This window comes from Carcharodon carcharias, chromosome 15 (assembly GCF_017639515.1).
Source record: "Carcharodon carcharias isolate sCarCar2 chromosome 15, sCarCar2.pri, whole genome shotgun sequence".
NCBI lineage: Eukaryota > Metazoa > Chordata > Chondrichthyes > Lamniformes > Lamnidae > Carcharodon > Carcharodon carcharias.
In genome coordinates, this window is record NC_054481.1 from 122,503,736 (window position 1) to 123,650,526 (window position 1,146,791).

Genomic DNA, 1,146,791 nt, shown 5'->3' on the forward strand with positions numbered 1-1,146,791 from the left:
CAGCAAAAGAGAATCTAACCACTTCCTGTTGACATTCAATAGCATTACTATTGTTGAATCTCCCATCACCAACATCTTAGGAGGTTACCACTGACCAGAACTTAACTGGACTAGCCACATTCGTACTGTGACCACAAGAGCAGGTCAGATGCTGAACATTCTGTGCGAGTAACTCCATCCCTGACTCCCCAAAGCCTTTCCACTGTCTACAAAGCACAAGTTAGGATTGCGATGGAATATTGTCCACTTGCCTGGATAGGTGCAGCTCCTGCAATACTTAAGAAGCATGATACCATCCCATACCAGCCTGCTTGATTGGCAGATGATATATAAAGAGCCAACTATAAAGAGACTAATGCTATATTTGTGTTTGTATTCAAAGGAGCATGAACTTTGTGGAATGTTTATGGTGAGTATTTATACATTTGTTTTACAGATACACAATATAGTTTAAACCATAATAAAGTGTGTCATTGCCCCAGCTAAATGGCAAGTAACGTGTTGACATCAGACAAATATGGCACAGAACTTGTCGTCTTCCTCCCCTGATGGGGAAGGTTTACCAAGCGCTTTTTCATAGAGACAGCGCTCTTTTAAAAGGGATTTTGGTAATTTTTTATTTCAGGCAGGTAGGTGACAAATAATTAAAATTATTAAAAATCTTACATCACACAACCTTCTGGCTTATGTTTGCTTGTCATGGTTTTTGTCACACTTCTTTGATTAACTTTTTCCCATTATAAGTTCCTGTATCCATATTTCTAATGCAGACTGCCGACTTACCCTTGTCACCCAAATTTACATCCTCCCACCAGTTGTAGTGCTGTAGTTTTACATCTCCCAATTTGTACTGCAAACAAATTCCTATGTTCTAACTGACACAATTTCTTAATTCCTGAAATTGCTGAAAGTTTTTTGCTGTGTAACTATAGATAATATTAAATCAAAGTGTTATATAAGTGAGGAAGGATTGTTTGCCTTACCTCTGGTTCAGTAATCTTATTGGGTCTTGACTCCTCATGTGTGCTGTAGGAAACTGACTAGAGTTACACTAAACCTTATTGTAGATAGCTTCTTCTTCTACCCCTTTAGTTGTGTCGGCATCACAGACTAATATCTGTATTCTGCTAACATTTATATGGGTAGCGCTAGCTAAGCCAAGCATGACTTGCTGAAATGGTAGTCCTGATAATGTAAACTTACAAATGGAAATAATCTAAAGATTGGTCTTAGGGGTGTTTAGCACAGGATGATTATATATCCTTGTTTTCTGGGGACAGTTCCCGAATGAGGTACTGTGCATGTTCCCAGAAGAACCCATAGTTCATGAGACTCGTCCCTAAATGAATACGCTAACCGTTAATGGCTGGTAGGTTCAAATCAGAAGCCACACGACTCCAAACTACTTGGTGGTCAGTCACTAAAGTAGGCAGGGTGGGTTCCAAATGGTGGGAGTGATGGTTCAAACAGTAATAGGGGTGGACTTACGAAGGGACTTTAATCTGAGTTCATGCTCTGTGGCTGCAACGCACATGCTCTGCCATCCCACAAATCCCCGGATCTTCGCTGGATCCCATACAGTTTTCCTGTGAAATTAAGTTGAAGAGAAAATGGCCCCAGAATCAAAATGCCCAAGTAACTGGGGCTGCTGGTAACTAGACTAAATTGTTATTTTTCTGATTTGAAAACTACCTGATCCTTCTCCTCCTATCTTCCCTAGGCCACTCATCAAATGTATCAAAGGTGTGGGTGGGTGATGTCCTCCAATGTCATTTAGAACCAATTTCCAAAAGGTATGTAAGGATGATTCTACCATTTTGTCCTTTCTTACAGATGAAGAATCTAATGTCTTTTGCAACAGCTCCTCACACGAATCAAACTAAAAATCCACAAGCATGGCAAATTGAAACTGTCTCCTACTCTTGCATGGCACTCAGTAAGCGATATTCTTGGAGTTAGGATCTATTGGAAATGTATATAACCTGGGCTTGACTGTGTTGCTATACATATAGCCTTGTTTCACTTCAACAGTTTATTTTCTGGAGATTTGAAAAAAAGAAACATTCTGCTGTCAGGTTTAAACCTGTGCCTGCCAGATACCAGCTGCAGCCTGTTAAATTGTTTATTTCCTAATTGGCATATAAAATAGAGAAACAGAAATGATTTTTTTTTTGACCGTTTGAAATATTTATTTATCTTAAACTACTTGTAAGGACGATTTTCAACAAAAGCTTTGAGCCAGGCTGTAATTGCTCAAATTGAATTTAGGTGGGTGTGGAATAAAACCAGTAAGGCTGTGCTTGTATTCAGATAAGGCCCCTTGTATCCTAGCAACAAACAGGGCTGCCATTGTGAGGAAACTGCTCTCAGTTGCTGTGACAGGCTGAAAGTCCGAATGCCTTAACTTAATTCTTTCACTAAAGTAAGATTTTCTTTTGCTGAAAGGAAATCTCTAGGCTCAGGAAATAAGTCTACCTTGTATGTGTTTACCAAGTGCTACTGTTAACTGTGACTTTGAAGAAGTGCTTTCTTTAGCTTGGTCTCAATGTGTTTTACTAACTCTTAGTACCTGCATTGAAGTTATATTTTATATTTTTTCAGGAGGATAAATGTGGTTTTATTTTTCCTTCCACAGAATCTTCTTCCAATTGGCTATGAGTGTGCCATTTACCATAATCTTGGCAGGACTAGTGTTGCGAGTCTGCTCTGAAACACCACAGTCTTTGGTACGTTGAACTTTTGATTTTTCTGTGAACCAGCATTTGTTTAGCACAAGGTGTGGCTAATGCTGCTGCTTGCTGAATTGCAGGAAGTGCCTGAAGTGACGTTTGCTACATAGCTTTTCCCTTTCACACAAACTAGACTGAAAACTTCACATGGAAATTTACATCAGAAATTTACATCATTTGGCCTGACAAGTACATGTTGGTTTTATAACACAAGGTCTTGGGCTGTACACAAACAAGCCTTTCTAATTCATTAGTTAATTTGAATTAGTTATACTAATTAGAGAAGGAACATAAAATCTGGAAGTATGATTTCATGTTGAGAGTATGCCATTGTGCAACAGTTTCAATTCTGCAATTTGGTTGTGAAAGTGGTTGGCTGAAATAGTGCCTTACGTAAAGGGGTTACTCACCACATAATCATTAGTAAATGATCACTAATTATATGAATGTGGAATGTATTAGACATATCTCAATTAATCAGTCTCAAAAAAAATTTCATCCACCCTGCCCCATCACATCATCTTTTTAAATGATTCCCAAGGATTTTACTACTACCCTACCCAGAAGAGCCACTCCAAATGAGGATCATTCATTATACTATATATTTCCTGACGTCAGTCCTAAGTTTTAATTTTTTTTATTCTTTCATGGGACTTGGGTGTCTTTGGCTAGGCCAGCACTTTCATTGCCCTTGGGAAGGTGGTGGTGAGCTGCCTTCTTGAACTGCTGCAGTCCCTATGGTGTAGGTACACCCACAGTGCTGTTAGGAAGGATAGTTCCAAGATTTTGAGCCAGTGATGTAGTTTCGAGTCAGGACGATATGTGGCTTGAAGGGGAACTTGCAGATGATGCACATGTTGGGCGACCAATGGCAGGAGGTCATGTATGACATCTTCTGGGATTTGTCCAGCCAGATTGGTAACCCTAAAGACACCTAATTATTGTAGACAGCAGTTATGAACCACAGACTTTGTTTCAATGACGTCTCTGAATCATTTTCTTAAACAAAGCCATTGGTTCAATTCTTTTAAGCATAAAATCCCAGAATCCTCTATTCTGCTCTAACTTTACTGTGTAATTTGCAATGGGTAAGCCCAGCCTCCATTTAAAAGCATTATTCATTTTCATTTGCACACTGGCTTTTAACAATAGACATTTACAGTCGGAAGCTGGAATTTAAACCAGCAAACATACATCAAGTGTGGGAGATTTCGTTTGCACCCAGAGTTGCAAGCAGCAAAGCATGCGATCTTTCAATGAGAAGTTTGGTTGAACATGCCATGACTCAACTAAGCTTGCTTGCCACCTTCCCCAACACTGACTGGTTTACTGATGGTGCTGTCTGACTACCTCTACAAGTGAAGCTTACGGTTGACGGATACTGCTGTCAATCTTCTCTTGTCAACCAGAGGCTGATTCCTTCCCGGCTCCCAGGTGGTTGTGGGATTTTTTTTCTATAGGAGGTCATAGTGGTGGTTTACCATAAATTAACCCCAGAGCATCCAATAAATGTATCCCCCGCTTGGTCTCAGGCTCTCCGAGGGTCTCCGAGGCTCTCCCCTGCTGGCCTACCAGAATTCCTGATTGACCAATCGGAGCATTTTCATGGAGTGGCCATGAAATCAGGGCATTGAAAGTCGAACCAATAGGGCAGTGAAAACCTGTCCCAATGAGTTTTGAGGGGAAAAGAAATTTACCTTCCACACCAGCTCTGGATGCTGGTGGGAAGGATTTCTGCACATGTGGGCCAAAAACTGTAAATGGAGAGGGTAGAGGAAGTGAAGAGAAGAGATGCTGATGCTAAGCAAAAAGTTGAAGTGCTGACTGAAATCCCAGAAATGGTTCACATAAAGAGCAAATACATAAGAACTAGGAGCAGGAGTAGGCAATTCAGCCCCTCGAGCCTGCCCTGCTATTCAATACGATCATGGCTGATCTCATTTCAGCCTCAACTCCAATTTCCTGCCCTCTCCCCATAACCTTTCAACCCGTTACTAATTAAAAATCCGTCTATCTCCTCAAATTTATTCAGCATCCCGGCATACACTGCACTCTGAGGTAGTGAATTCCACAGATCCACGACCCTTTGAGAAAAGTAATTCCTCCTCATCTCTGATTTAAATCTACCACCCCTTAGCCTAAAACTATGGCCTCTCATTCTGGAATGTCCCACAAGGGGAAACATCCGCTCCACGTCTACTTTGTCTTTCCCTGTTAGCATCTTATATACCTCAATTAGATTTCCTCTCATCCTCCTAAACTCTAGTGAGTATAGGCCTAAACTGCTCAATCTGTTCTCAAGCCCTGCATCTCTGGAATCAATCTAGTGAACCTCCTCTGAACTGCCTCAATGCAACTATATCCTTCCTCAAGTAAGGGGACCAAAACTGTGCACAGTACTGCAGATGCGGTCTCACCAATGCCTTGTACAATTGCAACAACACTTCCCTATTTTTATACTCTATTCCTTTAGCAATAAATGCCAAAATTCATTTTGCCTTCCTTATTACCTGCTGTACCTGCATACTAGCTTTCAGCGATTCATGCACGAGGACACCCAGATCCCTCGCAGTGAAGTTTCTCTCCATTTAAATAATAAGTTGCCTTTTTATTCTTCCGACCAATGGATAACCTCACACTTATCCATGTTAAACTCCACCTGCCAAATTTTGGCCCATTTACCTAACCTGTTCATATCCATTTGTAAATTTCTTATTTCTTCATTGCAACTTACTTTCCCACCTATTTTGGTGTCATCTGCAAATTTAGCTATAGTACCCTCTATCCCTGAATCCAAGTAATTATTATAGATTGTAAATAATTGGGGCCCAAGGACCAAACCCTGTGGCACCCCACCAGTTACAGCTCGCCATCCAGAAAAAGACCCATTTATCCCGACTCTCTAGCTTCTGTTGGTTAGTCAATCCTCTATCCAAACTAATATATTACCTCTAACTCCGTGTGATCTTATCTTTTGTATTGGTTTTGTTGATTATTGCTCCACAGTGACTAGATCTGTTGAACTGTCCGGTCGTCTTCCATTCCTAGATATCTTTCAACTTTTGTCTGTGCCAAATGTAATGCATACTTTCAATGCAATGAGAGTTAATTTAAAAAAAACACTTAATAGGAATGTCCTGTTTTGAGCTGGTCTAGTTTGAGTTGACCCTACAGAAGCTTCTAATGCTAAAATATGCTTTTTCCCTGTGCAGTATAATGCTTGCTTGTTAATATTGTGGTTCCAACTGTTTTGTTGCTAAAATAAATTAAAACGTCAAAATACAAAGCCAAGACACTGTCTTGTTTTGGACTAGCGACAAAGTTGGCAGACCAACATCCTAATGATTAACTCTTTGCTGCAAGTGTGTTGAAGTGTAGATTATTTGTAATCAATGTATATGAACCGAAGGCATTGTTTTAGGCTCTTGTACCATGCAGTATTCCTGGGGCAAGATTTTTCTCTCGGCGTGCGGGCATGCACCCAACATGTCCGAGCGTGAAATAAAGTACGTTGACATCAGCCGAGCAGGCCGACGTCAACGCACGCTCTCACGATAGTTAGGTTGGCGGGTGTGCACTGGAGCCAGCAGTGCACCTGCTGACAATTAAAAGGCCTTTTAAATTAATAATTGTCCTGAATTTTTCACTGCCCATTCAACCCAACGAAGAGGCTAAGAGGCCTTTGCAATTTTTTAGGAAACTTCATCCAGGGACAGGATGAGGTTTCCTAAAGCAAATAAAAAATAAAATAAATATTTAACACTTAAATTAAAAACATGTCCCCGCTCATGTGACAGTCGGGAGGGGACATGTTTTATGACATTTTAATTTTGTTCATTATATTTTTTTTTAAACAGCGCTTCATCTCCCTGAGGCAGCTCCGTGCCTCAGGGAGAGTGCTAGGCCCGGCTCGCACTCCTCCACCCGCCTGCACGTGCAGCGCTGAGCGCTGCCGCTCGTGTTCCACGCTGGACAGGCCTTAATTGGCCCGCCCACGTAAAATCTGCGGTGTAGTGCCGATTGCTGTCAGCTTCCTGACCGCGCGCCCACCCCCCGGCCCCCCCCAAACCCCTCCTCCCCCCTGTCCCCGCCAAGCACCACCACCAAGGGCAAAGTTTTGCCCCTGGAGAAGCAAACTTCATCCAGGCCTGTTGATGCCTTTCTTGAGTTAACCACTAGGAGGTATACATGTGTCATTGAAGATGGCATTTTTGTACAGGTGTTTTTAGTTAGTAGGTAAAGACCTCATTTCTTAGAGCTTCTTATTACTGCAACAACTGAAATTGCAGTTTAGCTTGTGAATTATTAGAAGCACCAACCCATGTCTTACCATTTTGCAAGATAGTCATAGAGTCATACAGCACAGAAACATGCCCTTCGGCCCATCGTGTCCATGCCAGCCATCACGCACCTATCTATTCTATGTGCTTGCCACTACAATTAAAACTTGCTAAATTCAGCAAGTTGATGGTTTTCCACAAAGGGGCACGTTTGGAATCCCTGTTGGTATATTTCATGTTGTTTAAAAAAAGACTAAATTCATATTCCTAGCACTGATGGTTACTGTACAGATGTGTGTTTTCTCTCAGCTTCATAATAAAATGGAGGAATAACCTGGGCAGTCAGGCTTAACCTATGGCCCTTTAAATGCAGGTGTGTAAAAATTTCTGTTTTGGGGGAAAGGTCACTTAAACCAGCCAACAATAATTAACTTTATCAAAATATTATTTTGCACTTGTAACTTAAGTGTGTGATGGATGCATGATGGATATGACCAGTGAGTAGTTAGAATATAGAGCTTGCTACTATGTAGAGTAACTGAGGCAAATAGCATAGATGCATCTAAAGGGAAGCTGGGAAAACTCACGAGGGAGGAAGAAATAGGTTATGCTGATGGTATTAGGTAAAATAAGAATGGAAAGAAGCTCGTGTGGAACATAAACGTCGACATAGACCAGTTAGGCCCAATGACCTATTTGCATGCTGTAAGTTTTATGTGCAAACATTGTACAACAAACATCCCCACTTGCATAATGTGTGTATGACCCCTGTACAAAAGTTGTTATTCCAGTTATAAAGTCTTCAGTTAAACTGAACCTCTACCAAAAAGGTACAAGTTTCTTTCTGATTTTTATTCCTACCATATGAAAGCAATAAGGACACCATTAAATATGGAATGGGAAATATCCATTTGATCCATTAAAACAACTCCACATTTAAATAAGAAACTTGCACAATCCATTTGATTTTATGGAGTCTAGCCAGGCCATTTAATCTCCTGAAGAAAAATTCTAGCCTCATTTTTCCTCCACGCCTCTCTTGAAATCATGCGCTATCTCTCCCCTTTTCCATGTTATAAAAGCTTACCTCTTCCATTAGACCAGTCGGCTTCTTTGACCCTTTCTCCTATTTGGCTGACCACATCATTCCCCATCATCTCTCTTCAGTTGTCAGTTTCCCTTTCATGCTTACGTTTTTGCCCGATAGAACACAGCCAGTAAATCCCCAGCAATGATCTCCCTTTCCAAATCTTCACTGTCAGCACACAGCATCTATCCTTGGCCACCTCCTTTTCCCTCACTGACATGCCTGTTGAGGGCATCACCCATATTCACAATTTCCATCTGTATATTGATGACATCCAGCTCTACCTGCATTGCTTCTCACAGGCAATCCATCACCCTTCATACTGTCTAGACTTTCTGTCCAGTCTTAAGTTATCAATGCTCCATAGCATCAGAAAAATCTAGGTTGTTTTGACTCCCATTGTAAGCTCTGCTACCTTGCCATTGACTCCTTCTCATAAGCCACTTATTCATACTAAACCAGGCCAAGTAAATTTTAACAACCTGTTCAGCCCTGAACCAAGCTTCAAACTCCACATCCTTCATTCACAGAACCACTTATTTTGCCAACATTAACCTCTCCTTCCACTACCTCGCTCCTCTGTTGCTGTACGCTTATACCTATTTGCACTGGACTCAATTTCTGTAATAAGAAAAGCAAAATACTGTGGATGCTGGAAATCTGAATTAAAACACACAATGCTGGAAAAACCCAGCAGGTCTGGTAGCATCTGTGGAAAGAGAAACCGAGTTAACGTTTCGAGTCCATATGAATCTTCTTCAGCTTTCGCTTGTTGGTTCCTGATCCTCCATCCTCAATAGAATTGTACAGCACAGAAAGAGGCCATTTAACCCATCATGCCTGTGCTCCTTCTCTGAAAGAGCTAGCAAATTAGTCATGCTCCACTTCTGTATGTGTATAATCAACTGCTGGCTTCTTGGGTCTCTCTCACTCACCCTCACACCCCTGCTCAGAGGTGCAGTGCACTGCGCCACAATTCAAGCTTTTATTTCAAAATATTCTTCCGTATAACAAACTTGACGTCTGAAATTGAGGTACGATTGACAAGTAAAATTTTTTTTCCCTTTGGGACTGTTCAGCTTAAATAACGGTGCAGTGTTTCTTTAATAATGGTTCAAAGGTAATTCCTCTTTCTAAAGTAAGTGCTTCCTGTATTGGAATTGAGACCATTTTGCAATGTCACTGTGACTTGTGCACTGGCTTCTATTTTCTTTTGCCCCCCCCCCCCCCCCCACTCCCCTCTTGTACAAACTGTTGGAGCTTGAAGGTAAAGTGCATTGTTCTGGCATGCAGCTTTTCTAACTGTTAGTCTTTCAGTAATTGATTTCCTCCTACCATTGAAATGCACAATCCCTTTCAGTGCATAATAGTTAAAGACGCTTTTTTGAACAAGTTCAGCTGAAGGGGACATTGGCTCAGGCACAAATTAATTCCCCAATTATATTTGACAGAGAGGGGACAAAAAGAGATGCGATAAAGGATCACGAATGATGGGGTGGATTCTAATATTGGCAAAATATCCATGAACTGTTTTTAATCACATTAATCTTTAGGAATTAAGATACAATTGGAGGAGGAACATAGTTTATCACACAAAATATTAAATGCTAGATTATGATCCTAGTACTAAAAGATAAAATGCAGCTGTGCTAAAACAAACAATATCTATTTTTATTTTTTTTTTTGAAAAGTGGCAAGCCTTAATTTTAGCATTTAAAATAATATTTTCAGAGACTTGATTTACTATAATGTCCCCCAAATGAGGTGTCTACTGCAATCTTTTTCCCCACCTCTAATGTTTTCACTTATATGGTGGTACAGTCTCCATGGCTGATTGCTATCCCTGATGTATCACTCAAATGTCGAATGAGTATTGCTAATCTATTTGACAGTGGGAATTTTTTCCTCACTGATATCCATTCTCACTCAAACTCTCTGGCATTAGGAACTTTGTGGTTTAGTGCTTTTTAGTCCAGGCCAATAATTATACTGTCCCCCTTTTTACAGTTTTTTTTAGATCAACTAATAACATTCCTTTGTAAGGCAATCACAAGGTAGTAATTATCCAATCCAAATGTTATTTATAATGGATAGGAGGGAGAGCGGAACTGAACTTTATCATCTCCCTGTTTATCTGTAAGCAGAGGTGTTTTTAAATCATTTTCAAAGTAGGTTGTGGCATGTTTCCTCAGTCCCTCAGTTTATGTAATCACTCACGTTATGATTAATTCAGAAGTTAGTTTATTCACATTCAAACCCTGGGGACAGGGAGGAGTATTCGCAACCACACATGCACACACTCTCACACGTGGGTTAGAAAAAACACAGATTTACAACTATGGACAACAACAGTAAAAGAACCATAGAAATGAAATTAATTCACGTGATTTCCAAAGTCTGAGAAGTCAAAGTCGGGAGGGTATTTCCTTCGTGGTGGGGTTCAGTCCAGATGAGTTTCTGGCTGGAGACAACAACACGGTGATGTTGCAGCACAATGGGGTTTCGGTGCTTGGACAGCTTGGCACACGATGATCAGAGACTTTTCAAATCAATAGGCTGAGGATTTAAGAGTTGGTGGCCATCTGCTTGTTCAGGCAGGAGTTGCTGGAGTTCTTTCTGGTTGGTGTTAAAGCAGCAGTCTGAGCTTTGAGGCTGGAAATGTAATAGTAAAACGATCCAAAAGGCTAGAAGCATGGGCTTATGTGACGTAGTCCATTAATGAGTTAATTGCAGCCTTGCAAGCAGATTCTGTGCTCCTGGCTAAAATCCATAGTTTCCCTTGGGAGCGAAATGGGAGCTGTTAACCCTTCTTCAGGTGTAATGATTTTCAATGTCTTTGTTATCATCCCAGCAGGGGGATAACAAAATTCGTCTGTTAGTCATCTTGTAAGTTTCGTGATTATAGTGTGGTCCTTACAACGGGGTGTGAGATTCCACAAGGATGGGAGTGGGCCCCTTGTTATTGTAGTCTCTGTTGGAACCTTACAGGACAGATGGCCAATCTTGAGTCATGTGACCAAAGCAGCCATTTTGTGGTTCAGCAGATATTCATTTTAAAATAGCAATAAAGAATAAAGTTTTGATACATACAGTTTTGGATTTCTTTTCATGTCTTATTGACATATAAAAAGAAGCTTTTGGCAGACTGGTAGAGAAAACATAAGTGAAAAGGTCCTACAACAGGACGATATAGATCACGTTAAGGCTTAACAAGGATGCATAATGTCAGCAGATTTTATTTATGGGAGGAGAAATGAAAGCAGTCATGAATCTTGCATTAAAAGATATTAGACCTGTCTCCCCCACCCAACCTTCCCCTCTTACGTGGCAAGATTTTAAACAATCTCCCATTTGTTGGTGACATTGACTAATAGCAACATCTGGGAAGTAGCAAATTTGAATCACAGATCAACATGAAGAAGTCAAAGGTCATGCATCAAAGGAAAGCATCAGGAGTACATATTATAGTTCTCAGTGATGCAGTTGAACATTGGAATTGCTTGTATACTGTAGTAGGTTAGTTAGTTAAATTTGTATACCTTGATGGGTCATTGTAAGAGAATGGGAGTTGTGAAGAAAGATTGAACTCATGTCTTTTGATTTTGTAAGATAAGCAGGATACGGAAGGCTAAAGATATCTTATAAAAACGAAGATATGCGTTTATGCATAACAGCTTACACTTGAGCGCCTTTAACTTGGAGAAACTTCCAAAGGTGCTTCACTGAAGTGTTGTCAAGCAAAATTTGATGCCAAATCAGGCACCACTATTAGACCAGGTGATCAAAAGTTTTCTGAGTGAGACTGTGAGGAGGAGAGACAGGTTTAGGGAGGGGATTTTAGAGCTTGGGGCCAAGGCAGCCGAAGGCAAGGACACCATTGATGAACTAGTTAAAAATGGGGGTGGTCGCTCATGCAGCAAGTCTGGTCATGTGGCGGCAAATTGCAGTGCTGTCCTCTGCAAGAACTGCAAAAAGGAAGGGCACCAGACAAAAGATTGTAAACAGGCTAAGTGCTGCAACCTGTGTGGCGAGGCAAGTCACCTCTACAAGACCTGCCCCAAACGTTGCCGTACTTATGCACAGGCAGCTAAAGCCAACGAGGGGGAAACAGAAGAAATGCCTCGTGTCACACCAACCACCAAGGCCCCCAGGGAAAACATCGGGACAAAGGAGGACACAGAGAGAGACAAGGTGGAGGAAAAAATTGAGGCAGCAGACAGCCAATCAACAGCACTGCCCCCGGAACCACCCACTCCTCAGGAGAGCGAATCAATGGAGGAGGAGGAGGCAGCAGTGGGAAAGCAGCAGGGGGAGTGGCAGCTGGTGAAGAGAGCCAAAAGGAAGAAGGGGCTAAAAAGAAACCAAGCCACTTCCCAGACAAGAGTCAAGAGGCGTCTCCTATCCGACACGGATAACAAGAGCAGCAGCTCTTCGGATGAAGAAGTGCCAGGGCGGCGCCAACAGAAGAAGCGGCAAAACGCTAGGGAGTCGGAGGACGAGTCACTCAAGCTCCAGAACATTGGAGACAATGAGGAGACCAGCGCACCCCAACTTGGCTCACAACCCAAAGAGGCCAGTGCACCACAACCCCAGGAATCTGGGAGCAGTGAGGCGCTCAGCGCACCCCAGCTCCGGGAAGCCGGGAGCAGCAACGCCCCAGAGGGGGAGAGGATTGGAGAAGCTTCTCCAACAGAGGACATTTCAAACCCCGCTCTCTGCACGGACCCCTAGATGCAACCCGAGCAGAACATCTCCAATGGGGAGGTTCAGGACGCTTTCCTCATCCCATCCAAAGTGAAGCAATTTGAGCACACCACGGGCATGAAGGAACTCTCAGAGACAACAGGTTTGGTAAGCGACTAACTGCTTTAAAATGGGTGTAAAGATTGTATCCATAAATGTGCATAGCATTAAATCTACTACGTGATGTGTTGCGACCTTGGACTACCTTGCCAAGGTCAAAGCTGACCTGCTGTTTCTACAGGAGTGTGCGATACCGCACCTCAGCTCCTACAGGCAATGGTCACCATGGTGGTCCCATGGGCCATCGATCTGGTCAGGAGGAAACGACTCTCGTTCCTCCGGCCTGGGGATTCTTTTGTGGGGAGGCAGCTTCACCGTCTCCCAGGTTAAGGAGGTGGTGGGCGGGCGCCTCCTCGTAGCAGACGTAATGTATAAGAATGCTCCACTCCGTTTAATTAATGTCTACCCCCCCGTCACAAGGGGCTGAGCGGCTGGAGGTTTTTCAGCAGCTCCCACTGCTGCTGGCAACCTCCAGGCCGGTCATTCTGGGCGGTGACTTCAACTGCATCATTGATGTGGCTGGACGATCCGGCAGGGCTGACAGCAGATTGGACGCTACATCCAGATCCCTGATGGAAACAGTAAAGGATGCCAAGCTGCACGGCGTCTTCAGCAACCCTGCAGATGGAGCGCAGCGTAGATACACCTGGTCGCGGCCTGACGGGTCCGTGTGTTCCAGGATAGATTTCCTGTTTGTGTCCTGTGCATTTGCAGTCAGATCCACCGACGTCAAGCCGGTGTTCTTCTCTGACCACTGCCTCCTACTGGCTGACTGTCACTTAGAGAAGGACCAGAGGGTTGGCAGGGGGGCATGGAAGCTAAACGTGCAACTGCTGACCCCAGAGAACATTGAGGAGCTCAAGAGGGATTACAAAGGTTGGAGAACCATGAAAGCCCTCTTTGAGTCCCTGACACACTGGTGGGAAGCGATCAAGGGAAACATCAAGAGGTTTTTCGTCCTTAAAGGCACCCAGAAAGCTAGAAAGGAACAGAGGGAAATGTCCCGACTCCAGAAAAACATGCAGAATCTGCTCTGGCTGCAGTCGATGGGGGTCGATATCAAGGAGGAACTCCAAGAGGTGAAGAGCCAGCAAGCCTCGCTCTTTGCCTCGGAGGCCTCCAAGATCATCTTCCATTCCAGAGTCTGCTCCGTGGAGCAGGATGAGACGTGCTCACGTTTCTTCTTCCAAAAGGTACACAAAGAGAGCTCTGTGATCAGCAGCCTGAAGGAAGAAGACGGCTCTGTTAAGTCATTGCAATCTGACATTTTGAGGATTAGCAAATCCTTCTATGCCGGATTGTACGACGTGAAGCCCACAGACAGCACGGCCTCCCAGTCCTTCCTGTCCTCTATCACGGAGGTCTTAGATGACAGTACACGGGAGAGTCTGGACAAAGCGCTAACTCCTGACGAACTGACGGAGGCCCTTGAGTCCTTCGAGAAGAGTAAAACTCCCGGAAGCGACGGCTTGCCGGCGGAGTTGTATTTGGCTCTGTGGGACCGGATCGGCCCAGACCTGCTAGAAGTATGCTCCTGGCCGGCAGTATGTCAGAATCCATGAGGAAAGGCATTATCACCCTCATCTACAAGCACAAGGGGGAAAGGGAGGAAATTAGAAATTGGCGACCCATTTCACTGTTGAATGTGGACTATAAAATTCTGTCCAAGGTCATTGCCAATCGGGTCAAATCCGCTCTGGAATTGGTGATCCACCCTGGCCAGACCTGCACTGTGCCGGGCAGGAAGATCTCTGACAGCCTTGTGCTGCTCAGGGATACGATTGCCTATGTACAGGACAGGAGTGTGGACACCTGCCTCATCAGCCTGGATCAGGAGAAGGCCTTTGACAGAATATCGCACACCTACATGGTGGATGTGCTCTCCAAAATGGGGTTTGGGGAGGGAATTCGCAATTGGATCCAACTGCTCTACACTAACGTCAGTAGCACAGTCTCAATCAATGAGTGGGAATCAGTAGCTTTCCTATTAAATCTGGAGTCAGGCAGGGCTGCCCTCTCTCGCCTGTTCTTTTCGTGTGTTGCATAGAACCCTTTGCTGAGTCCATCAGGAAGGATCCGGGCATAAGAGGAGTGACGATCCCAGGTAGTGGAGGCACTCAGATCAAAGTCTCCCTGTACATGGACGATGTTGCCATCTTCTGCTCTGATCCGCTGTCGGTGCACAGACTTATCCACATCTGCGACCAGTTCGAACTGGCCTCGGGAGCCAAGGTAAATCGTGGGAAGAGCGAGGCCATGTTCTTTGGGAACTGGGCTGACCGATCCTTTGTCCCCTTCACTGTCAGGGCTGACGGCCTGAAGGTGCTGGGGATATGGTTCGGAGGGACCAGGGCATGTGTTAGAAACTGGAAGGAGCGAGTGTCTATGGTTAAAAGGAAACTGGGCATGTGGGAGCGACGCTCCCTCTCCATTACGGGTAAGAACCTGGTCATCAGGTGTGAGGCACTCTCGCTGTTGCTGTACGTGGCACAGGTCTGGCCCATTCCACACTCCTGTGTGGTGGCGATCACCCGAGCCATCTTCCGCTTTATCTGGAGGTCGAAAATGGATCGTGTCCGCAGGGACACGATGTACAAGCCTCTAGATAAAGGGGGAAAAAACGTGTCCAACATCGCCCTCATTCTGATGGCCACCTTTGTGTGCGGCTGCATCAAGCGGTGCGTAGACCCTCAGTATGCAAACACCAAGTGTCACTACATGCTGAGGTTCTACCTGTCCCCGGTGTTGCGAAGGATGGGTCTGGCCACGATGCCGCGGAATGCTCCAAGTATTTGGACCGTGCCGTACCACCTGTCCCTCGTGGGAAAATTTGTGCAGAGAAACACCTTCGACCACAAGTCCGTCAGGCAGTGGTCGGCACGTAACATCTTAAAAGCCCTGAGGGAAAAGGAGAGGGTGGATCCTGTGGGATGGTTCCCTGAGCAGACTGACAAAGTAATTTGGCAGAATGCCTCATCACCAGAACTTTCCAACAAACACCAAGACGCTTGGCTGGTGGTGAGAAAGGCCCTCCCTGTAAGATCCTTCCTAAACACCAGGAGTCTCACCCCCTCTGCACGTTGCCCTCGAGGTGGCTATGGTGGGGAAGAGACCGTTGTTCTCCTCCTTGTAGATTGTGTCTTTGCAAAGAAGGTCTGGAGAGGGATGCAGTGGTTGCTGTAGAGGTTCATCCCGAGCAGTTCTGTGACAGAGGATTCTGTGCTCTACGGGCTGTTACCAGGGACACACACCGAGACAAACATCAACTGCAGCTGGAGGATCATCAACTCGGTGAAAGACGCTCTTTGGTCTGTCCGAAACTTGTTGGTTTTCCAGCGCAAAGAGTTGTCCCCGACCGAGTGTAGCAGACTAGCACTTTCCAAGGTCCAGGACTACGTGCTGAGGGACACAGTTAAGCTTGGGGCAGCCGCCGCAAAGGCGCAATGGGGAAGGGTCGCTGCCTAAGACCTTTCTGCCACAGTGCACTGGGGGGCTGGGAACTGTAAAGAGCCCCTCAGGCTGTACAGATTAAAATGTATGTCTGCCAATGATTGAAATATTCATTGTTTTTTCTGATACACCTTGTGTTTTCAGTTTGTAAAAGTTGAACCTTTGTATTTTTGTAATGGTGATTTAAAAAGTTTCAAAATGTTTTTGAAGATTTATGAATAAAGTATATTTTTGCAAAAATTAAAAATGGGGGTGGTCAAGAGGCTAGAATTAGCAGCATACAGGTACCTTCAAGTGTTGTAGAGCTGAAGGAGGCTACAAAGTAAGGAAGGAGTGAGGCCATGGAGGGTTTTGGAAACAAGGATGAGAAATTTAAAACGGAGGTGTTATTGGACATGGAGCCAAGGTAGGTCAGCAAGCACAGGCTAGTAGGTGACTGGAACAAAAACAGAAAATGCTGGCAAAACTCGGCAGGTTCAGCAGCATCTGTGCGGAGCTCTGAAGAAGGGTCATCCGGACTCTAAATGTTAACTCTGTTTCTCTCTCCGCAGATGCTGCTAGACCTACTGAGCTTTTCCAGCATTTTCTGTTTTTGTTGCAGATTTCCAGCATCTGCAGTATTTTGCTTTTATAATAGGCGAATGGAACTTGGTGTGAGTTCAAATACATCCACATCCAAAAGTCTGCTTCCTGTAAGGTGGGAAGAGATAGTTATACTGTACTACTATATTGATTTGAGTATGGTAACATGAAGAAACTTGACAAGCAAATGGTGTTAATAGCAGAGATGAGTCGGTTGAGAGGAACACTGGGAGCATCCAGAATGCAAAGAATCAAGAACAGCATAATAATGCATGGAACAGAAAACCAAGGATGCACTAGAGAGATATAAGTATGATTTGTCAGTGTCACAGAAAGACATCCAGATGGCTAAACCTACCTGGCTTATTAATGTGCATCTCCCGATGTTGATAGAGTCAGTTGAGACCTTGTATTCTGTCCACAGTTGGTGTATGAACTGGGGAAATGGGGAGACAGTTGGGGTGGGTGGGGGGGGTTAAATTCATTTTGAGCAGTTGCACAAAATATGAGAGTGAATCAGCTGCCCATTTTACAGCTCTGCATGATTTTTCCCTCTCTGCCACACCACCACTACCCCCCCAACCCCAAAAGTGGAGTTTCAGAGGGGCAACCAATTCTTAATTGCCCAAGACAATTTCACTCCCTTTTCTATTTAAAATTACTCCTGTTGTTTAGCTTTCAGCCTGCAGAAATTTGTGAATAATTGGTCAAAGGTTATGGTTAATGTGTATTTCTGTTACATGCTTTCTGTGATTAATTTGCTACTGAACATACTCATTAGTGGTTGGTGGTGGCATCATAATTTAGAATCTTAATAAAGCTGCCACAGTTTCAGAATAGCTTACTCTCTGAAATAGTAGGAATGCTAGGAGGTATATTCATCAGCCTGGCCAATATTTATCCCTCAACCAACATCATCAAAACAGATGATCTGGTCAGTTATTTAATTGCTGTTTGTGGGAACTTGCTGTGCACAAATTGGCTGCCGCCTTCTTACATTACAGCAGTGACTATATTTCAAAACTTCATCATTGGCTGTTAAGTGCTTTGGAATGACCTGAGGTTGTGACAGGCACTGTAGAAATGCAAGTCTTTGTCTTTCTCTATCCTTTCTAATGCCTATTTTTTTTTCTCTAGATCCCACAAGTTGCTATCACCGAATGCTGTGCAGATCTCTTGGATGAGTCTGGCCTTTGTCCACAAAACAGCTTTTGTCATTCGGGTAAGTTTTTAATAGTATCAATTTTGCAATATCAGCCAACAAAACAAGGAAACTTCTACTTATATTTTGTTTGTTCTTTACTCCTCATCAAGGTGAGAAATGTTTCTATTGGAGAATGGTGCACTCAACTTTGAGCGCTCTGTCCATGTTAAGATCAGATATTAACCCTAGAACAGCATCCCTCTTGTGAACCAGTGTATCACAAGATGTTTTCCATCTCTCCTTCTTTCCATTACATCCATGTGCCTGAGTGAGAATGCACGTTTAGTGTTAAAATAATGCACAGTTTTACTGTCTACACCTGTTAATAAAATAGAACTTCAAGTTTTAATACCACTGTTTTACTTGCATTGCTTAGTTTAAATTAATCCAGGGTGGTTGTTTTTTTTTTTTTAGCATGAAAAGCAGCAAGTTGAGTCTGCCTAAACTGCATGCAGAGGAGACTTGCATGTCTTAGCCTAGTCAATTCTCATCTTTAGTGAAAGGATGGAGTTCTGACCTACTAGCATCCAAACAAATACATTTACAAATCCTTCTTAGAATGAATATCACCACCCCTCTTCCTCCATTTCCTTCCCTATGATGAACTAACTAAAAGTTGTACTCCTGTTTGAATAATTTATCGAATTAATAAGTGGGTCTTCACACCAGTCATGAATTAACTGCCTATCATTGAATGAGCAAATAGCTTCTCGAGAGTTTGCTAACTCTTTGCCTTGGTGTCATAGTTTGCAGGGGTTGGGAGGCTACAGCTCAAGATCTATCGGCATATTGTTTGAGTGGAAGAGAGAGATTAATTATAACCTGATACTATAGCAGTTCAACTGAAACGCTGTATTAAGACCTCCCGCAAAGCTGAAGAGGATTGCCCAACTTTATATCAGCATATGTCCCTACACTCACTATCAATTTTCAGACTGTTACAGACATTGGTTTAAGAATGGAAGTACCACCTGCATCAGATGCATTAATGGAACGTTAACTGATTCCTCAAACAATCGGACTGAATGCATTAACTGTGAGTAAGCAAACAATGTATTGTTACATTTGTATGAGTGGAGTTTCAGGTCATTAACAATTTTGCTTGTACACTGGCAGCTGCCAGCAGGAGATATCCATTAAAGCCCTCTTCCATTTCCTCCCACAAAGCTTAATGTCTCCTTTAGACAAACCCATTGAGAACAGTTAAAATTTAAGCTGAGAGTGCAGTCACTACAACGGGTAGAGGACTATGTTTCTGATTATGAGACAGAGTTGGTTTTCCAATCTCAGATGTTTGGATTGATTGGGCAAGTTTTACCGGTTGTGCTGGTCACCCAGGGAACCAATATGTAGCTGCAAAAAATAACAAGTACTGGGACAAGATCTGACTTGCACAGAAGTGGTTGTTGTGTTTTCATCTTATGAGGAGCAGTAGACCAAGAAACTCCTGCAAATAGAAAAGAACAGAGTTAGTTTCTGACTTCAGTGACTACTTTTGTTCAAATTGTTTCTGCTGTGGGTGGCAGCCAGGTTCAGTGTAAGTAATTTAAAAGTGTGTTAAAAGTTTACATTCATTCTGAATTCAGTGTAAGGCCATGAACCAAGTAAATGGCAGCTGTTGTTTAGAATATAATATGAACTTGGTCATTTTAAAGTGCACAGTTGCCTGTATCCCAATGCAAAACTGCTGGGCCCAATTAACATTTAATGAAAATGAGAAATAAGAGTGGGAATTGCAAACTTTTTGGCAGAGAAGATCAGCAATGTTTCCTCAAATTGCACGTCCCCAACTGGAAACTCCAATAGGTAATCAAAGTCTATTTGCCCCAAAACTTCCAGTTCAATATGGAGTTCAGTCTGTTCCATTCGTATGGTTTCAATATACATACCATCATATACACATGGTATGATGTACAGCTATATGTACTTCACTAATTTGAAGAGATCACATTACAACTACAGTCCATTTTAGCCCAACTCACCTATACTGATGTTTGTACTCCATATGTGCCTCCTTGCACCTTATTCCTTTCTCCTTCCTCTGCTTATCTAATTTTCCTTTTTAAATGTTAGATTGTAAGAATTTAATTTTAGATTGCACTTATTTCTTCTACATCCAATTTATAATTCCATTTTTACAACCTAATACAAAAGTGAAAATGGTGCAACTCCCTAAGGAAAACATGTCCTTTGAGAGTTCATTTTTTTTGGATGTCATTAGTATTGCATGAATTTCACACTCATTAGTTTTCCTGTTACAGCACAGGAAAGCAGTGAAGAGAAAGTGACAAATGGCACCACTGTGGACCCAACCATCCTTAAAATTGGTAAGAATATCAATCGAGAAAAGCATAGTGATGCCATGAAGCTTCTAGCCATTGTTTAAGTAACATCATTTACTATACACCAACAATAAGTAATTCTCCGTCTCTCTCATCTTTTTTATGAAGGAGGGCCAGGAATAGCTGCCTCGTTATGTCTGGGAACACTATTTATCAGTTCATTCTTCATTCTGTCTGTGGCTGCATTTTTCTACCTCAAGCGGTCCAACAAACTCCCACATTTGTTTTACCAACGAAACAAAGGTGAAGACCTCAATTGTATTGGTTTGTTTATGGTTGTTGAGAGTCTTGTTCTAGACAGATTAAGATTGAGGTGAAAGCTTGTTAGTCCAAGCCATACTTAGTGTTGACACTTTTGATAATTATAGGAAGAACTTGGATGTAGAATTTCTGAACATCCACTGTCTACACAACAGCCGATAGTGTGTCTGTTACCAATTTGTTGCTTCAGCTTTTGTCTATCTTTCCAGAATCTGTTAAGACAAGCTGCCATTTTCTGTCAATTAAACTTTGGAAATTGTTTAGTCACCAAGAGGAGAAATTGTGAAACACCATCTTGTATGCACTTAGGTGTTGCTTTACATAATGTGGTGAACTACTCTGGAGAGGGGAGACGGCGTGTGGTAGTAAGATGCAGATTTTTACCTGATAGCAGGAATAATGTCTCACTACCATGGGCAGTTATTGGCTGAATATTAAGTCGACATTAAAGTCCAGAGCAAGTTGTTTAAAAAAACGTATAAATTCTCACATTTTCCTAATTCATTAAGATTTTAAAATAGAAATTGAAACTCACTTGAAAAGGAAACTATTAGGGCACATTAGCTTTGGCAAGAGAAAATGAACAATTGACATTTTCTTAGCAACAAGGGACAACAATCTCTTAGCAACAGTGATAGCATTAAGATGTTATATACTTGGCAAACAGTACAGAACTTCATATAGCCGGCACTGTAGTTGTTCATCTTAAAGTTGCATAACTTAACCTCCCATTTGAAACTGCCATAGTTAAGATGCTTTGATCATTTTAAAATGTGACTTGTGAAATAGACCCAAAAACAGAGGTATGGTACCATCTCAAAAAAAAATTCTTCCCATTATTTCCACCCGACCCCTTTCTTTCCCTTGCTCTTTTTCTCCCTCCCCTCACCATGTTGAAATGCCCCACACTTCATTCCCTACTTTAAAAAGTACACTGCTTCGAAGGGGCCAGTATGCTACAAAATTGGATACTATAATTACCCACACAATTTCCTAAGAATGTGACTGATTAACGCTATAGATAATGAAGGGAGGTTTATGTTAACACCAACCGATTTTGAACTAATGATTTTTGGAAATGATGCCAACAGATAGTGTCCATATGCACCCCCAGGGAAAGTTGAATTCTACACTCCCCTTTTAAATGCAGAGCTCTGTGGCTGAACCTCTTGGCAGCGGGTGAATTTTCAAATGTTGAAAAGATTCAGTGGTGCAAATAGCTCTTATAGACTAAGGCAGCACAGAAGGCGGCCAGTTGCTACCTCTGTTGTAGAACTATTCAATTAGTCCCACTTCTCTAGTCTTTCCCATAACCTTCTTAACTTTTTCCCTTAAAGTATTTATCCAATTCACTTTTGAGTTACTAGTTAATCTGCTTCCACCATCTTTTCAGGCAGTGTTTTGTGGATCACAATTCACTGTGATTTTTTTTTTAAAGTTTCTTCATGTAGCCTCTGGTTCTTTTGCCAATCGCATTTAAGTCTGCATCTTGTGGTCACTGACCCTTCTGTCACTCCTTATTTACCTTGTCAAAATCGTGAATGGTTTTGAACATCTCTATCAACTTTCCTCTTGACCTTACATGCTGTAAGGAGAACAATCTCGTCTCCTCCAGTCTCTCCTCATAACTGAAGTCCCTCATCCCTTGTACCATTCTGGTAAATCTTTTCTGCATCTTGCCTAAGACTTTGGCACCTATCATAAAGTGTTGAACACAATATGCTGGCTAATGCCTAACTGGTGTCCAGTAAAAGCTTAGCTCTTTCCTAATATTAGGAATTCAAAGCAGTCCAGTGGGTTACCTGGGCTACTTTTAAACTTCAATTTTAAAAAGTTGGCTAGGTTTCGCCAATCACTCAACCAGTTTATTCAGTGAGTAGCTAAATGTTACAGACTCGAATGTACCCAGTTTCACTTCCAGTCTGTACTGTGGTTTTGGCCAGGACAGTAATGTGTTGACAATACAAATTGGCCTCAAATGAGTTATCCCATGAAATCCTGTGTGTGGACATAGTATCATCATGTAGTTGGCAGTGCCAACCACTCTGAAACACATATTTTATTACTAACATGACTCATTGTTTGTTTTTCAGCTTCTATACTGCAGCCAAGTGAAATGGTAAGTGAAACCTTAAAGTTGTCAATGTTTCTTGTCAAGGTCCAATAAGAATCTTTCTTGTTGACTAGAAATTACATTAAGACAATTGCTTGTTAAAACAGGTGATGGACATTAGTTCACCTTTAAATGGGTACAGCCCAGTGGGCACCACGGGTGCTTGGATGGTTTATTGACCCCTTTAATCATGTTTTAATTTGAGGTTTTTTTGAGATTTTGTCTTTCTTTTTGCAGTATCCCTTTAAGGGGCTGCCTTTTAATTTGTCCCGTGATTTGTTAATTTAGTTTATTTGGTTTCATCAAAGTAGTATAAATGGGTATAGCCGTAACACTTTAGTGAGGAAGGGACTGGGAGAGTCTGCTACACTGCAGAGCTGTCTTGAGAATAAACCAGCTCAAGTTAAAAGACTAGCTTGAACTCATTCTTCCATGACAAGCAGTTATTGTGGTTAACAAATGTTCCTATATGAAGCCCTTTGGGATGTTCTATATTTGAGACACCATGAAAATGCAAGTTGTTGTTCTACTTGAATGTGTTCAGTGAAAAATCACTAATCTGCATTTGGGAGCATGATTTTCTTTTCCCCGGTTGCTTTTGGTAGTGATGCTAGCAAACAACGGCATTACCATCACTGCATCCCCCACTATCAACATCCTGGGGATTACCGTTGACCAGAAACTGAACTGGACTGGCCATATAAATACTGTGGCTATAAGAGCAGGTCAGAGGCTAGGAATCCTGCAGCAAGTAACTCACCACCTGACTCCCCAAAGCACAAAGCACAAGTCAGGAGCGTGATGGAATACTCTCCGCTTGCCTGGATGAGTGCAGCTGTCACAACACTCAAGAAGCTTGGCACCATCCAGGACAAAGCAGCCTGCTTGATTGGCACCACATCCACAAACATTCACTCGCTCCACCACCAACGCACAGTAGCAGCAGTGTGTACCATTTACAAGATGCACCGCAAGAATTCACCAAGGCTCTTTAGACAGCACGTTCCAAACCCACAACCATCTCGAAGGACAAGGGCCGCAGATAGATGGGAACACCACAACCTGGAAGTTCCCCTCCAAGTCACTCACCATCCTGACTTGGAAATATATCACCGTTCCTTCACTGTTGCTGGGTTAAAATCCTGGAATTCCCTCCCAAACAGCACTGTGGATGTACCTACACCACAGAGACCGCTGCAGTTCAAGAAGGCAGCTCACCACCACCACCTTGAGGGCAACTAGAGATGGGCAATAAATGCGGGCCCAGCCATCAGAGCCCACATCCTGTGAATTAATTTTTAAAAATCATCTGAGATTGTTTAGTGATCAAAACAATCACCAGTTAATCGCCTTTTTAATATTCATTCATGGGATGTGGGCAATGCTGGCTAGGCCAGCATTTATTGCCCATCCTTAATTGGCCTTGAGGAGATGGTGGTGAGCTGCCTTGAATTGCTGCAGTCCATGTGGTGTAGGTATGCCCACAGTGCTGTTAAGGAGCGGGTTCCAGGATTTTGACACAGAGACAGTGAAGAAATGGTGATAATTTCTAAGTCAGGATAGTGAGTGGCTTAGAGGGGAACTTGGATAACCAAAGCAGGTGCATCCCCTCAAATAAAAATAGTGACTCCAGTAAAGACAAAAGGAGTAGAAAGGTTCAGGTTTTAGTTCTAGTGTTTATGTATTTCCAGCATGTGAATTTAACTTGTCTTTTAATTATCTACCTGTTGCTTACAATGACCTGAATGGTTTATACACTTGTGAATGGTACGATGAACATGACAAGTCATTGGCAGTATAGATATGAAGGCTGTTTGGTTTGGTGCATATGAACTTGCACACTTTGAGTGAAAGTACAGTCCTCAATTGACCACATGCAATTGTTTCTCAAGTGACCTCGGTGGTTTGTGCCACCATTCAATCCCCTATCCATGTCCCATTCTGTGTGTTAATTCTGCATCATCTTATAAAAACAGTAAAACATCTTGTAATATTAGATGTTTTTTTTTTCACCATCTGAAATATTTAGGCAAGGTAATTTTCCCAATCCCAGAGAGTGAACTTCCATCATGAAAAGCTGTGTGTAACCAAATCTGTGCTCTTTGTAAAGGGAATATTAATTGCAAGGCACCAGACATCTCTCCAAGCTCCAATAAAGAACCACCAGTAGGATTACTGACTAACTTTGGATGTCCAAACTTTTGTCTTGCTTGAACTGTCCTAAATTAAACCATTTTAAATTTTGCAGTTGATTGACACACACACCATGGGAGCTAATTTTCAACTGCAGCATGGGCAGAAACCTAGGAGTAATAGACCGGCTACTCATTCTGGAAAGAAATAGTAGCTGCCTGTTTTATACCCCATCCAATTTGCTGCTACTACTAGCTTTCAGCTCCACTGAAGTTGAACATTAACTGTCCTCCCTGCTATATACACAGCTAAGAAATAATTAAAGGATCTGGGGATAAAGAGATGTGGGAACAGCTAGGGCCAGGCCCATGCAAGTGGCATCCTGTTCATATGACAGCAACGCGGACCTGTTTCTGTGTTGTAACTTCATGTTGCTCCAGGCTGTGTGTTGAGTGGGGCAGACTCAATTCAGCTACCCGTCATTTCCCTTCTGTTCAAATGGACATTCATGGCCATTGCTTTTGAGTAATCCAGGTTCCAGATTGTGGATTCTAATGTTCACCATGGTCCTGTTCCAAATTCCTGGTTGGACACTTGTCTCCTGCCGCCTTTGGAACTGGAGTGCCTGACACTCAATCCTCCTGTCCCTATTGCTCAAGTCTCCCAGGCTCCAAACCATTAACTGTCACAGCTGCTCTTTTCCCTCTGGGTGTATGGTCTGGTCACGCAGTCAAAAAGTAAAGAGGGACCCAAGAGAATTCAGGAGCTTTTTAAAACCAGAGTGGTAAGAATGTTGAACATGCTGCCACAAGTAGTAGTTGAATCAAATAGCATAGATGTGTTTAAGGAGAAACTACATAAGCATGTGAAGGAGAAAGACTTGATTTTTGCTAATAGCGTTAGATGAAGAGGAGGCGGGGGGGTTGGAGCAATAAAAACAATGGCATAGATCAGTTGGTCCCAGAAGCCTATTTTGTAGATGCAATGTAATTATACAAAAGACGTCCAATCATAAAGACACAACTGCTTATAGCTAGGTAATGAAACCAATATGCCATGTACCAGGAAACAGACCTTTTCTTTCAGCTGATCTTGCATTTCTGGAAAATCCTGGATTGGAATAAATTTGGCATGGTTAACCAGGTCATTGTTTTCATTGTAATCATATAATGATTCAGTGAAGGAGGAGGCTATTCAAGCAGTGTGAATATAACCGCTCATTTGAAAGAGCCATCCAATTAGTGCCACTCCACTGTTGTATCCCCAGTTTTCCCCCTAATATTTATCCAATTCCCTTTTTCTAAAAAGTTATTATTGAATCTGCTTCTTGCCCTTTCAGATCATAATTTATCATAATTTAACACACAATAACTTACATAATGCAACACAACATTGTAAGAAGTGCAATATAACTGTATTCTACCTGATCATTTTGTGCCAATTGTAATGGATATAATGGAATTTAGAATTGGGTCAGAGTCAGCTGCCTTTATTTGATCTGCTCGACAGCTCTCAGCAATTTATGTGCAAATGCTGTAGAACGTTACTTCAGTAACTCATGCTATCATCGGTTCCTTTTTAATTTGGTGGTAATGTGATCTTGCAATAATTCTAACCAGTGACATTAATGTGACTTAAGCTCTTCTTCAATTGTTTTACAGGCAGAAATGATGAGGAGCCCTGTTAGGTCAGGTAATGGAAACCAACATAACCAATGGGGACATGTTATTTCAAGCATATATGTAAATATAGAGGCTGCCGGGGTAGGGTGGGGGGGCGGTGGTGAGGTGTAACATACCATATAATAATATTAACTGCTCTTGTAATCCTTGGTGCTTGTTAACTGCATAATAATCAACCTCATCATGAAAAGTGTTGCTTCACAAGTTTCTTTCCCCAATCTTGGTCACCCCCACCCCTCCTCCATCTCATTGGTAGAGAATTGCTCTGGTTGCTATGTGTTGCAATCTAACTGCATTCAACAAGAACAATTTAGAGTTTTGCCACACATACAAATCTCAGCAATATCGCTAACCCAGCCCCAGGAGTTGGTTCCATGGATAATTCCTGATGGAAGCTAATTTGTTCGTGAACTTGTTCCATCCATTTCTCTCCTGCTCCTCTACATAAGTTTCATCCAGAAATTTTTAATTATTGACTGGAAAAACATAATTTACAAAATGTAAACTCTCTTTCTCAGCCACTTCTATGCAGCTGATTCCCTGCTAGTTTCTACGAGGGTAGAGTCTCACTACCCTTAAACCACACCATCTCACCACAAGTCAATAAACTTACTTAGACCTTGGACCACAAACTAGATATTAAATGCAGAAAGTTGGTGTTCTGTTAATGCTGTTCGGGGAATTTAATGGAGAGACCATGCCTGAGCCTTCTCTCCTCCTCCTTACACTTTCCCCTTCTCTTCCAACCCCCACCCAACTCCTGGCAGCCCCCTGGAATCCCTAGATTCCACCTGTTCGTTCTGTCAAACTTCAGGTTCATCCTCTGCAGTCCAGCCAAGGTCTTTCTATTTTCATCCCTCCCCCAAATGTTACCAAAGTTCAGGAATACTTTTCTCCTTGGTGTTACTAAAGGCTTAGGATCCCCTGCGGAATAGCACTCAGTTATAAGATGGTGAATCCTCAGATTGCTGGTGAGCAATGCCAGGGGTGATCCACTAATGATTTAATACATCAAGGTCTGCAACAAAGGACAATGAATTTTCATTGATAGCAGCCAGGAGATCTCATGCACCAATGTAGCCCAGCAGCAACTCCTAAGAACACTGGTATTTTTGTTGTCCCATAAAGATTTATGGGCATATTTAGAAGGTGTAACATTCAGCCATAACTCTTAATGAGTATTTGATAAGCAAGGTGTCAACTGTTTGAGCAGAAATTGAGCATATTAATTATGCTGGTCCTCCATGAGCTTAATTCTATTTCCAGTTCCAATGTGGAATGCACCTTTTACATGGAGCTGGAGAATCTGATACTTGTAGCTATTGTTAAACTGATTGTATCTCAGACCAGGTACTCTGTGGTTGTTTTTAGTCTGAGTTTTCCCTCTTTGCCCTGCGGAGGAGGTTGCAGTGCTTCCCCCGATATCTGGGGGAAGATCCATATAAACCAGCAAAGTGGAAGCAATGTGCATTGCTGATCCACATGGTTACCTCCTCATGGGAAAGATAAAATGGCAGCCCCAGTTGCAAGCATTAGCGCCTGTCTCTTCAGTGACAAAGTCATCTCATAAAGTAATGTACACAGGCTTAAAATTAAGCCATGTGCACAGTCTTCTTCATCCAACTTTCTAATGTTCTCCTGTCCGGCTTCCCATCTTCCACCTTGCATACGTGTGAACTCATCCAAAGCTTATTCTAGGTCCCTTTCACACATATCAATATCCCCTCAAATTTTGTTATGTGCTATACCTTCTCATTTTTTTGCACAGCTGAAAACACAGTATCTTGAAGGGGATAACTTGCATGCACCCTGCATAGTACCTTCCAGGTTGCTGCATGACTGTGCATACTCACAGCTTAGAGGGAACTTTGCTTATCACCCCTGTTCCCACTAGCCTACATTGGTAGAGCACGAACACCTTGATTTTAGAATTCTTATCTTCCCCATGTTCAAGTTCTTCCATGGCTTCTTTCTTCCCTACCTCTGTAACTATCAAGAACTCAACATTCCTCCAACTCTAACCTCTTTATGCATCCTTCACCCCATCATTGGCATTTGGCCATTTAGGTCTGAAGTTTTGGAATTTCCGTGCTAAACCTCTGCTGCTGCTGCTTCCTTTTAAGATTCTGCTTAAAAACTACCTCTGACCAAGCTTTGTTCACTCATCCTATTGTCTCCTCCTTCGGCGCTCTCAATTTTTTTTTTGTCTGATTACATTTGTGGGAAGTGCCTTGGGACATTTTGCTATGTTAAAGGCACTATATGAATGCAAACTATTGTTTAATATCAATGTTCCATGAGCAAGAATGATGTCCTTACACAAACTTGAACTTTTCTGTTGCTTGAAATAGATATGAAGATTGAGTTTATGTTGCCTCCTTGGTTGCACAAAGTGATTTATGTAGGCTGACAGTTTGCACTCATATAATTGCCATGTTAATAATCTGCCAAACCAAACACTTTTTTTATTAAAACTAATGATTGACATGTTCCTCCTTTCTGCTGTCTAATTCATTCACTTTTCTGCCTGTTTGTATTTCAGAGCGAAAGCACAGATATTCAAGAAGAGAGAGACTCTCTGTTTCTGCAGCTTCCTTTGCATCTGCTGCCATAAGTAATGTATGATCCTGCTCCACCTGCTGTTTATGATCAAGAAATGGTATTGTTTTGATTTGTGCATCACACTGATTCCCTGCACTGACGGACCTTATTGTTCTGCCATATTGCCAGTGATGGAAGCCACTTTCCAGATCGCTTGTTTTATTGACACACTACTGGAGACGCAAACTGCAGCGAACCTGTGCAAGCAGGATCTCTTCTCTGTCTGGCGTGGCCTGTTCATTATAATCAGGCTTTTCTCTGGAGTCTTGATTCTATTTCAGAGGTGAAATGATGGCGAAACCAAAGATTAATACGTGACCGAGAAAGCATTAGTTTATATCCCAGACGGGTTTACGCCATCCAGCTGTTTGTATCCAAGAGAGACTGACCCAATTTCTAATTTCCACCTGGTTTCTTTCTAACGCATCCATCCTCAAATACTGCCAAATTTAGAAGAGAATTTGTATTTTCTCTCTCCTGCCCTGAAGGTGCTGATGTTTTCTACGATGAAATGCCATCTTCGGTGCTCATGCTTTAGGTGTTGAGCTTGGGTTATAACAGACTCTATTTTTGTCTGTGGATTTAAGACTGCTGATCATCTCCTCACTTGATGTTCATGCACAGAATTTTGTATTGTGCCAGATGTGTCTGCATTAAGATTTGCTAACTCAAAATAGATCAGGCATCCTGGCATGTATCATTTTAGTTTCATATTGGATTATGTCTCTGAAGGTAACTGGAGATGCGTTTTTGGGGCTAATTTCCCTCAGTTTTCAGCTCAGACCTTCTAATTACCTCAGATCAGACAGCGGAAAGGGTAGATGGGTAACATTAACACTCCCTTTTTAGTTAGCCAGTCGGAAGCATATGATGGTAGTCCGGCAATTTGATATTTTACCCCTTCCTAAAATTCAGGAGCCCTGGAATAAATAGAAATATATGTTTTTCCCATTGTGCTGCCTATACTGCTTTTAATTTGCATCTAATGGTTTCATGTTACTAACCCACTCTTGCACGTCGTAATATGACAATTTAAGATGCTGGGGCACACTGGAAAAACATGATGTGTGATAGCTTGCTGTCAACATCAACTACCACCAAACATGAAAATGGGTTACAGGGATCTGAGCAGATGATTTACAATGCTTGTTGGGGTTTCTGCATGGCTGTCTTCTGTTTATTTATACTGTAGGGTTCAATCACCTTGGGTTATTGGATTTTTCTTTGGAGGAGATGAAGGGCTCCACGAGTCATGAAACTGTGAGGAGGTGACTTCTGTGCTTAATAGCAAACTTAAACCAGCTGTTTGTACTGTTGCTCAGAATTTTCAGAGTCCTTTCCTCCCTTCAATTTTTAGGCTTTGGACTGAATGACTATTGTGTACGTGCGTGCATCTTGTGTAGGACCAGTCCTTAGTATTGTGTTCAAAACTCTGCTAAAAATATACAAAGCTGCACTGTGCCAAACAGAGGGAAATTTAATTTGCGTTTCTAGCTCCTCTAAGGAATCACGGCTATTTTTCCCTGTGGACCAACAGTTCTTTCACTTATTGAACTGAGGGGATGTTGAAATTCAAACATCTCGAGTGTCCATCTCCCGGAGCTGGCCGTTAGTTCTACTTGCCTGGCTCGGTTGACTGCGTTTTGGCATTTTGTGGTCCGAATGCTGATTTGGGAAGGAGACAAAACAAACAGATGTTAACCCGAGTTGTTAAACTGGAAGTGAGCCTCAGGGTGACGTTGATTATGGAGAATTTTGCAGCTGAAGTTTGCAGGAGACTGAGTGGTGGCTAGTAGTCTCCAGAAACCTAATCATATCTGCTCAATCACATTTGGCTGTGGGAATTTTTAAAGTGAAATCTCTTGGATTAAATTCAACTGTCCTGATGCAGAATAGAAGCAACTCATTAACTAAATTCTCCCAGACTAGGAATTTCACAACTTAAATTTACTGTGAAAGGAGTGTATCATCCTTATTGCAAAAGTGAGAGTTAGATACAGTATATAGGCAGAAAGATGAAAACTGGATATTATTTTGTAAACTATTAAGGTGCTAGGTATTCTTTTTAAGTGTGATTATGTCTTCAAATAATTAGAAAGGTAAAATCTATCAAGTTTTATGGTGTAATCTTGTACCAGTACATTTACTGATTTGCCAGGGAGTCAACACTGACCTGTTACATTGCTTTGGAGAATGTATTTTTTTAAAAACATGGTCATGATATGCAGCACCTTCTTGTTCAAGTGAGAAACTGTTGAGGTCCCCTTTCCACACCGATCATTGCAGCAGACACACCTGCAGCTTATGTTGAACACACATGGGGATCCGTTTGTGGAGGAGATGGTAGAGAAGTTCCCATACGCTCAAAACACTTTGTCTGCCCCATTGTGAAAGGTGTACCTCCTCTAATATCAGCCTGATTCAGTTATTAGCACTGCTGCCTCTTGACAGAAGTTAAATGAAGCCCCAATCCAAGACCTTGGCTTTAGGCTGATATCTTGGAGCAGTGCTGCATTGTTAAGGGAAATCAACCAGTAATAAACCAATATTCCGTCGGGTGCCTTGTGCATTAGGTAGATATTAAAGTTCCAAGAGCTGAATTTTACACACCCCACCCACCAAGGGCAGGGGGCGTGTAAAATTGGGGGTGAGGCCAATGGTGTTGTGCCTGTCACCTGTCTGCCACTTTGGCAGGCAGCCTTCTCGCAGGCCAATTGAGAGCTCCGAGTGGCAAATTAATGGCCACTTGAGAGCCACCTCCTGCTGCCACTGGAATTTTACCTGCGCAGGAGAAGCCAAAGCTAGGTCTCGAGCCTGCCAGGTAAAACCTGGTGAGCCTTGGTGCTGGCCTTGGCCCACATTGCAGCCCTCTTATCTTTCCAACCATGCCCCTGGAGATGCATCGCAGTATAATTTCTATGAAAATGTTCAGAGATTAGGGACTTGTCCTCAAAAATATATTTTTTATGATGCCATTTCTTTGTTGCCCCTCCCCTTACTCTGCTGATGTCGTACTTCCCTCCATCTGTCGTGCTTTAATTTCAAATCTCACCAAACCCACAAACCAAATCTTCATTTCATTGAGAAGTTTGCTATGAACGCAAAAAATGCTGTCAATATCCAAAATGATAGGCGGCCAGATAACGCCCCTTTAATATAAATCCTTTATTGTAACACAAAAATAAATGAGCCCCCTTTGAAAAGGAAACGCACCCAGGAATAAGAACAAATAAATACTGATTTGTTTAGCTGTATCCATTTTTTAATAGTGAAATGACAATGCTGGCAATAAGTCGGGAATGATTTATTTGAAACAGAGAAAACACCAGGATTTGATCTCCAAGTACTATGCAAGAATTAATGTGAACCTTATGTTATACTAATTGAATGCATCGAATGTGTTGCTTGAACTAGTCAAATTGATTCAGTGTTAGCTATTGCAGGTTTTACTGCTGTTGTACAGCAAGATAGTTTCTGATATTTGCTCTATAATTGTTTTATACTGATTGGACAGCTGTTTTATAATTGATTTCAAATAAAAGTATTATTAACCATAGGTATTTTTTGCATATGCAACTCCTGCACCAACTCCATCTGCCTTAGAAAATGAACTCAGCAGCTTCTATTCTACTGGTGCCCACTGAGTGGTGCACTAGAGTTGGGCACCCCCCCCACCCTCCTCTACTGATTCTTTTTTTGGGGGGATGGGGGTGGGGAGAGAATTAGCTGTCAAGGCCATAAAGTGTCTGTAATCTTAATCAGCCTGAAAAGCTTTCACAGGGACCAGCTGGGCTGCTTAGGGGCCTGCCTGAATTGGGTGCTCAGCTTCTTTCCTGCATAGGAGTAGCAGTAGGGCCATTCAGTCCCTTAAGCCTGTTTTCCCCCCCACCCTATTCATTTAGCTGTTGGCTGACCTCTATCTTAACTCCATCTATTGGTCTTGGTTCAGTAACCTTTGATACCACTACCTTACAAATTCTATCATTCTTAGTTTGGAAATTTTCAAATGACCACCCCACCCCACCCCACCCCACCCCACCCCACCTCATCTCACCTCTGACTCTCTACAGCTTTCTAGGGAGGGAGGTCCTCCAAAACCAGGGTAGTAAAAAAAAAATCTGGAAGTGCTTCCTGATATCAGCCCTGAATTACCTAGCATTAATTTTAAGGTTATGCGCCTTTTATTGAATTCCCTCAGAGGAAATAACAACATTTTCAAAGATTAAAATTTCGCCACTGAATTTTGCCTTTGGTGCTAGGAAAGCAAGAAATTGGCAATCAGTTTCGTCGATATGCAGCTGCTTTGTGGGCCTATACTTACAGCATTCATACAGCAAGTACTTCCTTTTATGCTGGATTTTCTGGAGAAATCATCAGCACCACAGTCCGACCTCCAATTGTGACATCAGGATATGGGCAGAACAAACCCCTGCCTCTCATTGGAATTTTGCAAGGTGGCCAGTAGAGGGCAGAAACAGATTCTGTCCCACCACTACCAGTAATACTGTACTCAAAGTGGGCTAGAATTTCTAGGCTTTCAATTAAATTAAATTATAGACGGTGTACTTGTGTTCAGTGACTCACTTATCAAAACACTAGTCAATCTCCCCTGGTGTTGCACATGTGGAATCAAGATCAAATGAAGCAGGGTTAAACGTTGGAGATAATTACAACAGGATGAGCAGTAAAGACATACGTTCTGTCCTTTGTTTATTTTTATTGCCAATTAAAAGTCACACTTGTTACATTGCCCTTGTTCAGAAAGCAGTGTGGGTCTGGAGTCACGTGTAGGCCTGACTGGGTAAGGACAGCAGGTTTCCTTCCCTGACGGACAAATTAGTGAACCAGATGGATTTTTAACAACAATCGACAATGGTTTCTTGGTCATCAGTAGACTTTTAATTCCAGGTTTTTATTGAACTCAAATTCCAACATCATCTATGGTGGGATTCGAAGCCGGGTCCCCAGAGCATTACCCTGGGTCTCTGGATTACTAGTCTAGCGACAATACCACTACGCCACTGCCTCCCTATTCGGCCCATCACATCTGCACCGGCTCTCCAAATGCACAATTTACTTAGTGCCATTCTCCTGCCTTCTCCCTGTAACTCTGCACATTCTTCCTTTTCAGCTAACAATCTAATTTCCTTTTGAATGCTTCTGATCAAACATCCACGTTTATAATAGGACCTGTCCATAGAGCTTACACTGTGCCTGAATAATTATAGCAGGAAAACTATATGTGGGCCATGTCTATTGTAAAGGAAGGATTTATAACTAAAAATGTTGATTGGAATGCTTTTATTGATGGTGTGTGCATATAAAACAACAGAATAGGAACTGGGGTAGACTGTTTGGCCCTTCAAGCCTGTCCTGCCATTCAATGAGATCACAGCTAATCTTTGCCTCAACTTTACCTTTCCACTAAGCTCTGGGGTAGACGATTCCAAAGAAATTTCTCCTCTGCTCAGGATTCTCAGCATATTGTTCTCTAGAACACGAATACATGTAAATAGACTATGTATATGAAAACACAGCTTGAACTATCACATTATCAGCTCCGAGTGATCCACTTAATTGGAATACTAGTACAATTTAAGAATATAAGATACTTGTGGCTAAGGCCAAATGATGCTAACAAGCATTAAACAGTATCAACTGGAAATAGTTAACACACAAACCATCTAAAGGGGTAATTTTATGGATTTGCGTGCCATATTGAAGTAAAATTGTTGAGTGCGCTCATATGTTCCCTTGGCTGAATCTCCGTACGTGGTGTGAAAATCTAAAATTCTCCTCCCCTCCACTGTCCCTTACAGATTACTGGTTTCAATTATTTACCTTTTGATTATGAAAGTAAATTATTGAACAGAATGAAAAGAGGTTGAGTAGTTCCAACAAACACATTACAAGACAGGATTTTATTTCGGGTCTGGAAAGTGGGAGATAAGAGACTGCGCTTAACCAGCAGCAGTTTGAACCTTGCTAAGTTGTAAAATTCTATGTATAAATCAGAGCTCCATGAAACTTATGTAGCTCAGCAGACGTGTGTGTGTGGAGGGGGAAGGGATCAGTGGACTTGCCATCACAGGTGGTCTGTGTGTCATAATCTCATAAAACCTTTAATCAGACACCTCTCTCTTTCTATATTAATCCTCAATATTATGACACTATTGGAACAATCCAGTTAGAGAACAGATGGCTCATAAATAGTTTTTTTTATTTTAGGAGTAAGTTTTCAATAAACCAAATGAACTCTGAACTACCTTAATAGAGATGCAAAGCAATATACTTATATATTTCCCCCATTCATATTTCCTGACCTCTGACTATTCATCGCAATAAAAGTTAAATGACTTGCTTGTCATAAGTCAATATGTAACTTAGATCTCATTGTATTTTTTTTTACACATCGTTATGATAGGACGGATTATTTTTGAGCTGAAGACAGTTCTGGTTGTAAAGTTCACATTCTGCTATTCCTGTTTCTGTCCTCTCTCATCATTCCTCTACGTAACTCAGTTTATCGTAAAAGGCAGCAGCAACTCACACGTAGAAAAGGGCAGTGAAGCATAAACATGGAGTTCCCCATGACTAGCCTTGAATCAAAGGCAAAGCTAAGCTAGGAGTGTAGAGGCAATTCAAAAATGAATAGAATAATGCAAGCATGAGACGTTCAATGTATTAAACAACAGTCCCGTTGTTGCCCAGTGTATATTAATCTCCAGAAGAAATACTGCCTACAAATGGGCAGGAGAAGTAATAATTTAAGAAACAATGATTTTTATGAATCATCCCACCATCTTAAAAAAGGTTAAATGAAAACTTATATAATAGGAAAAGAGCCAGAGGTGAGATAGGATTTTTTTATGTTGTGAGTCCATCTGGCACAGTCTGAAAAGGGTGGTGGAAGCAAATTAAATTATACATTTAAAAAAGGGAATTGGGTAAATACTAGAAGGGGAAAGAATTGGGTACTGGGGCTATTTGGATATTTCTTTCAAAAGGACCAGGGCAGTCACACTGGAATGAAAGGTTTCTCTGTCCAGTCTACTTCAATCATACTTAATCCCCCCATGAAACTGGAGATAAATAAAAGAAAGACTTGCCTCTCTAGAGCACCTTTCATGACCTCAGGATGTCCCAAGTACTTCAAAGCAAATGGAGTACTTTCAGAGTGTAGTCAGTGTTGCATGTGGGAAATGCGGCATCTAATTGTGCATGGTCCCATAAACAGCAATGGAATAATGGCCAGATCACCAGTTTTAGGGATGTTGTTTGAGGGATAAATATTAATGAGGACAATGGGGAGAACTCCCCTGCTCAAAAAGCCCTCCACACTGCACTGGGATGTCAGCCTAGATTCCGTGTTCTGGAACGGGACTTGAACCCACAACCTTCTGACTCAGAGTTCTACTTCGGAGATCGGTGTCATGTATTCTTTGTCATAACCCTGCAGTTCGGACTAAAAAATGAAAACCAGAATAACAGCCTAATTATTGCAGTCCCATTTACACGCAGATTCCAGCTTATCTGTGATGAATGAGGAAGTGGGAACTCTCTGGCCTGTACTTACAATTGAAGTTAATAAAAGGAAATGACTCGACAGTTTGACCAACCAGCCCAAACAACATCAAATTCAACAACTTCAGACCATGAACTCTCTCCTCCGTCCTCACCCCCTTTTTTTTAAAATCCCCTTTTTACCACATTCATTTTTTTTATTTTTTATCCATTTATTTTTATTCAATTTTCCCTGGTTTTATCCCTTTTTATCCCCCCTATCTTTCTTTTAAACATTCCCTTTGTCCATTATTCATGACATCTTTGTCAATCCCTCCTTTGTCCCCCACCTATCACTGACCTGCTAGCCAGCTCCACCTGCCCCACCCCTCTTAAATAGTACAAATTTCATCACATCCCCACTTCTCTTCAGCTCTGAAGAAGGGCCACATGGACTCTAAACATTAACTCTGTTTCTCGCTCCACAGGTGCTGCTAGACCTGAGTTTTTCCAGCATTTTCTGTTTTTGTTTGATTTCCAGCATCCGCGGTATTTTGCTTTTATCTTGGAATTCCTTCGAATAGTCCAGACAACAGTCATTGCTCAAACGCCCTTGACACATCTGCCCTAGGAGAACTCTGACCCTTTTCTCTTTTGTATCAGGGTGCCTTTATACTACCTTAATGCAAAGTGTTCTTGACCACGTTAACACAAAAGTTGGTAGCATCGGGATGACTGAAGGAGCTGAAATGCTGATAGTACACCTCTTCCAGGAGGCTGTCCTGTTCCCAAAGAGCACAGCTTCACTCTGTCGCATGACAAACTTCACATCTCCACAAACCAACCTCAACTGATCCATCTATATCTGTGTCAACATTAAAACATACCTTTTTTTTCATAAAAGAGAAAGAACATTTATTTAACACCTTTTGCAACCTCAGGCCATCCCAAAATGCTTTACAGCCAACGAAGTACTTTAGTAACGTAGTTAGTGCTATAACATAGGAATGCATAGACTTAATTTTTTTTTCTTAAATCAATGACTCCATGGTCTTTTTTTATCCAATTTTTTTTCTACTTTTGGCCTCCACTGTGTCACTTTCCAACCCAGGGAATAGGCAGACTTCCTGACCTCAGCATCTGCCAATTAAGCCATATGTTTCCTCCACTTGGTGCTACAGTGTGGCCCAAGTCAATTCATCAAACATTTTCTGAGTCTGTGCATTCTTATATTGTAGCACTAACTACACTGCTAAAGTACTGCGTTGGCTGTAAAGCATTTTGGGACGGCCTGAGGTTGCAAAAGGCGTTTTATAAATGAAAGTTCTTTCTCTTTTATGAAAAAATTGTATGTCTTAGTGTTGACACGGATATAGATGATCAGTTGAGGTTGTTTTCACATTTCTGGAAAGAACTACAACTGGTCAGATATGTCTAGAATTTCAAGCTACCAATCAATGACTATCCTTGTGATAAAGCCTTGTGTTGTTACCTATGTACAAGTAAAGACAATTCTACAACTGCACCAAATAGAGTCCAGTAGTTCTGAAAAGCTACCATGCAAGTATGTCATGGTATGGATTCATTACTTGTACTCATTCCAAAATGCTTGCCTTCCTCCCTTTTTTTATTCCTTCCTCAGTCAAAGATTTGTCCTGGTTTATAATATTCTAATGATATTAAACTTAAAAGAGCAAAAGAAGGAGCTTGTATTTTATGCAGCATCTCCTCAGGACCTTGTGAAGCATTTTACAGCCAATGAAATATTTTTTTTGTAGTCAATGTTGTAATGTAGGACTGAAAACAAAAACAAAAATACCTGGAAAAACTCAGCAGGTCTGGCAGCATCGATGGAGAGGAACACTGTTAACGTTTCGAGTCCGCCTGACTCGTCAACAGAACTAATTAAAAATAGAGAAAGGGTGAAATTAATTCTGTTGAAGAGTCATGCGGACTCGAAACGTCAACTGTGTTCCTCTCCACCGATGCTGCCAGACTTGCTGAGTTTTTCCAGGTATTTTTGTTTTTGTTTTGGATTTCCAGCATCCGTAAGTTCTTTGCTTTTATCTTTGTAATGTAGGAAACTGCAACCAAGTTGCATACAGCAATCTCCCACAAACAGCAGTGCGGTAAAGAGATAGTGTCTAGTGTTGTTGATTGAGGTTAAGAACTGGTCAGACACCAGGGATAACTCGCCTGCTATTCTTTGAAAAGTGCCATTGGATCTTTTACGTCCAGCCAAGAGAGCAGGCAGGGCCTCAGTTTACAGTCTCATCCAAAAGACAGCGCCTCCGCCAGTGCAGCACCCCTTCAGTACTGCAGTGGGAGTGTGCCTAAATTACGTACTCAAGCCTCTGGAGTGACAGTTGAAACTCAAGGTAAGGAATGCAACTCAATTCAGCCACTCATTGGGACTCAAGCCCTAGTGGTCATGAATATTCAAATCCCCTGCTGCTTCTGCTTTAATTGTGTCAGCATCACATACTAATATCCTATTACACCAACATATATATGGGTAGCTGTAGCTAAACCAGGCACGACTTGATGAAATGGTAGTCCTGATAATGAAACTTTTTAAATCTAAGGATTGGTCTTGAAGATTTCCAGTGATGAGGCAATGACAGGGCAGTCCTTCGGCAGCTTGTTCCACTGTGGATTGTCCTTAGGAAGAAAGATTGTTGATACACTGTCTTGAAAACAAATAGTCTTTGTAGTCTATGTGGGTGACTATCTCATTGTGTCATTTCCAGAGGGCACGAAGTAACTGTATCTGTCAATTCCCACCAGTCCATTCCATATTCGATAGAACACGGCCAGTCTATTTTCCTCCTTCTGTAGTGATTCCCATTCCAAATCTTTGATCAAGGATGTGACACTGGTGTCTTTCCCCTGCCGATTTGTGCAGATCTTTGGATCACTTCAATCTTATTTACATGACATGCCATATAAGGATCCTACACACAACTTACATACTCCAGGATTGGACAAACCTAGCTGTGGGACATATTGGCACTGTTCTCAACCGGGCGCTAGGATGTTTACCTCACAATCAACAGGAATACTATTTCCTGTGAGTAGCAGCAGGTCCTGGCAGCAGACAGAATCGACAAGGCCCTTGTCAGAATTTAGAGGGAATAAATAAAATATTCGCTCCAAACAAAAACCTTGCCCTTTGCAACTGATGACAAGAAAGTCTGTATTCAGAGATACAATTATTGTTGCATTATAACTGCAGGAAATGCCGCATAATTAATTCCCCATAAATCTGCTGCAAAATAGAAGATTAGATTCACTTATGAATTACTTGTCACAGTTGGACACCCTTTTGACTGTCATTTAGCCAATTTTGTTTTGATGGTTGACCTTTGAAATTCTCTGTAAAGATCTTAAATAAACCTTTACAAGGACACGGGGCTGGAAATTACTTTAGCTGCTGCGATTAGTGATAACTTTTTAAAGCAGATTTACGACTCCATTACAATGACCAAGGCAATCCTTCTCTTACCAGAATTACCATTTTCTGTCCAGGATTTTGGATCGTTTAAGATTCTTGTTTCACAGTCAGAGCGCTGGCCAATGTGAGCCTGTGCTTGAAATGTACCACATGTAATTTTCTAAGTCAGGCTGAGGGCAAAGTTCTGGAAATCCATGAGCAATGCATCCCCTTCTGATAATCCGCTCGCTACAAACGAAGTCTCACTCAGCATAGGGTCTCGAGAAAATCCCCCCCATTTTGGACAGCCGTTTTATTTATTTTCTGGTAAAGTTTGCAAATATATTTCAGGTGCTGATATAATTTTTAACATGGAGCTGGGCGCTCGTATTGAGTGCATTAGCCTGTTTATTTTACGTGGTAAAGGTCCATGTTATAAACTGCATTCAGAGGATTTTAGACAATTAACAATTGTGTTAAATATTCATGTGGAACAATATAAGTTGTAACATTTACCGATTGATGACATCTTGTCATTGATCATCTGACTTCTCACTCTGCTTATAAACTCCTATTACAACTGCCAATCAATCATGCCCTTATAAAAGGATGATGATGGAATACAATTGTACCTAAAAGGCCAAACGTCAAACAAAGACCCGTCCTTATAAGCTTCCGAGATCTCTGCACTCCTCAAATCCTGGCCTTCTGCCCATCCCTGATTTTTATTGCTCCACCTTTGGAGGCCATACCTTCAGCTGCATAGACCCTAAACTCTGGAATTCCCTTCCTAAATATCTCTGCCTATCTATCTCTCTCCTCCTTTCAGACTCCGTAAAACCTATGTCTTTGCTGGACCATTTACACACTTAGTGTGTACCATTTTGGTCACCTTTCCTATTATCTCCTTATGTGGTTCAATGTCAAATTTTGTTTGACAGTCACTCCTGTAAAGCACCTTGCAACATTCTACAAGTTTAAATACATCATACAAACGCTTGTTGTTGTTGTTCTCCTCTGTGCTTGATGTGCCTTTAGATGCCCCACCCATGTAATGCTCCATACCTACACCCAAAAGGGAAAAATTATACCCCATCCCCTACTGTCATGTTCAAAGACAAAAAAAATGTACACACGTCCAATCTATAACTTCCATTATGTTCTTATCTAATGTCTCGTTGGCTTCTTACCAGCTAAAGTAGAAATATGTGAATTCTATACCTCCTGACTCTGGTTTCCCATGGCAATGTCTATCGCAAGGTGACATTTGCAGATTTGGTTATAAAATACCAATTAAAAAAACAAGATTGACTTAGGCTTAACTTTGAGTTCATTACAATACAAGTTTTACAGGCTCTTTATAAAAAAAGGACTCATATTTCTCCTACCTACAAGAAGTGCAAATAGGATGTATAGTAACACATTAACAAGCACATGCTAAATTAACAAGCATGGAAAAATTACATAAACTTCATACAGATCTTAAGATCTTCAACAGTAGTGTCAACTTTAATGATGGATTGTTATAGTGGCTCAGAATTTGTTAAGTGAGTTCTTGTTTTCATGAGACTAATGACAAATTGTCCAGCCACTTGTATCGAAACACAACTCACCAGGTATCTCTTCACCACAATTGCTGGACCATTTACAACTAAAAACAATGTGCACCATTAAACTCATCGCTACTCTTGCTACAATTTCAAGGCCTGGACATTGCCAACTGCAGTCTTTTTTCTTCTCTCCTTCATTAGCGGGAGAGGGAGCTGTATGATTGAGTCAGAACTTCATCCCAAGTTCTGTCTTGGCTCTTGCTCGAGTCAGAAAGTCACAGGGTCAAGTCCCACTCCACAAACCCGAGCACAAAATCTAAGCCGACACTTGAGTGCATCACTGAGGCACTGTTGTCCTTTAGATGAAATGTTAAACTGGGACACTATCTGCCCTCTAAGTTGGATGTTAAAGATCCTTTGGCATTATTCGAAGAAGAGCAGGTGAGTTCTCCCTGATGGTCTGGTTAATGTGTGTTAATATCAATTAACCAACATTACCGGAACAGATTATCTGGCCATTTATTTCATTGCTGCTTATAAGGGCTTCCTATGCACAAAGTAGCTGCTGCTTTTCCACAGTACAACAATGACTTGTTACAACCAGGTGAGAAGAACTGAACTGGCTCCCTCGGTTGGTCACAATAAAGGTTTAAATTTCTTTTTGAGTAAATCTATCTTTGTAACGTACGCCGTGTTACCAACCCCACCTAAGCAGTCTTCCAGGTGGAGAATCGGGTAGGAATTGGCTCTGGTCACCACATTAACCTGTGGGTAGTTAATGCAGAACCTTGTGGAGCTGTCCGTCTTGGTCATGAGCAGAACTGGGGAGCTCCAGCTCCTGCTGCTAGGCTCTATTAGTTGGTGCTGCAGCATGTAGTTAATCTCCTCCCAAACCTGGGCCAGCCTTTCTGGACCTAGATGTTGGGAATGCTGCCTTAAGGGAGAGACCTCTCCCACATCCACATCATGTAGAGCTAGTGGAGCAGCCTGGCTTGTCTCTACAGATGCCTTTATATGCAGTGAGCAGCCTTATCAGCTCTCCGCACTATTCTGCATTTAGATGAGTGAATTTGACATCCAATTTCACTAGATTTTCTGTGTTTGCGAGCTTGATAGGGGTTCAATGTGGGCCTCACACACGTCTCCCTCCAATTCATCCTCACTGTTTCTTTCACCCTGCAGGTCTGTTGTTATTGGACAGAGCATTACCTGCTTGTCCCCTTCTCAGCTGCGATATTGTTTTATCATGTTGACATGACACACCCTTTGCTTTTTGCTGCGCTCTGGGATGTCAGTTAGGTAGTTTACCTCCCCAAGCTTCTTTGCTGCTCTGTATGGGCCACTGAACCAGCCTTTTAGGGGTTCACCCAGTATTGGTAGGAGCTCCACCATGTAATCTCCTGGCTGAGAGGTTCAGGCTCTGGCATGTTTATATGTCTGGTTTTTCATAGCTGTTAGGGAGATTTTTAAGTGTTCTCAAGCCACATCACATGCTTTTGTGAGTCGCTCCTGGAACAGTGTTATGTAATCTAACATAGAGACTTCTACTTTCTGTTCTAAAAATCTCTCCTTAATTAGTTTCAGAGGACCTCTCACTTGGTATCATTAAATCAATTAAAACGGAGTAAAACTGGGGTACTCATTGGGTGAGACTCTGGTAGTGAGCAGAGGAAGCCTAGTCCCAGCCAGGGGGGTACTTGTGGCAGTTTGCCTGATCATTGTTTTGTGGATCTGGTGGTACCGTTCTGATGCCCCTTGCGACTGCAGGTGATACACTCAGGATTTTACCTGGGTCACACCAGGTTACCCAAGAATTCCTGGAATGTTCGGGACATGAAATTTGAGCCCTGATCCAGCTGGATCTCGGTGGGCAGTCCATATCTGGTAAAGAAGGGCGTTAATTCCCCCATCACTATTTTGGCAGGTATGATTCTCAGGGGAATGGCCTCTGGGAAGTGGGTAGCCACATCCAAGATGGTAAGGATACACTGGTAGCCCCATTTTGTTTTGGGCAGGGGCCCCGCACAGTTGAGTAGCACTTTGCTAAATGGTGCATGGGAATCATATGTGCTGGTTTTATTGCAGGCTGGAGTTTTCCCACAACAAAGCAGGTATGGCAGGTTGTACAAGACCTTACTAAATCCTAGTGAAGGTGTGGTCAATAAAAATGCCAATTAATGTGAGCTTGGGTTTTTCACATACCAACATGCCCAGCCATCGGGATTTTGTGCGCTAGCCTTAATATTTCTCTATGGTACCTCAGCGGCACCACTACCTTGTGGATCACTGTCCGCTTTTCGTTTGCAGGTCAGTGAGGGGGTGTCTCCACTTCCTCATCAGCACCTCATTTTTAATGTAGTAGCAGTCAGGGATTGCCTCTGCCTCAGCTTCAGGTTGGGAAGTCTGAGCTAACTTTTTTTAACAACGGGTCAGCTTGCTGAGCCACAACCAAGGAAGACCTACTTCTTACCTCCTTCGGGTCCTCTGGACTCTTGAAAAAGGTCTCAGATAACTGGACAGTAGGGTTAGCTGTCTGCAATGCCACATCAGCCCCCTCTAATGGAGTTGGTCTGGCCATAGACTAGGTTACCACACAGTCAGGGAAAATGCCAGGCACTTACTCCTGCAGCTCCTATGAGACAATTGGGGGTGGTGTCACTTTTGCTCCCGCCAGGTCATTGCCAAGGGGCAGGTCGACTCCATCCACAGGCAAACTAGGGATGACTCCCATGGTCACCGTTCCTGACACTAGGATGCACTCCAAATGCACCCAGTATAAGTGGATAAGCATGTACCCTTCTTCAACACCCTTTACCAACACCTTGGCACTTACTGCACTCTGGTGGAAAGCTTATGCCTTTTCCCAGCAGTAGAGATCGGCTGCCCCCATGCATACCTCAATATCACTTTAGGTTTATCTTGCCTCACTCTTGGGAAATGCAACCAGTCTTCCTTCTGATACAAAATCCCTGTAAATCTCAAGAGTTTTTTTAAGACTCACCCACATTCACAGTAGTGCGTCTACAGGGATCTGCTGCTGCAGTCAGAGCCAGAACCTGGTCTGCTATTCTCTCTGCCAACTTCCATTTTCTGTGCAGGGTTTGTGCGTCCCACAAATCCCATGGACTTTTCCCGTAACGTCCAGCAATCAGCATGGAAGTGTCCTGCCCTTGCGACCGTTAAACCACACAGGCTTCTTGGTCTCCTCTTCTCAGCACCATCCTTTCTGGCCAGAGAAGGATACCCTGTGTTTCCAGCTGTCCCTTCTCTCCCATGGATGCTCAGCTTCCTATCAGTCTCCCATCTTCTTTCCTTCACAGTTGGTTGGGGGTGACTAAGGAAGGGTTTCCTTTGGGAGAAGGGTTTGTGGACAAGCTCATAATCATCAGTCAGGATTGCTGACTATCTGATCCCTGTTGTTCTCTGTTCCTCTATGTGAATTATCAGGAGGGTTATATGAATATTTGAATTAGGAGCAAGAGTAGGCCACTCTGCCCTTCAAGCCTGCTCCGCCGTTCAATAAGATCATGGCTGGTCTAATTTTAACTTCAACTTCACATTCCTGCCTACCCCAATAACTTTTTGCTCTCCTGCTAATCAAGAGTCCATCTACTTCTGCCTTAAATGTATTCAAAGCTTTACCTCAACCATCTTTTGTGGAAGAGAATTCCAAAGTCTCTCAACCCTCTGAAAGAAAAAATGTTTCCTTACCTTTGTCTTAAATGAGTGACCCCTCATTTTTAAACAGTGGCCCTTGTTTCTAGATTTTTTTCTTGAAAAATATACTTTATTCATAAAATATCTAGAAAAACATGACAAAACATTTCAAAATCACCATCACAAAAAGTGCAATCAGATTCAACTTTTACACATGGATCACGAGGTGCTTCAATACAATCAATGAATATTACAGTCACTTCAATATGGTCATTACAGACAATCAAACAATGGTATTGGAGTTATCAACACACATCATGTTGCACTCTGAGGTGCTTCAATACAATTATAATACAATTAGTATTCAATGCAGACATTCATTGTGAGCTGTGCAGCCCGAGGGACTCTCAACAGTTCCCAGCCCCTTGGTGCACTGTGGCAGAAAGGTCTTAGACAGCGACTTTTCCCCACTGGGCCTTTGCAGCGGCTGCCCCAAGCTTTAGTGCGTCCCTCAGCACGTAGTCCTGGACCTTGGAACGTGTCTGCAACACTCGCTCGAAGACAACTCTTTGCGCTGGAAGACCAACAAGTTTCGGGCAGACCAAAGAGCGTCTTTCACGGAGTTGATGATCCTCCAGCTGCAGTTGATGTTTGTCTCAGTGTGTGTCCCTGGGAACAGCCCGTAGAGCACAGAGTCCTGTGTCACAGAACTGCTCGAGATGAACCTCGACAGAAACCACTGCATCTCTCTCCAGACCTTCTTTGCAAAGGCACAATCCACAAGGAGGTGAACAACGGTCCTGTCCCCACCACAGCCACCTCGAGGGCAACGAGCAGAGGGGTGTGTTGAAAGGATCTGATGGGGAGGGCTTTTCTCACCACCAGTCAAGCTACATCTTGATGCTTGTTGGAAAGTTCTGGTGATGATGCATTCTGCCAAATAACTTTGACAGTCTGCTCGGGGAACCATCCCACAGGATCCACTCTCTCCTTTTCCCTCAGGGCCTTTAAGACTTTACGTGCCAACCACTGCCTGATGGACTTGTGGTCAAATGTGTTTCTCTGCATAAATTTTTCCACGAGGGACAGGTGGTACGGCACAGTCCAACTACCTGGAGCGTTCCACGGCAGCATGGCCAGACCCATCCTTCGTAACACCAGGGACAGGTAGAACCTCAGCACATAGTGACACTTGGTGCTTGCGTACCGAGGGTCCACGCACAGCTTGATGCAGATTCTCCCACAAGAGGAAACATCCTTTCCGTGTCCACTCTATCAAGTCCCTTCAGGATCTTATATGTTTCAATCAAGTCACCTCCTACTCTTCTCAACTCCAGCAGATACAAGCCTAGTCTGTCCAACTTTTCCTGATAAGACAACCTGCCCATTCCAGCTACTAATCTAGTAAACGTTCACTGAACTGTTTCCAATGCATTTGCATCTTTCCTTAAATAAGGAGACCAATACTGTACACAGTACTCCAGATGTGGTCTCACTGATGTATGTACAACTAAGGCATAACCTCCCTACTCTTCTATTCAATTCCCCTTGCAATAAACAACAACATTCTACTGGCTTTGTTAATTACTTGCTGTACCTGCACACTAACCTTTTGTGACTCATGTACGGGGGCATCCAGATCCCTCTGCATCTCAGAGCTCTGCAATCTCTCACCGTTTAGATAATATGCTTTTTTATTTGTCCCGCCAAAACATGCCACCTCACATTTTCCCACATTATACTCCATTTGCCAGATGTTTGCCCACTCACCTGACCTATCTATATCCTTTTGTAGTCTCCTTATGTCCTCTTCACAGCTTACTTTCCTACCTACCTTTGTGTGATCAGCAAATTTAGCAACATACCATCAGTCCTTTCATCCAGGTCATTTATATAAATTGTAAAGAGTTGAGGCCTCAGCACTGATCCCGGTGGCACAGTACTCATCACATCCTGCTAACCAGAAAATGACCCATTTATCGGAATCTATTTTCTGTTAGCTAACCAGTCTTCTAGCCATGTTACCCCCTACAATGAGCTTTTATTTTCTGCAATAACCTTTGATGAGGCATCTTACTGAATGCCATCTGCAAATCTAAGTACAGTACATCCAACCGTTCCCCTCTATCCGCAGCCCTTGTTACTTCAAAGAAGGCCAATATATTGGCTAAACTTCCCTTTCCTTTTCACAAAGCCATGTTGAGACTGCCTAACCTTGAATTTATCCAAGTCTCCTGTTGTAACATCTTTAATAATAGCTTCTAACATTTTCCCTGTAATAGATGTTAAGCTAAGTGGCCTATAGTTTCCTGATTTCTGTCTCCATCCTTTTTTGAATAAAGGAGTTACATTGGCTGTTTCCCAATCTAATGGGACCTTCTCCAAATCTAGCGAATTTTGGAAAATTAAAACCAATGCATCAACTACCTCACTAGCCACTTCTTTTAAGACCCCAGATGAAGTCTATGAGGACCTGGCGACTTGTCAACCCGCAGCTCCAACAATTTGCTCAGTACCATTTCCCTGGTGATTGTAATTTTCTTGAGTTCCTCCTTCCTTTCCAGTTCCTGATTTATAGCCATTTTTGGGATGTTATCTGTATCCTCTATTGTGAAGACCAATGCAAAATACCCGTTCAATTCATCTGCCATCTCCTTATTTTCCATTATTAATTCCCTAGACTCACTTTCTATAAAGGCCAACACTCACATTATGAACTCTTTTTTTAAAGATATCTACAGAAACTCTTACTATGTGCCTTTATACTTCTAGCTAGCTTTCTCTCATACTCAAATTTTTCTCTCCTTATTAATCATTTAGCGATTTGTTTTTTTATATTCTGTCCAATCTTCTGACCTGTTACCCATCTTTGCGCAATTATATGCTTTTTCTTTAAGTTTGATACTATCTTTAACTTTTTTTTTAAGTTAACCATGGATGGTGAGTCCTCCCCTTGGGATTTTTCTTTCTGGCTGGAACGTGTCTATTATGTGTATTCTGTTTTTGGCATGGAGTTTTTGATCTCCTCGAGGAGAATTATTTCATGAAGGTTTTAATAGCTGGTCTCAATCTGAATTACCCATACCCACTGGTCAAAAGCCAGTTGCTTAGGCTGTTCAAATTCCAGGTACGTTTGCTGGTCAGGCAATTTACTGAAGATACGGAATTTCTGTCAGTATGCCTCTGACACTAACCGGTACGCACTTAAAATAGCCCCTTTTTTAACCTCGTAGCTTGTTGCACTTTCCTCAGAAAAGATGGAGTAAACCTTGCGAGCTATTCCTGTCAGCTTACTCTGCAGGGACCAGTGTTGGGCTGACCACTTCAACTGCTGTGCTAACCTCTCAAAAGAGATAATGAAGGCACCCAGCTCTTCTTCATAAAACGGAGGGATTAAATGGGCCAATTTAAATACTTCAACCCTCAAGTCTGAGCTGGGGGTGGTTCCTTCACCAGGGGTGTCTTCAATGGGCACAGTGGATTCCTTCCTTCTCAGCTTGAGCTGTTTTAAGTTAAACTCCCTTTCCTTTACTCTTTCCTGGAATCCCCTCTCCTCCTTTCATCCATGCATCTCTTTATTTCCCCCGGTCCGGCCACTCCCTCTGTTTCCCTTTCCCCAAACTCCAGTTCCAATTTCTGCTGCTCCAAACTTAATTTCTCTGCCGCTAATTTACCTGTTGAAGCGTCCCTGATTTCCACCTCTAGATGTTTCACCAACCATTTTAAAATCTCCATTTTTCAGGCTTTTGGGTGGAAGTCCACCTCTATTGTATAACCACACCTTTTAATTCTTCCAAGGACAGTGCCCTTAACTTCTCACCAGCCACCTCATCCTGTTCTATGAAGTTGACGACACTGAATGTGCACATTTTAACACTTTAGTATTACAGACCCAAGAAAACCTTTTGCAGCTTTTAAGTTGCTTTTGAAGAAACAGTTACTTTCCCCACTCCAATTCTTTCATCAGTCTGTGGAAATGGTCTTGGACAAGCCCCCAATTTTGTTACAACCAGGTGAGGAGGGTTGAACTGGCTCCCTTCTATCAATGTCCTCAGTTGGTCATAAAGGTTTAAGTTTCTTCTTCACGAGGATATGCCTTTTCCAATTCAAAATGTATTTAACTATTTAAGCTGTGAGCAAAAAGGAGCCAATCAAACAAGGTTTTATTGAATCAAAGAGAGAGCAAATTTGTTAACCACTAAACCTGAGAAAAATAATAAAAATACAATGTCAGGCATTCGGCTCTCATGCAGTCGTTCAAGTACACACACAGTTATCAGAAATAAGGGGAGTTACAGACGAATAAAAGAAGGTCAAAAAATATACAGTCAAGTGTCCTTTGATTGTCCTTGAGGCATAGAGTTTAAACACTGCAACCGATTTAGGTTAGCTGATTTCTTGGATGCAGTCAGATGTAGAAGATATTGCCTGTGTCACTTGTAATCTCAAATGGTTGGGCAGCCTTACCTTGAAATACTTCACCCACTGTGTATTTCCAAGAGGTTTTGGATGCATCGGCCTGTGGCAGCCACTGTTTCAATATCCAGTATTTAACATTTTTAACATCGCTGCCTTAGACAGTTACGAGTTTCAATGGGTGTTGGGATTATAGGAAACATCTCTCTCTTCACACTCCCGAGGGTGATTTGTTTGTTTCTCACCTTCACCTTGGGTTATGATCTTGCATTCTAAGCATTTTACTGTGTCTTATTTTAAACTGCAAAATTTCCAGTCAGTTGAAAGTTGAAAAATCATATTTCCAAAAATGAAAGAGCATAGCCTTGTGACACTATACTTTAAAAGTACATAACTGATTGTGAAGTACCTTGGGATGTTTCAAGGCCTTGGAAGACTCTACATAAATACAAGTCTTTCTTTCAAATAGCGTTCTGGTTGCACTCCTGATGGTCCAGCTACAGATGTATTTATACTGGTGTAATACTTATGTTGCAGGCTTAGGAGGCCAAAAACTATAAATCAGGATTCCACTGTCCTGCTCACTGTCATATGTAAGTTCCCATGTTGTAAATTTACTTGTGTTAGAAATAAAGACATGCGACCCCCACCCCCCCAACTCCATGACCCACCCCCACCTCCATCCCCACGTCCTGCATAGACAACCAGGCTGTCAACAGCAACTTACATTTATGTAGCATCTTTAAGCTAGTAAAACATTGAAGTGCCCAAGGTATTTCACAGAGGCAAAATGAGACAAAATTTGACACCAAGCAATAAAAAGGAGAGATTAGAGCAGATGACCAAAAGCTTGGTGAAAAAGATAGGTTCTAAGGGATGTCTTAAGGGAGTAGAGAGAGAGATAGAGTGGTGGAGAGGTTTAGGGAGGGAATTCCAGATCTTGAGGAGAGGAGAAAAACTGGGGAGAAACAACCTCAGACTTCAACTGAACTGTGCACACGCCCCATGTCATAAAATTAAGGCGGGGGTGGGGTATGGTATAAAAAGTCCTATTGTCTTTGCACGCTCACTTGATTGACAAATCATTGTAAATCAACGGATGGAGTGTTCCTTTTTCTCAACCTCCTTCCCCAAAGTTTTGTTATTTTTTTCCCTCATCCTCTCTGATGACGCTGGCACACATGCAATTGGTTGTGTGGATTCCAGTTGCCATTTGCTACCTTGCCCAAGTCATGTGTGACACTGAACACTGGTGTTACTGCTCCCACGTATGTACACGCGCACACGCACCTTTCTCTTGTTATAGGATCGAACAGATTTACAATAATCAACTACATATTGTAACCATCAGAACTGCTCTCGCCAAACTGGCGTTGCATTTTTTAAAAACTTGTAACTCTCTTGGCCTGCGTCCAATTAATTCTTCTAGCCCTGGACCTTGTAAGATGTTGAGTGTACCTGATCATATTATGAGTCAGGAACAATTCCTTGCATTGGGTGGAAGTTCACCCTCTTTTTATTGCAGTGTTACATCATAGGTCAGGAATGTCATCAATGACAAGCCTGTGCTTTAAATGTAAAAATATTTATCAGAAGAAGAAAAACCCTCTTGAAAGAATGTCTCTGATCTAAAATAATACCACAGGGTGGGTCTGAGAGAATGGCTGGATGCCTCAACTCAACAGTACAGGCCTAGAATGCTCCCATGGCCTCACCTTCTCCTTTTCTCTGTAACAGGTTAAAGGCAGCTTTGTGTCCACAATCTCCATCTCCCTGATCTCATTCATAAGAGGGGCATGGTGCCATGCAGAAACCTATCACTTCCCATCTCTGTGACCTCTGTCAGTCCTACAATAATCCGAGATCTCAGTGCCCCTCCAATTCTGGCATCTTGCCCGTCACTAATTTTCATTGATCCTTCATTAGCAGCCGTGTCTTCAGCTGCCTATAACCTCTCTATTCCCTCAGACACTACCTCTCCACCTCTTCCATCCACTTTAAGACACTTCCTCAATCCTCCATCTTTGACCAAATATTGTATCACTTGAGCTCATATCATCTTGTGTGGCTCGGTGTTGGATCTTGTCTAATAATGCAACTGAGAGCTTTGGGCCCTTTTCCTACATTCACAGTGTAAGTATTTTAACATTTCTGACTCTTACAGCCTTTTTGCTAATATGTGTGGTATTGTAAAGTGGTGTTTGAGTCATGCGATCTATCTAAAGCATAATACACGAGTCTGCACACATTGTTTTGCACCCTGCAGTATACACAGGGCTAATTAAGTGCAACAGAGACAATACTAAATGAGGCATTGGATACACTGACAGGCAGAAAGTAGGGATTTAGCCTGTACTTCCCCTCACCTGGAATTGCATGGTCCTAGCTGGCAAACTAAATTTCCTCTGGACCTTGGCAGAAATCTCAGCAGGTTGTAGGGCTGGGGAGACTTACAGAAATAGGGAGGAGTGAGGTCAATAAAGGATTAAAACTCAACAATGATGACTTAAAATTTGAGGCACTGGGGGATCAGGGGTCAGAGAGCACAGGGGGTGAAAGGAGGACAGATTGGATATGACATAGACTGCAGCTGAATCGGCCAACAGCACTGACCATCCAGATTCACCATCGATAATGGTCGCTTGAACAAACAGCGATTGGCTCTTGTGGATCGGCACATTATTAAGAAGTCAATGCCTTCAGGAGGGGATAGTGAAGTTACCAAGAGGGGAAAAAAAAAGGAAACTGAATAGGCAAATTGTAGATATAAAACCAGAAAAAGCTGGAAAAACACAGGTCTGGCAGCATCTGTGCCGAGATAAATGGAGTTAACGTTACTCTGTTCCCCTCTCCACAGATACTGCCAGACCTACTGAGTTTTTCCAATTTTTTTCAGATTTCCAGCATCTGCAATATTTTGTCCTCATCTTATTGGCAAATTGTGTCTTTTATTTCCAGAGCTCTAGATGTCAACAGAAATTTCTTAACAAAGAATAGGGTGAAATGAAAATATCCAGTAGGAGATTTGATTGAAAAACTGGTATCAATAAGAGTGACCGTGAAGCTGTGGGATTGTTTTTTTTTTAAAAAAAGAAAAAGAAACATGTTCACTCATTTCCTTTAAGGAAATGAAATCTGACATCCTTTTCTGGTCTGGCTTGTATAGAACTCCAGTTCTACATGGATTTGGTTGACTCTTAACAACCCTCTGAATTGGCCGACCCATTCACTCAAGTTGTATCATACTGTTAGACTACACTTTCACCACATGGACTGTAGTGGTCATCGCCTTTCCAGGGCACCTATGGATAGACAATAAATACCTGCTTTGCAGGCAACACCCACATCCCAAATACAAATAGATAAAAATTATCAATGACCACTTAGTTGTTGAAACAATCATCACGGTTCATTACCTCCAAATTGTTATCTCTAATGCTGGCCAGTACATGAAAGTATAACTCAGATAGCCAGGTGGTACCATAAGTTGTTCAAAGCAAAGATCAAATGGTTTATAACCATAACCCCCATCCTTGAGATTGGATTATAGCCTTGAAGTTTCTTCTTAGCATTTTAGTTTTTATGATGTATACTAATGGTAAATGACTTCAATTCAGTTGGCAGTTTAAGAAGTTGATTTATGAGCAGCTATCTCCTAATCCCATGATGATGTCATTAAAATTGAGAAGCTCAGGAACCAGAGATCATTTGATAATGGAAATCAGATATCATTGGGTTTAATATTTTACTGCTGTTAATATAACCATCATTTCCCCGTACTTCACTGTGCTCTTGTTATGGACAAACTGCAATGTCAGACTCAGGTTGCAAGAACACAGGGACTTGATGCATATTCACAAATTTGAGGGTAGTAAATCGAGTTGATAAAGTGGTTAAGGAAATGTTTAGCATAAGCTTTGTAAATAAGGGGCATTGAATAAGGAAACAAGGAAGTCATCCTAAACCTTTACAAATCCCTGGTTAGGCCTCAACTGGAGTATTGTGTCCAAATTCTGGGCATCACACTTTAGGAAATATGTCATAGCCTTGGAGAGGGTAAAGAGGTTTTACCAGGATAATACCAGAAATGAGGGACTTCAGAATGGAGAAATTAGAAAATCTGAGATTGTTTTCCTTAGAACATGTAAGGTTGAAAGGAAGCCTTCCTACCCCCTTCCAACTTTAAAATACCACTAATAAGTTATGAAGAGTTTTAATAGAGCAAGACAGGAGAAATTGTTTCTGCTGGCAAGTAGCTATCATAAAATAATTGCCTAAAGGAATAGAGGAGAAATGAGAATTCTTTCACTCAAAGGGTTGTTAAAATTTGGAAAGTGTGATGGAATCAGATTGTGGTAATCTGAGGTGCAATACACCTTTAAGAGAATGTGAGCAGATTGACCACATGACTAGTACCCAATGGCTGTGTAGCATGGGCTACAATGTTAATCAGTAGTTTAGAATAGGGTCTGATTGGAGAAGCACACGTGTTAGTGTGTGGTACTTGTGTAAATAAACAGCATGTGCTTCATCTTATATTTGTCTCTGCGTCTGCAGTACATTGTTTGCCAACTCACCCAACAGTAGACAGGCATGCAAGCGTGTTTGTAAGCAAAGCAACCCAACTGTTACGACAGCATTTACCATCTGCTATGAATTGTTCAAATCCCAGAGGGAAACTTGAAACAACTGTCACGACTAATTTTCAATTTGTATAAATTGAGATGCATGCCTTGAATTCAGTAGTAATAAGACCACCAAGTCTTATAGGCTTTTACAAAACTAGATTAAACATTTATTAATAAGAGAAATGATTTTAAATACATACATAGATGTACAAATTACTATTTTAACTCCTAACTCCCCTAATCAATCTAACTCTCAGTTATACTTTTCGTTAAGGCAACAGTAGGACATGTATTTTGAAAAACCCAGGCAAAGAAACATGATACCTTGAACAATCCAATTCAAAGTGAGTTCTCTTTCCTTCAGTCCCTGGGGACAGCAGCTTGAGACAGATGCTGAAGGCTGTTTATTGCACACTTGTAAGATCTTAAAAATGCCTACCCTTACATGTAGCCTTCGCTCCTTTATACATATTTTCCCCTTTAAATGCAAATGCCCATTGTTTCACTATGAGCAGAATCTTTGGACGCTGCTCGACCTCACTGCGTGTCATTCTGATCCTCGGTTTGGCGGGCGCACAGCAGAGTTGGCTGCGCACCCGCCAAACTGTCAAAGGCCTATTAAGGCCATTTAAAAACTAATTAAAGTAATTAATTGAGCCGCCCGTCCAACCTTAAGGTTGGCGGGCAGGCAGAGAGCCCAGGCATTTATCATGAGACCTCATCCACGGCCGGGATGATGTTTCATGAAGGGTTTGTAAGTTAAATGATTTTTTTTTTAATTAAAGTTCATTGACATGTCCCAGCTCATGTGACACTGTCACATGAAGGGACATGTCTTAAAATTTTTTTTTTTCTTTAGTTTGATTGTTTTGTAAATTTTAATAATCTTCCTGAGGCAGCTGCGTGTCTCTCAGGGAGACTTCTGCGCTCTTTCACGCGCATGCACAGAAGACCGCAGGCCCTGACTCTCCCTCCTCCCCCTCCGTCCACACAGGGAGTACGCAGCACTTCCGGGTGTGCGTCACGGTGGGCAGGCCTTACTTGGCCCGCCCACATAAAATGGTGGCACCTAACCATGTGCTCACCTGCGCCAGCGCCTGCCCAAACCCCTGACGGGGAAAAAAATTCTCCTTTAGTCTTTGGACTTTAATCTTCCTGATAATAAAACCCTCCCATGGCACTAAGTTTTATCAGTAATCTTTGGGAAAACTAAACACACTATTTATGAAACAAAAACAGAATTACCTGGAAAAACTCAGCAGGTCTGGCAGCATCGGCGGGAGAAGAAAAGAGTTGACGTTTCGAGTCCTCGTGACCCTTCAGCAGTTCTGTCGAAGGGTCACGAGGACTCGAAACGTCAACTCTTTTCTTCTCCCGCCGATGCTGCCAGACCTGCTGAGTTTTTCCAGGTAATTCTGTTTTTGTTTTGGATTTCCAGCATCTGCAGTTTTTTGTTTTTAACACTATTTATAAACTTCACCTGGCTAGGTGGCACATTTCAACCCTCCTTTGAAAACAATCTAGTCTGGTTTATTTCAAAATGCAAATGTTCCCTTGACACCTACGTTTCTAAACTTCCCCATGTTTACCTAATTAACATTTCAAACCTAACTTCTCTTCTGACATCAAAGCACCCAGATTAGCTGCTTCTCATTCAATTAAAGCACGCGGGCAAGCACACACACTGGACACATCCCGCTATTACTCTATTTTACAATAAATTCCAATAATATGATAATTATATCTTCCTGACGTCGACAGGAACATAACACATACTGTAGGAACATTCAAAAGGCAGTTGAGCATACACTTGAAGAGGTATAATTTGCCAGGCTATGGGGGAAAATGCTGGAGCATGGGACTAAATTGGGCAGCTCCTTCAAAGAGCCGGCACAAGCACAGGCAGGACAGGCCGAATAGCCGCCTCCTTTTCTGGAAAATTCTATGATGCTACGTGGTTCTCTCTCAGGAATTAAACCAAGGGTGTCAACGTCCCTTCCAACTTAATTTTACACGGATCCAGTGAGTGACACAGCAGCAGTTTCTCGGTGCCGGTGTCCCTCATTTCATGCACCTGACCTGGTGACGGTCCTGATCAGAATCTAATGTCTTCTCACAGGACCTATGGGACTTGAAGGGCTGAAAGGCCTACTCCTATTTTCTATGCATGGCTGTGTAGCTGCTGGATGATTTTATCTGCTTCCAAACGTAGCGGAAACATCAGCTAGGCTTTGAGAATGTAAAAGCTTCTTTATTGAAAACAGAACAAAGGTGAATCATTTTCATGATAGAGAAACAGACCATTTTTTATGCAGACCCAGAAGCATTCTATTTCAAGATCAAAAAGAGATAATACTGGAACCACACAGCATTGTCATTCAACATCTAGGACACGTGCAGACACATTTACAATTCTGGTTTGAATCTTTATCAGAAGTGGATGAACTAGAGCTTCAATAAAATCAGAAAAGGAAGGAGGACAACACAAATAGCAGAGAGGAAATTTAAAGTAATGAGTTTGTGTTTCATTTTTAATTTCTGCAGAAAGATCCAGGCCTAAATGGTTGCTGTCTGGTCTGTCCACAGCTCTGAGTGGCCTAGCTGTAGGATTCTAGCCTCTTCTGCATAGGTACTCCCATGTTAGAGTGGGTAGCACTCTCACTCCAGGAGCTTCAGTACATCATCTCGGCTGACACTCCAGTGCAATACTGAAGGAATGCTGCAGCATCAGAAGTGGCGAGGCCTTGCCTGCCCCCGCTGTAGATGCAAATGATCTCACGGCACTACACAAAGAAGAGCTGGGGATTTCTCCCTGGTGTCCTGGTAAATATTTATTGCTCAAGCAACATCACCCGGAAACAGATTATCTGCTCATTATCACATTACTGTTTGTGGGACCTTGCTTTGCGCAACTTGGCTGCTGCATTTCCAACATTACAACAGTGACCACGCTTCGAAACTACTTCATTGACTTTGTAATGTGAAAGGCGCTATTTAAATGCAAATCTTTCTTCTTATACACAGAACATAATTATGATTCAAAATGAAGTTTATTGACTGTCATTTGCTGGTGGGCCAGATGATAACTCAAAAACAGCAAAATCTAGTGAGAATTAATTTGAGGAAGCAATCAGAGACCCTTTGTTTAAATGAGAGCCCTACCTTGGTCATGTTTTTTGCTTCAGTGGTGACACTGAGGTTTTGATGTTGTGTTGTTGAACGTGAGGGAAGTACAGGAATATGAATACAGTCAGGATGATTCAGCAGGTTTTTTTTAAAATCACATCCCTAAGGGATACCATTTTTGGTAAGTGGTAATGTTTGCCAATCCCAAGACAAGGTGCCATAAATTCACCTTCTAAAAAAATACCTTCATAGCAGCGCCTTCCAAACCTGTGACCTCTACCACCTAGAAGGACAAGGGCAGCAGGCACATGGGGAACACCACCACCGCAGGTTCCCTCCTAATTCACACACCATCCTGATTTGGAACCACATCACCATTCCTTCAATGTTGCTGGGTCAAAAACTGGGAATACCCTCTCGTATGGCACTAGGTGGACTGATCAGCTCAAGAAGGCGACTCAAAACCACATTCTCAAGGTCATTGAGGGAAGAGGAATAATCGCTGGCCTTAGAAGGGAGGGGTGCTCACACCAAGTACAAATTTTTTTAAATGACAACTATTGTGACAAAAATGGCACACGGACCTTCTCCCTTTTCAAGCAAAATAAAAATTTGCCAACAACATTTGCATTTCAACAGCCTCCCTAAGTGAGCTCTGCATTATTCTGTCTCAGTAACGCTCCCAGTAAGTTTGAGGAGGAATTTGTTGCAAATCGTAGACCAGGATGAAGTTAATTGAGACTCTTAATTAATCATCCTTCTTAAAGGAAAGATGGCCCAGATAGCAAAACTCCCTTTGAAAGTAACACTGCAATTTTAGAACCAAAGCAAAATACTGCAGTTGCTGGAAATCTGAAATCAAAACAGGAAATACTGGAAAACTCAACAACGCCTGTGGATAGAGAAGCAGAATGAATGTTCGAGGGTGACGATGTTTTATAAGCTTCTGTGTAAAAGATGGTTTTCTTTTCATGACAGTATACTAGCTGCTACCTATTGGCTGCTTAAAGCGCCAAGATTGCACAAATACGGTATAAATGCTACAAGTTTCAACTGTGCATGCAATTGCAGAAGACACAGCTACACAACAGAGGGAGCGCTCTCCAGATCTCCCTCCAAGGGGTGAAATTGAATCCTGCAACATTCCTAATGCCTTTGGTATCAGTAGCTTTGTCTCCTATTTGCTAAAGACAGAAAGATTAATGTTGTAGCAAGTGGTATAGACAGGTGTATAAAACTACAAAGAGACATTGACAGATTAAGTGATTGACGGTGGTTGATGGATTTCAATGCAGGTAAATGTGAGGTCATCCATTTTTGACCAAAAAAGAAAGGTAGATCTGAGTAGTGGTGCAAAGCTAGGGGCAGTGGAAGCCCTTGAATGAGGGGACCAAATGTATGGTAACTAAATTTGCTGATGACGACAAGATAGGTAGAAAAGTAAGTTGTCAAGAGGAAGTAGAGAGTTTGCAAAGGGATATATTAGTGGGTAAAATTTTGGCAGATGGAGTATAATGTGGGTAAATGTGAACTTGTTCACTTTGGCAGGAAGAATAGAAAAACAGCACATTATTTAAATGGAGAAAGATTGCAGAACTCGGTGGTACAGAGGGATTTATTTGTCCCAGTACATGAATCGCAAAGTTGGTATGCGGGCAAATGGAATGTTGGTGTTTATTGAAAGAAGAATATAAAAGTAAGGAAGTTTTACCACAGCTGTACAGGGTCTTGGTGAAGCCACATCTGGAATAGTGTGTGCAGCTTTGCACACCTTATTTAAAAAATTATATAATTGCTTTAGAAGCAGCCTAGAGAAGATTCACTGGACTTATTCCTGGGAATAAAGGGGTTGTTTATGAAGAAAGGTTGAACAGGTTAGGCCTATACGCATTGGAGTTTAGAAGAATGAGAGGTGATTTCACCGAAACATATAAGATCCTAAGGGGGACTGATAGGGTGGATACCAGGAGGATGTTTCCTCTTGAGGGGGAGACTGAAACTAGTTTAAAAATAAAAGAGTAATAAAAGTAAATAAAAATAACCCATTTAAAACACAGATGAGGAGAAACTTTTTCTCCCAAAGGTTCATTGGTGTGTGGAATTCTCTTACCCAGAAAATAACGGAGGCTGGGTCTTTGAATTTATTCAAGGCCGAGGTAAACATACTTTTTGTTAGGCAAGGGAGTCGAGGGTTATGGGGGCAGACAGGAAAGTGGAGCTGAGACCACAACCAGATCAGCCATGATCTTATTGAATGGTGGAGTAGGCTGGAAGGGCTGAATGGCCTACTCCTGCTCCTATGTTCCAAAGCCTAGGTCCAGGTACAGATATCACTAAAATTTAGTCAACTACAAAAATAACCAAAGAGACTAATGGAATGCTAGCTTTCATAAATAGAGGGCCAGAATATAAAGGGAAGTTTAGCTAAACTGTACAAAGCCCTGGTTAGACCATATCTTGAGCATTGTGTACACTCCTGAGCACCACACCTTACAAGGAATATCTTAATCTTGAAAAAAGAGTGCAGTGCAGAGTCACCAGAATATTACCAGGGCTCCAAGGGTTAAATTGTGCGACATTATGTGAACTAGGCTTGTATTCCCTGCGATATTGAAGGTTAAGAGTTGATTTGATTGAGGTTTCCAGGATTTTGAAGGGAATTGATAGGGTAGACAGAGAAAAACTTGTTTCCCGTAGGGGAGTCCAGGACATCAGAGCCAAGCCATTTGGGAGAGAAGTTAGGAAAAACTTCTTTATGCAAAGGGTGGTAGATGTGTCCCACAAAAAGTTCCACTATTAATTTTAAATCTGAAATTCATAGATTTTTGCTAGACATGGATATTAAAAAATGTGGAGACAAGGCAGGTTGATGGAGTTAAGATAGAGATCAGCCGTTAATTAATTGAATGGCAGTGGAACAGGTTTGAGGGGCCAAACGGCTTACTATTGTTCCGATGAATACTTAACATGTCGCAGTATCACTTCACCCTGCAAATTTGTCACAGGACTACAGACTCTGCACTTCCATTAAGATAAGCGGGATAGTGGCATTTTCTTTTTATTTAAAAAAAAGTACTTTTCTGGAATTTTCCAGACTGGTACAAAACTTGGATAAATCCCAGAAATAATCATTTTCCAAACCTTCCTGTGTGTGTAGGATCCCTGTAATTATTAACAGAGTCACCGGAGACACTGTCAATATTGATACAATCCTTTGAGGCTCCACTATCCTTACAGGTGAAAGGTGATTATCAGCTAGCTGAAGGAAAACCACGTTAGGTTTGCAGAATTTTTTTTTTAAAGTGTACAGGAATAGAGGGAATCAATCTTCACATTGTACAATTAATTTAAAACAGGTTTCAAGAAAAGATTAAATCTGGGAATGGTGTAAAACCAGTGTTGCACCTGATCTTGTCAGCTCCCAACTGGACAAGTTAGATTAAAATTGCTCCCATTGACTTTGAGAAATCCTGAGATTGTGAAAAGGGCAACATAAATAGTGTCTCAGAGCCGCTCCTGAGCTCACTGAAGTTCTGAGGATCCCTACATGAAAAATCTATGACGGACAGGGAGAAGAGTCAAGAAAGTGTTCTTCCTCTTGACAACGTTGGACACAAATTCATGGCTGGTCAACTTAAAAGAAAGACTTGGATTTGTATAGAACCTTTCACAGCCTCAGGATATCCCAAAGTGCTTTACAGCCAATGAAGTACTTTTTGGAAGTGTTGTTGCTGTTGCAATGTAGGAAACGTTGGCAGCCAATTTACACACAGCAAGATCCCACAAGCAGCAATTGCCAGATAATCTGTTTTTTTCTTTCTGTGCTATTGATTGTGGGATAAATATTTGTTAGGACATCAGGGAGAACTCCCCAGCTCTTCGTGAGGGATGAGAGACTGAGGATCCTCATCCAGGCGGTAATGGGGAAAACTGCACGGTTAAATTAATCGGATAGAAAGAGAGCAGCTCTTGGGTGCTGCTTCATTGCTGGGAGAACACACTCCAGAAATTACCCCCAATATCTGTTGAAGCCTACCAATTTCAAACCCACAGCAGCCGACCACAGGACGTAATGATGCCATTGGCCCCACTGTCAGATTTGCTTGGAAGACAAGCCAGCTGCGTCAATATTCTTTTCTGAAGAGTGTCTCTTTAACAATGAAGTAGTTCACACAACAAAAGCATTTTAAACACTGCAGGCATTTTTAGACCAGCCCCCATGAGCACTCGTGCATCCAGGAAGGACTTGCACTGCCTAATCTTCAAAGTTTTTAAAACTGAGCTGGGCCGGGTGCAGGAAGATGGGATTAGAAAGGGCACCTCGGTGTCCTCGGGCTGGCGTGGACAAGATGGGCCGAATGGTGGCCTCCTGTGCTGTAACTTTTCTATGGTTCACCTTATATCACTTCCTCAAAGTTGCCTTCCCTTTTACTCTGCTCAACGTGATGGTGTCCTTGGACTGGGGGCCTTGCTGTCCCTTCATCTTGATATCTCAATTTTAAGAACAAGTCAGAACAGATTTAACCAGCACCACTGAAACAGATTGACTTGCCATTCATCCCATTTGCTGTTTATGTGATCTTACTATGCATCAATTGGCTACTGAAACAACAGTGAAACAACTTCAAAAGCAATGAATGGACTCTGAAGTGCTTTGGGATGTCTTGGGGGTGTAAAAGGCCCTTCTTTTTTGCTCTGTGGGTCAAACTTATTAGGTGGAATTCCGAAAGAATCTGTGCAAACAACACAAATGGCTAATTTATTTGATATATTGTGTCTTTGGGAAGGAAGATTGGTTGCTGTGAAATTAAATATTTAATAAGCACCTAAGGCAGATAATATTATTGGATGCAAAAAATAGTGTGATCAATAGGTCTGCCCTCAAGTACCTCATTCACAATACACTGTTGTTTCTCATGTACATTTGAAATGCATGTAAGACATTTAGAAATCTAAGGGGAGAACATTGAAAATGGATAACAGAGACAATGTACCTGTATTTATATGGCACCTGATCATATCTCAGGTCATCTAAAGTGATTCCGCTTTCCAATGAATTACTTTTTGAATCACAGTCACTGTTGTTATGTAGGAAATATACAATAACCATTATGTAAACATCAAGATCCATTAATATATAATTGAGATGAACGAGCAGTTTTAATGTGGAAAGAATACTGATCCGAAGAACAGCAGGCTTCTCTTGCTGTCTCTAATCCTCTGGCACATTCTCCTCCTTGAAGTTCACATTTCTCCAGCCCTCCTGTCTCCCACATAAAGTTCTGGTCATATCCCACCCTCCCCAGTGCCCCGTACATCCTCACATGATCTCCTCCTTTAACCTCTGTAGCAGGTACCACCTTAAAACTCAACAAACTTCACATACAACTAAACTCTCCAAGTAACACCTGTCTCCAACTTCTTTGCTTTACTGTTCTCACAGATACACAGTTCCACTTGATCTCACCTTATCTCATAGACCTGTCTATTCCCAAGGTCTTGATCACTGAGACAGACATCTATGATCCCTTGTTCGTCTCCCTTAACAACTATGTCCCCCTCATTTTCTGCAAACCACGTTATCGTCACCATCTGCCCATACAGAAAAATCCTTTCCCAACCTCTTCAGATCACTCAAACTCATGTCCCTGTGCTTAAACCATCACAACACCTAGGAAGGAATGGGAGTCTATTCAGTCTCTTGGGTCTGTTCTGCCATTCAATTCGATCTCCATCCACCTGCCTTGGTTCCAAAATCCTTAATACCCCTGCCTAATAAAAATCTATCAATCAATCTCCATTCTGAGATTTTCTATTGGCCTCTAGCATTAACAGCACCTTCACGCTAACCATTGACTTACTGAGCTGTCTTTTTTCATTTGTTCATGGGATGTGGGCATCGCTGGCTAGGCCAACATTTATTGCCCCTCCCCGATTGCTCTTGTTCATTTAAGAGCCAACTCCCAGCAATTACTCCCACTCCTTACTTGGTCTGGAGTCACATGTAGACCAGACCAGGCAAGGATAGCATAAAAGGGTCATGAGGACTCGAAACGTCAACTCTTTTCTTCTCTGCCGATGCTGCCAGGCCTGCTGAGTTTTTCCAGGTAATTCTGTTTTTGTTAAGGATAGCATATTTCCTTCCCTAAAGGGCATTAGCGAACCCGGTAAGTTTTTAACAATTGGCAATGGTTTCGTGGTCATCAGACTTTTAATTCCATATTTTTTTAATCAAATTCAAATTTCACCATCTGCTGTGGTGGGATTTGAATCCAGGTCTCCAGGGCATTACCCTGGGTCTCTGGAAAACTCATCCAGTGATAATAGCACTATGCCACTGCCTCCCCTTTACCTTTTGCGACCCAGTTTCCATCAATTTACTCACCGGGCAGGATCTTCCGGTCAGCGAGCGAGGGTGGGGCCTGCTCGCCAATGAGTAAAATGACGCAGGATGATGTCGGGTGGAACTTCCGACGTCACCCCGCGTCATTTCCATTCTAAGGTCAGCGGGGGCACAGCCAAGTCAGCTCGGCCTATTGAGGGACTTATTAAAATCATTAATGGACCTGCCCGTCCAACCTTAAGGCTGGCGCGTAGGCCGGGAGCACTGGCGGGCTTCAGAAAAAGCACGAAACCTCATCCACGGGCGGAATGAGGTTTCATGAGGGTATTTAAAAATTTTTAATAAAGCTTTCAATAAAAGTTATGGACATGCCCCAACTCATGTGACTGTGTCAGGGAAATTTTTCTATCATTTGTATTGCAAATTTTAATTCGGAGCCGATCTCCGAGGCAGCAATTAGCCTCAGGGAGGTCAGTGCATGCGCACTCCGGCTGAGAGGATTTCCAACCCCCCCCCCTCACCCCCACACAGGGAGTGCATAGCGCCTCCAGGTGGACATCATGCTGGGCGGGCCTTAATTGGACCGCCCACGTAAAATGGCGGCGCACCTGTTCCCGCACTTTTCGCAACCACCTACCCCTGAACGGGGTGGGGGGGGTAATTTTCCCCACTAACACCCACCCCTGCTATTCCTCAAAAACAAATTATCCTCCTTCAAGTCAGAGGGCTAAAAACTCGAGAGTGCCAGGTGCATAATTGTTTTTATAAATCTTTTTTATTGTCGCCCTCTGGAAAAGTGGAGGGAGGGACAAAGGTGCTGTATCAGTAAAAGTTGTTACTGGCAAGAAAAAGATTAACAACCCACGTTTGGCTTATGACACAGCATGTGGCTCCTATCAAATGGACAAAAATCCACCTTCTCTCCACAAAGACGGTTTTACCTTGCAGTTCTTGTGAAGATTAGAGAAAGGTCACACAAAGTAGCTCCTGGCAAAAAGCAATAAACGCCACGCAATAGTTTGATTAGTGAGAAATGCCAGGACAATAAATTGCAGCCACACATATTGCATATGCTACACAGTCTTGTGCAGGGCTGTTGAGACTTTAAGTTGCCTCCACCCAGAACTTTCACCTTCGGCACACATTCCGATAAGGTGAGCCACAAAGCCATGTGAAGATGTTAAATAAACACATTGACCCTAGATGTAATATTCTGGGCTGATCGTCAACCCTCCTGCCTCCCAGCCTGTGCCCAAAGTGGCAGGGGTTGGTGTGAGGAGGGGAGCCTGACATCTTCCTGCTATCATGTTGGTGGCGGGACTGTTGGTGGCTAGGTCACCCTACCTAGTGGCCAATTGCGCCACATAAGTGGTTAATTAAGGGCCTGCCGCTGCAAGCTTCCCAGCAGGTTCTGAGGGTTGGGGGGACCCTTCTGTATAGGCACTTCAAGGCTTACAGAGGGCCCGCTCCCCTCACCACAGTGGCAATGCCCACCATCGTGCATTTCTGTTGTCAAGTGTGAGGGGGTTTGTGGAAGCACCTCCCCAGATTTGGGAGCAATTTTTAATACTTGGACAGACTTGGGCTTCACACAGAATTAAGAGCTGTTGAAGGGAACTGAGGGAAAAGGAAAATAAGCTTCTTTAGGCCCATGCAGAAGATGTGGGGCCCTAACTGATATCAGTGGAGATGAAGGTCAAAAACTTAGTGATCCAGGAAAGACCAAAAATAGAGTGATCAAAGGCAACATGTTGGGTTGAAAGACATGAAGAATTGAAAGAATTGGAACAGGGGATAAAGTAGCAATTCATCCATTTTGCTTTAAGAGGACTGTAGAATTTGACTACCAAGGTTATGTAATCTCCAGGATTTTAATGGGTGTGGAATGACATCACCAGCTTCATGTTAGCTACCTAGGCATGACTGTCATGAAGATATTAATGTATATAATGTTATTGGAAATTATTTTAAATTGGACTTGTAGTAGGGTCTGTGTCTGTGGGAGTGAGAGTGTGTGTCTTAATTGGATTAAAACCAGCTAGTCTGGGTGCTTTGATGTATAGTAGTTTTGAGATATTAAACAGCAAAGAGTAGGTAAAGAGTACATTTACATTTTGTTGAATAAACCATTCAAAGACTAGGGGTGAAATCTTGTACCCAGTTAGGAGACATTAAGCAATATTACAAATAAAATTGGGACATGAAAGGGGCTTATTGTTAGAAGAGATGGAGTTCAAAGGGCCTGGTGATACAACGAGAATTTGCATTCAAAGGGAAGGCTGGGATTATACAGAAAAGAGTTGTGTGTGTGAATCAGAGGCATGCTGCCTGTAAGCCTACAACTGTGCAAATGAACCAAAGTTAAAGGAACCTCATTTTGAATTCATAAGATAAAATGCGCTTTCCCTAGTGTTGGTTTAGGTCTAGGGGTTATTGTTGCCTTGGGGAAGATTACCTGGGCGTGATTAATTTGGGGATTTGTTTAAAACTTATTATGGTAGCAATTTGAGGACACGTATATGTGTTTAATTTGTTGTTCAATGAATAAATGTTTAATTTAATTAATATCAAAACCTCTGGAGGTCTGAATTCAGAGCTGCACCTCAAGCATACCAATTGAAAATATAGGTTATGACAGTTGTTTAAAGTTTCCCTCTTGGATTTTTTATAACTCAGCCTTTACCAACTGCTGTATAATAACAACAACAATCTGGAATTCCCTTCCTAAACCCCTCAGACTCTCTGCCTCCTCATTTAAAATGCTGCTTTAGGTTTATTTATTTGTCTAAACTTTTGAACACCTGTCCAAATAGCTTCTTATATGGTTGTGTGTCAAATTGTGTTTTCTAATGCTCCTGTGAAGTGCCTTGGAACATGATAAAAGCACTATATAAATGCAAGTTGTTGTTGTACTGGGTCAGATCTGGGATCTTCCTGGTCTGTATGGAATATTGACTTGTTTAAAACTCCCTCCCTGAGCAGAAGCTTTTACACCCTTCCCAGACTCCTCTCTCTCCAAATCAGACCCAATTCTCCAAATGCCTCCTTCAATTTATCTTCCTCAGCTACAAGTAGACAATAGGACCCTATGATGCCACTGAGTCTTAAATTCAGTCATTGAAATAGAACTGTGAATATTTCTCTAATTTAATGATAATTAACTGTATCAGTTTTCCTTAACCCTGTACCTCCTCTAGTCCAACAACCTTCCGAGACCTAAATCAGCCTCAACGTTTAAAAGCTACACCTCAAGGACAGAGAGGTAATGAACACAGAAGCATTTAGCCACTTTTATCCTGGTACCTTGCACTTCACTGTCTGTCTGGTGGCTGCCTTGAATGTTGGTTGACACTGAAGTCTAAGCTAGGGAAATGCATCTCAGATATTTAGAATTATCTGTGTCTAATTTGCCATGTCATAGTTCCAGATGAAACTGGCACTGTAAGTGGTATTGCTACAAGTGATGAACTGATTGGCCCTAGTGGGATCACACAAACATTCCAAACAGTACGATTACAATCTTTGCTGCTGTTGCAAACTTACTCTCATCCTACAGATTGATGTGGGTCTTGGGGGCTTGTCTGAGCTGGTTCAGGCCTGAATTCTGCCAAGTTTTCTGCATTGTTTATTCCCTTTAGCTTCAGTATTTTACTCAAGTTTTAATACAACATCCCAATTTATATTGCAAATTTCTGGTTAGAGCTGGGCCATGCTTCATTTGCTACAAGTTAATCGCATGGATCCATTTGAATGGCATCCCAGAAAAAACTGGAACAAAGCAAACGTTAATGTTTATAAAAGATGAAATAGCAGCAAAAGAACTGTACACAATTGCTTGCTCCTTTTGTCCTTGATTTATGCAGTAAATAAGGAGGTATATATTCAAGATGTGACATCATGTACACACGTTGGTGCAGTGTGCACACAATGCTTGAATATGCATGGAGACTTATTCAACTTTTTTTGGTAAGCACAGTTTTTTAAGCCAGTCCTCCCAAATCAAGGGTTATAACAGCAATAACTCTCACTTTTATGACACATTTTTACACCATTCAGACATCCCAATCTCCACTGATAGGTTTGAGGGAAATGGACTCTGAGCTAGAGTGAGACAAGGAGAGCTGTCTGAAAGCTTGTTCAAAAAGATGGCACTTGAGGAGGCTTTTAAAAAAAGAGGGTGGTGAAGACATAGAAGAGGTGATATTCTTTCCAGTACAAAGAACCGAACTGGTGAAAGCGAATCGGTACCCTGTTTTACAGTCCACTTGTTATTTCTATGGTGTCAGCTGCGGCTCAGTTGATAGCACTCGCACCTCTGAGTCACAAGGCTCCAGATTCAAGCCCCATTCCAGGAACTGAGCACAAAAATCAAGGCTGCCACTCCAATGCAATACTGAGGGAATACTGCACTGTTGGAAGTGCCAACTTCCAAGTGAGGCTTTAAACCTAAAATTAAGAAATAATTGTAGGGGAAACATTTTATCAACATCTACTAACAGATATATTAAAAGCCTAAAAGTACCACCGTACCTGTCTAAGAACAGTAAAAGGGACTGCTTAGTCCATGAACATTCTAAAGGATTTTGTAGCACCAATAAGCTTTTGTGCCAACCACTAAACTTAGCAGTTGACAGGACTGTAAAGCTCTAGGGATAGGATGCACTATTTCAAAGAAGAATAGGGGAAGTTATTCTCGGTGTCCTGGCCAATATTTCTCCCCCAATCAACATCACAAAAACAGATTATCTGGTCATCATCACACTGGGGTCTTTGTATAAATGGCCTGCCATGTTTCGCACATTACAAAAGTGACTACATTTCCAAAAAAAAAACTTTGACCCCACCACTGAACATCAAGCCATTGTTTCCAGGACTGTCACGGACCTCATCTCCTCTGGAGATCTTCCCTCCACAGCTTCCAACTTCATAGTCGCCCAACCTTGGAAGGCCACGCTTCTACCTCCTACCCAAAATCTACAAACAGGACTGTCCCGGCAGACCGATCGTGTCAGCCTGTTCCTGCCCCATGGAACTCATTTCTTGCTATCTTGACTCCATTCTCTCTCCCCTTGTCCAGTCCCTTCCCACCTACATCGGCGATTCCTCTCACGCCCTACATCATATCAACAATTTCCAGTTCCCTGGCCCCAACTGCTTCCTCTTCACCTTGGACGTCCAATCCCTCTACTTCTCCATTCCCCACGGGGATGGTCTGGTGGCTCTCTGCTTCTTCTCAAACAGAGGCCCGAACAATCCCCATCCACCACTACTTTCCTCCGTCTCACTGAACAATTTCTCCTTTAACTCCTTTCACTTCCTCCAAATAAAAGGTGTGGCTATGCGTACCCGCATGGGTCCCAGCTATGCCTGTCTCTTTATGGGGTATGTGGAACATACCTTGTTCCAGTCCTACTCTGGCCCCCTCCCACAACTCTTTCTCCAGTACATCGATGATTACTTCAGTGCCTCTTCATTCTCTCATCTGGACCTAGAAAAATTTATTAATTTTGCTTCCAATTTCCACCCCTCCATCATTTTCACATGTTCCATCACTGACACTTCCCTTCCCTTCCTTGACCTCACTGTCTCTATTTCTTGTGATAGACTGTCCACCAATATCCATTACAAGCCTACTGACTCCCTCAGCTACCTCGACTACAGCTCCTCACACCTCACTTCTTGTAAGGACTCCATCCCGTTCTCTCAGTTCCTTTGCTTCTGTTCTGATGATGCCACTTTCCAAAGCAGTTCCCCTGACATGTCCTCCTTCTTCCTTAACCGAGGTTTTCCACCCATGGTGGTTGACAGGGCCCTCAACCGTGTCTGACCCATCTCCCGCGCATCCGCCCTCATGCCTTCTCCTCCCTCCCAGAAACATGATAAGGGTCCCCCTTGTCCTCACTTATCACCCCACCAGCCTCCGCATTCAAAGGACCATCCTCTGCCATTTCCGCCAACTCTAGCATGATGCCACTACCAAACACATCTTCCCTTCACCCCCGCTTTCCACAGGGATCGTTGCCTCCGAGACACCCTGGTCCACCCCTCCATCACCCCCTACACCTCAACCCCCTCCCATGGCACCTTCCCATGCAACCACAGAAGGTGCAACACCTGCCCCTTTACTCCCCACCTCCTCACCGTCCAAGGGACCAAACACTCCTTTCAAGTGAAGCAGCATTTCACTTGCACTTCCCTTAATTTAGTCTACTGTATTCGCTGCTCCCAATGCGGTTTCCTCTACATTGGAGAGACCAAACGCAGACTGGGTGACCGCTTTGTGGAACACCACCGATCTGTCCACAACCATGACCCAGACTTCCCTGTCGCTTGCCATTTCAACACACCACCCTGCTCTCATGCTCACATGTCTGTCCTTGGCCTGCTGCAATGTTCCAGTGAAGCTCAACGCAAACTGGAGGAACAGCACCTCATCTTCTGACTAGGCACTTTACAGCCTTCTGGACTTAATATTGAGTTCAACAACTTCAGATCATTAACTCTCTCCTCCATCCCCACCCCCTTTCCGATACCCCTTTTTCCAATTATTTATATATTTTAAAATATATTCTTCTTTTCCCACCTATTTTTAAATTTATTTCGATCTATCGTTTTATCTCCACCTTTTAGCCCATTTTAACCCCTTCCCCCCACCCCACCCCACTAGGGCCATCTGCCACAAGCTTGAACAAAAACAGAATTACCTGGAAAAACTCAGCAGGTCTGGCAGCATCGGCGGAGAAGAAAAGAGTTGACGTTTCGAGTCCTCATGACCCTTCGACAGAACTTGAGTTCGAGTCCAGGAAAGAGCTGAAATATAAGCTGGTTTAAGGTGTGGGGGGCGGAGAGATAGAGAGACAGAGAGGTGGAGGGGGGGGGGTGTGGTTGTAGGGACAAACAAGCAGTGATAGAAGCAGATCATCAAAAGATGTCAACGACAATAGTACAATAGAACACATAGGTGTTAAAGTTAAAGTTGGTGATATTATCTAAACGAATGTGCTAATTAAGAATGGATGGTAGGGCACTCAAGGTATAGCTCTAGTGGGGTTTTTTTTTATATAATGGAAATAGGTGGGAAAAGGAAAATCTTTATAATTTATTGGAAAAAAAAAGGAAGGGGGAAACAGAAAGGAGGTGGGGATGGGGGAGGGAGCTCACGACCTAAAGTTGTTGAATTCAATATTCAGTCCGGAAGGCTGTAAAGTCCCTAGTCGGAAGATGAGGTGTTGTTCCTCCAGTTTGCGTTGGGCTTCACTGGAACAATGCAGCAAGCCAAGGACAGACATGTTGTCCTGTTTGCTACCCTTAATGTCCCTATTAGCATATCCTTTATATAATATCACCACCATCAACACCCCTTTATCCTTTTGTCTATGACATCTTTGGCAGTCTCTTCTTGGCCTCTACCTATCACTGGCCCCCTATCGAACTCCTCCTGTCCCACCCCCCTCTACCAGCTTATATTTCATCTCATTTCTATATTTTTTAGTTCTGATGAAGGGTCATACAGACTCAAAACGTCAACTGTATCCCTCTCCGCAGATGCTGTCAGACCTGCTGAGTTTTTCCAGGTATTTTTGTTTTTGTTAAAAAAAAACTTCATTGTCTGTCAAGTGCTTTGAGATGTCTGAGAAGGATATAAATGGAAGTCTTTCTTATCATCCAATGGGTGTAAAATGGGCAAACTATTGTTGTCCATTCTGCAGTACTGCCTAGAACGTATTTCGCCCCCCAAAAGAGACTTCAGGGAGGAGTCTGAGAAATGAGTGACTGTGGGCTTTAAGAGGACAGAATGCCATGGTGTGGTTATATGATGAGCAGAACTGGCAGGGGTCTCCCTGTCTACCAACAATGACTACTGTGGATAAAGTTAAAAAGTGATGGTCACAGCTGGCTAGGACAATGAATTCATAGTAAACATTGTAAATTCTGTCCAATTCACCATCATCCCCAAGTAACGAACCTGGTTTAGGTAGCTATCCAAGAATGAGTTCGACCTCTATAGATGTTTGTGCAGAGAGGACTGTCCAAACCAGTTCCTCATTCTGCACTTAATTACCAACCAGCATCTGCCCTGCATCTTTGACAGCTGAAGACTGTGGGAGATTTTCCTTTAGCTTGTAACCTGACTCGCTAATCTGTCAAATCAGCGCTCCAGCTAAAACTGGTAATGAAAGTGGGGCTATTGAAAATTCACATCCCATTGGGCTGCATCGAATGCCTTGATTCTCTACAACTTGCAGAGCGACGCAGGTAATTGGTTACCAGAGCAAACCTGTCTGGGCCCGTTTGGGTTCCAATTTTATCCAATAAAACACTAGTGTCTCGTTTCCTTCAGCTGAATTATTTCATTCATTTTAAATGCAATGTGCTAATTTGGATAGCAGAACCAGGGCTAGAATTAAGTGACCATAATTTAACTGCCGTAACCTAACCATATAGAAGACTAAATAAGGATGCGGGTGTTGCTGGCAAGGCCAGCTGTTGCCCATCCCTAATTGCCCTGGAACTGAATGGCTTGCTAGGCCTTTTCAAAGGGCAGTTAAGAATCAACCACATTGCAGAGCGTCTAGAGTCACATGTAGGCCCGACTGGACAAGGCCATCAGATTTCCATCCCTAAAGGACGTTATTGAACTAGATGGGTATTTTTTTTTTTTAAAAAATGACAAATGATGATAGTTTTGTGGTTATACTGCAACTAACTTTCCTGGTGCTAGTTCTGTTACTGGACTAGTAATCCAAAGAATTAAATGTTAGTCTCATTAATAAAGATCAAGAAACTAATGGATTGTTGTAAAAAGCCTTCTGTGTCACTAATGACCTCCAAGGAAGAAAATCTGCCATTCTTATGTGGTCTGGCCTACATGTGACTCCAGACCAACAGCAACGTGGCTGAATCTTAACTGTCCTCAGAAATGGCCTTGCAAGCCACTCAGTTGTATCAAACTGCTGCAGAAAAGACAAATAGCACTGCACCCACACCACTTCGACTGAAGTGGTTCAAACAGGCAGCTCACCGCCACCTTCAAGAGCAATTAGGGATGGGCAATAAATGCTGGCCTTGCCAGCAATGCTCACATTCTATGAATGAATAAAGACAAAACACATCCTATCTCTGAGCACATTGCCCACAACATATCCTTTCAGCAGATGTTATATTGTGACGAGAGAAGGGTTGCCACCTCTAGTATTATACAGGAAATTATGGAGTGATATTATTGTATAATTGCATCAAATTCCTCTCCCTGTTAACCTAATCGAACAGTTGAACTGTATTTTTTCTTAATGCCTCAAATAGCGAGAGAAAGTCATACTGGGGCATTTCCATGCAGCACAGAAGGTGTCCATTCAGCCCATTGTGCCAGTGCTGGCTCTCTGAAGGAACTAATAATTTAACACACTCTTGCTCTTTCCCCATTGAACTGTAATTGTTTTCTCCTCCTGAGGTATATCTAATTTCCTTTTGGAAGTTGCTATTGAATCTACACCAGCCCTTTAAGGCAATACATTCTAGATCACAACAACTCGCTGAGGTAAAAAAAAATCTCCATCTCCTCTCTGACTTTTTTTGCCTCATTTTAGCTACTTGTGTCTGATCTATCATAGGAACAGGATTTTCCTGTTCTTTTATTCCTGTTGAAAAAGGTCTGTATGCTTTAAATAAATTTTACTGTCAGCCAACGTTCCTTCTAATGTTCTCGAAGGGTCATACAGACTCAAAACGTTAACTCTGGTTCTCTCTCCACTAATGCTGTTAGACTTGCTGAGTCTTTGCAACATTTTCTGTTTTTGTTTCAGATTTCCAGCATCCGCAGTATTTTATCCTTCTGATCTCTGTTGAGTGCGCTCTATTTATTGCAGTGTGTGGTACGTTCGAGATTGCTGCACCACCATGCACGCACATCTGAAAGGGAATGTCAGTTCTGCATGGGCTATTTATTGGATTGTGTGGTACATTCCCAATAGTGACAGCAATGTTCTCTCTAAACTGCACAGCAAAAGACAAAAAAATGTCAGTAGATTGTTCCAGAGCAAGGATAATTTGTCAGATTTTGACAGTCACAAAAACCACATGGAAATTGCCAGGAGTGACAATCTACCTCGTGGACAGCACAAGGGTGGTATTCAGGCACAGTGTAGGCTGAAGGTTCTGAACTCTACTGTCAATGCCACGATGATGCCACAAAATCGGAGTTCAAAATTATTAACTTTCACCTGAGGGATTGCCTCAAACCAATTACAGCCACTGTATTATAATTAGTTGCTAATGTCAGGAGATTTGCCCTCAGGTGTTTTCCTTGACCTGATGCTAATCTGCCATATCATAGTTCCAGGTGAATCCGGTAGTGTGAGTGGTTAAGTTACAGGCGAAAATCCCAATATAATCGGATAGAATTATGGCCATGGATTGAGTAAGGTAATGGAATACCAGAGCAAACCTGTCCAAATTGGGTCAAGCCAGGTCAGAGTGGGTCATTTTAGTTCCATTGGTCTTTCTCCCGGAAGGTGTGCATGTGTGGGACAAAAATCACGGTTGTGTTTTTTTTTAATCCATATATGTGGACATTACTGATGAGGCTAGCATTTGTTTCCTAACCCTAACTGTCCTTGTCTTGAACAGAACTGAGTGGGCTTGCTAGGCCATTACAGAGTGCTGTTAAGAGTCAGCCACATTGCTGTGGGTCTGGAGTCATATATAGGCCAGACTGAATAAGGATGGCAGGTTCCCTTCCTAAAATTTTCACTGATATATTTTTTAAATTAACTAATTCAATATAAATTCCCCAGTCACCTTGGCAGGATGTAAACCCATGACTCCAGGCTTCTGGATTGCTAGTTGAGTAACATAAAAACTGTGCTACTGTATCCCTCCATATTATGTTTAAAATTCACCAAAGCTAATACACAGTCTGTACTATTGGCACAAAGTTTAAAGATATGCATGAAGCAAGTTAACCTAAAACATTGTGAAAATATTGTTATTTACTTTCAAAAAGGTCAGATTCTAAGAATGCGTTAAGTTGATAAAATTTGAGGAATAAGTTTCCAGGGTACAAAAGGTACAAGAGTACAAATTTGGAGTTATAAATATAAAATAATCAGTAACAAATCCAATCAGGAGTTCAGGAGGAATTTATTTACCCACAAAGTGATTATAACGTGGAAATCAACAATAGCAACTTGCATTTATATAGCACTTTCAATATAATGAAGGCACTGCGTAAGCGCATTACAAAATATGACATAAGTACATATAAGACAGATGACCAAAAGCTTGACCTAAGAGGAAGGTTTAAGGAGTGTGTCTTAAAGGAGGAAAGCAAGGTAGAGAGGTGGAGAGATATATAGCCAGGGTATTCCAAAGCTTAGAGTCAAGATAGCTCAAGGCATGCCCTCCAATAGCAGAGCGATTAAAATCAGGCATGCTCAAGAGGCCAGAATTAGTTGAGTGCAGATATCTCAGAGGGTTCCGAGGCTGGGGGAGATTACAGAGACAGGGAGGGGTGAGGCTATGGAGCAATTGGAAATAAGGATAGACTGGATAGCTTCATCAGTCAGCAGGGGATGTAGAATAGCCTCCTTCTGTGCCATAAACCTCTATGCAGAAAACAAAGGGAATTTTTTTAACTGAGCCATTTAAATTAGGAATGAATGTAAGGTAGCAAGCCCACAGCAGTCTATAGGCTGGAAATAAGGCTGGGATTGGTTGTAGGAACAGTTCAGATTAAGGGCATTTAAGGACTCAAAGACAGACCCAAAAAAAATCTGAATTCATCTGTTGGGTGATAGGAAGAGAGTGGCTAGGTCAGTGAGAATAGAGCTGATGGGTCAGTAAGACCTAATGCAAGTGGTAAGGGCTTTAGATCTTTCGGAGCTTTATAAAGAGGAGTTCTGAACAATGGTGAGGAGGGCAGTTGAAAAATTGAGTGAGTTTGAGGACATGGACACAACACTCAGCAGCGGAGGAGCGCAGATCGGAGTGAGGAAAGTGTGGATCTTGCATAGTTCAAAGTACGCTATCTTGGTGATGGATAGGGCGGAGGACTCGGAAACGCCCGTTGAGCTGGTCTAGCAAGCTACTCAGTTGTATCAAACGGCTAGAAAGTCAATAAGTGAATGTGTACCTGCACCATATGGGCTGCAGCGGTTCAAGAAGGCAGCTCACCACCACATTTTCAAGGGCAATTAGGGATGGGCAATAAAAGCTGGCCTGGTCAGCAATGCCCACACCCTGGAGAAGAAATAAAAAAAAAAAAAAAAAATCTCAATGCTCAACTCAGGATTGAACAGGATAATGAGCATTCCGCGTTGAGCTAGGGAGAGGGATACAGTCAGGAGCATCAGGGAATTAAACAACCTGCCTCAGATCTTGCCAGCATCACCCAGTTCCTATGAACAAATATTTTTTTTAAACAAATTAGTGTCTTCTCCAAACATAAATCTTGAGGCATGGAAATGAGAAGGTCAATGGGAAATCAAAATCCACAACACTTAGTCCCAAACATATAAAAGTGAACCTGTGCTATACATCATCTTCATTTGATTGTGAAATCGAACTGGAACAGTTCAAAGCATAAAAATGCCTCCTCCTAGCAGTTTAAAAAGACTTAGTTTTATCAAACTCAAGGCTTGTAGTTGCCGAGCAGGCACTTCAAACATTTAGGTTCCAATAAATGATCATTTTTGTCTTCAGTAAAATGCAGCTTTGCCTGGACAAGGAGCAGAAATTCTAAAAAAAAATGTAACATGTCCATTTCACTTGTGCTCATTTTGTCCGCTTTAACAAGCCATGGCAAGAGGGCAAATTATCCAGGGAAATGACAACGGCCGGCCACAACGTCTCAAGTTAAACACTCTACAATAGAGCCAGAGGTCGTAGCAGGCTCTTGAATGAGGGCCAATTCAAAACCAATCTGTGAAAACAATATTTCATAGGGTCAATCTATGGAACAGGTTCCCACGGAAGCAGTTAGTATTGATTCATTCAAATGTAAATTAGATTGATACTTCTTGGAAAATAACAATGCCTAGTAACGAGGCACATGGTGTGTGGTAAGTATAGCATGCTTTCGGGGGTGGGGGGGGAAGTGGGTAGAACTAGTAACTTTGGACCTATCAAACCTCTCCAGAAGACAACAGCAAACCACTGCAGTATCTTGCCAAGCATAACCATGGACCAACACATGGAAGTCCATGGTGCCAACGCCTGATAATGCAGGAGGAGACTGGGAAGGGCCCAAGCTAGTGAATGAAGTTTTATACAGGTCAGCATTAGGTAAGCGATGTACAAGAAGAAAGCAAGATCTTGTACAGCTCTTATTGTTTAAATATAGGTCAGTAATTCCAGTCTCAATAAGACTGCTTGTTACTGATATCACACAGCACAATTTCAATCCCTTTAAATGAATAAGGATGAGGGATTAAGGAGGGCACTGAGAAAATTAGGTCAGGTTAGCAGTAATGAACAAACTGACACAAGGACTGCAACTAATATCAGCATAGGGATGGGGAGGGGGTGGCGGTAATAGAGGATGAACTTAACCAGAGAACAGATTCAAAAAAAAAGTGAAGACAATTACATTTAAAGGAAAGAAAATGAAACAAAATGCAACAACTTTAAATAGTGAATCGATAAAACAAACTTCCACTGAAGCAAAAGGAAATCTTGCCCATCGGTAAAATTGCCCCAATAATTATTCCTCAGCTAACATCAAAAACTTACCTGCTCGTTACTTCATTGCTATTTGTGGGATCTTGCTGTGCAACATTCACAACATTCACAACATTGACTACACTTCAAAAGCATTTCATTGGCTGTTCTGGGTCATCCCGAGGTTGTGAAAGGTGCTATATGAATGCAATTTCTTTCCCTTCAAATTGATGCTGCAAGAAAACAAGAGAAATGAAGCCTGTAGTTGTGAATTCTGTTCTGCGGCTGCACCTCCTCTAGGTCTTGCAACGGGAAAATTCTGGAGGATGGATACAATTCTGGACTGACCAATGATACGGAAGCCACGTCAAAACAGAGACACAGTCCCGCCAGCAGTGGGCATCAATGCAGTGGGACTTTTGGCCGCTCTCCAAATTTTCCCCTCCTGCCCATTACAATGCCTGATGCTGGTGGCACTGGAAAATTCCACCCCATCTTTTACTAGAAGCACCAGGATTCTGGTAAATCACTGTCTCATTTAACAATCTGGTTCAACGGACAGACACCTCAGCAAGGAGTAGCTACTTGCGTCCATTATCTGGATAAGAGAGTGAACAAAATAAGGAGTAGCATGAGTTAAATTCACTGAATCTCTGAACAAACATAATGCTTTTTGACCACAATCATGAGCCATACATTTAACATAAAATTATAATGGAGGCTTCCAATCTTGGACTGGAGCTAAAGCTGTTCCTTTACAGTAGATGGCTAGGGTTTTAAGGATATAGATATTTTTTTGAAAATTGAACAGATTTTTGAGTGGGTGCTGGACTGGAAGATTAATAATCAGTCCTTGCATGTCACAAAATTCCACTTCATTACTTTCCCAACAGCTGCTTTTCTCCCAGTTCCCCTACTCAGCTGTTCCATTAGTAACTCTGAGCTTCCCAAACTAGAAAGAACTTATATAAAAACAAAAAAACTGCGGATGCTGGAAATCCAAAACAAAAACAGAATTACCTGGAAAAACTCAGCAGGTCTGGCAGCATCGGCGGAGAAGAAAAGAGTTGACGTTTCGAGTTCTGTCGAAGGGTCATGAGGACTCGAAACGTTAACTCTTTTCTTCTCCGCCGATGCTGCCAGACCTGCTGAGTTTTTCCAGGTAATTCTGTTTTTGTTTTAGAAAGAACTTATGTCTGCTGGGTGTTTTTCACACCCCTAAAGGCCCCAAAGTTCTTACAAGACAATTAATTACTTTTGAAGTGTACTCACACTTGTTATGTTAGTGAGTCCCCTCAGAGAGGAGAAGAGTGAAGAAAAGGCAGGGGGAAGGTTGAGAGAGACGAAGCAGAGATGAGAGACAATGGAGGGTATTTAACAGAGGAGACAGGGGGTCTCGCCCACTAGATGGGGAGAGTGTGAGCCCTGCATCGCCACCTTTCAGGGAGGCCCGCTGAATTAAGTGCCAATCAAGCTGGGCAGCCTCGGGCCTTCTCTGAGGTCAGAAACCTCGATGCCAGGTCCCTCGTTCAGGCCTTTCGATGAGGGACCTCCTTTAGAAGCCCACAAGCTACACTGACAGGGTTTGCTTTTCGGGCTTCCAGCATGGTGTGTCCCTCGCCCTGCAGCTGGGTGAATACCAGCAACGGCAGGATGAGGCCCTTAAGTGGGCATTAATTACCCACTTAAGATTTCAATTGTTGGCAGGGCAGGGAGGGCTGCACAAGCCTTCCCACCCCAGACTTAAGTGAGGCAGGAACATGGCCACCCGCCAACTTGATTAAATGCCCCACCTCTCACTAAACTCACCTTGGGGGAAGGCATTGCATCCTGCCCAATGTGGGACATTGCCCTTTTAAGTAAAAAGATAACATTGACTGGGTTTCCTAAATTCCACCTGGCTAAGAGCAATGTGCTCGGTACTATAATGATTTTTTTTTCCACTCTGTTCTTCCAACAACTCTGGCTTCAGTGCACGTTAGAAATGAATGCCAACAGTGCTTGTTCATGTAAATCACCTAAGGCAAAGCCATTTTAAATAATAGTGGCTATTTAAAATTGGTGTTTACAACTAATTATAGGTTGAAGGTTTATTGATGACAGGGAGGACTATGAAACATGACGATATAGTGCTTGTGATTTAAACCTTGAAGCATGTTGTCACGTGATCAGAACAGCAAGTGGTGCGTTGTATTTTCATTCCTGTGGTACCTAGTAAGTACCTGGCTTCCACGTATTAGGCTATATTGCCCTTTGCACTAAATGTCTGCCTTTCTAAGCTCCTTCCTGGAGCAGAATTCAATTGGCTCTAGGCATCTTCCTGTATCTAACCCAAATGGTCATTATTCATAAATTGCTCTGTAGTTGTTTGAGAGATTTGAGTGAAGTACAGCTCAGTTATACATCAAAACAGAAATATTTCTATTTTTTCTTGCATAAGACAGATCGTCTAATGTAATTCAAAGACTGCAGCTCTGGGTAGCTATATTCATTATGCTCCTGCTCCCTTAAACTGCAGCAGTTAAGAATTCTTTGATTTGTAAAAAAGATTCACTACCATTTGCAAAGGTGACATGCAGAATTCAACACACACACTTTAGTCCTGAAACAAAGAGGAGTGCTTTGTGCAGGTTACTGCAAGACAGTTCCTGTCTTGAGCTCTTTGCAGTTTCTACGCTGAGAGTCTTAGAAATTCCTGCAGACTGACTTCTCACCAGAGGTGTCTCACAGTCATAAGGTGTGAGATCAGCATAGGCTATAAATAGATCATATAAACCAATTAATGAATATTTTTCCTAATGGATATCATTTATAAGAATGTTATGATGAAAGATGTTGAGAGACAAGGTGTTTGAGAGTAGAACTGTATATAAATTTTCTAATAAAGACTTTTTTTAAAAAAGGATGAGAAAACAGTAGTCCTATTATTATTACGTTTTAATTATACCATTAAGTAGCTGCAACACAGTTGGGATGTTGTAAGAGACTCTACTGTATTCTGAAACCTTTACTAACTCAACAGTTGGAGATGAGATGACTGATAATCTCAGCTATTTTCAACTTCTGCAAGATTGAGTGTTTTGCAATAGAATGGCTTCACTGTTTAAAGCACCTACATCCATTTCATCCTGCAAGGAGAATAGAATGAAGCAGTGATGGCAATAGTTTTGAAATGATACAGGATCTTTTTAACCTCACCAAAGCAACCCGTTGCAGCATTTCAGATTATCCAAGTCTCCTTCTCAAAAAGGAAGGGGGAGGAGGAATGGTTTATGCCACATTTTCAGTTTTCTTCCAACGAATTTAGATAATGAATAAATGAGAATGCATTGGTCAGGCCACACCATCTCGTCTCCAAAGTATAAAACAGTCGAGCCTTTTGGAAGTAATTCAGAAGCTGATCCTCCAACATCAGAAGACGGGGGAAGATAGATAAGAAATACTGGAGTTCTTCAACATTGAGGGGTTCTATTGATGGACTTTTTAGAAACATGCTAAGTATTTTTTGCAATCTATTCTGATCTGGAATGCACTATGAACATACATATGAAATAGGAGCTGGAGTTGGACATTCAGCCCTTCTAGCCTGCTCCTCCACTCAATAAGATCACAGCTGATCTGATTGTGGCCGCAACTCCACATTTCTGCCTAACCCTGATAACTCTTCATTCCCTTATTAGTCAAGAATCCATCTACGCCTGCCTCTACCACTCTGGGTAAGAGAATTCCACAGACTCATGAACCTCAGAGAAAGATTTTCTCCTAATCTCCATCTTAAATAGGAGACCCTTTATCCTTAAACTGTGTCCCTTAATTCTGGTGTCTCCCACAAGAACAAACCTCCCTGCAGCATCCACCCTGTCAAGTCCCCTCAGGATCTTATATGTTTCAATAAGATCCCCTCTCATTCTTCGAAACTCCAATGGGTACAGGCCCAGTCAGTTCAACCTTTCCTCAGAAGATATCCCCTCATCACAGGTATCAGTCGAGTGAACATCCTCTGAACTGCTTCTCATGCAATTATGTCCTTTCTTAAAGAAAGAGACCAAAACTATACAGAGTACTCTAAATGTGGTCTCACCGATGCCCTGTACAACTGCAGCAAAACATCCCTACTTTTATATTCCAAATAAATACCAATATTCCATTTGCCTTCCTAATCACCTGCTGTATCTGCAAAGTAACGTTTTGTGATTCGTGAACCAGGATACCCAGGTCCCTCTGTACCATCGAGTTCTGCAGCCTCTCTCCATTCTGATAACGTGCTGCTTTTTTATTCTTTCTGCCAAAGTGGACAAGTTCACATTTTCTCCACATTATACTCTGCTGGAGGAGAATGCGGGCAATGATCCTGCTATCACATGAAAGGATGGCAGAAGCATTTTCAATAGTAACTTTTAGAAGGAAATTGGATATGTGCTTGAAAAAGAGGAAAATTGCAGGGCTATGGTGAAAGAGTAGAGGAATGGGACCATTTGGAGCATGCTTTCCAAGAAGTGGCACAGCATGGTCGGCTGAATGGTCAGCTCTCTGCTATAGAATTCTATTGAATGGTATAAAAATTAACCTGGAATATTTAAAATAAAAGAACTAACTTGCAAGTGCCATTCACAATCTCAGGCCATCTCAAAGAATTTTACAATCAATGTAGAGCTTTTTGAAACGTAGTCACTATTGTAATGTAGGTTCTAAGGTACATCTTGAAAAATTCAGCCTAGGTTCAAAGAAGTGAAGGAGCTTTAAGGATTGATGTCAGGAAGAACTTTTTCCAGAGGCGCCCATATGGAGTAGGATTTGAAGGAGAGTAGTGGAGGCAAAAAACCTCAGACATTGGAACTTATGGCTTGATTTGGGATGGGCTCTCAGTATTTTTAAGAAAGATGCACCACATAGCCTTATTCTTCTATATTTATCCCGTGATATTAAAGGTGGTGTAGTGATTTCATTGATAATTTGATATCCGAGGTCCTTAGAGTGAAAACTGGATGCTTTATAATTGAGATGATAGACCCACCTCAAAATCACTCCACCATGTTTATTATTTTTGTATAAATTAGGGCAAATGATTTGTTGGATGAAACTATCCTGTGGCAATTTGCACAGGTTCCCTCCCTAAATCTCTCCATCTCATTACCTCTCTCTGTCCTTTAAACACTCCTTAAAAAAAGGACTTCTTTGATTAATATTTCCTTTTGTGGCTCTGTGTCAAATTTTATTGGATAATTGCTCCTGTGAAGTGCTTAGAGGCTACATTGAAAGTGCTATATAAATGCAAGTAGCTCTTGACAGGGTAACTTCCACAGTCAGTTTCTCCTCTAACTGGGAGAGAAGGTGGTGTAGTGGCAATATCACTAGACCAAAGACCCAGGCTAATGCTCCAGGGACACAGGTTCAAATCCCACTATAACATCTGAGGGAATTTAAATTCAATTAGTGAAAAAAGACCTGGAATTATAAGTTAGTTTCATAATCATCATTAATTGTAAAAACTCATCTGGCTCACTAATGTCTGTTTAGAGAAGGAAATCTGCCATCCTTACCTGGTATGGACTCCAGACTGACATCAAATGGGGTTAACTCTTAATTGCCCCCCAAATTGTCAGCAAGCCATTCAGTTCAAGGGCAAATAGGAATGGGCAACAAATGCTGGCCTTGCCAGTGATGCCCATATTCCATGATATAATATTTTTAAAAAATGCACTTTCATTTTAATTAACTGTGTTAAACATGCTGGCATTCTAACTTTGTCCACCTAACATTGTAATTAGTTTAATAATGAGTCAATGGTCATACGATCAGCAAGCGCCCAGTTTATTGTAAGATGCTGACTGAATGTGTTAGTGAGCTACACTAAGCAGGTGCTAACTAAAATGTTACTATAAGACATAGTCACTCCACTCACAGGCATTTCCTATTTTTTAAACAATGCTATTAAGCTAAAAACTCAAGAACTGCAGGAACAGGTTTTATTGTAACCAGATGGAAGATTTTTTCAGTGTTAGGCAAGAAAACAGAAGACCAACAACAATTTCATTTCAATCCTTAACATGTGTCGGTGAGAGGATAAACTGACAGGGATTGACTGACAAACTGGGAGTAAAATATGTCCTAGATATATAAGCAACCGTTCATTGTTTCAATCATCTCCCTCATCTTTTTTCCAATGGCAAGTCTCTTGCCCAGTGCATATCCAATCTGCAGAAGGAGCAGAGACAAGGAAAAAAGGAAAAATAAAATGATTTGATTATATTTTAATTCAGAAGGGGCATCACATGGATACTGTTTGTCAGTGCATTCTATCTCATTCACAAGAGCACAGCAGAGGCTGTCTACTCTCTGACCAATAACTCCCCTCTCAATCCCTCTCCACCATCAAGTCAGCCACATATTTAAAAGATTTCAAAGATTATCAAGTCAGCCACATGATGGGATACTTACCCATTTGCTTGGATGAGTGCAGATATAATGATACTCAAGCTTACACCTTCCAAGACAACACTTTGTTTGATCAGTACCCCTCCCACAAGCCTCATTTGCCACCCACATTATGATAAAAGAAAGCTGAGGGTTGCCAACCCTCCAGGATTGGCCTAGAGTCTCCAGGAATTGAAGATCAATCTCCAGGACACTGCCTTGTGCAATCCAGGAGAAAAATCATCAGGACACTAAAAAACACCCTTTGTCACTTTCTTTGACCATTTCTCTTTATCAGATATGAAAATATTGAAAATGGGAAAACAATGCTGTTGGCTGACACAAGAATGGATGTGCTGACTGACTAATGGCTGGAGTGTGGGGACAAGTCATGCGATGAAACTTCCAGGAATAAATTTATTTAAAGTTGGTAACCCTAGGTATCCTAATAGAGGTCTTTGAAATTATGAAAGGTTTTCATAGGGTAGATAGGTAGATATAGATAAAAGCAAAATACTACGAATGCTGGAAATCTGAAACAAAAATTGTTGTAAAAACTCAGATCTGACAGCATCTGTGGAGAGAAAGACAGAATTAATGTTGACTCCGTATGACTCTTCTACAGAAGACAACTAGATATAGACAATGTTTCCTCTTGTGGGAGGGACCATAACTAGAGGACATCAATTCAAGATAGTCACCAAGAAATCCAATAGGGAATTCAGAAGAAACTTATCTTAATTAACTCGCTTGCACAGAGAGCAGTTGCAGTGAGCAGTATAGATGCATTCAATGGGAAACTAGACAAGCATATGAGGGAGAATAGAATAGATGGTCACAATGGTAGATTTAGCGGAGAAAAAGATGGGAGGAGGTTCGAGTGGAGCTTAAACATCAGCATGGATTCATTGGGATGAATGGCCTGTTTCTGTGCCACATATCCTATGTACTTCTGTGTATCACTGGTGTACTGGCTGCAGCATCTATAGGATGCCCTTGGTCATCCACTATCTTGAGCTGGATATATTTCACAACTGTTTCATCATCATTGATTATTATCCTGAAATTCCCAACCAAAGTCCATTGCAGGAGACCTGTCTCCACAAGAGTTGTATCAGTCCATGGAGAAAGCCCTTTGCCTGGGTAATGAGGAATAAATACCACTCTAACCCAAGTCCTGAGATTGAACAAAAAGAAAATTTTCACACAGATTATTTGTGACCTGTACTGAATTAACATGCCAGGCAGGTTTCAACCAGAGATAAAAACAAAAAAATTGCTTATGCTGGAAATCCAAAACAAAAACAGAAACAGAAATACCTGGAAAAACTCAACAGGGGAAGACAACCTCCCTCCTTCCTTCCTCCTTAAACCAGCTTATATTTCACCCCCTTTCCGACTTTTACTTAATTCTGTTGAAGGGTCATGAGGACTCGAAACGTCAACTGTGCTTTTCTCTGCCGATGCTGCCAGACCTGCTGAGTTTTTCCAGGTATTTAGGTTTCAACCAGAAACAGATAACTTTATTGAGATAAAAACAAAAAACTGCAGATGCTGGAAATCCAAAACAAAAACAAAAACAAAAACAGAATTACCTGGAAAAACTCAGCAGGTCTAGCAGCATCGGCGGAGATGAAAGGAGTTGACGTTTCGAGTCTTGAGAACTTTTTAAATGCAACATACTTGAACCAGGTCCTCCACAATAAGCCACGCCCATGGATTACCCACTTGGGGCTCATAGGTCAGAGCCTCCAAAAACAAACAAACAATCACATGACTCCTGATAAGCAGTAGGAGAGGTTAGACCTTCAATTACTACATGACCAGTCATCATTACAATCACAGAATCATGCAGTAGCGAAAGACATTCAGCCCAAATAACTAAATCAAATCTATCAAGAGATAATTATTCACTACCAGGAAGCAACGTCCTGAAGTCACACTGAATAGGAAGATTAGACTAAGGAAGATTAATTCCTTTAAACACCTCAGTCAGGTGGGTTAAGTATTCAAAACAAAAACAGAAATACCTGGAAAAACTCAGCAGGTCAGGCAGCATCGGCGAAGAGTACAGTTGACGTTTCGAGTCCTCATGACCCAGTATTCACACTGACATCCCAAGGTACAATAACATTTAGACGTTGGCAGCTTGTCTTATTGAAACTCAAGCTTAAAAACAGATTTCCTTTTGTTTTGCATCTACTTCCGAACAGGTTAAAAATAAACTCCGGTAATTGGGAGAAATTAAACTCGTTATTGCGAACGTCAAGTCACTTTTTGGATAAGAGGGGCCAAATTAGTGCTGCCTCATTAATTTTGCTGATCTCCTCCACTCTGTGGGGTATGGGTCCATCATTTTTTTGTTTTGAAGCCCATCCCCTGTCCCGCTTCATAAGGGTTGCAGGAAACGTGTATCAGAAGCATGGATATACCCGGGAGATGATTGGCGCGACATCCTCATGAGTCAGCCCAGTTTCCAAGAAACCAGTCACAAGCAGCAATCCCAAAACCTATTCAGGTGAGATCAGGCTACAACAAGGAAATACACTAGAGCCAGTTGTCTATAAAAAGCGCACAGGCGGCGGGAATAATCAGATATTCATCCAGCCTTGTAACAAGAAGTTATAGGACATTAACTCCTCGCTCTGAGCACCCAGATCAAGGTATGGTTGTTAATCGGTTTCTAGTCTGATTGTTCCACGAATAAACTCTGTCAAGAGAAAGTTTATTAACTGAGTTTAGTTTAAATTGTCTTAAATTAAGTCTGGGGGCTTTTTCTGGGTTGAATGTTAACTCTCGAGTTATAGACTAACTAAGGAGCAGTTTGATAACTGTTTACAAAGTAAAACTTTTCTGAAAAATGAGATTTTTTTTAAAAATCCCCATTACGTGGATTGAGTAGCAAATGTTACAGCTTCTCTCAATTTCTTGCTCGGTATGCAATTTATTCCCAGCGTAGATTGCTACATTATAAGTCCATATTTAGCATTCAGTAACTTTTTTTTCGGGAAATATCAGTTTTCAGTGGAGACGAAATGTATGGTCGACTTCTATTTTTAAACCCGTCAAAGAATTGTTTACTTTTTTTTCTCTGGCTTTCAAAAGAGAATTGGATAATTATCTGAAGTTGTGGGGAGAAGAATTGCGAAGCTAGGAAGACGGGAGTGTGACAAGATGAGTTGTGCATGTAGAGAGCCAGCACAGGCACGACGGGCCGAATGACTTCCTTCTGTCTTTTAAAAAAAAATTGGACCTAAAAGTGTGTCAAAAAGCAGCTGCCTCTTCAATGAAATCAATAACCTGAGAGTTTCACATTGCCCTGTCTTCAGTCTGTACTGTGTTATAACTAAACTCCGCCTGGCAGTGAGTGGGGGGAGAGCAACTATTGGCCTCAACTGTCCCTGTTGGGGATATTCTTCCTAGAGTCTGATGATGATCCACTTGTTTGTGCAGACCCAACCATCCAATAATTTTTTTTGAAAAAAATAAGTAATACAGCAGTGAAAATTCAGGACTTCAAAATATTCAAATGATTTGATAACTTGAATTGAGTGATTGAATTCAATTTGAGAGACTGTACATGATTTTAAAGTGTTTATTTGAACAAAGTTTACTAGTTTTGATTACCCCTGTTTTTTAAAATTAATTTGAATTTTAAAGTAATTTTGGAACAGAATGGCCTGGTTAATTAGTGCACTGTTTTCCCACTTTGGAAAGATTGCTTTAAAATCCTTTCTGACAAATGAATGTTTTGGTTGCCACACAACTGTTTGCCTCGTGCGTGTCTCTGTATTTCTATTTGTCGGTTCACTGTTATACTCCACCCTCTTCTGAATTCGTCTGTTTCTGTTAAATTGCAAAACCATTTGTAATCAATTTCTGTGGTCTCACTTTTATCTGTTGAGGTTTATCTTGGGAAGCCTTGCTGTCAGAGGTTTCCCTTTTCCATGATCACTTGGTACATGATTTAGTTTCGGGAAGAGGCTATTTTCAGTTGGTTCATTTTCTTAGGTGTGTCCATACACCGACTTGTGACTGTTGTACAATTTTGGTGGATACAGCAGACTTAAGGCATACTCTTGTGTTTTATCTGTACTCTACACTCTTCTCAAATTCATCTGGCTACTCTGCCTTGAGGATCAATCTTTAAAGGGAGGGGGGTAACTCTCATTGGGCAGTAACAATTTCATAATCTTTGTGTATCAAATTATCTGTTACTGAAATGAACAAGAATCTTGTTTGGTATTAGTTTCCTTCCGGTCAAGATCAGAACGATGTCCTGAAAGTGTGTTCTCCAAAGTTGATACCAGCAATTGTTCAAAACTGATGGTTTTGGTTTTAAATCGAGACTCCAGCAAACTTTTTTTTTCCATTGTTTGTGATTGTAGCATTCGTAGCCTTTCAGAAAAGTTAACCACCACCTTGACATTTATATTTTTACTTTTCCCTCAGGTGCACAATGTCTGTCTCAACTGAGGTGTGGCACACTGAAGGCTCTTCTGCTGTGGAAAGCCCCGATGGGAACTCTGAGGGAGATCTGGAATGTACCATCTGCTTCAGCTCCTATGACAACATCTTCAAGACTCCCAAATTGCTTGAATGCCAGCATGCCTTCTGCTTGGAATGTCTGGCCAGACTCGCAGCCACCATACCTACAAACCAAACCCCTGAGATCATCTGCCCACTTTGCAGGAGCCAGACAGCATTGCCTGACGAAGGGACCCCTGCTTTAAAAACGAGCCAGGAACTGCTCTCCAAACTCCCTCCTCAGCTGCAACTAGAAGAGCCAGTGTGGGTGGAGGGCAAGAAACTCTGCTGCAAGAACTCCAAGGAGCCTGGTAATTCTGACTTTTGTATCTGTATTGACATTGGTGAAACTAAACCAGAAAATTCATCTCCACCTCCGGCAGCAACAGACAATAGGCAACAAAATTTTTTTGGCCTGCTTGGTGACTGGAAGAGGCTGGTCCTGTTTATACTGGTACTGATCATTTTCCTTGGTGTTGTGTTATGGCCACTCCGGTGTGCGATTGCCACACAGAATCTCAGCTGCACTGTACGTCCTTCCCCAACATTCGCCCCAGTCACCATTGCTACACCATCACCACTACTACAAGATAGTCTGGGCAAGTAGGTTGGAAGGAAGAGCTGGCACATAGGATGCCATTTGGACATTCTGTTATCCTTCTTTGAACTTGGAAGATGCATCAATAGAGAACCAAATGGTTCTAATATAACTTTCAAAGCTACCTTCTAAATATATTCCACACATGATGCACAATCATGATGCACCAATCACAGCAAGAACAAATATGATTACTTGATGTGAGCTGAGGGTTGTTCTTGATTTCCTGTACTGGTACAAGCAATGATATTGCTGAATCTTGACTATCTCACAGACAGAAATGCAACTACCAAAATGAACAGTGTATTGAATGGCAGTCAATCCAAATGAGTACTGAGGGTTAAATGGAAACATCAGCTGGATTGATGTTCTGTTGCTGCAAGTTGATTGGATTCAAGTCACTTGTGTCTGCAGTAACTTTAAAAAATATATTCTGCACAGTCCAGGAACCTTGCTGGGAAAAGTGTAACGCTTGATATTCTTGGGGCCAAGGTGTATGTAAACACTTTTTTAAATAGTGGTTACGTGACATGCTCCCTTTATCACTCTTGATCACAAAGTGATAAATTATGTCATCTTTATTCACCAGCACAATCTCATTTTAATATTGAGAACCATGCAGCTGGTAAGAGGCTTCAGAAATGCCTGGAATTCCCTGCTGCCTAACAAGCAGAGTCGATGATTGATTTGTGGCACTTTTGATCAACTGGTCAGTTCTTTTGGAGTGGGGTGGGGGAAGGGGGGTGAAACCAAAATTCATTGTTCCTGTCACAGTTCACCCTAATCTCTCTTGTAATGAGGAAATTAATTCTTTGGGTTGTCACACAAGTCTCCAGCAATATGCATATTTCAGAATCTTTCAGGTCACAGGGGGTGAGGTGGTCTTATTTCTGTTCTTCACTCACTTTTCTTGCTCTTTGGTTATATTTTGGGAAAGACTGGCAGAAATCTCTGCATTCTGCAATACTCACCTGATGCTTGAAATTAAAATTGCCTCTTCCATATTTGTTCTAGTTCTTAATTTACAGGTGTATCATACTGGAAATGAAAATATCCACTGTTTTTAAACCCTTTGTTTTTGAAAGCTACTGCTTCAGCTGTGGACTGGTTTTTCTTCAACTAAAATCTGGTCACCTATTTGGGACAGCAACTGTTAGCTTCTATCCCAGTTGCAGTAATAGCTCTACAATGCCTATTCTGCTTGGTGAAATCTTAAGGTCTATATGGGATTCCTCTTTACCAAGTTAGTGGTATTCAGCTTGTGTAAATAAAGCAGCTCCTGGCACTGGAAATAAGCCACATATGTTGTGGCTGTTGAAGCTTGCAATTCACTTTAACCATTTTCCCTTGGAACACTGGCTAATTGTATCAAGCAAGTTGCCAAAAATGATTGATGTATTGACGGGTCTTTGAGACAAACCTTGACTATCTTGGGCATGAGCGATGTGATCCTTCTCATTAGTGCAAGAAACATCTTAACACGTATTTTACTATTACTGGTGGAATACTGACATAGCTTTCAAAATGTGATTATTGACTTTTTAACACTATACAGCTTCACATAGTGAAGCCTAGAATCTAATGACTTTGTGTATAGCCTAAAGTGGGACACTTTTTTTACACTGAATTTTATTTTGACTTAAGGACATTGGGATGGTGAGTTTCAGTGTCTACATAATGAGCCTTGATGGAGGAATTTACCAGGTTTGGGATCAGTTTGAGCTGTCTGTCTGGCTTGATTTCAGCTGGACTCTGTTACCTGCAAGATTCTCAAGTTTAATGAACTAAAGGATCTCCTATCTGTCCTTTATTGGATTGCAGCTAATTGGAGGCTACTTGGATTCTGTTTTTTAAATTATTTTAAGTATTCTATTGTGTACAGATTATTTCAATAAAGTTTTTTAAATAGTTTTTTTTTGTCTCTGTAATATCTGCATCACTTAAAATGAATCTTCCACAAAATGCAAACACAAAGATAAAACTCTTTACTGATCCACATGATCTGTGTGCCTTGCAGTCTATGGGCCTGGAAAGTGGGGTAAAATCTCTAAAGAGGGATACAGATATTTGCTCTAAAATTTTTAAAAACATTCTCTCGAGTTATTCCCAGTCCATTTTCTTTAACTTTACATACAGATTGTGTTACTCAGAACTAATCATCTGCTTGAAGTGATACTATGGAAAGATTCTGAAAAATGCAGAATCTTAAAACCATGCACTTTACTGAACTGACACCACCAAAGGTGATGAATCTTTCAAAAGGCATTTGAAAGCTACTTAAGATAAGAGCCCACGGTGTTGGGGGTAGTATATTAGCATGGGTAGAGGATTGCCTAACTAATAGAAGACCAAGAGTTGGGATATGGAGGGGTGTTTTCAGGATGGCAACCTGTAATTAGTGGAATGCCAGAGGGATCAGTGCTGGGGGCACAATCATTTACAAAATATATTAATGACTTAGATGAAGGAAGTGAATGTGCTAAACCAAGTTTGTGGATGACACAAAAATAGGAAGGCAAGTGGTGAGGGTGACACAAGGAGTCTACAGAGGGATATAGACAAGTAGTGGGGAAAAAACTTGGTACATGGAATATGATGTGGGGAAAATGTGAGGTTATGCACTTTGGCAGGAAGAAAATAGGAGCTGAATATTTAATGGAGAAAGACTGCAGAAAGCTGCAGCACAGAGGGATTTTTGTGTCATCATGCATGAATCACAAGCCAGCATACAAGTTCAGCAGGTAATAGGGAAGGCAACTGGAATGTTGGCCTCTATTTCAAAGGGGATGGAGTATAAAAATAAGGAAGTCTTGCTAAAACTATACGAGGGACTAGTTAGACCACACCTAGAATACTGTGAACAGTTTTGGTCCCTTATCTAAGGAAAGATATACTGGCATTGGAGACAGTCCAGAGAAGGTTCACTGGGTTGATCCAGAGTATGGAGGAATTTTCTTATCGGGAGGGGTTGAGTGGGTTGGGCCTGTACTCATTGGAGTTTAGAAGATTGAAAGGTATGACCTTATTGAAACAAAGGTTCTTAGGGGGCTTGACAAGTTGTTCTTCCCCCTTGTGTGAGAGTCTAGGACCAGAGGACGTAATCTGAGTAAGGAGTCACCCATTTAAAACAGAGATGAGGAGGAATTTCTTCTAAGGGTAGTTATGGAATTGTTTACCACAGAGGGCTGTAGAGGCTGGGTCGTTAAATATATTCAAGGCTGAGATAGGCAGGTTTTTAATCAGTAAAGGGATCAAGGGTTATGGGGAAAAGGTAAGAAAGTGGAGTTGAAGATTATCAGATATGCCATGATCTGGTTGAATGGCAGAGCAGACTCGATGGGCTGAATGGCTTACTTCTGCTCCTACGTATTACGGAACTGATACTCATCTTGCTGCCACTTGTGTGGAAAATGGCTTCATGTTTGTGTATGTAGCAAGAACTGCAATTCAATTGAAGTCAGTGTTTCAAGTACAATACTTTGTAATATGTCCTGTTATGCTCACGGATTGATTCATGTCAATAATATCAGTATAATCGCTTTTCCCAGAAATCGGTGTCCTTTTTAAAAAAAAAACTTTTCTTTTTTTAAAAGTCAGATACCATCTCCTGCATAAATTTCAAAATTTAAGGGGGTGAGAGTGAGACAATACATGAATTGTCTGTTAACATATAACATATATTAATCCACCTGGTATCAAGTTTCACATTTTGATACACTTGAAATAAAACTATTTTGGTATAATGTTCATTTTCAAACTTCCTGATTTATTTTTGGGGAGGGATGGTGGAAGTAATTCTCCAGGTGCTGCGAACTGGAACTGAAGTTAATCCAGTGTCATGAGCATTCCTAGGGTTTGGTATTCTCCATTGCAGAGTTAAACTGCCTCGAATTCACTGCTTAAATGTGACTTGGTCCTAATCTCGCCTTTTATATTGAATCACCCTATTAGCAGGGAAACAATTCTGCAACTTCCTCCTTGGAGGCACAAATATAATAATTTGGTCAAAAAAACCTAATTTGAAGGAAAGGAAACTTATTAACTCATATTAACTTGGTCCATCAACTGCCCTCTTCCCTGTCTGTCCACCACATGTACTAATGGAAAACCCCTTCTCCTTTTCAGGGTCTTCAATGCATCGCTCTCTGTCCTAGATTCCCAATGGGGCCGAGCAGCCTTCCCTCACTGGAAGAGATTGTCATTAGGATCCTGCCTCCACTGGGCAGGCAATGGAGTATCAGAGCACATCCCAACGGCGGGATGGAATGGTAGGACCTGGCCAAAGCAGCCCATGCAGCAAGTCTCTCTTCACAGAGTGAAATGGCCTGGAGGCAATTTCCAAAAGGTGGCTCAGGTTACAGGGCAACACTGGATCCCCACACTGGATCATCCAGGCATGTCGGTGTGATCGCACGCCGACTTATTTCACAACAGCATTTATAAGGTGTGCACCTGGTGAGCTGCACTTTGAGAAGAACTCGGAGGTGAGTGCACAGTAATGTTGTGCAGCGCTCACAAGGGTCGTATGTTGGACCCCAATACAGAGGCGCTGCACATTGAGGTGAGGGCACAGGCAAGTTGTATTTTCCCGGCTGGCTGACAGTGTGGTGCTAATGGTAAGGGCTGCACTGCTGTTGATGGTAGTGCATAAGTGCAAGCGGCGGGGGGAGGGAAGCGCATTAGGGAAACCTTGTATAAAGTGACCATTCCTCCGCAACTGAGGCAGTTCAGGCGCAGCCACACTAACATGCTTGGGGTTGGGTCTCCAGCCTATCTGCCCACTCAAGCAATGCAGAGACATGAAAGTGCCACCAAATACTCCAGAGCTTTTCACCCCTTTTGCACAGGCTGCAAACTAATGAGTGTTTTAGTGGACTGCAGAACAGTTGGATGACTGAGCACATTGTACAATCTCTTTGCTAAAGCTGGCCATGGAGCAGTCCCTGGTGGAGGCTCTCACAGCTCCTCGCAATGTCATCATCCTGGTTTGGACCAGCCTCCCCTATGGTTCAAGCTAACAGTGCAGCCTTGTATTGTGAGTTAGGAGAAAGCCTGTGCCTGAGCTGAGAGCACAGCATGCAGTTCAATGGGCAAAGCTGCCACCAATCGGTCAGGTGGGGTGGAGGGGGGTGGGGTTTCGGGCAGCCATACAGCACACTAAACTCTAGCCATCCAAGTGCTGGTCAGCAGTCTCTGGGATGCATTTAGGGGCCTTCAGACTTAACCAAGGGATATTCTTAGTACATCCAAAATAACCCACGCATCTCTCTCGTTCATTCTGCTGGAGGAGTACATCAGGGGTATGGAGCCTGGCGACCAAACTGGATGCCTCGTGGTTTATAGAGAGCAGAGGTGAAGGTGAAGAGTAATGGAGGTGGTTGGCTGGGCAGAGGGATGAGCAGCTTCCTCAGGAAGAAGGGGAGTCTGTTGTAAGATTGTTTGGTGTCTCACTAAGAGGTCTGGGGGCTTGTATAGTGAACATAAACTGTTCATTGGAAACCCATAACTATATATATAGATATATGGGTGCTGTCCCCATGTTGGCTCCTTCCAGACTCTACCAAACACACAGTCTACCATCATGTGACTCTCTACATCATACAATGTTCTCCAGTCCCACATTAACCCTTGCTCTGCCCGAGCACACATCAACCACAGTTGTGTGATCTCACATTTATGAGAAATTCCACCCAAATGGAGATAAGATCACTCCAAATGCTTGAAGTCTCCTCAATTTACCTAGTGAAGTCTGAGCTGGGTGCAATGTTCAGCACCTGATAGCTGTACTGGTTTAGGTTGGTTGCCCATGCCCTCCTCTCTGCCAGCCATTTGTTGCCAAATCCAACTGTGTGGATGGATGGATTTGGAAGCAGTGTCTCCATCAGGAAGATGCTTTCTCTGGTGAGAAAGCTCCTATTGGAGGCCACTATGCTCCAGAATCTGAGCAACTCTTGACAGAGGACAAGCAGCTCCTGCAATGACCCATGTGTTGCATGTGGCTTTATGAAGGTATTGCAACATTACACCTACCTGCCATCAATTCTGTATGTTTCCTTATGAAGTACCATAGTGGCTTGTCCGAACACACAGCTGCCAATGGCGGAGCGATTAAAATCATTAAAGTTCATGGTTCATTTCTTCGAGGAATGGGGCTCTCTCACAGACATAATCTTGAAAAGTCTTCAATGTCTTCAAAGTCCTCTTGGCTGGGATTTTCTGGGATTTTCGCGGGAATCCTCACAGGCAGGACAGAAAATTTGACGGACCAGTCAAAGGGCTGTTGACTTTGGGCAGGAATTTCTGGTCCCCCAGCAAGTGGGTTTGGAAAATACCGGCCCTTGACTTTGATCAAGTTAGTGGAGTTAAATGTACCAGTCAACCTTGTGCTGTCTGTTGAGTTGGAGAACAGCAAAAGCCAGGGGGTGAAGGATCTTTAACCACTCCTGGAGATGGAGTATTTGTTTTTTTGGAACCTCTTTGCAGTGTGGCAAGTGACCCAGGGGCTTCAAAGAGCAGGGTGGGTTGGTGGGGGAGGGGGGGGGGGCGGGTGGTTGGTGGAGGGAGCAAGGCAGAGAGTAGACCAGGAGGCTTCAAAGAGCATCAGGAGGGTGGGTGGGCAGACAGAGAGGGGATATGGAGGCTAACTGGCTGCTGGTGGTGAGGTTCAGTCTGTGGACTGTATGCATTTGCAGAAAAACAAATGTGATGTCACAGGGAACCAGGTGAGTATTTTGCTTGTGTTGCTCATTTATCCATTAAGAACTGTGTCACGACTCACTGGGGATAGTGCGCTGTAATATCGAGCCCCACTGTTCCCCGAGCTGCGACAAATGTGAAAAGTTTAACCAAACCACCAGATTGCCCCAATTCCACCTAACCGTTTAATTTAGGTTAACCGAATATGAGCACCAGGTTTGTAAACATAATAAGTAAATGGTGGAGAAGAAAAGAGTTGACGTTTCGAGTCCTCATGACCCTTCGACCGAACTCAGTTCGGTCGAAGGGTCATGAGGACTCGAAACGTCAACTCTTTTCTTCTCCGCCGATGCTGCCAGACCTGCTGAGTTTTTCCGGGTAATTCTGTTTTTGTTTTGGATTTCCAGCATCTGCAGTTTTTTTGTTTTTATATTAAGTAAATAACCGTTTAACTAGTGGCAAAAAAAAGTAATACAAACTGCTAACTTCTAACTCAATAACTTAAACTCTACCTCTTCTTAAACCCCTATACACAAACACACACACACATACACACACATACAGCACACAAAACATGGATTTTAGGGGTGAGATAAAACAGTTCAATAACACCAATCTGGAGTGCAGGATTAGGTGGGTTGATTTTGATTGACGTTTTCCAAATTCCTTGCAGTTTGTTGTTGACATGAGGTTGCCTCCCAGCACTTTCAGTCTCTGGTTCACTGGTTGATAAACTTGCTTTTCAATGCGCAGCATTTTCTGGTTAGCGAGCGAGGGTAGGGCCTGCTTGCCTATCTGGGGTGATGTCGGGCATGCACCCTGTGTCATTTAGATTCTATCCAAGTCGGCTGTGCACCCGCCAACCTGTCAACAGCCTATTAAGGCCATTAGAAACGTAACTAAAATGATTAATGGACCTGCCTATCCAACCTTAAGATAAAAGCAAAAAACTGCGGATGCTGGAAATCCAAAACAAAACTAAAAATACCTGGAAAACCTCAGCATCTGCGGAGAGGAACACAGTTAACGTGAAGCAGCACTTCACTTGCACTTCCCTCAATTTAGTCTATTGCATTTGTTGCTCCCAATGCGGTTTCCTCTACATTGGAGAGACCAAATGCAGACTGGGTGACTGCTTTGTGGAACACCTTCGGTCTGTCCGCAAGCATGACCCAGACCTCCCTGTTGCTTGCCATTTCAATACTCCACCCTGCTCTCATGCCCACATGTCCATCCTTGGCTTGCTGCATTGTTCCAGTGAAGCCCAACACAAACTGGAGGAACAGCACTTCATCTTCCAACTAGGCACTTTACAGCCTTCCGGACTGAATATTGAGTTCAACAATTTTGGATCAAGAACTCTCTCCTCCATCCCCACCCCCTTTCCAATCCCCCCTTTTTTTCCAATAATTTATATAGATTTTTCTTTTCCCACCTATTTCCATTATTTTTAAATGTTTTTCCATCCATTGTTTTATCTCTACCTTTTAGCCTTTTTCGATCCCTTCCCTTCACCCCACCCCACCCCCACTAGGGCTATCTGTACCTTGCTTGTCCTGCTTTCTACCCATAATTAGCACATTCCTTAGATAATATCACCATCTTCAACACCTCCTTGTCCTTTTGTCTGTGACATCTTTTGGCAATCTCCATCTATCACTGGCCCTCTATCCAGCTCTAACCCCACCGCCCCCCCTCCTTAAACCAGCTTATACTTCACCTCTTTTCTATTTTTACTTAGTTCTGTTGAAGAGTCATAAGGACTTGAAACATTAACTGTACTCCTCCCCGCAGATGCTGCCAGACCTGTCCAATCTCAAGGTTGGCGGGCAGACAAAGAGCCCAGGCGGCCTTCAGAAAACACATGAAACCTCATCCACAGGCAGGATGAGGTTTCATGAGGGATTTAAAATTTGTGATACATTTTTAATAAAAGTAATTGACAGGACCCAGCTCATGTGACAGTGTTTCAGGTTTCAGAGATATGAAGGATATCCAGCTAGATATTATGGCAGAATTGCTGGAATCTTACAAACACAGGAGATAGAGCTTTGAAGGCTAGGAACTGTTCTGCCTGTACTGATATCACACAAAACTCTGGTCACTTGATCAGGAGCCAATTAAGATGCTGTCGTTATGCAGTTCCCCCTAGTCCAGAACTCCTTTCCGGCACCATCCTGCTCCCTTATGGCACTCTACGTTCCAGCATAGCAACATTGTAGATATTCCTGATTCTGTTCCAGCGAACATGTCTTTCAACTGCAGCCATGGTAGTTTTTTAAAGCCACAGTTCAATTTTCAAAGCCAGTCCAAGATAAATTTTTAAAAAAGTTCTTTACAACTAGCACAATTTATTGGTAACGGTGAGGTTTTATTAGTAGTAAGATTTGTAGTAGTAGAAGTGAAGTTTATTCAGAGTAGTGGGGTTTATTAATTAAAATAAGTGTAAGAAATTAATTATCACATAATAAGGATGGCAGGGCAGGTGATGTGTTGCAACTGTAGAATGTGGGAGCTCCTGTGCACTGGTGTGATCCAGGACAAATGCATCTGCAATAAGTGTCTGCAGTTTGAAGAGCTTCGGCTCAGAGTCATTGAGCTGGAGGCCAAAATGCAGGCACTGCAGTGTATCAGGGAGGGGGGGTAAGTTACCTGGGCACTTAGTTCCAATAGGTGGTCACACCCCTTAGGCTTGGCGGATCTTTAGAGTTGGTCACTGGTCAGGGACAGGAAGGTGTGATGATGAGTCAGGCAGGTAAGGGGATCCAGTAGGTAGTGATGGAGGAGCCTCAGGCCCTGACTTTGTCCAGCAGCTATGAGGTGCTTGCTACCTGTGTGGTGAGGAGAAGGATTGCAAGGTGGATGACCAGATTGGCCATGGCACCATGGTGAAGGATGCCAGTCAAGTGGGTGAGTGGGTGGAGGAAGAGGAATATGGTAATGATAGTGTAACCAGGGGGGGTAGATACTGTTCTCCGCAGGAGCGACCGGGAGCTCCGCAGGTTGTGTTGTCTGCCCAGTGCCAGGGTTAAGGACATCTCCTCACTGCTGGAGAGGAACCGGGAGTATGGGGGTGGGGGTGGGAGTGTGTGTGTGTGTGTGTGGTGGTTGGAGGAGGGAGGATTCAGTTTTCGTGGTCTGCATGGGACACAAGTAGAACCAGGAATGCTGTTCTGCTGAGAAAATTTGAGGAGTTAGGGCCCAATTTTGTACAACAACAAAGGCTATAGTCCCTGGATTGTTACGTGGGCCAATTGGCAGAGGACCAAGCAGATGAGAGAAATAAAAGTGCAGCTCAAAGAGTGATGTGGGATGAGGGGGTTTCATTTCATGGGGCACTGGCATCAATACTCAGGGTAGAGTGAGCTATTCCCTTGTGATGGGATCCACTTAAACCGCCCGGGACTTGTGTCTTGGCCAATTGTATAACCTGGGCTGTGGACAGGGCATTAAACTGAAGGGTTGTGGGGGGTGGAGGGGGAGGGTGACAGGAGATTTAGAAGTCCAAAGACAAAGGTCAAGGCTTCAAAGCACTATAGCAATGTGGGTAAAGCCAAGCAGAAAAGGACAGAGTTTAACAAACATTGTACATCAATGAATAAGGTCATTGCAGGGAATAAAAGTAAAAAAAAAGAAATTAAAAGTTCTTTATCTAACTGCACGAGGCATCAGCAATAAGATAGATGAAGCAGTGGCACAAATAGAGGTAAATGGTTTAGATCTGATCGACATTACAGAGACATGGTTATAAGGTGATCAAGGTTGGGAAATAAGGTAGGGTACATGATATTTTTGAAAGACAGACAGAATGGCAAAGGAGGAGGGGTAGTCCTGATGGTAAAGGATGGCATAAGGACATTAGTGAGAAAGATCTGGCCTCAGAAGATCATGAAGTAGAATCAGTATAGGTAGAAATTAGGAATAGCAAGAGTCAGAAAACACCGTTGGGAGTAGATTCTAGGCCCTCTAAGCGTAATTATACTGGACAGAGCCTTAAACAATAAATCATAGGAGCTTGTAACAAAGGCAATGTAATAAATGTGGGGGACTTTAATTTTCATATAGACTGGGACTGGCACAATCAAGTTGGCAAGAATGGCCGAGAAGATAAGACTAATGGAATGTTTTTTGTGACAGTTTCTTAGAGCAATACGTCTTGGAATCAACTAGGGATGAAGCAATTTTAGATCAAGTATTGTGTAATGAAGCAGGATTAATTAGTAATATTATAGCAAATGATCCACTGGGAAATAGTGATCATAATGCCATTGAATTCCAGGTTCAATTTGAAAGTGACATACTCCAGTCACAAACAAGAATCGTAAACTTAAACAAAGCCAATTACACAGGTATGAGGGAAGAACTGGCTAAGGTTAATTGGGTAAATAGACTAAGAAGTATGGAGAAAAGTGAACAGTGGGAAACATTTAAAAGAAACAATTCAAAATGTCCAACAAAAATACATTCTGTTAAAAAACAAAAACTTAGCAAGAAAGACGCATCCATGTCTCACTCAGGAAGTTAGGGATAGTATTAGATTAAAAGAAGAGGCTGACAATATTTCAAAAATACAGTAACAAGTTTGAGGATTGGGAGTGCAAAGTACAACCAAAAAGTTGATAAAAAGGGAAAAAAAACTAGAATATGAGAGTAAACTAGCCAGTAATATAAAACAGATTGCAAGAACTTTTGTAAAAAGGAAGATAATATCTAAAATAAATATTGGTCTGCTAGAATCAGGGACAGGAGAAATGATCATGGCTATGAGGAAATAAAAGTGGCATTGAACAAATATTTTGTGTCTGTGAGATTTAGATAATTTTACAGTGCTACTAATTTTTAGGGTTCTATGTTGGTCTGAAGTAAAACTTATGGACAGAGTAAAACTCTGTCCTTATCTTAGCCACCTTTTTAAACAGTTCAGTTTGAATTTCTGCTAGTGGGACACTTTACAGCTGAGGCTGGGAACCGAGTGTCAACTGTTTGCGAGGAACTGATGTTAATGGATTTTATGACTTTAATTGTTCCCTCGGGTCTGGTTTCAAGCAGCTGGATGTGGTCTTAATTGTACCATAGGCAATTAAGAGCCTCTTTGAAGAAACGGCTAAAAGGTAGCTTGAACTTAGGATGACACCTTGGGTGGAATTTTCCAAGCCCACTATAGGGGTGATAGTGATAGGTGACTTGCGCAGGAAATATGTCACGACCTGATTCACGACGCCATGAAGGCAGGTTACGATCGTCCACTCAGCCCGCCAACGGTGAGTTGCATTTCCCGCCATTGGTTGGCAGGGAGCTAATGGTAATACGTCAGCATATAATTAAAAACCCGCCGTACCATCCATCCACGTCGGCGGGAAAGCACGCTGACGTGTTTCACAACAGCACGCAGGAGACGTGCACTTGCCGGCCTTCGCTTTGGGGGAACTGAGGTGAGTGAGCAGCAGTGTACTCCACAGCTCGCCCATTGTTTACAGGCCTCAGGGTCACTGGGCGGGGGGGGGGGGGGGCGGTGAGGGGGCTGTCAACTGATGCCTGGCCCCGGAGGTGACGGCTGAAGGGTTGGGGGTGGTGTCCGGGGGCAAGTGCTGGCCAACATTGGAGGGGTTGGGGGGAAGGGTAAAGTGCTGCCCTGGCACTTCATCCTGTGCACAGGCAATCGAGGTGGGGGACAGGGTAAACAAGGGAAGTGGCCGCGCATTAGGGACACCAGTATAAACTGACCATGCCACTGCAACTAAAACAGATCAGGCGCAGCCACAGTGATATGAATGGGGTCAGGCGCCTAGCCTGCCCACCCATGCAAGCAACGCGGAGGCACCAAAGGGCCACCAAGCACTCCATACATTACCCCACCCCTCCCCCCATCACAGACTTCGCTGTGCAGAAGATCCACTTTATTGGACCATGGAGCAGTTGGACTGCACACATTGTACAATCTCCTCGCCAATGCTGGTCATGTAGCAGTCACTGCTGGAGGCGCTCATAGCCTCCTGGTTTGGACCAGTGTCCCCCATGTCACAGGCTGACAGCGCAGCCATGCAGCCCACCCGTCTCTAGCCATCCGAGGGGTGACCAGCACTCTCCAGGAAGCATTAAGGGGCGGTCACACAGGGCCAGGAAAGGTGCTACGTACACCCATGATAACCACGTCTCTCTCTCTTTCATGCTGCAGGAGGACCATGTCAGGATCATGGATCTAGCTGTATGCCTGATGGCCTACAGACTGTAGGAGATGGAGAAGAGAGCAGCTGAGGCACCTGGCCGCGCAAAGGCAGGAGCAACAAGCTCCGGAAGAATGGGCAGCAGGGGCTCCTGCACACACTGCCCAGGAGTGACAGTGAGCCGTGGCTGGTTGGCGTCTAGTGACAACCAGGGTCTATAGGCGCCACTTGCCATACCTGCAGATGACTGAGAACCAGTGTTGCCGATGACTGCGCATGTCTAGGGCCCTGGTGGCTTACATCTGCCACTTACTGCAGGACTTGGCGCCAAGGGGACATGGAGGGCATCCACTGCCAGTGGCTGTGAAAGTGACCGTGGCACTCAGTTTCTATGCCAGTGGCTCCTTTCAGGGCTCCACAGGTGACCTCTGTGGGATTTCACAATCCGCCACCCACAAATGCATCCATGAGGTCACGGGTGCCATCTTCTCCATGGCAACAACTTTGTGCTCTTTGCCAGGTACCAGGACAGCCAGGATGCAAGGGCCATTGGATTCCCCCTGATCTCGAGATTCCCACGGGTGCAGGGTGTGGATTGACTGCATTCATGTGGCGCTCAGGTCTCCATCGCTAATTCACGGGACTTCATCAACCACAAGGACTCCCACTGACTGGAATGCAACTGGTATGTGACCACCAGAAATCCATCCTGCAGGTGTGTGCACTGTTTCCAGGGAGTGTGCACGATGCCTACATCCTGAGTTGCTCGCAGATCCCTGCAGTCTTACAGGGTCCACAGAGGCTGCGGGGTTGGCTCCTTGGGGACAAAGACTACCTGCAGAGGCCATGGCTGATGACACCCGTGTAGCGGCCTCAGACTGCAGCAGAGCGAGGCTATAATGAGCCTCATGCAGCAGCTCGCAACTTGGTGGAGCAGACCACCGGGATGCTGAAGATGCGGTTCCAGTGCCTGGACCAGTCTGGTGGAGCCCTGCAATACAGTCCACAGAGGGTGTCATGCATTGTCGTCATCTGGTGTGCCCTTTACATCCTGGTGCTGCAATGGGGTGAGGAGCTGGCTGAGGAGGAGATGGGGGAGCTGGAGGTCTCCTCGGTTGATGAGGACGCTGACAGGGATGAGAGTGAGAGGCTCCTCAGTGGTGACAACAACGGGGAAGAGACTCTCACATTGGCTAAATGAGGCAGGTGCTCTCGGGCGGCTCTCATGGCTGCCATATTTGTGGAGGATGATGACGACATGCAGTGAGGTGTTCCCGTAGATCCTCACAGCGCAGTTGTGAACATTTGACTTCAGTCTGGCTTATCTCAGCTCCAATACCTTTTGTGAGAATGCTCCTGTCAGGGAGATGCAGTGGACACCCTAATAGTCACTCGATTGCAGGAGGATGATGATGACATGCAGTGAGGACATTCCATAAATCTTCACTTAACCTCTGAGAATGTCTGACGCCTGTCCGGCCGAGGGCAGTCCGCTTGCGCTCCATGATCAGGGCCATCTCAGAGACGCAGCCATGAAACTTTAGATGCATCTGATGCTGTGTCCGCCTTCAGCACCTCAGCCCTTCAGGAGCTGGTGCACAGCATCACTGGTCACAGATGCTGGTGTGATGGGTGCTAGGCCCACATTAAAGGTGCTGAGAGCACACAGAGGGTATGAGAGAACTCTGTGGCACCTGCCCACTACATTCTGGCAACAACGACCAGCATTGCCAAGGTGCAGACATCAGCAATGTTTCCAGGGAGTGTGAGGCTGGACCATCATTTTGGACTGAAGGCTGCGCAGAGCACAGTGAAAGGCCCTGGACTGAGACACCTGCCTTTATCTTGTGCAGAAAGGTTTCACATCCGAGTGACAAGAACACTGCTCATCAGAACAAGGAGCCACAGAAAGGGTGACATTCTTAGGAGTTTATTGACAATAATGAACAGTATATACAGTGATCAACACCTGTGGCCAGGCTGTGCAACTACTTTTACCTAACTTTCCTAACCCTGCCACCACATCTTGGTGCTCCCTGGACATCCACAGCAGAGGTGGAGGCAGCCTGCTGACTGTGGCGCCCTGTCTGTGATGAATTCAGCAGGCGTCCTCTGGAGGGCCAAGACTTGGAGGGTCCTTGGCCTGCTTTCAGGGTCCTGCTGTGTGGCAGTGGCACCCTCCTCGGCCTGTGAAGCTGGAGCTGCTGAGGTCACAGGAAGAGAGGACTCAGATGGGCCGGTCACTCCCAGAGTCACCTGGGTGGATGGCCCCGGAGCAAGATCCTCCCCCCTAAGAACAAAAGTGATGAGGTTTAAGGTGTCTGTTATAGAGACAAGTACTTGCGCAGGAGAGTAACAAACCCAGGAGAGGAGCATCCACAACAAATGGAGCACATCTACAGATGTTCTTCACTGATGTCTCAGAAGACTAACACCATTCTCTCAGAGGAAGGTGAAGGAACTAGCTAGCCACACCAGGTTATAAGGACAAGCTTGTATAAGTTCTGGAAACATCGCTGACTGCAGACATACATAAATTTAACTATCCAATAAACTAGCTATCCAATGCTGTTAACTTGGCACTTTTTTAAGGTGACTAATCCTAAATTGATCTCATCAATCCATCCCAGACATTGATTCCAACTATAAATTTTTAGTTGGCAAGCCTTTAATGCTAAATGATTGCAACACAGCTGAGGTGCCTTTGTAACCTCTATTATTTCATCCAATAACCTTAACTAGTAGCTATCTCAGTAATCAACGTTAAAGTTTAAATGCTGCTAACTACAATTCTAAGGTTAATATGCAAATTAATTCACGACCGCTGCTCACTTTTTCTTTGATAATTGCTAAGAAAGGCTTGGAGGATTCATTCTGCAGTTTGTGCTGATTCTGATGGGAGGCTGGGTCAGAGCCTTGGAACTCTCTATCTAACAGCATTCTGAGAGCAATTCACCGCAATGTACATGAAGGCAGCCCACCACCAACTTCTGGAGGGCAAGTAGGGATGATGGCCAAATATTGCAGACCTCGCCTGAGACACCAACATACCAGAGAACGAATGAAGAAAAGTGTAAATGCTGATATAATCCGAACTGGTTGATGTAAAACAGTTCAGTGAGGAAAATTTAGACATTATTAACTATAGTTTGGATGAAAAAGCCAGGTGGCTCTCTGATTCAAGTTAAGACAAATAGGTTAGGTCTTTGTCTGGTGCCTCAATAAGTATTCTTGTCAGGGTATCAACAACATTGTTCCTATATTGGGTAGGGCTGATTGGGCTAGAAGCTTTGCTTTTAATTTCCATTATCAACGATTTAGTTTAGGTAATTTTCGTATACTTGTTCCAGGAAATGTTCCTTTTTACAGTGATCCATCGCCCTCTGAAACGTGTGTTGCCGTGGTTCCTTTTAAAGGGAACTTTACTAAGTTCCAGAGTGAAGAGGATGTGGAGGTGAATTATTCATTAGTTATGATCACAATGAGTACGCATATCTGAAGTGGCATCGAGCCTTGCTGAATTACCTGATGGGGTTGGATTGGAATTTCCCAGAGTATTTCCTGAATGTGCTTTGGGCTGTTTTGTTTTTTTTTCCAAACCACCGCTTGTGGTTCATTCGTACATATTGTTGCACCACGCCTGGGTTAGCAGGGCTTTTTCCAGGCCCGATGGTCTTTCCCTGTCCTGTCGTATGTTCATTTACAAATAGAATTAACACGGAATCTAAAATTGTATACCACAGAAACTGGCCTTGAAGTGTTGACCCAGACTTGTGGGGACTTTGACAGTGAATCGTCAGTGTTCGCCATCGTGATCCATTTGAATTTGACCGCATCTTCAGGACTTAACGCGGACGCAGATTAACATGGAGATCCTGATGTTGCAATCTGACATTCGATGGTCTGCCATAATCTGTGCTGAGGAGCCCCCGACAACCATACCCAACCAAAACTGGCACTCAGTGAAATCAATTGATTTGGTTAGAACTTTCCCCTTTACGCTATCATATCACTGTTAGAAACCCCATAAAAACTTAGCCCTTGTTCAATGGGATGTAACTGGGTTTTTAACAGCAACATCAGTATCAACTCCCAATCTTTTTTTAAAAATTCTTTCATGGGATGTGGGTGTCACTGGCTGGGCCAGCATTTATTGTCCATCCCTAATTGCCCCTTGAGAAGGTGGTGGTGAGTTGCTTTCTTGAACTGCTGCAGTCCCTGTGGTGTAGGCACATCCACAGTGCTGTTAGGGGGGGAGTTCCAGGATTTTGACCCAGCGACAGTGAAGGAACGGCGATATATTTCCAAGTCAGGATGGTGAGTGGCTTGGAGGGGAACTTCCAGGTGGTGGTGTTCCCATCTATCTGCTGCCCTTGCCCGTTTAGATGGTAGTGGTCCTGGGTTTGGAAGGTCTGGCTTAGGAAAAATAATTTTATATTTATATTATGTTAAGGGTCTCCATTATGATTAATTACTAAGTTGTTCTAAACTAGATGATTAATTTTTTTTAAAATGTATGTTCATAATATTTCAGCTTCTATTCTTAAACCCCCTGTTTATATCCCAATCTTTATTTTGCTCTCTGTAAAATTTTAAACGTAATTCCATTATTGGTGCTTTTCATTTCCTTTATTCTTTGATGGGATGTGGGTGTCACAGGCATAGTCAACATTTGTTGCCCATTCTTAACTGCCCTTGAACTGAGTGGCCTGCTTGGCCATTTCAGAGGGCAGCTAAGAGTCAACCACATTACTGTGGTTCTGGAGTCACATGTAGGACAGACCAGGTAAGGGTAGGTTTCCTTCCCTGAAGGAAGTTAGTGAACAAGACATTACCGCTATGCCACCACCTCCCAACCATTTCCTGGTTGGCTATTTGTGAGAGTCCTTTGTGATTGGCTGCTTGACATCATCACGGCAGCTCAACATTGGGAATCCCCATTAAACATTGCGACAACCAATTATGTGTCAAGAGAGTTAAAATTCTTGCCTCGGATATCACTCGTTCTCTCAGCGAGGCTTTTCTGAGGTCAGTGCTTCGCTACTGACTGCAAGTTCTAGACTTCCATGCATAAAGTTGGGATTTTTCAAACTACCATGTACACAGGGTCACTTCTATTTAATTTATGACCTTTCATGTGCAGTGAAGTCTGGTGGTGCACAAGTACAGGGTGGAATTACTGCGAGTTTGGTGAGAAGGGAGTTTGGTGACGAAGCGAAGGAGGTGTTCAGTTCTTGCTCTATCTTTCTCAGCCTGCAGGAGACTAGGAGTTGTAAAGCTACATGACAGGGCTGAGATTTGAAAACAGCCAAGAGTGACATCACAGGAGAAACATAAGTTCAGCGGTTGGTGAGAAATTGTTGTTAGGGAGGGTCTTTAAGTAGCTCAAAATTAGAAAAACACATTATTTTTAAAAAGGAGCTACTTGGATTTAAGTAAGAAACACAAGCAATAGGGATGTAAAGTTAAGTCAAAGCCAGGTAAAATAAAGTAGTATCAGTATAATAAAGTTAACAGAAGGGAAGTAAATTGAAGCCATGGCAGGACAGCTAGGTCATGTGGAATGTGTGTCCTGTAATATGTGGGAAGATGTGGATGCTACCAGTGTCCTAGATGACCACATGTGCAGTAAGTGTCACCAGCTGCAGAACCTTGAGCTCTGAGTTTCGGAGATCAACTGGCAGCTGGGGTCGCTATGGTACATCCACAAGGCTGAGAGCTATGTGGATAGCACGTTCAGAGGAGTGGCCACACCACAGCTTAGGAGCCTGGGGACAGAAAGGGAATGGGTGACCGCTAGGCAGTCCAAGACAACCAGACAGGGGTCCTGTTTGCCAATCAGTTCTCCATTTTTGATATTGTTGAGGGTGTTGGTTCCTCAGAGGAGTACAGTCAGAGCCAGGTTGCAGCACCACAGGAAGCTCTGTTGTACAGGAGGGGAGGAAGAAGAGGGGAAGAGCAGTAATGATAGTGGATTCATTAATTAAGGGGACAGACAGGTTTTCTGTGGCTATAGATGTGACTCCAGGATGGTATGTTGCCTCCCTGGTGCCAGGGTCAAGGATGTCATGGACTGGCTGCAGGACATTCTTCTGGGGGAGGGTGATCACCCAGTGCTCGTGGTCCATGTTGGTACCAATGACTTAGGTAGGATAGGGGGTGAGGTACTGAAAGCAGATTTTAGGGAGCTAGGAAGGAGTTTGAAAAGCAGGACCTCAAAAGCAGTAATCTCAGGATTACTTCCGGTCCCCAGGTGCAAGTGAGTATAGAAATAGGAGAATTGAACGATTGAACACGTGGCTGGAAAGCTGGTGTAGGAGGGAGGGCCTCAGATTTCTGGGGCATCGGGACCGGTTCTGGGTAAGGGTGGGACCTGTTCAAGCCAGACAGTCTACACCTGAACAGGACTGGAACGAATATCCTCGCAGGGAGATTTGCTAGGGCTGTGGGAATGGATTTAAACTAGATTGGCAGGGGGCTAGGAGCCTGAGGACAAATTAAGAGCAGGGAACGGGAGATGGAGAATTAGTGAGTCAACTCGGAAAGACAGAAGCAGCACAGGTTAAAAAAAAGTGTACAGCACAGGGATTTAGAAATGTTACAAGGTATTTATTTAAATGCAATGCGTATAGCAAATAAAGCTGATGAGCTGAGGGCACAGATAGATACATGGCAGCATATCATCGCCACGATGGAAACTTGGCTTAAAGAGGGGCAAAAAATGGCAGCTCAACATCCCTGGATGTAGAGTTTCCAGGCAGGAAAGAGAGGGGGATAAAAAATGTGGGAGTGTAGCATTATTGTTTTAAAAAAATACTATTACAGCCGTGAGGAGGGATGATGTAATAAATTAAGCATCGAATTAGGCCATATGAGTTAATCTCAGAAATAAAAAAAGGACAGCCACACTGCTAGGAGTGTACTATAGACCCCCAAATAGTGGAAGGGAGCTAGAAGAACAAATGTGTAGGAAAATTTCCGAGTGCAAAAACAACAGGGCAGTAATAACTGGAAACTTCAGCTACCCGAATATCAATTGGGATACAAACAGTGAGAAGGGCACAGATTTCTTGAACTGCATTCAAGAAAACTTTTTCAGCCAGCATGTAACAAGCCCAACAAAATAGGGTGCAATTCTAGAGTTCATATTAGGAAATGAAGCTGGGTAAGTGGATGAAGTAGCAGTGGGGTGCCATTTTGGAGACAGTGACCGTAATATAGTTAGACCTAGCATCATTATGGAAAAAGACAAAGATAGAACAGGGGTAAAAGTTCTAAATTGGGGGAAAGACAAATTTTACAAAACTAAGAGTTGAACTAGCGAAAGTGGACTGGATACAGCTACTAGAAGTGAAAACTGTGTTAAATCAATGGGACGTATTCAAAAATGAGATTCTACGGGCACAGTGTAGACATGTCCCCACAAAGAATAAGGGTGGTACGGCCAAATATAGAGCCCCCTGGTTAAACAGAAGCATACAGAGCAAGATAAGGCAGATATAGAAAGATGATGACTGCCAGAAAAAGCTTAATACTGTAGAAAGCCTAGAGGAGAATAGAAAGTACAGGGGTGAAGAAAAAAGGAAATTAGGAAAGCGAAGAGAGGATACGAAAAGATATTAGCAGGTAAAATCAAAGAAAACCCAAGTATGTTTTACCAGTGCATTAAGAGCAAGAGAATAACTAAGAAGAGGGTAAGGTCTATCAGAGATGTGCATGGTAACTTGTGCATTGATGCTGAAAATGTGGGCAGGGTTCTCAATGAGTACTTTCCCTCGGTCTTCAGTAAGGAGAGTGATGATGCAGACATTCTAGTTAAAGAGGAGTGTGCAATGTTAGATACAATAAGCATATTGAGAGAGGGAGTACTCTGGAGTGACTGACATCCTTGAAGGTGAATAAATCACCAGGGCCAGGTGGACTGTATCCCAGGTTGCTAAAGGAAGTCAGGTAGGAAATGGTGGACGCTCTGAGGATCAATTTCCAATCCTCACTTGATACAGGTGAGGTGAAGGATTGGATGTCTGTGAACATTATACCAATATTTTAAAAGGGCGCAAGGGATATATCAGACAATTATAGGCCAGTCAGCCTGACTTCAGTGGTGGGCAAATTATTGGAATCAACTCCGAGAGGTAGGATAAACTGTCACTTAGAAAGGCACAGATTGATCAGGGACAGTCAGCATGGCTTTGTTAGGGGAAGCTCGTGCCTCACTAACTTAATAAGGTTTTCTGAGGAAGTAACAAGGAGGGTTGATGAGGGTAGTGCAGTGGATGTTGTCTACATGGATTTTGGTAAGGTCCTACATGGCAGACTGGTCGGAAAAGTGAGACGGGATACAGGGGAAGGTGGCAAGTTGGATCCAAATTGGCTCAGCGACAGGAAACAAAGGGTAATGGTCGATGGATGCATTTGCAAATGGAAAGCGGTTTCCAGTGGCGTTCTACAAGGCTCAGTGTTGGGGTCCTTGCTGTTTGTTGTACATATGAATGATTTGGACTTAAATTTTGGAGGCATGGTTGGGAAATTTGCAGGTGACACAAAAATTGGCCGTGTAGTTGATTGTGAAAAGGATAGCTGTTGTCTCCATAAAGGTAACAATGGTTTTTGGGCGGAAAGGTGGCAAATGGCATTCAATCAGATAAGTGTGAGATAACACATTTGGGGAGGGCAAACAAAGCAAGGGAATACTCAATAAATTGGAGGATATTGAGAGAGGTTGAGGAAATGAGAGACCGAGGAGTGCATGTCCACAGGTTCCTGAACGTGGCAGGACAGATGGATAAAGGTAGGAAAAAAATGCATATGGAATGATTTCTTTTATTGGACGAGGTATTGAATACAAATCAGGGATGTAATGTTGGAACTGTATAAAATGCTGGTTGGGCCACAGCTGGAATTTTTTATACAGTTCTGGGTCACCATATTACAGGAAGGGCATTTGGAGACAGTACAGAGGAAATTTACAAGGATGTTGCCAGGGCTTGAAAATTCCAAAACAAAAACAGAATTACCTGGAAAAACTCAGCAGGTCTGGCAGCATCGGCGGATAAGAAAAGAGTTGATGTTTCGAGTCCTCATGACCCTTCGACAGAACTTGAGTGAGTCCAAGAAAGGGGTGAAATATAAGCTGGTTTAGGGTGTGTGTGGGGGGGGGAGGGGGGGGAAGAGAGAGAAGTGGAGGGGGTTTGGTGTGGTTGTAGGGACAAACAAGCAGTGATAGAAGCAGATCATCAAAAGATGTCACAAACAACAGAACAAAAGAACACATAGGTGTTAAAGTTGGTGATATTATCTAAACGAATGTGCTAATTAAGAATGGATGGTAGGGCACTCAAGGTATAGCTCCAGTGGGGGTGGGGGGAGCAGAAAATTCCAGCCTATCCAGTCTTTCCTCATAGCTGCAACAAAAACAGAATTACCTGGAAAAACTCAGCAGGTCTGGCAGCATCAGGAGAGAAGAAAAGAGTTGACGTTTCAAGTCCTCATGACCCTTCCACAGAACTGAGGAATTTGTTTTGGATTTCCAGCATCTGCAGTTTTTTATTTTTATCTCTGGATAGGCTGGAGCTGTTTTCCTTGGAACTGAGGCTGAGCGGTGACCTAATTGAGGTGTACAAAATTATGAGGGGCCTAGGTAGAGTAGACAGGAAAGAACTGTTTCCCCTAGCTGAGGGGTCAATTACCAGGGGCCATAGGTCTAAGGTGATAGATAGAAGGATTAAAGGGGGCATGAGGAAACACTTTTTCACCCAGAGGGTGGTGGGAGTCTGGAATTCACTGCCTAAGTTGGTGGTCGAGGCTGAAATGGTACCTAGATCTGCACCTGAAATGCTGGAACCTGCAAGGCTACAGACCAGGTGCTGGAAAGTGGGATTAAAAATGAGAGGATCGTTTCTTTTTCCTCTCCCCCCCCCCCCACCCTTTTTGGCTGGCATAGACACGATGGGCTGAATGGCCTCTTTCTGGGCAATAACTTTTCTATGGTTCTAAATAATATCAGAATACTTACACAAGAAAACGTTTTCTTGCTTATTTGATGGAGCGGATACAGAGAGCATGTTTCTTTTTGTGCTTTGTTGAAAAACCGTGCTTGCAAAACTCAAAACACTGTGTCCAACACTGATTGTGATTCTGTGATTGGACAACATTTACTAAATAATCCTCAGTGTGCTAAGAATTACAATGACAACCAATTTAAGATTGTCAGTCAAGCTCACAGTGTGATGCTTTTGTGTGTGCTGGAAGCTATGAATATTAATACACAGGGCCCTGGTCTTTGCAGACAGAAAGAACATGTACACAAAGCCTGTTTCAGATAAACAAAATAAGTGACAGTCATTCGCTGACTCAGTCCTCAGGGCCAAGCTACCTGATTTAAATTTCAAACAATGCTTGGCAGTTAACTGTCAATCACAATCACTGGTGCATTCTCCATGGCAACGCCTCTGTCAGTTGGAGTCTACTTGCCAACCAATCAGCACTGTCTTCACATACAGTATAAATTGTTGTTTTCCCTTTAATATTGGTATTCTTGCAAAGTATCCTGATAAGTGCAAGATGACAAGCTTAGACATGTCTCTTTTTTCAGCAAAACTCAAGTTCTATACTATCAAATGACTATTTCTTGTTGTGGGAAACAGCATAACTAGAGGCTATCAGTACAACATAGTTACCAAGAAATCCAATAGGGAATTCAGAAGAAACTTCTTTACCCAAAATAGTGGTGAGAACGTGGAACGCTCTACAACGATGGTTGAAATGAATAGTGTAGATGCATTTAAGGGGAAGCGGGGCAAGCATATGAGGAAGAAGCAAATAGATGGTTAAGGTGTAACATTTGGATGAGAAAAGATGGGAGGAGGTTCAAATGGAGCATAGAAATTGGCATGGACTGGTTGGACTGAATGGCCTGTATATCCTATATAATCCTATGATTGTGGATAATAATTTGCTAAGTGGTTCAGTCTTCTGGTGGAATGGAATCAACGGTGAAACTTAACTGAACCAAGAGCCATAGGCCTGTTTATTGGAGATCATGATTCTTTGGGATTGTTACAAACTGATCATTTATTCTTTAAGGAGCAAAATACTGACAACATTCAGGTCAGGCAACATTAGCAGGGAAATTGTGGTAATTAGGGTTTTATGTAATGTGTAGTATACCTTTAAGAAGGATGTTATAAATGAAGATCACTTGATCTTATGTAACCAACAGAGGAGTAGCGCATCTGAGGTCATTAGTCTATAGATAATAGTCTTAAGTATGGAGATAGGGGTTGAGTTGAAAACACACGAGTGTAGCTGCTGAGTACCTTTGTAAATAAACAGAATGTGTCTGCTGATCAACTCCGTCTATTGTACCAGCTTGGCCATCCCACAACAAGCATGCAACCCAGATTCATAAGTCCCAACAAACTGGTGATGAGGAATAAGCAAAAAAGAGCGAGGATAAAGCAAAGACACAATAAACTGGCTTCGAGAATAAAACAAGTTAACAGAAGAAATCAAGAGAAATGGGGAAGCACTCCCCTCACAGAATGCCACAATTTGGAAGAATCGATCCTTTCAATCCAGCCACGGACTATTGGTCTCATTGGAAAAAGAACACAAGGCGTTCGATACAAACGATCGACATTATGGGGAAGAGAAAAGTTGAGTAATCCTCTTATCTGTATGTGGGAATGAAACTTATAGCTTGGTTCAGAGTTTGATGGCAGCCAGTGCCCCAGACTCAAGAAACTTTGATGAATTAGTGGATCTGGTGAAAGGCCATTCCAGCCAAAGCCCTCAGTAACGATACAAATGTTCAGGTTTAATTCAAGAATTAGAGACCTAGGGCAGACAGTTATGAGCTATGCGGCAAATATGAGACAGTAAAAACAGAAGATTGCGAGTTTGGTACATTTTTAAATGACATACTCAGAGATCATTTAGTGTGTGGTGTGAGTGAGGACACGCTTCAGAAGAGAATACTGGTCTGAAACAAATTTGGATTTTAAGAAGGCGCTAGAGATAGCACTGGCTATGGAAAGCGCAGCAAGGGATTCAAAAGCCATACAGGGAGTGAAAAATGGTGCTGTCCTCCACATTGGGTGGGAAGCCTCAGCCCAAAAAGGCATGAAATGCAAGACTCTGCTGAGAAGTGGGAAACAGCCACCGCCAGCAGAAAATAAAGAGAAATGACTTAGCAGCGAAAAGAAGGAATAACTGCAACAGAGGTGGAAACAAGCGCTCTTATAACAATTGGCAGTTTTAAAAAAAAATCAAATGTTTTTATTGTCATCAAAATGAACACATAATGAGACAGTGCAAGGAAAGAATCAGGCAGCCTCACAACAGAAGAAAAAGCCCCATGAGATCTACAATGTAGAAGAGCCTGAAGGAACAAATTCAGATATTAATTCATTATTTAATTTGAAGGTTGAAGATAGAACCAACACATGCAACAGTGCAGGTAAATGGCAGAGCTATTAGAATGGAAGAGGACACAGGAGCTTCCACTACAGAAATTGATGAACACACTTCAAATATCTGAACTGCAGTGAGCAGAAATTAAGTTTGGAAGAAACTGATGCTAAATTAAAAACTTACATGGGTGGAGACATCCAAGTCAAAGGTATAAGCAGAATTACTGTCCATTACGAAAGTTGATTGGTAGCAGGCGAGGGGCCAAGCCTCAGCTTGGACCATATTCAAGAGAACAATGGAAAGTTTACTGCAGGGACTGCCCCACTTTGTAGTTTATTTGGATGATGTTCCGGTGTCAGGACTCACTGAAAAAGGAGCACTTGGTGAGCTTAGAAGAGTCTTAAAACATTTCTTGCAGGCTGGCGTGCATTTAAATTCCAAGCGAGGGGGTAATCTATTTGGGTCACTGGGCTGATTCACAGGACCTCCACCCAGTTGAGGAAAAAGTGAGAACTATAAGAAAGGCACCTGCGCCAAAGAACATCTCAGAGCTCAAATCATTCTTAGGAATGATCAATTATTATGGGCGGTTCTTACCCAATTTTTCTACAGGACTGGCAACCCTGTATTATCTATTCAAAAAGAACCAACATTGGCAGGCACCACAGAAATAAACTTTCATAACAATGGAACAATTGTTGCAATTGTCCAACTTACTAGTGCAGTATGAGCAGAGGAAAGAATTAGTGTTGGCATGTGACGCATCTCCCTACGAAGTGGGAGCAGTGCTCTCCCATCGAATGGACAATGGCATGGAATGGCCTATAGGATATGTATCAGGAACGCTCGCCAGTGGAAAGTGGATACTCGCAGATAGAACAAGGCCTGTCAATCATCTTTGGTGTCAAGGAATTTCACCGGTATGTACACGGCCATCATTTTACTATCGTTTCAGACCACAAGCCATTGATAGGATTGTTCGGCAAGGACAAGGCTATACCACCCATAGCTTCAGCAAGAATACAACGATGGGCGTTGATCCTGGCAGCATACAAGTATACTTTCGTCAATAGGCCTGGAAATCAAATTACAAACGCCGATGCACTGAGTCATTTGCCTTTACAAGAAAATGATGAGGATGTTCCAGTTCCTCAAGAACTCGTTTTACTGTTAAATTTCTTAGATTCATCACTGATATGTGCTAGACAGATCAGAGACTAGACAAGTTGAGACTCAGTCTTATCCAAAATATGAGAACAAGTGCTTCATGGTTGGCTACAAGAGCACGAATCTGATGAAATGAAACCGTACTTTAACGGAAGACATGAAATAACCAGTCAGGATGGTATCTTAAACAAAACAGAATTACCTGGAAAAACTCAACAGGTCTGGCAGCATCAGCGGAGAAGAAAAGAGTTGACGTTTCAAGTCTTCATGACCCTTCAACAGAACAGAATGGTATCTTATTGTGGGGAGCACGAGTGATTGTTCCTCCAAAAGGAAGGAAGCCATTGTTAAGTGAACTACATAGTGCACATCCAGGAATTTCCCCAAATGAAGACCATAGCACACAGCTATCTTTGGTGTCCTGGGATGGATGGATGGAGGAATAGAGAACTTAGTGTAGAATTGTGTTCAGTGTCAGCAATTGCAAAAGTTACTTTCAACAGCTCCTTTACACCCTTGGGTGTGGCCGGGATGGCCACTGACTATGTGGGACCTTTCATGGGAACAATGTTTCTACTCATTGTTGATGCCCACTCAAAATGGGTAGACATATATGAGGTGAAGTCACCAATGACTTCTGCTACAACTGAGAAGCTATGTCAAAGTTTTGCCATTAATGGACTACCAGAAGTGGTCATATCTGATAACAGCACGGCACTTACAAGTGCCAAGTTTCAATGGTTTATCAGCCTCAGCAGCATCACTCATGTAAAAACCTCACCGTACCACGCTTCCTCAAATGGACTGGCTAAAAGAGCAGTTCAAACATTCAAATCAGGCATGAAAAAGTTAACTGGAGGTTCCTTAGCAACCAATCTAGAACGCTTTCTTTTCCAGAATAGGACCACCCCCTCACACAACAACAGGTGTCACAGCTGCAGAATGTTTGATGAAGCACTGACTCAGGATGAGATTGAGCTTAATAATGCCAAATTTTAGCGGGGTGGGGGGGGGGGGGGGGGGGGGGTAGAGGAGGAAGATGGAAAGGAGTCAGGGAAAACAGAAAATTAGACATGACTGGCATAGTCATAACAGGAAGTTTACCGTGGGAGAGATGGCATATGTGAAGAACTTTGGAGAAGGACCAAAGTGGTTACTGGGTGAAATAAGTGCAGTAACCGGACCTCTATCTCATCATGTGAAGATGGAAGACCGAGAGAAACAAATCACCAAATGATTCCGCCAGTGTTCACGACCAGGCCAACATTTCTTATCGAGAGAACTCAACCTAGTACAGAAGTGTCAGATGTGTCTGTTGTACCTGCAAGAGTTGAGGAAACAGATTTGCAGGTGCCCGGCAAAGAACATGATGTTCAGATAACACCAGAAAAGCAGGTTCCTGACAAAACATATGAAGTTGCAGAGCTGAGACATTCTACACACATAAGGAAATACCTGGAAAGACTGCATTTACAGGTTACTTATCTATGCAAATAATTTGCTATTCTGAGAAAATTGTACTTATAAATGTGAAATGTGTTTCTGAGTAAAGGGGTGGGGGGGGGTGCGAAATGTGGTAATTATAGTTTTATATAATGTGTAGTATATCTTTAAGGAGGATGTTATAAAGGAAGATCACATGATTTTATGTAACCGATAGAGTAGCAGCGCTGGCCACCTCTAGTTAGTGGTCTGAAGTATAGAGATAGGGTTTGAGTTGAAAACACACAAGTGTAGCTGCTGAGTACCTTTGTAAGTAAACAGAATGTGTGTGTTCCACCTAAAAAGTGTCTGCTGATCAACTGTCTATTGTACCAACTCAACCATCCCATAATAAGCATGCAACCCAGTTCCATAAGTCCCAACAAACTGGTGACTAGGATCCAACAGAAATGTTTCATATTGATCAAATCGTTAATCTGAACTGTTATCCCTAACCGCTGCTCTCCATAGATACTTCCTGACCTGTTGAGTTTTCCAGTATTGACTGCTTTTATATTCCATCATTTATTCTGTGGTAGAAAAATATACCAGTAAGGACTCTCAAACTGATAATTTGAAAAACATGTAAACAGATGATACAATGCCAGAAACTAACGAATAGTACTAGCCACACAACCCATGAGCAGTCGATTTCTTCACTGCCCCTAATGTATTTTGTTTATAGAACTTTTGATGAAATAGTTTCAATTAATTTGTTTTTAAATTTTTTTTCCCATTTCTCCCTCGTTGTTGACTTATGCTGGACTACAGTTTAATCAGGGAAGGTTGCCTTCTGGTACTTTTCCTAAGTGACCACTTTTACAATGTGAGCGTGCCTCAACAGTTTGTGGTGGTCAGTTCACAGTCATGCCTTGTCTTTATCCTCATCCACAGCCCACGTATGTGAATTTCCAGTACTGTTTTCAGCAACAGCGACTAGCGGAAGGAAGCCTGGCTCTGTTTATGTCCACCCTAGCTCAGTAATATAGTCAATTATAGAAACCCTACTGGTGCCTGACAGAGACCAGGTAACTCTGATAGAGACCAAGAATTAAATGTGGGACCCTCTGTTTTGTATGGATCAGCTACATATTGCACTTACCAACAATAATCCTCAAGTAGAAATTTTACTTAACTTCTTACTATCTGCAGCTAACCAGTGCATGATGATGTTTGTAACCCATTACAGTGGAGATGAAGTGATAGAAAATTGACAAAGAGAAAACCCACTCACAAGTACACTCAAGTGCAAGGCAGTGACCAATATACCTGTACTGCTACCACTTCCAAATTTTTAAAAACACTTTCAGGAAAAGAGGTACATGTTAAAAGCAGTTGGCTTACAAAAAAAAGACATTTTTATCTCATGGTTTGAAAAGAAATAGTTCCTGCATGGCACAGTAAGCCACTTAGAGTGCTAGTATCTAGCATACAAATCTAACAAGCAGATTTGAGCAATTGGTTCTTATGGCTATGTATTGAGAGTGTTGGCACCTTTTCTACCCAATTATTACCAAGTGCTAATTTCTGATCATGAGATTGGAATGTTTTAATTAGTTCAATGAACATTCTACTGAATAGCTTAACATATTTCTGGCAGTAGTTTATGAAGCAGTATATCCAAACATTGGATGATAGCATATCTTCAATGAGTAATTGTGGCCAACAGCCATATCAATCAAAGTGCCTTTATGTTCACAAATCCAATCACAAGGCTATTTTTATATCTTTGGATTCAAATGAATATTTCCTCAAACTCTAAAAACCAATTAGCTAGGAATAGGTGCACCTTGTAATCTCTGATGTGTTCCAGCTGCTTCTAAAGCCTGGAATGTGCTCTGGTTCACATTATTTTCTAGCTAGCTTATATGCAATAAATGCTTTGTTCCTTCTCCACTCATGGTTATACAGAGAGATGAGATGAGAGTGACTAACTATCTTCAACATCAAGGCAGCATCTGACCGAATGTGGCAACAAGTAGCCCTGGCACAATTAAACTCAATGAGAATGGGGGAGGGGAGGGGAGGGGGAGCCAGCCATTGGTTGGAGTCATAACAAGCACAAAGGAAGATGGTTGTGGTTGTTGGAGATCAATCATCTCAGTCCCATCACTGCAGGATGTATTGTCCTAGGCCCAACCACCTTTAGCTGCTTCATCAATGACCGTCCCTCCATCATAAGGTTAGAAGTGGAGATATGTGTTGATGATTGAATAATTCAGTGTCATTTGCAATTCCTCAGATACTGAAGCGGTCCGTGCCAATATACAGCAAGACCTGGACAACATTCAGACTTGGGGTTATAATTAGCAAGTAACACCCACAAGTGCAAGGTAATGACATCTCCAAAAAAGACAGAATCTAACCTTGGTCTGCATTGAGTGCTGCTTGAGTGTATAGTCGAGAGTTTGGTGATAGAGGGAGTTCGGTGGAGGGGGGAAATCATATGTTAATTAAGAAAAATAAATTTAATTAACACAATAAAAATGGAAGGGCAGGTGAAGTATCATGGCTGCAGCATGTGGGACTCCTGGATGCCACTGCAATCCATGGCAGCCACGTCTGTAGTAGGTGTCTGTAGCTTGAGGACATTAAGTTTAATGAGCTGGAGGCTAAGCTGCAGACATTGCAATGCATCAGGGAGGGGGAAAGTTACCTGGACACTTTGTTCCAGAAGACAGTCATACCCCTGAGGATAGCGTAATTTGATTTGGTCAGTGATTAGGGACAGGAGGGTGTGACTGCAAGTCAGGGAGGTAAGGGGATCAAGAATGTGAGAGTGGAGCAGCCTCAGCCCTTAAAATTGAGCAGCAACTTCAAGGTTCTTGCAGCTTGTTTGGAACAGAGCAAGAGCTGCTGTGTGGATGAGCAGTCTGATCGTGGCACAGGAAGCCATTCAAGTGGGGGAGTTAAAAGGAATGTAGTGGTAGTAGGGGACGGTATAGTCAGGGGGTAGACACTGTTCTCTGCAGCTGAAAGCAAGAAGCCAAAGGTTGTGTTGCCTTCCTGGTGCCAGGGTTCAGGATACCTGCCCCGGGCTGGAGAAGAACTTGCAGTTGGAGAGGGAAGATCCAGTTGTCCTGGGCCCACGTAGGTACCAAAGACATAGGTAAGAGTAGAAAAGAGGTTTTGCATAGAGAGCATGAGGAGCTAGACAATGAATTAAAAAACAGAACCTCAAAGTTAATAATGTCTGGATTATTACCTGAGCCACATGCAAAATGGCATAGGGTAAATACAGCCACAGAGATGAACGTGTGGCTCAAAAACAGGTGTGGGAGAAGTGGGTTCCAGTTTGTGGGCACTAGTGGTCATCTTTCAAGATTCTACAGACTCTGGAATGGTCCCTGCACTATTTAAGAAAGGAGGGAGAGAGAAAACAGGGAACTACAGGCCTGTTAGCCTAACATCAATCATAGGGAAACTGCTAGAGCCTATAATAAGGTATGTGATAACAGGACACCAAGAAAATAATGGTATGAATGGGCAGATTCGACATGGATTTATGAAAAAGAAATCATGTCTTACAAGCCTGTTGAGTTTTTTGAGGATAACTAGCAGAATAGATAAGGGGGTAGATGCAGGAAAGATGTTTCACCTGGGGGGAGGGGTCTAGGACCAGGGGACACAGTTTTAGAACAAGGGGAAAGTCATTGAGGACTGAGATGAGGAGGAATTCCTTCACCCACTGGGTGGTGTATCTTTGGAATTCTCTGCCTGAGGCTGTGGAGACTCAGTCATTGAATGCATTCAACACTGAGATCGAAAGACTGCTACATATTAAAAACATCAAGGCCAAAATTTTGATGTAGGCATGTAGGGGCAGGCTTGGCACGCCGACGCATAAAATGACGTGTGGTGACGTCAGGGGTGTGTCCCTACATCAGCGCACATAATTTAGATAATACGTTTGGCGGGTGCGTGCCCGCCAAACTGTCAACGGCCTATTATTAGGGCCGTTAAAAACCCAATTGAAGTACTTATTAACGCTGTCCATCCAGTCATCCAAAGAATGCAGGCTCCGACTCTCCCTCCTCCCCCTGCCCGCACAGGTAGTTCTGAGGACTACCGGCCGTGCATCACCCTGGGTGAGCCTTAATTGGCCTGCCCACATAAAATGGCAGCGCGCAGCTGATCACGGGCAGCAATTGGCTCCGCGCCTGCCTGCGCCCACTCCCGACTGGCCCGCTTGACATACAGAAAATTCTCCCCCAAGGGATACGGAGATAGTGCAGGAAAATGGTGTTGAAGTAGATCAGCCATAATCTCGTTGAATGGTGGCGTGGGTTCAAAGGGCTGAATAGCCTACTTACATCTCCCCTGTACATTCAATAGCATGATCGCAGCTGATTCCCCATTATCAACATTCTGGGAGTTACCATTGACCAGAAGCTGAGCTGGACCAGCCATATGACAGCAGATCAGAGGCTGGGAATTCTGAGGCGAATAATTCACCTTCTGACTCCCCAAAGCCAGTCCATCTACAGGGCACAGTTAGGAGTGTGATGGAATACTCCCCACTTGCCTGGATGAGTGAGCACAGCTCCAACAACACTCAAGAAGTCCACTTAACCCCTGTTCACTGAAGTGTAACTGGGTTTTCAACAGTAATCTCAGTATCAACTACCACTAAATAACCAATTCGGCCTAGAAAAAATGATTTTATATTTGTAGAATGTTAAGTGTCTCCATTATGATTAATTACTAGATTGTTTTAAACCAGATATTTTAAATAATGCACTACAACATATGTAAGCAATTATGGACATGCAAGTGCATAGAACCATCCAGGACAAAGCAGCGCACTTGACTGGCACCCCATCCACCACCACCAATGCATAGTTGCAGCAGTGTATAGCATATACAAAATGTACTGCAGCCACTCGCCAATTCTTCTTCACAGGACACAGGTGGAGATTGCGGGTTTAGAGGACAAGGGGGCTGACGCATGGGAACGCCACCACTTGCAAGTTCCCCTCCAAGACACACACCATCCTGACTTGGAAATATATAGTCGTTCCTTCACTGTTGCTGGGTCAAAATCCTGGAATCCCCTTCTTAACAGCACTGAGTGTACCTACACCACATGGACTGTAGCAGTTCAAGAAGGCAGCTCACCACCACCTTCTCAAGAGCAATTAGGGATGGGCAACAATTGCTGGTCTTGCCAGCCGTGCACATCCGATGAAAGAGTAAAAAAAACGTGGTTGAGGAGTTGGAACTGGAAGTCCATCGTTGCTTACATATTCATGTTATAGTGCACGACGGTTGCACTGAGATGTTGAAAAAAAAGATAAAAAAAGGGCAGCCGAGGCAGCAACCAGTGTGTACCAGGGATATGGAGGACTTTTGGCCTACGAAGGACACCAATCAGCTGGGAATACCACTCTTGGTCCTTATCTAGTGACTTTTAGGAAACGCATACATGCACTGAGGACACAATTGGTCTCAGCTGTGGTGTTCCTAGGGTTAAATGACCTGTAAAATACTCATGGGGGAGGATTTTCCAGTCGTCAGGCGTTTGTGAAATGGTCCACCACCCATGATTGGCCCCCGACTGCGATTTCATGCTGGCTGGCCAGTTAATGGCCAGGCAGTTAATGGCCAGCCATTGTGTGAGCGCAGGTGTCTGCACATACGCACTGAAAGCTCCCCGAGGATACTGAGCTGCCTCAGGGAGCTGAAGAATTGTGGACACAAAAATAACATTTAAAAAATGACAGAAACATGTCCCCCCACGTGACACAGTCACATGAAGAGGGACATGTTTAAAATGGTGTTCAAAATTTTAAATATTATTTTAAAAATTACTTCCGGAAACCTCATTCCACCCGTGGATGAGGTTTCCTAAAAAATCTGAAGGCCATCTGGCCGATTCGCCTGCCTCTCCCCACCCCCAGCAACCAGACGGTTAGACAAGCAGCGAAAAATTCAGATGAATTACCTGCTCAAGGGTCTTAATAGGCCGCTTAATTGTCTGCGGGTGCATTGCTGAATCTTGCACACGCCCGCTGACTGAAAGATCGCGCAATGACATTGGCACGCTTGTCCAACGACATCGCACGTGATTTTATGCCCGATTGGGTTGGGTGCGTGCCCACCCATGGGATGCAAAATCCTGCCTATGAAGAACGGTCATTTAATTGTGCGTGGTGCTTTCTGTTATCAGTAGAACCGTACCTTAGCATGATCAAGCATTTCAGGAGAGGGAGTGGAGAAAATTGGAGAAGGAAAAGATGATAAAAAGCGGTGAGGAGCTTGGGACATAAGCACAACTTCTGCAATAACATTTAGATAGATAAGCATTTTAAACCAAGCCTAACATCAAACTGGGGAGTTTTGACTGCTTGCATTTTTATACTGCCTTTTCAGCTCTGCAGGATATCCTCAAGTGCTTCAGAACTAATACATTACAGTTGAAGTGTAGTATTGGTGATCCAATGGGTTTTGCAGCCATCACATTACTGCTATTAAAATAAATGGAGAAAAAAATCCTGTGGTGCCTTTGACTTTTGAGCTTGGGTTCCTGGTCTTCAACCTATAGGTGAAGCTTCATGTCAGGAGCCCCAAATTTGTAAAATATACTCTATTCTGCCAGGCTGACTGGGGATACATTCCGGTCAGTTTTGATTACTGCACAAAAGGGACTTTCTAAAAAGGAATAAAGGGTAAATTTTGTGAGAAATCTTTTCCTATTTTTCATTAAAAAAAATCTTTCAATAATAACAAATTCAAAGTACTTGGCAGTTCTTAAAAACAAATTCAGGTGCAACAAGAGTGTAGTCAGCACCTCACAGGTCAACAACCAATAGTTCACCTATTGTCTTCCAGCATGTTGTCCATTTTCAAGAGACAAAAGAAAAAGCATTAATCTTACAATAACATATCATACAAGGTGTGCAACGAGAAGCTACGTCAACTAGACTAGTGTTCATTAGCAGCACAGCATAGGTATAAGGTTAAAAAAAGCTTTGTTTTCCAAAAATATATATAGTTACCTTGCTATACAACACGAAGAATGCTTATGAGTGGTGCCTGAGGACGCTGTCATCTATGGAGCCATATCTTAGCATGACTGAGCATCTTAGGAGAGTAGGGGGAAAGTTGATTAAAAATCAGTGAAGTATTGGACATAAATACTATTTCTGCAGTAGCATTTAGATAGGTAATTTATTTTAATGCAAACTCCAACTTTAAACGGTGAATTTTGACTATTAAGGAATAAGGATGTGCATTTATATACTGCATTATCAGCTCTGCAGGATGATCCAAAGTGTTTCAACAAGCAATGAATTACATTTGAACTATAGTTATAGTGTAGTATTGACAACTCATTGGGATGTGCAGTTACAATGCTGCTGCTATTAAAAATAAAGAGAAAAATCTGTGGTGCCTCCACTCCCTTAAGATTAATCAGAAACACGTAACGTGGATGGTTACTTGTACTGTCACATTCTGGGCAGAATCAGCATTCAGAGGTAAACCCCAAAATGAGATTGCAATATCCCATAGAAATGTTAATTCTTAACTGACGTGTTCTCTCTCACACACAAAAACATTTATTAGGATCATGGCAAAAGGATGAAAGCTTTGGAGCTGGGTTCAGAAAGTGCTGACTTTGATACCAGTTAATCGTTTCTAAACATTCCCTCTAACTGATGTCACTACATTTTTCTGAGCTTTGGTCAAACAAATCCCTCTTAAGAGGTTCTCGAAGGCTTTTATGTCATTTTGAAGTGAACTCAGGCCACAAAAGGGAATACCTGCATAGCAGCAAAGAGGCACCACGTTGACAGTGCCCTTAAGACAGATTACTACAAGGTGTCTGCCACTGACAAGCTTATCCAAGGGGACAGCATTCCTTTTAGATCCGGGGAACAGGCAGCCCTTGAATCGCAAAACAAAAGGAACAAGAAACAATTGTCTCACTGTTATCCTTTTGGGAAGGCTAGAACACTAAATGTATCATAAGCAGAAAATGCTGGAGAAACTCAGCAGGTCCAGCAGCATTTGTGGAGAGAGAAACAGAGTTAATGTTTCGAGTCCGTATAACCCTTCTGCTGCTAGACCTGCTGAGTTTTTCCAGCATTTTCTGTTTTTATTTCAGATTTCCAGCATCTGCAGTATTTTGCTTTTTATCATATGTTCATAATTGCTCTTGGGTCCAGATATTGTGACTCAGTGTTACTCCCACACTTATGCTTCGTGAGATTTTTCAAGTAAATAATTTTTCTTGTAATAACATAAAAAAAAGACTCAAAGGAAATGTCTTTATTTCAGCCGTAAATGTTAACCTATAGTTTTTATTAAAAAAATATATTTGAAAGGTTCCTTCAAAGCATTCTATTTAATATCTGAAAGATGAAATGCTGAGAATGCCATGAGTCTGATCCATGCAGTTAATTAACAGTGAGAAGATTCTGCACAGCCTGGCCATTTGATTGAAATTACATTGCAGGTGAGAAAGTGCACATGACTGGTAAATAAAATAAAAAAATACATGCATAATTGCAATCAGCAACACTATTCACAATGGAACAAAAGTAAAATTATATACTATAAAAAGCTCAGTGAGCTTATCATGTGCATCTGTTCACTGCAGTACCTGTCCTGTAAAGTTTAAGCTGCTTTTATTTTAGCACCTCTTTAGTTGATATTGTGGGACATTCCCAGCATTAAAACTTCGAGCTCTCAAACTCCCTTATCTCAGTGCCAGACATGAGAAACTAGGTATATGAGTCTGCCGCTAGGTTGCAGGAGCCAAATATAGCTGTGTAAATACTGAATGTTAGCTCATGAATGTCAGTGCTCCAGAGACCAAATTAAAATGGTGTCAAATCAGAGACTAAGCTTTTATGAAGATAAATCTGAGTGAATAATTAAGAAAAACATTGATTTTATATTGTACTGCCACTACCACTCTATCCAGACAATTCTCATGTAGCTTAGCAATCCTAAGGCAGAATTGACTAATGTTGGCTGCTAATAAGACAAATAGAAAAAAAAAGTGTTCTTGGTGGCTATCATACTGGAATTGCTATGGTTGCATAAGATCCATATATCAGAATCCAGCTGCACTTGCATAACACAACATAGAACCATTATAAAGTGTTAATTCCAAATGGCCTGATCACGTAGATGGGCTTATTTCTAAAGTCCCAACAACGGTGACACTCTTATTAAATCCCCCTTTAGGAATATAGGGTTTGGTCAGTTTTCAGTACAGCCACAAGAAGAAAACAATATAATGCCCATTTTACTGAGGATATGCACATTTCTTGCCAGTTGACCAATGGAAGAGCAATGGGCAAGTCAAAGCCAGAAAGCCGCTGTTCTTTTAGGCCCAACAGATATAATGCAACATATATTCCATTATGGCACAGCATTTCGAGTACAACATTAAATTTCTCATTTGAAAGCCTTTTTGTGGCCAGTGACAATGTACAGGTGGACCATCAAAAAGAGCGATGAGGCTCGAATAAGAACATTCAAAATGAAAGGACCAGATATTACCTGTGTCACGGACAGCCAGCTGGACAAATGTATGGGTGCTTGAGAAAGCTAGCATTAAGAGGAACTTGTTTGAGGCCTTGATATCAAGGGAGCTCACATATTTTGGGCACGTGATGTGAACAGGGAGTGTTTGGAAAAAGAGGTAATGCAAGACAAAACATGGGGAAACCGTGCACAAGGGAGAACCTAAGATGGCGTGGATGGATAATATCAGAATGGGGACTGGCCTCTCTTTGGGACAGACAGTGAGGGCAGCGGAGAACAGAAATCAATGGAGAAAGATTGTCCATAGTGCGGCCAAGCCTCGGAATGAGGATGGATGAAGAACAGGCAGACATATTCCATTAAAGTCAGGTGCATCGGTGGCAAGGTCATCTGCTGCCTCACCAGTAGATCACAAAGTCCAGAGGACCACAAAGTTGCCTTTACTCTAAACCAACCTGCAAACCTAATCCGTATTTGGCTGTGGCCATTTGGGATGCAGCATATTTGTGACAGGGCATTCTTCTTCCAGGAAAGGGAACAAAAAGGTAGTGTAGTCAGCCATAAGCAGTCTGGGTCAATCAATCAAAGATGTTGATTACTATCCTGTGCTCCTGGTACAAGATGGCACAAGGAAAAGCTTGCCTTATAAAATATATCAAGGGGAATAATGAAGATCAAAAGGTTAATTTAAAGATTTTCAGGAAGTGGGAATCACTCACAAGATGGCCCTTCTTCTCAACATTTTGATGCAGCAGACTGGCTTTCTAAACTGCGTTAGAGGGTAGTTAAGAGTGACATTGGTGTGGGACTAAAGTCAAATATAGGCCAGACCAGGCAAAGACAGATAATTTCCTTCACTCATGAACTGACTGGAATTTTTCCAAGAGATTCCACACCAGCTTCAGGATTCAAATTCTCCAAGTCAGCATATGAACTCACATTATGCCCCTCAACTGCAAGTCCAGTAACATCACTGGTACATATCATGCCCAGCAGAGATTGGACTCATTGCTAATAAGGGTCTCTTCTGGCAAACCGACAATAGTCTTCCCTATTTCAAGTTTAGGACTGTAACTGAACACATTTTTCTCATGTTATTTGAAATAATTATGTATTATTCATGCATATGTTCCATATCCAAATCTTTTGGAATTCACAACGCAGTGAAAGAATGATCTAGCTTTGGCGATGTTGTAAATTCTGGAATAGTATTGGAAGAGTGCTCGAGTGACTGGCCTGTTGTGTAAAATCATATCTCCCCTTTAGGAATAACCAATATAGAGAGCAACTGGAAAAAAGAAAATGTTTATTCTACAGTACAATGGACCCTAAACCATAAGCGCCACACATTTAAAGTATAAAAACCAGAGTGCTATAGACAGAGTCAAGGACAAGTTACCCACCCACCCTATTGATCGTGGAATTGCTCACAGCTTAGGCTGAGGGAAAAAAAAGAGGACAAGTATTATTTAAAATAACTGTTGCACAGGACAGATCAACAGTCAAACTTTATCTATTAAACTTGATTAGTCTTGGCAGGGATTCTAAAATATCTGTTGGAATATATGAATTCTGATTTAAAGTGAGCTGAATTAAACCCGTCCTGAAATATGTTACAAGACACGCAGTTCGTACTTATCAAGGTTTTAAAAAGTCCTAAAATGTATAAGTACCCAGATGTACCCAAGGCACACACCCCAAGTTTTTTTCTTTGTATATATATTTTAAATTAATGAATTATGGGATTGCCAACTTACTAATATAATGGAGTGTAAGCATTAATATGCAATCTTTAATACATAAAACTTCAAAGTAGTCAGAGGAATAAATTTGTTCTGTTACATTCATTGAGCTACTGAGATGTAATTCTATAAGAACCGCCAGGTCTTATGGTAAATTGGTTTCCAATATAATATCATTAGGGTTTTACAGGTTGCTGAGGCTTCTCATCATAACTCCCTATGAAGGAGATAGAAAAATGTTAGCTGGAAGTGAGGGGTAGCTCACACAATATAGTAAGGAGTACCAAAGGAGTTCTGTTCTCAGAAGAGTCCCCATTATCATAGTTAAAGATCAGAAAACAATTTACTTTTCAAAATAGTCAACTTGAAGTTGCAAACAGAGTACTGCATTTGGTGAAATACGGAGGCTATTTTCACCAAAAGACAGGTCTGGACTCAATAGGTTAATGGCTAATAATCAGCCACACACACAATAAGAAGCTTTTAAGGTCAGTTTACTGATGAAAATGTTTCTTCCCTTTCACCAATTCCCCAGACATGCTATTTTCTACATGTCAGAATTTACTATTAAACAAATGCTGGTACAAAACAATAAACATCAACATATACAGGGTGAGTTGTGGTTGTAACTGTTGGCATGTTGGGAGAGCATCCCATTTAATTTACTTTCTGAGGCAATTATCAGCATATAGTTAACACCGAAAACATACCAAAATTGTAGGTGAACCTGCAATTCATATTCGCTCTCAAAGCAAAACTATGTTATTTCATAATATTAACAATAGCTTTTAAGAAAATTGTCTTTACTCAGCACTGAATGCCTTATTAATACCATGATCAACGAACTCTTATATTTTAAAAAAATGCAAACCCTCATGTCTTTGGCTATTGTAGATGTATCCGCTAATTTCAAATCTGAAATATGAGAAGTGCCATTCTATCAAAATTCACTCAATGTGTATGAATTGTGCCAGTCAAAACTTAGGCAAATTCCAGGATAATAGAAACGCAAAGGTTCTGCAATTTTTAAATTTACAAAATTATTACAATATCGCTACCATGCAAAAACAATTAAGAATCAAAAATACAAGTTTCGAACTTCCACTCAAATTCCAAATTGCAGTACCACACTATTCCTGCTGGTGGTACTGCTGCTGAGTTTATCGTCTCCTCCGCCACCAGAATTGCAGTTAAACTGAGCAGTGCCACCAACACGCTTTGAGCAGTACTTCAGTTGTTTGTAATGTGGTTGAACAACTCAAGGCATTTGCAAAATGTAGTGGTCATCATTTATCTTTTCACCTTAAGAACATGCAGTACAGCAGATGATAAAATTAATGAGCTTACAGTATTACAAGTCAAATATTTTTGTTCTCTTTTTCTATATGCATCCAACGTATTGTGTGGATAATCTAAAATCTTAAAAAAGAAACCCCACTGTTTATCAGTTTCAAGAAGAGGCACTTAAAGTACACATATAAATACAAGCTGATAATAACAGCGTAATTTTAAAAAAAATTATTTTGTCTTGTTAATAAATTAAACAAACAGTCTTTGTAAGGCAATTTCCTGTAGACATTTGGTTCGTAGAATTGCACTGCATAGGGATCCAGAGGCAAGCTGGGACAGAGCAATTCTCATTGCAGATGCACGCAGAAGCGTTACGTAAACAGAAGTGATTCTGGAGAGAACACAAAGAGGACATTAAGGTGACAGCATTATTCTTGTTACTGCTGAAGTTTAAAGTTGGGTGAGGGGGAATTAGAAGGTAGAAACTTTTGTCAAGTAATAGTTGCAAAATCCTCTCGTATGGCTAAATTCTTCATAATTAATGAGGATAAATGTCACCGAAATGAGTAATTACAAAGTCTGTTACATAAGTGCAATATTAGTTCCAGGTTAATTTTGTAACACAGAAGTTGATACCAACAGCATCTTAAAATTTGTAGAGTGACACTTAAGTTTGAAGGTGTTTCAAAATGAAGATAAGCAAATATTAAGGAGCAACAAGGCAGATTATAGTCGGGCAGTGGGAGAGTGTTGTAAAAGACAATATCACAGCAGAAGACAGAGGTTTTTAAATTATATTTAAAGGAAGTGAGCTAGAGCGGTTTCAGAGGAGTGTTTGAGAGAGCAGGGAGAGGTTGGTATATAGAATAGAGACGTGTGGAGTGAGGAAATGGTCCAGTCAGTGAAGAAGATTTGAGTGCTGTGAAATTGCAAGATCAAGGCGGAAGGCATCTGTGTGCGGGTGGGAGAGTTTACATAAAGGGCGAGGTCAATGAAGGAGGGGGCAGTAGAGAATTAAGAGGGGGTGAAGCAGGACGATTGCATGTGGAAGAGTCAAGTCTTCAAGAAAAAAAAGTATTTCAGTGTAGAAATTGAGTTCCAGAGGGAAGAGTTTTCAGTGAGAAATATGAACAGGCTTGTAGAAAATAAGAAACTTAAAGGAGATTTAAGAGGATTGATAGGAATGCTAAAGGATGAGATGCACAAACGAAGAGCTGGTACAGTAAAAACAGAAACAGAGGTAAGATCTGGAGAAGACTGTTGTCTATAGTGGTTTGGGTAGTGGACTGGATGATCAGGCAGTGGGTTTTGGTAAGACAGAAAGAGTTACCAACAGCAAAGCAGGTCTCAGTCAGGCCATGTTGTTGGTGCTCACCTCCAGTCAAGAGCTGGGGAGAGCCTTGTTTGTGAGGAAGAAGCAATGCAGAGGGGCCCACTGGAATGGGTTGGGGAAGGAGTCTGAAGTGCCTGGGTTAGTTGGTGTGTGTGGGTCGGAGAGAAGGAATGAGGAGAAAACTGGAGAAATTGACCCTCAGGGAGCATTGTGGACGGCTAAATGTCAAGAGTGAAGAAAGGGGCATAGTTTGAGAGACAGCTTGGAGTAAACCAGTGCTGAATAACATGGCGAGTATGGTAGAAGATGCCCAGAGGTCATGGAGAAACAGAGTAGAGACAACATTGGAGTTCAAGAGAAAAGTACTGGAGTAAATACAGGGAGATCTACGTGGACATGCTGTAATGAAGGAGGAAAGGGGACAGTGGGGAAGACACTAAAAGAGATGAGGTGAAGAGTAGATATGCCAGGGATAAGAGAAATAGAGAAGATGGGATGCTCAGATCAGGAGAAAGCATCCAAAACATGAATGCAGGTTAGCAAAGAGCATTTTATGACAATGCGGGTGACAATGCTTATGAAATAGTGACACGTGAAAAAATAGGAGCGTGCACATTGTAAGTAAAGAGAGAAAGTTTTTAAGTTTCTTGTATTGTTAATGTGCTTATTATACATACAACCACTCTACCCTTGGTGCTTTTATCTCTTTGTGTTGTAACTTGCTGATGATTTGGAACTTTTGATGTTTAAATTCTCATAAAGACAGGATGGCTCTTCTTTCAACCTTTAGGATAGGAGAAGAATAAACAGGATTTATAATTTTGTATGTCTGCATAAATGTATCTATAAATTGCCCAATATTAGAGGACTGAGCAAGTCATTTGCTCCCTCTCCTTATACTTCGCAGTTACAGCATACTTCCTTGTGGTTGTGCACCCACAAATCAGAATTGTTCATAACGCAGCACTAAACTGGCAAGCTCAAAGAAACCATTACACACTGGTGAGCAATGGGAGAGGTGGCCCTTAGCAGTTCCTATATCTCTCCTCGTTGACGTGGGGGAAGGGAGGGAGCGGGGAGGCAGAGGTAGCTGAGCCAGGTGCCTGCCGTCAATGGCACCCTACAGCATTATTTAATAGAGGATTTAAACAGGTTATCGCCTCTGATAAAATGGCAGACAAATGAATTTATACAAACTTATGTACAATAATGTTGCTCAGTTTAAGTTCCAAGTCTTAGTTTTTACTCTTTAGCAGGGCTGTAAGACGGCATTTTAACCGGGGGCTTTGTTATGCAGTACTGCTGAGAGCAGTGCTATGGAAACCCTACAGCAATAAAATGGAGTGGAGCATGTTGCTGGGCTTCCAGCACGTTTCGCACAGCACCCCACGTTGGACAAGGTGTTACTGTGGGAAAGCTGTGCATGCAGCAGTAGCTCAGGGAAAGGTCTGATTGTGATGTCAAAGCTGATTTGATGGGCATTTCACATAAGATCATAAAAGAAATGGGAGCAGGAGTAGGCCATTCAGCCTGATCTGGCTGTGGCCTCAACTCCACTTTCCTGTCTGTCACCCATACGCTTGACCAACTTGGTCTGTGCACGTGCAGTGGCACCTGTGCTAACCAGTCTCGATTTACTTGCATTCAGCAACACAAGGAACACCAACCAGCATTATTTAAAGGGCTGGGCATCCAATTTGCAGTTGAGGTGCTTTTGACTTACTTCTCCAGCGAAGTTAGTGCATGTGCTGCGGCTTGTTTTTGGGGGTTTTGTGGTGAGCTGCTGGCCCAAGACTGCAAGAGATGTGAGGGCTGTGGCTGCAGTGCCTCTGGGCCTGCAACATGACCACAAATGGAGCAGCAGCTGCAGCGAGGGTAAGTTCTGCGGAGGGAGGTGAAGGAGGCTCTACCCAACAAGGAATTTTCCAGAGCACTTCTCTTACTTCCACCAAATCCAGGGAAGTGCTTGAGGTGACTAAAGTTCGACAATGAAGTGTATTGCTTTCTTCAACACAACCTAGAGCCTTGCACCAGAATGAGGACAATGTTACCAGTGGCCACAAAGGTCAAAGTGGTACTGAACTTCGATCATCTGGATTTCTCCAGGCTGGAGAAGGTGATATATCCAATATTTCCCAGAATGCCATACATTGATGCACCCAGGGGATCATAGGGGCCATTTAGTCAGGAGAGGAGAATAAATTGTTCTCTCCCTCAGTAGGGAGAAGCAGGATGACAAGATGGTGGCTTTGTGACTCACACTCAAGACCTCTCCTTGAGCTGCTGCTGCATGCAGAGCTTGCCTGCTCTAGCACGTTATCCAATGTGGGGTGCAGCGTGAAATGTGGTGGCCCAGCAACACACCCACTCTATTTTATTGCTTCAGAGTTTCCGCAGCGCTGGTCTCAGCGGCACTACAGAACTCAAAGGCCCAGTCAAAATGCCATCTTGCAGTCCTGCTAAAGGATAAAAACTAAGACCTGGAACTTACACAGAGGCATTATTGCACAAAAGTTTATATAAAGTCATTTATCTGCCACTTTTTCAGAGATAGCCTGTTTAAATCCTTTATTAAATATAGGGGAGAGTTTCTGCTTTGGATGCAATCTGGGTTGAAATTGTGCCCAAAACTGCACTAGTTTTGAGAAGTGACTTTTTTCCTCAAGTGTTCCTCATTGCCAACCATAAAATTGGCTACAAACCATTAAATTGGGCAGGCTTTTAGAACGCAATTTATTTTAAAATTACATCAAAATATTCCTTGATATATATGTGATAACTAAGTGGATTTTGATTAATACAGCTGAAATTGGGTTTATCATGAAAAATAAGCATTTTTAATTGGTGCCTGGTCCATCAATTGTGATTAACCCGATTTTAAATAACTGAAAATGACTTAAAAAAAACACACAGGACTATTTGCTAATTATATTGATGCACAGCTGTCCATTTCATAGTAAGTTAAAAAAAATGCATTCAAAAGCTTCTAAAATGTGTCTATCAGTGCCCTTTTGCCCAAAATTAGACTCCTTAAAAGCCTGCAAACAGGTGCAATGAGTTGAAACTCACAATTGTGATTAATTTGATCTGGGGCGTGGCCAGTTCTGTGGATGGGGTCTGCTTCCAGCGCAATGTTTTTTTTTAAACTAGCACAACTGTTGAAGCTTGACTTGCGCTGGACGTAAATTTGTGCTCGAAATTCTGCAATTTTGTGTGCTGGAATGACTTGGGCTGAACAAAAGCCCAAACAAACTGGCCAAAATGTGCTCAAGTGTAAAGAGGCCCTGTAATGTCTTTTTATAATCTTCCATAAAACAGAATTACTTACGCAGAAAAAACTCGAGATGGGGCAGCATGCCTTTTGGTTTTAGTTTTCTCCACACGTAGATAGTGGATATTTGAGTACTCTCGTTCCTTTGTCTTGCTTTTCTGGGAGAAACAATGTTCAAATACTTAAAGAAGTCAGTAATGTAGCTACGTATTTATAAAGTACATGGTATTCAGGAATTAATTACCTGTATTTTAAGGACGAACTCTCATAATTATTTTAAGTTTTTCCTGTAAAATTTGATTACCGAAATGTTCTTATTCCAGGGTGCCTAATTTTCTGTTCCAGCTTCATGCTGGCAATAGAATCGAATGCCTACGAATGGATGGGGACTGTGTGAAATGGGCTGACAGTCAAAGAACATCCTGGCTTTGGGGTGATCCTGAACAGGGCAGCCTGGACCAGGAAAGGTGCATGGCAGTTCAGGTGGGTTACAGCTCGACCTCAGGGAGCAAAACTTAAATGGCGTGTTTCCAACGACGGCTGAACAATTTAATTTTGCCAGTTCTTTTTTTCTTGCCATCCGATGCTGACTGCCAATTTTGATTAATAAGTTGTTTGAACATCATTTCTGCTTTCTGCTTGTTGACTGGTAGATTTCTTGCTTACTCAGGAATTATTTATGGTTGTTTTACAAATGTGGCATTTGAAACTATCAGCTGCAAAGAATTTTTATATGCAAAAACGCGAGGCCCAAAAAGTCATCTGATGGGGAAAAGCTACCAGTTTATATACTAGCAGGTCTCCCATGGAATTTGTTTATAGTGAGGCAGGATATATTCTAGAGGGAGAGTCTGATATGAAATGGGTGGCACTTGTGGAATAACAATTGGAATTGTTACGTCAAGGCCTTTGGATACAAAGGGTACCTAACACCCGTTTCAGGCTGGCTCACCGCACATCTAGAATTCACCATATTCTAATTTGGTAGCCAATGCAAGTTTGATGAAGTTTGAGCACAAAGTATTGCCACAAAATTTAAAATTTTCATCTTAAAAATGAGTGAACAGGGAATGAGTTTGTCGTCCTCTGTCTCATGATAGCACAAATTTCTCTTGAACTGAAGAGCGAAGGCACTTTCTGGCTGCTTACTTTAAGAGTTGCTAATACTATTGACAAATTAATCTAAACTCTATTTTTAAATAGCTCTGGTGAGCTGTATGCATGCTGACTGTGCAAGCAGCTGTTACAGTAACCAGGTGGGCTCAGAGAAGCTGAACATGAACATTTTAAAACATGCTGATTAAAATTGGGACTATATCTGACTTTCCTTTAGTTAAGTCACTCCTCCTTGGTTCTGTCACCTGTCTTTTCTATGTCTCTCAGTTTCTTCCTCGCCATATGTGTATGTATATATATTTTTCACATTCTCTTATTACATCATATTCTCTGCATACTCTCCCTTTCTTTCTGTATGTCTTTTTCACTCTCACTTACAGTCTTTGGCCTAGGCCTTTGTAAGCGCCCATTTCTGGGCGCACAGTGTGTGCTGGGAGCGATTCCTACGACTTAATGGATAGATCCAAGACCTGCCTAATACTGGGTCTGGAGTTTCATTATCAACCTGTAGCCATCTAATAGGCACCCTCAAAGAGCTTGGCAGCAAAGAGGAATGGAATATCGGGCTGCTGTGACAATTTATACCAATATACGTATGCCCTTCATCAATATAGTGTGGTTAATGCACTTCCAGCATAAAGTGTGCTTTAGATTTTCCCCCTGCATGATTTGGAAAGCTAACCAGCAGAGCATACGGTCCGGCTGCCTGACAGTACTAGTGTGAGTCCCAATCCAGTTTGAGGACTGGGACACAATAGCATCCATCCAGCAGGCTATGACAGAAAATGGATATGCCTGGGCTCTAGACCACCATACTACTGGGCAGCTTAGTTGACCTCCAGGCTCAGAGAAGAGGGAAATATGGGGGTGGTTTCAGTTCTCTGGAGGGGCAGGAGACCTGGTGTAGTCGTGGTCAGGTTGTGAAACCTGGAGGAGCATTCATGCCTTTTTTAGCCCCATGAAAATAAATTTAAACTCAGACTGTGCCCTCTCTGGCTGCACTGTCTCAGTTGAAACTGGGCAGAGCATGCCCCACCCAGTTTGAATCCTAAAATGGGAACTGGGGTCCCATGCCACCGTTCTGCATATTAAAAGGGCATACCACAAACAGGTGCATTGGTTTCCCAGCAGCAGGTCTTTGGGAACATAGTCTCAGCCAGACCATCAGTGGGAACATGGTGGTAAGTCATGCCTTACAATTTTCTGGCCCTTATTACATTTTTCAAGGCAGGAGACCTCACAATTTCCTTCCTGGTCTCCCTATCCCCATCCATTTTCTGTGTTTTCTCTCATTTTGTTTCAATAAAAATAACTCTGAAAATAGTCCACATCAAAATTCGCTTAAAGAAAAGCTCCAAAGATTGTCCTTTACCCTGAGTAGCATTTAAATCTGGCGGGCCTTCCTTAATAGAGGTGATGTGGGCTCTTGTGAGTCCTCTGTTGCCTCCATTAAATAGCTCCCTAAGTTCAAATCCCATCATTACAGCTGGGAATTTAACTTCAAATAATCAAATAAATCCAGAATAAAAAAACTAGCAGCAGCAACAGTGATCCTGAAATTACTAGATTGTTATAAAAATCCATCTGGTTCACTGATGTCCTTTAATAAAATCTATCATCCCTGCCAAGTCTCCAGACCAACAGCAATGTGGTTGACTCTTAACTGCCTGTGAAAATGGCCTAGCAAGCCACTCATTTGTACCTCAAGGGCAATTAGAGATGGGCAATAAATGTTGAACTTGCTAGCAACGCCCACATCCTATGAATGAATAAAAAAAACTGACATGAACCGTTTGCTTATCAATCCTTACACTGGCCTCTGCAGGGTATGCCATTTACTCCTCCTTTCAATTATTTTTAATTTTTCTCCTCAGACTTTCGAGACTACATATATACTTTATTAATCTGTTTAAAATGTGAAATACTGAAAAGTTCAATTTATATTTAGTGGCATATTCAATGATTATAGCTGTTGGAAGGTTACTCTGTGACAGGGCAGAAATTGCACAGTTTATGATTAATACAGCATATCCCAGTTAAGCTTCAAAGCGTGTTCAAACCTGACTCTTGCCAAAGGGCAGCTAACAGATATGACACAGTACAGGCATACAGTGAGAACAACAGAGATCAGAACGATACATCTGTTGTCACTTCCAACTGCTTAGTTTAATACTGCTGAAAGTGCTGAAATATTTAAAGATCCAAGTTAGATAATATGTCTGTTTTGAAGGGAAACAAAGTTAAAAACTAGCCGCTTGGTAGTACAGAATTTGAGTATTGCTGAGAAAAAAAACATGTTGTTTAATCTTATAGTCTTGCACTCAGCAGGACAGATACAGGAATACCAAATTTCAAAGGGAGCAGCAGTTTATACTGCATGAGAAAAGGCTGCTGATTGGTTGGCAAGAGAACTGGTTTATTGAGGCTTCAATAACATGTCTCTTTTTTTCAGCAATACTGAAGGTATAAATGTAAATCTAATCTTACTGGACAAATATCATAGGATATCAGATTTCAACCAATCTATCCTTACTTTAATTAAGATTTGTACATTTGAAACACTAAGTTTTGGTAAAATGTAAAGCTTAAATATTTTGAAACACCAGTCTTGCTGTCAGTATTCCTTCAAGCAAAAAAGCAGTTTTTCTCCTGTTCATTTTATGACATGGAGTACAAATATTTTACAAACCAATGAGAAAGGATTCTGTATTTTTTATTGAAAGCTTTTCTACTCTCTCAAAATGGATGATTAATGACATAATTACCTGTTCCTCCTGTAATCTTTTCTGAACTGTCTCAATATACTGCTGCACAGCCATGTAAATGAATTTATACTGAGCCTCTGTCTGTACCATTCCTGATCTTTGTTTTCGTACCATTTGAATTGTTTTAGGGATGTCTATGTCACAGTCCAAACCTATTGATGAAACAAAAATGAAGGTTTCATATCTTTATTTTAAAATAAAGCTACAACAAATGCTTACAGAACACATTTTTGAACCTGAACACAACTATCATAGAATTCTTGGCTAATATTGTAAATATGTGCTCATCAGGTTTTGAAATTAGCATCTGCAATTTCCATGGGGATTCTACCAATATATTGCTGTAACTTTAGTGGGAAAAAAAGCAGTGAGAAAAGCCAAATTTTCCTCCTAGATATTTATTTCTACAGCTATTATTCCAATTGGTGCCATTATTGAAGGTATCTTGTCATGAGTTTCAAGACAGATGATGCTGAGGCAGTATAAAGATGCTTTTACGCTTGGCAGTTTTGGTGAAGTTACATATTTTTACCTTGGTAAAATGTACAATTCATGATTCTGCTTTTGGTATGAGAAAGATAGTTTCAGTAATGTAACTGAATGGAGGTGATGCATGGGCATTGTTTTTCCAGAACCCAAAACGAAGATGTGCCAAACATAAAAGGTGTCTCCTTTTATGTAGCTTGATTCAACTTTGTGCCTTAAACCTTTGTGTGTAAATATGTTTGCCTTTTTATTACTTGATGGTGGAGGAGCACCCCCCTCACACCCGGAGTAATTTCTCTGTTGCTGTTTCTCCTAATTTAGATCGTTCTGGCCACTGGTTAAAAAAAAAATTCTTCCAGAGGATGCAGGATGTATTTATTTTCTCATTTTCATGCCCAGCATGATGGCCTGAATGCTCTCCTTCTGTTCTGTATGAATCTATGACTCACTTTCTTAAATCTAATTTTCTTTGCACGTTCCTTTGCAATGCCTCTCTTTTTCAGTCTACCATCTGCTTCCTCAGGTGCACTGAACTGCAAGATTCTGCATGAACCAGAGATAGACTACAATTATTGACATTAAAAAGTGCAAGCAAAGAGTAAAAAAAATAAATGAGGAAAGGCACAGGAAATGCAAGTAGAAAGAGAGAGATGATGAAAGGTAAGGCAGATGGGGAAAGAATGTTCAACATCAATAATTAAACAATGGAATAAAAATGAAATCAATCTCGAATTACAGTGTGGTTTGGAGCAGTGTAATTTGTACGGTTGTCTTTAAATCTACCATATATTCAGATATGACATACTTCCACTTCAGGTGAACCGTCACAGGCAGGTGAGGCGGAGGGAGGTCTAGGAGGATGAAACAAAATGGGCTGGATTTAACACTCCTCAGCTGATAGGTTTGAGGGTGGGTGGGGGGGGGGGAGGTAAGAGGGGGCGGGGGGGCATTAAATCCAGTGGGCGCTTGCCCACTGCCTAAATACCGACCTGTGCTCCCACCACAATTATACCAGGGGCAGGGGTGGCGTTAAGCTGCCTGCCTGCCAGTGGGCCAATTGAGGCAATTAATGTACATTTAAGGGCCTTACCACACCACAGCCAGCATTTAACTGTGACAAGAGAGGACCACGGCAGGCAGCCAGCCCAGCAGACTTCCCTCCGTGGGCTTGTGGTGGGCAGAGACAGTCCCTCCTTAACTGGCTCCCTGGGCCCACTGGAGGGCCACCCAAGATGTATTCACCAGCCCCCCAGAATGCTCTCCTTCCATGGCCTCTCAAACCCTGCCCCCGGTCCCCTTCACCGACCCCAAACACTCTCAAAGCTTTGATCCATTTGAAGAGCTTGCCTCTTCATCACCTGGTGCAGTACCAGCACAGGCCACTATTCCTGCTGTGATGCTGCTGGTACAGAGAGCTTGCCAGCCTGATTGGCCGGCAGCTCTCTGAGGTGGGACTTCATATCTCTGAGGTTGGAGATCCTGCCTCCAGCCTATTAACAGCCAATTGGCCATTAAATGAATGTGGGGCAGTCGTGCTTCCTCTGGGCAGGCTACCCCCCCACCCCCAACCCCTCCAACCCTAATTTTTTAGCTGGGATGTGGGTTGGGTGGTGTCATGGACCATGCTGCCCTGTATAATTCAGCCTAATGAGTCAACTCTGCCCGCATTCACTAACAGTTAGTGTTACAATGCCAGATGCCTAAAAGCAGGTTACTTGCTTTGCACAGATATGCAACATGATTTGGAGGGTGAGAACAGTCAAAAGAAGTGGAAAGGAGGACAAGAATTAAATTCATGTACCCTATATGGACACTAAGTGAAATAGTTCCTGCTCTGCTACACCATACGGAATTCCTCTCCCACCATCTCAAATTCAACTTGAAAACAAAAAAGCACTGATTCTCCATTGGATTAAAGGACAGCTGAGCCAAACAAATCAGATAAATTGCAGACTTGTGTGACGTACATCTATCTCAGTCAATGATAAGTCAAAGCTCAAGTTCAGGAAAAAAAAAAATCCAAAAGGATTTCACTGATGTTTGCTGTGATTGAAAAGCATGCAAGTTTCAAACTTGATAAGCACCAGAACAATGTACTAAGTAAGAACCAGTAGTTATGGATGTACATAATAAGGACCAAATGGAGTTATTTTAACACTTCGCACAAACCGGGTTGGTGAAAGGAGAGCTACTGCCACATTGTTATTGCTAAATGAGGCATGAGCCATTTTGAGATCTTGATGTCATTTAATTTGACCAAGTAATCTGCGCACGACAAACCAGAGTTGACAGTCCAGGCCAAGGGCAGGTGGAGTCAGATATGTGGGGCCAGCAGCTGCCCGAAGTACTTTTCTGGGACGAGGAGGAACCTCCACCATAAAAACGTGACAATATTTTCTTGTCACCTTTTGAGTGACCTCCTTTGGTCCTTTTAACAAACTTCAGCTGTTCAATGCTGGTACAAATAGGACAGAACATCAGTGGTGCATTTTGGGTCCATTTATACCCCAAATTTGCAACTGAGGTTGTATGTACATACGGGAGCCAGGTAGACGTTCCAGGCATCAGTCTAAAGATCCCTACCAGGATGGCAGTGGCTAGACTGCCAGCCCAACAAGGTGTTAAGTGACCTAACAATATCATTAGAGTTACTAATGCCCCCTTTATTTCAGACAGATGTGACTGAAATCCTAACTTAGATTGCCAGAAGAGGAAAGGAAGCGGAGAAGATTAACAGAGTAAAGTCATTGTGGGGGGGGGGGGAGCCCATTCAGAAACATTATGCACAACAATGTGGGAAAATTGTGCATTTTCTTTCATGTATAATAAAGTTGAAACTCTTAACTGGAGTGTAAATTAATCAATACTCTGCTTAAGAATCTCACTTTTATCTTGCTTTAGTGTTTCTTACCTTGCCTGTTAATGTCAGCTACCAACATGTCTATAACAATTATGGTTCCTGTTCTTCCAATCCCAGCACTGAAGGAGGAAAAAATTATTTTAGTAGGAAAGTAAATTAAATGGAGATTAACAGTCTGGCAGTTTTGATTCGAGGTCTAGCACTGAGAATACAAGAGTGGAGAGTGCAGATTGACATAGAGATTGATAATAAACTAAGGCCCCAAAACTCCAGGGATCAAAAGAGGATATTTCTGAATGGTAATGACCAGAGAGAAGGGTGACCTAAGTTCCAACAGGATTCCATCATTTTGGGTCCTGTCTCAAATATGACCAGTGTTAGGGCTGCAAAATTCATTTGCATCAGTAGAGGAGTTCAGAGCTTTGTAAGGAACTCCTCAGCAACAAAATAGTTTGTCAGTCCTCACATATTTGAACTAATGAGGTTTAGCCACATTTTAAATTAAAAGCAAACAAGCAGCACGTTTTTAAAAGGAAAAATTAGTCTAGACATTTCATAGAAAAACAAAGAATCTAGAAAGCCTGCAGGACAGTGATCCTAGGTGTGCCAGGATTGTGCTGGCTGTTTAATTCACCAGGGTATGTAGGGTCAGGGGAAGGAAACCAAACATGAATGTCACTGACAGGCGCTACATAACTTGGGGCCATTCTTGGTACCAGCCTTGTTCCAAGGGGAGGGGGTGGGCTGGACCCATACTCATTAAAAATAAATCTTATATGCTGCCATCTTATTGCTTTATAAAACAAGTTTTTGGAAACAAAAAACTCACCTTTTTACTTTAAAAGAGGAGGTCACCTTCGAGGCCTGTACCTCTATGTAGGCCCACATTCATCCAACGGCAGATCAGTACACCCCTTCCTACTGGGAATCTTGGTCTTTGCATTTGGCCCAAACTGCTCCTACCTGGGGAATAGGTAACTCCAAAGACTGGGAAGTCCCAGGCACCTGCATCAATGGCCTTGTCTGACAGCCCACACAGAAATCAGAGGGAGGTTCCGGGCGAACCTAGCGTAACTGGATCTTGGCCTAATTTCTTTCCTTATGCTGCAGTTCTACTGCAGCTGTAACAGAAATGTGTTGGAGGGGCCGAGGATTTTCACTCCTAATGTATTTGCAATCATTTGCTTGATATTCTTTTAATATCATGGAGAACCTCAAACTGAATATTTTTGCCTGTTAGGTTGCTCTGGTATGATTAATGGGGAGTGCTTTTAAGCATCTTCAAGCAGCTCCACATGAAACAGCAGGAGCAGGACTGCAGATTAAACAGAGGCCTATTTCAGATATGTGGGATCCCAGAAATCCATGTTACAGACCAACTCCAGAGTAAGACTCAAATTAGCCCAAAGTCAGCTTGTACATTTCCTGTGCAGTTGCTCCAGGAGACAGGGACATTCTCTAACAGTGATATCACTAATATCACCTACCAGGGACAGAAAACTGATTAAACAAATATACTCCTCTCTGGAAATGGCTGAGATTTTTAAGTCCCATCCAGAACCCAGCATTTCCCACCTGCAAGGAGGCCGGACTGGAGTCGTGTCGGTGTTCACGCATGCATGATTCACGGAGGTAGCTGGCCATTTAAATCCCCAGCAGCTGCCACAGAAGTGGGATTTTGAAAGAACAGGAGTGAGGAATCCGGAGTGTGCAGATTAGCAGAGGTTAGAGGTGATGGATTCTTATGGATAGCCAGGGTACCCCTTTGGAGAAGTAAGATACGCCTTTGGCTAGGGTTCCAGGACACCTTTAGGAGAGGCAAGGCATCCTTTGGGGTTGTTAAAAGTGAACAAGATTATGCACTTTTTACACACACTCACTGGAACTGTCAAGCTGTAAAAGAGGTGTCCAGCTGTCCAGGAGATGTTAAGGAGCTATCCAGCTGTTAAAGCTATCCAGGAAGTGTTTAACCTGGTAAAACTATCCAGGAAGTGTCAAAGCTGTTAAGGAACTGTCTAAGGATACTAGGTAAGTTGGCAAAGAGTGGGTAAGGGCATAGGATGGCATGAGTTGGCACTAGGTTGGCATGGGGTATGGGTGCAATGGGGCTGGATAGAGGGCTTTAAGATGGCATAACATGTGAGGGACCATGGGGTTGGGTAAAGGGTAAGCTGGCAGAGGGGTGTGGGGGGCCATGGCATGGATCCGGCATAGGGAACGTGTGGGGAGGGGGATGAGGGGTGAGTTCTATAGGGATATTTTTTGTTTTATTATTATTTAAACACAGTGCCGGGCACAGAAGCAGGCCTTGTGTCCAGTCTGCCTCCACGCCTGGCAACCCGTGGATTCATTCTGGAGTCACCTGCCCTGACTCTTGTTTCGGCCTACCTTCCCTGGCCGAAAATCCCACCTGCGGGGCGGGGGACATTTTTAAAAGGTTGCGTTTGCTGAGCCAGGAAATCATCTGACTCTGCGCTCCCAACCCGGGAATGAAAATCTGGGTCTTATTTTCTTCCTTGCACATTTCCTTGTGCAGTCAAGAAAGGTCAGTTAGTTATTTAAAGGTTTTATTTGGCTTTCAAGTGGATAACCAGACATATTAATGCTCCGTAAGTCAGTCAAAACGCAACTGACAGTTTTACAAAACTGCCACAGACAATATTCGATTAGCTCCTCTATTAAAATGTCATTTTAGCACCATCATAAATATAAGTTATCAACAGGATCCAGCCATATTTAAAGGCACATATGACCAGTTCACTCAATAGAATGAAGCATTAATAGAATAATGGTCCAGTTTTTGACCAGTTACAGAATGCTCTATTAACCTTGAAACTCTTAAAGGATATGTTTTGAGGAGGGGCAGCATATGGTAGCCAGTCTACAGTGATCCAAAATCAGATCTGCAAATTATCCAAGTACCTGCAGTGCACTACAATAGGGCCAGTATCTGGAATGCTTTGCTGTGCTCGGTTTACTTGGTCCAGGAAACTCAGTACTCCTCCTGGTTCATTGGGCACCCCGTGGTCTGGCCAGCTGAGATACTGATAGTGCCATATGTGCCTAGGTGGTTCATTCTGTGAAATAAAACAATAAAATGCTTGTCAGCACATTTTCAATTCCCAGGAGAGAGGCAACAGGGGCTGTAACAAAGGTTACACATTTCCAGGCAAGTAATCTTGCACTATTAGCAACAAGAAATATTGAGTCTGTATGTCAATTCAATTTTCTTTAAAAAAAATGCTCAATAAATCTAATTAGGAATGAATAATTATTTTAAACAAATATTGGTTGGGGGATTATCAAATTCTGAGAGTTATTCTTAAATGGATGCTAATTTCTTTTGGTTTTCCTGCAATTCCATAAGTTTCACTTTGTGATCAAATGCATAAGAAAATGCTTCCTTTTCATCCAGCAGTGTACAGTCTAGTTAACCATAATACAGTCTTTTTATTTTATACAGTCTTTTTATTTTATAACTGCAATGAAAATAATAAATATTTTCTTGGTCAAATAATGATCTTTAATCCCTTGTTATTCTGTCTTTTTATTTTGTCTATATTTAAATGTTATTTTCCACCTGAATCTGTTGTTCTTACTCCCCACAAAAGTATAGTTGTATGGGTTACATTGGTAAGCACAAGGCAACTTCATTGGTGGAAATCTGATGTAGATTACAGTATCTGGAGCTCTACTATCAATACCTATCATTCTATATTCTCTCTGAAAATATGCTGCCAATATTCTGCCGAATAATCAAGTGTATAGTTACCCGGGCTGTTTGTACGACCTCCAGTCCTCGCACAGTGTAATCTTGTGCCATGCGTTCTTCCAGATTTCGCACAAAAATTGTGCCATACTGTTTCGATGCTTCTAAATCTGGCCAATAGCGAAAACATTTATTCTGGAAGAAACAGAAAATAATTAAAATTAACGTTTTTGCAGCAGAGGGACATTCTTCTCAGAAGTTTGTTGCCCTGGCTTCTTGAAAAGAATTGGCAGAGTAGGCAAATGCTCATTTCACCTGTGACGAGATCATTAGCCTTGTAAAAGTAAGCATCAGTCATCTGATATATGAAGCAGTACACCGAGACTAGCTAATCTGAGGGATGTCACCTGAACCAGCCAAGAAAGGGCTAATGGCATAGAAATTCAAGGTAATGGTGACTTCACTGGTAGAATCACCAGTCCCAAAATTGCAGGTGGGATTGCAGGAGATGACAAAGCTTCAAGGCTATATCCTGGGTGACACTTAGACGTTGAAAGAAGGGGTGGAATTTAATGCCCCCCAGGTGGCTAGTTTGGAGGCAGGGTGCATTTATTCAGGCATGAGAGTGGGAGGTGGGGACCTCACCTCCTTCCCGTCTCTGCTCAATTAAGTCGGGGGCAGGAAGGCTTGTGGATGACCTTCCTGCCCAGGCGTTAATTGAGGCCCTTAAATGAACATTAATTGCCTGCTTAAGGGCCTCATCCTAGGGGTGGGGGATCCCTCATTCAAAAGGCACAGTGCCTGATCGAGAGGCCCAGGATCAGGAGGGTGTGCCTGCTGAAAACCACCCCCATGTCTTTTCTTCTGACTCCCCCCCCCCCCTGCCCCCAAGATCTCCTCCTCGCAACACCAATCCAGCTTCACTCACATGTGGTCTGTGACCCTCACTGATCATAGACCTCTGGTGGGTGCATTACTAGCAGCTGCCCACTGCTCCCAAGCAATGGGGAGCTGCCGGCTTCTGTTTGGTTGGCAGCTCTCAAGTTGCGGGACTCTGTCCCCGGGGCCCTAAATCCTGGGGAAGGCCTAACGCTGGCCAGTTAAGTGCCTGATGGGCAAATAATTCCAGTGGCCTCCTCCAAAGGAAGTGCTTCGGAGGGCCTGCTGATTCTCCAGCCAGCGGGCAAGGCCATCGCCAACATTAAATTATGGCTAAGATTCCATTATTCATGCCAAAAAACCTTTTTATTCAAAATTCCTTCTAAAAAAAAAGTTGCAGCGCCAAGTAATTTGTAAGTAAAGTTCCACGTTACTGTCCTATTTACACTGCTTAATTCAAAATATTTCTTCATGCATACTTTTAGTGAAATAATGCTTTGAATTATCAGTAGACTGTAAACCTCTTTCAATTGTCAGAGGTGAAAAAGAACAGAACAATGCAAACATTGAGTACAAAATTTAGGAAAAATGCACCAAACTAAACAAAAGCAACTTAAAATCTCAAAAAAAAAATTACTCAATTATAAACAAATGGATTAAAACTTTAAGTGTTTTAATTCAAACCTCCAGTGATGATATTGCATTTCCGGGGCAAGCTACACAAAATGGACAGCAGGGAGGGCCCTGTTATCATTGATATAATTTTCAAACCCTTAATGAAGCTCAAGCACATCAGCAGAGTGAGAACTCCGGAGTGAAAATATAGTCCAGCCATGTACAAAAAAACAGGAAGCACATTTCTAGTGCAGTCTGACTCCTGGGATTCTGGCACCCTACAACTGGCAACGCATTTGCATGATTCGTGCATCTCCTTACAAAATGTACCCACATATATTTATTTCAACATAGGAAGATGTTTCTGTTGGAAACCAAACTTATGAAACATTAAAGTATATTTGACCTATTTAGCAAAAGCACATCAAGGAATGTTCCTCAGATGTATCTCTTCAATTCTTTGCAATTATTCATGATCTCTGAATGTCAGTACTTAGTAGACAGCAAGCTTTATAGGGATCCCCTAGGGCATCAACAGAACATGACCACTTGAATGTATGCAAAGAAATATTTTTGGAATAGACAAACTTTCCTCACCCTTCAAGCCAACAATATTTCTCAGGACATTAAATTACAAATTTTGTTTGATAGCCTTTCTGTGAAGCACCTTGGGATGATTTACTATGTCAAAGGTGCTACATATGTGCAAATAATTGTTCTTGTAAATAATTTGGTGGAAGAATGCTTGGGTGCATAAGTGGATCCAGTGGGAGCAAGTTCAGCTCAGCTAAATTGTGCAAATGCCTGAAAATGGCAAAGTTTAAAAAAAATGTTACCATTGGCCCCTTGCAATGGGGTCCTGGAGTGACAAAGTGTATGGGGTCTGGCAGTGGGAGGAAAGTGGGGACAGAGGAGGGCGACTTGGGTATCTTCCCAACCCCTGATGGCAGTCTTGCCCTGGAGTTAGCAGAAGCACGGAGCAGGTGTGAAATTTAAGATAACACACTGCCAGCTTCGTACAAATGAGATGGCCACCTTGAAGTGACTTGCTCTGCATGTTTTCTGGAGTTAGCACATGACAGCAACGGCAGGTTAAAGAACCTTTTTTAGCCCTCACCACTACTGTTAACAATCCCTTTGTCCTTCAGTTCATGACATCTTTGTCAATCTCCCCTCTGTCCCCACCTATCGCTGGCCTTCTATCCAGCTTCCCCAGCTCCACCCCCTGCCTTAAACAGTATAAAATTTAATCACACTTCCACTTCTCTTCAGCTCTGAAGAAGGGTCACAAGGACTCTAAACTTTAACTCTGTTTCTCCACAGATGCTGCTAGGCCTGCTGAGTTTTTCCAGCATTTTCTGTTCTTGTTGCAGCATGCTTTAAACAGTCTATGTTTTTCTGCGGTTTTGCTAAACATACTCATACGTATCTAACACACTCTGGATTTCTTTTGCTTTTTATTCCCTGCCGATGAGAGGGAAGGAGGCGACAAAACTGATTTTGCTCTGATACAGTTTTAGTAGAGCTGCTCCAATGGAAATTGAAACATGCGAGCTTGACAGTTAGCAGGATATTTAAATCTTGAGGGCCTCACAGCCAAGCCTGACTCTATCCTCAGGTGTGGTCTCAACCTGTGTGCTTTCCACAGAGGTCACATTCACTTATTTTCTTAACTTCTGAAGCTGCAGTATAGCCATTGATCCTTCTGCTAAAATTTTCAATTAAACAAAATCTTACGGGGCAGAATTTTGCCCTTGGTGGGGGTGCTCAGGAAGCCGACTGCCGCCCGCGATCAGCACCCCACTGCGATTTTACGCTGGCAGGCCGATTAAGGCCCACCCAACGTGGAACGCAAGAGGCAGCGCTGCCTGCGTGGGCAGGGAGAGGAGGGCGAGCGGGCCTCCCACAAACTTTGCGTATGCGTGCAAAAGAGAGCTTCAATCTAACGTACTCTTTGGGTTTCTTTTGCTTTTTGAAGCGCCATTTAAAAAGAACGATGAAGAAAGTAAAAATGGAATAAAACATGTCCCCTCATGTGACTCTGTCACATGAGCAGGGTCATCTTTTTTAATTCAAGTGTGAAATTTTTATTTATTTTTTTTTTATTTGCTTTAGGAAAACCTCATCCCACCTGTGGATGAGGTTTCCTAAAAAGTGCAAAGGCCGCTTGGCCTTTTCGCCTGCCCGCCAACCGTAACGTTGGACGGGCAGTGTAAATTTGAAATTAATTACCTTTTTAATGGCCTTAATAGGCCTTTTAATTGTCGGCGGGTGTGCTGCTGACTCCAGCACGTGCACGCCGAACAAAATATCACGGGGCTACGCAGTGACGTTGGGACATTCGCCTACATCTTTGCGCGTCTTTTTACGCTTGGCTGGGTCAGGCACAATATTCTGCCCATAAATTCCAAATGAATGGTAATTCTAGGCAATCCATTTTTTCAAGGGTTTTTTTTCATAAAAATTATAAGCTTATTTTTGGCTGTACCAAATACAATAAATATTTTATCCGTGAATAAAGAGTTTACTCACCCTTCCTCTTTCAACTTCTTTGGTTGTCATGACAATGACGTGTGTATTTTCCTGATAAATCATTTTCCAAAAATCATTGATTGTATTCTGAAGACAGCCTTGTGTTGCAATGTAGTTTTTGGAATCATCTCCAATTTTTCCATTCTTAGGTTTCATGTGGAATAAAGAAAATCGTTGTTCCAATGCTTTCAAGTTTAAATGAGAAATTTTATTGATTGTCACCAAGGCTAATACATGCAAGAGGGATTTATCAAACTAACAATTTGGTCATGCCTTGTAAAAAAAAAAATATTAATTGGTTGACATAATTCTTTACCATTCTGACAAAATTACTTTTACACTGGAGACAATAGTCAGATTGTATGCTTACAATTAAGTGAGCAAAATTTCATCATCTGCTTAAAATTCCAAAAACATCTGCAACAATTTTTTCAAAACTGTGCGGTGATTTTGTTTAACATGATGTCTGACATTTCTCGTATTAAAAAAAAAGGTTTTTTTCCATCTGAAAGAATAAGATCAACAGGGGACCAACTGGGTAAGCAATTTCTCAGACCACATTTACCCTGAAACGGAAGCTTGGAGGTACCGAGGGGGAGGGGAATTATTGCTCTGCGCCAACCATTTCTTTCAGATGTAACAGCTGAAGTTGGGAACTTTGCATATGAATAATTATGGAGCAATATCAGGGGAAAATTAGGAAATTTTGGGGCTCTGGGCAGCAAGAACATTCAGGCCTCTTCCACACCCCATGCAACAACTGCCCACACGACACCTCACCCCCACCCAATTCATATGCGTGGTAAAATGCATGACAAAATAACCTTTTAGGTTGTTAACATATTTCACCAATAATAAAGCAAACCATATCACAACGTACTATGTTTAAATGATACTGCTTCATTTTGTCACACACATAAAAGGACTGTACATTTTGTAAGCTTAGCACCAGGTTTAATAACAGGTTCTGTTACATCACAGCAGTTACCTACTATCACCATAATATTAAGGATACAAACGCCAAGCCATTAAGTATTTTGACTGCAGTATTTTCTCTAAGAATAATCCAACATATATCTGCCACATTCAGCATCACATCAAAATAACTGAACTTCCCTGTCGTTCGGTATTTATTTTAATTCCTTAATTTACTATGAAAATATGTTTTGGAAGAAGAAACAGCAGGAATTAATTGTGAAGCATTTATTTACTGTTAGACTGGAATCCATGGGGAAGACAGAAATTCTTGTAATTACTATGAATATTACTATGATATTAAGATTAAGATTAATATCTATGCTAAAATGCTGAAACTGCAGTTATAAATAACACCAGTTGGACTGATATAGAAATAAAGCCGAACCTATTGCTAACCGAGTACTTAGACTATCATGACAGTAATTTTCTGAGTGTTGACTGTCCTGTACCTCAGCCTTTGAGTTATGAAACTGGTGGTGTGAAAGGTTTGGTGGCAGAATCAGTCATGCCTTGTGGGTGAGGTTCCAAGAACTGGCCAGCCATTGCAAACAGGCAAAGAAAGTCTACAGGTGTGCACAAACCACAGGTGGAATGTGTGCACTGCAAACTCTACTTCCCTATTTTCTCCCAGCTTGCTCAAAACAGGAGATTAATCATCCATTCTTGGAGACTCCAGGATGTACTGGAGACTAGCCCCATGTGAATAACGCTCTAACTTCCTGTCCCTGTGGGAAAACAACTGAGTTGAGTTTTACCAGCTGCTCCATATTGGCATAGGATGCCTGGGTACAGACCCAATGTGCGCATTGATTTGCCTTGAGTAGTATATTAGCACAGTAAACAGCTACACCACTGGTTTCCTTTGTTTTGGCACACATCCAAAATAGGCTATTGGATCAATTACAGTTATCTGCAATTGTACACGTTAAGGTTAATTAGGAATACCCAAATATCCTCCATGGGGAGGAACTGAGTTTGCTTGAACTTCATGGTAACAATATTCCATCCAATCCTCTGTAAATAACAGGGGACAGGCAGCCTTTGGATAACATAATGAGTGCTAAATTGGATAGTCCTGAAAACAGGGGAGGGGATCATTATAAGTGATTAATCTGCACCAGTTTATTGCAATGCAAGCAGCACACCAACTTTGTTCTGCCTGCCCATTTCAATGATTTCAGCATCCAGCCAGTGCTAACCATTCCATTAATTTCCAGGACACATCAGCAGGGGCCCAATATCATGGGCAGCGAGCATCACTTTAAAGCTTATCAGCACTGCTTAAAGGGGTGGCTGGGGCAGGTGCTGGCAGTCATACAGGAAGTGAATCTGACCTGGGAAACTTTGAAGAATGGCGAAACATGGGACTACAAGTTTTTAGAGGTTGCACTGGACACCTTAGTGGAGGAGGTGGATGGGACAGGAGATGGGGACCAGAAGACTCTTCAGACACGTGCAAAAGATAGTGGGAACAAATAGCTCTGGGGGTCAATGTCACAAGTCAAGCTCAAGGACCTTGATGTAGTATTTTGAGTAGTTTAATGACCTCACAACTGGACAAGATCGGTGAACTGTCACATCATAGTGATTGTGATACTCACCTCAGACGCTAAGATAAAAGCAAAATACTGCAGATGCTGGAAATCTGAAACAAAAACACAAAATGCTGGAATAACTTAGCAGGTCTAACAGCATCGGTGGAGAGAAAGACAGAGTTAATGTTTCAAGTCTGTATGACTCTTCTTCAGAGCTAAAGAGAAGTAAAAATGTTATGAAATTTACGTTGTTTAAGGGGAGGTAGAGCAGGTGAAAATGGATAGAAGGTCAGTGGAGGCAAAGGAGAGATGTCATGAACAAAAGGACAAAGGGGTGTTAATGGTAGTGGTACTGGCTAAAGGAGGTGCTGATAGTGGCATTAAGGATAGAAAGCAGAATGTGATAATGTCCGGACAAGGGTAAACGCTCTGGAAAGAACAACATGAACAAATTACAGATGGCCCTAGCGGGGATAGGGTGGGGGGAGGGGCGGTGATAGGGAAAAAAGATCGAAAATAGGATAAAAAAATGAGGATAAAACATTGAATAAAAATGAAAATAAATAAAAATGAAAATGCGGATAAAAAAAATTAAGTTAAAAATGAATATTGAAAAAAGGGGATAAAAAAAGCGGTGAGGATGGAGATGAGAGTTCGTGGTCTGAAGTTGCTGAACTTAGTGTTAAGTCCAAAGGCTGTAAAAGTGCCTAATCAGAAGATGAGGTGCTGTTTCTCCAGTTTGTGCTGGGCTTCATTGGAACACTGCAGCAGGACAAGGACAGACATGTGGGCATGAGAACAAGGTGGTGTGTTGAAGTGACAAGTGACAGGTCTGGGTCATGCGTGCGGACAGACCAAAGGTGTTCCGCAAAGCAGTCACCCAGTCTGCATTTGGTCTCCCCAATGTAGAGGAGACCACATTGGGAGCAGCGAATGCAGTAGACCAAATTGAAGGAGATGCAAGTGAAGTACTGCTTCACCTGAAAGGAGTGTTTGGGCCCTTGGAGAGTGAGGAGGGAGAAGGTAAAGGGGCAGGTATTGCACCTTCCCACGCAATCGCAGAAGGTGCCGTGGGAGGGGGATGAGGTGTTGGGGTGAGGGAGGAGTAGACCACTTTAGAGGGAACGGTCCCTATGGAATGCTGACAGGGTGGGGTGAAGGGAACATGTGTTTGGTGGTGGCATCATGCAGGAGCTGGCAGAAATGGCAGAGGATGATCCTTTGAATGCAGAAACTGGTGGGGTGAAAAGTGAGGACAAGGGAGACCCTATCATGGTTCTGGGAGGGAGAGAAAGGTGTGTGGGCAGAGGCACGGGAGATGGGTCCAACATGGTTGAGGGCCCTGTCAACCACCGTGGGTTAAGGAAGAAGGGAGACATGTCAGAAGCGCCGTTTTGGCAAGTGGCATCATTGGAACAGATGCATCAGAGGCGAAGGAACTGAGAGAATGGGATGGGGTCCTTACAGGAAACGGTGTGAGGAGCTGTAGTTGAGGTAGCTGTGGGAGTTGGTGGGCTTGTAATGAATATTGGAGGACAGCCTAACACTAGAAATTGAGACAGAGTACAAGGAAGGGAAGGGAAGTGTCAGAGATGGACCATGCGAAGGTGATGGAGGGGTGGAAATTGGAAGCAAAATTGATACATTTTTTCCAGGTCCAGACGAGAGCATGAAGCAGCACCGAAACAGTCATCGATGTACCGAAAATAGAGTTGTGGGAGGGGGTCTGAGTAGGACTGGAACAAGGAAAATTCCACATACCCCATTAAGGGGCAGGCATAACTGGGGCCCATAAGGGTACCTGTAGCCACACCCCTTTGTACTTTTGTTCATGACATCTCTCCTTTGCCTCCAACTATCGCTGGTCTTCAATCCAGTTTCACCTGCTCCATCCCCCTTAAACAGCATAAATTTCATCACATTCTTACTTCTCTTTAGCTCTGAAAAAGTCATACGGACTTGAAAAGTTAACTCTGTCTTTCCCTCCACAGATGCTGTTAGACCTGCTGAGTTTTCCCAGCATTTTCTGTTTTTGTCTCACCTCAGACACTGTTCAATTCACCATATCCCCATCATTCACTGATCAGCGATATATATAAATCAGGGTTCATACCTGATCATTATGCCATTATGAATGCTTGGCTGAATTTCAACGGCCACAATTATCTCAGCAGCGTGTTCTGAATTCAATTGACAGTTTAAAGAGACTTTTAAAGGATTAGCTGTCTTTGATGTGGGGTCTGACTACAAGTTTGTTCATATAAAAGAGATTAACCACTTGAGGAAATGCTTTTTATGAATGGCAAGTTTTTTTTCCACTATCAAGTGTACATGAGTGAGAGCTGTATATGATTGTTAGAAGTTTTTTTTCATCTCCAAATGGGTTCTGAGGTCAGCCCTTGGTGGATACTGAGTGAGTGACTATGGAGGTAGCATGGAAGATATGAGGAGCCATGAAGGTGGGTAATGAAAGGTGAGGGCTACAGGGCCTAACAGCTGCTAAAACAATTGGGAGAAATTCCCAGAGAACTGAGACAGGCCTTCTAACCAATTTGCCTCGGCATTTTTCCACCCCTGTGGTTGCTTACATTTTGTTTCTGGGGTCAGCAGCCTAATTGTATCCTGCAGCCGTCTCCCCACCACCATCATTTCCGTACCCCCAACCCAAGAGTGAAAATCCTGTGTTTCAGGGTACTCTTTAGAGAGGCGGAGAATGCTCTAACTCAAGCTACTGGCCTCAGGTAGCCAAAATCTGGCTCTTAGTTGCCAGAGCAAGGATATTATTTTTCCAGCCCATCAAATACCTTAACCATCACAAGCGCAGTGGAATAGGCCAAATATCCATGGGACTGAATTTCTAGATTCCATACTGCTTTTTTTGATGTTGAACAAAATACATAAGACAAGATATAACCAGCCATCAGGTTAAAATTAGAATTGAGAATTAAGTCACTGCAAACCATCATGAAGGAGAACAGATACTTACTGTGATATTATTGGCATTTATATAATCTGATCCCAATATTGTTTCATCCACTTCCTTCAGTGTCACTCTGGTATTATCAACTACAGCAAAAAATAAATAATTAACACAATTAGCATAAAGTCCTTGAACCTATACCCGCAATATCTTTTTATAAGGTTACAGGTCTATGATGGCAAACTTGCATTCTGTGAATTAGTACAAGTTTGTTAGACATCAAAGAACTGTGCTGAGATGGGCACAACTAAACTCATACAAGATCACAGGAAACAGTTCATTGTAACTGTGCCCCCTGCAACATTTCACTGCAATTGGTATTGGCAGTGTAAGAAAATTTGGAAATATAAATTCTAACTCTACTTTAACTGTCGTCATCTGTATAAAATGGTGAAAAAAACAACTCCGCTATGGTCATCCATGAATGGAAGCATAGCATCAATTTATAACAGCATGCTTTCTGTCACAGGTTTGATGAACATGCCCATTTTCTCATTGAATAGAGTTTTAATTTTGAAGACTTGCCTTCCCATGGATCAGAGAGAATGAGAATGCTGACACAAACCGGGAAGTAAAGTCCACTTACATGGTAAAATATTTTTGTATCTGTTCTTGCTTTTGTTTTCTATTCTCTGTCCCTCTTTTCTGCTGTATAGTAGTTTATATTCTTGTTGCTGAAGAAGCTGTTGAAGAAAATTGCAAAAGATGCATATGATGTGCTTGAAGGAATTTCTCACAATTAAATCCAGTTAGCTGGACCTTCCTTTGATGGGATGAATTGATTTGGAGAATATTTATTACGTTGCACAGAACTTTGGTTACTTTTTGATCTGTGATATGTAGATGACCTTTAATTACAATCAAATAATCATGTAGACTGGTGTGCGCTTCTTGATTTTGTGTGACGGTGAAATGAGTCTCATTCCCCTTTGCTCTTCCTACTCTGACGTTCTGGCAGGGTCAAACTACTGTTGTGGGCAAGAATACCTGAAGTACCTGAATTCAAGAAAACAAGAAATCCAGATACTACAGTGTTTTATTTTTAAAAGGTATTACAGCCTATTGAAAAAGATATTGCAATGCAATTTTTGTATAAAATCTAATCAAGAGGTAAAGACAAGTTTGGCAAAATGGCTGATTTATAACATTTTTATATTTGCCACTACAGCAGTTCAGGTCAAGGAAGCATGATGCCTTTACATTTCAATGTGCATACATTGCTAAAAATTTAGACACACCTTGTTGCAGATCTACAACCTTGCTGTCAGGTTAAGGGAATTGGTTTTAGTGATTGATAGACATCAATCTTTTGCAACCTGAACTAAAGAAGCATCAAAATATCTTTAAGCAGGTTAAAATGAGACATGGCACTAAACAAAGTTGGGAAACTATCTATATATATATATATATGTTTTATTGTAATGGGGTGGACAGGTTACATGGGGAGGTCAGAGACTTGTGTACCTCAGTAAGCTGTGGATGCTCAGCCTTTGAGTATATTCAAGGCAGAGGTCAATAGATTTTTGGGTACTAAAGCTATTAAGGGATATGGGACAAGGTACAATTGAGGTAGATTAGCCATGATCTTATTGAATAGCAGAGCAAGCTCAAAGGGCCAAATGGTCTATCTAGCTCCTACTTCTTGTGTTCTTATGCCAGCTTGTGGTGTTTTCTGTATTAAAAAATATACATATATAACCTTACTTACCTCAAACTCTTCCCAAAAGCCTTGCTTGGCTTTTTCTGTATTATCTGCTGTTTTATTGAGTTCCTTCACTCGATTCTCTATGTTTGCAGCATTTATTCTTGTAGCATTAAATGGCTGTGAAAAAAGGTTGTTCCATTAAAATGACAAACTTTTCAGTTAATTCAAATGAACAGGCAATATCAAACAGAAATAGCTAAATTAAAGTGTACCATAGCGTTCACTGAATAGAAAATTAAAACAGCAGTTGTTTCTTGTGTTACTTTGAGGGAGAACTTCAACTCTCAGCCATGCATTTTTCCAGAATAGAAGCATTAATCTCTGAATTTTGCATCTGAACAACGCCAGAGTCATGTAGGAATGTGTACTGACTTGGGTGACTTCTAATATGTGCTATATATAGGAATTTGCAAAGATGTTCTTTTAAACAATGTATATTAAAGGTAAAAGTATCACTGTTGTTGTTCCTTAGTGCACACTAGGAGAAAATAACGTGAAACTAAACATTGCCAGCCCATGGTTTTCTGTTAATTAATAAAAATGGATAGAAATTTCATGGGCTGGAAGTGCACAATTTTTCTGTGCTTCTCCAACATTCTTTGAACTAGTGCAACTATAAAAATAATTTTAAAAATATGCCCTTCAAAAATTGAATTGCATGCTACAGAATCTTTGCTATACTAATTAGGCATCGCTGTACAAAAGAAAATGTTATTGTCTTGGTACCCCATTAATGATTAGGATGAGGGCATCTTTTGCAAACTGTCCAAGTTTATTCATGCTTAAATTAGGGGACAGAAAATAATAAATAAGACACAATGTAACCAATTTCTAAAGGATTTGGATGTTTTAGGTAAATAGATGGTAGGCGCAATTTAATGTGAATATTTTAAATAATTAGTATATGAACAGGGGGCCATAAGGAACATGTATTAAGTTCAATAGACATAAGTTTGCTGATCAAGAAAAGATGATTAGGAATGATTGTGAATAAATCTATATAACTTCCAGCCCTGTATCTGGCTGCAGTAAAGGAAAAGAATAAGCTTTAAAAATGATTATATTAGCAGACTAAGTTATGTGACATAGTAGCTGTAACTGGTACTGTGCACCAAGTTATTTAGAAATATTTAACTACAAAAGAAACTGAGGCACATGATGAGAAGGTTGATAGAAAGGAGCTGAAATGGATCAAAACTGTTTGTTCTTGTTGATTCTGTGGACTTTATCCAGTTCCTAAAAATCCTTATGGTCTTACACCTTCCAAGCCCAATGATATATGGCACTTGCAACTAAGTTTATTTTTTAAAAAGGCAGTAATTTTGAAAACACTGATCAAAATAATAACTGATTGGTAGGAACATTAACTTGCAACAAAGTCACATTTGTTCGCCTTCCCTGAAGCACAAGGAAAGTCCATGTACTTGGTGGGTGTTTTTTTTTTATAAATAGTATTACAGATTTCACATTTTTAGCTGTTACAAACATTCAGAAATTTTCATTCAAATCACAGCTAGGGAGATAGTCAAATTCGCAATGAACGACAGTTTCCTAGTGTAGATTCTGATGATAAAAGGTCACTTACCAAGTTTTTGGGAAATCGTATAAAGGATTAAGATACTGATAATGACAAGCCAAGACTTATAGTCACAGACTTCAGGAGGAATTAAGACAGTCTGATGTAAAAGGCAGTCACTTAGCAGATGAAATTTAACATAGAAACGTGCAGCGATACATTTTGGCAGGAAGAATGAGCAGGAGTAATACAAAAAACATGCAATTTTAAAACGGGTGCAGGAACAGAGACACCCAAGGGTGAATAGTATACAAATCTTTGAAGGTGACAGGGCAAGTTGAGAAAGCTGTTAAAAAAGCATTTGTGATCCTTAGCTTTATTAGTAGAGGACAAAGATACAAAGGAGTTATGCCACACCTTTGTAAAACACTGGCTTAGCCTTAGCTGGAGTACTTTGAACAATTCTGGACACTACACTTTGGGAAGGATATCAAGCCTAAGAGAGGCAGAACAGATTTGCTATAAATGGTATCTGAAATGAGGGACTTTAGTTATGCAGAGATGGTTAAGAGGAGATTTGATACAGGTGTTTAACATTGTTAATGGTTGTGGTAATGAAATAAGAAGAAACTGTTTCCAGTAGCAGAGGGATAACGAGAGGATACTACAGAATTAAGGTGAATGGCAAAAGAACCAAAGGCAACATGACAGAATATTTTATTTTTAAATATAGTGAGTTGTTAAGATCTGGAATATGTTGCCTGGAAGGGTGGGTGGAAGCAAATCCAACAAAAGAGAAAACATTTACAGGACTATTGGGAAAGAGTGAGGAAGCAGACAAGCTGGATAGCTTTACCAAAATGCAGGAACAGGCAATGATGGACTGAATGGCTTCCTGTGCTGCATCATTCAATGATCCTATGATAATAGATGCACACACGCTTTGATATTACAACAATAATAATAATATTTGAATCCAACACCCCAGGTTCTTGTGTTACAAATGAAAAATATTAAAATATAAATGGTGCATGTGTCAGATTCCCTTTTTGTGCCTTATCAAAAATAAGTTAACACCATGGAAAAGTATCCAGGAAGTAAATAAACCTACCTCTTAAAAGAACAAATGCTATACCTGTTTAAGATGGACGACAATTCCAGAAACTTCTACCATTGGGTTTTTTTTGTAGTGCTCCACCAGGTCAGTAAGTGTGTCAAATCTTTCACCTCCACCAACATCATACCTCCCATCCTACATCAATACAAAAAGCAGACTGATTAAATTCTCAGATGGCTTGAAAATATAGAATATCAATATGTCGAGAAGTTTGGAGCCCAATATACTCTGTCTAAGATTTTAAGGAGAGGTTTATTGTAAATTTAATATTGAGGAACTGGTTGTATATACATGGGCTTTCAAAGTTCAGTAAGGCCCAAAAACAGGGCTGGAAATCATGATGCACAATTAACCCAAGCCCATGCCTTCTGATGCCGGTAGCATGCAAACTTTGGGCTGTCTGTCCATTACAATGACCATAATGTGCATCCAGCGCTAAGTGCACTAATGGATGGCTGCACGCCCTAGCATGGGGGCAAAATTGAGAGGCTGGCATCACTTAAAGCTAGCCTGCATTGTTTAAAGCCAGCCTCCATTTCTTAAAGGGGAAGGGCATTTTGATTGCAGCAGGTGCTGCAAGTGGCTGTGGAAGAGCATCTGAGCAGGAAAAGTACTGAAAGATCCTCAAGGTAGAGAGTGTGCTCCAAAGTTCTCCAATGCAGCACTGGAGGCTTGGTGCAGGAGGTGATGAATATGAAGAGAGATCCTATATCCAAACATCCTCCAGTTAGACACTGCAAAGGAAAGGGAACAGATATCCATTGTGGTTAATGTCCACAGGGTAGCCCTGAGGGGCCGAATGCAGTACCGCAGTTCAATGGCTTCATAGAGATGGTCGAATGAATGATTGCATCTTCAAATGCCATATCCTTATAAATGAGCAATTAACTTCTCATATTCACCCCCCAACAATCTCTGGTTCTGCTGTTTTCAGTATTTTTTGGGGAGGAGACATTGATAATGTCAGACAGTTGGTTTTCATGAGTCATTGACTGGATTGTCAGTGATAGTCAAATTTATTTTACTTGTTGAATCAAGGGAATGCCTCAAATTCTATAATTTCTCTAGACTGTAACAGTTACAGGAAAGTAAATGATGGATAGTAAACCAATTTCAGTGTACTGATAACTTACATGAACTGCTTGGAAACTTACTCTCTCAGTTTCAGATTTTATCACCATGACCTTCAGTCAGAAACCCTTTACTGTATTACAGCACAACTATTCTCTGTAGATTTCTTTCATCATAACTATAATGATTAATATTCTCCTTAAGCGAGCAGTGGCTTTAAAGTAATTCATAATCCTCAAGAAAATGTTCATTCTTTTTTTTATTCATTCACAGGGTGTGGGCTTCACTGGCTGGGCCAGCATTTATTGCCCATCCCTAGCTGCCCTTGAGAAGGTGGTGGGGAGCTGTCTTCTTGAACCGCTACAGTCCATGTGGTGTAGGTACACGAATGGTACTGAACATTGTGAAATCAGCAGCAAACATTCCCACTTCTGGCCTTATGATGGAAGGAAGGTCATTGATGAAGCAGCTGAAGGTGGTTGGGCCCAGGACACTACCTTGAGGAACTCCTGCAACAACTACAGCCATCTTCCTTCGTGCTAGATATAACGCCAGCCAACAGAGAGTTTTCCCCCGATTCCCAGTGATCCAGTTTTATTAGGGCTCCTTGATTGCACAATAGATCAAACGTGGCGTTGATGTCAAGGGCAGTCACTCTCACCTCACCTTGGAAGTTCAGCTCTCTTGTCCATGTTTGAACCAAGGCTGTAACAAGGTCAAGAGCTGAGTGGCCCTGGCGGAACCCAAACTGGGCATCAGTGAGCAGGTTATTGCTAAGCAAGTGCTGCTTGATAGCACTGTTGATGACCCCTTCCATTACTTTACTGATGATTGAGAGTAGACTGATGGGGCAGTAATTGGCTGCATTGGATTTATCCTGCTTTTTATATACAGGACATACCTGAGCAATTTTCCTCTCACTCTGCTCCTCTCCCTTTCTTAGTTAGAAATTTACATACTGCTAATATCACTTCTGCACTCTTCTGAGCTAAATTTAAACCATTACAAAGGAAGACATTTGTAAAAGAATAATTTATGGGAATACTTACTTCCAGATTAAGCCAGACACTTTATTGATATTAATTGTAATTTCCTTTCTAAAAGCTTCCTTCAAGGACCATTGTTATATTCCGTTTTTGCTGATAAATGCTGGAAATCAATGAACTGAAGTAAAAGAACTAGGGAGAATACTTTGGAACATTGCTGTGTTTTTTCAGTGTGATCAGTTTTTTGTTCCATTTTTACCCCTTTTCTCCAGAGGCGCAAGCTATTGATGGGTACTGATTGATAGGTGTCAGACATTTTGTGGGTAATTTACCCGTGGTCATTCTTCTTGTGCGAATCCAAAAAATGTCACCAAGCTATTGGATAATAGGGGCATTAAAACCGAGCAACTTTTTTCATTGACATGAAGCCACAAGCTCTTTCCATCAGCAGCCTTGGTGTAGCTGATAGTCATGTCTAATTTTTTTTCTAACCCCTATTCTGAACAACTAACTCAACATGAGCCAGCGATTAAATCTGGGGCTTTCCTAAACCCTTCCAAACCAAGTAGTACACTAAACAAATGGAGGAATCAGGTGAGCCAAGAGAAATCTTTATTTATATTGTCTTTTAGGGAAGAATTTTCGGGTTGGCGAGTGGGGGCGGAGCCCGCTCGCTGACACATAAAATGACGCGCGGTGACATCGGTCGGGCACCCCGACGTCACCGTGCATCATTTAGATTTTCACTTTGGTGGGCACGCAGCCCCCACCGAACTATCAAAGGCCTATTAAGGCCATTTAAGTATCTATTAAAACAATAACCTGAGCTGCCCGTCCAACCTTAAGGTTGGTGGGCAGGCGAAGAGGCCAGGTGGCCTTCACATTTCTCATGAAACCTCATCCACAGCAGGATGAGGTTTCGTGAAGGGTTTATTAATTAAATAAAAAATTTTCAAACATTTGTTAAACAGGTCCCAGCTCATTATGACATTGTCACATGAGGGGACGTGTAAATAATTTTTTTCTGACTTTAATAAAAACCTACATTCTGAACTTAATCTCCCTGAGGCAGCTCTGTGCCTCAGGAAGATTTCTGTGCTCTTTCACGCGCATGCCTTAATTGGCCAGCTCGCATAAAATGGCAGTGCCCCGATTGGGGGGCGCCAATCCTGTTCATGCCCACTCCTGCACAACCCCCCCCCCAATGGGGGGCAATTTTTGCCCTTAATTTTCATCAAGTATATGCTTTGTCGTCATCATAATATTATTAAGCTCTAAGGCTTGAATTTTACGCTAGTAAGTAGGCTCCAATTGGCAAATCATTTATTTGAAACAGATCTTCCTACATTTCAAAGCACATTTTATTAGCTAAAAAGAAAGCAAATTTAAAATTTCCATGATTCAGTATTAAAAATTTGTAACCAATCCGATCAACCCACCTGATTCCGAATCATCACATGTGTTACTCTTGGTTTACGATCTCCATTTTCAACCTTTTCTTCATTAGTTAACACAGATAGAACAAAATCCCCTGGTTTACTGAGACTTTCACGGACCAGGAAACTTCCAGGTTTTCCTTTATCTGTCAGAAGTTTTTCAGCATCTTTACCTGATAGATGTCCATGGTACCACCTGAAAAGGGACGATATTAACAATTATAACAGGCTTCCTGCACCTTTCCCATTCACTATAAATTAATTACTTGTGAACAGAGATATCATTTATTATTAATGTAGAACTTTCCTCTTCAGAGGGGCATTTTTGACCTAAGGAAGTAATTAAAGTGACACGTGAGTAATTTCAGCAAAATAAGCACTAATAGTGTCGCTTGTGACAGCTAACCACCATTGTATCTAGAAATCTTCAAAAACATTAAAAGCAGTGCTGCAGTTCCTGTGGTAATCAATGTGATGACCATGAAACTGTTTTTGGAGCAAGCTGTCCCTTCATGTTCCAGGGAGTGAATCAATTCTAAAAGGTTTCTTAAGATCATGCACCTCGAGACACGAGTGCAGCATAAAATGTGCAGGGCAAGCATCAAGCTTGGGGTGAAGCCTGGGCCATCAATGTTGGAGGTCTTCCTCCTGAAATCAGCAAGATTCTGGGTGGCAGAAAGCAACTACTTGTGTCCCATGGGAATGGTCTCTGACACCAAGGTGTCAGGTGCGGGAAGCCAAAGAATTCATTGCAAGCCCTAGAGGAGTGGTTCATCCTGGTCCACCCTACTCCCACCTGGGGGAGAGACTGAGAGAGAGAGTGTGGGAGAAGGGGGTGTGAGTGAGTGAGTGAGTGAGTGAGTGAGTGAGTGAGTGAGAGAGAGAGAGAGAGAAAGAGAGATTGAGAGAAGGGTGGGGGGGGAGACGTTCCTTTTAAAAAATTACTTTCTTGGAACTCTTCTTCGACAACATTGTATAAAACTGAAAACATAAATGGTGAGGTTCAGTATTAACATTGCCATTATGTTGCAGGGTAGTTTGCCACCCAGCCAATTTTACTGTCCATTGACGTCAATATGTGCAAGGTGTAATAAAAAAAAATGCTAGAAAATCTCAGGAGGTCTGGCAGCATCTGTGGAGAGAGAAACAGAGTTAAAGTTTTGCATCACTATGACTATTCTTTAGAGCTGTGATCATTAACACTAGAAAGGAAGAGAAAAAATTTCTTGTTAAGGCATCGGATGAGATGAAGGATAAAACGAAACTGGGGATAAGGGTAGCTTTGAGATAGGATGAGTCGGTGCTGCTGGAGAGAAAGGTCGAGCGTGTACATATGGCGGTGCATGGCACCAAATGCAGGTCTCAGGATGTGGCGAGATCAGCAGTCTGAGGAACGTTGTATGTCCTGGAGATACCTGTAATCTTGGATGGATTTGAAACATGAGGGATGGAACTTCAGTTGGAATCCACGTGAGGTAAGTTGGAGACTGAGACAGTCACTGAGGAAGGAAATATGTCTGTGAATGTGAGTTTTAGTAAACACCTTGTCAAACACCAGGAGGAAAATGGAAAGCAATGAAGGTCAGCAGGGTGAAAGAGGCAAATGGAAATCCTGTCAGAGAGAAGAGGAGCAGTACTTTTTCAAGTTTCAAGTAGGAATTCCTGGAACAGAAATGGCAGTGAATTAAACACTAAGATGAAATCAAAATACTGCCGATGCTGGAAATCTGAAATAAAAATGAAGAATGCTGGAAAAGCTCAGCAGGCCTGGCAGCATCTGTGAAGAGAGAAAGAGAGTTAACGTTTCAAGTCCGTATGACTCTTCTTCAGAGCTGTGCAAAGTGTAAAATGGGCAGCTGATACGATCCCATTATCTTCTCAATGGTGGGTCGGGTTAAATTTACCCTCTAACATATTTATTATTCATTGTTTGCTGACTTGGTAGACATTAATGAGAATACTTTGTTCAAGACATAAAGCAAATAGTTAATGATGGTTGGAAATAAAACACATCTATAAATACCTATTTTCAGCCACCAAACACTAAAAACTTTAAACTTAGCAAAAACATAAAAGGTGGAAGAGAGAAAAAAAACAGAAGTCAAAGACAGTGCCCCTTTAAAATCTGCCTTGTTAATAGTGCTTCTCTTTAGCTCATTACATTGCTGACAGCTCAATCCTCAGCTAAAAAAACAGGAAATCATATTATGAAGACCTCTAGGCATCTGCAGTGGTTGAGTTATTGGTGAAAGTCTCTCTCGATATATGAAGTGAGAGCCCTTTATATGCAAATGGGTGCCTGAGCACTGAGCATTTTTTAGGCTTAAAGTCCATTCGCAAATCTTGTGTCTCCACTCATGTTCTGCTTGACAGTTGTGTCAGCAAGCTACATTGTAAATGTTATTCTATAATGATTATTTACAAAATGACATGATGACAAACCCATGGCCATAAATGCCAATTGTTCATATTCTTTGCTCAATGCTTCGTAAAAATCAGTTACAAGGTTAGCTATGAATCTGTGGGTGAAATTCAACTTTGGTGGATGTGCAAAACAGGTGATGATGGATCACCCACCCATTACACATCCCATAATGCCAAAATGAAAAAAGTCTCTCTCTCTCCTGCAAGATGCATCAGCCATTTGATGAAAACATGCTGTGACTGTGTCCTGACATTACAGTAATCCTCTGTGGCTATCTGAAATGACCCAGTTCCATATAGGTGAGTGCAGTCATTGCTTTCATAGTTATGTACAAAGCAGCGTGGATATATGATTGTGGCTGCATTTGTTCATGCAATCAGTGGCAGGGCTCCCCTAATGCCTCTTTGGTGAAGTGCGCTGTACTAATAGCATTTTGGGTTTTTATCTACTTATATTGCGAGGGTTGATAGTATATATATTTATTATGATGCAAAAGGTATTACAATATGGGACAGGCTGGAGAGGCTTTTCATAACCATCATTTTTGTACATATGTTTGTAAGTGTTTTCTCACTAAGATACATAATGCTTCATCTGCTCTTCAGAAGTCTTTATTGTAAGAGGGTCAAAATCTCTTGGTAGTATCATGCTCACACCCAGGTAGTCAGAAGTAAGTTGAAGGTTCCAGCACTATTCCTATCGTTAACCAACTTGTAGATAATTCTGACTAAGTATTATTTCTTCCTAGCTTTCAACTGCTCTAGTTTCTGTGTTAAATCAGGGAAACTGACCTTGAAGCAGAAACAAAAAATGCTGGAAAAACTCAGCAGGTCTGACAGCATCTGTGGAGAGAAAGACAGTTAACGTTTTGAGTCTGTATGACTTCTCTGCAGAGCTCTGAAGAACAGCCGTATGGACTTGAAATGTTAACTCTGCCTTTCTCTCCACAGATGCTGTCAGGTCTGCTGACTTTTTCCAGCATTTTTTGTTTCTGCCTCAGATTTCTAGCATCCGCAGTATTTTGCCTTTAACTGACCTTGAAGTTTGGAGTTTCAAATTTTCTGCCTGATTCTACTTCAATTTCAATTCCACCGACAGTTATCATTGCATTTAACTCTTTCCTGGATGTTTTATTAATTTTTATAAGCAAATTTGATATTTGCTGGAGCCAAAAAATTGGGCACACAGAGTGTGATCCCTGCACCTATAGGCTCTAGATGCATGTTATTCAGCCTTAGACCTCATTCTCGTTGATCCAGCAATTTGCAGACATCTAATGCACATCCTATAGTATTAATGATCCTCCTGGCTCCACGTTTTTCCAAATTTGTTTTTTGGTGGCAACCTACAGTGGCCTCTATAAAGGGCAGCTTGTTAGGCCACGTGTAGGCCTGGTTTCATGAATGCAGCCGGTGCTGGCTGCTTCAGAGCAAATCAATTTTGCAAAGGAAGCATTAAACAGAACTCAGACACCTTATTCGCATATACAAAAGGAAAAACGCCCATTTCAGGCATGGGTTCTAGATGGCTTTTTTCCCCTATCCCCACTATGACGGGCAGCACACTTCTGGCTCATAATGACCCTGCCATATTGGAAGCTTAGCTGCCAAGTAAGCAGCCAAGCAATAGGCTTAGCACCATTGGATTTTGAGGCTGGTTTCTCTAACAAGGATGCGTCAACATCTTGAGTGAGAAATTTGAATTTTTTGCTCTTCTGAGCCACATTAACCATTGCATTTAGTGGTTGTCAGCACACTTGAGTATGTCTAGGACCTATTTTTCCTAAGACCATGTGCATCATACATTCTATATGCTGCCTACTTTACCCGCAATATTTTGCATCTGAATACACAGCAAGATCATGCCACACAACGTCAGATACAAACTATTCCTGCCTCTCTGGGGTTTATATGATCGGGGTGGGGAGGAAATGGTGATGGCATGGGGTGGTTTGAAGACAATTGATTAAAAAATCCCCCTGCATAGTTTCAATGCATCAACCAGTGGCTAGGTTGCCAATTATATTCACGTTGTTAAGTATATCATTTCCATGGGTAAGCTATTACTTAATTATTCCTAACTACTTTCCTGACCTTGGCTACACTGCATATGGATTCTAGATCAATTTCCTGGTGTTTATATTTCTTTGGGATTCTCTGATCCCTTGGCTGAGATTATCATTAAATTCACGAATAGCACCCTAAGTGATCATGGGTGATAACTGTAGACCTGAGTTGGTGGTGAACCTCTCTTGCTTCTATCTCATATCTTCAGAAACGAGAAGAAACAAAAATATATTTGCTCCATCAACTCTCAAGAAGCTCGACACCATCTAGGACAAAGCAGCCCACTTGATTGACACACCAGCCACCACATTAAATATACTCCCTCTGCCAATGGCATACAGTAGCTGCAGTATGTTCCATCTACAACATGCACTGCAGCAATACTTCTTCAACAGCACCTTCAAAACTTGTGACCTCTGCTGCCCAGAAGAACAAGGACAGCAGCCACATGGGAACACAACAAACTTCAAGTTCCCCTCCAAATCGCACACTATCCTAAATTGGAAATGTACTGCCATTCCTTTATCACTGGGTCAAAATCCTGGAGCTCTCTAACTACCAGTGCTATGAGAGCATCTACACCACACAGACTGCAAAGTTCCAGAAGGATGCTCACCACCACCTTCTGAAGGGAAATTAGGGATAGGCAATGAATGATGGCCTTGGCAGCAACACCTACTTCTAGGAACAAATAAAAAATACAAAAGGGTAACTCAGAATACTTACTGCAATTCATTCTAGGAAGAACAATGGCAAAGATCTTAAATAGATTGCCTGCCAATTCTATCAAGCAGAAGGGCTGAGAGGCACAGGCAGAGAAAGAAATACCTTTCAGATGTTGGATCTTGGCAGTTCAGAGGATACTTCAGTTCAATTATGTCTCCATTCTTCTCTCGTAGGAGACCTTGTTGCTCTGTGTAATACTGAACCAATTCTGCCAATGTTGCAAATTTTTCTCCTCCATATAGGTCATAAAAGTCTCCTGTATTCTGGATCTTGATATGTGTTACTTCTTCATTTCGCCTGAGAAAATAAGGGTAGATAAAGACAGAGGAAAACAAATTAAACTACAACTGAGAAAACAGGTACAATCCATCTAAGAGTCAGTCAATTACTTATTGGAGTTAAGGTTATTCAGTACCGTACCAGCTCAATACTGTAAAATTGCCAAAATTATCTTCAGAATATTATTGGTCCATTTTAAATATGGTTCATGCTATATGTAGAATAAGCTTTACAATGAACACATCATAAAGTCTTCTTCTGTACTGAGTTTCTAGTTTAAATTGCATAATGTAAACTTCAAAGTAGTCCCATATTTCAGTTTTGTTATGTCTGTTACACAAATACAGAAGTAGAACTGTGTATTTTGCACAAATTGCATTTTTCTGCTAACTCTCTGAAGCTGCATGTTGATTAATGTATCCAGGTCTTTGAATGCACAGTCGTACCTGTAAGTGATCATCGTTATTGTATTAGGAACACACAAGAGTTAAGGCACTATTGTGTATGAGTTGGTGTAAAATAAGATGAAGCTGGAAACGACTGTGTGAAATCTGACCAATATATGGCATTAATGCTTTATATTTTCATCTTAAAATAAAACATTTTTCAGGAGCATCTTGCAAAGCATTTATAAAAGCACTGTCTGTGAGTAGGTCATATCAGAGTATAATAGATTAAAAATGGATATTCAAAAGAGTATCACTTCTCTGCAGAGATGACATTGCAGTGCAGACAATCATCTGAAAACGTGTAAGCAAGTTTTTTTTAAAAAAACGAAGTCATTTTTTTTCCTGAATAGAACAAGCAAATAACTAGCTTGTGTTGAAAGTTCTCATGTAGAAATCTTTAAAGCATTTGAACTCACTATTAGAAACTAAGTATGGAAGCACAAACATTTTGTGAAAATTTTGCAAGAGAAATGGAAGGAAAATGACAGATTTAGACATAAAGACAGACAAATGCATAGAAGAGCTCAACAAGTAGTTGTTTTCCCATAGCTACCCCGGTATAAGAAAAAAAGCAGTACCAGTTTTATACTTCTGGAACCAATATATTTTTAATGAAAGTATAAAAATGAAGTTCATAATAATTGGCTACCTAATAATTATTCTGGATGACCAATTGAAAGTGTCTAATCCTTACTTTCATCATTATGGTGCCCAGTTATGCCTTGAGCTTTGACTTTTGCCTTCAGAATCAAAACCAACAGGCTCAGTTAAGCTAATGCAAATTATGTTTACAGTATAAAAGCAGACTGGCCAGATGCTGCATACAACCTTTAAGTACTTTGGAGCTTGAGGCTTGGTAATGTTCCATAGTAAGAGCTCAGAACCCAATAATATCATGTGACATCATTATCTGGTATCTTGCACAGAGTGGTGAACAAGGCAAGTACTTAACTCAAGACTGGATTATCACACTTGTGGTTGTCTCATTTCTTATAAATCCAACCACTCGCCCCCACGCATCCTCTTGGTATCTCGTATAAAATAGAGGAAAAAGATAGTATAACCTACACTTAGTTCAATTCAATTTTATTAACCATTTTCAGGGTGGAATAAAAGAAAGTGCCTTTTTTCTGATCTTGAATAGTCACAAGAACTGCACACATTTCAATGAAGCTTGAAGATGCTGGATATGCTCAACATGATTTAATCTTGAATCTACATCATCACTTTCTGAATTTTATTTCAAATCAACATTCAAACATATTTTTCTTCTTTCCCCCGAACTGTGCAAAGGAGCCTTCACCTCATTTGTTTTTCCAGTTAACCGCATGCTTTCAATGTGAGCTGTGGCTCAGTGGGTAGCACTCTCGCCTCTGAGTCAAGGGGTTGTGGGTACAAGTCTCACTCCAGCGCTTAAACACAAAAATCTAGGCTGACATTCCAGCGTAGTAATGAGGGAGTGCTGCACTTTCAGAGGCACCGCCTTTCAAATGAAATGTTAAACAGTGCCCCTATCTACTTCTCAAGTGAATGTAAAAGACCCCTTGAAACCATTTTGAATGAGAGGAGGGGAGTTATTCCCGGTGTCTTGGACTAATATTTATCCCTCAATCAACATCAGAAAAAACAGATTATCTGGTCATCATCACATTGCTATTTTGGGAACTTGTCATGTGCAAAGTGACTGTTGCGTCTCCTGCATTACAACTGTGTACATTTCAAAAGTGCCTCATTGGTTCTAAAGCACATCTGGATGTCCCGAGGTCACAATAGGTGTGCAAGTCTTTCTCTCCTTACTGAGGTTAATTTAGGTTTCCAAGCTTTCCTGATTGAATACAATCATCTGAACAGAAATGAGCAACTCTCGTCTGTATTTTTGTTCTTTCCAGTTAATATCAGTGTCAGATTTGCATAATTAAGAGATCCAAAGTATGAATCAGGCTGCTGCACAGTCTGCTCAAGGGAAGGCCCCTTTCAAAATGTTGGCTGCCAAATTGTCAGCCCTGACAGGGCAGTAAGTCTACAAACACTCGATACCATGTGCTTAGCCAGCAACATGTTTTCCCAGAACCAGGTAGATTTGGGTCAGTTCAAAGCTGTGGGGCCCAACGGTTTACAACGTAGCAACTCAGGACTACATGACTGCAGCAGTCCATTGGTGTCATACTAGTAGATCGGGCATAATACTCCTAGATTTGCTTTTGCCTTAATGTGAAGCCAACTTTTAATAATGATCTGCTTTATATATTGTCCCCTTAGCAAAGTTTTATTAGTAAATGGTATTACCCATCATAATTCTATTTTTGTAGAAGTCAGTCACAGGCACTCACTATGTTAAGTATTGAAATACAAACTGAATAATCAGTTTTAAGGGGTTGCCACACAATCAGACAACATTTCATGCATTCATTTTTAAGTTTTCCTAATGTGAGTAACTAATGCTGCCTTTTGTATTGCAGATACTGAACTCAGTATCCGGGAAGCTCGGGACAGGACATATGCCGGATTTGGGGATTTTACATGATTTTGGGTCCTAGGCCTAGCATGTACTTATAATACATAAAATTAAGTATGAAAAATAAAGAATCAAAGGGTTTCATTCAAATTGCCAACCAGGAAGCCAGCTTAGAATGGAGCCAATTTTCAGGTCCTTCCAGATTTTGGGATACCAGATAAGAGATCCAGTAACGGTATTGTATTATTTCAAGACGTGTCATATTTTGGGATTCTGATATTGTGTAGATCACCAACCGCCAACTTTTCAGGTCAATAATACAGGCCAGCTATCAAATTCTGGAGCCAAGAAAATAAAGTTTCAAATGATGACTTTCAAATGAGGATCTAGATGTGAGCCTGTGCATGTGCTGTAGTCCGTTTGTTGCTGTGGAATACACTCTGCAATATAAATAGGATGGATTCCATAATATCTGAATCCCAAAGTATTACATATCCCACAGTAATGCTTCCACTGGAAAATACACTCTTTTAGGTGGTTTGGTGCTTCTGCATGATGCATCACCTCATTCACCAAAATCCAGGAACTCCCTCCCTAACAGCACTGTGGATGTACCTACACCACATGGATTGCAGCAAATCAAGAAGGGCAGCTCACCACCACCAGTATAAGTATAGGAACAGAAGAATAGAGCAAGTGAATGTGTGGCTGGAGAGATGGTGCAGGAGGGAGGGCTTTAGATTCCTGGGGCATTGGGACTGTTTGGGGGAATTGGGACCTGTACAAGTTGGACAGGTTACATCTGAACAGTAACAGGACCAACATCCTCATGGGGAGGTTTGCTAATACTGTTGGGGTGGATTCAAACTAAATTGGCATGGGGGTGGGATCCTGAAAAGTAGTTCAGAGGGGAGAGAAGGGGAGATGGAATTGGAAGTTAAAATGCTAGAGAGTGAGTCTGGAAGGCAGAGGAAACATAGGCTAGATAAGAAAGAAGTGAGTTTAGAAAGGCTAAATGGAACATATTTTAACACAAGGAGCCGGAGAAATAAGACAGACGAGCTGAGGGCACAGATAGACACGTGGGAGTTTGATATCATAGCTATGACCAAGAGTTGGCTAAAAGAAGGACAGGATTGGCAACTCAACATTCCTGGTTATAGGGTATTCAGACGAGATAGAGAGAGGGAGAGAAGTGGAGGGGGAAGAGGGGGGGTCGCAATATTGATCAAGAAATCAATTATAGCAATTAGGAGGGATGATATCTTGAAAAGATCATCAAATAAGGCCATATGGGTAGAAGTAAAAACCACAAATGGGGCAAACATGCTGTTGGGTGTGTACTATAGGCCCTCAAACAGTCATGGAGGGATAGGGAATTAAATATGTAACCAAATTTCAGAGAAGTGCAAGAATAATAATGCAGTATTAATAGGGGATTTTAACTACCCAAATATTAACTGGGATAGTTTTAGTGTGCAAGGTAGGGAAGGAGCGAAATTCTTAAATTGCAACCAGGAGAATTTTTTAGCCAGTATGTAGAAAGCCCAAAGGAGAAGGCAGTTCTGGACCTAATATTTGGAAATGAGCCTGAGCAGGTGAAAGGCATATCAGGAGGGGAGCATTTTGGAGATGGTGACCTTAACTCAGTTAGATTTAGGATAGTTATGGAAAAGGATAAGGTTGGGCTGGGAATTAAAGTTATAAACTGGGGAAAGGCTAATTTTACTAAGATGAGATATGATTGGGTCCAAGTGGACTGGGAGCAGCTACTTGCAGATAAAACTGTGTCGAAGCAGTGGGAGGCAGTCAAGGAGGAAATAGCAAGAATACAGGGCAAATATATTCCTGTAAACAAAGTCCAAGAACTCTGGATGTCAAGGAACATAAAGGTTAGGATTAAGAAGAGATGTTTATAGCAGACACCGAGGGCTCAATATGACAGAGTCCCTACAGGACTTATAAAAAGTGCAGGGGGGAACTTAAAAAAGAAATTAAGAAAGCTAAGAGTTCACAAGAAAGCATTGGTGGGTAGAATAAAGGAAAACCCAAAGGGGTTTTTTAAATATATAAAGAGCAAGAGAATAACTAGGGAAAGAGTAGGGCCAATTAGGCACTATGGAGGTAATGTGTGTGTGGACACAGAAGACGTGGGTACAGTCCTCAATGAATACTTTGTGTCGGTCTTCACAATGGAAAAGGACGATGCAGGTATAAACATCAGGGTGGAGGACTGTGGAATATTAGAGGAAATTAACAGAGAGAGGAGGTACTAACGGGTATAGCAGCCTTAAAAGTGGACAAATCCACAGGCCCAGATGAGATGCATCCCAGGCTGTTGAGGGAGGCAAGGGAAAAGATATCAGGGGCCCTGGCAGTAATTTTCAAATCCTCTCTGGCCACAGGTGAGGTGCCAGAGGACTGGAGGGCTGCTACAGTTGCCCCATTATTAAAAAGGGAGGGACGGATAGACCAGGGAATTACAGGCCAGTCATTCTAACCTCGGTGGTGATGAAGTTACTAGAAAGGATTCTGAGGGACAGAATATATCTGCACTTGGAGAGACATTGATTAATCAGGGATAGTCAGCATGGATTTGTTAAGGGAAGGTCATGTTTGACGAATTTGATTGAATTTTTTGAGGAGGTAACCAGGAGTGTTGATGAGGGTAATGCTTTTGATGTGGTCTACATGGACTTTAGCAAGGCTTTTGATAAGGTCCCTCATGGAAGACTGATCAAGAAAGTAAGAGCCAATGGGATCCAAGGCAAAGTGGCACGTAGGATCCAAAATTGCCTGAGAGGCAGGAAGCAGAGGGTGATGGTAGAGGGATGTTTCTATGACTGGAAGTCTGTTTCCAGTGAGGTTCTACAGGGCTCAGTTCTGGGGCCCTTGCTGTTTGTGGTGTATATAAATGATTTGGACTTAAGTGTAGGGGATATGAAGAAGTTGTTCATGGATGACACCAAAATTGGTAGGGTGGTAAATAGTATGCATATCCAAAGATCCCTGAAGGTAGCAGGAGGATAGCAATGGACTGGTCAGGTGGGCAGAGCAGTGGCAAATGGAATTCAACCTGCAAAAATGTGTGAGGTAGTGCACTTGGGGTGGGCTAACAAGGTAATGGATTACACTATGGATGATAGGACCCTGGAAAGTACTGAAGATCAAAGGGACATGGATGTGCATATCCACAGATCCCTGAAGGTAGCAGGGCAGGTAGATAAGGTCGTATGGGCATATGGGATACTTGCCTTTGTTAGCCGAGGCATAGAATACAAGAGTAAGAAGGTTATGCTGGAACTGTATAAAATGCTGGTTAGGCCACAACTGGTGTACTGTGTGCAGATCTGGTCACCACATTATATGAAGGATGCGATTGCACTGGAGGGGGTGCAAAGGAGATTTACCAGGATGCTGCCTGGGCTGGAGGGTCTGAGCTATGAGGAAAGATTGGATAGGCTGGGATTGTTTTCCTTGGGGCAGCAAAGGTTGAAAGGGGACCTGATAGAGATGTATAAGATTATGAGTGGCATAGATAGAGTGGATAGGAAGGACTTTTACCTTAAATCTATGCCCCTAGTTATTGGCCCCTCTACTAATGAAAGAGGTAGAAAGCTAAGAGGGGAGTTGAGGAGAGCTTTTTTCACCCAGGAGGATGATGGTGGGAGTCTGGAACTCATTGCCTGAAAGGGTGGTTGAGTGAGAAACTCTTGTAACATTTAAGTAGTATTTATATATTCACTTGGGTTGCTATAGCCTCCAGGGCTATGGGCCAGCACTGGAAAACTGGATTAGTGCAGTCAGATCTTTGTTAACCAGCACAGACACAATGGGCCGAATGGCCCCCTTCTGTGCTATAAATGTTTATGAGTCGATAAAGTCAGGGCTTTGACATCTGAAGCACTGAAAGTTAAATATGCCACAATTCTAGAGAAGTTGTATTTGTATAAATGATTATCCCATGTATAGCAAATAGGTCTGAGCAATATAGGAGAAAAGTTAATTTATTGGATCAACCTTAGTAGATTAATTTAGGCCTGAATTAATTTTTGTTTTTCTCAATCCATTTCAATGATTACTGATGATTGATATTAACTAGGCTCCAGACTGCTGACTCTCAACTGAAGATAATTAAGCACTTTTAACACTCGTTTCAGTAATACCCTCAAGCCACGGTCTGTGAAAAGAATGTCAATACTCGTTGGTTAGCATGAGGAATTCTACCCCTGTCATTCCTAAATCTGATGCTATTTTAGAAGTTGTTAAAATGAGATTCCTGGTTGGGGGGGGCGGTGGAATGCTTTCAATCTGCATTTGAAAGTGGGTGGGGCAGGGTACCTCAGTGCCTACCTGAAAGCATAAGTGAAAGAATACACAGTCATATTGAAGAGTGCAAGGCCAAGATTTTTAGACTGTGTCATGGGAGTCCTTATGCAGGAGTTCAGGAGGAAGAAATATTTTTGACTGATAGGGAAAAAGGTACCAAGGCAAATAGTCCCGTTAAAATTATGCTGAGGACCTCGCAACAGTGCTGGAAAAAAAACAATGATTTGACCTGAGTTATTATGGTAAAACTCCTACTAACACCTCGCTTAGTCTTTGTTCAGCCCTGCCCTAGCACTCAAGCCTTTCCCCAATCCCCAACTGCTTCTCCTCAAAGGACAGCAACACATTGCCAAACCTCCTTCTGCTGCCACTTCTACACTTTGCACCTGCACTGCCCCCACAATTACTTCTCCCGCTTCTCCACAACTACTTTTCTATCATGGGCAATGAGAACAATACCATTCTGTTTGAACAATATCAGAACCCTTCAATAGGTCACACAGTAACACACTCCCTTTTTTCTTCCAAAGTGAACAGTCCTCTACAGGATCACGATCCCTGATTCACATCTTTGCAAGTACCAGCTTAGAAATTAACAGCCCATGTAGCGAGTCAGTTAAAAGGACTTCTTCTTCAATTCTTCTTCCGGTGGTGGTGAATGCAGCTCATAACCTACTTGGTAGGTATTTGAAACTTGAGCTATGTTAACTCCTGGACTTCATTTGAATATCCCTAGCCAAAATGGGTAGTAAGAGGCAGCCAACTGGTTTCAAGCAAGTCAGAATCACTGGGTGTGAAGATCTTCCAAGGGGCATCTTATATGTGGAAAGAGAAGGGAGCCAAGGTACAGACTTTCTTTATAGAGCCCAGCAAAACACTCCTGTTCCTCTCGAGGAGGAAACTTTTTGACTTACTTCACTTTGCTGGCAGGTTTTGCTTGGTGATTTGTCTTCAGTGGCAGTAGGCCAGGAAAATGTCATTGGCAATCTAATGAAATCATAGGGCCTTGATATGAATGGATTAATGTACCCTGTGCCTGAATCAGATGGGTACCTTGACTGGCTAAGAAATGGGCCTAGTTATGATAGCAGGCAGCAATCAAGTGGGAATGAAGCAGTAATTCTTCGTACAGGCAACTGACCTGCATACACCCCATTTCCACAGTCAAAGTGATTTAAAACTCTCATAACAGTTGACCCATAAACTGTGCCAGGGTTTTGTTTTCCTTCATGAGCCATTTATCCCGAATTATATTCTCATGTTTGTTCACCATATATTCTCACTTTCTCATCACCCAGTAAAGAAACTCTTTCTAACCTTCGTAATTATTTGTGCAATTATCTTAAACTCATGACTTCTCTCGTTTCATCTCACTAAAACAATTTACATTGTCATAACTTTGAAAGTCTTTATCAGCTTTCCTCCAGTAAAACAGCTCCAACTTCTCATGTTTCCTTGCATTACTGCAACCCCTAATCCCTGGTGACATCCTCGGGAATTTACAGTTTACATTTCCCATTACCTTTATTTCCTTCTTAAATGGAGGTGCCTGAAACTGTACACAATGCCCCAAGTGTGGCCTAGCTAAAATTCTGTACAAATCAACAGGATCTCCTTGCAAATGAAAAATCCATCATTTGTTTATAAAGCCAGGTTGGTAAAATAATTTGGCATTTACATTATACAGAGGTAAATATACCTCATAAACACAATCATAAACATTTATGAATATTTTGTCCCAAATGCTAGAAATCACCCTTATACTGTGATATCTGCATGTCTGAAACACAACAGCATATGTCAAAATGGTTGACATAGTATCCAAATATTTAGCTTAAATGTGTTCTATAGTTCAAACAGATTAAGAGCATGAGAGAAAACTGCCAGTGAACAGCTTGCATGCCTTAACATTCGTGCTTCAGAGGTTCCTCACCAAAACATTCATTTGTTTACATGCCACAGCCTATGAAAGAATATTACTACATGTGGCCCCCTTTTAAGTTGAAAAGCAGCATAACAATACCATAAAGGTGCCATGGATTAAAACATTTTTAACTGAGAGCCTTACGATTGACCAATCCAGCATAGCTTCTGATATAAATGGGTGATAAATTGGTTTGGGTGCATAAAGCAGAAGAGACTGGTCCAAGGTTCACCCAAAATTGGTCCTCACACTTTTTTTTAATATTTTGAGTAGCTGCCAGCTTGCCTCTCAGATCTCCTCCCATTCCAGGCTGCCTGCCTTGTCTGTAGAAGTGCTAAGAGGCAGACAGTGGTATTTTCTATAAAAAGAAACTTACCATTTTGGTGGTGGCCTCCAACTACCCCTTTAAAGGATCATTTATTAGACTGAATGCACACCCGGTGATCCTGAGCCCAGTAGGCCCAATGCTTGCACTGCTCAGGCAAATACATTTCTCGGATAGGTCTAAAAACAGATACCAGGCCCTTTATTAGCATATTTGAAGAGTCAAATGCCTGCTTTAGGCACACTCTCAGGATGCCCAACCCAATATTCATTGGATAGATTTCCAATTTTGTTTGTAATGAAAGGTTAGCCCTCTAAATTGGACTTCCATTCCCCCATTTTCCACCCAGAAATTGGGTAACAAAATTCAATCTTACTCCAGTGTGTCATTTGCAGGCTCCATCAAGTAATGATAGAATATATTCTCTTTAAAACATGACCTTCACTAAAGCCCACAACTGTGTAAGCTGTATTTAAACTGCCCAGAGTTACTTATCGGTTTTGAGAAAAGATTAGAAATAATCTTCACATTTGATTTTATCAGGATTATAAATGGAAAACCTCACCACTATAGGATGAAGAACTGATCCTTACTTGATAATACTTGCATTGGAAGTAGTTCAGAGAAGGGCTGATTCCTGGAATGAGGACTTTGTGTATGAGGAAAGGTTGAGCAGGTTGGGCCTATACACATTGGAGTTAAGAATGAGAGGTGACCTTATCGACACATAAGATTCCGAGAGGCTTGACAGGGTAGATGCTGAAAGGATGTTTCCTCTCCTAGGGGAATCTAGAACTATGGATCTCCCATTTAAGATAGAAATAAGGAGGAATTTCTTCTCTTAGAAGGTTGTTAGTGTTTAGAATTCTCTTTCGCATAGAGCAGTAGGGACTGAGTCATTGAACATATTCAAGGTTGAGTTAGACAGGTTTTTGTTTGACAAGGGAATCAAGGGTTATGGGGGGTTTAGGCAGGAAAGTGGAGTTAAAGGCCACAATCAGATCAGCCACGATATTACTAAGTGGCAGAGCAGGCTCGAGGGCTGAATGGCCTACATCTGCTCCTATGTCTTATGTTCTTTCAGGAAGAGTATTCACTAATCCTTAGTGTTAACTGCTGGTATTGCAAGCTATAGTTTCCTTTTTAAAATAATAATTTTAGCACAAGGATACAGTAAACATGCTGACCAGTGTCAGCTATGGCTCAGTGGATAGCACTCCTGGCTGAGTTAGAAGGTTGTGGGTTAAAGTTCCACCCACACTACTATAGTCCAGGCTGACACTTCAGTGCAATACTAAGAGAGATGAGGTGCTGTTGGAGGTGGCGTCTTTCGGATGAGATGTTAAACTGAGGCCTCATCAGCTCTCTCAGATTGATGTAAAGGATTCCACGGTATGATTTTAAAGAAAAACAGGGTGGGTTATCCTTGATGTCCAGGTCATTTTTTAAACATCACTGGAAAAAAAGTCATTATTGCATGACTATTTGTAGGTGCTTGGTACGTGCAAATTGGCTGCTCTGTTTCCTACATTACAACAGCAATTTCACTTCAATAGTACTTCATTGGCCAAGAAGTGCTTTGGGAGGTCATAATAAGTGCTATATAAATGCAGGGTTTTTAAAAAATATTCATTCATGGGATGTGGGTGTCACTGGAGAGGTCAACATTTATTGCCCATCCTCAACTGTCACTGTTCAGAGGGCATTTTAAGAGTCAACCACATTGCCGTGGGTCTGGAGTCACATGTAGACCAGACTAGGTAAGGCTGGCAGATTTCCTTCCTTAAAGGGTATTAGTGAACCAAATGGGTTTTAACAACAATTGACAATGGTTTCATGGTCATTATCAGACTCTTAATTCCAGATTTTTTTTAAAATTGAATTCAAATTTCACCATCTGCCAGGTGGGATTTGAACCCAGGTCCCCAGAGCTTTACCCTGGGTCTCTGGAATACCAGTCTAGTGACAATACCACTACTTCTTTCTTTTATGGAGAGTTTAACTAATAAATGCTTCAAAACACATGGGTTTAACCACTGTAATCTTCAGTTGCTTTCAGTAACTACATTATTAACTGTTGCTTTTTAATATGTTTCCACAAATTAAGTAAATTTAGTGGTGAGATATGCAAAAATGAAGTACAATTTCTTTCAATAACCACTGCATGCATATATATATAGATATATAGATATATATAGATATATAGATATATATAGATATATAGATATATATAGATATATAGATATATATATATATAAATAAAATATATTTTTTATATAGTCCTGCACCAAGTCCTGTACCTATCTTTCAATCCAAAAAAAATGTATATGATATATCAACTAGAATACTACCAAATGAAAGTGGAGAAGAGTCATATTCAACTCGAACGTTGACTCTGTTTCTCTCTCCATGGGTGCTGCCAGGCCAGCTGAGTATTTCCAGCACTAGATTTTCATAGATAGAAATGTTTTATTGACAAACATTTCAATTCTATTTATCCTGAATTTTTTTAAACAATATAGACTCCAATTAATTAAAAATATTGAAGATCCTTAGGTAAAAATTATACAAAATGTCATCTTTTTAAAAATTGTTTGTCATTTACTCATTTCCGCCACCCACACATGAAGTTGATCTGCAAGAGATGCTATGAACAAAATGACAGATATCATCATCGTTTCCTTCATTAACAGTAAACAAAAATACTGAAGTAAGGAGATTTTTGCAAAACAGTAAAATGACGATAGGACAGTACAGAATAGCAGAAACTGGGTTTAAGCTTACAATTTCTCACATGGTAACATTTTTCTGATTCAGCCGGGTCATCACAGGGAGATCTTAGTATTTGATTATAAATAATTTTTAATTACATTATTCTTCAGTCAAACAATTCTGAGGATTGAAACAGCTAAAAAATTTTGTTTTCAGATAGTACATAAGCATTTTTTCCTCCTATTATTTCCACTAATTTTTCCCCCTCATCTGAAATTACTAATCCCTTATCCTGAGACTGTGCCCCCATGTTCTAGATTCCCCAGCTAGGGGAAAGTAACCTCTCAGTGTCTACCTTTTCGAGCCCTTTCTGAATCCTGTACTTTTGAATGAGGTCACCTTTCCTTCTTCTAAACTCCAGTAAGGAGGTCCAAATTAGTCAGCAGAGGAATAGGCATGTAAATTTTTTTTACTTGCTTATTGTTCAACATTTTGGCATAACAGATAATATACTTGCTGCTTTGCTCACGGAAGCAGTCATTATAAAAGTCTACTAATGATCAAATTTTGCAGGAGTTAAAAACCATATCAGAGTGAAAGGATTTATTTCTGCAGATGGTTTAAGTCTCCACATAAAGCAATCTTAGGACTCATGGTCAAAGGTTTCTGGATTACTAAGAGATTCTAATATAAACCTAGCTTCCCTCTGATATAAAGTAGCTTTAAAAAAGCTACCTCTAATGTAAGCACTTCTGCACAATTAAAGGTTCAGCTGTTCAGACAGTGTTTTGCAAGTGACTTTATTTTGGTTCATAAAACCATGCTATAAACAATATTATTGGTACAATGGCGTAACTCACATCCGACAGAAATTAACATATTTTAACATGAAATGGCACAATACGGTTTTCCAAACTTGCTTGGCCACCCACAATTAAGTTTCTAAAGTTATTTTAGAAATTTCCCCACTGAGCTGATAAATTAACTCAATACCATTTTTATGTGGAGTAACCCTTCAGCTTAGTAATAGCAATCCCATCTGAATTCTCTTGATGCGTCCAAGCCCCACACCAGACAGCGAGTGAAGGCTAGAACTTGGACAATCGGGGAGAAGGGAGTGTTGAAAAGTGCAGGCAGGGGGCAGGGAGGGGTTGCATCTGGCAGTGGCTTGCATCCTTTTAATGTGTGGTTAGGAGAAGCATTCCTTTCGAACAAGTATCGTCTTTTCTCCATTACAAATGAACTAATAATGCAGGGCTTTCCTAAAGCTTGGGGCAGCTGCCACAAAGGCACAATAGGGAAAGGCCACGGCCCTCCTGCCATAGTACACTGAGCGGTTGGAAACCGTGTAAAACCTTACATGGAATGAATGTTGTAAATGTAAACTGTAATTGCAATTGTACTGAAGCACTTCAGCGTGCCACAAAGTATTGAATGAAACTGATCTCATTTGCACTTTATACTAAGGCAATTCAAAACTGTCATGTAACGTACTTTATAAATTTTATGAGTCAAATATATTTTGGAAAAACAGCCTCGGTTACGGGGCTCAACATGTGCTATAATTGATTACCCGTTGTTTACTTCCACGGCTTTCCTTAGGGTTCTCCCTTTGGTCACCGTTGCTTCGGTGGAATATCAGTAGGAACTCCACTTGGACACATCAACAGTGTTTCTTTTCAGCTTTTGGGCGGGTAGAGTTCACTTTTGCTGATGCTTAAAATTAACATGTATGATTACAGAAAATAATGAGAATGGAAAGCAATCTTACAGTCAGTTTAAAAATTACATGTAGGGTTTGTTTTCCAACTGTGAAATTCCTAAGAGAATGCTGCAATTATATAACACCATAGTAAAAATGCATGCTATTGTAAATGCGGGTGCATAAAAAGTGAGCTTTTATTTTTACAATGTATGTCCTAGCTGTCTTATCACAACTTAGTGGTTGCAGTTTCTTTACAATTAGAACTGGTAACCTTCTCTCCACACTACTGCTTAAACTCCCACGTACCACGAAGTTTTCAAGTCGTGATAAGATCTTTTGTATAAAAATACTAACGCCAACCCGTTTTAAAAAAAAAGTCAAAAAAGCATTAGGCCAGGATCAACATTTAGAGTCCTAGACTGCTGTTTCTAAATGTATCTAAATAATGTATGCCTAACAACATAGGGACAGAAGATATGTCTATCTAAAGAATCTACTTCTAACTACTTAAAATATTAAACAATTTATTTAGCAGGTGCCCGTGAACCTATGTGCGACACACTAGAGCAGAAAGCGCAGAGGGCCAGAGGAACGATGCAATGTGTCTTACTTAAAGTATAACAGCATTCTTGAAGTCACAAGGCATAACTTCTATTTGTGTTCTATATCTAGATTTTCATTCTAATGGCTTGATGCTTTACAAGACAACTCAGAACAGTGCTTAAAGCAGGCATGGCATCACGGCACTCCGTTTATGCACATATTTTCTTGCACAATTAAATCAAGAGCAGAAATAACAAAATAGATTTCAAATGACTATTATCGAATAATAAAAATGGGATGGATTTTCTATACTGCCCCTCCACACTCCGAAAGTCATTCATACCTACGCTTTGGACACACGCAATAGGAACCTGCCTAAATTAATTGTGTAGTATATCCTGAGAGTTCAAACAGCCTATCAATTAAGAGCTTACTCAGTGGCAGGATGTGGAGAACAATAAATATTTGGCTGGCAAAGGGAAATGGGTGGTAGGAAATGTTTGGGAAGGCACAAAGAAGTGGCGAGGAATAAAAGAAATAGGGCAAAAAAAATGTAGGTAGTAGATGGAGACTCCACAAATGGCACTGGAACCATGTCACCTGTTTGATGGATGGTGAAATGTAAGTGCTGCTGCATGAGGAAGACTGCTCTGTTTGGTAATATAGGGGATTCTGCTCAGTTATAAGCTAAACACTTCCCTCGCAGAAAGTGACAGTTGGTGTTAATGAAGGATGCAGTAAAGACAGGACCCAGGAATATATGAAGATGATACCAGATCTTCAGGAAAGTGTCATAGCAAAGTTACCAACAATACCTTATACTAGATAGATGACCCATTCATGCATGGCACAAATTGTTTCATATCAACCTCGTGCACATTTCCTGGTAATGTTGACTCGTGAAACGGATGAGCCTCATGAAGTGGCAGACCATGAGCAGCATCACTCAAGATGTCAACGTAAACTCCCTCACAACCTTCTCAACCAATATCTTTCATGGTGCCAGAAAATCAGCCAGTGGTGGAGGGGGTGAATATTTAAGGTGGTATAAGGGGTGATCAAATGGGCTGCTTTTGTCCTGGATGGTGTCGAGCATCTTCAGTGTTGCTGGAACTGCACTCATACAGGCAAATGAAGGGTATTTCATCACACTTCTGACTTGCATTTTGTAGATTATGGACAGATTTTGAGATGTCAGGAGGTGAGTTACTCACTGCAGAATTTCCAGCCTCTGACTATCTCTTTGGTCCAGTTAAGTTTCTGGTCAATGGTAACTCCCAGGATGTTGATGGTGGGGCATTCAGAGTTACTAAAGCCATTGAACATCAAGGGGAAATGGTTAGATTCACTTCTGTTGAAGATGTTCATTGCCTGACACTTGTGTGGTATGAATTTTACTTGTCACTTATCTGCCCCAGTCTCAAGATTGTCCAAGTCTTGCTGCATACTGGCAAGACTCCTCACAGTGATCCCAGATCCTGGGAATTCTCACCCAGTGTTGCCAAACCAGGAACCCTCCACCTCTCAGCATTTGCTAATGCCCTTGCTAATACTACTAATTCCTAGGACTTCAACAGTACATGGACGCTTTAGGGCCCACCACACTTCTGGCATTAGTCCCCACTGCTATTATACCCTGGGACACTCCACTCCCAGTTCTGATAGACTTGTGTTTCTCTCCAAAGCTTTCACACCCTGGGATTGTCCCCCACAGTGCTCTCGACTCCAGGAGTACTCCCAAATCATGAGATCCCTCTCTTAGTGTTCCTACATCCCAGTTCTACAAGATACTATGATACCATGCCCTAGTGTTCCCAGATGCAAGGGTCCATTTATCACATCCCACTATCCTTCCTGTCCTAGCAGACACCAGGATCCTCCCCAGTTTTGACAGCATCAACTTGCATTTATATAGCACCTTTAATGTAGTAGAAATGTCCCAGACCTTTCAAAAGAGTGTTACTAGGCAAAATTTAACATCGAGTTATGAGAAAACAAGTGTTAGAAATGAGAAAAATGTTTAGAGTAAACATATTTATTCATCAGTCTGAAATAGGTAAAGGAATAGACAGTACATTTTGCTTAGAGTTTTGTTTCTCTAGAAACAAAGTTAGTGGAATGATCCTTAGCTGACAATAGCTGTACCTAGCCATGGACAGATAAAGCCTCTGTAACTGTGGGAGAGCAGCTGGGTAGATACTTAAAACAAATAACCATGCTACAAAACTCGGTTTGGGCTTTTCATCTAACCTTGCTTAATTAAGATGCCTGCTGAAACACAAGGCAACTGAAAAGTCCAAGATCGTAGTTTGTTCCCAATTACTTAGATTTTGCTTTCATAGCATGTCAATGAAAATTAACTGTGAATTCTGTCATTTTATCATTTAAAACTATAACTTAGTTATGGCTCTTAAATGCTAATAAGGACTAAACTAAGCCAAATCAAAGATAGCCCCATAGATTGAGTAGTAGATTTATTAAGAAACATTATGGGTCCAAAAGTTAAAATGTTAGGAACAAGGACTTTGTGAAAAAGCAAAAATAAGTGTTGGATAAGGCTACATTGATCAGATTTTGGACAGTTTTAATTACTAGAGTCTTTGTCATGCTATACTAAAGGGGCATTTTAGCTTAGAATGGATGTTTTATTTCATTTAATTCACAAATGACTTGAGATTATGTACTTTTATACTTCTCATATATTTCAGGGTTAATATAATTTGTCCTGTAATGAGCTATAAATAGTCCTGGCTGACAACTATCATACATCCTATTACTCCAGGTCTAATACCAGGCTGAAACTGGGCTCGAGGCTTGGAACACACTTGCATTCTACTTCCCTACTGAGAGAAGTTCAATGAAGGGTAGTTCCTCCTCAAGTACACAGCTGCCACTTGCTCCACTACCTCTCTCCATCCAAGCAGGCAAACCAAGCATAATTTAAGACGGCTGTGCCATGATTCAAAATTGCTCTGACTGAAAAGGGAAAAGAAACTATGCTATGAATACAAAGAAAAGCTAAATTTCATCTGGTCTCTGACTCCTTGATGGGATTCTGAAGAGTTAATGGCACCCTGGTAGACATTCCAAAATCATGTCATCATATTAAGTTCCAGTTCCAGAACAGTTTCTTTGTTCCAATACAATGACAATTTCATACTGCACAGTCGTCACTTTGCCAGTTTCTCCTTTTAATCGGAAGAGACTCAGCTTATAATTTTATCTGTAAAACCTTAGTCATTACAAAGTAGTTCCAGAACTAAAAATGCTCTTATTCAGAGTAAAGAAAGATAGCACTGTACTGTATTGGGATTAATACTTTATTAATATATCAAAGTCAGTATTCAAAACAACTTCATGTTCCATTTCAGAATCGAAAATTCCTAATTAGCATTTAGGGTATTTTTTTTTTTTAAATCTTTCCCCATCGAGACTTGCTGGGGGAAATAAAGTGAATAGAAAAGCTGCAATCTGTAACTAAATCTTATTCAAATTAAGATTTCTCATAGATAATCTTAATAAATCTCACTATTTTTCTATCCCCCAGAGGAAGGAGTTTGTCCTCCATTAAAGGCTTTCTCACAATAACACAACTGAAATTTCCAACTCAGTAATATAGAATGCTGAACTTTCATCTCGTCACTGTACTGCAAAGTATATTGGTGCCTCAATGTACTGAGCCGTTAAACATGCATTTAAATCTCTTATCCAAACAATGACTAACTTAATTCTCATAAGTGAAAGATCTATGAAGGATGCAAGATACCTTATAATTGCACCCAGATTTCTGTTACTTCTTCCTTGAGTTTAATTAATCAAAATGGAAGTGTTTTGTGGCTTTACACTACTCTTATACCTTTGTTATCCTAAAACGATTGCAGCAATATAAATATGGAACAAAAATAGTACTATACTAATACTGGCACAGTGGTAATCCTAGAATGGTGTAATGTGTCAGCTCTGGCCTGATAGTTAAACCGGCACAATAAAATTCAAATTCATGTGCAGGCTTGCAGCTCACACCCATGGCCAGAATCTACCATTTGGCATGCGGGGGTGGGGCAGGCCCCACATGCTGACACATAAAAATGATGTGTGGTGACGTCGGGCATGCTTCCCAGCCTCACCGTGCATCATTCCAATCTTCAGTTTGGCGGGCACGTACCAGAATTGGCTGCGCACCTGCCGAGCTGTCAAAGGCCTGTTAAGGCCATTAATTACCTAATTAAACCGATTGTCTGGGCTGCCCGTCCAACCTTAACGTTGGCAGGCAAGCAAAGAGCCCAGGTGGCCTTCGCATTGCTCATGAAACCTCATTCATGGGCACAGGCCCCGACTCTCCTTCCTCCCACCACCCGCACAGAAAGCACTGAGCGCTTCCGGGTGTGTGTCACGCTTGGTGGGCCTTAATTGGCCCGCCCATGCAAAATGGCGGCGCGCAGCCAATCGTGGGTGGTGAACGGCTCCGCACCTACTCCCGAACCGCCCGCCTGACAGGGAGAAAATTCTCCCCCCTATTTCTTATAAATCCAGGCACTTGAGTGTCCTTATGGCTCAACAAGTTGGGAAAACGATCTCCAAGTGGTTGAAGCAAATACTATAGATGTATTTAAGGGAAGGCTAGAACAAGCATAAGAGGAGGAAGAGAGTAGAGGATTACAATGATAGATTTAAATGAGGAAAGATAGGAGGAGCCTTAAGCGGATTATAATCACTGGCATGGAGTTGCTCCAAATTGGCTGGACAGTGCTGCGTGGGGCATTAGAGATTTACCATCACATTATAGCAACCAATTTGGAGCAATTGGCATTGGGCTGTTTATCCTATGTAGTAATGTTTTTAAAGCACATACTGTACCATGATACTGAAATTCATAACCATCTAAAGCCATAATTTCAGCTTCTTGGCCAGTAGACAATGGGAGATACATAGTGTGTTTGAGGCAGTTATGCTGAGCAGTCCAACCTCTTACAAATGTCAAAGAATCTTTTAATCCACATGTGCATGAAAGATGATGCATCATGTGTCTGCACATGCATAGAAGTGTCCCAGGTCTGTGTGCAGACATCTTAATTTAACAGCTCACTCCAAGTAGAAAAATAGACACAGCAATGGCAATTATTAATGTACCCATCTTGCCAAGACAATCAAATACACAAGAGGGTAGAAATTAATCTGGGACCATTTGGAGTCAAGACTCAGCGTTGCTTCACCAAAGCAAGAGGCCGGCAAATCAATAGAAATTGATCCTCGGGCCTCACCAGCATACCAGTGTGATCATTCATTTGCAGGCAAGTCACCTCAGCAAAGACTTCGGTGTGGGGGTAGGGGGGGAGGGGTTTCAGCAAGCTGTGGGTGTTTCAGTCACAACACTGTGGAGCAGGAGGAGCACTCTTGCTCAATTAATAGCCACTTAAGGGCCTCTTTCTGCCTCGTTCCAATTTTTATTTACACGTCAGACAGAGGCCAACGCCAAGTGTGAAGCCCAGCTTCACTGCTCAGGTTGGTGGTAACCCCTTTATGGGCCTTGGGGTCCATCAAGATGCCTACGCGTCTCTCCACCACCACCACCACCACCACCACCAACCCCCCCCCCAAAATCATTTACTCACCCTGGCCTTTCCACCTTGACCACATTCTCGCAGTGGCCACTGCTCCCAATAGTGCTGCTGGGACCAGAGAGCCGTTAGCTATTTGATTGCTGACAGCTCTTAGAGATGATACTTTCTTCCCAGATTCCAGATTGGGGTGGAAGTGTCACCTCAAGCCAATTAATGGCCTGCCAACCATTAAATGGCTGTCAGCAGGCACCATTTATGCCAAGGCCTGGGGACTCTGGCCAAGTTCAAAATTCCACCCTACATCTCTGTGATATATGTTGCTGCAGGTTTCTTTCCTATGTAAAATCTCTGCTCATATTAGATCGAGATTTACTGATTGAAAACAAAAGCACGAGTAATTTAATCTGTTGGTCTTTATGATCATTATCACACATCATGGCTGTAGAATTAATATGATTTATTAAAAAAAAGCCATTTTATCCCCATACTGCACGTTTTCTACAATACACTTAGAATCAAATATATTACACAGAACATTATACTATTGAGAAGGCATTGCTCAATTTTATTATATATAAAACTTATTCTCATCGGTGCTGTCAATGGTTTATGACTAATATTGGAATCATATGCATCCCTTCATCTTTGTCCTAATGCAAATAAATTTAACTTTTTTTTTAGCCAGTCTTCATAATTCAATGAGATAAAATCTGGAATCAGTTCTGTTGAGTACATTTAATAATCAAATCAAGAAAGCCTCTCCCTGTTTCCTACTGGAATTAATTGGTTTTGCTCTTATCCATGTTAAGAATTTGTACATCCTCCATTATGAATTTGATATGAAGGAATGATAACAAAAATACCACAGTTGTGTTTCTTAAACTTTTTTCTTTATTTTATCCTGAACCATTAACATTTTGTTTATCAAATACCAAATTGTACCGAGACCTAACATGCTACCAAAAAATATTAAACCCAATTTCTAAGCACTTGTATATTTAAATTATTTAATGCAATGCCATTGATGTAACATGATTAAACATGAAATTAATTCATCCTCTCCCTAAGGCATGTTCAAAATTTAGGGAAGGCAAATTGAACTTAGCTGAAATTACTGCAATGACAAGGTTTAGGTGGTTATCGTTGTCAGAACACCAACAGATTCCCAAATAAACTGTCATGCAGATATAAACCTCCCATAGGGGTGTCACTGCCCACTGACCTAGGGACATCAGGTTAGGATCCTCCAGTTCCACAAATGTGTCATCTGACCAGTTAAGGGTCAGTCTTATCTGTAGGACAAAATTCATGATCACCATGGACTTGAATGAGTGCATGAAATAGATTTTAATGGCTACAGCGAGCTTATTGATGGAGTAGCACAAAGCTCCAGCAAATTGCAGAGGCTCAGACCATTTGTGGTATATCATTACTCCACAAGTTGCTGGATTATTTGGAATAAATAATGGTGAATGACATTAATCTTTCATTATTATGACATGACCTCCAAGCAGTTTCAAGCCCAAGTTTACAATATTGTTCAGACAGTATCTTCTTTGGTGAGGTCTAATCTCTAGAATATCATAATCATGGCCACTCTTTGATCTTGACATCTCACATGGTCTTGCTGGTCCCATTGTGTCAATCACAGAAAAGATCATTTCCTTGTGTCACTTTCCAGTCTTGTCCTCCTTCCACAACCCAGTCCTACTTCCTTCAGTATCCACCCCAGAAAAATACTATCCCCCAATTCACTTACAACTGCACTTTCAAAAATTCAACTGTCTATGACTATGGCCCTCTGTGTGCCATAACATTTTTGCAGCTACTGATCTGCTTAACCAGGTTCTCACTTCCATCTTTGATGCTCTAGTCCCTAGTAAAACCATTACTCTCTTTCACCCTTGCTGCTCACCCAGTATGGCCCTCATCTCTGCTCCCTTAAGTCAATAGTCACAGATTTGAAAGGATATGATGAAGAACAGGTTTAGTCATCCATCGCCAGATCTGGCTGGACCACAAAGCACTGTTGGGTCCTGCTCTCATCTGCTAAAACTGCTCACTATTCCAGGACCACTTGGAAATGCAAAGATAATGTCTGGCTTCTTTTCTTTACTGAAAACATATCTTCTTAAATCCCTCTCCCCTGTGGCCTCCACCTTCACTACCAACAATCGGTGCAAGAAGTTTGAGTTCTTTGTCACTAAGATCAAGATAATCTGATCAGCTCACTCTGTCATGTCCCTCCCTTGTACTAGCCTATCAGGCCATACTTACTCTAAAGTTTCCCGCTGTGCTCGCCCTGGACTTGCATCGCTCTCTATTTTTTTCTCTGACCCCTCTTCATGCCCTCTGCAAGCTAATCTTGTCCGTGAGATCTAATTCCTGCTTCATCAAGCCAATCCCAATGAACTGCTGACCAGCCAACTTTCCCTCCTGATCCCCATGTTAACGAATATTGTTAACAGTTCTCTCTGTTTGGGTGTTGTCCCTCTCTCCTTCAAATGTGCTTTCACCATTCCTTTCCTTAGAAAGCCAACCTTTGACTCCACGGTCCTTGCAAACTACCTTCCCATTTCTAATCTCATTTTCCTCTCCAAAGTTTGCTATTGCTTCCCAAATCTGACCCATCTTTCCCAGAACTCCATGTGAATCCTAATAAACAGGTCAGTCCTAAAATGGCTCTCAAAATCACAAATGACATTCTGTGCGACTGTGTCAAAGGTAAACATTCCCCACTCATCCTTCTTGAGCTGTCTGCAATCTTTGACACAGTGACCACACCATCCTCCTCCAACAATCTCTGCATCATGGACAGTTCTTATCTAATCATAGCCAGAATATCACTTGCAATGGCTTCTTTTCCAGTTCCCACACCACTACCTCTGTTATCCCCCAAGGATCTTTGGACTACTCCTGTTTCTTATCTATTTACTAGCCCTCTGATACATCACAGCATTAGTCTTCATAAGTGTGTCGATGCCATCTAGCTCTACCACACCACCACCACTCTCAACTCCTCCAGGGTTTCTAAGTTATCAAACCACTTTTCTGACATCCAGCACTGGATAAGAAATTTACTCCAATTAATACCGCAAAGACTGATGCCATTGTTTTTGGCTCCTGCTCCAAACTCCATTCCCTAACCACTGGCTCCATCCCTTTGCCTGGCAACTGTCTGAGACCATACTAGACTGTTTGCAATCTTGATGTATATGTGCCCAAAGATTCTATCTCATACTCATAAATCACTAAGAATGCCTATTCCCACCTCCTTAACATCACCCGACTTCACCACATCTCAGCTCATCTGCTGCCGAAACCCTCACTCATGCCTTTGTTACCTCTAAACAATGATTCCAAAGCACTCCTGGCCAGTCTCCCACATTCGATCCACCACAATCTATAGAAGAATGTTTATCATTTAAAAAGATCATCCCTAAAAAGTGCTGGGAACTGCTCCCCGTGGTGACAATACCTTCTTTACTAAATCTATTATGCCTTCTTATCAGCACTTGCCAATCAATTATGTTTTTCTTAAACCCCTGATATTTTAGAGCTAGCAGAAATATATGTCAGTTTCATGGCTTCTTCAGTTGCCCACAGCTATCAAGTACTTAAGTACCAGTTCAGGTTACTTCCTGTACCATTCAAGTTCAACAAAACTGCAGAAAGTTAGACTCTTATGTAAATTAATAGAAGCTGTGACATACTTGATTCTTTCCCTGATTTCATGAGCAGTCAGTTGTCAAGGAAAAACAATGTTTACAAAATGTTGATCATTTCACTGACAACAATATTGAGAAAAACATACGCCTATATCTAAGAAATTTAACATACCATCAAACCTAACTAATTTCAAAGACAATTAGAAGTTTTGAGAACAGCCCATTTTGAAATATTTTCTCACTTAGTTACTGCTTTGGTCTCTGTTGTGAAATGGCAGGAAAATGGAAGGTAACAGGTTAGAAAGGATAGGTCAAATTCTGTATATGCATTCTTTATAAATTGTCTTTTAAAACTGTTCTAAATTGTCCTTTTTTTTTCCTATTCTTTTATTTTCTCACAATGCTTTGGACAAAAGCAACATGACAGACAATCTGTTGCCAGAAATCCATCAATGCTATTCTGAATTGCTCATCAGACAGCCACTAAATGTGACTATATCCCTCTAGTTTTCCTCCGTATACATTTCAGATGATATGAAATAGCTGCTGGACAATTTCTGAAACCACAAACTTCAATTCAATTGTTAGAATCTGTCCTTCAAAAGAAAAACCACCAACAACTGCAGACCAATCTGCGAGAACTTAAAAATATTCTAAATATCAGCACATTTGCAGTATGAAATATTTGACTGTAGTGGTGGAAAACAAGCAATGCAGAAAAGGTTCAGTGGCAGGAAATTTCTAGGATCACTGTTGTAATAGGGTCCATCATGAATAACTCAGGACTCAGCTTTTCACAAAGGATGTGGTGTTTCTGTTTCCAATATATTAAATTGTCTATTATCAGTAATGAGTTTAGAGTTTACAGTTATTTTGAGTTAATAATGATCAACAATTGAAGACATATGCTGGATGCAACCAGATTTTTTTGGCCTAGGCCTTAACAAATATTCACCATATCTGAAGAGACAGAAGCTAATTTGCAGAGACACTCTGCCAGGCATATGCAGGGACCATGTAAATAAGTGAAGTATGGTTATGCTGAGTTTGCTGCCATTTGCACTTTTAGAATTCTGGATGCAGGGGCTGTTACACCCATTCAGATGTTGGGAAAGGTTACTCTGGACAAAAAGAGGATTTAAGAGCACCCTCAGAGTGTAACTGTACCCATGCCCAACTAGTTTAAACCAAAAATGTCAGTCACTTTTTTCTAAAAGCAACCACAAGGAGCTCATTTGTCTTCTTTTCCTCTCACTGTGGTGGACCCTCCAAGCCTGCTGTGCAAATCTTTGTCCCTGTACTGATGCAACCATCTGGAGCAGTTCAGATAGCTGTCTCCCGTATGTAAATAAATCCACTGTCTAAAACATGGCCAGGATCAGTGTGGCATCTCCAGAATGGGTGGTAGTAGGTTCTTCGAGAGAAATGTCTCAATCTAGAAGGGCATAAAAATGTCTAGGCCTGTATCTGAATGCTAGATTGCCATTTGAGCACAGTTCCTTTCCATGTATGCTCACCAATTCTCACTTGGTTGCTTGATGGGAAGAAACAAAATTAGCAGAGTCCAGTTCTCTTGCCACCTTTGCACAATAGCCAATAAAGAACAGCAATGACATATGAGAAAATCTGCAGCATAAACCAAGGAAGGACAATGTGGAAACAAAAAACCTGAATATGTTGATGAACATCTTTTCTTTAAAAAAAACAATAGTAGATCTCCATTATCAGCTGCTGTAAGGTTACCATTTATTGAAGCACAAACAGGTTTACTGGAGCAATGTCTATTTCAGTGTAGCTGCCAGTAATTAATTGATAACAGCTACAAATCACTCACTTTCACGGACGAAAATTACAATTTCATAATCAAAATTAACTCACTACATTTGTACAAACTTCAGCATCATAAACTGAGGATTTTAACCAACAGTGAGAAGTTCCTCAATATAATAAATTTTCAGTTTATGCATTGTGCTGAAACAAATACTAATATCAAAGTAATAAAGTTACTCAAATAACTGAAGTAGCTTTATTAGTCTTACAACTCTAAATTACAAAATATAAATGAAAAAAATATAATTAGAAATGAAATTTAAACACTAGTTTAGCTCATTCTTGGTGAAGATTCCATCTAGTCATTATTTGCAAGTGATATTGTAAACAGTGACAAAAACAGGATTACCTGGAAAAACTCAGCAGGGCTGGCAGCATCGGCGGAGAAGAAAAGAGTTGATGTTTCGCGTCCTCATGACCCAGTGGCCTGATTTCCTATGTTTGCGATTTCTTGCATTTGTAGATACATTCTTAAAGAGCATGTTTTAGTTTAATTATAAATAGTGAACACAGGAAATCTTCCTGCTATATTTATGATACACATCTTCCCAGTTTGTCCCTTAACCTCCCTTTTCCATTCTCTGTTTTCTATTTTTTTTTTTAAATATTCATTTTCCAATTTTACTACGTGGTCTAACCAAAAATGTAAGCGGGGTCAAATGTGGCAAAAATATCCAACTCATGTAATTTCATGTAATGCAAGTAAGGTGGCTTGAGCTGAAATGACTTGTTTTGTAGTGTAATGAAATTCCATCAAAATTACAATTTTTAAAGAACTACACAAATTTACAAAACAAAGTCATGCTTGGGAGGCACCATTAAAGCCAAGTGTCGCAGCTGAAGTATTTACATGGCATGAGATCTCTTTAAACCAGTCTTCACTATTGACATTCCTACCACTGAAACCACAAACCACACAACATACTGAATTCAAATGCTGTACTTTGAATATGCACAAAACTGCATACTACCATAATCCTACTAGTGTAGCAATCTGCTCCTTCCAACATCAATACCACTGTCACAATATTTACACATCAGCTTTTAAAGTAATCCGCTTCTCTAAGAATTATCTGCTGCACGTAATTTTGCACATAGTACCTAAAAAAATCTCAGTTCCATTAATCTAAACTGCCCAGTTCTACAATCATCTACCCCTACTGTAGTCAAATAAAATACAAAATGCCAAACATGTAATCAGATTAGTCATAAGACTGAGCCACTCACTTGAAATAGTATCTAAACAAAATATATCAAAAGGTTGAATCATTATTTATTCCCTGGATTTTAGTTATAAGTCCATTTGCAGGATCTTAACAATTAACTGCAATTATCCTTATTGTTTAATGGCTCACATTGTACACTGTTTTCCGAAATATACTTAAACATCACATCAACACTCAGAATGCAAATGTGATGGATTCAACATGGGATTCCAAGTATGAATCTTAGGCCCTGATAATAATCGGTGTGGTTTCAAAGCAGTGGAGGGGCAGAGGAGTTATGCTCGAGAAATCCATGTTTTAACTCCAGTGTGTATGAAATTTTCTCTTGCTCCGGTTCCTTGTCCAACAGGTCGCTCAACTGATAAGCCTAGTTAACTGTCAGTCAAGCATCTTTCCAGGAAAGGCCATAGTGGAGGAGTAGGTAGATCTTAAGGTGTTGGGAGAGAGGTAATGGATAGAGCGAGCATAGTGGAGAAACAGTGAAATGGGGCTAATGTTCACAGGATTAGCTCATGGTGCCTGAGGGGGCAACACTCTGAAGGATCCAGCCTTTCTTGTTTCCTTTTAGCTGCCGGGTTTCCCAAGGCCAGTGAAACCCAGTCAACAGTTGTTAAAAATAGAAGCTGGGTTAAAATAAAGGTTATTAGTCTCCTGAGTGGATTGACTGTATAGCCTCTGTTAGAACTGGAAGTGAGTTTTTAACAGTTTACTTTCCACCCAACTCAAGTCCATTTGTTTTTGGGTGTTAAAATTACCCTGTAATTTTATTTTGCCATTGGAATTCATACTTTGAGGAAGGCATGTTCATCAATTTCACCTCACTGTCTCAGAATTGAAAATAAATTAGTTGAAGTTTAGTGTTTCACCAGGCAATCAGTCAATAAGCCTCAGTGACCTCCTTTATAACAATGGATGACAAACAGGGATATGTTGCCTAGAAGGAACCAGGTGGATAAAAGTTCATGGCCACAATCACCTTTGCAGCCACTGGCAAACTGGACCTCGCCATGCTCTGAGGCTGCAGTTGTAGAGGTAGCAGGTGGCATATTTCATTGAAGACCTCTTTAATGAAGCGAGATGGCTGACGCATTGGTCTCTGCTAAGGTTCAGGTAGAATTGCTTCCTTAACACCGTAGGCGAATATGACAGTATGATTGAGAGGGAGAAGATTGCAAGGTACCAAACAGATTTACAAAATAACTTTGTTACATCATTGAAGTTCACGCATAAGGCCTTCTCCTTTGTGGTAAAATGTCTGTTACGTAGCAACACTTACTTGCACAGTAGTATGTATTTGCCAATGGGCATTTAACATGGTTTATTCTTGTATGATTCCTTACATTCTTTATTTTTCAGAAACGTTTTGTTGAAATTGTCAGAATTAATGTTTAAAAATGCTTTATGCATCAAAATTCAACAGTTATTGTATAGTCAATAGGAATTCAGAAGGGGAAACATCCTGGGCTGAATTTTTAGCCCCATGGAGGGGGTGGAGGGGGCATGGAGGCAGCTGGATGGGTATTTTGCACTGTTGACTGTGTCGAGCCATTTTTTCGCAGAGGCGAGATGGGCTTTGGTAGGGCGACCAGCCAAAATGTCGAGGGTAGCCAGCAAGACTTAAGAGCCTAATGAGGCCAATTAAAGGAGGCCTACTGGGATTTTCCAGCTGGCCCCCAGGTTCCTGTAGGAGGCAGGAGGCCAATTTGGATGCCTGGGGGGGCCAGCGTTCCAGGCAGCATAGAGGCTCTCACTGTTAATTTTTTTAAATTAAGTTTAAAATAAATTGGAGAGGGTGCCTCCATTTTAAAGCCCTTATTTACCCTCTATTGTAGCCAGCTTTCAAGCTGCAAGGTTACTGATTGGATTGGAGAGCCTGCCAACCATTCTTAATTGAATGTAATCCCATCTCCAGGCCAATTAAGGGAGTCATGAAAATCAGGGTAGGTGACTGTTTCCCCTGGAGATAGGGTTGGGATCCAAAAATGGTCCTGACTTCTGTTTCCCACCCCTGGAGGAAAAATCCTGCTCCTCCTTGCACACCTTTCCAATTTACTGGTATAATGCAAAACCAGAGAAGTTGATCAGTGTCGAAGTGCTCTTACTGACTAGACAATAATTGGTGTCAGCTCCTAATCATTGAATAATTCTTGCATTTCAAGTATTCCCTGTTGTTTATTCCTGTAAATGCTCTGCCAGATCAGTTTAGAGAATTACACTCGTCAGTTTTATTCATTTAGAAAACAGAAAAAGCACTGTACAGAAATATAACATAGCTTGGTGGAAAGAGAAGTGTTTTGGAAATAAATTTGGTTGTGTACGTATGTGCAATTCTTTACAAGACAGAATAGATATAACTCTTAAGACAAACATTTGTAGCCTCTACCTGCAGGAGAATGTCACAAAACCAAAACAATATCATTCACTAAATGTACTAAACTCCCAGGAGGCCTGATCCCGGTGTTATTCTTTTTTGAAAAAAATAGAAAATTGGTTTCCCTTCAATTGAATTCTCACCTAACATGAAATTAAAACCTTTCGTTTATCTTTAATCTTTATCTGATTATGAGCTGTAAAATGATTGCACAGTGTCACTGAAATTTCCATTCGAGTAAGCTTTCTTTCATTGCTTCCTGTTTGATGACGTTGCCTTATATGTGTACTGGATCCACTCTGAAACCTTTATCCCCCACATATTAATCAGGTGCTATTGTTTCACAAAAAGCAGGACAAATCCAACCCAGCCAATTACTGCCCCATCAGTCTACTCTCAATCATCAGTAAAAGTAATGGAAAGGGGTCATCAACAATGCTATCAAGAGACACTTGCTTAGTGATAACCTGCTCACTGATGTTCAGTTTGGGTTCTGCCAGGGCCACTCAGCTCCTAATCTCATAACAGCCTTGGTCCAAACATGGACAAAAGAACTGAACTTCAGAAGTGAGGTGAAAGTGAGTGTCCTTGACATCAAGGCAGCATTTGACCGAGTGGCATCAAGGAGCCCTAGCAAAACTGGAGTCAATCAGAATCAGGGGGAAAACTCCCTGCTGGTTGGAGTCATACGTAGCACAAAAAGGAAGGTGGTTGTTGGAGGTCAGTCATCTCAGTTCCAGGATATCACTGCAGGAGTGCCTCAGACTAGTGTCCTAGGCCCAACCATCTCCAGCTGCTTCATCAATGACCTTCCTTCCTTCATAAGGACAGAAGTGGGGGCGTTCACTGATGACTGCACAATGTTCAACAGCATTTGTGACTCTTCAGATACTGAAGCAGTCCAGGTCCAAATGCAGCAAGACCCGGACAATATCCAGACCTGGGCTGATAAGTGGCAAGTAACATCTGTGCCACACAAGTGCCAGGCAATGACCATCTCCAACAAGAGAGAATCTAACTTTCGTCCCTTGACATTCAATGACATTGCCATCGCTGAATTCCCCACTATCAATATCCTGGAGGTTACCAAGGAGCATAAACTGAACTGGACCAGCCATATAAATACTGCGGCTAAAGCAGCAGGTCAGAAGCTAGGACTCTTGCAGCAAGTAACTCACCTCCTGACTCCCGAAAAGCTTGTCCATCATCTATAAGGCACATGTCACAAATGTGACAGAGTACCCTCCATTTGCCTGGATGAGTGCAGCTCCAACAACACTCAAGAAGCTTGACACCATCCAGGGCAAAGCTGCCTGCTAGGCAACCCATGCACAAACATTCACTCCCTCCTCCACCGATACACGGTGGTAGCAGTGTGTATCATCTACAAGATGCACTGCAGCAAGTCACCAAGGCTCCTTAGATAGCACCTTCCAAACCCACAACTGTTACCTTCTAGAAATGCAAGGGCAGCAGACACATGGGAACACCACCACCACCTGGAAGTCCCTCTCCAAGCCACTCACCATCCTGACTTGGAACTATATTGCTGTTCCTTCACTGTCACTGGGTCAAAATCCTGGAGCTCCCTAACAACACTGCGGGTGTACCTACACCACATGGACTGCAGCAGTTCATGAAGGCAGCTCACCGCCGTTGTGTCAGGGGCCATTAGGGGTGGGTAATAAGTGCTGACCTAGCCAGTAATGCCCACATCACATGAATGAATTTAAAAAAGCGATATAAATACTGTGGTTGCAAGAGAGGGTGAGACGCTGGGAATTCCACGGCAAATAACTCACCTCCCGACTCCTGAACCCCTATCCAGCATCTATAAAAGGCACAAGTCAGATGTGTCCTGGAATACTCTGAGTGCAACTCCAACAACACTTAAGAAGCTCAACACCATTGACGACAAAGTAGCTTGCTTGATTGTCATCCCATCCACACCTTAATCATTTATTCCCTCCAACACTGACACACAGTGGCAGCAGTATGTACCACGTACAAGACACACTGCAGCAACTCACCAAGGTTCTTTCAACAGGATCTTCCAAGATCATGAGCCCTAACTCCTAGAAGGACCAAGGTAGCAAAAGCATGGGAACACATCCACCTGCAAGTTCCCCTCTGAGCCACATACCATCCTAACTTGGAACATAATCATCATTGCATGACTGCTGCAGGGTCAAGATCCTAGAGCGCTCTTCCTAGCTGCACAATGGGTGTACCTACACCATATTTATATGACTAGTCCAGTTAAGTTTCTGGTCAATGGTAACTGCTCAGGGTGTTGATTGGAGGGGAATGAGCCATGGTAATACCATTGCCTTAATTTCCTCTTGAAATGCAATGAGCAACAAATGTTGGTATTGCCTGCGACACTTACAGCCCATGAAAGAATAAAGAAAGCTTCAGGGAGAACAGTGGAGTTCTTCTTTAAATATGGAGATTGGCTTCCAACTACATAATTGCAGCCTGAATGTTATTCTAACCAGTAGTCTGAATGCGGCAGTCATCATGGCTTCCTGTCAGGCCAACATGGCGGCAAGTGCATCTGAGGCCAGGGAAAGCCCTTCATTTAAAATAGTATTTTATTTTCTGGTGGGTCAAGTATTACTTCAGGATCCACAAGGAAAATGGGTATCCCTTGCCTTGGTTCACACCCCTGACCACAATGTCCTCCTGAGCTCTCTCCTAATCACTTATTTAATTGCTAGGAACTGTTCTTTTAGGACCCCAGCAGCACCTCCCTGTCAGTTAAAATTGCCTCTCCTGCTTGTCAGCAAGCTGCTGCTTTCTGTAGGGTTTGGCAGGGGTCCACGAAAATCCAGCAGTTAAAACCTCTTGGGTCTCAAACCGCAAAGGCTGGAACAGTACACCACCCACCTCAGCTCCAGCCCACACAACTGCCACCGAGAGTTCAAATTGGAGGTGATGATGTAATTTTAAGGAAGTTTAGAGTGTGACCAATGAATTAGATTTAAAATTAATGAGTCTCTAGTGAGACAAGAGATTAAAAGGAATTTGTTTTTCTAAACGCAGTGGTGGAAATATGGAGAAGTAAAGTGCTCAAGCAGCATCCAAGATGCTCACAGGAGCAGTCAGGTTTAGTTATCCTATTTATTTTGCCTCATCACCAAATGGTCTGGCCTTTGCCAAACGCTTTCCCATGCAATACTGTTGAGAACAGATAATCAGCAGAATGGGAACTCCATGAAGTTGTTGGTGTTCTACTGCATTTCACTTACCTTCAAGAATAAGAATTACCTTGAGTACACAAGCTGAGGTTAGCTTAAACCAGCATAGCCCTACTGTAAAAGATAGATATCAAAGCACTCTGCTAGCTGCTAAATTTGTCAAATTATAGTGACTATTTGTTATTTACCTGATTTGACCATTATTGTTACTCAATTTCTTTTATCTATATTATTAAATTCTTTGGGAGTCATTTTGAACTTATGCAATAGTGTATAAGTGATAGGGAGTCGGCAGCCCATTTCACATCTCCCCTGATTTTTAGTTCCAGTATCACTATTTGACAATGGAAAACATGGTAATCAAGTTCAATGCCGTTGTAAATTGACAACCACCCACACTAATGCCACCAAATAAAAATGGAAGTCTAATACACTTGGCATAATATTTTAAAACTTCAGCATGCTCCAAATGGGGCAACCTGATCAAGGTGTTATGAGGGGTATGGACAGGGTGGATAGGGAGCAGCTGTTCCCCTTAGTTGAAGGGTTAGTCGCAAGGGGGCATAAGTTCAAGGTGAGGGGCAGGAGGTTTAGAGGGGGATGTGAGGAAACACTTTTTTACCCAGAAGGTGGTGACGGTCTGGAATGTGCTGCCTGGGAAGGTGGTGGACGTGGGTTGCCTCACATCCTTTAAAAGTACCTGGATAAGCACTTGGCATGTCGTAACATTCAAGGCTATGGGCCAAGTGCTGGTAAATGGGATGAGGTAGGTAGGTCAGGTGTTTCTCATGTGTTGGTGCAGACTCGATGGGCCAAAGGGCCTCTTCTGCAGTGTGAGATTCTGTGAAAAATGCTAATAAAAAAAGTTGCAGAAATAATTACTGCAGTCTAAAAAAAAATATGATTTCCCATCTAAATTATGAATGCTTTCAAGCCACAACCCAGAGGTTTAGGCTTTGGGAAGTTACGGGCCAATAAATTTAGCTGTGCAGCACCGCTTTTCATCCACTAACTGACCTACTAAGTCTCTAATAAGGCAGGCAGGAAACACACACCCAATCTAGCAATAATTATGCCAACTGCCATTTAGCAAAGGGGAAAAGCACCCAGGTCCCTTGCCTGAAACAAATGTTAGGTCCCTTCCATGCGCAAATAAAGGTGCCAAACTCCTGCTTGAGGCTCCCACTTCAAGATTGGTTTCCCTCCGGCATCTGGCACTAGATTATTAGACTGCCACCTACCAAAAAGATGAGTTTTCCACATTTACCCAAGGAGCAGGAGTGCTCCTATTCACCCCACATTGAATGAAAGCCTGCCAGTACTCCAAATTGCCACCCCTGCACCCACTCCCCATCCCACGCCAAAACACCCAGTATTTTTTATTTTTACCTCACAACTGATAAAACTCCCCACTTGGAATATCTTCTCATACGGAACGATATACCTAAAAACAGATGGAACAACAGTGGGATCTACAATTTAACCTTCTAAATTGAGATTCAAATTCTTAACCATTTACCTGGCTATCCCTTTTTATATCTGTCCTAATTCTTTCTTCGCAAGTATCATTTCATTTACATGGTCAATGGTGCTTACCTAACTGATAAAGTGAAGTCCCCAGGGTTACTTTTGCTTGGTCGAGCTAGGAAATTCCCATGAACACCTCTTGTCAACAAGAGCTGCTCAGCTTCAATCCCTGTGATATTGGGATGGAACCACCTGTACAACAGAATAAAACAACACTTAAGTAACATATCAAATCTAAATACAATTTATGTGCTAAAAGTGGAATTACCTAATAATTTTGATTAAGTCACTTGGGGTTGAGCAAGAACACATTTAAGATTGGATAATGCTGAGCATTGCAATACAGTACTCTTTTTAAATCTGAATTCCATGTTAAAAAGTGAAAGTTTTCTCTTTCACTGAACAGTTTGTATTTACGTTTACAGATATTCCTTTTGAGGCATGCTTTGAAGCATAGAGTGTGTGACACTAGTCAAATTCTCTCATTCAGGTACTTGTATTTTGTTATCGTTCTTCGGGTGAGTTGTGTTGCTTCAGTTGTGATTTGCTCTTGCTGCCAAGAGAATGGAGTAGATGAGAAGAGCAATACAACGGAGACAAGGGAAGAATGATAAGCAAGGTGATAGAGATAAATGCAATGTGACAAATAGAGTGAAAATTAGGGTTGACATGAGTTACTGGCTTAAGAGTAATTTGACTCCTGGTACTATATGAGCATTCTAGAAATTCCTTTCCAAGCAATAGTTAAAATTAATTTACATCAAAATAATTTATATAGAAATATACTAAAATAATGAACAGGAAAAGATCTACTAGCTCATCAAGCTTTTACCTCATAGTTGTGATGCCTTATGCATCACAACATATACACTCCTCACTCACCAGGTAATCTCCTGGGAGAAACAAAACCCAGAAAAAAACCCAGGCCAATGACGGGTAAAAATGGAAAATTCATCTCAAACCTGTTAGTCAATCGAAACATGCCAAGAAATCACATTTGTCCTGATTTGCATCTTATACGAGGTGACCTCTGCCCCAGCTAAGAACAAGTCTAGCTCTTATCTGAAGGGATACAGTGAACGGGCTGCTAACCTATTCGACAGATCCATTATTCTCTTTATCAATTATGTCACCAGTAACTCGTTACTAAAAGGGCAGGCTGTTGATGGTTCATTTGAATTCATAATATTTAAGATGTCATCCATTGCTGTAACCATGCCAACATAAAAACAAAAGCACAATACAGTGGTGTTGAAAATCTGAAATGAAAACAGTAAATGTTAGAAATGCTTAGCAGATCAGGCAGCATCTACTGAGAGAAAAACAGAGTTAATGTTTCAGATCAAATGTTAACTTAAACTTTAACTTGACAAATGCTACCAGAACTGCTAACTTTCTGTTTTACCATTTTCACATTTATGGTTTCGAGTTTACAGCAAAGATAATTTTTAAAATAGGTCTCTGTTACTACTAGTATTGTTCATAGTTGCTGTCAACTAAAATGATGATGGGCTGGTTAAACATAATCTGCATTTTCATGGCCTACAGTTAATGTTTTAAAAGTAGTATCATACTGGTTTTAACAACAGTTTTAACAACAGTTTTAATAACAGAAAATATATTTCAGTCAATACATGTAAATCACACAGTGACTTGATCTCGAAAGATCATTTGCAAACAATTTTATTTTGCATAAGTACAAAAATTGCTAATCAGCAATCCTCCTCCTTCTTCTGGTACCATGCACTAAAAGAGCGTTGGCAACCATGGACTTCCATTAGATTGGTCCATGATTATACTTGGCAAAGTACTGCAGGGGTTTGTCATTGCCTTCTGTAGTATGGCTGACCAGGAAACTCTCCCATTCTTACTGCCTGTTATCAAGCATATTGGAAGGATTTACAGGCTGATAATCAACCTATTTGGCCATGTTATGAATGCACCTTTTATATCCATCAAGTCCTGAAGTGGGGCTTGAACCCAGTGCTACTGGCCCAGAGACATCGGCGCTGCCCACTGCGTCACAAGACTTCCACCAGGAACTGTCAGCATTACATAGCCTTAAATCATGTACATTACTCCACCTTCACCATTTCTGTTTAAAAATAATCTACATTTGAGAGAGGGTACTTAATTTCACAAGCCCCAAAATAAAAACTTGAGTGGTCTGATGAAAGACGTCAGCTATGGTTTGAAAGTCTTCTGAAGTGTTTTGACCAGATTAGAAGTAAAAGCCAAATACTTAAGAAAACACACAAGTCACATGAAGTAAAAGCTAAAAACAACCATCACATCTTCATTTTTGCCCTGACACAGTTCTTTGTGGCTAACCATATCTTCCATTTCAAACTCATCCAATGTTCCATTTCACCAGAAACAAAATTCACCAATAACCTGCAAACACTTTCAACAGGCAGCCAAAATGTTTCCATAATACAAATCTAGGTCACTAAAGGAAATAGATATTTCCACTTTGCAATTGCTATACTCAGTAAGGTACAATGTAACGTTAGAACATTAACAAAACCATATCAGAAACATCTAAAATCCATGTCAAAAACAAACCAAGATCCATCTTTTTGGTTTCTTAGGCTTTGCTTAGTCTTCAATTATACAGGAATCTACACTTTTCACACTAAGTCAAGAGTATCACAGAATCTGCTTATGGCCTGACCTAAATCTAACCAGAATTGCCATATTTATGAAGCATTAGCTGAGGTAGAAACATGTAAATAAAACTCTCTGGAGCTTAGTGGACAAAAACTGCACATTATAGTAGTGAGTTGTACAGACTAATATCCAGGGATGAAATGAACAAATATCTGCACATGGTTGGAAGTGGATTTTACTGTGCTGTAGTTTTCAATTTTTCCATTGATTCTTTCACATATCCCAGTGACAAGTCACCGTTTGCATTTGACGAAGCAACATAGAAAGTTATATCTCTTGCTCACAGCTCTGCTCCCCTCTCCACTGACGGTCATGTAAGTCTTTAGTATAATAGTATAATTCAACAAGCAAAACTCACACGGATCAGATTAACCATTTTTTCATTATGATATGGAGGTGATGTCAAATGAGTCTTTTAATTGAAGTTTTCAGTAACTTTATAATTAGAATATTTATTATGAAATTAAATAGTAATTGCTAGTGAAAAGATAGAGGAAAAAAATTAAGATAATCATTATCAAGTCATACGCCATCAGATCTGTGATTCAACATTGATAAAAAAAATAATCAGCCAACCTTTCTAACCTAAAAGTAAAAACATATTTTGACAATGTTTCAATTAGTGTGGAATTATGTAGGGACTTTAAAAAAACATCAGTAATACAATACACAAATTACAGTAAAAAGATTTCCAACATTATGTCAGACACTGATGAAGCATAACTACTGTGACAGTTTACTTGAGGCTTTTGCTTTAAAGTAACCAACAAGGGTTCTAGTCAGGTTTAGTCTCGCTTTCCCCATCCTGTCCCCAGATTCTCCTCTACACCAGCAGTAGATCAGCAACTAGTTTGAGACTTATTTTTAACCAATGGACCTCGAATCAATGCAGCTTTTGGTTGGGGTGGGGAGTATAATGCAGTCAGATGGAAATGTAACAATTAGTGCTTATGAGCATTTACCACAAGACTGGACAGGACAGGTCACCTAAAGGGATGCAGTATGCTATCCCACAGCTGTCAATAGAGAAAACAAAAGAAAAAGGTATCTGATGAAGCCATTTGACCCAAACAATAATGCAAGCAGTAATGCTCAACTCAAGCCTTCTTCCATTTTTTCTCATCAAACGGTTAGTATAACCATCTATTCCCACCTCCCTCATATGCTTCCCTAGCTTCCCTTAAATGAATCTATATTATTCACCTCAACTACTCCCTGAAGTAGCGAGTTCCACATTTTCACCGCTCTCTGGGTAAAGAGGTTTCTTCTGAATTCCCTATTTCATTTCTTGGTAATCACCTTTATCAATGGGATCGAGTTTTTCTCTTCCTCACCAGTGGAAACAATTGTGACCGCGTCTACTCCATCAAATCATTGCATACTTAATGACATCTAAAAAATTGCCCCGCAGCCTTCAACAGAAAAAGAGACCTGGCCTTTTCATCCTTTCCTGATGGGTATAACCTCTCAGTTTTGGTATTTTTTTAAACTCTTTCCAGTGCCTGTATATCCTTTCTACAATATGACAACCATAACTGGACATAGTACTCCAAGTGTAGCAAAATGTTAGTGAAATAATACTCATATGTGGAACTGATGGTAGAACAGATAGCAACATTTTTGTTGTCTGATTGGGCCTAACATTGAACAAATATTTGCTTTTATGAAAGTTACCTTCATTGCAGTAATTAAAATTAAATTTTAATTAAATCCTGATTAAAATTAGCTTTTAATGAAATATAGCTCATTTGGTTTCTATTTCTTTTTAAATAAAACTGCAATGTCGAGGTGAGCTTTCAGATTTGTATACAATTATCAAAAACACAAGTATAGATGAGGGAGGTTTTTCAATTTATTTGGCACATTCTTGATCAAAACCAGCAATGCCTCAAAACAGCGTCCAACCACAAAGGTCACAATGATGAAGAAAGGCATTTGCCTACGTGGAGTACCATGGAGCATGAAGTTAAAATTGATTTAAATACACAGTTTTGTACAGTACAGTGAAGATATTTTTATCTGATGTATGAGCTGATTTCCCAAGATACTGTTAATGGGTACTCCAACTCCTGAGCACAGCTATAATGTTTAACTGCTTTCAGGGCACCGCTCATGTGTTCCCTGTAGGGAAATGATATGAATATTTCCTTTGGTCAATTAGAGGCTAATTATTGTTGTTGGTAGTTTCCCTAGATGGCATCTGCTTGGCTCCTCAGCTTAATTCAGCAGCCTACGCATGTTATTTTTAAGGTTAGAAAAAATTGCTGAAAACAACTGGATTTCTTACTTTTTTGTTCAGTTATGATTTGATGGTGTTTTATATACCATCTGAGAAATGGAGTGTGACAGATGCTTTCAATACTTCTATATAAATAATTTCATAAGCTTAATGAAGCTTAAACTAGTTACACCTTATGTTTCAATTGTTATTTCCTCATTTTTAAAAACACATTTCAACATTTTTTTCAATTATTTTAACAGCATGGCTGCTCCAGTGCAAAAATCAGATTGTGTACTTTAGCAGTTAACTTATGACATCAAAAATAGTTGTGTGAAAGTATAGAGTTACATTGCTCAAAAGAACACATGCCTTAGGACATCCAAATTTGCAATTCAAACTTGTAGTCTCAAATCACATTTTCCTTGTGAATTTTATAATATTAGGTTCTCACATTCCTATCGATAAGCCAGCCTATTGATCAGATCCAAAATGATTCAGATTTGTTTTGCTAAAGGAAAATAGAATTATGACTACTGTCAGAAGTTCGCTAGCTATTTGTAATTTTTTAAAAAAATGACAGCTTTGTTATCCATCTATTAGCTTTAATCTATTTACAGGGTTACACATTCCAAACATACTGTAGACAATTGTCATTGTCACGGTGGATTTATCCAACAGCTGAAGGCACCGTCAGAAATTTATGTATCAACTAATATCACAGAATAGTACAGCAAAGAAGTCTTTCACCAATCTACCTATTACAAGTGCATGTGTCCAAGGCAGCACCTTGTGGAGACAAAATCCCATCCTTACACTGGGGACACCCCCAATCATGTTGTGTGGCACTATCACTGTGTTAAGTGGGATAGTTTCAGAACAGATCTAACAGCTCAAAACTGAGCCCACAGCACCTCATGGTTGCTGTCAGCACCAGCAAAAATTGTATCCTATCATAATCTGTAACCTCATAGCCCAACGTATTCCTTCTCTACAATTACCATCAAGCCTGGGGACCTACCATGATTCAATAAGGAGTGAGGAGGCAGCGAATTATGGACCTTCTCAGCCCACTGTCTTCCTCTATAACAAATGAGGCAGAGACCGCCATGGAGCGGGGCTCCTAAGCCACACCACGTGATGCTTAAAGCAGAGTTGACCACCACAGCACAAACCATCATCTTATGAGACACAAGATTGCAAACATGTTGTAGTAGAGCATAAGAACACAGGGAATAGGAGCAAGAGAAGACCACATAGCCCACCGAGCCTGCTCTGCCATTCAATATGATCATGGTTGATAAAAGCAAAATACTACGGATGCTGGAAATCTGAAACAAAAAGAAAAATTGCTGGAAAAACTCAGCAGGCCTGACAGCATCTGTGGAGAGAAAGACAGAGTTAACGTTTCGAGTCTGTATGACTCTTCTTCAGAACAAGATCATAGCTGATCTTGTTCTACAATTCCACTTTCCCACGTGCTCCCCATAATCCTTGATTCCTTGTGAGACCAACAATGTCTACCTCAGCCTTGAATATATTCAGTGATGGCACACTGGAATTCTGTACCTCAGAGGGTTGTCAAAGATTCACAACCCTTTTTGAGTGAAGAAATTTCTCTTCATCTCAGTACCAATTGACCACTCCTTTATCCTGAGACTATTCCCCCTTGTTCTAGATTGCCCAGCCAGGGGAAACTACCTCTCAGTATCTGGAAAAACTCAGGTCTGACAGCATCTGTGGAGAGGGATACAGTTGATGTTTCGAGTCCAAATGACCCTTTATATTTCAAGTCCGTATGAAGGGTCATATGGACTCGAAATGTCAATTGTATGCCTCCCGCAGATGCTGTCAGACCTGCTGAGTTTTTTCCAGGTATTTTTGTTTTTGTTCTGGATTTCCAGCATCTGCAGTATTTGCTTTTACCTCTCAGTATCTACCCTGTCAAGCCCCTTCGGAATCTTGAATGTTGCAATGAGATTATCTCTCATTCTTCTAAACCCCCGAGATTATAGACTTAATTTATTCAGCTTCTCATCACAGACAACCCTCTCATCCCAGAGATCAATCTATTGAATAAAAGCAAAATATTGCAGATGCTGGAAGTCTGAAATTAAAACCGAAAATGCTGGAACTCAGCAGGTTTGGCAGCATCTGTGGAGAGAGAAACAGAGTTAACGTTTTGAGTCCATATGACTTTTCTTAAGACCAATCTATTGAACCTTCGCTGTACTGTTTCTTGTGCAAGTATATCCTTTCTTAAACATGGAGGCCAAAATTACACAGTATTCCAGGTGTGGTGTCAGCAAAGCCCCATGCAACTGTGGCAAGACTTCTTTATTCTTGTACTCACTCCAATCTCCTTGCAATTAAGGCCAGCATGCCATTTGTTTCCCTGACTACTTGCTGTACTTACATGCTAACTTTGAGTTCCTTATACGAGTATACCAAAGTCACGCTGAACATCAATGTTTACAAGTTCACGCCTTTTAAAGATTGTTTTTCTGTTCTTACAACCAAAGTGAATAACCTTACACTTACACATTATACCCCATGTGCCACCTTGCAGCCAACTCACTTAACTTCTCCATATCTCGTGCCCTCCTCGCAGTTTGCATTCCAACCTAACTTTGTAGGTTCAGCAAACTTAGATACATTCATCTTTGTCTCTTCATCTATATCATTAACATAGATTGTCAATAGCTGAGGCACCAGCACTGATCTTTACGACAATTCAACAGTCACAGCCTGCCAACTTGAAAATGCCCCATTTATTCCTACTCTGCTTCCTGTGTTAAACAATCCTCTATCCATTCAAATGTGTGTCACCCCAACTCCATGAGCCCTTATCTTGTGTATTAACCTTGTGTGGCACTTTATCAAATGCCTTTTGGAAATCCAAGCATACCACATCTACTGGTTTCCCATCTTACTCATTACATCCTCAAAAAGCTCTAATAAATTTATCAAACAGCATATCCCTTTTGTAAAACCATGTTGACTTGTTCTAATCATAAAACACTTTTTAAGTGCATGGTTAAAATTTCCTTAATTATAGATTCCATCACTTTCCCGATGACTGATGTTAGGCTAAATGTCCTATAAGTTCTCTAATTTTCCTCTCCCTCCCTTCTTGAATAGTGGTGTTCCACTTTCTAACTTCCAATCTAATGGGACCATTTCATGATTAGGGAACTTTGGAAAATCAAAGCCAGCGCATCCACTATCTCTGTAGCTATCTCTTTTAGAACCCTAGGATGTAGACCATCAGGTCCTGGGGATCTGTCAGATTTTAGTCCCTTGAGTTTCTCCAATAGCTCATGGTATAGGGAGTAACACATTGGGGGTTGGCTAACAGGAAGCAGCAAGTAGGCATAAATGGATCTTTTTCAGGTTGGCAAGATGTAATGAGTGGTACCATAGGGATCAGTGCTGGGACCTCAACTGTTTGCAATTTATATAAATCACTTAGATGAAGGGGTGGATAGGATGGTTGCCAAATTTGCTGATGACACAAAGATAGGTGGGAAAGTAAGTTGTGAAGAGCACATAAGGAGGCTACAAAAAGATATAGGCCAGGCTTTTATGGCCTGCCGCAGCTTGTTTACTCCTGGCGGATGAGGCAAGCCATTTAAATCTCCAATCAGTTCGGCGGAACCGTGATATCCTGCTGGGCGGAATGGGTCGTAAAATCCTGGCCATGGATTTTCTCAGTACCTTTTCTCAGGTGATTGTAATTGTTTTAAGTTCCTCCCTCCCTTTCACCTCCTGGTTTACAATTATTTCTGGGATGTTATGTGCATCCACTACAGTGAAGACTGATGCAAAACATCTGTTCAATTCATCTGCCATGTCCTCATTTTCCATTATTAATCTCCCATTCTCACTCTCTAGAGGACCAACACCCACTTTACTTACTCCTTTCCTTTTTAAATACTTGTAGAAACTCTTTTTTTTATATTTATAGGTAGCTTTCTCTCATACTCTAATTTGCCCTCCTTATTAATCTTTTAGCCGTCCTTTGCTATTCTTTATATTCTGTCTAATCTTCTGACCTGTCACTCATCTTTGCAGAATTATATACTTTTTCTTACAATTTGATACCATCTTTAACTTCCTTGGTTAGTCACACATGGTGTATCCTTCCTTTAGAGTCTGTCTTTCTCACTGGAATGTACCTTTCCTGAGTATTCTTAAATATCTTCTTAAATGTCTGCCGCTGAATCTCTACTGATCTATCCCTTTACCTAATCTCCCAGTTCACTTTGGCCACCTGTCTTCATGCCCTCATAATTGCCTATATTTCAGTTTAAAACACTAATCTTAAATCCACTCCACTCTCCCTCAAACTGAATGTGAAATTCAATCATTTTAGGATCACTGCTACCTAGGGGTGCCTTCGCTATGAGGTCATTAATAAATCCTGTCTCATTGCACATTACCAAACCTAGTATAGCCTGCTTTCTGGTTGGTGCTAGAACCTGCTCTAAGAAACTGCTCCAAAATAGTCCACTTCTTACTTTTATATTTCTCATCTTGACCCAAACTGATTCTACATTTTGATCTCCAGAACTAAGGTAAAAACTGCAAATTGTTGCTGTTTCAAGAAACGTATTGAAGATTTTCCCCGGCATCTTTTAACATTTAGTCATAAATAACACTGAACTAAATATAACTTACTGAAATAAACAATATTTCATTCACTCCAATACAAACTGTCTCACTGCTACAGTATTATTGTTACTTTGCAGCATGGAAAGAGACATTATGGAGATAGATTCACCAGTGCTGTGCAATGGGACAATTGTCTCTCTAGATGCTCGCGCAAGTTGCAGAATTGGCACTATAGTAGAGAATAGCTACCTCTGTGGTAAGGTTGTTTGGTGTCTCACTCAGAGGTCTGGACGCTTGTATTGTTGAACATAAACTGTTTATCGGTAACCCATAACTATAGACATCTGCAAGGCACAGCCCTGCATGGGTGCTGGTTCCAACCAGACTCTTCTACACTCAGTCTACCATCATATAATTCTCCACATCATGCCATGGGTAGTACTATTTCCCCAGTCCCATATTAACCTTTGCTCCGCCTGAACACCCTTATACCACAATCTCCAATCTGCGTTTACATTTAGCAAGACTTAGACAATTGACCCTTGTGTCTAAACTTAGTCACTCACCTCCTCTGCATCTGGTCTTTGTATCGTGATGATTTATGATTCAAAACACAAAAAGACATTTTTACACTTCTCGAAATTGAGCAGAAACTTATAACTGTGTATCGCTCTCCTTGTGCCCTCCACTGATACTGTTCTGTGACTAAGATGTTTTAAAAGGAGACCAGAATTTGAGTCCATACATTCCTTCTGTCAATTAGGCACGTATCCTCCACTCAGTTCTACAAATAACTTGGCCAAAAAGGTAAGGACAAACATTAACAGAAGCTAAAAATCTAGTGCAAGTCTCAAAATTTATGGAATTGAGAGGAGTTGTAGCATCACAGGGATATCCATTACAGATTGATTTAACCTTCTAAATTTAATCATAAATATTGTATACAAATGCTTATCCACCAGTACTCGAAACATTGTGAAAATTTAGTTTAAAGTCTGCCAGTTCAAACTAGACAAGCTAATTTTATTTCACAATTGCAAATTGCAATTTGCATTGTAACCTACAACTGGCACTTCAACAAAAATTGTATATAGCATCTTTAATGAAGTAAAGCATCCCAAGGGGCTTCTCAGGAGCATTATCAAACTTTGAAACTGAGTCAGATAGGAAGATATTAAGGCAGATGACCAAAGAGGTGGGTTTTAAGGAGAAGTTTAAAAAGAGGGAAGAAAAGTAGACAGGCAGAGAGGTTCAGGGAAGGACTTCCAAAGCTTAAGGCCATAGCAACTGAAGACTTGGCTCACCAATGGTGGCGCAATTAAAATTGTGATAAACATATTGGAAATACTCAGCAGGTCAGGCAGCATCCGTGGAGAGAAACAGAGTTAAACATTTCAGGTCGAGATGACATTTCGTTGGAACTGAAGAAAGAGTTTTTAAGGCAATTAAGAATTGGGGATGTTCGAGAAGGCAGATTGGAGGAAGACAGATATCTCAGAGGGTTTTGGAGTCTACGCAAATTACAGAAATAGACCAGAATAAGGCCATGGAGGGATTTGAAAACAAGCGTGAGAGTTTTAAAATCAAGGCATTACTTACCTTGGAGCCAATGTAGGTTAGCATGCATTGGGGTGTTGGGCGATAGGACTTTGTGCTCACTAGGAGATGGGCAGCAGGGCTTTGGGTGACTTCAAGTTTACAAGGGTGTAAGATGTGAGGCTGGCCACCAGAGTGTTGGAATAGTTTAGTCTAGAGGTAGCAAAGGCATGAATGAGGATTTCAGCAGGTGAGCTGAGGCAGGTGTGGAATCGGACAATGTTGTGGAGATGGATATTGGCAGTCCTAATGATAGTGCAGATATTTGATTGGAAGCTCATCTCAGGGTCAAATACAACATCAAGGCTGCAAACAGTCTGGTTCAGCCTCAGTTGACAATGGGAGGTATGGATTTGATGGCAAGGCAACAGAGTTTGTGGCAGGAACTGAAAACAATGACTTTGGTATGCTTAATATTTTGATGGAGGAAATACTTGCGCAGTGCCTGATGTCAGACAAGCAGTGTGACAATTTCAGCAATAGTGGAAGGATCGAGAGAAATGGTAGTGAGGTAAAAGATACTGTGTTTTAAAATGATGTTGCCATAGAGCATGTAAGTGTGAAACAGGAAGGGACCAAGGATTGAACCTTGGGGGCACCAGAGATAAGTTCAAAAGAATGCCATTAACCACAGCATATAATATAACCATATTATAACAGGAAGATTTATCACATTCTGTTGACACTGGATACATGTAGTGAGCATTTCAACATTAAGGCTTTTGTTTTAAAAATTAAAGATACTAGATAAAATTCAGTAATTCCACATTTGCAGTGATGAGGTGGCAGTATCTGACATTTGCTCCCAGCCTGGCTCCCTGCAGGGAATATGGGGTGCACAGAATTTGCCTCACATGGTGAGACAAATAATAGATTATCAGAGATGCATCTCTAAAGATGTATATAATCCAAAGGTAATTTTGCACCATAAGAGTGTGCAAACTCTTCGTACCACTGAAAAGCCCAAATTCTATTTGCTATTGTACACATTTTGACTGATCTGCTACCCTTCTCATTTATGTTGGTACATTTAATGTCCAAGGCACCTCAAAAGGTTATGGCTTACACTATATTAACAATGCCATTTGACCAGATATTCTGTCAACTAAATTTTATCAAAATTTAATCAGGTCATTAATTAGAGCTATTGTGGCCTAAAATATTCTAGCTCTAAGCCACAAATGTTTCCTTCAATGTCTACTCATTGGTATTGTCTAAAGTTCCTTGCCACCTTTTTGAAATAAAAAAAGATTAAATTAAGTCAGAACATATGAACATATGAACATATGAAATAGGAGAAATAGGCCATTTGCCCCCTTGAACCTGTTCCGCCATTCAATTAGATCATGGTTGATCTGTACTTCAAATTCTACATTCTCATCTACCCTGATAACCTGTGGTCCCCTTCCTTAACAAGAATCTATCTTCCTCTGCCTTAGAAATATTCAATGACCCTGTCTCTACCGCCATCTGAGACAGAGTTCCAAAGTTGCATAACCCTCAGGAAAAATTTCTCCTCATTTGTCCTAAAAGGGTGACCCTTAATTTTAAAACAGTCCTCCCTAGTTCTGGATTCACCCACAAGAGGAAACATCCTTTCCACGTCCACTTTGTCAAGACCGTTCAGGATCTTACCTACTTCAATCAAGTCACCCCCTCACTCTAAACTCCGGAAACAAGCCTAGTCCTTGTTCAACCTTTCCTCATAACACAACCAGTTCATTCCAGGTATCAATTTAGTAAACCTCCTCTAAACCGCCTCGAATGTATTTACATCCTTCCTTAAATAAGGAGGCCAGACCTCCACACAGTATGAGATGTGGTCTCACCAATGCCCTGTATAACTGAAGCATAACATCCTTACTTTTATGTTCAATTCCTCTTGTAATAAAGGACAGCATTCTATTAGCCTTCTTAATTACTTGCTGTACCTGTACTAACTTTTTGTGACTCATGCATCAGAACACCTAGGCCTATGTGGTATGGGAACAATATTCACTTTGTTGTAGTTTGGGAGTATACAACCTCGCCCAGATACAAATTCAAACCACTGTTGACATTTTGCACATTTGCAAGGTTTGGAGCATATATCTTAGTAAACCATTCCCCAAACCATCTTTTGCATTATCTTTAATGTGATAGTTTTAAACACGGTAGAGTAGCAGACATTTATGAGTAGGGGATAATATTTTTGCTTTTCAGCCAGGTACTGCACCACAGAGCATGATGTAAAGGCATTCCTGTGCCTCCTAGTAGTTTCAGGGGAGGTCTTGTGGCACAGTGGGTAGCATCCCTACCTCTTGAGCCAAAAGCTCTGGGTTTAATGCCCACTCCAGGATTTGAGGGCCATGTAGGTGCATTCATAACTTGGCCAAACAGGTTGATTATCAATCCTTCCAATTCTCCTATGGGAGGTGATAAGAGCAGGAGAATCTCCTGGTCAGCCATGTTTGATTTGGAGTGGCACCTCTCAAGCTATAGCCTCTGGTGACTTGTTCCAGGAAAAACTGGCTATAGAAACAGACAGAAGCACTTGCTTTGTCCACCTCATATGTCACTAAGACATGGGAAAGCTCCTAAGCCCTGGCAACTTCAGGATGCTGGAAGCATATACTGTAAAGCTGCACACCCGTGGTCCACAATTTTCCATCCATTAAACTTAACATACAGAAAAATCAACAGGTTGGGATTCACAATTCTGTAACATGTATTCCCTTTGCGTACTATGTGCAGAAGCATAATTATTGCTTCTACATTGTCAGTTATTAGTCTACAAACAATTTGTTGATTAATGTATATTTTTATGTAACTCTGAATTCCCTCTCATTTTTCTGTAAGGCAAGATATGCAACTTGCATCCTAGAGAGAGATTTATTCTAAGCCCACTGCTGATGTCACTATAAGAAAGCTGCCAGAAGACCGGTGTAGAACCGTCCCTGTGACTGTGGAGCTTAGGAACTCAGCTGTGTGGGAAATCAACTCTGCATCCCGCCACTGACATTGCAGTACAATGGTGCTTCGTTGTTTCTCACAACAATTTGGTGGGTTTCACATTTAAAATAAACTGGTTAAGATTTCTATGATTTCTATTGAGAGACTATATTACATTCTTCAATCAAGAGCACTTTTATGCTTATTGTTTCAGATTAGGAAGAACCAGCTTCTGTGCACCATTCTACTATGTTTTATCCCAGTCTTCACCCTGGCTTATCAAAGACTAGTTCAAGCGCAATCTTGAAAGACTTGTGCCATGATGCAATTACACATGGCAGGCAGGTCAGATTGCTAAGGCTGAGCCAGATTTATGTCTTAGCATGCTTGCAACAGAATGTTAAAAGTACTGAACTGGCTCAGTACGTTTAGCAGACCAACAATGAAGATCGCTATTCCGATTGTAGATCAGGAGATCCACCAAAAAAAAAGTGGATCTTTATTGTTACTGTAATGAGATAGTTCAGGCAGCCAATGGCTGCAGAAGTTTGCACTTAACTTAATCGCATTTTTGTAAAACCATGCAAAGAGGCACAGATAAAAATATGTTACATGAAAATGTTTGTTTTTTCAACCTATTGGGCACATGATTCTATTATTTTCACCAAACAAAAGTATAATTAATGTCTCAAAATCCTAATTAGTATAATAAAGCAGTACAGAATATGAGCTTATTGATTTATTTTTAAATCCTTAAATAAAAAAATTTTATTTGATCTTGTAAAATTTATTCTTTCACGGGATGTGGATGTCATTAACTAGTCCAGCATTTATTGCCCATCCTTAATTATCCTTGAGAAGGTGATGGTGAGCCACCTTCTTGAACCGCTGCAGTCCATGTGGAGTAGGTACACCAACAGTGCCGTTGGGTGGTGGGGGGGCAGCATGGAGGAGTTCCAGATTTTTGACCCAGCTAGTGAAGGAACGGTGATATCATTCCAGGTCAGGATGGTCTGTGACTTGGAGGCAAACGGGCAGGTGGTGGTGTTCCCATGTTGTTATCTGCTACCCTTGTCCTTCTGGGTGGTAGAAATTGTGGGTTGGAAGGTGCCATTGAAGGAGCGTTGGTGACTTGCTGCAGTACATCTTGTATATGGCACACATTGCTGCCACTGTGTGTCGGCAGAAGAGGGAGTTAACATTTGAGGCAGTGGATGAGGTGCCAATAAAGGTGAACCGCTTTGTCGTGGATGGTGTCAAGCTTCGAGTGTTGTTGGAACTGCACTCATCCAGGCAAGCGGAGAATATTCCATCACACTCCTGACTTGGGGCCTTGCAGATGGTGGACAGCCTTTGGGAAATCAGGCAGTGAGTTACTCAATGCAGAATTCCCAGCCTCTGACCTGCCCTTGTAGCCACAATATTCATATGGCTAGTCCTGTTTAGTTTCTTGTCAATGGTAACCCCTGAATGTTGATAGTGGGGGATTCAATGATGGTAATGCCATTGAATGTCAAGGAGCAATGGTTAGATTCTTTGTTGAAGATGGTCATTTCCTTGTGGTGCAAATGTTACTTGCCACTTATCAGCCCAAAAGTTTAAATATTAACCAGGCCTTGCTGCATTTGGACATGGACTACTTCAGAATCTGAGGAATTGCGAATGGTGCTGAACATTGTGCAAACAACCCCACTTCTGACCTTATGGTACAAGGAAGGATATAAAATGATGGTAAAGCTGGAACCACTTTGCATTTTTTGTGGATGCAAAGAAAAAAAAACAATTGTTGGATTTGTTTCTTTTAAACTTTTTTGATTAAAAATGGACATGGGTCACATCCTGGTGTAGTTGCGTATCTTTTTTATAGAGCAATAAGATCAAACAGTTAAGAATCAGCTGTATCTGATCAGTTAGATACAATACAACAAAATATTGAAAAATAATATTGAAAATTTTGACACAATAACCATGATTAAAAATTACTGCTATTCCATTATCCCTCTAATATTCGAGCAACAAACTAGTGAATTAGAGTGTACAGTTTTCAGTACTTGTGTAAAGTGGACAGCAGGTCACCATCAAGCCTGTGGCAAAATAAAGTAAGTCAATTCAAAAGGTGTTGAAAGAAATTGGTTTTGTGCCAAATTAATGAGGGAGATTAAAGAGGTAATGCAAAGAGACCAACACATGGAATTAAGAAAAACAGGGCAAGCTACGTGAGTTAAATGCCCTTTTCTCAATGTATGCTCACATGATTCTGGGCATTGGCACAAATGATCAGTGCCATTAATACACCACTACAATTAACAACTGTTTGCTAATGGTCAGAGTTCTCCCTACAAAAATCCTTGCAACAGTTTTGAATTCAATAACAGAAACTATTAATGTTTACAAAAATGGTGCATGGCAGTTGAAACAGTAAGAGAATTTTTAAAGGTTCCAGAATTTAATTTACAATCTTTCAATATTTCATTTGAAAATAAAAGAAACAATTATTTTGTCACTACTCAATACTTTTAGATTGTGCTCAAAGCCAGATCAAAATTCAGTATCACAGTCTTTCAGTCATTAATTTAGTTACCACACAATTCCCTTTATTAACAGAGAAACAAAATCAAGCCTTAATTAGCGAAGAAATAAGGTTACGAGAATGATAGTTTCGGAGGTTATCAAATATGCTTAAATCTCATTCCATTAACATACAGTTTGGAAATTGAGACAAGTCTAATAATGGAACAAAAAAAAAACCATAGGCTAAATCAAAGGCAGCAAACAAATAGGCTGAGCATTCAGAAATATCAACAACTTCATTCATAACAATCTCGTAACCACTTTCCCTCAACAATTTTCTGAAAAAAATTAGCCATACTTAGAAATATAAAGCATTGGCATTCCTATTCAAATGACCCTATTTGTATGTAGGAACATAGGAACAGCAAATAGGCCATTTATCCCCTCAAATGCGTTCCACCATTCAATGAGATCAAGGCTGATCTGTGACCTAAATCTGCACGGCTTGCCTTTACCCCATATTCCTTAATATCTCCAGTCAATAAAAATCTACCAATCTCCGATTTTAAATTAACCATTTATCTGGCATCAATTACTGTTTGCGGAAGAGAGTTTCAAACTTCTGTCACCCTTTGCGTGTAGAAGGCTAACATTTCACATAGTAATAAACTTTAGAATTGATTATTTTTAAGCTGTACAGTGATTAGAGTGTAACAAATATTAAACCCAAATTGAAAAAAATGAAAAATAGAAGAAACGTCCTTTAAAAAATTATAAACCGATGTTGGCCCATGTAAAAATAAAAATATATTCCTGGAGTGCAGAATATTTTTAAATCTATAAAAGGATCTTTATAACAGGGTACAACATCCTAGTATTTCAAATTAATATTGAGTATGCTTTACCACACTATACTGCATTCTAACAGCTCGATAATTCTTCTATTTTCACAATTCTTATTGTATATTCAGCAAAAAACAAGATCCCGCGGCCAACCACATTCACATAATTACAAAAGAAGCTTCACAAAAAAATTCTACATTTTAAATAAAAATCTTTACAGCTTCCATACCTCACCATACTGTTCAAAGCTCTTCAGCCCTACAAATAAAGCCAACAGTCGTTAATCCAGCTCAAGTATACAGAAGTCAATAGCTCCAGAACAGCTTGGGGGAATAAGGGAAAGGGATTTAATCAAGATTTGGAGAAAGGGTGGTCAGGCAGTTAAGAGAATTTTGTAATGAGCAGATTGCAACACTTGTTCAGAGCTACTACAACATTACATTATGACAGTACCCCAGTAGGTTTTCAAGCAGAGACGACAGCTGCTTCAATGAGGTTATATAGCGGAAAAGGAAATTGGATCAAAACCCTATCTTAGAAAGAGCAGCAGACATTTTTAGGAAGTAAAACACTGCTAGCTTTAGTGCTGGCTCATGTTAGAACATAACTTTTAACAATTCACATTCCTTAAGATTTATTCAATATGTTGTAAAAATCTTCTACTTAACATTGACCGGAGTGGCTGATCATGTTGAAGAATAGCACTTTGTCGGATATTTCATATCTGGTGATTGTAAAAACAGCTCTCAGAAAGTATTAACTGAATCTGAGCGTCTGACCCATTTTTATTTTTCTGAATATTAATCTTGTCGTGGAGTGCATGCAAGCAGCTGGTAGAGTATAAAATATTTCCTCTTACCCAACCCCCCAGGCATACCTACTTAGTACCTATATCGCACCAAAATATCCCAATGCTTACTGCAATCATACAGATTTACTCAAGTTTAATACTCAGCTTCAACAGCTAATGAATGAATGTTATCCTAGCAAGTGAATGCTACAATAAAATTATATAATAATTTTCTTGCAGTTACCCAACCTAGATTGACAAATTGTGACCATGTTCACCTCAAAACAGCCAGTCAGAAATTTTACATAAATGGGAACTTCAACAATTTAATTACTTTGGTTTCATTTTATTTGTTAGTCAATGGATGACGTTAATACTCAATGCAGATCAAATTAACCAATTTGGAAACCATAACAAGATTATAACTGAACTGAGCATTTTAGTCAATTATACTTGGTGCTTCTGAAATTAACTTTAATGAATTTATTTATTTGATGGCTTACCTGTAATGAAAGAGTTAAGATCAAGTATTCGCTCCATGAAAATTCCAATAATATTCTTACATTATCATAACAATGACCAAGTACAAAATCAAACAATTTCTGAGGGCCACCCTAACCCCTCTTTATGCCATTACAATTTTCATTTTTGGTTACTTTTTTTTAAAAAGTGATACAAAAAGTTTTCACAGTACAGAGAATTGGGACACTTTCCCACATTTTGCACCCTGTGTCTGTATCTAGTCTTGTTGTTAGGCAAGGGATGAAGGGTCATCTCTAAAAAGCTACAGCAAGGTACCTTAACTTCAACTTCAGAAGAGCACTCTTTTGCAGACGATTTCTCATGACAGCCATTCTTGAAGCTTTCTGATGCCACGAGCATATTGGACCCTGAAGCTATAATGTGGGCTCAATATTAGAATCTGGGATTTCTAGTCTTTTGAGATGCTTTTCTTGTATAGCTTTACAGAAGCATTATGCAAACATTGCTGAAAATTATCATTGTTTTTATCTTAGGAGACAAAATAATGTTGGATGCAAGGGAAACCATGTGACATGGTATGGTGAAGTCACAGTATAGTCGGCAAGATCAGCTGCAGCAGCATGACTGCAAATTTTTATTACTGAGAAATATAGCTAAAGGGCCGGGTTCCATGGGTCAGAGCAACAAATTCAAAAGGAGTAGGAAACACAGTAAATTAGGAACTAACAATTAGGTGATTCAAGCTTAAGCTTTTAAAAGCTGAATACTGTAGAGAAAGGGAAGTAATTTCTGCAAGTCTGGGGCCATAGGAAAGTGAATTAGTCAGATAAGTCCTGACTTCACACAGTGAGGGTGCAGAAAGGAAGAATATGTCCCCAAGTCAACCTATAACTAGATATATTATGAAGGAAGGGATCACTAAACTTGATGCAGTTTAAGATGTACTGAGTTCAAGATGCTTGCAATGGTAATAGGAAATCAAACTTCAGATTTGTTTTGCAATTATAAGCATGACATCAATGATATTGGAATTTAGTTTTGAAACTGTAGGCAATTTTCTGACCAAAGATTGGGCTGATGCTGCCCCAACTTCATTTCAGCACATCATAAAGGAGGAAACATTAATTACATCAGGCGGGATGGCCTCTAACTTATCAATTCTGAACAGAAGTCTGGCATTCCCCAACTTTTAATGGATCATTAAAGAGGACCTTTTGCTATGGATGTTAGGTGACATGGTGGACACAAGGGGAATATACAAAAATAAAATACAACACAGAAATAATTGGTTAATAACTTTCTAGGCAATGCAGGTTTGTCAGGTAGAACATTGATATTTGATTTTGTTATGATCCTGAACCAGATCCCCCAAGGTTTTGGTATGATCCTGTTAGTGACCAATAACTTTTTGCTTAAAGTAGACAAAGTTTGAGATTCAAGACACTTGCTAAGAGAATAAAGCCACAAGATTCTACAGATTTTGAACAAACTAAAATAAACATTACTATACAAGGTCAAAAGGATCAAGCAATTTACAATATCCATTTTATACTCTAATATTCAGGGTTAACATTGAGTTACATGCGAATTAACAGGCAAACTGTGCTCGAAAACACCACAATGCACAATAAATAGCAAATGCAACCAGAGATCCCAAGGATTTCTCAGCAACCCACCCAGAGGTCAGTAAACACCGAGTCAACCAATCTCATTGAAACTCTGTCTCCCTCACGAACAATTCCAAACTTTTAAACTTTTGAAGCTCCAGCCTCAGAATTCCCTTCAAGGCGTTCAAACTCAGACTACCTCAATGACTGCACAACTTCCAGGGTTTCAATCCCATCTGCTGAGAATCCGTTCCCCTGGATTTCTCTGTCTGCACTATCTCTACTTAATGGCACAATTTCACCTCTTTAATAAAAACAAAAAACTGCGGATGCTGGAAATCCAAAACAAAAACAGAATTACCTGGAAAAACTCAGCAGGTATGGCAGCATCGGCGGAGAAGAATAAAGTTGACGTTTCGAGTCCTCATGACCCTTCAACAGGGTCATGAGGACTCGAAACGTCAACTTTTTTCTTCTCCGCCGATGCTGCCAGACCTGCTGAGTTTTTCCAGATAATTCTGTTTTTGTTCACCTCTTTAAAAGCTAGCTAGCTTCTCTGGGCTGACACTGCCCTTGGTTTCACCAAGGTCCAATCTCCCCAGGTACACCAAGCTCTAAAATGGCTCCCAAGGCTTCTTCTGAGCCCTAACCCTTTCAAGCACAGAGTCAGTAACCTGTTGTCACCTTTTCAGCTCCCCAGGGTTCTGCTGAGCCCTAACTGCACAAAGCCAACTAACAGCAACACTTTTGTTGCCTGGGGCCTGCTAACAGCAGCACCTTTTCCCCTGTAGCAGAACACTCACTCCCTCAGCAAACACAGATAAATTGAAACACAGAACTTTCTTAAATTCCACCCATCTTCATGATGACATAGCTTTTCAGGGGTCACTGAATGTTTTTAAACTAATTGTAGCTCTGACTCCTGAAACAAAATAATTCTCTGGCTTGCATTTCTGTGCAAGCAATATAGACACCTTGTCTCCGATTCTCCAGCTAAGTAAGCCCACCTGCTGTTTTCTGATCGTACCTTACTCGCAGTTAACCCCCTATAGCCCCAACCTTTTACATTTATCTAATTTTCTACAATTAACTTTAATCTTCCCAGAACTAAAACCCTCTAAAATATTATGAACCATGAATGAGTATTTATAACAATTAACAGGTGAGGTGAGAGAAACTGCCCTTGATATCATTTGACCGAGTGTGGCATCAAGGAGCCTTAGCAAAACTGGAGTCAGTCAATGGGAATCAGGGCGAATACTCTCCACTGGTTGGAGTCATACTTGGTACAAAGGAGGATGGTTGTGCTTTTTTTTAAAAATTATTCATTTACAGGATGTGGGCTTCGCTGGCTGAGCCAGCATTTATTGCCCATCCTTAGTTGCCCTTGAAAAAGGTGGTGGTGAGCTGCCTTCTTGAACTGCTGCAGTCCATGTGGTGTAGGTACCCCCACAATGCTGTTAGGAAGGGAGTTCCAGGATTTTGACCCAGTGACAATGAAGGAACGGCAATATATTTCCAAGTCAGGATAGTGAATGACTCGGAAGGCGACTTGCAGGTGGTGGTATTCCCATCTATCTGCAGCCCTTGTCCTTCTAGATGGTAGGGGTTGTGGGTTTGGAAGGTGCTGTCTAAGGAGCCTTGGTGAATTTCTGCAGTTCATCTTGCAGGCGGTACACACTGCTGTTAGTGTGTGTTGGTGGTGGAGGGAGTGAATGTTTGTGGATTTGGTGCCAATCAAACAGGCTGTTTTTTCCTGTACGGTGTCAAGCTTCTTGAGTGTTATGGGAGCTGCACTCATTCCAGGCAGGTGGGGAGTATTCCATCACACTCCTGACTTGTGCCAGTCAGGAGGTTCATGATTCCTAGCCTCTGGCCTGCTCTTGTAGTCACAGTATTTATATGGCTAGTCCAGTTCAGCTTCTGGTCAATTTTAATCCCTAGGATGTTGATAGTGAGGCATTCAGTGATGGTAATGCCATTGAACATCAAGGGGCAAAGGTTGGATTCTCACGTTGGGGATGGTCATTGTCTGGCACTTTTGAGGCATGAATGGTACTTGCCACTTGTCAGCCCAAGCCTGGATATTGCCCAGATCTTGCTGCATTTGGACATGGACTGCTTCAGTATCTGAGGAGTCGTGAATGGTGCTGAACTCTGTGCAATCATCAGCAAACATCCCCAATTCTGACCTTATGATAGAATGAAGGTCATTGATGAAGCAGCTGAAGATAGTTGGGCTGAGGGCACTGCCCTGAGGAACACCTGTAGTGATGTCCTGGAGCTGAGATGACTGACATCCAACAACTACAATCATCATCATTTGTGCTAAATATGACTCCAACCAGCGAAGAATTTTCCCCGATTCCCATTTTCCACATGGCTGGGTAGATGCCAGTGTCATAGCTGTACTGGGACAGCTTGCCTAGGGATGTGGCAAGTTCTGGAGCATGTCTTCAGTACTATTGACAGGGCCCATAGCCTTTGCAGTATCCAGTGCCTTCAGCCTTTTCTTGATATCACATGGAGTCAATCAAGTCAGCTGAAGACTGACATCTATTATGCTAGAGACCTCCTGCTGATTACCACACACCGCTCTCCCTCAGCTAATGAATCAGTGTTCCTCCATGTTGAACACCACTTGGTGTAAGTACTGAAGGTGGCAGTGGCGCAGAATATACTCTGGGTGGGGGACTTCAATGTCCCTCACCAAGCGTGGCTCCATACCTCCACTACTGACTGAGCTGGCTCAGTCCTAAATGACTTCGCTGCTAGACTGGTCTGCAGCAGGTGGTGAGGGAACCAATAGGATGGAAAAACATATTTGACCTCATCCTCACCAACCTGCCTGCTGCAGATGCAGCTGTCCATGACAGTATTGGTAGGAGTGACCAGTCCCGCCTTTGCATTGAGGATACCCTCCATTGTGTTGTATGGCACTACAACCATGCTAAATGGGATTGACTTAGAACAGATTGAGCAACTCAAAACTGGGCATCCATGAGGCTCTGTGGGCCATCAGTTGCAGCATGGCCTGGTATATTCTTCCACTCTACCATTACCATCAAGTCAGGGTGTCAACCCTGGTTCAATGAAGAGTGCAGGAGGGCACGCCAGGAGCAGCACCAAGCATACCTAAAAATGAGGTGTCAACCTGGTGAAGCTAATAACACAGGACTACTTGTGTGCCAAACAGCATAAGCAGCAAGTGACAGACAGAGCTAGGTGATCCCATAACCAACGGATCAGATCTAAGCTCTGTAGTCCTACCACATCCAGCCATGAATCGTGGTGGATAATTAAACAACTCACTGGAGGAAGCGGCTCTACAAATAACCCATCCTCCAACAATGGAGCATGTTTTACATCAGTGCAAAAGATAAGGCTGAAGCATTTGCTACAATCTTCAGCCGGAAGTGCTGAGTGGATGATCCAGGGTCCCTGTTGAGGACTCCCAAGGCAACTCCCTTCCGCCTCTATACCAATGTGCCGCTACCTCTGCTGGGTGGGCCAGGACAAATACTCATGGATGGTAATGGTGGTGTCTGGGACATTATCTGTAAAATATGATTCCTTAAGGATGCCTGTGTCAAGCTGATGCTTGACTAGTCCGTGAGACAGCCTGTTAGTAAGGAGTACTTTGCAGGGTTGAGCTGAGAATGCTGTTGTCGATGCCAAGTGGTCCGTCCAGCTTCATTTATTTTTTGTAACTTTGAAGCTGTTTGATACAACCGAGTGGCTTGCTAGGCCATAGAGGGCATTTAAGAGTCAACCACATTGCTGTGGGGTCTGGATTCACAGATAGGCCAGACCAAGTAAGGATGACAGATATTCTTCCCTAAAGGCCATTAGTGAACCAGATGAGTTTTTACAACAATTGACAAATTACATTTTTAATTCCAGATTTATTTATTTTTTAAAATTGAATTTGAATTTTTTTTATTGAATCCTTCCACAGGATTCGAACCCCGGTCCCCAGAGGATTAACTCTGGGTCTCTGGATTAATAGCCCAGTGACAATACCACTATACCATCACCTCCCCCTAAACTGGTGGAGTTCCTCAGAGTAGTATTCTAGGCCCAAACATCTTCAGCTACTTCATTAATAACCTTTCTTCCATCAGAAGGTCAGGAGTGGGGATGTTCATTGATGATTGCACAATCTTCAGTACCATTCGTGACACCTCAGATACTGAAGCTGATCAAATGCAGCAATATCCAGGCTTGGGCTGACAAGTAACATTTGTACCACGTGTCAAGAAGATATAATGACATTTATACTTTTATTGGAAATTGTTTTAAAATAGCGTTCTAGTGGTGTGTGTGTGTGTATGTATATACACACACACACACACACACACACACACACACACACACACACACACACACACACACACACACACACACACACACACACACACACACACACACACACACACACACACGTAACTCTTTCGAGTACAAACACGTTTCCATCTGTTCCTATTCGGATGAAGTTACATTGTTTCATAGTTTGCCATTGTGAGATTTGAATTCTTGATAATCTTTTAAATGAAAACCAAATCAACAAAATTGGGATAAATCAGGCACAGCCCCTAATTCAGGTCAGCTGTAAAACCAAGGACAAAGTTTAAAGGAAACTTACAAACTTTAAATCAAAATGTGATTAAATTGAATTCTTGATCTTGGGGTTACAAACCCAGTACCATAACCAAAACAGAATTACCTGGAAAAACTTAGCAGGTCTGGCAGCATCGGCGGAGAAGAAAAGAGTTGACGTTTCGAGTCCTCATGACCCTTCGACAGAACTTGGGTGTCGAAGGGTCATGAGGACTCGAAACGTCAACTCTTTTCTTCTCCGCCGATGCTGCCAGACCTGCTGAGTTTTTCCAGGTAATTCTGTTTTTCTTTTGGATTTCCAGCATCCGCAGTGTTTTTGTTTTTATCCCAGTACCATAACCACTTGGCTATTTAGGCCAAGCTACACCACATGTGTATGTGTGTAACTCTTTCGAGTACAAACACGTTTCCATCTGTTTCAGATGAAGTTAGAATTACCTGGAAAAACTCAGCAGGTCTGGCAGCATCGGCGGAGAAGAAGAGAGTTGACGTTTCGAGTCCTCATGACCCTTCGACAGAACTTGAGTTCGAGTCCAAGAAAGAGTTGAAATATAAGCTGGTTTAAGGTGTGTGTGTGGGGGGGCGGAGAGATAGAGAGAGAGAGAGAGGTGGGGTGGGGGGGGGGTGGTGTGTGGTTGTAGGGACAAACAAGCAGTGATAGAAGCAGATCATCAAAAGATGTCAACGACAATAGTACAATAGAACACATAGGTGTTAAAGTTAAAGTTGGTGATATTATCTAAACGAATGTGCTAATTAAGAATGGATGGTAGGGCACTCAAGGTATAGCTCTAGTGGGGTTTTTTTTTATATATAATGGAAATAGGTGGGAAAAGGAAAATCTTTATAATTTATTGGAAAAAAAAGGAAGGGGGAAACAGAAAGGGGGTGGGGATGGGGGAGGGAGCTCATGACCTAAAGTTGTTGAATTCAATATTCAGTCCGGAAGGCTGTAAAGTCCCTAGTCGGAAGATGAGGTGTTGTTCCTCCAGTTTACGTTGGGCTTCACTGGAACAATGCAGCAAGCCAAGGACAGACATGTGGGCAAGAGAGCAGGGTGGAGTGTTAAAATGGCAAGCAACAGGGAGGTTTGGGTCATTCTTGCGGACAGACCGCAGGTGTTCTGCAAAGCGGTCGCCCAGTTTACGTTTGGTCTCTCCAATGTAGAGGAGACCACATTGGGAGCAACGAATGCAGTAGACTAAGTTGGGGGAAATGCAAGTGAAATGCTGCTTCACTTGAAAGGAGTGTTTGGGTCCTTGGACAGTGAGGAGAGAGGAAGTGAAGGGGCAGGTGTTGCATCTTTTGCATGGGAATGGGGTGGTGCCATAGAAGGGGGTTGAGGAGTAGGGGGTGATGGAGGATTCGACCAGGGTGTCCCGGAGGGAGCGATCCCTACGGAATGCCGATAAGGGGGGTGAAGGGAAGATGTGTTTGGTGGTGGCATCATGCTGGAGTTGGCGGAAATGGCGGAGGATGATCCTTTGAATGCGGAGGCTGGTGGGGTGATAAGTGAGGACAAGGGGGACCCTATCATGTTTCTGGGAGGGAGGAGAAGGCGTGAGGGTGGATGCGCGGGAGATGGGCCAACACGGTTGAGGGCCCTGTCAACGACCGTGGGTGGAAAACCTCGGTTAAGGAAGAAGGAGGACATGTCAGAGGAACTGTTTTTGAATGTAGCATCATCGGAACAGATGCGACGGAGGCGAAGGAACTGAGGGGGATGGAGTCCTTACAGGAAGCGGGGTGTGAGGAGCTGTAGTCGAGATAGCTGTGAGAGTCGGTGTGTTTGTAATGGATATTGGTGGACAGTCTATCACCAGAGATTGAGACAGAGAGGTCAAGGAAGGGAAGGGAAGTGTCAGAGATGGACCACGTGAAAATGATGGAGGGGTGGAGATTGGAAGCAAAATTAATAAATTTTTCCAAGTCCCGACGAGAGCATGAAGCGGCACCGAAGTAATCATCGATGTACCGGAGAAAGAGTTGTGGAAGGGGGCCGGAGTAGGACTGCAACAAGGAATGTTCCACATACCCCATAAAGAGACAGGCATAGCTGGGGCCCATGCGGGTACCCATAGCCACACCTTTTATTTGGAGGAAGTGAGAGGAGTTGAAGGAGAAATTGTTCAGCGTGAGAACAAGTTCAGCCAGACGGAGGAGAGTAGTGGTGGATGGGGATTGTTCGGGCCTCTGTTCGAGGAAGAAGCTAAGGGCCCTCAGACCATCCTGGTGGGGGATGGAGGTATACAGGGATTGGACGTCCATGGTGAAGAGGAAGCGGTTGGGGCCAGGGAACTGGAAATTGTTGATGTGACGTAAGGTGTCAGAGGAATCACGGATGTAGGTGGGAAGGGACTGGACAAGGGGAGAGAGAAGGGAGTCAAGATAACGAGAAATGAGTTCTGTGGGGCAGGAGCAAGCTGAGACGATCGGTCTACCGGAGCAGCTCTGTTTGTGGATTTTGGGTAGGAGATAGAAGCGGGCCGTCCGAGGTTGGGCGACTATCAGGTTGGAAGCTGTGGGAGGGAGATCCCCAGAGGAGATGAGGTCAGTGACAGTCCTGGAAACAATGGCTTGATGTTCAGTGGTGGGGTCATGGTCCAGGGAGAGGTAGGAGGAAGTGTCTGCAAGTTGACGCTCAGCCTCCGTGAGGTAGAGGTCAGTGCGCCAGACAACAACAGCACCACCCTTGTCAGCGGGTTTGATGACAATGTCAGGGTTGGACCTGAGAGAATGGAGGGCAGTAAGTTCAGAGAGAGACAGGTTAGAATGGGTGAGAGGAGCAGAGAAATTGAGACGACTAATGTCGCACCGACAGTTCTCAATGAAAAGATCGAGAGAAGGTAAGAATCCAGAGGGAGGGGTAGACCTCTCCCTCCAGCAGCACCGCCGCACCCTTTTTCAAAGCTGCGCGTGCCCCCAGTTTCATTTTATCCTTCGGCTCATCCGACGCCTCAACAAGAAACTTTTTCTCTTTCTCTCAAGTGCTAGGGAACGCAAGCTCCAACAACTCATCGACACCAACACCCATCTAGGACCCTCCACCCCTGCCTGTCCCTCCGTCCCCACCCTTTCTTCCAATCCCAACCCCAGCCGTGTATTCACTATACCCCCTGACCTTCCCCTCTCCGATGCTGAACGTTCAGTGCTCAGCAAAGGACTTAGTTTCATACCCTTACGCCCTCACCTCAATGAATTTCGGGCTCGGCATGATGCTGAACTCTTCTTCCGCCGTCTTCGTCTCCGGGCTCACTTCTTTGGGCAGGAGTCCTCTCCCAGTTCAACGGATCCTTTTACCCATCTCCAATATTCTCCCTCCACCTGGACCCCTCCCTCTGGATTCTTACCTTCTCTCGATCTTTTCAATGAGAACTGTCGGCGCGACATTAGTCGTCTCAATTTCTCTGCTCCTCTCACCCATTCTAACCTGTCTCTCTCTGAACTTACTGCACTCCATTCTCTCAGGTCCAACCCTGACATTGTCATCAAACCCGCTGACAAGGGTGGTGCTGTTGTTGTCTGGCGCACTGACCTCTACCTTGCGGAGGCTGAGCATCAACTCGCAGACACTTCCTCCTACCTCTCCCTGGACCATGACCCCACCACTGAACATCAAGCCATTGTTTCCAGGACTGTCACTGACCTCATCTCCTCTGGGGATCTCCCTCCCACAGCTTCCAACCTGATAGTCGCCCAACCTCGGACGGCCCGCTTCTATCTCCTACCCAAAATCCACAAACAGAACTGCCCCGATAGACCGATCGTCTCAGCTTGCTCCTGCCCCACGGAACTCATTTCTCGTTATCTTGACTCCCTTCTCTCTCCCCTTGTCCAGTCCTTTCCCACCTACATCCGTGATTCCTCTGACACCTTACGTCACATCAACAATTTCCAGTTCCCTGGCCCCAACCGCTTCCTCTTCACCATGGACGTCCAATCCCTCTACACCTCCATCCCCCACCAGGATGGTCTGAGGGCCCTTAGCTTCTTCCTCGAACAGAGGCCCGAACAATCCCCATCCACCACTACTCTCCTCCGTCTGGCTGAACTTGTTCTCACGCTGAACAATTTCTCCTTCAACTCCTCTCACTTCCTCCAAATAAAAGGTGTGGCTATGGGTACCCGCATGGGCCCCAGCTATGCCTGTCTCTTTATGGGGTATGTGGAACATTCCTTGTTGCAGTCCTACTCCGGCCTCCTTCCACAACGCTTTCTCCGGTACATCGATGATTACTTCGGTGCCGCTTCATGCTCTCGTCGGGACTTGGAAAAATTTATTAATTTTGCTTCCAATCTCCACCCCTCCATCATTTTCACGTGGTCCATCTCTGACACTTCCCTTCCCTTCCTTGACCTCTCTGTCTCAATCTCTGGTGATAGACTGTCCACCAATATCCATTACAAACACACCGACTCCCACAGCTATCTCGACTACAGCTCCTCACACCCCGCTTCCTGTAAGGACTCCATCCCCCTCAGTTCCTTCGCCTCCGTCGCATCTGTTCCGATGATGCTACATTCAAAAACAGTTCCTCTGACATGTCCTCCTTCTTCCTTAACCGAGGTTTTCCACCCACGGTCGTTGACAGGGCCCTCAACCGTGTCCGGCCCATCTCCCGCGCATCCACCCTCACGCCTTCTCCTCCCTCCCAGAAACATGATAGGGTCCCCCTTGTCCTCACTTATCACCCCACCAGCCTCCGCATTCAAAGGATCATCCTCCGCCATTTCCGCCAACTCCAGCATGATGCCACCACCAAACACATCTTCCCTTCACCCCCCTTATCGGCATTCCGTAGGGATCGCTCCCTCCGGGACACCCTGGTCCACTCCTCCATCACCCCCTACTCCTCAACCCCCTCCTATGGCACCACCCCATGCCCATGCAAAAGATGCAACAACTGCCCCTTCACTTCCTCTCTCCTCACCGTCCAAGGACCCAAACACTCCTTTCAAGTGAAGCAGCATTTCACTTGCATTTCCCCCAACTTAGTCTACTGCATTCGTTGCTCCCAATGTGGTCTCCTCTACATTGGAGAGACCAAACGTAAACTGGGCGACCGCTTTGCAGAACACCTGCGGTCTGTCCGCAAGAATGACCCAAACCTCCCTGTTGCTTGCCATTTTAACACTCCACCCTGCTCTCTTGCCCACATGTCTGTCCTTGGCTTGCTGCATTGTTCCAGTGAAGCCCAACGTAAACTGGAGGAACAACACCTCATCTTCCGACTAGGGACTTTACAGCCTTCCGGACTGAATATTGAATTCAACAACTTTAGGTCATGAGCTCCCTCCCCCATCCCCACCCCCTTTCTGTTTCCCCCTTCCTTTTTTTTCCAATAAATTATAAAGATTTTCCTTTTCCCACCTATTTCCATTATATATAAAAAAAAACCCCACTAGAGCTATACCTTGAGTGCCCTACCATCCATTCTTAATTAGCACATTCGTTTAGATAATATCACCAACTTTAACTTTAACACCTATGTGTTCTATTGTACTATTGACGTTGACATCTTTTGATGATCTGCTTCTATCACTGCTTGTTTGTCCCTACAACCACACACCACCCCCCCCACCCCACCTCTCTCTCTCTATCTCTCCGCCCACCCACACACACACCTTAAACCAGCTTATATTTCAATTCTTTCTTGGACTCGAACTCAAGTTCTGTCAAAGGGTCATGAGGACTCGAAACGTCAACTCTTTTCTTCTCCGCCGATGCTGCCAGACCTGCTGAGTTTTTCCAGGTAATTCTGTTTTTGTTTTGGATTTCCAGCATCCGCAGTTTTTTTTGTTCTTTTCTCTGTGTTTAATTGACTGCCACTGCTCTTCAAGAAATGCCTACCTCCTTGAAGAAGTTCTGTTCCTCTCTGCGACAAGATTTCCGTATCTCTCTGTTGTCTTGCTCACCTTCGTTGCTTTCCATTTCCTTCCTAGTGTTTGACAAGGTGTTTACTAAAACCCGCTTTCACAGCCATATCTCCTTTCTCAGTGACTGTCTCCGTCTCCGACTTACCCCACGTGGATTTCAACTGAAATTCCACCCCTCATGTTTCGAACCCACCCAGGATTACAGGTATCTCCGGGACATAAAACGTTTCTCGGACTGCTGTTCCCGTCACATTCTGAAATCCACACTCAGTGAAGTTTTTTTTGTTTTTATCAGATGAAGTTACATTGTTTCATAGTTTGCCATTGTGAGATTTGAACTCTTGATCTTGGGGTTACAAACCCAGTACCATAACCACTTGGCTATTTAGGCCAAGCTACACCACATGTGTATATGTGTGTGTGTGTGTGTGTGTGTGTGTGTGTGTGTGTGTGTGTGTTAATTGGATTATAGCCAGCTGGTCTAGATGCTTTGATGTACAGAGGAGAAGGTGGTTTGAAATGTTAATTAGGTAAACATGGGGACAATTTGCATTTTATCTTTAAACAAATTAGTGTAGCCTGGATTCAAAGAGAGGAAGTGAGATATTATACCTAACCAGTGAAGCTCAGAAACAATGCGTTTGTTTATTTTTCCCAAGGATTATTAATAAAGTGGATATTATGAAAGGGTCTTATTATTAGAGGAGGTAAAATTCAAAAGACATGGTAATACCATGAAAATTTGCATTCAAAAGGGAAAAATATGTATAAAAGGAAGAGAAGGCTGTTGGTAAAAAGGGGAAGGATTCTAAAATCTAAAGCCTCAAGCCGCTGTCTGCAAGGACCCAGAGCTGAAAGAAACTAGTTTTGAATTAGAATGTCCAAAGTGTGCTTTGCCAGGTTGAAATCTGTGTGTTTTACTGTGCCTTTACAAGGTATAACAGAGTCAGATGAAATAGGTTTTTTTTTAGAAGTTATTATTGTAGTAATTTGTAGACATGTGCTTACAATCTTTTAATTAATATATGTTTAATTTAGTTTTATAAAAACCTCTCAAGACTTGGTGGTCTTATTATAGCTGCATTCAAAATATACAAGTTACAAAATTGGTTATGACAGTTGTTTCAAGTTTCCCTCTGGGATTTGGACAACTCAGCATTTACCATCGACTATATCACAATACCACACAAGTGTCAGACAAAGATTCTTTCTTATATAAAAGTAAAATACTGTGGATGCTGGAAATCTGAAACAAAAACAAAAATTGCTAGAAAAAATCAGGAGGTCTTACAGCATCTGTGGAGAGGAAGACAGAGTTAACATTTCGAGTCCGTATGACTCTTCATCAGGTTCTCCCTTGCTGGAGATGGTCACAATATCACTCCTTGACATTCAATGGCAATACCATTGCTGAATCCCCCACTACCATCATCCTGGGAGTTACCATTGACCAGAAACTGAAATGGACTAGCCATATAAATACTGTGGCTACAAGAGCATCAGAAGCTAGGAATCCTGCAGCGAGTAACTCACCTCCTGACTCCCCAAAGCCCATCCACTATCTACATGGCACAAGTCAGGAGTGTGATGGAATACTCTCCACTTGCCTGGATGAGTGCAACTCCAACAACAATCTAGAAGCTTGATACCATCTAGGACAAAGCAGCCTGCTTGATTGGCACCCCATCCACAAACATTCACTCCCTCCACCACCTACACACAGTGGCAGCAGTGTGTACCATCTACAAGATACATTGCAGGAACTCATCAAGCCTCCTTAGACAGCATCTTCCAAACCCAAAACCACTACCATCTAGAAGGACAAGGGCATCAGATACATGGGAACACCACAACCTGGAAGTTCCCTTCCAAGCCACTCACCATCCTAACTTGGAAATATATCGTCATTCCTTCACTGTCACTGGGTCAAAATCCTGGAAGTCCCTCTCTAACAGCACTATTGATGTACCTACACCACATGGACAGCAGCGGTTCAATAAGACAATTCACCATCAGCTTCTCAAGGTCAATTAGGGATGGGCAATAAATGCTGGCCTAGCCAGCGACACCCACATCCATGAATGAATTTTAAAAATGGTATTTATATGTATCTTTTATTTTCCAACACAGGATATCTACATTTAATCCAGCATGTAGACAGCATAAAACAGGTCAACCTTCACTTCAGTACCATGAAATATTTTACCTGCACCTAAGAAGGGAGATGGGTTGTCTCAATTGACAGACAGCAGGTGTAATTTTCAATGTTATCACCTGGGCAGTAAAGGTGGCTGAGCAGATACCACAGATCACCCGCCCCACCGCCACCCCCCACCAACACCGCCCACCGCCCCCCCAATCCCATTGTAAAACTCATCCAATTTTAACCCCATTAACAAAATTATCCCTGATATTTCTCTTCAACAATGTTTATGCTGCATAGACATGTCAGCCTAGATTATATGCTCAAATCCAAAGTACTGTAACCCAATGCTGTTCTGACTCAGAAGTAAGAGTGGTACCAACCTATTTTAATATTCTGTTTAGAAATTAAGCAGACTTTTCATAGCTTACATTTACTATGGTTATCACATATAAGCCAGGATTGTCTACTTCAATTGAAAGTTTCTGCATCTGTCCAATTTCTGTTGTTAGCCGACTAACTTTGCCAAATTCAGATCTAAGGATGTGCACTACTGATATGCAAAATTAAAATTGAACAGTTAAATGCAAGTTTTCAGTTAGGAGACCTCCCCAGGTGGCAGCAGCATTACCAATGGTACAGTTGATTATTTGTTAAAACTAAAGATTCTGTTCAACCACATCATCATGGTTTCTATTCACCTGAAACTCCATGTTGCTTGATATTGCTAACTACATGCTAGAGCACCAGGGTGTTATAATTGGCTTAAATAAAGCATGACTTTATGGCTTTCCAAATGTGTTCCAGCTGACCTCCTGAAACAAAACCAGGAAGCAGTGCAAAGAATAAGAGTAAAAGAAAATTATAATACAGCAGTAGTTAGTCATAACACAATCCGTTATGAATATAAGCCTACTGCCTTTTAAAAAAAAAAATCGATTCCTTTCCTTCCATACCATTAAAGCTTAAATTAAGATCTAAGGACCAGTTTTCCTCTGCTTTGCACCCCATGTACATCTATTTATGAGACACAAACCAGGGGGAAAATGCACAAGTATCAGCGAGTATCTTAATTATGCAGTTCACGTAATTCTATTTCTGCTCTGTTAGAACTCTACTTCTATGCACATCAAGAGTTTCCAAATGTAAAATCAGGGTTAAGAATGTTACTGGGTCACATGGCCAGCTTCCTTTCATTTTTTCTGGTCACAAGCTCCCAGTTAAACTCACCAGCTTTGGGTCTAACAAGTAATACTCAGGCCACACTACTGGCAGGCAATTACCATCAATAAGAGAGAATCATTCTGTGGTATTACCCCCATCATCAATGCCCTGAGGTTTACCATTGACCAAAAACTGAATTGCAGCAGCCATATAGAGCTACAAGAGCAGGTCAGAGGCTGGGGATTCTGTAGCAAGTAACTCACCTCCCAAATCGCCAAAGCCTTTTCATTATCCACAAGTCGCAACTCAGGAATGTGACAAAATACTATCCACTTGCCTGAATATCTCCAACAACAATATGTCTCCAACAACACTTAAGAAACTCGACACCATTCAGGACAAAGGAACCAGCTTTATTGGCACCCTATCCACCACTTGAAACATTCACTCAGTCCACCACCGACGCACAGTGGCAACAGTGTATGCCATATACAAGATGCACTGCGGCAACTCACCAAGCCTCCTTCAACAATGCAGTCTAGGTGGTGAACATTGCAGGTTCACACAGAATCACAGTGCAAAAGAGGCCCTTCGGCCCATCGCGTTTGCACCGACACGTGAGAAACACCTGATCTACTTACCCAATTCCATTTACCAGCACTTGGCCCATAGCCTTGAATGTTATGATGTGCCAAATGCTCATCCAGGTACTTCTTAAAGGATGTGAAGCAACCACCCTCCACCACCCTCCCAGGCAGTGCATTCCAGACCATCACCACCCTCTGGGTAAAAAGGTTTTTCTTCACATCCCCCCTAAACCTCATGCCCCTCACTTTGAACTTATGCCCCCTTGTGACTGACCCTTCAACTAAGGGGAACAGCTGCTTCCTATCCACCCTGTCCATGCCCCTCAATCTTGTAAACCTCGATCATGTCACCCCCTCAGTCTTCTCTGCTCCAACGAAAACGACCCAAGTCTGTCTAACCTCTCTTCATAACTTAAATGTTTCATCCCAGGCAACATCCTGGTGAATCTCCTCCGCACTCCCTCCAGTGCAATCACACCCTTCCTATAATGTGGCGACCAGAACTGCACACAGTACTCCAGCTGTGGCCTCACCAAGGTTCTGTACAACTCCAACATGACCTCCCCACTTTTGTAATCTATGCCTCGGTTGATAAAGGCAAGTGTCCCTTATGCCTTTTTCACCACCCCACTAGCATGCCCCTGTGTGTTAATAATGACAAGGGCAACAGATGTACGGGAACACCACTACCTGTAAGTTCTCCAAGTCACACACCACCTCAACTTGGAATCAAATTGCTGTTCATTCACTGTCACTGGGTCAGGAATTTGGAACACCCTTCCTAACAGCAGTGTGGGTGCACCTACAGCAGGTGGACTGCAGAGGTTCAAAAAGGTGGCTGACTACCACCTTCTCATGGGCAATGCTTGCTTTGCCAGCAGCACTCACATCCCAGGAAAGAATTTTTAAAAGCACTTCAGTGGTTGTTAAATTTAAAAGAGGGACAGGCATGAAGTTCTTAGGTTCTAATTTTTTTGCCATCTGCTGTTATAAAGTTTGGTGTTGCACGAGGAGCAGCCCTATAACAAAGTATTGGGGAATTCTTGGAGACCATCGTCCCCTTCAGCATAACGGGGGCCCTAGTTGAGATACATTTATACCTGGCCTATTTGTATGAAAAGGACAACCAGGAGGAAATTTTGTATGTTAGAGGAGTTATATTCATGGAAGGAAGGAGGGGGCAACTACCACTTCTCCATCCTCCCATTATCCAAAAGAACATATCTACAAGCTACACAGTGCTTCTATAAATATAAAAGGAGTGCCTTCCAAAACAATGCTTTATTAAGGAAAGGGTCCAAGGATTCCATACCTTCCTGAAGGAGGCCCTCCATCACATTTCTGAGCAAACGTGGTCATCTCAATCCCATTCAAGGTGACTACAGCCATGAACTTTTTTTTGTCTCCTGGTTACTCGTTACCAAGCAATGAATGGCTTATGCAGAAGAGCAAACACCTATAGAATCTTCCCGATATCAGAGTGGTATATGCCCAAAGTGTAGGAATCTTATGGCCAAATCTGGCCCTCCTGCCAGAGATGCCTTTTGTCTGAATTGCAATGACTACAACTCCATTAAATGTCCAACTTGTGTGATTATCATCACTGCATCACGTAAGAGACAGCCAAATTCCCAGGCACCAAAATCTCTTATTTGACAAAGCTCAAAATAAATAGTAACTTTAAAAGGGAAATACCAGGGATGTTCCTTTCAAAATAAAAGTGCCCTTCACATTGTTACATATCTTTATTTCAATTCAGAGAATAAGTTGCCTGAAGGCTAACCAGTTCAGGGCTCCACCATTGCAAAACTTCTCCTCTGATGCATAGTAGGGTTCCATTCATTTGCACAAAAGTATTTGATGCACTCTGGAAATCAACCAGCATCCAGGATGAAAACACTATCAGCCTCTATGTTGGTCTGTAGCACCAAATCTCAGATGGTAAAGAGTCAATGCAGAACATATACAGGCAACTCCCAAAATATGCTTCCTTGAAATATTTCAACGTGCAAGCAGAGACACAAAATACTAAATCTCCACTTGGGGAGAAGCAGTTCATTGAATCAATCTCATTTACCAAGATAAGATATAGAAGTAAGAACTTAAATTTGAAAATATTCAACCTAACTTTATCTTCTCCCTGGCATCCAAAATTGCCTCCTAAAACTGGGAATATTTCCTAACAGGCACAGGGGTTTAAACTGAAACCCCAAAAATGGGTGGAGAGATCATGATCTGTGCTATTCACTGGCCTCACGTTTTGGCCAGGGGCCCAATATCCTGAGCACCTAATACTACTTAATGCTAACCTGTACCTCTTAAAGGAGGCATTCTTATTGCCAGGGGTGCTGGATCATTCTGAATATTGTGTAGAAAATTTGACAATGGCTGACCATGGGAGAGAGCATGCACCAAACCTTGAGGCTGCACTGGAGGTTTCGGTGGAAGAGGTGGAGAGGAGGAAAGATATTCTGTATGCTCAGGGGGACCCACAACCCTCCAGGCACGTGCTGACAGTGAGAAGATATAGGTCAGTGCCAGAAGTGCAGACCCAAGGACCTGTATGCTGGAAAGAAGTTTAATATTTCCACACAACTTGTCAAGGACAGGAGGGCACCTTCAAATGCCATATCCTACCATCTGCATCCCTAGCTTCATCCACTGCTCAATTCACTAAACCTCCATCACTCACTTACCAACACTTACCTACTAATTAATTAGAATTCATACCTAACATTCATGTGCTTCACTCACCCTCACAGCACTGTTACAAGTCTCATAGGTTGCATCTCAGGTTGCACAAAATGGTAGTTTTTTGACCATGACAGCCATGGCACTCAGTGACATACATTGGTTTTTCTTTCAGGAGAAAATGGAGGAGAATAGGACACTGCAGGAATTAACTGGAGGGGGGGGGGGAAAAGAGGTGTGCCTGCACGTTTTAACCCCCATTGAGAAAACAGTACTATTTTGGGAAGGGACACAGCTGACAGGCCTTCACTTCCTCCTTTTTCAACTTCTTCTAGCAGCTTGTCTTACTCTGTGTAACCTCTCTTCATTCTCCCAGTCATGCTCAACGCCAAGAGAAAACATTCTTAGGCCACCCGCGTCTGGAAGCAGCTGGCGTACGCGCCGGTCTTTACTTCAGCAGAAAAGTGCTTTAGCAGCAGCTAGGCCATTGCATGCGCACAATAAGAAACCTTTAATGCAGAATATAGAAAAGTACTCAAAACATGCAGGATGGCAGAACAGCCAGAAGAAATAATCCAGCAACCAACTCGTAAGCAGTTCACGATCCCTCCACATAGCGTTTGTGGGGCGGGGTCCTTCATGCTGTCGAACGGCTGTTTATCTGTGCAAGGTTAGAAGAGGGCAGCAGCTGCAGCGCAGAGCTGCAAAACGCACTGGCAACTAAAGTAACGTACCAGCTCTGCCTGCTGGCGGCAGTTCTGTCGGGAGCACACCGCTGACCTCTTTTCAGGTATCGTGTCGGGTGCACTCTATTTTGGTTGTTTACCAGGCCTTATGGCGTCCAAGGTCGGGTACCACAAAGCCCAGTTTCAACCTGCAATGCTCTCTATTTTGCTTCCAAAGAAAAGTAGCTCGATGGAGATGCACTGATTCTCCCAACCATAAAGACGTATCTGGCAGTCTGCTTTTAAGCCAGATGTTGTTAGGTCGAGTAGAAAACAGCACACGTCCTATTCTTGATTACCTGGAAAAACTCAACAGGTCTGACAGCGTCTGCGGAGAAGAAGACAGTTAACGTTTCGAGTTCTGGTGAAGAGTCATACGGACTAGAAACGTTAACTGTGTCCCTCTCCGCAGCTGCTGTCGGACCTGCTGAGTTTTTCCAGGTATTTTTATTTTTGTTTCGAATTTCTAGCATCCGCAGTTTTTTGCTTTTATCCTATTCTTGATTGTTGGCCCAAACGTTTTAGCTTAGGTCCAAGTCAGCAGTTATGGCTTAAAGCAGTTTGCAAAACTGGGACCGACACCCCGGACTGCAAAGGGTGTCGACCCCCCATTTAATCTAATGTCAGCTGACTGAAGATAGACATACAGCAAATGCTATACAATCAGGTCCAAACAATATTTAGTAAATACTAAAATGCATCATTTCACATAAATATTTGGGGATGGATGATTTTGAGAAGCATGAAAAGAAGCAAATTAAACAACACAAGAAAACATTTTCCAAAAGAACTCTTGAAATAGAGGGATTTTGTGTAAGGCTTGCATATGGTGTAACATTTTTAGGGCTATTATAGTACAACAATCACATATATGGGAAAAAATACTTTAAAAAGATTCGTTAGAAGAACTAGCCTGTAACTAACAGTATTAAATCATTGAAAAATGTGTTTTCAGGAAGGGGAGGAAATCAGATAACTAAACTGGCCGCTAAAAAAAATAAATGATTAAGACAATGTTTCTGTTAAGGTTAACAATCTATATTCTCCCTTTAGAAAAATATCTAGTGTCAAAAGGTTTAGTGTGCGTGTGAAGTATTATAAATATCTTTCCTACTGTGTTGTAATGTAGAACAACAATGAACGACACTTCAAAAGGACTTCAATGTCTGTAAAGCACTTTCAGAACTCCTGAGGTTGGGAAGGACACTTAAATAAATGCAGTTTTTTTGTTCATTCATTGTCAATTTTTCCAGAGGAATCAATTTGGGCTTGCAACTAATTTCTGTTATTGAACCGCTTTGAATGATTTGTTTTGTGCAGTATGTCGGTGTAGGAAAACAGCAGCTGTCTGAATACTATTACAGAAATTACTGGGGGGTGGTGTTGGGCAGGGAAATACATTTGCCATAAATCATTCCAATGAAATACCATGGCGACCAAATTAGCTATCCCCTGAAAAAGAGCACCGGGATCATGATGTGGAATTAACCCATGCCTGTTGCTTTTGATGCAGGCAGCAAGCCAACTTGGTGCTGCCTGCTAATTTAGATGATTACTGGATGCCGCCATCACAAACCGCACTACTGATTGGCTTCACACCTCAGCAGGACCCAGAATAATCAAAGGCTAGCACCAATAAAAACTAGCCTGCACTACTTAAAGTTAGCTTGCTCCTCGTAAAAGGGATGTAACATTGTACTAGAAGCAGGTGCTGGAAATCACTCCTCTTTCTCCTTGCCGTATGGCTGGTGATAAGAGCTGTTCCCTCATGATGGCAGGATTGTGCAACATGCAGCAGACCACCATGAATCTTGACACCTGCTCTGCCAAGTAATGCAGTGCTCCTCTAGAACGGTACAGATAGCGCAAGTGTTGTTTCAGCCTCTCAATGGTTTGCTCTATTGCATTTCAAATGGCATTATGGCCTTCCTTGTAAGCATGCTGCCCACGGTGTGCATGGGTAGTACACCGACCTTATTAGCCATGTTGTCAGCGATAGCCCTTGTTGCCCAGTAGTCACCCTATGTTTGTCATGGTGACTCAAATGCAGATGGAATAGCAGAGTGCCGCAAAATGAAGGCATCACAACTGTTGCTAGGATACCAAGCATTTATCTGCATAATTCACTGTGTAAAGTTGCACACCTGGAAATTGATGGAGTGGAATTAATTTTGGATGCCTTACGTCACAGTGATAATATGTGGCACCCACAAAAAGCAATATGCAAGCAGTCAGTGGCACTCTGCACTGCTCATGAAGCTGCTAGCTCCCTCCCCCTACTGGCAAGAATGAAATGTAGTCAGTCCTCTGAATTGAGAGGGCAGGACTGGATGGCAAACTACAAGATGTTGCAAAGATCTCTTGTTCTAGCTTGTAAGGAGCCTTATACAAAGTGCATGGCCATGGTCATCTTCACAACCACTGGCAATGCAGTCCTCGTTCTGCTCTGTGGTTTCAGTTACGGCTGCAAGGTGATATTTTAGTGAGGACATGCTGAGTGACGTGCAGAGGTTCAGGTAGGAAAATTGGTCTCTGAACACACTGAGCAGATTTGAGCTCCTGCAAAGAGCCACCTCCTCTTCTTTCTCAGTCTTCTACCATCTTGCCCTGATCTACATATCCTCTGTTCATTCTCCCAGTCCAAGGCGAATGCCTACTACTGCACCCATGACTGGGAGCAACTGGTTTGTGCAAAAGCCTTAAAGTCAGGACCAGCACTTACCACGCCATCCTTTGTGGACTTAACCAACTTTAAGGAATAGTAAAAAACAGAAATACTTGAACAATCACAGCAACAACCAGTAGAAATCAATTAGCAGCTAATATAAAAAGTAGTTGATGGTCCCTTCAGATAGAACTGGTGAAATACATCTGAATTAGGAGCAGGAGTAGGCTACTCAGCCCCTTGAGCATGCTCAACATTCAATAAGATCATGGTTGATCTGATTGTAACCTCAACTCCACATTCCCATCTACCCGATACCCTTTCACCCCCTTGCTTATCAAGAATCTATCTCTGCTTTAAAAATATTCAAAGAATCTGCTTCCACTGCCTTTTTAAAAGGAAGAGAGTTCCAAAGACTCTCAGTCCTCAGAAAAAAATTCTCCTCATCTGTCTTAAATGGGCAACCCCTTATTTTTAAACTGTGATCCCTAGTTCTAGATTCTCCCACAAGAAATCTTATATGTTTCAATCAAGTTGCCTTTTACTCTTCTAAGCTCCAGCAGATACAAGCCTAACCTGCCCAACCTTTCCCCACAAGACAGCCCTTGCCGAATGTATGTTTGGCCATACGTGATTAAGAAACCATGTTAGCTGGAGTGCTGAGCTCCAAAATGACAGCATTGGTTGACGTCATGATCTGCCTACTCTGCATACATTCAGGGTATGCTCAATGTGCGCTTAAAACCCTCACTAATATGACGTCCAGACGACTCACCCCACAAGTGCACATGCACAGACCGTATTTTATATCTCTAAGGCTACTTATAGCACTCAAAAAGGGGCATTACCCATCTGAATTTTCCACCACCATGTAATAATTCAGAATGTACTTCGATGAATATGACCACACTCCTTGAGAAATTACCAATTTAAATAAAACTTGTCCAATATCCTGCTGGTCAATGTTGTAAAGTTTGGTATTTTGTTAAGTAAAAATCATCATATCGTCCACACAAAATTATTACAGCTAAAATTTACTCCCAGGGAAACTCAATAACTCAAGTGAAAAATTTTCAACATACAAAATGCAATGAGTGTCATGAATCCAAAATACATGGGGAAGAAATTCAGTAATGTAGCACCACGGGCCTCTACCTGTTTTGTCTCTTCAATGACATTGATGAGGAATGCCATGCAGGCTGCAAAGATAGTGCCCCATGAAATTGTCCCCCCAAGGAATCAGCCTATGTCTGTGTAGTGCCACTAAAAGTACTACAAAATTTTTTCTCCCCTTGGGAGTTTGAAAATATATTTTATTTTTGTAATACTGATGCTCTTCCATAAATACCTCCACTTGGTACACTTGTAACTTACTATAGCATAAATAATTGTAACAATAATTACAATAATTATTTTAGATCTGGAACCAAAAATTATTTGCAAGACAAGGCAAGAAAGTAATCAAAAAATTTTAAAAAGGTACTTTAAAAATAAATCAGGTTTTAAAAACCTACTGTTCTCAATTCAGTGATACCCAAGCTTCTTTTAGGATACTAGGAAAATGCACAAATAAGTACCTGGAATATTTCTCAAACCAGGTGAAACTAGATGACTGAAACCCAGAAAGGTACAGCAAACGTAATCAGGTGGGCACAATCACTTTCTTATAATCTCTGCATCTTTCCTGCCAACTTCCCCCATTCATGTTCCAATTTGTTCTTTTTTCCTTTTGAAACTACATTACTTCCCTATCTTTCCTAAAACTTCTCATGAGATGATTTGTGCATGAATCAACATGTATCACTCATCCTTTTTTTAAAAAAAAATTCACAGGTTTCTTTGTACTAGTATTTAACATTCTTAACATGGTGTCTTTGCCATTGTTTTCTCTCTTCCCTCTTTTGTTTTCCATTGAAATAAAAATGCCTTCTTTCCCTATTTAACACCGACAAAGTGCCTCTAGTTGAAATGTTCAGTTAACTCATCTTTTTTCCAGCTGCTATTGCCAGGTGATGTCAATACCAGGTGGGTATGTTAGACATTTTTATCAAATTCAACTCTGCTATCTGAGAACAATCATCATAAACACATTTAGCCTGTGATTGTGTAAACCTCTCAACTCAAGCACTTATTCCAAAATATTTCAATTACAGCATGTAGATTCCCAAGTATAGCATAGGAACAAACTTAAAAGGCATTAAGTGAAAATCAGTAATACTTGTGTAGACCCTACAAATGCAGTTATCTTTAGACCTGAAAGTGCAAATAGTACTCATGAATACTAGAAAAAGGAGTTTCAAACTGCTAAGGACTATTGTACAGCAGTAGGTAGGCTGTGCCATTACTGCATCCAAGTGCACAATACTACCAATGAACTTACAAATAATATTATATTAATTATTCTGAACAAAATTACTGAATAATGAACAAAATGTAATTACATTTTAAAATTCTTCATCATAGAGCAGCCAAGCCTGGATAGTCAGAGACATTCTTGAAGAAAATACTCATCTTAAAGTTAGCCTATTATCAGGTAACATTTGGTACTTTATTCTCTGTGTAAAGGATGGTGATTTTTTTTTGGAACTTAGAGTTTCCTGCCTCTATTTCCACATGCATAAGCACCAGATCTATTCTGCAAGACCATGAAATTCAGCAAAACAGTAAAATGAAAGGTGGTGGCTCTCAATTCCAGCAATACCAACTTACCTTTCTGCTCCTACATCTTTTTAAGTTAATCGTGATAAATAAGAAGCATGAAAACTGGCAAAGTTATAGTAATCCATAAAATAAACTAAAAAATATATTGTAATACTTATTCAATAGCTCAGTGCATACATGCACAAAGAATTATGGGCTGGTGAGGGTGGAGGCAGAGAAACAAGCAGAGGAAAAGAAAATCAGAGTTCCACACCTGCTCATAATTGGGTTATATTTTTTATTCTTTCACAGGTTGTGGGCATTGTTGGCCAGGCCAGCAGTTATTGCCCATCCCCAATTGCCCTTGAGAAGGTGGTGGTTCTTGAACCACTGCAATCCATGTGATGCAGGTACATCCACAATGCTGTTAGGAAGGGAGTTCCAGGATTTTAACCCAGCAACAGTCAAGGAATGGTAATATAGTTCCAAGTCAGGATGGTGTGTAGCTTGGAGAGGAACTTGCAGGTAGCGACGTTCCCAGGCATCTGCTGCCCTTGTCCTTTGAGGTGGCAGGTTTGGAAGGTGCTGTCAAAGCAGCCTTGGTGAGTTGCTGCAGTGCATCTTGTAGATGGTACACACTGCTGCCACTGGGTATTGGTGGTGGTTTAAGGTGCCAATCAAGCGGGTTGCTTTGTCCTGGATGGTGTCAAGCTTTCAGTGTTGTTGGAGCTGCACTCATCTATGCAAGTGGAGATTGTTCCATCACACTCTGACTTGTGACCTTGTAGATGGTGGACAGGCTTTAGGCTTTTTACAGAATTCCTAGCCTTTGACCTGCTCTTGCTGCCACAATAATTATATGGCTGGTCCAGTTCAGTTTCTGGTCAAAGGTAGTTCCCAAGATGTTGATTACCAGCAATGGTAATACCATTGAATGTCAAGGGAAGATGGTTAGATTCTCTATTGTTGGAGATGAAGATGATCTTTGCCTGGCACTTAAGTGACAAGAAACATTTTGTGCCACACATCAGCCCAAGCCCGAATATTGTCCAGGTCTTCCTGCATATGGACATGGACTGCTTCAGTAACTGAAGATTTGCAAATGGTGCTGAACATTTTGCAATCATCCACAAATATCCCCCCTTCTGAATTTATGATGGCGGGAAGGTCATTGATGAAGCAGCCGAAGATGGTTGGGCCTAGGACACTACTCTGAGGAACTCCTGCAGCAAAGTTCTGAGACTGAGACAATTGACCTCAAACAACAATAGCCATCTTCCTTTGTGCTAGATATGACTTCAACCAGTGGAGAGTTTTCCCTGATTGCTATCTGGCTTCATTATTTTTTCATTGACATCACAAAAGTTATGCAATGGTGAGCAAGAACAGATGTGGATAGGTTAGTAGAAAAAAGTAATAAGTAAGGAAAAGATTGCTTTCCTTAAAAAGGGAGAAGGGGAGCCAATGAACTTGAAGCAACAGCCTAAGACTGGTAAAATTGAAATCAACAACTGCCATTATGCGACACAAGGTTAGTTCAATAAATGTGACTGTTTGATTCAAGGTGGAATGGGGTTTCTTGATCCTAAAGCAGAAATTGAATTCTAAAATGTGAAAAATGTAAAGAAAAGCATTTTATAGCATAACTAGTATTTTAGCTCAACTTTAGGATCCACGAGGAAACAATAAACATTACTGTATCAAAACAGGATATTTCTCAAATTACTGTGAATGATCAATAAACTTCCTTTCAAATGGCTTACGGATAGAGTCAGTTTTCTGGGAACAAATTTATGACAGGTTTAGAAGAAGTGATGTAGCTTGGGTTGCAGTTATGCTGCCACATTTGCAATGATATCAAGTGGTCTGGATTTATATTAGGATAAAAGCAGTATAATGTAAGGAACCATAATGTGCAGTAAATCAATGAGGGTATTTCACACCAGCTTAAATTAGAGGTAGTGCAATACATTGCCACCTTACTATTGACAGAATACGCAAGCAAATAAGAAATAAATCTGAACTGATCAACTAAAGCTTCTAATGCATTGGAATGTGTTGGGGACAATTAAAATATTGGTTTAGATTACGCAGTCAGTCTTGACGTTGACCTCAAAGAAAGTTGCCCACTAAGCTCTTGTGGTCTCTGCGTTGCAGAATTCCCCTTTCCTGGTTGTACTTCAAATCTGTCACCAAGTCAAAGAGAGATGCAGGTATGCAGCAGCAATAATGTCAGCAAGCAGTGTAAACAGCCAATCACACTGAAGTATTTAAACCAGGGAGTTAAAACCACTGAATCCTTTTAACTTTAATTTAAAATTTCAGATAACTAAAATAATCATTTATTTTGATTATATCTCAATTCAAAGATAAACAAACATTTAAAAATATATGAAATGTCAAATTTATCACAATGGAGAAATTTGACATCTCACAAATATAAAATTAGCTTTTCAGGGCAGTGAAGTGTTTAGCAGTATGCTGTTAAAAGCCCAGTTACACTTCATTCAACATGTGCAACTTTTTCCAAGGGATTTTACAGAGAGTTTAATAACCTTAAAGCAATAGTTCTCTGTTCAGAGATTTCCCATTGATTGAACTCTGGAAGGACCTCGACAATGCCCCCTCTAGAGAAGCATAGAGTTACTGACAACTTTTGGATTTTCACATTATTCTGCGCACTGGTGGACTCCAGAATTTCAAATTTCACCGTGATTATCACTGCAATGTCTGGGCCACTGGCAATTCAAAAACTAATAATATTCAGCAATAAATGTAATATGAAGATCCTGAGGAGACTTGACAGGGTGGATGTTGAAAGGATGTTTTCCCCTTGTGGAGAGACTAGAATTAAGAAACAGTTTAAAAATAAGGGGTCTCCCATTTAAGACAGATGAGAAATTTCCTCTCTCAGAGGTCATTAGACTGTGGAATTCTCTTCCCCAGAAAGCAGTGGAGGCAGGCTCGTTGAATATATTCAAGGCTGAGTTAGATTGACTCCATTGTCTGTCAAGAACCTAAGGGTATCAGGGGGTGGATAAGAAAGTAGAGGTTACAATCAGATCAGCCATGATCTGATCAAATGGAGAAGCAAGCACAAAGGGCCGAATAGCCTACTCCTACTCCTAATCCGTATGTTTATATGTTCATTTTATTCACATCAGACAATGTGTTTATCTGCTGTAAAAGTACTTCTGCATTAGATGCTTAGAAAGATGGAGTTAAGTCTTGCTGGAAATAAAAAAGGAGCTAGGGCTCTAATTACAAATCCACAAAATTGATACAGATAAAGAGACTGTTTTGCACATTTAGCCCAACCATCTAGAAAAAAGGCTGATAATTCCCATCATACATCTATCTGTATCTTGGATAAATTTAACATTTTTGCTTCCATAATCCTGTCCAAGACAACTTCAAGTAGTTGATTATTCTGTGTGTGAAGAAGTTATTGCCAATATCAATATCTGTCTTAAAAAGTCCCTACATCAATTTTAACATGTGTTTCAATTTTCTTGTGCTCCAGACTTACTTAATTTGTGCTATTTAATATCTTGTATGCTTCTATAATCATGCTCCTTCTGTCCAGCCCTAAACTATAATCATTTAAAGATGGTATACTGTTGTATTTATTGACAATAGCAGTGTTCTAAATTGTAAATATGCCCAGAGATAGAATCTGCATTGTTCTTCAGACAAGGACAGGATTTGGTTCATTCTTAATCTTCTTATGTGCACAGACAATTATATTAAAGGCTCTGGCAAGTGCACCGCTTGATATGAGTGACACCTCCCCTTGTTGGCATCACAAAAGAGCATCACATGAACTCATTGTCAAATGTTACAAATATGAGGTTTATGATTGTCATACTTTGGAACTGTTTAATTTTAAGAGGAAAAAGGAAAAGGGTCGTGTGGCCCATTCTGAAGTCTGCCTAACAGGCCTGGATGACATGGCTGTTAGAGACTAAAAGATAGGCCAGGGTTATTTTGCTAATTATGAGGTCAAGCGTTCACACTTGGAAGCAATGGCAGCAACAGCTGGGTTTACAGTGGTTGGGTTGCTAGTCTCCAAAATCCACGGGATTGGGAATGTCAGGTTGCATACTGTTATGTTTTAAACTGTCCATTACTTAAAAGATAAAAAAGAGTTGAGGTCTCAAGAATAGCTAATCAACATTTCTACCTGAATACAAGGGCCATATGATTCATATTAACATGGAGATGATCTTTGAGAGGGAAAGAGTTTCTACAATATCCTTGAAACTCTCAGACACAGGTAATCTGCCAGGATACTGAAGAGATGAAGCAGCTAGCCATCAAGAGACTACATAGTTCACCATGGAGGAATTCCATAGAACCATAGAAAAATTACAGCACAGAAAGAGGCTATTCGATCCATCTTGTCCATGCCAGCCCAAGGACACCCAGGTGCCCTTTCTAATCCCACCTTCCTGCACCCGGCCCATGGCCCTGCAGCTTACAGCACTTAAGGTGCAGATCCAGGTCCGGGTGGAAGCTCGTGCTCAGATTGAAAAGACCAAGTTTGAGAGGATTTGAAACAAGGCTTGCGCTAGAGGGAGAATCGCCATGAAAAACCCTGACCATGAAAGAGAGTTCTGGGGTTAAAAATGACCAGGTTGTGAAAGAAAAGGAATGAAAGGTTTTTTTTAAAAAAAAAACTCACTCACAGGATGTGGGCTTCGCTGGCCAGGTAGACCCTCAGGAGCCGAGAATCATTTTGGACTTGTTCCAGGAAAATCGAGTGATTACTTAAGGGACAATGTAAATATACCTGTGAAATGGGTTTTCTAATTGTGGTAAGAAGTAAAAGTTGAAAGTTCTGTTTTGTAGTTTAAAGTTTAAGTTGTCTACAACAATGGAGTTTAGTTAGTAGTGCTTTTAGTCTGTTTGTTACAGTAAATTCTTAAAAAGTTAAATTTTGTTGTGTCATCCTTTCAGCTAACTGGAAGTTCGAATTTTTTTTTTTAAAAAGTTGTTGGTCTCTATGGGGATCATAACACAAAAGACATGCAGGTTAAAGTTACTCCAAAGAGTTTGTCAGATGAGAAGTTAAGATTTGAAAAAAATTCAAACCTGACCCTAACTTGCTCAGTGTGTCTGTATGGACAGTTGGGGGGTGGGGGGTGATCAATCTGCTCTCAGGAGGTGGGTCTGTTGCTAAAAGCTCTCAGGGAGGTTGTGTTCCTCCATTTTTATATGCTTTACATTTTTTTTTTACCCATTTTGGCTGAGTTTCTCAGGCGCTGAAAAACCTGGCAGGAAATGGATCCATAAATTGTGCATTTACTCCAGACCCCACAAGCTTACTTGTTGTTCCCCTCCACATGATCACAGGCACCCCACCTTATGATCTCCTTCCCCCACAATCTCCCCCACATTTCTCCTCTCCCCATCACCTTGCCCTCTCCCCCAAGACCACATGCTCTCCCTTTTCATGCTCGCACCTACCCTCCAACCACAAGACGCCCCCACTTGACCACAATCTATCCCTGCAAATACAATCTCTCCCCCTAATCTGGCCCTTGAACAATATTTCCTCCAGACCACAATATTCCCTTCCCTGTGATCTCTCCCTCCATGCCCTCTGCACCTCAGATGCAGCCTTGTGCCACAGGTTTCCCCATTCAACAGGCAGGCAGCCTGTCAATCAAGCTGGCTGTCAGGCTGGAAACCTAGTGTAAAAAAAAATTAAAATACATTCTGTAGTTAATTTCTACAGGTTGTCCAGGAAACGTGTCCTTCTGCCCACCCAGAAGTGCACCACCTCCCCCCACCATCAACTTCCAGCATCCCCATCAACATAGGGGCCATTATCTCATCCTCAGTGTTTTACAGGTTCTTTTAAGAGCAAGATTGAATATTGAACTGCATTAATAAACTGAAATAGTAAGAACTGTGGTTATAAACAAGCATGAACAAATTTGCTCAATACAATTTGTTTACCATTATTTATAGGCTGTATATCAAACAGAAAGACTTAAATGGAAATGAATTTTACTAGATGTCATGACAATTGTGTGTCGTCACTATTACAATTTATAGTTTAAAATAACTCATTATTTCTTAGATGTTTTTCGTTGCGGCAACGATTGAATTTGACATTCATTCCATCTTAAAGCTGCTCTCAGGCAGCTCTTAGGGGACATTGCAAATCGACATTAATGAAGCTTCCTCCCTACCCCTCAGCTATAGTAACACCAAGGCAATTGGAAAGAACACAGATGTCATAAACCAGGATTAGGACAGAAAGAAAGTTCTCTAATATGCTAACAGGGAAACCTTTATATTTAAGCAGCAGGAATTTAGTACCCTTCGCATACAGCACAAACAAAAAGATGAAATTAGACAATTTTTTCATGACAATATGCTTAGGGGAAAAAAAACTTTGTTTGCAGAGTCAAACCTAAAATTATATTAGGAGGGAACATTAACCAGTTAGTTCATAGAATTCATATTACCTAAGGAAGCATTCACTCCATTATACAGCAAGAAATAATTATAGTTTTCTCACAGTTGAAGCCACCTCTGCTATAATTTGCAGAAATCCCATTTGTAATGTGAAACCTGGAGAATACCATTATTTCTCCATTTTTAGGAATACCTCCGTGGGGTCAACTGCATGTTGTCTATAAATTGTCTGAACCACTTTTACAGATTTTTCCACGCAGAAGAAAAACATTAATCACTTAGTTTCTCAAAAAGTGATGATAAACCTGTAAGGCCTATGGGATAGTTGGGGGGGGGGCGGGGGGGGAAAAGAGTGTCGAGAGACATACTAGTCCAAATAAAGTGTCACAACACTTTGATCTGAATCACTCCCAGTTCGAAGAAGGACATGCCAAACAAAAACTGAATGCATCATTAGACTGCTTCTGCAAGTGCTGTGTTTTCAAAATGTGATGGTCACTCAGTCATCAAGTCTGTTTCGGTATTCAATTAGATCTTAGCTGATTTGTATCACAATTCCATTTACCTCCTTTGGTTCCATTTCCTGGCATAGTAATAGCTAACAAATCTAAAAATTTGAGTTTTGAAATTTTCAATCTAAATAGTCTTACCAGCTTTTTGGGTTGAGAATTTCAGATTTCCACTACTCCTTGTATAAAGAGGTACCTGCTGACATAGGCCTTGAGGTGGTCTAGCTCTAATTTTAAGGTTATGCCCCCTTATTCTGGACTCTCCAACTAGAGGAAATAGTTTCACTCTACCCTATCAAATCCTTTAATCATCTTAAACACATCAATTATATCACCCCTTAATCTTCTATGCTCAAGAGAATTTAAGCTTAGTCAATTCAACCTGCTCCCATAAATTAACTCGTCGATATCCTTCAAGTTAATGTGATGCAGCCCCACCAAAGCCAATATATCCTTCCTAAGGTCCCCAGAACCAAACACAGCATTCCAGATTTTTTTTTTTTTAAAATTCATTCACAGGATGTGAGCTTCACTGGCTGGGCCAGCATTTCTTGCCCATCCCTAGTTGCCCTTGAGAAGGTGGTGATGAGCTGCCTTCTTGAATCACTGCCGCCCGTGTGGTGTAGGTACACCCACAGTGCTGTTACAGAGGGTGTTCCAGGATTTTGACCCAGCAGTGAAGAAATTGTGATATATTTCCAAGTTAGGATGGCGAGTTACTTGGAGGGGAACCTCCAGGTGGTGGTGTTCCCTGCTGCCCTTGTCCTTCTAGGTGGTTGTGGGTTTGGAAGGTGCTGTCCAAGAAGCCTTGGTGAACTTCTGCAGTGCATCTTGTAGATGCTACACACTGCTGCTACTGTGTGGTGGTGAAGGGAGTGAATGTTTGTGGATGTGGTGGTTATCAAGTGGGCTGCTTTGTCCTGGAAGGTGTCAAGTTTCTTGAGTGTTGTGGGAGCTGCACTCATCCAGGCAAGTGTGGAGTATTCCTTCACACTCCTGACTTGTGCCGTGTAGATGGTGGACAGGCTTTGGGGAGTCAGGAGAAGAGTTACTCGTCACACAATTCCTACTCTTGTACTGATCTGCTTTTGTAGCCACAGTATTTATATGGCTAGCCCAGTTCAGTTTCTGGTTAATGGTAACCTCCAGGATGTTGATAGTGGGGGATTCAGTGTCAGTAATTCCACTGAACATCAAGGGGCGATGGTTGGATTCTCTCTTGTTGAAAATGGTCATTGCCTGACACTTGTGTGGTACAAATGTTACTTGCCAATTGTCAGCCCCAGCCTGGATATTGTCCAGGTCTTGCTGCATTTGGACATGGACTGCTTCAGTATCTGAGAGGTTGTGAATGGTGCTGAACATTGTTCAATCATCAGTGAACATCCCCACTTCTGACCTTATGATGGAAAGAAGGTAATTGATGAAGCAGCTGAAGATGGTTGGGCCTAGGACACTACCCAGAGGAACTCCTACAGTGATGTCCTGGAACTGAGATGACTGACCTCCAACAACCACAATCATCTTTCTTTGTGCCAGGTGTGACTCCAACCAGCGGAGAGTTTTCCCCTGATTCCTATTGACTCCGTTCTTGTTAGGGCTCCTTGATGCCACACTCAGTCAAATGTTGCCTTGATGTCATGGGCAGTCACTTTCACGTCACCTCAGGAATTCAGCTATTCTGTCTGTGTTTGAACCAAGGCTGCAATGAGATCAGGAGCTGAGTGTCTCTGGGCATCAGTGAGCAGGTCATTGCTAAGTAAGTGCTGCTTGATAGCACTGTTGACGGCCCCTTCCATTACTTACTGATGATGGAGAATAGACTGACGGGGCAGTAATTGGTCAGGTTGGATTTGGCTTGCTTTTTACATACGGAACATACCTGGGCAATTTTCCACATAGCCGGATAGATGCCAGTATTGTAGCTGCACTGGAACAGCTTGGCTAAGGGCGCAGCAAGTTCTGGAGCACAAGTCTTCAGTACTATTGCTGGAATATCGTCAGGGCCCATTGCTTTTGCAGTATCCAGTGCCTTCAGTCGTTTCTTGATATCACGTGGAATGAATCGAATTGGCCGAAGACTGGCATCTGTGATGCTGGGGACCTTCGGAGAAGGCTGAGATGTACCATCCATTTGGCACTTCTGACTGAAGATTGTTGCAAATGCTTCAGCCTTATCTTTTGCACTGCAATGCTGGGCTTCTCCATCATTGAGGATGGGGATATTTGTGGTCTAAACAGAACTTTATATAACATTATCATAATTCACTCGCATTTAGTAAGTGGACCCCTAAGTCTCTCTAGTCCTCCACAGTTCCTAGCTTACCACTGGTTACAACTTGCCAAGTGTAATATATGCCCATTACAAATGCTCACTGTCTCCTATTTCTGAACCAATTCCCTACCTACATCAATAGGTTTCCTCCAATTCCATGCACTTTCATTTTTGCTAACGCAGATAGAGTACCTCAAATCTGGCTACTCAAAAGCCAGTGGTGTCTGAAAACTGGACACTTTTTTTCCTGCACTCCAGCAAACCTCGCCGCCACCCAACTCAGCTTGGAGAAGGTCAGGGAGTTGCTGAGTACTGATTGGCTTTGTGTGAGTGACATTCCCTGTGGACCTTGACCCCACCCAACCCAGTGCAGATATGCAGAAATGGATGAACTCCACCAGGAAGATCAAAAGACTGTTGTAGAATCCAATAAGATAGAATATTTTATGCCTATTCTTGCTACAGTACAGGACACCTGTATTGAGTTTTGATGCTATTAAGGCCACCAAATAGAAGCCCACAAAATTCAAACTTTGCATTTGACTCCTAAAAGTCTTTAAGTTTCTTGGGCATTGGTCACCTTTTTGCAGTTGTGCCAAATCAATTCAGAGAGCTTTATTAAAGAGTACTACATAATCTTGCAAGAATAAAAAAAATCAGTTTTCAGTTACAACTACAGCGTTTTTTTTAAACATAATTTCAGTTTGATTGATCCTTTCTCATTTTAAACACCATGCACTCATGTAGGGAAGTGGGGAGGCATGTAAGAATTAGTACATCTAATGCATGAGAAGTGAATTAATATCAGCAGCGACTTGGCCATTAACCTAACATGCTTTGTAATCATATCAGTTGGTTTTCCTGCATCCCTTATTCACTGGAATAAGGCGTCCAATTTGAATGAAGGCATTCCCATTCTTTTTCCAAAAAATCGTCAAGTTCCAAAATCCGGCACAGGCTGAGTACCAAGGTTGCCAGATTTAAGGTATTGTAGTCTCTTGTGCAGAAACCTATCCAACATCTTCTGGAAGTCCTAAATACTTGCACATTCTATATGAATGAGGCTGAATTTTGAACTAGCTCACTACTTGGTTTAATATTAGTCTTGAAGAAGCAAATAAGTAAAAAAGTATCAAATAATATTGCAAGACGAACTGAAGAGACAAAAGCAACTGGGCATGTAAATATCCAAATGATTTAAGAAAGGAACTAGCAAAAAAAATCACTGTTTTTAATCCCCTAAGCCCTGCCAAAGTCACTACAATGTACAGGAAATTGGCTTAGAGTTAGTTTCATATGCTTTGATTTCCCCTCACTGTTGAAAGCCAACTCTTTACATTACTAAACATTTGTTGACACAGAGGCACAAAACAATGACAATCCTTAAGAATATTTCTAAAATAACACTGCTGAGCACCCCTTCAGTAGTTAAAATTAGGGGTTCCATTTCTCTGGACTTATTTTTGTGCACAACAGCTCGAAATTCTGTTTGTCACTGAACATGTTAAAGAAATGAAAAAAATTATCCTGAGCTCCCTCAAACCTAAAATCCCTAAAGATCTTCAGAATTCAGTTAAAGTAGCCAACTTTGGGTCTTGCATAAAACTTAATGCTAGCCTGAAAAAAATTTCAGTCTTGTAATATGTAAACATCTGTTCCAAGGTTGTTGTTGCCAGTAAATTCACTGGAACAAGGAGGATTAACAGAAGATCTGACAGAGATGTTCTGAATGACGAGGGATTTTGATAAGGCAAACAGGGAAATAACTAAAGGGTATAGCCTGGATATTTGGCTACAGGTCAACTGAATTACACAGAAGTTATAAAATGGAAACAGGCCATTTGGCTCAACTATTCCATGTTGGTATTTTCCCTCGATGAACAGTAGCCCTGATTCTATGTGCTGTGCTATGTGCCTCGTTTTAGATCCCTCAGTGGAAAGAATATTAAATTCCTTTAATACATCACCCCATAATTTCCTAACAAAACTACCCAATTTTAAAAAATATCTGTCATTGTGTTTTTTTTCCTCATACCATGCAGAATCCAAATTAATATGTGCAGTACTTGCCTGTGTGGGTAACTCACCTTTTGACTCCCCAAAGCCTGCCCACCATCTACAAGACAAGTCAGGAGTCTGATGGAACACTCACCACCTGCCTGAGTGACTGCAATGTCAACAACACAAGAAGCTCCACACCATCCAGGACAAAGCAGCCTGCTTGATTGGCACCCCATCCACCGCAATAAACATTCACTCCCTCCACCAACAACACAGTGGCAGCAGTGTGTACCAGCTACATGATGCACTGCCAAGGCTCTTTCTACAGCATCTTTGAAACCTGTGACCTCTACCGACTAGGAGGACAAGGGTGGCAGATGCATGGGAATACCAGCACCTCCAAGTTCCCCTCCAAGTCACTCACCATCTTGACTTGGAACTATAGTGCGTTCCTTCACTGTCACTGGGTCAGAATCCTGAAACTCACTTCCTAACAGTGCTGTGGGTCTTCCTAAAACACATGGGCTGCAGCAGTTCAAGGCAACAGCACACAACCACCTTTTCAAGAGCAGTTAATGACTGGCAATAAATGCTGGCCTACCGATGGTGCCCACATCCCACAAACAAATTTTAAAAAGTGTTAACTGCATACCAGTACTCAATTCTAATTTTAAATCTTGTCTTCAACTACCTGCTGTAGTCTGCAGCCTGCCTCAGCAGCGACACTGCTCCTGGTGGCGTTTCTAAGCTGCTGGTCCTCTAATTGGGCTGGCAGTTCGTAGGGACGGCCCACCATCCTTAATAGGCTAGCAACAGCCACTTAATTAGCTGCTGCCCATAAAACTCAGGGGGAAGTCATACCAGGTGATATGCATTTCTTCCCGACGTTGGGATCTCTGCACAAATGGTAAAATTCTGGCCGTAGGGTCAATTCCACATGTACATGGACAAAATCAAGCTTCACCACTCTACCACATCGCTCAACCCATCCACTACTCCAGTGTCATCAGACTGCTTGACTGACATCTGGTTCTGAAAGGGCCACAGTTTTCTCCAGTTAAACACTGGGAATCCCAAAGCCATCTTTCTCCCTTGCTACAAATGTCATACTCTTACCATCAATTCCATTCCCCTTAAGCCCCAGCCACTATTTCAGGGTGAAATAAACTGTCTGCAAACTCCTATATGACCCAAGATGTGCTTCCAACCCCATATCCTCTCCATCATAAATATGGCCTAACTCTAACACTTAACATCACCCAATACCATATTTGCCTTAGGCCATCTGGTGCTGAAAGTTTCTTCCATGTCTTTTTTCATTTCCAGATTCAACTACAGGACCCACCGCCTATTGCATTCACATTTATCAGGGGAAGCCTCCTATACCAGGTAGTGTCTAGCAGTAATAAAAACAGAAAATGTTGGAAAAACTCAGCAGGTCTGGCAGCATGTTTAGAGAGAGAAACAGAGTTAACGTTTCAGCTCTGCAGAGTCATACAGACTCGAAACGTTAACTTTGTTCTCTCTCCATAGATGCTGCCAGACCTGCTGAGTTTTTCCAGCATTTTCTGTTTTTATTTCAGATTTCCAGCATCTGCAGTATTTTGCTTTTATCTTAATGTTTAGCAGTACCCGAAAGTCAGTTACAAAGGCTTATAACACCAGCTATTTTGGGTAGTGCAATAGATTCTTTAATAAATTTGCACCTTGTTAGTCCCCTGTGTTTACCCAATTATATACGACAAGCATTATTAAGAAGCACATCTTTAACTACTGCATTTGTGCCCTTTGTCGTTGTAATTGGATTCCAGCTAAGAATGAAAAGAGTTCAAACAAGGCTTTCATTCAGTAAAGATATCAAAATTGTGAACAGTGAAGGGGCAGAGAGGAACACCACCTAAACAGGCTAGGTTTGCCTTGCTGGAGAGCCATAACATCCTCACATATTCCTCTAGTTAAAATGACAGTCACGTCTTGGAAGCATCATCAGAGCCTGATCTGCATATGTAAAGGACACTGCTGGTGGGTGTCCTTCTCATCTGTTCAGAAGAAAAGGCTAAGTTTTTGTAGTCTACAAAAACAGTGGCAAATGGAAGTAGGTAAGGCACATGAGCAATTTTAACCCTACTGCCCACCCAGTTTCTGCCATGTGGGCAGGGTTAAAAATCAACTCTACAGAATCTCTTTGCAAAAGGCATGAATCAATGAAAAAACTTGCATTTACATAGCACTGTTCAGGCTTGGAGTCAGTAGTGAAGAGGGGGAGGGTACAAGAGCTGTTGGAGGGGTGGATGGGAATGGGAACACCACTACCTGGAAGTTCATCTCCAAGTAACTCACCATCCTGACTTGGAAATATATCACCATTCCTTCACTGTCACTAGGTCAAAATCCTGGAACTCCCTCCCTAACAGCACTGTGGGTGTACCTACACCACATGGACTGCAGCGGTTCAAGAAGGCACCTTCTCAAGGGCAACTAGGGATGGGCAATAAATGCTGGTCCAGCCAGCGAAGCCCACATCCTGTGAATGAATTAAAAAGATCGTTAGCAAAGGACCTGGTAAAGTTTATTCACTAGATTTGAAGATCTCAGAGGAGCAGAAAGTTGACTGGTGGCAAGCAGAAGTTGATCCTGAGGTCCAATTATTTATCAACATTGCAAAAAATGGCATGGGCTTCACTGTTCAAAGCTCCTTTGCTGTGTAAGGACGTTATTCCCTCTCCTACAAGGGTCTTGTTCTTTGTCAGGATTCTCAAATACATGGATTGCTACACAATAAGATCACCATAGATGCTCCCTGGATAATAATCAATAATGTGCAGCATTATATTTCTGTGGTCAGAAACCAGTTAAACATTTATGGAATGGTATTCCTTTGTGTTTGTACATGCACTCCATTTGGTGTGTGGCAACATGAGTTCCAACTATGATGCATTGGACACCTGGAAAACCAGCCAGTAACAAAGTCTGAGCCTTCTCCAGCTATTGTCACTTTTCCATTGGGAAAGTTGTCAAGGTGTTTTCCCTGTCAAACATGTCAGTGACTTGCTTTATACAGTTACAGTCGACTGCCTTCTACAGTAGATGCGCCTAGCAATGACCTCAAAAGATCATGTTGCATAGAAGTTTAATGCCATTGTGAACGTCACAGTTTTGTGAAGATCTGTCCAATTCCTTGAGATTGTAAGTCAGCCCACAGTAGACATCATAGCTTGGTCACTGCATCTACCTCACTGCCTAAACAATGAATGCTATTCTACTCTGAGAAACCCAGGTACAAGTGGATGGTCCAGTAAGAGGAGTGGAAATATTGTATGTTGTCTAACTGGATCTGTAGATTTTATTCCCTCATGAAAGATATTTGGATTCTTTTTATTGTCTTCATCATTTCAATCTTCCTAAAGAAATGTTCATCTTTCTCTCCATCATTATTTCCAAATTTCAAAAATATGAAAAAAAAATTATAACTTAAGGCTGGCATCAGGCACTGATCAAAGTGCTTGAGGGTATTGTGGAGAGACATGATTGTAGTCTTTGCATTCGGTTAGAAAAGTACATGAGTAACTGTAACACCTGTCTGGGCTTCTCGGTCCACCTGTAACCAGTCAGTCATGGCTCAGGTGGGATTTATTTATCTGAAATACTTCCTGGCAAGACAACAACCTCTCATATTAGTTCATTTCACATTAAAGTGGTTCATAATTATATAAATTTGTAATTTGTTAAAACACTTTGCTGAAAACTAAAGATGTTATCTTATTTAATGTGACAGTGTTATTTAATGCTATTACTGACCAGATATTAGAATTGCACTAATTCTAAACAATGTGAAGATGTTGCAGATAAGACACAACTTTATGCCAGAGTTTATATTTCCTTGGTAAACCCCCCTTATCATTCAATGTTACCAATAGATCATCTCCAATTAAGTTGTCAGCTAAATAAGTGGGACTTACAACTTAAAAGATTGTTGGTTAATTGCTGCACAAACAAAAATTACATAAAAAGAACCATTTAAATTCCGATTGTGCTTTCTGAATGAGGATATCAAGGTTTCAAACTAGCATTTGCAGTAGTTTACCATTTAAAACGTTATCATGTTTCATTTACTGGACTTGTTATTGAATTGTAACTATTTTTGACGTTATTATATTAATTTTTTTAAAAGTAGCAAACAGAAATAAATAGTAAAACTTGGTATAAAAGTCACACCTTCAGGTATATTTTTATTTTCCCAAAACAGACTAGTGATTTATAAAATCACTCATTTGTAGGTACAAACTAAACAGGAATAAACACAAACATGAATCCTACATCAAACTTTACAACAGGCTAATACCATCTGGAGTATAGTGTCTTCCCCATTCAATATGTGCTTTGCGCCAGTGATCTGATAAAGCTACCATCTCAACAGTTCTTGTATTTTATGTTACAGTATAAAAAACAGTGATAGCAACAGAATTCTATTTGCAAAATGGACCTACAATGAACAGTGAAAGGTGATTTTAAAAAGTGCTGTAATTGGATTTTACCCAAAACTCTGCATATTATATTACAATTCTATGCAACTGAATAAAAGTTAGGTCTCTTAGCTATTCGCAAAGAGACGTCTGAGCAAAGAGTCCTCCAAAATATGTTTCCAAAATCCTAAATGTGATCATTTGTGTGGCTTTAATAGGAGAAGCTCATATAGTGATGCCTAGCTTTACGAACAAAAAAAAGCCTTAGTGCCTTTTGAATTTGCGCTTACAGTAAAAAAAAAGCAAATAATTAAATGCTTTAATGCCGCTGTCAGTATCCACCGTGCAGCCTCAAGTTTAAAAAAAATCCATCATATATAATTGAGAGTTTGACACGATTGTAAGCTGCATTTTTACCATTATTGCGATGCTCTGTCATTTATCTTCAATTAAAAACGCAAGAAAGCCACTGCCGAGGCGTTGAAAGCCAAACATTTTCTTAAACAAATCCGTCAAAAAGGAGCGCAGGAGTTCCGATTAAATCTTAGACCAAAAACTTCATGAGACAAGTGCAACCGGACACACTGGGAGCTCGGGACTGAATAAATCCACCCAGATCCACAGTAAATAAAACAAACCAAATCATGTCTCTTATATTTTTATATATATATATATATATATATAAAACATATCTCATTAACCCAAGGGCCTGCAAGATTGTACCGGGCTAGAGTTGCAACCTATTCCAGTCCCATGGATTGTGACACAGCTCCCAAATCATCAGCTAGCATTTTAAGTGGGGAGGGTGGGGGGGGGGAGACAAAACATACGGTTGGGAATCCTATCCAGAGTGTGACATGCGGTTAAGAAAGTTGTGCTATGTCTTACCTCCGGGATGTCATGGTTGTTGAGAGGAGTTGGATGGTGAAAAGCAAGTGGCACTTGCCGGCTGCCTGACCTGTGAGTGACTGAGTGAGCGAGGGACGGCGGCTCCCGGCTTAAAAGAGTGCGCGAGCAACTGAACCGGCTCGTGATTGACAGCACCCCCCCCCCCCCCGCCCCCCCACCCCACCGTGCGCGAGGGCGGGCAGGCGGGCGAGAGAGCGAGCGGGCCACTTGACAGGATCCGCCCACCGTGCGCCAGCTGCCGCACGACCAACCGACGGCGAGTGTTCCCGCCTGATTGACAGTCAGCCTCCCCAACCGTTGAGGAGCCACCGACTGTTACCTCCTCCTCCCCCCCGCCCCCCTACGCCAGCAAGATTGATTGACAGCTTCACCCACCCCCACCCCCCCCCCCGGCGCCGCTGCCTTGCGGGTGGACCAACTGACAATTACTCACCGTCCCCTCACTCACCCCGCTCCCTGCGTGTGCACGATTGATTGACAGCTGTTCCCCCCACCCCGCCCCCAACACCCTCAACCCCACCCCTCCCCCAACGTATGCTCCATTCGCTAACTGACACACACCCCTGGCCTGACCCCGCCCTCGCGTGAAGCACCGGCCCCGCCCCCCTCCCTTCAGCAGCTACATCCCTGGGGTGGGCAGCGGCGAGCTTCAGTCCCCGCCCTCCTCCTGTCAGTCAAATCCTCTCCCCGCCCCTCCCGCAGGTCAGGGCTTGTGATCATTGAGTGAAGGGTTCGATCCCAGCGGCTGCTATTCCCGGCTTCCTCACAGCAAAAAGCAAATCACATAAAGGAATCAGGATCCAGAGCTCAAGGAGCATGGATCTTAATACTGGAATATAGTAACGACAGTCCCACATTTCCTTGCACCATGAGATATTTAAGTGCGTTATATGTGAAATAAGTGCAATTTATTTTGCGAAGTGACACCACCAGAACCTGATCTGAGGCAGAATCCTATCTGAAAGTTTAAGTTTCTCTTTCCAGTGACATGATGCTCATTTCCAGCATTTTCACTCCTGAACTAAGAGCGACTTCGCCACCAGCTTAGTGCAAGTCAGAAAGACATCAAGCAGCTGGGCGTTCCTTCAATATACTGGATGGAATAGTTTTATTGGGCTGAATGGCCTCCCTAATCATATTTGTCTTCTGACGAACCAGTGCCAGTTGCATAGCCAGCCACCTCCCTTGCCAATAACCACCCCATGTCATTCTGGAGAATTGCTTTGATACAAATATTGTTTACAGCAGAGCAGATGCTGAAACGTATATGACCTAGGACAAACATATGAGCACAACATAACTAAGTAAATCAAACCAAGTTCCCCACCAAAGTCGTATCCTAATAATCATCGCATAGACCCATATTCCGACAGCTAAATGTCAACTGATTAAGCCAACAGCACCATAATGACTTACTATCTTTGTGTATTCTGAGTGACTTAGGGAGCTGCTTCTCACTATACAATAAAAAAAACCACCATACCAGCCCTATTCATAAAATTTATTCTTGAATGAGTTACAGAGGTCTCCTTTATAAGTGGAATAAATGTAGTTTAAAACATTTTGCATGCAGCTTTCTTTTTGTACTAGGCTCACAAAGTGCAAAGAGGTTGTTTTTTTCCTTAATCCTGACTAAAAATAGGCAAACATGAAATTTAGATTTATCTGAAAAGTTGAAAGGAGCACGCTGGCTGCCAAAATATGCCATCATGCATCTGCATGATTCACCATCTTCAGGAAAGGGAGAGAAAGGGAGAAAATGGGGAAGTACACTCTAATTTCTTTTTACTTGGGAAATTCCTTTACAGCATAATTTATTGGAGTAGAATATTTGGCAGAGTCTTCAAACCAAAGCATTCACGTGTTGCCAAGGTTTAGCTTGCTTTCAGACTGAACTAATAATGAAAATAAGGCTGCTTTAAACCAAAATATTGTGAGGTTGAGTATTGAAATAGCCCAAGCTTGTATGATCATTGTTGTATGAGATTATGCCCATAACTTAATGTCAGTGAAAGAATCATAGAATCATATAATAATACAGCATAGAAGCAGGACATTTGGCCCATCATGCTGGTGTCAGCTCTTCAGTAGTGCTACCAAATTAGTCCCACTCCCCTGCTTGTTTCCCATAGCCTTTCAAGTGTTTATTCAAATCCCTTTTGAAAGTTACTAATCAACCTGCTTCCACCAACTTTCAACAGTGCATTCCAGATTACAAAACTTGCTATGTTAAAACAAAAGTTTCCTTAATTCACCTCTGGTTCTTTTGCCAATTACCTTAAACCTGTGTCCACTGATTTTTGACTCTTTTGCCACTGGAAACAGTTTCTCCTCACTTATTCTATCTAAAACATTTATGATTTTGAGCACCTCTACCAAATTTCCTCTTAACATTTCTCTGGCCCATGAAGAACAACCCCAGCTTCTCCAGTCTTGTCACATAACATAAGTCCCTCTTCTCTGCTACCATTCTGGTAACTCTCCTCTGCACTTTTCTAAGGCATTAACATCCTTCCTAAAATAAGATGCCAGGGATTGGATACAATACTCCAGCTGAGGCTTAACCAGATGTATAAAGCTTTACATAACTTCCTTGCTTTTGTAATCTATGCCTCTATTAATAAAGCCAAGGAGCCCATATGTTTTTTTTAACAGCCTTCTCAAATCATGCTACCACCTTCAAAGATGTGCATATAGGTCTCTCAGTTCCTGAATCCCCTTTAAAAATTGTACCATTTAAATTATATTCTCTTCTCATTCTTCCTACCAAAATACATCACTTCACGTCTCTCTGTATTAAATTTAATTGACCAATTTCTTCCCATTTCATCCAGAGATCCAGGCTAACACTCTGGGGACAAAATAGCAGTCTCCATTCAGGTTTACAGTTTTGGAAAAAGGCATGAATGGGATATTAAGCAATAAATGTAGGTGCTATGGTAGCACAGTGATTATGTCGCTGTCATCTAGAAATCTGGCCTAATGATCCAGTGACAAGTGTTCAAATCTCACTATGGGTAACTGAGGAAATTGAATTTGGCTAATTAATTTAGTACATTCCAGACCTACATTAATGTGATTGACTCTTTACTGCCCTCTGGAATGGCCTAGCAAGCCACTCAGCGGTATTCAAGGAGTACATTCACCATCACCTTCTCAAGGGCAGCTAGGGATGGGCAATGAATGCTTGCCGTAACAGCAATGCCCACATCCTTGAAATGAATAAAGAAGAAGCATCCCTCTTTTGGGTCATTCAACCACTAAGCTTACAGAGAGGCTGGCAAAATATTTCACACCCTGCTGAGAAGGGGGTAGCAAGATTTTTTACAGTGGACTCTTTGGAAGGAGTTTGTGAACTTTACATATGTAAGTGTTTCCAAAAATGCATAAAAGTACAAACAAACATGTTTCTAAATTTATAACATGGAAAATACGATATTCACTGCGTACTTGCAAATTTCTATATTATAAAGTATCATATTTGTGATTACTTTTTTATGACATACAGGAAGTGACAAATATTCTTTAGCACTGCAAACATCTAAGTTCATCCCGTATTTCTCAGCGGCATAATTTTCCACCTCTAGAGCAGTCAAAGTCATCAGAGAATTCAGGGCCTCCAATCACAACTAAAGCATCAGAAGACGCTATCAAGATCAACGGGAATGCAGTACCCATCATCGGCACCAACAACAAGGAGAGTGAACAGTGGGGAACCAGCCAGACCAGCATTGAAATAGTCAAATCTATCAAGGTATCAAAAGCAAGGCTGAGGTTTTCAAGCAGTGAATGAGCTGAGTGAGGCAGGTGTAGAAACCAGCAATATCAAGAGGTGAGAGTAGGCGGTTGGTCATGGAAAGGTGTACCCCATCATACTGAGATTACTGCAAGCGTAATCCACATCATCTTCACCCAAATAGTAGCACTTTGCAGTGCCTTGGGACATGGGGAAAGCAGAAAGCAGATTCAACTGAATTTATTGGAGTCTAAAGATGATAAAAGCCAAAGCACAGGAAGATGGCATATTGGGCTGAATTTTCCCAGCCCCGTGATGACGGCCTTGGAGGTGGGGATGGGAGGGGCCAGGAAAATAGGAAAGAAATTAGTGGAAGCTTTCCATGGGCGGTTGGGGACCCAGATCAGCTGCCTGTATGGACCACGAGAACTGGCAGCCAATTAAGTTGATTAAGGAGTCAATTAGGCCCAATTTTGCCTGTGCAGCCCCCACATCGCTGCCTTCGGAATCAAAATGGCCTCCTTGCGGCAGGCTAGAAGAGGCCATTGAAGACATTCCATGTCCCAAAAAGCCATAGCCAGGAAAGGCCGCACTTACAGCCTAAACAATCCACCCTGATGATTTCTCCTCCGATCTGAGGGGCCTGACAGTTTTTCCCCCCAGAACTTTTAATATAATTGCACGCCTCCATGTTGAGGCAACCTCACAGTCCCCAACCTCCCTCATATGCTCCAGTTGCGTTGCTGAGGCTCCAGAGCTGCCAGCCCTCTGATTGGAGTTTGGATGCCATCTTAGGGAGTATTGTACTGTCGGGCATGCTACCAGTAAGTGAGGGCTCAGGACTCCCACCGGAGTCCCAAAACATGTGAAAAAGTCAGACCCCTTTCTACCAAACTTCAGTGAAAGAATCTTGAGGTTGAGTGTGGAACTAAGTATCGGAGATGTAGTAAACCATGCAAAATTTGCATTTCACCTTGACTAAATGAAGATGAACTGAGAACAACATTGGGAGGGCTTTGGAGTATGGAGCAAATCTTGACAAGTGTAAAGCCTAATAAGAAATTCACAATTATTGTTAAATAGTTAAATACACATAAATCAAGAGCAATACAAGGACAAAAAATTTCTCAATCATAATTTTATCAATTAACACAAAAATTTTAGCACCATAGTGGTCAGGAGTGAAGTTACAGTTGTGATTCTCCATGTGATATTCTCCATTTGATTTTCCCACTTGATATTATTATCACGGGAAGGCAGTTATTCAAGGCTAGTTGCTTCTCCATGGAAAGAAAACATTTGCTGCCTATATACACTGTAGAAATTGGCTGATGAGAAGCATATGCAGAGATTTAGATGGGGTTCACACTCAAACCATATTAAACTATCCTGATTTAGTCTTATTGTGGAAGACAGAACACTGTATTTCCCTCCTCACAATGTTTATGCAAATAACAAAATAACGATTATAAAATCCATTCACAGTTAGCAAGGTGTGCTAATTTTATTTCTTAGACCATGGCATCCTTTTCGTCTCTCAAAATTGTACAATTGTGCATATGTTGGGGACAGAATTTAATTTGGTAATTGATTCTGCTGAACTGGGAAAGCTTGTAACTTTGTCACTCATGAATTATGCAGCCTTTTCGTTGTCTGTAACACACTCAACATGAGTTATCTGTTAGTCTGTATGAAATGTGACACAACTTTGTTTTGTTGTTAGCTTGCTAGTTTTACATTATCGCTCACAGATGTGTGGTTCCAAGTATATTGATTTTCAATAGAAGTGCAGAGAGTGATGCAAGTCATTCACCAAGTTTGCTTTGATACAATACAGATATAGAGGCATTGAGGAAATGTAACAAATGTTTACAGATTTGCACCAAGCAAGGTGCGCAGATGCTTACCAGTATCCTCATTTTCAAGCTCATTTCAACGTTTGATGACAGCTCATTTAAGGATACAATCTGATGATATATATTAAAAATACATTCACATTTCACCTGACAGTTTGGGGAAACTTTTCAACAGCAAAATAAATCACAATATTATTTCTGGCCTAATGACATGTTACATAGGCAGGAAACACTCTTCACCATGACATCTTGGCAAAACAAAGGATGGGAAACAGTTATTGTTTCATTCCAACACATTCTGAGGAACAACACTTCGGAGAACACTCAAGGGAGTGGCACAGCTAGGGTTGGAATGGTACTGATAAGCCATTTTCATGGTTTATGCCATTTGACCCTCACCTTGTGTTGCTGTATTGGAAAACATCCCAGACTCTATATTACCCTTTTTATCTGTAGCATTTGTACATTCTCAACTAGGAATAGGACTTCTATTATTTTATTCTTGAAGAAATTCAATTTAAAGTATTCAGTGATGCCATTTTTTAAATATTCATTCATGGAATGTGGGCTTCCCAGGCTGGGCCAGCATTTATTGCCCATCTCTAGTTGCCCTTGAGAAGGTGACAATGAGCTGCCTTCTTGAATCGCTGCAGCCCATGTGGTGTAGTACACCCACAGTGCTGTTAGGGAGGCAGTTCCAGGATTTTGATCTGGTGACAGTGAAGGAACGGCGATATATTTCCAAGTCAGCCCTGTCTATCACTTGCTGCTTATGTTGTTTGGCACACAAGTAGTCCTGTGTTAAAGCTTCACCAGGTTGACACCTCATTTTTAGGTATGCCTATTGCTGCTCCTGGCATGCCCTCCTGAACTCTTCATTGAACCAGGGTTGATTCCCTGGCTTGATAGTAATGGTAGAGTGGGGGATATGCGGGTCCTTTTGAGGTTACAGATTGTGCTCGAGTACAGTTTCTAAGTGTGAGATGATAGCAGATGGAACTTGATGCTTATTTCTTGTTTCTCTAAGTGTCAGAGATCGGCTTATCATGGATTTCAATATCGCAAAGGGAAGATAAAGTGCAGAATTTCTTTTATTCAAAATATATGCATGCATATGTTTCTATATTAATGTTTATGTACACTTGGAAATATAGCCTTGAAATTACTGATGGCGATATTGGCAGAACAATTCTTAACATGTTCACATAATGTTCCACTGTCATTATTTTCACGGAGGGATGAATCTATTTTAAATAAATGGCTTAACATGCCCACTTCACTCATGCAAATTAAGTGCCCTGCACAGAGCAACTCTGTTAGGGTTGGTGTTGGAAGGCATTGCAGGGCACGGTCCCAGCATAACTGGCAGGATCCCGACCTGGTGAATTTCAGGCCCAGACCATTTCCGGGTTAAGTAAATATGCATTCCAGCATTATCAGTAGCAAATAGAGGCATGCAGAGATTGAAGCTGTTCAGGGAACTATGGACCAACTTGTATTATTTTCTCAATAAGAGGAGAATAAGTCTCCCTCTGGCAGTCAGCATAATGACAGCTCTCAAGTTCCATGTTATGAGTAGCTCCCAGGCGCCAAGTGGAGGCACCCGAGGGTAAGGACTATTCAACCACAAAGCAATAAAAGAGGTGACTTTTCCATTGTTTCACCATGCCTTTGTCACTATTTTAAAGCAGACATTAATCCATTTTAAAGAAATGATTAAGTGCCCTCCTCAAAAATAAAAGGTCTAATGCGATTATTAAATGTAGACAGAGGAACCTCCATGTTAAGCATTTATCCATTGCCTCCAACAGCGATTTCTGGGCTTACTTGCACATGTGCACTATTATTTTGCATATTTTTTATTTGTAATGTGCGATGTTAATATACACTCAATTATTTAATTTTTAAAAGTAATATTTCACTTAAAATATACTGTTACTGGAAAGATCATTGTCATATTAACTGATGCAGAGTAGTATGCTTCAATTTATATTTACATCTGTAAGCCTTTGGTTGCATGGAACATGTTCCAGAACTTAGGCAAACTGTTGTACCTTAATAACAATTTCCCTTCCTCTCACTGAGGTAACAACACATTGCAGATAACTCATTCCACAATATACATTTCTCCTAAAGCCACAGCATGACTAAACTCTAACCATAAGGGATTATCTTACATCCACCTATACAGCTTTAGTTTCTCTTTAAGCATTTTCTACGTTACAGATCCATTCATTCTGAATTTCTTGTTGAAATGTTGAGAAATTGGGGATGCAAATAACATTTTTTTTCTGTTTATAGATCCTAATTTAAATTTGAATAACACACTACCTCATACACCATGCCACATAATCTGTTATGAACCTTGTTAAAAATTAATCAAATTTTGGTATTTATAGCCAAGTGCCAATGAACTTGAACACTGTGCTATTGTTCAAGGGGGGAAAATGGGCTCAATTAAGTTACAAAGGCTGAGTGTCTGGAGAAAAAATATGACTCAAGCATCTTTGTCTCTCAGCTGCAAAAATCAATTTGTATCTGCTGTATGTAGTAATTAGGTTTCTCGTGACATTCAGTCCAACACAAAGACCCTAGCTAACTATCAGTTGCTAATGCTGTTCAACATTCTGCCTTCCATCACAAGATTACAATACAAATGTGCTTTGTCAAATGGTCTGATAGCCACATACTTATGTTTTGAAACACACGAGTTTTTAAATGTATTTAAAATTACATATATTTTGGTTTGTGGTACTGTGTTATATAAATGCACATTAGGAAATTATAACTTGAATGTTTTTAATTTTCTGTAGCATTGCCTTCAAAGTTTTACATCATGATACAAACCTTATGTTTGACAGGTTCAAATGTGTAAGGAGTTTGTAGTTATTTTCAAGCAACATAATTGTTTTATTTTTAATGTGCACTAATTAAATTCTTCAATGATATAAGTGTTGGAATAAAATTCTTATAATACAACCATAAAATTAAAGCACACCCAACTTGTACAGGGTCAAATTTATTGTGAGTATAACTTGGGTTCCCTTCAATACAGTGCAGGTAGGACTACAAACGTGGTCCTGAAACATTAACTCTTTTTTCTCTCTAGAATGCTGCCTGACATGCTGCCTGTTTCCAGTATTTTCTGGTTTGATTTCAGATGTCCAGCATCTGCAGCATTTTATTTGGGAAGTTTTTCATTGGGTAAGGGATGTGAATCAGAGGTGGGTAACTGTTTTTTGAGTTACAGATTCAACATGATTTAATTAAATGGCAGAACGACCTTGAGGCTCTGAATGGCCTCCTCTCTGTTCATGTGAAGTGTTGACAGGAAGGAGAAAGGTAGAGAGGCAGTTCAATTTGAGGAGGTTGCCTGGGACCTATAAAATGAATGAAATTAAATATTTGGAATAGTGGAAAACTTTCATGAACAAGTTGAAGTACTTTTGAATGCTTCATCAATTCTCTTGCCTGAAGGCAGGTCCTTGGCAATTATTCAACAAATCACAGCTAAACATTGTGATTTTTGTACTATAGGTAGAGTGAGGAGGCAGGCTCTGAATCTACCTCAGCTGGAACGGTGGCTGAACCCCATACTGTTGGGATTGACTGAAACCACATGTTAGCCATCCAGCCAACTGAGCTAACTGACCCCCCACTTTCAAACTATTTGTTGACAATTAAAGACTTTTTGAAACATCCTCCCTTATTTTCTGTTTACATCTTTTCCTTCTTGTTGCCTACAGTGGTATTCTTGCACTCTTCATGAATCAGCATTTGTTCTCTAACTTTTGCCTACTTCACTCGCAGTCTGGATATTATAGATACAAGAATTTGCTTCAGATGAAGTTATCGGTCTGTAATCTTTCTTTCTAGGGAACTTGTGAACTGCTGAATCTCTGCCCTGTTGCCATGCTTCTTTTTGGGTCTTGGTCCTAAAAGTTCTAACGTTCTAGGTCTATGATTCTCAACTCATTTCCTACCAATGTCTGCTATAGCACATACCAATCCACCTCATTTAACACAGTTCCTGAAAGCCTATGTACATATTTTATCTTTTGACTTTAACCAAGGAAAAATGTCAGCAGATTCAAAAAACAGAATGGTATCTGACAAAGCCCAAAGCCATGTTGCAGCTCAATGCACTTCATTCATAATATGAGCTATCACAGAATCACACAGTGCAGAAGAGGCCTTCGGCCCATCGAGTCTGCACAGACACATGAGAAACAGCTGACCTACCTCCCTAATCCCATTTACCAGCTCTTGGCCCATAACCTTGAATATTATGACATGCCAAGTGCTCATCCAGGTACTTTTTAAAGGATGTGAGGCAACCCGCGTCCACCACCCTCCCAGGCAGCGCATTCCAGACCGTCACCACCCTCTGGGTAAAAATGTTTTTCCTCACACTCCCCTAAACCTCCTGCCCCTCACCTTGAACTTGTGTCACCTCGTGACTGACCCTTCAACTAAGGGGAACAGCTGCTCCCTATCCACCCTGTCCATGCCCCTCTTAATCTTGTACACCTCGATCAGGTTGCCCTCAGTCTTCTCTGCTCCAACGAAAACAACCCAAGTCTATCCAACCTCTCTTCATAACTTAAATGTTTCATCCCAGGCAACATCCTGATGAATCTCCTCTGCACCACCTCCAGTGCAATCATATCCTTCCTATAATGTGGTGACCAGAACTGCACACAGTACTCCAGCTGTGGCCTCACCAAGGTTCTATACAACTCCAACATGATCTCCCTACTTTTGTAATCTATGCCTCGATTGATAAAGGCAAGTGTCCCAAATGCCTTTTTCACCACCCCACTAGCATGCCCCTCTGCCTTCAGAGATCTATGGACACACACGCCAAGGTCCCTTTGTTCCTCAGAACTTCCTAGTGTCATGCCATTCGTTGAATACTTCCTTGTCAAATTACTCCTTCCAAAGTGTATCACCTCACACTTTTCAGAGTTAAATTCCATCTGCCACTTGTTTGCCTGTTTGACCATCCCTTCTATATCTTCCTGTAGCCCAAGACGCTGTTAACCGCCCAGCCAAGATTTGTGTCATCCGCAAACTTACTAATCCTACCCCCATGTAGTCATCTATGTCGTTTATATAAATGATGAATAATAGGGGACCCTTCACAGATCCCTGTGGTACGCCACTGGACATTGGCTTCCAGTCACTAAAGCAGCCTTCTGTCATCACCCTCTGTCTCCTACAAATAAATTTTAAACCCACCTTATCAAGTTACCCTGTATCCCATGCGCATTTGCCTTTATAAGTCTTCCATGTGGGATCTTGTCAAAGGCTTTGCTGAAATCCATATGAACTACATCAATTGCACTACCCTCATCTACACACCTGGTCACCTCCTCAAAAAATTCAATCACATTTGTTAGACATGACCTCCCTCTGACAAAGCCATGCTGACTATCCCTGATCAAACTTTGTTTCTCCAAGTGGAGATGGATTCTCTCCTTCAGAATTTTGTCCATTAGTTTCCCTACTGCTAATGTGAGACTCACTGGTCTGTAGTTCCCTGGCTTATCTCTACATCTCTTCTTAAATAGCAGAACTACATTAGCTGTTCACCAGCCCTCTGGCACCTCTCCTGTGGCCAGAGAGGAATTAAAAATTTGGGTCAGAGCCCCTGCGATCTCCTCGCTTGCCTCCTTCAGCAGTCTGGGACACAAATCATCCAGACCTGGAGATTTGTCCACTTTTAAGCCTGCCAACACCTCCAATACCTTGTCACTCCCTATATCAATTTGCTCAAGAACATCGCAGTCTCTCTCCCCGAGTTTGATACCTTCATCTTCATTCTCTTGAAGACAGGTGTGAAGTATGTGTTCAACACTCTACCGATGTCCTCTGGCTCCACCCGTAGATTGCCCCCTTGGTCCCAAATGGGCCCTACTTTTTCCCTGGTTATCCTCTTCCCATTGATATACTTATAGAATATCTTGGGATTTTCCCTACTTTTACTAACCAGAAGTTTCTCATATCCCCTCTTTGCTTTCTTAAGCTCCACCCTGCACTTTCTGTACTCCACCAATGCCTCTATTGATTTGCTCCCCTTGTACCTGCTAAAAGCCTCTCTTTTCCTTCTCATCGTATCCTGAATATCTCTGGTCATCCATGGTTCTCTGGGCTTGTTGCTCCTTCCTATCACCCTAGAGGGAACAAGTTGAGCCTGTACCCTCATTTCCTTTTTGAAAGCCCTCCCCTCAACTGCTCCTCTGTATATTATTTCCCCACGAGTAGCTGTTCCCAGTCTACCTTGGCCAGATCCTGCCTTATTTTACTAAAATCCTCTCTCCCCCAATCCAAAACATTTTTTTGCAACTTGTCTATTTCTTTGTCCATAACAAGTTTAAATTGCCCCATGTTGTGATTGCTATCAGTAAAATGCTCCCCCACCACCTCAGCCACCTGTCCAGCTTCATTCCCCAGAATTAGGTCCAGCACTGCGTCATCCCTTGTTGAACCTTGTACATATTGACCTAAATAGCTCTCCTGTGCACATTTCAAGAAATCCATTCCATCCAACCCCTTAACACTATGGCTACCTCAGTTAATGTTGGGAAATTTAAATCACCAAATATAATTACCTCTGTGATCCTGGGTGTGGTCTCTTACATCATTGTGTGGGAGGTACTGTACTCAGTCCCACATTAATCCTAAATGTGCCAGACCCTTAAACTACAACTTCTGCTGCGGCTTAATGGTAGAGAAGCAATTCATTCTCTGTGCACTGTTCATTGTGAAGCTAATGGCTGCAGCCCCACATGATACAGCTGCAATATGAAGAGGACTCAAATGGGAAAGAATCAAACTGGAGTCCTTGGTGAGTGAACACAGCAATGATTTTAGTGTTTAGATAAGTGGGGCTGGTTCGGGTAATGTTGACTCTATAAAACGAGTACTGGACCTGGGAACAAAGCTTTATAGTGCAGGTTGTGATCCCCAGTGGGGTTGCAAGATGAGACTTTAGGCTCGGACTGATTTCTGGCTGTTGCAAGGCCCCTTTAAATCCTTGTGTTTTTTTTTCTATTGGTGGATATGGCCCAAGAAACAGATCCTCAAGGCCTAATGGCTACTGCAAAAAAGGCTATAAAAGGTAGGTGTTTGAACAATTGTTACCACCCCGAACTTCTCCCACATCCACCCCACAACTCCCCCAACACTGATCATGAGCTAAAACACAAGTACCCCACCGCAACACCCCTCCCCCCCGCCCCCATGGTAAAAATACCACCCTCACCAATCCCCAGGAGCTAAGCCCCAATATGCCCCACTCAGGATCTAAACCCACCCCATCCCACTGGTCAGCGGCTGAAGCTACACCCACCTTCCGGGTCACACGAAGTCTGAGGCATTAAAATGCGGTCAGGCTAGGGAAAAGTTTGGGAAGCATTGTTATAGTGTAACCCAGGGGAAAATATTCACTGTGGAGAAAATTCCAAACTATCATCCAGGGTTAATTTCTCCACCCTGGTTTTGGCTGAGGGCCCATCGCCATAGACAATAAACCTGGTCGATAACATAAAAAGTTTAAATGGCAATGGAAAATGCTGGTGCTCACTTTCTTTGTGAACTCCAAACTGGGGGGAAAAACTCTTTGGCAGAGATTGAAATTGTACTTTCAAGCTTGCTAAGCCCAATTAAGTCCCATTTGTTGCATTACTGCATATGCTGATACTGTCCTTGTCCAGGAAGATGTACCGCCATTCTTAAAGTGAATTGCAAACTCAATAAAGAATTATGTAATCATACTGGAATCATCTATTATGATTCAGCTGAGTAGGCATGTTGGATTATGTAACAATACCTTGTTAAAGATCTGATATTGTGGGTTGTTACAACTGATGTCTATGTTCTCTGGTGTTTAAATTAATAAAATGAATTAGAACAAGAAAGCAGTTCGACAAGTATCACCTTAGCCTGCAACAACCAAGTTTACATGAAGATCTCTATAATGCGTATTATGGTATATAGATTATACTTTGCATATATTTAGGAGCGTGCTGTTTAACCTAATTACCCAGTTCACATGGTTCATTTTGTGCCACTCAAACTGTTCATATGACACACAAGAATGAAATTGGCCGGGATTAATTATAGCATCACATTATCTCCACATGCAGGCATCAGGTATTCAGCTATTTTATGGATTTGAGTTCCCGTAGTGCATTGGCTCATTTGCCAATAAATGCTGAACGTATTATTTTACATTTGCCTTTGAGGTGACAGCTTCACAGATTTTTTTTCCCTTAAGGCATGCTATATTTGTTAGCTCTAGCTGCAGCAACAGAACTCTTCTTATTCCATTAACCAAATTATGTTGCTATACAATTTCCACTGCAATAATTTGCCCTGATGATCCTCTGTGATGGTGTCACTGATTTTTGTTCTGCAATTGCTTCTCCTGCTTACTGATTAGCAATAATGACAGTATTACCTTGTGCCAATTGCACAGCCGTTGGGCCTTCTTAATCTGTACCCTGATGGCCTCAAAATCTGCTGCTGGCAAGCTAGCGACTCATTCACAAGTATTGATGTAACATGGAAAGTAAACGAACACCTGCATGACTTAAGTGTGGGTAGCCAATCTGCTCTCGTGAGGTGAATGGGTCGGTAACAGCTTTGAGGAGGCTGCGCGCCTCAAGTTTTACAAGCTTTTGATTCTAACTGATGTCGGCCAAGGTTCCTGGACCTCCTGGAAACGGCAGGTAAAAGGAAGCTATAATTTCTGGGAATAGTGCCTTATTCTAAATAGCCGTTACTGTACATTTTTGATAAAAATCATAAACATGTCGTAAATCAAAAAAGCTGAAGGTTGTAAAAACTCAGCAGGTCAGGTAGCATCTGTAGCAAGACAAAGTCAACATTTCAAGTCACTGACCAAGTTTATTGCTGACTCTGCTTCTCATTCCACATGACCTTATGAGCATTTCCAGCTTTTTCTGTTTTTGTTTCAGATTTCCTCCATCTGCAGTATTTTGCTTCTGTTTTGGAGGCTATCATATTGGGAGTAGGTCAGAAGATTCCTCAAAACCAACATTACAACTTTAACAAACCATCAACTACCACCTTTCACACCAACAGGGAAAAAAGAAATCAAAATGATTTGTAAGTTTTACACTTTATTTCATGATGATTGGACAAAAGACACGAGTAATAAAGTTAGTAATGGTTACATCATGCTGATCATATACTGTGCACTGTCCTTACAGATTAATTACAGCAGTTTACAATGGTCATGTACCTGAAAATACACTGTATGGAAACACATAAATAAAACCAGCATTTCTTTCTTTTTTAAAAAAAAAGGGCTTGAATATTTTTACACTAGAGTTAAAACACCAGCAGTAAAACATCAAATAAAAATAAGTGCACAACACAAGGTGTGCGCGGTGAGGTTCACCACAAGATTGGTGAATTGGCATTTAAGGCATTTCTAAAGCCCCCCTTTCTCACAAACATTTTTGAAGACAAGACACAGCATTTGGAATGTTTCTGCTTATGTTCTGTTTCTTCAATTCCCAATGTTGAGAAAAAAAAACACACACACAAGCTCATTTTATTGTCCTCCTCAAACCCAGTGACCAGCATTACAAAGTTGTCTGCTCACCCTCAGCGGGCAACAACGATGAGGTAAGCATTATAAGGACAACAGACCACAGACTGCACTCCTCACCAGCCATTGCAAAGGGCCAGAGATTACGTTTAAAAAAAAGTCAGCAAAAATGAGGAAAAACATGTAACCCAATCTCAGTAATGGTCACTGATAACTACGAAGTCCAAGTACTGGACTAAAAGATAAAAAAATATTCACATAGGGCAGAATTTTCAGGTCAGCGTGCAGGTGCGCACCCACGCGTCAGGTGAGCGCCTTGACGCTCGTGCGATATCTCAGTGGGCGCGCGCGCGCAAAAGTTGGAGGTGCGCCCGCTGACAATTAAGAGGGCGTTTAAGCCCGTTAAAGTTATAATCGTCCCCAATTTTTCATGGCCTGTCCAACCTTCTGGTAGACGGGTGAATCGGCCAGGCGGCCTACACATTTTTCGTGAAACCTCATCCAAGGGCGGGATGAGGTTTCTGTTATTAAATAAAAAAAATAAAAATCTATGGACAGAATTTTTATAATGTATATGTTCAGATGATTGTTTGTAATGCCTGGGCATTTTTGTTCTGCTTTTAAAATCATTATTTAATACTTTCGAAGCCTTCGGCGTCCTGAGGTAGCTCCCTGCCTTCAGGGAGCTTTCATTCCATGCTCACCGGCGCCCATGTCAGCGCCCGCCATCCTCCACCACCCACCCACCCCCCCCCACCCCACAAACCCCGGCAGCGCTGAGCGTTACAGCGCCCCTGCGCTTCACGCCGACTGGCCGTTAATCGGGAAGCCAGGGTGAAATCGCAGTCGGTGGGGGCCGGGCTGACGGTGGTCGGCGGTCTGTTCCCCGGCCACTCCCGGGGCCCCCCCGCTGATCACGCCCGCAGGCCGACACAAGAATCCTGCCCACAGTGACAATGAGGACGCGTCTTCTTTGTACGCGATCGAGTTGCCTTTCACCGAATAATAAAACAGCACACTCACAGCAGCACAGCGGCAGCACTGCCCTTGCAAATGTCATAAAAGCATTCCCACATTCTCTCCATGGCAGTCAACTCTGTTTGCCCACCTGGCAACAATTTTACTTTGACGGATGGACAACATTCCAATTTCTGGTGATGCAGTGCCTCTTCTTATTCCTAACTGCATTCTTATAGGCTACCCCCTCACAGGTTTATACAATGATATGTACTTGAATGTTATACAATATAAAGAAATTCTCTGAATACGCACTAGTTGTTAAGGCTGAATTTTTTTTAAAAAAAAACTTCTATGGAAATTTATAAACAAAAAAAAAAATCAGGTGATCGGGCCAAAAATAAAATAATTGACACCACTGAGTGATGCCGATGACAAAATATCACAATCTGAATCAATGCACATTGCAGAGACCAAATTTTACAGCAGTCTAGACACATTTATGGCCACTCATGCCACTTGCAAAATCCTTGGCATAATTCATAGTTTGTGAAAGCAAATCTTATTTTCCGCAAACCTTTTCCAACAGCCTGTTGTAATTATAAATTACCTGCTGGGCACGGCTTTACAGCAGTAAACTCCCAACCTGTGCCCATGAGCTTTCTATTGGTCAAGTCTGCAGGTGGAATACATTACAGCAAGCAGCAGCTAAGGAGAAAATTATATTATGGGACTGGCTCAGTAGCATGCCACATGTGGTACAAAGCTCTTTGCTTCTTTTTATGAATGTCACCTCCAACAGGACATCAGTCTCTATCCATTAATCTTAAAATGTAGGCATATTTTTTCCCCAATCCAAGACCATTAGAAAAAATGGACCACCAGCAGGCCACATGCAATCTCACAAGTGTTAAGTGAAAGGTATCAGTTACATACTGGTCCATACTACTACATACACCATACACAGTGGGCAACAAAAGTGGGAATTTATTTCTGCAGCTGGTAAAATGTAACATCTACACAGTTTGAGGCTTTACATATAAAAATATTGACAAATGGAATAGCAAATTCAGGAAATGATATCAGTTTGATTCCACATCTAGTTTCAAGTGTTTGTTAATGAAATGCAGTAAAGGTTTCCTTCAGTCTGTAGGATCTCAGCACAGAACCATAGGTCATCTCTTATGCACAGGCTGAAGGAACACTGTCATTTGGAAAAAGAAAGCTTTTTCTTGATGGAGAGAGGAGCAAGCTGCTCCGATAATATTGAAAAAAATAATAGTTAAATATTGCATTAGTAGATCTTATCTAAATGATGTCGTTTTTCTTCTTGATACTACAAAATAATCAAAGGCTTAGTTTTATTTCTTCTTGATCTCAAACAAAAATATCTTAACTTGGATGACTGAAAAGCATTTGCCTTTGAGATTGTACTGTGAAATAAAGATTTTTTTAAAATTAAAACTACTTAGAACTGTGAAAAATCCAGAGTAATTTGAAAGTGTGCCACTTTGATTTTGCAAAACTGAGAGCGGATGTATTTAAAAAAGAGATGTAGACATATCTCTTTACATCCTTTTGTTTAATGATTTCTCATCTTCTATGAAAGGGATACAGCATTTTCCCAAAACACCACTTGTGTTGGCTAGCTCAGTATTGCAATATATTTAACTCTTGAAGAAGTCACATAATCAAACATGAACAACACAAATTATTAAAAGCATAGAAACAAAGAGACTGGAGCTTCATTGTGTCAAAAAATTTGATGTAAAGGGTCCCAAATCTGAGTAGTCATATTCAGTCTGGAGGTTGCAAATACCATAGCGTTCAACTCTTCCAGTTGCCATAAATAAGAAGAGCCTAACCACAAGTTCTTAAGATTGTGAAGCAAAATGATTCAAAGAAGGCAGCAGGTAACACCAGCACCAAATTTCACAGGTTCAAGTATGACTGAATTAACTGTGTACAGTGTAATTGTAGCGTAGGACATTTTGATCGTTTGGTTCGCTTGTGAGATCAGCTTGATATACTGCAAAAAAACACTTTCAATATAAAAAGCAATAAAAGTATACAAAAATAGAAAATAATTACAGCAATAGGCATGGCCTGTTCATTATTTGGCTGGACAATGTAATATAGTGGGATTATTCAAGGCGTCTTCTACTAGCTGTAGTTCCTGACGATCAATGATTACATTCTTTATGCAGCCTATGAAACCAGTGCTGTAGGCCTTTGGCAATCTATTTCCAAGTGCTAGTTTCTCAATTCCACCTGAAAAAAAGGAGGGCAATTATCCATGAGAATTGTGCACAGCACGCTTTATGAAACTAAAAGCTTTCCGCGGTATGAATTGCTATTCCAAGCAATTTTGTTTAAGGAGGAACCCACTGAATTAATGGGAATATTGCATTACAGGCCGAAGAGTCTTGGTTCTAATGACACAGATCAATACAGTTGAATTCCGATTAATGTATAATAACATAATCAGTGTGTTAAAGTGGGTTATGCTTGGCTCAGGATGTCCATAGACTGCATGTTTTAAAAAACACACTTACTTTGGAAGCCATAAGAAATTGCTTGTTCAGCGCATTTACAACAGTAATTGTCAATTGCACTTTGAAACTGGCAGATCTTCAATCCATGTCAACTCTTTGCACAGGAAACTTCACAGAGCAATTAAGAAAGGAAATCTGAGTCACCGTTACAGAAAGTATTAAGAAATGTTTACGTGGACGGTCTTCAAAGAGAAATTGTAAGGTACATTGCAAAGATTTATTGCATATATTCTTACTTCATTCTCTCTCATCCAAAATTAAGTGTCCGCCAGTGGGATCAACACAAAAGCAGTCTTTTACGAAGAACTAGTAAAGTCAGTTCAAATTATACACAGAGCCGAAGCAAATCAGACACTCCCAAACCCAAACAATTCTGTTCCACGACAACACTCTCACACTAGCTTCTGAACCCTCGAGCACACAAACCTGTCAACTTGTTCACATAACCCAAGCATGCTGGTAAACCTGCCCTTGTTTTTCCTTTGGAACTTCAGGATCGCCATAACAGGAACTACTCATTTGAAAAATGGTGGTCTGGCATTCCCTGGTGACTTGGAAAGTTTATCCAATGACTAGCTGAGTAAGACAGGCCATAAAGGTCTTTGGTTGAATCCCTGATCTTAGATAACTGATCTCAAGTGCATATCTGTGATGTGATGGGGTTGCCACAAGTTGGCTTCAAGGTGACTGGCTTGATTAAGGCTAAGTGTCTCGCCATCTACGTACTTAGAATGTTAATACTGGAATTGTAAGCACCATTCATTGTCTTTCCAACTTACCAAGCCAGAGTGCTCCATCGGTATCCAGCTGTGTGGCACCAAAAGGAGAAGACCCAGTTACAGGGGCTTCATTTCCCACTTGAAGAGTCCCATATCTGTGTATTCTGTTGGATGACCAGAAGGAAGGAGGAAAGCACTCATTTTAGTGAACTGAAATGATAACGAAGAATCCTCATGACAGACTACTGGTATGAATAATATAAACCACTCACTAGTACGCAAAGTCAAAATCTGACCAGCACACTGGAAACTGTAAATCAAGGACCTTGGTTATTTGAGCCTAGAGATTAGTGTTCATGATATTAGGAAAGCACACTTAATACATTCATGTTAGCAGTATTAATGCCATTTTTAAAAAAATGCCTTAATATCTCTGCTAAATAGTGAAGAAGGATTTGTCATCTGGATACATTAAGCATTCAACTAGAACTGCCACCAGCAATCTCTTATACATTTGTCTACCGTCCCATTCTCATATTTGCCTTCCCCAAAGTTAAGCTGGTAACAATTGAAGTCAAAGCCAATATGTGTTATATTTACCTGTTAGCTTTAATCCTAACCCACTGATTTGTGTTGACTGGAATCGTAGACTGGAGTATGACTGGTTTAGATCCAAGGTCATAGGTCATCTGCACATACCCATCAACTACAGCCAGTGCAATGTAGTCAGATTTCTCAGCAATTTTCCCACTCCACAGAATCAGTCCCTGTGTTGCTTCGGTTTTGATGCTTAGTTCAAAGTAATTAACTTGTATCGCTTTTTCACTAAACACAGGAAGAAAAATCTGTCAAGAACAAGCTCAGAATTTCAAATCTCTAACACAGAGGAAGCACACTGGTAGTGCTAAACATTCACTGCAAAGTATTACCTTTAGGGTCCACTAACCCCTCTGTCACCATGACTCAGTGTAAATTATTGTCAACTCTTAATTTTCTTTATAAATTTCCAAGAAATGGTCTTTTCCATGCACCCAGTCACATAGATTTGTGGCTTCAGGAGTTATCTAGATGGAATAAGTATTGACGGGTTTTGTCCAGATTCCAGGAAGTTGGATACCTGTACTTCATTTGTTGTGCTCAGCTCATTTGAATGTCTTCAAGTACAGATTTGAATAGGTCCAGGGGTATATTGGTGGTGGGAGCAGAACACTGTGTATTAAGCAATATCTAAAGAGATGGTTCAATTAAAGGGAGCTGTCACAACAGGATGACAAAATTCTGAAAGCCTATGGAGAACCTCAAAAGTCTTTAATAGTTTTTAGCATGGCTGGGGAGGCAGGGGATTAAGAAGAGGCTGACAAGAAATGAAGGGAAATGAAGCAACAAGTGACAGAGTAGCCTCACATCCAACCTCTTGTTTAATAGCTGATGAAGTGGAAGTATCATTGTGAGAGACAGCTTTGAGTATGCTGATCCTCTATGTCACTGCCCCATACCCATAGACCATCACTCCAGCATGCCCGTTAAGGAGGTGGAGCCAAAGTTCAGGGCACAGCTAATCATTAGCATCACTGGATGTGCAAGTCATGTGCTGCAATGGTAGCTACAGCTATCCTCGCCAAAAATGGCACAAACTTTGGCTTCTGCCTCTTTGCTAAGCCAGATCCTTAGAAAATTACTCCCCACAACATTGCCAGATGCTGTTCCAGAAACGTGGTTGGTGGTATCTTGATAGGTATGTCCAATCAGGCTTTGCATCAACTATTGATCACCAAGTGATGCTCTCTTTAATGTAGTGCCATTAACAACTTGGTATTATGGGGAGAATCTTCGGCTTGGCGAGCAGGGGTGGGGCCCGCTCGCTGAGGCGTAAAATGACGCGGGGTGACATCAGGCGTGTGTCCCGATGTCACCGCGCGTCATTTAGATTTTCAGTTCGGCGGGCACACAGCTGAGGCCTATTAAGGCCATTTAACTAACAATTAAAATAATTAACGGAGCTGCCCGTCCAACCTTAAGGTTGTCGGGGCAGGCGAAGAACCCAAACGGCCTTCACATTTTTCATGGAACCTCATCCATGGGCAGGATGAGGTTTCATGGATGATTTTAAATTTTCTCAAATATTCTTATTGAAATGAATGCACATGTCCCAGCTCATGTGACAATTTCACATGAGGCGACACATCATAAAAAAATTTTTCAACACTTTATTGAACTGTTCCAAAACTTAAAACTAATCTCCCTGAGGCATCTCTGTGCCTCAGGGAGATTTCTGTGCTCTTTCACACGCATGTGCAAAAGAGCGTGCTCCCGACTCGGGGATTGCACAGCGCTTCCGGGTGCGCGTCACGCTGGGTGGGCCGCAATTGACCCGCCCACGTAAAATGGCGGCGCGAACCCGATCGGGGGTGCCAATCGGATCCACGCCCGCCCATGCACAATCCCCCCAACGGAGGGAAAATTCTACCCTATGTGATTGGAAAGCATCATATTATAGTTGGACAAGCATTCACATATTGTAATAATGCTATTGGGACCATTGTCACATTAGCATCAACTGTCTATCAAATTGAGGTATTGAGAGATGTCAAATTGAGGACAATGTCAAATTGAGGAAATAGAGAATCACTCGTGCACTCAAATCTCCACAAGTCTTTTTCTTCTCTCAAACATATCAGACAGGGGAATTCCGAGCGGAAAACCCACTACTGTCAGTAACAGGATGCAGACTGAAAAATGATTTACAATTGGCAAAGGTTCGTGACAACTTAGCTCCCGAAACAAATTAAGAAAAATATCTAAGAAATGACAAAAATAGACTTTCCTTAATATTCCCGCGTACTTTCCCTAATCTTACTGCTGCCTAGCAATCGAAGATACCTGGTTCAAGTACTTGCTATCCCGAATATCAGAATGGCAGGAAATGGAATGCCTTACAAACCCAAAATATTTATATAAAATGCCCATCTGTTTTAACTGGGTGTTTACTCAGCCATTGGTTTCACCCGCTGGAAAACGCAACAGGGTGTAAAAATGGGCAGAGCTCTGTCAAACTGGGGTTTCTGCTGCTGACCATTTGAATACAGTTTGTTTTCCCGGTGGTATTCGTCAGAAAATTGCAGGCCAGGCTAGTGAATGTAAGAGGGTTAATAGACCACACTGGTTACTTGCAGTGTCAGGCACAGCATCCAGAGATACAGAACATTTAAAAACCAAATAGCTTCAAATACACCATCAGCAGGCCTTTAGGTTAAAGAAACCGAGAGCAAACAGCTGTACAGTCTGACAAAACTATAAGTATTGGAGCTTGACTTGGGTTTAAATATCATAGATTCAAATCTACACCAAATAAGTGTTTATACAGGATTCCCAGTAATCTGATTTTAAGATCCATGCCAATGTTCACCGTTTAGAATTACAGTGTCATCGAAAGATATAAGCAATGAAGACTCTACTGAAAGCTACAGCATGCTTTGGGGTCAACGAGCCAGGGAGACGTGCATCCTGTTTGACTGTTTGGGGAAGTTTACTAATCCAGGCGGCATCAGGCTGCAAGCTGGTTTACTTGACTATAAAATCAGGCCTAAAAGCTGGCTTTCATCCAATTAAATCCATTTTTGGGATTATCGTTGCTCCTGAGCAGGGAGGCAGAGAATAAGTATTTGAAGTTTCAAAAAAACTACGTGGGAAGAGTTAAAATGGATAGAGTAGACTACAATATATGTTAGATGGAGGTAGGAAGAGAGACAGACGAATGTTGGCTTGGAATGGTGATTACAGCTGACATTAACAGCTTCGAGAAGGGGTTCTACAGACATATGGCAGAATCTTCCGGCCCTGCCCACCGCCGCGATAGTGTGGTCCCACCGAGAGTCAATGGACTTTTGGTTGGTCTGCCGCATCCTCAGTGATGGGTCCCAGCATGGCAGGGCCAGAAAATCCCAGCCACAAGGGAGGATATCGATTGAGGGATGCAGGTAGTGAACTGTGCATTGTTTCTGGATTTGGGGACGGTCAGGTTGATGGGAATGGTCTATCCTAACACTACATGGCCTGTGTTTCTCATAAGGAACAAAATATTGAGAGAGATAAGAGCAGGCAGAGGAGAGGAGACTGGGGAAAGCACAATCGATGACACAGAATAGTCTACCAGAAACAGCAGAGGAAGCAGAATATGTAAATAGTTATGAAAAGGGAAGTGGACAATTATATCAAGGAAAATATGAAATGTATCAGGAACGAGTTGGCACAAGTTGAATGGGCCAAATTATCTCCTTTTGTGCTGTAAGCCGCTATAATTATAAAATGCACTGTGGCCTTGTAATCATTTCTGTTTTGTGAAGTCCAGTGTCTCGAGGCATTAACTAAAACAAAACAGTATTTTAATCACCTGTACGCAGTAGCTTGCTGCATCACCCGAGTGTTTTTAATTAATGCAGACAAATGTATAAATGTTGCTTTCTTTTTCCTTTTGCGGTTTGTGATTGGGGGTGTGGGGAGGAAGCAGAAGAGCTTTCACTCTGACCAAAAAAGAAGAAATTGCACTTACTTAGCACCTTTCACCTCCCCTAAAACATCCCCGATGCTTCATGGCCGTTGTAATGCTTTTGAAGTGTAACCACTGTTGTCAGGTCAGCAAAGCATTTAGTTGGGCAAATCTTGCTTATTGTTTAACCGCGTGACAGATTCTTAACCCTGGGGAGTAACGGTGTGACTATCTTAAGTGAATTCACTGAATAGTATAGATTTATATATCCAAATCAGATAAGCTGGAAAATCCAATTGTGCAGCAAATTCAAGTTAGCTCTCATTTTCTTTTTAATTAGACCAAGACATTGTGATGAAAGCCACCACACACAAGAGAACATCCACAGACAAGAGCAGTGAATATAAGCATGGTGAAGACTCACCTTTGATCTGAAGGATAGTCCATGAATTCAGGACTTAGGGGGGCAGAAAGAAAAATGCATGCATGCAGTAAGTAGCAGTGAAGATTGTTTAATTGCTGAATCATTAAGGGAAAGCTATAGAGCACAATCTGTAAAAAGCCAAGTTTTACCTAAGTTAACCAATACATGTAAACTCTAAATTAAAAATCAGAAACACCAAGATTGGAAATAGTGGAACTTATTTCTTAAGTCAGCACACTTAAGATAGAAAGTCGATCTTAATTCTACAAACCAAAGGTAAAATTCAGGAAATTCTAATGTAGATATGAAAGATAAAGCTTAAGATAATTGACAGTAAAGTGTTGGAGCAGCAACATGGTGCACTGTTGATTGGATACATGGTTCATTTGGCCCCCACACATCAACAATAGAGTGCTCACAATAGCAATAAAGGATGTAAGGCCAACTGTCAACCTCTCTCAGCTACAGACGGTATTTGATACAAGTAGACACATGGAAGGAAAAAGAGAGCTAAGGGAGGGAAAGGAAATTTATTGTCAAGTTTAAAAAAAAGGGCACAAAAAAAACTCCTGAAAGAAGTTGAACTATCATTCAAGTTCCAGCCCAGTTTCATCCCCTGAATTGCCAATTTTCTGACCTCTCTCCTAAAATGTGTAAGCAGGAAGGGGATAGCAGAAATAGTAGTGCAAAGATCAACAAAACTGAATACAAGGTAGCCTTCTCCAATAGCTCAGTGCTGAGCTAGCTGAGCTGACATGGCTGAGGCCATAGAATCTACAATTGGCCTTGAGTTCCCTGTACTGAAGGTGGACTGGGAGTTTAAAATAGCCAAGCCTGCTGCCCTTGATCACTTTTCAATGACCCCAGTTGTAAGCAAGGGTAGAATCGAGCATTGTCCTGTGACCTCCCCAGCCAAGCAGCCCGCCAACTCTCTGGACTGAGACATGAAAAATCCGTGAACTGTTCCAAAGCACATGGGACTAACATGGAGAAAATTAGTGGGAGGGAAAAGAATTAAGTATTAGAGTAACCATAACTGAAGACCATAATAATATTTCTCAATCAAAAATCTCAGCCAGTTTTAGCTAAAATAAGTAGCAACATCTATACTGCTACATATGTATGTTTTGTCAAAAATAAAGGTAAAAATGAAATCCTGACTGATCACAATTGCTTCTTAAATGTATCGTCTGAGGCAGCACAATATATCACTTCAATATGTAATATCAATATTTAATGATATATCTGAGCAGATTTTCAGTATTATGTGGAAAGTCACTGACAAAGCACATACATGATATATAATTAAACAACATTCATAGGGTAGTGGTAGGAGTGGACTTCTCAGCTGATCAAGTTGAAGGGTGAGGGTGATGGAAAAATGGAGCACTCTTCATTCTTAGACTTAGTGATGGCATCAAGCTCTCCCAGGATAGACAGATAGTAACGGTTATGCAACACGGGTTTAACTCGGTCTGCACAAGGAAATAGATGCTTACCTCAAAAGCAAAGTTTTATTACATGGATTTCTGTTGCGAATTGCTGAGTATAATCTATTGTGAAGGTGAAGGTGGGCAATCATGCATCACTGATTTAAAAAAAAAAATTCTCAGGGATATGGCCATCCATTTATTCTTCCTCCCAAATTGCCCTTGAGAAGGCGTTGGTGGGGCTTCTTCTTGAATCACTGAAGTCTGTGAAGTGAAAGTACTCCCATGATGCTATTAAGTACGGAGGTCGAGGATTTTGATGCAGTGACGATAAAGGACATAAAGGGCTGATTCTTCTGAGGGGTGGAAATCACCGGATTGCCACTTGCTCCCATTTTTTTTTTGTACAGCGCCAGAGCTCCGTATCTCTCGCCTGAACTTCCAAACCAGCCCTTTTCAGAAATGTGGAATGCATCTGTTCTCGGAGTCCTTCTTTGTAGGACAGGATCAGTGGTGGAAGCCAAATCACACCCCCCTTTATCCGGCACTAACTGTCATATTTTGTTAAGTCTTCATCCACTAACACAGTTAAAAACTTTTGGACAGTTAAATAGCATTTTACTGCGTTATTGGATGAGTCTGAGTGAGCTAAGTGCGTGCATAGGGTGGTAGGATGCCAGCTGGATAGGGTGGCAGGGTGTGTAGGGTGCCAGCTGGGTAGGGTGGCAGGGTGGTAAGGTCGGGTTGGTTGGGATGGGTGGGGGGGTTGGGGAGCGGGTTAGTTGGGAGTTGGAGGGTCGGAGGTTGAGGCGGTCAGAGGATCGGATCCGGAGTCGGAGCATCTGGCGTGGAGTTGGAGGGTCAATGGGGGGAGACGTCAGTGGGGAGCTGGGGTGGCAGGGTTGGTCAGTTGTATAGTTACCATGAGTTAGAAATTGTTTTCTCCAGTCCAACAAAGCTGCTTATACCACTGCTTCAGCCAGATCAAAAAAATCACCATTGTGCGTTTCCACTGATTGCACTCATTTGCAGGCTTTTGAATAAATTCTTAAAATTAAGCCTTCTTTAGACACAAGGACAACTTAATTTACTAAGAAACCGACCACGAAACTAACAAATGTTTCTGTATAATTATTTAAAGTTATCTCCAGTTATCTAAAATTGGGTTACTAACAGGTGGTGGACTTAAGAGACTCTAATTAAAATTGTTTATTTTTATGATAAACCCATTTTTAGCTTTCTTAATAAAATGGCACTAGGTCTCCATTCTTAAATACATGAAGGCATATTTTATAATGCAAAAACAAGTCTAAAACGTTTCCCTATTGTGCTGGTTCATCAAAGATCTCTTGTTTGATTTTATGTTCTTTTTCGATGAAATGCTAATTATTTGAGCAGAAACGTGAGCAAAAATTTAATTCTAAAAACAAATGCAATTTGCGCCTGGTGGGGGGTCACTGATTGTGTCAAAGTGGAAATGCTTCTGCAGGATTTCCTCGTAAAATATATTAAACAAAATAGTGTCTTCAAAAGCCTGAATGCATGTCAAATTTGTGGTTAATGGGAAAAGAAATGCTCACTGTCAAATAAATGCTGCAACATTCATGCAGAATCTGGAGATCCCACTTTAGTTTGCTGCATTAATATCCTAATCAGATCAGACTTATGACTTGTTTCAGGTGCTCTCACGGGGACTTTGATGTCCATTGCCCTATAATATCATCCTGTCTAAGTATCTCCCTTGTTAAGGAGCAGTATGTGGATGATAAAGGTTAAGATTTTTCAAGAGGAAGAGTACATTTTAATTCTTTTCCCTTAGTTCTATATCTTATGAATATAAATGTGGAATTTCAAACCGGCTAATTATACAAAGCTCCATTTGCTCCTGTGTCTTGGAAGGAGCAAAATATTATTGTTCAATGTCAAGCATCTTTGCTCCTGCCTCTGCTCATTGAAGTCAAATGCTTCCAAGCAAGGTCAATATTGCACTAAAATGCTAGTATCCTAAAGCTTTTCTTAAATATTTTCCAGTCGCAGAACATATCCGCTTCCTATTCAACCCAAACCATCATAAGCTGATCAAGAAGTGTGAGGAATAAAGAGAGAGTATTGGAAAAAAAAAAGGAGGCCCATCCAAAATTGAAGACAAGAGCATATGAACCATTAGCCTGTCTTCCAGTTTCGAATGCTGATGGACCTACTGTGCATTTCCAACATTTTCTGTTTTTGTTTCAGAATTCCAACACTTGTATCTTTTTTTGTTTCATCCACAAGGATGTACAAGATTATGGAATTTTCATAATGACAGAGAGCCTCACTAGCATTAGGAAAACGGTGGCGGGATGCCTGAACCTGGAAGTCCTGTCCCGGAACTTGGCACCTACCATTTTCCCGGGGATGGGAGCATGGGGGAGGTGGGGGAGCTCTAATTTGAACATCTGTGGTTCATGAAGGCAATTGTACGTGTAAAAGTGCAGCTGCCTCAGGCTGATCAGGTATTTGCTGGTGTGATGTCCAAAACACAATTTGTGCACCTTAGACCTGGTAGAAGGAGGTCTAAAGCTGTCAGGGTTCTTTAGAGAGTTAGGATACCCTTCTGTTGAGGTAAGGTACCCTTTTGGATATGGTCTCAGGACACTGGGAAGGTCAGGTGACTTTTGGGTGAGTTAACATGCCCTTTTGGATTGTTAAAAGTAGACATGAATGTGCATATAAAGTGCATAAACTCATTGGAACCATCGAGGGAGCTGTCAAAAGGAACTGTCAAGCTGTTAAGGAATTTAAAACCATTGCCCTTTGTATATTTGAAAATGTTATCTGTAGTGCTAAAAAAAAATCAGTGTTTGCTATTTCACTCTGTTAACTGACATAGGCCTGAGGGTTATCATTACAGGATTAGTGCTGCATGACTGATTTCATAATCTTTCATTATTACAGTGGGGTGCCTGTCAGGTCACAGTTTGATTGACAGCCCCAAGTGGTTATAAACTATTTAAAGTGACTATGAATTCCAGTGCATGTTTCTTTATGCATGATTAAAGGAAGTTAAACGTAGTGAATGGGTTTTTATGATTTTTAAAAAAAAATACTTAATTCAACAAAAGACACTTGAGAACTTTACTTAATCTGAGCATGGGTCTTGAGATGTGCCCTGGTGGATACTGGGTTAGTTGGTATGGTAGGTATAAGGGCAAAGGGTGGTGGTTGAAAGCATGAGTTCGAAATATGCTGGCATTAGGGGCAATAAAGGGCCATGGGAGTGGGCAGAAGAGCATAGGTTGGCATGGATGGTATGAGAAGCCATGGGGTGGACAAAGGGGCATAGGTTGGCATGGAGGTTATGAGGGGGCCATAGGGTTGGTGGGGGCATGAGGTGGCATGAATGGGGCATGGGGAGTGTAGGGAGGGTTGAGGGGGTGTGAGGGGGTGAGGGCTGTTTTTTGCTTTGTTTCTTTTCATTGCTTTGACAAAGTGCCACTGTACCAAGGCAGCTCTCCCGGTCAGCCCGCCTCTGCACTCTTTCCCGGGTCACCCACCTCGATTCCCATAAAACCTGGCCCTCCCGGAATGGAAATCTGAACTTCCAGAGCACCTTGTCCCGAGTCTGAGATCCCGACTCCAGAGCAAAAATTCTGAAAAATGACTGAGAATTTAACAGCCCTCTGGAGGTGAGTACCATGGTGCCGGAAGGCTTTGGGAGGGAAGACCATCATTTTCCCACTGCCAAGGGATAGTCCCAAAGGTGGGAATGGCAGGAGCTCAGCCACCTGCTGACCAAAGGCAGGCTGCCATTTAGTCCAGTTAACTGGACAACTGATGCCCATTGGAATGGGGAAACAGCCAGGTGCCTCGAGTCGGATTCTCAGTGGCTTTCCGGTAGGTGGTGGGGGGAGCCTTCATTCCTGAAGGCTCCCTGTCCCACAGAGAGACCCCGTCCCACAGAGAGACCCCGTGGCTTGTTTGTTCCCATGCTGCCAACGCCGCTGCTGAAGGGTTCGCCCCCTCTGATCGTGCCTATCTGGCCCTGGCACATAAAATTATTTCTTGTCTGTCCTCTGAGGGTGCCTCAACCTGGAGGTTCCCTCCCCTGCTTCCCACAGTGACCACCTCTATCGATGGTGCTGGCAAGGCAGCCCAACACTAGGCCTTCTGACTGATCAGGTAGCTTGGAGACGCAGTCCGCCAGCCATCTTAACTGGACAGTGGACCCAGCAGTGGCCTCTCAATTGGCTGCTGCCGGTAAAAGCCCCCACTCAGCCTTGGGATACGCATTTGATTCTGGCAGTGGGATCCACAGCGTGCCGGTTAAATTCCTGTCCATGTTTTAAATGAAACTTATGACATCAGTGAAAAGCCCACTAAAAAGGGAAACAACTTACACCATACAAAAAGCAATAAAAATGCATATTGAGGATTGTACCCAGTTGCAGATACTTATTAGTGCTTTGGCACCAAAATAGTGCAAAGAAATTTCACTTAAGCCAACGCCCTTTAACTTAATGCTCTTAATTCATCATATCAAATCATTCTTAGCATTAGCACTATCAGAGACAGACACATAAAGCCAGATTTTTGCTACTCAGGTGGAGAGTTTGAGTCGGGAAATTTCCTGACTTGAGCTCTCTGCCTCAGTAGCAAAACAGACCCGCCTTGGTTTAAAGGGACCTATTAGAACCAATTTCCACTCTGGGGCAGTGGTGTTGGGATTGAGTTAAGCCTGTTGACTGCTGAAGCAGATCATAGGCAGTCATGGGGGTGACCGAGTGCCGAGGTGGGCTGGTTATAAGTTCCGTCTCGGTTCTCTGGGACTTCATCCCAATTGTTTAAGCCCTCCGGGCTTTACTCCTCACATCTCCATGGCCTCTCATACACCCATAGCATCTCCACGCCAACTCATTCCCACCAGCCAAGTCCCGAATACCCCATGCCACCTTCATGCCCAATCATGTGGCCTCACCCCCCACATGCCACTTCCATAGCCGCTCACACAGTATCCAGCATGGACAGACCTCAGCAACTATGTGGAGATGAAAACAGTACTTCTAGCAATCTAATACAGCTCTCACTCATACATATAGAAACACAGCACTTAAGGAGCAGAAGTAGGCCATTTAGGCCTTCAAGCCTGCTCCACCATGTGATAAGATCACAGCTGATCTGACTGTGGTCTCAACTCCACTTTCATGTTTGCCCCCGATAAGCCTTGACTCTCTTGTTTATTAAAAATCTCTCTATAGGAGCCTAGGACTTAGGAGCAGGTGTAAATTCAGCCTACTTGATAGTGAAAAGAAACTCCCATTCAAGAAACCCATTCAAAGCTTTTCAATCTTCTCAAGTGGTTAATCTCTGAGAAAAACAAACAAACTTCCATTTAGACCCTACATCAAAGCCAGCTAACTTGTTAATAGCATCTTTAAACTGTCAAACTGTGAACTTAGAACCCCTGCTGAGATAATTGTAGCTTTTGAAGCTTAGCCAAGCATTCGAAATGATATAATGATAGCCCTTAGGGAAATGTTAACAAAGACCTCTATTGAAACTGCATGACCAGATGGTAATGTTATTTTTCTAATTTACACCAGATGGCCTGTCAATCAAAGCAGTGCAGCAGAGGTTTTTTTTAAACTCTCACTGACAGCTGAAGGGTTTTTTTTTTTCCTGCTTAAAGAGCTGGGGATTTAAAAAAAACTTCAGTTCATAACACTTAACAATATACCTTATCTGCCCTTCAAGAGCATTTACATCTACTCCATCAATTCGTGACTCCCACATTGCAGGTTAAAGCCATAGCAACATCTGAAGTGGGGTCTGTTTGAACTCAGCACTAAGTTCAAATGACCCTGCTGAGTTTGGGTTTCCCTCCTGTGTAAGTCACGCCCTGCCCCCTTCTGGCAAAAATCAGATCTGTCAGAAATAGAAGCTGGGCTTCCGCATCCAGGTACCGCCCGCCATTTTTGACGGTCTGGGAATCCAGCCTATCAACACAACCCTTGCACTCCAGTATGAAGCACTCTCCAGATACAATTTAATTGTGCAACACAAAATCTATAACCACATTGCTGAATGTTTTTCACAGTGCCATGGATGGTATCCGAAAATTTCACCCACCCACCAATGGAATTTACAAAAAGAACATTCCACTATTAAGCCAGCACTGACGGGAGAATCTTTTGGATGCCATTCAGGTAGCAGTCTAAACACACTGAGTGCCTGCCGTTGGTACAAATGGCATGGTGAACTATTAGTTCCAAAATGCCTTCGAGCCTTGGTGTAAAACTTCCTGTCTCCCCACAAATAAAAATTGTTGGCCCAGGATCAACGAGAAGTATTTTTAGTTCATTTGAATTCTTGCAATGCAAGTCTTTTTCTATGTTGCTTCACCCACTGTTTGCTGTAGCTGTTTTCAACACAGCCTCCATCAGGTGGCATTGCATTTATTTTCTGTAGACAGCTTAATTTTTTTTCTGATCATTATCAATATTTACGTGCACACTCTTTAGTAGTTTTACAGCCTTTGAATCAAAGTCGCACAAGTAGTTGTCGAAAACAATTCATAATTCTGTGAAGATTCTCCCTGACAATGAACACCGTCCTTGCAGTAAAAGGATGGGACCATGCCCAAATAAAATAAAGAGAAACAAAAAAAGGCAGGGAAGGCCATATGCATGCAGGTTGGACAACTTCTGTTAAAAAAAGGTAATTTAACAATTCAGGTGTACGCCCTTCACCAGAGCTGTTCTAACAAAGAATATACACCTGAAACATTAGCTTGTCATCTCTCTTTACACTATCTGACTGACCTGTCATCTATTTGCAGCAGAGAAGGGGATGTGGTGACACAGTGATATTGTCGCTGGACTAGACTCAAGGTAATGCTCTGGGGACTTGGGTTTGAATCCGACCACAGCAGATGGTGGAATTTCATGAAACTATTCGCAATTGTCGTAAAGACCCATCTGGTTCACTAAAGTCCTTTAGGGAAGGAAATCTGCTGTCCTTACCTGGTCTGGCCTACATGTGACTCCAGACCCACAGCAATGTGGTTGACTCTCAAATGCCCTCTGAACAAGGGCAATTAGGGATGGGCAATAAATGCTGGCCCAGCCAGGGACACCAACATTCCATGAACGAATAAAAAAAAGATCACCTGGCATCCAAACTCTACAATAAAGCATTTTCTATTTCCTACTAGTTAACTGACTAGTTAACTCCAGATAAATGAATAACTAATGACAAATTTAAATGATTCTCCAGTACATGTGCTCATGTGAAAAAAACATATGCTTGGTGGAAAAGTAATTTGTCAGTCCTGGTGGGGAGATGTTACAGAATTTCTGCCTATTGAGTTGAAAAGTGTCCATGTAACTCAAGCTCATTTTCAAACACAATTCAATGCTGAATGACAGGAGGTTATTTACACAGTATCATTTACTGAGGTGCACACTTAGAGTATAAATAGCATCATAATGGGTGAGAGCTGAAGGAGATTTTTAAAGTATTTAATTGAATTTTCTTGAAAGAAGTAACAAAAGAAAGCCTCGTCTGTAAGGAAACACTCAACCACTTTGTTCCTGATGCCACTAGAATTGAAACTACTTCTAAAGAACGATTCTGATTTTTAGAAACATTACAAATCAAGAGTTTCTCCCACCCCCAGCACCTAGTTCAGCAAGAGAATAAAGCCCCAATTTCAGATTGGGGTGTGAGGTACCTGTGCAAGGGCTGGGGTATCAGGAAATGCCCAGGATGCTGCCAATGGCCATTTTAACTCCTGGGCTTCATTACTATGTTGTAGCACAGAAGCCTATTCTATCCTGGCAAGAATGACAAGGTGGTCAGCAGGCTAGAGCAGGATTGTGCACAACAGGACAGAATTGTTCTCAGTATAAGGTAAGTGGTGATGTTGGGAGCGGCGAGATTCCAAATTGATCAAGATCAGGGGAGCAGAGGGAGGCCCAAGGTTTCCTCTTTGGGGCTGGGGGAGCACAAAGTTAATGATAATATTGCTCCACAATAAAATTGTAAAAAAAAATGTTTTAAAGATTTTTGACTAGGTACCAGCCCTCAGGTTTTGCTGGTGGGTGTTAAATGTTATGTTAGTTGCGTTGTAAAGATTAAGGATAAACAGGTGGAGAGTACTGATTAATTAAGTGTCTTGAGCACATAGTTGGTCATTAGTTAATATGTGCATTTGGTTTTAATTTGCTCAAAAGAGTACAAAAAGGGACTGCTGGGACACCGGGTGTTGGTAGGTAGGAGGCAGAAATATGTAATGCTGCATTCTGCGAATAAACCTACCATCAAGAAAAGGATCTGTTTCTAGTTTCATACTTCATTATCATGCTTGGATCCATTTTATAGTGAGTCCAGCATTTTATGTGACTATCCACAGTCCCTTGTAAAAATCACATCAGGGTCCAAAAGAGTTCCTCAGGGTACTGTCCGAGGCTCAACCATCTTCAGCTGCTCCATCAATGACCACCTTTCCATCATCAGGTCAAAAGTAGGGATGCTCGCTGATGATTGCACAATGTTCAGCACCTTTCGCGACTCCTCAGATACTGAAGCAGTCCATGTCCAAATGCAGCAAGACCTGGGCAATATCTAGGTTTGGGCTGACAAGTGGCAAGTAACATTCACGCCACACAAGTGCCAGGCAATGGCCATCTCCAACAAGAGAGACTCTAACCACTGCCCCCTGATGTACAATGGCATTAACATCACTGAATCCCCCACTATCAACATCCTGGGGTTGCCATTGATCAGAAGCTGAACTGGACTAGCCATGTAAATACTGTGGCTACAAGAGCAGGTCAGAGGCTAGGAATCCTGCAGCGAGTAATTCACCTCCTAACTTCCCAAAGCCTGTCCACCAACTGCAAGATACAAGTCAGGAGTGTGATGGAATACTCCCCACTTGTCTGGATGAGTGCAGTTCCCACAACACTCAAGAAGCTTGACACCATTTAGGTCAAAGCAGCCTGCTTGTTTGGCACCCCACCCACAATTATTCACTCCCTCCAGCATTGAAACATAGTGGCAGCAGTGTGTACCATCTACAAGATGTACTGCAGAAACTCACCAAGGTTCCTTAGACAGCACCTTCCAAACCTACGACTACTACCATCTAGAAGGAAGGGCAGCAGACACATGGGAACACCACCACCTGGAAGTTCCTCTCCAAGCCACTCACTATTCTGACTTGGAAATATATCATCATTCCTCCACTGTCGCTGGGTCAAAATCCTGGAACTGCAGGGGTTCAAGAAGATGGCTCACCACCACCTTCTCAAGGGCAGTTAGGGATGGGGCAATAAATGGTCCAGTCAGCGATGCCCACATCCCATGAATGAATTTTTTGAAAAAGATGCGTTAGACCCCAATATGTGGCGGGTGGGCCCAAAGCCACTGGAAACCTGGCAGCTAAAATGGCAGTGGGCGCAAGCGTGATGGGAAACCATCTACCTGCCATTTTAACCACTCACCCCGCCCCGGTGCAGCTGGGTGGACAGGGATGAAATCGTCCCCCATTTGTTTTATTCACTGTTAAAAAAGCATATTTAAGAAAAGCTTCTTTGGGCGGAATTTTGCGTCCTGTGGGCCGACCTGAATGGGCGTAAAATAGTGTGCGATGATGTCGGGCGAGCGTCCCAACATCATCGCACGCACGCTCGCTCGCGCGATATTTCGGTCGGCCAGCACGTAGCAGAGTCAGCAGCGCGCCCGCCGACAACTGCGAGGCCCAGTAAGGCCGATAAATATTAATTAAGAGAGATTTTTCACTGCCCGTCCAACCTTATGGTCAGCGGGCGGGTGAATCGGCCAGGCAGTCTTTGCACTTTTGAGGAAACCTCATCCAGGGGCGGGATGAAGTTTCCGACGTTAATTTAAAAAAAAAATGTTTTGACATGATTTTTATTATGCATAGGTTTATGTGGAGACATTTTTTCAGATTTCCCAAATCTTTACTTTTGATTTAAAAATTCTCCCTGGGGCAGCTCTCCGCCTTCAGGGAACTTTCATTCCGTGCTCCCCACCACCCGTGCCTGCGCTGACTTCAGCGCTCGCCCTCTCTCCCTCCCTCCTCCAACCCGGCAGCGCCGAGTTTTTCAGCGTGCCTTTCACGCTAACTGGCCAGCCTGCGTGAAATCGCGATCGGGGGGGGGGAGTGGGGGCCGAACGCAGACAGCAGACCGTCTACCAGCCGCTCCCGACCCGAAAATCCTGCCCTTTGAGTTTTTATACAAAGATGCACGTGCCTGTTGAAAGAGAGATATTCAGTTACAATATATTCAGGTTGCACAAGCAATGAGCATAGTTTTGTTTAAAATAATGATCTTCAGATACACAGGCTGTGGTAAGGAAACTTTCCTCCCATGCTACTTAAAGGCTAATGATTCCAACCTCGCTGCCTTGTGGTGCAAGAGGAATGGAATCATGAGGTGTTTTGCAGCATCAGTGGACACAGTCGACTGCCTTGGCACAGGGCATATCCTTTACAAGTGTGCATGCTGACCAGACCACTGAGCCCTGGGATATGGATACAGCTAAACCTTCCCTATGTAATCATCGAAAAAGTCACCCAAAACTGTATGTGTGCATTCCCCCAGCAGCTGAGCCTCAAAATATTGCTGGAGAGGCAGGACTGGAGGGGGTTGGGGGGGAGGTGGGGGCTGATTACAGGCTAGTCCTCCACTTGTGTTGGTGCACAGTGTCAAAATTTGATAGGAGAAATATACTTTAATATAAAATTAGGGCATTTGAACTAATGAGCAGGAAACTCTTATTCTTGCTACGTAATTATAAAAACAAGCAAATGGAGATCAAAGATTATGGGGGGGGGGGGGCGCGGAGAAAGAGGAGGAATTAATACTATGGCAACACAAGAAGTATTTTATTTTAAGCCATAAGATACAGGTTGTGTTTCCAGCACTGCCTCACATTCACTAGTTTTAAGTCTCCAGAAAACAACCCAGGAGATTCAGAGATCTCTGCATAGTCTTTGAAGATATCTGCCTGCAATGACTAGGAGCTATTTAACATCTTCTGTTTAAGATGGTTTGATTTAGTGTAAGGCCTGCACTACTGGTTTCTAACACCCAAACCTTGTGTGGCTGGATGTTTGCTGTTAGGTTGCATGAGATTTGTGCGGCAGATGTCAGTCCCCCGTGATGCAATACAAAAACAACTTTAACTATACATAAATTGCTGGGGAAGAGAAAAACATAAGAAAAGCACACATTGGGAAATCGTAAAGGATGAAAAGTAAATAGCATCGCAGCTGAGAAATCTCCGACATGCCTGAGGTACAGTGGCTTCTGTTTATATTGCACAAGCCACCACTCCCAAAACATGCTTTTTACATACATGCCATCTCCTTGCATGTTTTGAGATTATGGTCATGTAAACATCATGAGGAGAGGGAGAGCATATGAATGAGTTCAGTATCTGGACATTGTACTTACTCTGGGATCTCATTTGCAAGATGGCTTGAGAGTAGAGAAAACAAGGACATACATAAGAGACAGAACAAACACGACACAATGATAAAACTGGGACAAGCACAAGTCACTTATTGAAGGAGAATTTCCAACAACCAGATAAAACAAAGGGAAAGCAAGGAGAGTTTTTTGGTAATATAAATCTGCTTCATGTTTGGATTTCTGTATATCAGTATACTTAAAGTGACACACAATACACTTCAGAATTAAAGCAATTCAAAAATCAAGAGCCAGACTGGATGTTTTTAAGGTGGATCTTGGCCTCCCTAACCTTACTTAACCTGGACTGACATTTGAACCCTCCTCATTTTCAGTGCATGAGTTCTGTCAAATCTTGAGGGGGCTTCAGAATTGCAGCTGTCTTTCAGGGTGAACATCACCTTGCAGTAATTGTTCTCTATATTTGCTGGTCAGAATGGGACCTTGAAAAGGAAGCAAAGCCCTCATTCCCCAAAGCAGGAATTTCCAGCAAAAGCAGCTTAACCCATGTGATACGAAAACCAGAACTCATACAGGAACCATCCACTGAGTGTCGATGCTTTCAGGTGATGTACAAATTGGGACCAAGACAGCCCCAAGGTCGTACGTGTGCTGAAAAACACACATCCTAGTTTTGGTTTTTTTTTTGCCCTGTTGTTGTTCTCACAACGTTAAAGAAGTGTGTTGACAAAACGGCGGGAAATATTGATGGCCAAGTTAATCAAAAACATCTCAATGTACGTCAGTGGTATTAAAGCAGAGGCTGAAGAAAAGGTGTTGCTGTTCATTTGCTGAGGTGGTGAATGGTGCAAAGTGCCTCAAAGTTGGGGAGAAAATAAATTTCAAGCCAATTAGGTCTTTGATTATGTCAAGTACTGAACATTGGACCAGCAGTCACTCATATGTGAGAAACACGACATACCTCCTTGTTACTGAATTGTGATATTCTATGAACGTCCGTCCATTAAAAGCTATAGATTCACTTTCACCTGCTGACTTCTCTTCAAGTGCTGTAGAAACAGGGAAAACAATATAGTACAATTACATTCAACCATTAATTTCATAATAAAATTAAATACATGGCATGCTATGAACGTCCCAACAGGGGCATTTGCAACATGTTTATTTTCAATTCTGAACAGAAAGGCATAGAATGTGAAATGTTACAACAGGCAGGTTTCAAGTCATATCTTTAAGTGGCTTATGATGCTATAACGTTTGCTTGCTGGCCTGTTTAGGTACAAATTGAAATCTCGTCCACTGGTATCCTTAGTAACAGGAGGCTGACAAATAAAGCAATGGAGCCTGAGCTTAAAATAATGATGGCTTAGCCTTGTCACTCTTGGACACATCTCAAACTAGCTTCCCTGCTTTGTTTGGGGGGGGGCTGGGGGGGGTGGGGTTTAGAGACAGCACAATGTTCAACAGGTTTCTTCAAAACGTGTTGGAGGGAATGAAATATGCAACCACTGCACCCAAACATGTCCACTTACATCAGTAATTCATCTCATGTCTGTCCTATAATTTTTATGGAACATCAATCACATCTGTTTTCAGGGATTCCCAAATGGTGAAGTCAGCCACTACACTGCCCAAAATGGGACTGACTCATACAAGGTAGGAAAGTCCCAGATCTGATTCCCACTCTGTATTGAGTTCATTGAGCTGGGTGACTGCACGGACACGAACTGATCACTTTGCAGTTGGTCTGGAGGACTGAGGTTGGGGAAGAGCAGGAGAGAATAAACCAGCGCCCCAACTGTCATGAGTTACCCGCTAAGGAATGTGTCCGAGTAGACTCGGGCTGTGGATATCAAGCAAACTGGTAATCCATCTCCCGTGTACAAACTATTGATAATGCAATGCCTGGCTTTACACAAAATGTCGCCATTTTGAGTGAAGTGTTGCAGGTAACTGACATCCCACCACAACCCATTACCTTAAGAAGAACAACAGAAACAGAAATGAAAACACACGGATTTCCTCCCGAATTTAAATTGTGAACTACAGTCTCTGATGGGTCTGGTAATGAGGGTTCCTCAGACTATGTGTTAATTAAGATTTTCCTTGGATAACATGGATTGAAGTACAAAAAAAACCCTGCTAATTATTTTGCTAACCATAGAATTAAAATAAACATAGGTGAGTTCTTAGATTTTCACAAAACCCAGTATTTACAATGATCCTGTAACTGTACATAATATGACAGATTACTCATTACATTTAAGAGCAAATCTGTGGTTATAAAGTACAGATAGCCTTCTATGGACAACATTCATTTATCGATATTAACAAGAGGCAACTCTGTTCCGATTATGGCCTGGTAAACTTATCCAGTGAATTGAGGAGACCAGGGGCGTCACAGCTTTGTTGTCTATGCCGAGTTAATTGATCTATACTTGAGCAGAGTCACCTGCAGCTCAGTTGGTAGCACACTTGCCTCCAAATCGCAAGGTTCTGGGTTCAAATCCCACTCCAGGACTTGAGCACAAAAGTGACACTCCACTGCAGCACTAAGGGAATACGGCACTGTCGGAAGAGCTGTCTTTCAGATAAGACTTTAGACCGAGGACTCATCTGCCTGTTGTGGAAGGATGTAAAAGGTCTACAGGCCATTTCCCCTGGTGTCCTGGTCAATGTTTATCCCTCAAGCAACATCACCAAAAACAGATTACCTGGTTTTGTTGTTTGTGGGAGCTTGCTGTTGTGTTCCCCCACAGTACGACTGTGACTGGGTGCACCCCTGCCGAGCTGTTGAAGGCTTATTAAGGCCATTTAAATAGTCATTAATTCAATTAGCTGAGCTGCCCGTCCAACCTTAAGGTCGGCGGGGGGCAGGCGAAGACCCCAGGCGGCCTTCGCATTTTTCATGGAACCTCATCCACGGGCGGGATGAGGTTTCATGAAGTGTTTTAAAAGTCAATAAAAATTTTAAAAATAATTCTTTCACGTGACCCAGCTCACGTGACAGTGTCACATGAGGGGACATGTTTTAAAAGTTTTTATTTCCCTTTATTTAAATTTACACACGTCAAACCAATTTCCAAGGCACCTCCATGCCTCAGGGAGATCTCTGTGATCTACCGTGCGCGTGTGCGACAGAGTGCACTCCCGGCTCAGGGAATCCCCCTCCCCGCCCACACAGGGAGAGCCCACCGCTTCCGGGCGAGTGTCACGCTGGCCCACCCACGTTAAATGGCGGCGCGTCCCTGATTGGGTTTGCACCCACCTTGCCTGCCTCCGGACAAACCCCTCCACGCCCCCCCCCCCTACCCCGCCCCTGACAGGGGGAGTGGGCGGGTTCCCGATCGGTGCCCCCAATTGGGGGCGCGCCGCCATTTTACATAGGTGGGCCAGTTAAGACCCGCCCAGTGTGACGCTCGCCCGGAAGCGCTGGGCGCTCCCTGTGCGGGCGGGGAGGGTGGGATTCTCTTAGCTGGGAGTGCACTCTTACGTGCATGCGCAAAGTGCTGCCTCAGGGAGATCAGTGTTACTTTTAAAAAGATGATAAATAATCAGAAAAATTTTTGCGGACATGTCCCTTCATGTGACACTGTCACGTGAGCTGGGACATGTCAATAACTTTTATTAAAAATGTATTTTAAATCCCTCACGAAACCTCAAGCTGCCCGTGGGTGAGGTTTCATGTTTTTTTTCTGAAGGCCGCCTGAGCTCTTTGCCTGCCCGCCAACCTTGAGGCTCCTTTAACGGTTTTAATTACTTTTCAATAGGCCTTAAAAGGCCTCTGATAGTTCGGCGGGCACACAGCCGGCTCGGATGTGTGCCCGCCGAGCTGAAAATCTAAATGAGGCGCAGTGATGTTGGGACCCCCGCCTGACGTCACCGCGCGTCATTTTACATGTCGGTGAGCGGGCCTGGCCCCCGCTTGCCAAAGGGAGAATTCGGCCCCAAGTCTTTCTTTCTCTCTGTAATTGACCTCAGCTTTCCCCAGAGGAAAATCAGCAAGTGTTCCCGCTTCTGATCACCGTAAAGTGACTCTAGTTGGAAATGTGCGAAAGTCAGTATTATGCCTTAGGCTGGTGACGGGCCTCTGCTAACCCCATCGAGAAGATTCACGGTGGAGTAAAGAGTCAGTGCCTTAACGGGGCAAACGACTGAGAAAAGAGGGGATAACTGCCACATTTTCACACAAAACACAGGTCACCCTACCTTTCTCACACTGTGATCCTGAAAACCCACGCTGGCACATGCAATCATATTCCCCGAGCCTTGGGCTGCAGATTCCAGCATTGAGGCATGGATTCCGCCTTGCTGTACAGGGGTGTGAGCGGTAATTGGAGATTTCCATGGCCTTTCTGATGTTTTCTTTTTTAAGGAGTGGAACAGATTTTATTGAAAGCTAGGAGCAAATGCAGAAGGGGGAAACAATTATAAAATGGCTACCACTTTTTAAACCGAAGAAAGAGGCAAAAAGCACTAATTTCGTAAAGTAGGCTAATGAGCTGTTTTGTTTCGATGAACTTAGTTCCAAAAATTCAAGCTTCTTTTTAAAACAACAAAGCTCAACCCATCAACTAAATAGACATCAAGGGCTGAATTTTCATTCAGGGTTCAGGAACCCAGCATGAGAGCTAATTTTGGGTCCTCACCCTGTATGACTTGATATGGAAACATCCAATGCTATTTTGAAATGGGGAACCAATTAAAGGCCAGGGAGCTGGCTCACCTTCCAATCAGGGATGGAGGGTGGACTCCCGCCACTGGAGGGCCAATGGGAGGCCCTCTAGCACTCATCCATTGGCTGAGGTGGGAATTGCCAACCTGACAATGGGGGGGCGTGGAGACAGAGAGAGAGAGAGAGGGAGAGAGAGAGAGAGGGAGGGGGAGAGAGAGAGGGAGGGGGAGAGAGAGAGAGGGAGAGGGAGGGGGAGAGAGAGAGAGAGGGAGAGAGAGGGGGAGAGGGAGGAGAAGGAGATGGAGAAGGCCAAGTATTTCTTTTCATTTTTAGAACAGCCATAGCTCCCTGGGCATGACCCTGGAAGGGCAACACCCCCAGTGGTTGGCCAGCAGCTGAAGCTGTGGCTTGCTGGCTGTTACTGGTACAGGAACAATTGCGAGACCCGCCCCCAACCCCTTTCCCGCCCTGAGCTGACCATGTTGGCCAGGGTTAATGCAGGCTGCCTGCATTGTCAACTGGAATTCCGAGTCGGCCCCTTGGTTAAATTAATTTGCGGATAATTATAGCTGCTCTCAGCTTGGCAGCACGTAGCCAGTCTGACCCAGAGCCAGCTTCTGAAAATGGTTCGGGTTGGAGTTGTGGCGGGGAACCAATACAATGGCACCAAATTGCGCTATGCACCCCCCCACCGCCCCCCCCCCACCCCCAAATCTGATCCACAGCCCAGCCTTCACTGAAAATTTGGCCCATGATACAATACTTTGGATAGGTGCAGGACTAAACCATTCAGTCCCTTGAACCCCTTCTGCCTGTATCATAATTCCAAGGATCTGCCTTGTTTCTATAATCCGTAATATCACAGCTTACCTAAAATCTATCAATCTCAGTTCTGAAATTTTCAGTGACTTTCAGTGGGACTGGAAGATCCTGGCTATGGCAATGGAATGCGGTTCATTTCTGTGAACTCCCGCTGTGCGGAATTCCCAATCACAGCCGTGTCCCCGGGCTGAATTACTGAGTAAGAAGCCAAGGCGCTCTAACCCCTCCCAGCATACTGCTCGGAGTGCCATTTTGAGGGTGTTGGGTGCCCACAAGACGTTGCCTTTTCTTTTTCCGGTGCAGACAGTGCACGAGTAGGAAAGTTTGGGGATATAATTTGGGGGAAATAAGGGTGTTTCTGTTCTTACAAAACAGAAAAACAAGGTGTGTTAAAGTAAGTGTTGTGCACTACAGGAAAAAAAAATGCAAGCTCTTGTTGCTACTGTGCCAACTCCTGGCTTTTACATTAATCAAGAAAAAAAACACTGCTTAACCTCAAAATTCAGAACGCGTAACAAAAATACAACTGAAACGCAATTAACAGAACATTCACGCAACAAATTAAAAACTGAGTAATGATCGACACAAATGCTGAGTAAATACAGGAATGATAAGATTAGCCTGCAATCCAGGAATAAGGATTTGAATCGAATTAACAGGAATAACTCATCGTTTTTAATAAGTTCTTCGTCCCCGATTCCTACTCGGGGTCAATTTAATAAATGTTCTAATTATACTTACCTTCTGAATTGCTCCATTAAATCCAGAGGTGATTGCAGCTGCACGGGCAAATTTATTGAAATCCGGTGCTCCGCCCACATACAAGGTCTCCTTGAGGTTCAGTGCTGTGTGTGGGGTCTTTGGATGAAGAACATCTTTATATTTAATTACATGATCTCGCCGAGATGTTATTTGTTTGAATAATTACACATCGAGCCAATAAGCCAAACATAGCACAATATTTCAACGAAAAGTCAGTCTGTTACTGTAACAATAAAGATTTCATTCTGATGGGGTTTTTTTGTGTTAGAGTTGAAGAAGCAGCATTGCTGCAATAGAATCATATACCAAGAGCTTTTCATTCCATAGTCACTGTTAATAATAGGCTAGGTTGACTGTTTTCAACATAGACTGACTTTAAGCTTCAGTGCAATAATTAACAATATAAATTTGTAACAATGGAGTAACACACTAGATAAGGTAAGGTATGGGGTGCGTGTTGCTAGGGGACTACACTTGGGCTGAAGAACTGACAAGTCATTCAGAACAAAGCCCAAATACAGTTCATGGAAAAAAAAGAAAGAATAACTGAACAAAATTCTTGGGTGAAATGGAATTGAAATACAGCTATTCCGGGTATGCAGCATTGTACCTGCTTCACACTATGCTCCTGAAGTCTGTTTCTGTTTACAAGTCAGCCATTTGTGTTTTTCTTTTAAAGGAGGAACTCTACTTATCACATTTCAGCACAAGTTTATGATGGATAAGGGAAATGCTTAGTTACTTCTAAATAACAGCTTTAAAAAGCTGTTTTTGAAATATCCTAACACCAAACTGCTCGCTTGTCAAAATGTTTATGAACATTGTGTGAGGTGAGGTGGTCTGCTGTTAGTCAGGGAGGCACTCATTCAGACCTTTTTCCTAAACCTGCCTTTCTGCCCTCCCCAAAAGCCAGTGTTAAAGACTCTCAAAAATACCAGCTAACAGCTGGCGTCCGTGTGTAAAATTCCGGATCAGATCACGCCAGTGACTTGTTCAAACTAGTATATATTTAAAATAGAGCCCCACACATGACAGGACAGGAGTCCAAATCGAAGTGTGCTTATTAATTAACACAAAAATATATGGATATTCTGGATTGTTTACCTTCTGTCCATCATCCAATTCTTAAGTTTCAGCTGTCAGGCATGGGCACTGGTTTCAGGGCAGAGGGGAGGCTCAGGAGTGCTCTAGTTTAATTTAAATGTCCCAGATAACAACTTTGGGCAGGCAGTATTTTTTTTTCACTATCACTGGGATCAATGTGTTACTAAACGGCAAACTTGGCCTTTGCAACTTCACTCAGAAAAAAACTGTGATCATTTGTGTTACTTCCTAGTGAATATTTTTTCAGCAACGGCAAATAAATCCCTTTCACAATCCCCCGTCAAATGCTGTGATCAACGAGTAACCAGGAACAGACCACGGGTAGCCATATGAGCTCATGTATGCCAAATGGGAATGCAAGACAGGATTAAAAATGTATGAGATGAATGAATAATGTCAAACAAATTCAGTAGAAGTCTCATGGGCACACACACACACACATACATACAACATAATGTCATGTTTCTCAAGTTAGTGGTGACCTTGCCTGTTTAAAATGATAAACATCAAAACAAAAACACCTTTAGTAAAGACTAGCACAGGCACTTCAGGTTTTAAATGTACAGAGCATTACTGCACATTTTTCTAAAGCTAGGTGAGGTCGGAAGAGCCAACTGGGCATTTTTAAAAAAAAACTAAGCTACTACTAATCATGCAAGTCACACTGGAATGCTAAAGATGGAATTATGTGTATTTCTAAAAGGTGCAACTTTTTGTTTTCCACACATCCTGAAACCCAACTTAATTTGTTGGATCTTCAAAAGGGGTAGCATTCTAATCAAAAATAAAAGACCACTGGAAATATGTGGCAGTACCATCAGTGGTAAAGGCGGAAAGCAACTGATGGGAAAACGAGGTCCTGTTTCTTTCTCTAATATCAGAACTCTAAGCAAGCCTTCAAGTGGGCTGATTGTGACTAACACTGCCTTCGTCGTAAAGAGCGTTCTTCCTGTCGCATTACTTTCTCTTGTCAAAATAATTTCTACATTTATTGAGGTCCTCATTCCATGAATTTGCTAATTTATTTGTATAATTAGAAGTTTTACTCAAAGACTGTTATGAAAGATCGGACTGGGGGTGACAATGTTAGCATTAAAGTTCACTATTTTCGGTTTGTACTAGTTTTGCTGTCGTTTTAAGAGAAAAGGATGGTTTCCGAGTGCATTTGTTGGGAATATTGTTAGAATGTAAACTAACAAAAAGATTTGGCAGGTATGTAACTTTTCATGGTTAGTGAGTGGCTGGTTAGCTGATAAAACAGAACACTGGCCATCAAGGCCAAGTTAAACATTGGTAAAAGCTTTTCTCTGGAATAGTCATCTAATTAGACCTAAAATTTGATTCTAGTGGCTGGTAAATCCTGGGCTCCCACCCTTGCTGGGAGACCAGATTATCAAGGTCAAAAAAGAAAAAAAAAATCAGTGAATAATGTACTTTCTTTTTCATATACAGAACTGATCTACAGTGTATTCTCCAGCATTTTTCTGTTTTATTTCAGACTCTCAGCAGTTGATTTTTTTCCTTTTACTCATGCAATAATATTCTGTATTTTTGTTTCACTTTAGCTAAAGCCGCACCTATTCTCTGACCCAAGGTAATTGAAAATTTACATCTCGGGGTTTTTTTTTTCCTGCTGTGAAGATGAATATAATGGTGGCAACTCCAATACAAGAACATGTGGACTTTGTGGCAACAGATTAAAACTTGCTGCAACAATCTCTCTGTAGTTGAGATGAATCGGCAATGTTAGTTTATAAAGATGTCGTCTAGAGGGTCAGATCATTAAACAAATGCATCTTGCATGGTGCTTACTGCAAAATTATAAAGGTGAAAATTGATGCTCTGATAATTAAATTACTTCTTTTTCCCTCTGTATGTTGCTTCATTGTTCATATCCTTATTTGTCTTTATTTGTCGGTTCTTAGGCCTTTTATTTTCCTTTTACTCCCCTTATTCTTGCTATTTTGGCTTGATATTTTATTTTTTCTTTACTCTATTTTAGTACTTTGTCCTTTTATGGTCCTGATTTCATTTTTCCTGTTTTCCCTTTAGAATAAATTGCTCTTAAACACTGTTCTTTTGTTCTATTGTAACTTGGAAACAGAGCAAATTTAGTTCTAGCTTCCTTGCTGCCTGTAGGGAACACGATACGATGACACTGAAATGGTCACAGTAGTGAAGGGTTAGAGCAGGGGTCAAGTGGAGGCAGTAGTCAGGGTCAGGGAATGTTCTGGACTGCCCATCAGCTGGGGCACCTGGTAACCGCAGAGGCACTGTGGTTGGAAACCCAAATGAGTTATTGCCTGTTTCCTTCCCCTAACCGGCAAAGTGTGATATACCTGTCAGAGCACCGGAAGCCAAGAATTTAGACCATAAATTGTGTGCTGTGAGAGGCCCAAGTTGAGGTGTCTCCTCATCGGCACAGTCCCTGTGGTCAGTGTCAGAGCAGGGCAATAGGGTCACTTTAGATAAACAAAAAGATGGTAAAGGAAGATTGCTCGATAGTTCAGGATAGCAGCAGCGCAAACACAGTGGGTGGAATTTAATGTGGGTGACAGGGGTCTCACCTGCTGACTGGAGAGCCAGCGAGAGCCCACGTCACCTCTTTTCAGGGAGGCTCGCCAAATGAGATGTCAATCAGGCAGTTACCTTGGCAGTGATGGGCCTTCCCGGTGATCCAGGACCCTGGGAGCGCAGGTCCCGCCTGCTGTGAGCAGCTGACCAATCGAGGCTGGCAGCACTTCACTGCTTGGCGGCAACACCAGGTGGTGGCTGCCGGTAATGCAACCCACCAGAGGCTCAGGATTGCTGAGGGAGCCAAGGCTACAGGTGATTGATGGCAGGAAGGGTTGGGGGGGTGGCAGTTGGAGGCTGGGGGTCAGCAGCAAGGGCAGTGGTGTGGCTCTCAGGGTGCCCCTGCCCCCCACTCTTCCCCACGTAGGATCCTCGATCAGGCGCTGAGTGCCTTTGAATGAGGGACAACCCCCACCTTCCCCCCACCTCCCCCCCCACCCTTCTCCCCCTACCCCTCTACCCCCACCCCCCTCGCTCCAACAGAAGCTCCCAAGCAACGCTAACAAGGTTTTCTTTTCAGTCTCCTGCTTGGCGAGTCCCCTGCTGTTGCTGGGTGAAGACCAGCGGCAGGAGGTTGAGGCACCCAAGCGGGCATTAGTTGCCTACTTAAGGGCCTCAAATTGGCAGTGGGGCAGGAAGGTCACTCACGAGCCTTTTCGCCACGGACTGAACTGGGTGGGTCCGTCCCACCGCCCGATTAAATAGCACCAAACGCGACGCGGGCGAGAGCAGTAAATTCCGCTCAGTGAGTATATCGAAAGGTCAGAGGTCAGAACTGGACAGGAACAGGTTAGCCATCTGGCATCACTAAGTACGCTGAGGCCCACTGAACCTCTGCCTTCATTTAGCCTGTGCTTATTGTCACTGACGTTTAATAACGGACTTTCTTCGAAGAGAGTATAAAATGCAAAAACTATATGCTCTACAACTACCTCTACGTTTAGCAATGGAATTGGATGAGCTTAGAATGGGAAAAGGAAGTTGTGATTGAATGATGAAATCAATTCTTTTGGTTGTGTTTTTTTTGTTTTACCTTGCGCGATTTCTTAAATCCAGAAAGCACATCAGTATAAGTACAAAAAAAATAAGAGAGAAAAAGGGAATCAGTAAGCGTAAGATAAAGAATACACATTTAAACACACAGTACCTAACCAAAACATAAACAATACTCCAATGGCTACAAGCCGCTTTGTTAGAGATAGAATAACATCTGGAAAATTAGATTCTTTCAGTGCTCATACTGTAAACGCATTCGCTACAAAGTTTTGCATATCCCTCCACGGAGCCACAACCCATACAATGTGCATTTGGCTGAAAAAAAAAGAACTTTGTTAAAACCATTAACCATGGATTCTGGATGAGTGATCTGCCTCTGCCCTGGGGCTAAATTCCATTCCTACCACCCCAGCTCCAGCTGCTTCTGCGGATGAACTAACTAGCCCTCTCTCACTATCTGGCCCAGTCCGGCGAGATGGGAAAATTCACCGTGTACACTTAAACCCTACCCCCCGCTGTGTTACAGCAACAGCAACAGCAACAGCAACATGCCCCAACATGACAACTACTTCTGAAAGGTTTGTCTCTCCACTAATAACTCCACCCCTCCCAAACTCTTTGCATGGAACCTATTTTCAGCTCGTTGGTTCAACGGAAATAAATGTCTCAGGCTGCTGTACAAAGATGAACTGATCACCACAATTTTGTCCACCCAGCGTGTTTTTGCTGCTGTGCAGCTTCCTAAACCTCCAATATGGTGGGCAGGAAGGGCGTGCTCATGACAGGCTGGAACTGCAACGCCATCATATTGGTGGTGGCAATATGTTTTTTTGCTGCCTTTAAGGGCCCACACCTGAAACAGGTATGCATATTTAAATAAAGGGCCTAGAGCCTGTTTGTAAACTCTTCCGTAATACTCGGTTGCTGCGAGTGAAGCCAGCACTGGGCCAGCTCCCAAGGAAACCGGTTCTATAAAAGGCTGCCCTTGAAGAGACCATTACAGGCTGCAACCAGTAAGTTTTTAAAATAGACTTGCCTGAATGTGGAGCTGGGAGGTGCAGGAATACTTCTCAGGGTCCCCCATTAAAACCAGGCAAGCCTCTGCCGGCAACCACGTATCACCATCACCTCCCCTCTGATCGCCGACGCTACCTCACTCCTCTCCCAGTCTCGGTTTTCGCCCTTTCTGATCACTGCAGACCATTTCCCACCCATCCAGTCTGCGGTTCCCCTCTCAATCCAGTCACTGCTACTCTTCTAACAGACCCCCTTCCCTCTCCAACTGCCCTCCCTTCAATGGCTATCCTGAGGACTCTTCGAGACCTTTTTTTGTTGCCAACTAAACTGCCTAGGGATGTCCATTAGGCACACTCAGCTCCCTGGCTCAGTGCTAACAAAGCCTGAAGCCAAATATCACCATTTGTGGACGCGTTCAAATTTTTAGACCTCTACTTTTAAGTTAAAATAATCAGTTCAGAATTTATGAAGCTTTCCATATCTAGTGATAAAAAGATGCCACCCACTTCTTTCCAGCCCTGGTGGCAGTCACAGCTGGGGCTTTTAGAAGAAGATTTTTGGGTTTCATGACTTCAGTGACCTATGCCTCATCACATTTGCATGCATACACCACCCACACAGCTACTACCATCTCGCCAGCTCACAGGTATAGCAATCCTCTGCACTGAAACCACTGGGAAGACAACATCTTTGAACCGATATAGCAATGAGAACTCCTCCGCACATGAAGCCCTGACTAAAGGCAAGTTTATTTTCTGTTTTTTTGTATCAGAACAGGTCCTAAACTTCAGTGATAAGGTAACCCCTTTATCGTTCATTAGATTACTTGAAAAATCCCCAACCTTTTCTTCTGCATTTGATCAGACGACTGTGTTGACTCAGTTAACCAATGGGTTGCCATTCTCTCCCTGTTCCCCTCATTGCCCCATTGCTCACCATCGTAATCCGGTAAACCATTCAGGATCCTATTCAAGTGTAAATTCTACTTTCCTATGACGCTGTTGGGGAATAGGGAGTTGCACACAGGAACTGTCTTTGTAGTGGCTTCTTTGATTGTCATGACCATCCAGGCCATAAACAAAATGCTCAACCAGATCAGTAAAACCCGATTGACTAAGGTCGGCACTAATCAAATAGAGACAGGAGGAAATCCCCAAAGCCTGTCCACCATCTATAAGACTCAAGTCACGAGTGTGATAGAATACTCTCCTCTTGCCTGGATGAGTGATTCCCTCCGCCACCAACACACGGTAGCAGCAGTGTGTACCATCTACAAGATGCCTGCAGCAACTCACCAAGGCTCATTCAACAGCACCTTCCAAACCTGTCACCTCTAACACCTCAAAGGTCAAGGGTGGCGGGTGCATGGGAACACCGCTGCATCTGCAAGTTCCCCTCCAAGCCACTCACCATCCTGACTTGGAAATATATGACCATTCCTTCACTGTCGCTGGGTCAAAACCTGTAACTTCCTCCCTAACAGCACTGTGGGTGTACCTACACTATATGACCCGCAGCGGTTCAAGAAGGCGGCTCACTACCGCCTTCTCAAGGGCAATTAGGGATGGGGGATAAATGCTGGCCCAGCCAGCAATACACACTCCGTGAAAGAATAAAAGAGATCAAATAAATGATAATCATTGAAGTTCACTGGAGACCCTCGATAGATTCATTACCCTTACGGATAACAGAAAATTGTTACCTTTCACCACTTCCATACACATTCCTGCAGGGGCCAGTAGGGAGGGTTAGATGGTTTGGGGTGCAGGTTCCTTCTTAACTACAGTGATCACAGCTCCACAATCAGCCACCTAGTGGCATGTTCTGACAGAGCAAGACAACAGCCAGAATTTGATTTTCCAAGCCCATTACATGCATCTTATACCTGTTAAGTAGCATAGCCAAACACCAAAACTGCGCTCCAAATACTGGGACTCCTCGAATTACTGGCAGACCTTGCACAGAAACCTGCATTTCTCTGGTTGGGCGACAGGTGTCAGTAGTGTGCTACCTATGCAGGGAGAGCCATTTGGAAACAAAGCAGCAAATCTTGTGTTGAATTTGAGCCAGAACATTCGTTGCAATTGTATGAATATTCCCAATTGCATACAGCTGCTAAAAGCAGCTTTTCTTTTTTTATATTCTTTTGCCAAAACATATACGATTGTTCAACATTTCACAATCTCAGATACAGCAGCCATGGTTTAAGTTGCATCATTAAACCGGTGTGCCAGTGCACCATAGAGAGTGATGGGACAGGTGTTTGTTCCCCCAATTCCAAACGCTGTTAAGCTCCTGATATCATTCAGATCACAGTGAGGAAGTGTCAAGCAGAAACTGTTTGAGACCTAGGAGGGTTACTCCAGCTGATTTTCACAACTGGGGAAAGGGGAGAGGAACAAAAACACTTTAGAGGGAACGTTATCCAAAAAAAAACACCCCATTTGCAACTAAAATTCCACCAGAGAAATTGCATATGGCATCTTCTCTATCACACCGTCCTCTACAGAACTCTACAGCATTGCACAGCCACCAACTCGCATCGACTAACTCTCATCCATAAGCCAGACTCAACAAGCCCTTATCCCAAAAAAACCCAGAAACACCAAAGTTACTGCAGCATCAGCTCGAGAGGAATGATACAAGAGCCCAGAAAACCTACAGTGAGAACTGGTTACAATAATATTGACCAGTGCAGTCGTGAACTGCGAGTCAACGTTACTGAAATTTCCTCTGCCACTTACAGCTGGCACTATCGTCTCGCAGGAGTATGCAAAGGACTGCGGTATTCCAGCGTCTCAGGAATAACATCATTGGATAGGATATGGAAAATGTGCAGGCTTATGGATCACCATGCGCTCTCACATAAGGAATCGTCGGCTTGCTGCAAATTACATCCTTATTTAAGAGGCTGCTTCAATCAGTCTAGACTTTGAAGAGTGGCAGCTTCTTGACTGAGAAGCTCATACCTGTTGACCAAGATCAGAACCCGATGGTGATGGACACAGAGAAACTTCCCAGCCACCACGAATATCCTGAGAAAGCAGCAGCAAAGTCTCCCACAGCCCAGTACATCTGAGATTGTTTTGAAATCTGATTAATTTGCAGCCAACAATAAAAAAGTTATTCCTTGCTACTTACCGGAGATTCACCAGTGATGGGTTCACCCTTATTAATGGTCATTAATCCTTTACGTCCATTTCTTTCGACAGTAACCACGTTCCAAACATTCAGTGGGATGCGTTCCTTACTCCTATTTTAATAAAGGAAAACTACATCAGCCATTTTCAGCTTTAAATGAGAACGGGTAATGGTATTTCAAGTATTGTTAATTGAGAAAACAATCACTACAGTTGCAACCTTCCTATTCCATCACGATAATGTACAGATGTTGCTGATAGGGAGTCTTTTCTGCTGGGCACCTGTAGAAAATTGTGAATAAGTTGCTCACAAATTTCCCTGAGACATGTTCTTGGTGCCAATGGCTTCTCAGAAGATGAGTTCTCTTGGGGCAATTCATTGGGTTGGATTTTACAATCAGACGCAGAATTTAACTTAAGGTGTACAGGATATACAAAAGGAAAAGGTTAGGTTTATATTCTAGCTCAGCCCTCCAGGTCAGTGTCCAGGCACTCGCCCGACACGCACACGTGTGAAATAGCCATGAGGCTGGGCAAGCATCCTGAAGTCATCGCGCATTTGGGCGATATTTCGGTCTGCGTGTGCGCGGTGGGGGGGGAGAGTCAGCAGTGCGCCTGCCAACAATTAGGAGGGCTGTTAAGCCCAGTAATAAATTAATTAAATTGAATTTTTCCCTGCCCCGTGTCCCACCTTACGTTTGGTGGGCGGGTGGATAGGCCAAGCGGCCTTTGAGAAAGCTCACCCGCGCGGAGGATGAGGTTTCGAAGAGTGATTAAAAAAAACATAAAAACTTTCAAAACTTATTTTTAACATGTCCTTGCTCATGTGACAGAGTCACACGGGCGGGGGGGGGGGGGGGGGGGGGGGGGGGGGGGGGTGGACGTCTTCCTTAATTTTAAAATCTTTACTCGTAAAGGTTAAAAATCTTCAGCTCCCTGAGGCAGCTCTGGGCCTTCAGGGAGATTTCACTGAGCGGGCTCCCGTACACACACACACTGACTTCCGCACTCGCCCTCCTACCGCACCCCCCTTCTCCCCCCTCCCCCCACCCCCACCCCCAGCAGCGCTGGACGTTTCAGTGCGAGATTCACGCTAGCTGGCAGTTAATTGGCCAGCTAGCGGGTAATTGTGGTCGGGGCCTGATTGTGGGTGGTCGACCGTTGCACAGCTGCTTCCGGGCCCTGATGAGGAGAAAATCCTCCCCTCAGAGTCTCCAGGTATTGAAGGTTAACCTCCGGGACACTGTTGAGAGCGACCAGGAGGTAGATCATCAAGGGGCATTGGACAGAATATATTTTCTCTTAGCACCTTTGTCTATTGGTTATAAAAATGCCGGAGCTGGGAAAGTGAAGGCTGCTTGCTGAGAGCCAATCAGCGAATGAAGAGTGTGTCTCTTTTCCGATCGGCTTTGCAAACGCATCGCCATCCATGAGAATGGACAGGTGGGGCAACCAATAGTTGGGAAGATGAGATCACGTGATGTGGTCTCCAGGATTTCATCCAGGCGCACCTGGGAAGTCTAACTCTACCCAATGAGTAAGAAAGACTTCACAGTATAAAGGGCAGTCAACCAAGTCGGACACATTTCTCTTTTTCACGAACTTCACAGCCTATTGTTCATTTGCCTGTTTATGTTAGGCTTCTGACCAAAAGGAATTCAGGACCAGCTAATGCCTTTGTCAATATTTACTAATGTTAGCATGTTACAGGTTTCACCTTTCACAAATTGCCAGTTAGAAAAAAGGCTTTAAAGGGTAAATTGTGTTCACATCACTCACTTAGGTAGCCCATCACAAAATGAACCAATTTAATTTATGCATGCAAATTCTCACCCGTGCAATTCATTCAATCGCACCTAATTAATACCATGAATGCTGCAGGGAATAAATATCGATAACTAGATAAGGGTCGAGAACAGCTTTGTGGAATAGAAACCCCAGAAAGTGCCAGGACAGCTCGGACTTACACAAACAAATATTATTAATCTCAAAGAGCTGTTCTTTCTTTCTTTCCAAGGGTTAGATGGTAAGAGTCTTATTACTACAGTAAATCACGATGGTGTACATTTTCTCAGCATTACCTGATTACTGCTGGTCCTTTACCAAGGTCATATTTAAACTCTAAGTAACCATCACGCAGGTTTAAGCAAACAAAGTCTCCACGCCCATCTGTCTTTTGCCCATTGTAAAATATCATTCCATTGCGATCCATTGCCAAGAAGACCACCTCCATGGACAGCTTCTGACTGTAATCAGACATCACATTTACTGTCACGTTAATAAGTAGATTTTACTTCTCCCCGCTCATTTCCACCACCCTTTCGAATTATTCAGTCACACAATTCACTCCCGACATCCGAAGTTTGGTTTCATTTATTCTTTCCTGGGATGTGAGCATCACTGACAAGACCAGCAGCTGTTGCCCGATCCCTAATTGCCCTTGAACTGAGTGGTTTGCTTGGCCATTTCAGGGGGCAGTTAAGAGACAACCACATCGCTGTGGGTCTGGAGTCACATGTAGGTCAGACCAGGTAAGGATGGCAGATTTCCTTCCCTAAAGGACATTAGTGAACCAGATGGGTTTTTATGACAATCGCTGATAATTTTACAGTCACCACCATCGAGACTAACTTTCAACTCCAGATTTTTAAAAAATTATTAATTGGATTTAAATTTCACCTGCTGCTGTGGTGGGATTTGAACCTGTGTCACCAGAGGATTAGCCTGGGCCTCTGGACTATTAGTCAAGCGACATTACATTTGCCACTGTCTTCCCAAGTCTGAATGGGCTAATCTATAGATGGCTCCTTGTGTTATCGTCGACACTATTCCCTCATCGACAAGCAGTCAAGGAGATGCTTTTGAAGAGTATGGGGAAAGGATAAGATCAAGAAATTCAACTTAAGTTTCCTGATCTGTGAGAGCATGGGCCTCCAATCATTACTTAACATTCTAACAGTATAGTTAAAGCCCATGTTCTTTCTCTTGAACCCTGAATATTTTGAAGGATATTTCATGTCACACTGCCAATTCCAAAGATCATTTAAACAGATGTTGACGAGCAAACAATGAGAAACAGGCTAGCTCGCTACAATTGAACATAAATCTCTCAAGTTTCTGTTTGGAAAAGTTCAGCAATATTTTAGTAATTTGGTAAGTTAAAGATTGTTCAGATTGTCTACCATTTCTGAATAGGGTAGAATCTGGTGTTCAATGGTCCAAAGTTGAGCAGTCTGAGTTAAATTATCAGTGCCTCGTCGACCTTTCTAAAAGGAGCCTCCCTTAGGTAACAGTACTTCAACTGGAGAAGTTTTAATATCCAAGGTGACCATTTAATAACTTTGTCATAGTGGAATGTCCAATATGCCCCAACTACTGCCCTATTAATATCTTATGCAGATTTATCCTCACCTCCTTCCTTGACCATTCAATGTCAAAATGGTACAACTAGAATCCCATTAATGGGGAGACGTTGATATGGTGGTAATGTCACTGGACTAGTATTCCAGAGCCCAGGCTAACACTCTGAGGACATGAGTTCAAAACCCACCATGGCAGCTGGTAGAATTTAAATGTAATTATTAAGAATCCGGTGTACAAAGCTAGTCTCAGTAATGGTGACCCTGATTGTTAGAAAAACCCATCTAGTTCACTAATGTCCTTAAGGGAAGGAAATCTGCCATCCTTACCTGGTCTGGCCTACATGTGACTCCAGACCCACAGCAATGTGGCTGACTCTTAGCTGTCCTCTGAAATGGCTGAGTAAGATACCCAGTCCATGGGCAAGTAGGGATGGGCAACAAATGATATCCATGTCCCATGAAAGAAATATTTAAAAAGTCATTTTATTATTTATATCCCGCCTGAAACTCCATTTTCAAAAAATTCAAGTGCATCTGAACTCTTAAGTTTTCTCACACAATAAGGATTTTTCCATTTAAGGTATATTTCCCTTCATCAGATTGTATTACTTCACACTTGTGTATACTTGCCACTTACCTGTTCTATCGGTCGTCTACACTCATGTGCAGTCTTTCTGTATTTTTCCTCACCTAAATTTGTACTGTCAGCAAATATTGGTTCTATTCCACTTCATCGAATTAACATTTGTAAAAGCACAATATTTCCAGTTTGAAAAAAAAAAGCCAAAAAAGTGTTTTAATTTGGGAATTGGTTTCTAGAGGAGATGATCAGTAAGGGTCATTGTAAGTCCTCTATTTTGGAAATTGTTTGGAGGGGAATTTCAATGATGTGTGTACACAGGCAGAGCACTGGCCAAGTCTAAGTTTAGCACATTTCCTAAGCACCAACTGAACTCACAGCAAGTCGCTGACAAACGTATGGATTCCATTCATTTCGAGGTACGAAAGTCCATTGAACTCTGGGATGAAGGCAGTGGCCTGGCTCTGCTCAGCTTCTAGGGCAAAACAAAAGACACTGTAAATATAATGAGGTCAAACCTAATGTGGCATCGGCGTAGGCCTAAAAACATTTCAAAGAAAGTTGACCTGACAACAGGCACCTCTGAAAAGCCAAGATTTCCAAAGCTATGTTTTAACTTGCTGGCTAAAATGATGGTCTGTGTAAACCTTTTCATTGGAGGATACTTGAAGCTAAACAGGGTGCCAAAAGACCAGATAAAATGGAAACGAAAGGCTATTTAGTGTCACGGTTGTTGGTATTGGGTGAGAACAGGACCAGCTGGCATGTGACGCCACCCCACAGTGACAGGGTTTACTGCCATTCAATGTCTAGGCTCACAAGTGAATGATGGCTACTTGGGATCAGATGCCAAGGAGCAAGCTGCCTCCAGTGGCCTTGTACGTCCAGAGACATGAGAGGGGAGATCTGAATGGAACACTCTCCATCTTGGGGGGATTTCACCAAGGGATTTCACCAATTGTCGGGGTTGGGGCAGGACTTCTACAGAAGGGGTGGGTTCACTGCAGTCCGAGGGTGGGAGATGGTGGTGGTGGTGGTTGGGGGGGGGAGGGGTGGGGGGGGGATGTGCTTTGAGAGAGGGCTATGTTGTTGGCTCAGTGGGTGGATCATTGGCCTGGCATAGAACTGGTTGATGCCATCCAGAAAAGCTTCTGACTTGGATCCAGGATACCAGTCAAAGTATTAACAAAGGTGCAAACGGACGCAGGGTTTCAAAGCCGGTGAGGAAGAGGAAAAGTGAAAAAGACACTTGGCCAGGGCCCTTGGTCCTGATGGATATCCAGTTGCCTCTGCTAGAAAGTGCACATGAATATACAGAGAGAACTGGACAGATTCTGCTCTGACCTTCACTTAGTTAAATACCCCGCTGAAACTCAGAGGGTGGGCTTGCATAAGAGGCAACAGTTGGTTTTGGTATGGGAGAGGGGGACTTTGCTGGATGTGAGTAATCACAGTTCACTGCGTGAGCAGCACATCAACTTCAAGGCTTCCACTTTACAATAGGTCCCCAATGGCTCACAACAACAACTTGCATTTACATATCAGTTACCTACATGCATGGAAAGCAATACACCACCTCGTGTGGCTGTGAGCTACCCAGGCTAGAAACATCAGGTGTGTATCTTGACCTGCACCAGCTTGCACAGCAATTCAGGTGCTATGAGGTTACAAAGGGAGAGAACAAAATTAGCCAGGGCTCCCCACTACTGACTGTTGCACTGTAATTCTTGCTGCAAAGTGTATGGGCAGAGCTTAATGCCCTCCCCGAGGAACGTTGGGAGCCAGAGGGGGTATTTAATGATGCCGTGTGGGAACCCCAGCATCTTCCAGCCGCTGCCCTGATTAAGTCCAGGTGGGAAGGCTCATGGATGGCCTTCCTGCCACTATGCACCCACTGCCCCCCCCAAACCCCACCACCCCACCCCCCAACATGCCCCACCCACCCCAGCACCCCCACCCCCTACTAATTGAAGCCTTTAAGCGGACAATCCCACAAGGGCCTCATCCCATGGGTGGGGGACTCGCCTTACAGCGAGCTCAAAAAGCAAAGCCCTGTTGAGTTTACTTGCAGGCTCCCAGGGGGATCCCTTGCTGTCAGGTACCCAGTGCCTGACTGAGGGACCTGGCATCAGGTGGGATGTGTGGGCTGTGGGCAGGGGGGGGGGGATGGTGTTTGGGGGGAGGAGGTTGCTGCTGAGAACCACCCCTTGCCCTTCCTTCCGAAACCCCCCCACACCTCCCATTAGCCAGCAATCCCTTTCTATAACCCTCACCCTGCTCTCACCCTCCCTGTGGCCAGGGTCCCTCGCTGATCCTGGGCCTCTGGTGAGTGCATTCCTAGCAGCTCTGACTGATCGGCAGCTCAAGGATTGAGGGCGGGGGTTGAGGGGGTTTGGATTTCAATCCCTGGGGCAGGCCTGCCGCTGACCACTTAGTATGGCAGGTCTTCCCCAAAGGACATGGGATTCTCACCGGCTCTGCAGCCGGCAGGCAAGACCCCATCGCCCGGATTAAATTTCATCTTGTGAGCACAACATTGTAGTATAAGGGTCTGGCACATATAGGGTTAATGTGGGACTAAGTACAGTACTGCTCACACTGTGACGTAAGAGAGTACATGATCCGCACCCAGGGTTAGTCGGGAGTTGGACAGAGCTGTGTGTACCAGCAAGCACGAAGACAGCTCCTAGCTTGTAGCCTTTACTGTATATTTATAAGTAGTTCTAAGAGTCAATAAAGAGTTGCAGTTAACTTACATACGACCATGAAGACTACTTCAGTCCTACCGAACTATAACCAACACCATACAACATGGATCAGTCTTGGCTGTAAAGCCTCCTGTTGCTAAGTTTCAGTCGTGCTTTGATTATCTGTCCTGGTTCGTACATGAAAACTGTCACTTGGAACAATCTCTGGAGGCTGTCAGAAAGGAAGCAGACTTCTGTGTCTGCAATTTTGCCGTACTACTTAGACGATAGTTCTACAGCGCAACCATAAATCTCCATTTTAATGCATGGCTCAGGGAAACAGATTTCAGTCACAATTTTCTTAAATCGATAAATTTCTATTCATGAAACAGGCCGGGGTTGAAAGAATTCTGAGCGATCAGGCACTTCCAAGGTTTTGCGAAGATGACATGAAATATTCTTACCCTTGAGCTCTGTCAATGAAAGAGTACTCGTTCAACCAAAAACATAATATTCATTCTTTTAGCACTTCTTCAACTGACATCTTATCATTCAGCACACACTGCTTTGAATCTTGTCAATGCTACAGCACTATGTATTCTCTTGGGAAAATGTCGAACAGGTTGAATAGTCATTGTGTGGCATGTTAAATGCAACATAGAGTAGCTCCTCAAAATAATCAGTTTATAGAGGCAAGGGGCAGAAGGAGGATAAATGGATTCAAACTGTTTTATATTTTATGTGCCTTTTTATAATGGTTGGCAGTAACTCTCCCCTGCCCGTCGTGTTAAGCACTTGCCTTTTCATCTAGAAAGTCCCAGAAATCAGATCACACTCCAGCTACTAGAAACTCATCCACAGAACCAAGAATGAGGCTTGTTTCCAATGAGGTAAGCAGGGTAGTGAAAAGAGTCAGTGGCAGAACAGTCGTAACTATTAATTCAACTGTAATCTTGGAACCAACGCAGACTTGAATAATCTACCCAATCCACACGTCCCACGAGGAGAATGTGGTATTGAATCTTTGAGTTACAGAATCTGCCGGGCTGGAATATTACAGCCCCATTGCAGTGAGGACAGGGCATTAAAATGCGGCCAGCCACTCTAAACTCCACTGACTTCAGCGGGACAGATCAAGTCCCGCTGTCGCAAAATTCCGGTGTATTCTATATTCAGGTAGAATTTCATGGAAATCAGGTTCAGTTGGGCAAGTCAGCTCCTCAAAATCTCAGCCTGTCTGGGAGGACAGCAGGAAGTAAGTGTGCACATTCGTGCTGAATGAAACAACACTTTACGAACTTAGAGCGCCACTTATTGGTGAGGTAGTGAACAGCGACAGCAACACCCCACAATTTCAGCCCTAGCCTCATCCCTTTTACCTGTCAAAATGATTCAATTGTGGAGGTTTCACATTTATTTTCCCTTCCGGTCCTTTCTCATGTAACAATTCTCTCTCATCCACGCAGTACATTTTAAAGAATTATATCAGGCATGCAATAAATAAAATCCAATTAACTTGTAAACTCCCTTCTCCTCTGCAGGATTTAAATAATTTATCCTTTAAGTATTTATGCCAACTCAATCTGCTGAGTGAAACAACCAATTAAAGAGACGTCTTTAAGGAGCTAAAACTCTATGGATGAAGCAAAACTCAAGAGGTTGGATTAAATTCAACTCCAACCAGTTTCATTCCACAGGTCTTACTTGCATGGAACAAGTGACACAAGAATCCATCACACTGTAACGTAAAATCATCATCTGCCTCCTTTCTTCTTAGCATCTTCAATCTGCTGATGGTTAGAGAGTTGTAACAGCACAAACGGAGGCTATTCGGCCCATTGAGTTTATGCCAGTTCTCTATAGAGCAATCCAATCAGTCCCCTTCCCCTGCTCCATCCCCATAGCCCTTTCCAAGTGCCCAATTTCCTTTTGAAATCATGCCCTGTCTCCGCTTCCACCATTCTCATGGGCAGCATCATTACCAATCACTGCCTAAAAAAAAGTTCCTCCTCACATCCTGCTCTACATCTTTTGTCCAAAACCTCAAATCTGTGTCCTCTTGTTCTTGTACGATCAACTAGTGGGAATATCATTCCTTTGCCTACCGTATCTAAACCTGTCATAATCTTGCACACGTCTATAAAATTTCTCCTCAATCTCCTTTGCTCCAAGGCTCTCAAAGATGGTTAGCAATTAGGAGCAGTAACTTTGCATCTCTGCTCCTAAGTCAAACCTATTCGAACGTATGTTTCTGAGCTGATGCTTCTCTGGCCTCGATAGCATTTGATCAGCTAGATTCAGTTGCATTTTTTCTTTCCAAAAAGGCAAAAATGTGTTGTTCACTCTGTACTGGACAGCAATTTCAGCTGATCTTTAAACCGGCAATTTTCTGTTCTGTCTTCAAATCTCCAAGTAGCATCTGAAATTAAATCACTCTTCCCCAAAGATAAGTAACAGTGATTGCTGCTGGCACAGCTGTGCACAATGCCTGTGTTTGTATGTTCACCCCCAACACAAATTTCACAAAGGAAACAAAAGAAATCATGAAATCAGCTGAGGCCCTTTAACATTAGCAGAAAAATTTACCATCATCAATCAATGTGTTACTCATATTTTATATTTGATCGCACGCCGGTTTCTAGTGAAAAGTGCGCCTGACTGAACAATAATAGCATTGATTAATCTCAATTCTAACCGTTAACAACACTCATCACTGAACCGAAGTCTGCTGCTGCTGATTTCCTGCTCGTTTGAGGTGAAAACGCAGCACTAGATTTTTACCTCTTTCACAGAACTCTCCCTCGCGCCCCATCGGACATTCGCACTTTGCCCCACCTTCAGGTAGCACCAAGCATTTGGCTGACGGATGGCATGGGTTGGGGTCACATGGGTTGTGCTCATCTGCACAAGTTGGTCCTGGAAGGATGGAGTGTTAAATTTCATTAGCCACCCATTAGCAACCAAATACCATCTTACAATTCGAATCTACATTGCTCACGCTAACCAACATGAAGAAGTTCTAAAAATAATAATAATGGAGAAGGCAAACGGCTCATGGATTACTCTTGCACACGGACTTTCTATTAGGCAGCTCAAGGGCTGATCTGGCAAAGACCTGTAAATTAAACTTATTGGTCCCTCACCTAGAGAATGTGGAATTGTGTGTGAAAACTGAACAATAGATGGAACGAGGATGAAAGAAAGTCTGGGGGAGGGGGGAGTATTTTCTGTTCGAAGGGCATGTTCTACACCCTCAATCCTTATGGAACTCAAGTATTGTGGAAAATCTCAATGTCTGAAAATGCAACATTTTTCCATTTGGACCCCCCCCCCCCCCGCCGCCCCAAAACAGCATCTAACAATGTGCCTGATCAGGCAGAAAGTTGCGACCAAGGCCAAGTGAGAACATAAGCCATGCAGCTCCTCGAGCCTGCTCTGTCAGTCACTGAGATCATGTCTGATCTTCTATCTCAACTCCACATTCCCCAGCCAGCGTCCACAGACCCCTCGATTCCCTTAAGCCAGGTTTGATCCATTGTGCCCCAACAATGTGCCTCGACGTTAGCATGCACCTCGACCTGCACCAATATGTCAATTTTTTTGTTTTCCAAATCAGACAACCTTGTGGACTCTCAGGTCAGAAATATAGACCAGGGTTTCTCGCTGAGTGGGTGGGCGTGTGCCAGATCCGCTCGAGCGTAAAGTGATGTGCGATGTTTCGGTCGGTGGAGACGTGTGGGAGTTGGCTGCAGTGTCAACTAAAAGATCTAATAAGGCCATTAATGATCCAATTGATTAACATTTTTCACTGCCCCGCCCAACTTTAAGGTTGACAGGCAAACTCTGCATTTTTTGGCGAAACCACATATACAGGCAGGATGGGGTTTCGATCCGTCATTAAAAAAAAAAATTATTCTTAATTTCTAACATTAATCAGAGTCACATGAGGGGGATTTTTTGTTTAAAACACCTTAAAATTCTTTATCTTTTACTTCGAGAAACGTTCATCTCCCTGAGGCAGCTCTGTGTCTCGGGGAGCTTTCCTTGCGCGAACCCACCGCGTGTGCTAAGTTTGCGCTCGCCCTCCTCTCTTCACCCCCCCCCCCCCCCCTCCCCCGGCCACACAGCTGAACGCTGCCACGTGCATTTTACGCTGGGCGGTCCTCCATTGGTGTGAAATCGCGGACCGGCCCCGATTGTGGGGGGTGGGCAGCTTCCTGACTGCCCCCACTGAACCCGCCCGACGAGGGCGAAACTCTGCCCGTAGATTTCAGTTACAATTTACGTCAGACTGTGGGAGAAGTCTTCTGCAGTGAGCCGATATTTACTGGGATCTTTTCTAACATACTTCAAGCGGAACCCACATAACTAACAGCTTCTTCGCCTCATCCACCTGCGCTGCATCAAACCCAGGTTCCACTGATGAAAGGACAATGTTATAATTAAACTGTGGCATCTGGTTCCCTCTGCAAAAAGAGAAATTTCTTATAAGTTACTAAACTTGGAGCTGGGAGACTGGCAAGTTTCCATAGAATGAATCATGAGTATCGACCAGTAGAAGACGTTCATTGTGACTCGTATCGTTTGATGGATTTTCTGTTAGCTGTGTATTTACCCACTCAGAAAGCCATCACCATTGCCTAAGTGATTCCAAACCTCCAGCTCCTGAAAAATGCACACAGACATACTTTCCGTTTGTCTGGTGTTGTTGTACACACTCTCTCTCTGAAGGGGACATAACCCACTTAGTTGACAGATTAACACGAGGCCAGGGCTAAGGAAGGTTTCAGGCATGGGTACAGCTGCAGCTTAACTAGTCAGAACCAGTTAAGGCACAGCTAAGCTTCCCGCTGCTTATCCAGCTACGACTACCCTACCTAATAAGACATTGGCCTTCCCGATTGTTCTGGGATTGCAGTAAACGGGCGACTACCAGAACCCAGGAGCTTCAGAAGTATAATGTAGATCAGCGAGCACAGGGGAATGGGACTTGCTGGGAGCTAAGGCATAAGCAGCAGGGTTTTGGATGACCTCAAGATTAAGGAGGGTAGAATGTGGGAGACCAGCCAGGAGTGTGTTGAAATAGTTGAGTCTACAGGTAAATTAAGAGAGCTCCAGCAGATTCCAGGTTAAAATATTTTTTAAATATATATGCCGTCTTTGATATATGTATTACCTTATCTGTCCTAAAGGAGGAAAAAATTCAACACAAATACAGAAGGTGACTACTATGTGACTGCATTACCTAAAAAAGGGGGTTCGTGAGAATGAAAAAGACAATCCTAAAAACCAAAAAGTAGCCCTTTAAAAAACAAAAATCTCAAGATCAGCCCTGGAAATGAAAGTATTTGCTACGTATGACATTAGGAAAGAGCTACATTGGCAATCAAAGCAAGAAAATGAACAAAGTGGTTACCTGAAAACCCACTGACACATTCACAGTGGAACATCTCTGCCTCCTTTGCACGGCACTTGCCATAATTCTTACAGGGGTTGGGTTGACAGGGGTTATTTCCGCACTCTCCAACCCCACTGCCATACAAGACATCACTGCCCGTTTCCTCGAGGACATAGACCAGATTATTGACATCGAGAAGTCGGATGCAGCCCTTGAGCCCTTTGGTTGCTGCTGTTCTCTCTGTAACGCTGGGGAAATGAAAAGCATTTGTTGTAAAACCCAGAGCAGCGGAGCAAGCCAGACGACTGACACAATGAGAAAAGGACGCGCTGGTATTTAATACATACAAATTCACAGACAAAAAAAAAAATGAAAAATACAGCGGGGGCTGCAAATTTTAAATAAAAACAGAAAACGGTGGAAAACACTCAAGAGGGTGGGTAACTTCGGCGAAGAGACGAACTGAGTTAACGTTTCCGGCTGCTGATTTTTCATCAGAATTTTGTCACCCTGAAATGTTAACTCTATTTCTCCTTCCACAGTTACTGCCTGTCCTGCTGAGTGTTATCCAGCATATTTACTGTTATTTTACTCAAAATTCACGTTGGAAGCTCAATTTTAATTGTTTTTCTCATACCATGTTTCTCAGTGACTTGGGTTACATACTACGCTCAGGGTGGGGGTAGTTCAGAGATGCACAGACCATGGCCTCTTCCTGAACAAAAATAAAAATACCTGGAAAAACTCAGCAGGTCTGGCGGAGAGGAGCACAGTTAATGTTTCGAGTCCGTATGACTCTTCAACAGAACTAAGTAAAAATAGAAAAGAGGTGAAATATTAGCTGGTTTAAGGGGGTTGGGGGGACAGCTGGATAGAGGGTGGAGATAGCCAAAAGATGTCATTGACAAAAGGACAAAGAGGTGGTGAAGCTGGTGATATTATCTAAGGAATGTGATCATAAAGGTACAGATAGCCCTAGTGGGGGTAGGGTGGGGGGAAGGGATCGAAATAGGCTAAAAGGTAGAGATAAAACAATGGATGGAAATACATTTAAAAATAATGGAAAAAGGTGGGAAAAGAAAAATATATATAAATTATTGGGGAAAAAAAAATCTTTTGGTTATCTCCATGTATCGCTGGCCCTCTATTCAGCTCTACCTGTCCCAACCCCCTTAAACCAGCTTATATTTCACCTCTTTTCTATTTTTCCTTAGTTCTGTTGAAGAGTCATACGGACTCGAAACGTTAACTGTGTTCCTCTCCGCAGATGCTGTCGAACCTGCTGAGTTTTTCCAGGTATTTTTATTTTTGTTTTGGATTTCCAGCATCCGCAGTTTGTTGCTTTTATGGCCTGTTCCTGAACTGTGCTAAGTTATCTATTGTACTGGTCTCGGTGCCACTACATTAGGGACAATTAGCAAAGGTTCCTCTTCCTGATTACTAAGGAGTAACCACTAAATGCGGATACTGGAAACCTGAAACATAAACAAAAATTGCTGGAGAAACTCAGCAGGTCTGATAGCATCTGTGGAGAGGAAGACAGAGCTAACATCAGCTTAGGATGTCAGGTTAGTTGCTTCAACAATTCTTGGATAAAAATGCTGCTCTGGATCCTTCTTCCTCTTCACTTTCCTCTGATCCAATTCCTTCTTCCAGACTTCGACCTCTTGCCGTGCTTTCACCATCCCGTCTGACCTTCCCCTCCCTGACCCTAAACGATTAGGAAAGGTATCAGCTTCATCCCCTTACGTCTGCACCTGAGAGGATTTCAAGCTCAGCACAATACTGAGCTCTTCTTCTGACACCTTTGAATCCACACCCATTCTTTTGGCCAGGAATCTTTCTCCTGCAAAGAGGGCCCTTTCTCCCCACTTTAGAGTTCTGCTTCCACCTGGAGCCCTCTTGACCTGTCTACATCGTTCCATTGAGAACTAACAGTGTGACATCATTGTCTCAACTTCTCTGCTCCCTTCACTCGCTCTTAGCCATCTCTCTCTGAACTTACAGCACTCTGTTCTCTCAGGTCCAATCTAAAGCTGATGATAAGGGCGGCATTGTTGTTATCTGGTGGATCGACCCTGATCTAACAGAGGCTGAACACCAGCTCCCTGACACCTCCTCTCTCCTACCCTGGAGCACACTCCACCACTAAACATCTCAGCAAAGGGTCAAGTGATTCTCATAGAACACTTACAGCTCTTAGTGCACTTTTGAATCACACTGGCTCTAAGAAGAGGAAGGGGTTCTGCACCAAGCTGAAGTCAGCACAACACAGATGAGGCCTGCATACCCCAAAGCTTGCATCTACCCTAGTCCAGTTTTGCCTGGCAGTCATTGCAGAACCTGTACTGAGATTGAGTTACCAAACTGTATTGGACACATAAGTTGCGACATCAACTGCAGATATATCCACCAGCGAAGCTGACATGCAATGAAGTACTTTTAGAAAGGTAGGCTGGGATTTTCAGGCCCCCAGCGTGGCAGGACCCGGCACAGGAGATTCGGCAGCCCAGCCAATTGGCTTTCGGCGGGACCGGATGATCCCCGTGGTGGGCGGGGCCAGAAAATACCACCCAGAGTCACTGATATAATGTGGGAAATGTGGCAACCTAATTGTGCATAGCAAGGTCCCACAACCAGTATTGTTGATAACAACCAGATACTCCCCATTGACCTTCATTGAAATAACGTCGTGGAGTCTTTTTACATCCACCTTAAGAGGGCAGACAAAGCCACTGATTGTCTCATCAGATAGCCAAGTGCTTCTGGAGTTGGAAGGGCAGCGTGTGGTAATGAAATCAGCCAAATGGACAATCTAAATAGAAATTACACCTTCCAGGAAAAATAGAGAACATTTACAGTGCCATTTCATCCTCTGGTGCTCCTCCCAGGAATAGGTCTGTGTCCAGATTTAGTCCATCTGTTCCAGCAGGACTTTCCCCGATCACATGCGGCTCACCATCCACCGACAGCATTCCACTGCGCCGGTTGCGATTCACGACCACTTGGTGCCATTTCCCAGGTTCTATGCGTGTCTTACTGATGATGATGCCAGTTCCAGAGCCAGTGTTGAATCTGTAGGGATTGAGAAAGGATCAAATTGACTAAGGTGACGACTGGGAGCTGGCTGCAAATTCAGAACCGACCAGCGCCTCGACTCCTCAAGCGCTGGTTTTCTTAAGAAGAGGCCTGTAGGCAACATTCTTCTTTACCATAGGTTGGGTGCTTTAATAAGTTTCAACTTGATATCAATTTCCCTCAGTTTGTTAATAAAATCGACTTAACGATTGACAAACTCCATTACTTACGCCAGCCTCAAAAATGTAACAGTTACAAACAAAAGGGTAACAATTTGCAAGGAATTTCACCAATAAGTGTAAGGAGGGTGAATGCTGAGCTGGAAAGAGAGAGGTTAAGAACAATGACCGATACCTTGAACCAAAAGATTGGTTTTGAGGAGGTTGTTAAAGGCGCAGAGGGAGGCGGAGAAGTTTGATATACACACTTTTGACCTCATTTCTTTCTCCCCCGGGCTATACATGACTACATGGAGAGGAAAAAGTGAATGTGATTCTGTAGCTCAGTGAAGAGTACAGTCTAACTGAGTTAAGATTGTTCTAACTGAAGGAAAGCTTGTTTCGGGACACGTTCACATTTTTAAGATGCTGAAAGGTACTGACGCAATGAATTCTCGTAGCTTATTTAACTTAAATTGCAGCATGACAGGACACAAATACAAATTTGCTGCAGATAATAAAATTGCCCCCTTCCCTATCCATGAGCAGCAGATATCTAAAGCAGACTCCGAAGAATGAAGAATGGGTAGGTGCCTGGCTATAAAAGGGACTGAATGTTAAAGGGATAAGTACGTCCTTGGAGGAGCACAAGAGGAACCCAAGGAAAGTTAAAGATGAGAGAAGACTATATGGTCCCTTGGGACCCATCCAATTAGTATGTTAAATCTCCCATCATACCATCCAGCTGTATTTTAAATAACACAGATGTTTTTGTCTCTATTACCGTCTGGTAGATTATTAAAAACATTTATTACCCACTGAGATGACTAAATACTCTGAAATAGTTAGGGTCTGGTGTTGTTGAGACCATGGTAGCAGTTATTTGTGGAATGCTACTGGTAATGGTAAAATAATATATAAAATACAATTTTTACACCAGTGCCTCAGGAACAAAGGATCAATATCTCAAGGACCAAAATAAAATTTAATTTTATTCCTCCATGGAAGTCTAGCTTAGGGACTACACTGTAATAGTTTACAGTGGGCAATGTATATGGTTATAACTGAATTTGTACTTTTATAATGTAGAGAATTTACAAAGGAAGGAATGATCTGCTTATTTCATGCTTTACATTATCCTAAAATTATCAAAAACATAGGCTAGTAATTGGACTATGGTAAACAATTTGATTCTTTTAACAGAAATGCACATTTTACCTTAGCTCCACATGGCCCCTTACAAGGGCTAGAGAGATGAAATCTTTGCCTTTCTTCTGTCCATTGTACAACAGTAAGCCATCCAGGTCAGAGGCACGGAATTCTAGACTGATACGCACTGTGTAGTAAGCCTTCATAGTCTTAAATGCCAGGTAAGACTTACCACCAAACTCGGGTAAATGATACACAATTGCTGTACAAAATGAAACAGGTCTTAACAGCGTTTCAAGTATTAGCACCGCCTGTGATTTCTGAACAAAACCCATTTTTTAAATGACAAAATAACTTGATTAGCCAATTAAGTTATATTTTAGAAAAAGACTTTAAAACGGTTCATATACCAGTAATAGTTTACAGAAAGGGAGACAAATTTTATATTTTTACCTTTTTACTTCCCTTTTTAAAATAATTTAGTGACAGACAACCTACAATCTGTTTTCAAGGTTCCTCTTTCACAATTACGCTAAATGAGAAACCTTTAATAATGGAATGTATCAGCTGGCTGCCAAATTTGAGTCTTGTGCACACTACATTAATGACTCGCTCTGTAACTGCAGCTGCCCAATGTCTATAGCATGTCTTACAGCTTGCTAAGCTCCTTCATTCCTTATGTCCTTGACTTCCCTTAAACCAGGAGCAGTAGTGGTACAATGAAACACGACATAATTTACACATTCTGGGAGACCAACAATACCAATGTAGAAAAATACCGCTCCAATTTCTTTGTAGCAAAACAAAAAGGATTACCACGTGTTAAAATGGAAAGATATTTACTGCAATAGTAATGAATTACATGTGACAACATTATATGGGCAGCCTCTGAAGTAGTATCACAGCACAATGTGACTTTCAATCCAAACTACAGTTGGCGATAAGATGAGTCAGTACAGATACCACTTTAGCAAGTATTAGGCAGGTTGCTCAGTGTCAGATTTATCTGAAGAACGTAGCTCATGAGGCCCCAACAGGTATGGAAAATGACAATAAGGCATAATTCATTTGCTGAGTATTCCAAACACAGAAATTTATTCAGCTATTTTTATGCCCCAACCACAAAAGAAAACACAAAAGGTACCATTAGATGTAAAGGAAAAATGTACAAGTCTATGGGGAAAGAATGGGACGAACTGAATATTTCTTTCAAAGAGCTAGCACAGCAGTGATTCTATGAAATTAATATAGTTTATGATTTACAGGGCAAGTACAATGCTAACAAAGATGTATGTTGTTCACTTAATAACATTACAAAGGGCTCTGTTTAGTTTCTTGACTTCTATTCCCTCTAGCTTTCTCCAGACAAACAACAACATTGACATGAAAAATGGCTACATCTTATGCACATTGAGTCAATATGCACAGTACTAACACCACAAAAACCTGATTAGGCTTTGACATGCTGCAGCGCAGAATGGTTTCACCATAGGTTCGTGGCAGAGGTGGTCGAGGTTGAGTTCCTGATTTCAGGCATACTGCCATTTGCAGGGGGCTTGCAGAGGTCAGTCACTTTCCAACAAGGAGGGGGGAATACTGGAAGGATCACCTCCAGAAGACTTAACTACTCTGGCTGCAATCTAGAGAAAAAACATCCCTTGTTCTTTTGGCTCAGACATGATACTTAGAGAAACAAAGGAAAAGTGTCCCCTTAAGAAATAAACATTTTATTCTTGAGGCAGGAGTAAAGTCTTGCAAGCGTGTGGTTCGGCAAGGTTGCAGCTTCAATCACTGGTCTATGCAAAGCTAGTCGATCACCACAATGACAATGGTGGGGATGCGACAAATGGCCACATATCCCTGGCTCAGAAAGGCTGGGGGCCAGGGGGGTGGGTTTGGCCATTGTCCACACTCTTGCCTCCTATGCATTGACCTCTACTGGAAATGGGCTATTCTGAATGTTAGGTGAAGATAGAATCGGATTTGATGTCCGTCAGTCAAATTCACTAACAAAGCTCAGAGATGTCTAACGGCCAGGCTTACAAAACACCATAGGGCCTTCTAAACCTTACGCCAGCTAAGGGTCAACATCGTCAGGAGAAACGAAAAACTGGAGAGAACATAATCTTCAGGGAGAGAAGAAGCCTTACCCTTAAACTCATTATTTGGAAAATACAAGAGCCTATTATCACTTTAGCATTTCTTACTTTGCTCACAGACAGCTCCTCCCCTGCCGGCTGGGCAACTGCAAGTGTAATCCTTCCCGTCATCTTCACAGGTACCTCCATGGAGACAAGGGTGGAAATCACAAGGCTTGGGTAACACATCTGGCAGTTCGGCATGAATATCCTTGGAGTAATGGGGCCTCCTGGTGGTGGCTGCCTTTGCCGTGGTTGTGGGTGTAGTGGAAAGCCCCTTAACCTGTGGGTGGGTTTTAGGCCGTCTAGTGGTAGAGAAGGGCCGCCTGGTAATTGTCAGCGGGAGGGTGACCAGCGTGGAAGCAGTGGTGACTGGGATTGTTGTGGCTGCTGTGGTCGTGCTGGTTGTTGTAAACAGCACTGGCGCCCAATCTACAATAAAAATCAAACAGGAAAATCCACATACAAACTAAATTAAACCGCCTGTTCCACAGTACATGGCAACAGAATTTAAAATACTTTGATAACTTACATTTACATAAATCTGTCAAATGTTAATTACAACAACCTCCATTTATACATCACCTATCAAACAAAAATTGATTGTATTGACACAATAACGTACTTGTTAAAGTTAGGAATATATTTTTCACATACAGCTCAGATCCTTGTATTACAATCGTGGTGATTTAACTTCTAGAGCTTCCATTTCAAAGCTGCAATCGATACTCGTCTTTGTTTCAGGTATACACCTTCCAGGAAGGATAAAGATACTCACCCTGGCCAAAAGCCCCTTTATCACTCAAATAATAGGAAAGGCAATGGGGGGGGGGGGGCAAAAAATAGATTTAAGAAGCGTACTCTCCTCCACAGATCATTTGGATGGTTTGAAGGTTAAGCACTACAAGGAATGAATATAAAAATCACACAACGAAGGGACAGGGAGACTCTGCAATTGATAGCGCAGAACTCATTTCTCTCTCTCTCTCTCTCTCTCTCTCCCCCCCCCCCTTACTAGTCACCAAGGATTCAAATATCATATAATCTGACAATGGGCACTTCTTCCAGGGGCAGAACTTTATGTCCCCGTGGCAGGCACGCACACGATGACCTCGGGCGAGTATCTCGACGCCATCGCCCAATAGTTTAGTCGGCGGGCGCGAGCGGGTGCCAGAGCCCTGCCCGCCATTACTAAAGAGGCCATTTAAGGTCATTAAAAAGCCGACTGACTGTGATTTTTCGCTGCCCGTGTGATTTCATGGGCGAAATGGGCAGGCGGCCAGCCGACACTTTCACAAACCTCACCCACGGGTGGGATAAAAGGGGTCAGTAGCGTTGCCAGAGTGAGTCGTGAGGAGCTTGGCAGATAGTTTGCCGCCCTTGACTTATCGGTACTTGGCAGCTTCATCTCTGTTCGGGGCTTCATTGTTAGCATTTCCAGGCAGCGTTGGTGTCTCCAAAGGCTCCCTGAGGATTTTGACCATGTGGATCCTTCTAGGTATCAGACAGCCTTCCTTTACCCTGGTAATGGGGATTGTAGTCTCTGCTGGAGGCACCTCCTCTGAGGAGGGAGAGAGGGGCAGAAGGGAGAGGAGGCCAGGTGTCCCAAGCAGCTTCCAGGGGAGGGACCTGTGGGAGGAGAGGCGCAGGCACAAGGGGCGCAGGGCCAGCACGTAGTCCAAGGTGGAAGGGGCTACAGAAGACGCCACTATCCTGCTGCCAGGGTTTACAGGCAGTGATGCAGCTACCTCAATATGCCTGAGGTTCAATGCCGAAGGAGTCTTCGCCTCTCAAGGGAGAGCGTGACCTCCATTTACCAGATGATTGGGCCTGAGATCAGCTCCGACTGTGTGGATGGACACCCCATGCCAGTGGCTCTGAAGGTCACAGTGGCCTCAACTTCAATGCCTCCGGCTCTTACCAAGGGGGGGGGATCTGTGTGGAGTCTCCCAATCAGCTGTCCACAGTTACATCAAACTGGTGACAGAAGCTCTGTTCAGGTGGGTACTGACCATTATTTTTTACCGTATGGATGAGGCCAGCCAGGCTGAGTGAGCCAGAGGCTTCGCAGTGATTGCTGGGTTCTCCCACGTCCAGGGTGCTATAGACTGTACACATGTGGCTATCAAGGTGCCAGCAGGTGAGCCCAGTGCCTTCGTCAACAGGAAGGGCTTCCACTTGATGAATGTGCAGATAGTGTGTGATCACAGGATGCTGATTCTACAAGTCTGTGCAAGGTACCCAGGCAGCTCCCATGACACCTACATCCTCCGATGCTCCCAGGTGCCGAGGCTCTTCAGTGCTCCGGCCCGGCTGGATGGATGGCTGCTGGGTGACAAGGGCTATCCCCTCAGAAGGTGGCTCATGATGCCTCTCCACCACTCAAGAACAGAGGCAGAGCAGCATTACTCCACTTATCACTCAAGGGCAGTGATAAAGAGAACCATAGGTCTTCTCAAGATTGCTTCAGATGCCTGGACCGCTCAGGGACAGCACTACAATTACCCCCAGAGCGGGTGTCACTGATGCTGCGCTCTCTACAATCTGGCACCAGCAGGGGAGGACCAACTGGAAGAAGAGGATCAATGCAGCTGCACAGGCCACAGGGGATGAGTCCAGTAGTGAGTCCGAAGAGGAGCATGGTGAGGAGAACACTGAGGACATGGAGGCAGAGATCTGTAACCTCCAGGGAGTCAGGGACACCAGGGATGCCTTGATCCAATGCTCCTTCAGCTAGCCTGCCAAAGATCATCTTCCAACACATGCCAGGGCTGCTGCCTCCATCCTGGATGTCTGAAATGACCCTTTCATTTAAACCCAAAGTCCACTCAATGCCTGTGTAATACAGTTTCAAGCCATCCACGTCCAGCATTACATACTGCCATACCCTGCACCACATTAAATAAAAAAGGGGGAAACACACTCAGGCCATTACAACAAAAGAAAATTTATTTCACGTTGACACTCATAACAAATTAACAGAACCTTCCCTGGTCCTCAACCCCAGACCCGTTAAAATAAACAAAACATTGCACAACAGAAGATCACCCATGACCAGTCCCTCTTGGGCTCATGATGCTTACGAGTGGTACGTTTTGGTGCCCACCACCCCCTCACTGGCAGCAGCATTGGAGATAGCTGCTGACTCTAGTGTTCTGTTGACTTTGATGACCTTGGCGGTTGTCCTCTAACCAGTGGAGCTTGTGCTGGCCCCGCCTGGGAGGGAGCGGCCAGTGCCACGGGCTGGCATCTCCCCAGTCACCGCAGCCTCTTGCAATGCCACGGCCATTGGTGGAGGGGCAGAGGAGCTGCTGCCCTCATCCGGAGCACCCTGAGAGGAGCCCGCAGAGATGACAGGCAGCTCGTGTAGCAACTTGAGGTCGCTCTGGACCTCCCTGCTCACCATTGGTGGACATGGCACATAGCTGGGATACTGGGTGCCTCATTCATCTTCCACATGGATACTTGCCCACCTGAGGTCATTGCCTGTGTGAGGGCTTGCATGTCTGAGTGCCCCAGGAACATCTGATTCTGTTCCTGGAGCTGCCTCTCCATGAGAGTCGCCACTCTCTCAATGGAGGAGGCAGTGTGCTTGGCCATGAGGGTCAACGCATTGCTGATGCTCTGCATGGACTCCTCCATAATGGAGACCATGGCACGCATACCCTTATGGATCACCGCCAGATCCTCCCGCACATCTCGCTGGACATCCAGCATCTGCCGCTTAATGGACGACTCCAGAGGCTCACCATCTGCCTTCGACTGAGCATCGCCCTGGTCTCCAGCAGTCCTCCTACTGCCGGCGCCCTGGGCACACTCTGCCTCCACCTGCCCCTCAAGCGAGTGTGAAGTGCCCTCACCGCTGTGCACAGACATTCTAGCCGAAGATCTAACGCCCACTGAGGTGCAGGTATCTGCGCTGGTGCCTGGTTCAGGGAGCGGGTGTGATGCAGGTGCATCTGGAGACTGGCAGTTCTCTGGTGTCAGGGGTGGCTCTTCAGGGACCTGTGATTGAGTGCGTGCTGGTGAATCTAAGGGAGAACAACAACATGTCACTAGTTTAAGCCATCACACTGTCACTGTACCTGCCAGGTACTCTGGTGAGACAATGGAGATCTGCATCATGGTGCCATCGTCTTTCAATGATCAATGGGGACGCCATTTTTGAGGCTCCCATCAATGAAGAGACTACACCAGAATGTTTGCACCATCTGAAACTCTCACCTCTGTGCACTGCACTCGCACCTTCGTCTGACACCCCAGCCTCTCTGTGGCTGGTTGACCGATGTGCATGGCACCTCTCCAGCTCCAAGGCCTCCTGCTCGAACCTTGGATAGGATTAGGAGGTTTGGGGGGCCTCTGCCTGTCTGCAACCTTTCAATGTTGTTATGGATCGTCTTCTCCTGAAAGGACAGAGGAGCATTGATGAGTCCACTCTCTCTACCTGCAGCCCCATTGCAGCCTGGCCAACCCTACCTGAGGAGCACCTCACAGGGCACATCCGAGTCGTGGCCCTCGAGCCGCAAGGGCACTCAGCCCAAGCAGCCAGGGCTCACCCCCTTGCCCAGCTCCGGCCTCCTTGACAGTTGGTACTCAGACTCTAGCACCCCTGAGCTCCATGGGGCGATGGCCAGACCTTAACACTTCACCACACTGATCCATGCCGACACGGTACTCAACCTTCCCAAGCACAGCAGGTCATTAAACCTCTTGCAGCACTGGACCCAGGTGCGCCACAAAACATCATGGCCGCTGACCGGACTGCCACCTCTTCCCAAGCCCTTTTCGTTAGGTGCAGTGGCCTGTTCCTTTCATCCCTGGGGACAAGGGTGCTGCTCCTGGCAGCCACCTCCTCCAGGAGGGACCGAGGGGCACTCATCAGAGAACCAGGGGTCCGAGCGCCCACCCGACCGGCCCTCCCGCCTGCCGTCTACTTTGCTGACAACACCGGAGTTCTCCTCGTCGCCGGCAGCCTTCCGGGGCTTGACTGTGCTGGTTTTAAAGCGGCCGCCGGGTCCCGCCGACAGGGCCCCACCCCCTGCCCGGCCATTGGAGAGCCGCTGTCCACGCTGGGCTGACCTTAGTTGGCCCGTTTCCCGGTCGCTCCCAGGCCCGCCGACCTCAAAATTCTGCCCCAGGCGCCTCCCAAAGAGAAGCAATCCGGAGCCTGCGGCCTACGCATGCAGGCTTGTGAATTAGCGCAGCACAACGTCCAAACCCAGGCAAAGCAACATATCTGCTGCTAAAGACGCCCTGGAGCACATAGAGGTGGCAATATTTCATTCATCTGGAAGACTGAAGGGTCAAGCAGCCCACGTTCAGACGAAACACTGGGGGTGCATTGCTAGAGGAACGGAATTCAAAGGCAGAGGAGTTATGTTAAATGTATATCGGGGCCGAAAATCATCTTGGGCGATGGAGCAAACGAGTGATATCGGATCGGCCGACTTTTTCAGGCAGTGCCTTATATTCAGTTCCAGTGACTGCAATAGAAACTCGGTCAGGCTACACTTAAAGAGTGTTGTGATCAATTCTAGTTTCCATATTACAAAGAAAACATGGAAGCATTGGGGAGAGAACAAAAAGGATTTACAAGGATAGTACCAGAACTGAACGTCCAGAAATATCTGAAAAGACTGAGCAGGCTGGAGAGTCATTTCTCCAGCAAAGAGACTGAGAGATGACCTGATAGAGGTCTTTAAATTTAGGAAGTGCTCAATATGATGGATTTAGCGAGGATGCTTCCACTAATGGGACAAGGGGGCATAAATACAAGATTTATTACAAATAACTGTGGTACGGAATTCAGGAGAAACGCTTCTGCGTAGAGAATGGTGGGAACGCAGAACTTGCTACCATAAGAGGCAAATAGCAGAGATGCATTTTAGGGAGATCATCCAGACACTATTTAAGGAACACCATTTTGATTTGGAACTATATCGGCCGTTCCTTCACTGTCACTGGGTAAAAATCCTGGAACTCCCTCCCTAACAGCACTGTGGGTGTACCTACACCACATGGGCTGCCACAGTACTAGAAGGCAGCTCACTACCAGCTCCTCAAGGGCAGTCAGGGATGGGCCAATTAATGTTCACATTCCATTAATGAACAGAGCAAAAACCTAGATTGGTAAGTGAGGAAGAAAGGAAGAGAAGGATATGTTGATGGGAGATGAAGTAAATGGATTGAGCAGAGGTTTGTGTGGAATGTAAAACAGGCAAGTCTCCTCCCAGGACCAAATGGCCTGTTTCTGTACTGTAAATTTGATGGGCTGGATTTCCATGCCTCTGCCCTTGTTAGAACGGGGGATTTAAAAATGGTGGATGGCACCTGCAGTTTAGGAGTCCCGACACCATTCCTACCGCGTGGGATTTTTATGGCCTCAGGATAAGGGTGCAGGTCGCAAGCCTGCGCACAGCAATCCTGCCCTTTACCTCCTCCATTGTGGGGGTGGGCATCTTAGATCCCACCGCCCCCCCTGCATTTCCATGGAGCCAGGCCGGTTTTGTTAGGAAATGTGGTTCACGGCACCTCAGAGGAGTCACGAGTCATGGGGAAAGCCTAGGTTGGAGACAAAAACCTTTTGATAGGCAAGTTATAAAGGTGCTGACAACTTCACTTGTTACAATGTAATGGTGTGTGCTAAGTTAAATATGTTTTGAATATAGTGATCAATGTAAGGGCTTTGTTTTTAAAAGGTAAACAACCATCAAATTGACCAGCAGTATGAAAATGTTCAGGTGCATTAGAGTACTTTATCCAGTTGAGAAAGGGCTCTTCTGCAGGAAACAGTATTGAGGTTAAGATTTTAATGCGTCAATTTCCCCTGTGATTTAATCTTTTCTTTGACAGTCCAGTCACCTGTTCAGCCTTTGGAGCAATGCAACAGATAGTCACCTGCTCCATTGCTTCAAAAGGCTTTAATGTAATCAGCTCTAGGCGCTTTGATGACACAGCGGTGTTTTGGAATCCAATTATGAATTCTTGGCTGAGCTCCAAGCCCCACTAATGGATTTAGTTCAGCAGGGGTTATTGATACAGCTGTTAAAGGAGCTGTGTGCTTTGTTCTGATTGACTGTTTTGTGAGCAGCTAATATGTTTTTGGAAGAGTTTTTTGAATGGCTATTTGCTTATTTTGACTGTTCTATGAACATTTAAACAGTCTAAAATTTTAAGTGGAGTTTGAATGACTGTATGTTTGATTGACAGTTTTATGAGCTTCTCAGAGGACTGAAGTTTTTTGAAGAGGTTTTTGATGGCTGTTTGTTTGGACAACTTCACAAGCATCTCAAAGACTTTTCTATGTCATTATAGCACTCATGAGTTTTGTCCATAGTGGATAGTGGGTGAGTGGACATAAGGTTCATGGAGGGCTAATAGGGGAATATGAGGGAGCATTGGGGGTATAAAGAGGGCATGGGGATGGGTGGGGGGGGGGTGAGAGGGATGACAGGTGAGGGCTAGGGTGCCTAACACTCATTAACATAACTGGGCTGATGCCCCAGTGAACAGAGGCGGACCTTCTAACCTGCTCAGCTTGCCATCTGCCGGCCTCTGTTCCCAGCTCAGGCCCAATTCTAATGAGTCCCTGCCTTGAAGACGCCATGGAGGAAGGATCACAATGTTGGGAAATGACCCAACGTGCGATTCCTGCCTTGAGGGTGAAAATCCAGGTCCACATATTCCCAGTGGGCTAATCCTACCACCAAAAGTGTGAAGTCATAAAATTGCCCCCAAGCAAATGCATTTAGCTTTGATGTGAGAATTGTCCCACAGTTTTAGAAGACTTAGAATACAATCCCAGATAAAACGTTTGAACACACTTAACTTAAGAGTAAAGTACTTCTAAAATTCTGCCTTCTAACTCGGCAAACAGAATTCAACATTCTCTGTTCTAGATTCAGTCACAGTTGAAAGGAGCCCTGCGCTTGTTCTCAGGAATACCAAGCTCCATAGTTTGTACATCATTTATATTGTATCATCTATATCGTAGCTGCTGGGTGCAAGTGTTAATTGTGCGCTGACACAAAGGACAGTATGACTGGCAGAACTAAGTAATTATTCTCAATGGATACAATCGCAAACACAATTTGAATAATTTAAGATATATAAATTCAGAGGGAAGTGCTTTTAAAAATGTTGCATTTGGAGGAAGAGAGAGACAAATAAAAAATGACACCAACATTAGACTATTGCTTCCTCCCCAAAACGGCCCTCACCATGGTAATGGCATTGATTACATCCACAGACTTAGCTTCCTGGGATTGAAACAGGAATCAGTGCAGTACCAGCAAGTGTAGTGCAAAACCATTAATGTCTTATCTTCCAAGTGGGCCTTTGACCTTTAAAATTTCAAAGAATACGTTCATAAATCCTAATGGTCTGCCAAGTGATTGTCCTGCAGCTTGTATATACCGAGAAATCTTGGTCTATAAGCTTCCCACCACCAGAGGGTGATACTCTTTCATTCACTTCCATCCAGTGAGCACAACCCCATTGAAGTTTATCATGTGTTGCGTGGAAGTTCACAGAGAAGTTTAGTAAATAAAATGAGAAAACAGCTGTTTCAGTTATTGGCCATAGCTCTGAGAGGGTGTTCCATTCTTTTTAAAAAATGGAGGAACATCTGAGGAGCACAGTTTTATTATGATGAGGTTGTGCTACCCAGAACACATTGCAAGATACGCTATCCTTCCCTAATGGTTAAAAATATTAACATTCCAGCAAGTTGTATTTCTCCACGGTTGTACACATTATAGTTCAGAGCTCTCAGCAGAAGGTGGTGTTCATTAGCAAGTATTAAAATAAAACAGAATGGATAATCATTCTTTTATATGCTGGTGATGAAGATACATTAATACAACTCAAATGCTGGACTCAACAAAAAAAAAAAATTACTAATTGTTACCAGGGATTGTATAGTCTACAACTTTAAAAACAGAGTCTGTAGTGTGGTAACCAAAACACAGAGACTATGAAGGTCCCTGGTCTAGGTTTTGGCCCATGTTATTTAGTCTTAGTTGCGATGGTGTTACTAACGGGACTGGCCAAGACTCCTGGCTGATTTACATTGACATATGGGGTTGCCAAGTAAGTTCAGCTGTTCCCCAAAGCTAAACAATCCACTGATGCTCAGTGTACAGGCCCAGATATGAAAGACTGCTGCTATCTGTGGAACCCTAGCCCAGAGAGAGACTCTTCACCTTTAGCAGAGAGGGAATGACCAGAGAATCTGAGCAGGGGATGGGAGAGGAAAAGACAACAGAAAACACATTACCAAAGTCGACGATTTTGATGTTGTCCTGTTCTGGTTTCTTCACAATAATAGATTTCTTCTTGGAGAGCCTTACTTGCTGAAGTAAAGCCCTTTGTACGTCACGGGAAGTGTAAATTGTTCCTGGGAAAATTATAAAACATAATATCGATATTATTGTATTAGTAATGATGCTGCAACTAAACAAACAGGGAGCAAGAACAAACCACCCGTAAACCTTTTAGCCCTTTTCCTGTGATTGGCCCATGACCCATGATAGGTTGGCTATCTTGTACTTACTTGGATCAAAGTGGACTTCAACAATGGCACGCACGGATTTGCTTGCTCCCAGACCACGGACTCGGACACTCTTAAAATCCTTCTTGACGTTTGAGTTCCCCAAGAGTTCTTCCAGCTGGATGGGGATGAGATTGTGCGACACATAATTAAATAACCAGTTAGACAATTTAGAAGTAAATCTAAAATTCGCTGAAAACAATGGGATTAATCAATTCCTCTTCATAACTAACCAGTATCCTGATTGCGCAGCATGGTTCTCAGCCAGAACTTTGTGGAGAGTAGCCTCTTTGCTAGCGCTCTGTACTCATTTGAACACTTACCCCTCACTCCAACCCACTGACTGCCTGATTTTAGATGGGCTTCCAAAGTGTGAAGAGTGCCACCAATATGGACAGAAGGGAAAACCTGAGGGCAATTCTACTTGCAAAATTCTCAAGCTGCTCCCGAAGATGAAGTGAAAATTCTGCAGTGGAGGGTTCCTAATGGGGACACAGGGATGGGAAAATGGAGGAAACTCCGTTACTGCTGTGAAGCAAGCTTGATTTAAGTTTGTTTTTTTTTGTTTAAGCTGAAGAGCATTTGCAGTACATGTTCCTTATCCACAAAATGACAAGTAAAACTTAAAAAAGGCAACAGCAGTAATGGACTGAATGGAGGTGAATGGCACCCAGGGAAGAAGAAGCATTTCCCAGAGGTTTGCTGGTGAAAGAAGAGACTAACCACAGTAGCCTGCGGCAGCAATACACAATCCATTCTTCCTAGAGAACAGAGAAAGCTGACTCTGGGCCAATATATTCCAACACATGGCAAATAAATCAGAAATGAAATGAAACCACAAGTTAGTGGTCATGTTTCAGAAACTAATGCAAGCCGAACTTCGCATACCTGGGAACCAACAGTTTGTTTTTGCTAATTAAGCATTATACAGCATCCATGAACGGCCTTGGCTTACTTATTTGGCGCAAATGAGAGGACAAGAGCATCATTCGTCAGCTGCCACTTACAGCGCTTTCAATACTTCTGGCTGTTTCACCAAATAGCTCCGACTTAGGATCATCCATCTCCGGTGTGTAAAAAAGTTCTTGACCCTCGACCTCTTCCAAAATGAGAACTCCTTGGAACACTTTAGTAGCTATTGAAAGCAAAATCACAGTGGGAAACCTGGCATTAATCAACGCCCCAGTCAGCAACAATAAACAAGGCTGCATCACTGGCTGATATAACAGTGAATGGAGGTTGGTAGTGCCAGTCTTAGGGTTAGTAGGATGATATATTCTTTGAATTAGTAGTTCAGAGGAAGCTTGGAATAGGTGTACATGTAAACTTGGTTCATAACACAATGCCATAAATACCAGATGTTACCACAAGATTTGCTCCACAGCTCCAAACTATTGAGGTTGGCAAGAAGTTAAGCAGACAAAGAGAAAGAGTCGTTAGAGAAGAGGCAGGTTTAAACCAGCAGGAAATGAATAAAGAAATTAAGTTTCTAGAGCAGTCACTTTTCAATAGAAATTAAAACACACTCTGCATCAGTGACATTCAGATTCTGCACTTTCATGTAGGAATGAATACATCGTTAATTGACTCAATTCCTTCGATCATATGAAATGCCATCATTTACTTAAGTTCTTGATTGGGGGGTTTTATGGAAAGAAAGAATTTCCAACACGTTTATCTGCAATAAATTCAAAACCTATAATTTGCAAAATAAGAAAACCTATTTACCACCACAATTTTCTCACTGAATGTATTTTCAGAATTTTTGTGAATTTCTGGCCTGCTGCTTAGGGTGGGCATATGTTGGAAGAAAATTGGAAAGAAAAGGAATTGTCAGTTCACAGTCAAAAAATGTTGAAATATTCTAATAAAGCAAATGAAAAAGAAACACTTTTTTTTGCTGCTTTTTTTTTTGTTATTATTGTGCTAAATGTTTTCATCAAATTTTTGGCTTAACCATCTTGACACTAAATGGGTTAACAGGCTGTGTTATGATAATGCAGACAAAAATTTAACTTCGTTAACCAGCTCAGTAAAAACAGAGTAAATTGTACCCCATGGATTCATCAGGTGTCTGTGTAATATTGCCACAACTTCTGTGGAGGGAATTTCTGCACCAGAAACAGTTTTAAGGCTATTAAAGGGTATGGTTTTGTGTACACCTGAAGGCAGTCTGTGTTTTAACAATATGCACTGGCGTGGGCAAGGTACCATGAGCTTACACTCAGAACATTACCCCCAGACAATACAGACCGCTCAACACATGGCATTCTGACAAACGCTACAGAGCAATCTGTCCCTGGAAAACGGTTAGTGATCTCAGCTAGGTGTGGCTCTCCTATACTTCAGGGTACTTACGTGGACAGTTGCCTCCCTCACCATCCACAGATGGTGTTTTTCCATCAGGGCAACAGCCGAACTCGGTGTTATCACACGAGGACCTTTCAATCGAGACTGGCGCTGGAGCATCTATTGACTCATTGGAACCTATAGATAACAAAGACTGAACTATAACTTAGGTCAGCTGAATACTGAACTCCAAAAAAATTAGAGGCTTGTAAAGGCATCTTTTAAATACTTTACTTGAGCCTATAAGCTCATTAAAGAACATTGGATCTGATAGTCCCACGAATACAAACTGACATTACACCCTGGTGCCAATTATTTTAACATCACTGTATACTGCATAAATTATGCTGTCCACATTTTAACACTACCAAATATGACAAACTGGAATAATTTCTACTTGTCTAAAGTCCTGATTATATTAATACGTTCTTTTGCATGACACGGGTGATGAAATCAATATTAGCATGTGAATATTTGACATGATTTAAACAAAATTACTTTATCCACTATTTTAAAGGAGGAATGAACACATTAAAGAGAGCACTTTAATGCTATAAAGACAACGGGTAAAGGAATCTCAAACAACTCAGTACAATGAGACGACTGGCTCCTTCTATGCTGTAGGATTCTACAATTAAGCATTTGGATGGCACAATTTCACAATTTTAGACTCTAATATTGAGTGTTATATAAAAATTGGGTTTAATAGATAAGAGGAGAGTGGACTTTTGATTGTATCTGTAAAGGGCACATCACAGAAAATATGTGGCCTTGACTACTGAAAACCTACGATGTCATGAGGTCAGTGGGAAACACACACATCAATTCAATAGGGTTGTCATCACAGTCACTTATTTAATATTCAGAACATTGTTAAATTATTTTTTATATAAATCCTTGTGGTGCAAATAAAGAATATGTATGCAGTAGAGGCTTACCAGATAAACCCAATGTAAGGCATGAATTATTTAGTTGCATCTGTCTGCTTTGATAAATATTGTATCAAATGAATGCTACTCTGCACCTTTATTTACAGCAATGGCTTTTAATATTTATTTAACTTAACAGAGTTACTTGAAAAAAGTACTAAAGATAATTCTTACACTGCCTTTGAATTCCAATTTTACACTTTTAGCTTGTTTCCAGCAAACAGGGACTGACCAAATTCAACTGCAACAGGGGCAGAGGTCACACATGTCTGACCATACGGCTGCTGTGAGAACCTAATGGTAAATTTTACTCTCAATGGGGACGACTGAATTGCCTGCTTGAAATGCTCCAAATTGCAAAATGGCCGATGACTCTGCTTTTCAAATTTGAGGGGCAGCGAGAGCATTTTAGGTAACAACGCTGTATGGGAGACAACCCCGCAGACTGTAGGAATTGTGTTTGAGGTTTCACTATCAGAATCTGTGCTGCTCCACGAGACTAATATTCTGGCTACGCTAGGTAAAATGTGGCTTCATGTTACAAAAAAGAGTACACAATTATGGTGCCCAAAACCGCCACACCAAGAACCCAATTTCCATCTTTTATTTTGTTGCAGCAGGCAAATATCAGTTCATGAGCAGTTATTTTACACTTCTCCAGGGCTAGTTTTGATTGCCTAAGGGGCTCGCAGGGGAACCTACCCCCAAATTGTCCTCAGTTTTATTTAATCAGTTCTTTCAGCTCTCCCAGGGGTATTGATATTGGGTGGGGTAGGTGTATGTATTGTGATGAATAAGGTATCACAAATTGTATGAGAATGGCTGGATGGACTAGAGGATACTTACCTGTCCATTATTGTTCATAGCTCAGCCTTTCTGCATGTTACTCTGTATAGGTTCCAGCTACAATTAGCAGTTGTAAACCTTTATACATAAAGTGGTAGCATTACGCTTGACAGACCTTTGAGTTCAAAGGTTTGCAAATCTTGGACCACAATTACAATTTTTTTTTTATTCATTCAAGGGATGTGGGCTTCGCTGGCTGGGCCAGCATTTATTGCTCATCTCTAATTGCCCTTGAGAAGGTGGTGGTTTGCTGCCTTCATGAACCTCTGCAGTCCATGCAGTGTACATACACCCACAGTGCTGTTAGGGAGGGAGTTCAGGATTTCGACCCAGCGATAGTAAAGGAACGGTGATATACTTCCAAGTCAGGATGGTGAGCGGCTTGGAGGGATCTTCCAGGTGGTGGTGTTCCCATGTGTCTGCCGCCCTTGTCCTTCTAGAAGGTAGTGGTCGTGGGTTTGTAATTATAAGCTAGATCAACTATGTTTAATGTAATTTCACCTAGTGAGCTACTCATTGGCTTATCCACCTAAGCCACTGAAGAGCTCTTCAGCCTCAACAGTTGCTTGTCATCCACGCTTAAAACAGTGTCACATAACCAAACACCATGAAAGAGCAAGACTTTTGCTAAGATGTTACTGGGTTTTCCTCCTGCAATCTAGAATTGAGCTGCTTTGTGCTACCAAACTCTACCTTTTTTTTGGAGGGGAGGTGAAAGTTTATGAGATTGGCTTTTAAGGTTATGCCTATGTACTTATTCCAACAATTTTAAGGCACCATAGTTCTAATTCAGCGCCCCGTGCAGCACTCCGCAAATAAATGCTCTCATGCATCATGAACCAAGCACAAACAATTCACATTACCCATAGGCTCTACTCCACTTGCTTCTAGGTCACCACTTGCTTCAAGATCTGTATCCCCACTGAAATCCCCACTGCCTGACTGATCAGGGGGTTCAGATGGAATGACGGGTGTTGTAGGCTGGGCAGTGGTGGGGTAGGCAGTGACAAAAGGATGCCTGGTTATCATGGTTGACTTGGATCGGACATGTGATCTTGTGGTATGTGTAGGCCATGCTGTGGATCTGGGAGGGAGCATGGCTTCAACAACTGGCGAATCCTTCTTTTCAACCCGTGCTGTTGGTATGATTTCTTCCCTTGTCGAAGATGTGACTGTTGAGGAGGACATTTTCGACCATTTGGTTGTCTGAGGATAGACTGTGGTAGGAGGAATGGTTGGCCTCGATGGAGTTCCTGTATGGAGAGGTGAGATGGTTTCTATAGAGTTACAAAAGTAAATGGAAGTATGTTTAGGAAAGCATAACACCAAAACAAATATAGGTAACAGCAGGCTTCAAGAATTGGATCTTCAATTCGGGAGACCTCTTTAACCTAAAAAAAATGGAGTACATTTTAAGGACAAGGTGGGCCGAATGGCGTCCTTCTGTGCTGTTAATTTTCTATTGTTCTATGTACATAAACAGCTCAGCTTCATAATTTTATCAGGCAGCTCAGTAAACCTAATTTGTGAAAGAATAAATCTTTTTGCATTCGATGTTTAACTCTTTGAGACTGAATATTCAATGCAATTGGCATGAAAGACAAGATGGTTAAGGTTAATTGCAACGGAGCAGATGGTCTCAAGTCATCTTGGGCTCATATACAAGAGACATAGTCATTAGTCGTTGAAAGGGTCCCAGAACAGTGAGGCTCAACAAAGCATCCATTATTTTACTTGCTGTTGTTCTCAACAGATGATTGCTTTTACACAGATGCGACTATCATGGCAAGGAGGTTATGAACACTGTTCAGGCAATACGAGAGTTGATGTTTCACAATGGATATTTGATCTGGCAAATTTAATATAAAGACAAACAAAAAAAGGATATTTAAATACAGCACACATTGTTTTTCAAGGGGGAAAAAAGAGGGAAAGTAGCTATATATTATATTTAGTACATAACAGCTGTTACACTTCCTGAAAGCTGCTGCAGTAAATGTTTTTCTGCATCACTGGCCTTTATTGACCATGTAACCCAAGACTGTCATTCCCACCCATATCATCACATAACAACAATCAGGGTCTTCCAAGAGATGGTTGCAGACATTGGTAAAGTCCAGAGCTGTATGAAATGTGAGAGAGCTGTAGACATTTGAAAGTAATGCAACCAATACATACACATCTGTACTGGGACCAGGTTCCAGGATGTGAATCTTATACTCCTGATGGCTATTGCAAAGCACGTGAACTTCCGTTGTCACGCTCTGGCACGTTTTCCAAACCTGGACACATTTGGGCCTCACAATTTGCTTCCATTCTTAATTCCATTGTTAACAGCTGCAAACATGATTTATTTCTACTGCAGTTCTCAAAGGATAAGAGAGGAAATGACAGCATATTAATTCACATGCACTAAAGGGAAAACAGCTAGTGGAATTCACAGTGCATTTTTACTGTCTCGTGCACTATTTACTGAGCAGTTCAACAATCGAGGCTTCTCAGAGCAACTGGTGCAAATAATTGTGAATCTAACAATATCTGTAGGAGAATAATTGTGTAATAATCAAGTGAATACTTGGTTTTAAAAATGCTGTAAGAGGAACTGAATAAAATGGGACCGTGCAATAATTCATTGGTACATTGCCTCATTAGCACAAAACAATAATCGCCAAAACGTTGTGTGTTATGTGCAGCCAGAACTTACTAAGTGGCAGGTTCCCTACTAGCTGAGTCAATAAATGAACTACCCATTAAGGTGCTGAGCCACGCAACTAAAGATGATCCAAGGTTTGACCCTTTGGTCTTTGCTGAGTTTTTGGGTTTCAGCTAGGGCAAGAGTTGGCGTGCCCCAAATTGCCTCAGGGGATCTGGTGCCCCAAATTGTCTCAAGATGCATGGGCAAAATGAAGGGGCTCAGCCATCTGAGCAGCAGTGCCAACACTCAATTGTGGTGTCACCTGTAACAGAATGCCACTTTGGCCAAAGCAATGGAAGAACCTGCTGACCCCAAACGAAACATGAGTCCACCCCTTCAGGGAGCAAGGGAGAATATCGGAAAATAAACTTCGAATTAAAATTACAAGAGGCTGTTGTCAACATGACCTGAGCTCCATTAGACTCTTACCTTCACAATAATTCAACTGATAAATGTTTTTTTTCAAAGATATGACGTATGTAAAACGTTTGGGTGCAGCAGGGGGCACTGTAAGATTTGGTTTATGCCTTTTTTTTTATTTGCTGGGAACGATGGTCAAATGTTGACACAGTTTGTTAATATGTTTCATGTCACTGATATGTACAGATAGTCAAAGGGAAGATTCACCCAATTGTAATACTGCAAATGTATCAATAATCGACAATCCGATTCCTGCAAAATCCTATGCCTATGGGTAAATTCACCCATGCTGTGTACCCAGCAGGCATTACATTCAATGGGACAACTTGTTAGTGATGACTTCAGCACAGTAGTGTCAATTTCCTAAACTGCACTCCCCTCAAGAAAAGCTCCCCCCCCCATCAAGTACATAATACTCTAGAAGTTATCCAAATATTCTACGAACAGTTCTCTCCAGAGACTGTTCCTGCATTCAGCCATTGCATCTAGCCCAAGGCTGGCCCTGCATCTAGTCAGGCTCGGGCTGCTGTTCAATGACTTGAATTCCAGCTACTCACTGTAAGTTCAGGCTATAAATAGCACGCTCATGTGGAAAGCGTTCTTCTATCTCGCGGTTCACACATTGGGTGTCTGAAATTGGACATGAAAGCTGGCTATCTTTGGAAACAGCACTCAGAATGAATTGACGCTGGTGACTGAAAAACAATGGAATCTTCTGTAAACAAGTTTGTTCTCTGCGGATGCATTTTTTACTTTGATTTCTGTATAGCCGATCAGAGTGCCAACTGCTGATATTCACTCGGACTGAGTTTTTGAGTTTCAGCTAGGGGTCAGTTGTGTTTCGTTGGGGTCAGCAGGTTCTTCCATTACTTTGGCCAAAGTGACATTCTGTTACAGGTGACATGACAATTGAGTGCTGGCACTGCTGCTCAGATGGCTGAGCCCCCTCATTTTGCCCATGCATCTTGAGTGCATTATGCAGTTTTAGCAACCTATATTTCGTTAGAATGGTAACTGCCCATCTAGTTCAACACGCAAACTATCCCATTCCAAATAATTTTACTTTTGAGTTCCACCTGAGCTAGCAGAGTGGAAGAGCCTCCGTTCTACAAAGTTACAAAGAAGCAGCACCTCAGTCATCCACCCTTTTTCCACAACATAAAATGCATTCTTGAATCAGCTGAAAGCAGTTTTCACTCGGTTTGGGTTTCAGGAATTGTAGGACACAGTGGTGTAAGGTTCTTGACTCCACTGCCTGGATCTGGCGAAGAAGTGGAGTCTGCCCCATATTCATTCCAGTGAAGCTGTTTCTACAGCTGGTAGTGGGGCCAAGGATGTTGTGGGGTAGTGGGTGACCCCAGGGAGGCAGCGATCTGCCAGATTACCACTAACTCTTTGAAAGGTCAATTCTGCTGGTGAGAGAAAGGAACTGCATTCATCAGTGAAATGGATGAGGAGTGCCAGCTCACTGGAAACCAAGCTGAGCGAGCGCTAGTGTAAAAGCCGGCTAATATCTGCAGCAAATCAATTCTGGAGTAAATCATTAACCAGGTATCATCACTTTTACAAAGGGTTTCTTTCAGAAAGCTTTCACCATGTACTCACATACCATTGAAACAGGGCTATATTCAGTGAGCTTTTTTTAAAAAATCCAAAACTGCCTTTTTAACTCTGCAAGCTTCATCTGATTCCATTTTGGGCAGCAAGCCCAACACAGGTGGTTTCAGGTATCTAGGGTAACCTTCCATGCTTTTTCTCCTGACACCCCTGCTTGTCCCTTCCAAGTCAAAATATTACACTGTTAATTAATCAACTTCCTTACCTCGACAAGACCCCTGGTATGCAATTGCAATCTCTATGCCTTGGCGGCACACAATAGATTTGAGCTGGCACTCGTTTGCGTAGGTTATGCCATCAGAGCCACAAACCTAATATTGTACAAAGAGGCAAGTAAGCAAGGGTCATGTAAACGATTAGAATTTCAGGCTCAACAACATAGAAACACTGGAACAGGAACAGGCCATTCAGCCCCTCTGCTGTGCCCCAACATTCAATTAGATTGAGGTGGATTTGTACCTCAACTCCATCTACGATCTTTGTTCCAAAGCCCTCGAAACCCTGACCTAACAGATGCCTATGCATCTGAGTCCTGAAATTTTCAACTGGCCCAGCACCCACAGGTTTTTGTGGGATTACATTCCAGATTTTTACTCCCCTTTTTGTGAGTAAAGGTGCTTCCTGAGTTCAGTCTCGAAAGGCAAAGCTCTACCTCTAAGATTATGACCTCTTTTCCTGGATTTCTCCGCCAGAATAGATTGCTTCTTTATATCCAGCCTAGTAATTCCCTTCGTCATTTTAAATGCCTCGATCAGATCATCCCTCAACTTGCGAAATTCAAGGGAACACATGCCAGGTTTCTGCAGTTTGTCCTTATGGTTTAATCCTTTAAATCCAGGTATCATGCTAGCCAGACCCACCAAGGCCAATGCATCCTTGCTGAGATAAAAGCAAAATACTGCAGGCGCTGGAAATCCAAAACAAAAAACAGAAAACGCTGGAAAAACTCAGCAGGCCTGACAGGGTCCGGGGAGAGAAAGACAGAGTTAACATCTCGATTCTGAACGACTCGAAGACCTGCTGAGATTTTCCAGCATTTTCTGTTTTTGTTTCACACCCTTACACACCCACAAATCATTTGCTGCCCATTAGTGAATGTAGTCCTCCAGATGGGGTCTCACCAAGGCTCTGCAGAACTGAAGCATTACTTCTTCAATTTTGAATACACCAACTGCCTCGAGATAAGGGACAACATTTACCAGCCCTCTTAATTACTTTTTGCACGCACTAGCTTTTTAGTTGTACACGGACACCTAACTTTCTCTGCTCCTTCACAGCACCTAGTCCCTCACTATCAAGAAAATCACTGATTTATCATTTCAGATCCAAAATGGACAACTTCACACTTACCTACTTCATCCACCATAGATTAATGGTGTGTATAAAGCTATGTTGCTTTCTAAGTTCTCACTCCCATTCACATCATTTACTGGACTTCCAAATTTAAGTGTCATCTGCATCTCTATTCCTTCATCCAACTCATCATTATATATGGTGAAAAACCAATGCCTCAGTAAAAGCCTCTGGGAAACTCCACTTCTCACATCCTGTCGATCAGAATCAATTCTTTATCCCTAATTTCTAGCTCCTGCCATGCAGCCAATTACCAACCAATTTTACAAGCTTGTGCAGGGCCTTATTAAATGCCTTATCATAGTCCTTACCGACAACATACTATTCAACTTGCTAGGGACCTCCCCAAAATACCCAGCGATATGCCACCATGTCCTACCCTCGAGAAGTTTCTGCTGACTGGTCAGTTCATTGATGTCCAGCTACTCCTTTCCTGATGTTTCCTGGTTCCAGTAACTTCTTCACAAGTGATTTTTAACTGGTTGGTCTATAACTATGTGGCTTCACTGACTCTCCCTTTTTAAACAATTGATTGACATTTGTAATTTTCTAATCTAACGGCACAATTTCTGAATCTAAAGAGCTTTGGGAATCTGTGACTGATTTAATTTCCTCACCCATTTCTTTCAATACACTGGGATGGAGATATGTCTATCTCAAGTCTGATTATAAGCTCCTTCACCATTTCTTCCCCTATCTTAAACTCACTAAATTCTTCCCCTTGACCTTAGGTTATTTTGTTCCACTGACATTTTGACTCTCTTCTGAGGGAGAAATGATGACGAGGGTGCCGAAGAAGAGGTATAATCCTTGAGCTAAGGTGGTCATTTATGATGTCAGTGAACACTAGGAGATTGATGGAGCAGGATTTCAACGCATGAACTTTACAAATTCACATTCCTGACGCACTGCTTTTTCCATCAGGAGCACATTTTGGAAACTTGGGTGGAAAGGTACAGGGATTGCTTGCCAAAATTCCCGAAATGCGCTCTGATGACTGAAACTCTGTAACAGGACCAGACATTTATAAAATTACCCCTTTATAAGGACATAGTTTTCTCCAATCTAGCATTCTGGAGTAAAGCTGAAACAAGAATAGCACCAATGATGTCTTACCTTAGACTTTTTACTCTCTGGACAAAGAGGAGGGGGACACTCACAATAAGTTCGTCCAATACTCTCCACACAAGTCGCTCCATACTGGCACTGAAGGTCAGCGCATGATTTGGAAACAGATGGATCTGTGGGAAAGTTGGGGGGGGGGGGGGCGGAAAAAAAGCTCATTCAATTCTTCATTCACTTTCTGAATATTTTTGATGCATTTGTCACCAAGGCACTGAAGTCAGAAGATGCAATATTTTTTCTCTCGGCAACTAGAAGCACAAGAGCAAACAAAAGGGCAACAAAAGACCAACAGGCCCATCAATGTTCGTCCTCCAAAGTACAGATCAGATAGAAGATAGAGCTCCATTTATACTACTCCTCAGAGAAGCACCTCTCCATTACATCTATGGTTCATTCACATTTCTCAGTGCCTGTCCCTTACATTATCAATACATTGTTATCTTATTGCTCAACATTTTCACTTGTACATTAATTGGATCTCTAGAGGTTCTTAAAATAGAAGGTAGAAAATGCAGAAAATTCATGGAAGGTTCATTGGTATCTTTTTTTCCAATGCATTTATGGGATGCGGGCATCGCTGGCTGGGCCAGCATTTATTGCCCATCCCTAACTGCCCTTGAGAAGGTGGTGATGAGCTGCCTTCTTGAACCGCTGCAGTCCATGTGGTGTAGGTACACCCACAGTGCTGTTAGAGAGGGAGTTCCAGGATTTTGACCCAGTGACAGTGAAGGAACAGTGATATATTTCCAAATCAGGATGGTGAGGTGGCTTGGAGGGGAAATTCTAGGTGGTGGTGTTCCCATCTATCTGCTGCCCTTGTCCTTCTAAGTGGTAAAGAAAGAATCAGATAATATTCTGGGTGTGGACCTTCCAACAGACCTTGAAGGCTTGACAAAGGATCAGGTTAACATGTTAATCTGGCTTTTCGTTTTTTAGACACCGACAGGCCGACAGTAAATTTCCAAAATTACTGACTTTTACTATTTATCCCAACTGCTTTTACATCATTTGTGTTCATCTCTGTTCTACTGAGGCTGACAGAGGCATTTTTTTTTCATTTATGTGACTCAATCACAGGATGTCACTGAGTGAATTATCGCTACAATTCCAAGTGTTCAGAGGTTTCAGAGCCCTTGACGTCCTGAGAAAAGAGTTGCTTGTACCACCTGCCCTGCTGGGTTAACCCAAAGGCCACAAACACTCTATCCACTTAAACCCTCTGAAATCCAACGCTGGTACGGAACCTTGGGCAGATTTTTGCCCTTGGTGCAGGTGGTCGGGAAGCCCACAATCGGCATCCCACCGCAATTTCACACTGGCGGGCCAATTAAAGCCCACCCGGCATGAAATGCGAGCGGCAGTGCTGAGCAGTGGTAGGGGTGGGGTGGGCTGCGATCAGGCCGAGCACACGAGTGAGTGCTGCGTAATCTTCCTGAAGCACGAAGCTGCCTCAGGGAGATGAAGAGGTGTGTGTATATATATATAAAAAAATTATTTAAAAAATTAAAAATAATAAAAATTAAAACCTATCCCCTCATCTGACTCTGTCAAATGAGCAGGGACATGTTATTAATGAGAAACCAAAAGTTTTTATTTTACTTTTAGTTGCTTTTGGAAACCTCATCCCGCCCGTGGATGAGGTTTCCAAAGAAATGCAAAAGCCGCTTGGCCTTTTTGCCTGCCCGCCAACCGTTAGGGTGGATGGGCAGCAAAAAATGGGCACCGAAAACTTCACGTTAATTTATAACGTAATGGCCTTCACAGGCCTTTTAATTGTTGGCGGGTGCGCTGCCGGCCCTGGCGTGTGCCCACTGACCGGACTGTCGTGCGATGGCGCGTTGATGTTGACACGCTCGGCCGACGTTAACGAACGTCATTTCACGCTCGAGTGGGTCAGGCGCGCTCCCACCCACCGAGCAAACATTTTCTGCCCCTCGTTTCCATCAAGCCATCTCAAATTTCAAGTGTTTACAAGAAGCGCTTTGCAGGAATTTTCTTACTGCACCCGTTAATGCTCTCACCTTCATCACAGCCATTTTGACCCAATTTACTTCCATCAGGACACTGATTGCACTTCATTCCAGTGATGCCTGCTTTACAGGAGCACAGGCCAGTCATCTGCTCACAGTCATCCCGAATGGCCCCAACAGAATCACAATTGCAAGCTGTGTAAGTAAGAGAGGGAAAACAACAACGTGTTAATGCAGGGGAAACAGCAATACTCTCATAGCAGCAGTGGCATATGAAATGAAATCAATAAGAGCTTTCAACTTCACTGTTCTTTCAAAAGATTTAATTAAGAATAAGTCAGACCATGATATAATAGCGAAAATCTGTTCTCGTCAAGATAAAGGTGTCAGTGCTGGGGAATGAAACATATTTCCATTTTGATACTCGCAGCAAACATTTGCAGCAAGTTATAGCATGGTTAGACCTAGAGTAAAGCTCCTTTTATTCTGTCTGAATAACATAACTCATCTCTCACTCAACATGCTGAGACACTATTGCTTCCATTCTAGTGAATTCATGCCCTTTACGAGCCACAATACAAGGTATTTGATAAGGTGCCACATCAAAGGTTATTGCAGAAAATAAAAGCTCATGGTGTGGGGATAACATATTGGCATGGATAGAAGATTGGCTAGCTAACAAGCAGCAGAGAATAGCCATAAATGGGTCTTTTTCCAGTTAGCGAGTTGTGACGAGTGGTGCACCACAGGGATCAGTGCTGGGGCCTCAACTTTTTACAATTTATATAAATGACTTGGATGAAGGGTCAGATGGTATAGTGGCTAAATTTGCTGACAACACAAAGATTGGTAGGAAAGTAAGCTGTGAAGAGGTCATAAGGAGGCTCCAATGTATCATAGATAGGTTAAGTGAGTGGGCAAAGACCTGGCAAATTGAGTATAATGTGGAAAAATGTGAAATTGTCCATTTTGACAGGAAGAATAAAAAGAGAAGCATATTATCTAAATGGTGAGAGCTTGCAGAGCTCTGAGATTCAGAGGGATCTGGGTGTCCTAAAGCATGAATCACAAAAGGCTAGTATGCAGCTGCAGCAAATAATTAGGAAAACTAATAGAATGTTACCATTTATTGCGAGGGGAATTGAATACAAAAGTAGGGAGGTTATGCTTCAGTTGTATAGGGTACGGGTAAGACCACATCTGGAGTACTGTGTATAGTATTGGTCTCCTTATTTAAGGAAAGATATAAATGCATTAGAAGCAGTTCACAGGAGGATTACTAGACTAATACCTGGAATGGGTGGGTTGCCTTATGAGGAAAGGTTGGACAGGTTAGGTTTGTATCCGCTGGAGTTTAGAAGTGTAAGAGGTGACTTGATTGAAACTTTTAAGATCCTGAATGGTCTTGACAGGGTGGATGTGGAGAAGATATGGAAACCAATACTGTACACTGTATTTCAGACGTGGTCTCACCAGTGCCCTGTACAACTGAAGCATAACCTCCCTACTTTTGTACTCAATTTCCCTCGCAATATATGATAGCATTCTTTTAGCTTTCCTAATTACTTGCTGTACCTGCATACTAGCCTTTTGTGATTCAGGCACTAGGACACCCAGATCCCTCTGAATCTCTCACCATTTATTCTTTTGGGAGAATCTAGAACTAGGGGTCATGGTTTAAAAATAAGGGGTCACTCACTTAGGACAGAGATGAGGAGAATTTTTTTTTCTCTCAGAGGGTCGTGAGTTTTTGGAACTCACTTCATCAAAAGGCGGTGGAAGCAGAGACTTTGAATATTTTTAAGGCAGAGGTAGATAGATTCTTGATTAACAAGGGGGTGAAAGGTTTTCGGGGAGTAGGCAGTAGGTTACAATGATAAAAACAAAAAACTGCGGATGCTGGAAATCCAAAACAAAAACAGAAATACCTGGAAAAACTCAGCAGGTCTGGCAGCATTGGCGGAGAAGAGCAAAGTTGACGTTTCGAGTCCTCATGACCCTTCAACACAACTAAATAGAAATAGGAAAGAGGTGAAATAGAAGCTGGTTTAAGGTGGGGGGGGTGGGGGGGGGGGGGGGGGGTGCGGTTGTTGGGACAAGCAAGCAGTGATAGGAGGAGATAACCAAAAGATGTCACAGACAAAAGAACAAAGAACTGTTGAAGGTGGTGATATTATCTAAAAGAATGTGCTAATTAAGAGTGGAGAGCAGGACAAGCAAGGTAGCTCTAGTGGGGGGTGGGGTGAAATAAACAATGGTGGAAACACGTTTAAAAATAATGGAAACAGGTAGGAAAAGAAAAATCTATCTAAATTATTGGAAAAAACAAAAAGGAGGGGGAAAATCGGAAAGGGGATGGGGATGGAGGAGGGAGTTCAAGATCTAAAGTTGTTGAACTCAATATTCAGTCCGGAATTACAGCCTTCCGGACTGAATATTGAGTTCAACAACTTTAGATCTTGAACTCCATCCCCATCCCCTTTCCAATTTTCCCCCTCCTTTTTGTTTTTTCCAATAATTTAGATAGATTTTTCTTTTCCCACCTGTTTCCATTATTTTTAAATGTATTTCCACCATTGTTTATTTCACCCCACCCCCACTAGAGCTAACTTCCTTCTCCTGCTCTCCACTCTTAATTAGCACATTCTTTTAGATAATATCACCACCTTCAACACCTCTTTGTTCTTTTGTCTGTGACATCTTTTGGTTATCTCCTCCTATCACTGCTTGCTTGTCCCAACAACCCCACCCGCCCCCCCTTTAAACCAGCTTATATTTCACCCCTTTCCTATTTCTACTTAGTTCTGTTGAAGGATCATGAGGACTTGAAATGTCAATTTTGCTCTTCTCCACCGATGCTGCCAGACCTGCTGAGTTTTTCCAGAAGGTTACAATTAGGTCAGCCATGACCTTATTGAATGGCAGAGCAGACTTGAAGGACTGAGTGGTCTACTGCAGCTCCTAGTTCATATCTATGTTTGTATTTTAGGTTCTTGTAGGCTTTTGGTTAAAAAAAAGGACAATATTGCAGCCTTCTTTCCCTAAAGTGCTGAGCCTTGCTGGGATTCACCTCCAGTTGAGCATTGATAATCAGTGTCCAATCGCCATTCTTTTGTGAGCCCAGCAGGTAGGTGTTACTTAACAATGGAGAGCATAAAAACACACACACTCTGCAAACACATTCTACCCTCTGCACAGACTCCACACACACAAACACATGCTCCACGCACACGTATATGCACAAACACATGCACGAATATGCGTGCACTCCATAAGCACGGATGCCATGCATGCCCAGTACATGAACCATGCACACACACGCTTCACACATACACACCACAGGCGACCCACTTGCTCCTCACACACACATTCCATCAGATGTCACCAGACGGCAATCAGGAACAAAAGCTTTACCAGGTTGTTTTCTCCCTAGTTTGGGATGATGAGATTGATTGCAGTGTGCGACCTGCTAGCCTAACTGGAACATTCATAATTTTAAAGCCCAATTCTGAGCTCATCTTGGTACAGATTCCAGAGGTGAAAGATCTCACTTGCTCCAGATAAGGTGGACAGCATCAGTGACTCGTTAAAATGGACCTTCTTTGTGTGTAAGCCTGAGCAATGACAGGCTACCCTCTCCTCCCTTGCTATCCACATACACACACTTGCCAATAGGGTTATGATATAACATTTCTCTTGTCCGGTGAGAACCTTGTGCTCAACTGTAATACCGCCAGCATTAAACTCAGTGGGCAACACACAGCAGCACAGGTCTGGGATTTTCTTGATGAATGCCGCACTATCATGTCGTGTGGAATGCTCATTAATCCAGTTGGGCAGAAACGGGGTAAAGTACAGAGAATGTGTTACCGTTACATTCTACACAACGATAGCATCCTTGACGTTCACTTACGAGTGCATCCGCTTTTCTCATCTGTGACGATACCACGGAAATTCCAGAAGCCAGGCTCACAACGGTCACATATCAGGCCACCCACACCGGGCTTACAGGAACACTGACCAGTGCTGGGGCTACACGTTCCACCATATGCCCCATACTTATTACACCGACAGGTGCCTGGAAAGATCACAACAAAATACATTTTCTATTTGTCTCCGTGTTTACCAAACAATCCCTCCACTTACTTGTGACTAAGTTTTCAAAGTGATAGAAGAGGATAGAAGCAGGAATTGAGTATTGCAAAGAAAGCTCACACATACCCTATAAGGTACGTTGGGCAGTAGTCTCAGGCTCTGATGGGGGCAAGCACTCAGGTAGGTGCATAAATTCGCACTCCACCCCGCCCCACAGGCCATATTTCCAGAGGTATGATGAGAGCCAGCCTGTGAGCAGCAGGTAGCCACTTAACCATAGTTAATGGCCTATTAAGGCCTCTTGCCAGAGCCTGCCCATCAGGGGACATGTCCCAGTCCTCATGCAAAACTGCCAACCTGGGCTGGTACTCCAGTATATCAGGGTGTCCCAACTCCCAAGTAAGCGGGATACGCACACAAGTTAGTCACCACTTCACCGCTCGCATCGCCAACAGCCCAGAAATAAAATTATGCATCAACATTGCAGCGACCTTTCAGTCCTCTGGGGGAAAAGAAAACCTTATTGGTGAGGGAGTTCTCTTAGCAGAGAAGCTTGCCTTCTGTGACCATGATACTCAACTTATGGGTTTAGGGTGTTCACTGCAACAGGAACTCACAACATGATGAGACGTCTGCTTGCATAAAGGTACTTATATTACAGACTCCTCTTAGTGTTGGCAGGGGAGACTGAGACCTATGCATCCCTGTCTCAATACATATAGTATCCTTGCCATGGTCTCGTTGCAACCCTGTGGGAGTCTTGCTCAGGCGCTGTGCCTGACAGACTATCCTTAGTTGGGTACACAATGCTCTTGTGAAGAGCAGGAAATTCTTCGACAAGAACGCGGAAGCACTTCCAGGAGATGCTCAGCACTTCAAGAGAAGCTTCTGTCTGAAGTAGCATGGGCAATTAGAAAAATGCATACAATGGATGCACAAGTTCACTTGGGAGTCATCCTGATGAACGTACAAACATGACAAAACTGTAGCTTGAATCCAACAGTAGATCTGCGTCAATTTAATGCTGTTGGCTGTTGTCTGGTTATTACAGGAGAAACCAGGCAACTGGCTGCACTCTTGGAAAGCAAAAACACTGACGTCTCCACTTACTTGGACAACCTGCAAGGCCGACTCCTTGGGCAGCGGTTACGTTATCAAGACAACAGCCGTAGACCGATTTGCTGCAGTGTTGTTGTGGGGCAGATGGCAGAATTGCAGCTGCAGAAAGCGAGAGTTAAACAGATAACGCACTGAATACACTCCAATAGAAATTTGCAGGTAGATACTCTAATACTTGCTTGCGTTTTACAGGATGAACGCCAAGTGATTTTTTTTTTTTGGTCACCAAGTCCCTGTTGCCCCTTCTGTAGTAAAGCTATTGAATCATTGCTGGGGGTGCAGGAAGGTGGTCGGCAACATGTAGCCGACTGGAAGTCGGTATGTGGAGTTTGCTCTTAATGGTGATGGTTTTGGCACATTTTCGAGGTGGGTTTCGGTAGCGTGAGGTGGTGGTTCTGGTGGATAAGCATGCTCCAGCGATGAACACTGCAGTTTGAAGGTAGGGGGAGGGTGGAGTGTGGGATCTGATTTATCGAATGGCTCTTGTGATCTGCCAAGCCTTGTTGGGGCTGATGGGGCAGTGGGGAGAACGTATTCAGGTTTGAGGATTGCACTAATGGGGACTTGCGGAATTCTGGCTGCAATAGGGGGAAAGATCCAGAGGTATCATTGGGGAGATGAAAATACCTGGTGCTGTCAGCAAGGGCAGTGGGGTGGGGAAGGGTGAACACAGGATCAGTAGTCTCTAGGAAGTTATACATCCCTGTTGCCCATCTCCAGACTACCCAGCTTAGTCCTCAGACTGATGGCAGTTTTAAGCATGGAATTGTGAGCTAATTATAAGACAGGTAATGTAGAATAAATCTGTATATATAATATATAAACATCCACAGACATATAACAAGTGATTGAATTTTTTTGCACTAAAAAAGCTAGAATGCCATTTGTAACAAATGTGGACAGCAAAATATTCCAGTAGTCACAAAAATTAAACCTGCTCCCTTTCAATTTAACCTATCTGACCATACTGCAGGCCATCTGTGTCTAAGCTTTGGTTTGGTCATGTGCTTTTAATGCAATTATATCTTCCTTCATAACACTTTAAACAACTTAAGTAAGGAAACAGCTGATCCCAGTCATTTCCAGCCCACATTGCATCTGGTCCTACACTTGAATCACATTCTAAATCAGCTTCTACAGGCTGTTTGAAAGCAAACTGAAGTAACATTGGTAGGCAACAAACATGCTGTGGTTTCACAACTCTCTCTGATCTTGGTTCCAAACTCTCAGTAACAGATTGTTAGACTATTTCTGCAAGATATGGTCAAATCTTCAATGCTACTATTGATCAGGACTCGCTGCGTGTTAACACAAGTCATGATGCCGCCTGACAATTCTAGATTGGGTTTCCAACCCGAGTCACGTTTTCATAACAATGTCATAAGGATGTAGTGACTATATTGGATTATTTGCCTTATGTTTCTTTGTCAAAGTATTTTTCTGCATTAGGCTTCAGAGTCTGGTCATAACTTATTATTTTGTCTCTGACTGAGTGACATACCCAGTTTTACTAATGATAGCTCTTCCTTCAATCTCCTTCGTGCCACCCATACTCTAACTGAATAAAAAGATTTGTGCGAATTGAACACTGCTAAGAGGACATGAGAGGGTTGTGGTTCAGTTGGGTGGGCATAATTCAGCTAAGTTGCTGAAGGTTTTTGTTTTATTAATTCATGGGATGAGTGTGTCATTGGCTGGGTCAGTGTTTATTGTCTATCCCTAAGAAGGTGGTGGGTGAGCTGCCTTCTTGAACTGCTGCAGTCCCCGTGGTGTAGGTATATTCACAGTGCTAGTTAGGGAGAGAATTCCAGGATTTTGACCCAGTGACACTGAAGGAACAACGATATAAGTCCAAGTCAGGATGGTGTGTGACTTGGAGGGGAACTTTCAGGTGGTGGTGTCCCCATGCATCTGCTGCCCTTGTTTCTCTAGGTGGTAGAGGTCACAGGTTTGGAAAGTGCTGGCGAAGGAGACTTAGCGAGCTGCTGCATTGCATCTTGTAGATGGTCGATGTCCAATTGCCGGAATGCTGATGGTGCAATTCATGATTCACCTTAAGCCTGAATTATGGTCTTATATTTTCACCTGATATTTTGGTAATTTTCTCAAAGAGATACCAATTACTTTAAAACATATCTCACCATCAGCACGCCCTAAGATTAAGGCTTTAAAAATATTCAGTAAATTTAACAATTTTTTATTTACTATTTTGTTGTTTAACATTAAGCCCTCATACCACCACTAGAATAATTTTTGGGACTTTCCACCTGTTGTAATCTGATGAACTAGACGGATTGCAGGATTCAAGAAGGTGGCTCACTACCACCTTCTCAAAGGCAATCAGGGATGGGCAACAAACGCTGGCCCAGCCAGTGACGTCCTTGCCCTGTGAAAGAATAAATAAAAAATTGGACTAAAACCATGATCTAGGCTTCTTCAGTTCAGCAACAATTTGCATTTATATCACATCATTAATGTAGTGGAAACAGCCCAAGGGCTTTACAGGAGTTTTAGCAAAAAAAAACTGGGCACTGAACTAGTTAAGGAGATATGAGGCCAGGTGATTAAAAGCTTGGTCAAAGAGGTCAGTTTTAAGCCACATCTTAAAGGAAGAGAGAACGGTCGAGGGGCAGATGGGTTTGTGGGGGTGGGGGGAACTTCAGAGCTCGCTGGACTAGGCAAATAAATGCACAGCCACTAATGCTGTGATAATTAAAAATTGGGACGTGCAAAAGGCCAGAACTAGAGAAGTGCAGTAATCTCAGAAGGTTGTAAAACTGGAGTAGTTAGTAAACGTAAACATGGTTCCTCTCTTTATTTTGGGTTCCAATGTCCCCAACCCCTCGTAATACCATTAACACGAAGGTGTTCAGTTGCAGTGAGGTGCTGCATGGCAAACACATTATTGGGGGTCTCAGTAGCTCTACTGAATGGGAGGCAGTGGCTGGCTATACGACACCCACATGAGTCCAAGGATCGTTGCTGGATCCCACGCCAGAGATGAACGATGGCAGGGGGAGAGTCACGGGGGAAATAAGTTGGAAGCAAGGGTGGGAGTGGCTGTCAGTGCATCCTGTGACCACCGCCCCACCCCACCCCACCCCTTCCTGATGCCAGGTCCCACGATCAGGCGCTGAGTGCCTTTGAACCTTTGTAGGAAAGACCTTCTCCCCAACCCCCTGGAGCTCGCATGTGACCCTGCAAGGACTTGTTTGTTGTGCTCGTTGCATAATGTATCCCCCACCCACCGTTAGGGTAATACCAGCGGTGACTGGACGATGCCCTTAAGGGGGGCATTAATCACCTTAAGGGTCTCAAGTGGCAGCCGGGTGGGATAGCTGCCCGTCGGCCCTCCTGCTATGCACTTAATCGGGGTGGAGGAGGGAAGGTCATGGCAGTCCCTACCTGCCACCCCACTGCCCGATTAAATGCCACCTGCAACCAAACTCGCCACAGGGAGGGCACAAGATTCCACCCAGCAAGCCAGAAGATTTGACATGGGTTTGTGCAGGAGCAGTGTTTGCCTGGCTGGGACCCATGCAATGGCCTTGTCTTGAACCTCTCCATTTTACTAGACAATGATATGTCACGAGATCATGCCCCTTTATTTTTAAAAATATGATTTTTCAACTTTCAACTGACGGAAACTTTTACAATTTGAACTGAGACGGAGCAAGCTGCTTAAAAGTGCAATGCCACATTCCAAGGTGAAGGTGAGAAACAAACAAATCACCCTTAGAGGAGTGTGAAGAGAGAGACATTTCCTATAACCTAGACACCCATTGAATCTCGTAACTATCTAATAAAGAGACATTAAAAATGCAATGCACTGGATATTGAAACAGGTGGCTGTCACAGACAGATACACCCAAAACCTCCTGGAAATACACAATGGGTGAAGTATTTCAAGGGAAGGCTGCCCAGTCACTTTGGGAGAGATTGCAAGTGACACAGGTGGGGTGCCAAGAAAGTCTTCAGCAGAGGAAACAGGCTGAAGACTGCTCTCTCTCCCTCTTTTGGAATAAGTGTGTCACCTGGTTTGATAAGTCAACTCTACCAGAAACCTGCCAGTGAACCGGCATCTCATAATAATTGCAACATCTTCTACAGCTGCCCACATTCAAGAAACCAGCTAACCTAAATCAGCCACCATGTTTAAAATCTATGCCTCAAGGACAATCAAAGGACACTTCTATTGGACTCTACCTCCCCTTATTTCTGATGTGTGTGTGTGTGTATGTGTGTGCGTATATGTGTGTGGGCGTGTGTATACGTGTGTGTGTATGTGTATATGTGTGTATATGTGTATGTGTATATGTATGTGTGTATGTGTATATGTGTGTGTGTATATATGTGTGTGTGTGTGTATATGTGTATGTGTGTGTATATGTGTGTGTATGTGAGTGTGTGTGTGTGTGTGTGTGTGTGTGTGTATGTGTGTGTGTGTGTGTGTGTATGCATGTGTGTGCACATGCATCTGTTTGTGCACCCAAATTAATTCTTGAGGGCTGAATACTTGATGTCACGTTTTTATTATTTTTCTCGGATTTACTGGTTAATAAATTTGACCTTTTTTTGACTCAAGGAAACCTTCTTTGACTGACTCCTTACTGCTCACAGCTTAAATAGTTAAATACATTCTGGCTTGGAAAAGGCATATCCTCGCGAAAAAGTAACTTAAACCTTTGCAGTGGCTAACCGAGGAGGCTGAACAAGGGGAAGCCAATTCACCCCTTCTCACCTGGTCGTAACAGATACCAAATAGCACCTACCTAATCTGATGTCAAATCCGCACATGTGCGTTCATGAAAAAGCGAGTTTGTAGGAGGTAATATAAAAATAGTTAACAAAACGATTGGTGATCAGCTGCTGGCTGATCTTGGCAGGAATGGCACAGATTCAAGTATAAATAAACAGATTGTGACTCTGTGGCAACAGATGGGCCACAGGACAAATATGAAGAGCTGCTCCTGGCAATTACTTACTGGAGCACATTATGAATAAGTCTCGTGGGGTTCTCGGTGAGTTAAATTACTTATCTATTGTTAATGTATTATTGTGCTCCAGTGTAAAGGAAAACTGGGGTGAAAGATTGGCTGGAATTTTACCAGCATTTTGGTGCGGCCAGGTTTCAGGGAGGGTGCCTGTTGCCTTCCCAATGCCATCCCACTTTGCCAGTGGCGGGAAAGTTGGCAGAAATGGTGCCACCTACATGGGCAATTAAGGGCCACTCCCCACTTCCATGGGCATGGGCATTTTTCCCAATTTGCGGCGGGGGGGGGGGGGGGGGGGGGGGGGGGGGGGGGGGGGGGCACTGGGGGAGATCTTCTGCTGTCTGGGGAGACCACCCAGTGAAAGCTGGCAGCCAGCCCCCCAACATGCTCTGGCGGCAGAGGCCAACTCTTTGGGCACTTCAGGGCCCGGTGGCAACTGCATTGTCTGTGCCTCACCACCCCATCCCAATCACCAAGGCCACCCTGCCAGCGTCCCCAACCCACTAATCCCTCCTCCGGTGCTGGCCATTGAGTTCCCCTCTCATTGCAGCGGCACCCTCAAGACTGGCCACCACTAGCCCTCGGACTGAGTCAGTTGCTATGGGGTTGGGGGCGGGGGGGGGGGGTGGGGGGCAGGCTGCTGTCCTTGATTGGACCCTGGCAGCCCTGGCAGCAGCCAGTTAATTAGTCACCGTATGCCGCCCTGGGTCACACTGCCGGCTGAAGCAAGGTCGCCTTCTGTGTTTGGCTTCGGGACTCCTGCCGTCCACACAACATCCAGCCCTAGCTGATGCTACTGCAACAATATCACGGCCAAGTACCCCGCCCTGAATACTAGATCAAGATAGATGGGTGAATGAACAGGCACATCTGTGTACGCGTGTGTATGGGCACGCATTCATGCGAGTGTGTGCACACATCTGTGTCTGCACGTGTGCACGCGCAGTAGTGTGTGCGCACAAGTTTGTGGGCACGTGTGCGTATGCATACTCACCCTCACAGGGGCTAGGCATGATGACATGGAGGTCCTTTTGTTGTACACAACGTGTCATCCTCAGTTCGCACTCATTGCCATAGGTTAACCCGTCTGACCCACAGACCTAGCCAGAGAAAGAGAGGCAGTCTCATATCAAAGGGAGAGAAAAAAAAAAACACGAAAAGTACTAAACCCTGTTAACAAAGTAGCATTTGGCTAAGCCAAAACAACTGCTCCAAGGATCGTTCCCAGCAGGATTTAAAAAAAGACAAAATCTTGAACAGAAATACTGCTGACAGGATGAAAGGATCTTTGTTCAGTTCATAAACTGTACTTTTTTTTTAAAGTTTTTCTTTCCTTTTGAAGATGAGGCCATTTTTGAGAGACATTGTCTCCTCTTTCTTCAGGCTATTGGCAACACCTTCAACAAGGCTTTCCAGATTAAAAATTCCACGAGTCTGGTCCTTTTTGTCCCGCTGTGGGAGGGCAGAAAGGAATCCAAATATCAGTGGAAATTCCAAAATGAACATTGGGGAATGAGTTATAAATTCAATAATGCGGTGACTGGGAGTTGTAATCTCTCATGCAAGAACAGCTCAGGCCCAAATGAATTTACATTTGACCTCTCACCCTCTACTCCAGGCAATTAAAGTCACAGCAACAATTTCAAACCTGAAAGTGCAGGGCCATTCATTTTGTGGAAGAAAAAAATTAATTGTATCATGGGAGTCTTTACGTGTTCCTGAAGGGGTGGAACATCAAATCCAAAAGATGGAATCTCTGACACAGCAGTGCTGTCTCAATATATGCTGGTTGATACTGAAGTGTCAGTCTAGGTTAAGCATTCAAATGCAGGAATAGGGCTTGAACCCTTTTGATTCAGAGGTGAGGCCGTTAGCACCGGGCCAAGTGGACAAAGCATGACTTTCAAAAGCCACTTGCCCTGGGGAGTGTAAAAAAAGAATTCTATAATGCTATTGAATGGAAGTGGCATTGATTTATAGAAGCTTTAAATTTGACCCAGTGCACAGAAAGCTCTGGGTGATACGTTAAAGAGGTCTTAACAAATTGGACCTCAAATTGACACATGGTTATTGAAAAAAAAATCAATGCAAGCTGCAATAAATAATAGTAATGTCAGAGCTGGTACCCCCAAATGAATCTCTCTGGTCACTTTAAAAGAGGAATAAAACAACACCCAGGTTCAATGTGAGGCCATGACTCGCAATTATTGCATAGGTGTACAGCACAGACACAGGCCATTCAGCCCAACTGATCCATGCCAGTAAAGATACTCTACATGGGCCTCCCCTCACCTTACTTTGCCTAACCCTATCAGCATACCCTTCTGTTCCTTTAGCCCTTCTGTACTTGTACCTAACTAGATTCCCCTTAAATGTATCTATGCTGTTCAGCTCAAATACTCCATCTGGTAGCAAATTCCACTTACTTGCCATTCTCAGGGTAAAGAGGTTTCTCCTAAATGCTTCAATTGATAAACCCCAAAACTGGGCATGCTCATTTTACATTAACACAGTTCTTCCTTTCTTTAAAAGTACATTCCAGTAAGAGAATCATCATATCAGAAAGATGTTAAAATACAAGTTTCTAATTAAAGACTCTTGATTTTGATACTCAGGTAGCCTGAAGGGCTGAGTGGCAGCATCTGTAATTTATAAGTACAAGAACAATAGGGTGCCTTAACATCAATCATCAGAGCGCATTTGTTTTTAAAAAGTACAGGGATAAAGGAATCGCTTTTCATGACATTATTACAGAGCTTTGTCTTAATTTACAGAGCTGCCTGCAGTGGTAACGAAAACCGGGAGAGTCATTACTCACTGGATTCTGAGGGACGCTGTGACAGAAGAATTCGCAAACACATCGGTCATCTTCCGTGTCCTCATCCCACACTCCTCCATACTTCCGGCATCGCTCTTGCTCGCATTCGTTATCCTCACCTGATCCAGACCCTCCAGAACCACATTCTGACAAGTGCAAAAAGGACAAGGAAGAACATTGCTGAGACATGGCTACTGGCTCAGAGAGCAACTGGAAATGGGGTGGGGCGGGGGGGGAGGTGCGGTTAGGTGGGTGCAGTTTCAATCTTATCCACCTGACAGATACCAAGTGGCTGAAACAGCCCGGCCTTGAGCTGCCAGGATTCGCCACTGTCCGACTTTTTATCCTGCTCTCTTCAGCATGCAGCAAGGATGCCTACCCAAAGCTAGCAGAGAGCTTCCTAAATCTCAGGCGTGCCATTGGGAGCACGATTGCAATTTCAACTCCGGCTTGAGAGGGGGCAACACACTGATAATCTTCACAAAGAACAAAAGTTAGTGGTCAACATAAGGCCCAGTCTAGGGCTCCATACGTTGCTTTCCAGAATGAAATCAAGCCCACCCCTTTTCATGAAGAAGGGTGAGATAAACTTTTATTAATTTGCCCTTAAGTGAAAAAGATCCAAAGGGAGTAATAGAACTAGAGGGCTCCTAAAGAGGAAGAAGACATGCCTAGCATAGTAAGAACATAAGAAATAGGAGCAGGAGTAGGCCATTCGACTCCTCAAGCCTGCTCTGCCTTTCAATAAGATCATGCCTGATCTTCTTGTGTTTTGACTTTCACATGTCCATCTAACCCCGATAACCTTTGATTCCTTTGCCTAACAAGAATCTTAAAAATATCCAATGACCCCGCCTCCACCACCTTCTGAGGCAGAGAGTTCCAAAGTTGCCCAACCCTCTCAGGGAAACATATTCTCCTCATCTCTGTCCTAAAAGGGCCACCCCTAATTTTAAAACAGTGCCCCCTCGTTCTGGACTCACCCACAACAGGAAACATCCTTTTGAAGTTCACCTTGTCAAGGCCATTCAGGATCTTGTATACTTCAATCAAATCACCCCTCGCTCTTCTAAACCCCAGTGGAAACAAGCCACTGTCTAACCTTTCTTCATAAGACAGCCACATTAGGTGCAATTTGTTGAAGTGGTACAAGTAGCCTCCACACAAGCCGCTTCCACTGGTGATGTGGAGTGTGCTGACTGAAACACAACAGGATGTTTCAGGATGGCTCATGGAACAAGGGAGAGGGCACACAGCTTTTCGGGCACAGCTCTGAAGGTTCTGGTGGAGGAGGTTGTCCTGTACCCATAGTGGGGTTGGAGGCCACTGGTAATGCTCTGCCTGGTCTCAGTTCCTCCTCCCATTCGTCCTCCAGACCAAGGGGAGCCCCTAGTAAATTGCCAATCGCCAATCCCTTTCTCCTGGTGACTGCTGTAATATTCAAAGTGTTCTAGTGTGAGCTCAGTGGTGAGACGACCAGCCCAAAAATCAAGGTTAACATGAATGTGTATTTCTGATTCTGAATTATGGCCAAATATGTTTTGAATTTATAGAAGCATTACATTTAACAGTACAGGATGATAAGTTCAAAGTGAGCATGACAACTATTTCCATTTATCTGTTTGATAGCATCCAATAGAAACTGCCAAACAGAAAATAACAAAATACCTGCCTGCGCATCCCTCCACCCCCCAGAACAGTTTTTAAATGCACCTTCTATTGTGGCACTGAGAGACACAGGCCAGAATCGATTTTAAAATCCTCACTCTCAGATCCCTTTCTGTCCTCGACTTCAATTCCTTCCATCACCCAGCCCTTCCCTTTCTGAAGAGCTCTGGCCAAAGTAAGTTAATACAGATGATTAATCATCCTCACCTTAACCAAGAGGTTAATTTCTCCACCAGGCACGGAACCACATTTAGGATTAGAGAGTTATTTCCTAAAGCTACATTCAATCTTTATTTAGAATGACTTTGTTAATTAAATATTAAAAACTTGTTAAAAAAAGGGTCATACTTTGCATCTTGACTTTAGGTTAGTCATTGGACAATCCTTCACAACAAACCTTTCTTTAACGATGTGCAGATCTCTGTGGTGTAAACATTTGTATATCGTTCTACACCAGAACAATCAATGCCGCATTGATCTTTGGGTATCAAATAACTAACCATTTCCACTAAATGACACTAGACACTTTAAAGTTACCCTCTACTTCCCACACGGTACTCAGGAACAGACATTCAGTGAGGTTTTAAAATCAAACTTTTAACCCCTCCCCCCAACATCTTCCCTCACCAAACCCCACCCCCTCCCCCATTCCCCTCACATGAGCTGAGATCAATTGCTCATATTTCTGTTTAAATTTAATCTTTCTTGTCCTAAATGGCTTTCTTCCTACCTCCTGCTGCGGTTTTTTTTGGTACTTAATGTCAAAAAGGTTTGTGGAGCCAAGGTAGCATTAGTCTATGGAGCGTCCCTACTGTTCATTTAGATAAGGGTTGACTAGGGCTGTTCCTCCTCATACGCCAAGAGTAAGAGTTTCACAGCACTAGGTAAATCACAGGCTTGGTTATTGTTTCCTGAACCTTTGAAATCAAAGGAGATTACACAACATGACAAGGGTAGTGAACTAGGAAATTTGAAATGAAATGCACCAGGTTATCTATCTGAGTGCAGTGCAGCACCAGGTGATCAGTGTTCTACATGCTTGACTTCCTGTATCCTGCTTGAGCAGAAACTCACTGTGAACAAGTTTCCACTTGAACTGCAATAAATCTCCTTAAACATCTCCAAACATTGACATTGTCCACACTGACAGTCTTGAGCTTCTTAGCACAGAACTGAATATCGAGCTGATTGGAAAGAAGAATGGCAAAGCTCCTTTCAAAACATCCCAGCTGAAAGCTGAAACTGTATGGAAAAGACTGAGAAAGTATCACTGTGGGGAGGGAGTGAACGGCTGTACAGATTCTCTCACATCTCACAGGGGACATTAAACTTCACCAATTTCTATGGAGCTAGTCTGACGGTAAGGACACGGTGGCGTAATAGTAATGTCACTGGACTAATAATCTAGAGTCCCCGGCTAATGCTTGGGGGACATGGGTTCAAATCCCACCATGGTAGCCGGCAGAATTTAAAATTCAATTTAATAATATCTGGATCAAAATCAGTGATGGTGGCCATGAAACTATCATTGATCATTGTAAAAACCAATCTGGTTCGCTCATGTCCTTTAGGGAAGGAAATCTATCGTCCTTACCTGGTCTGGCCTACATGTGACTCCAAACCCACAGGAAAGTTGTTGACTCTTAACTGCCCCCTGGAATGGCCTAGCAAGCCACTCAGTTAAAGAGCCAATAGAGATGGGTGACAAATGCTGGCCCAGCCAGTGAAGCCCACATCCCAAAAAAGAACAAAAACAAAGTGAAAGGCCAAATTTGCATTTGTTGGTCACTTCAAGAAACTATCATTTCTGACCCTCTCCACTCATTTCCATACCTATGGTAGACACAGGGTGATGAGAAAGGATAATTTTGCACGTAGATCAACTGCACCATCCAAACTCCCACTATAATGGGTACCTGCTCTTTCTATTTAATGAGGGCTTTTGGCAGAGTGTGAAAGACCAATAAACCTGTCTTAATATCTCCAGCAATGATTCCCACTGTCTGGAACGTGGCTTCAGTGGACTGATAAGTCTATCACACGGTCAAGGACATGGTACCCCATCGCTTTATGAAATAACATTCAGATGTATTCTAGAGGGATGCTTTTATGCTGCTTAGATGCAGTCAATGTACAAACCACACGAGTAAATTTAACAATAGCTGGCAGCAGCTGTGTTGGAGACTGGATGGCAATAGATGGTCCTTGCTTTATAGGGCAATGACCTTTGCTTTTTCTGGTTTCCTGATAAACAGAGTGCATAATGGGGGGTGTGGTGGGAAGAGAATGGAGTGCCAAGCTTCCAGCCATGGACAGATCTTCATAACTAGTTTAGATCTCCACTATATAGTTAGTACGATGCGGTACTCCACACTATCCAAGTATGCTGCACTAATTCATATGGGGTACATACCATCATCACAAGGACCCTCTTCTACAACCTCAATTTTCTTCTTCTGTTGGCAGGAGGCAGTTTGCAGTTCACACAGGTGCAGGTATGTGATCCCATCGCTCCCGCAGACTGATGAGATGGGTTGGTTCTCACACCGAGGGCAGACACATTGGCCGTCAACGCACTTTGCTCCAAACAAACAGATGGTGGAGCCACATTGCTCTGAGAAATGGAACAGCGAGAATGTGAGCAAGCAGGAATAGGACAACCTTAAGAAGCTTTTCTGCTTCACACCCAAGAGGCGTTCCCCCGACAGCAGCCAAATCATTTCGACTTTTAGACGTCAAACAAGTTAGAAGGTTGCACTGGAGGAAATCATGGCATTCTAAAGAGTGACACTGTATAAACTATAAAATGATCTGTCCACTTCTGCGACAGGTTTTAACTCTTCCAGGGCAGAATTACATTGCATTGTATTTACAGCACAGAAACAGGCCATTTAGTCTAACAGGTTTATGTTGGACATCAGCCTCCTCCTCCCTCTCTATTTTGTCTGACCTTATCTAGATATCCATCTATTCCTTTGCCCTCATGTACTTAATTCTTAAAGATACCTTTGCTGTTCACTTCAACCATGTGGTCAGTAACAAGGTTGGAGGTATAATTAAGGGCCATTTACAAACTAAGGCAAACGTCCAAGAGCAGATAAGACCATAAGACAATAAGGCGTAGGAGAAGTAGGCCATTCAGCCCATCGAGTCTGTTGCGCCTTTCAATGAGATCATGGCTGACCTGACAATCCTCAACTCCATTTTCCTGCCTTTTCCCCATAACCCTCGATTCTCTTACTGATCAAAAATCTGTCTATTTCAGCCTTGAATATACTTAACAACCCAGCCCCAGATTATCCCCCAATCCCCCCTGCTTCAGCATGGTGTTAGAATGAACACAAGCTCTACCCAATGCACAGAGCCAAATTATTCAAATTACTGGACGGAGGGGGAAGAGAGCATTATAAATATGAAATCAGAACCGACTGCGCACGTCAGCCTAACATTTACTAGATTTTTGTTCATGCTCGATTACTTCTGATTTGCTCTTTTACAGGCTCTTTCATCCTGCTTGTGACCTCCCTCAGCTGAGTGGGTAAAGAGGCAGTGGCCTGAGTGCTGGCCTCTTCAACTCTGCCTGTCGCACTACTTTCTGATAAGCTGACAAGTGTCACCAACGCCACAAACAACATGAGATGTCAGCCTTCCTCTGCCTGCTTTAAGAATGAATCCTCCGTCAGCAAGGAACTGAGTCAACCACAGGTCTCAACTGTGACAAGCAACTGAGGGCTCCAGCCCACAACCATCCAGGTGGAAAACAGCTCAATTGTTGGTCGATATTGAACCTCCCCCTCCTTTTCATTGAATAAGTGTTATGCTCCCACCTCTCCACTCTTCAGGGAAATCTGATTGAAGCTTTACTGCAGTTAAAAGGTTCTTTCACTACCATCTGCAACGAGCTGCAGCAATTGCAATCATCTGAATAGATAGTCTGGGGAGGCAAACCTACACATAAACCTTCTACACCCCACATAAAAAGGAAAAATTTGCAACTATGATCGGTGTTCCCAATCCTCAAGGAGGTTACATGACACAGTACAGGGTGTGTTTATTAAATAAGGGAGGTCACAAGCAGGATGAAAGAGCTTGTAAAAGAGCCAAATCAGAAGTAATAGAGCGTGAACAAAAAACTAGTAAACGTTAGGCTGACGTGCGCAGATGGTTTTGGTTCATTGACATATGAGGAACGTTTGAGGACTCTGGGTCTATACTCGATGGAATTTAGAAGGATGAGGGGGGATCTGACTGAAACTTACAGAATACTGAAAGGCCTGGATAGAGTGGACGTGGGGAAGATGTTTCCATTAGTAGGAGAGAGTAGGACCCGAGGGCACAGCCTCAGAGTAAAGGGAAGACCTTTTAGAACAGAGAGGAGGAGAAACTTCTTTAGCCAGAGAGTGGTGAATCTATGGAATTCATTGCCACAGAAGGCTGTGGAGGCCAGGTCATTGAGTGTATTTAAGACCGAGATAGATAGGTTCTTGATTGGGGATCAAAGGTTACGGGGCGAAGGCGGGAGAATGGGGTTGAGAAACTTATCAGCCATGATTGAATGGCGGAGCAGACTTGATGGGCCGAATGGCCTAATTTCTGCTCCTATGTCTTATGGTCTTATAACTCAGTTGAGGAGGAACATGACCAGAAACACACACTTTGCAACTTGCATTTAAATAAGCTTCTAATTCGATACTGAAATGTAAAAGGAGGGGACACTACAGCCTACCCAGTTCTCAGGTAGGTCCCATTTGAAAGGGAATTGTCTTCACCAAAAGGAATTTAACAAAAAGGCATTCTTTCATTTATTTAGAAAATCCAAAATCTAAATATTATAATTACACATTGTTGCTCCACTTATTGTCTTTAATTGTCTATTGTTGATGTGTTGAATGAAACATTAAATTGAAGGCCCATTTTCCTGGTCATGTGGGTGTAAAAAATCCCATGACACCATTCCAAAGAAGAGCAGGGGAGTTATCCCCAGTGTCCTGGCCAATATTTTGTTGTTGGCCGCTGCCCCTCGATTTGAGGATGACATCTACGCAGGGCTGTGGGTTTCTGCCATGGGTCATCATCTGACTGGACAGGCCAATTCCCGACCCGCAGACCTTTGGACACGTGGGGCCGGCCGTCCCATGAGATAGTGGGATCGGAAGTGCAGGATCTGCTTCCTTTTCTTTTCTCCTCTGCAGCTGCCCTGCCTCATCATTAAGGCATTTGACTCAAAGTTTGATGGAGCTCGATGGACAAGATGCCTCCATTTTGAACGACCGATAGCAAGCTGGGCTTGGAGAGCTTCTGAGTGCTTTTGTAACTCCTGTGGAATGCTGGCCACTGGAGAGTTGAGAAAACAGGACCTGGCCAATATTTATCCCTCAATCAACATGACAAAAAGAGATTATCAGGATGTTATCATATTACTGTTTTGCTGTGTGAAAAATGGTTGCTGTGTTTCCTACATTATAACAGTGACTATACTTCAAAAAAGTATTTTACCAGCTTTGAAGTGCACTACAACATCCTGAGGTTGTGGAAGGCACCTACATAAAAGCAAGTCTTCATTCTTTTTTAAGCGGCTATCATGAGTTAGGCAGTGGCCAGCTCTTCCTTGGGCTGGAGTGACAACAACATACCCACGAGTACTGCAGGAACTGGTCCTGCTGCTCCCCAGCCAGCCAAGACTGTGAAGCTCATCCGAGCAGAGAAGTTAAGGCATTGGCTAAGAAAGTGTGCAACTTTGTTTGGCTACTGGACTGCCCAACAAACTAGATTCTTTTTCAGGATTAACGACGCATCCACTGCACTTAAGTAAACCTTTCATGAAAACTAGCACAAATATGGACTTCAATAATAACCAAATAACATTTATCTCCCTAAACCTTTTGGTGAGTCCGCTGATGCATCAAGGACCTAATGTGTTTTGTCAGCCATCAGATGAAAACATAGCTCAAAACACAAGACCATACACAAGTGAGAATGTTATGTACATAAAATAACCAAAATCAGAATGAGCTCAAGACTCTTTATTTAGAACACCACTCAATCCCTTCAGTGATCATTAATAATAAAAGCATTTGAAAATATATAGCGCTTTATCACTTTGATATGTCTCAAAGCACTTCACGCAATGAATTATTTTTGGATTGTCATGACAATTATTGTAAGTAGACTGCAGCAAGGACTCTGAATTGACAACATTCCACAAGCAGTAATTAGATGAGCAACCACTGAGATTTGCTTTATGACAAATTGCCGAGTGAGGGAGGAATGTTGTCCTGGATGCTAGGAAAACTCAGCTTCAAATAGTGCCACGGGATCATTAGCACCCGTGCGATCTACTCAAACAAGTGGGCTGAACCTCGAGTTAGGATTATGGCCTTGTAACTCGCTGCCGGGCTATTCTCTATGAAAGGCAATGCAAGAGGACTTACTGCACTCTCCCTGGGATGCTACTTCGATATCTGCTTGCTTGATACAGGACTGCACATGCAGCTCGCATTCATTCTTGTACGTCCTGCCGTCTGTGCCGCACACCAGCTGCTCGGAGCCAACACATTCCGTAGGGCAAAGACACTTTCCTGTCTCTGCCTCACAAATGGCACCAAATTGGCAGTTTCCACAGCGATCTGGAAGCGGAAAATAAAACCATGATGACGTCACACAAAAGTCAAAGTAGCTTTTTATATGCAGGTCAGTGACAAAAAAATGAAACACAAAGATGCAGATTAATTGATAGGAAAGTGCATACTGAAACTGTGTGATAAGATACTCAACATTGGGAATGTACAGATACTTATTATACTCAGGTGTCTCATATGTCCCTGTTTTCAATTCTTCAACTTCTAAGACAACCCAAGGTTGCAGTGCTGCTGCGGGAAGTAAACTGTCTCACTGTCCAACTATGATAATCAGGTCACATTTCACAGAGCAAGTTGGTATGATTAACAAAGTGACAATAGCACATAACATTACATAATGTGCAGCACAGAAACAGGCCATTCAGCCCACCAGTTCCATGCTAGCGTTTATGCTCCACACGAGCCTCCTTCCATCCTATTTCATCAAATCCTTCCATCCTACCCTTCTGTTCCTTTCTCCCTTGGGTATTTAGCTAGCTTCTTGTTAAATTCATTTATGCTATCCATCTCAACCATTGCTTGTGATAATGTTAAGCACCAGCTAATTGGAACAATAGTTCCAAGTGCAGACGATATTATAAAAGATTTATGTGATGACTGTCAGCCATGCCTTGATATTCTTAAGAACAAGTATAATGACAAGGTATGGGTGAGGCAGGCCTCATTGATCAATCCAATCGGCAGAAAGGCCTATGGTTCTCCCATCAAGGCATACAACTGTCTTTTAAATAATTTAATGGTTTTCACCATCTCCACTATTGCTATGGAGGTCAGTTTGCACCCCTCTGAACAGGGTAAATATAGGACAGCCTGAAAACTAGAAATGAATTTACTGCATGCATACAATCAAAGAGGGAAATTGCACCTTTTACTGATCACAGTAGGACCCTGGCTAGTTCTGCTTTGCTTTAATACAAATGCCGGATAAGCAAAGTTCATCCACATCACAGACTCCTGTGCCAACCAGAAACAAATAAAACAAGAACACAGAACCTCCGTTTATATAGCGCCTTTCACAACTTCAAGACATCGCAAAGCACTTTCCAACCAATGAAGTACTTTTTGAAGTCTAGTCACTGTTGTAATGGCACATGCTATAAAAGTATGGACTTCAAATACAGGGCTAATGTTGCTTCACCAAAGCACAAGTAGACTTTAATGTCAGCCTCCACTATTGTGAGGGAACTGCTGCATTGAATCACTGGCAGCCATTCACATGGATCTATTTTAATAAAGTTTTATTTTTCAATTACAGAGTGTATCTCTCATCACAATACAACAAATCTTCTAAAAGAAAACAGCTCCTGAAGCTGGATTTCTTCCCCCAACCCAAATTAATCCAGTCATATTCATAAGTGGCTGGAGATATTAATTGATAAAGGCAAGTTCTATTATTCCAAATCCTTATAAAACCTACACATCTATGACTTCAAGCATGAAAATTGAGTCATATATGCAATAATATAGATTGTGAATCCATTAATTTGCTTGTTTCAATCTTGAATCCACACCACTCACCATAATCCAAACAAATTGTATTAAATTTATGATAAGAGATAACTGGTGCAGCAGGTCTCCTTATTGTGCTAAGCATCACAAAGAGGTTTCTGAGGGGGATTTACTTTGGTAAAGTGATATATTGAAGGGTAACCCTGGATATGCCCATTGCACTTCAGGAAATTATAGGCATGCTGCCGATGATTTTTCTATGATGCATGACTGCGATAACACGATGATATGAGAACATGGCAGTATAATACTGTTTTTGTGTCCCACATCAGCAGTTCCATGAATGCGCCTGCCAATTAATGCTAAGTCTTGGGTCAGTTTTACATGCCCACAGATTGATACTGCGCTAGCTCTGACAGGTAAATACGCTAACTCTCGGAATCTCACAGCTAGCTGACGACAGGTGTCTTTTATCCCATCCGTCTGGGCTTTATTTGGACCCAGGTCTCAGAGGTGAAAGGCCAGTTCTGAAACCACTTTGTTATCTGGTTCTTTCCCCCATCCCAGGAGAGACAGAATTTAATAAAATGATTCCCTTCAGATCAGCAGATACCCTATATTGGCATGATTCAGCTCAAGGTTATGCTTGCTCAATTGCTGTATCCATTTGTACATTTAAATTAAGGTCATCTTATGTTCAAATATAATGGTTTTATATCAGCATCACCTGTCTCCTGAATTATAGAGATTGCCGCTTCAATAGCATCTCAGACTCTTTATTAAGGAGTGTTATTGATAACACACTCAGCCCTGCACTAAAATTGCAGAGAGATTAATAATAGTACGTGACAATGGGTAGAAATTGGATTCAATATAAAACCTTAATGGAATGTCATTCTGCTTGCTACACACAATAAGCTGTGAAGAACCCAACAGCCCAGCTTGGTACAGGTTCTACACGTCTTCCATAATTCACATTAACAGAATATTATACAGCAAATGGAAAGATTAAACAGTTTCACAGTGAAAATGGAAAAGCAGCAAATTGAAAAAAGACACAGTTTTGTGGAAATAATTCAGCTCATAAAATGAGCAATAGCCAGAAGATATTCCCCCCACCTCCTGAGAAATAGCTTTTGATTGTGAAACTTCTTGAAATCATTCAAAGTCAGTTGAAGTATGAAGAGAAGCAAAGGGTACACTCAGTCCCTCAAAGAAAAATGTTGTAAATGAAAATTGTTTTCCATAAGTTCACCAAAAGTTTTGGTGTGCAAATGACTATTAAAACATGTGGACGTATATCAACCACTATAGCGAGAAACAGCAGCCGACACTTGGTAAGTAAATGAACTATAAGGTTTGAAAGAAATCTTAGTTGATCCTCGAGTTGATTCACTTGTTAGTGGTGAGCCAGTTGATCTCAGCCAAGGCAGCAGTTGGGACCGTGGAGTTATCTTTGTGACCCATGCAACTGTCAATGCTTAACGCTTAGGGAGGGTGGTGGGGGGGGATCTTCACAGTGGGAGCAATTTTAACCTATTCTGTCAGTCAGGAAACCACAAGATCAGCTGGAATGCTGCTTTTACACCTGGCCCAATGGGAGCAATTTTAACCTATTCCGCCAGGTGGGAAACTAAAGGGCTCGATGCAATGTTAATTTTACGCCTACCCAATTTTAATCCCCTCTGAAGTCAAAGAGAAACATTGGGCGGGGTTTAAAATCAGCATTCTACAGGATCCCATGGGTTTCCCAGCCCATGAGTTAGGTTTGCCCGCAATGTCTCAGGGCCAATTCTCCTCCCGGCCTTCCACTTCTGATGATAGGTGTTTCAAAATGAAGGTTGGGTGAGGGAAGTGGGTCAGACGGGTGAAAGAATCACTTTGTTTAAATAGTGGTGGTGCTTTGCCAGGAGAGGGAAAGATTTCCTGTGTGCCAGAGGTAACAAAGCCCAGAAGCAGGTTCTTCTTTTGCAATTTAATCATATCTATTCTGAAAAGACATTTTCACCTCATTTCTGGGGCATAGTTGAAGGCGTTTTACTCAGCACCAGATCGTGCTTCATCTAATTTGAAATTGCTTGTGGTCTTTACTGGTTCTATTCTCACATCTATTACAATGGTGATCACAAAAATTCACCAAAAAAATGGGAAAGTGAAAAGAGCAATTGTCCCTGCATTTACCTTCTCATTTAAGCACTTCATATCTTCACTATTTCTTGCGTTGTTTCTCAAATTTAGCAACTAACTCCTATTTTATTTCTTTCAGATGAGTTAATGAGGCCCAAACTATTCAGATGGTTTAGTTACAATGGATCCCACACACTTGTTTCCATATCATATTCTACTGTTGCTTTTAATTCTGAGGTTCTAATGTTTCCCTATTTAGTCTGACATTATATCGGTACTGAGAGTTTTGCCAGTTTATGGCCATTGTCTACTTTAGATAAAGAGTTTCCATTCCATTATTCTCCTTATCATCACTATCGTTGGTACATCAATCTGATGTAAGCACTTGCAGCTCCGTCCAATAGAAAATACAGTAGAACCAAAGTTCTTGGAAAATCAATTGCAGCAGGAGCTGCCAGAAATCACTTAATTTATAGTCTTTGTGCAGCAAAAATGTTTGTTCTTGAATGTTTCTTTGCAATGTAGTGAAGTGACAGCATGTGGCCACTGTCACTCCTCCCATTACAGTAGAAGTGAAAGCAGAGCTCGCTTGATGTTACAATCTGGAAAACGCAGATTTGTGAAACCAATTCCAGTGAAATTTAGGAACTTATTGTTGCTGTTGCTTCTTCTCAACTCATCTTTAAGGAACCCCGCTACTGATGCTGGTCACGTTGAGGTTGCTGAACAAAAATGTACTGCACATTCTCTCTCTATGTAGCATCCTCCTGTCCAAGGATTGCTAACCAGGGCTCAAACCATGATAGCGCTGTGGGACAAGGTAAGGAGGTGGGATCCTACAACGATGTCAGATGGTACGAGGATTCAACCCACACTGTTGGTGTCATTCTGTGCCATACTCTAGTCATCCAGCTGCGTTAACCAACCCCTTACTGCACTTAGGGTCAAACATAAAAATCCTGAGGTTAGAGTAGAAAAACAAGGGTTTCCAAACACCAATTATTAAAATAGGATGAATATTGACACTATTGTGTAAATCAATGAATTGGAGGTAGGGTGTGACTTATGGTAGAGTTTGAGAGAGGACTTACCCAATTATCTCCTTCCTTGCCAGGGCTTGCAGCAGCCATATTAGATTTACTGAAGTTGGAAGGCTCTGGATAGGATTTTGGGTTTTGGCTCAGGGCTCCAAAGTTGGGTCCATGACCTTGCACACCATGGAAAACAGTCTCCAGGCAGCCATTTTTTCCGAATTGTCCAATGACTGACCAGAGGGCAGTGGACAGGCTCTCGAAGCCGGTGGTGGGGGGGGGGGGTGCGCAGTACAGGGCCCTACAGCACACAGAAGCAGCAGCCTGCAGTTCAGGTTAGAGCTCTGAAGAAGGGTGATACAGACTCAAAATGTTAACTCTGTTTCTGTCTCCACAGATGCTGTCAGACCTGTTGAGTTTTTCCAGCATTTTCTGTTTCTATTTTAGATTTCCAGCATCCGCAGTATTTTGCTTTTATTCCTACTCCTGTCCCCAGTATCTCTGCTCAACTTTCTGCACCGCGTCCACCTCTAGCCATAGACGGCATCTTTGTGAAAGGAGCATCCACAGCCCAGTAAATGCCCATTACTCTGGTTTGTCAGATTGCAAAAAGACTCCCCATTGTGACTGCAAGTGAAAATATCCAGAAAAATGATCAGGAAGTCGAATTTGTGCGCACACAACTGTTGCCAGAGCAACACCAATCAGACGACACCTATTTTTCCTACTCAAAATGAGTAAGAGTCAGGGAGATATACAAGCAAATGAACGTCCGAGAGAGAAATACACCAAGAAACGAGGGAAAACAGGGTTAGAATTAGAAAGCAGGAGCAGAAAGACACAAGGTGGAACTTCAACAATCCTAAAATGGGCAGCAGATGGTTAGGGAAGGGGTTTAAAAAATTTTTTTTCATGCAAACACGATCCCATCCCACTCACTTCCAGGATTGTACTGAACATCCGTTTGCTGAGGTTTAAGGTTTTGATCACCCCCAAGTTTCTGGACACAGGAGACAACACATTGACCCATATGGATTGGTATTCAAATGAAGGCTGCCCTGTGATACTATCGATGGCAGTCAAAGGAATGTTTTTAAAAAAAAGCCTAATGGGCTCCACCCCTCCCCAAACCCAATCATGATCCCAGGATTGAAAGGCTTAACATATGAGGAACGGTTTGAGGACTCTGGGTCTATACTCGATGGAGTTTAGAAGGATGAGGGGGGATCTGATTGAAACTTACAGAATACTGAAAGGTCTGGATAGAGTGGAAGTGGGGAAGATGTTTCCAATAGTAGGAGAGACTAGGACCCAAGGGCACAGCCTCAGAGTAAAGGGAAGACCTTTTAGAACAGAGATAAGGAGAAACTTCTTTAGCCAGAAAGCGGTAAATCCATGGAATTCATTGCCACAGAAGGCTGTGGAGGCCAGGTCATTGAGTGAATTTAAGACCAAGATAGATAGGTTCTTGATTGGTAAAAGGATTAAAAGTTACGGGGAGAATGCGGGAGAATGGGGTTGAGAAACTTATCAGCCATGATTGAATGGTGGAGCAGACTCGATGGGCCGAATGACCTAATTTCTGCTCCAATGTCTTATGGTCTTATGTCCTTGCAGTCTTCAATACTGAACGCAAAGCTAGAGCAGTGGCAGGAAGACTCTCATGTTCTGCAGTCTTCATCTCACATACGACCTGTAACTGGGAAATTCACTGTTAAGAGGGTGGAAATTACCAGTAATCTGGGCTCAATCCCCTTCTGCATTTATATCCATTATTTGCTGGTTTTTTCACGTTTGTATTTTGTGAACCTTGAGTGTTAATTGTAGAAATTAAAGTTAAGTGTATACAGATGGGGATGGTGGGGGGGTGGTGGTGGTGTGTGTGTGTGTGTGTGTGTGTGTGTGTGTGTGTGTGTGTGTCACTCATTGGACATTTATTGTGCACAGAGAGGAGGGGCGTTACCATTTTGGGATCTGGCCTGGAGGATGTTGCATGCAGCAGTCCTGTGCAACAAGCGACTAATGTGGTTCACAGACTCCCAGGTTGCTTGTCTTGTCTGCAGCCTTGAGCAGTCTGTGTCTCATGTATATATATATATATATATATATAGATTGTGCGAGGTTGCTGTCCCTCTTGATTATTTGAAGGGGCAAGTTTTGGTTGTACTTCTGCTCATCAGACGAAGAGTCATTCGGACTCGAAACGTTAACTGTATCCCTCTCCGCAGATGCCATCAGACCTGCGGGAGGTTTTCCAGGTATTTTTGTTTTTGTTCTAAAAGAAGCACTTATTGACACTGGTGGCGGGTTGTAGAGTTAGCAGCTGGACATTTGCAATGTTTCACTTTGTGAATTAATCTAAAACTGAGTAAAGATTGGCTTCCGGTCTCCTTCTTCACCAATTGGCTGTCACAAGGTTAACACTGAGGTTTGGAAAGGGCTGTATTTAGCTCGAATGTGTCATTGGTGGGTAAATCCTAAATTAGAACACCTTGATTTGCCAGTATCAGCAACCTGACGTATATGTTTGAGCAGTGACACAATGGGCCAAATGACTTCCTTCTATGCAAATTAATGACAACGCAAATTTAAATTTCATACATGGATTGTACGCAGCCAATAAAGATAGAAGTTTGGACCCCTGGCCTAGAAGATATAACTTTCCAAGGAGCAGTTCATTACTTTGTACTGCACACACACCCTGGGTTTTAACTCTGGGTTAAAAAATTGTCTTTTTAACCCAATGCCCATTATTCAAGCTTTAAATGAAGTGAGTGAATTGTTCATCACTAACAGAGCCAGGAATAAATCTATTAACCAATCCATTTTTCTGTGGCTTCAGATTAATAGCACCACAGAGGACATCAGTCCTTTGCTGTCTAACAATAAGGAGCATAAGCAATAGCTGCTGAGTAACTTAGAGCCACTCAGCCGGACACCCACTCCCATCGCTTTTAATTTACTCTCTGACCTCGTGTCAGTCAGGCACTACCTGGGGGCCTCTGGAGATCAGGTCCATCTGCACATCTGTTGGGGGTCTGTAATTTTCTGTCGGCAGCAGTTAGCTAAGTGACCACAGAGTGGGGAGGCGAGTAACCATGACAACAGAGCACGCGGACTGCCCAGCACACTCTCTTCTCTCCCCGGCCGCCTTCCAGCTTTCTGCTTTTGGCGTGCCGAGATCCAGTCCGGCTACAGACCTTTCCGACAGTAAAGCATGTGCGCTCGTGCAGTTAATGGTGTGCTTGAAGAGGGATCAGGCAACCATCGTGTATTCCCCCGAGGTATTCCGCCTGAAAGGCTAGCCACACAAGGCTACAACTCACTACAGACAATGTTCGGTGGCCCTGAGTGTCAGGTAGTGCTGTGGGTTTGGACTTGTGACCATCTGGGCAGCAAAGCTCAGGCCATTAAACCTCAGCTACCAGCCGCGTCCCCTTAAAACCCTTCACACTTCAGTAGAGCCCATGGGAATTCAGCAGAGGAGTAGAGAACCGAACAGTCTGCTTGCAGGACGGACGTGTCCTTTACTGAACATGGGATCGTCAGCCATCCAAGAGTATCCTGGAATCGCCAACACCAACAACAACTTGCATTGATATAGCACCTTTAACATAGTAAGGGACTTCACAGGCAGGTTTCTAAAGCAAAACTTGACACCGAGCCACATAAGGCAATATTAGGGCAGAGGGTCAAAAGCTTGGTCAAAGAGGTAGGCTTTAAGGAGCGTCTTAAAGGTAGTTAGAGAGCTCAAGAGACAGCGAGGTTTAGGGAGGGAATTCCAAAGTTCAGGGCCTCAGTGGTGGAAAGCACAGTCACCAACGGTGGCGCAATTAAAATCGCAGACACTTAAGAGACCCATGTTTGATGAGTTCAGAAATCTCGGAGCGTTGTCAGGCTGGAGGGGATTACAGAGAGAGGGAAGATGAGGTCATGGAGGGATCTGAAAACAAGGAGGAGAATTTTAAAATTAAGGCTTTGCTGAGCCAGGAGCCAATGTAGGTCAGCAAGCACAACGTAGGTCAGCAAGCACAACGTAGGTCAGCAAGCACAGCATAGGTCAGCAAGCACAGCGTAGGTCAGCAAGCACAGTGTAGGTCAGCAAGCACAGTGTAGGTCAGCAAGCACAACGTAGGTCAGCAAGCACAGAGGCTGATAGCAACAGGATCTAGGTGAGACCGGATTTAAAATTTAACTCCAACGTACTGCAGCCCAGCAGAAAAATTGAGGGGCAATAAAAGCCCTCAGGTTTTTTTGTTTTGTAATTTTCTTTAAATGGTTTTATTTAGCTGTTACAAAAATATTGGGGATAGTTTGACTGAGAGCTAAAAATCATCCAGCCGGGCAGTAAAGTGTGTTCACCCTCCAATCGGCGCAGCAGCACGGTGACCTGTGAGGATGGACGCATTGGGTGACCAATGGCAGGAGTGGGGGGGTGGGAGGTCAGGTGATGAAACCTCCAGGAATACATCCCACCCGTGTTGGCAACCCCAGGCCGGACAGGATAACATTCAAAGACAACATATGATGCCAATAAAAAAAGAAGTCCATCTCAGTTAGAAACGAATGTCCACTTAGTGCTGACCAATGTTCCCTTTTACCAACGACATTAAGGAATACGGGGATAGTGGGAGAAGATGGCTTTGAGGTAGAAGACCAGCCTTGATCTAGCTGAATGGGACAGCAGGCTCGAGGGGCCGAATGGCCTAACTCCTGCTCCTAGGCTCCTGAAATTTAGTTCTCGTGTGTGGCCTGTTTTCTCAGAGCTTAAAGGGACCAGCGCTTGGTCCCTTTAAATTACTTGTGTAGCCACATGTGATCATGGAACAAGGTTTGTGCAATATTTTAAAAGCAAAATATGGCGGATGCTGGAAATCTAGAACAAAAACTAAAATATCTGGAAAAACTCAGCAGGACTGACAGCGTCTGCGGAGAGGGATACAGTTGACAGGTATTTTTGTTTTTGTGCAGTGTTTTGCTGGCTGCTGCATACCTCCACATCTTGGCGGGAACATTGGTACCAGGTGTTCCAGACTGACACCATAGCAATGTGGCCCCATTATGCTCAGTCTCTCCATTTCTCCCCACATCCTAAGATATGACTCTTCTCTTGATGACCTCAAAAAGACCAAATGAATCCACTAAACTCAAGACTCCTGATGCTAAGGTGGGCACTCAATCTCACCTGACACTCCATGATGAGAATTAGAAGCATGGTTATGCTGAAGCATTCAAAGCGAACTCGGCTTTACCCTCTAAATAACCTTAGCCAGGTAACTAAAGTAGGGTGGAGAGGAACGAGGAACAATCATTAGAAGGCTCCAAGAGAAGTTTACATTTAGGAGAAAGGTGAAAGTGATGACACTATAAGAGTCTGCGGTAAAAGTGGCAAGATTAAATTTCCAAATCACACTTTATTTCTTATACGAAACATAGAAGTAAAACAAGGGAATAAAATTAACGGCCGTTAATGCTATTACTTTAATAAAAACTTCAGGAAGTGATTATTTTTCACTTACCACAAGGACCCTTGTGTTTGATGGTGATGTGCTTTTTCAAAACACAGGCCATGGACTCCAACTCGCACTGACTGCCATAGATATGTTCATCATTGCCGCACACAGGTTCATACACATTCTGGCAAGTCTGCTGGCACTCACACACAGGTTTGTTATTCTTCACAATGCATTTGGCCCCAAAATCACAATCAACGTTCAGGCAGGGGCTTAGAGTGTTAAGGTCTGTTTGAAGAAAGCAAGCAGGAGGTTATTTTAAAAAAGTTTTATCTTTGTGAGGCCATTTGAAGTGGCTTTGCTTACAATTGACCAGAATTCAAACCATCCGACATTTGGTTCACCCCGTCCCTGCCTTCTACTCAAGGGTGCACAGGGGAGCTTGTTTGCTCCAGGTTTGGAGGATATCAGGCCGCCCGGATATCTTTAGGCCCCGGGGAGGGTGGGGGGTGGTGTCCAAGTTACAGACTCCAAGCCTTAGCAACCTGGCCCACGAAACCTTTTTCGTCTGCACTTCTCTTCCTTAGCCATCCTGTTTGGATCTCATGGGTCTAGTGATTTGAAAAGGGTCATGACCTCTTGCTGGATAGATTTTAAAAACAGAACACCTGGATTTGCTGGCATCAATAACTCACGGTACTCATAAATCAATGGGCAATCACAGATTTAAACTAGAATATAAACAGATGATGCTGAAAATACTCAGCACATCATTCTGCCTGGCCTGCTGAGTATTTCCAGCATATTTTATTTATATTTCAGACTTCCAGAATCCACACTATGTTGCCTTTGATTTAAACATTGCTTGGCCCCCTCGATTCTCCATGTAGAAAATTTAGGGACTCCCGTTTTAACGCCTATTTCCAAGTTCCCTGCAGGGGGTTTGCTGAATAGTTAATTTATATTAAAATTACTGTGTCGCCTGTAAAAGTTCCAGGCAGGAGCGCTAACCAGATCTGTGAACTCGGCATATCTGACAATGTAATGTTGCTAATAAATACTTACAGAAAGTGTTGTAAGTTCTGCTGAATTAAAGAACTAGAGCAGATAGAACAGTAGCCTAAAAAACAAATAGTTCCCCCATCACAACAGAGGTGATTTTTTGAGTGCTGATCGGTATACAACTGGTGTTAAAAGTAGCAATAAATCACTGATTAACTGGGCTACTGACTGGTATAATATCTCATTTATAATAAGCCCCAGCGTGGTACTGCAAACTCAGCATTCAAACTTCTGCAAATTGATGAACTAGCCTCCATACTGATCAGCTTTAAGATAATGCAGGTCTACGAACCGAATCAGGCGATTGCTGACTAGTCTAATACAACATTTTCCCAACCCACTGCAAGGGATTCAGCATTGGGAAGGAGTTGGGGCGGAGTTGGGTGGGTGGGGGGGGTGGTAGTGGGAACGTGGCTTTGGGAGCCAGCCCCTTACCCTTGCACCCAGGGAGAGGCCTAAGACTGCCGAGGGTCCCAAGCCACTGGACTGCATCTCACCGCCACCTTCTAAAGAGCAATTCAGGACAGGCAATAAATACTGGCCTAGCCAGCGATGCCCACATCCCGTGAATGACTTTTTAAAAAAGGGTGAGGGAGGGCAGGATGGGAATCACAGGGTGTGAGGGGTGGTTGGCAGCAAGGGCTGAGAGGTGACTCTCAGTGACTCCTGCCTTCCTGATGTCAGGTGCTTTGATCAGGCACTTGGGTACCTGACAACAAGGGGGGTTTGCGCACCCACCCCAATTTCACTGAGAGCCATCCTTGAGCCTTCTCACCCCAGACCTAATTGGGCCAGAGGCAGAAAGGTGGCGGGATTCCCCACCCAGCACCCTATTGTCCAATTAAATGCCCCCCCCTCCCCTGCCTCCAAATTCACCTAGTGGGTGGGCACTAAATTCCACCCGATGTTCCTCTGTACACCAGTCAGATCCTGTGTGTCTTGGAAGAGTCCCAAGCTCCTGAGTCCACCTCTTCACGGACTGAAGGTCAACTGAGCAACAGCCAGTTTAGGATGGAAATAGTGGCCAGATTTCAACCTGCCATTCGATCAATAGGTGAAGGTGAACCAGACAGAGCCAATCACTCTCTGAGAAAGAAACCCACCGCTTGATATATGGGGATAGGAGAGGGAAATGCAGCAACATCTCCAGTAAACAAACAGCTGAAGATTATTGTGTGAGGGAGTGAACTGAAGAAGCAGAACCCAGAGGATTTAAAAATAAACCTCTGCTGGTGCTTCCTTCCTCTCCAGGAAACTCCAGGAAAAATAGGGACCATTACCCGGGTATTGGACAACCCAAATACCCTACACACATTGTGGGGAAGTGATGGCGTAATGGTGTTGTCACTGGGCTAGTGATCCAGAGACCCAGGGTAATGACCCAGGCTCAAGTCCCACCACGGCAGATGGTGGAATTTGAATCCAATAAAAATCTGGGGCAGAGTTTTGCCCTCGGTGGGTAGGAGCAGTCAGGAAACCGACAGGCACTGCAACACGATTTTATGCGGGCAGGACAATTAAGGGTTTTAAAAAATTTTTAATTCAAATGTGAAGTTTTTATTTTGTTTTTATTCGCTTCAGGAAACCCCTTCCCGCCCATGGATGAGGTTTCCCAAAAAGTGCAAAGGCCACTTGGCGTTTTGGCCTGCCCGTCCAACCCATAAATTTGAATTTAATTACCTTTGTAATAGCTTTAATGGGCCTTCTAATGGTCGGCAGGCGCGCTGCTGACTCCGGCGCATGCCCGCTGATGGAAATATCGTGGGACTGCACAGTGACGCTGGGACACTCGCCCAATGTCATCACGCATCATTTCACGCTCGGCTGGCTCAGGAGTTTGCCCGCCACCTAACTCAATATTCTGCCCCTGGAATTAAAGGTCTAGTGGTGACCATGAAACCATTGTCGATTGTTGTTAAAAACTCATCTGGTTGAAGGAAATCTTCCATCCTTACCTGGTCTGGCCTACATGTGATTCCAGACCCATAGCAATGTGGTTTGATTCTCTACTGCCCTTAGGAATGGCCTAGTAAGCCACTCAAGCACAACAAAGTCACAAAAAAAGGAACAAAACTGGACAAACCACCCGGTATTGACCTAGGCACCAGAACTGACAACTCAGTCCTGTCGATCCTGGAAAGTCTTCCTTACTAACATCTGGGGGCTAGTGCCAAAATTGGGAGAGCTGTCTCAAAGAGCCTGACATAGTCATCCTCAAGGAATCATATCCCACAGATTATATCCCAGACACCACCATCACCATCCCTGGGTCTATCCTGCCGGTGACGTTACAGTGGTATACAGTCAGGAGGGAGTTGGCCTGGGAGTTCTCAACATCAACTCCGGACCCCATGAAGTCTCATACCATCAAGTCAAACATGGGCAAGGAAACCTCCTGCTGATTACCACATACCGCCCTCCCTCAGCTGATGAATCAGTGCTCCTCCATGTTGAGCACCACTTGGAGGAAGCACTGAGGATGCCAAGGGTGCAGAATGTACTCTGGGTTGGGGACTTCAATGCCCATCACCAAGAGTGGCTCGATAGCACCACTACTGACCGAGCTGGCTGAGTCCTAAAGGACCTCGTTGCTAGACTGGGTCTGCAGCAGGTGGCGAGGGAACCAACAAGGGGAAAATCAAACTTGACCTCAGCCGCAGATCCGTCCATGACAATATCAGTAGGAGTGACCACCACACGGTCGTTGTTGAGACAAAGTCCCAACTTCACGTTGAGGATACCCTCCATTGTGTTGTGTGGCACTACCACCGTGTTAAACGGGATAGGCTGAAGCGTTTGCTACAATCTTCAGCTGCAAGTTCCGAGTGAATGATCCATCTTGGCCTCTCACACATGTCTCCAGCATCACAGATGCCAGTCTTCAGCCAATTCGATTCACTCCACGTGATATCAAGAAACAGCTGAAGGCACTGGTTACTGCAAAGACTATATATTCCGGCAATAGTACTGAAGATTTGTGCTCCAGGACTTGTTGCACCCCTAACCAAGCTGTTCCAATACAGCTATAACACGGGCATCCACTCAGCTATGTGGAAAATTGCCCAGTTATGTCCTGTACACAAAAAGCAGGACAAATCCAATCCGGCCAATTACCGCCCCATCAATCTACCCGCGATCATCAGTAAAGTAAAGGAAGGAGTCATCAACAGTGCTATCAAGCGGCACTTGCTTAGCATTAACCTGCTCACTGACTCCCAATTTGGGTTCCACCAGGGCCACTCAACTCTTGACCTCATTACAGCCTTGGTTCAAACATAGACAAAAGAGCTGAACTCCCAAGGTGAGGTGAGGGTGTCTGCCTTTGACATCAAGGCAGCATTTGACCAAGTGTGGCATCGAGGAACCCTAGCAAAATTGAAGTCAATGGGAATCGGGGGAAATCTCTCCGCTGGTTGGAGGCATACTTAGCACAAAGGAAGATGGTTGTGGTTGTTGGAGGTCAGTCATTTCAGCTCCAGGACATCACTGCAGGAGTTCCTCAGGGTAATGTCCTCGGCCCAACCATCTTCAGCGCCTTCATCAATAACTCTCCTCCATCATAAGGTCAGAAGTGGGGATGTTCGCTGATGATTGCACAATGTTCAGCAGCATGTGTGACTCCTTAGATACTGAAGCAGTCCATATCCAAATGCAGCAAGACCTGGACAACATCCAGGTTTGGGCTGACAAGTGGCAAGTAACATTCATGCCACACAAGAGTCAGACAATGACCATCTCGAACACGAGAGAACCTAACCATCACCCTTGACATTCAATGGCATTACCATCACTGAATCCCCCACTATCAATATTCCATGGGTTACCATTGATCAGAAACTGAACTGAACTAGCCATATAAATAATGTGGTGACAAGAGCAGGTCTAAGGCTAGGAATCCTGTGATGTGTAACTCATTTCCTGACTCCCCAAAGCCTGTCCACCATCTACAAGGCACAAATCAGGAGCATGATAGAATGCTCTCCACTTGTCTGGATGAGTGCAGCTCCCACAACACTTAAGAAGCTTGACACTGTCCAGGACAAAGCAGCCTGCTTGATTGGTACCACAACCACAAACATTCATTCCCTCCACCACCAATGCACAGTGGCAGCAGTGTGTACCATCTACAAGATGCACTGCAGAAACTCACCAAGGCTCCATCGACAGCACCTTCCAAACCCATGACCACTACCATCTAGAAGGACAAGGGCATCATCACATGGGAACACCACCACCTGGAAGATCCCCTTCAAGTCTCTCATCATCCTAACTTGGAAATATATCGCCATTCCTTCACTTGTCACTGGGTCAAAATCCTGGAGCCCCCTTCCTAACAGCACTGTGGATGTACCTACACCATATGGACTGCAGCGGTTCAAGAAGGCAGCTCACCACCACCTTCTCAAGGGCAACTAGGCATGGGCAATAGATGCTGGCCCAGCCAGTCATTCATTCCATTAATGATTTTTTTTAAAAAGGGCATTATCCATGTGTAAGCCTAGAAAATGCAGTCTGGCTATTCGACTGTGCCAGGCGTCACTTCCAAATCTGAATCTGTCCTCACTTCAGTGAGCATGCAGGGATCACTGGAAGATCCGGAGTGGACTGCTTCCCTCCCTGCCTCAGAGGATCTGAATCCATTTTGGTGCCTCACTTGCTGCCTTAGAAGTGAGTTTGGCAAATTGTTACCCTTTCTCGCGACTGAGAATGTGGGAACAAACCAGAAAACGCTGGCCGATTCTGATCAATTCAGACTCACTTTGGAAGAACTCAAGAGCTCGGGTTGCTGAAAAACAAAGTTTGTTCTTCAGGGTTCACACAGTTCATTAGCCGGAGCGTCGTCCCAGATGACAATGGAGTCTCTGAGCAGCTGTAATTTCTCACAGCTGCATTGGCAATAATTTGGCAAAACGTTAGAGCCGGGCCCAGTTTAAAACTTCAGTTTGTTCGGATTTCTCTGAAGGACAACAGTTTTTTAAACTAGCTTCATGGCTCTGGTTCTATTTTGATGTCAATGGCGTAAGCAGTAAAAAAGGCACAGCTGCCAACTTTGTCGGAAGGAGAAAGCAATTATAACATTGGTTTGGCTCATAAAATATCACTGTTTTGAGTGTCTCCTGTCATAATTGTGGTGATGCCTCCGGTTATTAAAATGGTTCATGTCACAGCTACACACACTTTAGCAACTATCAATCCAAATCGATAATACTGGGGAGAAAGCAGCAGTAATTTTCTTTTAGACATCCTCAATCTTCCTGTTGAGTTTTTCCATTACTACTTCCAAAGGGAGCTGGGGATAGCTTCAAATCACATGTGACACCTCCACTGGTGCTGCCTAAATGTGCAATCATCTGTTGACATCACCAGAACTTGATTACAGGTTCAACAAGTCTATGCCTTGCCATTTAAGTCCAATTGAAATCAATTCAAACTGAAGTACCTGAGATCAATGCTCCTGGATAGGCTTCAGTGATGCAGTGAAATGCTGCTACCCGGGAACAATGGTGGCTTTAAAAGAACATTGTGTAAACTGAACATACTGAAGCTAATTTAATCATCTATTTGTGGATTAAGGGGGAGAATAATAAATTCTAATGTGCCTGACTCAGATAAGGGCCTCGAACAAAAGTCAATTCACTGAACGTGTTCACACCTACTGGTTTCAGCATAAAAGCCACAAGGAAGCAGTTGTTTTGAGAAGTGAACATGTGGATTGTAACTACTGCCCTCACCTCACTGAGTCAAGTTCAAATACAGGACTGAGGAGAGGTACTGAACCCAAAGCTGACCACATTTCAGGTGCGATTTGCAGCTCTGTGGTCTTAACCTGGCGTATTTAGTTGCCCAAAGGAGAGTGTTGCCTCGTCTTCCCTAAGCCCAAATATAATTAATCCAACAAGATCAATGCGGCTGAACACTAACTGGTGGCTTCCCCAAGTGATGCGCCAAAATAGAGACCTCCAGGCATAGCATTTAATCACCACATACCCGCTTAGCTTTCTACTGAATTCTGCACCAAAAATGTACTCAGGTCCTTTCTGAACAAGTTTAAGTGAATTATAAGTGGTAAAGAATTTGCTAGGCAAGAAATCTGACTGACCAATTTTACACTGTTTCTAATTCGGCAACTGTAGTTGTAAAATCTTACAGCACAGGAGGCCATTCAACCCATTGTGCCTGTGCCAGCTCCTTGAAAGAACTACCTAATTAGTTCACTCCCCTACTCTTCCCATAGAAATCATGAAATTTTCTCCAGTTCAAATATTTATCTTAAATATTTATTTAATATGGGTAAAACATTATTGAATCTGTGTCCACCATATTTTCAGGCAGTGCATTCTAGACATTATTAACTCAATTGGAAGAACAACTCTCCTCATCTCCCCTCTGGCTCTTTTGTCAATTGAAAATGTTTCTACTGATTACCAACCCTCCTGCCTGTAAAAACAGCTTCTTCTTATTTATGTGTAGTCCTCAAAGAGTGAAGCAAAGCTTTGTTGGACCAACAACATGGTTGATGTTAAGAGGTATGCTAACGTGACAACCAACCGTTCATTCTTCAAAAATATCTTCTCTCATTCCTTCCACACTCACCAGCTCCTCCACTTGCTGCACTTAAGTTCCCAACTGTGCAAAGCAATCTCAGGGCTATCAGAGCGCCAGCAGGTGAATCCACCACGTGTGGAAAACACTTGCCAAGTGATGCAGGGGGAAATAATTCAGCTCAGCAAGCTGCAGATGTTGGCATTAATGCTCAAACTGCCTGTGCATTGGGAGAATGACCTCCATCAAAAATCCAAAGAATTCAAAATGCTTGGTACCAGAGTACAGCCCATGGTCTGTAGCAGCACAAATGCGATCCTCCGTAAAAAAAAATAAAGATAGAGACGTGCACGTGTAGGACAGACAGATCCCACACACAGAAGGCAGCACAGCAAAATCACAAGGGTGTAAAAAAAAACCTTTCAGTTTTAATAATGCACAGTCCTTTTCCTCCTTTTGCCCCTCATTATTCTCCCCTCCTGATGGCACTAGTTTATGCTGGGTTCCACCACCTCCCTCGCACTCGTTTATGTACAAATGGCCATTCTGCCAATGGCTATTTGACTGTAGAGGCCATCACAGTCAAAAGCAATCACCTCTTCACTCAGCAGCCATGCATGGGAACTGAAAGACAGCTTGTGTTTGACTGGCACTTTTAATATAGGAACTGTCCAAAGATTCTTTAAAGCTGATGGCAAGGGGAGGAAAAACAATAAAATATATAGATTAAAACCAGCTACAGGCGCAGTGGTCGAGCAATGACGGGATACTTGGGAGAGTTGAAGGCTCAGGCAAAAGGGTGATATTTTTAAAAGGTGGCGAGATGGAAGGCTTCAGAGAGGGAGTTCCAGAGCCTCGGGCCAAAGTGGCTCAAACTGTGCTGGACACGTTGGGAGTGAAAGGAAAGAAGCCTGCACAGGAGACCAGAAGTACGGGGTCAAAGGGATCCAATACAAGCTGGGACAAGACTTAGAATGCATACACAGGAGTCAGTGAGGGTCGGGTGATGTGGGTGAGCTGCGAAGGACATGAACGCCTTAGCTATGATCAATACATGTAGAGGCAGTGGTGCAGCGGTAATAGCATTGGACAAGTATTCCAAAGCTCCAGGCTAATGCTCTGGGGACACGGGCTCAAATCCCACCTCGGCAGCTGGTGCAATTTCAATTCAATTAATTAATAAATCTGGAATCGTATTAGTCTAAGTAATGGTGACCAGGACAACCATCATCAATTGTTGCAAAACCCCGTCTGGTTCACTAATGCCCTTAAGGGAAGGAAATTCTGTGCTGCCCTTACCTGGTCTGGCCTACATGTGACCCTAGACCCACAGCCATATGGTTGACTCTTAGCTGCCCTCTGAAATGGCCTAGCAAGCCACATAGTTCAAGGGCAATTAGGGATGGACAACAAATACTGGCCTGGCCAGTGATGTCCTCAGCCAAGTAAGGAATAAAAAAAGTCTGCAGAGAGCGAAGGCTGACCAGGTGGACACTGACCCTGGCTTTAAGAGGGGCCCAATGGGCAGTTATCAGGAACAGACACTGTGGCTTATTCCTCTCCTCCTGAGGCCAATTATAGTAACTTCACCCGACCCAGCCCTGCTGTGATAATCGTCAGTCTAGTCTTGTATTCTAGATTCCTATGATGTATAAAACGAAGAAATATAGGGGCCATTAATTAAAGACCTCGTCTATTCTGGAGAAGTGGATATGTCATTTTAAATTAAACTGTTGATGTTGGCAGCTTGGGTTGATAAATGGCAAGTAACATTCGTGCCACAAGGGCCAGCGGTACAGCGTTGAGATAGAGGATCGGCCATGGTCAAGTTGAATGCAGAAGGGCCGAATGAGCTACTCCTGCTCCTATTTTTTATGTTTCTATCTCCAAACAAGAGAAAATCTAACCATCTCCCCTTGATATTCAATAGCATTACCATCACTGAATTCCCCGCTATCAGCATCCCATTGGGTGGGCAGGGTAGGAGGGTGGGGGTGGTGTGTATTATCGTTGACCAGAAACTGAACTGGACTAGCCATGTAAATACTGCGACTACAAGAGCAGGTCAGAGGCCGGGAATCATGCAGCAAGTAACTCACCTCCTGACTCCCCAAAGCCTGTCCACCATCTACAAGGCACAAGTCAGGAGTGTAATGGAATACTCTCCACTTGCCTGGATGAATGCAGCTCCAACAACACTCTTGACACCATCCAGGACAAAGCAGCCCATTTGATTAGCACCCTATCCACCACCTTAAAACATTCACTCCCTCCGCCACTGATGCACGGTAGCAGCAGGTACCCTTTACAAGATGCACTGCAGCAGTTCACCAAAGCTCTTTTGACAGCAGCTTCCAAACCACTACCATCTAGAAGATAAGGGCAACAGTTGCATGAGAACACCATCACCTGGAAGTTTCCCTCCAAGTCACTCACCATCCTGACTTGGAAATATATCGCCGTTCCTTCATTGTCGCTGGGTTAAAATCCTGGAACTTCCTCCCTAACAGCACTGTGGGTGTACCTGCACTACATGGACTGTAGAGGTTCAACGCCACCTTCTCAAGGGCAATTAGGGATGGGCAATAAATGCTGACCTAGCCAGTGACACTCACATCCAATGAACAAATATATAAAAGTTGGCATCACTCGTGTTTGTGAGCAGTTAATGCTTCTTAAGGATGAAACAAAAAGATAAAAATAGTTTTCTTACATTAAGTAAAAGGAGCATTAAAGAAGCAGCATCCGCACTCTGGAACAATTCTCAAGAGCTGGTCGTGTTTTGCTGATGGAAGCTTCCAGTGACACAGGTCGCCATTTCCCTACAGACTTACTCCCTAATCAGATGGTGTAGCACAGGGAACATTGGCAGGGGCATCAGCAGCCTGTGGGTTTTCCAAGGTTAACAGAGGTGAAGTCGACTGAGAGATGTGATTGAGAGCCAATCACCTACAAAATACAACCCAATCACATTAAAGGGCCTTGTTGTAAATTTGAGTAACAGCTGGTGGCGCCTACACAAACAGAGGTGTCTGCAGCACCTTGAATCATGGAATGGTTACAACACAGTATGTGTCTGTGCTGGCTCCCCGTGAGAGCAACTCGGCTAGTCCCACTCGCTCGCCTTTTCCTTATTTCTTGCAAGCTTTTTCCCTTCAGCTAATTACCCAATTCCCTTCTGAAAACTCCAATTGAATATGCCTCCACCACACTCTCAGGCAGCGCGTTCCCAGACACGCACTGTGTGTAAAAAGGTTTTTTCTCATGCTGCCTTAGGATCTTTTGCCATTCACCTTAAATTGGTGTCCTCTGATTTTTGACTGTTCCGCCTAGGAACAGTTTCTCTCTACCTACTCTGCGCAGACCCCTCATGATTTTGAACATCTCTAACACATTTCCCCTCAACCTTCTCTTTTCTAAGGAGAACAATTTCAGCTTCTCCAATCAATCTTCGTAACTGAAGTCCCTCAGCCCCGTCTTGGTAATCTTTCCTGCACTCCCTCTAGCGCCTTCACATCCTTCTTAAACTGTGGTGCCGAGAACTGAACAGTACAATGGCCACTTCTTTAAATTAAATCACATTTGTTGAAGTAAAAAAGGAGTGCACCTTTTAAGCTAAAAAAAAATCCTTAAGAGAAATGTGGTGTTGACATGTGTCAAAACCCATTCCTCTTAACTGTGCACCAGATGACTAACCAGCAGTTAAATCATAAGGGCGTCTGCTTATTATCCCCGGATACACGGTGCACAGAATGTGTAGGTTTCAAAATACCCACAGCTTTCTTGCCATGTAGCTCGGACAGGGGTTATTTCTGGAATTTTCTAGTGACGGGAAATTTGAAGTTTCCTTCTCCGGTGCTGTGATGCTTTTTATCAAGTGGGTTATGGAGTAGCGGAAATGAAGGGAGAGAGAGGATATTACAGGGTAAACTACATGCACATTAAGGTAACTGACAGGACATTACAACACTAATGGGCAAATCACACTGTGTGATGTTACTAATGAATGCGGTAACATGTGCAGACTTCTGGTATGTTAATAAGCGAACCAAGACTTTGAAAAGATTAATGCCTTAGTTACGAGTAGATAAAGGAATTTCACGTAAAAGCATGCATGCTTACACATCTTAACTAACAATCCCTAAGATTCTTCTCCATGCTAATTTTGACAATACATGACATGTTAAAAATCTGATTCTTACACAGTGACTGGGGTGAAAATTGGTATACTTATTACTAACTACAGTGTGCAATTTAACCAAAAAAGGGTTTTGGCGGATGGGGGTGGTTGGGGTGGGGGGTGGTGGGGGTGGGGCAGAGGCAGAGGGCACCAACAGTCTCCTGTCTGAAATTGAAAAATGATGTCCATTATGGGTTAAACCATTTCTTGTGCCTTTATGATTTTGGATCTCAGGTATAATTAATACGGACCTCAGGAAAAACATGTTTACAATGTTCAGTCTATTTTCAGTGCAAATGCTAACTGTACGTAAACAACATGATGAGAATAGACTGACGAAATTTAACACATTTTAAACGCAAACAAAGGAGTAAAGTTTGTTCCAATTAAATATTATGCAGCCTCCATCGACTGCAAGTCAGTAATTGCTCTATCTTAGGACAATTGATGCACAGACATTACAATATAAAAAAAAGTTTGTCAAGACACTTCAGGATGGAGCTAGCAGTCTGTCTAAAAACATTTCTAATCCGATTTATTGTCAATCTGCTGAGGAGATCCACATTTTTTTTTAACAGCCTTGATGCAAACTTGCATAACATGCACACAAGACAGCTTGCAATCAGAATGCCAGGCAACTGGCTAACTATTACACGCACAGCGTAAGGAGCTATGATTCGTGAAGACAAGGGTGGTCCATACACAAGTGAAGGTGGCAGAGACAGGAACACACGTGTGTACACACACGTACACACACACACACACACACACACACACACACACACGTAGACACACACACACACGTAGACACACACACACATGTAGACACACACACACACACACACACACACGTAGACACACACATACACTGTCGATCCAAAACATCCACATTCAGTAGCTTCTAGGGTATAGTTTTCAAAAACCAAAATTGTGCAGAATGGCCATGTCCTCTCAGGAATTGGTATAGTTTCTAATTGGAACATGAAGGTCGACTATCATTTGACGCTGAGCACTAATCCCTCCGATCTGACAATTTACTGTTGGTTTGACATCATAGGCTGCTTAAACGCTCGCCCATGTCTTTGTTACCTCAACGGTCTTCTGGCTGGACATCCTCTGTAAACTTGAGTTCATCCAAAACACTGCAGCCTGTGTACTAACTCATACCTATTCCTATGCAACCATCACTCCTGTCCCTGTTGACCTGCAATAGCTCCTGGTCTGACAATGCCTTGATTTTAAAATTTGCATACCTGTATTCAAATTCCTGATAGTCTTGCCCCTCCCCATTACTGTAATCTCCTCTAGCCTTACAATAATCCAAGTTCTCCGCGCTCCTTAAATTCTTAGAAAATATCAACAGGATTAGACAAAGTCAACATGGATTTATGAAAGGGAAATCATGTTTGACAAGCATACTGGAGTTTTTTGAGGACATAACTAGCTGAATAGATAAGAGAGAACCAGTGGATGCAGGTTATTTGGATTTTCAGAAAGCTTTTGATAAAGCCCCACATAAGAGGTTAGTGTGCAAAATTAACGCACATGGGATTGGGGGTAATATATTGGCACGGATTGAGAAATGGTTAGCAGACAGGAAACAGAGTAGGAATAAATGGGTCTTTTTTGGAATGGCAGGCGGTGATAAGTGGGGTATCGCAGGGATCAGTGCTTGGGCCCCAACTATTCACAATATACATCAATGATTTGAAGGAACCAAATGTCATATTTCCAAGTTTGCTGACGACACAAAACTTGGTGGGAGTGTGAGTGATGAGGAGGGTGTTAAGAGGCTTCAAGATGATTTGGACAGGTTGAGTGAGCAGACAAATACATGGCAGATGCAGTATAACGTGGATAAGTGTGAAGTTATCCAATTTGGTAGGAAAAACAGAATGGCAGAATATTACTGAAATAGTGATAAGATTGGGAAATGTTGATGTACAATGGGACCTGGGTGTTCTTGTACACTAATCACCGAAAGCAAGCCTGCAGGCGCAGCAAGCAGTTAAGGAGGTAAATGATATGTTTGCCTTCATTGTGAGAGGACTTGACTATAGGAGCAAGGATGTCTTACTGCAGCTGTACAGGGCCTTAGTGCGACCACACCTGGAGTACTGTGTACAGTTTTGGTCTCCTTACCTAAGAAAGGATATACTTGCTATAGAGGGAATGCAGCAAAGGTTCACCAAACTGATTCCTGGGATGGCAAGATTGTTGAATGAGGAGAGATTGGGTCGATTAGGCCTGTACTCACTGGAGTTTAGAAGAATGAGAGGGGATCTCATTGAAATGTATAAAATTCTGACAGGGTGGGACAGACTGGATGCGGGGATGATGCTTCCTCTAGCGGGGGGGTGGGGGAGGGGGTGCGTTTAGAACAAGGGGTCACCATCTCAGGATATGGTACTGAGGATATTAGGACTGAGATGAGGAGAAACTTCTTCACTCAAAGGGCGATGAACCTGTGGAATTCACTACCACAAAGGGCTAGGGAGGCCAAGTCACTGAATATATTTAAGAGGGAAATAGATAGGTTTCTAGACTCTAAAGGCATCAAAAGGTATGGGGAGAGAGTGGGAGTGTGGTGTTGAGATAGAGGATCAGCCATGATCATATTGAATGGTGGAGCAGGCTCCAAGGGCCGAATGACCTACTGCTGCTCCTATTTTTATATCTTTCTATGTTTCTATCCTCTTGGGCATCTCTGATTTTCCTTGCCCTGGATTTCTCCCTAACCATTTGAAAACCTGTCCATTGCTGGCCATACCTTTAGCTGCCTGGACCCAAAACTCTGGAACTCCCTCCCTAAACCTCACTGCCTCTCTATGCCTTTACTTTAGCTTTAAGGAACGATCTGTTTGACCAGGCTTTGGGTCACCTCCGTATCTGTGTCAATCAGTGTCAATTTTTGTCGCACATCAAAATTTGTCGATTGCCTTGGGACATTTTTTACTATTTTAAAAGTGTTACACAATTGTAAATTGAGTTGTTTGTGTTCTTGGTCAAAAGGGTCTGCGTGAAGAGGGAACTTGTGCTGCTTTCAAAGAAAGATAGTTTTGTTTCAACAGAGTATCTGGAGGCCAAAGTGGGTATGGAGGGTGAGGGGAAATAGCTAGGATGAGCTCCTACACCTGCAAATGCAAGGGATCTGACATAACGCTGGTTCAGTGAGCGGACTGACAAATGTACTCATTAATGTTATCGCAGTTCTTGTCGCTGTCCTGGGATCAACATGTCCTTCCAGCCAATGCTCAGCCAACTACCAAATAGACTGCAGTGGTTCGAGAAGGCAGCTCATCATCACCTTTTCAAGGGCAGTCAGGGATAGGCAACAAGTGCTGGCCTAGCCAGCGGTTCTCGTGAAAGAATACAGAGAAAAGCTATACCATCAACGCTCAGGGATAACATTTCCACAGGAGTTTCCCAATCACTGACCAGGACACTGGTGGAAATTCCCAGGAAATCACGCAACCTCTTGGCTTTACATCAAAGTTACAGAGAGTGGGAGAAATCCAACCGTAAATACTGATGGCTGCTTTAAACAACAAATACTTATACAAAACTCTAGTTATGGAGGAGGATGCAGAGTGAGACGCCAACCATTTGAAAATCTGTTCTTCCATTTAGTGATATATCTCAATGGAAGATGACCTTTTAATAGGAAACAAGTTTTTAAAAAGCTTGGCCAGAATTTTCCAGCCCCTCACGGCGATGTGAACGGAGATTGCAATGACTCGCCAGCCCCACCACAGGTGGGTGGGTGGGGTCTGGAAAATTACAGCCCTAGTGTGTACAAATGAAGAAATTAGTCACTCATTTCACACCGCGCATATTTCTTTTTCTTAAGTTGTGGTGCTATAAAACTCAAATGTAAAGCTTGCCTTCCTGCTAGCCTTTATTGCTTCAGAACCCAAAATGCATCCTTCCCCTTTTTAATTAAAAAATGTTCTCCTCCCCTAATTTCCCCCTCTGGAGATGCTGATTTAGAGATTGGGTGCAGTTCCATGAAAAGGCTCCACCATCTCACCTGACTGTTATTTTTCATTTGGGAGTTTATTGCTGTCCAACCACCTGGATACAAAAAGCATCCAAGCCCAATCTCTGCACACACACAAACCATAGCATGGTGTCTCTGGACTGCAGCCTAGGAGAAAGAACTCTGGCTGCTATTTCCTCTTCCCTTGCCACTCAGTAGACACCAATTTGGCAATACAGTTGCTCTTTCTAGCTGGGATCTGCTACAGGCAGGAGGTCAAGGCTGACACTTGTCAATTTATATAGCTCAATGCCACAATAAGCAAGGTCTTAACCCAAAAGGCCAACAGCGGAGCGAGCCAAAACATTAGGGTTTAAACCACACTAAAATAAAACTAAAACCATAAACCGATTATTTCCTGTCAAAGCGCCCTCCATCATTGTTCGTGTTTGTACCAAAAAGCATTTGTCGTGTTTGGCATCAGAGGCATTTTATGACAAGCTGAACAAGGAGCAATCTGCTACAGAGGTGGAATTGGCATTGCTCCTTTCCCCGTCCTCTGCAGTGCTCTAACTAGTCACGCCTGGATTGACACACAGACTCCTCGGACTCAGCCAAAGACTGGATTAGAACCCAAGCTCTTTAATTAGGATGAGGCTCTATCTTCAGGGTAGCTTGAATATTGGCTTGCCCAGTTTGATGCCAAGCGAGTCTCCAATTCAGGACAGCAGGGTTTCATTGCCATCTGTCGAAGTGCCGTGGCACAAAATTCATGCACAACACCAAAGTACAAGCAGCAGTATCCAAATGGAAATTAATTCACTCAAGCACATAATAATTAGATAAATTTGTGAACCTGACCTCTTTCATCTATCTGTCCCCATTGCATCCAAAATTAATTGCTTACAGAGGTCTCTTACTGGTCAACTTTTACTTGTCTGAATGTATGCAATAATATCATTTTTTAACTATAATTGTGGTAGAAAGGGACATTGTCCTTGCTATTTTTTTTTTAAATCCCCAATTACCCCGGAGATGGAGCAGTCGTGTACTGCAGGTGCTCCCACAGTGCTGTTAGGTCAGGACTTCTGGGCTCTTTTGGCCCAGCAATGATGAAGGAATGGCATCACCTGCCTCAGTAAGGATCACGTGTGACTTGGAGGGGAACGTGACGGTGATGGTGTTCCCATGGCACCTGCTGACATTGTCATTCTAGGTGATGAAGATGAATGTTAAGACAAATAAAGTAAGTTAACGTTTCGGTTTGTACCTACCAAAAACTGGAACCTGGCGATGCATTTGCTAGACCATGTGACAAGCAGGACATTGTGCAGAAAATCACACACACAATTGTATGCGCTTGGTTTCACTTCTCACCAATCACAACAACAAATCCAAGTCTAACAGGCACATCTTTCAAGGATCTGTAGACACGCACACCAAGGTCCCTCTGATCCTCTGTACTGTCTAGGGTCCTACCATTCATCGTGCATCTGGAACTCACTGCCTGAAAGGGTGGTAAAGGCGGGAATCCTCACAATACTTAAGTAGTATTCAGATAAACATTTGAAACGCCATAGCATATAACTACGGGCCAAGTGCTGGAAAATGGGATTAGAGTAGATAAGGGCTTGATGACTGGTATGGACACGGAGGGCCTCCCTCTGTGTTGTAAACTCTACGATGCTATCTTCTCACTTGCATCCTCCACACCCCATCCCTGTACTCCCTCCCATATCATACGACATGTCAATTTTAGGGGAGGGGGTGGGGGGAGATAGCTTTTTGAAACTATAGTCTCAGTAAAGGGGCAAGCAATGCATCTGGACAAGAAGGTACCTCTAACCTTACAAAAGCTTTCTAGCTCCTCATAAGCAGACGACAAAACATATTGAGAGCTTGGGCATGTATCGTTTGAAGGATCCCCCCAACAAATTCACAATCTCAGAAACATTGCAATTCATTAAAGATATCAAGCTTTTTTTTAAAAAAAAAACCCAGTCTTTTCTATAAATAAAACAAATGGGAGGGGAACGGTTGGCAGCATTTGAAACTGTCAGCTCCATTTTGTCTAAGTTTGCTTTAATGTTGAGAAAGTTGCATTCTTAAGAGCAAATTCTTCTGGGTCAGGAGAGACCTGACCTTTCCCCTCACTTGACAACTTCTCCTGACCCTGGTCCAGCAGGGTCACATTCAAGGTCCGAAGAGCCCTCACAGATAAGGTCAGAGGTCGAACTCGCAAGGACAGAGGCGCGCCGCTCCGACTCTGATTGGACAGTTCCCAAGACAAGACAAAAAGAGGTGATCATCGGTGAGACACTGCATACGAGAAAACACATTTGAAACAAAAACACTTGAAAATGCAGCAAGGGAAACACAGAGATGGAACTGTGGTCTGGCACTACCAAATGTAATGGGCACGTAGAACAATGTTGTGAGGTGACATGATGGAAAATGGATTCAAAGGAGAAATGGGATAGCGTTGAGCAGGAACTATATTGCAACATTAATCCTACTTCACTTCTGTCGAGTTGTGAAGGCAACATTTAGAATAGATGAGAAGGATTTTTTTTTTAAAGTCACAACAAAGCAATGCAGTATGTAATATCTTTACAGAGGTCATGGCAACAGAGAGTTTTAGGTCCAGGCAAAATGTTTTGATTGCTCACGCAGCAGGTCACTGCAAGTACTTACCGCAAGGACCCTGATATTTGACTGGAATGAAGGCTCTCTGCTGACATTCGGCCTGCTTGCGCTCGCAGTCATTGTTGTAGCTTTGGTTGTCCTGACCACACACGGGCTTGTAGGCTCCGTCACAAATGATGCGATCACAGGAGCAGTGGGCAATGCCCCTTCGGTTGAGGCATACTGCGTTGAACTTACACTCCTCTTGGCACTTGTCTGTAATCGAAACAGGGAGGAGATTTTAACCCAATAGCACAACACTCTGGAGCAGGCAGAGACCGGTGGGACATGAGGGCAGCAAGCAGGTGGGCACAGCTTGGCAAACGTCCTTTGTAACTATTCCACTACCTGAAAGAATGATTCTAAAATTAATACATCTTTTAGGATACTGTCTGCTATTTTGAGGGGACCTTGGTTTAGGAAGGGTTCCTAATCATACAGAAGACGGTCACTAAGCTATCAGGAACAAAAGGTTTTAGTCTTGGAGAGAGACTGGAAGAAACTAGGCTTTTTTCATTACAGCAAAGGTTAAGAGGAGGTTTACAAGGGAATACATGGAATATATGGCACAGAAACCTATGATAATGTTGCACAAAATTCTGAAAACACATAAACTAAATGGGGAAAAACTACTTCCACTGGTCAGTTGGTCTGTAAGTAAGATGATCACTGAATGCTAGGGAATAAAATTACACTGAGGTTTGTTGGGACATGGAGTTCTGTACCGGGAATAGTGATGGAAACAGCATTCATAATGAAAGGAATAGGTACACGAGAAAAAAGGGATTTGGGGAAAGCTTTTTTACCCAGAGGTTGGTGACGGTCTGGAATGTGCTGCCTGGGAGGGTGGTGGAGTCGGGTTGCCTCACATCCTTTAAAAAGTACCTGGCCAAGTGCTGGTAAATGGGATTAGGTAGGTAGGTCAGGTGTTTCTCACATGTCAGTGCAGACTCGATGGGCTGAATGGCCTCTTCTGCACTCTGTGATTCTGTGGAAGGGCTAGAGAATGGGACTCATTGGGTTACAACAGACGGTGGCTTCCACCCATGTTATGGTATTCTGTGATTCCGTGAATAGATCCCCCAGTCTTGGAAATGGATGTATAGCTGTAAGTCTCCAAAAGGACTTCAGGGAGCCACGTGGTGGAAGGGCGTGGGATTCATCCCTTCCTCCCCAAAGCTGCATTTCACAAGGAGATGAGGAAGGAAGGCCAGGGGATCTCCCTGCTGGGGTGGGCGAGGGATCAATGGGGAGTTGCAACCCTGCCAGATGCCAACAGCGGTGTCTCTTCACCTCAGAATGTTCCAAAACCAGGGCAAATTAATATTTTGAAGTGCAGTTGCTGTTGCAGCGTAGAGGAAAGTGTCAGCTAACTTACGCACAGCAAGATCCCACAAACCACACCGAAATTAACGACCAGATAATCTGTTTTTGGTCATGCCAGTCAAGGCAGAAACGCTGGGCAGGACAAAAGGAGAGCTTCGCTACTCTTCTTCCAGTTGTGCCATGGGATCTTTTACATTCACCTGAGAGGACAGATGTCATATCCAAAAGTTGGGGCCTCTGACAGTGCAGCGCTGCCTCAGTACTGCACTGACGTGTCAGTCGAGATGACGCGCTCAAGTCACTGGAGTGAGGCTTTGAACCCGTTATTTTCTAGCTTTAGAAGCAAAAATTCTTCCACTGAGCTAGAGGGCACATTCTTGTGAGCAGCGTATGCCTTACAGGATTCAAGCATGGAGCCTCACTAAATGGGAGCACTGGTCACAGAACTGGAATTACAATGTTAGGACCAAAATACCATCCCAAGTGCCCACCTACTGCTCCACAATGAGAAAGGATAGGGAATTAGGATTTAAAAGATCACATTTATAGCAAATAATGAAGCTGTGTTCAATAGTGTAGAGGTTTTGGCACCCAACTTGCCACCCAGAGATATACTGAGTTTAAATTTCATCCCACAGGTCACGGAATTGAACCCAATAAATAATTGCCAGGCTGGCACTGTAAATGTAAGAGTTGGCGGAAAGTGGTTAAAAACCCCAACTGGTTTATTCATGACCTTCCAGTACAAGAATCTGCCACCCCTAGCTAGTCTGATCTACACTTGACTCCAGTCCATTGCTGTATCGTTGTCCCTTGATATCCTCTGAAGAAGCCTAACAAACCACTCAAGTTGTGAAGACAATTGCGATGAAGGGAGGAACCCATGGCCACATCTCGAGAACAAATTAGAAAAAATGCTTAACTCTGCATTTGGCCTGAGGTAAGAGTTTAATGAGAAAATCAACTGAGAGGTTGAGCTTTGAGGGGCATTCAGAGGAATGTGTGTTTTCTTTTGTAGAAAAATGTTGAAATGTGTTAAAATTAATCAGCAGATGCCGAGCGCTGCATGAGACTCAGGACTGAACCCCTCTGAACCTCAGAACTTGACAGTCACATGACAAAGTCGATTTTCACAGGCGGTCTAGGGGTTCTGGTATGTCGCAGCTCACCTCTAGCCTGACAGGGTCCCGAGCGAACTTTCTGAAGATTGATGCCTCTGATAGCTCCCACTCTCTCCATGGTACACTTGTTGTTGTAGGTCTGCCCATCATCCGAGCAGACCGGCTCGTAGTCCGGCGGGCAGCTTTCCGGTGTCAGCAGCACCTCGGGTTTGCGAGCTCTCGGATGCACTCGACACGCCTTATTCAGATCACTCTGAGCGTCTTTGCACGGGTCTGTACACAACAGGATAACCAGTTACAGGCTCTGGCGTTACTACCCTTTCTCTGCCTGTCACTGTGTCAAATACTGTAGCAGTGGAGTTTGACACCCATTTGTCCAACAGCTGCAAATCCACGTTATATGGAATTACAGAGAACGTACAGCCTAGAAAGACACCTCCAACTGGGCTGTACTGGTGTTTGCACTCCGTATGTGTCCCCTCCCACCCTACTTCATCTCACCTGATCAGCATAACCTTTTATTCCCTTTTCTCACATGTATTTACCTAGCTTCCCCATAAAGTTGTCAATATTATAACTTAGCTCTCATTCCAGGCAGATTAGAGGATGATGAAGTAGGGGGAACAGGGGCTCCACACTGTCATTAAGTAGCTTCACCCACTGGGAGTGCAAGTCAGGGATTGGACTGCTTGCCGCCTGCAGTTTTCTGACTGTTCTCTTTTGGTCAGATAAGCACGTGCCTAAATATTGGTAGCAGAAAAGAAGTGCGATTGTCACTCTCTGATAATCATTGACAGCTGGTGAATCACCATCAGTCATAACAACCAAGTGGGTTTCTCAGCCGCACCTTCCTCCATCTCTCCTCCTTACTATGGGGTGTGGTGCTCAGCATGAGATGGCTGTCACTGGTGATTCATCCTGGTTTGGTAGTTTGTAATTGGGGCAATGTCAGTTCTACCCATCCCAGCAATTCTGGGCCAGTGATAGGGAAATACGCCAGGGTTCCAATTCTTGCTGGAGTCTGGTTCCATGGATGCCACTGGTCCTCCAGAATGTCAATCCAATCGATTTTCTTGACCTGATGCCTCAACAGGAAACACTGGGGTCAGTATACACGTTAACCTCACCCACACACTCCAGCAAGCATTGCCTGGACAACAATCAGGAGAGGGGCTCTGGCCAATGTTTTCCTTCTCTAGACCAGGACTAAAGTAACATCAGCACAGCAGGAGGCCATTCAGCCCCTCAGCCCTGCTCCGCCACTCAGTTAGATCCTACCTGATCTTTGCTGCAACCTCCTTTTCTCCAGCCTGGCTCCATAAACTTGATCCTGTTACCCAACAATACTGACCTCAGGCCTGAAAGCTCTTTCACCTGCTAAGATCTGGTCTGCACGGCTTAAAGTGAATATTGAATCAAAATACAAGACAACCGAGGAAACTGGTATGACAGGTTATGACTAAACATACCTCAGAGGCCAGCAGCCAAGGCCGCAACGACCCAGGGAGTGAGGGTCACATTTCTTTTACAATGTGAGGGGAGAAACATAAACACACGCCTGGAACTCCGGACAATCTAAGAGAATAGCTCTTTACCCTGTCATACCCCGGAAGATCCGCTAGGATCCCCTTGGAAGTCCTCATGCAAGGACTGCACGGGAATTTCCCGGGAAGCTTCAACCTCTGTGGGGCAATTCCCTGCATCTGGGGCCCTCTGAAACTCGGATTTAAAGTTGGAGATGTCGGATTGTTCTGACGACTTACTTAGCGGAATAGTTACCCAGGAAAGGTTAGAAGGATTAAAACCACTTCTAACTGCTGGGTAACTACATTGCTGACCACCCCCCTCCCCCACCCACTCCACCCCCACGCCCCCAACAGCGACTTCCCACTACATCTCCCTGACCACCCTCCCAAAGCCCCTCATCCCGACTAACCCCATCCCCCGATTACAGCCCCACCCCCTCCCCCGAGCACCTGATCACTTCCCCCACCCCTGTCTACCCCACCAGCACCCCTGCCCACCTGACTGGCCCCAGCTCCCCCACAACTAACACCCCCGATCCCCCAACCACCCCACCAACCTCCCGATCTCCCCCCACCCCACGACCACCCTATCCCTCCAACCACTCTAAACAGCCCCCAATCACCTGACCCTGCCCCTCCCACACTATCTCCCTCACCCTACACACTTATCCTCTCTCCGTAGCTGGTCAAAGTGGCTGGGACATTTAAACTCACCCGAATACGACAGCTAGAACCCTAAACAGGTGGGGGGGTTGGATGTGGCTTTGCTTCCCCTGATGATCCTGCACTGTTCAGAAGGTCTTCAGGAGCAGCTATGCTCCACATTTCTCAGCCCAGGTTTGAAGTCTGGATGAGAAACATGGAGCTCCAGGCTAAGGTTAGGAAGTAGGAGCAGAGTGGCAATCTGTTGGGGACTGCCACTCCACAGAAGATTCCGCCCAATATTTCTCACCTTATTTTCTCTTCCTCTTGCTGGATGACAACTGCATGAGGTCTTGGCTGACCCTCGTACATGCTGCTACCCTCTGCCTCTATACGTGTCTGACCTGCCCTGACAGGGTATGAGGGCAGAGGTATCGGCGCTGAAACTGACTGCTACAGAAGCAGAAACTCTGGCTGAAGCTTTCTCTCCTCGCATGAGGGGCACCGAGATCAAATGAAATGCCACTGCTGTCACCTTATCTGAGATCAGTGGGGAGGCAGTGGCCTAGTGGAGTAATCCAGAGACCCAGGGTAATGCTCTGGGGCCCCAGGTTTGAATCCCACGACAGCCGATGGTGGAATTTGAATTAAATAAAATCTGGAGTTAAAAGTCTGAGATGACCATGCAACCATTGTCAATTGTTGTTAAAAACCCATTTGCTTCACTAATGTGCCTTAGGGAAGGAAATCAGCTGTCCTTACCTGGTCTGGCCCACGTGTGACCTGCAACAAGGTGGTTGACTCTCAAATGGCCTAGGAAGCCACTCAAGGGCAATTAGGGATGGGTAATAAATGCTGGCCTAGCCAGCAACACCCACATCCTGTGAATGAATTTTTAAAAGTTGAAACTGGGTCAGTTGTGGTCTGTATCGTGTAAATGGAAAAATCAGCTCACATAAAGAATTGCAGCCTGGAGGCCAATTCATCAACCCAGGGAATTACTTTCTAAATACTTGGTATGAACTTCGAGTTTTTAGTTCAGCAGGTGGTTGCAACATATTCAATTGGATCTGAAGGAGCATATATTACACCAGATCCTCTGTCGTGTGGTGTAAACCTTGGTGAAGTCAAGGTCATCCAGATAGCACATTCATTAGAGAAGAACATTTTTCAATGGCATCACATACATCCTCAAAACCCGAGAAACACAGGAACAGCAGGAGATCATTCAGCCCTTTGAGCCTATTCCACCATTTAATTAGATCAGGGCTGAACTCTATCTTAACTCTATTCACCCGGTTCTGCAACTCTTAACACCCTTGCCTAACAAAAAACATATATAATGGAAATGTTCAAACTGACCCCAGGTCTTAATAGATTTTTGGAGGAGACAGTTCCAGATTTCCACTCGCCTTTGTGTTCAGAAATGCTTCTTGACATCACCCCTGAACACCCTAGCATTTTAAGATTATGCCACTTTGTTCTGGACTTCCCCGCCAGGGGAAACAGTTTCTCTCTATCTAATCCTTTAAGCATCTTAGAAACACCTCAATTAGATCACTCTTTAATCTTCTATATTCCAGGGAATACAGGATTAGTCTACGCAACCTGTGCTCAAGATTTAATCCTTTTTAATCTTGCGGGCATGTTTATGCCAGCAGAGGCCTGGAAAACCTGTGATCCTCCCTGTTAATTTAGCGTTGTTCTTTTCAACTCTGCGCCTCCTCACTCACCACAGGGCCCATCGGACTTCTTGTACACGTTTTTGTGGTTGTCGCAGGCATGTTTGTTGAGCTCGCACTCGTTTTTATAATCCTTGCCGTCGCTGCCGCAGACCACCCTCTCCAGTTCCCTGCTGCACGTGGTGGGACAGACGCACTTGGCAGACTGGCCGTCAGACGACTGGATACAGGTGCTGCCGTACCCACAGGTCACCTCGCTGCAGGGGTCTTTCGAGCCTGAGACACAAAAAGAAACAAGTGGCCTTTATAAGTCGTACACAGTCAGGCGTCTCCCTCTGACTTGGGTTACGCGGGCTCCATTTTATAGGCTGCCCTCCAGCTCTGTTTGGAGCACAGTTATACTGCAGCACCTGCATCGCTGCAAAATGATGCAGGGCTGAAAGCGTAACTCTATCGGGACCGTACAAGTTGAGACTTCTCTTTTTCTCAGCTTGGGTGTGGCATCACGTGGAGTACAATTGCAGCGCAAGTTGAAGTTGGACAGTGCACAGTCAAACCAGGCTCTAAAAGTGCTCAGTGTTCACTAACCCTCCAAGTCTTTATGGCTCAAACTCTTGTAACACTGTCACAGTTAACACCCCCCCCCCCCACCCCCCTCCCTCACCAGCATAGAGCTTCTACACACAGGCAGAAACTCAGCTCTGTCAGGATTGCAACACACAGCACACAGAGTAACTCTGACTGGGTTCTACAGCCCGAGGTATTCCATCTGATTCTCAGCCAGTAATTACAGCGAGTGATTATCCCTGTTGGGAGCGCCCAATCGAAGATGCAGCTCTGCAGTGTTTCTGAAGGATTATTCTCTTCCAGAGATGCGAAGACGAGTGCAACAAAACTGGACTCATAATTGCAAAGATTAATGAACAGCAAATTAATTGGTTAATAGATTTGTCATTAAGCCAGCCTGCATGGTCATGCTCCAGTACCAGCACACACCTGAGACAGATCTTCACATCTCCTCCTGACAACTTCAACAAAGTCAACACAATATACTCACCGCCTTTAATGGATAACTACAGTAACTGGCACAATATCAACCACACTTGACCCAAATTACCATTTTTTCTGTACCTCAGCCTGAACAGTGATTGCCGCTCAATGGCCTCATATCAGAGCCCAAGGTTGTTCTCACTCGATATCTACAGTCACAGCGAGTCCTGCATCTTTTAACTGCCTGGAGTGGGAACACCCTTCCTCTCAAGGTTAAACAAAATTAAAGGTGATCCAACTGAAAGATTTAAAACATTTTTAAAGGGACTTGACAGGGTAGATAGATGCTGAGAAAATGTTTCACCTGGCTGGGGAACATGGGGTCACAGTCTCAATCTAAGAGGGGGGTCAGCCATTTAGGACTGAGATGAAAAATTTCTTCACTCAGGAGGGTTGTGGATCTTTGTAATTCTCTATCCTGGGAGCTGTGGATAATCAATTATTGAGTTTATTCATGACAGAGATGGATAAAGTTTGGGCACCAAGGGAATTAAGGATATGGGGATAGTGCGGGAAGTTGGAGTCGAGATATAAGGTCAGCCATGATCTTGTTGAATGGCAAAGCACGTTCTTATGTGCATTAGCTATGGGACATCAAGGCCAATCTTACACCCATAACGAGCTCCCTGGCTGAACTGTCGTGGCACCTTCACCACATGGCATGTGGGCGTTCAAGGAGGAGGTCTAACTGCCACCTTCATAAGGGCAGCCAGGGATGGGCAATATGCTCCTGTGATGCTCATATCACCAGAGTGAACACAGAATGAAAATAATCAGCACATAGTCAGGATCAGTTTGTATGGCTCACTTCCAAAACAAGGCAATGAGCTTACTAATGAATCCCTGGTGAACTAAGCTTCACGTTTAATGCATTATTGTGGCAACTGATACGTCAGCTGCAGAAGTGCTGTCTGCCTGACAGAGGGCTCATTCAACATACCATCAACACAATACCCTCCTCACAGCTCCAACCAATTGTGCTTCCTCACCAGTTCTCTAAAGGTCGCAAGATGAAAGCCACATCCATGATGATCATCAAGAGAATTTCAGTATTCAGAGGGTTAGTGAGAAAGTGTTCTGATTTTTATGACTGTTTAATGTAACCTAGAATGGTTTCTCATTGATCCTTTAATTACAAACTAAATTCGATGCAACTGATCACCTCAGGCTTTACATATCCATTTTGCTGGGATAAACATCATGGGGAATAAAACTCCCAGCATGTTGGGTAGGGAAGAGGAGTCACTGGGAACCCGGATACCATGGTCGAGTTTACATACTACATTAGAGCTCCACCCATGTGTCTAAATTCAATCACCGGCACAGGGATGGCAGCGGCTCAAGAAGGCAGCTCACCACCACCTTCTTAAGAGCAATTAGGGATGGGCAATGAACGCTGGGCCCAGCCAGTGACGCTCACATCCCATGAATGAATAAAAATAATACTCCTCCACTAGCACAATCCAGGGGCGGGCAGGTAGGTGGTGGGCACGATGCCAATAGCATTTTATGCCCCCGGCCCCCACACCTGTAAACCCACCTCTGGGAGGGGCCATAAAAACAAAGGCGTTGTTCCTGTGCTGGGTGAGAAGCCTGGAGCTTCCGATCTAACAGCACTGTGGGTGTACCTTCACCACACGGGCAGAGCAGCTCGTGGAAGGTGGCACACCACCACCTTCTCCAAGGTAAACAGGGATGGGCAATAAATGATGGCCTTGCCAGGAATGCCCACATCCTGAGAATGAATTTTAATTTTTAAAAAAGATCCAATCTTAATTTGAGGAATTGGGGAAGGGGTGCAGTTCCGATGCATGGCTACCTTGCGATCTGGGTTCAATCCCTTTTTTTTTAAAAAGTGAATTGAGTTTTGCAGGCTCAAACCAGTTCCTCATGGCAAAGAGCACACAGCACCACCCCGAACTTCACTGACGCCTCACTCAGCTTGGCTTTAAAAGAGGAACAAGTCTCACGAATGAAGTATGCTGTGAAGCTGGGGCAGAGAGCAGAGCTCCAGGTTTATATCTAACCTGGCAGTGACTGGTCGAGCATCAGGAACAGGGAAATGTCTCCTTTCCTGGTGCCAATGTTCCTCTCCTCCATGGGCGCAAAAAAAAATGTTAAAAAAAAATCACACTTTCTGTGGTAGGTCAATTGCAACAGGCTACAAAAATAAATCCCCAGATGAAGCAACATTCATCAAATTGCATCAAAGATTTTTGGCTCCTTAGGTTGGCTGTAAACCTCTGCTCATTGCCTAGTCAGCCGTACTTGTAGATGGGTTCATCCCAGCACCCTGTGGGCAGAGTCAATCCTCTATTCTCTGACAATTCCTAGTGTTTCCACTCCCCTGGGAATGCAATGAATTGTGGCTTTGATAAAAGTGATAACTGCGGTTAATCGCTAAACAGCCTGTTTCAGTGCTCCATGTTTCCAGAAGATATCCCATAGAAATTGGACCATTCTCCATTCTCAACGTACTGTAGGAGGTTCCTCCATTCACTGCGAGTTACTTATCTCACCGTTCCCTAACACTGATGAGGGGGAGTCTGTTGCTTATAATTACAATCTCAGTTCTTAAAGTTGATCTGTCAATATTTACAGAATGTCCATATGTAGTGATTGTGAAATTCTCATGTTTAACAGAGAAATGGGCCCCTTCACAACAGGTGGGAGAGGGTCTAGGTGGTTGGGGATTGGCAGGGTGGGGGGTGGGTGGGTGGCGGGGGGTGGAGGTGGTGCGCAAAAAGTGAAATCTACATTACAGAGCCATTACCAGGTTCTCCCACCGTTTTCAGTCTCACCTACACCCTCTCATCCACCCCTTAAATGTCAGATACCCGGAACTGGTCCTGACACCCACAAATATTCCAAGAGCAAAAGATTCTGCTTGATGATTACAGCCAACCTGAGCCAGTCGGAGCAGCAGTGGGAGCGGAGCGGAGCAAACAGAACCTGGAGGTGAATGGCTCCAGCGGAGCTTCTCAATAAAAGCCGGAGGGTCAAGGCCCAGATCAAGCCAGTCGGAGCAGCAGCAGCTAACCCCAACAAGAAACCTGCCCGAATTTGAAAAGGCTGACAGAAGTGACATCAGCACAAAGCAGAGAGTTGATTGATAGGTGGTGGGTAAGTTGTTTTTCTCCACTTTAAAGTTATGTTAAGAAAAGTTAAGAGTTCTAGCTTTTCTTTTTTAAAAAAAGATAGAAATTCAAATAATTTTCTACTTGGCTTAAATTTAGGGTAATAGTATTTTAACTAAAGGTTTTACAAGGGAGCTCAGTCCCGTGTGTTGCATGGTCTGCAGTATGTGGCAAGTCTTAGACGCTCCTGGCAGTGTGGATGACCACATCTGCAGGAAGTGCCACCAGTTGACCAGCTTGAGCGCTGGGTTTCGGAGGTTAAGCAGCGGCCGGAGACACAGCAGTGCGTCCACAAGGCTGAGTGTTACGTGGGTAGCACGTTTTTAGATGTGGTCAACTTAAGAATGTGCAGTCAGAGAAGGGATGGGTGACCACCAGTTAGAAGAAGGGAAGCAGGCAATTAGTCAGGAAAGCCACAGAGTGCAACTCACTCACGAACAGTTTTTCTGTGTTGGAAAATGGTGAGAGGGACAGTGCCTCTGGGGGTGTGCAGCTAGAGCCCGGCTGCACAAGAGGGGGAAGAGAAAGAGAGAAACAGCAAGAGTGGTAGGAGACTCAATAGTGAGGAGTACAGGCAGCTGTTTCTGTGGCCGCAGATGTGACTCCAGGATGGTGTGTTGCCTCCCTGGGGCCAGGGTCAATGATGTCACTGAATGGCCGCAGGGCATTCTGAAGGGTGAACGGTCAAGAGATCGTGGCTCACATTGGTACCAATGACATAGGTAGAAAGAGGGATGAGGTCCAGCAACAAGAATTTAGGGAGCTAGGTAGCACATTTAAAAGCAGGTCCTCAAAGGTTGTAATCTCTGGAATACTCCTGGTGCCATGTGCTAGTGGGTAAAGGAATAGCTGGATAAAGCAGATGAATGCGTGGCTGAAGAGTTTGTGCAGGAGGGAAGGCTTTAGATTCCTGGATCACTGGGTCTGTTTCTGGGGAAGGTGGGACCGGTACATGTCTGATGGGTTGCACTTGAACCGTAAGGGGAACAATATCCTTGCTGGGGGGGGTGGTGGTGGTGCAGTTTGCTAGTGCTGTTGGTGGAGGTTTAAACTAAATTGACAGGGAGATGGGATATGGAGTGGGGGTATAGTAGGGGGTGATGTACAGACAAAGAAGAAAAACCAAGTCAGTCTGAAAAGTAGAGCGTATACAGTCAAATTAAGGCACAAGGGAGCATGGCAAGGCTGGATGGCATTTATTTTAATGCAAGGAGTCTTGCAAGTAAGGCAGATGAGTTGAGGGTGTTGATTAACACATGGGGATATGATATCATTGCTATCACAGAGACATGTTTGAGGGAGGTGCAGGACTTGCAGCACAATATTCTGGTTTATAGATCTTCAAGCGAAATGGGGGGTGGGTGGGGGGGAAGCGGTGTAAAAGAGGAGGTTGTGTCGCAATATTGATCAAGGAGTCAATTACTGCAATAAGGAGGGATGATATCTAAGAAGATTCCTCAAATGAGGCCATGTGGGTAGAACTTAAAAACAAAAAGGGGGCAATCACATTGCTGGGAATGTACTATAGACCCTCCCAAGCAGTCAGGGAGAGATAGAAGGGCAGATATGTAGGCAAATCTCAGAGGAGTGTAAAAATAAATGGGGTAAATGGTAGGGGATTTCAACTTCCCCAATATTAATTGGGATAGACAAAGTGTGAAAGGCTTAGAGGGGGCAGAATTCTTAAAATGTATCCAGGAGAACTTTTTACGCCAGCACATAGAAAGTCCTGGAAAAACTCAGCAGGTCTGGCAGCATCGGCGGAGAAGAAAAGAGTTGACGTTTCAACTCTTTTCTTCTCCGCCGATGCTGCCAGACCTGCTGAGTTTTTCCAGGTAATTCTGTTTTTGTTTTTGTTTTGGATTCCCAGCATCCGCAGTTTTTTTGTTTTTATTTTTTGTTTTTAACATAGAAAGTCCTACAAGAGAGGTGATGGTGCTTGAACTAGCTTTAGGGAACAAAGCCAGGCAAGTGGCAGAAGTGGGGGAGCGTTTTGGTGATAGTGACCATAACTCAGTAAGATTTAAGGTAGTTAAGGAAAAGGACAAAGGTGGACCAGAAATAAAGGTTCTGAATTGGGGGAAGGCCAATGTTAATATGATAAGGCAGGATCTGGCCAAAGTGGTCAGGGAGCAGCTACTTGTAGGAAAATCAGTGGGAGTCATTCAAAAAGGAAATGGTGAGAGTGTAGGGCCAACATGTTCCTGTAAAGATGAAGGGTGGGACCAACAAGTCCAGAGAGCCCCAGATGTCGAGAAATGCACAGGATTGAATAAGCGATAAAAGGGGAGCTTATGGTAGATACCGAGGGCTCAAAACAGCGGAAGACCGAAAGGAGTATAGAAAGTGCAGGGGGGTTAGTTTAAAAAATTAGGAGAGCGAAGAGGGGGCATGAAAACCACTGGTGGGTACAATACAGGAAAATCCAAAAGGCATTTTATAAGTATATTAGAGGCAAGAGGATAACAAGGGAAAGAGTAGTGCCCATTAGGGATGAAAGTAGCAATCTGTGTGGGAAGCCGGAAGACACAGGTGAGGTTTTAAGTGAGTACTTTGCATCTGAATTCACTATTGAGAAGGACGATGTAGGTATAGAAATCAGGGAGAGGGGGGCTGTGATATACTTGAACAAATTAGCGTTGAGAGGGAGGAAGTATTAACGGTTTTAACGGGCTTAAAAGTGGATAAATCTCCAGGCCCAGGTAAGATGTATCTGAGGCTGCTGTAGGAGGCAAGGGAGGAGATTACAGGGGCCCTGACATTAATTTTCAAATCCTCTCTGGCCACAGGAGAGGTGCCAGAGGACTGGAGGACAGCTAATGCGGTACCATAATTCAAGCAGGGCTGGGTCCCTTGCTGTTTGTAGTGTACATTAATGATCTAGACATGACATGTAGGAAGTACAGTGAGTCTAACATCAGTGGTTGGGAAACTTTTGGAAAAGATTCTGAGAGACAGAATTAATCTCCACTTGCAGAGGCTTGGATTAATCAAGGATAGTCAGCATGGCTTTGTCAGGGGGAGATCATGTCTAACAAAATTGATTGCATTTTTTGAGGAGGTGACTAGGTGTGTAGATGAGGGTATTGCAGTTGGTGTAGTCTACATAAGGCTTTTGACAAGGTCTCACATGGGACACTGGTCAAGAAGGTAAGAGCCCATGGGATCCAGGACAATTTGGCAAATTAGATCCAAAATTGGCTTAGTGACACAAGGCAGAGGGTGATGGTCAAAGGTTGTTTTTGTGACTGGAAGCCTGTGTCCAGTGGCGAGCCACAGGGTTCAGTGCTGGGTCCCTTGCTGTTTGTGGTGTACATTAATGATCTAAACATGAATGTAGGAGGTACGATCAGTAAGTTCACAGATGACACAAAAATTGGTGGTATGGTAAATAGCGAGGAGGAAAGCCTTAGACTACAGGACAATATAGACGGGCTGGCCAGATGGGCAGAACAGTGGCAAATGGAATTTAATCCTGAAACATGTGAGGTGATGCATTTTGGGAGGACTGACAAGGCAAGAGATTACATGATGAATGGTAGGACCCCAGGAATTACAGAGGATCAGAGGGACCTTGGTGTGCATGTCCATAGACCCTTGAAGGCAACAGGACAGGTACATAAGGTGGTTAAGAAGGCATACGGGATATTTGCCTTTATTAGTTGAGGCATTAAATACAAGAGCAGGGAGGTTATGATGGAACTGTATAAAGTGTTAGTTAGGCCACAACTGAAGTACTGTGTGCAGTTCTGGCCGCCACTCTACAGGAAGGATGTGATTGCACTGGAGAGAGTGTAGAGGAGATTCACCAGGATGTTGCCTGGGTTTGAGTATTTCAGCTATGAAGAGAGACTAGATAGGATGGGGTTGTTTTCCTTAGAACAAAGGAGGCTGATGGGGAACCTGATTGAGGTGTACAAAATTTTGAGGAACATATATAGGGTAGATAGGAAGAAACGTTTCCCCTTAGTGGAGGGGACAATAATCAGGGGGCATAGATTTAAGCTAAGGGGTAGGAGGTTTAGAGGGAATTTGAGGACAAATAATTTTCACCCAGAGGGTGGGGGGTATCTGGAACTCACTCTCTGAAAGGGTGGTAGAGGCCGGAAAACTCACAGCATTTAAGTATTTAGATGAACACTTGAAATGCCATAGCATACAAGGTTACAGGCCAAGTACTGGAAAATGGGATTGGAATAGATAGGGGCTTGATGACCGGTGTAGACATGATGGGCCGAAGGGCCTCTTTCTGTGCTGTAAAACTCAATGGCTCTATGACATGCTAGAGGGCAGATCACTGTCAATGAAATTTAATACCAACAACCTTAAAGTTCCTGGCCAATGTTCATCCCTCAACCAACATCATTAAGGAAAAAAAGTGATTAACTGCTCATTATCATTTTGTTGTCAGTGAGGCCTTGCTGTGTATCAATATCTTGGGGGTTACCATTGACCAGAAACTGAACTGGACCAGCCATATAAATACTGTGGCTACAAGTGCAGGATTGAGGCTAGTAATCCTGCAATAAGTAACTCACTTCCTGACTCCCCAAAGCCTGTCCATCATCTACATGGCACAAGTCAGGAGTGTAATGGAATGCTCTCCACTTGCCTGGATGAATGCAGCTTCAACAACACTCAAGAAGTTTGACACTGTCAAGGACAAAGCAGTCGCTTGATTGGCACCCTATCCACAAACATTCACTCCCTCCACCACCAGCGCACAGTAGCAGCACTGTGTACCATCTACAAGATGCACTTCTGGAAAATTCACCAAGGCTCCTTAGGCAGCACTTTCCAAACCCATAACCATTACCACCTTGAACGACAACGGCAGCAGATGCATGTGAACATCACCACCCCTGGGAGTTCCCCTCCAAGTCACTCACCATCCTGACTTGGAAATATGTTGCTGTTCCTTCATTATCGCTGGGTCAAAATCCTGGAACTCCCTCCCGAACAGCACTGTGGGCTACACCACATGGACTGCAGTGGTTCAAGAAGGCAGCTCGTCATCATCTTCTCAAGAGTAATTAGGGATGGGCAATAAATGCTGGCCTGGCCAGCGAAGCCCACATCCCTTGAATGGATAAAAAAATATGCTGCAGCCTCTCCTACATTATGGCAGTAATTACATTTCAAAAGTACTTCAGCTGTGAAGAATTTTGGGACATCCAGAGGTAATGTGAGGTACTATATAAATGCAAATCTTTTTTCTTTACAACTATGTACAACAACAAAAAAAGAATAGGCAACCATGCATAGTCCACAAACCGTGATGAAATAGCCAAAGCTGGGTCCAGGGATAGGTAGGGATTTCAGAGACTAACCACTCAACATGCCTACACTGAAAAGCACTAATCAGCAAAACAAAGGGAATGCAGAACTTTATAACCAAAATAAGTGCTAGTAAGAGGAAGCCACTTTTGACTGTCAACTAGTGTCTTAGATGGACACTTAGATGAGTAATGTATCCAGTTTGGTCACTGAGATACACAGGTGACAATCAAGCACAGGAGGAGGTTCACAGAAGACTCGAGACTACCTGAAGCATCAGGATTGATGTAGTATGTGCACTAAACACACATGTGCAACAAGGCAGGTTAAATAGCAGGGCATAATTGTCTTCATTCTTATATTTTCCATATCCCTATAAATTCCTAGGTCCGTGTTTGGATAGAATCGGTTTTCACCCATGTTGCTGTACAGTCCAATAAGCTTTTACTCCTAACTGCCAGAATTAGACCAGGGGACAAATCCCCTAGACTTGTGGCGAAAATATATTCCAATCACTTCTCTATCAGCTCATTGCTCTTGGGTTTGGTGGGGTCCAAATATAGCCCTCAACACGCATCGCAAACCTGCAAGAACCTTTCCAACTCCTAGGACGTTTCCGCTAACTCTTCATGCATGGTTACATGCTGGTCAAGTTAACAGATCTCACTGCAGCTCAACAGCTGGTTCGGAAGGACGGGGGTGAACCACCAATGTTTCTGCCCTGGGAGAGTGACCAAGTCGGTGTGTCAGGTGACAATAGAATTGGCTCCTGCTGCAATACTCCACACAGTCAAACAGCCTCCTAATAATAATTCTCACGTTTAGCCTCACGGATGAAGAACGAACAATTGGGCCAGAGAGCAGGGCATCTGCTGATGCCCAGGGAACTGCTCCCTCCCCAGTAATGAGTCAGCATCTGCAGCGCAGCAAAGGGAGAACACAGCAAGTTAATGAACGTTCAGGTCTGACCTTCCTCTGGGCACCTCCTGCTCCGTCTTTTGGAGAAGCTGGAAACTACAGCTAGACCTCCCGCATCCAGCACGAGAGAATAAAACACCTCCAGTGAGGAATGGGTGTCAGTGGGTGATCCCAAATTTTAGACTTCCAGTTCACAAACTGGGGTTGAAAATAAAGGCAATCACAGTACAAATATTAGAAGCACAATACAGGTTTAATCATCAAGAAAAGGAGATGAAATATAAAATATGTTTGCAAATGAAACAATGTCACATGCAAAAAAGCTTTGTTCAGTGGAAATTAGAATAGTGGATAATAGCCTTCCAATGACCTTCCGTCATAATATATCTTTCGTTCATTGAAAACAAATGAGAAATTAGAAATGGGAGGACTTTCAAAATAATACATATTATCCTGTTAAAATAACAAAATCTCTCAGTATATAATTAAATATAATTCACAATGGCTCGAGCAATTTAAGTAAATATTCTACAGAAATGTTACCTGTAGCAAGCGTCTGATTTAATTATCACTGCGGCCAGCTCTCATCAGGCTACCAAGGGCTCACTGCCTACTGCATCCTTAGTTGTGTATTGTTGTTTGACAGGAAGCCTATTTCATGACACTGAGACAGAGTCACATTTAATTAAGGAGACAATATTCCTGCTGCTGGCGAATGAGCTGAAATCCACAACCAGTAATTATCAAACTTACCCCACCATCATTCGATACTATCTTTCACACATTCTAAGTGCTCGTCAAGATGGCTGGAATGTCAGCAATTCTACAAACTATTGATGGTATCTACATTGCATCTTTCTTACTGAAGCCTTCCCTAAATCTCTGTGCAGGTGCTCATTCTCCAACCTTATTTACATTATACATCCTGCATCCTGGCTGCTTATCATCCCAATGTCGATGTCCTATCTCCTGGAATGATTTCTGCTCTCCCGTTGCACAACCAACTCATTACAAGGTTCCATCTGTGATCCTGTCCTATTTACATATTACCCATTGGCAGGCATCATCCATGTGCATGGGATTAGCTTCCATGTATCTGCAATCGACACCCATCTCTATCTCAGCCAGCACCCTCAATTATCACTACTGTACTGTCTCACTGCTTGTCAAACATCAATGCCAGCAAAGTGATTGACTCTTTAACTACCCTCTGAAATGGCCTAGTAAGCCACTCAGCTCAAGGACAATTAGGGATGGGTAACAAATGCTGGCCTTGCAATGCTCATTTCCCATGAAATAATAAATTAAGAGCCTGAACTTTGCTAAATTTTACGTTCCCAAGGTTCAGACAATTCTTTTTCCTCCTACAAGAAACTCTATAGCCTACCCACAATTCCATCCTGTCCTCTGGCTGCTCATTCAGGGTGATTCTAGAGGAGTGCTGATCTTCCAAACCCACTTCCCATCTATTCCGCCCCAGCTGGAGTATTGTGTGCAATTCTGGGTGCCACATTTTAGGTGGGACTCGTGGGGTATTGGAGATAATGCAGAAGAGATATATTGATATGGTTTCAGGGATGAGGGATTACAATGACAGTTAGGGGAGACGGTGGTCTAGTGGTAATGTTACTGCACTGGTAATCCAGAGGCCCAGGCTAATATTCTGGGGACATAGTTTCAAATCCCACCAAATGGAATTTGAATTAAAATAATAAATCTGGAATATAAAGCTGGTCTCAGTAATGCTAACAACTTATCTTCGATTGTTGTAAAAACCCATCTGGTTCACTCACGCCCTTTAGGGAAGGAAATCTGCCATCCTTACCTGGTCTGGGCCCACACGTGACCAGACACACAGCCGTGTGGTTGACTCTTAACTGCCCTCTGAAAAGGCCGAGCAAACCACTCAGTTTCAAGAGCAATTAGGATGGGCAACAAATGTTGGCCTTGGCACATTATGTATCAGAAAAAAAGTAAAGGATGCAGTCAATAGGCAATGAAGTGTTTACAAGCAGGAAAGTACTATTGGCTGTGACAGGAAAGGGCTAAAAATCATACTATTAGGGACAGGCAATGAATGCTGGCCTGGCCCGCAACATCCGCATCCCTTGAACAAATAAAAAGACACAGGTAGACTGGAGAAACTGGGGTTGTTCCCCTTAAAGCAGCGAAAGCTGAGGGGAGATTTGAGAGATTTAACAGCATTGTTGAAGATCATTAAGAGTTTAAATAGAGCAAAGAAAGAAGACAGTTTCCAATTGTCAGAGGCGCAGAGTTGAGGCGGCTGACAAAAGAAACAAGATGAGTCATGAGGGAAACCATTTTTATTCACCAAGTGATTAGGATTTGGAATGAGCTGTCCAACAGGGCGATAGGTCCGGATTCATTTGGAGTTTCGAAAAGAGAATTGAATAAATAGCTGAAGGAGGAAAAAACTGCAGGGATGTGAAAACTGGGACTAAGTGGATTACTCTTTGAAAGGGCCGAAGCGAGCTTGATGCGATGAATGGTCTTCTTTTTTGCTGCGCTATGGTTTTATGATTACCGTTAACCTTTGCAACACTCGCCCAAAGGCCTCACAGTCTACACCACATGTAAACTCGTACATGGTCCACAGCTCCACCACTTGCATCTTGTATGCCAGCTGCGCGGATCCTAAACTGACGCCAGCAATAACTCATCTATGCGGCGCACTTAAATAGTAAAAAGTCCCAAGGCACTTCACAGAGGCGTGACTGAACAAAGTTTGACACCATGTCACGGAAAGCAAGATTATGACAGATGCACAAGAGCTTGGTAAGAGCGGTAGTTTTAAGGCCCACCTTAAAGGAGGAGAAAGTGAGTCGGAGAGGCAGAGAGATGAAGGGCAGGAATTCAGAGCTCAAGATCTCGGCAGCTGAAGTCCCTCCCGCTGATGGTGGGGCGATTAAAATCAGAACTACTCCAGAAGCCAGAGCGCAGAAGTCGGAGGGTTGTAGAGTTGGAGGGGATTACAGAGATAGGCAAGGGCGCGAGGCTATGGGGGGGCGGATTTGAAATCAAGGATGAGGATTATACATACCGATGGATTGTACGAATGGTAACCACTGCTATATGTACATTCTCCTCGGAGTGACAGCACAGCCCCAGTTCAAAAGTAAAACAAATGGATGGAATTTAATTCGGACACCCAGTGAGCACCCCGTATCACCTCCTCTGGGGAAGGCCAGTTAAACCAAGTGCTTCTCAAGCACTAACGTGACCAGTGGCAGGCCTTCCCGAGATCCAGGGTCCTGAAGGCAGGAGTCCTGCCCCCACCCCCAGAGAGCTGCAGGCCAATCAGGGGTCAGCAGCTGTGCACTGCCGGCAGTGCCACTCGGGGAGGGATTCTGCTGCTGGTCACGCGCCCACCACAGGCCTGGCATCACCGAGTGACCCAGGCGAGTGAGGCAGGTGGGGGTCATGCGGTGGGGTGGTGGTGGTGGTGTGGGGGGGTGGGGGGTGGGTTGTTCTCAGAGGGCACCGCCCCCCCCCCCCCCACCCACTTAAATGCACCCCCACCATTAAACTTACTTCAAGGGAGGGCATTAAATTCCATGTAATTTTTCAGCAGCTCTTACCCTTGCTTCTTCCCTTGTAACTTCTCTCCACTTGGTCCAACAAACACAACTAAAAGGTGCTTTCCCCTGACTGATTAACTGCAGCAGATTCAAAGCTGTCTAAAAAGTTTGAGAGCAGGGCGTTAACTTTCCAATAGCATCAGTTCCCTTTAAAAGATGTGATGTAATGCCTTCAAGTTTAACATGCTCGTTTGAATATCTAAGTCAGGGTTTCGAACGGTCTGTCTCTTCACACTATCTTATTCATTTGAAGAAAATTACTCTATAATGCAGTTGTATTTCTGCCAGTGCCAATCTGCTGTGACATCTTTTCAGTGAAATTCTAGATTCATTCTGAGCTGCAGTTATGTTATCAAATGCTGTGAGGAAAAAGGTCAGTCTAATTTACACAGTAACTGCAGGATTTGAATTTTATATTCAGCACCCCAGGTGCAGCTGCTGTGAGCCAAGCTGCGGCCAAACACCTCATTAACTCACACGGCACAGGCAGCCTCAGCATAAGCAGATCTCGGCAGACAGATTGGGACCTAATAAACTTCATTACAGAAAATCCACCAGATCAGTCTTTTTGCTCACTTCTCCTGCAGCCTAAACAGTCAGAGGTAAATGGGGGCGACGCAACCCCAAATGAATTATCTGTGCTTTTATGTTTCAGGTAAAAGTGACTGAGTGTCCAGACTGTGACCCACGGACTACTAGCAATCCCTGCCGAGACTGAGTCCCCAAACCATGTGCGATCCCCAGCTTGCAGGTCCATTGGCGTCCATGCCTTTAGCTGTCTAAGCTCTGGAATTTGCCCCCAGAACCTTTCTGCCTCCCTCTTCCTCCTCCTGTAAGGCGCTCCTTAATCCTACCTCATCTGTTCTAATATCTCCTGACGTGGCTCGATGCCCCATCTTGCCTGATAACGTTCCAGTAAAGCGCTTTACTTTGTTAAAGGTGTTATAGAAATGAAAGCTGTTGTCCACAGCCTGTGTTCTGGGATGCCCATTTGCAGGGTCAAGAACAAAGTTTGCCACTTCAGGAAAGCGATTCAGCTTGCTGTATCTTCCAGTTAAAAAAAAAAATTGGCTGCAATTTTCATAACACCATGGGTGGCAAATTAAAATAATTGTGCGGTGATGCAGACTTAATGAAGCAATAGCAAGTGTTCGAGCAAAGCTAACTAGAGGTCGCTTCACGGTTGCAGTCATTATCCCTCTTAAAGTAGTTACAAAATAAAAAGGTCTTACTAGACAACAAAGCCTATTACAATATGCCTTAATGATGTTTCAGTTTTAAAGAACTGCTCAGTAGATCAGGAAATGGAAAGGCAGCATCTATTACCTGATGGAAAGCGAAGATTCCAAGGGAGATGAACTCGAAGCAGCTCAGAGAACAAACTGTTCTCCATACTGCAGGTTTTGTACTCTAGGAGGTCTTGTGGCACAGTGGGTAACGTCCCTGCCTCTGAAAATCTTCCACCACATGCCAATAGCAGGCAGTAAGAGAGTGGGAGAGGTTCCTGATCAGCCATGTGATTGAAAGAAAGTTGGAGCCTCCACTATTACCATTCAGAACTCCAGACTACAACATGCATGTGGAAGTGCATGTTGGACGGATGGCCAGTTTGAATCAGATTGGTGCCCAACAGCATGGGGTTCGAACCCGAGTTCCGTCTGGGGTGGATTCGGGATCAGCCTCCTTGTCCTAACCGTATTGGAGGTCATGGTGCTGTGGGTCAGACCTACATTTGGGCAGGGAACTGACAGCCAAAAGTACCACTTACCATTAATGGTTTGTTGGATCTAGAGTTCCTCGCTCCTCTTGTGTTCTCCAATACCATGTTGAGTTCTGGGCACCACACCTCGAGAGGGCATCAATGGTCTTAGAAGGGTGCAGCACTGATTCACCAGAATGATACCAGGGCAGATTGTGAGGACAGATGCCATAAACTAGGCTTGTATTCCCTTGAATATAGAAAGCTCAGGGAGGATCTAATGGAGGTGCTTAAGGTGCTTTGTGAGGGTAGAAGGAGAGAAACTGTATCATCCAGTGTTTAAATGCTGAACAAGAGGCATAGCCTAAAAATTAGTGTTAGGCCATTTAGGGGTGATGCAGGAAGTATTTCATCACACAAAGGGTAGTAAAACTATGTAACTCTCTCTCCCAAAAGCTATTGAGGCTAGGGGTCAATTGAAAATTTCAGAGCTGAAATTGATATTCTAGGTGAGGGTGTTAAAGGCTACAGAAGCAAGGTGGGTAGATGGATTTGTAAAACGTGGATCTGTCCTGATCTAACTGAATGGCAGAACAGACTCAAGGGGCTGGATGGCCTACACTTGCTCTTATAGGAACAACTCACAATGCCTCACAAAATTACAAGATAGCCACAGATGAGGAAGGAATGATAAAAGCAAAACACTGCAGATGCCGGAAATCTGGAATAAAAACAGAAAATGCTGGAAAAGTGCAGTAGGTCTGGCAGCATCTGTGGAGAGAGAAACTGAGTTAACCATAGCTTCTGAAGAAGAGTCATACGGACTCAAAACATTAGCTCTGTTTCTCTCTCCACAGATGCTGCCAGACCTGCTGAGTTTTTCTAGCATTTTCTGTTATTTGAGGAAGGAAAGGGCTATCTCCTACATCATTCTACGTCGCACTTTTCACATCTTCACCAGGTCCCAAAACTCTTCGCAGCCAATGGGATACTTATGAAATGCAGTCTCTGTTGTTAAGTCAGGAAACATGGCATTGCACAGCAAGGTCCTGAATAAATGGCCAGCTAATGTATTTTTAATGGTGTTCGCTGAAGCAAGGATGCTGGCTAGGACATCGCAAGAATATTCTCCTCCTCTTGACAATATTAGCAGGCGACCATGTAAGGGCATGTACAGTATTCCATTAGCTGTTATTCTAATGCACAAGAACAAATTCACAATGTGCATGTTAAGCACTTGCTTGTTAGTATGTCCAACAGCGGTTTCGAGCCACAATACAGAACAAAACACAGAGAAAAAAAAAAATCTGTGGAGGCAAAATAAACTAGCACCGGGGCCATTTAAAGAGTTTATTTTTGAAATCGTTAAAAAATATATCTGTCGAGAAGCAAATATTCCTGTTTCGAGAACAGACAGGTTGGACAGAAGGAACAAGATAACAGCAAAGAACAGCAGCTACAAAGGTACGGGAGTAGAATGTTAAAACCAGCGCTGCTTCTTATAGGATGAACTAGACTGGATGTGCCCAATGCCTTGGCAAGCTGGGGAGGGGGCGTGTGGAGGCAGCACAAGGAGACAACAAAACACACTGACACTGGAGCCTCACTGCAGACCCACGCACTCTTGCAGAGCAAGGCTATTGGAGTGAGGCTGTGATAACAGTTTTTTTCTGTTGGATTCTTGATGAGCTGCCAGAGCATGTCAAACATGGGAAAAAAAATCTCACAACTTGGTTGGTTAGCAAAAGCAGGTTTTGTGTTCAGTATAAACATTTATACGAACAATCAGCCATAAAACAATTTCTTTCTCCAGATACCCCCCACCCCCACCTCTTGCCCGCCCAGAAAAGGCACAAACTCTTTAGAGCGAGTGGTATGAGTCCATTGGTGCAAACACCTACCTGTAACTTGTCTCCATCTGGCCATTCTTCATGAGTTAGGCCAAGATAGTAACTAGCAATTGGCCTGATTGAAGTGTTTAAAATGATTAAATAGGTTGATAGAGAGTCCGAGTTGCTGTGGCAACATGAGCTTTTTATATGCATGTTGCCGTTTGGAGCTATGGATGGTGATGGCAGAGGCTGCAATGTTCTTCCCATCGCACGGCTGACCAGGGATCTCTCCTGCTCTTACTGCCTGCCATTGGCACGTGTTGGAATTCATGCCATCGTGTCTGTACAAGCCCCCTCACAAAGCTATCCACTTACTCCTATTTTGCTGTCAATCTCCCACAAAAGTTTCTTCTCTCATGCGCATCCCTTTCCTTTTAAAAATTCCTGAAGGTTCAGTCTCCCCCAGTGTTTATGACAGTGCATTCCATGTCCCAGCAACTATCTGTGGAAAAGAGTTTTCCCCTAACTTCATCCCTTTGAGTCAGTGGGTTATAGGTTTAAATCCAAGTCCATTACTTGAAAGTCTAATCTGAGCTGACACTTTAGTGCTGTACTAAGGCAATGCTGCACTGTCGAAGGTACTGCCTTTGGATGAGAAGTTAAGCTGAAGCCTCATCTGCCCGTTTAGAATAGAAGGAACTCTGTTCAAAATGTGCCCTGTCCCCATCCTCCCTCAACTAAAAGGACCCCAAAAAACACATTTTATCTCACCCTTCAACTCATCCGCTGCCTGCGGAATCCTGATTTTACAATTAGCTGGCACATTGGGCTCTGTACCAACAGTGATTACACTTCAAAAGAAATTCATTGGCTGCCAAGAGCTGATAAGATGCCAGATGAATACAAACCCTTTCTTGGTTTATAACTGGGTGTTCTTGTCACATTGAAACATCAATTGTTTTCCTAAGTAAATCTCAAGACTTACCGCAAAGTCCTTTGCTAATAACCTTGATCCTCCGCTGCTGAGTGCATTGGGCCATATCCAGCTCGCACTCATTACTGTATGTGGAATAATCCGACCCACAAACTGGGGCAATGACAGACGGGCAAGCGCCTTTCTTGCAGACACACACTCCCTTGGCTGGCTCGTTGGGATCTCTTTCACAGATGGCTCCAAATCCACAGAGAACACCTCTACACACTAGGGAAGGAAGGGGAGAATGAGGTTAGAGATACCTCCTTTCCAATGATCACAGGTTCTATTCCATAAATCAGATCAAGGTGAGTCTTAGAACACAAGAGAGAAATGCTCACCAATTAATCAGCAAACATTTATGAGAACAATGTTTTCCACCTTAAACGGCGATTGAGCGCAGAAATAAGAGATTGTACCAGCAACATTATCAGCGGGAAACTTTAGAAGCAATGATTAGAGACTGAGAATATGGAACTGCTATTATTTTTCTATAAATAGAGTTACAACATACTTACAGCACAGAAACAGATCTTTGATCCAACTGGTCCATACCTGTGTTTATGCTCCATACAAGCCTTCTAGCAACTTACTTCATTTGACCCTATTTTGTATATCTTTCTATTCCTTTGGCTCATTAATGAGCTGCTGGCAACCCCATGTCAGCACCTTCCACCCTCCAATTTAATCGGGGGAGGTTTTTCTGCCTGAGTCTTATGTGCAGCCTATCCTGTGGTTCAGTGCACCAAGCCACCATCTTTCCCACCACGCTGGGCAATATTAAATCCAGCCCAGAGAGGCCAGAGCTAGACACAGTGCTCCATGTGCATTCCAACCCAAGTTTTATACTTGTAACAAAAACAAAAATGCCTGGAAAAACTCAGCAGGTCTGACAGCATCTGCGGAGAGGAACACAGTTAACCTTTCGAGTCCTTATGACTCTTCATCAGAACTAAGGAAAAATAAAAAGAGGTGAAATATAAGCTGGTTTAAGGGGAGGGGGGGGGAGCGGTGGGACAGGTAGAGCTGGATAGAGGGCCAGTGATAGATGGAGATTGCCAAAAGATGTCATACACAAAAGGACAAAGAAGTGTTGACGGTAATGATATTAGCTAAGAAATGTGCTAATGGGGACATTAAGACTGGAAAGCAGGACGAGCAAGGTACAGATAGCCCTAGTAGGGGTGGGATGGGGGGAAGGGAGTGAAATAGGCTAAAAGGTAGAGATAAAACAATGGATGGAAATACATTTAAAAATAATGGAAATAGGTGGGAAAAGAAAAATTTATATAAATTATTGGAAAAAGGGGGATCGGAAAGGGGGTGGGGATGGAGAAGAGAGTTCATGATCTAAAGTTGTTGAACTCAACATTCAGTCCGGAAGGCTGTAAAGTGCCTAGTCGGAAGATGAGGTGCTGTTCCTCCAGTTTGCATTGAGCTTCACTGGAACAATGCAGCAGGCCAAGGACGGACATGTGGGCATGAGAGCAGGGTGGTGTGTTGAAATGGCAAGCGACAGGGAGGTCTGGGTCATGCTTGCGGACAGACTAAAGGTGTTCTGCAAAGCAGTTATCCAGTCTGCGTTTGGTCTCTCCGAAGTAGAGGAAACCGCATTGGGAGCAGCGAATGCAGTAGACTAAATTGAAGGAAGTGCAAGTGAAATGCTGCTTCACTTGAAAGGAGTGTTTGGGCCCTTGGATGGTGAGGAGGTGGGAAGTAAAGGGGCAGGTGTTGCACCTTCTGCAGTTGCATGGGAAGGTGCCATGGGAGGGTGTTGAGGAGTACGGGATGATGGAGGAGTGGACCAGGGTGTCCCGGAGGGAACGATCCCTACGGAATGCCGCCGGGGGGTGGGGGGGGTGAAGGGAAGATGCGTTTGGTGGTGGCATCATGCTGGAGTTGGCGGAAATGGTGGAGGATGATCCTTTGAATGCGGAGGCTGGTGAGGTGATAAGTGAGGAAAAGGGGGTCCCTACCATAGTCCTGGGAGGGAGAGGAAGGTGTGAGGGCGGATGCGTGGGAGATGGGTCGGACATGGTTGAGGACCCTGTCAACCACTGTGGGTGGGAAACCTCGGTTAAGGAAGAAGAAAGATATGTCAGAGGAACTGTTTTTGAAAGTGGCATCATCAGAACAGATGCGACAGAGGCGAAGGAACTGAGAGAATGGGATGGAGTCCTTACAGGAAGCGGGGGTGTGAGGAGCTGTAGTCGAGGTAGCTGTGGGAGTTGGTAGGTTTGTAATGGATATTGGTGGGCAGTCTATCACCAGAAATTGAGACTGAGAGGTCAAGGAAGGGAAGGGAAATGTCAGTGATGGATGGAAAATTTTATTAATTTATTAATTTTGCTTCCAATTTCCACCCCTCCATCATTTTCACGTGATCCATCTTTTGGCAATCTCCACCTATCACTGGCCCTCCATCCAGCTCTACCTGTCCCCCCCCCCCACCCTTAAACCAGCTTATATTTCACCTCTTTTCTATTTTTCCTTAGTTCTGATGAAGAGTCATTCGGACTCGAAACGTTAACTGTGTTACTCTCTGCAGATGCTGTCAGACCTGCTGAGTTTTTCCAGGTATTTTTGTTTTTGTTCTAGATTCCCAGCATCTGCAGTATTTTGCTTTTATCTTATTGTATACTTGTAACTTTCCTGCTTTTCAATTCCGTTTTAAAGAGAGAAATATCCCAAACAGGTCAGCTTCCTAAGTGTCTTTCTATTATTTTTCTGGTTTTAGGCTTCCAGTGGCACTCTTCCCCCATTTAACTTCCAACATGGGGTTGCCAATCCTCCAGGATTGTCCTAGAGTATCCAGGAAATAAAGATTGATCTGCAGGACAAAAATTATAGGAACATCAAAAAATGTGTTCACATTTCCTACCTCCGCCCCCACCCCAATCATATTTGTTTATTTGTTATAAAAAATATTGATGATGGGCTAACGGGTTGTTTGATTGAGGCTGCAGGAAATGACAAAACCTCCGGAGCCACATCCAGCCAGAGTTGGCACCCCAGCGCAACCCCCTTTCACGCCTCGGACAGGAGCGGAGTGACGAGGTGGATGGAGAACTTAGTCTAAAAATGGGTCTCTCAACACAGCCGTCAGCACCCGACAAGTGAGAAGAGCCGCGAGTGTGATGCTAACCAAGATTAGAAACTTGACAAGTCTGCCTGTGCCTTGCAACAAAAACAAAAATTACTGGGCCTGCTCAACAGGTCTGTCTGCAACTGACGGGAGTAAGGAGAGGTCAACATTTGGGTATGGAACCCTCCATCAGAAAACTAGGAAATGGAGTATAAATAAGCCACTCTCCAGGGCTGAAAGTGAAGGAGAAAGCTGGTAAATGAGAGATATCAGCTCCTGCTGAGGTGGGGAGTGGAGGTGCGTGGGTACTCACGCTGAACCCAACATGCCGATTCCATGGCTTCATCATATCCTGGGGCCATTTTCTCAGAGGCAGTATGGATGGGGTGGGGGGGCGGTTGCTAATGGTCACTTAAGACCAACTGAAGGAGGCCAGTTGGGTTCTCTCTCTCACACACACACACACACACACACACACACACACACACACACACACACACACACACACACACACACACACACACACACACACACACACACGTATGAAACTAGAAACAACAGTTTGATTTGGAAGCTGTTTTGAGTCGTTGATTTTGAAAGTAGCTGCCAGGGAAAACTGGAGCAAAAATGACAGATAGCCAGTCCCAATCTAAAGAAAAGACCCAAAAATTCAGGGGAGTGGAACAGGAGAAAGTCCCAAGCAGACTTTCTGGTCGAAGGAAGTACAGGAACCAGGAAAAGATCCTGTTAAATGGTGTTAAGAGTGAGGGGCAGAGAAAGGCTCCAAACTTCAAGTTTAAAGCTTCAAGCTTAAAGAGATAAAGGCTTGAGAATTCAGAAGATCGAAAGAGACAACTGAAGGTCTGTAACTCTTTGCTATGGGAATGAGAAGCAGTGGTGTACTGGTGACAGCTGAATCAGTAAGAGAGAGTGCATGGAAGACAGCTTGAATGCATGTGGTGATGCAGGGAAGAGGAACATCAGAAGGAGAATTCGAAACCCTGAAGGTGAACACTTGCGGAAGGCATCTGAGAGAAAGCATCAGTTTGGGAGAAGATTCCAAAGCGAGTCCTTGGGGATTAAAACCTTCATGTGAAAGACAGTGAGACTGGTTGGGGGCTCACGGTGTAATAAGTGTTTGGGGGGAGGTTGAGGATAGATCCAAAGCAGCTGTCTGGGGTGGCATCTGTCGCTTGGTTTCAGAGTGTAGTGTGTCTGACCACAGGCCATAATTGATTTACATGGACAGTGTATTTGCTGTGAACATTAATATAAGACAGCTTTTGTACTTTGTGTTATCCTTACAAATCTGTATATATCTGTAAAAGGTATAATTGTGGGTGAAGGAGTATTGTAATATAGTTCATCTTTTATTTAACAAGAAATGTTTTAGACTTTTGATAAAAATTCATTAGCTGACTCTGGTGACTCGGTTCAGTAGATCCTCTCCACGTATCTAAACAAACAAATAAAAGTTAGGATCTGTCAAGCTGGGTTCCATTCTGGGATTGGGCTTGCTCAGGGGTAACCTCAGCTGGTGATCATAACAACAGCTGTTAGATTAATGTCTTATAAAATGGCATTTATGTTACAAAAAGTGAAAATTGGTGACTAATATAAGATATACAAAAGGGGTCTGTTTATCTATAACTTTCTAATTCTGATGAATCCTGACATACCTATTTTTTCTCCTGTTAGATGTCGGCAGGTCTGTGGCATTTTTTTTGTTTCAATTTTCTAATTTACTTTTTTCCCCTCTGTTCTGGTCCACACAGAAGAAGTCTTCTTTATAAGCAAGGCAGCCCATAATATTTTTGTTGCAATTCAATACTTCTCATTATCCCTAGGTTAGGTCCTTCTTTAGAGTCAATTAATCAAATCTTTGATCTGGTTGTCTGCTGGTGTAAGGTTTCATTACTTGATGCTTTATTGTGCAACTGATGCACTATTTTCCAGTTGTGAGAGCTTTATAATTCCAATGCATGTAGGTACAGGTAATTGGAAATAATCATACGTCTAATGAAGGTGATTCACTGAGCTCCCAGATCACACAGCGATAAAGTCTCTTCTATTCTTTGTTAGACAAATGTATTATGGATTATGGTAGTTGGAGTTATGGCGCTTTGAATGGCGAAACAGGCTTGAGCAGCTGAATGGTCCATTCATGTTCCTGTGTTCCTACATTCTTGGCAGTTAAATATATACAAATTGCAAGATCTTTTGGAAGAATCCTTAAGATATTGACTTGCATTTTAATTTCCATTCAACACTTACACAATATTATAGCCTGATCAGGGACTGCATGGTGTTAGTCACAACAAGAGATTGTGGTGGAAGAATTAATCCAGGCTGGCCTTTTGGTTCAAGCTGGTTTATTTTCAAGACAACTCCTCAGTGCTACTGACTTCCAAGTAGCTTCCACACAAAGTGTTCCAGCTGGATCATTTTATTCAGTTTAGACGGGATAATCAATGCCCATCACCTGCTTAACTAGCAATTGGTTTTAACAAGGTGATTGCCGTATTAACAGATTAAAACTTAAAAATACATAAAGAACATTTTTTTAAACAAACAGAAGGAAATGTCACGTATTTCCACATCTATAATTCCCATATTTCTTTTACCAAATGTATATATAAACAATTAAACAAAAAAAATATTTTTTTCCTTGCATCATTATAAGACACTCTCTTCCAACACATTTAATCATTTCTTAGAGCAGGCACTTCTTTTCGTAAAACAGTCTGACCATTGGTGACTTGTGTCAACACATTTTAATCCTGGAGATCTCTCTTCTCTAACACCTCTTTTAAGCTGGCTAGGTCTATTCTTAGCCTTTTTGCAGTGACACTGCTCGTGGAATGAACGTTGTCCTAAAGAGACCGGTTATCAACAGAACATCCTATGGGCAAAATTTTCTCACATTGCCCCTTATGTAACATATCTGTCAATATATTGGATAAGTAAGCCCCCAAATCCAATGCTTCAATCAAGGCCAGCGTTTCAGCAGCTAAGGTGCTTTTCACTAACCTTTCTATTTTCTTGGAGTCCCGAGCCAATGGGCGACATTTATCATTCTTTCCCACCAAGAATATGATGAACCCTGCTGTGCTATAGTACCCATCTGGAAGATCGACAAATGGAGCTAAAAATGACCAACCTCATAATCTTCTGGATCACCCAAGGCTGGAAACTTGAACACACATCTCTCAGAATTTAATTGTTTTTAAGTGCTTCATTTGCTCTCAGAACTTGTATGTTTCGTCATGGTACTCAGCTCCAACACATCATAACTAGCATCAGGCCTAGTCTGAGTGTACAACCAGTTCAACTGACCAATCAAGTTTCCGTTTCTTCCTTGGTAGCAGGATCCTCTTTTTGTGAAGATCTGCCACGAGTTATTAGGATATTTTCAAACATTTTCAAATAAGATTGTTAATTCAATGTCACTCCTAACCTTTTTTTATTCATTCACAGGATGTCGGCTTCGCTGGCTGGGCCAGCATTTATTGCCCATCCCGAATTGCCCTTGAGAAGGTGGTGGTGAGCTGCCTTCTTGAACCACTGCAGTCCATGTGGGGTAGGTACACCCACCGTGCTGTTAGGAAGGGAGTTCCAGGATTTTGACCCAGCGACAGTGAAGGAACAGCGATATATTTGCAAGTCAGGATGGTGAGTGACTTGGAGGGGAACGTCCAAGTCGTGACGTTCCCATCTATCCGCCGCCCTTGTCCTTCTAGGTCGCAGTGGTCATGGGCTTGGAAGGTGCTGTCTAAGGAGCCTTGGTGAATTTCTGCAGTGCATCGTGCAGATGGTACACACTGCTGCTACTGTGCCTCAGTGGTGGAGGGAGTGAATGTTTGTGGATGTGGTGCCAATCAAGCGGGCTGCTTTGTCCTGGACAGTGTTGTAGAAGCTGCACTCATCCAGGCAAGTGAGGAGTATTCCATCACAATCCTGACTTGTGCCTTGTAGATGGTGGACAGGCTTTGGGGAGTCAGGTGGTGAGTTACTCGCTGCAGGATTCCTAGCCTCTGAACTGCTCTTGTAGCCACAGTATTTATATGGCTAGTCCAGTTCAATTTCTGGTCAATGGTAACCCCCCAGGATGTTGATAGTGGGGGATTCAGTGATGGTAATGCCATTGAACATCAAGGGGCAATGGTTGGATTCTCTCTTGTTGGAGATAGTCATTGCTTGGCATGTGTGTGGCATGAATGTTACTTGCCACTTGTCAGCCCAAGCCTAGATATTATCCAGGTCTTGCTGCATTTGGACATGGACTGCTTCAGTATCTGAGGAGTCGTGAATGGTGCTGAACACTGTGCAATCATCAGCGAACATCCCCACTTCTGACCTTATGATGGAAGGAAGGTCATTGATGAAGCAGCTAAACATGGTCAGACCTAGGACACTCCTGCAGTGATGTCCTAGAATTGAGATGATTGACCTCCAACAGCCACAACCATCATCCTTTGTTCTAGGTATGACTCCAGCCAGCAGAGAGTTTTCCCCCTGGTTCCCACTGACTCCAGTTTTACTCGGGTTCCTTGATGCTGCACTCGGTCAAATGCTGCCTTGATGTCAAGGGCAGTCACTCTCACCTCACCTCGGGAGTTCAGCTCTTGTCTCCATGTTTGAACCAAGGCTGTAACGAGGTCAGGAGCTGAGTGCCCCTGGTGGAACCCAAACTGGGCATCAGTGAGCAGGTTATTACTGAGCAAGTGCTGCACGATAGCACTGTTGAAGACCCCTTCAATTACTTTACTGATGATCAAGAATAGACTGATGGGGCAGTAATTGGCCAGGTTAGATTTGTCCTGCTTTTTGTGTACAGGACATACCTGGGCAATTTTCCACATAGCTGGGTTGATGCCAATGTTACTGGAACAGCTTGGCTATGGGTGCAGCAAGTTCTGGAGCACAAGTCTTCAATACTATTGCCGGAATATTGTCAGGGCCCATAGCCTTTGCAGTATCCAGTGCCTTCAGTCGTCTCCTGATATCACGTGGAGTGAATCGAATTGGCTGAAGATTGGCATCTCTGCTGCTGGGGACCTCCGGAGGAGGCCGAGATGGATCATCCACTCAGCACTTCTGGCTGAAGATTGTAGCAAACGCTTCAGCCTTATCTTTTGAAGTGCAGTGCTGGGCTCCTCTATCATTGAGGATGGGGATATTTGTGGAGGCTCCTTCTCCAGTGAGTTGTTTAATTGTCCACCACCATTCACGACTGGGTGTGGCAGGACTGCAGAGCTTAGATCTGATCCACTGGCTGTGGGATCGCTTAACTCTGTCTATCACTTGCTGCTTATGCTGTTTGGCACGCAAGTCGTTCTGAGTTACAGCTTCATCAGGTTGACACCTCATTTTTAGGTATGCCTTGTGCTGCTCCTGGCATGTCCTCCTGCACTCTTCATTGAACCAGGGTTGATCCCCTGGCTTGATGGTAATGCTGGAGTGGGGGATCTGCCGGGCCATGAGGTTACGGGTTGTACTTGAGTACAATTCTGCTGCTGCTGATGGCCCACAGTGCCTCATGGATCTTTAGTTGCTATCTATCCCATTTAGCATGGTGGTAATGCCACACAACATGCCTCAATATGAAGGCAGGACTTTGTCTCCACAATAACTGTGCAGTGGTCACTCCTACCGATACTGTCATGGATCGGCGGCAGGTAGGATGGTGAGGATGATGTCAATTATGTTTTTCCCTCATGTTGGTTCCCTCAGCACCTGCCACAGGCCCAGTCTAGCAGCTATGTCCTTTAGGACTTTGCCTGCTCGTTCAGTAGTGGTGCTACCGAGCCACTCTTGGTGATGGGCATTGAAGTCCCCCACCCAGAGTACATTCTGCACCTTTGCCACCCTCAGTGCTTCCTCTAAGCAATGTTCAACATGGAGGAGCACTGATTCATCAGCTGAGGGAGGGCGGAATGTGGTAATCAGCAGGAGGTTTCCTTGCCCATGTTTGGCCTGAGACTTCATGGGGTCCAGAGGACTCCCAAGGCAACTCCCTCCCGACTGTATGCCACTGTGCCACCACCTCTGCATGATGGCAATGGTGGAATCTGGGACATTATCTGTAAGGTACGATTCCGTGAGGATGACTATGTCAGGCTTTTGCTTGCTCTCCCAATTTTGGCACTAGCCCCAAAGATGTTACTAAGGAGGACTTTGCAGGGTCGACACCGCTGCAATTGCCATTGTTGTTTCTGGTGCCTAGATCGATGCCGGGTGGTCCGTCCAGTTTCATTGAGTCTTTGTAGCAGTTTGATACAATTGAGTGGCTTGCTCGGCCATTTAAGAGTCAACCACATTGCTGCCAGTCTGGAATCACATGTAGGCCAGACCAGGTAAGGATTTTGTTACTGTGAGATGGGTTTTTACAACAATCGACAATCATGGTCCAGATTTTTACTGAATCCAGATTCCATCATCTGCTGAGGTTCAAACCTGGGTCTCTGGATTACTAGTCCAGTGCCAATACCACTACACCATTGCCTCCCACTGCTCTGCTTAATGTCTAAACCTATTTATTTAAAGGTCCCTGAAGCCTGGCTTCTGACCTGGAATTCCTTCTTTATCTTCTCAATTACCCATTGTTCAAATTCTACAGAGCCTCCCCACAGGAAATCATCTACTTGCATGATAAAGATTCCAGCTAGTTTCTCCTTATGGTACAGTAGAACATCGCGGGGTCTGCCTTTAACTGAATACAACCTGTTTTCAACAGGACAGACCTCTTGGAAAAATACCAAACTCTTGACATCATTCAACCCATAAACACACTTGTTCAATTTCCACAGCTTTCCTTCCACATCCCCAGCTTCTTTAGGTGGTTTCAAAAAAAAAAACATCCCTTTGAAGCTTCTCCCCCTGTAAAAATGCAGCTTTTAAGTCAATCGATTTGTACTCCCAGGAGTAGGGTGCCAAAATAGCTTAAAAAAAAATCTTCAAACTCACTTTCCCCGCAGTAGACAAGTCGACTCCTAGTCTCTCTTCAAAGCCTCGGGCTACTAATCTCGCCTTGGCCTTATATGTGCCGTCTGGGAGTACCTTTTCTGTACAGATCCATCTGAGATAAAGCTGGCTGTCCTTTGTCATGTATTTCACAATATACCCCAAATTCCTTCCAACTTTCTATCTTTTTCCACTTGGCTTCCTTTAGCAGCTTACTATCCAATTTATTAGCAGCTACTAGAATCTCTCATCCATAAGGACTTCTACTTCTATTGAGATTGCTAGCTTGCTCTCTAGTCCTGCTTGTTAAGCTACAGCCTCTACTCACATTCATCTCCCTTTCTGGGCTGCTACTATATGATCGTTCTCCCGTGCGAGCAGAACTCCGTTCGCAAGTCTGTGATTTCTTACTGGGGTCACGAGCACTTTCTGGTCCACTGTCAGAACTCACACTGCGCTTCCTGGGTTTCCACATCTTTACCTCAATTTTCCATTGATAGGTCTTGTGTCCTGTCCTTCATCCTGCACGTTTAGCCAATGTTTGTATTTATCGTGGCCTTTCCTGCTCTCCCTATGAGAGTGGCATCCCTCCACACACAGATCCCTTCTGGCATGTATGTTACCTTTGTTCCTACTTTGGGCAGTTGCCCTTTTGGATGAATAGCGTTGTCCTGTACCTCAGTATTACTTTATTCATAGTCAGTCAACCCTGTATCTACCGTCGTCTGCTCCTCATAACTACCCAGTCTATGTGTATGTGAAGTGCATGGTGTCCCCTCGCGTTCTATGGCCTGTTCAGAACCTGTAAAGGTGCAGTCAGTACCAATTAACCGTGAATCACAGAATCACAGTGCAGAAGAGGCCCTTTGGTCCACTGAGTCTGCACTGACATGTGAGAAGCACCTGACCTACCTACCCAATTCCATTTACCAGCACTTGGCCCATAGCCTTGAATGTTATGATGTGCCAAGTGCTCATCCAGGTACTTTTTAAAGGATGTGAGGCAACCCGCCTCCACCACCCTCCCAGGCAGTGCATTCCAGACCATCACCACCCTCTGGGTAAAAAGGTTTTTCCTCACATACCCCCCTAAACCTCCTGCCCCTCATCTTGAACTTGTGCCCCCTTGTGACTGACCCTTCAACTAAGGGGAACAGCTGCTCCCTATCCACCCTGTCCATGCCCCTCACAATCTTGTACACCTCGATCAGGTTGCCCCTCAGTCTTCTCTGCTCCAACGAAAACAACCCAAGTCTATCCAACCTCTCTTCATAACTTAAATGTTTCATCCCAAGCAACATCCTGGTGAATCTCCTCTGCACTCCCTCCGGTGCAATCACATCCTTCCTATAATGTGGGGACCAGAACTGCACACAGTACTCCAGCTGTGGCCTCACCAAGGTTCTATACAACTCCAACTTGACCTCCCTACTTTTGTAATCCATAGGAACGTACCCTAACAATTTGATTGCCATGTTGCACAACTACTACTTTCCTATGACTCCCTATTACCTTGCGAGGTCCTTTCTACTCTTTCTGGCCTACCCTTTCATAATAAACCATGTCTCCTTGTCTAAACTGCATTCCCAGTGGTCTTATGTGGTGCCGTAGGGCCCGCCGAATTTTCTCCGGAACCTCAACTATAATGAAAGCTTTTCTGCCCGCATGCAAAGTGTTCAGATGAGCAGAAAAAGTGGAGCTAATGCTAGTCCCTTGTAGAGCAGGAGGAGCATCTGTCAACATTGACGGTAACTTCAGATTTCTTCCATACACAAACTGGTGGGGACTGAACCCCCCCAACCATTTGCATAGAGTTCTTTGTGTGCACCGCCCGTGCTAGCGCGGTTTGCGATTTACAATCCGGTTGATCAGCTAATATTTTATGTGATATGTCATCTATTACCGCATGGTTTCTTTTACAAAGATCATTACTAAATGGGTTTTCAGCTGCAGTGTGTTTACGACGATGTCTAAATTTTCGCACATATCTTGAAATTCCTCATTGGTGAATTCCCCACCATTATCTGTGAGGAACGTCATTGGTGTTAATTCTGTTCCTACCCATTTCACCATGGCTTTATCAACAATGGTCCTTTTGTCTTAACCAAGAATCACAGTGGATAGGCTAAATTTGGTTGCCATATCTATGAAGTGTAGTAAAAAAAAAAAAACCCTCTCCTTGTACCCAAACTTTCAAGTCCATGGCTACTGTTATCGTTAAACTCCCTGGCTAGTGGCAAGCTCACAACAGGATGCGATGGTGTCTTGCGATACTTAAGGCAAATATCACACTGAGCAGTGATTCATTCAATAAGGTCATCATATCCTTTATCGACCACTCCCACATCTCGAAGTAGAGTCTTCAGTTTCTGTGGCGCCAGATATGCAAACTGTCTTAAGTAATTTCCAAATTATCTTCTTTTTGTCCACCAAATTCCCATTCTCAGCAGGTAACAAAACTTCATGAACTTTTTGATGAGAAATCTCTGGCTTTCTTAGTGGAAATCTCCGGAAAGCAGTAATGGCCTGACCAAGTAAAATGTAGATCCACATTTTTCCAAATACAACTGCACTATCGTTCTTCATATCTCGTATCACCTGAGCCTTCTTCATCGCAGGTCGACTCAACAATAGCGGTATCTCGCTAGAAACCACATCAGTACTGATAAACAGATTGATCCTGCTATCTTACAAGGGAGGACCACCTGTTTGGAGAATGTTAATGTATTGCCATCTCTGAACCTGAACAAGTAGAGCTTTCATACTCCTTGACCTTCCGCCGGTCTGCCTCATTGAGAGACTCCAGGTAGCAGTCAGGCCAGTTCATGCCACACACTGTAGAAGTGCAACCACTGTCCAGAACTGCACAGTTGAAGGAATCTACCATCAAGATACTCATCACTGGATTCAAACCCTCAGCGATCAATACAATTCCACGGCAGTCACCATTATCATTTTCAGTTTCAGATGAATCTGTATCATGGGTCACTTCAAAAATGCGATTCCTTCACTGTGGGCAGTTCATCATGTAGCGATACTGGGAATCACACCAAAAACACCGATTAACCATTCCCCGTGCATTATTTGGGTTTAAACGCCTACAGTCATCATCCCAGGCACGCTTTTTGTCCCCATTCCCAAACTGGCTAGGGGTATGACCATTTTCAGACCGCTTGTCATTAATCCCATTTTTGTATTGGAATCTTCGTCTAATATTTGGTCGACAGCGAAATTCGGTCACTATTGAATCCTCTATCTTTTGTTTTGCAGCATAGTTGTTCGCATTTGCTAAGAAAGAGGTCGGGAACAACTTTTCCCCAGAAATTTTTTTTAGGGCAGCAGCCATTTGATCTAAGAGAGATTCTCTCCCCCAGAACTGAACCCCTGTTAGTACTAAAAGACTTTCAACGTGGGAAATGTGAGAACAGTCCAGTAATTTAAATGTCAATACCGATTCTGGAATTTCAAGTCCAAATCTCTGTAATCTCCAGTATCATTTATCAAAATCCATGATTTATTCTTCCATGGGCTGATCATCTGATTTCCTAAAACCATCAGAGATCGTCCAAACTTCATACACTTCCAATAACTCATCCTTTTTGTAAAACAAATCCAAAAATTGTAACAGAAGGTCCAATCCCTCTTCATGATCCAAGTCATCCACTTTCCACTCTGAAAATACTTTACTCCTTATCTTACTTTTGCCTGGTACTGATAACGCCAAAGCCATAGCTTGCTTCTTCTGGGATATGGAAATAACCTGGGTCCACATTTCAACTTCAGCCTCCCATTGCTGGTAAGGTTCAGGGTCAGAAAAAAATTGGTGGATAGTTAAAGCTTGCAATTTTACACCGTCCTTCTGTAACTTAAGTTGTCAGCAATAGTACACTTCTTTTCCCTCAGAGGACTGAGGTAGAAATCTTCATATGCAGCAATCAATTAGCAAAGCTTAAAGTTTATCCTCTGCTACCACATTAGTCACAATAAGAGGCTGTGGTGGAAGAATTAATCCAGGCTGGTCTTTTGGTTCAAGCTGGTTTATTTTCAAGACAACTCCTCAGTGCTACTGACTTACAAGTAGCTTCCACATAATGTGTTCCAGCTGGATCTTTTTATTCTATTTAGATGGGATAATCAATGCCCATCACCTGCTTAACTAGCAAATTGGTTTTAACAAGGTGATTGCCATATTAACACATGGGACTAGATGCTAGCCTTACACCTCTGATTATAATCTAAAGCAGCTGAACTATTTGCTCGCTGCAGGGGTTCTCTGTGAAATGAGTTGAGGCAGTTTCAATTCAGCTGCATGAACTCCACAGGGCAACTCTGTCCTTAATTAGCACCACATTTGCTAACTCACTAATCTGATAGATGCTCAGATATTTGGGGAGGGTAATGGAAGACGGTTGGTGCACTCGAGTTCGGTACTAAGGCACCAGCCTCGGGTAGGAAGTAGAGGGAACATCAGTCTCCCCTAAACCATAATGTCTCTGACCTTGGGGGGTGATGGGGGAACACTAGCTGTCTGAAATGGAAAATGCTGCACTCCTCAGCACCAACATCCTTCGACTCTAAGTCACCATAAAAGACTTCACCACAAGCTGCAATCAGAAGTTGCCACTGTGAAGACAGAAAAGTCGTAACTTTAGAGATTGGAATGATTTTTTATCCCTCTCTTGCAGAGAAGTTGCAGTGAGAATGAAGTTCCAAGGTCAATGGATCAGCATCGACTAAGATGGATTATAATTGGTATCTGTGAATTCTCACTCCATTAACTTCCAGCATCTGGAATAAATTCGATCATTGTCTTTTTTTTACCTGCAGTTATTTCTTAACGATTAAGTTGGTCTGCCAGAAATGGGATGCTTAATGGTCAAATGTTCTTAGCCTGTTCACACACATTAAAGTCTAAGTACCTTGCAATGCTTGACAACCCAGTGAAAGTGTGATCACACTTCAATAAGAAGCTATTTGCTGTATTCCTTTTTTTAAAAAAAGTTGGCTTTTTCTAATTTCTCTTCTTGATTGCCCTGGTACAGTAACTCTCCAGTACCTCACTCTACATTTGTCGCTGAGTGTTAGTGAGTTATTTCACCATTAAGGACATGATGGCTGAGTCGAACCCCTGCTCTCATCCAACATGCACACCTTCCAGCAAGTCAGTGAATAGCCAATAAAATCCAAAAGCATGGGCAACTTTCCAGCTTCCCAGAGGCACAGGCTGAGGGGATAAGCCCAGGAGCTTCTTGTACTTGTGGCTCCTCAGTACTCACTGGTAGCATTTTAACTGACAGTTTATTTGAGAGCTTTAACACCGCAGCTCTCCACTGAAGGGTCTACGGGAGCCCATAACAATTAGAAAGCTTTGGTGCATTCCCAGAGTTTTAATTCCCATGTTATCCAGTTGCTATACTGAGATCAACTTGAGGCGTACAAAAGCTGTGTTGTAAAAGGAAGCATTTGAGTGCAAGTCTCCAGGAAAAGGGATTCTATCCCACACTTTGCATTGTTCCCTTTCACAAGAGCACATGATATACAGTCACACAGTCTGCACGGGCACCCATTAATAATCTAGGCTGATTAGCGGCCCCAATTCCATCACATTTTACTCACGGTACCCACTCTAGCTTCCAGAAGCTGGCTCAGCAGATCGTAACATTTCGTCAGTGCATGGGAGATTTATAAATAAACATCTGACCCAATTAAATTGTGACTCAAGGCGAAGTACAGATTATCCTTTTTAGAAAAAGGGAAAAATAAAATCAAATATACTCAAGACAATGGGATAATTGTGAGAGCTAATGCCTCCCCAGCCTTCCCCAAGATGCTGCTAAATTTATTATACGGTAATGGTTTAGGTGAGTTCCTTTTTCTGGTTTTCCAGGTAATGCAAATCATGGCTCTAGTTACAGCTGAAATCCTGCCTCTGTTCTCACTGCAATGACCCAAATTGAATGTCTTGCACTAGAACCAATTCTCACTGACACTGACACATTGCGTGTATGAAGGCAGACTGTGGATTTAAAGGCACAAGCTTAAGCCTGAGTAGAGGAGACAGGGAGTTGCACAGTTCTGCTGCCTGGTGATCAGTAGCACCGTTTGTAATATATACAAACACCCACTGTTAAACGGGCAGCACCTTCAAGGAAAAGTATTTGCCAATGTTTTGGTGACATTAAAGGCACTATATAAATGCAAGTTGTTGTTGTTCAGGAAGCAAAAAAAACCTCTAAAAAAGCCGTACATCGTTTCCATTCAATCGACGACGTGACGCAGGTTCACAAGAGATGTGTTTGTAAACAAAACATCTCCTGAACCTTATCATGACATTGGGATCCTTGCTTTATATCTTCTAATCTACTCCCCCTATATTTTGAAGGGGCTGGGATTCGCTTACTGAGGCATCAGCAGGTCCTCGGGTACGATTATGTTTCACCTGAGCCACTTATCTCTGAGCCACAGGCAGGTAAAGCCAGTGGCAGTCCCCATCTCTGATTATATCCAGTGTTTGCAAGGTGCACGCTCCTGGATGTTGAGCGATAACAGGGCCAAGCATGGCTCAGCTGCCCTTTGGCAGTCGAGTTACCTGCCGGCCTGCTTCAGGTGTGATTTTCTTTGTTTCAGCACTGACCACCATGCCTTCTACTGCCTTGGCCCAAAGCTTCTGAATTTGCTCCCAAACTCTCCTCCTTTAAGATTCTTGTTAAAACCAATCTCTTAAACCAGACTTTTGGTCACAAGCCCTAATTATTTCCTTATGTAGCTTGTTGTCAAACGTAATTGGATAATGTGCCTGTGATGATCTTTGGGACATTTTACTACATGAATGGTGCTACATAAGTTATTGCTGGCAAGTAACCCAACTGCCAAGGGCAGCTGAGCCACGCTGGATCCTGTTATCGCTCAACACCCAGAAGCATGCACCTTGCAAACACTGGATATATAAATAGATAGTCAGAAGCTTTTTCCCAGGGTAGAAAAGTCAATTACTAGGGGACATAGATTTAAGGTGAGAGGAGAAAACTATAGAGGAGATGTGCGGGGCAAGTTTTTTACGTAGTGGGTAGTGAGTGTCTGGAATTTGCTGCCAGAGGAGGTGGTGGAAGCAGGTACAATAGTGGTGTTTAAGAGGCAGCTTGACAAATACATGAATAGGATGGGAATAGAGGGATACGGACCCCGGAAGTGCAAAATGTTTTAGTTGACGGGTAATATGATGGAGGGCCAAAGGGCTGTACCCTGTGTTGTACTTTTCTTTGTTCTTTGTTCTATAATCAGGGGCGGGGGCTGCCACTGGCTTTACCTGCCTGTGGCTCAGGGGTAGAGGCGAATTGTAACGTTACCACCAGTAAGACAATCGCAGCAAGTGTGAGGCTTTGGACTCGAGAGCCAGCAGTGGCCACAAGTAGGATCTTTTCCCTGGGCAAGAGGGATAACGTCAGGTCTTTAAAAAATTAGAAAGAGGTGTGATCGAGTGCTGTTCATTGAGGGGCGAGGGAGGAATATTGGCCAAGACCCTGGGAGAACTCTCTGTTCCTCTTTAAATAGTGCCATAGGCTGACATCCCATCTGAGCAGACAGATCAAGTTTCACATCTCATTTGAAAGCCAACACCTCCAACAAGGCAGCCCCGTCAGTACAGCACTCAGGTGTTGACCTAGATTATGTGTTCAAATCCTTAGGCTTAAACCCACAATCTTCTGATTCTGAGGCAGGAGTGCTACAAATTAAGCTAAATTGACACTTGTGATAAAGGAACAGTGGCTGACAGATTGATAGACTCTTATGTATATTCCAGACACAATAAATTATAATATAAAGATATCTAACCTCCTTCAAATTGCGCTAAAAGTGATATTTGATAGGTCTCTTTTCCTTCAAGTCTTTTTGATGCAATTTAATTTTCCTTTTCAAGGTTTTTGCTGCTGCCTTCAGCCAGACACTTTTTCACTGTATTCATTTCCATTTCCCTATAGCTAGCTATCACTATAGCAATCTGAGTGATTATTTGGAAATAGCAGAATCCACCTTCCTGTCTTTACACTCTTGAATTCATTTTTAAAAAAATCAAAAATGGTCATTGCTTATTCCACCCCTCTCTTCATGTTTTGCCACTGTTTCTCCTTCCATTTTCTGCTCATTTCACAAAAAAACTGTAACATTTACAGGCTCTCTTTATCTAGTTGACCTACAGAGATTCTGTTCTGCTGCTGCATTCATGCACTCACACTGACAATTATTGGACAGTAATCAGTAATGGAATACAGGAGGGCTTTTCCCTCTCCCTCTCTTGTTGCAGGTTCCAGGAATCTAAGGTTAGTCGTTTGGTACAGAACTTAAGTATTGCTGAAAAATGAGACAAGTCGAAGTTTTTCATCTTGCACTTATCAGGACACTTTGCAAGAATACCAATAGAAGGGGAAAACAACAATTTATACTATATGTGAAGAGGGTGCTGATTAATTGGAAAGTGGACTCTGATTGATAGAGGCGTTGCCATGTAGAATGCACCAAATGATGGTGACTGACAAGCGTTGTTTGAAATTTAAACCAGGCAGATTGGCCCTGATTGGTCAAGGCATTGCCCTGAGGAATGAGTCAGTGAATGGCTGCAACTTGTTTTGTTTAGCTGAAACAGGTGCAATGTGTGTACATGTTCTTTCTGTCTGCAAAGAACAGGGCCCTGTATATTAATATATGTAACTTCCAGTACACGCAAATGCGCCACATTGTGAGCCTGACTGACAATCTTAAATTAGTTGTCAGTGTAAGTCCTAGCATACTGAGGATTATTTAGCAAATGTTGTCCAAGCACAGAATCACATCTAATGTTGGACACTGTGTTTTGAGCTTATTTTGAGCAAGCACGTTGGGTACAGTCTGGTTTAAATTTCAAACAATTCTGGGCAGTTAGCTGTCAATCACTGTCAATTGGTGCATTCTCCATGGCAACACCTCTACCAGAGTCCACTCGCCGACTAATCAACACTCTCTCCTCATACAGTATAAATTGGTTTCCCCTGTATTGGTATTCCTGCGAAGTGTCCTGATGAGTGTAAGACAAAAAGCTTCGACACGTCACTTTGCAGCAATACTAACTGAAGATTAGTCGCTGGGTCGGTACTGTCCCGAGCAAACCCGGGAGAGGAATCGTTGGGGCTTTGTTAAAATTGAGTGCTTTTTCCTCGATTTCCTTTGAATACTTCTTTTATTAGTTCTAGAAATATTGGAGATGGGGGAAGTGCGGCTGTTTGACGGGGCAGGGCAATGGGAGGTGGGATGTAGTAATAGAATACATCTTCCAGATCAGGCTTGACAGCATCTGCGGAGAGGAATACAGTTAACGTTTCAAGTCCGTATGACTCTTCGACAGAACAACAGATACTGCCAGACCTGCTGAGTTTTTCCAGGTACTTTTATTTTTGTTTTGGATTTCCAGCATCCGCAGTTTTTTGCTTTTATTTTTCTAAATCAGGCTGTTCAAGCACATATAAAAGAAGAGGGTTGGCATTCTTCCAATGTCTTGTCCATACACGTTCATGCTTTCACTAGCCCCCACCAAATATAGGTTACCAGCCATTCACCTCGCATTTGGCTTTGGCAGAATTTCACTGACTGTCTCATCTGCCTGCACCAAAAGTAACTCACTGCCTGGGAAGTCTTTGTGGGATATGTTTTGCGGATGAGGAAGGGGTCATAAGAATGCAAGCTCTTCCTGCAGTTCCATTCGGCTGATGCTGTCGGCAAAACTTTGAATAGAGTTTGAGTTTTGCAGGAAAGTATTTCACATTGAAGGCAGAAATTCAATTTGTAAATGTATGCGTTCAACAATGGGAACACTTCCACATCTGTTAACACAAACAGAGTCTATTGGTGGAATGAATGAGGGGGCAGATGCATCTTGTTTTCGGCACACAAAAGTGCTGCACAGATTAAATTGACCTTGCTCCAGAAAACAGTGTACTTGCAATTTCTCCAAAAACTCATGTCTTTTTTGGAGGTTGCTTGAAGTCCATTTGCAGCTTTTGTAAAGGACATTGGCAGTTCAATGTGATGTGACAGATGCTGGGTTTTTGTCTGTCCCTTGCATCTCACTTAATCTGAGTGTTCACAATCCTACATGTCTTCTTTTGTTTAAAAAAAGGGCGAATTGTTCCCAAGGAACCCTTGGACCAACTTAATAAAGGCTTTTTGGCAGTGCCTGGTGTCATGTGTACTGTCACACAGTACCGGAATAAGCCAAAAGTACTGCTATGCAGTGCTAGACACAGGCTTGGTTCCTCCACTCCACTGAGTTCCATTCTCAACCACATTGCCATGAGGAGAGATACACATGGACTCAGCCCTTGGCGCTTCCCTCTCCAGCAGCCAATTCAGAGCATTGTTGGCTGAGCTGAGAGCAGACTGCACAATCAGCTACAGTAGGTGAAAAGTCCAGGAATGTAGGAACTGGAGTAGAGATGAAAAACACCTGTTCATATAACGTTATTCATGACCCCTAAGATTGTCCCAAAGTTCTTTACAGCCAAGGAATTCCTTTTAAATGTAATCACCGTTACCATGGAGGAAACAAGGCAGTCAATTGGTGCACAGCAAGCTCTCACAAACAGCAACATGGCAATCAACAGGTAATTAGTTTTAGTGTTATTGGTCGAGGAATAAATATAGGTCAGGGCACTGGGGAGAACTTTTTTGCTCTTTAAAATAGTGACAGAGGAATAATAACGCGCAGGACAGAGGAGGCCTCAACGTAAAGTCTCATCTGGAGGACAATTACACCATTTGTCAAAACAAGGCTGCTCTATATTTTGCGAGAGTTGATAATTCCTTGCCTCCCCCCCCCACCCCCGTTCCTCAAAGCCTTTACTTTTTAAATGCCTTAGGCTATTCTGTAACTGTAGCCCTCTGAAACACTGAATTCCACAATTGCATAAGCCCTTGAAAAATTTTATTCCTCTCTGGATTCACACTTACCTGCCTTTGTTTAAATTCTAAGTATGCCCATTTGTTCTCGACTTCCCCCAAGGGCAAAGTCATACCTGACATAACCTGTCAATCCTCTTTGATAAAAGCAAAAAAACTGCGGATGCTGCAAATCCAAAACAAAAACAAAAATACCTGGAAAAACTCAGCAGGTCTGGCAGCATCTGTGGAGAGGAGAGCAGTTAACAGTTTTGAGTCTGCATGACTCTTCAACAGAACTAAGGAAAAATAGAAAAGGGGTGAAATATAAGCCGGTTTAAGGGTGGGGGGGGTGGTGGAGTTGGGACAAGAAGAGCTGAATAGAGGGCCAGTGATAGGTGAAGATAATAAAAAGATGTCACAGATAAAAGGACAAAGAGGTGTTGAAGGTGGTGATATTATCTCAAGGAATGTGCTAAGGGTAGAAAGTAGGACGAGCAAGTTACAGATAGCCCTAGTGGGGGTGGGGTGGGGGGAAGGAATCGAAAAAGGCTAAAAGGTAGAGATAAAACAATGGATGGAAATACATTTAAAAATAATGGAAATAGGTGGGAAAAGAAAAATCTATATAAATTATTGGAAAAAACAAAAAGGAGGGGGAAAATCGGAAACGGGGTGGGGATGGAGAAGAGAGTTCATGATCTAAAATTGCTGATCTCAATATTCAGTCCGGAAGGCTGTAAAGTGCCTAGTCGGAAGATGAGGTGCTGTTCCTCCAGTTTGTGTTGAACTTCACTGGAACAATGCAGCAAGCCAAGGACAGACATGTGGGCATGAGAGCAGGGTGGAGTGTTGAAATGGCAAGCGACAGGGAGGTCTGGGTCATGCTTGCGGACAGGCAGAAGGTGTTCTGCAAAGCGGTTATCCAGTCTGTGTTTGATCCGCAAGCATGACCCAGACCTTCCTGTCGCTAGCCATTTCAACACTCCACCCTGCTCTCATGCCCACATGTCCGTCCTTGGCCTGCTGCATTGTTCCAGTGAAGTTCAACACAAACTGGAGGAACAGCACCTCATCTTCCGACTAGGCACTTTACAGCCTTCCAGACTATCTGTACTTCGCTCGATGTGCTTTCTACCCTTAATTAGTACATTCCTTTAGATAATATCACCACCTTCAACACCTCTTTGTCCTTTTGTCTGTGACATCTTTTGGTTATCTCCATCTATCACTGGCCCTCTATCCAGCTCTTCTTGTCCCAAATACCACCCCCCCTTAAACCAGCTTATGTTTCACCCCTTTTCTATTTTTCATTAGTTCTGTTGACGAGTCATGCAGACTCGAAACTTTAATTGTATTCCTCTCCGCAGATGCTGCCAGACCTGCTGAGTTTTTCCAGGTATTTTTGTTTTTGTTTTGTCAATCCTCTTTGTTGTTTAAAACACTTCAGTCAATCAGTGTTGTAACCTCATATCTGACCCACACTCATATAGGGCAAGGCTCTCCCTCAGCAAGTATTGCTGTGTTTATTCCAGTATCTTACTCAAATCTCATTGCTCCTCTTCATTGTTGAACCTGCCTATAAAATTACTGGAGAAAACCTGACAAGTGTCGTCATTTCACCCTTTCAATAGTTAACAATAATAATTTATATTTATATAGCACCTTTAACGTAATGCAACTTCACAAGGTACAACACAGGAGCATTATAAAACAAAATATGACACTGAGCCACTAATAAGGAGATATTAAGTCAGGTGACTGAAAGCTTGGTCAAAGAGACAGGATTCAAAGAGTGTCTTTAAAGAGGAAGCGAGGTAGAGAGGCCAAGAGTGCAGGGAGGGAATTCCAGAGCTTGGGGCTTAGGCTAAACTAAACTAAAGGCACGGCCACCAACAGTGTGTGATTAGAATTGAGGATGCACAGGAGACCAGAATTAGAGGAGCACAGATATCTCAGAGAGGGTTGTGGGATTGGAGGAGATTACAGAGATCGGGAGGGGCGAGACGATGGATGGATTTGAAAAAAAAAGAGAATTTTAAAATCGAGATGTTGGCTTGACAGGGAGCCAATGTAGGTCAGCAAGCACAGGGGTGATAGGTGATTGTCAGGGAAACTTGGTGGGCCATTCTGTGTGAAGATCAATGGTTGATACAATTATGAGACAATTGTTAACCCTGGACATACTAACTCAGATGCAATACAAACAAGTGTGCAAGTTGAACGAAAGGAGACGAGCTGCAACACATACAAGGGTGCAGAAGATGAATGAATGGAGACTTGAGCTGCTTGTTGAGGCTAACTTCCCACAAGAAAACAAACAGCATAAGGCAGAATATTTGGGAGAAAGTCTGAGCAGTTACCATAGATGATTGAATATTTCATTTGCTGCTCCCTCACCAATCAATGCACCAGGGTTTTGATGCTATCTAGATGCATGAGTCTTTTGAATTAAATGTAGCGTTGGTGTGCAGTAGTGACTAAGGGAAACATACTGTTAAATAATTCTGTTAAATTAAGGGAGCATGGGGATATCAAACCACCTGGAGAACATATTACTCATTAACTCTCCAACAGATCCAATTGCACATTTCACTCAAAAAATAGTCTCATGGAATGTTACTCTGAATTCAGTTCATTTTAACTATTAAAAACTACAGCCATTGTCCTAGTTTCCAGCGACTTAAGCAAGGTGTTATGACACTACATTTTAAATGGGGCTTTTCTTTGTTTTCCAATTTTCTATTTTCTCTCTGAAGGCACTGACTCCTCCCTGGGTAAGGTTCCAAGTGGCCATTGTGCAAGGGAGCTTTGATGATGAGTGTTGGCAAATTTGTCAACCTCAGGAGCATCACAGACACTCCTGATCTCTCTGAATGACAGCTAACCACCTGTCGACATGACATTTTCGGAGGACCACAGAAGCAGCAAGAGGCCTCTCAGCCCCTTGAACCTCCTCACCCATTCAATTAGATCATGGCTAATCTCTATCTTAACTCCATTTACCCACCTTGGTTCGGTGCCCCCCCCTCCCCCGCCAAGCCTCAGCAGCTTTTTGACACAGAGATCCAGATTTCCACTGCCATTTGTGGTAACATCAGTCCTGAATAGCCTAGCTCTAATTTTAGGGGTTTGCCATCTTGTTCTGGACTCCCTCTTCCGTAGTTTCTCTCTATCTATGTTCTCAATTCCTTTAATCATCTAACACACTTCAATTAGATCACCACTTAATCTTTATATTCAAGAGACTATAAACTTAGTCAATGCAACATGCCCTCATTATTCAACTCTTTATCTGTTAGCCGGAGACGAACTACTAATCTATTAAGATATATGTGAAGCCCAAAAAAAAGAACAAAAGATTTAGATAGATTGCAGTCATTCATGTAACTATGGATCATCATTGTAAAAATTAAGTACTAAAATCTTAACGCTTTTCTTCGGTTATTTAGATTATGGGCTTTGATGGTGAGTTTTACGTAGGAGTGAATTCTTATTGAAAACACCTAGAGACAAAGGCACCCTCACAAAATGCATATGTTCCTTCCCTTGAATGTTGCATCTGGTACAAAGGAAGGCAGAAAAAGTAACTTCAATAAAAATTAAAGCTGTCAATAAAATGGATTGCAAAGGCACTGGGGCAGTGCATCAGAAGTCCTAAAACAAATAATTCGCACAAGACAATGAAAAACAGAGCCTTGTTTGCAGGACCCCCTTAAGGCATAGATCTGCAATCAATATTAGTGACAATGGCATCAGCACACTCGACAAGGCAAGAGATTCACTGTCTTCCCTCTACCCAGAGGGACAAAAGACAGCAGGAAATCTCTCTCAAAGCAACAAAGCCATTTTCAAACTGTTACAATAGTGCTGTAACCTCAAATCCCTCCAAAAAGAAAATTGCACTGCAAAGAGAAATTCTGGACCCTCATGTCTGCCATAGCTAGATTTATATTTATTGCAAAGTCGGCAAAGAGGAATTTATTTTCTCTAAAAGCAAAAGACAAAAACCATTATTGTTCTGCTGCACATTTTTCATAGTCTAGATTCTGTCAAGGCTGGAATAAGGGTGCACTGCACAGCTGAACAAGTGCCATTATAGCAAATCGCTGTCACAACAATTTGAGAGCGCACTTGAGGGGTTGATGGTAGGATTATAGCAATATGATCTCCTATCTGAGAATGTGTCCTTCTATCTGAAAGGCAGTGGTCAAATCCTCACTGACAGAGCGCAGGTTAACAGAAGCTGTGTTGGATCTCTGAGACAATCCACCCAAAAAGGGTTAAAGTCAGCATCTGATGAAGTTTATAATGAATTAGAAGTCAAACTAAAGAGTGATCATATGAAGGGAGACAAGGGTTTGCTATTGATTTTCAAATGCTTCTGAAATCCAATTGACTCAGAGAGGAATTAGTAAATTTTAAGAGGCATCTATATTTTTCTACTTTGTTGACTGATGGCCACGTATTAGTTCCTGGATCCCAAGACATGACTACCTACAGGCCGCAGGCTGACTGAAGTATATTTAAAGGTTTCATCGAACAACTGTGGCCTTATTGAAGCACTTATTTATTGAACTTGCTCACTGTGGCATTATGTGTAGCATGTGGCCCAAGAATGTTTGAAGGACTTCAACGGGGAGAAGACACAAGGACAGACAACAGTTCCGTTCCCACATATACTCGCAAAGATCCCCAAAAATACAAATTAAGAATAAATCATACTGCTGCCGTCTCACCTAACACGTGAGCCAACCAGGCGCGTGCAGGAAACATTCCTGGTCCCAATTTGCTCCAAATATTGCTCTCTCATTTTCAGTTGATCTGCACAGTTGATAAGCTGGCTGATTCAAGTTAATTCTGAATCAAACTGCTGGTTTCTCCGTGAAAACAGCAGCAGAACTGGAGTTGGTTATTTAACTGGAATGGAAGTGCAGGTAGAGTTCGATGGATAGGAGGAGGTCTGTTACGAAAATTAACTTACCTTCTCAGTAAGAGCAGAGGTCAGGAACTCCCGAGTGCCAACAGACCTCTCAGTTTCCGTGTATATGCGGACCAGAGTGGGTTGCGCATCCGCACTTCAGCATTTTACGTTCTTTGGGCCAGTGTGCTTGCACAGAAAGAAAACGGTACGAAAGGCTGGGTCAGGTGACGAGGAGTAGAGCTCCGTTGCAGACAAGTGTCACAGGCAGGGCACAGGGAGAGGTCCCAAAAGATGAGACCCAGGCAGGGGACAGAGAAAGAGGCGCCAAGCAGAAACAGGGCTGCAGATGGAAGGTTTTAAGTGGAGAGGGCTCGGGAGAAAACCTGGCCATTGAAGAGCACTCAGGAGAAGCCTGAGCGATCGAAGAGGACAGCAGAGGGTTGGTGGCTCTGTGCTGCGGGCCGCCCGGTACCCCCTTGGAGCAGTCATTCTGCTCGGAGAAACCAAAAAGCTTAAGTTATCCTTGTGAGTTGGTGCTTGAGTGCATGCTCGGGAATCCAGGGGAACAGGATCCTGGGAGATGAGACTAAAACCCAGCCAAGCGGGCCGTCATTGACACCATCTGAAATGGAACAACTTCTGGAGAGAATTCCCAGGCTAGATCTTCAAAGGTGAAGATTGGGACCCCTTGTGAGCGAGACAAAGTTCCAAATGATGTTGGTTGACTCATAGTGTTTACTGACATCTGGGTGGATTGTTGAGAGATCCACGGAATCTGTCTGGGTCGCAGCTGCCATTTATTGTGCAGTGTGGTGTGTTCGACCCTAGTTTGCCTGTTAATTCACTTGTACCTCAAATTAACCCTGAATGTTAAGAGTATTGGATAGATATTGTAAATTGTTTTATCTTTCTGACTTTATATAGTGAAGTTTATTTTTGTTTGTTCAAAGCCCGTGGAAATTTGTGGCTTTACTCCCTTAGCAAGTGTCGTGAATCTCAAACTTTGTCTACTTTAAACAGAACGTTATTGGTCTCTAACCGGATCATATCAAAAACTTGGGGGGTCTGGTTTAGGGTCATAACAAGCTCATGTGGAGCATAAACACCAATCTCAGGAAATTACTCCCTTTCACTCCTCCTTGAGGAACTTCCTGGAAATAAGATCTTCTTATTTGGTTTGGTGTTAAATTTTAGTTAACTCCTGTGAATTGCCTTGAGACATTTTACTACTTTAAAAGGTGCAATACAAGAACAATTTGCTATTGAGACTGAATTAATTTACAGCACAGAAACAGACCAATGTAATTCTATGGCTGTTACATTGCTCCGTTTCTTTGGCCATTACCTTTCCCCTTCAATTTTTCATGAGCAGTGCAGGCTTTCTGCTCTAACTGTGCTCGATGAGGAGAAATATTGCCTCCAACTTGGAAGGCTGTGGGTTAAAACTCCATTCCAAGACTGGGGGCACAATCCAGACTGGCATCTCAATTCAGTACTGAGGGAGTGCTGCATTGTTAGAGGTAACATTTTTCAGTTGAGGCATTAAATCAAGGTCCTGTCTTCCTGTTCATAGCGACCCTGGGGCCCAATTTTAACTCAGTCAAAACCCATTCAGTTAGACCTGTAGTAAAAATTGGGCCCCTGCATGTTTCAAAAAGAAGTCCATCGGCTGAGAAGTACTTTGGATCACCCTGGGGACAGTAAAGATTTTATATAAAAGGAAGTTATTTCTTTTGTCCTTCCTCTGAATTCTGAATTCTAAAAGATTAGCTTGAGAGTTCACTAAGAAGCCTCTGGTTCCACGTGGCACTTTCTGCACATAAAGGGTGAGGGCAAGGTGTTGGGGGAGTTGGTGATCCGCAATAAAGCTCATTCTAAAAGTGTCAGTTTCTAAAGTTATGTTTAGTCTTAAAATTTTCAACTGTACTGAAATGCGAGTACATGAGCGTGACTGTGTGGTGCAATCATTACTGACATAGAAAATGACTGATGGAGGGATAATAGACAATGGGGAATGGTAAACAATAGAGAACAGTAGACAATAGGGAACCGAGCACACGGCTGCCGCTAAAAGTGCGATTCACTCTCAAGTTTTTAAAAATTCTTTAATGGGATATGAGCATCGCTGGCAAGATCAGCAATTGTTACACATCCCTAATCGCCCTTAAGAAGGCATATTTTGGAAGTGTCAATATAAATATTTGCAAACAACAATGAAAATGTAAATGACAGTGGATTACAGCCCCAAATTACTTATGGGCATATTAAACTTTCATGGAAGACATGTGTTTTTTCGAAAGACAAAGAAGCAAAGACACTGAGCAAAAGATGGCTGAAAATGTGAAGAACCACCTTTTGCAAAATGCCTATGTGGATTATACTTGACAGGCTAGTCCAGAGAGAACCTAAAAAGGTGTCAAGGCCTACTTCAGACAGACAATTGAAAGGGACAGATGAAATGCAAAAGACTGAACTTTAATCTCCTGTGGTTGGGGAGACAATGGAGACTGATTACCACATCTCAGCAGAAACCATCTCTTGTTGAGTTATATCTCAGAATGTGGAAAAGACATGCTTGTTTTTTCCCTTCCAGGAATACACAATGAAATGGGTTAAAAAGCTAGCTGCAGACCTGACCAGTGTGTGCTAATGAGAGTCACAGCAGAAGATAATTGATTAGGTGCCCCTTTGCAACTTACAGGCAAAGGGTCTCTCTCTCTCCCTGTTGTTGGAGGCAAGTCAGTAAAGCCATAGTCAAAAAGGAAATAGGACAGCTTCTTCAGCCTACCTGCAGAACCAAGTGTCTCTAAACCAACTGCTTAACTCAAAGTCAGCTCTACCGGAATCACCCAACTTAATGGCTGCAACATTTTGCCACCAACTGAAGGACAAGCCAAAGACTGGTTCGTATATCTTTCTTTTTTAACTTTTATTTTTGGACTCAACTTCTCATTTCTGATCTGTGTGTGTATGTGTTATGTTTTTATTTTTTTTCTCTCGGGTTTCAGTAACTAATAAACTTACTCTTTCTCTGGCTCAAGAATGTCTGGTTAAATTGGCTCCTTCTGAAGCATAAGTACATTTGGACTGGGAAAAGGTAACCACGGGGGAAGGGATCCCCTTTTAAATAAACCTTGTTGTGAGCACCTGAGGGGGTTGAATGAAAAAGGGGAGCCAGCTCATTCTTCCTCAGTCGGGAGCAGAACAAAATTGGGGTCCCGTTCGAGAAGTTACCAAACTGGGGGATGTCGCCCTGGGGACTGATTATAACAAAACAGCATTGCGTGAATCAGCGTTGTTGAGCACACTGAGGTTAAAAAAAAACAATTGCATGGAATAATTTTGCATTCTGAGGTGGAATGTATGATGGGCTTGTAATTTTTGAGCTGTCCTGTGGTTGCACGAGAGACCATTGTCTTACTGGTTGCTTGAAACTGCACCATAAAAACTGAAAAGAAAAATTGGTTCTTGAATTATTGTGAAGTTGTTCTGGTGTAGATCTGAGACTGTGTTTGGTCTTTAATCCAAATTCTGTCTGACCCAAAGGGAAGCAAATTATTCACAGCTTCCTTCCTAAGTGTGGAGTATGGGCCTGGCCCTTGTGTCGAAAGGTTGGTTCTACAATGTACTGAGAGAAAACACATCCCATAATGATAGGATTGCTTTCCTTTGGGTAGAGCACAGTCTCCTTCAGGAAAAGGAGAATGTGTTCACATTTACAGGAATCCCCACAACTCCCAATGTTGGTAGATCCCACATCTCCGCCCACAGGAACACTTAGAAAACTGATGCACACTAACAGGCTTTGGCAGCTACTGAACTAAATAACACACCCATTGTAAACTGGCTTGTATCACTAAACTGGGAGGGATTTCAGCAGTACCACTGCCAGCAAGTACTTCTGACTAAAGATCACACTATTCCAAAGCTTTGGCAAGAGCTACTGAAAGGACGCAGCACTGTATGCCGCCATGTTGGGTGTGGATCTTGCCATAGGAACAAGGGCAGAGGGTGGTCCCACTATTACCACAGCTTATGCTCTTGTTCGCTTGCAAAGTAAAATAAATCCCAAAGGATGCTTCACATTATACACATAGCAAAACAGGAAGAATAGATTCAAATATAATTTCAGTACAAAACAATGCAGCTATTTGGGGCAATTGTTATGTCAAAAATGGCTCTTTTATCCATCCATATTGGACATTCAGCCATTAATACTCTATAAATACTATTGGTGGGTGAATGAACAGTAAAAAGGAGGCGGCATAATTTTGCTCTGAGTTATTTAGGCAGTGAAAGTCTGTCAGCACTATACATGTGTTGCTCTGTTACAAGCCTCAGAGACATTCTTGCATTAGCTCCTGCTGTTGCTTTGCAGAATTGCCAAGCCAGCTTTCAAAACTAATTTCCTCTCCAATTTATCATTTCAGTCATCCTTCAAAGCAGAAGCATGGACATACCCAGCACCAACAGGGATTATAAATCTGGTAGGGAATTCAGGAGAAACTTCTTTACCCAGGTACTGCTTAGAATGTGGAACTCACTGCCACTGGGAATAGTTAGGTAAGTCATATAGATAAATTTGTGGGGAAGCTGGAGAAACACATGAGGGAGAACGGAACAGAAGGACATATCCATGAGGTTAGATGAAGGGTGATGGGAGGAGGTTCATATGGAATGCAAACACCAGCACAGACCTGTTGGGCTGAATGGCCTGTTTCTGTACTGTAAATAGTTTGTAACCACAAATATAGAATCATGTCAGCTGTCAGCACTCTTGCCTATGAGCTGGAAAGTTGCAGATTCAAGTCCCACCCCAGGATTTGAAAACAAAAATCTAGGCTGATGCTCCAGTGCAGCACTAAAGGAGTGCCGTACTGTCGGAGGTACCTTTTTTAAAGAGAGGCCCCACCTTTTCTTCTTTTTTCAAAAATTCATTCAAGGAATGTGGGCTTCGCTGGCTGGGTCCATCCCTAGTTGCCCTTGAGAAGGTGAGGGTGAGCTGCCTTAAAAAAAGAAAAGGTGGGGCCTCGATTTAAAGGAGGTACCTCCGACAGTGCAGCACTCCCTTAGTACTGCACTGGAGTATCTAGCAAGTAGATGTAAATGAGCTACAAGGAAGAGGAAGGGAGTTATCCCCTGTGTTCTGGCTAATATTTATCCCTCAATCAACATTTCCAGAAACAGATCATCTGGTCATTATAACACTGCTGTTTTGGGAACTTGCTGAGCACAGAATGGCTGGCACAATTACTACAGTGGTTACACTTTAAAAGTACGTTATTGGCGTGAAGTGCTTGTGACATGAAAGGCGCTCTATAAATGCAAGTCTTTCATTTCCGGGCAGAACAAGAGGCGGAATGATATGCTCTCAGAGCGATCATGAGGCTCACTGCTACCTGGCCTGAAAAGGCATTTCAGCAGAATGCAGGACAGCAGACTAATCAAGCAGCTCTGACACGAAAAATCAGTCTCCCTGGATTTTGAACATCCTTTATATAATGGAACATTTTCTATCACTGCAAAGCCATTGACTCGAGCAATGCTTCCTGTGCAGGCCATCAAGCTACAGCTCACAGACAGGCAGCATGAACAAGAGACGCGCTTTTTCCTGGATCTCAGGACATAAGGTGTTGCCAACCCTCTAGGATTGTCGTGGAGTCTCCAAGAATTAAAATGAGGCAGGAAATAAAAATATGGTGATGTTGAATTTAAAATCGTGGGGTGAATTTCAAGCCCCACCTCTCCGCTGCCCCACCCACCCCCCCCCCCGCCAGTGTACTTGAAGACAGTTGGGGGGGGGGGGGGCATGTAAAATAAAGCGGGTTTTCCAGCCTGTCTTCCTGCCCACCCCTGACTTGTCCCTCATATTATTTGGTTGGGGGGGGGAGGAGGGGTTGGTAAAGCAGCAGTGGCAAATTAATTGTCACTTGAGGGCCTCAATCAGTCTCCGCCACAATTTTTCAGTCTGCAGGGGAAGGCTGTGCGATGGTGAGCAGCCTGGTAGCTTTCAATCCTCCTTCGGGGTATCCCCTCCGTCCATCGGGGGCACCTGCCCCAACATATGAATCGAGAGCAGGGGTCGGCTACTCGGCCTCTCAAGCCTGCTCCACCATTCGATAAGGTCATGGTGATCTGATTTTAACCTCATATTCTTCCCTACCCCCAACAATCTTTCACCCCCTTGCTTATCAAGAGTCTATCTACCTCTGCCTTAAGATATTCAAGAACTCTGCCTCAACCACCTTTTGAGGAAGAGAGGTCCAAAGTCTCAAAGCCCTCTGAGAGAATCAATTTTTCCTTATCTCTGTCCTAAATGGGAGGCCCCTTATTCTTAAACCGTGACCCCAAGTTCTAGATTCCCCCACAAGATGACATATACTTTCCACATCCACCCTGTGAAGACCCCTCAGGATCTTATATGTTTCAATCAAGTCATCTCTCACTCTTCTAAACTCCAGCTGATACAAGCCTAGCCTGTCCAGCCTTTCCTCATAAAATAACGCACCCAATCTGGATAGTAACCTAGTAAGCCTTCTCTGAATTGCTTCCAATGCATTTACATCTTTCCTTAAATAAGGAGACCAATACTGTACACAGTACTCCAGATGTGGTCTCACCAATGCCCTGTACGGATATAGTCTGTACAAGTGAAGCATAACCTCCCTAACCTGGTACAGACCTGCTGAGTTTTTCCAGCTATTTTTGTTTTTGTTTCAGATTTCCAGCATCCGCAGTATTTTGCTTTTACCCTAACCTCCCTTCTTTGGTCTTCAATTCCCCTCACAATAAATGATAACTTGCTATTAGCTTTGCTAAATACTTGCTACACCTGTGTACTAACCTTTTTTGATTCAAGCACTAGGACACCCAGATCCCTCTGAATCTCAGAGCTCTGCAATCTCTCACCATTTGGATAACATGCTTCTTTTTTATTTGTCCTACCAAAATGGACCACCTCACATTTTCCTACATCGTACTCCATCTGCCAGATCTTTGCCCACTCACCTAACCTACCTATATCCTTTTGTAGCCTCCTCGCATCCTCTTCACAACCTACTTTCCTACCTACCTTTGTATCATCAGCAAATTTAGCAGCCATACCATCAGTCCCTTCATCCAAATCGTTTATATACATTGTAAAGAGTTGAGGCCCCAGCACTGATCTCTGTGGCACAGTACTCGTCACATCCTGACAAGCAGAAAATGAGCCATTTACGCCTACTGTTTCCTATTAGCTAACCAATCTACTATCCGTGCCAGTGTGTTACCCCCTACACCATGGGCTTTATTTTCCACAATAACCCTTGATGTGGCACCCTATCTAATGTCTACTGAAAGTCTAAGTATAGTATGTCCACTGGCTCCCCTTTATCCACAGCACCTGTTACTTCTTCAAAGAACTCCAATAAATTGGTTAAGCATGATTTCCCTTTCACAAAGCCATGTTGACTCTGCCTGATTACTTTAAATTTATCTAAGCCCCCTGTTAAAAATTCCACTAGAACTCTAATCTTGACCTGCTCAACACACTCAGCTTATTCAGAATGTCAACACACTTGCACCACAATGTGAGATTTGCCGTAAACACCGTTCATGCTCGGGTCAGTTTTCCCTTCTCCCGCCTTAAAATTGGCATTACTTTCCTAGAAGAATGTATTATTCTGTGCTATTGGACGAGGCCGATTCAGGCCTCCATTAAGCCTAGAGTAGTGCAAAACCATAGGACGGTGTTATAAACTTGAGAGTGACACATGGGTGTGGTTCGGATGCTAATCTTCTTAACCCTGGGGTTGGTATCAAAACACAAACTACTTGCACCAATGTTAAGAAGTCATGAAGTTGGTGGGAGGGGAAGCTGGGAAGGGCAGGAAAAGGACAGGAAAGAGACTGAAGTGCTATTCTCGTCCAGTTTAAAGCAGTCCACTTATTTATTAACGCTCTATCAACTAATTTATTTTGCCCCCTCTTGCTTTGCCTAGCCAAGTGTCACTTGGGGGCACGATATTAGGCTGTTGCCTGCAAATTATTCCATTTCGGAGTCTGTGTTTGAAGAGAAAAGGTCACATGAATACTGTATGAGAGCTGGCTGTTTGTCGCCATGGTGATAAGTGAGGCCTAATATCCAGCTGAGACCTTCATCTGCTTCCATTTACCCCGTGGGCTTAAGAATTGTTACACTGTGACAGCTTTAAAAAAAAACACATCCAATCGAAGTATCTGATATTTAAATTTCAGCCCCGATACATACTGGGATGCGGGGAGGGAGCGGGTGATGGGGGGTGGGGGGGTGGTGGTGTATCTTAGAGACCAGGGAATGTGGAGGCCCAGTCGAATTTAACGACAGGCCCCCTTCAGTTTTGTTTTCTCTATTTCCTGGCCTGTCAGGTGGGAAAGCCTGAGGTAGAAGGTTGCAGTCAAGGTGTGGAGAGGGGGAGGGAGGGAGAGAGGGAGGGAGAGCGTGGGAGATGATAGTGTGGCTTGGGGGTTCAGGTTGCCGTGTGGATCAGGCAGCAGGTTTGCTCGGGGGACCAGAGAGCATGGAGGGCACACCTCTGCTGGCCCACAAGCCTCTTTGGAAAGGAATTGGCCATTCCTGCCTCCCCTCGGCCACCAAGTTTCCAAAACACCGGTTCACCCAGCTCGTAGACTTTAAATCTGAAACTCCATTAAAATCTGAGGCCTAATTAGCAGATTTAAATAATGGACCAGCCTCTGGGGAGAAAGTTAGTCACTCAACCACCCACCCCTCATCGCCCACAGCCCACCTCCATTAAAACCATAAGATGGTGCATTGCAGACAGGTTAGGTTAGAGATTTGAAATTTTAATCTACCCCTTGACCCTCATAATTCTTCAGTGCCAACCAAATTTTGATGTGAAATGTGTTATGTATTGGTTTAATTCTACTTTGAAGCAGCCTGGCAGCCCAGTGTTATTTTTTTTCTTACAAATTACCGGGAGTTTTATTTTCCCTGGTGGCACCACATTTCAGCCGAGACTGACTGTAGAAACACACTAATTTAGATACTATTGCAGTCTTAATTAGCCATGAGTGAATGGGTTGTCACTGAATGGAAGCTCAAAGTAGGACAAAAAGGAAGAGAGAGAGAGGGCGAGAGAGAGAGAGCGGGGAGGGTTGGGGGGGAGGGGGAGGTTGCAATAGAATTTCCACACAAGGGCAAAATGCAACTCTGAATCCATTCAAACATTTTGATTTGCTACTTAACATGCAGGCACAAGCAGATACATGAGCACACTCACATCGCACTTTGACGCACCCAAACCACACACATGCACAGACAGACACTCACACGCACATAGGTACATGCACTCTCATAGCCACACACACACACACACACACAATGCACGCACAGACACACACAATCTACCTCTCTTTCACACACACACACACAATGCACGCACAGACACACAATCTACCTCTTTCACACACACACACAATGCACGCACAGACACACACAATCTACCTCTCTTTCACACACACACACACAATGCACGCACAGACACACACAATCTACCTCTCTTTCACAAACACACACACACACACACACACAATGCACGCACAGACACACACAATCTACCTCTCTTTCACACACACACACACAATGCACGCACAGACACACACAATCTACCTCTCTTTCACACACACACACAATGCACGCACAGACACACACAATCTACCTCTCTTTCACACACACACACACACACACACACAATGCACGCACAGACACACACAATCTACCTCTCTTTCACACACACACACACACAATGCACGCACAGACACACACAATCTACCTCTCTTTCACACACACACACACACACACAATGCACGCACAGACACACACAATCTACCTCTCTTTCACACACACACACACACAATGCACGCACAGACACACACAATCTACCTCTCTTTCACACACACACACACACACAATGTACGCACAGACACACACAATCTACCTCTCTTTCACACACACACACAATGCACGCACAGACACACACAATCTACCTCTCTTTCACACACACACACAATGCACGCACAGACACACACAATCTACCTCTCTTTCACACACACACACACACACACACACACAGACAATGCACGCACGGACACACACAATCTACCTCTCTTTCACACACACACACACACACACAATGCACGCACAGACACACACAATCTACCTCTCTTTCACACACACACACACACACAATGCACGCACAGACACACACAATCTACCTCTCTTTCACACACACACACACACACACACACACAATGCACGCACAGACACACACAATCTACCTCTCTTTCACACACACACACACACACACACACAATGCACACACAGACACACACAATCTACCTCTCTTTCACACACACACACACGCACACACACACAATGCACGCACAGACACACACAATCTACCTCTCTTTCACACACACACACACACACACACACACACACACACACAGACAATGCACGCACGGACACACACAATCTACCTCTCTTTCACACACACACACACACAATGCACGCACAGACACACACAATCCACCTCTCTTTCACACACACACACACACAATGCACGCACAGACACACACAATCTACCTCTCTTTCACACACACACACACACAATGCACGCACAGACACACACAATCTACCTCTCTTTCACACACACACACACTGCATATTTATTATTTTCAAGTAAAATCTACTAGCCTTGAGTTTTCTTGATGCTTATCAAGATTTCAGTATTTGATCATGTGTCATTGTTGGATGACATTAGAAGCACATGACTTTCTTCCGATTCAATCCCAGCTCAAGTTTGCAGCTTCTGGCCGAACCATATGAACAAACTCATCTCTAGGCATCTGCCAGTAATGTTGGAGGTTTTTATTTAGAGTGAGAGAGAGGGAGAGAGTGTTTATGTCTGTGTGTGTGTCTGTTTTTAATATCTATATTCCAAACCTAGGAATCAACTGGGACAGAACATTTTAGTCAAGTTGGCCAGCCCTGAGATCCTTTAATATTATATTCACTTTGAATTTTGCTGTGGTGAAGTCAGTTTTATGAACTGAAATTACTGAATCTTCAATTTATGCCAAAATCATTTCCTTCACATGAGTGTGAATGCAGAGCAGTTTATTTTTTCATTCTCTTCAATGCTTTATGTTACTGACGGAAACATGAACTCCTCCTAGATCACCCAAGAATTCTCTGAGCAAATTACAAATGGACAAAAATTTCTTGGAATGTAGGATACAATTGTAACGTTAGACTATTTAGTCCTGAAATGTGCTCCTTACAAAGACAACAAGTTGATAGGTCTGTATTGGAAATGTTAATCTCATTTTTACCTCAATGCCACAGGGTATGCAATATGTGATAAAAATAAAAAACTGCGGATGCTGGAAATCCAAAACAAAAACAGAAACAGAAATATCTGGAAAAACTCAGCAGGTCTGGCAGCATTGGCGGAGAAGAGCAAAGTTGACGTTTTGAGTCCTCATGACCCTTCAACAGAACTGTTCCGTTGAAGGGTCATGAGGACTCGAAACGTCAACTGTGCTCTTCTCCGCCGATGCTGCCAGACCTGCTGAGTTTTTCCATGCAATATGTGATGACATACAGTGTACCATGTACCATGTGAGAATATCACCTGTCCGTACCGTGTCCTATATAGCAACGGTAATGCCTCGGATGACTAAGAAACCTCCAACTTGAGGCAAAAAGTTCAAGGTGTGAGACAGTCTGTAGTTTAAAATAATTCAGACTCGCCTTCGTCTGCAGTGAATTTGCACTGCAGTGCAGTGGAGAGGCATCAAGTGACAAAACATGTTGCAACATTCAATGGCTCTTTGGAGATAATCAGGCAGCCACAGCAACCATTTGCTGATCAGCAAGATCCCATAAGTAGCAATGAGATGAATACCCAGATAACCCTGTTTCTCATGTAGTTGACTGAGGGAAGCATGTCGGGCCAGGAGAAGCTCTTTAAAAAGTGCCATGGGGTGTTTACCGGAAGGAGAAGGCAGAGGAAGCGCTGGCGTCACACGAATATCTGAAGGATGACAGCTATTTTAGTAGATAAATGGACATTGTTGTGGACACCTTAAACCTGTCTTAGGGTTCTTTGTGATCCAAAGACTGAATGAAGAAAGGAATAATTGAGGCTTAAAACAATATTATGTATATCTTCAGTCTGGAACAATGCAGCACTCTCTCAGTACGGCACTTGGGTATCACTTCAGATCACGTGCTTTAGCTCTCGAAAGGGACTTGAGTTGAAATAATTCTGACTGGAGACAGCACTGCTACCGACTGAGTCAAAAAGGCATATCCCTCATGGAATCATTTGCTTTGTGAATTTCCCATGTCTCTTTGCACAAGCACAAATTTGGAGGTACTTCTGTGATTTTGATATTAATATTCCATTTTCTGTTTGACTGGCTACAGATTTTTTTCCCAGAATTCTAAAGACGCACAAATTGATTATCTTTACATGTTCCTTTCCTTCAGTGTCTCATATCAGTTTGAGTGCACAATATCGCGCTACGTATCAATTAGGCAACTGGTTTCAGACAGACAGCTCTGGCAAAGAGACTGAAGGCGGGTTTTATTAGCAGAGTCTGAACGGCTGAACATAATATTGTTTTGAGCTTCAGTTACTCTTTTCTTTATTCAATCTTGGACTACAAAGAACCCTGAAACAAATTCAAAATGTCCGTTTATCAACGAAAATGCAGCATTGTTTCTGAAAGATTCAAGTCTGGCGATACTGGAAACAGGCCAAAGAGAACAAAGACACCATGAAAAATGGTTCTTGTGTTTTGCCAAAATAGCACTGAAAAAACCCCCTCAAATTTGGAAAAGAGAACCACCTCGGACTATTGCCTCAGGCTCTATTTTTATACAGAAATAAATCTCAATGTTGTGACATTTCCAATCTTTGTAGCTCACATATGTATGTTCTTTCAATAACTGAACATTAGCCAACCAGGACACCAGCACTGAGACGCTGAGGTGCTAACATCAGATTTATGATTTTTTTTCATCTGTTGACTGAAACAGAAAAGGATTTCTTTCCCCTTGCCTTTTCCAACAATTTTCTCAGCTTCAAAACATGCTGTCTCCTTGCTGAGGTCCAGTCACAAGTTGCTATCCTGCCTGAGCGGCCATTATTCACATTAAGCCCCATCGGTGAATGCAGCTTGGCTCTCTGACCCCTGACCTTGTGGAACATCTCTGCCAAATCCGTTCTTTCCCCCCCGTTCACTCATTTTCAATAAAGTTTCCTGGTCACCAGTCAGATGCTGGAACCAGATGTGATCTTCCCAGGGGTAGGGGGTGGTCAAACGTGGAATCTTGCTTGTCCTTGTATGACTCAGTCCCTTTCTGCCTAGTCTTGCTGAGTCATTGGGAGTTTCACTGACAATGAAAATTTGTTAGATCATTTACAACTAATGGAAGCTGGAGTCGACACAATCAACCATTGCAACAAAAAAAACATCTGGGGCTGGATTTTTACATGGATAGTGGCCCCACCTCTGACTTAAAAGTTGGTGGTGAGCCCACCTCCTTTTGGCCAATGAGCCCCAAGCCAATTTTACAGCTGTCAGGCCGTTAATTGGCTCAGAGTGAGGCATCCATCTCCATCTGAGACGAAGTCTTGCCTCCAAGAGCTATCCCAGAGGCACCACCAGAAATAATGGCCACTGTTGGGACTGCAGGCTGTCCATCAGCCTCAGGAGCCTGGGGGCAGATTAGATGGCCAGTTGGGCATGGGGACCTCCATTAGGCACAGGGTACCCGAACAGGAAGGAGCCCCCACCCCCTCAGACCGAAAGCGGAATTCGCACCACACAATTGCCAGACGATGATCATCTCCAACAAGGGTGAATCTAACCAACTCCCCTAGACATTCAACGGCATTACCACTACTGATTCCTCCACTATCAACATCCTGGGGTTTTCCATTGACCAGAATCTGAACTGATCGAGTCAGATAAATACTGTGAAACAGCTGGTCAGATGCTGGGAATTCTGTGGCAAGTAACTCGCCTAATGACTCCCCCAAGCCTGTCCACCGTCGACAAGACACATATCAAGAGTGTGATGGAATATTCGCTATTTGCCATAATACCCGAATTAAAAGTGGAAACCTTACTTAGATGTGGTTCAGGTTCAGGTGATGCAAGGAGCTTATGTCTGTCAAAGAGGATCCAGCATCACTCAAGAAGCTCAACACCATCCAGGACAAAGCAGCCCAATTGATCGGCATCCCACCCACCACCTTAAATAGTCACTCCCTTGATCACCGATACGCAGGGGCAGCAGTGTGTGTACCATCTACAAGATGCACTGCAGCAACTCACCAAGGCCCCTTCGACAGCGCCTTCCACCACCGAGAAAGGCAAAGGCAGCAGACCCGTCAGAACCTCACCATCTGCGAGCTCCTCTCCAAGCCACACACCATCCTGACCAGGGGCAAAAATGTTCAGCTCGGTGGGCGCGTTCCCGACCCGACCGAGCCAAGCGTGTCGACATCAACGTGCAGTCACACAACTGGGTGGTGGCGGGGGGGTGTTGCAAAATTTCACCCTTGCTCTTCTAGCCCTTAAATGTAAAGTCAACAGCACTGAGTGCAGGAATGAAAAGATGTTCTTGCCACCTCCACTCCAGCTGTAATACCCTACAATGCAGGCCAGAAGATCTCCCAGTTTTAACTCTCTGGTTTAAGTTGAGTTAGCAGAGTCACAGGAAACTACTGGAGACAACAATTCTGAGAATTTTATTTAGCATGAAAATGGGAAGGAGAGAAAAAAATACACACACACACACACACACATAATCAGGGTTCCCACTCCCCACTGCTACCCAGTGATTCTGACTGAAAAGTCCACAAGGCTTGGAAATTGAATCAAACCGGATTAGTTTCAGCTGCAATGTTCTTCATTGTAGATTAGTTGTCTAGGCTCATATGTGAAGAATGGCCTCTCAAATCCCCCCTGGGCCAGTCGCTTAGAAGAGAGGAGATTAACCAACCTCCAGCTGGTTGCTAAGAAAGAAACATATCCCTTATGTGGTCCTCAGGTCCTTTTTAATCAGCCCTGTGCATCTATGTGTTGGGAGCAGTGATTATCATTTATTTCTGACCTCTTACCCACCCCCCCAGTTTTAGTTGCTCCACCATTGACAGCCCTCAATTTCCTTACCTAAACCTCTCAAGTTCCTCCTCCTTTAAATACTCCTTAACACCTAGCTCTTTCACCAAACCATTGGGTCACCTGTCCTCACATTGCCTTAATGTGGCTCAGTGTCACATTTTGTTCCATTAAGCTCCTGTGAAAAACCTTTTGCTTTGTTAAAGGCGCTATATTCATTCAAGTAGTCACTGTTTGGAAGGAGTTAAGAAAAAAAAAATGCTTTCATAAAAAAACAGAATTTATTTTACCTGCAAGGTCTGAAAAAGGCCAAATAACTTCAATCAGCTAAATCAGTTAAATTAAGGCAACTGCCTCCCCAAAATTGAAATTATGTCAACTCACTGCTCCATTTCGAACAGTTGGTTAGTCCAATTACCCAATCAAACTATCATTTGTGTCACATCAACGAAGAGTGGTTTTATTTCAAGCAAGTAATCAAAGTTGTCAGTTGAAAGCATTTTTGCAAAAGCAAGAAAATTAGATCCATCAGAGATGGTCAATTAATCTGGGATATATGTAAAAGGGCTTCCAGATTTTAGTAAATCAGAAAGATCTGGATGTCAGATATTTATCTCAAACACTGTGGGCTCATATTGCCATCTGCCTAGATCTACAAATTTCACTCTGATTTTCTCCTCTCTTCACGTACATTTCCTTCAAACACTCGGGCAGTAGGTATCAGGAGAAAACAGCTCACGTTAACAATATCAGTCTGTTAATGGACTGTGCCATCAAACACTCTTGCAATTCCAAATTGACATGCAACAGTTTCTTCTGCCCTGAATGGGGGCCTGCATCGGTCGCCGACATTAGACGTCTCTCCGACCCACGCTGCTATTTCACTTGCCTCCTGCTACACTGGGAGAAGCGTTTATAGCTGCTGCAAAGGTTGACCAAGTACAGGCTTGCCTGAATTTGGCAGTGCCAAGTCCCAGGTGTCAACTGAAATGCAGCAGGCAGCATTTTTGCCTCTGAGTCAGAAGGCTGTGGGCTCAAGTTCCACTCCAGAGGCTTGGGCATATAACCTAGGCAGAAGCTTTAGTGCAGCATAGAGGGAGTGCTGCATTGTCAGAGGTGCTAACTTTTGGTTAAACCGAGGGCCCTGTCTTGCCCTCTCCAGTGGATGTAAAACTCTATTTTGAAGAATAGCAGGGGAGCTCTCCCAGTACCCTGGCCAACATTTAGCTCTTAACCAACATTCATTAAAACAAAGATAAAATCGAAATACTGCAGATGCTGGAAATCGGAAACAAAAACACAAAATGCTGGAAAAACTCAGCAGGTCTAACAGCATCTGTGGAGAGATAAAAAACAGAGTTAACATTTCGAGTCTGTATGGGTCTGAAGAAGAGTCATACGGACTCGAAACGTTAACTCTGTTTCTTTTTTCTCTCTCCACTGGTACTGTTAGGCCTGCTGAGTTTTTCCAGCATTTTCTGTTTTTGTTACCATCAGAACAAATTTGCTGCTGTGTTTCCCATAACAATGATTACACTCCAAAAGTACCTCATAGGACTTGAAGCGCTTGGGGACCTCCTGAAGTTATGAAAGGTGCAATATAAATGCAAATCTCTCTTTTTAATTATCAGTCACCTTCCTTAAAAAAAAGGAACATCTGGGTTAATCATGCATTAGCAATTCTGATAGAACTGGTTTCAAACATTTTAAAACCACACAATCTTCAAATGGACCACTAGTCATAGAGTCACAACAGCACAGAAAGAGCCCAGTCAGCCCATCCACTCCGTGGGCAGCTACTTAGGAAGAATATTGGTTAATTTGCAATTGTGAATATGGTCTGATATGTTGTGAAAATTTTATATATATTCCTTTACCATTGCGTTTAATTTTTATTCCTTACTATTTTATGACAGTTCAACCACTGGTTGGAGCATGTAGTTACAGTGTGACAAGTTTATGGGGCTAAGTTTCCACTATGAACTTGGACATCAGATTTCATTAATGGAAGTAAGAGGCAGAGTGGATGATATTACAATGGGGACTGAGTTCCCTGCGCACACCCGGGTCCAATCTTCTAACCCTACTTACACTTGGCCCTGACTTCTGTGCAACTCCACAAGGAGATCAACACGTGTTATTAATAGCTGAAATGCTGCTTCCTCAACTGTGTGGCATCCAGAGAAAAATGTTCGACCATTCTACATGAAATAAATTCTGTGCAACTTGGCTTTGCTTCAGACATGGCAACAAAAATTGTAACCAAAGACCATTTGCACTGACCCAAATTACACTCAGTCCCTTTACATTCCTTTTATGCACAGGCAGCTGTGCAGCTGACACATCGTACCTTGAGCCTAGTCTGCTTTATAAACATTTAACAAAACTGCATGGTTCAGAGGGCACGGTAGTCTTGTGATTCTGCTCCTGGACTAGTAATTCCGAGATCTAGAATAATGATCCAGAGACACGAGTTCAAATCCCATCATGGAAACTGAAGAAGTTAAGTTTGGTTAATTAAGTAAAGCTGGAAGGAAAAAACACTAGTGTCAGTAATGGCGACCATGAAACTGGTGGATTGCAAAAACCCATCCGTTTCATTAATGTTGTTTAGGAAGGAAATCTGCCATCCTTACCCTGTCTGGCCTGTATGTGACTCCAGACCCACATCAATATGGCTAACTCATAACTGCCCTCTGACATGGCTATTTCTACATATATATATATACAAACACAGAAATGATTCTAATGGAAATCTCTCGTGGCAATTTAAGATTAATGCAAGTTGAGCAAACCCAGTACAGGGTATAAGGGGAGGCGGTTGTGCAGTGATATTGTCACTGGGCTAGTAATCCAGAGACCCAGGGTAATGGTCTGGGGACCCAGGTTTGAGTCCTGCCATGGCAGATGGTGGAATTTGAATTTGAATTCAATAAAAATCTGGCAATTGTTGTAAAAACCCATCTGGTTCACTTACGTCCTTCAAGAAAGGAAATCTGCTGTCCTTACCTGGCCTGGCCTATATGTGACTCCGGACCCACAGCTCTTCAATTCCCTCTGAACTAGTGACGGGTAATAAATTTAATAAATGCTGGCCTGGCCAGTGACACCCACATCCCATGAACGAATTTAAAAAAAAATCACCCTGTGGGTAATCTGCACAGATCAGGAATCACAGTGCTCAGTTAACTGACAATGGAATACTAAAACTCGCCTGCACAAGAGAGAAGAATGCAATCAGATAAAGCTCTCACTCCCTACCACATGAATCCCTGCTGTTTGGTTAACTGGAGCATAGGAACAGGCCATTCAACCCAGCTGGACTGTGACAGCATTTATACTCCACAGGAGCCTCATTCGAGCCAACTTCATCTCACGCAATCAAACTTTATCCTTCCTTTGGGAATTCAGAGGAAGATGGGGGGCAGGTTTGGTCTCAAAGCCCCAGTTCCAGTTGAACTGCTCAATGCCATACGTTATCCAGATTCACGGGTGAGAAGGGGGCATCTGGGTGAAGTGTTGGAATTAGAGTTTAACCTTTAGACCTAACATTTTATTTACATTCCCTTCATGTTCTTCGACACGTCATTTAACAAACACCAGGCGGTGAAGGTAAATAAAGCTTCCATTTAATTAGGAAACACTTCAAAAAATACAACAAAACCAGAAATAGAAAGTACAAATGTAGGTCAGCGTCTGAAAACTAGGCCAGGATTCTTGCTCACCGGTCAGAGAACTAGTGGGGAATCCCCCATCAATTCCATGGGGAAAGGCCTAACAGAATCAAATTCCTTTCAGGCAACTAAGTAGCCGCTGTAGGGCCTTCACCACAACTGAGGTCCCAGGTTGCAAAAATCCCACCTGCAAGCTAATCTGTAAAGAGACTGGCAGATCCTCATTGTCACCAGTGGTAGCAGGAGTGGTGCCAGCTGTGAGCAATGCATCCCCTAGAGGTCCAGGATCATTGTGGAACCCCAGACCACACAGGTGAGTAAAGGTGGCAGGGGGTGTGGGGTTGAGGGTGGGAGAATCAGAGGCAAGGGCAGGGGGGTTGGCTTTGAGGCTCCTCTCCTCCCTCCTGTTTCCATGTCACGTGCTCCATCTCTTAGTCCATTTTGATCCCTTCCTTCCCCCCCACCCACACTAGGGCCATCTGCCACTAGCTTGCTTCTCTTAATGTCCCCGTTAGCACATTCCTTTCGATAATATCACCACCGTCAACACCCCTTTTGTCCTTTTGTCTATGACATCTTTGGCAGTCTCTTCTTGGCCTCCACCTATCACTGGCCCCCTATCGAGCTCTCCTGTCCCACCCCACTCTATCAGCTTATATTTCTTCTCATTTCTATGTGTCTTAGTTCTGATGAAGGGTCATACAGACTCGAAACGTCAACCGTATCTTTCTCCGTAGATGCTGTCAGACCTGCTGAGTTTTTCCAGGTATTTTTGCTTTTACCCTTGATCAGAGTGCCTGACTACGAGGGTCAAAACCACCGCCCCCCCCCACCCCCTCTCACCCCAGGAGGCCGCTAGTGAACCTCACATTGAGTATAGGAAAGCCCCACGGCTCCCAATCAATCCCTGAGCCGCCACTAAATTGTGGTGGGCTCAGCAGTAATGGGTGCCAACTGGCTCATTTAGGAGCCTAATTGACATCCCCGTTGCCGGTGGCTGGGAATCTACCCTCTGACTTGTTGGAGAGCGGGGTTTGCCGCTGCCAGAACACGAGCATGTGGCCTCACCCAGAGTTAAGTGGGCCTGGCCGCCATGTTCCCTGTTGCGATGAGCTACATTAAATCCAGCCTCTAAAGACAGTTTAATGCATCTGTCAGTGTAGAGCTCAAACAAAAGGATCAAAATAAACACATCTTTTTCCCTTTACAGAACCAACGGGATCTGCTGTGTATTTCTGAAAGTTTCTGCTTTTATACCGGGTGTAACTGGTGGATTGAACCGGGATTATTTTCTTTAAATACAATCCTCGTTTAAAATCTTCACTATATCCAGGCGTGGGGAAAGATGGACCAGCAGCAGTTTACTGTGAACGCTCCCTGACTGTAAATGGAGGTCCACCAAGCTGTAATTGGTTTCAAACATCTGGTGCCCCTGGTCTCAGTCTCACTCAGAATTGGCTGATGGAAGAGAATGAAAAGCCTCAGAGACAAGGGCCACATGAGTGACAGGAACAATTTGCTGCTCAAGTCATTTGGGAGGGTGAAGGTGGGAGAATGAATTTCTTCTCTCTCTGACCTTCTGGAGTTGCAGTGGCCCCAGCCTTCCTGTGTTACCCACGATATCTCAGAATTCTTTAACACCACAAAAAGACATCAATTTTGCCCTGGATGAATACTTTGGCACTGTTCAGGTCATCAGGCAAAACGTGATCCTTTCACTGCACTTGTGCTCTCGTCAAAATTTAATCTGGGCATCTTGAGACGTATGTATCATCTGCAGTGTGAGGAGTTTACATTCTGTGTCAAAGCAACACCAGCCTAACCAATGACTCAGCCACTTCAGTCCTGCCATATCCTATTTCCAATGTGAAAATGCCTGTTGTGTGCCTGTCACCTTCAAGACACCACCTTTTTTTACATAGATCTAAAACCATTTTTTCAAAACTAAATTTAACAAGCAGTTGTTGCTAGTCCCCAGCACCAGCAGTGTGGAAGCATCTATGTTTCCTCATTTTGAGCAATTGCCTTAAAGTCACAACGCTGCTTTAAAGCTACAGTCCAGGTGAACAGCTAGGGAATAAAACTATGCTCAAGACCTGAGGTTGTCCGTCAGCAACACCACAGGAAAAATCATAGAACTTCACAAAGATAGGCCACATCCCTGGGGTCCAGAATTAGTCTAGTCATTGATGTTGACAGCCAGAAAACAGCAATATGAACTTGCCCTACCAATTAGAGGGGATTAAGACCCACCTCTTTTTTCAAAGTGGCACTTATGCCCATAGATTACCGGCAGAATTTTACATACTGCGGGAGGGTGTAAAATCGCACAAGACGACGTTGGGCAAGCGTCCCAACGTCATCGCGCACTTGCGCGCTATTTCGCTCGACGGGTGTGTGCAAAAAGCCGGCAGCGCGCCTGCCGACAATTAAGAGGGCAATTAAGCCCACTAACGGCGCAATTATCTCCGATTCTTCACGGCCTGTCCAACGGGCAAATGGGCCGGGCGGACTTTGTATTTTTCATCAAACCTCATCCAAGGGCGGGATGAGATTTCCGTGATGCAATAAAATAAAAATCAATATATGTGGGCAGCATTTTTGGCAGCCACATTTTCAGGTGATTGATTGTGATGCTTGGACATTTTTTTTCTGCTTTTAAAATCTTCCCTTTAGCTGTTTCAGGCCTTCAGCTCCCTGAGGCAGTTGTCTGCCTTCAGGGAGCTTTCTCGCAGCGTTCACCCACATCCGTGGAAAGGTCATCGCCTGCCCTCTGCCCGCCCCCACCCTGGCAGCGCTGAGCTTCTCAGTGCGCTTTTCACCTTGGCTGGCTGTTAGCTGGCCAGTCAGCGTGAAATCACAGTCGGCTGTCCATGCCCATCACAGTTGGGAGCCTGATTCCCCACTGCTCCCAGGCCCATTGATCGGGCGTGCCCACCAAAGGTAAAATTCAGGCCCATAAGATCATTAGGAGCAGGTCAATCAGCCCATCAAGCCTGCTCCACCATTCAATAAGACCATGGCTGATCTGATTGTGGCCTTAACTCTACTCTCCTGTCCGCCTTCCATAATCCTAGGTTCTCTTGTCAATCAAAAATCTAACTCAGCCTTGAATATGTTCAATGATCCAGCCACTTCTGCTCACTGGGGAAGAGAGTTCCAAAGACTAATGACCCTCTGAGAGAAGAAATTCCTCCTCATCTCTGCCTTAAATGGGAGGCTCCCTTATTTTTAAACTGTGCTTCTAATTTTAGATTTTTCCACGAGAGGAAACATCCTATCAGCATTCATCCTGTCAAGCCTCCTCAGAATCTTATAAGTTTCAAAAAGGTCACCTTTCATTCTTCTGATCCTCAGTGAGTATAGGCCCGACCATTTCTCACAAGACAAACCCCTTTAACCCATCAGCCATGTGAACCTTCTCTGAACTGCTTCCAATGCAAGTAAGTCCCTCCTTAAGTAAGGAGGCCAAAACTGTACACAGTACCCTAGGTGGGGTCATACCAATGCCCTTTACAGTTGTAATAAGACTGCCCTACTTTTATACACCATCCCTCTTGCCATAAAAGCCAAGGTTCCATTTGCCTTTTGGATTACTTGCTGTATCTGCACACTAACTTTTGCGATTCATGTACAAGGATGCCCAGATCCCTCCATGCAGCATGTTGTAGCCTTTCTCCATTTAAATAATATTCTTATTTATTTTTCCTGCCAAAGTGGGCAACCATACACTGGCAACATTTACTAAGTTTTTTGCCCACTCACTTCATCTACCTATATCGCTTTGCAGACTCTTTGTATGCTCCTCGCAAAGCAGGCAAGGAGGTTAACATTGGGAAATGGAACTTCTTTCTTGGTTAGCATTCCAGGCTCAGAGATAAATATCCTCACATTAATTCTATTAACGATTCAGAGATGAATTTCTGACCTCATATTCATGCCATCACTTAAGGCCGCCTATTTCCACCTTGGCAACATTGTCAACTTCATCCCTGTCCCAGCTCATCTGCTGCTGAAACCCTCTTCCGTGCCTTCATTACCTCGAGTCTTGACTATCCCAATCACTCCTGGTTGCTCTCCTATATTCTACCCCCTGTAAACTTGAGGTCATTCAAAATTCAGTTGCCTGTGTCTTAACTCACCACAAGCCTTGTTCCCCTATCATCTCTGTGCTTGTTGACCTACAGTGGCTTCTGGTCAAGCATTCATCCTTGTTTTCAAATCACTCCATGCTCTTGCCCCTCCCTACCTCTGTGATCTCCTCCAGACCACAACCCTCCGAGATATCTGTGCTCCTCTTGTGCATTCCCAATTATAATTGCTCCACCACTGGTGGCATGGTGGGGGGGAAGTGGGGGGGGCAGTCATGTTGCATCAGGGGAGGGGTCAGTGGGAGAAAAGGGGCAGTGAGGGTGATTGTAGGGTCAGTTGTATAGATACCCAGGAGAGTTAGACTATGGTTTTTCGGTCTAATATTTCCTGGGTAAACTATACAAGTTGGAACTGTCAGAAGTCTCTGACTTGAACTCAGAGTTGGGGACCTTTTCAAAAGGTTTCCAGGAGTAGGGGAATTGCCCATTGGAAGTGCAAACTTCCCGGGCAATTCCCACGGAGTCAGCAAACTGGGACTTCCATGGAGTCTTGGAGATGACGTATGGTCTCTGATTATCTGGAGACCAGAAGATCTGAGCCAATGTCTCATTTTGATTTTAAATCATTCTTAGTATTAATTTTAGTAGTTTAAAATTTGAATTGCAGTAATAAAGCCTTCCCTGAATATTTTTATGTCTGTAACAATATGATTTACAGCATTCCACACATAGATAGAAAACAAGCTAAGTCTGGCCCTGGAGATTAAAAATTCCCTTGCTCTTTCAGAAGCCTGAAGATGAATCCATTTTCTCTCTGATTGGTGATGTTAAAATATAATAAATTCATTATTGGAAATGGCCCTATTATCAGAGACTACCCTGAAGTAGAAAGGAGAGCAGCCTTTCCATTATATCATGCCAAAGCGCTTTACAGGGAAGAGTAACTTTTGAAATGTAGTCACTGTCATAATGCACTGTAAGCTCCCACAATTAGCAACGAGATAAGTGAGCTGTTAATCTGTAAAATATAGCATTCAGTACACAATCTAAAAGGGGAGTTTGCAGTCCTCCCTCGATTGACCAGTGGCCCTTGGCAGCCTTTCTACAACACGTGGGTCTTTGGCCCTCCATTAAAGGCTAACTTGGGCTGGGGATCTGGCATTGTTTCTTCTTGAGTACCAGCTGTGGCTCAGCTGGTGGTGCTCTCGCCTCCAAGTCACAAGATTCTAGGTTCAAATCCCATCCAGCGCTTGAACACAAAAAATCTAGGCTGAAACTCCAGTGCAGTACTGAGGGCGTACCGCACTGTCAGAGGTACAGTCTTTCAGATGAGAAGCCATCGGATTGCTTGGGTGGATGTAACAGATCCCATGATGTTACTTTGAAGAAGAGCAGGGCAGTTATCCCCTGTGTCCTGGCTAATATTAATCCCTCAAATCAATATCACAAAACAGATTATCCTGTTGCTGTTTGCGGGAGATTGTTGTATGCAAATCGCTGTGCTGTGCTTCCCACTCTACAACGGTGACTGTATTTCAAAAGTACTTCATTGGCTACAAAGCGCTTTAAGATATGAAAAGCGCTATATAAATGCAACTCTCTCATTTTTTTCCCCTGCTTCTGGCTCTTCAACAGAAGGTATAAAGTGTCTGCTGTCAGGAGCCAGCTGCACAGTAAAGTGAAAGGAGCCTATTAAAAGAGACAGCTGGTTGGATGGTGTTTTTTCCCTTCCCCTTTGGTGGTGGTGGTGGTGGTGGTGGGGGGCGGGGGGAGGAAATGCTTGGTCTCCACTTGCAGCTCACAGCGGGCGTCTGAAATCACAGCTTGGCGAGGCTGCTGGTGCAGATCCGTGTCCCTGTCAGTCACTCCTGAGAGCACTGCTCGGGTGGGAGGCGCAGCGACTGGGGTCTGTGGCATGTAGCAGAAAATCCTGAAACTGTTCATCAGGAATTTCACGCAAGTGAAAGTGCAGAGGACCCCACTGAATAAAGGGAGTTTTAGCGATACTTAATATCTACCTGGATAGGAGAAACGATCATGTCCCACTATCTCAACACAAAGGTACCTGTGGGCAGGGTTTGTTGGATGGTGGGGTTTCCCGTCCCAACACTAAAAGAGTCAGTGAGGAATGTGTCCACATCAGTGGTGGTGGGGGGGGGGGTGGGGGGGGTGTTGCCCGATGTAGAAACTGGGGACAGGGTTTTCCGGTTTTCCGGCCCTGTCTCGGGTGGGACGCACTGCGGGCAAGGTGGCACCCCAGCCAGAGGTCCACTGACTTACAGCGGGACCGGAAGATCCCGGCCACAGGTGGGCATGGAAAATCCTACCGAGGGCCTTTGAGGGAGGCACCCCACTCCCTGCTGGAGGCCAGACTAGGGCAACGTGTTGGACTTCCCCACCCACCCCCCCAGCTCCCCACTCTCCCTGAATTCCCCCCCACTTAAGGGCCACAATTAGGGTGAGGGCAGGTGGACCACCCTAGGCCTCGCCTGTGCCCCGTTAAATTGCAAACAGGTGGTTGTGGGAGAGCCATGGGATGGCCACCTGGGGACTTTTACCGCCACACCTCTCAGCAAATCCGCCAGCGGGGGACTGTAAAATTCTGCCCTCATGTTATGGGGGGAGGGATGGGGGGGTGCAATTTACGCCTGTGGCTAAACAAGTAACTGAACAAGCGGCAACTTCAGGAAAATAACAATTTTAACAAAAATGTTAGAGGCTTTTGACTGTCAGGGGTAAACATGGTGGGAGCATGTGAAATTGGGGAGGGTTTGGTGTGTTTAACTTCCAGACAAGAAAAAACATTCCCTCAAGAAGCATTTGCTTAATGGCAACAAGGCCAGAAATCTTCCGCATCCTACAGAAAATCTACACCATAAAGGCATTTCCTTTTCTCTCTCGTTTGCTAGCATTTCCTTTATGTGGAAAAACAAAACGCAGGTGCTTTGTAGAGCTTGCAATTCAACTTCAAAAACAGCTCCTAGTTATTCCAATCCCAGTTAGTGCTTTATTTCATTATTTACTCGAAAACCTCAAAGCAGAAGTGCCCAAGTTTTCAACCGGGAAGGAAAGGTTAAGCTCATCGCCAATCTCGTCACCCTCTAGCTCTGGCACGGTGAGCCAATAAACAAAATCCTCCAGACACATGAAAAGGCTCCATGAATCCAATTAACTAAAAGCTGCATTATCAACATTAATTATTAAATTTGGTGTTTCACAGTAACAGGCCAGAAACAATGCACATGTAATGTCACAGCTGTGAGTTATTTATAATGGTGGGCTAACTTATCTAAATCCCTTTATAATTACAAGTTGCACAACAAACAAAATTTTAAAAAAGGCACATTTCTGTCACATTGCTGAAATAAACGAAAACAGGAAAGAAATGTGAAGGAAAACTTAGCTGGCCAAGTGCCAATGTTGCTAATAATTGCTTCGAGTGGTAAAACAACATTTTAATCTGCCTAATAATATGCCAAAGGAACAGTATCACAACATCACGGTGTTTAAAAAGAAGATTGTTCAAAGTGGGTGTTTGAAATTTGGGCATAAATTGGCGTTTTGAGATCAGGATCAGAGGATTGGCTGTGATCCTCTTGATCTGTGATACGCACACAGGTGCCACCGAACCTACGCTTCATAACCACTCACTCTTTTATGCCCATTACAAAAATGAAATGTTCATAGAGCAGAATGGAGTTGGCACTTTTTTTTTATATAGACTAGATGCTTGACAGATTAAACAAAAACTTTGATAATTGACATGCAATTCATTTGATGGCTGAAGATGCTTTCCTGTGTCCAAAAAATAAACATGTACATTAAAAATGACCCAGGACATGGACTGGCTGACACACTTCAAAAGTGGCTGACATTCAGCTGGCTAAAACTTACATTTTGGAACTTCCTCCCTAAACCTCTCTGCTTTTCCCTACACTCCATGAAGCTCTTTTGAAAAAAAAAACCCTTTGACCATTTCTTTGGTCACATATTCTAATATCCCCTTCTGTGGCTTGATGTTAAATCTTGTCTGATAACATTTTGGGATGTTTCACAGTGTTAAATGTGCTATATAAATGCAAGGTGGCATTATTGATACATTTTGGATGAGGTAAATGATTTGTTATCACAGGGATAAATTTCACTCCACACATTTTATGTAATACTGTTGGACTTGGCTGCAAATGTACTGACATGCAGTGAGTGTAAAAGTCACAGAGTGTTGCACTGCATCAAACTCACTTGCCCTTTTGTTCAATTTTAGGATGACATAACGAAGAAGACAAATGATCGAAAATACAACTGCAGCTTTTTAACAATACGTAGGACCTACTTTGGAACACGTGCAGTGAGCAGAAATATGGAATAATCTCAGACACAGTCATTTTCTGCCCATAACGGATGGAAGCCATCTTTAAACATAAAGTCCACCGGAGATTTTGAACAAATCCTCTCTAGGTAATTGTTTCTCATGTTTTGCTGCTTCTGAGGGTTTGGAGATTAGCACGAGTCCAGTTTGGCAAGAGTCACACTGCCTCACAGGTGGCCTTGTGGTGCAGTGGGTAGTGTCCCTGTCTCTGATCCAGAAGGTCCAGGTTCAAGTCCCACTCCAGGACTTGACGACCAAGGAAAGTGCATTCATAACATGGCCAAACAGGTTGAATATCAATCCTTTCCAACACATGCCAATGGCAGGTGGTAAGAGCAGGAGGGATTCCAGGTTGGCCATGTGATGTGGGAAGAATGCTGGAGCCTCTATCATCACTAATCATAGTTCCAGACTACAACATGCATGTTGCCACGGCAACTCAGACTTTCTAAGTGAACTGTAACACACCAACACCACATCATCAGCCAGCTTGTGACATTAAATTGACAAAATGCCCAGTACTGTACAATTTGGCAAAAGGAGAATATAGGAACAGGAGTAAGCCAATATAAAATAAAATGTGAAATCCTAAAGAGGGCTGCAGGAGCAGAGAGATCTGGGGCTATATGTATATAAATAGATGAAGGCAGCAGGCCAGTTTGGAAAAGGAATATAGGATCCTTGGGCTTCCTCCCCACCGCTGGGATAATTTAACGCTTCCATCCCGACATTGTGCTTCCTGCATGAGTCAATGGCCTCACCTGCCTCTTACTGTGCTCCCTCAGCCGGCATTAAATTCCAAGCAGTGGCTTCAGGAGATGGGGAATGGTAATAGGTTGCAGATTATTTTAAACAAGGATTGGAGATAATCGAGGACAGCATGCTACCGAGATTAAGTCAGGTTAACTGTGTTTATTCATTGCAGAGAGCTCCAGGGCTTTTTAACAATGCTTTGAGGACCGCATTCTGCGAATCAGTTCCATTTTTTGCATGATTATAAGCCCACCGTTGCTCCTAAAATCCAGGCAAGCAAAGTTCAAAACGCTCAGCATCCAAGCAAAGCACTCACTTAAAGTTCTTTCATCTCTGACTGTGTATCGTTGTTCATTTTAAAGTGCTCACTTACCATCCTGTGATGTTGGAGGGGCTGGAGTGAACTTAATCACAGGTTTATCTAGAAAGAAAAGACAACAATCAGTTACAATCCAGTCAACATAACCAAGAAGTACCAGCCACAACATGGGACCTGTACCCCAGAGGGAATTCAAGTTGGTAGAATTTCAACACTTAGCCCAAAGCAAGAAAAATGATTTACATCATTCCCTGAGAATTTATAGATACTTCTATGTTTCAGTGTGTTTTTCCAGTTGGTCTTTATTACAAGCATCAGACAAGCATTTGTTGAAGAACATTTAAAGATGTAATGGATAATGTCAAAGCAGTCATGTCACACAATTGTATTACAACCTCTGGATGTGTATTTCTTTTTAAAAAAAATCTTAACTACCAACGACTATTCTGAAGAGCAAGCATCAATGCTTAGAAACCCTCTTGGATTGGATAGCCACACTGGTGACTTGCTGCAATGGCACTTGAAGAGTATTTATCCATGCGGTTATTCCTCATATTTGAATCTAGACTGCGAAAGTTAGCAGGATGATGAACAGAATTACAATCTTGCACACCTGACCTTGTCTCAGTTGACAACCACACACTTTCCAGCAGGGGCTATTGGCTAATAAATTGGAGTGGGAACCACAGCTTTTTAATGCCATCAAGATACGGAGGACAATTATGTGTCTGGGCTGTGGCTCAGTAGGTAGCTACTCTTATCTCTGGGTCAGAAGGTTGTGGCTTCAAGACTCGTGTCAGGGATTTGAACATAAAATCCAGGTTGACACTCCCAGTGCCAGTACTAAGGTAATGCTGCACTGCCAGAGGTACGGCTTTTCGGGTGAGATGCTGTCTGCCAGCCCCTAAGTGCCCTCTCGGGTAGTTATTAAAGAACCCAAGGCACTTTTCAAAGAGCAGGAGCGTTTTCCCAGGTCAATATTCATCTCTCAACTAGCGTCACCTAACAGATTATCTGGCCATTTAACTCATTGTGGTCTCTGAGAGCCTGTTGTGTGTTAACTGGCTGTTCCGCTTTTTACATCACAACAGTGACTACAGTGACTAAAAAAAAAATTCACTGGTTGTAAAGTACTTTGGGACGCCTAGAATTGTGAAAAGTCCAATGGAAGTGTTCCATATAAATTGATGCATGAATGTTGAAAGCACATGAGAATCCATGGGCTATACTTAATGGAAGCTGCACAGGTCTCGCCCACAGGAGCCCTCTTTCACCTCTTTTATGGAAGGCCAGAAAATTAAGTGCCACTCAGGCATTTGACAGGCCAGAAGTGGACCTTCCCCTGGAGACAAAGGAGCCAGCGGCTGAAGTTTTGCTTGCTGAGATTTTCTAGTCAATCAGAGGCCGACAGCTCTTCTGTACTCAGCAGTGCCACTGGAGAGGCAGTGGCTGTTGCCAATACTACATCCACCCAAGGTGGGCCCAGGCACATGTGAGTAATGGTGGGAAGGGGCTCCCCAGGGGAGGGAGGAGTGAAGGGGGAAATTGGCATCAAGGGTAGGGGGTGACTCCCAGCAGGTACCTCACTTCTCCATGCCAGGGAGTGCCTTTGAATGAGGACCGCCCTGAAAGCCTACAAGCAAACATGCCAGGGTTTGGTTGTTGGGCTCCCTATATGTTGAGTCATCTGCCTGCCATTGAGTTAATACCAGTGATGACAGGATGAGGCCCTTAAGTGGGCATTGTTGGTCAATTAAGGACCTCAATTGGTGGTGGGGTAAGAAGGCCGTCCATGGGCCTTCCCACCATGGACTTAAATCAGGGCGGAGGCGGAAAGATGGTGAGGTCCCCACCTGATTAAATGCCCCCAGCCCCGTCACCAAACTCACCACAGGTAAGGGCAGTAAGTTCCACTCCTTGTCCCTCAAGGCACAATAACGAAACAGAGATAGTCCACGAGTATCCCTCAGGATATATTCTAAGTGTTTGGTGGGTAAAGCCACCCACTGAGGGGGTGTACAAGCCAAAGGGACAAGAACAGTTCCAGGTTCAAACGTTGCTCTGTGCTGTACTGTTGATCTCAGTTAGATCACCAATAAAATACAGTTGCTCCCAGTAACTTTAGGCTGAGAATGGAGGATAATCAGAATTTCTGAGCCCTCCTTCTAAACAATTAGGAAAAGACCAAATATAGAAGTGATCCCCACATGGTTGAATAACTTGCCAACACTCACTCATATATGAAGAATAGCCACTTTAAGCAATTATTAAAAGACTGTTGACACCAACGGAGCTGTACCCAGCAAGAATCGGTTTCTTTATAAGAAAGAGATTTGACGAAAAGAGGGGAGTGAAAAGAGATGGAAAACAAGAGAAAAGATGGGGGAAAAAAACAGAAAAGAAAACTTAACAAGGCATCTCCAGCTCTTTTTCTTGTCCATTAGAAAAGGCCAAGACCCTGAACCCAGTTTAATAAATGGTCACTCTTTATTTACATTTCTGGTATAGATGAAAAGTATTCGAATCAAGCTCACTGAAAAGCTGAGGCGAATGCTTTCTGAAAGAAAATTCACATCACCATGGTAACTCATTAACATATGAAACAATTATAAATAATAAAACACAAGCTGAAAACGATGGGAATGATTCAGAAGCATATTTACTTTGGGTGCTCTGATGGGAATTAGTTCTCAAACCATCTCACCCTTGACATCCCCATTGAGCTCCTCTAGTTTGGGGGCTCTTACAGCCAAATATCTCCATTGTGCTGGAAGATGTCATGGGCATTTTCATAATTTCCAATACTATCCCTTAATTAGATCAGAGTTGCACTTACACCAGCCGAAGACTAAAAGCCCTTTCAGACCAAGCAGTCTTATCCTAAATGCAAGTGGGCAAGTTCACGAAGATACAGTGGATACATTAGAACAGTTGACAAAAGGTACCTCATTCGCTGTAAAGTATGTTGGAATGCCCTGAAGAGGTGAAAGGCTCTATATAAATGCAAGTTACGCAATACAAATTCCTTAAAGGTATTCTTCCACTAGTGGAGTGCAGCTAGCTGGAATATCAACAGCAGGATTTACAATGAACTGAGACATTAGTAGACTCATTAAACTGAGTCTAGGCATCCGTTGTCAGATGTTAGCCTTCTTATTCCACCGAAGCACATGCAGGTCAGTCCTCTATATTTTCCCTCATTTAATTTGAAATCCTTGTGGCACAGTGGGTAACGTCCCAGCCTCTGAGCCAGAAGCTCTGGGTACGGGACCCACCCCATGACTTAATGGCCAAGGAAGGCGCGGTTTGGCCAAAAAGATTGAGTATCAACTTGTAAATCCTTCCAACACATGCCAATGGCAGGCGGTAAGAGTGGGAGATATTCCTGGTCAGCCATTTGATGGAAAGAAATTGGAGCATCCACCATCACTATCCACAGCTTCAAGCTATAACGTGCGTGTAAAAGTATATGCTGCTACAGCAAATCCCACTCCTTGTGGGGTGGGGGCTGGTTGGCTCAGTTGGCTGGATGGCTGGTGTAGATCAGATTGGTGGCAGCAGCATGGGGTTCGATTCTCATTCTAGCTGGAGTGGATTTGGGATCTGCTTCTTTGCCTGACCTTTGATGGTATTGTGGGTCAGGTCTGCTTTTGTTCAGAGAACTGAGGGAGAATTAGGTCTGTGTTACCCAACAGAGCACAAGAGCACTAGAAAAGGTTAAAACAAAGAAACTAGTGCCATTCATACGGAACGTTTAAAACTGAACTTACATTTTACCCTGGGATTTGACATCCATCAATCTACCTCAAATGCCACAAATGAATGGCTTTAACCTTGTTATTTTGCTCTGTGGGTTAGCACTCCTCCTCGAATCAGAGGGTGCTGGGTTCAAGACCTACTCCAAAGACATGAGCATAAAATCCAGGTTGACATTTCAGTGCAATACTGAGGGGTGCTACACTGCCGGAGATGCCATTTTTCGCATTTGACATTAAAGCGAGGCATGGATATAAAAGATCTTGTGGTACTATTTTGGAAAAGAACAGGGGAGTTCTACCCAGTGAAATAAAAACAGAAAATGCTAGAAAAACTCAGCAGACCCGGCAGCATCTATGGAGAGAGAGAAACAGGATTAATGTTTCCGAGTCCATATGACTGCTTCGGAGCTTCTTCAGGCTCCTCTTCTTCTGGTCTCTCTCCGCAGATGCTGCCAGACTGCTGAGTTTTTCCAGCACTTTTTGCTTTTATTTCAGATTTCCAGAATATGCAGTATTTTGCTTTTATTTCAGTTCTACCCAGTGTCCTGGCCAATAGTTATCCCTCAACAGAAATCACTAAAATAGGTTATTTGGTCTTTATCACATCGCTGTTTGCGGAACCTTGCTGTGCACAAAATTGGCTCTGGCATTTCCTACTTTACAACAATGGCTAGGCTTCAAAAATACTTAAATTGGCTGCAAAGCGCTATGGGTCATCCTGAGGTTGTGAAAGATGCTATATAAATGCATTTCTTTCTATTTTATTAATGACAGTTTTTATTAACATCAGTGAAATTTCTGTTGTTAAACTAGATTAACCTAGATTTAGGTAAGGAATGAATGCTGGACATGTCAATTTGAATCTACTTAACACAGACCAATTGCCACCTAGCAGTCCAGCAGCACTTATATAGTAGGAAATCAGAAATTTAATTTAAAATGGAGCATCAGATGCAGGGTTAATTGAACCATTTTGAGTACTAAAATTTTACCTTTATCCAATGTGGATGTGAAAGGGTTAAAAAGATCAATATTGTATCCTCAAACATAAGGAAGGTTAAAGGTTATGGGGAAAAAAAATGACCCTATATTCTACTTAGTGACCCACTGCCTTCCTAATGGAATATCATTAAGCTGTGGCACTTATTCCAGAGACCCGGATCTCTGATATAATAGATTTTATGTCAAAAATGTGCTGTGGTATTTCCTATACTTTGCATTCAATCATAGCAACAATTGTACTAAAGATATTGTTTTATATCCATTTTATCATCATCTGGTGCTAACCGGTTTTTATATAGTATGAACGTATATTTGAGGCATAAATCACAGCTATGTTCTTCCATTATTTCAGCATGAATTCAAAGTGATTGAAAAAATGAGACACATATCCTAAAACACCACATTAGGGCATATGCATGATGCTCCCTGAAAAAGCCACAAGGCACTGGCTCAGACTCCATTCATGTAAAGTGCATCATCTTACATTCCCATTTTATTCAGCTGAAGCTGCCGTTGAGCCCAGCAGAATGAGGGCGAGCTTGAACTCTGCTCGTGGGGTTATACAGCTGAGCACGCCAATGGCAATAGTTACCATGCCAAATGGACTGCAATGAATGCATAGATATCTAATAGATGATGAACAGTTCAGCCGGTCTCAGTTACATCAGGCAAACGCGGGCTCCGCATGCATTAATCTAGACAATTTACCAATGGCATGGATTTGAAGTGGGAATCTCAGAGTCACACGCCTCTTAAACGTGATGCAGTCGACAAAACTGCAATTAACATCCCGTCCCCTGCTAATTTTTTGAAAAGCATACTTGCTTGAACAGCGGTGGGAAACAGATGAAGCTGGCACAAGGTAAGGGTCCTAAGCATAGTTATTATTATAACGTAAAGTAGGAAAAGTGGCTGCCAATTTGTGTGCAACAAGGTTCTACAAATGACAGCGGGATAAATGAACAGGTAGTTAATGAAAAAGAGTCACATGGACTCGAAGCATTAACTCTGTTTTTTCTCTCCACAGATGCTGTTAGACCTGCTGAGCTTTTCCAGCATTTTCTGTTTTTGTTTCAGATAATTAGTGAACTTGGTTAAGGGATAACTGTTGGGTAGAGCATCAGGGAAAATTCCCCTGCTTTTCTTCAAAACAAAGCCATGGGCTCTTTTATGTCTACCTGACACGGCAAGTAGGTTCAATGCCTCACACAAAAGATGCCAACTTGGGCAATGCAAGACTCCTTCAGTGGTGCATTTGAATATCAATCTGGAATTTGCACTCAGGTTTCTGGAGTGGAACTCGAACACAAAACCTACCGATTCAAGAGGCAACAGTGCTACCACTGAGCTGAAGTTAAAACCCACTTTGTCCTCATCTTCAAATTCTTCATATCCTTGCCCACCCTATCTCTGCATCAGCTCTTATATCCTTTAGTCCTCTCACTCTGGTCTTCTGTGTATCCTCTCCCTGTGTTCCACCATTAGGAGCACAGTTTTCAAACAACAAGGCTCAATTCTCTGGAACCCCTTCCCTTAATCCCTCCAAGATGTCCCTCTTTTCCCACTATCTTGAAAGAAATATTCACCTGAGCTTTGGGTCATTTTTCTAATGCCCACTTGGCTCAGCATCCATTCCTATATTTTATTTTAATTTTCTTTCCCCAAGCCTTAGAAGAGTCTTATACAGTCTGGATGCTACATAAATGTAATTTTTTGTTGTCAGTTCAGTTCCCTCACCATTCTGACCTTGACAACTCCTCTCACCAGTTCCTTAATGAAGTCATCAGAATTCAAGGTTAAAAAGTTGAACACAAAACAAAACACAATTCTTCGCGCTTGAACATTAGGTATTGATGGCAAAAACCTCCCATTTTAAATTATACCACACCCTAAACTATTCTAGTAAGGAGGGGGGAAGGACTCTGCAATTTGTTGTGAATAAGTGTTCTTTCTAAAGGACCTTTTTGTGCAGCTGCTGTTTGCTGTAGTCATTCCGTTTGGTCCTGTCAGATGCAAGCGTCATCAGAATACTATCCAACTGTTCAGAAGCAGGAGAAGCCAGCAGGCCAGTGGCTGAGGGGGAACTTGATCCAGGATGTGCACCACAGATTCATAACTCTACCAGTACCAGGGCTTACAGTACAGAGAAGATTCACGATTCATTCCTGGAATGAAGGGCTTCTCTTATGAGAAAAGGTTGAACAGTTGGACCTATACCAATTGGAGTTTAGAAGAATGAGAGGCGAACTTATTGAAACAGACAAGACACTAAGGGGACTTTATATGGTGGATTCTGTAAGGATGCTTCCTCCTGTGGGAGAGACTAGAACCAGGGGACACAGCTTAAGAAAAAGAGGTCTCCTTTTAAGACAGAGATGAGGAGAAATTCTCAGATGGTGGTTGGTATGTGGAATTTTCTTTCCCAGAAAGCAGTGGAGGCTGGGTCATTGAATTTATTCCAGGCTGAGTTAGATAGACGTTTGATTGGCAAGGGGGTTCAGTGTCATGGCAAGCAGACAGGAAAATGGAGCTGAGACCACAAGTGGATCAGCCTTGATCTTACTGAATGGCAGAGCAGGCTCAAAGGGTTGCATGGTCTACCACTGCTTCTAAATTCTAAGAACCTACGAACTGATTTAATTACACATACAGTGAACAGCGAGAAATTCAAATCTAAAAGACGAATCCCTCCATCTATGGCCAACGTGAAAGGATTCCGGTCAAGCCCAACCACAATTAGGAAAGAGTAGAATACTGCAATGTGCTGACACTCCTGTGTGTGCAAATGTCCTGACCTTTGATTTAGAATGCTGCAATGAAGCAATCATGAATAGTCAAGTCACCTTGTACCTTAGACTCGGGCTTGATATGAAAACTAGGCAAATTGTTCTGTAGTTAAATCTTTTACTTTCATACTGCAAGCTTTTTTTTTCTCCCCTCCCAGCTTCTCAACCCTTCTTCAGAAGGAGCTGACACTTGCCGGGGCTTCACAGGCATTGGGCACCTTGCAGTACTTTTCCTCCAAGTGACCATCCTCCATGCAGTGAGCAGCAGGCAGAGCATCGTATCTGACTGGGTTCATCACCCAACATCCATATGCTAATAACTTCAGTTTACGGAATTGCAATTAAGGGTACTGCCTCTCCTCCCTTCCTCCCCTACATACCCCACCCTGGGAACAAGGGTCCTGAATCTAACTGTATTACCCATCTGACATCAAACAATTACACCATCAGGGCAATATACTTCCAAACAGGAAGTACTAGTTACCAAATCCATCATCAAAGTCTTTTTCCTAATTATTACAGATTTGTCTTAAATCTCACTATATTGCATTCTATGCTTGTGAGGATGTTAATTAAAACCTTTTAATAATCTTGTCTTCAAAAGAATAACATTTACATATAAAGTGTCCTCTGGCTCTTATGATATTGCAATTATTCCTTTGAAGACTGCAGTGACAGATCTACATCAGAAAACTAGTGAAGGCCTTTGAAGTAGTTTCTAAATGTCCCCATTTGGAATGGAGCAACTAAGTTCCAGAAAACTATGGTCTTTAATACTCTAAGCTACAGGACTGCTGTTTATTCCTTTCTCTTATAATTAATTTCTCACTGTTCTCGATTGCAACCCTGCGTCATGCACCAACTCATGACAGGATAGAAGTTGACTTCCAACCACTTCACTTAACAGCATTCTATCCACAAAGTGCTGCTTCCAGATTCACATGTTGGAACTCAGGCAGTCACTATGTGTGCAAGTGGAAATTCATTATTTGCTGTGGCACATAGAGTCATCAGTCAGGGTTATCTTATGTGCTTTCTTATAATGCATCTTGTGTAGTGGTGGTGGTGAGTGGGTGGGGGGGGGGGGGGGGGGGGGGGGGGGGGGGAGTGGCACTAAATCATAGAATCCTACAATACAGGAGGCCCATCATGCCCATGACAACTCTTTGAACTCCAATTAATCTCGCTCCCCTGAAATTACCCCATACAGGAAAACCCGGGCCTACCAGGTCCTGCTGACCTGCTTCACTTTGCAAAAAGGAGCTCACTGGGCCTGTTGTCTCGGACCCCGATTCTCGAGGCGCAATATTACTTACTCTCTGGTCTCCCTTCGGAGAGGTAAAAGTTCTACGTTTTTACTGTTGGATATTCCCGGTGACAGGCCTATCCCAATTAGTGCACTACCAGGTAAAATCTTAATGCTTAGGCTTGAAATAAACCAGAGTGGGCCACCTTATTCAAAATAGCAAGTGCAACTAGAGAGAAATAAGAAAGCAACCCCGGTTAGTTGATGTAACTCAGTCACGCAAAGTAAGCTGCACATTAACAATTCAACATGATTTAAACCAAGTATCACTGGCAAATTCTGCATTCGGCCATGAACAATTTTTGGAAGATTGGAAGCGGGCAACGTACAATTGTTGAGGAAGAGGAGGACGGCGAAGCCGAGTGTCGAGGTTGCCAACAGGATCAAGCAGATGTTGCACGGGATCATGAAGTATCGCACGACCAGAGAGACCTTGTGTTGGTACATTCTGCCCCGGGGGTGTGCAGGGGCTGTGGGATAGCGGCCGCCAGCCATGACGCACACAACGTTCTGCTCGCAACCCCAGGTGTAAAGGCAGATCTCAAGTCCCCAGGTCGCAGGGCAAGTAAGGCAGCTTTTTAAATCAGTGCTCCCATCCGACCTTCTCCCAGGTTACTGGCGCGGCGTTGAAGACTGTGACAAACCGGCCAAAGCTGGTCAAACATCTTTCGCCTCCCTTCAGTACGCGCAGCCCCTCAGAAAATGATCCATGTCACATGAATCGGGCACCCGCTGCAAAATTCAATTCCCTTTTGCAGGTAAATGGAAATGATTCCAAGCCTTCAAGTGGTGCATGTTGTGCAGAGGCCAAGTCTGTCGCTCACTTTCAGCATGACAACCGGTGAACAGGTTCACTCCACACGTGAAAGGACTGCAAGACAGCAGCCAGGCAGTTCATCCAGAAAGTACCACTGCCCCATTTCTTTTTTTTAAAAAAAAGGGGATATAAAAAAAAAGACAGCACACACAGGGGACCGGCTAAGCCACAATAGCTTTCTCGGGTGGGTTGGCCAGTTGATCTATTAGCAAAGAATGGCCTCCTTTCAGCTGCTCTTTTGTGACCAGTTGACTCTGAAGCAAAAAAAAAATCGCCTTTTTTCACCTTTATCTGTGCTCACTTCTGAGTCCCACAGGCAGGTCGAGCTGAAGTCACCAAAACTACGGTTCGGAAATCAGCCTGTTCTCAGTTGTGTAGGTTCGTCGCTCTATATCCAACGCTTGACCCATCCCAAACCCGCCTCTGAGACCAGTGAACGCCCCAATACTTATCGGTAACGTGGTTAAAAATGTGGAGCTCCCCCACCCCCAACAACCCCTCAGAAATTGAGCAGGCAATAGTCACTACTGTACTACTGTGTAACCAAACACAACCACTTCACCCCAGCCACAAGCCCCCGCTCGGTTTCAGCTGCAGCCCCGAGTCTCTTTCCCTCGACTGGAGTTTTATTGCTTAGAGAAAAAAAGAGCGAAGATCTTCCAGCCCCCTTGCCGCCTGCTACAGACAGCGTGCAGGAAAAGATGGGCGTTGTGGGGGGGCTGGTGGGTGGGTGCAGCTTTTCAGGGATCAAGTTTAGTGCCTCCAGGAACCTGCTGACATGTTCGCCTCCCTGGGAGCCAGGAGACCGCCTCAATCGCGCCTCATCCTTGGGACTCGCCTCCTCGTCATTCTCCTGGTTTCAAGACTTCCAAGTCCTCAAGTTTCACCAGGGCGAACTGAAGTCCTCGGCGGGGGCGGGGGGAACAGGAAATGTTCTCCCCGTCTCTTTATCTCTGGAGATGAAAGCGACCCCTTCTTTGTGCGAGAAGAAGCAGCCTCTTCAGTTTCTTCTGTCTGCCTCTCTCTCTCCCTCTCTTCGCAATCTTCTGATCTGAGCACAAGCCTCCCCTCAACACAGCAGGTAAAGCAGTGCAGCAGGTATGAAGACAGACAAGCATTCAAGACTGTCGACACAACAAAAGGACCTCGGCAGTTTATAGTCCCGGCTTTAGACTGAGGCTGTTTCTCACTCTCTGTTCTTTTTTTTTCCGCATCTGCATCAGACAACCATCAGTAACAAAAGCGGAGCTTGAGGGAATTCTCTCCTCGCCCTCCTCTGGGAGCAGAGTGTGCAAAAGAGAGAGAGAGAGTTGGGGGGGGGTGGGGGGGGGGAAATAAACCCGGAGCAGCCAGAATCGCACTCACTGAAAACACAGCGTGCTCACACACACACACACACACACACACACTCTCTCTCTCTCTCTCCAACTAGCCCGTGTGTGTCTGGCAGAACGCTAGCCGCCAGCAGCAGTAGCAACAACACCTTCACCAACCGCAGATGAAGCCCTGCTCACCAATCCTCTCGCAGGATAAGAGAAACTTCACATTTTGGGAAGGGAGGGTGGCGAGGAGCTGGAGAAAAAGGAAAAAAAAAATGGGGGGGGGGGGTCGGGTGGATAGACAGAAAAACAGAGAGCGTGTGGAGCACCAGAGGAAGGAAGGGTGGAGCTGAGCACCAGCTGTTTCAGAGTTCTCACAGAACACAGCCCTGTGCACGGCGTTCGGCGCCTTTTCCCAGGGCACATTCATAATTCTTGCCCTTATCCAAGTGAAGGATGCGATATAACAGGGCACAGGGCGCGATAGAAACCTTTTCTTCTTAAAAAAAAATAAGAAACACACAGGACAACAGGTCTAAAACTCCCCCGACACTCCCAGCAACTAGAAACGCTTCCAGCTCCACATCGCCTAAACTGGCAGCTGTCTGTGCGCGTCTGGGATCATCTAACATTCTGGGGGGAGAATAATTCCCAAATTCTGGTACAAGTCTGACTCCATTCTTATGTCTAATAGTTACAGTTGTAGAGCCTCGTGTGGGTAACTTACATGAATTAATCCTTTGACATAAAACTACGGCTTATCTGCACTTTCTGGAAGACAATGATATTAAGTACCCAAAACATTAATTCTGCAGAATGTCAACATAATCCTTTGATGGTTATGAATAATATACATCACCCAGTATGTGAAATGTTATCTTCACAGAGGTATGCACAGCCTCTATTACTACCCGTGCCTCCATAGATGCAGTTAGGACATCAGTGTGATGGAGCCCCTTCCCCTCCCCTCCCCTTGTGAGCTTTTAGTTCTTCCCCCTAAAGACCCTCTGGCAGCTGTGACAAGTCTAGTGTCGCTCATCATGAATTGGAGTTGTTTTATTGAGGATGCGTTGAGCTGGTGGTCTACCCTCAGGGCGGGGTAGCTGATCTTTACACTGACCTTACCCTCCTGGTCAGATTCGTAAGCATTTTGAGCCTGACTTGGCACCAATGTTGCAGCTCTGTATGATGGGGGCATTGAACTGTACTGCTTAAGGTTCCTTTATGCTGGGGGTGGTCCATATCAGGGTCACAAAAATGCTTTAAAGTAACTATACAGGTGCAGTTTTCAGGTCTCTGGTCCTACCCTGCAGTATAAATAAGGCAAATTTAATACAATGGATCCTATTTAGGAGCAATCTCTCCACTTTCAATGTACAATTAATGACTACCATATATCTACACAGCTTTTTTGTAGCAACTCATTACTGGCCAAGAATCAAACCTCTAATGAAAGACCCAAGGGTGCCTTTTTAGCTGGGCATTTGACTGGGTAAATTCACATTTAAGATGGCAAAGCCAGCACTGCAGATGAAAAAGCCAAAAGATTTAAGCTTCTCCGAGGTTAATTGTTGTCTATGGTTGGCACCTCAATTAAGTGCTTTGTCTGACAACACCACATTCAACGTGGATGGGCACACACACAAATGACTGGAAGAGGCAGAGTTAACAGCAGCACAAATCACAAACACAACTTAGTACATAGTGTACCTTAATCATAAGTTTGGTTTTTGCACAGACGAGAGGACTGGACAGGCATCACATCAGAAGAGTTAAAATTTGAGCATCCAGCCCTGAATTTTGCTCAAAAACTGATTTTCTGCTCCCCGCAGAACTAAATTTGCCGGTACATTAACAGGCAGTAATGACAGCAGCATAAGGTTACCAGAGATCATGCATTTGAAAGCCTTGACTGAAGACTTGAAAACACCTACAGATCCACTTACAGCACCTGACTCCAGAACAGAACAAAGCTGAGTGCTCGGTGGGTGTCAATTTTCAAAAAAAAAAGGGAAAAGCCCTGACAACCTGCATTAGGTAACTTAAGATCTTAAATGGGCTGACTGCTCCACATGTTTAATTACTGGACATTACCACAATCTGCCAAAGAGTGAACAACAATTATGTGTACAGCTGGGGTTTCAATAGCTCTAATTCTGCTCTCCCCTAAGTGCACATCGTGGTCTTGGTTGTGCTACCTGCTCAGTATGTCCACTTATTCCAGGAGTGCGAAGGAACACTCCCCACTTGCTGGATAAGTGCAGCTCTGACAACACTCAAGAAACTTGACACCGTCTAAGACAAAGCAGCTTGATTACCACACCATCCACCACCTTAAATGTTCCATCCCTCCACCACTGTCACAAAGCGGCAGCAGTGAGAAGTACAAGATGCACTGCTGCAACTCGCCAAGGCTCCTTCGACAGCACCTTCCACACCCACGGCCTGTACTGCCTAGAAGGACAAGGACAGCAGGCGGATGGGAACACCACCAACCGCAGGCCAGCACCTCCAAGCCACTCACCATCCTGACTTGGAAATATATGGCCATTCCTTCACTGTCGCTGGGTCAAAATCCTGGAACTCCCTCCCTAATGGCGCTGTGGGTGCACCTACACCACATGGACTGCAGCGGTTCAAGAAGGCAGCTCACCACCACCTTCTCAAGGGTAACTAGGGATGGGCAATAAATGCTGACCCAGTCAGTGACACCCGCATCCCAAGAAAGAATAAATTTTTAAAAATTCAATGTCTCAACTTATCACTGAGGACAATGGAACACATTGTACCAGAAGTGCCTAAATTTCTCAAATAGTGCAAATGCAATTTGTATGGTGGAAAAATGGGGGCTGAAACCTACATTGTGAATGAAAACATGCGATGAAAATGAATGTCACGATGATTTTTGTCTGTGCTGAGCATCACAATATATCAGTGCTAAAAGTCAAGTATATGGTAACTTTAAGTAAAGGGCAGGGAACCTTCAGACTACAGGAAACAAATTGCACTGAGAGTCAGTGAGGGTCTGGATGGTAAAGCCTTTAAAACAGCTATAGCTGAGTTAGTAACAGTCTCTGAGTCAGAGGCTCTGGGTTCAAGTCCCACTCCAGAACCTTGAACGCCAGGCACTTCAGTGCAGAATGGTGGGAGTGCTGAATTGTTAGAGGTGCTGGCTTTCAGATGAGATTTTAAACCAAGGCCCTTTCTTCCCTTTCACTGATCCCATGGCACTATTTCAAGAACAGGGGAGTTCAGCCCAATACTGATCCCTCCATTACTATCATTGAGACGTTTTATTTGGTCATTATGTCAATGCTTTTTGTTGGAACTTGCTCTGCACAAATTAGCTGCCATGTTTCCTGCATTACATTTGCTCTTGACAGCGGACCTGCGCGAGCTCGATGGGCCGAATGGCATCCTTCTGCACTGTTACCATTCTATGACTACAACACATGACTAAATTCCAGAAGTACTTCATTGTCCATAAAGCGCTTTGGAACAGCTGGAGATTTTGAAAGGTGCTATATAAATGTAAGTCTTTAGCCACTACTAGCCTTGGGGCTTGAGATTAAGTCCAGCTCAATTCTACGGAATGAAAGATTCCTCTCTCTACCACCTGCAAGGATACGATGAGAATTATTCATAGGCAGTCTGAAGCACCCTGCCCCTCCCTCAACCCCCACCCCATCCAGGAGGCACAATAATTCACATAATGCAATTCCAATAGTACTCAATACACAATGGCAAATTCAGACAGGAGTCAAAGCCCACAGTTATGATTTGCATCAACCCTGGTCATGGGGCCAATGTTCTCTCATTGTTGCTCACAGAACTACTCAACTCACCAATCTCAACAGTGGTCAAAGGAAGCTTCCAAGGTACTTCCCTTCCCCATCCCCCACTGAAGACCCTTGCAGCTCCTAACTGGACAACACACACCACTGCGGCTATGCCAACTCCTTGGCGAAGCCAAGGTCAGACATGAGGCCTATATTTTGCACAATGGTGGATTCAAAATTAGCCAACAGTCACCGTTGAGTTATATGCACTTCAGGGCTTCCTTTATTTCTAAGCATATTATTATTTGTGTTTATAGAATTCCTGTTTGCTTGGTCTAGTAGTAACCAACCTGTGAAATCAGAGAAAGTAGTCCTGACAATTAGCTGGTGTGGGGATGCTAACACAGAGTACTGGATACTCAAACAGAAGCAGAAGGGAATGAGCGTTTGGTAACTGGCTCTGAACTTTGCATTTGTGCAATGTCACAGGGGACACACTAATAAAATGCAAATAATTTCCAAGCTAAAAGAAACTCTACAAATGTTATTTTCAGTGATTGATGCAGCCATTACTGTGCAGCCAGAGAGATAGCACTGCTCACTTCTCCAGAGCCTCTTTAGGTCAATCTGTAAATTACTGACAGGAGGCCGTACAAGAAGTGGGAAGTGGGCTTGGTTGATTTTTTTTCTCACCTACAATGGAATGAGTTCCTACTTGACATTATCAAACTAACTCATGCAGCCAGTGACAAGCTGCCCTGCCATTCAAACTCATGGCCTTGAATAGAAGACAAACATTCTTCTGTGCTGTAACCACTCTATGATTCTATATGATTCACAGGCTTAACTCTTGTCTTGCTGGGAGGTACAAGAAGAACATGTTCTTCTCATGACTAACCCAAAGCGCTTTATAGCCAATTAAGTCTTTGTGAAACATAGGCTGGAATTTTCCAGCCCCCTCGCAATGAGTTCCCCCAGGCCGGGGCTGGTGAGCCATTGAAACCTCCGTTCACATCGGCGGGACCAGAAGACCCCGGCGGCATGTGGGACTGGAAAGCTCCGGCCATAGCACTGTAGGAAACTCAGCAATCACGGTCCCACAGACAGCAATGAGATAAGTGACCATGGGGCAGAGTTTTGCCCTCATCGGGCAGTCGACCATTGACCACGATCTAGGCTGACCGTGATTTCACCCTGGTGGGCCAATTAAGGCCCGCCCAGCGTGAATCAAGTGCTTCAGCGCTTAGCGCTGTGTGCGTGTGTGTGTGTGTGCGCGTATGTGGAAGTAGGAGGGCAGGTGCAACCCTCATGCCAGCATGCGGGTGTGAGCTGGAAAAGCTCCCTGGGGCACAGAGCTGCCTCAGGGAGATGAACAGTTTTCAATATATTAAAAAAAATAGAGAATTTTAAGGTGTTAATAAAAACATGTCCCCCTCATGTGACAGTCACATGAGCAGGGACGTGTCAGAAATTAGGATGATTTAAAAAAAAAAATATTTAATGACGGATCGGAATCTCATCCCGCCCGTGGATGAGGTTTCGCAAAAAGTGCACTACACTGGGAGGATTCCCATGCTCCTTATCAAACAGTGCCACAGGATCTTTCATGACCACACGAGAGGAGAGACAGTGTCTCGGTTAAGCATCTCATCCAAAAGATGGCACTCCTCCCTTCAGTGCAGTGCTCCCTCAGAAATGCACTGGAGTGTCAGCCTAAACTACATGGTCAAATCTTTGGAGTGGGGCTTAAACCTGAACCTTAAGCCTCAGAGGCGAGAATGCTACCACTGAACCACAGCTAATACAAAGGAAGATTCTGGATAATATTTACTGAATCACTGACAGAATGCAAAACACATCCGTTTATCATCAGTGGAACAGAAAATATGGGAACATCGTTCAAGGATTTAAAATTATGAATAGAGATGAAAAAAATTAAGATAAAAATAATGTTGTGAGGAGAATAGAATGAAAACGTAAAGTGATTCTGGTAATTTTTGGAATAAATTTCTACCGCACAGTGTTTATTATATGTCTGCTAAAATATTTTACAATGCATCTTTCCAGAATCATTGTTAACTCAGTACTCAATTAATGTATTGCTAATGTATTAATGGATTTTTGATAGACAAGGACTCAAAGATTACAGGTGAAGACAGGAAAGCGGAGTTCTCAACCATGATCCTATCAAATGGTGCAGCAGGATTGAAGGGTTGAATGGTCTACTCCCAAGTTCTATGTTCCTATATAAATATTTATTAAAAGTAATGACATTGAGTTTCAGCACTTCTTTGTCAAAGCCATTATTATCTCTCTCACTATTTTATGCACAGTTTCAGACACTTCTCTCCAAGTGTAGAAAATCCATTTGAGTAGCAGCTGATCTTTTGTCATTTTAAAGTCACCAGGTTTTTTTTTGTTATAAAGTTTCATACGTTTGACTGAGGAAAGCTACTGTAAAAGGTTTGCCACTGTGAGCCCATTACAAGCACCATGGCAAACTACAAACAGAATTGCACACTGATCCTCACAGCAGGAGATCTCGTACAGCAAATATCGGAAACCAATTTCAAACTTTACACTTGAGAAAATCTTGGAAACGGTACGGAATTGCAATGTTCCTTCCTCTGATTTGTTTTTCTCTCTTGCCTTTTGAGGTATGGCTGCACACAAGCGGGGATGGCAGCCCACAGCCAAGATGGTTAGCAGCCATTGAGCACGGTGACCAGAGATTGGGGAAGGCTGCCCATGATTGGAAATGGTCACTTTGGAGTTGTGCTCGCTTAGCCAGGATGTGGGAAGATCTCCCCTGTTGGGGTGCAGTTCTTTGATAAGACCACACTCGGGATACTTTGGTCTCCCTATCTAAGGAAGGATATACTTACATTGGAGGCTGTTGCAGCAAAGCTTCACTAGGCCAGGATGAGAGGCTGAGTAAACTGGGCCTCTACTCTGCAGAGTTTAGAAGAATGAGAGATTATCTCATTAAAACATATAAGACTTTGAGGGGGTTTGCCAGGGTAGACACAGAGAGGCTGTATCCACAGGCTGGGTAACTAGAGCAGGGAGGCAAAGCCCCAGGATAAGGAGCTGAGATGAGGAAAAGTTTCTTCACTCAAAGAGTTGTGAATTTTTGGAATTCTCTACCCCAGAGAGTTGTGGATGCTCAGTCTTTGAATAGGTTTAAGGTTGAAATAGATATTTTTTTGACCTCGCAGGGAAACGAGAGGTATGGAGAGCAGGTGGGAATAGAAACTGAGGCCAAAGATCAGCCATTATCGTACTGAACAGCAGAGCAGGCTTGACGGGCATATGGTCTACTCCTGTTCCTGTTTCTTATGTACTTTCCAGTCCCTCGCCCAAATTGCAAGAGAGTGAACATAAGTAGCTTACTCTAATATGGAGGGATAAATAATCAAGCCAGAAACATGTCCTTAACCCAGTGTCTACACACAACCTTAAAAGCAGGACAGTAATCCAGTCTGATCTTTGCCTTCTCTAGTTCAAAGGCATTGAAGCCAATTTCAGCATCCATGTCCAGGCTGAGAATAGCTCACTCAGCACAGGCTGCCTTTTGGTCTGTAAAACTCGGTGACTAGTGATCTTTACCTGCTGAATCAGGTGCATTAATGTTAAAGAATAAGGATGTACAAACACCACTCCTTGACTCCTTGTTAAAGCTACTGTACCTCCCTTGTACTATTAAGGTAACGAGTGCACGCTGTATTGTACAGCCGTGTGCATGAATATAAATGCCATGATTCAGTCACAAGCTGCAAATAAAATTAGACCTGCAGCAAGTAATTTGTGATTGACACCGGTTACAAGGTTACGTCATTGCCTTTTGGTCTAAAGTGTTGTTGGTCATTCCACAAGCAATGTGACTGTCTTACAGTGGCAGGCTGCAGTGTACAAAATCTGACGACAATCGTGATAACCCGGGGGTGTAACAATAGCATCCCCTTGTGATCTGATCTAAGATAGTCAAGTCTCTTGCAAGCAGGCTTTAAAACATGGTCAGAAAAAAAAACTACTTGCCACGATGAGGCCAAATGTGAATCATTAATCCACTTTATTTCACAGCGTGTGAACATACAGAGCAATGGTTACGATAGTAATTAATTCATACCATCAATGCAACTCACCATAATAGTACAACAATAATGGCTAAGCTATCACAGGACTGGATCAAAACTCTTAAGGTAAATTTAAAGTGATTCTTAATCTCTGTTTGCCTTCTGAATATGACCAAACCTTATCCTCACAGCCTCGGTTTTAAAAAATTGACTAAATGTGCCGCTTTTTCTGGACTATCCACATTGCTTTTATCTTTATTAATATGTTCCCGACGCTGGAGGGGAGTGGGGAGGGTCAGAGGCTGTTCAGCCACTGGGTATGAGGTGCTTAACCATTGTCAAGACAAGCTAACCAGTTGTTCATCCTTTTAATCTTCAGGGAAAACAGCCTTCCTTAATATATTAGCCACTTTCGTTCATTTTTTTTTAATTAAACTCCCAGTGGATACATTTTGCTTTTAAATCCCCAAAATATAAAAGCAACTCTTCCCTTCTGCGGAAAAAAAAGGTCAAACACATTCTCAAGACGTGACCAAGACGCTATCTTGCAACATCTGACAAAATTACATCTAAGAGCTCCCAGCACCTGCAGATCTGCGTCTGACGCGAGTTCAATGGCCGGGATTTTCCGGCCCTGTGGTCGCGGGACCCGCCGTGGGAGATTTGACAGCCCTGCCAAAAGTCCATGGACTCTCGGCGGGACTGGGCGATTCCCGACGGTGGGTGGGGCTGGAAAAATCCCACCCAATATTCTCCAGCGTGGGTGGCTGGGGTACGCGACAGGACACCAAACTCGAGACGTATCAGCTCACAGCTTCTGCCAATTTATTAACCACCTGCAACAGTCAAATGAGTCGCAACTATGAGCTCGGGGAGAGCGGCTGGTGGTAAAGGAGCGAAGCAAAACTAAAATTCAGTATCCAGTGAGGTACTGAACTCGCACTCGGTGCGATGTTGCAGCAGCGCATATGCTTAGAGCAAGAGCAAGCAGTTGGGAGTCCTTTGGGGATTAGGAAGCAGCAGGTATGTCACACTGAAATACATCATTGGGCCACAGTTAATTTGCTCCTTAATGATTGATTTTTCTGTTTGAACACTGTGCTTTTGGCTGCGGCGTATTGTGGATGCAAAACACAAGTCTCTGTAAAGAAAAATGCCTGTATTTGGGATTATGCAGCAAATTCCGTTTTTTTGTCAAAGGGGAGTATGAAAAAAAAAATAAAAGCTGAGCTGGACAGGGCAACAGGTGGAATGAGAATGAGCCAAGCCAGTTATAATATCTGTGATTAAAGATGAACGTGACCTTGAAGAGAATTAGTCCTAAGCAGTGTTCTGTTACAATCTGAAACGCACTGCCTGAATGGGTGGTGGAAGCAGATTCAATAGTAACTGTCAAAGGAGAATTGGATAAATACCTGACGGGGAGAAAAATCGCAAGGTTGTGGGGAAAGAGCAGAGGAGAGTGACTAATTGGATAGTTCTTTCAATGAGCCGGCACAAGCAAGATGGGCTGAATAGCCTCCTAATGTGCTGTCAAGTTCTATGATTTAATGATACAAAATGGATTACCCCAATTGTTCAAAGGTAAATCCTCCTCCTCCTCCTGCTACTATGCCCTAAGAGGGCATTAGCAACCATGGACTTCCATTAGATTGGTCCATGATTATGCTTGGCAAAGTACTTCAGGGGTTTGCCATTGCCTTCTGTAGTATGGCTGACCAGGAAACTCTCCCACTCTTGCCACCTACCATCAGGCAGATTGCAGGTTGATAATCAACTTGTTTGGCCACGTTATGAACATGCCTCCCGTAGCCATCAAGTTCTTAATTGGGACTTGAACAGGAGCTTCTGGCTCAGAAGTCGGGGCACTACCACCACACCTCAAGGCCTCTATGACAAATTCACGACTACTTAAATGAATAATGCAACTTGCAGCCATCCATTTCATTCTTAGGTATCAGCTGTGGCTAAGTTAGTGGCACTCTTGGCTCTGAGGTGAGGGGTTCAAGTCCCACTCTAGGACTTGTGTGTTAAAATCAAGCCTGACACACCATTGCTGTACTGAGGGAGCGCTGTACTCTCAGAGGCACTGTCGTACAAGTGAGATGTTAAATTGAGGCCTTGGTTGCCGTTTTAGATGGATGTAAAAGATCCCAGGGCACTACTTTGAAGAAAAGCAGAGGAGTTCTCCCCAGCACCCTGGCCAATACTTATCCCTCAATCAACACAAAAAACAGATTATTAGGTCATTATCACATTACCTTATGGGAGCTTGCGTTGCACAGATTGACTGGTGAGTTTCCTACATTAATACAATGACTACACTTCAAAAATACTTCATTGGCTGTAATGTGCTTTGGGATGGCCAGTGGTCATGAAAAGTGTTAAACAAATGCAAGTCTTTTTTTGGTAATACTGAACTCGAGTACTGCTAAAAAAAGAAAGACATGTCAAAGCTTTTTGTCTTGCACTCGTCAGGACATTGAAGAATACCAATATCAGGGGGAAAACAATGATTTATACTGTATGTGAAGAGAGTGCTGATTGGTTGGCAAGTGGCATTGCCATGGAGTGGTGCATTCTCCATGGCAATGCCTCTTGCCAACCAATCAGCACTCTCCTCACATACAGTATAAATTGTTGTTTTCCCCCTGATATTGGTATTCTTGGGAGTGTCCTGATGAGTGCAAGACAAAAAGCTTAGACATGTCTCTTTTCAGCAAACTCTCTTGTTTTGATCTTCACATTTTATCACATTACTTCTGCTGCTCCTGCTGGTCTCAAAGCAGCACAGCAGCTTGGCCCTGATGTCAGTTCTGATCAAGCCAGTGAGACAGACCGGAGTTGGGAAGCTCAGGAGATCACAGATACTGGAGGAAGTTTCACTGCATGATTGACTGAAATGTGTGTACAACAACAGGACAAAAGGAACAGCCAGGGACAAATAGTCTATGTTCAAGTGCCGCTATTCTCAGTCAAAATGCTGAGGGTTGGTTAATTCACTTTTCAATCACACATGTAGACTGCACGGCGATTAAGTGACTGGAATTGATTTTACGCACAATTTGTGTGTCGTTATCTTCCAGTCACTGCATATTGCTAGAGAAATTGCCCAGATTTAATGGACAGGCATTACTGTGGTTTTATGTCATGAGTTCCATTTGCTGTAGTTCATAGGGACTTTTTTCAAATAGACTCTGTAGACTGTTTGCTGTAGTTTGCAATTTACACAGACTCTGCTGAGTAAACAGTCTGTTTTTGTGTAAAAGAGATCATTTAGTCTGAATCTGTCTCAAAACCCACCCTGCCACCAATTCATTGGCTGATAAAGTGGTGTCAATGGACACGCTAGCAATGTTGCTGCTGAAGTAGTCTTCATTATACTGAGCCCAACAGTGCCGGACTGTCTCAGAATAAAACAGCATCCCACCATGCAAGGTCATGGTCAAGGATCTCATTCACAGTCTAATTTTAGCACAGGAGACTGAGCTTGTTTCTTCATTTGATCCCTAAGCATATCACAAAACCAGGCAGTTGTGGACACACTCCATTTCACAAAAATAAGGAGTGTTACGGGAGTGGTCATTGACCCAGTTATCCAACTAGTCCCGCTCCCGTGCTCTTTCCTGACAGTCCTGCAGATTTCTCCTTTTCAAGCATCTACCAATTGCCTTTTGAAAATTAAAACTGAATCTGCGTCCACCACCCTTTCATGTTGTACATTCCAGATCATATTAACTTGCTGTTTGAGGGAAAAAAAAATGTTCTTCCTCATTTCCCTCCCCCCTGGATTTTCTGAGAGTTGTGTTAAATCCACACATCTCTGGTAACCAACACTTTCCACTTTCTCAAAACCGATCCCAATTTTGAACACCTCTGTCAAATCTCCTTAAACTTCCCGGCTCCAAGGAGAACAACCCCAGCTTCTCCAGCCAATGCTTCGACCTCGATATGCCGCTGATGGGCTTCAAGATACAAGCCTGAATGAAGTCCACAGCGACAAAAGGATGTCAGTCGAAGGCTGGATTAAGTTTTTCTGTGACGCTCCTTGAGTGGTCAAATGAATGGTGATCCCAGGGTACCAAGGGTAAAATAAAATGCAGTATGGAAAAAATGTACATGAACAGAATGCACCAAGAAATAGAGACCCATCAATTTATACCCACAGCCTTCCCGACATGGCAGAGGCCACTATTTTGCTGACTGTTCAAATGCACAGACATATATCTGCAATTACTTGTTTGAATCTATATTACAGCTGCAACTATTGCCGTTTTCTTACGGCTTTGAAGTAAAACAATCGTTTAGATGTATTTAGCTCTGGGGTGCTAATTCTCCGCACACAGTTGCCAAGGCATTAGTGGAATTATTTTTATTATTCGATTCTGTAGCAAGAGCCAAACCTGGTTTAAAAGACTGATTAACCAAGTTTGTGCAATGAACTGCCTCAAGGGAAATCAGTGAATCCTTTCCATTTTTTTTTTCTTCTGTCCCTAATGAATTTTCTTCAGACTACCTCTACCTCTGATTTAGACTGTGAATCTCACAGTGCTGCTCTGTCCCTTCATCATGGATGAGTGAATATAGCCATTCAGAGCACGTAACCCTGGTCACAAGTCCATTAATTCCTTGCAGTTGAAACTGGATTAAAGTGTGACCTGGGAAGGGTCAAAAATTGACAGAATGGCAAAACACCGTACACTAACAACAGTAAACCAAGAAAAGTAAAAGTTCACTAGGTGGGACAAAGGCTCATTGGATTCACACCCAAAAAAATTACAATGGATTGTAATTTAGCTTTCTCCTTGGCAACAGCTTTCATTTATACAATAACAAGATGTATTTGTACAGCAGCTTTAACGCAATAAAATGTGCCAAGATGCATCATAGGAGCGTTATAGAACAGAATATAATACCGAGCCACATTACGAGGCATTAGGTCAGGTGGTCAACAGTCATCGACAAAAAAAGTCCGGTTTTGCTCATGAATGTTCACATTGTAAACCCTGCTTGAAAGTCCTGTTCTGTCATATTTTTTGTGACCTTCACGTTGTGATTGTTTGACCATTGATGTTGTGGGTGGGGAAGTGACCGAGACTCAGACTCCAACTTTGACAAATTAATTTTCCTGCTGGAGTTGGTGCTGGAGTTGGGGGGAGGGGGAGGGAGGGAAACAATTCTTCTCAATTGGAAGGGGCAGGAGAGTGTCAACTCTTGCATTTTTGGGCTTTTACCTCAGATGTCAGTCATCGCAATTTCCAAGATGTGTTCCAGATCTCTGGTGTTTGGAAAGACTTGCACTTATATAGCGCCTTTTATGACCACCAGGCACTTCAAAGTGTTTTACAGCCATAGAAGTATTTTTCTGAAGCGTAGCCACTGTTCTAATGTAGGAAATACAGAAGCCGATATATGCTGCAGTAAACGCCCCACAAATAGCAATGTGATAATGACCAGGTAATCTACTTTGTTGTGTTGTTGAACGAGGGATAAATAATGGCCCGTTCGCTGGGATACCCCCCCTGCTCTTCTTCAGAATAGCACATGGGATCCTTTACATTCAACCGAGCAGGGGGACAGGGCCTGGGTTTAAACATCTCATCCAAAAGACAGCACCTTTGACAGTATGGCACTCCCTCACTAATTCATTGGAGTGCCAGCCTTGACTTGTGTGCCTAACCCCTAGAGTGGGACTCGAAGCCAGGATCCTGTGATTCAGAGGTGGGCCTGCTACCAACTGAGCCACAGCTGACATTTGCGAGGCATGGCTATGAGGTATTCCTATGAGGCAGACTGAAAGCTCACCTCCGTGAATTCCCAACAGGGGCGCGTAGAAGGGAGCTCCCATAGTGATTTTTACGCTTTCAGATTTTACCTCGGCAACCATTCATCGCCCCAGTACCTAAGACCATTCCAATACATTGCAGACACCAAAAAAAATGAACACACAAACATCCAAACATTAAATTTCTTCAGTAAGCACTTAAGGAGATACACTCGCTCTCAGAAGATAACCATTTATTGGAATTGTTACCTAATGTCTATCTCACTTACTGCAGATGACACACTGTGAACAGGAATATTCTTTCATGCTTTTCCTCTTTTAAGCATGCTCTCTGATAGATCATGTTTTAACATTCAGGCCCTGCTGACAGCCTCCATTTTTTTTGCCCCACGCAAATGATGTGAAACAAAAAATCCCTGAGGCGTGAAAGTTAATGATGCGAACTTTCAATCAGACAAAATTAAGCCAAAATAACATCAAAATCCAGCCGTCAGATCGCTGCAAGGACCTGACAGGAGCAGAGAGGATACAAAAAGACAATCTGAATTTCCAGCGACTCTGCTGGTGAAAGCATAGCAATGAAACCCCGTGTAGGGCTCCGTCATCTAACAGAGCTCTAATCTATTTGGAAATAACTCCCACTGGGCAGCTCTCTGTAAGACAGAAAAGCGCTCTAACACTTGGAGAGTGCCTCCAGCACTAGGCACACAGGGCCGCACTGACAGCGCTCCCTTTGAATAAAGGTCTTTGAAAACAAGCTGACCTGATCCCTAACCGCTGGAATAGAGATGAAAGTTATTTTTAAAAAAAAAAGAAATTAATTAATTGGCTGATTACTATATTATCCAATTTGGTGAATAATTCAAAGTCAATTGAAAAAAAAGGTAAAATTTAATCTGCCTTTAAAAATAAAGCTAAAAATCTGAGAATTTGCCTAATTCAAAAGACTTTCCTTAAATTACCCATCACTCTTTGGACATAGCTTCAAGGATGTAATTATGTTGCTGCAGCAGTGCTGCACTTTTAAATTTGCATTTGACTCGTGCTGATCCTGAACTTGCTTTGCCTTTGTTCCATTTTCACGAGCCACGAGGCAGTTCTGGGTTAATTTCGGCTAGTCGTGACGCTCTTTTTAAAAACCCTGGCCTGGTGACCAAGCAAAGAACAGCAGCATTCACTGCAGCTGAATAATTTACACAGACAACAATAACTTAACCCTCGATATAGAAAAACAATGTCCAAAGGCGTTTCAAAGATCAGGCAAAAATTGATACTGAGCCACTGAAGGAGATATTACGACGAGTACGTGAAAGCTTTGTCAAAGATGTAGGTTTTTTAAGGGTGGGGTTTCAAGGAGGAGAGAGAGGTATAGAGGTGTGTGGAGGGAGCTGCAGAGCTTAGGGCCCAGGTGACTGAAGCCATGGTTGCCAGTGGTGGGGTAAAGGGAATGCAGAATGTACAAGAGGATATGGCTGGAGGAATGTAGAGTTATTGGAGAGTACTAAAGTTAGAGGAATTTACTGAGATAGAGAACCCTGATATCGAGAAATGGCTGAAGGCACTTGATGCTTTAAAGGCTATTGATCTGGGAAACATCCCAGCAGTGAGACTGAAGACCTGTGCTCCAGAACTAACTGCACCCCGGGTCAAGCTGTTCCAGTGAAGCTAAAACACCCAACAATGTGGAATATTGCCCAGATATGTCCTGTTCACAAAGAGCAAAACTGGCCAATTACACCACCACCCCCCCACCCCCCATCACTCTACTATCGCTCATCAGTAAAGTGACAGAAGGATTCATCAACAGTGCTATCAAGCGGCACTTGCTTAGCAATAACCTGCTCACTGATGCTCAGTTTGGGTTCTGCCAGAGCCACTCAGCTCCTGACTTCATTACAGCCTTGTTCCAAACATGGACAAAAGAGCTGAACTCACGAGGTGAGGTGAGAGTGACTGCCCTTGATATCAAGGCCACATTTGATTGAGTGCAGCATCAAGGAGTCTTAGCAAAACTGGAGTCAATGAGAATCAGGGAGAAACGCTTTACTGGTTGGAGTCATACCTAGCACAAAGGAAGATAGTTGTGGTTGCTGGACATCAATCATCTCAGTCCCAAGACATCACTGCAGGAGTTCCTCAGGGTAGTGTCCTCTGTCCAACCATCTTCAACTGCTTCATCAATGACCTTCTCTCCATCATAAGGTGAGAAGTTCGCTGATGATTGCACAATGTTCAGTTCTATTTGTGATGCCTCAGATACTGAAGCAGTCCATGTCCATATGCAGCAAGACCTGGACAACATTCAGGCTTTGGCTGACAAGTGGTAAGTGACATCTGTGCCAAACAAGTGCCAGGCAATGATCAACTTCAACAAGAGAGAACCTAAGCATCTTCCCGTGACATTCAATGGCATTACCATCGCTGAATCTCCCACTATCAAATCTTGGGCTGGACCAGCCATATAAATACTGGCTCCAAAAGCAGGTCAGAGGCTGGGAATTCTGTGGAGAATAACTCACCACCTGACTCCCCAAAGCCTGTCCATCATCCAAAACACAAAAATCAGGAGTGTGATGGAATACTCCCCACTTGCCTGGATCTTGCAGCTCCAACAACGCTCGAGAAGCTTGACACCATCCAGGACAAAGCAGCCCTCATCCACCACTTTCAAACATTCACTCCCTCCACCACTGGCACCAGTCTGCAGCATCTACAAGATGCATTGCAGCAACTCACCAAGCCTCCATCGACAGCAACTTCCAAACCCAGAACCTCTACAACACTGAAGGGCAAAGACATGGGATGCATGGGAACACCACCACTTGCAAGTTCCCCTCTAAGTCGCACACCATCCTGATTTGGAACTATATTGTCTTTCCTTCACTGTCACTTGGTCAAAATACTGGAACTCCCTCCCCTAACAGCACTGTGGGTGTACCCACACCACATGGACCACAGCGGTCCAAGAAGGTCATTCATGACCATCTTCTCAAGAGCAGTTAGGGATGGGCAATAAATGCTGGCCCAGCCAGGGCCCCTCACATCCCATCAAAGAATAAAAAAGGGGTTAGAACATGAGAATTTTAAACTAGAAGAATGGGGAGACCGAGAGCCAGTGTATGTGAGCAAGCAAAGGGGCGATAGATGAATGAGTCTTGGTGTGAGTTAGGATATGGACAGCAGGGATTCAGGAGACGTAGACTCTGGGGAAAAATACAAGCATTGGCAGAATTCTAGGGCTTTAAGTGCCATTCATGCATTTTCCATGGTACACATTGACAAGACGTTTAACACAGCTTGAGAGAGGATTTCCCTTTGTTTGAACATCAGAAGATTAAATTTAAATGCTAATACAATCCATCTTGTCCACTTATCTTACCAATTAAAGCCGGTTAATCACTTTAAAGATGAAGGATGACTTTACCCTAGCAAGGTTGGCTCTACCAGTGATCAACCTTGCAAATTTTTATTGATTATTCTTGTGCGTGATGAATGCTAATGCCCCTGAAATTCTGGTGATAATGAGATCCAGCATTGGACCCTCAAAAGGAACATCTGACACAAATCCAGGATCCTGAATGGCAGGCAGAATGCACTTAACTGCATTCACTGTCTGAAGAAGGGCAAGAGAGTTACTCCCAGCGGCCTGGCCAATATTTATTCCTCAACCAACATCAACAAAGAGAGATTATCTGATTGTTACCACATTATTGTTAGTGGAGCTTGCTTTGTGCAAATTGGCTGCTGTGCTTCTGATGACAGTGGCCAGATTTGAAAACTATTTAATTGGCTGTAAAACACTTGGGAATGTCCCGAGTTCATGAAAGGCTCCTATATAAATGCAAGCCTTTCTTCTTTTTCAGACGTGATGTTGAACAGGGGCTCCTCACAGGCAGACTTAAAAGGTCCCACAGCGCTATTTAGAAGGAGGTGCAGGGGCATTATTCCTCGCTATCCTGGCCAATACTTGTCCCCAAAATCAACATCACTTAAAACAGATTGTCTGTCTGGTTGTTATCTCATTGCTGTTTGTGGGAGCTTGCTGTGCGCAAGCCACCTGCCGGTGATTCCTACTACACTTCAAAAATACTTCATTGGCAGTGAAAGGCACTATATAAATGCAAGTCCTTTCCTTTCTCGGGGACTATCGATAGAGCAGGCTGCTGATGACATTAAGAGACACACGTTGTCTCTTAACTCTGCAGCAACAGTGCAACAGACAGGTCCGTTATAGAGTTCCTAGCATGTCCTCTGGTTGAGTCTCAATGCGGACTAAAGATTAAAAAAAAATCAGTAAAATAAATCTTGAGGGATTTTGCAGTGACAGAAATGCTGCCAGATGACAATGTTTCTGCAGCATGTAAGTGAGCTCATGTGGAAAGAGCCACATTCTCTTCACAATTCCTTTCCCTTTGAATAATTCATCCTCCATTAATACTGTGAAAGTGCTCCTGAAATTTTCCACTTCCCCTTGGGTGAGTTCAAGAGATCAGCGCCAGCACCAGGAGAACTGAGCGTGTGCGGGTTTTTGGCAGGCACAGTTGCCCAGTCACAAAGTTCACGACCTACACTGGCCCACTGACCATTATCTGATGGTCACTGGAGGGCCCTGCAGGTCAGGGATCGGGAAACCTGATTATTAGCCCGTAATGGGCAAAATGGCACCCAGCAGTCTCTGTGGCCCCAGCAGCAGCTATTTACATTGGTTTTATGCACCGAGGCCCTGAACAAAACCAACTCAAAGGTAAACTTCCTTGAGTCTTGTGAGTTCACTAGTCGAGTAAACTGGAATTGCACGCTTTCGTGTACACTGGTTAGTCGATGCTCGCTATCAATGACGGAGAGAGAGACCTTCATAAGAACAAACTGTAGCTGTTTATTCCAGCAGAAGGCAGAGCACTAAATCCTTGCTTGCTCCCACAACCACCTCCAGCTCCAGACTTACAGTTAAACAGTGTCCCGCACTGTACGTTGTTTGGTCATTATCACATGGTTAGTCCACTTGCATTCTCTTATAGGTACATAGGACCTCACTGTACCACAGTTTCCTTCCTCCATTTAAGTCCAAATAAAAACCCGTCAGTTAATGTCTTTCTCAAAGCATTCACACCAAGAGACATGGGATCATTTCTGCAGCTATCACAGAATTGGCACCCAAGAGGAGGGGCAGAGAAAGAAATGATCAAGAGACAGAAAGAGAGTAGGTCAAGGGGGACAGAGAGAGAGAGAGAGAGAGACAGACAGACAGACAGACAGTGACAATAGGGAAGAAAAACAGAGAGACTGAGGGGGACAGTGTGAGATAGAGAGTTGGGGGAGACAGAGATAGAAAGGCAGGGAGAGAGAGAGAGAGACAGAGAAAGAGAGAGACAGACAGAGACGGACAGAGAGACAGATGGACAGAAAGAGAGAGAGAGAGAGATGGACAGAGAGAGAGAGAGAGAGAGAGTTGGACAGAGAGAGAGAGAGATGGACAGAGATGGACAGAGAGAGAGAGAGAGAGACAGAGATGGACAGAGAGAGACGGACAGAGAGAGAGAGGGCCAGATTTTTATCTTTGAGGTGGAAAGGGAGTTGGGGATTTTCCAAACTTCATGATCCCGCCTCCATTCTGGCCCAGCTGCCGTATTTTCATTCGGAGGACGCAGTGCACAGGATGGATTCAGGCCCACTGCCTCCCGAAGCAGGATTGAGGCGGCAGTGAGGATACGTGAATGCCGAGGTGGGCAGGTTAGAAAGTCTGCCTTCATCTGTTGGGACATCGGCCCATTCTCAACATGGCTGTTAGGCCCCTAACCCTCATCCCCCTCACCCCATACCCCTTTACCCCCATGCCTCCTCCAAGCCAACTGTGCCTCCTCCATACTCACTCTTCCATTGTCTAATAGGTAGAGAACCAATAAGCCATGTAATAACACTGGCAAGTTTTTGAAATGCTTATACACAAGCATTCATACTCCCATTGAAAAAAGCTTTAATCCTCTCAACACTTCTTAATCTTGTCCAAACAAACAAGCGTTGAAAAACCATTTCAAAGAAAAAGTTATTACAAGCTCATAAAACTGTCAAACAAAGCTAAAAGTCCGCTTTACAGTTGTAACCCCCTGCTGAGCTGAATCTATTGGTGGATTTGGTGGTCAGCCAAGCTTCCATAATGGGATTCCACTGCAAAACTGGGTCAACATTGAAACCTTTGAAGCAGGGACTGCAGATGGGAGACTTCTTTGATTGATGGGGTAGAGAAAGGCAGAGAGAGAAGTACAGAAACAATCAAGATAGTGCATGAGGGAGCATGGGCCAAACCATGAGCAAAAGAGCAGGCATAGTGAAGGGTAAAAAGAAAAGAATCAGACAGTAGAAGAGAGCCAGCGACAGTTACAGAAAGGAAGAATTTTTTTTAATGAACATAGCCATGAGAGATCAACTAGCTAAGCCTTAAAATTCATTAGAATAACTGAGATTGCACTTTTTAAAAAAAAAACTTCACTGGCTGTGAAACGGAACATCCGGAGGTTGTGAAAGGTGCTACAGAAATTCGTAATCGCTGCTTCTCTGCATCATTCCTCGACAAAGCCTGTGTTCACTGAAATACTAACAACAGCCTCAAACAAACCATTTTTTGGGAAGTCATTATTAGTTTACCTGCTCACTTGTGTAACCAGATTAATATCTGTTGCACAAAAGAAGGGGGGTGGGAAGAGCTGGGGGTGGGGGATGGTGGAGGGTAGGAAGGGGCATTGGGAGTATGGTGATTGTGGTGAAGACTGTGGAGGGCAGTAAGAGACAGTGAGTAGGAGGGGGAGAGAGAGAGAGAGAGAGAGAGAGAGAGAGTGAGGGGGAAAGAGCGTAGAGAGGAGGGAACTGTGAGGAGAGAGCAGAGGGAGGAGAGAATGGAGGTGGGAGAGAACACAAAGGGGTGAAAGTGAAGGGAGGAGAGCGAGGGAGAGAAAATGAAGGGAAAGAGAGAGCGCAGTGGGGAGACAGCGAGAGGCTGAGGGTGTGCAAGGCAGAGAGGGTGAGGTGGAGGGGTAGGGGGGCGCACGCGAGGTGGAGGGGTAGGGAGGTGCACAAGCAGGCGCAGAGGAGAGAGCGAGGGAGAGAGAGACTGAGGGGGGGAGGGAGAGCCAGGGGGAGGGAGGGGAGTGACAATGAGCGGGAGAGAGGAGGAGAGAGCGAGGGGTAGAGACAGCGAGGGGGACAATATGAAGGGGGAATGTGAGCATGGAGAGGAAGCGGGAGAGAGTATGTGTGGAGGGCAAGAGAGTGAGGGGCAGAAAGGGAGCGAGGGGGAGATAGATTGCGAGGGGGAAGAGGGAAAGGGGGAGAAGAGGGACAGAGCACACGGGGGCAAGTGACTGCAGGGTTAAAGAGATGAAATGGAGCGAGTGTGCAATGGGGCTGGGGGAAGGGGGGGGGGTGGAGACAGAGTTCCAGGTTTAGTAGCATGTTTCAATACTTGTTGATATGCACTACACACTTTGCACTAAATTACGAATATTTACACAATTTGAATTGGTATCCTAGGAACGTCAACATATATTGACCTCAGACAGGGATTTACTGAGCAAGCGGAATCTATAAACAGGTCGGGGATGCTAATAAATGTGTTTCTATGGGGAAGTGAGATTAGTTTTGGACTACCCTAAAGCATAAATCAGCGGAAGCACAATGGGCCAAATGGCCTCCTGTGTTGTAAAATGCTCTGAAAATATGGAGCTGTTATCAGTGTTTTGCAAGGTTGAATTTGTGAGGAAATTATGCAAATCAAAATGCAGCATCAATTAATTGCTTAGAGGCTGCAATTTAAAAATCATCCTTTAATTCAAATTGTAGAATAATAGGGCTCCTTGAATCCAAAATGTTGATTGCTGGGTTTAAGCAAACTTGCAATTACATATCCAACGTTCTGCTGATCCTCTATTGCCACCTGCTGGAGTTTACCCATATTACATGTGAAGATATTCTTACTGAAAACCTGAGTTTGGGATTTCTCTCTCCTCCATTCCAGTTCCTCACCCCACCCCACCCACCTGGAATTCTGCGCTGTAAACAGCAAGTCTTGCTAGGGTACATAATGCAGTGGCGGCCTCAAAAACCTCACCTAAGTGACCATTCTATGTGCTAGTGAAGGAGTCAGTGGCCTTAGAAAGGGTATGTACGGAGGGTGGGGGATAGTTACATTTATGTGCAGTACATTCAAGCTGCAAACCGGTCCAATTGACATTAAAATACCAAATGAAAAGATGAACAAAGGAAATCTCTTTATACTCATTGCAGTTAACAGAGATGGACCAGAGAAAATCACGTCACTCATACTTACAGGTTTTAAAAAAATTCATTCATGGGATGCGGGCATCGCTGGCTGGGCCAGCATTTATTCCTCATCCCTTGTTGCCCTTGAGCAGGAGGTGGTGAGCTGCCTTCTTGAACCACTTGCAGCCCATAATGTCACAAACAAAATGGCATCCAAAGGAATTCATGAAGGGGTTTGCTAGTTTAAACGTGGAGAAGATGCACCCACTTGCAGGGGGAGACCAGAACTAGAGGACCATAAATATAAGATAATCACCGATAAAGGCAACAGAGACTTCAGGAGAAACCTCTTTATCCAGAGAGGGGTTAGAACGGGGAACTCACGACCACAGGGAGTAGTTTAGGCAAACAGCATTGGTACGTTTAAGGTGGAAGCTGGATAAACACCGGGAGGGAGAAAGGGATAGAAGGTTATGTTTATACAGTTAAGAGGGATGTGAAAGGCTTCATGTGCAGCATAAACATTGGCATAGACCAGTGGGCTGAATGGCCTGTATCTGTGCTGTACATTCTGTGCAATTCTGTGTAAGAATTAGAGGAACGTAAATTAAACCCTGAACATTTGTGTGTCAGCTTGGCTGGATTAGAAGTTTCCCAATCTCTGGTTTAGAAGGTAGTGTGTTCAAACTGCCCAGGACTCAAACACATAAACCTCATGGAGTTTTGAGGTTTCACAAACCAGCACTGCGTCAATCAGAATCCCTGTGGATATTAAAGATCCGATCACTATTTGAATAACGGGTCGAGTTCGGATGGTGTCCTGGCCAACATTCCTCAGTAAACCAACAGAGAGCTCCCTCACTTAAATTGCTGTCGGTGGGATCTTGCTGTGCATAAAAGACACTGGTAGGAATCATTACGCTTGGAAATGCTCAGTGCTGTTTCTGGAAAAAATGCAACAATAAACGACAAGATTTTACTGTAAATATTCTGGCCATACATGTTTGATTTTATTATGGCTGAGGTTGGGGGGGCGGGGTGGTGGTGGTGGTGGTTGTGGTGGTGGAGGGGTTAGATAAAACAATGTGCAGAATACAACTTGATGGATCACAGAGCAGCGAGACCACAGTTCTGCTGGGATCTTTCCACTGTAACTATATTCTCCTCCCTGCCTGATGGAATCTGCAGTCATGGGTTACAAAAGTAGCAAAGAATTTCACACTTTTCTCTCGCTAAATGCATGTGCCAAGACAAACTAACACTGGTCACTCCAACCAGGAATGTGCGGCAGGCAATAACTGTGGGAGAACGCTACCCCTGCACCTTCTAATCTCAGGGCTGTTTTCTCGGTACTTGAGAAGCATCTAACTCAAATAGCTTTCCATACAAGTCATGGGTTTGTCTGACAATTAAGCCCTGCCTTGGTGTTAACTCTTCAGCAGAACCATTTTGAGACCAAAGCAACTCTGCTATCTTACACACACCCCACCTCCCCGCCACATCCTGTGAAATTCAGAGACTGTGCCACAGCCCCAGGGCTATCCTTGTGAGGGGTGCCACCTTGACATTCTAAATGGGTTCGAAAAAGAGGGGGTGGGAGAAGGCCGGTGTGCAGCATAAACACCATCACAATCAATATTAGCCAGGACACCAGAGAGAACTCCCTCTTGCTCTTCTTTGAACAGTGCCATGAAACCTTTACATGCAGCTGAGGGGGGCCCAAAAGGGTTAAACATCTCATCTGAAAGACAGCACCGCTGCCAGTGCAGCATTCCCCCAAGGCGTTTTCCCAGATTATGTAGTGAAAGCATTGAGCCCAGTCCCCCTGCAAACTTTAAGGTGCCTGAGAGCATACACAAAGGAGATGGATTTCTCTCAGTGCACCAGCCAGTATCCTTACCTTGATCAACACCAGAACAACAGAGTAACCGGTGAATCATCTCAATGGCATTGTGTGATGCAGTTGGGACAAAATATCTGTCTCATTCACCCTTTGAAAGAGGCTCATTGCGTCAAACAGACGTTCTCACAATGTGCTCTTCGAGTCCAAACCTTTTCTTTATTTCTAGGAAGTTATTCCATTAACACATTGGTAAATAGCTCACAAAAGGAACAAGATGCAAGAAGACTAACAGAAGTTTAGCGCTCCAATGTCTGCCAGACTTTCACCCACACTTGCAGTCACTCTGGGGTTTTGTTTTGCCTGGGATTAACACTTGCAAGTGAAGGATCTGCTTCACCCAGTTATGAAAACTCGCTACATCATATCAAAATGGCATGAAAACACTCTCGAGTCAGCCAAATGGGGTGTCAACAAACTGCAGTTGGCCGGGGAACTTTATTAGGAAACAGAAAATGGGCAGAACAGAATGTGTGAACTAACTTGCGGCACTTTGAATTGGGTGAGCTGCACTGGGTTTCAGTGAAGTATTACCACCAGGCGGCATCTGTGCCACAGACCATCCTGAGATCCTCTTTTGTGCTGGGATAATTCTGGATGTTTGAATGTCAGAGCCTGGGTTCGGAGGTGGACCCCCTCTAGCTGAGAAATCTGCCTTTCCCAGATCTCTGACAGACTGGCACTGTTCCGCAGGCCTCACTTCACATTTTTTGGGAAAAAAAAAGGGCCCTTCAACTTTGACGAGCTCTTCTGCCCCACTCTTCTGTTTGACGCTGCTGCCTCTCCAGCTCATCACTTTGACAAAGAAACACGCAGGCTCTGGCCACCATTGTTCCTCTTCATATGCAGCACTGTCACATGACAGCACTACTCGAGGAAGTCTCACGGTGGTAATACTAGGGCTGAGACGGGGAGGGACTGCAAGGGAAGGACTGGATAGGTTTCTCCAGGAAAGGAAAGGCTGAGGAGTGGCCCTAACAGATTGCAACCTTTAAAACGAGGGAGGCTGAAACTCGAGGCCATAAATGTAAAATAATCACTAATAAATCCAATGAGGAATTCAGGAAAGGCTTATTTAACCAGGGAGTGGTTAGAATGTGCATCCTGCTATGATGAGGGACAGCTGAAGCAAATAGCATTTAAAAGACAGATAAACACATGAGGCAGAAAGGGGTAGAAAGCTACATTGGTAGGGTGGGGTGAAGTAGGTTCATGCGGAGTTTAAATGCAGACACAGATCAGTTGGGCAGAATGCTTCAGTGTTACAAATTCTATGTGATTATTTTAGTGGTTTTCCAACCCGCTGACATGTCTAAAGACAGATCAGGCGATTATGTGAGAGTAAATTCTGAATTTAATTGATTGCCGATGACTTCTCTACAGTCTGTGTTGATATGTTGCCAGGTTAGGCTTCCAAGTTCCTTAGGGTGCAGGCCTCCAGCACTCACTCCAGGTCAGGTTTTAATTAGCAAGATGTTGAATATAAACCTACACTCAGTCCAATCCTACCCTTATTCTTTATTCATAAACAGGATGTGGGCTTTGCTGGCTGGGCCAGCATTTATTGCCCATCCCTAATTACCTTTGAGAAGGTGGTGGTGAGCTGCCTTCATGAACCTCTGCAGTCTATGTGGTGTAAGCACACCCACAGTGCTGTTAGGGAGGGAGTTCCATGATTTTGACCCAGCGACAGTGAAGTAATGGCGATATATTTCCAAGTCAGGATGGTGAGTTACTTGGAGGTGCTGGCTTGCAGTTGGTGGTGTTCCCATGCGTCTGCTGCCCTTGTCCTAGGCAGCAGAGGTCAGGATGGTGAGTGATTTGGTGGAGAACTTCCAAGTGGTGGTGGTGTTCCCATCTATCTGCTGCCCTTGTCCTTCTAGGTGGTAGCAGTCATGGGTTTGGAAGGTGCTGTCTAAGGAGGCTTGGTGAATTCCTGCAGTGCATCTTGTAGATGGTACACACTGCTGCCACTGTGTGTCGGTGGCAGAGGGAGTGAATGTTTTTGGATGGGATGCCAGTCAAGCGACTGCCTTGTCCTGGCCTGTGTCAAGCTTCTTGAGTGTTGTGGAAGCTACACTCATCCAGGCAAGTGAAGAGTATTCCATCACACTCCTGACTTGTGCCTTGTAAATGGTGGACAGGCTTTGGAGAGTCAAGAGGTGAGTTACTCATTGCAGGATTCCTAGCCTCTGACCTGCTCTTGTAGCCACAGTATTTATATGGCTAGTCCAGTTCAGTTTCTGGTCAATGGTAACTCCCAGGATGTTGATAGTGGGGGATTCAGCGATGATAATGCCATTGAACATCAAAGGAGCAATGGGTAGATTCTTTCTTGTTGGAGATGGTCATTGCCTGACACTTGTGTGGTGTGAATGTTACTTGCCACTTGTCAGCCCAAGTTTGGATGTTGTCCAGATCTTGCTGCATTTGGACGTGGACTGCTTCAGTATCTGAGGAGTCGCGAATGGTGCTGAACACTGTGCAACCATCAGCGAACATCCCCACTCCTGACCTTATGATGGAGGGAAGGTCATTGAAGCAGTTGAAGATGGTTGGGCCGAGGACACCCAAACATTCCAGCTGGGATCAGTGGGTCACCATGCAGAATGAGAACGCTGGCTGGTATTTTCCTCTTCCCCTAAAACACTCAGGTCACTTTAGAAATCTGCTAGCTCAGGGCAGGCTGCCATCATTAACAAGATTGGGTTACATAGGAGTACCTTGGATATACAGCACACAAACAGGCTACCTGACCCAACCAGTCCATGCTGAGGTTTATTCTCCTCCCATCTTTTCTCATCTAAATCCATCATTGTGACCATCTATTCCCTTCTCCCTCATATGCTTGTCCATTTTCCCTTTAATTGCAGACATGCTGTTCACTTCAACCACACCCTGTGGTGGAGAGTTCCACATTCTCACCGCTCTCTGGGTAAAGAAGTTTCTTCTGAATTCCCTATTGGATTTCTTGATGGCCTCTAGTCATCCTATTCCCCATAAGAGGACACAGTCTCTCTATATCCATGCTCTCCGAACCTTTCAGAATTTTAAAGACCTCTGTTAGGTCACCCCTCAGTCTTCCTTTCTCGAGGGAAGAGACCCATCCTGTCAATCCTTTCCTGATATGTATATTTACTCATTACTGGTATCATCCTTGTAAATCTTCTCTGCTCCCTCTCCAGTGCCTCTGTATCCTTTTTATGATATGGTGACCAGAACTGCACACAGTGCTGAAGTTCATTAGCCTATTACTTGCCTATTCTATAAGTTTATGACTGTTGTCCTCAATATTGACTATCGCACCAATTTGGCGATTCCACAACTTAGAGATTGTGTTTTTGATTCCAAGGTCCAAATTCCAACAATGGTGGTCCCACCACTGATAGTAATATGTTTTCATTCGGAGAGTTCAATACAGCTGAACTCAAGGTATCGCGCCATTCACTCCATTCCCCTCCCTTGCCAATGTCTTGGGTTAAACCAGACTGCTCGCAACTCCAGCAGCATGTTCAAACCCGGACTGAACTACCAATCTCATATCCCCTCCATCACAGGGACAGCTTATTTCCATCTCTTTAACATCATCCATCCCTGTCCCTGTTCAGCCTATTCAGTGCTGAAACCCTCACCTGTGCCTTTTGTTAGCCTGATGTCAATATTCTAAAGTTCCTCTGGCCAACCTCCCATCCTTCACCTCCAGAGAAGGGCAGAGGACTTATCCCCTGTCTCCTGGCCAATGTCTGCCCTCAACCAAATTTCATTCAATCTGATTATCTGGTCATTTATTGCATTGCTGTTTGTAGGAGCTTCCTGTGAACAAACTGGTTGCTGCATTTCCTACATTACAACAAATGCATCAGTGGTTGTTTAGTGATGCCTGAGGTGCTATAGAAATGCAAGTCTTCCTTTATTTTCCCTTTGTTTCTTGAGGACTGGAAATGGGCATGATACTTGAGATTTGAGTCAGTGTATACCAACGATTAAATCCTCATTAGCAGTATAGAAATATGCTAAATTCTCATCAGCTAAAATCCTGACTATTCCTAGTTGCTTCCTCCTCCTCAAGTTCCTCACTTAATTAATATCCATGGTTCAATGGGACAAAAGGTCCCATGAGTTTGAAAGGCAATTAATTTAGACAAGAGGGTGACCAACGTGCTCTTCAGATTAGCCCGTCTCGCAAGAGATCGATATTTGGCTGTGAGAGAGATTGTGAGAAACGTTGAGAATCGCAGTTTAAACAGATGCCTGCTCAGCTTTACCAGCCAAGCAACGAATTATGTTGCATGTCTTTCAAAGGCAACTTAATTAAAAAGCCCAGCAGCCCATACCCCTCCAACCATTGGCCAATCCTTAATTGGGTCTGCAGGTAGCAGCTCAAACAGTCCAGTGCCACAATCCAGTCAAACACAACCAGCCAAGAAATGATCTCCATTTTAGAGGGCTCCCCTCAGTTGTTCGAAGCCTTATTAATAAGGCTTCAGACGAAGGAAATAAAAAGAGTTTCTTTTTGTCCTACCCAAGGCAGATAGAACAACGTTCTCACAGATTTGAAGTCCCTGGCCTGGGGCGTACCAGACAGCATCTCTCTCGCACTATCAAATGCAGCATTAAGATCGCAGTAATCAGCTTGGGACCGATCATAGGCAGCAACAAGTTCACAAGGCCTAGCTGAAACATGACATTATCGGCCCGGTTCAACCCTGCGCCTGCACTTCAATCACAACTACGTATTTCAATTCACTGCCGGTAGGTTTAAAATGTATGCGGGAGGTCCAAGGGGGTTTCTTTACACCCAGCAGCTCCAGCTCATTGTGCCCCCACCAGCGCCTCCATGGCGATAGACCCCAGCAGCTCTAGCCCTGCCTCTGAATTTACACAGCTTTAGTATTGCTGCAAAGGGTCATACCCCACTACAATATAAATCCTGCTGGGACTTCAAACAGAAACAAAAAAACCTGCTGAAAAGAACATTTGCCAAACTTTTTCTATTAAACCGGCTACTTGGTTTTCAACTGCCTTATCTGAACATGATGCCGGTTGCTATGGAGTCTTTAGCTCTGAATTCAATACAAGTCAGGTTCCAACTGAAAGACCAATGGGTCTGACCTTCCTTGGAGTGGCAGTCAGCATCCGATTGCCAGTCCGTGCCCAATTTCTCACCTTAGTTTTTTTTATTCTGATCCTGTCTCGCGCAATCCTCCGACACAAGCCGCAGGCTGGGTGAGATCAAGGCCGTGCAGTCATTCCCGGGGCCCAGGGTTGGAATCCAGCAGAGTCGAGGTGTTTTTATGGCATGAGCTGTCACAAAGCAGGTCACTTTAAAGGTCCGTTGAAAATTTAAAGGTCCTGGACAGGTCAGGGAAAAGGTTAACTGTCTACGGTAAGTGGATAGGATTTGGGATATGGGGTGGTGGAATCAGAGGTCGGGGGAGGGGGGGAATCGGAGGTCAGGGGGGGTCATCAGAGGGGATCAGAGTCAAGCGGGGGTAATCGAAGATCGGGGGGGGGGCAATTGGAGGTCAGGGGAAATCTGAGGTCGGAGGTCAGCAGCTGGAGAGAAGGTCAGAGGATTGTTGGAGTCGAAAAGGAGGTTGGGGTGGGGGTTAGGGGAGAGAATGTCAGATCATCGGGGAATGTTGGGGGGGTATCAGAGGTCGGGAGGAGGGGGCCGGGGTGGAGGTCAGGGTTAGAAGGTCTGCAGGCGGTCAGGTGGAAAGGTCGGAGGTCGGGAGGGAAGGTCAAGGGCCTTGGGGGTTGGGAGGTCAGAGGGGAGAATGTTGCAGATGATGGAGTCTGGGGAGGCCAGAGTTCAAGGATGGAAGATCAGGGAAAGATGGGGGGGTGGTGGTGATGGGGTAGGTGGGAGTGCTGGTGGTTAGGCCTCAGTCATTAGGTCGGTCTAGGCCCGGGGTTGGGGTGGGTGGGGAGGGCGTGTTGGGCCTCAGGTGAGGTTGGGAGGGGCTGGGGAGGTGGGTGGAGGGCCTCACCTAGAAGGGGGGGCAGTGGGTGGGGGAGTGGGACCTCAGTTCTGGTCCTGTCAGACTTTGTAGGGGAGGGTGTTGAGATTCAGGCCCATCAGTAAAGCTCCATGTGTGTGGGGGAATCCTGTGGGCAGGGTAGTCGAGGGGTTGGGAGGAGACCCCAGGGGTGTTGGGTGGTTGGGGGAAGTCCTGTGAGGGGGGATGTGTACAGGGGAGGGAGTGTTCCTGGCAGTGGGGGGGAGTGGGGGGTGTGTCAGGGGTGTGGGGGTAGTCCCGTGAATGGGGTTGGGGATATGGAGGGAGTCCCGTAGGGGTCGGTCTGGGTCTGTGCAATAGTTACCCGGAAGTTTGTAATGATTTTAATCCTTCTGACTTTTTCTGGGCAATTATTGATGTAATCCAGGAGGAACCATCCAAAGTGTGTGATTTAAATTGCATTTTTGGATGGTTCCCAGTGCAAGGCAATTGCCCAAGGGAAGTTTGCATTCTGGACAATTGCTGTTAAAAACCTTACCTGGGAACCTCCGAAGGGGATTCCCCAGCACATCTTTGGGGTACACCCCCAATACAAAGCTGGGAAGTTATGGCCTATTATCTCACTAGGGTGTGTGGGGCATTGCTGGTAGCATAAGCATTGCCTGTATAAGGGCCACTCTGCCTCAATGTAGTTAATTGTGTGAAATGCATTGAAATGCTTCCATGTTAGAATAATACACATTATTATTCTAGCCGCTGTTTTCCATTTAAAAGTCAAATGAACAGAAACTTTCAAACTGTGGTGAAAAGAAATGATCGTCATTTCGTATGAAGGTCTTGCAATTTCCAGTAGGGATCACTAGGTTGCGCTCTTGTGTAGGGACAATGGTTGTCTTTACCTCCCGCTGGATCTAGGGAAACTGAAGTACCTTGTTTTGCACCCATTGTCCGCATTAACAGTACAAAAGGAAGGTTAAATCAAGGAGAGTTAAGGGCTTAGTTCCACACCATGTTGTATCTGTTTTTAAAACAGACTTGTATTTATATCGCACCATTCACAACCACAGGACATCCCAAAGTGCTTTTTAGCTAACAAACAGTCAACAGCATGTAGGAAATGCAGCAGCCAATTTGCACACAGCAAGCTCCCACAAACAGCAATGTGATAATAACCAGATAACCCGTTTTCGTGATGTTGCTCAAGGGTTAACTTTTGACCAGGGCACGAGGGATAACTGTCCTGCTCATCTTCAAAATAGTGTCGCAGGGGGCTTTTCCATCGGTTTGCGGTCTTTCGGGTAAGACAATGATGTTGACACCTGAGCGGTCCCCTCTACCACACTGGAGAGACGGCCTTGGCTTTCACAATAAAGTTTCTGGAGTGGAACTTGAATCCACCACCTTGTGTATCAGAGGTAACAATGTTACCAACTGAGTCATGGCTGACAGCCACTGAAAGAATTTGAAGATGTTGAGAGGAGCTTCAGTATAGAGCACTGCACTAAACACAGCGCATTGTCATCCAACCAACCATTCACTATAATGGACTCTGTGTATCTTTCTATAATGCCTGGATACAGACTGTATTTGTGTGATTTCCCAACATAACTCTCCCACTAGCTGAGGCGCTACAAGGGCCACCTCACGCTGGGATAGCTCTGCCAATGAGTGATTATGATTAAGATCTTCCTTGGAGTACTGCCAGGACTTTCTACTTGACCAACAAAACAGGGCGTTAATTCCCCCACAGCTGGATTACACCTTGGTTTAATCTTACTGGCATTAATTTTGTGCTCATCAAGGATGTTAACTGCTGGGCACGGAATCCGTGGTATCTCAGGCACTCTTCCTCTGCGTCAAGCACGCCAGGGTCAAAAATCACTGATGAATTACAGTGTATCGTGTGAAACACTGGAAACAGCACCAGGAAATTGTCAACAGCTAAGATTCGCTCCCTGTTTTACTGCTCATTTCCATCAAACAGTCCATATCATGTAGTATCTCCCTCCAGTCCAACTTCCCCCACCACCCCCCCAACCCCTACCCCGTCCCCTGAAAAAGATTTGCAGTTATATGGCACTTTTCATGACCATCGGATGTCTCAAGGCGCTTTGCAGCCAATGAAGTACTTTTGAAGTACAACATTGTAGTGCAGGAGATGCAGCAGTTAATTTTGCACCGAGAAAACTCCCACAAAGAGCAATGTGTTGGTGAACGGATAATCCGTTTTTCATGAGGTTGAAATATTGACCAGGACACTGGGGATAACTCCCCTGTTCCTCTACAAAATAATGCCATGGAACCTTTCACCTCCACCAAAGCAGACAGATGGCACCTCAGTTTAACACCTCATCCGAAAGCCAGCACTGAAGAGCTGCTACGCTGTTGGAGGTGCCGTCTTCTGGATGGGATGTCAAACTGAGGCCAATTCTGCCTGCTGGATGCATGCGAATGATTCCATGACATTATACTTCAGTACAGCACTGGTTGTGGGTGTCACTGGCAAGGCCAGCTTTTGCTGCCCATCCCTAATTGCCCTTGAACTGAGTGGTCTGCCAGGCCATTTATGTACAAGCCCGGGAGTAGGACTTGAACCCAGAATGTTGTGACCCAGAGGATAATAGCACACCAGCTGAGCCAGGGCTGGCATTAGAAAGGCTGATGTTTGGAGGACATTAGAAACTCAAGACTGAGAGGTGATGTAGCCCAGGTATGAGCAAAGGGCTGAGGCAGAGTTAGAGGGAGGCAGGAAGGAGAGTGTCTGCTACAATTTCTTGAAACCAGCAAAATATAAACACCGTTCCAACACCCAAACAACACAGGTCCTGTACCTTGTTCTCTGCTATTGAAGAGTTGTCTTCTACGATCCTATCTTTGGGGTGGCAATCAGACAGGTAGGCAATCTGGTTTGGGCATTTACAGTCTGTGCATTTTTAGGTAATTTTGCTCTTAACACTCGTCTCCTTTTCCCATAACTTTATTTGTCTAAGCTACACTCACCCCTCCTCCCCTCAAGCAATCTGTATTTGAAACAGCCAGTATGTGATGGACTCTGAGGCACCAAATTCTCCCTCATTTAGATGGCAGAATATTTGGATGATAACTAAGAAACAACCGCACATGTATGTGACCAATTGGCACTTGTAGTTCACATTCATTCATCGGCATGAGGAGAGGCAACTGCAAAGAAGAGACGGACCACACAGCCCAGCAATTTTGTATCTTCCTCCACCAGTGCTTTGCATGCAGTTTGTATCTAGAGGTTGGATCACTTCATGAGGGCTTCATGCTCGTAGAGGCAGGTAGACCAACTCCTTCATGCAAAACATGTTAGCACCATTATCATAGATCCCTCTGGCTGAAAGCAGGCCACAAATGCATTGATCAAGCAGTGTGGATGCTTGTGAAGTGAAAACAATGTGTTTCCATCTACCCTTCCAGTACTGAGGCCCATTATGATTCCTGTCCAGATACCCCAGCTGAGATCAGGTATCAAATGCTCCTGTTCTGTGTGGCTCTACTTTTTGACCTTTAGTAACAACTGTACCAATTACACATGAGGGGGGGACTCCGTTCAAGTCTACTTTGGTGCCAATTGCTGGCAGTGTGAATTTTTAAAAATTCTTTCATTGGTTGTGGGTGTCAATCGCAAGGCCAGCATTTGTTGCTGATCCCTAAGTGCCCTTGAACTGAGTGGCCTGCCAAGCCATTTCAGAGGGCAGTTAAAAGTCAGCCACATTGCTGTGGGTCTGGAGTCACACGTAAGCTTTACCAGGTAAGGATGGCAGATTTCCTCTCCAATAAGGGCATTAGTGAAGCAGATGGGTTTTTATGACAGTGGATGAGACTAGCTTACAATTCCAGACCTTAGTATTTGAATTTAAATGTAACCGGCTGCAGTGGTGGGGTCTGAACCCACACCCCGATAGCATTAGCTTGGGATTATTAGTCCAGTGACAGTACCACTATGCCACCTTCTCTCCCTTTTCATAGCGCAAACATAAATTAATCATGAGGGAATCTGCAGCTGATTAATTGGAATTCATTCTGGATAAAGCAGCTGAAAGAGGGAATGCTAAATGTTTCCACTCTGTAATTCTAGAGCAAGTCAAAATATTTAGTTGATTGACCATTATTGAGGGAAACACAAACTACTAACAAGAGACTCATCGTCATCATGTTTGTTTGAGTTAGAGAACAGCTTTGGCCTGAATATAGTCAAATTCTGGTTTAATTGAATTAGCTAGGTCATGAAATGTTATCCCTGCAATGCGTTTCTGTAAACCTCAGACGAAATGTCAATTGGCAAAGCTTTACACCACAGGCCATTTTAGCCATTACTCAACAAGGGGCAAGAAAAATAAATAGACACACAGAGCCTGAGCCAAAAGCCCCAAGGATTGACACAACCCCCGCCCACTCTCCTTACACCCCCCAACATGTGGCAGGCTAGTTCTGTGTTGGCTATGAATGTTAGGTCACCAGAATCACTATGGGGTCAGAAGATTGTTGACGTCAGCTCAGAATGGAACTTGTGCCCATAATTTAGGCTGCCACTCCAGTGCAGTACAAGAGTCCCAATTTTCTGAGGGAACTTCAAACCATGATCCCATCCGCCTGTTCCACAACACACACCTTGTATTTATATTGCATCTTTAAAGTTGAAAAATGCTCCAAAGCATTTCATAGATGTGTAAGAATCTTGGAGGTGGAGAGGTTTAGGGAGGGAACTCCTAGTTTAAGTCCTAGATGGCTGAAGGTATGGGCGCCAATGGTGCAGCAAAGAGAGAGGGCCAAACTTGGATTTATTTACAGAGTTCTAGGAGAGATGTGGGGGCTCATGGAGATTACAGAGATAGGGAGAGGCGAGGCCATGAACAGGTTTGAACACAAGGAGGAGCATTTTAAATTGGAGGCATTAGGGTACTTGGAACCAATGCAGGTCAGAGTTCGGATGAGCTAAAGATAATGGAGGGTGTAGCATGGGGGACCAGCCAGCAGATCATTGAAATAGTCAAATCTGGTGGTCACAAGGACATGGATGAGAGTTTCAGCTGCAAATGGGCAGAAGTAAGCGTAGAACTGGGCAGCCTCAAAGGTAGAAACAGCAGTTATGTAGGGTTGGAAGTTCAACTTGGAGTTATATAAAATGTCGAGGTTGTGTATAATTTGGTTCAATCTGAGAGTGTTGGGTAGGGGGTGTCTAGGAGGAGGATGATGAGGAGGGAACAGAGCCACTGGGTGGTCCGAGGGTGATGGCTCTGTTCTGCTTAATATTAAGCCTCATCCAGGACAAGCAATCTGACAGCACAGAAACAGTTGATGGGTCGAGAGGGAGGGTGGAGAGGCAGGAGCTGGGTGTCACCAGCATATGTGGAAGCTGAATTTATTTCTTCAGGTGATGTCACTGAGGGGCAGAATGTAGATGAGGGCAGAGCTAAGGAGAAATCCTTGGAGGCCTCCAAAGGCATTTGTGTCATGGCAGAAGAAGCTATTGCTGGAAATACTCTGGCCCAATGGCTATGAGGGTAGAATGGCTAGCAGGACTATGGAAGAAGGTTGTCATGACGCAGCAGATGATAAATGCCAAATCCCAGAAGGAAATTTGAAACAACTGTCACAACTAATTTTCAACCTGTATAAATTTTGAGATGCGTGCCTTAAATTCAGTAGTAATAAGTCCACCAATTCTTATAGGTTTTTATAAAACTAGATCAAACATTTATTAATAAGAAATGATTTTCAAATACATACACAGATCTACACATTACTATCATGATAACTTCTAAATCCCCTAATCAATCTAACTCCCAGTTACACTTTTGTCAAGGCAAGCAGTAAGACAGAGAATTGAAAAGACCCAGGCAAAGAAACATGATACCTTGAACAAGTTGAATCCTAAATGAGTTTTCTTAACTTCAGTCCTTTGAAGACAGCAGCTTGAGGGATAGATGCTGAAGGCTTTTCGTACTTGTAATATCTTAAAAATGCCTTCCCTTACACACAGCCCTTGCTCCTTCTTCATACATATCTTCCTCTTTGAATACAAATACCCATTGTTTCACTATGTTTTTGGACTTTATCTCTCTGATAACAAACCCCTATCATAGCACCAAGTTTTACCAGTAATCTTTGGGAAAAATATACACACTGTTTCTAAACTTCACCTGGTTAGGTGCCACATTTCACCCCTCCTTTGAAAACAATCTAGTCTGGTTTCTTTCAAAATGCAAATGGTCCCTTGACACCTATTTTTCTAAACTTCCCCATGTTTATCTAATTAACATTTCAAACCTATCCTCTCTTCTTAGATCAAAGATCCCAGACTAGTAGCCTCTAATTCAATTAAATCTCACACACACATACATAGAAACATCCCACTATTACTCTATTTTACAATAAATTCCAATAACATTATGAGAATTATTACATCTTTTTGACAAGGTGGTCCAGCCAACTTTGTCAAAGGGAACAGGGAGGTCAAGAATGACAAGTAAAGAGATAGCATTAAGGTCACAGTCACAGAGGGTGCCATTTGTGACTTTTGATGAGGGTCATTTTAGTGGCAGTGGTAGAAACCAGATTGAGTCTCAGAAAGGATGGCTCCAGATTAGGAGTGCACAAACATTCAAAGACTTTGGAGATGAAAGGGAGATTGGAGATGGGCCAGTAGCTTTGCAAGGACAGAGGGTTTCTGAGAAGGGGACTGATAATTGTGAGTTTGAAAGGAAAGGCCAGAGTAAGGGAGGAAACAACTTACAATGTTAGGGTGGTGCTGAGACAGAAACAAGGCAATGGTAGGCTTCATATTCTGCTGGGCGAGATCAAATAGATCAAAGCAGCTTCTTCACCCAAATTTGGATTAAGCCTGCAGCTTTCCCCTGCATTCACAATATGACAGGATGGCATAAATGTACTAGACTGAAGGAGACGTCTGGTCGTTAAAGGGTTTGCCAAAGAACTGTGTTTCGGAAACTGTAACGTAGGCACAGAAGAAATAAGCAATTGCTGCATTACATAAAGGGTCAAAAAATAATCTATTTCTTCAACCGGTCATGAATTAATGATATTAAAGATTCCAGCCTCAATCCAAAACAAAACTACCCCTCCATCTGGCCCTGTAAGATGCACTGCAGGAACTCACCAAGGCTCCTTAGACAGCACCTTCCAAACCAATGACCGCTACCACCTGGAAGGACAAGGGCAGCAGACACATGGGAACACCATCACCTGGAAGTTCCCCTCCAAGCCACTCACCATCCTGACTTGGAAATATATCGCCGTTCCTTCACTGTCGCTGGGTCAAAATCCTGGAACTTCCTCCCTAACAGCACTGTGGGTGTACCTACACCACATGGACTGCAGCAGTTCAAGAAGGCAGCTCACCACCACCTTTTCAAGGCCAATTAGCAATGGGCAATAAATGCTGGGCCCAGCCATCAACTTCCACATACCGTAAATAAATTTAAACATTTCATTCAGAGAGGTCGTAAAATGGCTGGAGCGGATAATGGAGAAACCAGACTGGTGCATTAAGGGGCTCCTTGTCTGAATATGGCGTTGAAGAACATTGTTGGTGCAGCATCCAGGGAGAATATGCCTCTATCCAATCATGTTATATTTGGCTTTAGCATGTCTTAATAAGCACAAAATTCACCCTAAAACGTTAAACAGAGAACGGCTTTCAAATACTTTTTTGATAAGGGACAAAATCCATTGCTCCCAAATCATCATATTCCTCAAGTGACAAGTCTTACTTCATTTTCACTCACTCCAATGCAGCAAGGGACCAAAATAGGTCAGATCTTACATGAAGTTCAGCCACGTTTTGTACCCCTGTCGGACAGTATGATATTGTGAAATTTTCATCGCTATTTTCTACCATTGAGGAATTAATCAAATTGAAGGTGTAACCTGAGGGTCCAAAACTTGACTGATTTCTCTTGTAAAAAGAGATGAGTTGAGATAAGACACCAGTTACTCACCATAACTAATCCTTCTGTGTCCTATAGGCAGCACAAGATAAAAGGGAAAGACATATATTAAGAAAAACAACCCCAAAATGCTTCATGTCCAATGAATTGCTTTTACAATATAGTCATATACCATATAGGTGGCAGTGCAGCCAAACTCAATTTGTACATCGAGAGACGAAAGTAAAATATTGTATAGAGAGAGAGATTCCAGCAACAAATTAAACGAGTGGCAATTAACCATTAAGTGTTTAATTGCCTTCATCTACTCTCTTTGGCATCCCAGAAAAAGTTCCAGGTTTTCACAGTGACAGTGCATCACCTATATAAAATCTCATCAAGGATAACATTACATGGTCAGATTGATGCAGCTGTGTAAAGGGATATGGCTATCATGGGATCAGACACTCATAGAGCACAAGTGGTCGTTTGGCCCATTGTTCCTGTGCCAGCTATTGGACAAAATCATGAAACAAATCATGCAATGTTTTTTGTTGTTTCTTAATACACCATCTGTCTAAAATGCCCCATCACAAACACATTTTTCTGCATGTCTCTAGGAAGATGGTATGCTGTCTATCATCTAGGAATTGCTTGATGTGAATATGTAACCTTAAGGATCCAACACTAACTGGAGGGATGTTCTTGATTCACTGGAAACACCAGTTACTCACCTCAATTCTTCCTCCTCCATCCTATAAGCACCACAAGGTAAAAAATGAAAGGGAGATGAGGAGGAGAATGAAAAGCTTAGCACTACCCCACGGATAAATGTAAAATTGATCATTTCTGAACTATTTCTTAAAGGGGTAGCACCTTCCTTTCTGAAATGAAGGCCTATAGTTAAAAAAAAAGACAACCCCAAACCATTGCACATCCAACAAATTATATTTGCAGTTTAGTCATGGTTGTTATGCAGCCAATCACAATTTGCACACACATTGTATTTCTTGTCTACTTGTCTTAAGGTCACATCAAATGAATTGAACAGCTAAATAAACTGTTCCAGGAGGAATGTTGGCCAGGACACTGGAAACCATTTTGTTGTTCTTCCACTGTTGCCATGGGATATGGACAGGCAGTAAGGATCTCATTTTAAGAACTCATCTAAGAGGCAGCGCCAACAATGCAACATTCCCTTAGTGCTGCATTGGTGCATCAGTATAGATCAGGTGCTCAGAACTAAACAGGGAACTTGAACCCAGAGTGTTAGTTGCTACGTTGGTACCATATTCATTTTCATTGTTGATGATGAGTTATCAGAGTGTTGAAATAAATATACTCTTATTATGACAAAATAGTTAATCAGCATCAATGCTTCATGCAACTAAGTGAGGACTGGGGTCTGTGAGGAAATGAAAGATTAACAGGCCTACCATTCAGTCACATGGCCAGAGTAATGCATCAGTTACCTGTGTCTAGTTGTCTTTCTCCCCATCTCTCCTACTCTCTCTCTCATTGCCCTTCTCCCATCTCTCATACTCTCTCTCCCAATGCATTTCTCCCTATCTCTCCCTCTCTTGCTTCCCCTTTCTCTCATCCCCCTTTCCTTTCTTTCTCCAGATCTCCTTCTCTCACTCTCCTTCCGTTTCCCATTTCCCCTTTTCTCTCTATCTGCCCTTCTCTATCTCCAAACTCTTCCGTCTCACTATCCGCATCCCCTCCTTTCCTCTATCCCTTAGTTTCCCTCACTTTCTCACACTGTTCTCCCCATGTCCCCCCACCTCTCTTTTCACTTATCTTTCTTTATCACTCTATCTCCAATGTGTGCTTGTACATGCGTGGAGAAAGACAGTTTGAGAACTGCAGTGCAACCCGAGATCAAGTCTCTGCGACACTTGAACCATCTTTCTGTCTAGACTTCTCACCTCTGCTCTGCACTGCACCCGCTGTGTTCCACAGATCACTTACTGAGCAGGCATAGGGGTGCTACAATTACCAAAATCTCTCACGCTCTGCACTAACATGTCAAGCTACAAAGTTTCATGGTCCCATTTATTTTGCAACTGTTACAGCCCTTGAGCCAAAAGTTGAAAATCTCTCTTCAGTAACAGGGTAGGATTTTCTTTATGGGTTTCTGAACCTCCCCATCAAGCACAGCTGTGGGTCAGAGACTCTCAGTGGCCCGAATTTTTCCCTCGTCAGGCACGTGTGATAAACAGGCCCAAGAAGCCGTTGGGAAATAGGCCCTCGACTGCGATCAGCCCCGGGCCGCGATTTCATGTCAGCTGCCCAATTAATGGTCAAAAAGAACCTCAGCGCTGCCGGGGTGAGGGCGGGTGATGACATCGCTGTGGGTGGGTGGGGGGGGGTGGTGGTGAGTGCTTCGAGAGAGCCCCCTGAAAGCAGGCAGCTGCCCCGGGGAGCTGCAGACCTGCAAATAATAAAATAAAGCAGAACAAAGCTGCAACAAAATGTCCGCGCGGCACGGTCGAGCGCCTGAAAGCAGACCTCGTTAAAATGCTGTCCCCAGATATTTCTTTTTATTTTGTCGCCTCGCGGAGATTTCATCCCACCCTTGGGGGAGGTTCGACGGTCCATGAAAAATCGCGTTCAATTGCGCCGTCAATGGGCCAAATTGTCGGCGGCCGCGCTCGGGACTGCCTCACGCGTCCGCCAAGTGAAATACCGTGCGAGTGCGCGGTGATGTCGGGGCGCTCACCCGGCGTCATCTGGCGCAATTTTATGCCCACCTGTGGAATGCAAAATTCTGCCCGCTGTGTAGGAAACAGACACTGTTCCCTGAAGGAGCCAATTAATGCCCAGAGATCAAGGTGGCTGTCCAACCAAGGATGGCAGGTGGGATCTCAAAGTTAAGGGGGTCAACTAGATTGCCCTCCCTCCAGGTTGAATGGAACTGCAGGCTGCAGTGGAAGGTAAGTTAAGAGTGAGGGGGATGCTCACGGGAACTGAAAAATCCCAATGGGCCTCTTTTCAGCGGCCTTGAATGGCCATTAATGACAGTGTCCTGCTACCTGTGAGCCTGCCGTCTTGCCTTGCACCCCTCCCCCCACCATCCCTCCTCCAAAAAAACTGCCTGTGAGCAGGATGGAGTTGGGAAACAGCCACCCTAGCCAGAAGGCCTATTTTTGGCTTCCGTCCACCCCCAATCCTGGCCCCAATGGGGCCTACAAATCAGGCCCGTGTCTCTGCCTTAGTGAAAGACAACACTGCACAACTTAGCATCAAATTGGCTTTCATTAAATGGTAGGCCACCACGTGCTCCTCTACAATTCCTGACTGTAAGCCATGACCTACCGGAGGTGCATATGGAAATGAAACTAAAGCTGTAACTTTACGAGGAAATTGACACAATCTATTGTAATGACCGAGTACCGACTAACTGGTCAAAAGGAAATCTTTTAAATATACATTCACTTGCCACAAGCCTGTAGGATGCACTATTCTTCCCTTTCTGACTATCAGTGAACTGATAACGCGTTGAAATCCCGGGTGTGTTGGAGATAACACCCGTGGGCCTGGGAAATAAAATGGTAAGGACACGAGGGAGCCCGATGTGATCGGCAGTGACTTATATTTCCACAAAAGAGTAAGTGCACTGATGGAGGGTAAAGAGGGAATTTGAACCTCCAAGATGGTATCCGTCAACAAACATTCAGAGGACAGGTTTGTGCAGCAGTTATCTCTGCTTTGGGGGAAGAAAGCGTAACATTATTTCATAAAACAACTCCCGGGGTCAAGGGAAAAGCATTTTTAAAAGAGGAAATATGTTGAATGGTTCACTATATTCTAGAGTAGTTGTTGCTTCATTACCCTGTGCTCCAGTACAGAGACCGAAACAAGGGTATTCAAAGAATCATAGAACAGGTACAGCACAGGAGGAGGCCATTCAGCTCACCATGTCTGTGCCAGCTCTCTGAAAGAGCTATTCAGCTAGTCCCACTCCCCAGCTCTAGCCCCCTGGCCATGCAAGTCTCTTTTTTCTCTCTTCAGGTGCTTATCGAATTCCCTTTTGAAAGCCTCGATTGAATTTGCCTCCACCATCCTGTCAGACTGTGCATTCCACTTCCCAACCATTCGATGTGCAAAAAAACATATTTCCTTATGTCACCTCCAAGGGGTTTTTTTTTGCCCTTCACCTTAAATTGGTGACCTCTGGTTCTCAGTCCTTTTGCCAATGGGAACAGTTTCTCCCTATCTACTCTGTGTTGACTCCTCATGACTTTGAACACCACTATTAAACCTCCTCTCAACCTCCCGTTCTCAAAGGAGAACCTACCCAAAACCTGTCTACCATCTACAAGGCACAAATCAGGAGTGTAAGGCTTGTTGGGACAACAGAGAGAGACTTTACTCACTAGCGCTCCGAGGGAGCTGTTCAAAGCTCAGAAACAAACCAATTGACCCAACTACTCCATGATGGTGTTTAAGCTCCACGTGAGTCTTCGTTCCACCCTCCTTCATCTAACCCCATCACTATAATCCTTCTATTCCTTTCTCCCCCATGTACTTACCTAACTTCCCCGTGAAAGCTATCCCATGTGGTAGCATGTTTCACTTTCTAACCCGGGTAAAGGAGTTTCTCTTGAATTTTCTATAAGATTTATTAGTGACTGTCTTATAGTTCTGGCCTCAGCCCTTCAGTTCAGTTCTGGTTCTACAATTGTACAATTGTAACACACTTAATTGGTCACTGATCCTTTCTAGCCTCCGCAATGGGTGTCAAAAGACTATTCCACACAGTGGCCCTCCACCGGAACTCACCCCTGACCTCATGCATGCACAGCTACATTTCCAACAAGGATCAACAAATAGTAACCAGGGGTGGGAATTCTGGCAAAATTACCCCACCCTAACACAGGGGACTGAGGGAAAAATATAGAAACGCCCACGTCTGCCCCTACCTCTGGAATTGCACATGTGACCTTCCTGTGTTCTACAGCTTAACTATCTATTGGATAAATCTGAAGGATAAATCTAAAATAGAGAGGAACATGTTTGGATGAGGCCCAGATTTTCACCATGACGGAAAGGCTCTCTGTCATGGCGAAAACCCCGGAAATGGCCAAAAATGATAAGTCCAGCCCCCGAACCTGGCAGTTTCCAACTTTGCGGGGGTGAGACTGGAGTTAGGCTGGAGTTCACGCATGCACAATTTACGGAGTTAGTTGGCCATTTAAATCACCAAGTTCCACTGAAGTGGGAATTTGGAAGAACAGGAGTGTGGAATCCGGAGTGTGCAGATTAGACCAGGTGGAGGGGGGGTCTGAACTTGGTGGTGTGTTTGGATAGCCAGGGTACCAGTTTAGCGAGGTAAGGTACCCCTTTGGATAGGGTCCTGGGACACCTTTGGAATTGGTAAAAGTGAACATGATTATGCACTTTTTACACACAAAGTCACTGGAACTCTCTAGCTATCAAAGCTGTCGAGGAAATGTCACAGCTGTCAAAGAACTGTCCAAAGATACTAGGTGAGCTGGCAGGGAGAGGGTAAGGGCAAAATGTCGTGGGTGGGGAGGCATGGGTTTGCACTAAGCTGACACAGAGGGAATGGGGTGGGTAGAGGGGCACTGAGTAGACATGGGGACATGGGGGCAATGGGGGTGAGTAGAAGAGCATGGGTTGACATGGATGGATCACAGAGAATGTGTGTGTGTGTGTGTGTGGGGGGGGAAGTGAGGGCTGGTGGTATGATTTTTGTTCAATTATTATTTTTTATTTATATAAATAGTGCTGAAGCGTTGTGCCCAGCCCACCTCTGCACCTGACAGCCTCTGCGTTCGTTCCGGCGTTGCCCATCCTGACTTCTGTTACAGTCTGCCCTCACCATTCTCGCTCCCACCCACCCCCCACCACCACTCCACTCACCATCTGCACCGCACCCCCCCCCCACCCCCCCCGGATGACTTGCAAGTGGCTATTTTTAAAGGTTCGGTTTGCCGAACCGGGAATTCTCCCAACTCCAAGAACCAAACGCTGGGAGGAAAATCTGGACCAAAATGGTTACCATTGAGCTCTTTGAAAGGTGGAGAATACATTCCTAAGATATATATGGCCATCTCTGGCAAAGCCAGCATTTATTAGCCCATCCCTGGTTGCCCTGGAGAAAGTGGTGATAAGGCCTCCTTGAACTGCTGCAGTCCATGTGGTGAAGGTTCCAGGACTTCAGCCCAGTGACCACTGTTATTTGCCACAAATGGATTCCTGCTTCATGAGCGCCAATGAACTTGGTGATGTGTTTATCCGGAATTGCCGAAAAGTGACAACCCAAAATCCACGAAACAGCAGTGGGAAATGATGTACGACATTGGGAGGGGGAGGGGTGAGAGAAAAAATATAACTCCTGTAACACAAATAAGGACCCCCCCCCCCCCCCCCCCCCGCCACCACCCCACCCCCTACTCCCCTTTCAGGAGCTGAGTTTAAAACCATCTCTGTGCTGCTCACTTCCCAACATCCTCAGGGATTGGCAAAGACGGCCCATGCCATTACCATGGCAACCCGGCTTTCATATGGAGATCACTGCACTGAACAGCCTTTGATTGGGCCTTTTAGCAGCGACAGAATGCAAACAGGTCACTCAATGGAACAGTGCAGGATAATTCAATGGCTTTTCCGCAATTGTTCCAAAAACTGAGGTTTGCGGACAATACCGGAATGTAAATCAGATAACACAAAGACAATGACTGTGGAGGTACTTTAATCCCATTGCTTTATGGTTTTTAAAAAAAAACAAACAGTTCATACTCAAGATACACAAACTACGCTGGATTAGAAAGTGCAAGTGCAGCATTTTACTTTCAACAGTCCATTATGAGAAAACTGATTCAGGCACTCTACTTGAAGTGCTGTAGATTGACACCACGAGGCTGCCACAGTTCCAACCTTTTCAAAAACATATAATATCAGGAGGAGAGAGGTGGGGCTGAGCGAGAAGAAGAGAATGAAGTGCTTTGTTCCCTTAACCATTTTCTGCCCAAGAGCATTTCTTTATTTTATTAAAAGCTACATAAGATCACGAATCAGCCCTAACAATTAATACTGAATTCTTTCCCAAATTGCAGGGATGCTGTTTTGTAGAAGAGAAAGAAAATGAAAATTTGTCTCTAATATCTCCTGTTTATGCCATAGGAATTTAACTGGGGGAAAGAATTAAGATCATTCATGTGCCCCTTGTCAGAACTGAGAGATTATACTTGTCAGGAAAGACTGAACGAATGGGGCTCTTTTCTCTAGAAATGAGGAAGCTGTGAGGTGACCTGATAGAGGTCTTTAAGACTATGATCGGATTTGATAGGGCAGAAGTGGAGAATGTGCAGGAGACCAGAACCCAGAGGCCATAAATATAAGATAGACATTATGAAGTCCAATAGGGAATTCAAGAGAAATTTCCATGCTCGGGGTGTAGTGAGAACGTGGAACTCGCGAGCACGTGGAATAGCTGAGATGAACAGCACAGCGGAAAGCTAGATAAACACGAGTGAGAAAGGAGTAGAAGGTTCTATCGATGGAGGTAAATTAAAAGAGGTGAGAGGAGGCTCCTATGGAGCGTAAAAGCCAGCACACCGACCAATCGTGTTGAACGGCTTGTTTCCGAGCTGCAAGGTTTATGTAGCTCAAATGATTCTGTTCACACCTTGCTACCAAGCAGTAACCAAGCTCCGACTTACATAAAATAGACAGGCTGAGGCGATAGAACCTTCCGCTGTTTCTCACATCCCTGCCTTTTCGTCTCTCACTCAGCTCCAACCCATCACCGTGTACCCGTGCTAGACAGCATCCAAGCATCAAAAAGAAGCCAGCCAGGTAAGTTTCTGAGCACCAGCTGAGAATTCATACAGCCTGACCCCTGGCAACCAGATGACTTGGAACGAAACCACTGCCTGTTCCCAAACAGACCAATAGTCGAGGGTGAGTAGCTACCAGACCTGCTGAGTTTTTCCAGGTAATTCTGTTTTTGTTGAGGGTGAGTAGGGGCCTGAGTGACAAGCCCAATCCGATCCGGATTGTTCCGGCAAACAGTCCATGCCCAGGGAAATGGAAAACTCACCTTCAGCTGGAACAACACGTCAAATGGCCTCCGCTAACCTTGTGAATGAATTAAGGAGTGGCGTGGAAACAAAGGCAGTCACAACAGTGGATTCCTGTTTCACTATTTTCTTTTCCACTGCAATAACCCTTTGTAACATGGTCTCATCAAGAACAGAATGAAAGGCAACAGCAAAACGAGTCTACAAATGTCAACAGCACCATCTTCTTTCAGGAGACTCACTCCCTCCACCCACCGATACAGTCGTCTACAGAGAAACGTTGTGGTTCAGCTTGCAATAGCACAGCTGGCATGGTTACCGACATACGTCTCCCTGACCACCGCTTTTGGCTAAGGGAAGGGAGGGGGGACAAAATTGTAACTACAGTCAACTGTGCAACTGTTCACCTCAACCAGTGACTGGAAGAGCTGATCTGGAAGAAGACTGTTTTTCAGCCAGCGTTCCCACTGTTGGTCACTGTCCATTGACACCTCCTATATTGTTCTGTTGGCATGTTTGGCCTTCAGTAAACGTGGGAACGTTTGTCTGCAACATTCTTGGTAGCAATGGTAAACGATTTAATTTCAGACAACTCCAATCAAAGGCTAAGACTAATCGACCTCAGTCGTTGGGCGCTGCAATAAATGCTGTATTGGAAACTAATCTCGTTTAGTGAGTCATATGAGAAAATGGGACTTGCATTCAACATTCAGAAAACCAAAGTCCTCCATCAGCTAGCTCAAAATGTACACACCCCAGCCCCATTGATTAACATTCATGACGAGTGTGCTTGGAAAATGTAGAACACTTCCAGTACCTTGGAAGTTATCATTCACAGAAGGCTGAAGTTGACAAAAAAAATCCAACATTGTCTGAAATCTGCTGGTGCAGCCTTTGACCACCTGAGGAAGCGAGTGTTTGAAGATTGCGATATCAAAACCGAAACCAAGCTCAAAGTCTACCATGTGGTCATGATTCCTTCCTTACTGTAAGGAGCTGAAACATAGACAACGTATAGGAGGCATCTCAAAGCACTGGAGATTCTGATGGTGGAAGATCTTACATATTATGGGGGAGGACAAATGCACCAACATCAGTGTCCTTTCACAAGCATCAAGTCTATGATCAGCCCCGTTGGGCTGGTCACATAGTTTGGATGTCAGATATCGGGCTCCCAAAGCAGGTCATCTTCTCCCAGCTCAGTCAGGGCAGACGTACCAGAGAAAGACAGGAGAAGCACTTCCACAATGTTCTGAAAGCCAACATGAGGAAATACAACACTGACATCAACTCCTGGCAGGACCATTGCTTTGGACTGAAACAGGCGGCAGCAGAGCCTGTGGGATGGATCCCAGCATTTTAAAACCCAATGACAATGAAATGAAGGGCGGAAGAGAAAGCGACAGAAAGAACCTGCTATGACCCAAGCTGATAACACACAACTAGGCATCCCATGTGACAACAAATGTCCTACATTCCATAAAGGCTGCAGATCCCAAATTAGCCTCATCAGCCATCTTCTGATCATGGGAGACAATCATCCTTGATAGCGAGGGATAGCCAATAATAAAAGCATTTAACTTTCGCCTCTCTGCAATTGTGAGAATGGAGGAGGAAGCCAAAACCTTTAAGTCCCGCCCCAACCACAGCATGTACAATTTTTGTGGGGGTGGGTCGGGATTTGCACGTGTGTTTTGTGGAGGCAAGTGCCCATATAAAACAGCAGCTGCCTCCAGTCACGTCTGATATTTGTTAGCCGGGAGCTAACGTGTGCAAATTAGACCTGCTCCTACCATGTCTAAACTTTGCAGGGTCCTCTGGAGAGGTAGGGTACCATTTTGCAAAGATTGTGTACCCGTCTGGATCTGGTCCCAGGACACCTTTGGGGAAAGTCAGGTGCCCGTTTGGAGAGGTAAGGTGCCCATTGGGATTCATTAAAGTGGACATGAATGTATGTATAAACTGCATAAATTCATTGAAACTGTCAAAAGAGCTTTCAAAAGCAATTGTCAAGGCATTTAAAACTACTGCCCATAAAATCTTTGAAAAACTGTGGCATGTTAAAAAAATGCTTGTTATTTCACTCTTATCTGTTGACATAAGCCTGAGGGTTATCGTTGCTGGATTAGTGCTGCATGACTGAATTCACAACATTCCTTTTTCAGTGGGGTGTCTGTCATTTCACAGTTTTCTTGTCAGCTCCAAGTGATTATCGACTCTTTGAAGTGGGACTATGAATTCCAATGTTTGACTTTATAAGGGTTTAAGCACTTGAATGAAGCGTTTGTTTTTATAAGGGATTATGTGGTTGAAGGAATGTAAATGTATTGCATGTTTTTTTAATGAATGAGGGTGTTTTTTTTTTTAAAAGTCTGCAATAGACTCAGAACTTTATTTTATGCCAGCCTAGGTCCTGAGATTGGCCCATGTTGGATACTGGGTGAGTTAGCATGGAGGTTATAAGGGCAAAGGGTGCTTGGTTGGAGGCTGGGAGACTTGGGTTTGCACAAGGTTGGCTTAGGGGCTATAAATGAGCATGGGGGGGTCAAAGAGCATGGGTGGGGACATGGGTTGACATGAGTTGGCACTAAGTTGGCATAGCAGTTATAAAGGGCCTAGGGGTATGTAGAGGGGCATAGATTAGCATGGTTGGGGGCATGGGCAGCGTGGGGGGGGTTGAGGGTGGGGAAATGGAGGGCTTTTTTATGTTTTGTTTTTAAAACTTTCACACAATGCAATTTTTTTCCCTTTCTTTTTAAATCACAAAGCAATGAAGAGCCCTGCGAGTGATGTGAAAAGAGTTCAATAACAGAACATTGGGACGAAAAAATAATGTGATGGCAAAAGCAGATACAAAGATAAAGGTGAAAGTAAAGGCACTATAAAACAAATACAGCACACTGTTTAAACCTGTAAGGCAGAGAAAGCTGCTGGTGGGGGTGTGGGAAGGTGCAAAGCTGCGAGGTACGTCTGCACATCTGCTGGTTTCCTGTCTGTGAGAATGGACCAGTGGAAACTGTGGGCGAAATCTTCCATTGATGGTGAGGGCCTCGCTTGCTAGCGAGAGACCTGTGCTGCCTTTTCTCATATCAATCAGGATCTTATACCAATCAGGCAGATCCAGGGACACCAGGGCACCTTTGTCCAGAGATAAAAATAAAAAAACTGCGGACGCTGGAAATCCAAAACAAAAAGAGAATTACCTGGAAAAACTCAGCAGGTCTGGGAGCATCGGCGGAGAAGAAAAGGAGTTGACGTTTCGAGTCCTCATGACCCTTCGACCGGCAGTTCGGTCGAAGGGTCATGAGGACTCGAAACGTCAACTCTTTTCTTCTCCGCCGATGCTGCCAGACCTGCTGAGTTTTTCCAGGTAATTCTCTACCTTTGTCCAGATTCAAGTTCCTGGATGCACAAGTCCCACCCGCCAAGAGCTGCTGGCCAATCAGAAGCTGGCAGCTCTTTTGTGATCGACAGTGCCACGGAGGAGACTGTGGTTGCTGCTGGAGCAGCATCCCTGAATTCTCAGGACCCAGGAGATAGGTAAGTAATGGGAAGGGGGACATTTTCTCAATGTGGGGGGAGTAGTTTTTAGTGGCTACTCTTCTGATCAATCCTCATACCTTTGGTCGAGGGACCCCCTCCCCCACACCCCCGCAACCCACACCCAACACCCCAGGTGACAGGGTGACAGGCAGCCCGTACTCTTTTACCAGTGCAGGCCCGTCTGGACCTGGGTCAATCCCAGCAGCGGTGGGAAAAGCGGTCGTTAATCGGCCACTTATGGGTCTTAATGGGTGGTGGTGGGGGGAAGGTCGGCCATATTCCTTCCTGCCCAGAACTTAATTCTGGCAGAGGCAGGAAGGTGGCTGGGTTTGGGTATGCCACCGCCCCACCCAATTAAGTGCCCTTCCAGCTTCCAAGCTCGCCACCTCAGGGAGCAGAAGATTCCGCCATGTGTGTGTCTGTGAGAGAGAGAGAGACAGTAAGATTGCGCGTTAATTGGTTGGTAGCCTTGCTGACACATTTGTGTCAAGAGTGTTCTTCCCCATCCTTCAGCCAGCAAGGGTCACTTTTTTTCTTTTTTGTGCCCTCCCTCCCCCTTACTTTGCATTTGACTTTCCTGAAGTGCCACCTTGCTGGTGTGCTACAGGATTTGCACCTTTCGCCCAGCCTGCTTCTGCCCGGTTTCTGGGGTCACCCACCACGACTTCTCATTTTCGCCCACCCACATCAGAGGCAGACTGGGAAATCACATCCACCATAATTAAAAATGCGCATCCCAATTTGTACAGGTGCTGGGTGCCGAGGTCAAGTCAACGTGACTAGGCAGGTGTTCGGGTAGGGGTATAATCATTTGTGTATGTTCAAAGGCACATCCCCAATGTCCAAGGGTATTGAGTGACGGGTGAAGCCATTCTGTTTGTGTCGAGTGGGGAGCAGGCAAAGAGTGAAAAGGAGAAATGTCTGTAAAAAAAATAAATAAGCGGCAAGTCCACCTGTCTGAGATTTTTTTTTTCCACAAAAATTTCACAATTGTTTTGACCCAGGCTGTTTCTTCTTTTACTCTTGCCAGTGCTCCTGTTCCAACTTGTTTCGCTTGTTGAAATAAAATGTGGGGGAGAAGCAGCGTGCCATCCTACATTCATTCAGAAGCCTGACATGAAACACAAAGCGTATCAGCTAATCTGTGCTCGGCGATCATTCAACGCCATCTATCTTAGTCATTCCCCTTCTTAATCTAATACGTTTCATGAGTTGCTTATCTCCACAAACTAAACCTATTGCTGGAATCCAGAAAGTACACCGTCAAAACAAAACAAAAGAAAGACCACTATCTGACCAAGAGAAGACATCGGCTTCAGCCTGTTTTTAAGCAACGTGACCTCCAATCTGCACAATCAAGCGAACTATCACATCAGGTTTTTGCCATGCCTGATCATCAAACTGTTTCGAGTATTTGGCAAGCATACATTGCTTGTACTAAACAGTCTACATGAACTGAATCCAAACTGCAGGGAAACTAAAGGGCCACCTACCATTTGAATTAGAATTCTTTATTGAATCATAGAATGATACAGCACAGGATCCAGCCCAATGTGTCAGCTCTTTGAAAGCAGCTATCCAATTAGTCCCGTTCCTGCTCCCCCTTCAGGTACCATGCCTTAAGAAGGTGTTGGTGACTACGGACTTCCATTGGACTGGTCCATGATTATGCTTGGCAAAGCACTGCAGTGATTTGCTGTTGCCTTCTGCAGTATGGCTGACCAGCTCCTACTGCCTATCAAGTGAACTGGAAGGATTTACAGGCTAATAAACAACCATTGGCCACATTATGAATGTACCTTCCATGGCAATCAAGTCCTGAAATGGGACTTGAACCCGGAACTTCTGGCCCAGAAGTAGGGACGTTACCCACTGAAACACAAGACTGCCCCCCACCCACTTTTCCCCCTGCAAATTTCCCCTTAAAGTATTCACCCAAATCCATTTCCTATGTTATTATTGATTCTGCACCACTACCCCTTCAGCCAATGCATTCCAGAGCGTTACAACTCGCTGTATTTTTTTCTTCCACTTACACTTCTGGTTCTTTTGCCAATTACATTAATTGTTTCTGTTAAATTGCTCAACAATGGAGTTTATTTATACTCTTTTATGGGGTGTGGCCATCTCTGGCTAGGCCAGCATTTATTGTCCATCCCTAATTGCCCTCAAGAAGGTGGTGGTGAGCTGCCTTCTTGAACTGCTGCAGTCCACTGGGGTGTAGGAGCACCGATGGTGCTGTTGGGGAGGGAGTTCCAAGATTTTGACCGAGCGACAGTGAAGGAATGGTGATATATTTCCAAATCAGGATGGTGAGTGGCTTGGAGGGGAACTTGCGGGTGGTGGTCCTAGATACTTGGGGAAAAACAGATATGACCATTTATATTAAAGCCTCAAGGCAACTCTTAATACTCATTCTACTTCAGGCCATAAGCAGAAATTCTGTTTGAGTCACTTAATGTTCTGACAAAATCCAACAGGACAAACTACAGTTTTGCAGCTTCTGATTTTTGCATGTCTGATCTCCCCTATTTATCCTTCATGGATAAGTCGAGGTTGTGGTGATGAGCTACTAACCGCGCTTTCTCTCCTTTACCGATCTGCTTACTTGCCTGTCCCTCTTAAAGCTTGCGCTCAAGTCAAAACCCAGCTAATGGGAGCTGACTGTCAATTACAGAGTTCAGATGTCAGCAAACTGCTTTGTAAACTCAGGCTTCGGTACAGAAGAACTTGGGAGTAAAATGCTTCTGTTTTAAAGAAGAAAGGTGGCTTTACATCCATAACAAACTGTAATATCTGCTGTATGATAGATTCATGGCTGCATGAAACAAAACTTCCAAATTATCCATTTATCCATCCAGACCCCAAGGAGATCGCAGGTATGATTATTGCTCTTTGCTGCTTTAATCACCAGCGGGAACAGCAGTTGGCCTTGACACTTCCATTTAGCAAGGAGAGCTACAAATGATATAGTCAGCCAAGGTTCCTACTCCTGATAGCTGCACATGCATAGCACCAAAAGAACGGACAGAATCCAGAACAATCCATCTGCTCTATCCCGGTGGAAATATTAGAGAATCATACAATGTGGAAGGAGGCCACTTGGCCCACTGCACCCATGCTGGCTCTCTGAAAGAACTATCCAACCATTCCCCACCCCTGACCTTTCCCCATGACCCTAAGCCTTTTTTTTAATTTCAAGTATTGATCCAATTTCCCTTGAAAGTTGCTATGCAATCTGCTTCCACCACCAACCTTTCAGGCATGACAACTCACAAAGTCAAAATATCAATTCCATCATCTTGCCTCAGGGGCAGGATTTTGAGTTCGGCGGGTAAGGCGCGGGTGCCAAACCCGACAGAGCATGAAATGACACGCGCTGGTGCCGGCCGAGGTCAACGCGCAGTCGCGCGATAGCTCGGTCAGCGGGCGCGCGCCAGAGCTGGCAGTGTGCCCGCCGACAATTAAAAGGCCTGTTAGGACCATTAGGTTATCAATTGTGCTGAATTTTTCACTGCCCGTTCAACCTAATGGTTGGCGGGCAGGCAAAAAGGCCAAGCGACCTTTGCATTTTGTTTTTGGAAACCTCATCCACGGGCGGGATGAGGTTTCCAAAAATCAAAATAGCAATGAAATAAAAGCTTTAATTTTTAATTTAAAAAAACTCATCCCCGCTCATGTGATATGAGGGGACACGTTTCGTTCATTTTTTTGTGCTGTTTAATAACTTTCTCAACATATTCCTCATCTCTCTGAGGCAGTCCCGTGCCTTAGGGAGATTATTCAGCGCTCTTTCATGTGCATGCTTGAATTTTGCGCTCGTACTGCTCGCTCTCCTCCCCATCCCCCCCCGCCCAGCCACCTGCAGAGGCAGCGCTCAGGGCTGCCGCTTGCGTTCCACGCCGGGCGGGCCTTAACTGACCCACCCACGTAAAATCGCGGAGCGCTGCTGATCGTGGGCAGTGGTCGGCTTCCCTACCGCCCCCTCCGATACCGCTCGCCAAGGGCAAAATTCCCCCCCCCAGGTTCTTTTGCTATTTACCTTAAATCTGTGTTCGCTGATGACTGGCTCACCTGTCAGCAGAAACGGTATCTCCCGATTGACCCCCGTCCAAAAAAAAAATCCCTCCTAATTTCGAAAACCTCTGTTAAAATTTCACAATACTTCTCAAGCTGTTTCACCAGTTCTCTCTTTCGGTACCAGGCACTTACTCATCTGTCCCTTGAATCTCCTAGGACGATCACCGCCTCCTGTGGCAGTCCATTCCACACTTTCCCCACAATCCACATTGAATTCAGTTAACAAGAGGGATCAGGCTCCTGTGTGCGTCCCAATTCCCTCTTCCCCCCAGTGCCAATACAGATATTTCAAAAATCCATGGCTGACGTGTAACTATTCACCCGGGGCAAGGATCTGGAGTGTATCGGACACCATGGAAAATGGAGTTGAAGCCCAAGATCAAACATGATCATACTGAGTGGCGAAGCAGGCTCGATGGGCCTTATGGTCTACTCCTGCTCCTATTCCTTATGTTCTGATGGAAAGGAGACAAGACTGACAAAATAGTGCTGCTTAACTAAAGGAAGTTGCTATTTACAGCACGCTCCCCCACAGTTCAAGTACGTAGCTGGCTCTGCTTAGCCTCTAACAGACTATTTCATCTCAGGAAATACATTGGCCTGGCATTTATCAAACAGTCAGACCTTTGGAACCTGAGGAGGAGATTAGCATATCTGGCTAGGTGAACGTTATAAACAAAGATGCGGCCCTTTTAAACAATAACCTGGACCGAATCCAAGCAGTTGGATCCCCAGGGTCAACTTTCACCGAAACCTGGCCGCCTTGCGAGTCCAAAATATCATGCATGCGTTATAAGGGCCACAGGCTGCTTCACTGAAACTCAGTCCATATCGTAACAGAACAATGCACCATCATTTACATTCAACAGCAGAACAAGGGGACAGGTAGGTTTTCATACAGGTGTAGCTGAGAAATTGCGGTGCTGCGGGGACAACAAATCGCACTTCCATTTGCCCCTTGACCTAAACCTATTTCAAATGCTGGTGGTAACTACAGTCCCCAATGCTGAAAGTCCAATAATTCACCAGCACAAAGAATGGCCACTTCAACCATTAATATTAATAGGCAAAACATCAGGGGCTGGGGATGAGCAATTTTCCAATTCTGCTTTGTTTTGCTTTTGATCCTGCTCTCTCACTGCTCCCTCCCCCTCTCCCATCCTCACATAGTTAAAAGCCACCTACACAGATCACAAAAAGAATGCCGCCTGTTTAAAACAAATTATTTCCTGACTGATTCAATGCTTTTTAGGTCAGTGACTAATGTTCAGAGTGTTGGCAATGACTACGCTTAAAGAAATGGTAATCCAAAAAGACATGATTAATTCCTTAGCAGCTGAAAAAGTTGGTGTTAGCGCGATTTGTCCATGACACATAGTTGACTGTCAAAGCAAAAAAATGCAAGTAACCAACAAATTTTCACAGGGGAAAAAAATCAGAAAATCTCATTCAGCAACTGCCTCTCCCAATTGTTGGCAGTTGCATCTGGAATCTTATCACTAAGGTAATTAAATCGATCTTTTCATTGGACTATCATTGCTTTAAGCACAGCCATTTCCCACTTCCTTCCCTACTTTTGCTCTGGATACTTGGGGTGAGGGAGGGGGAGGGCGACAGGAAGAGTGGAGGGGGGGAGGGGAAGAGCGGAGGGCGGGAGGGGAAGGGCGGATGGGGGAAGGGGAAGGGGCAATACATTCCGCCTCAAATTCCTGTCCTTCCACCACCAACTACTCCAGATTTCCACATGCTAAACAGTGCAATTTCTAGGCTAAAACGTTTAAGGCCAACTAGAAAAATAGTAAGACCCTGATTTTATTCAGTGCTTCTCATGACCTCAGGTGTCTCAAAGCACTTTACAATTAATGAAGCACTTATGAAGTGTAGCTACTGTTGTAATGTAGGGAAATTGGCAGCCAATTTGCCGCAAACGGCAGTATGATAATGCTGAGGTAATCTGTTTTTCTTATACTATTGGCTGAGGGATAAATATTGGCTGGAACACGTAGAATCATAGAATGAATACAGCACAACAGGAGGCCATTTGGCCCATCGTGTCTGTGTTAGCTCTCTGTAAGAGCTGCTCAGCTAGTCCCACTCCCCTTGCTTTTTCACTGCTGCTCTGCACATTTTTCTCTTTAGGCAATTATCCCATTCCCTTTTGAAAACCACGATTGAATCTGCCGACTCCATGCCCTCAGGCAGTGCATTGCAGATTCCGACCTTCTCTACGTAAAAAGGATTTCCCTCATGCCGCATCTGGTTCTTTTGACAATCATCTTAAATTGGTCTCCTCTGGTTCTCCACCTTTCCACCAAAGGGAACAGTTTCTCCTTATATATTCTTCCCATCCTCCTGATGATTTTGACCGCCTCTATTAAATCTCCTCTCAACATTCTCTTCTTTAAAGGGGGAAAAAAAACCACGTGGGAGTACTCCGTTTTTCTTCAAATAGTACAGTGGGAAATTACATGCCTACTGAGTGTGCAGACAGAGCCTTGAATTTAACATCGCCTCCAAAAGGTGGCACCTCTGACAGTGCAGCACTTGCTCAGTAATGCACTGGGGGATTGGGGTTGGGGATCAGGCAAGAATTTTTGTTCAAGTCCCTGGAGTGGCAGCTGAACCTACAATCTTCTGACTGAGAGCCAAAAGTGCTCCCAATAAGCCACTCCATGGGGCAGTTAGTAAGGCACTTTGATCTACGAATGATCAAGGTTTTATTTGAAAAGATCAATAAATCAATCTTGGAATGGCGGATGGGATTCTGAATGTTTGAGGCCACCACATAGATTGTGGAATCATTTTATTTGTTTCAGTACATGTACAAGTAGATCTCCCTCTCCCTCTCCCTCTCTCATTCACCCATTTCAAGAGTGCCTTCAGAAAGCTACTCATTGGTATGCACTCTTCTTTAGCCAGGAAGATTGATACACAAGTCAAAGGTTAGTTGAAAGAGGGTACTCAATCCTCTTTCCACCGTTGCTGTTACAATGCCAATTTCAACTAACAGGAAGACGGAAGGATTAGAGGACAGGACGCTCCAATATTTCAGTACTTGAAACAAGCCCCATTCATCCTGTGCTCACTGATCTACACTGGCTCCCAGTCCAACAGCCCCTTCAGTTTAAAATTCACATCCTTGTTTTCAAATCCCTCCACTTACCCGCTCATCTTTTCAAAAGCAAGATACCGCGGATGCAGGAAGTTTGTATAAACCCTACTACCTCTTCCTATGTCAGTAACCACCTCTCAGTTCTTCAACCCTCAGAGATCTCTGCACTCCTCCAGCTCTTGCCTCCGACATCCCCGGTTTTCATTACGTTCCACCATCAGTGGCCGAGCCTTCAGCTGCCTCGGGCCTAAACACTGGAATTCTCTCCATAAACCAGAATCACAGAATGGTTGCAACACAGGAGGCAGCCATCCGCTCATTGTGTCTGTGCTGGGTCTCGGAAGGAGCTATTTGCCTAGTGTGACTCCCGGGCCTTCTCCCATAGCCTTTTGCACACTTACTTTTCAGATAACAATCCAATTCTCTCTTAAATGCCTCAATTGAACCTGCCTCCACCATACCATAAGGCAGCACATTCCAGAGCCAAACCACTCGCTGTGTGAAAGAGTTTTTCCCTCATGTTTCCATTGCTTCTTTAGTCCATTATACTGTATCTTAATTACCTCAATTACCTTTGCTAATTACCTTAACCTCTCTTCCACTCTAGCTCTCTCTCTCTTCTTTCAGGACCTACTTACAAAACTACTTCTCTGACCAAGTTCTAATATCATCTTATCATGTTCCTGTGAAGGGCCTGGAGACATGTTACTGCATTGGAAGGTGCTACCAAAGTGCAAGCTGTTGTTAACTGTTCTGGTGGGGAAACCTGGTTAAAAATATGGGGCCACAAATTTATGCTTCAGAGCCCTTAGGTCCACCTCCCCAAAAAGTTTAATAGGTCACTGTCCAGACTTATTTACGGAAAACGGCCACTCCAAACATTCAGCGTAAAGGGCAGGAAATCACACGTCGTGGGTACGGAATTCCCCAATGGGTGCTCTCAGCGTGTACCATCATGTTTTGCCTTTGCTCCGCTTTCCCTCACAGCTCCTCCCCCACCCCACCGCATGCACACACACACACACACACACACACACACACACATTGTTAAAAGCCACCTACACAGATCATAAAAAAAAGGATATCAAAAAGAATACTGCCTGGTTAAAACAAATTATTTCCTGACAGATTCAAATGCTTCAGGTCAGTGACTCATGTTCAGGTTGTTTGCAATGGCTGCGCTTAAAGGGATGGTAATTCGAAGAGACATGATTAATTCATAGCTGCAGCAAAGTTGTTTGCTGACCTACTCAAGCAAATTACTCTATGGTGTTTCAATTTTTTTAATATTCATTCCGGGGATGTGGGTGTCGCCGACAAACCCAGGGTTTATTGCCCATCATTTATTGCCCTTGAGAAGGGGGTGGTGAGCCACTTATTTGAACTGCTGCAATCTGTGCAGGGTAAGTACATCCACAATGGGTTCATTAGCCTGCTCTGTACAAAGCCCTCAGTGTGCAAGAAAGTTAATATCAGCCCCACAGGCCCTCTTCACCATCTACTGCTGCTAACAAGCAACTCTAACCATCAATAAATTGCCAATATCTTCCACCCCCATCTCCTCCCTTTGACGCTGCACCCCCCCTCCCCCACCCCGAAAAGGTCCCTGATTTGTACAGTGGACAGTGGATCATTTTATAATGTCTGATCAAAGATGAAATTACATGGTCAGATTGGTACAGCTTGTTTGAAGGCAAATGACCTCAGCAAAGATGTGACCAGTGCTCTCAGTCCACAATTTTCATGGAAAAATGGATGGTGACGTGGAACATAATTCCCAAAGTCGGTAATATTCCCACAGGATCACCTAAGCGAAACGAAATCCGATATATTTGGGCCCCTAAACTAATGGCCCTGAGCAGCATCTATTTTACCAACTTGAGCTTACAAATGCTATGTGATGTTATCTAACAAACACTTAATCCTGTTTGTACCAATTTACCCACCTACTAGTTTCATCCACTATTAAACCTTTACGCTGAATGGTTGGAGTGGCCATTTTCCGTAAATAAGTCTGGACAGTGACCTATTAAACTTTCTGGGGAGGTGGATCTAAGGGCTCTGAAGCATAAATTTGTGGCCCCATATTTTTAACCAGTTTCCCCACCAGAACAGTTAACAACAGCTTGCACTTTAGTAGCGCCTTCCAACGCAGTAACATGTCTCCAGGCCCTTCACAGGAACATGATAAGATGATATTAGAACTTGGTCAGAGAAGTAGTTTTGTAAGTAGGTCCTGAAAGAAGAGAGCGAGCTAGAGCATATTAAATGTATGTGGATAGCATGTCAGTTAAAATAAAAGACAGAAATATTATGGTTTGAGTGCGTTAAATGGTCAGTTAAAAATCACTCAGCACCATTTTCCATTTAATTAAGAATTAAGCAATTTTTTTTTTAGAGACTGCTTGGTAACCTTTGGAAAAGCCAAAGCCATGCCCATTCTCCCAAGAGTTTTAAAGCAGCAAGGCACAAACAGTAAATATTTAACATTTGATTTCCTTTTAAAGTTATAGGGAGTCTTAACAGAAACAGATGCGAAGTTAACAGGAATTGGACCTTTAAAGTGGGGCAAAATAAGTCAGCTTCCATCTCTAGATCCATGTTAGAGTGTGGCTCAGCACATAGATGGTTAAGTTAAACTGGCCAGTCCCACCCTCCTCATTGCCTGTTTGTGCACTGTGAAAGCAGAGCTCACTTCTTACTTGGCCTTTTTCTGAACTGGTGCTAGGATTACCCCATCCTAGTTAAACGAAGGCTTACGAGTGCTTAAAACATGAAATAGTGAGCTTGTAAGTGAGAATTCACTTTCATTAAAGAACAAACCTACATTTATATAGCTCCTTTCACGACCTCAGGAGTCCCAGAGCGCTTTTTACAGCCAACTAAATAATTTTTCAAATGTAATCACTGTTGCAATGTAGGATATGTGACTGCCAATTTGCGCACAGCAACATCCCACAGACAGCAATAATGACCAGGTCACCTCTTTTAGAGATGTTGGTTAAGAGATCAATATGCGACAGGACACCACGGAGAACATCTCTGTTCTTTCGTGAACAGTACAATCTTATCTTTTACACCAACCCGAGAGGGCAGACGGGGCCTCAGTTTAACATCTCATCGGAAAGACAGCACCTGAGACAGTGCTGCACTCCCTCAACAAAGTATCAGCCTATATTATGTACAGTCTCTAGAAATGGACTTGACCCCACAACCTTCTAACTCAGAGACAAGAGACCTTCCCTTTGAGCCACAGCTCAGACCATGGCCTGAAATTTTTGGCTGGTGGGGTCTCGCTTCCCCCCATCCTAAGAATCGGCAGGGAACACGTCCCCACCAACTCCGAGTGCCCTGCAGCCATTTCACGCCCGCCCCCCCCTACTTTGGAGGAAGTCCCTTGGAGAGCTGCCGGCCAATCTGATTGGCCAGCAGCTCTCCAGCCCCTGCAGCGACAGCACTGCAGTGGACAGAAGAAGATACGCAGGTCGCCAACCGGGCACCGGAGGCCCAGGTAAGTTCAAGGTGTCCCAGGGCAGGGAAGGCTGGAGCTGGAGGGGTGGGGGATGAAGCGAAGGGGACGATCGGGGGTCTCGAGGGGAAGAGGCCTGGGGAGGGGTGCGAGGGCAGTCCACAGGCTCCTGGACCTTAAGGAGGGGGTGCCGCTCAGGACCTAACTCTGTTCTTTTTCAGGCTTCCCCCACTGGCGTTCAATCCAACCACCAGCCTGCATGGGAAGCAGCCCTTAAGTGCCAATTATAGGCTGCTTAAGGGTTTCAATTGGATAAAGAGCGGACTTCCTGTCAGAGGCCTTGCCTACCCCAGTATAAAATTGCTAAGTGGTCTGGGTGGGCGGGAACCCGGAGGGAATCCCATCCCTTCAATTTCACGCTCCCTCCACCGCCTAAAAACCTGCCGGCGGGGAGTGTGTAAGATTCTAGCCCATGTTAATAGTCCCCTTACAGGATAATTAATCAGGAAACTCTGATGCGTTGGATGTTAGCTCCTCTTGAAGTATTTGCTTTTCAGCCACTTCTTTGCAATCCCCGTTTGCTCCCAGCCCCAGGTAAATCCGAGTGGGCTCCAAGTGAATGTAGGGTTCTCCTTTCTGGGCACTCTTTGGTCTATGGAAAGGCCCCCCCACCACCCCCCGGTATCAATTGCTACCCCTGCGCTTGCCCTCATCCCTCGTCAACAACTACCTCTTGTCGGAGCCTACTCGCCAGGCCCTGGCACCCCGAGACCACACTTGGCTATTTTTGAGGGCGCAACCCATCAATTCTCCCTCACCCTGCGGGTGCAGTCCCATCAACGGCCACTGCCAACTGTGGTGCTGTTGAGACTCTCCAAGCTTTCAGCCCACCCGTTGGCTGGCAGTCCTTGGGGTGGGGGTGGGGGCAGGGCCGACATCCTTAATAGGACAAGGTGCAGCCCCCACCCCCAGTCCTGCTAGCCGCTGGAACGGGCTTGCCCCCTCTTCTGGCTCGGGGACTCCTGCCAACACAGGTCAAATGACCTGTTTCTGTCATGTAAACTTTACGTAATTCTATGCATTAAGTGTGACACAGAAGAAGTTTGCACTCGGTGGTATGTGATTGCTGGAAGTTGACATAATATTTTGGTAACGTGGATAGATTGAACCCAACCAGCACAATGGGGTTAAAGATTGCAGTGCAGTATGGAAATGCCTAGACTCGAGAGATCAATTTTCAAATTCAATTTTCCAGAACACGAAGGTGTGATTTATTGTTGCCAAAATGAGTGCGGACATTGTCAGACTGTAGTTTATAGTCGGAGGACCCTGGAACCATTCAATCAGTCAATATAATTAACTTGGAAAAATAAATGAACAAAGAAAAAGAAAAGGACAAATATTGAATTGGACTGACCTGTTCCCCATGCAAAGGCAAAAATTTGAAACGCAATGTGTTTAAGTGGTTTCTACAATGCACTGCCAAGTCAGCTAATCAACCCATTAAACTGTCACAATGGTTAAAATCATCAGTGTTGCACTGTTTTCTATTTGCTACGCAGCTCCACATTCCATACAGTCCTTGCAAATGTTGCTCAGTTCCTCTAAGCAAGCTCTCAGGCTTCACTGTACCGCTCCCAAGAGGTCACTTAGAGCCAATTTATCTAAGTGTTGCAACTGATGCTGTCAAGGGAATATTAATTTATTGCAGTTCTCCTAATTTGATGTGCTTCCCATTCCAGTGGGAATGGCAGCGATAACCTGTCTGCACAGAACTTTAAAGGAACCCAGTAAAGGAGCCGGACAGTATGACAAGGTTATTGGAGTGAATCGCTGCTTCTAGACCGACATATTCTTTCAATGTCCATTTTGGTTTTTTTTAAAAAAAATACTCCTTATCCAATGTCCACTTTTCAAAGGTTCTTGAACTCTGCCAAGGTGATGAAATGGTCAGAACCCATCCCTCAGTACAGTCCAGGCTGGCCTCCCAGCTGACTGCCCCTTCTACTGCTCTGTCCCTCACCTCGCACTGCTTTAACCTCGAAGGAATGCCTGTGACAGGGAACGTCGGCTGCGCTCTGAAATACAAACCACATGGCTTATAAAAAACCAAAATCAATGTAACAAGTGGTGATGTCGGTCCATACTAACAAGGACAAGAACACAAGAAACAGGAGCACGAGTGGACCATGTGGCCCTTCGAGCTTGATTCAAGCCTTAAATGTATTCAACGATGGAGCATCCACAACCCTCTGGGGTAGAGAATTCCAAAGATTCACAACCCTTTGAGTGAAGACAGTGGTCCTCATCCCAGCCCTAAATGATTGGCCCCTTATTCCCCCATGTTTTAAGATTCCCCGACCAGAACAAACAATCTCTGCAATCAAAATCAAAATGAATCAAACAATCTAACTGCACTGTGGGCGTAACCACACCGTATGGGCTGCAGGGGTTCAAGGCGCCAGCAGTGGCTCACCACCATCTTCTCGAGGGCCAATTAGGGAGGGGCAGTGAACGCTAGCCCATCCAGTCACTCCCACGACCCAGGAATGAGTTTCTAAAAAAAAAAACCCATTCACAATCTGATCAACGCCCCCAGAGCAGCGACCTAGTTTGCAATGAGTCTGTACCACTTTGCAATCAAGTTCCCCTACTACACACTGCCTCAAAACATCCCCAGAGACTGGCAGCCAAAGAGCAATCTAAATAACAGAGAGTGGTGCACGTACATCACTCGCCCTAGACTGAAAAGGAACTAAAAGTAATCACTAAAGGTAAAAAGAAATGTGCTGGAAATACTCAGGGGGTAAGTCAGCATCAGTGTTGAGAAGGAGCTGAGTTAATATATCTGGTCTCGGCTCCTGGGGTTGCTCACCCTCCAGAAATTGGCGATTATTCTTCAGGACACTCAAACCAGGCAGGAAAAATTATTGGGGCTTTTTTCGTTTAAATTGCATTTTAAAAATTTTCTTTCAATCCTTTTACTTCTTGGTTATGAAAACATCAGAGATGGGGAAAAAGCTGGCTGTTTGACCAGGGGTCGAGAACCATCCAATCGAGTGGCGGACACTCTGCTCACTTGCTGGTGGACACATGCAGGTGGAGTTTCACATGGTGAGATGTGTCGGAGGGCCAGCGGAGGGAGTGTGGGAGATGGACGGCTGGAGGCGGGAGGTCAGGCAATGAAACCTTCAGGAACATGTCCAACCAGAGTTGGCGACCCTACCCCACACCTGAACAGCGACAGAGCATCAGTAACGCAGGGAGGACTACCAACAGACGGAGTTAGTGTTGGGGGGTTAGGCGAAGTAGGGAGGGAGGATAGGCACCTGAAAAGTGATGTTTTTGCATTGTCTACGGGCAAATGCATCACCCTTTGTGCTCCAGGGCCTCACAGGCAAAGAAGCTCCCAAGTACGACTGTCAGATGGTGCAGATCTTCAGCCAGGCTGGTGGCTCAGCTGCTATAATTGCCATACAAAGCCCTAGACATTTGTGGGGGAAGGTGAGAGGGGACAAGAGAGGCTGGAGAGAGAGGGGGAGAGGGGGAGAGGGGGAGAGAGAGAGAGAGAGAGATCAAAGTCAGCTAATGTTCCGACCCTGTGAAATGTGCGTATGTAGATGATGTCGGGTCTGGCTGAAAGTGTTGTTTCAATGAATATATTGATCTAGAGGATTCAGGAGATGAGAATTAAATTAAATAGAAATTCTAACAGCCTCAAGGAGTATCCCTTCCTCTGGTCCTTCATGCCTAACTGCAGCACTGTGTTAGCTTGTACGAGAAAAAGGACCACTTGGATGGATTACTGGAAGGAAATTGGCAGCAGGGGGATGACTCAGCATGAAGCAGAAGCAGGGTGAAAGCTGGAACAGAGAAAAAAACAGCATGTTCGCCAGTCAATTAAAGAAAAATCTTGCAGAAGGATAAAGACCGGCAAATCTTTCATTTGCATCCTTTTAGGGCATGTCTAACATCTACAAGACAACACAAACAAAGGGCTAATCAGAGTTCAACCTCTACCCTAAATGAAAGTTTTTGGAATGGCAGGCTTTGTGTCCCCACAATGAGATATTGCTTGAAAAGAATGATTGTGCTGCTTGGGTAGGACTGTTCATCCTCGAAAACAGTGAGAGACTAAAGCTCAGTATGTAGTGGTATATCATGTGATAAATGTAGACCCCAGTCCAATAAAAAGAATAGACCAGATAACTGTGAGAACTCTCACTCAAGGCAGGCAGTTCAGAAGATTCAACCTCTGCGCATATTTAGATTCCCTTCCCAGGAACTATCCCACCCCAGTCCCTTCTGGCTGGTGAGGTGGTCCCCTTGGATGAATAGTCATTGGAAATTTATGGCTTGATTTTGGAGGAGGTCCATTCTCTCTGTGGGCTTGCTGATTTCCGGTCAGGCTTGGCTGACTGTAGCAAAGGCCTTCTGCGTCTGCAGTGATTTAGAACAAAGGCAGGAAGAGACATGGACACACACATACAAAGTTAAAGAGAGAGAGAGAGTGAAAGAGACATACACACACATACACGAGTGAAGAAAAAGATACAGGCAGAGAATGTTCATTTGTACAATGGCGAAGCTTTGTTTTAGATGTGTTTCCAACAAATGACTGCTGCCACTGGTTGAGACTGATCGATAGAATATCTAGCACTGCAGTGAACCACAAGCCACATCTCAACATGGACCTCCACCTATCTACAGCTTTGCTGAGACAAATCTATGATCTGCAACTGCACCATCTGTAATCCTGCCCTTCTGTGGACACAATTCCAGCTGTGTCCAAGTGGAGAGGGGCTTAATTAAAAACAAACTCAACGGCCCGGCCCTGACCCTATATTGTTCGCACTAGCAGCAAGTCTGTGCAGACACCATTAGGAATCCTTGTTTACCTGACAGGTGTTAGCAACAAGAGAATAAAACACCCACTGGGTTATGTCCAGCCCCAGGTGTTCAGTGTTGTTTCAATGAATATATTGATCTAGAGGGTTCAGGAGATTAGAATCAAATTAAATGGAAATCTAACAGCCTCAAGGAGTATCCCATCCTTTGGTCCTAAAGGTGCAACTCTTAACAAGGAGTACACTTCTCCTGGGTGTGATATCAAAATTCCGTGTCAATTATATCATGCTACCTAATACAAAGAAGAGTTTACAGAAAGGCAGAACAGCCTGGTGGGAGATATTCTATTGATTCTATTAGACAAGGATGACTTATCTTTACAGTGAGACAGTGTTGTCATTAAGCTTGTTTAACATATATAGTTGTGGGTGACAATGGAACCCAAACTTAAGGCAATGCATGCAGAATGCAATATTCTCAAGCTGCTCTTCACTGTGCCTTTAACTCTGAATCTGCGACAGTGGTGGTCATGAGTTAACTCCCAGCATTTATGCCTCTGGGTCTCAGGAATACCAGGAGAGGGCTCCCAGAATCAGAAATCCAACAATATTACAGCAGCTTTAAGCAGTGGCTCAAACTGCACCCATCACTCGCATTAGCAGTGACAGATGTCACATGCTCAGACGATCTGCTGAAAGCATAGTTAATAGATAGCGTACAAATCAACAGCATAACCCAAGACATTCCAACTCAGCTTCATTCTAGCGCTGGTCCAGCAAGCCCTTCGCAAAGGCGCAGATGAAAGAAAGCTAGCACAGTTTACAATATATTAAACCAGGAACTCCTATGTCCAGATTAAAATAATTCCATTGAGTCACACCCCAGGAAACCTTTATGCCAAAGGCAGACATGATCGCTGACCAGGCTACTATCTGTCTTTTGAAATGTATGCAGCAGTGAGGTTCTGGTGACCAAGGATAAAAAGCGACAAACACAGCTGATGACAAATAAATACCAATTCTGTCCCAAAATGATTGCAACCAAGTCGGTCCATCAGTAACAGAACATGCTTGTTCTAGGATCTGTTACATGTCACTAGGCACTTGTGCATTTGATGCTTCTTGTAGCTGTGATTACACTACCCTGATATCAATGTGCTCTATGCTAAAACTGGCATCCTTATTCCAATGATCGATTCATCAACGTATGGAAATATGATTCTGCCATAAGGAGAAGGGTTTTAGCAATGTCAACTCAGAGAAAATTGGTCTCCTGCAGTCCAACTAAACAAGTGCCCACCACAGAATGAATAATATTGATTGTATGGGTCTACCTCAGGCTAAAAGACAAATTAAAAGAGGCAATATAAAATAAGGGGTACAACTCTAAAGGGTGTGCAGGTGTAGAGGGACCTGGATGTATATGTGCATAAATCATTAAAGGTGGCAGGACAGGTGGAGAGAGCAGTTAATAAAGCATACAGTATCCTAGGCTTTATTAATAGGGGCGTAGAGTACTAGAGCAAGGAGGTTATGTTGAACTTGTATAGGACACTAGTTAGAACTGAGCTGGAGTATTGTGTATCGTTCTGGGTGCCACCCTTTAGGAAGGAAGTGAACACATTGGAGAAAGTGCAGAAGAGGTTTACAAAAATGTTTTCAGGGATGAGTAATTTCAGTTATGAGGACAGATTGGTGCAGTTGGGGCTGTCCTCCTTGGATAGAAGAAGGCTAAGAGGAGATTTGATAGAGATGTTCAAAATCATGAGGGGGCTGGACAGAGTAGATAGGGAGAAACTGTTCCCACGCATAAAAAGGATCAAGACTGAAAGGGCACAGATTTAAAGCGAGTTCCAAAAGAAGCAAATGTGATGCGAGAAAAAACTTTTTCACACAACGAGTGGTTCAGGTCTGGAATGCACTGCCTGGACGTGTGGTGGAGGCAGGTTCAACCAAGGCATTCAAGAGGGCATTAGATGATTAGTTAAATAGAAACAATGTGCAGGGTTACAGAGAAAAGGAAGGAGAATGGCACTGAATCATAATGCACTCATTCGGAAAGCCGGGGCAGACATAATGTGCTGAACGGCCTCCTTCTGCACAGTAACAATTCTGTGATTCAACTTGATGGGAATTCTCTTCTGAAAGGCAAGACCTGCACCATTGCAAATCAATATAATGTTGCTTGAAGAACAGGGCTCAGCTACTGATAAAAACTCATGTCCCAAACCCATTCCAACTTGGGTGGGAAAGGGGGGAGAAACACTCTTTCACCAGCCTAGTTATTTTCGTAATGTTAGCAAACGGAGTTACCAATCCACATACAGCAAGGTCCCATGAACACCGAGTAGATAAATGGCCAGATAATCACTTTGCTGCCTGAAAAGTTGGTGGAAGCTGACTTCATAAATAATTTGAACAGGGAGTTGAACAGGTAACTTGTAGATAAAGAACATATACGATTGTGGACAAAAAGCAGAGGTGTGACTCTAAGAACGACTACTCTTGCAAAGAGCCAACAGAGGTACGACCAGTGAAGAGGCTGCCTTCTTTAACCTGCTCTGGGTAGTATCGTTGAGGGAGAGCATTAGAACTCTCATGCTCTAAGAATCCCCACTGTGAGTGGGGCAGTGCTTCAGCATGAACAGATCCCTTCAGAAGAAAAGAAATGGAGCAGGAGATGGGGTAGGAAAGTAAGTTACCTACAACCTTCCCATCTTAGAATCAAAAAACCTTCTCAGCATTTTTCCTACTGCCTGGTTTAGTTTCCATTTGTGATCAAATGTGGTTTTAGAGCTTCTGCCCAGTTGCTTCATGTCACCATCACTAATGACGATAGCAACGTATTGCTCTACAACATGGACTGTCTGCTTGTTGCCTGCTGCGAATGAGAAACACTTTGGCAATAAACCAGCTTATTCTGTCTGACAGAATAAGTCACACATATTGCCAAAATATGTCAGATTCACATCGGCACCAGTCTAAAATTAAATGGGATCTTCCTTCAGCTTTCTATAGCAAGCTACTTCCATTGCAAGTGTTTCAATTTTTGTGTCAGTTTCTGATATGATGAATTTGCCCCATTTAGAGTGTGGGACAAGTCTGGCACAATGAGGAAATGTACATCCGTCTTGTGCAGACACTGTGAAAGTCCTGAAGGTGATTCCAAGGCCACACACAGTTACAAATCTCACATGTTCCATTTAAGGAAAGTTGCATTCTACAAAGTTTGTAGACCTGACTGGGCTTTCCCTCAGTGAGGGGTAGGTACCATATGGATTGCCAATGCAGAAAGTCCACACTTATATAGCACCTTTTGCAACCTTAGAACATCCCAAACTAATTTACAACCAATGAAGTACTTTTGAGGTACAGTCACTGTTACAGCATAGGGAACCCAACAGGCAATTTGCCCACAGCAAGATCCCACAGGCAGCAATGTGATAATGACCAGATAACCTGTTTTTAGTGATGGTGATTGAGGATAAATATTGACCTGGGAGAACTCCTCTACCCTTTTTCAAAGTAGTGTCATGGAAATTTTTGAGTCTATCTGAGAGGGCAGATGGGGTCTCAGTTTAATGTTGCCATCTCCAACAATTCGGTGATTCCATGGAGCTGCTATGTTGCGATTGCCTAGATTTTGTTCTCAAGTTTCTTGATGAGGAGTTTGAACCCACAATTGTCTGACTCAGAGGCAAGAATACCAGCCATGAGCTACAGTTGATGCAGCTAGCACAACAGAGGCCGAGAGAGACGAGAGTGCGAGAGGAGGACCCCAAGCCAGGCAGTCAGTATGACCCAGAGGGGAGCAGAGGAACTATAAAAACAGCACCAGAAGAGGCAAGAATTCAAGTGCAGAGGTGACTTAGGGAGTTCGGTGAGGAGGGAGGAGATGCTCCTTTCCTTTTCTACCTTTCCTCAGAAAGAAGGGCGGTGGCCTTGGTAAGTAGGGCCTGGTGAGTAAATTAGAGTGTAATATTTTTAAACAAGTAGCTATACTTGGATCTAACTGAGAATCACCAGGATTAAGGGAAATTTAGGGGCAATATAATAAAGTAATATAAATAATCCAAAATAGAATAAAGTTAGGGAAGTTGAGTTAAAACATAGCAGGGCAGCACAGTCGAGTGGAATGCATGTCCTCTAATATATGCGAAGACATGGACCCTACCAGTGTCCTAGACGACCACATGTGCAGGAAGTGCTGCCGAATGCAGAAACTTGAGCTCCAGGATTCAGAGCTCGAGTGACAACTACAGTCACTGTGGCGCCTCCAACGAGGTTGAGAGCTATGTGGATAGCACATTCAGAGAGGTGGTCACACTGCAGCTTATGGGCCTGGAGACAGAGAGGGAATGGGTGACCACCGGGCAGTCCAAGAGGAGTAGGCAGGAAGTGCAGGAGTCCCCTGGGGTCCCACTCACCAATCGGCTTTCCATTTTGGAAGCTGGTGAGGGTGCTGGTTCTTCAGAGGAGTGCAGCCAGAGCCAAATTTGTGGCACCGTGAGCGGCTTGCTTATACAGGAAGGGAGGAAGAAGAAAGGAAGGGCAATAGTGATAGGGGATTCATTGGTTAGGGGCACAGACAGGCATTTCTGTGGCCTTAGACGTGACTCCAGGATGGTATGTTGCCTCCTGGTGACAGAATGGCTGCAGGACATTCTTCTGGGGGAGGGTGATCAGCCAGAGGTCGTGGCCCACATTGGTACCAATGATTTAGGTAGGAAGGGGGATGTGATCCTGCGATCAGAATTCAGGGAGCTAGGTAGAAAATTAACAAGCACAACCTCAAATGTAGTAATCTCCGGATTATTCCCAGTGCCACGTGCCATGAGTACAGAAACAAGTGGATAAGGCAGATGAATGCATGGCTGCAAAGGTGCAGGAGGGAGGGCTTTAGATTTCTGTGGCAGGCTCTAGTGAAGATGGCACCTGTACAAGCCGGACAGGTTGCACCTGTACATGGTGTTCAGAAAAGATAGGAAAGGAAGGAAAGGAGGAGGGGTGGCGGTATTGGTTAAGGAGAGCATAGCACTGCTGGTGAAAGAGGATGTCCCAGAGGGTTCAAGGACAGAATTAATTTGGCTAGAGCTAAGGAACAAAAAGGTACAATTATATTGCTCAGTGTAGTCTATAGCCCGCCAACTGGTGAGTAGGATGTAGAAGAATAAATCTGCAGGGAATTTCCAGAGACATATATGCATTATAGGGTAGTTATAATGGGGGACTTTAATTACTCGAATGTAGACTGGGACAATGGTAGTGTAAAGGGCAGAGAGGGGCGAGAGCTCTTAGGATTGTGTTCAGGAAATTTTTTTACAGCAGTACGTGTCCAATCCAACAAGAAAAGATGCACTGTTGGACCTGGTCCTTGAAAATGAGGTGGGCCAAGTAGTTCAAGTGTTAATGGGGGAACATTTAGGAGACAGTGATCATTGCACTGTACATTATAGGATGATGATACAAAAGGACGATAGGCAATCCAGAGTAAAAATAATTAACACGACGAGAGCTGACTCTGATGGGCCAGATAGACTGGAATGAAAGATTGGCGGGAAAAACTGTAGATGAACAGTGGGCTACCTTCAAAACAGAATTGGTTTGGGCACAGTCAAGGTATATTCCATTAAAAGGGAAAGGTAGGGCAAACAAATCCAGAGCTTCCTGGATGAAAATGGAGAAAGAAATTAAGATTAAAAAAGAAGAAAAGTGCTTATGAAAGGTTTCAGGTAGAAAATACAATTGAGAACCAAGAGGAATACAGAAGTTTCAGAGAGGAGGTGAAAGAGCATATTAGAGAAGTGAAGAGGGATTATGAGAAAAGACTGGCAGCCAACATAAAGGGGAATCTGAAAGTCTTAAATAGGCATATAAATAGTAAAAGGGTGGTAAAAGGAGGAGTAGGGCTGATTAGGGACCTAAAAAGGAATTTACACATGGACTAAGGTTGACTAAAGACTTAAGACAGATGGCTGAGGTATTAAATGAATACTTTGCATCCGTCTTTACTAAGGAGGTAGATGCTACCCAGGCCATGGTGACAGACGAGGAAACTCTGTCACTAGAAGGGTTCAAAGTTGATAAGGAGGAATTGTTGAACAGACTGTCGGTACTTAAAGTTGACAAGGCACTGGGACAAGACGAGACGCATCCAAGGATATTGAAGGAAGTGAGAGTAGAAATTGCAGGGGCACTGGCCATAATCTTTCAGTCTTCCCTAGACTCAGAGGTGGTGTCAGAGGACTAGAGAATTGCAAACATTATGCCCTTGTTCAAAAAAGGTTGTAAGGATAAGCCCAGCAATTACAGACCAGTCAGTTTAACTTCAGTGGTGGGCAAAATTCTAGAAACAATTATTCAGGATAGAATTGTAGTCACATGGAAAAATATGGGTTAATGAGGAAGAACCAGCATGGATTTTTAAAGGGGAAATTGTGTTTAACTAACTTGCTGGAGTATTTTGAGGTAACAGAAAAGTTCGATGAGGGTAATGCTGTTGATGTGGTGTACATGGACTTTCAAAAGGCATTTGATACAGTGCCACACATCAGACTTGGGAGAAAAGCTCTGAAGAAGAGTCATAACAGACTCGAAACGTTAAGTCTGTCTTTCTCTCCACAGATGCTGTCAGACCTGCTGCGTTTTTCCAGCAATTTTTGTTTTTGTTGTGAGAAAAGTTATTGCTCATGGAATAAAAGGGACAGTAGAAACATGGATACAAAATTGACTGAAGAATAGGAAGCAGAGAATAACGGTCAATGGATATTTTTTGGGCTGGAGGAAGGTCTGTAGTGGAGTTCCCGTATGGTTGGTATTGGGACCCTTGCTTTTCTTGATATAAATTAATGATGTAGATCTTGGTGTGCAGCGGACAATTTCAAAGTTTGCGGATGATACCAAGCTTGGGAGCATTGTAAACTGTGGAGGAGGACAGTGTAGAACTTCAAAAGGACATAGACAAGTTGGTGGAGTAGGTGGGCAGATAGGTGGCAGATGAAGTTCAACGCAGAGAAGTGTGAAGTGATGTATTTTGGTAGGAAGAACATGGACAGGCAATAGAAAATAAGGGGTGAAATTTTGAAGGATGTGCAGAAGCAAAAAGACCTGGGTGTATATGAGCATAGATCATTGAAGGTGGCAGGATAGGTGGAGAGAGCAGTTAATAAAGCATATAGTATCCTGGACTTTATTAATAGGGGCAGTACAAGAGTACAAGAGCAAGGAGGTTATGCTGAATTTATATAAGACAGCCATTAGACCTCAGCTGGAATATTGTTTTCTGTCCTGGGTGCCCCATTACAAGAAGGATGTGAACACATTGGAGAGAGTGCAGAAGAGGTTTACAAGAATGGATCCAGGGATGAGAGACATCAATTATGAAGAATAGATTGGAGAGATTCGGACTGTTATCCTTGGACAGAAGGCTAAGAGGAGATTTGATAGAGATGTTCAAAATCATGAGGGGGCTGGACAGAGTAGATAGGGAGAAGCTGTTCCTGCTTGTTAAAGGATCAAGAACGAGATTGCACAGATTTAATGTGATTTGCAAAAGAAGCAAATGTGACGTGAGAAAAACCTTTTTCACACAGCGAGTGATTCGGATCTGGAATGCACTGCCTGGAAGTGTGGTGGAGGCAGGTTCAATCAAGAGGCATTCAAGAGGGCATTAGATGATTATCTGAACAGAAGCAATGTGCAAGGGTACAGGGAAAAGGCAGGGCAACGGCACTAGGTCATAATGCTCATTTGGAGAGCTGGTGCAGTCACGATGGGCCAAATGGCCTCCTTCTGTGCTGTTAAAATTCCGTGATTTGATAGGCCATCCACTCCATCCGCCCCAGCAGATGATCTGAACCTTCCGGTACACACCTTTTATTTTGACCAGCCGCAGAGGTTTCTGTTGGAGGCGGCAAGTGAAAACCTCTTTTGTCATTGCCTTCAGTTGTGAAGATGGCCCTGAGGTCCCACGGACAGCACCACTACCATCAGAGGCAGCACTGTGGTATCCACCGCTTTGACCAAGCTTTTAGTAACCTGTCTCCTTAAGTGTTTTGGGCCTGGTTTACCCCTCCCGAGCCGGGAATGCCGAATTGGGACATTGCCCAACATTGATCCGGGACAAAGTACCTTGGAAGTTGGGATTTTCATTCCTGGGTGGTGGGGTTCTCTTGGGGATGGGGTGGGTGACCCCAGAATGAGTGCAGAGGCTGCCGGGAGCAGAGATGGACTGGGCAAAGGCCTGTCTTGGTGACCGGGCACTGTGTTGAATTTTTTTAAAAATCCAATAAAACGTAAAACTGCCCTCCAGCCCTCGCACCCTCTCAACACCCCCACACATTCTCCATGCCAACCTATGTCCCCACCCAACCCCATGTCCCCTCATACCCTCCATGCCCCCTCATGCTCCCCACCCACCCCCATGACCCCTCATACCCTCCATGCCCCCTCATGCTCCCCATCCACCCCCTATGGTCCCCATACCCTCCATGCCCCTCAGCTTCCCCCACCCACCCCCATATCCCCTCATGCTCCCCACCCACCCCCTATGACTCCCATACCCTCCATGCCCCTCAGCTTCCCCCACCCACCCCCATGTCCCCTCATACCCTCCATGCCCCCTCATGCTCCCCACCCACTCCCTATGGCCCCCATACCCTCCATGCCCCCTCATGCTCCCCACCCACTCCCTATGGCTCCCATACCCTCCATGCCCTTCAGCTTCCCCCACCCACCCCCATGTCCCCTCATGCCCTCCATTCACCCTCATGCTCCCCACCCACCCACCCCCTATGGCCCCCATACCCTCCATGCCCCCTCATGCTCCCCACTCACCCACTATGGCCCCCATACCCTCCATGCCCTTCTGGTTCTGTCATACCCTCCATGCCACCTCATGCCCCTCTGCCCACCCCCAGGTCCTTTATTGCCCCTACACCAACCCAGTTACAACTTATGCCAATCCATGCCCCCCCACCCACCAGCCTTTGCTCTTAAACCCTCCATTCCAACTAACCCAGTGTCCACCATGAAAAGACCTCAGGAGCCATTCTGAGATAAAGATGTAAGTGTTTATTGGAGACTTTATTTTGTTAAAAAAACACTCATTCATTAAAACACTTTTACTACATTTGGATTCCTTTACCTGTATAATCCCTTCTAAGAACAAACATTTAATTCAAGTGCATAATATCCTATAAAAAAACAAGCATTGGAATTTATAGTCCAACTTCAAAGAGTCTATAACCACTTGAAGATGTCATTCAAACAGTGAAATGGCAGAGACCCTAATGTGACAACGGACGGTTGTGAAATCAGTTGTGCAGTACTAATCCAGTAATGCTGACCCTCAAGTTTATGTAAACAAAGAACGAAAGAGCAGCATTTTGTTTTAAAACACTCCAGTATTTTTTAGTGATTTGAAGGGCAGGAGTTTTAAATGCCTTCACAGTTGCCTTTGACAGTTCATTTGGACACTTTTGACAGTTCCTATGAGCTTGACAGTTAATGAGTTCATACATTTTTTTATGCACATTCACACCTACTTTCAACAATCCCAACGGGGACTTTACCTTTCCCCAAGGGGCGCATGACCTCCCCCAAAGTTGTCCAAGGACCATATCCAGAGGGGAACCCTACCTATCCAGAGGACTCCACAAGGTTCAGATCTATTCCTACCACAGTCTAGCCTATGCACAATGTGTCTCACATACCTGGCTCACCAAAATTAGACATGAGCGGAGGCAGGTGCTGATTTATATGGGCAGCTGCCTCTGCAAAACGTGGCCCTCCCTCATTCCCAGTCCTGCAAGAAGCAGGTGCCATATTTGGGGACGGAGGGGAGGGAGTGGTGGGGGGGAAACATTTTTTCTCCCACCATTTTCACAATGACAGAGAGGCTCTCCATCATTGCGAAAATCCAGGCCTTGGTGTCAAATTTCAATTACGCCTCTCTGAACCACCTTAGGTTGTGTTAAAGGTGTGTTTAAAATGCAACTTGTTCTTGTAGATAGGGGCATTAGTCACAAATAAAGAAATACAATGATAAAAATGATAAATACCCTGATGTATTTCAACCTGCCAAATAAATATCCACCCAACATCATTTGAGGAAATCACAATAAGCAGTGAAGTGACAATTATGAGTGAAACCGCACATTAACTGGCAACTAATATCTTCGGACATTTAGATCTGGTGCCGGCAGGGCCACTTAGAACCACAGTCATCCATCAGATAAACTACTATGATGAATTTCAAATCAAACAAACATCACAGCAGCTGCAAATATGTTTGGATTTGCCACGATAAAATCTAGTCTGGAGATGGGATCAGGCGCAAACAAGCGACAGCCCTTGGCTGAAATGCTGAGTTTCAAAAATCAGTCTGTTCTCCGCCCCTTAGTTCAAGAGGTTTTTAAGACAGTGACAGGGTCACACAGTCCATGAAACAGTCTTCACAGGGCACGACTCATCAAAGAGGTATACGAGTTAGTCAACGGTTCTCACAACAGGCCAAAGCCATACAAAAGGGCTCTTTCAGTTTTGCATGAGTCATAACTGTACTTAATATGGCTTTTTGTTGCAGAAGCCTGAACTTGTACTTTTGAAGGACGGGTTTCATTCCTTCCTAATGAAGGGGAGGAGCGAGTCGGTGAAGGAGAGAGGAAGAAGAGACAGAGAAAGGGAGAGTCAAAGCAAAAGGAAGAAGAAGACGGACAAAAAGGACAGAATTGCATTTACATGGCGCCTTTCAAGACCACAGGGTGTCGGAAGTACTTTGCAGCCAATGAAGTAGTTTTGAAGTGTAGCCCATATAATTCAGGATGCATCTGGATGTTGACATGTTATTTTCAAGGCTGCATTAAGGACACTCCTCTACTGCTTCATTTATCTCTGCTGATATACAAATGCTCAGATAATAAACTAAAATTCCAATATCTACACAAATTGAAACAAAAAGAGAAAACACTGTAAAACACTCAGCAGGTCAGCCAGCTTCCATGGGAAACAAAAAGTTAACGCTTCAAGTGTGGACCACCCAATAACTCTCGTATACCTCGTAAAGCCAGTTTGCTGGTACTGTTCTCTTTTCACAGTGGACAGACAGGCCCTCTACAGCTCCATCCTTTCATCACAATGGCTTAAACATAATAACCCAAATCTTTGGATCAGCATCAGAAACCCCGTGTCTGACGTAGAACAGACAGAAAACAACGCAAGTTCTGTCGAAGGGTCATGAGGACTCGAAACGTCAACTCTTTTCTTCTCCGCCGATGCTGCCAGACCTGCTGAGTTTTTCCAGGTAATTCTGTTTTTGTTTTAGAAAACTACCCACTTTACCCACATACATTGAAAAGCCTCTGGCTTCCAATTGCAGAAGAACTCCCTCAGCGCAGAAATCCTTGCAGAGAGCAGTGAAGAGAATCAGGGCAGAAGACACCACCCCCCCCCCCCGCCCTTTTTACAGCAGTAGCTGCCATAAGGTAAGTTTAAATGTCCAGTGTGAATGTTAGTGAAAGGGTGATGGATGAATGGGTGAGTGGGTAGGGCGGTAGGAGGTGTAGGTGGGTGGGGTAAGTGGGTAGGGTGGCAGGTAGGTAAGGTGGCAGGTGCATAGGATGATAGGTGGGTGAGGTGGGTAGTTGGGTTGGGTAAGGTGGTCAGGCGGTGGGGGCTGGTCAGGTCAGGTCGGAGTGGGGTGGTGGGGAGGTGGGGAGGCAGTCTGGAAGGGTATTTGGGGCGTCAGTTGTATAATTACCCAGGAGTTAGGCAAGGGGCAAAATTTCACCCCATTAGTGGGGGTAGTGCGGGAGTGAGTGGCCCTCCAATTGGTGCCCCCAATTGGGGGCGCAGCACCATTTTTCGTGGGGGGGTCAATTAAGGCCTGCCCAGCGTGACATCCGCACAGAAATGCTATGCGCTCCCTGTGCAGGCGGGGTTGGGGGGGGTGGTGGTGGGGGGAGATGGTAAATGTGTCCTTCGCACACGCATACGCAGGATCGCTCTGATCTCCCTGAGACGTAAGTGCTGCCTCAGGGAGATCGGTTCCCAAAGGGAAAAAGTTTCGTGTTGAAAATTTCATTTACCATCCATGTCCCCTCATGTGACAATGTCATATGAGTTGGGACATGGACGTAACTTTAAGTAAAAGTGAATCTTAATTTTTTAATTCGGTCATGAAACCTCATCCCGCCCGTGGAAGAGGTTTCATGCTATTTCAGGCAGCTGCCAGCGCTCCTGACCTACCCGCCAACCTTAAGGTTGGACGGGCAGGTCCACTAATTGCTTTAATTGATTTTTCAATGGCCTCAATAGGTCGTTGACAGGTCGGGGGGCACCGCTGACTCGGCCCCGCCCCCGCCGACCTGGAAATGCAACTGACGCAAGATGACGTTGGGAGTTCCACCTGAAGCTATTCCGCGTCGGTGAACAGGCCCTGCCCCCGCTCGCCGACGGGAAAATTCTTGCCAAGGATTTTTCTGTCTAACATTTCCTGGGTAACCATACCAGGCAGGCAAGTTGGAACCGTCCGAAGTCTCTGACCCTAACCCAGAGTCCGAAGCTTTTTCGGAGGGTCCCGAGGAGCAGGGGAACCGCCTATCGAAGGTTCACACTTCCCAAGCAAGTCCCAAGGAATCGGCACGTCAGGACCTCTGCCGGATTCCGACAGTCCAGAGACCAGAAGATCTGGACCATATTTCAACCTTCCGGTGATAGATCTTTCCGCAGACGCTCCTGGGTTTGCTGAGCGTTCCAAAACATTTGCTGGTTTTTATTTCAGACTCCCAGCGTCCGCTGGTTTTTGTCGTTGTTTTCTACAAAAGAGGAAATTCAGCCATGTGTATCAGCCAATCTCAGTGTGTTGTAGAAGTACTGTCCAGTTTACTGGCAGGAACAGCAAGTTGTTATATTTCACAATACAGCAATGCCTTTTTCCAGTAGCTTGGCACTGTTGTATTCAATGGTTGACAAACATTGTGTTTGCCATATGCCTCCTCCCCTCAGAAAACAATGTCTCTTTAACATGCACATGAACAGGAAATTCCAAATTGCTCCCAATCAATCTTACTCCTTTTAACTGCAACTCCTGACAAGTAAACAGCTTTGCCCCAAATCACCTTACACCAGGTTGCCAGCTCAAACTGTATCACTGTCAAGCACAGAAGCGTGACTAAAGCGCCTTTTGCAATGCAAGCCAAATACAAGGTGAAAGAGCCGCAACCGAGCCGTGTGAAATCACCACCCCTTCGTGCAAATCAAAGCTTGTCGAAGGCTTGCACATTACATTCTTATTAGATGTTTCATCAATTCCCAGCAAGCGAGATGCTAATAGGATCAGGAAACTAGAATTCAATACGGGAACAGGAGATGCCTTTAAAAGGTGGGACTGGGATCAGGTTCGTTGGTTTTGGCAGCAGCAAGCAACGTTCTGGTGAAAGGTCTTTGTTAACTCTGAAATGTGAACTCGGTTTCTCTGCCTCTCTGCAGGTGCTGCCTGGCCTGCTGAGTGATTTACCTGCCATATTCCGTTTTCAGTTTTACAAGTTTTTGCTTCAGAACGGTCCCAACAAGGGATCTGATACAGCTCAGACCTTTGGGAGGTCCCCAAGGTCTCCGATTTGGTGCCTCTCCACATCCCTCAGCCACGATAGTCTGGTTGTATACAGTGGGAGGTTACTGGAGGGGTAAGTTAATCCAACATATTACACAGCAGAGCTCCACCTTTTAGCACCTGATGCCTCAACACCGACTTGCATTTATATAGTACCTTCAAAGTCATCAAACCATTCCAAGGCACTCTGCAGGAGGTTGTCGGACAACCGAGCCACACAAGGCCATAGTAGGTAAGACTGGTCAGTCAGGTAGGTTTTAAGAAGTATCTTAAAGGAGAGCAGAGAAGTAGAGAGGCGGAGAAGTTTAGGAAAGGAGTTTCAAAGCTTAGAGCCAAGGTAACTGAAAGCATAGCCACTGCTGCTGGAGTGATGTAAATCAGGGATATGCAAGAGGCCATAATTGGAGGGTGCAGGTGTCTCAGACATACTCAGACATATTCCATCGTACTCCTGACTTGTGCCTTGTAGATGGTGGACAGGCTTTGGGGAGTCAGGAGGTGAGCTACTTGCCACAGGATTCCTAGCCTCTGACCTGCTCTTGTAGCCACAGTATTTATATGGCTAGTCCAGTTCAGTTTCTGGTCAATGGTAACTCCCAGGATGTTGATAGTGGGAATTCAGTGATGGTAATGCCATTGAATATCAAGGGGCAATGGTTAGATTCTCTCTTGTTGGAGATAGTCATTGCCTGACACTCGTGTGGCTCGAATGTTACTTGCCACTTGTCAGGCCAAGCCTGGATATTGTCCAGGTCTTGCTGCATTTGGATGTGGGCTATTTCAGTATCTGAGGAGTTGCGAATGGTGCTGAACATTGTGCAATCATCAATGAACATCCTCACTTCTGACCTTATGATGGAAGGAAGGTCATTGATGAAGCAGCAGATGTTTGGGCTTCCCTGAGGAACTCCTGCAGTGATGTCCTGGAACTGAGATCTTCCTTCATGCTAGGTATGTCTCCAACCAGTGAAGAGTTTCCCCCCCTAATTCCCATTGGCTCCAGTTTTGCTCAGGCTCCTTTGACTTGGTCAAATGCTGCCTTGGTATCAAGGGCAGTCACTCTTACCTCACCTTTCTAGTAGAAAAACAAAAAGTATCTGGAAACCACACACAATATACCTATGTCTTATACAGAATTACACAGTTGATTGTGGTCTAAGACATACTTCAGGGTTGACAAGGGACACTGCCCGAGCTCTGATCTCATGGTTTGTAGTCTAATTATAAACATTCGTATGCATCATTGCCTTTGTTTGCAGACTATTATATGTACACTATACTGGGAAAATGTTTACTGTGTTGACTTGTCAAAATATGAATGCAAAGCACAAACTGAACCAATTATCTGACCTCCTTCCCAATTTTCAGGTGCTTTCTCTGCCTGCCATCAAGGAGAGGTACAGAGATTTCCACCCAGCAGGTGATGTACAAAGTCATCTTTCCAGAATTGATGCCCTTCAAGAAGTTTAAAACCGGCTCTGCCTATGGGTAGTTGGTGAAGACCACAACCAAGCATAAACAAACTAAAGAACACTTCAAAGAGCCAACGACAGAGCCAATTCTTTGAAGCTGGTCTCCAGTATCAAGGAGGTCATTCTGATCGCTTGTTCAAAGAAACGCAATAAATCCAGAAGTGTTTCTGTTAGTCGTAGAAATTTTCACAATATTATGGTTCACGGTATTGTAAGGCCTGTGGATAATTAATATTGGTTGAAGGCTGATGCCTGAAACACAACACCCAGACAGCTTAGTGCTAGACTAGATTTGATTGTGAAACCCATTCTCTGTTGGAGAGGCTTTGTAAAAACAACAATGTGTGGAGATTGCTTTAACAAGCACACCTGCAGAATTAGCTTATTAATGCTGATCCATTCATTTATTTATGAAACAAGCAATATCTGAGAGCCATCAGCTGTTTGATGTTTGCTAAGTGGGAGAGCAAAGAAAATTGAAGTCCTTCGCATTAATTTGGAAACAAAACATGCCGGCCATCACAATCACATTGAGATTTCCCCACAGCGCACAGATTTGTAAAGCCACTAATTGCTAATAGAGGGCTATTGCTTGTTCACTAATAAAATCCATGTTGATCATTTATAAATAGCCTTCAGCTGGTCTAAGGTTGTGCCTCGAAAATGAAAGTGATTCCTTTCACTTTTATCTGCTCAGCTTGAATATGATAATGCAAATAGGGCAGCTTTAATGAAGCAGCTCCAAGCTATCAGAGGCCTATATTAATCAATAAATAGAGGAAGGAGCTCTTGTTACAAATTCCCTTCTTGCCTAAAAAGTAAGTCGGCTCTGCAATGCCAATCCCCCAATTTTTCCCCATCCCTCTCCTCTCCTGAAGGTGGCGATACTTGCTGTGGTTCTCTCCTCTATCAAGTCTAGTGCCCTGTCTTAAGAGTGGTCAACACTGATCTGCACAGCTTCAGGTGTGAAGAGTGGTTCCCAGGACTTGGGGATGAGCGCAAAATACTGCGGATGCTGGAAATCTGAAATAGAAACAGAAAATGCTGGGAAAACTCAGCAGGTGGGGCAGCACTTGTGGAGAGAGAAACAGGGTTAACGTTTCAAGCTCGTATGACTCTTCCTCAGAGCTCTGAACTGTTAACCTTTGGGCTTCGGGATTGGCTGTACAGTGTCCTAACAACAGTCAGCTGTTCATTGGGTAAGGGGCAGAAGGCTGGGGGTGGGGGGGGGTGTTGGAGGATGTGTGTGGTAGGAAATTAGAGAAAGAAATTAAAAATTGCTGCACTTGCCCTGTAATTTTGAATGGTCGTGGTTTGGGAAATAATAACAAAACATCTGAGGATGCTACACGGCAAATGGCAGTGCTCATTACTGTTGTTGTGCTGTTATAGACAAAGATGAGAGGCTTCGTTGAACATATTTTCACTGGGCTAAAACCATGCTGCATAACTGGATCAGGTCCAGTGTTAATTATTGCAACACACTGATGACACTGTATCACCACTACATGAGCACAAATTGCATGTCCTTGAAGCGCATTAAAGTAATGCTTCCCCAAACACTGTCTCCCAGCCAGCCAACAACCCAAAAGAGAAGTATATTAAACTGTCAGCAGAAAAACACATGGTATTTTAAAATTCATTCTTGAGAAGTGTCGTTAATAAGGCCAGCATTTATTGCCCCTCCCTCGTTGTCCTCGAGAAGGTGGTGATGAGCCATTGTCTTGAACTGCATTCCGTGTGGTGTAGGTGTTCCCAGTTCTGTTAGGGAAGTGAGTTTCAGTATTTTGCCCCAGCGATGATGAAGGAAGGAGTCCCTGAGTCAGGATGGTATGTGCCTTGCAGGGGAACTTGGAGGTGATATGGTGTACATATTGAACCTGCTGACCTTGTCCTTCCAGGTGGTGGAGGGTGAGGATTTGGGGGCAGAGGCTGAACAAAGCTCTGATTCTACTTTTCCGTAGACTGTACACACTGCAGTTACAGCCTGCGGAGGGTGGGGGGGAATAGTTGCTCAAGCCTCTGGATGGGGTATTGAACAAAGTTTGTCTTGGATAGCGACCAGAGTTTAAAAAAATCACCAAGGAGTCTCCAAACTGAGAAGATGGTTTGCAGTCCTCTTTCCATGAAGTGTGCATTTCCAGTCTGTAGGGGAATTCCAGAAAGCCCAGGCTCAAAGTGTCAATGCAAAGTCATGGGGCTGTGACATCTCAAGTGACTCCCTCACTGGCTGGTGGTTAGCAAGTTATAAGATGATAAAGTAAGCAAATAGAAACACAAACATGCTGCCAATTTTTACCTCATTATCTTGTTTCCATTCTATAGGACATTCGGGGCCTGGATTTTCACAGAGTCGGGATGACTTGGGAACCTTTTAAAATGGTGGGCAGGCGAGTCCCGATTCCGGGATTCCCAGCCCCATTCCTGGGTTGCCTGATTTTCAGGAGTGCTTTGAAAGGGTTCAAGCTTGTTCCTGACAAAAGCTCGCATCCGACACCCCTGACCTGGCTGGCTCCAGTGCAATGTGTCCTACTCCTCCGCCATTTTAATGGAGTTGGGCCAAATTTTTAAAGAGTATTTGTTCTCGGCCCTTCAGAACAGTCAAGAACCCCTAGTCTGCATGGGGGGGCCTTTTAAAAGGTAAGTTCAAAAGGCCCCCTATGCCACACTCTGCCCTTCCACCCAACCTCCACAGCCTCTCATACTCCCATGCCAAGTATGGTACTTCCATGCCCATTCACCCACCATACAATGTATAGAACCAATGAACCCTATAGTTACAATAGGATCTGTAAAAAGAAGCTTTTAAAAAAGTAATTCATTCATGCCTACTATGTTGAAAAAACATTCATTCCAGTTGAAGGCAATAAAAGTGTCAATCACCCAGAGCCTCTAAAGTATCAGTAATAAAAAAACAAAAACCCTTGAAGCCACCTAACTTGTATAAACACATATGGTGAAACTGACAGCAGAGATGTGAGAGCCTGAGCTGTCAATCAAACAATGCTTTCCCATGGGGCACAGGTGTTTCAACAAGCTTAATGGCTGTCTGGGCTCTCAGCAGCATCCATTTCACTTGTTGAAACACCTGCACCCAGAGAAAACATTGTTTGATTGACAGCTCAGGCTCCCTGATCTCTGCTGTCAATTTCACAATGTTTGTTTACACAACATTAAGTGGTTTCAAGGGCTTGTGGTTTTTGTTATTGATACTTTAAAGGCCCTGCATGATTGGCTTGTAGTGAAATTACCTTTTTTAAACATAGTAGAAAGTTATGAATTAATTACTTTTTTAAGGCTTTTTTTAAACAAATTCTATTGTCACTATAGAGTTCATTGGTTCTATACAGCATATAGTGGGTGAATGGGCATGGAAGTGCCAGAGCTTGGCATGGGGGGGGCATGAGAGGCCATAGGGGATGGGTGGAAGAGCATAAGGTGGCATGGATGGGTCATGGGGAGCATTTGATGGCTGTGAGGGCTGAAGGGCCTTTGGGTTCTTATTTTAACTGGGTTGAAGTCCCACTGCATCGGGTTGGGCCTTTCAGGCAGCCCGCCTCAGCACCCAGCAGCCCCTGCAATGAAGATCCCGCCTTTGCCGGCACTTTCTCCCGAGCCAGGCGAGCTGAGCCGAGCCAGGAATTTTCCCAACTCCTGCTACCCACCTTCAGGATGGAAATCCGGGCCCAAACGTCTGAGAAAGCACCACAGTTGAGAACCTGCCGCACCGGTAAAACCACATTTCCCTCTAAACTGGGACAGGGGAGCAGTTTTGCTGAATGAAGGTCAGGGGCAGGAAGCCTGGCTGATCTTCCATATTATCATCTCGGGCCAACCGTGGCCAGTTAGAGTGCACCACCCCCCCACCCCCCCAACTAGGATCAATTAACTCACGAGACACAGATCAGTGATCTGAACAAAGTGTTTGAAATGTGGATTCGACAGGGTAAACGGAGCAAACCTATTTGCTTTGGGTGGGATTGGCTGGGTGGCAGGGGGTGCGGAGATGAAGAACAAGGGGACATAATCGTAAAAATTAAACTAGGCCAATCAGGAGAAAAGAGCAGGCAGCACTTCTTCCACACAAAGGACGGTAGAAATCTGGAACTCTCATCACAAAAAGAATGTGGATATGGAATAACTGGAGCTTTCAAGACTGGGATCGATAGTTTCATTTGATAAAGAGAGAGTGGGTTACTGATGTCGCCTTCAGTTAAAAATCACAATGCCGCACTTTCACAGACATTGAATGAGCATCAACGTGTTACAGTTCACCCACGGAATCCTGAGTTGCTCCGGTAACATGCACTTTTACCTGCATGTTGCAGTCCAGAGCAATGGACAGAGATGGTGGAGGCTCCAACATTCCTTTCATCACGTGGCTGACCAGGAATCTCTCCCGCTCTTACTGCCTGCCATTGGCACTCATAGTAAGGATCTGCAGGTTGATATTCAACCTGCTTAGCCACTTTATAAATACACGTTCCTTGATCATCAAGTCCCAGGGTGGAACTCAAACCCAGAGCTTCTGGCTCAGAGACAGGGACACTACTCATTGCACCACAAGACTTCCGAGTCTATAGAAGTGTACCTTAGCTTAAATTCGTGCTTTTAGGAGGGATGCAGAAAAAACTGTGGGGAGGAGCTGGTGGGGGAATAGGTAAGTACTACAATATTTAGTAATTCCATTCTCAAGGTAAGCAATTCTGCTTCAATTTAATTGTGTTGTTTTATTAGCTGAAGGAAATTATGCATATTGATTTGTTCCTCTTCAAATTCAATCGAGATTACTTGAGTTCCCCTTTGTTCCACTGCAATGATCTGAAATTCCTACTTTACCAGTATGTTGACTGGTTGAATGCCTGCCCTGAGATTAGTATACTCTCATGACACAAAATACAAAACAGACCCTAGGGGAATACAAGGCTACTAGAAATGTCATCCAGATTGCTGTCCATCATCCCCCACACACCCCCAGCTTGCCATCTTTAGTTAAGAGACATGTTACACCATTACAGTATATCATTTTACTTAATGATGCCAATGGAGTCATTTATCAATGCTCACCCTGTAAATGCCAGGACAGCAAATTGCACAACATTTACACCAGCTATGGGCCAACTGCTGGAAAATGGGATTAGAATAGATAGGTGCTTGATAGCTGGCACAGACATGATGGGCTGAAGGGCCTGTTCCTGTGCTGTATAATTCCATGACTCTATGAATCCTTTATCACAGATGCTCAGATACAGGCTCCAGAATCTTGATAGGGATTAAGGGTTGACACACTGGGTCATTCAAAACCTTTAAACAGTGTATTTTATAAATACAGTGCAGGGGCTGCCACCAAATTGAGTCCAACATTAAGTTTTATTTGCAGGGTATATTACTTTGCTGGTCAGTAGCCCAGGAGCATCATTCTCCCATATTTACCATCCAACGGCTTGGCTGGTCAGGGAGGAAGAAGTGTGTATGTGTGCATGTGCGTGTGCATGTGCGCGTGTGTTTTTGTGTGTGTGTTTTTGTGTTTTGTGTGTGTGTGTGAGAGTGTGTTATGTGCGCGTGTGTGAGTGCGTGTGATGCGCGTGAGTGCGTGTGGTGCATGTGTATGGTGCGCGCGCACGCGTGTGTGTGAGAGAGAGTGTGTGGTGCGCGTGTATGTGTCTGTGGTGCACGTGCACGCATGTGTGTGTGGTGCATGCGTGTGTGAGAGTGTGTGGTGCACGCGAGTGCATGTGTGGTGCATGTGTGTGTGTTAGAGTGTGGGGTATGCGTGTGTGTGTGTGGTGTGTGTGCACGCGTGTGTGTGTGTGATGTGTGTGCACGCGTGTGTGTGTGGTGCATGTGTGTGTGAGAGTGTGTGGTGCATGCGTATGTGAGAGTCTGTGGTGCGTGCGTGTGAGGTAGGCGCATGTGTGAGGGTGTGTGGTGCGTGCATGTGTGAGGGTGTGTGGTGCGAGCATGTGTGAGGGTGTGTGGTGCGCGCATGTGTGTGGTGTGTGGTGCGCGCATGTGTGTGTTGAGTGTGTGGTGTGTGTGTGGTGCGTGCGCACGCGTGTGTGTGTGTGTGCCTGTGTGGTGCGCGTGTGCGTGTGTGTGTGGTGCGCGTGCGTGTGTGTGTGTGTGATGTGCACGTGTTTGTGTGGTGTGCGTGTGTGTGAGTGACTGTGGTGCGTGTGTGTGTGTGTGAGTGTGATGTGCATGTGTGTGGTGTGTGCGAACGCGTATGTTTGTGTGGTGCGCGTGTGTGTGAGAGAGTGTCTGCATGCGAGTGTCTGTATGTGTGCAGGTGCACGTGCAATATTAGATAATGAATTAGTGACTGCCTGCATACACTGTAAATTGTTTGGCAACACTATCAACTATGGCATCATAATACACAAAACGTTTCTTTTTTTACAAAACTGGGGGCTGGTGTGAGAGTATCTTGCAATGACATTGCAGGAGTATAACTGACAAGCACAGCACTTTTAACCAAACACAGTTAGACTGATAGCTCTCAGTAGAAATTGAACATTTCTGGTTGCTGGTCTAACAAAATCTGGCAACTTGAGCTTTAATCAGCATCAGGAGACCCAATCTGAGGAGCAACATGAAAGGCTTACATTTATACAGCACCTTTCACAACCTCAGGAAGGCCCAAAATTCTTTACAACCAATGAACAAGTTTGCTAAAGACAGAGGGGGATTAGGAATTCAGGATCCTTGCCCATGTTGTTGCTACTGGCAAAATGAGACCTAAAATTGCAGGACAATCAGCACTTGCATCCTCCTTCACAGTGCATATAATCAAAGCTTTTTAAATCAGCGGAGCATCTCTCAACACTGAGATGCTATCAACATATGATTTGGATTTTTCAGTTTACACTGATGCCAGTGCTCTGCTTTAGTGCTCAGCTATTCCTGGAGATCAAAGTTTGTTTGATTTGAAAAGCGCATTTCATCCCAAGAGAGCTCTTTTATTTAAAATCACTGGCTCTTCTCATCTCTCTGGGTCGTACACACCAAGAGTGAGAAAGCAAGCCTTCCTCCAGGCCCCAGAGAAACACGAGTCTGGCTCTCATTTATCAGGCCCAAGGTAGGATTGCTAAGGCTCCTGGAATTGAAGATCAATCTCCCGGACACCACAGCAAACAACTCTGGAGAAGAATCATACATGCCATGGAAAAATAAATTGTTATTTTTTTGTCAATTTCTCCAAACTCTTCTTCCTTGTACAAATATTGGAGATGGGCGAATGAGGCAGTTTGACCGACAGTCAAGGTTAACCTAACTAGATGGTTCCCTTTCCACTAAGCTGCTGCATTTGGAAGATGGACAAATGGCAGGACTGTGGGGGCAGGCCAGTATGCGGTAGGAGGTCATGTGATGAAGCCTCTGGTAATAGGCCCAACCATAGTTGGCGACTCTACCCCAAGGGCAGGCAATGGGTTAAACCAATTCGGCTTGGTATTCCATCTGGTAGCACCAAACATACCCTCAACTGACACGGGAGTCTTAGCGTAGGATGGAGAAGAGGGCATATGCACAAGGGTAGAGGGGTATGCCCGCACAGGCCGAGGTACAAAACACACACAAAATAGAGAATCGGCAGCTTGTCAAAGCAATTCTTGCTCAAAGATGTGGAACCTGGACAGGCAGAGGAGATCTAACCATGGAATAAAGATTCACAAGTCTCAAGGTCCACAAACACTGGGCGAAATCAAACCAGCCCCTAAATGGGCTTCAGCCATGTAACACATTTACTAAATTAGCACGGTGACAGGTTTTGAATAAGACTTGCAGATTTTAGTTGGATAAACATACAAGTCAAAACTCAGCCTGCTCTTACCAGGAAGCAGGGTTTACAGCTATTGTGACACAAACTCCCCCAAACTATCTTGCCCAACTAGACTGGTGAAAAGCAGCTTGTAATAAGAAATATGTTCAGAATTCTGCACAAGATAAAAAGACAAAATGGTTTCAATTACTATTTATTCCCAAATGCCCTAAACATGACAAAAACAGCTGGGTGAATTTAGAAAATACTGTACCACAAGAAAGGATCTTCTCCTGTGATGAAAGCCGCCTAGTAAAATAGTGTATGTGCTGGAGTGAGAACGATTTAAGCTTTGTATACATTCAGAGTAATAACTCACAGGCTGTCCTCAATGGCTTCTTGCGTCCGTTAGTTTCCACAAAGGCCAGATTATACAAAACAAATCGAGCTGCACAATGCCGGCCAATGTACTGAGGGAATATTGCCAACCATCCCAGGTTTCAGCAAGCAAGGACAGAAGGCGATGCCGTGTCTCAAAGCTCATCAGCTTTTGAAGAGCCTCCAGGACAATTCCTTGCACTTCATGCCACGCTATCCAATTCCAAGAGTGACTTACTTCCAGAGCGAAGCCTTTTTAAATGAATGAGCTAGACGTGGGAATAGAGGGCCTTCTCCGGCTGCTCATGTATTTATGTTCTGGGTGAAAAAAATAACTTGCATTTCTATAGCGCCTTCCCAAGCTCAGAATGTCCCAAAGCGCTTTACAGCCAAGGAAATACATTTGAATTGTAGCCACTATCAAATAAAGCAAGAAACACGTTAGCCAAGTTGCACACAGCAAGCCTTCAAAAACAACAATGAGACAATGGCTGTGGAGGATAAATATGTCTAATTTAGAGGTAGTTGCTGCTCTGTCTAGTAATTCTGAAAGAGTAACTTTTAACACAATTGTGTGCTGCATATAATGAGGGGAATTATATGCCTTAACTGCTTTATTTATGATTTCAGAAAAAGCCCGGTTTATTACAGATTCAGGTCAGTGATGACTCCAATTTGTAAACTGCTTTCTTGGCTACAAGAGAATCCTTAGTAAATTCCACAGGGTTTTGAAAGGAAAGGAAAGAACATGCATTCCTATAGTGCCTTTCATGACCTGAAGTCATCGCAAAATGCTCTACCTAAAAGGAAGTGCAAGTTATAGTCACTGTTATAATGTAGGGAATGTGGCACCCAATTTGCACACAGCAAGGTCCCACAAACAGCACTGAAATAAATGACCAGATATTCGGTTTAATGAGGTTCGTTAAGGGATAAATGTTGGGCAGAAACCCAAAAACTGCTCATCAAATAGTGTCATGAGGTGTTTTAGAGCAACCTATGATTGCAAGAACAAAGACAGGGCCAGAGATTAACATCTCGTCTGAATGGCATTATTTTAAGGCTGATGGTAACATTTTAAAACTTCATGGTGATCAAAACTCTCGACTAATGACTCTTGCTGGGCAAGTTGCATGGGTGTCATCAAACTTCCAATATCTAGATCAAGTGGTCACTCAGCATGTGAGTGTCAGGGGGCAATTCAAACCCAGATGGTTATGGCAGCCTAAGGCAACTCTGTCCTCACCCACACACACTTGTCTGCAGCTGTCACAGGATAGCGATCGGGGACCGGATGTCTGGATGATTATTCCTCCCTAGCCCAGAGGCGTTACAGCACCTAAGTGGTTTGTGCCTGTCAGCTAGCTCAACAACAACTTAAGTTTACATAGCTTTTTAACATAGTGAAGCTTCCCAAGGTGCTTCACAGGACTGTACTCAGACAACAAATGACACCAAGCCATGTAAAGAGACGTTAGGACAGTGGACAATAAGTTTGGTCAAGGTGGTCAGCTTTTAAGGAACAACTTAAATGAGGAGAGAGAATTAGAGAGGCAGAGAGGGTCAGGGAGGGATTTCCAGAGCTGTAGGGCTGAGGGAGCTGATGGTACACCCACCAGAGATAGGGGGTGCGCTTGAAGCCAGAAATGGAGCAGCCAAGATGCTGAAAGGTTGTGAGGCTGGAAGAGGTTACAGAGAAAGAAGGCAGTGAGGCGATGGAGGGATTTGAAAACAAGTTTGGGACCTTAAAAATTGAAACAATGCTGAAAAGGAAGCCAATGTAGGTCAGAAAGGCCAGGGCGAATGGGGCTCGGTATGTGTGAGGACATGGGCAGCAGAGTATGGAGGGTTGTAGGATGGGGGGGGGGGGTGGCGGTGGTGGGGATCAGAAGATCATTGGAACAGAGATCATGAATTGACTTTGACACAGTCTGGTGCATATGGTTTTCTGATATATCCACAGGGCCTCCAAGTACAGGGCATTCTTTGCAATTTTTAATATGCATGCCCATTAGAACAGCAATATTACCAGTCCTAAGACATTAAACAGCATGATTTAAACCAGGACTGTACAGTGATCACTTGAGGTCTAGGTGCAATTAGTTTTACTTGCATGATTATGCTCATTTTAACAATAATTACCTTTTAGTGCTGGGCAATTGTGATATTCGCTGAAATTAGGCAGTTAAGCAAATCCTCACACAGTCAGGGTTTAATCAGATTAATTTGGTATCCATCCCAACCCACTTCCCAGCAAAAACAGGGTGAAAAATGGAGGCTATTTATTTTTCTACAACACCAAGTATCGCAGGTGGAATTTTGTGGAGATAAAGGGGGTCTCGGCTGAAGAGCCGGCGGCAGCCCTGCATCACCTCTTATCAGGAAGGCCCGTCACATTTTGTACCACTTAGGTACTTGACAGGCCAGTGGTGGGCCTCTCCCCAGGATCAAGGACCCCAGGTGCGGTGTTCCCACCCATCGAAAGCTGCCGGCCAATCAGCAGCCGGCAGTTCTACTGAAAAACAGCACCACCAGGAAGGCAGTGGCGGCTGCCAGTAAGACACCCACCCAAGGCCGAGGATCATTGCTGGATCCCAGGCCAGAAAGATGGTGGGATGGGGGACAGCAGCAAGGGGAGCAGACTGGCTCTCAGCAGCTGTCCCCAATGCCCCCCCCTTCCTGATGCCAGTTCCCTCGATCAAGCACTAAGTGCCTTTGAAGGACCACCACCACACCCGACAGGTTCTCTTGTTGTGCTCCCTGCCTGGTGAGAGCCCGCCTGCTAATGCATTAATACCAGCGACAGCGGCATGAGGCCCTTAATTGGTCATTAATTTCCCACTTAAGCACCTCAATTGACAACGGGACGGAAAGACCATCCATGGGCTTACCCAGCACAGACTTAATCAGAGAAGGCATGTAGTCCCCACCCGCCACCCTCCCACCTGATTAAATGCCTCCGATCCCCACCAAACTCACTGTGGGATGGAGCACAGGATTCCACCTCACCCTTCCTACATATTACATTTAGTTAACTCATAAAATATTAGGGAACATTCTCCTGATAAGATATTATAGGTAAAGACAATAAGAAATATAGCACTAAACCCATTTGAGACCAGATGATTCCAAGTCCAGTTCCCAGTATGTGTCTTCACTGAAACAAAAACTGATAATTGTGTGCAAGCAATGGGATTCATTGATTTTCACTTGAGCACATAAAAAGAAACTGTGCTGCAGTTGGATCAGGAGGCATATGCTTGTAATGTTTCACTTTGTTAATAAAAATAAGACAGGGTCAAGTTTGGCTCCGGCACCATCCTTCACCAACTGGCATTCCAAATTAAAGTAGAAGCTGGAAATGTGAAATAAAAACAGAAACAGCTGGAAGTACTCAGCAAGTCAGGCAGCATCTGTGGAGCGAAACAGAGTTAACGTTTCAGGTTGGTGACCTTTCATCAGAAACACCCTCAGTTCTGATGACCCTTTAGCCACAAACGTTAACTCTGTTTCCCTCTCAACAGATGCTGCCAGACTTGCTCCTCCACTAATCTATCCAGGAGTCCATTCTATTTCTTTCCCACTCTTTTGGGCGAAGAACTCCTGGTGTACTGGCCAGTGCTAATCCACCAACACCAACATGACCAACTCGCAAGTAAGTATACAGCATCAACGGCTTAGAAAAAAATTACCCAAGAAGCTTCACAAAGGCATGGCGAGACAAGAAGGTGCAGAGTTTAATTTTGGCCTTTTATTAGCTTGAACCAGTTTAGAGTCATGGGTTTGTTTGGAATAAAATTCCTGATCTTTCTTTTCTATTCCATTTGTTACCTTTTTGTTTTACATACTGTAAAATTATTTCCTTCAAAGGCTGAAAAGCCAAAATATTTCCAGTTTTTCCTCATAATATAAAGTCCCCCGATACAAGAGATCAGCTTGTAGTTCTTCTCTGAACCGTGTCCAGAGCTCAAATATCTTCCTTGTGTCTCGATGACCAGCAATGGACAATGCTCAGTGTGTGGTCTCACCACAGTTATCATACTGTGAAGCTCGGACATGATTTCTTTCTCTACTCGAATGGTATTGCTTTTGACTATACAGTTCAAGACAGGGCTGAATTTTACCGAGACAGCTGAGATCATGCTGTCGGTGGCAAAAACAGGAGGCATAAGCTTAGGCGGCTGGCAGGACCTAGAGAGGTATCATCTCAAGGATGGCCAATTGAGTGGCTGACACTGTGTCCACTGTCCAATAGAGGACTGCACCTGCCTCCCAGGGCTGTCGGCTCTATCAGAGGGGCGGTCAGCTCAGCAGCACCATCGCTGGCGGTGGTCAGTGCTGAGGCCGGAACTGAAGGGTGAGTGTGTATCAAAGGCCCGGCACCCTTACAGAGGTGATACGGGGAGTCTGGGGCCAGGCAGGCCCCATTGCCTGGGGGGGTCGGCGGAAGTCACTGAGGGCAGGCTGCATCGTTACTGCTAGGGGACCCATCCATGGGCCCTACATGCCCAAAAAGGAGGAGTCCAGCCTCCCCCGCCGACCCGACCCCGAGCCCGCTGCTGCGAGGCCACCCGGTTTCACACAATGGCCTCCCCATGCAGCAGCGCATCCCCCCCCCACCCCCCAGACGGGGGAAAAATATCCGCAGGGACAGGAAAAGGCCTGGGGGTGGCCATTTAAGTGGCTTAATTAGGCTCCTGGTGGACCAGGGCATCGGCCAGCTTTCTAGCCGCTGGCAAAATGACAGAGCAGCCGGAGGATGTCAGGCACACCCCTCCGCTGCACCGCACCCCCCGCCTTTCCGAGCAATTTTGCCGGCCTTCCCTCCTCCCAGCCCGTCACTAAAGAGCCGATACAATGTCAACCATTGTACTGGCTTAGGTGTCTAGTGCTCTGTAGTGATTGGACAAACTGAGCTTCTAGTTGACTAAATCTCTTTCAAACTAATATATAGAGTATGTAGACTGCCCATTATTTTCCTCCTAAGTTTAGCACTTTATACTTATTGGTATTAAACATCATTTGTTGGGCTACATGGATAGAGTAGGCAATAGGACTGACTTGATCACTTTACACAGAGCTGCATGCACTTGGCGGTATGAATGGCTTATTTCTGTGGCGTAATGACTATGAATCTATCTCCCCACTGAAGTATTTTGTTCCGACTCATTTATTAGTTCCTGAATAGTTCCTCAAGTTGCAAATTTGCTACCACCTGCAGATCAGATCAGTTGGCCGTGAGCTCCCGAATCCATGTTGTTAGTGTAAATTTGAAACGCCACTCACTGAGACGCCACCTTCAGAATTTTCTCTCACCTCAACACAACTCACTTACCATTCAGCTAATTGATTGGGCATGTTAGTCAGGCAGTCGCTACCTCGTACCACCTGAGGACTGTTAAGCATTTTCCTGCTCACCATCAAGCTGTTTTTATATATTCGACTTTCACCAGTTATTGAAAGAAAACACTCAATCATGTTCGTTTGTTATCACACCACAATTGCTGGGTTATTCACTGAAGAGTGAGGTACTTGCTGATTATTCTAAAGGGCTGAATGGGTTTATTCAATGTCCTTGGCCATCATCTTCCAGCTTTAGTGTTGCCAACTGGATCAAATGTCCAGGCTCCGGAGGAGTTTACTAAATTATACCTTTCTTCATTGTTGAGCAACCTCATTTTTATCAAAACAAAAAGCTCGCCTCCATAAAACTGTGCAATTTGAATAACGGGATCTAAATATCACTTATCTGGGCCACATTACTGTGTCGACATGGACTCAACATAAAACCACTTGGAAATGGTTTAAATGTTGGGTGTGTATCTGGCTTTTCCTCCACCTTTGACCTTTGGTTGACATTCGTTCCATATATGGCTTATCAGGATTAGGCACTGAACTGCCTCAATCAGCTGAGTCTGTCTCCACCCAAGTCAGCTGGAGTGACAAATACAACAGTAAGCTTATTTGGCTATCAGTGTAGCCAGTGATAAAATAGTGGCCTTGAAAGGCTGGCAAGACTGCTGTTTCATTTACAGTATTGTTATTTTTACCTGACTGGGTGTTTGAATAAGATTAACAATTCCTGCACCAAGAATACAAACTAAGGAAGAATGGAAATAGGACTTGTGGATTGTTGTACTAAGTTACAAGCTCAAGCTTTATACCTGTATACTCCTTGGTGACATCCTTTAACCCTTTGCTTCTGTCTAGAGCATTAGTTTGGTTAAGTGGCAGTCAAAAGGGTGAGCTTTTCAGCTCCATTTTCACAACTTAAGCATTAGCCCATGGTTCAGTTGATAGTACTCTTGCCCCTGAATCAAAAAGTGCTGGGTTCAAATCCCATTCCAGGGCTTGAGTACTAAAATCTAATCTAGGCTGACACCCCAGTGCAGTACTGAGGGAGATCTGCCTTTCAAATGAGATGTTAAACCAAGGCCCTGTCTGCCTGCCTGGGTGGATGTAACAGATTCCATGGCACTGTTTTGAAGGAGAGCAGGGGAGTTCTCTCTGGTGTCTTGGCCAGTATTTATCCCTCACCCGACATCACGCAAAAACAGATTATCTGATCGTTATTACATTTTTGGTTGTGGAAGCTTGCTGTGTGCAAATTGGCTGCCAGTTTCCTACATTGCAACAGTGACTACACTTTAAAAATACTTCATTGGCTGTAAAGTGCTTTGAGACACTCAGTGGTCATGATAAGTGCTATATAAATGCAAGTGTTTCTTTCTTTGCACATATAACAGGTATATATCCATGCAGTACTGATTGGAGCGCTGAATTATCAGAGGTGCTTTTTTTTTGCAGGTTATGCTGAGGCACATCCTGCCTGGTCAGAGAAGGGTTAAAAAAAAATAAAAGAAAGACTTGCATTTATATATCTTCTTCATGTCCTCAGGAGACGCCAAAACGCTTTACAGCAAATGAAGTACTTTTGAAGTGTATACACCGTTGTAATGTGAAAAAACATGGCAGCCAATTTGTGCGCAGCAAGCTCTCACAAACAGCAGTGCAACAATGACTAGATAGTCTATTGTTGTGATCGTGATTGAGGGATAAATATTGGCCAGGATACCAGTGATAACTATTATCCTTCTTAGAAAAAATGCTAAAGGATCTTTTATATCCATCTAACAGGGCCTCAGTTTAACATCTCCATAAGACAGCACCTTCAACAATGCAGCACTCCCTCAGTATTGCAACTGAGTGCCAGCCTGGATTTGTGTGCTCAAATCCTGGAGTGGCCTTCTGACTCAAGGGAGAGAGTGCTACTAACTGAGATATAGCTGACACTGAAAAGAAAGACAACAGGTAACGGATTGTATGGCACTTGGAAGAAAAGCAGGGCACTTTCCTGGTGTCCTCCTGGTCAATATTTATTCTTCATCCATCATATTCAAGAACAGCATGCACTTATATCGAATGGATGATGACAGCCATCTTGCAGTCAGTCACCTTATGTGGTTGTAAATCACAACTCATTTCAAAGGACACCAAACATGTTGAATCAACCGTCTAGTGAGAGTGGCGTACCAAGCAATGATCCTCTTTCAGATCAAAGGGAAGCATATGTCATATCAAACATCCGAATATGCAAACTTACCATCAGAAGACTCCAAAATGTGAATAGCTGTTAGTCAAGAAACACAGGTTTGATGTCCTGGCTCTTGTAGAAACACACATTGAACATATCCACCAGTTCAACACAAGAGGATGCATTACAGGTTTTGACCTAATTGTTTGCATTACCATCCCAAATATGGCCAGGCATGCTACGTCAAACAAGGCACTGAATGTTGCATTGAGTTCAAACACAACGGTTTGAAGGAGTGCTAATACTCTTGCAATATCTACAAACCACCCTCATATATTATGCACAGCTCCCTCCGAGTCAACACCCATCCTGGAGACCATACCAGTCACCACAGAATGTGGGATTATAAAGATGTCAATTACAGTGGAGAAACAGTTGTACAGTGGGCTTCACTAGCGAATATATTCCTCCCTTCTGATGCTGAAGATTGAGGTTCATTCCATTTGTCAAAGTGGTAGAAAGAATATAACACAGATTTATGATTCCTCACCAAAGGTAGCAAAGGAAACCAATCATCACCTCCAGCATCATTTTCGATGACTTCCTCAACAGTCAACACAGGAGCTCAGCCATCAATGCCGGCATCAAAACTCCTGTCATCCCATCAACACTGGAGTCATGATGGGATTTCAGAAAAGCAGAAGTCAGTTAACACCAACAATCAGGCGAGTTCCACCAAACCTTGATGCCTTCAACAGATTTATGGGAACAAGTGAAGGTGCTGCAAAGTGCTGTATCTCTTTTTTGCGGGGTTTAGAAAGACTTTGTAGGATGGAAGAAAGCCAGGCTCTCTAACAGTATTCGCTGAAGAAGACCAGCCACAGCTCCTGAAATGCTGGAATTCTCGAAGACAGCGAGAAGTGAAAGCTGGAAGAGCCTCGTGAGAAAAATTAACATCACTCACTCCAGCAGGAAAGTACCAGTCCTGCTCGGTCAACTCGGCCAGGAAAGCCTACCTATAAACACAGGACAACCACCACAGTGGGTAGGGGTGCAGCCCACTTGATACAAACATCAAAGGTTCTGCTGGACAAAGAATCTTGCAGCCAAGTACAGTGGCACCTTTCAACAAATTGGACGACAGCAGCAAAATCACTAATGACATTTGATTCACGATTCACCTATCTATGCTACAGACAGAATTCTAGCTAGGGAGCTTCACAACTGGCTGGAGAAAAAATGCACTATCCTCCCTCACCCCCTCCCCAAAGCTATAAATGTTGTTTGCATTTGGTGTGAAGAAAATTGGAAATCTGTCTAATTAATGCACCAGAATTAGCCAAAGACAAAAAATTATGTTCTGCCAAGTTAAACCTGTCCGAACATCACCCATGAAACCTTTCTGGCAAAGGTAGCGAAGAAACATACTCAATGCCATTGAGAAGAGGAGGAAACAGGAATTGACAGGTCACCGAAAACAATAAGGCTGTAACATTCTTTCTGATAAAACTTGACAGACAAACAGGCCCCCCATTCACAAAAGCAATCTCACTGAGACAGGCCTGGCGCAAACAGAGATGACGTTCTGTCAAGCTGCCACTTTTATGTTGCTGAGCTGCCGAGAAGTAAACTCAGAAGCTGAACAAAGGGCACGTTTTCAGAAAGCACTCCATAAAAACGCCTGCACCCTATGTTTGTGCACAGGGGGAGCAGAGCACAGATTCACCAGGACGGGCCCCGGGTTCTTGCCATTTTCATTTGAACAGAGGTTATGGGGCGATTTCGTAGAAGCATTTAAAATTACGAGGGATGGGGCAGGCCGACGCTAAGCGGCAGCACTTGTGAAGTGGAAGCCATAAATTCATATGCATTTGTAGCACAGAAGGCCATTTAATCCATTGCGCCAGCTCTTTGCTAGAGTAATCCAGAATGAATCTCATGGCTCTCTCTCCCCTTCAAAATGATATGTTGATCTCTTTAAAAATGCAATGGCCTACCTCTCAAACAGTCCAGCTCACTAAACATGGCATGATATAATCATTTTGCATACAGAGCTCCTAACCTGTCTCCTCACTCCCTCAATAACAATTTTAAAGCTGATAGAACTCTCACAATTGATGGCCCAACCAAGGGAGCTAGCCTTTCCCTTACCGTCCTGTCAAAAACTCTTCATCTTAGCCTTCCCTCCTCCCGTGGAAACAGCCCTAATGTCTCTTTCCCATAATCAGCTCATCTCAGGGTCCTTTGTTGAACTAATAAAATCACATCTGCATTTGTGATTTTCCTGGTCCACCCTTTGAAGACCCCAGTGCTAAATAGTTCAGGCAATATCTGTGGGGGGAGATTTCAGGTTGATGACCTTTCACCAGAACTGAAACATTAGCTCTTCCTCTCTCCCCCACCAAATGCTGCCTGGCCTGTTGAGTGTTTCGGTTTTTGTTTCTAACCGAAAGTAAAAGCTTTAAAAACTAATTTTATAGTCCCATCTCCTCCCTTATGCCATGGTTCCCCCTCAGTCTCTTCTTGCCTTCCAGCTCTCTCCTACTTTTAATCCTAACTTTGAATTTGCACTTCATGATCGACTATTCTTCATTGTAACGAGGATTTTCTAATCCTAAACTCACAAGGATTTTACCCGGCTTTTTTCTCTACTCCTCAACCTTTATTTTGGAGATGGGAGCAAGATTTCTGGTTTTCAGTGGCCAAGGATCAAGTTTAAAGGCTAACCTCTGCACTGGTTAGTAGTCCAGTCTTGAAGGTTCGTTTCAATGTCTCCAGAGGTCAATTCTTGATACACTGGCACTTGGAACAAGACATAATTCTGCCAGTGAAGAGTTGCATCAACTGCCCCTGGGAATTGAACACTGGCTGAGAGTAAATCTGGTGATGCAAGGGTCAATAACAGATGACATTTTCTCGTCCCTCCTTATTAGGGTTCCCGAGAAACATTTTTAACGTTTCTGCAAAAAAAACTTTAGGCATGTTTTCACCTGGGTACAACTAACATATTATTCATTAATATTGTCTTAGAACAAAGGAATTCTGGACTGTAGGTGGAATTGTAAAGATCCCTGAAATTGCTGGACTTTCCTTTTTCTTATATGAATATGAAGCGACTGTTCATTTAAGAGCCTTTCAATTTCACAGCATTTTGCATTTTTTTTTCTATTCTGTGCACCCAGTACATTAACCTCATGCTGCACATCCAAGGCACATGGACACCATTCCACTGGAGATTTTGGGCTGGTGGGATAACTACTAAATTGCTTTCATTATATGAAAGGTTATTTTTAGATTTTAGTGACCTTCATGTCAATTTAGGACTTCCATTAGCCAGCAGAAAACACACAATGGATGAGTGAAGCTTTAAACACCTTGCTTTAACAGTGCTCGTGGCTACAGCAGAAAGGTAGGCTTTATAATTGTACAGTGAAAGGGACTCTATAGAATAAAAGATTAACTTACTCCAGGGAGGGCTGGATCTCTAATTTTTAAAAAATTGGCAGGCAAACAAGGAAGGGAATGATGTTAATTGGTCAGAGAGCCGGCACATGAGCGATGGTCCAAATACGAACAAACAAATTAGGAGCAGGAGTAGGCCACTCTGCCCCTCGAGCCTGCTCCACCATTCAATAAGATCATGGCTGACCTGAAGTAACCTCAACTCCAGATTCCTGCCTACCCCCGATAACCTTTCACCCCCCTTGTTAATCAAGAATCTATCTACCTCTGCCTTCAAAATATTTAAAGACTCTGCTTCCACTGCCTTTTGAGGAAGAGAGTTCCAAAGACTCACAACACTCAGAGAAAAAAATTCTCCTCATCTTTGTCTTAAATGGGCAACTCCTTATTTTTAAACAGTGACCCCCTAGTTCTAGATTCTCCCACAAGAGGAAACATCCTGTCCACAACCACCCTGTCAAGACCCCCTCAGGATCTTAAAGGTTTCAATCAAGTCGCCTCTTACTCTTCTAAACTCCAGTGGATACAAGCCTAACCTGTCCAACCTTTCCTCATAAGACAACCTGCCCATTCTGGTATTAGTCTAGTAACCCTTCTTTGAACTGCTACCAATGCATTTACATCCGTAAATAAGGGGACCAGTACTGTACACAATACTCCAAATGTAGTCTCACCAACTGAAGCATAACCTCTCTACTTTTGTATTCAATTCCCATCACAATAAACAATAACATTCTATTAGCTTTCCTAATTACTTGGCTGTACCTACATAATAACATTTTGTGATTCAGGCACCAGGACACCCAAATCCCTCTGCATCTCAGAGCTCTGCAATCTCTCACCATTTAGCTAATATGCTTCTTTTTCATTCTTCCTGTCAAAATAAACAATTTCACGTTTTCCCACGTTATACCCCATTTGCCAGATTTTTGCCCATTTACTTAACCGATCTATATCCCTCTGTAACCTCCTTATGTCCTCTTCACAACTTACTTTCCTACCCATCGTTGTGTCACCAGGCCTGATGGTGGTCTTTAAGATTATGAAATGCTTTAATAAAATACATGCAGAAAAGATAGTTCCGCTTGTGAGGGAGATCAAAACTAGGGAACATAAATATCAGTCACACACACATCCAAAAAGGGATTCTTTACCCAGAGAACAGGGGCCCGTTCCACTGAAAGGACTGTTTTTATGCTGTTTATTAAATAAATTCCTGTATTTTCAGATTATGGCAAGTGAGGTGCTGCCTGTTAGCGCAGTCTCATTATTCTATGCTTTCTGGTTTAAATAGTGGCAAAGGTTGTTCAACATCTTTCGATGTTGATAGAGGGAGGAAGAGGGGTAATAAACCATCTTTGAAATGGCTAGGCAAAACCATCCCGAAGTTATATCAGGTAAATCATTGGCCATTTTGGTGAATGAATTAAACTTTTAAACTGAAACTGCGCACTCCTCCCATCCCAGTGGTAACAGTATAATTTCAAATTTTTTCCACATTCTTAAACCTGGTGCAAGCCTTTATCTTCAATTTATGCTTCTGTTCTACATAAAAGACATTCAAAATTGAGCATTTTGACCCACCGTTGTAATGCCCCCACCCTTTATGGCTGGGGGCATTTGCAGACCATAGTTGAAAAAATACATCGTCAAGTTATTACTCCTGGTGCTTGGGAAGTTGTGGGGGGGGGGGGGGGGGGGGGGGGGGGGTGGTGCGGGGGGGGCGGGGGGGATATAGTTGCAAAACTCTTTTACTGCTGCGCTCTGTACACAGCTGTTGTCAAAGAACCTTTATTCAATCTTATAAAAGAACTCAAAGCCAAGATCTAAAGTGGCAACAAGGGAGGTCATGAATAACAGCTTCCGTTGCAAACGATTGGATAGAAGTCATCATGGTAGCGTGGAATGGGCCCCAGCTGTAGCAAATCCCAGTGAGACAATAACACATGATGACCACTACAGTTTATTATACAAGTGATTCTGAACTCTCTCAGAATACAACCATGTTTTGACATTGGAATCAAGCTCCTGCCATACATCAGTTGATAGCTTAGTGTGAGCCTGTCTTACACCAATCAGCAAACAGGCTGTCAACGAGCTTTAAGTTTATTGACAGATGAGACTTAAATTGAGACAAGAGTCGCTTCAACCTATAAAGCCAGCTGGTCAGTTTATGTCGCTTCACAAATTGCACACCAGGGTTCAGCTACTTGCTCTGTTAAACATCACCCTTCAAAAATAATTCTAATGCTGCTGTAGCTATGTTCTGACCTGTTCACAACAAGGATGGATACTGTCATCTTTTGTTGCACTCAGTTCGACGAATGAGGCTGCCACAAGCCACGGGAGTGTCAACAGATCCTGAGGGGTCTTGACAGGGTCGCTGCGGAAAGGAAGTTCCCTCTTGAGGGAGAATCTAGAACTGGTGGGGGGGCTTACTGCTTAAAAATAAGGGTTCACCCATTTAAGACAGAGATCAGAAGAACATTTTTCTCTCAGAAGGCAGTGAGTCTTTGGAATTCCCTTCCTCAAAAGGTGGTGGAAGCAGAGTCTTCGAACGTTTTCAAGGCAGAGCTAGATAGATTCTTGATAAACAAGAGGGTGAAGGGTTACCAGGGGCAGGTGGGAGGTTACACTCAGATCAGCCATGATCTTATTGAATGGCAGAGCAGGCCCGATGGGCCGAGTAGCCTAAACCTGTCCCTTGTCCATATGTTTGTATGTTCTTTGTAACAGGGGAGATGGTAGTGTAGTGGTAATTTCACTAGACTAGTAATCCAAAGGTACAGGCTCATGCTTTGGAGACATGGGTTCAAATCTCAATACAGCAGCTGGTGGAATTTAAATTCAATTAATAAATCTGGAATTGAAAGCTAGTCTCATGAATGATGACTATCACTGATTATTGTAAAAGCACATCTGGTTCACTAATGCCCTTTAGGGAAGGAAATCTGCCAGTCTTGCCTGTATGTGACTTCAAAGCCACAGCAATGTGGCTGACTCTGAAATAGCCTAGCAAGACACTCAGTTCAAGGGCAATTAGGGATAGCACTAAATGCTGCCCTTACTCACATCCTATGAAAGAATAAAGCAGAGTTGGTCATGTGTGAGCTTGGCAAACTTCCTGTCCAATCCCTGTTGTTGCTGAAATGAACCTAGCTTGAGGCTAGTTTTGGGTCATGGACTGAAAGATCTGAAAGTTCTTGCTGTGTCATAAATAGAATGTTCAGATCTGAAAAAGAGTCAGAGTATAGTATATAAAGGAGGCAGAAGTCATGCCCTGGTCTATAAAGCCCTAATTAGACCCCACCTGGAACACAGAGCCATTCTGTGCATCACACCTCAGGAAGGATGTATTGGCCTTGAAGGAAGTGCAGTGTAAATTTATTAGAATGATACCTTGTGAGAGAATCTGTGCTTATACATTTAATTTGTATTTTTGAGGCACTAAAACTGAACTGAACTGAAAAGGGAACAGAATGAGAAACAGAACAGGTAAATATAGAAAGGGAACTGAGCCTCCCAGTTTCCAAGGAAACAGAAACAAACTGAGGTTTGGAAACCAAAATTTCTGGCCAACTGAACCTGGTTAAAAGATATAAAAGGGCACAGGTCAGTCCAAGCAGAGCAGTAGCAGTTGATGCACGCACTGGTGCAGCATGGGCAAGCTGAAGAAGATTGAAGGCAGTAGCGTCCAGGTGCATAGGATAAGTTGCTGTAGCTGTTTCTGTTACTGGAAGACAAAATTGGTGGATCTACCCCATCCAGACCAAGTTGAGCAGGTTCTACAGATATATGCCATTTGCCATGAAGACTGTGCCCGCAAAACCCAGGTTGGTTGTGTGCTGCTGATGGCTAGGGATCAAACCAGCTCCTAGAAGGAGGGGAGCTGAAATTCTGCATGAGGAAAACAGAGTTTGAAGGGCTTAGTGACTGAGTGTGATCACCAACATCTGAGTAGGCTGCTGAGCCAATTTGTAAGATCTTTATTAGCTGTCTCTGCTATTTAGGGTGCAATTTATAATTTATATACAATCACAATTTGCCTGTTAATGTATGTTTAATTTATGTTAATTCTAGATGTTAAAGAATAGGATAGATAGTGTCTAGTGTTTGCTACGTTGACTCTTGAATAATGAAAATTCTTCAGTTTAGACCATGGAATCTTGTGGCTTCATTCTTTTGGCAAATAAATGGAATTTCAAATTTCATCTACTTTTAAAAAACTTACTACTCTCTACTAAGATTGTAAAAGCCTGGACTCCAAGGGTTAAGCTGTGAGGAGAGATTGAACAAACCAGGGCGGTATATCCTAGAACTTAGAAGATAAGGGGAGATTTGATTGAAGTTTTCAAGGTATTATGGGGAATTGATGTGGTAGATTGGGAGAAAATTTTTCTGCTGGTTGGGGAGTCTAAGACCAGGGAGACTAGTCTAAAAATTAGAGCTAGATAGGTATATGGAGTTTGGGCATAAATCAGCCATGATTTCACTGAATGGTGGGAATGGATTTGAGGAGCTAAATGGTTTCCTCCTGTTCCTATGTCCGTATGATGTTTCCTTGATGTAGTCATCAATCCACTTGCTGTGGTTGTCGATCTTAGGAGTTTCTTTAATCAGTTCAGCCCTGCCACCCTCTATAAATAGCAACACATCATTCCACAGAAATCTCTAAGATATATTGTGTTCTTTAGAGAAAATGAGAGAAGAAATTAATTTAGAAACTGCTGACATAAGGTCAAGACATTTTGATAAGGTATATAGAGTCAGTTGAGCATCATCCCATACCTTCTTAATGGGGATTGGAATAGAATCGGCCTTTACAAAAATGATCTCAAAAACAAATTAAAATTACTGTCGCAAGTCATGTGATATTCAGCCCAGCATAATCTTCCCTGCCACTGAACGCAGTTACAAAATAACTTCCTGATTTAATTCTAAAGTAGACCTTAGTTGTCTTTTCACCATTATAGCTACATGTTTGGTTTTTCATATAGTAATATAGAGCCCATGAACAAACAAGAGGACCATGAGCTAGCAATTGCTTCAAATGAAAATTCATTCACAGATTTTGTTTTGCTTTAAAGCTTGCTGTAAGGAGTGAATGGTGTCTTATTATTTTATAAAAGATACGTTGAAGAGAACAGGGTGAAGCAGTGGGTTGGCTGGTGGTTTTTCGTCTGCAGGACATGAATTCAAATCCATCCCAGACCAAATCAAAAAAGTCACCTCAATCTGCTGCAGTAAGCCTTTGATTCAGTGGTAGCAATCTCACCTCAGGAGGTTCAAGGTCCAAACCCAATTCCAGACAGTCCCAGTGAATGGATTCTGGATTGACAATAAAAGTGGGATGTTGGTGCCCAGTGTGTGTGGGTGCAGATGTTGGTATCTCCTCTTCACCACTGTATAGGTTGCAGGTGCTCAGCAAACCCTCCCACCATACAGGATAACCACCCTATCATCTGGTGTAAAGATGGTTACAGCCAATGGAAGGAGTGCTCACGTAACAGACTTGTAGCCTGCAAATCCTTACAGAATGTTACTCCAAGGGAAGAACACAGACAAAAACAAAAACAGCTTCTTTCTGCTTCTTTTGTCTGAATGTGAATTGAGTTCAGGCAATCTCAATCCAGATTCCACTGGGTTAAAGGGGCAACAACAGGAAACTACCTGTAATTTGGCATTAACTGCCAATCACACATAAGCCATTGGTTTCATGTAGGAGGGATGCTCTTTTGTGATTGGACTTCAAGCACATTGGTCAAAAAAAATGGAGCTTTACCATAGGAGGAATTGTGCTGCACCTGATGCAGAGTAAAACATCCTCTACTCTGCCCAATAATGCCCCCCCACCCCCGTCACAACCTCAGAAGTCCAACCCAACTGCCCCAGTGAGATACTTTTCTTTTTCCCATACCAAATATAATATGGCCTCTCTGAGAGATACTCCCAAGTCAGTATGTAATTAGAAGTGCAGTTTTTGACCTGTATGTTTCAAAGCTTTTGAGGAGGTGCCCTCCCCCCTACAAAGACAGGTAAATAAGGTTGAGGTAGGGTCAAAGAACAGATCAGCCTCTGAATGGCCGAATCGGTTGGAGGGGCTGAATGGCCCATTCCTGTTCTTTAGTTGCTAGCCCAAAAGGAAAACGATACTTCTAAAGGATTCAGCTCGATTAGACCGAATTTAATTTAGTATACTCAGCCAATACTCATTCTATTATGGAATTACGTCAACAGTTAATTTATAGCAAGGTCTGAATGTAAACCATAGACATAAAGCAATTATCTTCCTTCTAGACTTTAAACATTCTGCCAAAGAGTTGATAGCTATTTTTAGACATAGGTGGCCTTTCATTCTGAACTATTTGTTGATATATCGAGTACCCATGCTGAAATGGTTGAAATCACTTGGGGGCACATGCATTTTCCAATCGCATCAACACAATGCAAGATAAAACACTAACAATTCATCTGCTTGGAGCCACCTATCAATATCTCTCTGTTGCTATTTTTTGGACTGTTAATGCCAGAAGGCACGAGGTCAGTCTTTTTAAAACTAATCAGTGATCTTACCTGGAGAGGAATCGGCCGATCAGGAGGAAGACAGGCACATGCAAGAGGAAGAGAGAAAAAAAATCTCATTAGACCCACTGACAAAAATAACCAGACAACTTTCAATGAGAGAAAAACAGGTCATCATAAACAAGACATGTATTAAATATAGACCATCTTTACATATAAGCGGCACCCCAAACTTCGCACCTCTCCTTCAGAAAAGTGGCATTTTGGGGTGGGGGGGTTGGTGGTGGGATAAGTGAGGGAATTGGGAGGAAAAGAGAATGGCATCTAGATTCTACTCATGTGGCTTTGGAATTCAACTATCAGCGTGAGCCATGAATTACTGAAGCATGTGTGCTCGCTTGAAGGCCACAGCCTAAACCAACCTTACCATGCTCAGCGAACCAAACCAACAATTTCTAATTTACTTAATTGGCAACATAATGTTGGAGATTAGGACAGTTGGCCCATTGCACGTTAATCCATCATTATTCATCGAGTTTTGGCAGAGAATCTTGAATCCTTAATATATGTGAGCATTATAAAAACAAAGTGTCTGGTCAAAGTATGACGTAATATGGTGGATACCATTTGAAGTGGCTATTGAGTGTGTTTCACCAGGTATTTGGCAGCTACCGCAGGAGGGAGTCACCGCCAATAAAAATTCTCACCCTGTGTGTTGTCTTCTCTTTAACAGTAAGCAATGGCCACATCATTAGGTTAGATTAATTACTCCAGCCCACAGTTTCAGTGTACTTGGTTAACCTGTTAAAACTGATCCAAACCACCACATAGCAAATCGGCCCTATTAAAATAAATATTTCCATGTATACACCCTTTTCACAACCTCAGGGCATCCCAAAGCACTCTAACCAATGAAGCCAATGGCTCACCACCACCTTCTCAAGGACAATGAATGCTGACCTAGCCAGAAATGCCCACACCCCGTGAAATAATAAAAAAAATCTGTGGTTGCTGTTGTAATGAAGGAAATACGGCAGCCACTTGCCGCACAGAAAGCTCCCACAAAGAGCAATGAAATAATAACAACCAAAGGGAATGAATGATGAAATAACATTTGCCCCAGCGAGATTGGTTGAGGAATACATGTTGAAATCGTGCCATATTTTGCCCAGATAAAGCAAGAAGCCAAGAGAGTGTTTTTACATTTTTTTTCTACTCCTTCATGGGATGTGGGCATTTATTGCCCATCCCTAACTGCCCCTTGTTCAGAAGGCATTTAAGAGTCAACCACATGTAGGCCAGACCAGGTAAGGACAACAGATTTCACTGGTGAACCAGATTGGTTTAATTCCAAATTTTAATTGAATTCAATGCCACTATCCACCATGGCAGGATTTGAACCCAGGTCCCCAAAACATTACCCTAGATCTCTGGATTACCAGTCTCACAACAATACCACTATGCCACTGCCTCCCCTCAGCCACCTAATAGGGCATACAAAGCCTTGGTTTCACATCTCATTTGGTACTGACACAAATGCCTCACACAAGATATTATAAATATAGTAAAACAATTCCTTTTTATTCAAAATTTTTTGGAACAAAGTCATTGCACTTTACAACTGCCTGATTTCTAGTGACGCTTCAGCTTGTAATGAGACTAAAAAAATGTGTGGACAGTCCATTCAGAAAATTGCCTTTGCAAATGACACTTACAAATATTTCTCCAATATCCTAATCTCAGACTTGGTGGGATCCATAAGCTGTACTTACCCCTTGCTCCCTCACATCCATCCCACAAAACACAGATTTGCATCAAAGTGAAAGTCCCAGATCTAATAGACTTCGCAGGTGGAGCACATCCTCAGAGACTGCCTGAATATCTCACTCTTGAGTGTACTGTGATCCCACTCCTCCAGAGCAAAGGGAATTATGTATTGGTTAAATAACGCAGCCCTAGCCTGGAAAGCTTAACAGGGGAATTCTCTCTACATTTTAATTAAGATGAATGGAGTCAGGCTGAGGATGTGCTGAAGAGAAACTATTAGAGACACAGTATAATAACATACCAAGAACATGTTTGAGATGACATCCCATATCGACACTAAGGAACAATGAAAACCTGGAGACTCCATGTCATCCTCTGCACAGCTGGGTTAGACACTGCGTGCGTGTGTCTATAATTCTGCAGCGGGTCACCATTGCCAGAAAGAGCAACAGTGAAAAGAGGAAATAAAGGAGGAAGAAAAACACATGGTGAGACACATGTTTCTGATCACTGCCCAGTGACCCTGCTGAAAAGTGAGCATGTGGACACCAGGAAAGGGCACCACTGGGTTTAGCTATGAAGCCCTCCACAGTCAAGTAGTGTGGTGACACTCACCCCCTTAGCTCACAGATGAAGAGTGGCCACTAGGGTACCAGAGATCCACCAGATTGATGACCAAAAACAGTTACAGTCACATAAGCTGTGTCGGCTACATATGATCCTGACATGACAAGAAGGAGCTATTCCAGTTCCAAGCCCCTGGCAATCATGGCAGTATTAATTCAATCCAAATGTTGCATACTCATCATTTTCTACAGAAACTCATTCCATCAGTCAGTTCATTAATTGAAGTTAAGGTCTTTAGATAAGTGGCGATTACAAATGGATGTTCCAAAAATCCTGCAACAGTTAATTAGCTTGGAAAAGTGATTTATGTTTTTTAAGAGACTTCATCACCCTAATTCTATAATTAACATTTATTCTTTCTTCCACAGATTATGATACTTGAATATCCTGCGAGGCGAATAAGCCAGTAAACTACTTCCAATCTCCCACTTCATGTGATCCAAGGATCGAAAAAAACTTGCACTTTTTATAGTTACACAGAATAATTATGGGCTGACACAAGGCAGCTCTTTCTAGAAGGTCAGGGCATGTGTATTTACATACCCTTATTCGTATTTCTCAGGAATATTTCAAAATGTTTCACACTCCTGTGAATACTGTTACATCAGCAAATATGGCAACCATTTTGTGCACTGTGGGGTTGCACAAACAGCTAGAAGATGAATGATAAGTTAAAGAGGGTTTTTCTAGGGGTATGGGTGGGAGCTGGGGCAGAATTCTGACCGGGACACCCACAGAGCTCCTTGTGAACTCAGCCATGGCCCAATAGGTATCATTGTCATCTCAGAGTCAGAAGGTGGTGGGTCCCACTCCGGAGACTTGAGCACCAAATCTAGCCTTGCGCTCCAGTGAAGCGCTGACAGAATGCTGCACCATCAGAGGCAGCTTTCGGATGAGATGTTAAAGCTGCTCTTTCAGGTGGAGATAGTAGGTGTTATTTTTGAAGATAAGCAGGGGAGATCTCCCCATTAATCTCCCCTGGCCAATAGTTATCCCTCAACCAATGTCGCTACAACAGATTATCTGATCACCATCTCAGGCGGTGGGCTGACTGTGGGGTATTGATTGTGGGAAATCATCTATATCCATTTATGTTTAAAAACCAAATTAAAAGATTTCATGGAGACATGGATGGGAGAGGTACTGGTATGGATAGGTTCGTAAGCCTCAGAGAGGGTCTGTATTAATAAAAATATCTCTGATAACGCTGGTACATACTGCACTGAACTGGCAGTACAGCGTGTATACTGGAAGCCCTCTCTGCAAACGTGGAAACCCAACCAACCTCATCCCTAACAAAATAAAAGCAAAATACCGTAGATGCTGAAATCTGAAATAAAAACAGAGAAAGTGCTGGAAAAACTCAGAAGGTCTGGAAGTGCCTGTGTAGGGAGAAACAGAGGTAACATTTTGAGTCTGAGTTGATCTCTTTTCAAAGAAGAGTCATATCGAACTCGAAACGTCAACTCCGGTTCTCTCTTGGCAGATGCTGCCAGACCCGCTGAGTTTTTCCAGCATTTTCTGGTTTCATTTTGTCCCTAACAAGGCTTCAAAACTCAATCATCAGCCAGCACCATAATTTGAAGAAATATCTACTCTACCCTGAAGCCTCATCAGTTTAATTGCTGCAGTGCAGAATACGAAAAGCAATCATTTTTAATTTATTGAAGTGTTAACGATGTGTCAGGGCTTCTATGTTGGTGCGATACTGTCAGTGTTTTTTTGGTGCAGGATGTATTTTCCATTAGTCTCTGTCTGATATGAAAGTATGTTAGACTGACAGCTACTTTCAGTGGCTTCACTGTCACCGGCTAAACTGAAAATCTTCCTTTACACCTGATGTACAGCTTTTGCTTGATCTGGCCCGAGAGTCTTGTGTCTTCAGTATAAGCAGTAATAGCCTGGTTAATCAGTTTTATCCTAAAATTGGTAGATTTTAATAGCCAAGGGTCTTGAGGGATATGGAGCCAAGGCGAGTCTGATTCTCCACACCCAGATCATTTCATGCCTGCTGTGGGGGAATGGGGGAACGTTTTTAATCTCACAAGTGTAACAATTTGAGTTTGAAGAATTATATGAGTGTTCTAACTTAAAAAAAATTATTGTACCGGCGCTGTACAGGGTTGCCCAGGAACCTAAAACCGCACTACGGGGCCTTCATTGGACAAGCAGGAAGAAGCTCAGCAGTGTTTTGTTCTGGCCAGTGATGAAGGCTTAGTTGGTTGCTTGCCAGCTGGACCTTTGTGTTGGTCCCTACCAACCTGCTGCTAAGCTCTCTGGAACTCTAAGTCAGATGCAAACCCATTAGGAACATTGGAACAGGAGGAGGCCATTCAGCTCCTCGAGCCGGTTCCACCATTCAATGAGGTCAAGGTTGATCTGTATTCAAACTACGTCTCCTGCCTTGGCTCCCTATCCCTCGATACCCTTGGCTAGCAAAAATCAATCGATCTCAGAATTAAAATGATTAATTGGACTAGAGCTACTGCTTTTTGTGGGAAAGTATTGCATACTTCGACCACCCTTTGTGTGAAGAAGTGTATTCTCACTTCCCTCCTGAATGGCCCAGCTCTGATTTTAAGATTATATCTCTTGTCCTAGACCCCCTTTGTGCAGCCCATATTAGGCAAAACAGGTTCTCTGTCTTGGTGACTTTCTCAGGAGCTTGGTTCCGAGGTTCTTCTCTCTATTCTTTCATGGGGTGTAGGTGTCATTGGTAAGGCCAACATTTGTTGCCCATCCCTAACTGCCCTTGAACTGAGTGGCTTGCTAGGCCATTTCAGAAGGGCAGTCAAAGGTCAACCACTTTGCTGTGGGGACTGGAGTCACATGTAGGTGAGACCAGGTAAGGATGGCAGATTTCCTTCCCTAAAAGGCATTTGTGAACCAGATGGGTTTTTACAACAATCGATGATAGTAACGGTGACCATGAAACTGAGCCTTGCCTTCAATTCCAGGTTTATTAATTGAATCTAAATTCCACCAGCTGCCAAGATGGGATTCAAACCCATGCCTGGGCCTTTGGATTACTAATTCAGTGATGTTACCACTACTCCAGTACCTCTCCCAGCTCACCAGCTCTCGGTGATGGGTTTCAGTGCGTCAGGCACCTGCGGTTAGCTCAGAACAAAAACAATTCTGCTAAGGAATGTCAATGGTGTGTCAGTGCAAAGGTGATCTTATTCAGTAATACCAGATGGATTTTGATGATTATTGCCCAGTACCTAGTTTTGAAACAATGATATCCAACATTGCTCATTCTGACTTCTTACTGCATGATGCTGGAAAACAGGAAAGGAACATCCCTAGACACAAGTCCGAACCGGGAATGCAGAGACCTGGAGGTGGATGCTCCTGAGAGAACACTGGAGGTGGGCCTTACCAGCTGTATTGATTGACCTCACAGCTAATTGAGCAGGGAAGGGGGTGGCAGTGGGAATGGAGAGGAAGGGGTTATGACCTCCGATTGCACTACTGGACTGCTGGAGACTGATGCTGGGAAAATAAATGTGCTTGTCTCCCAGGAGCAGACAGTTGCAACGTATAGGAGTCACAAAGGAGGAACTCGCATGAGTGAAACGGAAGGATAGTCAATGAGGAAAGCAATATGGGACAGTGGCTCTCTGTCTTAAACTCAAAACAGATGTGGTTTCCAGATTGTAACACAAAGGGAAATAGGAATTATTTTCTTAACTCAGGCCGCTGCTGGAGAAAATTAGATAATCCATTGACAATATAGGGTTTAACACCAAATCAGACCCACAGTATTGTACATAGGCCATTGCTCAAGTATGTGGTAGGTAATGGATAGGAAAAGGGACTGATTTTCAAAACAAACTCTGATAATTCTAGAGACAATCAACTCCTACTTTTTTGTTATATAATTCATTCTCAAGATATGTTTGACACTGGTAAGACTGCTATACCTTGCTGCCTGGTCTAACTGAGTGGTTTGACAGAGAACAATTAAGAGGCAACCATGTTGTTGTGGGACTGGAGTCACCTCTTGGGGCTGTTGGATGTTTAGCTTCAAGCTCAACTCTTTTTTTCCTGAAAACATTATTTGTATGTATTTTTTAAAACCAGATTCAAACTGCCCTCATAGGAATCGAACAGTCCTAGGTTACTAGTCCAGGCTCCTGGATTACTAGTCCAGTATGGTTCCCTTCCACTGATCTTCAGTGTTCAAATTTAACCAAAGGTGAGCAATTTTACTGCAACTGCCATGGAGATTGAGCAGTTGAGTAATGTGGAAGAATGATTTATGAGAAAACTTCACATTTTGTTGTTCATTTTGTCTGAAGGGTAATAAACCTCTCCAAAAAGCGGGTTGACACTCAATTGTGTCTCCCACCAGTTGGGCGATAGGGTTCTGTGACAAGACTATGACTGGCACATTTGGCTAAACAGTGTCAATGCCCATCCGTTGTCAGAATCGAAGGGCACGTTTCAGTCTCAAACACTGTCTCAGAATCACAAATGACACCTTCAACGCCCTGAAACTAGCTGCACTTTTAAAAAAAGTTTCCTTTAGAATTTAATAGGAAAGCTTGGAAGCAGGAGAAAAGGGAGACATCAAAAAGCTTTCTGTTCACCTGCAACGTATTTCACGCCACGAAGGGCGTCAGTTTAAAGTATGTAAGAGTGGTCGATTCATTCTTTCCCCAGAGAGTAGTGAGCGGCTGCAATGAGCTGCTGCTACCTGGTTAAGTGGGTGCTGTCTGAGCACTTTCATTCTCGACTGGGGCAGAGACCGCATTGTATAAAAGGCAATTGTTGTTGTAGACAACACATGGTCCATGTAATCTCCTGGACTGGTTTCAACTGCTTGAGGGAGTTGGTGAGGAATTTTACATGGTTTTTTTCTTCCCCTATTGGCCTTGGGTTTTTTCCCCTGCCTTTTCGCTCTCCCAAGTTACATGGCAGTGGGAGGCGTGGTGGGGTGGGGGAAGGAGGGAAGGGCTTGAACGATGATGCTTTAGCCATCATGGGCATGGGGTAGGATTGATGGACCAGCTGGACTTTTCTTTCCCGTCAATTTCATACTTTCATTTGAATCATTTCATGGTTAGGTATCTGATTGCATCATTTGTCAATGCACTAGGTGGTCTGGTGATGAATTAGTGTACTGAAGCTCTCATGTTCGGTCGTCTGTGATGGGTTAGCTGATCTTAGTGTGAGACAGAAGTGTCACAGTGGATCTCTCAAGCTCAGGGAAAGATTTTGGGTGGTGGGGGCGGGGGGGGGGGGGCGCGGTGGTGGGGTGGGGAGAATTCACTCCTGATCATTAACTAACGAGTCTAATTGAATGTCAGGTGAGAACAGCATCAGCCCCTGATGTGACACCCTCCCACAGCCTGTCAACATTCATGAGCTAGGCTCACACAAGGTGGTGAGATATCAAGAGAACAGCCGTGAGCTGTAAAGTCAGACCCTGGCATTTAAAGGAAGGCCATTCTCCTCTCAGGCATTTTCAATGTTCAAGATCGGAAGTATGAAGTATTCAGCACTCAATTTGGAATTTGTGAACTTCATAAAAGCATCATATGCGCCAGTTCGCAGATCGCTGATTTATGAAGCCAAGCCATAGGTGGCAGGGTTGAATAAAATACTGCAGCATTTAGCATTATTCGTGAGATGTTCCCCTTTTTAAAATGTAGAGAAGTGCTAATTACGATTGCTTGCATTACCACAGGAACTACAGAACTTTACTGGCAGAGCTAAAGCAATCCCCTCTTCACAGACATTTATCATAGTGATAGTCAATGAGCATGTGCACGGAGTAATGAGACGCCAAGTACTGAAGAAACATAGAGCCTGCTGAAGCACTGCAGCTAATCCAGTTACACAGCACTCTCCATTACAGAATACTGCGGGGGATATAGAAGCTGATGTTATTGAAAACTCTGTTCTCAGGAGAAATACTTGTACAGTGGAGGAGATTTATTGATGGCACTCAAGTCAATTGTGGTTGTAAAACCAAATCACTTTAATTGAATCCTTGGAACTGTACACACCACTCTGCCAAAATGCCGTCAGTCACTGATATTAATATTACTGTGTGCATTGCTTCAGGAGAAACAACAAACCCAAAGACCTGTCAATGTAATTATTCACCTGGTTTCTAGAGGTCCTGCTTGGCGATGTTGCTGGTCACGTGCTTAAAATGTTCAAATCATGCACTAACATAAATCACTTGCTACTCTCCTGGTTCAAAGAGGAAACGCAGCACCTGCCAGTTCCAAGTCTGTGCTGACTGAGCTCGTCTCTTTCAGGGTGCTGTGATTTTGCCTCAATGGAAAGTCAGTGTGGGCAACAAGTGAATATAGCTTAGGGCACGGCTGTACTATCCTCCCATGGACAGATAAGCTCGCACCCAGTCACTTCGGTGGCTTGCTAGAAGGCTACAGACACCTTGGGACCAAGTGGGCAGCTCTTTCAAAGAGCTGGCATAGGCACGATGGGCCTTTTGTACTGCAAGATTCTAACTGGTGGAACTGTAGCTTGGCATTAGGCAATAAATGGAAGAAAGCTGAATTTGATGGTGGGGGGAGGGGGGGGGGTCGGTGGGGGAAGGAGGCAAAGGAACAAAAATGAAAACCATCTTTAGACTGTGCTACTGTAAGATTACAAAATGATGGATGGATCTTAACCAAGCTGCTAGGATCTTAAACTGAAACGCCTGTCAGTGTCTGAGGTCGCTCTAAAAATAACTGGAGAAAAATAATTGGTGCACTGCCGAACCTACTTATCCAAATGACTGTGACATTGATACCACAGGGTAGCAGTAACTGGCAGTGCAAAAGAGAGGGGAGTACGTCTGTTGTTTTGATCCTCATTAGTACAAGTAGCTCAATGAGTGACACCTCTCTTGATGTAACGAATCAACAGTGTCAAAAGTGTCAGGTTACTTGAAACACATTGCTGATGGAGCCCAGACTCTATGAGCCACAAAGTAAATGCCAGGGAACCAGAATGAAGTTCAAATGCCCTGTGAAGCTGGAGATTGTCTTGTTAATGTTATCCCAGCAGACTTTTAGCTATCTGGAATGTCAAAATATGGTTAAATGCCATTCCAGTAAAAAAAGACAGTAATGAGCTCTTAGGCCTTGTTATGCATTACTATCAGTTTGTGATAACTGTTAACAAGATAACCCTGAAAACAATGAGGGCAACTCTGCAACCAAGCGGTATGACAACTAATAGCTTCATACAAAATAAGTGATACTGAGCAAGGAGTCACACGGCTGCAGTTCAATCTAAGGGTTCAAATGACATCAAAAGCGTGAGAACGAAGCTAAAGCAGATTATGTTTTTTTCTTCTGTACAGGAATTGATTGCAGTTTGTTAGTTCACCATAATGATCTGTTACTTTGCACGGTGCAAACACTTGGGGAAAGCACTACATTCAGCACTGAACCAAAGCAAGATAGCTTTAGACTATTTCATGTTCAGCAGCAAAAGTGCATCATTAATGGGGGTGATCTACAATTGCAGTGGCTGCCTGAAATTATATTAGTAAAATTCTGAATGCATACTCTCCGTGCAGAACATCGCTCACAGCAAGCACCTATTGGGAAATCACGACTGTGCTTATGGACACAAAGGGTCGTGGAAACCTGGAGCTCTTGACCCCAGAAAAGCTGTTGAGGCTGAATGTCAATTGAAACTTTCAATACTGAGATGGATTCAGGCTTGTGGAACCAAGACAGGTAGGTGGAGCTAAGTCACTTCAGCCATGATCTAGCTGAATAGCAGAACAAACTCAAGGGGCCAAATGGCCTACTCCTGCTCCTCTACTCAAAGCTCCTGGAATTAGGCTTAAGCATAAGAGGATTTAAATTGAATTTTACTCAATCAGCCATTGTAAGGAGATATTTTGTACATCGCAGCTTTAATATGTCACAGTTCAGGTGTTGAGCCATGTAAATCCATATTACATTTCAGAGACAGCCAATTATTTCCAATGTACAAAGAAACTTCTTCACCAACAGACAACCTTCTAATTGACTTAAAAAGTTATGATATAGGCTGAAAAACATTAAAAACTGATTGCCTGCTAAATGGCTGGAGACTCTGCTAAGAGCAATCAGCCTCCAGTTAACCCACGATTACCCCTGCAGCCTTAAAGGGACACACCAGATTATGTGCAACTGCCCTTGGCAGCAGAATAATACATGATATGTTGCATGGAAGGAGTAATTTGAAAGGAAGTATTCAATGAATGGCATGGCACTAGGAAGTTCTGAGGAACAAAGGGACCTTTGTGTGTGTGTCCATAGATCTCTGAAGGCAGAGGGGCATGTTAGTGGGGTGGTGAAAAAGGCATATGGGACACTTGCTTTTATCAATCGAGGCATAGATTACAAAAGTAGGGAGGTCATGTTAGAGTTGTGTAGAACCTTGATGAGGCCGCAGCTGGAGTACTGTGTGCAGTTCTGGTTGCCACATTACAGGAAGGATGTGATTGCACTGGAGGGGGTGCAGAGGAGATTCACCAGGATGTTGCCTGGGATGAAACATTTAAGTTATGAAGAGAGGTTGGATAGACTTGGGTTGTTTTCATTGGAGCAAAGACTGAGGGGCGACCTGATCGAGGTGTACAAGATTATGAGCGGCATGGACAGGGTGAATAGGGAGCAGCTGTTCCCCTTAGTTGAAGGGTCAGTCACAAGGGGGCACAAGTTCAAGGTGAGGGGCAGGAGGTTTAGGGGGGGATGTGAGGAAAAACTTTTTTACACAGAGGGTGGTGACGGTCTGGAATGCGCTGCCTGGGAGGGTGGTGGAGGCGGGTTGCCTCACATCCTTTAAAAAGTACCTGGATGAGCACTTGGCACATCATAACATTCAAGGCTATGGGCCAAGTGCTGGTAAATGGATTAGGTAGATAGGTCAGGTGTTTCTCACGTGTCGGTGCAGACTCGATGGGCCGAAGGGCCTCTTCTGCACTGTGATTCTGTGATGGTATCATTCTCCTGTCTTAATATGAAGTCTGAGCTCCTATCTACTGTGATCAAATACCGTGGGAGATCTGCTGGCACCATTTTCAAATCGAAGGTGCTTTTCAATTGGCAATTCTATAAAATTGGATTCTCATAAAAAGTAAATTTCCATGCTTTATGGGTGGGATTTTGTGGTTCACTGCTCGGGGCGGAGGGGGGCGGGGGGGGGGGTTTGAAGGCAGGGGTGGGGGTGGTAGGGCATGTAAGATGCAGCACCTGGCCTGCCTACCAGCTACATGCCCACCCCTGACCTGTCACCTGTCTCCCACTTTATGGGGGGAGTGCAGGTCGGGGGGGGTGGATTGTGGAGGTGTCAAGTGGCTGGTATCGGTGTGAACGTGTTTCCTCAGGTGATGGGGGCCTGGGGAGGGGTTGCAGGGAAACCCCACCATCCAAGAACTCCTGCATCCCCCCCCCCCACCCCACCCCCCGCCATGTATCTATGGCTACATATTATGCACATTTATAGATATATTTTGTGAAGCTGTTCAATAATTGAGCGTGCACGGACATTTTATGAAATTGTTCACTGCCGTGCTAATTTCATTGTTACACTCACTGCAAGGTGCCTGCGGGAAATTACAACCCAACATCCAGGCTTCTCAACGGCCCTTGACCGGGGGTCATATGGGTCGGGGGCTGAGGCAGTTTATTGGAACTCAGGCTTCAGGCAAAGACCACCCCCAAAAATAAAAGAAGAGAGCCACCCCTCGCTGATGTTCAATGGCCCAACCATTGCCGAGTTCCCCTGCATCATTCTCATTCGGGGCAGGGTGGGGTCGCCAAACTTCACAGGGTATCCATGTCGACTGTGCAGTTTCAATAGCAAGGCAGAGGCTGGATACTCCGAAACAAGTGGCTCACCTCCTGATCCCTCCAATCCTGTGAACTACAGACAAAGCTCGAGCCATCATCCAGGCAAGTACAGCCTCAATGCTCAGGAAGCTGGATATCATCCAGCAGAAAGCAGACTGTTTGACTGTCAACCCTGTAAATGGACTCCAATCCTATCCTCCCCTCTGCCAGCAAACTCTGGCTTCGGTATTTACTATCTGCAGGATGTGCCAAAGAAAATCGCCACACTTACTTTGACCGAGGCTCCCACTTCTGCTGCGGCTTCTACCAACTGGAAAGGGCAAGGACAGCAACATTGTGGAAACATCCAAGTCACACTGCATCCTGATTTTTGAACATATTTTGCCATTCCTTCCTTGGTGCTTGAGTCAAAAACATGGAATTCCCAAACTAACATCACTCCAGAAGCATTATTGCCACAAGAACTTGAAAGTAACACTGATCATCGAAAAAAATGGACCATTTACAGAAACATGCATTTATCATTAGCACAACCCTGTCTCGCAGTTAAGGCCGTTGCCAATATGAGTGTTACACTTCGAAACACATACCAGATTGAAGGTTGATATGCCAGAGAGAGTCTTCCTATTAAAACGTCAAAGTTTTGGAGTCCGCAGCAGTCAAGAGGTGGCTTTGTGTTCAGCCGTTCGGGAATCAGAGCTTCTCATGACAGTAATTGTTTCAGGAAGCACACTACGTGGCACTGTCAATAGTGCTTCCTCTTTTTTAAGAGCAACGTGGGAAGAAAGGGGATCTGAAGGAGAAACTGTGGGACATGCAAGAGCCAACATTCAACTCTCAGAATGATGAATACAATTCCCCACCTACATGCTTCCAGATGTTCATCACAACCTGTCCCATTTGTGTGTAGGAAATACACCAGTTGTAATGTATAAGCCCCCTCCAATTAGCAATTATGTCAGTAGTACATGTTGGATCGAGGTTGCCAACCCTCCAGGACTGCCCTGGCGTCTCCAGGAATAAAGGCTTTATCTTTAAAATACTGCATGTACAACGCAAGAGAAAATCACAATGGCATTAAAACTAAAAGTTGTTGTGTGTGTTTTGTTTCTCAATGAACGTTTTTGTCAATTAGTCATAAAAATATTAGAAATGGAGAAAAAAGAAATGGTTTGACTGGGCAGGCAGCTTAGCGAGGGGATGTCTTGTGATGAAACTTCCAACAATCAATGTTGACAACCCCACGTTAGATGCCAATGCACATGGCCATAGCTAGGTTCCTCAAATGTTTGTAAGGCAGGCAAGGTACATTCAGTTGTGGGTTCAAATTCCAGGACTTCTGCTCGTAACATCATACTGCATGAAATGCCATTCTGAGGAGGAGGGTACCATGATGAGCTCAATGAGACACAAACTGCCTGCTTAGGTGGATATAAAAGATCCCAGTTGCAGTATCCAGCGAGTTCTCAGTGCGCTGGTGAACATTTCCTCCATATACCAATGTTGCCAAAAACATATTAACTGGTAATTAATTTATTTGCTGGCTGTGGAATTTTGCTGTGTGCCCATTGGCTGCTGAGTTGTCTAAAACAACAGTGACTATTCTTCACATGTAATTCATTGGCTGTGAAAAACAATACAACGTCCTGAGAACATGAAAGCAGTTTAATAAATACGAGCTCTGTCTTTACTTCCAATTTGTCAATTGGCCCTCTCCAATCACCCCCTCTCAATGGAATTATAAATCAGGCATTTTTTTCTTCTCTCCCTCATTACCGGATTAGTAATCCAGACGCCTGGACTAGACCAGAAAATTGGAGTTCAAATCCCACAAAGGCAGTTTGAGAGTCTGAATTCCAAGAAGCAGCTGGGATTGCTGTAAAAATACCACAGGTTCAGGCTTATGTTTCAGGGGAAGAAATCTGCTGGCCTTACCCAGTCTGACCTATTATGTGATCCCAATTGATTTTCAACTGCCCTTTAATGTGGCCTATTTCAGGGAACACCTTTTCAAACAGAATAAATGCCAGGCTTGTCAGCAACTCCCACATTCCAATAATGAATAGAGAAAAAACGCACACTAAACTGCCAAAGGTAAAACTGCATGTCACAAGTTGGGGGGGAAATATTCTAGATCATTAAAGTTAAGAATGGTGATTAGGATACACACACTAGAACAAGCATCAGGAGGCCCCAAAGTAAGGAGAACAATATTTTCCCAACTCCATCGTCGGTCCATGCCTTTTGCAATCTGCTTTGCGGTACAGATAAAATCTATTCAAAATAAATCTTCTGTAGGGTTCATGCTTTCTGCCTTGTTAACCAGATCTCCAGCTGTACCAATTTTTGGTTACACTTCTCAGTCAACACTTACCATCCTATTTTGCTGTGCCAATTGCCACATGTAGTTGCAGGTTCTGACTAGTGGGGAAATATTTTAAATAAACACACATATATTGTATACATATCAAATTATCATTGCTTATGACGACTGCTAGATGAAGGTAAGCACAGAAGTTCTTTCTCTAGAAGAGGGGTTTATCTGATACAGCTATTTCAGCTATGATGAGAGACTGGACAGGCTAGGGCTGTTTTCCTTAGAGCAGGGAAGGCTGAGGTGGGACCTGATAGAGGTACACAAAATTATGAGGGGCATAGTAGGAAAGCTAGGGAAAAACTTTTCCCCTTAGCGGAGGTGTCAAAAACCAGGGGTCATAGATCTAACGTAAGGGGCAGAAGGTTTAGAGGGGATTTGAAGAAAAATTTTTTCACCCAGAGGGTGGTTGGAATCTGGAACACACTGCCTGAGGGGGGTGGTAGAGGCAGAAACTCTCACAACATTTAAGAAGTATTTAGTTGAGCACTTGAAACACCATAGCACACAGGGCTACGGGCCAAGTGCTGGAAAATGGGACTAGAATAGATAGGTACTTGATGGCCAGCACAGACACGAAGGGCCGAAGGGCCTGTTTCTATGCTGTATAACTCGACGTCTCTTTGTATTTAAGATTATGGGATGAATTGATAGGATAGGCATACAGACAATGTTTTGATTTGTGGGCAAACCTAACCTAAGCTCCATAAATAAAACAGAGTGGTTAGAATGTGTAACTCTCTACCACCAGTAGTAGTTGAGGTGCATAGGATTGATGCATTCAACTGGAGGCTTGATGAACAAACGAGGGAGAAAAGCGTAGAAGGTTACGCCGATAGGATGAGATTATAAGGGTTAGGAGGAGGCTTGCGTGGAGCATGAACACAAGAATGGACTTGTTGGGCTGAATGACCTGTTTCTGTGCTGTGAAATTCCATACAAAAGTGAATTGATGGGATTTTGTGTGATGATTACACTGACACTCGGAACAGTCCCCTGTGTGCTCACTCTGGATACCGGTCTAACGAAGAAATAACGAAGGGCACCGAGGGAATTACCAAGCTGTAGTCTAATCAAGGAGTTCAGCCAAGGTCACAGCCACAAAATCAAAACTTGAGCAATTCTGTCAACAACTGGGCCCCAAGATTAGATTATAGAGTTTCCAACGCACTCCTTTTAAATTTATGAGAATCACTACTCTTTCTTTATGTCACTTCTTTAGGAAAAATATTTGCACTAGTGCCCACTGACTGCCTGTTTGCTAGTAATGCAAGAACAAATTCACAAGGACAGACTCAGTATTTAGCATTCGAATCACATGAGTGACTTTAAAAATTCAGAGTTCATTCCCACTGGAATCTTCATATTTTTCCAGTGAATGAAGAATATTTTTTGCCGGGCTCTTGTTAATAAAAAAGCTGGCCACAGGGGTTTGGAGGAGTGGTTTATTAATATGTTGTCAGTGCAGGATCTGTCCAAGGCAGGGTAAAGCTGTGGGGTCGCGAGATGGGATTTTGGGGTTGCCGTGGAGCTCTGGCTGAGCGCTAACAGTTGCGAGGCCCCTGTAAATGCTTGTGTTCCTTTTCTATTAGTGGGTGTGACCTAATGCACTTTCTCTGAAGCCTGATTGCTGCTGCAAAAAAAAGCCTGTGAGCAGATAGGAGTCCGTTTTTAATATAAGGTTTTGATTTTTGAAGCTTACAGTCCTGTGTCCTAACTTTGTATTTTCCATACTATACTTTCCGTTTAATTCACTGCAAAAATAAACCTGGCGTGGTGAATTACCTCCGAGTCTGGGGGCTCTGTCCTTCCGGTCCAAAGAATTTCTGGACTCATATGGACTCGAAACGTTAACTCTGTTTCTCTCTCCACAGGTGCTGTCAGACCTGTTGAGTTTTTCCAGCATTTTCTGTTTTTATTTCATATTTCCAGCATCCGCAGTATTTAGAAACATAGAAACTAGGAGGAATAGGCCATTCAGCCCTTCGAGCCTTCTCCGCCATTCATTATGATCATGGCTGATCATCCAACTCAATAGCCTGCTCATGCATTCTCCCCATACCCTTTGATCCCTTTCGCCCCAAGAGCTATATCTAACTCCTTCTTGAAAACAAACAATGTTTTGGTCTCAGCTACTTTCTGTGGTACCGAGTTCCACAGGCTCACCACTCTCTGGGTGAGGAAATTTCTCCTCATCTGAGTCCTAAATGGTCTACCCCATATTTGGCTTTTTAGCTTCTCTGAAATGTTGGTTTGGAACTTGATAGTTTTGGATTGATTGTGCATCGAGTTACTAAATTCGTCACCATCAAGGAGATATTAAGAGTGGGGCTTAGGGCCTAGCCACAGACTTCGAATGCTCAAAAGCTATTTAAACATGTTTATTCTGCTAAGTGAGGCGTGTCAGCAAAGGATCCATTTTCGAAACAAGAATAACACATGAGTTTCCAGAAAGTAGTGAAGTAGTCTGTAACATTCAACAACAACAGCCTGCTTTCATATAGTGTCTTACAACATTAAAAAACGCCCCAGGACGTCTCTCGAAATGGTATTTGTTAACAGCATAAATTCAGCCTTTGCCACAGCTCAAATCAATATCACTGTCAAACATGGACAGCCCATAACTGAAAGGACACAAACTATCCATTTCTCACCACTGAAATACAATGGAGATTTTGAGCATCGAGACAGCAAGAGAGAGGAGTCACAATATTGATTCCAGTGTTATGAGGATGGACTGGAGAAAAATGTGCCTTTCAGCTTTTAAGGATGGTGTCTGAGAAGAGATTATAGAGATCGAAATGGCACTGAAAGGTATTGAAAGATAAATCTGGAAAATTGTTTGAATTATGAAAGTAAATCAAGGGGCCAAGTTACAAATCAGCAAAAGACTATTTTTTTTGTAGTGATAATCAGGAAATTCTTAAACAAGGGATGATCAGCATCTGCCGGATTTCAGGTGGGAGGAGCGGAGGCAACAACCCTGGAATAATTTAAGAAACAATTCGATGCTGAAAGGGGAGGAATTTGGGATTATTCAGGGTAAGTGACCTCCAAATGGGCCAAATGTAAACATCTTGTCACAATCCCCAACCCTGCCAGACCTGCTGAGTTTTTCCAGGTAATTCTGTTTTTGTTCCCGCTTAATAGCTATTGTATCTACCCCAAGGTCTGAGGCATTAAAGTGGGGTCACACCGGGCACAAGTTTGGGAAGCACTGGTCTAAGGACCTTCAAATTCTCTTGCAGGCGCTACCGCATTTTGGGCAAGTCCATGTTAAATTGGTTGTTTCTTCTCCTGGTTCTGTTTGGGTGACATCCAGAGGCAGTGTGCATTTAAAGAATAGCAGTTAGTAATTATTCATGGCACAGTGACTGGTTTAGTATGTGTATTTGACCAACGGCGTATTTCTTTAACAATAACACACCAGACTTATTACAAATTAGTCCAGTGCAGTCGCTAGGTTTCAGTTCTATTGCCTAGATAGAAGTTTGGAATGTGGTACCGAGGGGAAGGGTATGGATAGCATGGAACCTGAAGGTACACAATGGGTGGAATTCTATGTCCCCTTCCATCAGCAGGATTTTCCTGTCCTGCCGAAGTCAATGGACTTCTGAATGGCTCAGCACATTTTACTGTCCCACCCCCCCCCACCACGATGGGGGCCATAAAACTCTGCCGCTAACGTTACTCGTGTGTGTCAACTGAACAAGTTTTGAACAGAGCATGGGTATCTCGCCACATCTTGCTCAAGGTGAACAATTGGCTTTCCACTTGGAAGCCTCACCTTCCACTCAAAAACTCCGCCCGTCCTACCTTCTCTGTTGCATCTCTCACGCCAAGACAGACAGGAATGGAGTGGAGTGAGGATGGCAATTCCCAAACCCTAAAGGAATAGCAATATGTGGAGACGCTTCCCAACAGAGAAAGAAACAGGCAAGAGGAATCACAACATGAGAGAGAAAGCTACCCCATTGTCAGGGTTCTGCCAACGTGCTAGTCTCTGCAGGGGTGGATGTTCCAAATTCCTGGCCATTAGTACAGGAGCTGGGAGTCTCCCAAAACGGATGGATATTTTCTTTATTTTTATGAATAGTTTGGGCTTAATTACAGGCTGGTATTTGGGTACTCCACAGCACAAGTCACACCTGCCCAAGCTGGAGCCTCAGGATCCACACACTGACGTTGCTGTTATAGGAGGTGTTTGGGATCCATGACAGGATGTTTCAGGATGAACTGGGTTCATCCTGGGATCACAAAGCCCAAGAGGCCATTTGCCCCATCATGCTTGTGCCGGCTCTCTGAAAGAGCTATCCGATTAGTTCCTCTCTTTCTCCTTGGTCATGCTTTTTTTTCCCCCCTTCTTTGAAGTAGAGATCCAATTTCTTTTTGAAAGTTACGACTGTATTCTGGAGCTTAAATATAATCGCTGATTTACAATAGCCACAGTTTCCACTCCAGCTCTTTTCACCCTGTCCTTGTGTTCATTTCTGGGAGCTCTACTTACGCACTGTTTAGGTATCCTATATGCAACGGAAAGTACAAAACAAATTCACCTCAGGTTTTTTGTAATGATGACAGTTTGCAGCTGTTTGGTGAGAACAGAAGGATATAGTATTCAAGTTTATGATAATGTGCCATTTGCAATGCCAATTGTCCATGCTTTAAATCAGCATCTCTCTCTTGCTGAGCTCTTCTGGTACAGTACTTAAACTTTTGCACATGCAAGTCTGTTAGTGTTAACAAGAATTTGTTAGAACAAGAACAAGGAGGCTTAGAGGAGTGCTACTTTTGTTCACAGTTGGCCTGCTGAGTCTATTAAGCCACCGGGAATTTTCTTTTTTAAGTCTGTTTTGTAAAGGATTTCACAAATCAATATGGAGCAAGAAAGATTAAAAATCCCACTGGAAGAAACAGGGAGCTGGACAATCTTACCGGAGGCTTTTAAAGCGATTATATTTTCACATTCAAAACAGTGTTGCAAATTATGATTCTGGGAGAGTCATCTTAGGTTTGAAGAGTAGACAGATAAGTTACTGAATAGATAAAATCTATATTTCCTAGAGCTCGAAATTGAGGGGGGGGGGTTGCAGTTCTGACTCCACACTGTGCTCATACACTTGAGCTCTTTTTCCCTCCCACAGAAGCAACTGGATATGGGTTAGATCTGCATTAAGCACCTATCCTGCAGCAATCATTGTGTTTACTCTTCCTGCTTTATATTCTGATCTATTTTCAAGTTGCCAACTTCTTCGTGGTTACCTCAGCATTCGTTTCTGAAATGGCATATGAAGTCTTGCTAAGGTTTAGCATGTTAGCTAACATGAGGCAACTCGTAGTATTACAGGATTTGTGCACGCAGGGCTTTCACAAGTCAAGGGATTGATCTCAAATATGTAGTAGACGCCCATTTCAAGTGTTAACGCTTCACGTGCCATTTTCTGAGGGAAAGACTTCACAAAGCACAAAAGATTCAAAGAGACACTTTGCGTTCGTATTCAAGCCTGGGATGGACAGAGAAAAAGAGGGAGGGTGTCCTAATTCCCATATATCGGACAGAAAAGTCCCAGGTTCGATTCCTAAACTGTGCCAAGTTAGCCTGGGAGTTGGGAAGGCTGCTACGAACATGCCAACCATCTCCAAGCTCTGAAGAACAACCAAACCAATCCCTGATTGTTACCCGGTGGCCCATTTTGAAAACTGTGCTAATTAACCCCAGTGCAATGTCCAAGTCAGTTAGATAGGTTTTTCACCTGTATCAAATAATACAGACAACAGTGCGGTTCCAGAGGCTAACTAACACCAATGACACTATACTCCAGTGAGAAAAGGATGGAATGGATGAGAATGCAAGAGGAAAAGCAGAATAATGTGTAAAGAACAGAGAAGTTTGGTGTTACCCCTCTCTACCCCTTCCCCAATCCCCAGGGCATTATCCTGGGACTCTGGGTTACTAGTCCAGTGATAACACCACTAGGCCACCTACAGTAAGAACCATGCTAGCTACCCAGTCCTTTCCTTCTTTAACCAACTACCAGCTAAATAAAATGACACAAATTACTTGCAGGTTGGAGAAAAAGCCAACTATTGAAATAGCAGAGTTCAAGGCTGCCTCAAGTGCTGTGCACTACAGGTAGTGGACAATAGATCTGGCCTGGGCCACATTTTACATATTAGGGGTCAGAAATCAGGGTGCATCATGAGAGTCTAGGGCTTTATATAATGACACAATAAGCATTGATACCCAGAGTGTCAGCTACTGAGTCAGAGGCAGGGTGGCACTGATTACAGGACGTGCAGGGTAGGGCTGAATTTTCCCAGCCTATAGCAGAGGCGGGCTGGGAGTTGGAGGGCGGGCAATATGGCAGGGGATGGCACCAGGAGGGGAGCCTGATTTCTTCCTGCCGCCTTGGATTATTGCCAGCGGCGGGACCCTGGGCTGCACAGCTGCCCACCGGGCAGCCAATCGAGGCATTCAGGGGCCCAAGGGTTAGGGCTGCTGACATGTTTTGTGTGTCAGGAAAGTCCGCCACTCTGTGTGGACTCTGCCAGGTAAAGCCTGGCAGCCTCCCAGTAGGTTCCCGGGGGCGGAGGGAGAAAAGTCTCCTTGACGGGTGCTCCATGGCTCACAGGTGGCACCCCTGCGTGCCCAAGATAAAGTTGCTGGATCAACCACTCCTTGCTAGGAGTGGCGCTGCCAAAGCTGAAGAGCTGTCAGCCTTCTGATTGGTCCAGCAGTTCTGGGGTGGGGGGGGGAGGGGGGGAGGCGGATGCGGCTGTTGTCCTCTATTGGACGGCAACTCCGTTGGCAGCCAGGCTTCTGAATTGGCCACTAGGGCCAAGCAACACAGGATGCTGTTTGCCCACGGGAGTAGTATCGGCTCCCACTTTCAGCCCCAGCAATGGGACTTGACCCTCAAGGGAAAGATTCAGTCCCTGGTTCCCAAGCGTGATCGACAAGGGAAATCACCCAATCATCTTGAAGATGGTCAGGATGTGTGGAGCTGCTATAAACTTCTGTCTCCATAATTTCTGCACTGGGGTGAAGTAGGGAGAATAAGAGATGTAATAGTGACATCAAACAAGCTATTCAAAAAAAAATACATCGACCACAAAACGAAAAATCAGACTGTGTTACAATATGTTCTCTATCGTAGCAGTGCACTATTGAGTGGGTTGTTTGAAAGGCCCATTTATAAGCCTCTGGTTGAAGTGCCGTCACAAGATCAGTCTGCTCAGAATATATAGTTATATCCAAAAAAAAAATCAACTGAGCACCTTTGTCTGAAGTTATCTGAATTTTTTTTTTCATTCACTCATGGAATCTGGGCTTCGCAGGCTGGGCCAGCATTTATTGCCCCTCCCTAGTTGCCCTTGAGAAGGTGTTGGTGAGCTGCCTTCTTGAAACAGTCCATGTGGTGTAGGTACACCCAGAGTGCTGTTAGGGAGGGAGTTGCAGGATTTTGACCCAGCGACACTTAATGAAAATTAAGGCCAGCTTTGCCAATGAGCAAGTAACTGAACACCTTCAGCAGTGGTGCCCACAAGATGTTGCTAGAGGATCATTACGCTCTCAGTGGAGGAGCAAAATTCTATTGATGTCAACCAAGTGGGTTTTTTGCCCATCTCTTCATGATGGCATCACGATCTCTCGGGTACTTTGCCCATTCTTTCTAGTGGAGCCCGGACCATCAATGTTGACAAAGTGCTTGACGGTGGAGGGGGCCACATCCGAACGAGATCCCACCTTCACCAGATATGCACCCTTTTCAGCTGTGAGCAAGCAGGAGTGGGAGGCATGACTGACACGACTCAACATGACGAGGAAAGTCAAGAGAAAGGCAAATTCTGGCAATGGTGGCAATTTAATGCATTGTGCAGGGGTACCAGGAGGTAGGCCTCAACTCAGGATCTAACATGGCTGGTTTCAACACTAATTGTGCCATCATAAGCTTGTAACATGTAGAAAGCTACTTAGTCTGAACAAGAATTGATATTGCTTGTTGCTTTGTAAACCTAGCAGTACAATTTCGTGTCCCACTTCCTCTGGTATGGGGCAATACTTTGAGAGCTAATCCTGAAGGCTTTCTCGTGACCTTGGCTCAATGAAACAGTCAACCAACTGGACTGGATTTAATGCAGATGAGGCTCCCCATTGTGAACTGCCATGATCACTGCAGACTATAATGAGAGCACGCAGGCTAACTCGGAAGAAAGTGAAATTTTATGGTTTCTCAAATTTCAACATGTGTGGAAATGAGGTTGCAAGATCCACTAACTTGCTTTCACATAACCCCTGCCCTGCGTAGGTAGTCCTTCAATTAATGAGTTTTGCAGATAGCAACCACCACAGTATCAGACTTCTGAAACAACCTGGACATCCAACCACAGACATCCGCAGAGTCTAGGGTCAGGGGTCAAAGTTCTAGAGGTTAACATTGTCATAGCGTGACGCAAGCATAATAATTTAAGATCACACAGAACAGAAGAAGGCAAGCTTTTGTCTCTGAGCTACAATAGAAACAGAGATTCAATAATAATCTCCTTCAGACGTCGGAGAATAGTTGAAGCACTAGCAAAGATATCACTCTAATGCAAGACTGACTGCTGCAAGAAACTCTTCTTTCTTTTAGCTGGTGCTGGTATAATTACCTATTGAAATACGAATGCTCAGCAGACTGGAGGGAAAAGATTACCTGGTAATAAAATTGCTATCCTGTGATTCAGAGCTACCAAACCAATTTATTTCTCGTTCCAACTCACATTTAGCAGGGGGTGTTACAGGGAATTGTCTCCATAAAACAGGTGGGAGATTTTTTCCCCCTGTTATTTGTTACTCAACACGATGCAGTGGCCCAGCACTGCGTGAGACAACAAGTCTGAGTTTTAGTTCATTCACGCAAAACGAGCAAATATCACGCTATAAAGCAATGTGCCCCAAAGAGAACAATTAAAAAAAGACTTGTCTTTGTATAGCTCCTTTCATAATCTCATGACACACCAATGCTCTTTCCAGACAATTAAGTGTTCTCTGAAGTGTAGTCACTGTTGCAATGTTGGAAACACAGCAGCCAATTTGTGCACAGCAAGTTCCCACAAATACCAATGTGATAATAACCATATCATCTGTCTTTCATGGGGTCTGATTGAGATATAAAGTATTGGCCATGACCCCAAGATGCACTCCCCTCAAAGCAGTGCCATGGGATCTTTAACATCCACTTGAGAAGGCGGATGGAGAGTCGATTTCACGTCTCATCCAAAAGGTAGCATCTCTGACAGTGCAGCACTCTCTCAGTGCCACACTAGAGTGTCAGCTGAGAATTTGTGGTCGAGTATCTGGAATGGTTCTTGAAGCCACAACCCACTGACCCAGAAGCAAGATTACAGCCCATCAAAGCACAGCTGACACATCTGACAAATGCCCCATCTGGTATGGTACAGGGTCATATCCAGCAAAGGGCTATGTTTAATGTGTGCGCTGAGTTAGCTTGCTTCAGTGCCTCTGGAAGGGAAGGGGAGCATTGCTTCCTCCATAGTTGGATAGATTATTAGGCAATCAGATGAAGAATTGAGAGGGGTCCAAGAGAACTGCTGGTGTCTGAATTTGTACCTCAGCAAGTCAACGCTTTCAGGAGAATGGGGTGGTAATTGGCAAAGAAAACAGGATAGAAAAAATTGAATGCTCTGGGAGCGCAATTGGCTTAAATTGGTCTGTGATTTTTCAGCTGCGTTTGGCGGCTCTACAACTGCAGAAGGTGCATTTCCCATGTCGGCTTCAAAAGTGGCTCAGATCCAACTGGGGGGTGGGGGGGTGGTGGGGGGTGGGGGAGAGGAGTTTTAATCTGTCATTTTAGCACGTTAGCTGAACCACCGTCTCTGGTTTGCTTCAGCAGACGCTTTCCCCGTATTGCTTTGGGTATTAATCTATTATCACGTTACATATTAAAATGTAGTTCAAAACAAAGATAGGGATTTCCACGGGCCAGGAAATGAACTCTTGGGCAGAAGTGGAGGAACTTGACTCAAATCTACATGATCAAGCAGTGCATAACGGAGTGCCTTCTTTCAAGTAATTCAAGCTGGAGAGGTTAATGGTTACTGGAGTTTTAAATCCTTTCACTTTTCCCAATGACTTGATGTTCTTACAGCGGAGTGAGGAAAAGGCTGAAGGAAACTATGCCTTCGGATCAAACTAATGACAAAAACTGCCGGGTTTGGACATAATAGAAGTTTTACTTGATTGGAAAGGGAGAAGAGCCAGGCGGGGCAGGGAAGAGCCTGGCTGGGGGTGGGGTGGGGGGGGTGGGGGGGGGTGGTGTTGGGTGGAGGAGGGTGGGTGCCACCAAGGCAGTGGGTTGGGGGGGGGGGAGGGGAGGGCGGCAGCCGTAGGGAGGGCAGCTCCCCGAACTGGAGGCATTGAGGGATGTCACTTCACGGCGTCGCAAACTGATGTGAGCGGCCATGCATGTGCCAGTGAATGTAGTGCCAACTGTCTGCACATTCGCAACTGTTGCTGGCACAGGTCAGAAATCAACATCAGGAGTTAGTTTTACTTTCTACGCAAGGTAATTTGATGAAACTGGATACGGTCTCTTCTGCATTTATATAGCACCTTTAGCAAGGTAAAACGCCCCAGCATGCTTCAGAGGCTCACCACCATACAACACTCGACACTGAGTCACATAAGGAGGTATTAGGATTGGTGACAAAAAGCTTGGTTGAAGAGTTAAATTTTAAACAGCGTCTTAAAGCAGGAGAGAGGGATGGAGAGGCAGGGAGGGCTGCAGGCAGCTGGAGACATGGCCACCAAATGGTTCAGCAAATGAAAATCAGGAACGCATAAGAGGCAGAATTGGAGGAGAGTAGAGGTCGCGCAGGGCTGTAGGGCTGGAGGAGGTTACAGTGATAAGGAGGGGTGAGGCCGCGGAGGGCTTTGAAAACAAGAATGCGGATTTTCACATTCAGCCACTGCTTGACCGGGGAGCCAGTGTAGGTCGGCTGACACTTCCTGTATCAAACTTGCTTCTTGCAACACTTGTTCCGAACAAATTTGACATAAGACAGTACATCATTCAAATCTCTGAGCAATATAATCACTGAGCAATACAACAAAAGCTCTGCCCATCCGTTTAATAAATGCAGAATTAAAAGCACAGGGCAATATCAGAAATATTTTCATGGCTTTATATAAAGGAGTGGAACAGGCCTCCGCACCCCAGCTGATCAAGCACTCATTGCCAGCTGGTTTAGCCTGGATGTAATAAGGCATCAGTTAAAGAGCTGTCAGAAATCAATTAACCCAGCAACTCCACTCGGAGTTTACTGGGGTAAGCACTTCAGCCAGTAATTGAATCTGCCACATTAGACAAACAGAATTTCAAGAGAGAAACTGCAAGACAAATTCTGATACAAGTGGTACATAAATCAATTGTTTTATGATTGGACAGATGTGTATTTAAGGACAAGTACTACAATTGCTGTCAGCCACAGTCCATATTTAAGAAAAGCTGCCCGCTTGGATTATGAGATCATCGCGCCGGATTGTGAATGAATGAACCCTCCCTGCACCGTATTCAATCCCAGCCCCAATCGATGTTCCATATCAGGCACTCGACCGGTTGATTCGGCTGGTGACAATGTGTAGCTGGGTTCTACAGAGCAGCAGGTCTGGACTCTGATGCTTAGCTGAGCTGCATCATCCCATGCAAGGCACACTGCAATTGGCTTCGCTTCCGAATGGAGAAGGGAGGAGGGAGATCAGCCAGGGTCTACACGCCCCCGAATCACCATCCCAGTGATCGCCATATAGGAATTCACGCATCAGGGAAGGATCATTTATGCAAAGTACTGATCAAAGCATTAGTGGTGCCGACTGAACTGAGAGAAAAGAAAATCTACAAGAAGAAATGGGTGATTTTACATGAAGCCCACTTTTCCCCCAGAGCAGTTCCCTGCACAGGTCTTCAGTCACTGACCCCACTTCCCCTGGATAACTTGACAGTGAAGCTTCCGCACACTTCAGCGTTTTCCTCATTTCACTTACGCCCCCCCCATCGTTTTGAACATGTAATTAAAGGGACATTCCCTTAAAGCCGGTCTGACAATGGGCAGAATCTTCCCGATCCTGTGGGGTTAGGTTTGAAGGCGGGACCGGGAGCCAGATCAGAGATCTTCCCAGAGCAGGGTGAACATCGGCAGCAGCTTCCTCCCCAATAGTGGTGGGTAGCCAGCTAAGTGACCAATGAAGTGACTAATGGAGGAGGTGGGTAAGAGGAGGACTCTGACAGGATTTTCCCAATAGTGGAGCAGATTCCTGCTGAGTGAGGAACCAGGCAGCTCTGTGCAGGTGGCAGGTCAGTGGCTGTAGGGGCCAGAGGCTCCACGCCCTAATGACGGAACCACAAAGGTGAAGGGCCACACTCATGGCCGAAACGATCCCTCTGGGTGGGGTGGTGGGGGTGGGGTGGGGGGGGGGGAAAACAGGAAATTGGATGGGCACTCAAGGAAAATAAACTTGCAGAGTTACGAGGATAGAATGGGGGGGGGATGGGACTGACTGGATTACTCTACAAAAGGCCTCCTTCTGCGTCCTAATGACTAGGCAGCACATCACACAGAAGAGTTACTCATTAAGCCATCAATGGAACCCACTGTACAACTTTGCATTCAGCCATCTTAACTCGTCCAGCCCCACCCCTCTTAAAATAAAGCGTTAAATTGCCCCTTTATACTATTCCAAGCTTTATCCTTCCCCATCTGCCCTTACACCAGTGTAGGAGTGGCATCACCACAAGAGCTGTAGTGGTTCAAGTGGACTGGACGTTGACTGGACACCTCCCTCAAACCACACCGGTCAGTGAGACCTGCTATCCCATCTTGAATTCTTTTTTTCTCCCCCCAAGCGATAACAAGTGTTCAGAGCGAATCTTTATAAGGTTTTTTTTTTACAAATACTACATGATTTTTCCCCCAGGCTGCTCACAGCTGCATTCAGCAGATTAGTTTTTAATCCCTGGAGCGACTCCAGGACAATCCTGGAGGAGTTGGCAACCCTCAGTACAAGGAGAAGGCCCGGTCCCACCATCTGAGCGCAATTTGGATTAATAAAGGCAATCTGGCCAGCATGATGCACATTCTAAGAACAAATAAAACATTTACCCTACCCAGGGGTTCATTCCAAAGGTTAAGGGACAAATGTGAGGGGGAATTTATTTAAAAATTGTATCAATGTAGCTGCTTATGATGAACATTTGTCATAACAGTGGATTATAAAATGACTGATCTGCTTGAATTTCTGATGAACTGCTCTTCCTGCACTACCTGACACACAACTACTTCAGGTCAATTTCATCAATTCAGAACTGAGAGGTTATAACAAGCAAAAAAAATCTGAACAGACTAGAGCTTTTGCCTAGAACATAGAAGGTTGAGTGCTAACCTCATAAAGGCCTTTAAGATAATGAAAGGGTCTAAGAGTGGAAATGTCGAGAAAACGTTTCCACTGGTGGAGGAAGCCACAACTTACAGCATTAACCATAAGATAGTCACTAAATTTCCAACTGGGCGTTCAGGAGAAACATCTTTACCTAGAGTGTGGGCAGAAGGTGGAACTCCTTATTACAAGGAGACAAACAGCATTGATGTGCTTAAGGGTTTTTAAAAATTCATCCATGGGATGTGGACTTTCCCCTTGAGACGGTGGTGGTGAGCCGCCTTCTTGAACTGCTGCAGTCCATGTGGTGTAGGTACTGTTAGGGAGGGAGTTCCAGGATTTTGACCCAGCGACAGCGATATATTTCCAAGTCAGGATGGTGAGTGGCTTGGAGGGGAGCTTCCAGGTGGTGGTGTGCCCATGCATCTGCTGCCCTTGCCCTTCTAGGTGGTAGTGGTCGTGGGTTTGGAAGATGCTGCTTAAGGAGCCTTGGTGAATTTCTGCAGTGCATCTTGTAGATGATACACACTGCTGCAACTGTGTGTCAGTGGTGGATGGAGTGAACGTTTGTGGATGGGGTGCCAATCAAGCGGGCTGCTTTGTCCTGGATGATGTCGAGCTTCTTGAGCGTTGTTGGAGCTGTTGTTTGAGAGGAGGTCTCGTGGCACAGTGGGTAGCATCCCCATCTCTGAAGCAGATGCTCTTGGTTCAATTCCCACTCCAGGACTTGATGGCCAAGAAAGATGAGTTCATAACAGATAACAGTTAATTATCAACCTGCAAATCCTTCCAACACACACCAATGGTAGGCAGCAAGCATGGGAGAGATCCCTGGTCAGCCATGTGATGGAAAGAACATTGGAGCCTCTACCATCACTGTCCATAGCTCCAGACCACAATTGTAAAAGTACATGTGCCATAGTGACTCGGACTCCCTGAGTGAACGGTAACACACCACCACTTAAGGGTAAGCTAGATAAGCACATTTGGGAGATAAGGTTAGAAGGGTTAGATGAAGAGGGGTGGAGCACAAACACTCACATGAACCAATTGGGCTGAATGGCCTGTTTCTGTGCTGTAGACTTGATGTAACTCAAAGTAACTTTGTGAATGAGAATGACAAGTGGACCCACAAAGACAGGTACACATATGGTTGGAGGTTGGGGGGGTGGGTGCGGAAACACATGCAAGAGAGCAACTGCAAATTACAAGCTTGCTTTAAGAATGTTAAATATAAAAGTCACTACAATATTTCCTATTGGGGACCAGTCATCACCTACTTCTGAGAGAATTCAATGGTCAGCTTTGGATTTAAAAAGTTACACGCTGCAGTTAATCTTCTGGCTTTGTTAACCATTTATTTATACTACAACAGATCCCTGGGAATCACATTTAAAACCACTAAAATATAAACACATTGGCCTGTCATTGCTAAATTAAAAACAACATTCCTACAAGTTTTCATGAATACACTCCCCGAGTTACAGATAAAGGAAAATTTGCATTTACTCTACACTTTACAATATCTCTGAAATGTCCCAAATGCTTCTCACACACACAGTTAAATTTGAGGTGGTGCAAATGTTGTTTCCTGGGCAAAAAACGATTTAGAACTGTTCCAGTGATAAGGGAACAGTGAAGATAACAGACTTCTCCTAATGGATAAGCTCAGGAAATCCTAGCAGCTGAAGCCAAGGGCAAATGGAACAATGATTTCAATGGGGCTTAGCTGCTAGACAACCAGGGCTCAAAAGGTCACAATCAGCCTACACAGACTGAAGTACAACAGTCAATAGGAGTAACGTAGGAATAGGCCATTCAGCCCCTTCAGCTTGGCCTACCATTCAATTGGTTCATGGCTGATCTGAATCTCAATTTGATTCACCTGCTTTGCTCCTTATCCCCGATACCATCACCTGACAAAAATGCATCGATTTCAATCTCAAAAATTCCAATCGGCCAGTGTTTATATATCCGAATAGAGGTCAGTTGAAGGCGAAGTCAAAAAGAGATTATTGAATCAGCTTCAATCCATTCCCATTTTGGTAATATAATTACAAGAAGTAGATACTGTACACAGTTTAGTATGCATAAACATGCTTAAGGTTGTGCCATGGAGGAGAATGTGGATTGTGCTAAGGCCTGGAATATTTCGCTCTGTACCAATTGAGTGATAAGATACAGAAGGCCACTTGGCTCATTGAGACCATGCCAGTTCTCTACAAAGCAATCCAACCAATCCTAATTCCCTCACTCTATCCCTGCTGCCTTCAGGTTTCTTACAGAGTGTGACCGAGTGGAGGTAGATACAATGTTTCCTCTGGCTGGTAAGTCTAGAACCAGGTGACATAATCTCAGAATAAGGAGTGGGCCATCTGGGACTGAGATGAGGAGGAATTTCTTCACTTAGGAGGGTGGTGAATCTTTGGAATTCTTTATCCCGTAGGGCTGTGGAAGCTCAATCATCGAGCGTGTTCAAGACAGAAATCGGTAGATTGCTGGAGGCTAATTACATCAGGGGGAAATGGAGATAGCGGGGGAAAGTGGAGGTAGATGATCAGCCATGATCTAACTGAATGGCGGAGCAGGCTCGATAGGCTGAATGGCCTACTCCTGCTCCAATGTTCCTATGTTTATTTCCCTCAACCACCCATCCAATTTCCTTTTGAAAATATTGCTGCTGTCAATGGCTCAGAGAGCAGCAGGAAAGAAACTGATGGAAACCAGCTTGCCTCAATTGCCCAGATTGAAACTGAGGTCAATGGCAGCAAAGTAACTGTTGATATTAATTGAGAGGGAAGGGAGGAAGCATAATTAAATCAAAAAACCTTCCTCCACTTGCTTGGATGAGTGCAGCTCCAACAATACTCAAGACGTTCAACACCATCCAGGACAAAGTAACAAAGCAGTTTGACTGGCACCTCATCAACCACCTTAAATATTCACTGTCTCCCCCACCGGATGCACAGTTTCAGCTACAAGATGCACTGCATCAACTCGCCAAGCTTCCTTCGACAGCACATTCCAAGCCCGTGAATTCCACCATCTAGAAGGATAAGGGCAGCAGACATAAGGGAACACCACTGCCTAAAGCACTCCTCCAGGTTATTCCTTCACCAAGCTGGGTCACATTCTTAGAACTCCATTCCTACCAGGACTGTGGGAATAGTTAGACCATATGGACTACAGCGGTTCAAGGTAGTGGTTCACCCCACCTTCTCAAGGAATGGACAGCAAATGTTGGCCTTGCCAGCAATGCTGAAACCCATGAATGAATGAAAAGGACCCTGTCCTAAAGCAGCCAATGGGAAGGTGAATATACTTGCCAGTACTTGACAGTCAGTCAATCGGCTGCAATATTTTTATTATTAATAAACAAAAACAAATAAGTGAAAGACATTTATTTTTCAAAATACAACTCCCACTCCATGAGTTTTCTCACAGTTGCCCACAGCAATGTCCAGGAGATTAATCTTTAATTCCAGGAGACTCCAGGACAATCCAAGAGGATTAGCAACCCTAACCACCCCCAGCCCAGGTTAAAGAGTGCCAGATATTCTGTCACACAGCTATCACTATTACTGGTTAATACAGCTGGAAGGGAATGCTACAGTAAAGATTGTGGATCGAATCCAAAGACTGAAATTCCCAGAATCAATTTTTAATCAGCAAAGGCTTTCTTTACTGCAATGCAGGAAACTGTGAGTAGGAGGTGGAAATAATGGACTGTTCCTTGAGTTCAGGCTGGAGGGAGTGATAGGTCTGGAGAGGCAGATTACCACCTTCCCATTTACTGGGCACAGCACAGCATCAGAGGCCAGGAACGATCCAAGGAACAAAAGAGGAAACTGTGGAAATATGACAGAACTTTATCATTTCCCACCAACAGAATTGACCACAAGATGAAATCAAAACATTTGTCTGTTTTGAATCCTGTTTTTAGAAACTCGTTTTAAGGTACAGTTGGTTTCCGTATTGCCTACATAAAATACATCCGTGCGTCAATACATGCACACACAACCTTATATAGAAATGCATGTGTGCACATTCATACATATATCACTTTCTCTCTCCTCTCCCCTCAACCCCACTGCCACCAGCCCCACAACCCCAAACACACACACACATACAACCTTAGAGACCTGAAAATTACCATGACTAATTGTATTGTATTAAGATTTAAATTTATATCAACCTCCTTTGCATTTTACATGGGGTCATTTAAAATAATAGCTGATCTGAAAATAGCAAATCATGAAATTGGATCCTGTACAGGTCATGCATTGATCTGAATAATTAATGTCAATAAATCCACTGGGCATCCCAAATTGAAGAATTTAAATTACAGATCACTCATAATGCAAGTGTCCCTTTGAAAATCATTCCTAATAAACCTCAAAACCAGCACTGGTTTCACCACTAGCTCTGACCTACTTTGTAGTTCTGGAATAGGTCATGATGTACAGTCCACTAAACTAGTTAAAGCAATCACACACTTAGTAGATTCAGTAGTTGCACAACAGGCAATTACTGAGCTATTGGAGTGGACAGGGAGAAGAATCCAACTATTAATTAATATTTGGAGTTATTTACAGGCCAAGTCTGTGATCTTCTAAAGCTACCTCAGGTGGGGCAGAATGTCCCCCAAATAAATCTACAGGGCAAATTTCAACATCTCTGGCGTGGTGATAATCATTTCTAGTCACCCTTGGTACACAATCAAAATATGAACAAGTTCCACCTGGATAGCATCTTTAACATAGCAAACATCCCAAAAGATGCTTCCCAGAAGCGTTATCAGGCAGGATTTGATACCAAGCCACATAAAGAGATATTAGGGCTGATGACCAAAAACATGGTCAAAGAGGTCGGTTTTAAGGAGTGTTTTAAAAGAAGTCAGTAGTTTTTAAGTATAATAAAACTACACAAGTCTACATCCCAAAAATTTCAGTCAACGCTAATTCTGTTTCTGTTACTCCTCAGTCACCACCAATTCAACTGATCTAAATGGAGGAAATGAGCTAAATTAGGAAAGTTGAACAATAACTCTCTTCCTCCCTCCGCTTCAGTTTCCAATTTAAAAAAAAAACAGGGTAATTTTGAAAGATAAATTACAACTCTCATTCGAAGCCACAAAGTGGATAATGGAGACATGCCCAAAATGCTGCTGTGATGGGGCCCTGCATTATTGGGTGTGAATAATAATAATCTGATATGCTGCCACATGGAAGTTAACTAAATGCTCACAAAGGAAAGAGTTATCCGCAATTTGCTATGTAACGCAAAATTGATTTTCTTTGTACATATTTTAAACTGTGTTATAAACTGCAGAGAGATGATCTTCCCTCTGTTTTGGGGAAGGAGAGATGAATTGCAGAATAATACAGCACAGGAGGAGGCCATTCAGCCCACTGGGTCCGCACCAGCTGTTCTGAGGACCAATCCAGTCAGTCAGTCCAACTCTCTCACTCTTGCTCCTTCAGGTACTAATCCAATTAACTGAAGGCTATAATTGAATTTGTATCCAGGCAGTGCCTTCCAAATCCTAACCACTGATTCCATTAAAAAAATGTTTTTCCTCATGTCAGCCCTGGTCCTTTTAGTAATCATTTAAATCTGTGCCCTCAGGTTATTCAACCTTCAGCTGTTGGATACAGTTTCTCTTTATTTACTCTATCTAAGCCTTTCAATGATTTTAAACAAATCAGATCTCTTCTTAGGCTTCTCTGCTCCAAATTTCTCCAATCTATCCATGTAACTGTAATCCCTCATTCCTACAACCGTTCGAGTAAATCTCTTGTGCACTCTCTCTAATGTCCTTCCTAAAGTGTCGTGTCCAGAATTGAACACACTGACCTTTTCTGCCCATCTTGCCCCTTTCTGTGCCATCCTGAGTTTGCAGTGTGCCAAAGATTGGGTGAGTTAGCCCATGAATAAAGGAAATTAAATTCCTGCCAACAATAGTTTTGGGGCTAAACTAATGTTTTATACTTCAAAACTGTGCCCTGCACTTCCAGGTTCACATCATGAATGCATATCGAAAACATAGTGGTCTTATTTACTGAACCTTGGGAAGCCCTGCTGTATACCTTCCTCCAGTCTGAAAAACAACCATTCACCACCAACTGTTTACTGTCCTTTGGCCAATTTCGTATTCATGTTGTTACTGCCCATATTATTCCCATGAACTTCAATTTTGCTAACAAGCTTAAGATTCGGTTTTTCATCAAATATACAACACCAATTGCACTTGCCCTCACCCACCCACTCACTACCTCACCAGGAAACTCAATCATGTCAGTCAAATACAATTTGCCCTTAACAAATCGGTGCTGGCTCTCCTTTATTAGTCAATGCTTGTCCAAGAAAAGAAAAATGATGATAATGTTTGCAAAATAAAAAAAGCTGGGTGCAAATATAAAATGCAACTCTCCAACTTCTGTCTTAAAATGACCAATGACAGGAATTTAATTTCCTTTGTTTATGAGCTAACTCGCTCATTTTTCAGCGCACTGTAAACTCAGGATGGCACAGAAAGGGGGCAAGGTGGGCAGAAAAGGTCAGTTCCTGGGGTAAAATCGGTTAAACCTACAGTCTGGACTGCGAAGTGCATTGCATCAGGTGCATGCACACAGTACAGAATGTATTAATCAAATCTCCGCATTTACCCTTCATTAAAAACTGCACAGCGAGCAGAGAGTTTTCACTTAGCTTCAGAAGGCCAATAGCCATCCTGTGCCAACATTTAATGAAAACAGCGCATTAAACTTCCTGGCACTTGATCAATCTGACGTGTTCAGGCTAGTACAGTAGCTGAAGTCCTTCTAGTGAACCACTTTACTCTTAATTTCATTGGAATTCTTCAAGAAAAAACCCCCTCAAACATAACAATAACAGAAAATAAAGGATTATACCACTGGATCATGTGCTCTACTCTTCATGGCATCAAATTCCTTGTTTCCCAAATCGTCGCAGCAATTTTCATGGCAATCTGACAGACAGATATTGAGTCCTGCACTAGATGGTACCACAACCTATTTCAAATAGCAATCCCAGCTGCAACCAAAGCTGTGTAGGAGGATGAGGAGAGTCATCTCAATCTCACTGAGGAAGAGATTGTTCTGCTCACAGCTCAAATTGTTTTGAAGAAGAGCAACCGCTTCTGGGGTTAAATCCTGCCCCGGTTTAACTGGATGAAAGTCTCTTCTACCTATCGTTCATCAGGAGCCTAGGCCAAATTTCCAAGCACCGATTTTCCACATAACTGAGATGGAATATTTTTCAGGGTCTGTCAAACCCCCTGACTGTTGTGCATCACCAAACCCCCTCCGCCATCTCACTTCTTTGGTTATTCTTTCATGGGATGTGAGTGTCGCTGGCTAGGCCAGCATTTGTTACCCATCCCAAAGTGCCCTTGAGAAGGTAGTGGCGAGCCACCTTCTTGAACCGCCGCAGTCCATCGAATGCCGGTACACTCACAGCGCTGTTAGGAAGGGAGTTTGAGGATTGTGACCCAGCCGACTGTGAGGGAACGGCGATTTAGTTTGAAGTCACGGTGGTGTGTGACTTGGAGGGAAACTGGAGAGTGGTGGTGTTCCCATGCACCTGCTACCTTTGCCCTTCTAGAAGGTAGAGGTCACAGGGCATGCTGTCACAGGGTGGAGCAGGAATCCGGAATATTAAGCCCTCCCTCAACTTAATTGACAATCTGGCAAGAGACATTAGGGTTGGGTTACACCAGAGGTCTGCAGCCTGTGACTCCGAAGCCACAAGGGTCTCAATAAGAACTCATGTACAGTTCCCACCACTGACTGCTGAAGCCTAGTCTGGTGGTAATTAAATGACTTGTTTCGATTTTTTAAACTTTTACTAACATTGTGTTTGTGCAAAAGTTTCAATTAACAACTTTGTGAAAACCTTTAAAATACTGTTGAAATGTGTCTGATTTGTTTCTCATTATTATTGGAATCTGAGTAACAGAATCGTGGCTCTTAAGATATTGGGTCGAATCTTCCAGATAGCGGCAATCACTGTTGGTTGCCACTCTGTTCCGATTCTTTTTTGCTCTGCATTTCTGCCCAAACTGGGCCTCTTCAGAAACGTAGGGCATACCTGCTCTCGTGGTCCTTTCTCATGCTGTTGGATCGCCGGGGGAAGCCAGACCGCGCCCCCTTTTGATGGCACGAGTTGCCATATTGAGGTAGCTCTTCATTCGCCAACACAGTGAAAAACTTTAGGACATTTAATTAGCTTTTCAGTGCGTTAGCGAATGGAGTGTGAGTGAGGTAAGTGGGTAGGTCTGTTGGGCAGGTAGGCTGGCAGTGTGAAAGGGTGGTAAGGTGGCAGGTTGGGTGTGATGATGAGGTCAGGACAGGTTGGGGGGAGTTGAAGGGGCAAGGGGGACTTAGAGGCTTGGGGGGAGCCGGAGGGGTAGGGGCGGGGGGGTTGGGGGCAGTCGGGACTGGTCAATGGGAAGTCGGGGGGGTCAGGTGTATAGTTACCCAGGAGTTAGATGTGGTCCTTTTCAGTCTAACATTTCCTCTGTAACTATCCTAGTAACTGATTCGGAAACCTCCAAAGCCTTCTCAAGTCTCTAGCTCAGAGTTGGAGACTTTTCGGAGGATCCCAGGGAGCAGGGGAATTGCCCATCGGAAGTTGAAACTTCCTGTGGAGTCCTTGAGCTGGGGCTTCTGAGGGGTCCTGTAGTACATCTTGGGAGGGGGTACACCGAGTCTCCGACCATCCGAAAGCTGGAAGATGTGGGTCATTGCATTTTTGACTAAGTTAAAAAATGGCACTTCTTGTTCCTAATGTTGTTGATCACTGGGTTACACAGTTGGAACGCAGTAGAGAGCTTAATCTGCCATTTACTGTGCTATTATCCAACCTAGCCAAACTCAATGCCCACACTGGGTGCCTGAAAGGACAGGGCTCCATTCCCCATGACATCTCTCCTCGGTATCCCTCTCCTTATTAAACACAAAATTTATTGTGGGGAGAGAGGATGCAAATCCTGCAGTGGTTACTGCAGAAAGACCAATTTGAATTCATCCCAGGAAGTCTGCAGGAATTGGCAAGTCATGTGAAGAGGAACAACTGACAAAAGATTAGGATGAGATAAGTGTAACCAGTGTGGAGGTCAAGCTGGAAGGAGATGGCCAAAAATTGACACCACTAATGCATCTGAAATGGCCACAGACTACAACCGGGATACATCGAGATTAAAACCGCGCCTGATTTTCAGTTCAGCTTCTGGAGTGAGTCTGACCATATTAACATTTCAATATGCCACTCATCAACTGAAAGCAGGAGAGATCACTTTAATCACAATGGGAGACAGCGAGAGAGAGAGAGAGGGAGACACACACAGACACACAGAGAGAGAGAGAGAGAGATTCATGGTTGGGGTATAGGATTTAGCACCAGGAGGTTACTAAGATTGACTATGCTCGTGTGAAATATTTCAGATCCAAGCAATCTGCAATGTAATTTCGTTCCCATGACACCAACTTCACTCAATTTATGTTGCAGAGGAGAATCAATAGAACAGGATCTTGGGTGCGTGATCGGGTTGCCAACTCTAGTTGGCTCTGTTCCTGGAGGAACACATGACCTGCTCCCTCCAATTTCCCCATACTCAGTTCATCATTGGTTGTTCAAAATGTCCATTCTCAGTGCCAGGTCTCCCATGCCAATTGGAGAGCAATTAGATTCTTTGTCACTTGATTGGGTGGTTTTTGATTGTTTATTAATTCTAAGAATGCTATTTGACTGGAAAAGTGTCAAGTATTTTTTTCTTTCTCTCTGAATGGCCCAATGACTTTCCCACCCCCCACCCCCCCCCCACCACCCCCCCCCCCCCCACCCGGAGATTCATCTTCAAATCCTGAACAAGGTGCCAGTCTGAATGGGAAAGGAGTCAGAATAAAGTGGAAGAACCAATTAGTGGGGCTAATAGCGGCTATTTTATTTTATTTTATTTTAGGGACAGACCTTTGCCAGTCAGGAGATTAAGTTGAACCATCAGCTAAGGCACTCTTCCCCATCTTCAGAAGCACATACTTGCCTCTTATCTATGCACCAGTTCCACTTAAGAGCAAATGTAATTTACTAAAATCTCCAGTCATGGTTTGCATGAATATAAACGGGGACATAAATGGACTTTGTAAGAGGGAATTGTTTGTGTTAATTGCTTATCCGTGGCACTCCCCAGTGATGCAATTGAACAAGCCAAGGGAAGGTTGCAGCGATAGACATCATTCAGCTCCAACACTATCGAGTTTACTGTTTACAGTCACAGGAACATCTGAGCTCATTGCTCTGAGCTGATATTAGTAGACCGCTTGGAAGCGGCTGCTTCCTGTGACAAGCGTTGGGCAGGAGGGGTGTTTGCTTGCCACAAGTTCAATGTGAACAAATGCCTTGGACGGGAGAAAGCGTCAGGAAAAGGGGGCAGGCCTTTTCAGATGTCCCCCATTGTCATTGAAATTCCGAGCAAAACAGCTGCGTCTATTCTTCCGACACCACCAAAGGGCTGATGGTTTTGTTTCCCCGAATTCACAGGCCAAGATGCAACCCTACCGCAGTGGGGGTGGGAGTGAAGGAAACAAAGCCTGCGTGACAGGCTAGAAGGCTTCCAACAGGTCTTTTCTGCACAGGCAGCGCAACATTTCAAAGAACTCAATTTAACTCAGCTGGGAGAAAAAGGAGCCAGCGATCGAACCACACAGTCAATGAAGTAGAATTCTTTATTCGCTTCAGACATATCCACCAGTACGGGATGACAACATAAAAAGAAGTGAGGAAGCACCAACATGCATTGCCCCTTCTCCCGTCAAAGGCTTATTGTGCATTTTGTGGCCAATGTTTTCTTCAGCTACTGCAAGTATCATTCGCCTTTCAATGATACATACAAGATAAAGATAAAAGCGGGAATTAAATTCTGCATAAAAAATGTTCAACAAGCATTTCCAAATATATCCAAAAATTAATATTAATGCTTTCCAGATTTAAAAGCAAGATTTGCTAAAACGGAAAGTGACATGCATCTTTTTTTAAAAAAAGCTCAGCATCAAAAGGTACCAGGAATTGCTGCATTTGGCGGTTATCAAGACTTCAACCTCCTTTGAAGAGGAAATGATTATACATAATTATATGCATGTATCCCATCCCAGTGAATCAGCATTTAAATAGACAAAAGGCTCATTAGGACTTTAAAGATCATTGGTTGTTCAGGAATAAATTGGCGGCATAGGAAGTGTTGTGATGATTTAGAAATTAAAGGGTGGGCTTAAGCTAATAATAGTGCCATAGAAGTTACAGTGCAGAAAGGGGCCATTCAGCCCATAATAAAAGAAAGACAATCTTGCATTCATATAGTGCCTTTCATGTACTCAGTAAGTTCCAAAGCGCTTTATATCTAATTAAGTGCATTTTGAAGCGTAGTCACTGTTGCAGTGTAGGAAATGCGAGTTCCAAAGTAGAGTCATATTGGATTCGAGAATTCTGTTTCTCGCTCCACAGATGCTACCAGACTTGCTGAGTTTTTCCAGCATTTTCTGTTTTTATTTCAGATTTCCAGCATCTGCAGGATTTTGCTTTTATTCAAGGGATATGGGGAGCGGGCTGGGAAATGAAGTTGAAATCAAAGCTCAGCCATGATTGTACTGAATGCAGAGCAGGCTCAACAGGCCATGTGGTCTACCCTTGTTCCTATTTCTTATGCTTCCTTTCCAGTTACCAAATGTTTGTTACCAATTGTATGGCAAAAAAACACTCAGATATTTAATCCACTTGGTAAATCAGTTCATTCTTCTATGCATAATGTTTGGGAACATTTGCATTAAAAACTTGTTTATCTTTCTGCTCGATATTTCATCAGCCTCTGCTCACTTCTGACCAACTTATTCGTGGGCCTCTCCCTGTGACAGGTTACCAAGAGGTTTCTGCCCCTGTCCCCCAAATCATTTAATCCAGTTAGAATAATGGGATAGGTATATACATCATGTTACACTATCCTAATTTGGTATCCAAACAAACTTTTGAAGCTACAAAATTATTATAGGCAAAATTTCGATTACTCATCATCCCAAGTGTTTGCTGTTAACAGGTTAAGCTATAACAATGGGGGATTCAGTTTCTCAGTCTATGGATGCACTTCTGAAGAATCGTCTTCAAAAATAAGTTCCCCTGTACCACATCAAGGATGTAGAACACAGTCACTGACAGCTCCACACTGACAAGTGCTAACAGCAGGAAAGGGAGAATCAAGGGGAAAAACACACACACACACACACACACACACACACACACACATTGACTGGTGATGCATTTACTTCAGATTAGTGTGCGAAGTCCACTAGGTACATTTGAATCAGCAGGAATAAATATGACCATGGCCTTGAAACATATTACAGTTCAATAAGCTATGCGAGCAGAGATGCACTAGGAAGTGGTCTACTGGCCTCCAGCCAGCTGTAGCTGAGACAGAACTGGTCCATTAAAAGGCTAGAACTCACATGGCCAGGGGGGTGCTAGCTTAAACTCGAGCTAAGCTTGTTCTTGCTGTGCCAGCATGCCTTTCTTATATCCAACTGTGTCTCCATTTGACATGATCAGACAGATAATTATCTTTTCTCTTTGTTGTGAACCTTTACAGGAATATGCCAGAGTGGAGATTGAGAAAGGGGTGGTCTCCAACCAGAAGCCTCAACATCAGCAGTCAAGTGGGTATTGTCATGTAACTGTAGTTACATCTAGAGATCGTTCATCAAGCATCCGAGGACTGCTCCACGTGGCAGCCTTGCACATCTCGATCAACTACAACCCTTATTGAGAGATGCCCAGCCATTGGCCATGGACTCACTCTTAAAACACCCTTTACTTAAGCTTTTGCATATTGGAAATGAGGAGGAAAGGGAAAGAATTCCCAATTATATAATGCATCATTACATCCACAAGAATCCCCCAAAGCACTCTGCACCCCACGAATGAGCTTGGAATTGCAGTCACTGCTCTTATGTGGCCAAATCCACGTGCTTTGGGCTGAAACAAGCGATATTCTGGAAAATGGTAGCACACAAGGTGAAGGCAGTGCGCAAGCATGCGAGTGAGCAGGAGAAAGAGACAGAAAACAAAGAGATTGTACATGTGAACATGAAAGGAATGTGGGCAAGACAGAAACATAGGGACAGGGACAGGCAGAGGGAGGGAGGTGAACATAGGGACAGGGAAAGACAGAGACAGAGGGTGGAGGCAGAGACAGTGATATAGAGGGGCAGAGAGAGGAACAGAGACAGAAGGAGGGAGAGGGACAGAGATAGAAACAGAGGAAGGCACTGAGACAGGAATGGGAAGGAATATTCCATTATGAGCTAGAATTATTAAATCCAAGTTGCTCGGGGTGAAAAAACGAGAGAATATTTGACTCATTCATCAATTACTTGCATATCTTAAAAACAAAATTAGCATAGCACCAACATTTGTTCCACAGCATCAGTGTTGTGCCAGAATGGTGTATTATTCCCAGTTTGTTAGCAAGTAAAATAATGTTATAGATACAGCCTCAAGTACATAGTGAGCTATCCCAGCTAAAATGATAGAATAAAACTAACTGTTTCTCCTTCAGGCTAATGTAAGTGTAACCAAGGACACATTTTACTGCTCACTGCAGAGTTCAATATGAGACACATCGCTCTTGGGTCAATTCTGTCATTGTCACGGGTCAGCATTTCTCATATTGATACATCTCACTCAATGTCATGCACACAGCTTTAAGGAATGCTGCTTTTAATTGGGTTAAGTGTTGCTCCTTCTTGGATAAGATCCATGATGCCAAGATACCAGTAAACACACAGAGCAGATAAAACCTTGAAGCTAATTGTGGAAATCTAAGCCACTGGTATCAGGCAACTCCCACATTGAGATGAAAGCCCCATCAGTAAACTCGCACTGTTCAAAAGATAATCTGCACCAAAAAATAATTAACCTCCTTCAGGCTATGGGGCACAAACACTAGATAAACAGAACAGCCTCAAGAAGGTCTTACCTAGGATTGTTAATCCTGTAATATCGTCCTGGACTATCCAAGGATTAAAGATTAAGCTCCAGGACACAGTGGCAAACCAGCTCAGGAGAAAAATAACAGGGGCAATGAAATAAGTTTTTTCTTTAAAAATAAGTAGTTGAAAAAGTATTAGAGATTGGGGGGTGGTGGGGGGGGGAACGGAAGAGCGGTAGAAAAAAGGCCTGTGAGATCGACAGTCACGGTTAATCCGATTGGCTGATGAAGAGCTTGTCACTTTTCAATTGGCCGTGGGAAGGGAGTGGGTCAGGAGGATGAACCAATGGCGGGAGCGTGGGAGGGGGATGGTTCAAGGAGGGAGACCATGTGATGAAACCTCCTGGAATAAACCTAAACAGAACTGGCAACTTGACAAAAGAGACTTGTATTTATGGGATGAAATCTGTCAATACTTGGTGCCTACCTGGGAGGTCCTCCCAGAGGCAGCCAATTAAGAGGCCACCATCCAATTAAGGACAGCGGATGGGTCCCTGAGGCTGCAGGTCCAATCAGAGAGTCTGCAGCCTTGGAGGGATGGCTCCCCTGTCAGCAGAGGAGGGGGGAGCTGCTGCTGTTGGAGGGGCGAACATGAGGGCACCTCCATCGAGAGGCACCTTCTGAAGAGCTATTCAAATGAATAAAATAAATGGTGACCACAGCCTCCAGGCTCCAGCAACCACCCCCCCATCACCACCACCACCACCACCACCCACCCCCTCCTTATGGAGAAGAAACCCATTTGCAGAACAGCCAGGGGCAGCAACTATTGTCTCCAGATCAAAGCTACTCCAGTGAGGGGAGGAATGGGGGAGGAAAGAATGCAGGAGGCCTCACAGGCCCCCAGGCCTCAGCAGCAGGGATGGGGGTGGGGAGGATGTCCACTGCCAGGGAGAGCCTGGTAACCACCCTAATGGGTACTTAATTATGCAGATTAGACACCCACTGCTGCCAGGAGGGTAGTCTCTCTACTGGGGATGATCTGCCCCTGGGAAGAACTCCTGAAGGAGGAAACCCATTGGCCCACTGATGACACAGGGCTGGGGAGATACCCCTCACTTAGTGCCTTTCACAACCCAAGGATGTCTTAAAGCGCTTTCTAAACAATGGCATGCTTTCGAATCATAGTTAACGTTGTAATACAGAAATATCTGGCAGCCAAATTGTGCACAGTAAGTTCCTACAAATAGCAGTGAGGCAAAGCAGGCATGGTTGAGGAATAAATATTGACCAGCGCATTGGCAAGAACTCCCCTGTTCTCCTTTGAATAATGTCAGGGATCTTATATGCCCACCTGAGAGGGCAGACAGGGCCACAGTAAAACTTCTCACCTGACACACACACGCCTCATCTCAACAGCTATTTCTACAGATGTAAATTGACACCTTCAAGGCATCACCTACGCATTTCAAGAATTGGTGACCATTCATGTCATTTAATTCACTGAATCAAGATTAGTGCTATGGACCACAATATATGTTGTAGTGGTAATGTCACTGGACTAATAATCCTGAAGTCTAGGTTGATGCTCAGGGGGACATGGATTCAAACCCCACCATGGCAGCTGGTGGAATTTAAGTTAAATTAATTAATCTAGAACATAAATGACAACTGTCACTAATTGTTGTAAAAACCCATCTAGTTCACTAATGTTCTATAGGGAAGGAAATCTACCATCCTTACCTGATCTGGCCTACAGGTGACTCCAAACCCGCAGCAATGTGGTTGACTCTCAGTTCAAGGGCAAAATTAGGAATGGGCAACAAATGCCCACATGCCATAAAGGAAGAAAAGGTTCACTTATGTACTAGAAATGAAAATGAGCATGAAATATCCATTTTTATATTTAATATATTTGTTTCTCGATGGCAACAATAATCAGCCTAGAATTTGCAGTACCATTTATATGAACCAGATCACAGCAGACAAGAGCTCAAGAGAGCTATTCACCTCAGGTGCGTTGTCTGAATAAGCCAAAAGGAACAACCTAATTGTATCTTTTTTAGTATGCACAATGGCCCAAGGGTGTTGGCATGGTAGCTAGTTATGCAGCAGCATTAGAAAAGTGCCAGGGAAAAATTACATGTCTGTCATCGGAGAAAGAATGACGCACCTTGTAAGGCTGTAGACAAGGCGAGGGTTACAGACATAATGCTTCCCTCCTTCAATCTTTCCCATTTCCGCCTCAGCTGGGTTTCAGAGCTCCGAAGGCTGCACAGATGTTTGCCGGTCAAGGTGCGGTCAAGGCGTAAGCCCTTTTAGATACCAGAGGTCAAACAACAGGAGCGATTCGGTGATCCCAGCTACCTATCCATCTCGGGCTCCTGGCAAGCACCATTTCCCCACTGGGAGCATAGGATTCAGAATCACACAAACAATTAAAGTCACAGGCAGCAATCCTCTCCAGGTTCAGAATGCGACTGTACTGTACATTTATCCTTCCCAGCATTTGTCAACCAGATCCGTATCCCACTTCCAAGAAGCGGGAAGGGCAGTGAGCAGGAAGGTGGTCAGCAGAAAGGGGTGATACTGTAGGACAGGAAAGGCTTTCTTTACCCCAACGGCATTTCTGCCAGGTCCATTAGCAATTCATTTTGACCCAAGCCCCTCAATGTGCCCTACTAAATAGGATTTAGGGGATCTTTGAAAAATTGAGTGTGTTTCCTATATTTGATCGAATATGTTTAAAACTAACCACAGGTTGAATCCTGGCCACAGGGATTGGGGGCAGTAGAAGAGGAGAGAGAAAGGAAAAGTCCAGGCCAAGTCTGACATTCCCTGAGGATTACAGTAAAGATGAAGCTTAATAGTAGATTTGTGAAATTTTCATCTAGTTACAGAAGCACTCTTTCTTGCCCTTTGTGAATCCTTTCCCCTCTCTCTGAATCCATGTTGCATCGTGTCCCACAGGTATCAGTAATGCTCTCGAATCTAATCCAAGTGGTTATTCGTAATCAAGGTCAGTGAGATTCAGCAGACGCTTTGCGGGGGGCGGGCGCAATGCGGGGAATAAGTTCACAGCCAAGTCCGATCCTGCTCCCGTTTAATATCTACTACTTGCAACCTGACCAGGGACAGCTGAATAGCAAGCAGGGCTCGAAACACTAACACTCCCAGAGATGCCAAGGTCAATCTTGGCTTCCAGCACCCAGCACAGGTCAGATCGCGGGTACGGCCTGAGACTTTTGTGGCCTGTATGGCTCAAATGGACAAGCCTGTCATGTGGGTATGTAAAACTTCCATGTGAAACTTCCATGTGAAACTTCCTGTCATGTGGGTATGTAAAACTTCCATGTGAAACTTCCTGTCATGTGGGTATGTAAAACTTCCATGTGAAAACTTCCATGTGAAACTTCCTGTCATGTGGGTATGTAAAACTTCCATGTGAAAACTTCCATGTGAAACTTCCTGTCATGTGGGTATGTAAAACTTCCATGTGAAACTTCCTGTCATGTGGGTATGTAAAACTTCCATGCAAAACTTCCTGTCATGTGGGTATGTAAAACTTCCATGTGAAACTTCCTGTCATGTGGGTATGTAAAACTTCCATGTGAAACTTCCATGTGAAACTTCCTGTCATGTGGGTATGTAAAACTTCCATGTGAAACTTCCTGTCATGTGGGTATGTAAAACTTCCATGTGAAACTTCCTGTCATGTGGGTATGTAAAACTTCCATGTGAAACTTCCTGTCATGTGGGTATGTAAAACTTCCATGTGAAACTTCCTGTCATGTGGGTATGTAAAACTTCCATGTGAAAACTTCCATGTGAAACTTCCTGTCATGTGGGTATGTAAAACTTCCATGTGAAACTTCCTGTCATGTGGGTATGTAAAACTTCCATGTGAAAACTTCCATGTGAAACTTCCTGTCATGTGGGTATGTAAAACTTCCATGTGAAACTTCCATGTGAAACTTCCTGTCATGTGGGTATGTAAAACTTCCATGTGAAACTTCCTGTCATGTGGGTATGTAAAACTTCCATGTGAAACTTCCTGTCATGTGGGTATGTAAAACTTCCATGTGAAACTTCCTGTCATGTGGGTATGTAAAACTTCCATGTGAAACTTCCTGTCATGTGGGTATGTAAAACTTCCATGTGAAAACTTCCATGTGAAACTTCCTGTCATGTGGGTATGTAAAACTTCCATGTGAAACTTCCTGTCATGTGGGTATGTAAAACTTCCATGTGAAAACTTCCATGTGAAACTTCCTGTCATGTGGGTATGTAAAACTTCCATGTGAAAACTTCCATGTGAAACTTCCTGTCATGTGGGTATGTAAAACTTCCATGTGAAACTTCCATGTGAAAACTTCCTGTCATGTGGGTATGTAAAACTTCCATGTGAAAACTTCCTGTCATGTGGGTATGTAAAACTTTCATGTGAAAACTTCCATGTGAAACTTCCTGTCATGTGGGTATGTAAAACTTCCATGTGAAAACTTCCATGTGAAACTTCCTGTCATGTGGGTATGTAAAACTTCCATGTGAAACTTCCATGTGAAACTTCCTGTCATGTGGGTATGTAAAACTTCCATGTGAAAACTTCCTGTCATGTGGGTATGTAAAACTTCCATGTGAAACTTCCATGTGAAACTTCCTGTCATGTGGGTATGTAAAACTTCCATGTGAAAACTTCCTGTCATGTGGGTATGTAAAACTTCCATGTGAAACTTCCATGTGAAACTTCCTGTCATGTGGGTATGTAAAACTTCCATGTGAAAACTTCCATGTGAAACTTCCTGTCATGTGGGTATGTAAAACTTCCATGTGAAACTTCCATGTGAAACTTCCTGTCATGTGGGTATGTAAAACTTCCATGTGAAACTTCCTGTCATGTGGGTATGTAAAACTTCCATGACGCCTTCATGTTCATCGGAAAGTATAGTTTTACGCTTTCAAGCTTATGTCGTGTCTGAGGAGAGGGCTCTGATAAAGCAAAAGCGGAGAATTATTTCCAGTAGCAGTTGGGGCCATTAACCAAAGAGGACAGATTTACAGTAATTGGCAGAAGGACCAGAGGACTGATGAAGAGCAAATGTTTTTATGCGGCGGGTTATGATCTGGAATGCATTGCTTGAAAGGAAGGTGTAAGCAGGTTCAATTGTAACTTTCATAAGGGAATGAGGTATATATTGCAAAGGGAGAAGATTATAGGGGTTGTGGGGAAAGAGTGAGGGAGTGGGAATAATTGGATAGCTAATTCGAAAAGCCAGCAAGGGCACGACAGGGTAAACCTGCCTCCTGTGCTCTATGACTCTGATTCTAGCAGTGAATGAAGAGGAGAGTTCTGGTTTAATTATGAATTTATTCCTCTCGTACACTTGTAGCAACATGCTAGAGATCGGGTAATTGCAGTGTATGTATGGCTGCCCAAGGCACTTTAAAGCAGCCCTCAATCAAATCTGGCAAGATTTAAGCCACACCAGGATGAAATAAAAGTTCTCCAATTCTTTTAACTTCACATAAAGCCCAGTTGCTTAGAGTTTACCAGATGATTAGCTAAAATTGAGAAAGGCACATAGACTTGATTCCCAGTCTGTGACAGGATAATTCGGCCAGTCATGTCAGTTCCGGCTCTCTGAACCAACTGTCCAATTAGTTACCCTCTGCCCCCCCGACTGTGCTGTATTTCCCTACAATCCTGCAATCTTCTTCCTTTCTGAGCTAACCCAAATCGAACTAAGGCACTACAATAGGGCTGAAAGTCCCTGGGTTAGGGAAGAGGAAAACTGGTCAAATTCCATCAGCCAGCGTTCTCATTACCATCCAGTAACCTCTGCTGTGTTTGTACACGTGCATACACACACACACACACACACACACACACACACCCACCATCTGGCCAGGACAGAGTGGAACTTTAGCTGTGAAGCCCCCATCCAGCTCAAGTTGGATAGCCTGCCAGCACTTGCTATTGAGCGCTCCTGCTCATGGTCACTTGAGAAGGTTCCAGATTGATCCTTGCTGGAAAGAAAGCCCTTGAGGATGAAGGGTGATTTAATATCAAGCTTTGCAGTAATACCCAAAGGTTCATGCAGCCTGCCGACTTGCCCCTTTATAGGTCACTGATGTGTATCAGTCTCTTGGGACAGGGCTGCGGTGCCAGGAAGCACTTGATATCAGCGGAAGTAAGCAAGATAAGGTGAGAAAACAGTTGAAAACTTGATATTATATATGTGACTGATAGAAATAATCTCTAAACCTCTATGAAAAGGCTGAAGGGACATTGCACAAGTTTAATTGAAATGATTGGGACAGGTGTTTCAGTTACTCAATTTCAAATTCTTCCATGTGGTACTCAGAGCTGTGAATATTCAATCTGGCATTTAAACTGCAATTCAGTGCAGGTAACATTCTTGCAATTAAATTACAGGTGTACCAGTGAACTTGTTAACACAAGCCCCATCCAACATTCCTGTGCAGAATTAAGCAAGTCAAATCCAACTCTTCACCCTGTCTTTACTCAGAAGAGATGGATTTAATATACTGGCAATGGAAATCTAAGGGATTCCTTCTCTCCCTACCCCAAAAAATACTTTACATTATACAATACGGTTAAGAGCTCTTGAAAAATTGAGGATGTAATCCACTGTCAAAGGTGCTGTCTTGGACTTGAAACACTAAACTGAGTCCCCATCTGCCTTCTCAGGTGGATGTGAAAGATCCCATAACACTATTTCAAAGAGCCTGATGTCAATATTTATCCCTCAATCAACATCACAAAAAACAAGATTATCTGACCATCACCATGTTGCTGTTTGTGGGAGTTCGCTGATTGCAAATTAGCTACTGCATTTCCTGCTGTACAACAGTGACTACATTTCAAAAAGTACTTGGCTTGTTAAACTCTTAGAGGCATCCAGTGGTCACAAAAAGCGCTTCAATGCATAGAGCCATTCCGGACGACAACTCCAGAACTACTAACATTACCTTAACGAGGCTCTTCACACACAAACCTAGATTATAGGTGTTGATAGGACATTTGACTGTGGATGCCATCATTGGGGTTGTGGTGGTGGTGGTTCGGTGGGAGGAGGAAGGGGAGGGTAGGGTGATAAATTAAATGTTGTAAAGACTGATGAAAAACCTTGGTTGAAATCTGAAGGAAAGGTGGATTGTAAATGAAACCAGGACCACAACTGTCCCACATGCATGATGTGTTCACAAACAGCGCCACCGACTCTTCCTTTCATTCACTCTTTGGCCCTTAAAGATCTTAAAGTCTGTGGTCACCACTTTTGTTTTGGTTAGCCCCTCATGTGGCTCAGTATGCAGCCGAGTCACACAGGAAGATCCCCAGGTTTGATTCCCTTGTTGATCTCAGTTGTGGTGTCAACATGGGCATTAAAATTGGTGGCAGCACTTTTGGGGTTGGAAGGGAGGAGGTAAAAGAGGAGAAAATAGCAGCAGCCAAGATGTCCAATCCTGTGGTCATCCCCACCTTTCAGAATGCCACTTATCGAGCTGACTTGTGTCGGAACCTTAAACTGTAAGTACTTGTTGCCTGACTCCAATGGACACTTGGGGCAGATAGCTGATGACTGCCAGTGCTCAGAACCATACTCTTGATGCAAGGCCAGACAGTGTCTTTGGGAGCAGTGTGGTGAAAATCTGAAGAAAATTCAGCTTTCAAAAAGTAAATGGACATTTGACCTCTTCCAGTTCATAATTAGCACGAGCACTCAAAGGAAAGCATTTCTGCAAAGCCTGACTGTAACATTAATCCAATTTCTACTGACTTGGGGTCTTTGAGGAAGATGAATCGTTAAAAAGCGACAGATAAGTGAGTTTTTAAAAAAACAGACTTTTTTTTTAATCTGTTGAGGCACCGGGGAGACATTCAAGTCAGAATTACGATCAGTTTAATGTAGAGATTGAAAACAAAGTTTCCACTTCACATCACAATAATGAAGCACTTGAGATGTAGGGCATGTCAACTCATACAGTTAGTGCCTGTAGGAGGATACACTTCAGGGGGATCTGCAAAGAATTGCCTTGATTTTCACTGAAGAAGAAAAACTATTTGCGTTTACTTGTCACATTTCACAGACTCAGCATGTACTCTAGTGCTTCATGGTCGACAAACTTAAAAGTGTAGCCACCATTAGAATGTAGGATATCATAGAATCTGACAGCACAGAAGGAGGCCATGTGGCCCACTGTGTCTCTTCTGGCTCTGTAAATGAGCTGTCCAATTTAATCCCGTATCTCGGCTCTCTCCCCATAACTCTGCAAATTAATCCTCTTCAGTTTCACATCCATTTGCCTTTGTTACTAAGGAATCTGCTTCCAGTACCTATTTGTTGTGCATTCCAGATAACAAATCTTGAAGAAAAATGTCTCACTTTCTACAGTTTTGTTAATTATTTTAGGTGGTATCTGACTTGCATGCAAGATCCTAATGATAGCAATGAAGGGAAATGGGCAGATGATCTATTTTAATGGTGTTGATTGAGAGACGACTGTTAGTCAGGATGCCAGGAAGGTCTTCCATGCTCCTCTTCAAATGCAGCCAGGGAATTTTATACAAGTAATTGAAGAGAGCTGCCAGGACACCTTGTTTAATGTCTCATCCGTAAAAGGATGGCACCTCTGGACAGTGCGACACTTCATCAGTGCTGCATTGATATATTGGCTTAGATTTAGTGCTCAAGTCCCTGGAGTGGGATTTGAACCCATGACCTTCTGGCCCAGGAGAGAGTGTAACCATTGAATCATGGGGGGGGGGGGGGGGGGGGGGGGGGGGGGTGGGGATGGTGGTGGTGGTGGGGTGGGGTGGGGGGTGGTGGTGGTGGTGTTGGTGTTACCTGAAAACCTCATGGATGAGCCCATATTTCACCCAACGTTTCCAAGCAGGGGTTACTGGCCTTACCCAGAAACAAGGCCAGCCAACCCTTGGGTTCTAGGGCAAAAGCTACTCAAGAAGCTACTAATTTTCTCTAATGAGAGAAGTGTCAGCGAGGGGGCAATTCCCTTGGTAAAACTTTGACCATGAAGGTAAAACAAGTTAATGGCTGATCGACTCCACCAATCCCTAATGCTGGCTTCATTCATGCAGATTAATTCCACATTCTTGCAATCCCTTTGGGTTCTATCATTTTTGTTTTCAAACCTTTCACAGATTCATTTTGCCTCATTAAGCAGACAGAGTCACACTGCAAAATATTTGCCCAGGCCCAGAATGTAAAAAAAACAGACATCAGTAAAGGTTTTCAATGCCACTTCCACGGTTGCTGGTTAATTTCTTTCAGTGAATTTCAACTGCCAGTCGTTCATCGGGATGTTGAATGCCCAGTCACAATTGCGCTGGAAACAGATTGCTCCACAAGCAAAAACACTCATTAGTCCTTGGAATTTTTTTTATTCCTTTGATGGGATGTGGACGTCCCAGGCATGGCCAGCATTTGTTGTCCATCACTACTACCCTTGAAAAGGTGGAGACGAACTGCCCTCTGGAACTGCTGCGGTCTTGTACAACTGGGTGGCTTGCTCGGACATTTCAGAGGGCAGTTAAGAGTCAGCCACATTGCAATGGGTGTCACATATAAGCCAGACCAGGGAAATCTACTGTCCTTACCCAAAGGGCATTAGAGTGAACCGGGGAGGCAATGGTGCAGTGGTATTATCACTGGACGAGTAATCCAGAGACCCAAGGTAATGCTCTGGGGACCCAGGTTCAAATTCTACCACAGCAGATGGTGGAACTTGATTTCAATAAAAATCTGGAATTAAAAGTCTAATGATGACCATGAAACGATTGTTGTAAAAACCCATCTGGTTCACTAATGTCTGCTGTCCTTACCTGGTCTGGCCTACATGTGACTCCAGATCCACAGCAATGTGGTTGACTCTTAAATGCCCTCTGAATTAAGGATGGGCAATAAATATTTACCGAGCCAGCGATTCCCATGAACCAATAAAAAACCCAGATGGGTTTTTATGACAAGTAATGATAGTTTCGTGGTCACCATTCCAGATTAATTAATTGAATTTAAAATTCCAACAGCTTCCATGGTGGAATATGCACCCATGCTTGGGAGTCTCTGAATTACTAGTCAAAGTGTAATGACGTTACCACACCACTGTTTCCCCAATGATATCGCGAATGAGCGGCTTCAGTTACATGGAGAGAGTAGAGAATATGGGTTATTCTCCTTAGAGCAGAGGAGGTTAAGGAGAGATTTAATAGAGATGTTCAAAATTATGAGGTATTTTGACAGATAGGGAGAAGCTATTTTCATCGGCAGGAGGGTTGGTAACCAGCGGACACTGATTTAAGATGACTGGCATAAAAACAAGAGCATAAGCGAGGAGAAATTAATTCAGTGCCTGAAAGGGTGGTGGTGGTAGATTCAGCAGTAGTTGTCAAAAGGCAACTGGGTTTCTACTTAAAAAGGGAGAAAACAGCAAACTCTAGGAAAAGAGCAGGGTAGTGTGACTAATTGGATAGCTCTATCTCAGAAGCAGCACAGGCACAAGGGGCCAAATAGCCTTCTGTGCTGTATGAATTCCTGGAGTGTATACGGGATGGTTTTCTGGACCAATACATTGAGGAACCAATGAGAGAACAGGCCCTCCTAGACTGGGTACAGTGTAATGAGAAAGGAATAATTGGCAATCTAGCTGTACGAGGCCCCTTGAGGATGAGTGACCATAATATGATAGAATCCTTCATCGAGATGGAAAGTGACATTGTTGATTCTGAGACTAGGGTCCTGAATGTTAATAAAGGAAACTACGATGATATGAGGCGCGAGTTGGCTGTGATGGTTTGGGAAATGTTACTTGAAGGGCTGACGGTGGATAGGCAATGGCAAACATCCAAAGAGCGCCTGGATGAACTGTATCAATTGTTTATTCCTGTCTGGTGCAAAAGTAAAACAGGAAAGTTGGCCAAACCATGGCTTACAAAGGAAATTAGAGATAGTATTAGATGCAAGGAAAAAGCATACAAATTGGTCAGAAAAAAACAACAGACCTGAGGCTTGGGAGCAGTTTAGAATTCAGCAAAGGAGGACCAAGGGATTGATTAAGAAGGGGAAAATAGAGTACGAGAGTAAGCTTGCAGGGAACATAAAAACTGACTGTAAGAGTTTCTATAGGTACGTGAAGAGAAAAAGATTGGTGAAGACAAATGTGGGTCGCTTACAGTCAGAAACAGGGGAATTTATAATGGGGAACAAGGAAATGGTTGACCAACTAAATATAGACTTTGGTTCTGTCTTCACAAAGGAGGAACAAATAACATACCAGAAATGTTGGGGAACACAGGGTTTAGTGAGAGGGAGGAACTGAAAGAAATCAGTATGAGTAAGGAAATGATATTGGGGAAATTGATGGGGTTGAAGGCCGATAATTCCCCAGGGCCTGATAATCTACATCCCAGAGTACTTAAGGAAGTGGCCCTAGAAATAGTGGATGCATTGGTGGTCATCTTCCAAGATTCTATAGACTCTGGAACAGTTCCTACAGATTAGAGGGTAGCTAATGTAACCCCACCATTTATAAAGGGAGGTAGAGAGAAAACAGGGAATTATAGACCAGTCAGCCTGACGTCGGTGATGAGGAAAATTCTAGAGTCCATTATAAAAGATTTAATAGCTAAACACTTGGAAAACAGCGGCAGAATCGGACAGAGTCAGCATGGATTTACGAAAGGGAAATCGTGCTTGAAAATCTACTGGAATTTTTCAAGCACTTAACTAATATAGTTGATGAGGGGGAGCCAGTAGATGTGGTTTATTTGGATTTTCAGAAGGCTTTCGACAAAGTCCCACATAAGAGATTAGCGTGTAAAATTAAAGCGCATGGGATTGGGGGTAGTGTATTGAGATGGATAGAAAACTGGTTGGCAGACAGGAAACAAAGAGTAGGAATAAACAAGTCTTTTTCCGAATGGCAGGCAGTGACTAGTGGGGTACCACAGGGATCGGTGCTGGGAACCCAGCTATTCACAACATATATTAACGATTTAGATGAGGGAACTAAATATAATCTCTCCAAGTTTTCAGATGACACAAAGCTGGGTGGGAGGGCAAACTGTGAGGAGGATGCAGAGATGCTTCAGTGTGATTTGGACTGAGTGAGTGGACAAATGCATGGCAGATGCAGTATAATATGGATAAATGTGAGGTTATCCATTTTGGTAGCAAAAACAGGAAGGCAGATTATTATCTGAATGGCTATAAATTGAGAGAGGGGAATGTGCAACGAGACCTGGGTGTCCTTGTACACCAGTTGCTGAAGGTAAGCATGCAGGTGCAGCAGGAGGTAAAGAAGACAAATGATATGTTGGCCTTCATAGCCAGAGGATTCGAGTACAGGAACGGTGATGTCTTGCTGCAATTATACAGGGCCTTGGTGAGACCACACCTGGAATATTGTGTGCAGTTTTGGTCTCCTTATCTTAGGAAGGATGTTCTTGCTATAGAGGGAGTGCAGCATAGGTTTACCAGACTGATTCCTGGGATGGCGGGGCTGACATATGAGGAGAGATTGAGTCGGTTAGGATTATATTCGCTGGGGTTCAGAAGAATGAGGGGGGGGATCTCATAGAAACCTATAAAATTCTAACAGGATTAGACAGGGTAGATGCAGGAAGGATGTTCCCGATGGTGGGGGAGTCCAGAATCAGGGGTCACAGTCTGAGCATATGGGGTAGGCCATTTAGGACTGAGATGCGGAGAAATTTCTTCACCCAGGGAATGGTGAGCCTGTAGAATTCGCTACCATAGAAAGTAGTTGAGGCCAAAACATTGTATGTTTCCAAGAAGGAATTAGGTATAGTTCTTGGGGCAAAAGGGATCAAAGGATAAGGGGAGAAAGCGGGAGCAGGCTATTGAGTTGGATGATCAGCCATGATCATAATGAATGGCGGAGCAGGCTCAAAGGGCTGAATGGCCTATTCCTGCTCCTATTTTCTATTTTTCTATTCTATTCTGTCATCAATGCTTAGAACATCCTTCAAACTGCATGGCTGACAGCTGAAAGGATTCTGTATTGAGAAACCAGAACAGGTTGTCCAACCTGACAATTTCAACAGTTTAGCCAACAGTTCCTGCTGAAATCAAGCCTGCTTTTCATTGTTCAAAGGTTTTTGAAGTTACAAATTATTAGCAGCTTTCCAACGTGGATCACATCACAAAATAGCTGGAGGTTTTTTTTTGGTGCTTCCTTAGAAATAAAAACTTGCATTTATTTGTCACCGTTCATGACCTCAGGACATCCCTAAAGTGCTTTAAAGCAGTGCTTTTGATGTGTGGTCATCATCGTCATTTAGCTGCAAATCAGGGTCGCCATGTTTGTTTTGGTTAAAATTCCACACGGAGTACCAACATTTTTCATTGCAATTGTGGTCAGCAACAGTTCCATGCATTTCCGTTTGGAAAAGCTGCCAAACACTATGCTCCAAAACCAAAGAAGTTTAAAAATGAGCGACCCCACCCTCAGCTTCTTCTGAGAATGGGCAATGCTCCTGAATCCTTTCTTATAAACCAAAAGGAGATTATTCAGGTAGATTTACCCCCTTCACAAATGGCGAAATAGCACACCACACGTGCATATCAGAAAGATAACGCAAAGTGCAAGGTGCCCTGCCATATCCCATCTAAGTGTAAGCAAAGTAAAAGCATTAACTGTCCCTAATCTTCCATGCAAGCAATAAAAATTCAGTATCCAGCAAATTATGAAAGACAAACTCAAGACAAATCAACATGGTGACACTTGACAGTTCTGTCCCAACGTTTAACAATTTATTTTTAAAAACATAACGGTGATATGGCATAAAAATGGACGAACCCCCATCGCCCCCCCGCCCCCCCCCACCACCCAAAAAAACCCCCTTTTTTCTCCACCAACCTCATAAGAGAAAAATGCTTAGCACCTTCCAAATAAATGCTGGCCCAGCCAGTGAAGCCCACATTGCGTGAATGAATAAAAAAATTCTCTGCCAAGTGAACAGAGTCTTTAGCACCTGAAGAGTGGAAAGGGTGCAGGAGTGGCTCTTGCAGAGAGCTGGCACAGAAACGATGGGATGAATGGCCTACTGCTGCACTGGAACCACTCTATGGTTCTATAAAGGTAGATTCTATAAAGTCAAACCTGGGGACTGCTTCTGACTAAATGGCCAAAGAAAAAAAATCTTTGTTGCCTGGACTGAAACCGGGTGTATTAATCTTACTGAGGTTTCCGTGAGTCTTCTGAACTTTCATGCAGTTTTAGTCTTGGCAAAAGTGCTCAAACATTCCCATAAATACTTACATACATGTGGGACCATATGGGATTTTATATAACCGAACATTTCCGCTAATAGATTTTCTCAAAATGAAACACAAGTCGTATTTTTTTCTGGCAGTGTCACCTCAGTGGCAGCCTCCTCACAGTGATTCTCCTGGTTCCACAGTTGCTACTGAGCAAGAGGCAAGGAAGGAAATTCCAACAAGCTCCTGGGCGGTGCATCACAACATCTTGCGGCGGCCTGTGATCTCAGCAGAACCTTTTTACAGCAAACAAATGCTAATTCCAGGAAACCCAGCTGTTAAACAGAACCTTCTCAAATAACTTCAAAAAGCTGCCAATGTCCAATACTAACCAAGCTCAAGGGAAAGTGGGTTCGGGGGGAACACACACACACACACACACACACACACACAGAAAGGAAATGTAAGTCTTAAGAAGATCAGATAACTCCCTGCTGACATCATCTCGAGAGATGCTGTGCAAGTTCCTTGTTTGTTCAGGGCAATTTTGACTGAAGTTGTCCTGAATTCCTCAAATTATAGCCTCAGTTAGCAAAACCAGCCTCTTTGATAGGCCCAGGTTTAGGATCAATAGCTTTCATGAGTTAAGAATCAGAATTATAGATATCCCCTTTATATTGTCTGTGCTGTGATGGAAATGCTTTGTTTCATGGGCCACATAGAGGTGTCCCATGGTGTCCTGGGGATTGGGTTTGTTGAGGGAGAGACATCTGCCTGTGTTTCAATTAATTCGCATGCACCTCTAGCTCCTGATACTAAAATTTCTTTGGTGTCTGATTCAGGATTTAACCATTAATAATGCCATAACATCAACAGTCGTCCTGGCCAAATTCAAATGAGCCAGACTAGCAAGTAGCAAATAAATACAAAAATAGGGGTCCAGTTGCCTGGACTTCGAGGGCCACATGACCAACTTTGGGAGGCCTCTCATGGCCCAAGTGTCACAGGTTGGACACGCCTGCTGTACTGCATCTGAGGTCCTTGCTGCCTTTGGAAAAGTGGAGGAGGACGGTGACGACAAAAGGGTGGGCTTCTAACCTCCCCGCCCCATCCCACATATCCCTCCCCATCCAGAAGTAGCAGTGCTGTGGGGGCAAAACACAACAGGCTGGCACCATGCAAGCAGCCTGAGGCTTTTGGTGCGGTTTCACATAACACTGGGCAAGATGCACCTTTGCCAACCCAGAAGTGAGAACTGCCACTGTGATTTTCGATGGCCACATAGGCAGCAAAGCATGGATGCAGTTCTGTCATTTTACAGGGGAATGAGGCAACAGAGCACCGCTAGCTCAACAGAAGCCAAAGCAGAATTCTCAAGTGAAGATTCTAAGGATCTCACCCACTCAAAGGAAACTGAAATGAGCAGCTCCACATCCTTCCAAAAATAATGAAGTTTGTCAATATACATTTCTTATGTAGCCAATGTCCAAAATGTTTCATTCTTTCCCATCTTTGTAGCAGTTTATCTCCCCTTGACCCTCTCTCAGGGAAAAACAGGCAGCCTTTGGCTCACCTCTTCGGACGTTCAGTTTTTCAGGTGAGACCTTAGTTCGAAGCCCCGTCTGTCCTCTCAGACGGAGGTAAAAGATCCCATGGCATGACTTCGAAGAAGAGCCATGGCCAATATTCATCCCTCAGCCACATCACTAAAATAGAGTATTTGGTCATTATCACATTGCTGTTTGTGGGAGCTTGCTGTGCACAAATGGGTTGTCATGTTTCCTACATTGCTGCATTGGCTACACTTCAAAAAAGTTCTGAATTGAAAGTGCATTTAGATATCCTGAGGTCACGAATGGTATGAAATAAAATGAAACCCTTTCTTTCCAACAGACAGATGGTCCAACATAAAATGTGTACCTCTGCCAAGTCAGCCTAAGGAATAAATATTTTAAAAGGGAGTACTACCTTAGATCAGGGGGAGACAAGTAACAACTCCTTTATTGCAAAAAGATGAATGACTGGTTTCTGCAATTGCATGCACAGCGCTGAACAGAATCATTGCATTTAACAAATTAACAACATTACCAAGTGATTTTTAAGGGCTCTGGCCTAAAAAGCTCACAATTCATTAAAATTCTCCCTGCTTTGAATTGCATTGACTTTATGTAAAACAGAGAATGAGATAAACACATGAGAGAGAAAGGAATAGAAGGATATGTTGATGGGGTTAAAAGAATAAGAATGGGAGGAGGCTTGTGAGGAGAATAAACACCAGCATGGACCTAAGATAAAAGCAAAAAACTGCGGATGCTGGAAATCCAAAGCAAAAGTAAAAATACCTGGACAAACTCAGCAGGTTTGACAGCACCTGCGGCAAGGAACACAGTTAACGTTTCGAGTCTGTATGACTCTTCAACAGAACTAGGGAAAAATAGAAAAGAGGTGAAATATAAGCTGGTTTAAAGGGGGTGGGACAAGTAGAGCTGCTGTCAGACCTGCTGAGTTTTTCCAGGTATTTTTATTTTTGTTTTACCAGCATGGACCTGTCTGGCCAAATGTTGGGACTAGGCAAGTGGGATTTCAAAGATTTCGAATGAGGAACTTAATGTTAACTTGAAATCAGAGATTAGGGAAACAATACAACCAACAAGAAATCTCCAATAAGGCAAGTACCTGCAGATTCTTTGAGCTAAAGACCTCAATTTCCTCTGTGGTGTCTGGGAGAAACAAAACACTGTATTGAATAAAGCTGCTGATCTGAAACTAGAGCCGGAATAAACACTGTTCTCAAATGCAGTCAATACAAACAAAAAGGAGTTTGGTTTCCCTTGGAGTGCACAATTGCACTGTCTGTATAACATGCTCAATGATCCTGCCTCAACAAAGGTTGAAATGGCTGGGGAGGAGGGTGGGAAAGCTAGCTTTCTGTTAAGTTTCACCGCCCTTACATTTGATTACAACAAAGACACCTCTCTTAAATAGTAAGGCCAGCCTGGAGCAGGCACTTCCACCAGCTTGAAGGCCAATGGCAATGAAATGGCGCTGGGTGGCAAGGGTTAAGTGGGCTCGTCCTCGCCTTAATCCCTTCTCTAACAGCATTCGCACTGGATGGGTAATAGACTGGGCTGGGGGGGAACGGGTGGCGGTGAAATCTACGCCCATGGTTTCATTATATATCAGGCTTTTAGAGAACTCTGCATCGAACCCGCATGCAACACAACAGAGAGGGACACCGGGTAGAAAGAATTCCCAGCACCGTCATCCTTCACCTTGATTAGTGCAGAAAATAAGCAGCAGCAATTGAAAGAAATGGGAGATGCAAGACAAAAGGCATCAGCTGCAGACACACAGCCAATGTATACAAAGACCCACACAGGGGGTGCCTTAGCTCCAGCATTCAGCACCAACCCAGTTCCCACAGATTTAACCAGTGGCTGGAAAAGTGGTCTTTTCAAAGACAGCGAGTCTGTAACAAATATAAAAATACACAGGCCAACGTATCAATAGCAACAGAATTTATGGCCACTCAATAATTAGGGCTATTTTGCTCCATATCCCTAGTTATGCATCCTATGCAGAACAGATACAGGACGTGCCCTGTGCCAGAGCAAGGGATGGCACAGAAACACCTTTGCCTCATATGGGGAAACTGCCTTGTTCAATGCTTGATTGGCTCGTCTGCATCAGTTTTGAATAGTTATGTTAATGTTGATCTGGTTTTATTTGGCAACCGGCAAACAGGATATTGACGCCTGCTGGTGGATTTAGTGGTGTAAATTCTGGAAGCCAGCTCCCAGCTCTTGTGGAATTCGGAATGAAAAGCTACACCAATATAAAAACACGGATGACTTGGGCAACGCTCCTGTTAAATTTTGTGCGCTCTAGTTTAAAATTCGAGATTAATGCTGATCAGTGCTCCCTGGTCTATAATTTTATGGCTAAAAGCACCCCCCTCCTCCCCATATTACCAACATACAGGGCACAGAGCCACACTGGTTAGAATAAACACAGAGGACGATACACACAAACAGACGGACAGCTGCCTCTCCCTTCCAGGATTTTCAGGTAACAAATGAATCACAATGTCTCGAACGTTATTAACACTGAAGGTAAAACCCTGGAGGAAGCTATCATGTCTCCACTAAACATTTCCACAAAATAGATTCAGTTGTTCTGCCTACTGCTGCCTGCACAGCCTTTGATGTACCTGCAGGAGTGCAGTATACACCTGCAGGGCCAGACTGCTCAAGAATCAACACCTGTCCAATTGATCATGCTTTTGATCTTGCCCAATTTGAAAGCAACAGCATATTTTGCCTTAGCCTCACATATGATGTACTACATTAGACCACACTAATCTGTAGATCGACATGTGCCCAAGGATTTTCTGTATGGCCAGAATCAGAAGACCAGTAAGACGCCCAAAGCTCCGCTTCATGGTTGCGCGCAAGTGTGACATGAAGGGTCTAAAACATAGATTTTCACACCTGGGAGACACTAGTCAATGACAGGGGCAGAATGGCGTCATCAACTGTGGGCCAGCATGCGTCACCACGACTATCAGTGGCTCCAAGGCTTGGCAACAACCACCAACATTGAAAACAACAACCTACGACGACACCCAATAGCCACTTCATATACAACACTTATGGCAGAACCTGCCTCTCATGGATTGGTCTCTTTCCCCTGGACTCCCTCCCCGCTCCGCTCTTCTCCTCCCCCCCCCACCCCAGGACGCCCTCCCCCTTCACACTCCTTCCTCCACCTGGACTCTCTCCCGTCTTCACATTCCTTTCCTTACAACTTCCACCTCCCCAGTTGCCATCTTCTCCCCGTTACACCCTCCTCCCCCATACTCCCACTCCTCCACAAAACCTTCAGTCTCCCCCCCTCCCAATCTCACTCACCTGACACCTCTTTCTCTCCCAGCCGGTTAAACATGATTTCCCTTTCACAAAACCATGTTGACTCTGCCTGATTACCTTGAATTTATCCAAGTGCCCTGCTATAAAGTCTTTAATAATAGCCTCTAATATTTTGCCTATGACAGACGTTAAGCTAACTGGATGATAGTTTCCTGTTTTCTGTCTCCTCCCTTTTTGAATAAAGGAGTTACATTTTCTATTTTCCAATCCAATGGAACCTTCCCCGATTCTAGTGAATTTTGGAAAATTAAAACCAACACACCAACTATCTCACTAGCCACTTCTTTTAAGACCCTAGAATGAAATCCATCAGGACCCAGGGACTAGTCAATATGCAGTTCCAACAATTTTCTAAGTAGTACTTCTCTGGTGATTGTAATTTTCCCGAGTTCCTCGCTCCCTCCCACTTCCTGGTTCACAGCTATTTCTGGGATGTTACTCGTATCCCCTGTAATGAAGACCGATGCAAAATACCTGTTCGATTCATCTGCCATCTCCTTATTTTCCATTATTAAATCCCCAGACTCACTTTCTATAGGACCAACACTCACATTATGAACTCTTTTCTTTTTTAAACATCTATAGAATCTCTTACTATCTGTCTTTATACTTCTAGCTAGCCTTCTCTTGTACTCTATTTTTTTCCTCCTTATTAATCTTTTAGTCATACTTTGCTAATTTTTTTTACATTCCGTCCAATCTTCTGACCTGCTACCCATCTTTGTGCAATTATATGCTTTTTCTTTAAGTTTGCCACTATCTTTAACTTTTTTGGTTAACCACGAGTGGTGGTTCCTCCCTTTGGGGTTTTTATTTCTCATATCTATTCTGTGTAATCTGAAATATCCCCTTAAATGTCTGCCACTGCATCTCTATTGACTTTAACCTAAATTGCCAGTACATTTTTGCTAGCTCTGCTTTCATGCCCTCAAATGACTCTCATTTAAGTTTAAAAAACGAGTCTTAGACCCACTCTTCTCTCCATCAAACGGAATGTAAAATTCAATCATATTATGATCACTGCTACCTCGGGCGCCTTCACTATGAGGTCATTAATTAATCTTATCTCATTGCACAATACCAGAGCTTGTACAGCTTGCTCCCTAGTTGACTACAGAATGTGATCTAAGAAGTTATCCTGAAAGCATTCTATGAATTCATCATCTGCGTTACCTTTGCCCATCTGATTTTTTCAGTCCATAATGTAGATTAAAAACCCCACGATAATGGCTGCACCTTTCTGACAAGCTCCTATTATTTCCTCTTTGATACCCATTCTACCGTGTGATTACTGTTAGGGGGCCTGTACGCCACTCCTTCAAGTGACTTCTTGTCTTTATCATTCCTCATCTCTACACAGGTGCTCCTATAATCCTGGTTTCCTGAACTTAGGTCATTCCTCTCTATTGTACAAATGTCCACTTTAATTAACAGAGCCACACCTCCACCTTTTCCTAACTTCCTATCCTTCCTAAATGTCACATACCCTTTAATATTCAGATCCCAATCTATGCCATTCTGCTATATTTTTCTCTATTTGCACTATTAGTTCATCTGTTTCGTTTTGAATAGAACATTCAGATACAGAGCCTTAAATTTTGTCCTTTTATTATTTTTGTCATTTCTAGCCTTATCTGTTTATGCACTCTTAGATTTGTACTCTCTGTCTCATCCTCTCACGGTCTGTTCTCGTTTCCCATATTCATACCTTCCTCTCTCACCATGTCTCTACTCTTTGATATATGACATCTTCCCACATTTGATCCCTTGCTCCCACTATTTAGCATGAAGCCCTCCCTACTTCTCTAGTTATGCAGTTCATAAGAACACTGGTCCCAGCACAGTTCAGGTGTAGATGTCCCGACTTTCCCCAGCACAGGTGCCAGTGCCCTATGACCGGAACCCACTTCACATTTTGTGGAGCACTCTAGTGAGAATTTTGTTGTATTGCTTCCTGCTGTATGTGTCCACAAGCAATCCCACCCTTGCCAAGTAAAACCTTGTTGGCTAATTCAGAAGCAGTAAGTTATTATAATGTTTCCTCAGGCAGCAATGGGGCTGCAGGTAGAGAGTGGACTAATCAATGCTCCTTTGTCCTTTCAGGAGAAGATGGCCCAAAACAACATTGAAATGTCGCAGACAGGCGGAGGCCCCTCGACCCTCCTAATCCTATCCAGATTCGAGCAGGATGCCTTGGAACTGGAGAGGTGCTGTGAGCCTCGGACAACTGGCCACGGAGAGGCTGGAGTGTCAGACGAAGGTGAGAGTGCAGTGCACAGAGGTGAGAGTTTCAGGTGGTGCAAACATTCTTGCGTAGTCTCTTCATTGATGGGGACCTCAAAACTTGATTCCCTATTGATCACTGAAAGACGATGGCACCATGATGCAGATCTCCATGTTCTCACTAGGGTGCCTGGCGTATACAGTGACAGTGTGATGACTCAAACTGATGATAGTTGTTGTTCTCCCTTAGATTCACCAGCGGACACTCAATCGGCAGACCCTGAAGAGCCACCCCTGACACCAGAGGACCCCCGGGCTTCAGATGCACCTGCGTCACACCTGCTTTCTGAACCAGGCACCAGAGCAGATTCCAGCACCTCAGTGGGTGTTAGATCCTTGCTGAAGTGTCGGAGCACAGCGGTGAGGGAACTTCACACTCACCTGAGGAGCAGGCAGAGGCAGAGAGTGCCCAGGGCACCAGTAGTCGGAGGACTGCTGTGGACCAGGATGATGCCGAGTCAAAGGCAGACGAAGAGCCTCTGGAGTTGTCCATTTGGTGGCAGATGAGGGTATCTGTGCCATGGTCTCCATTATGGAGGAGTCCATGTGGAGCATAAGCACCTCGTTGACCCTCATGGCCAAGCACACTGCCTCCTCCATTGAGAGAGTGGCAACTCTCATGGAGAGGCAGCTCCAGGAACAGAATCAAGATGTTCCTGGGGCACTCAGACATGCAAGCCCTCACACAGGCAATGATCTCAGGTGGTCAATGCCAGTGTGGGAGATGGATGAGGCACCCAGTATCCCAACTAGGTGCCCGTCCATCAGTGGTGAGCAGGGAGGTCCAGAGTGACCTCACGTTGGCGCATGAGCTGCCTATCATCTCTGTGGGCTCCTCTCAGGGTGCTCCGGATGAGGGCAGCAGCTCTTCTACCCCTCTGCCAGTGACCGTGGCATCTAATGAGGCTGCGGCGACTGGGGAGATGCCAGCCTTGGCACTAGCTGCTCCCTCCCAGGTGGGGCCAGCACAGGCTCCACTGGCCAGGGGACGACCACCAAGGTCATCAAGGCTAACAAGACACCAGAGTCAGCAGCTGCCTCCAATGCCACTGCCAGCGAGTGGGGAGCCACCAAGATGTAGCACTCGTAAACATAAGTTTGAGGCACTGTGAGCACAGGAGGGACTGGTCATGGGTGATCTTATGTTGTGTAATGTTTTGCTTATGTTTACTGGTCTGGGAATGAAGAGCAGAGAAAGTTATGTTAATTATTTTGGATTGTCAGAATGAGATCAATTGTAAGCTTCACCTTTTTATTTTTTTGGTGCAGGGTACACCAGTATGTAATGGTGGACGTGAGTGGTTCTAAACAATATTGCACAGACACTGGGTGGACTCCCAGTGGGTGGGTCCCCCCTTGCCAGTGCCAGATTGTGCAGAGTGCAGCATGTAACCACTATCAGTGACACCCGCTATGGGGGGTATTGTAGTTTCCCCCCGCCTCCCCCCCCACCCCCCACCCCGAACGGTCCAGGCATCGGAAGCACATCTTGAGAAGACCTATGGTCCTCCTCTATCACCACCCTTGTGGAGGCATGACTCCTATTATAACGCTCTTCTGCCTCTGTTCATGGGTGGCGGAGAGGCATCACCTTTTCAATTGATAGCCCTTGTCACCCAGCAGCCAAGCATCCAGTCGGGCTGGAGCACTGAAGAACCTCAGCACCTGGGAGTGTCTCAGGATGTAATCATCATGGGAGCTGCCAGGGTACCTTGCACAGACTTGCAGAATCAGCATCCTGTGATCACACAATATCTGCATGTTCATTAAGTGGAATCCCATCCTGTTGACGAAGGCTCCCAGCTTACCCACTGGTGCCTTGATGGCCACATGTGAGCAGTCGATCGCACCCTGGGTGCAAGGGAACCCAGCAATCACTGTGAAACCTCTGGCTCACGCAGCCTGGCTGGTCTCGTCCATACGGAAATGAATAAATGTCATTACCCGCCTGAACAGAGCTTCTGTCACCAATTTGACGCAACTGTGGACAGCTGATTGGCGGACTCCACAAAGATCACTCACTGACCCCTGGAAAGAGCCAAAGGCATAGAAGTTGAGGACCATTGTGACTTTCAGAGCCACTGGCAGGGGGTGTCACCACACAGTTGGAGTTGATCTCAGGCCCAATCATCTGTCAAATGGAGGTCACTGTATCCCTGGAGAGGCGGAGCCTCCTTCTGCATTGCACCTCGGGCATATTGAGGTAGCTGGACCACTGCCTGTAAACCCTGGCAGCAGGATAGTGACATTTTCTGTGGCTCTTTCTGCCTTGTCTACCTGCTGGCACTGCGCCCCTTGTGTCTGCGCCGCTGCTCCCACAGGTCGCTACCCTGGAAGCTGCACAGGGACACCTGGCCTCCTCTCCCTCCTGCCCCTCTCTTCCTCCTCAGAGGAGGTGCCACCAGCAGAGACCACAATCCCCATTACCAGGGTAACAGAAGGCTGCCTGATACCTGGAAGGGTCTACACGGTCAAAATCCTCTGGGGGCCTTGGAGACACCAATCAGTCCCGAAACGAAGCCTAGGAATGCTAAGACTGAAGCTCAGAACTGAGATGAAGCTGTCAAGTTCAAATAAGGAGCCAGCAGCAAACTATCTCCTAAACCCTTTACTACTCACATTGGTAATGGTGCTGACCCTTTTTCTCCTGTTCTTGGATGAGGTTTGCAAAATGTGGGCTGCCCGCCTGCCCATTTTGCCTGTGCGATGAGCACAAAATTGCACAGGCAACGTAAAATTGGGTTCAATTGGGTTTTTAATGGCCTTAAGTGGTCTCTTAGTGGAAGGCAGGTGTAGCTCCAATACCCGCGCAAGCCGACCTGAAGATTGCCTGCGTGTGGGATGACGTTGGGATGCTCGCCAGGCATCTTCTTGTGCTATTTTACACCCGATCGGGCCGGGTGCATGCCCACCCGTGAGGTGTAAAATTCTGTCTCAAGTGTTTCACCAAAAATCAGGAAGCCTTTATTTCTCTTCAATCAACTTCACAAATGGATTTATACACTAGAAATCCATCAGGCTTGGTATTCCGTCACTGGTCAACAGAACAATTTATCAGTTACCATTTTCCGATTGTAGAGGCCAAACTTCAGGAATTGTAACATGTACGGACTTGCTGCAGTCAAGGACACAGCATGTACAACAATAACATAACGCACTCACTGAATCTGGGATTCGGCCATGACCATAAATCTGGTTAAGAAATTGTTGGCGCTATGGGGCTAGAAAACAATGAGAAGCCTCTTCAGGGTAACAGCTGAAGGCTCAACCTGCAAAGCCATTCGTCAAAACATCTATACCGGTACCCAGATCGTTGGATTGTAAAATCAGATTCGATGCATATTCTGCAGAAGAGACATTCCTTCTGCAATAAGGTACCTGGGCGCTCAGTAAGCAGCGGGACCAACAGTGCATCTCCTTAACCAACAGAGCTTAAGGATCGAGAAAGAAACAAAGGAACAGGGGGAGAAGGAAGGTCAAAGAGAAAGAGGCCGGATTAGGAAAGAGAGACAGAAAGGAAAAAAGTGGGGGGAAAAATTTATAATTCCATTTTTGAAAATCTCTACAATGTCCAGGAATGAAATTGAACAGCTTAAATGGTTATTACACTATTAAAAAAGGTACTTACAACTTTCTGTGGCAGGTTTAATGTACAAACCTAACAAGTCTTTGAAAATAACAAGGTTGGCGGGGGTGGGGGGGGTCTAAGGGCGAGATGCTGTTTGTACAAAGCAAATGTCGGAGCTACACAAAATCCATTTGCAAATTGTGGAGATTCGCAACTCATGGAGCACCTCTTAAATCTCGCTGGCTCATTTGCTCATGAATAACAGCGCGCCACTGCGTTAGTTTTCTAGTGATATCCAGCATATGGCATTTCACCCAGTTAAAGCTGCCCCAAAAGGGCATCACAGCAAAAGCCAGTTTTCCAGCATGTGGCATTTCACCCAGTTAAAGCTGCCCCAAAAGGGCATCACAGCAAAAGCCAGTTTTGTTCTCACAAGCATTCATCCACATGCATTTTTGGCAGGAGAATTCACTGGGGTTGTGATCAGGACTGGGCATCCTGGCTTATTTCCTTCCCTTCCCTTCAATATCCACAGGTGACTGAATTGCTGCTTTGGCCGAGATCAAATAACACAGCACAGGAGGGTCTGGGACGTTTCCATGACTGTTATTACTCACAGCTCCATCAGGGAGCTCAAACCGTATTTGTTTAACCCCAGGTATGTCTGCTAGACTAGTTAAGAATATCAATATTAGCTAGGAGCCTTAAATTTGGTTTACAAGTCCCACTCCAATCACAATGAATCATTCTGCAGCAGGAACAGGTTTTTCTTTACAAAATTGCATGTAAAACATTGAACTTCGTTCTATCATCTAAACTTGCATCCAGCACAGATGTTAATAAGATTTGGACCAAACATGTTGAAGACTTGAGTGAGACAGAGTAACTGGCAATGTCACATTATATATATATATGTATATATATATATATATATATATATATCGCCTGGATTTGGATTTCCCATCAAGTCATAGGGTGGAATCGTTCCAGATTTGCACCAATTGCGATAACGGGTGTGTAAAATGACATTTTACCCGCCGGCCGCAATGGCGGAATCTCACGTTGTATCGTTCCCCTTCCCAGCACATCCCACCTCATTAATTATGCAAACATGGAAAACGTGCCGGATCACTGGCGGATGGGCTCGGGTTTGCTCGCCACACCGTGACCTCAGCGCTTCCTCGCTCTGGGCACCATATTTAAAGCACACCAGAGCGCAGCCTACTTCATATCTACTGACCAGGACTGCTCCAGGTGACAAGTGTCCCCAGAAGCAAAGGTGATGGCAGCCCCCAAATTTAGTAACGCCTCTGTGGGCTGCCTGCTGGACACAGTAAGGCCACCGTGAACTCCTCTACCCCCACTCTGGCCATGGGAGGTCCACCAGAGTCACCACTTTGGCCTAGGAGGCAGTGGCAGTGGCTGTCAGCACCAATGGAGCACAGGGGAGGTCAGCCATCCAGTGCAGGAAGAGGATGAGTGCTCTGATCCATTCCGCTAGGATAAGTCAACCACCTCATCACTCTCAACTCACACATTCGCAAACCCATCACACATCTACAGGGATCTCACACCTCACGGGACAACACCACTAACTCTCACACACACCCTCACATCTCCATCAGGCTCAGATCCTCTCAAGCTCGTGTCCTCATCCTATCCATGGCTCTGCTCACTATACAAACATTCCACACAGTGCCATGTGTCCTGCTCACACTCTCTCCACCTGTTTTCATGCAGGAGAAGCTGGCTCACAGCAGCAGGGAGAGGTCCCAGACCTGGGGTGGAGTGGCCACATTAGGCCCCTCACTCAGTTTGAGCACCAAGCCATCGTGCTGACTGGTGAGGATGTGGATCGTGTCTGTGGCGATGGTAAGGTCAGCAGTGAATACCCTCGTGAGGATCCTGCACCACATCATCCCTGTCTCAACGCAACTGAGAGTTCTCTTTCTTCTGTTTTTGACTCTGCTGCCATGCACTAATTATCTCTGCTTTGGTTCACAGGGAGCTCTGCCAAGGGACTGACACTCTCAGCCAGTCAGTCCCTCAGCTCCATTCAGGTCCTCACCTCCAGCCAAGAGGACACCTCCTCCATTGAAGAGCTGGAAATAAGCAGCCTGGAAAACTCGTCACAGCACTTACCCACACCCTGCACCAGCGCAGAGAGAAACACCTCAGTAGGTCCTAGATCTAGAGCAGGCTTGCGTTCACAATCTGGTGATCGCTGCACAGACACATGTCCGCAGCAGGAGGAGGCAGGTTCAACCAAGCTCCCTGGCACTCGGAGGAGCTGGGGAAGAGGCATCTGTCAGGCCCGAGTCAGATGAAGAGCCTCTGGATTCAGCCTTCCAACTCATCGTGGAGAGTCGGCAGAGGGCAGGGGAGCATCATGCAGTGCTGTTGGGAGCCCTCAACAGAGTGGCTCATGAGTTGGAGGAGTGCGTCCACCTGCTCTCTGATGCAGTGGTGCCCACATGTGCTCGTATGGAGGTCTCCATGGGATGGATGGCGGACACCATGGAGATCCTGATCCAGCAGAACGCGGAGATGTGTGCAGGCCTGCACTCCATCGCGGGAGCCTTGGGTGAGTTCCTGCAGTGGCAACATGAGGGGGAGACGGGGTACCTCGATGTCCCTCCAGGTGCTCCTTCTCCTCAAGGAGTCAGGCCAGGGCCCTCGGCAGGATGAGTGGCAGCTGGACACACCTGGGTCATCCACTCAGGAATCTCCGCGTGGCTGTCCACTCCCTCTGAGATCCCTTTGCCTGTGACCCCCCTCAACCTCATCCTCTGTCACCGTAGAGAGAGCAGCTGGCATACAGGAGGACAGCCAAAGCATGTTGGGGCTCCCTTGGCCTCAGCTCTTCAGGAGAAAAATGCTGAAGTCATCAGAGGCAACAGGCCAACCATTGCACAGGCTGCCTCCACTCCTGCTGCGGATGTCAGGGCAGCACCTAGAAGAAGTAGTAGGCCTAGAAAAGTTAAGAAATTCTGATCACAAGTGGGTGCACAGGTGATCACGCTTTGTCACTTCATAATCTGAAAATATATTCACTTTTACTGAATCACGTTGTCTTTCAGCTTCATTGACAGGCTTAGTGAGGCCTCCCCCTGCACCCCCACCCACCAGCATCTCCGCTGCAGGCAGCCAGACCAGGAGTGACTCTGGATGGGGAAGTATGTGTGTGTGGCAGGGCTTTACAGAGCCTCGTGTAAGCACTCACCCGTGCACGCGGAACCTTCATCCATCACACTCATCTCACTGTCCCGAGTATTTTCAATGCTGCCTGCTGGGGTTCTCTTTCAGTCGTCCATCTGAGCTGAGCTGCATCTCCGCCCACCCACTGATCTCACTCCCATGCAGCACCTGTGCCCATCCAACACGAGGCTCCGCCCACTTTCCATTCACACAGCATGGTAGTCGTTAAGTTTTTAATTAGCTTCCCTGTCCTTTCCCCTCTCCCAGTCACCCATGACCTTTCCCTCGTTGCAGTCGACCCCCCTGGTATCACTTTCTGCCTCCCCACCGATACCCCACAGCCTGAACCCTCGTCATTCCAGGATGTCCAGGTGAATGTGCATGTTCCCCACCTTCCCGAAAATCCCACTCCCATCCACATTAACCTCCCGGACCTCCTCCTTCCCACCCCCAGGGCCTGCGTTTGCCTCTGTGTCTCCACCAACCACCCTCGCTGCCCCTTCTAGTGGTGCCGACGCACCCTCATCCTCCTACCCTACCAGCTCCCTCTGCCCCCTCACACACTCACCGTTCCATCCTACCACACCCACCCTGAGTTTGCTCTCCAGGAGGCAGTCATTAACTCCACAGGCCCCTCCCTCGCACGTTCACCTGGGTATATCACACCCCCAACACCTTCCCCCACCCATACCCCCTCCTCGACCCTGGACATGTTCCCCCCTCTGAACTCCCTCCTCCCCTCAGATACCTTCCCCTGGACACATTCCCCCCTCCGAACTTGCTCTGTTACACCTACCTCCCCACTAGCCCCATTCTCCCCCAGTACTCTGCCCCCCCCCCCCCAACTTAACCACCCCCCCCACAGACACCCTCGCCTTCCTACGCCTTCTTCTCCCACTCACGCCTCGACCTTCCTCTCCCCCCGCCCCGACCCTCACCTTTGCTGACCGACCGTACCAGCCCACAGCAAAGCAGGCCCTAAACATGAACGAAGACCATGGAAGATGGTGCGAGCCCATTGCAAAGTCCACCAGGATCTGAAGTCTCAGCTAAGTCGAAGCTGCTGCGTGAAGACCTCCCATCTTCCCACTGCTTGGCGGTGGAGCCATGTCCATGAGGATCCGCGTCTTCCTCCAAGGTCGGGTAGCTGTAGGGTTCCAGCATCTCCTCCTCTGTCCGTGATCTGAGCAAGGCCCTAAGGCTAAGTCCTGACTTCTGCACGTCACGCTTGTCCAGACGTGTTCTGAGCTGCCGTGTCTTTCTGCTGGTGTAACGGTAAATTGGGCGGGGTGGAGGGGGTAGGGGTCGATTCCAATCGGGCCTTACTTTGCATCCCATTAGCGGGGTGCAAATCTGGTTCATGCCGGCCTCCAGTGGGATTCGTGACTCGTGATGCGCCACAGTGGACACCATTTCACACTGACGTGAAACCGATTTCTACCCCTCCCACCAAATTCTTCACTCTTCACCAGCCGCCATGATACCGCCGCCAATGGCAGTGGAAAATCCCAGCCATACAGTCACTACAATGCAGGAGGTAATTCAGCCCATTGGGTCCATGTCCCCACCTCACACCCGCTCTCTCTCTCTCCCCACCTCACACGAGCTCTCTCTCTCTCCCCACGTCACACGCTCTCTCTCCCTCCCCCCACCTCACACGCTCTCTCTCTCCCTCCCCCCCACCTCACACGCTCTCTCTCTCCCTCCCCCCCACCTCACACGCTCTCTCTCTCCCTCCCCCCACCTCACACGCTCTCTCTCTCCCTCCCCCCCACCTCACACGCTCTCTCTCTCCCTCCCCCCCACCTCACACGCTCTCTCTCTCCCTCCCCCCACCTCACACGCTCCCTCTCTCCCTCCCCCCACCTCACACGCTCTCTCTCTCCCTCCCCCCACCTCACACGCTCCCTCTCTCCCTCCCCCCACCTCACACGCTCTCTCTCTCCCTCCCCCCACCTCACACGCTCTCTCTCCCTTCCCCACCTCACACGCTCTCTCTCTCTCCCTCCCCCACCTCACATGCTCTCTCTCTCTCCCTCCCCCCACCTCACACGCTCCCTCTCTCCCTCCCCCCACCTCACACGCTCCCTCTCTCCCTACCCCCACCTCACACGCTCTCTCTCCCTCCCCCTACCTCACACGCTCTCTCTCCCTCCCCCCACCTCACACGCTCCCTCTCTCCCTCCCCCCACCTCACACGCTCTCTCTCCATCCCCCCACCTCACACGCTCTCTCTCTCCCTCCCCCCACCTCACACGCTCTCTCTCCCTCCCCCCACCTCACACGCTCTCTCTCTCCCTTCCCCACCTCACACGCTCTCTCTCTCCCTCCCCCCACCTCACAAGCTCTCTCTCTCCCTCCCCCACCTCACATGCTCTCTCTCTCTCCCTCCCCCCACCTCACATGCTCTCTCTCTCCCTCCCCCCACCTCACACGCTCTCTCTCTCCCTCCCCCCACCTCACACGCTCTCTCTCTCCCTTCCCCACCTCACACGCTCTCTCTCTCCCTCCCCCCACCTCACAAGCTCTCTCTCTCCCTCCCCCACCTCACATGCTCTCTCTCTCTCCCTCCCCCCACCTCACATGCTCTCTCTCTCTCCCTCCCCCCACCTCACATGCTCTCTCTCCCCCATACCTCACATGCCTACTACTCGTGAGCCTATCAGCAGCAAATGCGAGAGAGAAATAGCCTGTGATTGGAGGAGCAGCTCCAAGCCGAATCTTCCATTCAGACTTACCTGTTTGACCAGTATTTTGAAAACTCTGGGGGCCGCATAGAGGGGCTTTGCAAGCTGCATGTTGGACAAGTCTGATCTAGTTGAATGGCGGAGCAGGCTCAAGGGGCTGAATGGCCTACTCCTGTTCCTAGGTTCACTGACCTGACATGTAGATCATGTCAAATAAATATGAGGAAACAATGTTGTGCTTGCTGATGCCTGCTTTAAATTACATTTAACTAACTTCCATTTCTGCCCTCTGGCTTTGTTGGCCTGGCTTACTTGGAAGTAGCAATCTGAGTTGAATTGATCTGCCCCATTTGAAATATTTTTACTTTATTCTCCAGCCCTAAGAACAGAGGAAATGTGGAACACTCTTTCCCTCAAAACAGTTCTGGATGCTGGGTCACTTGAAACTTTCCAAGCTGAGATAGAGTTTTACTGAACAAGGGTATCATCGAGGTACAGATCAGCCACAATCTGAATTGTTAGGCAGGAGGGGCTGAACAGCTTACTCCTGTTCCTATGTTCATTAAGCTCTCCACTCAACTACTTTCATTGTAGGCTGTAAACTGAAGCGTTATACTTACAATCAGTCTATTCTTTATTCTTTGTGATGCTGTACATCCTTTGTTGCCACACAGTGAACAGCTCCAACAACACTCAAGAAGCTTGACACCATAGAGAACAAAGCAGTCCGCTTGATTGGAACCCTGCCCACTATCATCAACATTCACTCTCTCCTCCACCACCAACGCACAGTGGCAGCACAGTGTACCATCTACAAGGCGCACTGCAGCAACTTATCAAGGCTCCTTCAACAGCACCTTCCAGGCAGGTGACCTCGACCACTTAGCAGACACATAGGAACACCGCCACCTGCAAGTTCCCCTTCAAGCCACTCACCATCCTGACTTGGAAATATATCGCCGTTCCTTCACTGTCGCTGGGTCAAAATCCTGAAACTCCCTCCCTAACAGCACTGTGGGTGTATCTACGCTGCAGGGACTGCAGCGGTTCAAGGCAGAGCTCACCACCACCTTCTCAAGGGCAATTAGGGATGGGCAATAAATGCTGGCCTAACCAGAGATGGCCACATCCTGTGAAAGACTACATTTGGATTTTTAAAAATTCTAACCACTAGATTATATTGTAACTAGATGGATAAGACAGACAGACAGAGTCTGTCAGGGGGCACTGTATGGTGGAACAGGTTCAAGGGACTGCATGGTCTACTCCAAAACCTGCACATAATTCCTGTACCTTCTATTGTTCCTGCTGTCAAGCCAAGCAGCCTTTATTTGTTTCACCCCACTGTTTCAATATGGAGCATTGCTACTCTTATACCCAGGATACTTTCTAACTCTCTGTGTGCTGATGAAGTTCCATTCAGTTAGTTTGCAGGTACAGCAAGTAACTAGGAAAGCTAATAGAATGTCATTGTTTAATGCGAGGGGAATCAAATTCAACAGTGGGGAGGTTGTGCTTCAGTTATACAGGGCTTGGTGAGACCACATCTGGAGTACTGTGTACAGTATCGGTCTCCTTATTTAAGGAAGGATGTAGATGCATTGGAAGCAGTTCAGAGAAGGTTTCCTAGACTAATAGCTGGAATGGGAGGGTAGTTTTGGGAGGAAAGGTTGGACAGGGTAGACTTGTATCCGCTGGAGTTTAGAAGCGTAAGAGATGACTTGATTGAAACATATAAGATCCTGAGGGGTCTTGACAGGGTGGATGTGGAGAGGATGTTTCCTCTTGTGGGAGAATCTAGAACTAGGGGTCACTGCTTAAAAATAAAGGGTCTCCCATTTAAGACACAGATGTGAGAATTTTTTTCTCCCAGAGGGCCGTAAGCTTTTGGAACTCTTTTCCTCTAAAGGCGGTAGAAGCAGAGTCTTGGAATATTTTTAAGGCAGAGGTAGATAGATTCTTGATAAACAAGAGGGTGAAAGGTTATGGAGGGTAGGTGGGAATGTGGAGTTGAGGTTACAATCAGGTCAGCCATGGATCTTATTGAATGTAGGAGCAGGGGCCAAGTGGCCTACTCCTGCTCCTAATTTGTACGTTCATATGTATGTTCAGTGCATACTTAAATCAAACAAAGGGTTCAATCTCTGGTCTCAGGGTCCAATACAATGAGTGCTAATGTGTTTTTTGAGCTGGGTGGGGTTAGGGAGCAGAGGTGGGGGGAATAAAGAACATCAACCAGAGTTCCTCCTACTGAGTGAAATAGAGTGACTGTCGTGCAGGCAAATTAGCCAGAAAAGCAATTCCTTATATGCAAGACACCTAGGAAATGACGCTGACTCTATTATGGCTCCATACATTTACGGTTGTTGGAGTTGTAACTAAACCCAGAAGGAAAATTGAGCACAAAAGCCCAAACTAATTTCGCCAGGGAGTCTCATACTGCGTCATTCCAGTATTCGATTTGGTCCCAATACTAGACTCACCCTGCATCCACACCACCATTAGTGCAGGATACTACAGGTGTTATGGGAATATAAAACCATGTTCTATATTTCTCTTTCTGGTGAACCCTAGTGGAAAGTGTCAATGTGTGAATGTTTCATGAGGGCAGGATGAAATAAATGAACCCCCTCACAATATCCATTGTGTAGGCACACAATTTAAGGGCAGTGGGGATTTCAATATTTAAGGAAATTCAATTTGGTCAACAGGTGTCAATAAAAGGGAAGCTTAAAAATAAAATCTGCAACCCAAAGAAGTCCAATTGCCCGTTTTGGGCTAACTGGAAGAGGTAGCCACACAATGTAATAATTCCATATTTAGAGCATACTTTGAATCTGGGTTAGATCGTAACTACTTAACAAATCTCTCCTCAGCTCTTCAAAATGTTTTCCCTTCCTCACCCACCCCCAACCCCAACAACTTTGTTTTCAACATCCAAGTATCATTCAAAGCATCCCTGGAGTTGCCTGGACATGCAAATTGCATCAGTTCAAAGTGCCAGGGGCAAACAAAATTCAATTCTTAATCTTCAAATGTGCACTGCACAAGAGCTGTGTGCGCTGCTACGCACACACACAAACACACACAAACACACACCTGTGTGCACACGCACACACAAGCACACAGTACTGCAGGAACTGCACCTTTTGGGACTTGAGAGAACGACGTTTTTTGTCTTTCTTTCAGGAAGATTTCCAAGGCACGCTAAGAAACGTAAGGCAGTAATCAGGCTTCACCAATTAAACTTTCACCATGTCCAAATCAAAGAACAGATCAGTCAGACAAGAAACAATGTTTGAACTGTGCAAATTACTCTTCTCCCTCCTGCCTCAATTACAATCCTTCCAAAACAGTCCAGATGTGTAACTTATCCCTTATTATTTCCAGCTGTGAAGATAAGTGGGAATTCTAAAGCTCTGACTCTGGGAATACACCGTTCATTGAAGATTTTAATTCTGGCATGTTTGGTTAATTTTCAATGTCCAAGAAGGATGTCATGGCTTTGCGGGAAATTGATCCCAAAGGACCTGCACGAAACCAAAACACCGGAAAAAGATAGAATTGGAAGTTATTACTCAGCTGCTGAGCAGTTCCCCCGAGGCTTATCCTCTGATCCTAAGATAAATGTGTAGTTTCTCTGTTGTACAAGTCCAATTTTAAAAGGACACTTCAAATCCAAGGCTCCCGAGGCAAGAGTCATATTTATCACAAAATTAATAAGTTTGAGTAAAGCACATGCCTGCACGGGATGGGTTAGTGGAATTAAGCCCTGTTAATCCAACTAAAAAATACTGTCAGTGCTTCATTAAAAATAAATTACAAGCACAAGCCCGAACATTCACCAATAAGTTCAGAGTAGCCGTTTTTAAATAATTCGTTCGGAATAGTCTTAATTTTTATAAAGGGCAGCCTTAAGACAGTGATTCTGTTTCACGGCTGTGGTGCTTGGCTGTTATTTGACGGCCAATATCGTAATGTAATCGGGTTGGGGGCGCATTGCAACTTCACAACCCAGGGTCCATCTGACATTGTTGAACAGTTGGCATTTCTACGCTGAACCACTTGATGGAGTATCTGAGTGCAGTAAAGGGTACACCCAGGGTGAGTTGGGCTTAAGTTACAGTAAGGAAATTGTTAATTGTACTGTTAATGCTACCATCGGTTAGGATGGCAGTGAGCCTTGCAGTGGAGAATTACACACAATCCGCCATCCTTTTCCTCAGCCAAAGGGAAATGGAAAACCAGAAACCGCCGATTATTTTTATATATTTGAGGCATTATCTCAACGACAGTTTCGTTTACATTAAAAAAAATGAATCGCTGTAACAATGCACCCTACTGATTATTAGACATACAAACAGAAAATGCTGGAAAAACTCGGCAGGTCTGACAGCATCTGTGGAGAGAGAGAGACAGGGTTAACGTTTTGAGTGTGAATGACTCTTTGGAGTCATTCAGAAGCATCATTCGGAAGAGTCATATGGACTCAAAACGTTAACTCTGTTCCTCTCTCCACAGATGTTGTCAGACCTGCTGAGTTTTTCCCAGCGTTTTCTGTTTTTATTTCAGATTTCCAGCGTCCGTAGTATTTTGCTCTTAACTGATTATTAGGCTTCAGGAACTTGGTGCTATGGTCCTGTCTCTATATGGCCTTTCCACACTGTTCCACAAAAGAACTGTTCGATACAAAGGCTTGTGATGAAGGTTACTATATGCAACAGGTTACTTACTCTCCCTTCTGCTCAGATAGCATCGACCCGTAAAGGACATAGGACCAGGAGTAGCCCTACACCCCTGCTCCACCATTCAGGTAGATCACGATTGATCTGTAACTTTAACTTCATTTACTCCATAACCCCTGATATCCTTATTAAGCAAAAATCGATCATCTCACTCTTGAATTTCAATTGACCTAGCATCCAAACCTTTTGGAAGATTGAGTTTGATAGTTTTGCTACCCTTTTTGTGAATAAGGTTCTTCCTGATTTCACTTCTAAATGACTTAGCACTAATTTTAAGACTATTCCCTCTCATTCTAGATTTCTCTACCAGAGGAAACGATTACTGTGTCTACCTTATCAAATGCTTTGCTATATTAAACATCTCAATTAGATCACCTGTCAACCATCTAAATGCAAGGCAATATTAACTAAATTTATGCAACCTGGTGTCAATTTAACCCTTTAAATCTCAGCATACATAATTCTTGTCAATCTGCACTGTATCCCCTTCAGGGATAACACACCTTTGCTAAGGTTTGGTGCTCAGATACAAATGCAGTACTCTAGATGGTATATGACCAAAGCTCCACACCACTGAAGCATCCTTCTTCAACTTTGTAATCCAAAAGTTAGATAAAGGCCAATGTTCTTGCAATCTTTGTAATAAATGCTTATACTTGTGCACTAGCTTTTAGACATTCGTAGGTATAAATTATATTTATATAGACATTAAATTTATTTACTCTAACATTAAGGAAGCATTTCAATTTGTCTTACACAGACACAAGGACCTCCTCCTCTTACCTAACACAGATAAGTTGCTAAACCACCTAGCCTATGTCATGTCATAACTTTGTTCTCCTATCTATACAGTTCACTATGCCACCCAACTGAGTGTCACCTGCAAACTTGGTTATACAGCTCTTGACTCAGTTCATTCCGATATATGGTGAGAAGCTGAGGCCCCAGTACAGATCCCAAACAGGAAGACCATTTGTCACAGTCTGTCACTCAGAGAACAAACTCTTTATTCCTATTCTCTGTCACCTATCTTTCAACCGATTGACAATCATGTCACAAGGTTAGTTCCAATTCCACACACTTCGACTTTTGTCAATAAAATCGTGTGGATTATCACTAAACGTCATCTGGAAGACAATATAGGCAACAATCATTGAGAGTCTCCTATCCATTATGCAAGTGACCTAAAAAGGTTCAACTAGATCAGGTACGATCTACTTATCACAATTCCATTCTCCCTTTGATCAGCTCATAAACTTAGTCACTCTGTTTCTGCTGACAGATTCCAGTAACTTCCCACAACCGATGTTATATCTGAATCATGATTCGGCAAGTCAAAGCTAGGTTTTCATCGTCTATGTGGCCTGCAGTTCATTTACCCGATAACCCGTCAGGAAGCTGCACCAGTTTCCAATGAACAATTGCTTTGTTGGAAGTTCAATGTATACTGACTGCAGTCTAACCATAAAAGATGGTCAATTCTTAGTCAAACTAAAGGATGCAATTGTGCAGTATGCGATGCCATTCAGAGTCAGATAGCAACAGAACAGTGTATAAAGACTGAAACCTCATTGATAATGCTCCAACTGTATTTCCCCATAATCCCGCCCCCCCCCACCAAATTCCCTTTGAAGTTGGTCGTGATACTGTCTGAAAGAATGTGAAAATGAGGGGCTTTATTCAGGAATGAATAGTTAATTCATCCAGTTACAAAACCCTTCTTGACTCACTTGAAAGTTAAAAAGAAGTCACCAAAATGGATTTTGAGAATTACAGACAGATTTAAGAATTCATTTGGGCTTCTGAACACGGGGGGACAAACCTCAATGCCTCCGCGAGACTCTGATGCAGATTTCACCATGTTTCAGATAATGGAAGCGTTCTCTTGGTTAGCGCACTGCACTGTATTGTATGAGCCATTCATGCTGTAAATACTTGACATTGTCATTAGATTCCATAAAGAGGTTTTAAGTCAATTCCAAGTGAGGGTAGGCAATATTGCAATTCAATACAACACACAGTGTGAGGAGTGGCTTGTGACCCATAGAAAAAGTAACAGGATTTATGCGTGGAATTAAACGACAACATTGATCTGTGTTTAGCAGCTTTATCACAGGCAAATTCATTTAGTGCTTTAATATAAAAAAGTTAACCTATCAACTGCAGGATGATTAGCATCCAGTTTCACCAGAGGCTAGGGGAATGTTTCAGGTCATCACTGCAAACCCTGCCTACGTTTGTTACTATAGCAACAGCCTAACGGTCGAAAGGTTTTATGCTCGGCAACTGTCGTCCTTTTACTGCTTACAGCTCCTGTTGAAATGCTCTTGCAGCCAGTTTTCAGGCAGTTAGTCCTAAACCTCCCATTTAACTGGCTGGGGGGGGGGGGTGGGGAGGAAAACTTCCACCGCAGCAAAATATGAAACCTGATGCACCATGGGCATGTTCCACTTAAATTAGCAGAATTTCGTGGAACTGTCCATTTTTCTTTTCCCCCTTCCGACTTCCAAATATTGACACCTTGTGGGGCACCTCTCACGGGCAGCACCTTTACCCATGAGCCTGCAGTCAACGCGGTCAATGGCCAACGAGCGCAAGAAGGTTATTGTGCAGCGGATGCCAAAACTGTCCAGACCAGACAGGTGCGTGTAAACCTTCTAGAAAAGGGGCCACTGAAAGGTGACGATATCTGATTTTCTTTCGACCCGGCCCAGATTCATGGGTTTCAAGTGCTATCCGCCCAACGCCACCCCCCCAACTGAAAATCAGCTAACTCAAAGCCACTGTAACTCAGAACCACAAAGGCAATAATTTATCGAGAAAGTCAGCTATCAGGAGTCACATGTTTTAATCGGAACGAAATTTCTTAACCGCAAAGCTCGATATTTGATTTAAAACAGGGCTAGGTTTACTTTCCTGTCAATCCAGGACACCTTTCTCTAATACTTGGCAGCAAAGTGGGGAGGATTAAAAAAAGCAAAGGAGTGTATAACAGAGCACTGCTCTAGAGTGGGCAATGTGCAATGCTTGTCTCTGCATTGTGTCAGCCATGGCTAAGTGTAGCATTCCAAGTCTCACTCCAGACACCTGAATGCACAAATCAAGACTGACACTCCCAGAGCAGTTTATGGGGAGGCAGTGGTGTAGTGGTAATGTCAATGGACTAGTAATCCAGAGGCCCGGGCAAACACTCAGGGGACAGGGGTTCAAATCCCACAATGGCAGCTGGTGGAATTTAAATTCAATTAATAAATTTGGAGTTAAAAGCCAGCTGCAGTAATGGTGACTCAAAATGGTGGCCTACATGTGAGCTCCAGACCCAAGTGGTTGACTCTCAAATACCCTCTGAAATGGCCCAGCAAGCCACCCAGTTGTACCAAACATGATACATTAAAGATTAGACAGGAGTTACACAGAGAGGTTGGAGAAACTAGAAACGCTTACAGTGTACAGGAGATGCTGGGGGTTAATCTTACTTAAGTATTCTAGGGCCAAGACTTTTAGGTGGGAGAGCACCCAATATAAAGTGGGGCGACTGATAGTGACCCCCCACCCCCCCGACCTTCCTCTTCCCATCTGGGGCCTGAACTCAGCTTATTTTCGGGCCTTCCCAGCTGCCCTGGTACGCTTCACCCCAGCCTGAAAATCAAGGCTGGGCTGGAAACAGCCCTTGAGTTATCAATAATTGGCCACTGAATGGCCTCAGTTGGGGCAGGGGCAAAGGGCAAGCGGGCCGGGCTAGGTTTTGCCCACCCAGTGTAAAACTGCGGAGAGGTCAGGGCAGGTGGGAGCTCAGCGGAAGCCCACTGAAGGAATTTTACGCTCACTCCACATCTACGAACGCACCGGTGGGAGAACTTAAAATTCTGCCCAAGATTCCAATCGCTTACCCAGTTACCCAGCACTCAGACGCATTTCCAGTGAGGCGAGGTGGGGGGGGGGGAGAAGGAGGCAGAGTGAAAACCGTACCCTACATATTAAAAAGCTCCCTTTCTGGTTCCCAGTGGGCAGCCGCACATTGGGAACAACTTGGGAGAAACTGGGTGGGGGGGGGACAGCCAGAGGGTGCACATTTTTATTAATCAAGGCAAACACTCGGTATTCAGGGCTTACTGACAGTGGAGCTTGGCAATCCTTTGTAGGTGTGGCTGTGGCATTTGGGCAATTACTGTACAGTGCGTAAAACAAATCTATTTTAGAATGTCAGAAACTTAATGTGGGCAGATAAACTTGCCAGATGAGGCAACGAGATCTGCAAAATGGCCCCTTATCCAGTAATTGCCAACAAGCAGCCGGTACAAAGGGTTTTAGTTTATGTGGAAGGAGAGCATCAGCGTCCCCCACCCACCTGCCCATGGCCTTTGAACATTTACAATAATTTGCTGCACAGCCACCACAAAAACCATGATCTTTGAAGAATCGCTTCCCCCACCCCCCTCCCCCTTTGCTCAACAAACCTTCCTATAAATGGATGTAAAACAAAAACAGAATTACCTGGAAAAACTCAGCAGGTCTGGCAGCATCGGCGGAGAAGAAAAGAGTTGACGTTTCGAGTCCTCATGACCCTTCGACAGAACTTGCGTTCGAGTCCAAGAAAGAGTTGAAATATTTCAACTCTTTCTTGGACTCGAACGCAAGTTCTGTCGAAGGGTCATGAGGACTCGAAACGTCAACTCTTTTCTTCTCCGCCGATGCTGCCAGACCTGCTGAGTTTTTCCAGGTCATTCTGTTTTTGTTTTGGATTTCCAGCATCCGCAGTTTTTTTGTTTTTATATAAATGGATGTATGTCAGCAACAATGCAACTTGCCCCATATTTTACAGAAAAATGGAAGGCAGCTATCAGCCAGGACATTGTCAACTTTTACCACAATGTTCCACAGAATTGGATCTTCTGCCACCAGCAATGCCAAATAACTCTGCCTTCGTTTACTTGGCACCAGCTCAGACCCAGGCCCTCACAGGTTGGCACCCGGTCCTGGTTTGGCGTTTTTTTTTTTAGACTGTGGCAGTGCCATTGAGTTCTGTATAGCCGACACCAGCACCAATAGCTGTTACCAAGGTTCTTCTCCATTGCCAGCCCTCAACAATGCCAGCGGATTTATTTTGTTGTTGCCACCCAACTGCCCAGGGCCCATGTGGGAGGAGTCAATAAATAGAGCAACGAGAAAAATAGCAACCATTGCTGAAAAAGAACTGGAATCCGTAATTGTGCAAATCAAGGCTCCCTCGTGATCCAGTGAATTCACATACAACACACGAGTTGTTGCATACCTCACTAAGTCACATCAGTGGCCAGTGCTATTTATTAAACACATTACAATATGTGGAGAGAGAGCAGAAGAAAGAGTGAGAGAGAGCACGAGAGAACGAAGAGAGAGGTTGAGTGCAGGAAAAAAAGAGAGTACGTGCTGGAGAGAGAGCACACGTGAGACAGAAAGCGCAAGGCAACAGCGGAAGAGAGAGCATGAGACAGCGGGACAGAGAGAGAGAGAGAGAGAGACAATGAGAGAGAGACAAGGGAGTTAGTACAAGTGAGTGAGGGAGAGGGGGGACGGGAGCATTTGTTGCTCAGTTCATTAGATGTTCTATAAATGAATTGGTAAAATTTGAGAATTCTTGAAACGAGGCAGAGAGAAAAATGGGAGAGTGAACAGATCACTTTCCAGCAGTAGCTGCTCATTTCCTCTCTCCTAATCCCCACGCGAACACTTCTAAAAACATTGAACAGAGAAAACAAAATTATTTCCAGGCAGAATGCTGTAAAAGTATACTAGAATAGCAGTAGCATAATAGCAACAATTAGGAAGAGCTTAAAAAACATTCTATGTCCCATCCCGCCAAGAAGCGGGGTTAAGGGGGAAATCTCAGGTTTACCCAGGAGGCGAATGGTTAGAAGGTGATTTCAATTGGTTTGTGAATCAGTAACAAGGAGTCATTAGTGGAACAAAAAGGGAAGTTGGAAGACAATTTTTCAAAGGATTGTTAGAACATAAAATGTTTTACCATATGTGGCAAAGACTACATCATTCAAAAAAAAAGGGAATTGGACAAGTAACTGAAAAGGAAGAATATAACGATGCAGAGAGGAAAAAAATCGGAATTTGTGAATTGTCCAGTTAGAGAGCCAGCACCAACAGTCTGGTCAGTTGAATTCCCATCTTCAGTGATTTGGCTTCCATGATTCTTTAGTCAGGAGGTGAAGCACAAGTATAACCCTCACTGGCGTTAAACTTCTCCAATTCCCCACCACACTCTCAGTGCCCCAAGTTGTGATGTTCTGTCATTTCTTGATCCTTTATTAAATCAGGCTTCTCTGACCTGTTCCAGTTTGTCATTTTGCCAAGAATCCCTGAAATATCCAAATACATCCAACCAGGAGACAGCAAGTCAGGTCTTTAGCCCATTTGAACCATCCAGGGAAACAGCCCTCAAGCACAATCAGGGACTGCACTCTTTCATCTGCTGTTGCTCCTCATCAAGTTCAGACTCACTTCAGTTTTTAACTGGGGAGGCAATTAGAGGTCAGTAAAAACCTGGCTCTCCACAAGTTGGCTCATTCATAAATACAGTGTTGTCAACCGTGGGACTACTAGGTGTCCGCATTCAGAGGTGCTTCATTAATGTATTGACTTTCCTACCAGCCAATGGGTTCTAGGAGCCTTGAGGCTTTGTGCCAGCCGTGGCTAAGACGGTAGTGCACTTGCCTCTGAATCACGAGGTCCCAGGTTCAAGTCCCGCTCCAGGTTTTGAGCACAAAGATCAAAGCTGACACTCCAGTACAAATCAAGGCTCCCTTGTGATCCAGTGAATGCACATAGAACACATGAGTTGTTGCATACCTTGCTAAGTCACATCAGTTGCCAGTGCTATTTATTAAACATCTTACAATTTCCTGCTCTCAACCTCTCTCTTCGTTCTCTTGTGCTCTCTCTCACTCTTTCTTCTGCTCTCTCTCCACAAATTGTAATGTGTTTAATAAATAGCACTGGCCACTGATGTGACTTAGTGAGGTATGCAACAACTCGTGTGTTGTATGTGAATTCACTGGATCACAAGGGAGCCTTGATTTGCACAATTACGGATCAAAGCTGACACTCCAGTGCAGTACTGAGGGAGAACTGCCCTGTCAGAGGTGCTGCCTTTTGGATGAGATGTTAAACTGGGGCCCCATCAGCCTGCTCGGGTGGATGGAAAAGATCCTGTGGCACTATTTTGAAGCAGAGCAGGGGAGATTTTGCTGGTGTGCTAGCCAATAGTTATCGCTCAATCAACATCACTAGAGGCAGATTATCCGGTCCTCATCGCACTGCTGTTTGTGGGAGCTTGCTGTGCACAAATTAGCTGCTTCAATTTCTATATTACAAGAGTAACTACATTCCAAGAAGTGCTTCATTGGCTGTAGAGCGCTTTGAGCTGTCTGGTGGTCATGAATGCAAGTCTTTTTTTTCTCTTTACTGATTTCTTTGCGTCAGTACCAGCCTGAATTCCTAGTAAATTTCCCCCACTACTCTAGTTAAGAGTGAGTCTGAATCCCCCAGTAATCTGCTTCACCAATCCGTCTCTGTTAGATTAGTTCAGGGCAAAAGCAGGGGGAGGGGAATGTGGTCAGGTTGGAAACAGGTTCCGAATCAATTTATCTTACCCTCCTACATCTAACCTCAACAGAATACTTTCCAACTTCCTGTCTCCTACACAAAAGGCGCAAACAAAAATAGAACGGAATTCAATTTACTTAGGACTTTTTAAAACCAGCCAGCATTCCCTCTGAAAGGAGTCCCAGATATAATCTCAGACCATGCACCCAGTTCCAGATGAAAAGTCAAGAGGAAGGAGCCATTTTTTTTGCATCATGTCAGCAAAAGCGATTTTCCACACTGATGAACAGTGAGGGAATTCTTTATCCCCCATGTGAGCCAGCACCAAGAACTCCGCAGGGAACACCAGGTTCAATGGTTAAATGGATTTTATGCAGATCCATCTTCAGTGCTCACCTCTATCCCTTTCCCTCAGTTTTTCTCTTCATCTTCCTAAAGGCAGATTTGATAGTTACTTCTAGGGTTCAGATTTTGGCACACATCTTTAAAAATATGTCCTTTCGTACCTTCCTTTCTTTTTACCTCACTTTAAGACAGTGAAGGAAAGTGACCCTTAGTTTCGATTTGCTTGTGGCTCAATTGCTGTTAGTTCAGCTCCCCTGGGAAACACATTACTGGCTTCCAATGTGTAACAGGTCCGACTGTAGACGAGTTCAGGCACTGGGTGAACCAACTCCCCGTGGTTCAGATTGCACGGCATGAAGCACTAGCTGGTAGGTTCTACTCATGTGAATCTATAGTAGCATTACTACTGTCAGGTGGTAGGCTGGTAGGTCACTGACAATGAAAAACTGCCCATCTTCTGTCACCTATACTCTGTCAAGGTAACTGAGCCTCACCACTTCCAGACATCCTGGTGTGGGGAAAAGAATGAGCCAAACCCGTCACGATTTGGATCCGCTTCTTCAGCATAGCTAGCTCGCTGCAGTGCTGGCCACACATAGCAAACAACTGGTCTCCTGAACAGAGGGAGCCAATAAAAATAAATATTACTGGGCACTAGGATAGCGGAGCAGTCGAGTGTACAATGTGAGATTAGTGCACACAAGGCTGGGGATGGCCATCTAATGTTTGAGCTGAGGCCACTTTCAGATACAAATAGCAGGGTTTGTGGTGCTCTATTAAAGTATTGGGATCCTTTTCCTGCTGAGCAACACTTCAACTATTCAGCCTTTTTCCAAACAGTTACCAGGCATGCAGATCCCCAGGATGGTACTTATCTCAATTCACAGGAAATTAAGAGGTTTACGTAGAATAACCTCAGCTTCCTCCCCCTCGCTTCCCAAGCTATGCTGTTTGAAGGGGAGCCGGTGGGGGTGGTGGTAAGAAAACTGCACTTTGGTCAAAAATAAGAGAATATCAGTATGGGAAAAGATCCACAACCTTGTTTTCAGGAACCAACATTAAACAGCTGTGATAATCAGTCCATCTCTAGTACTAGTTAAGAGTACTGAGTGTTAGATCTCCCTTCATTCTTCTGCGCTCCATTCTACACAGAGACACTCGCATCCTCTTTACACTGTCCACCACCCGATGATGGAAAAGATAACTTGATACAGCCGACAGCTGAGCTTCAAGACTACTTGCAGCACAAGGAAGTCATGCAGCTAGAGCACATGATCTAAGCCAATAGCAGTGCGATACTGAGTGAGCACTCTATTGTTGGACATGCCACCTTTAGTATGAGACATGACTGATGTTCAGGTAGATGATAAAGACCTTTTGGTATTATTTCCAATATCCCACCTTCAACATATTCCATCATCACACAGTCTTACCAGTCATTCACCTCATTTGCTTTGCACTTGCTGTTATGTAGTCAAACAACTAACTGCAGCGCAAGAGTAATTGATCCTTGGGGCCTTTGACAGATGTGATATAAGGTGCAACTTAAATACAAGAAATATTGGCCAAAGCTTTCAATGTCGGCAGAGGCACCGAAGGCCATAGTGATGCAACCCACTGTTCAGTACTCCGACCGATTCTGCTGGATCTACAATGGGAGGATGATCTGACAAAATCTGGTTTATGTCCATGCCTACGGTTCACCTGTCATGTTTGGAAGGTAGGGTTAATTGAGCCTTGAGCTCCACTAGTCTCACTCTACCCGCTTCTTTGTGTAGGTTTGAGCAGGTAATGGAAACCCTCAATGCCTGCCCATTAAGTGGATTACCATGGCGATGGATTACTGTGGACTGAGTTGTGGAAAGGAAGGGCAGGAAGTGAACAGAGCATGCAGTCACTGTTCCTGCAGCCCATTCATATGAAGGATAGTATAACAGTGGCAGTCCACCACCTTTTGTAAGAAAAAATGCCACCCGAAAGACGTGCTACCCAATACAGCAGAAATCAGCAAGCTCATTGCCTAGTGTGGACTGAGTGCATTCCTACACTGCAGCAATGACTACACTTTCATAGGCTGTAAAACAGTATGTGGATATCCTGGCACCATGAAAGGTGCTACACAAATGCAAGCTTTTTCTTTCCACAGTCAGGAAGGTCCATAGCTTGATGCCTGGGACGTGTGGAATTAGCTGACTTCAGTTACAAAGGAGGAATTATTAAGAAGGGCAGGACCTACATCTTGTCCAATTGTGAAAGCAATCTCTGGAGACATTTCCATTTCATTAAAAGAAAATGTACTGTTTGCTCAGGAAAATAAAATCTATTTTAACCAGTTTAGCATTTACAGAATAGTTGAATCTTTAAATGTTTCTCAATATCCCAGTCCTGGGGCTCTGTGGGAGTATTCATTAAGCTTTCTCCAAACATGCTTTTTGATTGCTGAAAGTCAGGGACAAACAGAACAAGGACAAGTTAACAGACATCTTCTTGTCAAGGCACACATTCTCAATTACACAGAGACGCAGGTGAAAACTCCATCCCAAAAACACCAGTCAAAAAGAAAAATCTCAGAATCCGAGATGACAAGAATGCTGTTTGACTTGTTTAGTCATCATAAACCAGGGGCCCATGTGGAAGTTTATAATATTTTAAAACTGGGGAGGGGAGGGGAGGAAGGTAGTAATTGTGCAAATGCATCTTCCCACTCCAATACCGAAATTAATCATTAACTCTGAAGTGTTAACCACCCCATTCCAGGCATTCCTACTGCATCATCTGATTAAAATTATCACAGGAAGGAGAAAACCTTCAGGACAGCATGAGAAATTGTAGCCACTAATCCAGACTCCACTTACCTTACATGGCTACCCGAGATCTAGGGAGCCTACAGAAGGTGTCAGAGATCGAGCACCAAATCCAAAATAGGCGCCAGCTAACGGGGGAAGGGATAGCGAATTCACACATTGGCAAGTGGTCAGGGGGCTGAATTGGCTGGCGAGCCCCAATAAACAGCAATATGACAAGGGCCAGGTAATCGGTTTTTGGTGATGCTGGCAGAAGGATAAGTATTGGCTAGGATGTGGGGGCTAATTTCCCTCACATAGTAGAATAGAATCTTTTATATCCAACAGAGATGGCAGGCAGGGCCTCGATCTAAAAGACTGTGCGGCACACCCTTGGTAGTGGAGCGACTTTCTACAAAGTAGGTTCGAGTGTCTGGGGCTGAGGTGGGGGGGGGTGGTGGTGGTGGTAGAAAATACAACCTTCTGACCCGAAGGCAAGAATTTCAAACCACTGAGTCACAGATGCCACCTCAATGTTACTGTGGTTGTTAGGAATGAGAATTTAAGTGAAGAAAGTTACTAATTAATCAGTAACTAAAAGTCCCCCTCCCCCAGTGTTTTCTACAAGCATGCCCTTTTGCAGTTTCTGTCAATGCTGTTAGTCAGTAAGCCAGGGGAAAGCAGGCACAACAATTCCATCTCCCAGGTAATACTTGCCCCCCCTTCTCCAGCAGCCTGGCAGAGACCAGGGGGTGGAGTCTGAGCCTACATTCACACAATGGCGGCCACGGTATATTCAACAACTCTTAATCAGGCTCGCTCGCTTTAGGAGAAAACTTACAGCATTTTAAAGGAGCAGGTCGATTTGGAAGTGGAAAGCGATTTTTAAAATGGATAGGAAATAGACCAAACAGAAAAGAGAAGAGAAGGGAGCAGGTAAAGTTATTAAGAAAGAGTCTTTCTAGCCAGCTGGCACGCTTGCCATAGTTCGGTTCTGACATTTGGCATCAGAAGTGCATCAGATTGATGTCACTGGAAAATAATTCAAGAGGGAGAAACAAAAACAGTGTTAAATAACATATAATAGGAAGAACAGAGAGTCATCATATTGCAGCTGTGACAGTGATTGAGGAAATATAGGTTGCAATGGTTTCTGTATCCTGAAACCAGGGTTGGGGAGAACAGTCAGTCACTCGTTTGGATTTTCAAGCTGGTGCCTCCTTATTTGGCCTGGAGGCAGATTCACCGTCCTTCTTGAAGTCAGAGACCCTCCGGGTTGAAAGGAAGGAGCAGGCTGCAATGGAAGGTAAGTAAGAGAGAGGGCACTTCAAAATGGAGGCACCCGCTCTCCAGCTTTTTAAAATCTTAAATTAAATTAAAATAAGGGTCTTGCAGCTAGGTCACCACTGTGTGTTTGGTGGAGAGGAGGTGGGGTGGTGCTTCAAGGCGGAATCTGGCTGCTCCTATATATACCCAAGCAAGTAGTGAGGACCGGGTGGAGGTCACCTCCGGCCACCTAAGTGGGCCTCTGTCAGCTGCAGGAAACTGGAGGCTGACAGGAAAATTCCAGGGGGGCCTCCTTTAATTGGCCTCTTAACAAGCCTGGTCAGCCTCCTGCCGTGTGGGGGTGGACACAAGCCCCACAATCCCACCTCTGTAATGATGACCTTGGAGCGATTTGGAGCTGGGGAACAGGAAGACTAGCAAGTGGGGCTGCTTTTAACTCCCCGCACCCCCCCCCACCGCGCCACCACCACCACCACCACCTCTCATCCCACCCCGAGCAAGAACAAAAATTCCAGCCCTGTGCCGTCTGCTCAAAGTTGCGGTAACCTTCGGGCAAGAGGTCAACAATTCGAGAAGATTATCCCAGCATTCATTGTGCCCACAGCCTTTGCCTCGGTAAACAACGTGCGCATTGATTCACCAATTCATGGGAGGAGGTGGAAAGAAGGGAAGGGATGGCATTCCTTATTTAGCGATGACATCCAGGTATGTCAGCATGGCAGCACCGTTCTCCCTCTGCCAACCGTGCTTCTTAATCTCAACGAGCCGAGCTTGGGGAAGAGTCAACAGAATAACAGATCCGCAAAGCAATACAGATAGGCATCGGGCTAAAGCCGCACATTTCAGTGATGTAAACACATATTTGCACTTCAAATCCCCCGCTAATACAGAGCCAAAGTCCAGCATTGCTGGCAGCCATCAGCAGGATAAGGAGAAACAGAAACTAACCCCCCCCCCAACACCCCCACCTGCAAAAAAAAAAGCAAATTACTGCAGATGGTGGAAAACCGAAATTTAAAAAAAATACAGAACTTGGTGGAAACACTCAGCTGATCAGGCGAAGTCTGCAGACAGAGGAAGATAGGGATAACATCTTGGGTGAATGGCTTCAGAACTCTGAGCTGCAGCACAGAAAGCAAAAGCATTTTCTAACTAATGTCTTTTACAGACTGCACGGAAATCAAATCAGATGACTGCTCAAGAAGAAGACACTAAAGGTTTTATTTACAATGAATATTTAGACTTTGGCTAAAGATACAAATCTGATTCCATGCCTATTAGTGGTTTTGAAACAGCTGATCTCATATCCACCTGAAATCAAGACAAATTGTAGGTTTGCAGTCTTCAGGTGCTGGCTTGTTGCTGTAAATTAAACAAGGTCTTAAAACTACAAGTTTGGTTACTATAGGAAAAGGGATTTACTGTACTCTGCGCTTTTGTTTCCTGCTCTCTGTAACTCCAGTGAAAGAGGTGGGGAAGGATTCAATAGAAAGAGTCTCTCTCCGAGTTCTGCCCTGCCTGTGCTCTCATGTACAGGCAGACGGAAGAATGAAGCTCATCAAGATGCAGACCGCATTCCAGCTGATCCTTCAATCTTCAGTACGCCACCAGGGTGGGGGGAGGGGAGGGCAAGGGCAGGCTTCCAGATCGTTCCACATTCTTGGGAAGTCTGCCTTTGTACCTTGAACGGAGATTGTTCCATCTCATTAGATAAACCAAGCCTTCATTTGCACCTACCACCTTGCCCCACCCCAGACCTACCTTTTCATACTGAATGCTACAATAATCATGTACAGCAGTAGTGTGCCAGGTGTATTTACCATTACAGTTATATTAATTCCCCACTTGAGGCAAAGAGCTGCTCAATTGTCTTAGATCCAACCCAGATTCCCAGACAGAACAATTTCCCAGTTTCACACACGTTTGTACTTTTTTGCAAGGGTTCCCCAGAGTGCTCTTTCTACTCTGCTGACAAAACTCTGCATCATTCATTAAAAAAACGGAGGGAAGAAAATAACGGGAGAGAAGAAACGGGAGCAGAATGTCTGTTCCTCTGACAACTCAGCTGATGAGCGCAGTAAGCCGACGTGGGTCAGAGATATACAAGCTTTTGGATGGCATCAGCTCCCTTGAACAAGTCTAGATAACCAGGGAGAAGCATAAAGCTCGCTGGATTCACCAAGGCTAATGGCCAGGAAATTGTTGCTGGCCATCAGCTACAACTGAATTGTGACAGTTTCATTAGGTGGTGTTGCTGGATGCCAAAGACCCAGATGCTGGGAGCTGATGGCAAAAAACCAGCGTAAAAGCAGCTTTGCAGATCAGGTCCCAAGCTCCTGCAGTTAAACAGCCTGTCCCCCTCTCCAGTTTCACACATGATAAGTCACTCGGTCTTGTTTTGATTTACTTGGAGCTGTGATACAGTATTGAATTGTTCCAGTGGCACCAGTCAGAAACATCGGAATTAGGGCTACTGCCCTAGTCTATCACCAGTGGTGATCTGCATAAGGCCAGGGCCTCTGCTCATTTCTTCACACTTTGTGGTCTTCCACTTTCCTCTTCAGTTGCCGGTAGGAGCCTCCCATTTTCAATTTCAATTGTTTAACATCATCATTCGCTTTCTCCCTCTTGGGCTATGTGCCTCTAATCTTCCTTCAATCGCTTCCTTCAGCCAGTTGTTATGTCTTAGGATACGGCCAATTCAACCTGATCATCCCTTGACGATATTCACTAATGATCTTCCCTCCTCCACCATCCCGAGGATTTCTTCATCGCTCGAGTTCTCTCCAACTGATCTGCTCCATCCTTCCCCAGAGCCACATTTCGCAAGGGTGTCCACTGTGCTCAAGGTCCTCATTTCAGGCCAAACAAGACACTCCAAATCACAGTCTAGACAATCCTTTTCTTGAGATCTCATTCCTATGCTGAGCAATTGTCTAATGTTTGAAGAGCGCATTCTTTGCCATTTCTAGCTCTGATTTCTTTGTGACAGAAACCATCCACTGTTAAAATGTTTCCAATGTGTTAAATTGTGATACCTGTCCCAGCTGTTAACCATTTATCTTGATCTCTGCTTTCCCACCATTATTTCCTCTAATCTTCATAAACAAATAAACATCTACGCATAGTATGCCACAATAAATCATAATTAAATCATAAAATGTTATTGTGAAGATCAATTATCCCATCTATATAATGTGGAGCCCACTGGTCGCAGATGGTCTTAAATGTACTTCTTTAAAATTCATTCTTTCGTGGGATGTGGGTGTCACTAGCTATGCCAGCATATATTGCCCATTCCTAATTGCCCTTGAGAAAGTGGTGGTGAGCTGCCTCCTTGAACTGCTGCACTCCATGTCATGTAAGTACACCCACAGTGCTGTTAGGGGGGAGTTCCAGGATTTTGAACCAGGGACAGTGAAGAAATAGCAATGGAGTTCTAAGTCAGGATGGTGTGTGGCTTGAAGGGGAGCTTACAGGTTGTTGTGTTCACATGCATCTGCTGCCCTTGTCCCTCTAGGCGGCACAGGTCACAGGTTTAGAAGCTGCTGTCGAAGGAGCCCTGATGAGTTGATGCAGCGCATCTTGTAGATGGTACACACTGCTGCCACTGTGCATCAGTGGTGGAGAGAGTGACTGTTTAAGGTGGTGGATAGGGTGCCAATCAACCAGGCTACTTTACCCTGGATGGTGTTGAGCTTCTTAGGTATTGTTGGAGCTGCACTCATCCAGGCAAGTGGAGAGTTTTCCATCACACTCCTATTTGTGCCTTGTTGATGGTGGACAGGCTCTGGAGAGTCAGGAGGTGAGTTACCCACCACAGATTTCCCAGTCTATGACCTGCTTTTGTGGCCACAGTATTTATATGGCTAGTCCAGTTCAGTTTCTGGTCAATGGCAACCCCTAGGATGTTGATACAGGGGGATTCAATGATGGTAATGCCATTGAATGTCAAGGAGAGATGGTTAATTTTCTCTTGGAGATGGTCATTGCCTGACACTTGTACGGCACACATGTTACTTGCCACCAGGAGAGCTGGTGCAGACACAGTGGGCCAAGTGCCCTCCTTCTGTGCTGTAACAATTCTGAGATTCTTTGAAGATAAGCCCATGAGAAACAGGAGCAGGCTTGGGCCAATCGTCCCAGCGAGCCTGCTCCATCATTTGATAAGATCATGGCTGATTTTCCACCTCAACTCCACCTATCCTCACGTCCCTCAATTCCTTGAGTCCCCAAAAATGTATTACCCTTTGTCTTGAATATAGTCAACATCTGAGCACCCACAGCTCGCTGAGGTAGAGATGTTCAAAGACTCACAACCCTTTGCATGAAATAATTTTGCCCATCTCAGTCCTAAATTGCCAACCCATTATTCCGAGACTGTGGCCCTTGGTTCTAGACTCTCCAGCCAGGGAAAACAAACTCCCTGGTAGGACACTTAAGAATTTTAAGTGTTTCAATGAGATCACCTTTCATTCTTTGAAATTCTAGTCCACTCAATCTAACCTTATTCGGACAGTCATAGGGGAGCAACTGAAAGCTGAAGCGATTTCACCCAACGAAGGCACACAGCACAAAGTACAAACTCAAAAATGAAACCTTAAACGCATTAATGAGATGACATTTCAGGAGCAGAAAGAAAATGCTTTCATTGTTTTATTGTGTTCTGAAGACCTGTTGCCCGGCTCACTGTGGATCACCTGGCAGTCTACGTGTGCAGGGTAAGCAGGTATTCCCATCATCGGTCCCCATGGTCAAAACTGACATTTCAGGTCAATCTTCTTTTGCAAAAATTTCCTTTCAGAAAATACATCGAGTGTACACATAAACCAACATAACAGTTCAGACAACTACAGGTATTTAATGGTTACCAACTGACTCCCAATATATTTCAAGTTATCCACCAACATCAACGTGCATTTATGTAACATTTTTAACGTAGTTAAAAAAAGCCTCGAGAAGCCTATCCAGACTAAATTTGACACCAAGCCACATAGAGAGATATTAGGCCAGGTGACTAAAAGCTTTGTCAAAGAGATAAGTATTATTGAGGTGGGGGGGAATTGGGCGGGGGGGTTGGAGGTGCGGAAGAAACAGAGCAAGTTAAAAAATAAAGAGTGAGAAAGTAGCATCATAAATGAGAAAGTACCGCACTGGGAATGCCAATTAATAGCCTTCAACTGTTTGTTCGCCTCTGGGCACTGTTTACATTCTGGAGTGCAGCACATGACTTCCACAGCACACAGAGCAGGGCTTGTTCTGTAATCTTGGGGAATTTGTATGCCAGAGGCGGCCTTATATAAACTCACAACTCAAGGAAGACAAACTGGCCAACATGGTGCCCTCTCAACAGGCCTAATTTGCAATGTTGGATGGTGTTGAATGCACAGTAGCATCCTGGACCTACATTATTCTCAAAACGTAAGAGCAGGACAACACAGCGCTCAGGTGTGGAAACTAAAAATGGCTCATTATTGACACAATAGAGATCTGTCCCTGTCAGAGAGTCTGTGAAGATGAAAATACTAATGGCAAATCTCCAATCAAAGGTACTAATACTGTAGCTGCAAGGCTGCCAAACAGAATGTGTACAGGTGGCTGTTTATTACACAGAGAGGGAAAATCTTCATTGTCTGGAATTTCCGGCAACCATAATAACGGCACATCTATGTTGATGGCCATGCAGAAATTCCACAAAGTTATGGCTTAAAAACATCTTGTCTTTACCTAGCTCCTCCATTGTAGTAAAACATCACAGGCAGCTCCACGGACAGGTAAATCAGACAAAAATTGTCAGAGCCAAAGAAGGAAACCATAAGGAAACATTCTTTGTCAATGACGTGGGCCGGGTTCATCCGGCCCCACCGCTGGTGGGCATTGTTGTGGGGAGGATGGTAAAACCTGGAGAGCCGTTGACTTTGAATGGGGTCGGAAAATCCCAGCCATGGCTTTTAGCATCTCAAAGAAGAGAGAGAGAGGCGGAGAGGCTAAGAGGATTGGGGAGGGAAATCTACAACTTTTTAGGGCCTAGAACGACCAAAAGCACAGCTATTAATGGTGGAGCAAAGCAAGCGGGGAATGCCCAAGGGACCAGCGTTGGGGAATCACTGAGAATTTGGAGAGTTTCAGGACTGGAAGAGGTTACAGGGATGTAAGAATGCAGTTCAATGAGTAATGTTGTCATGACTTACGCAACACCATCATTTCCTGTGGCTTTTGCACCTCAGCAGAGATCCAAAACAGTTAAAAGTTATAATAGCTGTAAACCCCCCCCCAAAAAATTCAATGTTAACCATGCATTTGCTGAAATAATGATCACCCCTACCACTTAAGACTGTTACTGAAAAGCGCTGGTGGCTTCAGAATTCAATATCTCCATCTCAATTTGTGCTCTTTTCTGGATGAGTTAGGACGATGCTAGAAGAGCACAAAGAAGATGAGGAGTCAGGCAGTGCAGCAAAATCCTCAAATCCTCAGATTATGAATCGATTGTTTTTTGGATCAGAGATTTCCACTCTCTCCCCTTTCAAAAAGTACTGATTCACTGGGGTAGAGTGAATTTCCTTGAATTACAAACCGCAGGATACTGTGTACCTGGTAGATCAGCCAATCCTGAGCAGCTCTGATCCACAATGCCGTTATTTCAGAGATCTTCACCTGATAGCATCAATTTTGAAACTGACACCACATGTCAGTTTCACAAAATCCGGGCTCATCCACATGTCTCCAGCATTTGATTCCACAACTAATTACAGTACAAATTGTGCATTAGACTGCAAGGCTTTCAAACTCGTCCCACTTACCGACAAGCTTTCGGGAATAATGGTTCTTACAATAAATCTGAAGGAAAATAAATGAATCGTTGAAACAACAGATCAGGGAAAGAAGGCAGATTGCTACTTTCACTCAACTAATTCAGTGGAATGGAAGAGAATGGTTTCTGAACATGGAAAATTAATTGATCGATCTCAGCCAGATTCACAAGGCAAGGCTATTGAAAGCTAAATTAACTTGACTAGGAATTGCAGCAATAATGAATGGACTTTGTAATCGCAGATCATTGGCTATTTGGGCTGTTCCGATTACAAGCAATAAGAATTCATTGCTGAATAAGGGGAAAAAAATCTCTATTCATAATTGAAGCTGAAAATGCCGGAAATACTCATCAGGTCAAGTAGCATCTGTGGAGACAGAGACAGAATTAAAGTCTCAGGTCAATGACCTTTCTAATAATACATTAACTCAGTTTCTTTCTCCACTGATGCTGATACTTGCTGAGCATTTCTAAGATGTTCTGGCTTCATTTCAGATGGCCAGTATTTTGCACTTGCCCTCTTGCCAACTCAGGTAATGATATAAAGATTTTTAAAATATTAAAAAGGGAAACCTGTTAAATTGTTTAATTCTTTGATCCTTATGGAAATAACTCTGCCCAGGTCATGGTGTCGTGGTTGAGAATCTGATGTTGGCTTTTGAATGACCACTGTGTTCGAATCTAATAATTTCTCCTGTGAATTCGTCACTAAAGGATCATAGGGCTTGACAATTTAATTTACGGCAAGTTAGCACATACAGAACATCAATCTACTATTGTCATTGCTCATCCTTATGGATCTAACCTCACCCTGATTGGCATGTAATGGCTAGATAACAAGAGTTTACATTCATATAGCATTGGATCACATTCTTGAGATGTTTCAAAACACTTCAAGCCCTTCTGACTCAGTACCAATTAACAGAGGCAAGCAGACATTAGATAAAGACATACTGGTAATTGTTAGCATTGTCTATAGGAGGACAAGAGAAACCAAAGCAGCACCAAAATTCCCCTCAGTCAAATCACCACCAATGTCCAGGGTCACATTTGAGGAATTGACAATGGGACACAATACAAAAGGATCACTGCCATTCGAATTGGAGGAGTCAACACCCATCACGAGAGAGGATAACATGTAAAAAAAAAAGGCTTGAATGTTACACTCGTTGGATTGCGATCGGCCCCCGATTGCTATTTCACGCTGGCTGGCCAATTAATGGGCAACCAGCGAGAAATGCGCGCCAAGAAAGGCTCAGCGCTGCTGGTGGGGGGGGGGGGGGGGAAGAGGACGGACGCCAACCTCACCGTGGGTGCTGGTGAGCGCTCCCACTGAGCACCTCTAAGGCAGACAGATGCCTCAGGGAGCTGAGGATCTCCACAGAATAAACTAAACAACAAAAAATGCTGCCAAATATATCCATGAAGCCAAATCAAGGACCTGAAAGCATACCTCGTTTAAAAAAAATCGCTTTCAATTGCCTCCTTAATGAGCTTAATTGTCCCGCTTAATGGGCAATGGTGGGCACGCTTCTGGCTGTCGCGTGTGCCCGCCGAGCGAGATACCGCATGAGGGCGCGGCGACGTGGGGACACTCACCCGACGTCACCTCGTGCTATTCCGTTACTGGACGGTTGGGGCACGCGCCCGCCCCCCCCTGCAGGGCCATAAAATCCTGGCCAAAGACTAATCCACGCATGCAGAAACAATATACGTTACTGTGTGCTAAATGTTGCAAAGCAATACCTTCACAACACTATGGAAAGGCTGTTTGCAATTGGAAACTGGAACTGAAAAAAAGGTATCTTTAAATTCTTGGTAAATCTGACAAGTCTCCTCAAGTCCCTGGCTGCAGAGTGCTGCAACCCGCTTAGCACAATCTAACGTCTGCTACAAACGCGCATAATTTGAATTGACATTGAATAGTTAATCAGGGAAGAGCGAAGGGGGTGCATTTAAATTGGGGTCCCAGGAGAGTGACACAAATATAAGCCTACCACTTCCATCTATCATCTACTTCCTACGCCTGATCATGACCTCCTGCATACCATTCATTTTAAATCAGGCCCGCACATTTCTAGTGCTTCTACATAATTGGTCAGATTATATCATTATCGTGCCAGCTACTGTTCAATGTATAAATAAATACTACCCATTTTCTCTCACTGGGGAGGAAGTCAATTCTTACTGAGATCAACTAACTTCCCATGGGCTGGGGATTGAACTGGAGACTCTCTGGGTCGGGTCGGCTAGTTGCACACTACCTTTATCAATGAAACGGTCACAGCAAATCACTCCAGGTAAGTAGGATACATTTTATTATCTGTACCCTACCAATGAATTAATTCTCTGCGATTCCACTCACTCAATATACCTTAATATTCAACTCTAAACATTCACGGCTACAAATAATGCCAAGGAGTCTCCAACAGATAGTCAACTTGCAAAGAATACTAGCTACTTTTACATGACCATTAGCACTCGGTGAGGTTTAGAGATATGTCATCTCTCCACATGGCACTCATACAGTGAACAGGTTCCAGCTGGTGTCCAGGCCAATTCAAATAGTAAAATACTCGAGTGTGCCAGTAGGTCCCTCATGCCGGCACTGTGATATTTTCTGCTCCATGTGCAATGGTTATGCCTAGTGGCGAGGTTGCACCACAGCTCAGTTTTACACCATGATTCCAGGCTCCAGGAACTCTGCATTCTTCCAACTTTGGCACCATGTAGACCGCCCCCTCACCCACGCACCCACCCACCGGCAGCATGCAAACCCTGTGCCCTGGAATTCCCTCCCGAAGGTTCTCCACCTCCCTCTTTTCCTTTAAGGCATGCCTTAAAACCTACCCCTCTCTGATCAAGCTCAGCGTTACCCTTCCTAATATCTCCTTTGGCTCTGCGATGATTTTTCTCTGATCGAGCTTCGGTGAAGCAGCTTGGGGACAGTTGGCCATATTGAAGCACTCCATAAAAGCAAACCGTTGTACCCTACGAGCACAATGACACAGTGAGAAGCAGCTCAACTCCTTCAGAAAGGGTTTGTTGGAGCTCAGCAGGTTGGGCGACTCCAGAATCATTTACTAGTTATCGGTCGGCAAGGTGATATTCGCTTGCCGATGACAGCCCTTCAATGCAAGTACCCTCAGCAATGCTGCAAGGTCAGCCAGTTTGAAATTCTGTCCAATAAATAACTGCTGCATCAAGAAAGTAAGCTAAGGAGTACAAAGTTAAAAAGCCAGATAAAACAAGCAATTAGTGACTACACTGGAATTCCACGCTTGGATAAGAAGTTTGTTTAGCAAGATGCCACAAGAGGAAACCTTAAAAAAAAACCGTAAGTGATTATGTAGATGGTGACACCCCCGCTCTCAGCTAAATAAATTCACTGCTGTCGCCCCATGGGCTCCGCATCAACTAAAGTGCTTTGTTAAGAACTAACAGTCAGAGGTACAGCTTGGGGCAACAACAGTGTGTTCCTCTTTATATAGTCCTAATGACTGACTTTAGTACCGCTAATTTTTTTAAAAAATCATTATCTGTTGTTCAAATGCTTGGGCACAACAAAAGGCTCATTTGTAGAAGCCCTTCCGAAAAGTATATCCCCCACTCCAGTTGTTTTGGGCAACATTTATATTTAAAGTAAGAAGGACATCTCTTTTAAGGAAACTACCTCTGCACCTTTCTCATGCAAAGATTACCCTGTAAATTTAGAAAAATGCTAAACACGTCAGCTAGTCAAGTCAGAATTCTGACCAAAGCTGTTGACGACTTAATTACGTAGAAATTCTTCCTAAATCCTTCATTCAGTCCGTTAGCAGCTATTTTATGTTTATTTCCCCCTTATTCTAGACCAGTGACCAAGCGCAGGGTGAAATTTTATCCACATCCAACTATTCAACCCTTGTGTAATTTTAAAGAGCTCTATCAGGTCTCCTCTTATCTCAAAAACAAAAGGAATACTGTGAATGCTGGAAATCTAAAACCGAGAATGTTGAAAATGTTCAGGAGGTTAGGAAGCATCCTCTTCACCTTCCCAGAGGACAATCCCGGTTTACTCAATCTCTCATGATAGTGGATGCTCTCAATTCTGGTAGCATCCTTACATAGAACGTTAGAGCACAGAAACAGGCCATTCCGTCCATATACTTTGCATCATTAGACCCTATCAAGAAAAAGAAAGATTTGCAAGTTCCCCTCCAAGCCCCACACCTTCCTGACTCAGAAAGATATCACCATTTCTTCACTGTCGCTGGGTCAAAATCCTGGAACTCCCTCCCTAACAGCACTGTGAGTGTACCTACATCACATGGGCTGCAGCGGTTCAAGAAGACAGCTCACCACCACCTTCTCATGGGCAATTAGGGATGGGTAATAAATGCTGATCTTGCCAGCAACACACATCTCATGAGTGAATAAATTTTAAAAAAATTATCTAACACCTTTCACAACCTCAGGACACCTCAAAGTGCTTTGCAGACAGTGAATTGCTTTACTCTGTCTTGGCATCCCAGTGCTCATGGCTGGAGGTATGATGCTTGAGAGATCTAACCGAAGAGATGTTTTTGCCTGTTTAAGCAGTTGTTAAAAGATCCCATCATGCAGGGAATTCTCAGATTGTCCTGCTCAGTGTTCTTTACTGAGCCAACATCACCAAAGCCGTTGGTACAGAATGGCTGGTTTGTTTACCAAATGATAGTCACCACGTTCCAAAAGTAACCCAGCGTCTGAAGACCCTGATAAGGCGCTATATCCAGTTAGAAGCATAGGCGGAGATTTCCCATGGTGGGACCCACTGTGGAGGCTGCGGCAGGCCAGCCAAATGTCTGCTGACCACTGGCGAGACCAGGTGCTCCCGACGGCAGGCGGGGGCCAGAAAATCCCACCCACAGAAGGGTTACATGAAAGGAGGAGGTCATTCAGCCCATCCTGTCCATGCCAGCTCTCTGCACGAGCAACTCAGCTCGTCCCACTCCCCGGCTTTCCTCCTGCAGTCCTATAGATTAAAATTCAAATTAAAGTGACTGGAACTTAGAAACGCTCCAAGGCTTCTTCTCTGCAGTACAATTTAAATCATCAGGAGTATAGACTGTGCAGCTACATCCATTCCTGAGGATGTGCAAATCTGGGTGTATATAAATCTGGAAGCTGATGTACAAGTGTCCCTGCAATTGTGCTTATGAATTATAAGGACTACCTGCAAATCTTGGTTTCCAATGGCTGATTGGAGACTGGGCAGTCCCAGAGTGTGCCAGTGTCTCTGGACTATCAATTTTTCGCTGAATTGTTGCCACAGTGTAGGAAAACACTATATTTTCTATTCGTATTCATTTATCACTGCACGACTGAGAAAGAGAGAGAGAGAGAGAGTGTACACTTGGTGAAGGAATTAGAAGTGGTGGAGTTTGAGGACACTGGCCTTTGAGTCATGCTTTCAAACAAGTGAACTCTCTGGGTGTTAAGTGTTGTGCCAAGCAGCACACCGCAGGTGGTCATGTGGGTGCTGGAGTGGAAGTGATGCCATCTTGCTCCTATTAACACAAATTCACCAATCTAGGAGGCAAGAGCACAGAGTGCCAAATATCCATTTCAACAGATTGTGGCCCAATTTTCCAAACAGTTACATCCACTTACTAAGCAATCCCAAAATTTAACCTCGAGTCAGGAAAGGCTCAGCTCAACTCAGTAACCGTAAGTAACCCCAGTGGAAATCAACACAACTGTTAGGGGATAGCGAGCACAAGGGGATTTATTTACAACATATCAACACTGCCTAAGGTCAGATTGAAAATTATTGAGAAATACCTCAGTACAGGACAAGCTTTAAAAAGACAGAAGACAATGCAAAGACACATACATAGTCAAGCTGAGCAAATGTAGACACAAAAGACAGGACTTGAAATCAATTAACCAGACAATGAGAACGTCTCAAAGAAACACATTAGCTTCGTAAGGCCTGCAGGGAGAACCGAGTCCAGAGACAATCACAGGAAACTTCAGGGGCAAGTCAAAAAGATGATCAGCAAGAAAAATATGATTGGAAAAATGAGTGTATATGAACTTATGGATTAGGAACAGGAGTAGGCCACTTGGCCCATCGAGCCTGCTCCACCATTCAACAAGATCATGGCTGATCTGATTGTAACCTCAACCCCACATTCCCACCTACCCCCGATAACCTTTCACCCCCTTGCTTATCAAGAATCCATCTACCTCTGCTATAAAAATATTTAAAGACTCTGCTTCCACTGTCTTATGAGGAAGAGAGTTCCAAAAGCTCACAACTCTTCCAAGAGAAAAAAAATTCTCCGCATCTCTGTTTTAAATGAGTGACCCCTTATATCTAAACAGTGACCCCCTAATTCTAGATTCTCCCAAAGAGGAAACATTCTCTCCACACCCACCCTGTCAAGACCCCTCAGGATCTTATGTGTTTCAATCAAGTCGCTGCTTACTCTTCTAAACTCCAGTGGATACAAGCCAAACCTGTCCAACCTTTCCTCATAAGACAGCTCACCCATTCCTGGTATTAATCTAATAAACCTTCTTGGAACTGCTTCCAATGCATTTACATCCTTCCTTAAATAAGGAGACCAATACTGTACACAGTACTCCATTGGTCTCACCAAAGCCCTGCATAACTGGAGCATAACCTCTCTACTTTTGTATTCAATTCCCCTTGCACTGAACAATGACATTCTATTAGCTTTCCTAGTTACTTGCTGAACCTGCAAACTAACCTTTTGCGATTCTTGCATTAGGATACCCAGATCCCTCAACACCTCAGAGCTCTGCAATCTTTCACCATTTAGATAATATGCTTCTTTTTATTCTTGCTGCCAAAATAGACAATTTCACATTTTCCCACATTATACTCCATTTGCCAGATCTTTGCCCACTCACCTAACCACAGTCTAGCTGTAAATGCTAAAAGCAAGAAATCCTTCCAGTACACTAAAAGCACGGGCAGATTAAAAAGACATGATCGTCTTAAAGGGTGCCCCAATGCAAATGTGATGGGGGGTGAGCAACGCAGTTAATATACTGAATGAATGCTTCCTTGGAATATTCACCAGAGAGCTAAACAGTAGCATGCCCCACTGTGAGAATAATCCGTGTAAATTTAAGGACTCTGGCATCAATGAGGTAGATGTTCTAATCAGGCTTAAAGGGCTCAACACTAAGAAATCTCCAGGGGGTTTGATATTATCTCTTCAACAGGATCAAAAGGTAGCCAGGGATGAAACTTGTGAAATGCTAACAATCATCATGTCAGAGGGGGAGACGGAATGTCAATGAATGTTGGGATTGATTCTACTAGATTATAAACACATAGATGTAGTAAAAAAGGTGAAACTCTAATTTGAAAATCCACACACCCACCATTTAGCGATACCTGTGGAATTTATAGAGTTGATCATTGGGATCAACTTGCATAGAAATAATCTACGGGTCAAACTGGCTTGAGATGGAAATCTTTAGAGAGGCAAATCTCTGAGAAACAGGTTGGACATTAGGGCCCAGATTTCCACTGAGAAACAATGAGTGGTGCCCAATTCTGGGATTCCCATTCTTATTTCCGTTGCGAGCAGTTTTCACAGGTTCGGGATAAGGATGCGGATAGTCAGCACTCCCAACCTTGCTTGTTCCATTGCAGACATGGGCATTTCAAACCATCACTCCTCCCCAACACTACCACTCCTCTCCCGCCCCTCCCCAAATTTCAATGGATTCGGGCCCTTTCAATTAGTAGACAAGGTTCACGGCCTCTCAGGGGAGTCATGAGCTAAAGGGGAGCTCTAGCCCTGAGCAGCAACCAAAAAGAACAGCCATTCACATTCCCATTGCAATGCAATGCCCCTCTTGCCTTCACACATTGACTGATCTGACAGCTATCACACCCATTCATGGTATCAATTGCAAAAAGCTTTTATCAACTTCAGGCCTCCCAATCTTGTGTAAATAAACACACAGGGATTGAAAAACCATACCAAAGAAAGATCAGGTTATTACAAGGTAATGAAGAGGCCAACTAAGCAAAGCCTGCACTCTCCACTAAGTTGTGCAAACATTGCCTGCTGAACTAAGTGGGTTAGTTATTCTTGGAACTCAGCCAGGCCTTTGTGATGAGGCCACCTGGTAACTGTATCAACAGAAACAGACCAGTTTTTCCAGATATATCCTCATCACGAAGGCCTGGCTGAGCTCCAAGAATAACTAATCCACTTAGCTCAGCAGGCAATGTTTCCACAACTTGGCTGAGAGTGCGAGCTTTGCTTGGTTGGCCTCTTTATTACCTTGTATTAACCTGATCTTTCTTTGATGTGGTTTTTCAATGCCTGTTTGTTTATTTCCACAAGGTCAAGAGGTCTAAAGTCATTAAAAGCTTTTTGAAATTGATACCATGAATTATTGTATAGGCCACCTGGCAACTGTATCAACAGATGCAGACCAGTTTTTTCCAGATGACCTCATTATGAATGCGAGAAGGAGAGGGCTTGAGGGGTGAATGCTTAAAAGCCAGACATTCACAATCAGGCTGATATCCCAGTAAAAGGCATGGGCCTTCTAGCCTGCCGGCCTTGCCATCTGTCCATCTCTGTTCCCACCTCGGTTTTGCGTCCAGAGACAGCAGTCCCGGCTTCATCCTGCACCCAGCTCCCCGACATGAAGACAGGGCCGATGGGGGCGTCCTTAATGGAGATGGGTTTGTGGCATTGGGAACTTGCCTGACTCCGGCTACCAATCTCCTTGATGAAAACCAGCCCTAGGAAACTATATGTTTAATTTGCAATTTGGAAAAAGATCCCTTCTAAAAGGTTGCTACTGAAGTCAACCTTTCTGCTCGTTCAGACTGCCTATGAAGCTGGAACCTGAATAGAATTCTTCATTATATTGTTAGATCAGTTAAGAACAAGTCAGAAGAAGTTATGCGAAAACTATACTTTGCTTACTGCTTTGGTCAACAAGACAGGAAGAAAACATTCAATATGCAAATGTAAAGATAAAAGAGAAGCCAGCAGGCCATTTTCTACCATCCAGGATTGGGTTACAAAGAAAATGGAGAAACAGAACCAGATGCTGAACATAGGAGATTTTATGGAAGTATACAAGATAGATAAGGTTAATCTGCATCACGAGATATGCTTGGGACACTAGAATAAGAGAGTAGTTTAAAACTAATAAACAGGAAGAACTTCTTTAGGCAAAGTGTGATTTAACGCTTGAAATTGTCTTCTGGTTAGAGCCACTGTTAGGCATACAGCAACACCGTTAAATAGCAAGAAATTTCCACAAGAGGCAACAAAGAGACTTTCCCTATTCTCCAAGAATGCCCATATTTATTTCCCTGTTGTTCACTAAGGTAGTAATTAAATCTTCTTTAAATGGTGTCACATCCTTGGCAACCACAATTATTTTCAACAATACTCCCACCATTTACTGAACGATTTGGAAAAAGCAAACTCTAACTGAAGGGAACAAGAGGGACCTTGGACTAAATAGCAGAGCATCTGATAGGTTTAAGACCAGTCACATACGGAAATCCAATGTAAACAATATGCAAAAGTTGCACCCCAGTTTTAGAAACAAAGCAGGTCTTAAACTCCGGCTATAACACAGCCACTCCTTAACCACACTTTTTGTGGGATTGGAATCACGTTAGATTCAACTTCAGACATCTCACTCTCAGTTTCTCCTAGTCACACTCCAAATCTCAGCTGAAAGGGTAGATGAGGACTATTTCCCCCAAGGGCTTTATCAATATTACTCGTTATGAGTTGTGGGAAGTTGAGGGAGTGCAAACTTCTGGATTTGCTCTCTCTTTCTGAGATGTTTGGACTTCACTCACTCAATACGGCAAGGACAAAAATTCTCACTCAAACTCATACACCCTACCCTCTTGAACTTTCCCCCTCTTTGGTTCCCACAAGCATCCTCATCTCCTAACCCTTTCCCAGTCTATCCACTCCTCATTTCATTCAATCATTCAGCCATCCTGCTCCTGCCCTGCAGCTCCTTCCATGCTACGATTTCACCAAGACTCCTTAGATAGCATCTTACAAACCCATGGTCGCTACCATCTAGAAGGACAAGGGCAGTAGATAGGTGGGAACACTAACACCTGAAAGTTCCCCTCCAAGCCCCTCATCATCTTGACTTGGAAATATATCGCTGTTCCTTCACTGTTGCTGGGTCAAAATCCTGGAACTCCCTCCCTAACAGCATGTACCACATGGACTGTAGCGGTTCAAAAAGGCAGCTCACCACCACCTTCCCAAGGGCAATTAGGGGATGGGCAATAAATACTGGCCCAGCCAGTGAGGCCCACAGCCCATAAATGAATTAAAAAAACACCATCTCCACCCTTGCTTTCAATACCCTGCTTTTTGACACTGTTTTTGATCAACATCTTCACCTCCTCATTTTCCCCTTTATCTCAGTACCCCATCGCCCCCCACCATCCCTTTCCTCCTCAATTCACTCAGACATTTCTTTCCATGTGCAAGGAGCATTACATAAAAGGAATTTGTTTTCATTGGTACTCCAGTCTGAGAGAAACCACGGACACAACTTCATGCCCTGGCAGCAGTGTTTTGAGGTCTGTCTCCACTCATAGAACCTTAAAGCAAGAACGAAGGCCATTCAGTCCATCATGCCTGTGGCGGCTCTTTAAGGGAGCTGTACAATTAGGTCCACCTCCTGCCCCAGCTCTATTCATATCATCCTGCAGATTTTTCTTTTCCAAGACCATTCATATACATCTGGTTCCTCTTTGAATCCTCTTCCACCACCCTTTCAGGCAGTGCATTTCAGAACAAAACAACTCACTGCCTCAAAATAATTCTCCTCATCTCCCTTCTGGCCCTTCTGCCCATTATCTGAAATCTGTCCTTGGGGTATTGGCTTTCCTGCCAAAGGAAACAATTTTGTCTGATTTGCTCCATCAAAACCATTCATAATTTTGAAACCTTTAACATCAAAAAAGCCCAAACCTGGGACAGACTTCTTTTTTGCCTTGCTGGACTGTACTTAATATAGACCCTATCCACGATCAATTTACACATTTACCATTGCTCACTGACAGTTCCACTTAACAAATTTTCCTTCCCTTTAAGCCGAGCTACATTCCTTCCGTTTTGTTACAATTTGCTCCTTCCCATAGTTAAGTATCCTTTGTCTCCAACATATCTTTTGCACTGATTACATTGTAGTCAGGATTCTGAAATGCTCCCAAATTTTAAGGCACCTGCTTACTTTGCTTTATTACCCAGATACAACCTTAAAATGCTCTGCTGGTGAAAACAGCAGCTTGCATCTAGGTTGTGGCTTTAAAAGAAAAAAAAGGCTTTTCAGGACCACCGGACATCTCAAAGTGCTTTACAGGCAATGAAATACTTTTGAAATGTAGTCACTGCTGTAATGCTGCAAACACAGCAGCCAATTTGCACACAGCCAGCTCCCACAAACAGCAATGTCATAATGACCAGATAGTCTGTTCTTTTCGTGTGTGATACTGATTGAAGAACAAATACTGGCCAGGTCAGGATTCCTTACTCCTCCTTCAAAATGGTGTACTGGGATCTTAAACATCCGGCTTGTCCAGTCTTTTCTCGTGTGGGACCACATTTCAAAATTTTTCTCACTCAAGGGGCCGATGAGCACATTTCAGAAAGATAAAGTTTGGCACAACGTTAAAAATGAATTTCAAACAAAAAAACTGAGGAATGAAGAGAAACAACTTGCTGAGCAAAAAAACAATGAGTAATAAATAAAGATAAGTATTAGAGTGTAATAAGGCGAGAATGTGTGTGTGTGTGTGTGTGTGTGTGTGTGTGTCTCACTCCCTGTCTCAGGGCGCTCAATCACTCACCCTCACCCACAGAGAGTTGATGAGAGTGCATGTTGGTGTGTGGGGATGAAGGTGAATGAGAATCCTGATGCTGGGAGTGAGCCAGACTTATGGACACACTCTGCCCCTGCCTCTCACTCACTCACTCCCCACCCAACCTCACACACTCTCTCCCCCTCACACTTACACTCTCTTGCCCCCCCCACACACGTGTGCTCTCTCGCCCCCCCCACACACAAGTGCTATCTCGCCCCCCCCACACACGCGTGCTCTCTCGCCCCCCTGACACACGCGTGCTCTCTCGCACCCCCCCCCACACACGCGCTCTCTCTCGCCCCCTCGACACACACGCGCTCTCTCGCCCCCCCGACACACGCGCGCTCTCTCGCCCCCTCGACACATGCGCGCTCTCTCGCCCCCCCCGACACACGCGTGCTCTCTTGGCCCCCTGACACACGCGCGCTCTCTCGCCCCCCCCGACACACGCGCGCTCTCTTGGCCCCCCGACACACGCGCGCTCTCTCGCCCCCCCGACACACGCGCGCTCTCTCGCCCCCCCGACACACGCGCGCTCTCTCGCCCCCCCGACACACGCGCGCTCTCTCGACCCCCCGACACACGCGCGCTCTCTCGCCCCCCCGACACACGCGCGCTCTCTCGCCCCCCCGACACACGCGCGCTCTCTCGCCCCCCCCGATACACGCACGCTCTCTCGCCCCCCCGACACACGCGCGCTCTCTCGCCCCCCCGACACACGCGCTCTCTCTCGCCCCCCCGACACACGCGCTCTCTCTCGCCCCCCCCGACACACGCGCTCTCTCTCGCCCCCCCCGACACACGCGCTCTCTCTCGCCCCTTCGACACACGCGCTCTCTCTCGCCCCCTCGACACACGCGCTCTCTCTCGCCCCCTCACACACGCGCTCTCTCTCGCCCCCTCACACACGCGCTCTCTCTCGCCCCCTCACACACGCGCTCTCTCTCACCCCCTCACACACGTGCTCTCTCTCGCCCCGACACACGCGCTCTCTCTCGCCCCCTCGACACATGCGCTCTCTCTCGCCCCCTTGACACACGCGCTCTCTCTCGCCCCCTCACACACGCGCTCTCTCTCGCCCCCTCACACACGCGCTCTCTCTCGCCCCCTCACACACGCGCTCTCTCTCGCCCCCTCACACACGCGCTCTCTCTCGCCCCCTCACACACGCGCTCTCTCTCGCCCCCTCACACACGCGCTCTCTCTCGACCCCTCACACACGCGCTCTCTCTTGACCCCTCACACACGCGCTCTCTCTCAATCCCTCACACACGCGCTTTCTCTCGACCCCTCACACCCGCGCTCTCTCTCGACCCCTCACACACGCGCTCTCTCTCGACCCCTCACACCCGCGCTCTCTCTCGACCCCTCACACCCGCACTCTCTCTTCCCCCCCACCCACCTCACATGCCAACTACTAGTGAGCCTATCAGCAGCAAGTACAGGAGAGAAACAACCTTGTGATTGGAGGAGCAGCTCCTTGCTGAATCTTCCAATCAACTTACCTGTCTAACTAGCATTCTGAAAACGGACAACGGGGCCCGCATAGAGGGGCTTTGCAGGCTGCATCCAGTCCACAGGCGATACATTGGACAAGCCTGCTTTACATCTACACAAGCAAGCAGGTGGGGCCTCAGTTTAATGTCTTACCTGAAAGGGAGCACTTTCAACAGTGCAGCACTCCCTCAGAACTGCACTGGAGTGTCAGCCTTGATTCTTGTGCTTAAACCTTGGAATGGGACTGGAACCTGAAACCTTGAGATTCAGGGGCAAGCATTCTAGCAACTGGGCCACAGCTAAGCCAAGATATTTCACAAGAGGCTTTGAGGTACAAAGGCAAAGCAGAGATTCAGAGAATTTGTAGCTGACTGCCTGGGAACAAGAGACCAAATGGCAAATGAAAAGAAATGATTCTTTCCAGTCAACTCAATATCCAAAGTTGTGCTTCTTTGAAACATGTTGTGGAACCATAGTCAAATCCAATCTTGTCCTTCTCTGGTTGGTTATTCAATATTATCCATCAAAAGTCACTGGATACTAATCAGGAGCATGAACCGTGATAAGTATTCCCTCCACCCCCACCCTCCCCTCCAAAGTTGAATTGCAGGGCCTCATTATTCCAACTAGGGTCAGACAAACTCAGCAAGGCCAGAGTTCGAGTGGGAGGCCCGCTAGCTTTGAAATGGTTCAATTCCACACCCTAAACCCACTGAGCCATGGGTTAAGCTGGTTTTCAGCAATGAACTAAGTTCAGCTAATGAAGCAAAAACGATTGGAGCAGATCAGTGTTTGCGCTGCCACAGGAACAACAGACTGTCTCATTTATAGCACAGTAACAATAACACAGTAAAATGTCCCAAGGCACTTAACAGGAGCATTGTCAAACATAGTCTGACACCGAGCCACATAGGGAGATATTAGCACAGGTGACCAAATGTTTGGTCAAAGAGGTAGGTTTTAAGGAACTTCTTAATAGGAGGGACAGAGGAATAGAGAGGCACACAGGTTCAAGGAAGAACTTCCAAAGCTTAGGGCATAAGCAACTGAAGACACTGCTGCCGCTGGCGAAGCGATAAAAATTTGGAGTTTGTAAGAGGCCAAAATTGGAGGAGCACAGAGATCTGGGAGGGGGTTAGAGAGGCAGGGGGCAGGGGGCAGGGAGCGAGGTCATGGAAAGATTTGAAAAGAACGGTAAGAATTTTAAAGGGTGTTGCCAGACCAGAAGCCATTGTAGTCAGTGCGCACAGGGGCAGTGGGTGATTGGGACTTAGTGCGAGTTAGGACATGGGCAACAGAGCTCAAATTTATGTCCCTCCTAAGGAGGAAAAAGGATTTCCATTTGGCACTGACTAAACTTTAGACAGTGCCCATAAAGATAAACCCTAGATCCCAGGGCCATTGAGATAAATGTACAGGAAAGGTGTCCAGGCAATCTGCTCATTTTTGCTGTGGAAGATGGGCCTTACTGCTGTCCTGTAACATCTGCTGAACTGCTTATCCTCAAGACCACTAAGAATGATTAAGGCATTCATTTCAAGTCTTTTCCTCAAGGTTAATATGTTTGACTCCCCGTCCTTGTGCTGTGAGTGAGTGGTTAACTCTAGGGCCATCAGAGATTTAGAATAAACTATTCAACTCTTAATAATTTCACTGGACCAAGGATCAATAAACAAGCTATCATATCTTTTCTTCTCCATTCACATGTGAAGACTCCATTCAATGCTTGCTGCTTTTCCCCTAACTCATCTAGAAGATTCAGTGACTGAACTGGCAGAAAATTACTCCTATATTTTCTCTTGACAACCTTTACCTTTCAAACAATCTCATCTTCTCTGCATAAGGAACCTGCCCTTTCACTTATTCAAGCAGTTCAGTTTGAGGACTCACAGTGGGACATTTAAATTAAACTACAATTGTGGAAAATACACAGTCGGTCCATTAATAACCATAAAGAGAAAATAAACCTTTCGCATATAAACTTGTCAGAATTCCTGATTATACTTGAAAGATCATCTACTCTTCTTTTTTCAGATGCTGAGGACCTGCTGTGTTTGTACAGCAAGGTGTGTTTTTAAAGCTACACTTCCCAATATCTGAAAATTTGCAATAAAATAATTAAATACACGCATGGCAAGAGAATTTTGGAAATCAAGTTCTACTCTGCAATTTACACATTCCAGAGATATGATTTTACACATATCTATTAGCAAACTGGAGGGGTGCAGTAGCATTGTAGTTAAGCTACTAGACATAGTTAGACTAGTAACTAAACCAGCAACCTGGATTAATGGCCTCGAGACATGAGATTAAGTCACATCCACGGCAGCTATGGAGTTTATGTTGAGTTAATTAAATAACTCGATTAAAAAGCTAGTATCTATACTGGTGACCAGGAACACACTGAATGAAAACCCATCAGGTTCACTAATGCCCTTTAGGAAAGGAAATCTACAATCTTTGCCTGGTCTAGCCTACAGGTGACTCCAGACCCAGGAAGGTGCTTGACTCTTAACTGCCCTCTGAAATGGCCCAGCAAGCCACTTAGTTATATCTCAAGGAAATTAGGGATGGGCAAAAACACTCACCTTATCAGCAGAGCCACATTTTGTGAATAAATAAAAGAAAAGCTTAAACCTAGGCAGCAATTTGGCCTTTGTTTTCAGCAATAAGATTCTCCTTAACAGAGATGTCCCACCACCATTGCTACCCCGGCACCAACTAGAAACGGTATCAAATGCAGAAGCACCTTAATCCGATTAGGTTATTTTAAATCGACTCTCAACAAGATCACCTAGAATATAAAAACAAAAAAACTGCGGATGCTGGAAATCCAAAACAAAAACAAAAACAGAATTACCTGGAAAAACTCAGCAGGTCTGGCAGCATCGGCGGAGAAGAAAAGAGTTGACATTTCGAGTCCTCATGACCCTTCGACAGAACTTGAGTTCGAGTCCAAGAAAGAGTTGAAATATAAGCTGGTTTAAGGTATGTGTGTGGGGGGCGGAGAGAGAGAGAGAGAGAGATGGAGGGGGGTTGGTGTGGTTGTAGGGACAAACAAGCAGTGATAGAAGCAGATCATCAAAAGATGTCAACAACAATAGTACAAAAGAACACATACCTAGAATATTCCTTAATCCTTCACATATTTCCACTTCCCCCCTTCGCCCCCTCCCCCCACTCTTCTCTTCCAAGGTTAGCTGCCAATCTTTGTCCCTCAGCTTCCAAACACACTTACCCTATTCTGGTGTCAGTCCCAAAAAAAGTTCTGATGAAGAGTCATACGGACTCGAAACGTTAACTGTATTCCTCTCCGCAGATGCTGTCAGACTTACTGAGTTTTTCCAGCCAATTTTATTTTCGTTCCAAAAATAAAATGCATTGGCTGCCCATGATCAAGATTCCCACGCATTCATGATTTACCTACACCATCACTGGACATGGCAGCAAACTATTTAATTGGACAGAGGCTGATCTTGTCCTCATCCAAGGACCACATTTGTGCACTTCACTGGAAAGGCAATTTTCCTCTTTAAAACCAGAGGCAACGATGGTGACTGTACTCCCATGTTGCTGTACGAATGGGATCAGACTGCAGGTCTCTGGTCTGTATGGTGCACAACCCACCTCAGCCACAGTGAAAGTCGACATCTCCTTAATGGGAAGGAGGCGTCTTCTCTGAATGTTAAGAAACTTGCACAGTAAGCAATTTCAAATGCTTATTTGTGAAAGCGTTGTGTGGTTATAGCCTTTGGTAGCCCATGCAGAACTCCAATCTTTCCCTCATTCTTTACTGATGCGATCCTCTCCTGCAAGAAAGGTGGAGCAATTTAGCTCAACGAGCTTTAATGTTGCTCCACTACATTTGGTAGGACATGTACTTTCGACCAATCACCTCAATACGGGATAAAAAACTGAAAGCGCTAGAAATACTCCCTGAAGTTGGCATATGTTGGCAGCAGGGTGGCTGAGGATCTGGGGCTGTGCCCATGTTTAAATGCTGGAGTACAGCCTGGCCAACACAGTGAGACGCAGTCTCGGATGGAGGTCAACTCAGCTGGGAAGGACGGCCAAGGCGGCTGGATCTGGAGGCAGATCTGAGAGAGATCTGGAATCCTTTTGGTGAGGATTGTGCCCGTGGAACCCGAGTGGAATAGAGCTGCTGTCAGCTGGAGATCACATTGGCTCTTTGAAGAAGAGGAGCTGAAATTCCTCATCAGGAAGACAGAGTTTGAAGGACTTTATGACTGAGTATGATCACCCAACTGAGTGGACTGCTGAGTCAATTTGTAAGATCTATCTGAATTGTGTCTGCCATTTAATGAGCAATTTATGGACTTTATTCAACTACAATTTAACTCACATTAATTCTGGATGTTAGAGTATAGGATAGATAGTATTCGGTGGTTGCTTTGTTAACTCTTGTGTAGTATAAACGCTTCTGTTTTAAACCAGAGAATTCTTTTAGCAAATAACTGATTTCAAATATAAAAGCAAAATACCGCAAATGCTGGAAATCTGAAACAAAAACAGAAAATGCTGGAAAAACTCAGCAGGTCTAAGAGCAACTGTGGAGAGAAAGACAGTAACGTTTCGAGTCTGTATGACTTCTTCAGCTCTGAAGAAAGGTTATACGGACTCGAAACGTTAACTCTGTCTTTCTCTCCACAGATGCTGTCATACCTGCTGAGCTTTTCCAGCATTTTCTGTTTTTGTAACTGATTTCAAATGTTGTCTACTTTAACAAAAATGTTACAGGTCTCTAAATGGATCATAACGATGGTGAAAAGCCAAAGGGAGTGGTAATGGGGCAAGTAAAGAAACAAAAGATGGGAGAACACTAGAGGCTCGAAAATTCTGGGGGGCAGGGTGTGTGGTGGAAAGACTCCTGTGAGGCTTGGTTTTAATTTTAATTTTGCAGAATCTGCGGTATTTTGCTGTTTTTTACTAGTGTTTACCTTAATATGTATGTTCTGCCAACACAAATCTCTCACTTTAGTGGCCAGACAGCAAAATAAACACTTATTATACAAGCTCAAATAGTAATTTCAGCGAGAATAAAATTACTGACTTCAATCTCTCAACCCGGACAATTTTTTAAGAAGTAATTTCCACAACAACATTTAGCAACATTTGCTGAATGTTGGGTTTAGCCCCACTCACACACTTCATTCACAAGCTTTGACGGGAGGAGGATGACAGGAGGGAGGGGAGACAACAGCAGAGGCATCACCTTCTCATTGTGCACCTTCTCATCCCCATTCCGTACTTCAGGCGAGACACAGTCCGACCTGCCTCTTCAACAAGGGTGATCCTGTGACATACAGAAGCAAAAGCAAAAAAAGGATCCAGGCCAACATTCCACCCTCAGGTTCTGTGTCTATTCAGTCCATTGCTCTCTGTAGGGCTTGGCTGAGGCAAAAGGCTGCCACATTTGTGTACACAGCAATCAGTCGACTTCTAAAGTGGGAAGTTTCAAAGCCATTAAAATGTGACACAAATATTTTATTTTGACACAATTTACAGCAGAGGGTTGGGGGGGGGGCGTTTCATTGAGTTGTAGTAGGATTCTGAACCTAGACAATTCCTCTTTGAGCCTTCACTCCCACGGGATGAAGAAGGTCAGCCAGATCCAAGACCAGCGAACAAAGTTAATGCTTAGCATCAAAGCGGAGGCTTTCCAGGTCTGGTAATTCTTTTGGCAGCACAGGGTAGTGCATTTACCAACCGGGCCAGTCAGTTATTGAAGGGGGCAGAGGAAAGAAAATGATCCTTACAATAAGAACATTAACAGGTGTTTTTTTTTTATTTAAAAAAAAACACAATCTCTCAGCCAGCTTGGAGTTTCTCACAGTTAAACTTGTGTCTGAAATCTTGGCCGGAGCCCCAATAAACCAAATCTTCTCTGGAATTTCAAACATTTCATTCCACATGTCTTGCAGGATCGCTGCCCCACAATCTCAAATGGCATTTCACCAGCCCTGTTTCAGCCCAATGTGTGTAACCGGCCGCATACCCTCAGCACTATGCTGGGCTATTTATCATCAGAATATACAGACAGCAAGTTGTAACAGAGCGCAGGAATCGACAGGAGCGTTGGCAGGCGTGTTCGATTCACAGATGAAGTGAAGGTTTAGATTTACACGCACGGTAAAAAAGTGCTCCGGCTTTTACATGCTCTTTTTCATTTTCCCAAAGATTCAATGGGTGAATTTGCCATTGTGTGTGCGCCCTGTACCCTGGTTTGTGATGATCCTGCAAGGCCTCTGCTTCCCTCCAGCTGTAGCCTCTTGTTCATTTTGCATGCTCCTTGCCCCACTATTGGAGTCATGCCTTCAGCCCCAAGCTCAAATATTCCCCTCTTTGCCTCTCTCTCCTTGCCAACTCTTCCTCCTCCTTTAAAACCCATCTTAAAAGCTACTGCCTGTCCTGTCCTTTTGCTCAGTGTTAATTTGTGCATGATTATGCTTCTGCGAAGCCTTTCAAAATGGTTTTCTTCATTAAAGACACTGTATGACCTCAAGTCATTTTTGTGGATTGTTTAAACGTGCCAGGCTTATCCAAGTACAGTTGAGCCCTATAAACCAGGAAGGGCCCAAATTCAATCCACAGTCAGCATTGAATTAACTGATCTTTAGGTGCTGATGGGGCAACTATAAAGACCTGGGATTCCCATTCTTGGTCACTATATTCTGGGATTCCCATTTTTGGCCACTATTCTGACATTCCCATTCTTGGTCACTATTCTGACGTTCCCGTTCCTGCTCACTTTTCTGGGATTCCTACTGGAAAATTGTGCTGACATATTCACAAAGTTTGGGTTCAGCTCTGATGCTTCCCCATGTTGAATTGCCTGCCAGCTCACTCTTTGACATCACCTTGGGTGAGCGGCAGCCATGGAACAAACTTGCCCCAGCAAGCAAGTATTTGCAGGAAATTAGGGGGCCACAAGGAAATTGATAGTCTGGAGTAGCTTGCTCACAATCAAAGGAAGTCATATACTCATGGGAAAATGAAGAAAAGAAGTGGGGGAGGAAGTGGGCTTTTGGATTTACAAAGCGGACAGTCCACAATTACTGCAACAGCAGATACCCTGAATAATTCCACCTTTTTTAAAATTAAACACGCTGGATAAGGTCCATATTCCTTGATGTCACCCTCATCCAACAACCACCAACCACCAATAAAAAAAGGAATGTTGACCGATCAGTGGGGAGCACAAAACTCCGGAGTTCCTCGCAGATTAGCAATGTTTTCCTGATTAATTTGGGAATTTCCCACCTCTTGCATGGCCTCAAGGTCAGAGCATGGGAGGAGCTGGAGGTCTTGTAAAGTTCAACATGGAGGGGGGGGGGGAAACAAAAAGCCTGTGAATTAATAGTTTTTGAAGTACAATGGATTAAGTGTACCAGTGACTTATTTTCAGTGTAGCAGCTTCTAGGTCAAAACTCTTAATATAAACTTCAGAGAAGCCGAATTGTCATTGAGGAATCTTCCACTTCCTTCAAGCAAAGCTGCTGGAGTAACCTGTAGCTCGATGCATGGAGGGAGTCAAAGGTTCCGTTGTGCACAGACTGCTTGGGTCTAGGCAGTAAGTCTGTGCTGCAATAGATGCAGCATCGTGTAGTTTAAACTTTGCCTGTTAATTTATGCAAAGGATTTAAGACTCATTGTTCTGCAGGGGATTCCCAATGTTTTCTGGGTTGGTTTCTGAACCATGTATTGAATTTGGACACTAGAAGCAAAGCAATAAGCCACTTGCATGTTAGCCATGCCCCGCGGGCAGCACTCTCACCTCAGGTTCTGAAGATCGTGGGTTCAAGCCCCACTTCAGGTAATGTCAGTACGTGGTCTAGTCTGATGCTTAGTATGGCACTTCCTGCTGCAATAGTGTGAGGTGCCACCTCTTGGATAAGATGGGAAACTGAGACCTAGACTGCCCTCTCAGGTGGATACAGACAGTCCCATGGGACTATTTTGAAGAGTGGGATAGCTGTTCTAGCCAACATTTATCCTTCAACTGACATCACTAAAGCAAATTATGCAGTAGTCAATTCATTGTGTTTGTGGGACTTTGCTTTGCGCAAATTGTCAGACGTATTTATCTTTATCAGATTGATTACAGTTCATGCGCACATCATTGGCTGTTAAGTACTTTTGGGTGTCCCGAGGTTGCCAAAGGTGCTATAAAAGTGCAAGTTCTTTATTTTATTGATGGAACTCCATCTACCGAGCTGGGAAGAAGCTTTTTGGATAATATTATCCCAATCCTAAACTGTTCTGAAGGAAAATACCTGGACGTATACTTGGTGTTCCTACACAGTATACGATCAAGGGTCAAATGGTAGGGACAACTGAGGGGTTATCAGAGCTCTGGACAATATCACACTTGGCTGCTCAGTCTTCACTTGCAAACTCCACCATGCAAAATTATTCACTTCTCACATATGCACACAACAAAAATGTACTTTCTAGTGTCGGGGCAATGTCTGAATTCTCAGGCTCAAACCAATATACCATTACATTACAAGTTATCGTTAGATCATCATATTTGTGGTTTAAAACTGGCAAGTGAAAGCAAACATTTCACCACGAACTCCGGTTGATGTAGCCTCTTGAAACAATATTCCAGTGACACAAATCCCCACAGTATAATACATCTTATCGTATAAGATGAGTCTGCGCAAAAAGGTTTGGGGCCAGATTGTTCCTAAGCTATAACTAGTCTCCATTCCTATTTTTTTCTTTCCTCCTCAAGGCACTGGCTCCTTTTATTATATAGACATGGAGAGTTGGTGGCCATCATCTAATCACTCACCCAAATGACTATACTTTCCTGACAATTCTGGATACCAAGGGTTGAATATGGAGACCTCACAGGGTGACCAGATCCCCTTCAGGCATCCCACATAGGCACAACTTTTCTGTAGAGTTCACCGAGCGCTTATCAGGAAAGGAAGAAACGCTGGATGATGATTTGTTTCCCCCCACTTTTTAGCTCAGTGATGGCAGTTGCGGCAGGACTGCCTGGTTGTGATAAGCTAACCTGTCTTAAAACAAGGACTGAATCTCATTTTCCTGGCTTTTATGATTGGATCCCACAGAGGGAGGTTAATATTGTCCCTTAAAGGTCATAAAATGCATCTGGTAGAATGCACTATCCTTTAACATGTTATCATAGCATTAGTGCCAAACGACAGAATGGTAAGATACACTGTTACACGTACCAGGTTTATTCCCTAGGCCAGTAGGACACAGCCCTCTTTGTTCTCCAGGCATGCTGAACCTCATCCAAGTTTGTGAATAGGTGCAACACAAAAAAAAACCCTTACAATTCAAGACATTTTCTCATGCATGAAATAAATCTCACATTCCAGTGCCGATGACAATCTTTTGCAGTATGGTAACTGTTGGGCACTGTGGTTCCTTTGCATGGTTTTATCATCTTAAAACTTAACTTCTTTCTGCAGAAAGTCTCCCTACCCTTCTCTCCAAAAGGCAGCCTGGCACTTGGCTACAGCTCTATAGAGTGCCCACCAGTGCTGCATGCAACAGGTCAGGGTGACTTGGCAAGTACGCTCTCTCCTCATCTTTCCTGTCGGAGTCACTGGACAATGATTAGGAGCAAGAATTCTGGTAGACTCTTCGTCCTCCTTCCCTAGCGCAGCAGCATAGAAGCTGCTGCATGTCAGTCGTCAGTGATGCCAATTGTGGGAGGGCCGCCTGGTCATGTTGAGCTAACCCGTCACAAAACAGGAACTCAATGTTATCTCCGTCGGTAGCATATGTGTCTCTGAGTCAGAAGATTGTGTTCAAGCCCCACTCCAGGACCTAGGCATAAAAAAATCAAGGCTGACCCTCCAGAGGCAATATTGAGGGAGTGCTCCACTCTCTCTAGATGAGATGTTAAAGAAAGGCCCGGTCTGCTCTCTGAGACGGATGCAAAAAAAGAAATCCCATGCTGCCATTTCGAAGAAAAGCTGAGACTTACCCCTGGTGCTGTGACCAATATTTGTCCCTTAAGCAACTTCGCAAAAACAAATTCTCTGGTCATCGTCAGAGTGCTGTTTGCGGGACCTTGCTTTGTGCAGATTGGCTGCCGTGTTTTCTACTTTACACCAGGGACGACATGTCAAAACTATCTCAATGGCTGCAAAATGCTTTGGGATACCTGGTGACAGTGAAAGGTGCCATATAAATGCACATCTTTCTTTTTACACCTCAGCCCTGACGGAGATCAAAAAACTAAGCAAAAAGCAGGGCTCTAACCTGGTCCATTTGACAGTGATACTCCTACAGTGCAAATTACATTATGACTTGCCAGATCTTGCCAGATGTCTTTCTCTCAGTCAATTGCATTTCCAAGAGTAAACAGATGGACTCTGAGAACCAACTGCACTGTAGACCCATGACTGTGAGCCAATGAATTTACTACGAGATCAAACAGCTCCTGTTACAGTAAACCCTACAAACCATTCGCAAAACGCATAGCTCTTTCAATTTGCCTCGGGACTGAATTTTCCTGTCGGGCAGTATTACAGATTAGAGGTGGGGCTGAGTCAGGGACTTTCCACACGGTCACCCCAGCCCATTCTCCTGGATTGGAATCAACCGGATATGCAGTAATCCCATTCCGCAGATGGAGCCCACTGCTATAAAGGTGCAACGCTGGAAAAGGAGCCAGAAACCCCCTTAACAGCATCAAATAAGATTGTAAGAAGGCTATCAATGAGCCCAAGCCTCAGAAGCCATGAGCAGGACAACTGGAGGGAGACATGAGCGCAGCCAGGTTCTCTGGTGATCTGGCTGCCTTGGTTACAGTCAATATTCCACCCGGGGGACATGTATTAGTCAGCCAGCCCTTCTACCCTCATTGTTATTTAAATGAAAGGGATTTGACAAGGGGTAGGTGAACCAACTGTGGGTGGGCTAAGAATATTATATCTTCAACTCTTTTATTCTCCCCCTGCAAGGCAATGCTATTGGTAGAGCAGCCTAAAAATCTCAGCCCCTCATGGCCTGCTTTCATCACAGTGACTTCTCCTTTTATTTTGAAAACCGGAGTCTCGGCCACAATCCTGTTTCAAATACACAGAGAGGAGAGGCTGCAAACTTTGCAAGCTCTGTCAGTTTTAATCAGGCGCTTGTTTGACATTCATCGTCCGTCAGGGCTGAAGCGGGCTTTGCATCAAATTGTCACAGTTTACAAAAAAAAAATTAGGCCCGGTCACAGTTAACAGGAATCGCTCAATGTGCAGAAATCTTTTCAAATTTTATTTAATAAAAAGGAACTCAACTTTTTTCATCCCTGGTCCAAAATCTACTGGGAAAATTCCCGCTCTCCAGGGCAAAGGCCGGGATTTTCCGCAGGCACCGGGAGCATTTGGTGGCGCAAGCGGACCATATGACAAGGCGGCCAAAAAAATCGCTGTGAAACCAGTTTGCGATCGTCCGCTCAGCCCATCGATGGCGGGGCCACATTCCCCACCATCGGACGCCAGGAACCTCAGTGTAATATATCTGCATATCATTATAAGCCCAGCCCACCGGAATAGTCACAACCTCCCTCCCCGCCCCCCCTCGCCACACGTGGTCAGCTATGTCAACCGCAAGGGCTTCCATTTGCTGAAGGTGCAGCAAACACATCCAGCAAGTTTGCGCATGATTTCCAGGGAGTGTTCCCAACTCCTACATTCTCAGTCGGTCACAGATCCCTGAAGTCTTCCGGGGTCCACAAAAACTGCAGGGATGGCTCGTCGGGAACAAGGACTACCTGTGGCTAATGACACTCGTGTGTTGCATCTATGAACATTTGACTCCAGTCTGGCTTATGGCAGTGCAAATACCCTCTGTGATGGTGCTCCTGTCATGGAGATGCAGTAGAGGCACCTAATAATCGCTTGATTGCAGGAGGACGATGACGACATGCAGTGAAGTCACTCTATAGATCTTCAGATAGGAGTCACAGACATTCTCAGAGGCTGTCTGGCCGAGGGTAGCTCGCTTGCACTCTGTGATCAGGGTCATATCATAGAGACCCAGCCATGAAACTTTAAAAGCATCTGATTCTTTGTTTGCCTTCAGCACCTGACCCCTTCAGAAGTACAGCATCACTGGTCACAGATGAAGAAGAGATGGGGAGGCCAGCCCCACCTTAAAGGTGCTGAGAGCACACAGAGAGAATGGTGGAACTCTGTGACACCTGCCCACGACATTCTGGCAGCAATGACAAGCACCATCGAGGTGCAAGCATCAGTAACGTGTCCAGTGAGTGTGAGGCCAGGCCTTCACTTTGGTCTGAAGGCTGCACAAAGCACAAGGTAAAGGCCCTAGACTGAGATACCTGCCTTTATCTTGTGCAGAAAGGTTTCACATCTCAGTGACAGGGACACTGCTCAACAGAACTGTAGGAGCTGTAGGCAGGGTGACATTCTTGGGAGTTTAGTGAACATTATGTGCAAGTGGTTAACATCTGAGCCCAGGCTGTGCAACTACAACTCCTTAACCTTCCTAATCCTGCTGCTACGTCTTGGTGCTCCCAGACACCCACAGCGGAGGCAGCCTGCTGACTGCTACGCCCTGTTTGTGATGATCTTGGCGGGTGTCCTCTGGAGGGCTGAGACCTGGAGGGCCCCGGCCTGCTTTCGGGGTCCTGCAATGTGGCAGTGACACCCTCCTCGGCCTGTGGAACTGGAGTTGCTGAGGTCATAGGAAGAGGGGATTCGGATGGGCTGGATGCTCCCGGAGTCACCTGGATGGATGGCCCCGGATGTGATACACCTGCTGATCCTCCTCCCTATGGGTGCCCAAGGACCTCTGGTTGACTCCTTGAGGAGAAAGGGTAGCTGGAGTGAGATCGAGCTGCGTTTTAGATCATTTTACCCACCCACTACCACACTTTAGTGCGAATCTGGGACGATTCCGCCCAAAACAAATGCAGACGCTGAAAAACAAAACCTGCTGTTGTTATTCAGAGATTTGCACTGGAGAAGGGTACACACGTGGATATCAAGTGAAATTGGGGTTAACATCAGCTGCAATATGCCTGGCCCACAATAATCAAACCTCACCGACTAGAGATAACCATGACTGCATCGAGATATTGGAGATCCACTTGCATTGTACTTTGGCCAGTCATCACCAGGAAGAGACAGGAATGGGAAAAAGAGGTGAGGTGGGGTTGGGGGTGGCGGTGGTGGTCGGTGGGGTGGGGGGGGGGGGGGGGGGGGGCGCGGGGTGGGGGGGGGGGGGGTGGGGGTGGGGGGCAGGAGGGTTTTGGTTCTGGTGAGTGGGGATTTTCGCGGATGTAATCTTCGACATTACACCGACTCTCATTGTCTTAAGGAAATACCTGGACTTCGGACAGCTGGAGGCTCCCTCTTCAAATTCCAGACAGCCAGATGCGCTTTCAGTCTGTGGCTGCTGGTTTGTTTTATAAAACAAAGGAATTTGGCAGAGCTTGAATGAAGGCGAGAGTATCGTTTGGGGCAACGTGAGTATTTTACATTAGTCAGGTGCAAAATACAGTTTTACTTTGTTCAGCTCTTTTGGTAGCTTGCCAAAGACTTGGCTAGAAACAGGAAAAAAACAATGGTGAAGAATAATTATAACCAAATGGGTAGTTACTAAGCTTCTTACGAGTGTTTCCAACAAAAATATAGTGGATGGATCCTCAACACCCTCCCTCTAGATAAACAACTCATTCAAAAACGGAACACAAATGTTAGTCCAAGGGGAATTTTATTTCCACCTGCCATTTTTTCTCTCACTCCAAACTAGATTTTACAGGGTATAGTTTTCATGGGCACCATCGTGTCTCACTGTTGTCTTGCCCGATCTTCGAAGTCCCAAAATTGCAAGATTAATTCCCACATGAAGCCCTGCCAGATATGAAGCAAGGACAGGGCCATAACATGATGAGATCCCATTCTCCATCCTGCACTCCCTGCTGTGACGCACTGCACTGGCAGAACCTCGATTTCAGCTCTCAGGAGCTTGGACACTGAATCTGTGATCATGGAAGACCACACAGCGGAGACTAATCCCGCTTTAACCCATGGTTAAAAATGTGGACTTTGCCGCAAAGAACAACCAGGAGAAAGGACCTATGCTCATTATTCCCCTTGTCCTTGTTCAGAGGTAGACAGGCCCACAGCAGTTTCCCAATATTAACAGGCCTCAGAGGCTGGGAATTCTGCAGCAAGAAACTTGCCTCCTGATTCCCCAAAGCCCATCCACCATCTACAAGGCACAAGTCAGGTGAATGTGATGGAATACTCCCCACTTGCCTGGATCACTGCAACTCCAACAACACTCAAGAAGCTCAACACCAACCAGGAAAAAGCTGCCTGTGTGATTGGCACTCCCTCCACCATGATGCACAGAGGCAGCAGTGTGTAACATCTACAAAATGCACTGCAGAAACTCACCAAGTCTCCTTCAACAGCACCTTCCAAACACTCAACTTCCACCACCTGGAAGGATGGGGTACCAGGCTTGTGGGAGCAGCACCACTTGCAAGATCCCCTCCAAGCCACACACCATTCTGACCTGGAACTATATCGCCGTTCCTTCACTGTCACTGGGTCAAAAAATGGCAAGTCCCTTCCTAACAGCACAGTGGGTGTAGTACTCCACCTAATACTCCACAAGCTCACCACCACCTTCTCAAGGGCAAACAGGGATGAGCAACAAATGCTTGCCTAGCCAGCGACATTCACATCCGTGAAAGAATAAAAGAAAACTCATCACAGGCTTAAAAGGAAAAACATACAATGTGGCAAAAGTCAGTGGTAAGCCAGAGGATTGGGAAAGTTTTAAAAACCAACAAAAGGTGACAAAAAAAAATAACAAGAGAGAAAATAAACTTTGAGGGTAAATTAGCAAGTAATATAAAAACAGACAATAAGAGCTTCTTTACATATATAAAAAGGAAGAGAGACACCAAAGTGAACATAGGCCCCTTACAGAATGAGGCTGGGGAAATAATAATGGGGAACCAGGAACTGACAGAGGAGTTGAATAAATACTTTGCTTCAGCCTTCACGGTAGAAGACACTAATAGCATTCCAATACTAAATAATTAAGGGGCAAAAGAGGGGCAGGAATTAAATACAATAACTATCACTAGGGAAAAAGTACTAGGGAAACCGATTGGACTAAAGGCTGATAAGTCCCCTGGGCCTGATGGGTTACATCCTAGGATATTAAAGAAAGCAGCTACAGAGATAGTGGATGCATTGGTAGTAATCTTCTAAGAATCCTTAGATTCTGGAAAAGTCCCAGAGGATTGGAAAACTGCCATGTAACATCCTTATTCAAAAATGGAGGGAGACAAAAAACAGGTAACTATAGGCCAGTTAGATTAACATCTATCATTGGGAAAATGTTAGAGTTTATTATAAAGGATGTAATAGCAGAGCATATAGAATTACATAATCTAATCAAGCAGAGTCAGCATGGCTTCATGAAGGGGAAATCATGCCTGACAAATTTATTAGAACTCTTTGAGGAGGTAACTAGCAGGATAATTAAAGGGGGACCAGTAGATGTAATCAACTTGGATTTCCAAAAGGCATTCTGTAAGGCACCATACATAAGGCTACTTAGTAAGTTAAGAGTCCATGGTGTTGGGGGTAGTGTATTAGCATGGATAGAGGATTGGCTAACTAATAGAAGACAGAGAGTTGGGATAAGGGATGCATTTTCAGGATGGCAACCTGTAACTAGTGGAGTGCCACAGGGATCAGTGCTGGCGCCTCAATTATTTACAAAATATATTAATGACTTGGATGAGGGAAGTGAATGTGCTATTGCCAAGTTTGCAGATGATATAAAGATAGGTGGGAAGGCAAGTGAGAATGACACAAGGAGTCTACAGAGGGATATAGATAGGTTAAGAGAGTGGAGAAAAAAACTTGGCAGATGGAATATAATGTGGGACAATGTGAGGTTATGCACTTTGGCAGGAAGAATAGAGGAGCTGAATATTATTTAAATGGAGAAAGACTGCAGAAAGCTGCAGCACGGAGGGATTTGGGGGTCCTCGTGCATGAATCCCAAAAAGCTAGCATACAGCAGGTAATAGGGAAGGTAAATGGAATGTTGGCCTTTATTTCAAAGGGAATGGAGGATAAAATTAGGGAAGTCTTGCTAAAACTATACAAGGCACTAGTTAGACCCACATCTAGAATACTGTGAACAGTTTTGGTCCCCTTATCTAAGGAAAGATATATTGGCATTGGAGACAGTCCAGAGAAGATTCACTAGCTGATTCCAGGTATGAAGGGATTTTCTTATGAGGAGAGGCTGAGTAGATTGGGCCTGTACTCAATGGAGTTTAGAAGAATGAGAGGAGACCTTATTGAAACGTATAAGATTCTTAGGGGGCTTGACAGCGTAGATGCTGATTGGCTGCTTCCCCTTGTGGGAGAGTCTAGGACCAGAGGGCATAATCTCAGAGAAAGGGGCTGCCCATATAAAACAGAGATAAGGAGGAATTTCTTCTCTCAGAGGGTAGTTAATCCATGGAATTCTTTACTGCAGAGGGCTGTAGAGGCTGGGTTGTTAAGTATATTCAAGGCTGAGATAGACAGATTTTTAATCAGTAAGGGAATCAAGGGTTATGGGGAAAAGACAGGAAAGTGGACTGGAGGATTATCAGATCAGCCATGATCTCATTGAATGGCGGAGCAGACTCGATGGGCCAAATGGCCTACATCTGCTCCTGCGTCTTATGGTCTAAGAGGAAAAATTCTGGTTCAATACAATGCTTCACAATGCATTTGTCCTTTAATTTCACTGGAGAAACTGGCTATGCTAATCATGCAGAAAACCCTTTCCTTACCAAGCTCACATCTGAACAAATCCCCAACCCCCACCACCCACCTCCCCGCACCCCCCACCCCCCCCACGCACATGTGCTCCACTTCATGTAGCAAAAAAAAAGAATTCAACATGACCCAAGGCTCCACCAATGATGAGGCAGAGAAAGTCAAGCCCAGTGACCACTCTCCCTCCAATGCAGCATTTGATTTGGAGGTCATAGGCCAGGCCTTGCATCATCAGTTGGCCCTCCTCATCACATGCGGATTCTGGTAATGCAGCAGGAATTTCAAACATGCAAGTCTTACCCAATCCCAGCCGATGGGGTCACTGAATGAAGCACTATTAGATCACTGCTTAATTTCAGTATTTCTGCAGCAGCGGCCAGTTACTGGGCTTTTGCAAAGCAAAAGATTTTGGTCAACGGTGCATGAGCCACCTTTAAAACGCAGAGCATGTTTTGATTGAAGTCTTTATGCACTCCTTGCTCTCTATTCTCTTCCCATCATTTTCTCAGCTCTCCCCTGAAAGTACCAGATCAAACTACAGATTGGGACAGTTCCACAGTTACCAGAAGCTCCCAGTTACCTCACCTTAGTAGTCAATTCTCGTGCGTGCACCTAGATAGCGAGCTATCAGAACTCAACCACGTCCTTCCCTGGTGTCTCATACAAGGGATAAGTGTAACAATTCTCAAGTTCCAATTCACAAATGAGGATTTTTTTTTTACTTGTTGTGGGCTTCACTGGTTAGGCCATCATTTATTGCCCATCCCTAATTGCCCTTGTTCAGAGGGCATTTAAGAGTTAACCACATTACTGTGGGTCTGAGTCACATGTAGACCAGATCAGGTAAGGATGGCAGATTTCCTTACCTAAAGAACATCGCTAGACGTCATTATATTGCTCAGTGCTTGGCTCCCAGTTTCCAATCCTCCAGATTGGGAACTGTGAGAAATGCTATAAATGGGCAATGAAAGGCCAGGCAATGGAAACAGATTCCATTTTTACACACAAAGTCATTCAGATCAGGGAGAAGGAGAGACCTAGGTTGAACCAGAACAGATGGATTTTTACAACAATCATCAATGGTTTCATCATCATCATCAGGCTTTTAGTTCCAATTCAAATTTCACCATCTGCCCTAGTGGGATTCAAACCAGAGTCCCCAGAGCATTACCCTGGGCCTCTGGAATATTAGCCCTGTGACACCACCACTGTGCCACCACCTCCCCTTCGTTCAACCTGGGTCTCTCTTTCTCTCTGATCTGAATGACTTTGTGTGTAAAAATAGAATCCGTTTCCATTGCCTGGCCTTTCATTACCCATTTCTAGCACATTTATAGCATTTCTCATAGATAGTTCACAATCCGGTGAGGACTGAGCAATATAATGACGTCTAGTGATGCTGCTGTCTTTACATGCTGCAAAAATGCACACCACTGAAATTTCTTGGCCACATTTATACACTTTAAACCCATGACTGCGTTACTATATCTCAAGTTGCGGATTTCAGTATTCCAATTTAGGACTCATCCATTAAAATGAGGCAGTAGCACTAAATCGACAGGTCCGTGCATGTCAAAAGAGGCCAAATCAGTTAAGAAGAAATATTTGACTGCCTGGCTCAGTCCTTGCACAGGTTAAACAATCTGGCCCACCACAAGTCAGGCGATCAATCTGAAAGGCACAGGCCTTATTTATTCCCCTATCAATAGTCGTGACAAGGCAGGTAACTCAGCACAACCATGGGCTTAAAAAAAATCTATTTTTGTAAGTAAAAATAAGATGAGTTGTCTGGTGGTTATGAGGGCTGAACTCCCAGGGCTTAGTGTTCACATAGGCTTAATGGCCACAGGTTAGGCACCCCTGGTTTGAGGATTTTGCATAGACAGGGGCAAAGCAAGCAAACTTTCCATCCAATTAGCTAAGAGATTTGCAGCAAATTCAACTAATCTACAGCATTGTTCTGCTGCAAGATTTGGACCGGAGCCCATTTCTAATGCCTATTCTTCAACAAGGCATGAAATAAGAAGCAGAGCACAGGATAGGAAGGGAGAAATGTGCTAACTAGCTCCACACACTATTACACTGGAGAAACACCCTGATGGTTAAGTAGGTAAATGCATTGCATGGTGCAGAACTGAGCCTCATAAAGCAAGAAGGTCCCAAATTAAACCTCCCACTTACACATGCTTGCAGTCACTGCTGGCTCTCTGTACCATTTCTCTCGGTCTATTTCTCATCAGTGAAACAATTTGGGAGGTTTGTTATGTTTAAAGGATCCTCAATAAATGGAAGCCACTGTTAAGTTGGCTGATCTCAGAGAGAGATTCAGACAGACAGGCAAACAGAGTGGCATTGAGGAGCTACAATCATTCAGCACCCCAAGAAATACCCATACCCCACATACAATAACACACCCGCCCACACTCCCACAGTTTGGTTTAAAAGCTGTATTTTCATCAAAGTTCTACAAAGGCTGACTGACCATAGAGTCATTGCGGCACAGGGGACTATTTGACCTGCTGAGTCCATGCCATCCCTCTGTAGAGCAATCCAGCCAGTTCCAATCTCTCATTCTATCCCTGTAACCCTACAAGTTTATTTCCTTCAAGTGTCCATGCAATTTCCTTTTGAAATCATTCATCGTTTCTGCTTCCACTACACCCCTAGGCAGTGAGTTCCGGGTCATTCCTGAGTAAAATAGTTTTTCTTCACATTCCCCCTGCATCTCTTGCTAAAAGCATTAAACCTGTGTCCTATTAAACCTTGTAACTTCCACCTTAAACATGAAAAATAGATTCCATTATAAAAAGGCCACCTCATGCTTTATATTGTGTTTCCTTCCCTATTACTCCACCCTCTGCTGTCAACAAAATTTAAACCACACTGTATTTTAAAATTGGATTGGTTTCACTTCTGTCAAAACACCTGACACATCCTCATGATTCCAAATTAGTGGTTAACTCAATTTTCTCCAGCAGTTAATTAATTTTGCTACCTAAGGAAAACAAAACCACTGCCAGATACCCTGAAGGCTAATGGGTCAAATGCACCAAATGGCAAGGCTCGGTCTCTGGTCTGGGTAAAGTGGTCTCAACTGGGTGCAAGTGCAGTGCATGTCTGCAGGACAAAATTAAATCTGGGGAAGGGAGGGGAACCAAAAGGAAAACATGCATCTGTGTATCGCCTTTCATGACCCCAAGATTCCCCCAAAACATTGTACAGCCAATGAAGCACTTGTGATGTGCAGCCACCTTTGTCACAAGACAGACTAGAGCCATTTTTGTGTTATGAGACACCTCTGGTGTCTGATGCATCCATCTCGCCAAGCCAATTGCAACCCAAAAAAGATAAGCCTGCCAAATTTATTAAGACCAGCTTGCCAGGAAGTCCCAGCCCAAAACAGATTTGTGATTAGGTTGCAGCCAACCGTGCAAGATCCATTGAATGGAAACTGCTCATGTATCATCACTAGCCTCACATAATCTCAAAAGAGAGGAAAAAAAACACAAAGGGTTAACAGTTAAAAATGGTAACTTGGCTTTTCAGACATGTATTTTCAGAAGTTTGCCAGAAGTCAGCCCTAGTCGAAGTGCTACACTGGAACATGCGACAACAGGCGTGAGTGAGGGGGGTTTGGGTTAGAATGTGATTTGCCTCTTCCCTCATCACTCCTGGCCACACGGACAGTCTAGGCTCATGCAACAAGAATGGTCACTTGGTTGGGGTACCAGACTTGTGAAGCCACACTGCAGCAAAAGACCTGCGTCTCTGCAAGAGGGAAAGTTGCTGAAAGATTTGTAGGAGTTGAATGAGAAATGAAGATTCCTCCCAGCTTGCATTAGCAATCACACACCCTGCTCAAATCCATTAACGTTCGTGAACATCTCTGGCTCAGCTGCATCAATCCATCCACTTCTCAGTGAAGGAAAAGCTGGCACAGTTGAGGCTCATTATCAAGTGGCAAGATTCCAGGAGACAACAAACAAGCAGACCCTCATAAACTCTACCCCAGCAAATAGCCAAGACTTAAGAGAAGGAGAGAGAAGAAATAGATGCAGAACTGCCCTGTGGAGCTAAAACTTCAAGAAGAATATATTGATGGCTGCATATTTTATAAATACAGCATCTTTCTATGGATTACACTAAGTGCTAGGGATTCCAATAGTTACTTTGGCAATTAGGAACATATTAGGGAATTTGCACTGTCCATTTACTGAATGAAGATGATCACCTACCATCTGATGAAACAAGGTAACAGGACAGCTTCCCCAAAAATAAATCCGTCCAGCTATGTAGCACTGACAAGCCAGCAAGCAAATCACTCACACCCATTCATAAGATTTCAGTGAAGCAGCATTGTCTGCATGACTCACTGAACATCAGCACTGTCGCAAATCAGCAACCCCAGGCAGATAGAGATCAGGGAGACCTCTCCGGCGCATTCATCAACAGTAAAGTCGGCAGCCACCACTTCTTCAATCAGCCCATCTATCTACTCAAGGTATTTTGAAAATCAAACTTGTTTGCATTACCGGGTGGCGGGGGCGTACCTGAATATGCCCCCATTATTTGCATGACTAAAAACCAACCTATCCCAGCAGCAGAATTACACATCACATTTCTGTCCATTGCCTCAGAGTTAAAGGGCCTGGATGTAGAAGACGACTTGCTTTTATATAACGCTTTTCAATATCAACGCATGTCTCAAATTGTTTAACAGCCAGCAAAGTGTTTCAAAGTGCAGTCACTGTAACTTGTAATGTCGGAAATTTAGCAATGTAAAATTTGGGGATTCGTGTTCCATCAATCCAAACTTTAAATGTACAATGCACATACCGAGGAATTTAAGATTTTTTTCCTCCAATAGCCAAGTTGAAGTCCATTTGTTGTGTTGCTTGCCGAGTGAAGATATTAGCGTTAAATTTGCCTTTTTCCCAGTTTGAACTTCCTGACTTGTCACAGGCAAGATTACTCTCCGATTCTCTAACTATCACATGGCAACGCAAGCCATGATAATCACAGTATCTTTACAGTGCAGAAGGCAACCATTCAGCCATCGAGTCTACACTGGCCCTTTGAAGCAGCATTCCACCTAGTCCCACTCCCCTGCCTTATCCCCATAACCTTGCACATTCTCTCTTTTCAGGTAGCAATCTAATTCCCAATAATAGATGTTGTTTGACAATTAATTTAATGACATGACTTTGCATTGACTGGAAGCTTAGAAAAGGAATGCCAGAATTAAAGTAGGATTCATGCCAGGTGGCAAACACTACAAACAGAGATTAGCTTGTGCCTGCCATATCAGTGATCACTTTGATAATAGTTGGAACGTTTCTTCCAATTTTCCATCTCCATCAAACCAGAGACCAGGGTTGCATAACAAAATCTGAGTCACTTTTAATAAGAAACACATCAAAAAGAAGTCTGTCAAGTGTGACGTGTTTGCAGATCATAATACGTATCCTGTGCTGGCTTTCCATTTTACACAGATAATTTTACTTCCTTGAAGTGCTTCACTTTCACTAATCTATGCTAGTATCGCGGATCCCCACTAAGAGTTTGAAGAGTTAAATCCTAGGCCCAGGTTCTGATCAGTGCTTGGATGATCTCATTTGATGTTAATGGGATATTGCAATGGCAAATTGAAGGCAGCTCAGAATTTTTCACAATGGGAGCCTAAGACTTTGCAGGAAAATTCTGTCCCCTTTCCCCTCTCTCCATAATGGAAAGTCACATGAAATGACGTAGCTACAGATTAGGGACTTAACCATTGCAAAAACTGAAGGACATGTGCTGAGGGACAGTTTACCTGTTAATAACTGCTCTGATTCCCTTGTACACTATTTCATTCACTGAGTATAGAATATAGCAGAAATTTTACCAGTTAGGGTACAACAGAACTAAAAATGTTCCTGATTTTGGGGTGAGGGGAATGAAGAATTTGCTGCCCTCTTATCCTGAGGTTCACACAAAGTTCCATCTCCAAACTGTGCTCAGTGAATTGCTATCTGCCATGGTAGAAATAGGGAGCTCACCTCCCTGGCCTATAGTGAGGGAGCCCACTCAATGTCCAGGAATCCCCGATGGGACATGTGGGACATCAGTGGGTGGAAGAGTTAGACTCACTTCAGCAGCCAGCCATCGTCTCCCTTCACAAAGGAAACTGCTATTTGGGTATCAGAGCTGGCCCCAAAGATTCAAAACACTTTGTTCAGAACAGACAAATGAGAAAACATAAAGGAGACATCAGCATCATTAAACAGGAAAACTGCTTCAGTTAAATCAATGCTTGCAATGACAGTAATGAGGGCTCCATCGCAAGCACCAATTGGAGCACTCCTACTACTACCCCAACCCTTCTTCTCAGGCTCCCTGCCTGAAGGCTGGTTCAACCCACAGTACCATGATCTCCACCACAGGTAGGGCAAAGAGGCAGGCCCCAAATCCACCCCATCCACAACTGGGATCAAATGGTACTATGGGATGCTGTTGGCACCAATCTGATCCACTTCTGCCATCCACCCAACTAAGCCAACCATCCACCTCAAGGAGTCCAGGTTGCTGTGGCAACATACACTTTTACACACATGTTGTAGTCGTTTGTCATGGATAATGATGTTAGAGGTTGGAACTTCTTTCCATCACATTGTTGACCAGGAACCTCTCCCACTCTTAGTGCCTGCCACTGTCATGTGTTGAAAGGATTTACAAGTTGATACTCAACATATTTGTCAACCTGTTATGATCGCACCTTCCTTGACCATCAAGTCCTAGAGTGGGATTGGAACACAGGATTTTGACTCAGAGACAGGCATGCACCCACTATGCCACAAACCTCATATCCTACGAGAGAGCAATTCATGCAACAGAGGTTGGTATTGTTACCAGAAACCTTTCTGCTTCAGTACTAATGCAGGCAGTGCATTACCTCCCCACCGCCCAAAGATCAAACATATTTTGTCCATTAAACACCAAAGCCAGAGCTATAATTTACATATGGTAGGGGAATAAGTTGGTGGGCAGGGTATTGGAGTTCAAGAACATCAATCATTACAATGAAAATTTGCTCCTCAGCATATGAAACTGAGCATGTGTGCAATAATGCCCTCTGAACACAGTAACAAGCCCAACTTCTGCAAACCTTGGGTCAATTGTTAAGTCCTCAATGTACGTGGAGGTGAAAATATTTGGAAGGTGCCTGCATAACTCTAAACCAAAAAGTGTCAGCTTGGTTCAGTTAGGAATGTTCTTGTCTGAGAGTCAGAAGGTTGTGACTCCTAAGCCCTACTCAAGCCCATAATTGTGGCCAACCGTGGACTGCTTTGATTGTCAAGGTGCTATCAAACCAAGTCTGTGCCTTCCTTTTCTCCTGAACATCAAAGATCCCATGGCACCATTCAAGTAGTAGGGATGTGAATTGGCCAGTATTTCTCTCTCAACCAGTAACTGCTCATTCATCTCTTTTCTTGTCTCAGGACCTAAACATGCACAAATTAGCTGTAGCATTTGCTTCCCTAACAGTACATTTTGGAGTATTTGGAGTGCTAAGGGGTGTCCCAAGGTCAGCTGGTGCTAGGTAAACACAGGTTCTTCCTTTCATCCACCCTATTTCATATTACCTCCAAGTAAATTACCCAATAAATCTAATTGAAAAGCAGTTTACAAGCCAAAGGCACTCATAATATGACCTCTCCATGCTTGGGTCAAGGCAAGGAGGAAAACGGGCCAATATTGAAAATGGCATGACTATGTAAACCAAGATCACTATGGGGCAGGGGGCAGGGGGCGGGGTGGGGGTGTGGTCATAAAAAGTGTATCAATTGCAACACTACTGAAGAACAAGGCACTGTAATTCTCAACCATAGTCTAACAAGGGACACACAGTCAGCAGAGAATACAAGTACTGGTCAAAACGTTCAATGCTGCAACTGAAGCTTTCCATTGAAAACCATTTTCCTACAGAGATAATTTGATAAATTAGTAAGTAAGGTAACCACTCATGGTGGTATTGTGTCATAGAGTCTGGTTGGTGTGAGGTACAACCCCAATGAGCCTTGGCTCAGTGGTAGCACTCTTGCCTCCGAGTCTAGAAGTTCGTGGGTTTAAAATCGCACTGGTGCAGCACTGAGGCAGTGCTGCACTGTTATTGGAGCCGGCTTTCAGGTGAAACACCGGGCTGGATTTACAAAGGGCTGTGTGGTCAGGATCCAGTGTGGTGGGAATTCAAAAATCACTGTCCCGGAGATCAGCTTGGGATCCTGATGCCTTCAGACAGTTTTTAATTTTCAAAGGGACAGTAGGAAACAGGGTTGCCAAACTTAACAGCTCCCTAAGGAGCCTGTTAAGGGGCTTGTCCATTGGCCACAGCAATTTTCAATGGTTTCTTGGGCGAGCTCAAAGTTAGCAGGTTTCCTATGGGGCCCCAAGCAAGCTTCTTTGTAGCTGATGTTTATCAAATGCATGGGGCCAACTATAGCCGGAATGAATGTTGCTCCTAACCTTGTTTTCCTTGACCCCTTTTCACCTCATTGGACCTCCTGGCCATCTGATGAGCTACCTCCTGTCATTGGCAAGGCAACAGCAATCCTCATCATGACTGCCACCTGTCTCTGCTGCTGACACCAGGAAGGCTACTCCAGTCTCTGGGAGGCACTCGGTGCCAATAACTGGGCACCGCACTCACCTCCTGCCCAATTAGGCCATTTAGATTTAATAATCATGTTATGAGAGCGACATAGCTGAGGTGGAGCACCGGAATCCAGCCCGTTAAATCAAAGCCCTATCTGCCACCTCGGATGTAAATGATCCCATGGAACTATTTCGAAGAGGAGCAGGGGAGCTCTCCCTGGTGTCCTGGCCAAAATCTATCCCTCAATTAACATCACAAAAACAGATCGTCACCAAACAGGCAGGCAGTTCCCTGCTTCGACAGTTCATGCAGTAGACAGAATCTACACCAGTGCAGTGCTTCTTCATTATTCTAAATTAGCTTCAACACCCTTGGGCAGAGGAGATGAGATCAAGGAACAAGAAGAAGAATCTAACAAACATGGTTCTCATTCATGTTTGCACCCCAATGGCTCTTGCAGAAAAGCAAGAAACCTCCAAGCATAGATGAGGCAAGGATAGAATCAATGATGCCCTCACAGGTCATACATACATATGGACAAATGAATTAGGAGCAGGAGTAGGCTACTCGGCCCCTCTAGCCTGCTCCACCATTCAGTAAGATCATGGCTGATCTGATTGTAACCTCAACTCCACATTCCCCCTTACCCCCGATAACCTTTCAGCCCCCCCTTGCTTATCAAGAATCTTTCTACTTCTGCCTTAAAAATATTCAAGGTTTCTGCTTTCACCATCTTTTGAGGAAGGAGGGTTCCAAAATCTCACTACCCTCAGAGAAAAACTTTCTTCTCTTCTCTGCCTTAAATGGACAACCCCTTAATAGCATCAAACATCCCAGCAATGTTCAGTCTTAGCAGCATAATCCGATCCTCTTCATTAGATTATTCCTTTAACTTTCCCTCACTTACTTTACAGAAAACATCAGGGTTCCTTCAATTTTCTTTTATAAAAGAGATATGAATTTGTCATAAACCAAATCTTATGATGACTGGGAAAGGTTTGTTTCCTATAATGCTGACTTAGTTTGGTACATGGACAATTACAGCTTGGGGTCTGAGCTGAAAATTAAATTGCAGCTTTTAAAAAATATATATATGTGTATACCATGATGATCAGTCTCAATCCTAAATGCACTTCTTCTCACTTTCCCAGTTAATTGCAGTAATCTCCAGGAAATCGGCTCTGATGCCAAATGTTACAGAATATAACTTTAGCTGCTTTGATCAGTCCACCTGTGATTCAAAGGATCCCTTTGATTGCTGGGAGTGATGGTGACACAGTGGCAATGTTACTGAACTAGTCACCCAGGGGCCCAGGCTGTGGACATGGGCTCAAATCCCACTGCAGCAGTTGGTGGAATTTAAATTCAGTTAATAAAAATCTGGAATTTAAAGCTAGTCCATGGACCTTACAAAAATCCATTTGGTTCACTAATGTCCTTTAGGGAAGGAAATCTACCATCCTTATCTGGTCTGGCCCACATGTGACTCCAGACCCACAGCAATGTAATTGACTGTAAACTGCCTTCTGAAATGGCCTATCAAGCCACTCAGTTCAAGAGTGCTAGTGACACCCACACCCCATGAAAGAATAATGTAAAAAAATATCCTATTCACTACTGTTGTCACAACCAGAACTTTTCATGTGCTGTTCTAACCAAGAGTAGGCCCTTTTAGGGCAATCACATCTTCACTTCAAGATTCATGTGTGTCTTTATTTCTTTTCACTCCCTCTCCATCCAAGTTTCCTTTCCTTTTTCACCTTCCTGTAACTCTACTATATCTCTGCAGGGAACCCTCTCAGTTCCCACTCGAAACAGCCGCTGTGTGTGTGTGAACCTAGACATAGTGCCAGAAGGCGCTACAAATGGAGGAACGATAGATGGTTCAGTTCGGGCCAGATTTCCACGTGGGTAAAATTTACACACAAACATATGAATGAGGAGCAGGAGTAGGCCACTCAGCCCCTCAAGCCTGCTGCGCCATTCAATAAGATCATGACTGATCTGAATGTAGCCTCAACCCCACATTCCTGCCTACCCCCGATAACCTTTCACCCCCTTGTTAATCAAGAATCTATCTAGCTCTGCCTTAAAAATATTCAAAGACTCTGCTTCCATCGCCTTTTGAGGAAGAGATTTCCAAAGACTCATAACCCGTAGAAAAAATTTCTCCTCATCTTTGTCTTAGATGAGTGACCCCTTATTTTTTAAACAGCGAGGATCAATGAATAACAATCAGCAATAAGAACACCAACTGATATCCCTTTTCCCTATCCAAAGCACTAAGGCCAATTATCACAGGTGTCTGCTTAGCTCAGTTGGTAGCACTCTTGCCTTCAAGTAATATTCAAATTCCACACAAGGGTCTGGACGCATAATATGTGGGGACAATTCTTCAGTACTGAGGCAGTGCTGCATTGTCAGAGGAATCATCCTTTGGATAAAACATTAAAGCGAGTTCTCTTCCTCCTGTTCAGGTGAAAGGTCCCGCAATAATATTTGAAGTTGTTCTGGCCTACGTTCCCCTCTCAAACGCCACCAAAACTTGGATTAACTGAATGTTTATCTTATTCCTGTGAGTGGGACCTTGCTGTGTGCAAACTGGCTACAGTATTTAACTCCATAACAAGATGGTGACCTCGCTTCATATGTAATTTAGACAGAGCCTTATTGTATCTGTTGAGATACAATAAAAGCAGTTCACATGCAGGAGTAGGAACACGATGTTTCCACAACCTCTAGGATACAGGGAAGAAATAGAAAGTCTCCTGCGTTTGATTCCTAGCTAGTTTTGGGAGAAGGTTGCTGTGGAAATGGAAGATGAACACATGTTCAGGCTCAGTTGTGATGTCCTCTACATTGGAGCTACTTGCCAGAATTCAGCATTAAACCTTCCGATTAGCATCACTTTTAACATCAGTGGTAACCCGTTTACTTTCAATGGAAGGGATACCTCACACGAAGGATGGGTACTTATGTCAGGAGGCAACCTGTGTACCAATAGCTCAGGAGAGAAGTGGTGGGGTGGGGAATAATTGGGAGAAAAGGAAATAAAGCAACGCAAACTAATTACAAATACATGAACAAGTCCAAACCTTCCACGCAGTTCTCCACCTCCTCCAGGTTTCGAAGGGTAATCCTCATGAGGCTGGAGCTGAGCAATAGCTCGTTCTTGTGAGCCGGCCACATCGACTTGGGTGCCACATTGACGAAGAAAATCCGAGTGTCACCCGTGGAAACTTGGTTGTCACAGATTAAGGGATCACCAAAGCCACAGATCATCACCTTATTCCCACCATCCAGGAGGATCTCATTCTTCACGGTCTCTCTGCCTTTCAGGTACCTCCAGACACGCACCTTCAACACACAACAGAACACAAGTTAACACTGAGCACTCAGTGACGGACTCAGACCTAAACTATTCAAGTAGGGGACCACACGGAGCCATGGCTAATTTGGCAGGACTCTCACCTTGGAGTAAGATGGACGTAGATTTAAGTCCCACTTTAGAGGCCTGAGCACAAAATCTAGCCTGACACTGTCAGTTCAGTACTGAGGAAGTGCTACACTGTCAGGGGTTCTGTCTTTATCACGAGACCCCGTCAGCCCTCTCAAGTGGATGTACAAGGTTCCATGGCAGTGTTTGTAGAAGAGCAGGGGTGTGCTCCCCAGTGTCCTTTAGCTCTCAACTAACACCAGTAAAACGGATGGTCATTATGACACTGCTGTTTGTGGGAGCTTGCTGTGTGCAAATTGGCTGCCAAGTTTCCTACATTACAACAGTAAAGATGCTTCAAAAGTGCTTTCTGTTCTGAAGAACAGTCATATTCAACTCGAAATGTTAACTCAGTTTCTCTCTCCACAGATGCTGCCAGACCTGCTGAGTATTTCCAGCATTTTCTGTTTGTATTTCAGATTTCCAGCATCTGCAGTATTTCATTTTTATTCAAAAGTGCTTGATTGGCTGTAAAGCTTTTTGGGACATCCTGATTTCACGAAAGGTGCAAAATAAATACAAGTCCTTATTTTCCTTTAACCTCTATGTTAAGGCTGCAATATTTGAATGGCAGTGGACTGTTGTTAAATTCCTTGCTCCCCATACAGAAATTTGATTTTATTATCTGTTCCATAGGCAGGACTAACATCTCATCTCTTCCTTTGATGGTGGACCTTGAGAATGTTTTTTCCCTTCTGTCCCTGGTCGCTTCATTCTTACCGATACTATGACACTCTGCCTATAGTTTCAACTAATTTTTTTGCTTCTTGGAGGGTACTTCATCAGTCACTATCTGGGAATGTGCTTGACTAAATATTCACCTTATATTGCTTTACAGCCAATGCCCCCCTGCACCTCAGTTGGTATAATTTCCACCCTAGCTTTTGTCATCTTAAATGCTTCAACCAGAAATATTCAATCTTGTCTGATATCACTACTGCCACTTACATTCATTCACACAGTTACTGCAATAAAAGATCGCTGGCTTATCATTTGCACTCATGGCTTTGACAGACATCCTACAAAAGGAAAATGGAACAGAAAATGCTGGAAATACTCAGCAAATCTGGCAGCATCGGTGGAGAGAGAAACAGAGTTCATGTTTCAAGTCAATGAACATTTATCTGAAGCTGTTTCTCGCTCCGAAGATACTGCCAGACCTGTTGAGTGTTCCCTGAGTTTTCTATTTTATTTCAGGTTTCCAGCGTTGGCAGCATTTTGCTTTTGGTCCTACCATAAGTCATATTTCCTGTGCAGATGGTTAGCGAAATGCTTGGGGCTCACAATGCTCTTTCTGCTTCCCCCAATCTTTTCAGTAAACGCACTAGCTGGCTTGCTAGCTGAGCCACACAGGCCCAGCAGGTCTCCCACTTAACCAGAGTTAGCTGATCTCGGTCAGGGCTAGGGTTACTGTTGTCACCATTCGTCTTTCCAAGTTAGGGAACAAAGCAATAAGGAACCTCTGAACCTCAACACCCAATGGGCATGGCTGAAAAGGACTTGTATACAAACATCAGGATTACACTTGGCTTTAGTGGCCCTAGACCACAGTCAGGTTTATTGCCCGAGACGGTGGATTTTCCACTTTAGGGCTGTGGTGCAAGAACTTGGTGGGACCTGAACACTCGTCACAAACTACATAAAATGTTCACTCGATTGATTCCTGGGATGAGGGGGTTATCTTACGAGGTGAGGTCAGACAGGCTGTGCCTGTACCTATTGGGCTTTAGAAGGATGAGAGTTGATCTTATTGAAACACAAGATCCTGAGATGGCTCGACAGAGTGGATGCTGGAAGGTCGTTCCCCCTTGTGGGAGAGACCAGAACTAAGGGACACAGTTCAAAAATAAGGGAGATAGAGGAGATGGAGATGAGGTGAATTTTTTTTCTCTTGGAAGGCCGTGAGTCTGTGGAATACTCGTTCCCCAGTGAGCGGTAGAGGCTGGGTTATTGAGTATTTTTAAGGTAGAGGTAGATAGTTTCCTGACTAACGAGGGAGTCCAAAGTTATCGGGTGTGGGCAGGAAAGTGGTGTTGAGGCCACTATCAGATCAGCCACGATCTTATTGAATGGTAGAGGTGGCTCAAGGGGCTGAATGGCCTACCCCTGCTCCTAATTCATATGTTCATAGAATTTTCCATCCATTAACATTTAAGGGAGGAAAGAAAAGGACTGTGTATTCAAGTTAGCACTACTTATAGGCCAACAAGGTCTTACACCCAAAACCCTTCAAGGGGAAGATCCACCTAGCAATTTCTAGGCCAACAAACAGAGAATACTCATTTTGGTGTAGACTGGAAGATTGTCAGTCCCATACTCACAAGTCAGTGCCTTCAGGTGTGCAAGAGGAACCAATGTTGCTTTAGTCCCAAATTCAATTTAGTACATGTCAACACCCTCCCTCCACACCTCACCACCGTGCCCCCGACCACAAGCTCCCCAACCCCCTTCCCTTCCTAATCTTATGGTTTCACATTAAGCAATGAATCACACATGAAATTCATTCATCCAACTAGCAGTGCAATACTAGCGGGTCTGTATAACATCACACAACTGTTTAAGTGGTGGAGACGCAAACAGAACAGGAAACCACAGTGTGTGAGACACTAAGCAGAGCGAGGTGTTTGATCCAAGCACAACGCCTCTGGCAAATTGGCAGAGACACTTTAAAAGAAAGACAAACTTTTATATTAGCACCTTTCATGTCCTCAGGATATCCCAGAGTGCTTCACTACCAATTAATTAATTTGGAAGTGTACTTGCTATTTTGTAAGCAAGTACGGCAGCCAATTTGGCAACAGCAAGGTTCCAAATTCAGCAAATGGGATAAGTGGTGATTTAAATCAGTTTTGCTGGTGTCTGCCAGGATGCTGGAAGAACTCCTTGCCCATCTTCAAACAGTGCCACGGGATCCTTAACATCCACCTGAGGAGGCAGACAGAGACTCACATGCAAACTCAAAGACAGCAGCTGCAACAATGCACGTTCCCTCAGCACTTCACTGGAGCTCCCAGACGAAGTGGCACAGCGCCGAAGTGTGGCTCATACCCACAACCCTCCGACTTTGAGAGAAAGTGCTTCCAACTGGAGCAAATTGACATTTCAGACCTAGGTCTGGATGGCAAAGCCAAAGGACAGAGCCACCTATCTATAGTCAATGAGCAGAATCTGCAGCTCTAGGTGTGGTTCCGCCCACTCTCTGGAAAGTTATAATTTAGCGCAAACGACAATTTGCATTTATATAGCGCCTTTAATGTAATAAAACATCACAAGGCACTTCGCAAGAGCGTTCTTAAAACAGAATCTAACACCGAGCCACAGAAGGGGACAATAGGGCAGATGACCAGACACTTGGTCAAAGAGTTCAGATTTAAGAGCGGTGTCAAGGCAGAGAGATGCAGGGAAGGAATTGCAGGGATTAGAGGCTCAGTGGATGAAGGCACGGCTGCCAAAATTGGGAATGCACAAGAGGCCAAGATTGGAGGAACCCTTGAAGGTTTGGATGGGGGGAGGGAGGCTGGAGGATGTTAGAGGGGAGCAAGACCATGGAGGGATTTGAACACAAATATGAGAATTTTAAAACCAACACTTTGTGAACCAGTAGACAATTTAGGTCAGCAAACACAGACTCATGGGAATGGTAACAGGGCAACGCATTAACAACAACAACTTACATTTAGATAGCAACTTATAACACAATAAACTGTTTCAAGGCAACAGCATTATTAAACAATATTAGCAATGGAGCCAGATAATAGCGCAAATTTCAGCCTCCGGATTGTCGGAGGCCAGACATATGACCAGAGATGTGCGTCGAGACCCTGTGGGAGTTTTGATGTGTTGGCCTATGTGGCAATTATCAGGGAAGTTTCAACTTCCGATGGGAAATTCCCCTTCTCTCCCAGTTACAGTCGGAGACTTGGGACAGTTCCAACTTACCTACCTGAACCGTTACCCAGGAAATGTTGGGCAACTTAAAACCTAGTCTAACTACAGGGTAACTACATAATGGACCTCCCTAGTCACTCTCGCTGCCCCCCTCTCATCCACACCACCCCCCCCTCTCATCCACACCACCCCAGCCCCAACTGCCACTACACCCACCCACACTACCCACTTACCTTACCATCCTACCCGTTCACTCATTCACCACTCACCGATTCACCCATCCACTATCATTCAAACTACACCTTTAAACTTCCCATGCGGCACCTAGTGCTGTATAAGGGAGACTTGTCCTGTCTTCCTCCTAACTCTACTCCGCTGCGACAGTGCTCTTGAAAGCCCACTGCACTCCGAATTTATGGCAAAGTCGGGCAAGACCCAGCATGGAATGAGGGAGAAATTTCAAGTGGAGCAGCAATCCACCAATGATTGCCACTCCTCAGGACATCCAGGCCAGTGTTGTTGGACCAGATGACCAACAGCCTGATCAAAAAGAGGTAGATCTTAAGGAATATCTTAAAGGAAGAGAGGTTGGCGGGGTGGGGGGGGTGGTGATTGGAGAGGGTTAGGGAGGGAATTCCAGAGCTTAGGGCCTTGACAGCTTGGCTGCCAACGGTGAAGTGATTAAAATTGGGGCAGCTCAAGAGGCCAGAATTGCATAAGCACAAATATTTCAGAGGGTCGTGGGGTTCGAGGAGATTACAGATATAGGGAGAAATGAGGCCATGGAGGGATTTGAAAACAAGGATGAGCGAGAATTTAAAAACCCAGGCATTATTTAACTGGGAGCCGGTGTATGTCAGCAAACACTAGGAGTGATAGGCGAATGGGATTTGCTGCTAGTTAGGACACAGGCAGCAGAATTTTAAATGACCTACGGAGTGTAGAACCAGGGAGGCCGAGCAAGAATGCATCAGAACCGTCAAGTCCAGAGATATCAAAAGCATGGATGAGGGTTTCCGCAGCAGATAAGCTGAGGCAAAGGCGGAGTTGGGGGATGTTACAGACGTGGAAATAGGCAGCCTTAGTGATGGCACAGGTATGTGGTCAGAAGCCCATCTCAGGGTCGAATACACCAAGGTTGCAAACAGCCTTAAGCAGTTGCCAGGGAGAGGGATGGAGTCGGTGGCAAAGAAACAGGAGTTTGTGACAGAGACTGAAGACCGTCTTTCCAATATTTAGTTAATTAAATGTCTCTGATAGGTGTCTTAGCTCTGCCATATTATACCATTCCCACTGAAGATTGCCTCGACTCCAGTGGCAATGCTGACATTTGACTGAGGTGGTCCTAGGTTTCTGGTGACAGGAAGCAATGCTTCACACCCCACAGCCTGCACACATGATGTTGGTAGTAACGAAAAGAAAGAGACAGATAGCCTATTTGTACTGCCAAACCTCTTGCTGTGCAACCCGAGCTGGGCCTCTCGGCTCCAAGTTTGTCCCACTTATTCGGAACTGAAAGTAGGGACTCGCTGCAATGCAAAAGTCACTCAGGCAGAAGTGCTGTCAGCCTATTCGACCATGGAAGGCATGGTGCACCAATCCTAATCCCACCCCGCACACATTTTCAGCGGAGGTCACTGCGCTATTACGATCGGGGGTAGGTTCTGAGGGAAATATCTCAATTATCTCAAATATCTGCCCGAAATATCTCAGTTGTGCTCTGCCCGGGTGCTGCCTCACTTGCTGAGCACTTTCTTTTTTTTTTTGGTTGAGGAGGTGGGAGCCCCAAATTCCTCTCCCCTTTCCGAGTCCAGATTTACAAGGCCTGCTGTTGCAGCCCAGGGTCACTGCCATCTAAACTCAGCCAGCATCGCCAATGGCGAGTCGAACCGGGGAGGGGGAGGGGTGTGGAAATCCTCCTCAGATTGGTACCACTCCAGTTGCACATCGCCTTGACCACCCATGTTGTCAGAATTGCACAGGAGTTGGCTCCTTAAGGTTCGACATAAACCCAACCTTCCATCGGGCCTTGGTTTTGTTTCAAAGCTGGTTTTATCCTGGCTGCACTGTGTACCGTCAGAAAGTTTTGTCTCCCACACCGCTGCCACAGCCCCCCAAAGTGTTGCCGAGGCCACAGAATCCTTGCTGTTGCTATGGCTACAGCTAATGCGTACCATCGATGAGGGCGAGTGTGCAGCTACTGGTGGGAGAAAAAGAATCCTCATGTTACCTGTGGGAAATCAGCTCGAGTTTGTGTCAGCTCCCTAAATTCCAGATTCAATGCAGGTGAGAGCCAATTATCACAGGCAGTAAAAGGCCACATACGTTGTTTAACTAGTCAGCCCGCCATCGCTCGCATGTACAGCATTAACTCTCCGTTCTGAGCAGCTTGTTTCACCTTAGTAACCCACAGTGGGGACAAAAGACAGAGTCAAGCTTTCATTTCAATAATAGAACAGCATTAATTTACTTTTAATGTGCTTGTTTCTGAAAATGAGGCTACTGCAATGTTAAATATTTGGCAATGATTAATAACCGTAGAAGCTACAATGTAGAACAAGCTCTTTCAGCCCATCGTGCCTCTGCTAGCTCGCCTTTTCCTCCAATCCCATCTTCCTACCATTTCCCCCCACATCTGATTCTGCCTTTCGTTTTCAAATACTTATCCTATTCCCTTTGAAATGCTTAAAAAAGCAGAACATTGCAGATGTTGGAAACCTGAAGTTTAAGAAAAAGAAGAGAAAATGCTGGAAATACTCAGCAGGTCCAGCAGCATCAGTCGGGAGGAGGTCAGGATTAACTGTGCAAGTGGGTGGGTTTTGAAGGAGTTAAACTCTTACCCAACAATTCAGGTGCTGCCTGACCTGTTGAGCATTTCCTCTTTCAAATATGATTTAGTTTCTGTCTCAACAGCCACTTGCCTTAAAATATTTCAAGTCCCAATAACGTTCTCTATACGGTTATTTTAAATGGTTTCACTACAGCTTTTCCCTCCTATTCACTTCTCTCCCAAATCATCGACACACACTGCGGTACAACTGCACAGACCACAGACAGCAGGGTGGAATCATAGTTGACCACCTTCATGCTTCAGCCCGACACAATTATCCCTGGATCGCAAAATACTGCGGACGCTGGAAATCGGAAATAAAAACAGAAAATGCTGGAAACACTCAGCAGGTCAGGCAGCACCTGTGGAGAGGGAAACAGTGTTAACGTTTCAGGTTGATGGCCTCTTCAGCAGAGCTGGAAAAAGTGCGAAATGTGATAGGTTTTGAGCAACGGGCGGATGGGACAAAGACAAAAGGAAGATCTGTGACAGGCGGAAGGTGCAGGAGAGAGTGAATGATAGGAGTCTAAGACAGAATGACAGAAGTCACCGGACTAGTAATCCAAAGGCTCAGGCTAATACTCTGGGGACATGAGTTCAAATCTCACCACAGCAGCTGGTGGAATTTAAATTCACTTCATAAACCTGCAATTGAAAGCTAGTCTCAGTAATGGTGACCATGAAACTATCGTTGATTGTCATAAAAACTTTCCTAGTTCATTAATGTCCTTTAGGGAAGGAAATCTGCCGTCCTTACCTGGTCTGACCTACATGTGACTCCAGGCCCACAACAATGTGGTTGACTCTTAGCTGCCCTCTGAAATGGCCTAGCAAGCCACTCAGTTCAAGGGCAATTAGGGACAGGCAACAAATGCCAATGATGCCCACATGAAAGGTTTAAAAAAAAGAGGGGTAGTCTTACATGGCCAAAGGGAATGGTGATGGGGCATTTCTAACCAACCCAGACCTGCTGTAAGGCTGTTTACTGTCTCGTTTAGAGTTCTGGAGGCTTGTATCGTTAAATATAAGCCAGTTACTGATAACCCATAACTATATATATATACATATCCCATGTACTGCCCTGCATGGGTGCTATCCCCATGTTGGCTCCATCCTACACAGTCCACAATCATTTGACGCTCCACATCAGCCCATGGGCGGTACTGGTAACCAGTCCCACCAAAACCCTTGCTCTGCCGAACCCCCTTATGCTAAAAGGGGCCATCAAAATACAAGTCCCTCTCTTTCCAGGGAATAAACATGGGTCTTTTCAGCTTCTCAGAGCCAGCTGGAGATCCAACCAATTTTCTTTCAGGAGAAGCTTCTAGGAGCATCTGTACATTGGTTCCACATGCCCGTCCCTGAGTTGGCAGTGTCTGGGCATTAAAAGAAAGACTTGCATTTACTTACGTCCTTTTAGCATCCCAAAAGCACTTTAGACCCAATGAAGTGCTTTTTCAAGTGGGGTCACTGTTGTAATGTAGCAAATTCTGGAATTAATTATGCATAGCAAGCTCCCACAAAGAGCAATGAGGTAAGTAACAGATAACCTGTTTCAGTGATGTTGGTTAAGGGATAAGTGTTGGCCGGGACACTGGGGAGTATTTTGAAGCTCATCTTTAAATAGCACCATGGGATCTTTCACATCCACCTGGGATGGCAGATGGGGCCATAACTTAATGTCTCATCCAAAAGGTCGTACCTCTGATAATGCAGCACTCCCTCAGTACTACACTCAAGTATCAGCCCAGATTATGTGCTCAAGTCTCTGGAGTGAGACATGAACTCAAGATCTCCTCATCACTCTGCTTCCATGTTCAAGAGTTGGAACTGAATCCTCACACTAAGTTCCCCAGCTTAGTATGACCAAGCATACACCATGACTAATTATACTCACCAACCCCACCCTTGTTGATGGACCCAGTAGATAAATACATTGCCCAGCATGGTTCTGAGCTACACAAGTTTAATCCTTAACTCATTTCCACCAGGGCAGTATTAGAATGCTGCAATTGAACTCAGTTCCCTGTGCTAAGAAGGAAAGATTAAAACCATTGAGGATTCCTGTCCCTGATCACTATCCAATGGATCCTACTTCAAACATGTGGGAACACTTGGAGAGGAAAAGGTCAGGTTCTACTGTATTGGTTCCACCATGGTCAAATAGTGAAGATCCAGGATCACCCAAAAACAGAAACCAGTAAAGCCCTGGAAGTCACTACTTCCAAAGGAACTGGTAAGCTGCTAATACTCACGGCCTTCAAGTTCACACATAGAGTCATGGAGGTCTATAGCACAGAAAAAGGCCCTTCGGCCCATCGAGTCTGTGCCCGTCAAAAAGTACCTAACTATTCTAATCCCATTTTCCAGCACTGGGCCCTTGGCCTTGTGTGCAATGGCATCACAAACGCACATCCAAATACTTCTTAAATGTTATGAGGGTTTCTGTCTCTGCCACCTTTTCAGGCAGTGAGTTCCAGATTCCCACCACTCTCTAGGTGAAAAAATTCTTCCTCACATCCCCTCTAAACCTCCTGTCCCTTACCTTAAATCTATGCCCCTGGTTATTGATCCCTCCACCAAGGGGAAAAGTTCCTTCCTGTCTACCCTATCTATGCCCCTCATAATTTTATACACCTCAATCATATCCCCCCTCAATCTCCTCTGCTCTAGGGAAAATAACCCCAATCTATCCAATCTCTCCTCATAACTAAAACTTTCCAGCCCAGGCAACATCCTGGTAAATCTCCTCTGCACTCTCTCTAGTGCAATCGCATCCTTCCTATAATGCAGATTCCAGAACTGCATGCAATACTCTAGCTGTGGCCTAACCAGCCTTTTATACAGTTCCAGCATAACCTCCCTGCTCTTATGTTCTATGCCTCAGCTAATAAAGGCAAGTCCCATATACCTTCTTAACCACCTTATCTACCTGTCCCACTACCTTAAGGGACAGGTGGACATGCACACCAAGGTCCCTCTGATCCTTGGTACTTCCCAGGGTCCTACCATTCATCGTATATTCCCGTGCCTTGTTTGTCCTGCCCAAGTGCATCACCTCACACTTATCTGGATTAAATTCCATTTGCCACTGATCAGACCACCTGACCAGCCCGTCTATATCCTCCTGAAATCTAAGGCTATCCTCCTCACTATTTACCACCCCACCAATTTTCGTGTCATCCGCGGACTTACTGATCAACCCTCCTATGTTCAAGTGTATATCATTTATATATACCACAAACAGCAAGGGACCCAACACTGATCTCTGTGGAACCCCACTGATCACAGGCATTCAGTCACAAAAACACTCCTTGACCATCACCCTCTGCTTCCTGCCACTCAGCCAATTCTGAATCCAATTTGCCAAATTGCCTTGGATCCCATGATAAATGGCCACATAGAAATGGCATCAGGGAGTCATCTGCCTCTCCTGGAACCCTACCACCGTTTGAGTTAACATCCTCAGGGTAGATGGGGAGAAAAAGGCTCATTGTAATCAGCCGTGTAATTTAATGGCATTGTTACATTCTGCACTTGTGGAGCCCTTTTCTTGATAGAACATTAAACCAACTCCCATCTGAAACTACCAGCCCTCTTAAACCCTCACTGAACCGCTCAGATGGCTGTGAAAGATCAATTACAGTATTTAAAGCAAAGAAAGTTCTCTCCGATCTCCTGGTCAATATTCCTCCCTCGAGTAACCATCTTCAGCTGCTTTATCAATGACCTTCCTTCCATCACAAGGTCAGAAGTGGGGATGTTCGCTGATGATCGCACAATGTTCAGCACCATTTGCAACTTCTCAGATACTGAAGCAGTCCATGTCCAAATGCAGCAAGACCTGGACAATATCCAGGCTTGGGCTGACAAGTGGCAAGTAACATTCGCACCACACAAATGCCAGGCAATGACCATCTCCAACAAGAGAGAATCTAACCATCACCCCTTGATATTCAATGGCATTACCATCACTGAATCCTCCACTATCAACATCCTGGGGGTTACCATTGACTAGAAACTGAACTGGACTAGCCATATAAATACTGTGGCTACAAGAGCAGGCCAGAGACTACGAATCCTGTGGTGAGTACCTCACCTCCTGACTCCCCAAAGCCTGTCCACCATCTACAAGGCACAAGTCAGGAGTGTGATGGAATACTCCCCACTTGCCTGGATGAGTGCAGCTCCAACAACACTCAAGAAGCTTGACACCATCCAGGACAAAGCAGCCCCTTGACTGGCATCCCTTCCACAAACATTCACTCCCTCCACCACCGATACACAGTGGTAGTAGTGTGTACCATCTACAAGATGCACTGCAGCAACTCACCAAGGCTCCTTAGGCAGCACCTTCCAAACCCACGACCACTACCATCTAGAAGGACAAGGGCAGCAGACAGATGGGAACAGCACCACCTGGAAGTTCCCCTCTAATCCGCTCACCATCCTGACTTGGAAATATATCACCGTTCCTTCACTGTCGCTGGGTCTAAATCCTGGAACTCCCTCCCTAACAGCACTGTGGGTGTACCTACACCACATGGACTGCAGTGGTTCAAGAAGGCAGCTCACCACCACCTTCTCAAAGGCAAAGAGGGATGGGCAATAAATGCTGGCCTAGCCTGCGATGCCCACATCCCATGAACAAATATATATTTTAAAAAAAGCAACACCAAACTCAATTTTTCCATCTGGGAGATTAATTGGTCATTCATCTCATTTGCTGGCTATGGGGCCTTGCTGAACACAAATCGGCTGCTGCATTTCCCACACAATACAGTGACTGCACATCAAAAACAATCTACTGTTTATGAAGCATTTTGGGACACTGATATAAAAGACAGGTTCTTCCTTCTGTTACATCAGTTTTCTTCACTCTTTTCTCAAGTATTTATGTGGAACAAGGTCAGTCTCATGCTGTTGAGGTTGATGTTGAGCTGCTGCTCGTAAAAAAAAAAGGGAGAGCGCCTGGAGGGGTTTATCCCAACCCTTCAAACAAAAAAATCCCACCAACTTTGGAAAAAGGGTTGGCTTACAAGTAGATGGAATTTCTCACTCCAGCCTAGTGCTAATCGCAGGCTTGAAGTCTACGTTTCATATCAAGCTGGAAGTGACCTGAAGTGAGGTTGCCTGTGTTAAATGCTGCAATCAACATGCTCTGGAAGCAAAGCACCATTGATTGGCATATGTTATTCCCACATGCCATCACCCCATCCCATATCCCCCCTTCATCCCACATGCCCCCCCCCCACCCCCTCCCAAGTGCTAGCAGCACTTTCAGGGAGTAGAACATTGACCCCTAGACTTACAACAGCATCAGTGAGCCACTCCTTAGTGGTTCTTGGGTTAGTTGTTTGCATATTTCCCACATTGACCTGCAAGGGGCCTATGGAGAGCAATGCAAGGGGAAGGAGTGTGGTGAATGAAGCTCATTGTTCTGCTATCAAAACTGGATCTGCAAACTAAAAAATGCATGTAACCCCCCACAGTGCAAATGGAGGTTACATTTATTCCAAAGTAATGCCCACCTTACCAAGCCACATGTATAAATCTCATTTCTTTTTAGAGTGAATCACCTGCTGGCACTCTGGGCAAGACTTACCAGCGTTCCACCTATATAGCTGGCAGATAAGATCAGCTATGGCAGCACATCTACCCAAGGATAGACACCTCTCTCTGGTTTCATCCATCATCAGTTCAGAATAAAAAAAATTCACTTCCCCAACACATTACATGACATGGGACTGCAGAACTCAAATCAGGAAGTTTAGTTCCTTAACCTGTGCCGAGTTGCCACAGACCACCACAGGGGCATCTCAAGCTTTTAAGCTGGTTAAAATGAAGCACTACATTTGGCAGCACTCCAACTCCTAATAATTATCCAAAGCCCCTACTGGAGTGGTGTGTCACAGGCGGGCGAGGACAGGGTTAGGCTCAGTTTTGCCTCCTCACCTCTGTCAGAAAAGCCATTAGCAAGCTGGAGGATCACACTTGGTTGGAGAAATGCAAGTGTGCTCCTCATGGAATGGGGTGGAACAGGAGGGAGGAGGGGGAGACCTCGACAGCCATACTTAACATTGTCTTCATTCAATGTGCCCATGTTTGCACTTTTTAGTAAGAGTCACTGGAAAGCATTGAGCAACAGGAACACTGGCTGAATTCTCCACCCCATAGTTCAGTGGTTTGGAGGCCATTTACTTATAATCCAAATGTTATTTTGCTCACGGGATGAGAACCTGCATGTTGCCATTCTGGTTTTTAGTGCCCTGGTGACCAAGCATGATGCAGCTACTGGAGAGCAATTTGAAAAATCTCAATATGTTGAAAATATTAAATCTCTGCTAAAACCTCCTAGTTGCTATCTGGGGATACCAGTGTGCGATGAGACCAGGGTCAAGATCAGCTGTGCTGTTCCCTGCCCAGTCAAATGATATGATGCACTGTCTAGGGTAGCACAAAGAATGGTTAGCTATGCGAGATATCAGGGGCACCTAGAGTTGGCGGTACTTGTACCCCAAAAGGAGTCAGGGTCTTATAAACAGGGGGTTGGAAGCAAAATCAAGATGGATTAAGAACCTAAGATCATAATAGGAGTAGGCAATATGACCCCCTTGAGCCCACTCCACCATTCAATGTTATCATGGCTGATCTTTGACCACAATTCCACATTCCTGCCTGACCTCCACATCCCTCGATTCCCCTTGAATTCAAAACTCTACAGACTTCCCTCCTGGTAATATTCCACGACTGAGTCTCCACAGCTCTCCGGAGTAGACCCTTCCAAAGATTCACAACCCTTTGAGTGAAGGAATTTTTCCTAAATGATTGGCCCATTATCCTGAGACTATGCCCCCTAGTTCCAGACTCTGCAGCCAGGGAAAACAATCTCTGCCTAGCCTGTCAAGGCTTCTCAGAACCTCAGAAGTTTCAATAAGATCAATTCCCATTCTTGTAAAATCCAGAAAGTATAGGCCCTTTCTATTCAACCTCTCATCATAGGAAAACCCTCTCATCCCACCAATTAAGGACTGATGCTCATGATCTCCATTGGATTTCACAGTACTCAGGATTACCTGTAAACTTAGTCAAAGTAGTTGCTTTTGTGACCATTCTATGGGACCAAAGTGTGATCTTGAATGCTGTTCAGCTTCTATCAAGAGCTAAACACCCACACATTATAATTGTAGTAGTTACTGAGTATTTCCAATAACAAACCATAGGTATTGGCAAGATTATACTGGTACTTGCGTAGGCAGTGCAGTGTGGTCACTATCTCACAGAATGGAAAGATATGATGCTGACACGATTGGTCCAGACAACAACTTGCATTTATATAGCACCTTTAATGAAGTTAAACATCCCGAGGCACTTCAAGGAACACAAACAAAATTTGACATGAGGCCATATTAGGAGATATTAGGGCAGATGACCAAAAGCTTCATCAGAGATAGGAGTTTCTTATAGGAGGAAAGGGAGATAGAGAGAGATTTAGAGGGCATTCTAAGGCTTAGGGCCTTGGCAGTTAAAGACACAGAAGCCAATGGTGCAGCAATTAAAAATTGGGGGAGACGCAAGAGGCCGGAACTAGAGGAGCACAGTGATCTCGAAGGGCTGGAGGAATTTAGAGATAGGGAGGGGCGAGGACAACTGAAAACAAGGATGAGAATTATTAAAAGCAATATACTGCGGATGCTGGAAATCTGGAACAAAAACAGAAAATGCTGGAAAAACTCAACAAGTCTAACAGCATCTGTGGAGAGAAAAAAAGTATGACTTGAATGAGCTCTGAAGTGTCATATGGACTCGAAACATTAACTGATTTTTTTCTCTCCACAGATGCTGTTAGATCTGCTGAGTTTTTCCAGCATTTTCTGTTTTCGAATGAGAATTTTTAAATTGAGGCACTGCTTAACTGGGAGCCAATGTAGGTCAGTGAACACTGGGCCGATGGGTGAACAGGACTTTGTGTGAATTAGGATACAGGCAACAGCAATATGAGCAGCCAGTAACAAGTTCTTCCAAAGGTTCAACTGGTGAAGACAGTGTTGAGCACAGCAGAGTGTTCTAACTTCAATTCCTGCTGCAGATTGAGTAGGCTAGTCTAGGTCAGTGGCAATAGGGATAGCGCAATTAACCTTGGAGGCTCTCCCGTCTTCAAGTCCAGGAGCTGAGGCTAGGGAAAGAGCAGCACTGATCCCTATTCAATGAACACTGTTAGAAAAGTGCATCCAGTGAACAGACACAGGCACAACAGGTGCCAGAGGGAAACTAAAGGCCCTGGAGCTGTACCCCAACATAACTTCCTGCCTTTGGGAGATGGTCAAAATTAGCACCACTTGGATCAGCATTTAGGAGCTGCCTTGAGGCTTCCTCCACAGAGTAAAGCTGAAAAGACCCCCTGCAACAGCTCGCTCAGTTCAATGCTGAGCCATGCAGATCAACACGATCCAGTTTCAATCCATAGCCCATGTCGAGTTAGCCCATCTCAGCTAAGGAATCAGTGCGGGCAATTCTAAAAACCACAATGTACTAGGGGATGGGGGAGGTGGGGGGGGGGGGGGGGGGGGGGGGGCAAAGGAGGTGAAAAGAAAATTGGGTGGGTCTCCAACATTGGATCACTTCCCAGCGGCTCCTTTGAAATAAGTGCATGTCATCAGTTAGGAGCAGGCCGTGACACTCCTACATAGTGAAGTAAATCTTTGGGAACCCGCTGCCAGGGCTTAAGTATGGTTCGGTGGGCGAGATACCAGAGAGCCTCCTGCACGTGTCACCACCTTCAGGAGAGGGGTGCACATGACTAGTTTTGCTCCTCACTGGGGATTACCGATGGGAGAATGAATTTCCCTCTCCCACATACAGTAACCAGAACAGTCACTTCACACAGAAGCAGCCCACCCCCTTCAGCCACCCACTCAGGCTACCGAAAATCCAGCTGTTGAATTCTGAGCGAGCTATGAGCTGGTTGGAGACTAGCAGAGCCAAAACAGTCCCTGTCGCTCTCTTTGTGGAAATTTCACTGCTGGTTGGGGTTTGTGGGGTAAAAAGTATCAAAACTAACCTTCCAACTCTAAAAGAAAAAGGCCAGGTTCGTCTTAAAAGGCTCAGCCACAAGCCAGCCGAGAAATGTTCACACAAAGCACATCAAAACGTTGAATTTAAGTTTTGTCCGAACAATCTGAAGTTCGCTGCAGAACCAATGTCACTGCAGTCCCAGCACCCTCAGGAATACAAACGGAATAAAACGCAACACACTTAAGTCACGGCTACAGATCGGGATTCCTGTGCAGAGGATCTGGATCCTGCAATATTTGGAGATTGTTCTCCTGTAGAGTTTAAGCAGCCTGCAGCCATGTTTATTCTAGCATGCCCCAGATCTACCTTTCAGAAGGAATACAGTTCAGTCACTGAGAGTTTGCTGGAGGTGAGGTCCACCGCAACCGGGAAAAGACCCGATCACCCGACTTCACCACAGCATTTCTTTTTAAAAATGAAAGGGCAAACGCGTCGGAACTTGAACACAGCCCCGACTCTCCTGTTTTTTTAAAAAAAAACAAAACAGTTCAATCAACGCCTTTAAGTTTTACGGACAATAAAAGCTGCCATCTACCACAGCCCCCAGGACACACAAAAAGATGGAAGGAAGCCCTTCTCTCGAATACAATGTGGAGAATTTAACTCGCCCTCAGAGCGAGAAGGTCGTGTGTACTTTCCCTGCGATGTGACAATAAGCCAGCACCTTACTTAGAGCAGCCCCCGGGATCAATAATGAACTTCCCTCGCAACCTGGACTTTAAGTAAGATTTTAAAGGGGACAAAATGAGTTCTTGATCACGCTGGCAAAATAAAATGTAAACGCAACAAGTGGTGTACAGTCCGTCCCCCCCCGCCCAACCTCGATCAGAGGGCTTTCTTCAGTAAGTTTCACCCAGTGCAATTTCTCTCTCTCTCTCCCACTCCAAGCCTTACCTTGCACGAGTAGGTATTGTAAACAGGATCCACATTCATAATCTCCTCTACCGTCCCCGTTAAAACAACATTCGCCTCTTCTTCCCGGCTCTCCAACTCTTTCTCTGGGCACAAACTGGAGCAAAAATCTATCGCAAGAGGCAGCAGCAGGATGAAGAGATGAATGGGCAAAGTCAGCCTCACGGCGCTTCCTCGTCCCATGGTCATCGACATAACACACACCATACACAACAAAAAAAAAACCTAGAGGGATTTATTCTTTTTTTTAAAAAAAAGGGGGGGGGGAAGCAACCAGAAGTATTGAGCTCCCGGTGCAATTCTGCTGATTTCCCCTCCGATCCCGGCTTGTTTAATTTTGCAGCCGGGATTTTAAGACCTCAGGGAGTGGTGGGGGGTGGGGGTGGTCGCTGCTCCTTGGCTACAAGCACCCAGGAAGAGAGAGAGGAAGAGATTAGTCCCTCTCCCAAGTTGAGCTAGCGGCGCTGAGACACTGAATGCACAAAGCTCCGTCTCTCCCTCTCCCTCCCTCTCTCAGCTCCGCTTCTCAGGATTTGCATAATCAGTTTGTAGAATACAGATCAGCCCACAACCCCTCTCTCTCCCTCCCTCTCTCACTTCATTTCATTCACTCCCCTGATCGCGATGCACTGCTTTAAAACGCCACCCCCCCCCCCCCCCCCCGGAAATGCAGCTAAAACCCTGGCGTTAATCGATAACCGCACGCCGACGTGATCAGACTTCACTCCAGGGGTGTGGGAGAGACTTTCTGCTGGAATTTGACGTGGAATAATGCATTGATATGCCTCCCCTCACCCTCCCTTCCCTCCCCCTACCGCCGGTTGAGGACTGCAGCTCGGGTCTGTGATTTCCCTTCGTGAAACAAGCTGTAGTTTGTGGCAGTGTCCGTGGAGGGGCGGGTATTACCTACCCACGGATTTAAGAAGAAGTAATGGTGCACAGCACAGATTTTAGGATCGGTGCGAGGCAGTGTCGGTTCCCTCCCCCATAAACACATGCCCGAGAAACAACTTTGTACAGTGTCAACTGAGCACCCAATACAAGCAGAGACCACCACCGCCTCCAGGTGCCTCCTGGCTCTTCTTAACTCCATTGTTCAGTTGGGCTCTACCTCTCTCTTCAGGCTTCACCTGTACCACAAACCAGCGTCAGTTCTAAGGTGCTCCGCTCATCAGGTGTGAGGTGCTCCCAGTGTTACTGCAGCAAGTCTGCCCCATGCCCAGCTCTCCTGCTTTCCATGGAGGTTGAAAATGGACCCAGCCTGCAGGGACATCATGGACATCTAGATGGGGCCAGTGGTGGTGGTGGGGGGTGGGGGGGGGGGGGTACATACCCAATGTCATCCTCATCCTGATGGCCACCCTGATGTGCGGCTGGATCTGGCCAGGCTGCCATGGAATGCTGCACTTGATTGGACCCTACAGCACCAGCTATTCCTGATGGAAAAGTTTGTGCGGAATAACACCTTTGACCGCCAGTCCCATCAGGCGGCAGTTCTCACGTAACATCCTCCATGTCAGAGGGCTCCCTGAGCAGATTGTCAAAAACATTTGGCGGAATGCCTCATCATCAGAACTTTCAAACAAGGAGCATGATGGAGCTTGGCCCGCGGTGAGATGGGCCTTCCCGTCAGATTCTCCCTGCACGCCTGGCATCTCAGCAACACCATACGCTGCTCTCAAGATGGCTGCGGTAGGGAAGAGACATCCCTTTTGGGATGTGCTGTTGCAAAGATGCTGTGGGAAGAGGTGCCCTGGTTTTTGGCGATGTTCATTCTGAGCAGTGCCGTAACACAGGACCCAGTGCTGAGCACTGATCTCTTGTGATGAGTGGGGGGATTTTCCCAAGAGTAACTGAGGCATAGAATGGGGTAAGTCGAGGTTTGACTCTCCGACCATTCTGACTAAATTGACTTAGGTATGACAAGGAGCAAGTTAACAAATTGGGGAAAATAAAATAGGCAGCTATATTAACAAATAATGATGTAGAGCAACAGTCAGCAACATTTCAAACAGTATTCAACAGAGTGCAGGAAAAATATATTCCACTGAAAGGAAAGAACAAACTGAAAACTAATGGGACACGATGGATATGTAAAGGCTTAAGGGAACATTTGAGGGTTAGAAAAGAGGAATACATTAAATATATAGACAGCAGAGGAGAGCAAGATATGAGAAAATAAGAGATTAGGAGAGACAAAAAATAATTAAGAAAGCAATTATAAACTAAGTTATCAAGAAACATTCAACAATGAGTAAAATATTCTACAGGCATATCAATAAAAAAGGAAGGCAGAGATGGGAATAGGGTTATTAGGGGTAATACCACAAATAACAATAGAGAGATGGCAGGAATATTAAAGTTAGTTTGCTTTAAGGAAGTAGAACAGGTAGATGTAACATTGAATGATGTGATGAACAACGGAGATAAGTGCATTGATAATAAAAAATAAGCAAAACAAACTCAAAGAGAATAAAACTTCTGGTCTGGATTGATTACACCCTCATATTGTAAAAGAATCTAGGGAAGAGATGGCAATGGCATTACTACTCACACATATGAACATACAAATTAGGAGCAGGAGGAGGTCATTCATCCCCCCGAGCCTGCTCCACCATTGATAAGATCATGGCTGATGTGATTGTGGCCTCAGCTCCACTTTCCTGCCTGCCCCCTATACCCTTTGGCTCCCTTGTCAATCCAGAATCTATCTATGTCAGCCTTAAAAACATTCAATGACCCAGGTTCCACCGCTCTCTGGGAAGAGCATTCCACAGACTAACGACCCTCAGAGAGAAAAAAATTCTCATAATCTCCATCATAAATGGGATTTGCCTTACTTTTAAACTATGATCCCTCGTTCTAGTCTCTCCCACATGGGGAAATATCCTCTCAGCATTCATCCTGTCGAGTCCCCTCAGGATCTTATATGGCTCAATAAGATCACCTCTCATTCTTCTAAAGTCCAAGGGATACAGGCCCAACCTGTCCAACCTTTCCTCATAAGATATCCCCTTCATCCCAGGAATCAGTTGAGTGAACCTTCATTGAACTGTTTCTAATGCAATAATATCCTTTCGTAAGTAAGGAAACCAAAACTGTACACAGTACTCCAGATGTGGTCTCACCAACACAATGTAGAGCTGTAGCAAAACTTCCCTACTTTTATATTCCATTCCCCTTGCTGTACCTAGATACTGGCTTTTTTGTGATTCATGTACCAGGTCACCTGGGTCCCTCTGTACCGAGAGTTCTGCAATGCCTTTCCATTTAAATAAAATACTGCTGCTTTATTCTTCCTACCAAAGTGGACAGCTTCATATTTTCCCACATTATACTCCATCTGCCAAATTTCAAATTAATAATTCATTAGAAAAAGGTGTAGCCAGAGAACTGGTAGATATCTAATGTAATTCCTATATTTAAGAAGGGAGGCAGAACTTTTTTTTATTCTTTCATGGGTTTTGGCATTGCTGGCTAGGCCAGCATTTATTACCCATCCTTAATTGCCCTTGAGAAGGGATCATTGAGCGCCTTCTTGAACCACTGCAGTCCATGTGATGTGAGTACTCCCACAAAATTGATAGGGAGAGAGTTCCAGGATTATAATCTAGCCAGTGAAGGTACGGTGATATAGTTCCAAGTTAGGATGGTGTGCGGCTTGGAGGGGAACTTACAGGTGGTGGTGTTACCAATCACCTGCTGGCCTTGTCCTGCTAGGTGGTAGAGGTCACTTGGAAGGTGCTGTTGAAGAAGCCTTGGGGAGTTGCTGCAATGTATCTTGTACATGGTACACTCTGCTGCCACTGTGTGTCACTGGTGGAGGGAGTGGATGTTTACGTTGGTGAATGGAGTGCAGATCAAGCAAACTGCTTTTTCCTGGATGGTGTCAAACTTCTTGAGTGTTGTTGATGCCACATCCACCCAGGCAAGTGGAGAGTATTCCATCACAGCTCTGACTGTGCTTTGTAGATGGTGGACAGGCTTTGTGGAGTCAGGTGGTGAGTTGCTCATCACAGAATTCCCAGCCCCTGACCTGCACTTGTAGCTACAGTATTTACATAGCTGGTCGAGTTCAGTTTCTGGTCAATGGTCACCCCAGGATGCTGATAGTGGGGCATTCAGTGATGGTAATGCCATTGAATGTCAAGGGGACATGGTTAGATTCTCTCTTGTTGGACATGGTCATTGCCTGGCAGTTGTATGACATGCATGTTACTTGCCACTTATCAGCCCAAGCCTGAATGTTGTCCAGGTCTTGCTGCATATTGACATGGACTGCTTCAGTATCTGAGTAGTTTTGGATGGTACTGAACATGTGCAATCGTCAAAAACATCCCCACTTCTGACCTTATGATGGAAGGAAGGTCATTGATGAAGCAGCTAAAGATGGTTGGACCTAGGACACTACCCTGAGGAACTCCTGCAACAATGTCCTGGGACTGAGATAATTGACTTCCAACAACCTCAACCATCTTCCTTTGTTCTCGGTATGACTCCAACCCGTGGATAGGTTTCCCCTTGATTCCCATTGACTTCAATTTTGCCAGGGCTCTTTGATGCAACATTTGGTCAAATGCAGCCTTGATGTCAAGGGCAGTGCCTCTCACCTCCACGTCCAGGAAATTATAGACCGGTCAGCTTAACACCAATGGTAGGACAAATAATGGAATCTTCACTAAAGCAGAGAATGGAAGGAAGAACATCTAGAAATGAGAAATAGAATAATGAATAGTCAGCATGGATTTCAAATGGGAAAACTTTGCGTGACCAACCTTATTGAATTTTTTGAGGAGATAACAGTGCGAGTAGATAATGACGATGCAGTAAATGTAATTCATCTGGATTTTCAAAAGGCCTTCGTTAAGGTGCCTCACAATAGACTAATGAATAAGGTCAGAGAATGTGGGTTCAGGGGACAAGTGGCAGAATGAATTACTAGCTGGCTTCAAGACAGAAAGCAGAAAGTAGGCATAAAGGGTAATCATTCAAGGGGGCAGAAGATGGGAAGTAATGTTTCACAAGGATCCGTGCTGGGACTACTGCTGTTCACAATTTACAGTATTTAATGATTTGGAATTTGGAATTAAAAACACAATTTCTAAATTCGCAGATGACTCCAAATTGGGGGGAGGGGTAGTCAATACTGAGGAGGACTGCAACAAATTACAGGAGAACCTTAATAAACTTACAGAATGGACAAATAATTGGCAAATGAAGTTAACACAGATAAATGTTGATAGTACATTTGGTAGGAAGATTAGGGAAGTCATTTATTGCTTGGAAAATGCAAGTCTAGGTGCAATAGAGGAACAAAGGGATCTCAGAGTACAAATACATCAATCACTAAAAGTTGTGCCACAGATTAGCAAGGTCAGAAAAAAAAAAGCAAACCAAGCACTAGGTTTTATTTCCAGAAGGATCGATTTGAAAAGTAGGCAAGTTATGCTAAATCTGTATTGAGCCTGAGTACAGTGTGCAGTCCTGGTCACCATATTATAAAAAGGATATAGAGACACTATTCCCAAGGGGGAACAGAGAAGATTTACAAGGATGATACCAGTAATAAGTAAATATACATATCAAGAAAGGATTGACAGGATGGATCTTTTCTTTTGAGAAAGGAAGACTGAGGGGTGACAAAATAGATGTCTTTAAAATTCTGAAAGGTTTTGATCAAGTGGATACAGAGAGAATCTTTCCTCTGGTGGGAGTGAGCATAACTAGTGGACATCAATATAAGATAGTCATCAAGAAATCCAATGGGGAATTCAGGAAGAAACTTCTTCACCCAGAGAGTGGTGAGAATGTGGAACTTGCTAACATAGGGTGTGATTGAAGTGAATAGTAAAGATGCATTTTAGGGGAAACTAGACAAGCACATGAGGAAGAAGGTTACAATGGTAGATTTGGTTGAGAAAAGATGGGAAAAGGCTCGAATGAAGCTTAACACTGGTTGGGTCAAGTGGCCTGTTTTTGTGTTGTATGTCCCACATAATCCTACGTAGTTGGGAGTGGAGAGTGTTTAACTCCGGTTAGGTCAGGACATTTCAGTAGGGTTCCAATTTCTGACCACGATCTATTGATCACTTCTGGAAAGTGCATGCATGGGCATCAGTGGAAGGTTGGGTACAATTACAAAATTTGCAAATGACAGGAAACTTGAAAATGTAGTAAACAGTGAGGAGAATAGTAACAGAGGCCAGAATTTTCCAGCCCCTTATGCCGATGGGATTTTCCAGTCCTGCCGATGTGAATGGATTCCACACACCATGGGGGTGTCCACCATTGTTTGGAGGGTGGTGGTGGCGGGGGGCTGGAAAATTCCTGCCAGACTTCAGGAGTGCATATACCGGTGGAATGGGCAAACATATGGCAGATGTGGTGACACTGGCAATAATGCATTATTGCCATGCCAATTACCATGAGAATGAGAATGTGCCTCAACACAGGTTCAACGTCCACGGTAGAAGAAAAATAAGTAATTGTTTTAAAAAAAGCTTTCCACCATGTGGGGTGCCAGTCTCGCCGGTGCTATCAGGGCAAGGGGATGCAGTAAGAAAAGAACAGCCATTTGTAAGGGGTACTACCCCAGGCGTCTTTGATGACCCAGTTCTTAAAGCAGTTCAAGAAAGCTGCTGGGTTTTAAGAAGGGCTGGGTCTGGGGAGTGAGTATCGCTGCTTCACTGCCTTAAGTCCCAAAGATTTTTTGTGCACTTTTTCGGATGCAAAAACAATCAGCTTTTGTTGACAAAGAGCAAGTGTCTGCCAAAATCCTTGGCATCTGCAGCAGCAATTCAAAGGGCCCTGTGATCAGCATATCATTTGCATTTCTGAATTACCCAGGGATCGTCCACCTCTTCATTCTGACCCCTCCCCGATGCAGAGCATTCAATCAATCCAATTCAAAACACTGACACTTAATCTGAGGGGACGGGCCTCGGCAATGGTGCCTCGAGTAGCTGAATGCAGCATTGAAACATTATTAATTATCCAGAAAAATGTTCCCAGGTCTAAGAGCTGATGAGGCCAGGTGTGTGCTGCAGCTCACGGCAATTGGTTATTCCGAAGAAATAAAAGAATACTGACTATTGCAGCAGCTAGTTCATACTGGCAATTTCCCATAAAGAGCAATGAGATGCATGAGCAGCTAATCTTTATTTCAGTGGTGTTCAGTTGAGGGTAGAAACACTGGCCAGCGAGTGGGAGAACTCTCTGCTCTTCTTTGAATAGTGCCATGGGGATCCTTAACGTCCATAAGAAAAGATAGGCAGTTCCTCAGCTTAATGTCTCATTTGATGGATGGTACTTCCAACAGTACAGCACTTTCTTCGTACTGCACTGGAATGGCAGCCGAGATTATGAGCTCAAGTGCTCAAAAATGGCCTGAGATCAAAAGCTTCTGTCTCAGAGGCAAGAGTGCTAGGCACTAAGAATTACCCAAGAATTAGGAGCAAGTTATCTACGCACCCACTCAGGTGCATTGGGGAGGGGGAGGAACAGGGGGCATGCTTATTGCAGAGAAGGAGAATTTAAAATAAAATACACACACACACATACACATCTCTCTCTCTCTCTCTCTCTATATATATATATATAGGTGCAGCCTCTGTCTCAAGCACTCCAGCTGGAAACTAATATTTCAGTTTGTGCAGGGTAACTAATCAATTCTCTAACTACCAACAATTTGAGGTTCCCCTAATATTGGCGAGTGAGCAATGATCATTTAGTTGATTCCCAGGAGAAACTTTTAATGTAGCCTTAGAAACGATGGATGAATCACAATCAATCAATACATCATTCTCTGCCCCAAAAACCATCTGGAACATTCACCACTTTTATTAAGGAAATGAATTTAACAGACATTTTGGAGGGTGTCCAACCCAGAGCTCATGAATTCTGTACTTGTATTCTTGTTCTGACTCACAAAAAGCAATTTTGTTTGATGAGAACGTATGAGGTGATAGATATGATGGCTGGAGCTACTGCTTAACAGGCCAATCGTAAATCCCATGGCCATCCAGTTATTGTGCATTCTCATTGTACAAGATCAGCTGATAAAACTTCACAGGAACAAAGGAGAAGGAGGAGGCCATTTAGCCCCTCACACTTGGTCCTCCATTCAGTAAGATCATTGCTAATCTGTAACCAGACTCCAAGGCACTTGATATCTCTGGTTGGCAAAAAATCTATCAATCTAAATTTTAATATGATCGAGCAATCATTTGTCATCTGCAGAAGAGAGTCTTAAACTTCTACCATTCTTTGTGTATAGAAGAAATTTCTCAATTTCACTCCTGAAACAAAAACAGAAAATGCTGGAAAAACTCAGCAGGTCTAGCAGCATCGGTGGAGAGAGAAACTCAAAGTTAACGTTTCGAGACCCTTCTTCAGTGTGGTCATACGGACTCGAAACATTAACTTTGTTTTTCTGTCTCCACAGATGCTGCTAGACCTGCTGAGTTTTCCCAGCATTTTCTGTTTTTACTTCAGATTTCCAGCATCTGCAGTATTTTGCTTTCACTCCTGAAAGGTCCGGCTCTGACTTTTAGACTATGTCCCTAACTTCTAGGCTCCCCAACCGGTGGAAATAGTTTCTCCCTATCGACTCTATCTGTTCCCCTTAATACTTCGAAAACTTCAAACTAATCATCCCTTAAACTTCTAAATTCGAGGGAATATAAATCTAGTTTGTATCATCTCTCCTCAGAATTTAACCCTTGGAGTCCAAATAGCATTCTGGTAAATCTAGACTGCACTCCCTCCAAGGTGCAGAACTGCTCCTGGTACTCTGGATGTGGCCACATCAACGCTAAACTTGGAGTGTAACTCACGTGTAAAGACCCAAACCGAGTCTAACGCAAATAAAAACAGAAAATGCTGCAAATACTCAGCAAGCCAGGCAGCATCTGTGGACAGAGAAACACAGGCTGGGTCTTCCAATGCCACAGCGGTGAATGTTGCGACACTCATCACCATTGGTACATCGGTATCCTTTGGAGCACTTTAAACTTCTGAAGGGCAGATTTGCGCTGCCCGAACCCATCCGAAAATGTCTCTGGCACTGACCTCAGTGTCAGCGACTTGGACCTGTGCGCGGTACTTGCCTGAATTTTGACTCTAGTACTGTCCCGCAGTTATTTTCTGGTGTATGTCAGTGATTAACAGTGAAGCCCACCTCACCAACCCCCACAAAATCCCCCCGTCCTTTCCGACTACCCAACCCCTTGATTACCTGACCCCGTCTGAATACTCACCCCCCAACTACCAACCCCCCTAACTACCAACCCTTAAGTGCTTAAAAGACTTCCCTGAACAAGGCAACTGGTGTCATAGAAAGGGGGTCTGGACTCTCAGCTGCTCCTCTTTGTCATTGCTCTCAGTGGATTGCTACACTGAGGATTTGCAGCTGCAGTCGGACAAAGAAGACCCTGCCTCAAGGACAGAAAGAAATAGGATGTAATTATCTTCGCAGTCAATGGTGATTGTCCCAGCTTCACCACTGATCAGAAGATCTGGCCCAATGTTTCAGGTTAATGACCTTTCAGCAAAGCTCCAACGAAAGGCCATTGACCTGAAATATTAACTCAGTTTCTCTCTCCAAGGATGCCACCTGACCTGCTGCATGTTTTCCAGCATTTTCTGCTTCTCTTTCATATTTTCAGCATCTGCCCAATTTTGCTGTAGCGTCTTATGAAGACTGGCAGTCCAGGACCCTCCTGTTGGTTAATCAGCAACTATATTAATTAGCCTGCTCTGGATGTACAAAAGCTGCAGATGGGAACTTAGCAGCGGGGCTGCCAACCATCCAGGGTTGGCCTGCAGTCTCTGGGATTTGAAGATAAATCTTCAGGGTTAATCATAAGGAAATGTTTTCTCATTTTCTTTGACTATTTTCATTGGTGAAATATAAAAGTATTGGGGATGGAGGGGAAAGGGTTGTTTGACCGAGAGAGAAGATTAATCCAGTTGGGTTCCCTTTGCTCTCCAGTTGGCTGTGGCAAGGCCCAGAGGATGGAACAATAGCAGTCAGGTAGAATAGTTCAAGGTGGGAGATCACGTGCTGAAGCCTTCAGGAATATGACCAACCAGAGCTGGCAACATTATTTTATTTATTCATTCATGCGATGTGGGCATTGCTGGCTAGGCTAGCATTCATTGCCCATCCTTAATTGCCCTTGAGAAGGTGGTGGTGAGCCACCTTCTTGAACCGCTGCAGTCTATGTGGTATAGGTACGCCCACAAGGAGTTCCAAGATTTTGACCCAGCGACAGTGAAAAAATGGCATTGGAGTTCCAAGTCAGGATGGTGTGTGCCTTGGAGGGGAACTTGCAGGTGGTGGTGTTCCCACACATCTGTTGCCCTTGTCCTTCTAGATGGTAGAGGTTGCAAGGTTGGAAGGTGCTATTGAAGGAGATTTGGTGAGTTGCTGCAGTGCCTCTTGTAAATGGTAGACACTGCCACCACTATGCATTGGATGTGGAGGGAGTGCCAATCAACAACCCAAATACAAACCTTGCATCTTGTTCAGCCGAATTCTGTTTGAAGCTGACTTTGGCTCAAAACAGAACTGCTTGCCACAGGAACAACAGTGTTAGATCAGTTTAAAAAAATCTACTTGTATCAGATTGACATGGGGTCATTATGTGTATGTATTTGTCGGGCTTCTCTACTATGGGTCTAGCACATCACAGCAATGTTGTGATTAATGTTATGGGATTCAACTGTCCTGGTCAACCACAAGCAATTAATTCCATACTGCGAGCAAAAGCATAAAACACACGCATTCTCCCAGAGGGTTGAAGGCAAAGCAAACCATTTGGCTCCAATTTTGAGAGGTTGGGGGGGTTTGTGCTCCTATGTTTAGCTAATGAAGTTTTTAGATTTATTGCATGAGACTGTGTGAAAGAACAAACATGAACTGGAATCTGTCTTGCCCTCGTAAACAGTGCAACAGCAGAATTATGATTCACTTTCAGTGAACAGTCTACAGAGACCTCACTATGATTGTACTGCCTGATAGTTAAAGAAAATAATTTAGAATCATAGAAAGTAGAATGACGCAGCATAGAGGGAGACCTTTCAGCCTATTTCAACTGTGCTGCATCTTTGAAAGAGCTATCCAATTAGTCTTATCCCACCCTACTCTTTCCCCTTTAGCCTGTAATTTATTTTCCCTTCAATTTTGTTGGGATTTATAAATCCTTTTATCAGAAAGCACTTGACATACAATGAATTATTTTGAAATGCAGTGATGGTTGTGATGAAGTAACTATTTGGTAGTGATCACTGAAGGAGGAATGTTGGCCAGGGCACCAAGAAAATGCCTTGCCTTTGAATTGTGGCATGCATCTCAAATGACTCATTCTACTGCTGATGGCAAGGGAGATGGTGCTGTAGTGGTAATAGAATGTGCTAACCCATGATTCTAGCAAAGAGCTGCAGATGTATCAGGGTATTTACTTAATAACTAAGTTTATTTACACTATTTACAATATGTACATAGTGAGTTAGGGAAGGCACATCTCCCCTCAGGGCTACCTGTCTGCTGCCTACAATACTTAGCACATGACAGCCTGATGTCAGTGCCACATCATATTAGCATAGTCATTCTGTTAACCCTTTATAATGCAGTAATGTCACTGGACTAGTAATCCAGAAGCTAATGCTCTGAAGGCATGGGTTCAAATCCCACCCTGGTGGAACTTAAATTCCATTAATAAGTCTGGAATTATAAAGCTAATCTCTGGTGACCATGACAACTACCATCGATTGTTGTAAAAACCCATCTGGTTCACAAGTGACTTTTAGGGAGGGAAATCTGCTGTCCTTACCTGGTCTGGCCTACATGTGACTCCAGACCCTCAAAAATGTGGTTAACTCTTAACTGCCCTCTGCAATGGCCTAGCACTGACTTGGTTCAGGGTAAATTAGGGATGGGTCGCAAATGATGGCCTTGCCAGCAACACCCACATCCGGTGAAAGAATAAAGAAAAAATAGTACTACCTATTCACTTGCTGGAGTGTTAACTGGAACTCAAAATCCCGCTGTGGGAGATTATAAACACAGCTTTCTAATTGTGAAGTGAGAGTGGGAGAGTGTTGTGAACAGAGCCGAGTAACCTTTTAAAAAAAGATTAGACCCAAGATATTTGCTGGTGCCTGCCAATTCTCAGGGATATTCATTTCTTATTGTCTACTCCCCGCCTGTGCTCAAGTCAGCTAGTGTATGGTTCCTGTGTTTGGTCCAGAGCTGAACTTCCTACCCCACATCCTTTCCATCAACAAGAGCACCTACTCCCACCTCTGTAACATCACCTCTGCCTCAGCATGCCTGCTCCTGGAACCCTCATCCATTTCTTTGTTGCATCCAGACTCAACTTGCTTTTCTGGCTGGCACCTTATCTTGTACCCTCTGCAAACTTGCTCAACTAAAATCTGATGCCTGTACCTTAACTCGCACTGAGCCCCATCGCCCACTCTGCTTGTTACCTACAATATGTCAGCAACTCCTGGATTTTCCCTCCAGCACCTCTCCCTATTGCTGTAACCTCCTCCTGCCCTACAACCCTTTGAGATCCCTGTGGTCCTCCAACTCTGGTCTCTTGAACATCCCATATTTCCTTCATTCCACCATTGGCAGACGCGTCTTTAGCTGCCTAGACCCTAAGCTCTGGAATTCCCTCCCTGGATCTCTTTCCATCTTGTTTCACCTTTAAGAGAGTCATCCATTTAGGACTGAGATAAGGAGACATTTTTTCACTCAAAGGATTGTGATCCTTTGGAATTGTCTATTCTGGGGGTTGTAGATGTTGAGTCATTGACTATATTTAAGAAAGAGATTGATCGATTTTTGGGTGCTAAGGGAATTTAGGGATATGATGACAGTGCGGCAAAGTAGCATTGAGGTAGAAAATCAGTTGTGATTTTACTGATGGTTAAAGAAAGACATGAAGGGCCGAATGGCCTATACTTGATCCTATTGCCTATCTTGATAAACCCGGCTTATTTGACCAAGCTTTTGGTCACTTGTCCTGATCACTCTTTATTTGGCACAGTGTCAAATTTTGTTGGACAACAATCCTAAGAAGCACCTTGGGATATTTTACTATGCTAAAGGTGCGAAATTCATCCAAGTTGTTGTCGCTTCTTCATGAATGAGCCCAGATTTTATTTATTTAGCGAGTGGATAGTCACAGAGCCAAGCAGTAGACTTGTCAGTGGCTGGATGAAGTTCTTTAAGCCTGCCTTAGCCAGACACTCCTTGACAATGTGAGTCATTGTTCGGATTGCACCACAGCCACTGCTGTAGCCTGCATGGTCTTGGTGACCCCTCTGATGTTGGGTGGCTGCACAGAGAGCCCAGACAATCAGTAGCATTATGTCATGGTGAGTCAAATCCTACCCTTTTCCCAATATTCAAATTTATGGACTTTCTAGCAGAGCTCACTGAATCATAATCAGGCACCGGAGCATTCCCTGTTGTTCCCTTCTTAACCCCAGGGTAAGGAAGTCAATTGTAGCACCTCTTACTGCCAGACCAGCTGTATTACAGAATGCTGAAGTTCATCACTTAAAATTATTTTCCAGGAGCTTTTTCCCTAAAAACCCTCTTCACGTTCCACTGTTCTTCCTGACGTGATGGCTCTTAGTTTGGTGAAATTGTGCCTTCATAGGAGCTGATGGCAGCCGGTGTCTGAGTCTAGCAAGCCAAGGTCAGGTATAGAATGGCTAGATTCAGAATGAAGTTCCATCTACTCTGCCCTAAACATTTGTGCACCAGGAGAATCTTAGAGCTTTCTTCCACATGTTGTAAACCATTCCATATCTTTTAGTTGTAACTGTCATTTTATTGCCAGCTTTGGGCCTATATCCATTAGGAACTGGGTAACATCAACCCAAACGCACTATGGTCTGAACCCTGATAACCACCATCAGGCCGCTCATGGATGACCTGCTGTGTCCTGGAATAGGGCACCCTTGCAGCCTGGGAGATCATTGTGCATTTGCTCCAGCGCCTATCATCCCCCTCTCCTGGATACTACCTCTCGTGCTTTGGGACATCACCATCCACACCCTCTCCCACCACCCACCACGTAGTTGTACTCACCCCACTGGCTGGCGTGACATGGAGTCAGGACTCAAAAGGATGCTCAGGAATGAATGAGGTGAGAGACTGTAGTATGGGAGTCAAGGGATTGGGGAACAGAGGGACAAATTGGTACAGAGAAAGAGGGAGATGGGATTGGGGAGACATGGGGGGCAGACGGAGACTGGGGAATGGGAGTAGGAGATGTGGGGAAAGAGGGAGACTGGGAATGGAGGTTGGGGAGAAAGCAACACTGCTGAATGGGGGTCAATTCTTGAAGGGGAGTAAATTATTGTTCCAATGAGTGAGCAGTTAATCTGTAGAACATACATCCTAGGGAGATGACAGATACCACTCTCACAGAATCACTGAAATGCAAAATAGATAGATTTCTTTCGGAAAACGATGGCCCAGATCTTCTGGTCTCTGGGTAGCTAGAGATCGGACATATCCTGGAAGATGCACTAGGGGCAACCCCTCTGTAGTCCCAATACAAGGACTCCCTGGGAATTGCACATGAAGTTGAAACTTCCCAGGCAATTCCCAGCTCCCTGGGACCCTCTGAAAAAAATCTTCAATTCTGAGTTAGATTCGAAGACTTCGGAGTATTCCAACTCAGTTACCTGAATAGTTACCCAGGGAAGGTTAGACTAAAAACGACCACGTCTGAGTCCTGGGTTACTATCCAACTGAACCCCCTGTCTCACCACTAACCGCACCGACTCTACCCCCGACCCTCTGACCCCAACCCCCCCCAACACTTCAAACCCCCAAATCTCCGACTCCCCGCCTGACCATCCTACACACCATGAACTTCCAACCCCCTCCAGCCTCTCCCGACCCCCCCAGACTCTCCCAATGCCCCCAGCCCTCCAATCCCCCCCTGACCCTCCGCCTACCCCACAACCCTCCAACACCCCCACTGACACTCCGACCCCTCCCCAACCCTCCAATTCCCCGACCTTCTGACTCCAGCCCAGACCTTCCAACTCCACCCCTGACCCTCCGACCCCACTTTCTCTGCCCCACCGAACCACTGATTCACCTCCTGGCCTGCTGACTTCCCCCAACCCATTGACTCCCCCTAGCCCCATGACTCTCCCTTGACCCTCCAACTCCCGACCTCACCACCCTACCCACCCTCCCAAATACCACCCTATCTGACCCTGCCATCCTGCAATCCTACCCACCCTGCCACCTATCCTACTCACCCTGCCACCCTGTGAGCCTGCCACCTACCACCCTACTACCTGCCACCTCCCACCTTACCCAACAACCACCTACCACCTTGCCCCCTACCCATCCTGTCACCCTATTCTCCCTACCACTCTGCCACTCTATCCACTTGCCTCGCTCACACTCATTCACTAGCACATTGAAAAGCTATTTAAATGTCCCAAAGTTCTTCACTATGTTAGTGAATGAAGACTTACCTAAATACAGCAGCTAGTGCTGTAAAATGGGGGTGTGGCTCAGCTTCCCCTGGCGATCCAGTGCTATGAGGAAGAACTCCGAGAACAGGTTTGCTCCACATTTCTGAAGAGGCCCAGTTCAGAAGTCTGGGCCAGAAATGCGGAGATTCGGCGTTGGGTAAGAAAATAGGAGTGGAGTGGCAATCCGACAGTGATTGCCATTCTTTGGAAAGATTCGGCCCACTAGAAATAGCTTGAGATGACATGTGGCAAGTGTAGTGAGCCTGTGAGGAACAGGTGATTTTGACCCTGTGCTTCCTGAAACTTGCCATTACTGGAGGTTTTCCTCACTTCACGCTTGTATCTGTTGTAGACTAATTGCTAGAAATTGATAGCAATGATTAGTTAACAACTCCATTATCATTTAATCATGAGACCACCAAGGAGAACTAGATAGATCTTTGCGTTTTTCTGTCTAGCAATTCATACACTCCTATGACTGAGAATTGAACTCATGGCTTTCTTTATCTGTACATCTTAGAGAAAATACAATAGTAATTCTGGGGATCTGGATGGACAGAACTGAAGCATGAATACAGCAGGTGATGGGAGTGGGTGAGGTGGTGGTGGATGATATTTTAGGGCTTCTGTCTCCCGTTGAGGAATTATACTGGGAAAGTGCTTCTTCTGCCCACCTCGTTTACATTCAGAGCCATTATCATAGAGTCATAACAGCACAGAAAGAGGCCAATCAATCCATCGAGTCCATGCCAGCTCTCTGTAGAGCAATCCAGTCAGTCCCATCCCAAGCTTCTAGGCACAGACCTCTGTAAGTTTATTTCCCGCAAGTACCCATCGAATTTCCTTTTGAAGTCAGTCAGTGTCTCCTCTTCCAACCGCATTAGGCAGCAAATTGCAGATTATTGTCACTCACTGAATAAAAAAGTTCTTCCCCCCATCCCCCACTGCATCTCTTGTCCAAAACCTTAAACCTGTGTCCCCTATCCTTGGACCATCAGGTAATGGGAACAGCTTTGCTTTGTCTACCTTATGTAAATATGTCCTGATGTATACCTGTATCTGATCTCTCCTCAATCTCCCTTGCTTCAAGAAGAACAACACAACCTTCTCCAGCCTAACCTTGTAGTTGAAATCCCTCATCCCTGGAGCCATTCTGGCGAATCTCCTCTGCTCCCTCTCAAGGACCCTCACATCCTTCCCAAAGAGTGGGGATGAGAACTTGACACGACACTCTAGTTGTGATTTGATCAGAGTTCTATACTAGTTTAGCATAACTTCCTCACTTTTTTACTTAATGCCTCTATTTCTGAAGCCCAAAATCCCATTTGCTTTGGTAAGCACTTGCTCAATATGTCTTGCCACCTTCAAAGATCTATGCCCAAGCTTCTTGTGAATTCCTCCCAAAGCAGTCCTTATGGCCCAATGGGACCTATGGCTATTGAGAACAGCTTTTTCTGGACCTACGGGTGGCCCCATCACAGTAGGAAACAAAAATAATCAATCAAACTTGCTCCCTGTCTTGTGGCCTGCTTTAGGTTTTGAGCACTCCTTCTTGGAATACAGACCGCTGTTATGAGTTCTGTTTCCCCAGCAAGGTAATTTCTTCTCTTTTAGCAGTGCAGTCGCAGATGTCCCTGACCCCAGGACTTGGAAAGGGCCAAAGTGGCTTGAAATGTTCCACACCATGCTTCCAAACCCTCAGACCTGCCCACGGAATTCGTGACCCTAAGGTATCAGGCTGCAACATGAAAATGCTTGGTGCCGATGCTGGGGAGTATGTTCCCTTCACCAACCCTGACATCCTGGATCTTAATAAAGACAACTGCAACCCAGCTCAATCCAAAAGCAAACACCAATTCATTGAAGAGAACCTGTTTATGGAGGAAGAGCATTTCAATCCAATAAAATGTCCGAGATAGCAGAAAGAAAGACTTGCATTTATATAGCACCTTTCACCACCACAGGACATCCCAAAGCGCTTCACGGCCAGTGAAGATCTTTTGAAATGTGATGTAGGGAGGAGATTGGCCTGGGGTTTCTACCCCTGACTGATATACAATGACATCTCATGGATGCTGTTGAGGCCGTCATTAGGCATAACCCTAATGTCCCACTGGAGAATAGCTATGTTCAGATGTGAACAGTCATCCCCGTGGGTAGGATGCCAGAGGGGCTGCAACTGTTTGCGGACCTGCAATATCCTGATCTCAGGAGAGAAGAAATAAGAGCGAAAGGTCAGAGGCAAAACCAAGTGTAGAGTATAGGTGAGCGGTAGCCTAACATTTTGCGGTCCTTTTGCCAGGCGGAAACCATTGCAGTTGTAGCCGAAACTTAGCGAATAGTTAACAAATGTCATTTGTTAAGCATTTCATAAACAGTCATTTGTTATTTTCACAGTTAATTATACTAAAACTGCCACACTAGAATAATACTCTGGTAGAAGCAAGGGTCAGGTTACAATTTCAGTCCATGTTTCAGTGTGTTCATTTCATGCAAATTAACTTTGTAAAACGAATAAGTGCTTATTACACACACTAATTATCTGCTATTCTGCCACACAGCTGTTGTGTTTCCACCACTGTTTCAAATGGATTTTCTTGTTTTGTATTTGCTAGTTTCCACCACTGCTCCCCTGACCCTGGTCCAGAAGGAGTTCTACCAGTGGCAGTAGTCAGCTGGCGCCTCAGCTGTGTGTGAAGCCTTGGCTGGCAGTGTCAGCAGCTGACAAAAGTGCTCTTCACGGTCTCATCTCACTCCATCCCCATCCAACGTCAATGTGAGCACGTGCTCCCTGTCAGGAATGAGGCTTAACTCCTCCTCGCTTAGCCACAGAAGCTGACGTAATTGAGAACGCCTCTGGCATTCAGGCTGCGATCAGTTGTTTCAACATCGAGCTGGGGGCTTGGTAGGGGGGTGGGGGGAACCACAAGCTTGCAACCTTCTGTTCTGTAGACGTTCGTATCACATCAAGAAATGTCTTTATCTGCTGGGCCAGTGCAGGAGCTGTTCCATTTTGAACAAACTTCTTGTTGTATCTTTTATATCTCAGATCTGCACAGAGATGGCACTAGTTTCTACATGTAGAAGAACTTTATTTACAGCGTTTTACAATGCTTTAAAATATCTCTGCAGTCACAAAATGTCTGCACTCCTGCTTACACCTCAGGCTTCCCAGTCTATCTACAGTTTGTTTACTTTTCTCTGAGTCCCAAACCCAGGCTTAATCAATCAAGCACAGTGAGTATCAGTTGTAAACAGATTCAGATAATTGAACACGGAACAATTGAACACTAGAGTTCCCCCTTCCTCTCCTGAAGATAGACAGCTATTCATGTTGGGTACAGTTCCACAAGCTCCCCTTATATTACCGAAGTATTGATGCCACTGCTTTCATATGAAGGGAAAAGCCAATAAGGGCATGTCTAGTTTGGCTATCCATTCCACGGCCTCCTGATATATCGAGTGGAGAACTGAAGTGCCTCCTGCAACAGATCTTAGTGAGCAGGTTAATGTGATGTGATGTCGATGGTTTGGGATTCACGGCCATATTTGCACTTCGGCTCATCCCTCCTTTTCCATCTACGGAGCAGGTGGATCATATTGCTCATGTCCTGTGCAGATTTAACTAAGCACTGTCCACTGTCTTTGAGGGAGGTGGCAGTCAGGGACCTTTGCTGTTGAGGAATTCATAATTACCTGCACATGGTATCCCTGTGTGTGTGCTGATTCATTGAGAATTTGCCAGCTAGCCTCATCAAGAAGATGACCAAATGGCCAAAATTGGCTTCCTGTTATTGAAAAGCATGGAAGTGTCAGCCAAATGGTCATTCTGCATACTTGAGTGACTGGCCACAGTCCCCCTTGGTTAGGAAAAGGAAATCATTCAGGATTCCACCCACAGGTACTTTTTGGGAGTGATTTTTATCTGTTATCTCACCAAGTTGCAATATTACAAGACAGCCACGGTGGATTAAAACCTGACAGAAGATATTTGGTGCCACAAAGATGACAGTCCTGTGGATGAATAACCTGCAAGATGCCAAGTGAGGCTGGAAATTCATAGAATCATACAGCACAGAAGGAGGCCATGCAGCCCATCTTGCCTGTGCTGGCTCTTTGAAAGAGCTATCCAATTAATCTCTCTCCCTTAATCTTTCCCTATAGCCCTGCAAATTTATCCTTTTTAAGTATTTTTCCAATTCCCTTTTGAAGATAATTACTGAATCACCCTACCCTTTCAGGTCGTGCATACCAGATCGTAACAACTCCCTGTGTTCAAAAAATTTCTCCTCATCTCCGCCCTGGCTCTTTTCCCAATTATCTTAAATCTGTGTCCTGTGGTTAGCACAAAACCACCGGTGCAAGAAACAGCCTAGGACCTGGGACCTCCCTGGAATGCATGTCTGGCTGACACACAGCTTTCACCTAGTGAATGTTCTGAGAGCTCTCCATATGTTTCCTGGCTCAGTCTTGCTTTCAATGGCCAACAGGAAAGGTATATGGCAAGATGTTTACCTTAAAGTGCAGCTGCAATTCAATGTGGATGTATGTAAGCACTGAGGAACCAAAAATCGGAATACGAAGAAAAGCGCATTGCGCTGGAATCACAGAGCAGGTCAGTCATCATCTACAAAGGGTCAAGGTGAGTAGCATTTCAGGCTTAAACCCACTCGTGTTCATTCAAAATCATGCTTTGTTCGGAAGGATGAATTCAAGTGAGGTAATCATTTAAATTAAGCAGCTTTGAACTAACTGAGTCAGATTGTCTACCGGTTATGAGCACTAAAAGCTTACCAAGCCCTTCAGCTGAATTGAAACCATTGTGCCCGCAGTTCTGATAAAGGGGACACACCTAAATCGTCACCTTGTCCTTTATCTTTCTGGACGTGGACAGACCAACACTCCACTCCAAAAACAAGGAGTGTGTGTTAAATGGAACAGTATTGATCAGGAAGGTGATCTTGTGAATGAGTCTAAGAAACTAGCAGCGCACTGCTTAGTTGGAGTACGGGATAAGAAAGCTGTGAGTTGCATTAACAGAGAGATAAGGTAAAGAAAGGATTTGCATTTATATAGTGCCTTTCCATGTCTCTCTGGATGTCACAAAGTGCCTCACAGCCAATGAAGTAATTTGAATACGATTATAATGCTCGGTGAGGTGCTTGTTGCCGGCAGCAGGACCCTGGGCAGTGTTTACTGGTGGCAGCCAATTAAGAGGCTGTCGCTGGGGCCACCCTCCCACAGGAGCTGCCTGCCCAAGAGAGGGCCAGCAGCCTCCACCAGTGGTGACCACTGCCGAGGCGGCTTGACCAGGGAGATGGCACCTCAATGGCGGGGTGGCCTCAAAGAGAGGTAAGTGTGGTTGGGAGAAGCTGGGTCCAGGCAGGCCCTGACAATCGGGAGTGGGGGGGGGGTGGTGGAGGTGTCATTGTCCATCAAATTGTCGTGGGGGAGGCCATAGCCACTGTGGGGGCCCCTAAGTGGAGCATGGAGCTCCCATCAAGGGGGCACCCCTCCCCACCAGTACCTGCCGGGAGGCCACCATGGTTTACCTGGCAGTCTCCCAATGTGGCAGCAGTCCATCCTAACGTGGGAAAAAATGCCAGTGGGAGTGGGAAGTGGCCCTTAACCTGCCCACTTAAGTGGCTCAATTGGCTGCCCCTTGGGCAACCGTGCTGCCAGATTTCCTGTCACTGGCAATACGCTATGGCGGCAGGAAGACATAGGGCTCCCCTCCTGTTGCCTTCCAGTCAGATCAGCCACGGTCTCGTTAAATGGCGGGGCAGACTCGATGGGCCGAATGGCCTACTTCTGCTCCTACGTCTTATGTCTTCCCCTGCCTTATTGCCAGTCCTCCTGCCTCCTAGCCCATTGCCGATGGGCTGAAAACATTCAGCTCCACCTGGGTGCTGCTCTGGTCTGGTCACCTAGCTAGTGGAAGGATATTCCAGGTGGAATTCAATATCTGCACAAGCCAATAATTTTGTTAGGGTAAACTGAGGGAATGTGCACTGACTTTAACAAACGTTTCCTCTCCCTGCACCAAGGAGATGCTAAAAAAAAAATCCTCAGCAGGTTGAACTGTATCCGTAAGTAAGTAATTGATAACTTAATTCTCACTGCTTTTTTTTCACTGCTCCTATTTCTTATCTTCTTATGTTTACAGGGCTGTTTCAGATTTCTAACACTGTCATCTCTGAGTCAGATGGTGATAGCTTTCAGCCACACTCACAACACTTGAATCTGGGTGTTCGTCTCAATGCGGTGCCGAGGGAGCACTGCACTGCCGAGGGTGTCATCTTTCAGTGAACCAGGGGTCGATATAAAAAACGTCCCATGGCATTTCCCCCCCCCCCAAAAAAAATGGACTACTTAGTGTCATCCAGTTTGTTAAAGTTTGTACAGTTCACCCAGCTAATCCGTTGTTGCTTGTTAACACCACACGTGTTTTCAGATTTGTATGCTGCTGTTTCCCTGCCTTGTTGCCATACCAGTGCATTTTGAAGTTAATCGTTTTGCCAGCCTGCTGCATTTTTTTTTTTATCTTTGCTGAAGTATGGCACGAAGAGACGAAGAGTATCCCTTTGCACATTCTTTTCACACTTGTTGTTTTTGGCAAAGTCTGAGCAATTCTTTCAAATTCTGAATTACGCCATCCTGATACAGCCCACACATGCTCATCCAGTTGAAGGAAACTATGATCAGCTTGGTAACTGGTTATGTTACAATTCACTTTCTATGTGGTGCCTTCTCTCTGTTCCACATGCCATTGCACAAATGTTTCACCGTCTCCTCTTTTAATTTATTCTATCCTCTCGTGGGATGTGGGCATTGCTGGCAAGGCTACCATTTGTTGCCCGTCCCTAATTGCCCTTGCGATGGTGGTGGTGGTGAGCCGCCACCTTGAACTGCTACAGTTCATCTGGTGCAGTGCTGCTGGGAGGCGAGTTCCGGGATTTTGGCCTAGCACAGTGAAGGAACGGCGATATAGTTCCAAGCCAGGATGGTGAGTGGCTTGGAGGGGAACTCCCAGGTGATTGTGTTCCCTAATGTCTGGCTGATGGAAGTTGTTGTGGAGGGAGCCTTGGTGAACAGTGCATCTTGTACATCGTACAAACTATTGCTGCAGAGCGTCAGTGGTGGAGGGAATAAATGTTGGAGGTGATGGATGGGGTGCCGATCAAATGGCTCCTTTGTCCTGGATGGTGCCCAGCCTCTTGAGTGATGTTGGAGCTGCACTCATCCAGGCAAATGGAGAGTATTCCATTGCACTCCTGACTTGTGCCTTGTAGGTGGTAGACAGGCTTTAGGAGATAAGTTACTCATCACAGAATTCCCAGCCTCTGACCTAGTCTTGTAGCCACAGGATTTATATGGCTAGTCCAGCTCAGTTTCTGGTCAATGGTAACCCCCAGGATGTTGGTAGTGGGGATTCAGCAATGGTAATCCATCTGTCTTCCCATTCTGGCAGTTTTCTCCAGCCAATACATCAGAAAGACAACGGTGTGCCTGAGTTTCTGCCTCCTTTGAGAGCAGAGACCCAGTTAGCTGCTGATGGCTCAATTTGTAGCCAAATTGGCTGGGGTTTTAAGACTTGCTGTAGGTAGCTGGAATCTTTGAATTGTCACAAGCCGCTCATTTGTTCCATTCATTGTTCAAGTTCTGGTTTCTTGACATCTTTTCATCTCTGCACTCCATTAACAATGGCAGAGCATTGAGCAGTGACAACAATTGCTCTCTGGAATTCTCTTCCTAAACCCCTCCACATGATTACATCTCTCCCAACCTCTCAACTTCTGGTCAACTCCCTTGACTGTTGGGTGCCCTATATCTCTAGTGAATTAACTTTGGGATATTTTGCTGTCTTAAAAGTGCTTTGACAGCTACAAATTGAGCCATCAGCAGCTAACTGAGTCTCTGCTCTCAAAGGAGACAGACCCAGGCAGAAACTCAGGCACACCATTGCCTTTCCGATACAAGCTTCACTAGTATACTAGGCACAACTGGTGACATTCACCCCAGAGTCAGAATGTTTTGGGTTAAAGCCTCATTCCAATATTTGAGCACATAATCTAAATGGGAACGTCAAGGCAGTGCTGAGGGAGCTCTGCATTGTCAGTGGTGCCATTTTTTAGATGAGACATCGAACAGAGCCCCTGTTTGCCTATTGACATAAAAGATCCCATGACATTGCAGAAAGATAGGCAGGGAATTCTCTAAGTGTCCTGTCCAACATTCCTCCCTTGGGCAACAGCACCAAAATGCAGATTATCAGCTCATTCATTCATACGTAGTCTGTGGGATCTTTCTGTGCACAAATTGGTTACTGTGTTTGACTACAAAACAACAGTAACTATGGGGTATATCCACCAACCCCCTTCCCCCATCACTGCCATCGTCCCATTTGTGCTTAGTCAGCCAGTGGATACAGCAGTCGGTCCAGCTGCCTGACATGTATGTGAAACTCCGAGTCTTGCACAGGACTGACAGGCTGAACAGGCATTGGAACTGTTGGTAGGCAGCCCACCCAATAGGATTTCCTGCTTGAGACCTGCACTGCCTCAAAGGTGTGGGCTGAGTCTCAGCGTCAAAAATATCTCCTGCTGATTTGGAGCCATTTCTGAAGAATTGGAATTGGTTCAGTGCTCCAGAGAACGGGAGGATCTGTTGTTCAGTTGTGAGCATTGGTTTGTTGTTCAGTGGCCCGGTGATAGTTAAGTTCTGCTGTATAATTGTGTCATTTTTGAGCATTAGCTATTTGCTGGCTGGCCTTGAGAAGAGGAGGTTATAGTGTATGAATGTGTCATTTCTGTGCATTAGTTATTTGTTCAGTGTCCTTGAGAATGGGTAATTCTGCTGTTTTTACATTTGCTTGCAGCTTTTGCAGTATGGCAAGGACCAGTGTGTTAAGATTCAGTGATGTTGTGGTGGAAGTGCTGGTGGAGGTGGAGTGGAAATGGTAATGAGCCCTTTTCCACAAACACCAGAGTCCTAAAACACATGAAGCAGCAGGTTCTGATAGGGGATTGTGAGGTGATCAGCATCTGTAGGTTATTTTGAGAACTAAAGACCCGGAAAAACTAAATTCCTTTTCCAGGCACCTCCCACAGCACAACAGCTCCCTCCTTTGATTAAAATCACGGCAAGACACTGGAAAACGTGGATCATTGGGAGCTATAAGACATTTCAACATTTTGCATATTCCTGTTATGCCGCAGGGCGTTTTTAATATGTGTCGTAATTCGGTTTGTGTGTAAACTGTAACCAGCTGTGGGGTGGAACATTGTGCAGAGCTCAATACCGAGTGGTAGGAACATGGAGTGTGGAGGACATGGGGATGAAGGGAAAATCTGACTGAAGACCTCATCATTGAGGCTGATATTGAACTTACTAAAAATAAAGACGGTCTCAGCTAAACAGACACACAGACACACACACAGACACACACAGACACACACACACACACACACAGACACACACACACACAAACACACACACACACAGACACACACACACACACAAACATGTCAGGACATGTCACTGGGACAGTGGCTGACCACCAGACACCCTGCCTACAGAAACTAACCTAGACAATGGTCTCTTGTGTATGTGTGAATGACTTTCCCCCTGGCTTACCAAGATACAGAATGGCAGGTACATGGAGAGCAAGAAATGACCACATGCAGGTGGTCTTTGCACGGCCTGGGTGGGATTGGTAATTCAATCGGATGACTCGATATAAAACCTTACCTTGTATGCTGAGGGACCAGGGTCAGAAAGGGGTATAAATTCTCGGCTCTTAAGGACATCATTGCTGCAACCAGGAAGTGTGACTTGGTCAGTCACGGAAAGTCATGCGGGAGAATTTGTTCAGCGGACTGACCACCCAGGAACGAACTCCTGCATGCGGGTCTTACTAAGCAACTGGTGTTGTGAGTATATACTATTGCTTAGTGGGTTAATAAAGGTTTTCCCCATAAAGTGGAAATTGTATCCAAAGTTCTTTCGTGTCACTGACACTGAGTACGTGGTCTGGACCTTAGAGGGTAGTAAGACCACCTGTTTAAGAGAGAGCTGCCTCTCGATGAAGGCAGACATGGGCAACAAAATTCATCATCACCTCCAGTGTGTCAGCTCAGCGAGGAAAAGAGTATTTGAGGACCAGGATCTCAAACCAGAGACTAAGGTCATGGTTTACTAGACAGCTGTTATCCCCACACTCCTCTATGCTTTGGAGAATTGGATAACCTGCAGTAGGCACCTCAAAACACTGGGGAAGTACCACCAGTGGTGCCTTTGTAAGATCCTCCAAATCCGGTGGCAAGAAAGGTGGTCCAACTGCAGCGTCCTCTCCCAAGCCAATTAAGGCATTAATCACTCAAAACCAACTCTGCTGTACAGGATATGTATGACTATCACTAGACTCCTGAAACAACTGCTCTATTTGGAACTTGGTCACAGCAGGATACTTCCATGAGGACAGTAGAAACACTTTAGGGATGTCCTTGAAGAAGCAGTAGGTCAAACACCCTCGCAGACTTTTGGGAGCCCCTGACCTGCGACTGCTGAAAATGGAGATGGCTCACCTGGGAAAGCACCGAACACATTGAGAGACTTCATTGGGAATGTGCAGAGGGGAAGTCGAGGCATCAGAGGGAGCGCATGGACCTCCAAACAACCCATCCACTCGAATCTTTCATGCGCCACATGCCCCAACATGCATCGGATTTATCAGCCATCTCAGAACCCTGGAACTGGAGAGGAAGCAAATTATCCTCCACTCCGAGGGACTGCCTAAGTAGAAGAAGAAGCTGTAGTCACTGAGAAAGCATCCATTCAGCAATGGAAAAGTACAGCACTAGCAGATTGAAAATTCAACCTTCATCAGTCAAAGATTTATTACATGGCTTTCTGGAAAAATGATATGATAAGATCTCAAATCAATATTTTGAGTAAGATTTGTTTTTCATCATTTAGATTTATGTTGTATTGAACAAATGCCAGAGTACAGTTTAATTGCAGACGCAGGAGAATTGTGGATTGTGAGAAGGAATCGATATGTTAATTAGTGTGCATCTACTAAATGACTGGGAAGGGAAATGCATCCATTAGCCCTGTCTCTTCTAATTAATCAGAAAGCATGTAGCCTGCTACAATCTGCCCAGAGACAAATTAAATGTTTTTTCTGGTACCGGTTGCCAAAAAAGAATGCTCTTTCATTTTCCAAAAGTGCCTGAGACTGCCAATGACCAAGAGCCTCAAGCCTCGCTGATGTATTGGTGAAAACCAAGGCAATCTCATTAACTGTTCTGGACAAGCATTCTTCCTTTCATTTTGAAGAGCAGCAGGGAGCCACACCGAATTATAAAGTACAAAAACGACTGAAAATTCTTCAGTGTCCTAAATGGGTGAATGAAGGGTTAAACCTTCAGAGGTAATCAAAATATTCCATGATTACCAAGGACAACCAGACCCCAAGCCAAAGTCACTGCCTTGAATCTCTCCTGACCAGGATAATGCTGATGAATTTTCTCGTCCTGGTTCCCCCCTGTGGCTCAGTCCATGGATTAGCTGAACCCAGAAGAGATGATGATTGTCATCTGATTTCAGCCAAGACTGTTACAGTTGGACGGAGTGTCCCTTTGTTAAGGAGGAACCAGTCATGGTTCCAGTTCCTGACCGTTGTCCAATGGCCCTATTGTTTGACTTTGGCCGAGGATGAGATTGCATTTACCGGTGTTGGCTCTTATGATCGAATGGGCAAGCGATGGGCTGATGGCAACACATGCATGGAGCTTTACTGCACCAAAGAGTCAGCACCTGCACAACAGGGGTGAAGGAGACAAAATTGTTTAGTCTCCGGTGATTAAGTCTTGGTGCTTCAGGCCTTTGTCTAATGAGAAGCAATGCTCCTGACAGACAGCAGGTGGCAGATCTGGTTTTTAAAACTCTTTGATGGGATGTGGGCATCACTGGCAAGGTCAGCAGTTGTTGCTCATCCTTAACTGCCCTTGAACTGTGTGATTTGCTAGGCCATTCCAGAAGGCAGTTAAGAGCCAACCACATTGCTGTCAGTCTGGAGTCACACGTAGAGCAGACAGGCTAAGGACGGCAGATTTCCTTCACTAATCTCTCTTGCGTTTACTGAATTGAACCTGGGACGTTGCTGGTCTGTGAGGAGGAGGGGCAGAATCTGGCTTAGCATCTGAAGTTACTGGGTAACTGTGGTGCTTAGATTTTGAAAGCGGTTAATCCTCCCAAAAACTCAGCTCTGCTTCTGCCACACAACCGTCTTTCCAATATGATGGCAACTACCAGCCAGATCCTGTGGCAGCCACTGATTATTTTATAGGTTAAAACTGAGTAGCAAACATCCAGCTTTCCTTAGTTGGAATTTAAAACCCTACAGCCTTCTCGTTTTCTCTTATGTTCACACAAACATGATTCGCAGAAAACTGCATGTTTAAGCCACTCTTCTGTCTCAAGCCCCTCCCGCTCTTCCTGACACCTGCCCATTTTTGCACTGGACGGGCCTCTGTGCATACTCCTGTTAAATGTACCCCCTGAACGGTGGAACAGGATCCTGTTGCATCGTGACTGGATTTGGTCCCTTGGTCCTTCCCAACTGATCTGGATCAGCCAGCAAACCCTGTAAAAAAAAACATTTTCCCGGAAGGGTTGCCAACCCTCCAGGATTGCCCTGGAGTCTCCAGGGATTGGAAATCGATCTCCAGGACACTTGAGTATTGCTGAAAAAAGAGATATGTTGCAGTTTTTCGTATTGCACTCAACAGGACACTTTGCAAGAATACCAATATAAGGGGAAAACAATAATTTTTACTGTATGAGAAGAGAGCGTCGAATGGTTGGCAAGTGAACTTTGATTAGTAGAGGTATTGCCATGGAGAATGCACCAATTGATGGCAGCTGACAGTTAACTGCTGAGCATTGCTTGCCATTTAAGCCAGGCAGTTTGCCCCTGATTAGTCAAGGCATTGCTCTGAGGAATGAGTCAGCGAATGGCTGTCCCTTATTTTCTTTAGCTGAAATGGTCGCAATGTGTGTATATGTTCTTTCTGTCTGCAAAGAACAGGACCCTGTGTATGAATATATGCAGCGCAACTGCGCCACATTGTGAGCCTGACTGACAATCTTAAATTGGTTGTCACCGTAATTCTTGGCACACTGAGGATTATTTAGCAAACGTTGTCCAATTGTGGAATCACATCTAATGTTGAACCAGGACCCTGCTGTCTACAATCCTGGAGAAAAATCACTGGGGCATTAAAAAGATCGTATTTTTTTAAATTTTTCTTTGAACATTTCTCTTTACCAGATTTTAAAATATGGAAAATGGGGAGAAAATGCAGTTTGGCTGATAGCCAAGCATCATCCAGTTGGGTAATGAGTCTTTTTGCTTTCCAGTTGGCGTAGGAAGGCAGTGAATCACAAGGATGGATGTGTTGGCCGACTAATGGCTGGAGCATGGGGGCAGGTCATGTGAAGAAACCTCCAGGAATACACTTAATCATAGTTGGCAACCCTACTTCTTGTGTGCTGCTTCTTAAGGTATCAACAGTTTAAAGCAGAGTTGACACCAGCTGCGGAAGACCATTGCTACAGGAACTGGTGACACAATTATCCCACCTCCACCAAAATATAAGCTAAGGAGTGAAGGAGGCCATTCAGCCCCTTGAGTCTATTCCTCTATTCAATTAGATCATGGCTTATCTGTATCCTAGTTCCATTTTTTAAATTCATTTATGGGATGTGGGTATCATTAACTAGGTCAGCATTTATTGCCCATCCCTAATTACCCTTGAGAAGGTGGTGGTGAGCTGCCTTCTTGAACCGCTGCCGTCCATGTGGTGTAGGTACACCCACAGTGCTGTTAGGCAGGGAGTTCCAGGATTGTGACCCAGCGACAGTGAAGGAACGGCGATATATTTCCAAATCAGGATAGTGAGTGACTTGGGGGGGAATTTCCAGGTGGTGGTGTTCCCATGTGTCTGCTGCCCCTGTCCTTCTAGATGGTAGTGGCTGTGAGCTTGGAAGGTACTGTCTAAGGAGGCTTGGTGAATTCCTGAATTGCATCTTGTAGATGGTACACCATGCTGCTACTGTGTATCTGTGGTGTAGGGAGTAAATGTTTGTGAATGGGGTGTCAATCAAGCGGGCTGCTTTGTCCTGGATGGTGTCAAGCTTTTAAGCATTGTGGGAGCTGCACTCATCCAGGAAGGTGGAGACTATCCCATCACACTCCTGACTTGTGGAGTGGGCCTGTAGATAGTGGACAGGCTTTGTGGAGTAAGGAGGTGAGTACTCGCTGCAGGATTCCTAGTCTTTGACCTGCTTTTGTAGCCACAGTATTTATATGGCTAGTCCAGTTCAATTTCTGGTCAATGGCAACCCCCAGGATGTTGATAGTGGGAGATTCAGTGATGGTAATGCCATTGAATGCCAAGGGGTGATGATTAGATTATCTCTTGTTGGATGAAGTCATTGCCTGGCACTTGTGTGGCATGAATGTTACTTGCCATTTGTCAGCCCAAACCTGGATACTGTCCAGGTCTTGCTGCATTTGGACATGGACTGCTTCAGTATCTGAGGGGTCATGAATGGTGCTGAACATTGTTCAATCATCAGTGAACATCCCCACTTCTTACGTCATGATGGAAGGAAGGTCATTGATAAAGCGGCTGAAAATGGTTGGGCCTAGGACATTACCCCTGCAGTGATGTCCTGGAATTGAGATGACTGACCTCCAACAACCACAGACATCTTCCTTTGTGCTAGGTATGACTCCAACACAGCATTGTGTTTTTCCCCTGATTCCCCTTGACTCCAGTTTTGCTAGGGCTCCTTGATGCCACACTCAGTCAAATGCGGCCTTGATGTCAAGGGCAGTCACTCTCACCTCACCTCGCGAGTTCAGCTCATTTGTCTATGTTTGAACCAAGACTGTAATGAGGTCAGGGGCTGAGTGGCACTGGCGGAACCCTAATTGAGCATCAATGAGCAGGTTATTGCTAAGCAAGTGCCACTTGATAGCATTGTTGATGATCCCTTCAATCATTTTACTGATGATGGAGAGTAGACTCATGGGCCAGTCATTGGCTGGGTTGGATTTGTCCTGTTTTTTATGTGCAGGACACACCTGGGCCATTTTCCACATAGCCGGGTAGATGTCTGTGTTATAGCTGTACTGGGACAGCTTGGCTAGGGGTGCAACAAGTTCTGGTGCACAAATCTTCAGTACTATTGCTGGAATATTGTCAGGCCCCATGTGCATACCTTGTTACTCTTGCCTAACAAAAACCATCAAACTCTATTTTGAAATTTTTCAATTGACCCGCAGTCTCAACAAATTTTTTGGGGTGGGGGAGAGTTCCAGATCCCCACTACCCTTTGTATGAAGCAACTTTACTCTCTGAGCCTTGTGCCTGACTCTACTTTCAGTGTCCCTAATGACCTTGGCTGCCAGTAACACATTGGGGTAAATGCAGTTGTGCAATGAGCTACAGGGGGAGATTGTTTCACTCTGTTTTTTATAAGATGTATGCACAGAGGGAGGTGGTGGCATAATGGTATTGTCACTGGACTAGGATTCCAAACACTTAGAGTGGTGAGCTGGAGACAGCAGATGGTGACATTTGAATTCAATAAAAAATCTGGAGGTAAAAGCTTGATGGCAACCATTAAATCATCATCATAAAAATCCATCTGATTCACTCATGTTTTTTCCAGGAAGGAAATCTGCTATCCTTATGTGGTCTGGCCTACTCGTGACTCCAGACCCACAGCAACGTGGTTGACTTTTAAAATAACCTCTGAACAAGCAACACCCACACCACATGAACAAATATATAAAAAAAAAATAGCAATGCCAGGGCTGTCTTTGAAAATTCCAGCCTCCGTTTTATTTGGTCATTTTTTCCCCCCTCTCTTCCTGCCTGTAGTTTGGAAGGCGGGTGTAACACATTCCAAGGCAGCAGGTGTGTTCTCCATCATTGATATTCGTGTCTCAGCTAACATCACCAAAACAAATGCTTACATAGACCTTGTAGCTCTGAGACAGGCCAGTTGGTCCAACTGGACCATGCTGGAGGAGTTTATGCTCCATACGAGCCTCCTTCCACCCGCCTATATTCAACTTTACTTCTCCCTCATGTGTTTATCTAGTTTCCCCTTTAAATACACCTGTTCTTCACCTCAATGACTCCTTAGAGTGAATTCCACATTCTAGGTGCTTTCTGGATAAGGAAGTGGCAGAGGACTCACTCACTGCTTTGCTGCATGTGGGACCGTGATGTGCACACAATGGGTTGCCATGCACGTCGATAAAAACAGCAGGGACTACACTTCGGCAGTAATTCATCGGCCACAAAGCGCTTGGGGACGAGCCAGGGATGTAAAGGGTGCTACATTTGTATAGTGCCTTTTAAGTCCTCAAAACGCCCTGAAGCACTTCGCAACCATTGCTGAATCAAGAAATAAGTCAAGCGGGTGACTGTATAGCCCAGTACTGCGCAGAGGTCACACGCTTACCCCTTCAGTTTCTTGGGAGCATTTGTGAGTCAGTGTGGAGACTTCTTACATAACGGGCTTTATTTGTGCACAAGATGTGACTCAAATGTATTTGTGCTCGGATATAAATGTGTATGTTTCCCCCCCTCCAAAAGCCAAACTGACCTCTTGTGTACTGCGATGGTGGTGTCTGCTGCTAAGTATATTATATTTGGGTTCATTCAATGGCTGGGTAAGTTTATGTAATGAGTCGCTGAGTTCAAACCCTGCTCAGTACCGTGTTAGCTGATTTCAAGAAGGGGCAGCACTGGGGGCATGTCATCTCGTCTCGATGGCATTGGGAAGATGAAAAGTGACCACTGTTATTGCCCCTGATTATTACCTGGAAGCTCCTGCTGGAGGTACATGTGTCTAAGTGGCAGGTGAGAGCAGGGCTGGATTTGGCTGTAATAAAAACAGGAAGTGCTGGAAAAACTCAGCAGCTCCAGCAGCACCTGTGGAGAGAGAAACAGAGTTAATGGCCAGCATCTTCTGGTCGGCGAGTGGGGGGGGTGGGACCCTCTTGCCGATGCGTAAAATGGCCATTAAAAAACCAATTGAACTCATTAATGGACCTGCCCGTCCAACCTTAAGGTTGGGGGGGTGGGGGGGGAAGGCCGGGAGCCCAGAAGGGCTTCTGAAAAGACATGAAACCTCATCCACGGGCGGGGTGAGGTTTCATGAGCGGTTTTAAACATGCAGAATGTTTTACAATAAAAGTTATGGACATGTCCCAGCTCATGTGACAGTGTCCACATGAGGGGACATGGCAGGGACATTTTTTTCTAATATTTATTGAAAGTTTTAAATTGGTGCTGATCTCCCTAAGGTACCGCTTTGCCTCAGGAAGGTCTCCGTGCTCTTCTGCACACATAAGCGGAAGAGCGCACTCCCAGCTCAGGGAACTCCCCCCCTCCGCCAGTACAGGGAGCACATAGCGCTCTCTGGCGCATGTCACGCTGGACGGGCCTTAATTGGCCCACCCACGTAAAATGGCGGCATGCCCCCAATCAGGGGCGCCTATCAGAAGTGCGCCCGCTCGCACCTGCTCCCGCACTTCCCCCCCCAACGGGGGGAAAATGTTGCCCAACGTTTCGAGTCCAATATGACTCTTCTTCATAACCCATTCGGATTTGGCTGTGTTGCTTCGAGGTCAAATGGTCTCCTCAAACTGACAATCAAGAAGGCTAATGGAATGCTGTCCTTTATTACAGGAGGAATTGAACATAAAAGTAAGGATGTTATGCTTCATTTGTACAGGGCACAGGTGAGACCACACCTCGAATACTGTGTGCAGTTTTGGTCTCCTTATTTAAGGAAGTATGTTAAAGCATCAGAGGCGGTTCAGAGGAGGCTTACTAGATTGATATCTGAAATGAGTGGATTATCTGATGAGGAAAGGCTGGACAGGCTGGGCTTGTTTGCACTGGTGTTTAGAAGAGCGAGGGGTGATTTGATTGAAGTATAAAAGATCCTGAATGGTCTTGACAAGGTGAATGTGGAAATGATGTTTCCTCTTGTGGGTGTGTCCAAGACTAGGTGGCACTGCTTTCAAATTATAGGACAGAAATGAGGGGAATTTCTTTTCTCTCAGAGGGGTGTGCGACTTTAGAACTCTCTGCCTCAGAAAGTGGTGGAGGCGGGGTCACTGGATATTTTTAAGGTAAAGGTAGACTCTTGTTAGGCAAGGGAATCAAAGGTTATTGGGGGTGGGTGGGAATGTGAAACTCGAAACATAATCAGATCAGCTGTGATCTTATCGAATGGTGGAGCAGGCTCGAGGGGCCAAATGGCCGACCTCTGCTCCTATTTTGTATGTTCATCAAGGGTCATAGTTCAGAGGGCACCTGAGCAACTGTGTCCCAGCAAGGACCCGAACACCTGAGAGAAGGAAAGAGAGAAAACTGAAAAGGAAAGTGAATAAACTGTATTATATTAACCCATGAGCTACTTATCTCCACACTTATTGAACAAATCACAAGGATCTGTTAAGATTTCACCAGGATCTGGATTAAATGATTTTTTATCTCGGTGTTTCAAAATCCAGTCACATATTGCAGAAAAGCTATAACTTTAGTTGAAGATTAATGGCTCAATTTCTCATCTTTATAAATTCTAAGCAATTTTTTGTTATCAGAACGGGAGCTCTCAATGTCTTATTATTCACTAACCTGCAGAATGCGGCTGGGGTACCTTATCACACTCAAAGTAGATCTTTTAGTATCCATCGTAAATAGCATGGTGCTCTTTTATCAGTGCTTCATTGTCATGGCATAAGCAGAATTAAGTTCTGTCGAAGAGTCATGAGGACTCGAAACGTCAACCCTTTTCTTCTCCGCCGATGCTGCCAGACCTGCTGAGTTTTTCCAGGTAATTCTGTTTTTGTTTTGGATTTCCAGCATCCGCGGTTTTTTTGTTTTTACTTCATTGTCAAGGATTCTTTGAAACTGGGTTGATGGTGTGGACAGATCTGGGGAGTTGATGGCATAGCTCAGGCACCATCTTTTCATCACCGGGGGATGGGTTTGAATCCAGTTGGGCGGCTGAGGCTCGCTTCTCCAACATCTCAAAGCAAAGTGGATTTGGGTAACCTCAATCCTATTTCTGGTAGCATGGAGTCCATCCCGTAAAGCTGACCATAATTAAACAGCAACTGGCGCCTCCATCCAGGCCACAGTGATCACAGGAGGAGGAAGTGGGAAAGGCATATTGGTGCAGCGATGGGACAGGTTTTACCCAGGTTAGATTTATGGAGCTACAGGTGTAGAGGTAGGGGAGCAGGATCATTTGAGGCCTCACTGGGGGTGGTCGATCCTGCCCTCTTGCTAGGTGTCCCAACCCCAGGTAAGGGTCCCATGCTCAGGGTTATGAGCTATGACCAACGGCAGAAACAGCGAATGTTTGGCGGTAATGGTGGAAGATCCAGAGCCTCGATGGACAATGGCTGCTTACGGGTGGAGGATTCTTTTTTTTAATTAATTCGTGGGATGTGGGCATCGCTAGCTCGGCCAGCATTTATTGCCCAGCACGGGTTGCTTCTGAGAAGGTGGTGGGTGAGCTGCCATCTTGAACCGCTGCAGTCCGTGTGGTGTAGGCACACCCACGGCGCTGTTAGGGAGGGGAGTTCCAAGTTTCTGACCCAGCGACAGTGAAGGAACGGCCGATATATTTCCAAATCCCCGGGGTGGCGAGTGGCTTGGAGGGGAACTTCCAGGTGCCGGTTTTCCCATGCATCTACTGCCCTTTGGGAAGAGGGCATGTGTTTTCCTTAAGCACACATGAGGGAGGGAATGGGAAAACCGTCTCGTTTGTTCCCCAGCCATATTGCTCATTGAAACTCGAAAATGGGATGTTTCTCCGAGGAGCCGCAGAGGAAAGCTGAAGAGTAAGATGGCGAGGTGTGGAGAAATGAGCAGAAGACCGCCCTTGGGCAGGTCACCACAGCACAAGTGTAGGGGGAAGGTCTCTCCAACAAGGAATCTGTGACTTGATTGGGAATATCAACTGTGTGGATTAGACCTTTTTCCTGGTTAATTGCATCCGCCTTTAATTCCGTGAGCCTCAAATCCGCAGACAAAGAATGTTCACTTGGAGGCCATACCAGAGGGTTGGGGACCAAAGCACAAGTTCAGCTGTCCACTGGAGAAAATTGGAGGTTCGATTGGAAAGGAAAGAATTGCCTATCAAATTGCCTATCAGAGAATGCCGTCACTTGCAATATTCCATGAACCCCCTGCCCTTAAAGTAATAATAATCATTATTCAGCAGGAAAAAAAGGTGTACAGAAAAGCAATTGTACAATCGCTGATTGTGAGAGAAAATCATTTGCTTGTTTCAAAAGTACAAAGAACCGAATCTGTATTCCAAGCTTCAATTCCATTGATAGGGACTAAACGTATTAAATTGCTCTCCTTTTGCATTGTGGGTTTATTTTTATTCAGCAGCTTCCTCTCTTCTTGTCCTGAAGGGGTTAATATTTTGATAAACTTGCATTTGTATAGTGCCTTTCACACCCTCAGGCTGTTCCCAGGTGCTTTTCACAGCCAATGAATTACTTTTGAAGGGCTGGGGACCAGCTCCACAGGCACTAGATGCCTCCTGATAACTTGTTCAAATTTCACAGGCTGTCAGCAGGCTATTGGACTATAGTGGCATCACAACTTCGGCCCTCACCCACCGTCTGCTAAGCACGTGCACTGAATGTAAGGGCCTCCTGGATAGAAATTAAGAAGGGAAGCATGGTTTTTTCCCTCTCTAACCCAGGAACACTATTTTTTGTGCCTATAGTGACTTCCAAGTTTGGGGTCAGTTAACTCCACAAGACCTGGGATCTTCAGTCCTTGTGGCTCAACTACTTAGCACTTTAAGCAGCCGAATCAGCCAGGATGTGGATTGCCTTTTAAGGCTGGTTTTTGTATTTAGTGCAGTTCTCCGGGAATGCCACATTGTTCAGAGAAAGAAAGACTTGCATTTATATAGCACCCTTCATAACCTCAGGACGTCCAAAGCGCTTTACAGTCAATGAAGTACTTTTTGAAGTGTAGTCACTGTTGTAATGTAGGAAAAGTGGCAGGCCATTGGCGCACAGCAAGCTCACACAAACAGCAATAAGACAACAACCAAATAATCTGTTTTAGTGATATTGACTGAGCGATAAATATTGGCCAGAACACTGGGAATAACTTCCATGCTCTTCTTTGGAATAATACCAGATGGGATCTTTTACATCCACCTGGGATGGCAGACTGGGCCTCGGTTTAATGTTGCATCTGAAGGAGAGCACCTTTGACCGTGCATCACTCCTTCAGTGTTCTTCATTTTTATACTCAAGTCCTGGAATGGAACTTGAACCCACAAACTTAAGGCTTAGAGGTGAGAGTGCTACCACCTGAGATAGGGGACTTTTTTTTTGAATTTGGACTTTAAACCAAGGCCCAACCTGCCATCTCAGGTGGAGGGGAAAGAAAATATCTGAAGAGGAGCAGGAAATTCTCCCGGGGTTCTGGTCAATATTCTCTCTTCAGTCATCGCCACCAAAAAGCTAAATTATTCAGTCAGCCATTCATTTGATAATTGTAGGATGTTGACATGTAAATCGGCTGCTGTGTTTACCTACATGGGGTTGGTTGTACAGTGTTCTGATCTGTCCAGAGAACAGAACCATCAGGCCAATGAGACAGTATTGGATTCTCAATTAAGACAGAATTACCTGGAAAAACTCAGCAGGTCTGGCAGCATCGGCGGAGAAGAAAAGAGTTGACGTTTCGAGTCCTCATGACCCTTCAACAGAAGTTCTGTTGAAGGGTCATGAGGACTCGAAACGTCAACTCTTTTCTTCTCCGCCGATGCTGCCAGACCTGCTGAGTTTTTCCAGGTAATTCTGTTTTTGTTTTGGATTTCCAGCATCTGCAATTTTTTGTTTTTATCTTTGGATTCTCAATTGATGGACTTACATTTGAATCTGATTCAGGCAGATTCACTCCATCCTCCCACTTAACAACGTCTTTGCCGATCTTGGTTCTGGGAAGAGCAGAAAATTTAATGTTTTCAAGCTCCTCCTCCTAACAGGTTGACCAACAAGTGCCGTTGCTAAGTTCCTGTGGAGATGTCCCAAGGTCTGCTGCTCTCACTCTCTGCAATGATACAGATAGCACCAATGCACTGATTTACTCCTGAAAGGTGGGGACATCATTTAATCACAAAGAACATTAAGCCGTGACGGATGAGGAGTTGGAGTTATCATGGACAGGTGTTCATAAGTCTACATCTCGCTAACATTGTAATCTGTGAATTGTGACAAAGTGAGAGATTGGACCTCAAGGCAAATTCTTCACCAAAAGCATATATTTTATCTCCTCCTAATGATTATCAATCAAGGTACATAAAGGCTGTTTGAAAGGTTGAGTTAAGATGATGAACGTTTTAGTTTTAACATTTCTTAGCTTTGACTAACTTTCACTAGCAAGGGCCATTGATAAATCAGGATATGTATGATGGGTATATATAAAGGTATCTAAGGGAAAAAATATATATGGGTATATATAAGGGTCCATATGATGCTTTGTCAGCACCTTTGGTGCATTGGCCAGTTCCTATTATTGACCTCCGTATTCTCTTAAATCTTGTCTCTACTGAAAGCTGACACATTCCTAGGGCTACAAAGCTGGCCATGCGGTACCTCAACCATTCTTCAGATGCGTTTTTACAAATTCGGATGCCTAGCGCTGAGCTTGATGTATAATCGGGAACCTGGAGGACAGCACGGCCCACAAGCAGTGAGTCAAAGGACTCGCACTAGTACAGCGCTGGAACCAAAATGGAACTTGAGCACAGGAATCAGGCTGAGATGTATGAGTTAGTTCTATACCAAGCGGTTCCCTTACCTGCTAGGCCACTGGGGGAAGGTCGTCCTTTGACTTTTCTCCTCCTTTTAGACCATCCTTAAAACCTATCACTTTGACCAGCTTTTGGTCACTTGTACACCTCATGTAGCTCAGCGTCAATTTTATCTGATAATGCTCTTGTGAATCGCTTTGGGATGTTTTACTATTAATGTAGTAAAGGCACTATATAAATGCATGATTTGTTGCTCATTTTCTAGCAGTATGGAACAAGGATGCTCACACACATGCACCACTACACTTCAAGGCACAGCAGCATTCAAAGCATTTGCTTTTCCAATCAGTAGATGGCCATGATCAATGGGAGTTGACTCAAAGTGAAGTACTGCAGCAAAGAGAGAAACAGGGTAAAAATCCATGCTTAGGGAGCGTTAAATCTGCAGTGCCTGACGTAGAGTAATTTTGACATTATGGAGATCTGAAAGGAGCTATTACCGTTAATCACTTCAAGTGAAATTAGAGAGACTTGATGAAGCACTAAAGAAAATCACAAGGGTAAAGCACTTATTCAATGAGATCTACCTTGTCATTATAAAAGCTCATCAATTACAGAACAGAGAGTTTTCCTTGTCTCCATTTTGGACTCCTGGGGCCAGGAGTGAACTCGACTTGAAGACACCACTTGAGGTACTTTCCCTGTAATGTCTTCCCACTCTCATCATTTTGTTGTGTAGAAATGGACCAACATTCCTGTTTAAGGTAGGCCCATCATGATACTGAAGTGTTTGGTAATTGAAACCATAATATAATTGCATAATTTTTATCACTTATGTTGTGAAAATGGTGATATTTTAACGACAGCGCTGAGCATCCTCAGCCAGCATAAGAAGAACACTGGGGGACATTTAAGAACAGATCTTTGGCCTATGTTTTCATCTGGGAAGAATTAATAGAGGGTTATACAAAAATAACGTTACAGAAGATATAAATAGCGAGAAAGGCCAAATTAGATTCCAAAGTAGTGCAACTGGTTAAGGCCGTGCGAATTTGAATTTGCAAATGAGAGGATTTAGAGTGTGCTCCCAATCTGTGCTGAGTGAGAGGTTCTCAACTGCAGTAATGGTACGGGTGCTTCAACTGACTTCAGTGCTCCTGGGCCCAGCAAGGAAACATTGTACAGGACTCCCTGTTAAATCATTGACCAAAAACCCTGCTAGAAGTTAGCATGTATGGACATCAGATGTGAACAGCATCCCTGCCTCTCAGCCTTCACAGTCCCAGTACTGAGACACTCATCTCTCAGCTTTCATTAAGATAAAAGCAAAATACTATGGATGCTGGAAATCTGAAACAAAAACAGAAAATGCTGGAAAAACTCTGAAGAGTCATGAGGACTTGAAACGTTAGCTCTGTTTTTTTACCTCTACAGATACTGCTAGACCTGCTGAGTTTTTCCAGCATTTTCTGTTTTTGTCTCAGCTTTCATTAACTTGAGACCTTCTGCCCATCACCCTTTACAAACCCAATACTGCTACCCCACCCAACTGTCAGCCTTCATCAACCCAAAGCAGGAACCTCTCGCTCCTAAACACTCACAAACTCATTACAGGTACCCCCTGCTGTAAACAATCATATCTGAACCCATATCACCAATAGCAGATTCTCTAGCCAGTCATCTCACTTGCAGTTTGAAGTGACCTTGCCAAATGCAAATTGGCTCCAATGTGTGTCTACATAACAGCAACGAGTCATTTCAAAAGTAATTGATTGGCTCTAAGTTTTGGAGGAACTGAATGCTATTATATAAGTGCATCAAGCATCTAATGGAAGAGGAGACTCCATAAAAATTCCTACCCTTAATGAAGCAGGTGAGTGCAAAAGACAAGGCTGAAACCTCCATAACAAATTTCAGCTAGATGTGTCACATGGCTGATCTTTCTCAGCTTCCTCCTGAGATACCTACCATCATAGATGCCTGTCTTCAATCAATTTGATTAACCTCACGCTATATCAAGCAACAGCTGAGTGCACCGGGCACAGCAAAGACTACAGGTCCCTATAATATCTTGTCTGCGCTGCTGAAGACCTTGTTCTAGAAATAGTCATGTCTCTAGCCAAGCTGTTCCGGCCCAGCTACAACACTGAAAAATTGCAGGACAAATCAATCTTGAAGAAATGCCGACTCCACAATCATCAGCAAAATGATGGAAGGAGAGTCCAGCGAGTACTTACTCACGGATGACCTGCCCACCAATCCTCTGAAGTGGCAAGTAACATTCGCACCGAACAAGTTCCAGGTAATGACTATCCCCACCCAGAGAAAGTCCAACTACCTCCCCTTAACAGCCAATGGACATGAATCATCATTCCTTCATTGTCACTGGAACTCCCTACCTAACAGCTTTGGGGAGCACCTTTACCACATGGACTGCTGCAGTTTGGCAAAAAGGCTCACGTCAGCTGTTGCTCAGATTTTTGCACTCTTGCCTCTGTGTTAGATGGTTGTGGGTTCAAGACCCACCTCAAAAACTTGAACACAGCAATCTAGGCTGGCACTCCAGTGTGGTACTGAAGAGGTGCTGGCTTTTGAGGGAGACTTTAAACCAAGGATCCATCAGTTGGACATAAAATATCCCATGGTAATATTTTAAATAAGAACCGGGGAGTTATCACTTCTGTCTGGCCAATAATTATCCCTCAATGAACATCATTAAATCAACAACTTCTCATTGGGAGACAGTGGTGCGGTGGTAATGTTACTGGAAGCCCAGACTAATGCTCTGGGGACATGAGTTCAAATCTCACCACTGCTGGTGAAATTTGAATTCAGTTAATAAATCTAGACTCATAAAGCTGTCCTCAGTAATGGTGACCATGACAGCTATTGCTGGTTGTTGTTTAAATCCATCTGGTTCACTAATGCCCTTTAGGGAACGAAATCGGCCTTCATATGTGGTCTGGCCTACATGTGACTCCAGACACCACAGCATGTACTTAACAACTTCCTGTAGTATAAGGGTGATCAGGCAGAGCAAGAATGAATATGTGGGAACAGTACCGCCCACATGGTGATGTAGTGAGTCACATGATGGTAGACTGTGTGCAGAAGAGTCTAGCAGGAGCCAGAATAGCTATACCTTGAAAGTATTTATATGGGTTACCAATGAACGGTTCATGTTTAACCGCGTAAGCTTCTAGACCACTTAGTGAGACACCAAACAACCTTACAACGCTTCCATTTTGCTTGTCATGTTTATCAATATAACAACAGCGACTGGGCTTCAAAAGTTATCTGAAGCTGTGGAATGCACCAAATAAATTCATGATCTTACTTGGGTTTGTGACTCTGGAGGTTAAAAAATGTCAGGGATTAACAGTTTAAACTGAATTGTTGATAGATGGGGAATCAGAGGCAGCAGGGCTAAGGTAAAGAGGAAGGTAAGGTAATTTGACGTAGTCCACAAGAGATAAGCAGTCTCTCTCTCTCTCTCTCTGCTGGAGACAGACAAGTGGTTATATAGCTTGAGGGACACAACTCCACCTCAAGCATGGGGTGGGGGCAAGGCATGGAGGCAAGCCTCCATCAACTACCATAGCCTGTATGGGCATTGAACCGATGCCATTCACGTCATTCTGCACCACACTCTAGCCAACTGGGCTAACCAACTCACAGGAGGAGGAGCAGGTGGTAAAACCGTGCACAGCTGGGTCATAGAGAATGAAAGAACCTGCATTTACATAGCACCTTTCAGGATGTCCCAAATTACTTTACAGCCAATTAAGTACTTCTGAACTGCAGACAGCAATGTAATACAGGTGAGCGGTAGTATAGTGGTTATGTTGCTAGACAAATAACCCCAAAGCCTGGATTAATGATCCAGGACCAAGAGTTCAAATCTGCTCAAAGCATCTTAAAATTTAAATTGAATGAAATAAATCTGGAATAAGGAAAAGTATCAGCGAGTGTGGTCATTTAATAGATTGTTGTCAAAACCCAACTGATTCACTTAATGTCCTGTAGGGAAGGAAATCTGGCATCCTTATCTAGTGAGTCCAAGAAAAGGGTGAAATATAAGCTGGTTTAAGGTGTGTTTTGGGGGGGGGGAGGCGTTTGGGTGGGGGGAGAGAGAGAGAAGTGGAGGGGGTTGGTGTGGTTGTAGGGACAAACAAGCAGTAATAGAAGCAAAAAACAAAAAACTGCGGATGCTGGAAATCCAAAACAAAAACAATAATAATAGTAATAGAATATAACAGTAATAGAAGCAGATCATCAAAAGATGTCACAAACAACAGAACAAAAGAACACATAGGTGTTAAAGTTGGTGATATTATCTAAACGAATGTGCTAATTAAGAATGGATGGTAGGGCACTCAAGGTTTAGCTCTAGTGGGGGTGGGGGGAGCATAAAGGATTTAAAAATATTTAAAAATAATGGAAATAGGTTGGAAAAGAAAAATCTATATAATTTATTGGAAAAAACAAAAGGAAGGGGGAAGAAACAGAAAGGGGTGGGGATGGAGGAGGGAGCTCAAGACTTAAAGTTGTTGAATTCAATATTCAGTCCGGAAGGCTGTAAAGTGCCTAGTCGGAAGATGAGGTGTTGTTCCTCCAGTTTGCGTTGGGCTTCACTGGAACAATGCAGCAAGCCAAGGACAGACATGTGGGCAAGAGAGCAGGGTGGAGTGTTAAAATGGCAAGCGACAGGGAGGTTTGGGTCATTCTTGCGGACAGACCGCAGGTGTTCTGCAAAGCGGTCGCCTAGTTTACGTTTGGTCTCTCCAGTGTAGAGGAGACCACATTGGGAGCAACGAATGCAGTAGATTAAGTTGGGGGAAATGCAAGTGAAATGCTGCTTCACTTGAAAGGAGTGTTTGGGCCCTTGGACGGTGAGGAGAGAGGAAGTGAAGGGGCAGGTGTTGCATCTTTTGCGTGGGCATGGGGTGGTGCCATAGGTGGGGGTTGAGGAGTAGGGGGTGATGGAGGAGTGGACCAGGGTGTCCCGGAGGGAACGATCCCTACGGAATGTCGACAGTGGGTGTGAAGGGAAGATGTGTTTCGTGGTGGCATCATGCTGGAGTTGGCGGAAATGGTGGAGGATGATCCTTTGAATGCGGAGGCTGGTGGGGTGATAAGTGAGGACAAGGGGGACCCTATCATGTTTCTGTGAGGGAGGAGAAGGCGTGAGGGCGGATGCATGGGAGATGGGCCGGACACGGTTGAGAGCCCTGTCAGCGACCGTGGGTGGAAAACCTCGGTTAAGGAAGAAGGAGGACATGTCAGAGGAACTGTTTTTGAAGGTAGCATCATCAGAACAGATGCGACGGAGGTGAAGGAACTGAGAGAATGGGATAGAGTCCTTACAGGAAGCGGGGTGTGAGGAGCTGTAGTCGAGGTAGCTGTGGGAGTCGGTAGGTTTGTAATGGATATTGGTGGACAGTTTATCACCAGAGATTGAGACAGAGAGGTCAAGGAAGGGAAGGGAAGTGTCAGAGATGGACCACGTGAAAATGATGGAGGGGTGGAGATTGGAAGCAAAATTAATAAATTTTTCCAGGTCCCGACGAGAGCATGAAGCAGCACCGAAGTAATCATCGATGTACCGGAGAAAGAGTTGTGGAAGGGGGCCGGAGTAGGACTGGAACAAGGAATGTTCCACATACCCCATAAAGAGACAGGCATAGCTGGGGCCCATGCGGGTACCCATAGCCACACCTTTTATTTGGAGGAAGTGAGAGGAGTTGAAGGAGAAATTGTTCAGCGTGAGAACAAGTTCAGCCAGACGGAGGAGAGTAGTGGTGGATGGGGATTGTTCGGGCCTCTGTTCGAGGAAGAAGCTAAGGGCCCTCAGACCATCCTGGTGGGGGATGGAGGTGTAGAGGGATTGGACGTCCATGGTGAAGAGGAAGCGGTTGGGGCCAGGGAACTGGAAATTGTTGATGTGACGTAAGGTGTCAGAGGAATCACGGATGTAGGTGGGAAGGGACTGGACAAGGGGAGAGAGAAGGGAGTCAAGATAACGAGAAATGAGTTCCATGGGGCAGGAGCAAGCTGTTGCTGAGGACTCGAAACGTCAACTCTTTTCTTCTCCGCCGATGCTGCCAGACCTGCTGAGTTTTTCCAGGTAATTCTGTTTTTGTTTTGGATTTCCAGCATCCTCAGTTTTTTTGTTTTTATCATTATCTAGTCTGGCTGATATTTGACTCCAGATTCACAATGTGATTTATTCTTAACTGCCCTCTGAAATTGCATTTAGGAAAGTGGCTCACCACCACCTTCTCAATTAGGGATGGGCAATAAACACTGGCCTCACCAGCAATGCCCATATCCTAAGCATGAATAAAACCGTGTGACAACCAATTTGCACGCAGCAAGCTCCCACAACAGCGATGTGATCATGACCAGATAATCTGCTTTAGCAATGTTGGTTGAGGGGTAAACAGTGGCCCAGATCTCTCATGCTTACCTTGGAAAGAGTGTCAATGGGATCTTTCATGTAATGCTGAGAGGGCGGACAGGGGCAATGGTTTAATATCTCTTCCAAAAGACAGCAGCTCCAACAGCGCAGCACTCCTTCAGTATTGCACTAGGAGTATCAGCCTAGGTTAGTTGGACTATGAGTACACAGACTGCTAACTCACAGGTAAGGATGCTACCAACTGAGCCATGGCTGCCACGCATCAATAGTGGTACAGGATTGTAGGGGTGTCCAAACACGATATGCAAGGGCTGACCAAGTGTAAAATGACGTGCGATGATGTCGGGCGAGTGTCCCAACGTTATTACGCACTTGCGCAATATTTCAGTCAGCAGGTACGCGCCGGAGTTGGCAGCACGCCCACGACAATTAAAAAGCCTATTAAGGCCATTAAAAAAGTAATTAAAAGAAATTTTTCACTGCCCGTCCAACCTTACGGTTGGCAGTTAGGAGAAAGGGGTAAGAGGCCTTTGCAATTTTTTGGACGCCTCATCCACGGGCAAATAAAAATACAATAAATTAAACTTAAATTTAATTAATACCATGTCCCTGCTCTGACAGAGTCACAGGAGGGGACATGTTTTATAACATTTTTAACATCATTATTTTTTTTAAAATTTGAAGACTGTTCACCTCGCTGAGGCGGCTCTGTGTCTCAGGGAGATTTTCAAGTGCGCATGCGTGAAGTTCGCACTCGTCCTCCTTCAGCCTACCCCACCCCCACCCCACCCCACCCCACCCCACCCCACCCCAACCAGGCAGCACTGAGCACCCCCACCTGCATTTCACGCTGGGCAGGCCTCAATCGGCCCACCAGCGTGAAATCGCGGGTCTGGCCCTGATCGGCTTCCTGACTGCTCCCCGCCGAGCCCGCCCGACAAGGGCAAGATTCTGCCCCAAAGTGTGGCGACGGCTTGTCTCTTTGCACAGTATCTGTCTTTGCACCAATACACGTATCTGAGGGATTGGCTTGCGCTAGGCGGCTCTTATGCTGTTGGCTGAAACTCAAGAAAGAAAAGTTGTCAACTCATCATCGCTAATGCTGCTCAACCCAATTTGACCTTTGGGCGCATAATCAGGTGTCAGATATGACCGTCACTCCCGCTGGCTTCAACCTTGGTGTCAGAGCGAACAGCAGAGTTCAGATAGAGCACAGGTCGTTGGCTCAAAGTCTTGGAACGCCCTCCCCAACATCGCTGTGGGAGTACACCCTCAGCACGCAGGCTGCAGTGATTCAAGAAAGAGGCAAACCAACACTTTCTGAAGGGCATTTGGGGGGTGGGCGCTAAATGCCGGCTTGCCAAAACCATCCGCATCGCGAGAATGATTTTTTAAAAAAAAATGTTACCCACAGACTGCATTTTAAATACACGAGGCAGACATCGTTTTGCTATGTTTTGGTAGGGCTCCCATTGAGTCTTCATTGCAAACAATCCCCGCACGTCAGTATTTGCAGAAGTATTCGTACATGACAGTACACGATGGACATAGAGAACTTGTAGACATACTGGTGCATCAAGACATAGCAACGGGACCGCCTGGCTGATTCTCTGTTGTATGAGAACCAAGGTAGTGGGACTGACCTGTGCTATAGGTGGCTAACAGCAACCTGACAGTGAACTCACTGTGACCCAGACGATGCCTCTTCTTGACTGTCGGCCTGAGTGAATTCCACCAAGTTAACTTTCAGATGGCATGTCACCCACTCACAAACTGGGCACTATTCACGCACGTATTAGTGCAGGATAAGAGCATCTATCCTCTCTCCCATCGTGTGTTTTGCATTCTGGATACCGATACTCTGGGCGGAACTTTTACAATCCACAGCATTCAAAACAGGTCATGATCACCTTGCTGTTCTGTTTCAGCCTGGGCTCCACACTGGACCATTAGTCAAGCCCCCATAATATAAAAAATAGTCTTCAGCTGTCAAGTTCTCCCTTGGCGCAGAGGTTGAGCATGAAGTGTTCCACTTTCCTGAGAAATTTCGAAGACACACCATAAATATATCATTGTAAATAATATAAAAACATGAGCAAGGCACAGCAGAGGAGACGGTCTGTATGACAACAGTCCATGAGAAATAACATCACTGAAGATTGATTTTGCTCTAATCCAAGTTGATAGTTTATTATTTAATAGATTTATAAATCAATTTTTAGTGTGGGAGTTATTTTGTAAGCTCCAGATTATAAATATAAATCCATAAAGCTTCCAGAATCCAGAAGAACACAGCTACAATGCTAAAAAAGAAAATTTGCTTAACCTCTATTTGTCTTACCTCTATTTCAGCAGGCCACAATATAGAAAATGGTGGTCGAGTGGCAGAAATAGACCAATCAAACTCTATGTGTTCAATGGATTTCCACCCTATATTTTTCTACAACTCCCTTACGACCCAGTATAGCTCCCAATGCTTGTGTGATGATTTTCTCTGTGTTCTCCTTCAGGTCCCATCACCCTTATGTTATATTCCAGAAAGCCAGTTGGTGAAGGAGGATACTAGAGCCAATCTTTGCTCAGTCTCATATTTATTTTGTCCCGATCCTTGGCCAAACCCCCCAAGTTGTTGGTGAGATCGGGTTTGGGACCAATAACGTCTTGGTTAAAAAGGACAAAGCTTGAGATTTAAGATAAAAGCAAAATACTGCGGATGTTGGAAGTCTGAAACAAAAACAGAAAATGCTGGAAGAAGAGTCACACGGACTCGAAACGTTAACTCTGTTTTTTCTCTCCACAGATGCTGTTAGACTTGCTGAGTTTTTCCAGCATTTTCTGGTTTTGTTTGAGACTTAAGCACTTGCTCAGTGAATAAAGCCACAAGATTCAATGGGTTTTGAAAAAACAAAAATAAATTTTACTGTGCAAGGTCAGAAAGATAAAACAATTTTGCAATATCTGTCCTATACTCTTAATGTTCAGGGTTAATGTGAGGTACATGTGAGTTAATAGGCAAACACACCACACTACACAATAAATGGCAGATGCCACCAAATCAGATTTGATGGATCTCTCAACAAACCGCTCGGGCATCAGTGACCCTGTGAGTCTCACTGAAACTTTGTCTCTCTCATGAGTGACTCCAATGTTTACCTTTGAAGATCTTGCCTTGGAATTCTCTCCAAAAGTCGCTCCAACTCCAGTGGCTCAACTCACAGAGTCTCAAACTAGTCTCCCGAGATTCTGTTCCCCTGGATTTTGTCTTCACTTAAGCACCAATCGCAAGCACAATTTCAGCTCTTTGACTGCAGCAAGCACAACACTACTCCTCCAAAGGGGTACCTTTGCCCCAACGGCCTGCAGCATGGAGTCACCAACCTTTGACTGACTTCTTGGCTCTTCAGGGCTTCTCCTGAGCCCTCTTCGGTTACCAGACTTGGACGGCATCAACAACAGCCCACCTCGCAGGGTTTCAATCTCGATTCCCGAGCTTCAGTTCCCCTGGATTCCTGAGTTGTCTTCACTTAAAGCCTACTCCCCACAGCCCTTATCCCGCTTGGGCCCTGTTTCTCTGCTCCTATCTTTTTTTCCCTTATCTTAACAGGGAACCATTTCTGTCCACTCTGTCTGCCCCCCCTCCCCCCCACCGACTTGGTACTTCCTATTGGGACCCCTCCCTGACCCCTCTCCCTGCCCACTGCCTGGGATACTCCTCTCCCGTGGTGCTCCGCTTCCAGTCACCTGACCTGAGTTTACACACCTTCTTCGTTTCTTTACATGTGTAGGGGCATCGGGCCTACCCTGGGCCCCAAGAGCTTACAAGGTGCAGAACTGCACATGTGCAGCCCACTCCCCGCTCTGCACATGTGCAGAAAGTCCAATGTCAGCCGGTGGTTGGAACTCCCGACCTCCGACCGCAAACAAGGTAAATATAGTTTTTGTAACAATTAGCTGAGTTAAACGTTACAAACGTACACCTCCTAATTCAACCCCTCACACAGCTTCAGCAACTGTCACTTTAGACGCTCAAGTGAAGCCCCAATTAGTGCCCTCTAATCAAACACAATTGACCTCCGATTATCACTTGTTGCGAGGTCACGGGGCATTTTGCACTTCGATGGCACTGAGCAGACCATTAGACTCTGAATGGTCACTCACTGAGGCTCACTTTCCTTGTATGGTCGATGCCAGCGGTTGTGGATTATTCCAAGTATTACTGACAATATGAGCATCGAGTCCTGTACACAGCCTTCCACATAGATCGAGATGGAGAAAACCCATCTGGTTCACTAATGTTCTTCAGGGAAGGAAATCTGCCACCCTTACCCGGTCTGGCCTACATGTGACTCCAGACCCACCAGCAATGTGGTTGAACCTCCTGAACAAGGGCAATTAGGGATGGGCAATAAATGCTGGCCTAGCGTTTCCATGAACAAATAAAAAAGAAGAGTAATTTGGAGGTGGTTCAGTAAAATTCTCAGTACCTGAGATCAGATGGTGTCTCCAAATGGCAATGGGGGGGCCAAACAGACTTGTGTACTTAGTCTAGGCTGATACTCCAGTGCAGAACCGGGGGAGTGCAGCGCTGTTGAATATGCCACTTTATGATGTTAAATCGAGGCTCGTCTACCTCTCAGGTGGATGTAAAGATTCATTGGCACTATTTTGAAGAAGAGCAGGGGCATTCTTCCTGGTGCCCTAGGCCAATATTTATCCCTCAATTAACCTCACAAAAATATTATCCAGTCATTATCACATCATTGTTTCTGGGGGCTTGCTGTGGGCAATTGGCTGCCATTTTTGCTCCATTAAAACAGTGGCTACACGTCAAACAATGCTTCATTGGCTGAAAAGCTACGGGGTGTACTGAGGTTGTGAAAGATGCTCCATAAGTACAACGTCTCTTTTTATATTTTTGAGAAATCTAAGAAAAAATAATTCTTCACTTGCACTACTATCAGGCTTCAAATCAGAAAGCTGTGGATTTCTGCTTCAATCCTTAGCTCCCAGTTTATATTACAGCTCTATTATCCATGAAATGGCTTGGTTCAGATACAAAGTTGATTGCTGCTATCTCTGGAGGCAGTAGACACAATCCTGCCAAACAATCAGAGTAGACGTTACTGACAGATCAGTATCTGACTGATGTGGCTTAACAGGAGTTCATGTGAAGGAAACTTTAATCCTTGTTGTCTCCTCTTCCCCCGTGAATGCTGTACTGTGTGACCAGCGTTGTGAAAATACTGGTGTAGATGTTCCTCTTTACTGCAAGGGGATTAAGCAGTGGCTGGGTCGAACACAGGGAGCAAAATCTGGCAGGGAGGGGCGTGCATCGACAAAGAAAAAGAACTGCGTTTATATTGCACTTTTCACAACCTCAGGGCATCTCAAAGTGCTTTACAGTCAATGAAATATTTTTGAAATGTAATCACAACATTAATGTATGTAACACAGTAACCAATTTGTTCACAGCAATTTCCTCCCATGTAATAAAAAGACCAGATAATCTGACTTAGCTACTGTTGGCAAACTGATAATGGCCAGGACACTGGGGAGAAAGCCACAGCAGCTCTTCGAAATAGAATCTTTTACACCCACCTGACTGGGGCATTTGCAGCATCAGCCTAATGTCTCATCCTCTGACAGTGCAGCACTCCCTTGGTGATTCACTGGGAGTGCCGGACTGGGTCCTGTACTCAGATCACCGGGCTCCACAACCTTTCGATTCTGAGGCGAGAGTGCAATCAACTGAGGCATGACTGACAGCTACAGAATCCACCTATTTTCCCTTCAGTGTTCAGCCCAGGCAGTAAGAATGGAAATCTACCCCAGTGTCTCCCTGCGGAGGCTGAATCATACTCAACAATTACACAGTGGACATTAATCTTTGACTGAGGAGGCACAGTTTTTATAAGAATACACTGGGTAAAACCTTTTTAAAATGTTTGAGAGCAAAGAGCTCTGTATTCAAGAGCTAATAAAGAGCTCAGTAATAAAGTTATTTGTTTCAAGTAAGAAACCTGTCCGGTATGTCAAGTTTATTACATTTGGCAATGAGGATAAATAGCTCTGATGCTGCTTCTCGTCTCCTGAGTGTGAGTACATCAGTCCTAAAGAAAGAAAAGTAAGCTCACCAGTCCTGCCACTTTTTGGCAGAACAGACCCTTATGACTCACCTGTGGAAGACGGGAGCCAGTACATAGAGAACCTAGGTTCTTATTTCAGGGTGAATGAAATAACAGCGGAGGAGAAGCAGAAAGCAATTCTTTTAAGTGTCTGTGGTACCAAGACACATAACCTCATCCACAGTCTGACAGCCACGAACACGCCCAATTCTAAATCTTCTAACGAACAGGTCAACCTCATGAAGGTGCATTTTCAGCCGAAGCCATGGAGATTAAAGTTTAAATCCAGAGTAAGGGCCCCCGGAGAGTCCATCGCAACTTTTACAGTGAAGTGGAAGCAGTCGACTGTGCCCTGCGACTTCGGAGCTACCGACGTGTTGTGGGACCGGTTAGACCACGATGATGCCATTCAGCACCCTTTACCTGCGGAAGTTAACATTGGTCTGAAGTGCGCCGTGGAGACAGTGCTAGCCACGGAGAGTGCTGCGAGGGACTCGCGTGCAACATGGGGCCATTCAACTGGCGCGAGTACCAGAGAGAGACAACCGCGTAGCGAGAGAAGGCCTCTGCTGCTCGAAAAACCAAAAGGCACAGCGGAAGCGTTTCAGCAGCGATTCCGAAGTTAATCTGTTACCGATGTGGGAGTAACCGTGTACCGGAAACCTGCAGATTTAAGGAGGCAGAGTAGCATTACTGCCACAAAAAAGGGCACATAATAAAGCAAAGCAGTGCAAAATCGAGTCAACCAATCAGACAGCAGGCCAAGATGGTTGAAGTGCACAATATAACAGAAGCTGCCGATGCTGATATCTATTCCCTACACAATGTCAAAGCCGTGAAAACTGAACCAATAACCATCACCCTTCAAGTGAATGGGAAGCCTCTAGTCATGGAGGTAGACACGGGAGCATCAACCACAGTGATGGGAGAACATACATTTAAATACCCAAATGAAAGTACCCAGCCACTGAGTCTGGAGCAAACCACGGCTCAACTGAAGACATATACTGGAGAGTTAATACAGATAAAGGGCATCGCCACAGTACCTATGTCGTATAGGCAACAGACAGCCCAGCTTCCAGCGATCATTGTAACAGGTGAAGGACCTAGTCTTCTGGGCCACGATTGGTTACAAAAAAATTGAGCTCAACTGGTCAATATTCCAAGTGAGAACAGGAAGAGTTCCTGAGTTGATAAGGGAATATGACAGTGTATTTCAGGATGAGTTGGGAGAATTGAAGGACCTTCACAGGATGCAAGGATCCCTCAGGTCAGAGTTGGTTCCATTGGAAAACCATGAAAAGAAACAAAATGACTTTGGTGCCACTCTGAACAAACTGAAGAAACAGTTGCAGAAAAGATTCAACAATGTTCAATGTTCCAGGAGGAAGCCAAATGATACAAGAAGACAGAGCAGATGAAGATCAGCTGATTGAAACAAAAGAGACATTAAGAGGAGAAGTCGTGGAACGTTCCAAGATGCAAGCAGGTAATGAAGCCATGGGCAGCTCAACTACCAAACTGAACCAAGTTAAGGTTTCACCAGAGAGAAATTTGGCCGACTGTGAAATCAAAACGAAGGTGGAGACAAAACTCTGCGGCAAACAGAAAAAGGAACGACAGAAACCAAATCAGAAAGGCCAATAGCCTCAGCAAGAACTCATCGTTGGGCTTCGATATTATCTGTGCATGAGTACATCTCTATGCACCGTCCTGGGTGTGCATATTGCAAATGCAGATGCACTCAGCTGCCCTCCGTTAGCAGATAGCATTGTATACACTCCAGTGGCACAAGAAATTGTGCTTGTGCTGAATTTCCTGGACACTTCACTGGTCTGTGTGAAGCAAATAAGGAATTGGACAAACAGGGATCCAATTTTCTCAAAAGTCCAAGACCAGGTGTTGCAAGGATAGTCGAATTCACTAGCGTCAGAAGAGATACGACCATTCCATGCCTGTAAAACAGAGTTTAAGTTGTCAAGATGGAATCTTGTTATGGGGATCAAGAGTTGTCGTCCCTTCACAAGGAAGAGAACCATTCTTGACAGAACTTCACAGTGCGCACCCAGGCATATCGAAGATGAACATGCATGCGTGAAGCTATGTCTGGTGGCCAAGGTATAGACAGTGACATTGACAGCATGGTCAAGCACTGTCTCCAGTGTCAGCAACAACAGAAGTTGCCTGTTTCAGCTCCACTGCATCCATGGAAGTGGCCTGGTCAACCCTGGGTTAGACTACATAGAGACTATTTAGGTCCATTTTTAGGTACCATGTTTTTATTGATCTTCGGTGAGCATTCTAAGTGTATGGATGTGTACAAAGTTGGATTACCAACATCGAGTGCAACTATTCAATGTTTTAGTTTACATGGCCTACCAGAAGTCATTGTGTCGGATAACGTTACTGCCTTCACTAGTGTGGAATTCAGAGATTCATGAGTTTAGATGGAATTAAGCATATTAAAACAGCACCATATCATCTCTCATCCAATAGGTTAGCAGAAAGAGCAGTGCAAACTTTCAAATCAGGAATGAAGAGGTTATCCAAGGGTACTTTAGAAACTCGCCATTCAAGTTTTCTTCTCAATTATCGTACGACTCCTCATGAAACTACAGGCACAACACAGTCTGAATTACTGATGAAACACTGCCTTTGTACCAGGTTAAGTCTGGTGTTTCCAAACTTAGAAGGGAAGGTAGAGAAGAACCAGAGTAGTCAGAAATTGAATTATGATATTCATAGCAAAGCTTAAGGATTTACTGTGGGAGATACAGTTTTCATGTGGAATTTTGGAAATGTCCTAGTTGGTTCCTCCTGGTATAATTATTTTTGAAACTGGACCTTTGTCATTCCAAGTGCAACTGGAAGACCTGATTGTTTGAAAACATATGGATCATCTAAGGAGTAGAGAGACATTCAAACAACCAGTTATTCTGCCTGTAATTGATGTCAAACCTTTAATCCCTGAGGTGATAGATCAACCCAGAATGGACATATCCGATGTCTCTGATGAATTACCTAATCCTGAACTGCTAATGCCTAAGGATGCCTCTGATACTGCAGTTCCTGATCATGTCGATCCAGTGGGAGAATGTCAAGTCATAGAGCTATGTCGCTCTAACTGAATTAGAAAACCACCTCAGAAACTTAATCTATAATCGCAGGACCTGTGTATATATGTATATGTTGCGGACTAAGATATTTTTTGTAAATAAGAAATGTAAAAAAGATTAAAGGAGGAGGAAATATAGTGATTGTAGATAAAACCTTTCCTACTGCCTTTAGCGGTCATGTGATTGTACTGACGAATGAGCCCTAAGCACAGGAATTCTTAGGGGCTGAGTTTTCTGGTCCTGGACCTGGTTCAAGCATGTAGCTTCTACAAGAGTAGATAACTTTCTGTAAATAAAGTTATCTGCTTCAAGTAAGAAACCTGTCTGGCACATCAAGTTTATTACAATCATCTTTGCCATTGGCAGCACGTTAAAACATAATCTACAATGTACATGTGTAGCAATACAGGAAAGAACAGGAGATGGCCATTCAGCCCTTGAGCCTGTTCTGCTATTCAATTAAATCATTTTTTGATATTCTTTCATAGCACGTGGGCATCTGTTGCCCATCCGGAATTGCCCTTGAACTGAATGTCTTACTCGGCCACTTCAAGGGGCAGTTAAGAGTCAACCACATGGCTGTGGGTCTGGAGTCACTTGTAGGCCAGACCAGGAAAGGACAGCAGATTTCCTTCCCTAAAGGAACCAGATGGGGTTTTGCCACAATCAATGATGGTTGTCATGGTCGTCATCACTGATGACTAGCTTTATATTCCAAATTATACCAATTGTATTTAAATTCCACTAGCCCCCCCGTGTGCCCAGGGCTTCTGGGTTATTAGCCCAGTGACATTACCACTATGTCACCTTCTCCGTTCGTCATGACTGATCTGGTTCTTGACCCCATCCACCCACCTCAGTTCCATAACCCTTAATACTTGCGCCTGACAAAAACCTAACAACTTTGGAAATCCTGAATTCAGTCCTGAATCCAGCCTCAATAGATTTTTCAGGGAGAGAGTTCCGAATTTCCACTGGCCTTTGTGTGAAGAATGCTTCCTGACATCATCCCTGTACAACCCAGCTCTAAGTTTAGGGCTATGCCCCCTTGTTCTGGTCTGCCCCCCACCAGAGGAAACTTGCTCTCCATGTATCCTGGTGAAGGCTTGAACTACCTTAAGCACCTCAGTTAGGTCATCCCTTAAGGTGACCAGGAACGCGTACTCTGATTGGGATCAACGGACTCGCCTCAGCCCAAAGGATCAAAACTCAAATGATCCTGTCCTTGTGACTGGGAACCTGCTGTCGAAATGCTGATTCCACTCCACAAACATCAGGAACAAACTCTAAAGGAGAAAGCTCAGCACATCCCACGTTCAACAAAGCAAATGATTGTAACTGATATTCCAACCGAAGGAGACAGGAGTTTTACCCTTCCCAGAATTTGTATTGGATATAAGTAACACTACACTCTCCAATTCTTTCCAATGTTTCTAAGCTTCAATCATGCTTTCAGCTTACCATCCCTGCCATCACGAAGCTGACCTCTTTCCAGCTCTGTAGCATCTCCTAACGCCACCTCTGCCTCAGCTCATCTGCTGCTGAAACCCTCATCCATGACCTTGTTACCTCTAGACCCGACTATTCCAACGCACCCCTGGCTGCTCTCCCACACTCTACCACCCATAAATTTGGTCATCGGATAGTCTGCTCCCTGTCTCCTAACTTGTACCAAGTGCCATTCACTTATGACCCTGCGCTCTCTGACCTACATTGGCTCCCAGTCAAGCAATGCCTCCATTTTAAAATTCTCAGCTTTGTTTTCAAAACCCTCCATTGTCTCACCACCCATCCCCCTCTCTACCTCTGTAATTTCCTCCAGCGTACCCCGCTCCCTATCTCTGGAATCTCCTCCAGCCCCATCACCCTCCAAGATATCGATGCTCATCCAATTCTGGCCTCTTGGGTATCCCGGATTTTAACCGTGCCTTCAGCTGCTTAGGCCCTAAACTCTGCAATCCCCTCTCTAAACTCTCCACCTCTCTTTCTCAATACTCAATGCACTTTTATTGTCCTTATGGAATTTCGCTGTGGGTACAATTGCTTATGCAGAACCAACAAGAGAAAAAGAGAGAGAATTACATCAGCAGTACCGCAGCCCGTGTTGCTACAGTGCAGTACCAATATCACAGCTGAAAAATACAGTAAAGAGAGATGGAAAAATGGAGCAAGAGTCTTAGCTCTTCTGCTCCTTCTCCAGCACAGCCAATGGATTCGAATGTGGCTATACGCTCCAAAATGTCTCCTGTATCAGGCATGTGTACAATCTTGGACTCCTTATTTAGGGAAGGAGATAAAGTGCATTGGAAGCAGTTCAGAGAAGGTTTAACAGACTAATACCAGGAACGGGTGGGTTGTCTTATGACGAAAGGCTGGACAGATTAGGCCTGTATCCACTGGAGTTTAGAAGAGTAAGAGTCGACTGGAGTGAAACCCTTAAGATCCTGAGGGGATCTTGACAGGGTGGGTATGGACAGGATGTTTCCTCTTGTGGGAGAATCTAGAACTAGGGAGTCACTGTTTAAAAATAAGGGGTCGCTCATTTAAAATGGAGAGGAGGAGAATTTTTTTCTCTCAGAGGGTTGTGAGTCTTTGGAACTCTCTTCCTCAAAAGGTGGTGGAAGCAGAGTCCTTTGAATATTTTTAAGGCCGAGCTAGATAGATTCTTGATTAACAAGGGGGTGAAAGATTATTGAGGTGGGCGGGGATGTGGAGTTGAAGTTAGATTTGAATGGTGGAGCAGGCTCGAGGGGCTGAATGGCCTACTCCTGCTCCTAATTCGTGTGTTCCTATGAATATTCTTATGTGTATTGGGAATTGAGATGAGGCAAAGTGTGGAGTTTCGGGAAGCCCCTCTGATCCTAGGTAGACACAGCCTTTCGACAGGCACTCAGCGACCCTTGGAAAGCTGCTATCCCTCTGCTCCAGAAAGCGCTAGGCTGAGGAGATATCCCAGCCTGCCCTTGTGTGGATGTGTTCTGGCCCAAAAGCCCCTTGCTGATCAGCAACAGCTCCAACAGCAGCAACTCTCATCTCGTACGCCATCAGTCACAGCTCCGATCCCGACAGAGGAACCAATCCGTGGAGAGGGCCGGGGTGGGGGGGTGGGTGGGGGCGGGGTTGGATTAGGGAAATGACCCCCGGGGTTACATCTGAGGTAGCCAAAGCTGGAACGAGGCTGCTCCTGCACGACCAATCGCTGTTCCAGAGGCTTTATCTCCCTGCCTACTCGGAACACGTCATTCAAACCTCCACCAACTTCCACCCAAAAACCAAACTTCCCTCCTTTAAGAATCTCCCTAAAACCTACCCTCTGTCCCCAAGCTTCTGGTCATCTGCCCAAGATCTCCTTATGTGGCTCGGTGTCTAATTTAACTTTATAACGCTGCTTGTGACGATCCTTGGGACATTTTATTATGTTAAAGGAGGCCACGTTAATATAAGCTGTTGTATCAGCTAAATTCATGGAGCAGAGAACTCAGTTGATTTGTGGCTGAACCTTCCTATAGTACTCAACCCTTTCAACTTGGTGGGTCCATCATCAATCCCTCTTTACAAAGACCCTTGGTGCACAGGGCCTGCAATAGGTCTGTAATAGGGACTGTGGGCAGCCATGAGCTTCTCCCGGTGACTTACTAAGTAACTACACTACCACCAGAAAGATGTGTGGGCTTCAATGTTTGATGATCCATAGCTATCCCTTAAGCCGGCAACAATTGCTAACTGTGCCCTGCAGTGTCAGACCACTGGTCAGCTTTATGGTTTCTTACTGCATGTTGTACCAGGGTCTGAAAAAAAAATCACAATATCCACTTAACATTCAGATTAAACCATAATAAGAAATATATATGAAAAATACCAATAACACGTTAACAAAAGTTCAGATCTATTCTATCTACGTTCAACTTTCCAACAAGAAAATCTAATAAATTAAAAACATCAAATGCAGCCTTTTTAAGAAATCTTCAAATACAATAAACTTGCTCATTAAATGTGAGGTATTCTGTTGCTAGATGTAGGATAAAATGCTTCTGGAGAAGCAAGCAGTGATACGAGCCACTTGGGTTATATTATAGAATCTTGTCGCCATCATGTGGTCAAAATGAGAATTGTCCAGATTTATAATTTTTTTTTCTCTGCCAATTAATAAGTTAGATGGGACTCCAGCATACTTCGTTTAAAATTTCTGTCAGATATTTCTGTCTTGAATTCTCACCTGCTCCAAGCTGGATCCCTGACCCTCTCGGTATCAATCTCAACATCCTCACCTTCATTTTCAAATCCCGCTAAGGTCCATCCCCACTTACCTCTGCGCTGGCAGGTTTATGTCCTCTGCCCGCACTCTTCTGTCATAGAATCACAAGAAGCTACAATACAGAAGGAGGCCACTCAGCCCATCGTGCCTGTGCTGGCTCTTTGAAAGAGCAGTAACGCTTAGTCCCACACACTCCGCTCCGCTTTTGCTCTGTAACCCTGCATACGTTCCTTATCCCCAATCACCTGTCCAAATCTGTTTTCAAATTATTCATAGAATCAGTTTCGGTCATATTTTCAGTTAACGAATTCTAGATCCTGACAACCCTGAGTGAAAAAAAATTCTCCTTGTCCCCCGCCTTTATCACCTGCTAATGATTTAAAACCTCTGTCCTCTGATTGTTGACCTCCATGCCAGACAGAGTAGTTTTTTTCCCTGTCTTCTCTGGCCAAACCTCTCATCATTATGAAAACCTCTTGAAATACCCTGTTCCAAGGGTCCCAAGGCCTCTAATTTTAGAGACCTTAGTTGATGTGTATGAAATGATAAGGGGCCTGGAAAGAGTGGGTAGGAAGTCCCTCTTTCCCCTGGTTGAGGGGTCCGTAAGCAGGGGGAATAGATTGGAGTAAGAGCTAGGAGGATTAGAAGGGGTTCAAGGGAAAGTCCTTTCACCCAGAGGGTGGTAGGGATCTGAGACTCATTGACTGAAAGGGTGGCAAAAGCAGAAACCCTGGTAACATTTATAAAAAAAACTATTTGAGTGTGCATTTGAAGCAGGCCAAGCTGCAAGGCTACAGACCAAGAGCTGAAAGGTGGGATTCAGCTGGATGGCCCCTTGTCAGCTGGTGCAGACATGAAGGGCTGAATGGCCTCCTTCTGTGCTGTAAATGTTGATGATTCTTTCTCTGAAAACAGTCCTAACTTTTCCAGCCTTTCCACTGACTCTGACCTGCAGCTCCTCTGCACTGTTACCCTCATGGGGGACGGTCCCTTTGTCATTCCCATCCTCTGATTCTCTTGTTCGAAACCACTGAGGAAGTACAAAAAAGCAGAGTATGACTTAAATGGAGAACGGCTATATAATTCTGAGGTGCAGAGGGGTCTAGGTGTTCCAGTACATGAGTCACAAAAAGTTAGTATGCAGGTACAGCAAGTAGTTAAGAAGGCTAATAGAATGCTATCCTTTATTATGAGAGGGATTGAACATAAAAATAAGGATGTTATACAGGGCATTGGTGAGACTGCACCTTGAATACTGTGTGCAGTTTTGGTCTCCTTTTTTAAGGAAGGGTGTAAATGCATTGGAGGCAGTTAAAGGAGGTTTACTAGATTGATACCTGGAATGAGTGGGTTGTCGTATGAGGAAAGGTTGGACAGACTGGGTTTGTTTCCACTGGAGTTTAGAAGAGTGAGGGCTGATTTGATTGAAGGATACAAGATCCTGAACGGCCTTGACAAGGTGGACATGGAAAGGATGTTTCCTCTTGTGGGTGAGTCCAGAACGAGGGGGCACTGTTTTAAAATTAGGTGTCGCCCCTTTAGGACAGAGATGAGGAGAATTTCTTTTCTCTCAGAGGGTTGGGCGACTTTGGAACTCTCGGCCTCAGAAGGTGGTGGAGGCGGGGTCACTGGATATTTTTACGGCAGAGGTAGATAGATTCTTGTTAGGCAAAGGAATCAAAGGTTATGGGGGTTAGATGGGAATGTGGAAATCGAAACACAAGAAGATCCGGCATGACCTTATTGAAAGGCAGAACAGGCTCGAGGGGCTGAATGGTCCACTCCTGCTCCTATTTCTTATGTTCTTATGTCTTGCTCTCTATTCTTCTTAAAAACCTCCTTAAGTGTTTTGTAAGCTTTTGGTTTCCCTACCTCTTAATTTCACCGCACATCAAGAAGGATATATTGACCATGATGGGTGTGCAATACGGATTGACCAGAGTGGTCCTGGCGCTGAAGAAGTGAAATTATGAGGGACAGGTTGCATGGACTAGGCTTAAAATTCTTTGTGTGTAGAAGATTGAGGGACCATCTAACCGAGAGCATTGAAGATGCTGGAATGAGTTGATAGGATAGATAAAGAGGAACTAGTTCCTCTAGTGGGCGGAGTCCAGAACTAGGGGGCATATCCTTAAAATTCGAGCTAGGCTGGTTTGGGGGGGGGTAATGTTGGGAAGCATTTCTTCACACAAAGGGGAGTGGAAATCTGGAACTCTCTCCAAAAAAAAAATTAAGGCGGGGGGGTCAATTGAAATTTTCAAAACTGTGATTGGTAGCTTTTGTTATAGAAACATAAGAGCAGGAGTAGGCCATTCAGCCCCTCGAGCCTGCTCCGCCATTCAGCTAGATCATGGCTGATCATCTACTTCTATGCCGCTTTTCCTGCACTACCCCCATATCCCTTGATGTCATTAGTATCTAGAAATCCATCGGTTTCTGCCTTGAACATACTCAATGACTGACCACAGCCCTCCGAGGTAGAGAATTCCAAAGATTCACTACCCTCTGAGTGAAGAAATCCCTCCTCACCTCAGTCCTAAATGGTCTGCCCCTTATTCTGAGACTGTGGCCCCTGGTTTTAGACTCCCCAGCCTGGGGTAACATCCTTCCTGCGCCTACTCTGTCTAGCTCCTTAAGGATTTTGTAAGTTTCAATGAGGTCACCTCTCATTCTTCTAAACTCTAGAGAATACAGGCCCCGTCTCCTCAATCTCCCATCATAGGACAATCCCACCATCCCAGGAACTAGTCTGGTGGACCTTCACTGCATTCCCTCAACGGCAAGTATATTCTTCCTTAGGTAAGGTGACAAAAACTGTACACACTACTCCAAGTGTGGCCTAACCAAGATTCCTCACAATTGAAGCAAGATATCTTTACTTCTGTACTCAAGAACTCTTGCAATAAAGGCCAGTATATCATTAGCCTTCCTAATTGCTTGGTGCACCTGTATGTTAGCTTTCAGTGACTTACAAACACGGACACCCAGGTCCCTTTTGGACATCAACACTTCCCAATCTCTCAGCATTTAAGAAATACTCTGCACCTCTATTCCTCCTACTAAAGTGGATAACCTCACACTTATCCACATTATATGCCATCTGACATGTTCTTGCCCACTCATTAAGTCTTTCCAAATCCTCTTGAAGATTCACCATCCTCACAACTCACATTCCCACCTAGATTTGTGTCATCTGCAAACTTGGAAATACTAAATATAGTCCCCTCATCCAAATCATTGATACAGATTGTGAACAGTTGAGGCCTAAGCACTGATCCTAGCCCTCTAGTCACAGCCTGCCAACCTGAGAATGGCCCGTTTATTCCTACTCTCTGTTTTCTGGCCAGTTCTCAATCCATGCCAGTATATTACCCCCAATCCCATTTGCTCTAAGTTTGTTTACTAACCTCCTGCGTGGGACCTTATCAAAAGCCTTCTGAAAATCCAAATACACCACATCCACTGGTTCTCCTTTATTTATGCTACAAGTTACATCCTGAAAAAACTCCAACAGGTTTGTCAAACATGATCTTCCCTTCATAAATCCATGTCCACTCTGCCCAATCAGATCATTATTTCCAAAGTGTCCAGTTATTGCATCCTTTATAACAGATTCTAGCATTTGCCCTACTACCAACATCAGACCATAAGACATAGGAGCAGAAATTAGGCCATTCGGCCCATCGAGTCTGCTCTGCCATTCAATCACAGCTGATAAGTTTCTCAACACCATTCTCCCGCCTTCTCTCCGTAACCTTTGATCCCCTTACCAATCAAGAACCTATCTATCTCGGTCCTAAATACACTCAATGACCTGGCCTTCACAGCCTTCTATGGCAATGAATTCCATAGATTCACCACTCTCTGGCTAAAGTTGCTCCTCAGCTCTGTTCTAAAAGGTCTTCCCTTTACTCTGAGGTTGTGCCCTCGGGTCCTAGTCTCTCCTACTAATGGAAACATCTTCCCCATGTCCACTCTATCCAGGCCTTTCAGTATTCTATAAGTTTCAATCAGATCCCCCCTCATCCTTCTAAACTCCATGGAGTATAGATCCAGAGTCCTCAAACGTTCCTCATATGTTAAGCCTTTCATTCCTGGGATCGTTCTCGTGAACCTCCTCTGGACCCTCTCCAGGGCCAGCACATCCTTCCTGAGATACGGGGCCCAAAATTGCTCACAATATTCTAAATGTGGTCTGACCAGAGCCTTATAAAGCCTCAGCAGCACATCCCTGCTTTTATATTCTAGTCCTCTCGAAATAAATGCCAACATTGCATTTGCCTTCCTAACTACCAACTCAACCTGCAAGTTAACCTTAACCTGGACTAGAACTCCCAAGTCCCTTTGCACTCCAGATTTCTGAATTCTCTCCCCATTTAGAAAGTACTCTATGCCTCTATTCTTCCTACCAAGGTGCATGACCACACACTTGCCCACGTTGTATTCCATCTGCCACTTCTTTGCCCATTCTCCTAACCTGTCCAAATCCTTCTGCAGCCTCCCCGCCTCCTCAATACTACCTGTCCCTACACCTACCTTTGTATCATCTGCAAACTTAGCCAGGATGCCCTCAGTTCCTTCATCTAGATCATTAATGCATAAAGTGAAAAGTTGTGGTTCCAGCACTGACCCCTGCGAAAACACCACTAGTCACCGGCCGCCATCCTGAGAAGGACCCCCTTATCTCCACTCTCTGTCTCCTACCAGACAGCCAATCTTCTATCCAAAACAAAAACAGAATTACCTGGAAAAACTCAGCAGGTCTGGCAGCATCGGCAGAGAAGAAAAGAGTTGACGTTTCGAGTCCTCATGACCCTTCGACAGAACTTCTATCCATGCTAGTACCTTGCCTCTAACACCACAGGCTCTTATCTTACTGAGCAGCCTCCTGTGCGGCACCTTGTCAAAGGCCTTCTGGAAGTCCAAGTAGATAACATCCATTGGCTCTCTTTTGTCTAACCTACTTGTTACCTCCTCAAAGAATTTTAACAGGTTTGTCAGGCATGAGCTCCCCTTGATGAAACCATGCTGACTTTGCCCTATTTTACCATGCACTTCCAAGTATTCTGAAATCTCATCTTTAATAATGGACTCTAAAATCTTACCAACGACTGAGGTCAGGCTAATCGGCCTGTAATTTCCTGCCTTTTGCCTCACTCCCTTCTTAAACAGGGGGGTTACATTAGCGATTTTCCAGTCCTCTGGAACCCTCCCTGACTCCGGTGATTCCTGAAAGATCACCACTAACACCTCCACTATCTCTTCAGCTATCTCCTTCGGAACTCTGGGTGTAATCCATCTGGTCCAGGTGATTTATCCACCTTCAGACCTTTCAGTTTTCCTAGCACCTTCTCCTTGGTAATGGCCACCATACTCACCTCTGCCCCCCGACTCTCTTGAACTTTGGGGATGTTACTCGTGTCTTCCACCGTGAAGACTGACGCAAAGTACCTATTCAGTTCCTCCGCCATTTCTTTGTTCCCCACTACTACTTCTCCAGGATCATTTTCCAGCGGCCCTGTGTCCACGTTTGCCTCTCTCTTACCCTTTATATATCTAAAAAAAACTCTTGCAATCTTCTTTTATATTACTGGCTAGTTTACCCTCATATTTAATCTTCTCCCTCCTTATTTCTTTTTTAGTTGTCCTCTGTTGGTCTTTGTAGGTTTACCAATGCCTTGGTTTCCCACTGCTCTTCGCCGCATTGTATACTTTATCTTTAGATTTTATGCTGTCCCTGACTTCCCTTGTCAGCCATGGTTGCCTTGTCCTCCCTTTAGTATGCTTCTTCCTCCTAGGGATGAATTTTTGCTGTGTCTCCCAGACCTGTAGCTTCCTGTTTTCTCTCTCCCTCATTTCCTGAATAATGGGGTTACATTTACCACCTTCCGATCTGCAGGGACCATTCCAGAATCTATGGAACATTGAAAGATGACCAAGACTTCATCGCAATTTCTACAACCACCTCGTCCAACACCCTGGGGTGTAGATCATCAGGGCCAGGGTTTAATGGCTCTGCTCTGGCGTGTCTCTCCCCTGCTGTGGTGTGTCTCCCCCCTGCTGTGGTGTGTCTCCCCCCTGCTGCGGTGTGTCTCCCCCACACCAACCCCTGCTGTGATGTGTCTCCCCCCTGCTGTGATGTGTCTCCCCCCTGCTGTGATGTGTCTCACCTCTGCTGTGATGTGTCCCCCCCCCCACTGCTGTGATGTGTCTCCCCCCTGCTGTGGTGTGTCTCCCCCCTGCTGTGATGTGTCTCCCCCCCCCCGCCCCTGCTGTGATGTGTCTCCCCTCCGGCAGGTGGGAGGGGCCATAAAATCTTGGCCCAGGCCCAGGGGATTTATCAACTTTCAGTCTCATTAACTTTTCCAGAACTACTTTTTTACTCGTACTAATTTCTTTCAGTACCTCACTAGTCCCTTGGATCACTGATATTCCTGGGAGATTTCTTCGATCTTCCTCTGTGTAGACAGACACAAAGTAAGTATTTTGTTCCCCTGCCATTTCCCTGTTCCCCATTGTAAATTCTCCTGTCTCCCCCTGTAATGGACCCACATTTACCTTTGCTAAGTCTTTCCTTTTTACATACCTACAGAAGCTTTTACAGTCAGTTTTCATGTTTCTTGCTAGTTTACACCCATATTCTATTTTCCCTTTCTTTACCAGTTTCTTGGTCCTCCTCTGCTGAATTCTAAAATGCTCCCAATCCTCAGGTTTACTCGGATTTTTTGGCAAATTTATAAGCCTCTTCCTGAGATCTAATACAATCTTTAACTTACTTTGTTAGCCACAGTTGACTCACTTCTCCTGTGTCTTAAAGCAAAGTATATTCGCTGTAAACCACGTCATAATTCTTTAAATACTAGCCTTTGCCTGTCTACCATCATATCTTATAATGTAATTTCCCAGTCCACCACAGTCAACTAACCCCTCACACATTCATAGGGCAGAATCGTCCCAGATTTGCACTAAGTGCGGTAGCGGTAAAAAAACCCATTGTTTTACCCGCTGATTGCAATGGCGGCTTTTCACACCGTATTGTTCCTGTAGTAATTATGGTTTTATTTAGTGTGTAATGTACCTTTAAGAATAATACGTGCTAGGAGACATCACAAGATAGGAGAGTAGCGCAGGCTACCTCAGTGGTCAGTGTAGTGATGGAGTTGGAGTTGAAAACACACGTGTAGTTGCTGCTGAGTAAATTGTAAATAAACTTAAAGTTTCCACCCAAGAAGTGTCTGCAGATTAACTCTATCATTAACAGTACAACTCGGCCACCCTACAACAAACTGGCGATGACGATAAAATAGGAGTGAACAGAAGAAATCAAGTTAGAAAAAAGATTGGCACTCTACCTTGCCCAGTGATTGTAAGTAGCAAGCTCCATTAGAATTGAAGAAGTTATCCTCTCTAAAAATGCCACAATTTGGAAGAATTGATTGTTTTGAACCAGCGAGACGATTGGTCTCAACACATAGAATGCCTCATGTTCTTTTTTCAAGCGATCGAGATTACGGGGGAGAGAAGAGGTGAGTGATCCTCTTGAGTACTTGTAGGAGCAAAATCTATAGGCTGATTCAAAGTTTGACAGCACGCAGTGCCCAGATTTGAAGAATTTCGATGAATTGGTTGACCTTGTGAAGGGTCACTTTCAACCAAAGCCCTCAGTAATGATGCAGAGGTTCAGGTTAATTAGTGAAATAGAACCCTGAGTGAGGTAATTGCATGCTACGTGGCAAATTTGAAACAGCTAACGGAACATTGTGAGTTCGGTACGACTCTGAACGACATGCTCAGAGGTTGTTCAGTGTTTGGCGTGAAAGAGGACACTATTCAGAAAAGATTATTGCCCGAAGTGAATCTGTGGGGGAGAATTTACTCCCTGTCGGGGAGGGGGTTGTATGGGAGCAGGCGTGAGTGTGTGCACAGCCGTTTGCCACCTGCGATCGGCTGGGGGCCACCATTTTACGTGGGTGGGCCAATTAAGTGTGACGCGCACCCGGAAGCACTGAGCACTACCTGGGCGGGCCAGGGGGGGCGTGGGTGGTGGTGGTGGTGGTGAGGAGGGAGAGTTGGGGCCTGAGCTACCTCAGGGAGATTAGTTTTAAGTTTAGAAAATTTTAATAAAGGGAAAAAAAATTTTTTATGACATGTCCCCTCATGTGAAACTGTCACATAAGCTGGGACATGTCTATGACTTTTATTTTAAAAGTTTTCAAACCTTTAAAAACCTTCATGAAACCTCATCCCATCCATGGATGAGGTTCCATGAAAACTACCAAGGCCGCCTGGGCTCTTTGCTTGGCCCCCTGCTGACCTTAAGGTTGGACGGGCAGCTCAGTTTATTGTTTTAATTGATAGTTAACTGGCCTCAATAGGCCTTTGACAGTTCGGCGGGCGCGCAGCCGACTCAGGTGCGTCATTTTACACCTCGATAAGAGGGCCCCACCCCCTCTTGCCCAGCCGAAGATTCCGCTCTGGGTTTCAGGAAGGCGCTGGAGATAGCGCCGACCATGGGAAGCGCAGTAAGAGATTCAAAAGCAATACAGGGTGCGCAAAAATGGTGCTGTCCTCCACATTGGGTGGGGAACCCCAGCCGAAAATGGGTGAAAAAGCGAGACTCTGCCGAGAAGCAGGAAACAGCCCCCGCTCCCCGAGGAATAAAGAAAAATAACTTAGCGGCGAAATCGAAGAATAATTTTAATAGAGGTGGAAACAATCAGTCTTTTAGCGATTGGCGGTTAAAAAAATCGAATGCTGCTATTGTCACTGAAATGGACGTATGATGAGACAGTGTAAGGAAAGATCCAAGCAGCCTTGTAAATAAACGAAGAAGCCCAATGAAATCTACAATGTCGAAGAGCCTGAAACAACAAATTCTGACATTTACTTGTTGTTTAATCTGAAAGTTGGAAAGACAGAACCAATATTTGTCACAGTGAAAGCAAATGGCAAACCTATTAGAATGGAAGTGGACACAAGAGCTTCCACTCCAGTAATTGGGGAACATACCTTCAGATATTTGAATAATGGTGAACATCAATTAAGTTTAGAAGAAACAGACACCAAGCTAAAAACATATACAGGGTGAAGACATTCAAGTAAAAGGCATAAGCAGAGTAACTGTCCATTATGGAAGCCAATCGGCAAAGCTACCAGCATATGTATTGAGAGGCAGAGGACCAAGCCCTCTAGGGCAAAATTGGCTAAGGGAAATCAACCTTGATTGGCCACTGGGAGTCCAAAAGGAAGCTGGAAACATTGCTGTTTTGAAAAAGGAGTGTGTAAGGACTCAACAACCTGAAGAAATGTAGGCTGTCCTAAACCAAACCTGGAAGACCAGCAGAAGGAACTCAAAGAGACCCTGCTTGATGACAGAGTTCGAGATGAGATGGACAACCTTCTCAGGGAAAAAGAAAACCTGTTGAAAGACCTTCACACACGACAAGGTTCCCTCAAGTCAATGTTTGTACCTCTGGAACAGTATGAAGAGAAACAGAAAGAATTCAGCACTTCTCCGAACAAACTGAAAAATAAGTTGGCAGAGGAGGCACAACAATGTTCAATCTTCCAGGAAGCAGCAAACAATACAAAAAAGAGATGGAAGAGCTGAAGAATCAGCTAAATGAAGCCAAAGAGACTTTGGAAGCAAAATCACAGAATTTTCCAAGAATCAGACGGATAATGAAATTTTGGGAGACACAGCCATTGAGCTTACACAAGTTGAACTTGCATCTGAGAGAAATCTGGCCAATAACGAAGTCAGAAAGAAGGCCAAGATTAAAGCCTGCGCTAGAAAGAAGATACAGAAATACTAATAGGATTTTAATTCTGGCAAAGTAAGAATACACTTTCGTACACTGGTCTGTCAATCAAATCGCATGCCCTTAGTTGTTTGCCTTTACAAGAAAATGATGAGCACATCCCAATTCTACTGTTTTACTATTAAATTTTTTAGATTCCTTGCCGGTGCTCGACAGATCAGAGGCTGGACAAGTCGGGACCCAGTCCTATTGGGTACAAGAACAAGTGCTACATGGTTGGTCTCAGGAGCCCGTATCTGATGAAATGAAATTGTGCTTCAACAGAAGACATGAAATAACAAGCCAGGATGGCATCTTATTGTGGGAAGCATGAGTGATAGTTCCTCCAAAGGGAAGGAGCCACTTTTAATTGAACTACATCCATTGCCCATCCAGAAATTTCCTGAATGAAGACCATAGCATGCAGCTATCTATGGAGGCCTGGGATGGATGGCGAAATAGAGAGTTTAGTAAAGCACTGTGTGCAATGTCAGAAACTGCAAAAGTTGAGAGTGACAGCTCCGTTACACCCGTGGGAGTGGCCAGGTAGACCCTGGGTGTGGTTACACATTGCCTAAATTGGACCTTTCCTGGGAACAATGTTTCTGCTCATTGTCGATGCCCATTCAAAATGGTTGGACGTATATGAGGTGAAGTCGCTAACAATTAAGAAACTATGTCAGAGTTTTTGCCATTCACGGACGACCAGAAGTAATCATTTCTGATAGCAACACGGCATTTACGAGTGCTGAGTTTCAACGGTTTATCAGCCTCAACGGCATCACTCATGTGAACACTGCACCATACCACCCTTCCTCAAACAGACTGGCCGAAAGGGCGGTTCAGACGTTCAAGGCAGGCATGATAAAGCTAACTGGCAATTCCTTGGCAACCAAGCTAGCACGCTTTCTTTTCCATTACAGCTCTACCCCTCACACAACAACAGGTCTCACACCTGTGGAGTTACTGTTGAAACAACATCTCAGGACGAGATTGAGCTTGATAACGCTGAATTTAGAAGGGAAGGTGGAAAGGGGTCAGGGAAGCCAGAAAACTAGACATGACTGGCATAGTCGGGGAAGGACCAAAGTGGTTACCGGGTGAAATAAGTGCAGTGACTGGACCTCTATCTTACCATATGGAGGTGGAAGACCGGGTCATCCATAAACATGTGGACCATTTAAGGGTTAGAGAGACAAATCACCAAGATTTGGTTCCACCAGTGATCATGACCAGGTCTGCGGTTCCTGGTGAGGATACTCAACCCAGGACTGACATGTCTGCTGTTCCTGTAAGAGTTGAGGATACAGAAATTCAAGTGCCCAACAAAGCACCTGATGTTCAGGCAACTCCAGGATCTGAAGTTGTGGAGCAGCAACATTCCATGAGGAGGTTTTAATCAAGAGGAGGGTTTAGTCAGGAGGAGGGTTTAGTCAGGAGGAGGGTTTAGTCAGGAGGAGGGTTTAATCAGGAGGAGGGTTTAATCAGGAGGAGGGTTTAGTCAGGAGGAGGGTTTAATCAGGAGGAGGGTTTAATCAGGAGGAGGGTTTAGTCAGGAGGAGGGTTTAGTCAGGAGGTGGGTTTAATCAGGAGGAGGGTTTAGTCAGGAGGAGGGTTTAATCAGGAGGAGGGTTTAGTCAGGAGGAGGGTTTAATCAGGAGGAGGGTTTAGGCAGGAGGAGGATTTAATCAGGAAGAAGGTTTAGTCAGGAGGAGGGTTTAATCAGGAGGTTGATCCCCAAGGTCCTCAGGTGTGAGTTAGCAGAAAAGACTGGAGAAACCTGAGCTTTTCAGTCTGAATGGTGACTTTACTGAAGTGTGTAAGACAGTTAAGCGGATGGAGCAAGTTAAATAAGAATATTACTTCAAATTAAACAGTAAGGTTAGATCCTTGGTGGCATAGATTCAGATTAGGGGAGGCACTTTAAGGATACATTTCCGGAAACTCTGCCACAGACGCGGAGTATGGAGAGCGAGCATTGGGCTCTCTCTGAATGGATGAATCAATTGGGCTGAATGGCCTTCCTCAATCATAATTACCTTATGAGAAGTTTTAAAGGAGCCAGATTTATTTTTAAGCTGTTTTCCTTCTGCATTGGCTCCTCCTATGCCTGGAGGTGCTGAGTTTTCTCTTAAGTGTGTGCCTTTACCCTGAGTGTCAGAAATCTATTTGCTCATGGTGAGTATACTTTGTGCCCCAGCCCAGTCCCCTGTGCCCCACCCCTGTCCTCTGTGCCCCACCCCTGTCCTCTGTGCCCGACCCACCCATGTCCTCTGTGCCCCACCCCTAACCTCTGTACCCCAGCCTTGTCCTCTGTGCCCGACCCACCCATGTCCTCTGTGCCCCTTCCCAGTCCTCTTCACTCGAAGGGTTGTGAGTTTTTGGAATTCTCTAATCGAGAGCTATGAATGCTCAGTCACTGAGTTTATTCAAGACTGAGATTGACAGATTTTTGGACGCTGAGGGAATTGAGGGATATGGGGATAGTGTGTGTTGGGGCGGGGGGGTGGGGTCTAGATGAGGTAGAAGGTCACCCATGATCGTATTGAAGGACACAGTAGGCTCAAGGGCCTGAATGGCTACTCCTGCTCCTATTTCTAATGTTCGTATGTAGACTCTGAACTGCTGAATGTTGCTGGTAAAATGTTTCATGCTTTGGAGAGAAGCTGACGCCTGGTGAACAGGTCTCCCTCTATTGGCTGCAACATGGGAAAACATTTTTAATGCAAAACTACAGGCTACATTTCCGCAAACCTTGGTCCATGATTCTGCACTTCAATAATCATGAAGAGCAGGTGTGTTTTCTCTTGATAAAGCAGAGGCGAGCATGCCTACACAGACCAGTTCCCCATCTGTCTGCAAACACAGGACATCCCTGACCAGAAATATGAATAGTCCTGGTCTGAACATAAAGGCAAGAGCGTCCTTAACTTATGTTTGTGGAAGCTTGCTGTGCACAAATTGGCTGCTGTTTTTCCTACACTAAGCCAGTGGCTGCTGTTGTGTTATGGGTTTGTTTGATGTCTCAATGATAAGATCTTGAGACTTGTGTGTTTAAACACAAACCATTTATTGTTAATCTTTAACTATGTACAGATCCCAGTAAATGCCATGCGTGGTGCTGCTATCTCCATGCAAGCTGCTTCTAGAGTGTTCTTTCAGTCCATTGCCTTGTGACTCTATACATCATACCATGGGCAGCGCAATTATCCAGTCCCATATTAATGCTTGCTCTGCCGAGCACCTTTACGTTACAATGGCATGCAGGCACACACAACATCATACATCAGCAGCATTTCAAAAATATTTAATTGGGTGTAAAGTGCTTTGGGACATTCTGAGATTGTGAAAGGTGCTACATAAATGTAAGACCTTCTCTCTTTCAGAGAAGTAAAACAGCTGAACCAGCAATTCCTGCGCAGACTATGGAATCTCTGTTTAACATCTCACTTGAGACAATAGCTGTATCTTCAACAGTGCAGCACTCCCCTCTCAGCACTCACCCCCCCCACCCCCCCCAATCAGAACTGCACTGAAACAACAGCCTCGAGTAAATGCTGAAATCCTGGAGTCCAGCTCAATATTGTTTGCAATGAGTGGTTAAATGGTTAAAGATGAAAGCTCTCCTATTTAAATGTGTCCCCTACTTTTGAGTCTCTTTTTTAATGGGAAACAGAGCCTTCTTGAGAAATGGTAGCTAACTCCTGCATCTTGCCCCACCCAGTATGCACACCAAGCAGGGGAATCAACCACACTCCTGGGAACAATTGGAGGCACAGATGTCACCAGGTATCGTTGCAGTATTTTGCTGCATTCTTTTTTCAAATTGTTTCACAAGTTGCGATGGCGATGCTGCTTTCCGAGTGTAGCAGATCAATATTGGAAAGCGTGCTTACCTGCAAGACTCCCCTCACTCAAAAGGAAGAAAAGAAAGAAGGGAAGAAGAGAAAGAAAGAACATGCATTTATATGTCCTGAGGTTGTGAAAGGTGCTACATAAATGCAATTCTATTTTTGCATTGGTTTGAGCCCCCCAACCATCCCCCCCACCGCCAGATTTTGCTCCCTGTGTTCGACCCAGCCACTGCTTAATCCCCTTGCAGTAAAAAGGAACATCTGTACCAGTATTTTCACAATGCTGGTCACACAGTACAGCATTCATGGGGGAGAGGAGACAACAAGGATTAAAGTTTCCTTCACATGATCGCCTGTTAAGCCACATCAGTCAGATACTGACCTGTCAGTAACGTCTACTCTGATTGTTTGGCAGGATTGTGTCTACTGCTTCCAGAGATAGCAGCAATCAACTTTGTATCTGAACAAAGCCATTTCATGGATAATAGAGCTGTAATATAAACTGGGAGCTGAGGAAGCTTGCAGATACTTACACGTAGACAGCATTTTTGATGGTCACACTATGTCCCATAGCACTTCACAGCTAATGGAATACTTTTGTAGCGTAGACACCATTGTAAAGAAGGAAACATGACAACCAATTTCCACACAGCAAGCTCCCATAAACAATGCTGTGACTATGACCAGATCATCTACTTTGAGTGATGTTGATTGAGGGATAAATATTGGCCAGGATGCCAAGGAGAACTCTCTTTCAAAATAGAGCATTGGGATCTTTTATCTCCACCTTAGAAGGTAGATATGGCCTTGGTTCAATGTCATATCTGAAAGATGGCATCTCTGACAATGCAGCAGTCCCTCAGTATTGCGCAGAAGTGTCAGCTTAGATTGAGTGCTCAAGTCTCAATGACCCATGTTTTCACTGTCCAATGTCATTTTGTGCCACCCTGGCACATCTCATTGACTGAGATTTTTTTTTAAATTGTAATATCCCAGTCTATGTGGAAAAAGGAAAGGCCTGTGTTTCCATAGCACCTTTCACATCCCCAGGATGTCCTAAAGCACTTTACAGGCAATGAACTATTTTTAAAGTGTTGTCACTCTTATAATGTAAGAATATGGCAGCCAATTTGTGCACAGCAAGGTCCCACAAACAGCAATGTGATAACATCAAGATCATTTGTTTTCAATTGGGACCACACTTCTAAAGCTGTAAGGTGCTTTACATCTTTATGAAAGATGCTTTGTAAATGCAAGTCTTTATTTCTTTCAATCCTACCTATTTTTGGAACCGGAAAGCAGTGGCCTTCAGACTGACATGGAATAGCCTACAATGATACCACTGGCTCAGACACAGTAAACAGCCACCTCTGCATCATACAGAGCAGGAAGGATCCAAGGTTCAAACTCTGGTCTGTGCTGAATGCACTGATCTCAGCTGGATCAGGGGTGGGACTTACAAATGTTTGTAGCACCAAATGAATTAGTCATCAAAGAGAATCAAGCCAGGGATTTTGCTTCAGGGTTCTCAAGAAGAGTCACATGGATTCGAAACGTTAACTGTTTTTTTTCTCTCCACAGATCCTGTTAGACCTGCTGATTTTTTTCCAGCATTTTCTGTTTTTATGGCAGGGATTCTGCTCCTAACTGGCATTAAGAGACCATCTGGTGCTCCCTATAAACAGCAACATTTCACACCAAGTTTTTTTTTATTTATTCACAGGATGTGGGGTTCGCTGGGCTGGGCCAGAATTTATTGCCCATCCCCAATTGCCCCTTGAGAAGGTGGTGATGAGCTGCATTCTTGAACCGCTGCAGTCCATGTGGTGTAGGTACACCCACAGTGCTGTTTGGAAGAGTGTTCCAGGATTTTAACCCAGTGACAGTGAAGGAACGGCAATATATTTCCAAGTCAGGATGGTGAGTGACTTGGAGGGGAACTTCCAGGTGGTGGTGTTCCCATCTATCTGCTGCCCTTGTCCTTCTAGATGGTAGTGGTCCTGGGTTTGGAAGGAACTGTCGAAGGAGCCTTGTGAATTCTTGCAGTGCATCTTGTAAATGGTACATACTGCTACTACTGTTCATCAGTGGTGGAGGGAGTGAATGTTTGTGGATGGGGTGCCGATCAAGTGGGCTGCTTTGTCCTCAATGGTTTCAAGCTATTTGAGTGTTGTAGGAGCTGCACTCATCCAGGCAAGTGGGGAGTATTCCATCACACTCTTGACTTGTGCCTTGTAGATGGTGGACAGGCTTTGGGGAGTCAGGGAGTGAGTTACTCATCGCAGGATTCCTAACCTCTGACCAGTTCTTGTAGCCACAATATTTATATTGCTAGACCAGTTCAGTTTCTGGTCAATGTTAACTCCCAGGATGTTGATAGTGGGGGATTCAGTGATGGTAATGCCATTGATCGTCAAGGGGCGATGGTTAGATTCTCTCTTGTTGGAGATGGTCATTGCCTGGCACTTGTGCGGCATGAATGTTACTTACCAACTGTCAGCCCTAGCCTGGATATTGTCCAGGTCTTTCTGCATTTGGACATGGGCTGCTTCAGTATTTGAGGAGTTGCGAATGATGCTGAACATTGTGCAATCATTAGTGAACATCCCCACTTCTGACCTTATGATGGAAGGAAAGTCATTGATGAAGCAGCTGAAGATGGTTGGGCCTTGAACACTACCCTGAGGAACTCCTGCAGTGATGTCCTGGCGCTGAGATGACTGACCTCCAACAACCATCTTCCTTTGTACTAGGTATGACTCCAGCCAGTGGAGAGTTTTCCCCCTGATTCCCATTGACTCCAGTTTTGCTCCACCTCAGTCAAATGTGGCCTTGATGTCAAAAGCAGTCATTCTTACCACACCTCAGGAGTTTAGCTCTTTTGTCCATGTTTAAACCAAGGCTGTAATGAGGTCAGGAGCTGAGTGGCCCTGGCGGAACCCAAACCGGGCATCAGTGGAAGTTATTGCTAAGCAAGTGTCACTTGAAAGCACTGTTGATGACCCCTTCCATTATTTTATTGATGATCAAGAATAGACTGATGGGCCAGTAATTGGCCGGGTTGGATTTGTCCTGCTTTTTGTGTACAGGACATACCTGGGCAATTTTCCACATAGCTGGGTAGATGCTGGTGTTGCCGTTGTAATGGAACAGCTAGGGGTGTGGCAAGTTCTGGAGCACAAATCTTCAGTACTATTGCTGGAATATTGTCAAGGCCCATAGCCTTTGCAGTATCCAGTGCCTTCAGTCATTTCCTGATATCATGTGGAGTGAATCGAATTGGCTGAAGACTGGCATCTGTGCTGCTGGGGACCTCCAGAGGAGGCCGAGATGGATCATCCACTCAGCACTTCTGGCTGAAGATTGTAGCAAACGCTTCAGCCTTATCTTTTGCACTGATGTGCTGGGCTCCCCCATCATTGAGGATGGGGATATTTGTGGAGTCTCCTCCTCCAGTGAGTTGTTTAATTGTCCATCACCATTCATGACTGGATGTGGCAGGACTGCAGAGATTAGATCTGAAGTGGGAAAAACTGATATTTATAGGAGCACATTAAGTATTGAATGTTATTAAACAATGAGAGTGAGTATGTAACAGGATTGATGCTAATACCTTTCGCTGCAATCAAACAAATATACACATTCCTGATCTATTTGAGGGCTAATTTTGCAATGGCCCAACATACCCCCTTCACACCATGTCTGACCAAACTTTCCTGACTGTGGAGTTGGCCTCTCTATTTATATCAAAATATTGCCACTTGCCAATTGTCACAGCCCAACTGTCACGCTCTAGCCACACGTCACATTTTGGAGTTGGGTGTCATAGTGCACGATTCACTGCAAGTTAACATGCAGGTACAACAAGCAAGTGTGAAGGTGGATGGTATGTTAACCTTTATTACAGTGGCTTGGGTATAAAGACAAGGAAGTCTTGCTGCAATCATTTAGAGCTTTGATGAAATTGCATTTGGGGGCAGGATTTTTATGCCCGTGTGTAAAATGACACGCGGTATGTTGGGCGAGTGTCCTATGTCACCACGCGCCATCGCGATATTTGGCTGGGTGGAGGCGCGATGATGTCCGACGCGCAACCGCCATTAATTAACTGGCCACTTAAGGCCCTTTAGTCTTCAATCAACGCCAATTTTTCGCCGCCCGTGCGATCTTCGGGTCAGCGCACAGCGCAACGGGCAGGCGGGTGGGAGACGTTTGTATTAACCTCATCCACGGGCGGGATAAGAGGGCTCAGTGGGGCCGTGAATCTGCTCTGGGAAGTATGTATTGTTGAAAGTTTTATGAACTTGCCTGTGTGATCTGCAGTGCTTCAGAACACATCCCAGCTGCTTCTTCCAGACTCTTAACCTTCAGGTCCGCACTCTCCAGTGAGGAATCTGTTCTGGGCCTGCAGGTTTCAGGAAGCCTTCCCTTAGCCTGGGAATGGGAGCTGATCTGTCCACTGGAAGCAGATCCTCTAAGGGGGAAGGGAGGGGGAGGAGGACAGGAGTGCACATTCAGCCTCCAGGGGAGCTACCTTTGGGAGGACAGGCGCAGGCACAAGGGGCGCAGGGCCAAGAGGTAGACCAAGGCAGAAGGGACCGCAGAAGACGCCATCATCTTGCTGCCAGGGTATACAGGCAGTGAAGCAGCTACCTCAATATGTCTGAGGTGCAATGCCAAAGGAGGCTCTGTCTCTCAATGGAAACAGTCAACTATATCTGTCTGATGATTGGGCCTGAGATCTCTCCTAACTGTGTGGGTGGACACCCCATGCCAGCGGCTCTGAAGGTCACAGCTGCCCTCAACTTCTATGCCTCTGGTTCCTTCCAGGGCTCGGTGGGTGATCTTTGCTGTGTCTCTCAATCAGCTGTCCACACTTGTGTCAAGCAGATTATAGACGCTCTATTCAGACGGGCATTGACCTTCATCCTCTACTGTTGGGACCAGACAAGTCAGACACAGCGAGCCAGAGGCTTCGCGGCCATTGCTGTCTTCCCCCATGTCCAGGGTGCTATAGACTGTACACATGTGGCCATCAAGGCGCCAGGAGGTGAGCCCGGTGCCTTCGTCAACAGGGAGGGCTTCCACTCCATGAACGTGTAGATAGTGTGTGATCACAGGATGCAGAATCTGCAAGTCTGTGTAAGGTACCCAGGCAGCTCCCACAACATCTACATCCTCAGACACTCCCAGGTGCCGAGGCTCTTCAGTGCTCCAGCCCGGCTGGATGGATGGCTGCTGGGTGACAAGGGCTATCCCCTCAGAAGGTGGCTCATGACGCCTCTCTGCCATCCAAGAACAGAAGCTGAGCAGCGGTACAACAGGAGCCATGCCTCCACGAGGGCTGTGGTGGAGAGAACCATCGGTCTTCTCAAAATGCACTTCCGATGCATGGACTGCCTGGTCCTCTGCAGTCCTCCGACTGCTGGCACCATGGGCACTCTCTGTTTCTGCCAGCCCCTCCAGTGAGGGTGAAATGTCCTCACCGCTGTGCCCCGGGACACTAGCCGTTGTTCGCATTCCCACAAAGGTGCTAGTATCTGTGCTGGTGCCTGCCTGGCAGAGATGGTATAACGCTGGTGAGACTTCAGGCCCCTCAGGTGTGAGAGGGGGCATCTGCTCCTCCTCCTCCCTGCCCTGCTCCACTGATGCTGAAAGGAAGAACAAGGAGAGTGGATCAGTTTGCGTGGAGACGATGACAAAGTTTATCCCTGCCCCCCCTGGCTGAAATGGGATTAGGTGGGTAAGTCAGGTGTTTCTCACGTGTCGGTGCAGACTCAATGGGCCGAAGGGCCTCTTCTGTATTGTGTGATTCTATGATTCTGTGATTCTGTGAAAGGTAAAATGCCGTCAATGATTCAATGCAGTCAGGACACTGAGACCGCAGAGGGTAAGGCTACCTGCTGGGTTAAATGCCCAATGCCAACATGGTTCTCACCCTGCCAGAGGGCAACAGGTCATTGAAGCGCTTACCACACTGGATCCAGGTGCACCGCACGACATCACGGGAGCTCACCACCTCCGCCAGCTCCTCCCAGGCACGTTTCATCATGTGGGGGGGTGGGGGCCTCCTCCTCCCATCCTGAGGGACCAACACCTCCCATCGTGCTGCCACCCCCTCGAGGAGGGCAGCAAGGCAGTCATCGGATAAACGAGGGGCGCACTGGCCCCCACCGCTGGCCTACCCTCCGGCCTGGCCTGCTCACCCGAACCCCTGTGCTGTGGCCTAGCTCTGGCCATTGTGAGCAGCCTACAGGAGGCTGCCAGGCCTTCTTCTAAACAGACGGCCGAGTTACCATTGGACCGGGCGATCAGGTCCGCGCCCGCCCGCTCTCTCACTCCGCTCCCCCCCGCCAAACGGAAAATTCAGGCCTTGGAGGACGGTTTTGCTCCCCATACCTAGGGAAGGATATACTTCCCCGTTAGAGCGGATGTGACGGAGCGTCACTGGGAGAGCTGTCCCTTGAGGAGACATCGGGTAGAATGAGCCTAAGTTCTTGTTGGTGTTTAGAGGAATGAAAGGTGATCTCACTGAAATGTGTAGAGGGTTTGACCAGGTGGTGGCAGAGTGGATTGTCACCGGACTAGTTTTCCAGAAGATCCAAGGTAATTCTCCTGGGACCTGGATTTGAATCCCCCCCCACCCCCTCCTAGGCAAATGGTGAAACTTAAACTCAATAAAAATCTGGCATGAAAAGTCTGATAATGACCATGAAACCATTGCCGATTGGTGTAAAAACCCATCTGGTTCACTAATGCCCTACAGGAAAGGAAAGTCTGCTGCCCTCACCTGGGTCTGGCCTACATGTGACTCCAGACCCACAGCAAAGTGGTTGACTCTTAAACGACCTCTGAACAAGGGCGATTAGGGATGGGTAGTAAATGCTGGCCTAGCCAGCGTCACCCACATCCCATGAATGAATTTAAAAAAAAAACTGCTGGGAGGCTGTTTCCCCCTGGCTGGGGAGTCTAGAATTGAGGCAAGATCTCAGAATTAGCAGATGGACTCAGATGAGGAGAAATTTCTTGACTCAGAGGATTTGAATCTTTGGAATTCTCTACCCCAGAGAGCCCTGGGTGCTGGGTCATTGAGTATATTCAAGACTTCTTCCCTGGATAGCATCTTTGATTATTTGAGTGTTGCTGAACTGTGACTTATGCCATATCATCCCAACCCCCAACCACCATCCACCACGCAATCCCCCCCCACACCCCCCGCCCCACACCCCCTTCACATATTAAAGAGTAAATGTACTTGTGGACGCTGAACGAATCAAGGAATAGAACAGGAAAGTTGAGTTGAGGTTGAAGATCAGCCATGACCTTATTGAATGATGGAGCAAGCTCCTCCTCCTGACCATATCTCATCTTCTAGTGTAATTCACTGGGCATATGCCACATGATCCACCAGAGGGAGCCTGAAACCCACACACAGGAGCCGAGATCAGGACTCCAATTAGTCGCAAATCATTCATGAGGACATATCCTCCTCCCTCTCCCTTACTTGATCCCTTCCCATTTTCTATCCTTAAGGCACTGCTTTCTTGGAAACTGCATCTCAGCAAGGACTCGATGTCATGGGGAAGGGGAGGGAGAATGGGTGAGGAGAACATTCGGAACATACCTGATTAGAATTTGTGTCCATTACACATTTCGAATAGAGGGACGAGGCTTTCTCCACCCCAGAGGAATGTGGAGCGTAATCAGTTCTGTGCTTCAGTCGGCATGAACATGGTAATTGATGGGTGAAGGTTTCACACTGCTAATCCCCTTGGTCAGCCCAGCAACAGGACTGCAGAATAACACAATTCCCAGCCAGAAAATTCAATGCAGAGAAAAATCACACACCGGGAGAGTGTGCTTTCTACTGTATGTGTTCCCGGTCTGTGCTGAGGCAGTTTTCAATTTTTACCTCCATGTTACTGTGGACTTCAGCTTAACCAATATTCTGTTGCATTACCAACTTCCGTTCACCCATCACCCCACCCCCACCCTGCCCCCTGTGCTCGCTGATCTACATTAGTTCCTGCTCCTGCAGTGCCTCAATTTTAAAATTCTGGTCCTAGTTTTCAATTCCTTCTATAGCCTCACTCCCTTCCGACCTCCGTAATCTCCTCTGGGCCCCCTCAGGCCTCTGACGTCCCTCAATTGCTCAATCCCAATCTGGCCTCTTGCGCATCCCCGATTTCCATCACTGCGCCAATGGCGGCTGTGCCTCCAGCTGCCACAGTCCTGAGCTCTGGAATTCCCTCTCTCAACCTCTCCCCCCTCCTTTAAGACGCTCCTTAAAACCTATTTGTTTGACCAAGCACTTGGTCACCTCTTCTAATATCTCATAATGTGGCTCAGTGTCAAACTTTGTTTGATAGGAGCTTTGGGGGTGGGGGGGGGGATTCCTTTGTTAAACATGCTATATAAATGCAATTTGTTGTTTTTGTTGGATAGATGGGATAAGGACTGCTCTGGGCACCATGTAGTGATATCGTAAATATGTTCAGAATGATTTCCTTCATTCTATATTTCTAACAAAATAGCAAAAATGTGTTGCTTTAGAGCATGTTTATGGTTCTGTTGCCATGGTGATCAGAGGATGTTTTAGTCGTGGGTTTTGGTTCTTGGTAGCATTGGAAGCGCGCTCAGGAAGGATTCCCATTTTCACGTCCTTTCCCCCCCCCCCGCCACAAGATTATGATCAAACTTCCAGGTCAGATTGAAATCTAGTCTCGCACTGGCCCCTGCTAAGTATTCTCTTTGAGTCATGTACTGGGCACATTCTCGATCTCCACATGACAATGGTAGGCAGCCATGACCCCTGAACTTTACAGGACCTTGGTAGTTAAAAGGTCAGATCGGAGAATGACTTGTCGAACACCTTGAAATACTTAGGCTTCAAATGAATAATCCAGCTTTGCCTTATTATTATCTTCCAAAAGTGCTCCAGAGCTTTCATTAAATGATTTACACAAGGAGCAGGTGCCTCATCCATGTGTGTTCCTGTGCTTCAAGCAAATTTATACATGGAACCTATCCGGCGCTTTTGCTGTCACGCGCGTGGAGTATAAATAGAGCCACAACCTGTTTATTTATGATTGGTCCCAGGAGAGGGAATCTGAAACATATTGTCATTACTCTTTGTGCTTCTATTTTCACAAATTACTTGGAAAAATTAATAAAATAACACACTTTCCTCGTGGTTCATAGAGAAAGTACAGTGCTTAACAGGCCACTCTATATTGTGTCAGCTGTGGCTGACTTAGTGGTGCACACGCTTCTAAACCACAAGGCCCCCATTCAAGCCCTACTCCAGACCGTGAGCGCAAAATTCAAGGCTGATACCCCAGTGTAGCACTGAAGGAGTGCTGCATTGTCGGAGGTGGATGAGACGTTAAACCACGGCCTCATCTGTCTGTTCAGGTGGATGTGAAAGATCCCCTGGCACTATTTCAAAGAAGAGCAGGGGAGTTATCCCCGGTGTCCTGGCCAATATTTATCCTTCAATCAGCATCACAGAAAAAAACAGATTTTCTGGTCATTTTAACAATGGGAGCTCTCTGTGCAAAAATTGGCTGCCATGTTTCCTGCATTACAACAGTGACCACACTTCAAAAATTACTTCATTGGCTGTAAAGCACTTTGAGGCATCCAGTGGTCCTGAAAAGTGTTGTATAAATGCAAGTCTCTCTTTCTTTACCCAAGCTGTGCTTACCTAAGTGAGAGGGATCAAACGCTCCTGAAATTGTATAGTGCCTTATCTTAGTTCTCAGCAGTTCTCAAAAAAGTGTTTCCAGGGCACAGTGATTACTTTGAAGTGCAGCAATTGTTGTTATATAGACAAATGAAGCTACCATTTTGCACACAGAAAGATCCCATAAACAGCAATGTGATGAGGAGTCAGCCAGCCTGCTTCTTGGATCGTTTCAGTTGAGGAAACTTGACTGCTCAGCTCAGCAGAGGATCTCGAGTTCGATCTCTGGTCTGTGCGTTGCGTTCAATGGTTCAGTTGTTCTGTGTTTGATGGTGTGAGTCTGGTAGCCAATCTATGTTCATTGTGCTTGATTGGTTAAGCCTGGGTGTTGACTCCGAGCAGTAAAACGTTAACGCGGCTGCTATAAGTTATAAGCTGAGGCATGTGGTAGGTGTCTGAAAACGTTGTGTAGAGCTCTCTAAATAACGTACCTGTGCACTTAGAAACTAATGTCTTCCCTGCAATGCTTTGAGGTGAATCAAATATATCAAATATACAACACTGTGCTCAGTTATCTGCTTTCAGGTAATTGTGGTATTGAATGTGTAACAATCAGGTGGTTGAGTTAGAGAGGGGAAAAATTTCCGACCCTCACCTGGATACTGTTTCTCTCGTCCCACACTCAACAGGGTATCCAGCATATTCAGCTGATGTGTCAAAGGCTATTTGATCTTTAGACATATTACAGCTCAACTTGATTCGGTCCTCACCTGATGCGTGGGAACACCTGGTGGGCTCACTCTATAGTGATCAGGAGCGGGAACCTTGGTGGATTCACCTCTCTGTGAGCGCTTTTAACATTCCAGTCACTCACCCAAGTGACCATCTATCAAGATTGAGGAATTTGGATTAGGTTATTCTACTACAGGATCAGAATTGTTTTCTTGTCCAATGTGCATTTTTCTAGCATTGGACAGCACTCTGGAGATGCAACTCTGACCGGCTTTTCCTTCCCCAAGGTTAAGAGCTGCTATGGCCAATTTCAGTGCCACCACCATATACAAGATTAACCTATTCTGAATTACAATTCTGAAGCTTATCTTTCAGATGAGGTGTTAAACCAAGGCCACGTCTGCCCTCTCAGGTGGACACAAAAGATCCCATGGCACTAACTTGAAGACGTGGAGGGTGATTTATCCCTGGTGTCTTGGTCAATATTTATCCCCCATCAGACAGCACAGAACCAGGTGATCAGGTCTTTATCACATTGCTGTTTGTGGGAGCTTGCTGTGTGCAAATTGACTGCCACGTTTCTTACATTACAACAGCGACTATGCTCTATTGGGGTATCCTGAGGTTGTAAAAAAGGCACTATGTAAGTGCGAGTCTTCCTTTGACCTAATGAGTGACCAAGCTGCTCAGACCAGGGAAGTTCCTGAGCTCAATATGCAGCTTCTAATGCACAAGCGACTTCAGCTGGGGTCACTGAAACTGAGCTCAGTGCCCCTGGCTTATGAATGGGAAAGTTGCCAAAGGCTCTCGCTCCTCAGGATGACCACTGGAAAGTACATGCAGCTGTGGGATCAGTTCTAATGGGCTGTGCCTGGATAATGACCACTTGGGCTCAGTGTCAGGAGGTATTCAGTGCTCATGAAATAATATTCCAATGAAATGTCAGTCTCTTTGATGGAGAATGAGGGGCAACGACCAGAAACTTACATGCTGGGAGTGCATTTCAACATAAAGTAATTGATTGCAGATTCTTAGCAGGGAGCCCAGTCCACAAATGGAGCGCAGTGACAGGACAGTTTTAAGCTGTGACCAGCCTGTCGCACTCCTGTGATTGGTAAATTCGGGGGTTCAGACACAAAGGTCAGATCCACCTCAATATGCGAATTTGCCCAAATGAAATGCTATCTGAATAAACACAGCCTTGAAAAGCAATTGAAGGATTTAAGAGGGATTTACGGCTCTATTTAATCCTGAATAGCAATTGTCTTCTAAATTGAAAGAATGGGTTACAGTCACAGTCCCTCTGCTGCTGCCTTCACTTTACTGAGGCAAAGCACAAATGCCAAGAAAACTTCCACCAGCTTCTACATTAAAAGTGGCCTCCTGCTGGACTCCCAGCTGTTCTCCTCCTATGGCACACAGTTACTATGGAAACAGCTGCTGCTGAAACCCTGCCTCTCCAGATGTCAGCAATGTGCCTACTCGACGCTTTAACTGTGCCAATTGCTGGAATCCTATTGAGTTCAGGGCACTGAGAGTCAGCCCTTGAGGGAAGTGCCTGTTCAATCTCTCTGTCTCCCTTCTGTACGACGGCTGGTTCCTGAAGTGAACCCATCTGGTTCCCTGATGTCCTGTGTCCTGATCGACATTCCTGACATTCTGCGCCAGTTTCTGACAATCCCTTTCGATGCTAGCCTTTTCTGAATGGATGACATTGTTGCTGCAGCCCCATGTTGCCTGGCCATATTAGATCTTGCGGAGTATTACATAGAATGACATAGAAACCCTGACACAATAACAGACTGCTTGATCCAAACAGCCTGTGTGGCGTTTATTCTCCACATGAGCAACAATCCTATACTTACATGCCTTCTTCACATATCCCTTTAGTCCCCTTTCCTCCAACCATCCAACAAACCCACCCCAATAAATTAACGCTGTCCAAAACTAGGGACCATCAATATAAAATAATCATGAACGGATCTAAGAAGGATTTAAGGAGAACGGAGGGTGGTGAAAGTGTGGAATTCACTATGACGGAGAGTGGCTGTGCCTATCAGTATAGATGCATTTAAGGGGAAGCTAGATCACAGAATCGCAGAATTGCTACAGTGCAGAAGGAGGCCATTTGGCCCATTGCGTCTGCACCAGCTCTTCGACTGAGCAGCTCACCTCGTTCCATTTCCCTGCCTTCTCCCTGTAAGACCATAAGACCATAAGACAGAGGAGCAGAAATTAGGCCAATCGGCCCATCGAGTCTGCTCCGCCATTCAATCATGGCTGATAAGTTTCTCAACCCCATTCTCCCGCCTTCTCCCCGTAACCTTTGGTCCCCTTACCAATCAAGAACCTATCTATCTCGGTCTTAAGTACACTCAATGACCTGGCTTCCACAGCCTTCTGTGGCAATGAATTCCATAGATTCACCACTCCCTGGCTAAAGAAGTTTCTCCTCATCTCTGTTCTAAAAGGTCTTCCCTTTACTCTGTGCCCTCGGGTCCTAGTCTCTCCTACTAATGGAAACATATTCCCCATGTCCACTCTATCCAGGCCTTTCAGTATTCTGTAAGTTTCAATCAGATCCCCCCTCATCCTTCTAAACTCCATCGAGTATAGACCCAGAGTCCTCAAACGTTCCTCATATGTTAAGCCTTTCATTCCTGGGATCGTTCTGGTGAACCTCCTCTGGACCCTCTCCAGGGCCAGCACATCCTTCCTGAGATACGGGGCCCAAAATTGCTCACAATATTCTAAAGGTGGTCTGACCAGAGCCTTATAAAGCCTCAGCAGCACATCCCCGCTTTTATATGCTGTATTTTATTACTGTAACCCTGCACACTCTTCCTTCTCGGACAACAGCCTAATGCCCTTCTGAATGTTTCAGTTGAATAGAAGATTATGGCCGATGAGGTTAATGAAGAAGGGTGAGAAGAGACTGGTGTGGAACAAGAACATCCGCACGGTCCAGTTAGGCCCAATGGTCTGTTTCTGCACATTCTGTAATATCCTTAAATGCAGAAATAAGCTCCGATTTTAATTCCCTAAGGGGAGTCTTATGGGTGGGGCTGAGGTGCACAGAAGACTGTCCAGAATTCCACCACAGGAGCTATTAAATCACCAACTGCGTCAACTCTTGCCTGCCTTTCGAAGTGGCGAGGTAAACTACGAGAAAGGAATACTAGACTTAAAGACTGGATGGATCACTCAGCTGCAGGGACATAAGTTCAAGGCGAGGGTGGTGAGGGTCTGGAATGCGCTGCCTGGGAAGGGGGTGGAGGCGGGTTGCCTCACATCCTTTAAAAAGTGCCTGGATGAGAACTTGGCACGTCATAACATTCAAGGCTGGTAAATGGGATTAGGTAGGTAGGTCAGGTGTTTCTCACGTGTCAGTGCTGGCTCGATGGGCCGAAGGGCCTCTTCTGCACTGTGTGATCCTGTGATTCTGCTGCTAAACATCGAAGCAGGAGATGATAAAGGCGTGTCCAACTCAGCTGACCTGGTAAAATCCTCCTCACTAACATCTGGCAACTGGTGCCAATGTCGTGACTAAACCCCGGATGCAAAGATTTGAAGGACCAAATTAAAAATGTGGAAGACGTCAACATGCCCAAAGTCAAAAGAAGGGAACCTGTGTGGTAAGGAAAAGCCAATCTGACTGACTGGTTGTGCACAAAGACAAGTAAGATGGAAAAAAAAACAAAGTCACCCAATACTCAGTTAAACAGTAGGTGCCAGGAACGGCTGAAGGAGAACTAAGGCCACAATTAGACCAGCTAAAAAGATAATGAAAGGAGAATTGTGGCCAATCATAGATTCACATGGTCATTATAACTCAGATGGAGGCCAGTCAGCCCATTGAGTCCCTGCTGGCTCTCTGTAGAGTAATCCAGTCCATCCCATTCCCTCACTCTATCTCCATAGTCCTGGAAAATTATTTCCCTCAAGTGTCCATCCAATTCCCTTACAAAGTCATTGATCAGCGTCCACCACCCTCGGGCAGTGTGTTCCATGTAGCGATGAGAAAAACTTTATCAGTATGAAAAAAGAGGTGGAGAACTATTAAAAACTTTATTGGGCCACTGAAGAACTCTCAAGAACAAGTTATGGAGCATGGTGAAAATATTTAATGTGCATTTTGCAACAGTTTTCATTCTTAAGGATATTGCCTGACTTTCAGGATTCAACGATGCTGTTGATAATAAAATGTAACTGTTAATAATAAAACTGTTAACATTAACACTGAGAAAATACATTTTTGATAGAATTTGGAACCCTAAAATCAATAGGGCAGCCACACTGGATGATACCCACACAAGGGTCCTCACCAAGATATGACATGTGCCGTGCGTGTCCCTTTCCTATCTTGTTCTACCGGACTCAGGGGTGATTCCCTTAGACTGAAAGTGTAGTTCCAATCTTTAAAAGGGGGGTAAGACACAAAACCAGGAAAATAGGCCTTTTAGTTTGTCATTATTAACAGGGAATCATTTGAGGGAATCATTATTGGTGCAATGTCTGATTACTTAGTAAAGGGACAGAGGGAATTTGATGAAATTGCGGGTATGACACACACAAGGAAAGAACAAAGAAGCACAAAGGGGGAGAGAGAGAGAGAGACAGTTATACATGTGCCGGAGGATAGGGCAAACATAGAGATGTGATGATGGGAGTCAGACAGGCAGAGTGATGCCAACAGGGAGAATGACACACAAAGGAGAATGAAGCAAACAAACAGCGACACACATAAATTAAGATGAGACAGGTACAAGCTGAACAGAGTGTGTGGGAGACACAAACCAAAATGAGGCAGACAGAGACACAGAGTGTGACAACCATGATGGGAGATGAGACAGAGAGAGCTACATAAAACAGAAGGTGTTGCACACACAAATGAAGATGAGATCAATAAGACGGCAAAATGGCAGAGAGAGAGAAAGAAGACTAAATGACATTTAGACAAACAAAAATAGCATAAAGCCCAATTACCTGACTGACTAATTGCCTTGTTCCATGTACTGGGTAGATAGATGGTTGGGCTGGCTGTCATTACAATTCAGTTTTTAAAAGATCCTCTTTAATGATGAATATTTGGTTTTGTGTGTCTTCTAGTTTGATAAATATTAAGAAATAATATCTTGGAACTTGACATATTTCAGCAAATCCGTTTTACAACTCAAACCCAGTCAAAATCCCACTAAGTAATTCCAACGTGTATCTAAGTGCAGAGGTGTGAATATATCCCCTAATGGGCTCACCTGTTAAAGACACTGTTTGCTTGATAATGGAAACCCCAGATTCAATCTCTAGTCTCTGTTGAGTCTGCTGACCTTAACTGGCTTGGTGGATGAAGTATAGCAATCAGCCTCAGCAAACCCTGGCTGGAAAAAAGGAAAATAAACCAGTGCTTCTGCTAATAAACATGATCAGAAGAGATTGACATAATCGGGAGAGTTTAACACTTGGCAAGGACACCTCCCAAGGTTGAATATCCCTTTAACCCTCTCTACCTGGGTTTCACGGAAGAATTCTGGCCTCTTGCGCATTCCTGGTTTCCATCACTCCACCATACGGTGGCTGTGCCTTCAGCTGTCTGGGCCTCAGGCTCTGGAATTCCCTTCCTAAAACCTCTCCACCTCTCTCTCTCTCTCCCTCCTCCTTTAAGACACTTCTCAAACCTACCTCCTTTGGTCCCCTGTCCTTGTATCTACATAGCATCAACCTTTGTTTGGTAATGCTCCTGTGAACTATCTTGGGATGTTTTACTACGTTAAAGATGCTATAGAAATGCAAGTTGTTGTTGTTGAATGATCAGTTAGGAAAAGTAGTGTTGGATGTCAGCACCAGTGGAACACAGTATTCGTCATTGCTTTCAGGGCTGGAGGGCGTAAAAGGAAGGTAAATATTTTGAAAAACTGGTTAATCATTTAGCAGGAATTGATGGTACTTAAGTTCCTCAGACATCGCTTAAACAGATCTTAGCTGCATTCATGCGGGGTCTCCTGAGCTCTCACACATCTGGCGTGTGACTCACATACATCTGCACAGCGTGCCCCATTCACACAGATGAGTAACATTTAAACCTCACACTGTTAAGTGGTCAGCGTTGCTCGCAAACTCTCTGCTCTTCCAATGTAATTCCCAACTCTCCACTATCACTCGACTCTAAACAAACATTTAAAAAAACCTCTTCCTTATTATTTTTTTTAAAATAGAGGAATTTCCGCTTTGGACCAGTTGGCTTTCTGCTGTCCTCTTTTTTTTTGGCATGTTTACTAATCTGTACATTTATAAACTTAATTCAAAACCATTTAGTTCAAGCCAGCTGGTTGTTTTATTTTCACTTTGGGAGTTTAGGACAATTAACCTGAAGTCCTTCACATTGTGAGTGACGAAGACCAAACACTATATATTTTAAAGACAATGATCCTTAAAATGGCAGAATCTATGTCTGCCTGTGACCCCCGAACAATAGGAGCTGCCAGGCAGTATTGGGGAATCTTGCACCTCGATATCTCTGGGAAGCCGCTAACAACCCCCAGTGGGCTGCACAGGCCTAATTCAGAGAGAGTTATACAAAGGCCATCTGTATTTCACACCTCAGGCTGGCCAACTGGAGTCTGCTCATCTGCTAAGACAAGGATCCCTGCAACCTTCCTTTCAATTCTTAATGGTTGAGAAATTTAACAATCTCGGGGACCCAAACAAAGGATACATATCTTTATCAAAGGCAGCTTGGAGAGGTGGGAGTCATGTGACATGTTCCTCTGGCATGTGGAACCAGTAATATCACCTTGCTGAACTGCAAAGCTCAGTCTGCTGTTTATCATCCAGCTAGGAGCCTCATAGAAAAGGAACGCTGTCCAGGTTGAACATCTGGCCCCATCTACACTGCTTCTGCTGGAACTTCCATACCATTGCCTACTAGACCGATTCATCTCTGCGTGCCTTCCCCATCGTGTGAAGTCAACAACACCGGAAAAGTGAATTCTACAACATTGATTTTCAGCCCACCGACCTCTGTGAAGGAATACCTCATTGGACTTTGATTCTGGTTCTGGACTCTGGATCCCTCATGGACCTATTTTATTTTTCCTATAGTCTCTGTACTGGAAATCGTTCTTTTCTCTGTCCCTCTCTTTACTGTCTGAATGTGAAGGCAACGTTGCGACACTCCTCCCATGTTTTTAGTGTGTGAAAATAAACTAACCTTTTGAGTTCATCCTAACTCTAGTTTGCTGTGTGGTTATTACCAGAAAATTGGATCTCTCAAAAACTGAGGGGCTGGGACACATGCCACTGCTTATAAAGAGGAAAACAAATCAAAACACCTTTCTGTTTACAGGCAGGTGGTGAGAGGAGAAATTAGTATTGTTTAGATTAATCCCCCTCCCATCCCTGTCTGTAACTATGTAAAGAGTAGTGAACAATTGGAAAAAACCACATTTTTTTCATTCATTCATGGGATGTGGGCGTCACTGGCTTGGCCAGTATTTATTGCCCATCCCTAATTGCCCTTGAGAAGGTGGTGGTGAGCTGTCTTCTTGAACCGCTGCAGTCCATGTGGTGTAGGTACACCTGCAGTGCTATTAGGGAGGGAGTGCAGGCGGCTTTCTCCTGGTGTCAAGCTTCTTGAGTGTTGTGGGAGCTGCACTCATCCAGGCAAGTGGAGAGTGTTCCACCACACTTCTGACTTGTGCCTTGTAGATGGTGGACAGGCTTTGGGGAGTCAGGAGGTGAATCACTTCCCACAAGATTCCTAGCCTCTGACCTGCTCTTGTAGCCACAGTATTTATATGGCTAGTCCAGTTCGGTTTTTGATCAATGGTAACTCCCAGGATGTTGATGGTAGGAGATTCAGTAATGGTAATGCCATTGAATGTCAAGAGGTGATGGCTGGATTCTCTCTTGTTGGAGATGGTCATTGCCTGGCACTTGTGTGGCGCATATGTTACTTGTCAGCCCAAGCCTAGATATTGTCCAGGTCTTGCTGCATTTGGACATGGACTGCTTCAGTACCTGAAGACCTGGAATCATTTTTGAGACATGGGAATGTTGTGATGGGAGGAACTGTGGGCTTTTCTGGGTGGCTGAGTTCAGGCCACATAACCTCCTTGCCCTGGACTGATGTTCTGAACATCAAAGCTGAGGTTGGAACTGAAGTCTTTTTGCTGAAGGTGATGAATATTTATTAAACTCTGGGTGAGCACACTGGTGGTGCAGAGGGAAATTTAGACCTGATATTGGTCTCTGGTGGTTGAGTGAGATTACTCCGTGAAGGGGTCACTCAATGGGAAACAAGTAAGAGGGAATCTTGAATTGTTCATCGCTCCCCTGACCAAGTCCTGGTTTGGACAGTTAGAGTGCAGCTGTCTTAACAAGGCATTTCCTCATGCTGGATGGGAAATATGAAAAATGGCCAACAGAGGGGGACAGTCGCACTGTGGTAATGTTATTAGGCTAGTAATCCAGAGGTCCAGGATTAGTACTCTGGAGGCAAATTCAAATCCCACCACAGCAACTGGGGAATTTAAATTTAATCAATCTGGAATAAAATGCTAACCTCATTAATAATAATCATGAAACTGTCGGTTGTCGTAAAAATCCATCTGGTTCACAAATAATCTTCAGGAGAGGAAATCGGCCGTCCTTACCCAATCTGGTCTACATGTGGCTCCAGACCCACAACAATGTGGTTAACTCCTAACTGCCCTCTGAAATGGCCTAGCATGCCACTCAGTTGTGCCAAGCTATGACATAACAGTCAAATTCCCTCCCTAACAGCACGGTGTGTGTACCTACACCACATGGACAGCAGCAGTTCAAGAAGGCAGCTCACCACCACCTTCTCAAAGGCAATTAGGGATGGGCAATAAATGCTGACTCAGCCAGCAATACACACCCCAAGAGCGAATAAAAGAATACCGAGCTGACCCATTCAGACCAGGGGCTTCTCATGTTTAATCCCAGTTCTGGCTGAGTTCATTGATCTTAATCACAACAGCAACAGAGGCTCAATGATTGGGCTCAGTACTACTAGGGATAGGGCGGGGCCAAAATCAGTCCAGTTTTCCATTTTTGACATCCACCCTGGTGCACTTGCTGATCAAATTTGTATCCTGGCACTTGGCAACAGCCAGTGCCATTGACTGGAAAAGGGGTTAATTTAATTCTTCTGCTTCGTCAATTCTCTGCCTGAAAGCAAGTCTGACCAACAATACCATGATCTCCACCACAGGTCGAGCATAAAGGCAGGTCCTGAATCCACCCCATACAGAATGGAGATCGAACTCCATGCTGTTGGCACCAATCTGATCCACACTGGCTGCCCAGCCAACTGAACCAAGGAACCTGAATTGTTGTGGCAATATACATTTTTACACACATGTTATAAGCTGGAGTTATGGATAGTGACAGTAGAGGAGCCAATTTCTTTCCATCACAGGCCTGACTAGGAATCTCTCCCACTCACACTGCCTGCATATGTTGGAAGGATTTACAAGTTGATACCCAATCTGTTTGGCCATGGTATGGTTGCACCTTCCTTGGCCATCAAGTCCTGGAGTGGAACTTGAACACAGAGTTTCTGGGTCAGAGGTAGAGGGCTCTACACACTGTGTCACAAGGCCTCATTATTTGATCAACCATCTAGAAGTTAAATGCTATTAACATAGCAGTATTATGTTTGTAACTTAAATGATTCATGAGCATTACAGGATGATCTTTTCTATTGTAGGTTGACCTGTGAACGGAGAGCACTGGGAGTGTGGCCTTGTTGGAGGTGCTGTCTTTCAGCAGTTAATTCCGAAGCCCTGTTTCCCTAAGTAGGAGTTTGTTAAAGATCCCATGATTTGAAGGAAAGTAGGAATTAGCAAGGAAATATCCTGGCATCCCAGTCATCACAACTCACTGGGGATAGCGCGCTGTAATATCGAACCCCGCTGGTCCCCGAGCCCCGACAAATGTGAAAAGTTTGACCAAACCACCAGATTGCCCCAATTCCACCTAACTGTTTAATTTAGGTTAACTGAATACGAGCACTGGGTTTGTAAGCTTAATAAATAAATAACTGTTTATTGAACAAACTGTCGTTAACCAGTGGCAAAAGAAAGAAATATGAACAGCTAATTTTTAACTCTATAACTTAAACTCTACCCCTTCTTAGATCCCTATACACACACATACAAGACACATAAAACACACAAAAACATGCATTTTAAAGGTGGGATAAAACAGTTCAATAGCACCAATTCTGGAGTACAGGATTTGATGGGTTGATTTTGACTGATGTCTTCAAAATTTCTTTCAGTTCTTGTTGATGACATGATGTGGTCTTCTAGCACTTGCAGTCTTTAGTTCACTGGTTGAGCACCTGCCTTTTAATGCCTCTAACAGTGATTTTCCCCTTTGCCTCTTGACAGGGGTTTTCAGAGAGAGAGAGAGAGACAGCAGGTTATAAGATATGAGAAGAAAAAGCCAGCTAGCTATTATTGTGGAATTACTGGAATCTTCTACACAAAAGAGGTTCTAGGTCTTGTTCCTTTCAGGCTAGGAGCTATTCTGCTGCACTGCTCTCACACAAAACCTGGTCACTCAGTCAGGAGCCAATTAAAACGTTGTTGTCAGGACTCCCTTCTGGCACCATCATGTGTTTCATGGCACGCTCTGTTCCAGGACTGCAATATTGTATATATCTCTCATCTTGTTCCAGTAGGCATGTCTTTCAACCTGCAGCCATTGTAATTTTAATCCACAGTTCAACAGAAAATAAAAATAAAAAGACATGTTCTTTATAATGGTCCAACGAAATAAAAAGATATGTTCCTTACACAATAAACACACATTCCTCAACCAACATCACAAGTGACTTTTCTTAATTCAAAGTCACTTCAACCAAATTATCTGGTGGTTCTAATTATTTTAGCACCAAATTCCCACTTTATAGTGTCATTTACACTCTAGGGCTTGAGTACAAAAATCAAGGCTGACAAGCCAGTGCAGTACTGAGGGTGTGCTACACACTCAGAGGTGCCACCTTTCGGATGAGATGTTAAACCAAGGTCCCATCTGACTGCTCTGTTGGTTGTAAAAAATCCCATGCCACAGTTTTGAAGAGTGATCCCTAGTGTCCAGGCCAATACTTACCCTTCAATCAATATTGCCAAAAAAAAAGATTGGCTGGTCATTTTCACAATGCTCTTTGTGGGAACTTGCAATGCACAAATTAGCTGCTGTGTTTCCTACATTACAACAAGTGACCACACTTCAAAAACACTTCATTGCATGTAAAGTACTTTGAGATGGCTGATGGCTGTGAAAACTGACAGAGGTGTAGTGGTAATGTTGCTAGGCTAGTAATCTAAAAACAGCAAGCTAATTCTCTGGGGTTATGGGTTCAAATCCCACCACTACAGCTAGAATTTAAAATCAGTTAATAAATCTGGAATATAAAGCTAGTTTCAGTAATGGTGACCATGAAGCATCATTAATTGCTGTTAAAAACCCATCTGGTTCACTAATGTCCTTAAGGGAGGGAAATCCACCATCCTTACCTGGTCTGGCCTACATGCAACTCCAGACCCACTGCAAGGTGATTGACTCTTAACTGCCCCCTGAAGTGACCTAGCAAGGTTAGTTCAAGCGCAATTAGGGATGGGCAACAAATGCTGGCCTTGCCAGTAATGTCCTCAACCCATGGAAGAATAAATAAAAAAAAAAATATATAAATGTAAGTCCTTGATTCTATTTGAAGAAGTGTGAGGTAATTTTTCTGGCCAACAGCTTTCCTTCACCCCGCACCAATGGATAGTTGTCCCTGGCCATTCTAAGTATTGTTGTTTTAAATAACTGACAACGTGGGATAACAGCAGGCAAAACAAATCCAACTCTGGCACTCGCCGATTCCCCCTGGCAATCCTTCTTTCATCTTGTACCATTTCGACTGTGACAGCAATGAAGAGTGATACCAACCCTTCCATCAGTTTTAAGTTGACATGGCAACTGCCAGCAATGCCTTGAGGCTCTGTGGTTAGCACTTAAATGCCCGCAGATCTCCGAGGTTAAAATTATAAGGACCCCTGGAAATTTTGCCTCTTTTTTAAGCACTTCCTGCTCTGCTGAAGCCTTGTATGACATTTCAATTACATTTGACTTTTAAGGGGTTTTGCAAACATTCCCCTTCATGTTCTGAAATAAAAAATCCAACATTAAATTTCAAAATATAAAAAGAACAGAGAATAAAACATTCTAAAAATGAAATAGGAAATATCAATCAAAACAGTTTAAAAGCTGCACAAAGTGTGTCTGCCCTTTTAACATCTCCCCTACACATGGAACTTCTCTCTTTACCCACCCCAGATTGATGGGCAGAGTGGGCAGCAGGATCTCATCTGGAATGGATGGGGAACTGCAGGTAACTTAAATTTAAATATTTAAATGAGTTTAAATGCATTTCAGCTCAAAGGCAGTGATTGGGGGTTGGGGGGGTGGGGGTGGTGGTCGTCTAATAACATAAGTCTTTGACAATATGCTGCCCCTTGCTCATCTCGCCTGAGTTCACACCAGTCGCCATGGAGAAGAAAAGGTATACACCGTGGTGACCAGCAATGCAAGTGTTAAATCCAAGGCAAAGCCCTTTCCAAACTCCAGAATGTCCATTGTGATTGGAAAGAGTTTTCCTGTGCCGATGTGCATAATAGAGACAGCATGCTATCCCCAATGGATATTCAGACCCCCATCGTTATGGCATTTATTGGAGACATGAATAGCTCATTAAGAAGGCTACTGCTCCTTGTTGGGCCAACTTGATGGTCAAGCAACCATACAAACGAATCAATTTAAAATCCTGAGCACTCGGTGATCTCTTGAATGCTGATTACATACAAACAATCTTCCTTTCACCTGCTTTTCCAGGAAGTATTCAATTGAGTTTGGGATTAGAAGGATTATTTTGAAGAATTCTTTCTTTAACCAGCCTGTCTCCTGTGAGGACCCATTGTCCGGAGGGGTGGAGGGGTGTCTGTTTCTCTTACAGGGCAGAACAGTCGGCAGCAGGAAACTTTTAGCTGTGCATTAATTATTCAGGCCCCGTACAACTGACGAGGAGGAGGATGTCAGAGGGTTTATTGTTGGGGGGAAGAATTTGATGAGGGTAAAATAAATGGTGCGCCAAGTCAGCCAACCTCAGGTCAGGTCCTTGTTTCTATTTTGACCCTGAAACTGTTAACATAACAACATCACTGAGCACTGCAGGATGCAGGTTTGTTCTTGTTGTTCATTGGGCCACTTTGTTGGGTGAAAAGGACAGAGCTGAAGCGTTTCTTCCGCAGGGAAGGAAGTGAACCGGAGGGAGAGTCACCATCCGTCTCTCTCATGCTCGCCTGAGGTCTGAAACATGGGAAAAACCCATTTGGCTCTCCCTCACACAGCACCACAGAAAGTGGTAATATTTTGTTTGACTCATTGATACTGGACAACTAACAATGACTTGCATTTATATAACATCATTAACCTAGTTAAAAACATCCCTAGGCATTTTACGGGAGCGTCATCAGATAAAACATGATTCTGTTCGGTAGTACAAGTTCTTTAGGCAAGTGTGACACAGTGGAGTCACACAAACCAGTCCCAGGTTTAACCTCTAGCCTTTGCTGATCTTAGATAATTCCATTTCTGCCAACTCCAGCATGGTGCTACCACCAAACACATCTCCCCTTCACTCCCCTGGCGGCATTCCGCAGGGATTGTTCCCTCCGGGACACCCTGGTCCACTCCTCCATACCCCCTACACCTCAACCCCCTCCCACAGCACCTTGCCATGCAACCACAGAAGGTGCAACACCTGCCCCTTTACTTCCCCTCTCCCCACTGTCCAAGGGCCCAAACACTCCTTTCAAGTGAAGCAGCATTTCACTTGCACTTCCCTCAATTTAGTCTATTGCATTCGCTGCTCCCAATGCGGTTTCCTCTACATTGGAGAGACCAAACGCAGACTGGGTGACCGCTTTACAGAACACCTTCGGTCTGTCCGCAAGCATGACCCAGACCTCCCTGTCGCTTGCCATTTCAACACTCCACCCTGCTCTCATGCCCACATGTCCGTCATGCCCACATGTCCGTCATGCCCACATGCCCACATGTCCGTCCTTCCTGTCGCATGCCATTTCAACACACCACCCTGCTCTCATGCCCACATGTCCGTCCATGGCCTGCTGCATTGTTCCAGTGAAGCTCAATGCAAACTGGAGGAACAGCACCTCATCTTCCGACTTGGCGCTTTACAGCCTTCCGGACTGAATATTGAGTTCAACAATTTTGGATCATGAACTCTCTCCTCCATCCCCACCCCCTTTCCGTTCCCCCTTTTTTCCAATAAGTTATTTAGATTTTTCTTTTCCCACCTATTTCCATTATTTTTAAGTTTATTTCCATCCATTGTTTTATCTCTACCTTTTAGCCTATTTCGATCCCTTCCCCCCACCCCACCCCCACTAGGGCTATCTGTAACTTGCTCGTCCTGCTTTCTACCCTTCATGTCACCTAATAGCACATTTCTTAGCTAATATCACCACCTTCAACACCTCTTTGTCCTTTTGTCTATGACATATTTTGGTTATCTCCACCTATTACTGGCCCTCTATCCAGCTCTACCTGTCCCCCCCCACCACCCCTTAAACCAGCTTATATTTCACCTCTTTTCTACTTTTCCTTAGTTCTGTTGAAAAGTCATACGGACTCGAAACGTTAACTGTGTTCCTCTCCACAGATGCTGCCAGACCTGCTGAGTTTTTCCAGGTATTTTTGTTTTTGTTTTGGATTTCCAGCATCCGCAGTTTTTTGCATTTATCTTAGATGATTCCAGCAAGGTACTACAACAGAACATAGTGACACCCTGTGTTAGGAAGTAAAATCTCTCCTCAGACTCCTGCGACAGTTCGAAGTAATTTAATCTCAAAATATTTTAATTTTCAATTTTTCTTTAGCCAGTACCTTCCCTACACAGACTTCAGCAAGAAGGCATCTTGTTTCTATTAATTAGTGTTTCCATTAGTAGGGAGTAGGACCCGAGGGCACAGCCTCAGAGTAAAGGGAAGACCTTTTAGGACAGAGATGAGGAGAAACTTCTTTAGCCAGAGAGTGGTGAATCTATGGAATTCATTGCCACAGAAGGCTGTGGAGGCCAGGTCATTGAGTGTATTTAAGACCGAGATAGACAGGTTCTTGATTGGTAAGGGGATCAAAGGTTACGGGGAGAAGGCGGGAGAATGGGGTTGAGAAACTTATCAGCCATGATTGAATGGCGGAGCAGACTCGATGGGCCGATTGGCCTAATTTCTACTCCTATGTCTTATGGTCTTATCTCGCCACCACCTTCTCAAGGGCAGTAAATGATGGCTTTGCCAGTGATACCCACATCTGATGAAGGAAAACCCACCTTGCTTTTGAATTTATGTTGCTTAGTTCGAATTATTAGAGAATTTACATTTTTGAATGCAACCAAGTGGCAAGTAACATCTGTACCACACAAGTGCCAGGCAAAGAACATCTCCAACAAAAGAGAATCTAACCATTGCCCCTTGACATTCAATGGCCTCACTGTCACTGAATCCCCTACTATCAACATCCTGGGTGTTGCCATTGAGCAGAAACTGAACTGGACTAGCCATATAAATACTGTGGGCGGAATCATCCCAGATTTGTACTAAGTGTGTTAACGGGCAGGAAAAACAACATTTTACCCACTGGCCACAATGGCAGCTTTTCACGCCGTATCATCACAAACCTGCCGCATTAATTATACATTCCCGGGATACATGCCGTTTCGATGGTGGGTGGGCTCTGATTCACCTGCCACGCCATCACCTCATCACGCCAGGCTCCACATTTAAAGTGTAGCCACGCTCAGTGCTTCCAGCCCAGGACTGCAGCAAAGAAGACAAGACCCCAAAAGGCAAGAAGACTGCAGCCTCGAGCGCCTTTTGGACACCGTGGAGGCCCCACTGTGATGTCCTCTATCCCTGCTCTGGCCGCAGGAGAAGCAGCTATATTACCACTCCGGCTTGGTAGGCGATGGCAGTGGTGATCAGTGCCAACGTTGCACAGAAGAGGTTGGCCATCCAATGCAGATGGAGGATGAATGATCTCATCCATGTAGCCAGGGTAAGGCAACCATCTCATCACTCTAAACTCTCACACTCACACACCCATCACACATTCACTGGCATCTCACTCACTGCCAGCTCAAGGGACATCACCACCCATTCTCACACACATACCCTCACACGTCCATCTGGCCTTATCTCCTCTGGAGACTGCCCCACATCTTGAGGCCACTTGCGCAGATCAACATGTACCCCACACACACACCCTGGGATATCCTCTTTCCCCAGTACAGCTCTCACCCTGCAGCCTCTTCCCTTGCCTGAGGCCACTTCTCCCCCTCCCCCAAGCAAGCCCTAGCCCTGCAGCCATTGAAAAGCCACCCACATGTGGCTGATCTGGTAGGTAGAGACCTGTCCGTGAGCCCCACTAAAAGTGATGTGGTGATGTCTATGAAGCCTGGCGCTGATGACTGAGTGCTGACTGAAGCAAGGTAGGCAAACAAGCCTCGAAGACCCAAGTGAAGTGCAGCCCGCCAAGTGCGCACCTTATATATGCTGTTGTGAAACATGTCGGTGTGTTTTCTTGCCGACATGGGCAGATGGTCCAGCGGGGTAGGGTGGGTGTTGGGGGTGAGTCCTGCGAGCTGGCTTTACAGGGATATACCGTTATATTACAATGAGTTTCCCAATGTCTGATAGCAGGAAATGCAGCCTGCCATTGATGGGCTGAGTGGGCGATCGCAAACTGGTTTCACAATGTCGTGAAACCGATTTTTGGCTTCTCACCATATTGTCTGCTCAAGCCACCAAACATGCTCAACGCCAGCGGGCACAGAAAATTCCGGCCTGTGGCTACAAGAGCAGGTCAGAGGCTAGGCACCCTGTGGCCAGTAAATCACCTCCTGACTCTCCAAAGCTTGTCCACCATCTACAAAGCACAAGTCAGGAGTGTGATGGAATACTCTCCATTTGCCTGGATGAACATTCAACATTCAAGAAGCTTGACACCATCCAGGGGAAAGCAGCCCGCTTGATTGGCACCCTATCCACGAACACTTACTCCCTTCACCACCAACGTACAGTGCGAGCAGTGTGTACCATCTATAAGATGCACTGCAGGAACTCACCAAGGCTCCTTAGGCAGCACCTTCCAAACCCACGACCACTACCATCTAGAAGGTCAAGGGTAGCAGACACATGGGAACACCACCAGCTGGAAGTTCCCCTCCAAGTCACTCACCATCCTGACTTGGAAATATATCGCCGTTCCTTCACTGTCGCTGGGTCAAAATCCTGGAACTCCCTCCCTAACAGCACTGTGGGTGTACGTACACCACATGGACTTCAGCGATTCAAGAAGGCAGCTCACCACCACCTGCTCAAGGGCAGTTAGGGAATGGTTAATTGCTGGCCCAGCCAGCAACATCCACATCCTGCGAAAGAGTAAAAAAACTTTCTGAGTGTACTGATCATGTGAAGGCAAAGGGCATTTATTGGTCCTTCTGTCTTATTTTCCTTAAGGCTCATTGGAGGGAGATGGAAGCAAATAGAAGATTATGAGCAGGTGATTAAAAGCACTGGACCACCAGGTATTGACACTACAACATTACTGAACATAGCCTTGCTTGCTAACCGCTTTGAATTTCTCCTCTCAATCACTGTGGAGGCATGTGAAGTGAACCAGACAGCTTGTTACAAGAAGAGAGGGGATATCAGGGGGAGAATTATCTTTTATCTGCCCTTAAACATCTCCTATATAAAAGCTGGTTTAGAGCTTCAGGGGTGATGATGGAGGCTGAGCTGCCCTTGCCCATGCCACTTGGCCTGTAAAGGTCTCAGAGACCGGGGTGGTGGGGGGGTGGAATATAAGTACCCTGACAAAATAAATCAAGGAAGTTTAACATAACAAGCTCTCTGGTATGAAGTTAGGCTTTGATCGTGGTATTTAAATCAGAATATGTAGCAAAAGCGAGATTTCACTCACACTAGAGTGGATTACTGCCAGGTGGTCACTAAAACCCCAGCAATGTACTGTATAAATAACCTTGAAATCTCGTCCTTTCCTGTTAACAGGGCTGCAGGGAAGCTTATGTCAACATTGACATGTTCAAAGCTTCCAGATCACTGGAGGGAAAACCCACACAAAAGGTGTACAAATACTGTAGGCACTCGTTAATATTTCATGAAAGACAGAAATCTATTCAGTAAAATAATTCTCTATTTTTGATTTCATTCACACTGAACGAGGAGCTCAACAGGACAAAACTCAGTACAGAGGAAGTACTTTGTTTGAGGCCTAGAGGTTACACAGATAAAAGGAGCCTGTTAAAGAAAGGAGGTAATTTTGTGAGGGATAAGAAAAAAACGGAAGAGATTATTTCTACTGGCATGCGTCTTCTGAAAAGAGAGAGGGTTTGTGGCCAATTTGATTTAACAACTGTCAGGAAATGATTAACTGAAACACATTTGAAAAGCAGCCCGTCTGCCTTTGGAGACTTCTTTGGCATGTGGTTTGATGTTTTTTTTTGTGTGTGTGTGTGCAAGACTGAGGGCACTCTCAGTGCCTGAGATCCAAAGACAGTTGTCCTCCTTCTTTATGTGAATCGTCCATCGCAAAGAGAAAGTGGATCAAAATGAGCATTTTTGCTTCCTCGGTCATCTTTGTAACAGTAACTAGAGCCAGACTTGACTTTGTGAAGTAATGGCCAGTGACTAACTTCCTTGCGTTTGGGCTTGAGTCTGCAGTGGCTTGACCGGTGATCGGAGGTAGGAGCCAAGTTGACCCTTTCTGGCAGGCTTTGTAACCTAATGCCTGAGCCAGGGAGCTCCATTTGACAATGTTAAAGAGTCAGAAGGTTGCGGGCTGAGGTTCCACTCCAGAGCAACAAGTAGGTTGACACTCCAGTGCAGTACTGAGAGAGTCCTGCACTGTCAGAGGTGCCAACTTTCAGAAGAGACTCGTCTATTCTCTCAGACGGACCATAGAAGATCCCATAGCACTGGTTCAAAGTAGAGCATGTGAATTCCCGTCAATGTCTTGGCCAATATTTGTCCCTCAGCCAACATCATTAAAAAGAAACAGGTTATCCGGTCATTATCGCTGTTTGTGAGTGCCTGCTGGGTGCAAATTGGCCACTGTTTTCCTGCATTGCAACAGTGACTGTATGTCACAAAAGTACTTCAGTGGCTGTGAAGCATTTTGAGATGCCCTGAGGCCATGAAAGGGGTTATATAAATGCAATTCTTTCCTTTTCTTTTATCAAGCAGCCAGCCAGAATCATTTATGGATTTGGATGGGAAGGCGTATCACTTGACTCCTTTCTTGAAAGTCAGCGCCTCAAGTAAAGGGAAGCTTCTCAATCCTCTAATGAGATAAATGGGGCAGTTTTTGCTGACTAAACTCCAGAAGTACTCTGGCGTTCACTTGGGAGTGTCTGGCGCTTGTCAAGCTGTGCTTATATCGGCTGAGACTAGGTAAATGGAATGAATGGGATGTGTTGCTATGGAAAGCATATCAAACAGAAACTTTACTTATGAGGAGTCCTCATGTTTGTTTGTTTCACTTCCCAACGATGGTGGGTTTCCATAATCTCAGACACCACACCACCTGAAGAAAGAGAGGATCCCCAGTGGTTCAACGATGGAGATGTATCAGGGAAAGAAAAAGCAGAAAGTGCTGTAAGTACAAAGTATATTAGTCAGCGTCGCGCGAGAGAGAGAACCAAAAACTGAACGATAAACATTTTAATTGAATTGCAAAACTGGTGGTGGGACAAGGAAAGGAATGTGGACGTTATTCACACAACAACAGCTTATATTTATATAGCACATTTCACAGAGCAAAATGTCCCAATTAAGGCACTCCACAAGAGTGCTATCTAAAAAAAAATGATATTGAGCCACATAAGGCGATATTAGCAGACACATGGCCCAAATGCTTTGTTAACAAGAAAAGCAAAAAACTGCGGATGCTGGAAATCCGAGACAAAAACAAAAATACCTGGAAAAACTCAGCAGGGCCTGACAGCATCTGCAGAGAGGAATACACAGTTAACGTTTCGAGTCCGTATGACTCTTCACCAGACTTTGGTTAACTTTGTTAACGAGGTAGGTTTTAAAGAGCTTCTTAAAGACAGAAGAACGGAAAGGTTTAGGGAGGGAATTCCAGAGTCTGTGGCCAAGTAGATGGAGGGAGATGGTGGGGTAGTGGTAATGTCACTTGACTAATAATCCAGAGATCCAGGCTAAGCTTCTGGGGCAAGAGTTCAAATCCCACAGTAGTAGCTGGTAGAATTTAAATTCACGTAATAATCTGGGCCAAGATTTTAAGGCCCTGTTCCAGCGTGTCTCTCCCCCAGTGTGTCTCGCCCTGGTGAATGCAGTGGGCCATTTAAATCTCCATTCAGTTCGGCAGGACTGTAATATCCCGCCGGGCAGGAGGGGCCATAAAGTCCTGGCTCTGTAATTGAAAGCTAGTCTCGTTGATGGTGATCATGAAACCATTGTCGATTGTTGTTAAAAAAACCCGTCTGGTTCACTAATGCCCTTTAGGGAAGGAGATCTGCTGTCCTTACCTGGTCTGGCCTACATGTGACTTCAGACCCACAGCAATGTGGTTGGCTCTTAACTGCCCTCTGTAATGGTGTGGCAAGCCGCTTAGTTTAAGGGCAGTTAGGGAGGGTCAAAAATGCTGGCCTTGGTGATGACGCCCACATCCCATGAGAAAAAAAGACTGCTGAAGGCTTGGCCACCAATGGCAAAGTGATTAAAATCAGCAGCACAGGTTTGTGGGGCTGGCAGAGATTACAGAGATAGGGAGAGGCGAAGTCATGGGGTGATTCGAAAACAAGGAAAACAACTTCAACATCAAGGCTTTGCTTAAGCAGAAGTCAGTGTAGGCCAATGAGCACAGGGGCGATGTGTGAAGAGCACTTGACGTGAGTTAGGATGCAGGCAGCAGGGATTCGGGTGATTTTAGTATCGGTTGGTAGATGAGTGGCAGATCAGGAGAGCACTGGAATAGACAAATCGAACAACAGCATGGATGAGGGTTTCAGCAGCAGATGAGCTGAGGTACGGGCGGAGACAAGTGATGTTATGGAGGTGGACTTGGGCAGACTTGGGCATGGTGCAGGGATGTGGTCGGAATCTCATCTCAGTGTCAAATAGGATGTCAAGGTGGCAAACAGATTAACTCAAGCTCAGACAGTGAACAGGGAGAGTGATGAATCTATTATTAATTCTTGTATTAGATTTGGGAGTGTCTCTGCTGAGGCCGGCATTAATTGCCCATTCCTAACTGCCCTTGAGAAGCTGGTGGTGTACCACCTTCTTGAGCCACTGGTGTAGGTGCACCCACGGTACTCTTAGGAAGGGAATTCCAGGATTTTGACCCAGCGACAGTGAAGGAATGGCAATATAGTTCCAAGTCAGGGTGGTGTGTGGTTTGGAGGGGAACTTGCAGGCGGTGGTGTTCCCATGTATCTGCTGCCCTTGTCCTTCTTGGTGGTAGGGGTGACGGGTTTGGAAAGTACTGTCAAAGGAGCCTTGGTGAGTTGCTGCAGTGCATCTTATAGATGGGACACACTGCAGTCAATGTGTGTCGGTGGTGAAGGGTGTGAATGTTGAAGGTGGTGGATGGGATGCCAATCAAGCGGGCTGCTTTGTCCTGGATGGTGTTGAGTTTCTTGAGTGTTGATGGAGCTGCACTCATCCAGGTAAGTGGAGAGTATTCCATCTCATTCTGACTTGTGCCTTTTAGATTGTGGACAGGTTTTGGGGAGCTGGGAGGTGAGTTACTCATTGCAGGATTCTGAGCCCCTGACCTGCTCTTGCAGTGATTGTATACATAAGGCTGGTCCAGTTCAATTTCTGGTCAATGTCAAAAGTTTTCTACAGGCATATAAATAAGAAAAGGCTGGTAAAAAGAGGAGTGAGGCTGATTAGGGACCAAAAGGGCGATTTAAATATGGAGGCAGGGGCATAGTCGATGTCCTAAATGAACTCATTGCATCTGCCTTTATGAAGGAAGAGGTTGCTACCCAAGTCATGGTGAAAGAGGGGGGTAGTTCAGACACCTAACGGGTTTAAAATTGATTAGGAGGAGATATTGGGTAGGCTGTCTGTACTTAAAGTTTATAAGACATTTGGACTGGATGAGATGTAGCCAAGGATACTGAGGGAAGTGAGAGTGGAAATTGCAGAGACACTGGCTATAATTTTCCAGTGCTTCTTAGACTCGGGGTGGTGCCAGAGAACTTTTTTTTAATTCATGCAGGGGATGTGGGTGTCACTGGCTAGACAAGCATTTATTGCCCATTCCTAATTGCCCTTGAGAAGGTGGTGTTGTGCTAATTTCTTGAACCACTACAGTCCATGTGGTGTAGGAACACCCACAGTGCTACAAGGAGGGGAGTGCCAGAATTTTGACCCAGTGACAGTGAAGGAACGATGACATATTTCCAAGTCAGGATGGTGAGTGGCTTGGAGGAGAACTTGCAGGAGGTGACGTTCCATGCAATTGCTGCCCTTGTCCTTCTATATGGTAGTGGTTGTGGGTTTGGAAGGTGCTGTCCAAGGACCCTTGGTGAGTTCCTATAATGCATTTTGTAGATAGTACACACTGCTGCTACTGTACATTGGTGGTGGAAGGAGTGAATGTTTAAGGTTGTGGATGGGAGGCCAATCAAGTGGGCTGCTTTGTCCTGGATGGTGTCAAGTTCCTTGAGTATTGTTGAAGCTGCACTCGTCCAGGCAAGTGGAGAGTATTCCATCACACTCCTGACTTGTGCCTTGTAGATTTGGGGACTCAGGAGGTGAGTTACTCCCCACAGGATTCCTAGTCTCTGACCTGTTCTTGTAGCCACAATATTTTTATGGCTGGTCCAGTTCAATTTCTGGTCAATGGTAACCCCCACAATGTGGATAGTGGGGAATTCAGCGATAATAATGCCATTGAACGACATGGGGTGATGTTTGGATTCTCTCTTGTTGGAGATGCTCATTGCCTGGCAGTTGTGCGGCATGAATGTTACTTTCCACTTATCAGCCCAAGCCTGGATATTGTCCAGGTCTTGCTGCATTTGGACATGGACTGCTTCAGTACCTGAGGAGTTGCGAATGATGCTGAACATTGTGCAATCATCAGCTAACATCCACACTTCTGACCTTATGATGGAAGGAAGATCATTGATGAAGCAGCTGAAGATGGTTGGGCCTAGGATACTACCCTGAGAAACTCCTGCAGTGATGCCCTGGAACTGAGATGACTGACCTCCAACAAACACAACTATCTTCCTTTGTGCTAGGTATGACTCCAAACAGCGGAGAATTTTCCCCCCTGATTCCCATTGACTCCAATTTTGCTACCTCTTTGATGCTACGCTTGGTCAAATGCTGCCTTGATGTCAAAGGCAGTCACTCTCTCCTCATCTTGGGAGTTCAGCTCCTTTGTCCATGTTTGAACCATGGCTGCAATGACGTCAGGAGCTGAGTGACTCTGGTGGAACCCAAACTGAGCGTCATTGAGCAGGTTATTGCTAAGCAAGTGCGGCTTGATAGCACTGTTGATAACCTCTTCCATTACTTTACTGATGATCTAGAGTAGATTGAATAGGCGGTAATTGGCCTGGTTGGATTTGTCCTGCTTTTTGTATACAGGACATACCTGGGCAATTTTCCACAATGCTGGGTAGATGCCAGTGTTATAGCTGTACTGGAACTGCTTGGCTAGGGGTGCTGCAAGTTCTGGAGAACAAGTCTTCAGTGCTATTGTTGGAATATTGTCAGGGCCCATAGCCTTTGCAGTATCCAGTGCCTTCAGCTGTTTCTTGGTATCAAGTGGAGTGAATCGAATTGGCTGAAAACTGGCATTGGTGATGCTGGGGCCCTCCGGAGGAGGCTGAGATGGATCATCCACTCGGCATTCCTGGCTGAAGATTGTTGCAAATGCTTCAGCCTTATCTTTTGCACTGATGCGCTGGGTTCCCCCATCATTGACGATGTGAGTTGTTTAATCATCCACTCCCATTCACAACTGGATCTGGCAGGACTGCAGAACTTGGATCTGATCCATTGGTTGTGGAATCACTTAGTTCTATCTATCACTTGCTGTCTATGCTGTTTGGCAGACAAGTAGTCCTGTGTGTAGCTTCACCAGGTTGACACCTCATTTTTAGGTATACCTGGTGCTGCTCCTGGCATGCCCTCCTGCACTCTTCACTGAACCAGGATTGATCGCCAGGCTTGATGGTAATGGCAGAGTGGGGGATATGCCTGGTCATGAGTTTACAGATTGTGTTCTAGTACAATTCTGCTGCTGCTGCTGGCCCACAGCGTCTCATGGATGCCCAGTCTTGAGTTGCGAGATCTGTTTGAAATCTATCCATTTAGCATGGTGGTAGTGCTACACAACACAATGGAGGATATCCTCAATGCGAAGACAGGATTTCGTCTCCACAAGGACTGTGCGGTGGTCACTCTTATCAATACTGTCATGGACAGATGCATCTGTGGCAGGCAAGTTGGTGAGAATGAGGTCAAGTATGTTTTTCCCACTTGCCGATTCCCCCATCACCTGCCACAGACCCAGTATAGCAGATATGTCCTTTAGGACTCGGTCAGCTCAGTCAGTAGTGGTGCTACTGAGGCACTCTTGGTGATGGACATTGAAGTCCCCACCCAGAGCACATTCTGCGCCCATGTCACCCTCAGTGCTTCCCTCCAAGAGGTGTTCAACATGGAGGAACACTGATTCAACAGCTGAGGGAGGAAAGCACTTGGTAATCAGCAGGAGGTTTCCTTGCCCATGTTTGGCCTGATGCCATGAGACTTCATAGAGTCCAGAGTTGATGTTGAGGACTTCCGGGGTAACTCCCTCCCGACTGTGTACCACTGTGCCGCCACCTCTACTGGTTCTGTGCTGCTACTGGGACAGGATACACCCAGGGATGGTGATGGTGAAATCTGGGAGATTATCTGTAAGGTATGTTTCTGCGAGGATGACTATGTCAGGCTGTTGCTTGACTAGTCTGTGAGATAGCTCTCCCAATTTTGGCACTAACCCCCCAGATACTAATAAGGAGGAATGTGCAGGGTCGATAGGGCTGAGCTGGCCGTTGTCATTTCTGATGCCTACGTCGATGCCAAGTGGTCCGTCCTGTTTCATTCCGTTTAGGCCTTTTAGCCATTTGGTACAACTGAGTGGTTTGCTTGGCCATTTCAGGGGGCAGTTAACCAGTCACATTGCTGTGGGTCTGGAGCCACATGTAGGCCTGGCAAATTGCCAATGTTACACCCTTGTTCAAAAAAGAGCGTAAAGATAAGCTCAACAACTGCCAGTCAGCTTGGTGATGTGTAGCTTTAAGAAATAATGGGTGGAATCTTCTGGGCCTGTCAGCAGTGGGAAGGTTGGCAAGTGGGGGGAGCCAAAACTCAGTTTCCCAACGGCGGGCGAAATTTAGCAATTACGTTCTCGGGTCCAGCTTCCTGAAGAGCAATGTCGGGAAGCACTTGTACACGCAGTGGTGCATCATACACGCTCATTAAAAGGCCACCTCTCCAGAATTACGATCCTCCGCCAAATTAAGTTCCCTGCCAGCTAGAAATGGGAAAGTTCGCATTCACGACTGCACATCAAGGGCATGCACGTGGTGAGGTAGGCTTCTTCCATGATCAGTGGTGAGCTGCCGCTGCATGGTCCTCTTTGGGTAAATGCCAGCCTGTGCTTGAGACCAGCTGGTGTCAGTGCAAGTTGGGTGGTGGATGACCAGGGGAGGTAGGAAAGGTTAGATGGGAAAGTGGGGGGGGTGGACCAGCGGCTGGGCAAAGGCGGAAGGGACAGTGCAGGCTGTCCCAGGGGAGAGAGTGCCGGCGGCCTGGGTGCCCTTCAAATATGGCACCCATGATTTCCACCCCCCCTCCCCCGGCCAATGAGGCAACGGCGGAAAAAGCGGCTTCCTTTTTACCCCGGCCGCATGAATCAGTGAGCTCCTTGTGGATGCGTTGGTGATGATCTGAACATTGCAAGGTGGTTCGTGATCAGCTGTTCCACCAACCACAGCAGAAATCACTCTCACTCCCGTGCCCACCACCAAACTCAGACTCCGGAACGGAGTATTCCAGCCGATCATTTGTGACAAAATTAACAGTCACGTGGGCAAACATGAGTTAATATTTGAAAATCAACATGATCTATTAAGGGCAAATTGTATTTAGCTAACTTTCTTCAGTGAGGGTTGATGAGGGCAATGCTGTTGATGTGGTGTATGTGGACTTCCAAAATGCATTTGATAAAGTGCTGCACAACAGGCTTATGATCAAAGTTAGAGGTCACTGAATAAATGGGGACAGTAGCAACATGGGTACGAAATTGACTGAGTAACAGGAAACAGTTTTTCGGACCGGAGGAAGGTTTATGGTGGGGTCCATCAGGGATTGGGCATCACACCTTAGGATGGAATTGAAGGTCTTAGATAGGATGCAGAAAAGATTCATGAGAATGGTTCCAGGAATGAGAAACCTCACTTGCGTCGATAGATTGGAGAAATTGGAATTGATTTCCTTGGAGTTGAGAAGGCTGAGAGGAGATTTGATAGAGATATTCAAAATAATGAGAGGTCTGATCAGAGTAGCTTGGGAGAACTTATTTCCATTTGGGAAGGATCGAGAACCAGAGGGCGCGGATTTAAGCTAATTGGCAAAGGAAGCAATGGTGAGATGTGGAAACACTTTTCATGCAGTGAGTGGTTAGGGTCTGGAATGGACTGGCTGAGAGTATGGCGGAGGCACGTTCAATGAAAGCACTCAAGAGGGAATTGGATTGTTATCTGAAAAGTAAATATTTGCAGGACTACAGGGAAAAGGCAGGGGAGCAGCGCTAAATGAATTCTTCTTGCAGACAGTCAACATGGGCATGATGGGCAGAATGGCCTCCTTCTGTGCTGCAACCATTCAATTTTATGAATGGTAACCCCAGGATGTTGATAGCAGGGGTTCAGCGATGGTAATACCGTACAATATCAAGGGGAGATACTTAGATTCTCTTGCTGGAGATGGTCATTGTCTGGCACTTGTGTGGCATGAATGTCACTTGCTGCTTATCAGCCTAAACCTGAATGTTATCCAGGTCATGCTGCATATGGACAAGGACTGTTCCAATACCTGAGGAGTCTGAACACTGTGCAGACATTGGCAAATGTCTACACTTCTAACCTTGTGATGGAAGGAAGGTCATTGATGAAGCAGCTGAAGATGGTTGGGCCTAGGACACTACCCTGAGGAACTCCTGCAGCAAGGAAACCTCCTACTGATTACCACTCACCATCCTTCCTCAGCTGATGAATCAGTGCTCCTCCATGTTGAGCACTGCTTGGAAGAAGGCCACGGCATCAGTTTTCCCGATATTTATCCCGAAATTTCGGTTCATCCAGGACTGGATACTGAACAGGCTGCATGACAAATCTGAGAGGGTGGAGGAACAGAACCCCAATAGGAGTGCACGGCCTTCAGGGCACAGGGGAAGAGAATTGGAGAACAGACTTTCACTTTGAATAGAACAAAAAACATAAAATGGGAAAGATGGAAAAATACAACAAACCGCATCTCACACAAGCTTGCCAGAGATTAGCAGAGGTCACTTCAACAAGACATCTTAATTGGCTTCTAAAGGTTTTGAATTGTTTTAACCATTGGCGTTTGCAACATGCGGCTTGCACACAGCTTGATTAACACACGGAAGGTTCATAATCGGTGTGTCACAAAAGCAAAGTGTGCCAGCGCCACAAGGAAAGTTGCACTTTGACCTCAAAGGTCACTGAAGACATTTCTTCTCCAACACCGTGATTTGACAGAAGGACCTTATTTCTTACCCCCAGTTTAACCTTTTTATGAAAGACCTTTATCAGCAGAACAAAGCTGAGGTCCTGTCTTGCTTGTCACTTTAGCCGCATTCTTTTCCCATCATTTTGAATCAATTAAGAAAACAGAAGGATGTGACCTTCCCTTCAGACAATGGCGGGAGTAAATGCCCTCTGACCTATGCCTGACCCTATTTGTCTTCTTATCAGGTTGCAGACAACTGTGGGTGGCTGGCTATTAGCTACAAGTACTGTTGTTGTTTTTAAACAGCATTGAGGAGTTCAGAATGTTTTCATTGGCTTTGTTTCTCCTGTCCCAAAATGAGAGGTTCATCTGTCACATTGGGCCTGCTGAACAGCTGGGTATCACATGACAACAATACCTAGCAACAAAGGTTGTGCCAGCATGTCAATTCAAGAGCAAAGGGAAATTCAACCGGTGTAGTTGCATGAAATTTCTTCCTCCCTCTCCTGAAGTATGCCTCCACATTTAGGTACAGCTTGGCCTTTGCCCAGCTGACCCGCTCTTCAGCTGCCTGGGTCCTAAGCTCTGGAATTCCCTCCCTAAACACCTCTACCTCACCCTCCTCCTTCAAAACACTCCCTAGACCCCACCTCTGAGCAGTTTTTTAGTCACATGCCCAAACATCCTATGTAACTCGGAATCAAATATGATCTGATAACGGTCCCTGAGGAGAGTCTTGGGACATTTTACCATGTTAAAGGTGCTATCTAAATGCAAGTTGTTGTTGTTCTTTGTCATGGGTGGATCCATACAGGATCACAGCAGGGACTGATCCTCAACCTCGTATCTATGAACTTTCAGACAGTTATCACTGGATAGCACTTAGGGAATTGCAACTCTGCCTGATTTCTCTCTCCTTAACCATGGGTTAATACTCCCACTCAATAAGGACCAGGAATTTGAAAATGGAACCTTGTTGACAATAGCACAGTCAGCTTGGGGTACATCTGAAGCTGACAGAAGTCCTTTTGTGGCCTATCAAAAAATGGTGACCGCCTCATCTTTTGCGACCCATGAATAAATACCTAAAGGGAAAAATAAAACACAGCTTTGGGGAAAAAAAGGCGGGGGAATGGGTTCATTCGATGGGCCGAATGGCCACCTCCTGGACTGCGTGTGTACACCAAAGCAGCAATTCCTCTTTCAGCTGACTCTTTATCTCTCCAGCACTGACAGATGGTTACTATGGCAACAGTTGATGCCTTTTCCTGTACCTCCAGATGTCGGCCATGTGTATACACCGAGTCTGTACGCGGCCACTAGCTGGAACCATATGGAGGCAAAGGGACTTTCAGGCTGCCAAACAACCCTCGGGACAGATGTTGCCTGTAATCTCTCTCCCCATCCATTTGCAGCTAATGAGCAGATTCATCTATTGTACTGTCGCTGTCACAGATCCTGAATTGTGGCTTCTGCCTAAACTCCTGAGGCAGCATGTTATGGTTTAGCCATTTAAGTTATGAATATGTGTCACTTAAAATTATACGTCGGCGCTAATTACTGACCAGTTCTGACTGATGTTATAGCCCAATAAGTCAGAACATACGAGAAAGCCGGAGTGGACTATTCGGCCCCTCGAGCCTCCCCCCGGCATTTAATAGGTTTGTGACTGATCTTCTCCCTCAACTTCACTTTCGCCTCCTGTTCTCTTATCATTCAATTGTTAACAATCAACTAGCTTCAACTGTTTTTGTCTAAGGTTACTGTCTTGTAGCCACTGCAGATCTCGGTGATTATTTTTTTTATGCGAACTATTGGCTTCAGTTACGTAGATTGGAGAAGTTTGGGCTGTTTTCCTTATAGAAGAGGAGGCTGGGAGGAGATTTGATAGAGGTATTCAAAATCATGAGAGGTCTGGACAAAGTGGATAAGGGGAAACTGTTCCCATTGGTGGAAGGGTCGAGAGCTAGAGGGCACAAATTTAAGCTCATTGGCAAAAGAAGCAGTGGTAGCATGAGGAAAAACTTGTTTACGCAGCGAGTGGTTAGGGTCTGGAACACACTGCCCGAGAGTGAGATGGAGGCATGTTGTGAGACATTCAAGAGGGAATTAGACTGTTCACGGAAAAGGAAGAATGTGCAGGTTTACGGTGAGAAGGTGGGGATTGGCATTAGGTGAATTGCTCTTTCGGAGAGCTGGAGCAGACATGATGGGTCAAACAGCCTCTTTCTACACTGTCACAATTCCGTGATTCTGAGATTAAGCTCCTCTGATGGTTCGTTTAGAAAGTACCGTGGTCCGGAACGTCCTAGTTTTAATCCGCTGGTTTGTCTGTGTCAGCAGATCCCAGCCACATCAGCTTATAGAGAATTAACAATGAGCTAGCTTGTGGCCGGAGAGGGGAGACATCAGCCAATGTAACACCCACTGAGACAAGAGGAGGAGGAATGGGACCAATTGGTAGTTCTTTTCGAGAGCCAGCACAGGTACAATGGGCTGAGTGACCTCCTCCAGTGCTCCATGATTCAATCTGATTGCTGTCTGGTGGTTTCTTCTGGGAGGAATACTGTCTCCAGATGTCAAGTGGAAACAGGATTGAGCTCAACTGGCCTACAACATTCGAATAGCCTATTGACACATTGCCTGTGTTCACACATGAAGAAAGGCCAATTGGGTGAGGTACTGTCAATCAGGGAGCACTCTTGGAGCACTCAGGGAACAACAGCTTCCTCAGTCTATTTTCAAACTCTATAATCATCACAAACTTCCATTGTGGCTTCTTACAGGAGTTTGGTTAGATCCATCTTTTTCCTTGTGGATACCACATCTCACTGGTTTGTTCTCTAGTTTCTGAGTGTTTCTGGATCATCTCAGTCAGGTTGTCATCTGTAATCCGTGTATGTCAGTCCACATATTGGGAGTAGCCTCTTGGCTAAAGAATGGGCTGCAGCATGGCTCAGTATACCAGTAATGGGCCAATACTGTGCACACTATGGCTCAGTATACCAGTAATGGGCCAATACCATGCACACTATGGCTCAGTATACCAGTAATGGGCCAATACCGTGCACACTATGGCTCAGTATACCAGTAATGGGCCAATACTGTGCACACTATGGCTCAGTATACCAGTAATGGGCCAATACTGTGCACACTATGGCTCAGTATACCAGTAATGGGCCAATACTGTGCACACTATGGCTCAGTATACCAGTAATGGGCCAATACTGTGCACACTATGGCTCAGTATACCAGTAATGGGCCAATACTGTGCACACTATGGCTCAGTATACCAGTAATGGGCCAATACTGTGCACACTATGGCTCAGTATACCAGTAATGGGCCAATACTGTGCACACTATGGCTCAGTATACCAGTAATGGGCCAATACTGTGCACACTATGGCTCAGTATACCAGTAATGGGCCAATACTGTGCACACTATGGCTCAGTATACCAGTAATGGGCCAATACTGTGCACACTATGGCTCAGTATATCAGTAATGGGGCAATACCATACATACCATGGCTCTGTATACCAGTAATGGGGCAATACCATACACACCGTGACTCAGTATACCAGTAAAGGCATTGCTCCTTTGTTAGAGAAGAAGGGGAGACATTTAAGAGATCAAAGTCCTTTGTGCTGGCTAGATTAGAATAAAGGTTTTTACAAATTTGCTGGGGATTTTTGCATGTGGACTGCATACTGGGAATTCAGGCTAGAATGCCCTGGTTTGTATTCCTAACTTGAAGCTCTTGCTCAGAGATGTTACTGTAAATTCTAACTTTAGACTGAAACACCAACAACTTGCGTTCATACAGGGCTTTCAATGTAAAAAAAAGCCCCAATATCCCAGTTCATAAGAGCATTAACAAGAATATTTTGACATAAAGAGATATTAGATCAGATGGCCAATGGTTTAATCAAAGAGGTAAATTTTAAGGACTGCCTTAAAGGAGGAACATAAAAGCATAAGAAATCGGAGCAGCAGTGGGCCACAGGGAGCCTCGAGTCTGTTCCGCCATTCAGTATGATCATGGTTGATCTTCTGTAATTTGCAATGTTTGTGCAATCTATTCCCCTCTCAGTAACAGGTGAATGAGGCAGCTGCTGCTGCACATCTTTACCACAGCTGGGATACAGTATACTTCCGACAGAGTTCATGTGAGATGGGCATTATTCTGACTGTCAATGCAGCTGGTTTCTTTGCCCTCTTTTGTATGTCATTCAATTCACTCATTTATCATGTCGCTAACTTTAGCGGCACGTGCCAGCATATGCTCGAGATCACTCAAGCACGCTAACCGACAAATATCCACCTTAACTTTCTCAATGACTAAGGTCAGCCACGGACAAAATCATTCCCAGCTTCAATTTACCACTTGAACCATGGCCCAGATGTCCTGGCTATTATTTATCTGTCAACTAGCACTACTAAAAACAGGTTAGCTGGTCACTAGCAGGTTTCTGTTGTGGGATCTTGTTGTGCGTAAACTGGATGATGTGTTTCCTGCATTATAACAGTGACTACACTTCAAAAGTACTTCTTTGGTTGTCATGTAATATCTATTTGGGAGTCACTAGGGTGTTCAAGCAAGTCCTTCTCTCTTTTCTTACAGGCAAAGTTACCAGCCCTGTGTTTAGCTTATAGCACATGGGACTGTCAGCATGTCACTGCTTCCCTGTGTTCAAAGTGACACAGAATCAACTATCAGGTTTTCTTCAAATTTAAAAAAAAATTAATGACCAGTTACCTGCCTGTGATGTTTCTCATGGTCATTTGATGAATGTAATTTTTTTATTTATAAGACGGCTTTAGAGTTGGGAGAGAGATTTCAGAAACCCACTCCACAGAGCAACTCGGTGGTCTGAGCCTGCAACTGCATTGTGACAGTTGACATACAAAATTGAATAGAAAATGTTGACATAGCAATTTACAATGGGAAATGTTGCCAAAAGGTATGATCAAAAAATAAGATGTGTAAACAGGAAGTGCATGCCTTAAGAAAGAATTCTGATGGTATCTAGATATTCTCTCTAACCTCTTGAAGACACTGACCCTGACTATATTATGGTGTCACAGGTGCTGACTATCCTTGGGGTTTCCCACCAAAGTGACCATTCTTCATCAGTGAGCCCAGGCAGAGAGTTGCTAGCAGGGTCTTCATCTGGAGAAGGAGTTACCAGATAGTGAACATGAACAGGGATGCCACCATTGTGCTGATATCTGACACTGCCACATTGAGCTGCACTTACCTTTTAGATCCTCACCTTTTGCTCCTGTCCCTGCGCTGATCCCCAATCTCAGCTCAGTCTGCACGGCCAACTGTATCAGGACGAGGGGCTGGTATTACAACTTCAACCATACTTCAAAAGCACTTAATTGGCTGTAAAGCACCTTGGGACATCCTAAGGTTGTGAAAGGTGCTATACAAACATAGGTCTTTCCTTTTTTGCTATGAGGGCCACAGCAAGTAGAATACAATCCAGGAGGGAGGATGTTCTCAAAATGTTCTCTCCGCATTTTCTTTTGTTATCCTTGTTGGCCTTTACTGAATCTATTAACTCACACTGGAATCTGGTTCACCAGCACAGGGGAACCTTTCCTTTCCATGTTCTAGTGCCTGTTCTTCAAGCGCCAGCCTATAAGGTGAGAAGGTTAATTTGATTAGGTCTCCGCTGCTAGGCCATAAGGCTCGTTAATGTGGCCACGGGGTTTGAGATAGGGTTTAACCCGTGCTTGGCGCTGGTGAACTTCGCCTGCTGTGGAGTCCCTCAGAGAGACCCCTTAAATAATGGCAGGCGATCCATCGTGCAGTGTCATAAGCAAGCCAAATCTGACCTCGTTCGACTCACCACCACATCGCCACCTGTAAATGTTGAGCAGAGGTCACTGAACGACAATCAATACTGGGACCGCTTGGATTTTACTGCTTGATTTCACCCTCCGTCACCTTGAGCCCTGCGGTCAATTGTATTTCGATCTTCCCGGCATCCTGGCAAGAATTAATGACCAGAATTGTACTTAGGACTTTGAAGTGCGCATAAGCTCAGTTATAAAGTGCCTTTACCAACCAACCTACCAGTGAACCTATGCTTGGAGCTGTAATGAGTGCTGCAGCAGTTGTGTATGTTTTGTTTTTTGGGGATTCAAACAGAGCAGGTAAGACATTAAAATAAAAGCAAAATCCTGAGGGGGCTGGAAATCTGAAATAAAAATGGAAAATTCTGGGAAAGCTCAGCAGGTTCAGCCCTGAAGATGAGCCATGTGGACCTACCAGACCTGCTGCGTCTTTCCAGCATTTTCTGTTTTTGTTTCAGGTGAAACACCGTAGGACTATTAAAGATGGGGAGTTAACAGTGTCTTCTGCCAGAGCAATGCTAGGTTTCTGCTTGGAATGGCAGGCTGGAGTGGTCACTCAGTAGGTCAGTATTACACCCAGTGTTGATGTAAAAGTGCCGGTGTTAAAGACTAATAACAGAGGGCAGGATTCTCCAGCCCCGCCCACCGCCGGTCCTGCCGAAGGTCAACGGATTGTGGCTGGGCCGCCGAATCTCCCATCATTTTTCAGTCCTCCTTTCGAGTCAGGGGCGATGCCAGAGCTGGAGGATTGCAAGCATTACAGCCTTGGTCAAAACAGAGTGTAAAGATAAACCCAGAAACTAGCAGCCAGTCACTTTAACTCAGTAGTGGGGGAATTCCTAAAAACAATAATTTGGGACAAAGTTAATAGTCACATGAAAAAAATGCAGGTTAATTAAGGGAAGTCAGCGTGGATTTCTTAAGGAAAAAACATGTTCCACTAACTTGCTGGAGTTTTTTTGAAGAGGTAACAGAGATTATGTTAATGCTGTTGATGTGGTGTACATGACTTCCAAAAGGCATCTGATACAGTGCCGAACCACAGACTTGTGAGCCAAGTTATAGCTCACGGAATAAAAGGGACAGCAGCAACATGGACACAAAACTATCTGAGTGCTAGGAAACAGAGTGGTGAGTAATGGATGTTTTTTGGGCTGGAAGAAGGTTTGTAGTGGAGTTCCCCAGGGGTCAGTGTTGGGACTTTTGCTTTTCTTGATATATATTAATGACCTTGACCTTGGCGCACAGGGCACAATTTCACAGTTTGTGGATGATACATAAGTTGGAAGCAAACTGTGAGGAGGATTGTGTGGAACTTCAAAAGCACATAAACAAGCTGGTAGAATGGACGGATAGGTGACAGATGAAGTTCAATGCGGAGAAATGTGAGGTGATTCATTTGGTAGGAAGAACATGGAGAAGCAATATAAAATAAAGGGTACAATTCTAAAAGGGGTGCAGGAGCAGAGGGACCTGGGTGTATATGTGCATAAGTCACTGCAGGTGGCAGGACAGGTTGAGAGAGTGGTTAATAAAGCATACAGTATCCTAGACTTAATAGGGGCATAAGTACAAGAGCAAGGAGGTTATCTTGAATTTGTATTAGACACTAGTTCGGTCTCAACTGGAGTATTATGTCCAGTTCTGGGTGCCCCACTTTAGGAAGGATGTGAAGACATTGGAGAGAGTGCAAAAAAGATTCATAAGAATGGTTCCATGGATGAGGAACTTCAGTTATGAAGGTAAATTGGTGAAGATGGGACTGAGAGGAGATTTGATAGAGATATTCAAAATCATGAGTGGTCTGGACAGGGTAGATAGGGAGAAACTTGTGAAAGGATCGAGAATGAAAGAGAACAGATTTAAAATAGTTGGCCAAAAAAGCAAAAGCAATGTGAGAAAAAACTTTTTCACGCAGTGTGTGTTTAGGGTCTGGAATGCGGAGAGTACGCCTGAGAGTATGGTGGAGGCAGGTTCACTTCAAGCATTCAAAAGGGAATCAGACTGTTATCTGAAAAGGAAGAATGTGCAGGGTATGGGGAGAAGGCATCTAATGAATTATACATTCAGAGAGCCGGTGCAGACACAAGGGGCTGAATGGCCTCCTTCTACACTGTAACAATTCTGTGATCACCATCAGCAAACATTGCCAATGCATTAAGTACCCTAAGACAACATACAGGAGCAAAACAAAGAGGAGGGGAATAAACTCAGGGGAAAAATTAAACCCACTGCTTGTCATCTGGAAGTGGTGGCATCGTGGTAATGTGGTAATCCAGAGGCCCAGGTTAATGGAGGACATGAATTCAAATCTCACCACGGTAGCTGGTGGAATTTAAATTCAATTAATTAATAAAATCTTGAAGCGAAAGCTAGTCACAATAAATGGTGACCATGAAACTCTCATCAATTGTAAACCTCATCCGCCATCCTTACCTGTTCTGGTCTATATGTGACTCCCACAGCAATGTGGTTGACTCCAAAATAGCCTGGCAAACCACTTAGCGATGGGCAACAAATGCTGGCCTTGCCAGCGACACCAGCTTCCCATGAAAGAATGTAAAAAAAATCTTTATTGTAAAGGAGACAACTACAAAAGCCTAAATACTAAAGAACAGGTCACACCACCAACTATAGTAATATCTCAATGACCCCCCCATTCTTGTTGCTAATTAAATTTCCTTCCTTCATCAGATGAGGTTTACACATGTAGACGCTGTAATTGTGCCTGCAAATGAACATTAATTGATTCTTATTTAAACCTAAACCTGGTCAAATCAGTATCACCATTCAAAAGTAACCAACACATTCAAATATAGGCCCTGAATTGTGACATTTGTCATGGATTTCACAGGGTAAATACAGATGAGGACCGTATCAAATGTCTTTTTTCTGTTGCCATTTGTTCAGGTCAGATTTCAGGATGTTAGCTTCACGAATAAATCCAGCTCCTTATGCAGTTTTGTACATTCGTTAAGAGCCGGGCCTAAGGTTCTAGTGCCTTTTATACTATCGTTCACTCATCAAGCTCTGTGTACGATGACGTAAATTGACTCACGATCTGGAAACGCCTCGATCTTAAAATGGTTACCCTTGTTTTCAAATCCCTCCATGACCTGGCCCCTCCCTAACTCAGAAGACCCAAGTGCCCTTCCAAGATCCCTGCGCTCCTAGCTTCGTCTCCCGCACATCCTTTAATTCTGGCCTTTTGCGCATCCATGGTTGTCTTTGCTCTAGCGCTGGGGGATGTGCCTTCAGCTGTCTTTATCCTCATCTCTGGAATTCCCTTCCTAAACCTCTCTGTTTGTTTCTCTGTCTCTCTCTCTCTCCTCCTTTAAGTCACTTCTTAAAACGTATCCCCTTTGATCAAGCTTTTGGCCCTAATATCTCATCCTGTGGCTTGATGCCAAATTCTGTTTCATAACCTTCCTAAGAAGTTTCTGGGTTGGGGTTGGGGGGGGGTGGGTGGTGCTTTACTAGGTTAAAGGTGCTATATAAATGCAAATTGTTACAGACATGATTTTCAGAGTGTATAGTGCTGGCGCAGAGACATGGGAAATTGGAAACTCCTCAGTTGCCAGAGCAGCAGCATGGTGCATTCTGGCAGAGCGAGCGTGACAAATTGGCTATTGCACGTGCTCATCGGAGTGGTGTCATGACGTCAGCCCAGAATGTCATGATGTCACCATGAAGCAGACATGTATGTGATGACATCATGACCGAACGCTGCGATGTAATTGGTGGAGACTGGACTGCTTTCAGTGCGCAGATTTTTACCAGGCCCCATCAGACTGGCAACAGATGCCAAGAGCAAGGGAAAACGTTATCTTCCTGGCCTCTGGTTAACAAAATCCACCCTTTTGTTTAACATGGAGATTGACTGGTCAGGTGACATAACTCACCTAGATAAAAGGAAGGGTTTAGTTACTCTACAGATGGTACCTTCACTATTCCACATGGGCCTTCCATTCCACACCCCGATCTGCTTTTGTGTGAAGAATTTCCTACGGATTTGAACCCACGGCCCCTTTCCACTGTTTAGCCTGAGATAATTCCGCACGTGCCTTTCCTTATTTTGTTGAATACCTCGTCTGCCTTTAGGGAGACCCCTCGGGTGGAATTATCTGGCCCCGCCCACCACCAGGATCGTCCGGTCCCGCCGAAAGTCAATGGACCTTTATGGCTGGGCCGCCGAATCTCCCACGGTGGGTCCCACCCACGGCCGGGTTTGAAAATCCCAAACCCCCTCTCTTTCAAGGTTTCACCCCAAAACTGAGATTAAACCAGTCTGAAAAAACACGGCGCTGGAGTTTGTGTTTCATGACCTTTTGTGAAATTTATCACAGCGATCATTTTGGACAAGGTTATATTTTATGCCTTCTTTTTCACTCAGTGACTTTGCCTCCCACCTGTCTCCTGTCGTCGCCTGTTGATCTTCACTGTGACAAATGCAGCTCTGCTGCTTCTGACAAATTCAGGTCACATGTCGCGAGCACTTTGACAGGGTTATTTTTGATACGTGCAACAGTGGGTTGACAAACTCCACCGTTTGCTGCTTTCTGCACTTAAAGGTACATTACAGTCTGCCCACGCATAGGCAGGAGAGTGGAAGAGTAGCAATACTCGTAAGATTAAGGAAATCTCTTTGTCGTAAACTTGTTCCGCGATTTGGCCATTTTCAATCCAGGCTGACACTCCAGTGCAGCTAAGAGAGAGTGTTGCACTGTCAGAGGTACCGTCTTTCAGATGAGATGTTAAATGGAGGCTCCATCTGCCCCTCACAGGTGGGTGTAAGAGATTCTACGGCATTATTTAGAAAAGAGAACAGGGTGCGTTCTCCCTGGTATACCACCCAACATTTACCTCTCAACCAACATTGTAAAGGCAAAATATCGGGCCACTATCACATCGCTGTTTGTGGGAGCTTTCTGTGTGCAAATTGGCTGCCAAGCTTCCTGCATTATAGTAATGACTACACTTCAAAACTACTTCATTGGTTATAAAGAACTCCCTTTCTTCAGTGCAAGTCTATTTTCAAAATGTTCACAGATTTAGATGAGACAGGGCCTCCAAATTGTTATTTGGCCAAATTAAAAAAATATTAAATTATCTCTAGGTGCACCTAGTGATTTAGCACTCACGGTGCAGTTTTGGTCAGTGGCGGGCAGAATGATAAGTTCAAGCGGGCAGCTCAGTCATCCTCACTTCCAGGCCAGCTCCTCGTCCAGTTGCTAAAATTAATGACTCGTGTGGAGCAGGAGCACCCAGCTGGGCCGAATGTCCTGTTCCTGTGCTGTACAGTCCGCGTAATGTGAATTGGGCAGTTGGCTCCCTGACTTGTGAGCGAATTGTGCGAAAATTGTTTTGGGGCCTCCAGGTCCTAAAAGTGTGCCCACTGTCCACTGACAAAGTTCAAAACTAGGCCCCGGTCAGCTGTGGGCATTTCTGATCAGACACTTGCACTGGGCTTCATTATGCTCTGTGCATTGGCCGGCAGCGCTATAGGATGGGCATTAAAGCCAATACAGTGTGCAACCGCTGGGCAACTTTCCTCTTCTCATTCCAGAGCCGAGGACCCTGAGCTGATCTGTAATACCCCAGCCGCTGTGCAGCTGAGATCTGGCTAATTCAGCAGATTGAGGATTGACCATGCCATGTCCCTATGCTGCTCCGCACACCTCAGCTACCCGTCAAATAAACTCTCTGAGCCAGCAGGGCCTTGTGAATGAGATAGGTGGGGCGGGGAGGGGGGAGTTCTGGGGGCTGGGGTTGGGTGGGTGGAATTATTGACGTGTGATTGTGTGCTCTGCCCTGACCAGTGCTGCTGCACAGTGACTGCCTTGAGTTGACACTTACAGGAGGGGAAATGGGGAAATATCGTCCCCGAAAACATCAAGGTATCTTTCATTTCCCAGCAACTATTACCGCAATTATATAGAACTTATAGCACATTACTCGGCAAAACTGGTCGATGCTGCTGTTTAAGCTCCAGATGAGTCTCCTCCATCCCTATCTGTAGATTCTCCTGGTTCTTTCTCCTTCATGTGTTTTTCCAGCTTGCATTTATACTATTCACCGCAACTACTCCTGTGTGAGCAAGTTCCACATTCTCACTACTCTCGAGGTGAAGGCATTTCTTTTTTTTCCCTTCATTTATAGGATGTGGGCTTTGCTGGCTGGGCCAGCATTTATTGCCCATCCATAATTGCCCTTGAGAAAGTGATGGTGAGCTGCCTTCTTGAGCTGCTACAGTCCCTGTGGTGTAGGTACACCCACAGTGCTGTTAGGGAGGGAGTTCCAGGATTTTGACTCAGCGACAGTGAAGGAACGGTGATATATTTCCAAGTCAGGATGGTGAGTGGCTTGGAGGGGAACTTGCAAATGGGGGTGTTCCCATGTATCTGCTGCCCTTGTCCTTCTAGATGGTAGCAGTCATGAGTTTGGAAGGTCCTGTGAAAGAAAACTCGGTGAATTCCTGCAGTGCATCTTGTAGCTGGTACACACTGCTGCTACTGTGCGTCAGTGGTGGAGGGGGTGAATGTTTGTGGAAGGGGTGTCAATCAAGCAGGCTACTTTGTCCTGGATGGTGTCAAGCTTCTTGAGTATTGTTGGAGCTGCTTTCATCCAGGTGAGCGGAGAGTATTCTATCTGACTTGTGCCTTGTAGATGGTGGACAGGCTTTGGGGAGTCAGGAGGCAAGTTACTTGCCATAGAATTCCCAGCATCTGAGCTGCTCTTGTAGCCACATTATTTATATGGCTAATCCAGTTCAGTGTGTGGTCAGTGGTAACTCCCAGGATGTCGATAGTGGGGGATTCAGTGATGGTAATGCCATTGAATGTCAAGGGGCAATGGTTTCCTATTGGATATTTTAGTGACCATTTTATATTTATAGTCCCTGGTTTTAGATTGCCACACAAGCAGAACACTACATCCATCCTACCTTTCATAATCTTGAAGACCTCTGTCAGGTCACCCCTCAACTTTCACTTTTATCAAGAAAAGAGCTCCAGTCTATTCAGTGTTTCCTGATCACTTTACAGGAGGCAGTATTTCTTAACAATTCTATCACTACTTCTCCACTTCATGTGTCAATAAGCTGCATTGTGAGAAAGTTCCGACGGTGTAAGTGATGTCTACAGTAGGAAAAGCTTCCAGTCTCTACCCCCACTCTGCTCTGAATTTGCTGATCTCATTTGGGGTATTGATGAGAGCGCTATGATTTTCCTGTGCAAAGAGCGGGAAGGCAGCCTGAGAATTGGGGGAACATTTCGGACCCAGGGCCCAATCCTGGATGTGGACCCAGTGGAAGCGGAATGAGGATTGATCTCTGGAGTGATGCTCCTTGCAGTCAATCAGCTGCTCAGTTTACACATGAATTGTGACCACACAGGAGGGTGGCTGAAGCCTGTGAAACTATTCAGCAGCAAAGCATCAAGCTCCTGGAGAGGAATGGGAAAAATAATAAAATATAAATGGAAACTATTCCCTTCGTTGATGTCTGAGAGATTATTGGCAGCAAGGGTTATACATTTCTCTTGAACAAACCTTTCACTCTCACTGGTTCTGACAAGGTGGCAGCAACAATGACGTGTATTAATATGGGTTATGCAGGCTGTTCATCACAGAGTGTGACATTGTACACATTCCGAGGTCGAGACTGGACTTAATTTCCATCAAGTTGATGTTTCTGTCGGTATGTGGACAGGCAAGGCTTGATTCCCCAGGAAACCAGTATGTGTAGGAGGAAAGAATCAAACAGTCGAAGCTGCTGGGGTCCCAGCTGCAGATGGGATGGCAGAGTTGACCCTTATACCCCAGCGACAGCAAGCCAACTGCATTCCACACCTTCTGGCAAGCAATGAACCAGATTTCCAGCATTCTGACTCAAACCAGTTCCAATCCTGCTCAGCTTGATTCGATCAGCTTTTCATTGACGCTTAATTATTTTCACCCAAATAAAATGTGTACGTATACCCAGCAAGGGAATAAAGAAAGCGGGCACCGCTGGGTATTCTCTTCAGCATTGCCTATTTCCTTTGCTCCACCATTGACGGCTGTGCTTTCAGCTGCCTGGGTCCTGAGCTCTGGAATTCCCTCCCTAAACCTCTTCATTTCTCTCAACCGCCTTTAAGACATACGTTAAAACCCTACCTCTTTGACCAATCTTTGGTCACCTGTCATAATATTTCCATACCAGCCATATAAACACTGTGGCTACAAGAGCAGGTCAGAGGCTGGGAATCCTGTGACAAGTAATTTACCTCTTGACTCCCCAAAGCCTGTCCACCATGTACAAGGCACAAGTCAGGAGTGTGATGGAATATTCCCCACCTGCCTGGATGAGTGCAGCTCCAACAACACTTAAGAAGCTTGACACTGTCCAGGACAAAGCAGCCCACTTGATTGGTGCCCAATCCACCACCTTCAACATTCACTCCCTCCACCACCAACGCACAGTGGCAGCAGTGTGTACCATCTCCAAGATGCACTGCAGCAACTCACCAAGGGTCTTTCAACAGCACCTTCCAAACCCACGACCACCACTACCCAGAGGGTCAAGGGCAGCAGATAGATGGGAACACCACCACCTGCAAGTCCCCCTCCAAGCCACACACCATCCTGACTTGGAAATATATCGCCGTTCCTTCATTATCGTCGGTCAAAATCCTGGAACTCCCTCCCTAACAGCACTGTGGGTGCACCTACACCACATGGACTGTAGTGGTTCAAGACGGTAGCTTCACCACCACTTTCTGAAGGGCAATTAGGGATGGGCAATAAATGCCGGCCCAGCCAGCGAAGCCCACACCCTGTAAACGAATGAAAAAGCTTCGCTTGGTGTCAAATTTTTCCTGATAATGCTCGTGTGAAGCACTTGGCAGATATTACTGTGGCCATATAAATGCACATTTTTGCTGAAATGCTGGAGTCTGTCTGCCTGTTAGACTTGGATTTTTCTATCTAATATTTCCTGAGTAACTATCCAGGTAAAGGAGTTGGAACGCCCAAAGTCTCCAGCTCTAACTCTGAGCTAGAGACCTCCTCGGAGGAGCCTGGGAGCAGGGGAATTGCCCATCAGAAGTTCAAGCTTCCTGGGTAATTCCTGCGGAATCGGTGCATTGGGACTTCCGCGGGTTCCTGACACACACTTTGGGTCATACGTCCAGTCTCCGACAATCCAGAGACTGGAAGATTTGGGCCATTGAGAATGGCAGGGCAGGTTCGAGGTGCCGAATGGCCTACTGCTGCTCCTATTTCTTATCTTCTTATTAACCCAACACCCTTGGTATAAAGCAACTCCAATTTTCATTGCTCCACCAGTAGCGGCTGTGCCTTCAGCTGCTGAGGCCGTTAACTCTGGAATTCCCTCCTTAAACCTCTCCACCTCTCTTCCTTATATTCCTAAAGCATTCCTTAAAACCTACCTCTTTGACCAAGCTTTTGGTCAGCTGGCCTATATCCTTATGAGGTTCAGTGTCCTGGGACGTTTTCCGATGTTAAACATTCTATACAAGTTCTTGTTGTTCAGTCGTATCTGTCTTGACCAACTAGGTATGTCTGTTCGATACAGATACTAAAGCAAGAACCTGCTTGGCATTAGAAGGGATCTAATGCAACTTCCAAGTTACCTTCCCATGACTAACCAAGTTAGCAAGCTCTTTACAACTCCACAGGGAGCTCCCAATAAGCCATCCAGGCCCAAAGGCCTGAGGAGTGATCCTCATTCTGTTCTCATTAAAATGGACTGCAGCTGGGGCACGAGAGGAGGGGTGATCATCAGCTTGATGCCTTGGACCACAGTGGGGGAATGAATCGGTAAAGGTTCTTGCTTCTGACTTCTACTTAATGACCCCAATGGTAAGTGTATACAGATGTTGGGTGAGGAGAGGGATTAGCCTGTGATGGTTAGCTAAGGAAAGGATGGGATCTGACGTTCCTGGATGCAATGGCTTGATGTTTGGTGCTGACGTCATGGTCCAGGTGGAAGCAGAAGGAAGTGTCAGAGAGTTGGAGTTCAGCCTCCGTCAGGTAGAGGGCGGTATGACCGACTACAACAGCACCCCCATTGTCAGCAGGTTTAATGACATTGTGAGGGTTGGACCTGAGAGAACAGAGTGCTGTTGGTTCAGAGAGACATGGGCTGGAGTGGGTGAGGGGAGCAGAGAGATTGAGATGGCCGATGTCACGCCGACAGTTTTCAATGAAAAGATTGAGAGAGGGTAAGAGGCCAGAGGGAGGGGTCCAGCTGGAGGGAGAATATTGGAGATGGGCAACAGAGTGCGCTGAGAGGGGGAAAACATTTGGTCAAAGGAGTGGACATGGGAGTGAAGGTGACGGAAGAGGAGCACAGTGTCAGGCCAAGTTTGAAATTCATTGAGGTGGGTCTTAAGGGGGTGAAGCTGAGGCCTTTGCTGAGGACTGATTGTTTCACATGATAGTTAGCTGGCTGAGTTTAGTACTGACTTCAGCAACATGCAGTCAGAATTGGAAGCTCTGGTGCTTTTACCCTTCTGCCTAGCCCAGGAGCATTGTGACCAACTGCACAGGAACAGAACCTCCTAGGGACCTCTGATGAGTAGCACATTAAAGAGAGCTGTCTGGGGAACTCTTGAGATAATACAGCATCAGCTCTAGCCCAGTGGCTGGTATTCTTGCCCCTGAATCACAAGGCTTTGAGTTTAAGCCCTCACTCGATCCAGAGAGTTGAGCACAAAAACTTAAGGCTCTTGTTCCTAATGCAGTGCTGAGGGAGTGCTGCACTGTCAGAAGTACCATCCTTCAGATCTCCTTTCAGGTGAATGTAAAAGATCCCATGGAACTATTCTGATAAAGAGCAGGGGGGGTTAACCCTGGTCTCCTGACCAATATTTATCCCTCAATCAACTTCACAAAGGATTGAAGCAAAATACTAGGGATGCTGGAAATATTCTGCAGGTCTAGCAGCATTTGTGAAGTGAGAAACGAAGTTAACACTTCAGGACAAAGACCTTTCTTCAGAATATCACAAAAAACAGGTTAGCTGGTCATTATCATATTGTTGTTTATGGGAACTTGCTGTGCACACAAACCATCTGCTGTAGTTCCTGCTTTAAGACAGTGACCACACTTCCAAAACAAATGACTTACTTGGCTGTAAAGTCTTTGGAAAGTTCTGAGGTTGTGAAAGGCGCTATATGAATGCAATTTTTAAAATGCCTTTTTCTCTAGGTCCTAATCTTTACATGGCCGCTGTGGAAGGTTTAGCACGGTGTTTGGAATAGCCAGCAAGGACCAAAGACAACACTGCACATTTAAGATGCTCTATTCAGCTTCACCCCCTTAATACCCACCTCAATGAATTTCGAACTTGGCCTGACACTGTGCTCTTCTTCTGTCACCTTCACCACCATGTCCACTCCTTTGACCAAAGGTATTTCCCCCCTCCCAGTACACTCTGTTGCCCATCTCCAATATTCTCCCTCCAGCTGGACCCCTCCCTCTGGCCTCTTACCCACTATTCAGTAACCTCAGGGAAAAATATATAGCTGACACTCTGGCATCAAGCATCGCTCCAAACATTCAGAACAATTTGCTTCAAGCATCCAAGCCATTCACTGATCTCTTGTTATAGAGTAAAGGTAGGCATTTGGATTTTTGCTTTGAACATGTACATATAATGACTGAATACCTAAGGTTTCCGTGCATCACATAGAGAACATTTTTGATGATAATTACATGTTGCATGCACTGACTTGCTGGTGCCAATTCAGGTTTTAGGGTGAACAATGGTCTTCGTGGGATGCCAACAAATCTGCCACACCCTCCTGTCAATGACAGATATGAAGCCAGCTACACTTCCCTGTGCCCCCAGGTACTGTGAGTGGCATCTTCAAGGAAACAAGTACATATGGAGCTGTTAGCGACCCAAGAGTCTATTGGTTGGATTTATATAAAGCCACTCCACAAGAGTTTAGTTTGACTAAACCAAATTGGACACAATATAAAGTGGTGGCACAGTGGTAATGTCAATGGCCTAGTAATCCTGAAGCCTAGGCTAACCTTCTGGGGGGGCATGGGTTCAAATCCCACCACAGCAGTTGGTGGAATTTAAATTCAATTTAAAAATCTGGAATATAAAGCTAGTAATGATAAGTATCATTGCAGTAAAAACCCATCTGGTTCACTAATGCCCTTTAGGGAAGGAAACCTGCCATCTTTACCTGGTCTGGCCTACATGTGACTCCAGACTTGCACTGCAATGTTGTTTGGCTCTGACATGACCTACTAGAGATGGGCAATAAGTACTGGTCATGCCCACATCCCATGAAAGAAAAAAGCATTCCTTCCTATATGCAACTCTGAACCAGTTTCCTCAGGATTCTGTGTTGTGTCCAGTCCCTATTGCAAACACTTCAGATATATAAAACCAGTGACCCTACTGAGGTAATAACTTGCAAATACAGTTCTCAACTTTCAGTGAGCTGGACTGAGTGGCCACATTGTGTCCCTGGATGAACTAAGCCGAGATGTAATTTTAACTAACTCGTCCTGCAGGAAACCCATGGCATTGAGCAGAACACCAATTTTGCACCCCTCTTAACATTAGCCTCCTGCTGATCTCAACTGAGAGTAAAATTAGGCTGGGTGTAACTTATTGTCACACCCAATTCCATCAGTTCTTGATGGGATGGATTAGGTTAACATTTCCTCTAAAGTACCAGCCGTAGCATTCTTACCTCCTAGGTCAGCTTCTTAGTCTTTCTGGTTACTTTAGCTCTGAATTAACACCCAGGCTCAACTAATCAAGCACAGTGAGCATAGATCAGTTGCCAGACTCACATAATCAAACACAGGACTATTGAAGACTACACCAGGTTTGAAAGGGCTTTTGCTCAGTAAGGTGCATGTTCAAACCCCATCACAAGTCTTTTTTCACCTTGAGCTTATAATCTAGACTGACACTTCAGTGCAGTACTGAGGGAGTGCCGCATTGCCTTTTAGAGGAGATGTTAAAAAAAATGCTTCCTCTGCCTACTTAGGTGGATGTAAAAGATCCCACGGCATTATTGGAAGAAGAGCAGGGACGTTCTTCGCAACCAACACCACCAAAACGGATTAACTGGTTCAACGCTTGGCTACCAACATTGGCTGAATTTCAAAAACTCTCTACAAAAGCTAAATACTGGGGATGTTGGAAATCTGAAATAAAAACGAGAAATGCTGGAAATACTCAACATGTCAGGCAGCATCTGCGGAGCGAGAAACGGAATTAAAAACAGCTCTGGCCAAAAGGTCATCGACCTGAAACTCTAACCCTGTTTCTCCCTCTACAGACGTTGCTGCTGTTTCAAGCATTTTGTTTTTATTTCAAAAATTATTCAATGGCTTTGGGGCATCCTGTAAATGCAAAACGCACAATGTAGACGGAAGTTTTGTTCACTCTTACCAGTATTTTCCCACTGATCCCCCCCCTCCCCCCTCCACCCTCCTCACTGGGGGAACAGGATTCTTTGTAAAATTGGAATCTGGTTCTGCTTCTGTGAAAAGAGTGACTCACCTCCTTGATTCCATAACTTGGTCAGCGTCTTTCCGTTGATACTGTTCTTGCAGCATTTCAAGTCATCAATCTTAGCTGTACCTTAAAGGCCCTTTCCCCTCTCAAAGTCTGTTCAAAACCACTTGTCAGATTCATTGTTACTGTAGAAAACAAAGCCAAACGACCTAAGGATCAATTAAAGCCTCCACAATGCCACATTGAAACAAGGTGGTCGTTGCTGGATAGGCAACGACTCCCATCTGTCAGTAGTGACTGTGAAAGCTCAGTACTAATGCTGCCACACAAGGAAAGGCTCTGTCATTACGCTGTTGTGTTTTCAGCATTTAGAATCCATTAGAGGAAAATCCACAGCTATTCTGGGCTCGGTTTTGACAGTCAAGCTACCCATTTAACAGCAGGAGTGTAGCAATAGGAATGAGGACAAAGAGGCTTCATCAACAACAATAAATTGCATTTTTAAAATTCATTCACGGGATGAGGGCTTTGCTGGCTGGGCCAGCATTGAATGCCCATCCCTAGTTGCCCTTGAGAAGGTGGTGGTGAGCTGCCTCCTTGAACCGCTGGAGTCCATGTAGTGTAGGTACACCCACAGTGCTGTTAGGATGTCAGTCCCAGGATTTTGACCCAGTGACAGTGAAGGGACGGTGATATATTTCCAAGCCATGATGGTGAGTGGCTTGGAAGGGAACTTTGGTGTTCCCATCTATCTGCTGCCCTTGTCCTACTAGATGTTGTGGTCATGGGTTTGGAAGGTGCTGTCTAAGGAGCCTTGGTGAATTCCTGCAGTGCATCTCGTGAATGGTACATACTGCTGCCATTGTGTGTCGGTGGTGGAGGGAGTGAATGTTTGTGGATGGGGTGCCTGTCAAGTGAGCTGCTTTGGCCTGATGTTTCAAGCTTCTTGAGTGTTGTGGGAGCTGCACTCATCCAGGAAAGTGGGGAGTATTCCATCACACTCCTGACTTGTGCCCTGTGGATGGTGGACAGGCTTTGGGGAATCAGGAGGTGAGTTACTCTCTACAGGATTCCTAGCCTCTGACCTGCTCTTGCAGCCACAGTATTTATATGGTGAGTCCATTTCAGTTTCTGGTCAATGGTAATCCCCAAGATGTTGATAGTGGGGAATTCAGTGATGGTAATGCCATTGAATGTCAAGGGGCAATGGCTAGATTCTCTCTTGTTGGGGATGGTCATTGCCTGGCACTTTTGTGGCAACAATGTTCCTTGCTGTTTGTCAACCCAACCCTGGATATTGTCCAGGTCTTGCTGCATTTGGACTGCTTCAGTATCTGAGGAGTTGCAAATGGTGCTGAACATTATGCAATCAGCAATGAACATCCCCACTTCTGATGGAAGGAAGGTCATCGATGAAGCAGCTGAAGATGGTTGGGCTGAGGACACTACCCTGAGGAACTCCTGCAGTGATGTCCTGGAGCTGAGATGACTGACCTCCAACAAACACAACCATTTTCCTTTGTGCTAGGTGTGACTCCAACCAGAGGAGAGTTTCCCCCCGATTCCCATTGACTCCAGTTTTGCTGGGGTTCCTTGATGCCGCTCTCAGTCAAATGCACCTTTCATGTCATAAAACATCCCAACGCACTTCACTGGTATGCTATCAAACAGAAATTGACAGCAAGCCACATAAAGAGCTATGAGGACAGGAGATAGAAAGCTTGGTCAAAGAGGTAAACTTAAAGCAGTGTTGGAGGAGAGAGATGTAGAGAGGCAGAAAGGTTGACAGAGGGAATGCCAGGGCAGCTGCGCATAGCCGCCAATGGTGGAGTGATTTAAATCGAGGAAGTGCAAGGGGCCAGAATTGGAGGAGCACAGAGATCTCAGAAGGTGCGAGGCTGGAGGAAGTTACCCAGATAGGGAGGGGGGTGAGGCCATGGAGGGATTTGAAAACAAGGATGAGAATTTTAAAATTGAGGCGTGAACAACGAGCACTGTCATAGATATTTGACCTATGTCATTCCTGGAGAATGGCGTACAAGTGAAGACACATAACATGCATGTACTACTACCCCGTATGTACCTTTGGATACTGATACAACTGCAAGAATCTTATTGCTAAAAACTAACTGGGGCCAACAACTAGTGGGACCCACAAAGATATGCATCCCCTTTGCTATTGGAAATAGTTAACTTTATATGAGTTAGAGTGAGGACCCTCTACTGACAGTGAGTCCATTAATGTAGAACCAGCTATAGGAACATAGGAACAGCAGTAGGCCATTTAGACCCCCAACTCCCACGCCTGTTCCATCATTCAGTAAGAGCATGGGATCTGAAATTCTATCCAACTGCCTTGGCTCCATATCCCTCAATAACCTTGGCTAGCAAAAATCTATCGATCTCAAATGTGAAGGTTTTAATTGAGCTAGAATCTACTATCTTTGTGGGAGAAAGTTTCATATTTCTCCCACCCTTTGCGAAAAAAGTGTTTTATCTTCTCCTGAATGGCTGGACTCTGATATTAAGGTTATATTCCCACACCCTAGACTCTTCCACCAGCAGAATCATGTTTCTCTCCATCTACACTATCAATTCTCTTCAAAGTCACAAAAACCTCAATAAAATTTCCCCTTAACCTTCAATGTTCCACGGGGTATAAGCCTAGTTTATGTAAACTATAGTTTCTATAAGAACCAGACCTAAGTCCTGGAGTGACAGATCCATCCACAGTGGTGTAGTGGTGTTGTTACTAAAACAGTAATCCTGAGACCCAGGGTAATGTTCTGTAGACCTGGTTTGAATCCCACCATAGCAGATGGTGAAATTTGAGTTCAATAAAAAAATCTGAAATTAAAAGCCTAATGATGACCATAAAACTATTGCTGATTGTTGTAAAACCCCATCTGGTTCACTAATGCCCTAGAGAGAAGGAAATCTGCTGCCCATATCTGGCCTGTCCTCCATGTGACTCCAATGTGGTTAATTCTTGAATGCCTTCTGAAATGGCCTAACAAGCTACTCAGTTCTCAAGGCCAATTAAGGTTGGGCAATAGATGCTGGCCAAGCCAGCAACACCCCCATCCCATGAACGAATAATAAAATAAAACTAGCCCTTCATTTCAAAGCGAGCCACATAAAGAGCTATGAGGACATAGCTTGGTCAAAGAGGTAAGCTTAAAGCAGTGTCAGAGGAGGGAGACGTAGAGAGGCAGAAAGGTTTACGGAGGAAATGTCAGAGCAGCTGAAAGCACAGCGATTTAAATCGCGGACATGCAAGAGGCCAGAATTGGAGGAGCACAGAGATCTCAGAAGGTGCGAGGCTGGAGGAGGTTACCCAAATAGGGAGGGGAGGGGTGGAGGGGGGTGAGGCCATGGAGGGATTTGAAAACGAGGATGAGAATTTTGAAATTGAGGCGTTAACAACAAGCGCTGCCATAGATATTTGATCTACGTCACTCCTGGAGAATGATATACAGGTGAAGACGCATAACGTGCATGTACCACTACCCCGTAAATACCTGTGGATGCTGATACACCTGCTTTATTCAGTGTCTGTGGACAAGCTTCTGATGGTCAACTGCTAATTCCGACTCTGTAATCTTAGTGGCAGCTCTTTGTGTTGACTTGCAGCTCTGTTGTTGGGTGATGGGAGCATGATTTGCAAAGAGAGATGTTGGGATCTGGTTCATGGATGTCTAACTAGAACAGGGCCAGTATAATAGTGGCCTGATATGTTATAGAATTATATAGCACCAAAGGTGGCCGTTCAGCCCATTGTGCCTGTGGTGTCCCTTTGAAAGAGATATCCAATTAGTCCCATGTCCCAGCTCTTTCCGCATAACACTGTGAATCTATCCAATTTGGCCACATTTCCAATTCCATTTGGATCTGCTTCCACTGCTCTTCCAGCCAGTGCATTTCAGTTTCAAATATCTCCAGAACTCAGAGTTCTCCATTCTGCTATCTGACCTTTATGCCACTATTATCACCTGCCTTAGTCTTTAACACTATCATTACAACTCCCTTTGTCTTGTTTCCGTGACATCTTTGTCAAATCTCCCTGAGCCTCACGTCACCTATCGCTGACCCTCTATTTTGCTCCACCTATTCCACCCCCTCTTCGACAGGAGAAAACCCATCACATTTCCACCTCTATTCACCTCTGAAGAAGAATCATACGGACCCAAAAAGTTAACTCAGTTTCTCCCACTCCACAGACGCTGCCAGACTGGCTGAGTTTTTCCAGCATTTTCTGTTTTTATTTCAGATTTCCTGCATCCACAGTGTTTTACTTTTATCTTTATTTCTCATCCTATTTTCACCCCTTCAGTCCTTGCAGCTCTGTTCCAAATATCCAAGTGGCCTTCTCCCTAGGCAGTGGTGTTGGCAGACTATACAACTGTGGCGTGCATCACACCCAAGCTTGATCAAGTCCTTGCCCAATCTGCAGACACTTACCGGCAGATTAGGCTCGGCTGATGGCTTCCCCAGTGGAATAACCTGCGGACACTCACAGTTCAGACTCACCTGTGAATCATGCCCGAGGTTTTTTGAAAAAAAGATCATTCTCAGGATGTGGACATTGCTGGCAAGGCCTACAAGGCCCATTCCTAGTCGCAATGCTGGGCCACTTCAGAGCCCAGGTAAGAGTCAACCACGTTATTGTCTGACTGGAACCATGTACAGTATAGGCCCAGATTGGGTTAGTACAGCAGGTAACCAGCCCGAAAGAACTTGCAAAAGCCAGCTAAGATTTTACAACAATCAAATATGGTCACATGCACCAACGCCAGTTATTTTTAAAACAAAAAATAAAAATACCTGGAAAAACTCAGCAGGTCTGGCAGCATCTGTGGAGAGGAACACAGTTAACGTTTCGAGTCCTTATGACTGTTCAACAGAACCAATTATTTTTAAAATTGATAGTGAATTCTCAAATGCCTATGATGGGATTTAAGCGCACGTTCTCCAGATCACTGGTCCCAAAATATAACCACAAAACTGACGGGCACACTCAACATGACGCATTGGTGGACACCTTTGCAGTTGTACAAAAGGCATATCTTCAAAGGAGGAGGAAGAATACTGTTTAAAAATAAGGGCTCGCCCATTTAAACCAGAGATAAGGCGAAAATCTTTTCGCTCAGAGGGTCCGGAGTCTTTGGAACTCTCTTCCTGAAAAGGTGGTGGAAGCAGAGTCTTTGAATATTTTTAAGGCAGAGGTGAATAGGTTCTTGGTAAGCAAGGGGGTGATAGGTTATCGGCAGTAGGTGGGGTGCAGATTTCAGTACATTATCAGGTCAGCCATGATCTTATTAAATGGCGGAGCAGGCTCGAGGGGCTGAATGGCCTACTCCTGCTCCCTGTTTGTAGGTTCGAATAAGTATTGCAAACTACTTACTCCTAAAGGGAAATGGTCCTGTGACAACTGGCACTGGGAAAGAGGCATGTCAGAATCGAGACAGGTGTAACTTGCATTGAAGGAGTTATGCTGACTATTGTACAGGTCCGCTGTTGGCAGCAGCCACTGGAATCGAGAGTACCTGCATGGCCTCGGCATAAAACGATCACTGCAAGTTGTACAACATCTCAGGGTGTTTCGCAAGAGCATTATCAGACAAAAACTGACAAGCCACATAAAGAGCCACAGGCACAGGTGACCCAAAGCTTGGACAAAGGGATAGGTTTTAACAAGTGTCTTAAAGGGGGAGAGAGAGGTGGAGAGGTTTAGAACGGGAATGCCAGAAGTTTAGGCAGCCAACTCTGTGACACCCACCAACTCTTGGCACTTGACCCAGTGGCAGTGCCCATTTAAAGTTTTAGTACCCGTTAGAAATGAATGAAGGGCGGCAATGGGGTTTTGGTTATGGCTGCAGCCTCCTACTTGAGGGGGGTGGAGGGGGGGGGTCTTTGTAAATATGACTCTGATCTGCAGCGGACTCAGATCTACTCCTTTTGTACAAAAATCATGGCGAATGTGCACCTAGAGGGTAAGATTCAACACTGAAACTTTCGACACATCATCCCCCAATCTGATTGAATGATCCTTTCACCTTTGTTTAACCTCTTGGGTGAAGCCTTTCAAGCTATTGGAAGAAAACCGAGTATAAATGACTGACCTCGCTGTTTCTGCACATTCTTCCATTTTCTCAAAAGGTGTGGGCAGCATGTTCCCTACCCCCTTTCTTCCCCCTCGCACAATGAGGGGGAGGGACGGCCTGTGACCCCTAACATGACCTCTTTGGGGCTTAGGTCAGGGCTGCAGCAGTTCAGAGGTTAAATAAACACCAGAAGGGAGGAGAGGGCGAGGGAAAAGCACAAAATCAGTCTCCCTGCTAATGAGCACATTCGAATTTGTTGAAGCAATACCAGCGAAGGTACTGTGTTCCCAATTTTAATGGGGTTGAAGGGAGTGGGGAGGTTGGTGGGGGGGGTGGGGGGGGTGGGGGGGGGGGGTTTTGGGGGGTTGCGGTCCGGGGTCAGGTGGGGGGGGCGGTCCGGGGGCAGGGGGGGGCAGAGTTTGAGTTCCAGCTTTTTCTGAGTCAGCTTGAGTGTCAGTTCCAAACTCAACAGGAGTCATAAATATAAGATAGTCACTGATAAATCCAATAAGGATTTCAGGAGAAACTTCTTTACCCAGGGGGTTGACTCGAATGTGGAACTGGCTACCACAGGGAGTGATCTCGTAGATTAAAGCGAGGCTGCATAAGAGGGAGAAAGGAATAGAAGGCTTTGCTGACATTTAGATGACAAGAGGTGCAGCTGGTTCATGTGGGGCATAAATGCTGGCATGAACCAAGAGGGCTAAATGATCTGTTTCTGTGCGGTAGATTCTATGGAATCCACCCCTTGCAGAGAAATAGAAACCCAGGCTCCCTTAACTCACAGGGGCTGGTTTAAATTTCACTGACTGGCCTGTCGCGGACAGAAAGGGGCTAAAATTGCCCTTGGTTGCTGAGCAGGATTAGTCTGCCCGGTTATTTACACGGGGGTCCTCTCAATCGGTGGGGGGAGCAGGTGAGATCAGGGCAGGGGGAGGCCTCAGGTTTCTTGGTGGGGCCTAGGACTCAGAGGACTCCTCCTCCTCCTCTTTCCCACCACCAACACCCCCCCCACCCCCTCCCCGCCACAAGGAAATTTAAAATCAAATCGAGTCCCTGCCGGCACTGCGTTGGCATGGCAACAAACTCATCACTGCTTGGGCACCCTCTCCTCCGCTAACAGCCCCGGTAAACATTGCAGTCGGGTCCCAACGAGGTAATTGGGGAACAACATCCGAATCAAAGAAAGACTTGCAACTATAGAGCACTTTGCCAACCATCGGACGTCTCCAAGTACTTTTCAGCCAGTGAAGCACCATTGCAGTGCCGTCGGTGTTGCAATGTGAGAAACACGGCAGCCAATTTGCGCACAGCAAGCTCCCACAAACAGCAATGTGACGGTGACCAGATAATCCGTCTGCCTGTCTCAGGGGGAATGCGAAAGATCCCATGGCTCTATTCTGAAGAAGAGCAGAGGAGTTATGCCCGGTCTCCTGGCCAATACTTATCCCTTAAACAACGTCACCGGACCAGATGGTCAAGTCGTTGTCACATTATTGTGTGTGGGAGTTTGCCGATTACCAATTGACTACCTTGTTTCATTCATGACAACGGTGACTGCAAATTTTTGGTCACTTGTCTTAAAGCCTCCTTCTTTGTGTCAGTGTCATTTTTTTTGGCTGATTCAGTGAAGCACCTTATGATGTTTTATATGTTAAAGATCCTATATTAATCCAAGAACACCACCACCTGGAAGTTCCCCTCCAAGCCACTCACTATCCTGACTTGGAAATATATCGCCGTTCCTTCACTGTCGCTGGGTCAAAATCCTGGAACTCTCTTTCTAACAGCGTTGTGGGTGTACCTACACCACATGGACTGTAGCAGTTCAAGCAGGCAGTTCACCATCACCTTCTCAAGGGCAATTAGGGATGGGCAATAAATGCTGGCCCAGACAGTCACACCCGTGTCCAACAAATAAAAAAAAGTTGCTTTTGTTGTTGAAAGACCAGTGTCTAATCCAGATACCCCATTTAAAATAATTTAATCAGTTTTCTCCCCCTTTTTTGGAATGAAACATTTTAACTTGAGTCCACTCAAGTTCTGTCGAAGGGTCATGAGGACTCGAAACGTCAACTCTTTTCTTCTCCGCCGATGCTGCCAGACCTGCTGAGTTTTTCCAGGTAATTCTGTTTTTGTTTTTGTTTTGGATTTCCAGCATCCGCAGTTTTTTTGTTTTTATTTTTATAAAATAAAGCAGAGAGTAGTTCCACCTGAGGTAATAGGATCATTGCTTTCAGACTATGTGACTCAGTTGGTAACCCTCTAGTCTTTAAGTCAGAAGGTTGGAGGTTCAGAGGTTGGGCACAAAAATCAAGGCTGACACTCCATTACAGCAGTTATGGGGTAGAGTGCTGCACTGTCAGAGGTACCACCTTTTGGCTGAGAGGTTAAACTGAGGCCTGTCTCCCCCCCACAGGTGGACATAAAAGGTCCCCCAGGGCACAGTTTTGAGCAGGGGAGCTCTTCCTGGTGTTCTGGCCAGTATTTATCCCTCGATCAACACAATTAAAAATCGGATTATCTGGTCATTACAAGATGGCTGTTTGCGGGATCTTGCTATGTGTGAATTGGCTGCTGCCTTCCCTACATTACAACCGTGACTACACTTCAAGAGGACTTCACTGGCTTTAAGGCGCTTTGAGATGTCTGGTGGTAGTGCAAAGTGCTATATCAATGCAAAACTTTCTTTTATATGCATGTCATTTCCCAATGACCTCATTGATGCCTGACTGCGATGTTTACTGGAGAGCCCATGCATGAAGTGCTTTGGGATATCTTCGGGATGTGAAAGGTGCTTTATATAAATGTGAGAATTTCTCCCTGTACCGCGGAATGCTGTTTAACGGGAGCAGCAGTCAGTGACTCAGACATGAAAGTCAGCACACGTGACTGACCTTGCTCCTAATTTTCCAGTCGGCTGACACCTCCTTCCATTCCTGTCCTCTGGGAGTGAAGCCTTCAAAAAATCAATCCCAGTTTCCCCATGTGCTGGGGAACCAGATTACCTCACACTTCACCAAGAACAGAGATCTGTCAGAGTGACTGGTAATTCGTGTTATATAAACTGGTGAGGAGTTGGTGTGGATTGCAATTTGTGTTCATAAAATACCTTTCTCAATCTCAGGACATCCCAAGATGCTTTAAAGCCAGTGAAGTACTTTGGAAATGCATCCCATGTTACAACAGAGGAAACACAACAGCTCCCAGAAACAACAAGGTGATAACGACCAGATAATCTCCTTTAGTAACATTGTCAAGGACACCGGGAAGAACTCCCCTCCTCTTCTCCAGAATATGTTGTGTCTGCTTGAGAACCGTTAGTTGGTAGCACTTTCATCCCTGAGCCGCAAGGTCCTGGGTTCAAGTCCCACTCCAGGGCTGGAGCACAAAAATCAAGGTTGGCACTCCAGCGCAGTAACTGAGGGAGCGCTGAACTGTCAGAGGTGCTGTCTTTTGGATAAGACGTTAAACTGAGGTCCCCATCTGCCTGCTGAGACAAATGTAAAAGATCCCATGGTAAGAAGAGCAGGGGAGTTCTCCCCAGTGCCCTGACCAATATTTAGCCCTCAATCAACATCACAAAAACAGGGTACCTGGTCATTATCACATTGTCAACTACGTTCGTAATTTTACAAATATTGACCGTATACGAATATCAATCTGTGATTCCGACACAACTGAATCAGAGGGGAAGGCAGACGTGGCCTTGGTTTAACATTTGGGTAAGGCTGAATTACATTAATAACCGACTGTTGGAGGATGATTTGCTGTTTGTTGTGTTCCATCCTCATTGCCCACTCGTCACTCAAACGCCTGTGAATTAATTCTGTTGAGATGTGCGAACATACGAACATATGAATTAGGAGCAGGAGTGAGGCCACTTGGCCCCTCGAGCCTGCTCCGCCATTCAATAAGATCAGGGCTGATCTGACTGTAACCTCAGCCCCACATTCCTGCCTACCCCCACCCCCCGGTAACCTTTCACCCCCTTGTTAATCAAGAATCTATCTAGCTCTGGCTTAAAAATATTCAAAGACTCTGCTTCCCCTGCCTTTTGAGGGAGAGAGTTCCAAAGACTCACAACCCTCTGAGAGAAAAAAATTATTTTTAAACTGTGACTCCTAGTTCTAGCTTCTCCACAAGAGGAAACATTCTCTCCACATCCACCCCCAACATACCTCTCAGGATTTAAATGTTTCAATCAAGCTGCCTGTTACTTTTCTAAATGCCAGTGGATACAAGCCTAACCTGTCCAGCCTTTCCTCTTAAGATAACCTGACTAATCCTGGTATTAGTCTAGTAAACCTTCTCTGAATTGCTTCCAATGCATTTACATCTTTCCTTAAATAAGGAGACAAATACTGTACACAATACTCCAGATGTGGTCTCACCAGTGCCCTGTAAAACTGAAGTATAACCTCCTTACTTTTATATTCAATTCCCCTCACAATAAATAATAATAGTCTATTAGCTTTACTTGCTGTACCTGCACATTAGCGTTTTGTGCCTCATGCACTAGGACACCCAGATCCCTCTGAATCTCAGAGCTACTCAGTCTCTCACCATGTAGATAATAAGCTTTGGTTTTATTCTTCCTGACCAAAGTGATTGCAGGAAATATTCTCAGGCTTAACAAGTAATGTACTGGCTGACTTTCCTCGGTTGAAGCTGTTTCATGTTTGCAACGTAACAAGTTACCAGCGTGCATTGGCACTGCGCCAAAAATGGTACAACTTATTTTGTTTCTCTAGATGTTATTTTTTGTACAACTCTTTGTTTTTAAAACATTAAAATGCCACTGCACCTCACCCCCCCCTTCCCCAAACCCACCTCCCCAAACCCCACCTCCCCCAACCCCACCTCACCCCCCTCCCCCAACCCCACCTCCCCAAACCCCACCTCACCCAACCCCACCGCACCCCCCTCCCCCAACACCACCTCCCCAAACCGCACCTCACCCAACCACACCTCCCCCCAACCACACCCCACCCCACATCACCCAACCCCACCTCCCGAAACCCCACCTCACCCAACCCCCCCTCCCCCAACCCCACCCAAACCCACCCCACCCAACCACACCCAACCCCACCTTCCCAAACCCCACCCAACCCCACCTCCCCCAACCCCACCTCACCCACCTCCCCCAACCCCACCCAACCCCACCTCACCTCCCTCCCCCAACCCCACCTCACCCCACCTCCCCCAACCCCACCTCACCCAACCCCCACTCCCTCAACCCCACCTCACCCAATCACACCTCACCCAACCACACCTCACCCCACCTCACCCAACCCCCACACCCTCAACCCCACCTCACCCGACCACACCTCCCCCCAACCCCACCCCACCCCACCTCACCCAACCACACCTCCCCCAACCACACCTCCCCCAACCCCAACTCCCTCAACTCCACCTCACCCCACCCCACCTCCCCCCAACCCCACCTCACCCCACCTCCCCCCAACCTCCACCCAACCCCACCTCACCCAACCACACCTCCCCCCAACCCCATCCCACCCCACCTCCCCCCAACACCACCTCACCACACCTCTCCCAACACCCACCCAACCACACCTCCCTCAACCCCACCTTCCCCCGACCCCACCTCACCAACCCCACCTCCCCCAACCCCACCTCCCCAAACCCCACCTCCCCCCAACCCCTCCCCACCCCACCTCCCCACAACCCCACCTCACCTCACCCCACCTCCCCCAACCCCACCCACCCCACCTCCCCAACACCACCTCACCTCATCTCCCCCTCCTCCCAACCCCATCCCATCTCACCTCCCGCCCACCAGCCCCATCCCACCTCCCCCAACCCCACCCCACCCCACCTCCCTCCAACCCTACCACCCCCTATCTCCCCTACCCGCAACCCCATCCCACCTCCCCCAACCCCACCCCACCCCACCTCCCTCCAACCCTACCACCCCCTATCTCCCCTACCCGCAACCCCATCCCACCTCCCCCAAACCCACCCCACCTCACCTCATCCCACCTCCCCAAGCCCACCCCACCTCCCCCAACCCCACCCACCCCACCTCACCCCTCCTCCTGACCCCCCTCTCCCCCCAACCCCAACTCACCCCACCTCACCCCTCCCCCCAACTCCACTCCACCTCACCCCTCCCACAACCCCACCTCACCCCTCCCCCAACCCCACACCACATCACCCCTCCCCCAACCTCACCCCACCCCACCTCACCCAACCCCACCTCATCCCTCTCCCCATCCCCACCTCAACCCACCTCCCCCAACCCCACCCCACCCCTCCCCCCATCCCCACCTCAACCCACCTCCCCCCAACATCACCCCACCCCCCCCCAAAAACACCCCATCTCCCCCTACCCCCACCCCACCCCACCTCCCCTCAACCCCACCCCACCTCCCCCTAACCCCACTGCACTCCACCTCCCCCCCCCACCTCTCCCCACCGCCCCCCACTGAGGACAGGTTATTTGGGCCCAACTTGCCCTCCTATTAACTGGTGTTGCTATAAATAGAGATGGATCCCTGGCTCAGCCCAGTCTCTCCAGCTTAAAGACGGACAGGGCAATTGTCATGCCTCTATTGCCATCCCAGCAGCCACCAGCTAACTCAGCACAGACCAGGGATCAACCCGGGGCCCTGCTTAAACATTTCTCACATCGTGGGGTTCACATGAAACACTTAAAGTGTCTGTGCCTTCTCCTCGAGGCTGAAGGGAGCAGCTAACTCTCCTTGTGTGGCTGTAACAGCATAACCCCTAACCCCGCCCCAGCTATCCATCGTGCATCCCCCCCCCCCCGCCCCCCCATAAGCCACTGTGCATGGGGTAACCTTTGTTAGGCTAAATTCATCTGTTAAAGGGAGCATAGCTTGTACTGAGTTGGCTGGTTTCAGTCATCACAGGGCCGTGGTCACTACAGTTGGCTTATCATTAGCAAACAGGAAATCAAGCTGGGCTCATGTTCCTGATTGCTTTATTAGTGACCCTATCAGAAAGAGCGCGTGCGAATATCTGCTGGAGACAGGGGAGAAAGTTATCACGTTCCCTTGGCCCGGACTTGTTTTTGAACAACATTCCCTGATTTCAGTGGTGCTGCTTGAGGGATCGATGTTCTGCTTTTGATTTAATTGCAACTCCTTCGTGTTATTGGTGCCTTATTGCTGTGGGACGTTGGCACATTTAACAAAAGGGGACAGATTACAGCACTATGGAAGCGAGGAGGACTATAATTGGACAACTCCACCAAAGAGAACCAGCACAGGCACAATGGGCTGAGGGGTCTGTATCGTTCTGGGATTCTTTGATTCTATGAAATGCACCTTATGGGATAGAAATCTATTTTGGTAAGTTAGCACCTCAGTTAAATTAGCAGATAGAGGAATAGTTTAACAACAAGTTGCAATGATACACCTTTAACATAGTAAAACACCCCAAGGCACTTCACAGGAATGTAAATCAAAAATGCAAACCTATTGAGCATTTGCCTGATAATACAGTAAGTATTTTCACACTATCATGATTGATTTGTCTGCCTACTTTCATGGAAATACTTACTTGAAATAGACCATTCGGCCCAGCCAGTTTGTGTTTGCCCCTAATGGGAACAAGTAGTTCTCACCATATTTGCCTACCCCATTTTGATACTCCTTCATCCACCTATCCAATCCAATCACGGATGTTGACTCAGTTACACCCCCCACCCACTCAGCCCATAACCTTGGAAGCGAATTCCATCGTTTTTCACAGCCTCTATGAAAATGAGTTTCCCCAAGTCTCTCGCAGTTATTCACGTCTTTCTGGCCTTTCATTCTTGAGCCCCTCAACTGTTGAAAACAGTCAGCTCCGAGCTGTCCTGTCCCACCCTTTCATCATTCTAAACACACCTGTTGCACTGCCCCACAACCTGCGTTGTAGATCTGCCTCTTTACACCTTACCGGAGATTCATTTCTCCATCCCCCACTAGGGGACAGTGTGACACAACTGTGCGGGACTCAGAACAAGAAACTAGAAAGCTCTCTGCCGATGCCATGGTTACCCAGTGCCATCATAGCTGGTTCTGTTGGCCATTAAAAGCCTCTTGTGTAAATTAACCAATAATTTGAATGAAGCAATTATGGATTAGGAGGAGTTGATTGAGCCCCAATTTGCTGACTGTTAATAGAAGAGTAACAGCAGCTTGCATTTATATAGTGCCTGTAAAATAGCAAAACGTCCCAAGGTTCTTCACTGGAGTGTTATCAGATAACAGTCAATACCGAGTCACATAAGGAGATATGCAGACGGGTGAGAGGTAGGCTTTATAGAGTTCGGTGCCTCCCCCATGTGACTGTTACTTCTACGTTAATCTTGACAGTCATAGTTCGGAAGCTGGTCACTTGGATCGGGAAAGATCTTTGTGTTCCTGAAGGCATCAACACTTGCGGTGACACCCCCTCAACTCTGTTCTCTGCCATGAGCTCTGCTTATCCAGTCATGGCAGGCAGGTACCACTGCCAACAAAGTAGCCTCTTTCACATTTTCGGGGAAGCCCCAAAGCACTTTCCAGCCAGTGAAGTCATTTTGAAGTGTTGCCGTTGTGATGTAGGAAATGCAGAGGCCAATTTGCGCACAGGAAGCTCTCACAAGTGGCAATGAGAATAAACGACTGGATCAACTGTGTTTTTCTAGTGATGCTGGCTGAGGGGTAAATATTGGCTAGGAACCTGCAAGTTTGGTAACTGAAGCTGATTCAGAATGTCCACATGGGTTCATTTCCAAAACAAAAACAGAATTACCTGGAAAAACTCAGCAGGTCTGGCAGCATCGGCGGAGAAGAAAAGAGTAACTCTTTTCTTCTCCGCCGATGCTGCCAGACCTGCTGAGTTTTTCCAGGTAATTCTGTTTTTGTTTTGGATTTCCAGCATCCGCAGTTTTTTGTTTCTTACCTCTGGGTTCATTTCCAGATTGTTTATCAATAAAATGGGGCCCCTGGTTGATTCTCTCCCCCATTCCCGATGAGGGCCAATTGTAGCAGTGTCACTGCCCTGCCTTGAGATCAGCGAATCCAGCAGTAAACGGAACGATCCAACCTGGACTTGGTCTATTCTGGGGCCTTCTGGTCAATCGCTGGATAAACTTGTTGAGTTGCTTAGAGTCATAAACTCATTATGGCACAGGAGGAGGCCATTTGACCCTTCAAATCCCTGCCGGCTCTCTGTAGAACAGAGCAACCCACCCAGTCAGTCCCATTTCCCGCTCTATCCCTGTAGCCCTGCAAACTTATTTCCTCCAACTCCACACCCCAATTTCCGTTCAACGAGAGCTCCCCGTAGGCAGAGAGCTGCCTCAGGGAGCGTGAAGAAATTTAAACACTTAAGTAAAAATCTTAAAATCCCAGAAAGAGTTTCCACGCTTGACACCTCAATCATGTTGATGATAAAACTTTTACCCAAACGTTTTTTTTTTAAATTGTTATGGGAAACCTCATCCCGCCCTTGGGTGAGGTTTCCTCAAGCAGCCGCCTGGCCGATTTGCCCGCCCGCCGACAGTAAGGTTGGACGGGCAGTGAAAAGTAGCGGTCAGTTAATTGATTAACGGCCTTACTGGGTCTCTTAATCATCGGCGGGCGCGCTGCTGACTCCTGTGCGCCCAAGTATCGGGCGAGTGCGCGATGACATCGGGACACTCGCCCAACATCATCGCACGCTAATTTTTACCCCCGATCGGTTCAGGCGCGCGTCCGCCCAAGGAGGAACAAAATCGATTATGTTGCCTGAGTTGCAGTGACTCAGTTTGGAGCTGCAAAGCTTTGGTGACGCCACTAGAGGGCACTTTGTGCCAGACAATATCAGCTCTGAAGGGCCTTTCCTCACTCGTGATAATGGTAATTACAAAACTTTTAAATAAATGGAATTAAGCTTTTTTAAATTTTAAAATGTCCCCCTTCCTAGCTTCCTTTTTTATTTGTTCATGGGCTGTGGGCGTCGCTGGCTGGGCCAGCATTTATTGCCCATCCCTAACTGCCCTTGAGAAGGTGGTGGTGAGCTGTCTTCTTGAACCACTGCAGTCCCTGTGGTGTAGGTACACCCACTGTGCTGTTAGGGAGGGAGTTCCAGGATGTTGTCCCGTGTGGTATAGGTACTCCCATAATGCTGTTAGGAAGGGAGATCCAGGATTTTGTCCCATGTGGTGTAGGTACACCCACGACGCTGTTAGGGAGGGAGTTCCAGGATTTTGTCCGTGTGGTGTAGGTACTCCCATAGTGCTGTTAGGGAGGGAGTCTCAGGATTTTGTCCCATGTGGCGTAGGTACACCCACCGTGCTGTTAGGGAGGGAGTTCCAGGATTTTGTCCCGTGTGGTGTAGGTACACCCACGGCGCTGTTAGGGAGGGAGTCCCAGGATTTTGTCCCGTGTGGCGTAGGTACACCCACCGTGCTGTTAGGGAGGGAGTCCCAGGATTTTGACCCAGTGACAGTGAAGGAACGGCCGATATATTTCCAAGTCAGGATGGTGTGTGGTTTGGAGGGGAACTTTCCCGGATGGTGGTGTGCCCAATGGGTAGAAGTTTCCCTCTGTCGAGGGGGTTGGGTGGGGGTCCGTGCCACCATTTTACCTTAGGCGGGCCAGTTAAGGTCCACCCAGCGTGACGAGCGCCCGGAAACGCTGTGCCCTCCCTGTGCGGGCGAGAGGTGCCTCGGAAATTTGTTTTCAGTTTCTAAAGTTTAATAAAGGAGGAAAAAAAATCTTTAGACCGCGTCCTCTCATGTGAAACTGTCACATGAGCTGGGCCATGTGTATTAATTTTGTTAAAAACTGTTCCAAGATTTCAAAAGCATTCATGAAGCCTCATCCCGCCCGTGGACGAGATTCCATGAAAAGTGCAAAGGCCGCCTGGACTCTTTGCCTGCCCCCCCACCACCCCCCCCTCCCCCACCCCCGTCAGGATTAAGGTTGGACAGTCAGCTTTCTCAATTAGTTAATTAATGACCTTAACAGGCCTTTGACAGAACTGAAAATTGGAATGACGCGCGGTGATGTCACCGTGCGTCATTTTACACCTCGGCGAGCGGGTCCCGCCTCCACTCACCGAGCCGAAAATTCTCCCCTTCGTGTCTGCTGCCCTTGTCCTTCTGGATGGTAGCAGTCGTGGCTTTGGAAGGTGCTCTCAAAGCAATCTTGGGCGAGTTGCTGCGGTGCATCTTGCAGATGGTACACACACTGCTGACACTGTGCCTCAGCGGCGGAGGGAGTGAACGTTTGAATTGATGGCGTTGACTCAGGTTCAGGTTCAGGTACAACAACATGTGAGACACATTCACCCAGGCTAAGTATTTCTAGCCCATCCCACTATGGATGGCATCATATCCCCGTCAAGCATCCCCACAGCTGCTCCCTTTGCAGCAGGGCTTTTGCTGGTTAGCAAGCGGCTGGGGACTCCTGCCATTGACGCTCGCTGCAGGGGCAATAATGCTGGCATCACGTGAAAGCGGGATTGGAGTCAACCCCAATTTCGGCACGCTCTGGTCAAAAAGCTCACTTCCACACGTGTGTCTGAGGCACTATGAGGCTCACTTGATATTTACACACCCCTCTTCAGAAAGGCTACTAGCTCCCATCCGGCGACACACCAACTTTAAAATTCGCGTTCTTATTTTCAAACCCCTCCCTGTCTCTGTGATCTCCTCCAGCCCCACAGCCCCCTGAAATATCGGCACTCCTCTAATTCTGGCCTCATGTGCACCACCATGGGAGGCCGTACCTGGGCCCCAAGCTCTGGAATTCGCTCCCTAAACCCCTCCGGCTCGCTACCTCACGCTCCTCCTTTAAGATGCTTCTTTAAGTTTACTCCTTTGACCAAGCTTTGGGCATCTGGTCTAATATCTCTGTGGCTCGGCGTCTGATTTTTGTGCCACAATCGCTCCTGTGAAACGCAATTCAATGTTTGGCTGTGTTAAAGGCGCTATATAAATGGAAGCTGGCGTTGTTGCCGATAGCAATAGATGACGCTAACACATTTTTCCACCCTTACTTAGTTCCTACCACGGCTTCAGATGGGATCAGTTCAGAACTATTCGGGGTTTGAACCTCCGGGATAAGATGAGTGATCCTCTGCCGCTGGTGGTCTGAAATGAGATTGTGTGTGTAAGTGTCGTCCGTAAACCCTCCTCCTGCCTTTCACCCCTCAAGGGTAGTAAATCAATTCATTGTCATATTGTCACCAAATTTACACAGTACCATAAAATTAATCTCTTGTGTCACATTTTCCTCACAGCTTGTAAACCGAGTTCCCTTGTGCTAAACTGATTTTCCAACTCGCCCGCTGTGCTTTTCTTGACTCAGGTGAGGCTTTTTAAAACTGGCTTCCTTCGCTGGTCTCTCTCCCCCCTCCCCACCCCCCCCAGACACCCTTTGCCCTATGTTAGACCTTCCTGCACTGGTAGACAGCCTCTGGGTTTAATTAGTGTGGGGCATTAATGAGTGAGCAGCACAGGGAGTGTGATGTTACAGCCCACACCCGAAGGTTATGAATTCAATGGTTATTTTACCATGGGGGAAGTGTTATTCGATTCTCCCAATACGTTAGCAGCACCAACATGGATCCCAGGCGATGATAAGGTGGCCACTTGTCTCTGAATTTCCAGATAACTCCAGGGTTACATTGCAAAGCAAACATGCACTAGTTGTGATAAGCAAACTGCTTTTTGGAAGATATATAACCTATTGCTTCCCTCCTCCCCATCACATATTAAGCGTCACTAAATCCTATAGAGCTTTGGATGAGAGTAGGATGAGAGATTTGACCTCACTGACCTACATATGACCACCTGTCTGTATACAGTAAATTTTGTGTTATCTGACACTCCACCAACCGGCATCTCTGACACCTCGATTTCTTTTTATAACCCGGTCACTTTCAGTTTTCGGATGATGCATTCTTTTGAAAAAAACTAATACGAACAATGGGAGGGCTTGTGGGGCAGTGGGTAGCGCCCCTGTCTCTGGGTACAAGTCCCACTTCCGACTTGATGACCATGGAAGGCGGACTCATAACGCGGCCAAACAGGTCGATGACCAGCCTGTAAACCCTTCCATTAGGCCTAACAGGTCGATGACCAGCCTGTAAACCCTTCCTTTAGGCCTAATGGCAGGCGGTAAGAGCTGAAGAGCTGCCTGGTCAGTCATCCTGCAGAAGGCAATGGCAAACCCCTGCAGCACTGAAGCCAAACCAAGATTATGGACATGTCCATGGCCATCACAGGGCAGTACCTGATGGAGGAATAATAATGACGATGGATTGTAAATCTGCGGAAGTTGTTCTTAGGCTTTACACTGAAATTATTGGATCAGATTTGGTTATTTTGTCTGAACAAAGATAGACCGCTTGGAGCAAACGTCAGTGAAACTGTACAGCTCAGTTTTATCTTTAGAAGCCGCTCTGCTATTCAGGTTTGGTGTCAGCTTGGTCTTCGTTGGTGGTGGTTTTACTGTCAGGTCCTGCTGTGCTGGGACCCTTGGCTGCCCAGCTGCTTCCTTTCTCCACTCAACCCCCTCAAAGTCACAGCAGCACCTTGCCTCGTGTCCGGAGTCACACGACTCCCCGGTAAACCAGCGTTTTTGGTTAGCCGGCGCCATGCCCGAGCATTGCCGGATAACGAAGGTTTCGCTGTGTCGCGGTCCGCCTGTGTGCGCGTGTTTGTGAGAGGACGTGCACTTTAACGCTGGACTCGCATTTATATAGCAGCTTTCGCAACCTCGCGATGGCCCAAAGCACTTAGCAGCCAACCAGGTACCTTTGAAGCCCTGTCCTAACGTAGGAAACACCAGTGCGTGCACAGCAAGATCCCGCAAACACCAATGAAATAAATGACCGGGCCAATCTGTTTATGGTTTTGGTTGAGGGGTAAAGTGTTTTATTCTCAAATGCCAGGGAGATTTCCGCTGCCCCTCATCGCTCTACCATTGGCGGCTGTGCCTTCAGCTGCCTGGGCCCTTTGTGCCCTGGAATTCTATCCCCAGATCTCTGCCTCGCTTTCCTCTTTTAAAACGCTCCTTAAAACCGACCTCTTTGACCCAACTTTTCGTCACCTGACATCTCCTTGAGTGACTTTGTGTCACAGTTTGTTTGATAATGCACCTGTGAAGCACCTTGGGGGTGGGGGGGGTGGGGTGGGGGGGTGGGGGCGTCCCATGTACATTAAAGGTGCTATATAAATTTAACTTGTTGTTGTTCTTCCGACAGAGCTGTGGGGATATTTTACCTTGACCTGGGGGGGTGATCAGATGGGACGTAATGTCTTTCCCTCATCACTGCACTGGAGTGCTGGCTAGAACAACGCACTCAATTCTGTGGGACAGGATTGGAAAGCACAAAATGATGGACTGGGAGGCGAGAGTGCCGCCCACCGGGACAAGGCTGGCGCCGGACGATAGCGACATCCCCTGAGGGAAGGACTTGAGGCATAAAAATTGAGGATGTCGACTGCCTTGACTGCCGTGTACAAGCACCGCCATCCCTGGGGTCGAGGTCTCCCAGGGCGAACAGGGGGCACCGCTCTGGTGGCTGCCTCAACCCCGCGTGCATGTGAAGGGAGTTCTCTTCTGACATTGTCAGGGCGCTTGGGTAATGGCAGCCATGAGCTTATGTTGAAATCTTAGACCTCCCTGGCCTCTCTTTGCCGGCCTCTGTCCACTTCGGGCAAATCTACAACGATGACAACTTGCATTTATATAGCGCCTTTAACGTAGTAAAATATTCCACAGCGCTTCATCGGAGTGTGGTCAAGACAGAACTTGACATGGATGGAGATATTAAGACAGGTGACCTAAAAGGTGGTCATAAAGTAGGTTTTAAGGAAGAGAGAGTGAGAGAGACAGAGAGAGAGAGATGGGGAGGTTTGGAGAGGGAATTCCTGAGCTTACAGCAGGGATGGCTGAAGGTACAGTCACTGGTGACAGGGCGATGGAGATTGCCAGGGTTGGAGGAGTGCCATATCCAGCATTGAACCCAATTCCCATTACCTTTAACAAAAACAAAAATACCTGGAAAAAACTCAGCAAGTCTGACAGCATCTGCGGAGAGGGATACAGTTAACATTTCGAGTCCATATGACCCTTCATCAAAACCGTTCTGATGAGGAGTCATACGGACTCGAAACGTTAACTGTATCCCTCTTCCGCAGATGCTGTCAGACCTGCTGAGGTTTTTCCAGGTATTTTTGTTTTTGTTCTAGATTTCCAGCACCCTGCGGTATTTTGCTTTTATCCCACAGCTTTTAAGTCAATTGGGGCGAAAATCATTTGGAAGCGGCCCAGCTTTCAGAAATATCTTTCGCATCTGAATGCCGGTAGCCTTTTAAGGCCTGTGATTAACCTGAGCGCTGCATGCATCAGCAAACTCTGTGGTTTTGATCCTCGGACACACACACACATTTCGTGGCTGCGTTTGCAAAGTTGTGTCTGTGAGCAAGCGAGTGCTGCCAGGCAGGCAATGAAAGCCTGATTTAACACTGGATGGCCCGTCGCGGGGGTTGGGAGAAGGGTGGGGGGTGGGGGGGTGGGGGGTGGCGGGTTTGCTGCTGGCTATCCCAGCTTGCAGCCTACGCTCGACCACATCTCACCACCAGAACCATTTGCAGCAGTTGGAATTTCGACATGTGTGTTGCAGCCTCTTTGGGAGACCCGTGGCAGCTGTTACTCCAACAGCCTCAGATTGTTCTTTTTTTTCATGGGATACCCCGCATGTGCAGTTCATTCAAAATGACCCACAGATGTGGCCTCTTAATCAGAAAAACACTGAGCTGGCCAGACAGACTTGAATCACAGGTCACTGTTGCTTGCGCTTCAATTCACCCAAAGTGGAAGCCCAGTGCCAAAAGCAAAGCGGTGAAACCCAATGAAACCTCGCCTACTTTCAGTTTCCCAGTTGCAGGTTTTCTACTATTCTACTCAACACCTGTAAGCACTGCCTTCCTGTTAATGTTCAGTGTTAAATAAAATAGAACCATGTAGGTAGCCTAGTCACTTGACCAAATGTGACCCTATGTGGGGAGGCCGAGACATAGTGGGATTGTCACTGGACCAGTAGTCCAGAGAGCCAGGATCTTGGTCTGGGGACCTGGGTGCATCTCCCACCATTTTGAATTCAGTAAATAAAAACTCTGGAATTAAAAGTCTAACGGTGACCATGAAACCATTGTCGATTGTCGTAAAAACCCGTGTGGCTCACTGGTGTCCTTTAGGGAAGGAAATCTGCCGTCCTTGCCTGGTCTGGCCTACACGTGACTCCAGACCCACAGCAATGTGGTTGACCCTTAAATGCCCTCCAAAATGGCCCTAGCGAGCCTCTCAGTTCTCAAGGGCGATTAGGGATGGGCAATAAATGCTGGCCCAGCCACATCCCATCAACGAATTTTTAAAAAGATTGGGCGGAATTGTCCGTGCCCGCCGGTGTCGGGTGTGCTCGGTGGCATGAGCGGACAATATGGTGAGAAAGCAAAATATCAGTTTCACGGTGTCGTGAAACCAGTTTGCGATTGGACTCATCCCACCCCTCCCACTGGATCGTCCGCCGCGCAGGCGTGATTACACGCCAACGTGTTTCACAACTGTACATAAGTAACGTGTACCTGGCACTTTGCTCGGGACTTCGAGGTCTGTTGGCCACCTTGCTTCAGTCAGCACTTGCAGTCATCAGCGCCAGGGCTTCGCAGACAGCACCACCTCCCTTTTAGGGGGGGATCACAGGCAGGTCTCCACCTACCGGGTCAGCCATGTGTGGGTGGCTGTTCAATGGCTGCAGGGCAAAGTCTTGCTTGAGGAAGGGGGAGAAGTGGCCTCAGGCAAGGGAAGAGGCTGCAGGGTGAGGGCTGTCCTGGGGAAGGAGGGTATCCCAGGGTGTGTGTGTGTGGGGGGCACATGTTGATCTGTGTAAGTGGCCTCAAGGTGGTGAGGGTTGAGGAGGCAGTCTCAAGTGGAGATAAGGCCAGATGCACAAGTGAGGGTATGTGTGAGAGAATGAGTGGTGGTGTCCCTTGAGCTGGCAGTGAGTGAGATGCCAGTGAATGTGTGATGGGCTTGAGTGTGTGAGTTTAGAGAGATGAGATGGTTGCCATACCCTGGCTGCATGGATGGGATCATTCATTCTCTAACTGCATTGGATGGCCAACCTCTTCTGTGCAGCATTGGCACTGATCACCACTGCCATCGCCTACCAAGCTGGAGTGGTAATGTAGCTGTCCCTCCTGCAGCCAGAGTGGGGGGTAGGGGACATCATGGTGGGCCTCCACAGTGTCCAAAAGGTGCTCGAGGGCGTCTCACTAAACCTGGGGACTGCAGTTTTCTTGCCTTTCGGGCCCATGTCTTATTTGCAGCAGTCCTGGGCTGGAAGCGATGAGAGGTGCTCGCGCGGCTGTACCTTAAATATGGTGCCCGGCGTGATGAAGCAGCAAGGTGATGGTGTGGCGGGTGAATGAGAGCCCACCGGCCGTGGAGATGACATGTTTCCCTGGAATGTGTAGTTAACGTGGCGAGTTTGGGACGATTCCGGCGTGAGAAGCCGCCATTGCGGCCGGTGGGTAAAACGCACGACTGTACTTAGCGCAAATCTGGGACGATTCTACCTGATGGTTTTAAACTGTATTGTTGAGGCAAGATCTAGAGGTGGGGAGGGAGGGATTGTGAAAGCGGAAAGAAAACAAGGATCACCCTATGGAGTTACGGAGTGCTACAGATGGATGCACTGGAGCAAGGGCCCAGCATGTGGTCTGCCGAAGGGGATGTGACTTGGAGACCAGGTCAAAAAAGAGGAATTGAAGGGTAACCAGTTCGAGCTGCCTGAAACATTGTTATGCACTGTTCTTATTTCAACTTGTTTTAACACTCTCTGGGATCTCATTAGTTAGGCAATCCCTCGGGATCGACGATGACTTGCTTCACTCCCGATCGAAGGCCGGAGATGACCTATAAATCCAACGCACGATCTGCAGATTCTGCCACATGTGGGGCAGGTGGTGTTTGAAGGGTTGGGTGGACGAGGTGCCTGGATGTTTGTGCGCTCCCTCCGACACCTCGGCCTCACCTCTGCGTGTTCCCAGCGAAGTCTCTCGATGTGTTTGGCTGAACCTTCTCCATTTTGGGCAGCCACAAGCCAGGGTCCTCCCATGAGTGGGAGGGTATGTTTGACCTCTTCAGGGATGCTTTGAGGGCGTCCCTAAAGTGTTCCTGCTGTCCTCCTGGGAGGCTCCTGCCATGATCTAACGCCAAGTACAGCAGTTGTTTTGGGAGCCTGATGTCAGGCACACGAATATGTCCTGCCCAGCGGAGCAGAGCGTTTAGCGTCTCAACGCCAGGCAAGTTGGCTTGGGAGAGGGCGTTGCTAAAATAATCTAGAGAAACTGAAAAGGAATCTTGTTAAACATGGGAATTATTTTGTACACTGAAAGCCTTCTTGGCTCATGATTCTACCTTCCAAACTCCTCTCTCCTGCAATCTTGATTACCTGATTGGTTCTGATGAAAGGTCCCAACTGAAACTTTAACTTTGTTTTTTCCTGTCTCTGCAGATGCTGCCTGACCTGCTGAGCATTTCCAGCATTTTCTGTTTTTAATCGGTTATCTACTTGGTACATTACTAGCGACTGATTTGATAAGGGAGCGTCTCAAAATTGCATAACAAGCACGATCGTACGCAATTTCTAATGTGACATAAGGTCATTAACCTGAAACGTTGGGCGGGGTTCTCCGTGCCCGCCCGCCAGGATCGTCCGGTCCCACCGGAGGTCAATGGGCTTCTAGCGGGGGGGGGGGTCCACCTCGCCCGTGGTGGGCCCCACCCACGACAGGGCCGGAAAATCCCAGCCATTATCTCTGTTCCTTTCTCCACAGAGGCTGCTGAATGTTTTCAGCATTTTCTGTTTGTGTTGCAGATTCCCCTGCAGCCTCTGTGGTGTTTTGCATTCTTATAGGGAATTGAAACTCTTTTGTTAGTGGTACTTTGGGTTCTTGTAGTTGTCTAATCTGACCCCCCAAAGACCTTAACCAAACCAGGCACAAGGCGCTTTCAAGTTGTTTGGTAACTGTTGTTTAAAAGAAAAATGACTGGACACTGACTTCAGCCTCTACAGACCCTTTATCTGTGGCATCCTCCGTAACACAGGGACAAAACTGGGCGCAGGCTGGCCGTTGACTGCTTGTCATCTGAATGGATGGGTACACACCCGCATGACCGTGGGAGAGGAGGTGGCTAGAAGCTTCCTGGAGCCAGGCAATGGAGACAAAAGATAAAAGCAAAAAACTGCTGGTTGCTGGAAATCCAAAACAAAAACAAAAATAAAAATACCTGGAAAAACTCAAAAGGTTTTATTGGCTCCGATTACAAAGCTGTCTTTTAAAACAATGCACTGACATTGATCATTAATTTGGATAGGCTGACCATTGATTATTGGTACTGCCCTTCTCCAAGGAGTGTAGGTGGGAGGCTTTGGGTTTAGTTAAAATAGGCCATTCCGACTGCCCATTTAGAACAGAAGAACTCAGCAGGTCTGGCAGCATCTGTGGAGAGAGGAACAGTTAATGCTTTGAGCCAAATATGACTTCTTCAGAGCTGCCGTGTTCAGTGCATTGCTGCATATCTGACGAAAGTTCTCTTAATTGAGGCAAAACTCCAGCCATTGCCCAGTAAACACCTACTCCAGAGATCAGCGTTCTGTTGAAGGGTCATTCGGACTCGAAACGTTAACTGTGCTCCTCTCTCCGCAGAAGCTGCCAGACCTGCTGAGTTTTTCCAGGTATTTTTTGTTTTTGTTTTGGATTTCCAGCATCCGCAGTTTTTTTTTTGCTTTTACTCCAGAGATCTGTCTGATTGAGGAGGTTCCTCATTGTGATTTATACGCTAGACAATCATTCCCAGTGAAGCAAGCAGCAGCAAAATTGGTCCCAAGCCCTTGGAGGGTTAGAAAGAAAGACAGTAATTTATAGCAGCAACTTTCATGGCTTGAGGACATCCTAGAGCACTTTACAGCTAATTAAGTATCTTTGAGGTGTACTCACCGTTGTAAAGCAGGTAGGTTAGTACTGAGGCTAGAGATTGCAAACACTAGCAGTTCCTAAACAACCAACCACATTGCAAGCAGCAGCAAGTGTCGCACACCAGCTTTCAAGCACAAGTTTGAAAGAATCACTAAATATTTGCACGCAATTAAAGAAACAAAAGGATAGATTATAGATCATTTGTAAGTGGTGTTTTGCAGAGTTAATAACAGTGCGGTGGGGAATATTTTGCCCTGTTTGGTTGTTTCTTAACTATCTCTCACCTCCTACATAAATTAAGTAGATTCAAGCGATTTATGGTGTCATGTTCATTCTTGAATGAGACAGGGACTCGAGAGAAGTTTGTGGCTCAACCATTCTTAAACCATCACTGTACATAACAACATTTTGCATTTGGATAGCATCTTTAACTATGGCTGTGCTGTAAATGACGCTATGAACCCCAGGTCTACCAGTGACACAACCGGGCTAAGCTGCATTACATAACATTTCCAAAGTCATTTTTTACACACTGAAGTGTTGAGGCGACTTGGCAACATGATACAGTGTAAGAGACGTCACCTCTGTTGGAGGCATTCCTGAAAGCCTGCTCATCTAACGTTTCCGTCATGTGTGCCTGAGCACATGACATCTGATCACATGACTTCAACAAGCGGTATTGCATTTACCGGGGCAAGTTAGGGATCCCTTGAAGTGCGGTACTTTTGATGGTGAGTTTGTGTCAGCAGTTGTTGTGTGACTAGCGAGCCTCAGTGCACTGGTGCCATTGTGTTGAACAAGTAAGAGAAAGTCCCAAGAACCAGGAGGTCATCTAACAGGCGAAGGGGAAAAAGAGATTTTGCTTTTAGGTAGCACCTTTCACAGCCTCAGGGCGTCCCAATTCGCTTTACGACCAATGATGTGCTTTTGAAGTGCAGTCGCGTGGCTGTGAATGCATGCACAGCAAGATCCCACAAACAGCAATGTGATAATGGCCAGATAACCTCTTTTGGTGATGCTGACTGAGGGGTAAATATTGCCCAGGGGAAATTGAGGGCAGGGAGGTGAACTGAAGCTGGAGGAGAATGGAATGTAACAGACCAGGTCATTTCAGACCCCCCACCCCCACCCCCACCCCCCACAACCTCTTGTCAAAGCTGTCCAAATGCTAATATCCTCCCTGAGGGTGGATTCAGGAACCCTATTAATGGAGCAGTATAAAAGCACCTCTGTTTCTTTTAACTTTAGGGTGAAAGGAAACCTACTAACAATAGTCAGCCCAGTCTGAAATCCAAGTCTGCAGACAGTTACCATACAGACAGTCAAGAGATGGAGGAAAAAGCTTAGCTCCAGCTCCCCAGGGGAAGAGCTGTTGTTGGGGGGGGGGGCATATTGGACTGTTTGGCGCCCGCAATTACCATCCAGCAATACTTTCTGTAGGCGGGAAGTCAGAGATGGGTACAGCTATGCATTTCTGAAGTTCCTTCCTGAATTCTATAAGGATTCACAACCCTACAGGGTCGTGAGGGGTTGAACGAATTAGGTTTGCCTACACGTCCCATCCTGGGATTGATGGAAGGATTTTCACGGTGCCGCATTTGCAGATGTTTCGAGTGTACCCAACATTCTTTCCGCGTTAATAAACTAAAGTCAGTGATGGAGAAGAATATATCGCAAAGAGTCAGCCCCAGGACACTTCCATAGTTACACTGATACAATCTGTAACTGAATGGGCTTTGGTGCACTGTGGATACCATTGGTGTGGGAATGAGCTGAGTGAGTGGAGTTTGGGACTGGAACTTATTTACATGAAGAATTACAACCAGATCTCTTTGCAGAGATAAACAGTTGCAGCCAAGGATAAATAAAGTTAAACGCAAGCCTGATTAAATACATTAAACAAACATGGGCCCTGATCCTGAAGGGAGTTGCACTGCTAAACCAATTGCATTGGTAAGCATCCATTACCAATTGTCAGGAATTGTATAAATGGTGATTTTTAAAAAGACGGGCTGTGGGCTTCGCTGGCTGGGCCAGCATTTATTGCCCATCCCTAGTTGCCATTGAGAAGGTGGTGGTGAGCTGCCTTCTTGAACCGCTGCAGCCCATGTGGTGTAGGTACATCCACAGTGCTGTTAGGGAGGGAGTTCCAGGATTTTGACCCAGCGACAGTGAAGGAACGGCCGATATATTTCCAAGTCAGGATGGTGAGTGACTTGGAGGGGGACTTCCAGGTGGTGGTGTTTTCATCATTTAGTAACAAAGCACACCGGTATCTGGACGTCTGACTTTGAACCCTGAAGTTGACACTTTTCCGAGCTCGCATTGCCGGCAGGATCACCTCAGCCACCAACTTTCAGGTGGATATAAGGCAGAGAGTTCTCAAAGTGAGAACTTTATCTGTCGACCACCTGGGCAAGCTAGAAGGCCCTGAGAACCACTTACCAGTCCTCCCTCTTTTTCAAGCCACTGCAGAACTCATCCAAATAAATGGGAACTTACGGAAACCATAAATATTTTTCTGCTCTTTTGCTGCTGAATGTAATAGATTTATGTACATTTTTTAATTAAATATCATAAATAAATTAATAATTAGTGCTAGAAACAGAAGAGTGGACATTTTCACATTACAAGCATGGATACTACAAAAGAACATGTTTATTTGAAACATTCTAATCATGTGTTATAAAATCATCGTTCTGAGAAACTAACCTCACGTTTATATTAACCAAACAAGATAAACAGAAACATAAACCTTGTTTATTAAATTACATTGTTGTTGCTTGCTCTTCCGATGATTCATGTTGTGCAAGTGGCAGATGATGTTATGCGAGTGGTGGCGATGTGTGCCAGAAGGTTTGTCCTCTCGTACGGTCTCGCTGTGCTGTTGCACACCAGCGACTTGCACTTTGGACCAGCCCGCAGAACACGTGGAGAATGCTCGGAGATCACCTGTGGCCCGTGGACCACACTCAGAAAATCGCAGAAGAAGGGCGGGCAGTTCTCCCTGTGGCCTGACCAATATTTATCCCTCAGTCAAAATCAGTAAAACAGAGTATCCAATCATTATCACATTTTAATGTGCGGGAGCTTGCTGCACCCAAATTGACTGTCACGTGACCTACACTACAACAGTTGTCGGCTGTCCCTTGATTCAACGGTGAAGTCTACTCAGGGTCATGAGTTTCTGCTATGGGTTTTTTTGTGAATGAATGAATGATTCTTGACCCACAGATCTTTGGGTACATGGGACAGGACGTCCCACAAAGTAGTGACACCCGGAGTACAGTATTTGCTTCCTTTTCTTTCCTTCTCTGCTGCTGCCCTACCTCTCACCATTACGACGTTTGGTCTGAAAGCGTGATGCAGCTTGATTGACAAAGTGTTGCCATTTTGAACGATAGGCGGCAAGCTCCTCGCAGTCATTAATGTCAATGCTGTCACGCTTCAGGGAGAGCTTCAGAGTATCTTTGAAACGGTTTCTTTGTCCTCTCCTTGAACGTTGGCCATTTGAGAGCTAAGAACCTGCGGGGGGGGCGGGGGGGTGGGGGGGGGAGAAACGGACACAGTGTCCGCTCCATCTTGGCTGATTTTGCAGGAGTTTTTGCCTGAATGCTTGTGGAGCTGGCTTCAAGGAGGACATTGGCGTTTGTTTGACGGTCCTCCCACTGAATCCGAAGGATGCAGCCGGGGCAGTTATGGTGGAATTTTTTTCAGTGACCTTAGGCGTCACTGATAGACAGTCCAGGTCTCACAGCAGTACAGCCGTGTGGTGATGACAGCCTCTCTGTACACTAGGACTTCGGTTGCCTTGCGGCAGTGTCGGTGCTGTAGTTTGTTGAAGGCTGAGCTGGCCAGCTAATCGGGAGTTGGATCTCCTCATCAATGGTGGCCTTTTGGGAGAGATGGCTGCCAAGGGGTGGGAAGTGCTCAACAAATTCCAGAGTCTCTCCTTCACCATATATGGGAGATGGAGTATTTAGCTGACCAGGTCTGGATTGACACAGGAGTTTATCTTTCGGTAACATCCAAGCTCAGGCTGAGTTGCTTGTATGCAGAGTTAAAGAGATCGAGAATGGCTTGCAAATCTGGTGCAGAGTGGGCAACAACTCTCATGAACAAACTGTAAATCATTTATGTCTGTGGTAGTCGGTTTAGTTTGGCGCTGAGGTTAAACGGTTTTCTTCATTATAACGGTGACTACACTGCAAAGGACATCATTGGCTGTAACGCACATTGAGATGTCCTGAGATCATGAAACCTGCTATATAAATGCATTTTGTTTCTTACACACATTTCTTTCCACCATCGACATCAGCCACAAGCCCAGGAACAGCTTCTTTCACATGTAACCAATCAATGCACAGTGTTATCTATCTCCCTTTAAATGGATTAGAGAAGAGTGAAGTGAGGGGTGATGTGAGGGAGTACTCCTTCACACAAAGGGCACTGGAAATCTGGAACTGACTCCCCCAAAAAGCTTTCGAGGCTGGGGTTCAATTGAAAATGTCAAAACTAAGGTAGATACATTTTTGTTAAGTAAGTTTATTAAGGTTGCAGAACCAAGATAAACTGAGTTAAGATACAGATCAGCTATGATCAAACTGAATGGCAGAAAAGACTCAGTGGGCTGAATGGTCCTATATTCCTCGTAAAAAGGTTCAGTTGAAGTGCTAGCGCCAACGCAAACACAATTTGGCTTAATGGCCTCCTTCTGTGCAATAATTCTCAGATCTGGAGTCAGGTCAAATATGTTGCTGAGTTTCATTCAAAAAAACCCTTCCCTCTTGATAAAATATTTGTTTCTACCATCGAACATGTTGAGGGGCAGCCGCTCACATGGAGTCTGTGACAGGTCTGACAGCAATGATTTATGGAAAGTCCTTATGAGTAACAGTGAGTTGAAAGTTAAAAGGGTGGGAATAATTGTTGGCAATTGATTGGAGCCAACACACTCCACAATTACTATGATCCCCATTCTTTTGAAAGAAGCCTTTATTTAATAGGGTTGTTATTTACATTAATTCTGAATGTGGAGGCAAAGCCACAAAGCAAAGCAGACCCAGGCTGCATCACACAAGCTCTGCAGAGAATTCCCTTACCTCGGTCAGAAAAGATCTCACAAATTATTCACTGCCCTTAGACTAACTGTGGCCCTCGACTGTCTGTGTGAATGTGGGATCAAGCACCGCTTTAATCGACTTGGCTGTGATTTCTCATTCTTATCGTTTTAACAGAGGCATTCACATTTTTTTTTTGAAAAAGATAGTATTGCTGTCACTAAAATGGTACAGAGGACTTTCGGCCGAGCGTGTTTATCCTTTGTACTTTTATTGTCCAAGAACAATAAATTCAGGACCCGTGAAAATGGAATTTGCTCAACTCATTTTTGCTTTTCCACTTCCTCCCCCATCTTCCTCCCTCAAACCCTCTCGCCTCACGGAGGTATTGAATCTTACTGGGGGTACAGTTCCACTGCCACCAGCAGCTCGCAAACAACTGCACTCCCACCCACCGCGCCCCCCCACCCCCCCGCACCACACCCCCACAATCCCACCACGCCACAGAACATAAACCAAACAGCTATTCCCCATGTGTGAGCCCAGGCTATTCCATACAGGAGGGCATCGCGATTTTACCTGCTTCCCAACTGGTGACCAAGGACCTGCAGGTTTGAACAGACGGCAGCGCCCGGGAACCACAGGAGCTGGGACTCTGGTGGGATTTCCTTCTCCGCGCTGCTCAGATGCTCGGGGGCCAATACATTCTGCTGTTGTGGGTGAGAAAGGTTCACCCGCCTGGAGGTTAGGTCCCAAAGCTGACCCAGGCGGCTCAGGGTGTGGGAGAGTCTTCCAGGAAACCTTCTCACTGTCTTGCGGAGGGGAATAGTCAGGAGAGACAAGCATCGGCTCTTGTCTTGAAAGCATCACCAGCTATGATGGATTCTGGTGCAATTTATATCATTTTGCGAACCAACTTTAAACAAGGTCAACCCAACACAACTTCAACAAGATGTACTCCTTTAAAATGCACTCTGGTTAACAAACAGCAGCAATCCTCAGTGAGTGGGAACAATGCCAACAACAACTTGTATTTATATAGCGCCTTTAGCTTGGTTAAAACACCTCAAGGCACTTCACAAGGAAAATTCGAATACCGAGCCTTATAGGGAGACATTAGGACAGTTGCCCAAAAGCTTGGCTAAAGGCATTGGTTTTAAGGGGTGTCTCAGATAAGGAGAGGCGGAGAGATTTAGGGAGGGTACTTCACAGCTTAGGGGCCAGGCAGCTGAAGGCACAGCCACCAATACGCATCAATTTACAATCACGAATGTGCTGAGGTCAGAATTAGAGCGGTGCAGAGATCTTGACGGTCACGAACTGGAGGAGATGAACCGCACAGGGAGGGGTGAGGCCATGGAGGGATTTGAAAGCAGAGGAGACGGTTTTAAAACTGAGGCGTTGCCAGACCGGGAGCCAATGTAGGTCAGCGAGCACAGGGTTGAACGGGAAATAAAAGCCAGAGAAATAAATATGTTGCCAATTAGTCACAAGCAGCTACAATGTTCGGCAAAAACACTTTTCCTTTATGCCAGCGCCATCAATCGCTAAACCTGTTGATGCTCAGGCTCTCCTGAAGACTAATGGCCTGACCGGGACAAAGCCCATCACCAGAGTATATTATAGAGACATGGGGCTGAATTTTGCCGTCGGCGAGCAGGGGGGCGGGGCCCACTCACCGATGTGTAAAGTGACGTGGGGTGACTTCAGGGGGAAACCCCCGACATCATCCTGCCCCATTTAAATTTCCAGGGAGGCGGGGGCACAGACAAATCAGCTGCGGGCCCGCCGACCTGTCAGTGACCAATTGAGGCTATTGACAGGACCATTAAAACAATTAAAGGACCTGCCAGTCCAACCTTAAGGCTGCGGGCAGACCAGGAGCCCCGGCGGCAAATAGAAAAAACATGAAACCTCATCCACTGGCGAGATGAGGTTTCATGTAGGGTTTAAAAAAGTGCAATAAAGTTTTAGTGAAATTTATTAACATGTCCCATCTCGTGTAACATTGTCACATGAGGGGGACATGTTAAGGATTTTTTTTCTCTATTTTTTATGTTTGTACAACTTTCAGCGATCTCCCTGAGGCAGCGCTGAGCTTCAGGGTGATGTGAGCTCTTTCATGCGCATGCACAAAAGAGAGCGCTCTCAAATTTGGGGAATCCCTCCAGCCTGCACAGGTAGCGCTTCCCACCGAGTGTCACGCTGGCCCACCCACTTAAAATGGCGGCAGGGCCCGCTTCTCCGGCGGGGATCATCTCCCCACGCGCCGGAGATTGGGTCAGGCCTGCCCAGCAGGCAGGAAATGCTGCCCATAGAATTTACAGCACGGCAAGAGGCCCTTTGGCCCATCACGTCTATGCTGGCCTTCAAGCCCCTATCTCCCCTAATCCCATTTTCCAGCACTTGGCCTGTAGCTCTGTATGCTATGACATCTCAAATGTTCCTCTAAATACTTCTTAAATGTTGTGAGCGTTCCTGCCTCTACCATCCTTTCAGGCAGTTAGTTCCAGATACCCCCCATCCTCTGGGTGAAAAAGGATTTCCTCAAATCCCCTCTAAACCTCCTGACCCTTAACTTAAATTTATGTCCCCTGGTTATTGACCCCTCCACTAAGGGGAAAAATTCCTTCCTATCTATGCCCCTCATAATTTTGTACACCTCAATCAGGTCCCCCCTCAGCCTTCTCTGCTCTAAGGAAAACAACCCCATCCTATCTAGTCTCTCTTCACATCTGAAACACTCCAGCCCAGGCAACATCCTGGTGAAGGCAAAATACTGCAGATGCTCGAAATCTGAAACAAAAACAAAAAAATGCTGGAAAAACTCAGCAGGTCTGACAGCATCTGTGGAGAGAAAGACAGAGTTAGGGTTTTGAGTCATTGTGACTCTTCTTCAGAGCTAAAGGGAAGCAGAAATGTGGTGAAATATATTCTGTTTAAGTGGGGGGGGTGGGACAGGTGAAGCTGGATAGAGGGCCAGTGGTAGGTGGAGGCAAAGGAGAGATTGCAAAAGATGTCATAAACAAAAGGTCAAAGGGGTGTTGATGGTGAATGTTATCACACCCTGGTGAATCTTCTCTGCACCCTCTTTTATGTATCCCGTGTTTTAGTCAATGTGCATGGTTCCGCCTACCACATGCCACATGTGATGAACCAGGGCGGTGTGTCAGTGTGCGTGTGTTGGGGCGTAGGATAGCATTAGGTTGCAACACAGGCTCAGTGACTCTTCCCACAAGCCTGCCTCGATATTCCCAGGCTCATAGAACCTAATTTCATCCTTTTAAAAAACTGTTCCAAGAGGTACAATGTTTCCACATCGGTTATGTGATCATATGTCCCTCCCAGCTCCTGTAGGCCGGTTGCAGCAGATCAGAGCCTGTATCTTTCAAATCATTTGGGCCTAGGAGATGAGGGAGTAGAAACAGCAGCAGCGCAATAAAGGTTGTTTCGCCATTACTCTCTCGCAACTGAATTACAAGGTAAAAGGTTTTAAAAAGATAACAGTCAGTACATGCCTAGTGTTTCCTGTCACCACGCCTTTTAAGAACCCCCTTCCACCAGGCCTGTTTGTGAGCTTGCTTCCAATGTTAGGGCCAGACTGATTATAGCTCAGTCAATGATAACCTAACGGTACTCAGTGAGCACAGCAGCCATTATTATACCCCCACTAAACATAGGCCCAGCTCATGTGCCTGGGGTATGGTTCCAATTTTAAGCAAGCTTTGGATGCAGATGGATTTTTTTTTTTTGAGCCTGACCTTAGGCCACATTGACTGGCACATATTTTCCAGAGGCGCGAACTGGGCCTCTGTTTCTTCCAGAACACACACAGCAGCTTTCAGCTCTTTACTTTGGACACCGGGCCCTGTGTTTAAATGGGAGTAACATGCTCGAAGGTGTGGTGTGCAGGTGGGGAGAAACGCGCCTCGAGCAAAATGTTTTGACACCGCGCTGCCGGCCGCAGAGCCTCTCCCACCTGAACCAGAATTTGGAATTCCGTGCCACCAAAAAGATAGGGAGTTTATTCTGAGCGTTCGCTGAGCAAGCTGATCCCAGGCTCTACAATTGGCCTTCAGGCTTCTGAGGAGCGAGGGGGGCAACCTCTGCTCTCTATCACGTGTGCGCCGCCTGGTGGAGGTGGCACACCTACAGAGGGGTGGCTCAGCTACAAGCTCAGGCCTGAGCTGTGTTTCACTCCGTTGCCGGAAAGCCGCGGTGACGATCAACGTCCTACTTACCCGTGAAGCATGGTCACGTGGACGAGAGCAGGGAGGAGGTCTCTCCGTGTAACTGTTCAGCACTGGTCTGCGCCTTCGAATCTAAACTGGAAGGAGAAGCAGCTTGAGCAAGGCTTTCAGCGCAACAGCGGAAGAGGCCATTCAGCCCCTCAAGGAGATCTGACAGAGGTGTTCAACATCATGAAGGGGCTGGGCAGAGTAAACAGAGAGAAATTGTTCCCACTTGTGAAAAAAAATCAAGAACAAGAGGGCACGGATTTACAGTAATGGGCAAAAAAGAAGCAAAAGCAAAGTGAGCAAAAAAACTTCTTCACTCAGCGAGTGGTTAAGGTCTGGAATGGTCTGTCTGAGTGGCAGAGGCAGGTTCATTCGAAGCATTCAAAAGAGAATTAGACCATTACTTGAACAGGAAAAACGTGCAGGGTTACAGGGGAAGGCGGGAGAATGAATGAATCATTCATTCGGAGAGCTGGTGCGAACACTATGGGCCGATTGGCCTCTACCTGCACTATAACAATTCTGTAACTGTATCCAGCCACTCAATAAGGTCATGGATGATCTGTCTCCAAACTCCTCCTGTCTTGGCTTCATTTCCCTTTATACACATGTCTAGAAAGAAAATCAGTTGATCTCTGATATTAAGTGATTAATTGAGCTAGGATCTGTTGCTTTTTATGGGACAGAATTCCCCATTTCTATCAGTCTTTGCATGAGAAAGTGTCCCCTAACTTCTCGCCTGAATGATCTGCCTCTGGTTGTAAAGTTATGTCCCTCTTGTCCTGCAGACTCTCTGCCAAGTGGAAAACATTTCTCTCTCTCTACCCTACTAATTCCTTTCGAAATCAAAACAAAAATCTCAATTGACAAACTTTCTGTATTCCGGTGAGGAAAATATTAATCTCAGCAACCTGTGGCTATGGGCCCGGGTCCAACACTGATTCCACACTCTGCCCAGTTTCATTGCCCTGTAAGGGGAATGGAGTGCAATATTGGGGTGGAGGTTAAAAGCAACATCCCACTTGGTATTTAAAATTGATAAGGCACCAGGACCGGATGAGATGCAGCCAAGAATATTGAAGGAAGTGAGAGTGGAAATTGCAAGGGCACTGGCAATGATCTTTCAATGTTCCCTGGATTCGGGGGAGGTGCCGGAGGACTGGAGAATTGCAAACATTACGCCTCTGTTCAAAAAAGGGTTGTCAAGGTTTGCCCTACAATTATAGGCCAGTCAGTTTAACTTCGGGGGTGGGGAAACCTCTAGAAACAATTATTCCAGATAGAATTTAATAATCACATGGAAAAATGTGGATTGATTTGGAAGAGTCAGCATGGAATTGTTAAAGGAAAATCATGTCTAACTAACTTGCTGGAGTTTTTGGAAGAGATAACAGGGATAGTTGATGAGGGCAAGGCTGTTGATGTGATATATATAGACTTACAAAAGGCTTTTGATTTAGTGGCACACAACAGACTTGTGAGGGAAATTATAGGTCATGGAATAAAAGGGACAGTAGCAACATGGATGCAAAATTGGCTGAGGGATAGGAAACAGAGAGTAATGGTTAATGGGTATTTTTCGCATTAGAAGAGTTCCACAGGGTTGGTATTAGTACCCTTACTCTTCCTGATAAATATAAATGATCTAGATCTTGGTGTGCAGGGGACAATTTCAAAGTTTGCGGACGACACAAAATTTGGGAGAATTGTAAACTGTGTGGAGGACAGTGCAGAACTTCAAAAGTGCATTGACACATCGGTGGAGTGGGCAGATAGGTGGCAGATGAAGTTCAATACGGAGAAGTGTGAGGTGATGCACTTTGGTACAAAGAACATGGAGACAGACAGTATAAAATAAAGGATAGTATTCTCAAGGGTCTGCAGTTGCAGAGAGACCTGGGTGTATGTGTACATAAGTCATTAAATGTGGCAGGACAGTTAGTGAGAGCTGTTTCTAAAGCATACCGTATTAGGGGCAAAGAGTTCAAGAGCAGGGAGGTTATGATGAACTTATATAATACACTGGCTTGACCTCTGCTGGAGTATTGTGTACAGTTCTGGGCACCATACTATAGGAAGGATGTGAACGCATTGGACAGGGTGCAGAAGAGGTTTACAAGCATATTTCCAGGGATGAAACACTTCAGTCATGAGGAAAGATTGGAGAAGTTGGGACTGTTTTCCTTGGAGAGGAGAAGGCTGAGAGGAGACTTGATAGAAGTTTCCAAAATCATGAAGGGTCTGGAGAGAGTAGATAGGGAGAAACTGTTCCTGCTCGTAAACAGATCGAGAACCAGAGGGCACAGTTTTGAAGTGTTTTGCAAGAGAAGCAAGTGCGAGGTGAGAAAAAACTTTTTCACACAGCGAGTAGTTAGGGTTTGGAATGCGGTCTGGAAGTGTGGAGGAGGCAGGTTCAATTGAGGCATTCAAGAGGGCATCGGATGATTATCTAAATAGAAACAATATGCAGGGTTATAGGGAAAAAGCAGGAGATGGGCACTAAGTTAAAATGCTCAGAGAGCTGGGACAGACATGATGGGCTGAATGGCCTCCTTCTACACCTTAACAATTCTGTATTTCTGATTCAATTGCAAGGGTTTCCTGTCTCAAGAATTAGGCTTAAAATGGCCCCCACATATGAAGAATCATCTTAAGATTTCTTTGTCCTTCCGAGAGCATCTCTTCAGTGAGCAGACTGACTTAGCTTTCTCTCGACGAGAGTCTCATATTAACAGCCTCAGGCTGCTCTCAACAGATGACATGTCATTCGGAAGGTTATTTATGTCACTATTCAGGGCCAGGCACACTGGCAACCAGCGTCACCTCCGACTGTGGCCTGGGCTGGATTCCAGGCACCTTGAATGATAAAAAAAAAACACTGTCACAGTGTTTCTCCACCCCCCACCCCCCCCTCCCCCCTTATTGAAATTCCTGAAAAAAAACAATATATCCGAGCAGGACAGGAACCGTGCAAGCAGCAGCTCTGTATAATGAGAACCGTCTGTGGAAGCCACAGGCTGACCCTGGAGAACACTGAAACGCTATTAATTTGATGAGGTCCCGCAGTTCGCTCACCATAAAAATACTCAGCATCAATTTCCCAGGATTTGCTACCTTATTGTGCAGCATGTAACTGTGGAAGTGTGACTGCCTGGCAACTAGTCAACAAATGCCCCTGTATGGCACTCATACACGCAGAGCAATATCTCAAAGGGTATTACAAGGCATAGAGAACACTTAGCAGAAGAAGGGAAAGATAAGGTTGAATCCTGTCCAACGTCACTTTTGTTACTCTTTCATGGGACATGGGTATCACTGGCAGCCCAGCATTCATCGCCCATCCCTAATTGCCCTTGAGAGCAGTTTAGCATCAAACTATAAACTGAATCCACATGTAGGCCAGACCAGGTGAGGACAGAAAATTTCCTTCCCTAAAGGACATTAGTGAATTAGGTAGGTTTTTAACCACAATTGATGATAAATTCATGGCTCCTATTACTAGCTTTTCAATTCCTGATCTTCACTTAATTGAATTTAAGTTATACCATCTGTTGTGGTGGGATTTGAACTCATGTCCCCAGGGCATTAACTTGGGTCTTTAGATTACTACTCCAGTGATATTACCACTACACCATCTTCTTCCACCCACCAGCTGATTATCTGGGCATTTATCAGCTGCTGTTGGTTCGATCACGCTGTGAGCAAATTATCTGAGTTGCGTTACTTTAGTGACCACATTTCGAAACTATTTTGTTCACCTGATTAGCACTCCTGGAATTTCCTGAAGTTGTAAAAGGAACTTTCTCCTCCATTACAACCCTCCCTAAAACTGCCTTCTTTGACTGAGCCTTTGGTCACCTATTCTAATATCTCCATATGTGGCTCAGTTTTAAATGTTGTTTGATTATGCTTCTGTGAAACGCCTTGGGACATTTTACAATGTTAAGGGTGCCATATAAATGCAAATTATGGTTGTGGTAGTGTAAGTTCTTGCTTATTTCTGCATGTTAGAGGGTGCCTGGGACCAGGGGCTTGTGCGAGAGGAGCAGCATGAGGAAAGAGTTCACAGTGGAAGTTTTTTAAGGAATGGTCAGAATAGATCCATGTAGGGGTGATCCAAAATTCAACTCTTCAGACCTGGGATAGGTTCTGAAGAACGGCCCCTGGCAGTTCAGAGGAAGTTCGCTCGGCTGAGTCCTGGGATGAAGGGGTTTGTCTTATGAGTAAAGGTTGAGCAGGTTGGGCCTATTACCCATTGGCATTTAGAAGAACGAGAGGTGATCAACTGAAGATTCTGAGGGGAGTCCACAGGCTAGATGCTGAGAGGATGTTTCCCCATCATGGGGGAATCTAGAATTAGGGGCACGGCTCCCAAATAAGGGGTCTCCCATTTAAGACAGAGATGAGGAGGAATTCCTTTTCTCAGAGGGTTGTTAGTCTCTTCCCCGGAGAGCAATGGAGGCTGGACCATTGAATATATTCAAGGCTGAGTTAGGTAGATTTTTAATTAACAAGGGTTATTGGGGGACGGGCAGGAAAGTGGAATTAAGGTCATAATCAGATCCGCCATGATCTCAGTGAATGCCAGAGTAGGGTTGAGGGGCCAAATAGCCAACTCCTGCTCATGTTCCTATGCTTTTGTGGACATTTATTCACATTATCTGAGGCAGTGCAAGCAGACTCACAGTGAGCATGTGTGTGTGTCACTTCTGCCGTATTTGCACAGGAAGGGGAGGAAAGTACATACGCTAAAAGGTCAACAAAGAACTGATTGTTGCAGGTTGGGGGTGGGGGTGGGGGTGGGTTAATTGTTTTATTCTCTTTTCCCAACCCTGTGGTTAATTTTTATTCAAAAATGTCTGTTGACAATAAACTGATGAATGCTCAACTTTCTTGTAAAACATTCATCTGTTCGCTATTTTAATGCCGGCCTCAATCTTTTTATTTCTTATTTTATTAAGCCATTTAGTATGTGACCTTCACATATACCTGTGAGCCATTGTAGAGTTGGATGTAGTTTTGGATATATTTACTGTACCTTTTGATTGCATGACACCTCTAGAAAGAATGCACTGGTACACCTGGGTTTCTCTGCATGATGGTGTGCTGTAAGCAATATGAATCAAGGGGTTGAACTAGCCTTGGTTGCTGGAGGTTAGTCAGACCTTGGGACAGGGTAAGTCCTGCAGACTATAACCTAATTGTTTTAAATGGGTGAACACCTCTTTGTTAAAGAGTAGACAAGGAGAAAGCAATTTCAACCCAGCCTGGTAGAAGCTAGGTGGGCAGATAGAAGGTACTTGTCCATCAATGTCCCCCTCGTTTCCTGTGGCCTGTTAAATTTGCTACATTGAGCAGATATGTTGAACACATGTTGGGAACTCGCAGGATTCTTTAAATTATGCAGATCTGTGAGGTTCAGGGAGCCCAACTCTCATCTTGCTCGTCCTGCTTTCTACCCTTAATGGCATCATTAGCACATTTCCCAGCTAATATCACCACCATCAAAACGCCTTTGTCCTTTTGTCTAGGACACCTTTGGCAATCCCTTCTTTGCCTCCACCTATCACTGGCCCTCTATCCAGCTCTACCTGTCCCACCCCCCTTCAACCATATTCCACCTCATTTCTATATTTCTTTGTTCTGATGAAGAGTCACCCGGACTCGAAATGTTAACTGTGCTGATCTCCGCAGATGCTGTCAGACCTGCTGAGTTTTTCCAGGTACTTTTGTTTTTGTTTTGTTTTGGATGAAGTTGTTCCAAACTAGCAGGAGGCCCAAAGAGATAAATTTATTTAACTTTGTTGCACTTTCCAATTTTGCGGATCTGGGAAGGATCCTGGGAAGGCTGTGGCCCTCTGTCATGTTGTGGAACCATGAGGTGAGCTCCTGCTCCAGTCTGATTGCACACCAAGTTGTTATATAAAAAAAACAAAGTTAGGCTAAGAGGCGGTAGATTTAATTGAGAGATGAGGAGGAATTACTTTTCTCAAAGGGTCGTGAATCTGTGGAATTCACGACCTCAGAGTGCAGTGGATGCCGGGACGCTGAATAAATTTAAGGAGGAGATAGACAGATTTTTATTCAGTAACGGGTTGAAAAGTTATGGGGAGATGGCGGGAAATTGGAGTTGAGGCCGAAATGAGATCAGCCATGATCGTATTGAATGGCGGGGCAGGCTCGAGGGGCTGAATTGCCTATACCAGCTCCCAGTTCTTATGTTCTTATGTACCTGTTTTTGGTGGCAGCTGCTTGCTAGGCCCCATGCACGACAGGAAAACCTGTGCAGAGCAGGCCCAATTTGATCGAGGAAGTCTTAAAACGGGCACCATGCCCCTCACTAACATGTGCCCAATGCTCCTTTTAGGCAGCCACTTATATGGAACCAGATTCAGGCACCCTAGGGATGTAGGACGCAGCTCTGCCAAATCATAAGGTTAGGCCTGGTTTTCTGTCAGGACAACGGGTGCATCAAATGTCAAGTTGTACCACTGTATTCCAACAAGGAGAGTGGGAGTGGAGTGAAGTTCATGCAACAAAAGTAAGACTAATATGAATCACACAACAGAATGTAATCAGTGACACACAGATGTTACCCGAAACTCAACATTCCTTAGTTTCTTTTGGCGTATCTTCATGCATACCTTTTTCCCCTTTGGGGAATAGTGGTCGGGCTGATTATCAGCTTGTTGAACTGCGTCATGAATGCTAGATACACAATAAGACCTAGGGTACCAGCTGGCAACAGATTTCCTATTGGTTAACGTGTGGAGCTTTGGGCTCCCAGCTCTGATTGGATATATCCCTTGCCATTTCATCACATGACTTCACAATCAGTTTGAGGGAGAGAGGAGTGGATCTAAGACTATTGTTTTAAACTTAAATAAGGGCAATTATGAAGGCATGAAAGCAGGGCTGGCTAGACAGGGCCAATTTCTAGGAGATTAGGTTAAGGGATAGGTTAGTAGAGATGCAGTGGCAGACATTTAAGGAGGTATTTCAGAATACTCAGAAAGGATACATTCCAGTGAGAAAGAAAGACTTGAGGAAGGATGCATAATCCGTGACTAACTAAAGAAGTTAAGGATAGGATCAAATTGAAAGAAAAAGTGCATAATTTCACAAAGATGAGTGGCAGGTCAGAAGATTGGACAGAATACAAAGAAAAACAAAGAATGACTAAAAGCTTAATAAGGAAGGAGAAATTAGAGTACAAGAGAAAGCTAGCTAGAAATATAAAAATAGATAGTAAGGGTTTCTACAGGTATTTAAAAAGGAAAAGAATAAGTAATGTGAGAGTTGGTCCTCTGGAGAGTGAGAATGCAGAATTAATAATGGAAAATAAAGAAATGGCAGATGAATTGAACAGGTATTTTGCGTCTGTCTTCACTGTAATGCATACAAATGACATCCCAGGAGTAATTGCGAATCAGGAGGTGAAAGGGAGGGAGGAGATTAAAACAATTACAATCACCAGGGAAAGGGTACTGATAAAATTATTAGAACTAAAAGATGACAAGTCCCCAGGTCTTGATGGACTTCATTCCAGAGTCTTTAAAGAAGTGGCTGCTGAGATAGTGGATGCATTGGTTTTAATTTTGCAAAATTCCCTAGATTCTGGAAAGGTCCCATCAGTTTGGAAGATAGTGAATGTAACTCCTCTATTCAAGAAAGGTTGGAGCCAGAAAGCAGGAAACTACAGGCCAGTTAGCTTAACATCTGTAATAGGGAAATTGCTGGAATCTATTATTAAGGAGGTTATAGCGGGTCACTTAGAAAATCTCAATGCAATCAGGCAGAGTCAACATGGTTTTGTGAAAAGGAAATCAGGTTTAACCGATTTATTGGAGTTCTTTGAGCAAGTAACAAGCATCATGGATAAGGAGGAACCTGTGGGTGTGCCGTAATTAAATTTCCAGAAGGCATTTGACAAGGTGCCCCATCAAGGTTACTATGAAAAATAAGAGCTCATGGTATAGGGATAAGCATGGTATTAGCATGGATAGAGGATTGGTTAGCTAACAGGAAAAAGAGAGTAAGCATAAATGGGTCGTTTTTGTGGCTAGATTTGCTGATGACATGAAGAAAGATTGGAAAGTAAGTTGCAAAGAGGACATAAAGAGTCTGCAAAGGTACATAGAGAGGTTAAGTGAGTGGGCAAAAAATTGACAGATGGAGTATTTTGTGGGAAAATGTGAACTTGTCCACTTTGGCAGGAAGAATAGAAAAGCAGCATACTATTTAAATGGAAAGAGACTGCAGAGTTCTGAGGTGCAGAGGGATTTGGGTGTCCTGGTACATGAATCACAAAAAGTTAATATGCAGATATGGCAAGTGATTTAGAAGGCAAATGGAATATTGCCATTTATTATTAGGGGAATGGAATATGAAAGTAGGGATGCTTTGCCACAGTGATAAGACCACATCCCGAGTACTGCCCATAGTTTTGGTTTCCTTATTTAAGAAAGGGTATAAGTGTGGTAGAAGCAGTTCAGAGAAGGTTCACTCGGCTGATACCTGAGATGGGGGTTATCTGATGAGGAAGGGTTGGACAGACTGTGTCTGAATCTATTGGAGTTTAGAAGATTGAGAGATGATCTTATTAAAACATATAAGATCCTGAGGGGACTTGACAGAGTGGATGCTGAAAGGATGTTTCCCCTTGTGAGAGGGACTAGAACTAGGGGGACACAGTTTTAAAAATAAGGGGTCACCCACTTAAGACGGAGATGAGAAGAAACTTCTTCTCTCAGAGGGTTACGAGTCTTTGGAACTCTCTTCCCCGGAGAGTGCTGAGGCAGGGTCTTTGAATATTTTGAAGGCAGAGGTAGATAGATTCTTGTCTAACAAGGGAGTCAAAGGTTATTGGGGGCTAGGTGGAATATGGAGTTGAGGCCACAAACAGATCAGCCATGATTTTATTGAATAGCGGAGCAGGCACAAGGGGCCGAATGACCTACTCCTGCTCCTAATTCGTGTGTATGTATGACGTCCTTCCTCTAAATGCCTCATCCGTGGAAAGGATTAAGCTGGTTGGCCACCCTAATGGAACAACAACTACTGGTTCAGTCCGTAATGGCTCATTGTGATTAAACTGCTGTGCTGAAGGGAAGGGGTCAAGAAACTAGCCCAGGGGCGGTTTTATGAAATCACACTGCCGGGGAACACGGCCTGTGCGTGTGACCCCGAGCAGCTCCTGCCCCAAGAGAGAATTCCACACAAGGGGGAAAGAGGGGCACGGAGAAGCTTTGTGAGCAAGTTTTGGTGCCAGTTGTTCTTAAGGGGGGGTGGGGGCAGAGAGTTAACAGTATCAGAGCATCATGGAAAAAAATGCCCTCGTTTGGTTCAGGAGTGAAGAGGTGGGGATGGAGTGCCCCAGCGCCAGGGCTGGAAGATTGAGGGGGCCAGCAGGAAGGTCGTTCTGCAGGTAGCTGCAGTCCTGTGCTTTCCCTTTTCAGCACTGATTGGATGCACAGCATGGCAACGAACCATTACCCTGAAACCAGCAGCAGATAGTGTTTTATCTGGGCTGCTGGCTTCTCTCAGGAGTGTGGGAGCTGTCCTGCTGGGCAGAGCGTCTCGGCCTAGTTAATAAGCTCCACAGTTCACCAGCCTGAGGTGTTTTCACAATAAAAAAAAATGGTTACTCGAAGCAAAAGCTCCTCAGCAGAGCATAAAATATGTAGCCAATGGGAATGTTCATTTACTTTTTCTGTCAGTTTACCACAGGCTTCTTTATTCTCTCTCCACATGAGCCCGAGACTCGTAACTCCTACTTTAATGAGGAATAACAAATCAGACAACCAAAATATAAAACAAAAACAGAATTACCTGGAAAAACTCAGCAGGTCTGGCAGCATCGGCGGAGAAGAAAAGAGTTGACGTTTCGAGTCCTCATGACCCTTCGACAGAACTTGAGTTCGAGTCCAGGGCTGGACTCGAACTCAAGTTCTGTCGAAGGGTCATGAGGACTCGAAACGTCAACTCTTTTCTTCTCCGCCGATGCTGCCAGACCTGCTGAGTTTTTCCAGGTAATTCTGTTTTTGTTTTGGATTTCCAGCATCCGCAGTTTTTTTGTTTTTAACCAAAATATAAAACTGTCCACAAGCAAATTGGATGGAACTGGAATACGTTATGTTAAATCCACAACAACCATCTTAAGATTGATCGTTTTCTGTTGCGATGGCCTCTTCTTGAAGCTAAGCGATTAAAGCTTTTAATTAAAGTCAGGAATAGTGAACCTGTACTCAGGCGCTATCAGAGTGAAGCTCAAGCAGCCTCACAGCCTCTACTGAATGTCTCGTCGTGTCAACCAGTTCCCTTTCCTCTGCACACAACCCAGCACCCCGCCTCCACTCTTCCCCTGATTCTCGCTGGGTAAGTATCCAACAGGCACCAATGCCCTCTCCAACTCGCCCAAAGATGGCTGTTCTTCACTTGGAGTGACAGTGACCTAGTTGGGTTCATGCCGACCCTCTGTAGAACAATCCAGCGTGTCTCATTCCCTCACTCCCTCCATATCCCTGCAAGTTTATTTCCCTCAAGTGCCCATCCAATTTCCTTTTGAAATCATTCATCGTCTCCACTTTCACCGTCCTCGTAGGCAGCGAGTTCCAGGTCATTAACACCCGTTGTGTAAAGTAGATCGTCCTCACATCCCCCCTGTAAATCTTGCCCAAAACCTTAAATCTGTCTCCCCTAGACCTTGTATCATAAGCTATTAGGAAAGGCTTTTCTTTATCTACCTAATCTAAACCTGTCCTAATCTTGTACACCTCTACCAAATCTCTCCTCAGCCTCCTTTGCTGCAAGGAGTACAGCCCCAGCTTCTCCAACCTTAACTTTTAAACCTGAAATCCTTGGAACCATTCTGGTAATTCTCCTTTGCAGCAGTTCAAGGACCTACACATCTTTCCTAAATGCTGGGTGTACCTGACTCTGTCCTCAAAGAGCTGAAAAGAAATCTAAAGAATTGCTTAAAAGGAGGGCAACTTGTTAATTATTGTAACAGCAAATGAAACCCTTGCATTTATTCGCACGTACTTCAGGATTATAACTGCTGTTTACACCACAAATGGAAGATGGAATCCCTCCAAAAGGGGGGTTTTATTAGCTTGGACAGACAAAGGATGTAATAAAACACTAAAAACACTTTTATTACCAGCTAATGATGGTGCATTTGATGTACAAGTTCCTTAGTTTATAGCCTGAGATATTGCATTAGTAACTTTAGTTTACAATATGTAATAGGGGGTCTTGTCTGCAGCAGGAGCCAATAGTGTGACATTAATTAGTTACAATTGCCAAAAATTATGTAGAGGAATTGTTTATTTCTTCTGGTGTTTATATTGTCACAACATACATCATGAGGCAACTTATGAAGCTTCAGGAAAAAAACAACTTGCATTTACATAGTACCTTTAACATAGTAACGTATCCCACTGTATCTTGCAGGAGCATTGACAAAATTTGACTGTGAGCTACACGTGGACAGGTAACTGAGCCTTTTTTATATTTCTCCCTTTTCCTCCTTGAAATTCTAACCCCTACTCAGCTGCCATCCAGCAGGTGTTGTCCTGCTTTGCCCAGCCTAAGCATCTATTCTGCGTTCTTGTTTTCAAATCCTTCCACAGCCTCTTCCCTCTCTACCTGTAATCTCCTCCTGCAACACACCGAGATCTCTGCACCTCTGAAATTTGCACCTCACCTGCACCCCTGCTTTTCATTACTCCACCATTGCCTTCAGCTGCTTAAGCCCTGAGCTCATTCCCTCCCTAAACCTCTCCACCTCCCTTCTTGCGCTCTCACCTCTTTTGAGGCCCTTCTTTAAGCCTACAATTTTGATCAAGCTTTTGGTCATCTGTCCTAAAATCTCTGATTATGGCTTTGTGTCAAAATGTTTCTGATAGCACTCCTGTGAAGCACCTTGGGCCACTTTAATATGTTAAAGGCATTATATAAATGCAAGTTGTTGCTGGTTCCACTCTTGCCTATCTGACCATAGCCAGAACATCTCAAAAACAACATTATTGAATTTTCCTCACTTCTTTAACCAAGCATTCAGTCACCTCTTTGCCATTTAGTTTTCATTCTGCCTGCAAAAGCATCTTGGATATTTTCCCATGGTAAATGTGCTGAATCAAAGAAAGTTGCTGATGTCTTTGCCTTTACACAATGACTATGCAGGCTCATTGTCTAGTGGGAAAGTCTTTAGCATTAGCAATGCTCTTGGGGTTTTCCACATGGTAAGTTTACCCATTTTGGAGACCTTGTGGCACAGTGGGTAGCGTCCCTTATCTCTGAGTGGAAGCTCTGGGCTCAGGTCCCACCCCAAGACTTGATAGTCAAGGAAGGTGTGTACATAACACGGTCAAACAGGCTGAGTACCAACCTGCAACTCCTTCCAACACACGCCAATGGCAGGCGGTAAGAGTATGTATCATCTACAAGATGCACTGCAGCAACTCACCAATTCTCCTTAGACAGCATCTTCCAAACCCAGGTCCGCTACCATCTAGAAGGACAAGGGCAGCAGACACATGGGAACAGCACCACCTGGAAGTTCCCCTCCAAGTCACTCAGCCACTTGGAAAAACACCGCTGTTCCTTCACTGTCGCTGGGTCAAAATCCTGGAACTCCCTCCCTAACAGCACTGTGGGTGTACCTACACCACACGGACTGCAGCGGCTCAAGAAGGTAACTCACCACCACCTTCTCAAGGGCAATTAGGGATGTGCAATAAATGCTGGCCCAGCCAGCGACGCCCTCATCCCATGAACAAATAAAAAAAACTAGCTCCTAATTAGTTGTTGGATTCAACTAACAAGATTCATTACAGACTATAAAGAAAAACCCATCATTGAAAAAAATGTTCTTAAAGGATATAATCTACAAATAAAATATATTTGGTGCGCAAAGTGCATACATATATCAAATAGGTGAATCAATCTTGATTTTGCAGCCAAGGCTCATATGCTTGAGACCCAGGCCATTTTGCTTGAGGTATTTTAAATAAGATCCTAATTAAATGTGACCTGTTTTGTTAAAACCTAATTCTCCAGATAACATAAGCTAACTGGGTGGAACCGATCACCATCACCCTCAGCTTGCCTTCCCCTCAGGGCCAGAACAATGAATGGCCTCAGACAGGCCCACAGAGACAGGCTGCTTGGCGTCAGGCCTATCGAGATAAGCCACACTCCTACTGGCTAAGACAAGGGAGTTTGACTCATCCCCTGAGCTGGTTGGAGAGAACAATCCTGTGGATTCTATTATTCCCACTCCTTTAGCCTCACCTCCTGGGGGTCTGTTCTGTATAAACCTTATTTGTCTGGTAAAACTTTGACTAAGGCAGACATGCAGTGGGGGGCCCTGGGTCAATATTGGTTTTGTGAACAGATGGAAAAATGTCGAAATGTTCAATTCTATTCGGTTACCACTGTGCTATTTGTTCCAAGATTGAAAGGCTCAGGACTCTATTAGTGTAAACGGCCTTTTGTCTTAATGCTAAGGCTCTGGTAGGAGGCAAGGGTCCAAAACAAAAGTCACCAAGATTAAAGTCTAGCCAGGAGTGCGTAGGAATGAGAAAAGAAGGCAGGATTCAAAGCTTTGCGAATAAGAAAGAAAACCAAAGACTATAAACTGACCACGAAGAAGTTCACATGAGGTAGTCAGAGCCCAATTATACATGCTTTTATTGGCAGAATCTGAAGTCCTGCTTTTTCTTTCAAACAACATTGGCTCATACAGATCTAAATAGATGGTTTACATCAATTTACTACCTCTACACCCAGTTCCATTCGCCCGCTCTCTCCCCATAACCCTGCACCTTCCTCTGATTCAAATATTTATCTGATTTTCCCTTCAAGGTATGTGGTAGCCTCTCCCTGTGTCAAAGCTCCAGAACAGCTTTGCATAAAAGAATTTCTCCTTATCTCCCTCCATGCTCTCTTACTCTTAGGTTTTAAACTGATGATCCCATTTGTTGAAGACTCCCAACTAGAGGACGTAGCGTTTCTCCATTATCACAATGCTTTACAATTTCAGCCGGGGCTCAGTTGATTATTGCCTCTGAATCAGACTGGGGTTGCCAACCCTCCAGGATTGGCCTGGAGTCTCCAGGAATTGAAGTTCAATCTCCAGGATACTGCTGTGTACAATCCTGGAGAAAAATCCTTGGGACATTAAAAAAAGGTTTTCTTTTTTGTCACTTTCTTTGAACGTTTTTCTTTACCAGATATGAAAATATTGAAAATGCTAATAAAGGCTGTTTGGCTTACAGTCAAGTATCACCCAAACGGGGAATGTATCTTTTTGCTTTCCAATTGGTGTAGGAAGGCAGTGTGTCACAAAGGTGGAGCTGTCGGTCGATAATGACTGGAGTCAGGGTGGGGGGTTGGGGGTGGGGGGGGGGGGGGGGGGGGGGGGCGGCGGTGTTGGGGGGGCAAGTCATGTGATGAAATCTCCAGGAATACATTTAATCACAGTTGGCAACCCTAAGTCAGAAGTTCTAGGTGCAAGTCCCATTGCAGGACTTCAGCACAAAAATCAAGGCTGACACTCTAGTGCAGTACTGAGGGAGTGCTGTCCTGTTGAAGGTGCTGTCTTTCAAAAGTTAAATCAAAGCCCTATCTGGGGGATGTAAAATATCCCATGGCAGGGTTTTGAAGAAGAGCTGGGGAGTTCTCCATGGTGCCCTGACCAGTGTGTATTCCCCAATCAACACCACAATAACAGACCATCTGGCTATCACCATGCTGATGTTCGTGGGAGCTTGCTGTGCACAAATTGACTACTGCATTTGACTACACTTCCAAAGTACTTCATTGGCTATAAGGTGCTTTGAGATATCCAGTGGCCATGAAAGGGGCTATAGAAATGCAAGTCTTCCTTTTTTAAAAGCCTCTATTAATCGCTTCTTGGCTCTCCCTTTACTCTAGTAGGGCGTCCCGGTATCTCAAACCTCTCCTCAAAATAGGGTCCTCACTGAAACCAAAGTCTCCTGGAAGTCTCATGTTCTCTTGGATTTCCTAGATTTCCCAGACGAAATTGCATTTCTAGCTCCTATCTCTAAGAAATGTCTGAAAGCACTCTATGTACAACAAACAACTTCTTGGTTGTTACCTGGGGGAGCCAAAGCCACCATTTTGCAAATAGCAAGGTCACAGTGAACAGTGGCGTTGAATCTGTTTTGGTTGCTACTTGTTGGACAGGGATGAATCTTCCTGCTACTCAACCTATGGAAAGTGTCCATTGCACGATCATCGATTATGCTTGGTTATGATTATGCCTTGACCCTGTCAGAACTCATTGCCCAGGCAAAATACAGATAAAGGAAAATGCAAAAAAAGTAACTTTTCAACTGATAGTAAGAAGTGCCAACCTGCCTTTAAGACACTTTTGCCTTTACAGCAGACTTTTCACGCTGTCCTCTTCCACATGAAGGAGCAATGCCATTGGTGGAGAGGTGGCAACCAAGTCATTTGACTTACTTTAAAAGAAAGACCTTGCATTCATATAGCGCCTTTCATCACAGGACATCCCAAAGCTCTCTTCACAACCAATGAAGTCCATTTGAAGTGTATTCAATGTTGCAACGTACGAAACGCAGCTGCCAATTGTGCACAGCAAGATCCCACAAACAGCAATGAACAGACAACCTGTTTTAGATGTTAGTTAATGGAGAAATATTGGCCAGAGCGTCGGAAGAGTTGCCCTGCTCTTCAAATAGTCCCGTCTTTTACATCAGCTGGGGAGGCGTGGCGTTTGCTGATATGAACGCAGGTACATCAAGGCTTGCGCTTGTCACCAGCCTTCCAATATCTGGGAATCTTCCTCGCTGCAAAATCCGCTAGCTGAGAATTGCCTTCCAGCAAAGCGTTTGGACTGCCAAGGTAGCCACCTGGAGTGAGGCAGTCAATGCATAATCCCAGGGCCCCAGCCAGGTGTGAAATTGTGGGAAGATTTGAGAGTGAAAAAGGCTTGCATTTATTGAGGTGTAGTCACTGTTCTAATGTAGGAAACATAGCAGCCAATTGCCACACAGCAAGCTCCCACAAACATTAATATGAGGTCATCTACACAACAGACTAGTGAGCAAAATTCTAGGTCATGGAATAAAAGGGAAAGTAGGCACTTGGATGAGAAATTGGCTGAGTGACAGGAAACAGAAAGTAGTGATAAATGGTTGTTTTTCAGACTGGAGGAAGGTTTCTAGTGGAGTTCCCCAGGGGTCAGTGTTGGGACCCTTGTTCTTCCTGATATATATTAATGACCTAGACTGTAGTGTGCAGGGCGTGGTTTCAAAATTTGCAGATGATATGAAGATTTGAAATGTTGTCAACTATGATGGGGATAGTCTTAAACTCCAAAAGGACATAGACATGCTGGTTTGGGCAGACAAGTGGCAGATGAAGTTCAGTGCAGAGAAGTGTGGGGTGATTTATTTTGGCAGGAAAAATATGGTGACATGGTATAAAATAAAGGGAGAGCCTCTAAAGGAGGTGAAGGAACAGAGGGACCTCAGTGTATATGTACATAGGTTATTGAAGATGGCAGGGCATGTTGAGAGAGCAGTTAGTAAAGCATATCATAACTTAGGCTTTATTGTATATTACAAGAGTAAGGAGGTCATGTTGAACTTGTATAAGACACTAGTTAGACCTCATCTGGAGTACTGTGTCCTGTTCTGGGCACCATTCTTCAGGAAGGATGTGAAGGTGTTGGAGAGAGCACAGAGGAGATTCGCAAGAATGATTCCTGTGATAAAGAACTGTAGCTATGAGGGTAGATTGGAGAGGTTGGGACTCTTTTCCCTGGAGAAAAGAAGGCAAGGAGGAGACTTGATAGAGATATTCAAGATTCTGAGGGTATGGACAGGGTAAATAGTGAGAAACTGTTCCCACTCAAGAGAACATCAAGAAATAGAGGGCACACATTCAAAATAATTGGCAAAAGGAGTAAATGTGATGCGGGGAAAAATGTTTTCCCCCAGAGGGTGGTTGGAGCCTGGAACAAACTTCCTGAAAGGGTGCTGGATGCAGGTTTGATCGAGGTATTCAAAAGGGAATTGGAATGCTACCTGAAAAGAGAGAATGTGCAGGGTTAAGGGGATAGGGCAGGGGAGTGGGACTAGGTGGAATGCTCTTTCAGAGAGCCAGTGCAGACTCGATGGGCCCAATGGCCTCCTTCTGCACTGCAAAGATATTGTGATTCATTGGTAGTAGTTGGTGGATAAATATCTGCCAAGTCCACCAGAGAGATCTCCTTTGAAATAGGGCCACAGGATGGTCTAGAGCCAGCTGCGAGGGCAGACAGGACCTCAGTTCATCACCTCATCTACAGGAAAGACAGCACCTACGGGACATTGTCATCTTAGAATGAGATTTCAATCCAAAATCACCTGTCTCAGAGGTGAAAGTGCTACCAGCTGATCCGTGGCTGACACTGTTGGTGTGGCCACTGCCGGTGACCAAGAATACTGGACACCAGACCAGCAGTGCATGGTGCAGGAGGAATGATGGGATTTCCACCGGCCTGCGCACAGAGATGATGTCATCGTGGTCTTCCCTTCCAGAAGACTGTGTGTTGCTGCAACTAAATAATAATGATAGTGCAAAATAACATGGAAAGGGCCAAACCGAGGCCCCTGCCAGTGCTTCACTGCAGCAGGACGGTCAGTATGACTCACAGGGACATTCTGTAGTGACTGTTTGCATTGTTAGTGACCCCAAAATAAAGATACCCGACTAGCTAAAAACCAGATTGTCCAGTATAAAACAACAAATGGTCACCCTAGATGCTCAGGCAAGTGCTCGAGTGATGTTTTAATCAGGTGCTACAGAAATGTAGGGGCCATTTCTGGATAACTCCAGTGAAAATTCTAAGGATATCCCTACAAGCTCCACATACAGACTGGTGAAAAAAAAGAGGAATCAATGGTAATCGGCAGGTGAACGCATGTGGGTCAAAGTTGGCTTTGTTTCAAAAGTAGGTAAAGGTGATTAGCTAGTCCACAAGGCATTGCTCTGCATTAGAGAGAGACAATTGGTTATACATAGCTTTGAGGGGACACCACTCTGCAAGTGTGGGGCAAGGTGAGGAGGCAGACGTCCATGAACTACCACAGCTGGTACAGGGATTGAACCCATGCAATTGGCATCATTCTGCATCACACTCTAACCAACTCAGCTAACCGACCCCACATAAGAGCACAGAAGGAAATAGGAAATACCATATATTGCTAAAGGAGCCCGGTTGTCATTGCTGGGGATGAAAGAGTTGGGGGGAAATCAGATTTGAATCCTGTTTAATCTGTTTTCTTTGCAAGTTGCCTGTTTCCCACTCCGGTCACTGTCACTGCAATGCCATTACAGGGGAATGATGAGTTGGCTGTTTCATCCTGTGAGTCAAAATACAGAAAGCATCATGAAAGTTGCCATGGATGTGAGGCATTGACTCATGCTGGGCTTAGGTTTTCCACTAACCCCAGGATACCCTTTGATACCCCACCACAGGATGGTCATTCTTCACATACAGGCTGAGACAGTGAGTGTCAATAGGCTAATTAACTGGGAGCATCAGAGTTGTCTCTACCCAATATCCACACAACACAGCAACACAACGTGCATTTTTATAGCGCCTTTTGCATTTATACATAAAACCCCACCCCCTCCTCTCCTCAAGCTTCTGACTTTGTCACTAGGGTGCACTTCCACACTAACTGGTGACTCTGCTCTGCCTTGACCAGGCACAGAAGGAGCCTGCATTTATATAGCATCTTTCTTATCCTCAGGACATCCCAAAACCCCTCCCAACTAATGTTGTAATGTTGTGTAAACATGGGCAACCAATTTGTGCACAGCAAGTTCCCACATACAGCAATGATATAACGGGTACAGGACCACTTGGTAAGAAGCAGAAGGAGGAACTCTCTTTCTCCCTCCCGAGCCCAATGTGCATTGTCACCAGTTGTAGTTTTTTTGCTGTATATGGCTGGGATTAACTAACTCAATACAAAATGGAGAATTGAATCAGGAGTGTTCCACTGAGACTTGAACAAAAACAAAAAAACATGCTTTCTCTTATATGGTATTTCTATATATGGTATTTCTAACATAGAAAATGTCCCACAACACTTCATGATCAAAAACAAAATTGTGCGCTTGGTCAAATAGATGGGTTTTAAAGAGGATCTTCAAGGAGTTGAGTGAGTTCCAAAGATGGATGGATTTAAGGTGTGGGCCCCAGGTGGCTGATGGCATGGTCGCCAATGGTGAGGCAAAGGGAGGTGGGAATTGGGGGCAAAGTGGTGTAACATAACAGGTCAGAGTTAGAGGATCAAAGAGTTCAGGGTAAGTGGTTGTAGGGTTTGAGGAGTTTACAGAGATAGGGAGATGTTGGGCAGTTCCATTATCAATACTGTCCTCACTATATGATGATGAAATGGAAACTGTCTTAGAACAACAGTCTGTCCTGAGCATCTGGACAACTTGCAAGTAACAGTCAGCGAAATGAAGCTTAATTTTGGAACATCCCGCGATCTGAAGATCTTATCTTTCCCTGTAACTTTGCTGTCCTGCTGCATGTGCTGTGTCATTAGACATAATCCCCGTGAAGTAATGGTCTTTATCATTGTCACAATTAGCAGCCCACTCCCTGCTTTTCCCTTTCATTGCCACAGGGAATGGCACAAGAATCTTCTCTTTTATGTTGGAGCCCCGGGCTCCTTCACATAGTCTCAGGGAACACCAGTATCCCTAATGTCATGGCTCTGTAAAACACCACTCTTTGTCTGTCTATAAATCTGAGCTTTCAAATTGCCGTCTACCTGGCAATTTGAAGTTTGTGCAGACACCAGCCCAGGCCTTTAGTGGGGCATTAATTCTGATCTTCTCCCTTTTAACTAAAAGGATGGAAAACGGAATGAAAGTCGAGAAAGACACTGTAAGGCCATTCCATCTCTGGGAGCACCTAAGGACCGTGACGGCTGCTTCCTGGCCTTAATACAACCTCCTCCATGGCTGGTCTGGGAAGCAGCAATAACACAGTGCAGATGGGAGAGGAAACCATCCCAGACCTAGTGACCACCCCAACCAGCGGTTACACGAAGAGAGCAGCAATGAGGGTAGGGGAATACAGGGTGGGCAGTGAGATAGGTGTAGCTTATATCATTTCCAATTTCCTGCACACTACAAGGAGATCCCACCCATGTTGTAAGGTTGTATAAACATGGGCAGCCAATTTGCACACAGCAAGTTCCCACAAACAGCAGTTAGAATCTGGGGGAGGAAGGAGATTGGCTGTGGATGAGGGGAGTTGGTTTGGCAGTGCAGTGGGGAATGTTGGCTTGGGGGGGTAGGTTAGTATTGGCTGAGCGTGGGTGTATTGGTTAGGATGGGGTGTGGTGGATTATAAACCGAGCCCCTTTTTGGGATCATCCTAGATTAGGAGTACCTCTCAGATGGTTCCTCTCAACTTTATGTTGAGAAAGACAGATTCTAAAGTTACCAATTGTGTCTAAAGGACTGGTTCACCTCCCCCCACCCAAAAAAAAGGATCTAAGTGAGAGTATTATTGTCTTCTGGACAGCATTTTTAACAAGTTTAAGACAGAGTATAGTATCCCAGATATTATTAGGGTCCGGGAGCTATACCTTAATAATGTGTTCTGACATCAAAGTGAGTGTGGAGTTGGACTCTTGAGTTAGTGATACAGAAGACTATATGAGGGACAGTATAAATTCTAAAATATATAGAGGTTTATGAAAGAACGGAACATGCAATTCAAAGTCAGGTGGAAACAGTCACTCCCAACGTCAGACAGGCTCTAGAAGAAAAGAAAGAAATGCAATCTTATTTCTAATAGAGAACACAGTTTTAAATCTGAATTATCTCTTATCCAGGATGAGGGCAAGCAAGGGCAAGTGGCCTGAAGCAAGTGATGTCCGCAAGCAAAATAGTCAACCGAGTGCCAGGGTTTATCAAACGAGGTTTCAAGGGAACAACGGACAATTTCAATACTGCGGGATTTACAATAATCTAAGCATGCGTTACAGCAATGCTCTTGTAAATTATCCCTAAACCAATCTTTAGCTTCATTACAAATTACACAGGTTTTTGGGCAATGATGGTTAGGAATGGAATTTGTAAGGGTGAGGCATTCAGGGTAGTCAAGGAGAAGTCTCAGCGTTGGATAAGATGGCTGAAAATTGACACACTGAGCTACGCCCTTGCAAACCAGCGATCGATAGTTGAAATCAGTTGATGAGGTGGAGGATTCAGTTGAAGTGCGGTGACATAAGATATTTTGGATCGTCCGCTCATAGGTAAAACAACAGGCTCTGACAATAATGTGACTTGGTGCCATTCCGAGGTCGCTGCTGGAGAGACGTTATCATTCCACAACAAAAATGAGGATCCCGATCCCAATCAGACGGCGCACTGGAACGATGGACGAGAAGACACCAAAAGACTTTCAAGTTCTCCTGAGACAAGTATCAGTGATTTACTCAACAGCAGATTTAACGGCAGAAGTCAACCATGACACTGCTCCAAAGATAGCTTGACCTGTGGTCTGAAGCCAATTTGGAGTTTTCCAAATATTACTTAAGTCACTCTGCAACAGCAAGTGTGCTCTTTTAATAGTATGTTCGACTGAGTAATTGTTAAAGGTAAGAATTAGTTCCATTCCCATTGACTAAGCACTGTACTCTGTTTGCTAAGTTGAATAGACGTATAAACAATACTAAAGGTATAAGAATTTCTAGATTTAGAGGATTCAACGTGTTGGAGAATGTGTCCACAACAGGTGGTATCTTGAGAAGGGTCTTATTATCCAGGTCCGATGTCCAGACCATGGTCGGAACACCTGGAGGCCTAATGACCTCATGGGATCCATTTTCCGAAGAGAAATGTTGCCAGTAAGTCAGTCTAACTGGTGTAGAGGTGAGAGGGCTGCCTGTCTTACCTGAACCTTTCCCACAGCTTAAATTTCTCTCATTTATGAGAAACAAGGAACCCCTGATCGGTGCAGTCTGCCGCATGAAGGAAGTCACATATCATAGAGGTAGAATTAAAAGTGGAATTAGGTTCCAACCATGGACGGACCATCTGATCGAACAGATATTTAGTTGTTGCCAGGGCCCTGAATGACTCCAATGTCCTAATGAGGCCTAAATTAAGGATTTTCCACAGATTTCTGATGGTTTTATCAATGTGACTGTAAGGAGGTTATCTAGTTTCCACTTGATCGATTTAGCTAACAAAACAGTACATGGTTCTCTCAGTGGGAAGGGGGGTAAAGCATGGCCTGAGATACGAGTTTAGCAAGGGTTTTCTCTCTTATGGTGTTGATCTGAGGTAAAAATCTCTATACCATGAGCAAGGGAACTGATCAGGCTGGTGTTTTAAAAGGCTCATGTTAATAGCTGTCATAAGGCTATTGATTCTAATGCACTCGTCTGTGCAGAGAGGTTCTTGGTGGATAGTTCAAAGACCAGTGACTATTAGGGATTTCTGAAATCCCAATCTTTTTGACGTTGTGATCTTGTCCCTGTTCCATTGATCTAACATGAGGATGGATTCTGCTAGCAGCAGAGAAGATAGTTGCAGCAAGCAGCTGTTCATTAATGTAGAACACTTCTGGTGACATCAAGAAAAGTCACTTGATTTGAAAAGTCTGTAAAAGACTGAATTAAAGGTACCACCACTCTACAAACATCAGATTGGTAAATTGGAAGAGAAGTATTATCAAATTTTTCCCCATACAATAATGAGCCATTTAGAGGGGTAAGATCTGATAGCATCTGCCATATTCTGAGTCGGTAAAGTTCTGTTGGTATAAACTAATACTTTTTGTAGTTTACTCTTGACTATAACCCAGCCAATGACCTTGCACCAGAAGTAAAGTGAATAAACTCTGATGTTATAGAATTCTGAAGTGTCCTGGGTTGGAGCGTCATTGGGAAATTGATTGTCCTTGTAACAGGTGTGTGTCCCATCAGAAGATAAATTTGCAATATAAGGGAGATTCCTTCTGTGTTCTCCTTTGTGACATTGTACCTGACCTAGGTTATAGTGAATGGGTCTGTCACAATCGTTACCAGCCAGCCAGAACTCTGTCAATTTAAACCTGGTAAAGTGTTTAATCCCGGCACTTCTGCACAGCGTGAGGCGTTTAAGTAATAAAACATTTCTGCAGTTTTGCATACATTGTCTGCGTTGGGAAGAATTTTAACAAGGAATTGCCGGGTAACATTGGAATCCTTATCTCGGAGCAGGAGGTGCATCAAGAGGATATTTACAATTTGGCGAACTGAAAGTTTTTTGTCTTACAGTCATTAATGAGCATCTGATCGATCTTATCCACCTGATCATAACTCCAAGTGTTCATAAAGGAGTCAGAATAAAATTTTGAAGAACAAAATATTGTCGAATTATAAGGAAATCCTCCATCACAAGGAGTAAAAGCATAGGTCTGTCACGGTGCCAAAGGCTGAATTAGAAGGGGCATGTTGCCAAATAGGTGAAGTGGATCCAAACACGCCTGATTCTTGGGGTGATTTGCAATGCTTCCACATCATACCTTTACAGGAATAGGTCTGCATGTGTGAAGATGTCATAGTTACAGGAGAAACAGTGCTCCGTGATGTAAGTAGGGGATGTTTCCCAATCCCAATGGTGTGAGGATAATGTTTCTGCGTGCCCCAGTCAATGAGGTACAATGTCCTACTTGTTCAAAGCATTTCTCATGTTTTATTTTTACTTGGGTCTCCAGCTGACCTCTGGACAGCTGGGTTGTCTTCTCGAAGGTCGCGTAGAGTCTCCCAATGATACCTTTTTCTTTTTGAATTGATTTAATTTCAGGAGTCTTAACCAATATTGTAGAGTCCAGCTCGACTTGTGTGAGCTGATAATTAGAGCCATGTGGTTGAACGTAAATAGAACACAAGTGGTTGAGGTATTGAAATAATGTCAAAAGGAAGTGGAAACCTGTTAATGGTTGATGTGTCATTATGAGTTGTAGTACGACACATTCCAGAAACTATCATAGTATTGCAGTAGAGTTTTGCACTGCTACCATGGGTTTTGAAACAATTCTCTGTCCCTTGAGTTTGAATATATGCACCATATTTAACTTTGGTCCACAGGGAGGTAATGAATGCCATGAGTATAAGGATAAGTAAAGTGAAAGTAAAGCAGCAGCATCTCAGCCTTTTTCTCAGCCGAGGGTTCGTCTTGTTACTACCAGGTTTTGCTCTTCCTTTTCCTCTTTCAGGCCCTGCCTGAGGTGAGGGTGATTTGCTCTTTTCCTGGAGCTTCTCCCCCAACACCCCGCCCCCCCACTTTGTTGTAGCAACTTGTTGGTCTTTACCTGTTTGGTTCGCGGTTCCCTGTGAAACCAACTTCTGAGGTGTTGCCAAGGGCCATGTTGAGAAGGAGACACTGTCATCCGTAGTTTGGCCACTTCTGCTTTTGAGTCCCAAGCAGGGACCCGGAGGACAGTGTCCAAATGCACCCTGTACTGTTCCTCCATTCTTACATCCTTGAGGACACCTTCTCAGGTTGGCTAGGGAGACAGTTTTAAGAGATTGCTTGCCTCCCCCACCCCCCCCCCCCAGCGGCTGATTAGTGAATATTGCTCCAGTTCTTCTCATCAATGACTGAATGTATTTGAACAGGTGCATTCCGCTTTGGTCTTAAACCAGATCTTTCGTTCAAACTTCCTTTCCTGAACATATTCTCCTGCTGAGGGATGCCAAGCTGTGCAGGTTCATGTTCTCTGCCTACTTGATGTCCCTTCTCCTCGATCTTCTGGACCTCATCTGCTCTTTTTTTGTTTTAAACCTAATGTTGCTGTCGGGTCAAGGAGTCAGAAAGTGTCGAGGCAGCCAGAGGACCCGTGGGCAACCCCCCCCCAACCCAACCCAACCCAACCACCCCACCCCGTACCCTAAATAACGCGGGGCCGAGTGTTTCGCTCGGGCGCGCGCCCCGCACGCACGCGCGCGCACACACACACACACACACACACACAATCGAGGGTAAAATCGCGCGCGGTGACGTCAGGCGAGCATCCCGGCGACATCGCGCACTGGCGGCCGGCGGGCGGGCGGGCGGTCGGCCGGGCGGGCGGGCGGGCGGGCGGGCGGGATGAGGTGTCCCAGATTTAATTTAAAGACGGGTAAGAATGTTTGGACTCACGTTTCCAGCATCCAGTATGCTAGGGTGATTCGTTCCGACGCGTGGGCATTTTTTTTACCCCCCCAGAGGGTTTTTTTTTTGAAAATCTGTTTTTTTTAATTGAATTTAAATTCTTCAACGCCCTAAGGCGGGCGGGTGGGTCCCGGCCTCCACAAGGGAGCTTTTGTTCCGCCCCCCCCCCCCCCCCCCTCCCCTCCCCTCTCCTCACACCGCCTGTGATGTGTGGGGCTTCTCAACGCTCGCCCTCCTCCCGCCCCCGGCAACGCTGAGTCTTTTACCACCATTTTCATGCTGGTTGGCAGTTGATGGGCCAACCGGTGCGAAACGGCGGTCAAAGGGGGGATGACATTGTGGATGACATGACGTGCTGTACCCTAACCCCCAACCCCCTTCTCTCCACAATTGTGGATGACATGACGTGCTGTACCCTAACCCCCAACCCCCTCTCTCCTTGGGTGCACCTTGGGCGCACCAGCTACAGTAATGATGAGAGGAATAGCATTGACAAGTGCTGATTCTGAAACAGTTCTTTGTGGGGGGGGGGGGGGGGGGGGGGGGCAGTCAGCAGAAAGAAGTGAATCTATCAACACAAACGAGAATGTGTCTACATCCCAATGACAGGGGGATGCGGTCCAATTATTATCAACAAAGAATTTTTTTTTTTATGGGTGCATTTGGCTTTACAGGATCCAATGGTGGCAGGTTAGCTAGTGGATGGATGGCTCATTAGTTAAACTGCATGACTCACAATTAGCCATGTATGTTTTACATGCATGAAGCATGCCTGGCCACCAATACAAGGAAGATGGTTTCCAGAATGGTGTTCTGACACCGCGATATGCTTGATCTGTACCCTCACGAGCTTCCTCTGCAAAGATGTTCCCGATTGTGACTCGGAGATACCTCTCGGTTTCCCTCAGGCAGCTTTAACTAGCACAATGCCAGGAGGGGGTCTCTGAGTATGAGTAACCTGATGGATATCCCTCTGGATTCTCTTTTGTTGGATCTAAAAGCTGAATCGGTTCTTCATCCTGATGAGCTGCCCTTTCTGCTCCGGTGATAACTCTCATTTTTGCAGCTCCCTCTCAAAGGGGTGTCGAGCAGAACAAACGTTCTGCTGTTTCGCTGCAGGACCGCTGCCCTTTCAAGCGTCCTGCCCCACTGCTATGCCCCTTCACATGGATGATCTGACAATTTGGTTTTTCTGTTTTCAGACGTGGAATGGGTTCCCACAATGACTTGTATTTCCTGGGTTCACGCTTGTGATTTGTAAATCCTGTTTGTTTCCAGAACGCCAAGTCCTGGGTTGTATCCTTTTTGACAATAGTCGCTATCCATACAGGTCAATGTGGGCTTATTAGGGTCTGCTTTTCCTAAAGCATACTGTAGCGCTGTTGCTTCAGCGTACTGCGCTGTCTTACGGCCAAGGGCAGTAACCCTTCTGGATAAAAAGAATGCGAATCTTGACAAGTCCCTGCTACTATCCCCATCCCAGCTGAGGATTGTTGGGGTGTTCCTTCTTCAGTCGTCAAGTAAATGACCTGATAGTATTCTGTAAGTGGCCCTGATAGGCATTAGTTTAATTCCCTCCTCTGCATCATCCTCTTCCAAGATGGGGAGATGTTCTAAGTCCATGTCTGGTGATAGGAATTTAAAAACAAGTGTAGGATCATTCAAGGATTTGTCTTATAGGAGCTGGACGGCTCTTTCTTTACCCGAGGCCATCCTCAGTGCAGATCTTAAGTCAGGTGTCTCAGTGTAGATTGTAGTAGAGTGTTCCCCTAGAAGGGTTCTTGCCTTCATGAGGCATTGGACTACCAAAGTCATGACTCTTTCTTTCCTTGTATATCTCCTTTCAATATTGGAGAAGTAAGAATTAAACTGAATGGGCACAATACTTATTCCATTGTAGAAAACAACAACTGCCACTTTAAGTGAAGTCCTGATGTGAATATTAAGGGGACCTCCTGTGTCCCTGTGTTCCAGGTCTATGACTCTCTGTATGTCTCGGCACAACTGTTGCAGTTTTAAATAATTGTCTGGTGAGAATATGAATGGCCTTTTCACTGCTGTACCCATCCTTGCATGGGGCACTGAGAGCTCTGCGAAGGTTGGCATAAAGGATCTAGCAAAATTCAGGAGTCCTAAACTCACTTGTAGGTTTTTTAAGAGTTCCAGGGTATTGAATGGTGGCTAATTTCTCTATAGGATTGAATTAATTCTTTACCCTTTCCGGCTATTTATAGACCCAGAAAAATCTACCTCTTTCCGAACTAGTTGAAGCTTTTCAAAGTTGATTATAGTCATTTAGTAGCACAGAACTTGAGTATAACTGAAAAAAGGGACATGTCAAAGCTTTTGGTCTTGCACTTATCAGGACACTATGCAAGAATACCAATATAAGGGGAAAACAACAATTTATACTGCATGAGAAGAGAGTGCTGATTGGTTGGCAAGTGGACTCTGGTAGAGGTGTTGCCATGGAGAATGCACCAGTGTTGGTGACTGACAGTTATCTGCCAAGCATTGTTTGAAATTTAAACCAGGCTGCTTGACCGTTATTGGTCAAGATATTGCCCTGAAAAATAAGGTAGCAAATGACTGTAACTTATCTTCTTTAGCTGAAACAGGCACAATGTGTGTACATATTCTTTCTGTCTGCAAAGGACAGGGCCCCGTGTATTAATATATGTAGCTTCCAGTACACACAGATGTGCCAAACTGCATGCCTGACTGACAATCTTAAGTTGGTTGTCAGTGTAATTCTTAGCACATTGAGAATTATTTAGCAAATGTTGTCCAATCACGGAATCACATCTAATATTGGACACTGTGTTTTGAGGTTTGCAAGCATGAGCCAGTTGGGTATAGTCTGTACCCTGACCAAGGTGAACAGCGGCTGGGACATGCTGTTTGGTATGATCCGCCAGTCTTTGGGATGTACAGCCTATGTACCTAGCATCACACTGGCACTGAAATTCATATACCATATTACTCATTTGTGTGATTGGCAGAATGTCCTTTTGGCTTGACAGCAGCATCCTGTTAGTGCCGAATACCACTCGTCTTTGCTACTGCATAGTAGCGGTGTGAAACAGCTAGCTTCACCTGTTACTCAAACTTTTGAAATACTTTGCCCTTCCAGGGTAACCTGAGGTAGACTGGGCACTTTTCAGGGCCAAAAGTGACAGCATTAGGTCCGTTCATGAGTTTGCACGATATACAGATCGAAATGAGCTGATCAGGGTAGCCGTTATCCCATAGGATGCCTTTGACGCCCTATTTCAGCATCGAGCTTGCATGGTGAGCAAATGGATCGGGCCCTATTTACAAGGTTGTCAATAAGACCAATCTTATGGCATGTGGAACTTTAAGAATCCCAAAGTGTATATTGACCGTGAAAGTAGGCTTGCGGTAGAGCGTGATTGAGAATCCTCTGGCAGATTTCTCAACTAGTATGTCAAGAAAGGGGAGTTAATTTGGCTGCTCCATTTCGAAGGTGAGTTTGAGCACAGGATGGAGCCCATTAAGACATGTAAGGAAATTATTACATGCAGTTGCAGATTTAAACATGGTGAACGCATCATCTACATATCTGAAATATGCATGGTGTAGGCAGTTAGGTGCCATTCCAATGAAGACACGTTTATCATGGAACTCAACAAAGCTGTTTCAAGAGATGGGCTTAGAGGGGATCCCAGAGCAACAACATCTGTTTGGGCATACATAGTGTGGTTAAAACTGAACTCAACTGTGCGAGTTACCAAGTTCATTGGTTCATTGAATGCAGATTCACGCAATGGTGGGGTGTCTAGATCATCATCTCACAGTGCTTCAGAACAAATTTCTATGGTTTCCTTAAGTGGAACATCGCTGAATAGGCAATGTCAAATGAGCACATGGACACAGTGTTGCTATCGATATGCAAGTCCAGTATGGTCTAGGCAAATGTGAAGGAATCCTTCACTGTGTTTGTGGAGAACTTACTCAAAATTGGTTGTAGCAATTCACCCAATCGTATGATCAATTTGTGCTGTGCGGACCCAGTCATAGATAAGATAGGGCATATTTGTATGTCTTGGGCAGCCCTTATATACGCGGATGCAGTGAGCCGTGAGGACGAACCCTGTCATGTGGTAGCTCATCGCTCTTACACAAGTCCAGCAGCTTTTTTTTTAGTTTACTTTCGAGCAAGGCTGCCTGGTCATGTTGAGCAGCAGATCCAATGGATACGAATAGCATGCATTTTGATGATATAGTCACGCCAGTTAAGGATGACTAGTCCAATCCCTTGGTTAGGTTTACTGATGTGTATGTCTGGGTTAGTCTTAAGGCCTTGAAACACTATAAGACATTTGTGGTGCACGTGAAAGTCAGACAGGTCATTTGGAATCCCACAGTATACATGTGCTAGATCAGCAAGGTGCAATTTCAAGGATTTGGCATCGATTGGATGCTGGTTTGTTGTGGGATAGTTGGGAGTAGAGGAGTTCAAACTCAGCAAGTACCTCTTCCCATTTTTCCTGTTTGATTTGGGATGAAGGCACACCAAAATTGAAACCATGCGCAAGAACAAACTCCTCGCTTTCTGAGAGTGCATGGTCAGAGAGATTTGTTTAATGGCATCATTAATGGCATTGCCAAACTGCCTCCGCTTAAGTGGGTTTCTGATGTGGGCGTGTTTCAAATGGGTGCTGTCTAATGTGCGGTCATCTATAGAAGCAATATAGCGGCATAAATGGATCAAATCAAGAAGTGAATGAAATTTGCGCACAATTGACCAAGCGCAGTGCAGGGCATGGCATAAATTACTAACCCTATTACCAATCTGTTCAATCTCATCTCGCATAAATGCCCACTCAATCATGCGGCTGTCTCTCACTTTAGCGTTATCGATACATTTGGAAATGAAAACTGGCACAACCTTGGGTTTAATACAGACTTATAGCTTACCTGTTCTTAACTTGCCTGTAAGTCGAACTATGTTGTTCCCAAACTTGCTCTTTGTTGTACCTCTGCCTCAGGTTTACAAATAGTCGTTTGGTAGTACAGAACTTGAGTATTGCTGAAGAAAGAGACATGTTGAACTTTTTGTCTTGCACTCATCAGGACACTTTGGAAGAATACCAATATCAAGATGAAACTTCGACATGTCTCTTTTTTTAGCAATACTATTGTTGATTAGGTATTCAGCAGAAGTCTCGGTAAAATTGCATTCCAAGCGGTCTTGGAATACAGATGACTGTATGAAATATTTTATCGTCAGCATAAGAGTTGACGTTGGATAGGTCTTTTGAAAGATCAATGACACGAGTGGAAAAGAGGACAGCACTGTTTGAAATCCCCGGGGCAATCTGGCCCAGCAGTACTGATATCCAACAGGTCCCGTCACAGCTGTTCTTTTGCCAATCAGTCTCTTTGTTTGGATGTGACCGAAAGCCATTTGCTAGATCAACACAGGGTTTATATTTTTCCCTCTTGATTCTGGAGAGGGCTGTGGAATTGTGTTGCTGTACAGTATGTGGGGCTGTTAATTTATTTAAGCCTGTATCATGAACTACTAATCCCCACCCCCTATCTGGTTTGTTAACACCAAACAATGGTGAATTTGATCTCGAATGCATTTTTATTGGGGCACCTTGTTCTTCCAATTCTTTACTGCTTTTAAGAAGATCCAATTTCCACTAATGGGCTTGGATAGGCCATTGTTTTTTGGGCTTGTGCCAGCTAGCATCAAGTGAGTGAGGCTCAATATCTACCTTGTCACATTGATTTGGATGACGTTATAGGTGAGGGTAGTATTTCTTAAGGAGTTCCTCCAGCAGGTCTTTTTCTCCGGCCTCTAGGCAAGTTTGATCTAGTTGGGTCTGGATGTCTTTTTGCCTGTTGGCTGTACCTGTGGTTGATTCTACAACTTGAGTTAGTGCCTGTTTGTATTGGTTATAATGGATTTCAAGTTGTCTAAAATCTTCAATAAGAATTTGGCCATTTATTCCATCAGGATTTTGCCACGCTTGTGTTGCTCCAAGTTCTACTATTTGGCCACGGTTTCCTCGGCCTTGTTGAGTGACATTGACTAAGGCTCCCAATTGTGCAGGTGTGCACCTTATCATCAAGTCATTTTGTGGGTCTAGCGTGTCTGTTTCATTATCCCACGGGATAACTTGGTTCAGGGGATTAACTGCGCCATGGGCTCTAATTGCTCCATTGGCATCAAAACCCTCTATTTCAAAGACTATCACCCGCTCTGGTGGAGGTCTCGGGATAGGGTTTTGTTCACAAATAAAACAATTTGCTGAATTGCCCAACTGAAAGACTTGGCCAATTCCGGCAACATCTAACATTTGGTCAGCTCCTAACCTCGGTTAGGATTTTGATATGAATTTTATGAGAAATTTCTAAATCCTGACATTATAATGAAGGAATTCTTGATTTAAGATCTACAAGGACTGATCAGAGCTGCCCTGTGTCCAGAGACTTAAACCTAGGTCTTAGTACCACTGTCAGTGAAACACTCCTTCTATACTTTATCTAAAAGATGCCTTCAGGTGTAGATAGAGGGTTCCGTATGAAGCTCAGAATCACGCTAGATGCTAACTGTGGTGGATTATAATCCTAGTCCCTTTTTGAGACAATCCCAGATCAGGAGTACTTCTCGGATTGTTCCTCTCAAACTTAGGTTGAGAAAGACAGATTCTAGAGATGCTAATTGGGTCTGAAGGGCCGATCCATCTCTCCCCAAAGGAAAGCATCCGGCTGAGAGCATTATCGTCCTCTGGATAGCCTTTTTAACAAGTTTAAAATGGACTATGGCATCCCAGATATTATTATAGCCCGGGAGCTATTCCATCAAAGAGAGGATGGAGCCTGGTTCTCGAGTTAATGATACAGAAGACGATGTGAGAGAATATAAATTCTAAAATGTATAGAAGTTTATTAAAGAAGCGAACATGCAATTCAACGTCAATCCCAACATCAAATAGGTTCTAGAAAAAAAGGGAGAAAACGCAACCTTCCTCCTAATAGAGAGTCCAAATTTTAAATGTCAATTATTATTACAATAAAATATTATAGGAAATCCATTAATTATTAAAGTAGCATTTATTTTAAAGTCCCCAAGCGAAGACTACAGAGTCAGTGAGGTGACATTGCCCCAGTTAAAGGGAGAATTACCTTTGCTGAGCCTCAGCACTCAAACCTTCACCTTGTGCAAATCACCTCAGCGGGTTAAGCAAATCTAAAGACCCGATGTCTGTTTCAACTTTTATAGTGTGTTTTGAGGCTGCACAGCTAATATTCTACATATGGGGGTGGTATCTTAATTGTAATTAGGCTCAGCCTCTTTATGCTCCAAATTTGGTTTTGATCACTGTTAATTTCTACTTAAGGGCAGCATCCCCTTTTGATTCCAAGGAAATTTATATAACAGTTAAATTCTATGTAAGCTGTGGGCCTTATTGACTTTAGGAAAGCCATGCTTGTGAGGATTCTGATGCTCAATTTGCATTAGTCAGCAGTCTGCGTTTTAAGATTATAATGTGGTTCTAGGTTGTAAAAATTCCAGTTGAGTGGGGTTTAGGATTATCAGTATAAACTCATGCAAATCCTACATTGTGTTTCCCTTTCCTGACAGTGTGCAAAAACAAAATGTGCTGGTGTGCAGTTTTAGGGTGTGGGCCTTTCTTATCAGAGATTCTCTTATTGCTGTAAAAGACGCAGTCTATGCATGCAGAATCCTGTGGTCAGGCATTGTGAGATGTACGTACCTTTTTAAACAAAATGAAGCCTAAATTCTTTAAGTTCTTGTTTATAGGAAAATAACTCATCTTATAATGCTTAATTATGGCTGTATTTCTTTACACAGATTCCTTCACGAGGGTAGGGAAGGACTGGGACACTGGGAGAATTTTCAGAAAATTACACTTCAATCTTTGTGACCCTCACCAGAATAAGTCAACTGGACCCCAGTTTAATGTTTTATCTGAAAGCAGCCCTGCTTTATGTCTGCACCCTTGATCCTATCCTCACCCTGCACTGAGATGTGCCCCTTTAGCTCAAATACACATTAAGCAAGAGTTGACCATCTAGTTGAATTGCACCTTGTTAAGGGGAAAAGAAAAGTGAGCACACAGAGATCACTATCACTTCCCCAGCTCAATGAGATCAATCTAGTAAACCTCATTTGAACCACCTCCAACGCATTTACATCCTTCCTTATATAGGGAGACCAAAACTGTACACAATATTCGAGGTGTGGTCTCACCAATGCCCTGTATTGCATCCTTACTTTTATGTTCAATCTCTCTTGTAATAAAGATTATGATCCTGGTTGGCAGGATGTGATGAGTGGACTCCCACAGGGGCCTGTACTGGGGCCTCAACTTTTTACATTTTACATCAGTGACTTAGATGAGGGGAGTGAAGACCTGGTAGCTAAATTTGCAGATGGCACAAAGATAGGTAGGAAAGTATGTTGTGAAGAGGACATGAGGAGGTAGCAGAGGGATATAGATAGGTTGAGTGAGTGGGCAAAGATCTGGCAAATGGAGTTTAATGTGGGAAAATGTGAAGTTGTTCACTTTGGCAGGAAGAACAAAAAGCAGAGTATGACTTAAACAGAGAACGGCTGCATAATTCCGAGGTGCAGAGGGATCTAGGTGTTCTAGTACGAGTCACAAAAAGTTAGTATACAGGTACAGCAAGTAATTAAGAAGGTTAATAGAATGCTATCCTTTATTACAAGAGAGATTGAACATAAAAGTAAGGATGTTATACAGGACACTGGTGAGTCCGCACCTCAAATATTGTTTACAGTTTTGGTCTCCTTAGATAAGGAAGGATGTAAATGCATTGGAGGCAGTTCAGAGGAGGTTTACTAGATTGATACCTGGAATGAGTGGGTTGACTTATGAGGAAAGGTTGGACAGACTGAGCTTGTTTCCTCTGGAGTTTAGAAGAGTGAGGGGTGACTTGCTTGAAGTATATAAGATCCTGAATGGTCTTGACAAGGAAAGAATGTTTCCTCTTGTAGGCAAGTCCAGAACTGAGGGGCACTTTGGAACTCTCTGGTTCAGTGGTGGAGGCGGGGTCGCTGAATATTTTGAAAGCAGAGATGGATAGATTCTTGTTAGGCAAGGGAAGCAAAGGTTATGGGGGTTAGATGGGAATGTGGAAATTGAAACACAAGAAGATCAGCCATGATCTTATGGAATGGGCGGAGCTGGCTCGAGGGACGAATGGTCTACTCATGTTCCTATTTCCTATGTTCCTAAAGTAGTTAGCAGGGAGTTACATCGGTTGCTGTCCCTCGTTGTTTTGTCACTGCACTGCAGGGATTGTTTCTGATTAATAAATGAAAATTGGAAATTCAAAATGCTGCCACATCTACATCCATTGTATTCATTCCTTTGTCAACAGGTGAGTAAATTCAATTGTTAATCTTATAAGAAGAATGTTATCATGTCCCCTAGTAATGAAAAAATAATTAAACAGGAGGCTAGAAACAATTTACTTACAGAGAAAGTGAACAGAATACGGAAAAACTATGTCTGACAGTATCCCAGCCTACCTCAGTGTTGAGTCCGGACGGCTGCACAGGCGCAGACAGGGAGCAGGCAACACATTTGCAGTCCTTCACCTTTACATTCTTCAGGCCCAGGACAGGCCCCGCGTACGTGCACATAAAGAAAGAGAAAATAAGGCACGGAAACCCCAGGTCAGGTGACCGGGTGCGGAGTGTCATCGCCAACAAGTGTCCCAGACGGGCTACTAGGTAGACGGGACAGGAGTGGTCCCAAACAGGGGAGACGGAATGGGGAGAAGTCCCAAACAGGGCAGACGGAATGGGGAGAAGTCCCAAACAGGGGACAGGGAGAGATCCCAAACAGGGGACAGGAGACAGGAGACAGGGAGAGGTTCCAAACAGGGGACAGGGAGAGATCCCAAACAGGGGACAGGAGACAGGAGACAGGGAGAGGTTCCAAACAGGGGACAGGAGACAGGAGACAGGGAGAGGTTCCAAACAGGGGACAGGGAGAGATCCCAAACAGGGGACAGGAGACAGGGAGAGGTTCCAAACAGGGGACAGGGAGAGATCCCAAACAGGGGACAGGAGACAGGAGACAGGGAGAGGTTCCAAACAGGGGACAGGGAGAGATCCCAAACAGGGGACAGGAGACAGGAGACAGGGAGAGGTTCCAAACAGGGGACAGGAGACAGGAGACAGGGAGAGGTTCCAAACAGGGGACAGGGAGAGGTTCCAAACAGGGGACAGGAGACAGGAGACAGGGAGAGGTTCCAAACAGGGGACAGGAGACAGGAGACAGGGAGAGGTCCCAAACAGGGGACAGGGAGAGATCCCAAACAGGGGACAGGAGACAGGAGACAGGGAGAGGTTCCAAACAGGGGACAGGGAGAGGTCCCAAACAGGGGACAGGAGACAGGGAGAGGTCCCAAACAGGAGACAGGAGACAGGGAGAGGTCCCAAACAGGAGACAGGAGACAGGGAGAGGTTCCAAACAGGGGACAGGGAGACAGGAGACAGGGAGAGGTTCCAAACAGGGGACAGGAGACAGGAGACAGGGAGAGGTTCCAAACAGGGGACAGGAGACAGGAGACAGGGAGAGGTCCCAAACAGGGGACAGGGAGAGATCCCAAACAGGGGACAGGAGACAGGAGACAGGGAGAGATCCCAAACAGGGGACAGGAGACAGGAGACAGGGAGAGGTCCCAAACAGGGGACAGGGGACAGGGAGAGATCCCAAACAGGGGACAGGAGACAGGAGACAGGGAGAGGTTCCAAACAGGAGACAGGGAGAGATCCCAAACAGGGGACAGGAGACAGGGAGAGGTTCCAAACAGGGGACAGGAGACAGGGAGAGATCCCAAACAGGGGACAGGAGACAGGAGACAGGGAGAGGTCCCAAACAGGGGACAGGAGAGGTTCAAAACAGGGGAGACGGAATGGGGAGAGGTCCCAAACAGGGGAGATTGGACAGGGAGAGGTCCCAAACAGGGGAGGGGGGACAAGGAGAGGTCCCAAACAGGGGAGATTAGACAGGGAGAGGTCCCAAACAGGGGACAGGAGACAGGAGACAGGGAGAGGTTCCAAACAGGAGACAGGGAGAGATCCCAAACAGGGGACAGGAGACAGGGAGAGATCCCAAACAGGGGACAGGAGACAGGAGACAGGGAGAGGTTCCAAACAGGGGACAGGGAGAGATCCCAAACAGGGGACAGGAGACAGGAGACAGGGAGAGGTTCCAAACAGGGGACAGGGAGAGGTCCCAAACAGGGGACAGGAGACAGGAGACAGGGAGAGGTTCCAAACAGGGGACAGGGAGAGGTTCAAAACAGGGGAGACGGAATGGGGAGAGGTCCCAAACAGGGGAGATTGGACAGGGAGAGGTCCCAAACAGGGGACAGGAGACAGGAGACAGGGAGAGGTTCCAAACAGGGGACAGGGAGAGATCCCAAACAGGGGACAGGAGACAGGAGACAGGGAGAGGTTCCAAACAGGGGACAGGGAGAGGTCCCAAACAGGGGACAGGAGACAGGAGACAGGGAGAGGTTCCAAACAGGGGACAGGGAGAGGTTCAAAACAGGGGAGACGGAATGGGGAGAGGTCCCAAACAGGGGACAGGAGAGGTTCAAAACAGGGGAGACGGAATGGGGAGAGGTCCCAAACAGGGGACAGGAGAGGTTCAAAACAGGGGAGACGGAATGGGGAGAGGTCCCAAACAGGGGAGATTGGACAGGGAGAGGTCCCAAACAGGGGAGGGGGGATAGGGAGAGGTCCCAAACAGGGGAGGGGGGATAGGGAGAGGTCCCAAACAGGGGAGATTGGACAGGGAGAGATCCCAAACAGGGGACAGGAGACAGGAGACAGGGAGAGGTCCCAAACAGGGGACAGGGAGAGATCCCAAACAGGGGACAGGAGACAGGAGACAGGGAGAGGTTCCAAACAGGGGACAGGAGACAGGGAGAGATCCCAAACAGGGGACAGGAGACAGGGAGAGATCCCAAACAGGGGACAGGAGACAGGGAGAGGTTCCAAACAGGGGACAGGAGACAGGGAGAGATCCCAAACAGGGGACAGGAGACAGGAGACAGGGAGAGATCCCAAACAGGGGACAGGAGACAGGGAGAGATCCCAAACAGGGGACAGGAGACAGGGAGAGATCCCAAACAGGGGACAGGAGACAGGGAGAGATCCCAAACAGGGGACAGGAGACAGGGAGAGATCCCAAACAGGGGACAGGAGACAGGAGACAGGGAGAGGTTCCAAACAGGGGACAGGAGACAGGGAGAGATCCCAAACAGGGGACAGGAGACAGGGAGAGATCCCAAACAGGGGACAGGAGACAGGGAGAGGTTCCAAACAGGGGACAGGAGACAGGGAGAGATCCCAAACAGGGGACAGGAGACAGGAGACAGGGAGAGATCCCAAACAGGGGACAGGAGACAGGGAGAGATCCCAAACAGGGGACAGGAGACAGGGAGAGATCCCAAACAGGGGACAGGAGACAGGGAGAGATCCCAAACAGGGGACAGGAGACAGGGAGAGATCCCAAACAGGGGACAGGAGACAGGGAGAGATCCCAAACAGGGGACAGGAGACAGGAGACAGGGAGAGGTCCCAAACAGGGGACAGGAGACAGGAGACAGGGAGAGGTTCCAAACAGGAGACAGGGAGAGATCCCAAACAGGGGACAGGAGACAGGGAGAGATCCCAAACAGGGGACAGGAGACAGGAGACAGGGAGAGGTTCCAAACAGGGGACAGGGAGAGATCCCAAACAGGGGACAGGAGACAGGAGACAGGGAGAGGTTCCAAACAGGGGACAGGAGACAGGAGACAGGGAGAGGTCCCAAACAGGGGACAGGAGACAGGGAGAGGTCCCAAACAGGGGACAGGAGAGGTTCAAAACAGGGGAGACGGAATGGGGAGAGGTCCCAAACAGGGGAGATTGGACAGGGAGAGGTCCCAAACAGGGGACAGGAGACAGGAGACAGGGAGAGATCCCAAACAGGGGACAGGAGAGGTTCAAAACAGGGGAGACGGAATGGGGAGAGGTCCCAAACAGGGGAGATTGGACAGGGAGAGGTCCCAAACAGGGGACAGGAGACAGGAGACAGGGAGAGGTTCCAAACAGGGGACAGGGAGAGATCCCAAACAGGGGACAGGAGACAGGGAGAGGTTCCAAACAGGGGACAGGGAGAGATCCCAAACAGGGGACAGGAGACAGGAGACAGGGAGAGGTTCCAAACAGGGGACAGGAGACAGGAGACAGGGAGAGGTTCCAAACAGGGGACAGGGAGAGGTTCCAAACAGGGGACAGGAGACAGGAGACAGGGAGAGGTTCCAAACAGGGGACAGGGAGAGGTTCCAAACAGGGGACAGGAGACAGGAGACAGGGAGAGGTTCCAAACAGGGGACAGGAGACAGGAGACAGGGAGAGGTTCCAAACAGGGGACAGGGAGAGATCCCAAACAGGGGACAGGGAGAGATCCCAAACAGGGGACAGGAGACAGGAGACAGGGAGAGGTCCCAAACAGGGGACAGGAGACAGGGAGAGGTCCCAAACAGGGGACAGGAGACAGGGAGAGATCCCAAACAGGGGACAGGAGACAGGGAGAGATCCCAAACAGGGGACAGGAGACAGGAGACAGGGAGAGGTTCCAAACAGGGGACAGGGAGAGATCCCAAACAGGGGACAGGAGACAGGAGACAGGGAGAGGTTCCAAACAGGGGACAGGAGACAGGAGACAGGGAGAGGTCCCAAACAGGGGACAGGAGACAGGGAGAGATCCCAAACAGGGGACAGGAGACAGGAGACAGGGAGAGGTCCCAAACAGGGGACAGGAGACAGGAGACAGGGAGAGGTTCCAAACAGGGGACAGGAGACAGGAGACAGGGAGAGATCCCAAACAGGGGACAGGAGACAGGAGACAGGGAGAGATCCCAAACAGGGGACAGGGGACAGGGAGAGATCCCAAACAGGGGACAGGAGACAGGAGACAGGGAGAGGTTCCAAACAGGAGACAGGGAGAGATCCCAAACAGGGGACAGGAGACAGGAGACAGGGAGAGGTTCCAAACAGGGGACAGGAGACAGGGAGAGATCCCAAACAGGGGACAGGAGACAGGAGACAGGGAGAGGTCCCAAACAGGGGACAGGAGAGGTTCAAAACAGGGGAGACGGAATGGGGAGAGGTCCCAAACAGGGGAGATTGGACAGGGAGAGGTCCCAAACAGGGGAGGGGGGACAAGGAGAGGTCCCAAACAGGGGACAGGAGAGGTTCAAAACAGGGGAGACGGAATGGGGAGAGGTCCCAAACAGGGGAGATTAGACAGGGAGAGGTCCCAAACAGGGGACAGGAGACAGGAGACAGGGAGAGGTCCCAAACAGGGGACAGGAGACAGGAGACAGGGAGAGGTTCCAAACAGGGGACAGGGAGAGATCCCAAACAGGGGACAGGGAGAGATCCCAAACAGGGGACAGGAGACAGGAGACAGGGAGAGGTCCCAAACAGGGGACAGGAGACAGGAGACAGGGAGAGGTTCCAAACAGGGGACAGGAGACAGGAGACAGGGAGAGGTCCCAAACAGGGGACAGGGAGAGATCCCAAACAGGGGACAGGAGACAGGGAGAGGTCCCAAACAGGGGACAGGAGAGGTTCCAAACAGGGGACAGGAGACAGGAGACAGGGAGAGATCCCAAACAGGGGACAGGAGAGGTTCAAAACAGGGGAGACGGAATGGGGAGAGGTCCCAAACAGGGGACAGGAGAGGTTCAAAACAGGGGAGACGGAATGGGGAGAGGTCCCAAACAGGGGAGATTGGACAGGGAGAGGTCCCAAACAGGGGAGGGGGGATAGGGAGAGGTCCCAAACAGGGGAGATTGGACAGGGAGAGATCCCAAACAGGGGACAGGAGACAGGAGACAGGGAGAGGTCCCAAACAGGGGACAGGGAGAGATCCCAAACAGGGGACAGGAGACAGGAGACAGGGAGAGGTTCCAAACAGGGGACAGGGAGAGGTCCCAAACAGGGGACAGGAGACAGGAGACAGGGAGAGGTTCCAAACAGGGGACAGGAGACAGGGAGAGATCCCAAACAGGGGACAGGAGACAGGGAGAGATCCCAAACAGGGGACAGGAGACAGGGAGAGGTTCCAAACAGGGGACAGGAGACAGGGAGAGATCCCAAACAGGGGACAGGAGACAGGGAGAGGTTCCAAACAGGGGACAGGAGACAGGGAGAGATCCCAAACAGGGGACAGGAGACAGGGAGAGATCCCAAACAGGGGACAGGAGACAGGGAGAGATCCCAAACAGGGGACAGGAGACAGGGAGAGGTTCCAAACAGGGGACAGGAGACAGGGAGAGATCCCAAACAGGGGACAGGAGACAGGGAGAGATCCCAAACAGGGGACAGGAGACAGGGAGAGATCCCAAACAGGGGACAGGAGACAGGGAGAGATCCCAAACAGGGGACAGGAGACAGGGAGAGATCCCAAACAGGGGACAGGAGACAGGGAGAGATCCCAAACAGGGGACAGGAGACAGGGAGAGATCCCAAACAGGGGACAGGAGACAGGAGACAGGGAGAGGTCCCAAACAGGGGACAGGAGACAGGAGACAGGGAGAGGTTCCAAACAGGAGACAGGGAGAGATCCCAAACAGGGGACAGGAGACAGGGAGAGATCCCAAACAGGGGACAGGAGACAGGAGACAGGGAGAGGTTCCAAACAGGGGACAGGGAGAGATCCCAAACAGGGGACAGGAGACAGGAGACAGGGAGAGGTCCCAAACAGGGGACAGGAGAGGTTCAAAACAGGGGAGACGGAATGGGGAGAGGTCCCAAACAGGGGAGATTGGACAGGGAGAGGTCCCAAACAGGGGAGGGGGAGGAGGTCCAAAGGGAGATAGACAGGAGGTCCCAAACAGGGGAGATTAGACAGGGAGAGGTCCCAAACAGGGGACAGGAGACAGGAGACAGGGAGAGGTTCCAAACAGGGGACAGGGAGAGATCCCAAACAGGGGACAGGGAGAGATCCCAAACAGGGGACAGGAGACAGGGAGAGGTTCCAAACAGGGGACAGGGAGAGATCCCAAACAGGGGACAGGAGACAGGAGACAGGGAGAGGTCCCAAACAGGGGACAGGAGAGGTTCAAAACAGGGGAGACGGAATGGGGAGAGGTCCCAAACAGGGGAGATTGGACAGGGAGAGGTCCCAAACAGGGGAGGGGGGATAGGGAGAGGTCCCAAACAGGGGAGGGGGGATAGGGAGAGGTCCCAAACAGGGGAGGGGGGATAGGGAGAGGTCCCAAACAGGGGAGGGGGGATAGAGAGAAGTCCCAAACAGGGGAGGGGGAATAGAGAGAGGTCCCAAACAGGGGAGGGGGGATAGGGAGAGGTCCCAAACAGGGGAGGGGGGATAGGGAGAGGTCCCAAACAGGGGAGGGGGGATAGAGAGAAGTCCCAAACAGGGGAGGGGGAATAGAGAGAGGTCCCAAACAGGGGAGGGGGGATAGGGAGAGGTCCCAAACAGGGGAGGGGGAATAGAGAGAAGTCCCAAACAGGGGAGGGGGAATAGAGAGAGGTCCCAAACAGGGGAGGGGGGATAGGGAGAGGTCCCAAACAGGGGAGGGGGAATAGAGAGAGGTCCCAAACAGGGGAGGGGGAATAGAGAGAGGTCCCAAACAGGGGAGGGGGGATAGGGAGAGGTCCCAAACAGGGGAGGGGGAATAGAGAGAAGTCCCAAACAGGGGAGGGGGAATAGAGAGAGGTCCCAAACAGGGGAGGGGGGATAGGGAGAGGTCCCAAACAGGGGAGGGGGGATAGAGAGAAGTCCCAAACAGGGGAGGGGGGATAGGGAGAGGTCCCAAACAGGGGAGGGGGAATAGAGAGAGGTCCCAAACAGGGGAGGGGGGATAGAGAGAAGTCCCAAACAGGGGAGGGGGAATAGAGAGAGGTCCCAAACAGGGGAGGGGGGATAGGGAGAGGTCCCAAACAGGGGAGGGGGGATAGAGAGAAGTCCCAAACAGGGGAGGGGGGATAGAGAGAAGTCCCAAACAGGGGAGGGGGGGATAGGGAGAGGTCCCAAACAGGGGAGGGGGGATAGAGAGAAGTCCCAAACAGGGGAGGGGGAATAGAGAGAGGTCCCAAACAGGGGAGGGGGGATAGGGAGAGGTCCCAAACAGGGGAGGGGGAATAGAGAGAGGTCCCAAACAGGGGAGGGGGGGATAGGGAGAGGTCCCAAACAGGGGAGGGGGAATAGAGAGAGGTCCCAAACAGGGGAGGGGGGATAGAGAGAGGTCCCAAACAGGGGAGGGGGGATAGAGAAAGGTCCCAAACAGGGGAGATGGGATAGGGAGAGGTCCCAAACAGGGGAGGGGGATAGGGAGAGGTCCCAAACAGGGGAGGGGGGATAGGGAGAGGTCCCAAACAGGGGAGGGGGGATAGGGAGAGGTCCCAAACAGGGGAGAGGGTAGAGGTTGCTGCCAATCTCACAGGGGACCTGTGCATGTGTGTAATGATGTCATCATGCAAAGTTTCTATAAAGAGCACGGGAGTTCTCCCTGACACCCTGACCAATGTTTATCACACGACCAACATCACAAAGACAGATTATCTGATCATTATCACATTGCTATTTGTGGCAGCTTGCTGTATGCAAATTAGCTGCTGAAATTCCTGTGTTGCAACAGTGAAAATATCGAAATTACGTCATTGGCTGGTAAAGCACTTTGAGATGCCTGGTTCTCAAGAGCACGATAGAAACGTCAATCTGTCTTTTCCTGGTGGCTGAGTCTATGGCCAGGTTTGTACGGCCCCTCCCGCCCGGTGGGGTATTACAGTCCCACCGGTCTGAATGGAGATTTAAATGGCTCGCCGCATCCACCAGGGGGAGACACGCCGGGGGGAGACATGCTGGGGGGAGATATGCTGGGGGGAGACATCCTGGGGGGTGGGGGGGCGGGGGGAGACACGCCGGGGGGAGACATGCTGGTGGGAGACATGCTGGGGGGTGGGGGGGCGGGGGGAGACACGCCGGGGGGAGACATGCCGTGGGGAGACACGCTGGGGGGGGGACATGCCACGACAGGGCCATGAAATCCTGGCCTACATTGTGATGCACAAGGGATCATAATTATCGGACAGGCTGGACGGACCAACAAATTCCCTGCCTGCCATTTCTGTGCGTGTGGCTGCTTAATCTTTTTTTCATTGGTGTTGGTTGGGACAGGATTTCCGGCTGGGACACCAGGAGAAGTCGAAGGTTTTGTTTTGAGAAGCACTATGGAATCCTTGGAGAAGTGGACTTGGCTTCGTTTCATCTGAAGGACAGCACCTGCTACACTGTACCACTCCCCGAGTACCACAAAGGAACGTCAGCGGCTAAAGTTGCACAGCAGCAGTGTAAAGGTTGCAAGGCGGCTCTTACAAATGCTTTTCCCTGTGAGTTCCAAATTCTTCTGCTAATTGGATAAAGCAGTGAAGAAAATCAGTTACTGGATGTATGGGAATTGACTGTGCATACCAATGCGTTATTGCCTGGAGGGATTCAAAAGGTTCATTATAACACATGTCTGCACACACTCCTGTTGAGAAACAAGGCGCAAGAGTACAGGAAATATAAATATAAACATTTGTGATTAACGGAAGTGGTTCCATGTGAACTGTTGCCATAAAACAAGACTACATAATTTCTTACTTACGCCAGCCAATGCCTTATGCGGTTGATTGACACTGTTGTTTGGGTGGATGATGGATGCCTTTTCTAGTGTCTCGGATACAGTGACAATAGGAAGTCAGATCTGCCTCCAAAATTGTAGATCCCACAGTCACTATGGGAACAGTTTGTATTTACATAGCGCCTTTAACTTAGTAGAATGTCCCAAGGTGTTTTGCAGAAACGTAGCTGTGTGAGAATTTGCACTGAGTCCAAAAAGGCAGCTGACGAAATTCTTGGCCAGAGAGGCAAGTTTAAGCAGTCTTAAAAAAACAGAGGTGGAGATGTTTAGGGAGGGGCTTCCAGAGCTTTGGGCCCAGACAGCTGAAGGTGTTGCTGCCAATGGTGGGGCGAAGGGAGTGGAATCTGCACAGGAGGCCAGGCCTAGAGGGCAGCAAAGATCTCAGAGGCTTGTAGGGCTGGAGGAAGTCACAGAAGTTGGGAGGGATGAGGTCAAGGGCGGGGGGGGGGGCACCACAAGGACAATGATTTAAAAAATCAAGGTGTTTGTGGGCTTGTTGTCAATGTTAATCAGTGAGCACATGGCTGATGGGTGAATGGGATTTGGTACGAGTTAGGGTATGAACACCAGATTTTGAATGAGCTCAGGTTACTGGAGGATGGGAGATGGGAGGGTGACCAGGACTCCTAAGGGCTGTAATATTGGAACTTGTTTAGTTTTGGAGGGAGGGAGATTATTGGCCCTTTTTACATTTACAGTGCTTAAACCAGCTTTCTCAGTACTAATAAGAGAGTAATGCTTTTGTTAAAGGTGCTGTCCTTTGGATGAGATGCTCAATTGAGGCCCCGATCTGTCTGTTGGGTTGGATTTAAAAATTGGATGAGCAGGGAGCTCTCCTGGTATCCAGGCCAACATCACCCTCTTGACCCCCTGCTCTGGTTTTTAGGGTGTTGGCTGAGGGAGGAATGCTGGCCAGGAGACTGGGAGAATTCCCGGCTGTTCTTCATGGGATCTTTGACATCCACCAAAACTGCTATAATGAGAAGGCAGCTCTTTCCTCAGTATAATGAGAGACAGCAGCTCCGAGAGACCCTCAGCTGATAGCTGGGCCTCAGCAAAATCATCCTGCAAAGGCTCTTACAGGAGTGCAGCCAACTGCAGACACGCAAGCAGCTATCCCTCTGTTGGCTGCACTCCAAAGTGTAGAGAAACTGAGGATCCAGCTGTACACTAGACCCTACAAGCCAGTTTCAGTTATATAATCACACAGAGCTGTTGCACCGAGGCTTTTTTTTTTAAAGAAAGGCCTGCATTTATATATCACATTTCACCACCTCGGGAATTCCCAATGCGCTCCGCTGTCAATGAAGTGCTTCTGACGCCACTTTTGTAAGTAGGGAAATGCGGCAGGACAAGATGTGCACAGCTAGCTCCCACAAACAGCAATGACAGCGTGACCAGGTCCATCGTTTATCAGCGATGTAGCTTGAGGGATAAACATCGGCCGAGGCACTACGGAGAACTCCCCTGCTCTGCTTCGGAATAATTTTGTGACTGGAGGTCGAGTTTTGAGAGAGCAGGTCCAAAAGAGCAACACATTGCAATCATGGCATCGGTCTCACTGTGACCGGCCACAAAAGGGCGCTGAGCCTGCAGGGGTTGGGGGGGGGTGGTGGGAAGCAGTCGTGACAAACTGGCCGTTTACCGTGCATCCGTGCATGAGGTGTTAGCACTCGTTGTCCACGTCGGATGGTGTCCCTGAGATCCTTGAGTACACATATTGGCCCTGTACCCAGGCAGACAGTGACAGGGTCCTGATCAGCCAGTTTTTCTGTACTGTCTCCTTACCCTTACTGTGTGGGTGTGAGTGATTCCTGTCTCGCACGTTCACTGCAAAGCACTCAGCCGCTGCTGGTGGCTGTTCTGACACTGCCTTAATCACCAGCTTTCTTCTCTCCGCTTGCATGTTAATTTAGCCTCCCCGCCCATCAAATTACTTAACACCTAGTGATGACAGGCCATCCGGTTTCAAAATCACAGGCACATCCTATTTAACTACAGATAGCCAGAGGCATTCTTATCCTGGCAGCAGAATCATAGCCCTTGCTCCGGCCTTTAGGAATATGAACACAAGCAGGAGACACGTAGAGTCATAATGGAACAGAAGAAGGCCATTCAGCCCATCGCGTGCATGTCAGCTTTCTGTAGAGCAATCTAGTCTCTTTGCCCGTAGCCCTGCAAGTTCATTTCCCTCAAGTGACCATTCATCGTGTCTGCCTCCAACACCCTCGTAGGAAGTGAGTTCCACTCACTGCATGAAAGTGTTCACCCTCACACCAACCACCTCCCCCCTCACCCCACCCCCTACATCTCATACCAAAACCTTCAACCTGTGTCCACTTGTAAGAACAGCTTTTCTTTGTCTACCTTATGTAAACCAGCCATAATCTTGTACACCTCAGTCTCCTCTTATCCTTTATTCTTTCATGGGAAGTGGTCAGTATTTGTGGCCCCATCCCCGTTTGCCCTTGGACTGAGTAGCTTGTAATTCAGAGGGCAGTTCAGAGTCAACCACATACCACACAGGTGAGAGTTGCCCGTAACCAGGCAGCCCCTCTTTGCTGTCAGGACGCATGCTTATAATGTGTCGAGGGCAGGTTCAGATTCAGTGGAGAATATTCCTGTGGTCGATCGGCCCTTGGACGATCATTGGTTGTTAGGTGAAGTATGTCCACTTTAGGTGAGGGAGCGGAGGAGAGAAAGGAAAGAGAGCGAAAACTGGCAGATGAAGGGTGAAACACAATGGGCAGAATTGCCGTCAAAACCGTCATTATTGCCTTCAGCCATGGTGAATATCAGACAGGCGGCTGATGGAATCTCGTCAGTTCTCCATCACTGCCCAAGGCAAATTTCTACCTCCAAAATTACTAATGGCTGCTCTAATTAAAAAAGAACCCACCAAGGCTCCTTCGACAGCACCTTCCAAACCCACGATCTCTACCACATAGAAGGACAATGGGAGCAGACACATGAGAACACCACCACCTGCAAGTTCCCCTCCAAGCCACTCACCATCCCCACTTGGAAATGTATCATCCATTCCTTCACTGTCGCTGGGTCAAAATCCTGGAACTCCCTCCCTAACAGCACTGCGGGTGTACCTACACCACATGGACTGCTGTGGTTGAAGTAGGCGGCTCACCACCACCCTCTCAAGGACAATTAGGGATGGGCAATAAATGCTGTATCCCATGAATGAATAAAAAAAGCCTACAACTCAAAGTAACAAAGGTAGAAGGTTAAGGGGTGATTTGATCAAATTTTTTAAGATACTAGGGGGAACAGATGGAGTAGATAGAGAGAAATCACTGGTGGTTGGGGGTGGGGGAGGGAGTCTAGTACTGGGAAACATAGACTAAAAATTACAGTCAGACTACCATGGGTGAAACTAGCAAATGTTTCTATATACAAGGGGTAAAAGTTTGGAACTCTCTCCCATAAATGGCAATTGATGATGAATCAATTATTTATTTTAAATCTGAGCGTGCTTAAATTTTGTAATGCAAAAAATATTAAGGAATGTGGGGTAAAGGGTAGTCTATGAAGATACGTTGCAGATCAGTCATGATCTCAATGATTGGTAGAACTGGCTGGATGGGCTGAATGACCTTCTCTTGTTTCTAAATCCCAAGATGGCAAAGGATAGATTTCTGCACTTCAGCACTTTTGTACGTGTGCTTATTTAGATCAGAATCCAGGAGGCCTGTGTCTTTGAGCCAGCTCCCGATCTGTACTCACTGTCTTTAAATCTGCTTCCCTTATCCTGAATTATAGGAGCGGTTTTTATTTTTGTGTGCACGTTTTATCCTACAGTCCCTGAGACTGAGGCTGAACAGGAGGCACGTCAGCTCACGGAGGCAGGTCTCCCAGAATCTGGCCCTTAAGCTGCAGCAAGCCCCGAGTCAATGAGGCCTGAAAACAGGAGGCTTGACCCCACCCAGCCCTTCTTCAGCACATTGAGAGTAATTTGATTCAATAATGACCATCAATTAACTGCCCCAGCCACTCAAGCGCCAAAGTGCGTGAAGACTATTTGCATTCTAATCACTGGTGTTGAGGGGAAGCATTATTTTGTGTGTTTTAGGTCCAGCCAGTTTCCTGATTGCATAATTAGGAAGAAGAAGAAGCACAGCTTAGGCGCTGTAATACTTTTTACACTAATTTCCTGAGTCACAATGGGAGCAGGACAATGTGAGTGTGACCACCCCCCCCCCCCCACCCCCCCCCCACCACCACCCCCATGCAGGCTTAGCAATTGCCTTCCTTCCAGTCTCTTCCTGTCAGTGGGTTACTGAGTACATTTCAATGGGAGTTTTCCCACAGGCTTTTGAAGTACTTTTGTCTAATAGTGGCCCCGGTGGCACTGACGGGAGATACGTGGGTCTCCGACACTCAGTTGTACCCCACGCCTTGGAGAATCAAACTATCGTCGAATCAGGGAAACTTAAACCTTCAGGGTGGGCCCTCAGATTAAAGGAGCTGGTTTCATCAAAGTGAACACGCCGACCTGGTCCAGTGCTTTTCGCTCTCTATGTTCAATTTTCTCTACCCTGATGCCATCGGCTGAGTCCAGGACAGCAAGGGAGGCAATTTTAACACCCCCATCGCCCTTCCACCTACCCTATTGGGATGCCCACGGGAACTGGGTGCAATGCTGATATTAAGCTCCATCCCAATATTGCTCTAACTTCGAAGGCAGAGTTAAATCGGGCAGGTTGTGGAAGCAGCGCTGTACCCAGTTCCATCTGTGTCACGGACTGGAAACGTCAATTGTCTTCCTGTCTCCGCAGACGCTGTCAGACCTGCTAGGTTTCTCCAGCTATTTTTTTAGTTTTTATTTCAGATTTTCCAGCATCCGCAGTATTTTGCTTTTATCCATCTGTGTCTCGACTGGTCGGTTAAATTAAAAATGCGACCCTGACCCCCACCCCCACCCCGACAATAATCCGTCAGCCGCTCCTCAGCGCTGACCCCGAATCCCTTAACCTGATGGCAGGATCGTACAAGAAACTGAGACGCAGGCCGGAATCTTCCGGCCCCACCTCGGCCGCATCCAGCCGCGGGAGGGGTCAGCGGCCCGGCCAAATGCGGCCCATTGGCTTTTGGCGGGAAGCGGACGATCCTGGCAGCAGGCGGAGCCGGAAAATCCCGCCCACCGATCCGACCGCCGAGGAGCCTGAACAGGCTGTGTCCAGTGGGGTTCCCAGGCTTCAGCACTGGGTTCTCTGCTTTTCTCGTATACGTATATGTATATATATATACATATATATATATATATATATATATATTGATGATTTAGACTTACCTGCCAGGAGGCAGGATTAACATGGGGTTCGCCGAAGACAGAGAAATTGGTGGCGTGGTTGATAGTGAGGGAGCAAGCTGCAGGTAACGGGAATGTAGCATTGGAATAGTCAGGCGGGCGGAGAAGTGGCAAATGGAATTTTTTATCTGAGAAGTTTGAGGGATTGAATTTGGGAAACAAGACGAGGGAATGCCCGAGAAATGGTAGGATATTGAGAAGTGTCGGGGGAGCTTGGAGCGCCCGCCTGCAGATAGCTGATATATAATACATGCGAGCATACGGGTTAGGAGCAGGAGGCCTTTCGGCCCCTCGAGCCTGCTCCACCATTCAGTAAGATCAGGGCTGATCTGATTGTGGCCTCAGCTGCATGTTCTGCTTACCCCTGATAACCTTCGACTCCATTGTTATCACAGAATCACAGAATTTTAGCAGCGCAGAAGGAGGCCATTCGGCCCATCATGTCTGCACCGGCTCTCCAAATGAACATTATGACCTAGTGCCATTGCCCTGCCTTTTCCCCGTACCCCTGCACATTGTTTCTATTCAAATAATCATCTAACGCCCTCTCGAATGCCTTGATTGAACCTGCCTCCACCACACTTCCAGGCAGTGCATCCCGGACCCGAACCACTCGCTGTGTGAAAAAGCTTTTTCTCATGTCACATTTGCTTCTTTTGCAAATCAATTTAAATGTGTGCCCTCTCGCTCTTGATTCTTTTACGAGCGGGAACAGCTTCTCCCTATCTACCCTGTCCAGCACTCTATCAAATCTCCTCTTAGCCTCCTTCTCTTCGAGAAGAACAGTCCCAACATCTCTAATCTGTTGAAGGGTCATACGGACTCGAAACTTTAACTGTGTTCCTCTCCGCAGATGCTGCCAGACCTGCTGAGTTTTTCCCAGGTATTTTTATTTTTGTTTTGGATTTCCAGCATCCGCAGTTTTTTGCTTTTATCTCTAATCTATCTTTGTAATTTGAGTTTCTCATCCCTGGAACCATTCTTTTAAATCTCTTCTGCACCCTTTCCAATATGTTCACCATCCTTCCTATGATGTGACACCCTGAACTGCACATAATACTCCAGCTGAGGCTCTTGTTAGTCAAAAATCTATCTACCTCTGCCTTAGGGATATTAAAGATATTAAAATATTAAATGTAAATATGTTAAAAATATTAAATATATTCTGATGGTAGCAGAACAGGTAGATAAGGAGGCTAAGAAAGCTTATGGGCTACTTTCCTTTATTAACCGAGGCATGGAATATAAGAACACTGAGGTTATGCTAGAACTATATAAATCAGTAGTTAGATCAGCGAGAGCACTGTGTGCAGCTATGGTCACTGCATTACAGCAAAGATGTGATTTCACTAGAGAGGGTACAGAGGAGATTTACAAGGGTGTTCCCAGGACTGGAGAATTTTAGTTTTGAGGAACGATTGGATAGGCTGAGTTTTTTTTACCCTTGGAACAGAAGAGGCTGAGGAAAGATTGATTAAGGTGTGTAAAATTCTGAGGGGCCTGTATAGAATGGATAGGAAGGACCTATTTCCCTTGCAAAGAGAGGCCAATAGCCAAAGGCCATAGATTCAAAGTAGCTGATGAAAGGGAAGGGTTAGAGGGGAGTTTGAAAAGAAACTTTTTCACCCAGAGGGTGGTGGGAGTCTGGAAATCACTGTCTGATAGGGTGGTAGAGGCAGAAACTCTTATTGCATTTAAAAGTTACTTGGGTATGAATTTGAAGTGCCATTTGCTACCAGTCTATGGGCCAAGTCGGAAAAAGCAGGATCAGGCAGGCTAAGCACAGAGAAGATAGGCTGAATGGCCTCCCGTGCAATAAATTTCCATGCTTCTGTGATTCTATCCTATGAACTAAAGGAATGGCCTCTGCTTAAGGAAACTGAGGTACAACTCGTGGTCCAACACTCTCAGCAGAGAGTGAGAGAGACCAATGTAGAAATTACAGGTGTGTAGGCTCAGCTTCTGTCCATTCATGTTCATATACAAAAAAAAGGAAGAGCTTGCATTTATATAGTGCCTTTCACAGTCTCAGGACCTCCTAACGTGCTTTACAACCACTGAAGTAATTTTGAAATGTAGTCACTGTTATAATGTAGGGAAATGCGACAACCAACTTGCACACAAGCTCCCACAGACCAGCAATGAGGTGATGAGATAAACTGCATTGGTGATGTTGGTTGAGGGATAAACATTGATCAGGACATGCGGGGGAACTCTATTGCTCATCCTGGATAAAGCGCTGTCAAATCTTTTACATCCACCTGAGTGGGCAGATGCAACATTGGTTAAAGTCTCATCCAAAAGGTGGCATCTGCAACAGTGTAGCACTGCCTCAGTCCTGCACCGAAGCGATCATGTGCACAAATCTCTGGGTCGAAGGTCACAAGGTGCATGTCAGAAAACCTATGGGACCACATGTCTTGCACGAGTGCCATTCCTCAATGGGAAAGTTGGATCATGGAATTGGTCTATCAGCCTCAAAATTACACAGCGGAGTCCACTTTTTTTAATTGCCCTTGAGAAGGTGGTGGTGAGCTGCTTTCTTGAACCGCTGCAGTCCATGCGGCGTAGGTACACCCACAGCGCTGTTAGAAAGGGAGTTCCAGGATTTTGACCCGGCGTCAGGGAAGGAACTGCCGATATATTTCCAAGTCAGGATGGCGAATGGCTTGGAGGGGAACTTGCAGGTGATGGCATTCCAATGCATCGGGGTGGTAGAGATTGCGGGTTTGGAAGGTGCTGTCCAAGGAGCCTTTGTGAGTTGCACACTGAGAACAAGACACTTGAGCTGCCTTTAGTGAACAGGAAGGAAGCATGCAGCTATGCAATGTCCTCACAACTTAAGTCGCTTTTCCCCCTGATTTCCTGCCCTCTCCTCACAGGCATAACATGGGCACTGGCCACCCCAAGTCGATTCTTCATGGGAGCTCAGACGATATGCTCGGGACACAATGTTCTTTAGTTTATTCATTCATGGGATGTGGGCGTCGCTGGCTAGTCCAGAATTATTGCCCATCCCCAATGGCCCTTGAGAGCATTTAAGAGTCAACCACGTTGCTGTGGGTCAGGAGTCACATGTAGACCAGATCAGGTAAGGATGGCACATTTCCCTCAAGGGGATTAGTGAACCATTCGGCAATGGGTCGGGGTTTCCCGTGCCCGCTGGCATTGGGCGTGTTCGACAGTGTGAGCGAACAACATGGTGAGAAGGCCAAAAATCACGTTTCACAACGTTGTGAAACCAGTTTGCGATCATCCGCTTAGCCCGTCAATGGGCCACGTTCCCCACCATCGGACGCTGGGAATCTCATTGTAATACACCAACGTATCATAATAAGGCCAGAGTCACCCCCCACCACCCCCTCAACTGCTGGATCGTCCACCCAGGTCAGCAGGAAAACTCACCGGTGCAGAGCACGTCTTCACAAGTGTGACGGGCAGAAGTCGGGATTTACCGCCAGGGCCTTGCTCACATTACGGATATCTGAGCAGCAGAAGATACTGGAGCCCGACAGCAATGACACACTGAAGGGTCGTCCATGACACGCTGGGTGGACTCTCATGGACATGGCTCTGCTGCGAAACAGCTCACAGAGGTTGGAAAATCACCGTTGATGCTCACAGCGGAGGTGGGAGAGGAAGGTCTAGGGTCGACTGGCAGAGGAAGAGGTGTCGAGGCGGTGAGTTTAGGGGGGGTGGGAGTACAGGGTAGGGAGATGGGAGTAATGGAGGAAGATGGCAACGGGAGAGATAGGTGTATGGGGGGGGGGGTGGTGTGGGAGGGGGTGGAAGGCGTAAGGGAAGGCGTCCGGGGGAGGAAGGAGTGTGGAGAGAGGAGGGAGCAAGGGTGGAGGAAGAAGTAAGGGTGTCTGAGGCAGTCAGGAAGGGGGAGGGACTAAGCCAGGGGGGAGTCCACAGGGGGTGGGAGGGCTAAGGAGGGGGAAGGGGTTCAGGATGGGGGATTGATTCCGGGAGGAGGGAAGGGTTTGGAGGGAGAAAGGGGTTTCGAGGGGGAAGGGTCAAGAGTGGGGAATGGGTTCCGGCAGGGGGAAGGGTTCTGGAGATGGATAGGGGTTCCAGCGTGGGTGGGTGGGGGAAGGGGTTCGGAGGGGGGGATGGGGGATGTCCAAGTGAACGTGCAAAGAGGCGTCTGATGGATCAATGACTGCCTCCTGGGGAACGAACTGAGGGTGGGCGCGGTACAAGGGAATGGGTGTGAATGACCGAGGGCAGAGTAAGGCATTAGGGTGAGAGGGTGAAGGTTCGATGGTAGCAGTAGAAGGGACAGCAAAGATGGTTGATGGGGACTTGGAGACAGACACGGATCCTGGGGTTGGGATGTGGTGTAACAACAACCTGCAACGATAGGAGGCATTTCAGTCATGAATGGCTCACAGATTTGTTTGAGAGCTTATCACCTTTTATATTCAGCGTGAACCCCTAACTGCTATAAACACTGGCACACTGAGGCAGGTGCTAACCAGTCCCCTTTCGCTCGCTGAGTAATGTTCACACCTTTTCCCCAGCAGATGTATTGAACAGGAGCCTGCATGGTCAGGAGCTCAAATCCCACTGAAGCTGGTTTTTAGTTAAAAGAGTGGGAGCAGCCCCAGGTGCACACTTGCCTCGCTACGATCTGCACTTCTGACTGTAAACAAGCCAACCTGCTTTGTTCATTGAGGAATCGACACTTAGGCCCTGCCCTGATAAACACAGGCAGTCAGTTTAATACATCTGCTGCCATGACTTGAACAGCAGCAAAATATATACATACATTTATGTAGCACCTTTCATATCCTCAGGATGTCCTTAATGAACTTTGTTGCCACTGTCCTCATTTTGAACATGCTCTTTTTGCGGCCCCCCCCACCCCCAAAACCCCCCCTCCCCACCCCACACCGTGTTGGATTATTCCAGCACTGACCTCTCCATCAGACACCCTCCTTGAATTCATTTGAAACTCTGCTGCCTGTTTCCTAATTCGCATTGAGCCCCCTTCACTTATCACCCTTGTGCTCACTGACTTACATTGGCTCCCGGTCTGGCAACACTTTGATTTTGAAATTGTCATCCTGTTGTTCAGGTTGTCCCATGGCCTTGGCCAAGACCCCCCCCACCTCTCCCCACACTCCCCGATCGCTGAAGCCTGCTCCAGCTCCATAACCCTCTGAGGATTCTGTGTTCCTCCGATTCCGACCTCTTGTGCACCCCCTTGTTTCACCATCAGCAGCTGTGCCTCTGCCCTAATTTCTGCAGTTCCCACTCCAGGCCTCATTGCCTCTCCACCACCTTCTCCTCCTCAAAGAGGCTCCTCCAAACCCACCACTTTGACCAAGCTTTTGCTCGCCTGCCCTATTATCTCCTTCCTTAGCACGCAGTCAATCTGTGAAGATTGGGTGGTGGGGGAACGGTTTGCCTTGTTAAGGAATCTACATAAATGCATGTTGTTGATGTGTTGTTGTGGTTGGCAGCGAAGGAGTCTGCACCTTCAGGCGAGCAGGACGCGAGTGATTATGAGAGGAAAGCAGTTGCCCAGTGTGAAAGCTCCACTAGCTGTGACTATCCCTGATGCTGCATTGAGAGATTACAGCAGAGCCAGGCTGCCACATTCTGCAGGTCTGTCAGGCTCTCCCCCTGTCACCAACAAGGGAAATTCCAGAAACGTCCAGCCCACCAATTCATAGAAGCGGCTGGCTCGGCCTATTGACAGTGTCAGCGCTGTCTCACCCACTGCTCTTTCAAATAGCATTTTACTTCAGTCAATGTAAAATGTCTCTCATCCTCACGGTTATGTGTGAAAGATTAACTCTTGTCACTGTCAGTGTTGCATATTATTTTGTGTTATTATGAGGTGACATTCACACCATTGAGAGTCTCCAGCCAGTTCTCGTGTGTCAGTCTTTCATCTCAGGGCAGTATTACTCTGGCCACCAAGAGAAATCCCATAAAGTACAGTCTTGCTTGTGCCTGGCACCATGGCAACAGGCAATAGTCTGCTTACAATACACAACAAGTTTTTCCATCTCATTCACACAGGCATGGAGTAAAGGGGGCAGCAGATAGGCAGTGCTGGGTTTACTGTTTCTCAGGTCATGTTTGCAGCCAGGTGACATCCATCACCAGGCCTCAACAAATCGTGTATTTCTCTAGAATCCACCAGGGGAAGTTGCAAGCCAGGCTGTGCAATGGTCATCCTTCATTACCACCAGGGCAAAGCACATCCTCTACAAACAACAGCAGCTCGCAGTAAGGTAGCGCCTCTAAAAGAGTACAACATCCCAGCATGCTTCGCAGGAGCATTAACAGACAACGTTTGACATAGAGGCATACAATGAGATATTAGGGCAGGTGCCCAAAGCTTGATGTAGGTTTTAAGGAGCGTTTTAAAGGAGGAGCGAGAGAGAGGCAGAGAGGCAAAGAGATTCAGGGAGGGAATTCCGTGGTTTAGGACTTAGAAAATTGAAGCCATGGGCATCAACGGTGAGACAAAGGATATCATGGGGTGCACAATGGGTTAGAATTGGAGGAGCATAGGCTTTGTCGAGGCCTGTACAGCTAGAGGAGGTGCCTGCAAATGTGTATTGCTCTGAACGAATGCAGCAGTATAAATAGAGAGAATTTCAAACACTGATCCAGGGCTACATAGCCCTCAGCCCAATAATTATTTGGGCATGAGTGTACATTGCTGTTTGTGCTGGGCTCCATTACACAGCAGAAGCGATGTATTTTTCTTATTACTCGTCCATGGGATATGGGCATTGCTGGCTAGGCCAGCATTTTTATTGCCCATTCCTGTTTGCCATTGAGAAGGTGACAATGAGCTGCCTTCTTGAACTACTGCAGCAGACCTGATGTAGCACTCAGACTGCTGTTAGGAAGTGAGTTATAGATTTTTGACCCAGCAACAGAGACGGAATGGCGATATAGTTCCAAGTCAGGGTGGTTTGGGGCTTAGAGGGAGACTTGTTCCCATGCATCTGTTGCCCTTGTCCTAGGTGGGAGAGGTCGCAGGTTTGGAAGGTGCTGTCGAAGGAGTTCTGGCAAGTTGCTGCAGTGCATCTTGCAGATGGCATTGCAGTTACTGTGCACCGGTGGTGGAAGGAGTGAATGTTTAAGGTGGGGGGTGGGCTGCTGATCAAACAGGTTGCTTTGTCCAGGATGGTTTTGCGTTCCTTGAGAGTTGTTGGAGCTGCACTTATCCAGGCAAGTGGGGAGTATTCCATCATGTTCCTGACTTGGGCCTTGCAGATGGTGGACAGGCTTTGGAGAGTCAGGAGGTGAGTTACTCACTGCAGGATTCCCTGCCTCTGACCTGCTCTTGTAGCCACAGAATTTATGTTGCTGGATGAATCAGTGGCTAGTTTTATGCCAGTCTGTCTACGTTAGATCGCAGGAACCCGGCCTCTGGGAATTGGCTCCCGATGCTTAAAGAAGACATTTGCAGTTATTATATTACTTTGCACATCCTCAGATAAAAGAAAGAAAGAACTTGGATTTCTAAAGCATCTCTCATGACCTCAGGAAGTCCCAAAGCATTTTACTATAGGTTGGCTAGGGAAAGGTTTCTGCTCATCTTCTAAGATGATCTAGGATCTTTTAGATTCACCTGCGGGGAAGATGGAGCCTTAGTACATTATCTCATCCGGCACCTCCAACAGTGCAGCACCTCCCCCTGTAATGTGTTAAAAAGCCTGCCTCTGTCCCCAAGTCTCTCGAAACCACAACCTAGTCAGATGCTGGAGACACTTATATAGGAACATACGAGTTGGAGCAGGAGTAGGCCATTCAGCCCCTTGAGCTTGCTCCACCATTTGATAAGCTCGTGGTTGATCTGATTTTGGCCTCAGTTCCACTCTCCTGTCTACCACCCCCCCCCCCCCCCCACCCCCACCCCGCCCCGTACCCTTTGACTCCCTTGTTAACTCCTGGAATGGACTTAATCAGGGTGGATGCAGGAAGGCAGCAGGTCTCCCCTGCCACCCTCCTGCCGAATTAAATGCCCCCTACCAAATTCACCATGGGAGAGGGCATTAAAATTAAATCCAGCCCCTGATTACTATAAAGTGATCCTGGCTGGCAGCTACTAGGTGATACTGTTGAGTCAGACCAGCTTCAGATTCACACAGCTGAATCATTGCCAAGACTCACATACAAATAACAAGACTCTCGCCCAGTTAATGGGGTTGGGGGGTAGGGGAAAGCGGTGTGGGGGGGGGTGGGAGAGGTGGTAACTGGTTGCTTATTGCCCAGTGCCTTCAGGTGACAGTAAAAATGGGCCAAGGAGCAAAAATGAGAGGCACATGATATGTCCATGGCTGCTTTTATACTGGTGCCAGTGAGGTGTTTCTGCTGTTAAAACCAATATAAAACCTACAGCTCACCAGCTGCAACAAAAACTTGTCCTTATGAAGCTCCTTTCATAAAGCAGGACTTCTGAGGGGCTTCACAAGGTGAGGGACATTTCACTGTTGTCACCTCAATGCTGAGAGTCCATTGGATTTTATGACCTTTGCAGTTTGCAGTAGGAGCTCAGTCAGGGCATTCACAAGCAGGGTGGAGGAATTGTGTATTCCACAGAGTAACGGATATTCAGAAGGCAAGAGTGTCGATAGGGGAAGAGAGGGGGTGGGCTTCCCTATCAGGCTTGATGTGTGCAGGGTCACCACGCAACCAGTGGCAATGCCAATGTAGACACGTGGAATTGGGTAAGGCTGGCATCCCATATGATCTTTCTGAATAAAACTCAGCAGCCCCTCTTTATGAAACTCCTAATGCATGAGTTCCTCTGTTTCCTTTCACACCCCTCGTCTAGTTAGGTGCCCAAGATTATCTTCTCCTATTTGCAGTGTAAAACTCTCTAATGGCCTTTGTCTCTCTGGGTGCTGCATTTCCTCCCTCTTACTAATGAATGATGCAATGTTTCCCATCATCTGCTTTTGCCTGATGTGTATTCCACGCTCTGAGAGGGTCAGACTTCAGTGTGGTCAGGGGATGCCTGGCAGACAAGGATGTGGGTTTGGCTTGGCACTCCTCCAGCATATGCACATGATACATGAATAACACCTTCAGTCACACGCTCACATCAAGCCTGATGAGTGTTCCCGCCCCCCTCCCCTCCTCCTGTCTACACTCTTGCCCTCTGATTACCATTATTTTGTGGTATTACGTAGTTTTTTCACCCAGCTGTGTATATGGTGACTGAGCTCCTGACAGGAAACTGCAGATATCATGAAAACCATCAGACGCACATAGTCACAGTAGCAGCAGTAAAGTGTCTTTTCACCGGTACCAACGATACATAAGGGGGAGTCTTTGTTGATGCTGGAACCAGTGAACTAAAGGTAGTGTCGTTTAAATGTTACCTAGTGTGGGATTGCCCCAGTCTTCACCTTCCTCCTCTTAGGCAGTCCCTTGTGAGCGAGGTTGACATGTTTCCACTCTAGTTCGATGGGTCCTGAGATGGCTGACGAGTCCAATGCAGGGCCTGCAGATCCTGCCCCACGCGGGCTGGTGGGTGGATGAATTGTTGGGGGTTTTGTGCCCTCTCTCTCTCTCTCTGTGCCTTGGCTTTGCCTCTGCACCTTCCCACCAAAATCTCTTGACGTGTTGGGCACCTTCCTGAAGGAGCGTTCTCCATTTTGACCAGCCACCCAGCCAGGGTCTCCCATGAGTTGGCGGAGTTAGCTTTGAGGGCCCCCCTAAAGAGTTTCCGTTGTACTCCTGGGAGCCCCTCGAAGATACTGCTCCGAGATAGTGCAGGGAAATGAAGATACATTGTAAATTTTACCGCTGTTCCCTGCTTGGGGCAAGAATTTGAGGCTGTGCCCCATAGAAAACAACAACAACTTATATTTATATAGCACCTTTACTGTAACTGAAACACGGTCACCAATGGCAGAGCGATTAAAATCGGGGTGCCCAAGTAATCAGAATTGAAGGCGTGCAGATATCTCGGAGGGTTGTGGATCGCAGGAAGGTTCCATAAGGAGATATTAGGCAAAAGTTTGGTCAAAGAGGTAAGTTTTTTGAGGACTGTCTTTTATACACCACATTGGACTGCAGCAGTTCAAGAAGGCAGCTCACCATCACTTTCTCAAGGGCAGTTATGGATGGGCAAAAAACACTGGCCTAGCCAGCGATGTCTATTTCCTGTGAAAGGATCATTTTTAAAAAGGAGGATAGATAGGTGGAGGGGTTCAGGGAGGTAATTTCAGAACTTAGGGCCCAGGCAACCAAAAGCATGATTGCCAGTGGAGCGATTACATCAGGAATGCACATGAGGCGAGAGTTGGAAAAGTGCCAAAGAACCCATGCGCTCTTGATAGGTGATGCTGACATCAGGAGATTTGCCCCACAGATATTTCTCAATGAATCACAAAGTAGCAATCTACAGGGTTTGGGTGATGTTTGGTCAGATTTGATTATTTAGCATCATGTGGCAGTATGTATTACACAATGTTAGACATAGACATTAGTGCGTCTGATTCACAACCTCTGTGATTTTCAGTGCATTAATCTAATGATTGACCTCTGCATATGGAGTGCGCTACTCTACAATTTACAACATGGGCTGGGAGCAAAAAGGCAAGTATTTCCATTTATACAGAGCCTTTCACAACCTCAGGATGATCCAGTAAGGTGCTTTTTGAAGTTGCATCACTATTGTGTTGTAGGAAACATGGCAGCCAATTTGCGCACAGCAAGATCCCAGGTCATCCGCTTTAGTGCTGGTGCTTGAAGGATTTTGGCCAGAACACCTGTGTGGATCACCCTGCCCTTAGCTGAAATAACACCGTGGGATTGTGTAGGTTCACCTGAGAGGGTTTAGCATCTCATCCAAAACAAAAGGCATCCCTCTGCCACTGCAGCACTCAACTCAGTACTACACTGGACATATCAGCTTAGATTTTGTGTTCAGGTCTCTGGAGTGGGACTTGAACGCACCACCTCCTGACCAAGGCAGAAGTGCAGCCAACCGAGGCGCAGCTGATGCACAGATCCTGCGGTCCCAGAATACAAACGTTTAACACGTTCAGCTCACACTTCCATCGCTTTCAGATAGGGCGAAATCATTGACTAAAATAGCAGAGAGAGAGAAACCTGAGGTGAACCAATTCAATGCGTGGCTGTTGGCCTGTGTTGTTTCAATGCTTTGCGACCTGTGATTTTATTCTGTTCCCCATTTATTGGTGGGGCTGGGAGCTTGGAGGGGTCCTGGACTCACAAGGGTGAGTCTCGCCAAGTAGAAACACATTTAATGTTGAATAGATCAATGGGCATTATAGAATGGTGTGAAAGAGCATCAGCACCAGTGTGTTAACAGCACCACTCTCCCCAAGAAAACTCAGGACCTTCCCTCATTGTGATGGTGGCCAATTAAATCCCCCTCATTTCCAACCCCCTTGTTTCGTTAAGAGCCAGATCTCCTCATTTAAACTTTAAACAACGGCTGATAATTACTCTCACTTCCTTTCCACCTTTTGTCCATCTTGAGACCTCTCACAGCCCATTTCAAGGTTGAGGCAATAATGATACAGAGATGGGCCCCATCAACCTTCTCTGAACACACAAGAAGGTCATCGGAACATACAGGGCAGATCGCTCACTTCCCATGGACTACCTACCACTCCAGTAACTTCCTTCGAATTCCAGTTAAAACTCATGGCTGTTAAGTTTCTGTAGACCAGGGAAAAGTTATATTTGCCACTCATATTTAACAAGCATCAGACTTTTTGAGGCATAAATGGTGCATATTATTGTACAATTGCACACAGCATACATAATTAAAATGACATCTCCAGACTTAACAGTTTTATGTTTTGTTCTGAAAATGCAGCTTCCCCTGGTGGCTCCATTGGAAATTACAGGCGCAGCTGAGAAGTTGGTTGAATTGTTTTGAATCTGTGCAGAAGGGGACATTATTGAGAAATCAGCTGTGTGCAACAATTTCCATTTATAGAGCACCCTCAACATACTAAATTGTCCCAAGGCAACTTGCAGAAACATTATCAAGCAAAACTTGATACAAAAGTCACTTAAAAAGATATTTGGACAGGTGTGCAAAGGCTTGGGCAAAGAGGCGGGGTTTAAGGGATGCCATAGAGCAAGATAGGCAGAGAGGTTTGGGGAGTGAACTCCAGAGCTTAGGGCCCGGGCTGCTGAAGGCACAACCACCAATGGTGGAGCGATTAAACTCAGGGATGTGCAAGAGGTCAAAACCAGAGCAGCCGCGGCCTCAGAGGGATGTAGGACTGGAGAAGGCAAGTCCGAAAGGTTTGACTGAGTTGGCTCATTTTGGTCAGTGTAGCGCTTAGAGGTGTTACATTTGGCCTAAGGAGGAAAAAGTCAACCCGGACTCCTGCTCCGGATTGATTCTGTGGGAAAGGGAGTGGGAATAATATTGGCTTTGAACAAGATTGCTTCGTTCACCCGCTAAACACCTCTCCAGACTCCTGAAGTTAATTAAATTGGGTGTGGTCTCTAACGGCCGAGCTGAAATCGCCTGTCTTATACCACCGCCCAATGTCGAACCTACCCACCGTACCCCTGTCCCTGCCCTGCTCCATGCCCGTGAATATCAGAAAAGAACAGGATCGGGGCTCAGCTGCCATGTTCCTTGTGGAGAAATTGCCGGCCAGAGTTCCCAGGCATGGTGAAGAGAGGCCACTCGTGTGAAATCCCGAAGGCAAAGTCAACCTTGTCGGTGCCTTCAAGAGGAAGAGATAGAAACGCTGAAAAAATAGTGGGCGGCATTAGCCAAGTACACATCCAGTGTAGGGGTTGGGGGGGTGGGGGAGAGGAGGGGGCGGGTGCCTCATCGCTGCGAGGGCTAACTCCTAACCTACCTGCCAATCCCACCATCATGTGGGGAACAGAGCTGAACAAAGTCACAGGTTGCAATGCTTTAAGTTACGAGTGAATGGTTTGAGGTGAATGGGTTAAATGTTAGCACCTTCCAATCACAGGCTTTATTTCCCTGGGCTGAGGCCTCTGATGCATATCGATTCTATCAGATGTATAGCACAGAAACAAGCCCAGGCCAGCTTCTGTGTTCCACTCGAGCCTCCTCCCATCTTTTTTTCACCTAAATCTACCATTCTAACCCTCTCTTCACTTCTCCCTCTTATGCTTGTCTAGTTTCCCCTTAAATGCATCTATGCTATTGCTTTAAGTGCACCCCATGGGAGTGAGCTCCACATTCTCACCACTCTCTGGGTGAAGGAGTTTATCCTGACTTCCTGATTGGATATCTTGGCGACTGTCTTATATCGATGGCCTCTCGTTTTGTTCTTCCTCAAAAGAGGAAATGTTCTCTCTGCATCCACGCTATCAAAAGCTTTCATAGTTTTAAACATCCTGATTTTATAAGAGAGAGAGAGAGATAGCATATAAAGAAAGGCCAGCTAACTGGACAGGCCAGCTAACTGAAAGCAAAATACTGCAGATGCTGGAAATCTGAAATAAAAACAGAAAATGCTGGAAAAGCTCAGCAAGTCTAGCAGCATCTGTGGAGAGAGAAACAGAGTTGACATTTTGGGTCCGTATGACTCTTCCTCAGAGCTGAAGAGAGGTGATGGATTTTATACTGCGGAGCAGGTGAGGCGAAATAGAAGGTCAGAGATAGGTGGGAGCTCAGGAGAGGGATGGACAAAGATGTGGTGGACACAGGACAAAGCAAGTGTTAACGAACATGCGGACTCGAAACGTTAACTCTTGTTTCTCTCTCCACAGATGCTGCCTGGCCTGCTGAGCTTTTCCCAGCGTTTTCTGTTTTTGGGCCCGGCTGTTTCAGTTGCAGCCAGAGATTTTTGTCTTTATCCCTTCTTTTCACTTCCCCCAAGTCTTCCACTCCATCAGTAGGAGTGACAGGTGCCTCTTTGACCCAGCATCCGTTCTTTTATATCACACGGTAGATGTGTTGGCTCGGGAATTTGAGAAGCAGAATGGCAACTGCACAGGACTTTTTCTCTCTTTCAAACAAACAAATCACAGCAGCTTTAGGAACGTGAGCCGCCCAATCACAGAGGCCAATGAGATCCCCAGGCTCCCTCACTAACCTGGGCCTGGGCCGGGTTTAGCTTGGGGTGGTGGTGCTCAAGGAGTTATAAGTTTAACTGGGTGAGCCGTTGGAAAAGGTTTCCAAGCAACAGGATTCGCCGTTAAGTAAAAGCACAGATCCTTCAGCCAGGGTCGGTGCCAGACAGCAAATCACTGACGTTTCAGCTCCTCTCTACAGCCTTGGAACTGTCGTGCAAAGAAAGAACTTTGCATTCTTCCAATCTTTTATTGGTGTGTGTGTGTGTGTGTGTGTGTGTATGTGTGTGTGTGTATGTGTGTGTGTGTATGTGTGTGTGTGTATGTGAGTGTGTATGTGTGTGTGTGTCTGTGTGTGTATGCGTGTGTTTGTGAGTGTGTGTATGTGTGTGTGTGTGTGTGTGTGTGTGTGTGTGCATGTCTGTGTGTATATGTGTGTGTGCTGTGTGTGTCTGTGTGTGTGTGTTTGCGTGTGTGTGTGTGTGTGGTGTGTGTGTGATGTGTGTGTATGTGTGTGGTGTGTGTGTGTTTGTGTGTGTGTGTCTGTGTGTGTGGTGTGTATGTGCGTCTGTGTGTGTGCATGTCTGTGTGTGTTTGTGTGTCTCTGTGTGTGTGTCTGTATGTGTGTGTGTGTCTGTGTGTGTGGTGTGTATGTGTGTGTCTGTGTGTGTGTCTGTGTGTGTGTGTGTATCTGTATATGTGTGTGTGTCTGTGTGTGTGTGTGTGTGTGTGTGTGTGTGTGTATGTGTGTGTGTGTATGTGTGTGTGTGTGTGTGTGTATCTGTATATGTGTGTGTGTGTGTGTGTCTGTGTGTGTGTGTCTGTGTGTGTGTCAGTGTGTGTGTGTGTATCTGTATATGTGTGTGTGTGTGTGTGTGTCTGTATGTGTGTGTGTGTGTGTGTGTGTGTGTGTGTGTGTGTGTCTGTGTGTGTGTGTGCACTGCTGCACTATTGCCAAAAACTGCTGCCAAACTGCACACGGTAAGATCCCACAAAAAGCAGCGCAATGAATGACCAGTTAAGTTGTTCCTTTTGGAGAATGTTGGCCACCGGGCCGGGAGAACTCTCTGTTCTTTCTCAAATAGTCGAACGGGACCGTTTTACATCCACCTGTACCACCGACAGAGTTTAAAGCCTGATCAGTGGCACAGCACTGTAGTGGAATGTTAGTCTCAATATTATACTGAGTTCTTGCCAATGAATTGCTTTCATGTGAAACGCCTTTCCCTGTTTTGTGCACAGTGAGTGATTGAGTTTGTCCGTGATGTCTCATCTGTCGCACGCAACTAACTCAACCTTGGTGCTTTAAAATAAATGGACATAGAAATTCTGGGCCCCAAACTGGGCATGCCCTGAGCTACACTCCCAGTGTGTAAAGCTCCATGAAAATACACATGTCCTTTGACTTAAAATTGTGGGGAAAATTGATCAAATGAGTGATAAGTGTTGCTGTCCAAAGGGAGGGGTGTGTTTCCATTGGTATCACAGGCTTCAAAATAACCTCTTGCTGTTGAAGGGGAAAATCGAGGGAAGATTTCTTCTGAAGTTCAACATTTTTCCTCGTATTTTTTTAACCTCTTCAGTATTCCCCCTTTCTCCCTCCTCGGCGAACGCTTCCTTCCGTGAGTCTTTACATTGAATGCCAGCCGGTTATGTGATTGTGGTAGGCATCACATGCCCCCTCCCCATTCCTGTTCTACTTGGGTCTGCAACTGAGCACCATCAGTTAGTGGGGGGGTGGGGGGTGGGGGGGTGGGGTTCAGTGTACAGGGATCAGGGACAAGAACCCGGGACGATTTTCTTTTCCTGATTCTGATTGATAGCTATCCATTGACACCCCCACTCTCCAACAACTGGCTGTTGGCTCCACCCCCCACCCCCACTGGTAGCATACGCACATTGAGGACTTTGTTAAGGGAAAGAACTGATTTGACTACAAGGTCCCCTATTGCTGAATATCCTGAAGCTCATGGAAAAGGTTTAAGAGTTCATATTGAATGCCTGAGCGATGTTCCACAGAGACGTTCAGTGTTCATGGATGTGGGACCTGGGTTGGAGAAAATACCTTCAGGAAAGGAGGATAAGTAAAGGGGGATAAATTAGTGGGAAAAGAAAGAGAGATAAATGCTCCCTATTGTCTATGCAGTAGACAAATCATCTATTTTGTTACACTGTAATCATTTCTCTTTGAATTCCTGAGGGTGTACTTCTAGAATATCTTTGTGGTTATTATCGGATTAACAGCGCCACCTCCCATGTGAAGGGTCTACTTTTCCCACATGAGAATTAGATTAGAATCTGTAGTGTGGGCTGTGCTGGGGGGCTCAGTGCTTTAAATTACTGAATAGCTGAACCTTCGATGAGGTAAGCCCCTTCGCCTGTGCTGCATTAGTTGGGTAGTCGGGACATTACGACCTGATCAGTGGAAGTTGAAACAACCAAGCGTTCTGCTCCCAACTACAACGCCCCTAAGCTTCCATTATGTCAGCCTAGTGGGTCAGGACTGTGGGTAGAGACTGCAGCAATCATGAGCCTTCACTGTGGCCTATACAAAACCTGCTGCCCATCATCCTCCTGCTAACAGAACCACCAAAGCTTCAGCTGTAAAATTCTCATCCTCCTGTTCAAATTCTTCCATGGCCTCAAACCACCACCACCCACCCCCCCACCCCCTCCACACCGCGCCCCCCACCCCCACCCCCACCACCACCACCACAACCACAACCACCACCACCACCACCACCATCTCTGTAAACTCCTCCAGCCCCACAACTCTCCAAGATTTCGGCATCCTCCTATCCTGGCCTTTTGCCTATCCTCTGCTACTTTCACCCACCACTGGTGGCCATGCCTCTAGCTGCCTGGGCCCTAATCCTGTGAATTGCTTCTCTTAAGCCTCTCTGCCTCTCCACCTCTCTCTCTCCTTAAAACCTCTTTGACCAAGCCTTTGGTCACCTGCTCTAATGTTTCCTTCTTTGGCTTGGTGTCAATTATTATCTGTTTTACCCTCCTGTAAAGTACCTTAGGAAGTTTTGCTATGTTAAATGTAAGATACAGATGCAGTTGATGGAATCATGCGTTGGCGAGGCATCAGTAAACAGGAGAATTAGATTAAATGGCCTCTTTTTTCTGTAAAAGGGAAGACTCGAAAGTTATGATTGGATTTGATGGAGTTAATATAGGGGTTTCCTCTTGCAATGAAATTCAAAATTAGATCCGTAAATATAAGATTTTTGCTAATAAATTTAATAAGGAATTCAGAAGAAACAGACCTACCCAGAGAGTGTTTCGAATCACTACTACATGGAGTGGTTAGGTAAAGTATTGACCCATATAAAGGGAAGTTAGATCAGTGCACGAGTGCAAAAACAATAGAGTAAAATGAAGTAAAATGAGTGAGAGGAGGGTTATACACCCCAGTAGGAGGTGTGTGAGGTCCAATGGTCTGTTTCTGCGCTGTAAATTCAATGTAATCCAACGTGATAAACCACTCGAGCTTGACTTTCATGGACTAGGTGATGCTTGGAAGCTGTGGGATAAATTACTGTCCATGTCTTCACAGCTAGCTGTCAGCGAGATGTATCGCTCAATAGATCACCCACACCGGAAGACTGAGCAAATGGGAAATTGCAGATTAATGCGTACTCTCTGGTCTAATGCCACAAGCAAAGCGGCGAAATAGGGCTCCCAGGTACCCGGCCTCCTCCCGCCCTGGGCAATCAGCATTTCCCATTTCTGGTGCAAGCTTTGCCGCCAGGAAAGAATGACTGATTAGTCAAGATGCATCACGCGGTCAACAAACAAGTCTAAAAAAACAATTAATCATCTCCTCCTGAGGCATTGCTGATCACTTACAGGATGTTAGCAAACTTGAGAACAAACAGTATAAACATTGATTTCTCCAGTCCCTGTGTTTGTACCTAGCTCTGTTAGAAAGAGACTCTATCTTGTACAGAGTCCCAGAAACAAAGAAAGCTCCACCTCCTCCCCATCACAATCCACACCTGTAGGTTCAACTCCTTGGCCGTTGCCAAGTTAGGACTGTTAGGAAGAAAGACTTGCATTTCTATAGCACCTTTCATGACCTTGGGTTGTCCAAAAGTGCTTTACAGCCAACGAAGTACTTTTGAAGTGTAATCACTGCTGTAATACAGGAGATGTAGCAGCCAATTTGCACACAGCAAGCTCCCACAAACAACAATGCGTTATTAACCAGGTAATCAGTTTTTGTGATATTTATTGAGGGATAAATATTGGATAGGACCCTGGAGATAACTCCCCTGCTCTTCTTCAAATAGCTGCCTGGGATCTTTTACCTAAGAGGGGGCCTGGGCTTAACGTCTCATATGAAAGACATCACCTCCAACAGTGCAGCACCTCCTCAGTACTGCACTGGTGTAATCATTAACTTTTGTGTATTTTTCAAATATTTATTCTTTCATGGGATGTGAGTGTCATTGGCTAAGCCAGCATTTATTGCCCATCCCTAATTGCCCTTGAGAAGGTGATGGTGAACTGCCTTCTTGAACTGCTGCAGTCCATGTGATGCAGGCACACCCACAGCGCTGTTAAGGAGGGAGCTGCAGGATTTTGACCCAGCGACAGTGAAGCAACGGCGATATATTTCCAAGTCAGGATAGTGTGTGACTTGGAGAGGAACTTCTAGGTGGTGGTGTTCCCATATGCCTGCTGCTCCTGTCCTTCCAGGTGGTAAAGGTTGCAAGCTTGGTAGGCATTGTCTAAGGAGCCTTATAAGACCATAAGGCCGTAATATGTGGGAGCAAAAGTAGGCCATTTGGCCCATCGAGTCTGCTCTGCTATTCAATGAGATCATGATCTGATAATCCTCAACTCCACTATCCTGCCTTTTCCCCATAACCCTTGATTCCCTTACTGATTAAAAACCTGTCTGTCTCAGCCTTGAATATACTTAATGACCCAGCCTCTACAGCCCTCTGCGATAAAGAATTCCACAGATTCACTACATTCTGAGAGAAGAAATTCCTCCTCATCTCTCTCTTAAATGGGTGCCCCCTTATTCTTGCTGCAGTGCATCTTGTAGATGGTACACACTGCTGCCACTCTGCATTGGTGATAGTGCAGGGAGTGAATGTTTAAGGTGGTGGATGTGCTGCCAATCAAGCGGAGCTGCTTTTTCCTGGTGTCAAACTTCTTGAGTGTTGTGGGAGCTGCACTCATCCAGGCAGGTGGAGAGCATTCCATCACACTCCTGACTTGTACCTTGCAGTTGGCGGACAGGCTTTGGGGAGTCTGGAAGTGAATTACCCTCCACAGAATTCCCAGCCTCTGGCCTCCTCTTGTAGGCACATCGGGCTGTGTTTTACATGCCCCTGCTGGGCATGTTTCCGGTGGGGGCGCAATTAAAACCGGATAGGTGCCCATCCCACCACCTTCCCACCCACCTCGATCTCACCCCCATAATACAGGGGCTACTGGGTGGGCACCAAAATTGGCAGACCACCCACCATATTTAAACAGGTTATCAAAGGTCAATTATGCTTGTTACCAAGCCCATTGATGCCATTAATATGCTGCCCATGCCATAATAGGTTTGGCATGGGCAGTCGATTTTTAAGCTACAGTCATCAAAGGGGGGGAAGGAAGGAGGGTTTGATCTTTGAGGGTTGCCCTTTGTAGATCAGGGGGTGGCTCAACTAAGATGGGACCCTCCCTTTCTCCCTAACCCCCACAGCCTTAAAACTAAACTGCTCTAACCCTCCACCCACTTCTCACCCCCCCACCCCCCCCCCCGGCCCCCCTGCCCTCCAGACCTGCTGAAACCCTCCCGACCCAATACCCTGGGCTTCAGGGATCCATGAGCCTCTTCTTGCAATCCCGGCAGTAGCACTAATGAGCTCATGACGCTGCCGAGACTGATGGAGCTGCTGTCCAATCAGACTGGCTGGCAGCACCTGAGGGCGGGACTTCCTCCCCAGTGAGGGGCACGCATCCCACATTTCCTTGTTAAGCCCAGCCACAGCATACTATGGCTGCGGGGAGGGCCAGAGGGATGAGCCGTCCACCCCCTTGTATTAATCAGCCCAGTACTTATATGGCTGGCCCAGTTCAGTTTCTCATCAATGATAACCCCAGGATGTTGATAGTGGGGATTCAGTGATGGTAATGCCATTGAATGTCAAGGGGAGATAGTTAGATTCTCTCTTGTTGGAGATGGTCATTACTTGGCACTTGTGTGGCGTGAATGTTACTTGCCACTTGTCAGCCCCAACCTGGATATTGTCCAGGTCTTGCTGCATTTGGACACGGACTGCTTCAGTATCTGAGGAGTCGCAAATGGTGCTGAGCATTGTGCAATCATCAGTGAACATTCCCACTTCTGACCTTATGATGGAGGGAAGCAGCTGAAGATGGTTGGGCCTCGGACACTACCCTCAGGAGCTCCTGCAGCGTGTTGTAATATGCCATCACTGGAAGGGAAGTGTGTCATGTGATCCAGTTTCAGTTTCACTTTGGCCTGTGAGCAGAACATGCCACTCACAGCCCTGCTGCTGTTGCCCTCAAGCTTTCTATTCGTGTATATATATGTTCTCATGTGCCTAGTCTAAATAAATGAACCCACAACATGTTTACACAATCCCTTATGAGTGAATGATACCTTTATATCATTACAAAAATGCAACACAGCAATGTCCTGGAACTGAGATGATTGGCCTCCAACAACCACAACTAACTTCCTTTGTGCTAGGTATGGCTCCAACCAGTGGAGAGTTTTCCTCCTGATTTCCACTGACTCCAATTTTGCTGGGAGTCCTTGATGCCACACTCGGTCAAATGCTGCCTTGATGTCAAGGGCATTCACTCTCACCTCGCCTCTTGAGTTCAGCTCTTTTGTCCATGTTTGGATTAAGGCTGTAATGAGGTCAGGAGCTGACTGGCCCTGGCAAAACCCAAATTGGGCGTCAGTGAGCAGGTCATTGCTCGATAGTACTGTCGATGACACCTTATCGCTTTGCTGATGATTGAAAGTAGGCTGATGGGGAAGTAATTGGCAGAGTTGGAATTGTCCTGCTTTTAGTGGATAAGACATACCTTGGCAATTTTCCACATTGCCAGGTAGATGCCAGTGTTGTAGCTGTACTGGAACAGCTTGGCTAGGGGCACGGCAAGTTCTGGAGCACAAGACTTCAGTACTATTGTTGGAATGTTGTCAGACCCCATAGTCTTTGCAGAATCCAGTGCCTTCAGCCATTTCTTGATATCAGGTGGAGTGAATCGAATTGGCTGAAGACTGGCATCTGTGATGCTGCGGACCTCAGGAAATGGCCAAATGGATCAACCCCTCAGCACTTTTGGCTGAAGATTGTTGCAAATGCTTCAGCCTTATCTTTTGCACTGATGTGCCAGGCTCCCCAGCGTTGAGGATGGGCATATTTGTGGAGCCTCCTCCTTCAGTTGGTTGTTTAATTGTGCACCACCATTCATGGCTGAATGTGCTTAAGTTTCTGGAGTGGGATTTGAACCTGCAACCCACATTTCTTGCCTCAAAGGAAGCTACCCACAAAGATCTCTGTGACGTGGATTCCCCTTTTCTGATGTCAGTTTAAATCTGACACCCAGTCAAGAGGATCTCCAGGAATCCAGCAGTGATGTCATCAAATAGGGTAAGCAGCCAATCAGATTGAAATATTCTCACAGGCAGAAAACCAGGAAGTAAAATGCGCAAATTATCACTCACTTATAATTTAAATTTTACTGAGCATAAAATATATGACCAGATTTCACCCTCTAAATTTCTCTACCTCTCTTCCTTCCTTTAAGATACTCCTTAAAACCTATCTCTTTGAAGATTTTGTTCGGCTGTCCTAACATTTTGTCATGTGGTTCGATGTCAATTTTTGTTTGATAATGTTCCTGGGAAGTCCTGCTTTACTATGTTAAAGGCACTATAGTAATGTAAGTTGTTGTAGTATAACAAAATACTCAATGTCACACGTGCATTAGATTAAGGGAGCCTTGTAGCACAGTGGGTAGCATCACCCGCTTCTGAGTCAGAAGCTCCAGGTTCAAGGCGCACTCCAGGACTTGATCATCAAGGAAGGTGTGTTCATGATGTGAACAAACAGGTTAAGTATCAGCTTGCAAAGCCTTCCAACATGTGGCAATAGCAGGCAGTAAGAGTGGGAGAGATTCCTGGTCAGCCATGTGACAGAAGGAAGATTAGAGCCTCTATCATCACTATCCATAGCTATAACATGCATGTTAAAGTGTATGTTGCCACAGCAACTTGTTGGACTCCTTGGGGTGGATGGTTATCTGACTGGCTGGTATGGATCAGATTGGAGTTTGATCCCTGTTCCAGCTGGGTTGGATTCAGGATCTGCCTCCTTGTCCTACCTCTGGGGCAGGCCTGTTTTTGTCCAGGGAATCGTGCTGGGCTCCCCCATCCTTGAGGATGGGGATATTTGAGGAGCCTCCTCCTCCAGTGAGTTGTTTAAATGTCCACCACCATTCATGACGGGATGTGGTCAAGTTGAGTCTGTGAACCGTACAAGATCTTCAGTTTATGCTGACACCGAGGATCACAGCTGGGGGTTCAGTAGGTGTGGTATTGACCACACAATAGGGAACGAAAATCAGACAACAACACCTTATGTTTATATAGCACCTTTAATGTAGTAAAGTATCCCAAGGTGCCTCACTGGAGCATGATCAAACAATGTTGGACACTGAACTGCATAAAGGGATATTCCAAGTGATGACCAAAAAGCTTGGTCAAAAAATGTAGGCTTTAAGAAGTGTCTTAAAGGAGGAGAGAGAGGTAGAGAGAGACAGGGAGGCGTGGGGGTGGGGGGGGGGGTGTGGGGGGTGGGGGGTGGTGGGGAATTCCAATGCTGAGGGTCTTGGCAGCTGAAAGCACAGCTGCCAATGTTGGGGTGAAGGGAATGAGGGATGCACGAGAGATCAGGATTCACAAGTGCAGAGTTCCCGCTCCTGAACACCATCCATCAATGCCTTCTGCGAAGACAGGATTCAGACTCCGCTGTGAGGCTCTCCACAGTTGGATAGCCTTGTGACACGTTCTGTCGAACCTCCAGCTACAGAATAACCCGGTATTTGAGCTGCCGGGACCTGACTGACACTCTCGGAGCCTATGGGAAGCTGAAAATTGGAGAGAAAGTAGGGGGAAGAAAAGGGACATAAAATGCCTGTGTCTCTAAACTAAATGAACCAACACCGAAGGTTCATTTCTCATGAGAGCCTTACATTGCTCATACTCCCAATGAATGGGGTATTGATTGTTTGACAGTCAGTTTAATCCTAAAGGCAGCAGAATACCAACAGATGCTCAGCACCTGTTATGCCCTATGTTTCCATTCCCACCCTTGTACAGCACTAGGCTACAGGATGTGTGCCTTATCAAATATCTCCTGAGCTAGAGTTCACTGCTTCCTCTTAGCAAGGAGTGATATGAGACCTGAACTCTAAGCAGCCCTGTCAGCTAGCTGTTCCTTTCAGTATGAGACTACACATTGAGATTTTCCCAGGCATTTTTTTTTTGTGTGCACCGCATTAAAAGGAGATCATACAGGACTCGTGGGATTGCCACCGGACTGAAGGCTGGGATTCTGCAACAGTTCTCAATGCCTTTCAGCATTGATGCCTGAACTTCAGGGGCTGTCACTCTGTGTTGTATCCTATTGTGCCACCCTGGCTTTTAAATTAAACAAACCTTCCCATTGAGGGTGTCAATTGGAAAATAGGCAGAACAGGAAGGGAGTCGAGTGCTGCCAACACGTTAGGCAGTTACACATTGATGCAGTCCAGGTTGGGGTCTTTACCGACCGCACTCTTACTCCAAACTATTCCCCTATGGCAGGCAAGAGTTCCAGGCATATTCCCAAAGGAGGGAGAGAGCAGATAAAGGCAGGTTTTAGACCAGTATTGGTTGGAAGCTTGGGAACCACAGATGGTGTATGGCAATGTGAGAAGCATTTGAGTGTCTGAATCAGAAGGTTGTGGATTTGAGCTCCATTTCGAGACTTGAGTGAATAATCTAGAATGACACTGCAGGGCAGACTAAGGGAGTGCTGGCTTGTCAGGGGTGCCATCTCTCAGCTGAGATGTTGTACCTGTTTAGGTGGATGCAAACAATCCCAAGGAATTCATTTTAGAAAACACCAGTGACTACTGTCCAAAAAGTCACTCCTTGACTGAGAAGTGCTTTTGGATGTCCTGAGAATGAACACCTTGGTGAAAGACACTCATCTGCCCAAAACATGCTGGTCTTCCAGTGCAAAGAATTGTCCACGATGGAGTATTGGAGGCTGGCACATTCCAAGGTCCAGGGCTGCAGGTTGAGGGATCCACTAAAGCTTAGGGCAGCTGCCAGAGGCACAATGAGAAAAGACCACCATTTACGGACTTTAAACCATAGTGTACACTGAGTGGCTGGAAACGGTCAAACCCCTCAAGCTGTATTCCTGACGTGGAATGTACATTGTAAATGTCAGAAGTATTGCAATTAAAGCAGCTCACCACCGCCTTCTCAAGGGCAACCAGGGATGGGCAATAAAGCTGGCCCATGACATCCACACCCCGTGAATGAATTTTTAAAAATTGTATAGAGATGCCACAGAGTGGAATACACTGTATGGAGAAAAATTGAATTCTATTGAACTTTTGATAATACTCCATTTGAAAAGATTTGGAATGTACTTTTGGAATTTTATCAATAAGATATATTTTTGAGAAAGAAAAGGAAGAATGCTATATCCATATAAGTTACATAGGATTTCCAGCTCAGAAATAGGCCATTCAACCCAACAGGTTTATGCTAGTACCTTTGCTCCACACCAGCCTCCTCTAATCCACTCTCCTCTAAACCCATCGACATATCCATCTATTCCTTTCTCTCTCATGCGTTTATCAAGCTTCCTCTTAAATACATTGACGCTATCCACCTCAAGTGCTCCCTGTGGAGTGAGTTCTGCTTTCTATCCATTGGTTGGGTAAAGAAGTTTCTTCTGAGTTTCCAATTGGATTTTCATGATTAACTTATGCAAGTGTCAGCTGTGACTTTGTTGGTAGCATTTCTGCCTCTGACTCATCTAGCCCTGGGTTCAAGTCCTCCTCCAGGGTTTGAGTATAACCATTACAGCTGAGACTTCAACGCAGGACTGAGGGAGTGCTATACTGTTGTTGGACATGCTGTCTGTCAGGTGAGATATTAAAGCGAGGGCCCCATCTGCCTGCGTGGGTGGATGTTTGGTACTTTTATCAGAGAAGAGCAGGGGCATTATCCCTCGTGTCCCGGCCAATATTTATCCCTCAGATTATCTGGTCATTATCACATTGTTGCTTGTGGGAGCTTGCTGTGTGCAAATTGGCTTTGCATTTCCTGCATTACAGCTTATAAAAGTATTTCATTGGCTGTAAAGTGTTTTGGGGTGATTGGTGGTTGTGAAAAGTGCCACATAAATCCAAATCTTTCTTCCTTTTTTATGATCCCTAGTTCTGGTCTCCCCTGCAAGCGGAAACATCTTCCCTACCTTGCTTTTCACACCCTGAATGGCTCAGTTATGATATGCACTACCCTGTACAGGAACTGTGATTTACATAGGCCAGTGAGATTCCAGATTCAAACACTGGCCAGAATTGGTGTAAGATATGATACCACCAGCCAGTGCCCAGCATCATCCAAGCTCAAAACTGAAGAATGGACACTAATTGGGGGGGATAGTGGAGCTGTTGGGAAAGCCAGAAAAACTGGGCTGACAGTATCTTCAGGAGAGAAAAGAGGACATAAGAGGAAAAATAAATAATTTATTTCTAAATGGGACCAGTCTAAATTAGACCTTTGCTCTGATCAGTGGCAAATTCTCCTCAGCGACAATGAATAAAATATGTAGCCAAACTGACTCAACTAGTAATTTGACATAACTCTCTATCACTGCATCAGATCCTTTGGTTCCACGTTCCAAAAAAAATTCAATGTCAAGTCATTAATCTCCCTGAAAGATAACATTAAAGATTCTGTCATTGTTGTCTGGGGTGGAATGCTAGGAGATCACAAGTTCAAATCCCACTCTTGGCTAACCTGCCCACATTGTGCAGGGCTTAGTGGAACTGGCAAAATGAGTGCTTAAGTCTCAGAAGTTGGTGGTGGTTGAGGGTAAAGGGCAAAGTTCTCTCCTGATTCCCTGACGCACCTTGCCAGCTCAAGCCAGCAGTTGCACTCTCGCCATTAAGTCAGAAGGATCGTACATCCAAACCCCACTCCAGGGACCTGTGCACATGATCTAAACTGATGCTTCAGTGCAGTAACAAGAGTGTTAAATTGGTGGATGTGGCATATCTTCAGATGAGATGTTAAACTGACGTGTCATCCACTTGCTCACGTGGATATGAAATGCCCTGTGGCGCTATTTGAAGAACAGAGGATTTTCAGTTTCCCAAAACAGATTAATTATAACATCACTTAAAGGGGAATTGGATAGCGTGTTGGGAGTAGTAGGGAAATACTATTAGAATGCATGGGAAAAGGGAGTGACAGGATAGGGAATGCGTGCGGCAGGGACTGTGATTAATTAAAGGTCAAATGAGGACTGATGTCAGGAGGACTTTTTCACATAAACAGTGATCGGGTGGTTTCCTAGGAAAGGTCGGCGAGGTAAAGATTCAGGAATCATTCTAGAGGCCGTAATGGGGGAAACATAGGTTTCAATGAGAACAAAAATACCTGCAAAAACTCAGCAGGTCTGACAGCATCTGCGGAAAGGAACACAGTTAACGTTTCGAGTCCACAGGACTGTTTCTGTTTTTGTTTTGGATTTCCAGCATCCGCAGTTTTTTGCTTTTATCTTAGGTTTCAATTAACTTGGTCATTCCAAATTTCCAGTTTCCTAAATATAAATGTGTTCTGCTGGACTAGATGGGCCAAATGGTCTGCCCCGTCTGTCCTTATCAAGCAAAATATCGTCTCGCAGCTCGGTCCACGAGGCATCAATTTTTTGAGTGGCCACAACTGTTGAGGTCAGCCATTTCTTAAAGAATTGTGGGAGATTTCACCACACTGGCTTCTTCACCCTTTGTGAATTGTGCAGGCTGTCTCGAATTTCTTAAAGTACAGATTGGATGCTGACTCTGTTTTTTCAATTATGTGTTTTCCCACTTCTGTTTTTCATGGAGTGTAGGTCTTATCCATGAATGCGATTCAGCCACTCAGTGAATGTCATCTGCATTTAATCAAACATTAGAACTCAACACTTGGTCTTTCCCCTCCTTTTACCTTATCCATTTTGCCTCCACTTATCCTGTTGCCTCTTATCCTTTCTCTTTGTTATCCTGTTGCTCCATTAAACTATGCTCTCTTAGTCTGTCCCTGTCTACATTAGCCTCTCGTATCCTATTCCCTGTTTCGCCATTATTCTGTTCTCTTATCCTGTATCTCCTTTATCTGTCCAGGATCCTGTGCTTTCTTAGCTCATCTCTTTCTTATCTTGCTTACCTCTTATCTTAACCTACCCCTATCCTGCCCTGCCCATCCTCCTCCTTTCTTACAAGTCATTTCCTCTATCGTGCCTCTCCAAACCCTGTCATTCACTTTATCCTTCTAGCCTATCCCTCCTCTGCCTGTCTCATATACCTTGCCTTTTCTTTATTGTACACCTCATTATCCAGCCTTTCTGACCTTGTCTTTCCTGTAATTTACTCCTCTATATACCATCTCTGTTACCTCGCTGCTCCCTATTACCTCTCTTTTATCTTACCTTTCTATGCTGCTCTTTGCTACCTTTCCTCTCACTTACCTTGTGCAATTCTGCTCCCGCCTAATACCCCCCACTCCGCCTTTGGGCCTAGGTGTAAGTGACAGTTCCCAGTTCCACCTCTAAATCTTGAACTTGGCCTTTCTGGATATCCAGTTTGCTAAATATGAATGTTCTTTTTTTATCTTGTTGCTATTTTTCTCCCTCATTTCCTGGAGTTACTTATGTAGCAAATCACACTGAGAAACTTCCTGAGTTAGATGTTCTAACTGGGCCAGTGACACGGTCACTACAATTGGTTGCCGTGCCATTGGGTTAGGGAAGAGAGGGAGATCAGCCAGCATTGTTGTTTTTGATCATTATCCAGCAATTGCTGCTATAAAGCACATGTATGTGGATCTCAGGTGAGGACTCGAGTCAGCACGGCCATGATATCAAGTAGTCCAGCAGCACCCCACCGTCAACGGTAACGTGTCAACAAAAGCGGTGAGTAACTGAAGGCTGCTGGTGTCTATAGAACTCCACCAGAACCAACACCTTCAGTAGAGAGGGGGAGAGAGAGACGCTGAGAAAAATGTGTAAGACATATGGCTCAGAAACAGGAAAATCACTTCAGGATCAAACGTACCCTCCCTCTTTTTCCACAAATATTGACCAGCACACCAGGGAGAACTCCCCTGCTCTTCATCGAGTAACGCCACGTGATTTTTTTTACATCCACCCAGGAGGTGTTAGTTAACGTGTCCTCAAATGACAGCACCTCAGCACTCCCTCAGTACTGCACTGCCGGGTCAGCGTGGATGTGGTGCTCAAGTCGCTGGAGTGGGACTTAAACCTCCAACCTTTTGACTCAGGTAAGCGTGCTGCCCACTGAGCTACAGCTGGCACATATAGACTTAGGGTAGGTGAAGGTGTGGGGGATACTCAAATGCTTCTTGAGCTCAGCCAATGACCTTTGCTGGAAACTTATTCCACAAGCCTATTAATCTTTAGGTGAGAAACCTCAGGCTGACTTTCATATTAATGAGTAGCCCTTCATAATTTTGAAGATTACGAAGATTTTGAAATCCTCTTTATCATAAATAAATTGTTTTGTGGCCTCGCCCCACCCTATGTCTGTATCTCCCTCAAGCCCTACATCCGACAGTGGCCACATGGGAACAATACCATCACCTCCAAGTGACACACCATCCTGACCTGGAAACTTGTCACTGGGCCAAAACCCTGGCATCCCCTCCCTAACTTCGCTGTGGGTGCGCTTCCGCCGCACAGACTGCAGCGGCTGGGGAAGGCGGCTCACCACCAGCTTCCCAAGGGAAATAGAGGGATAGGTGATAAACGCTGGCCTGGCCAGTGATGCCCACATCCCATGAGTGAATTTAAAAAAAAAGGCAACACAGCTCTGCGCACTGGAGCTCTTCACTTCGTCATATCTCCCACCACCTTCACAAGTCTCCTTTCAAAGCTCATCTTGCAGATTTTGCCTTTTCTCAGCTCCCCGATTCTGTGTCTCTTCTCCACTTTTGGCGGACAGACCAGCTGGTCTTTTCCTGCCCACTATTTTCATCTATTCTGACCAGTGCAGCCCTCCAAATCTGATCTTTTCCTAAGGGCCACTCCCCTTTAAATATTTTAATGAGCAACAAAATGTTTAAACAAGAAGGACACAAACAACACCAATAGAAGCAGTTCAAGGGGTTAAGTTGACGGCTTTACGTTTTGTGAGCTTTGACACTTAAGTGCAGCTTTGGGAGAAAGAACGTGGTGGTTTAAGGGTTAAAGGTAGGCTTCGTGGCTTGTCTGATCAAGCAGGTGAGGGCAGAAATGTTCCCACAGCCTTCAGAAGGAATTAAGCAATGCAAGTCAGATGGGCTGATGATAAGTGAATGCCATAAAGTTTGCAAAGGGGGTATGTACTTGACTCCTGAAACCAGTTTCTCTTTTACACATTAACTGACTGGGCTGGTCCCAGCCGCAGGTTTACGATAATCGCTGGCAGCAAGTCAAGAGGGAGGAGATTTCCCACAAAGTTCGCTTGCCTTTCTCACAGGTGGGGATTGGACAGTGCTCCAACACAACGATGACATGGAATTGCCTGGCATTACACAGCAGGTGCCTGATAGCCTGAGGATAAGGCCACATGCACAGGACAATAAAGCTCAGACATTTTCCCAGTCTCATAAGTTTACATTCAATTTATTTCTTAATGCCTTCTATCAAATTGGACAACAGTGTCCTTATTCATTTTCAGGATCTGTTGAGAAATAAAGGCTACAAAGGCCATGTGTTATTAGATAAATATTTTTAGGGCTGTATTGTGTTACCTGACTCAGGTGCTTTATATAGAACAGTGTTAACTTTAAACTTACATTCATTACCATTCATAAAGTTATTGTTTCGCAACGATGGCTAGAGGTGATGCCAGATAGTGAATAATTATGAGATTACGAAGCTTCAGTGAACGTCAATGCCTTTTGTTATTTTGACTCTTTGTTTCACTGTAACCTGAATAATTACCGAAAGTCCCTTGCTGGCTGGATGTCATCAAGGAAGAAATATTTCAACCATTTCAGTGGAGTTAGCAATCTCATACTTTGTTAACTCCTTGAGCACTGATCTGGTTTCAGTGACCACGCGACAGAAACAATAGTCGACAGAACTGCTTTCAACAAGCATTGGCTGTGGAGCTCCGAGTAGCACACTTTGTTTTTGTGTCAGAAGGTTGTGGGTTCAAGTCCTGCTCCAGAGACTTGAGCACGTAGCCTGGGCTGACACTACCAGTTCAATACGAGAGTATGTCAGCTTGGTAATGCACTGGCAGCAACAGCCTATAGGTGCCTGTTTTTGGATGAGACATCAAACAGTCTGCTCTCAGGTTAATGTCAACGATCCCATGGCGCTATTGTGAAGAAGAGCAGGGGAGATTTTCCCCGGTCTCCAGGCCAATATTTATCCTCAACCAACATTGCTAAAACAGATTACCTGGTTATTATCCCATTGCTCTGTGGGAGCTTGCTGTGCACAAATTGGCTGCGCTTCAAAACTAGCTACGAAGAGCTTCAAGACACCCTGAGGCTGTGAAAGGTGCCATATAAATGCAGGTCTCTCGTCCTTTTAGACTAACAGTTATCGAACCGGGGAGGCACAGTGGTGAGGTGGTTAGCGCTGCTGCCTCACAGCTTCAGGCACCCAGGTTCAATCCTGAGCTTGGATGTCTGTCTGTGGGGAGTTTGAACATTGTCCATGTGGATTTCTGCCGAGTGCTTCCTCCCACTGTCCAAAGATGTGCTGGTTAGGGTGGATTGGCTACGGTAAATTGTCCCCCAGTGCCAGTGTGTGTCCTGTGATGGACTGGCACCCTGTCCTGTGTGCACCCTGCCTAATGTCCATTGCCTAACAGGATAGGCTCTGAGACCCTGAATTCAATGATTCTGGAAGAGTGAGTTATAGCGCTCAGCACCTGCACTCACAGAGGGATGGCTTCCCAGCTTCTGATCGGAAGGAGCAACAGTTCATATCAGAACTTTGAATGCAGTAGCTTCTATATTCTCATTTCTAACATGCTCCTCACTGAGGGCATACAGTCAAAAAACTAACCCTTCGATTGTTAAAGGGCTAAAGGATAGTGGAACACAGCTACAAATGATACTTTCAGTCAGGATCATTTGAATAAACCTTGTTTGCAGATTTTTTTAAAACTTTGTATTTAAAGTGATGCTGTCTTGTGTTTATTTTTCAGTTAGACAGCAATAGGTAATTAAAAAAACAGTTCATCACTGTATAATGGAAATTAGTCAAAAAGCTTCAACAGCAACTTGCATTTATATAGCACCTTTAATGTAACATAATGTCCCAAGATGCTTCATCAGGTGCGTGGTCAGACAAAGTTTGAGACCAAGCCAAAGAAGTTGACATTAGGGCAATGAAGCAAACAGTTGGTAGGTTTAAACAAGTTCTTGAAGGATCAGTGGTGGGGATGGAGAAGTCATCCAAAACTCTGCTGTCCGTGTGGTAACTTGCACCAAGTAAGATGCACCCATCACCCCTCTGCTTGCTGACCTGGATTGGCTCCCAGTTAAGCCATTCTTTGATTTTAAAATTCAAGTCCTTGTTTTCAAATCCCTTCCCGGCCTTGCCCCTACTTTATCTCTTTAATGTCCTCCAGCCTCACAACCCCAGGAGATCTCTGCGCTCTTCCAATTTCGGCTTCTTCAGCATCCCTGATTTCAATCTCTCGGGTATTGACGGGCCTTTCCTTCATCCGCTGAGGCCCTAAGCTCTGGCATTGCCTCCCTAAACCTCTCCACACCCACCCCCCCCCCGCCTCTCCTTCCTTTTAAGACATTCCTTAAAAGCTTCCTCTTTCGCCAAAGCATTTGTTCGCCTTGCCCATATTTTCACTTCAGTCTCAAATTTTGTTTGACTGCGGCCTCCGTGAGGGGCTTTGGGGCCTTGCAAGCCACCTTAAGGGCGCTATATGAATGCAAATTCTTGTTGTTACTTGCTGAGGGAAGAGAACTCCAGGGCTGAGGCCTTGATAGCCGAAGGCAAAGCTGCCAACGCTGGGCCGAAGAAAGTGAGGTGTTGGGGTGGAGGGGGGGAGGGGGGGTTGCAAGAAAGCTAAGCTGGAAGAACATTGATCTCTTAAAAGGTTGTAATGCTGGAGGAGCCCCCAGAGATTGGGAGGGGTGAGGCCAGGTAAATCATTGTTTTGGAGTGCATTGTCTGTGACACCGGCAAATATATCAAATCAGCACTCAAGCTATGTCACAGCAAAGAGTTACACACCTGAAATGGGCTCAAGAAGTATGCAACTATCTAGCTGAATATCTTATGAGAACAATAATAAACTGATCTCTCAGTGCCCAAACACAAAGCAATGTTTTTTTGACCCTCAAAGCTGCAGAAATATTTTAAATAAAAGAAAAAGGTCATAATTCTTTGAAATACTAAATACCAGTCAAGCTAAACAGTGTGGAGTTATGCGCAATGCTAATTGTTGTACTCTCTCAGCACACTCCCTCAGACACCCACCCACCAGCACTCCTGAGCTTGTTGCGTGTGTGCCGGGTAGCTGTCACTAATATCAAGCTCGTAAATCTCTGGCTCTCGTTTATTGACTCTCTGCCCGAGGCTAACAAGACTCAAGAGGTTGAGGGGGAGCAGAGCTTTCCCACGGTCGTGAACACAGGCTGATGGTCCTGCTCGCATTCCTTGGCTACCAGGCTCAGTAAATGTTTGGACAACCTTGAACAAATACACCTTTAAGAGCTGGAGAGGATCGGATTACACACACAGCCGCACGCGCGCCGCCTCCTCTGAAGTTGACATGGAATCGACATGATGACAGCACACTTTGTGTGGCGCTGCACTCACACACACACACACACACCCTTTGCTATTCACTGCTGCAACGAAACTCTGCCTTCAGTCTCACTAAATGTGCATCTGTAAAATAATCAAACTGTGAAATTGCAAATGTGATTGCATTCGGACTCGAGACTCGAAGTCTCGACAAAGAAAGCATGTTTTGATGCAAAAGAGATTGATCTCTTAGTCATGATAGTTGGAAGCTAATCAGCTGGAATTAGTGTGGTGATGCCATTCGTCCTGTGACTAGCAAGTCATTACTATCCAGAGCGCCTAGGCCAATTTTTGAATTATGGTAGATATGTGTTTGCAAACCAAAAAAACATCTTAAAAAAAACCTCCCAAAATTTGCACTGCTCTGTTCCAGTAGATATTAAGCCTTGCTGCTGCCTGGTTCCACAGGTGCTGACAGCCCTCTGTTAACTCACCAAATAGCCTGCAATCTTCAACTATAAGAGGCATCACAACCCAGTGCTCACCTGAAGTCCTGGCCAACACCTGGTCATTATCACAGTGCTGTTTGCGGGAGCTTGCTGTGGACAAATTGGCTGTTTCCCACACTACAACAGCCACTACACTTTTAAAGTACTTAATTGGCTGTAAATGCGCTTTGGACTGTCTTCAGACAGTGAAACGTGAAAGGCACTATATGAATGCAAGATCTTTCATTTTACATGGACCTTTCCAACAGAGTTCACTGGATAATCCTCAGAAACATTATGATCGATTATAGCCCCTGACAGTTGCCCAGCTGAGACCAGCCAGTTCAGCTTAGACTGGGAATTGAATCACACACCCAAGTATTACATTTACCTCATTTCATGCAGTACATTGCACTAAACACTATGCACCACTCACAATTTTACTCAATCTTATCCCTGACTTCCATGAATGAACATGTACAATCGAGAGAACAGGCTGCCTTTTACATTTTGATTTAGGTCTTAAAAGAACAGACACCCCAATTCACATCTACTCAATATCAAGATAATGAAACTCATATGTCCAGAAGATTGATATAGTAGAAGTGTGTGCGGCAATCTCTAATTGGTGCGGAGTGCCATGAGTGACGTTATCTTTTAATCAGATTGAGATGATTAAAAGCTGGTTACTTGTGATCCCTGCAACTAAAGCTATTGTGAGATATTTACAGGACAGTTCTTTCCAGTACATGTTCTAACATATCCCTCCGCAATATCATGGGAAGGCAGGTTCAGTTTGCAAGAGCGTTGACGCATCTTGAGACTTTATAGTGTGTTAAAGGTGCTATATAAATACACGTCGTTGTTGATCGAGTTTTTCTCAACCCTGGATTTAGCCCACTTTGGGCCAGTTTGTGACAGTTTTGAATTTTGGATCACTTTGGCTTGTCTGACCTATCTATTAGAATCGTGTGTCTCGCTTGTGTTTGTCATACTCCAGGTAAAGCACCTTGTTACAGAGACAAAAACAATCATGAAACAAAAAGAGAAAGCTAACCATTGATCTTGAATCTGAAATTTACAGCACACAAAATGATCCTTTAATTGACCTCGCCATTGTTTCATGAATTGGATTGGCCTATTGAGACCATGTTCCCATGGGCAGTGGTTGGGCAGTGGCCTTAAAGGGACTGGGAAGATTGATACTTAAGGGCTGAATATCCCATGGACTTAAGGCCCTCGATGTCAGGATCAAATGGGGTCCAGAACCCCCGTTTGCCAAAAACTAGATTGGCTCAGCAATCTCCTGGGAGGTGGCCTCTTAATTGGCCACTTCCAAGTTCCTCATCCCGTTAAGGACACTCGATGGGCATTCAATACTGCAGGTCAAATCAGAGGGCTGACACTCTGGGGCATTGGCAGCCTACCTAGTGGGTGCTGCTGAGCAGGTTGGAAACCACAATGGTGCCTTAACATGGAGGCTCCCTTGGAAGTAAAAACAAGAGCTAGACTGGCAGGTCCATTGGGATGGAGGAGTGACCCCACCCACTGGATTAAACTCAGCTGAGATTGTGGTCTTTGGTGCTCGCAGCACCAGCAATGCAGCACAGAGAACCTCTGGCTCCAATGGCCCACCAGCCTGCCACAAAGAGGCCGCCTCCATTGAGCTGTTGGCATCTTCACCCGGCTGGGGTGGCAGCTCCGCTGGTGGAAAACTGCTGACGAGGTCACAAAATCGCCCCTAACTGGGGCATGAACGAGCATAATTGGCCGCTGTTGTCTGCAGAGAGGGCAGTTGATCCTATTCTCAGCTCGGCTCTGGAAAAGATTGGGGAGTCATCCCAACGCATTCCCTGCCTCCAGGTCTGGCATCATTGGCGGAGAATTCAGCCCTAAATCTTCAAACTAGGTTCCAGTTCTCAGACTACCCGATGGAACACCGTCTTGTTACCTTGTCAATAGTTCATTCATGGCTAAAGATAAGACAAGCCTTCTAAAACAATGGGGATGCACTGATGCTAACAACTTGCATTTATATGGTGCCTTTAAGGTAGTAAAACATCCTGAGGCAATAAACACCACAGGGCAAAAGCTCTGTGGGGTTCTCCGAATCTCCTGGCGTAATCTCAGTGGAAGATCAGTGGTAACTCCGGAAGAATGGTATATATGGCCAAAGTAGATTATTTTATTGCCTTAGCATAAAGGGGCTGATGGATAATTCCTGACAGAGTAGGTAGTAAACAATATATCACATCCTCATTGTCATTTCTCTTATGATGAAATGACAATAGATTAATCAGCTCCTTTGAGCTGCCAAATCAGGTCCATCTTCGTAATCCCAGTTCCAAAGCCTTCTTCCATAATCCATAATCCCCTGATTAGCTCTTTAAAATATCTCACCTGATGCTGCATCTATGGTTGTTAGAGTTGTTCTATGGATTTACAGCGTGGAATCAAGTTCCGGAGAGTTCTCTAGATAGAAGCGTTTCAGGTCCCTTTTGGGTGGTGTGGAACCATTCATCATCTGGCGATGGTTCCATTTTTACTGAGTTATCAGCATCTCTATCCAAATGGATCATTGATCTCATCACCAACTAGCATAGCCACCTTCACCTTGCAGTTCGGTCGAAGGGTCATGAGGACTCGAAACGTCAGCTCTTTTCTTCTCCGCCGATGCTGCCAGACCTGCTGAGTTTGTCCAGGTAATTCTGTTTTTGTTTTGGATTTCCAGCATCCGCAGTTTTTTGTTTTTATAGCTACCTTTATGGCAGGCTAGGCAACAGCAGAACCATTCTCCGCTGGCTTTCACACTTGCTACCAATCTCTCTCACCTCATTCACTAGGAGCTTTTATTTAAAACTGATTCCCTGATCACTTGAAAACATTCAAAAAGCTGTTCCAAATTCACCTAATTCTGCTGGTTGTGTTACCGCTGTGACGTGCCACTCAATGATCTCGTTTTCACGCTGAACTCTAGTGTTGAATGCATAACGTTCGTATGTAACATTCACTCGGGGTTCAATATGTGCGCTCAAGGCTTTCAAAATCTCCATCGTCTTTTTTCTTTGCTTTTCTGTTAGATTTTGAGTGGTACACATTTTGTAGCAGTCCTTTAGCAGCAGTGTTAATAGTGTGGCTACTCTTATTGGTTCAGGCTTGTTTAATAAGTCTGTTGCAATCTTATAGTTTTGTCATTGTGAGTGGAAAGACTTCTAGTTTTGCCATGCATCATTTTTCATTGGGACTGGAGATGGGATTGGAAAATTTACTGCAGCTCACTCAGTATTTTTTACTTGCAGCCCCTATCTGTGTTTCCTTTGTCCTTTCCCTCTGTAGCCAGTAATTTCACTTGCAGCCTGTGTTTGCTTTCCTTTTGTCCTCTTTTCAGCAGCTATTAACATTTTTTTTGTAGATTTCTACTTCCCGCGTGCCATTCTGAACTGTCTCACACGCAGCCTTTCAGCCTTTGTCTGTTTTCCTTTGTTCTTTTCAGTAGTTTTTTCTTTATAGCTTTGAATCTTCCTGTGTTCCTGAGCTCTCAGTGTCATCTCTGCTCCTCTTACGGGATACAAAAATCTATTTATTCCTTCACTTCCGTACACCATGTTTCACACCTAAGGACAGCTGTACTTCTTCAGTGAGAGCCTTTATTGAACTGATCTTCAGAAGTCTGCCCGCAGAGGCAGAGTGCCCCATGGCAGAGACACATGACTATGGTAAGCCAGTTAGTCAGTACACCATTGCATTTCCAAACCCCAAACAGGCTATAGCCAATTAATCTGCCATTGGTACCATGGAAGACATATCGAGCATCAATTTTGGCTGGGCTGGAATGATCACAGCTTGGTTTCTGGTATCTTGGTGTGGAATCATCCCAGATTTGCACTAAGTGTTGTGGTGGGCGGGAAAAAGGATGTGTTAGGGTTAGGCGGCATTTCGCACCCTATCGTCCCATTCCTTGTGCGTCCCGCCTCATTAAGAATGCTTTCCCGGAAAACATGCCGTGTCATTGGCGGGGCAGCCTCTGATTCGCCTACCCCGCCATTACCTTAGGCCGTCAGTAATCTGGGTGCCATATTTAAAGGACACCCCTGCACAGAGCGAGCTCTTTCTAAGGGATCAGAAGCTGCTGCAAAGCCATGACTGCCAACGGGAGGAAACATGCTGCCCCCAAATTTAGCGGTGCCTCCCGTGGGCACCTAATGGATGCTGTGGAAGACTGCCCTGATGCCCTCTATCCCCCTTCTGGGCAAAGGCCAACAAACAAGGTCACCAACCCAGCATGGGAGGCCATGACAGGGGTGGTCAGCACCAACGCCTTGAAAAAGAGGGCAGCCTCCAAGTGCTAAAAGATGATGAATGACCTCCTCTGTTCCACTAGGGTAAGTCATCCTTTTCATCACTCTCGACTCACAAACCCAGTGTACAGCCACAGGGCCCCTCACTCACTGCCGGTTCAAGAGACATCACCATTCGCTCTCTCACGCACCTTCATCTGCCCGACAGATCGTGTCCTCATCCTGTCCATGGTGTCATTCACCACCCACACGTGTGAGGCATCATTCTCATCTGGCCTGGCAGGCATCCTGCTTACACTCTGTCAATCTGTATTCATACAGAACAGGCTGGCACACAACAAGGGGGAGAGGTTGCAACACGGCGGAGCAAGGCCTGAAATCGAGGTGCTCACAGACTTTGAAAATAGAGTCACCCAGCTGGCCAGCGAGGATCTGGGCCGTTCCTCTGCTGATGGTGAGCTCGGCGGTGCTCAACCAAGTGAGGATCCAGCAATGCAACATTCATCAGACAACCATGCAGTGAGTGAGTTCCCATCTTCCTCAGTCCCCTGCCATGAACTATTTCTCTCTCCTTGCTTTTGCAGACACATCTGGGAAGGTAGACATCTGGGAGGTACATGACCCAGGTCCTCGACTCAAGCCCTGAAGACACCTCGGAATAAGAGTCTGATGACACCCTAATTGAAGACCCATCACAGCGCTCACCCACACCCTCCACCAGCGCAGAGACACACCTCGGTGGGGCCTTGCTTTAGAATAGCCTCGGGGTCATAACCTGGTGAGCACATCACACTGTCTGATCCATAGCAGGCGGCAGCAGGAACTTCCTGGACGTCCGGCATTCGGGGGACTGCTGGAGGCCAGAGATTTGCTGAGTCCGAGTCAGGCTACAAGCCTCTGGACTCGGTCATGTCACCGTTGCTGGAGCTGCAAAGGCAAGCTCGGGAACATCAGGAAGGAATGTCCGCTGCACTCCTCAGATTGTAAGGGACAATGGAGGAGTCTGTCCACCTTTAGTCTGAGATGTTAGCGCCGGCATGCCAATACATCGAGGTCAACACTGGTAGGCTAGCAGCCATCATAGAGATCTTGGTCCAGGACATGGGTCCTGCACTGCTGCATGGGCTAATCTCCATCACTAACACCACAGTTGCTATGACCCTAATCACAGAACGCAAGAGAGGTGCCCTCAACCAGACAGAAGTCAGACATTCACAGATGCAATGTGAAGATCTATGGAGTGTCCTCAATGCACGTCGTCCTCATGCCCCTGGGATCTAGCGACTATTAGGGCCTCCGCAGCATCTCCGTGACATGAGCCTGAGCACTGAGGGTATTTGCGCTGCCTTCAACCACAAAGGAGTCAAACATTCCCAGGTGCAAGGTGAGGATGTCAGGACTGTCCTCACTGCATTTCGTCATCATTCTTCTCAAACTTTGCGGCTATGAGGGCCTCCCGAGTGTGCCTGCCTCGTCTGGACAGTCCAATGGTCCCACCGCTGGAAGCCTCACCTTCGAGGGCCTAATCATTGTCATTCCCTTGAACATCCTCCTCATCGGAGGATACATGCAGCTCCTCCATCTCCTCCCCAGCCAGGTCCTCCCCACTTTGCAGTGCCAGGTTGTGGAGCACACAGCAAGTGACAGTGATGTGTGACACCCTCTAGCGACTGTTTTGCAGTGGTCCACTGGATTTGTCGAGGCACCAGAACCTCATTATCAGAATGCCTATGGTTTGCTGCACCAAAGTCCGGGTTGCGGGATGAGCCTCATTGTACCGTCGCTCTGCTGCAGCCTGAGGCTGCTGTACGGGTGTCATCACCCACGTCCTCTATGGGTAGCCCTTGTTGCCGAAGAGCCAACCCTGCAGCCTCTCTGGACTCTGGAAGGTGTCAGGGATCTGAGACCTGCTAAGGATGTAGGAGTCCTAGACGCTTCCTGGGAATCGTGCACAGACCTGTAGGATGTGTTTGTGGTGGTCGCACACCATCTGAACATTCAATGAATGGAAAGCCATGAGGTTGACATAGTTGACTGCTTGTTGCCACGGAGATCTAAGTGCCACGTGAGTGCAGCTGATGGCACCCTGCACCTGTGGAAAAGCAGAGATCTGGGCAAATCCCAGCGATCTGGCTTCCTGGCTTTCCTGATCCTGGTCGAAATGCACAAAGTTCTGTCCCCTCGCGAAGATGGCGTCCGTGACCTCCTGGATACACTGATGCACGGAGGCGTGGGAGATCCTGCACAGGTCACCTGTGGAGCCCTGGAAAGAGCCACTAGCGTAAAAATTGAGCACTGCGGTCACTTTCATGACCTCTGGTAGTGGATACCCTCCATGTCCCCATAGCACCAAATCGTACAGCAGGTGACCGACCAGTTCCCTAGACACTCATAGTCTTCAGTGGCACTGGTCTCAATCATTTGTAAGGACAGCTGCGTCTATAGACCCTGGGTGGAGCGAGGTGCCTATGATTTGACCGGTCACTGTGGATCTTCAGCTGCGTGCGCAGCAGGCCCTGCCTCCCCTTCATCTTGAGGGAGGTGCTCCTCGCTATACCTAGCCAGGTGCCTTCGCTGCTCTCTTCTACTTCTCTAGTCTCTGTAAGCCATGAGGCACACCGCTAAATCACCAGGCTCCATGATCCTGATATTCTCCTGCAGGATGAAAGGGAGAGACGGGTGGGTTAGCATGGGTGTACTAAGAACCTCTCTTGGTTAAGTCTGATGGCCCATTCACACATGCAGGAGAGGGCTGGCCACCACTTGGAAGGCCAGTGTGTAACGCTCATTGGCTGTCCGAAACCCCACCCACCTCCACCCCACTCCACCTGACCGATTGGCCAAAGCTTCGGCCACTGGACTGCAGGCTGTGCTCTCAGCTCAGGCAGTCATTCCCCTAACCCGCACTGCAAGGCTGCGCTGTTAGCTTGAACCATGATGGATACTGGTCCAAACTTTAATAAGGACATTGCGAGGGGCTGTGAGCGCCTCCACCAGTGACTGCGTCATGTCCACCTTTCGCAAGGGGATTCTATAACTTGCCCAGTCGGTCAATTGTTCTGCTGCCCCCTAAAACACACATTCATTTGCAGTCTGTGCCCAAGGGGTGCAAAGTTCTGGACCATTTGTGGCACTTTCATGGTCTTGCGTTGCTTGAGTGGGCAGAAAAGCTTCAGAGGCCCGACTCCAAGCCTGTCAATGCAGCTGCTGCTGAATAGTCTCAGCTGCGGAAGAATGCTCACTTCTAACAAACTTTTACAAGTGCGTGGCCGCTTCCCTCACTCTCCCCACCCCCCTACCCCCTCCTGGCATGTGTTTGAATCTTTCCTTCATTCTCTCTGTGCTGCCTTGCCCCCAACCAACGCCCTTCCCCACCCCCCGCACTGAAAGCCAGCCAGGAAAAAGCGACTTGCCTGTGCCCCCCCACCGAATGCACGGCACCTCTTCCCTGATGTCCTACAGGCGATGCTCGCGAGCGCTGCGCACGATTGTGTGCGCTCACCTCCAAGTTCCCTCGAAGTTCAGGTTGCCAGGTGCATGCCTTTTCAAGGCAGTCGTGAATCATCACGCCGCTCTGAAGTCACGCGGACGTGGGCGGTAAATTTGATGTTGGGGGGAACGGGGTGATGCCGGCGAGCGGGGGGGCCGATAATTAAATGCAGATGTAGCATAATGATGTTCCCAAATTTTGGCAGGAAACACGGCCCACCATTGGCGGGTGGGGCTCAGGATTGGAAACTGGTTTCACAACGGCATAAAGCTGAGTTTTGGCCTTCTCACCATATTGTCCACCCACCCCACCACCCCCCCCCAGCCACCGTGACGCCAATGGGGCCAGAAAATTCCGGCACCGATTTCATGTGGGCTAAGATCAAACAGTGCTATACCTCATCCAAAAAGCTGGACACCGACATTAACTCACAACATCCATGCAAGTTAGCTGCAACACTAATCAATGATCAAAAGTACGTCAGTGCACAGCAGAGATCTGGAAATCCAAAGAGCAGTGAAACTTTGCTATTTAACAGGTCACAGTATGAAAACCCTATCATTTACTCAGAGGGTACAAGCCAGAGATTATCTCCAAACCGTATCATCATCAGGCATACTCCTGTCTCAGTTCAGAGACAGAAAGTCATTCGTTTCATGCTCTCCCCCATAAAAAAATTAGCCCCCTAATCTTTCCTTCCTCCTCCTCTCCTGAGAGTGCTGACACTCGCTGGGGGACAGTTCCCAGGATCGCTTAGCCTCTGGTACCTCACCCATTCCCCCATGTGAAAGCAAAGGTGATGAGAGTTGGTCAGTTGTACCACTCTTGGAGGAAGAACACTGCCAACTCTGTGCCGTCCTCCTGCAACACTCACACGCATTTATTTTCCAACAGGAACTAAGGATCTGGAGCAGGGATAAGCCTTAGAACACTGAAGCCAATTGTAATATCTCACTACTACACTGGCTGAGGTCAACTAGTCTAGCACAGAATGAGAGAGGAGGGAGTAAAGCTTAGAAACATAGATAAGTTACGGTGCAGAAAAAGGCCATTCAGCTCATCATGTCTGTGCCGGCCATAGAGAGAAAAGAAACTAGCCGCTCATTTTTAATCCCACTTTCCAGCACCCGGTCTGCAGCCTTGCAGGTTCCAGCGTTTCAGCTGCAGATCCAAGTACTTTTTAAACGAGTTGAGCGATTCAGCCTCAACCACCAACTTAGGCAGTGAATTCCAGACTCCCACCACCCTCTGGGTGAAAACATTTTTCCTCATGTACCCTCTAATCCTTTTGCCAATCACCTTAAATCTACGGCCCCTGGTAATTGGCCCCTCAGCTAGGGGGAAACGTATCTTTCCCGTCTACCCTAGCTAGGCCCCTCATAATTTTGTGCACCTCAATTAGGTCACCACTCAGCCTCTTTTGTTCAAAGGAAAACAACCCTAACCAATCCAATCTTTCTTCATAGTTGCTAATTCTAAGCCCTTGTAAATCTCTTCTGTACTCTCTCCGGACCAATCATGTCCTTCCTGTAATATGGTGACCAGACTTTACACAAAATGCCAGCTATGGCCTAACCAGCGCTTTATACAGTTCCATCACTACATCCCTGTGAAGGTAAAAGACTGGAATATAAGGGTGTGAGAGTCCATTGTAGATTCCTCCTTTGGACTTTAATGGTAAATTAAGTTTGGCAATGAATATATACCACAATCCACAGTTTAGACAGTTAGTTAGCTTTTTCATATACAGTTCGGAATAACAACTCTCAACCTCGTTTGACATGCTGAGCAGCAAATCAAGAGGTTGGGCATCAGACAGGCATCCTATCCATTATCCATCCTCTTCATCGTTACAGAGGCAAGTAAAACCTCTAAGGCCAGAATTTTGAGGTCGGCGAGCGGGCACATTCGGTGGGCAGCCAGGAAGTGACCCACTGCCCAAGTTCAGCACCCACCCCCCCCCCCCACCCCCCCCAACCCCCCGACTGTGATGTCACACTGGTGGGCCAATTAAGACCCGCCGAGCATGAATGGCAGCTACCCAGTGGCCAGGAGGGGGCAGGGGCGGGGCCCTGTCGGCCGCTGGGTCCAATGGCGACCTGGAGGTCGGTTTAAAACCGGCACAGTCAGGCCCTGGAAGGCTGCCGGTGACAAAGGCATCTTCGGTGCTGTCAGCAGAAGAGTAAAAATTACTGATAGAAATGTGGCTGCAGATGTCAGGTAGGAGGGCAGGTCAGGTGGGCACTCGGTACCTTGGTGTTCTGATGACTGCCCCACAGTTCTCCTGGCTGCCAGGAGAGATGGAAGGAGGCAGCCACCACACCTAACAAAAGGAGCTTGGGAGGAGCTGGCAGCGCTGGTCAGCAGCCGTGTTGTGGTGCAGCTTAATGAGGCTTAATGACTTGCTGCGCTCGGGAAGGTTCAGTACCGTGTCGGCATGGATCAGTGTGGTGAAGTGTTAAGGTCTGGCCATCGCCCTGTGGAGCTCAGGGGTGCTAGAGTCTGAGTGCCAACTGTCAATGAGGCCAGAGCTGGCCAAGGGGGTGAGCCCTGGCTGCTTGGGCTGAGTGCCCTTGTGGCTCGAGGGCCACGACTCGGATGTGCCCTGGGAGGTGTTCCTCAGGTGGGGTTGGCCAGGCTGCAATGGGGCTGCAGGTAGAGAGAGTGGACTCATCAATGCTCCTCTGTCCTTTCAGGAGAAGATGATCCATAACAACATTGAAAGGTCGCAGACAGGCAGAGGCCCCCCCAAACCTCCTTATCCTATCCAAGGTTCGAGCAGGAGGCCTTGGAGCTGGAGAGGTGCCATGCACCTCGGTCAACCGGCTGCAGAGAGGCTGGGGTGTCAGACGAAGGTGAGAGTGCAGTGCACAGAGGTGAGAGTTTCAGATGGTGCAAACATTCTTGTGTAGTCTCTTCATTGATGGGAGCATCAAAACTGGATTCCCCATTGATCATTGAAAGACGATGGCACCATGATGCAGATCTCCATGGTCTCACCAGGGTGCCTGGCATACACAGTGATAGTGTGATGACTTTAACTAATGATAGTTGTTATTCTCGCTTAGATTCGCCAGCAGATTCTCAATCGCAGGATCCTGAAGAGCCACCCCTGATGCCAGAGGACTACCGGGCTTCAGATGCAACTGCGTCAGACCCGCTCTCTGAACCAGGCACTAGCGCAGATACCAGCACCTCAGTGGGTGTTAGATCTTTGGCTAGAATGTCCATGCACAGCAGTGAAGGCACTTCACAATCGCTTGAGGTGTAGGCAGAGGCAGAGAGTGCCCAGGACACTGGCAGTAGGAGGACTGCTGGAGACCAGGACGATGCTCAATCGAAGGCTGATGATGGGCCTCTGGAGATGTCCCTCAGGCAGCAGATGCTGGAAGTCCAGTGAGATGTGTGGGAGGATCTGAGACCCATGAGGGTGTGCGTGCCACGGTCTCAGTGATGGAGGAGTCCATGCAGAGCTTGAGCACTGTGTTGAGCCTCATGGCCGAGCGCACTGCCTCCTCCATTGAGGGAGTGGCAACTCTCATGGAGAAGCAGCTCCAGGAACAGAATCAGGGGTTCCTGGTGTTGCACTCGGACCTGCAAGCCCTCACACAGGCACTGAATCCAGGTGGTCAGTGTCAATGTGGGAGATGGATGAAGCATCCAGTATCCCAGCCAGGTTCCCGTCCCTCAATGGTGAGCAGGGAGGTCCAGAGCGACCTCACATTGGCACACAAGCTGCCTATTGTCTCTGTGGGCTCCTCTCGGGGTGCTCTGGCTGATGGCAGCAGCTCCTCTGCCAGTGACCGTAGCATCTGATGAGGCTGCGGTGACTGGGGAGATGCCAGCCTTGGCACTGGCTGCTCCCTCCCAGGCGGGGCCTGCACAGGCTCCACTGGCCGGAAGACGACCACCAAAGTCATCAAGGTCAACAGAACAGCAGAGTGAGCAACCGCCTCCAGTGCCAGTGCCAGCGAGGGGGCAACACCAAGACTCAGCACTCCCAAATGTAAGTTAAAGGCACCATGAGCACAAGACAGGCTGGTCACAGTTGATCTTCTGTTGTGCAATATTTTGTTTATTTTACCTGGTCTGGGGTTGAAGACCAGGGAAGGTTCTGTTAATTTGTTTTGGCTGTCAACATGAGGTATAGTTTCTTTTGTTGTAATGGCCTGAGTAAGCTTCCCCTTTTTTATTTAAGGTAGTGCAGGATACGCCAGTGTGTAACGCTGGATGTGGGTAGCTCGAAACCTTATTGCACAGGCACTGAGTGGACTTTGGGGTCAAAGGAAAGGGTCATTTCAGACATCTGGGATGGAGGCGCCAGCCCTGGCATGAGGTGGTAGTGATTATTTGGCAGCCTGGCTGAAGGAGTGTTGGATCAAGGCATTCCTGGCATCCCTGCCTCTCTAGATGTTACCAAGGTCAGCCTCCATGTCCTCAATGTTCTCCTCACTGTGCTCCTCTTCTGACTCACTACTGGATTCATCATCTGTGGCCTGTGCAGCTGCGTCAACATCCTCATCCTTCAATTGGTCCCCCCTTGCCAGTGCCAGATTTTGGAGAGTGCAGCCTGCAACCAATATCAACGATACCCACTCTGGGGGATATTGTAGTGCTCTCCTGAACTGTCCAGGCATCGGAAGGGAGTCTTCAGAAGAACAATGGTCCCCTCTATCACCTCCCTTTTGGAGGCATGGCTCCTGTTGTACCCCTGCTCTGCCTCTGTTCTTGGGTGGCAGAGAGGCCTCATGAGCCACCTTTTCATGGGATAGCCCTTGTCACCCAGCAGCCATCCATCCAGCCAGGCTGGAGCACTGAAGAGCCCCGATACCTGGGAGTGTCTCAGGATCTTCATGTCATGGGATCTGCCTGGGTACCTTGCACAGACTTGTAGAATCAGCATCCTGTGATCACACACTATCTGCATGTTCATGGAGTGGAATCCCCTTCCTGTTGACGAAGATACCGGCTGACCTGCTGGCGCCTTGATGGCCACACGTGTGCAGTCTATAGCACCCTGGATGTGGGGGAACCCAGCTATTGCTGCAAAGCCTCTGGCTCACTCAGCCTGGCTGGCCTCGTCCATACTGTAAAGAATGAAAGTCAATGCACACCTGAACAGATCTTCTGTCACCAGTTTGATGCAACTACAGACAGCTGATTGGGGGACTCCACACAGATCCCCCCCACTGACCCCTGGAAAGAGCCGGAGGCATAGAAGTTGAGGGTCACTGTGACCTTCAGAGCCACTGGCCAGGGGTGTCCACCCACACAGTCGGAGCTGATCTCAGGCTCAATCATCTCAAAGATGGAGGTCACTGTTTCCTTGAGAGGTCAAGCCTCCTTCGACATTGTACCTTGGACATATTGAGGTAGCTGTATCGCTGCCTGTAAACCCTGGCAGCAGGATAGTGGCATCTTCTGCGGCCCCTTCCACCTTGGACTACCTGCTGGCCCTGCGCCCCTTGTGCCTGCGCCTCTCCTCCCACAGGTTAATCCCCTGGAAGATGCACGGGGACACCTGGCCTCCTCTCCCTTCTGCCCCTCTCTTCCTCCTCAGAGGAGGTGAGACCAGCAGGGACCACAATCCCCATTACCAGGGTAACGGAAGGCTGTTTGATACCTGGAAAGGGTCCACACAGTCTGAATTCTTCGGGGTCCTTAGAGACACCAAGGTGTCCTGAAATGAAGCCTGGAAATGCTAACAATGAAGCCCCGAACAGAGAGGAAGCTGCCAAGTACCAATAAGTCACCAGCAGCAAACTTCTCACGACCCACACTGGCAAGGCTGCTGACCCTTTTTATCCCGCCCGTGGGTGAGGTTTTTGAACTTGTCGACTGGTTGCCTGCCCCTTCACCCGTGCGACGAGTGCGAAATTGCACGGGCAATGAAAAATTGGCGTCAATTGGCTTTTTAATGGCTTTAACTGACCTCTTAATTAATGGGGTGCCCGCCGAGCGAAATATCATGCATGTGCGCGATGTCATCATGCGCTATTTTATGCTGAAGCATGTCAGGCACACGCCCACACGCCAAGCGAAAAATTCTGCCCTCAGCTGAGGTGTTAAACTGAAGCCCTTCTCTCCTTCCATGTGGATTTAATCGATCCCATGGACCTATTTCGAAGAAGAGCAGGGGAGTTCCCCCCAGTCTCCTAGCCAACATCGATCTCTCAATCAACGCAACTTAAAAATCTGAATAATCTGGACTTTATCACATTGCTGTTTGTGGGAGCTTGCTGTGCGCAGATTGGCTGCTGCATTTCCTACATTACAACAGTGGTTACACTTCAAAAACACTCCATTGGATGTGGGAGATCCGGCGGTCATGAAATATGTTATATAAATGCAAGTAATTTTGTCTGGCTTGTCAGTTGATACCACTGGACATACAAATAGAACCTGAGTACAGAGGCAAAGCAGCAGTGGAAGATTACACTTTATTTGTTTGATACAAAGCCCAATGCAATTATGCAATTTAAACATGGTTTATAAAAACACAGCACCAATAAATTCCTGCCTACTGATGAAAAAAGACCTTGTCCATTTCATCCTTGGATCTGTGGGTCTTCTGTTGATTAAGGGAACTTGCAAAGAACTACATGTTACCTCTTTACCTAGCCCTCTCATCCAAATGACCAAGTGAACTATTGGAGCAAACTATGCCATTCTTAGGCCTAGGGGTCATTCTGGTGAGCTGCACCGCATCTTATTTCAGTTCAGGTGTAGAACCAGTTCCTAGGAGATGCACAATAATGGTTGAAGTTGTGTCACCTTCCAGCATGGCTACTCTCTATGTGAACCACTGTCATTTCATTGTCTCCTTTCCCAACTTTCTCCATACTATTGATAGTGTGGAAAGTGCTTCTCTGAACTTGCCTCTCTATAAGTGCCAAATGCACTGTGCAGCATGGCAATCCTTCCATGGCCACTATATGGATATCAAGATCCATTGTAGAGTTCCTCCTCCAACTTATTCTTTCTCAAGTCCAGAAAACTCTGGAAACTTTTAGGTCCCACAGTGTATAAGTGTCAGGAGTTTGAAACCCAAGCCTATTGCTACCAAATCACGGTCTTGAGCCTTCATCCAGGATTCTCAAAGACATGACTGCTTGATCTGAGTGAGTCCAGAAGCTTATTGGGTGGGGGAATTGGATTGACATAAACCCAGGACCTGTCACTCATTGCAACATATCAACAACAACAACTTATATTTAGACAACACCTTTAACATAATAAAATACTCAAGATGCTTCATAACAGCATCCTAAAACAAAATTTGGCATTGAGCCACACAAGGTGATATTAGGCCAGATGATCAAAAGGCTTGGTCAAAGAAGTAGTAAGGAAAGTCTTGCAGGAGGAAAGAGAGATAGAGACAGAGAGATGTAGGGAAAGAATTCCAGAGCTTGGGGCCTATAGGCAACTGAAAGTAAGTTAGGCCACCAGTGTTGGAGTGATTGAAATCTGCTTAAGAGGGCAGAATTCTTAAACCAAATGTCTACCCTTAACAAACTGGTACAGTTACCTATTCATCCTGTTGATCGACAAATCAAACTTATCATAACTTCCCACATTCAGGACTGCTAACCCGATCCCTTCAGCCTGTATTTTTGTTACGTTGTGTGTCATATACCCTGCAGAGAAAGCAGTTTAATGGGTCTGGAGTGCATTTTGTTCCTCAAAGGGTTAAAATTGGCCGGTCACTGACTGGTAAACAGAACGTTAAAGAGGATTGGATGTGGAAAGTATATCTGGTGTGGTGATCAGAAATAAAAGAGGTTAACTGCAAGACAAAAGGCACAGACACACACAGTTCAGATCCACCCCAAGATCAGGTCAAGAGAGACGACCATAATGGGTGGTCAGATTCCAACCGTAAGAAAACATTTCGAGTCACTGTAAACAAAGAAAATATTCTGTTTAACTAGGCACTAAGCATTTGCAATTATGCCTCGTTGTACCACAAACAAATCACTCCTTAAAAGCCATGACAGCCTCCTGCAGAACACAAGTGGTCCACAGTATATTTTGATTGCACTTGGTTAGTGATTGAATTTTGGGGTTTGGTTGAGGGGTACCCTCAGGGTGTATTGAAACAGAAAACCAAAAGAATTGCAACCTTTCCACATAATGCAGACAACGGTACAAATAAAAAGCTCTGCGGGCTCAACTTGCTAAGTGTTTCTATTATAAACAGCTCACTGCCAATATGGACAGTAAATGGAGGTCATTCTGGTTAAAGGGACAGCACGCATCCCCTGATCTCTCAGTTCATTAAACAAATGAGCAACTGAAGCACAGAGATTGGAAAGGACCCCATGTATTTTCTGATTTGGCAATGATTGTGTAGTAGTTGGCAAATGACAAGTAACCTCAGGGGCTGAGTTAGAGAGAGGAAGGGGAAGAGAGGGGAATGGGTTCCCATTTCTCATCATTATTCAGACACTCGTGTTGGAAGAGTGTTGCTATATGTGTGTTTGTATATGTGTGTGTGTGTTTGTACATGAGTGTGTATGCGTGTGTGTGTGTGCGTGTGCATACATGCATGTGTATGTGTGTGTGTGCGTGTTTGTGTGTGTGTGCATGTGCATACATGCATGTGTATGTGTGTGTGTGTGTGTGTTTGTGTGTGTGTGCGTGTGCATACATGCATGTGTATGTGTGTGTGTGTGTGTGTTTGTGTGTGTGCATATGTGCTTATGTGCATGTTTGGGCATGTATCTGTGTATGTATGCATGCGTGTGTGTGTGTGTGTGTGTGTGTGTGTGTTGCATGAGTGTGTGTGTGCCTGCATATGTGTGTGTGTGTTTGTGTGTGTGTCTGTGGTGGTGCGGGGATGGTGTGTTGGAAAAGAGCAGGTAGGGGTTCAGTTGTGATACACTCCATTGATCAAATATCTCACTGATGCTCATTGAAGAGGTCCATAACTACAAAATGGATGCTTCACCGTTTTTTAAAATTCCTTCATGTGGGCATTTGTTGCCCATCCCTAATTGCCCTTAAGAAGATGATGGTGAGCCACCTTCATGAACTGCTGCAGTCCTTGTGGTGTAGGAACACCCACAGTGCTGTTAAGGAGTTCCAGGATTTTCATCCAGCATTGATACACTTACTAAAGCAGGTGAGGATGGTTGATACTCATTCAAATTATTGGTGAAAGAGGATGAGTGCCTTCAGCACCAGAGGGGGTGGGAAGCAATGGGAGGGAGATAGGCGACCAGTAAAGGGAAGGGTGGGGGAAGCGATTGACGGGGGCTGGAAATCAGGAGTAAAGAAGTGATTGAAGGGGTGTGACGAGGAGAGACAAGGATCCTTAAGCAAACCAGCGGCAACTTGGAAGTGGGGAGGGGGGTGCGGGGAGTGGGGTGGTGAATAATTGTGAGGGACAGGGCAATTAGAAGGAAGCTAGCATACAAGACAGTTACCTTTGTCTCCACTACAGCACCGAAGACAGTTGCTGTTCCTTCTCCTTACCCCCTGATCCCTTCCCCCTTCTCCCGATTGCCTCCCTCATTCCCGACCATGTCCACTTTCTCGCGACCGTCCCCACCCCCGATCACTGGCTCGGCCCCCTTGGCTGGGGACCTACCTGAATATTGCTGCAGGTGAAGAAACAGCACCAATTTGTAATTCTCTCTTAGCCAGTGGGCACCTACAGCTCGCCAACCTCATTAAAATGAGGCTCAAGGCCCAATCTGGAGCCATGGTATAAATGGACCAGCTCTTTCAGTGGGCCGGCATGGGCACGCTGGGCTGAGTGGCCTCATTGAGTGCTGCATAATTCAAAGCTTGGAACATGCCGGCGGCTTAATTGTAACATTGATGCAGCACTTATCAGGAGGAAACATCACTAAATTCTCATACACCAGTTATTGCAGGCGAACAAGGGAGCGGTTAGTTTCGGAGATGAGCTCTGACAAATTTTTGGCTTCCGGCTAAAAACTTAATGATTAGAAACAACAGCCCAAAGAGCAGGGCTTTGAAGAGCACAATCAGCCTGCCTGACAAAAGGGACACTGTGATTGTGGTAATCAGAGTAACACGTTACTCACTGTACAAAGGAATGACATCATATGATTACTCATAAGGACTCAGTTAAGCAACTTAACCTATTCCCACACTGTGTGTGTGTGTGTCTGCGTATGTGGTGGAGGTGGGGGGGCGGGTGCAAGGTGGAAAGGTTGTTTGTTCTTATGCAAACACCTGTGCCAGGTTAGCAACAGCCAGCATTCCCACTGTCCCAAATCTACAATGGACAAGGCTGCAAGATCAAATATGCAGAGCATTCCAAACAAAGCTTTCACTTAACAAGAGCTGATCCCAGCCTTGATAAATCTTTTAAAAGCACTTTGGTTTATTTAAAGAAGGAATACTGAGTACCTGGGAAGGAGGGCAGCGCTACCTGTAAAGGTGACATCGGGAAAACAACAAGCAGGAATCTGCGACACACATTTCTGTAGTTTGTTATGTTTGACAAGCCTGTGACAGCGGCTCATTAACCTGGAGGAGTTAAACCAGGCCTGTGAAGCTAAGTAAGTGACACACGCCTGTTTGAGACTTGATGGCTGGTCTGTCATGTTTCTCCCTGTGCAAAATACTTGAGTCTCTTTTCATTTTTCTTTTGTTCGCTGATAGATATTGCCTTGTCAATACCAATTTAGTTAATAATCGTTTTAAGGGGCACTTTTGAAGAGTAGAGAGAAGAAGGAACTTGTATTGTTACTACTCTCAGATCATCCCAAAAACACTTTGCAGGTGATGGTTTTTAAGCAACAGAAGCCAATTTGCATACAGCAAGTGCCACAAACAACCAGTGGCATGAAATGTCCAACTAGATGTTTAATTGAGGGCTGAATGTTGGCCAGGAGACTGGGATTACTCCTTTTTAAAGAAAAAGTGCCATGGGATCTCTAATCTCTGACTGAATGTGAGACACTCAGGGCTGCCCTGCGGATCCAGGTCTGCCAAGCGGGATCCATGGATTTCCAATTATGCTGGGGGTGGGAACAAGTGTGGGTGAAATTTGAAAATTGTGTCCCCATGGTTGGCACTGGATCCTGCAGGGCAGCACTGGATGCTACACGGCAGCGCTGGATCCCACATGGCAGCACTGGATCTTGCATGGTAGCACTGGATCCCACATGGCAGAACTGGATCCTGCAGGGTGGCACTGTATCCCACTGGGAGGCACTGGATCCTGCAGGGCCATAATGGATCTTGCATGGCAGCACTGGATCCCACATGCAGCCCTGGATCATGCAGGAGGACAGTGCTGGATCCCACATGGTGGAACTGGATCCTGCAGGGCGGCACTGGATCCCAAGGTGGGGGGGGCATTGGATCCTGCAAGGCTGTACCTGATCCTGCTACCTCCGGGATGGTTTACTGTTTTCAAAGGGTCTGCAGTGGGAGAGAGAGCAGGAAACCAGCTCGCTGCTAATTAACGACCCCTTAAGCTCCTTACGGAGTTTGTCATGGGATTTGTCTGGAACAGAATAAGACTTTCAATCTTGTCCCCAGGTTAATTTTGAACAGCCTGATGCCCAGCTGTCGGAGTCACCATGAGGCAAAACGTAGTTTTCCGGTGGTTTTTTTTGTGAAATTTGAGGGGTTAACGAGGGCCCATGGATACTTTGTGCTACCTTTACCCTCTTAGCCCTTTCATCAGCTGCCTCTTTTCCTCAGCAGGGCAGCAGCGGCACCCAAAATGGCTGCTGCCTGCCCTTGCCGCTAGCAACAGTCAGGCAGCTCCCACCTCCGGGAGACGAGAGGAGCCAGGTTCGCTTACTGCCCAATTAGGACATTTCCATTTAAAAATAGTGTCAGTTGAGGCACCCACACCTCATCCGGATGCCAGGCCCCTGACCCCACTTTGAAAATCCAGCCAAAAGTCTCAGTTTAATATCTCATTTAAAAGATCCTCAGCCCCGGAGTATCAGTCTAGATTCCAAGGTCCAATCCTGCAGTGAGGCTTGAGCCCATGCTCTTTTGAATCAGAGTGCAACCATTGAGCATTGAGCCAAGCAGGCACATGGGTGCTCTCTGCTAATCCGGGTTCAGGCAAGTACCAATTTTCTGGCATTGGGCTCTCCTGCCCTCCATGAGAAACCGGCCAGGGCCAGTGGCAGTTCACAAGATCCATGAGAAAATAAGTCTTTACTGCCATTGGTAGGAGGTCTTGTAGCACAGTGGGAAACTTTCAGGCCTCCAAGCCCAGAAGCACTGGCTTTGAATCCCACCCCGGGACTGGACGGTCAAAGGGAGATGCGTTCATAACGCAGCCAAACAGGTTGATTATCAAGCTTCAAATCCTTTTGATGCGTGCCAATGGCAGGCGGTAAGAGTGGGGGAGATTCCTGGTCAACCATGTGATGGGGAGAACGTTGGAACCTCAACCCACAGCTCCAGACTACAACATGCATGTACAAGTGCATGTTACCACAGCAACTCAGACTCCCTGAGTGAGCTGTAACACAAGCCACTGCTGTTGGCACAAGGTTATATTTCTAAATGCACTGTTTACGGCACTGGATAAGAAAGAAAGATCTAGATTTCTACAGTGCCTTTCACAGTCTTAAGGAGTCCTAAAGTATTTTACAGCCACTCAAATATTTTGGAAATTTTGTAATGTTTTATTATAATGTAAACACATCGTGACATTCTTCCATCCCAGTAAAGGAATCAACACTGTCACTGTCACTCTCTCTATCTTTGGCATGTTGTGGCTGTAGTGTGTACCATATACAAAATGCGCTGCAGTAACCAAGACTTTTTCCACATCACCCAGCGCCCAGTAAATCCATGACCTTTACCATCTAGAAGGTCAAGGGTAGCAGACACATGGGAATACTACCACCTGCAAGTTCCCCTCCAAGCCTCGCACCATCCGGATTTGGAATTACTTCGCCGTTCCTTCACTGTCGCTCGGACAAAATCCTGGAACTCCCTCCCTAACAGCACTGTGGGTGTACCTACGCCACATGGGCTGCAACAGTTCAAGAAGGCAGCTCACCACCATCTTCTCAAGGGCAATTAGGGATGGGCAATAAATGCTGCACTAGCCAGCGACACCCAAATTAAGTTAAAAGACCTTCAGGAGGGGAAGAGAGAAAACTGAAGAACAGAACAAAGTGACAAGGTTGAAATGATTGAACTGGTTTGAGGTATGAGCTGAAAGAATAAAATCTGGTGAATACCAACCTATTGAGTTTAACAATCAGATTTTGTAAAGCAACCAAAACAAAAAGGGCTTAGTCATTATTTCATTGAGTGAAGGCATGTCCATCAATCAGATTTTAATTACATTTCCTTGTTGATTTCCCCCCCTTCCTTCCTCCATTAATCACAGAATAGTTGCAGCAAGGAAGGAGGCCATTTGGCCCATCGTGCCTGTACCAGCTCTCCAAATGACCAATATACCTAGTGCCACTCCCCCATTTTCTCCCTATATCCCTGCAGATTCTCCCTTTTCAGATAATATTCTAATTCCATCTTGAATGTTTTAATTGAACCTGCCTCCACCACACTCTTGGGCAGTGCATTCCAGATCTTAATCATTCACCGCATGAAAAGGTTTTTCCTCATGTCACTTTTGCTTCTTTTGCCAATTACGTTAAATCTGTGCCCTCTCATTCTCAATCATTTCATGAGTGGGGATAGTTTCTCCCTATCTACTAAGGCTTCTCATGATTTTGACTACCTCTGTCAAATCTCCTCTCAGCCTCCTTTGCTCCAAGGAAAACAGCCCCAACTTCTCCAATCTATGTTCAGAACTGAAGTTCCTCATCCCTGGAATCATTCTGGTGAATCGTTTCTGCACTCTCTCCAACGCCTTCACATCCTTCCTATAATCAATGTAGTTAATCAGTCAGTAAGTGACGCACATTCACAACCCCAAAGATTACACATTCCAAGAACAAACTGCAACTAGAAATCAATCGTTCTAATTATCATCTGATTATGTATCAGGATAATGTGCCCACATGTCTTGATCTTACCTCATAAGCCAGACTGCCCAATTCTCCTCCAAACCCATAACATCATTAAATTACCTGCCTATGTATTGAAATTACAATCAGCTTACAATTCCCATACCCAAAAATGAACTATACCCATATATCATTCACCTTCCACCTCCTACCCATATAAATAGTCGTTGACTCTTTACTGCAGCACTGAGTGCTCACTTGTTCCCACCTCTACCGGCTGGTCCTACACCTGTGACCCTAAACAGTGGGTGTCGGCGGGTTCTTCATTGCTGAATGCAACCCAAAGCACGCGTGCGCCATTTCCAGTGGGTGGGGGTGTCTTTGGATAGGGGTCATTGGGAGACCCTTTGGCTGATCTCCATCCTCCTACGGAGTTGCTGATCCGAATGTAGCCCCTCCTCCGAATCCTGGGCTCAGCACAGACTGGCACTGGATGTAAAAGGCCAATTTACTCTTTTACAGTGTGAAGCCAAGGCCAGCCTTTATCACCCACCACTGACAGTGAAGCTAAAATTGTAGAATATGGAATGATTACAGCACAGAAGGAGGCCATTGGGCCTGTCATGTCTGTGCTGGCTCACCGGAAGAGCAATTCATTTAGTCTCATTCACCCATCTTTTCTTTTATTCCAGCAATTTTTTTCTCTTCAGATAATCATCCAATTTCCTTTGGAACGTCATGATTGAATCTGCCCCATCACATTCTCAGGCAGTGCATTCCAGATCCTAACCATCCGCTGTGTGAAAATGGTTTTCCTCATGTCGCCTTTGGTTCTTTTGCCATTCACCTTAAATTGGTGCCCTCTGGTTTTTGACCCTTCTGCCAATGGGGAGAGTTTCTCTCTATCTGTTCTTGTCCAGGTGCCTCATGGTTTTGAACACCTCTATCAAACCTCCTCTCAACTTTCTCTTGTCTGAGGAAAATAGTACCAGATTCTCCGATCTATCCATGTAACTGAAGTTTCTCATCGCTGGAACCATTCTCGTGAATCTTTTCTGCACCCTCTCTAATGCCTTCACATCCTTTCTAAAGTGCGATTACCAGAATTGAACAGAATGCTCCACCTGAGGCTGTACCAATGTTTTAGGAAGGTTCACAAAGGCTTCCTTGCTTTTTGTACTTTACGTCCCTATTTAGAGAGCTTTATGCCTTATTCACCACTTCCTCACCTTGTTCTGGCGCCTTCAATCTTTTGCACACATATACACCCAGGTTCTTCTGCTCCTGCACCCCTTTTAGAAGTGCACCCTTTACTTTGTATCGCCACTCCTCCATCTTCCTACCAAAATTAATCACTTTGCACTTCTCTGCATTTAATCTCATCTGCCACATGCCTGCCCATTCCACCAGCCTGTCCTCTTAAAATCTGTCATCATCCCCCTCACCGTTTGCAATACATTCCAGTGTTGAGTCGCCTGCAAGATTTTAAATTTGTGGCTTGCACACCTAAGTCAAGGTCATTCATGTAGATCAAGAAAATCGGTGATTCTAACATCAAGCTGTGTGGAACCCTACTGTATACTTTCCTCCGGTCTGAAATCAACTGTTGACCACAATGCTCTGTTTCTTGTCACTCAGCCACTCTTGTATCCATGCTGCCCCTGTCCCTTTTATTCCATGGGGTTTAATTTTGCTGACAAGCCAACTATCTGCAATATGCAATGTGCAAATATGCATAACAGCAGCATTAAAATAATTTTAAGAAACCTTAGCTCATCATTTGCCTGATTCTGAATTAGCACGTTAAATTCTATTGTCTTATATTGTTCGATAAGACATATTATGATGTGACATCAGCTTACAATTCTAGATTGCTAAAAGCGCCATTAATGTGTTGAATGAATAAGTGGAATTATATCAAATGAAAATGGTCATCTGCCTTACATTAAGGCTGAGCCATGAAAAATAAGTCTTTATTTTCTATAACTCATGACTGTCCTGTCATTTCTCATATAATCAAAACAATGTTTAAATCTCGCTGCTTCTGTAAAAATGTTGCCCAGACATCTCAGTGCTGTGCATGTTGCAATCAGGTTGGGAATGGATAAACGTGATGGATCAATATGGTTATCATGGATAGCTGAGCCATGTGGATCAAAGAAGGATCCAGGTTGCATTCCCTACTGAGCTAGCGGATGACAGTGAGGGCAGCAGCACAGCTACGGCAGTCAGCCGCCGGGCTTGGGAAGGGAATAAAAGTTTGCCAAAGTTCTTGTTCCTGGTTATTGTCCAGGGAGGCTTACTGGAAGAGTGTGCGTGTGTTTGTGTATTCATCCTTGTGTGTGCATGCATGCCTATGTGTCAATATGTGTAAGCTGTTATGAAGACAAGATTAGGCTCAACTGTCATGTAGCCCATCCATAAATAGATTGATAATACTCAGTCATGGCCCCATAACTGGGTACTTGCAGTTCCAAATCCCAGCCAGGAGGCTACAGGGCAGAAGGAGGAAGGGAGGAAAGGATTTTTCTTACAAAGCAGAATGTGGCCTCCCAAATCTTTAAACATTCCACGAGACCACTGTAGATCCAATGTCTGGAACACATCAAAGAGTTTATTCATGCTACAGTGGTCACTGTAATGTTTTCAACTCCATAGCAACTGTGCAGAAGAAAAGTCAACATGGAGTGTTCAAGTATATATAAGACGCCAACTGTGTAAATACCTCAAGGTATCTCCACCTGCAAAAGACTGTGTTTTTGCTAATAAAGATTTTATTGAATTTTACATCTTCGGCCTACTTGTCCTGAGACACTACAATAACAATCTGCGTTTATGCAGCATTTAATGCAGAAGAGGTCCTGACGTGCTTTCCAGGGAGGATGCACTGCGGGATGGAAAAAAAAGACAGGAAGGAAAAATAAAGGAGTGAGCCATGGGCTTCGGAATCCAGGGAACCTTAAGGGTCTGTCACAAAAATGGGTTTTGAAAAAACTTTAAAAGTTATAGAAAATTAAAACAAAGCCAAAGGGTTCACAGAGGAAATGGCAGAGACAAGGGATAAAGGGGTTAACAGTTCCGCTACTAATTGTGGGGCAAAGGTAGAGGAAGCTGCACAGAAGGCCAGACCTTGAAGACCTAAGTAATGCAATGAAGCTGCAGAGGTTAGGGTGGGATAAGGCCATGTGGGTCATTAGGATGGGGCTTTAAAGTTTGTGACATGGGGGCAGAGGTCATTGAGGGCAAGGGTGAGTTCTGAACAAGTTGACGTTTCGGTAAAGAAAATATTGACAAAATCGAGTCCAGAGATGACAACTGCATTGTTGGTGAAGTGAACAATGCTGCGGGGTTGGAAGGAGTTGACTTTCACAATGGGTCAGATTGGGGTTTGAACTCTGCCTTTGATCAAACAGAATGCCAAACTTTCACATGGGCTTCAGCCTTCCCAATATTCAGTTGTAGGAAGATTTGACCGATTCACCACTTAATGTCCGACTGGGAGTCTATTAGCATTGCGGTGGTCATAGAGTCAAGGGAAATGGTGCACCAATAGATTTGAGTGTCATGAGAGTCCATATGAACATGGATCCTGTTGCTCATGGATGATGACACTGAAGGGCAGCAGATAGGTGGATAAGGAAGAAGGGGCTGCCCTGGGAGAACTCCAAAGGTGATAGCCCAAAGTCAGGAGGTGAAGCTAGAGCTGGATGTATTCGAACAGACAGACAGGAACATCAGATTAGGCCATTCAGCCCCTCGAGAATGTAAGGAACTATACAAGGGCAGTCTCAGTAGGCTGGAAAATGGATGGGAGGCAATTGAATTTGGAGTTGTTTACCATAATGAATGCCATGGACAGATGGAGCAGGATAATGAGGAGATTACAGTCAGAGAGGAAGTAATTTGTGACTTTGGCAGTACAAGCAGGGCAGAAACTAAATGGAAAGGATTCAAGCAGGGAGTTTAGGGAGAGGTGGGCCCAAAGCTGGGAGGCAATGAAATATTAAAAGACTTGAAAGAGGACAGGGGGTTAGAGATGGAAGAGAAAGTTAGGAAGAATGGGTTGAAGGTGAGCTTTTTGAGGAGGTGAGTAATGATTAAAAAGGGAAGGTCATAAAACCTCATGAAAGAAAGCCACGTACAAAGTTGGCAAACATAGAGGCCAGGGAAGGTGGTTTAGTGATTAGGTGTTGAGTTAAGTGCTGTTCAATGGGACAGGAGTTGTACCTTATGGGAGAAATGCACTTGGAGAGGGTGGGAGAGAATCAGGACATGAATTGCAGAGAAAAAGCGATCAGAGCTAAGGGTGAGTGGGAGAATTGAGAGAGGTCAAGAATCACAAGAGAGATGACAGGGTGGCTGCAACAGAAGCAGCGGCACAGATGATTTTAGTCTTTAAAGAAAAAAAATGCCATCATCTTGCACTTAACACACTATTATTGTGTTGATCCTCAATCCCTTAAATTGGGTCAATGTCGTCTGGACTCTAGGAGAACGATAGGGGATCTCATTGAAACATTCGAGATTATAAGGAGCTTGACAGGATAGAAACTGAGGAAATGTTGGCCCTGACACCAGTGGCCATCGCTGTGGGTGGGACGGGAAAATCTGGAGAACTGTTAAAAGTTGACAGCTCTCCAAATTTCTCCGTTCCACCCGCAACAATGCCCACTGGTGTCGAGCCTGGAAAATCCCGCCCCGAGAGGTTGTTTCCACTGGCTGGGGAATCTAGGACAAGTGGGCACAGTTTCAGGATAAAGGGGCCCATCATTTAGGCTGATCACTGAGACCAGGAGAAATTTCTTCACTCAAAGGGTCATGAATCTTTGGAATTTTCTATGCCCCGGGGGGTGCGGGGGTGGGGCGGGGGGGGGGTGGGGGGTTGCGGTGGGGAGAGGTGGTTTAAGTGTGCCATCACTGAATATATTTCAGGCTGGGATACACAGATTTGTGGACTCTCAGAGAATCAAGGGATTTGGGGAGCCAACAGGAAAGTGGATTTGAAGCCCAAAATCAGCCATGATCATATTGTATGGTGGAGCTGACTCGACAGGCCGAATGGCCCTACTCCTGCTCCTGTTTCGTATATTCTTATGTTCTCAAGTACTAGTCAAAGATCTGCAGTGTATACACTGTTGCCGCACCCAGAGTCAGTCGCATGGGCACAACAAGAATCTTGTTACAAAAACAGAATTACCTGGAAAAACTCAGCAGGTCTGGCAGCATCGGCGGAGAAGAAAAGAGTTGACGTTTCGAGTCCTCATGACCCTTCGACAGAACTGGGTCATGAGGACTCGAAACGTCAACTCTTTTCTTCTCCGCCGATGCTGCCAGACCTGCTGAGTTTTTCCAGGTAATTCTGTTTTTGTTTTGGATTTCCAGCATCCGCAGTTTTTTTGTAAGAATCTTGTTACATTGCTGCAATCCGCCAGAGTTAAAGGGTACAAAGATACAACAAAGATGCATTTTTCATGGCATCGTTCTTGTGTTGGAGAGGGGAGGGTGTAGGGTTATTAACTTTGCACTGCAAATTGACCTTAGCTGTGCATTTGGCGTAGAATGGAGCTATCATTACAAAATTCAGTATTACTTCATCGCAGCAAAAGTGCAGATAAGAGAACATAATCATAACACTGTGCATAGTTTCATATTGTGGTTAGAGGTGGAATCCCAGAAAGTAATATTTCTACACAGAAACAGTCTGTTGCCAAGCATGTACTCTGTGGTATTTCATATGCCTTGACAATTTGCAAGACAAATTTCTGTCAATTAAATGCACTTAAGCGCTCCCGGCTGCTTACTGGGTAAACGTACAGCACTCAGCCATGTTGACCAGGGCAGTCACAGGTTCAGTCCGTGGTTTGTGACGTGCTACATTATCTCACCTGGTGACAGTATGGACACTATCAGTTGACTTCAGTACAGAGGAAGAATAAGAAGGAATAAGAAGGTCAGTTATCTAGTGAGCTATGCTGGATACACACGTGGTAATGGCAGGTGAGACAGCCACTGGGATTGTGTGTGGTGCCCTTGATGGTGAATATAGCCTGCTAAACTTCCCCGTCACGTATTGTTATGGATTTAGGGTCATACAAGAAAAGATGAATTTATTTGATGCTAACTTATTCAGTTAGGCGAGACCTGTTGGCTCGGTCATACAAGGGCAAAGAGGGCTGAAGTGTTGTCATAATGTAGGATTGTAGATGACTGAAGGCATGCTTCTTTATTTGAAAGTGGAAGAGAGGGTAATAAGGCTCCAATGTCAGGGTGGACTCTGGCACAGAGAAGAGAAGAGGTCAGTGATGTGATGTTCCTCCCAGTAGTCATTGAGGAACCCTCTGAGTGCTGGTCTTGCAATTCCCTCCTACGCCTGGTTCTGCTTCAAGTGAAGTAAGGGTTACTTTCCCATAAGCCTAAACCTTCTCCTGTAGCAAAGTTGTGCAATTGGCTAAAATTATGCACCACACATACTTGGGAGTATATTGCAGAGCTCCTCATGACTTATCAGCTAGTGAAAGGATCCCTTTGAGACTGGAGCCATGATTGTCAGCAGTGGTTCAGTGAGTAGCCCTCTGGGACTTGAGCACAGCAATTTAAGCTGATACTTCAGTGCAGTACTGAAGGAGTGCTGCACTGTTAGAGGCACTGCTTTTTTGATGAGGTATTAACTAATGCCCTATCTGCCCTATCAGATGGACTTAAAAGGTTCCATTGCACTATTTCAAAGAAGAGCAAAGGAGGTATCCCTCGTGTGCTGGTCAATATACATCCCTCAGTCAACATCACAAAATCAGATTATCTGCTCATTATCACAGAGCTGTTTGTGGAATCTTGCTGTGTGCAAATTGGCTACCATTGTGATGTTTCATACATTACAATATTGACCACACTTCAAAAAGAGCTTCATGGGCTGTTATGCACTTTGCGATGTTCATTGGTTGTGAAAGGCTCTACATAAATGTAAAGCTTTTTTCCCAAGAGAATCTTCTCAGTGGCCAATCTGGTGGAAGCATGTGCCTTTTGTGGATTGTGTTTCTGGCCAGTCAATGGAGTCATTGCCCGTGGAGAGAGGGGTAGATTTTGTAACCTACAAGCCACCCGTTATTCAGCTATTCCTGCCCGAAGAGGACCAGATTTCAAAGAATGAATCCATCGTGACAACTTCCAGCATACCTTGTGTTGATATGTAGAATCCTTTGCATGTTATCTCACACACACTTTGCACACTGGGGCAGTGAAAATCCTGCCTGTTGAGGTAGTTGATGGGGAGGGTTTCTATAAGAGCTCACAAGGTAACATGAGTGGTGTTGGTTGCATGCTTGACCTTAGGAAAAGCAGCTACCCCATAAAACTGGATGCCAAAGGTTTTGAATTCCCCAGCTCTGGTGTAAAGTACGTTAGTCATTTGATACTTCAGTTTGGCTGGTGTGACTGAGGCTCCTCATGAATTCCTGAAATGACCCTGTGCCCTCATCTTCATAGCCTCAGAGAGAGCATTGCGGGCAAATGGAAGAGGCAGCAGGGCCTTCTGCAGTAGGTGGGGGGGCGGGGGGCTGCCCTATTGCTTCTTGAGTAATGTGGCACAGTGGGTAACACATTTGCCTCTGGGTCAGAAAGTTGTGGGATTCAACACACACTCCAGAATCTCTGAGCACCAAATCTTGGTTGGTTGTCCCAGGGCACTACTGAGGGAGTGCTACAGTGCCTGCGAGACCATATTTTAGATGAAACGTTAAATCAAGGGCCTGTTAGATGTGAGTAAAAAAAATCCTATGGCACTATTTTGAAGAAAGCAGCAGAGTTCTCCCCAGTGCCCTGGCCAATAATGAATTCTCAATAAGACGTCACTAAACACAGAATATCTGGTCATTATCAAATTGCTGTTTGTGGGGTGTCCTGAGGTCATGAGGCGCTAAATGCAAGGTTCTCTTCTTTTTCTAGTAACTACCTCCTCGTTATGGTCCTTAGATGACCAATATTGGATGTATCTTCCATAGGCAAGGGGTGATATCTGGTTGGATTAATTCTCCTTAGGTGCTACGTGACTTTCTTGTGCTCCATCCTGTACTGATCCTCCATGGTGACCTGCAACAGCGAGCCCATTGGGAATGTCCTGCCTATCCCTGAGGAGGCCTCATGGTGTGAGGGTGTGGGACAGTAATCACCCAGTGGCCACAGATGCTGAGAAAGAAGGAGAAACACCACTGCTGGGAGGCGTTCCCAGCTGCGGGAATCACTGCTGAAATTCTCCACAGCCTTCAGACTCAAACTGCCCGTGTCTGCCTGTCTCTGCTGATCCCGGCAATGGCTGCGCCTTGCAGACCTCCGTCTACCCTATCCTGAGAGCCTTGCGAGTGCAAAAGCAGGAAACCTGGAACTACACCACTGACCTTCGTTACGATCCATCTAAGTATTTAGGCAGGTGGATCTCGGAAAGGGCCAAAAGGCAAAAGAGGGTTAGGGCAGAGTAATTTTTTTGGGATGGTGAGGGGTTGGAAGGCACAAGTGGTTCCCACCCCATTTTGCTGTGGGAAACAGGTTGTTTGCCCTAATTATGCCTTCAAAGGACACCATAAATGGCATGGAAGTTCACCCATAGAAACAGTGGAATCCTCCTTGACTCTGTGTGGAAATGTAAAATGGGTGAGGGGTGAAGGGGGTGATAGTGAGACGGCTACTCATCTGTCAGCTCTCCTCATTTTACATTTCTATTGAATGAAACATCAGGAGGGGGGTAAAACTGGCTGACAGCTCACTGCTGTCTATTTTCCAACATCGCAGTGCTGTGACCGGCTCCAGTGAGTGCTAACATCAGCGGAGTTAAATCCTAAAAGCAGAGAAGCCTTCAGTCACACGGTCTAGTCACATGGAAGGCCCTTATCCATAATCCTGAGCAATGCGTGGGCAGGCAGAGTCAGAAACTCGTCACCGTGTGGGTTCAGTCTGCGCCCACCACAAGGAGTGCATTCCGTCAGATACACAGGCACTCAGTGAGCATTAAATAGTTTTGATGAGGGCACATAACTTTCCCAGTGATATTAAATGTCAGGCTGTGGCTGTGTAACTGAATGCAATAATGCCATGTGACACGATGTTAAAATAAACATCCATAAGGCCTGTGTTTGCCTGTTGACCAAATGCACTGTGCCCTTAAACCTTCTAACCCAGCACTTGTTTTTTCAGAATAAGCCTTCAGCAGGAGGCGAATGGAAGTGAGAGGGTGTTTGTTTTCAGTGGCTGCCTTAGCTTCTCTCACACATGCTGTCACTGCAGCCCCTATCAGCTGAATTTGCAATTGGCTGCAGGGTTAGGGCCAGGGCGCGCAGTATCCCCCTGGCAGCACCCCCACCCTGACCCCCTCCCCACCCCCGCACCAATCTCCCACCGCGGTCCCACCACTGGACAATTTCCACAGAGGCAGGTTTGGGGGGGGATTGGGGGCTTCCCGTGCCCCACTCGGCATGTGGACCCCCCACCGAGGTCAAAACACGGGCCAAGGGATTGAGGCGGCCTCCTGACAGCAGAGCAGGGCTGGGGGGTGGGGGTCAGCTCTGCATCCAGACCCGTAGCCCCCACCAACCCCCACAGCCGTCAGTCGCCCCATCACAAGGGGAGCCCCCTTTTGATTTTGAACAGTTGTCAAAACTCTGAGGGTCGCCTCCCATCTTGCCTCTTTCTCCTAACCCCACGTCAGCAGCTCCCACTCATCCAGCCCCACAAACCTGCCCGTTGTCTTTAATCGGAGGGAGCTTGCAGAGGCAGCCACCTAACCAGCCCCCTCTTCAAACATCCCATCCTCAGTGGGGTTCCTGACAGGCTTCTCATCCTAAAACCAGGATTGGGACCCGCAAACTAAAGTTTAGCCCTGAGGTTACGATTCATCCGTGACTCTACAACCTGGGCTGATCCCCTGACCTGGAGCTCCCAGCTTGGAGTGGTTCATGCTGGGGCAGCTGGCTGAGAAAGCGCTGAGGCCTTCAGCCCCTGATTCTCCATCCTGGCAATGAACAGAGGAAAGGCCGGGCGCGATGGGCCTGTGATCTCACAGCAAACGGTTCCTCCAAGAGTCGCTCCACCCTAGGAGCTATCAGGAGAGGAATAAGCCTTCCTGTCTTTTCTTTTTCTCCCCCTTTTCCAGGCCATTCCTTCTGCTCCTAAATGTGCTGACACTTGTTGGGATGAGATTCCATGGCTACTGGGCGTGTCCTCTCCTCAATAATTGGCCTCTCATTATGCCTTTAAGGAATTCGACCATGAATGAGATTAGAGCCAAGACTGACGCTGTTGTTACTCTCTAACACTCACCTTTCAGTTGACTGGGCGTGCTCGAGAGCGTAGGCATCAGTCAATTCATCACCACCCCTTCCCCATCTGATACCAGGTAACAGCGCAGGCTGGGTTCCAATCTCGAGCATGCGAGATCTCACTGGTGTTCTGACCAATATTTAACCCCTCAACCAATGTCACCAGAACAGATTTTCTGGCCATTACCACATTGTTGTTTGTGGGAGCTTGCTGTGCACAAATTAACGACCACCTTTCCTGCATGACAAGAGTGGCCACGCTTCAAGTTTACTTCAATGGCTGTAAATCACTTTGGGGCATTCTGAGGATGTGAAAGGCACTATATAAATGCAAGTTCTTTCATTCTTTTAGATCTTCCTGGTTTGCACGGCTCAGAAAGGCAGACGATCCCTGAGCCAAAAAAAAATGCTGGAAATACTCGGCAGGTCTGGCAGCATCTGTGGAGAGAGAAACAGAGATGACGTGTCAGGTTGAGATGACTTTTCATGATGAAAGGTCACCTCGACCCCTCTCTCCTCAGCTACTGCCCGACCTGCCGAGCATTTCCAGCATATTTTGTTTTCATTTCAAATTTCCTGCATCCGCGGTATTTTGCTTTCTCATTCCTGAATTATTTGAGTTGGCCTGAAACATTGGTCAAGGGGTAAAGTGAAACATAGTCTGTTACTATGAGCTTAGTATTGACAACGATGATCTTATCGAATGGCGGAGCAGGCTCGAAGGGCTGAATGGCCTACTTTTCTCCTATTTCGTATTTTCGCATGTAACTGCGTTATTGAAACCAAAGGCGAGCACACAACTGCTCCCATGTTGCTAGGAATAGGCTGTCCTGAAGGGTAACACATACCATGGATGCCGTGGGATCACTCCCAGTTTTGACCACTAGTCTACTTTTTTTTTATTTATCTTTACAGGATGTGGGCTTCGCTGGCTGGGCCAGCATTTATTGCCCATCTCAAATTGCCTGTGAGAAGGTGGCTGCCTTCTTGAGCCGCTGCAGTCCATGTGGTGTAGGTACACCCACAGTGCTGTTAGGGAGGGAGTTCCAGGATTTTGGCCCGGCAACAGTGAAGGAACGGTGATATATTTCCACAACAGGATGGTGAGTGGCTTGGAGGGGATTTTCCAGGTGGTGGTGTTCCCATGTATCTGCTGCCCTTGTCCTTCTAGATGGTAGCGGTCGTGGGTTTGGAAGGTGTTGTCTAAGGAGCCTTGGTGAATTCCTGCAGTGCATCTTGTAGATGGTGCACACACTGCTGCCGCTGTGCGTTGGTGGTGGAGGGAGTGAATGTTTGTGGAAGGGGTGCCAATCCATTACTTAATGGATGACCGAGAGTTGACTGATGGGGCGGGAATTGGCTGGGTTGGATTTGTCCTGCTTCTTGTGGACAGGACATACCTGGGCAATTTTTCATATGGCCGGGTAGATGCCAGTATTGTAGCTGTACTGGAACAGCTTGGCCAGGGGCACGGCAAGTTCTGGAGCGCAGGTCTTCAGTGCTATTGCTGGAATATTGTCAGGGTCCATAACCTTAACAGTATCCAGTGCCTTCAGCCGTTTCTTGACATCACGTGCAGTGAAGCGAATTGGCTGAAGGCTGGCATCTCTGATGCTGGGGGCCTCCTGAGGTGGCCGAGATGGATCATCCACTCGGCATTCCTGGCTGAAGGTTGATGTGAACGCTTCAGCCTTATCTTGAGTTATTAGAAGAAGGAAATGCAATAAATACTGAATAGGTCTGACAGCATTTGTGGAAGGCGAAACAGGTTTAACATTTCAGATCGATGGCCTTTCGTCAGAACTGGGAGGAAGTTACAAGCTCTTATGTTCTTATGACCTGGCGTACATTGCGCCAAAGGACGATGGGAGCAGATTCAATAATAGCTTTCTAAAGGGAATTGGATAAATACTTGAAGGAAAATGTAGGAGAGTGGGACCAAGGGGATAGCTCTTTCAAAGAACTGGAACAGGCCTGACAGGCTGAATGGCCCCCTTCTGTACTTTATTCCATGCTTTAGTAGTTTATAAGCAAGTGCAGAGCCAGGGAAAAGATGGCGTGAGGAAAGAACAAAGAGGGAGGCCTGTGACAGGGCCGAGAGCATGGACTAAATAAATTACAAAAGGGAGGAAGGTGGAAGCGAAAAGGAAATGGTCATGGGAAATGAAAGAAGGAGGAGATGGGTCTGGAGGAAGTGTAAATGGTCACAGCAGAACAATGACCAAGAAAATGGGAATAGTGGTTATGGTCTAAAGATGTTGAACTCAGTGAATTAGTTTGACCTTCGCTGGGGGTGTGATGGGGGAATTACACTGGAGAATGCTCAGGCAAGGCTTCTGCTTTTGACAGCGTGATGCTGAAAGATGGAAGTGTGGGGGTCTCAGAGGAGGCACTTACTGAGCTCCACGGCACTGACTGTCTGGGCACCTACCTGAGGGATGGGCACCACTTTGCAGCTGAAATCTCATCCCAGTGGCAAAACCTTTCAAGACAGTACTGGATGAAACAAAATATGGCAGGTGAGAAAGGAATAAATTGGGAAATATTCTAAAAGAACTCCACTGGAGGCTGGAAGGAGAATGCTAACTGTCCCAGATTGAAAACTATGAAAACTCTTGAAAATTAATGTTACTTGTCAGGATTCATAAAGGACAAGTTGGGTTTCTGATGAAAGGTCATTGACCTGAAATGTTAACTCTGTCTCTCTTGCCACAGATCCCGCCTGAACTGTTGAGTATTTCCAGCATTTTCTGTTCTTATTACTTAAGGAACGAAGTGAAAAGGGTCTAATGTCAAAACTGACCCAGCTGCCTGCCCAGGTGGATGTTCAACATTATCATGACATTATTTGAGGAAGTGCAGAGTGATTTCCCTCTTAATATTTCCCTCTCTACCAGCACCATCAATAATAGATTACCTGGCTATTACTGGCTGTGACTATGCTTTACATAACCAGAGGATCAGGTTAACACCAATTGTACAGGGACTGTGGGATGCATATATTAACAGAACCAACCTTGATCACCTGTGCTCTCTGTGTTATTCATTTATTATCATATCTATAAAAGCTACACCATGAGAGATATTACCAGGTGGTCATTGAGGTCAGAGAGGAGGAGAAACTTCTTCATTCAGAGGCCTGTGAATCTGGAATTCTCTACCTCGGAGGGCTGTGGGTACTCAGTTGTTGAGACAGGCATCAGTAGATTGTCGGGTATTAAGGGGATTAAGGGAAATGGGGATAGAGCGGAAAGGTGGTGTTATAGGCTCATGGACTAATTTCAGCGCAGAAGGAGGCCATTTGGCCCATTAAGTTTTTGCTGGTTCCCTCTAGAGCAATCCAGTCAGTCCCATTCCCCCGCTCTATCCCCAAGTTAATTTTACTCATGTGTCCATCCAATTTCCTTTTGAAATCATTGTTCATCTCCTCTACCACCACCCTCAGGGGCAGCAAATTCCAGGTCATTCCTACTTGCTATGTAAAAATGTTCTTCCACACACCACCCCAACATCTCTTGCCCAAAACCTTAAATCTGCACCCCTTAGTCCTTGTACGATCAGCTGATGGGAACTACCTCGTCTATACCTGTCATAATCTTATACCACCATTAGGTTCCCTCTCAATCCCATTTGCTCCATGGAGAACAACCCCAGCTCCTCCAACCTAACCTTGTAGCTAAAATCCCTCGTCCCTGGAAGCAAATCAGTCAATCTCCTCTGTACCCTCTCAAAGACATTCACATGCTTCCGAAAGTGTGGTGACCAGAACTGGACGCAATCCTCTAGTTGTGGCCTAACCAGAGCTTTATAAATGTCCAGCTTAATCCTGTGCACTGAGGTTCTTTTGCCCTCCCCTTGTGAAAATGCTAGCTCTTGCTGGGGTTTAATCACTCAGAGGCCTCTAACTGCCCTGCTCGTGGGGCCATTTTCCAAAGAGGAATGAATCTAGGGTGTTACCATCCAGCTGGCTGGTGTTTACTCTTTTGCTGCCTTTTTTCCTATCAAAATCTCTCAAAAGGTTTCTCCCCTAAAGCCAGTCACTCCTCGTTGGGGAATTTTAACATTTCAGAGAATACAATTTGCCGCGAATACTGTGAACATTGGAATGTTACTCTGGTGCGGATGACTAAAGGGCCACAGTTGACCCCCTCCACCCCAGGGGACAGTCCAGGTATGAGGAAGGGGGAAATCAAGATGGCAGGGGCAGAGTTTGGCACCCACTCCAACGTTTTACTTGCCTCCATTCAGGCAAGGGAAGGTCATCTGTCCCAGAGGAGGCAAACGCTCCTTGATAACCTGGCTAACTTTCATCCCTCAACCCACATTACTAAAACAGGTTTTAAGTTATTGGCTGTGATTGTAACTCACTCGAAGCCCATTCGCCTAAACGGAATTCAAATTGGGCCAATGGAAAGTGGTGATCTGCAAGGGTCCCCACTCCTAATTACTAGCCAGTGGCACCTGCTGGGAGGTACTTGCTTATAAACATTGAATGAAGGCAGCACTAGGCCAGAGCAGAGCAATCGGCTGCAGTTGAGTAACTTGCCTGTCACTGATTTGGACTCCCACATGACGAGCAGGCTCTGGAGCGGAGTGTTGGAGAGCTGCCGGAGCCTGTGGAACAGAACCCCAGCACGAGTCACCACCCTTGGGAGAGGAAGGGAGGGAGAGCGACCACCCAAGAGGTGGACAACCAAACCCACCGCGATTTCAGCTTGAAAGATTTCGGGGGGGAAAAAAAAGAACCGGCAAGGCATAAATTCACAAAAGAAACCACGCAGTGTAAATTCGCCACTTTTCCGAAGTTTTGATGAATGACCCACAAACCCAGCTGTGCAGAAACACATTGTGCTGCAGCCAGGCACCCAGAGCTCAGAAACCTCCCTTAAGTTATGTTGTTTTATTTTATTCCACCAAGGGAAGCTGTTTTTCAGATGTCCACACCTACTGGGTATTTCTTCCAGCAGCAAGAAATTGTACGCTGGACACTTTCTCACAGATTTGAGATTGCTGATGGTTTCCACAGCAGCTGCCTGTGTTATAAAATGGCTTTTCCATTCATTCTGTTTGCTTAATTTTTTTTCGGAAAACGCACACCAAAAAAGCCTTGTTTCTAAATCCCACAAGTGGATTTACAGGGGGAACCCTGCACTACATGTTACAGAACTGACTTAAGACTGCACAACACTGCTGGCGCATGTAACTAAAATCAACTCTCTGTTTGCACCACAGAAAGGCCCAGAGGTACATTTTTCTGTAATTAGCCTTTTATGCTCAGCAGTTTTGCAGCTGTGATGACATTTGGGTGTCGCCCCCTTGGTTCCCACAGTCTTCTTGCCAAATTGTCTAGCCGCTGGGCAGCAGCCAAGGCTGACTGCTGCTTCACAACCCCTGCTTAATGTGTACACAGTGAAAGAAGGTGCTTTTAATTCCTGGCAAGTGTAAGTCATCCATGGTTCCTTGTCAAGGTCATCATTCATGGCTTAACTCACTACACTCAACTTGACAGGGATAGAATAGATTAAAGAGGAACACACTTGCCTCTGTACTCTCCCACACACCCACTCCCATAAACATACGAACAGGGACTTTCATGCTTCTCTTTGTGAGGCCAGACTGACTTAACTCTTTAACACATGTAAGCACGTTTAGATACTTATGCCAGTGGGCTCCTAGAATAATCAAAAGTGCTCTTTATTTTTGCAGTGAAGTGTTCTAAAGACCCACTCACATCCTGGAATTACTTAGAACTTACAGCACAGAAACAGGCCATTCAGCCCCAACTGCTTTGTGCTCCAAATGAGCCTCCAGAAGGAATAACAGAGTAAAACGTGGAAATGGCAGGTGCTGGCTGAACTGGACTTGTATACCCAAAGATGAAGCTCCAGTAGTACCAGCGCCAATAGTCCTGGTTTTTGACAACTTTGAACTGTTTGTTGCTTCTGACCAAACTCCATCTTCCCCTCTCAATGTATCTTTCTATTCCTTTCCCTCTCAAGTTCTTTTCTAACTTTCCCTTAAGTGCATCTATGCTGCTCACCTCAGCACAGGAGCAAACACACCACAGGTCACTCTAGGTGGTGGGACAGATAACCCAGTTAACAGGTCCCTTGCGAGGACCAGCTCCAGCTCCTCAATCCGTGTGGGCCATGAATCACCCAACTTGTGAAAGATGCCAAAGTGGTGATGTAAAAATTGCTGCTGATGTCTTTAGCTCATCGCTAGGCAACCAAGAGGCCATCTGCATAAAGCTCACCCAAAGCTGTGCTCATTAACATGACAGCCGCCCATAGGGAGGTGTGGCCTTGTAGACGTAGGATTCCTGGATATAGTCTGAGCTGAATCAATCCCCACATTTGCTTTGAAAGGGAACAGAGACTGCCTAGCAGTGTCAATGGAGTTTTAAAGGGGTATTCCCCTAAGTACACCTATCAGTGAAGCTGGAGCAGGGGGATTTGGTCCTGGGTTCCATTCCTAGGCTTTCCTGAGCTAGCTGATCTTAGCTGGAGAGTCACTCAGGCACAGTTAGCTCCAGGGCCACTAATTTGGGAGTGTGGGGGCACAGGAGCCAGTAGAAAATCAACCCCATTTTTTTAGGCATAAGTGTTCAATTTCTTCATCCTGGAATCATGCAGCACAGAGGGAGGCCATTTGGCCCATCATGCCTGTTCCTTATCCTCATGGCTTTTTGCAACCAATGAACGACTTTTGAATTAGTTAAAAACTCTGCCATCCATATGCTTGCCCTTGGTGATATACTTCAAAAGCACACTTGTTAACACCCTGCTCTGCCTCACCACCAACTCTCTCGACCCCTGCACTGTCACTTGATTGGTCACACTGCTGGTCCAAAATCCAGTACTAGATGAGTGGAAATTTCCTCTGATTAAATGTTGAGGAAATGGAATTCTTTGCATTCAACCCCCATCACAAACTCCAGTCCCCAGCTACCAATACCATCGACCTCCTGAGCCACAATATCAAGTTGAATGAGAATGTACATGGAGTCCTACTAACTCTGAGCCAAACTTCTGACCCCAGCCCCTCTCCACCACCATCTACTTCCACCTCTATAACATTGCCCCTCTCTGCAACTGCCTCAGCCCACAAATGTTTACATAGAGTCATAGAGTTATACAGCAGAGAAACAGGCCCTTCTGCCCATCATGTCCATGCCGGCCATCAAGCACCTATCTATTCTAATCCTGTCTTCCACTTGGCCCGTAGCCCTGTATGCTATGGCGGTTCAAGTGCGCATCTAGTTACCTCCAGGCTTGGTTATCATAATGCTTCCCTAACTACCTCCCATCTTCCACCCTTAATAAATTTGAGTTTGAGATGTGAGAAAGACCAGAGCGTCTTAGAAAAGGAGAGAGAGCATTGGATATGTTTAGGGAGAGAATCCACAATGGATGCGGTGAGCCATTCAAACGCCCATTCACTTCGGCGGGACTGGAAGATCCCGTCAGCGAGAGGGGCTGGGAAATTCCGGCCTCTGTGTTCCTCCGACTCTGGCCTTGTTTGGAAATGGAGTTTCCTTTACCCCATCGCTGGTGGCTGTGCCTTCCAGGTCCTGAACTCTGGAATTCTTTCCCTGAACATTTCCAATGCTCTCTCTCTCTCCTTTTCTAAGACGCTCTGGTCTTTCCCAAGTCTCAAGAACAAAGAAAATAAGCCCGGAATAAATATATGTTGTAACTGGAGAATAAAAGGAAGTGAGCAGTCACTGTTCGTTCAGCAGTTCTCTTGTGTTTAGATTAAATCCATCCGTAAAGAGAAGGAGGACCAACAAAAAGACTGAAGTGAGTGGCCTGAGAGAGAGGGAAGCCATACACACTCCGTTGCGTGGGCAAATGGAAGGATTAGGCTCCATAGTTCTGGCAAACCTCACACTCTCCCTGGCCAATTCCCAACAGAGTTACACTGAGACTGGTCATCCTAGATACACATCACCATGTCAGAATGGGGAGCTGCCAAAGTTGGAGGAAAGTCTGTTTATTATGTGGTGTCGGTGATATTGCTGCTCTGTGTGTCACAGAGTCTGATGTTGATCAGACCCTCTCACAGTGAACAGGAAATATCGAGCGTGTTCCCAGAATCATTGCTGGAATGTCTCTTGGATTATCACTGGGAAGATATCAACTGTGTACTTACGCTTGTGATCTTATAGCGGCCCATCCCTCTCCTTCAATTAGTTTCTCCCTCTAATTTTCTCCCTAACCCCCGCACCCCCCCCGCCGCCTCTTCAGAAGCTGCACCACCCCCAACCCCCAACAGGCACTCCTCAGGCAGCCTGTCGCCAATTCCTCGTGGATTAGCTAATGCAGTGAGTGTGAGTGTAGTGGCCCACCTGACTGTGGGCCACCATGCAGGAAGCAGAGTCCTATCACCCCCCCACCCCCACTGAGTGTGCAGCTGTGGCACAGTTGGTGACGCTCTTGCCTCTGAATCACATGATTCTGGATTCAATTATACCCCTGGGCAACTGAGTACAAAAACAATGGCCAATCCCTCAGTGTGATTCTGAGGGAGGCCTATACATTCAGAGGCGCTGTCTTTGGGTGAGATATTAAGCCAAGGTCCCAGCTGTCCGCAGGTCCTGACAGAAATCAATCCCTCAACCAACAAATCCAACTGGCCATTTATCTCATTGCTGTTTGCGATTTCCTGCTCGATGGAAATTGGTCACAGAAGATCAAGTCATTACACTTGAAATTAAAGAATAATTGGTTTTCTGGAAGCTCGCTCTTTCTTTACCGTATCAGAAATTGTTACAGCTACTCATCACTAGGCTGATTTTAATCGCTCCACCATTGGTGGCTACTAACACCCTAAGCTCTGGAGCTCCCTCCCTAGTCGTCTCTGCCTCTCTACCTCTCTCTCCTCCTTTAAGTCACTCTTTAAAACCTCCCACTTTTTGGTCAACTGCCCTATAATGTCTCCTTGTGTGACTTGGTGCCAATTTTTTTGTTTGGCAACACTCCTGTAAAAGGTCTTGGCCATTTAACTATAATAAAGGGGGCTATAGTAATGCAAATTGTTGTTATTGTTGTTGTTGTAAATCCCTCTCTTTCCAAAATAGCACCTCCATTGAATTGATTCTTGAAATTATACAGAACAATTCTTCCGCTGCATTAACTCTTCAGCAGCCCGTTTTACATCTCTCGCAACTTAGATATTCCTGTTGAAGTCACACACCGAGAGGGTGCTGCTCTGCCAGAGGTTCCGCCTTTCAGGGGGAGAAGTTAAATCGAGGCCCCGTCTGCCCTCTCAGCTGAGTGTAATAGATGTGAACGGCACAACTCTGAAGACGAGGACGGTGTCCACCTGGGCCAGGGTTTGGCCCCCTGTCGGGCAGGCTCGTTGGGGGCAAGCGGCAGTGGCCGTGAAAGAGACTGCCACCCGCGATCGGGGCCCTGACTGTGATTCTGTGCTGCTGGGCCAATTAAGCCCATGGATGAGATTTCCTGAAAGTGCAATGGCCGCTTGGCCTTTTCGCCCGCCCGCCGACCGTAAGGCTGGATGGGCAGCGATAAATGTAATCCAGTTAGATCTTTAATGGCCTTTATAGGCCTGTTAATTGTTGGCGGGCGCGCTGCCGACCGGAATATTGCGTGAGCGCGCGATGACATCGGGGACACTCGCCCGGCGTCACTTTACGCCCGCTCGGGTCAGGTGTGCGCCCGCCGGACGAGGGAAAGATTCTGGCCCTAGCGCCTTGACCAATGTTTATCCCTCCACCAATACCTCCAAAACAAAATGTCTGGCCGTTGCTGTTTTTGGGAGCTTGCTGTGCGCAGATACATTACAATGGTGAATGCACTTCAAATGAAAAGTACCTCATTGGCTGTAAAGGATGTCCGGAGGCTGTAAAGGGCGCTGTATAAATGCAATTTCTTTCTTTGCTTCACTCAGGGCTAGTGCTTTCAGGACAAGGAAGGACACAGCTGAGGAGGAAAAATAAAAATCTACTTTGTATAATCAGGCTGTCAATGGTAAGTTACATTCTTTCCAGACAGTGGGACAATGGAATTGTCAAGTTTTATAGAATGGGTTTAAATTCCACCTACCTTCAGGCAGCTGTAGCTCTTCCTACACTTCAGTCACAAGGGTGTGTAATGAATGCTGCTGCCTGGGAACATCATTTGCAACCTCAGCTGTAGTCCAGAAACACAACTCCAGCTGTTTCTTATTACAGAAGGTATGTCGCCTTGGGACAAAAGGCAAAATTAACAGGAACATTAATGTAACAGCTCATTCAACATGTCAAACTCTGCACGGCTGCTGGCCCATGCTCTGAGGGTGTTACTTTCCTCTTGCCAACTTTTCCCTGCATCTCTCCCCCCGACACCCTCCAGTAACTCGCCCAAGTGACCATTGTTCATGTATGAGCCGCCCTGTCAGTGAAGGCTGACAGCATATTGAACAATGGGGGCATTGCAGATTTGACCCTGTACTTATCCACCACCCACACACATAAAGAGAAGTAAACCTTGCATTTATATAGTGCCTTTCACAACTACAGGATGCCCCCAAGGTGCTTTACAGCCAATGAAGTACTTCCGAAATGCTGTCACAATTGCAATAGAGGAAACACAACAGCCAATTTGCGCACAGCAAGCTCTCAGCGGTGCTGTAGTAATGACCAGATTATCTCTTTTAGTGATGTTAGCTGAGGGCTAATAAGTGATCAAAACGCTATGAAGTGCTTCCTTCCTCCTCTGCAATAACACTGTATGAACTTTCGCATCCACCTGTACAGATAAGACGTCAATTTAACATCTCATTTAAAAGACAGCACCTGTAACAGTCCAGCACTCCCTCACTGCTACACTGAAGCGTTAGCCAAAATTTTGAACTGTGGTTTCTAAAGTAGGAGTTGAACCCACAACTTTCTAACTCAGGCCACTACCCACTGGACCACAGCCAACAGTAACTGGAGCGTGATCAGGGTGGCAATCCTGGATGACTTTGCCTTTCCTTGGCCAAGCCTGACCTATACCAAATTATCCCAAATCAGGGATCAGATTTTCCTGGTCTGTATGACTCAACAACTTGGTGAACCATTCCGAGTGAACCAACCCTTATACCGAGGGCCTCAAACCTGTCCTTACAGAATTTCAGCAGCAACTTAGGAAGCAATTAAAATCTGAGGTTGTTTTCGGTTGTGACTTTAAACGGGGACCGTGTCCGGCATCTCAGGTGGATGTGAAATATCTCATTTTGAAGAAGAGCAAGTGAGTTCTCCCTGATGTGTCCCTGGTTAACATTTATCACTCAATCGGCAGCACTAAAATACCTGGTCACTTACCCGGTCAAGCAACATCTTGGTTTTAAAATTCTCAGCCTTGTTTTCGAATCCCTCCATGGCCTCGCCCCTCGCTATCTCTATAAGCCCCCTCCAGCCCCACAACCGTCCGAGACATCTGCGCTCCTCCAATTCTGGCCTCTTGTGCCTCCCCGATTTTAATTGCCCCCCCCCACGGTGCAGGCGCACACAGCTGCTTAATGAGGGCAAAATGTCGGATAACTTCCACATTAAAATCCCAAGCTAAGTCCGGATGAGGAAGTTTGCCTTAGTCCATTCATCCAGAAACCTGCTGCAGTTTTTTTAGTCTACTGTCCCATTATCTCCTCCTTTGGTTTGGTGTTAATTTTGGCCCTATTTTATTAATTTTTTTGTGTCTTAATATGCTCTTGTGGAGGGCCCTACATTAAAGGCGCTATATAAATGCAAATTGTTGTTGTTTTAGTGCCGTCCCACATCCCAGCACCCCACTGTTTCTTAACTGATTCCAGTACTTTTACTTCCGCTATTTTACCTTGAGGTCTATTTCACACATTATTCGCTCTTTGGACAAAGGACTTGCTGGTGTCAGCGCCAAAATTAAATTTCTCTTTTGCCAGTGTGGGACCTGTGAGCTCTGGTCCTACTTACGTCACTTGAAGCTTGGGTGTAGTTTTACCTTCTGTGACACCGCTTATTATCATATTTGCCTCGATAAGGTCAGCTCTCAGTCACCTCCCACCAAGGCTGCGAGGTCCAAGTTTCTCGAGAGTGCAATCAGGTCTCAGTTCACACAGATCAGAGGGAATCCTGCATATAATCTCCGGTTCATAAAGGGTTCCATTGTCATTAAAGCTCCTTTCAAAAATATGTGTGGACAAATACTTCTCAGAACGGGTACCAGAGCCTTTCCAAAGAGTGGGTTTGCAATGACAATATGAATAATCCAAATTAGATTCCCTAAATTACTTGCAGTCTTTCTGCTAATCACATTGTCTCAGAGGCCACATTCGCGTCTCTGCAAAGCAGTTGTTTTGTGCTTCTTCAGTTATATCTCCTCTTTTCCTTGCTACCTCACTGCTGGTTCCAGATGTACCACATGCCCTCTGGTACCTCCTCCATCTTCCACTGTCCTGTTCAGAACTCAGCTGTGGCTTTTGCTAGTGACTTCCTTGCCCCGAGTCTGAAGTCTGTGGCTTCAAGTCCCATTCCAGCGATCGAGGGCTGATTTCCCTGGCCCATTGGGTTCTGCCCAGGACAGGCAGGTGGGCCAGCATTATGGGGCTAGAAGGCATCGGGACAGGAGTGTGATGTCTTCCCACCGCCATGCATGGTACCAGTGGCTTGGCTGCCCAGTGGCTGACCAATTAAGCCACCTATAAAGTAGCCAGTTAAGAGCGAATTCACTCCCCCCCCCCCCCCCCCCCCCCCCCCAAACCAGTGGGCATTTCGCCCACACCAGGATGGCTGCTGCCGGCCCAGTAAACCCTGTTGGATTCCTGGGTGGGCGTTGGGGGAGGTGGAGGCAGGGTTGCGAGTGGAGTGAGACTTTCTTTATGGGCACGCTATGGTTTGCAGGTGTGGGGGGGGGGGGGGTCACCTGGTGGCAATGGTAACCCCTGCAGCCTGGCCCTGGCTTAGCCAAAAAATAACTCAGCATTGAGGGGCCTTCACCCTGGAGCTGCAGCCTCAGCACTGTCCACCCCTAGCAGTGGCACTGCTGAAGCTGCTAGCCCTCTGATTGGGCAGGCTGCTAGCTTCAACTGGCCAATTGGAGGCCAGTGGAAAAATACCACCCCAGGGTCCAGCTGCTTGCTGGAGCAGAGTCACCCCTAGCTTTCAGCCCTGGTGCCGGGACTTCAGAGTATGCCTCATAGTATTTCACTGATGCTCCAGTGCAGTACTGGTGGAGTGCTACACTCTTGGAGGTGCTGTCTTTTAGATGAGGTGTGTACCTTTAAGAGAATGCAAGTGGGCCAGCCATGTGACAGTACTGACCAATCACTGTACAGCACGGGCTACTGGTTAACTGTAAATCTGGAGCCGAAGGTGGTTATGGGAGCGCGCAAGGATTTTGTGCTCTCTGCCTTCTGTTGGAATAAACAGCCACAGTTTGTTCTTATCCAGAGCATTACCCTGGGTCTCTGGATTACTAGTCCAGTGACAATACCGCCACGCCATCGCCTCCCCTTTACAAAGCAGCCAGCCACAGTATTAAGCATTGGTAAATCGCTCATGGTGCTGCCCATGGTCAGTTGGTGAATGTACGCTTCTTATACATGGGATAGATCCGGAAGAGAAACTTCAGAACCGCATTCCGTGGAACCACCTAGTGGCCAGATTCTGTAACAATGTGACAGTTGACATAGCAAAATTGAATGGGAAATGTTGACACAGCTGTTTATAATCATTTTGACACAAATATATAATAAGAATTGTGACAATGAAAAACAAGAATTATATACAGCAGCTGCTCATCCTAGGCAAGATGTATTAATAATGCATTGATACATTCTCAATTCATGTATCTGGTCCTGTATCTGGTCATGTTAATATTTGATGATTTAAATAATATCACCTTCAAGTGGCATTGAGGTTTCTCCCCTGCCACAAAACTGTAACAATTCTTTTCTTGGCTCTGAGTTAGAAAGTTTTGTGTTTGAGCTCTGACCGAAGGATTACTGGCAATTTTTAAATGTTAAATATTCCTTGGTATAATGTGAAGGGAATTCTCTTGTCTTCTGTCCAATCTTCCTTGCTCAACCAATACCACTAAAATTCAGATTAACTAGTTATTCATCTCCTTTTGGTGCCATTAGTATCATTATTTTCAATTACTGGTGTCTCCACAAGGCACAATGGGCCGCCTCCAATCTTCACTCTGATCACCAGCATTATCTTGCTGGCTACAGGGTCAAAGAGGGAGCAGGGAGAGCTTCAAAATTGTTAGCTGTGGAGCCGACTGTAATTTTCTAAATAATAATCAGACTTGATTGAGACTTTGGAGCTGCTCAAAGCATCATTATTGTGAAACTTATATTGCTTTTCATTCCCACCATCATGAACTGACAACCCTAGAAGTGTCCCCATAATTTCTCTGGAATTTATACCCGCCCTAGACAATTCCCAGGCACTGTATTTCTGCCAGCATTATCTCTCTTCATCCAAAGGTGCACTGGTACCTTGTCCAACTGATCGTTCTCCATGTACAAGCCGGAGCGTTAAGTGTTGTTAAGTTGTTCTACCACACAGGCACTTAAACCAAGGTTATTGGACAATGATTAGGCAATACAAAAACAAAAACAGAATTACCTGGAAAAACTCAGCAGGTCTGGCAGCATCGGCAGAGAAGAAAAGAGTTGACGTTTCGAGTCCTCATGACCCTTCTTAAGTTCTGTCGAAGGGTCATGAGGACTCGAAACGTCAACTCTTTTCTTCTCTGCCGTTGCTGCCAGACCTGCTGAGTTTTTCCAGGTAATTCTGTTTTTGTTTTTGTTTTGGATTTCCAGCATCCACAGTTTTTTTGTTTTTATTTATGATTAGGCAATGATTTTCTCTTCTCTCACCTAGGGTCAAGGGTGATCTTTCTTCTTATTAGAAATCTTTGATCTTTCTCTAGATGAGTTCAGCGAACTCGGCACAGATGTTGAAGTGCATGCAGAGGCACAGGGAGCAATTTTAGCCCAACCTGCCTATTGGAAAACAGCTGGGATCAGGTGCAACACTGCTTTTACACCTGTCAGTAGACAACAATATTGGGTAGAGATTAAACTCAGTGTTCCACTGGATCTCATAGGATTCCCAGTCTGACCAATTAGGTTAAAATGATCCCCCTTATGGTCAGTTATATAATTTAGTGCAGCAAATTCCATAGTGTTGCCTTTGGCACGTTGATGAATGCAAGTTTTTTAAAAATATATGAGATGGGGAAAGCTGAGCATTCCCTCAATCGATGTTCACACATGCATGGTCCTAGTAGGGAGTCACTAAATAGCGATCAGGAGGAGAAAAGAACAGCCAAGTTTCCTCTTCCCAGCACAGGGTCCTGGGGCCAATTGCAACAGTATTACTTCAGTCTGAGACTTAAATAAAGAGAGAGAGAGGCTAAAATCCTCATCGGAAGAAAGGATAGATAGCAGCGCGTTGGAGCCATGCCAGTCTGAAGGTCCTGTGTTTGATCCCTAATCAGCTGAGTTTATCTGATCAAAGCCAGGATAACAGTAGGGATGCTGCAGTTATGCCTGGGCTAGGGATAGTCTGCAAACAAAATCAGCTACATTGCCTAACAAGTAGAGCAAAGCCTACATTGAGATTAATGGGGATATCCCCCACAGTGCAATAGCTACCTAACAACCCATGAGAGCTCCTGGCACTAGGCAAGCCACCTGTGTGTATACAACAACAACCTGCATTTAGTAGCACCATTAACTAGTAAACTTCCCATGCCGGATAAAATTTATCACCAAACCAAAGAAGGGAACGTTAGGGCAAGGTGAACCTTGGTCAATGGGGAAGGACCGAGGGATAGAGAGAATCAAGGAGGGAATTCCAGAGTTTAGGGCCTAGACAGGTGGAAGCTACCTTCGAATATACTTCAGAAAATAAGTCACGTTATTCAATAAGTCCACAAGACCATAAGTCTTTACACTTTAGAACAGAAAAGTGTCTAACAACATTTGACCTTAAAGGTGTCATAAACACTTAGTAAAAGCAATATTTAAATATCCCTACATTTTACACTGTAAAATTCTTTTGCCTCCCATGTGAATCCCTGCACTGTTCATCCTGAGTCACTCAAAGTTGCACCGTTCTTCCCAAACTCTCTCTTCCTCCCTTCCAACTCCTCGTTTCTGGCATAGTCGAGAAACTACATTTCTGACAACTCTCTTAAAGATAGTGGGAGGCAGATCGCCAATTTTATTATTTCCTGTGTTACGTACTAACCTTTCCTCAAGCCTTTCCTCTCATACAGGCAGGGCCGGTGCAGGAGTACTAGGTGCCCATGGCAAATCTTCAAGTTTGTGCAGCACCCTCCCCCGACAATTAACTTTCAAAAATGAATATTGTGCATTCGTATGAGTAAAAATTTTGGCTTTATAGGTACAGGCTAATTTTACATGGGAAAGGAGAATATTATGATAATGATTGTGTATTCTCATTGTTCTACACTTTTCACAGGGTATGTACCAGACGAAATGCACATTATAACGTGTAATAGGGCTCATATGATGTCATACAATGTGTGGATTTGTGCATGCCCACTGGAATCGGGTGTGTTCAGTGGCGTGAGTGGACAACATGGCGAGAAGGCTGAAAATCGTTTCCAATGTCGTGAAGCCAGTTTGCGATCGTCCGCTCAACCTGTAGACAGTGGGCAGCGTTTCCCACCATCCGACGTCGGGAACCTCATTGCAATACATCTACATAACTTTATAAGGCAAGCGTGCTGGAATCCCATTCTGTCGAAGGGTCATGAGGACTCGAAACGTCAACTCTTTTCTTCTCCGCTGATGCTGCCAGACCTGCTGAGTTTTTCCAGGTAATTCTGTTTTTGTTTTGGATTTCCAGCATCTGCAGTTTTTTCGTTTTTATCTCTGAGACATTCTTGGAGTTTATTGACAATGGTGAACATTATGTACAAGTGATTAACACCCGTGCCCAGGCTGTGTAATTATGTCTTCTTAACTTTCCTAACCCTGCTGCTATGTCTTGGTGCTTACCAGACGTCCACAGCGGAGATGGAGGCAGCCTGCTGACTGCTACGCCCTGTCTGTGATGACGTGGGTGCGTGACCTCTGGAGGGGTGAAACCTGGAGGGCCCCGGCCTTCTCTTGGGCTCCTGCTGTGTGGCAGTGGCACCCTCCTCAGCCTGTGGAACTGGAGCTGCGGAGGTCACAGGAAGAGGGGATTCAGATGGGCCTGGAGTTCCTGGATGAATAACCCCGGAGGGTACACCTGCTGATCCTCCTCCCTATGGGTGACTCCTTCAGGAGAAATAGAAGCTGGAGTGAAAGAGAACTGCCCACTCCCCTGTTGCGTTGACACTGTTGGAGGCCAATCACGGCCTCAGCGATGGAGTTCAGCCCGCGCAGCAGTGTAGGAGTGCCGTCCTGGACCAAGGTCTCCATGGCGGCCGCCATCCTACCAGTGTTGACCTGGGTGCGTTGGCATGCGGGGGCTATCACCTCAGATTGAAGGCGGACGGAGTCCTCCATCATGCCTTGCAATCTGAGGAATGCAGCGTACACCTCTTCCTGTTGTTCCCGAGCTTGCCTCTGCAGCTCCAGCAACTGCGACATGACCGAGTCATCCCTCTCAGACTCAGCAAAAATTTCTGGCCTCCAGCAGTCCTCCGAGTGCTGGACACCTGGGCAGTCCCTGCTGTGGATCAGACAGTGCGCTATTCTCCCCAAATTCTGATCCCGGACTACTCTAAAGCTAGGTCCCACCGAGGTGTGTGTGTCCCTGCGCTGGTGGAGGGGGTGGGCGAGCGCTGAGACGGGACTTCAGGGAGGATTTCAGTGGATTCCTCTTCTGGGCTTCTCTCGGGGCTGGATTGGAGGCCCTGGGTGGTGGATTCTGTCAGCCGTTTGGCAAATGTGCCTGTGAAAGCAAGGGGAGATAATTAGTGCGTGGCAGTGGCTGTGAAAGAGGACCCATCACTCACAGCATGGCTGTCTAATGGATGTTGCACTGCTGGACCCTCACTTGGTAGAGCAGCGCCAACCTCACCACCGTCAGCACAGGACCGGTCCAGATCTTCGCCGGCCAGCTGCTCTGTTTTCAAAGTCCACGAGGACCTTGATTTCAGGCATTCCTCCTCCGGTCTGCGACCTCTCTCTCCTGTTGTGTGCCAGCTTGTCCTGCATGGATAGAGATGGAGAGAGTGTAAGCAGGATGCCTGCCAGGCCAGATGATAAGTGTGCCTGACATATGTGGGTAGCCCCATGTACAGGATGAGGACACTGACGGTGTGTGTAAGAGAGTGAATGGTGATGTCCCTTGCACTGGCAGTGAGTGAGGGCCCTGTGGATGTGTGCTGGGTTTGTGAGTTGAGAATGATGAGAAGGGTGAGTTACCCTGGTGGAACAGAGGAGATCATTCATCCTCTTGCAGCGCTGGGTGCCTGTCATCTTTTGCAGGATATTGGCACTGACCACCACTGCCACCGCCTCCCAAGACGGATTAGTGATGTTGCTGCCCATTCTGCGGCCAGAGTGGGTTGGGGGTGGGGGGGGGGGGTTGGTAGAGGACATCACGACGCGTCTAACACGTCATTGAGCCTGGGGGCTGCAGTCTTGTTTCCTTTCAGGGCCATCCTGTCTCCCATGCAGCAGTCGTGGGCTGGGAGCTCTGAGAGGTGTGCGCGCGGCTGCACTTTAAATATGGTGCCCGGCGTGATGAAGCTGTGAGGTGATGGGGTGGTGGGTGAATGAGAGCCTGCCCACCATGGAAATGGCGTGTTTCCCGGGAATGCATAGATAATGCGGCGGGTTTAGGACGATACAGCGTGAAAAGCCACCATTGCGGCCGGCGGGTGAAATGTCATTTTACCCACCCGCTACCGCTCTTAGTGCAAATCCGGGAGGATTCCACCCTATGTGTCCCTGTAACAGTTACTAGATGATTTCATGCAAAATTTACACAAACAATAATCATTATGATATAGTGGGCTAGATTAAATTACATTCTTTGATTTCATGTACTGGTTCTCAGTCTTGGAACAGTCATATAGATGTACAAATTTATAAAACTGTCGCATAAACAGAATGAGGAATATAATATGGAATTTTGCAAAAGAGTGCAATGTAAATATGGCTTTTCACGCCGTACCTTCCCAGACCCGCCGCATTAATGTACATTCCCGGGATACACATTGTTTCGATAGCGGATGGGCTCTGATTCGCTACCACGCTGTTACCTCACCGCTTCATCACGCCAGGCACCATGTTTAAAGTACAGTCACGCTCAGTGCTTCCAGCCCAGGACTGCAGCAAAGAAGACATGGCTCCAAAAAGCAAGAAGAGTGCAACCCTCGAGTGCCTTTTGGACACTGTGGAGGCCGCTGTGATGTCCTGTACCCCTGCTCTGGCCACAGGAGGGGCAGCTACATTACCACTCTGGCTTGGTAGGCGATGGCAGTGGTGATCAGTGCCAATGCTGCACAGAAGAGGTTGACCACCCAATGCAGATAGAGGATGAATGATCCCATCCATGCAGCCAGGGTATGGCAACCATCTCATCACTCTAAACTCACACACTCAAGTCCATCACACATTCACTGGCATCTCACTCACTGCCAGCTCAAGGGACATCACCACCCATACTCTCACACATACCCTCACATCTCCATCTGGCCTCATCTCCCCTGGAGACTGCCTTCTCAGCCCTCACCATCTCGAGGCCACTTGCGCAGATCAACATGTGCCCCCCACACACATCCTGTGATACCCCCTTCCTCAGTATAGCTCTCATCCTGCAGCCTCTTCCCTTGCCTGAGGCCACTTCTCCCCCTTCCCCAAGCAAGACTTTGCCCTTCAGCCATTGAAAAGCCACCCACATACGGCTGGTCTGGTAGGTAGAGACCTGCCTGTGAGCCCCCCTAAAAGTGATGTGCTGTCTGTGAAGCCTGGCGCTGATGACTGAGTGCTGACCGAAGCAAGGTAGGCAAACAAACCTTGAAGTCCTGAGCGAAGTGCAGCTCACCAAGTCAGCATGTTTTCCCAACAACATGGGCGGATGATCTGGTGGGGGATGAGTCCGGCGGGCTGGCCTTATAATGATATTGCTGACGTGTTACAATGAAGGTTCCTGATGTCACATGATGGGGAACGCGGCCGCCATTGACAGGCAGAGCGGTCAATCACAATCTGCTCTCACAATGTCGTGAAACCGATTCTTGGCCTCCTCGCCATATTGTCCACTCCAGCCACCGAAGACGCCCGACGCCGGTGGGCACGGAACATCCCGGCCTATACGTATGTCAGTATATGTGGATGTACATCAGTGGATCAGGACCTTTCATTCCCACTGCTGAAACCTGTTTGTTTACTTACAAGGTTTCATGAATAGTTCATTCAGTTTTTGCTGCTCCCCAAATTTTGCCACTTTAGGTGACTGCCTAGTTTGCCTGATGGTTGCGCCAGCCCTGCATACAGGCGTCAAGCAACCCCAGGCACTTCTACACCTTTCCTCCCAACAGCTGAGATCCACGGGAAAAAGGACCAAACCTAGCCAGAATGGACCCATGAAGCTAAAGCGTTACATCCTGGACAAGCAGGTCAGGTAACTTTGCAACTTTGTGCTCTCAGTGGAGAACCTTGTGCAGGGAACATGAATATCACCGTGGTGACCAGATTTTCCTATGTGTGATAAAAACAAAAAAACTGCGGATGCTGGAAATCCAAAACAAAAACAGAATTACCTGGAAAAACTCAGCAGATCTGGCAGCATCGGCGGAGAAGAAAAGAGTTGACGTTTCGAGTCCTCATGACCCTTCGACAGAACTTGAGTTCGAGTCCAAGAAAGAGTTGAAATAAGACACTATGTGTGCTCTGGGCGGGCAATGCTCCCCATTGAAAGCATCATTTGGGAAGATCATCCCCTGGGGGATCCAGCAGCCTGTATGCAGCTGTTATCAAACAGGTAAAGGAAAGCTCTGGCCAATGCCTCAATCTGTGGACTGAAGACTGGAAGGCCAGGCCTCTCACCGGGCCTGCAAATTGCTCACCTGCACACAACGTGTAAGCTGGTGTCAAAGAATGTCCAGGTTGAGACTGAAAGGAGTTAGTAGCAAATAAAACTAGGACACTATCAAACATGGGTACGTCCAGTACTGGCTACCGCTAAACCCTTCTCCAAACCTTTCTGGAAGCACTGGGTCACAGAAACACCCCTTGTACCTTTGGACTGTCATACTAGTCACTTCCCAAGCGTTGACAGGGATAACTTTCCTACTTTGTGCCATTGTTGGGGAGTCTCAACTGCAGGAGCAGACAACCCTGAAGGCCCTGCTCTGTGTGGGGCCTGAATTTCCGATATAAGCTACCCAAGGATGTGACGTATTGCCTGGAGAATGTCCCTGGGAATACTATCTCTGGTATGTACTGAACGATGCATTGGGATCAAATATTCTGCATGGTACCACTGAAAACAAGCACATAGTTAGAATACTGAATCAACGCTTTCCAATTACTGGATCTGACAGAATGTTAAACCCTTTTCATTTTTTTTTTATCCTGTTCTCACAGAAGTGTGGTAACAATTTATATGTGGATCTGGCACTTAAACTGGGAAAAATGGTTCCCTTGTGTTTGCTCAGCACTGGGATTTAACCCTTTCCCTTCCAACGAAGAAAGAATTCCATATAAGAGATAGCTTTTGTTGAGGTCAGGTTAAAATTAACACTGCATCACCTCCATGATAGAAGGCTCGCCCACACTTCCCTCTCCCCCAAAGGCTAGGAATCAAGCCTCTAATCTAGGTTAACATGGCAGTCCTCATTGAGAGGGTGCTGCTTTGTTGGAGGTGCTGTCCTCCTCGTGAGAGATTAAAGTGAGGCCTTCTACATTTGATCCAAACGTTAAATATTATATGGCACAGTCATACAATTGTCTTGGGGTCCTGGCCAACATTCCAGTACCACCAGGTGAGAAAAACATCTACCTGGCTTCTTGCTGGATATTGGTGATGCAAAATAGCTGCCATGTTTGTTTAGATAGTTGAGTCACTGCTGTCCAAAAGGAATTCTAATTCCTTGCCTAATGCACTTAGAGACATTTCAATAATATTATATCTAAATTCAAGCATTTCTTTAATTCAGAGGTGCGGTTCCTGATGTCGCACAGCCTATTGATTCTTATGTGGCCCCAGGTTGTGGGCACTGGTAGGTTGGAAGAGAGGCCACAGCAATCATATCGCGTCGTCAATCATTGTCCAGAAAGCCAGCATTTCAGAAGGAGCGACTGGAATCAGTAGCCCTAGCTAGATGTTCCACCCTTACCCTGAGGGTATTAAAATGTAGAATAAGGGGTTAATAGTTATGAGATAGCGGGGGTGTGTCACGATGTGACAGTGACATCAGTAGTCATATGCTAGAGGCTAAGAAGTAAGGTGGAATAGCCTGTACAAGAGGGAGAAGTACTTCCCATGAAGCCTATTATGTACATAGTGTAAATAAAGTAGTTTTGAAGAAACCTATTGGAGTCAGACCTAAATCGCTCATAAGCAGAGGGAAAACTTCCCATTGCACATTAGGCCACAAGTTATGTGTAGGGAGACCTATAAATACTATTCAAAGTGGGAACCAAACCACAAATCATTGAGGTCTATTGAGGCTCCTTTAGCACAGAGAGAAATTAAATCCAGTCATTTCCTGCCTTTTAGGTGCCTGTACCCATTGGAAGGCGCATTCAGTTGGGAATGTACTTGGGAAGACGATTTGGTAGTGCTTGGTTCTTAAATTGCCATCCCATATGGTACTGAGCCATACAAAATCTGACGCTCAAAGGTTCGTTCCCACTAGTATGAGCTGAGTTCGCAGTTCTCAATAGGGCCCAAACCGGGGCGTTATACCTGAGCTAGTTGTGGGAACTCAGCCGGAGTTTCCAGTAGTGAGCAGTCCCCAGGTTAAACTGACTTTGTAACAACTCATTAAGGGTCAAGTGTTGAAAAGAAGATAAATAGAGATTGTTGGGAAGCACTGGAATTCACAGGACGTGAGTGTCGCTGGCTGGGCCAGCATGTATCGTCAATCCCTAGTTGCCCTTGAAAAGGTGGTGGTGAGTTGCCTTCTTGAACTGCTGCAGTCCTTATGGTGTAGGTACACCCACAGTGCTATTAGGGAGGGAGTTCCAGGATTTTGACCCAGCGACAGTGAAGGAACGGCAATATATTTCCAATTCAGGATGGTGAATGGCTTGGAGGGGAACCTCCAGGTGGTGGTGTTCCCATGTGTCTATGGCCCTTGTCTTTCTAGATAGTAGTGGTCATGGGTTTGGAAGGTGCTGTCTAAGGAGCCTTGGTGAGTTTCTGCAGTGCATCTTGTAGATGGTACACGCTGCTATCATTGTGCATCGGTGGTGGAGGGAGTGAATGTTTGTGGATGGGGTCCCTATCAAGCGGGCTGCTTTGTCCTGGATGATGTCAAGCTTCTTGAGTGTTGTTGGAACTGCACTCATCCAGGCAAGTGGAGAGTATTCAATCACACTCCTGACTTGTGCCTTGTAGATGATGGGCAGTCTTTGGGGAATCAGGATGTGAGTCACTTACCACAAAATTCCTAGCCCCTGATCTGCTGTTGTAGCCATAGTATTTATATGGCCGGTCCAGTTCAGTTTCTGGTCAATGGTAACTCTCAGGATGTTGATAGTGGGGGATTCAGTGATGGTAATGCCATTGAATGTCAAGGTGCAATGGTTGGATTCTCTCTTGTTGGAGATGGTCAATGCCTGGCACTTGCATAGCACAAATGTTACTTGCCACTTATCAGTCCAAGCCTGGATATTGTCCAGACACTCAAAATACATACACTCCTCACCCCACCCAGAATCTGTGAGGAATCAGTTAGAATCCTAATTCAATTAGGGAAATCATCTGTAAAATTCCCATCTGATCTTCTCTTAGGTGCTCAAAGCTGGTCCGGGGGGTAACATTGACCCAAATGTATATTGTAGGGTGAATACCACCCCAGCCACAGACAGGAACTGTGTGAATCAGTAGGTTTGCTATTCTCTGGGAAGCAGAAGAACTGCCTAATATTTAAGCTAGTTCTGTCCTTGAGGAACCTGTATGTGTGACACCCGGTCTGAACCAATCCAGATGGTAAATGTCTGACTAATTGTGTTACTGAGCAAAGCAGGGCTGGTTGCTCCCACTTCCAACCCTTAACCAGTTCTGCCTTTTTTTAAAGGGGTGTGGTTGCATTGTGGCTACCTAGTGGACTAACAATACTGAGGCCTGGACTGCTTACTGATCCGTGGGCTTGAGTTCAAATTCATCCACAACAATTGGGATTTTAAAACAATTAATTATATAAGTCTGGAATAAAAAGCTAATATCAGGGAGGTGTCCAGAAAACTCCCGGATTGTCATAAGAAAACAGTTGGTTCAATGCCCCATAGGGAAGGAAATCTGCCATCCTCACCTGGTCTGGCCTACATGTGACTCCAGGCACACAGCTCTTAACTGCCCTCTGAAATGGCCGAGCAAGCCTCCCAGTTGTATTCAAGAAGGCGGCTCACAACCACCACTTTCTCAAGGGCAGCTTGACAGGGGAAATAAATGCTGGCCTTGCCAGTGGCGCCCACATCGTAAGAGAGAATTTTTTAAAGTTCTTAGTCGGACCAATGTTAGGAAAGTGCAAATGGTTTCAATAGCTCTGCGCTAATCAGGGGAAAAGAGAAAGCATTCCACTTGTTAAATGTCCAATCCTGGCTGGAAAGTGCATGTGTGGGTGTTGAGTGTGGACAGGATTGCACTCTGGTGTGATGCATTCCATAGTTGAACAACCACTGGGATTTAAGCACCTACACTGATGCAGAAAGAAGGCTCTTCAAGGTGAGGGGCTGGAGGAAGGCCTCCCCCTTTGTTTAACAGCACATCAGCGTGAGCGGGTGCCTGCAGGAGTGGAGGGGATTGATTGCAAGGGAAACAGTCAGCGTCACAGTTAAACAGCTTGCTGAGGGTCACAGCTTCAGCGTCTCAAGCCAACAAGCCTAAAAAATCTGTCAGCCACACTCCTGATGAGCTTAATATCAAGTAGTCCATTTTTTTATATTCGTCCATGGGATGTGGACGTTGCTGGCTAGTCCAGTATTTATTGCCTGTCCTTATTCGTCCTGTTGGTGGTGGTGAGCTGCCTTCTTGAGCCGCTGCAGTCCCTGTGGTGCTGTTAGGGAGGGAGTTCCAGGATTTTGACCCAGCGACAGTGAAGGAACGGCGATATATTTCCAAGTCAGGACGCTGAGTGGCTTGGAGGGGAACTTCCAGGTGGTGGAGTTCCCATCTATTGGCTGGCCTTGTCCTTCTAGGTGGTAGTGGCTGTGTGTTGGGAAGGTGCTGTCTAAGGAGGCTTGGTGAGTCCTGCTGTGCAACTTGTAGATGGTACACACACTGCTGCCACTGTGTGTCACTGGTGGAGGGAGTGAATGTTTAAGGTGGTTGATGGGGTGCCAATCAATTTGGCTGCTTTTTCCTGGACGGTGTCAAGCGTCTTGAGTGTTTTTGGAGCTGCTCTCATCCAGACAAGCGGAGACCATTCCATCACTCTCTTGACATGTACCTTGTAGATGGTGGACAGGCTTTGGGGAGTCAGGAGGTGCGTTACTTGCTGAAGGATTCCTAGCCTCTCACCCGCTCTTGTAGCCACAGTATTTATATAGCTAGCCCAGTTTGGTTTCTGGTCAATGGTAACCCACAGGGTGTGGATAGGGCAGGAACATCCCAAGCACATTCCAGTCCTGCTGAGAGATTGAAAAGGACCTGAGCTGTCAAACAATTTTGAAGGGATCCGCATCTAGCTGGCCAGCCCTCTATGTGAGAGGAAGCTCAGAGATGAATTATCCCACTGAACAATCCAACAGGTTGCAAGCACAACTCCCCGCTGCTGAACAGTGACCGAATTTGAACACCAAGCTGGAAATTTCAACTTGCAGCCCAACTGAGATAACATCAGGCGATCAGTACATCAACCATTTCGGAACACGCTAGGTGATTAAATCTTCCCAGGACTTGCTAAACCAGTATAAGGAACATGAACAGTGAGAACCGTCCTCACTTTCATCACTGTCCAATTGTTCTGCCGACTGAAAGTCAGACTTACTTCTGTGATTTACTTACTTTCCAAAAGCTACTATTTGACATGGCTTTTACCTGTTTAGGTGTTTTCTGTACCAAATAAATGCAGCTGTTTGCAACAGGTTTGCCCTGGTTATATAAAGCTCTAGCCTTTGCAGTCAGGTTAATTCGGCTGTCTTGCCAAAGATATTCTTGTCTCTGAGGTCAGAAGGTTTTTGGGTTCAAGCCCCACTCCAGGTCAGGAATGCGTAAATACAGCTGATGTAATTTTACGCTGTTTCTCCCGGGTTTCTGTGGATTCTGTCCCCAGGTGACCAGAGGGTGATTGGGAGAACGCCGGTGGTCAGCCAGTCCTTCAACGTTCAGCCTAACCCAACACAGGAAAGAACGTTAATTGGCCAAGAAGGCGACTGGAATACCCCAGCGCTTCCTCAGGCCAGAACACGCAGGCCATAAAACTTTAGAAAAACTTGAAAAATTATTTTACAAAATTCCAAGCTGTTTACAAATATCTGAAAAATGTACTTACCGGGTCTCTGTGGCCCTTAAATCTTGAGTACCTGTGGCCACCACGAATTCTCTGACCTGGCAGCTGCTTGGGTAGTAGCTAAGGGAAAAGGCCTGCAGCAAACCTTGTCCAAGGCCAAGGCCTGGCTGGGTGAGGCTTCGGAGAAAAAATGGAGGGAAAGGAGGCATGCCTCTCTTGGCCTTCTCCTCGCTCCATTTAAAGAATCCTGGGTGCTCTCCACCACTACCCCGAGTCCATTGCCTCCCTTGGAGCAGCACTCCTGGACGTGGAGGTGAGTAGGATGTTCAGGCATCGTTCCCGCTCTCCCTGCTCTCACATATGGTCTGGCTGGGGACAAGAGAAGAAATTGAGGCCAGGGTGCTGAGACGCTGGTAGGCTTCACCTTCCCCCAACCACCCCCCCACCCCACACCCCCACTTTTCGTTGCTTTCCAAGTCATTTTTAGTGTTAGGCTCTTGACCAAGGAGCCACCTTTAGAACCATAGGAATCTACCCCCTTCAAGAACGGAGAGCGAAGGACAGGAAAATATTTTAAAACATTTATCTGGTCAAATTGTGCCTTGGAAAATTGGAGTTAGGAGAGAGTTAAGGGGAAAATGATTAGATTTACAAGGATATGGCTTCTCATGTAAAGGATCTGTGATATTGTACCTATCAACCAGAATTATTTATCTAATTCTTCAGCATATTCTTCCTTCATTTTTAAAATGCCCTTCACATGACACACGTTTGTTCTGTGAGGTAATGGGACAGCTCAGCATTTCAATCATCAGTTAATCCGCACTGTACAGCTTCTATAATTATGTGGCCCCTAATCCAGAAACGGCAGTATAATCATTATTCCACCAGATAATTACAGTGAAAGGGAGTTGTTTGGTGACCTCAGGTTTATGCATGGTAGGTGGAGCGTTTGACATAATCTCATTCGCAAAAAAAAAACACAAAAATTCTTTCACATTTTCGCCCCTCCTCTGCTGAAGGCATTTGACACTCTCTTTCCCACAGGTGGCCTCTGTTAACTCACCCAAATTAGCCAGGGCACAGGTGCAGAGGCCAGGAAATCGGACTGCACATCATCCATTCATTTAGCAGCCCTAGCCTCCTAAGCCTCTTGTGGCGCAGTGGGTAGCACCCCTACCTCTAGACCAAGGAACTCTGGCTTCAAGTCCCACGTCAGGACTTGAAGGTGGGTTCATAACATGGACAAATGGCTTGATTATCAGCCTGTAAATATTTCCAATATGCCTGATGGCAGGAGGTAAGAGTGTGAGAGCCTCCTGGTCAGCCAAACTGCAGAAGGCAATGGCAAACCCCTGTAGTACTTTTGCCAAGTATAATCGTGGACCAATCCAATGGAAGTCCACGGTTTGCCAACACCCTCTTAGGACACGGTACCTGCAGGAGGAGGCGGAGAACTCCAATATGGTGTGCAGGAAGTGCATGCTCATTACAAGCAAGCAATGGACCATTGCCAAATGTCTGCAGGCAAAAACATCAGCATCCAGGGCACCGTGAAATCAGTAATAGGCTCTTGGCATATTCAGATATGGGAACTAATGGCTGTTTGAGGCCCATCTACCATATAGAGTTGTCCAGCAACATTCAAGAAAACCAAGTCTATGTGCAGCCAATCAACTCCCACATAAGGGTTTAATTTGCCTCGATTGGATCACCCCCTCAACCTTCTGGCCTCAAGGGAACCCGACAGCTAAGTTTATGCAATCTGTCCTCGATTTAACCCTTTGACCTGCACTGTAACTCCAAGGCCCTTGCTGAAGTGTACTGCCCAGAACGGGACACAGTGCTCCAGGTGGGGTCCGACCAATTGGATGCTGGTGATTAGCCATGCGCCTCAGTTCAGCTCCACGTCAAGAGCCTGCCTGTCTCCCTATGCAGACCCATTCTGCTCAGCATGGCTTGGGTCAGTAGCATTGAATCCTCTGAGTCAAACTGTTACGGGCTTAAGTAAAACTACAGGCTTTCCTACACTGCAACACTTCTAAAGGACTTCATTGGCTGCAAAGTGCTTTGGGAGATCCTGAGGCCATGAAAGGCTCTATATAGAAGCAAATCTTATGTTCTTTTTTCTGTAACCTCAGCTATCACTCCGGTCCAGTGTGGAGGGAGTGCTGCATTGCCAGAATTGCTGTCTTTCAGATGTGATAAGAAACTGATGCATTGCCTGCTGCAGGTGACTGTCAAAGATCCCAAGGCACCATTTGAAGATGAGCAGGGATGGTTCTCCTGGTGTCTCGGTCAGTACTCCTCCTTCAACCAGCAACATCAAAAATGTGTTATCTGATCATGCGTGCATTTGCTGTTCCTGATCACAAATTGGCTGCTGACGCCTTGCAAAACCCACGGTGGAATGCACTTTGAATGTCACCCGCTGGCCGTGACGCACTGGGGGATGTGAAAGGTGCCGTGCGAATGCAATTTCTGCCTTTTACTCACGGGCGTGTGAGCGGACCAAGTGGAAACTGGGGACCCCATTTAAACAGTCGCAAAGGAGCCGTGGCTGTTTAGAGACAAGCTCTTGAGAAGTTCGGGGAGTTGTTGAGGGGGGTGGGTGGGTGGGGGGGTTGAGTGCAGCAACTGTGTGTAGCTGACAGCTGCGACCATAGCAGAACCTGCTGGCAGTGAATGCAGCTGTGGCAGAGGACGGTCGAGATAGCCAGTGTGAATGCTGCGTGGTAGACTACTCGATATGTTTGGCAGAAACACAGAGTGGTGGTGGGGGGGTGTGGGGGTGGCGGGTGGCGGGGGTGATGATGCTGTGTTGGCTGTTGGTAAAAACCTCCCTCATGCATCAAGTATCCACAGCAGCTCAGAGCAAATCTCCTTCTCTTCCCCTCCAGAGAGTTGAGGCCCCCACAGAGGGAGGTTATGACCAGTACTCAAAGCAGCAGGCTTACATCAAACTAAAAAGTCATTGCGTTTCCCCATTTATTTTCTAAAGCGTATTTTTTTTCCCCTGAATCTGGAAACTTTCTGTCTCTCTGATGAGTCACTGAACCCGGTCTGCCCTCTCAGGTGGATGTAAAGATCCTGTGGCACTATTCCGAAGAAGGGCAGTGGAGTTCTCCCAGTGTCCTGGCCAATATTTGTCTCTCAATCAACATCACAAAAACAGATGATCTGGTCATCATTACACTGCTGTCACTGGGAGCTCCCCTTTCTGAAAGTTGCTATTGGATCTGCTTTTGGATCACGCATTCTGGATCACAACAACTTGCTGCAGAGAAAAAGGACTCTTCTCAGCTCCCCTTCTGATACCGTTGCCAATTATCTTAAATCTGTGTTTTCTCGTCACTGACCCTGGACCAGTGGGAGCAGTTTTTCCTCATTTATTCAATCAAAACCCTTCATGACTTTGAAATGTCTCTATTAATCGCCACTTCAACTCTGTTAATGCTTCTACGAAGTGGCTTGGGATTTGGGTTTTACCGTGTTAAAGGTGCTATCTAAATGCAGGTGATTGTTGTTTGTGGAATATAAAGTCTTTCACGCTGAGTACCATACCTTCTTTGTGAAAAGAGAACAGAATTTTGGAAGACTTCTAAATGGCATCTAGTGCTTGGGTAGTGGTTATGTCACTGGACTGATAACCCAGAGTAGCTGGGCAGAGCTGAATGCCCTCCCTTGTGGTGAGTTTAGTGGCGGAGGGGGCATTCTGGGAGGGTGGGGGGTGTTTCCATCGCCTTCCCACCTCCATCCTGTTTAAGAACTTGGCGTGAAGACTCGTGGATAGCCTTTCCACCCGTGAGGCCCTTAGGTGGGCAACTGATTATTAAATTAAATTAAATTATTAAATTAAAGTTAACTTATCATGGCAGGATACGTAGCCTAGGCTTGTGTTTTCTCAATTGTCTCTTCCTCTTTTTATCTTGAACATTCCTGATTTTAATTGCTCCACTATTGCTGGCCATGCCTTCGGCTGCTTCTAGGCCCCAATTCCCTCCCTACACCTCGCCGTCTCTCTACCTCCCTTTCCTCCTTAAACCTTACTGCTTTGGCCAAGATTTTGGTCATCTGATCTAATATCTCCTCATGGAGCTTGGTGTCAGACTTGGTTTTATAACGTTCCTGTGAAGCGCCTTGGAATGTTTCATTATGTTAAAAGAAGGCGCTATATAAATCTAAGTTGTTGTTGATTATATATGATTAAAGGATGATCTAATTAAATTATTTCAGATGATTAAAGCATTTGATTGGGTAGATAGAGAGAAACAATTTCCTCTGGTTGGTGGGGGGGGGCGGGGGTGGGGGGGGCGGGGTGGTGGGCAGGGGAGTCCAGCACCAAGGGGTCATGACCTTAGAATTAAAGCAAGACCATTCAGTGAACCATTTCTACACACAACAGGTTGTGGAAATCTGGAACCAAAAAAGCTGTTGAGGCTGGAGGGCCAACTAAAAATTTCAACGTTGGGTTCAGAGATTATTGTTAGGCAAAGGCATTAAGGACTGCAGAACCAATGAGAAGCAGTTAAGACACAGATCAGCCATGACCTCATTGAATAGGAGAGCAGGCAGGTGGGGCTGAATGGCCTCCCATCCCTGTGTTCCTACTTTTAAGTGGTGCTTGCTGAATGTAGGAAGAAAGCTGATTGAAGGAACACTTTGCTGTCCGTATGGTCATCCCTGTTAATAGGCTTGTAACACAACCAGAGAGTAAAACGCTCTCAGGTTAACATTTAACTCAGGAAAACTTTTAAAAGGTCAAAGATGATGATAAAAACAAAATGGAACTCTGTCTCAGGGGGCTGAGGGGGGGGCGGGTGGGGGGGGGGCAATCGCACACAGAAGAGGACAACAAATCTCAACGAAATCGTGTCCTCTGAAAGCATAATCGATTATAAAGAGAAAGAGTGAGGGGACCAGTTAATTGCTGCAGAACTTCTGACCTGATTTAGTGCAAGCTATCTGTGTTCCTTTCATTATAAAAACACCCACATGCATCGTGGATGTCAGCCTCATCAATGGCAGAGCCTCATGAGCATTTCGAGGCAGACAAGTGTGGAAAATTTGCAAACTCACAGGAAAAAAAACACAGCTAGTCCCTTGAGCGTTTGGGATTTTAGGCGCGGCTCCCAGGCCCTTGTGTTACTCATTCTTTTTGTGCGAGGCTGTGTCTGATGGATGACCCTTTAATAAGGAGCCTTCTTGCTGGATGTAAAGAATCAATTAGCCTGTTGAACGAGAAGTTAAAAAAAAAAAGGGGGGGGAGGAGGGTTTGTTAATTATCCTTGCAGCCCTCTGCTGCCATGGCACATTTTTGCAAGGGATTCTTTTTTAACCCCTCTCAAAAGAAAAATGTCGTTAACTCTCACCGAGGATGTAGTATTGCTGGGGAGCAGCCAATCCAAAGTCAAGTTCATATTTTCAATTAAAACTTTCAGTAAAGCCATAATAATGGGCAACTTTTTTTAAATTCACTCATGGGGGATGTGAGAGTCACTGGCTAGGCCCAGCATTTATTGCCCATCCCTAATTGCACTTGTTCAGGGGCACTTAAGAATCAGCCACATTGCTGTGGGTCTGGAGTCAGATGTGGGCCAGACCAGGTAAGGACAGCAGATTTCCTTCCCTAAAGGACATTAGTGAACCAAATGCATTTTTGCAACAATTGACAATGGTTTCATTGTCATCATTAGACTTTTTTTATTGAATTCAAATTCCACCATCTGCCATGGCAGGAATTGAACCCCGGTCCCCAGAGCATTACCCTGGATTACTTGTCCAGTGACAGTACCACTAGGCCCTCACCTCCCCATTACCAGGACTGGTGCCGTTCCTCAAGGTGCAGTTACCTCAAATACCACAAGATGTTGTTCGCAGCATATTAGTATTTCTGGCGCTGTCATTTTAAACAAGCTGAAATTTCCCATTCAAACAAGGGGCAAGGGGGTGTCACACAAGCTGCATCAGTTATAATCAATGTAAATATTCCACATTCCCAATCTTAGAGGACTGCACCTTCAATCCTGGATCTATTTTAGCTTTTCATTCAGCCAGTACATTTTAACCATTACAGCCCTCCGGGACAGATTTGGGTGAAGGATGAGTCACAGCCTTTTAGTGGATGGATGTGCGGCCCAGTGTCAAACTGATATGTAAAGGCCACAAAAACGGCGTTCTGATCCCTGCTCCCTGCCAGATTTACCAATCCCAAACTCCTTTCAGATCAGCCTGCTCATTCCTGATGCATGAATCCTCTGCACTTGACACCAAGCACTAAAAATTGGGTTAAAATGTCCCAAGTCGCTTCCCAGGGGAGCAATCAGACAAAACTTGACTCCAAGCCACATAAGAGGACATTATTGCGGCTGACAAAAAGCTTGGTCAAAGGGGTTTAAGGTGCTTCTTAAAGGAAGAGAAAGAATTGAAGAGGTTGAGAAGGCTGTCTGGATTCACAGGCCTCTATTAAAAAAAGTATCGTCCTTGTGGTGTTCAATGGTTCAGTTGTTCTGTGTTTGATGAGAAGAGTCTGGTAACTGATTTATGCTCACTATGATTGATTGGTTAAACCTGGGTGTGGACTCAGAGCAAAGTAAGCAGACACCATAGAAGCTACTAGAAGCTGAGCTGAAGCATGGTGTAGACATTTTAAAGCTTTGTATAAAACTGTGTAAATAAAGTTCCTGCACAATTAGAAACGTGTCATCTCTGCATAGATCCAATATATAAAATATACAACATTCCCAATCTTAGAGAACTGCATATATCCTTTGGGTTGCCGCTGGATGCATGGGGATTGCTGGTCAGTGATCAATCCCATAAGTATCTCATCAGAGAACAACGTGAAAGCAGCTTCAGTTAGGCTGAGGCCACTACAGCTGACCACAGGTCGCCAGGACAAAGGAGGGGAGAATCCAGCCAGAGATTCTGTCACTCTCCTGAACCTCTTGATAGGAAGGACACTTACAGCAATACTAGCTGAGGGCAGGGCTTGGCTGTGATGCCCTCCATGTTCAAACAACTCACAGCCTCCTTGTTTGCCTGAGCTCAACTGTAAAGAATGACCATGTGGGTGAGATACTGCAGGGATGCCCATCAAAAGGCACCATACACTAGCAAAAAAATGGAGAATAATAAAAATTAAAACATGATTTTACAAGGAAACTCTAAATGGAAATGAAATGCAGTAATCCACTCATAACCAAATGGAAGCAAAGAACTTTTGACATCAGAATGAGACTATCACAGATATAAAAAAAAGCCCTTGCATTTATATAGCACCTGTAATGTAGCAAATTGTCCCAAGGCACTTCACAGGTGTGTTATCAAACAAAATTCAATGCTGAGCCACATAAGGGGATAATAGGTCAGATGGCCAAAAACTTGGTCAAAGTGGCAATATCTTAATGGAGAAAAGGATAGTAAAAGATCCTCTAGGTAAGAGTGATCATAATCTGATAGAATTTCACATTAATTCTGAGGGTGAGAAATTTTGGTCTGAAATTAGTGTCGTAAATGTGAATAAAGGCAACTTCAAGGGTATGAAGACAGAGTCTGCTAAAGTGGGCTGGGAAAATAGGTTAAAACATGAGACAGTAGAGAAGCAGAGGAACATTTAGGGTGATACTTCATAACTCTTGACAAAGATATATTCTATTGAGAAAGAAGGACTCTACCAGAAGGATGCATCATCCATGGCTAACTAAAAAAGTTAAGGGCGGGGTCAAATTGAAAGGAAAGATGTACAATGCTATAAAGGTTAGTGGCAGCCCAGAAGGTCGGGAAAGTTTTAAAAACCAGCAAACATGATGAAAGAAAAAAAATGGAGAAATGGGAGTGTGAGAGAAAACTAGCAAGAAATATACAAACAGACAATAAATATACATGTATATAAAAAGGAAAAAAGTATTAACAGTGAGCTTTGGCCCCTTAGAGGGTGAGGCTGCAAAATTAATAATGGGAAACAAGAAAATGGCAGAGACTTTTAACAAGTATGCTGTATCTGTCTTTACAGTAGAAGACACAAAAAGTACCCCAAGAATAGTAGAAAAGCAGGGGGGAAGGGAAGGTGAACTTAAAAATTTCACAGCTATATCTCTTTTTAAAATAATCACATCCACTAGAGAAAAGGTTTCAGGAAAACTAATGGGACTAAAGGCTGACAAGTGCCCTAGACCTGTTGGCCTGCTTCCTAGAGGCTGGCTGCAGAGATAGTGGATGCATTGATTGTGATCTTCAATATTCCCTAGATTCTAGAAAGGGCCCATCGAATTAGAAAACCATACATGTCACACTTCTGTACAAGAAAGGAGAGAAACAGAAAGTAGGCAACTATAGGCCAGTTAGTCCATCATTTGTCACTGGGAAAATGCTGGAATCCATTATCAATGAGAGAGTAACAGGATATTCAGAAAATGATAATACAATCAAGCTGAATCAACATGGTTTTGTGAAAGGGAAATCGTGTTTGACAAATTTATCGGATAGCTGTTTAGCAGGACAGAACTTTCGGAAAAAGAAACATGCTATCTAAGCTTTTTGTCTTGCACTCATCAGGTTAGCTTGGAAGAAATGACCAATCTGTAACTGTAACAGTACAAACTGTAAATTGTTGTTCCCCATTACAGTTTGGTAATACCTAGTGCACTATCGTGATGAGTGCAAATAGAAAACCTTACGTAGCATATGTCATTTTTTCAGCAATACTCAAATTTATTAGAGTTCTTTGAGGATGTAACAAGTAGGGTGGGTAAAGGAATACAAGTAAATGTAGTGTATTTGAATTTCCAAAAGGCGTTCAATAAGATGCCACCTAATAGGTTACTGCACAAGAGCTCATGGTGTTGGGGTGTTATATTAACATGGATAGACGATTAAAACAAAAAAACTGCGGATGCTGGAAATCCAAAACAAAAACAGAATTACCTGGAAAAACTCAGCAGGTCTGGCAGCATCGGCGGAGAAGAAAAGAGTTGACGTTTCGAGTCCTCATGACCCTTCGAAGGGTCATGAGGACTCGAAACGTCAACTCTTTTCTTCTCCGCCGATGCTGCCAGACCTGCTGAGTTTTTCCAGGTAATTCTGTTTTTGTTATGGATAGACGATTGGCTGACTTGCAGGAAACAGAGAGTTGGGAAAAATGTCATTTTCAGGTTGGCAACCTGTAACTAGTGAAGTGCCACAAGAATCAATGCTGGGGCTCAACTGTTTATGACCTATATAAATGACTTGGATGAAGGGACAGATCGTATTGTAGTCTTATTTGTCGATGATACAAAGTAAGTAGGAAAGCAAGTTGTGAGGAGGATTAAAAAACAGTCCGCAAAGAGATATAGATAGATTAAGTGAGTGGGCAAAAATTTGGCAGGAGTATAATATGGGATAATGTGAGGTTATCCTCTTTGGCAGGAAGAACAGAAAAGCAGAACATTTTTGAAACATTGGCTGCAGAATGCTGTGGTATGGAGGGATCAGGGTGTCCTTGTAAATGAATCACAAAAAATTAGCATGCAGGTACAGCAAGTAATTAGGAAGGTAAATGGAATGATGGCTCTAATTAGTGGGAGGGAGCCTAAATTTAGGGAAGCCTTGCTACAATTGCACAGTGCATTGGTGAGATCACACTTGGAGTACTGTGTACAGTTTTGTTCTTCTTACTAAAGGAAGGATTTACTTGCATTGGAAGTAGTACAGAGAAGGTTCATTGGGCTGATTCCTGGGATGAAGCAATTTATCTTATGAAGAAAGGTTGAGCGGGTTGGGCCTATACTCATTGGATTTTAGAAGAATGAGAGGTGATCTTACTGAAAACAAGATTCTGAGGGGGCTTGACAGCGTAGATGCTGAGAGGTGTTTCCTCCTGTGGGGAAATCTAGCACTGGGGGCACAGTTTAAAAATAAGGGATCTCTCATTTAAGATGGAGATCAGTAGGAATTTATTTTCTCACAGGGCTGTTAGTCTTTGGAATTCTCTTCCCCAGAGAGCAGTGGAGACTGGGTCATTGAATATATTCAAGGCTGAGCTAGACAGGTTTTTGACTGATGAGGGAGTCAAGAATTGTGGGGGAGAGGCAGGAGAGTGGAGTTAAGGCCACAATCAAATCAGCCATGTTTCTGGCAGCATCGGCGGAGAAGAAAAGAATTGACGTTTCGAGTCCTCATGACCCTTCGACAGAACTTGAGTGAATCCACTTGGATTCACTCAAGTTCTGGCGAAGGGTCATGAGGACTCGAAACGTCAACTCTTTTCTTCTCCGCCAATGCTGCCAGACCTGCTGAGTTTTTCCAGGTAATTCTGTTTTTGTTTTGGATTTCCAGCATCCGCAGTTTTTTTGTTTTTATCAGCCATGTTTCTATTGCATGGCAGAGCAGGCTCGATGGGCTGGATGACCTAGTAATGCTCCTATTTCTTATGACCTTATGAGTGAGAGGTAGAGTAACAGAGGGGTTTAGGGAAGGAATTCTGGTGTTAACGGGCCTAGGCAACTGAAAGCACAGCTGCTAATGCTGGTGCAATTAGAATCAGGGATTCTCAAGAGGCCAGAATTGGATGTACATGGAGATCTCAATGGGCTGTAGGGCTGGAGGAGGTTGCAGAGATGGGAGGGGTGAGGCCATGGGGGGATCTGAAAATAAGGATGAGCATTTCAAAATCGAGGCCATCTTATTAAGGGTATATCAGCGAGGCAGCCACAATGAGAGCAAACTGATTCTTTTCGAGCATTCTCAAATGCAATTTAACTCTTTCTGCATGGTATGGATACACTTTGACACTGGAGGGTGATTCTACAATTTGACTGTCCTAAAATGTGCAGAGAAGAATAAGTCGGAAAAGAAGAACAGAGCCTTGCTTTACGGTTTATGTGTGTATGTGTATTTGTGTGTGTGTGTGTGTGTGTGTGTGCAGGTGGAGAACTGGTTTAAAAATGGCAGTGCATTAAGTCTTGCCTGACCCCACAGCCACACGTCCTGTCAGAGTATCCAGTAACCAAACCATTTCAACACCACTCATGACACAGAAATTGCTCTGTCAAACAAGCCTATCACCTTCACAGCCTGGCTACCGTACCTCAGGCATCCGACTTGCACAGTTTCAAATTACTGTACTTACATTGCTGGGCAGATCTATTTCACATCTCCCTAGAGTCAGGGCTGGAGTGGTACAGAGAGAGGTCATAGGAGACAAGCAAAAAGAAGAGTAAAATAACACATGTAAGGGAACAAACTTAAATCTGTAAAAAGAGACGTAAGCCTTAAGTGCAAAACCAGGATTATTTATTAAAGTGGAGACTTAATACATCTTTAACATAATAAAACAACCCAAGGTGCTTCTTCTTCTTTAGCTCTCTGCCCAAAAGCAGGTCTGACCCACAGCGCCACGATCTCCACTGCGAGTAGGGCAAGGAGGCAGGTGGAAAATCCACCCCAGCTGGAACGGGCATCAACCCCATGCCGTTGGCACCAATCTGATCCACACCAGCCGTCCAGTCAACTGAGCCATCTGGCCCCTTAAGGAGTCTGAGTTGCTGTGGCAACACGCACTTTTACAGACATGTTTATAGCATGGAGTTATGGATGGAGATGGTAGAGGCTCCGATGTTCCTTCCATCGCATGGCTGACCAGGAGACTGTCTCACTCTTACCGCCTGCCGTCGGCGTGTGTTGGAAGAATCTACAAGTTGAAACTCGACCAGCTGGGTCACATTATGAACCCGCCTTCCTTGACCATCAAGTCCGGGAGTGGAACTCGAACCCAGAGCTTCTGGCTCAGAGGCAGGTGCTTTACCCACTGCAGCACAAGACGTCCAATCCAAGGGGCTTCCCATGAGGAGTAATCAGAGAAAAATTGACACCGAACCAAAGGAGGAGACATTAGAGCAGGTGACCAGGAGATTGGTTAAAGAGCTAGGTTTTAAGAGGTAGAGAAATTTAGAAAGGGGCTTCCAGAGTTTAGGGTCTAGAGGGCTGAAGAATGGGCACAAATTCATACAAACTTCATAGCCAAAGTTGGTTTTCCAGGCGATTGAACCTGGCCGGTATCAGTGATGGGGCAGGGGTGTGCAGGGGACATGAAGGACTGAATGATCCTTGTCAGCTTTGCATATGGCGTAATTGATTCCGATTGTTGATTACACAACAGCAGTGCAACAGCCAGTTGATTCATCTGGCATTTTGAAATAATAACCTAATAACTGGCTCCTGACAGCACCAATAAACCTTCTTAACTGCCCCACAAATGGAAGGGAACCCGATCCACAAGCTAGCAGCAAGATGCATGGAAAGGTACTCCCGTGCAAGACTATCACCCTTCAGCTTCAGTGTGGGTCCCTCGGTTTACTGAAATTACTTTAACAGACCGCGAATAACCTTTGACTTTTGATCTTCAGTAATTCCCCCCAGCCCCAGTAAAAGATTTTTTGATCACAGATCCATTTTTATAAATATTCACAAGAAAAGTGAACATGCAGTCCAGGTCCCCTTTATAGAGTCACGGAGTCATAGAGTTATAGAGTTATACAGCACAGAAACAGGCCATTCAGCCCAACGTGTCTGTGCTGGCCATCAAGCCCCTATCTATCCTAATCCCATTTTCCAGCACTTGTTCCATAGCCCTGTATGCTATAGTGGTTCAAGTGCTCATCTAAGTACTTCTTGGAGGGGTCTGACTGTTTAACCTCAACACTCCCAGGGAATGTTCTCCATCCTCATCATTACTGTACGCACCAGTCCCTTCCCCCACAACGGAAAAGTGCCCTCACAAAAGCAAAATACTGCTGGAAACCTGGAATAAAAAGAGAAAAGGCTGGACATAATCAGGTAGCATCTGTGAAGAGAGAAACAGCGTTAACCTTTCAGGTTGTGACCTTTAATCAAACTGGGAGAAGTTCGAAACACGGGGCAGAGTCGATCCCAGGTTTGCACTAAGTGTGGTAACGGGAGGGAAAGAGAACGTTCTTCCTGCCAGCCGCAATGGCGGCTTTTCACGCCGCATCGTCTCAATCCCGCCTCATTAATCACGCGTTCCCAGGAAACACGCCGTTTCCATGGCGGAGTGGGGTGGGGGGGTTGGGGGGGGGTGGGGGAGCTGCGGGGGGGAACTCTCATTCATCTGCCACGCCATCACATCTCCACTTCCTCACGCCAGGCGGCCTATTTAAAATGCAGCCACATGCTCACCTCTCAGTGCTTCCAGCCCAGGGCCTGTTGCACGGAAGACCTGGCCCTGAAAGCAGCACCCCCCCCAACCCCCCATCGGTTTAGTGAAGTGTCCCTCGAGCATGTTTTGGACACCGTGGAGGGCACCCCCCTCCCCCCGCAGTGATGTCCTCTACCCCCACTCGGGCCACAGGAGGGGCAGCAATATTACCAATCCGGCTTGGGAGGCGGTGGCATCGGTGGTCAGGGCCCTCACTCACTGCCAGTGCAAGGGACATCACCATTCACACTCTCACTCTCACCGGTCAGTGTCCTCATCCTGTACACAGGACCACTCACCACCCACACAGGCCAGGCACACTTATCATCTGGCCTGGCAGGCATCCTGCTTACAGTCTCTGCATCTCTATTCATGCAGGACAAGCTGGCACACAACAAGGGGGAGAAGTCGCAGACCAGTGGAGGAACGCTTGAAATCAAGGTCCTCGCCGAGTTTGAAAAAGGAGCCATCCAGCTGTCCAGCGAGGATCTGGTCCATTCCTGTGCTGACGGTGAGGTTGGCGCTGCTCTACCAAGTGAGGATCCAGCAGTGCAACGTCCTTCAGATAACCATGCCGTGAGTGATGGGTCCTCTTTCACAGACCACTGCCATGTACTAATTCTCTCTCCTTGCTTTCACAGGTACATCTGGAAACAGCCGAGTGAGTCCACAGCCCAGGGCCTCCAATCAAGCCCCAAAGAAACCTCTGAAGAGGAATCTGGGGGCAACCTCCCTGAAGTCCCATCACAGCACTTACCCACACCCTCCACCAGTGCAGAGACACACAGCTCACTGGGACCTAGCTTTAGAGTAGTCTCGGGGTCACAATCTGGTGAGCACATCGCATTGTCTAATCCACAGCAGGCGGCAGCAGGGAGTTTCCTGGAGTTGGGCACTCAGAGGACTGCTGGAGGCCAGAAATCTGAGTCCAAGTAGGATTACAAGCCTCTGGACTCAGTCACACCTGAAGCTGCAAAGTCAAGCTCGGGAACATCAGGAAGGGATGTCCTCTGACACCTCAGACAGCAAGGCACGATGGAGGAGTCCATCCGCCTTCAGTCTGAGGTGATAGCGCTGGCATTGCAATACACCCAGGTCAACACTGGTAGAATGGTGACCGCCATGGATACCTTAGTCCAGGACATCGGTCCTGCACTGCTGCATGGGCTCAACTCCATCACTGATGCCATATTTGGCCTCCAGTAGTGTCAGCACGAGAGGGATGTGGGGCAGCTTGATCTTACTCCAGCTTCCCTTTCTCCTCAATGAGTCAACCAGGGGCCCTGTAGCACTCATTGGGAGAGGATCAGAAGGTATACACCCCATAGCCATCTACCCAGGTGACTCCGGGAGTATCCGGCCCATCCAAATCCCCTCTTCCTGTGACCTCAGCAGCTCCAGCTCCACAGGCTGAGGAGGGTGCCACTGCCACACAGCAGGACCCCGAAAGCAGGCCGGGGCCCTCCAGGCTTTGGACACCCGCCAAGGTCATCACAGACAGGGCGTAGCAGTCAGCAGGCTGCCTCCACCTCTGCTGTGGATGGGCCAGGGAGTAGCAAGATGTAGTGGCATTGTTATGAAAGTTAAGAGGAATTAATTGCACTGCGTGGGCATGGGTATTAATAACTTGTACATAATGTTCACTATTGTCAATAAACTCCCAAGAATGTCTCCTTGCCTATGGCCCCTTGTTCTGATGAGCAGTGTTCATGTCACTCAGATGTGAAACCTTGGTTCCTGCATAGGATAAAGGCAGGTGTCTCAGCCCAGGGCCTCTTCCCTGTGCAGTGTGCAAACGTCAGACCAAAATGATGGCCTGGCCTCACACTCCCTGGACACATTACTGATACCTGTACCTCAATGGTGCTTGTCATTGCTGTCAGAATGTCGTGGGCAGGCTTCACAGAGTTCTGTCATTCTCTGTGCTTTCAGCACCTTTGAGGTAAGGCTGCCTCCCCACCATCTCTTCAGCGTCTGTGACCAGTGATGCTGTGCTCCCGAAAGGGTCAGGTACTGAAGGCGGACAAATGATCAGGCGCATTTAAAGTTTCATGGCTGCGTCTTTGTGATATGGCCCTGGTCACAGAGCGCGAGTAAGCTGCCCTCAGCCAAACAGGAGTTAGACATTCGCAGAGGCCATGTGAAGATCTGTGGAGTGTCCTCGCTGCATGTCATCATCATCCTCCTGGAATCGAGTGACTATTAGGGCCTCCCAGAGAGTGCTGGCCACCACTTGGATGGCCAGAGTTTAGTGCGCTGGTTGGCTGCCCGAAACCCCAGCCACCTCCGCCCCACTCCACCTGACTGACTGGCAGCAGCTTGGCCCACTGGACTGCAGGCTGTGCTCTCAGCTCAGGCACAGGCATTCTCCTAACACACACTGCGAGGCTGCGCTGTTAGCTTGAACCAAGGGGGTGACTGGTCCAAACCAGGATGATGACATTGCAAGGGGCTGTGAGAGCCTCCACCAGTGACTGCTCTATGGCCAGCTTTAACAAGGAGATTGTACAATGTGTCCACTCGAATAACTGTTCTGCAGTCCACTAAAACGCTCATTCGTTTTCAGTCTGTGCCTGAGGGGTGAAAAGCTCCGGAGTGCTTGGTGGCACTTTCAGGCCTCTACAAGTGGGCAGAGAAGCCAGAGGCCCAACTCCATGCGTGTCAATGTGACTGCGCTCGAACTGTCTCGGCAGCGGAGGAACGGTCACTTTATACAAGGTTTCCCCTAACACGTGACCGCTTCCCTCCCCCACAACCCGCACGTGCTTGTGCACTGCCTTCAACTGCAGGGCAGCCCTTGCAGCCGCCCCCCGCCCCCCGCCCACCCAACTCACCTCAGCCCTGCCCCAACACCGCACTGTCAGCCAGCTGGGAAAATGCGACTTGCCCATGCAAGTCTGAATGCGCAGCGCATCAACCTTGAGGTCCAGCAGGTGACCCTCATGACTGCTGCGCAACGTTACTGGGCACTCACCTCCGCGTTCCCCTCGAAGTGCAGCCCACCAAGTGCGCACCTTATAAATGCTGTTGTGAAACACGTCAGTGTGCTATCACATCGCCGGACCCAGATGATGCAACTGATTCCCGTGAATTGGGTTTATAATGATCGGCAGATGTATTACAATGAAGTACCCGACCATCCAAATGTGGGAGGTGTGGCCCACCATTGATAGGCAGAGCAGATGATTGAAAACTGGTTTCACGACAGCGAGAAGCCAATTTTAACCTTCTCGTCCTATTGTCTGCTCACGCCGCCAAACAGGTCCATTGCCAGTGGGCACAGAAAATTCCACCCGTAGATTTTGAGCAAGTGAGAAAGGAAGAAGCTGAGCTGGTGTTTAGTTCACTGCCTCTTCTCTGCCAGGAATGCCCACTTTGGAGAAGTCTTGTTCTTCACGCTGGTGGGGTCTCCATTTGTCTCTTCTACCTTGTTCGCCTGCATTGCTTTCTACTCTGTTTCTCATGTTTGATCAGGTATCTGCCAAACCCACTCTTGCAGCCACATCTCCTTCCTTATCGACTATCTCCGGCTCCTAATTATCCCACAGGGATTTCAACTGAAATTCCAACCTTGAGTTTCACATCCACCCCTAATTACAACTTATCTCGCATAACTGCTCCCTTTGACCTTTGCAGCATGTAGCCTTTTATAATTTAATATCTCCTGTCCTCTACTCTTTCGTGGACCTTTCCTTTTGCTCTTTTCCCTACCCTCCCCACATCGACCACCACTCCCCCCACCCCCCCCTTTTATCTACTCAAAGCAAAGCATGTTACATATCTAACTCCCCCCTAGCTCTGATGAAAGGTCTCAGACTTGAAACATTGGCCGGGATTTGCCAGCCCCAATGTGGGTGGGAGCCATCGCGGGCGAGGGGGCCCCTCCAGCCAGGGGTCCACTGACTTGCGGCGGGACCCGAAGATCCCGGTGGTGGGTGGGTGCGGTAAAACCCGCCCATTAACTCTGTTTCTCTCCCCTGCAGATGCTGCCTGACTTACTGAGTATTTCCAGCACTTTCTGTTTGTATTATTAATGCAAAGTGCACGCATGTGGCTGTTTCAAGAGAGGCTAGGATTGGGACTGGGCTGGTGCCCTACTCCACCATCACATAACTGTAAAATATTCAATACCTAATCTCACTCTGAAGAATAGCCATATGTATCATTGTATATTGGTCATACGTACATTGAGGTACAGTTATGCAACTGTACCTCAACAAGATCAGTACCTTCTGCAGGGAAGGAAGGGAATCTAGAACAAAAACAAAATTACCTGGAAAAACTCAGGAGGTCTGACAGCATCTACAGAGAGGAACACAGTTGACGTTTCGAGTCCGTATGACCCTTCATCAGAACTAAGGAAATAGAGAAATGGGGTGAAATATAAGCTGGGAGAGGGGGTGGGACAAATAGAGCTCTATTTGTCCCACCCCCTCTACCAGTTTAAATATCACCCCATTTCTCTATTTCCTTAGTTCTGATCAAGGGTCATACAGATTCGAAACGTCAACTGTGTTCCTCTCTGTAGATGCTGTCAGACCTGCTGAGTTTTTCCAGTTATTTTTGTTTTTGTTCCAGATTTCCAGCATCCGCAGTATTTTGCTTTTATCTAAGGAAAGAAGGAACTTGTATTTATGTGGTCCCTTTTACTGTCTCAGGAATTTCACATGCTTTTCATCCAATTAAGTATTTTTGCAACCTAGACGTTATTGAAATGTGGAAAACAGTCAGCCAATTTGCGCAGTAAACTCCCGCAAACAGCAATATGATAAAAGCCCAGATGATCAGCTTCAAGGGGAGGAGACAAGGCAGGAATCATAAGAGGAAATGTTTGCTGACATCCTGGATTGGTCACTGGATGGAACAGTGAATAGCTAAAAATAATCAGGGTAAAGAAAAGCCTGGTCAGACCCATCAGAGGAAAGAATGGAGAAAATCACGTGCCCCATCTGGTGACTGCAGTGTCACAGTCCTGGTGGTGGAGAGGAGCAGAGTTCAAGCCTGAGTTCTGGCCAGCCCTCATCCTCGTGTGATGTGGGTCGTGAGGGTAAGTATCAATAGGTTAACCTAGAGGGAGGAAGGAAGGGAAGTGGGCTGGAGAGCGGTAGAGGAAGAAGGGTGGGCTCAAGGCGTCTTTCTAACCCCACTCAATAGTACCTCCTGCCAGGTTAAGGTCTAACAGGCACATGTGGGTCACAAGAGTCTTATACTTTAGCAGGCGTGCAGTGAACACACCCACCACCTTAAACATTTACTCCCTCCCCCACTGATGTACAGTGTCAGTGTGTACCATCTACAAGATGCACTGCAGCAGCTCACCAAGGCTCCTTCGACAGCACCTTCCAAACCCATGACCACTACCATCTTGAAGGACAAGGGCAGCAGATACATGGGAACACCCATTTGCAAATTCCCTCCAAGCCACTCATCATCCTGACTTGGAAATATATCGCCGTTCCTTCACTGTCGCTGGGTCAAAATCCTGGAACTGCCTCCCTAACAGCATTGTGGGTGTACCCGCACCACATGGACTGCAGCGGTTCAAGAAGGCAGCTCACCACCACCTTCTCAAGGGCAATTAGGGATGGGCAATAAATGCTGGCCCAGCCAGCGAGGCCCATATTCCATGAAGAAGTAATTTTTTTAAATCGTGAGGGTGAGGGAGGAGATGCAGGAGAGATGGAGGCACATTGTTCAACAGATAAATTTGCGTTGAGCTAAAATGCTTTCATGAGATCATGAGCATTTTCCTATGCTCTCTGTTACAAATATCTTCTACCAAACGAAGAAACAGATTATCCTAACTGATTTCCCTGTAATAGTTGCAGCTTTATCTGGTTCATCTATTTACATAGTGATTGTTCGGCTGGTAGGTTTTGAACTGAAGTTGACCAGTGTATCGCAGCCATCACGTAAGACTACATCTTTGATGTGGTGAAAACTGCATAAAATCCTTTTTGAATGAAATGCACTTTTCTTTTCCATGTCTCACCACCACCCCACCCCCCCCCAACTTCTTGTTACACATTAATGAAAGCAGAGATGGACTGAGGTGCCTAAAGTCACATATGCTGAATACGAGGAAGATTCATAAATCAGAGGTGGTTAGTGGGAAAAAATCAGGGGAAACAGTGGGGTAGATAGGGTCCTTCTTAGCTGCAGACCCAGTGCATTATGTGACCCAGCGGTGGAGGAATTCATCATGGTGTCACTCTTCTCACAGAAGCAACAAAGATCTAGGGTTGCAATCAACTTTGTGTAAAATTGCCGCTCTGTGCTGCTCACAATGCAGGACAAAGGCAGTGGGCTGGTGCCCCAGCCTGGAGTAAACCCTGCACAGCTGTGACCAATGCCAACACAGCTCCCATCAATATGGAGTGACCCTGTCACTACAGCAACCTGCTGGTTGCTTCAGTTCCACAGCCTCCACCAACAAAGCAAGGGAACAAACCCTTTGTGACTGCCGCAAATCTTAAATATTTCATTAGCTTTTCTTCTCTCTTCCTCCCTCTCTTGATCTGGGCCATAAAAAAAAAGTGTACTTTTGGTCGGGTAAAACCTTAGGCCAACAAAGGATTATCGGCGAGTGCATGAACTGTTAAAGAGAAAAGTACAAAACAAATGAAGCGCGTGTAATATGTATGCAAAATAGGCTTTTGGATACTTATTTGAAAGTTTTGATCAGGTGACAGGGCAGCTAATCTCCTAACTCTGCTATACTGTATTGTAGGATTTAGAAAAGCAGTATTCGGACAGTAACCAGGCAAAGGAATTTGAGTCAGTTTTGTATTTAAGCGGCTGCCCGAGATGTCAAGCTACAGTATCTCTTTTTAAACTGAACTCTCGTCAGCTCTTGCAAACTTCGAAGTGAGTCACCCAACAATCTGAGGCAGCAAATTCGGTCCAAGTTCACAGAGATCTGTGATGGGCCAAGATTGGATTAATTATTTTAGCAAGCACTACAGTTTCCAACAGAACGTTTTCCTTCCCTTTCCACTGAGCACCTCCATCCTCTTCCGAATGATTTCGGCCTTTATGTGTTGCAGAGGGAAGCCATCAAGTGGGGAGCCTCAGTGCTTAGAATCGCTCAGGTCACCCATTCCTGACCAAGTTTCAATCAAACTTTTCTAACATAACTTTCTTTCTACACCCGCAGCACCCCCCCACCACCCCCACCTACCCTCCCCCACCTCCGGCCTCTGATGTGATGATATAAGTGACCATAGTTTGCCAGCAAATCACCCTGTTGCTCAGCTGGTAGCACTCCCACCTCTCAATCGCAAGCTCATCAGTTCAAGTACCACTCCCAGGGACCGGAGCACAAAATCTTGGCTGACGTTCCAATGCAGTACTGAGGAAGTGCTGCATTACCAGAGGTGCTGTCTTTCGGATGAGACGTTAAACCCTGACCCGGTCTGCTATCTGAAGTGACTGTCAAAGATCCCGTGGCGCTATTTTAGAGGAGAGCGGGCGGATCTACCCCGATGAGCCGAGCAATATTCATCCCCCAACCATTATGACGTTGCTGTTTGTGGGATCTTGCTGTGTGCAAAATATGTGAAGAGCTTCCTTCATTGCAACAGTGACTCCACTTCAAGAGCACTTTAAATTCACTGTAAAGCACTGAAGCAATGAAAGTCACTATATAAATGAAAGCTCTTACTTTTCTAGATAGTGAGTGCTGTGCAGGCTTTCAATTGCAGGGGTCCCTGCTAACAATAGAGGTTTCTACAGGGGAGGACACTGGATCATGATCAGGAGCAGCAGCTGCTGTACCATCATTCACCCAACATGGGCCATGAGAGGAATCTGTGGCCTATCCTGTCTGCATGATGTATGCATCATTCTGCAGAGACCCGATGGACCAGGTGGCCTCTTTCTGTGCCGTAATGACTCTATGGCCCAGATTTTCAGAAGCTGCCAAGTATGGAGGTGAGCTGGGCAGAAGGCCTGCCCCTCTGCTCCGGCTGTGTGTTGAAATTATTTTAAAAAATGATTAAAACAAAAACAGCCCTCCAGCCCACACAATTCCCAAGCACCATCCATGCCAACCTATGTCACCTCATTACCAATTCACTCCCAAAGGCCCCTCATACCCCCTATTCCACCCTATGCCCTTCTATCCACCTCCATGGGCCCTCATATTCCCTATGCCAACCCATACCTCCCACTCATCCCCACGCCCCTTTATAGTCCCTTGCCAACTTAGTGCAAACTCATGCCAACCCACGCCCCCCACCACCCTTTTCACTTCCTCCCTCCATACCGAGTCATCTGGTATACACCTTGGACAAACCTCAGGAGCCACACTGACACAAAATAAAGTTATGTGTCTATTGATGACATCACTATTTTAAAGAAACACTCTCATTGATTAAAAAAAAAATTCAATACATTGAAATTCCTTCAACTAATCTCTCATGAAAACAAAGATTTCTATTGTATAACCACTTGGAGCTGTCAATTAAACTGGTCACTTAACAGGCACTCCAATGCCATAATGTTGGGTTGTAAAATCAGCCATGGAGCACAAATCCTATAATGATAACCCTCAAGATTATGCCAACAAAAAGATTGAAATAGCAGGCACTGATTTTTTTAAGATCCACATTTTTTTTTGCAAATTTAAAGCCCAGCAGAGTTAAATCCCTTGACAGTTTTGGCAGTTCCAATAAGTTTTGACAAATTATTGGCAGCTTTGACAGCTCTTTGACAGCTTGACAGTTCCAATGAGTTTGTGCACTTTCTATGCACATTCATGTCTAAATTTAACAATCCCAAAGGGCACCTGAATTACCCTAAAGGGTACCTTACCTCTTCCAAAGGTATCCCGGGACCATATCCAAAGGGATTCCTCACTTCTCCAAAAGGGTACACTGACTATCCAAATTACTCCACAACGTTCAGACATATGCCTACCTGGTCTAATCTGCAGACATTGGGTTTCCGGCCTCTACCTCATCAAAATCACACATGAGTGGAGGCAGCTGCTAACTTATATGGGCGGCTGCCTCTGGGAGTCACGGATGTGCGGTTTATAACCTGACCCAATGAAAATGGTGGAGACCGGGTTCAGGGGCGGGGCTTCTGGATTTGGGCCTTTGCTTGACATTTTTGGGCAGATGGAGAGCCTGTCTGTCTGCGCGAAAATTCAGGCCTTTGTCTCGACATTTACTGACTGAGCTCTTTACAGGTTGATCATGCGCTCTGTCCTGAAACAGGATGGAACCGAGCCTGCGCTCAAACATAGCTTTTGGTGTTGACTTGATCCTCCATCTACGAGGTGGACTGCCCTGTCAGGCTGACTGAATAAATTGTGTGCTTGTAGCATTTAATGTAATGGGAAGGGAAACAGTAAACATAACCAACAAATAGCCAAGAGTTTTGCCATCTTAATCCCCAGTTTATGCTCACTTGCTCGATTTCAGACAAGCACAGAAGTCAGAATGTTACAACTGGCTTCAGCACCCCGGATATGATAGTGGGGTGATTGGGGGGGTGGTGGGTGCAGTATAACGCGCAGGAGAAGGCTTGTCCGCGCTGCCTTCTGCAGTCAAATGGCCTGCTGTACCATCCGAACCATGTACGCTGGCAAGGACCTGGGAGCACCAGCAGATAGTGTATCCCAGTCACAATCAGTGCCATCATTGCTCGAGTAAAGGGAAGGAAACCAATAAAATAAATAAGGATTTATAAGTAGGTATAACCCAGAAATTGCCATTGGTGCTGGTAATGGGAAGGTGTGCTCACAAGGACCACAGGTCAGGGGATTGAGGTTAAAGCATTACAGCCCTGTCTTCGACCTCTGCCTCCTCTGAGAGGGAGTTTCCAAGCTATGAGTGCAGAATTAGCCCCTGCTAAAGTTTTTGTCCATTTATAACAGGAACATTAGAAACAGTCGGGCATCTTGTGAAAATAATTGCACTTTAGCATCTTTGGGACCACAATTTTACATCTAATTCAAAACTCTGTACCCTTCCCATTTTCTCAGGGAAACCTCTTTCTGAATTATTCCTACGCCAGTGAATGTATATGGTTCTAAAAAGTAAGTATCCTCCAGAATGTATTTTCGCGCTTTTTTTAAAAGGCATTGTGATCAGGTTACAAATATTAAATGTTTCTTAATAACGCCGCCATATAGCTGAGGACAGAGTTCCTTCAGTGAGGGCAAATGACTCTGAAAGGAGCTGTTTTATTCTGGGGGTTTTACACTGTCTCACATTGATAGTTGAGAACAAAGAGGTCCTTTTGTTCAAGATTTGATTTATCCACGACTTTAAGGACCCTGATGAATAATTCAGTGTTATCATTCAGTTTGACGTTTGATTATTATGTTTTTACTCTTTTCACACGTGATAACCACAATTGATATTGGCCCATGAATAGACCTCGAATAGTCTCAAAGGAAGTAATGTATATGTATAATACAAAACAAGAAAGCCTGTTGTTGGCATCTTCACTGTCAGTTTGATAAATATAATGTGTCACCAATTAAAAACTCATTGCCATTCTCTGGTTTATTCACTGCCTTGTTAAGGATTGCTTGTGGGGCGATTTCCATGGACTGAAACCAGCTCTGATAATGCGGAGAACGCTTTTCCCATCCCTTTAATTTTCTTTGGGATGTAAATAAGATATTCACTCACCACTTATTGTTGAAGACAAAAAAATGACCATGAAGTCTATTTTTGTATTGTCTGTCTGTGTGTGTGTGTGTGTTTTTTTTTAAAGAATACTATTAATTTTTGCAGTTGAAAATTTCTTAGCATATCTATTCACTGATCATCCCCTATGACCATATTCTTTATAATGTAAATACCAGTAATCTTATTATAACTTAGCTTTGCTGGGTCCAGAATGAGGCTACCCAGAGCTGGAGAACTTTTAATAGTTGGATACTTTTTGCCAAGGGTTTAACATGAGTTTGTGGAACTTTATGGCCCCATTGCAGCGGAGACAGGGTGGGAGAAGACAGCGAGCCATTCAAAACTACACTGACTTGGCAGAACCACAAAACCCCGCCAGCCTTAAGATTCCAGCCAATGTTCCAGGAAAATGGAAGAACCTAAAGGGACCTTTCATCTTCATTTTAAAGAATAAGCTTTAAAGACAAAACGTTTGCTCATTTATTTCACTCCCCCTCAATGGGAGTATGAGCGAATGTTCCACCGTCCGCGATACTTAGCCAGACTTTTAGAAGGCCATAGCTTCAGTCTTTAGGCTGAGGTGTCTGGTCTAAACTGTGGTGCCAGTGGAGCCTCCACCATTGGCTTTAATGTCTCTAAGGTTGAGAGGTGATGCTCAAAGGTCTATGTGAAGGAAGAAAGACTTGAGTTTATACAGAGCCTTTTAGGACCTGAGCTATTCCTAAAGCACTTTACAGCCAATGGCGTATGTTTGAAGCATATTCACTGTTGCAATGTAGGAAATGTGGCAACCAATTTTGTGCACAGCAAGCTCCCACAAACAACAATGTGATAATGACCAGATAATCTGTTTTTTTAATTATGGTGACTGAGAAAGAAGATAAAGAAAGACTTGCGTTTATATAGTGCCTTTCACAACCTTCAGATGTCTCAAAGTTTTTTTTACAACCGAGGAAGAACTTTTGAAGTGTAGTCACTGTTGCAACGTAGGAAATGCGGCAGCCAATTTGCACACAGAAAGCTCCCACAAACAGCAATGTGATGATGTCCAGATAATCTGTTTGTGTGATGTGGATTGAGGGATAAATATTTGCCGGGACACTGGATGAGAACTCCCCTGCTCTTCTGCAAAATAGTCCCATAGGATCTTCCACCCTCTTGGAGGTGCAGATTAGCCTTCGTTTTAATATCTCATTCGAAAAAAGGATGATGGGGTAAGGACAGGAGTAGGTTTAGCTTTAAGCTTTCAGTGCGAAAAGACACATTAGGCTCCCATGTGAAGAATGTCCACCATGGCTACATAGCAGCAGCTGGCATCCCGGTGAACTATTCCCCCAGATCTTCCCTAATGAGTCAGTGAGTGGATGAGCTGCACAGACCAGGAAAGTCCCAGCTTGTTCTCAGTTAACTGCTCCTGCCAGGTCAGCAGCTGGGGCCCTACAGTCGATACCAATGGCCCCAGGCTAAAGAGGAGAATAAATCACCCTCATAGCCATCCCATCATCCCGTGCTGTGAGGACGTCATTAGGGTTTGGCTGTGACGCCCCCATTGTTGAACAGTTTTCTGATGCTCAATATCCAGACCCATACTAGAAGAATGGCCCTGTGGATTAGGGGAAAATGATCAACAGTAGAACACACATGCCTTCAGGAGAGGGTGGAGAAAATCAGGAAATTAAGGGTTGCTAGCTTTGGCTGTAGCTATAAAATCACAGAATCATAGAGTACCATCAACGCAAGGCCAAAGAGGGTTTGAGGAACATCAGAGCATTAGAAATTGGAACAGGAATATGCAATAAGGCCTTTGAGCCTGCTCTGCCATGAAATATGATCATGGCTGACCCATTACTTCAACTTCACTTATCCACCGTTTCTCAATATCCCTCTATTCCCTTAGAACCCAAAAATCTACCGATCTCCGTGTTCAATATTCTCAATGACCGAGCGTTCACAGCTCTCTGGGGTATAGAATTCCACTTGAAATTCATTACCCCCTGAGTGAAGACATTTCTCCTCACCTCAGTCCTTAAAGGCCGACCACATGTTCTCAGGGCTGCCACATACTGAGGACAAATTTGAAAAAAAAAGACAAGCTTCTCAGTGCTGGGGAGTAGACTATGTTTCTTTGGCTTGCACCCATTGCCAGCATCAGACGCTCCCAGTCACAGAGTACCGAGCACAGCTCCCTCTGTGATGCCTGAAAAATGTGCATTGGACCTCAAGCTTCGTGCTGTTAACTGCTTACGACACCCGTGTGACATTTCCAATTCCCCACATAAGCCTGCTAAGTAGACTGTTAAATATAGTGCGGAAAATATGGAGCGAGGCTGCAAACTTGACTCAGTTGGACATCTCTTGCCTCTGAGCCAGCGGGTTCTGAGTTCAAGGTTCGAGGCTATAATCTAGGCTGATGCCTCATGTAACACTTTGGCAAAGCACTGGAGGAGTACCACCAGCAAGGTTCCCCAAACCCAGCAGCGAGATAAGCAGTCCAACTGCAGTGTCCTCTCCCAAGCCAACATGCCCACCATCTAGGCACTAATCACTCAAAAGCAGCTCCGCTGGGTGCGACATGTCGTTCACATGGACTGACAGTGGGCTACCAAAACGGCTGCTCTACTGAGAACTTGGTTGCAGTAGGAGTCTTCCAGGAGGACAGTGGAAATGCTTTAATGATGCCCTCAAAGCATCCCTGGAGAGGTCAAACATCCCCACTGGCTCATGGGAAACCCCGGCTCATGACTGACCAAAAGGAGAAGGTTCATTAGGGAAGCCACTGAATACGATGTGAGGCTCCATCGGGAATACACAGAGGTGAAGTCGAGGCATCAGAGGGAGCGCACAAGCCCCCAAACGCCTCATCTACCCCAAACCGTCAGGCACCACTTGCCCCGCATGTGGGCAGAGTCTGCAGACCCTGCATTGGACTTATCAGCCATCTCAGAATCAGAGTGGGAGCATGTCAACCCCGATCACAAGGAACTGCCTAAGAGAAGAGGATTTAGGAGATGTTGCATTGTTAGAAGTCTAGATTCCAGTCTGGGATGCCAAACTGAGGCCCGTCTGCCAGGTGGATGTAAAAGGTCCTGTAACACTTCAAAGGAGAGTAGGAAATTCTGCTGGTGTTCTGGCCAACCTTCCTCCCCTGATCAACACTATCAAAACCAAACTAACTGGTCAATTATCCACTGAGTTTGTCTGCAGAGCAGTGACTGTGTCTCAAAGAGTGACTCATTGCAGGTGAAGTGCTTTGCGTTGCCCCAAGAATGCAATCAGTTGCTATGGCCGGGATTTTCTGGCCTAGTGTGGCAGGTCCCACCGCAGCGTATGCAGCGAGCCGTTCAACAGCCCATTGGCTTTGGCCGGACCGGAAGATGCCGCTGGTGGGAGGGGCCGGAAAATTCCGGCCTATATAACTGGAAGATCTTTCTTTCTCTATCCATTCACTGGGCTGAGGCTGGAAATCAATTTACTGCCCTAGGCCAGCATTTATCCCTCAACCAACAACACTTAACATAGAGCATCGGGTCATTATTATGTTGCTCTTTCTGGGGGCTTGCTGTGCACAAATTAGCTGCTGCATTTTCTACATTATGACAGTGACTACACTTCAAGAGCATTTCACTGGTTGTAAAATGCTTTGGAATGTCTTGAGGCTGTGAAAGGTGCTACATAAGTGCAAGTCTTTCTTGACACTCAGTTTAGGCAGATAAATCCATTCACTGGGCTGATTGAATTCCGTTTCACACCTTATCCTTAAGGTTTTGCTCAGAGCTTGGTGGGTTCAGGTAACGAATGGTATAGTTCACTGGTTACAGGTCACAGATGCTCCATGCTAGTAAACCTCAGATCTGGTGGCACTGAGTTATCACAAGGAGTTCCAGTGTCACTGGCCTAAGTGGGGGGGTAAGTTGGCCAGACTTTTTGCCTCTTATAAGGAATGCAGAGAAAGAACTTGCATTTATATAGCCCCTTTCATGTCCTCAGGACATCCCAAAGCGCTTGACTGCCAATGAAGCACTTTTCAACCGCAGTCATTGCTGCAATGTGGGAAACGCAGCAGCCAAATTATGCACAGCAAGCTCCCACAAACAGCAAGGAGATGATGACCTGATAAGCTGTTCTTGTGGTGTTGAGAGAGGGATAAATATCTGTCAGGGCATCAAGGAGGGTTCCCTGCCCCTCGTTGAAATAGCGCCATGTTGCACAGACGGAGCCTCGGTTTAATATCTCACCTGAAAAAATGGATCACTATCCAGTAAGCCACGACTTGAAAATACTTGGTGACGGATGTTGGATGAGCACTGGGTCAGTGCTACCGCGGTACAATGGGGACTTGAGGCAAGGTACCAAAAATCTGCCAGTGTGAATGGAATTAGCCTGCACTTTCAAGAGTAAGAGCGTCCTGGGTGAACCGAATCCTTTCTCACTGTTCATTTGGAGCTGGTACTGTTGTTGTCCTTGTTCATGTTATGGTAACAATTTAATTGGGCAGATCAAATTGTCCCGAGCGTTGTAAATATATAACTATTGCTTTTGTAATGTTGGAGGAAAGAGCAGCAACACAAAGCAGATGAATAGACCTCAATTTATTCAGATTTAATTCAGCCAAATGCACTTTTTGGCATGTCTGATACTCCCTCTTTTTTTTTATTCTTAAAGAACCCTTTTAGCACTGACACTGACAAAGCAGCCTGTGTAACTAATGGTGTGACGTTTGCCTTTTATTCTGCCTCTCTGGTAATTCAGGGCTCCGTTTGAAGTCTGTTGCCAAGATTGAAGCCAAAGGGTTTTTTTTACCCCCCACCCCCACCCTAGTTATTCTTTTTTAACTCTCCAATTTGCCCAGTCTCTGTATTTACCCGGTTTTTTGGTTAAAACAAGTGGGAAAGTGGCGGACAAGGAGGAGGAACTGGGGGTTTGGGATGGGGGCGGGGTGAGTGAGGCGGGGGTGGGGGGTGGTGTTGAATGTTTGCCCAATGTCACTTTATAAAGACACCTCACTAACCCTCGGGGTCAGCTAGGATTGACACCTTAACCCAAAGGCTAAGATCCTGCTTGATGGTCCTTAGAGATGCAATGGTCTGTCAGTAATCCAGCCACAGGTTTTTCATTTACTGATCTCAAGCTCTGAAAAGATAATCTGTGAATAATAAGGACTTAAAGAACTCAGATCTTGACTGTTATTCAACCAACAGATGGACATCTTATTTCAATTTAATTTCAAAGGTTTGCTTGACAAAAATACCCAGGGGAGGCTCAATAAAAAGCAATAATGTGCTACCAACCGCGGGCGCCTAAAGGGTTAAATCCCCTGTCAAACTTTAGCCCTGGCTATGTATTTAATTCAACTAATTAATGTCACTCTGCCTCTCAGTGTTTTGAAAACAACATATCGCAGGCAGTAGGTACGAATTAGCTGCTAACTAATTTTAAATAAGCAGTTAAAGCGCATTTTGGCCAAATATTAATAGATTTTATAAAATTTCACTTATTTGATAAAGGTAGAACGCTTGTAGAAAGGACACTAAATCTTCTGATGTGTGAGAGATTTAACTCAAGAGAGATCTTCATTGACTGCAAATCTCAAACCACATCCATTATTCCTCTCAATCTGGATTCCTGCTTTCCCTTTCTCCTCTCTCTCTCTCTCTCCCTTTCTCTTTCTCTCTCTCCCTTTCTCTCTCTCTCTCTCCCTTTCTCCTCTCTCTCTCTCTCTTTCTCTCTCTCCCTTTCTCTCTCTCTCTCTCCCCTTCTCTCTCTCTCTTTCCCCTTCTCTCTCTCTCTCTCACTCCCCTTTGCCATCAGAGGCTCAATTTTTAGTCAATGCACGCTCCCTCGTGCTTTGGGACCCTTCCCCTAAAAGCCAGGCTGCCCCTCCCCCTCTTTCTCTCTTCTATCAAAAGTCTCTCAGGTACCCGGGCCCATCTTCTATTCCACAGCCTACTCTTGTCCCTGTCGAGCACTCAAAGATGTATTTCTACATGAAGGTTACAACAACAGCTTATATTTATATAGCAGCTTTAACGTAAGGAAATGTGGCAAAGCGCTTCAGAGGAGCGATATAAAACTAAACATGATGCCGACTCACATTAGTTCAGCTGACCAAAGACTTAGTCAAAGGGGTAGGTTTTAAGGAGTGTTTTATAGGAGGGATGCAAGCTAGTGAGGTGGAGAGATTTAGGTAGAGAATTCCAGAGCTTGGGGTCTAGGCAGCTGAAGGTGCAGACACCGATGGTGGGGCAATTAAAATCGGGGATACTCAGGAGGCCAGAATTAGATGAATGCAGTTTTCTCAGAGGCATGTAAAGGCTGGAGGGGATTACGGAGATGGGGGGGTGGGGGGGTGAGGTCATGGAGGGATTTGAAAACAAGGGTGAGAATTTTAACAGCAAGGCACTGTTTAACTGGGGGCCAATGTTAGTCAATGAGCACAGGGTTGATAGGTGAACAGGACTTAGTGTAAGTTAAGACAGGAACAGCAGGATTTTGGATGACCTCAAGTCAATGGGACATAAAATCATAAGAAATCGGAGCAGAAGTAGGATCTGATTGTGGTCTTTCCTACTTGCATCCTCCACAACTCTTGACTCCCTTGCCAATCAAAAATCTGTCTAACTCAGTCTTAAATATATTCATCGATGCAGCCTCCACTGCTCACTGGGAAAGAGAATTCCAAACACTGCTGACCCTGGAGGGTAGAATGTGGGGGACCAGCCCGTGAGTGCACTACATAAATTGCAAACTGTTCCTGCTTTATTTCTGATTTCCCTTCACATTTCGATTCTCTACATTTAAAATTAATGGGATCCTGGTCAAGGGGTCCCAGGGCGAAGTTTCTTTTCAAAATCTATTGACGGTAAAATGCAGATTTGGTAAAGGCAAGGTGACAAAAGGTCAGAAGAAATAGGTTGGGGGGGGGGTTGGTGGTGGTGGTGGTGGTGGGGGGGGGGTGGGGGGGGGTTTGTTGGTGGTGGTTGGGGGTGGTAGTTAAGATGATTTGCATAGATTCATTTAAGAGGAAGCTAGGTAAACTGATGAGGGAGAAAGGAATCGAAAGATTAGGTGAACAGGGGTGGGAGGAGGTTCATGGCAATCATAAAGACCAGCATGGACCAGCTAGAACAAATGGCCTATTTCTGTGATATAAACACCTTGTGTGTTGGGGTGAGAAGCCCTAGATTGCGCCCACATTTTGGGAAGGTGGACACCTTTTCAAGTACGTAATTAAAAGTGTTTCCACTACTGTCGAGTCAAACCAGCAGCAGCAGACCACAATACGAAACACTGTTCCTTAGAGATCCCTGTGAATCTACGCCTCGAAACAGAAAACGTCCCCCGGTTTAGTCCCAGCACAGCGCAACGGGCATTATTTTTTTTTTTAAATATAAAATCGAACTGTTGGGGGGAATGGTGTAAGAAATTATAAAGCAATGACGCTTTGTAATTTTGGTTGCTTTTAAACAAAGGGAGGCTTGAGAAAGAAGTCATTAAAGAGGTATTTGAAACAGTAAACAAACCAGGCATTGTGCACCATCGGTCTACAGGAGCTTGAGGACTCTCTTTTTTTTTGGAGAGGGTGGGGGGGCTGGTGAGGGGGTGGGTAGGGGGGGGGGGAAGCAACGTGAGTGTGTAGTCAGGCCTGTGGAGAAATTTACATCTGATTGGAGTTTAATGGGCCACATCAGCTCAGCCATCTGATGCAGTCACCATGGGAACCAAGCCTTTCTCAAGATTTTCAACAGGCCCAAACTGCCTTTATTGTCTGTTCAAAACGTGTCGTCCGAGACCAGTGGGGCAAGTGCTTCTGTGTATCAATTTGTTTCTGTCTCAAGACCCTGTATTGCTGAGCCATGAATATATGGGGTTATTGCAGCCTCCTAGACAAAGGCCACAGCTGATCAGGTTGTTATGGCTACCCAATCAGACTATGAGTTGGAATGATGACATATGGGGTCCCATCCTGACCTGAAGGATAAGACTCCAATAGAATTTCCACAAAAGCCAAAGCCACTCCATTTATCCCCGACTACTCATCCCATTGCAAAATAAACTGGGTTTTCATATTATAAAATTTTCGCTGCTGTCCCCCCAACTTTTGTTTTCAACACAGGGCATAGGATGAAAATCGATGAAGCATTAAATGACTGACTGATTATTTTCGAAATGGTATTGACAATGGATGTTAAAGTAATCGCTGCTGCAGGTTGAATTGGTTTTTGTCAAGTACTAAATTGGTAGCGTTCTGCTGCTACCTCAGCCTTACCACGGGGACCAGGCCCCACCTTGAGGACATAGAGACTGGACCATACCCCCTGGGGACACTGAGAGACCGGGCCCCACCCTGAGGATACTGAGAGACTGGGACCCACCCTGGAGACACAGAGTCTGGGCCCCACCCTCTGGTCACACTGAGAGACTGAGCCCCACCCCCTGGGGATACAGAGACTGGGCCCCACCCCCTGGGGATACAGAGACTGGGCCCCACCCCCTGGGGACACAGAGACTGGGCCCCACCCCCTGGGGACACTGAGATACTGGGACCCACCCTGGGGACACAGAGACTGGGCCCCACCCCCTGGGGACACAGAGACTGGGCCCCACCCCCTGGGGACACTGAGAGACTGGGCCCCACCCCCTGGGGACACAGAGACTGGGCCCCACCCCCTGGGGACACTGAGATACTGGGACCCACCCTGGGGACACAGAGACTGGGCCCCACCCCCTGGGGACACAGAGACTGGGCCCCACCCTCTGGTTACACTGAGATACTGGGACCCACCCTGGGGATACAGAGACTGGGCCCCACCCCCTGGGGACACAGAGACTGGGCCCCACCCTCTGGTTACACTGAGAGACTGAGCCCCACCCTCTGGGGATACAGAGACTGGGCCCCACCCCCTGGGGACACTGAGATACTGGGCCCCACCCCCTGGGGATACAGAGACTGGGCCCCACCCTCTGGTTACACTGAGAGACTGGGCCCCACCCCCTGGGGATACAGAGACTGGGCCCCACCCCCTGGGGACACAGAGACTGGGCCCCACCCCCTGGGGACACTGAGATACTGGGACCCACCCTGGGGACACAGAGACTGGGCCCCACCCCCTGGGGATACAGAGACTGGGCCCCACCCCCTGGGGACACAGAGACTGGGCCCCACCCCCTGGGGACACTGAGATACTGGGACCCACCCTGGGGACACAGAGACTGGGACCCACCCTGGGGACACAGAGACTGGGCCCCACCCCCTGGTTACACTGAGATACTGGGACCCACCCCCTGGGGACACTGAGAGACTGGGCCCCACCCCCTGGGGACACTGAGATACTGGGACCCACCCCCTGGGGACACTGAGAGACTGGGACCCACCCTGGGGACACAGAGAGACTGGGACCCACCCTGGGGACACAGAGACTGGGCCCCACCCCCTGGGGACACAGAGACTGGGCCCCACCCCCTGGTTACACTGAGATACTGGGACCCACCCTGGGGACACAGAGACTGGGCCCCACCCCCTGGGGACACTGAGAGACTGGGCCCCACCCCCTGGGGACACTGAGATACTGGGACCCACCCCCTGGTTACACTGAGAGACTGGGCCCCACCCCCTGGGGATACAGAGACTGGGCCCCACCCCCTGGGGACACTGAGAGACTGGGCCCCACCCTCTGGTTACACTGAGAGACTGGGCCCCACCCCCTGGGGATACAGAGACTGGGCCCCACCCCCTGGAGATGCAGAGACTGGGCCCCACCCTCTGGTTACACTGAGAGACTGGGCCCCACCCTGGGGACACTGAGGGACTGAGCCCCACCCCCTGGGGATACAGAGACTGGGCCCCACCCTCTGGTTACACTGAGAGACTGAGCCCCACCCCCTGGGGACACTGAGAGACTGGGCCCCACCCTGGGGACACTGAGGGACTGAGCCCCACCCCCTGGGGATACAGAGACTGGGCCCCACCCTCTGGTTACACTGAGAGACTGGGCCCCACCCTCTGGTTACACTGAGAGACTGGGCCCCACCCCCTGGGGATACAGAGACTGGGCCCCACCCCCTGGGGACACTGAGGGACTGGGCCCCACCCTCTGGTTACACTGAGAGACTGGGCCCCACCCTGGGGACACTGAGGGACTGAGCCCCACCCCCTGGGGATACAGAGACTGGGCCCCACCCTCTGGTTACACTGAGAGACTGGGCCCCACCCTCTGGTTACACTGAGAGACTGGGCCCCACCCCCTGGGGATACAGAGACTGGGCCCCACCCCCTGGGGACACTGAGGGACTGGGCCCCACCCTCTGGTTACACTGAGAGACTGGGCCCCACCCTCTGGTTACACTGAGAGACTGGGCCCCACCCCCTGGGGATACAGAGACTGGGCCCCACCCCCTGGGGACACTGAGGGACTGGGCCCCACCCTCTGGTTACACTGAGAGACTGGGCCCCACCCTCCTCACATTGGGACACTGGGCTCCACCCTGGAGACATTGAGAGACGTGTCCTACCTCGGTCACAGAGTGTTCCCCAGAACCTTATAAAAGTTCCTGGCCTAGCCTGGTTCCTCACAATGAGACCTTAGTCAGGTCCATCACTGTCTTGGAGACTAACTCTAGTCCAGCCTCAATCCCATTACATCAGGACCAAACTTGCAGTCTGTACTCATAGCGCACAGAGACCTGGCCTAACCTGACCGCTATTACGGTTCCATCCAAACTGGTTCTCGGGAACCAGGCGTCGAATGTGCTCTTTCTAAAGGCCATCAACACTCTGTCAGAGGCTGATTTTGCCCTATCTACAGCACTCTTGTCCAGAGGTTGATATCACAATGTTCATAGTCCAACCTCACCCTGTCCTTGAGCTGCAATTGAAAACAGCGTCAATAAAAACAGAAGATAAGGAAGAGTGACAAAGTGAAAGAGAAAGATAAGGAGGGAAAATTCTTTAGAAAAATAGTCGTTGCAAGTAGTATCGGGGAAACAATGCTGCAATAAACAATAGCTCCTCGAGAACACTTTTGGTCAATGGACAGTGCCCTCTGCTAGTTTCCAAGTGATCTGTCATCAGTGATTGGGAAAGCCAACAATTTATCAAAACACAGATTTGAACTCCTTCACCCTATCAGCCGTGCTGATTCTAAATGTTTTAAGTGTTGCTCCATGCCAGAGTCATCTATTTTCAGTGAGGTCTCAAGTATCTATGGAAGACAGTCAGTGTTGTGTCCAGTTTAAAACAAATTCAAAAAAGAATCAGGAGGAATTGGAAGGGTTGAATTTATAATTGGCATTTGGTTCAATTGTGCAAAAATTCTGCTCTCTGTCATTAAAACGCTGCGTTAATCCTTTTAAAATTTGGTCTGAACACATTCAGCACTCAGGAAAAGAGGACCAATTGTAATTTGTAACCTATGACAGCCTAATTTGAACTCCAACTTCACCAGTTAAGAATTCCTCTGGTTGCCAAAAGACATTTAAAAGTTTGCACATACAGAAAAATCTTCATGAGCTCATTTTGGAAAGTAGCGACCAGGGCCAGTTTTTTTGCCCATGTCGTTTAACTCAAGTAACCGCAGGCCTTTAAGGGTTAACCTGCCCTTTCCCATTTGATCCACTGAGGCAAACCAGATCTTCGCCCCAGTGTCAACGGCATGCTTCAAATTGCCACAGTCAAAAGGCTTTTAGAAACAAAATTGTGAAATGCTGGCTAAAAGCAACAACCCAATTCCCTGAGAACTGTGAACCAAAAGCAAGGCATCAGATGATGGTCTGAATATAGCATATTGGATAAGGAACAGGGATTCCCTGGAGCCAACACGGCGCAAACTGACAGCGATTATGAGTGAGTCATTATCCAGGTACCTCAGTCCCAGTCACGTGTCACATTTATTCAGTGTGCGTTTAAGTTTTTCTTTTAAACTGCAGCCTTTATAAATTATCACAATTATCTCCCCCTATTTCTGCCCTTCTAAGGAAATATCTAGGCTTGCACTTCAGTGCAGTACTGAGGGAGTGCAGCATTGTCAGAGATGTCTTCTTCCATCTGAGACATTAAACCAATCCATCTTGTCAAAGACCCCATGATGAATTTTGAACCGGGATGGGAGGCAGGGAAAGAATTCCCTGGCATTCGGGCCAACATTTTTTCCTCTGCTGATGCCTTCAAAAACAGATCAATTTGATCTTTAGTTTCATCCACTGATTGACGAGGGATCCTGCTGTGCTCCGATAGCCTACTAATAATAGTGCCCTTCTGAACAAGAGTAAATTTTCTTGTCTACAGGGCTCAGAACCAAACAGGGATATGTTAAGAAAGACCACTGCCATGTTTAACCTTCACCTGTTATTTATCTGGAGAAATTTTCAGCTCCCTGGCTTTGGACATTGTGCCTTGTTAGCAGGAAGACCCAGACTGGCTTCTTGCTCCATGCCCAGTTACCTGATCTCAGCCAGTGGCAGTGGCAGGGATGCAGCTGTTGGCCTTTATGGGTGTGGGAAGGGAAAAATCAACCTGGAGACTCCTGATCACCAACCAGTGGCTCTTACTGGGATATGTGTGAGGTCAGGGCTGAGTTGGACTGTGATTTCCTCCCTGATCTAATAGTCCACTGGTATTGACCGTCAAAGTGGACATCTGGGCAAACTGACCAAGGTACCTGATTCCCTGGACCTGGAGTCAAGACCTCCAGGTGAGGAGAGGAGAAAATTGGTGAGAGAAGAATTATTTATCAGAAGACAAATGTTTCTGCCTGAAGTACACATGGCACTGTGATACTTTTCTCAATTTTTGCTGCCCTTGCAGCTGGTTCCAATTATTTTTTAAAATTCCTGCATGGGATGTGAGTGTCACTGGCAGGGCCCAGCATTTATTGCCCATCCCTAATTGCCCTTGAGAAGGTGGTGGGTGAGCTGCCTTCTTGAGCCGCTGCAGTCCCTGTGGTGTAGGTACACCCACAGTGCTGTTAGGGAGGGAGTTCCAGGATTTTGGCCCAGCCACAGTGAAGGGACGGCCGATATATTTCCAAGTCAGGGTGGTGGCAAAGATGCATAAGACAAATTGGAAAGAGCGGAGGAAGAGATATTGTGGAGCATGTGACAACTGGCAGAAAGAGATAGGAGCAGATCAAATTCTTGTGGGTTCTCTGAACTCCTTCAATTCTGACCTCTTGCACATTCCCAGTTTCCATTGGCGGCTGTGCCTTAAGCTGCCGAGGTCCTAAACTCTGGAATTCCCTCCGTGAATCCCTCCATCTCTCTACCTCTCCCTGACAAACACCCCTTAAAACTGACCAATTGGACCAAGCTGTTGGTTACCTGTCCTAATGTCTCCTGAAGTGGTTTGATGTCAAATTTGGTTTGATAATGCCCCTGTGAAGCAACTTGGGACTTTTTTTTTAACAAGGTTAAAGGCGCTATATAAAGGCACAATATTGCTGTTGTTAAGTTTTGGGTGGAAAGGTCCACCAAGTTTTAACTTGATGAGAGGGTTAATACGGTGAAGACCGGTTATAAAAGGGAGTTCCCAGAAGGGCTGTTTGATGATTTTTAACATGGCGGTTAAACAAGACGTGTCACAAGTCTGGCTGCACCGAGCAGTTTATTGAAGTGTTGTTGTCTGATGTAATTCTCGTGGCTTTGTTACTTTTCATTCTCTGTGGGCACACTCACTCTATTCATTCCATTCAGTGCACTCCACAATGGCAGAATTCATGACAGAGAAGGCGCGATAACAAGCTCCACAGACACTGAAAGCATCCCAGCAATATGGATGGATGGTGGGCTATTGCGAGCCATACTTGCATTTAATCTGATTAGTATGAAGTGCCTTGTGTGAGGGAGATCTTGAGGAACGGACACAAAACAAGTACGGAGAAAAATGACTGCTGCTGTCCTGAAAGGAAATGTTTTCACAACAATTGGTGTTGAATTTCCCGTCATGAGTGAAAATAGAGAATAAAAGAGAGTCGCCAGCAATTCAGAAAATGTTAACTGATGGTCTTAGAGAAAGCTTACATCCTGTGTTCACAACGTTAAACAAACAGCATGTCAGCGCAATGTGTTTCTGAAGCCTAGCTGAAAATTTGATTTAAGGATCGCTAAAACCCCAGCTTGTCCTCCTCTCTTGCGCTGGGAGGAACCACGCTACCTCCTGTTTCAGTTCCACTGTCCCGCCCGTCCCCCTTCGCCTCCGAAGAAACTGTCTGAATTAAAACATAAAAATTAGACACCTATCTCCTGCTTAAGACAACGTTATCGCCATGTCAGCCTTATGAAGGCAAGCTCTGAAACCACGCACTGGAGTGTTTTACACATCTGTCTGAAATTTCTCCCCCCCCGCCCCCCCAACCCCGGCTTATTCAGTTGAGGAGTTAACTCAAGGTGATGTTGTAATGCAAGTTCAGACAACTGCACCAAGGGTTCACGTGACTTCCCTCAGCCCCGACCAAAGTCCTTCATTTATCAAGCCTGCTCTGACATCAGTGGGAAGTGTCAGAGGGCATTAACTCTACTGGACCTTTCCTTTTTTTAAAAACTTTTCTGTCTCATTATTCTAAGTGCGCTTTGAACTTGCTCAACAAGGTGTAATCTCTAACCAGTATGGTGCTGAGCTAGACAGATGGGGAGGCTCTAGATACAGTTCCGGATCTATGAGTATTGGCTGATTTCCGCCAAGTGGGCAATGCTAGTTGGCTTCAGTGCTCCTGGGATAGGATGTAGGAAATCCTGAACCCAAGCACTCTTGCCTCTGTGTCAGAAGGTTGTGGGTTCAAGTGCCATTCCAAAGACCCAAGGCTGACATCCTAGTGCAGTACCGAGGGAGTGCCACAGAGTCGGAGGTGCCATGGAAAGGATGTTTCCTCTTGTGGGTGCATCCAGAACTAGGGGGCACTGTTTTAAAATTAGGGGTCGCCCTTTTAGGACAGAGATGAGGAGAATTGTTTTTCTCTCAAGAGGGTTGTGCAAGTTTGGAACTCTCTGCCTCCGAAGGCAGTGGGGGAGGGGTCACTGAAGGGACTTAAAGGTTATTGGGGGTGGATGGGAATGTGGAATTTGAAACACAAACAGGTCAGCCATGATCTTATTGAATGGCGGAGCAGGCTCAAGGAGCCGAATGGCCTACCTCTGCTCCTATATCGTACGTATGTTCATATGACTTTCGGATGAGGTGCTAAACTGAGGCCTCGTCTGCTCTTTCAGGTGGATGTGATAGATCGCACAGCATCATCCCAATAAAGGATGAGGGAATTTTCCCCATTCTGCTGGCCACCAGTTATCCATCTGCCAACTCCACGACAACAGATAATCTGGCGACTATCACATTTAAATTTGTGAGACCCAGCTGTGTGCTTCTATGTTGCAGCAGCTGTAAAGAGCTTTGAGGAGCATCCTGAGAGGCTACATAAATCCAAGTCCCCTCTACCCTTTTCAGTCAGTACTCACACAGAGCTGACATGGAGGAATGCATTTTTAACACAGAAGCTTAGCCAACACCAAAAGGAAAAGCACTCATTTTATATTCCCAGAAGTTACATGTACGTTAATAACGAGGCAGATTATTCTCACAGTCCAGCAAAATTTAATTTAAAACATCAGAATCTCTCCGTCTTAAGTTTTTCTATTTTTCTAGTGTGAGAAGTTTGAATTAGCACAGAACATTGAAATGATAGGCTAGAAATGATTGTTGGTAATGTTACCATCGGATCACTGAAGGCACTGCTTTCCGATTTCTCTTTTAGTGGAGATGTTAATCCACGTAAAATAAGTGCATTATCATTCCCGTCAAACTCCCTGGCTTAGTTTCTGTGCTACTTTCGGTGTTTTCAGTTCCATCAATAATTCCTCAGCGACATTGCTTCATGTTAAACGGAGATATTACTTTATTCATCCAGTCAGTGTGTCTGACAAGTAAGGAAACCCAGCACCGTGCTGAAGTGACTCAAAACCAAAAAGATTGAGAAATCCACACAGAAACAGAAAATGCTGGAAAAAAACTCAACAGGCCTAACAGCACCTGTGGAGAGAGAAAAAAAGAGTTAACGTTTCGAGTCTGTGTGACTCTGCTTCGGAGAAATCCACACAGGTAGAGTAATTGTGTGTCCGGTGCACAGCACATGGCCTCTGCGCCCAGGAGCATACTCATCTGTCCAAGGTTGGGGGTATAAGCCACAGCCCCATCCCCCTCCCCCTCGCCAGAACCTGAGGATGAGCACCACTGGACCTTGACTCGCCGAAGTTCATCAACGCTTTGAAGAACAGAATATTTATACTGATGATATATTTTTTACAAAATTTTTTTTCCAAAAGCGGGAATCCTCATGGTGACTTTGATTGTTCCGGTAATCTTTGGAACACCTTCAGAATTCTTCTTCCAATTACTAGCCAGAATATTTTGGGGACAAGCCTTGGTGTGAGGTGCTGTCTCTTCACCTAGTCCGTTGACTCCCATCTCCTCCTCCTTCACCTGTTCTAGCTGATCAACCTCACCCTTTCCCGATTTGATTGAATTTCTTCTGCGCTTGTCTTCATAACTGAGCCCAGGGTAGAGTTTGGAGATTTTCCAATTGTCCACCGGCTTCTGTTATTCACTGGGGTCGAAGGTCGCCTGATCAGTCCATTAAATTACTTAGAAATTAAGCAAAGAAACAAACCATCCAACGGGTCCCACCAGGCCCTCATCGCCTTCCAAAGTGGCCTGTAAGCCACTAGATAACCAAAGCATCATGAATGGGTAACAAGCGTGACATTGCCCGCATGGTGAGATCAAGGTTAAAAGATTGAGAAAGAAACCTCATCCGCACACTGGGATAACAATGTTGTTCCTTCTCATCAGCTCACACGTCCTGATCCTCATCCCTTAAGATTCTACACTTTAGCAGGGAGGGGGAGGAGGAGGTGAGAGTGGGGTTGTGCTGGAGGGGTGGTGGGGGCGGTGATGACTGAAGAGACACAAAGAGACCAACGAGGAAGAGAACACGAAAACGAGTCTCAGCATCACCGCTCTGTCAGCTCCTCGTTTAAAAAGTCCGGGAAAGCATCTGGTAAATGATTGGCTCCAACCTCCAAGCACTTCTTTCCCTTTAAGTCAGAATTTCCAGGTCGAACCCAAAGGCATAGCTCAGGCAGAAGAATTGGCCAGCAGGATGATCTTCAGCACGTTTCGTATGTCCTGTTGGAGCTGTGTTTCTAATTGTGCAAGGTACCGCCAAGGGAGAAAGTCACAGCTCACAGAGCTTCCAGCAAGCAATGGTTTGGACCGAGGAATTCCAAGCATCCCGATGATTCCATTGATTAATTCATCATCATACTGAGGTGTACAGGGCAGGGAGCACCAAGCTCAGTTTGCAGATTTTAACCGGCCCACTGATCTTTACTGGGCAGCAGTTGGATCTCCTACAATTAGTCTTCATGCCCTGGGCTAATGAGGGGAAAATTTAACCCAGAGTCAAGGTCAACTGTGATGACTCCCATAGCCAAACATCACTCAGGACAGAAAAGCTGTGTGGGGCGAATCTTACGGCCACGTCCCCCCCCCCCGCCCTACCCCACATCACTGGTGCATTTGAAGGCATAAAGCAGGTTGCCTGCCTGCCACCTTCCCACCCAACCCCAATCTGTCCCCCATATTATAGGGGGCGTGGGTGAGGCATCGGACCTGCCCTTAGGCCTGTTGAGGCCATGGCCAATGAGCAGCCACTCAAGGGCCTCAGTCTGCCTCTGCCACAGTTTTATAACCTGCGAGGGGAAAGCGAACAGCCTGGCAGCTTTCACTGCGTGGCCTGTTGGTAGGTAGGAAGCCGGGGGGAGGAGGGGGGGATTCCTCATTTGGGGGTGTCCCCTGTGTCCATTGGGGGCACCCCATCCCCAAGGTGGTACTCCTCCCCTTTGTCGCTCCCCACTTGGTCTCTCTTACCCAACTTTGGAACTTCATTCATTTCTGTCCTAGGGTATGGACTGACTGTGATATAGTGTAGCTCACTCTGTAGAGAGTACTCGCTGACTGCTGGGTTAGGCAGTTTCTATTGACATGTTTTGGAAATGTTCTCCTTGTGTTTCTTTCGAGCCCCTTGTGATACAAGTGGAAAATTCAGGAAATGATGGGGGATTCTTACAATTTCTGCAAATTGTCTCTTGAAATCCTGCAGCTGTGACTTGAATAGAAAGCTGAGGTGGCAATTCCAGCCATTCCTGACCACGTTTCGCATGACTAGCTTCATTCACAGGCTTCAGAGACTGGTTCCCTGGGAACCAGGGCTGTTTCACTTACAGGGCGTCACAACCACAGATGCATCTGTGGCATTTGGAAATGTCTCCATCTGAAGTCCATATGCCTTCCTGAAATACTTAACACCTATTGACAGACCATCTACATTGGATTATTATAAACATGACTTTAATAAATAACAGGCAGCCTAATATCACAAGAGTACTGGTGTCCTGAAGCAGAATATTGTGCTGTGATGTGACACTACTGCTCCCTATGCTGGGTTCCCATTCTGGCCCAGTACTATAGGTCAGAAAATGCCTGGGGAATTTAAGGATGCATTTTAAAATTGGACAATTGTTGTGCCCCTTCTGCTGGTGTCTGAGAGCAATTAAATGAACACAGACAAGGGATTGAACATGGAACCAGAGAGGCAGGGTATTTTATCACTGAACGACAAAGGGGGTGTGGGAGCAGTGAAATTTACCTCGAGTGGGATTGCAAAATGATTGAGATCACATCTCACAATCATTATACACCCTTTCCAATGTTCAGTTTCATTGAATTCAATTCACAACTGGTAGCATCCACATCATTTCTTAGAGGCATAGGAAAGCTAGGAAAAGCAGTAGCTTATTTATCCCCTCGAGCATGCTTCATCATTCAATGGGACTGTGATTCCTCAACCCCACTTACCTGATTTAGCTCCATAATCTAACAAACAAAGCCTATTGATCCCAGTCTCAAAAGCTTCAACTTTCTGCAGCATCCACAGTTTTTGGGAAGGTGGTTTAATATTTCTACTTCACCTCATGTGACAAATTATTTCCTGACTTCTCTCTTGAATGCCACAGCTCTAATTTTAAAGGTTCCGTCCCGTTTTTTTTTGATTCCACCATCAAAGGAAATAGTTTCTCCAAAAACACTCCATCAAATCCTTTACACATTTTAAGAATTGTGATTAGGTCACCTCCTCAATTTTCTGTATTCAAGGACAAGTTCAGTTTATGCAACCCTGTCCTCATAATTTAACCCTTTAAGTCCCAGTACTATTCTGGAGAATCTGCACTACATCGCCTCCGAGGTTGCACCCACCTGCGGGAAGAGCAGTCAGAGATGTGGACCTGCGGGTGATACGCAGAGCGGGGAGAGAATAAATACAGCCCGGGGAGCGTGGCCTACATCACTCACCTTGGGGAAGAGCAGTTGGAGATACACAGAGTGGGGAGAGGATAACTATAGCCCGGGGACCTGTGAGCTGCTCGGAACTGGCCCACGCTCAGTTCGAAAAGAGAGTGAAAGAAAAACAGATTGTGACATCACAGGAAAGAAGCAATTTGATTGGCTGAAGAAGAAGCTAGTTGTTTGGTGAGTATCTGGCGAGTATCTAGCAAGTGTTTAAGGTTTATTCTATTGCTAATGTTTAGAATAAAGTAGGAACTGTACTTTTTGGTAATGTTTGTTATGTAGGATTTAAAAGTTTAAGTGATTTAAAAGTTTCAGGTTAAGGCATGGCAGTACAGCACAGCCAAGCAGAATGCACATCTTGTGGCATGTGGGAAGTCGTGGACACTTCTCGTGACCCAGGCGAGCCCATGTGCAGGAAGTGTCACCGGTTGCACAAGCTTGAGCTCCCCGTTTCAGTGCTTAAGCAGCGGCTGGAGTCACTGAAGTGCATCCGTGAGGGAGAGAACTAGGTGGATAGCACATTCAGAGAGGTGGTCACACCGTATGTTAGGGGCAAGCAGGCAGATAGGGAATGGCTGACAACCAAGCAGTCCAAGAGAAACAGACAGGTAGTGCAGGAGTCCCCAGAGGTCCAGCACACTAACCAGTTTTCCATTCTAGATTTCGGTAAGGGCGATGGATCGTTGGAGGAGTGCAGCAAGAGCCAAGCCTCTGGCACCATAGGTAGCCCAGCTTTACAGGAGGGGAGGAAGAGGAGCAGAAGGGCTGTACTGATAGAGGATTCTTTAAGTTAGGGGAGCAGACAGGCATTTCTGCAGCCGTCACTGTGACTCCAGGATGGTTTGTTGCCTCCCTGGTGCTGGGGTCAAGGATGTCACAGAACAGCTGCAGGACACTCTTGTGGGGGTGGGGGGAACAGCCAGAGGTCATGGTCCACATTGGTACTAACGACATAGGTAGGAAGGGAGATGTGGGTCTGCGATTGGAATTTTGGGAGCTATGTAGAAAATTAGCAAGCAGGACATCTAAAGTAGTAATCTCTGGATTACTCCCAGTGCCACGTGCAAGTGAGTACAGAAATAGGAAGATAAGACAGATGCATGTGTGGCTGGAAAGATGGTGCAGGAGGGAGGGCTTTAGATTCCTGGGACTGGCTCTGGGGCAGATGGTACTTGTACAAGCTGGACAGGTTGCATCTGAACAGAGTCGGGACTGAGTTCCTTGAGGGGCGTTTTGCTGGTGCTGTTGGGAGGGTTTAAACTAACTCAGCAGGAGTGTGGGAACCAGGAGAAAATATCAGAAAGTAATACCAGATTGCATGGAATGCTGGGAGAGGCAGACAGCATTAAAATAGAGAATAGCAAGTTAATAGTTGGAGCCAGAGTAAAGGAGCAAATAATGAAGTCTAATTCAGGGTTACACTGCATGTGTGTGAATGCACGGAGCATAGTTAATGAATTGGGGAGTCACAGGCACAGATTGCCTTGTGGGATTATGATGTTGTGGCGATAACGGAGACCTGGCTTAAGGAAGGGCAGAGCTGGGAGCTAAATATTCCTGGTTATAAAGTGTTCAGAAAAGATAGCATAGAGAAAAAAGGAGGGGTGTTGTTTTTGTTTTAAGAGAGTATTACAGTACTGGAGAAAGTGGATGTGTCAGAGGATTCAAGGACAGAATCAATTTGGTTAGAGCTAAGGAATAAGAAGGGTGCAATTATATTGCTAGGTGTAATGGATAGACCACCAGCTAGTGGGAAGGACATAGAGGAACAAATCTGCAAGGAAATTACAGAGAGATGTAAATATTGTAGAGTAGTTATAATGGGGGACCTTACCCATATATAGACTGGGATACTGGTAGTGTAAGGGGCAGTGAGGGACAAGCATTCCTAGATTGTGTTCAGGAGAATTTCCTACAGCCGTATGTGTCCAGTCCAACAAGAAAGGAGGCACTGATAGGCCTGGTTCTTGGAATGAGGTGGGCCAAGTAGATCAAGTGACAGTGGGGGAACATTTAGGAGACAGTATCATTCTATCATAAGGCTTAGGATTACAGTGGAAAAGGATATTGGTCAATCCAGAGTAAGAATAATCCACTGGCAGGGAGCGGACTTCAGTGGGGCAAGAACAGAGATGGGCTGGATAGATTGGAACAAAAGGTTGGCGGGAAAAACAGTAGCTGAACAATGGGCTACCTTCAAATGGGAGATGGTTTGGACACAGTCAATGTACGTTCCCTCAAAAGGGAAGGGTAGGACAAACAAATCCAGAGCTCAGAAGATAGAAATTAAGATAAAGAGGAAAAAGTGTGCTTACGCCAGGTGTTAGGTAGTAAATACAATTGAGAACCGAGCTGAATACAGTAGGTTCAGAAGGGATGTGAAAAAGCAAATATAAGAAGCAAAAAGAGATGATGAAAAAAGATTGGCAGCTAACATAAAAGGAAATCCCAAAGTATTCTATAAGCGCATCAATAGTAAAAGGGCGGTAAAAGGAGGAGTAGGGCCGATTAGGGACCAAAAAGGGATTTACACATAGAGGCAAGAGGCATGGCTAAGGTGTTAAGTGTATATTTTGCATCTGTCTTTACCTACGAGACAGATGCTGCCCAGGATATGGTGACAGAGGAGGAAACTCAGTCACTAGAAGGGTTTAAAATTGATAAGGAGGAGATATTGGACGGGCTGTCGGTATTTAAAGTTGATAAGGCGCTGGGACCGGATAAGAATATTGAAGGAAGTGAGAGTGGAAATTGCAGAGGCACTGGCAATAATCTTCCAATGTTCCCTGGATTCATGAGAGGTGCCAGAGGACCGGAGAATTGAAAACATTACGCCCGTGTTCAAAAAAGATTGTGAAGATCTACCCGGCAATTACAGGCCAGTCAGTTTAACTTCGGGGGTGGGGAAACTTCTAGAAACAATTATTCAGGATAGAATTAACAGTCACATGGAAAAATTTGGATTGATTCGGAAGAGTCAGCATGGATTTGTTAAAGGAAAATTGTATCTAACTAATTTGCTGAAATTTTTTGAAGGGGTAATAGAGATGGTCGATGAGGGCAAGGCCATTGATGTGGTATATATGGATTTCCAAAAGGCGTTTGATATAGTGGCACACAACAGACTTGTGAGGAAAGTTATAGGTCATGGAATAAAAGGGACAGGAGCAACATGGATACAAAATTGGCTGAGGGATAGGAAACAGAGAGTAATGGTTAATGGGTGACTATTAATTCTATCCTGAATAATTGTTTCTAGAACTGTGCACAATACTCCAGCTGAGGCCTAATCAGTGCCTTATATAAGTTCATCATAACCTCCTGCTCTTGTACTCTATACCCCTATTCATGAAGACTAGAATACTGTATGCTTTAGAAACAGTTCTCTCTACCTGTCGTGCCACCTTTAAAGACTTATGTGCCACCCTATAGGAAGGATGTGAACGCATTGGAGAGAGTGCAAAAGAGGTTTACGAGAATGGTTCCAGGGATGAGACACTTCAGTTATGAGGAAAGGTTGGAGAAGTTTTCCTTGGAGAGGAGAAGGCTGAGCGGAGACTTGAAAGAAGTTTTCAAAATAATGAGGGGCCTGGACAGAGCAGATAGGGAGAAACTGTTCCCGCGAGTGGTTCGGGTCTGGAATGTGCTGCCTGGAAGTGTGGTGGAGGCAGGTTCAATCGAGGCATTCAAGAGAGCATTGGCTGGTTATTTAAATAGAAACAATGTGCAGGGTTATGGGGAAAAGGCAAGAGATTGGTACTAAATTAAAATGCTCAGAGAGTCAATGCAGACACGATGGGCCAAATGGCCTCCTTCGACACTGTAACAATTCTGTGATTCTGTCAGTATATCATTCTTATGATGTGGTGCCCAACCTGAATGGAGTACACCAGGTAGAGTCTGACCAAGGCCCTGTACAACTGAATTGTGATGTAAGACTGTGAAGGATAACACAACACATTATAGTTCCTATTTCTTGCTGTGTACCTTCTGCAATGAGAGCACTGCTGTGTTCTGTAGTGCAGGATGTGCGGTGTGGAGCAGCTAGGGAACCTGTGGAGTGAACGGAAATGCTGGACAACTGCAAGCAAAACAAGGAAAATTTTAATGAGGAAGCCAAGCTGTAAACATGATATTCTCCACACTTTCCCCTGTAAAGGCTGTTTCCTGCTATTCTGTGCATTGGTGGTGAGTGAGCTCCACATTGCTTAAATAAACCTTTCCTGTGCAAATAAACTGACAAAATCACCTCATGTTACATTCATTGCAATTGTGTCACGTAAGTGAAAATAACACAAATGCAGAATATGAAATTCTCTCACACACACACACACTCATGCACACACATACTCACACATACACCCACATAGACTCACACACACTCACGCACACACTCACACACACACACACAGACACACACACACACTCACGCACACAAACACACACACACACGCATACGCACACACACACATAGACACACACACACACTCACTCACACATACGCACACATAGACACACACCCACTCACACACACTCACGCACACACACACACACACACGTTCACGCACACACACACATAGAGAGACACACACACTCAAGCACACACACCCACAGGCACACACTCTTACACACACACACACACACACACACACACACTCACTCACACATACGCACACATAGACACACACCCACTCACACACACTCAAGCACATACACCCACAGGCACACACTCATAAACACACACACACAGGCACACACACACACACACTCACACACACACACACTGAAGTAACCGCCATCTAATCCTATAGGTGGTTTTGGGAGTGCAATGGCAGGTGTGAGGACTCTCTTTTAACACTTGCCTCATTTTTATACTTTTTAGTTTTGGTTGAGAGGTTAAACCAAGGATATAAAAGATTCCGGAGCACTATTCTGGAGATCAGGGGAGTTACCCCCTTGTGTCCTTGTTTCCTTGTTTCCCTCAATCATCCTCAGCAAAAAAGCAGATTATTGAATTATTATCATGTTGCTCATTATGGGAGCTTGCTGCGTGCAAACTGGATGTCGCACTTCCTGCATTACAACAGTGACTGTACTTCATTGGCTTTGGTAAAGCACTTTGAGATCATGATGGATGCTACATAAATGCAAGCCTTTCTTTCGTTTTAGTGCTGCTCCTGGCAGGCGGATGTAATTATGACAGGACCAGATTACAACACGGTTTCCTTATACGTTACTGGACCTCCCGAGAACTGTTGGCATCAGAGACCCACATTGCCATGAGCAGTTGTCAGCTCTGCAGTGAAAACTGAACCCGCAAAGCCAGGCTTGTTCCTTTTCAGCAAAAGAAGATGGAAGTTGAAGTTGCTTTGGAGCAACAGCAGCAGGGACCAGGGGCCAAACCACACCTGGAGGTCAAAGATCTCTTTAAAATAAATGTGTTTAGTTGTGTTCACTTACTTACAGCACTACCAATCATGTGGACCTCTCAATTCCGATTGCGGTGTCAACAACGAGTAAAATTAATTGGGGAAACCAGAAGAGTCTTTCCCGCTTTGTACAATTCCTGTCATTAGATTCATTTGCCCACTTTCGTGATGGAAACTGCAGATGTAAACTTGTCACATTGCAATTACACCTTCCCTCCAGTGAGAGCACTGCACCGGTGGGAGGGTGTAATTGCAATGTGACAAGTTTACATAGAAAGTTTCCATTATAACTGTAGGCATAGGAATTTAGAGTGGGAAAAGTTGACAGGAGGAATGAATAGTTGTACGTTTTGTTAACATTATAGATATAGAATGTCCAATTGTTACATATTTTCTTGTTCAACATTTCATTCAAGTTTGCTTAATAATTTAAATTTAGAACAAGGTTTGATGTGATGCTCTATTGCATATCAAGGACTGAAGAAAAACCTTCTGGGAGCAAAGGAATGAACTCAGACGCTTAAAAATAGTTAGCAGAGAGCTGGGTTTTCTGTTTTTTTATCCTTGGTGATTAACCCAACATTCACCTCAATCCTAAAATTCTCAAGCTTGCGTTCAGATTTGTCCATGGCCTCACCCCTCCCTATCTCTGCGCTACACCCCTCCGAGATCACTGCGTTCCTCCAATATTGCACACCCCCGATTTTCCAGTGGTGGCTTCAGCCGTTTAGGCCTGTGGCTCTGGAATTCTCTCCCCAAACTTCTCCGCCTCTCTACCTCTCTCTCCTCCTTTAAGATGCTCTTTAGGACCTGGTCCTTTGGTGAAGCTTTTTGCAAGCTGTCCTAATATCTCCTTATGCGGCTCAGTGTCAAATTTTGTTTTGTAACAGACATCGTGAAGCACCTTGGTACATTCTTGCTACATTAAAGGTGCTATAAAAATGCAAATTGTTGTTGTTGGATGGTATGGCTAGTAAAGATTCTTTGGAAGGCATATCAGGAGTTGAAGCCTCACCTGGGAGGGGGATCTAAGATATGAGTGTTGAAAAACCTGGAGTGAAAAAGAATAAGAAAGATCCAAAACTTTTACCGTGATAGCAGTAGTGTGGATATTTTATCTCAAGTAGCTTTTGTGACACAGTCTATTAGATTTTAAAAGGAATTGGATCAGTATCTGAAAGGAGGGTTATGAAAGGAAGCAGGAAAATGGAATTTGGATAAGTAGCACTTACTGAAAAGCTAGTACTGGTACAGGAATGGCCTCTTACCACGCTGTGATTTCTGTGACTTTATGATTCATCTACTGATTGCAGCAAATACCTGTGAACAGCTTTGTCTGCAATGTGTGATGATTCACCTCCTCTCCCAGCTTTCTTAAATGTCAGATCCCAGGTCTTAAATCAATCCAAAAGTCAAAGTTTCACATTTAAATGATGAGCAAGAGAGATCTAGAGAGTGAACAAGCACTTTGTATCACTGCTGTACAATCTGCAAAGGAACGCAACACTCCCTGAGAGTTAGTTAAACATAAGTCTGGATAATGGTTTAAAAATTACAGGTTACAGTGGTCTCAAGATAATCTGCACTCTCAGTAATAGTAGCATCCAAATAAAGGGAACACTTGGTCAGAGACTAATCATTCAGTGTAAATTGTCCAGTAATTGATTGATTTAACTAGTTGGAATAAAGGAATGTTCATTCACCACTCCTTCGCCTTGAGAGTTTGTTGCCAGGCGTCAAATCCTTCATCACCTTTACTCCGCGCACAGCCATTCTAGTTATCTTTGTTTGTTGAAGGCCATATTTTTGTGCCAAACATGTATCTTTAGCTGAAACCTTTTTTGAAGATTATACTTTGTAAAATGTTGCCACAGTCACAATTATACAAAGCCCTACGCACAGCTGCCAGTGTAACTGTCTTAACTTTCTCACCAAACTGCTGTGAGCTGTATTTAGAAGAATCTTAGCCAGCGGCAACCTATATAAAAATATGTCCTTTTATCGAAGTTCTCTGGTTATAATCCGCTGTCAAGTGTTACGTTGACAGGGACAGTGTGCTAAAGTATATGATAAAGCTTATATGTTATATGTGACGGCAGGTGAGATTTACTGAGTAGCCTGCGTTGTCGATCATCCTGGAGATGGATTCCAATGATTGGCAATAGGGTAACTGACCCTCTCATATTTTTCCAGAGTTGTCAGGGAATAAAGATTACACTCCCACACACTGCTGTGAACAAGCCAAGAGAAAGTTATAGGGAGCTTTTAAAAAATTGTAACAAGGGAAGTTTAGCTGGTAGTCAAGAGTTAGCTAATACAGTAAAAAAAGAGCGCGTTCATTTTTTAATTGACATGGGAATGGGGTAACTCCGTGAGGATGGAAGTCTTGGCCAATCAATGGCAAAGCTGTGGTGTTTGGAAGTGGGAGGTCATGAAATGAAACTCTCTTTAATATGTCCAGCCAGAGTTGACAATCTGAATTGACGATGGTGTTGGTGCACTCACTGTTTTCACACACGCTGTGCCAAAACTTTCTCTATTTTGGTTAGGCTGCCGAAGTTTTAGAACTTACTTTGATTGAACAGAGTGGATCCTTGGTGTATAACCTCCTCAGAGAAGATTAAGAGGGAGATTTGATAGGGGGTGGTTCCAAATCACCAGGAGTCCGGACAGAGTAGGTGGGGGAGAAAGTGTTCATATTGGCGGGAGAGTTGAAAACCATGGGTTGAAGGAATCAATGATGACAGGAAGGAAAATGTATTTTTTTTTACATAGTGAGTGGTTCAGATCGGGAATGCACTGCCTGAGAGTGCGGTGAAGGCAGGTTCAATCACAGCTTCCAAAGGGGAAATTGGGTCATTACCTGAAGAAAAAAATTTGCAGAGCTATGGGCAGGGTGTGTAGCAGCAGCTGAACTGCCCTTACAGAGAGTTGGCATGGCGCATATATCCTATAATTGTATGATTCTAAGGGGGCAGTTGTGAACATTTTATCCAATCACTGGCAGATGATCAAGAATAGAGAGCAGATTTCAAAGAATTTCCCCTGGTTTAGCCATAGGGACTATATGACTTCACCAGGCATGGCAATTTCCAAAGAACTCTCCATCCACAAAGGCAAGGAGTTCCCCGCCCACCATTTCAGGAGAACACACCAAGGAATGAAACAGAACATGATCATGTTGAGGTCAAGGTTGGAGAGAAGTGAGGGTGCCAACCAAGCAAGTTGGGCCAGGCCTCGTTTGGCTGTGCGCTCGCCAATCTTTTTTTCATTTTGGACAATATCTCGGTCCAGTGGGATTGTATCCAATGTGCACAACCAGATAACAGCAGTATAATAGCCGCACTGTCACATTTATGTCCTAGCCTCGTGCGAAGATACAGCACCAGGTGAGATAATCCATGAAGTTCCAGGCTTTGACCCCCAGGAGTTGCAATCAGAGGAAAGAATCACACTGGATTCCCATTTCAGATTACTGGCCATGGAACTCGCAGTGTGTGTTGGTGGCGGGTAGGACATGATTGGCTCTGTTACGCAGTTGAATAGTCTGCCAGTACTTACACCTTTAAGGTTCTCCTTAAAACCTATCACTTTGACCAAGCTTTTAGTCACCTAATACGTTTTTATTAACATATAAATGCCATTGCTAGAGAATGTTACACAGGAATAATGGATGCTAGGACCAGTTGCTAGAAAAATTGCAGCCAACTCGAACTAATTGATATTATTTTGGCTTTGTACAGTAGTGTGAATTGAGCAATATTGGATGACCAGCCAGTCTTCCATCTCTCCCGATTTTGCAACATACTGATTTCAAGACAATCAAAAATCGTGATTGATATGTAAAGCGGGCTTGCTGACTTGCCATCGTTCGATTTACACAGCGCCCAGTAACTTCAGAAGAAGGAAGGCAAGTGAGCGAGCTGTGAATTTTGAAGCAAATTTCACAATCTTGGGAAACAGCAGGGTTTCTATTTACTGACAATGAACACCACAGCGTTGAAGAGTCATGAGGACTCGAAACGTCAACTCTTTTCTTCTCCGCCGATGCTGCCAGACCTGCTGAGTTTTTCCAGGTAATTCTGTTTTTGTTTTGGATTTCCAGCATCCGCAGTTTTTTGTTTTTAACACCACAGCCATTGTTCAGTGATAGGGTCCTGGCACCATGTGTGATTGGGGGTAGTCTCTGCTGAGCCATGGTGGGTATATTTATCATTAAAGCTTTTACATGACAGTAATCAAAGCACCTGGAGACCTTTCTGTGAGGAAAATATCCATTATCAGGGCCCATGAGAAGGTGCCAGGCACATTGTGGGCACGGAGATCGCTTCCTCTTTATTGTGTCAGCTAAGATTCACTGGGTAGCACTCTTATCTCTACGTCAGGAGGCTGTAGGTTCGAGTCCCACTCCAGGGACATCAGCATATGCACTGACTCTGCAGCTTGGCACTTAGGGCGTGTTGCATTGTCAGAGGTGTCAGCTTTCAGATAAGATGTTAAACTGAAGCTTTCCTCTCAAGTGAACATAAAAGATCTTATGGTAGGATTTTGAAGTAGAGCAAGGGAGGTCTCCCTGGAGTTCCTGGTCAACATTTACCCCTTAACCAACATCACTAAAACAGTTTACTTGGTCGTTATCTCATGGTTGTCACCTCGCTGCGTGCAAATGATCTGTCACGTTCCCTACATTAAAACAGTGACTCTATATAAATGTGAATCTTTCTTTATATTTCAATGGCTCAGGTTTGATCTTAAAGGATCTTATCCCAATCTGACCGTTTACCCTTTGTCTTGTCCTTTCTCAAAATGCTGATGAATGCTGGGATATCGTTCCGCAGGCAGCAGAAGCCTTTGTGCCAAATGGGGAAGGGCTTGTACTGACGTGGCACCTTCATAGTGAAATTTCATACTAACCGAGCCATGGCTGACCCAACAACGTACCACTACAATTGGCGCATTTACTTACTGCAGCATCAGGTTAGCTGGTTTACCGAGGGCAATCAAGCACAGTACTCCCAATAGACCATGAGGCCCTTTAGCTGTTTGGTTTTCTGTCTACACCTGTACAAGTTAGTTATATATGCTCTTCCATTAATTGAATTTCCCTCTCCTACCAGCGCTTTGCTGTGATCTTATCCATTCGGTCCTGAGGTAGGGAACTTGTGCTTGATACAGTTATGAGCTGCCTTGCAGCTTGTCTTTCCTAAGTGGTCTTATGAGAATTTGAGGATTGGGATGATAGTGCCGTACTCACCCAAGGATTATGTGTCTTCGCCTAACATTTCTGTAGTCGATTAATAAGATGTGCCTGGAGAGAGCACGAGGGGGCATAAGACAGAAACTAGAGAAAGCGGTGAGTTCGGGACTATGGGCAGAAGGGATACTCAGGTAGCAACAGAGGCATCCAGATGAATGGTCTCAATCTTGGTGACAAAGTCCAAGATTGTACTTCTCAGTGGAGGTGAGGGTGAAGGGGCAGGGGAGAGGCGTTCAAAGGAGATTGTTGGTCGTGAAGAAAAGGAAACAAAGGCTCCTTCTGCTGCCCACAGTGATCCCGGGAGACTGGGTAACTTTGGCAGTGGAGATGTAGGTGCTAATGTTGCACGTTCCAATTTAAAGCAGACCCGGATATTTTTTAGCGACAGCTCAATGTGGTGCAGTGAGAGTGACGCCAGTAAACCTTCCTGTGACAGACTCCAGCTTTTATACATTAGAGAGCTGTCAGTCCCCTGTGGGTATACAAGGTCTCCTGTGTCTGAACGCAGCGTCCCATCTGCACACGTTACTTTTTATTTCCACCTTTCATTCGTTTCACAACTTGAGCAGTGCAGCTCAGTTTGAGAAAAAACGCCACTTTTAATTCACTGTCTTCTGCGTTGAGAGGGTTTCCTGAATTCACCATGAAGCTGGGTCTTGAGTGTCAGTTTGCTTGCCTCACGAGGGCCATTGTTACTGCGTCACGATGCCAGTGTGCTGATCCCCCGAAACCAGCTCACTCCATCCAGCAAGCCGCTGGAGCCTGCAGCTGACCTGCCAACGGTCCCAAGGACATTGCTGTGCTGCAGATCAGGTCACAAAATGGAGGCTGAAGCTGTTTGCTGTGAAATGGGAGCGCTGGCGCAAAGACGGTGGAGGGCATGCAGTTGGGCGAAAGAGCTTCTGGAGCCCCCAGCCAAACAGAAAGCAGATTTTTTTTCCCATGAACTGTTATTGCAAGATTTCAGTTCTCACACATACACACAGACACACACAGACACACACACACACAGACACACAGACACACACACACAGACACACACAAACACACACACACACACACACACACAAACACACGAACACGAGCGCACATACACACAGAAACACACACGAACACACACACACACAGACACACACACACACAGACACACAAACACACACATAGACACATAAACACACACAAACACAAACACACGAACATGATCACACACACAAAAACACACGAACACACACACAGACACACAAACACATACACAAACACACGAACATGAACACACACACACACACACACACAGAGACAGAGACACACACACACACACACACACACACACACACACGGCAAAGGAAGAATGCTAGCTCACTTCCTGAAAAACCCTAACAAAGTTACAGGCACAAACCATGGGACAATTGGTTTGTTGTCGTTTCCTGCATACCACTTGATTGGCAGCCGTTCAGTCCTATTCATTCTGCAGATCCATTCATTATAGTGTTTAGCAAAAGCAAAGTCCATCGATTTCTCTTTCCCCTCTCTTTTGGGGCAGAATAAAACCCATCTCTGACGACTCCAATCAATAGCAGGAGAGGAAGACAACATCTAGGTCAGCACTGTTTACTAACTTTGTGTGAATATGTCGTGCACCATCTCACACAGGCATGAGATGGATCACCCTTGCACTGTGAGAGGGCTGCCAATCAGAGTGATTCAAAGCTGCTCAAACTGACTTGTGCAGGGAGGTGGAGAAAGGAAGATGGTCGAGGGGGCTTTATGTCAGCACCGAGTGAAAGGAAGACTGAGGACTCTGGCCTGACCTAATGCGCCTTCTCCTTTCCATCAAGTTATTTACAGTCTCATTGAGAATCCTGTTTGCCTTGGCAGTTGTGTGAGGTTCTCATCATCCACCTCATTGTCAGTAGCTCTCATAAGGTTAATGCTAGTGAAAAGTGGCTGTAAATTCAGGTGGTGCGCAGTAGGCGAATGCAGGCTTTCCTTTAGTGTCAGAGCTAAAGGGCGTCTCACAAATAAAATGAATGTGTTTGCCACATGCAAACAGTTGAACATGCCTTCCTGTCCAGGACGCCTCCCCGGCTTCTACTGTCACTTCTCCGCTGGGCGAGGTCAGGTTTTTGTGGCATTACCGCAAAATGGCGGTGCCACCTGGATTGGAAAGGTGGGTCCTACCGACTGCTCCAAGTCCCCCAGAAGTGGCTCCCCTATTCAATGCATCAGGGAGGGTTATCTCACTGTGAAGGATTTACGGTGGGACTGTTCAGCTCAAGGAGCAGTCCAGGGTGAGGCAGCTTCCAATGATCTGCGAATAAGAAGAAAAGGGCAGAAAGTCGACAACAGTGTTGGAAACTTCAAGGAGGAGGTTAAAAAGGGTTATTTGGATCTGAAGTACAAGTGTCTGCTGAAGCTGAATCAAACATTCAACAGGCAATTATATAAACACTTGAACAATAAAATAAAAAAAAGAACTTTCACAGCCTCACGAAGCTCCACAGCACTTTACAGCCAATTAAATATTTTTGAAGCGTAGTCATTGTTGTAATGTAGGCAGCCAATTTGCCAACTGCAGAGTTCCACAAGCAGCAATGTGAGAATGACCAGATAATCTCTTTTTGAGTGGTATTGGTGAGAGATCAGTATTGGGCAGGCCAGCGGAGAGAACTCCTCCTGTTAGGAGAGGGCAGACAGGTTTAATGTTTTATCTGGAAGACAGCACTTCTGACGCTGCGGCACTCCCTCAGTACTGCACCGGAGTGTCAGCCTAGGTTTCGTGCTCAAGTCTCCAGCGTGGGACCTAAACCAATTTTCTGACTTACAGGTCGGAAGCGCTGCAGAACGATTCACCCACGTTTGCACCCCAGCATGAAGGGAGCCAAGCTTAATCACGTGGTGGAGTGCTGTGCAGCTAATGGCTGGAGACCTCAGCCACTGTAAGTATCCCAAGATGGTGAAGGGGTCTATGTTGGCAACGACGACAGCCTGTGAATCTTGCCCACTTGAATGGGCGGGTGACAAATGCAACGCAACAGCGGAAAACCCTGGCTGCCATCTTGACTTTTTTGTCTAAAACCAAGCGCGGAACCTCCCCGGGCCCACGAGGGAGAGGTTGAAGGCCGGGGACCAGAAGGAGTTTCACCAAAGTTAGCGTCCATTCAGCAGGCCGACACGGTCCTGCCTCTGGGCGATCCTCCCAAAGGCAGGTCATCGCTGGCAGAGATTACCCGCCCGGCAGCATCGGGTAAGGTCAGCCAATGTTCAGGATAAACTGCCCATTTGCGAGCTGACCTTCCTGGGCAGATGGGCCTCTCCCCCACCGGGTGGCCAAACCCGGCAAGAGGCCTGGGAGCGGGCTTGGCGGTAACTGGCCGGGGAAGGCCTGTGAGCGCTCCTGCAGTCAATGCCCCACCACCCGACTGGAGCAATGATCACCAGCAGGCCATAACCATGGCCGCCTGACCTTCTGAGGAGAGGTTTCCCCTCCACAGGGGTCAGTGGGGGGTGGGGGGGGGGTTGGTGGGGGGTGGATTTGGCCTTGTAGTTGTGGCCAACAAATCCAAACCTCTTCAGGGAGTGCCTCGAGATGGAGGTACCTAGGAGAGGCCTCTTAATTGCTGCCTCCAGGAAGATCCTCCAGATGGGACCTAGAAATGGCCCCGACCCCCGATTATTCCTTAAGGTGCACAAAATTCTTCCCCGCCCCCCACCCCCCAAGTCTCCTTTTATCCCTTCTGTTAAGTAGGGTTGCCAACTGTGATTAAATGTATCCCTGGAAGTTTCATCACATGACATTCCCAATGATTCAGCCAGTTGTCAGCCAACACATCCATCCTTGTGACGTACTGTCTTCCTGCGCCAACTGGAGAGCGAAAGGATTCATTACCCAATTGAATGATGTTTGACTGGCCTTTCCCCCTCCATTTTCAATAATTTAATATCTGGTAAAGTGAAATGTTCGAAGAAATTGACAAAAAAAAATCTGCTTTAATGTCCTGATGACTTTTCTCCAGGATGGCACATGGCAATGTCCTGGAGATTGATTTTCAATTCCTGGAGGCTCCAGACCAATCCTGGAGGGTTGGCAACCCCACTGTTAAGCCTGCCACTTTGGTTACTCTGGCAACAGTTTCCTGTTCGGGAGGGCACATTTTAATCTTAAACCTTGACACAATCGCGAAAGATAAACTGTCCCTGGAGCTTTGTGCTGTGTTTAACCATTCATTATTGGTTTGAATGGGGCTTAATGGGAAGTAGCATATTGGGAGGAGCCAAAACCATCCCAAGGTTCCCTTAATGACATATAGTGAGGCGGTGTTCATGATAACCCAATGTTGCTGGACTGTAGCTAGAGCAGTGAAAAGCCAAGCGCGCACACCCTCCTTGTAATCTTTTCTCCAGTGTATGTTTAGTGATGGAAATAATTTATGGGGGCCTGAGAAAGTTAAATAAAGAGGATAGATTAATGGCTGGCTCATCGTCAGTCACATCAGCTCCTCACAACAATTGAGTTTGAGTGTTAAACTGGAATTTTTTTTCCCCTTTACTGCCCTTCGCTAAGTGGGACATTTAACCCCTTCCTGAGCTCAATTACAACCTGGTGTAGAACAGATCTTTTAAAAAACAGGTGGGTCCAGTTTGATTGAATCCGTAGCTGGGGGAGCGGTTACGGGCTGGCCCTTACCGATAGAGAAGATCTGTCGGATAAGACGGACTGACAGCATGGAAGGATCCCACCTCATATGGCTCACCGCAGTCCTATAAGCAATGTACCCCAGATGGTCCCATTTTGATTCCGAGTCTCAGCCAGAGAGAGAAGTGGGCAGGAGATGGATTTTGCCTCTTGTGGCTCAGTCAGTGAGTCTCCAATTCTGACGGAGCCAAGCCATCCTTAAATCTTCAGATTCTATTGGTGGACATTGTGACTCAGTTGTAGGGAGACAGTGGTGCAGTAGTATTGGTGTCCCGGACTAGTGATCCAGAGGCCTAGGATAATGCTCTGGGCACAGGAGTCCAAATCCCACCATGGCAGCTGGTGGAATTTGAATTCAATTAATAAAATCTGAAATTGAAAGCCGGTCAGCAATGGTGACCATTACGGCCAACATCGATTGTTGTAAAAACCCATCTAATTCCTTCCCTTTAGGGAAGGAAATCTTAAGTCCTCACCCGGTCTGCCCTACATGTGACTCCAGACCCACAGCAATGTGGCTGACTCAACTGCCTAGCGAGCCAGTTCGAGGGCAATTAGGGATGGGTAACAAATGCTCGACTGACTAGCAACACCCACATCCCATGAAAGCATAAACAAAAAAAAAAATTGGTAGCACTCTCGCCTCCGAATGACCGGGTTCAAGTCCACTCCGGTGTTTGAGCGCATGAAAACCAAGGCTGGCGTTCCAGTGCAGTACAGAGGGAGCACTGCACTGTCGGAGCTTGGAGGTGCTCTCCTTTGGATGAGACATTAAACCGAGGCCCCATCTGCCTGCATGGGTTGATGTAAAAGAACCCCCGTGAGATAATTTTGAAGAAGAGCCAGAGCGTTGTCCCCGACGTCCTGGCCAATATTTATCCCTCAACCAACATCACAAAAACAGATGAATTGGCCACCGTTAACCACAATTGTAAATGTTGGCGGAATATGGATGTGATGCTCTGACACAACTGAAGTGGAAACACATCAAACCTTTGGGCGGCCAGTGACAGTGCAGAATAAAAACAAAAACAGAATTACCTGGAAAAACTCAGCAGGTCTGGCAGCATCGGCGGAGAAGAAAAGAGTTGACATTTCGAGTCCTCATGAACTAGTTCTGTCGAAGGGTCATGAGGACTCGAAACGTCAACTCTTTTCTTCTCCGCCGATGCTGCCAGACCTGCTGAGTTTTTCCAGGTAATTCTGTTTTTGTTTTTATTTTGGATTTCCAGCATCCGCAGTTTTTTTGTTTTTATCTAGTGACAGTGCACATTTGGTTTCACAAAGACTGAAATTCTGGCGCTAGATAAATGCAAGTCTTCCTTTTCTTCTGCTGTCAGGGTAAACAAGATGGTTACAATGACAGAAATGGGAGGGCCAGTCCTGTGCAGTGCTACCCTGCGGGTCCCTGTGCAGTAAAGCAAAGCAAGATGTGCCCATAGAGACAGATTCTCCAGCCCATATTTAAGAGTTGGGAAGTGACGAACGTTATGTTCCTGGAACAGGCCAGGGGACAGTGCAATACAGAAACGGTCCTATGACATTGTGTTCTATTCAGATCAGTCCAAGTAAGTCTTCTCCCCCAGCTCAGAAGGTCATTCAGTTCTGGCAGGTCAGAGATTTCTAATTGCAGTTCACAATTATCTGTGCAGTCACCAGCTTTAAACACTGAACTGAACCGAGTGGCAGTGGAACTGGGACACCTAGGGCCTATTTTAAGGAATCCTCTCTAACTTCTTGACTGGCAGGACATGCTTGCCAAGTATTTGGGATCCTCCAGAAACATGCACATCCATTATGCTTGGAGGACTCATAAAAAGGTCTGAATTCTTAATTACCTTCTACACATCAGTAGAACGCCCACTGGAATGCAGTCCAGGGAGCCGCATGGGTTCCAGACTCACAAGCTGCCCAGCAAGCTTGGCTGGTACTTCGCCTAACGTGGAGCTGAAACATTCCGATCAGGAAAGCTGTCCCCAGAAGCAGATCGACTCCTTGTCAGAATTTTTTTAAAAATTCATTCTCAGGATGTGGGCATCGTTGGCAAGATTGGCATTTATTACTCATCCCTAGTTCCCTTTTCTGTTAGGTAAAAGTATGAAGGGATGCAGCACAATGGCATGACTGAGGTGCATGTGAGCCATGAACCAAATGAAGCCCAAGGGACTGAGTGGCCCCCTTGTTGCTCAAATCCCTAAGTTCAGATTTGGAATACACTTTTTGAAGGGGATGTCAGACCTAGGTCTTGCTCTGGTGCTTCAGGAGAATGCTAATGGTTGCCTGGCATTGGTCCTTGTTTGGAAAAGAAAGAGGGGGCTGGTTCTCCCAAACGTTGCTTCCCTCTCATCCAACTCCACCAAAACAAATCATTAACCGATCGATCATGTCACGACTGTTTGTGGGATCTTCCTGTGTGCAAAAATGGCTGCTGTGCTTTCTTAAATGAGAGAAGCTTTGCGGTGAGGTGTGATAAGGCGCTATATAAAAGTAATATTTTCAGATTATTCTTCATTGCCACAGTGCCTATACTTATCTTTTCAAATTACAGCCACAAGAATGGTACCAGGGAGGAGAGGCTTCAGTTATGTGGATAGGTTGGGGAAGCTGGGTCCTGTTCTCTTTAGAGAAGGGAAGGTTGAGAGGAGATTTGATAGAGGTGTTCAAAATCATGAGCGATCAGGACAGAGTAGATAGGAAGGAACTGTTCCCATTGGCGGGAGGAGTGAGAGGCAGAGGGTGGTGGGAGGTGTGAGAGGCAGAGGGTGGTGGGAGGTGTGAGAGGCAGAGGGTGGGGGGAGGTGTGTGAGAGGCAGAGGGTGGTGGGAGGTGTGAGGAGCAGAGGGTGGTGGAAGGAGTGAGAGGCAGAGGGTGGTGAGAGGTGTGAGAGGCAGAGGGTGGTGGGAGGTGTGAGAGGCAGAGGGCGGTGGGAGGTGTGAGAGGCAGAGGGTGGGGGGAGGAGTGAGAGGCAGAGGGTGGTGGGAGGAGTGAGAGGCAGAGGGTGGTGGGAGGTGTGAGGAGCAGAGGGTGGTGGGAGGTGTGAGAGGCAGAGGGTGGTGGGAGGAGTGAGGAGCAGAGGGTGGTGGGAGGAGTGAGAGGCAGAGGGTGGTGGGAGGAGTGAGGAGCAGAGGGTGGTGGGAGGAGTGAGAGGCAGAGGGTGGTGGGAGGAGTGAGGAGCAGAGGGTGGTGGGAGGTGTGAGAGGCAGAGGGTGGTGGGAGGTGTGAGAGGCAGAGGGTGGTGGGAGGTGTGAGAGGCAGAGGGTGGTGGGAGGTGTGAGAGGCAGAGGGTGGTGGGAGGAGTGAGAGGCAGAGGGTGGTGGGAGGTGTGAGAGGCAGAGGGTGGTGGGAGGTGTGAGAGGCAGAGGGTGGTGGGAGGTGTGAGAGGCAGAGGGTGGTGGGAGGTGTGTGAGAGGCAGAGGGTGGTGGGAGGAGTGAGAGGCAGAGGGTGGTGGGAGGTGTGTGAGAGGCAGAGGGTGGTGGGAGGAGTGAGAGGCAGAGGGTGGTGGGAGGAGTGAGAGGCAGAGGGTGGTGGGAGGTGTGAGAGGCAGAGGGTGGTGGGAGGATGAGGAGCAGAGGGTGGTGGGAGGAGTAAGGAGCAGAGGGTGGTGGGAGGTGTGAGAGGCAGAGGGTGGTGGGAGGTGTGAGAGGCAGAGGGTGGTGGGAGGAGTGAGAGGCAGAGGGTGGGGGGAGGTGTGAGAGGCAGAGGGTGGTGGGAGGTGTGAGAGGCAGAGGGTGGTGAGAGGTGTGAGAGGCAGAGGGTGGTGGGAGGAGTGAGAGGCAGAGGGTGGGGGGAGGTGTGAGAGGCAGAGGGTGGTGAGAGGTGTGTGAGAGGCAGAGGGTGGTGGGAGGTGTGAGAGGCAGAGGGTGGTGGGAGGAGTGAGAGGCAGAGGGTGGTGGGAGGTGTGAGAGGCAGAGGGTGGTGGGAGGAGTGAGAGGCAGAGGGTGGGGGGAGGTGTGTGAGAGGCAGAGGGTGGTGGGAGGTGTGAGAGGCAGAGGGTGGTGAGAGGTGTGAGAGGCAGAGGGTGGTGGGAGGTGTGAGAGGCAGAGGGTGGTGGGAGGTGTGAGAGGCAGAGGGTGGTGGGAGGTGTGAGAGGCAGAGGGTGGTGGGAGGTGTGAGAGGCAGAGGGTGGTGGGAGGAGTGAGAGGCAGAGGGTGGTGGGAGGTGTGAGAGGCAGAGGGTGGTGGGAGGTGTGAGAGGCAGAGGGTGGTGGGAGGAGTGAGAGGCAGAGGGTGGTGGGAGGAGTGAGAGGCAGAGGGTGGTGGGAGGTGTGAGAGGCAGAGGGTGGTGGGAGGTGTGAGAGGCAGAGGGTGGTGGGAGGTGTGAGAGGCAGAGGGTGGTGGGAGGTGTGAGAGGCAGAGGGTGGTGGGAGGTGTGAGAGGCAGAGGGTGGTGGGAGGAGTGAGGAGCAGAGGGTGGTGGGAGGTGTGAGAGGCAGAGGGTGGTGGGAGGAGTGAGAGGCAGAGGGTGGTGGGAGGTGAGAGAGGCAGAGGGTGGTGGGAGGAGTGAGGAGCAGAGGGTGGTGGGAGGTGAGAGAGGCAGAGGGTGGTGAGAGGTGTGAGAGGCAGAGGGTGGTGGGAGGAGTGAGAGGCAGAGGGTGGTGGGAGGTGTGAGAGAGGCAGAGGGTGGTGGGAGGAGTGAGGAGCAGAGGGTGGTGGGAGGTGTGAGAGGCAGAGGGTGGTGGGAGGTGTGAGAGGTAGAGGGTGGTGGGAGGTGTGAGAGAGGCAGAGGGTGGTGGGAGGTGTGAGAGAGGCAGAGGGTGGTGGGAGGAGTGAGAGGCAGAGGGTGGTGGGAGGTGTGAGAGGTAGAGGGTGGGGGGAGGTGTGAGAGGCAGAGGGTGGTGGGAGGAGTGAGGAGCAGAGGGTGGTGGGAGGAGTGAGGAGCAGAGGGTGGTGGGAGGTGTGAGAGGCAGAGGGTGGTGGGAGGTGTGAGGAGCAGAGGGTGGTGGGAGGAGTGAGGAGCAGAGGGTGGTGGGAGGTGTGAGGAGCAGAGGGTGGTGGGAGGAGTGAGGAGCAGAGGGTGGTGAGAGGAGTGAGGAGCAGAGGGTGGTGGGAGGAGTGAGGAGCAGAGGGTGGTGAGAGGAGTGAGGAGCAGAGGGTGGTGGGAGGTGAGAGAGGCAGAGGGTGGTGGGAGGAGTGAGAGGTAGAGGGTGGTGGGAGGTGTGAGGAGCAGAGGGTGGTGGGAGGAGTGAGGAGCAGAGGGTGGTGGGAGGTGTGAGAGGCAGAGGGTGGTGGGAGGTGTGAGAGGCAGAGGGTGGTGGGAGGAGTGAGGAGCAGAGGGTGGTGGGAGGTGTGAGAGGCAGAGGGTGGTGGGAGGTGTGAGAGGCAGAGGGTGGTGGGAGGAGTGAGGAGCAGAGGGTGGTGGGAGGTGTGAGAGGCAGAGGGTGGTGGGAGGAGTGAGGAGCAGAGGGTGGTGGGAGGTGTGAGAGGCAGAGGGTGGTGGGAGGTGTGAGAGGCAGAGGGTGGGGGGAGGTGTGAGAGGCAGAGGGTGGTGGGAGGTGTGAGAGGCAGAGGGTGGTGGGAGGTGTGAGAGAGGTAGAGGGTGGTGGGAGGTGTGAGAGAGGCAGAGGGTGGTGGGAGGTGTGAGAGGTAGAGGGTGGTGGGAGGAGTGAGGAGCAGAGGGTGGTGGGAGGAGTGAGAGGCAGAGGGTGGTGGGAGGTGTGTGAGAGGCAGAGGGTGGTGGGAGGTGTGAGAGGCAGAGGGTGGTGGGAGGTGTGAGAGGCAGAGGGTGGTGGGAGGTGTGAGAGAGGTAGAGGGTGGTGGGAGGTGTGAGAGAGGCAGAGGGTGGTGGGAGGTGTGAGAGGCAGAGGGTGGTGGGAGGTGTGAGAGAGGCAGAGGGTGGTGGGAGGTGTGAGAGGCAGAGGGTGGTGGGAGGAGTGAGAGGCAGAGGGTGGGGGGAGGTGTGAGAGGCAGAGGGTGGTGGGAGGAGTGAGAGGCAGAGGGTGTTGGGAGGAGTGAGAGGCAGAGGATGCTGATTTAAGGTGAATCACTAAATAAGCAGAGGCAACGTGAGGACTATCTCTGTTACTCTGTCACTAGTTACTATGTGGAATGCACTGCCTGAGAGTGTGATGGAGGCAAATTCAATTGAGGCTTTCAGAATGGATTTGATAATTTCCTGAAAAGAAAAAAAATTTGCAGAGCTGAGCTGGACCAGCTATATAAACACTGTGGCTACAAGAGCAGGTCAGAGGCTGAGAATCCAATGATGAGTAACTCACCCCCTGACTCCCCAAATCCTGTCCACTATCTACAAGGCACAAGTCAGGAGTGTGATGGAATACTCTCCACTTGACTGGATGAGTGCAGCTCCCACAACACTTACAAAGTAGCCCGCTTGATTGGCACTCCATACACAAACATTCACTCCCCCCATCACCGATGCACAGTAGCAGCAGTGTGTATCATCTACAAGATGCACTGCAGGAATTCACCAAGGCTCCTTAGGCAGCACCTTCCAAACCCATGACCTCCACCATCTAGAAGGACAAGGGCAGCAGACAGATGGGAACACCACCACCTGCAAGTTCCCCTCCAAGCCACTCACCATCCTGACTTGGAAATATATCGCCGTTCCTTCACTGTCGCTGGGTCAAAATCCAGAACTTCCTCCCTAACAGCACGGTGGGTGTACCTACACCGCAGGGACTGCAGTGTTTCAAAAAAGACAGCATACCATCAACTTCAATTAGGGATGGGGCGTAGCCAGCGATGCCCACATCCTATGCATTAATAAGTTTTAAACGAAGCTATGGGAAAAGATTGGGGAGGGGCATGGATATGAAGGGTCAAGTGGCCTCCTTCTGTGCTGTATTCTCTCTCTGATTCTACAGCCAAAGTAGGTGGAAATTGTTTTTTTTTAATTCATTCATGGGATGTGGGTGTGACACACAGTGACTGGCTAGGTCAGCATTTAATGTCCATCCCTAATTGCCCTTGTTCAGTGAACCAAGTGTCAACCACATTGCTATGGGTCTTGAAATATATCCCACATGTGGGCCAGACCAGGTAAGGACAGCAGATTTCCTTCCCTAAAGGACCTTAGTGAACCAGATGGGTCCTTACAACAATTGTGGTCATCTTGAGATGCCATGGTGGGATTTGAACCCAGGTCCCCAGAGCATTACCCTGGGTCCCTAGAATCCTAGTCCAGTGACAATACCACCATGCCATCTTGTAAACAAGGCTATGTTAATCATGCATACCAGCACAGGGTCAAATAAATTCAGTCAGGGATACAGGAAGGTGAGGTATTTGTTTTCAATTTTCTTTAATTTTTACTAAAAAAAAATCCTGTTTTTTAAACCCCCTCTGGGCATTTGTTTTTTTCCCCCGACTCTCATTGTTCTCTGGCGTTCTGTTCTCTCCTGATAAGGACCTTTTCCAATTATTTTACCTTCATTTAACCTGTAAATGCTGGCTTGGATTCCCAAAATATTTTCTTTTAAAATAACAATCATAAACACTGGAGCTGTGAGTGTGGAACAGATACAGTAGATTTCCCTCAGCAGTGATGGAATGAATGGAAAATCCAGCCTGATAAGAATTGGATTTTTCCGTTTTCTAATAAGTGCCACTGGAGCTTCCCAGATAACCTAGTTGCTAAGGACAACATGGTTAGCAGAATCAGGAAAGGCCCTCTGTTTATCAACTTCTATGTTGATCAACTAACGCACCAACTGGCTTCCAGTTCCACCCTTGTTTACAGACAGAGAAAAGATCAGCCAAAGTTCCCAATTCTGATTCCTACCCAGGGACTGCTGCTGGGGAATGTAATAGGGCCTGATTTTAACTCATTCAAAATGCACCATCTTGGACAGAGTTAAAATCAGGCCCTGTGTGTGTGGACGCTGGGTGGGAGCCATAGCAAAAACAACTTCCATACATACATGGTAACGTCCTAAGGTGCTTCACAACAGCATTGTCAGTCAAAAGTTGACACCAAGTCAAAGAAGAGCTCATTAGGAAAGATGTGTAAAAGCTTGGTGAAAGAGATTGGTTTTAAGGAGTGTCATAAAGCTGTGCTTTGACCTACATTGACTCCTAGTCCACCAGTGGCTCAATTTTAAAATTCTCATTCCTATGGTCAAATATTGCCCTTCCCTATCCAGCTCCAGCCTCCAAGATCTCTGTGCTCCTTCAATTCTGTCCTCCTGTGTACTCCCACTTCCTTCACCTCGTTATTGTCGACTGTGCCTTCAGCAGCCTGTCCCCAGACACTGGAATTCCCTCCCTTAACCTGTCCGTCTCTCTGCCTCTCACAGGGTCAGGCTCAGTTCTCCCCTCCCCACCTGCACTACCATCGACAAATAATCTGTCTAGATGTGGGCCTGGTGGTGAAGCAGTGCCACTACCCAGTGGAACTATATCCCAGTCTCCCCAGGACAATGAGGGAGAAATCTGTAAAGTAGTGTTGCATGTTTTCAAATTTCACTGAAAACAATGAATTTTTATGTGGTCAAATCTCGAACAAGTCAATAGGGAGCGAAAGAAAGATAGACTCGCCTTCACACATCTTCAGGACACTGCAAGGCACTCAACAACCGATGAAATGTTGTAAGATAGACAAATGCACACAGCAAGGTCTCACTAACAGCAAAAGAAAAATGACCAGTTGACCTCTGCTTAGTAGGATTGGTTGAGGGTTAAATATTGGCCAGAATGCCAGAGGAACTTCCCTGCTCTTCAAAAATCAGCATGAGGTTTCTTTTACAGCCCCCTGAGAGGCAAACAGGGTCTTGGTTTAATATCTCATCCGAGAGGCAGCCCCTCCAACAGTGCACTGCTCCCTCTGTATCACAATGAAGTGCTACATGCTCAAGCCCTGGAGTGGGGTTTGAACCTGTGACCTTCTGACTCAGAGGCGAGAGAGTGCTCTGGGCTCAAAAAAAAACCCCACAGCTTCTTTGGACATTGCTCATGCCCAATACTCGGATATGGAAGTAAACACTGTGGCTGGGATAGTTACCGTTTATTTTAATATGCGGTGTCGAGAGTATACAGGTTACAGCAATGGGTGGCATCACTGTCGGCACAGGTTCTAATTGTCCATTTGTGACTGTGACGAAAAGGTATCCAAAATCTTAAATCCTCCCCTTACACTAAGATAAACTGAGAGAAGAGAAGATGCTGTTCTGTTTAATTATGAAGCATCCTAGTGTACACATATCTGTAGACCAAGTCTTGGTTCTTAGCCGTGGCTGGTTTTAAAGTGGGAGGCTGTGCTTGATTGCAGACAGCCAATTTTATAAAAACTGTGACCACTGGAGCACTCAGCACATGGGAGAGCCATTTAGCTGTGGTTTTTTGCAAGCTGCTGGGGTCACTGGATAGTGATCAAGTATGCGAACTCTGGCTGATTTCTCCTTTCCCTAGCCCACTCCTCAGTGATTCCTCACCGCTTGTGTTCGACTGGCCCAATTCCACATGGCACAGTGCGCTGAGTTACGGGGGGGGGGGGTCAGGAAGCGGACTGCCACCCGCCGATTGGCAGCGCACTGTGATTTTATGCTGGTGGGCCCAACGTGATATGCGGCCTGTGAATGAGCGAAAAGGGGCGGGCGGAGGAGTGGGGGGTGGGGGGGGGGTGGTGGGGCCACGATGTCCGCCGGGTCCAACGGCGACTGGCGGCCGATTCAAAAGCAGTCGCGGAAGGACGCTGAAGCCTGGTCAACGGAAACCCGTTGCGGGTGTGGACACGGCAAGCGGGAGGGCAGGTCGGCCTGGGTGGGGGTGGCATCCAGGGTCAGCAACCACGACGTGGTGAGGCGCACCGGGGTCCAGCGCCGGAAGCGCTCCAACGATCTGCGATCGGGAAGGGTGAGTCCCGTGTTGGCATGGGTCACTTTGCAGGACGGGTAAGATGAATCTCAGAGGCGTTAGAGTGTGAGTGGCAAATATCAATGACACAGAAACTGGCCAAGGGGGTGAGCCCTGGCTGTTCGGACTGAGTGCCACGTGGCTCCAGGGTCACGAATGTGCTGAGCCCTGTGAGGTGCTCCTCAGGTGGGATTGGCCAGGCTGCAATGGCGCTGCAGGTAGAGGGTGGACTAATCAACGCTCCTCTGTCCTTCCAGGAGAAAACATCCCATAACAATGCAGAGAGGTCACGGACTGGCGGTGGACCCCCACACCTCTTCATCCTCACAGTGCCCTGGAGCTGGAGAGGCACCAAGCACCTCGGTCAAGCAGCCGCAGTGAGGCTGGGGTGCCAGAGGGAGGTAAAAGTGCAGTGCACTGAGGTGAGAATGTTAGTTATTGCTACCATTCCAGTGTAGTCTGTATACTGATGTGAGAATTGAACCTGGAATGCCCAGTGATAATGGAAAGACGAGGGCACCATGATGCAGATCTCTGTCTCATCAGAGTGCCAGGCATGCACAGTGGCAGCATCATGACTTAAACTAATGACATGTCTTTCTTCTGTCTTTTAGGCTCACCAGCAGGTGTTTGTTATGAGGAGCCTGAAGGTCCACCCCTGACCCCTGAGGGCCAGCGTGCTAAGCACGCACCAGTGTCACACCCTCTCTGTCAAGCAGGCACCAGCGCAGATACCAGCATTTCAGTGGGCATAACATCACCATGTAATCCATTGGTGCACATTGGTGAGGGCACTTCACACTCCATTGAGGTGCAGGCAGAGGCAGAGAGTGCCCGGGGTGCCAGCAGTCGGAGGACTGCCGTGGACCAGGACGATGCTGAGTCAATGGTTGATGATGGGCCTCTGGAGTCGTCCATGAGGCAGCAGATGCTGGACGTCCAGCAGGGTCTGCGTGAGGATCTGGTGGAGATACATGTGGGAATGAGTGCCAGATGAGGGTGTCTGTTGTGGAGGAGCCCATGCGGAGCATAAGCACTGTGTTGACCCTCCTTCTGTGCGGTCTGATTCTAGGATTGTTTATCTACTTGTTACCAATATTCACTGCTTTATATTAATGGGAGTTGTGAGTTGCAGCCAGTTGTCGGTGACCTTGAGAACGTGCCTGATATGAGAGAGTGGGTGCAAAGTGCTTTGAGATGTTCGGTGGTCATGAAATATTAACGCAAGGCCTTTTCCTTTTCTCACCTTATTGGCGTTCTTGCCATTCATTCCTCAGGGTTGCTATTTATTTGGTCATTGCTGGTTTTGATGCATCCAATTATATGCCTGCCTGAAGAACTGTCAACAACAGCTATTGAAGGGTGTTAATTAGGGCAGACTGGGTCAGTGGGCCAGTTACAAGCTGCATTGGAGGTGGGGAGGAGGAGGAGGAGGCACTAAGGCTGTGATCAACACTAGCTGTGAGGTCTAGATCAGGACTTGGAAGCAGCCCGGCTTCAATTCAACGTTATATTCCTGAGACCACAGCCAGCTGTTTTTTGGCAGATCCCAGAACAGTCACTAAACAGAGAGAGTCTCACCAACAAGGCCCATTCGGTTGCTAAGAACTCTAATCAGCTTAACTGCATTTTGACATTTCTGGATGAGTTTAGCACTGGTTTTAAGGCAAGCCCTGTGCTGTGGAGAGAAGCTACATTAACTTTACCAGTTGCAGTGATCACACCTTGAGTATATGAATGAGCTTAATTCAGTTCCGGATACTCCTCCCAGGCAGCTGATGTTGTCATCAGCACTCACTCTGGAGTTCAGATGGTTTTTAAGGAGAAGAATTAATATTAAGGACTGAGAGACTGGATTATAAACTAACATAGAGGCTCTGATGAGCTCATAAACCACAAGAGTGAAATGTGATCAATTTGTGACTGTCATCTGAATCCCAGGATTAAATTATTGATGCAAAACCCCTGTGGGTATTTTTGTCATGGAAGCAATTGAAGCATTAACAATTGTTTAGTTATTACTGCAAGGTTACCTTTAACTCCTTCCCCCACCACCACCACCTGCCCCCCCACCCCCACCCCCATCCCAGCCCACCCCACCTTCCATTCAGCTGGTGCTTTGTCTGCAAGCTGCAGACATGACCAAGAAAGAATCTAACCATCACCCCTTGACCTCCAATGGCATTACTATTGCCAAATCCCCCGTTAGCAACATCCTGAGAGTTACCATTGACCAGAAACTGAACTGGACTAGCCATATAAATACTGTGGCTACAAGAGCAGATCAAAGGCTAGGAATCCTGCAGTGAGTAACTCACCTCCTGACTCTCCAAAGCCTGTCCACCATCCACAAAGCACAAGTCAGGAGTGATTTGGAACACTCTCCACTTGCCTGGATGAGTGCAGCTCCAACAATTCTCAAGAAGCTCAAAACCATCCAGGACAAAGCAGCCCGCTTGACTGGCACCCCATCCACCACATTAAACATTCGCCCCTCCACCACCGGTGCACAGTAGCAGCAGTGTGTATCACCTACAAAATGCACTGCAGCAACTCACCAAGGCTCCTTTGACAGGACCTTCCAAACCCATGACAAGCAGACACATGGGAATGCCACCACCTGGAAGTTCCTCTCCAAGCCACTCACCATCCTGACTTGGTAATATATCGCCGTTCCTTCACTGTCGCTGGGTCAAAATCCTGGAGCTCCCCTCCTAACAGCGCTGTGGGTGTACCTACATTACATGGCCTGCAGCGGTTCAAGAATGTGGCTCACCACCACCTTCTCAAGGACAATTAGGATGGGCAATAAATGCTGGCCTTGCCAGCGATGCCCACATTCTGCAAAAGAGTAATTTTTTTAAAAAGCCTCCGGTGCTTTGCTTGCATGTCCAGTCTCCCGGAATGAATCCACATAATGAATATCAGCATGGCTATTCGACCCTGGAAGGGGCCTTTGGCCTCACCAGACAACCACTGGGTGCACTTTCCAATGCCTGACTCTGGTTAGTAATGGAGAGTAGGAATCCTGGCTTTTGGTTCTCTCCCTAAACTGGAGTTGCTCTGACCAGTTGTGCCACTACAACTACTGCCCAATATCCACATCGCCTTGACTACACACAGAATGGGAACTGAAACTGGGATTTCTGCATCTATATAGCTTAATATTATCCTAGGCAATGCATTTACCTATCTGTTCTCTTGGATGTAATAGATTCCACTGTTTGAAGAAGAACAGGGGAGTTCTCCATAATGTCCTGGCCAATACCTACACCTCAGCCAACACTTACTAAGTTGGTTTGGGGTGTGACGCAAGTTTAACTTCAGTGGAAACATGCTGCCTATATTGGCTCTTGCTCCCTTTGAGCTCCCATTGCAGATTAATCTCTTCCTTCTGGACTGTAGAGGGGGAGATGGAGTGTCTGCAAAATCAGTATGCCTGACATCGTCAGATTCATCTATGTGCTTCTGTGCTTACTAGCGCATTGTGATTAAAGCAACATCTGCTATAACTGCTTCCCTTTGGGTAAATGGCACTGAGAGTGTGTGTCAATATTTGCTGGAGGTCCTCACAAGGAAAAAAATAGTTTGGGAGTCACCAGACAGCACTGAATTATCAAAATTGCAGGCCAATGTGAACTGTGGAATACACGGCTCGCAGCTGAAAGTAATTCTTTGAAACTTGAACATTTTTGTCTAAGTTATTGGGCATGTACACTGCAGTGCTGCCATTTCACCTGTGCCCAACACCTCATGGATCTGATTCAATTCGCTCCAAGTGCCAATTGGGGTGGTCCATTGGGTAGCAATCTTAACTCTGAGCCAAAAGGCTGTGGGTTGAACTCCCATTCCAGCTAGGCTGAGATTGAGAGAGAGTATTGCACTGTCTGTAGGATGGGATATTAAATCCTTTCAGGTGGGCGGAAAAGATCCCACGGCACAATTCCAAAAAAGAGGAGTTGAGTTATCCTTGGCGTTCTGGCCAACATTTATCCCTTAACCCCAACATCACTAAAAACACAGATTATTTGGTCATTATCACATTGCTGTTTATGTGGCCTTGCTGTGTGCAGTTTGGCTGCTGCGTTTCCTATATTACAACAGTGACAACACTCCAAGAAGTTCTTCATTGGCTAGAAAGTGTTTTGGGACTCCCCAAAGACATGAAAGGTGCTATATAAATGCAAGTTCTTTTTATTGCAGTAGTCATACAGGCCCAGATTTTCCCTGAAATCGGCAAAGTGCGATGTTGGCCAGGGAATCGGCATTTGACCTACCGATAGCAATGACGGAATTTCACCTCGTATCGTGTGGAACATTGTGAAAAAAAACAGAGGCACAGGCTTTATGTTTGGATCGCTAGTGCAGCTGCCTGGGATACACCAGCCCTGCCATGACTTCCAAGCTTCAGTAATCCAGGCGCCATATTTAAAGACTGCCCCCTGCACAGAGCTCACACTCTCCAAGGGAAGTTGCTAGGAACTGATGGCTGCCAAAGGGAGGAAACTAGCTGCCCCCAAATTTAGCGACATCTCCCTCGAGCAGCTACTAGACACAGTGGAGGCTTGCTGCAATATCCTCTACTCCCAGTCTGGGTGAAGGCCAGCAAGCAAGGCCACCAATCCAGCATGGTGGCAGCGGTGGTCAGTGCTAATGCACTCCAAAAGAGGGCAGCCAGCCAGTGCCAAAAAAGGGTGAATGATCGCCTCAGTTCTGCCAGGGTAAGTCACTCTTCTCATCACTCCCAATTCACACACTCACAAACCCATCACACATCCACAGGGATCTCACACAGTGCCAACTCAAGGGACATCACCATTCAATCTCTCACACACTCCTTCATCTGCTCTGAAGATCGTGTCCTCATTTCATCTATGGCACCACTCACCACCCACACATTGCCAGGCATCCTTCTCATCTGACCCGGCAGGTGTCCTGCTTACACTCTCTACATCTGTCTTCTTGCTGGACAAGCTGGCACACAACATAAGAGAAAGGTTGCAGACTGATGGAGGAATGCCCGACCTCAATGTCCTGACAGATTTTGGAAACAGAGCCGTCCAGCTGACCAGCGGGGATCTGGATCGGCCCTGTGCTGACGGTGAGGTTGGTGCTGCTCTACCAGGTGAGGATCCAGCAATGCAACATCCATCAGACAACCATGTGACTGATGGGTCCTGTTTCACAGGCCACTGCCATGCGCTAATTATCTCTCCTTGCTTTCGCAGGCACACCTGGGAAGCAGCCGAGGGAGTCCATGAGCCAGGTCCTCTCCCCCGGCCCTGAGAACACCACGGAAGAAGAATCTGCAGACACCAACATTGAACAACATTGAAGACCAATCACAGCACTCACCCACACCCTCCACCAGTGCAGAGGCACGCACCTCAGTGTGACCTAGTTCTAGAGTAGCCTCAGTGTCACAATCTAGTGAGCACATCACACTGTCTGATCCACAGAAGGCAGAGGCAGGGACGTCCCAGGTTTCCGGCACTCAGAGGGCTGTTGGAAGCCAGAAATCTGTTGAGTCCGGGTCAAATGAGGAGCCTCTGGACTCGGTCATACCTTAACTGCTGGAGCTGCACAGACAAGCTGGGGAGCATCAGGAAGGGATGTCCGCTGCACTCCTCAGATTGCAAGGCACAATGAAGGAGTCTGTCTGCCTTCAGTCTGAGGTGATAGTGCCAGCATGCACCAAGGCTGCAGTGGAGACCTTAGTCCAGAACATTGTCCTTCACTGCTAAAGGAGCTGCACCCTATCACTTGCTGGCATCCATCAGTGTCAACACAAGAGGGGGACAAGGCATTGCAGGCTATTTCCAGTTGTCCCTTCCTCTCAAGGAGTCAGCCAGGGGCCCTTGGTCACCCATAGGAAGGAGAATCAGCAGCTGCACACCCTGGGGCCATCCATCCAGGTGACTCCAGCAGTGTCCGGTCCATCTGAATCCCCGCTTCCTGTGACCCCAGCAGCTCCAGCTCCACAGGCTGTGGGGGATGGCACTGCCAAACTACAGTGAAAGCAGGCAGGGGCCCTCTGGGTCTCGGCCCTCCAGAGGACACCCGCCAAGGTCATCACAGACAACAGGGTGTAGCAGTCAGCAGGACGCTTCCACCTCCGCTGTGGATGTCAGGGATGCACCAAGACGTAGCAGCAGGATTAGAAGGTGAAGAAGAGGTAGTTACACAATGTGGCCACCGGGATTAATCACTTGTATGTAATGTTGACCATTGTAAACAGACTCCAAAGAAAACCTCCTTGTCTATGGCTCCTTGTTATGATGAGCAGTGTCCATGTCATTCAGATGTGAAACCTTGGTTCCTGCACAAAGTGAAGGCTAGTGTCTCAGACCAGGGCCTCTCTCCTGTGTAGTGTGTAACCTTCTGAGCACAGTGATTGTCCAGCTTCAAAGTCACTCTCCAGTCTAGTGATGTCTGCACCTCAATGTGGCTTGTGTTTGCTGCAAGGATCTCGCTCCAAACATCACTGGGTTCTGTGATGTTCTCTGTGTGTTCTCAGCACCTTAGAGGTGGGGCTGACCCCTCATCTCATCAGTGCCTGACAGGTGAAAGTGTGGTGCTGAAGGGAACAGGTGATGAAGCCTGCCAAAGGATCAAGTGCGGTTTAAGTCCATGTGGCCAGCATCTCCATGATATGAGCCTCTTCACAGAGCGTATGTGCGCTGCCCTCAGCCGGACAGGTGCCAAACATTCCCAGATGCAATGTGAAGATGTCAGGAGTGTCCTCACTGCATCTTGTCATCATCCTCCTGGAATCTTGTGACAATGAGGGCCTCACAAGCACGCCTGCCTCATCTGGCCATGTGAATTATTAAGGACTTTAGTGTGACTCCCAATCTTGGTAAATCAAACCCATTTCGTTTTTAAAACTTTAATTAACTTTATATTTATGAGGAAGTCTCATTCCATTAACATCCTCCCCTTTCAGGACCTCATCTCCCTCATTCCACCACGACTTCCTCCTCATCCGAGGAGACGTGCAGCTCTTCCATCTCCCCATTATCTAGGTCCTCCTCCCTTTGCATTGCCAGGTTGTGTAGCGCGCAGCTAACCACGGTGATGCATGACACCCTCTGGGGAGTGTTTGCCAGGTCTGTCGATGCACCAGAGCCTCATTTCCAGGATCCCTATGGTCTGCTCCACCAAACTCCAGTCTGCGGCCTTCTCTCAGCAGGAGCCTGAGGCCGCTGCACAGGTGTCATCAGCCATGTCCTTCATGGGTAGCCATTGTCCATGGGAAGCCAGCCCTGCAGCTTGTGTTGTCCCTGGAAGATGTCAGGGATCTGAGAGCTGTTGAGGGTGTACGAGTCATGGATGCTTCTGGGGTATCTTGCACAAACCTGCGTGATCCGTTTGTTATGGTCACAGACCGGATGAACATTGAGAGAGTGGAAGCCTTTGCGGTTCACATACTGAACTGCTCATTGCCAGGGAGATTTAAGAGCCACGTGGGTGCATTCGATGGTACCATGTACCTGTGGGAATCCGAAAATCTCAGCAATCCCGCTGCTCTTGCTTCCTGGCTTGCCTGATTTCTATTGAAGTTGACAAAGGTGGGTGCCTTGGCAAAAATGGTGTCCGTGATCTCCTGGATACATTTGCTGTGCGGAGGCTTGTGAGATCCCGCACAGGATCCCAGTGGAGCTCTGGAAGGAGCCACTGCTGAAGAAATTGAATGCCAATGGCAGTGGATGCCCTCCGAGTCCCAGTGGTGCCAAATCCTCCAGAAGGTGACACATGTGAGTGATCAGTTTCCTTGACATGCGCAATCATCAGCGACACTGGTTCTCAATCATCTGCAGGTAGCACACGTGCCGTCTATAGACCCCGGGTCTAGTGAGGTGCCTACGAACAATGGTTCTCTGGCGTTCATCCTCTGCATGCGGAGGAGACCCTGCTGCCCCTTGGCCTTGAGAGTTCTGCTCCTCCCGTTGGTGAGCCAGGCGCCTCTGTTGCATTCTTCTCCTTCACTCCTGCCTATAAGCAATGAGGCAGACAGCGAGATCACCAGGCTCCATCTTCCTGATGGTCTCCTCATTGCAGTATCAAAGAGAGAGACGCGAGGGTCCGAAATTGTCTCCTACAGGCTAGTCATGGTCAAGTCACCGCCTGCAGCTGCCTCTCAAGGCCCCTTTACACATGCCGGAGAATCCTGGCCACGCACGATGGCCAGTGTTTAGTGCGCATGATGGTTGATCAAAACCCCACCCCCCACCGCCCCACACCACGTGACCGAACATGTGGCAACAGCTTCGGACATTTGGCTGTGTCCTGAATTCTCATCTCAGAGGCAGGAAGTGTCCTAACCTGCCCTCCAAGCCTTCGTGGTTTGCTTGGACCATGAGGGTGACTTTTCAATGTCTGCTGAAACATAATGCAAGGGATTAGGAGCGCACCCCTCTGCCAGTGTTCCATGGCCACCTTTCCTAAAGGGACCCTCAGGCTTGCCCAGCCACCCAATGATTCTGCAGCACCATAGCGCTCATTCAAATCCGAAGTCTGAGCCTGGGGGCGTTGAAAGTAGAGGAGCAATTATTGTCACGGTGAGGAATTGGTGCTGCTTGAGTGGGCACTGTTGCTTGACCAGCCTGACTCCAAGCATGTCAATGGAGCTCAATCTAGATGGTCTCAATGGTGGAGCAGTGCTCACCTTTGACAAGTTTTTCCATTTTCCAGGCCGTTTTCTTCCCCCCACTCACCACCATGACCCCCCCCCCCCAACCACCCCTCCGTCACATGTTAGTGTGCAGTCTGTGCTGCCATAAACCACCCCCCCACTCCCCCCCACAACCTTGCACTGTTGCCCTAGCCCTGAGGTTCCCCTCTCTCTGGCACTGTTGCCCTAGCCCCAACACCATGAGCCAGCCATAAAGAAGCCGCCGTGGTGACTTGCCTGTGACCCCCTCCCCCACCTACCCCAAACCTGTGGAGTTGCTTCCTAAGATGTGTGCACTCACCTCCGAATTCCCCTTGAAGCTCAGCTCGCCAGGTGCATGCCCTTTAAAGGTAGTTTTAAATCGCACTGACGCGGGAATTAAACTTGACGTTGTGGGGTTGGGGGGGTGGAGGTGACAATCACTCACTTCCTGGATTTGTGTCACCGGGAAACGCACTTGGGGCCTTCTCGTGAGATTTTCCGATCTCGCCACTGAACACACCTGTCACGATCAGGCACACGGAAAATCCCAGCAACAACACCTGGGACAAACTGACTTGACCTAGCATTGTGCATCTGCTGCAATGAGGAACAAAAAACTTGTATCTATTTAACCTCTTTCACACCTTGTCCTAAAGCATCTCATTGTCAATGAATTACTTTTGAAGGGCAGTCGCTGGTACCATGTAAGCCAGCAATCTGGACGCTCTAAATTCCCACAAACAATAAATGAACTAGTGACCAGTTAATCTCTTATGGTTCACAGATAAAATGTTGACCTCCCCCTCCTCTTCTTCACATGGGGCTGGGAGAACCAGAAGACACAGATTTGAAGTGATCGGCAAAAGGCCCAAGGCAATATGCGGAAAATCCTTTTCACACAGCGAGTGGTTAGGGTCTGGAATGTACTGCCTGAGAGTGTGGTGGATGCAGGTTCAATCGTGGCTTTCAGAAGGGAATTGGATAAGCACCCAAAGGGAATAAAATCACAGGGCTACAGGGAAAAGACTGACTGAATTACTCTTGCAGAAAGCTGGCATGGGCTCGATGGGCCAACTGGCCTGTGCTCTATGGTTCTAGCTCCATGGATCTTTTACACCCACCTAAATAAGAATATAGGATCTGAGTCTAAGGGTACCTCCAACCACGTGGCCCTCCCTCTGCACTGCACTGAAGTGCCAGCTTACTTTGTACATTCAAAGCCTGGCATGATCACCAGTGAAAGCACCACTACTGGGCCATTTGTGACCATGAAAGGAGATGTGATGTTGACTCTACCCGTACCGCCAGGCCCAACGAGGTGTGGCAGGTGTGACTTGGAACTTCTATGGCAGCGCTTGGAGCGGTACAAGTGGTTGGAAAGTAGGTGAGGCAAAGCAACCAATCCCCAAACGCCTGCCTTGTGGATATCATTTTGCTCCTGTTGTTGGCAGTTGTTTGCACTGCAGAGTCTAGGCTGTGGGTCGTTCCACCCATCCACTTGGCTGGGGAACAGTGCCTGGCACAAAGAGGGGAGGAAGAATGGAATTGTCTCACTTTCACAGACTGCAGTATACACCTTCCAGGTCAGGTGCATCACTTAAAACCGCATTTTCCATTTCAGAGCGCACTGGGAGCTTCTGTTTTCTCAATCAGTGAGGCAGCATGTTTTGTATGGACTCCAACTATATAAATCGCACTGAACATTAGATGCATATTTGGCAAGAAGTTATCAATAAAGAAGGAATGTACATAAATTTCAGCTGAGTGCCTTATGCAAGAGACGCGTAATGTGAATTGTGAGTACAGCCAGTCCAATACCATTCCTGACAGGTATGTTCATTCGTTAACTGTTTAGCCGCTGGATGGTTTGCCCATTGTTGTCCTTATCCCACGGACAATGGGATTGTGTTTACGCTTCAGTTAATAATCCAATGGATCATATTTCTCGGCTCTCCAAGAAGCACCAAGCCTGAGAAATCGGGGAGAGTGCAAGGAACCAGCGCAAAATTGGGCATTGTGATTGGAACGAGCAACTGAATATGCCAACCTGAAACTCAATGAAATCTGGGCCATGGGGAAGCTGTAGGTAGCAATCGGGGGCTTAGCAAAGCTGTCTAGTTCTGTGGGTAGGCCACTGGGGAAGGGGCAGGGAGTAGGCGAATCAGGGGGAGGTGAGCCCAGACTGGTGGTGACCCTGAGTATTTTTATGGAATAATTTAAGGATGCTACTATGGCCACTGGAAGAACCAAATTGAGCTTGTGCTGCACATGTTGCTCCCAGGAATTTTGACCAGGCTCCTAAAACAGAAATTAGGCACCTAAATGCCTGCTTCGGGGGGTTGGGTGGGGGGGGGGGGGGGGGATGTTGGGGGAGATCTGGACATCTGGCCTCCAATTTGGTAGCTGACACACTGGCAGGGGAGATGGGGCATGAGAGACGGCGCCTAAAGATTCATGCTCACAATGTTCTTTCCTCATCCAAGGCAAAAGACAGGATGAGACCCAATTTCAGAACAAGGAAACATTGATCTTCTCAGTCCAGGCAAGAGTTCAACCCCGACCCCAGAGGTAAAAGACCCATATCCAACCCACTGCGCCGCTCTAGCTGCTGATATTTTCCAGCTTTTAGATCTAACAAATGATCTGTTTTGAAATGTACATTTGTCTTTTCTCTTTACTGGCAGACCTCCATTTTAACAAAGTATTTACAGCACAGAAACAGGCCAGTCGGCCCAGCAGACATATGCTTGTGTTTATGCCCCATTTCATCTCACTCTGTCAGCATACCCTTCCAGTCCTTTCTCCCTAATGTTTATTGAGCTTCCCCATAAATGCATCCATGCTACTCACCTCCATGTGGCAGGGGACTCCACATTCTCACCATTCTCTGGGTAATGAAGTTTCTCCTGAATTCCTTATTGAATTTATTAGGGACGATCTTAAACATTTCTAGCCCCTCGTTTTGGATACCCCAACTAGTGAAAACATCTTCTCAAGTCTAGTCTGTTGAATCCCTTCATAATCTTAAGATCACCTCCCAGGCTTCTCTTTCCTAGAGAAAAGAGTCACATACCCTATTAAATCTTTACTTTCAGATTTGGTATTATTCTTGTAAACCTTCTTTGCATTTTCTTCAAAGTTTCCATATCCTTTTTGTGATATAGAGACCAGAACTATGCACAGTGCTCTCAGTGTGGTCTAAGTAAGGCTCGGTAATAGTTTAATAAACCTTCCCTGCTTTTGAATTCTATTCCTCAAGATATCAAATCACAGTGTTTTGTTTGCAGTTTTATGACATTTTCTGTCTTATTTCAACATAACTACAGCTGCCAGAGTGCTTTAAAGTTTAAAACCAAAGCTGGGCCTATAAAAGAATTTAATATTTGTCTGTTGTTCCTTAGACATTAGCACTCACCCCCACGCACCACACTCGAGGTGGGAGGCAAGAGCAGGCGAGGCTACAAACTTCCTCTGGCTTCCTTAAATCCCTTTGCATAAGGTGTGATTCAAGCTGCGCTCTATCAGTTGTTCCATCCCTCCCAGATCTGGAATATTTTGCCTCCCCATCATGGAACTCCACTCACTGACCTGGCCAAGAATTTACACAACTCACTCGAGCCGAGGGAAAAGGAAAAATAAAATTAATGCAAGTGTGTGTTTAGTTAACCCCTGATATCAGGCATTGAATCTGAGTCATACTTGAGATACAAGGAGATGAGAATAAAACTGGGGCCAACGCAATGGGCTGTGATGTTTTGATATCGCCACTGTTGGTAGGGGAAACTGTTACAGCAGTCTGCAGGGAAGGTAGACACGCTGGTAAGGGGAGGGGTGTCTTAATATAATACCTTGAGAAGCAGGGATGCAATCCTGCTCTTTCTTGCTCTCCAGTGGTTTTTGAGACTAATTTTTTAATCGCTCATCTCTCGTTGGCAAAATCAAGTGGCTACTGAAAAATCATGAATAGGATAGGTGTGTCGCTTATCCCTCTCATCGCTAAATAATTTAGGTCGGGGATTGTTCAACATGTGTCCAGTCTCCAATTTAAATATTCATGGGACCTAACACTTGCCTTAGACCTGTTCATGTGCCGGTTGAATGCAAGCTGTCCCAGTGAAAAATTGGCTGTCATTGCCTGTTAAACCACCACCTACCCGCCCCCTCCACCCAACCCAACAAAAAATGAGCATGGTATCTACCAGTTTCTACCCCACATACATCAGTATACTAACAGTGACAATGACGAGGAATACATGGATGAATGCATGTGGGGGGGACATTGGAAGAGGCTTCAGTTAAGTGGAGGAACTGGAGAAGGTTGTGGGGAGATTTAATAGAGGCATGTAAAATTATGAAGGTTCTTGTTAGAATAAAGCAAGAGAAACTGTTTCTACTGGAAGGAAGGTCAGTACCAAGAGGGCACAGCAACACTAAATGGTTACAGTACAGATGGAAGCTATTTGGCTAGCTGTGTCTGTGCTCGTTTTTCTAAAGGAACAATTCACCTCATGCCACTCTTTTGCCTTTTCTCCATAGCCTTGCAAATTTTCCCTTTTAGAAAATGATCCAATTCCCTCCTGAGTGTCTCGATTGAACCTGCCTCCACTCTCAGGTAGCGCATTCCAAATTCTAACCACTCGCTGCAAGGAAGAGTTTTTCCTCATGTCACCAGTGCTGCTTGCCAATTACCTTAAAACAGTGCCCTCTGGTTCTCAATCCTTTCACCGATGGGAACAGTTTCACTCTCTCTACTCCGTCCAGACCCCTCATGATTTTGAGCACCTCTAATCAAATCTCCTCTTAGTCTTCTTATCTCCAAGGAGAACAGTCCCAACTTCTCCAATCTTTTTGTGGAATTGAAGTTCCTCAATCCTGGAACCATTTTCATGAATCTTTTCTACAATCTCTCTAACACTGTCACACCCTTCTTAAAATGTGGCTGCTCGGACTTAAAATATCGGGTAAAAGAGCCAGTGGGAGATGAGGAGAATTTTTTTTACACACAGTGAGTTGTTATGATCAAGACTGTTTTGCCTGAAGGGCTGGTGGAAGCAGATTCAATAGTAACTTTAGAACGGGAATTGAATATATACTTCAAGAGGAAAAAATGCTTCAAGGTGAGAGGGATTGAGTTGTGGGGGTGTGGTGGTCACTGTAGTGGAGAGTGCTTTCAATGAGCCAACATAGGTGCAACGAGCAGAATGGCCTCCTTTGGTGCTGTATGATTCTGAGACAGCATTAGGTTCAGCTGTGATGCTGTCATGAATTTAAATAGCCTTGGCATCAAGGCATCACACATGAAAGATTCCTAAAAGAAGCCTGATGGCTACTGAACTAGATTCCAGCAAGCAAATGGTGCTTTTGTAAGAGGAATTGAAAAAAACAGGCAAATAAAAATTAAAATGTTTATGAAAGGTCAAAAATGTAGAGCAATCAAATAAAGGCAATAACATAAAAATGCACCTTACGGTATATTCAGTAATGCTACAGGAAGCGTTTTGCTTGACACAAGAGATGGAACTGTACCACAACCTCATATTTAAAAACAAATAAATACAACCCTTCACTACAACACTTCACGTTGAATGTTCCTTTGCAGCTCATGTGTGTGGAGCTGCTCTCAATGCTGGGCTGATGAATACCCCCCACCCCCCCTTCCGCTGGTTGTGGAATTATAAATTGGAATTCATTCCCTGGGCATCACATCATGCCACTTGTCTGCATGCTCAGTAGCTCAGCTACTGTCAGGATCGTCTGTTCAAAACAGCTCCAGTTTTTCACTGAAGTGAGATGGTAGTCACATGTGAAGCAGGAAAAATGATTTCCTGATATTGTAAAAGAGACAAGTGGTGGGCAGTGGGCTTGGTGGAGTGGGGGGCGGGTGGTGTTGGTGGAGCAATTTTTGGGGTAAAATGGGTTGGGGTGAGTGGCAAACTCGCATGCAGGCGTTGCCTAAGGCCTAGAGAGATTTTAGTTCTCAGGCCCCATTTCCATAATGTAAATTGAAGTGCCTGGTTAATGGGCAGGAGGAAATATTTTGGAACAGGGAATGGACAGAATGATCCCTGGCAGAAGAATACATGGATTGAAGTGGGGGTGCAGGGTGGGGTGCGGTTTTGTGTGGTGACAGAGGTAGGGGAAGGGGAGATACCCATGGGCAGGGGAACCCCAAGGTTTCAATCTGGGACTCAGCGAGGCCATCCCTATTCTCTATCAAATCCCCCCATTGCCTTCACTAGTTTTTCCACATAACTGAAAACTTTCAAAACTTACCCTGATGGAGAAGCCCACCACTGCTCCTCCATTTAGACCACGCATTAAGATTGTAGTCAGACCTCACTGGCACCCTAGCCCAATTTGGTATAGTTAAAGAAGGACATGACCAACTTCAGGTTATGGTCCTTGCCGGCTGCGAGTTAAAATTGCAATCAGCCAGATCATGACGGGATAGCCACTAAAAAAAATCCCCTGTTCCATTTCAACTGACTCAGTTTCCACTGAGTAAGGAGGGGTGGAGGCATTAAATTTACCCCCCCAAAAAGTCACAATACACATTTAGCTGGTTTGGAACAAACTAATGTACTCTGGGCTCTTCCACCTCTTTACCTTAACAATATATTGGGCATCTTCAGCCACTAAATAACATCTATATTGAACAATTGACACAGAGCAAAGCTTCCACTGTTCCAACGCTGTGCCATTGTCTAAAATTCAATGAGAGTTTAAGTGTGGCATTTTCTATTTCACACATCAGGCAGGTTCTGAGTGAGATTAGCAATTTAATCTTGAATTCTGCA

The 1,146,791-nt window shown here is 44.8% G+C and overlaps 3 protein-coding genes and 2 long non-coding RNA genes across 16 annotated transcripts; 2 read left to right on the forward strand and 3 right to left on the reverse strand.

The window, feature by feature from the left end:
• The first annotated feature begins 284 nt into the window (after positions 1–284).
• On the forward strand, positions 285–91,029 carry LOC121288519 (RING finger protein 223). Of its 4 annotated transcripts, XM_041207081.1 has the most exons (11): positions 285–409; positions 1,721–1,793; positions 2,636–2,726; positions 18,069–18,153; positions 19,070–19,171; positions 20,397–20,462; positions 20,586–20,720; positions 22,832–22,857; positions 26,646–26,676; positions 29,209–29,285; positions 88,446–88,614. In XM_041207081.1, the coding sequence occupies exons 3-11, from the start codon at positions 2,655–2,657 to the stop codon at positions 88,467–88,469; spliced, it is 618 nt and encodes a 205-aa protein (XP_041063015.1). In that variant the 5' UTR covers positions 285–409; positions 1,721–1,793; positions 2,636–2,654; the 3' UTR covers positions 88,470–88,614. The 4 variants fall into 4 exon arrangements, with proteins under 4 accessions (XP_041063015.1, XP_041063014.1, XP_041063016.1 ...); XM_041207080.1 differs by lacking the exons at positions 285–409; positions 1,721–1,793 and adding an exon at positions 2,332–2,422; XM_041207082.1 differs by lacking the exons at positions 285–409; positions 1,721–1,793 and adding an exon at positions 2,346–2,478.
• On the reverse strand, positions 75,044–86,379 carry LOC121288520. 3 transcript variants are annotated; one of them, XR_005945370.1, is made up of 3 exons: positions 86,024–86,379; positions 77,652–78,177; positions 75,044–76,842 (listed from the first exon to the last, which is right to left on the reverse strand). It is a non-coding gene; the product is annotated as an uncharacterized LOC121288520 (long non-coding RNA). The 3 variants fall into 3 exon arrangements; XR_005945371.1 differs by lacking the exon at positions 86,024–86,379 and adding an exon at positions 85,589–85,648; XR_005945372.1 differs by lacking the exon at positions 86,024–86,379 and adding an exon at positions 85,314–85,371.
• Positions 91,030–128,759: 37,730 nt separating the features above from the next.
• On the reverse strand, positions 128,760–261,864 carry ptpn11b (protein tyrosine phosphatase non-receptor type 11b). Of its 5 annotated transcripts, none has more exons than XM_041206345.1 (16): positions 220,754–220,847; positions 201,852–201,974; positions 167,781–167,975; positions 162,465–162,657; positions 158,987–159,103; positions 156,339–156,452; positions 155,217–155,313; positions 154,637–154,716; positions 149,138–149,281; positions 145,175–145,306; positions 144,325–144,479; positions 141,454–141,521; positions 138,057–138,208; positions 134,233–134,333; positions 131,593–131,688; positions 128,760–129,962 (listed from the first exon to the last, which is right to left on the reverse strand). In XM_041206345.1, the coding sequence occupies exons 1-15, from the start codon at positions 220,807–220,809 to the stop codon at positions 131,604–131,606; spliced, it is 1,812 nt and encodes a 603-aa protein (XP_041062279.1). In that variant the 5' UTR covers positions 220,810–220,847; the 3' UTR covers positions 128,760–129,962; positions 131,593–131,603. The 5 variants fall into 5 exon arrangements, with proteins under 5 accessions (XP_041062279.1, XP_041062278.1, XP_041062280.1 ...); XM_041206344.1 differs by having other exon boundaries at positions 131,582–131,688; XM_041206346.1 differs by lacking the exon at positions 220,754–220,847 and adding an exon at positions 261,723–261,864 and having other exon boundaries at positions 128,760–131,688.
• A 14,495-nt stretch (positions 261,865–276,359) lies between these two features.
• On the forward strand, positions 276,360–307,910 carry LOC121287987. The gene is made up of 3 exons (XR_005945287.1): positions 276,360–276,470; positions 280,535–280,632; positions 307,859–307,910. It is a non-coding gene; the product is annotated as an uncharacterized LOC121287987 (long non-coding RNA).
• On the reverse strand, positions 278,846–756,873 carry agrn (agrin). Of its 3 annotated transcripts, XM_041206167.1 has the most exons (36): positions 756,358–756,873; positions 739,270–739,531; positions 484,368–484,415; positions 430,060–430,275; positions 411,614–411,838; positions 407,761–407,985; positions 405,275–405,481; positions 386,883–387,104; positions 376,550–376,744; positions 372,532–372,732; positions 368,451–368,596; positions 366,627–366,732; positions 360,630–360,737; positions 359,338–359,502; positions 355,476–355,619; positions 353,446–353,570; positions 351,182–351,287; positions 347,108–347,497; positions 344,479–344,607; positions 343,128–343,255; positions 342,124–342,238; positions 341,848–341,967; positions 332,640–333,002; positions 330,502–330,694; positions 328,907–329,122; positions 326,066–326,295; positions 323,431–323,565; positions 318,341–318,437; positions 316,102–316,266; positions 314,022–314,133; positions 305,169–305,285; positions 303,140–303,329; positions 299,892–299,979; positions 281,750–281,974; positions 281,210–281,313; positions 278,846–280,146 (listed from the first exon to the last, which is right to left on the reverse strand). In XM_041206167.1, the coding sequence occupies exons 1-36, from the start codon at positions 756,580–756,582 to the stop codon at positions 279,989–279,991; spliced, it is 6,201 nt and encodes a 2,066-aa protein (XP_041062101.1). In that variant the 5' UTR covers positions 756,583–756,873; the 3' UTR covers positions 278,846–279,988. The 3 variants fall into 3 exon arrangements, with proteins under 3 accessions (XP_041062101.1, XP_041062103.1, XP_041062102.1); XM_041206169.1 differs by lacking the exons at positions 739,270–739,531; positions 756,358–756,873 and adding an exon at positions 645,005–645,056; XM_041206168.1 differs by lacking the exons at positions 739,270–739,531; positions 756,358–756,873 and adding an exon at positions 493,495–495,245.
• Positions 756,874–1,146,791: the final 389,918 nt, after the last annotated feature.

What these genes read in the sequence shown, in the direction of transcription:
- LOC121288519 (XM_041207079.1), top strand. Translation starts at nt 88,453, where the DNA reads ATGTCTGTCTCAACTGAGGTGTGGCACACTGAAGGCTCTTCTGCTGTG.
- ptpn11b (XM_041206345.1), bottom strand. Translation starts at nt 220,809, where the DNA reads ATGGCTGTCATGAGAAATCGTCTGCAAAAGAGTGCTCTTCTGAAGTTG. An exon ending in ATACAAAAATATTTTACCAT is followed by an intron (nt 154,717 to 155,216) that starts GTAAGTGGACTT and finishes TTTTTGCTGTAG; the next exon opens with TTGATAATACCAGAGTGACA. An exon ending in AGGTCGTACAAACAGCCCGG is followed by an intron (nt 144,480 to 145,174) that starts GTAACTATACAC and finishes TTTATTTCACAG; the next exon opens with AATGAACCACCTAGGCACAT.
- agrn (XM_041206167.1), bottom strand. Translation starts at nt 756,582, where the DNA reads ATGGTGTGTGTTATGTCGATGACCATGGGACGAGGAAGCGCCGTGAGG. An exon ending in AGAGGGTCCTTGTGATGATG is followed by an intron (nt 368,597 to 372,531) that starts GTATGTACCCCA and finishes TGCACTTGTCAG; the next exon opens with AATGTGGTTCTGGAGGGTCT. An exon ending in CATCAAAATCGTCGACTTTG is followed by an intron (nt 333,003 to 341,847) that starts GTAATGTGTTTT and finishes TTTTTATTGTAG; the next exon opens with ATTGGGCGCCAGTGCTGTTT.